This window comes from Schistocerca americana, chromosome X (genome assembly GCF_021461395.2).
Source record: "Schistocerca americana isolate TAMUIC-IGC-003095 chromosome X, iqSchAmer2.1, whole genome shotgun sequence".
In the NCBI taxonomy this organism is placed as follows: Eukaryota; Metazoa; Arthropoda; class Insecta; order Orthoptera; family Acrididae; genus Schistocerca; species Schistocerca americana.
The window spans coordinates 254,435,280-255,398,543 of NC_060130.1; the positions used below are offsets into that span (position 1 = coordinate 254,435,280).

At 43.2% G+C, this 963,264-nt stretch overlaps 1 protein-coding gene across 1 annotated transcript; it reads left to right on the forward strand.

Annotated features, from left to right (window-relative positions):
- Positions 1 to 167,289: 167,289 nt before the first annotated feature.
- LOC124555947 (GTPase-activating Rap/Ran-GAP domain-like protein 3) lies at positions 167,290 to 861,708 on the forward strand. Its single transcript, XM_047129996.1, has 23 exons — positions 167,290 to 167,489; positions 523,818 to 523,887; positions 592,644 to 592,730; positions 637,119 to 637,200; positions 642,681 to 642,799; positions 651,892 to 651,956; positions 652,426 to 652,492; positions 660,072 to 660,174; positions 687,981 to 688,079; positions 699,105 to 699,208; positions 711,539 to 711,650; positions 721,053 to 721,205; positions 757,170 to 757,285; positions 768,819 to 769,113; positions 782,190 to 782,288; positions 791,805 to 791,977; positions 802,066 to 802,179; positions 805,827 to 806,055; positions 812,469 to 812,552; positions 834,706 to 834,824; positions 858,117 to 858,198; positions 861,196 to 861,225; positions 861,431 to 861,708. Exons 1-23 carry the CDS (start codon positions 167,290 to 167,292, stop codon positions 861,706 to 861,708), a joined length of 2,880 nt encoding a protein of 959 aa, XP_046985952.1.
- Positions 861,709 to 963,264: the final 101,556 nt, after the last annotated feature.

The window sequence follows — 963,264 nt, forward strand, 5'->3', positions numbered from 1 at the left end:
ATCTATTCACGTGTTACCGAGCGAGGTGGCGCAGTGGTTAGCACACTGGACTCGCATTCGGGAGGACGACGGTTCAATCCCGTCTCCGGCCATCCTGATTTAGGTTTTCCGTGATTTCCCTAAATCGTTTCAGGCGAATGCCGAGATGGTTCCTTTGAAAGGGCACGGCCGATTTCCTTCTCAATCCTTCCCTAGCCCGAGCTTGCGCTCCGTCTCTAATGACCTCGTTGTCGACGGGACGTTAAACACTAACCACCACCACCACCTACTCACGTGTTCAACTGTATTTGGCTCTAAAGTGTCTTCCCTTCACCGACCGATTAGCTTCACCAACGTGCTCTGCAAACTGCTTGAAAGGATGATTGCATACAGATCATGTTGGATTCTCGAGTCTTGGGCCTCTTTCCCACTGTCAGTGTGGTGTCCAGAATGGACAATCCACAACAGACCATCCGGTCCACTTGGGAACAGCAATCCGACAGGCTTTTCCTAAACGCCAACACCACATTGCAGTCTTTTTTGACTCACATAAGACATACGGCACCACTTTGACGCCATCACGTTTTACTTATCTTCTCTGACTGGGGCTTTTGTGGCTACCTACTGGTTTTTATTCGTCGGCAGTTGTCTGGGTTCGAGTTGCTACTTCAGTCAGCTGTCCGCATGTCCAAGAGAATGGCGTCCCACAAGGTTCTGTCACGAGTGTCGCACCCTTCCTCATCAGTACGCTAATGACGTCTGTTCAGGCCACTGGTCATCCATGCACTGTAATAAGTTGACGACTCTTGCATTTCGTACAGATTCCTACTAAGAGCCTCGGCAGAACGCCGGCGCCAAGCTCCCATCCCACAATCCTCTGCGTGGACCCTTTCCCATATTTTCAGTTTCTTTCCGCAAAAATCTGGGCCGTGCATTTCTGTCGTCATACCATGGCCCAGCCTGACCTAGACCTCTTCTTGGATACCCGGCGCGTGGAAATTGTTGCACAGTTTCTTTTCTTTGGCCTCGTTTTTGATAAAATGCTGACTTGGGAGCTCCACATTCGTCAACTAACGACTAGTTGCAAGCAGAAACTTAACGCTCTTTGCTTCCTTGCCCAACTATCTCGTGTTTTCGCTCCTCTACCGAGCTCATGGCTTAGGGCCATCAGCCCCAGGCTCTGCTCTTCTCCACCAGCCATCAGCTAATTCAGATCTGTAACGTCTCCTCTCTCCTTCCATTCCTCTACCCATTACGTTTACTTAGACCAGCGGACGGCCTCACAGTTCGTCCCCGGCGAGCCCCTATGTACACTTATGTGGCAGAATAAATCAGAATTCAGTTTATTTAAATATTTCATTTCAAACTCCCTTCAGGTGCCCATGTCCTCTTCCATTGGACTTCTACGTCTGTACGTTACAGTGAGATGGCAAAAGTAATGGGATAGAAATATGCACATATACAGATGGTGTCAGTATCGCGTACACAAGTTATAAAAGGGCAGTCCGTTGGAGGAGCTGTCACTTGCACTGAGGTGATTCGTGTGAAAAGTTTTCCTACGTCAATATGGCCGCACGATGGGGGTTTACAGACTTAGAACTCAGTATAGTAGTTGGGGCTAGACGCATAGGATATTCCATTTCGGAAATCGTTAGGGAATTCAATAATCCGTGATCCACAGTGACAATAGTGTGCCGAGAATACGCCATTTCACGCATTATCCCTCATCACGGACAACGCAGAGCCCGACTGCCTTTACTTGGACCGAGAGCAGCGACGTTTGCGTAGAGTTGTCAGTGCTAACGGACAAGCAATACTGCGTGAAATAACCGCAGAAATCAATGTGGGATGCAGGACGAACACATCCGTTAGCATATGGGATTGGTTCCCAAATACGTGAGTGGCTCGAAGACTTCTTAATTAATAGAACCCATTACGTTGTCCTCGATGGTGAGTGTTCATCGGAGATGAGGGTATCATCTGGAGTGCCCCAGGGAAGTGTGGTAGGTCCGCTGTTGTTTTCTATCTACATAAATGATCTTTTGGATAGGGTGGATAGCAATGGGCGGCTGTTTGCTGATGATGCTGTGGTGTACGGGAAGGTGTCGTCGTTGAGCGACTGTAGGAGGATACAAGATGACTTGGACAGGATTTGTGATTGGTGTAAAGAGTGGTAGCTAACTCTAAATATAGATAAATGTAAATTAATGCAGATGAATAGGAAAAGAATCCTGTAACGTTTGAATACTTCGTTAGTATTGTAGCGCTTGGCACAGTCACGTCGATTAAATATTTGGGCGTAACATCGCAGAGCAATATGAAGTGGGACAAGCATGTAATGGCAGTTGTGGGGAAGGCGGATAGTCGTGTTCGGTTCATTGGTAGAATTTTAGGAAGATGTGGGTCATCTGTAGAGGATACCGCTTATAAAACACTAATGCGACCTATTCTTGAGTACTGCTCGAGCGTTTGGGATCCCTATCAGGTCGGATTGAGGGAGGACATAGAAGCAATACAGAGGCGGGCTGCTATATTTGTTACTGGTAGGTTTGATCATCAAGCGAGTGTTACGGAAATACTTCAGGAACACCGGTGGGAGTCTCTAGAGGAAACGAGGCGTTCTTTTCGTGAATCGCTACCGAAGAAATTTGGAGAACCAGCATCTGAGGCTGACTGCAGTACAATTTTACTGCCGCCAACTTATATTTCGCGGAAAGACCACAAAGATAAGATAAGAGAGATTAGGGCTCGAACAGAGGCATATAGGCAGTCATTTTTCCCTCGTTCTGTTTGGGAGTGGAACAGGGAGAGAAGATGCAAGTTGTGGTACGAGGTACCCTTTGCCATGCACCGTATGGTGGATTGCGGAGTATGGATGTAAATGTAGATAGTGCGGCGAATTGGCTATGGCAGCAGACGACCGACGCGAGTGCCTTTCCTAACAGCACGACATCGCCTGCAGAGCCTCTCCTACGCTGCTGATCATATCGGTTGGCCGCTAGACAACTGGAAACCGTGGCCTTGTCAGATGAGTCCTGATTTCAGTTGGTAAGAGCTGATTGTAGGGTTCGAGTGCGGCGCAGACCCCGTGAAGCCATGGACCCAAATTGTCAACGAGACACTGTACGAACTGGTGGGGGCTCCATAAAGATGTGGGCTGTATTTACGTGGGGGATGGGTCCTCTGGTCTAATTGAACCGATCATTTACTGTAAATGTTAAGTTTAGCTGCTTGGAGATAATTTGCAGCCATTCATGATCTTCATGCTTCCAAACAAGAATGAAATTTTGTGGGTGACAATGTGCCATGTCACTAGGCCACAGTTAACCGCGTTTGGATTGAAGAACATTCTGGACAGTTCGAGCGAATTGTTTGGCTCACCAGATCACCCGCCATGGGATGTAATCGAGAGGTCAGTTCGTGCAAAAAATACTGCACCGGCAATACTTTCGCAATTGTGGATGACTGTAGAGGCAATATGGCTCAACATTTCTGAAGGGAACTTCCAACGACTTACTGAGTCCATGACACGCAGGGTTGCTGCAATACGCCGGGCAAAAGCATGACCGACATAAAATTAGGAGATATTCCACGACTTTTGTCACCTAAATGTGAATAGACATAAAACCTGCGCTCTCTTCCAAAAGCGTTACCTTCACGTACAGGGGACTTGTAGCGTCAGCTACAGATAATGTCCATAAAAAAAGCTACTCCGCTATGAAACTGCTCTAAAGGTCCTGTTTCATGGTGTAATCTTACACTGATCAGCCATAACATTATGATTACCGACCCACTATCGCTATAAACCAGTCCAGACGATAGCTGCCCCACCTCACGAGGAATGACTGCTAGTCAGACACACGCACGGTGCATGTAGTATGCCGGCCGAAGTGGCCGTGCGGTTCTAGGCGCTGCAGTCTGGAACCGCGAGACCGCTACGGTCGCAGGTTCGAATCCTGCCTCGGGCATGGATGTGTGTGATGTCCTTAGGTTAGTTAGGTTTAACTAGTTCTGAGTTCTAGGGGACTAATGACCTCAGAAGTTGAGCCCCATAGTGCTCAGAGCCATTTTGCATGTAGTATGAGTAAGAGTGCTGTCAGTGTATAGAATGGGGAAGGTGTGCCATCTATCTGAGTTTGACAAAGGGCGGATTTAGATGGCCTAGAGGCTCGGCACGAGCATTTCGGAAACTGGACGACTTGTTGGGTATTCGAAGTGTGCTGTGGCGACTGTCTTCAACACGTGGCGAAACGAAGGTGAAACCATGTCCATACTTCGTGGGGTTGGGAGGCCACCCATCATTTCAGATGTCGGACGTCGTAGGGTGGGCAGGCTGGTAAAATGGACAGGCGGCGAACTGCGGAGGACCTATCATCAGACTGTAATGCTGGGCAGAGTACAAGTGTGTCTGAACGCACAGTGCACGGAACACTGCTAACGATGGGCCTCCGCAGCCGACGACCCATGCATGTGCCAATGATAACACCACCACATCGGCAACTACGGCTGAAATGGGCACGTGACCATGGGCACTGGACATTGGCGCAAGACACCTGTACTGCGGGAAGGAGACAAGCTGGCGGCGGCTCCATTATTGTCTATGGAACATTCACGTGGGCATCTATGGCTCACACTAGGCACGATGAGGGCCAGGGAGTATCGTACACTGGTTGCAGACCACGTACACCCCTTCATGACGATCATGTTACCCGACAGCTGTCGCATTCTTCAACACGATAATGCGCCATGTGGAGTGTGATGGAGTGGATCGAGGAACACAGTGGCGAGTTCCAGTTGAAGCGCTGGCGCCCCAATTCGCCAGATCTGAACCTGATCGAACATATCTATGATGTGATTGAACGTGGCGTCAGAGCTCATCGTCCCCCTCCCCGGAATTTACAGGAAGTAAGGGACCTGTGTGCACAGAAGTGATGCGAATTCCCTCGAGCGAGCTACAAAGGCATCATTGCTTCCTTGCCACGACGCGACGCCGCTGTTATTCATGCCACAGGTGGACATACCGACTATTAGGTAGGGTGCCATAATGTTCTGGCTGATCAGAGAGTTTCTTGGCGGTCTTCTTTTGTTGTTTATGTACTTGTTTTCTGTCGATGATAACTTAAACTGTTCAGCATGTCCTGCTTGCTGATCTTAAGGGCTTCTATAGATTTGATGTCCAAGGGTCCGTATAAGATCGCCACACTTATGCATCAAAATTCTCCTGGCGTTCATGAAGCGGTTTACATACGAGGTGCATTCAAGTTCTAAGGCCTCCGATTTTTTTTCTCCGGACTGGAAAGAGATAGAAACATACGCATTGTTTTAAAATGAGGCCGCGTTCATTGTCAATACGTCCCAGAGATGGCAGCACCGTACGGCAGATGGAATTTTACCGCCAGCGGCGAGAATGAGAACTGTTTTAAATACTTAAAATGGCGACGTTTTCCTTACTTGAACAGCGTGCAATCATTCGTTTTCTGAATTTGCGTGGTGTGAAACCAATTGAAATTCATTGACAGTTGAAGGAGACATGTGGTGATAGAGTTATGGATGTGTCGAAAGTGCGTTCGTGGGTGCGATGGTTTAATGACGGCAGAACATCGTGTGACAACAAACTGAAACAACCTCGGGCTCCCACAAGCCAGTCTGACGACATGATCGAGAAAGTGGAGAGAATTGTCTTGGGGGATCGCCGAATAAACTGTTGAACAGATCGTCTCTAGAGTTGGCATTTCTGTGGGTTCTGTGCACACAATCCTGCATGACGACCTGAAAATGTGAAAAGTGTCATCCAGGTGGGTGCCACAAATGGTGACGGACGACCACATGGCTGCCCGTGTGACATGTTGCTAAGCAATGTTGACGCGCAATGACAGCACGAATGGGACTTTCTTTTCGTCGGTTGTGACAATGGATGAGACGTGGATGCCATTTTTCAATCCAGAAACAAAGCGTCAGTCAGCTCAATGGAAGCACACAGATTCATCGCCACCAAAGAAATTTCGGGTAACCGCCAGTGCTGAAAAAATGATGGTGTCCATGTTCTGGGACAACGAGGGCGTAATCCTTACCCATTGCGTTCCAAAGGGCACTACGGTAACAGGTGCATCCTACGAAAATGTTTTGAAGAACAAATTCCTTCCTGCACTGCAACAAAAATGTCCTGGAAGGGCTGCTCGTGTGCAGTTTCACCAAGACAACGCACCCGCACATCGAGCTAACGTTACGCAACAGTTTCTTCGTGATAACAACTTTGAAGTGATTCCTCATGCTCCCTACTCACCTGACCTGGCTCCTAGTGACTTTTGGCTTTTTCCAACAATGAAAGACACTCTCCGTGGATGCACATTCACCAGCCGTGCTGCTATTGCCTCAGCGATTTTCCGGTGGTCAAAATAGACTCCTAAAGAAGCCTTCGTCGCTGCCATGGAATCATGGCGTCAGCATTGTAAAAAATGTGTACGTCTGCAGGGCGATTACGTCGAGAAGTAACGCCAGTTTCATCGATTTCGGGTGAGTAGTTAGTTAGAAAAAAAAATCGGAGGCCTTAGAACTTGAATGCACCTCGTAAAATGGGATGCCTGTGATTTGCAACAGAGGTGTTGTGAGGTTTTCTTGGGAATTGAGGAAATTTCAAGGTCTTTTCTCGCTCGCTTTGAACCCACGGCAACATCTTTCCATAGCAAAGTGACATACTGTAATTCACGGCGAATCGAAGCCTTACACCAACAGAGGGATCCCAATGTAAGCACGACCGAAGACACGCATTAGCGCGTAAACCCCCGAGGTGTATGTAAAGTGTGCCGTGTGTACCTATGGTTGTCTAATGTTGTCTCCACATTGGAATTCTCACGCTTGCAAATGATTGAGATGACCCTGCCATTGAAACTGAAACTTTCTGACTGATTAAAACTGTGTGCCAGACCGCGACTTTAACTCAGGACTTGTGCCTGCCAGGAAGTTTCATATCAGCGTACACTCCTCTGCGGAGTGAAAATTTCATTCTGAACCCTGCCATTGCCATCCTACACCTATCGGTTTTCATGAAACGAAGTATCGTGTTGTGGTTTTGCTTCACTTCTGTTTAGAACATCAGACCCATGATTCCCATCGGGATGCTATTAGAATTAATCACAACGTGGACACCGTAAATTATTTATTTAAAAAAAAGTAGAGTACAAAAAATTGTACAAATATGAAATATACAATATCGGATTCCTCCATACATGCAGCTGATGTACGTGGCTTACTTGCAATTCCCTGCCTACACAGTGGACCCGGTATGCCGCCGGCGAACTCCCAGTTCAACAAACAGTACAAGATTGTAGTTTGTTTACTAACCAGGAACAGAAATTCGACTTATGTATTCTCCCGTAAAGAAGCACTTCAGTGTGTCTCAGACTCACAGAGAGCTAAAGAATCGTCACTCAAGTAAACAGCGAAGTCTCTAGCTCGATTCCCGGAGGGAAGTGTCTTCGATTGATCCTGGCAGGGATGTGCTCTCGACCGATTCCCGGAGGGAAGTGCTTGCTCACGTCGTACTGCGCTCCTCCTGGATACGCAGCATCTACGTTTGCACTCAGGCGACGAATTTTACCGGCCGTTACAAAATCATTACCTTCCATCATATTAGTCATGAATCTGCCAACCAATCACATGAACCTCAAATTCCTTTCAGAAGATTTTCTGTAAGGTTCCATTTCCCTTCTTACATCTTTAGCGGTAGGGATGGGTAAACCGGTACCGGTATTTTAGCACTGAATAATCGGTATTTTTTTTTATATTTGATGGTCTCAGTTGCAACAGTTTTTTTTATTTTTTGCTGATGATCTGGTGCAAAGCTGGCGTATCAATCTACCATAGCAGCAGTGCTAAAATTTTTGATTTTCAAATAAATATTTTTTAAAAGAAAACGAGTAATGTTTGTTCATAAAAATTTTGATATTAGATTATTATGGATGTTGGGAAAACCAATCATCACTATTTTAATAGCAACGCCTAGAGTTAGAAACTAGCAACAAACACGAAATAAGAATCGGTACAGCATTGGAGACAGTAATGTACCTGTTGTCGTCTCATGTGGCCTATTAGACGGTACGAGAGTAAATGCAGTGTGCGGGACCTGCCCCTGCCTGGTCTAAATGGCAGTTTCTCGCTGTCAACCTCGGACTCTACTGCAGAGTTGTACCATCCCTAGTTTGGAAGGACAATGCTCCAGATGCTTTAAACGATTAGAAACGGGAGGAGGCACACCAAATTTGTGACAACATATAAATAGGAAACATTCACAACGTTTCTTGAAAGCGGAGGTAAATTTGATCGATATACCCATAATTTTATTTACATGGTGTAAACTAGGGTTAAAAACTGAACACTTAATTTTGTGGTTGCTTCAGGGTGAAAAACTGACACCATCAGAAAGTGACTACGCAGGATAATGGTCTATTTGTGACTTCGATCTCGCTGTTGCCACAACCGTCTCCTTAACCTTTGCAATCTTTGCTGCAGACAATGAGACCGATTTCTGCTGCAGCCTCAATCCCATTCCGATCGTGCACCCATTCTATTTCACATCCATTAGAATTTTTCAATCTATGTTCAAAGTCTACGTTTTTTACACGACATAGTAAAAATTAAAAACCGAAAATCGGTTATTTCAGAAACCGGTTATTTTGAGAGGTTTTAACAGTAAGGTTAAACTGTAGACGAAAAGAACCGGTGTAACCAAAAACTGGTTGTTTAAGCTATAACTGCTATCTCTACTTAGCACTCCCCACCAGAAACGTGTCTCTGTTTTTTGGTGGGAAGAGGGACCCAGCGCTTCCTGCGAGAAGATTCCTCAGACGTCAGCTCGCGACCGTCGTTTGTGACCCCGTGCATTCCTTCACACTAAAAGGATGACGTTTCGCCGTCTTCCACCCCAACGCTCTTTCCCCAGGTACACTGTTCTCAAATTTTTTTTCCCTCCCACTAGAGAGCAATATCCCACCCATTCTGTCCACGCTACGGGGGTTTCCCGCCTCAAGCATCGTAAACCGCGGCTGCCACGTACTGCTCTCTCTCAGGGTAGTAAATGCCTTCCTCTGAGGAACACGACAAAACTTTTGCCAGCCTCTATTTAGACAACAACGGCTTCTCAGGGACGCCTGGCCCTCTTCGCCCTTACTGTCAGTATGCAGTCCTAATTAACTCTCAGATATTCAGTACTACAGAAATTGTCAGTACTAGTTGCCAGCCAGTACCAACAAATTAAATGATTAAAAATCCGATTTTTCATCGTGAACAGTAATCTAATATAAATCTACCAGAACATTAAATGTATGGTGGCAAAATTTTGCTGCCTTACAAGGGTTCTCTGGCTACACTTTTCTGATGTGCTGGGAACATATGAGAAGTCTCCAGCATTTACACCAAGATAATGTACCACCTCGTTCCATTTGCTTGGGCTTCTGGCGATTCTGACTGGCGACAGTGTGGAGGGTTGCACCTGGGGCGGACGATACCCTGGATTTTTCAGTATGACAAGGCGCGTTCAATAATTAATGCAACACATTTTTTTCGGATATCATGTTGGTTTTGTTCATACACTACTGGCCATTAAAATTGCTACACTAACAAGAAACGCAGATGATAAACGGATATTCATTGGACAAGTATATTATACTTGAACTGACATTTTCACGCACTTTGGGTGCATAGATCCTGATAAATCAGTACCCAGAATAACCACCTCTCGCCGTAATAAGGGCCTTGATAAGCCTGGGCATTGAGTCAAACAGAGTTTGGATGGCGTGTAAGGTACAGCTGCCCATGCAGCATCAACACGATGCCACAGTTCATCAAGAGTAGTGACTGGCGTATTGTGACGAGCCAGTTGCTCGGCCACCATTGACCAGACGTTTTCAATTGGTGAGAGTTCTGGAGAATGTGCTGGTCAGGGCAGCAGTCGAACATTTTCTGTATCAGAAAGGCCTGTACAGGACCTGCAACATGCGGTCGTGCATTATCCTGCTGAAATGTAGGGTTTCGCAGGGATCGAATGAAGGGTAGAGCCACGGATCGTAACACATCTGAAATGTAACGTCCACTGTTCAGAGTGCCGTCAATGCGAACAAGAAGTGACCGAGACGTGTAACCAATGGCACCTCATACCATCACGCCGGGTGATACGCCAGTATGGCGATGACGAATAAACGCTTCCAATGTGCGTTCACCTCCATGTCGCCAAACACGGATGCGACCATCATGATGCTGTAAACAGAACCTGGATTCATCCGAAAAAATGACGTTTTTCCATTCGTGCACCCAGGTTCGTCGTTGAGTACACCATCGCAAGCGCTCCTGCATGTGATGCAGCGTCAAGGGTAACCGCAGCCATGGTATCCGAGTTGATAGTCCATGCTGCTAGACACGTCGTTGAATTGTTCGTGCAGCTGGTTGTTGTCTTGTAAACGTCCCTATCTGTTGACTCAGGGATCGAGACGTGGCTGCACGATCCGTTACATCCATGCGGATAAGATGCCTGTCAACTCGACTGCTAGTGATACGAGGCCGTTGGGATCCAGCACGGCGTTCCGTATTACCCTCCTGAACCCACCGATTCCATATTCTGCTAACAGTCATTGGATCTCGACCAACGCGAGCATCTGTGTCGCGATAGTATAAACCGCAATCGGGATAGGCTACAATCCGACCTTTATCAAAGTCGGAAACGTGATGTTACGCATTTCTCCTCCTTACACGAGGCATCACAACGATGTTTCACCAGGCAACACCGGTCAACTGCTGTTTGTGTATGAGAAGTCGGTTGGAAACTTTCCTCATGTCAGCATGTTGTATGTGTCGCCACCGGCGCCAACCCTGTGTGAATGCTCTGAAAAGCTAATCATTTGCATATCACAGCATCTCCTCCCTGTCGGTTAAATTTCGCGTCTGTAGCACGTCATCTTTGTGGTGTAGCAATTTTAATGGCCAGTAGTGTATTATTCCCCACTCTTTTCGCTAAAAAATCTTGTTTTTAGCATAATATCCATTCAGTGAGATGGCCTTATGCCATCTTACTGGGAAAGTCTGTATGGCTGCGTAGTACAAACCTACTGCTCAACGTCAGAGCCCATGTTTTGCTGCATCAGTTTTTTTTTTTTTTCACTATGGGACTCAACATCTGAGGTCATCAGTCCCCTCGAACTTAGAACTACTTAAACCTAACTAACCTAAGGACATCACACACATCCATGCCCAAGGCAGGATTCGAATCTGAGACCTTAGCGGTCACGCTGTTCCAGACTGAAGCGCCTAGAACCGCACGGCCACACCGGCCGGCGCTGCATCAGTAACCTCCCCATCACCCACGTACAGTTTCCTGTGGAGTGCATACTTCATTAAGCCAACCAGATGTAAGGTGGAAGGTCCGAGGTCGGGGCTGTAGGGCGGATGAGGAAGAACAATCCAATGAGGTTCTGTGAGCTCTTCTCGGATGCGAAGACTTGTGTGACGCGTTGCGTTGCCACGGATTAGGAGAAGTTTGTTTGCATTTTTGTGGTGACGAACACGCTGGAGTCGTGTCTTCAGTATCCTGAGGGTAGCACAATAGTCTTCAGAGTTGATCGTTGCACCATGAGGGAGGTCATTAAACAGAATAACCTTTTCAGAGTTCCAGAAGACTTTACCGGCTGGGGGTGCGGCTTTCAACATTTTCTTCGGATGAGAGGTAGTGTGGCGTCACTCAATGGATTTCCCTTTTGTTTCCGCTTCGAAGTGATGAACCCATGTGTCACCCTTGTGACGATTTCTGACAGAAAACTGTCACGTGCAGCCTCGTAACGCGCAAGCACTTCTGTGCAGATGGTCCTTTTTTGCTCGTCATGGTTTTCTGCTAGGCGGCGAGAATCCCAGGTAGCACACACCTTTGCATACCCCAACTGGTGGAACAGTGTGTGAGCACTACCAACAGAGACATCCGGTTGTGCAGCGAGGTGTGTGACTGTGAGTCGTCCAGCACGTCGAATGAGAGGTCCACAGCTCGTGGTCTAGTGGCTAGCGTTACTGCCTCTGGATCACCGGGTCCCGGGTTCGATGCCCGGCCGGGTTGGGAATTTTCTCTGCCTGGGAGCTGGATGTTTGTGTTGTCCTCATCGGTTCTTTACCATCATCATCATTTGTGACACTGGCTAATTGGCCTGTGTCAACAGTGGGACTTCGTACGGGAGCTGATGACTGGGCAGTTGAGCGCCCCAGAAACAGTCATCATCGAATGAGGGCTTTCACACGTTTCAGTATTGCGGCCGGCCCGATCGCGCGAGATCGGACAGATTTGAGCGAATTTGTTGCGATTATGATAGACACCTTACCCATCGAATCACCGTACTTTTGTTCACTGACACGCCTTCGTAGACATTCTGCATTTGAATATCTGCAATGCACTGGTTTTGCCGGCCGGTGTGGCCGAGCGGTTCTAGGCGCTACAGTCTGGAACCGCGCCACCGCTACGGTCGCGGGTTCGAATCCTGCCTCGGGCATGGATGTGTGTGATGTCCTTGCGTTAGTTAGGTTTAAGTAGTTCTAAGTTCTAGGGGACTGATGTCCTCAGAAGTTAAGTCCCATAGTGCTCGGAGCCTTTCGAACCATTTTTGAATGTTCTGGTTTGACGCTAAAAGAAACTCAATGACAGCCCTCTTCTTGAAACGCAGCTCTGTTACAGACGCCATTTTGAAGTTTGTGTATAGTGCCGCCATCTGTCGGAACTTCGTGAAACTATAGGGGCTGAAGCAGGAATATTTCACGATGTCCGACAACAAATACCACATTTTTAACCGAACTTCGCCGGAAAAAATGTTGCGTTACTTATTAGACGCCTCTCGTGATAATAAGGCGGTGTGCTGTCAGTGACGGCACCGGGTGGTCTGCATTCTCAGAGAACGTTTGTCGCATATGCACGCAAGAGCATCTTTGCCTGTATGGCTTCAGGACATTCGAGGGTTGGATTCCCTCACTTCCTCATCGAGGACTCGCACTGCCTGGGCTACTCTCAGGGTGTATCTTCGACGTGGAAGAGCCCCCAACCGTGCTTGTCGCGTTGTTGCCCGTCTGCACGCCGTCACTGCTGCCCGCCGCCGCCGTCGTCGTCTGTTCGCCGCCGCCCGGTGCTTGCCGCCGCCGCCGCCGCCGTCGCCGCCGCTTGGTCGCCGCCTGTCGGTGCTCGCCGCTTCCTCTTCTGCCGCCGCCACCTGGTCGCCGCTTCTTCAGCCACCGCCGCCGCCGCTGTCGCCGTCTCTTGGTGCTCGCCGCTTCTTCTGCCGCCGTCTCTCGGTGCTCGCCGCTGCCGCCGTCTCTCGGTGTTCGCTGTCGCCTGCGATCATGGACGCCCCAACTACTACCATCATCTACACCTCTCCTTCACCTGCCCCCACTGTAACGTCATGGAGTGCTTCCTCTGGGATTCACCCGTCTCATGCACCTCCCCTACTCACAGCCTCCTCCCCATCTATCTCCTCTCCATCGATGTATCCCCACCTGTACGTCACTCCTGCTCCTACCCCTGCTCCTGCCCCTGCTGCTTCTCCCGCTCCTGCCTCTGTCCCTGCTCCCAACCCCCCTCCCCCTCCTGTCGCCCGCCGAGACGACTTTCCCCCTCTCCCCCCTGCGACTACCGCTGCTTCCCCTGCCAGAGTCTCCGCCCGCCGCGCCACAGTCGCCGCCACAGAGCGCCCTACCCTCTCATCCGGTGCTACTGCCTCACAGGAGGGCCCTGCCTCCCACCACCTCCCCATCCATCCAGTCCCTCATCCCTCCTCCCAGGCAACACCTGCCAAAAAATCTTCCAAACGGCCCAGTGGCGGCCTCTCCTCTACTCCTTCCTCCAAAAAGCCACTGCCTGCCCCACCTCCCACTGACCCCGCTATGGATACCACCCCACCTCCCTCCTCTCCAGCCCCCTCCCTGTATACCTTTGTCCTAGCCAACCCTGATCCGAAATTCCTGGATGCCCGCACCCTCACCCTTGAAATCCGGAAGTACATCCCCAGTGCACCCATCACCCAACTTATCCCTCGCAGAGACACTGTCCTCATCAAGTCTCCCTCTCCATCCTTCCATACTGATCTCCTCCGGCGCCTTCCCTGCATCACCTTTGGGCCCCATGCATCCCTCACCCCATTCCTTACATCCTCCTCTCTTCGTCAACCCCAACCGCCTCGTCGTCCGCCGACTCTCACTGCCGTCATCACAAAACTCAGCCCTGTGATCACAGAGGCTGAGGTGTTGGCGGAACTGAATGCCCACCCCTCCCTGGTAGTCCGCTCTGCCCGCCGTATTTACAACTCCTCTGGCCCTACTTTCCTCATGCGTATCTTTACAGAGTCCGCCTCCTCCATCGACCACCTCCTCACGCAGGGAGCCCTGATTTTCAACCGCCGCCACCCTGTTGATCCGTCCCGTTCCCCTCCTCAATCCTACCGCTGCCAGCGTTGTCTTCTGTACAATGACCACCTCACCCAAAACTGCAAGAACCCACCCACCTGCCCCCATTGTAAAGCCTCCCACTTCCTCAAACAGTGTCCCAACCTTGCCTCCCACCCATCCTGCAACACCTGCAATGAACCTCACCCCACCTATTCCTCCAAATGCAAAGCCAAGCCCCCTCCCACCAACCCTGAACTCACTGTCCCTGATCACCCCATTGACCCACCTATCCACCCTAACAATTCCCTCCGCCCTCCCCCTACAGCGGAAGACATCATCCGGTTCCTCACCGTCGTCCTGCAGAACATCCACCCCTTCCAGCGCCCCCACACACTCCAGCAGATTTCCCTCACTGCCCGCTCTGTTTTCCACTTAAACACCTACTCCCACAACCAGGCCCACTTTACCTTCACCCGCCTAGACACCCTCGTTTAAGCCCCTCTCTCCCCTTCCCACTCCCTTCCCACACCCAACGCCATGGCTCGTCAACAGTATCGTCTCCTCTACCTCGCCGGCCGGAGTGGCCGTGCGGTTCTAGGTGCTACAGTCCAGAGCCGAGCGACCGCTACGGTCGCAGGTTCGAATCCTGCCTCGGGCATGGATGTGTGTGATGTCCTTAGGTTAGTTAGGTTTAATTAGTTCTAAGTTCTAGGCGACTGATGACCTCAGAAGATAAGTCACATAGTGCTCAGACCCATTTTCCTCTACCTCAGCATTCGCTCCCTCCCTGCAAACAAATGCCTCTTGATGCATACCCTCTCCCAGCACCAGGTTGACTCCTTCATCCTTAATGAAACCTTCCTCCAACCCCACCATGAGGTCCGCATCTCCCCTTATCTCCTTCACCGCACTGACAATCCGATTCCCCTAGCTCGAGGCGGGGTCGCTATCGGCCACCTCAGGCATCTCCCTGTCCGGCCACAACCCCTCCTCAATGACCCAACCGAACACCTTCTCCTCAGCCTCTTTTTTCCCTCCCTCACCGTCACCTGTGCCACTATCTATATTCGCCCCGCAGCTCCTCTCCCCTTTGACTTCATTTCCCATGTTGACCATACCTTCTCCACCTATGTGGTCGCCGCTGACCTCAACATCCACAGCCATGACCCTGCCACCCTTCGGCGGTGGTATCAGTTCCTTGCCACCATCCATGGTGACCTTGTTCCTCTCCCACAGCACACCCGTCCTGAAAGTAACTCCACCCCCGATGTTATCCTCGCTTCCCCCAACCTCCTTGGTCGCATTGCCGTTGATGTCCTCGATCCCGTCGGTAGTGACCATCTCCCTGTCCTTCTCACCATCTCCCCTACCCGTCCTGCCACTGCAGCCACCCGCCCACCTGCCCCTCCAAAATCTGTTTATGACTACCACCGTGCAAATTGGGATGCCTACTGGGAATCCATTGCCTTACAGGTCGAAAGCCACCCCCTCACTTTCCACCACCCTGATGACATCACCCATGCCTCTTCCTTCCTTCAGAAGACCATCACTGATGCTGTGGAGGCTCATGTCCCTACCAAACTCATCCACCCTCACCGCCCTACGCTTCCTCCACAGGCCGTCCTTCTTCTGCGTGAATCCCGCAGGCTCTACCGCTCCTTCCTCCGCACTCGTGACCGGGATACTCTCACCCGCCACCGGCAATTACAGCGGTATATCCGGAACCTCCTTACAGCAAAGAAACGCCGGGACTGGCGTCAGACATGCACACGCCTCAACTCCACCCTCCCTGTCAACTCCTCCAAGTACTGGTCAGCCTTACACCGCCTTACTGGTAGCCATCCCACCCCGCATTACCCCATCCTCCATGACGATCGACCCTTTCCGGACAACCTCAGTAAGGCTAACCATTTTGCTTCCCACCTGTCCGAGGTCTTCTCCATTCCTGACAGTCCCCATTTTGATTACTCCCTCTTCCCCACTGTCCTTGACCGCACTGACACCTCTGTCCCCCCGCTCGCCCCTAGCTTCCAGTACTTGGATCGGCTACCCCCCTCCGACATCAACACTCCCATCACCATGCAAGACATCACACTCGTCCTCCGCTCCAAACGCAACACCGCCCCTGGTCATGATGGCGTCACCTACCGTCACCTCAAGGAATCCCCTCCATCTTTCCTGTCTGTCCTTGCTACCCTGTACAATGTCCTCCACTCCACTGGATTTTACCCTGACCTGTGGAAGACTTCCCGTGTCCTGCTGTTCCCTAAGCCTAACAAACCCCCCTCTGCTACCTCTTCCTATCGTCCCATCTGCCTCACCTCCGTGTTCAGTAAGGTCTTTGTGGCCATCCTCTCTCGCCGTATCCACCGCCACCTTAACCAGCACCACCTCCTTCCTCTTACCCAATGTGGCTTCTGGCCTTCCTTCTCTGCTGACGACCAGCTCCTTAACCTTACCCATCTTCTTTCCCTCCAACTTAACTCCCGTCGCTCTGCTATCTTTGTTTCCCTTGATCTCCAGAACGCCTATGACCGTGTCTGGCATCCCGGGCTCCTTTTCAAACTCCAGACCTATGCTCTCCCCATCAACTTCGTCCGTCTCGTTGCTTCCTTCCTCTCCCATCGTCCCTCCTATGTGACTATCCACAATTCCAACTCCTGTACTTTCTACCCCTCTACCGGCGTGCCCCAAGGTTCTGTCCTTTCCCCTCTCCTCCATCTCCTGTACACTGCTGATATGCCCAAACCTCCCCCTCCTGTTCATCTTCTCCAGTTCGCTGATGACACCACCTTCCTAGCCCTTTATCCTACCCTTCAACGGTCCCAACGTACCCTCCAAACCCACCTTGACCAATTCACCGCTTGGTGCAACCAGTGGTTCCTCCGTGTTAATCCCTCCAAGACCCAGGCGATCATCATAGGCCGCACCACCCGCTCCTTCCGCCTCCATGATTTCTACCTCACCATTTACGGCCGTCCTATCCACCTCACTCCTACCCTCAAATACCTTGGCCTCACACTCGACCGCCACCTCACCTGGACTCCCCATCTCCTTACCATCCAAAACAAAGCTCACAACCGCCTCCGCCTCCTGAAACTCCTGTCCGGCCGGACGTGGGGTCTGCATCCTTCCACCATCCTTCACACCTACAAATCCATGATCCGCCCCATCCTTTATTATGCCAGCATCGCTTGGATTTCCGCCCCTCCCCGGTTCTATAAAGCCCTCCAGATCCTCGAACGCCATGCACTCTGCCTCGCCTTCCGCATCCACCTTCCGTCCCCCACGCCCATCCTCTATGACCTCATCCCCTTCCCCCACCTTCTCCTTTTCCTTGAACACATCCGCACACTATATATTGTCCGCCGCTTTGATCCCCCTCACCCCCTGGTGTCTCCCTTCCTCTCCACTCCCAACCAGTTGCCGCGCCTTTACTGTTGTGTCCCTCCCTCTCTCCATCTCCACACCCTCCATCTCTTTTCCCAACACAACTTCCACCGTTTACCACTCCCGGATGGTGAGCTTCGCCCTGACATCTACCCTTCCTACCAACTCTAACCCCCCTCTCCCTGCCTCCTCCTCAGGGCTCCCTCTCCTCCCCCTCCCTCCTTCTGAGCGGATTTCCCCTCCTACTCCCCGTCCATCTCTTGTGCCTTCTTTCAGTGTCTCTGCGCTCCCTCCTGCCCTGTCTTCCCTTTTCCTCTCCCACCCCATGTGTCTCCTACCTCTTCGTGAACCCACGGTTGCCCCTCCTTTCTTCATCCCGCCGCTTCCCCAGCTGCCCCATGCTCTCCCCTCCTTTTCCATCCTCTCTGACCTTTCCCTCGGCAGGTCCCGCCTGGTAGTTTTATTCTTCGTCGTGTGTGCTCCCAGTGGGTTTTAAGTGTGTTGTTTCGGAGTGTTTTTAATACTGTGGCCAACTTTTAACCTGTGCATGCGCATCCCGTGTCTTCTCTGTGTTTTAAGAATCGCCAATTTTTTTTTTTTTTTTTTAACTTTCTGGTGACTTTTTTAACTGTCCCCAATGAACGTCTACATGTCAGTGTATTTTTACCTCCATTTTCTCCCCTTACTCTGTTTTATGTTCCCCTTTTTTACCTCCTTATGTATGTATTCTGTTATTCTTGATTTAGTTGTCATGTCACTCGGCTGAAGAGCGGCGGATTGTGCTGCTGACAGCCCTCCCCTGCCCATATGGGGCAGGGACATGAAATCACAATAAAGAAAAAAATATATATGGCTTCAGAGACAGAGTCCCTTATGTGCGTGACTGCAGCGATGTGACAACGGTGAAATAGTGCTTTAGATCCCGTGCATTGCACGTTAGATGTGAGACTGTCAGCAGTGCTTTCAGTACGAGACCTGATGATGTAATGATAATGCACTGGCAAACTATTGTATCAAAATGCGACGGACGCTATTTCAAATATGCTAGCTTTCTGTAAATCAGCTGACTGACAATGTGAGAAGCGACACTGTACTTGCAGTTACTGGGGATTATAATGATACTCCAATGAAAATATACTTCCAGTTCCGAGTTCTTATCAGTGATTTTCGTCATGTACACTCTGGACCTCCTTTACGAGAATAACACTTATTGGTCATTATATTACGGATACACTGTATGGTATACTTTCTTTTGTGATTTCCGAAGACTTTTGGATGATGTTTATAAGAAATTCATCAGTCAGAAAATAAATGAATGTTGTAGTTGCGCACAGCTTTCACCCTGCCACGCAAAAAGCCGAAAACGAGCATATTCTTCGAAAAGTGGGTATTGCCATGTAATCATTTACACCCAAAATGCGAGTTCCATCTAGGTTAGTGAAACGTCGAGTGTTCTGGCTGGTGGCTTTAGTGGTGAGCGTCTCATCGGATGTGGTTAACCGACGAGTAAATGGGACTTTCGGACTAGTAATCCCCCTCCCCCTTTGGGATCCCAACGGTAACATTGTAGATTGGTACGAGGACACGAGAGAACTCCCGAATGAAACAGAGTGCGTTTTACACAGATATGTCATTAGACCAGAAATAGTAAAGCACAATACAGTCTGGTACACATGCCTCATAAGAAGCAGCGAATTGCAATTTTGCAAAGGCTCCGCCTTTCTTTCTGTAACGGAAAGATACTTTCTGAAATAATTACTTTAGTTACATGTATCACACATAACTTGAACAACTTTTTCATTGCAATGATGTGTAAGGAGGCAATTTACATGATACATCGTTAGTTAAACATTAATTAATCATTTTTCAGTCATAATCACGCAGCTGTACTTAAAATAGGTTTCTTTGTTTGTTTTTTTTCTGGCAGAAAACCAATTTTTAAATAAAAATTTGTGTCTTAAGTAGAAAGGAGTTTCCAGAAGATAGATATAAATCTTTACTATCTGTCAGACATTTTATGTTCTTGGAGAAACAACTAAAATTTTTTGTTGGTGCGTATTTTTTCTTCCAGTGTTGTAGGTATGGACATCACAAGTCCTCTCAAATAGTGATGTACTATTTATGACGAATTTGATTAGCGAATGTACAATATATTGTGAAGGTGCACTTGAAATGCATCACTCTGTAAAGCGGTACCTACAATACACAATATGTGATCAAAAGTATCCGGACACCCCCAAAACATACGTTTTTCGTATTAGATGCATTTTCCTGTCAACTACTGCCAGTTACTCCATATTAGCGACCTCAGTAGTCATTAGACATCGTGAGGGAGCAGAATGGGGCGTTTCGCGGAACTCACGGACTTCGAACGTGGTCAGGCGACTGGGTATCACTTGTGTCGTACGTCTGTAAGCGAGATTTCCACACTCCTAAACGTGAAGGGACACGTACAGCACAAAAGCGTGCAGGCCGACCTAGTCCATTGATTGACGGACAGCCGACAGCTGAAGAGGGTCGTGATGTGTAATAGATAGACATTTATCCAGACCATCACACAGGAATTCCGAACTCCATCAGGATCCACCGCAAATACTATGATAGTTAGGCGGGAGGTGGGAAAATTTGGATTTCATGGTCGAGCGGCTGCTCATAAGCCACATATCACGCCGGTAAATGCCAAACGACGCCTCGCTTGGTGTAAGGAGCGTAAACATTGGACGATTGAACAATGGAAAAACGTTGTGTGGAGTGACAAATCACGGTACACAATGTCGCAATCCGATGGGAGGATGTGGCGAATGCCCGGTGAACGTCATCTGCCAGTGTGTGTAGTGCCAACAGTACAATTCGTAGGCGGTGGTGTTATGGTGTGTACGTGTTTTTCATGGAGGGAGCTTGCAGCCCTTGTTGTTTTGCATGGCACTATCACAGCACAGGCCTACATTGATGTTTTAAGCACCTTCTTGCTTCCTACTGTTGAAGAGGAATTCGGGGATGGTGATTACAGCTTTCAACACGATCGAGCACCTATTAATAATGCACGGCCTATGTCCGAATGTTTACACGACAATAATATCCCTGTAATAGACTGGCCTGCACAGAGTCCTGCCCTGATTCCTACAGAACACCGTTGTGATGCTCTGGAACGCTGATTACGTGCCAGGCCTCACCGACCGACATCGATACTTCGGTGAAGAATGGGCTGCCATTCCCCAAGAAACCTTCCAGCACCTGATTGAACGTATACCTGCGAGAGTGGAAGCTGTCATCAAGGCTAAGGGTGGGCCAACACCATATTGAATTCCAGCATTACTAGTGGAGGGCGCCACGAACTTGTAAGTTATTTTCAGCCAGGTGTCCGGATACTTTTGATTACCTAGTGTAACTGCGGGTGAACCCCACTAACCATTCCTACTGCTCTGTTTTGTAAGCTGAGTACTTTCTAAGCGATGAGTTACCCTAGAAAATTATTCCATAAGACTCCGTAAGACACTGTTGAGTGTAAACTTGCATTATATTTTAGGAGGCTGCTCGAAGACAAGCAATTATACGGAGAGTAAAAGAAGGTGAACTTAATTGTTCGGGGAGGTGAGTAATATTCTTCTTCCAGATCAAGTTTTCATCAATACGTATACCAAAAATTTGGAGCATTTTACCGTGTTTGTTAATTCCTGTTCATATGCTACATCAGTTGTTGGTATGGCCCTATTTCTTGTACAGAACTAAATAGCGTGTTTTCTCAAAATTAACGGAAAGTCCACTTTAAGGAAACCACTTAATAGTTATTTGAAGAACGTAATTAACTGTTTCTTCAGTTGCTTTCTGTCTCTCTTCATTCCTTCTTTCTCCTGGCGTTATCCCTTGTGTTCACGTGGTCGGCATGTCAGTCTGGATTTGGCGAGTGTTAGTGATGGAGGGCGGCCGGATGCTGTTACAGCAGCCTCCCAGTCTGACCGCGTTTAATGTTATTCCACGTGAAAGTGTGAGAACGTGTTCGGAATGTTTGCGATTCGTATAACTGATGTGGAATGTGGATACCGGCCCTGTGTTCACCAAGTCGGGTATAGGAAATCGCCTAAAATCCACATACAATCCGGTCTTTTCTATAATGCGATTTGGCTGGTACCGGCGGAGGTTCGAGTCCTCCCTTGGGCGTAGGTGTAAGTTTGTCCTTAGGATAATTTAGGTTAAGTAGTGTGTAAACTTAGGGACTGATGACCTTAGCAGTTAAGTCCCATAAGATTTCACACACATTTGAACGTTTATAATGTGATTTACTGTAACACCTGTATCTTCTGCTTGATGAATGTTACGTGGAAGGTCATTTACATACATAGGCTATAAGAATGAATCCAAATTTGAACCTTGTGGAACTGCGTTCGTCATCTCTCCCTGATCACTAAAATTTTATCTGCTTCCGACATTGTTTGAATTACTCAGGACTTTTTTTGCATTTTTGTTGTTAAACTAATTGTTTGCAAAGCCATCATCTCCACAAATTACTCTGAGATGTATTACTTTTTCCAACATCCTGAAAAAGGCATCATTCAGGAAGATAGATGATTATTATTTAAGTCTCTCTTGTCACTTTTCTTATAAAGATGTTTAGCAATGTAATATTTTAATCTGTCTGGTTAGGTTTCCTTTGCTAGTGGTACACAGTCTGACAAAAAACGTAAAGCTCAGGGAAGATATGGTCGAATGTCAGTGCAACTTCGTATGCATGCACACCATTGACAGATACGTAAATGATTACAGTTGGAATTCTCCGTGGCAGGTAGAAAGATAGGTTCAAATGGTTCAAATGGCTCTGAGCACTATGGGACTTAACATCTATGGTCATCAGTCCCCTAGAACTTAGAACTACTTAAACCTAACTAACCCAAGGACATCACACAACACCCAGTCATCACGAGGCAGAGAAAATCCCTGACCCCGCCAGGAATCGAACCCGGGCGCGGGAAGCGAGAACGCTACCGCACGACCACGATAGAAAGATAGGCATAGCGCACTAGTGTTGTTTGTGTTATTTTGTTGCAGACCTGCTGAGATACTTAAGGGAAATGAACGGCGTTGGATGTTGAGTATTCACTGCTAAAGACACGATGGTGCGTGCTCGTGTTAGACAGTGTTATCAGAACCTGAAATAGTTTGATGGCTCAATGTCGGACTGCGTGGGAACGTGACGGCAGGCTAAATCGTCCTCAAGTTCCCGATCTCCCACGTCTGACTGCCACAAGGAAGGACCGCCATGTTGTGCACCAAACACATCACAAACCCTTCACAACGGCGACAGCCATCCAAGAATAAGTAATGGTCTCTCTGAAAACATTTTGTGTCATTACACCATTGGTCAGAGACTAGAGTCAGCTGGACTAGTAATTACCGTCCCATGCGTAGGCTGCAGCAGTTCACAGCCTTCTAGATTGCGTAGTTCCCAAGATATGACTGCTCAACTGTGGCAGTATATGTGTAGCCGCAAAACTGACAGTCACGTGTCAACACTCAAAATATTATTTGAAGGTCTCACAATCGTCTGATTTAAATGTATTATATACCAAAATGTTCAAGAAAGTCCAAAGTACATTATGGAGTAGAAAAAAGAAAATGTCAAATTTCAACGAATTTCACATACAATGTCCCCTTAACACAACAACACAAACCTCAGTGTTTGGAGTAGTGTCGTCACGGAGAAGCATGGACTGCTGATGAATGCCATCGCATTGTGTTCAGCGATAAATCCGTTTCTACACTACCCAAGATGACCGTTCTTTGGATGTTTTGGAGCGGCAGATCATTCTGGTAGTGACTGGAGGAAGTCAGCGGGCACATCGGTAAGTCACGGACGTCCTGTGTCCTCATGTGTTACGTCTCATGCGACAGTATCGTGGTGTCATTTTTCAACAGGACAATGCAAGTCCACAAATGTCTCGTGCCTGTATGAACTATCTACGTGATTTTGAATTACTCCTGTGACCAGCAAGAACTCTAGTGGACCAGCTCGGACATCAACTCCGTCTCAGTGCCAGTACCTTAAATATCGAGGACTTGTTGCAATAGCTGTGGGCCAGTTTGTCTCAGGAGAGGATACAAAGGCCTTACGGCATCCGTTTTGAACCGCATTAGCACATGCATTCAGCCAGAGGAGGTAAAACCTCACGTCAAAAAGAGGACCAATACTGCCTTGTTATCTGTAAATTTGATTCTACACTCCTGGAAATTGAAATAAGAACACCGTGAATTCATTGTCCCAGGAAGGGGAAACTTTATTGACACATTCCTGGGGTCGGATACATCACATGATCACACTATCAGAACCACAGGCACATAGACACAGGCAACAGAGCATGCACAATGTCGGCACTAGTACAGTGTATATCCACCTTTCGCAGCAATGCAGGATGCTATTCTCCCATGGAGACGATCGTAGAGATGCTGGATGTAGTCCTGTGGAACGGCTTGCCATGCCATTTCCACCTGGCGCCTCAGTTGGACCAGCGTTCGTGCTGGACGTGCAGACCGTGTGAGACGACGCTTCATCCAGTCCCAAACATGCTCAATGGGGGACAGATCCGGAGATCTTGCTGGCCAGGGTAGTTGACTTACACCTTCTAGAGCACGTTGGGTGGCACGGGATACATGCGGACGTGCATTGTCCTGTTGGAACAGCAAGTTCCCTTGCCGGTCTAGGAATGGTAGAACGATGGGTTCGATGACGGTTTGGATGTACCGTGCACTATTCAGTGTCCCCTCGACGATCACCAGTGGTGTACGGCCAGTGTAAGAGATCGCTCCCCACACCATGATGCCGAGTGTTGGCCCTGTGTGCCTCGGTCGTATGCAGTCCTGATTGTGGCGCTCACCTGCACGGCGCCAAACACGCATACGACCATCATTGGCACCAAGGCAGAAGCGACTCTCATCGCTGAAGACGACACGTCTCCATTCGTCCCTCCATTCACGCCTGTCGCGACACCACTGGAGGCGGACTGCACGATGCTGGGGCGTGAGCGGAAGACGGCCTAACGGTGTGCGGGACCGTAGCCCAGCTTCATGGAGACGGTTGCGAATGGTCCTCGCCGATACCCCAGGAGCAACAGTGTCCCTAATTTGCTGGGAAGTGGCGGTGCGGTCCCCTACGGCACTGCGTAGGATCCTACGTTCTTGGCGTGCATCCGTGCGTCGCTGCGGTCCGGTCCCAGGTCGACGGTCACGTGCACCTTCCGCCGACCACTGGCGACAACATCGATGTACTGTGGAGACCTCACGCCCCACGTGTTGAGCAATTCGGCGGTACGTCCACCCGGCCTCCCGCATGCCCACTATACGCCCTCGCTCAAAGTCCGCCAACTGCACATACGGTTCACGTCCACGCTGTCGCGGCATGCTACCAGTGTTAAAGACTACGATGGAGCTCCGTATGCCACGGCAAACTGGCTGACACTGACGGCGGCGGTGCACAAATGCTGCGCAGCTAGCGCCATTCGACGGCCAACACCGCGGTTCCTGGTGTGTCCGCTGTGCCGTGCGTGTGATCATTGCTTGTGCAGCCCTCTCGCAGTGTCCGGAGCAAGTATGGTGGGTCTGACACACCGGTGTCAATGTGTTCTTTTTTCCATTTCCAGGAGTGTATTTTGCAATCACTGAAATAACATCCCATGCCCTCACAATTCGTGAAGTTTCATTTCGTTTCCTCCTCACTTCTGTGTACTTCACGTATTTTATATATATCCCTAAGGACATTAGTTATTAACACTCTGCCGTCCGGCGACAATACAGTGATGTCGTACGCGAAATAGCGGTCAACAGCCGGCGATAGCACAGTGGTGTCGTGAGCATAGTATCGCGCAGTGGCCGGTGACAGCACTTTAGTATCTTTGCATTCTGTTCGTGTTTTGTTTAGGTAACAAGACGTTACACACTTCAACAAGTTTTTTTGTTTTTATACGTACTTGTGCCCCTTCATCATGGCAGACGAAAGAGTTAGTAGGATTATTTACGATGAATACGCGGACGTGTTGTCTGATGTTCTTGACGACTTGGCCGATTGGGAAGAAGACATTGGACATCAAAATAATTAAAGTGAAGCAGAATCGTCGGAAGATGGTGAAATACGTCCAAGAAGAAATCGGCGAACGCTACGGTTGCCAACTGATTCGGCTGAATCAGACGAAGAAGACAGTGCACAGTGGTCAGACTTTGATTTACCGAGAACCAATAATAAATTTGACGGATCTCCGGGTCCAAACATATTTCCCAAAGATACACAGAGTGTCGAAGATATCGTAGAATTATATATTGGGAACGATCTATTTGAATATATTAGCAACGAAACCAACAAATACTACAGTCAAAATTGCAATAGAAGGGAACTGGATTAAAAAAACGCTAAATATATCGACGTTACGGGACCGGGATTTAGAAAATGGTTTGGCCTTGCTATCCTTATGGGAATTGTAGAAACAGCAATGATCGATGGTTATTGCTCAAAGAATCCGTTGACAGACACACCAATATTTCGCAAAACGATGTCCCGCAACCGACTCAGACAAATATCACATTTTTCCGACAGCCGACCGGCTTTGAAAAGCAATTCGTAATTGATTATTTTTCCAAAAAGTTTAAAGAAATGTTTAATCTAAGTTGAAACATCACAACTGATGGTGGAATGATACCGTGGCGTGGACAGTTAAACTTTAGTGTTTACAATCCGCCGAAAATTACGAAATTGAATAATGACCAAAAGTAAACACGAAAACTAATTTATGAGAAATACTTGGACCATTTCAAAATAAATTCAACAGAATTTTGGAGCCAATTTGTTATTATACATTAAACCTGTTCCCATCATTTTCCTGAACAATAATCTAAAGAGTGAATAGAGACCCAGGACCAAAACAAGTAACGTCCATTTAATTTGCCCGAAAAAAAAAAAGGTTCAAATGTCTCCGAGCACTATTATGCGACTTCACTTCTGAGGTCATCGGTCGCCTAGAACTTAGAACTAATTAAACCTAACTAACCTAAGGACATCACACACATCCATGCCCGAGGCAAGATTCGAACCTGCGACCGTAGCGGTTGCTCGGCTCCAGACTGTAGCGCCTAGAACCGCACGGCCACTTCGGCCGGCTTTCCAGAATAGATAGCCACTTTACTCTAGGATAAAAAAGGAGTTTTCATGATTGATTACCTTTTAAACAGTGAAACAACTGGTGAATGATACAAAAGTATTCAGAATCAAATGCAAAAACGTACATGAAAAGACGGTTGGATCAAAAGAAACACATCACGTATTTCCCTTAAAAATACGTGTTTTTTCCGCATCTAAAGGATTCTGTGGCTGTGAAACTTTTTGACTGCAGTGAAGACACTACTACAGCAATTGGAGAGAATTTTGTAGACGCTCCAAAATCTTGCTTAAGAGACAGACCATTTCGTAAATCCTGGAAATGAAGGCGTTAAATCCTTATGAACTTCTACGGTCACAGGTTCGAATCCTGCCACGGGCATGGATGTGTGTGATGTCCTTAGGTTAGTTAGGTTTAAGTAGTTCTAAGTTCTAGGGGACTGATGACCTCAGATGTTGAGTCCCGTAGTGCTCAGAGCCATTTGAATCCTATAAGCTTTCATTAACTCTGGCTGAATCTCTGTCGGAAATAAACTGTACAAAACAGAAGACGGTAGTTACTCATCTGCATAATGAGCAATAGCATTTTAGTGATTTTAATCACGTCATTTAGTACGTTATTTAATTGCGGATATTGTCAGTGAACTCACGCAAGGAAGTGATTGCATTATTAACTTTAGATACGAATTAAATCATACGGGTTTGCCGTGCATGAGTACACAGCATTCGTTACGTTTAGTGCGACAAAGGGATCCCCAGCACGAATCTTCTACTCCAGTCTGACCACATTCACATAGCTTTATACAGCCGCAGCATCACATGATGCAGCAGATGAACAGTAGCGTAAGAAACAATTTCTGGTGGCTGTTCACAAGACAGCGATGGTGGCAGTGAAAATATGCCTAACTGAAACTAAGTGCACAAGTTCATATAACGCGAATGTAAACTTTGACAGAAGCTGTCTCGTGGTTCGCGAAGAAGAACGAATGGATTGACGATATCAGCAAAACTGAAGTTCCTGGAAGAATGCGCGAGAAGAGATGTTAGTGATGCACCATCATCAACAGACGAGTGCGACTTCTTAGACCCATAGTGAGGCATGAAAGACTGCTGAAAACAATAATAGAAAAATATGTGAATGAGAAGGGCGAAAGAGGAATTGAGCAATGTTTTAATCAATTACAGATGCAGGGTTTCAAAGTTTTGAAGTGATGAAGAGGAAATAAAAGTAACGAAGAGGCTGAAGAATTTCTCTTGATTAGTCTTTAGACTGATCGATAATGGCTCTTTTGACCCATTTACGTCCATGATAAAACATAACGCCTCTCGCAATCCATCTGCTTAGTGTACAGAGAGATGTATTGTTCCGTTCTTTCGCCACTATTTCGTTACAAGTGAAGACACCTGTCGTTGAATATATGAGGAGTCGTTCGAAATATGAACCAAAACAAGGGAGCGTTCCTAGTATGGCCAGAAGACAGCCTCCGAAGTTATACAAAGTATTTAATCAAGTTTATCCGAAAGCCTTGTCGGAAAACATCCCCCAACTTGTTAGCAAAGTGCTTCCCTTCCCTTCCCTTCCCTCCCCCTGCAGGACCACACCCCTGAGGGGACGTACCTTGTGAGAGGGCCGCCCCCCTGCTTTCACTTCCTGCATACTTAACAACCGGCAGCACTTCCTTCGCCGATAACTGCAGCCAATTCAGCCGCCTACTCAAAGCACGAACGACTCCTGCTTCACGGCCATCCCTCTCGTGCAATCATTCTCCTCACCTACTTTCCCTATATTTTCAGTTGAGAAGGAGCTGTTGCTAATATTAAATCGAGATATTTGTCATGTGGTGTAATCGAAATTTCCGAAACGGATTTAGGTAGTCCAAGGATTTAAAAAGAAAGACACTATAAAGTAGCCTTTAGGGTACTTACAAGGGAACCTCCCCATCGCACCCCCCCCTCAAATTTAGTTATAAGTTGGCACAGTGGATAGGCCTTGAAAAACTGAACACAGATCAATCGAGAAAACAGGAAGAAGTTATGTGGAAGTATGAAAAAAATTAAGCAAAATATACAAACTGAGTAGTCCATACAGAGATAGGCAACATCTCGGAGAATATCCGCTAATGAGCGCAGTGGTCCCGTGGTTAGCGTGAGCAACTGCAGTAGGAGAGGTCCTTGGATCAAGTCTTCCCTCGAGTGAAAATTTTAATTTTTTATTTTCAGACATTTATTATCTGTCCGTTCGTTCATTGACGTCTCTGTTCACTGTAACAAGTTTAGTGTCTGTGTTTTGCGACCGCACCGCTAAACCGTGCGATTAGTAGACGAAAGGACGTGCCTATCCAATGGGAACCGAAAAAGTTTGATCGCAAGGTCATACGTCAACCGATTCCTCCACAGGGAAACACGTCTGATATATTCTATACGACACTGGTGACGGCATGTGCGTCACATGACAGGAATATGTTGTCGACCCACCTAACCTGTACACTTCGCGAATGGGTAAAAAGATTCTTCTACCTTGCCCGATTTAGGTTTTCTTGTGATGTGATAATTACTCCCAGAAAAGTGATCGCATCGGACGGACAGATAATAATTGTCTGAAAATAAAAAATTAAAATTTTCACTCGAGGGAAGATTTGAACCAAGGACTTCTCATACTGCAGTTGCTCACGCTAGCCACGGGACCACGGCACTCGTGAGCTCACGCAGTCCTTGGTGTTGCATATCATGTGCATACACTATTCAGTTTGTATATTTTGCTTATTTTTTTCATACTCCCACACAACTTCTTCCTGTTTTCTCGATTGATCTGTGTCCAGCTTTTCAAGGCCTATCCACTGTGCCAACTTACAACTATATCTGAGGGGGGTGCGATGGGGAGGTTCCCTTGTTAGAACATGCTACAGACCCTTGCGTATCGCTCCCATAGTGACTGCGAAGACAAACTGAAACTAATTACAGCCTACACAGAGGCTTTTAAGCAATTATTCTTCCTGCGCTATGCGAAAGAACGCAAGGAACACAATACCCTGCCTGACAAGGAGAGTTAAAATCACAGGAAGGGCGGAGGAAATAAAACGAAATTTCACGGGTTGAAAGGATATATGGTGCAATTTCAGTGATTGCAATATCGAGACAAGTTTACACAGTACTTGGCACTCTGAGCTGGCCATTATGACGTTGGACTCCGTGTGGTCTGGATTCCTACATTGATTGTGTTGGGAAAGGGGCTTATAAAGCCGTTGTGCCCTGACTTAAGGTAAGCTGGCCTCCAGCTGTTACATCTGCCTCTTGATATCCGTCAATGTTGAGAACGTGTACGAAGTGACATTGACATCCGATCATGTCTTCACTTTTTGACCAAGCAGTGTACCATTCGAAAACACTGCAGTATTTACTGACACACGCCTGCGAATCTCACTGAATGTTCATTGGTGGTGGTGGTGGTTAGTGTTTAACGTCCCGTCGACATCGAGGTCATTAGAGACGGAGCGCAAGCTCGGGTTAGGGAAGGATTGGGAAGGAAATCGGCCGTGCCCTTTCAAAGGAACCATCCCGGCATTTGCCTGAAACGATTTAGGGAAATCACGGAAAACCTAAATCAGGATGGCCGGAGACGGGATTGAACCGTCGTCCTCCCGAATGCGAGTCCAGTGTGCTAACCACTGCGCCACCTCGCTCGGTAATGTTCATTGGTGCGCAAAGATTTTACGTTACTACTAGCGGACCCGACAGTCGTTGTTCTGCATGATATGTCAAGCGATTAGGATATTAAACAAAGTATGAAATGAAAGATAAACAATATAATAATTTAATTATTCTTTATTTTGAAATAACATAAATTTTTCTAAAAGCAATTCGCCGGCCGAAGTGGCCGTGCGGTTAAAGGCGCTGCAGTCTGGAACCGCAAGACCGCTAAGGTCGCAGGTTCGAATCCTGCCTCGGTCATGGATGTTTGTGATGTCCTTAGGTTAGTTAGGTTTAACTAGTTCTAAGTTCTAGGGGACTAATGACCTCAGCAGTTGAGTCCCATAGTACTCAGAGCCATTTGAACCATTTTCTAAAAACAATTCGTTATAATCAATAATGTTTGTTTAATTTTATCTTAATGCGAGGTGATGAACAATATTTTTAGTCAATTCCTGAGGAGTATAAATGAATTAACTTGATGGTTTTCCAATGGGAGAACACGCCACATATAATTGGCCATGTGAAAAGACCGGATTATCTAGATCCAACCCACATATCGACATTGTTTGACCTTGTGACTTATTAATAGTCATGGCAAATGCCAAGCGAATTGGAAATTGTGGCTAAAATAGCTCGTTCGCGAAGCCACGCATGATTAATATAATTAGCTTGTAAATCTGGAAATATGCTTTGAATCAAAGCATCTTTCGTATTTACCATGTTGCAGATATTGTCTGGCAATTCAATGGATTGTGTGTCTCCATGCAATGGTATTGTTCCATTCCCAATGTGCAGCAATTGCTCGGAGAATGATAATGCCAATGGATCGTTTTGCAGTTAAACACGTATATTTGTGTTACTACGTAATGTACTGACATTTCGCCTTAGATAAGATTGTTTTATACATGCGTTAATTTCATCCGCATATGTAGCGCGTGGAATGATCGGCAATGTCTGTCTAAAATTACCGAACAGCAGCAGTAAGACACCACCGAAAAGCCTGGTGTTATTATTTAGACCTTTCATCATTCTATCGAGGACTTCAAGTGAATGCTTGTGGGCCGTAGTGCATTCTTCCCAGATAATAATTTTGCATTTTTGCAAAACTTTAGCCATACCGGAATGCTTTTTTATGTTGCACCTGCATCTGAATTTGTGTGAATGTTCAACGGCAACTTGAGTGCTGAATGTGCACTCCGTCCGCCATCAAGCAAAGTGACTGCAATAACTGATGAAGCAATTGCTAACGCAATATGATTTTGTGATCGAATGCGCGCAAGTATTAGCAAGATGCCAAACGTTTTTCCAGTGAGTTGCTCATTTTTTTCAACGAAAGTAGTTAAAGAGGCCGTATTGAACTGTTGTTCGCACTGAATCTCGCTGTTAATGATGTCTGTTGCTGGGCGGTTAGGTGACGGCATACCAAAATGAATGAGTGGCATATTCGAAATCAGAATGCAAATATCTTCAATCTTTATTAGCGCCTCGTCATATATTTCCGGCGAAAAATCGATATTGGTATCTTGATCAGCGATCCGAATGCGATGCAGAATGTCGTTGCTCATGGAATCTTTATATTTGTCCCGGAGGAGAGAAGCTTAAGATGGAAAACATGTCGTCAATAATATGGCCCCCACTTGAATGCATACACAACAATTCATTCAAGTCGATCTAGTCGTTTAGTTACAGTATACATAAATAACCTAGATACCGACTGCAGCGCCATATGCCGGGCTGATTTGTGAATCTAAACCATCCAGCGCGCCACCCAAACGCATACAAAAAAATTCATTCAAATCGGTCCAGCCGTTTAGGAGGAGTTCAGTGACATACACACGTACAGTAGAATTATATATATAATGATTTAATCTCATCTTTGGTTCTCTCTACCATACTTTGCACGCCGACACACAATCTGGCGGTGGTTATTTTAAAACTCATTACAAAATTTTTCCACAAAGTCACAATACCACCAATATTTCAAAAAACATATCTGTATGTACACAAGCTTCAGTCAGTCAGAAAAACAGTTTCATGATGAATACTTCTTTCATCTACTACTATGACTGCAGAAATAATTTAGAGGGTTTTAAACGTGTATTTTTAACACGACATGCAGGTACACGTCGCACTGACAATTTTTCAAACAAATGTATTATTTGAAGCCCACCATATCTATCACGATTCTATCAGAATCTTCTTCGCCACATTAATCAGCTCTTACATATATTTTCCCTTATGACATTAAAAGCAGTGATTGGCATCAATACAGATTATGCATTTCTGTTCAACTTAAATATTTACTGAATTATTGAACTATTATTATTATTCTCTACTTTCTCAGACGTTAAGTCTGGTTAAAAATGGAAAGTGACGCGGACCTTGATCAAGCGTCACTTCCTTTTAACTGTATGGTATGTGTTATATTGCATTTAGGAACTTTCGGGTAATTGAACATGTATCAATAATTACTGATTTCTGTAGTTGTATATATAAGTTTGGATGTAGCTGTATTGCATTGATGTACTGGTGCATATTGTGTGGTATGACTCCTGTAGTTGATAGTACAATTCGTATAATGTCAACTTTATCCTGATGCCACATATCCTTGACTTCCTCAGCCAGTTGGATGTATTTTTCAATTTTTTCTCCTGTTTTCTTCTGTATATTTGTTGTATTGGGTATGGATATTTCGATTAGTTGTGTTAATTTCTTCTTTTTATTGGTGAGTATGATGTCAGGTTTGTTATGAGGTGTTGTTTTATCTGTTATAATGGTTCTGTTCCAGTATAATTTGTATTCATCATTCTCCAGTACATTTTGTGGTGCATACTTGTATGTGGGAACGTGTTGTTTTATAAGTTTATGTTGTAAGGCAAGCTGTTGATGTATTATTTTTGCTACATTGTCATGTCTTGGATGCGTCTTGATCGATGTGTGGCTGTGTTAAATGATACGGGTGCTTGCCATGTAGTGTTTTCTTTTTCCAATTTATTTTCTTCGTGTCTGTTGATGTTATGTGATCTAAGGGGTTGTAGAAGTGGTTATGAAATTGCAATGGTGTAGCCGATGTATTTATATGAGTGATTGCTTTGTGTATTTTGCTAGTTTCTGCTCGTTCTATAAAGAATTTTCTTAAATTGTCTACCTGTCCATAATGCAGGTTTTTTATGTCGATAAATCCCCTTCCTCCTTCCTTTCTGCTTAATGTGAATCTTTCTGTTGCTGAATGTATGTGATGTATTCTATATTTGTGGCATTGTGATCGTGTAAGTGTATTGAGCGCTTCTAGGTCTGTGTTACTCCATTTCACTACTCCAAATGAGTAGGTCAATATTGGTATAGCAATTTCCGTGCCGCTCGCATGAGGTCCTTATTTCTGGCCGGCGTAGCTCCGTCTACGTTCGCCTTAATGGTTTTAATTTTGACAGACATAATCTTATGATTATGCGTCTTTATTGTTTTAATTTTTAATCTGTGACATGGCCAGTGTTTGGCTCTCAAAATAATTTAATTTTTTGTTCTGAAAAAGATTCCATTACTGGAATCGAAACCTGGGTAAACGAGTAAAAATTACCTTGCAACTGAAGGCTGAAAAAATTGTTTATTTTCAATACATATACGGTTGCTGACGCGCTGCATTATGTTAAAGATTTGTAGTATCTGACAATCCAATCCCACGGCTATTCTGCGAAATGGTGCTCGAATATACAGGGTGGTCCATTGATAGTTACCGGGCCAAATATTTCACGAAGTAAGCGTCAAACGAAAAAACTACAAAGAACGAAACTCATCCAGGGGGAAGCCAGATGGCGCTATGGTTGGCCCGCTAGATGGCGCCATTGGTCAAACGGATATCAACTGCGTTTTTTTTTAATAGGAACCCCCATTTTTTATTACATATTCGTGTACTGCGTAAAGAAATATGAATGTTTTAGTTGGACCACTTTTTTCGCTTTGTGATAGATGCCGCTGTAATAGTCACAAACGTATAAGTACGTGGTTTCACGCAACATTCCGCCAGTGCTGACGGTATTTGCTTCGTGATAGATTACCCGTGTTAAAATGGACCGTTTACCAATTGCGGAAAAGGTCGATATCGTGTTCATGTATGGCTATTGTGATCAAAATGCCCAACGGGCGTGTGCTATGTATGCTGCTCGGTATCATGGACCACATCATCCAAGTGTCCGGACCGTTCGCCGGATAGTTACGTTATTTAAGGAAGCAGGAAGTGTTCAGCCACATGTGAAACGTCAACCACGACCTGCAACAAATGATGATGCCCAAGTAGGTGTTTTAGCTGCTGTCGCGGCTAATCCGCAAATCAGTAGCAGACAAATTGCGCGAGAATCGGGAATCTCAAAAACGTCGGTGTTGAGAATGCTACATCACCATAGATTGCACCCATACCATATTTCTATGCACCAGGAATTGCATGTCGGCGACTTTGAACCTCTTGTACAGCTCTGCCTCTGGGCACAAGAGAATTTACGGGACGATGGCAGATTTTTTGCACGCGATCTATTTCACCAACAGCGGTAACGTAAACCGGCATAATATGCACCATTAGGCAACGGAAAATCCACGATGGCTGCGATAAGTGGAACATCAGCGACCTTGGCCGGTTAATGTATGGTGCGGCATTATGGGAGGAAGGATAATTGGCCCCCATTTTATCGATGGCAATCTAAATGGTGCAATGTATGCTGATTTCCTACGTAATGATCTATCGATGTTACTACAAGATGTTTCACTGCATTACAGAATGGCGGTGTACTTAATACATGATGGATGTCCTGCACATAGCTCGCGTGCTGTTGAAGCGGTATTGAATAGCATATTTCATGACAGGTAGATTTGTCGTCGAAGCTCCATACCATGTCCCGCACGTTCGCCGGATCTGACGTCCCCGGATTTCTTTCTGTGGGGAAAGCTGAAGGATATTTGCTATCGTGATCGACTGACAACGCCTGCAACATGCGTCAGCGCATTGTCAATGCATGTGCGAACATAACGGAAGGCGAACTACTTGCTGTTGAAACGAATGTCGTTACACGTATTGCCAAATGCATTGAGGATGACGGATATCATTTTGAGCATTTATTGCGTTAATGTAGTATTTACAGGTAATCACGCTGTAAGAGCATGCGTTCTCAGAAATGATAAGTTCACAAAGGTACATGTATCACAATGGAACAACCGAAATAAAATGTTCAAACGTACCTACGTTCTGTATTTTAATTTGAAAAACCTTCCTGTTACCAACTATTTGTCTGAACTTGTGAGCCATATGATTGTGACTATTACAGCGCAATCTACCACAAAGCGAAAAAAGTGGTCCAACTAAAACATTCAGATTTCTTTACGTACTACACGAATATGTAATAAAAAATGAGAATTCGTATTTAAAAAAACGCAGTTGATGTCCGTTTGACCTATGGCATCTAGCGGGCCAGCCATACAGCTATATGGTTTCCCCCTTCAAGCTAGACAAGTTTCGTTCTTTGTAGTTTTTTCGTTTGACGCTTATCTCGTGAGATATTTGGCTCGGTCACTATCAATGGAGCACCCTGTATAACACGTAGTCAGTTCTATGTATGCGGCGTACAATCACAACATTCAACGCTATATTCGGATAACTAAATGCGGTAAGCGCGCACTTGCGAGAAATAGAGATGAATCAGACACGTATCGTATCGCGCGCAAAATTACACACAGATACTATTGACCGTACCAGTCAACTCACGTGTGGCTTTTCGGACGTGTCGGTGAATGTTTAGCTGCTTCAAATACGCAGTGACAAGCAGTGCGACATGAAGACACAAAGAGCAAAACGTACACCCTGCTCTGACAGACAAACTGAACATTTCGTGTCCCCTTGCCTCACTCGACGTTTCGAAATATTTGTGTCGTCTGAGCGATATACGGGTGCAAAATACAACCATGAGTTAAATTTCTGCGTAAGCACCGTTTCCATCAAAAACAGATGTACTGAGGAAAATAAAATGAACGTTTTCAGAAAAGTTTGCGCGAAAATGACCTTCAGTTCTTTCGTAATTTGACAAATCCTAAATACGAGACACGTTTTGTTACTTCTTTTCTTTCACAATATTATTGAGGTACGTGGAAAAAATAATAAGCTGACGCTTATTAAAAATTTTGATTCACTATGATATCATGCATATGAGAATATACTTTCCGATATACAATAACGTACCTGTGTCTATTCATGTAGTTGGTCTGGAATTCTTACCTATTTGACTCACAACTTGAACGAACGCCATAAATATGTGGAGTAACTGTAATTGAATATTTAGCTGTATGTAAGTACAAAGCGCCAAATTTACCGAACGAAGGTACAAAAAAATGTAACATGCTTCTTTTCCTCTTAATTTTTTCTCCAAAATATTCAATTCAAGATAACTTGATGGCAAGAAAAATGGCCGGTCCCTCATAGTTGCTACGTCCGGCCCTCTGCACTAATTTGCAACACTGTAGGACGCGGAAGTGTCTCGGGGAAATGTTGTCTTCCGCTCATGGTGTTACCGTGCTGTATCCACTCCTCGTGGTACATGTCGCGCGATAGTGGCGCAAATTCTCGAGTTCGAGTCCTCTCATTCCTTTATGTCTTTTAACTACATTTCGATATTCTAATATAACTACCAGTCTGATGGAAGCTCGATGATATTTTCCTTCGACCATCTTGGGCACGCTTTTGGTCTCCCATTGATTAGCATAAAATTGTTTCTTATTTTAGCTTGATTTTCCTTGCCAGATAAATTCAATAAAACGAGTGAATACCTTGCAGTTACACAATATGTGGTCACTATGTGTTATTTATCGGTTGTTATTCCTTGTTTGAAGTTCTTGTATTTGTCATGCAATCACGATTTGGATTTTGAATATTTGAAGTCTGTGAATGTTGTTTAATCTTTACTTAACAGAGACGCCAATGCAAAAGTGTATAGCACTTGTAACATATTGTTCGCTTTGCATTCAATAGGCAGGGTTAGGAATCCGTGAGTAGTAGTGCTGCATATTGTAATCCAAAGTAACAAAAATCAAAGGGGTGAATATTACTGCATTTTTATTTGAACGTCGTCAGCTCACTCATTGAGAATTCCAATACAGTTTTGTTATTGATGATGAGTAATTACACATTCACGTCAACTTCTTAAGAAGAAGTAATAGCTGAGCCCTAACAAAAGACATATACTCGAACAAAGGGCAGCGTGAACAGACAGTATTGTGCGTCTTGTGGCACAAAAAGGGTGTAGTGCGCTACGAATCTCTCCTCAAGAGTCTGTCCATTTTTACCTTGTCGGTTGCAATGTAGGAAGAACGACCATCAAAAATGCAGCAATTCCTGTTATTGCATGGTTACCCACTTTGCTGATTTCACAAACAAAATTGTCTAGGAGAGTCTTCCCTCGCGTAATTATTCGTCTGATCTTGTACCCTCAAATTTTTACCTTTTATCGCCCCTACTCGAACAACCGTCAAGGAATTGCGTTTACAGATGAAAATACTCCTCAAACCTGGCTTGACGGTATCCTTAACTCTGAACAATCATGTTCCTACAGGCGTGTAATTGGTAACAACCTGAGATTGTAATTTCTTAAACTTTGCCGGCGGTTTTGTGAAATCTTGTTGAATCGAGTGTTCTGCCGGTGGTCTGCGTTTATCTAACACAATATTTCGACGTCGTACCTCGGCGTCTTCATCAGGTGCTTCCTGGTCACAGGACGTCGAAATATTGTATTAGATAAACGCAGACCACCGGCAGTACACCCGATTCAACGAGATGTCAACCTGAACACTGTCAGACTGTTTCAGACAGTGACAGAGAATATACAGTCAGTGATTAATTTCTCCCTTATGTCCACTGTTGTGTTCAATAAACTAAAGGAAGAACACTGTTAAAATAAGTGTTGAACTAATAAAAGTGAATTACAACTTATCATGGCAGCCTTACGACGAAAGTCAACTTTAATACAGTTTAAAGTATCTGCAATACGAGCGTTCCTAGATCGGCATCAATTACAGTTATCTAATTTCATGAATACAGTTTAAAGTATCTGCAGTACGAGCGCTCCTAGATCGACATCAATTACAGTTGTCTAATTTCATGAAGACAGCCCTCAATTCATGAGCTGATAATGATACTGAACTGACGAGTTCATTGTTGTGGTAAGTATATTAATTTCACAGATACTGCTGACAAATATTATTATCCGCTATGCAACTGACTTGACAGTCACTACACGGGTTTTATACGTTACATCTCGGTAAGTAATCAACTCGATACAATCCTATTTCCACTGTTCTGAAATATAAAGACCATAAGTTATTTGATTTAATAGGCGCTTCACTCTTATTAACATATATGATATAATCCGGCTAACAGTGACCACTGGTAAAATAAGTGGGTTTTCTTTGTGGTCATGAATCAGCAGTGTATGGGTAATCTCTGCAACGTTTAGAACCGTCTGCCCATCTACGCCGCTGTGTTTGTCCTCGCTAACTCTTATATAAATATTGTGGTAGCCTAGAGACGTCGTTCGTATGAAAGCATCAGGAACTAAAATAATAACACTCTGCGACAATTGTGAGGTGCTGCATAGAGAATCAGCATACTTCTGGCTTGGTGAACCTATTATTATTTCGGATTCTTTGTGCCTTAAGTGTACTGCAAGTTGAATAGCTCTTCAACATAGGTACTTTTAGCTTTTATTATGTGATATTCCTGGCAGTGGCCGCCAGTATTTTATTTTGGTAGAAGCTCGCCTTGATGCAGCTTGATACACGTGAAGTAGCGTATGGTACAAAAGTGGAGTGAGGTACAAGCGACAGATGGTACAATATGTACCAGTCCCGTGGGAGAGTCCGCCAATTGTACTGGACTTGCTTCTGATTGGTCGGCAGGTTCGGGTGCTAGACGCCGAAAGGCCTAATTTCTCTTATTAATTATTTATATACTTTTCATTGTATTTGCCAACGGCCTTGCCCGGCCGGAGTGGCCGAGCGGTTAAAGGCGCTACAGTCTGGAACCGCACGACCGCTACGGTCGCAGGTTCGAATCCTGCCTCGGGCATGGATGTGTGTGATGTCCTTAGGTTAGTTAGGTTTAAGTAGTTCTAAGTTCTAGGGGACTTATGACCACAGCAGTTGAGTCCCATAGTACTCAGAGCCATTTGAACCATTTTGAGCCGGCCTTGCCGCAGTGGTTAACACCGGTTACCGTCAGATCACCGAAGTTAAGGGGCTCCGGAACGCCCTATACTTGCAATGTTAAAACTAACGCTTATAAATTACATCTTTCCTCACAAAGTATTTGAGGTAGGAAGTTGAACTTTTTACAGATTATTTATTGGAATATGGGCTACAACTTAACACTGGGATTTTACAAAATTTTAGTTCAGTTATTAAAGATGATTTTTTTTCAATTGTAATGAAAATTCACAACATTTTTTTGCAATTTTTTATTTATATATTCAAAAATATACAGTTTTTTGGAAAAAGGCTGTGTTAAATTATGCAGAAGGTACTGTGTAACATTTACTGAAAGTTTGAAACAAATATGTTTGGAAGATCCTTAGAAAACATGTAATTAGTATGAGAAAATAAAAGTTTTGGGAATCGAGCGACAAAGATTGGATTAACTTTTCAGTGCATTCCAGGTCCATAGGATGGATTATCTTCATCCTCTGCAAACTCCTCCTCCAGCTTCCTCTTGTTCCTCCTCCTGTTTACTCTTGCTTGTATTTCTAGACTCTTTACAGCCCTGTCTGCAGCCCGAAGGCGTTCCTTGTCTAAAGCAAGCATCGCTCGTTGTTGTGTTCGTAGATTTTGCTACCATTTTCTTCAGTTGCAGTTACTGCAACACTGTTCCAAAAGGTGGTCATGTATGAACACTTATCACATTTCAGTTGTATTTCACTAGCAAGTCCTACGTGCGTTATTGTGGAGAGTTTCAGACCAACTTCACTACAATGAATACATCTTACAAAGTTTGAAAAAATTCCTTTGAGAACCGACATATTAAATATTTCATTCACATCCGATTCGCCCATAAGACATTCATAGTTTTCACTCATTGAACCAAGCTTCTTCTGTGAAGTATTTTCTTTCCCACTTTGACTGCTATGGGCAGGTGTACTTGAGAGGTTAGGTTCACTCACTTGGTTATCGTCTTTATTGTTTACAGTAATAACACATACCTTTGGCTTTCCAACATTTCTCCTTTTCTTAAAAGCCTTCAGAGGATTTCTAATAACTTTACTTTTACTCATTAATTATACTTCAACAAAACAGAGACTCAAGAAACAGAATTAATTACGAATATTTTCGAGATAACGACAGAGTAAATAAACATGAAACAATCGACAATCACACCAGCGATATATATTGAACCATCACAGGTTAGCCACAACACATACTTTATCTCACATCACTAAAATGTACCTGATGAACACGGACGTTAATAATAACACCATTTGACAGCAGTTTAACAGCGCCACAGTGGGTCACGCCCATGTAGAACACATTTCAAAAAAAATTTAAAAATAGTTGTAGTCTTCGGAATTGAATAAATTATATATCTATTAAAAGGTAATAGTCTGCAGATTCAGAAAACGCAAAAAAGTAAAAATTGAACTTTTCATGATTTTGAGCCTTTCCGGAGCCCCTTAAGCGCTGTCGGGCTGGGCTAGCACTTGGGTGGGTGACCATCCGGTCTGCCGAGCGCTGTTGGCAAGCTGGGTGCACTCAGCCCTTGTGAGGCAAACTGAGGAGCTACTTGATTGAGAAGTAGCGGCTCCGGTCTCGTAAACTGACATACGGCCGGGAGAGCGGTGAGCTGACCACATTCCCCTCCATATCCGCATCTAGTGACGCCTGTAGACTGAGGATGACACTGTGGCCGGTTGGTGCCGTTGGGCCTTCATGGCCTGTTCGTAAGGAGTTTAGTTTTTTTCATTGTATTTAACCCAGTTTACAGTATGACAAGCTCTCATGGTTACTTATGTGCCTGTTGTTTTTGTTTATTAAATCTCACTAGTTTTCAGAAACATAAGAGTAACGATATTGCAACCGAAGTGCTTCATAAACCTTCAGATCGCTTTGGCGCGTCTGGGAGACGAAGTACTTTGGCTGCACTAGACACACTGTTTCGGGCGTTCTAAAGGGACGGACGTGTCGTACTCTATATCGGAAATTGGATGGAACAGTTACCGTACGATTAAGGCCACCGCTTTTTTAATCACACAGTTAAATTTTGTGTACTTTTTTGTACGATATCGTAAATAATTTTAATTATACATAACATTAGGTTCTTCTTTCAGTTCAGTAGACTCAGGATATGTATGTTATTAATCCCTGAAAATTTGAATACTCTACACGAAGTGGTTTCTGAGATTTAGTAAAAAATACAACAGAAAATGTAAATTTTCAGGAACGGCTTCTAAGGTTTCAAAAGACATAACTCACTTAATATATGCTTAAATTTTTATTTTTAGTCACTCAGAAGCACCCTGCGCCATTCTATATATCACCCTTTTGACCTTTTTCGAAGTTTTTTCTTCTTTTCTCCTTCCTGGACTCCTTAGTGGCCAACTGTGCTGCACATTCTGCTTTATCAATGCGAACCTTGTCCATCCGTTCAAGTTCTCTGATGCAGTTTGCTCCACAATTAATTCCAATATGCTGTAGCACTTTCACCCTACCAATGTTGCCATCATTAAAAGCAATAACAGCACCATTAACCCCACACTTTAGTGCCTTCATTTCAACAAAAACAATTTTTGGTAAGCGAGTCCATACAAGATTATTGAACGACTCATTGGGATTTTGAGTCTGACCATGCAGACACTTCTTCAGTAATTCAGGATTTGCTATGTCTCTGTAAAAACCACTACCGCTGCTGGGATGGAATGTTTATGGCTGTATGAACTGTTTGAGTACTGGACGTTGTGGTAATTGCACCATGAATCAGGTCCAAGAGGACAAAGGTGGTGTACTGGTTTTTCATCAGTTGACAGTCTGTGGAAGAAGGTAGCTCATACTGTGTGCTTCATTTTCAACAAATCCTCAGTATTATTTCTGATGGCTATCCCATAATATTGCTGTAGTTCATCAATCATTTTGTCTGTCAGCCTCCCTCTTATGGTTGTACAATCAGAAAGTTTCTTGTCTCTCAAACTTCGTTTCAACTTCCTCAACTTGATACCCATCCTCTTTTGGACATGACCAACACATTCCAGTTTTGTCATAATCATCTCACCATAAGGCTGAGTGGCTACTACACTGTTATATGCTTTTGAGTCTCCATCACCTAAGAACTTAATGTAACAGACTCCCCTTCCATTCACAGATCGAGTAAAAATTTCAATAGCTGCAGAGGCCTCCATACCACTACTTGTTCCTTCATAATTTCTGTCACAGATATGTCCTTCTTCATTCCCTGATTTACATTTATAACAATGTTTGGTTAAAGTCTGGAAATCTATTACCTTTCCAGTATCCACACTGGTCACCGTAGCAACAGAATTCTTAGAACTGTAGCCGCACTTCTGCTAAGTGCCATCAAAAGCTACTGGTATGTCAATCATACTATCATTTAGTTCAACAGCTTCGTTTACATTACCCTTCATTGACCCACATGCAATAGATTCCACAACAGCTCCAATAAATCCTGCATACTTGTCGATTTTACAAGGTGGGTATGGCATATTCATCACGGCACACATTGTTTCTGCTGCAGAGTGTCCTTTGGCAATAGCTCTCAATCCATAAAGCCACCTAACATTTACTTCAAAATAATTACCTTTACACTTATCAGAATCCTAAAATGAATGAATGAGTATATTTACAAATCGCACAATTAATGATAAGTTTCCTGGCTAGTACATACGATACCTCACTGTCTTCATGTAAACTAACTGGCCCTCCAAGTGTTTTACAACACACGAATTCACCTAACACCCTGGTTAGGATGTGGAAATCTACCAGAATATAACCTAACCTACCATTTACATCACTTTCGTTTTGAGAAAACTGTATATCACAGCGTTTTATTTTAATCTTCTCTAGATACTGACGAGCTTGCGTGCATTTCATCGTCTGTAACTTCACGTGCCACATGTTGAACTCAATGTCACCCTTAATTGGAAAATATATTACCATGAAACCCACATTTCGTAAAAACACCTCGTTTTGTTGTCATACTTTACTTTTCGAGAGATTTACCAGTATATTCGTCATTTTTCTTCGGAAAAACGTTAGCACTTAGATACACACCGCGTGTTTGTACTACGAAACGATACGATACTGTCTTTGACAGTGCTACCAAAACAAATATGTAATTTAGCCGTGCTACTGAGCGTGGACTTTATCGAATGTATCTAAAACTGTCCTGCGCCCACAGTAAGATACCAAAGCTGCGCTCACGTGAAGAAAAGATGTTCTTTATATGAAATGGAGTCTACGGGGTCCTAGTTTTGTGCTAAAATTGATGTGTTGGCAGAAGAGCCAACACCGTGTTGCTAGAGGAGGCCGAAATGCACGCGTTTAAGTTCACGCAAACTGGCGTGAGGTCTGGAACAGGACAATGTAATTAATATAGCCAATAAGGTACGTTGCTGCTGGAATACTTAACTTTAATCCATAATTGGTGTACATCGCTCTTGACGGTACATGTTTTACAATCTCAATATAAACTGGTAATGGCGCCTTGCTAGGTCGTAGCAAATGACGTAGCTGAAGGCTATGCTAACTATCGTCTCGGCAAATGAGAGCGTATTTGTCAGTGTAGCATCGCTAGCATAGTCGTCTGTACAACTGGGGCGAGTGCTAGAAAGTCTCTTTAGACCTGCCGTGTGGCGGCGCTCGGTCTGCAATCACTGACAGTGGCGACACGCGGGTCCGACGTATACTAATGGACCGCGGCCGATTTAAAGGCTACCACCTAGCAAGTGTGGTGTCTGGCGGTGACACCACAAAAATGAGCCACGCGACATATTGCAGACAACGTGACGGTTACGTGCGCTTGCCTCTGTTTTGGTTTATCCTCACTTCAAGGTTAACTAAGTGATCAAAATGCCCGCCACTAGGACCAAGATAGGAGAATCGTCTAAGTTCGATTCAGGCTTCTATGTTATGTAACACACTTACTCTCGAATGAGATTTGCAGCTGGTTTTGTTTTCGACTAATATTCTTTTTTTTTTACAAATACAATTTTAATATGAGCAAAAGAGGATTGTAAAACGCACAGTGAATATCAAAACTGACGTAACGATAATTTAAAATTAAAAAATGGAATTTAAAATGAAACGCAAATAGATAAAAAAACAGATGCATGCTTCATAACTATTCAGCAGAAATGTTATTTATATGTTTCCAGCGCAAAAGCCAGATTGGCAACTTCTCTTCAATTACAACTAAATGAAATTAATTCTATGGCTGTTGTTACGATTACGATACAGTACACGGCAGTACAGTTTTATATTCAGCATACTTGCTAAATAGACATTAATTAACGTTAATGCCCAGAATAATAACAATTTTAAAGTTGTGGGATTACCATATGTTCTGCATATTCAACAGTTAAAAAGAAAATAAATACTTAGTGGATATTAGAAGTACATCCTTTTTCATAGAACAGTGAATTTTAACTAAATTGTCAGTATTGGGATGCTATATAACTGCATAATAGTTAAAGTTTGTCGAAGCAGCTACATCTTAATGGGTGAACAATTTGTAGTGTATTTCTAAAAGTACTTCAGGAGAAGACTAAAATGTTGCCCATAAAGATTGTATCTCCCCGGTTCGATTCAGTACCTCTCCATTAGATTATCTTAAACATTCTTCTTTAACACTAAATTTCGTCGCGACGCAAGGTTCAAATGGCTCTGAGCGCTATGGGACTTAACTTCTGAGGTCATCAGTCCCCTAGAACTTAGAACTACTTAAACCTAACTAACCTAAGGACATCACACACATCCATGCCCGAGGCAGGATTCGAACCTGCGACCGTAGCGGTTGCGCGGTTCCAGACTGAAGCGCCTAGGACCGCTCGGCCACAACGGCCGGCGCGCGACGCAAGGGTTTCCCAACAAATTGTCAAATTTTATCAGCCGCGTGACCCGATACAGACGGCATCATCATGATAAATGGTATCCTACAGCCATATATGAAGTAGTCCTTGCTCGGAATACTCTCACAAGATCACATGTAGATGTAATTAAACTTTGTTTATTTGAGCAAGTAAATTTTGAACACAAACAGGCTGCTGTTTCTGATGCAGTACAACAAAAGAAAATTAATGTTCTCCAGAAAGTCTTCTGAGTAATGTGGAGTAGGAGTTTGTCATAAATAATTGTTCTTCAGCGAAACGAAATTAGGTTCTTGAGAGTGTAGCTTACATTCTTTTGACCAACGGAAAGTTTATATCCAAAACAAAGTACGCGTTCAAAGTCCTGTCTCACGAGCAGCACGAGTTGTCCACGGCGCAGGCGCAAAAGCTCGGAGCACAGGTCGCGGAAGCGTAGCCGTCCGGGAGGCGAAGGCGACCTCCGATCCGAGGCGGTGTCCAGACGGTGACGATTTATCGGTCGTTCGCTGGCGAAGAAGGAACTCTCTCGCCGGTTCCTCGAGGGCAGGAATACTCGTGTGGTGGAAGGTTACAATTTTCCTATTGGCTATCGAAGTTGCGGCATATGCAGAAAGAAATGCATGTCTGGAGTGGCCCCTGTTGCTCTCTTCTGCGCCCTCTAGCTGGTTACATCTCCTCCTTTCCCGTCTCTTCTTCCCGCTGTCTGTGTCCAGGTCCTCCTCTTTCCTTTCTCTGTCCATCTCCTCCTCTCCCCTGTCTCCGCCAAATTCCCCCTCCCCTATCTCTATCCATCTTCTCCTTCTATCTGTGTCTATATCCTGAGTATGAGTATGCCAACGTTTTTATTCCCTTAAACCATATTCGTATCTTTTCCCTATATTCGTAACCTTGCCGTTGAGCGCCCGTGCACCCCAGAAACAATAACATCCTTCCCCCTCTCTGTCTGTCCATCTCCTCATCCTCGTATCTCTCTCCACGTTATCATACTCACCTAAATAGGGGGCTGGTGGTTCTTACCCCTACAGTATTTCATTCCAGCTTGTAACTAATATCTGTACCAAATTTGATCGAAATTGTGCCAGGCGTTTAGGATGTGCTTTTTACCCGTGGCTTTGCTTACATACGCACATGTCAAGTATATTTCACACAAACTGAACACATATCACACCTGTTTGTACACATATTTCACTTGTATGTCTAGCAAATTTCGCCCTGCAGTTTCATTTCACAGAGTTTAATTTTAATGACGTCGTATGTGCTGAATTACGTGCTGCACAATGATACAGTTTTGCAGGTATATCTAGTGGTATATGCACCTATTGGAAAATTTGGGAATTTGTGGTAATTACGTATGGGATCAAACTGCTGAGGTCATCGGTCCCTAGGCTTACACACTACTTAATCTAACGTAAAACAACTTACGCTAAGGGCAACACACACACCCATGCCCGATGGAGGACTCAAACCTCTAACGGGTAGAGACAGGCGAACCGTGGCAAGGATCCCTAGACCGCGCGGTACTCCGCGCGGCTGTGCCTATTGTCTGCGGAATTTGTTAGGAATACAGTGATAGTAAAGAAGGACCAAGTTAAAATGTCACGCATGATGTGGCAGTTTTTTTCTCACATCTCAGTATTTGATGTGATATTGTCTGAACTATGTGTCGTACAGTAATATACACACACACCAAAAAAAGTTTTGAATCATCTCGCTTCCGAGAGTTCCGGAACCTGTACAGAAAACTGGAATAGAAATCAACATAAACATCATTTCCACCCTGTTTATTGCACATGAAGACCACAAATTACATGTTGTACCACCATACAGCGAGACCTTCAGAGGTGGTGGTCCAGATTGCCGTACACACCGGTACATCTAATACCCAGTAGCGCGTCCTCTTGCATTGATACATGCCTGTATTCGCGTGGCATACTATCCACATGTTCATCAAGGCACTGTTAGTCCAGGTTGTGCCACTCCTCAACGACGATTCGGCGTAGATCCCTCAGAGTGGTTGGTGGGTCACGTCGTCCATAAACAGCCCTTTTCAATCTATCCCAGGCATGTTCGATACGGTTCATGACTGGAGAACATGCTGACCAGTCCAGTCGAGCAATGTCGTTATCCTGAAGGAAGTCATTCACAATATGTGCACGATGGTGGCACGAATTGTCGTCCATGAAGACGAATGCCTCGCCAAGATGCTGCAGATATGGTTGCACTATCGGTCGGAGGATGTGCCTTTCAGTATCGTACAGCCGTTTTGGCGCCTTCTATGACCACCAGCGGCGTATATCGGCCCCTCATATTGCCACCCCAAGACAGCAGGGAACGTCCACCTTGCTTCACTCGCTGGACAGTGTATCTAAGGCGTTCAGCCTGACCGGGTTGCCTCCAAACACGACTCCGACGATTGTCTGGTCATCGGTGAAGAGAACGTGATGCCAATCTTGAGCGATCCATTCGAGATGTTGCTGGGCCCATCTGTAGCGCGCTGCATGGTGTCCTGCCTGCAAAGATGGACCTCGCCATTGACGCCGGGAGTAAAGTTGCGCGTCATGCTGCCTATTGGGCACAGTTTGAGTCGTAACACGATGTCCTGTGGCTGCACGGAAAGCTTTAGGTTCCTCCGAGCCATAATCCGTAGGTAGCGGTCATCCACTGCCCTTGGGTGGCCTGAGAGAGGCATGTCATCGACAGTTCCTGTCTCTCTCTGTATTTCCTCCATGTCCGAACAACATCGCTCTTGTTCACTCCGAGACGCCAGCACACTTCCCTTGTTGAGAGCCCTTCCTGGCACAACGTAACAATGCGGACGCGATCGAACCGCGGTATTGACCGTCTAGCTATGGTTGAACTACAGACAACACGAGCCGTGTAACTCCCACCTGGCGGAATGACTGGAACTGATCGACGGTCGGACCTCCTCCATCTAACAGGCGCGTCTCATGCATGGTTTTTTACATTTTTGGGCGGGTCAAAGGGACTGTGTCTGTGATACAAAATCCCAGTCAACGTCTGTCTTCAAGAGTTCTGGGAACCGGGGTGATGCTAAACTTTTTTGATGTGTGTATTTTTGTAGCAGCCTTCAGCGGAAAATTTAGATACTGTCTTCGAAAAATGTTACTGGTAGTGGTGGTCGTAACGAATCAATAAATTTATTCGTTTTGCGTGATACGGTTGTTTTTTACGCATTCAAAGTTTATTACGTCATATCTCCTAAACTAAGTGTCGTACAATGATTTAAATTTTTGCTACATTCAGCGATATAAGTGAATACTGTCTGCAAAATGTGTCACGAATATAGCTAGTACTAAATAAGTAATAAATTAAAATGCTATGTGGCAGTTTTATTGCATGAATAGCGAAAATGCAGTAAGCGACAAACTTTCTCGTTTCATCATTTTGTGTTGTCATCGAGAAAAAGTTTTGTAGAGGTTTGAAATTATGTGTAAAGTTTATTGCAAGCCTCTAAGTGCTCCCATTCTCAAATAATGGACAGTTGAATATAATTATTCTCGTGGGCTACATTACTTTTCCAGCCCCGCCGATACCCCTTTGATAGGTTTGTGGTTCTTACTCCCACAGCGATTCTTTCCGGACGATTAATGATAACTGTACCAAGCGTGATTGAAATCGGTCCAGTGGCTTAGGAGGAGATGTGGAGCCGGCCGGTGTGGCTGAGCGGTTCGGGTGCTTCAGTCTGGAACCGAGCGACCGCTACGGTCGCAGGTTCGAATCCTGCCTCGGGCATGGATGCGTGTGATGTCCTTCGGTTAGCTAGGTTTAAGTAGTTCTAAGTTCTAGGGGACTGATGACATCAGATGTTAAGTCCCATAGTTCTCAGAGCCATTTGAACCAATTTGGAGATGTGGAACAAACATACATACATGCTTACATCCATTTTTAAATTTGTATGGATATCAAGAAGTGGCATACACACAATGTAATTGAAATGTTGTTAAAAGGTTAAGTCTGAACTTGAGTGACGAGTGTACCACTGTCGAGATGTAATTGCTAAGTAAGTTAAACATCGTCTCTTTTGTCCACTGAAACAAAACAAGTGAGCTAAACATCGCCTCTTCTGTCCACTGAAACAAAATACGTGTTCTTTTGCGTGTTAACTAGATATTGTCCCAGTATGGAGGTGTGTTTTATCCCATGAAGCACAATAACTGATCTTTTAAGTACTTTCAAGTTGTTGCTCGCAGTTATCTGTATTGTTATCTAATGACGAAAGGGCATCGCGTAGTTCCCTGGGCGGTCGACTGAGACTGTTTCTTGTTCCCCTAACCATGTTTTTCTTACTTTTCTTTCACTAAATGTCTAAGTATTTTGTAAGAAGTGTGAGAGAAATTTCGTACAGATAAAATTCCAAAATGTAGGTTTTGGTACACACCTTTTGTTTTGTATTAACATATTGTATTACTTCATGAAACTGTTTCATTTCACTACCCACGACGCACCCTGTCCATTCCAAGAGCACATAAAGAGAATGTCTGCTTTTAACCGGGTACTTGATCTCGCTGAACAATGGAAAGCATCAAACGGTCCACGATCCCGTCGAAATCTCTGTAAGTGGGGACCGTCAGTGGCTGTAAATGATCTTCTGGAATGATTACTTTCTTCTGTACCCATGTATGTGTTCTTCATAGCAACCTAGATGCGGGTGACTGCAGATGTTTAAAGTTTAATTGACCGGAGCCAACAGACACACAGTAGCCTCCCAGTAGCCAATCAAATTTAAAGGTATTGTCATTGATCGCTATATTATGCAACACAAAGGGTAACTATCGAAATACGAACTGCATAACTCAGTTGTTTATTTTGTATACCATTGATAGTAATTAAAGCAGCCAGGTCAAATGTATTTTGTCAAACAACAAAATAACATGAGCTGCAGGAGACAGCATAAAGTACACGTATTTCTATCAATAAGACGAGGTTTACTCAACAGTAACTAATTTTGGCATTGAAAAAATAAGTAAAAAATAATATAGCTAGTTGGAAATGGAAATGCCTTGTGGCTAGGACCTCCCGTCGGGTAGACCGTTCGCCTCGTGCAAGTCTTTCGAGTTGACGCCACTTCGGCAACTTGCGTGTCGATGGGGATGAAATGATGATGATAAGGACAACGCAACACCCAGTCCCTGAGCGGAAAATAATCTCCAAACCAGCCTGGAAACGAACCCGGGCCGTTAGGTATGACATTCCATTGCTCTGACCACTCATCTACCACGGGCGGACGTATAGCAAAACAATGAAGGAACTATTCTATCGTGAAAAGAAGTAGTCATGTCCGTACATTATGGCATCTACGAAAGCCACAACAGACTCTTGCACTGTGACAAATATTTGCGGATTAAACTATGGCGGTGTACCACAGAAACACGTGGCATACATTATGACCACTATGTCCACCTCCGGCACGAATAACAGCAGCGACGTGTCGTGGCAGAAGCAACGAGGACTTGGTAGATCGCTGGAGGAAGTTGGCTCCCAAACTGCACACACAAGTCACCTAACTCCCCTAAATTCCGGAGAGAGGGCCATGAGCTCTGAGACAACGGTCAATCACATCCCAGACATGTACGATCGGATTCAGATCTGGCGAGCTGACGGCTAGTATATCAATTGTTACTCGCCACTGTGGTCCTCGACCCACTCCATCACACTCCTGACCCTGCGACATGGAGCATTATCTTGCTGAAAAATGCGACTGCTGTCGAGAAGCATGACCGTCTCGAAGTCGTGTACATGGTCTGCAGCCAGCGTACGATCCTACTCGGCCATCATGGTGCCTTGCACGAGCTACACTGGATCCATCGACGCCCATGTGAATGTTCCCCAGAGCATAATGGAGCCGCCGCCAGCTTGTCCTGCAGAACAGGTGTCATGGAGCTGTTCCATTGGAAGACGAAAGATTCGCGCCCTTCCATCGGAATGATGAAGAAGGTATCATGATTCATCAGACCGCGCATCCCTTTGCCACTGCACCAACGTCCAGTGGCGATGGTCACGTGCCCATTTCGGTAGTAGTTGCCAACGTCATGGTGTTAACACTAACACATGCATGGGTCGTCGGCTACGAGTGGTCGGTGCAGTGCGTGTTCAGACACACTTATACTCCGCCCAACTTTAAAGACTGATGTTAGTTCGCCACAGTTCGCCGCCTTTTCTGTTTTACCAGTCTGCACAGCCTATGACGTCCGATATCTGTACTGAAGGGTGGCCGTCCAACCCCACTACGTCTGGACGTGGTTTCGCTTTTGTTTCGTCACGAGTTGAAGACACCACAGCACTCCTCGAACACCCGACGAATCGTAAGAGAGAACGTACTGTCTGCACGTCTTGTGTGTTCGACAAATTGTATCCGAGGCATAGGAGAGTAAAGAAACACAGCGAACGCACTTGGATGATATACCCCGTGCTCAGGTAATTGCAAAAGAAGACAACAGCCACTGTTAGCATTAGTTGGATCGGGAGTTAAATGTCATGTCTCCTACGGTGTGGAGAAAATTCCAGGTAGGGGGACAGAAAGAATCAACGTTAGTGTCGTCCACGTCGATCATGTGCTAAAACTCAGCAAAAGAATTGTTACTTTGACTTCTGCATCTACATAGATACTCCGCAAGCCATCGTACGGTGCGTGGCGGAGGGTACACGGTACCACTAACTTATTTGTCATTTCCTTTCCTGTTCTACTCGCAAAAAGAGCAAGAGGAAAACGACTGTCTATATGCTTCCTTATGAACCCTAATTTCTCATATCTTATCTTCGTGGGCGATACAGTGTATGTTGGTGGCACTAGAATCGTTCGGCAGTCTCTTTCAAATGCCAGTTCTCTAAATTTTCTCAGTATTGTTTCTCGAAACTAACGTAGCCTTCCCTTCAGGGATTCCCATTTGAGTTTCCGAAGCATCTCTGTAACACTTACGTGTTGTTCGAACCTATCGGTAACAAATCTAGCAGCCCGCGTCTGAACTGCTTCGTCTTCCTTCAGTCCGACCTGGTACAGATCCAAAACACTCGAGCAGCGCTCCAGAACAGGTATCACCAGCGTCCTATATGCGGTCTCCGTTACAGATGAACCACTTTCCCCAGAATTCTCCCAACAAACCGAAATCGACCATTCGCCTTCCCTACCACAGTTCTCACGTGCTCGTTCCACCTCATATCGCTTTGCAACGTTACGCCCGGATATTTAAACGAGTTGACTGAGTCCAGCAGGACACTAGTAGGCCTAATACTGTATCCGAGCATTACCTGTTTCATCTTCTTACCCATCCGTATTAACTTACATTTTTCCATATTTAGGGCTAGCTGCCATTCACCACACTAACTGGAAACTTTGTATAAGGGCAATAGCGCACTAGTGCGGCCACGGCCAGACTTGCGGTTGGTCGTATGCGGCCAGATTTGCACGGAAAGGCGCACCGAGCCGGCTGCGGTCAGCCGCCCGTGCCGCTATGTCTACATCTACATCTACATTTATACTCCGCAAGCCACCCAACGGTGTGTGGCGGAGGGCACTTTACGTGCCACTGTCATTACCTCCCTTTCCTGTTCCAGTCGCGTACGGTTCGCGGGAAGAACGACTGTCTGAAAGCCTCCGTGCGCGCTCTAATCTCTCTAATTTTACATTCGTGATCTCCTCGGGAGGTATAAGTAGGGGGAAGCAATATATTCGATACCTCATCCAGAAACGCACCCTCTCGAAACCTGGCGAGCAAGCTACACCGCGATGCAGAGCGCCTCTCTTGCAGAGTCTGCCACTTGAGTTTATTAAACATCTCCGTAACGCTATCACGGTTACCAAATAACCCTGTGACGAAACGCGCCGCTCTTCTTTGGATCTTCTCTATCTCCTCCGTCAGACCGATCTGGTACGGATCCACACTGATGAGGAATACTCAAGTATAGGTCGAACGAGTGTTTTGTAAGCCACCTCCTTTGTTGATGGACTACATTTTCTAAGCACTCTCCCAATGAATCTCAACCTGGTACCCGCCTTACCAACAATTAATTTTATATGATCATTCCACTTCAAATCGTTCCGCACGCATACTCCCAGATATTTTACAGAAGTAACTGCTACCAGTGTTTGTTCCGCTATCATATAATCATAAATAAAGGATCCTTCTTTCTATGTATTCGCAATACATTACATTTGTCTATGTTAAGGGTCAGTTGCCACTCCCTGCACCAAGTGCCTATCCGCTGCAGATCTTCCTGCATTTCGCTACAATTTTCTAATGCTGCAACTTTTCTGTATACTACAGCATCATCCGCGAAAAGCCGCATGGAACTTCCAACACTATCTACTAGGTCATTTATATATATTGTGAAAAGCAATGGTCCCATAACACTCCCCTGTGGCACGCCAGAGGTTACTTTAACGTCTGTAGACGTCTCTCCATTGATAACAACATGCTGTGTTCTGTTTGCTAAAAACTCTTCAATCCAGCCACACAGCTGGTCTGATATTCCGTAGGCTCTTACTTTGTTTATCAGGCGACAGTGCGGAACTGTATCGAACGCCTTCCGGAAGTCAAGAAAAATAGCATCTACCTGGGAGCCTGTATCTAATATTTTCTGGGTCTCATGAACAAATAAAGCAAGTTGGGTCTCACACGATCGCTGTTTCCGGAATCCATGTTGATTCCTACATAGTAGATTCTGGGTTTCCAAAAACGACATGATACTCGAGCAAAAAACATGTTCTAAAATTCTACCACAGATCGACGTCAGAGATATAGGTCTATAGTTTTGCGCATCTGCTCGACGACCCTTCTTGAAGACTGGGACTATCTGTGCTCTTTTCCAATCATTTGGAACCCTCCGTTCCTCTAGAGACTTGCGGTACACGGCTGTTAGAAGGGGGGCAATTTCTTTCGCGTACTCTGTGTAGAATCGAATTGGTATCCCGTCAGGTCCAGTGGACTTTCCTCTATTGAGTGATTTTAGTTGCTTTTCTATTACATGTGGCGATATTTTACATATTATTTGCTTGCTGCTGCGTGTCTGCAGAAGGATCTTTCTGTCATCATGGACTTTGATGCGAAGAATTTTATTATAAACGTAAGGGAGAGGCCTGTTGTGTGATACTTGTCATCTGAAGAATATGCTGAAATGTGAAAAAGAGGATGTGGGAGGAAGTGACTATAATGTTCTGGGGCAGAGAATGTGCAACACCACAGGAACAAAACACGCTGTGCAAGTTCTATTACTGTTATTTATCTTTATTAACACAACATGTACATATAATTCAGAATACCGTGAATGTAATCCAACTGCCATGGCAGAGCGCCTTCATGTACAAATTAATCGGCATAAACGTTTCTGTAATGTGAACTGGATGCACGAATACGTATTCGTTGTGGAATATCCTCATGAACTGAAGGATATCCATACAGTGTATCTAAATATTGCACACCATCACTCTTTCGTACATAATTGGGTAAAACACAACGTGCCTTAACAATGTCTTTGGCGAAATCGACCCCCACATTCAGGGGTGTGTGAAAGATCCTCCACTTATTTGCCATTATCCCGAACGTGCAATCTACGAAACATCTTGCTCGAGAATACACTATATGGATATCCTTCAGTTCATGAGGATATTCCACAACGATACGTAGTCGTGCATCCAGTTCACATTACAGAAACGTTTATGCCGATTACTTTGCACATGAAGGCGCTCTGCCATGGCAGTTGGATTACATTCACCATATTCTGAATACCTCTTTTTTTCTATCAAGTATCAGACTTACGTATGGACACACAGCGAAAATGCGTCGTCAGCAACAAATACATAAGACACTGTTGTTTTGTTTATGTCTGGAATGTGTTTTTCTTCCGGAATGTCCAAATTATTAGACAGTATCCGCTTATAGAACACTGATTGTTGAAATACCGTTGAATCAGCACATTTACCATACGATCCCACATCTACAGCGACAAATTTATAGTTTACATCACAAACAGCCATTAATACAACAGAGAAATATTTCTTATAGTTGAAGAACATTGATGCACTGTTTGCTGGTTTCACCAGTCGCACATGTTTTCCCATCAACGGCGCCGAGACAGTTTGGGAAATTGGCCTTAGTTTCAAAATCTTTTGCTACTTGCAGCCAGTCGTTTTTGGTCGGTTCGAAAATGGCTCTGAGCACTATGGGACTTAACTTCTAAAGTCATCAGTCCCTTAGAACTTAGAACTACTTAAATCTAACTAACCTAAGGACATCACACACATCCATGCCCGAGGCAGGATTCGAACCTGCGACCGTACGGTCGCGCGGTTCCAGACTGTAGCGCCTAGAACCGCTCGGCCACTTCGGCCAGCTTGGTCGGATCTTACAAACATTCATCTTTAAAGATAATCCAAATTAATGAACATACTCTTCTTAAAATTTCTCTGATTGTTGTTTCTCGAAGTAGGAAAGCATGATGTAAATCAACGAACGAATTTACAGTTGCCAAATACCTGAAAGTAAGAAATTACTAAATTATTTCACCCTTTTGCGAGATAGATTAGTTTTAAGGCAATCCTTCTCAGAACAAAATGTCTTGAAATATTTTTCTAAGATAATCTAATAAACAGAATTGTTCTAATCATTTTCTTTAAATTAACGTATGTCCCATCAGTTCCTACCACTTATGGTATGCGGAAACTCATCTAACGTATCACTAACTGTAGCTTCCCTTTCCAAAGAATAGACATTATTGGTAGCTAAGATAATATTTCACTTTTACAGGTATATCGTTACAGAAGAAATGGCGTAACATCAAAGATTCATACAGCCGAGAAAAACGGAGATTAACCGGCAAAAGTGGTTCTGCAGCTGCGAGAAAGACGCCATATCTGTATTTTAATCTCCTATCATTTCTGAATATTACCAATCCACCGTCGCATACACATAGCAGCTTGTCACCTGAGACTGCTGAGTATCGGGCCACAGCAGAAACTGAAATTCCAAGTGAACCATACCAGGCTAGGGTTCTCGGTAAGAAAAGGAAAGCAGAAGACGAAATTGGAAGACAAGTAATCTATATTCTGCAAAAATCTGCAGAAAGCAGGCAGCAACTGGACACACAAATGATGACAGATGACGACTGGCTTTTTTCTTGTCTTTGGTCAGCGACTTAAAAAAAATAGCTCAACATCTGAAGTTGTCACTAAAACATACTGGAATCTGTTCGGACGGAGAGGTTGAGACATTTAACCATAAATCTTTGTAATGTCTTTGCCCACATCTGATGCTAGTTTGTACTGATTGACACCAACTTTTCATCATACACTTTGTTACATTATGCCAGATTTTTACATCCTTCGTTCATGTTTTCTTCACTGAACTGTCGTGTCACGGAAACCGCTTTGAAGCTTAGTAATGGCGCACGGATCAGCTCAAGTGGTTACAGCAAAATCCAGTAACTAGCCGCATGACCATTTGTGGCACATTTATTTAAACAGCTATCCCGTCAAACGTTTGTTTAATTAAATACCGTATATAGTATCTATGGCTATAAATGAAATATTGGAACGGAAGGTAATAAAATAGCAGAGCAGAACATTTACGACAATTCAGAAACGACGCTCATACAGGAAAAGTAGGAGAGAGCTGACTTCAGACGCGAGTTGGTTGGACTTACTTGGTATGTGTGGCATGGACTTACTTTGTATGTGTGGTGCCGGTGAAAGTGGAACGATAGGTTTCAAGTCTCTTACAAGCTGTCAATTTTGTCTGGGAGCCCGACGCTCAGTGAAGTAAAAAAGAAAGGAAAACTGTGTTTAACGTCCCGTCGACATCGAGGTCATTAGAGACGGAGCACAAGCTCGGATTGTGTCATAGATGGGGAAGGAAATCTGCCGAGCCGTTTCAAAGGAACCATCCCGGAATTTGCCAGGGGTGATTTAGGGAAATCATGGGGAACCCAAATATGGATGGTCGGACGCGGGTTTGAACCGGTGTACTCCCGAATGCAAGTCCAGTGCGCTAACCACTGCGCCACCTCGCCCGGTGCTCTGACGAAGTGTCATCGACATTGCCCATCAACCCTCTGGCTACCAGTGGTACGCATGTGTCCCACTATAGGTTACCAGAAAAACAGTTGGTTCAAATGGCTCTAAGCACTATGGGACTTAACATCTGAGGTCATCAGCCCCCTAGACTTAGAACTACTTAAACCTAACTACCCTAGGGACATCACACACATCCATGCCCGAGGCAGAATTCGAACTTGCGACCGTAGCAGTACCGCATTCCGGACTGAAGCGCCTAGAACCGCTCTGCCACAGCGGCCGGCAGAAGTAGTTGGAATTTGATGAATGTTACTTCTATGTATGAACGCTCCACTGGTAAAGAGGAACCTGATAACGATTAGCAGGACTCTTACAGTTACAGATTGAACCTGTAGATTGTGCTGCCTTCAAGTTTGATTGTTAACTCTTGTCTCTGTATTGTGACATCGAATTAGTTCGCACCTGCACATGGGCAATCCAGTTAACACATTTGAAAAGCGGACTGCCTTCGTGCCTTCCCGGACACATCGTGTGAACGACTTGCACCAACGAATTGACATTTGCCGCATCACAAACGCAGCTCATACTGAGCACCTGAAGAGTCAGTTATAAACTTCTGGAGATGCTCTGTCCACTGATGTGTGTTTGTTTTCAGTACGTCCTGTACTTTTTGCGAGTCGTCTATTGAAACCCTGTAGGTACGTACGAATAATCCTGTATGTCCTACAGCGCAATCTCCCCAACCCCCTCGGAAAACGAAACTGCGGGATATATTCTTTTTATATTGTTACTTCTGACTGAGACATTAACTACATTATTTAAATTTAAAATAACCATACATCAATGTTTTTAAATGAAATTGGTGGTCAAAGAGTTAAGTTAGCAATCCGTTTGACGTGTGTGGGAAGTAACTTATTAGCAAGTGTCAGGTTTCTCATACATATTGAATCTTGGTTGCATGTCATGAGTTACTCCTACACTGCAGCCATTCCGATGTGTACACACACAATGGCTAACATTTGCGAACTTCTAAAGCACGCCGCTTGAAAAGGGATAAAACTGTCGCCATTAACTTCTTGAATCTTGAAAACGTTTACCCCTAGAGGATTCATACACGTGATGAAATGGGATTACACGAGGCTAGACGTGGCTGAATGGGTGGAGTTTGCAAGGTGACTGACGTTATATTACGTGTGTGAGGGACAGAGTGCTAGCGCTGATACCTTATCGCACTTCCTGCCCTCTGATAACGAACACTAAGTATAACATTCGTGAGATGCTTTGTCTTTTACTGCTGCTATCTGGTGGAGGTTTACATGTAAAAGTTAATGCGGCGGTCTCTTTTAAGATGTTGCTTATTACAGTCCGTTAGAAGAGTGTACCCTGAACGAGAGCATAACCCTCTTACTCTTGTCAGCAACATTCCATCTCACCGCTGGTTACTTCGTTCTTGATGGATCAGTTATTCATACTCGTCTACTCACTTTATTATGGGAACATAGTAGATCTGACAATGTCATCATGAAGTCCATAATATCCCATAAACCTCAACATGATATCCATAATATCCCATAAGCCTCAACATGATATCCAAGCTGAACCAAACGAAGTGACGCAGTCATAAACACTTGAATCGTCTTCAGGGCACAGCAGCACAGATTTAAGTTCTCCGTAAAGTTCCGAAATCATTTAGATCAGTGCTAGGATGTTTGCTTTGAAAAAGCACTGCCGATTTCCTACAGCATCCTTCCGCAGTCTGAGCCTGTTCATCTTCTCTAATGACCACGTCGTCGACGAGATATTAATCTCAACTTAGTGCGATGACGTCATTCCAGTTGTTAGAAATATCTGAGACGTTAGAGGACGATGTTGATGTACGGCAATCTCCGCAACTTACAGGATTTAACGAACGCTGTGAAACGACATTGCTTTTCTAAATATTTGCTATGGGGAAATTTTGCACTGCTTTTGGTGACTCTGCGGAGGGGCCGAGATACCTGGAGGCTGCCTGTAGAATCCTCTCCTCATAAAGTCTATGGCAGAAACTAGGGATATGTGTAATGGTGTCGACGGGTTTGTATTCAGGAGGAGCTGAGCATAAATTTCCATTCGGCCATGTTGATTCAAGTTTTCAGTGGTTTCCCTCAGTCGTTTCCCTCAGTCGTTTAATGCTGGGATGCTTTATCTGAAAACGAGAAGGCTAATTTTCTTCCCCATCGTTGTCCGATCCTTGCTTATACTGCACTCTAATGAGCTCGTAGACGACGGAACTTTAACTGTAGTCTTCCTTTCTGTCGGTGAATTCAGTCACGGTCATTTGATGCTCTATCCAAGAGGTGTGAAAATTGTCCACTTCTGATCAGAGCTGCCTAGATGTAACAACTAAGAACGCAATACTTGGTATAAACGTCGAGTCACACAACGTGTGCCTCCTTATAACATTTTCGTCGGTTTTATTTTGATGTTTCAAATTTAATTTTAAGAATTATTGAGTTGATTTGCTCAGGAACTTTATTTTTTCTCATTCCCTATTTTGGTCAACATGTCAGCTTTATTCTTCAGAGAAGTTATATGCCACACACTACAGTAGAATTGACATAAGAAGTGACTTACATGTATATACAACACTACGATTGTACTACAGTAGTTCATGCATTTTAGTAGGACATACCTAAGTTCCGTATAAAGAAATTATTTTTTGTTTTGTGTTCAATAACATCTCACAGTCGCAACTATCAGATTAATTAAACCATGGTAAAATTCACATTAACGATGTTTATCGTGGGAGCTATATGTACACTACTGGCCATTAAAATTGCTACACCGAGAAGAAATGCAGATGATAAACGGGTATTCATTGGACAAATATATTATACTAGAACTGACATGTGATTACATTTTCACGCAATTTGGGTGCATAGATCCTGAGAAATCAGTACCCAGAACAACCACCTCTGGCCGTAATAACAGCCTTAGCATTGAGTCGAACAGAGCCCGGATGGCGTGTACAGGTACAGCTACCCATGCAGCTTCAACACGATACCACAGTTCATCAAGAGTAGTGACTGGCGTATTGTGACGAGTTAGTTGCTCGGCCACCATTGACCAGACGTTTTCAATTGGTAGGAGATCTGGAGAATGTGCTAGCCACGGCAACAGTCGAACATTTCCTGTATGCAGAAAGGCCCGTACAGGGCCTGCAACATGCGGTCGTGCATTATCCTGCTGATATGTAGGGTTTCACAGGGATCGAATGAAGGGTAGAGCCACGGGTCGTAACACATCTGAAATGTAACGTCCACTGTTCAAAGTGCCGTCAATGCGAACAAGTGATGACCGAGACGTGTAACCAATGGCACCCCATACCATCACGCTGGGTGATACACCATTATGGCGATGACGAATACACGCTTCCAACGTGTGTTCACAGCGATGTCGCCAAACACAGATGTGACCATCATGATTCTGTAAACAGAACCGGGATTCGTCCAAAAAAATGACTTTTTACCATTCGTGCACCCAGGTTCGTCGTTGAGTACACCATTGCAGGCGCTCCTGTCTGTGATGCAGCGTCAAGGGTAACCGCAGCCATAGTCTTCGAGCTGATAGTCCATGCTGCTGCAAACGTCGTCGAACTGTTCGTGCAGATGGTTGTTGTCTTGAAAACGTCCCCATCTGTTGACTCAGGGATCGAGACGTGGCTGCACGATCCGTGACAGCCATGTGGATAAGATGCCTTTCATCTTGACTGCTAGTGATACGAGGCCGTTGGGATCCAGCACGGCGTTCCGTATTACTCTCCTGAACCCACCGATTCCATATTCTGCTAACAGTCATTGGCTCTCGACCAACACGAGCAGCAATGTCGCGATACGATAAACCGCAATCGCGATAGGCTACAATCCGATCTTTATGAAAGTCGGAAACGTGATGGTATGCATTTCTCCTCCTTACACGAGGCATTACAATAACGTTTCACCAGGCAACGGATGTTTGTGTATGAGAAACCGGTTGGAAACTTTCCTCGTGTCAACACGTTGTAGGTGTCGCCACCGGCGCCCACCTTTTGTAAATACTCTGAAAAGCTAATCATTTGCATATTGCAGCATCTTCTTCCTGTCGGTTAAATTTCGCGTCTGTAACACGTCATCTTCGTGGTATAGCAATTTTAATGGCCAGTAGTGTATAAGATATATGTATATTATATGTTTGTTCATTAATATAGTATTTGCAGAGCATTTATTTTTTAATAATTATAAGACGCTGAAGCTTGTCACTAGAAAACCACTTATTTATTTTCCTACAGTCAAAATCTTATACATTTATAAATAGAATGACATGATAGTCCAGAAGCAGTATTTCGCAACATTACTATTCGTCCACTTTTAACACCCGCTTCGCTTAAAGATGATCCTCTCGAAATTTTGCATCAAGGGGTTGATCTCACTTCGGTGAAAATTTGAGAACATTTCTCCCATGACATTTGCCTAGAAAACCAGAAATGATATATGTTTTTAGAATCTCTATTTAATCCAATGTACATTTAAGTTTCTTATTTTGTTTCAGGTAAGTCATCTTTCATTGGCCGCTCCAAGGGGGTACACGCAGCAGTCGCAGTAAGTATTTACACATTTGGACAGCTGAAAACCGATATCAGAGGCTGCTGAAAACTAAAGCAAAGTTCACGGATTGTGTGCTTCTCTGGAAAGCGGACGCGGTAAGTCTGAATGTCTGGAACACCGATGTGGTGCAGTGGAAGCGCACCAAGCCACTATTAACTCTGTAAATCTGCGAACTGAAATATTCCAGGGAAAGCTGCTTTTCTAGACCTTCAGGAAAGGTCTCACACCATCTGTTTATAAGTTATTTGAAATTTGACAAAGGGTTTTTACCGGAAAATCAAAACACCCTACGATATTGTAACAGAAGTATGTACCAGACACGAGTATATGTCCCTCGCAACGATAGCGAGTCCAACGCGCTCGTTAAAGATCTTGGCGCTACACTAGTAAATCAATTGATAGAAAATATTGGCTATCACTTTGTGTGTGCAACTGTTTTATAATTGATTTATTAATAATGCTTTTTGATATGCGACTTGATATGCAACTGGTAAATTGGTTTCATAGTCATAATGCGTATTTCTTTTACGCTAAGACATCGTGAATGATCTGAAAATTAAACATATTTTCCAGTTTGTTTATATTGGTGATACAAAAACAGTTATTCTAACGTTTCTTCGCCTGTTTCTTGTTGGCGTAGGGCTGTGACATCTGCTTGTATAAATCACAAGAATTACTTTCAACACCAGCTTCATTACTTTCAGCGCTGTGTATTTATCACATGATAAACTCCTTCAAATAAATCATTAATTTCACACGTCTGCTTTTAGTTTGTTTTCTCGTATGTTGGGAATTACACTGTGGCGTTCGTTAACAGATGCAGACATCTAAAAATAGAATAATATTTACAACCGCGCATATTGATACGAGATGTGGAATACTGAAAATCAAGAACTGGCATGAAAATTAGTTATAGAGGTAATAATTTGTGAAATATTCAAGCCGATAACAAGTCCACGTGTAGCAAAAAACAGGTGTAGAAAATTCGTTGATACACAAGCCATCTAATAGACAATCACATTAACAAATTTAAGACATCAGGATTATTTAAATTAAAATATTCAGACTGAAACAAATGTTATATCAGACAAACACGAAGAAATTTTGCAACTAGATGTTGGGAGCATGTAAAATGGACAAAAGCACCTAAATTTGTCTTTGCAGTGCATTTGAATACCACAGATGATACTATCAGTGTTACAGAAAATAACTGAGAATTACAGTGCAAAGCGGCCGTTCTACGATAAGTTTCAAGATTTGTATTGAGGCCTCCGGCGTTTTTTTCAGTTCATATATGGTAAATACTTACATATGCTTATTCCATCATTTTTCGAGCGTGCATCCAGGTTATGTATAATTAAGGTTTCATATTTCGGCTGCTAATCTTTCAGCCATAGTCAAGGTGAGTCGCTTACTAATTTTCAAATCACTTTACACACTGTGAAGTAAACGCGCATGCGTCAGAGATAATACTGTTGGTAACAAGAGCGTCAGTCATAGATTAAATACGATGTGTCTAAGAGTAAAACAAAACAAGCGCAGAATCAGTGAATCTACAGAGCACACCAAGTGTGTTGTAGTTTTCGATTACGGAAAGCATGAAGACTTAGGACATTTCCACTGAGAGTGCAGACGTGAAATGAGAGGTTTCCATTATTTGTCGAGCTGGAAATTCCCGTCTCGGTTGAGCAGGCTGTCTGCTAATTGGGTTTCCACAGCTTCTTTGATCACAGAATCCCAGTAGGATGAGGTTGTGGCCAGTATTTTAACTTTCCAGTAACCGATGGAATGGCCAATGGAAATACAATGTTCAGCCACTACTGATTTATTAGACAGTAGACGGCGGTTGTATCGCTGGAGTTCAGAGCAACGTTCTTTTACAGTGCTCATTGTTTTTCCTATATTCCTTTTACCACACTCACATGGATTTTCATATATACATGCCTTTCGTAACTTTTTAAGTATTTTGAACAAATTGATGGTGTTGGCGTGGCAGTCCTCTCTCATCCATAGTAGCTAATCTATGGAGGTTTCGAAGAAACAACACTCAACTTTGCAGTTTTAAAACCGACAGTTTTCTGGAGATATGTCGATGACAGATTCATAGTTTGGCCCAATGGGGAAGAAAAATTGATCGAGTTTCTTTGACAGCTAAACTCTACTCACGAAAATATCAAATTTAGAATGGAACGGGAACTAAAGGGCTGTCTACCTTTCCTGGCTCTATTATTTCGACGTAAGGAAGATGTGTTTTTAGATCATAGCAATTACCGTAAACCTACTCACGCCGATTTATACTTGCAGGCGTCTAGCTATCACTGTCATTTACAAACTATGACTCTACTTAAGACGTCACTACACAGGGCTCACGTGTCCGATAGTGGCAGCTTACAAAGTGATTTGGTACACTTGGAAGAAATATTCCATAAGAATGGATATACAAAACTTCAAATTAAGAGAGCTTTGAAAGCGCGTAGGTCAAATCAACCAAAAGAAGAGCAAGAATAAACAGATGTAAAGTCTACGGCCGGCCTTTCTACCGTTTGTGAGAAATACCTCTTCAAAAAGTGGAAAAATAATTAGCAGACAACCTGCTCTACCGAGACAAGGGTTCCAGCTCGACAAATCATGGAAACCCCTTATTGCACGTCTGCGCTCTCAAAGTCTTCATGCCATCCATAGTTATCAATAACACTCACCGTACACACTGTGGACTCACTGATACTGCGCTTGCTTTGTTTTGCTCTCAGATACATCAGATTTAATCTACGATTGATGCCCTTGTTACCAACAGAGATATCTCTGCGCATGCGTGTTTACTCCACAGAGTGTAAAGTAATTTTAAATCTTGCAAGCAACTCATATTGACAGTGGTTGAAAGGTTGGCAGCCGAAATATAGGAACAGGAACTAAAAATATCCCGGATGATGGAATAGTCGATCCCTAGGGAAAACTCCGTAAATCAGTTATTTATGTTGTTTTCCTGTTTTTTTTTTTTATATAAAAACTTTTCAACCGTAAACTACTTCTGTATCGAATATTTGTGATTTTACCTTTCCGAACGGTTTACAGCTTATACATGCAGTTTCGTATGCCTCGCAACTTGACCCTGGGTACTTGAACTGGGGACCTAGAAACGACGGAGAGGCTTCGTCCTCGCCGTAGCCCACAGTGGTACACAACCCCACAACTGGCTACAGCAGTCCACCCACCCCACCGCCATCCCACACCGAACCCAGGGTTATTGTGTGGTCCGACCCCCAGTGTGATGGTATTTTCAGTCAGCAAATAAATTTCGAAGTATAAAATTATCATACATAAATTGGGTGTTAACGAACATATTAGACTCAGATGATGAGCTACACGTAACGAACGGATGAAAAATTGTATATCAAAGGAGCCGATGTAAGCCCGGAGTAAACACAATAGCGGAGGACAGCCGTCATGGTAGGGTTATCGTGCTGAATGGTAGTGAAGAAAATACAGACATAAGTGTAAAGAGACAGTGTCTCTTTCCACCCTGTTGTAGCAGGGTAATGGAATTTGATAATGAGAATTCTAAAATTAATGGGATATAAAGGTTTAGCATAAAATGAATTGAGATTACTACTCATGTTGGCACTTGTACACCATTAACTTCGGTGGTCTCCTTATCCACTAGCATCTCGTTCCTCCTTTATGAGTAATCGGACGTCACGAAACCCTGGAACTATACTATATGCGCTGTGAATGAAATACAATACACTAGGTGTAAGACAGAAGTGGCAATTCCCCGCTTTGCTCTCTATTTCCAGCCTAGGTTCCATGACTCAACAACCTGAGAGCAATTTTCACTCTGGCAGAGAAACACTTCGTGCGATAGCTGCCTTCCTTAAGTGAAGGAAGAACGTAAAAAATTGCCGTATTCGCAGCGTTATATAACCAAGTTCGTTGACGCCATGGCAGTGAGCCATTCGTCTTTTTCACCAATATCCGATAAATCGGATTTAAACAAGAGTGAGAGCACTTAATTACAAGGGAAGTTAAGTGTTCAAAACTATTTTCAGAAAAGTATTAAGGCTGGCAGCTACAGAACCGGCTTCTTTATAAAAGAGAACTAAGAGAGAGAGAGAGAGAGAGAGAGAGAGAGAGAGAGAGAGAGAGAGGGCAGGGGGGGGGGGGGGGGGATACTAGAGAATCTACCTTCCAACTTTACGGTCAGTTCACGTTATTTGGTTTTCTGTAGCTGATAAATAAGTCGCATTCCCATTCCGATTGGTAAAAGAAACTCCATAATATCTAACTGAAATTTACATTAACAATATTTCATCAATTTCAAGACAGCTTTTTCCATTAATTCAATTCCCAACTATGAGAAAGTGTGGCCGTCTTCAAAGTGTCTGCGAATTACCCATTCGTAAATTTTTTGTGATAGTGTGCTAGCCATCTTTGACCCAGAGAGTATTAAGGTTATTAGAATGAATGACAGTTATTATTTATCAAGGTAAGGTTCCCGAAACGTCCTCAACTAACAGGCCAAATTTAGGAATATTTTTGGGTGTAGATGTATTCCTAAACCGATATATACCTGTGCTAAGACGAGTAGGAAAGAATATTACGGTTTATCTTTCTGTGGACGATGTGGTCATGGGAGACGGAGTAAAAACGCATATTAGGTATAAGATGGAGGGTGGCCTCTTCAAAGGACTCATTCCCTGAGTTCATTTAGGGAAATGGTCATGACCATACAAGGTTCTGAAACCTCTTGATATAGACAACGAGCCCTGTAATCACTGCACTACCTCGATTGATCACTTCACATATCTTCATATTCTGCAGACGTGTGTGAAGCACGTTCTGCGATAACTAGGTCAGTTTTAGGTTCCCTGGTACTTCACGGCCATCTTGTCATTGTTTACTGTAGCTCTACGAAAATTGCGTTTGCGTGTTTGAATGGAGACACGTTTCAGGAAAATAAATCTGCAATTCTCTATAATTTGGTAAACCTGTGCAATTGACATTTATACTCTTATAGAACATAGTCGATTATTTGCCTTACTTTCTGAATGTGAAAACTCCCCTCACTCTCTTCTAATACTTGGGACGATTCCACTTGTGTGTAAATAAGCAGCATCATAAAGTTTTTTCTGTTTCCGAAAAATGCATCTCAAATACAGCGTTCCGAAAAATAAAATGCTGACAGAAAGTACTTCAGGGCACTTCCTCGATAAAATAGTTCATATATTTCTTGGTTATAATACACAACATTCGCGCATTGGCTTTGGAGAGCTATGACTTATCTTAGCAGAACAAATTTCCAATCTGTGAGTGGTGAAACACTGCATAATAGCAATTTTCAATTCATAGTGACTTCTTGTTCCTTTGCAGTCGTTGTTCGAGTAATCGGTTCGTGCAGCTTCAGTCCAGGGTACCAATAATTTCCCCATTATGTTCCACAATGCCACGCAAGAAAATACGATTTTTCAGTTGGGTCATGTGTCGGGTTCTATTGATCACAGAGATAAGCGGTCAGCTATTTTGGGTAGTCCTTGGCCTAGGGACCATTTCTATACCTATCGGAAGAGCGGGCGGGCATATTGTAGCTATCCTACAGTAAGCGGCCAAAATTTAGACATTACACACTTCTTCCGGCCTAGGTAAATCCAGTAAATCGTTCGGGTCTTCTGGATTAGGTGTGGTCTAGGGGTGGCCTTACGTGGTTATAAAAGTACAACTTGTTCATGGGTGATTCCTGAGAAAACAATGAAAAAACAGCGATTTTTTGGAACCACAAGTACTAATCATTGGGATGGCCACGTCTGTAATTTCTATTCATGGAAGGTTTTACCATATGTTCTCAAGATGATATTCCCGGGAAGCTTCGAAACTTACTTTCGGTATCGTCATTAATTACCGAGATCCAGAGTTTCGGAGTTACCGCTCTTACGCAGAAAACCGCAAAAACCTCTTGTTAGCCGTTTTTGCACAGTGAAACGAATTATCTGAGTAACTGATCATAGCAAATGGCTCAGATTTTAACTGTACATTTAGTAGACATTTATCTAGCAATGCCATTTCCGGTCTTCGAAAATCTTTATCTGTTATCAAGACAGACCTGAAAAACCATGATTTTTGAGTACCAAAAATACCAATTGTGGGGAAGGCATATTCAAAATTTTTACCGTATGTTCTTAAGATGATGATCTCAGGGAACCGCGAAACGTTTATCCGTTACCGAGAACCAGAGGTTCATTGTTAACGTAATTATGTATGTAAAATGCGAGTATGCACGTAATATGCTGTCTGAGGCGTAATTGTAGTTCCAAGTGACGTTATGAACACATGGCAAGATTCCGGGGTCATCGAAAAGGTTCTGAGGTCACCAAATTATGATAAACGACAATATTTCGTAAGATTATGGTGACCGTACACGGTCAGGCTGAAGACTGCATTGCCAAAAACGGTGGGCAGCTGAAGCACATCACATACAAAAAATTTCCTTCAGACAATATCCACTAATGACATGTAGTTTTGATTATTCGTGATTAAATATAAAACTGGATGGGGTCATCACATCTTCTGTCTGATTCAGTAAAACTAGTACAACGTGAGTGAAATAGTTTAGACAATGAAGCCGATTTTGAAAGGGTCGTGACAATATCTACTTCCAGTCATCCTGATTTATCTATCTGTAACTTAAGTAACCTTTGGCGAATGACAGTATTGTTCTTTGACGAAATCCACGGCCATTTCAATGGACATTTCCGTCCAATTGAGTCTTTGAGATTTGTTAAAAAAACCACTACCGAACGAGGTAGTGCAGTGGTTAGCACACTGGACTCGTATTCCGGAGTACGACGGTTCAAACCCGCGTCCGGTCATCCTGATTTAGGTTTTCCGTGATTTCCCATAAATCACTTCAGGTAAATGTCGCGATGGTTCTTGTGAAAGGGCACGGTCGACTACCTTCCCCATCCTTGCTTAATCCGATGGGATCGATGATTTCGCATTTTGGTCCCCTCCCCCTAATTAACCAACCAATAAAAACCACCGTGCAAAATTAGTAGTAATGCCTTTAAAACAGCCAACGGTTTCTCAGAGTCATATTTATGCATCAAAATTTTTCGTTGCTGTGTGTTTCTATTTATTTATGTATTCGTTTGTATTATTTTGGGGAGAAGTTAATGCACAAATTTTCAAATCTTCAGTACTCTTAAAACCAAGAAATAGTTCGCTGCACGACCAGGGTTCTTTTATACGTCACTGTTGTAGTACACTTTTGGACGAACGAGCATTTGCTTTTCAGAATGTGCGTGTTAGTGACTTATGAATGCTACTAACGAAGTACGACAACGAAGCGCCACACATTTAAAAGAATACGGCTGGTAATGTTAATTGCTACTTAAAACGCTCACTCGAGTACAGCACCATTAGATGACATTAAATGGGTATACATGCTGCTGCAATGACTCGCTCCACATGTGTGGGAGTCAAACAGACCTTGAACTTCGTTGGGACGAATCATAACTATTTTTGTGGACTGACCGAAAGAAAAAATCTATTGCATGTCTTTAGATAAGTCTTTAGATAAGTATACTTGGGCATGTGCCTACCACGCTCTACTACATTCTCTGCCTAAATATTATTTGAAACTTATAACGAATCATCAGAATGTGAAATTAAGTTGTTAATATTGGTAGAATAGAAACTGTAAAATGCAGAGTTGACAAATTTTCCTAATAGTAAATCCCTTTAATATTCTCTGTGACCACGGGAGGCGTTTCTATACGAATGTCTGTATCTATATGAAAATAAAATGAGTGTTACATTAGTCGAGTTCAACTTTCTACTTCAACCTGTCTTTGTCTCCATGCGCAATCACATGATCCTCAAGAAAGCTCAGTGTATGACGGCTCTCAAACTTTTGTATTTAAAAGTAACCCGACAAGTAATGGGTGTGGTCTGCGTGGATCTCACAGTAGCGTATTATACTGTCCATCATCGGTTACTCCGTGCAAAATTATAGACTATGATCAAGAACGTCACCTCGTTAGACTAATCAGCACCCTCCTCGAAAGCCGCAGGTTTTTTTTTTTTTTTTTTTTTTTTTTTGTTGAATTTCAAGGACAATGCAGTCGCTGGAGAGCGCAGAAAAATGGTGTACCTCAGGGAAGCGTCTTGGCTCCACTTCTCTTCAACATTTATACCAACGACCAGCCATTGACCCAGGGCACAAGGAGATTCTTATATGCAGATGACCTAACCTTTGCTACACAGAGTTCATACTTTGAAACAGTGGAAAGAAACTTGACAACTGCACTGACAATACTGTCAAGCTACTGCAGTCGGAACCAACTTCTAAGACACAAGTGTGTGCCTTTCATTTAAGGAACAAGGGAACTAATTGTGAGGTACATATTGAATGGTCAGGCATCCAACTGCAGCATCATCACGCCCCTAAATACTTGGGAGTCACTCTCAACGGAACTCTGGCATTCGAAACTCAATGCAAGAACACCAAAATGAAAATCCCCACTCGAAACAACCTAATTCTCGAACTAGCGGGGACACAGTGGGGCTCACATCCACAAACTATGCGCTCTTCTGCGACGGCACTGTACTTCTCTATTGACGAATATGCTTCGCTGGTCTGGTACAGGTCATCACATGCAAGACAAGTAGACATTGCTCTCAACGAAACCTGCAGGTTGATCACAGGTTGCTTAAGACCTACCTCAACTGGAAAAGCGCCACCATGAGTACGCAGAGCAGTCGCTGCCAACAAAGAGAGACTGAAAATGACTGAAAGTGACTGAAAGTGGAACAGAACAGTGCACATCCACTGCACGGACACAACCACCACAGCAACGGCTGAGATCGCGAAAGAGCTTCCTGAGAACATCCGAGAAGCTCACCATTTCACCAGAGAAGGCAAGGCTGGAGTTATGGAAGAATTAGACGCATCACCTGCATGAACGGATGCCAGAAGCTGAAGAACTGCCACCTGGTGACAATGAAAGCTGGGTGGTGTGGAAATTTTTAAACAGATTACGATCAGGAGTTGAACGATCCAGAGATAACCTGAACAGATGGGGCTTCATAACAGAAGATACGCCGTGTGATTGTGGACGAGGACAAAACAACAAGCCACTTGTTTCAGTGCCCTTTGTGCCCTACACCCTGCACGAAGATTGATCTCCTGCAAGCCACTCCAATCGCCTTACCCCCTTGGAGGTTGCAAAGTACTGGGCATATATATATATATATATATATATATATATATATATATATATATATATACTCCTGGAAATGGAAATAAGAACACATTGACACCGGTGTGTCAGACCCACCATACTTGCTCCGGACACTGCGAGAGGGCTGTACAAGCAATGATCACACGCACGGCACAGCGGACACACCAGGAACCGCGGTGTTGGCCGTCGAATGGCGCTAGCTGCGCAGCATTTGTGCAGCGCCGCCGTCAGTGTCAGCCAGTTTGCCGTGGCATACGGAGCTCCATCGCAGTCTTTAACACTGGTAGCATGCCGCGACAGCGTGGACGTGAACCGTATGTGCAGTTGACGGACTTTGAGCGAGGGCGTATAATGGGCATGCGGGAGGCCGGGTGGACGTACCACCGAATTGCTCAACACGCGGGGCGTGAGGTCTCTACAGTACATCGATGTTGTCGCCAGTGGTCGGCGGAAGGTGCACGTGCCCGTCGACCTGGGACCGGACCGCAGCGATGCACGGATGCACGCCAATACCGTAGGATCCTATGCAGTGCCGTAGGGGACCGCACCGCCACTTCCCAGCAAATTAGGGACACTGTTGCTCCTGGGGTATTGGCGAGGACCATTCGCAACCGTCTCCATGAAGCTGGGCTACGGTCCCGCACACCCTTAGGCCGTCTTCCGCTCACGCCCCAACATCGTGCAGCCCGCCTCCAGTGGTGTCGCGACAGGCGTGAATGGAGGGACGAATGGAGACGTGTCGTCTTCAGCGATGAGAGTCGCTTCTGCCTTGGTGCCAATGATGGTCGTATGCGTGTTTGGCGCCGTGCAGGTGAGCGCCACAATCAGGACTGCATACGACCGAGGCACACAGGGCCAACACCCGGCATCATGGTGTGGGGAGCGATCTCCTACACTGGCCGTACACCACTGGTGATCGTCGAGGGGACACTGAATAGTGCACGGTACATCCAAACCGTCATCGAACCCATCGTTCTACCATTCCTAGACCGGCAAGGGAACTTGCTGTTCCAACAGGACAATGCACGTCCGCATGTATCCCGTGCCACCCAACGTGCTCTAGAAGGTGTAAGTCAACTACCCTGGCCAGCAAGGTCTCCGGAACTGTCCCCCATTGAGCATGTTTGGGACTGGATGAAGCGTCGTCTCACGCGGTCTGCACGTCCAGCACGAACGCTGGTCCAACTGAGGCGCCAGGTGGAAATGGCATGGCAAGCCGTTCCACAGGACTACATCCAGCATGTCTACGATCGTCTCCATGGGAGAATAGCAGCCTGCATTGCTGCGAAAGGTGGATATACACTGTACTAGTGCCGACATTGTGCATGCTCTGTTGCCTGTGTCTATGTGCCTGTGGTTCTGTCAGTGTGATCATGTGATGTATCTGACCCCAGGAATGTGTCAATAAAGTTTCCCCTTCCTGAGACAATGAATTCACGGTGTTCTTATTTCAATTTCCAGGAGTATATATATATATATATATATATATATATATATATATATATATGTGTGTGTGTGTGTGTGTGTGTGTGTGTGTGTGTGTAACTACTGTAAATTTGTATGTTTCTGATTCGAGAATAATAGTAATTAAAAGGTGGATACAGCAGCGAGAAGCTATCCACAACAATTAAGGAAATTTGAGTTAGAGGCTGAAGGTTGCAAAGAGGTATAGAACTTGTAGTTCTCGTACATTGTGCAGTGTCGCACCAGAGACAGCACTCTATTCTACTAAACAAGGTTCTGACAAAGTTAAATTGAAACTCAAGTCAAGCAGTGGTGGCGAATGTTGTGCCTAGAGGACGGTGTACCTAGGAACACACGATGTTTTTTGGTCGGTACTTCAATCTAGTGACTGATTTTATAATCCCATGAAAGAAAACGTACTGGAGACCGTCATAAGAAGTTTCGCCAATTTTGCTTTTGTTATTGTTAGACGTCAGGTTGTCTTTTGCCCAACATATGTAAATATTTCGCGTTCTGCACCTTTAAATGATGTATAGTGCATTAAAGCATACATTGTTAATTCTTCAGGTACATTATATTGTGGTCAGTAAAAGTTATTTACACATTAAGTGGACAGTTGAGTCCTAAAGTCGGTCGTGTACCATGCTGCACCTTGAAAAAGAAATTATTGTTCCACGGAAAATGTGATACTCGCAAATGAACTGAGTTAGTTTAATATTTTAACAATTTATCCTTGCGAAAATGGAAATTTGTGTTAGATTCCAGTAGCTTCCACTTAAAAATGTATGTAACCGGTGACTGGTTTTTGATAATACTTCCACTTAATTTGATTTCACTCACTGATTAGTGGTTTGTGATAGATAAACCATTGAATACAGTATTGATAACATATTCTCTTCTTGATTTGTAGAAAATTCTTGAAAACGTCTTGTTTCCTGGTGGCATTGTATACGTATTATTGTTAGGATCTTTCACAGACCCGCATACAGACTCCTGACTAACTGATTTTTTTAGAGCACACAACAGGTGATATAATATTACGTTTACTGAAACAATTCGTGACCAGAGATTCTGCAGTCATAAGTTTCGGCCAAAGACGGCTAACCAACGTCTGCCCTTGATGCAGCCGCCAGAAGGCCAATTTTATCAAGTAATGTACTCATATGCGGAGACTTCGACAATTCGTGTTCGTACCACTCGTCAAAGGAAGGGGCATCAACAGCAGGTAAGTCACAAGTCAACATATATACAGTCCAGCAGACAATTGCAGCACCGTTCTCTCCACGGATGAGGATTAACTCACAAAGTGACAGCAGAACCGTTTTTATATTTCAGTGAGCCGAACTAGTAAACAGACGAAAGTGTGTGTGTGTGTGTGTGTGTGTGTGTTCGTACAAATCTACAGAAGCGGAACCATTAATATTTATGCACGCCCTAATGTCGGTAGTGTAAGTGATGATTTCAAGTTACAAGATGGCCGCCCAGTTCTCATCTTTCGTACGAATATAATCGAGTAATTCCACAAATAAATTGATCAGAAGGAACTCGTGACCTGAATTAGCTACAACATATTTGGTAGGCGCGTTGTTTTTCTTAGTCCTCCAGTTTGTTACCTGTCGCAGTTAATGCAGCATTGAAGGAAAATTTATTGATGTTCTATGGGCCATCATAACCGCATCAAACAATGTATCATGTGCTGCATTGCTGTTCGTGGTAATCATAGTGATCATTGACGTTACTTTTACTCTACCAGACTGAAGCGTTAATTTTTTTGTACTTCAAACACGTTCTAGGGCCGAATATAGTTCTTTGGCTGGAATTCTCTTACCAATCTTCTTCGTATCGTACCATGTAGTCTACTTTTGACTGTGTTATATCACATGCAACAATCCAAGTCTGAAGTTATTTTTATGTTTGTGTTTTTTCTTAATTTTCGAAAAAAATTAAGTTTAATGCCAATTAAATTCCGGCGAAAATTTAGAGCTTAAGATGAAGAGAAATGGAATAAAAATTATCTATGCAACCTCGCGCAGCTTCAGATGAGCTTAACTGCTGCAGCAGCATCGCTGATAAAGTATGTAATACTCAATGTAAAATACTTAGTTAGCACATACGATACAAATACAGAAAATGTACGTTTCCTGTTTTTTCCTTAGGCATAATTTTACGTTTCGAAGAAGAATATAGACACCTTTATTTTGGTTATTTGTACATTTGTGCGAAAGTTCTGAGTAAATCCCTGAACATTCAAAAATTTTCTGTGGAGTGTGAATCCAAGTCCTTGAGCCTTCCTGTTAACATTCCCTAGACAATAAACACAGAAATTTCATCTAACTAACAGTGTAGGGCGTTCATGATCGTAGTCTAGGACATACATATACAAAAGAAAGTATCTATAATTACCACAAATAATTTTATTTTATTTTATTACGGGATTACCGACATTTTATCGTTTATAGCGAACGCCATTCCCTATTCCTTAACAATTCCTCCTAAAATTTACAAACTACGTGATCCGAGTAACATTACTTTAAAGCAGTGACTGTGAGTGGTTTTACGACTCCAGTGGATGGGACCGAAAACTTCAATGTAGGTCAAAGTCGCGTAGCGTAGCGAGTGCTATAAACACGGTAAGAACGCAAAAGGAATTTGTGGCGCTATTTGTGGAGGACAGTGCACGTCGGTTCCTCCACGCAACACCATCGATCACATTTCTTTAGTCCCCATTCAGTGAGCAAGTGACCGAGTTAGCATTGAATTTATGGTGCCGCGTATGTGGGTCACAAGTTTAAATGTGAAAGCAGAAGTGGTTGCTCTTCTGCCTGGGGTCGTCCTTTTATATTAACGGCGGGCACGGAAAGTGAGGTCAGCAGGGCACGACACGCTGCCACATATCCCTTGTACCTGTATTTCTTAAAACTTACTGTAGAAACTAACAAACGTTTGTGTTGATGTTGTAATTCGTCCACGCTTCCGTGTTGCAAACGGTGTATTGCCGTAAAAAAATGTTCCGATGTACCAATAGAACAAAAATGGATACTGCTCTTGTAATTGGCGGCAGGTTTTCCTTAGTAGCAGCAGCATGAGCAGCATGAGCATCATCAGAAGTAGTAGTACTAAGAATCTGAAGGTCTTATGGCATTGTTGGCTGTGATATATCACGGGGCGAGTTTAATAGCTTGTCGGGAGGTATGTTATTCCTGCGCGCAATGGTTCTTTCTTGCTGATATGTGAAATTTGTGTCGTATATGTATCTGTAGTATTGGTGAGTGTAATAACACGTGTATTGGATCATGTCATACTTGTGCGACATTACTGGTCATTAAAATTGCAAAACCACGAAGATGACGTGCTACAGACGCGAAAATTAACCGACAGGAAAAAGATGCTGTGATATGCAAATGATAGGCTTTTTAGAGCATTCACACAAGGTTGGCGCCGGTGGCGACACCTACAACGTGCTGACATGAGGAAAGTTTCTAACCGATTTCTCATACACAAACAGCAGCTGACCGGCGTTGCCTGATGAAACGTTGTTGTGATGCTTGGTGTAAGGAGGAGAAACACATACCATCACGTTTCCGACTTTGATAAAGGTCGCATTGTAGCCTATCGCGATTGCGGTTTATCGTATCGCGACATTGCTGCTCGCGTTGGTCGAGATCCAATGACTTTTAAAAGAATATGGAATCGGTGGGTTCAGGAGGGTATTACGGAACGCCGAGCTGGATCCCAACTGCCTCGTATCACTGGCAGTCAAGTTGACAGGCATCTTATCCGCATGGCTGTAACGCATCGTGCAGCATCATGATGGTCGCACCCGTGTTTGGCGACATCGCGTGAACGCACATTGGAAGCGTGAATTCGTCATCGCCATACTGGCGTATCACCCGGCGTGATGGTATGGGGTGCCATTGGTTACACGTCTCGGTCACCTCTTGTTCGCACTGACGGCACTTTGAACAGTGGACGTTATATTTCAGATGTGTTACGACCTGTCGCTCTACCCTTCATTCGATGCCAGAGAAACCGTACATTTCAGCAGGATGATGCACGACCGCATGTTGCAGGTCCTGTACGGGCCTTTATGGACACACCAATTGAAAACGTCTGGTCAATGGTGGCCGAGCCACTGCCTCGTCACAATACGCCAGTCACTACTCTTGATGAACTGTGGTATCGTGTTGAAGCTGCATAGGCGACTGTAACTGTACAGCTCTGTTTGACACAATGCCCAGGCGTATCAAGGCCGTTATTACGGCCAGAGGTGGTTGTTCGGGGTACTGATTTCTCAGGATCTATGTACCCAAATTGCGTGAAAATGTAATCACATTTCAGTTCTAGTATAATATATTTGTCCAATGAGTACCTGTTTATCATCTGCATTTCTTCTTGGTGTAGCAATTTTAATGGCCAGTGTATACGATGATGATGATGATGATGACGATGATAATGGAATGGAGAGAGAGAGAGAGAGAGAGAGAGAGAGAGAGAGAGAGATAGACAGATAGACAGAAACCCGGTGCCTGCACATACGCTACTCCTCTCGAATAGCGACAAGGTGGCTGCCGAGCTTCACGTACCCAGGGGAAGAACTGATCATCTTCAACAGTGTCACAGGCCCTCGCCTCATGAGCTACTGCGGCGAAGTTTCGAATTTAATCCAGGGCATTGGTGCAAAGACTCGCGATCAGCAACTACCACCTCCTGACCTTGCCGACCAAATGCTGGTAGTGAAAACTTCATCCCCCATCAAAATTCGAACAGGGTGACCTCTGAGTCGAACGCCACAACACAGGCGTGCGTTAACGACCGCAACTACGGAGGCGGGTGTGGTAGTCGTGATTATGAAATAAAATTAACGAGAGCTCCAAATCTTTCGCTGTGTTAACGCACAGCCGCAGATCGAACCCTTACGGGTTACATCTGTCCCTTGTCCATCGCGATGTTCCTGGCCACGAATTTTGTAGGTTCTCTGAGTAATATTTCAATAAAGTCAGTGATTCCTGTAAAGACTCTAACTATCCCACTCACGAAACTTAATTGTTTCATATCTTTCTGACACTTCAAGTAAACATAGTATTTATGTACACTGAAACGTAAGGTTTCCTGAGTTTGTCCATGTACAGTACAAGTTAGTGTTTCTGAAAGTGTTGAGTTCACATCCTTCGTACGTAAATTTTCTCAGATTCCCACCGATCTAGAAGGAGCAATGATTACAGGTTTGGACAGGGACTCTGATTAATAGACTGGCTCAAATCTACATTCGACAGCAATGATCTAGATTTTCCGCAGCTTCCTTAAATATCTTCAAGATAAGTCATACTAAATGGCTAATGTCCAGCGGAAGTGAAATTAACGTCGGATGTGCACCAAGTAAACGTGATATGACAGCTGCTATTATCAGCATACATGAAAGGGTCAGCTGTTTTCCCAGACTGTTCGCTAACAATGCTGCTCCTGTTCGAAAGTATCATCGCTGGACAATATGGACGATATTTCTACTGGATGCACTGAATGACTGCTAACTTCTAACGGAAATAAACGCAAGATAACGCCCATAAAGAGATAAAGGACCTCGTAGTATCGCGTTACTGCGTTAGCAGTAAATTTATGGGAGCTTTCGCATAGTTTAAATACTCAGAAGGTACCAGTTATGACCGAGTTTCCCGTTTTAAGCTTACTGCAGCTTAAGAGTGTTTTACAGCAGATGCGTTTTGCTTTTATTTACAGAGCATCGTCAGTGGTCGTTCTGAAATACAGTATACGTAATATTCTTCTACATTTTGGTATCTATGGATTGAAAATATTTATTTCTTTATCAGTTTGGTTTATGATCAGCTTGCAGTGTTTTCCCTCATGTTTACATGTTCTGAAGTCGAATACGTTTTCCCTGGATGTTAGTGGAGGTTGAAGTAAAAAAAAAAAATGCTGGTTGTACATTCACCTTTCGGCTTCTGTGACCCTCTTCTGCGTTTGCTGCATTTTTTTCCTTTTTTTTCACAGAAGTAGAAGCGCACTGCATTTTCACATGTTCCGCACTTATCACAGTGTTTTGTTTGTTCATTTGTTTTCGAGTGGGTTGTGAGTATTGACAACTGTATTAATACAATTTTTCCTGAAGACATATCAAACGAAACGAAAGCATGAAATCGGTGTTTGGAAAGATGAACGGATGGCTTAATTTGTTGAATGGATTTGTGAGGTGTAGTACGTAGCCCTGTGCTTGGAAAACCCGTGCAAGATAGCAGTGAAACTTTTTAGGGTGCTGCTCCTGTGTTTAAGGTTGTTGTAAAGCAGGCATTAGAAAAATTCAGCAATGCTCTGCTAGGATGGTAATAGATCGGTATAAAGTTACCAAAGTGTTAGACACCATAAGGCAACTTAATTTGTGATATCTGAAAGGAATGCGACATTGCTCTTTCGGGGCCGTGTTGACTAAATGAAGAAAAATCTTTTCCGAGGTAAACTGTGCTGTAGTAATGCTGTATGAGTTCTTTATATTGCACAGGAATAATGCGAATAAGAAGAAAAATAATTGAGAAAAAAACAGGAACCAATCCTGTTGTGTTGACAGAAGAGCCAACACCGTGTTACGAGGGGAGGCCGAAATGTACGCGTTTTAGCTCACGCAGGCTGGCGTGAGGAGGGAAGAACTATACTGACGTGCGGTCTGGAACATGACAAAGAATGAGAATTCAGAAAGCGGACGTAATTAGTTTGATACTTAACTTTAATCCATTAATGATGAATGTCGCTCTTGACGGTACATGATTCACAATATTATCTGTTCAGAATACATTCGTAGTAACTGAATGTGGCGCCTTGCTAGGTCGTAGCAATTGACGTAGCTGAAGGCTAGGCTAAACTGTCGTCTCTGCAAATGAGAGCGTATGTAGACAGTGAACCATCATTATCAAAGTCGGCTGTCTAACTGTGCGAGTGCTAGGGAGTCTCTCTATACTAGGCCTGCCGTGTGGCGGCGCTCGGTCTGCAATTACTGATAGTGGCGACACGCGGGTCCGGCGTATACTAACGGACCGCGACCGATTTAAAGGCTACCACCTAGCAAGTGTGGTGTCTGGCGGTGACACCACAAATCCCAAAATCCGTTGTTTCATTACAGTGGATCTATATTTCAACTATTAGGTAATCAACTTGCATATGATATTAGTCTAAAGTGTCCCGTAGTAAATAATATTGTTGTAGAGCTTACAGGAGTCCGTGAGTTCATGTTAGACTCCTGTAAGCTCTACACCAACATTTTTTACTACGTGATACGTTAGATAAGTGTCACCTGTTGTTATATGCACTGAAGGTGACTGCATAAGAGTTGAAATCCAGAACTTCTGTAATAAAATGATGGATTTCGCGATCGATTACTGTCCTTTTCTCCATTACCTATATTCAACGATCCCTCAGCACAACGGGACCACATGGATTCGCGTCTGATTGAGAAGAAAGATACTGAGGTGGGTACGGAGGCGTCAAGCAGTCATGTTCTCTCACTTCGTACACGATGACAATGGGACAGAGAGGCTATTATAGGTACGAAGCATCTTCCACCATGCACTATAGACTTGATTGTGGCGTATTCATGTAGACACTAATGCAGTTTGTTCCTTCGGAAAAGTAGTGGCATATTCTTGTCCCACGCTTGTCAAATCGAAGGAGGTACTTGGTATCTAACAGCGTCAACTTTTCTGATGGATCGGATTCTGAAAATATCTCATTCCTAAAATGTCTCAAGAAATCAGCCGGATAAACGCTTCCACAAGGGACATTTTGGGCAGAAATGCCTATCACATTTTTTTCCTTTGATAGTAGGGAAGAATTGACTGCTGTACAAACTGCGCCCATAAACAGGCGAATACATTTTTATAGTACCCCGTCACTAAACTTCGCGCCCCAGTCAACGAGTATTGTTCTGTGTGTAAATAATATTTTTTGTACGATCCTCATCTGTCATGTTGCTAAATACAGAAAACGTGTCAATGACGTTAACTGAGAGAAAACCGTATACTACTGTGAACAGGAGATGGTGAATCCGTTTCCCATCTAGGCGAATCAGTTATATGATTTTCCGAAAGACCACACACCACGCATTCATATAATTGATTCACCTAGATGGGCAATGGATCCACCTTCTTCAGAAGTATGCACAAATACGTCAGACCTCCAGTGGAAATATCAGAGTGGCGGACGGGAGTAAAATGGCCACGGGCTGCGGATAGGAGCGCTCGATGGCATTGAGGATTGGATGTGAGGCGTGCCGAGATAGTTCGTGCAGTTACGATAACACTGTGGCCCGGACGGTGCAAGTGGTTAACTCACGTGCCTAGTAAGCGAGAGATACCGGATTCGAATCCCAGTCCGGTACAAATTTTCACTCGTCACCGCTAATTCCGCTTAATGTCCCACTGCAGCTGACAGCAGTACTCCTCTTTAATTTACGTGTAAAGTTTCAGTTACCTAAGTATTTACGTCTTTCTTTGAAACATGCCACAAACCATTGATTTGGATCCTCTGCGGTCGTACGGTTTCCCGTAAATGATTAACCTACCTCTAGTTGATGTATTACGAGTATAAATCTCCGCAGCCTGACATGTCATATTCTCAGACTTTAGGGCCTGCCCTCGAATCTCTTCTTTGACCGGTATATTTCCAACGCTATAGTTAGTTGTCAGGTTTGATTTAGATACGGCCACACACGACATCAAGTTCAGGTGGGAGTCCATAGGATGTTACAATCGACATAACTCATTGGCTTAGTCATCGTAACGCACTGCTGTATGCAGATTTCCGAGCAATTCCAAGGGTGTAATGGTCTGAGTAGTTGTTGGAGTGTTTGCTTATTAAAGGACTCTTTAGCAGCTAAGAACCATAAGTTCTGTGTAAACTCTTACGGCGTAGGACATGCAAACAACACCGCCGTATCTACGAAATCTTTACAGCAAAATCGTTTTGTGCACATGTATAATAGTAAGTGCAATCTTAACATCAACCGAGACTATATGATAAACGTTTGTTGTACCATCGAAAGTCTTTTATGTGAAACGTGGAGAGGAGTCAGTTATCGGTTTACAAAAGAGACGTATCTACGATGATGCTATGCAGCGGCAGCCACATGCGTCTTCAACGACAACCCTGTCCTAAGTCACGTCTTATGTTTTGACTGCAACACACTTTAAACATATTTGTCGTAAGTGTTGTTCTTTTACTCATTCTGGTTTGTGTGATTCTCTTTGTAGTAATACGACCATTATATTAACTTCTCATGAGATACGTAATTTATCGACATCTTGACTGCCACTATATCAAATGCGCAACTTCTATATCGATTATACTATACTGTCAATGTCAAGACATGTTGTTGGTTGTACGTTAGCTCACAAGGGAGCCGCGTCTATTCGTCATCGCCAATTACGTTCAAATTTTATTATCTATGCAGGGCATGGCCCAAAAGAAAGCATCGGAAGTGGAAGCTCCAAATAAGCAAGCGTTTAGAAAACGTAGTATTTTTTGGCGTCGATCGGGCGAGGCATGAACCATTTTTGTTAGTGTAGGTTCCAGGCAACTCCAAAAATATTATCGTATGATTGTAGACTTTTTGGTCCCGCCTCCCCTCCAAGAGCCATTCAACAGTAGTAGTTTGTTCTCCTGCACGTAGCGTTTCATCCCATCAGATACAATATATTGAGCATTATCTCGGTTTTTTGCAGTGTAAGTCTCGGAAAAATTGAAAGTAAAAAAAAAGTTGACGCATAAGAAGGCAATCCCACGGCTCTTGGATTACCTTGCCGCCTTCTTTCCATGCCCAGAACATTGCCTGGAACCTATGCTAATATAAATAGCTCACACCTCACCTAAACCGCGCCAAAAATGCCACATTTTTCTAGACGTTTGGCCATCTGGGGCACCAACTTCTGTCATTTTCATTTCTGGCCACGCCCAGAATGTACCACGAATTTGGACGAAATCGGTGACGACTAGTAGGCGCGGTCCCCTTGGCAGTAGACCCAAAAATCCCGTCTACATATCTACATCTACACCTACATACATACTCCGCAATCCACCATACGGAGCGTGGCGGAGGGTACCTCGTACCACAACTAGCATCTTCTCTCCCTGTTCCACTCCTAAACAGAACGAGGGAAAAATTACTGCCTATATGTCTCTGTACGAGCCCTAATATATCTTATCTTTGTGGTCTTTCCGCGAAATATAAGTTGGCGGCAGTAAAATTGTACTGGTTCTCTAAATTTCCTCAGTAGCGATTGACGAAAAGAACGCCTCCTGTCCTCTAGAGACTCCCACCCGAGTTCCTGAAGCATTTCCGTAACAGTCGCGTGATGATAAAACCTACCAGTAACAAATATAGCAGCCCGCCTCTGAATTGCTTCTATTTCCTCCCTCAATCCGACCTGATAGGGATCCCAAACGCTCGAACAGTACTCAAGAATAGGTCGTATTAGTGTTTTATAAGCGGTCTCCTTTACAGATGAACCACATCTTCCCAAAATTCTACCAATGAAGCGAAGACGACTATCCGCCTTCCCCACAACTGCCATTACATGCTTGTCCCACTTCATATCGCTCTGCAATGTTGCGCCCAAATATTTAATCGACGTGACTGTGTCGAGCGCTACACTACTAATGAAGTATTCAAACATTACGGGATTCTTTTTCCTTTTCATCTGCATTAATTTACATTTATCTATATTTAGAGTTAGGTGCCATTCTTTACACCAATCACAAATCCTGTCCAAGTCATCTTCTATCCTCCTACAGTCACTCAACGACGACACCTTCCCGTACACCACAGCATCATCAGCAAACAGCCGTACATTGCTATCCACCCTATCCAAAAGATCATTTATGTAGATAGAAAACAACAGCGGACCTACCACACTTCCCTAGGGCACTCCAGATGATACCCTCACCTCCGATGAACACTCACCATCGAGGGCAACCGACTGGGTTCTATTACTCGATGGTTCAGATGGCTCAGAGCACTATGGGACTTAACTTCTGAGGTCATCAGTCCCCTAGGACTTAGAACTACTTAAACCTAACTAACCTAAGTACATCACACACATCCATGCCCGAAGCAGGATTCGAACCTGCGACCGTAGCGGTCGCGCGGTTCCAGACTGTAGCGCCTTGAACCTCTCGGCCACTCCGGCCGGCTCTATTACTTAAGAAGTCTTCGAGCCACTCACATATTTGGGAACCAATCCCATAGGCTCGTACTTTAGTTAGGAGTCTGCAGTGGGGCACCGAGTCAAACGCTTTCCGGAAGTCAAGGAATATGGCATCCGTCTGATACCCTTCAGCCATGGTTCGCAAGATATCATGTGAAAAAAGGGCGAGTTGCGTTTACACAGCCGGCAAGGAAAAAATTAAAACACCCATTGAAAGTTTCGCAGTTCATTCAAAATTTATTGTAGAAACTACGTATGTAGTATGTGGAATGACTACATCTTCAGATCAGCAGCTCAAGCGGTTGTGAGATATCAGGTATGGACTCATACTGAAAACCCATGTTGGTTCGCAGTATAGGCATCATTGGCGACAGTGCAGGGACTGACTCTGGCAAGCATTCGATTTTACAGATTTCGAATATTGTCACGGGATATGCTATTTCACACCTGCATGATCTGTTCGCGTATCTCTGTAAGAGTTGGTAGCCGAGTCCTACGCGACGCTTGTCGTTCCGTCACGTTCAGCACGTGTTTGACTTGAGACAAGTCCGACGATCGTGCGGGCCAGAAAGGCTCCTGCTCGTCTTGGGGAGCACGTTCAGTTTCACAGCAGTGTGTTGGCGAGCATTAGAGCATAACATCAGCTGCCTGTTGCTGGAACGGCGGAAGAACTGATCGCACAACACGCTGCACGTATCGAGTGCTGGACAGAGTTCCCTCCACACGAATGGTGAACGAAAGTTGTAGCTTATCGTACCACAGGTAATAAGGCCTTTGGTGGAACCAGTGCACTCGGACGAGTGTACTACACGAGACAACGGTCACCAAGTCCGAAGTAAGAGTGACTTCAGGTGTGCCGCAGGGGAGTGTCATAGGACCGTTGCTATTCGCAATATATATAAATGACCTTGTGGGTGACATCTGAAGTTCACTGAGGCTTTTTGCAGATGATGCTGTGGTGTATCGAGAGGTTGTAACAATAGAAAATTGTACTGAAATGCAAGAGGATCTGCAGCGAATTGACGCATGGTGCACGGAATGGCAATTGAATCTCAATGTAGACAAGTGTAATGTGCTGCGAATACATAGAAAGAAAGATCCCTTATCATTTATCTACAAAATAGCAGGTCAGCAACTGGAAGCAGTTAATTCTTCCATAAATTATCTGGGAGTACGCATTAGGAGTGATTTAAAATGGAATGATCATGTTGATCGTCGGTAAAGCAGATGCCAGACTGAGATTCATTGGAAGAATCCTAAGGAAATGCAATTCGAAAACAAAGGAAGTAGGTTACAGTACGCTTGTTCGCCCACTGCTTGAATACTGCTCAGCAGTGTGGGATCCGTACCAGATATGTTTGATAGAAGAGATAGAGAAGGTCCAACGGAGAGCAGCGCCCTTCGTTACAGGATCATTTAGTAATCGCGAAAGCGTTACGGAGATGATAGATAAACTCCAGTGAAAAACTCTGCAGGAGAGACGCTCAGTAGCTCGCTACGGGCCTTTGTTAAAGTTTCGAGAACATACCTTCACCGAGGAGTCAAGCAGTATATTGCTCCCTCCTACGTATATCTCGCGAAGAGACCATGAAGATAAAACCAGAGAGATTAGAGCCCACACAGAAGCTTACCGACAATCCTTCTTTCCACGAACAATACGAGGCTGGAATAGAAGGGAGAACCAATAGAGAGGTACTCAGGGTACCCTCCGCCACACACCGTCAGATGGCTTGCGGAGTATGGATGTAGATGTAGATGTAGATCGTACGTATGGACGACTATCACTTGCATTAAGGCAGAATATACTTTCATCGCTGACGGCCACGGCGCGCTGTTCCGTCCTTCAGGCGATCCTTTGATGGCACCAGTACAGTCCTGAACGTCAACGCTGTGGCATGAGTGAAACGCGAGCTAGAGGTGTACGTGCCCGTAGTCTCACTGCTACACTACTGGCCATTAAAATTGCTACACCACGACGTTGACGTGCTACAGACGCAAAATTTAACCGACAGGAAGAAGATGCTGTGTTATGCACATGATTAGCTCCTCAGAGCATTCACACAAGGTTGACACCGGTGGTGACACCTACAACGTGCTGACATGAAGAAAGTTTGCAACCGATTTCTCATACACAAACAGCAGTTGACCGGCGTTGCCTTATGAAACGTTGTTGTGATGCCTCGTGTAAGAAGGAGAAATGCGTACCATCACGTTTCCGACTTTGATAAATGTCGGATTGTAGCCTATCGCGATTGCGGTTTATCGTATCGCGACATTGCTGCTCGCGTTGGTCGTGATCCAATGAGTGTTAGCAGAATATGGGATCGGTGGATTCAGGAGGGTAATACGGAACGTCGTGCTGGATCCCAACGGCCTCGCGTCACTAGCAGTAGAGATGACATACATCTTATCCGCATGACTGTAACGGATCGTGCAGCTACGTCTCGATCCCCGAGTCAACAGATGGGGACGTTTGCACGACAAAAACCATCTGCACGAACAGTTCGACGACGTTTGCAGCAGCATGGACTACCAGTTCGGAGACCATGGCTGCGGTTACCCTTGATGCTGCATCACAGACAGGAGCAGCTGCGATGGTGTACTCAACGACGAATCTGGGTGCACGAATGGCAAAACGTCATTTTTTCGGATGAATCCAGGTTCTGTTTACAGCATCTTCACGGTCGCATCCGTGTTTCGCGACATCGCGGTGAACGCACATTGGAAGTGTATTCGTCATCGCCATACTGGCGTATCACCCGGCGTGATGGTATGGGGTGCCATTGGTTACACGTCTCGGTCACCTCTTGTTCGCATTGACGGCACTTTGAACAGTGGACGTTACATTTCAGCTGTGTTACGACCCGTGGCTCTATCCTTCATTCGATCTCAGCGAAACTCTACATTTCAGCAGGATAATGCACGACTGCATGTTTCAGCTCCTGTACGGGCCTTTCTGGATACAGAAAATGTTCGGCTGCTGCCCTGGCCAGCACATTCTCCAGATCTCTCACCAATTGAAAACGTCTGGTCAATGGTGGCCGAGCAACTGGCTCGTCACAATACGCCAGTCACTACTCTTGATGAACTGTGGTATCGTGTTGAAGCTGCATGGGCAGCTGTACCTGTACACGCCATCCAAGCTCTCTTTGACTCAATGCCCAGGCGTATCGCGGCCCTTATTACGGCCAGAGGTGGTTGTTCTGGGTACGGACTTCCCAGGATCTATGCATCCAAATTGCGCGAAAATGTAATCACATGTCAGTTCTAGTATAATATATTTGTCCAATGAATACCCGTTTATCATCTGCATTTCTTCTTGGTGTAGCAATTTTAATGGGCAGTAGTGTAGTAACCGATTCAAAACAGTTCGTGTTGACACGCGTCGAACCATATTTGTTCGCGTCTGAGCTATATAGGCTCTGCAACCTGTTATAGGTACCATTACAATCTGACATTCTTGGCGGGTGTCTGTGCTCTGTGGGTGGCAAGAACCTCGTCCACGAGTGCGAGAATGCTTGCAAGTCTGCTGTTGCCAGTATCGCAGCACATCTGACATGACACATTCAATTTGTGTAACCACTTATCCGAAGCGACCATCCCGCCACTCGAAAGACATCAATTTGACCCCTCCTAAACTAGCTAAGTTGGCTATAGTAAGCATGAGTGCGTCTTTGTGGCATGTTGCCTGCTGCTCTACACGTCTGCACCTACTGAGCGTTACGACTATTAGCATACCGTTTTTGTTGGTAGACGCAGATGGCGCTCAGGTAGCAGTGCCACTACGCCATCTGCTTGCGGATAGCGTTAAAGCCATTATCAGTACATCTACCATCCCCCATGTGGTATATTTTGTCGTCTGATCAAAATCGATATCATCATTCAACGTGTTCTTATTTTTTTCCCGGTAGTGTACTTTTAAAACTCGTGCAGGGATTTTCTAAACATATCTGGTTCACAATTATAAACTATCTACAAGCAGAAACACAGTTATTCTACACATAAGATGCATCTTACAGCTTACATTTTAGTATAAACTAGTAAAGAAAATAAACTAGTAAAGAAATCATTTTATGAACACCAAACTTTTCTTTCCCCTGCTATGTGCTAAACAGACAAGTTAAGTGAAAGGATCTCGTGCACTGCGTTTTCATCACGTCGCCAACATGTTTCTGGGTGCTTCACCCCAGATATTGGACTGCAACTTCCCATGAACCGTACTCTATCTCATACACTTTCTACCGACGTAGCATTTCGGGAGCGCTGTTTTCTCTGCCGTAAAATCTAGGTCAGACACGATGAGACTTGCTGTAGCCGAACAAAATAGAAAAATCTGAGATGCCGCGCGGGGTCTTGCTAGCACACCGTTTATAACAGAGCCTCGTGAACTAGATTTATTTCGGTCAGTTTTGAAACCGATTCCTTACGTTTACACAAACGCGTTCTGTTATTTGTCGTTAGATCTCAAAAGTGCAGTTAGTTTTAAATACCATCGATAGTTTTTTAATGTAATTCAGCATTCATGTCATAGAGTCTCTCAAAGCGTACTATACCATCAAACTTTTTCAGTGATGATGTGAGATAGTGAACATACAGCTATTATCAAAGTTACCTACCTATCAAGCAACCACTGTTGATACCCTTTGCAAGCTGACGATAATTATATGATGGGGACAGAAATCAGAGAATTATTGTATATTATCCTGTCGGGCATGCAGATACGTAGGAGATACGAGCTGAAACCTTATTATACGTGTTTAATAGTCAAATAACACATGTATAAATCGGCACCAAGACACAACAACAGACTCTGATAGTGTATGTCCTATGGCACTGTGGACATAAGAGAGTAAAGGTTGTGTAAAACAAATTAACAACCTAGTGAATATAGAACGTAATGTCTTGAAAAGTATATGGATGAGGAAAAATATTTTGTGTCTTTTAAAATGTTCAAATTCGATACCAATCAGATCTTCCCTGTTTTCTGATACAGAGAGGGTAGAGCAATCATTCGATGTGCCGACCATTTACAATATAATTCTGAAGAATTATCAACATTTCTATCTCTAAGTACTTTACGTTCTACCTCTAAATCATTTTCCGTGAATATAATAGAGGGAGGTATGTTGACTGAGCGTTACGGTATCAGGAAATTACTATCCGCCACCTTACTGCCGTCATTGGAGAGATTTGTGGTGAGGTCTTACGGGACCAACCTGCTGAGGTCATCGGTCCCTAAGTATACACACTACTTAATCTAACTTAAACTAACGACAACACACACACACACACCCATGCCCGAGGGAGGACTCGAACCACCGACGGGAAGAGCCGCGCGAACCGTGACAAGACGCCTTAGGCCGTGCGGCTACCTCGCGCGACTGCCATCATTGGACGTTTACCTTACACAAATTGATTTGCGTAAGACCGCTTTTTTTTTCAAACAAATGGTAATTCCCAGAGAGGCACGTCGTTTTGTTACACGATAGGTGGTTTTCTCTTTTTTATAAGCCGATATATTGAAGGGTATGAAACTCATTTATGGAATGGTGCGTTTTTTATACCATTCGAAAGCACTTGAAAGGGCGGGTAAGGCGCCATAATGCTTGTTAATGGTAAAATTGTCTGAGAGATAAGCTAATACACTCCTGGAAATGGAAAAAAGAACACATTGACACCGGTGTGTCAGACCCACCATACTTGCTCCGGACACTGCGAGAGGGCTGTACAAGCAATGATCACACGCACGGCACAGCGGACACACCAGGAACCGCGGTGTTGGCCGTCGAATGGCGCTAGCTGCGCAGCATTTGTGCAGCGCCGCCGTCAGTGTCAGCCAGTTTGCCGTGGCATACGGAGCTCCATCGCAGTCTTTAAGACTGGTAGCATGCCGCGACAGCGTGGACGTGAACCGTATGTGCAGTTGACGGACTTTGAGCGAGGGCGTATAGTGGGCATGCGAGAGGCCGGGTGGACGTACCGCCGAATTGCTCAACACGTGGGGCGTGAGGTCTCCACAGTACATCGATGTTGTCGCCAGTGGTCGGCGGAAGGTGCACGTGCCCGTCGACCTGGGACCGGACCGCAGCGACGCACGGATGCACGCCAAGACCGTAGGATCCTACGCAGTGCCGTAGGGGACCGCACCGCCACTTCTCAGCAAATTAGGGACACTGTTGTTCCTGGGGTATCGGCGAGGACCATTCGCAACCGTCTCCATGAAGCTGGGCTACGGTCCCACACACCGTTAGGCCGTCTTCCGCTCACGCCCCAACATCGTGCAGCCCGCCTCCAGTGGTGTCGCGACAGGCGTGAATGGAGGGACGAATGGAGACGTGTCGTCTTCAGCGATGAGAGTCGCTTCTGCCTTGGTGCCAATGATGGTCGTATGCGTGTTTGGCGCCGTGCAGGTGAGCGCCACAATCAGGACTGCATACGACCGAGGCACACAGGGCCAACACCCGGAATCATGGTGTGGGGAGCGATCTCCTACAATGGCCGTACACCACTGGTGATCGTCGAGGGGACACTGAATAGTGCACGGTACATCCAAACCGTCATCGAACCCATCGTTCTACCATTCCTAGACCGGCAAGGGAACTTGCTGTTCCAACAGGACAATGCACGTCCGCATGTATCCCGTGCCACCCAACGTGCTCCAGAAGGTGTAAGTCAACTACCCTGGCCAGCAAGATCTCCGGATCTGTCCCCCATCGAGCATGTTTGGGACTGGATGAAGCGTCGTCTCACGCGGTCTGCACGTCCAGCACGAACGCTGGTCCAACTGAGGCGCCAGGTGGAAATGGCATGGCAAGCCGTTCCACAGGACTACATCCAGCATCTCTACGATCGTCTCCATGGGAGAATAGCAGCCTGCATTGCTGCGAAAGGTGGATATACACTGTACTAGTGCCGACATTGTGCATGCTCTGTTGCCTGTGTCTATGTGCCTGTGGTTCTGTCAGTGTGATCATGTGATGTATCTGACCCCAGGAATGTGTCAATAAAGTTTCCCCTTCCTGGGACAATGAATTCACGGTGTTCTTATTTCAATTTCCAGGAGTGTATTTAGAGGGAAGATTGCTGGAATCCGATGTTTCCTGTGAATACCACCAACGAAAATATTCTTGTTCGTTAGATCTGACGAATTACTGAAGCTAAATGGTCAACCAGATTCTCCGATTTCACTCTTCCTGATTTCGTTCTATGGGGAGAACTCGAAGATGGAGTCTACCGCAAGACCCACTTACCCAGACCAAATCCAGACGAACTCCCATAACTTGTTGTACTATCTATTCACACCATCTCGACTATCTATCTTTCAAACGATGATTACATATCTGCGTTGCAGCCGATGGGATACAGTTTTAGGATATGTTGAAGTGACGCATAAAAGTGGTTCGTGAAGAAATGTATTTGAAGAATAGAGAATAAAATATGTTGACTGACTAGTGTATTCCATTTAATTAAACGTTTCAGCAGTACCTCTACTCATAGTTGTCAGATAATATTTTCTCCTACGCAGAGTCGAACACGATGTTGCTTTCCTGAATGAAGAGAGTGCCATTTCCCTTGGGGAATGCACAGGTAACGTTCTGGAAACGAGCTAAAAGCATGGTGCAAGGTTAAATGGACTATTATATTACAGAAATGTAAAACAATTAAACTGGTAGCCAAGATCGCAGGAATTCTTTTTATTCCATGGTTACCGGTTTCGGCGAAAGTAAAGCCACCATTATCGGATCTTAGGACGCATACAGGTTACAACATCAAAAAAATGGTTCAAATGGCTCTGAGCACTATGGGACTCAACTGCTAAGGTCATTAGTCCCCTAGAACTTAGAACTAGTTAAACCTAACTAACATAAGGACATCACAAACATCCATGCCCGAGGCAGGATTCGAACCTGCGACCGTAGCGGTCTTGCGGTTCCAGACTGCATCGCCTTTAACCGCACGGCCACTTCGGCCGGCTACAACATCAAGGCAAACAATGGTGATATTAATAGTTGCCTATAACACGCAGGCCTTACAAAACTGTCGTAAGTAGCACAAGGTAGAGAAATGATGTGCACTAGTATTCATCGATCAAATAGTTCCTTAATAACACAAGCAGTCACGTACCGTTGGTGTGGGAGTAGTATTGTGTCCCACTGAGGTAAATGAACTTTGGCAGATTACAGTAAAACTTTTATCGCTGTCATCAGTTCAGTAGCACGCATTGTATTAGCTGATTATTGGAATGCATTCCACGAATAATGATAAAACATGGGACAGAGAACATATTAGTTTCTTGACTACCATCGAACAAACACCGTTTCTTTCGCACAGTCAGGATTACAATCCCATTCTATGTTTGTTCCATCAGTAACACCTCAGCTAAAACTGTTTGTGAAAATCTATTTCTCCATTTAGTAGACAGGCTGTTATTATTTCATATAGTGTTCCTGTATACTTACCTCAACCCCTTTTACATGCTTTTAGGTAACACACTTCAACTGGTCAGAACTAGTTCATCGTCGGCTTTATTTAAATAGCTTGCCCTTATTTCAGTATGGGAAGTAATATAATAAACATCATCTTTTACCAATCATTAGAAATCTACTCTGCTACCCAAATTTTGTTCTAATCAATTCTGTGAGTAGTTCCATGATGCAGAATTACATATCAGTGTTGAAACTGCGATGGATCTATACACTTCACTTGTATTTCCTTGCATGTTCTGCCTTTTAGTTATTTTTCATTAATGACTATACAATTTTTGTTGTTTATACCGTATCATAAATACTTGAAGCTTATCTAGATTTCAATGAATATTTTTCTCCGAATTCCATTACTTTGGAAGTCTGGGCATATACACGGTGGTCAGAAACAGTCTGAAAAGCTTATAATGGTATTACATTGTAGATTGTGCTGAGAAATAATTGTACAGAAAAAATCTATACGTTTTACCGTTTCCGAATTAATTACCATTGAAGTTAGCCAATGAGGCCGTTGCTCGCGCAAATTCAAGCAGCCCGCCAAATACAACTAGTGTCAGTTGTTCTCATAGCGTAAATGATAACGCCGGAGACTGCTCAGCCTTTGGCTGGGTTTTGATCCTTACTACCGCTCCATGTTCAACTTTTGCATCGCCCTGTCGTTCGGTTTTAGGAAACCAAACGAAGAACACGTTTGGCGACACCGTCTCTGGCGGGACATTAGAAATTGCGCACGCAACGTTCTGATTGGTTAACTTCAGTGCTGATTAACTCGGAAACGGCGCAACATATTGAATATTTTCCTTAACAGTTGTTTTTGAGCTCAACCTACCCTGAAACACACTTGCAAGCCTTTCAGACTGTTTCTGCTGACCCTGTACATTTAGTTCTTAACTGACGGGCACCGGCTGGTCCCGGCGGAGGTTCGAGTCCTCCCTCGGGCATGGGTGTGTGGGTTTGTCCTTAGGATAATTTAGGTTAAGTAGTGTGTAAGCTTAGCGACTGATGACCTTAGCAGTTAAGTCCCATAAGATTTCATACACATTTGAACATTTGACTGGCACTGTATGCCTCTTTGTAAATTGCCTCCTGTTTCATACAGACTAATTGGTCTCCAGAAAGTGAAATATTAGTCACATTACATGATAATGTTATGTATAAAAATATTAGTCATATAATCAGTGGGTAGTGAGTGACGGACTGATATGATTCACTCTTAATTTTGATCTATCAAACAGAGGTCCGTGGATAACTTTTGAAACATTCTCGATCAAGTTCAAAGCTGCTGCTATATGTACAGGTTCTTCTGCGAGTACGTTAACAAGGCAGAAATAAACACAGCTTAGTTTGGGAAGCGAAAAAAATCTTTAAAAACATAAGCTGTGGTACTGTTTTAAAGGAAACAAATAGTCGCTACTGAGTCGCCAGATGCCATGCGTTCCTTGCGTCGAGGCACTCAATCGATTATCCACAACTACTACTGGCGCTTTGTCGGTACATTTCGCTTTAACTCTACATGCAAAGTCAAGTTTAAAAGTCCTAGAGCGGGTACAGTACTACGTTTTTAAGAGAAAAAATATATTTAATATTCGATACAGACTCCTTTTATATAAATGTAGCCGGCCGGTGTGGCCGTGCGCTTCTAGGCGCTTCAGTCTGGAACCGCGTGACCGCTAAGGTCGCAGGTTCGAATCCTGCATCGGGCATGGACGTGTGTGATGTCCTTAGGTTAGTTAGGTTTAAGTAGTTCTAAGTTCTAGGGGACTGATGACCACAGATGTTAAGTCCCATAGTGCTCAGAGCCATTTGAACCATTTTTATATAAATGTAAATTGTTAAGTATTTCTTTCTATGAATAACTTTCCACCTGAAATGTATCTCAAGAAGGTCTGAAAAATATCCATTTACCACTTCCGCAACTTTTTCACTGGACTCAAAATATTTTCTTCTCACATACTTCTTTAGATATGAGAATAGTTGTAAATCAGGATGCGGTAAAACTGGTGAATAGGTTGGGCATTTCTAAAATTCATATTTCAAATCCCTATTTTCTCATTGCCAAAGCATCTTTCTGGGCACGTGCATTTCTACAGGAAAGATTTTATTCGTTGTATTCCAACTTACGCCTCTTCTAATACTTCTAATAATTTGACGTAGAACACTTACCGAGTTTTCACCAGCTATAGTTTTAGCCATTCCGAGGTATTCGGTAAAAATATTTTTGTATCCAATGAAACACTGTATGCACCGGGTGATCAAAAAGTCAGTATAAAATAGAAAACTCAATAAACCACGGAATAATGTAGATAGAGAAGTAAAAATTGACACACATGCTTGGAATGACATCTGGTTTTATTAGAACCGAAAAAAACAAAGTATGCTAGACGCGTGAAAGATCTCTTGCGCGCGTCGTTTGGTGATGATCGTGTGCTCGGCCGCCACTTTCGTCATGCTTGGCCTCCCAGGTCCCCAGACCTCAGTCCGTGCGATTATTGGCTTTGGGGTTACCTGAAGTCGCAAATGTATCGTGATCGACCGACATCTCTAGGGATGCTGAAAGACAACATCCGACGCCACTGCCTCACCATAACACCGGACATGCTTTACAGCGCTGTTCACAACATTATTCCTCGATTACAGCTATTGTTGAGGAATGATGGTAGACATATTGAGCATTTCCTGTAAAGAACATCATCTTTGCTTTGTCTTACTTTGTTATGCTAATTATTGCTATTCTGATCAGATGAAGCGCCATCTATCGGACATTTTTTGAGCGTTTGTATTTGTTTTGGTTATAATAAAACCCCATGTCATTCCAAGCATGTGTGTCAATTTGTACCTCTCTATCAACATTATTCCGTGGTTTATTAAGTTTTCAAATTTATGCTGACTTTTAATCACCCGGTATATAACATTTCTGGCAGCTGAAATCGAATTCCCGTTTTCTTAATGCAGTGACACTGTTTTTATTGCTGTTTCGTTTCTGACACGAAGTGGTTGAACCATATCTCATTGGCATTTCTTTTGTTCATAATTCAACGAAAGTGAAAAAAAGTATCGTACTATTCATACTAGTACGCTTATGGCGCCAGATGTTATGTATACATTTCTTCCCTTATCACCCAATACAGTATGTGCCCTTACTCAACGTTTTCATCTGAGTATATAGTTTTGGGACATTGCTTGCGTGTGTCAGCTTCAAGAAAACTATGGCTACGTTTCATTTACGATGCTCATTTCTTAACTGTTGAAAATGAAGTAACAGACTTCTTCACGAACTATGGTTAAATTTCCGTTGAAGAAAAACAGTTCAAAACCAAGAATTTAATGACGACTGAGTATCCATCAGAGTGATTACATTGCACGTCTACTTTAAAAAGCCGAACAAAAATAAAACTATTCTGCAAAACAGGTTACTCTTTTACTTTAAGTTCTCATGCAGCTTGTACTAAAACAGTAAAAAGATAAGTCCATGACATCCACGCAATCTCAGTGCCTGATCAAGAATTTTTTACGTTGTCCCAAACACAGTTACCTGCATTTCCCGTTTCCTTCATTAGTTATTAATATTTAGGTAACGTAACCGTAATGATAGCGTCGTAAGCTCCAAAGAAAAGCAGCACTCATCCCTAGCGAAACGACGCGATGATAATGAAGTTCGGTTCTTATTCGATTAGAGCGGGATCCCACTTCCAGAGCAGGGATCGTTAATTAGATTTTTCATTTTAGTCCTGCATAACCACAAATGGACGCTGTTACGCCTCATTAGCGTAGGCCGATTACCGCATTGAATTTCTTCTCATCCAATTAGATTCTCGTCTCTAAATGAGCGTGGTATCGACAGGGTACCTAGCGCTGTCACCCAGGCGTATATGAATCTCACTCCATTTTGTCACTTTACGTGCAAAATTGCAGTTAACTCTGCCTTTGGCGTTGATGTGATTATTGGACATAGTTGCCTGAACTCGGTGGTGTAAACACCTCACGTCCGGAGCTGACTTGCCTCTTATGTAGTGATGCTATCTTTCGTTTTAAAATTGTACTGTGACATTTATAGACACACACTGAACCGCAAGTTGGCTGTCATTGTTATAATATTGTGTTCCTGTATAGAATATCGGGTATTACCGGCAATAAACAACGGCAAAATACTGGTGCCTGTGTAACAAGGGTTGTGCATTTACTGTCTGAATCTAGATAGGTTATCTAGTGTCAACAACACACAGAGTTCTGTGGTCATAGGGCGATGAGTCTAGTTTCCTCTGTACTACAGGTGACGTGTAGCTTGTAGAATGTACATCGCTCTCTTCCGCATGTGAGTGTGTTGGATTCTCTGTCATGTTAGTAGGATTCACACAGTCTTTTTATTTGTATTTCGCGAGTCCAACGATCACACTGAACAGTAAGGTGAATAATAAAACTCCAGTGGCCTATCCCAAGGTCTCAAGCTCTGAGTTTTTCATATGGCTTGCATAACTTATCTTGTCAGAATCAATTCCTTCTATCGTATCGCACAACACAGTTTCTATAGAATGCAAGATGCCCCCTCCCCCCCTCCAATGCACCTACTCTGGGCACATGGGACATAGCGACTTTCCTCTTCTATATACCGGGTGATCAAAAAGTCAGTATAAATTTGAAAACTGAATAAATCATGGAATAATGTAGATAGAGAGGTACAAGTTGACACACATGCTTGGAATGACATAGGGTTTTATTAGAACCAAAAACCACAAACATTCAAAAAATGTCTGACAGATGGCGCTTCATCTGATCAGAATAGCAATAATTAGCATAACAAAGTAAGACAAAGCAAAGATGATGTTCTTCACAGGAAATGCTCAATATGTCCACCATCATTCCTCAACAATAGCTGTAGTCGAGGAATAATGTTGTGAAAAGCAGTGTATAGCATGTCCGGAGTTAAGGTGAGGCATTGGCGTTGGATGTTGTCTTTCAGCATCCCTAGAGATGTTGGTCGATCACGATACACGTGCGACTTCAGGTAACGCCAAAGTGAATAATCGCACGGACTGAGATCTGGGGATCTGGGAGGCCAAACATGACGAAAGTTAAGGCTGAGCACACGACCATCACCAAACGAAGTGCGCAAGAGATCTTTCACGCGTCTAGCAATATGGGGTGTTCTTTTTTTTTTTGTTCTAATAAAACCTTATGTCATTCCAAGCACGTGTGTCAATTTTTACATCTCTATCTACATTATTCCGTGGTTTATTAAGTTTTCAAATTTATACTTACTTTTTGATCACCCAGTATGCTCAGGGATGGCTTCAAGCGCTGAAAATTTTTATGACACTCCAGTCCTTCCAAGTTAACTTGTCATAAGTCAGCTAAAGAAGGCTCCCAAGGCTGCCGACAATAACAGGTCTCGCTCACTGTAATAAAAGGAAAAGAGAAAAAGAAGAAATAAGCAGTGCTGCCGTTGGCAGTAGTAGATATCATTTGCATTTTTCATGCAGTATCAAAGAACTGATTATACTGACTATTGAGATGCACATATTACATTATCAAAATAGGTTGCGTGACGTTTTAGTCACAAACGGCCACACAACATTACTAGCACTACTACTATTTGCTCGGTCTAAATTCACATGCTAACACTTCGATTTGATGCACCCAGTTCCAAACAGCGCTGAAGTATTTCAGTATTCCTGAAGAAAGGAAGGACGGAAGGAATATTAGGGTTTAACGCTTCATCAACAAAGAGATAATGAGAAATGAAGCACAGTCTCGTATTAGACGAAGTATGGACAAGGTAAACGGCCATATTTTTGTGATTTGAACCACACTGTCGCTTGTCTTTAGTGAAACCACGGAAAACGTACATGTGGATGGCCGGACGAGGATTTGAACCATGAATGAGCATCTAGTGCGCTAAACATTGCGCCACATCCCTGAATAAGCTCCTGAAGACATTTGGTACAGTTCTGAAGCCTTACGTTGTTTACGGTATACTAATACTGGCGTATGACTCATGACTTCTCTCACGTACATGTATGTCACATATATTGCACATATATATTGCATATTGTATCTATATCTCGTTCTCTGCTATCTTACATCATATGGCTCTAGACAGTATGTTCTTTATTATGTGTGGTATTCAGCCGTGTGGCATTATCTTGCGTCCCAAAACACGTTTACAAAATTATTGGCTGGCTTCAGTGTTCATTCTTGTTACCTAGTTGGCACATTCAACACCATAGATAAAAGAAAAATTGCACTTCATACGCTTAAAACTATTCCAAAGCGAATAAATACAGGAAAGAAAATCCAATAGGTCGTTTTAGAATATTTTTCCTATCACCACTTTCCCCTACCCATCCCCATCACTAGGGGTATTAGAAGAATCTTGTTCTCACAGATTTTTTACGCAAAAGTGAGTCACGTACATGCCAAATTTTGTTGAAATTGCTCCGGCATCCATTACTTACGCTTTTACTTCACCCCTTTTCAACGCCATCTTCAGCTAAAGTTGTGCTAGAGGGTGTCGCTGTCACAGTATTTTTTTTCGAGGTTCCATGTGATACGTGTGCCCAGCTTGGTAGAAAATGCTTCAGTCGTTACAGAGATGGGCCCATATGTCACTGGCCGGCCGGCGTGGCCGAGCAGTTCTAGGCCCTACAGTCTGGAACCGCGCGACCGCTACAGGCACAGGTTCGAGTCCTGCCTCGGGCATGGATGTGTGTGATGTCCTTAGGTTATTTAGGTTTAAGTAGTTCTAAGTTCTAGGGGACTGATGACCACTGCAGTTAAGTCCCATACTGCTCAGAACCATTTGATATGTCACTGTTTTTGAGCCCACCCCTCTCCCCATACTACGCGCACACACACACACACACACACACACACACACACACACACACACACACCTAGCTGCGAAACTTCTCCAGGACTGTCACCACTGAGCCTAGCGACCAAAAAAACTGTGGATTGGATACTAATACTGGTCGTTATAATATATGCAGCACGAAGGAATAATGCAAATGGGACGAATGTCCGTGGGTTTGATGTACATGTACGGACAAAAAGATGATTACAGTCTCAGAGAAACTGGATGACTTATGCAAGAGAAAGAGATCCACAAACTGAGCAAGTCAATAATGCGTTGGTCCATTTCTGGTCCTTGCGGAAGCAGCTATACGGCTTGTCAATGATGGATAGCGTTGCTGGATGTCTTCCTGAGGCATATCGTCCCAAATTCTGTCCAATTGGCGCGTTAAGTCGTCAAAATCCCGAGATGGTCAGAGGGACTTGCGATTAATGCTCCAAACGTTCTCAATTGGGAAAAGGTCCGCCAACCTAGCTGGCCAAGGTAGGATATGGCAATCTCGAAGACAACCAGTAGAAACTCTCACCGTGTTTGGGTGGGCTCTGTCTTGGTAAAATATAAGCGAAGAATGGCTTGCCACGAAGGGCAACAAAACAGGGCACAGAATATGGTCAACGTATCCCTGTGCTGTATGGGTGCAGCAAATGACAACCACAGGCGTCCTGCTATGAAAAGAAATGGCACCTCAGATCATTAATCGTGGTTTTCAGCAGGCGTAAGACATTTTGGTATCCTACTGCTATTCAGGGCGTCTCCAGACACGACTTCACTGGTCATCGGGGCTCAATTCGAAGCGGGAATCATCACTGGAGATAATTCTACTCCAGTCAATGAGGTTCCAGGCCGAAGACGTGTCTGGAGACGCCCTGCACAATGGTGGGGTACCAACCTGTCTCTCGCCAGCCATATGGCCCGACAACCAGGAGTGCCATTTCATTTCATAGCAGGATCCATTCAGTCGTCATTGGCAACACCCTTACAGCACATTTGTACGTCGACTATATTATACGCCCCACTCCTTTGCCCTTCATGGCAAGCCATCTTCGGCTTACATTTCACAGATATAATACCCTTCCGCACACGTCGAGAGTTTCTACTGCTTGTCTTCGTGCTTGGTAAACCCTACCTTGGCCAGGAAGGTCACCGGATATCTCCCAAATTGACAACGTTTGAAACATTATGGGCAGGGCTCTGCAACTAACTAGGGATTCTGACGATCTAATGCGCCATAATATGGCACAATATCCCTCAGGGGAACATCCAACAACTATCAGTCAAAGCCGTGCCGAATAACTGCTTACATGAGGGCAAGCGGTGGACCAGCGCGTTACTGACTTCCTCGGTTTGTGAAGCTCTTACTCTTGAATAAGTCATCCAATTTTTTCTGAAATTGTAACCATTTGTTTGTCGGTATATGTAGATCACATCTACCGATTTCTATCTCATTTGGGTAATTCCTCCATGGTGTAGCTTTTTTTTTCCTTAGAGTGTATTTTTACATGTCAAGGCTGCTCATCTCCACGCATACCTGTAGGGGCGGTAGGTGGAATATAAGGGGTGTCCCCAAATTCTCGTCGCAAACTTCTAGGACCTATAGAGGGGAGTGCATACATAATATTCTGAACATCACCACGACGGTTTCAGTTTAGGTATGATACGCGTCCATGTCTGCTGAGGAAAAGAGAAAAGTCAGAGTTGCTTGTTCTGGTGCGCAGTAGGGTAGACAGAATGATGTGTGTTACGTCAGACGGTGACCTGATGTCACTTATCGTCTCCCTTGCTACAATATCCCTGTAGACACAAAGGAAGATATGCTGACACGAGTTCTGGCCGCCGCACCAGAAACTGAAGAGACACCAGCTGGGGTGGAGAGTGTACACCAGAATATGCTTCGTAGGTACAAGGTCTCTAATAACGTGGTGGTCGCCACATAGAGCATCTGTTGTAATACATCGGTACTGTCTGTACGTACAGTACGCCGGGTTCTTTTTTCTTTCGGAATAATGTAAAAAAATAATGTTTAAGTGTTAATACAAAAGTCCGCAGCTCGTGGTCGTGTGGTAGCGTTCTCGCTTCCCGCGCCCGGGTTCCCGGGATCGATTCCCGGCGGGGTCAGGAATTTTCTCTGCCTCGTGATGACTGGGTGTTGTGCGCTGTCCTTAGGTTAGTTAGGTTTAAGTAGTTCTATGTCTAGGGGACTGATGACCTCAGATTTTTAAGTCCCATAGTGCTTAGAGCCGTTTGAACCTTTTTTTTTTTTTGGTGTGTGTGTGTGTGTGTGTGTGTGTGTGTGTGTGTGTAACCGTCACCCCCGCCTCCGTGGAGGATATGTGGCTCTTACTCACTCGGTGCTTCTTTCGAGACAGTAAATGATGTGTGTACCTAGTTTGGTTGTAATAAATTCATTAGTCTACGAGATGTGGCCGTATGCGAAACTAACTGTATGTATAACGCAGTGAGTTGGTCGCCAGATTACTAGACAACTTAATGGAGCCGGCCGAAGTGGCCGTGCGGTTCTAGGCGCTGCAGTCTGGAACCGCGAGACCGCTATGGTCGGAGGTTCGAATCCTGCCTCGGGCATGGATGTGTGTGATGTCCTTAGGTTAGTTAGGTTTAACTAGTTCTAAGTTCTAGGGGACTAATGACCTCAGAAGTTGAGTCCCATAGTGCTGAGAGCCATTTGAACCAGTTTGATTGTGAGACTTTCTGGATGATCAGGTCCACCCCGTGGTACAATGTTTGGTCCATTTTGGTGATACTATGTTACAAGACAGCAGAGCACCTGTTCACACAGCTCGCATCTAGCAGGACTGGTTTTGTGAACACAAGGATTAACTGTCGCATCTCTGCTGGCCAGCACAGTCACCAGACCTCAATATTATTGAGCCCTTGTGGTCCACTTTGGAGAGAAGGGTGCCCGATCACTGTCCACCTCCATCACTGTTACTGGAATTTGTCCCTACTTTGCAGGAAAAATGATATAATATTCCCTTGAAAGCCATACAGGAATTTTATTTCTCTATTCCAAGATGACTGGACTCTGTCTTATATGCCAACGGATTTTCTACATCGTATTAAGCATGATGATCTGTTCTGTTTTATGAGTTTTCGTATTTTTGTCCACTCCCTCTATGTTTAACATGATTTATATATACCGTTTGGATTTACCATTTGATTAGCATTAGTGTCTCACTGCATGCATTAAAAGTACACAAACTATATGACATTGCAACAATTTTCTAAAATGACGGCTGTGGTCGAGCGGTTCTAGGCGCTTCAGTCCGGCACCGCGCGGCTGCTACGGTCGCAGGTTCGAATCCTGCCTCGGGCAAGGATGTGTGTGATGTCTTTAGGTTAGTTAGGTTTAGGCAGTTCTAAGTCTAGGGGACTGATGACCTCAGATGTAAGTCTCATAGTGCTTAGAGCCACTTGAACCATATTCTAAAATGACTGGGAGTTCTCCTGAAGATCCATACACAACAGTTGCGCACGAGTGAGTGCCTTCCATCTGACGGAGTATTTAGCTGTTGAATAGTAATACCTCCGAGTTTATATGTGAAAACTCTTAAAGCTTTTTAAATAAAACAAACGTTATTAACTGTCTACGTATTTATTCCTCATGTCCACATATTTCTCTCGCAACAGTGTCACCCTAGCGGCAAACAAATTTCTCCCAACAACAGACCAACTTGTTGATAATCGTCACTGTAGGATGTTTGACTTTGTTGACGGAGCTACAAATTCACCTTTCCTAGTACCGATTCGTCACTATCAAAGTGAAGTCGTCGAAGGTGTTAGGTTTTGGAAACAGGTGAAAATCGAATAGGACGATGTCGGACTGTATCGAGGGTGATTGGAGACGCAAAGCGTCGGACTGTTTCAGATGTCGCAGCCCTGATGTGTGGTCTGGCATTGGCATGCTAAAGGAGACGGCACTCCATGTGTGGGCGAACTCTTAGAATCCGTGCTTTCAGTTTTCTGACCAGTTACGTTACACGCGTCATGTTACACGCTAGAATCGGAACCCTCTAGCGTCAGAGAGTTGCAACTTCTGTCAGCAAAACCTGTATGTCGTCCGAGTAATATGCATTCTATGTGATACCTGATCCGATATTGAGAACAGAATAAAAATTTCGGAAGCATTACTTTTCAACACGGCCTCCTATGTCTTTTTCTCATGTGTCTTCAAAAAGCCACTGAAAATGCTTCGTGCGGCATTAGGAGGAGCATCTCAGTTTTTACAGAGTGGAGAAAAATAAGCTGATCATAAAGCCAGAGCAGGGTAGGGTATGTCTAATCGAGCAAAACTGTGCAGATAACCATTGATCGGAAAAACACTGTTGTGGAGAACCGGCCATGAAACCACAGTCACTCAGTGACGAGCACGCGGAAGGGAGTACATTTAAACTGCGAGGGTCGTTCAATACGTAATGCCTCACATGTCTTTTCTCAGAACATATTTATTGTTAAGAGTCAGAATTTGGTGACAATATACATCAATATGTCTTGTCCATGTCCTATTTTTCTACGTAGTCTCCATCACGGCCGGTCGAAGTGGCCGAGCGGTTCTAGGCGCTACAGTCTGGAGCCGTGCGGCCGCTACGGTCACCGGTTCGAATCCTGCCTCGGGCATGGATGTGTGTCATGTCCTTAGGTTAGTTAGGTTTAAGTAGTTCTAAGTAGTTCTAAGTTCTAGGGGACTGATGACCTTAGATGTTAAGTCCCATAGTGCTCAGAGCCATTTGAACCATTTCTCCATCACGTTCTATGGCTGTACGCCAATGTTGTGGAAGAGCCCTGCTGGTAAAAGCTCTTGTTCTGTAGGCGTAGCCATGTTTTCACTGCATGACTGACACTCTCGTTATCTTCAGAGTTCCCCATAGTGAATCTTTAAGCGGCCCAACGAGATGGAAGTCCGAGGGTGCCAGGCCTGGACTGTACGGTGAATGAGGCAATGCTGTCCAACCTAGTTTGGCGACGTGTTCCCAGGTCCTCAGACGTGTGTGTGGGCGTGCATTATCGTGTTGGAGGAAGAGTTCTACTGGATTACTGTCCGTTCGAAAACGTCGGAAACGGTTCTTGAGTTAATTCACAGTCTTCACGTATGCCTCTGAATTGATGGTTAACCCTCTTGACACCACATCCACGAGAATGACGCCATCACATTCCCAGAAGACTGTCATCATGACTTTTCTGGCAGAGGGGTTGTCTTGAATTTCTTCTTTTCTGGTGAATGAGGATGATGCCACTCCATGGACTGCCTATTTGTTTCCGGCGCAAAGAAGTGCACCGAGCTTTCGTCCCCCGTAACAATCCGTAGCAGAAGGGCCTCTCCGTCGGTCTCAAAACGCTCCAACAATTCAGATGAAATGGCCTTTCTTTGAATCTTGTGGTCCGCTGTGAGCATTCGTGGAGCCCATCGTGAGCATCTCTTTGAATATCCGAGAGTCTCGATCATTGCAGACGCACTTCCAATTGTGGAGCCAATTGTCGAATTGTGATACGCCGGTCGGCACGAATAATGGCATCCGCACGATTCAGCATGTCTGGAACAGAGGCTGCGACAGGACGTCCCGAGCGTGGCTGATCGTGTAGCTCTATTTCTGCAGTTCCTGAGCCTGTACTTTTCATTACCTATCTCACAACTGTACTCCTATCACTGCAGCATCGCCATACACTGCACACAAACGTTTATGGATGTTCACCACGGTTTCTTTTTCTGCACACAAGAATTCAATAACAGCACGCCGCTTGTAACGTGAGTCGTATATAGACGCCATTTTGACGCTGTACTACGGCTCTGCCATCTGCCAGAACGGGTCGAAACTTCCCAGGTGCACAGAACAAGCATCAAATGTGAAGCACCAACAAGGACTTTTGTCTATGTATATTAATAGCTTTTTTTTTAAAGAAAAAAGGTGGGGCTTTACTTATTGATCGACCCTCGTAACTTCCATCAGCTAATGCATGGTACACTAAAGAGTGCCGTTACTAATTAAATTACCTGATGACTGGCCTATGAAATCAAAAAAAAATTTTAATGCCCACCCACGCCTAGTTACGATAGAAGCGAATTTTCTGTGACGTTGTCTGGACAGAGCTTGATTATTAAATCAACTACGCTAAACGTATCGTTGTGCACAACCATCACAACATAACACAGTATCTGCTTAGTCTAAATAAACAGCACAGCGAGAAGCACCCAAACAACTCCGCTTACAGGACAGACTGCTGCGCGCTCTACGTTGATTGGCAGTCGTTTTACGGTCACAGCTAAATAAGAGTGCGTTTCTGACTTACGGGTATTTGGAAAATTTTACTTGATCCGCCGTCCCCTACCCTGAACTGACATAATTATCGAGTTGCTTTTCTTCATCCTGTGTATGTAGTGGCCCAGCCTGTTAGAATGAATATGTGACAAATGTCCACGACTGCGCAGGCATATATGTTCGATCGATCAATTATGAAGATTTCAGTAACTTTGCATGTGCCCAGATCCATTGTTCGAGGTGGCATATGCCATGGTATAGGAACGACAGAAAAGTACTTAACTTGTAACCATCCCGGTACTTCTAAGAAACGCTTACTTACTAGCAAGTCATCACACATTCCTGTCGGTTGTTGAGGTGCTGCTCAGGCACGAAACTCAAGAATGATTCAACGCAATGCGATATGATCAGTTTTCATTGTGGCCAGAAGCCACCGATAGCTAGGAAGGATGAGGAACAGCGGTTAGATTGGAGCAAACAGTAGCATCATTGATCCGTGAGCATAAGTGGATGTTGGTTGTGTTTTGCCTATAGTGGAACTTAATGGAGATTGTGCAGTGATTTGGAACAGCTTTATATTTTAAAAGGAAACGATTTGGTTTCCTCGATGGCAGCAAGAATGTGAGTGTTCATGTTATCTTGCTAAAAAATCAAATATTTCCGACACTGTGGCAGCTGTTTGGATTCAGATTCTTCTACTAAGTTGATAATGCTACAGTTGACAAAACAAAATCATTGTACCGAGGTATAAAAACATTGGGTGGATTTTTTAAATTATCTCTTGGCTATGTAGACAATTGGCCAGCTCAACTTTTTATAGTGGCAAAATAACATTTAATCAACTGCTCCAGTTACCTCTATCTCTCTCTCCCCGTTGACGCTAGTGATGTTTGGGGACGGTGTTCACACTGCTGTTGTGAAGAATTTTGTTTTAGAGATGTTGCTGAAGTGGTCCGTTTGCATCTTCCCGCAACTGGTGTTGGGCATACGACACACCGTTAGACACTATAGAAGAGTTGGCTGCCCATCTGGATGAAGTTGTAGCCATTATTCGTGAAACGGCTGGTTATTTTAAGACTATTACACAACTATAAGCAGTCAGGCATTTTCAGCAACATCTCCAAAACAATATTCATCACATGGCCATTTGAACGGTGTCTCTGATCATCATCAACGTCCCAACCTTCATGGACACCTAGAGACGAAGTGGTACAGTCGTGAAGTATTGGTCACATAAAAAAGTGATTGCCAAGAATTACTGTTGATGTGTTGCAAATGTGGTACGCAAAACGTGCTACAGAAGTATTTAGGACCTGTCTGTCATTTAATATGTGGTTTATAAATAAAGATTTTAGGAATATTTCACAGAACTATGTATGTGCAGTGAGGAATATTAGTTTTATTATTTAACTACACGCATCGAACGTTAGGTGTTAATTAAACAGTAATTACTTAGCATATAATTAATTACTTGGCATAATATTTTGAAACTTGTAATGTAATTAGTTGCATGAAGTGACATTTTGACATTTGCCTGACTATTACGATTTGCAAATATGCGTTAATCATGCACTGTTTATCACAAATGAAAGACTTTTGCAAAACACGCAGCATTACCAGAATTCACTAAACGATAGTGACGCTGTGACGCTCGATGCAAAGCAGTTGGTTCGAAATCTTGTGTTGGAAACAACTTTCATTATTTTTTTTTTCATGAAGAAGAAGTAGAGGGGCGGGTGGGGGGACGTTCGCCATTATGGATTATCGTGGAAACTTCCACGCAGTGCCGGCCGGTGTGGCCTAGCGGTTCTAGGCGTTTCAGTCTGGAACCGCGCGACCGCCACGGTCGCAGGTTCGAATCCTGCCTCGGGCATGGATGTTTGTGATGTCCTTAGGTTAGTTAGGTTTACGTAGTTCTAAGTTCTAGGGGACTGATGACCTCAGACGTTAAGTCCCATAGTGCTCAGAGCCATTTTTAGTCTTGTTTTGATCGTTACACACTTCTCGGAGGAATCACGAAGCATTTACGTGCAAACAGCACACATATTGCACAATCAACAGAGACACTCACATGTCAAAGTAATTATGACAGTTGCAGCTTCAGGTGCGATATTTTTCTAAAAGTGTTAATGCTGGTTCTGGTCTCCATTAGTAGTTCTTAACTGAGTAACAACCACTGAATTCGACATGTTTCAACATGGATAAAATAGTCTGCAATTACCTTTCTTTCTTTTTTAGGAGATCCGCAGGTTAAAACTGGTTCAGTTCATGACCTGTATATGTACAACTTAGATTCCCTTGAAGGTGAACTGATTTTGAAAACTGTCAGAAGGCAGTTGTAACATCTGTTAGCCTTCTGAATTCGTGATCTGATTTCGGTTTATATGGAGTTGTCATTTTAGGACGTACAGTGGCTGGGACCCCATTGCAGACTGCCGATGTTCGCTTCGGTGCTTCCGCTAGATAGAACTAGCAGTATGATGAATTTTTTCCTCACTAACAGCGCCGGCCGCAGTGACCGAGCGGTTCTAGGCGCTACAGTCTGGAACCGCGCGACCGCTACGATCGCAGGTTCGAATCCTGCCTCGGGCATGGATGTGTGTGATGTCCTTAGGTTAGTTAGGTTTAAGTAGTTCTAAGTTCTAGGGGACTGATGACCTCAGAAGTTAAGTCCTCTAGTGCTCAGAGCCATTTGAACCATTTTTTCACTAAAAGCCAGACCATTTCCTACCACGCGCCTTCGTGCTGATAGAAAAACCCTTTTTATCTTCATTTCTGAGTGCACATTAATTCATCTTACAAACGAAGCAGGTAGCATCTATGTTGATGTTGATTTGCAGTATTCACTCCGAAGGCTGGGTTCATACAGCTCACCACAGTACTCTATCTTGTGCGAACCTCTTTTCTCCGAATAACTACTGCAAGCTACATCCTTTTGAACTTGCTTAGTGTATTCACCTCCTGGTCTCCCTCTACAGTTCCCCCCCCCTCCCCCCGCCACAGTTCCCTCTAATACTAAATTGATGATCCCTTGATGTCTCAGAAAGTCTCAAGTTATGTCACAAATTTATTTTCTCCCCAGTTCTATTCACTACCTCGTTGGCTACATGATCTCCCCATCTAATCTTCAGCATTCTTCTGTAACACTACATTTCAAAAGCTTCTGTTCTGTTCTTATCTGAACTGTTTATCGTTTACTTCTCACTTCCGTACCACGCTACACTCCGGACAAATACCTGCAGAAAAGACGTCTTAACACTTACACATATATTCGGCGTTAACAAATTTCTCTTCTTCACATACGCTTTTCTTGCCATTGCCATTCTACATTTTATATTCGCTTAGCTTCGGTTATCGTTATTTACTCTACTGCCAAAATAGCAAAACTCATCTACTAGTTTCAGTTTCTCGTTCCTAATCTAATTCTTTCATCATAGCCTAATTTAATTCCACAATTCCTTGCTTTGATTTTGTTGATGTTGATATTATGTCCCTTTTCAGATACTGTCCATCCCTTTCAACTACTCTTCCACGTCGTTTGCAGTCTCTGATAGAATTTCAATGTTATCAGCAAACCTCAAGTTTTATTTCTACTCCCTGGACTTTAATTCCCTCTCCAAAGTCTTCTTCGGTTTCCTTTACTGCTTGCTCAGTGTAAGACAGGCTGCAACCTTGTGTCACTCCCTTCTCAACCACAGTTTTTCTTTCGTGCATCTCGACTCTTACAATTACCGTCTGCTTTCTATGCAAGCTGTAAATAATCTTTCGCTTCCTGCGTGTTACCCCAGCTGCCTTCAGACTTTCAAAGTGTATATTCCAGTCTATGTTGTCAAAATCTTTCTCCAAGTCGACAGAATCTCTACATGCAGGTTTACCTTCCCTTAACCTACTTTCTAAGATAAGTCGTAGGGTTGGTACTGCATCGGGTAGTCGTACATTTCTCTCGAATCCAAACTGGTCTTCCCCCGAGATCGGCTTCTACCAGTTTTTCTATTCTTCTGTAAATAATTCGTATTAGTATTTTGCAACCGCAACTTAATAATTAATGTTCACACTCACACACTTGCTTTCTTTGGAATCGAAACTACGAGGTGCATTCAAGTTCTAAGGCCTCCGACTTCTTTTCTCCGGACTGGAAAGAGATAGAAACATGCGCATTGTTTTAAAATGAGGCCGCGTTCATTGTCAATACATCCCAGTGATGGCAGCACCGTACGGCAGATGGAATTTTACCGCCAGCGGCGAGAATGAGAACTGTTTTAAATACTTAAAATGGCGACGTTTTCCTTACATGAACAGCGTGCAATCATTCGTTTTCTGAATTTGCGTGGTGTGAAACCAATTGAAATTCATTGACAGTTGAAGGAGACATGTGGTGATGGAGTTATGGATGTGTCGAAAGTGCGTTCGTGGGTGCGACAGTTTAATGAAGGCAGAACATCGTGTGACAACAAACCGAAACAACCTCAGGCTCGCACAAGCCGGTCTGACGACACGATCGAGAAAGTGGAGAGAATTGTTTTGGGGGATCGCCGAATGACTGTTGGACAGATCGCCTCTAGAGTTGGCATTTCTGTGGGTTCTGTGCACACAATCCTGCATGACGACCTGAAAATGCGAAAAGTGTCATCCAGGTGGGTGCCACGAATGCTAACGGACGACCACATGGCTGCCCGTGTGGCATGTTGCCAAGCAATGACAGCACAAAGGGGATTTTCTTTTCGTCGGTTGTGACAATGGATGAGACGTGGATGCCATTTTTCAATCCAGAAACAAAGCGCCAGTCTGTGCAATGGAAGCACACAGATTCACCAACAAAATTTCGGGTAACCGCCAGTGCTGAAAAAATGATGGTGTCCATGTTCTGGGACAGCGAAGGCGTAATCCTTACCCTTTTCGTTCCACAGGGCACTACGGTAACAGGTGCATTTTACGAAAATGTTTTGAAGAACAAATTCCTTCCTACACTGCAACAAAAACGTCCGGGAAGGGCTGCTCGTGTGCAGTTTCACCAAGACAACGCACCCGCACATCGAGCTAACGTTACGCAACAGTTTCTTCGTGATAACAACTTTGAAGTGATTCCTCATGCTCCCTACTCACCTGACCTGGCTCCTAGTGACTTTTGGCTTTTTCCAACAATGAAAGACACTCTCCGTGGCCGCACATTCACCAGCCGTGCTGCTATTGCCTCAGCGATTTTCCAGTGGTCAAAACAGACTCCTAAAAAAGCCTTTGCCGCTGCCATGGAATCGTGGCGTCAGCCTTATCAAAAATGTGTACGTCTGCAGGGCGATTACGTCGAGATGTAACGCCAGTTTCATCGATTTCGGGTGAGTAGATAATTAGAAAAAAATCGGAGGCCTTAGAACTTGAATGCACCTCGTATTACGTCTATGATGCTGCTAATTATTTCATTTATAAGTTGCCCCAGTGCCAATAATCTTTACGTTTTGTATCGCTAAGCCCAGGCGGCCATGTTATGTAAACAGCGGACGAGAGAAATGTGTGTCAAGTTGCAGTAAGGCCGTAGACAGAGAGATTACTATAAAAAAAGCATATTAAAACAGACTTCAGAAGGTTTGGGGCGGGGGTGGTGCAATGTTGGCGGTTCCACGTGGCATTACTATGCAATGAGATGATGTCAGTGGAAGGGGAGATAGCGTGGGGGTGGAAGAGGGAGAAAGGAGGGAGGTTTCCTCCGGCTGTGAGATCCGGCTACAACAGCACTGCCTTGGGCTATGAAGCGGTTTCAGTGCCGTATCCACTCACAGATAAGAAGGGCTTTCATCCCAGGCGGTAACTTTTTAGCAAGTTCGTTTTATTTTACAGTTATGTGGTTTTGCACATGGGAAGCTAAACAGAGACATCTTCTGGTAAGGGAAGAAGGACAAGATTAGGACAACTTGTTTATGGATACTTTCTCTTCCAGTGGAATGGCGCTTACTGGCGCAAGTTTGCCTACTTAAATAATGAGTGGCTTTCTATCCCTGTATTCAGGTCTCGATCTGTAACAAACAAGTCAGAAGACGTGTAAGAGACGGCAGAAGTACAAAGATGAACACAATGCGTTATAAGACATACTGACTGGTAATTTCTACATTATACATGTTTACGTCCGTATCACATCAGTGTTCATTCGGTATTAAGTAAAGATGATTTCGAGACGGGTATCGCCTTCTACACTTGGTTTTTAAAACAAAACCTCGACTTCACGACTGTCATACTGTGGTCTGATGAAGCCATTTTCAGATATAGTAGCGAGGTAGTGAGCTAAATATCTTCAATGACTGCTACTGGAAACACTGGCTGGTTATTTCAGCAAGATGACAGTTACATCGAAAGCATAAACACCTGGTGTGGCTTTATCTACGATAAAGTTATCGGACATTATTACTATTTTCTCTATTTAAAATAATTACATGGTGAGCGGTACTTTGAATTTCTGCGATATGTACTGTCAGTGTGGCTGGAAAATGTTCTACTGGCAGCACGGCTTTTAATGAAGTTGTAGCAATATTTTTCTTTCGTGGTCAGGCGTGCCTTAAATTTCGAGTCATTCCCAGATGCACACACATTTTGGAGTACTCAAAGTGCGCAAATATGATCGCGATTGTGCTTACAACAAGGTGGAATGCTTTTTGACCAACTATTAACGTAAACTGAAACAGAGAAACGTGATATTTTCTAGTAGTTTGCCACAGATATTAATTGAAAATAAAATTTACTTACAGTTAAAATTGTTAGAAAAACATCGTAGAGCACATCAATATCTTACAAACTACCGTTTTCTTTCTTTAAGCGTTATTAAAACAGTCAAATCCAGGAAGAAGTTTTTGATGGCTTCACCGAAAAGGCGAAAAAAACTTTTTGTTCAAAAAATGTTCCGTTTTGGGAACCCTTTATACGGTACTAATTTTTTCCAGTATTCCCATTACAACTTCCGAAGTTCCGTTCGGTAGATCGGAAGCACTCGGTGTGTCATGTGTATCTGTGCTGTCCAGCCACTGTGGCTCCAGACACAATGTTTGTTTCGTGATCCTCTAAGATGCTTAGCCCTATAAACATGACGATATTTAATTATAAATTCTTCGATGAGATTAGCGTAAAAATCACAGTTTTTATGCATTATGCTCCTTTAGTATTTCTTTTTCTGTAATACCAATCTTCGCTTTAAAAGACCATCCTCTGAATACTTAGAACCCGCTAAAATTAACTTCTAGAGTAATTTAAAGCCACATTGACTGTAATCGGTCGTGACTACTTAAAAGATACGAAAAGATTTTTCAGAGACCATTGCCAATCACAAACTATTGTCGACTTAAATTATTTAATAAAGCAACATGTTTCGAGGAAGAAACCTCAACTTCAGGCTGCAATGGCACACAAAAATCATTTAACAAAAGTACACAGATAAATGAAAGTTGTTCTTCTCAGCCTTAGACGTGCTGTCGCTATCCTGCGGAGAAAAAATAGGATAACACAATAAGGGGGAATATTTACTTCGTTGGTTGGTCAGCTGCACGCATAAAAAAGATTTCAATGAATCACTCTCTGTTTATTTGCAGTGGCTGTCTTCTTTGTGATACGTTAAGTTACATCCGTTGCTGTGGCTCCCTGTATCTTGGAAACAACAGTTTATAAACTTGCAAGGACATTTAAAACACGTCATCACGATCAACTCTACTGTGTTACAGAAACAATATGGCGGTGAAAACATAGCTTGTTTCGGTTTAACTATCGAAATGCCGATCCTGGTGTTATCTGTCACTTGGAATGTCTTCTGCACATTTCGCTAACTCATTTCTGATGTTGATCGACAAAATATGTTATAATAAGAGAGACTTTGATCATTTAGAATATTTCACCACACATTGAGTCACAATAGTTTCTGACAGTGACAACTGCAGCACATGTGAGTAGCCGGCCGGGGTGGCCGAGCGGTTCTAGGCGCTACAGTCTGGAATCGCGCGACCACTACGGTCGCAGGTTCGAATCCTGCCTCGGGCATGGATGTGTGTGATGTCCTTAGGTTAGTTAGGTTTAAGTAGTTCTACGTTCTAGGGGACTGATGACCTCAGAAGTTAAGTCCCATAGTGCTCAGAGCCATTTGAACATGTGAGTAGTATGTAAATTTGTTATGACGTCTCATCCATATCTGGTATCGTCAGTGTAAAAAATAGACAAAAAACATATTAGTACGGCTGTGGCCACGTGAAAAAACCAGTCTGGTTGTAAGTGAAAAATAGTCGTTCTTAGTCCAAGTAAAAGTTCATACGGGTAGAAGATATAGTCGTACAAAACACGCCAACACAACTTCCACTTTTACACATTTCACTACTCTCATCCCTTGTGGAACTGTATGTATCCTCCCCATACCCCCATGCCATCCACGGAACGGGTAACATCTGTAGTTGCAAGTGGGCCCGCAGCTCGTGGTCGTGCGGTAGCGTTCTCGCTTCCCGCGCCCGGGTTCCCGGGTTCGATTCCCGGCGGGGTCAGGGATTTTCTCTGCCTCGTGATGGCTGGGTGTTGTGTGATGTCCTTAAGTTAGTTAGGTTTAAGTAGTTCTAAGTTCTAGGGGACTGATGACCATAGATGTTAAGTCCCATAGTGCTCAGAGCCATTTTGTAGTTGCAAGTGGGACTTTAATGATGTTGAAACGTCCCCTTTGAACAATTATACATGACTGTCCTTAAACTGACATACAATGTTTTTAGCGCAACGCAATCTGACTTTCAAAAATCCCTACAAAAGAATGGCCCTGAGTAACATTAAACTATACGTTTCACCAATCACTTACCTCACAAAAATCTTGGTTACTCGAACTACTGCAATACAGCGTGCACCACTACTGCCAGCTAAATAAAAGATTCAAACTACGGAAGGCACTAACTACTGATAGGGATAGTTAGCAAATGAAAGATATTAATAGAGAACAAACACTGTATTTACCTTGATAGTCATATTATATATATAGCAGTTCATGACAAATTACAAAACTCCGCCATCTCTCTCCCCACATCCACCACTGCTGGCGGATCACCTCCAACTGCGCAACGCTACGCGCTGTTCACATCCAGCTGCCGCTGCCCAACACTACAATGGCAGACAACAATGCAAACTAGCCACAGACTGCACACAGCACAGCCAGTGATTTTTATACAAAGGTGGCGTTACCAATAAAAAAAACCTAAACAGCCTACTTACAATGTCTTCAACACAACTGCACCACCATAACACGTACCCATTTCATGATGTAATGATACTCGTTATCAACATCTTTTGCCATCTAGTTTGAAAATTTTCAGTGCTGAATCGAAAAAAAGTGAGATAATTTTTGGGAAAAAGTCTGCAAATGGGATTTTACATCATCCTCATTTTCAAAATTTTAGCACTTGAAAAATGATGTGTCGATCGGAATAAATGAAAATTCGATGGAGGCGAGACAATGCCTCCCAGCCTAATTCATTAATTTTTTCCAGGATCCGCCTTGCGCAACGCTGTTTTGCAATATCGTGCTGCAGAATAACCTCTTTCCCGTTGGCAATCGCAGACCACTTCTAAATTAAAAATTGATTAATCAAGACGGTTGTCCACAGTGACGGTTGGCATTCACCATTTTTTACCGGTTTGAGCACTTCAAAATGAACAACCCCACGAACGCTCCACCAAACACAGAAAAGCGCCTTTTCTGGGTGTAAACCTAGCTTAGCTGTACTTCATGGCGATTCAATCAGGAGAGAAACACTGCCTTTTGCATTTTGGTTTACCATAGATGACACGTTTTTCATATCCACTGAGCAAGTGATAAAAAACGCTTCTTTATTGTGCACCTGAAGCAATAAGTTACATGTGGTGAATCAGTTAGCTTTACTAATCTGTTGCTAATGTTCTCAGACGGTCGACCAAGTTTCGTTAAGATTATTTGACAGTTCCCCGATTGTCTGACAAGTATTTACTTCCATTTCCTCATTTAACATGTCGTTCTCTGAAGTTGTTGGTCGTCCTGGTCGGTACGAGTCGGAAAGATCAAAATTACCAGATTTGAAGTTGGGGAACCACCTTTGCGTTTACGAACATTTAATGCACTTGGATAAACATTGCAAACGTTTTTGGTTAAAAATTCATTCTAACCTTAAAATGTCTTTGGCACGACTTTGAAGTACACAACTGAACTGATAAACCACAAACGAATATGGAGATGTGCAGAAATCACATTACTTTCCGGCCCCCAAATATTTAGGTTGTTGTTGTTGTTGTTGTTGTTGTTGTGGTCTTCAGTCCTGAGACTGGTTTGATGCAGCTCTCCATACTACTCTAACCTGTGCAAGCTTCTTCATCTCCCAGTACCTACTGCAACCTACATCCTTCTGAATCTGTTTAGTGTATTCATCTCTCGGTCTCCCTCTACGGTTTTTACACTCCACGCTGCCCTCCAATACTAAATTGGTGATCCCTTGATGCCTCAGAACATGTCCTACCAACCGATCACTTCTGCTTGTCAAGTTGTGTCACAAACTCCTCTTCTCCCCAATTCTATTCAATACCTCCTCATTAGTTACGTGATCTACCCATCTAATCTTCAGCATTCTTCTGTAGCACCACATTTCGAAAGCTTCTATTCTCTTCTTGTCCAAACTATTTATCTTCCATGTTTCACTTCCATACATGGCTACACTCCATACAAATGCTTTCAGAAAAGACTTTCTGACACTTAAATCTATACTCGATGTTAACAAGTTTCTCTTCTTCAGAAACGCTTTCCTTGTCTTTGCCAGTCTACATTTTATATCCTCTCTACTTCGACCATAATCAGTTATTTTGCTCCTCAGATAGCTAAACTCCTTTAAGTGTCTCATTTCCTAATCTAATACTTTCAAGACACTGTCCATTCCGTTCAACTGCTCTTCCAAGTCCTTTGCTGTCTCTGACAGAATTACAGCGTCATCGGCGAACCTCAAAGTTTTTATTTCTTCTCCATGGATTTCAATACCTACTCAGAATTTTTCTTTTGTTTCCTTTACTGCTTGCTCAATATACAGATTGAATAATATCAGGGAGAGGCTACTATATTTAGGTACACTCTATAAATAACGGTCGTGCCCTCATAATGTTTGTTTCATTTGTCTTGGAAATTGGACGTTCGCAGTGGTTCCTCCTGATACAGAGGCCAATGTAGGGCGACCTTCACTCGAGGCTAGCACCGACCCTCACCCATCAACGGATTATGTAGGGCAGCGAGAGCCATATTCTTCGGCGACTTGGCCTGCCGCTGCGCTGCCTTTGATTCTCCCCTCCCTTCCGCAGTCACTCACTGCTGGAATGACAGTTACGAGCACGGAAGTGCACGTGTCCACCGCGCGGCGCGCTGGCGTCGCAGGCAGCCAGAAGGCGCGATCGCGACTGCAGTACGAACGCCCGCACCGCCAGTCCGCTGCTAGCCACGCGGCAGACTAGTCGCAGAGAAGCTACTGCGGTTGCCGGCTATCTGCGCTTTCGTCGCCTGTATGTGTACACGCCGAATCTTTTTTCGGTTTACTATTAATATCCTGCACCAAACGCTATTTCATCCGAAACGATTACGGCCATGCATGCTTCATTCGATACGGTTTCGTTTTTGGACGAGATCCGCTTTTTATACTCAAAAGTTATACAACCATTTCACTGGGACTTCTTAGTTCGCTACAGTTTCTTTATTTGTGTTAAGGATTTTCTTGTAAACTCCACCTAGATATCTGTTTCACATAAGCGTGATAGAGCAAGACGCTCCGTAAAGTTGTCATTCTGGCACGTTTCTCGTATCTGCTTTTATTTTTTGAAAAGGAAGCTTCCCTATTGACGTTCATTTCATTTTCATTCATTTCATTTTCACAGTTTCGCCGCAAGCTATCAATACTCACTCTTCTATCATGAGAAGAATACTTTATACTGTATTTAAACTTTTTTCAACTACGTTTTTCAAACTGAAATGTTCTCATAATTTAGCGAAGAAATTTCCTGCACCGCGGTAGCTTCGGATGCGCTCTGTTTGTTCTTTGTTTTCCTGTAATGTTTAAATTTCATGTGCAGTGTATGTACTATTTTATCTGCCAAGTTTTTTTTTTTTTTTTTTTTCTCCTACTTTCGAGCTCTTATTGTGATTAACGTGTAAATAATGTACCAGGTAGATAAAAACAGTTACATAATTGACGACTGACTAAATTTGTCTGAGTCGTCTTACTGTAAACATTCTATGCATCTTAAATTCTGGATTTAAGACGATACTTTCCGTTGCAGTCGTAGAAATAAGCTTGTAGAATGATTTGAGTCTGCATGCATAGATGCTATTTTTTGAGAAGAGGCTTTTTTCTTAGTGTTCTTGCATGTTCGATGTTTTAAGCGTATATGGGTTTAGTAGTCCAATAATGAGTCCTCGGGGGTTGGCTGTAGCGTAACTGTTACCACTGAAATGGCTTCTCTAACTAAAATCAGACGCCAGTTTACGTATGGAGGAATAATGCTTCTTGCGACCACTTGTTAGTCAAGGAACTTATCGTTCGAAATGTGAAGCGGTTCCTAGTATCTGACTTCAGATAGCAACCCACGTATTTCACTTACGGATTGTTTACAAACTGGCTTATCATTACCTGTACATCAACAGAAACTGAGAGCTGGTATGCCTTTACTACGGGCTCATTTTCCATTTGAACTAGAAAAGCAGGGCTAAGGATAGTAAAATTTCTTTTTATCTGTTAATTGTGTTAGAACTTCAGGACAGCATACAAAAAGCGAGATAAAGTTGAAATGGTTTAAAATTACTGAATTTCAGAGTACTGCACAAGCGTGTAATATTTTTTGTGACACTCTGGCTTCAGAACAGCTTAAATCAATACAGTCGTTTCTATAGAACATTCTGGAAGTATGTTTTCTGTTTCAGTAGATATGTTGTCAGAACACATTCCTTAAAAATTATAAAATCACTCAGTATTAATTAACCGAATCTACGAAATCAGACATGTCTAGGTAAGAATAAAAGGTGACTTACTGATTCTATAGACACTTTGAGAGACTATCTATCTTTCTTAGAAAATGCAAGTAAGAAACAACTTCAATAAAAATTTTGTGTATAATGACCGGCGAACTGTAACGCCTTGAGCAGCACATTATTTAATAACTGGTGTTAAAAGTAAATAATTATACCAGAAACAACCTAGGCATTTTTGTGATCTGCTTCTTTATTTTTACACTGAAGTATCATTAAGCAAGCAAGTTTCTTACTGATACAAAAGATCGAATAGTCTATCGGTACACGTTTTCAGAAGAAGCAGTCGCTTCAGCATGAATTTAAGAGATGGAATTGTGTTCAGAGAACAAAAATTACGTGCTTCTGCCTGTAAAATAAGTTCCTTTGTAGAAAGATAGTTTCTTGTTTCGCACGCCACTTCAGTACAACAAATATTATCTGTACTTGTCTAGCAATGAAATTTGCACTAGTAACACAGTCATTAACACGAATAGAAATGAAAAAATGTCGTGCTCCTGGCTGTAGATAACCTTTGGAAGAAGCGCCTTATGCTGACCACATTGTGTATTGTACAGCTAGTGATACGAGCACGAATGAAGTATCCGTAGTTAGGTTTCTCACACACATTTACTTTGATACCGTCAAGTTCTTAATCATTCGGTGTCCTTCTGTTGTCTAATGTCCCACTATATGTCACAGGATTACGCTGCCTCTTTCAGCAACACAGACAAGTGAATCAGGCCTTTCGACAGCGGTAAATCCCCTAAAGTACACGCGAAATGCCCACAGTGGTCACCAGCCGGGGTGGCCGAGCGGTTCTAGGCGCAACAGTCTGGAACCGCACGACCGCTACGGTCGCAGGTTTGAATCCTGCCTCGGGCATGGATGTGCGTGATGTCCTTACGTTAGTTAGGTTTGAGTAGTTCTAAGTTCTAGGGGACTGATGACCTCAGAAGTTAAGTCCCATAGTGCTCAGAGCCATTTGAACCCACAGTGGTCCGTCGCACGGAGCGCCCTTCCGGATTTATGAAAGCACGTCCCTGAATGTTTTCACACAAAATAAATGAGCAGTTATCACTTGTTAACGACGTGATGACGAGTGTTGTGGGATGAAAACGAAGCCACAGAAACATCAGCATTCAGGGCCATTACCAAAAGTATGTGTACAAATGCTTTAGAGTGTCTTTCCACTATTTGTGTCGTGTTCATCCATGAACACATTTGCGAAATAGAAGTACATACAAGGTGCGTGGGAAAAATAATGATACTGATTTCTTATCTACCAAAGATTTTATTTTTCCAAACCACAAATTTGTTCCCTTCAAAGTAGTTCCCTCTGGCAACTGTACACCGGTGGAGTTGTTCCAGCGTTGGTAGCAGCGCTGGAAGGCTTCAGCTGGTGGGGTCATTAACATGTCGGTAACATTCTTTTGAATCCAGAATGAGATTTTCCCTCTGCAGCGGAGTGTGCGCTGATGCGAAACTTCCTGGCAGATTAAAACTGTGTTCCGGACCGAGACTCGAACTCGGGACCTTTGCCTTTCGTGGCCAAGTGTTCTACCAACTGAGCTGAGTTTGGAAGGTAGGAGACGAGGTACTGGCAGAAGTAAAGGTGTGAGCACGGGGCGGGAGTCGGTCTTCGGTAGCTCAGTTGGTAGAGCACTTACCCGCGAAAGGCAAGCGTTCCGAGTTCGAGTCTCGCTCTGGCACACAGTTTTAATCTGCCAGGAAGTTTCATTCTTTTGAATGTTCTCCAGACTCCCAAAATGACGTCCTTTTAAGACTTTTTCAATTCCGAGGAAAGAAAAAAGTCGCAAGGACTCTGACCGAGTGAATAGGTGAGCCGTGGAACAACGGGAATGCTTTTTGAAGCAAGAAATTCCGTGATGGAAGTGGCCGCGTGACATGGGGCGTTGTCTCGAGGCAGCAACCACTTGTCTGCGATATCCGCTCTCACTCTATTCACCTTTTTCCTGAGCCTTTCAAGGATATATCTTTTTGCAATACACTTGGTTGACAGATTGTCCTGGAGGAACAAATTCCTTATGCACAACACCCCTACTGTCAAAAAAGCAAATCAGCATTGTTTCGATCGTTGATTTGCTCATTCGAGCTTTCTTCGGCCGAGGATGTCTCACAAGGGGAGGCCACGAAGTTTGGAACGCGGATTTACTGCAAACTTCGTACAGTCGTAGTACTCCATGAGGACAACAAAATGTGTAAGCCGTAGCGCGTACTTCTCAAGCGTTATTGAGAAAATCGCAAGATAAGCTGTGCGTGGCCATTTTAACCATGAAGCGGCTGCAACCGAGTGGTGCCTGCACGGTAGCTCGGCGTGTTCGGTCAGAGGGCGAGCTGCCCTCTGTAATAAAGAACTGAGTAAATGGATCAACGACGAACTGAAACGGGTGTCTTGCGATGTCCGCTCCGAGCAGATATAAAGAACGAAGACGAACAAAATGAGATTAAAAAAAGCGTGTTCGGTCAGAGCGTTAGTTACTCTTTATAATAAAAAAACTGAGCGAACGGATCGTCGAACAAACTGAATGGGTGTCATCGGATGTCCGCCCTGAAGAAATTCAACGAACAATATAGAACACAATGTTTTTTTTTAGTGTTCAAGCCGCTGGATCGCTGGATCGAGTTCCGTTCGTCAGTTTTTATTTTTATTTTCAACACAGTCATTTTCCTTATTATTTATATTACAATTGATATAATGGGGAAAATACGTGTAATCCGATGAAATTTTATTAAAGTTACAATGTTATTTGGCGCCGGCCGAAGTGGCCGCGCGGTTCTGGCGCTGCAGTCTGGAGCCGCGAGACCGCTACGGTCGTAGGTTCGAATCCTGCCTCGGGCATGGATGTGTGTGATGTCCTTAGGTTAGTTAGGTTTAACTAGTTCTAAGTTCTAGGGGACTAATGACCTCAGCAGTTGAGTCCCATAGTGCTCAGAGCCATTTTGTTATTTGGCAGTCTACTAATTTTTATTATCACAAATAATGTAATAATCATAACTATCGACTAGTAAACGACCAAATGCATAAAGTCATACTGAAAATGTATGCTTGTCCGTGATCTGAGAAATCCCTTATACCTGGAAGGAGCCCGAAACGACTTGTTAGCTCCAAGTTTTGACCGGCACAGACGGCTTTCGAAAGATGTACAATTAATCGTCGCTTTCGACATTACGAGTACAAGTTGCAGGATGGTATTTTTCGTAAAAACATGGAAAGCATAAAGTTAAACGGCACCACATACGCAAGGTCTTTTGAAGTTTTCTGTGGAAAAACAAACTTTGTTAACATTTTCAAAAACCTCTCTTTCAGACGATAGTTTGGAAGCAAACGATGCATAACGCAGTATTTCCTTAAAAATCGGCGCTGATAATTGGTTATGCAGTATCGAGTGTATTATAATAGGGTCTTCCGAGAAGCAATTTATCGTTCTCTTTCGATTAAATACGAACAGTTTTGAAGACACGGACAAGCATTCATTTTCAGTACCACTTTATGCGTTTGGTCGTTTACTAGACAATAGTTATGAATATTATATTATTTGTGATAATAAAAATTAGTAGACTGCCAAATAACATTGTAAATTTAATAAAAGTTACACGTATTTTTCCCATTTTATCAATTGTAATATAAATAGTAAAGAAAATGACTTGAAAATAAAAAAAAACTGACGAACGGAACTCGATCCAGCGATCCAGCGTCTTGAACGCCTAACACTTAAAAAAAAAATCATTTTGTTCTACATTGTTCGCTGAATTTGTTCAGGGCGGAGTCCGATGACACCCGTTCAGTTTGTTCGTTCATCCGTTCGCTCAGTTTTTTATTAGAAAGGGAAGCCAACGCGCTGACCGAACACGCTGAGCTACCGTGCCGTCACCACTCTGCTGCAGCCGCTTCATGGTTAAAATGGCCACGCACAGATATACAGGGTGATTCAAAAAGAATACCACAACTTTAGGAATTTAAAACTCTGCAACGACAAAAGGCAGAGCTAAGCACTATCTGTCGGGGAATTAAGGGAGCTATAAAGTTTCATTTAGTTTTACATTTGTTCGCTTGAGGCGCTGTTGACTAGGCGTCAGCGTCAGTTAATGCTAAGATGGTGACCGCTCAACAGAAAGCTTTTTGTGTTATTGAGTACGGCAGAAGTGAATCGACGACAGTTGTTCAGCGTGCATTTCGAACGAAGTATGGTGTTAAACCTCCTGATTGGTGGTGTATTAAACGTTGGTATAAACAGTTTACAGAGAATGGGTGTTTGTGCAAAGGGAAAAGTTCTGGACGGGCGAGAACGAGTGATGAAAATGTAGCACACATCCAGCAAGCATTTGTTCGCAGCCCAGGAAAATCGACTCGCAGAGCTACCAGAGAGCTGCAAATTCCACAATCAACTGTATGGAGAGTCCTACGAAAAAGGTTAGTTATGAAACCTGAACGTCAACTACCCGAGGCGATGGATCGGCCTCCAGGCAGCCCGTGACAGAGCACTTCATCACTGGCCTCCAAGAAGCCCTGATCTTACCCCCTGCGATTTTTTCTTATGGGGGTATGTTAAGGATATGGTGTTTCGGCCACCTCTCCCAGCCACCATTGATGATTTGAAACGAGAAATAACAGCAGCTATCCAAACTGTTACGCCTGATATGCTACAGAGAGTGTGGAACGAGGTGGAGTATCGGGTTGATATAGCTCGAGTGTCTGGAGGGGGCCATATTGAACATCTCTGAACTTGTTTTTGAGTGAAAAAAAACCTTTTTAAATACTCTTTGTAATGATGTATAACAGAAGGTTATATTATGTTTCTTTCATTAAATACACATTTTTAAAGTTGTGGTATTCTTTTTGAATCACCCTGTATATTCGACGACCGAAATTATCTTGCGATTTTCTCAGTAACGCTTGAGAAGTACGCGCTACTGCTTACACAGTTTGTTGTCCTCATGGAGCACTACGAGTGTACGAAGTTTACAGTAAATCCGCGTTCCAAACGTCGTGGCCTTCCCTTGTGACCGTGCCACTTTGCCGCTTTGTCTCAGCATCGTACTCAAAAATCCACGATCCATCACCTGTGATCACACGAATGAACCATTCGTGGTCATTGGCAATCCTCCCAACAAGATAAACGCACTCGTATCTTCGATTGTCCTTCTGCTCAGTTGTGAGGTTTTTCGGCACCATTTTGGCTCAAACATTTCGCATGTGCAAATCTTCGGTCAAAACTTGTTGAACGACGAAAATATTTAAGTTTAACATGTCAATCATCATCTTTATTGTTAAACCTCGGTATGATCTCACAAGAGCACACATTCGACGTTTCATCAGTTTTTGAAGTTGGTCCTCAACGTGTTCTCGTCCTTCCGAAAATGATTTGTGTCAGACGTTGCTCTAAATTCCGCTGTTCCACATAACGAAAATACAGCTTCACTGGTGGCACTCTCAAAAGAATCACGAGATGGATGTACGGAGCTGATACTTCAACTGAACATGTGGACGGGATGAACACACCAGGCTACACCAGTAATACATCACAGCGTTGCCAGATCTCTCGTATTGATGTCATTCTCATTCCTTTTCTCACATACCTCTTGAGTGTCCACAATTATTGAACATTTTGATTTGTATAAACAACCTGAGATATTTTAATTTATCTTGAATGAGATTTTCACTCTGCAGCGGATTGTGCGCTAATAAGAAACTTCCTGGCAGATTAAAACTGTGTGTCGGACCGAGACTCGAGCTCGGGACCTTTGCCTTTGGCGGGCAAGTGCTCTACCAAATGATCCACCCAAGCACGACTCACGACCCGTCCTCACAGCTTCAATTCTGCCAGTACCTCGTCTCCTACCTTCCAAACTTCACAGAAGCTCTTCTTCGAACCTTGCAGAACTAGCACTCCTGAAAGATAGGATATTGAGGAGACATGGCTTAGCCACAGCCTGAGGGATGTTTCCAGAATGAGATTTTCACTCTGCAGTGGAGTGTGTGCTGATATGGGTAGCTCAGTTGGTAGAGCACTTCGCGCGAAAGGCAACGGTCCCGAGTTCGAGTCTCGGTCCGGCACACAGTTTTAATCTGCCAGGAAGTTTAATTTATCTTTTTTGTCAGTAAAGTGTCGTGACATTTCGACGTAATCCATTTTCGTCCCATGAAAATGCAGTTTGAGCCTTTTTTACCCAATAATAGTTTTATAACTACGGAGAAACTCTTACGAAGCTACAGTAGCTCCGGTTTCTAGCCGTGATTGTGTCTAGGATGCTCCAGATCCCTCAACAGCGTCCCTGCCGTGTAACTAAGCGTAAACTTTTCTTTTTTTCAGTAGTGTTAAAATATTCAGCCGGCCGCGGTGGTCTAGCGGTTCTATGCGCTCAGTCAGGAACCGCGCGACTGCTACGGTCGCAGGTTCGAATCCTGCCTCGGGCATGGATGTGTGTGATGTCCTTAGGTTAGTTAGGTTTAAGTAGTTCTAAGTTATAGGGGACTTATGACCACAGATGTTGAGTCCCATAGTGCTCAGAGCCATTTTAAAATATTCATTCGAAGGAAGGACTCTTAAAATTTACTTGTCTTCAGCGTCATCGTCATTATAGATGTAATGCCTGCTTGGTTGCAGAATTTAGTTAGGAATCGGCTTTGGTTTTTTTTTTTTGTTTTTTGACGAACCATCCCAGCATTTGCCTGCACTGACCTGGAAACACCACGAAAAATTTAAAACCGGACGGCAGACTGCCACTGCAACGCCTCGGGCGGTCACACACTTCAGACCCAGGAATGCAATGCGAGTCTTTACTGTGCTGTACAAGCTGCAATGGTAACAATAGACATGTTCTCTGTAAATTCAGTTATATTTAGAGGAATATTATTGGCTTCTGATTCAGCACCACACCTAGCTCTACCATAAAATTACGTTCGTATGGCACGTCTAAATAGGCTTGAGACTGGTCAGAAAGTTTGACGCTCAGAATACAGCATATTCTATAAGGAAATAGAATCTAGTGTGCAAAAAAGAAGTGTAAAATGGCTCTGAGCACAATGGGACTTAACATCTGAGGTCATCAGTGCGCTAGAGCTTAGAACTACTTAAACCTAACTAACTTAAGGACATCACACACATCCATGCCCGAGGCAGGATTCGAACCTGCGACCGTAGCAGCAGCGCGGTTCCAGACTGTAGCGCCTAGAACCGCTCGACCAGAAGTGTAAAAGGAACATTACTGTTCATGTTATACATTACCGAGTTATCCGAAGATATCAGTAGTAATAAAAGTACTTATCATTGAAGTTTTCCTCGTAAAAATGTTAGTTTCACGAGCTGCAACATGGTCGAGGATTAGAAGAGTAATCCAGGCGGTGTAGAATAAATTTCTTTTATTTCCGTTAGTGATCACAAAACATTTGGTCCTTAGACTACCAAAGGGTCTGTATACTGAAGCAGCAAATCAGCAAGGGGACCAGATGGTGGCCATTGCTGACAGAAACCGGTAGTCTAATGACCAAAAGTTCTGTGAGAATTAATGGAAATAAAAGAAATTTATTCTAAAAGTGTTGGTAATATGCATCTAGGTCAACGAGATATCTTCCTGACGCAAATACTGGAAGCAAGACTGGAAAAGACTAGAGTCTGAAGTCACAAGGTCGTTAGTGACGAAGCATCAGCTCGGGTTGGGAAGAATATCCACTGTGCCCTATGAGAGGAACTATCTTGGTGTACATCTCAAGCGAGTCTTGGAAACCACAGAGAAGCTGAATGTGTATGTCCAGACGGGGATTTGAAACTCTGTCCTCCCAAAAAAGATTTCAGTGTCTTACCACTGCAACACCTTGCTCGGTACTTTCAATGTAAAGAATTGCAAAGTTGTGCACTTCAGGAGACATAAAAACTTTCTTTTGATTACACCACTAAAGAGTAACACCTGAAGTCACATCATACAAATATTTTGATCAACAACGTGTAGAGACATGAAAAGGAACGATCGCATAGCCTCGGTAACAGGTAACACGAATGGTAGACTTCATGTCATTGGTAGGATATCGAGAAACTATAGATTATCTACGTTGGTTTCCTTTAAAAAATATACGTAGCGGATTTTCGAAGATGAAGGCCGAATATCTCTCGAACATCTGCTTATAAAATTCAAAAGTAACATCTTTCAGAGCGTAAAGTACGAGTATTCTTCGAACGCCAACACATCTATTCCATTTCAACCGTTAATACATAATTAGACTAATAATAGCTGTAATTTTAATGAAAATGCAATGAGACGAAGCGGCCATTTGGCTCCGCTTTAGTAAATCTCAGATGTCGTGCTCACACTTTTTGTTATTTTTAAAATTGCCTTGCGTGTTTCGACATCCTGTGATTTTCAAAAGGAATGTTATATCAGACACATTAAATCGTTCAGTCAATATACTGTATTTTGTCAATATTCTCTGTCACGAGACAAGTGCACTTATCTCGTGATTGAGAATGTTGACGAAATACAGTGTGTCTGTTGATCAGTTTTATATGACTAACATAATATTGCTTTTGAAAATGACGGAATGTCGAAATGCGTGTGGCGATTTTGGAAATAATAAAAATTGTGGGCCGGCCGCTGTGGCCGAGCGGTTCTAAGCACTTCAGTCTGGAACCGCGCAACCGCTACGGTCACAGGTTCGAATCATGCTTCGGGCATGTATGTGTGTGATGTCCTTAGGTTAGTTGGGTTTAAGTAGTTCTAAGTTCTAGGGGACTGATGACCTCAGATATTAAGTCCCAAAGTGCTCAGAGCCATTTCAAAAATTATGGCCAAGACATCTGAAAGTTAGTAAATGCCAATAATGCTTAGCACGGCTTCGTACAGGAACTCATTCTTTTCGCGTTCTATTCTTGAATGAAATCCAAAGAAACATTAATATACTGTGCGACAAAAAGTGACCAAATGAGATCACCTTGTAGCCGTTCACAGATCATAGATGTAGAAGCAATTCTAACGTTTCTAGAAACTGCTCTGCGTTTTTGTTTCTGCTCTTTAGAGTATTTTTTACTATAGTTCCATACCGTAAATTCATCAGTGGAGAGCAAGGAAAAAAAATCTAAGATGCAGATACCAAAGAGACACGCTTGACCTACATAAGAATTGTTGGCTAAGAGAGAGCTGAAAGAAATTGATGTAACTATCGTTTCCTCCTCTGATGGAAGAACGTGTAGAAAGGAAGACGGTCCCGAGGGACAGCTTCTAAAACTTTTGTCAGTAATTGATTTATGGCGCCGAGAGAAACAGAAGTTTAGCTGGCTGTCTAAGGAAATGCAATCAGCTGGCCGAAGATAAAGATCGTCGACCTTTTCTTGTGAGAAGACGAGTAACGAACATCGACAGTCTGTTACGTGTCGAATTCAGCTGTTAACATCATCTCCAGTACAGAGCAGTATGCAGATCGTAATCCATAGGGATTACCGTATCACACCTCAGCGGTAATAACTGGCAATTGGTGTGAAGCTCATCTTGAATTTCAGCAATCACAGATATCTGAAAATATCATCAGGCATGTTGCATACCACGCAATAATAACGCGTGCATAACAGCTTGACTTAATTTCTCGCCGTGCGTACACCTCGCTACAGCTATTCGCCTGTGGAACGCAGGACTGCAATTAGAGGAATGTTACCGTCGCTGCAATCGAGGATGAACTGCGGTGATTATTAACCGACAACACAGATGTCAAATTCCATGACGCGCTATAATGAACTCGAGCCGCAAACCGCAACCTGTCGTGAATGAAATGAACTTGCGCTGTCCTGGAATTAACAAGAAACCAATAGAATTCTCACAATTCTGCATAAGTTACAAACTGTATGGAGGCACGGGCAACATGGAACGGAAACTTTAAAAATAAGGAATGTTAGTTTAACGCACTTTCGATGAGGAAATAATTACATACTGAGCAAACTGAACATCATTGAGGTGGAAATCGACAATGGCTTCGTTTAACGAAACACCCTGTATTCATCTTCGGCTTTTTGGCGAAATTAGGATGAAATCCTAACCATGCATGCTGCCGAGGGATTTTCATCCCGCTTCTTCCAAACGTGGTTTTACTATTTTAATTACTACACCGTCTTGACCGGAAGGACGGTAAACGTTCTCATCTAATTAAGACGTAACTGCGTGACAGCCAAACTACTGCGTTTAATTTTAAGTGACGAGATGGGGATCGTCTAGGTTATATCTGAGTCATTGGCTTTTTACGTCATTACTTAATAAACTGAACGGCTTAGACGTAGTAATTCTTACATAAAACCATTCATTCACCTACTTTTTCTCGCAGATGCTAGTGGTAGAGAAAACTTGGTTGTTCTATTATTCTGTCACATTTGCGTTTATCTCATGAATGGAAACAGCCATACCGTCTTTCTGGTTCCCAGATGACAACGTTGGACACGGTGGGGTAGCGGGTAGAGCATTATCCTCCGGTCTTGGAGGTCCCGGCGGGCTAATTTCCGGGAGGGGGGGGGGGGGGCTGTTTTGGAAGCAGGAATTTTTCTTCGTTCTGGTCTCTCCACGAAGACATATTTGCACTCAGCCTGTTGTCAAAATTTGGAGCGAAGATCTTTCCCCAAGGCAAGAGGTGACAAAGCTAAGGACACGTTGTTTCGTCTCCTGCTATAGCCACGGTGCATAGAAGGGCTGTACTCTACTTGCCGTAAGGTCCATATGTCGGCCATACACTTGCGCCAAAGGCCTTAACTTTCGCGTCACTCTGACTCAAGCCAGCGCCAACGCTGTTTACTTCGGCGAATATTCGTGACAAAATTTCATTTATACAATTTTAACACAATTTTCCTGATTGCTAAGAGACAGCAAATTTGGCAGCTTCTAAGCCAACAATTGCGTGCTCACCAACAGACACCGCGAAAGCTCCGTTACATGTGAAATAAATCTGCATTTTAAGTAACAGACAGTATCTGGCAACATATCTCGAAGGGAACGATCTATTGATACGTAAGCAGCATGGTTTCAAAAAACATCGCTCTTGTACAACGCAGCTAGCTCTTTATTCGCACGAAGTAATGGCCGCTATCGACAGGGGATCTTAAGTTGATTCCGTATTTCTAGATTTCCGGAAAGCTTTTGACACCGTTCCTCACAAGCGACTTCTAATCAAGATGCGGGCCTATGGGGTATCGTCTCAGTTGTGCGACTGGATTCGTGATTTCCTGTCAGGAAGGTCGCAGTTCGTAGTAATAGACGGCAAATCATCGAGTAAAACTGAAGTGATATCAGGTGTTCCCCCGGGAAGCGCCCTGGGATCTCTGCTGTTCCTGATCTATATAAATGACCTGGGTGACAATCTGAGCAGTTCTCTGAGGTTGTTCGCAGATGATGCTGTAATTTACCGTCTAATAAGGTCATACGAAGACCAGTATCAGTTGCAAAGCGATTTAGAAAAGATTGCTGTATGGTGTGGCAGGTGGCAGTTGACGCTAAATAACGAGAAGTGTGAGGTGATCCACATGAGTTCCGAAAGAAATCCGTTGGAATTCGAATACTCGATAAATAGTACAATTCTCAAGGCTGTCAATTCAACTAAGTACCTGGGTGTTAAAATTACGAACAACTTCAGTTGGAAAGACCACATAGATAATATTGTGGGGAAGGCGAGCTAAAGGTTGCGTTTCTTTGGCAGGACGCTTAGAAGATGCGACAAGTCCAGTAAAGAGACAGCTTACACTCGTTCGTCCTCTGTTAGATTATTGCTGCGCGGTGTGGGATTCTTACCAGGTGGGATTGACGGAGGATATCGAAAGGGTGCAAAAAAGGGCAGCTCGATTTGTATTATCACGTAATAGGGGAGAGAGTGTGGCAGATTTGATACGCGAGTTGGGATGAAAGTCATTAAAGCAAAGACGTTTTTCGTCGCGGCGAGATCTATTTACGAAATTTCAGTCACCAACTTTATCTTCCGAATGCGAAAATATTTTGTTGAGCCCAACCTACATAGGTAGGAATGATCATCAAAATAAAATAAGAGAAATCAGAGCTCGAACAGAAAGGTTTAGGTGTTCGTTTTTTCTGCGCGCTGTTCGGGAGTGGAATGGTAGAGAGATAGTATAATTGTGGTTCGATGAACCCTCTGCCAAGCACTTAAATGTGAATTGCAGAGTAATCATGTAGATGTAGATGTAGATCTCGTGAAAAAAAATTACTTGCGTAACAAAGTACAAGGTCTGTTCGAAAAATTCCGGAACTTTCTCCACAAAATTTTTCTACGCTTACCTTTTACTTATCGTGCATTGTTTCCTTAGAAATACTCCCCTCCACAATTGATACACCACTTCCAACGCCATTTCTACCTCAAGAAGCGGTACGCCTCTTGCTTAATCATACGAAGCGCCGTCTGCCAATCTTCTTTCATCACAATCAAATCTTCGCCCTTTCAATGGAGTTTTCTACTTAAGAGAAAAAGAGTCTGCAGGCGCCGGGTCTGGAGAATACGATGGATAAGACAGCACAGTCATTTCGTTTTATGTGCAATATTCACACGACAACAGGGATGAACTTGCGGATGCATTATCGTAATGCAACTGCCATAAATTGTCTCACCACATTTCAGGCCGTCTCCTTCCCACATTTTGTCACAGGCGTCGCAACACGTTCGGATTGTACCGTCGATTGACACTGTCTCCCTGTGGCACAAATTTATGATGAAGTAATCCTTCAAAGTTAAAGAAAAGTATCAGAATGGCTTTGACATTTGACCTGCCCTGAGGAATTGTGCTTTGGTGTGGAGGACTTTTCCCGACCCACAGTGAAGATCGAACCTTGGGCTCAACATCGTAACCGTAGACCCACGTCTAATCACCAGTTATGATTCTCTTAAGGAACATCTCGTTCTCATTTGCGAGAAACCAAAAGCTCTTCACAGAGCGTGAGGGGAAGGTATTTCTGATCTTGACTCTGAGCCGTGGGACGAACTTCGCGGCAACACGATGCTTCCAAGATACTGTGTCAGGATTTCATGACATGATCCAACTCAAATGCCACATTCTTCTGCAATCTCTCGGACAGTCATTCTTCAATTTGCACGCACGGTTTCGTTGACATTCCTGACGTGAGCGTTGTCGGTAGACGTCAAAAGGCATCCTGAGCAAGGGTCATCATTAACTTCCGTCTGGCCGTTTTTAAACCGTGTGAACCATTCGTAACACAGAGTACGGCTTAAGCACTCGTTACTGTAGGCTTTCTTCATCATTTGGTGTGTCTCTGTAAAGGTTTTATTGAGTTTCACGCAAAAGTTAATACAGACACGTTGCTCCTCTCACTTTTGCATCTAGAAATTAACAAACTGTGCGACACAATGTTCTACTCAATACAGCATTGAACGATAACTAACTGACATACAACAACGAAACTTCCGGCACTTACACATTAAACACATGCATCGACCACGTTTCGCTCCTACACACCACTGGCGCGAAATTACGAATGTTCCGGAATTTTTGATTAGACCTTGTATGTTCATCTCATAACTCGGTAATTGTAGTAGCATGTTACTGAATGTATTATAGGTGTAATTCTAACTATGACCGCAGTCTTGCGGAAGGTAGAGCATGATCTTACTTAACAATGAAATTCCGCGTTACTGCAAGGACGAATGTGACCGAAGAACACTCCGCAACAGAATTAATTGAACACACAGAAACCCCGTAATTTTCTCACATTGCGACGCAGAAGTTTGAAATTTGGCTCAAAGATGGCTACAATCTTCCTCTGTAATGGAGGAAAGTGTATCGCCTTGAGACGTCACCGTCGGCCTCGATGACGCTTTCAACAGCGTTTCGATTCATGCGAAAGAAAGGCGAGAGTTCAGAAGTTCATGTGAGGAGTAAGGTGAGGTAATGATGCAAAATTAGCACCAAATTTCACCAAAATTCCACGATAGCGTTGGGCAGAATCTTGGTTAAATTTGGTGCCACTGTGACATCATTAACCCACCTTACACGTCGCATGAGCTAAGATCTAGCCTTGCTGTCTGAAGCGTTTCGAGCCTGAGGGTGACTTCGCAGTGCGCCACGGTATTTCACCATTACAAAGGAGGCTTGTAAGCACATTTGAATCAAATTTCAAATTTCTGCGTCGTAATGTGAGATAATTATGAGGACTCGACAAAGAGATCCTTCAATTCCGTTGCGCAGTCTTGAATGCGAATAACCACTGTAGTGATTCTCTGACGTTAATAAAAGTCGCATATAATAGCCACAGACGATCGAAGTGTCTTATCCTCAGAGTAACCTCGAGTTGCACCAAATTAGTGGGACATGACGAGGGACAGTTTTGCTGTGAGAACCTACTGGTTATCGAGTAACTTGAACTCATGGTCTGGAATACTATGCTACTTCATCGGAAGATACTTTTTTTGACATTACGAAGAAACAGGGCTGCTCGGGCTACTGACGAACTGTTAGTCGTGACATACTAACGTGCTCTTCTTTTTCCGAACGTGAACTCTGACCTTCCACCACGACGAGATTCACCAAAATTGATCAGCTAAGTGGCAGTGGATAAACAGTTTACTGCAGACTCGTCCTCGCACTCTCACCGGAAAATGTGCAGGAGTCTCTCACAAAAGAACCGAGCCCAATGCAAATCTGTGTACTTACCAAACACGCTCTGTTAGCGATGGTCGCCGTCATAGTAGGGCCCGTTTGAGTTCACACTAGCTTCCATCCGTTCCTTCGAAACCCCAAACATGTCTCCAAATCATGTTTTGTGAGGTTTGGCGGGAACTTCAGTTTCGAGATTCAGCAGAGTGCAAAAGCACTTGAACGAGATCACGTTGCTGTCAAGGCCACTCCAGCAACGTGCTGAGAACTATTCAAATTTACTCGTACATCTTCAGGAAAAGCTATTAAGTCGGACTTTTTCTACCATTGTTGGAGAATATTCCACGCCACAAAAAGTAAAAAGTTTGTACAGCCCCGAAACTCGAACCCTATCGTTTGCATTCTACAAAGCTACGTACTTTTTTTTTGCGACTCTGCTTGTGAGTCCAAAAGTGTTATTAGCAGTCCAGATAGCACAAGGACTGTGCGTAATCAATTAAAAAGAATAAAATACAATGGTCGAGTAACTCTCCATAAGTCATACATTTATGTAACCAGTGCTAGGCAATGATGGATCACGCTATATGATGTGCCAGTCCTGTGGAAGGGTCTGGGTTTCGCTAACAAGGAACCAAAAGGAAGCTCATTGTAGAGATCAAATACATGTCATGATTAAAGTTAGCAAAACTGCTGGGGATAATCTCAGTTTCTTCTTTGACTCCCACTAGTTACGTAGCTCTTGGTAATAAAGCGATTTTTTATTGAGTGGGTATCTTAACACATATAAAACGTTTTTCACTTAGAAATATTTATAAATCTGACACAAGTCGTTCAGATTACTTCTTGAAGGTCTCAAGTGAAATAGCTCCGCAGTAGTCCCCACCATTCTGATTCGCGTATGATTTATGCTGATGAAAATGAAAACGCAAATAATTTTACAAGATTTACCTAACATTTCGTTTCTCATGCCGGTAACAAGCAATATGGGATTCACGACATGGAGACAATCTGAGACAACTGATTCGAGGTTCGCTGAAGCTTTGAGCCTTTTGAATTCAGACGATCTTCTTTTCTGTTGTTTTTGCCGCCAACTATTGATCAGCCTCTGTAGAAACGCGGGACTCACGTAACAAACGGAAACTGCTGGAAGTATGGGTTCTGGGATTTCATTACCGCTTCGATGAAAGAAAACTCATAATCCTAGCAAGCGACGTAACAGATATCAGTGGATATGTTTTCGGGATCTCAAAGGATCACCCCAAGGGAAGTAATATTGCGTCACGCTTCCAACTGTTAAATCAACTGCAAGTCTAGAGTAATCGCCGCAAGTACGGGAGAAAACAGTAACTGAAGAAATTCCTGAAACGTACTCTTCACAGTATTGGCAATAACCTGAATTTCTGTTGCATCGTGACGAAAAACACATGGCACTTCTTTCGTTTCGTGGAGGAGGCTACGTTCAAACATCAACTCAAAACTCGTCGTAATTACATGTAGTCAGTGATGTGTCAGGAACTTGTACTGTTTTGAAAAGTGGCGCTTAATATAAATCGTTCGTGGAGCAAAGCTGAATGTGTTTTCATATTCAATTCATACCGTCTTTGTCGTGAGAGCATGACGAGCCTATGACTCGTCAGTTTGCCGCATATACGAAATGATCCTGAAGGCTACAATCACAGTTAAAAATGAAGTTACTTCTACGATGAAGCGGTTATTTCCCGCTCTTTTTGTAAACTGTTTGCGTACTCTAGATGTGGAGGCTGACGTAAAGATTTCCTACGTCATCTATCTGCTATATGTGGCCACACATCCTTGGCCGTCCAACACAAATATGCTTACCATATACCTAATAGCTTCTAGGGCCTTGTTTTATTCCTAGTACAACATTTAATCTTCTGGGAGACCATCTCACACGTAGAAGATGGAAATCATTCCAGTCTCCTGAAGCTCTTTGCATAGATACTACAGAATCTTTGAGTGATTAGACTGGAAGCTGTTGTTCATCAAAAAGTATCGATGGGGTTTCAGGTAGGGGTCAACAAACCACCGAATTTTCCTCTTTCTTCTGTGAACTTGTGCTTTATTATATTGATTCGAGTCAAAGATGGTGATACAGCACTACACGTATGCTATTATAAACTTCTCCCAAACCCAGAAAATCATGGGCCTACTGCCTATGCGCTACATGCGGTACCGTGATTCAACAGTTCATTAATACTTCTTCCGCTGGCTACGGGGTGATCAGGACGTTGTTTGAAACGCTGTCACGAACGTCTATTATTCGTTCTTGTGATATTATTTTTCTGATCAGCAAAATGAATGTAAAATCAGTCTTATAGCTTCCCGATGTATAGTTCTGTCACTGGTCTCAGTATCTGAGCTGTAACTTAAGTGTAGTGAAGTATTTGACAAGTATAGCTAACGACTGACTAGCACTGTCTGCTTTAGAGTTCCGTGGTCCCTATATTAGTGCTGCCATAGCTCTGTTCGCATTAGGGTATACCAAAACAACACCAACAACGGTATGTCATATGGAAGTGCAAAGTGATCATTCCTCGAGAGCGAAACGCTTTGCAAAAATGCACAGTTTGTTTACAGTGGATCATAGAAGTTAGAGAACGTTCAGTTTGTCTTGCGATTGTGTTGATCCTAATTCGTTCGCAATCCTTCGGCCATGAGAGTGAGATGAATACACGGATTTCCTCACTTGGGTTCCGTCTTGAAGAATCATTAGCTCAATATACTCAGTGTTCCTCAGACTGAGTAAGTGCTTCCGCTTTTCATTGATGCAGACTGTTTATTCGATGAAGAACCGAGAATGCCATTAAACTAAAATGCAAGAATTTTTCTCTCAGAATCCTGAAGCAGCTATATCATTGACACTACGACCTGCCAGTTGTTGTCCGCGCTTGGAGAAGCAACGATCAGACCGTATTAAGACATCGTAGGCATACCTGTGCTTGGTGCTTCTGCGGTAGAGCGCCAACGGTGTGGCGTTGTTCGCACCTACCATACCCTTTCTGACCTCCACGCGAAGCTCCTAGAACTCGCATCCAGTATATCTAGATGTAACAGATGCATTCGCTTTCTCTCCAGGAAAAGTTCAAAAATATTCAAATGTGTGTGAAATCTTATGGGACTTAACTGCTAAGGTGATCAGTCCCTAAGCTTACACACTACTTGTCCTAAATTATTCTAAGGACAAACACACACACCCATGCCCGAGGGAGGACTCGAACCGTCGCCGGGACCAGCCGCACAGTCCATGACTGCAGCGCCTCAGACCGCTCGGCTAAACCCGCGCGGCCCAGGAAAAGTAACACCTCGGAGACAAAGAGGCACGTTGCAGCCGTTCCCGTAAAACTCAGACGTCCACAAACCGATAATTATATTGAACACCCAGACCAGCATTTTTGTGAGTCTTCAATACGATTTCTGGAGACAGTCGCTTCCGTCATCGGTCCAGATAAAGTTATTTATTTGTCTCAATAGGATAACGCGTGTTTCCCGTTGTATTGAACGCAGCAAACAAACAGGACCCATTGCTCATGCACGTAGAATACAAAATTTCTCTGCTGGAGCACGATTTCGCGATTTCTTCTCAGCATGAATTAATTCCAAGTGTGTGTGCAGTCTGTGAAATTAGGCCCAATGAGATGTGACGCCCTGAAGCTCTTACTTACAATGGGCCGACATACATCGCTATCCGCAGTGCCAAGCCATCCTCCTTCAAATGGGTCAAATGGCTCTGAGCACTATGGGACTTAACATCTGAGGTCATCAGTCCCCTAGAACGTAGAACTACTTAAACCTAACTAACCAAAGGACATCACACACATCCCTGCCCGAAGCAGGATTCGAACCTGCGAACGTAGCGGTCGCGCGGTTCCAGACTGAAGCGCCTAGAACCGCTCGGCCACACCGGCCGGCGCCCTCTTCGTCTACGGCGACATTTCACGCTAATGGTTTCAATAGGCTTTTGACTTTTGAGGCTTTAAAATCATCTATGAAGGACAGTCAAGGCAAAGTAAAACGTATTTTTATTATTTCATGCGGTGGTGGGCCGAATGAAAATCCGCTTCAAAGAGAGCGACTTAGACGCTATATTCATAGTGATCAATGCCCCAGAAAGAAGTGATTTTAACAAAATAGAAAGGCTTCTTTGAACCGAGAACTGACAGGCCTGATTCTTTCTCACGACTGTGAGAAGCGGCAAAACTTTGAATCCCACCCTAGAAGTGGAGAACTTCCAGAAAGCACGCGAGATTCGGGGCGAAATATGGAGTTCGGCATTAATCGACGGGCACAAAGTCAATGCCGAATACGTAAAGCCGACGGACAATCTATTTATAGTTCCCGATATGCACGATGAACAGTTGTATGTAGACCATGTCAGAGAAAGCCATTTTTTGCTGCAGATATCGTTCAGGGTGTTTCTCCTAAGAGTCGTCAGACGCACCTTTAAACACATAATTCTAATCAGGTCCTTCGTGCGACGCCCAGTGTCGACGTAAAGCGTCGGTTGTTTCCTGTTACAAACAAAATAATATTTTAAAGCGGTATTTTACGTGTTATTCGATAGAGAGCTTCCAGATTAGTCTATCGCGGTATTTGTTTTAGCGATATGTATCAATAGCGACAGTAAAACTGGAACAATAACCAGTGCTCCAGGAGCGACAGCACTGTTGTAGGCCGCGCTGACTGCTGCCGCCAAACATGCAGCGCTACTAACAAGGAGACGGCACGACCGTGGGGTCGGGGATTTGTCCGCAATTTTGTATGGTGAAAGAGAACCCCTAATACCTCACGTGGTTAAAATATTAGGACGCACTACTCGGAAAATCTCGAGAAAAATCGATCCAAAGTTTCTTAGGTGCCTTATGAGCATAAAATGTTAGTGCAGTGTCGTGCTGCCGTCTGGCCTACATGGTTAGCACTCGGACCCTTACGTCAGAGGGCTTGGGTGCGGTTCCTCCTCCAGCACTTTTTTTTTTCTTCTGTTGCTTACAAAATTGCAGCGCATTGTTACAGGAGAATCGTGAAATTAATTCCCGGGAAGATTGTATAAAAATTCATTCTATAATTCACCATCAATTATCGTCACCAATATTCCGAGACATAATTTAATATGCCTGGTTTGCCTCAAAATTGTCAGGAACTTGAAACATTTTCATAAATGTTAATGGGGCATGTTTTGTGCAGGTTTATTGCAAACGCCCTGTGATTGTAAAAAATCCACTTTTATATGTTGCGCAAGATGTCGCAAAAATTATTGCTTTGTTTGTTTTTACGATGATTACCACTGCGGTTCTCGTTTATAATTATTATATGTGTAAAAATTGAATGTTTCCCAATAGACTTTGTTATTCTGATTAAAAAGGCAATGTTTCTCCTTATATACTTTACAATGAAAAATGGAAAACCCACTGCCATGAATTGTGGTGTTGGATAAAAAGAAAAAAATTTTCATTCAATAATGTAACTAATTTGTTAAAGATAATGTAGGTTTGGGAAACTTTCTGAATAATTGGTAAAATAACCAAAGGAAATGAAACAGAAGAAAAAAAAAAGTGCCAGAGGACGAATCGAACACGAGACCTCTGGCGTAAGAATCCGAGCCCTAAGCACCGAGCCTAGACGGGGGTTCAGCAGTGTACTAACATTTTACACTCATAAGCACCTAAGAAACTTTGCATCGATTTTTCCCGGGATGTTCAGGGTAGTGCGTCCTAATATTTTAACCACGTGAGGTGTTAGGGGTCCTCTTTCACCACACAAAATTGCGGACAAATCCCCGACCCCATGTTCGTGCCGTCTCCTTGTAAGTCGTTTCTGGATTGTTGTTTATTCTGCGTGTTTTCCTATCCCTGTAAATACACCTCGATAAAATGAATATCGGATTGGAATAATTTGGGAGCGTTCTATAGAACGGGTGTGTAAAATTCTGATATAAAAATAATTTTGGTAGTAATGGGAAAGAAACCGACGCTCCCTGTTGACACAGCGTGTCGCATGAAAGACGTGATGAGCAGTAATTATTTGGGCACTCCAGCTGCAGAATACAAATACGAAATTACAAATATCTGCCGTAACACCAACTTGACAACTTTATCGAGAGTCAGTCAGTATATTTACTCCACCAGAAAATGCCTATAAAATACGCCCGTGTAAAAATTGAATTCATATTAAAATTTTAGTTTGTAACTGCAGGTGGTCAAGTGTGAAAATCGCGATTGCTGCAGTCATTTTGGAGTGCATTGCATACTGTGGGTTTCACGGCCGTTTCATGCCTCCACCGTATCCATCCTGCAAGTAATCGGAGAACTGACTATGCCGGAGCCAGGGAAACGCGCGTTCGTATCGGCAGTCTCTCACGGTATATCCCATACATGCGGGCTAAAAATGGTTAAAATAGCTCTGAGCACTATGGGACTTAACATCTGCGGTCATCAGTCCCCTATACTTAGAACAACTAAAACCTAACTAACCTAAGGACGTCACACACAACTATGCCCGAGGCAGGATTCGAACCTGCGACCGTAGCAGCAGCGAGGTTCCGGACTGAAGCGCTTAGAACTGCTCATCCACAGCGGCCGACAATGTGGGCTATTCCCAAAATGCCGTACGATTACTGCTGCCCTTCTCTATTGATGAAAGATTAGACTATGCATAGCAGATGCTGCAAGACTTGCAGCATCTACTTTACTTGGACGTATTTGCATGTCCGAAGGAATATTACATCGTACTTCTTAATAACACAGGCAGTGTTGTTCCGTATTTATCCGCCGATACCAGGCACTCGACTCTCAATAAATGTGTCCATCCTGGACGAGAATATATGTAATGTAAGAGTGCAGGTTATGACCAAGGACGAGGACATGTGGAAGTTTAGGTCTGGCCGCGATTCGTGCACGGATATCCCAAGCGGTAAAGGCGACCTCTGACGTAAAGTGGGAAATCAGAGTTCGAATGCCGGTCCAGCACAAATTTTCATTGTCGTCATTCTAATATATTGTTCAAGGTCGTTCGTATTAGCAACTACGAACCCATTTCCTGTCGTATTTTGAATTTGATTATTTGCGAAAATTACTTGCAAAACGCGATGAGTAGAGAGTCATTTGGCAGGTTTCAAGACAATTCAATTAAAAACGTTATAGTGCACCTCAAACGTAGTTATGATTCTCACCTGTAATTTCACAGAAAAACTGTAGTACATATAAGATATGCTTTAGGTATTCTTCGTGGTGTGAAGCAAAAACATGAACATTTCAAACAAATTCTATTATTTAATAACTAAAGGGTAAACCTCACATCAGGGGAAGGCGGGAAGTGTTCCACCACATCTCACCAAGAGGAGAGTGAGGGTACAAATAAAAAAAACCTCACGTATTTAATGGACGTCCCATAAAAGAACTGACATGTATAATTAGAGACCAATGTTCGATTTGCTGCAGAATCCTTGAGCATGATCAAAGTTCGAATAGCATATTTTTCGTTGAGACAGAAAACCTACTGCCAATAAAGCAGCACGGATTTAGAAAGCATCGCCAGCATGAAACTCGGCTTGCCCTTTTCTGACGAGCTATCCTACTAATCACAGTTGCAGGGCAGCAGGCAGATTCCATATCCCTAGATTTCCGGAAAACATTGGATACGGTCCTCCACAGCAGACTGTGAATGAAGGTCTGGACACACAAAATAAGTTCCCAGGTATGTGAATGGCTTCAAGATTTCTTAAACAATAGCACCCAGTACGTTGTCCTGGACAGCGAGTGTTCATCATAGGCAGGGAAGTTTGGTAGAACCACTCTTGTTGTGTGTATACTTAAACCATCTGACAGACAGGCTGAGTAGCAATCTGAGACTGCCTGCTCATAACACTGTGGTGTATGGGAAAGTGTTGTCGTTCAGTTACTGGAGGAGAATACGGGACGACTTACACATCATTTTATTTGGTTTGATAAATAGCAGTTTGCCCTTTTTGTTGAAAACTCAAATAGCTCGAATCACTCTGAGCACTATGGGACTTAACATCTGAGGTCATCAGTCCCCTAGAACTTAGAACTACTTAAACCTAACTATCCCAAGGACATCACACACATCCATGCCCGAGGCAGGATTCGAACCTGCGACCGTAGCGGTCTCGCTGTTCCAGACTGTAGCGCCTAGAACCCCACGGCCACTCCGACCGGGTCGGCCACGGTGGCCAAGCGGTTCTAGGCGCTTCAGTCCGGAACCGCGCGACTGCAACGGTCGCAGGTTCGAATCCTGCCTCGGGCATGGATGTGTGTGATGTCCTTAGGTTAGTTAGGTTTAAGTAGTTCTAAGTATAGGGGACTGATGACCTCAGAAGTTAAGTCCCATGGTGCTCAGAGCCATATGAACCATAGTGCTCAGAGCCATACTCCGGCCGGCTGTTGAAAACTGTAAAGTTAAAGCGCACGAGTAGGAATAGCAGTCCTGTAGTGTGAGAGTACAGTACTATTGGTGTGTAACTTTACACAGTTACGTCTGTTAAATACCCAGGCGTTACGTTGCAAAGCGATATGAAATGACACGAGCACGTAAGGTCGCTAGTAGGGAATGCGAACTGACGACTTTGGTTTATTGGGAGAATAATAGGAAAATGTAACCCATCTATAAAGGAGACTACATACAGAACACTAGTGCGACCTATTCTTGAATAGTGCTCGAGTGTTTGCGGTCCCCACGATATCAGATTAAAGGAAGACATCGAAGCAATTCAGAGGCGTGCCGCTGGATTTGTTACCTGTAGATTCCGTCAGTAAGCTAGTATTACGAAGATGCTTCGCGAACTCCAATAGGAATCCCTCGAGGGAAGGCAACTTTTTTCGGAACACTATTGAGAAAATTTAGAGAACTGGCATTTGTGGCTATCTACTGAACGATTCTACTGCTACCAACGTACATTTGGTGTAAAGACCCTGACAACAAAATAAGAGAAATTAGGGCTTGTACGAAGGCCTATGGGCAGTCGTTTTCCCTCGCTACATTTGCGAGTGGAATGGAAAAGGGAATTACTTTTACCATACAAGGTACCCTCCTCCGTGCACCGTATGGTGGCTTGCAGAGTATGTACGTAGATGTAGACATAGGCCATGCGAGGAATGTCTTAACACCAGGTCTTCAAGAGAACATGTTAATTGCTATAGGTACCTATCCTGCCTTCAATAGCCGACATGTTGTACGAGATCATACCAACGCAAACAACTTTTGCGAGATTAGCAAGTGATTAACAACTGTGTCCACATCGTACACAGAAAGATAGGTCGTGTAGCTAGGTGACTTCTCACGTTAACTGGTGTTCGCAAATATTTCCTGCAGAAATTTGCAGGAGAGTTACATTTTTCCACATAACTATTTTACACATTTGAGGTCATGTTTACAGGAGTGTGCATGTTCAGTAGCAACTATAGAGTAACGAAAAACCACATGTGGCTGTGCTTCGAACATGCTAATAGCAAATTAGCTGTGGTTCTTTGGGTGAGTGGTTTCAACAAATATGAGGTTCGAATTTATGTACACAAGGAAAGACTGATCAGCGTTTTCTGTAAAACTTTATTTGAATACGTCCTCCCACAGCTGGATGGTGTTGCTGAAAATTTTTCTAGGCGACGTGGATTCAAAGTTACAGCAAGGCCGACGCTCTTTACTCTCGATGCTATAAATATTACTAGTATGTAGTGCGAGAAACGATAGACTGGCCTTGGTGGTCCAGTTCCACGGCTAACGTGGTCAACGAGCGTAACACTCAATATTTTCTTCTTCTGGATTATAAGAGTTTTCGGTATAGATATTGTTGTTAGGAATGTCGCATCCAGTGAGCTTATACGCTTATCTCCTGGGGATGTATGGAACACATTGTATTGACGTGTAGCTCAGTCTGCGGCTCGTGGTCTTGTGGTAGCGTTCTCGCTTCCCGCGCACGGGGTCCCGGGTTCGATTCCCCGCGGGTCAGGAACTTTCTCTGCCTTAAAATGACTGGGTGTTGTGTAGCTTTCACCATCATTTCATCCTCATTCACTCGCAAGTCGCCGCAGTGGCGTTAAAGAACTTGTGGAGCGGCGGCTGAACACCGCGAGGGGTCTCACGGCTACAAATGCCATACGCTCATTATTATTATTGTTGACTCGGTTTGAAAAGATTGAGTAAAGCTACGGCCTTTGTTATGGAGGAGACTCTGGTGATTTAGGAACTTTTATCGCAGAAACACGGTGGCTCGTTGGATATGTCCCCTCGGTAGTTACTAGTATCATTTGAAAGTACGTAAATGACGTTGAAATCAGTATCAACGCTGTAGTATTGCATTACCATGCCTCATCCAAGAACATGGACACTGTAGGTATACCCACTTGGTTCAATAGGCGGCAGTCTGTCGTGCATCGTTCCATCTGACAGCAGAGAAAAATTGTGGAGAACGCACAAAATACACTCCTGGAAATTGAAATAAGAACACCGTGAATTCATTGTCCCAGGAAGGGGAAACTTTATTGACACATTCCTGGGGTCAGATACATCACATGATCACACTGACAGATCCACAGGCACATAGACACAGGCAACAGAGCATGCACAATGTCGGCACTAGTACAGTGTATATCCACCTTTCGCAGCAATGCAGGCTGCTATTCTCCCATGGAGACGATCGTAGAGATGCTGGATGTAGTCCTGTGGAACGGCTTGCCATGCCATTTCCACCTGGCGCCTCAGTTGGACCAGCGTTCGTGCTGGACGTGCAGACCGCGTGAGACGACGCTTCATCCAGTCCCAAACATGCTCAATGGGGGACAGATCCGGAGATCTTGCTGGCCAGGGTAGTTGACTTACACCTTCTAGAGCACGTTGGGTGGCACGGGATACATGCGGACGTGCATTGTCCTGTTGGAACAGCAAGTTCCCTTGCCGGTCTAGGAATGGTAGAACGATGGGTTCGATGACGGTTTGGATGTACCGTGCACTATTCAGTGTCCCCTCGACGATCACCAGTGGTGTACGGCCAGTGTAGGAGATCGCTCCCCACACCATGATGCCGGGTGTTGGCCCTGTGTGCCTCGGTCGTATGCAGTCCTGATTGTGGCGCTCACCTGCACGGCGCCAAACACGCATACGACCATCATTGGCACCAAGGCAGAAGCGACTCTCATCGCTGAAGACGACACGTCTCCATTCGTCCCTCCATTCACGCCTGTCGCGACACCACTGGAGGCGGGCTGCACGATGTTGGGGCGTGAGCGGAAGACGGCCTAACGGTGTGCGGGACCGTAGCCCAGCTTCATGGAGACGGTTGCGAGTGGTCCTCGCCGATACCCCAGGAGCAACAGTGTCCCAAATTTGCTGGGAAGTGGCGGTGCGGTCCCCTACGGCACTGCGTAGGATCCTACGGTCTTGGCGTGCATCCGTGCGTCGCTGCGGTCCGGTCCCAGGTCGACGGGCACGTGGCGACAACATCGATGTACTGTGGAGACCTCACGCCCCACGTGTTGAGCAATTCGGCGGTACGTCCACCCGGCCTCCCGCATGCCCACTATACGCCCTCGCTCAAAGTCCGTCAACTGCACATACGGTTCACGTCCACGCTGTCGCGGCATGCTACCAGTGTTAAAGACTGCGATGGAGCTCCGTATGCCACGGCAAACTGGCTGACACTGACGGCGGCGGTGCACAAATGCTGCGCAGCTAGCGCCATTCGACGGCCAACACCCCGGTTCCTGGTGTGTCCGCTGTGCCGTGCGTGTGATCATTGCTTGTACAGCCCTCTCGCAGTGTCCAGAGCAAGTATGGTGGGTCTGACACACCGGTGTCAATGTGTTCTTTTTTCCATTTCCAGGAGTGTATTATGCAGCACACTATCATCACACATAATGGAAGGGAGGCTGCAGCGGACGCACTACAGTTATGACTTTCTTACCGTAGCAGCATATCTAGTCACGGTCACAACTATCGCAAGAGAATCATTGGCCACGGAGTTGCCTCTTAAAACAAATTAAGCTTAGTCTTACATTACGTTGGTATTCGCATAGTCTGTGACTCAGTGCAGGACATCCACTGATCGATATGGATTGATTGGTCTGTAATAACAGTACCACGAGGACAGGATGAAACGTTCTCATTCTGTCAATTAAGGATTATGTTTCTAAGTCGAAAATTGACCTTTTCTAATCTTGTCCTCATTTAGGTCGATTAAGTTCGTCCAACGCTTCTCCAGTAAGTAGGTCATGTCACTAGAGTGCAGAGTTTGAAAATTTTGCAAAATTCTCATCTACGTCTAAAAATGGTTCAAATGGCTCTGAGCACTATGGGACTTAACATCCATGGTCATCAGTCCCCTAGAACTTAGAACTACTTAAACCTAACTAACCTAAGGACATCACACAACACCCAGACATCACGAGGCAAAGAAAATCCCTCACTTCGCCGGGAATCGAACCCGGGAACCCGGGCGAGGGAAGCGAGCACGCTACCGTACGACCACGAGCTGCGGACCACCTACGTCTCCCAGATCCCTTTACTGCACTCGTAATGTTTTCCAGACTCACATTTCTGAGGATTTTGGAACATAAGGAAGTCAGTGAAGAAAGAAAGCGCCCACTGAGTGCGAATAAAGAAACCTTTTTCGATACATGAACGTAGCTAGGGAGTTCTACCATTTTCGAAGAGAGTATGTGGGTTTTTCCTGTTGTATGGGAAGCCTTAATAGATTAAAGTCTAGCTAGTTCACGGTTAGTTCATCTACCTGTGGTAATGGTGGGAGCATCCGATAAAGCGATAGCCTGGCACGACATTGAAAGGACAAGGCGATGCGGCGTGGCATTCAACCAGTGCATAAATATGCATCTGGCGCCCTCATTCATTTAAAATGAAAGGGATATTTTAAAAAACCCGTTCGAATGTGAACTCCATTACACAGCTCTAAATTATTCATTGTTGACAGCCGACCAGCGTGGAACTTCTGAATGTGTAATTATCGCGCCTTTCTGTGGAGTCCATGTGACGCGCGAACGTCACATTTCATTGTTCGCATTATTTTATTATTTCTTTGCCATTTTTTAGAAGTGAATTTATATGTCTGTTGTGTTATTACGGAAGTCCTTTTGTAAGGACTCAGTTTTAAATGAATTCATGATTAATGTGCAAATTCCAGTGTTATATTCGGAATGTATCACGTTCACGTGATGCTAAAATTCAGGCACAAGTTTGGGCACTGGCTCGTTCATTCTTTTTTCGTATACTCTCAAGTGATCTTTTAAGAAGATTGTTGAAATGACGTAAACATCTAAGTAAGGTATCCAGGTCAGAACCTGAGGAATGTCGTTAGGACGTTATAACAGTTAACACGCGCGATGATCGTCAGCGTCTTACATCACTAATCTAACAAGGGGAGGCCGCCAATTGTGAAATTCAGATTCGATTCATACTGCGCATAATAAAAGCTCATGGCCAGAGGTGTAATGTGGCAAAGCACCAAGATGCACTTCTCAGCCATTGTCGAGAAAATCGACAGTTAAAAGAAACCGTTGCGGTGAAATATATATATATATATATATATATATATATATATATATATATATATATATATATATATATATAATTCCCGGCAATCAGTTGCAACAATTATGCATATAATAAGTTGTTGAAAGTCGTTTGTCGCGGAAAAACTGGCGACTTCGAACATCGTTAAGTTTTCCAAAACAAAGTTCTATTTCACAAATGTTATTAATTGTCTTCATAATGTTAACCACGTATAGTTAACGGAAGACGTAGAAACGATATTCCCAAACGAATACGTATAGCGTAAGTCAAACGTTCGAATTAGAATAGAGACCCCACGAACACAAATTTGCTGTGGCAGGTATGAAATATAAACTCCGTTACTCGCTCGTTACACTTGAATGACAGATGTTGAATGGGCCGAAACGAGCCGCCGCATAACAGCGTAGTTGCCTGCTAACTTCGAAAGAAGGTAGATGCGGTCCCTAGCGCAACTTATAACATTGTCGAAAATCAGTGCGGACGGGAGAGCTTTGGTACACCCTGTTAAAAAAAAACGGAAAAATTGAGGCGGTACAATTGGAGAGCGATCCGCCTTCACCAACATGCATAAGCAATTTATTAATACTTTATATACATATATTTGAATTACAAAAAACTAATAATAATAAAATAAACTGCATGGTGCGAGATTCGATCCGCCGACCTTCGGATTACGAATCCGAGCGCTTACCGCTGCGCCACGACGCTGTAGAAAATTATTAATCGTCGAGAGTATTTCACCGCAACGGTTTCTTTCAACTGTCGATTTTCTCGACAGCGGCTGAGAAGTGCATCTTGGTGCTTTGCCACATTACACCTCTGGCCATGAGCTTTTATTATGCGCAGTATGAATCAAATCTGATTTTCACAGTTGGCGGCCTCCCCTTGTAAGCTTGAAAGCCTTAATAGACAAAACCCTAACATAGATGTAAGCCGGCCGGAGTGGCCGAGCGGTTCTAGGCGCTTCAGTTTGGAACCACGCGACCGGTACGGTCGCTTGTTCGTATCCTGCCTCGGGCATGGATGTGTGTGATGTCCTTAGGTTAGTTAGGTTTAAGTAGTTCTAAGTTCTAGGGGAGGACTGATGACCTTAGATGTTAAGTCCCATAGTGCTCGGAGCCATTTGAACCATTTTATGGATGTAAAAAATAAGAATTTTTACATGTCTATAATTTCAGTGATAAAATGGAAACACTGAACAAAAAATGGTTCAAATGGCTCTGAGCACTATGGGACTTAACATCTATGGTCATCAGTCCCCTAGAACTTAGAACTACTTAAACCTAACTAACCCAAGGACAGCACATAACACCCAGCCATCACGAGGCAGAGAAAATCCCTGACCCCGCCGGGAATCGAACCCGGGAACCCGGGGGTGGGAAGCGAGAACGCTACCGCACGACCACGAGATGCGGGCAAACACTGAACACCGCTGGTAATACGAGCAAGGAGAAACGAGCGAGGTAGCGCAGTGGTTAGCACACTGGACTCGCATTCGGGAGGACGACGGTTCAATCCCGCGTCCAGGCATCCTGATTTAGGTTTTCCGGGATTTCCCTATATCGCTCCAGGCAAATTCCGGGATGGTTCCTTTGAAAGGGCACGGCCGACTTCCTTCCCTATTCCCATGAGACCGACGATCCCGCTGTTTGGTCTCCTCCCCCAAAACAATCCAATCCAACCAGCAAGAAGAAGCACAACTTAGTTGTAGTACAACACTGACACAGGACACCGGAGATAAACAAAAGCCACAACACCGCTTTCGGAATGAAAAATTGTTTTCTTTCAACAAAAGCGTTTACTACGAAACGCCTCATTCGAAGGATCATTCAGGTTTTCTGTCTTGTTAGAAAGATAAGAGTACTCGTTATTAATAGCCCATTTCTAAAGAAGAAAACACGTATTTTTATGTGCACACAGAGGCATGTAAAAACTAGGAGAATAAAGTCGTAAATGATGCATACGCAGCTATTAATTATTATGCGGTAAACGAAGACAAAATTGACGAAGAGCTGTCATGACCAACAAAATTCTTCGTTTTGAAATATAACAAACTAATAGTTGTGCGAATATAATAGCAAAAAGACCTCTAGTATTGTCTGAGAGAACAAGACGTCCAAATATAACGGTATTATTATTTATTTCTTATGTTGGGATTCCAAGATTTGATACTAAGCTCTGGATTCGACATGATTGTCTGATGTTGTACGCATTCCACGAGTCGATTTTTGTGATTTTATCATTACATCAAGCAGAGCACTCGTTAGTAAACAAGTTCTATCTGCGTGATACCTGCGTACAGTAATCTGAGTTCTGCATTCCCGTGCGTTTATTTCCTATGAGGAAAATGCATGAAATGCATTTTTTCTTTGACTGTCCTATATCGTGTCACACGCAGTGAAAACCTTAAACCCCTCTTTTCCAACTGTTATGCTATATGGATACTCTGAAAATCGTACTTAAGTGCCTGGCATAGGTTTCATCGAACCACCTTCACAATAATTCCCTATTATTACACTCTCGAACAGCGTGTGAAAAAAAAACGAACACCTATATCTTTCCGTGCGCGCCCTGATTTCCCTTATTTTATTATGATGATCGTTTCTCCCTGTGTAGGTCGGCGTCAAAAAAAAAAAAAAATTAGCATTCGGGGGAGAAAGTTGGTGACTGAAATTTCATGGGGACGAAAAACGCCTTTGTTTTAATTATGTCCACCTCCAAATCCTGTATCATGCCCGTGTCACTCTCTTTCGTATTTCTGGATAATGTGAAACGTGCTTCCCTTCTTGAACTGTCTCCATGTACTCCGTTAATCCTATCTGGTAAGGATCCCAAAAGATAATTTCTTTAGTAGATATGTTGCAGATTCCAAGTGTTCTGCCAATAAAACGCAGCCTTTGGTTCGCCTTACCCACAACATTTTCTGTATTCTTTCGAATTTAAGTTATTCGTAATTGTAATTCCTAGGTACTTAATTGAATTTACAGCCTGTAAATTTGACTGATTCATCGTGTAATCGAAGTTTAACGGATACCTTTTAGCAATCATGTGGATGACCTCACACTTCTGACGAATAGAGAAATATGAAATTCAAATTCCTGACTGGACTGGAATGCTATAAATGTGCTATTGAATCTTACCTACATAAATTCTATACACTACAGACAAAAAAGTAAAGTTTATATTCCCAAGTTGTAGGTGATGTGTTATACGTCGAAATAGTACAATTTGAATACTGTTTTCTAGCTTCACGGACAAGGACAAGATTAAGATGTTTATATGTAGTATCACAGGCATTTTTTTAAAAATCTATTTTGATATTACATATCTAAGAAGTTCAAAATATTACATATGCAAAATGATTTGAGTGATTCAGGAGGCAAAGGGGCGATCCGTTAATACTTCCTAACTTCCGGATTAATAAATTGAATAGTACATTCGATGTATAGTAAATTTATACGACATTGCTGGCGTTAGTACTTTCCCTTCTTGTAGTAACGGTGTCGCGTTTTAAATTTAGCTGTTTAGTGCAGGGATTATTGTGAAATGAGCGTAAAGTGTAATGCTGAATTTCATCTCGTTGATGTCGTCGGGATAAAGCAGATGGCGAAACACAGCTAACTCCTCTCAAGAAGCTTTTAGAGCATTGCTTGCACAAAGACCTTTACTTAGGCAGACACGAGGCAGACTTTATTTCTTTTTTCGCTTTAAAATGGAAGTTGTTTATGGGTAGTTCCATATTTAATGCCTCACTTGTTTATGCTGATACATAATAATTTGCAGAAGCGACAGAGTGGTGGCGACTGCCACCTGCTAAATGCTCTGATTTTTGGAGCTCTCTGTAACAACATTTATTACCAACTTCGCCGTAAGTAATGCTTTCTCAAGAAAGAAAAAACTGTTCGGCAACCTAAATAAAGGTACAACTGTACACAGGTATCATAGTAAAGTGGCTTCCGATTCTTCCTGCTGGATCGAGTGGCACTAAAGTTCGATAATTCTATCCGAATCACAACAATTTGCATGACTGAGGCTACATTTTGTTGGAAAATATACTATAGTTTTCCGTTTTACGGATGCAGCATGAAAGGGCCAAATAATATGTTAAAGATCCTGCAGGAGTGGTACGTAGTACAAGCCAGTCAAACATGTAACTAATAATTCTCGCTTTACTTCGTGGTTTTCTATTCCTGTTCTCTGTAATGGACCCATTTATCAGAAATAGAAGTGTTTTATAAACAAATTTCTTAACATTGCTAAAAAACGGAATGGCTTCTTAGCGTAGTTCTTTTGTTACGCCATAGCTGTGGTCTCCTTTTGAGAGTTATTAATGAATGTATTGTTGTAAAAAATAAACAAAAAATGAAAAGATATACTTGTGGCTGGAATAGGAAAGAACATTACAAACGGCACTGAAATGTTAACGAAACAGTTATCACATCATAATCAACGTCAAGAATTAAAATATCTAAAATTTGTTCCATTCTTACGTATTTTTCTCCACCCATCATTTCTGTGGCCGATCCATCATCCATATTTCTGATTTTGCTTATACTTCAGCAGTGAGTTCGGTGTTCTGGAATCTTTCAACAAGCTTTTTCCATTTATATATATTTTTGTGAAAGTCAAGAGCGCTTGATTTTAAGACCTTTATTCCAATTATTGGTTTCGACAGAATCGCGCTGACATCTTCAGATTAGCATTACCCTTTGCGTGGATGTTCACACACTTATGTTGTCGACATTTTGAGAACAAAGTAAAAATACATTAAAAAGCTCCACATGGATTGTCATTTATAAAACAGAATACTCCCAGATGGGTTTTAAAATGAATAAACCCATCTGCGAGTATTGTGTTTTATAGATGACAAACCGAGTCGACTTTTTAATGTATTTACCCTTCGTTCTTAAAATGTCGACAACACATATGTGTGAACATAAACGCAAAGTGTAATGCCAACTGAAGATGACAGCACGATTCTGTCGATATATATATATATTCTGTTTACTTGCCGCTCCAGTCTGGGTAGAATTTCGAGCTTTCGATGGAAACCTCCAGCGTCTTCATCACATACAATAAAATGTCGTTGCTGCTGTTGGGGTGACTGATTGGCATAAGTCATCATTGCATTATACTGCTAGAGCTTGTGTCCAAGTATGTGCGGGTGGTAACGGCGCTCCCGCAGGATCGTAAACAACTCAGTGTATTTCTCTGTCCTCTCAGCATCGAGAGCTCGCTTCCGCGCACCACTAAGATTATAGCCTTATTGCATTTGAAACTGTCCTCCAATTTCTACTGCCCCTGTAATAGCGTAATTGCACTATGTAGAAGGGTGAGACAAAATTTTAATTTCATCAAATACTGTTTCGTGTTTATTTGTGAGACTTTGTTCATAATTGCTGATTTCTCAAGATCTTGATTTTTTAATGTGTCTTTGGCGTTCTGAGCAGCGATCGGTAGCGGTGTGGATAGAATGATCGATGAAGCGGCTTCTGAACTCCCAAGTAATGTTATAAGTTTCAGGGACCCTGAAACAGAGACTGTCCCTAAACTGGGACCAGCGTCTCATTTATACCGCGTAACCGCTACGGTCGCAGGTTCGAATACTGCCTCGGGCGTGGATGTGTGTGATGTCCTTAGGTTAGTTAGGTTTAAGTAGTTCTAAGTATAGGGGACTGATGATCTCAGATGTTAAGTCCCATAGTCCCCAGAGCCATTTTTCGTCTCATTTATCTTCTTGGCCTGTTGGAATATATGTATTATGCTTCTTCTTCCCAGGATTTTTTTCTGAATTACTCATTTATTGTGTGGTCACATGACAGAGAAGCTCTGAAGCTTTTGATCTATCACCTGAAAACATACATCTGCTCGAAACAGAGAGAGATGGAAACATAATATTTTTCGATGTTTTACTTGAACACAAATCGAGTTGGTGGTTCGGGCACTCTGTATACCGCAAGCTGGCGCACAATGTTTTATATCTCTTTGCACAGAAGTTTCACCACTTTGTCCGGATGAGAGCTGGCTTAGATACTTTAATATATAGAGCTACAATAGTTCTTGACAAGGGCTACCTGGATTTCGAAATTAATCACCTGAAGTATGTTTCCCGCAATTAGGGGTATAAGGCTCGAGATATAAAGTTAGCGCTCTCCATGAAACGAAAACACCAAAATGTTGAACAATCACGTGACTGCATATCTATTGCTACTATACATCTTCCTTACTGCGATGCTGTTGTTTTTGTGGTTTTCGATCCAAAGACTGGTTTGATGCAGCTCTCGGCGCTACTTTTTCACGTGCGCCTCTTTTCAAAATGGCTGGCTCTGAGCACTACGGGACTCAACTGCTGAGGTCATTAATCCCCTAGAACTTAGAACTAGTTAAACCTAACTAACCTAAGGACATCACAAACATCCATGCCCGAGGCAGGATTCGAACCTGCGACCGTAGCGGTCTTGCGGTTCCAGACTGTAGCGCCTTTAACCGCACGGCCATTTCGGCCGGCGCCTCTTTTCATCTCCGAATTACTACAGAAATCTACATCCATCTGAACCTGTTTACTCAACTCGTTGCTTGGTCTCCCTCTAAAAGTTTAACTCCACCCCCCACCCTACCCCCACCCCCACACACATACACACACTTCTCTCCAGTACTTAACTGATGATTCCTTGAGGTCTCAGAATATATCCTATCAACCGATCTTGTATTTGTAGTCAAGTTTTGCCACAAATTTTCTTTTTCCCCAATTCTCTTCAGTACCTCCTCATTAATTATGCAGTCTAACAGGCTAATCTTCAGCATTATTTTTTAATACCACATTTCAAAGCCTTCTATATTCTTTTTGTCAGAAATGTTTATCTTCCAACGATTCAGAAAAGACTTCCTAACACTTCAGTTTATGTTCGATGTCAACAAATGTCCCTTCTTCAGATGTTGATGATCTGAGAAACAGTCTATACATTTCGATTTTTTTCCGTATATACTAAATATGGTTTTTTTTCTGTTTGTGCAGTCTTCCAGTTGATGAAGGTTGAAATAACTGAAACCGGTCAACAATAAATATAATACATTCAGCGGATGGCAAATAAAAATACATTCTATCATGATTTTCTTATCATTGCGGGTATACAAGTTAAATCCTCTTTACTTCGACAATGATAAGTAATTTTGCTGCCCAAATAATAAAATTAATCTTCTACTTTTAGTGTCTCATTTCATAATTTAATACCTTCAGCATCGCCTGATTTAATTCAACCACACTTCATTATCCTTGTTTCGCTTTAATCGATGTTAATCTTTTATCGTCCTTTCAAGACACTGTCTATTACGTTAAGCTGTTCTTCCAAATGCTTTATTGTCTCTGACAGAATTACAATGTCACCGGCAAAAAAGTTTTTATTTCTTTTCCCTGAAATTTAATTCCTTCCCCAGATATTTTCTTGGTTTTCTTTACTGTTTGCTCAATGTACAGGTTGAATAAAACTGAAGACAGGGTCGTAACGTATCTCTCGCCGTCCCTCAACACTGCTTCCCTTTCATATCCTTCGACTCTGTAACTGCCGTCTGTTTTCCGTGAAAGTTGTATATAAGCTTTCGCTGCCTGTACTCTCCCCTGCTACATTTCGAATTTCTAAGAGTGTATTCGAGTCAACATTTTCAAAAGCATTCTCTAAGTCTACAAATGCTGTAAACATAGGTTTGCGTTTCTTTAACCAATATCTTAAGATAAATAGTAGGGTCAGTACTGCTTCGCGTGTTCATGCATTTCTCCGTAGCCGAAACTGATTTACAACGGGATCAACTTCTACCAGCTTTTCCATTATTTTGTAAATAATTCGTATCAGTATTTTGCAGCCATCACTTTTTAGTTCGGTTATATTCACACCTGTATGCACCTGATTTCTTTGGAATTGTAATTATTACATTCTTCCTGAAGTATGTGGGTTTTACACATCTTGAATACCATGTGGAATAGTTACGTCATGGCTGGCTCTCCCAAGGATATAAGTAGCCCTGTGGAAAGGTCTACTCCCAGGGCCTCGTTTCTCTCAGTGCTATGTCAAATTCTTCTCGCAGCATTATATCTCCCATTTCATCTTCATCTATTTCCCTTCCCATCTCCCCTGTATAGCCCCTCTTTATATTCCATCCACCTTTTTAGGTTTTCATTCTTTGCTTAGTACTGGTTTTTCATCTGAGCTTTTGACATTCACACAACTGTTCCTATTTTCTCCTAAGACCTCTTTAATTTTCCTATAGGCGATATCTATGTTTCCGCTACTTTTACAGGCTTCTACAGACGTGAATTTGTTCTGTAGCCATTCCTATTTAGCCATTTTGCACTTACTATCAATCTCATTCTGTAAACATCTGTATTCCCTTTTGCCCTCTTCATTTGCTATATTTTTAAATTTTCTCCTTCCTCGATTAAGTTCAATATCTTCTGTGATATCGAAGGATTTTTACTAAGCCTTGTCTTTTTACCTATACGATCACCCACTGTCTTCACTATTTCACCTCTCAAAGCTATCCATTCGTTTACTATATAATTTTCCAGTGTTTCAGTCAATCGTTATCTAATGGTCCCTTTGAAACACACAGTAACCTCTATTTCTTTCAACTCATCGAAGTCCCATTGCCTTAACTTCCTGCCTATTTACAATTTCTTCCATTCTATCTACAGTTCATAATCAATAACTTATGATCAGTTAACATCTACCCCTCCAAATGCCATACAGTTCAAAATCTGGTTCCTAAATCTGTCTTACCATTGCATAATCAGTCTGAAACCTGCCACTGCCTCCAGATCTCTTCAAAGTATGCAATCTTCTTTCATGATTCTTAAACCAAGAGTTAGTGATGATTAAATTATGCTCCGTGCAAAATTCTATTAGGCGGCTTCTTCTTCCATTCTTTTCACCCAGTCCTTATCCTTGTACGCTTTTGCCTTCTCTTCCTTGTGCTACATCTAGAGAAATAGGTAGTTCGTGAGAAGAAGTAGTATGGGATCCAGTGTCAGTGTCACTGGAACTTGTAAGACTCCTTGTGAGTTCTGAAGCAATACATCGGTCAGCCTATCAGTATCGTTACCGACCGTCGTGCAGAACACCAAAGGTACGTTAAAAATCTAGAACTTCAAAAAATCAGCAGTTGTTGAACACAATCTCGCACATAAACGCAGAATAATATTTGATTAAGCTAAACTCTTGTACAACACTTCTACATATTGGGATGCAGTAGACATTAGAAAGTGAAAGAACAGGTTGAACAGAGACTGTGGCTACAACCTTACGAGGGAAACTCGCCATTGCACCTCCCTTCAGATTTATTGGTAAGATAACCCAGTGGATAGCCCGTCAAAAACTGAACACAGATCAAGCATGAAAACAGCAAGAATGTGAACTGGACTCTGAAAAAAGGCAAATAGAAACAATGAACGGTCCAAGAACAAGAAGTTCGGTAAAGAGCAGCCTGAATCAGCAACGCGGGAGCTGTGTTCAACTCTCCCTCTTTTTCTTTCCCACAACATTATGAACTGTCCGTCCGGTCATTGAAATGTTTGTTCTCTTTCTATAGTCTTCGTAGTTGTCATACTATACATTAGTTATAGAATATGAGCGATGCGGTAAGAATACGTTACCGTCGCAAGTAAATGTGATGAATAGTGAGAGCAGGCGAGGTACCACATAGATGTCTCACAGAAATGAAAACAACAAATACACCGGTGTGAACTATGTTACAACAAAGGAATTCAAGAATCAATACTTCCAAAACTGGACGAAACTTCAATAATCTTAAAAACATATGTTTTGACAGAGCACGGAGACACTGTGTGATTGTGAAAAAAAATGGTTCAAATGGCTCTGAGCACTATGGGACTCAACTGCTGAGGTCACTAGTCCCCTAGAACTTAGAACTAGTTAAACCTAACTAACCTAAGGACATCACAAACATCCATGCCCGAGGCAGGATTCGAACCTGCGACCGTAGCGGTCTTGCGGTTCCAGACTGCAGCGCCTTTAACCGCACGGCCACTTCGGCCGGCCGTGATTGTGAAACTGTTGCGTTAATCTGTTGCTGCTTTTATGACAAACTGTTATGTTTTCATCATTTCCTTAGGAGTGATCACATTCACATTTATACGAACACCCATATCGGGCAATGACGATTATCTCATTCACTTATTAGTCGTACAAATTAGGTGCGTCGATAAGAGATTCCTATCATGTGAGACACGTACCGTCAGTAATGCCGTGTATGACACACCAGACGTGTTTCCCGGTGGAGGATTCGGTTGACTTGTCGCCTTGTCATCAAACGTTTGCGGTTACAGTTCCAAAGCCACTTCCTTTCGGCTGCTAATAGAGTATTTGGGCAGAATCAACTGTCATTGTAGGTCCCCCTACCTTACACTTCGCTGTTGTAAACGGATGTTACTCCAAGACTAGCACATAAATTTGAATAAAGCGAACAGTGAAAAAAAATTGGTACGAGACAGGCTTGAACACGGTTTGACCGCTTGGTAGTCACACACCGTAACCACATAACCACGACGCCATTTGTAATTGCGTCTGACCTATATTGCACTTCTTGTTCTTGGACCGCTCACTGTTTCTACTTTTCATTTTTGTCCAGTACTCCTTCTTCCTGTTTCCATGTTTGACAGGTGATCAGTTTTTGTCGGGATATCCAGTGGTCCCTCTAACCACTAAATCTGAGGGGGGTACGATGGGAAGTTTCCGTTGTTAGTAAGGCGCGGAAACGAACTCTCGACGCTGAAAAGACGCAAAGAAATCGGCCGAAATGTTCACGTTCGTACGAGCGCGCTCACACCACCATTGCCGACACGGACACAAACTCTAGACACATGACATAATGATTACGTACACAGAGCAATCACAAACCGTCTATGGGCTATAAATGGTCGTCATAACAATGACAACGACACCCTGTTGTTCCTAACGAAGGCTGTGGTGTCACCGCCAGACACCACACTTGCTAGGTGGTAGCCTTTAAATCGGCCGCGGTCCGCTAGTATACGTCGGACCCGCGTGTCGCCACTGTCAGTGATTGCAGACCGAGCGCCACCACTCGGCAGGTCTAGAGAGACTTCCTAGCACTCGCCCCAGTTGTACAGCCAACGTTCATAGCAATGGTTCACTGACAAATACGCTCTCATTTGCCGAGACGATAGTTAGCATAGCCTTCAGCTACGTCATTTGCTACGACCTAGCAAGGCGCCATTACCAGTTTATATTCAGTGTAATAATGTCTAAACAAGAGCGATGTTCTCCAATTGTGGATTAAAGTTAAGTATTCCAAGAACTACGTTCTTTTCTTTATAGGATAATTACTTTACCTTGTTCCAGACCTCACGCCAATCTGCGTGAGCTTAACGCGTGCCTTTCGGCTACCTCCGAGTGGCTTGGCTGTCTTGCCACGCCACTACAAAGGCAATGGAGATTTTCGTCGAGAACTCGGGATTTTACCCACATTTCATGTGATGAGTAAACCGATAATATCTTATACAATATTAATTTCTCTCCTAAAATATTCATTTCTCTTCTTGCTCTCAGAATCTCATCTCTGTGCTTTGTCTTTTTGATCGGTCCTTTAGTAAATGACTAACATTCACATCCATATAACTCTGAACAAGCTGGCACTGTGGAAAGAGACGGGATTCGTATTTGATTGAACGGCTGTTCATATCGTCATCCACTCATTTAAAATTGGGTTTCCTTTAGTTTCCTCAAGTCACTTAACACGATTTCCGGAATGGTTCCTATGAAAAGGCACGGTCGATTTCCGTTCTTATTCTTCCACAATCTTGCCTGGGTTTGTCCCTAATGACCTCGTCATCGACGGGACGATAGAACTTAATATGCCTGTTTTCATACACTAACGTTAGTACTGCCGTTCATTCATATAGTTTAAGCGGCATAGCTGTGCTGCAATTCTTAGAATGTCGTTTGATTGTGCCATATCACCGTAATCGATGCGCATGTCATCAGTTGATGTACAGGATGAATCACCGAAATCTTAGACGCATTTTATTTCGTGAAGGGTTCATGATATCGAAACAAGGTTTCTGGTAAGTGATAGTAGGCAAAGTGGCACGTAACTTTGCTGCATGGGCTATACTCTTCACTCTTGTGTCAACAGTGATGCTGAAGAAAGTATTGATTTTTCAATAGGATACACTTTCTTTAACGCCATTCGAAAGCTCTTGGAAAGATGAGGGCAGTGATAGAGCATTAGTTATTGTTAGCGTTGAAATTTCGCGCAATAGAGTTCGAGAAGTGTGCTAAAGTTGAAAAGTAAGGCGTCCGGAGCGGTCTGTTGCGATGAAAACGCCCATAACTGCGGTTCGCTTTCCAGGCCCCATCGTTATATTAGGCCTTGCGGCCGTTTACTTGCTTCCAAAAAAGCTACTGCGTTGGACATGTGTATGTATACACATTTGAAGAAGATGTACCAAATCCCTTCTGACAATCTAAAACTTAGATACACTGTAAGACAAAAACGAAGCAACACGCCCCACGAAGGAATTATCAGAATGAAATGGAAATCGCTAGATTTAATGTACATGTACAGACAAACAAATGATCACGCTGTCGAAGAAGCTGTATTATTTATTCAGGAGAAAGAGCAAGTCAATAACGAGTTGGTGCCCCTCTGTCTCTTATTTAAACAGTTATTCAACTTGGCATCCATTGACAGAGGGGATACCGTCCTGAGGGATATCGTGCCAAGTTCCGGCCGATTGGTGCGTTAGATCATCAAAATTCCAAGCTAATAGGAGGGCTCTGTCCATAATGCTCCAAACGTTCTCAGTTGGGGAGAGATTCAGCGACCTTGCTGATCAAGGTAGGGTATGACAAGCCCGAGGACAAGCAGCAGAAATATTCATCATGTGCTGACTGACATTATCTTGTTGAAATGTAGGTACAGGATGGCTTTTGATGAAGGGCGACAAAACGGGGAGTAGAATATCGTCCACGTACCGCTGTGCTGTGATGATGACCTTGATGACAACCCACAGGGTTCTGCTCTGAAATGAAATGATGCTCAGTTCTAAACGAACTCGTCGCTAAGGACAGTTCTTCTCCAGTCAATTCCACGCCGAAGACGTGTTGTCTGGAGACGCCCCGGGCAACAGTGGGGTACCAGCCAGACTGTCGCCCGTCATTGAGGAGTAATGGTCTGGGGTGCCATTTTTTTTCATGGCAGGACCGTTTTGGTTGTCACCGGCGGCACCTTTACAGCACCGCGGTACGTCGACGATGTTATATGCCTCGTTTTGTTGCCCTTCGTGGGAAGCCTCCTGGGCTTAAATTTCAGCACAATAGTGCCCACTCGTACACGACGAGGGTCGCTACCGCTTGTCTTCATTCTTGTAAAACTCTACCTTGGACAGTTAGGTCGCCGTATATATCCCATTTGAAAACGTTTAGAACATTATGGACAGGGTTCTCCAACCAGCTCGGGATTTTGACGATCTAACACGCCAATTGGGCAGAATTTGGGGAGATATCCCTCAGCAGGACATCCACAAACTCTTTCAATCAGTGCCAACCAGTTAACTGTTTGCATAAGGGCCAGAGGTGGACGAACGCGTTACTGATTGGCTCAATTTGTGAAGCATTTTCTCTTGAATAAATCATCCAGTTTTCTTGAATTGTATTCATTTGTTTTCCTGTAGATGTACATTATGTCTACTCATTTCCATCCCATTCTGGTAATCGCTTCGTGGTGCGTAATTTTTTTTATCTCAGAGCATAGTTACATAGCTGAATCTTCATCTGTTTCGTATAAAATAGGACCAAGAAGATGTGCAATTTATCTCAGAAGCGTAGGCCAAAGTTGTTGCTACACACAGGGCGGGCAAAATAAAGCTGCACCTTAAGTTAGGCACCCCCCTAACACCATTGGCCCCAGTTGCGGGTGATGTAAGTTGGGTTGCATATTTGCCACCTTTCGTTTCAACTTTAGCTCATTTCTTTGATGCTCTTGCGAAAAGTTTTAATGCCAATGTTAACGAGCATTATGTCGCTGTACTCATCTTTCCAAGAGATCTCGAATGGCGTTTAATATTACACCCAACATAGTGGAATCTGTTTATTTTCTCTGTTAGTTCGTTATTAATACGGGTGATACTTTTGCCCACCTGAGGTCCGATCGGTCGCGCAATGGAAACCACAGTGAAAATCCAAAATATTTTATGTTCAACATTTAGCTGCACCTACCACATTCTACCTGCTTCTCTACATAATCGCCGCTCCGATTTAGACATTTGTCATACCGTCGTACCAGCTTACCAATACTCTCGTCATAGAAGACAGCCGTCTGCGCTTTTCGCCAGTTCTCTTCCACGGTGTGCAACTCGTTGTCTGTGTAAAACTGCTGTACTCGTAGCCAGCGTTTCATGTTAGCAAAGAGACGAAAATCAGATGGAGACAAGTCCGGGCTGTGTGGTGGGTGATGAGACATATCCCAGCGAAAAGGATGGAGCAGCGTCTTTGTTGCAGCTGCAGTGTGCAGCCGACCATTTTCTTGAGGAAGGACATTGTGTCATGACACCATTCCTTTTCTCTTGTTCTGAATTGCACTTCGTAGACGATTTTCTTTAATCGCTTGACCCACTTGCTGATCAAGATCATTCGCTGACACTCACTTCCTTCCCTGACCACCTGCATAATGAATTTCTGCACGTCCTGCTTCGAAGTTCCTGCACCATTGCCATTTATTTCTGTCATGCACGGCCGTTATGTCATGTGAGCTGCGTGGAATCGAGCCGAACCCCTCAGCATGAAGAAACAGGATGACAGAACGTATTTGACATTCGGCAGGAGACACTATTGTTCTAGACATCTTTACGTTCTCACTGTCCACTCAGAACTGGAAAGTGCGGCGTGACGCCATCGACAGGCTTGCTACAGACACTGCTAAACATATCTGCGCAAAACCTCACCGGATTTTAATTGCGTTTTTTTTTTTAAAAAAAAAAAAAGGCAAGTAGCCTTCGTAACTCATAAGGGGCAGTAAACTGAAAACGAGGCACATGCAGAAAGGTAAGTAAACTGTTTACTGTTTAAAAAGTAATCGCCATAACTGTTAATATGACACTGGTCCAAGACGGTCAATGCCTTCACGGAAAAATGTTTGTTGTTGCGTACAGAATCATGATTGTAACCTAGCGTGCACGTATTTGTCCGAAGCAAATCGACAGCCACGAATGTTTTTCTTCAGGGATCGAAAAATACGAAAATCGCACGAAGAGAGATTGGGACTGTATCGAACATGTGTAAGGGCTTCCCTGCGAAGCAACCTTGGTAACATGTGCGGCAACCCACTACGTAGCAGGAAGGTCGCTGGGAAACCCTTACACACGCTCCATACAGTCCAAATCTCACCCCACGTGAATTACATGATTTTGAAGCCTCGAAGAGAAATATTAATGGCCGTCGATTTGTTTCACATGAAGAGATGCACGCCTGGATATGGTCATGGTTCTGTAGGCAAGCGCCAACATTTTTCCATGAAGGCATTGACCGTCTAATCTCACAGTGGGATAAGTGTATTAACAGTTATGGCGATTACTTATGAAATAATAAAAAGCTTACTTAACTTTTTTCTCATCTGTCTAGTTTTCACTCGACTGCTTCTTATAGATTGGCTACAACTGATGCACATTCACTGAAAACCATCACTTACTTAAGTAGACATACACTCTAAAGCACAAAGGAATTACCCGACTGGGACGTAAAACGCTAGATGTGACGCACACACACTGATAAACAGATGATTATAATTTCAGAAAATCTGGATGATTTATTTCACAGAAAGAGCTTCAAAAACTGAGTTAATCAATAACACCTTGTCCACCTCTCGCCCATATGGAAGCAATCATTTGGCTTGGCATGGATTGATACAGGTGAATGTCAGGCCTACTGAGGGATATCGTGCCAAATTCTGTCCAATCGGCATTTTAGACTGTCACATTTCCTTCTTGGTTGGAGGTCCCTGCCTATCATGCTTCAAATATTCTAAACTAGGGAGAGTCTGGCGCCCTTGCCGACCAAAGTAGATTTTGGCAGATAGGAACATAGGCAGGAGAAACTGTAGCCATGTGCGGAAGGGCATTATCTTGTTGAAATGGCTTGCCATGAAGTGCAACGAGAAGGGGGGTTAGAATATCGCCGAAGTACCACTGTGCTGTCAGGGTGCTGTGGCCGAGCGGTTCTAGGCGCTGCTGTCTGGAACCGCGCGACCGCTACGGTCGCAGCTTCGAATCCTGCCTCGGGCATGGATGTGTGTGATGTGCTTAGGTTGGTTAGGTTTAAGTAGTTCTAAGTTCTAGGGGACTGATGACCATAGATGTTAAGTCCCATAGTGCTCAGAGAGCCTTTTTTTTGGGGTGTCGCAGGTGACAACCAAAGGGGTCCTGCTATGAAAAGGAATGCACCCTAAACCAGATAAGTCTTCGGCTTGAAATCTTACGGATTTGTGTAGAATTATCTTCAGTTAATAGTCCGCCAAGACGTCCATTTCAGTTCATAGCAGGATCCCATTGGTTGTCACCAGAGGCAAACTTACAGCAGTACATCGACGATATTCGATGCCCCGTTTTGTTGCCCTTCATCACAAGCAATTTAGGGTTCATATTTCAGCAACATAATGCCCGCTACCACACGAAACGAGTTTCTACTACTTCTCTTCGTGCTTGCCAAACCCTATCATTGCCAGCAAAGTTATAATATCTCTCCAAAACTGAGAACTTTCGGAGCATTATAGGCAGGGTACTCCTACCAGCTCGGGAATTAGACGATCTAATGCTCCAGTTGGACAGGACACCCAACAATCCATCAATCAGTGCCAAACCGAGTAACTGCCAGTGATGGACCAGCGCGTTATTGCCTTGCTCTATTTGTGAAGCACTTTCTTCCGAATAAATTATCCAGTTTTTTTCCAAAATTGTAATCGTTTGTTTCTGTATATACACTTCTGGCCATTAAAATTGCTACACCAAGAAGAATGCAGATGATAAACGGGTTTCATTGGACAAATATATCATACTACAACTGACATGTGATTACATTTTCACGCAATTTGGGTGCATAGATCCTGAGAAGTCAGTACCCAGAACAACCACCTCTGGCCGTAATAACAGCCTTGATACTTCTGAGCATTGACTCAAACAGAGCTTGGATGGCGTGTACAGGTACAGCTGCCCATGCAGCTTCAGCACGATACCACAGTCCGTCAAGCGTAGTGACTGGCGTATTGTGACGAGCCAGTTGCTCGGCCACCATTGACCAGACGTTTTCAATTGGTGAGAGATCTGGAGAATGTTCTGGCCAGGGCAGCAGTCGAACATTCTCTCTATCCAGAAAGGCCCGTACAGGACCTGCAACATGCGATCGTGCATTATCCTGCTGAAATGTAGGGTTTCGCAGGGAACGAATGAAGCGTAGAGCCACGGGTCGTAACACATCTGAAATGTAACGTCCACTATTGAAAGTGCCGTCAATGCGAACAAGAGGTGACCGAGACGTGTAACCAATGGCACCCCATACCATCACGTCGGGTGATACGCCAGTATGGCGATGACGAATACACGCTTCCAGTGTGCGTTCACCGCGATGTCGCCAAACACGGTTGCGACCATCATGATGCTGTAAACAGAACCTGGATTCATCCGAAAAAATGACGTTTTGCCATTCATGCACCCAGGTTCGTCGGTGAGTACACCATCGCAGGCTTTCCTGGCTGTCATGCAACGTCAAGGGTAACCGCAGCCGTGGTCTCCGAGCTCATAGTCCATGTTGCTGCAAACGTCGTCGAACTGTTCGTGCTGATGGTTGTTGTCTTGCAAACGTCCCCATCTGTTGAATCAGGGATCGAGACGTGGCTGCACGATCCGTTACAGCCATGTGGATAAGATGCCTGTCATCTCGACTGCTAGTGATACGAGGCCGTTGGAATCCGGCACGGCGTTCCATATTACCCTCCTGGACCCACCGATTCCATCTTCTGCTAACACTCATTGGATCTCGACCAACGCGAGCAGCAATGTCGCGATACGATAAACCGCAATCGCGATAGGCTACAGTCCGATCTTTTTCAAAGTCGGAAACGTGATGGTACACATTTCTCCTCCTTACACGAGGCATCACAACAACGTTTCACCAGGCAACGCCTGTCAACTGCTGTTTGTGTATGAGAAATCGGTTGGAAACTTTCCTCGTGTCAGCACGTTGTAGGTTTTGCCACAGGCGCCAACCTTGTGTGAATGCTCTGAAAAGCTAATCATTTGCATATCACAGCATCTTCTTCCTGTCTGTTAAATTTCGCGTCTGTAGCACGTCATCTTCGTGGTGTAGCAAATTTACTGGCCGGTGGTGTGTATACAGGTTGGTCCTTTGATAGTGACCGGGCCAAATATCTCACGAAATAAGCATCAAACGAAAAAACTACAAAGAACGAAACTCGTCTACCTTGAAGGGGGAAACCAGATGGCGCTATGGTTGGCCCGCTAGATGGCGCTGCCATAGGTCAAACGAATATCAACTGCGTTTTTGTAAATAGGAACCCCCATTTTTTTATTACATATTCGTGTAGTACGTAAAGAAATGTGACTGTTTTTTCCGCTTTGTGATAGATGGCGCTGTAATAGTCACAAACGTATAAGTACGTGCTATCACGTACATTCCGCCAGTACGGACGGTATTTGCTTCGTGATTGCACCCGTACCATATTTCTATGCATTAGGAATTGCATGGCGACGACTTTGAACGTCGTATACACTTCTGCCACTGGGCACAAGATAAATTACAGGACGGTGACAGATTTTTTCCACGCGTTCTATTTAGCGACGAAGCGTCATTCACCAACAGCGGTGACGTAAACTGGCATAATGTGCACTATTGGGCAACGGAAAATCCACGATGGCTGCGACGAGGTGAGCATCAGCGACCTTGGCGGGTTAATGTATGGTGCGACATTGTGGGAGAAAGGATAATTGGCCCCCATTTTATCGATGTCAATCTAAATGGTGCAATGTATGCTGATTTCCTACGTAATGTTCTACCGATGTTACTACAAGATGTTTCACTGTATGACAGAATGGCGATGTATTTCCAACATGATGGATGTCCGGCACATAGCTCGCGTGCGGTTGAAGCGGTATTGAATAGCATATTTCATGACAGGTGGATTGGTCGTCGAAGCACCATACCATGGCCCGCACGTTCACCGGATCTGACGTCCCCGGATGTGTTTCTGTGGGGAAAGTTGAAGGATATTTGCTATCGTGATCCACCGACAACGCCTGACAACATGCGTCAACGCATTGTCAATGCATGTGCGAACATTACGGAAGGCGAACTACTCGCTGTTGAGACGATTGTCGTTACACGTATTGCCAAATGCATTCAGGTTGACGGACATCATTTTGAGCATTTATTGCATTAATGTGGTATTTACAGGTAATCACGTTGTAACAGCATGCGTTCTCAGAAATGATAAGTTCACAGAGGTTTATGTATCATATTGGAACAACCGAAATAAAATGTTCAAACGTACCTACGCTCTGTATTTTAATATAAAAAAACCTACCTGTTACGAACTGTTCGTGTAAAATTGTGAGCCATATGTTTGTGACTATTACAGCAACACTTATCACAAAGCGAAGAAAGTGGTCCAACTAAAATATTCGTATTTCTTTATGTACTACACGAATATGTAATAAAAGATAGGGGTTACTATTTTAAAAAACGCAGTTGATATCCGTTTGGCCTACGGCAGCGCCATCTAGCGGGCCAACCATAGCGCCATCTGGTTTCTCCCTTCAAGGTAGACAAGTTTCGTTTTTTGCAGTTTTTTCGTTTGACGCTTATTTCGTGAGATATTTGGCCCGGTCACGATCAACGGACCACCCTGTATACATCGCATCTACCGACTTCCGCCCCATTCGGATAATTTCTTCGTGGTGCGTCTTCTGTCTTAGAGCGTTTTTAAATTATACTCATTTGCTACTATCAGAAGCAGGTACACCCCTCGGTGTAGATCATCTTCTGTGCCATTTAAGACCACTAGGGTCGTCCGCGGAAGGCATCGTTGGGAGCAGTTAATTTTGGGAACTAGGTAACGCTGTTTCGCACTTCGCGCGGAAGCGAATTTGGCAGGCTCGCGGAAAGGGCTGTAAAATAGCGCACGGTGTCGACTACAGAGCTAATGTAATCTCGCCTCGTCTGGGCTCGTCAGCGCGCATTCGGGATGAAGCTGGTGGCGCGACTGCGCGGCCGGCGCGACAGCTCCTCGGGGTCCGGGACGCAGCCCGCCGGCTCGGGCAGGGACAGGTCTCGCTCGCTGTGCGTCGACCGGCTGGCGTCTCTGCTGCGCCCGCCGCCCGTCCTCGTCACCAGGGACGTCACCCTCCAGCAGGCTCTGCAGCGCCGCCGCGCCTCATCCGCCATGTAAGTCGCACCTCTGCCACGCTTAGTGCTGCTCCAGCGCCACACTTTTTTTTCCCTTATTGTAATTTTAATACCTGTACATCAGGTAGGCTGGCAGCAGCATTCTACGCTGCTCTTCAGCCTTAGAGTAGACTATGAGAATACATAAAGAATACATATAATAGACATAATGGCGGGTAAAAAACAGGAGACACAGAAAACAAAAACACGGAGCCGTTCACACTCGACGAAAAATACACTGAATCACGTTGGCACGGCGCACAAACACTGACGACTTCGACGGCACGGTGAACGGAGGAGCGTGACGGCGAACACTAAACACGTACATGATGGCACACACACGAGAAAACGATAGCGATGATCTCCGGCGCGCGAATGCCCACATAGCGTGTGCGAGTCCGGGGACCTGCCAAGAGGTGAGAAGGGGGGAGGGGGAGGGAGAGGGGAGAGGAAAGATGTCAAGGCAGAGGAGATGGTAGGAGCAGGGGTACGGGGAAGCCCGGGGGAGGAGTGGGGGAAAGGGAAGAGGGAGGGGAAGGGAGAGAGAAGGGAGAGAGGGTGCCCAAAGGAACAAACACAGGGTGAGGGAGGGAGGATCAAAGTTGGTAGGAGGGGTGGATGGAGGGGAGGAGGGCATCATCAGGGAGGGGGAGCTGGCAGAAGCCACCTTGGGAGAGGGTGTGGAGAGTGGATAGATGGAGAGCAAGTGGGACGTGGAAGTACAGGCGCGGCAGCGGATGGGGGCGGGAGAGGATGGGAGAGACTGGCGGGTGAGGAGGATCGAGTTTGCGGGAGGTGTAGAGGATCCGTATCCATTCGAGGAAAATGAGGAAGTGGGGGCAGGGAGTTAGGTCCAACAGGATCCGCGTGGGGGAGGGGAGACGGATGCAATAGGCGAGGCGAAGAGCATGGCGTTCTAGGATCTGAAGGGATTTGTAAATGTAGGGGGAGCAGAGATCCAGGCAGGGTGGGCGTAGCAAAAGATAGGGCGAATGAGGGATTTATAGGTATGGAGGATGGTGGAGGGGTCCAGATCTCAAGTACAGCCGGAAAGGAGTTTGAGGAGACATAGTCGGGAGTCTGCCTTGGCTTGGATCGTCCGGAGGTGGGGGGTCCAGGAGAGGCGACGGTCGAGGGTGACACCAGAAGGATTGACCTTAAGCAACCACTGGTTGCACCAGGCGGTGAATCGGTCAAGATGGGATTGGAGAAGCTGTTGGGAGCGCTGCAGGGTGGGGGCAAGGGCAAGGAAGGCAGTGTCATCGGCGTACTGGAGAAGGTGGATTGGGGGGTGAAGGCGGCGGTATGTCCGCCGTATACAAGAGTTACAGAAGAGGGGAGAGGACGGAACCCTGAGGCACACCGGCGGAGGGGGAAAAGGTGTAGGAATCCGTGTTGTGGATGGTGATGTAGGAAGGACGTTGGGAAAGAAAGGAGCTGATCAGACGGATGTAGTTGATACACACATTTATAGCTGCGCACGCTTATCAGTGGTTTTGCTATGGCGAGTGATGTTGAGTAAGTAAACTGTTGTACGTGCAATATCGTTAAGCCGTTGGCACACGGACCATGCTGTCGAACGTTAACGTTGATTGTGCCTAGTTCAACGTCCTGCTGAACGCTCAGGGACGATGTGACTTGTGCATACGGTACGTGGGCCCCAACGTGGTATACACAATTGCAATGCACTCCTGCGGCAGCTGAGGGATATTTGTAGTTCGTAAATCACATTGTTTACTCAACGGGCGTGCGTAAATTTCCCATGTTAGCTCTATTGAAATGCTCATTTCCTCCATCACCCACAAAAAGGAAAGTACCATGTCCAATCAATAAGGACACAGGCTTATAAGAGTTCCATTACAAACAGTGCGGTACAAATTTGGAATACTTCTCCGCATAAGATAAACATTATTTCATCATCCCCACATTTTAGTAAGACCCCCAAGGTCAGTGTGACTCGCCCCCTTCTCTCCCCCGAGTCCTTTTGCATTTCCCTCCTCTGCCTTTTCTCATTCCCTCTCGCGTCTCCCCCACCCCTCTCCCCCCTTATGAGTCCTCTCACTCCTTGGTTCCCCCCCCCCCCTCTTTTCCGTTTTTATTCCTCTCCTCCCTCCTTGTTTTTCCCCCCTCCTCCTGGTCCCCCTCCCCCCTTCTGCCCTTGACTCGGTAGTGTCATCTTTGTGCCGCCATCTTCGTGCAGTGTTTTACAGTGAGTGTTCCGTGTTGTGTGTCTTTTGGGAAGTGTTGCGAATGGCCATCATACAGTCGCTGGGTGTGATTTTTTATCTCTTGTGAACAGAAACCAGACTGTCGCCATGTTTTTTTAATTGTGTGTCTACTATGTTACTTGTCTGATTCCTGTGTATTTTCTTAACATTGCCAACCCCTTTGCTTTCTGTTTTAACTTTCCTCATTTTTTCACCATTTTACACTTTAAGTCACCGTTTTATCGCCTGTTTTTCTTGTTTCTTTTCTTCTTCCGTTTTTAAAAAAGTCTTTAGGCTGTAGAGCAGCGTCCTAAGCTGCTGCCAGCCCACCCACTTCGGGGGGAATTGAAAATCAATAAAGGGGAAAAAAAAACAGTTTTACTCGATCACTGTTCCTACCCAGTAGCAGAATCTTTGCAACATATGAATTACGAAGAGTAAAAGAAAAAGGAGCAAAATATCTTTATACAAGTAGCGCAAGCTGTTCGGTAGATTAAGCGAACCGAACAAACTCACCCCTCGATAAAAGGTGAACTTATATTTACATAACATCAAATATTATAGTATGTACTTACATTAAACTAATAATAAAGTATCAGAACCTAATAAAAACGAGAATGTTAGGAAAAACAAAAATAGGTAGTGGCAAGACGCGAACTACCACTCCAAAACACAACTCAATAGTGGACAGTGACGCTAGTCATTACCCTACGTCAACAACATACCGAATGTTTTTAATCATAGTATGTTACCCGTGCTGAAAACCTTAATCATACATATGTTACTAATTGAAATTTAATTATAACAAATTGTACCAAGAACAATACGTTTTGGGTGGATCTTCAGTGTGTCGCTGCTTTTAATAGCCTACTCTCATAATACGCAAGTTACAATAATTCTTTTGCCACGAATATGATGTTTCTCATTATTTTATTGGAACGAATCACACAGCTAACAACGGGTTTTCCAGTGATTCTCAATTTCCTGGTGTTCAGAAACAGCATATATACATATAGGCTTGAAATGAATTCCAACATGGCGCCTCACAACTCTGTACTGAAGGGAAACGGCGTGCGTGTGACGTAGGTGGCGTTGTGCCATCTCATTGGTCAACGCTCAGACGCACGCTCAGTATATCTGACATGCCAGATATTGCTCTGCACGTTCGGAAAGACTCCCGAACGTGCTGTTCCACGCTATGACGTCATAAACTCGGCACGCTCAACGCTCAACGTTCGGATGCAAGGTCCGTGTGCCGACGGCTTTAGCTGCCCTCACGTGTCTGCCTGTGGCCCCGACCGCCCCAGCGTAAGATGCAGCGACACGAACAGCGTCGCTGTGAGCAGTGCGTGCAGGGGGGCGTGGGCATGTGCTCGTATATGTGCATTGTGCTACTCGAGTACCTCTGCATTATCCGACATACACATTATGCAACAACTAGCAAGACAGCCTAAGTTCTTCCTCACGGTTCAAGTTATCTCCATACGAAATTCAGTCGAAATCATTTCTGCATTTCAGTCGTATAAACGTCCGCCCCCGGTAGCTGAGTGGAAGCTGGCACGGTAACTCAGCGTGTTTGGTCAGAGGGCTAGCTGCCCTCTGTAATAAAAAAACTGAGTTAATAAATCGACAATGAACTGAAACGGGTGTCTTTCGACGTCCGCCCCGAGCAGATACAACGAACAAAAACGAAAAAAATGAGATAAAAAAAAAGTGGTCAGCGCGACAGATTGCCAATCCTAAGGGCCCAGGTTCGATTCCCGGCTGGGTCGGAGATTTTCTCCGTCCAGGGACTGGGTGTTGTGTTGTCCTAATCATCATCATTTCATCCCCATCGACGCGCAAGTCGCCAAAGTGGCGTCAGATCGCAAGACTTGCACCCGGCGAACGGTCTACCCGACGGGAGGTCCTAATCTCACGACATTTATTCATGGTCGTATAAACGTCACAGACAGAATTGCTTGTGCATTTATATTATTAGTATGGAAACACGGACTAAAAATGTCCAGGATTTTCATAACATGCCAATCAATAAAGGCACTTTCTCAAATATAAAGTTCAAAAGTCAAAGAATAAATAGCTTTTTTCAAAGAGCAGATGTGTTTCCCTAATTCGCGTTTTATTGTTTAAATCAAAAGATATCTTGGACTACACGCTGTAGAAAGAGCCTATGTTCTTCCTCAGTGTTTAGACTACCTCCATACCAAATTTCATCAAAATTGGTTCAGCAGTTTTGTGGTGAAAATTTAACAAACATACTGTCGCATTTATATGATTTTCATGAAATATTTGTTGACTGGAATATACTGATTTTTGTTGTTGTGGTCTTAATTCCACCTCTCCACACTAAACTGTCCTGCCTCCTCGTCACTGCATAACAATTGCAGCCAACATCCATTTGGATCCGTTCGGTGTATACATGCCTTGATATGTCTCACAATTTTTACCTCCCACGATTCGCTGCATTCTCAAACTGACGATTCCTTGGTGACTCAAGAAGCCGATCGCTTCTTTTAATCAAGCTGTGCCATAAACTTCCCGCGCGACCACTACGATCGCAGGTTCGAATCCTGCTCCGGGCATGGATGTGTGTAATGTCCTTAGGTTAGTTAGGTTTAAGTAGTTGTAAGTCCTAGGGGACTGATGACCTCAGATGTTCAGTCCCATAGTGCTCAGAGCCATTTAAACCATAAACTTTACCGCACGACCGCTACGGTCGCAGGTTCGAATCCTGCCTCGGGCATGGATGTGTGTGATGTCCTTAGGTTAGTTAGGTTTAAGTAGTTCTAAGTTCTAGGGGACTTATGACCACAGCAGTTGAGTCCCATAGTGCTCAGAGCCAACCAGACAAACCATAATAAACTTCCTTTCTCCCAAATTCGATGCAGTACCTCTGCATTAGTTACTCGATCGACCCATCTAATCTTCAGTACCTTCTTGTCTCACCGCATTTCAAAAGCTTCAGTTATCTTCCCGTCTGAGCTGCATGTGCAGAAAAGACTGAATATTTGAATTTTTTTCTAACTAATATGATGTGGTCCACCACGAATTCCTTTCCTGCTCTGACTTCTTCGTCTCAGAGTAGCACTTACACCCTACATCCTCAATTATTTGTTGGACTTATTCAAATGCTCGTCTTCCCCTACAGTTTCCACCCTCTACAGTTCTCTTTAGTACCGTGGAGATTACTCCCTGATGCGTTAACACATGCCCTATCATCCTGTCCCTTCTTCTTGTAAGTGTTTTTCGTTTTTCCTTCCTTCGTCGATTTTTCGGAGAACATCTTCATTCATTATCTTATCAGTCCCTCTGATTTTCAGTATTCTTCTGTAGCACCACATCTCAAACACTTCGATTCTGTCTTGTTACCACTGCCCACGATTCACTATCATACAATACTGTACTCCAAACATACATTATCAGAAAATTCTTCCTCAATTTAAGGCCAGTTTTTGATACCAGCTGACTTCTCTTTGCCCGGAATGCTCTCTTTGCCTGTGCTAATGTGTCTTTTATGCCCTCCTTGCTTTGTCTGTCATGGGTAATTTTGCTACCAAGGCAGTAGAATTCCTCAACTTCGTCTACTTCGGAATCCCCAATTTCTGCTTCAACTCATTAAATTTATATTTGATGTTAAAAATTTTCTTGTCTTTTTTTTTAGTCTGCCATCGTCACTTATTTTACGACTCAAACAGCAAAACACATCTACTGTTAGTGTGTCTTTTCCTAATCTAATTCCATCAGCATCGCCTGATTTAATTCGACTGCTTTTCGTTACCCTTGTTTTGCTTTTGTTAATGTTTATCTTACACCGATCAGCCAGAACATTATGACCGCCTACCTAATAGACGGCACGTCCACCTTAAACGCGGATAACAGCGGCCGCGGGAGATTAGCCGAGCGGTCTCAGGCGCAGCGGTCACGGACTATGCGGCTGGTCCCGGCGGAGGTTCGAGTCCTCCCTCGGGCATGGGTGTGTGTGTGTGTGTGTGTGTGTGTGTGTGTGTGTGTGTGTGTGTGTGTGTGTGTGTGTTTGTGTTTGTGTTTGTGTTTGTGTTTGTCCTTAGGACAATTTAGGTTAAGTAGTGTGTAAGCTTAGGGACTGATGACCTTAGCAGTTAAGTCCCATATGATTTCACACACATTTGGACATTTTTGACGACAGCAGCGACACACCGTGGCATGGAAGCAATGAGGCCTTGGTAGGCTGATGGAAGGAGTTGGTACTACATGTGCACACACGTCACCTAAATCCCATAAATTACGGGTAGGGGGCGATGAGCTCTGATGCCACATTCAACCACATCACAGATGTGTCGATCTGGTTTATATATAGTGAGATGGGGGGGGGGGGGGCAGCACATCAATTGGAGCTCGCAATTATGTTCTTCGAACCATTCCATCACCTTCCTGGCCTTGTGACATGGCGCATTATCTTGCTGAAAAATGGCACTGCAGTTGGGAAGCAAGATCGTCATGAAGGGGTATAAGCAGTTTGAAACCAATATACGATACTCCTTGGCCGTCATGGAGCCTTACATGAGCTCCTCTGGACCCAAAGCTGCAAAAAAAAAAAAAAAAAAAAAAAAAAAAAAAAATGGTTCAAATGGCTCTGAGCACTATGGGACTTAACATCTATGGTCATCAGTCCCCTAGAACTTAGAACTACTTAAACCTAACTAACCTAAGGACATCACACGCATCAGTGCCCGAGGCAGGATTCGAACCTGTCGCGCGGCTCCGGACTGAGCGCCTAGAACCGCTAGACCACCGCAGTCGGCCCCAAAGCTGCCCACGTGAATGTTCCTCAGAGTATAATTTAGCTGCCGCCAGTTTGTCTCCGTCCCGCCGTACAGGTGTCAAGGAGCTGTTCTCCTGGAAGACGACGGATTAGCACCCTCCCATCGGCATGATGAAGAAAGTATCGGGATTCATCAGACCATGCAACGCTATGCCACTGCGCCAACATCCAGCGACAATGGTCACTTGTCCATTTCCGTCGTAGTTGCCGACGCCTTGGTGTTAACATTGGCAGATATTGAGTCGTCGGCTGTGGAGGCCCATCAATAGAAGTGTTCGGTGCACTGTGCATTTAGACACACTTGTACTCTGCCCAGCATTAAAGTCTGATGTTAGTTCCGACACAGTTCGCCGCCTGTCTTGTTTTAACAGTCTGCCCAACCTACGACGTCCGACATCTGTAATGAGGGGTACCTGCCCAACCCCTGACGTCTGGACATGGTTTCACCTTGTGTCGAAGACGCACACCATAGCACTCCTCGAACACCCGACAAGTCATGCAGTTTCCGAAACGCTCGTGCTGAGCCTTCAGGCCATCATCTCCCCTCTGTCAAACTGAAATAGATGGCGCGCCTTTCACATTCTACACACGTGCGTGTGTCCAAGTAGTAGTCATTCGTCGCCAGATGGCATTTTTATCGCGTGGGGCGTTTATATCGATAGTAGTTCGGTGGTCATAATGTTCTCGCTGGTCAGTGTTTATCCTCCTTTCAAACCACCGTCCATTCCATTCAGTTACAATTGGAAATCTTTCTCTGTGACAGAATTAGATTGTCATCGGCAAACCTCAAGTTTTTATTTCCTCGCCGGCCTCGGTGGTCGTGCGGTTCTAGGCGCTCCAGTCCGGAGCCGCGCTGCTGCTACGGTCGCAGGTTCGAATCCTGCCTCGGGCATGGATGTGTGTGATGTCCTTAGGTTGGTTAGGTTTAAGTGGTTCTAAGTTCTAGGGGACTGATGACCACAGCAGTTGAGTCCCATAGTGCTCAGAGCCATTTGAACCTTTTTTTTTTTTTTATTTCCTCTTCCGGAACTTTAATTTTTTTTTTCTTAATTCCTTTTTGTTTTCTTTTACTGCTTGCCCAGTGTACAGACTGAATAATATCGGGGACGGAATACAACCCTTTATGACTCCCTTCTCAAGTACTTCTTCTCGTTGTTGTCCTCTTATAACTGCAGTCTGGTTACTGCAAAAGATGTAAATAGCTTTTCCTCTCTGTCTTCTACGCGTGCTACCTTCAGAATTTCAAAGAGTGTATTCCAGCCAAAATTGCCAAAAGCTTTCTCCTAATCTATAAGTGCTATAATCGTACGTTTGCCTTTCCTTAACCAGTTTTCTAAAGTTAGTCGTTAATCCAATATTACCTCGCATGTTGGGCCGGCCCGAGTGGCCGAGCGGTTCTAGGCGCTTCAGTCTGGAACCGCGCGACCGCTACGGTCGCAGGTTCGAATCCTGCCTCGGGCATGGGTGTGTGTGATATCCTTAGGTTAGTTAGGTTTAAGTAGTTCTAAGTTCTAGGGGACTGATGACCTCAGATGTTAAGTACCATAGTGCTCAGAGCCATTTGAACCTCGCATGTTGACCCATTTCTCCGAAGTGCAAACTGATCTTCCCCGAAGTCGGCTTTTATCAGCTTTTCCATTATTCTGTAAATAACTGAAATTTTTCCGATCTCTTAAAATATTTATATTGGCCGGAATACACACTATAGAACTCTGAAATTATCAGGAATGACATTCATAGAGCGAAAGGTTTTCCATAACTTGCACAAGAACCACACTGCAATTTATATGTGTCGAAGGGCATGAAAGGTAAGCAGCAGTTGAGAGGGTAGTCCCTGGCGTTATTTTATCATTCAGGGTGGTTAGAATTAAACTTTCGTTCCTTGAGGCAATACAGACGGAAAACTACTTACCGTATGGTTACCCATCTTGAGAAGAATGAGTGTGTTAGTCTCATGATTTGCCGTTACTGGTACGACGACTTAGGAACAGCTCGGACCACAAGAACCAAGATCATGCAGCGTGGAAAGCAGAAATTAAGCCGTCGGCACACGAGACGAGTTAGCTAACGTTGACGTGGCGCTCTACTAGTTTCGTGACGTCATTTTAGGTTAAGGAGTCATTTCGTCACGTGAAACACAAAATAAGTTCTTCCATGATTCGGTGACGTGTCATGTAAAGAAGAATCAATGGCAGACAAGAACGCTTTCTACGTCACAAGCAGAAAGCTTGGAGACCTGCAGAAAGCAAGACGCCATATCGCATTTGTCATGTCCAGTAGAAGGCCATTTTAGTTTATGTTATACCTTAAACACCACGAATATTTGCTGTTCCTTAAGCACTAGCACAATGAATGTCTCGAGAACGAATCGTTATTGGTACGATTTGTTGTAATAAAACGTCGGGAAACGTCACATTGGTGATTAAAGAAGTTTCATATTTAGTAATTATCGCGTTACAGCTCGCGTGTTATGAGAATTTAACACTTAGACGATTAAAGCCCAAAGAAGACTTTAAAATAAAACTCAAAGTCGCTGATCACAGAGCTACCACCTTGCATAGTGAGCGAAAGCGCCTCGTTATGGAAAAGAGGACAGGGCGGTGGAGGTTTCAAATACTGCTATATCAATTTTTTTTAACTTTAATATTTCGTAAAAGGTTGTGGGACTTTCTTAAGAAATTAATAGAAATAATTTCTGTAGTACCTGATGTTATGTAAATGTGTGTTCTCTGTCAAGAGTGAGTTTTTTTTCGATTTGGTGAACATTTTTAAGCTGATGTCCTTATTGACTTGACACGTACCTTCCCTTTTTTGTATTATTACATGTTCACAGATATTAAAGCTTTTATTTGTGTTTACCACAGACAGAACAACGTAAGTAGCGCATGGATAAGGGAGGAAATGTGTTTTTCAATAAAGCTAATGTAGGAAGCCTACGTGTGTCCATTTTCGTGGACAAACTTTATTGTTTGCGAGGTAAATAAAGCCGACAACTGCCGCTGGAGAGCGCTGAGAGCGCTAAATCATTTTAACCAGATCGTCCCGTGTGCCGACGCCGTTGTCGCTCGTGACGCTGGATATCCCGTCTGCGTGCACGTCAACGTTAGCTGTCTCGCCCCTTGTGCCGACGGCTTCATTGTAAACTGCTTCGCCAACATGTGATCCGCGCTCTACGGGAGAGAGATGTTGTGGACTCAACTGCTTTGATGCACGATGGAGCTGAGCTCCACCTCGTACAGCTCGACAGGTCACTCAGTTACTTCGTAACTCATTCGGAGAAAAGCGAATGATTGGCCGATCGTTCCAAACTGCGTGGCTACTAAGATCATCAGATTTTAACTCGTGTGTTTTCTGGCTGTGGGCTTACCTGAAGGACGGGGTCGATCAACGGGACACTAACATCCGGTGGAGGCTGAAGATGACCCTAGCGATGGAGGCAGCCAAAATACGACCTAAGATGTTTCGGGCAGCCGTAGAACAGTTTTTAGTGCGGTTCCACGTTGTCGTCGATACAGATGGTCGTCACTCCGAGAAACCTTTTTTACCTGGAACCTAAACATAGTACGCAGTGGAGGGGGGGCTCGTGTAAAGTAGCTAAAATTTAATGATAACCACCCTCCACATCGAAAAGCAATGAAGGAAACCAAGGAGGAATTTGGAACAGAAGGTTAGGAAGAAAAATAAAAAAAAATTGAGGTTTACCGACGATATCGAAATTTTTGCAGAGCCGGTATAGGGCGTGGGAGCTCGACTGAACGGAATCAATAGTGCCTGACAAGAGATTATATGATGAACATCAGCAAAAGTAGAACAAAGGTAATGGAGCTGAATCGAATTAAATCAGGTGATATGGAGGAAATTAGATTAGGAAGTGAGACACTCAAAGTAGTAGCGGAGTGCTGTTCTTTGGACGGAAAAATAAGTGACGTCGAGAATAGTAAAGGAAAGATTAAAAATATTGCCTGGAAATAGTGCGAATAACCCTCTAAAAAATAAAGATAAAATAATATCTAATGTAAGTTTGAGATAATCGATCAAATATCGATCAGGCGAGCTTTCATCGCGAAGGGTGCTCGGAGCAACGCACAGATTTACATCAGAAGCGCATACGATTAAGTAAGGCTTACGCAGCGATATTCGAGAACACCACGTGTACGCCGGCAGGGCCGTAACTAGGGGAACTGAGTGTACTTTCACAAGTATACGTTTGAAGATGAGCAGACGACTCTGTGCCGAAATATCGTGGCACCAAGTTCCCTACATCCGATAGTTCTCCATAAACATCACGGGATATGAATTTAAGATATTTCTGAAAATATTTATCTAGATTGTAGCCTCATACGGAAGCGAAAAAGTAGATGTAAAACAGTGGAGACAAGACAATAATAAAATGTTTCGAAATGTGCTGCAGAGCAATGTTGAAGCATAGGCAGGCAGATGAAGTTCCTAATGAATCGCATCGAGGGGGCTGCAACTTTGTGGCACAAGATGACCTAAAGAAATGGCAGGTTGATAGGACTTAGCCTGAAGGATCAAAGATTAGGGTAAACAGGTTGACGTAGATTTAGGTTATTGTTGTTATGCAGATACGCAAACACTTTTACAACACGGATGGATGCGGAGAGCTGCCCCAGTTCAGTCTTCGTGCTGAAGATCGCAACAAAATTGTTTATTTGTTTTAGGGAATCGGCCTCTTCAAAAAATGGCTTCTGAGCACTATGGGACTTAACTGCTGAGGTCATCAGTCCCCTAGAACTTAGAACTACTTAAACCTAACTAACCTAAGGACATCACACACATCCATGCCCAAGGCAGGATTCGAACCTGCGACCGTAGCGGTCGCGCGGTTCCAAACTGTAGCGCCTAGAGCCGCTCGGCGGCCTCTTCACATTATTTGTTTTTCCTGGCCAGGTTTTTCATTCTAACGAGTGTTACATACATCTGGTGTGTTACAAGAGACCACCACACCAGAGAGTTGATTAAATCATAGCGAACGCTGCCGATCGTGGTTGATGGGTTGGAAGAACGTTTTCAGGCAGATTCCCACATATCCATCGCTCCTTATCGACAGCCATCTTCTCTAAACCAAATACAGCGTGTTTCACGGCAGTTTCAGTAGTCTCGCTGTGCATTAGATGTTTCTGGCCTGGTCTAATGTCGGAGGATTTTCCATGGTGACAATGGGATCTTTCCAGACCGTTGGGGTGTAAATAAAGCAGCAGAAATGATTTGCCTCGAACTAGCTCAAAGTAGGGAAGGTCGGCACGAATGATAATGTTTGCTATTACAGTAGGAGTCATTTAATCTGTTGCTGACTGGCTGAAATGCTGAATGTTTGGAAGTTTCTGGAGGCTGCAAAGTGTAGCGTAGCGGTGTACAGAGTGAATCTCACGGATTAGGCGTTGTGCGGTAGCGTCCTCGCTTCCCACGCCCGGGTTCCCGGGTTCGATTCCCGGCGGGGTCAGGGATTTTCTCTGCCTCGTGATGACTGGGTGTCGTGTGATGTCCTTAGGTTCGTTAGGTTTAAGTAGTTCTAAGTTCTAGGGGACTGATGACCATAGATGTTAAGTCCCATAGTGCTCAGAGCCATTTGAACCATTTTTTTTTTTTTTTTTATTAGGCGTTGTGCATTACGAAGAGTGGATGATCAGTGTTTCGGGTTTCTAAAATGAGTATTTGGTCTACAGGAGCCGGTAGAATCAAGTAGTTAGAGAGCATCGGAAGCTGATATTTCGATTCGTGTCAGAGACTGAAATGGCTCTGAGCACTATGGGACTCAACTGCTGAGGTCATTAGTCCCCTAGAACTTAGAACTAGTTAAACCTAACTAACCTAAGGACATCACAAACATCCATGCCCGAGGCAGGATTCGAACCTGCGACCGTAGCGGTCTTGCGGTTCCAGACTGCAGTGCCTTTAACCGCACGGCCACTTCGGCCGGCATGTGTCAGAGACTGGGGACGTGGAAGCCTGCGTGGAAGGGCGTAGTCGTGATGTTTGGGGTACACTACCTTTTCAGATGCAACGCTTCACATCGCAAGGTGTGAGAAGGCATTATTAAGCTTTTTAAAACATTTTACTTGGTTTCTATTGGAAAGTCAGCGGCTCTCACAAATGTTAATTTTTTTGTAATAAACAGTCCCAACGGCATAAAAATGTTTATTTATTTACTGGTGACGAGTTTCGACCACTGTTCTGGTCATCATCCGCAGTGGTTATATGCCTCCTAGACAGGCGTCTGATCATCACCAGCTTCACCAGACCTTCATGGAGTAAACGGTCTGATGATGATAAGAACGTAGTCAAAACTGGTCACTAAATAAACATCTTCATGCGGTTGGGACTGTTTTATCATATAACATTTTTAGCATTATTAAGCTTTGGCAGTGGTTATTCGTTGGGTTCTTCCGCTAAGAGTGAGCTCACCAGCAGAAGTTTTTATTTCTCTTTTATTAAGAAAAATGTTAATATGAGGTTAATAATTCACATCCCTGATAACACTTTTTAGTCCAATGGTTTCCGTTGCTTCTGCGTACAGCGAGGGCAATAAACTACTCTGTACGTTTTTACGATTTACCCACCTTTTTACGAAACGCAGTTGTGGAAATGGGTGTGACGCCTTCACCGGAAAGTCTCGAAACGATTTGTTGTAGTGAATGCTTTAATCACTTTCCGGGATCAAAGTCGAGGCTGTCAAGCTAGCTTATCGTATTTATCCGACTTTCATTTAAAATGTCTCACCTGTACGGGAATATCCATAACGGATGTGTGAGTATAGGTTGTTGACGCATGGTTGACGACATATGGAAGTTTGGGTGTGACGGTGAATCGTGTGCACAGGTACCAAAATGGTATGGCTACTGCTAGCGAAAAGCGGGAAATCCGGGAAATCCAGGATCGAGTCCCGGTTTGACAAAAATTTTCCTTGTCGCCTTTCCATTCCACTGCTGACGGTCGTTGATATTCGCAATTGCCAGTACATTTAATGTATTACGAAGAACATGCCGTCTTATACGGTGTGTGTCTTCAGCACGTGCTCATATTAGTTCAATACAGCTACGTCTACGATTGTAGCCTGGTTTACGACACCTCTCGTTCGTCGGGGGAGGCCGTAATCCCTTTTCCTTCCTTTTCATTTTTAATGTTGGATCTAATAAGTTTTTTTGCAGCAACTTTCTTACATTGACAACTAATAATATAACGCAATCAAGTAAATAGTTTAAAGCTTGTCTATATCATCATACGATATTGTTTACGATTCGCTATGGCTGAAGTCACGAACGATGGCGGTCAAGTTTAGGCTTATCCTGCGCACATACGTCACGTGTACTCCGACAGCCAATGAGCGTTCAGTGTGTTCTGAGCGCTCTGCTGTGAATGCCGTAGCTAATTCGAGCACTGAACGTGATCGTAGCGAGTTGTTTAGTGAATTTAGATTCCATTTTCTGCGAATTGTCATTGCTGATAGTGGTGATAAGTGATAAATACTGCATAAGTAAGCGAGAGACATAATTTGAGGGATACACGCTTTCTCCAAGAGGAAAGCACGAGCATTCGCGTACCGCAACTGTCGCTTGGTATCGTCAACTACGCAATACCCATCCGTGATTCGACATGAGTAACCGTCATTGTTCGTGGATCGGACTATAGTAGCTCTACAGTAAAGATGAAGGTCCAAGTTGAGGAAAAAAAGCGTAAAAGAGACTGTATACGCTGTAGTTCTTCCCAGATAGTAACGACTTTAGTGAACACGAAAGGGGAGAGTTCAGTGTTATCAAATCTAACAACAGGCAATTTGTGGTATGCAAGTGAAGAAGATATTTCCAGAATGAAATTTTCACTCTGCAGCGGAGTGTGCGCTGATATGAAACTTCCTGGCAGATTAAAACTGTGTGCCCGACCGAGACTCGAACTCGGGACCTTTGCCTTTCGCGGGCAAGTGCTCTACCATCTGAGTTACCGAAGCACGACTCACGCCCGGTACTCACAGCTTTACTTCTGCCAGCTCAGATGGTAGAGCACTTGCCCGCGAAAGGCAAAGGTCCCGAGTTCGAGTCTCGGTCAGGCACACAGTTTTAATCTGCCAGGAAGTTTCGTTTGAAGAAGATATATTTGGTGTCTTCCGATTATTAGAGCCGGCCGTTGTGGCCGTGCGGTTCTAGACGCTTCAGTCTGGAACCGCGTGGCTGCTACGGTCGCAGGTTCGAATCCTGCCTCGGGCATGGATGTGTGTGATGTACTTAGGTTAGTTAGGTTCAATTAGTTCTAAGTTCTAGGCGACTGATAACCTCAGAAGTTAAGTCGCATAGTGCTCAGAGCCATTTGAACCATTTTGAACGATTATTAGAGACTTATGGCAGTGGTTTACGGTAGTAGAAGCCCGCGTCTTCGTCGCGAAGACGGTAACCTGTTGGGATTATCCCCTCAGGGCTAGGACACCAAAGACTGTATTAACAGTTACATGTTGAAGTAGTTGTTTTAGGGTTTAGAAAACATTGTTGTTGTTGTGGTCTTCAGTCCTGAGACTGGTATGATGCAGCTCTCCATGCTACTCTATCCTGTGCAAGCTTTTTCATCTCCCAGTACCTACTGCAACCTACATCCTTCTGAATCTGCTTAGTGTATTCATCTCTTGGTCTCCCTCTACGATTTTTACCCTCCACGCTGCCCTCCAATACTAAATTGGTGATCCCTTGATGCCTCAGAACATGTCCTACCAACCGACCCCTTCTTCTGGTCAAGTTGTGCCACAAACTTCTCTTCTCCCCAATCCTATTCAATACTTCCTCATTAGTTATGTGATCTACCCATCTAATCTTCAGCATTCTTCTGTAGCACCACATTTCGAAAGCTTCTATTCTCTTCTTGTCCAAACTATTTATCGTCCATGTTTCACTTCCATACATGGCTACACTCCATACAAATACTTTCAGAAATGACTTCCTGACACTTAAATCAATACTGGATGTTAACAAATTTCTCTTCTGCAGAAACGCTTTCCTTGCCATTGCCAGCCTACATTTTATATCCTCTCTACTTCGACCATCATCAGTTATTTTGCTCCCCAAATAGCAAAACTCCTTTACTACTTTAAGTGCCTCATTTCCTAATCTAATTCCCTCAGCATCACCCGACTTAATTAGACTACATTCCATTATCCTTGTTTTGCTTTTGTTGATGTTCATCTTATATCCTCCTTTCAAGACACTGTCCATTCCATTCAACTGCTCTTCCAAGTCCTTTGCTGTCTCTGACAGAATTACAATGTCATCGGCGAACCTCAAAGTTTTTATTTCTTCTCCATGAATTTTAATACCTACTCCGAATTTTTCTTTTGTTTCCTTTACTGCTTGCTCAATATACAGATTGAACAAAATCGGGGAGAGGCTACAACCCTGTCTTACTCCCTTCCCAACCACTGCTTCCCTTTCATGTCCCTCGACTCTTATAACTGCCATCCTAACATTATAATGTTGAATAACAATTTCACTTGTAGAAGTAGTACGGCCTTTTATTGTAATTAGGGAAAGACCACATAGTAATTATAAATGTGACAAAAATTGTGTCCTCCATTTCACCTCATATACCTAAAACAGACGGTGTAGATTTTTCTTGAAGCGGCCATAATGTAAAGCCCCTTGAACATTGCCAGTTATCTGACCATTGACACAAATAAAAAAAACAAAAAAGTTTCTAACGAACAGTCTTCAAATTTACACACACACACACACACACACACACACACACACACACGCACGCACACAGCGATATTTGTACACATACCAGCTATACGCCAGTTCTTGGCAACGGAAGTTAAAGAAGGACCTTTGCATATCTTCGCCTTTTATGGTTTCAGACCTGAGTCAGTAAAAATGGAACTCTTACAGAATCGGTTTTTCATTAAATCATTAAATTCGTTTATACTGCCTTTTTTCCTTTATTGTTATTTCAGCCCCCTCGCCACATGTGGGGATAAGGAGTGCGGGGGGCCGGCAGCGGTCGTCATCAACCGCTTTTCACCTAATGGACATTGTTCTCCCACTTGGAAGCTAAACACAAAACAAGGAGACATATTGACCATGAATTTAAAATTATTTTAAAAGGTGACGTTAGGGGTCATTGTAAGAAACAATACTGTCTTCACGAACAGCTTCATTCACAAGGCTGCCACAACATTTCTAGTATATGGCACAAATACCCTTGAGATTATCTTTCTTTTTTAATCAGCACGTATAAAAGACTATACCACCCCGAGATGGTGAACTTTCACAGTTTTCTGAGCTACAGCCCAAAATCATTTACATGTATCCAGATTTTGGGGCTTGCTGAAGATAAGGATACTTCAAGCAAGATATTTCTTGGAATTTAGCTATAACCATATAATCATAGATTGCAGCCACATCGTCTCGTTCTTGATACACACATTCTATTACACGTTTCATTAATTTCAGGACCTCAGCTGAAACAACGATGGAGAGAAAAATCGGCTGAGACCTTTTCAAGCAAATCATCCAGTCATTTGCTTGAAGTAAATTAGCGATATCACAAAAAATTATCGTCTGGAAAAAAATCTGACGCTGATTTGAACGCTGTCTCTAGACTTGGCGTCTAGTTTCTATACCACTGCGTAAATTGGTCGGGTAGCGATCTATTCATAGACTGCTTGAATGCTAAAAACAGTTTTTCGATTTAATTTAAAGCAGTTTGAGTGTGCAATGCAAAATCACTTCTCTAAATGCCAATTTTCCTCTGAAAGATCCAGTGAAGGACTGGAGTTTTTCCTTTGCTGTTACCAACATACCGATGTGGTCTTGAATTGTTAAACTTGCGTTGTGCCGTAAAGATAGTTTCAGAAGAAGCTATAGGGCTCCACCTCGTGATTTTTCTTTCACTCTATTGTCTGCTTGCGTCTCCAGGGAGCAACTACGGCGAAGTTTCCTTCATATCAATAAAGCAGAATTGTCCAGATCCACTCTGCTGCTTCTACGGTGAAGTATTCGGTATAAAAACTTTTCATTTCTTACTCGCACTTCAGTTTCAGTCAAGATTCAAAGTTACTATTCAAATCTGAGAACTGCCCTTCCGTGAACAAAACAGGTCAGTACCTTCAACTCTGACTATTCGTCCCAAATCCTTGAAGAACTGTTATGGTTTTTTAACTTTCTACTTTTCATTAAAACTGTTACTTTCGTTGCAAATGTGGCCATATAGGGTGACGCACAGGTTGTCTGCACGCGTATAGCGGAGGTGAGCCACACCCGGATCGAAACCGCTCGCCAGATTAATGGCTGTTGGTAGCGTCCACCCGCTGGACACTGCGGATTTAAAGCAGATTTTTCACAACAGTCCTCATGATTCAGTGTCTCGTATTCATTTCCCGCCTTATATATTAAACGTATCATGTGAAACAAGCAGACACGCTAAGCAGAGCCAACAATGATTTAGTGAAATGGAATGAAAATTTTTAAAAATCTAAGCTGTGCGATAAGGTGTGTCAGAAACCCCAATTCTACCACATCGTGTTGTCGTGATTGGACAACTACTTCCGACGACACACGTAACTGCGAAATCGACGATGATCACAGCTAGTCATATCTGATCCATGCATGTCACCGAGCGAGGTGGCACGGTGGTAAGGGAGTGGACTCGTATATGGGTGCACGACGGCTCAAATCCCCGTCCAGCCATCCAGAGTTAGGTTTCCGTGGTTTCCTTGAGCCACTTAAGGCAAACTCCAGGATGGTTCCTTTGAAATGGACATAGCCAGTTTCCTCATATCATCTTTTCCTAATCCGAAATTTGGTTCCGTCGCTAATGACTTCCTCGTCGGCGCCACGTTAAATTATAATCTCCATATTTACTCTACAGTGAAAATATTTTCCTTACTATAGCAGTAATTAATTGAACCTTTAAAAATAACTCGGCCATGAGGCTCAACAGTTCACATGCTAGAGACAACAACCGCTGCCATCTCTGGCTAAAGCTTAATTTGATGTCAGTATGGCGGTGCATAGGCCTGCTCTTAACACGCCACTGTCTCCTCCGTTTTTCTGCTCTCGAACCGCTCTCCGTTTGTCCTCACGAGACTAAATGCACCGCATTCCAGTTCTACATCTACATCTACATACATACTCCGCAATCCACCATACGGTGCGTGGCGGAGGGTATCTCGTACCACAACTAGCATCTTCTCTCCCTGTTCCACTCCCAAACAGAAGGAGGGAAAATGACTGCCTATATGCCTGTGTACGAGCCCTAGTCTCTCTTATCTTCCGCGAAATATAAGTTGGCGGCAGTAAAATTGTACTACAGTCAGCCTCAAATGCTGGTTCTCTAAATTTCCTCAGTAGCGATTCACGAAAAGAACGCCTCCTTTCCTCCAGAGACTCCCGCCCGAGTTCCTGAAGCATTTCCGTAACACTCGCGTGATGATCAAACCTACCAGTAACAAATCTAGCAGCCCGCCTCTGAATTGCTTCTATGTCCTCCCTCAATCCGACCTGATAGAGATCCCAAACGCTCGAGCAGTACTCAAGAATAGGTCGTATTAGTGATTTATAAGCGGTCTCCTTTACAGATGAACCACATCTTCCCAAAACTCTACCAATGAACCGAAGACGACTATACGCCTTCCCCGCAACTGCCATTACATGCTTGTCCCACTTCATATCGCTCTGCAATGTTACTCCCAAATATTTAATCGACGTGACTGTGTCAAGCGCTACACTACTAATGGAGTATTCAAGCATTACGGGATTCTTTTTCCTATTCATCTGCATTAATTTACATCTATCTATATTTAGAGTTAGCTGCCACTCTTTCACCAATCACAAATCCTGTCCAAGTCATCTTGTACCCTCCTACAGTCACTCAACGACGACACCTTCCCGTACATCACAGCATCATCAGCAAACAGCCGCACATTGCTATCCACCCTATCCAATAGATCATTTATGTAGATAGAAAACAACAGCGGACCTACCACACTTCTCTGGGGCACTCCAGATGATACCCTCACCTCCGGTGAACACTCACCATCGAGGACAACGTACTGGGTTCTGTTACTTAAGAAGTCTTCGAGCCACTCACATACTTGTTAACCAATCCCATATGATCGTACCTTAGTTAGGAGTCTGCAATGGGGCACCGAGTCAAACGCTTTCCGGTAGTCAAGGAATATGGCATCCGTATGATACCCTTCATCCATGGTTCGCAAGATATCATGTGAAAAAAGGGCGATTTGCGTTTCACAGGAGCGATGCTTTCTAAAGCCGTGCTGATGCATGGACTGCAACTTTTCTGTCTCAAGGGAATTCATTATATTCGAACTGAGAATATGTTGGAGACTCCTGCAACAAACCGATGTTAAGGATATTGGTCTGTAATTTTGAGGATCCGTCCCTCTACCCTTCTTATATACAGTCGTCACCTGCGCTCTTTTCCAGTCGCTCGGGACTTTACGTTCTCCAACCATATCTAAAATCTGGACGTCATCTGAAAGGGAAGATGAGTCCTCCTTGAAGCAGTTACACACACTGAATATTCTGCTATGGAGACGCGCTAAAGAAATCGAATTCCGTGTTATCTATGCCTGAACGCAGGGAAGGAAACAAGGTAGGAAGGAAGATTGGGTTTAACGTTTCGTCGACATCGAGGACATTAGAGACTGACCACAAGACCGAGTTGTGTCGAGGATGCGGGAGGAAATAGGCCGTGCCCTTTCAAATTAACCATCCCGGTTTTGCCTGGAGCGATTAAGGAGAATCAGAGAAAACCTAAATCTGGCTACCCTGGCGCGGGTTTGAACCGTCATCCTCTCGAATGCGAGTCCATTGTGTTAACTAACGCGCCACCTCCCTCGGTATTCCTTAACGTGACAGCAATTGAGATTTCCCCATGTTGTAGGCATGTCAAGATCCCAACTGGCCATTACTTGCTTACGATTTACATGAAGTGTGTCGGATGCATAAATAAACAGCTTGGGTGACAGGGAGAATGTTAGTGACGATAACGACATTATCATCTTGTACAGATTCCCGCTACTGGTAGACCCTACTTGGAGTATAAGCCTCTCCGTATTCTCCATCCTCTGTCTCATACTGCTCTGGCCCAGTCTTCTCTTCCGAATGCTTTCTTTCACTCTTTATAGCCAGTTATCCCCTGGCCTTCCCTTTGGTCTCCTGCTTTTCATCATTTCGAGAATTTCCCTAGACATCAATTCGTTTCTCTTTTCCATTTCTGTTACATCCATCCAACCTGTGGAAAACTTCATTTCATTTAGTTGCATTTCACTTTTTCCGTTGCTTTCATGATCCTGTTTTCTGCGATGTATAACAGGACTGGTAGATAATACGCATATATGGTGTACATACTTTTCACTCTGCTAGGGACTTCTTTCTTGTATATCATTTCTCTCGTACAGCTCACAAAGCTATCAGCTTGCTGTACACGTTCAATTTTCTCTACTATTACTTCCTTAATATACTATAATACAAGGGAATTCCCACGGGTGATGCACTGGGCTCGTTTCGCGACCAGCACAACTCAAAAAGGTGACCAAGAACTCGTTAAAGACGCACGTTGTTCAAACATCCTTAGTCGAGTGTACGACTCCATCCCTTCTTTCGAAGAATGCAGTTGAACCATAGCCGACTCTATCAGTAGCGTCTTATGCAGTCATTGCGCACGATTCTGTAGTGAAGCCTTAGATGTAACCGATGGAGTTGGAGCACATTCTACAAGCGGAAGTATTCCAGAATGGGAAAATTGAGCTTACTATGTGGAGCAGTGATTAATGACGGAGAACATCAGAACTGTACTCCTAATCCAGTAACGTAAAACAAAAGTGGAATGCTTGGTTAGAGTACTATCTCGGCAAGCAAGGTACATTCCGCCTGGAAGACTTTTTTATATGCTCAGTGAGGTTTAAAGAAGATAACAAAAGGAATGTCTGAGAATTTGTTTGCCTAGAAGCGAAGTGATGTACTTAGGGTACGGTTTAGTGACCCGCCGACACCGAGGACGTAAGTTGCCTCAGCACGTAATCTTGGGACCAATCGGTTGCGACGTTATCGAAGAAATCGCCCAGAGATTCAACACAAATTTTACAGCTAAAATATGATAGCTGATCGTGGATTTGAACCCCGTTTCTTACATATGCGAGTATACTGCCTTAAACATTGCCCAAATTCGTTCGAAACTACACTCATGAGCAACACAGTCAAAACGAGCTACAGCAGTGCATTTGATTGTGGCCAGATCATGGTGCCTGATGCATGGGACTCTTCATCTCAGAGCTCGTACAGGCGATGGGCTGCCCACGCACCATGTTCTCAAGGATTTACTGTGGCCAACTCTGGTGAAATTCACCGTAACCACGATCAGAATTCCATGGTCAATAATGTGTTGGCAGTAGAAATCAAGGTCTATGACCTCGTACTGTTACAGAACGCAGGACAGGAAAAGATCCACCAATGTGATGATAGATAATAAGAACTACTGTGACTGGTAGGTCGCGGTACATGTTTGTACACGTCGATGGCGACGTACGACTGAGAGGAATGCATCCCTCTTGCCAGCGAACCTCCATTGGAATCTGCGGTGGACGAGTTCTCTTATGGGGAATGTGCACATTGGATGAAATGAGACTCTTGATACGAATGCCATCATTTCTCATAGTTGAACGATACTGGAACCTGATATTTTCATCACCATGTCCACGGGTGACAATCAACAGCAAGATAAAGCACCTCCTTATAGCTCCAGAATTATATCAGAATGATTTGAGGAACACTCCACGGACATGGATTTTGTTGCTTCTCAAGTCACCCGACTTCAGTCCTACTCAGCTAGATTTGGGTGTCATAGACACAGCTCCGACCTATCACCTTAAGCTGTGGCGTCTATTTAGTACACTTAAATTAGGACGACTGCCAATGTGGAAGAGAGAAAGGGAGATTAGAAGTTAATGGCTCATCGAACGACCAGTTGGTTAGAAATGAAACACAAGCGCGTTATGAAGAAGGGTAGTGAAGGAAATTGACCGCGTGCATTTTGAATAAACCACGCACTCGCTGGCCTCATACAATTTACGAAAACGTTTCAACGAGTAGTGTCCGTGTGGCGATACTACGTCGCCTCCTTCTGAATAGAAGAACAAGGGGGAGGGGCTCTACTTATAAGTTCTCCCAATTCAGGTCCTCTTACGTACACGTTGATCGGCAGCCCTTTGCGTTATTCCACCAATCGAATGAAGTATTTTCTGTCACATGCTCAACTTTTGACGCGTGTTTGATGCAGCCGTATAAGTGACTGTCCACACTTATTGAGAATAGGATTACAATGAAATGAACACCATTAGCTGCTTACAGGCGTTGACATATGTCAACGGGGAGAGATGAAAATGTGTGCCCCGACCGGGACTCGAACCCGGGATCTCCTGCTGGCAGACGCTCTATCCATCTGAGCCACCGAGGACACAAAGGATAGCGCGACTGCAGGGATTTATCTCTGGTACGCCTCCCGCGAAACCCACATTCTCAACGTATTGTGCCGCACTACATTCGTAGTGCCCCCGCCCAGTATACTCATTACTCGCGGCGCGTTGCCGATTCCCGTAAGAGTTCGGGCACTGTTTGTGCATTCGCACAGAAGAAGAAGATGGTCAAGTGGCCGGTGAGCCTTAACATGTCCGAAAGAACAGATACCATCTTAGTAAATATATAGTTAAGGCTCACCGGCCACTTGACCATCTTCTTCTTCTGTGCGAATGCACAAACAGTGCCCGAACTCTTACGGGAATCGGCAACGCGCCGCGAGTAATGAGTATACTGGGCGGGGGCACTACGAATGTAGTGCGGCACAATACGTTGAGAATGTGGGTTTCGCGGGAGGCGTACCAGAGATAAATCCCTGCAGTCGCGCTATCCTATGTGTCCTCGGTGGCTCAGATGGACGAACCTACTTACTTTACAGCCGGCACAGTAGATCAGCGTGTTCGGTCAGAGGGCTACGTGCCCTCTGCAATAAAAAAACTGAGTTAATCGATCATAAACGAACTTAAAACGGATGTCTTACGACGTCCGCCCCGAGCAGATGCAACGAACAAAAGCGAACGAAATGAGATTTTAAAAAAAAGAACAGATACCATCTTAGTAAATATAGAGAATAGGATTGTTTGCTGTACTAGGTATTATCATAATATCGGCGGGAGGGGAAAGTTGTTCAGATATGGCACATAGGACGCAACTAAATGTGTGACCCTGTATCTAACGTTACATAACAATGTTATTACGTTGGAATTACTATTGATCGATACCTCAGTAGTCATTATCGTAGTTGTTAATTTTCAAGTAAGAACAGGCCAGTCAAATTATAAATGGGCAGTGAATTATTCTACAAAAAGGAGAAAAATCTGAAGACTACATTCTTGGTTATCGTTGTATCATCTGCATCTCTGTTCGTAGACAAATACTTCATAAAACGTGATGACTGGGTGCTGTGTGATGTCCTTAGGTTAGTTAGGTTTAAGTAGTTCTAAGTTCTAGGGGACTGATGACCATAGATGTTACGTCCCATAGTGCTCAGAGCCATTTGAACCATTTTGAACTTCATAAAAGTGAGTAGTTCGTTATTATTAGACATGAACCGCCTTACCTTACAGCCATGAAAAGATTTACAGAACATTCCTACTACTTCGGAAAAAGTTATCTTTACCTGCAGTACTCTCAGTTATGATTAATTAAAGTCTGTCAGAATCAGCACGATTTTATTTTATTGTCCTTCAATAGAAATTGATATCGTGATGCCGAAGTCTATAGAAAAAAGTGCTTTTTTGTCTCGTTGTCCCGTCACATTGACGATAAATTGTCAATACATTAGATAATGAATAAATGACCCTTCGAAAAAATTGGTATTCATGATTAGGGTCTTAAATCTTCTATGGAATAAAAGTTCAAAATTACTAATAATCATGATAATAATAATTAAAAGCTTTTTTCTTTGTCCTTTGTGGCTCTCTCAGAAAGGCGAACATAAATCATATTATTGCTTCGACTTTCTGACAGCAGCGCTCGGGCTTCGTGGGAGAAGTAGTTTCTCCTCCTCCTCTGTTCGCGTTGTAACAGGGATCTGGACAAAGGTCTTTGGCGTTTGAAGTCTACATGACATTGCGAGGTCCCGCGGTACAGCACTTCGGGAAGGCTTCATTTTCAAAGGCAAGAATTCTACGTCGGATGCAGAAAATTAGTTTATGTGACAAAGCAGCAGAGTGCCATCCACGCTTTTGTTGGACTTGAAATTGGGGCTGTGGTGTGGAGCGAGAGCACCCAGAGCAACTTTTCAACCGGCTGCGGCATCTTGTCACGGTAAAAGAAACCGCCACGGTAAAAGAGGCCGCGACAGGCGTTAGCATAGTAAACGGGTGTATTGCACGTTTGAGTTGCTGGACGTGTAACCAAACATCTTTGATATTTTGGCAAAATCTCAAAGCCTTATCTTTCATTTCCGCGCCGGCCAGGGGTGGCCGAGCGGTTCTAGGCGCTACAGTCTGGAACCGAACGACCGCTACGGTCGCAGGTTCGAATCCTGCCTCGGGCATGGATGTGTGTGATGTCCTTAGGTTAGTTAGGTTTAAGTAGTTATAAGTTCTAGGGGACTGATGGCCTCAGAAGTTAAGTCCCATACTGCTCAGAGCCATTTGAACCATTTTTTTTTCTTTCGGCGCAGTGCAACCTAAGAAAATAGCTGACTTTCACTTACGTTTCTTGGCAGCTGAGGTTTGAGCTATACAGCTAGCGTAATGTCCATTAAAAATTAGAATACATCGCTAGATAATAATCAGGCAGAAATTTATCCAGTGTGAACTCTCCAACGTGTACAGTTTTTGTTGTCACACAGAACAGATTTTTAAATAGGACTGAGAGCGCAAGGTAAAAACTTTTTGCCCTGAGAACAGAAGACATTCGGGTAAATGAAGCCCTTTTTTCTTAACTTATTTCCGTTTTGGGTTAATGCTTTTTCGAATATTATTCCACTGAGTAGATGACGTCCCTACAGTAAAATTCTGAAAAATCTGCCAGTACCCATATTCGACGTCCCAACCTCTTCACTGAAGAGAAAACATTTGTTGCCAGTAATGGGTTTTGAATGTGATCAGAGATGGTTAATAGGATGAGTCTTATAAAAATCCGTAGCACAGATTCAGCAACAACGTGAGCAATACCCATGTTTTGAAGAAAGATGATATCTGTCGTTTGCATTACATGTCTCTTCTGGAGCATTTATTTATATTTTGCATTTCTCCCAGGATATTAGCACATTATTCATAACTATTTGCCATTAAAAATTAATGGTTCCATACTGCATCTCCATAAACTCTGGCCAAAAACTTGCCTAGGGATGAAGTCGACAATTTTCACTGTAGGACCACTAGATTCCAGCCACTACTTAGACTGCTAGTTAGTTCCTGGTGTGAAGCTGTGGGCCGACGTCTCAGCCACAGTAACAAACTGGCTTATGAAGTCATTTAGCCATTGTTAACACGGCCCAAACATTGGTGAGAACTTCTTTATTTCATTTACTGTAAGTCAGCATTCGTCAAATGTGGCACTTACCCCTGACAAAACTATCTCGTACTTCATCCACCATGTAAAATGTAATGTTCTCTTTGTTCTGATACGCCCGTCACTTTCGCAAAGTCATACATCTTTAATCGCCGATTGACAAATAGCAGATTCCTCGCTTTCTCAATGTTCATGTGTTGTCGCACTTCCGAGATGTTTGCCATTAACGACCTGTGAGAAAAGTGTGCTCTCGTTTGAGTTCAGTCACCCACATTCTTGCCCTAAAAAATGAAGTATCAGATTTCTTCTTAAACCTTCACCGACTTCGAACGAATTTCTGTTCGCGTGCCGTGCGAGGTGACGCAGTGGTTGCACACTCGACTCGCATTCGGGAGGACGACGGTTCAATCCCACGTCCGGCCATCCTGATTTAGATTTTCCGTGATTTCCCTAAATCGCGCCAGGCAAATGCCGGGATGGTTCCTTTGAAAGGGCACGGCTGACTACCCTCCCCATCCTTCCCTAACACGATGAGACCGAAGACCTCGCTGTTTGGTCTCTTCCCCAAAACAACCCAACCCAACCTCCGTTCGCGTACAACCGTGCCAAGTAATCTATTTTGTGACCACGCGGTCTTACATTTCATCTATTTCAACGAAACACACACGATACAACAACTTCAAACATCCGTATGAAACTGTTCTGCAGATAACGTTGGAACCTATGTTGTGCAACGCGTACCATCTAAACGAAAACTAAATTTCTTTGATGTCAACGCCCGCTGCGCCAAGCCGAGAAGTATACAACTTGCCCACAAATTTTTGTATCCGAAGAAGGAAGGCGTAGTTATCAGAAACAGAAGCACCCTACGGATTATATTTAATGTACACTGCCTGACAAAAAGCTGAACATCTTGAAGACATGGCCATGGACATTCCTAAATCGCTTCAGGCAAATTCCGGGATGGTTCCTTTGAAAGGGCGCGGCCGCCTTCCTTTCCCATCCTCCCCTAATCCTAAGGGACAGATGACCTCGCTGTTTGTTCCCATTCCCCAAATCAACCAACCAACACCATCGGCGAGGATGTGAATGAGTGGAGCTGCAACTCTCTGTGAAACGTAGAACGGCCGCGAGAGTGCATTAATGTTGTCCGTGTTTAATGTTTTTACCAAGCCTGATAGTGTATACAAGGGACGTGAATAGCGTCAGATGTCGAGTGATCACTGTGCAGGACGCGGAGACACCATTATCAACACCCAATAGAGTTTGAAAGGGACCTCATTGTGGGTCTCCATTTGGTCAGCTGGTCGAATCATGCAATATTGAGGTTTGTGGGGCATTCAGATGTGAAGGTGGGGGGTGCTCCCATTCTCCCAGTGTTCTGGAGAGGCATTGCAGTGTTACTGGCATCATGGTGTGGGGAGCCATCGGGTATGCCTTCAGGTCGCGGCCGATAGTGACTGAGGGAACTGTACGTCGCTGACATCCTGCGTCTTCATGTGTTACCTCTCATACGACAGTATTGTGGTGCCATTTTTCAAGAGGACAATCCTCGTGCACATATGACATGTGCCTCTAAAACTGTCTGCGTAATGCATAGGTACTTCTGAGGTCTGCACGCTCCTCAGATCACTCCAAAATAGAATATGTGTTGGATCAGCTCGGACGGCAACCCCGTGTGTCAGTATCAGTGTCAAGAACCACTTACAACACTTGCGGTACAGCTTGCCTCAAGAGAGGACGCAACGGGCTTATGACATCGTTCCCAAGCGAATCAGTGCATGCCACCAAGTGAGAGAGAGCGCGCAACGTCATACTGCTAAGTGGGCTGATACCACCAAGTTCTTTGTAAATTTTACTCGATATTGTAATCACTGAAATAACATCAGATACCCTCTCAACCCGTAATGTGTAAGTAGGCTGTTTAGGTTCTTATATTGGTAACGCCACCGCCACGTAGCGCTCTGTATGAAAATCACTGGCTGTGCTGTGTGCAGTCTGTGGCTGGGTGGCATTGTTGGAATTTGCTATTGTAGTGTTGGGCACTTGGCTGTTAACAGCGCGTAGCGTTGCGCAGTTGGAGGTGAGCCGCCAGCAGTGGTGGATGTGGGGAGAGAGATGGCGGAGTTTTGAGAGCGGATGATCTGGACTGTGTCCATCAGAGATAGTAAATTTGTAAGACTGGATTTCATGAACTGATATATATATATTATGACTTTTGAACGCTATTAAGGTAAATACATTGTTTGTTCTTTATCAAAATCTTTCATTTGCTAACTACGCCTATCAGTAGTTAGTCCCTTCAGTAGTTAGAATCTTTTATTTAGCTGGCAGTAGTGGCGCTCGCTGTATTGCAGTAGTTCGAGTAACGAAGACTTTTGTGAGATAAGTGATTCACGAAAGGAATAGGTTATTGTTAGTCAGGGCAATTCTTTTGTAGGGACTTTTCAAAGTCAGATTGCGTTGCGCTAAAAATATTGTGTGTCAGTTTAGTGTTGATCAGAATAGGCAAAGAGCGAAATGTCTGAGTACGTTCAGTTCTGCCCAGCTGTTTGAAAATCAAATAACGTAAGGGGTTTATCAGCACAGTGTTTCATTTCGTTTCCTCTTCCTCTTCTGCGTGCTACACTTATTTTATCAGACAGTGTAGTCCTAATTGCAGCGTTGTCTTCTAGTCACACATTAGACATGATCGGTTACGACCTTTTGCACACAATCGTCCCCAGTCTGCAAACGAGAGTAGTGAACAAATCAACGAGGATTTGCAGAAAATAAATGCGTGGTGTAATGACTGGCAGTTATCTCTCAATATTAGTAAGTGTATCCTACTGCGTATAACAAGGCGAAAATCCCCATTTATGTATGAGTACAAAATAAATGATTAGTCTTTGGAAGCGGTAACATCAGTCAAGTATCTGGGTGTGACTATTCGAAATGATCTCAAATGGAATGATCAGATTACACAAGCAACGGGTAAGGCGAACTCTAGATTGCGGTTTATTGGTAGAATCCTGAAGCGATGCAGTCCTTCAACAAAGGAAATAGCTTACAATACGTTAGTTCTTCCAGTCTTAGAGTACTGTTCGTCTGTATGGAACCCTTACCAGTTGGGTCTGGTTCAAGATATTGAGAAGGTCCAACGAAGAGCGGCAAGATTCGTGACTGGTATATTTAGCCATCGCGAGAGCGTTACAAATCTCATAGAAAGTTTGAAGTGGGACACACTTGCAGATAGACGAAGCGCTAAACGGAAGGGGCTGTTCACTAAATAATTCCGAAATCCAATCTTCGCTGTGGACGTAGAGCATATATTATTACCACCAACTTTCAAATCGCATAATGATCATCATTCAAGGATAAGGGAAATAAGAGCTCGTTCTGAGGCGTTCAGACAGTCGTTTTTCCTTTTCCCTCGCGCGATCCGCGAGTGGAACAGAGGGTGGGGGGGGGGGGGGGGGGGGGAATATGACTTTGGCGCGAATTGTGCCCTCCGCCACACACCGCTTGGTGGCTAGCGAGTATATATGTAGATCTAGATGAAAAGAAATAAAATATGCTTTCCACTTTTCAGATACACAATATTCTGTAGTGCCACAAAAGGAGCAGTGTTCCATGTTGTAGACTCTCAAGCTGCTTATGACGTAAATGCCACTATTTTAATGTGCTGCAGTTGGCTACCCGGAGGTTTCAGCGTTGCAGTACTTGTGGAGCGTGCCGTGCCGGGCCATACTGCCTCACAGGCTTCCCATGCTGAGCACGTTCCTCAATCATTTCGCAGACCAGCCAAGCGAACGCCCACGCCAGAAAGATGGTTCGTTCTCGGTAGCAGTCCCAGCAGCTCTCCTCACTCTGATTCCTGTATGTCGATTACAACCAGTAATTCAACTGACAGCCAGAGCAAGAAATAAGCAATCATTCAGTAGTAGTAGCCGTGGTACAATTGTTTGCCTGCTTAATATTTCGGATCACAATCAGTTACTTATTTGTAACTACTAACTGTCGATTCTGAAACTGAAAAATACTTCTTCTGGAGCATAATCGGTTCAAATAATATTAAAAACATTACTGGAATATTTTTAAGTGTTTTGCATACACGCCACATTTATCTGCCTACAGTCTCTATGTTAAGCTTCTAACTAATGTTTGCTGTAGTTTTCTCTCCCTTTCCCTTTACATAACAGGATGTATAAGGATGTACTTTAAGTGCTGGAACAGATCACGCGGCGGCCGGAATGGCCGTACGGTTCTAGGCGCTACAGTCTGTAGCCGAGCGACCGCTACGGTCGCAGGTTCGAATCCTGCCTCGGGCATAGATGTGTGATGTCCTTAGGTTAGTTAGGTTTAATTAGTTCTGAGTTCTAGGCGACTGATGACTTCAGAAGTTAAGTCGCATAGTGCTCTGAACCATTTGAACAGATCACGAGTTACAACAGTTCTCGTGGAAGCTCACCGAAGTGCTATTTAATTTTGAGCGTTGTGCATTCATGAGACCTCATCCTTTGCTATAACAACTAACCACGAAAACTGCTACCCGCTTTTGCTGTCAGGGACGGCAACTCTGTATACTACCTTTCGTATCTTGTACAGCTACGAAGCTCCCAAAAAATTTCAAGATGCATTCTTCTTACTGCACCATTTATCCACAATAAGTAATATTTCGTTATTACACCTACTGTCAGGCACTTCATATCAGCGACCTCAGTAGTCATTAGACATCGTGAGAGGGCAGAATGGGCGCTCCGCGGAACTCACGGATTTCGAACATCGTCTGGTGATGGGGTGTCGCTTGTGTCATACGTGTGTACGCGAGATTTCCACACTCATAAACATGCATAGGTCCACTGTTTCCGATGTGATAGTAAAGTGGAAACGTCAAGGGCCACTTACAGCACAAAAGCGTACAGGCCGACCTCGTCTGTTGACTGAAAGAGACCGGTGGCAGTTGAAGAGGATCGTAATGTGTAACAGGCAGACATCTATCCAGACCATCACACAGGACATCCAAACTGCATCAGGATTCAGTGCAACTACAATGACAGTTAGGAGAGAGGTGAGAAAACTTGGATTTCATGGTCGAACGGTTGCTCATAAGCCACACATCACGCTGGTAATTGCAAACAACACCTCGCTTGGTGTAAGGAGCGTAAACATTGGACGGCTGAACAGTGGATAAACGTTGTGTGAAGTGACGAATCACAGTACACTATGTGGCGATCCGATGGCAGGGTGTGGGTATGGCGAAAGGCCAGTGAACGTCATCTGCCATCGTGTGTAGTGCCAACAGTAGAATTCGGAGGCGGTGGTATTATAGTGTGGTCGTGTTTTTCATGGAAAGGGCTTGCACCTCTTGTTGTTTTCGTGGCACTATCACAGCACTGGCCTACATTGATGTTTTAAGCACCTTCCTGCTTCTCACTGTTGAAGAGCAATTCGGGGATGGCGATCGAACACCTGTTCATAATGCACGACCTGTGGCAGAGTGGTTACACGACAATAACATCCCTTTAATGGACTAGCCTGCACAGAGTCATGACCTGAATCATATAGAACACCTTTGGGATGTTCTGGAACGCCAACTTCGTACCAGGCCTCACCGACCTACATCGATACCTCTCCTCAGTGCAGCACTCTATGAAGAATGGGCTGCCATTCCCCAAAAACCTCGCAGCACCTGATTGAACGTATGCCTGCGAGAGTGGAAGCTGTCATCAAGGCTAAGGGTGGGCCAACACCATAATGAATTCCAGCATTACCGATGGAGGGCGCCACGAATTTGTAAGTCATTTTAAACCAGGTGTCTGGATACTTTTGATCACCTAATGTAGGTTTGGAGAGCGCGTGCAACATGGGATCTTGCGTTACCTTGTTGGAAGGCGTCACGGAGTTCTCGGAGATAGGGCACAATCACCAGTATTAATAAGTCGGAAATGTTACTCCTGCTGTCAAAATTACCGGCTATAGGGACCAGAGACAAAATTACCGGCTATAGGGATCAGAGATGATGATGTTGTGTACTGAACGGAACTCTAAGTGATGGGCCCATATGACGATGAAGAATGCAATCTGGCCACCTTCATTCTCATAGTAGGCTTGTACGTAGAGTCGGGACTCGTCTGGAATGACGAAGTGGTGCCACTCCTGTGTACGGTGTGGTGATTGGGTGGTCCACGGACGACGTGTCTCTCTCTTGCCGTATCAAATGAAACGCCTACAATCGCCATGCTGACAGTCAGCGGCGCTCCAAGCGTCGTCGCACTACCTGTATACGTGTCTTGCTTCCAACAGACCCACTTGCTAAATCAAGGTAGGTGACGTAGCTGTACGATCCTGCACGGCCGAGCGCGGAATGTTTGTCCTCTCGGGTGGCAGTCGCGTGGAGCCAGATGAAGCCCTACATGTCGCTGAGTGTGGCTCTCCTGAACTCATAGGTCTCATATTCGCCTGAAAGTAATGGGATCTCGACCTACACAATACCTTAGAACGATAGCCGCAGGCTTGACAGACGGCGATCCTGCCGCTGTCGATTTTCGGTATTTGACGGTAAATACTTCTCTTTCTTACACGAGTCATAACACAATTTTCCCAAACCAACTAACATTTCATGGTTATTTCTGAATGAGAAACCCACTGCGATATCTTTTCTTATATACAAAATGTAGATGACGTTAATCCTACCTACATTGTGTGGCTACACTTCAATGCTAATCATTTGCATATTCAAGCATGTCGTACACTTCAAGCCAGTTTGACGTGGTGTTGCAAATTTAATGGCCAGAAGTGTAACAAATTCAGTTATTCTCATTGATCTGAGAGTATCTGCTGTATCTCCAGCCGTCATCCTCAAATGGCTCTAAGCACTATGGGACGTAATATCTGAGGTCATCAGTCCCCTAGACTTTGAGCTACTTAATCCTAACTAACCTAAGGACATAACACACAGTGGCAGGATTCCAACCTGCGACCGTAGTAGCAGCGCAGTTCCGGACTGGAGTGCCTAGAACCGCTCGGGCACAGCGGCGGTCTCTTCATCCTCAGACAAAAGTACTGGCAGCATGCGACACTTTATTATGTACAATTGAACGTTAAACGCCGGTTCCTGCTTGCATTTTATATGACTGAACTTCCGACAGGTTAGTGTTACTGTACCTGTCTACAAAAGAAATTTAGTTCTGAGCACCATTGTTGCTGTAAACCGCACACTGTACCTTCGAATTCAGACACTCTTTCTGTTATATTCTTGTTTTTAGCTATCACAACCGACTTGAATCTTCGTTTGGTAGTTCTAAGTTCTATGGGACTGATGACCTCAGAAGTTAAGTCCCATTGAGCTCAGAGCAATTTGAACCATTTTGAACCATCTCACACAGTATAGACTTGTACGCTGTGAATTGATTCGTACACAGAATACTGCAGAACAAACGTTGCAATAAATATCTGAGCTGTTACTGAATTAATGCTTCACGGTGTTCAGGCCGCGTCAATTTGTGTTCAATCTCAAGCATTCGACGACTTCCTCCGACGACATTCTGACGTCGCTGCCGATGACGACGGAGGAAGTGATCGAAAGTTTGAGATTGAATGTTTAGTGCCACAAGAACTCTTAAAATAATTTATTCAAGAATGTCACTGTACATTAACGGTTGAGATATTTTGGCCAAGAAAAGCTGATGAAAATGTATGTTCTGTTTCCGGTGTATCAGAGTTTGAAAGCGCTTGAAATGTACAAAATATAACCTAGAGTAAAATAATGAGTTCTTGTCGCATTTATTAACTCAGAATCAATAAAATTTTCAGTTGCATCTCTGGCGAACAGACGATGACCATTTTGCCGTTTGTCACCAAGTCAGACGTGAATTGGACTTCACAGAATCTCTCTTCCGCCAAATCTGCCGTTTTGATCACCATCAAAGCCTTCATTGCCGTTAAAACTCCCAAAAAAAGAATGTTTGAGTCATTCGTATCTCCTGTATGTGCACGCCTGATTGAAATTTGTGCTCTAGTGCTATTTTTGACCGGTCGCTTTAAGCTACGATGATAAACCGCCAAAAACGAAAAAGAATTTACGATGGCCGGGTATTTCATTTTATTCATTAAACCAACACCTAAAACTTTTCACCTTCACCTTGTATGTACGAAATTCTTTTCTTCCCTAACCCTGTATACAATAATAGATTTGTGTTCATCACACTGAACTGATTGCTACATTCATAATTCATTGGTGAACTCGGATAATAAATATCGCACATAAGGCCTGAGCTGTATCCAATGAGTACGATGTTCAGGCGGGCGACCATCTTGCTATTAATTGTGGTTACTTTCTGTAATAGTGTGCTTCCTGAACACAGATATCCGACCGTACGATTGATGGTTATTCTCTCATCAACAACACCGGAACGAGGTGAAATGACGCATTGGTGAACTATTACAGAACATTTAAGACAACAGTTAGATTTATTTTGTAATGGAAAGCGCCTGGTTTGAAACTTACTTCGAATTTAAAATAGGCGTCCACATGCAATAAACTGATTTTCAGGCTTTATCCCATTTGTTATAATGAGTATTCTGGGTTATAAGTACACGAGAATGAATTAATAGAAAACCGGTTTTTATGCATATTTGGGTATACGATCGTTTATATTATTCATGTGCGCTTTCCTTACACGCAACTGTCGCGTGTACTTTTTGCTGCCGGAACGGGGTTAGATAATGAGCACTGCGATAAGACATCACTGTCAGCCATGCCAAGAGGTAAACAAAGTCACGATAACGATTAGAGTGTGTTGTTATGGGATATCTTCTTGTTGTAAACTATAAAAAACACAACAGCTTACTCGGCTGTATTCCTAAACTACAATGCAGGGGTGAACAAAAATATGGAAAAATAGCGGGAAATGAATGCTTGAACATAAATGCGGATGTTCGGCAAACCAGCATGTTTTGCCGGCTGGTGTGGCCGAGCGGTTCTAGGCGCTACAGTCTGGAATCGCGTGACCGCTACGGTCGCAGGTTCGAATCCTGCCTCGGGCATGGATGTGTGTGATGTCCTTAGGTTAGTTAGGTTTAAGCGGTTCTAAGTTCTTGGGGACTGATGACCTCCGAACTTAAGTCCCATAGTGCTCAGAGCCATTTGAACCAACCAGCGTGTTTCGTTGTTGCACTGACCACAAACGGCCTCTATGTAGGTCTTCAATACGTTGCAAGTGTCAGTTGCGTCAGAACAGCGATCTGTGTAGTCGTGAGTGTATTATATCGGAACTCATTGTATTCGAACGTTGGCAAATCATTGGCGCTCGTAATTAAGGTAGCCGAAGTGTTTGACGTTTCGAGAGGCACCGTGTCAAAAACTCGTTCCATATACAGGAAAAGAGGACTAAAGTGTGTGTTGTTGAGTGTTCTTGATGTAAATGTCGTGGGACTAGGTCCTCCCGTCGGGTAGACCGTTCGCCGGCTTTCGATTTGACTCCACTTCGGCGACTTGCGCGTCGATGGGGATCAAATGATGATGATTAGGACAACACAAATCCCAGTCCCTGAGCGGAGAAAGTCTCCGACCCAGCCGGGAATCAAACCCGGGCCCTTGGGACTGACATTCTATCGCGCTGACCACTCAGATACCGGGATCGGACAGTGTTCGTGATGGCCGACCGTTGAAGAAGATTGTCCCAAAAATACGAGTAAGTTTCTGCAGAGCTGAAAGTTGCATTCGTGAACACTGTCAGCACCAAAACCACACGGAGGGAATTGCAGCGCGAGCTGGAAATTCAAATTCAGTCATTGTTGTTGTTGTGGTATTCGGTCCTGAGACTGGTTTTATGCAGCTCTCCATGCTACTCTATCCTGTGCAAGCTTCTTCATCTCCCAGTACCTACTGCAACCTACATCCTTCAGAATCTGCTTAGTGTATTCATCTCTCGGTCTCCCTCTACGATTTTTACCCTCCATCCTGCCCTCCAGTACTAAATTGGTGATCCCTTGATGCCTCAGAATATGTCCTACCAACCGATCCCTTCTTCTAATCAAGTTGTGCCACAAACTCCTCTTCTCCCCAATTCTATTCAATACCTCCTCCTTACTTATGTGATCTACCCACTTAATCTTCAGCATTCTTCTGTAGCACCACTTTTCGTAAGCTTCTATTCTCTTCTTGTCTAAACTATTTATCGTCCATGTTTCACTTCCATACATCGCTACACTCCATACAAATACTTTCAGAAACGACCTCTCTACTTCGACCATCATCAGTTATATTGCTCCCCAAATAGCAAAACTCCTTTACTACTTTAAGTGTCTGATTTCCTAATCTAATTCCCTCAGCATCACCCGATTTATTTCGACTACATTCCATTATCCTCGTTTTGCTTTTGTTGATGTACATCTTATACTCTCCTTTCAAGACACTGTCCATTCCGTTCAACTGCTCTTCCAAGCCCTTTGCTGTCTCTGACAGAATTACAATGTCATCGGCGAACCTCAAAGTTTTTATTTCTTCTCCATGGATTTTAATACCTACTCCGAACTTTTCTTTTGTTTCCTTAACTGCTTGCTCAATATACAGATTTAATAACATCGGGGAGAGGCTACAAACCTGTCTCACTCCCTTCCCAACCACTGCTTCCCTTTCATATCCCTCGACTCTTATAACTGCCATCTGGTTTCTGTACAAATTGTAAATAGCCTTTCGCTCCCTGTATTTTACCCCTGCCACTTTCAGAATTTGAAAGAAAGTACTCCAGTCAACATTGTCGAAAGCTTTCTCTAAGTCTACAAATGCTAGAAATGTAGGTTTGCCTTTCCTTAATCTTTCTCCTAAGATAAGTTGTAGGGTCAGTATTGCCTCACGTGTTCCAACATTTCTACGGAATCGAAACTGATCTTCCCCAAGGTCGGCTTCTATCAGTTTTTCCATTCGTCTGCAAAGAATTTCTACGGAATCGAAACTGATCTTCCCCAAGGTCGGCATCTACCAGTTTTTCCATTCGTCTGCAAAGAATTCGCGTTAGTATTTTGCAGCTGTGACTTATTAAAATGATAGTTCAGTAATTTTCACATCTGTCAACACCTGCTTTCTTTGGGATCGGAATTATTATATTCTTCTGGAAGTCTGAGGGAATTTCGCCTGTCTCATACATCTTGCTCACCAGATGGTAGAGTTTTGTTAGGACTGGCTCTCCCAAGGCTGTCACTAGTTCTACTCCGAGGGCCTTGTTTCGACTTAGGTCTTTCAGTGCTCTGTCAAACTCTTCACGCCGTATCATATCTCCCATTTCATCTTCATCTACCTCCTCTTTCATTTCCATAATATTGTCCTCAAGAACATCGCCCCTGTATTGACCCTCTACATCCTCCTTCCACCTTTCTGCTTTCCCTTCTTTGCTTATAACTGGGTTTCCATCTGAGCTCTTGATATTCAAGTCATCAGTGATGTAAATGGCTGTAACAGGAAACCGTGATGAGTCTTTTTTCTCGCTGTTTCTAACTTCTGGCCGAGCTTTCGTCATAACAGTGAAACATGTCGGGGTTGGGTAATGATATCGGTAGCCATGTCATGGTATTCCATGGGCCCCCTGGTTACCCTGCAAAGTTGCATTACTGCCATGGGTTATGTGGCCAATTTGGTTGATCAGGTCAATCCCATGGTACAATGTTTGTTGCTCAATGGTGATGTTGTGTTCCAAAATGTCAAGGCCACTGTTCATGCAGCCTGCACCGTGAGGACAAGGATGAATTCTCGTATCTTCCCTGGCCATCATAGTCACCAGATGTCAATATTATTGAACTTTTGTGTTCTAGTTTGGAGAGAGGGATGTGTGATCGCTATCCATCTCCATCATCGTTTCCTGAACTTGCCTCCATTAGCTGTTTTGGATGCTAACGGTTTTCCTTCACCGTATCTGACATGGTGATGTGTTACGATTTTGGTGTTTGCGTATTTTCACCCATCCTTTGTGCGCTGTGAACACTCCCTATTACGTATCTGCTGCCTTTGTAAAGAATGAGTAATAACGTGCAACTCCCCATTTTGCCAATATTATCTCCCTCAGTGCACGGAAAAGTTTTTCACTAAATTCTAATACTTTGAATGCTGGCATAGAGTACAGTCGGTTGGATGAATTAGTCTGAAATCGAACTGACGTTGTAATCCATCCTAAAAATGTTCGACTGGATACATATCGTGGGTCAGAGCAAGTCAATCCAATAAAAAAAAGCAAATGTACTACGAATTACTATTTACTGGCTGGTCGCCGAAGGGACGTTAAACACAAACCTTCCTCCCTCCATTGCTACAGCGTCTAATGACAGCGTTGTCTAAACCCGTCGAAATGACGTCGCAGTTCCATATTTGTGATTAGCGATTTCTGGGCGACAATACGTCCACGTAAAGTCTTATCGTCGCTTGGAAGTATATTCTCTTTACCTGCTCCTTCAAGGAAAGTTTTCTACAATAACTGACAACAATGCCTGATGGTTGGTTTGTGACTTATGTGTTAGGGGGGCGAGCAGTCCTTAACAGTTAATTTCTTGAACCTCTCAGGCTAATACTTGGGATTCCTGCTTTTCTGGCGTTTCCATGTCACAAGAGCGTCAGTATCAGTGTACGTGGGCAACTGTAAATACAGGGATGTACCAGTAATTGAATTACGTAGCTACTTTGACCTTACGTAATCATTAATTTCTCTTTGTTGACTTTCTCTGCTTAATAAAACGTTTTCGATATTATCTCATTACATCTGCAGCTCCATATCCTCGGATTCATATTCTGACGTCAGACAGTGTGTATTTAGTGGCATACAGAAGATATGTGACAAAATAGAGCGCCTTCGTAGCGAACATCAGCACAGTCACATCCCTTTGTATGGCTTTTTAAGATCGAGACTTATTCCAACTGAGATAATGCTAATTATGAAGTAAAGTTTCTGAACATACACGGAATATATGGATAAGAAATATATTTCATATCGCTTGACATTTTCTACAGGAACAAAATCAGCTTCACAGCATGATTTAACCTGAATTGCGTGTCGAGAGCTGTGTAGGTCATTATGTAGTTGCATCCAAGCGCAATCAAATGAATAAATCCTCAATGAATACTGCGTGATTTACAGGAAATGAGAAACCGCTGATGCGTGAACCGTAGTCAACGTTAATGCTGCAGCTGCGTTATATTTAATACCTTTCAGTTGTTTGCTCGTATTGGAACAGCGTATTCAGCTACACACCATAAAAAGTATAATGAAGAACGCCAATAATGAAGAACGCTGCCTTTGGTATTCAAACTGCAAAATAATTTCAAAATTTCATGAACACTAAAGTCCATGTTGTTCTACTGTAATTATAACTGTTCATTTCGGAGAGAGATAAATCAGTTACAATACAGTTTGAGGAATTAATTTTTTCGTGCATACGTAAAAAAAAATACAAATTGCACAAAAGCGAGGGGTAGCAAAATATCCTGGAGTCATGGTATTCAACTCGTAAACCTTAGCTACAGTAACTAAAATCATCTCCGTAGTCACGTTTTGTATTATGCGATTCGTTTGCAATGACCTACTCGACTCTGGAAGAACGCCAATAATGAAGAACGCTCAGCCTTTGGTATTCAAACTGCAAAATAATTTCAAAGTTTCATGAACACTAAAGTCCATGTTGTTCTACTGTAATTATTACTGTTCATTTCCGAGAGAGATAAATCAGTTAAAATACAGTTTGAGGAATTAATTTTTTCGTGCATACGTAAAAAAAATACAAATTGCACAAAAGCGAGGGGTAGCAAAATATCCTGGAATCATGGTATTCAACTCGTAAACCTTAGCTACAGTAACTAAAATCATCTCCGTAGTCCCGTTTTGTATTATGCGATTCGTTTGCAATGACCTACTCGACTCTGGAAGAACAGTTTTTCTACACAAACGCTTCACTAATATTCAAGGGATTGTACTCATATAAGGTGTTCCCTAAACTGACAGTTCCTGATCGTAAGAGGAGATACTTTGGTAGGATCCAAAGTCATACCAGTGAGCTTTTCTAGAGACGGAATATTTAGTTATACGTAGTTTTACGTAAGGAACCATTCAAGCATTCGTCTCTCTTGTTACATTGAACTGAAGGCGACCTAAAATACATTCATGTTCAGGAAAAAAAAATACAGAACGCTTTAAAGGACTAGAGATAGGAAGTTCATATTCACAGGACATGTACATTAGTATGTTCTGCAGAAATGTAAGCATTTCTGTCACCTCGCTTCAGCAAGTGTCCTGCTGCCTACCTCGCACAGGGTCCGCCATGGGCCCTGATAATTTGTTCCATTCGTGATGGCATCGACGCGTAGAAGGCGCGAATGGTGTCCAGTGGTATATTCATCCACGCTGCATTCACCTGGTTCCGAAGCTCATCTGTGGTGTTTGGCGTTGGGTGACAGCGCTGCACCCGTCGTTTAGCCATACCCCACATATTTTCGATAGGCAACAAGTCTGGTGACCTGGAGGGCCAGAGCAAAGGGCTGACATCCTGTGACACCAAAAAGGCACGTGTTCGTGCAGCAACATGTGGTCGTGCGTTGTCTTGCTGAAAAATAGCATCTGGGGTGTTGTGCAGAAAGGGTATGGCCACGGGTCGCAGAATAACATTCACTTAGGTCACACTAATCACAATGTCCTGGACACGCACCAACTGTGATTTGTGGTTGTACCCAATAGCATACCACACCATAAGGCTTTTAGTTGGAGCTGTATGTCTTGTGCGAATGCAGTTACTATGATGACGCTCCCCCTGTCTGCGGCGAACCAAAATGCCGCCATCATTTCCAAACAAACAGAAACTGGTTTCGTCAGAAAACACTATCTGATGGAATTCCTGTCCCCCAGTGATGTCGTTCCATACGCCATTGCCGTCTAGCATGTTTCTGCGTATTCGCCAAAGGAGGCGGAGAAGTGGACGACGCGCACGTAACCCAAACGGGGACGGACTGTCATCTCTGACAGTGCACGATGTGTAGCACTGTTCCTCTTTTGTGCCAAAGCCGAGGAGGTCGCAGATATGTCCTGCTGTGCCATTCGGACGAGGTGTCGATCTTCTCGGGGCGGTGGGGGGGGGGGGGGGGGGGTGGGGGGGTGGCCTGGGTGGTGCGACCAGACCCATCTACTCGTGTTTTAGGGTCTTCTGTGAACCATTCTGCAGCCACGCTTTGCTCTTCCGAAACAATTCGGCTGACGCGAGTGGCAATTTCCCGTATGGATGCATCACATTCTCTCATGCCAGAAATGCCCCCCCCCCTTTCAAAGTCACTGATTTGACGGTACAGGAGGAGGAGGAGGAGGAGGAGGAGATTACTGTTTAACGTCCCGTCGACAACGAGGTCATTAGAGACGGAGCACAAGCTAGAATTAGGGAAGGATGGGGAAGGAAATCGGCCGTGCCCTTTCTAAGGAACCATCCCGGCATTTGCCTGAAGCGATTTAGGGAAATCACGGAAAACCTAAATCTGGATGGCCGGACGCGGGATTGAACCGTCGTCCTCCCGTATGCGAGTCCAGTGTGCTAACCACTGCGCCACCTCGCTCGGTTTTGACGGTACAGTTCGCGCATATGTCTGCGACGCATCCTGCACATCTGCTCAAGCTGCACTGATCCATTACCTTCGGTTCATAGCACCAACGAGAGCCATAGGCTTATTTTACCGGTAGGTGGTGTTACGCCGCGACATCGATGTTGATCTTGAACCTGCTGGCCGACATGGTCCAAACGGTAACCGTTTCTGCAGAACATACTAATATACATGTCCTGCGAATACGAACGTCCTATCTCTAATCGTTCAAGGTGTTTCGTTTTTTCTGAATATGAGTGTAGTGTGTTATGACTGCCCCTCCGAGTAAAACTAGGTCGCCTTTTACGACGTAACTACACTGGGTAGGAACAACGTTCCTTCAGCGAAACTATGTAGTCCCTTACCCAAATACAAATATGGCAGATAGGAAGGTGTCAGAAACGAAAAAAAGTTAAACCTACGCAATAAGTCATCTGGGTCTAAGGTATATTTCACATGGTACGAATCGACGTGCTTCGAGTGAAGTGTGTAGCTCCTGAAGGGCTGTATGAACTTTATGGTTTGTTAAATTTGAAGGTAATCATTAGTAAATACGGTACGGCTTGAAAATAATGTGCAAAATTATAAGTCGACCACAATATTATTGTACCTGGGCGTGAGGGCGCTTTAGTCAGCTTGCCGTGAGTTAGTGCGTAACTGGGGTAGATTGTATATCCACAATGACTTGAACTGATAGTGCAATGTGTTTTCCTTCGCCACGATTGTACTTGTTTACTGTAGCACCAGCGACTGTTCCCGACAACATCCAAGTGCAGTATTGGCTGGCTCTGAGCACTATGGGACTTAACATCTATGGTCATCAGTCCCCTAGAACTTAGAACTACTTAAACCTAACTAACCTAAGGACATCACACAACACCCAGCCATCACGAGGCAGAGAAAATCCCTGAACCCGCCGGGAATCGAACCCGGGAACGTGGGCGTGGGAAGCGAGAACGCTACCGCACGACCACGAGATGCGGGCAAGTGCAGTATTATCGTGATTGAGTAATATCGAATGGTTCTTATAAAATCGTCCGCAATAATTTATTAGTAATAATTCTAAACGTAATACATGAAACGGCTCGCAAAGATAACAGAATTGTTCGTAAACTTTTTGGTGTTTCGTGTTTGCAGTGGCTAGATAGTCATATTTCGTACAGCTTAACGGCTGTTATTCCTCGTACGGATGTCAAGGTTTAGTTTCAACTTCGTGGTTACTCCCTAGCCGGTGGTTCTAAAATTTTAATTTGCCAGACATGCATCAAAAGCTTGTACCTTTATTGGGTAATTCTAATTCCCTTTAACTATGGTACTGTGCTACCAAGTACCTCTCGTACCATGTATTGAGGTTAAGGGTGCAAGGCAATTCGTATAAACCCCAAATGAATCTGATAACTTTTAAAGGAAACAATATGTGCAACGGATAACTATCCTTGCACACCAAACCAACGCATACGGGAGAGAGGCGGTAACTGCGTGCTATTAGCACGCCTCGGCTAGGGGTATAACTACTGTCTGAACCTGATAAGAATACTGCCTGTGACAGTTACTGTGAGTGCACATCATTTATGGGGGCGGTAACAATCTTTCGTTGGTTATTAAGTGGCTTTGGCTAGGAATGGGGTATCATTTTCGGTTACAACTTCATGATTTTGACTGTGATAGATTTGACATTTATTCTTTAAACAAAACTCTGGTTCATTTAATTCTACACACATTTGACTCTGCACACAAATCTAAATGAACTATGCAAATGGTCTTTTATTTCATATTACTGTGGATTATTCTGGGCCACACTACGCGGAAGTTGGTTGGATGAACAATACACACACACACACACACACACACACACACACACACACACACACACGCGCGCGCACATTTACTCATAGTACCGATAGGATACGCAAGGGGATGCAAGTTGAGAGTTCTGTAAGCAAATTCAAAAGAATTACACCTTATCCGGCTTGTTAGTTAGTTAATCGAATTAAAGTACGTTCCTACAGCAATTGCCGCGATCTGTGCCGTTGCGGCTCAGCCGACTCCAGTGCAAGCTGGCAGAAGCGAGCAAAGACACTTCTCTCATCGGAAATGTTACGGCAAAAGCTCTGGTTTTAACACGACAGGGATGGCTGAATGCCATGGTCATTCGAAATAATTAACTACTGACTATTTATCCAAACAAAGCACAAACTGAACGCGTGGTCAGACCGTCCACTATCGTAAACGTGGCGGGCTCGGACACAAAACTACCATAAAATTTCCAAAACTTACGAGAGACGATAAAATGGTTACACTAAGAATTGCGCTAATGAGTTCTCGGAGTGGTGAAGTCCAGTGCCCATGTCTCTACTACGCCACGAGCCACCCTCACGTGCCACGTGGTGTGAGCAATAATCGTCAGTGTTCGCACAAAGAAAGCCACCTGGAAATTTACAAAACTTGCACAAAACGCGCCCCTCTCATTTCAGAAAATTTATCTTAGTGTTTTAGCACGAAAAAACATTACAAAAGCGAAATACTGTTACTACAGCCGCGCTCATTATCTGTGTACACGACACGTGGCGCGAACACAACCCATAAAGAAACTCATCAAAATTCACAAAATAATTACGTAAGACTTACGGCAACACAGTTCCTATCCTTAATCTACAACACTTCGTATCCTTATTTGCTCACAGAATGCATTCCTCTCGGCACCGAAGGTGCCACGTGGAAAAGTGGGCCAAAATGCGCCCCGATACACATCACAAGGAAAATACCATAAAATATTAATTTCTCCCCACAAAATTTATACCACGAATTGAAATCATTTATACTATAAAGAAAAACAGCCGTACTGCTATCTGCTGTTCGTCTTAATGTCTGCCGGCCGGAGTGGCCAAGCGGTTCTAGGCGCTACAGTCTGGAACCGCGCGACCGCTACGTTCGCAGGTTCGAATCCTGCCTCGGGCGTGGATGTGTGTGATGTCCTTAGGTTAGTTACGTTTAAGTTGTTCTAAGTTCTAGGGGGCTGATGACCACAGCAGTTGAGTTCCATGGTGCTCAGAGCCATTTGAATCATTTGAATCTTAACGTCTTAAAGACCCAAAAGCTACTTGCTCGTACTAGTACAAAGCCATTACGACTGTGACCTAGAAAAGCACTCGGTCTGCCAAAATTAGAACCATTACTGCCTCGCTCAGTACGTCTACAGCTGGGCTGAAACTAAGTGCATCGCTAAGAAACGTACCAAATAGGATATCGCATTTCTACAACATCTTCCCATGCCATAGCCACAGTGCTTCCGCGGCTTTTCCTATCTCCAGAGCGTTCCAGCTAACAGTCCGCCCAGAGGGATCCTGGTCGGACCCAACGTCCCTTGTTCGAATCTCTCGCTCTCATTGGCTGAGAGCCGACCGGTACTTTCGCTACTCTAACCAAACCGATCTGTCTCAAGCATCGCAGGCCATTACTGTTCAAATTCAAATGTGTGTGAATTCCTAAGGGGCAACTACTGAGATCATCAGTCCCTAGACTTACACATTACTTAAACTAACTTAGGCTACAAACAACACATACACCCATGTTCGAGGGAGCATTCGAACCATCGACGGTTGAGGCCGCACAATCCGTGACATGGCGCCTCAAACCGCGCGGCCATTCCGAGCGACGCAGGCCATTGCTGCTTTCAGCCTTTCCAGTTTCTGCATTGAGAAGCCTACTGCCCTACAACCTATCTTCGGAGCTGCATACACTCTTCTAGTTTTAATTTCTTTCACACATCATTACCCTCCCACACATAGTTGGAGGGTCATGCAGAGCATCAGGAGGTGTGACCCAGCTCGACGATTATTGAAATAAAACACAGGTTTGTTTCTTTCCTGTGTCCAAGAGTTGGGTATACAAATAAAGAAATAAAAATAAAGACTGATGTTACGTTGACAGTAACTTGCAATTAAATAAATAATTCATTATCTATCCGCAACTGTCATTCATGTTGCTCACAAGTGCGTTTCGTCAATGAAAGGTACTACTGGTACCGCATCACAACATTAACAGTAACCGAACAAGAAGTTGTGTCACAAAAAGAATCAGCAACATCGAGTACACTCCAGCTGGAAATAACGGAACACTTCTGAGATGTACGTCACAGATAGTCTACAAATGATAAATATACGTTTCCATATTATTGCGGGATACCACATAACTAATGACTGATACTTGATCTAGTACTGAAATTATAATGCATCCATTTTTGTTCCCTAAATTTCTACAAAAATGTTTGAGTAGATTTATGGCCGGCCGTAGTGGCCGAGCGGTTCTAGGCGCTATAGTCTGGAATCGCGCGACCGCTACGGTCGCAGACTCGAATCCTGCCTCGGGCATGGATGTGTGTGATGTCCTTAGGTTAGTTAGGTTTAAGTAGTTCTAAGTTCTAGGGGACTGATGACCTCAGATGTTAAGTCCTCAGAGCCATTTGAACCAAACAGTAATGGACATATTTGTTTCTGTTGCGGGCGAAATGCCAGTCCTTGCTCCAAGCTTCGTTCATCTGCGGGTCTTCGGTTCCTTTGTATACGCTCTTTGATCGGTAGCATCCAGAAACTCCTATGTAATGTGGAATTGACCACTAGATGTCACCAGAGGCGGAGTCGCCAGAATAAAAGAAGGCGGGGAGTATTGCGTTGTCAGTAGAGAAGCAATATCAGCAGAGTGGCTCAATCAGGAGAACTCATTGACTTCGGATGGTGACTAGTCACTGGTTGTCACTTGGTGTGACAGATCGATCAGGGACATTTCCACCCTTCTAAAGATGCCGAAGTCGACTGCTAATGATGTCACTATCAAGAGAAAAAGCGAAGGAACAACCACGGGTAAACCGAGACTAAGCAGACCTCACGAACTGACGGACAGGAACCATCGACAATTGCGGATGGTGACTGTCAAACCCACGTGAAATCATCAGAAGGAATCACTGGTGAGTTCCAAAGTGCTACCAGCAGACCTGCTAGCACAATGAATGTGGTAATGTTAAAGAATGGGGTGTAACGGTCGTACAGCTCCTCACAAGACACTCTTTCTTGTTGACAGTACTAACTGGCGCTTCAGGTTGAGGTTGCATAAAGAGGGACGGCACTGGGTAGTAAATGACTGGAATCGATTGGTTTGGAGTGAGGAATCTCGCAATACCTTGTCGTAATCTGACTGAAGTGTTCGGGTTTGGGGAATGCGTAGAGAATGTTACACATCACGCTGTGTAGGGGCAAAATAGCGAAATACGAGGAGATTGTGGTACAATAGGAGGTGTCCTTCGCGTTTAGGGCGTGGTGTACTTATTGCGCTTAAGAAAACACTAAATGTGGAAGGATACGAACGCTTTGTACAGCTCTTTGTACTGCGTGCAGTGGAATAACAGTTCGGAAACAGTGGTTGTTTATATGTGCGTGACAATGAACATCTGTGAGGCAATGTTTTGTCTACAATAACATTCCTGAGAAGGACTGACCTACTCACATTCCCAAAAACGGCTCTAAGCACTATGGGACCTAACATCTGAGGTTATCAGTCCCATAGACTTAGAACTACTTAAACCTAACTAAACTAAGGACATCACACACATCCATGCCCGAGGCAGGATTCGAATATGCGACCGTAGCAGCAGCGCGATTCCGGACTGAAGCGCCCAGAACCGCTCGGCCACGGAGGCTGGCTACTCACATTCACGATCGCAATTCAATGGAACACCGTTGCGAAGAGTTACGACGTCGATTTCACTTCAGACCCCAGCCTGAAACGTCACTACCTTTCCTGGTTCTATTCCTGTACAGACATCTCACTGGAAGCGTCCTAAGAAGAGTTCAAGCCGTCATAAAGGTGAAGGTCGGACACAACCGCTAGTACGAGTCTGGATACTTATGATCAGATAGTGTATAGCTGCGGTTAAGACTAGATGACTCTTCATTGCCGTAGTTACGCCGACTTTCTTCGTGAGATACATAAATATCAGCATGTTGACTTTGAAAGCAGCGGGCAGAAGTAACGCTCCTAACGTCATCCTCCATCATTTTATACTTTTTCATGTATCTGTGTGAGTTTGTGACCATCTTTCATGCGTTTTACTCTGTCCTATAAATGAGTACTGGACAAATAAATTTAAGTTCTTTTTTTATCATCCTAACGAAGTACAATGTAGTATGTGATCTCTGTGACTTACTGCCCCACTGCGGTAACTAAATGACACGTGAGATCTTAAACCAAGCATAATACGATATTCTTACGAACATACAACATTCAAACCCGAATTCTGAATGAGAAACGTGCTGCATTATCTTCCTTATATGCGAAGTGTAGGTGGCCTTACTTCTTCTTTTTTCGGTTACGCCGAACTGCTAATCATTTGCATAACCAAGCGTGTAGAACACTTCACGTCAACTTGAAGTTTCTTGCATGCTGCAAGTTTTAACGGCCAGTACTGTACATTCATTTTTATTTTTTAATAAGAAATCTTAGTCTCTAGTATAGTCCGTTACTTTTGAGAAGCAGTGTCTTTTATAAACTATTGCATTAAAAAATTACAAACTCTTTACGTATTTATTCATAAAATAATTCGTATGAAGGTCTTTATCTTCATTTCTGTCTGAATGAATGAAAAAGTAACAATTTCGTGCCACACTGAAGCTGCGTAGTTTTTCTTCCAGGAAGTTGTACCAGTACTATTAAAAATCGCGTTATAGAGGGAGGCTTCATTTCCGCTTTGTAACCACACTTCCGATTCTGACACACTATTTAGAATATGAATCAGATGATACTCAATCCTCTAAGATATAAAACACGAGAAATTTTATATCCTTTGTCTTTTAGTGTCTAGCATAATTTTGATAAAGGTGCCATTACAGATGGAGCTCTTTTGTTTATAGCTTAATCGGTTCTGGCGAGAAATCAGCCATCGCCATGATTAAGTAGCCTTTCCCGCGTCCCCCATCATTCTCATAGTGATTTAAGGGCTCTAAGGAAACCCTAAATCATGACGGCGCAGTAGGCCGAAGCAACAGTCGATTTTTCTATGTGACGCATTGTTCCCGCCGTACCTCTATATTAACGAACCCGTAGCCAGATTTTTAACAGTGAGACAGTAGGTCGCGGATATGAGTCGATAATGAGCGCTAGATCTGTCAGCGTAAATTTAGCTGCAGTGGACAGTACACTAGAAAACGTATGGCGCTTTTCTTACACACGTGTAGCGAATTATAAATGATCGTACATCGGTGGTTTTAGCCACCGTAAATTTCGTTCAGTTCTTCAAAAATTATTCTACGAAATAAATCTTCCAAACCAATTTCCTGAATTAAATTCATCATACTGTGGTTGATTTTATAGCAATCATGTCATTTAAGTTTACTCAACAAGATCTCCAACTTTTCGATTTTCGATGGATTTGATCGCCTTCGATCCATGTGATAAATTTTCATGTGCGAAGTATGTTACGTTTATCCGTCACTCTTGAAAAAGAACACTCATTGATAATCCAAACAGAAAGCTTTTCTGAACCCATATAGTTTCTCCTCTGATTGAATCCCGGGTGCAGTTTCTTAGGAAGACTGGGCCTCCTCGTGTGTTAATTGGGATTAGCCTTGGTGAGTACCTATGCGTAAGAATAAAATGAAGCTAAGTGAATTCTTTAAAACGTAATGAATATATGGAACTATTTTTAGGCTTTATAGCTTTATCACCACATTTTGCCCTCTCTAGCATTATTACTTTTGTGTAATTATGCTGTTAGTAAATGTTTCACCAGTGCATCGTTTTTGATGAATATTCTTTGTTGACACATTCGTGGCGCTGTTAGTTTCGTAATACACCAAAGAACTAATGGATGGTGCTGTTAGCTTCTTAGCTCAGTGACAGCAGTATTTTCAGAAGTCTCTAAGTCTATGTCAGTGACAGAATTACGCGCCGCAGTTGTATCTTTACAAATACAAAAAACGAATTTACTTGTCTACGCTATACAGATTTACTGATTCTGCTTTTTGTATTAAAAATTTAACGACGTTGCTTTGCTTTTTCGATAGTTTTTATTTATATCCTTTGCTAGGAAAAGCTGATTTATTAAATTTGGTTTGTCACCGAGATAAACCGGCAGCAAAAGATAGACAAAACTATCAGAGCGGCTAAACGTTTTACAACAAATCCCGGTTCTTTATCTCTAATAGTTTTCAAGTGGTTCTTTTTTGAAATGGTAGCGGAACTTTGTGGCTATTCTATATTTTTTGATGCGACTGGCAAATCATCCATGTTCATTGCACGTTATCGTGTGACTACAATCATTACATAATGTTCAAAACGTTATTTACCCTAGGCGTTTGCTTTACCATTTGACAAGCGGCTTTGTGGGGGCCACACACGTACCTAGTTCTCGTTCTTTCTGCCGCTCCTGTGACGCAACACGCTATCTTAAAAGCTCACGTTTGTAATGACCGTGACCGATTCTCTGTTAGCAAGTGGCTCAAGATAAAGCAGTAAAATTACCGCATTGCACGAGTTCTCTTTTCCGTTGTTTGTGCCAAGGCTAAGTGACATTGACAAATGCCATAAGGCTTGTAGTGTCCAAACGCAGATTGGATACCTCAGTTGGAAGGTAAGGATTACTTGCTTGATATGTGGCGTTTACGTATTTTTATTCAAAGATTTCATCTCGTCTTTTGGATCTGTAACTCTTGTCTTTCCGTGTTTGCAGTTAGATTATAGGTTATAGGTTCCGCCTTTATGCAAGAACGTCTTTTTTTTTCTTTTTATACAAACATTTTTTGACACTGCTGTGGCATCTTCAGTGGTTTTTTTATTGAAAACTGTAATAGTGGAAGTATTTTAGGTTGCAACTAATCTAACAAAGTGACGTCTAAGGAAGATTTTTGTTCGTTTTTATATTACCGCGATTTTAAAAAACTTCGTTTAGGCCTCACTTTGTTAGATTAGTCACAACCCAAAATATGTTCACTTTTTACAGTTTTCAATAAACAAAACCTACTGTAGATGGTGCAGAGGAGCTGAAATATGTTTGGTTTCAAATGGCTCTGAGCACTACGGGACTTAACTTCTGAGGTCATCAGTCCCCTAGAACTTAGAACTACTTAAACCTAACTATCCTAAGGACATCACACATATCCATACCCGAGGCAGGATTCGAACCTGCGACCGTTGCGGTCGCTCGGTTCCAGACTGAAGCGCCTAGAACCGCTCGGCCACCCCGGCCGGCGAAATATGCGTGGGTAAAAAGAAAAAAAATTCAACTTCTCGTTGTTTACCCGATCGTGGTGTCTAATATTAAGGATCGTCTCAAGGAATAGCGGTGTGCTTCTGTTTGAATCTTAGGAGTAACAAGATGCAGGACAGCAAAAAATGTGCTCTTCACCAGTTTTTTTCACTTACTTATAGGGATAAAAATGGACATGATATGTCACGTCTCACGTTCTTTATCTTTAGAATACAATATGATCTCATTTTGTTTCTTCCGCACTTTTCTAAGAGATGTCATTGTATTATAACTTCGTCATAACAAGTTAACCATAAAAGTCAAGATCAGAATGAAATTCACAGATAATATTAATTTTAGTGATGTTACCACACGCTAAACAAATAGCTAAAAGAGAGATTTAGGTTTAAAGCTTGCTGCCTCAAACCAATAAATCGACTTTAATAGTTGTGAACAGCAACAAAGGCTCAGCAAAGCTACAACGATCAAGTAGCAGAGTACTTAAGCCTCCCATTAGGCGGTCAAACGTAACAAAAGGTTGGGCTTCACAAGAAGTGACGTTCTTGATTACCCTGAGTGATTAAAAGACATTGCAGTTTTTAAATTAAATAAAAAGCTTTTACCTATCAGACAGTCAGATGCGTGTGTGGTGTAAGACCAGTGAACAATTGCTTGAAAATATCTTCGGATCAGTATAAAGCACAGCGAGGGCATTGTAATGGCATGGAAGTGTTGTTCTCCATTCTTATTTGACGAACTCAAATTTCTTTATCACTTTGATGCTAATGACAGTTACCTAGTTCGCTGAAAAGAATGTTTATACAAAAATGCTGACAATGTGGGCGATAGGTCTACGCCTGAATTGTATCAAGGTAATAACCTAAATGCACTTGTGGCTATTTCATAAATGACCTCTAAACACGTCCTTCTGATGTCATTTATTGTGTAGCTACCAGTTTCGGCGCTTCAATGAACCATCTTCAGGCCTGTATTCATAAACAGTAATGATAGCATAATCAACTTATCAACCATATAGTACGAAGACAGATTAAAAGCAGAATGAGAATCAAGGACAAGACTCTGCAGGTGAATTTACAATAATCATTTGATAGAACGAACAGACATATCCATTGTCACATACCTAAAGTATACCATAACTAATTTACACTCAATAACTTGTATAAATATGCTATTTATTAATAACTTCATTAAATAAATATTCCATAGTTTTTATTGTCGAGTCGGACGATACATTATCTGCACAACCCTGAAATAACCTACTGAACGGTAAAATAACTGTTGAAAAAGATAAATGTATCAAAGAGACTACAGCCTATGTAAAGCGAAGAAACATGGTCTATGTGTCATACACATAAAATGAGTGTCCAAGATGTGTCAGAGGACCAAATATAATACACCATCTATGATCATAGCATATGTAAAATATATGGAAATCCCCCAAAAAAGACACTGCTCATAGAGATCAACTTTCATGTGCAAATGCGTCCATATATCATGTACTGCCAGTAACACACAAGAACACTAACTATCCTGCGAGGTCGCAGTGCACCACATAGGACGACTCAATATCTATTCTCGAAGTATCAGGAAAGCTTTCCGACTAGCAAACCTCTCAAAAAGTACTCATATGTATTAAACACAAGTAACATGAAATCTAAAATTAAATATACTTATCAATAAATGTACTATAACCAGTACACACACCTTGGTCTTTCCACCACATTAAAACCAAAAGCCATTGCATCCATGAATCAAAGTTTCAGATGAAAGAAACATATTGACCATACGTATTGTCTAAAAGACAAACCACATAATTAACTGATCAATGAGGAGGCGGTACAACATGCCAGTATTTAAATCGTAAATAAATATAAGACGTCTGTTAAATGTAACACTATGAACACGTGACAGCAACCTAGAAGTTGACAATACATGCACTGTTACAACAAAATCACTGGCAGTACCAGAAGTCGTGTCCAGTGGAACTTAAGTGAAGTTAATGCAAACCCATGTCCGCCTTGATAGCTGAGTGGGGCCAGCACGGTAGCTCACAGTGCTCGGCCAGAGGGTTAACTGCCCTCCGTGATAAAAAAAAAAAAAAAACTGAATGACTGGATCAACGACGAATTTGGATGGGTGTCATGAGACGTCCGCACCGGACAAATGCAACGAATAATGACGAACAAAATGGGATTAAAACAAAACAAGTGGTCAGCGCGACGGAATCCCATGCTAAGAGGCCCGGTTTCGATTCCCGGCTGGGTCGGAGATTTCCTCCTCTCAGGGACTGGGTGTCGTGTTGTCTTTATCACATCATCTCATCCCCATCGACTCACAAGTCGCCGAAATGGCATCAGTTCAAAAAACTTGCATCAGGCGACCGGTCTACCCGTAGGGCGGTCCTAGCCACACATTTCATTTCAATGCAAACCCATGTAACACTTAAGACGACTACATAACCATTAAATGTATCACGTATGACTAAAATAATTGCATGTCAAAGAGGAGACATTCAAAGATATCTAGTTATAATTCTAGGGCTAACATACATAGTGCTTGGTGGTAGAACTTTTTCTAGAGTTATTTTATCGTTTAGTAGGTTATTTCAGGGCTGTTCAGATAATGTATCACCCGACTAGCCAATAAAAATCATTCAATAAAGTTATTAATAAATAGTATATTTGAACAATGTCTATCTATCGCTTGCGCCTTGTCCCGCGGGGTCGGCCGTGGTTAATCGGATTTGGCATGTTAATTGTAAGGGGTGGCCGGATGCCCTTCCTGCCGCTACCCTGTACTCCCCAGGACAGAATTAGTGTACCCCAACTCTCTGTGTCTAGTGGAATCCATGAAATAGTGTGAATGCGAGCTGTGTAACTGAGGCGGAACGTGGGACCAGCCGAGTATTCACCTAGCGGGGTGTGGAAAACCGCCTAAAAATCACATCCAGGCTGGCCGGCACACTGATTCTCGTCGTCAATCCGCCGGGCGGATTCGATCTGGGGCCGGCGAGCCTACCCGAGTCTAGGAAGCAGCGCGTCAGCGCTCTCGGCTACCATGGCGGGTTATATTTGTACAATGTATTGAGTGGAAATTCGTTATGGTGTACTTCAGGAACGTGACAATGGATGTATCTGTTCATTCTATCAAATGATTACTTAAATTCATTTCTAAAGTCTTGTCCATTCTCATTCCGTTTTTAATCTTTGTATTGCATGGCTGATAAGTTGATAACCGAAACTGGTAGCTACACAGTAAATGACAGCATAAGGACGGCTGTAGGTGTTTTATTTTCATACATTTCTGAAGTAGAGGTCGAAGAAAGAGTGGTTAAATATTTAGCCTGCACATGCCGAAGTTATTGCTCACAATGGGCGAAGCCTTTTAAAATACGTGATTAGTGGTAAATGATACTGATCAAGCTGTTAAAAAGCATTTTTATTGTTAAGAGGTATCATATTTATTTATTGCGAAGTGAACAAACAATGAACTTACGGCCATTTACATACTCCTCGTTATGCTAAGTTTTTTGTTACTTTCTTTGCTTTATAATTATTATTTGCGGATTTCGTTTCTAATACCGCAAGAAATGCATCTATTTTGTTTCAAAAATTGCTTCATAGAACCACCAAAGTTATTTCTTGGCGTTAAATTCATAACTGTTTTTGTATATCTGTGACAGATACTGCAACTAAAACCAGTTCTGTATTTGACGCGTGTAACTCGATGTAGTGTTAACCGTGACTTGAAGATGGCCGCTAGGTGTCTGAGAATAAGAAACATTCATTGAAACGGATTTTTGTGATTCCACGATACTTTTCTTTAATTAGATTGAAGCTGTGCAGCACTGTTTGAAGAGAATACTTCGGTTTTGCCTTCATAATTGCATGATACATATTTTAAAACGTCATCGTCATACAAGTGCTCACTTGTTAAAGTAAACCACTATATCTACATCTTCATCTCCGTGATTACTCTGCAATTCACATTTAAGTGCTTGGCAGAGGGTTCATCGAACCACAATCATACTATCTTTCTACCATTCCACTCCCGAACAGCGCGCGGGAAAAACGAACACCTAAACCTTTCTGTTCGAGCTCTGATTTCTCTTATTTTATTTTGATGATCATTCCTACCTATGAACGTTGGGCTCAACAAAATATTTTCGCATTCGGAAGAGAAAGTTGGTGACAGAAATTTCGTAAATAGATCTCGCCGCGACGAAAAACGTCTTTGCTTTAATGACTTCCATCCCAACTCGCGTATCATATCTGCCACACTCCCTCCCCTATGACGTGATAATACAAAACGAGCTGCCCTTTTTTGCACCCTTTCGATGTCCTCCGTCAATCCCACCTGGTAAGGATCCCACACCGCGCAGCAATATTCTAACTGAGGACGAACGAGTGTAGTGTAAGCTGCCTCTTTAGTGGACTTGTTGCATTTTCTAAGTGTCCTGCCAATGAAACGCAACCTTTGGTTCGCCTTCCCCACAATATTATCTATGTGGTCTTTCCAACTGAAGTTGTTCGTAATTTTAACAGCCAGGTATTTAGTTGAATTGACAGCCTTGAGAATTGTACTATTTATCGAGTAATCGAATTCCAACAGATTTCTTTTGGAACTCATGTGGATCACCTCACACTTTTCGTTATTTAGCGTCAACTGCCACCTGCCACACCATACAGAAATCTTTTCTAAATCGCTTTGCAACTGATACTGGTCTTCGGATGACCTTACTAGACGGTAAATTACAGCATCATCTGCGAACAACCTAAGACAACTGCTCAGGTTGTCAGCCAGGTCATTTATATAGATCAGGAACAGCAGAGGTCCCAGGACGCTTCCCGGGGGAACACTTGATATCACTTCAGTTCTACTCGATGATTTGCCGTCTATTAGTACGAACTGCGACCTTCCTGACAGGAAATCACGAATCCAGTCGCACAACTGAGACGATACCCCATAGGCTCGCAGCTTGATTAGAAGTCGCTTGTGAGGAACGGTGTCAAAAGCTTTCCGGAAATCTAGAAATACGGAATCAACTTGAGATCCCTTGTCAATAGCGGCCATTACTTCGTGCGAATAAAGATCTAGCTGCGTTACACAAGAACGATGTTTTCTGAAACCATGCCGGCCGGGGTGGCCGAGCGGTTCTAGGCGCTACAATCTGGAACCGCGCGACCGCTGCGGTCGCAGGTTCGAATCCTGCCTCGGGCATGGATGTGTGTGATGTCCTTAGGTTAGGTAGGTTTAAGTAGTTCTAAGTTCTAGGGGACTGATGACCTCAGAAGTTAAGTCCCATAGTGCTCAGAGCCATTTCTGAAACAATGCTGATTACGTATCAATAGATCGTTCCCTTCGAGGTGATTCATAATGTTTAAATACAGTATATGCTCCAAAACCCTACTGCAAACCGACGTCAATGATATAGGTCTGTAGTTCGATGGATTACTCCTACTACCCTTCTTAAACACTGGTGCGACCTGTAGGTACAGATCTATGGGTGAGCGAGCGGTTGTATATGATTGTTAAGTACGGAGCTATTGTATCAGCGTAATCTGAAACGAACCTAATCGGTATACAATCTGGACCTGAAGACTTGCCCGTATCAAGCGATTTGAGTTGCTTCGCAACCCCTAAGTTATCTACTTCTAAGAAACTCATGCTAGCAGCTGTTCGTGTTTCAAATTCTGGAATATTCCATTCGTCTTCCCTGGTGAAGGAATTTCGGAAAACTGCGTTCAACAACTCCGCTTTAGCGGCACAGTCGTCAGTAACAGTACCATCGGCACTGCGCAGTGAAGGTATTGACTGCGTCTTGCCGCTTGTGTACTTTACATCTGAAAGTTAGCGCCGTGCCTCAGTTTCGAGGCTCTGTTTGAACTAGAAGCAGCCTTTAGTGTTACTGCGGAGACAAAAAAGTTGTTGATCGTAGCTCAGGTCAGCCGTATGTTTACACACACAGTGATTTAGCTGTTTCCGCTCCCATTGTTTTAGGTATTATTGTAACAGAAACGAGAGTGTGGTAACTTGTGCAAACCGAATGCAAAACCAGAGGAGAGCGTCAGATTGCGCAAGATTGATCGTGTGCGAGGAATTCATTTATCTGGTAGCGGTGGGCCCGGAGCACCACTGTCAACCGGCCGCCGGACGCCAGAGGCCGGGAAGCTTTGCAAGATAAAAAAAGGAGACGCCCACCGCGGCTGCGCTGAAATTACACGATTGGCCCGGCGCGCTTTGTGCTCTGCTAGCCGCTCATGCTTAATTCACGAGCTGCGCCACCAAGAATTCTTCCCTACCCCGAAAAAAAATCGTGTATGTGGAAATATCTTACTGAAATTTGAATCAGCTCCCACGCTTTGCCGAAGTTTGTCCCAGCTTTTTGAAAGAAAGAAAGAAAGGAAATTTCATATTCGACGCTGTCGATTCACAACTTTCGCGTGAAAACTTTTTACTGCCATATATATGCAAATAATTATTTGTTATACGAGATAATCCACTCTTCTCTGTGTTCCACAAGTTGTTATTGTTCTCTAAATGGAAGAAAAGGAAAAGGAAGAAGAAGAACCTTACGGTTTTACGTCTCGTCGACGAGTTCGCTTGAGTTGAAGACGCTTTCGGCTTGGGAAACGACGGAGAACGCAATCGACTGCGACCTTTGAGACGAACAATCCCGATATTAGCCTTAAGCTATTGTGGAAAAATATGGAAAACCTAAATCGTCCAGATTTAGAAAAATATCCCGGCATAAAAAATGTTCGAACAATGTGCGTGAATGTAGCCAGGTGACGGCCACGACAAACGGCAGTGTTTCGACGGGTACAAAAATGGTTCAAATGGCTCTGAGCACTATGGGACTTAAATTCTGAGGTCATCAGTCCCCTAGAACTTAGAACTACTTAAATCTATCTAACCTAAGGACATCATACACATCCATGCCCGAGGCAGGATTCGAACCTACGGCCGTAGCGGTCGCGCGGTTCCAGACTGTAGCGCCTAGAAGCGCTCGGCCACCACGGCCGGCTGGACGGGTACACACCCCACCATTTTCAATGTACAATTGCGGAGCGCTGTACAAGCAAGTTTAAAAACTCAGTATGCGAGGCGTACCCCGAAGGACTACGCATACACCGTAAAGATTAGCACCACCCAAATGCGCAGACGTCCTACTTCACGCGTCATCTACAGTGAACATTAATCACCCCCTCCCCTCATAGACATAGTAAACGCTAGTGCAACCACACAACCGTTGATAACCAAAGTCTAAAAATATCCATAGTGAATATTAACACTTTGCCGTCCGCACATCTCGCTTGGCGCTATGCTAAGTCGGATTACTTGACTTGTCGCCGGCCGCTTGTCACCTGTACGTTAATAACAAGCTTCAAACACACTAACGTTTGCGCGCTTTAATTTTCCGGAAAACCTCTATTTTGCCGTATCGTTCCACAAACTCGAATTTTCTTTTCAAGCAACTGTTCTGAATGTTCTACACTGTTATAATAATTATCCATGCAGAGGTGATGCCACTTTCCATCAGAAGGTATCAATAGTTCCGTCACAGTTTTTGCTAAAGGCTGTCCAGCGCCGGAATATATCTTGAATCAGGAAATGTATCCCGTACTCGAATCACACAGCATCCGAATGAGTATGCTGTATTTCGCAATATTCGACGGATTGCGAACTTTAAAATTTAACCGTCCACACCACGGTATCATTCCTTCATCAATTGTGATGGTTTGGCTTAGATTAAACGTTTCTTTAAAATTTTGGGAAAAATAATCAATTACGAATTGCACTTTGACAAGCCGGTCGGCACTTTCCAGTTTATTGTTGCGGTCGGAAAAATGTAAAAATGATGATATTTGTCTGAATCGGTTCCGGGACACCGTCTTGCGAAATATCGGTGTGTCTATCAACGGATTTTTTGACCAATAATCATTGGTCCTTGCTTTCCTTACAGTTCCCATAAGGATAGCAAGCCCAAACCATTTTCTAAGTTCGGGTCCCGTAACTTCGACAAATTTGGCATTTTTTAAATCCAGTTTCCTTCTATTGCAATTTTGACCGTAGTACTTTTTGGTTTTGTTGCTAATATATTCAAACTGATCGTTCCCAGTAAATAATTGTACGATATCCTCGACACTATGTGTATCTTTGGGAGATATGTTTGGACCCGGGGATCTTTCAAATTTATTATTAGTCCTCGGTAAATCAAAGTCTGACCACTGTGCACTGTCTTCTTCGGCTGATTCAACCAAATCATTTGGCAATGGTAGCGTTCGCCGAATTCTTCTTGGACGTATTTCACTATCTTCCTACGATTCTGCTTCACTTTCATTTTTTTTGATATCCTATGTCTTCTTCCCAATCGGCCAAGTGGTCCGGAATGTCATACAAGACGTCCGCGCATTCATCGTAAATAATCGTATTGTCTCGTTCTTCCGCCATGATGAAAGGGCACAAGTACTTATAAAAACAAGACACTTGTTGACGTGTGTAACTATTGTTAGCTAAACAAAACACTAACAGAATGCAAAAGATACTAACGTCTGTCGCCGGCCACTGCGCGATACTATGCAGGCGACACTACTGTGGTGTCGCCGGCCATTGACCGCTATTTCGCGCTCGACACCACTGTGGTGTCGCCGGACGGCATAGTGTTAATTACCGGGTGAGCTTGCATTAACTATACGGCTTCGTTGTTCTAGATGGGAATGGGCAGGATTCCAAGCAGAGTTTAAGCCATAACCTCCATCTCTATTTATAAGGTAACTTGCTAACTTAATCTCGATTCCTTCTTTAATGACCTATCCCAATAGCTCGAAGTGCATGCCAGAATCTCCTTACACTCTACAGCCAAGAAAAAACCACGCACCACAAAGGAATTACTTTAGTGGGACAGAAATCAGTAGATAGGATGTACATGTACAAACAAATGATTACAATCTCAGGAAAATTGGATGATTTATTCAAGAGAAAAAGCTTCACAAATTGAGCAAGTCAACAATTCGTTGGTCCACCTCTGGCCCTTGTGCAAGCAGTTATTTGGCTTATCACTGATTGACAGAGTTGTTGGATGTCCTCCTGAGGGATATGATGGGTATCGAGCCAAATTCTATCCATCTGGCGCGTTGGGTCGCCTAAATTCCGAGCTGGTTGGAGAGCCCTGCCCGTAATGCTCCAAACGGTCTCAACTGGGGAGAGATCCTGCGACCTTGCTGGCCAAAGTAGGATACGGCAAGTACAAAGACAAGCAGTATAAACTGTCTCCGTGTGCGGAAGGGCATTATCTTTCTGAAGTGTAAGTCCAGGATGACCTGCCAACAAGACTATCGTCGACGTATCGCTGTGCAGTAGCGGTGCCGCTAAAGACAACCGAGGGGTCCTGCTATGAAAAGAAATTACATCCCAGACCGGCAGCCCTGATTGTCGGGTCTAATGGTGGGCGACAGTCCGGTTTTAGCCCACAATCGTCTGGAGAGTCTCGACATACGTCTTCCCTGGTTATCCAAACGGGGCTCATCACTGAAGCCAATTCTAATCCCTTGGATGAGATTCTAGGCCGAAGACGTGTCTAGAGACACCCCTAATAGTGGTGGGATTCCAACCTGTCTGTCGCCCAACATACGGTCGTACAACCAGGAGTTATGGTCTGGAGTGTCATTTCTTTTCATAGCAGGACTCTGTTGGTTGTCATCCACGGTACCATTACAGCACAGCGGTACATCGACGATATTTCACGTCCCGCTTTTTTGCTCTTCATTGCTCTCCATCTTGGGCTTACATTTCTGCAAGATAATGCCCGCCCAGACAGGGCGAGAGTTTCTACTGCTTCTCTTCGTGCTTTCCAAATGCCACCTTAGCCAGCAAGGTCTGCGTTTGCGCTTTGAAAATGACAACAGGTTGAGCACCTGTCAAAATACCGGCGGTTCTCGAAGAAGTCACCCACCTACATTAGCTTAAGTTGTTTGAACATTCACATTTAGATATCCCTCCCAAGTACGAGTCCAGTGTCTTACCACAGCGACACCTTGCTCGGTTGTTGTAAGCCTAATTTTCTGTGTTACGATATTGTAAGAAAGTTAATACCTTCCAGTGTATTACTAATGGGTGGCCGTTCGAGTCTGCCGAGCGCTATTGGCAAGCGGGAAGCACTCTGCTCTTGTGAGGCTAACTGAGGAGATACTTGATTGAGAAGTAGCGGCTCCGGTCACGAAAACTGACAACGGCCGGGAGAGCGGTGTGCTGACTACATGACCCTCCATATCCGCATACCGTGACGCCTCACGCCTGAGGAAGACACGCCGGCCGCTGTGGCCGAGCGGTTCTAAGCGCTTCAGTCTGGAACCGCGCGACCGCTACGGTCGCAGGTTCGAATCCTGCCTCGGGCATGGATGTGTGTGATGTCCTTAGTTAGTTAGGTTTAAGTAGTTCTAAGTTCTAGGGGGACTGATGACCTCACATGTTAATTCCCATAGTGCTCAGAGCCATTTGAACCATTTGAGGAAGACACGGCGGTCGGTCGGTAGCGTTGGGCCTTCCGAGGCCTGTTCTGACGTAGTTTAGTTTAGCGTCCATCTAAGCAATTCAGCAGTTATTCTAAATACATTCGATCTAACGTTATATGAAAAGCTGATGTTGTCATGTCAAGCTTAAGTATTGTGTTAATATGAACGGATGTTACTATTTAGTATCGGCAATGACATGCTATTTGCTACACAACACACATCGTGGGAAGTTACGAGTTTTCTCACTATTCTAACCTTATTTCGAGTTTGAGTGTACTACAGTGAATATATCGCTGAAATTTGGCTGTTAACTGGATACGTACAGAGTGTGAGGAATCAGATGGTTCAAAATGGCTCTGAGCACCATGGGACTTAACTTCTAAGGTCATCAGTCCCCTAGAACTTAGAACTACTTAAACCTAACTAACCTAAGGACATCACACGCATCCATGCCCGAGGCAGGATTCGAACCTGCGACCGTAGCGGTCGCGCGGTTCCAGACTGTAGCGCCTTTAACCGCTTGGCCACCCCGGCCGGCAGGAATCAGATGAATCTAGTAATTAATATTTTAGTAACCTACTATTTAATATGTGAACAATGCTCACTTACACGTTAGAGACGAAAAGTATTTACGTTTCATATTGTAGAATCGGTGTTTCTTCTACCATTGACGGACTGCATCACGTTCTACATCAATAATTGATAGGGCAGCACGACTACCACATCGCCTTTTTTTTCTCATACCGTAATATTGTATCATGGGCTTTCGGAAACTCGAGAACAAGACTCTCGGTGAAGCATAGTATCAATCCGTGACGAAGGGCACAACTCTTTTTTTAATCTGTTGTGAAACAATAATACAACTGTATCCAACTTCGTGAGATCACCGGATCGACCAAAACATACCACATTTAAAATATGGTCAAACGAGGGATTTGTAAGCGACATCCAAGTTCAAGAATTAGACATCGATAGGATTCTTCCAATCAGTTGCTATCCCGTCTGCTGGATTTACTTGATAATTCCATCGTACATCGCTGCGGTCTGTTATTCCTAGGTACTTGACGGTTATGATACTGGTGATAACAAACAGCCTGTGATTTCAGCAATTTATGTACATTAAATTACATCTATATGTGTTGACGGTCAACTGCTTGCCTTCTCACTTCGCACCAACTCCTGATTATCTTGAATTACTATTCTGAACGAACCTACTCGTTTCCTATAACAGATTATACTGGAAATTAAAAAAAAACACTATTTCTGTTATTTATGTCCTGACACGAACTGAGAAAGACACAAGAAACAATAAAAAGTATATTACGTTTTTTCGTCGCTTCAGAAAAAAAATGAAATCGTGTTTGAGATCAAAACACAGAATTACAAATAACCGTGTTTAACCTGAAACAACTTAAGAGTCGTAGATAGCTTTTTTAACAAACACTATTTCTGGAAATCTGAGATTAGATAACAGGCGGGGCCCTACGATCGCCGCCTCGGAAAGTCTTTCGCTGCCTGCCAGACTTGTTTGGTTGGTTGGTTGTTCGGGGGAAGAGACCAAACAGCGAGGTTATCGGTCTCATAGGATTTGGTAAGGATGGGGAAGGAAGACGGCCGTGCCCTTACAAAGGAACCATCCCGGCATTTGCCTCGAGCGATTTAAGGAAATCACGGAAAACCTAAATCAGGATGGCCGGAAGCGGGATTGAGCCGTCGTCCTTCCGAATGCGAGTCCAGTGTGTTAACCACTGCGCCACCTCGCTCGGTGCCAGACTTTGGAATGACCTCCCACTCGACCACGGGTGAGGGGTCAACCTCAGTGCATGCAGTACCCGGGGCGGCGCCAGCAGTGGACAATCGGGGGACACGTGGGACGTGTTCGACGTCCCTCGTATCCCCGCGTCAGACCCGCCCACAGTGATGCCCCTTGGCAGCAGCCTCAAGCTGTGTGACAAGCCAACACAGCCTGGAGCTGTGAGCGACGGGTCGCCAACTCAGCTCGGATCTGTAGGTAGCAATCACAGTTCCCATCCATTACTGAAGTCGCTCCTGTTCGAAGCTCGTAAAAAAATACACTACTGGCCATTAAAATAGCTACACCATGAAGAAATGCAGATGATACACGGGTATTCATTGGACAAATATATTATACTACAGGCCGGCCGGTGTGGTCGTGCGGTTAAAGGCGCTTCAGTCTGGAACCGCGTGACCGCTACGGTCGCAGGTTCGAATCCTGCCTCGGGCATGGATGTGTGTGATGTCCTTAGGTTAGTTCGGTTTAATTAGTTCTAAGTTGTAGGCGACTGATGACCTCAGAAGTTGAGTCGCATAGTGTGCTCAGTGCCATTTGAACGAACCATATTATACTACAACTGACATGTGATTACATGTTCACGCAATTTGGGCGCATAGATCCTGAGAAATCAGTACCCAGAACAACCACCTCTGGCCGTAATAACGGCCTTGATACGCCTGGGCATTGAGTCGAACAGAGCTTGGATGGCGTGTACAGGTACAACTGCCCACGCAGCTTCAACCCGATATCACAGTTCATCAAGAGTAGTGACTGGCGTATTGTGACGAGCCAGTTGCTCGGCCACCATTGACCAGACGTTTTCAATTGGTGAGAAATCTGGAGAATGTGCAGGCCAGGGCAGCAGTCGAAACGTTTCTGAATCCAGAAAGGCCCGTACAGGACCTGCAACATGCTGTCGTGCATTATCCTGCTGAAATGTAGGGTTTCGCAGGGATCGAATGAAGGGTATACCCACGGGTCGTAACACATCTGAAAAGTAACGTCCACTGTTCAAAGTGCCGTCAATGGGAACAAGAGGTGTCCGAGACGTGTAACCAGTGGCACCCCATACCATAACGCCGGGTGATACGCCAGTATGGCGATGACGAATACACGCTTCCAATGTGCGTTCACCGCGATGTCGCCAAACACGGATGCGACCATCATGATGCTGTAAATAGAACCTGGATTCATCCGAAAAAATGACGTTTTGCCATTAGTGCACCCAGGTTCGTCGTTGAGTACACCATCGCAGGCGCTCCTGTCTGTGATGCAGCGTCAGGGGTAACCACAGCCATGGTCTCAGAGCTGATAGTCCATGCTGCAGCAAACGTCGTCGAACTGTTCGTGCAGATGGTTGTTGTCTTGGAAACGTCCCCATCTGTTGACTCGGGGATCGAGACGTGGTTGCACGATCCGTTACAGCCATGCGGATAAGATGCCTGTCACCTCGACTGCTAGTGGTACGAGGCCGTTGGGTTCCAGCACGGCGTTCCGTTTTACCCTCCTGAATCCACCGATTCCGTATTCTGCTAACAGTCATTGGATCTCGATCAACGCGAGCAGCAAAGTCGCGATACGATAAACCGCAATCGCAATAGGCTACAATCCGACCTTCATCAATGTCGGAAACGTTGTAGGTGTCGCCACCGGCGCCAACGTTGTGTGAACGCTCTGAAAAGCTTATCAATTGCATAGCACAGCATCTTCTTCCTGTCGGTTAAATGTAGCGTCTGTAGCACGTCATCTTCGTGGTGTAGCAATTTTAATGGCCAGTAGTGTATGTAACAGACGAACGGCGATCTCGGCTTATTAGTAGCAGGAATTCGAAGTGCTCTCTCACTGACGGTGTAACCAACACTGAGCTACACTAACCAAAACAAGCAAAAGCCTGTACGATCCGAGGTTCTATATAAGGATCGATAACAACGGCGGTACCTTACGCTGCACTGTTATTAAAATAAAAGGTTGTGCCTAGTAAGCAATGAAACATGCAAGAAATTACAAAAATAAACTAGCAACTACACAGGTATCTGTAAATAAATCGCTCCCGTTGGAAGCTCTTAAAAATATATAACAAACGAACGGTGTACTCGCCTTATTAGCACCAGGAACTCGAGGTGCTCTGTCACTGACGGTCTAACATCCTGTTGGTGAATGATAGGTGAATTTAGTTTCAAAATAATTCTCGCTGTTAGAAGCTTGGGGAAACTAAGAATGTTAATAAACTGAAAATGAAAAATCTGTTTTATTTTAACAGGAAGTGTTTAAAATTGTTGTTATTTCCGATATACGTCCATAGTTCTTCCCTGCGGCCGAGTAAAAGTGCACATTATACCTGTAGTTACAGAGAAGTAATTTAGACAGATTCAGCGAGTATTCGACCTTCAGTAACCTCTTAATTCTGTCACCCTGTTATTATTTCGGAATATGTGTCATATTTAAAAAGGAAAAAAAAACACGTTTCCGAGCTTCATGAAATCCTGCAGCTGGATGAGGCAGGTCGCTACCTTCCGCGTTCCTGCGCACGCTGAGAGATATAGTCGGCACAAAGAATTGAACCTCTCAGGGGAAACCACTCCCCTCGGCTTCATTTGGACGACGAGCTGAAACGAGGTGGAAAATTAAAGAAGGGGGAAAAACTCTTAACTGATGCCACTGGCGGAATTCAGAATTTTCCAGCGCGGTGTCGGCGGCAGTCCCCCTGCAGAATGTCGCGGGTGACAAGTCTGACGCGTATTTCAGAGTTGGGCCTCCGCGCCTGCGGTGAGCTTCCCCTCACTTCGACGATTTTTTTGTCGCTTAGTCGGAACACTTCACTAGCAAATTGACTTCCCCTCACCATTGTTGACAGTATTATTTGACAGTAAATGAACTACTTCCAGTATAGCTTCATTAATCTGCCAACTTCTTAACTGAGCAATCCAGCTCCATTATGAATCATTTGGGACGCATTTATTGAAAATTAGAACAGTTGTGACTGCTCGCAAATTAAAGTGAACTGTTATCAACCAACCATTCATATTATTAAACTCTCGCTTTTTTAGCAAAAGCGATAAATTTGTTATTAAAAGACAATGGCTCCTATTCCTAGAACCTAAACAGTTCCTCTCCGCATGGGACCATTGAGTTACGAATATGTCATAATATTTGCAACAGGATACGAAGCTTCAGTACCTCCTGACTGTAGGCTGTAAGTGTTTAAAATTGTTGTTATTTGCGATATACGTCCATAGTTCTTCCCTGCGGCCGAGTAAAAGTGCACATTATACCTGTAACCTTTTTTACCGTCATAAGATTTATTTGAGAAATAGTTTATGAGTACCGTTACTAATGAAACCATAGTGTAGGTATGTATATCTTAATTTCTGAAAATTTAGTATCTATAAAATGGGGGAATATTTCGCACTAGCTTTTGCACTTTCAGTATATTTCAACTGCATAATCTTCTTGATTAGCCGATTCTCTGTCCTTCTCACTCTTTTTCATGAGTCTCTTCCTTTTGTGGACTCCCTGTACGAGATTTAAAATGCTTTTCTACCTTCTCCATGTGCTGACAAACGTGATGTAGAACACTGTTATCTTGTAAGTCAGTGTCGCCTAAATTATCCATTATTTTAGTCTCGCTGATTACAGCGTCAGTGAACGTGTTACTGCATCCAACACGCCGGTTTCCAGAGCATTCCAGCTAATAAAGACACCGCCATAAATATCTGATAAAACTTTCATTACCGTTTTGTACGCCGGTTGGATAAAAATCTGGGAACATCGCGAGAAATTTATGCTTTGACGTAAATGAAGGTATTAGCGAGGCCTGCAGGTTACCCTGTTAAATTTGACCACGAACAGCACATATGCAATGTCCTCAATAAGTTGCAAGTGTCAGTCGCGTTCAGAAGTGTGTTCCATGTGGTTGTGAGTACATTATGTCTGAGCGAAGTGAATTCGAACATGGGCTAATTGATGGTGCATCTATGGTGGGTGCCTCCGTAACAAAGGTAACCGAAGTCTTTTTGTTTCAAGAGGTAGTATATCGATGATTTATGCTGCATACACGGAAAGGAGAAAAACGTCATCGGCTGCTTCACAATGCGGACGAAAGTGTGTGCTGAGTGATCGTGGCGGACGGACACTGAAGAAGATTGTGGCGAAAAATAATGGGACAACAGCTGCAGAAGCTACTGCAAAAGTCGCTGGTATACTACAGAGTGAGGCAGCGCAGTGGTTAACCACTGGACGACGATGGGAAGTTAAGCCATATTCTCCCTTTTCATCGGTTGGAACCAATGCGTGGCTGGCACGTTGCCATTTGCGAGCACGTCATGACAGCGACGTGACAGCTGCTGCGTTCTGCTTCCTATTGCAATTTGCCGATAGTCGGGACCCCGAAGGAATGGAGTGGAATCCTTACTAAATCAGTGACAAATTATTAATTAACAACTTTTTCTTGATCAGTGCTGTTTACTCCTTGCGCACAAGCCACTAATTAAGCAACAGTTGCCTTTCGAAAAGTTAGGTGTAATCAGGCAAAATGTCACTCGGTTTTGCTATGCGAACATGTGACTTACTGTGCCCTGACACTCGACCGGGAGATAACAGTTCACAGCCTGGTACTTAAAGAAATCGACGGGTAATAGAAGCAGCAGTATTGTCGTCTATTTTTAGAGCCAGCGGAATACGTTTAATGTTTTGGGTGCAATACCATACCTCTCCACATTGTCTTAAGAAGTGAGCGAATTATGTTCTTCCTGGTGACATCTTCATTAGATAGTGTCTCAGATGTCGCCATTCCCACTGATGTTTCCGGAGAGGAGATAGCCGTTTTCAGGAGATGCCTTTAATTTTGTGCTCATAAATAACAACAAAGACACAACATCGCTCTTCACAACAGTCACTAAGGTAATTCAATTTGTACATTTACATACCTGACAACGCATGTGTAAATTGGAGGTTCTAAATTGTAAATCATATCCATTAGGATACCGAGAAATATTCAAACATTCTCGAGTTATAGTGAGAAGTTTTCAATGGTTGTAGTACTCGCATTATAATATTGAAACCGGTTACTGGAAAATTATCCCCACATATGACTAAATGGCTTTATAGTAGAAGAGGTAGGAGACGAGGTACTGGCAGAAGTAAAGCTGTGAGTACCGGGCGTGAGTCGTGCTTCGGTACCTCAGTTGGTAGAGCACTTGCCCGCGAAAGGCAAAGGTCCCGAGTTCGAGTTTCGGTCGGGCACACAGTTTTAATCTGCCAGGAAGTTTCGGCTTTATAGTACTTCGTAGAATCTACACCAAATTAGACAGGTGTACCACACAAGCGGTTGGGTTTCCATATAGTGAGTTACATTCAAACATGTTTAACCCTTCCCCCTCCCCCAAGTATCTCTCCCTCCAGGTCACAGTTGAGTGCCTGGCAGAGGGTTCACCGAACACCCTCTCAATAATTCTCTACTATTCCACGCTCGAATAGCGCGCGGAAAAAGCGAACACTTAAATCTTTCCATTTCTTCCTATGTAGGTCAGCTGCAGCAAAATATTTTCGTATTCGGAGGAAAAAGTTGGTGATTGAAATTTCGTGAGAAGATCCCACCTGCAACGAGAAACTCCTTCGTATCATATCCGTGACACTCTCTCCCCTATTTCTCGACTATACAAAACTAGCTGCTCTTTTTTTGAACTTTCTCGATGTACTCCGTTAATCCTATCTGGCAAGGATACCAAACTGCGCAGCTGTACTCCAGAAGAGGACGGGCAAGTGTACTGCAGGCAGTCTCCTTATTAGATCTGTTGCATCTTCTAAGTGTTCTGCCAATAACACACAATTTTTGTTCTCCTTCCCCACAGCACTTTCTGGGTGTTCGTTCCAATTTAAGGTGTTCGTAATTGTAATACCTATGTATTCACTTGAATTCACAGTCGTCAGATTTGATTGATTTATCGTGTGGATGATCTCATATTTTTCGTTATTTAGGTTCAATTGCTAATTTTCGCGCCATACAGATATCTTTTCTAAATCGTTTTGCAATTTGTTTTGATCTTCTGATGGCTTTACTAGGCGATGAACGACAGCGTCATCTGCAAACAACCTAAGACTTCTGCCTCCTAAATCAGAGGGCCTATAACACTACCTCGGGGAACGCCAGAAATCACTACTGTTTTACTCGATGACTTTCCATCACTTACTACTAACTATGACCTCTCTGTCATGAAATCACGAATCCAGTCGCGTAACTGAGCGATATTACAGAAGCACCTAATTTGATTACAAGACACTTGTAATATACGGTATCGAAAACAGCACTCCGTCTTCAGGCCACAAGTGGCCAATCGGAACCATCCGACCGCCATTTCATCCTCAGCTGAGAATGCGGATAGGACGGGCGTGTGGTCAGCGCACCGCTCTCCCAGTTGTTATGATTGTTTCCTGTGACCGGAGCCGCTACTATTCGGTCGAATAGCTCCGCAATTGGCATCACGAGGCTGAGTGCACCCCGAAAAATGGCAACCGCGCATGGCAGCCCGGACGGTCACCCATCAAAGTGCCGGCCACGCCCAACAGCGCTTAGCTTCGGTGATCTGACTGGAAACTGTGCATCCTCTGCGGCAAGGCCTTTGTCACGGTGTCGAAAGCCTTCTAGAATCTAGAAATGTGGAATCAACTTGTAATCCCTTGTGAATAGCACTCAACACATCGTGTGAGTAAAAGCTAGTTTTGTTTAACAAGAAAGATGTTTTCTAAATCCGTGTTGACTGTGTTTCAATAGAACGACCTCTTCGAGGTAATTCATAACGTTCAAACATAATTCATGTCCCAGAATCCTTCTGCATATCTTCGTTAATGATGTGAGCCTGTAATTCAGAGGATTACTCCTACTGCCTTTCTTGAATACTGGTGTGACTTGTGCAACTTTCCAGTCTCTGCGTACGCATCTTTCGTCGAGGGAGCGGTCGTATGTGATTGATAATTATGCAGCTATTGCATCAGCATACTCTGAGAGGAACGTAATTGGTATACAGTCCGGACAGGAAAAATTGCTTTCGTTAAGTTCAAATGGTTCAAATGGCTGTGAGCACTATGCGACTTAACTTCTGAGGTCATCAGTCGCCTAGAACTTAGAACTAATCAAACCTAACTAACCTAAGGACATCACACACATCCATGCCCGAGGCAGGATTCGAACCTGCGACCGTAGCGGTCGCTCGGTTCCAGACTGTAGCGCCTAGATTTCGTTAAGTGATTGAAGTTTCTTCACTACTCCAAAGGTATCTACTTCTAAGTTACTCATGTTGGCAGCTGTTCTTGATTCGAATTCTAGAATATTTACTTCGTCTTCCTTGGTGAAAGAAATTCGGAAGTCTGTGTTTAGCAACTCTGTTTTAGCAGCACTGTCATCCGTAGTATCTCCATTGCTGTCCCGCAGAGAAGGCATTGATATCTTGCCGCTAGCATACTTTCATACGACCAGAATCTCTTTTGAACTCTCTGCCAGGTTTCAAGACGAGACAAGTTTTCGTATTGGAAACTATTACAAGCATCTCACATTGAAGTCTGAGCTAAATTTCAAGCTTCTACAAGAGATCGCCAGTCTTAGGGATTTTACGTTTGATTAAATTTGGCATGCTTTTCTCGTTGTTTCTGCAACAGTGTTCTGACCTTTCTGTGTACCGTGGGGCATGAGATAGGTCGTTTGTTAATCCATTTGGTATAAATCTCTCAATTATTGACGATAGAATTTCTTTGAATTCAAGCAATATCTGGTCTACACTTACATTGTAAATTTGGAAGGACTCCAGTTAGTCTCTCAGGATGGCGCCAGGTGAATTTTTATCTGCTTTTTTTGAATAGATATATTTTTCATTTATTTTTGGAGGATTTGGGAGTTACGGTATTCAGTCTCTCTACGACAACACTGTGTTCACTAATCCTTGCATCTGTTTTGATGCTCGTTACTAGCTCAGAATTATTGTTTGCTAAGATATCAAGTGCGTTTTCTCAAGAGTTTACTATTCGAATGGGTTTATGAAGAATAGGAAAACAAAACACGGAAAATGACGAGAGGACAGTGATACTTCCCTACACAGAGGTGTAAATGTGTTAAGTGCAGTGAGAATTGTGTGTGCTAATTCAAATACTGAACACACAGACGTGGAAGACGAAGAGAAATAGAATAAACAACATAAAGGTCGTGAGCAGCGAAGAGAATTAAAACTGTTTACAAAATAAATAAAGCATGCGAACTGTTAATGATCAAAACAAACAAAATTGTAAAAAAAATATTGTTACTGTGACTACAGAAGATGCTTTAAAATAAAGCGAAACTCGTCTCATCTTAATAAGACTTTATTACAGTTGCTCCTGGTTAGGAATTTGTAAAATGTCGCCGGCCGGAGTGGCCGTGCGGTTCTAGGCGCTACAGTCTGGAACCGAGCGACCGCTACAGTCGCAGTTTCAAATCCTGCCTCGGGCATGGATGTGTGTGATGTCCTTAGGTTAGTTAGGTTTAATTAGTTCTAAGTTCTAGGCGACTGATGACCTCAGAAGTTAAGTCGCATAGTGCTCAGAGCCATTTGAAGCCATTTTGTAAAATGTCACAAAATCCGTTTGTTTCAACTTGAGACAACTAGGTATCTCAAAAACGACGCAACATACGAAAAAAAAAGTTTTAGGTGCAATTACCCTATACAATTTGTCATGAACTAATTGCTCGAAATAATTTTCAGGTGATGCATTTAGCACAATTTAGGATGACTTTTTATGCGTACCGGTTTTAAAAATTTATTTTCGCCAACATGTTGTTGTGGTCTTCAGTCCTGAGACTGGTTTGATGCAGCTCTCCATGCTACTCTATCCTGTGCAAGCTTCTTCATCTCCCAGTACCTACTGCAACCTACATCCTTCTGAATCTGCTTAGTGTATTCATCTCTTGGTCTCCCTCTACGATTTTTACTCTCCACACTGCCCTCCAATGCTAAATTTGTGATCCCTTGATGCCTCAAAACATGTCCTACCAACCGATCCCTTCTTCTAGTCAAGTTGTGCCACAAACTTCTCTTCTCCCCAATCCTATTCAATACCTCCTCATTAGTTACGTGATCTACCCACCTTATCTTCAGCATTCTTCTGTAGCACCACATTTCGAAAGCTTCTATTCTCTTCTTGTCCAAACTAGTTATCGCCCATGTTTCACTTCCATACATGGCTACACTCCATACAAATATTTTCAGAAACGACTTCCTGACGCTTAAATCTATACTCGATGTTAACAAATTTCTCTTCTTCAGAAACGATTTCCTTGCCATTGCCAGTCTACATTTTATATCCTCTCTACTTCGACCATCATCAGTTATTTTACTCCCTAAATAGCAAAATTCCTTTACTACTTTAAGTGTCTCATTTCCTAATCTAATTCCCTCAGCATCACCCGATTTAATTTGATTACATTCCATTATCCTTGTTTTGCTTTTGTTGATGTTCATCTTATATCCTCCTTTCAAGACACTGTCCATTCCATTCAACTGCTCTTCCAAGTCCTTTGCTGTCTCTGACAGAATTACAATGTCATCAGCGAACCTCAAAGTTTTTACTTCTTCTCCATGAATTTTAATACCTACTCCGAATTTTTCTTTTGTTTAATCATACAGTAAAGCTGCATGTCCTCGGGAAAAATTACGGCTGTAGTTTCCCCTTGCTTTCAGCCGTTCGCAGTACCAGCACAGCAAAGCCGTTTTGGTTAATGTTTCAAGGCCAGATCAGTCAATCATCCAGACTGTTGCCCCTGCAACTACTGAAAAGGCTGCTGCCCCTCTTCAGGAACCACACGTTTGTCTGGCCTCTCAACAGATACCCCTCCGTTGTGGTTGCACCTACGGTACGGCCATCTCTATCGCTGAGGCACGCAAGCCTCCCCACCAACGGCAAGGTCCATGGTTCGCCAACATATCGAGAGAAAATTGAAGTCACCATCAACTATAATTGTAGGAGTCGGGTACATGTTTGAAATTAGTCTCAGGATTTCTTTGAACCTTTCAGAAATTGTATCATCTAAGTTCGGAGGTCGGTAAAAGGATCCAATTATTATTTTATTCCGGTTGCCAAGAATGACCTCTACTCATCCTAACTCACAGGAACTATCTTCTCCAGTTTCGCTACGAGATAAACTACTTCTTCGGGAAAAAACATGCCACCGCCAACTGTATTCAACCTATCCTATCTGTTAGGTCCTTCATAAAAATATCGGCGGCCGGCCGCGGTGGTCTCGCGGTTAAGGCGCTCAGCCCGGAACCGCGCGACTGCTACGGTCGCAGGTTCGAATCCTGCCTCGGGCATGGATGTGTGTGATGTCCTTAGGTTAGTTAGGTTTAAGTAGTTCTAAGTTCTAGGGGACTGATGACCACAGAAGTTAAGTCCCATAGTGCTCAGAGCCATTTGAACCATTAAAAAAAATATCGGCTGAACTTACCTCCGGCTTTAGCCAGCTTTTAGTGCTTGGAGCTCTGATACTTTCCCAACACAGCTACGAACATGTACAACTGTTATACCGATGGTTCCAAGATCTACGCTCTTCCTGTGTTCAGTCTACACCCTTTGACACTGAAGACCTTTTTGTGTTTCCCCGAAACCCTCTAACCTAAAAAACCGCCTAATCCATGCCACACAATCCCCGCTACCCATATAGCGTCCTCCTGCATGTAATGGACTCCTGACCTATGTAGCGGAACACGAAAACCCACCACCCTATGGCGCAAGTCGAGGAATCTGCAATCTAAACGGTCGCGTAGTAGTCTGAGTCTCTGATTGAGACCCTCCACTCGGCTCTGTACCAGAGTTCGGTATCGGTCCTGTCGACAGTGTTGCAGATGGTGAGCCATTCTTCCATCTCGCAAGCAGCCTTTATCTCTTTACCTCGCCTCTTGAAACAACACGACGTTCATCCCTCTCGGTACTGCCACGTGGCCGTCCGGAGCTCGGTCTCCGTCCGACAGTACGAGGTCCATTCAAGTTCAAAGGCCTCCTATTTTTTTTCTAATTAACTACTAACCCGAAATCGATGTAACTGGCGTTACTTCTCGACGTAATCGCCCTGCAGACGTACGCATTTTTCACAACGCTGACGCCATGATTACATGGCAGCGGCGAAGGCTTCTTTGGGAGTCTGTTTTGACCACTGGAAAATCACTGAGGCAATAGCAGCACGGCTGGTGAATGTGCGGCCACGGAGAGTGTCTTTCATTGTTGGAAAAAGCCAAAAGTCACTAGCAGCCAGGTCAGGTGAGTAGGGAGCATGAGGAATCACTTCAAAGTTGTTATCACGAATAAACTGTTGCGTAACGTTAGCTCGATGTGCGGGTGCGTTGTCTTGGTGAAACAGCACACGAGCAGTCCTTCCCGGGCGTTTTTGTTGCAGTGCAGGAAGGAATTTGTTCTTCAAAACATTTTCGTAGGATGCACCTGTTACCGTAGTGCCCTTTGGAACGCAATGGGTAAGGATTACGCCCTCGCTGTCCCAGAATATGGACACCATCATGTTTTCAACACTGGCGGTTACCCGAAATTTTTTTGGTGGCGGTGAATCTGTGTGCCTCCATTGAGCTGACTAGCGCTTTGTTTCTGGATTGAAAAATGGCATCCACGTCTCATCCATTGTCACAACCGATGAAAAGAAAGTCCCATTCATGCTGTCGTTGCGTGTCAACATTGCTCGGCAACATGTCACACGGGCAGCCGTGTGGTCGTCCGTCAGCATTCTTGGCACCCACCTGGATGACACTTTTCGCATTTTCAGGTCGTCATGCAGGACTGTGTGCACAGAACCGACAGAAATGCCAACTCTGGAGGCGATCTGTTCAACAGTCATTCGGCGGTCCCCCAAAACAATTCTCTCCACTTTCTCGATTGTGTCGTCACACCGGCTTCTGCGAGCCCGAGGTTGTTTTGGTTTGTTGTCACACGATGTTCTGCCTTCATTAAACTGTCGCACCCACGAACGCACTTTCGACACATCCATAACTCCGTCACCATATGTCTCCTTCAACAGTCGATGAATTTCAATTGGTTTCACACCACGCAAATTCAGAAAACGAATGATTGCACGCTGATGAAGTAAGGAAAACGTCGCCATTTTAAGTATTTAAAACAGTTCTCATTCTCGCCGCTGGCGGTAAAATTCCATCTGCCGTACGGTGCTGCCATCTCTGGGACGTATTGACAATGAACGCGGCCTCATTTTAAAACAATGCGCATGTTTCTATCTCTTTCCAGTCTGGAGAAAGAAAAATCGAAGGCCTTAGAACTTGAATGCAACTCGTACATTCCTGTGACCACAGTTGCCTGCAATCATGTACACTGGCTACGTTTCTCCCGAGTCATTCTGCAATGTCGCTGAAAGAATATCTGGCTCCTAGTAGCCCTATTGTACGACCTCGTTCAAACTCAGTGAAGTATTGATAATGGTATCTTTGACATCTAAGGGCATTCTTCACACTTCAGCATATCACGTCCAATCTCAAGGGTAACTAACGCTGACTACCGTTACAGCACGAAGTTAAAGCAGATCTGATTTGCATCCTCATAGTGGCGCTACTACCGCCACTCCTATGCGACTGGCGTGAAACTGGGAGAGGCATCATCTTTCAGATATATAAACACCTCTACTAAATTTCTTTTATGTCGCACAACTCTTTCTTGGAGGTAAGGTTTGTTTCCTCCAGTGTAGTTTCCGATCATCACACTTTACTCCAGCGTTCTGGATTTAATTCCCTCAATCTCTACAGGGTCTTATGGAGTGAGGATATGTGACAATCTTGATGGTCATCCGGCCATCGGATGGAAGTGTTAAGCTAGGCCGCTCCGTTGCTGTTGTTCGAGAGGAACTGCCAGGGTGTCAACACGGGATATCTCCCTCATCCTTCTCTCATAATCAAACATCTGAAACTGGACACTATAATTCAAGGTTACTCGTAATCATCTCCGGGTTTTCCAAAGAGGACTACGCAACAACTACAAGACATGCAGAAAATACATTTCGTGTGTAAATTGAACGTGGAGGGAGGGAGTGATGGAGAAAGGAAAGGAGTAATTGATGTCACCTGCATCTGAACATTACGCGGAATTAGCGGCGACATGTGTAAACATGTACCGAAGTGGGAGTCGAACCCGGGATCTCCTGCTTGCTAGACAGGTTCGTTAACCACTGGCCATCGGGGACTTGCGTTATCACAGCTACGGCACTCCTTACGGCGGGCCCACATTCTCACCGAGCGTCACCTATCTGCAGTCCCTCTCCATTTCCTGCGTGCTCACTACTCTGAGACTCCCGCAGGTGTCTGTACTTTCGGACAACCATATAAATGAAACTTCCTGGCAGATTAAAACTGTGTGCCGGACCGAGTTGGTAGAGCACTTGCCCGCGAAAGGCAATGGTCCCTAGTTCGAGTCTCGGTCCGGCACACAGTTTGGAAGTTTCATATCAGCGCACACTCCGCTGCAGAGTGAAAATCTCATTCTGGAACCATATAAATGGCTCGCCTAGATGGGCAATGGGTCCACCTTCTTCAGTGCTGGGGAGGAAACGGACAGGAATTGCAGATGGTTGGCGTTCTGTGGGAATGTGGGTCGGCCGTAAGGTGTGCCGAGATAGTCCGCGCTGTTGCGATAACACTCTGTCCCAAATGACGCAATGATTAACGCGCCTGTCTAGTAAGCAGGATATCCCTGGTTCGAATCACGGTCCGGCACACGTTTTCACTTGTCGCCGATGATTCCACGGAACATCCCCATGCACCTGACATCAGTAATTTCTTTGCTTTCTCCCTCCATCCAGCTTCAGTTTACACATAATGTACCACAGCTGTGAATACAGCATGGTGTCTGTTCTTTCGGACATTCCGAAAGAACAGACACCACGCATTCATGTAAGACACATATCAGTCAATATACTGTATGAGAAGCATTTCACTCCCGTTAAAGGTGTTCAATACGTGCATTTTTTGGGATGCAGCAAGCGTCAAATTGTATGTGCAGTTCATTGAAGTCACTGCTGCTGCTGCGCGGGGAAGTGCAACAATAGCAGCCCTCTTTGGAAATCTGTTAATTGGGTGGCATATCTGCTGGCGCTAATTCGATGTGACAATACGGACTGGATGATTTGTCTACATGTACCGACTGGCCTGCCCCCTAGTGATAAACTCTGCAACTACGCCACAGTACGTATTACAAATCTAAATTTAAAGAGCTGCTCTATCTGTGGTTTGCGTCATTTTTTGTGTATGGCTTGTAGTTACTTCGCAGTCGTCATCTAAGACCTCGGAGGTACCCTGCGTACACACTTCCATTACAGTCACGTACTCTCAATAGACATACTTAGTACTCACCTCTTACATATCGCGAAAACAGGAGTCACTGTACGCTGAGGAAGAAAAAATTTCACTATGAAGGTGCTGGACAATGTTTTGAGATTCATCAAGTGGATGTATTTTCATGAGTCAAAACTACTACCACACGCATTAAGCATAGTAGTTTTCTGATATGCTATTATGCAAATCATTAGAAAAATTAGGGGACATTATTAAAATAGTTCAGTTTTCATAATCCGTCCCTGTAATATCTCAATTACTGACAAGTGTGTGTTACTTCTTCCTCGTTTTAAACCAGTAAGGTACTTTATTGCCACATTTTCGTTGTGACAGCTGACATTCTAATAGCAGTATAATCGCTACCTACATAATAATCAGGCTTTAGAGCTTAAAAATTATCTGAATCCTTGCAGTTTAGAGATTATTTACTGATTATAAAAAGAAATTTTATATCAAGTAACTTACGTTAGTAGATTAACATCGGATTCGTTGAGTGGACACGACAGAGAATTAATAAAAAACTATGTACACGTGTCCGGCTTGTGAATACGTACAACTGAATCATTCGTAAAGTTGTATCTCTTTCAAAGTGGGATCAACTGTTGCTCGAAGCAGTACTAAACAATGAGTAAGAACCGTTGACAGACCGATTAGTACGTAAGTATACAGTAGCCATTCACAGCGAAGTTAACGATGCATTTGGAGCAGCCTATGACGTAAATTAGAACTGAACACTTGCTTCCAAACAGAAATAGTAAGTGAAGTGAGATCGTACCACAGTCAAGCTCGAGCAGCTAGAGGCAGAGATGATCGAAACCATTACTCACATCCAGTCGGGATGAGCGAAAGGATGTGCTCTGTGTACTTTCAAAATGGCAACAGAAGGCAAAACATTACTCAAACTGTCCTCATTTTTATTCTGAAGATAAAATAGTGTAGTGCGTGTTCCATTTAAGCACGAAAACGTAATGCCCGAACTTATTGTACGAGGGAGCACCCTAGATTAAGGCACAGCTTTTGTTTTGTGAAGGGTTACGGTCTAGCCCATGAAATCGAGGCTTTTTTCTTCTGTTGCCGACGCACTGGGATTCGTAGCGGTGTTTAAAGCACAGGACGTACAGCGTAGCTCGGTAAGCAGCTACCCAACGGACATCATGAGGGAATAGCTGTGAGGTTTTGCGTTCCGGCATTATAAAATGGCCTTTCAGACCATGATGCACTAGTTTTAAAACTTGTCAATGAACAAGAGTGGCAAGATGTTTATAGTGCCGATAATATAGATGATAAATACAATGCTTTCCATAACACATTTCTCATGCTCTTTGAGAGTTGCTTTCCATTAGAACATTCTAAACGGGGTACTAGCAGTAATGGGCAGCCCGGTTGGCTGACTAGTGGGATAAGGATATCATGTAGAATAAAGCGGGAATTATATCAAAATGTTCGAAGTAGTCACAATCAAGCTACAGTAGCCCATTACAAACAGTATTGTAAGGTGCTTAAAAATGTTGTTAGCAAGGCAAAAAGTATGTGGTATGCAAATACACTCCTGGAAATTGAAATAAGAACACCGTGAATTCATTGTCCCAGGAAGGGGAAACTTTATTGACACATTCCTGGGGTCAGATACATCACATGATCACACTGACAGAACCACAGGCACATAGACACAGGCAACAGAGCATGCACAATGTCGGCACTAGTACAGTGTACATCCACCTTTCGTAGCAATGCAGGCTGCTATTCTCCCATGGAGACGATCGTAGAGATGCTGGATGTAGTCCTGTGGAACGGCCTGCCATGCCATTTCCACCTGGCGCCTCAGTTGGACCAGCGTTCGTGCTGGACGTGCAGACCGCGTGAGACGACGCTTCATCCAGTCCCAAACATGCTCAATGGGGGACAGATCCGGAGATCTTGCTGGCCAGGGTAGTTGACTTACACCTTCTAGAGCACGTTGGGTGGCACGGGATACATGCGGACGTGCATTGTCCTGTTGGAACAGCAAGTTCCCTTGCCGCTCTAGGAATGGTAGAACGATGGGTTCGATGACGGTTTGGATGTACCGTGCGCTATTCAGTGTCCCCTCAACGATCACCAGTGGTGTACGGCCAGTGTAGGAGATGGCTCCCCACACCATGATGCCGGGTGTTGGCCCTGTGTGCCTCGGTCGTATGCAGTCCTGATTGTGGCGCTCACCTGCACGGCGCCAAACACGCATACGACCATCATTGGCACCAAGGCAGAAGCGACTCTCATCGCTGAAGACGACACGTCTCCATTCGTCCCTCCATTCACGCCTGTCGCGACACCACTGGAGGTTGGTTGCACGATGTTGGGGCGTGAGCGGAAGACGGCCTAACGGTGTGCGGGACCGTAGCCCAGCTTCATGGAGACGGTTGCGAATGGTCCTCGCCGATACCCCAGGAGCAACAGTGTCCCTAATTTGCTGGGAAGTGGCGGTGCGGTCCCCTACGGCACTGCGTAGCATCCTACGGTCTTGGCGTGCATCCGTGCGTCGCTGCGGTCCGGTCCCAGGTCGACGGGCACGTGCACCTTCCGCCGACCACTGGCGACAACATCGATGTACTGTGGAGACCTCACGCCCCACGTGTTGAGCAATTCGGCGGTACGTCCACCCGGCCTCCCGCATGCCCACTATACGCCCTCGCTCAAAGTCCGCCAACTGCACATACGGTTCACGTCCACGCTGTCGCGGCATGCTACCAGTGTTAAAGACTGCGATGGAGCTCCGTATGCCAAGGCAAACTGGCTGACATTGACGGCGGCGGTGCACAAATGCTGCGCAGCTAGCGCCATTCGACGGCCAACACCGCGGTTCCTGGTGTGTCCGCCGTGCCGTGCGTGTGATCATTGCTTGTACAGCCCTCTCGCAGTGTCCGGAGCAAGTATGGTGGGTCTGACACACCGGTGTCAATGTGTTCTTTTTTCCATTTCCAGGAGTGTAGAATAGCTAATTCACAGGATAAAATTGAAGCCATGTGGTCAGTTGTGAAGGAAGTGTCTGGTCAGCAGCACAAGGTTGATGATATAAAGTCATTTGCAGTAATAATATTTCTGTTACTGATAAATCAGATATATGTACAGTATTTAACAACCATTTTCTGAGCATTGCTGGTGTATTTAAAAAAATTTAGTATCTACAGGAAATCATATAAATTTCTTAGCAAATGCCTTTCCGAGATTGACGTCTGAAATTCTCCTCTGTGATACAGACAAGAGGGAGATTGGGTCAATAATTAAATCACTGAAGACTAAGGGCTCTCATGGTTATGATGGAATGTCTAGTAGAATATTAAAGTACTGTGCTCCACATGTTAGCCCTGTATTTAGCCATATTTGTAATTTTTCCTTTAGGAACGGTCAGTTTCCTGAGCGATTAAAGTACTCAGTAGTAAAGCCGCTTTATAAAAAGGAAGAAAAGGATAATGTAGATGATTTTAGACCTATTTCTATGCCATCAGTGTTTGCAAAAGTTATCGAAAAGGCTGTGTATGTAAGGTTAATTGATCATTTTATATCACACGATTTGCTATCGAATGTACAGTTCGGCTTTAGAAGTCGTTTGACAACTGAAAATGCTATATTCTCTTTTCTCTGTGAGGTACTGGATGGGCTAAACAAAAAGTATCGAACGCTTGGCGTATTTTTTGTTTAACAAAGGCATTTGACTGTGTTGATCTCACAATATTGCTCCAGAAGTTGGACCATTACGGAATAAGGGGTGTAGCTCACAATTGGTTCACCTCTTACTTTAGCAACAGGCAGCAAAAGGTCATTATTCACAATGTTGAAAACGGCTGTGATGTGGGATCTGTGTGGGGTACTGTCAAGTGGGGGGTGCCCCAGGGATCAGTGTTGGGGCCACTCCTGTTCCTTATTTATATAAATGGTTCAAATGGCTCTGAGCACTATGGGACTCAACTGCTGTGGTCATAAGTCCCCTAGAACTCAGAACTACTTAAACCTAACTAACCTAAGGACAGCACACAACACCCAGCCATCACGAGGCAGAGAAAATCCCTGACCCCGCCGGGAATCGAACCCGGGAACCCGGGCGTGGGAAGCGAGAACGCTACCGCACGACCACGAGATGCGGGCATTTATATAAATGATATGCCCTCTAGTATTATGGGTAACTCTAAAATATTTGTTTGCTGATGACACTAGCTTGGTAGCAATGGATGTTGTGTGCAACATTGACTCGGTTTCAAGTAGTGCAGTACATGACCTCAGTTCATGGCTTGTAGAAAATAAACTAACGTTAAATCACAGTAAGACTCAGTTTTTGCAGTTCCTAACGCACAATTCAACAAAACCTGACGTTTTAATCTCTCAGAACTGGCATATGATTAGTGAAACTGAACAGTTCAAATTCCTAGTTGTTCAGATAGATGGTAAGCGGTCGTGGAAAGCCCACGTTCAGGATCTTGTTCAAAGACTTAATACTGCCATTTTCACTATTCGAACGGTATCGAAAGTGAGTGGTACTTCGACACGTAAATTAGTCTACTTTGCTTATTTTCATTCACTTATGTCGTATGGTATTATGTTTTGGGGTAATTCTTCCCATTATAGAAGGATATTTTTGGCTCAGAAACGGGCGGTTCGGGCAATAAGTGGTATGAGTTCGCGAACCTCTTGTCGACCTCTTTTCACGAGTCTGGGTATTTTGACATTGGCCTCTCAATATGTATATTCCTTATTGTCGTTTCTTGTTACCAATATTAGTTTATTTCCAACAATAAGCAGCTTTCACTCGGTTAATACTCGGCAGAAATCAAACCTCCATTTGGATCGGACTTCCATAACTCTTGTGCAAAAAGGTGTGCAGTATACTGCTGCATCCATTTTCAATAATCTGCCACTCGATTTCAAAAATCTTAGCAGTAATCCACGCGCTTTCAAATCGAAACTGAAGAGTTTCCTCATGGGTCACTCCTTCTATTCTGTCGAGGAGTTCCTTGAAAAATTAAGATGATTCTCATTGTATTGCTGATAGCGTTTGCTTAAACTTATGGACTGATTTTCTTTCAGGTTCATGAACATTTATTTTTATCTGTTATTACTTTTATGTTGTAAGTTCATGTACTGACACGTTCCATGACCTTGGAGATTTGCTCCTCAATTTTGTCCTACGGAACTTGACATGTAAATAAATAAATAAAAAAAAGAAACAATAGACCGCCTCCGCTGGCCAGATGTCTGCGCGACCTCCATCTCTATGGCAACGCGCTTTAAGTCGTCTCATGCAAGTGTGTGGACGTACTGACGAGCCGCCACTATGGTCGCCAGGAGTATAGTCATGCGCACTACCAGTATCACACCCCGTTTGTATTAAAATTGTTTTTATTACTTTCTTATAATACTGTGAACGTTATAGCCTATACATGTTTTCACTGTTTTCGAAGCACATTTGACCACATGGACCAATAATCAGAATTATAACATAGTAACAGTAGCAGCATCATTTCGCCTCTGTCCGTCTTCAAGGGCGGTGCTGCAGTTCGCACTGAATTTTTACATTTTTGTGGGTGAGTGATGATGCCTGTGGTTAGTGTGTCTATCCTTTTGACAATAAAGGTGTAATCTCTTAATACAACCTGATAACGGTGCTCTCTATCTCCAAATGTCTCTTTCTGCTGTGAGACCGAGATTTCATTTATACTCTGATACCTCCATTTCATTGCATACAGTAGCCACTATGTAATTCTATTGTCGCCAACTATTTCCCACACACTAAGAATGATACCCGTTTCCTAGAGATCTCTTTTACACCGTTTCTGTTGAATCGATAGTGTAGCATTGCAACGAATACGAATTACTACGACTACGTTGCCTTCCATTCGACAGACTTCATAGATTTCTCAGATCCTATTGGGCATGTGAATCTAGATACTGGTATGGTAACTGGGAAAATGTGTGGCGTCGTCTGAAGAGCGATGTGTACGGCAATGTGGACAACATGGCTGTGATCCCATGGTGTACTCAACAATACTGGGTTCAGTACCTAACTGCTGCTGGCCATTTTTCTATATCTACATCTACATCCACATCCATACTCAGCAAGCCACCTGACGGTGTGTGGCGGAGGGCACTTTGAGTACCTCTATCGGTTCTCCCTTCTATTCCAGTCTCGTATTGTTCGTGGAAAGAAAGATTGTCGGTATGCCTCGGTGTGGGCTCTAATCTCTCTGATTTTATCCTCATGGTCTCTTCGCGAGATATACGTAGGAGGGAGCAATATACTGCTTGACTCCCCGGTGAAGGTATGTTCTCGAAACTTCAACAAAAGCCCGTACCGAGCTACTGAGCGTCCCTCCTGGAGAGTCTTCCACTGGAGTTTATCTATCATCTCCGTAACGTATTCGCGATTACTAAATGATCCTGTAACGAAGCGCGCTGCTCTCCGTTGGATCTTCTCTGTCTCTTCTATCAACCGTATCTGGTACGGATCCCACACCGGTGAGCAATATTCAAGCAGTGGGCGAACAAGTGTACTGTAACCTACTTCCTTTGTTTTCGGACTGCATTTCCCTAGGATTCTTCCAATGAATCTGTCTGGCATCTGCTTTACCGACGATCAACTTTATATGGTCATTCCACTTTAAATCACTCCTAATGCCTACTCCAAGATAATTTATGGAATTAACTGCTTCCAGTTGCTGACCTGCTATATTGTAGCTAAATGATAAAGGGTCTTTGTTTCTATGTATTTGCAGCGCATTACACTTGTCTACATTGAGATTCAATTGCCATTCCCTGCACCATGCGTCAATTCGTTGCAGATCCTCCTGCATTTCAGTACAATTTTCCATTGTTACAACCTCTCGATATACCACAGCATCATCCGCAAAAAGCCTCAGTGAACTTCCGATGTTATCCACGAGGTCATTTATGTATATTGTGAATAGCAACGGTCCTACGACACTCCCCTGCGGCACACCTGAAATCACTCTTACTTCGGAAGACTTCTCTCCATTGAGAATGACATGCTGCGTTCTGTTATCTAGGAACTCTTCAATCCAATCACATAATTGGTCTGGTAGTCCATATGCTCTTACTTTGTTCCATTAAGTTTCGGGTGTGCAGCCGCAAGAAATCTTCTTCTTCTTCTTCTTCTTCTAATATTTCTGCTGTATACCGTCCAGCCATCTTTAGAGTGAGTCGCAAGACTGCCGCTCGAGTGCTCGCTTCGTCCCTTTATACTCGTGTACCGCGCGACTGCGCATGCGGCCACAGATGCAAGTGCTCCAGAGACGTTGGTCGGCGGCAGAGACGTGCATAATGCACGAGTTGTATCTATGACTCCGCAGTCGATCTGTGTTGGTATATCGATATATCATTGTGAGCTGCACTGTGACGAAGTCTTTGTGAGTTTATTACAGCAAGTACCGGATTCCATGATTTATCAAGATTGAAACCACTATCTCTATTAATTAAATTCGTCGTCAAGCGAATTTCAATTGCCTCCTTCACTATCGAGTCTTAAAAGGATGATGTAGTTGCCGAAATTTCGACGTTGTCATACAACATACTGTGACCATTATCAATACAGTGCTCTGCAACTGCCGACTTGTTAGGTTGTAAAAGTCGTGTGTACCTCCGGTGTTCTGTACATCTTTCTTGGACAGTACGAGTTGTTTTTCCGATGTAAGAAAGGCCACATTCACATGGAATTTTGTAAACTCCAGATTTTCGGAGCAGCAAATCATCTCTGACGGAGCCCACGAGTGCAGCTGTCTTGGGTGGAGGACGAAAAATCACTTTTACTTTGTGTCTGCCGAGAATCCTTCCCATTTTTGATGAGAGGCTACCCACATATGGCAGGAAGGCCATCGATTTAAAGGTTTCTTCATCTTCTTCTGCTTTCCTTGTGGCCTCTTTCGGTTTCATTTTCAGTGCCCTCTGTATCTGCTGTGGAGAGTACCCATTGTCTTCAAACACTCTTTGTAGGTGGGAAAGTTCATCTTGCAGACTGCTTTCGTCAGAAATAATATTCGCTCTGTGGATCAAAGTTCGGAGAACACTCATTGTCTGGGCAGGATGGTGCACGTAAATACAGATCGGTGTGCGTCTGCTTCCTATACACTTCATGTCCCAAAGTGCCATCCTCTCTGCGCCGAACCAAAACATCCAAGAATGGAAGGCATCCCTCCTTTTCAATTTCCATTGTGAACTTTATTTGATCGTGGAGGGAGTTCAGATGTCTTAAGAAGTCTTGCAGGTTGTCTTCACCATGGGGCCAAACTACAAAGGTGTCATCAACATACCTCCATAATACTGTGGGTTTCAAGTCAGCAGATTCAAGCGCTCTTACTTTGTTCATTAAACGATATACATCCACGTCATAGCGTAAGGCCGAGAACAAACCGAATATCTATATGTATAACAAACAAATTTCTAGGATAGTCACTCTGTGTTGTATTAGATTGAACTGACGTGCTGATTTTTCGTCGGAGGCACATATCGGCTCTTGCTTCCACATCTCCACTTCGGTCGTCGGCTTCGCTAAATGAGATTGACGTTACACTGGCATATCGGTCAACTGAGAGAGGGCGATGCTGGGTCCGCGTACACATCAACTCTCTGCTGTTTCAATACTGTGCGCATCGTTGGAATTTAGTATCCATTTGGGCCATTAGTTTGGGATGCAACTGTTCCCCCAAGCCGCGGAGTATTTTACTGGAGCGCTTATTCCCATATAAAATTAGGTGCAAATTCCGGAGGTTATCTTCCTCTCCATCTACGGTTCGTCACGCATACTCCAAAGGAACGGGCGGTCTACGTTATCACGCTATGAGCAAAAACGTGGGCGATTTTTGCTTGCTGTAGCGTCATGAGAGCCAAAGAGCAGTGCCCGCTAACGACACTCGACCGCTCTGCTCCACGACTAATGAACCTGCGCCCAGAATATCGTTGGAGAACGCCAGAACGTGACGCTCCACCCCCTCAAAGTTTCGCGCAGCGCCACGGATTGTCCACTTTTCGACGCGCCAAAACATTAAAGCCACAAAGCTGTAAAGGTGCTTTAAGAAATAAAAGTAATGTTTGTCCATTATCGCCGATATTATTTTTATTTCCAACAAGATCGGCTGCTGCTAATGACGCCACAAGTGATTTAGCAAAATACAATTGTCTGTTTCGTTAAACAAAGAAAACCCATAAGTCTAAAACTAATGATTCCGTACTTCATAAATACTTGTTCTCTCTCATGTAGACTTTTATTTTTAAAAAAACTGGGCATACAATAGGCATGTCACAATACGTTTACCATCGTCTGAAGTTTGGTGCTATCAGTCAATTTAAAAGCAATACGACCATCATAAATGTAATACTAGGAACAAAAATGAACGCCTCTGATGACAACTTTGTTTTACTTTTGTACAGAAAGGAGCAAAGAATACAGAACAAAACGATTTGACTGTCTGGCTTGTGAATGAACTACTGATAGATAATGAAATCAGTTTCAAAACAAGTTAATTTTTTTGATAATTAGTTCTAACCCATAGAAAGTAATAATATACCAAGTCAGTATATTTAAAGCCCACCCGGTTAGCCGTTCGGGCCGCCTGGAGTGGCCGAGCGGTTCTAGGCGCTGCAGTCTGAAACCGCGCGACCGCTACGGTCGCAGGTTCTAATCCTGCCTCGGGCATGGATGTGTGTGATGTCCTTAGGTTAGTTAGGTTTAAGTAGTTCTATGTTCTAGGGGACTGATGACCTCAGCTGTTACGTTTCATAGTGCTCAGAGCCCTTTTTTGTCAGATTTTGGATGTTGATTGCCCATCATTAGTGAACGCCGCTACGGTAGCCCTAACGGTGAAACCAAAAGTTGTATTTATGCTGCGGAAATGGGGAAATACCTCGGCATTCGTCTAAATGTGTGTGATAAACACCTAAGAACCACTTTTAGAGTAACTAATGTACCCGACCAACGGTCGTTCATGCTGCACGCGGATTCGATCCGGATCTTGTTCATCTCCCCGCCGCGCCAGCTAGCTGTTTGGTCGTTACGAGGTAGTCGATTGTTCCCACTTGTAATACGGATACTTATTCTTCTGGCCAGCAACGTTTATCAACAAGATCTTTTATTGCACACGTACGGAACCACAGCAGTACCGCACTAAATTTACTGTGTGGGGTGAGACAAATCTCATTTCGTATTTAAATGCATTCTTCCTTACGACAGAACAAACTGCTGTGGCAAAGAACGACGGCAGAGCACGGAGAAGCTGGCCGTTGACTACGTGATATTTCACTGCCAGTCCAGTGCGACTGCACATTTACTGTATTTATATCATGCAAATAACAAACGTACTGCAGCCAGTCAGCTTAAGTCTTCTTGTGTATCAGGGTAGTGGTACCTCGGAGACTGAAGGATGTCCTCGATTCTTGAACTGAGCTAAAGCCGTGTCTTTCTTCAGCATTATCCACATCACATTCTTCAGTATGAGGGTGGCATTCTTATGTGGACTCCGTAAAGCATTCTCTCAAGCACGGAACCATTCGTTAATTCAGCTAATCCAACTAACTTCGAAAAAAATTGGAGTATATGTCGTGTAAGCGATTTCAAAATGTACTTTTAGCGAATGAACTCTAGTTTCTCAGTGAATATTGGAGTCTATTAATGTCACAAACACATCTGGCTTCACTTGATAGTTCCATTCCATATTCTAATGTAATTTTACTCTAAAATGTTACTGTGCAGTGCTTAAATTCAGAACATCTTCGCAGATAAAAATTGTGCAGCACCTACTCGGACTGGATTAACAAATTTTCAAAATTTCAATAATAGTTTTATGATTCTAAATGCCTTAAACTATACCGAAATTCACAGTTTCATGTCTGTTTGGATTTTTGCGCTTTTACTTCAAAGTAAACAATAGCTCTCTTACTATAAATTGACTTCATCATTTACTAAATGATATATTTGTTCCTCACGTGAACTTCATTTCAGACCGATTCTCACCCTCGCACTAACGTCTAGAGAGATGCCTAACAGAAGAATTTCGAAGTAAATACAGAATACAAATAATGAAAAGTAAACAAGTTAAATCCTCCTTGTCGAACTCATTCCGTTTTGTTTCAGGTCGCCAGTTTATAAGGAGAATCATGTATCACGGATCATTATTGACAGAGCCTGCTGCTAAGCAATTTCCTGTTAGGTAAAAATGGAACAATACTTTGTCGAAAGAACTTCGTTCAGAAGTCGCTCGCTTAGTTTCCATGTCAAACTAGATCCTTGATACGTCAATGGTAACCAGTCTACGAAAAAACAAACCAGCAAGGTCCAGCGAACACATAGCCATACTGTGAACGTAATTACCACATCGCATGTTGCAGTTGCCAGCAAGCGAATCACCATCGTTCTCACATTTAATTGATACGTCAATGGTAACCAGTCTACGAAAAAAGAAACCAGCAAGGTCCAGCGAACACATAGCCATCCTGTGAACGTAATTACCACATCGCATGTTGCAGTTGCCAGCAAGCGAATCACCATCGTTCTCACATTTAATTAATTTATTTTAAAGATAAGAGAAACAATCGACAGTTACTTCATTAACAGAAAAATTTTGGCATCCTCCTGGTTATTGTTTTTTTTTTTTTTTTTTTTTTTTTTTTTACGGGAGCCACGAAAATAAAAAATGAAAATCGTCGATCAAAGATTTGAACCACTTACCACCAACATTCGTTTTGAGTTCGTACAAAATATAATAATAGTATGTGGCAACCCAAAAAACTCCCAGATTTCCCGGAAGAATGCCACATGGGCTGACGAATAATTCATTTATTAACGCCACAAGACTACTCTGCAGCCAGCCGCTATGGCCGAGCGGTTCTAGGCGCTTCAGTCTGGAACCACGCTGCTGCTACGGCCGCAGGTTCGAATCCTGCCTCGGGCATGGATGTGTGTGCTGTCCTTAGGTTAGTTAGGTTAAGTAGTTCTAAGTCTAGGGGACTGATGACCTCAGATGTTAAGTCCCATAGTGCTTAGAGCCATATGACCCATTTGAACTTGTCTGTATGTTACACTGTGCTTCGTTTGCCTTTGGGTCTCGATCTCGTGCGGCCCTGTCAGTACATACAGGGTGTAACAACATAAAACTGACCAACCCCGAGGGAGTGAAGAGGTTGTCTTGTGGAAAAAAACTGAGGAGGAGGAATCACCGTCCAAAAAGGTCATAAAACGACACTAAGAGGGTCGAAATTATAGGAGGAAAGGCCTGCTGCGTTTTCTTTCTACGCTCCACATGTTGTTGTGACAGACGGGGTCGCATTCGAGGTGTTGAACCCTCTAATTTGGATGACGTTTCAGCACAAAAGTTTCTATTCTAAGTTTATTCCTGAAGAGACCCTCTACAGTCACTCAAAATTTAAAGGTGTTACTATAACCTGTACAAGCCGACTAAGGAAAACCTGTACCTATCAATGTCTTTGGTGAAGTTCCATGTTGTGTTTCGGAGGAAGAGTTGGGTTGTTTTGGGGAAGGAGACCAGACAGCGAGATCATCGGTCTCATCGGGTTAGGGAAGGACAGGGAAGGAAGTCGGCCGTGCCCTTGCAAAGGAACATCCCAGCATTTGCCTAGAGCGATTTAGGGAAATCACGGAAAACCTAAATCAGGATGGCCGGACGCGGGATTGAACCGCCGTCCTCCCGAATGCGAGTCCAGTGTCTAATCACTGCGCCACCCCGCTCAGACGGAGGAAGAGTGGGAACTATTTTGGTATGAGCGCATATGGAAAATGGATCCGTTTTAGCAGTTTATCACAATCTGTACTTTTATCCTTCAGAGGGAAGGAATACAAATATGTTAAACTCATAGACAATGAGCTGGCTAAACAAGGTTGTTGCGACCACCTCCAGTGTTTCAGAAGACGGCGACATAGAAACCGCAAGACATACAGAAAAATTTCACATATTAGTGAATAGAGCATTTCTACAACACTCGCTTCATAGATAGTAGTGGCGTAGTTGCACTACGGGACAGATGTGTCAGAACATGTCGCCAAACCGTCTACTCCGCGCTGTTGCACTGAATTAGTTCACGCCTGCAGATAGGCAACTCAATGAACATATTTCCAAAGCGGCCTTCTGTCACGCTTTCCCGGGTAATTCGTGTTAGTGACTTCAGTGGCTTTCAAGTCACTCTTTTCAGTTCTGAACATGCAGTGAACAAGTAAAGATTTCTAGGATAATAGTGTCTCCCGCCAAGTACGGGTGCCCGCTGTGAGGTTTCGCCTGATTTCATGCACCTCCACATAACGTAACTATCATGCAGTTCCTTCTTCATGACAATTCTCGGAGCCGGCCAGAGTGGCCGAGCGGTTCTAGGCGCTACAGTCTGGAACCGCACGATCGCTACGGTCGCAAGTTCGAATCCTGCCTCGGGCATGGATGTGTGTGATGTCCTTAGGTTAGTTAGGTTTAAGTAGTTCTAAGTTCTAGGGGACTGATGACCTCAGAAGTTAAGTCCCGTAGTGCTCAGAGCCATTTGAACCATTTTAACAATTCTCGGCCGCACACTGCATGGGCAATTAGGACGCCACTGCTGGGTGTTCGATAGGAAGTGTTTGATCACTCACCATACAGCCCGGACGTGGCTTCCTCTGATGCTCATCTCTGCTAGCATGAACCGCTAACTACGAAGACAACATTCTGGCACAGACAACAAACTGCAGACCAGCGTATAGAAGTGGCGGAAAGTACAAGCGGCTGCCTTCTACACTACTGGCCATTAAAATTGCTACACCACAAAGATGACGTGCTACAGACGCGAAATTTAACCGACAGGAAGAAAAGAAGATGCTGTGAAATGCAAATGATTAGCTTTTCAGAGCATTCACACAAGGTTGGCGCCGGTGGCGACACCTACAACGTGCTGACACGAGGAAAGTTTCCAACCGATTTCTCATACACAAACAGCAGTTAACCGGCGTTGCCTGGTGAAACGTTGTTGTGATGCCTCTTGTAAGGAGGAGAAATACGTACCATTACGTTTCCGACTTTGATAAAGGTCAGATTGTAACCTATCGCGATTGCGGTTTATCGTATCGCGACATCGCTGCTCGCGTTAGTCGAGATCCAATGACTGGTAGCAGAATATGGAATCGGTGGGTTCAGAAGGGTAATACGGAACGCCGTGCTGGGTCCCAACGGCCTCGTACTACTAGCAGTCGAGATGACAGGCATCTTATAGGGATGGCTGCAACGGATCGTGCAGCCACGTTTCGATCCTTGAGTCAACAGTTGGGACGGTTGCAAGACAACAATCTGCACGAACAGTTCGACGACGTTAGGAGCAGCATGGACTGTCAGCTCGGAGACCATGGCTGCTGTTACCCTTGACGCTGCATCACAGCAGGAGCGCCTGCGATGGTGTACTCAACGACGAACCTGGGTGCACGAATAGCCAAACGTAATTTTTTCGAATGAATCCAGATTCTGTTTACAGCAGCATGATGGTCACATCCGTGTTTCGCGACATCGCGGTGAACGCACATTGGAAGCGTGTATTCGTCATCGCCATACTGGCGCATCACCCGGCGTGATGGTATGGGGTGCCATTGGTTACACGTCTCGGTCACCTCTTGTTCGCATTGACGGCGCTTTGAATAGTGGACGTTACATTTCAGATGTGTTACGACCCGTGGCTCTACCCTTCATTCGATCCCTGCGAAACCCTACATTTCAGCAGGATAATGCACGACCGCATGTTGCAGGTCCTGTACGTGCCTTTCTGGATTCAGAAAATGTCGACTGCTGCCCTGGCCAGCACATTCTTCAGATCTCTCACCAACTGAAAACTGTTCCATGGTGGCCGAGCAACTGGCTCGTCACAATACGCCAGTCACTACTCTTGATGAACTCATGTTCATTATAATTATCCGGGCTGTTATGCCATGGTCGGTTGATGAATTCTGTGTCAGTAGCGAGCCAGTGGGTGTGTTGGACCTTCCATTGAGCTACGGACCCTCTTGAAGATGTCTCCCGCAGTCGGAGACGAAACGTTGGGAATCGACACAGAATTCATCAACCGACCACGGCATAACAGCCCGGATAATTATAATGGACATGATATTTCCGGCCGTGAAAGTCTACATTTTAGTATCTTGATGAACTGTGGTATCGTGTTGAAGCTGCATGGGCAGCTGTACCTGTACACGCCATCCAAGCTCTGTTTGACTCAATGCCCAGGCGTATAAAGGCCGTTATACGGCCAGACGTGGTTGTCCTTGGTACTGATTTCTTAGGATCTATGCACTCAAATTGCGTGAAAATCTAATCACATGTCAGTTGTAGTGTAATATATTTCTCCAATGAATACCCGTTTATCATCTGCATATCTTCCCGGTTTAGCAATTTTAATGGCCGGTAGTGTATGACGAGCGTGCTGGAAAGTTGGTACAACGCTACGACGAATGTCCAAGTCAGAACGACGACTACCTAGAGACGAAGCTGCAAGGTGTGGCAAACTGTTGCAGATGAAACATTTTTTTTTAATTTTCACTGTGGTTTTTATTCCACGATTGATCGGACTTTACTTTCCGAATAGCCCTCGTACTTATGAATAATCTTTTACATTGCAAAATGAAATGAACTAAAACACCAAAATATTTCAGTCTTGGAAAACGCCCGTGCCACTGAAACTCTTCTTTCTTTCAACACATAAGGTGCCGAGTAATCCATCTCAGAGAGTCACACGTTCAGTGTCATCGGAGTTTTCTTCGTTATTTTCAAGCCTCAATACTTTTAAGGGGCCTATATATCCTATGCATAATAATGCCGTTGCCCGTGTCATCTATACCTATTTTCAGTTGCTGACTGGAACATGTTTCACACCACTTGTGCAGGGGTTGTTCACTTCTGTTAGCCTTTATGCTGTAACACAGAAAAACTAAAATAAACTCCGTCCGAACAGGCTACGAAGGGCCAAAGGTACCGACCCGCCGCCATATCAACCTCGGCCCACAGGCGTCACTGGACGTGGATACGGAGGGGCATGTGGTCAGCACACCGCTCTCCCTGCAATATATCAGTTTGTAACACATGTTTATCATAATATTGGCAGTGTGCTTTGTCAGTCCGAGGATTGCCCCCTTGTCAAGCCTAATTTTTCCATTCGCCCTTGTCTGCTGCATATACACGGTTCTAATTTTTCAGTGCACGCTTTAGCAGAAAAACTCGACAACAAGCTGAAAAGTCATTTGCATGGGACTGAGTGGCTATATTCTTTAGTTACAAAAATGCGCATACGATTTTCGAGTACGATAATGGAACATCTACAAATTCCCCATCTAGGCTGCAATCCGCTCTCCACTGGATTCAAAATCTTTGCGAACCCCGAAATTCCTTTAAATGTGGGAATAGAGGGTGCTAAATATAGTTAATAGGTTGAACGCTTTAACGTTTTTAGATTTCAGATTCTTACGTTTCTCCATTACCAAAGCACCTTTGAGACCAAGTGCATTGTCATGAAAGATGATTCTTTTCTTCAATAGGCGAGCTTTCTGTTCTCGAAATTTTAATCGATTGGCACACGACACTTGCATATTATCGTCTAGTTATTGTTTTACATCACGTAAGCTAATCATTTACAATATTTTTCTTTATGTTGAGGAATCACAGGTTGCAAGCTATTCTATCGAAGTTCTGTTGAAAGTGTGGAAAATTTTCTATCCTACTCGGCGTAGGTTGAACACACTTTATGATCACTCGCATTGCCGCGAGATAACGCAGTGGTTAGCACACTTGACTTGCATTCGGGAGGACGACGGTTCAAAACCGCTTCCGCCCATCTAGATTTAGGTTTTCCGTGATTTCCCTAAATCGCCCCAGGCAAATACCGGAATGGTTCATTTGAAAGGACACGGCCGATTTCCTTCCCCATACTTGACTTAATCCCAGGTTGTGCTCCGACTGTAATGACCTCGATGTCGACTGGACGTTAAACCCAATCTTCGTCCCTACCTTCCTTCACTCGCACTGCCGGTATCATAGTCGCCGCCGGAACAAACAGGCGGTTCCTGAGGTCGATGATGGCAGAGTCCACGAAGCCCACAGATGAGCAAACTCGACTTAAGCTTATACAACAGTTCAGAGAACAATCCGAATCACAAACGTAATACAGGCAAGGTCACAGCTCTACTGTTCAAAGGCAACTGGCAGCTACACGTAAGGAGATAGCTCCACGTGACGTGCTTCACGGTGGGTGGCTCCACGTGACATGCATTACGTTGGGAAACGCCTCCACGTGACATGCTTCACGTCGGGGGACGACTCCACGTGAGAGGCTTTGCCGAGTCTGCGCCTAGCGACGGTTCGATTATATAGCTTGAGTATCAGTCTGGGCGGGGAATCGGAACCACTGTCGGCTACTAAGCGAAACAAGTTGGAAACTTTTTTAATACGGTCCAAACGCTTGTGTGACATTCATTTTCAGTATTGGTTTGACTAGGAATCAATAAATACGACAGCCAATTTTGAAACATTTCACTCATTGTCAAATATTCGTATAAAAGTTACGGTACTCAATCTTCTGAAATGATGTGGTTAAGGCACCAGCTGTTTCATACTCATGACTGAGGACAGGACGGCGCATGATCTCTTCATTGCGGATGTACACCAGGCTTAAATTCTTACGGGAATCGGCGAAATGCCGAGAGTAATGAAGATAAAGGGCAAGGGGCAGTACGGTAGGAGTATGTGGATAAGTTGAGAATTTGGGTCTGATGAGAGGTGTGCTGGGGCAGTCCGTGCAGTTGCTCTCACCTCTCTGTCCAGACGGCACAGTGGTCAGAGCATCTACCTCGCAAGTAGGAGACCCGCGTTCTAACCTCGATCCGGCACAAATTTTCAACTTTCCCCATTGATTTAAATCCATGCCCACTCGCAGTCAATGTTCGTAATTACTCTGTGTCTTAATTTAATTTTATTTATTACAGTAACAAGTTTTACAGAGTATAATGGTGTGGTGTCCTACCTCAGAATACTCTGCATTCTAAATTCTATCATTCTTAATGTAAATTTCGAACAAAAGGTGACTTTTAGTGTGTTGCCTGCTCACTCTGTCTGTTATCCAGAGATATTACCTTCTGGGTCTCAGAAAGTAACTCTCCAGCATCCAGAGTGTTTAGTCTTGCTTCAGTGTGTGAGGCATCAAATGGTTCAAATGGCTCTGAGCACTATGCGACTTAACTTCTGAGGTCATCAGTCGCCTAGAACTTAGAGCTAATTAAACCTAACTAACCTAAGGACATCACACACATCCATGCCCGAGGCAGGATTCGAACCTGCGACCGTAGCGGTCGCTCGGTTCCAGACTGTAGCGCCTAGAACCGCAAGACCACACCGGCCGGCAGCGAGGCATCTCTGATACTTAATATACAATTAATAAAAGTTCCTAAATCTAAGAGAAATATTGTAAAAAAATGTTGGTAAAATTAAAGAAAATGAATACGTTACTAGTACTGTAACTACTAATATACGAACATGTTTCATTTTAAAATAAAAAGTAAATTCTATTTCAGTCTCCCTTTTCTCCGCATTTTCGTCCTAATGTCTCTCTTCCCACGTACGTGGCAGGTGTAGTCTTCTTGTTTCTGAAGGTTCTGCATGTAGCACTCCAGGACTGCCGAGACTGCTCTCGTTCCTCGCAAATGCAGCTCCATGACACTCCAAAAGAGCTCGTCGTTGGAATCGCTCACAAGCACGATGTTCCGGAAATCCGTGCGCAGAGTCCTCTTTGCGTTGGTGTTGATGTCACTTCTGTAGCGCTCTTGGCGCTACAGTCTGGAACCGCGCGACCGCTATGTTCGCAGGTTCGAATCCTGCCTCGGGCATGGATGTGTGTGATGTCCTTAGGTTAGTTAAGTTTAAGTAGTTCTAAGTTCTAGGGGACTGATGACCTCAGAAGTTAAGTCCCATAGTGCTCAGAGCCATTTGAACCTTTTTTTGTAGCGATCTCATCTTTTCTTTCACCTTCTCATGCTATTCTTTCTGTCGCTGTGGCCAGCTTCTGCAAGTCTGCTGTCCGGATTTCTGCCCTGGCTATTCTTTTTTTTTTTTTTTTTCGTCGTAGATTTTTAATTCCTTCGAGGGCACTTTATTTGAATTTGTGTCATAGCCTTTGTTCTCTGTCTTCGAATACTTTTTAATTCTGGGAGAAATTCCTATCGTCGTCCGTCACTACTGACTGTCTACTGCACTCCCATATCGCATGGTTCAGAGTTCAAATGGCTCTGAGCACTATGCGACTCAACTGCTGAGGTCATCAGTCGCCTAGAACTTAGAACTAATTAAACCTAACTAACCTAAGGACAGCACACAACACCCAGCCATCACGAGGCAGAGAAAATCCCTGACCCCGCCGGGAATCGAACCCGGGAACCCGGGCGTGGGAAGCGAGAACGCTACCGCACGACCACGAGATGCGGGCGGTTCAGAGTTCTTTCACATCCACTCTCACATAAATTTCTCGGTCTTCGATTTATTTTCTTCAGACAGCTTGGGTGTAACCCTTGACCAGTCAGATTTTCACCCGTTCTTTATTTATTTTTAATGTAGGGTTTCTGCTGTTTTAGGGTTTCCCATAAAGCACTGACTTTCGTACAACCATCTTCAGTTTCCTGAGGGTAGCACAATACAATTCATTGTTCATCGCTGCACACAGAAACACCTTCACAGTCCCAGAAGACCGCCACCAAGACTTTAACGGCTGAAGGAGAGACATCAAACTTTGTCTTGGTGTGGCGCAACTCCATGGATTGCCATTTTGTTTCCGGTTTCAAAGTGATAATCCCATGTTTCATCACTTATTCGACAAAAAATTGTCACGATCAACCTTGTAACGAGCAAGCAATTCAGTACAGATGGTATATTGTTGTCCTTCATGGTCTTCCCTTAAGCGGCGTACAAACCAGCGAGTACACGTGACAGGTCAAGAAGTGTGTCAGCACAACCAACAGACTGATCCAGTTGAGCAGCCAGGTGTTTGATTGCGATGCTTCGATGACCTCGAATGAGAGTGTCCGCACGTTGCAACATTGCAGGAGTCACAACTATGTGCAGCTGTGGGAGATCTGACAGGTTTGCACGACCTTGTTGCATTGATGACAGACGCCTCGCCCAACGACTCACCATGCTTTTGTTCACCGCCAGGTCTCCGTAGACATTGTGCAAGTGCCTATGAATATGTGCGATGCTCTGGTTTTCTGCCAAAACAAACTCTATGACAACTTTCTGCAAGGAAAGTACCTCCTTTACAGACCCCATTTTGAAGGCCACGTTTAGCGCCGCCACCTATCGGAACTTCATGAAATTATAGGGACTGAAGCGGAGAACATTCCCCAATAACCCACAACAAATTCTGCATTTTTCCAACCGAAATTGGCCGAGAAGAAAAGAGTTGCATTACTTGTGAAATACCCCTCGTAAATATGCAACACACGGAAAACAATCGTCTGCTCCACAACAGAGGGGATGAGTGCACGGTTTTGTAGTATATGGCCACGTTTCAGTGTTTAGTCCATGCACAAACTTCGCAAACTCAGCCATATTCACTATACCTTTCTCGATATATATGTGTACATTACTCCCCCTTCCGATGTGGGAGGTTTCCTATCATAATCAATTCGTTGGGCCGCATTGGGTACCTGTGGCACGTACGGGCGTGCACACGCAGCACCCTTGGGGCGAATTGCAGGCCGGCACGTGCTGGTGTAAACACGGGCGGGAGCGAAGTAGGCGGGCCGAGGTTCGGCCAGCGGTGAGATAAGGCGTCTTGTTTGGCGCCTGACCCGCTTTGTACGGCGGGCAGCGCACCCCGCGGCGCGAGGGCCTCTCCAGCCTGGAGGGCTCACGGCTGCACGACTATTTTTATCTCTCGCCGAACGAGCGCATTTTTTGACAGGCTGCAAATACGTTCACTGCCAATGAATGTTCGGTCATTTAAATCGGTGAACTGGTTCAATGCGAAAAGAAGATAAGAAAGATCAGGGTTTAACGTCCCGTCGACGACTATGTCATTAGAGAAAGAGCGAAATCTCGGAGTGGGGAAGAATGGGGGATCGAATACCTTGTCCTGCACGGTGGGTGTTTACCGAAGACAAAGATATGGCCAATTGAGCCCCAGGGAAATGTGATACGACCGTTCTTTCTTCATTATACACCACTGGCCATTAAAATTGCTACACCACAAAGATGACGTGCTACAGACGCGAAATTTAACCGACAGGAAGAAAAGAAGTGCTGTGATATGCAAATGATTAGCTTTTGAGAGAATTCACACAACGTGGGCGCCGGTAGCGACACCTACAACGTGCTGACATGAGGAGAGTTTCCAACCGATTTCTCATACAAAACCAGCAGTTGATCGGCGTTGCCTGGTGAAACGTTGTTGTGGTGCCTCGTGTGAGGAGGAGAAATGCGTAACATCACGTTTCCCACTTTGATAAAGTTCGGATTGTAGCCTATCGCGATTGCGGTTTATCGTATCGCGACATTGCTGCTCGCGTTGGTCGAGATCCAATGACTGTTAGCAGAATATGGAATCGGTGGGTTCAGGTGGGTAATACGGAACGCCGTGCTGGATCCCAACGGCCTCGTATTACTAGCAGTCGAGATGACAGGCATCTTATCGGCATGGCTGTAACGGATCGTGCAGCCACGTCTCGATCCCTGAGTCAACAGATGGGGACGTTTGCAAGGCAACAACCATCTGCACGAACAGTACGACGACGTTTGCAGCAGCATGGTGTACTCAACGACGAACCTGGGTGCACGAATGGTAAAATGTCATTTTTGCAGACGAATCCAGGTTCTGTTTACAGCGGCATGATGGTCGCGTCCGTGTTTGGCGACATCGCGGTGAACGCACATTGGATGCGTGTATTCGTCATCGCCATACTGGCGTATCACCCGGCGTCATGGTATGGGGTGCCATTGGTTACACGTCTCGGTCACCTCTTGTCCGCATTGACGGCACTTTGAACAGTGGACGTTACATTTCAGATGTGTTACGACCCGTGGCTCTACCCTTCATTCGATCCCTGCGAAACCCTACATTTCAGCAGGATAATGCACGACCGCATGTTGCAGGTCCTGTACGGGCCTTTCTGGATACAGAAAATGTTCGACTGCTGCCCTGGCCAGAACATTCTCCAGATCTCTCACCAATTGAAAACGTCTGGTCAATGGTGGCCGAGCAACTGGCTCGTCACAATACGCCAGTCACTACTCTTGATGAACTGTGGTATCGTGTTGAAGCTGCATGGGCATCTGTACCTGTACACGCCATCCAAGCTCTGTTTGGCTCAATGCACAGGCGTATTTCTTCTTGGTGTAGCAATTTTAATGGCCAGTAGTGTATACAGACGGATCCAGAAAATGTAGTCACTTTTTGATAGTTAACATCTTTGGAACAAAATGACACATCGTTTCAATTTTGCGCGGTAGCGTTTTCAATTGTTTTCTCAACTGATCTTCGCGCGTGTTTACCAGCTGATGACAGTGCAGCAAAGAATGAGGTAAGACTGTCGTTTGAGTAACGCAAGGCCGTATTGAAGTGGTACTGGAAGTACGAAAACATGATGGAGGCACAACAGCAACGGCGTAATGTCTACGGAACTCAGCCACTAACACGTACAACAAATTATCGTATTCGGGATCATTTTGAAGCTGACGGTACTGTTTAGGACGTGCATAAGGAAAGGTCTGGCCGAGCAAAAATAGCAACAGCACTGCTGTGTAGCAAAATTTTTCTAGGTCACCCCAAAAGTCTGAGAAGCAGGGTGCACGTGGAAGTGGGGTAAGCCGACCAAGCGTACAACAAATTCTGGCGGCTGCAAAGTGAAAGTGTACATTCCGAGATCGCTGCGCGCTATGCACGAGGACGACCCGGATCGAAATATGGTAGTGCAAACCGTCACAACTGCGTGTACCTGGCTCCTGAAAATACCCACGTTCACGTGGACAAACATGTTAATCTACCTGGTGTTAATGTCTGGTGTGGTCTGTCACTGTGCGTTTTGATTGGTCCATTCATCTTTGAAGGTACTGATACCGGTGAGGTGTATCTTCATATGCTGCAAGCATCGATTTAACTGCCACCCGAGAGATGTTTCGAAATGAAAGATTTTACGTACAACAAGATGGTGCTCCGCGTCACTACCACAGAGATGTCACAGCCTACTTGGATGAAAATCTACCAGGACGATGGACAGGTTAAGGAGGAGCTGCTGAGCACCCACCACGGCCTCCAGACCTTACACCTCTTGATTTATATCTACAGGGGGCCTTGTAAAATGAAATTTATCAACAGAAGTCAGCTACGCTGAAAGAGCTACGAGAAACCACCGACGCGTCCTGTGCTGTTACTACACCGGCACCACTGGCAGCCGCAGTTCTGTCAACAATTCAGCAGCATCGACGTTGTCTGGCTGCTAAGCAGGTTCGCTTTGAACATATAAAATAACCTTCCCTCCTTTCAAGAATTGTAATGGTATGTCATTTTGTTCTGTTAATACTGACTAACAAAGAGTGTCTACATTTTTCTGGACCCCTCTGTACATAAACGATCTGCCGGACTGGGCCAATAGCATCTGCGATTGGTGACTGATGACGCTCTAGCGTACGGGAAACTGTCGTCTTTGAGCGACTGTAAGAGGATACAGAATGACTTGGAAAGAATTTATATTTTAGTGGGTTGTATATGTGAGAAAATTTAAGTTAACGTGGCTGAGTAAGAAAAATAATCTTTTAATATTCGAGTACAGGATTAGAGGAGCACTGATTAACACAGTCACGTCGATTAAATACCTAGGCTTAACGTTGCAAAGTGACATGAAATGGAGCGAACACTTAAGGTCAGTTGCAGGGAAGGCGAGTCTTCGGTTTATTCGGAGAATTCTAGGACCTCATTTGTAAAGAAGACAGCGTAGAGAATATTTGTGTGACACGTTCTTGGGTACTGTTCGAGTGTTTGGGATCCCCATCAGGTCGGATTAAAGGAAGACATCGAAGCAATTCAGAGGAGTGCTACTGGATTTGTTAGCGGTAGATTTGATCAACACACGAATGTTACGGCAATCTCCATGAACTCAAATGGGAATTCCTGGAGGAAAGAGACGTTCTTTTCGCGAAACACTACAGAGAAAGTTTAGAAAACCGACTGCAGAATGTTCCTACTGTGACCACCGTTCATTCTGCGTAAGGACGGTGAAGGCACGTTACGAGTAATCAGGACTCGGACGGAGGCATACAGACAGTCACTTTTCCCTCGCTCTGTTTGTGAGTGGAACAGAAAAGGGATTGACTAACAGTGTTATAGGGTACCCTCTGCCATCGTAGCTTGCGTAGATGTAGAAATCGGCGGTATTCTTTGCTGGCAAGAAACCATCCCTGAACTTGACTTAAGTGATTTAAGTAAATTTCACATACCATCATCTAGATGGCTCCACGGGGATATCAACTGCCGCCCTATACGAAGGGATCGGCATAGGCGCAAACCAGTACGGCGATACGTATGGAGCGATGGCTTGTGAGACGTGGAAAACGTTTATGCTCTCTGGAGTAAAGACCGTAGTTGTACCTCAGTAAGGTAAAGAATCCGAACGTCACCCCTTCTATGATTTATACCTCTTCGCAAGAATTTTTTAGCAGTTGTAATCAGGGAAAATTGATTGACTTTTAAATGTCACCAAATAGATTACGTTGTCACTGTTTGATTGTAACAAATTAAGCTCAGATAAATATTTCTTTTGTTAATTTGTCCTTGTTACCCAAACGAGGTAGTGCAGTCGCTAGTAAACTAGGTTCGCATTCGTGAGAATGCTAGTTCCAATTTCCTTCCGACCATTTTGATGTAGGTTCCTTCAACCCAAAATTGTACTCCATCTGTAAATACGCGACGTTAAACCTTAACCTCAACCTTCCTTAAAAAAATATAAAAAAAATTAAAAAAAGCTCTGAGCACTATGGGACTTAACATCTGAGGTCATCAGTCCCCTAGAACTTAGAACTACTTAAACTGAACTAACCTAAGGACATCACACACATCCATGCCCGAGGCAGGATTCGAACCTGCGACCGTAGCGGTCGCGCGGTTCCAGGCTGAAGCGCCTAGAACCACTCAGCCATACCGGCCGGCAAACCTTCCTTCCTTCCTTCTATTTCATTTTTGTGTCCTTTCATCATCTCCCAAGTTGTCTAAAAGTAAAAAGTAATGTGTAATGTTAATTCAACTTTAAGGCGCTTGGAAAGTATTTATATGCACATGCATATAATCACATGTTACGTATACATACATAAATCATAAAGGAATTGTCTTTTCTGAAGTGAGGATGAACAGATGTCAACAGACCAACTGAAACAACCAATACGCGTAACCCATTCGTCCCCTTAGTATCTGTCTGAGAAGCCCCGAGCAAACAAATGACAGTTCAAGTCACCAAGTGTCTAAACACACCAGGAAGATCTTTTTCGCACTTACGTTATTGTTATGTATCAAGAGGGTTTTGTTTTCCTTTAGAAAGCTGCTTTAATAGGCTTTCCATGACTGTCCTTTCAGGCTGAAGAAGACACGGCTTTTAAATTTTTTTATGAATGTCCAATACCCGCCAGTTCTCGATGTCTAAATATGCCTATTTTCTTTGTGTTTTTCACACTTTCTTTAATTTCGCCCCAAGGACAAAACCAGGTTCCATATACGCGACAAAACTGCCGATAATTCAGCTTTTGAAGACGATTGCAGGTCTTACATATATGAAAAGAAAATGACAGTGCCACTTTAGAGTATGAAATAGAAACCAAAAGTAATACTCCAATAAAAAGAAATGACAAAATTACACACATTAGAAGGTGACTGTGAATTTCAATCGTAGGTTATATTATACTGTTTGTGACCCCATACGCAAATCAACCACAGCGCTGATTGCAGTCTCTTGTGGCATTTTTATGTCACTGTCAGCTGTTATCGCTTAACCAGGAGACCAACTATAACGCAGAAAATAAATGTAAGTGCCTTACTCTAACCATACCGGCTACAGATTTTCGGCCGATTTCGTCACACTATATAAATACGTAAAACACGGCATTCCGACACTTCGCCTGAATTTGATGGGTACAAAACTCATTGAAACGTTGGGGCAAGACGACACTATCACTCAGCTGATTACTCAAGGAGCTTTAATTACTGGAATACGCCGAGAAAGCCTGCAATCACATACATCATGGTAAGTCAATAGGTATCTGCAATCATTTTTTATAATTTATAATAACAAGAATACACCATATTATTGCTATCATTTTTCAACATAGTTAACTTGCATTTCAAAGCACTTTGTCCACGGTTGCACGAGCTTTCTGATACCTTCTGAAAGAAAGGTTTCTGGTCACGTAGTAAGCCGTGTATGCACCTCTTCCTTCACCTGTTGATCGGAACTGAGTCGACGGTCCCTTAAACCATCGCTAAGTGGTAATCCGACGGGGCGAGATCGCAACTGTATGCAGGTTCCTCCAACACCTCGAAACGCAGTGTCCGAAGATTCTAAGCGGTGTGCACGGCGGTATGCGGACGCGCGTTGGCATGCAACAAAAGAACGTCTTCTGACAATCGACTTCTGAATGTGTCGTTAATTCCAGGCTTCAGCTTGTTTAACGTCGTCAACTCGTCTGTTGTTCAGAATCGAGGCACGGACGTCTTCAAAACCGGCATCAGTTGTCGCTGTAGTTGGATGCTCTACTCTTTCCTCAACCTTCACACTCGTTCGACCACTTTCCAGTCCACTGGTAAACGCTTCGCTGTGACAAGGCATTGTCTCTGTATTGTGATGAAAGTACTCTACGGTCGCCCCTCCTGTCACACATGCAGACCACGAAAAACGTGGAGAGGCCATCTTTACGTGACAACAACGTAAAGAGAACTGATGTGATAACGATGCAACCTCCCACAGGCAAAGATAACGGTCCCGTCTAGCGCCTGGTGAGCACACAAAGCCGTAGAGTGGAACTAAAACAATTAGAGCAACATTGAAGATATTTATTGACTTACCTTCGTAGCTACGTTTCAGTTTAAAATAGTGGGTGTTCCTATCTCACAGTACAAACATCGAATCGTTCACAGAAAATGACTTCGCAGACAGGTACGGTGGCTCGTCATAAACATAATTAAATATTTGGACGTTGTAAAAGACAAAAGAACTATAGTTCTGAAGCAGAAGACGGCGAAATGTGCAAGCAAACGTTTAAAATTGAGCAAGTCCACGGTTCGAAGATTTGAGAAGGGTGGCGTATCAATATTGCTCGCCCAAATATTTCAAATACGTTCTCGCTTCCCGCGCCCAGGTTCCCGGGTTCGATTCCCGGCGGGGTCAGGGATTTTCTCTGCCTCGTGGTGACTGGGTGTTGTGTGATGTCCTTAGGTTAGTTAGGTTTAAGTAGCTCTACGTTCTAGGGGACTGATGACCATCGATGTTAAGTCCCATAGTGCTTACAGGCATTTATTTCAAATACGCATTGCTTCTTTCTGTGCACACACTATGCTTGCAGGCCAACACTGACTTTTCTGTTCATTTTAGCTCTACCTACTGAGTAATTTTGAATTTTATGCTGTCGCAGCAAGTGACTAGTTCTCTGATAACAACACCATTAGCTCGCCGTTCAACAGTCACAAGAAAATATTTATTTTGTTAATGAAGTAGTGGATAATAAAATGTAGCAGTAATCCCAAGGACTGACTGAGGAAAAGGCTTTAGAGCAGCTTAAAATTCGCCTCTGCGTGGAATACACTACGTCTGATGAAGTGGTGTAATTTCACTTCTGTAAAAATAGTGGGAAGATTTGCGCCCGTGATTGCCGCTGGCGTCATAACATTGTAGCCTCTCTTCATTACTGCCACTCTCATTCTCCGTCTTCTGGCTTACGTGAGATTTTTCTCATCCTTTTCCCTTCCCAGTGTTTGCATTACTCGTAGCAACCTGCACAGCTGCTGTTATGGCTCCTATATCCTGTAAAATGTATTCGTCTCTCTTCATAATTGTTTTTTATTTGTCAAAAGACTACCTGTCTCAGAGCTGTCTTCTCTTTAACATCTTTTTACATTCCATACTACTTTGCTTGATTAAAAGTGGCAGGATTCTATATCTGCTAGTACACTATATTGGAATTATTGTGCTCTGAGCCCATATTTATGTACGCTGTAAGTATTGCAATTATTGCACCTAATAGGCGGACTTATCGCGTTTGTTCAATACGAAGTTACGAGTTGAGACATAAATCGAATTCTTTTCTTACCGTTTATTCATCTCTCAGAATGCTTCCTGACTGTAGATAGAACTGTAATCCTGTTATGATCGATGCGGAGAATATTGACCACCCCGGATCTGTGTGCAACTCAGTGAACATCATTTTCAGATAGTCAGGTATTCGTGCCTAATTATCTTTCCTGCTGGAATGTTTGCTCATTGTGCATCCTAATTTGATCATATTGCATGATTTGTAGATTGCCTATATGTGAAACAAAAAAATCGTCAAGAACATGATCAAATCCGGAAGGATTACTTACCATTTGTCAGCTCCAACTCTCACGTGGCTGTTTGGTCGTTGTCAGAATTTAGTGTTGAAGGAAAAAAAAACTATAGTGTTACGACCTCTTGTCGGCCAGGTCATTAAAACTTGTGCGCTAGCCCGAATAGGAGGCTGGAGACTGAAATCGTTTACAAAGGAGTAGTCCCAACATTCACCTTAATGGAATTAAGGAAACCCAAAAAACCAAAATATAAGTGGTCGGACAGGGACTTGTATCCAGATACTCGAGAATACCTTAACAGCTGCACAATCTCGTTCACAATATGTTCGAACTAATTTCCTGTTTTCGCCACTGATGCGCGCTACAAAACACATAGAATAAAGGTTACACGACTAGTACACAACTGTCGATTAAAACCACAACACCAGGAAGAATAGCAAATAACGAAATTTTACTTGTTATACGGTGTAGTAGGAAGAATAAATTATTTAATTTTTAAGCAAATTGGGGGAAGACAGGATGCTAAATTTAATGCAAAGAGCTGCGACGTCTGACAACTACAACGGCCCTGATCCGACTGGTAATCGAGTTGAACTGAGAATGGATGACAGTTACGGCTGTCATTCAAGCTTCATCTATACGCCACGTTCATGAATCGTACAAGCTAGCGAATGGCGGTGTGCTAGTCTCTCGACGTCCCGTGTCCAGATGTTAAAGGGTGAGGGATAACGAGAAAGTGCTGGCTATGAAACAGTTATACTCCCTATGTATGGAGGAACGTCAGGATATCACGGGAAGCATGCGGCCTTAGATTACCTTATGGTAAAATAACGTCACGGAGACCTCAAAGGCCGGCCGTTGTGGCCGAGCGGTTCTAGGCGCTTCAGTCCGGAACCGCGCTGCTGCTACTGTCGCAGGTTCGATTCCTGCCTCGGGCATGGATGTGTGTGATGTTTAAGTAGCTCTAAGTCTAGGGGTCTGATGACCTCAGATGTTAAGTCCCATAGTGCTCAGAGCCATTTGAACTATTTTTAGACCTCAAAGCCAGCAGCCCAAACATATCATAAACGTAAACACTGCTGTCCAAATTACTAGCTAAGTGAAGCAGAAGTGACCGTACTGTGTATCCGACGGCACTCCATACCATCACATCATGTGTCAGGCTCTTATGACCATGACGAATGCACTCTTGCAACGTTGTTTCTCCCAGAAGCCTCCTCACATGTAAAAGCCCATCGTGATGTTTCATGCAAAACCGGGACTCGTCTGTAAAAACGACCTGGCCGCACTTGTGGAGACGGGTGTTGTTGGGCGCTCCACTGCAGGCATCTGAACTATCAGTCTCCAGTGCAACACACTCACCTGAAGAAGCCGACGTCATCTGGATGCACTCTCTCTGTTATATCGGCTTCAGAGTTACTGCTGACGAGTGGAAATCAATTAATGAGAGCCGCCATAGTGGCATAGCAGATACAGCGCTATTTCATTGGACTCTTTCCTCGACCTACTTTTACGTTCAACAATGAATATTTTCAGCAAATCGACGATGTTTTCTGGGTAGTCCTTACTCACCTCTGGGAGCAAACTTTTTTATGGAAGACACTGACTAGATGGCACTTGATTCGACAGAACTTAAACCAAACGTGTAATGTGCTGCGAATACACAGAAAGAAAGATCACTTATCATTTAGCTACAATATAGCAGGTCAGCAACTGGAAGCAGTTAATTCTTCCATAAATTATCTGGGAGTACGCATTAGGAGTGATTTAAAATGGAATGATCATGTTGATCGTCGGTAAAGCAGATGCCAGACTGAGATTCATTCGAAGAATCCTAAAGAAATGCAATCCGAAAACAAAGGAAGTAGGTTACAGTACGCTTGTTTGCACAATGCTTGAATAGTGCTCAGCAGTGTGGGATCTGTACCACATAGGGTTGATAGAAGAGATAGAGAAGATCCAACGGAGAGCAGCGCGCTTCGTTACAGGATCATTTAGTAATCGCGAAAGCGTTACGGAGATGATAAATAAACTCCAGTGGAAGACTCTGCAAGAGAGACGTTCAGTAGCTCGATACGGGCTTTTGTTGAAGTTAAGAGAACATACCTTCAAAAACTACTGAGAAACACTACTGAGAAAGTTTAGAGAACCGACTGCGGAATGTTCCCATTGTGACCACCGTTCATTCTGCGTAAGGATGGTGAAGGCAAGTTAAGAGAAATCAGGGCTCAAATGGTTCAAGTGGCTCTGAGCACTATGCGACTTAACTTCTGAGGTCATCAGTCGCCTAGAACTTAGAACTAATTAAATCTAACTAACATAAGGACATCACACGCATCCATGCCCGAGGCAGGATTCGAACCTGCGACCGTAGCGGTCGCGTGGTTCCAGACTGAAGCGCCTAGAACCGCTCGGCCACTCCGGCCGGCCATAAACATACCTTCACCGAGGAGTCAAGCAGTAGAGTGCTCCCTCCTACGTATATCTCGCGAAGAGACCATGAGGATAAAATCAGAGAGATTAGAGCCCACACAGAGGCATACCGACAATCCTTTCCACGAACAATACGAGACTGGAATAGAAGGGAGATCCGATAGAGGTACTCAAGGTACCCTCCACCACACACAGTCAGGTCGCTTGCAGAGTATGGATGTAGATGTTGATGTAGACCGCCTTCTGCCGATATCGAGATGACACTTTTGTAGCAGTGCCCCACGGCGAAGAAGAACTGTGACGCTTTCTGCATCATCTGAATTCAACCCACGAGAATATCGCATTTACGATGGAAGCAGAGAAGGGCGGTCGTCTGCCGTTTCTGGATGTCTTGGTCCTTCGGAAAGTGGATGGATCATTGCGGCATTCCGTGTAGCGTAAGCCGACACATACAGACCTGTATTGGCAGGCGTCTAGCTGCCACCGCCCATCAGAAACTATGGGCATCCTTCGAACGTTGACGCACCGGGTACATGTTGTATATGACGGAGATAGCCTTGCAAAGGAGCTAGAACACTTACAATCTGTGTTAAAAGTTAATAGATATTCTCCGCATCAGATTTGCAGAGATTTGAGGGGAAAGAAACGTGACTCCTCACAAGGTCAAGACAAGTAGGAGCAGTTCAAATCTACGGCGTTCCTTCCATATGCCAGCAATGTATCGTCGAAATTATGCCGAATCTTAAGGAAACGTCATGTCAAACGAATCTTCCACCCACCTGCAAAGGGATTTGCTCTTCTTGGTTCGGCAAAGGACGATCTGGGTTTGTAGAGAGCTGGAATCTACAGAATACCTTGTCATTATGGAAAAGCCTACATTGCTCAGACAACACCCATAGCGCGTGAAAGGTGCGTTGAACATGAATGCCACACTGGCCTCTCGTAGGCCAGAAAATCAGCTATAGCTGAGCATTGCATGTTCACGGGACATTCCATGGATTATTCTGCCACGGAAATCTTGGTTCAAATGGCTCTGAGCACTATGGGACTTAACATCTGAGGTCATCAGTCCCCTAGAACTTAGAACTACTTAAACCGAAGGACATCAGACACATCCATGCCCGAGGCAGGATTCGACCCTGCGACCGTAGTGGTTGCGCGGTTCCAGACTGAAGCGCCTAGAACCGCTCGGCCACACCGGCCGGCCTGGAAATCTTGGCCTCACCGAGATCCTTCTGGGATTCAGTTATTAAGAAGTGGGTGGAAATACTTTAGGCGGAAGATCTTATTAATCGTGATGGCGGTTTGCAACTAGATAAGGCGTGGAGCACGGTGATTCCTTTAATATCTTCGGAAATAAAAATATTTTGTGACCAATGACACTTCCTACGACATTTAATTTTATCAGTTTGACAACTGAATTTTTCACTCCGAGAGCCCGCTTTCCGACAGAGATTGTGCATGTAGCGGCTGCCTTTGCGCATACATCTCCGCGCCAATTTTTTGTTTAAAGTTAGCGATGTGAACAAGCAGAGCAACGCTCTCACCTGAAGATCACTGAATGGTTATCATCCGAAATATCATGGCAAGAAGTCGACGTTATCCGGCTGCAGTCCCGAAACTTCATCGGATACTCTTATCGACGGGAAAATTTCAAGAATCACATGATTTATGTTCACTTATTTAAAACAATGTCCCAGTCCCCACTTCACACTCTTAGGGTTCCGATTTTTTTTTTTTTTTGCTGAAGTAGCCTATGTTCTTCCTCAGAGTTCAAAGTGCGTCCAATACAAATTAAATAGCAAAGTGTTCAGCAGTTTATTCGTGGAAACGTAACGGAGTTATTATCGCATTGTTAATATTAGTATGAATTGCTCACCTCTCATTAAATGCAGAAAATGTTCGGACTAACGTAACGGAGTTATTATCGCATTGTTAATATTAGTATGAATTCCTCACCTCCCATTAAATGCAGAAAATGTTCGGACTAACGTAACGGAGTTATTATCGCATTGTTAATATTAGTATGAATTGCTCACCTCCCATTAAATGCAGAAAATGTTTGGACTATCAGTTCAGATCAGTTAATGTAGAGCATAATACAGAGTAATGTAGAAATATGCTTCAGCCATAACAATGATAAAACAACAAGAAAAATAGTTTCCTAAAGACTGGTCCTTACTGGAAAACGTAAAGCCAGAACAAGAAGCTACTTCATAATGATACCAATTCAAATGGTTCAAATGGCTCTGAGCACTATGCGACTTAACTTCTGAGGTCATCAGTCGCCTAGAACTTAGAACTAATTAAACCTAACTAACCTAAGGACATCACACACATCCATGCCCGAGGCAGGATTCGATACCAATTCCCCCAGTTTGTATATATTTGAGCTTATTGTGCTGCAAGTGTCCAGATCGTATGCAACGGCAAACACACAGACACTGTACCCACTGTGGCGAATCGGCTAGGTACATTCACTTTTAACAACAGCGCAGCAACAAAAGCTATACGGCGTTCGCGACCTTGCGAAGTAAGAAAAGACTTCTAGCATTACTGACTCACAATACAGCGTAATCTGCGCCACATATCTATGACCTATTCTTTTGCATTGAAGAGCGCGTCAGCGCGCACGCGAGGGAATCTGTTGGGGGCCGTGTTTACTGAATGGCGAGCGCTGTGAGCGTGCCTCCTTTGTTTTGTCTGTTTACGCCGTCTGGCAGCGCGTTCGTGACCGATTTAATCTGGAAGGAATGGCGCTTCTATTTCTAGACCCATCTACCCCAACAAGCGACAGCAGAGAACTCCTCGCAGGTGGCGGAAATACCGCCACTGCCTCAATTAAACTCCCATCCTTATGCTTCGGGTCCAGTACCTTTTCTTTCACCCTTTCGGATACCCGGCGTATTTATTACTACCCGTCGCATGAAGTACGGCCGTTCGTGCCTCTGAAGATGTGAAAGATGTGAACAGGAACAGAGTCCGATTTTAGCAATATTCTGCCACATCAAAAACTTTAAACTGATTCTTTGTCCTTTTTATTTCTTGTAATCGTAGCACATTCGACACAGGTGACGTTTTTTTTATTTTCAGAAGTACATTATACTCTCTTCCTTTGTGTTTTGTTTTTATAATTAACTGTTGTTCAATTCAATTCTTTCTGTTAGAATGTCTCAAATGGGCACATGTCACTGTCCGCACCCTATAGGCGGCGCAACTCGCATTTCTTTTCGTGGCAGCAATGTAAGCCAGTGGGCCGATCAGTCTGATGATGTTCCTAGCAAGGCATACGCACCAAAGGCTTGAACCAGTTTAATTTTAGTTTTTGACTTGCGAATATGTGCTCGAAACTTTGACCATTACTTTCTCGTAATGTAATTTTACGTAAGTAACTTTTGTATGCTGTGACAGTGGTCATCTTGGTTAATAATTTTATCAAACTAAATATGTTATGTATTATTTTATAGGGTTTCTTAAAATTTCATTCTGATGAAGACATACTTAGAGGTGTCGAACCCTAGGTCAATGTACCTAACAGTTATTTGCAACCAGTTGACTGTGTGATTCCTATGATGAAACAGGCGAAAGGTGTACATTTTAACCATTTATACCCAGTCACTTTTTCTTCCGGTCCAGTAACACCTTCGAACGTAAAACTGCATCTGTAGCGTTAACTTGTGTAGAGATATATTTTTATGAGTTTCGATTGCCTATATGAACTGATAAAATCAGAAACCTCTTAAGTCCAGTACCACAATTTTTTGTTATTCTAGACCCAAAAGGTTGCACATACCTATTACTGAAACCGAAATATTAATAAGTATAACTATTGGACATGAGAGGAGTCTTCTCAAAAGAGTGGACATGAGGGCTTCTACATCAAATGCATTGCAACAAATGGCATTTTAATGCGATTTATTAATGGTTCAATAAGAAAATAGCGCACAATATGTGCTACATTGTAAACCATGAGTTTTTTTCCCCCCCGTGCGTTTCATCTGATCGGGGCGGACATCGTAAGACACCCTTTTAAGTTCGTTGTTGATCTATTAACTCAGTTTTTTTGTTACACAGGGCGGCTTACCCTCTCTCCCCGAGCACGCTTAGCTACCGTGCCGGCTAATTGGCCAAAATGTCCTCTAGTTTGTGTATTTTCTGTGTTGCAGTCTCGCGTTCTTTATAATAACACATTTACGTTTGCTGCGAAACGCCTTTCCTTCTCTTTCTTGGTGGTTCTATATTACTCATATCAGAAATACTTTAACAATGCAGAAGTAATAGATTAACAATGTAATAACGTATTGAAGACTGAGTATAAGGTTACTTGCGCTGCAGTCGTATAACGTTTATGTATATTATATTCTGTCATCTGCTTAGTATCAGGTACAACAATCTTAGAAAACAAAGTAAACTACCAAGGAAGCCAACGAGAAATCAAAGAGAATGAAATTTCCACCTATAAAGTGTAGAAATTTCTGAACAAAACAGTAAATTTTACCATCTCATAATATGAAAATCACTAAGTCGACATGGGATATTTCTATCGCAATCAATGTCGCTACCTTCAAAGATACATAATCCATTATGTCATTTTGCAAAATATGTGGACACGAGGGTTTCTCACTTTATTGGTTCACATGGTGTCCATGGCTTCCCTGTGTAACATAGGAGTACCGTAACACTGTCTTTTCATTGGGTTTGCACAGAAAGAATTTCTCCTTGAACCGTGGCCTCGTGTGACTGGGACTGCCCAATCAGATTTGGAATTGAGCCGTTTAGTTTGTTATTCAGCGCAGTTAAGTGAGCAAACGCGGGCTCTTAACACGTGAACGGCAACACACTCACTGTATGTACTGGAGGCCCCCAAAACTGGATATCGTAAACCGATTTTCCCAATACCGCTTCCAGTTGGTCGTGTGAACACTCCAATATCGATTCTGGGAATGCGGCTCTAGCTTGCGGTTTTCCTCTTCCCCAGTCGATTTTCGCTCCTATGCAGAGGCACAGCTGTTTTTGCAGCGAGCTTCGGTTGATAGTTACAGCTTGCTTTTATAAACTTTCGGCCAATCTGAACGGGAGTGCCGTCCTGTGCAGTGAAGGAGAAATAGACAACTTCGTGCTCATTCTAATATTTCTATCTCCGATAGTTAATTGAATTGAAACAGCCACTGTGCTGACTAAAGCAGAAACTGCTACAAGTAATATGTTGTACAAAACAACTGATGATAGGAAAACCGATATTTCACCGACCTAGCGAAACCGCTTTAGGGCTAAAAATGTAGATACTGCAGCGAAAAACTGTTTCTGAAATTCGGTTTTCTTCTTCGGGAATGGCTCTCATGTAAACGTAGCGGCTTGATTCTGGCGACTAGATGAGTATAAATTTATATTGCAGAAGGCAATGCTGGGTTTTGTATACGTATAACGCAGCTACTTTCCCAGTAAACGGTAAACTAAACGATTCTGTCCGTGAGTTGCATCATTTCATGACATTCTCGACGTTACTATTTACGATCACGAAATATTGAAACTAACGGCATATCGTCCCTGATATGCATCGTGTTCGAAGAAGAGACGAGGTTCTCTTCCTTTTCAGGTACGCCAATTTCAAACAGACTAGCGATCCGCCTCGGCTTCACACGGAATGCATTGATTATTGACGGCCTGACCACTTGCCTGACATAGCGGCCATAAATTACGTACACAAACATTCTTCGTTAATCTGTCTGTCCGTTAGTGAAAGTCGTATCAAAGTCCTTACAGTAGTTCCTGAGATAAGACGTGACATGCAGACAGAAAACGCGGCTAGGGCATTATAATACGCATAGATGATGTGCTCGCATTTGAATTTCAGCTAATCGCCACATCTGTATGTTTAACGTACATTTCCAGTAACTATATTCCTTGTCTAGTTTCAGTCTTTTCTCTTTCGCGGTGCGTTGATACGGTCGTTGAACTCCCCTTCTCTTAGCTTCTTTATTTACCATACGCTTCCTTTCTCAATTATATTCATGTCTGTATCGTTTTTGCATCATGGAATCACTCCACCATCTTGATTTGTAACGAGCCCGTACCATTTTGCCATAAGCCAAAATGTTTTTTACTTCATATACGTGTCATCTGCTCACCATCGTGAACCGTGAGATGACTAATATTTACATGTCTTTAGTATGCCTTGATGTGATTAGTTTGCTTGTACAATAGCAGACTATGCCCACATTACAGTTTATAACATTCCAACAATCTCTATAATACGCTGCAATCAACCGTGATTGTGTGTACCTAAGTTATCGGAAAGGCATCGATTCCGAACAAACAGACCGAAATGATGCGGTAAAACAGTCAACTAATCGTTCATATGACAAGTGTGTACACTGCCGTAATAACGACTGAACTCAAATGTATGTAACTATAAAGATTAATCTTGAACAATTAGACGAGAAAATGCAAATTAATGAAATATTAATGGTGCAATAAAATAAGATGGTTTCCACTCCTGAACGGCCACGAGTCTCACGTAAGCATATATTTAAAACAGTAGACTGCCTTACATGACTTTTTCATACGGGAATCAAAACGCGTTACACGATGCGGCAATAATTATGAAGTGTAGCCTCACGGTAATGCCGGTATTAATTTTCATTCACCAATCTTAGCAGATGATTATAATTCGCTGTCAAGAATATAACAATTTCATACGAATCACTTCAAAATAACAACATAGTAGCAAGGGCACGCTGAAATATGGTACCCAAGACATCTATAAGAAATTTACTAAAACATATAAAACTAATTAGTATAGTTGAATAAAAGTTAAAATTCACTATCGTTTGCCAGGTTCAATATGAGTTTCAGAAGTCAATTAAGACTGTTGTAATGCAAACGTTTGTGATGCCTTTAATTAGTCAAAAAATGAACTTTCAATTTAAGAGGAACTTTAACTGTGCAGGGTGAACATTAATTAAACCATCAAACTACAGGGACGGATTCCTGACTGGAAATTGAGGAGGAGAGGTCCTACGAATATGTGCGTCGTTACAACGGTAGATGGCGCTGACGAATGAAAGTTCGTCTGACCACGTGCCTCATGTTCTTTGCGCGTTGTAGGATATGTGACTGATGCAGCGTACTGTAAGCAGCAGAATGGTCCGATATTCAACAAACTGAGAGGTGTTTGTGTTCGGCCAAGCAGATGGAATCGGTCGAGAGGCAGCACGGCTACAATATCCTGTAGAACGCGGCCCTCCAAATCTGGTGTACTCGCAGTCTGCCGCCTCCCTGCACATTAGTTTGTCTGAAAGGACCCATTATCACACATATATTATGAATATTTTTTATTCTGTTTCCCACATAAACAATGTAAAATTTTCAACTACGTCATTGTAGCATTAAATTGATGAAATTCGTTGTTTTGTTAATACATACTGACATCTTTAAAAATGACCGTGTCTTTGAGTCTACAAGTCGCAGATAGCCTCAGTAGTAACATAGAGCTTCCGAACAAACTTTCTTGGGCAAAAAATAACTGCCGATCTGTTAAAAGCAACCTGTTTAATCTGCCTTGATTTTCTCAAAAAAGACTAATATAGCCTTTGCCATCCAAGCAACAAATTGAACATGTATCCCATCTAAATGACTGCTTATTTTTGCCGCTTGTGTTAACCATAGTATAACCTCCTGGGTTGAGAGCTATGAAAGGTGGTTCTTGATTTCCGTCAAAACCTTTGTCTTCTTCTGAATGCTACTGATTATTCCTTCAACTCTCCCTCCATGTTCCTAAAACATAACCTACGTTTTCAGTTATCCGAAACACAAGTCATATTAAAATATAATTTACAATTGAAATGTTGACTAACGAAACATAATTGGAAATTTGCTTATCATGTACATAAATTAAAACAACACACTCAAGTTTGTTACTTTCTAATGAAGCTAAAAGCAAGCAAATTCAGCACGACATCCGATGTTTGATATAGAGTAAGTAAAACATCAACAGACAGCGCCGCAAATTTTGATATTCATAGTTTCCCTATTAACCTGGTTCACTATCAACCTAGAAAAACAGGTCTTTAAATGGTGCTCCCATTTATCGTCCGACATGACACCACAGAACCTTTCTGGAAGTTTCGTTTCTGTTCGCCCCATTGTTTCTGGCCACTCCATTTCACGCTACCTACAGGACCGGGTTGAGCGACTTAAATTTAATCACTGTAACAACTGAATCTGTTACATGAGATGTTTCAATACCCTAATGACAAATATTGGAGTATTATAGGTCAAACAGAGAGGACAGTTGTTTTGAAGCGAGATATTCTTTTTAACACGTTTTTTCTAAGATTCTCGCACAAGTGGAGCGTATTTGCCATGGTACGCAAAGCGACGTATCCAACTCGCAGCTACACTATGTGGTCAAAAGGAACCGAACACCCCCAAAAACCTAGTTTTTCATATTACGTGCATTATGCTGCCACCTACTGCCAGGTACTCCATATCAGCGACATCAGTAGTCATTAGACATCGTGAGGGAGCAGACTGGGGCGCTCATGGACTTCTAACGTGGTCAGGTCATTGGGTGTCACTTGTGTCTTACGTCTATACGCGAGATTTCCACTCTCCTAAACATCCCTAGACCCACTGTTTCCGATGTGATACTGAACGTAAAGGGACACGTATAGTAGAAAAACGTACAGGCCGACCTCGTCTGTTGACTGACAGAGAAATAGAAGAGGGTCGTAATGTGTAATAAGCAGACATCTATCCAGACCATCACACAGGAATTCCAAACTACATCCGGATCCACTGCAGGTACTATTACAGTTAGACGGGAGATGAGAAAACTTGGATTTCATGGTCGAGCAGCTGTTCATAAGCGACACATCACGCCGGCAAATGCCAAACGACACCTCGCTTGGTGTAAGGAGAGTAAACATTGGACGACTGAACAGTGAAAAAACGTTCTGTGGCGTGACGAATCACGGTACACACAATATGGTGATCCGATGGCAGGGCGTGGGTATGGCGAATGCCCGGTGAACGTCATCTGCCAACGTGTGTAGTGCCAACAGTAAAATTCAGAGCCGTTGGTGTCATGGTGTGGTCTTGTTTCGCATGGAGGCGGATTGCACCCCTTGTTGTTTTGCGTGGCACAATAACATCACAGGTCTACATTGATGTTTTAAGCAGCTTCTTGCTTCCCACTGTTGAAGAGCAATTTGTGGATGGCGATTGCATCTTTCAACACGATCGAACACCTGTTCATAATGCACGGCCTGTGGCGGAATGGTTACACGACAGTGTAATGGACTGGCCTGCACAGAGTCCTGACCTGAATCCGATAGAACATTGCTGGGATGTTTTGGAAAGCCGACTTCGTACCACGCCTCACAGACAGTCATCGATACCTCTCCTCAGTGCACCACTTCGTGAAGAATGGACTACCATTCTTCAAGAAACCTTCCAGCACCTGATTGAACGTATGCCTGCGAGAGTGGAAGCTGTCATCAAGGCTAAGGTTGGGCCAACACCATATTGAATTCCAATATTACCGATGGAGGGCGCCTCGAACTTGTAAGTCATTTTCAGCCTGGTGTCCGGATACTTTTGATCACAGTGTATTAACGGCAGAATGAAGTGCACGAATTAAAATAAGGTGTCAGTACAATTTCAGTCGCTTAATAGTTTCAGCGAAGTTATCTAACAATCAAACTTGACAGTTGTTCTTAGTGAAATTTTCGATTGAATCGCGGTGTTTTGTAGTTTTACTGATAGCTGGAGACGCTTCAATAAAGTGAGGCAACTTGTGAATAGGAAACCATAAATTGCATTTATTTAGTGGCACACAGATATGGTCTTATAACCATCAATATGACATAATACTAGTTGTAACTGAGGACTGAAAGATCAGCAACATTTGCAAAACTACTCTTATTGGATTGGCGTCTACCATCAGGCAGATAATAGCACCCATGATTCAACTGTCTCCTGTAATAGCAACAAAACGATTTCTCCGTTATAGGTCGCATCTGTCTTAGCATTGAACCTACAAATGACTACATATTACTAGTTACCGCCTTACAGAAAAGTCATTGAGCATAACGTTTATACCAAGTATTTTCCATTAATAATTCATATAGACTGGAGTGAAATAATAATATTAAATAGACATACTGAAGAAAAGTTATGGAACTTTTATTATATGTGTTACAAAAATACTGATTGTTTGAATTTTCTCATTTTGGTAGTACTGAAGGAACGATCTGTTTTACTGGCTAAAAAACATTCAACAGCCTAAATAGCATAAAAATATTTCGTTATTTAAGACAAGCGATTTCGACATACTTTACTGTTATCTTCAGGTTTTAAAAATTTTTTTTGTTGTGAAACGTGATCATTTTACGTTGAACTTCACACCAGGTTGTCAAGTTGATAAAAATAAACACATTACAAAAGGTTTTTTATAATGAAGATATTTAAAAACATGAAGCACCTTGCGCAGAAGGATATATATATATATATGCCCAACGTGCTTTGTTTTTAAATATTTTAGTTATATCAAACATTTTCTTATGAGCTGATTTTTATTCACTTCACAATTTGGCGTGAAGTTCAACGTAAAATGAATACGTTTCATAACAAAACGATAAAAAAGACAAGATAAGAGCAAAGCCTGTCGAAACTGGTTGTCTTAAATAAAAAAATATTTTATGCGGTCTAGGCTGTTGAATATTTTTCACAGTACTAACTAAGCAAGTTTCTTAACAAGGGACATAAATTTCCTAAATAAGCCAGAGATCATTATTAATTTTTACGGATAAAACGATTTAGATCAATTACTATATTTCTGTAGCCAAAATGTCGTAATAAATTTACCACGGAAACGAGCTAAAGTGTTTGTCGAGGTGTTAGGTGTGTTAAGCTGTGAACCATACGTAAATTGTAGCATATTACAAGGTAATGGTAAATTATTTCAACGGACATAGCACATGATTGGTAATTCGGAAACTGGACCCAAGTTAATGTAAACATCTCTTCTTGTTCTTACACGAGTGATCTGGTTCCTATCGCCAGGTATTTACGGCACGACTTCCCTTTGAACGGGAACATCAATATTATTTACAGTTCGATACAAATAATCTTTAACTTCACGGTAGATATTTGAGAATAACGGGTGCGGCAACTTTTGCTGTCGATGACAACAGTTCCGGTTTGTGCCTGGACTGCGCTGCCGGAGGAGTCGCAGAGCTGTGAGTGGTGGCGACGCAGAATATTTTTTTCGCCTTTTCTCGAGCGGCCGCAGCGACGCGATGACGAGCAGGCAGCGAGGCGGGAGCCCGCTGCTACAGGGCACTTCACTTAGCGATCGCAGCGGGACGCAGCCAGTCACCAACTTAATTAACTCACTCTATCTGGGTTTTCAATCTGCGCTCGGCGGCCGCTGTGCTCGTCAAATGCTGCGACTCGCCGCAACCGGTCAACCGGCACAACAGCCATTTCCTGACTGATGGCCAGCGCGTCCACCGTCAGGCGAACCATCGCGTCAATGGCTTCACTCTAGCTAAACTCACGAAAATGAGTTCCTCCAGTCTCCGTCCTACATGCCTTAGTATCAAACTTACAAGTGCCTACATTTTCAGAGTTAGCGCTTCAAATAAAATATCGTTATACGTCGATTTGGCACAATTTGGTAAGTAGCATTGTTAGTGCCTATGCCAATAACGCCGGCCGGAGTGGCCGAGCGGTTCTAGGCGCTACAGTCTGGAGCCGCGCGACCGCTACGGTCGCAGGTTCGAATCCTGCCTCGGGCATGGATGTGTGTGATGTCCTTAGGTTAGTTAGGTTTAAGTAGTTCTAAGGTCTAGGGGACTGATGACCTCAGTAGTTGAGTCCCATAGTGCTCAGAGCCATTTGAACCATTTTTATGCCAATAACCCCAAGTTTATTTCACTTCTACAGACCCTAACAGCCATCAAATAAAACATTTACTGAAGAGAGAATAATTTTCAAATTATTAAAACTTCAACAAACACAGAAACCAAAAATTAGGCAATGGTTTCAGTATCTGGTTTGTCGAACCCACTCTTCAGTCATTCGCGATTTCTCTGCTCTATGGTGTGTGGTGTTGCTCTCTCTCTCTCTCTCTCTCTCTCTCTCTCTCTCTCTCTCTCTCCCTCCCTCCCTCTCACTGCCTACACGCTGTTGTCTTGGTTCCGAACTCGCTACATCTTACGAGGAGAAAACGGCAGGTGCCACAATCCAATTTCCCAAAAACGTCGCTCAGTGGGAGAAGAGCCAAAATGAGCGAACACGTGTCTCGGCTTATCTGCAGATACTCAACAGTTTCTGGGAAAACGACGGGCAAAGTTTTCGAGCTTTGAGCACATAATGGGATCAACCGAAGCTACAGCATGGTGGCTAGTGTCGCGTCTTTACACTTTTGCGTCCTGTGTTCGAAACCCGATTTTTATTTTTGCCGTTTGTTTATCTTCCCATGACTGTTGAAAATTACTACACAAATGTTTTCGAATGTATTCTGAAATAACGTGTCCTTATTCGTCTACTAATAGTACGTCTGGTGAATGAATTTAAATTAGCCCATGCATGTAGGCAAATGACAACGATTTCGCCAAAATGTTTTATCATAAGCAAAATTATCCCCAAAAGTCGTCATCGAGATAGAGAACTTAGCATATATTGGGATTCACGAACTTCTATGTCCTAGTTAAATATACAGAAATAAGCAGATGAATAAATTACATGTGGACTCCAACATTTTAATTTAAAAATATTATAGATTATCAATAATCAAAGAAAGTAAGATCATGCAGATAGTTCTCACGACATGGTGCTTGTATTTAAAGGTGCAGAGTTGCCATCATACGCAATGTACATGTATGATATAACTATTGTAATTCATGGTTTAAGTCACGGGTGGGCAAACCAGCGGCCTGCGGGCCGGATCCGGCCCGAGATTGCATTCTATTCGGCCAGCGGAATAAATTCGTCGGAGAAGAGCGAGGCGTTCGCATTGTACTCCACCCGGGTGCATTTTCGGATATTTCCGCCGCCGGCTCGGCTCGCCTTGCGCTAGGCACAAATTGACACGCGTATAGCACACGTGGACAGCCCGCATTTTTGTAACTTCAGAAGTACAAATGAGACCGCATTAATTGGGACTCTACGCACGCCTGAGCCAGGGCGTCGCGTGGCGTTGTTGTTGTGGAATAGTTTCTCGCCGCGCGCGCGCCACGTTAGCACTACTGGAGAACTGAGCCGTGGTGCGAGAGTCAGTCCTCCAATATCTTGTCTTCGCCTCCGCGCAATGGGTAGCGGTAGTAATGGCCATCCGAAAAATATAGCCTTACTGTGTACTGAATTTTGTCATTTAGTAGTGTTTTGTTTTTTTCACCATTTAAGCGGTCCATCTTTTCTCGTTAGTACACTTTATTTTCAGTTATTTCTATCTGTATAGTTTTTTTCTTTTGTGTTTTCTTTTGTCAAGAACAATACACAGTTCAGTAACCGGTAAGCGATTGGCCACTGCGATTATAGCTTCTGCCTCCATAATGTTTTCAGATCGCAGGAAGGGACAGACAATTCATCGTGAGGGTAGTGAATAAGGAAGCAAGGAATATAAAAAGCATGCGATCAAGAAGCAAGAGAGAAAAGTTCAAATGGTTCAAATGGCTCTAAGCACTATGGGACTTAACATCTGAGGTCTTCAGTCCCCTAGAACTACTCAAACGTAACTAACCTGAGGACATCACACACATGCATGCACGAGGCAGGATTCGAACCTGCGACCGTAGCAGCAGCGTGGTTCGGGACTGAAGCGCCTAGAGCCGCTCGGCCGACAGAAAAGTAAAACAAGGTTACACTGCTGCCTATTATGCTGTCTTATCAGTACAATATGTTACGAAAATTAGAAAAATGGTAATTTTGACAATTGTGACCCGTTTGTGCTTCTGCTAAAAAGCGTCCGCAATCGTAAATATAGAGGTTTCACTGTGATTAGTTGGATATGGGTGTAATGGGAGATATTATACTATACGCATGTGGACAGCATGTTCCCACTGCCAGCTAGAAACAATTGAGAAACCCCCACCGATGGCAATGTTTTCATTTGCTCGTTGTAACGACAAAGAGGATTTCAGTGATTGCATACACAGTATCAGCATTCGTAAACTAATTACACAACAGGTTATAAAAATGAAGAAATGGTCGGTATTATTCCGAAAGTACGAGTATCTCGAAAGAGTGTGCTGATTTGATTTATTAAATTTGTTGAAATGTATTGCTGACAAAGTCAGACCTACATTCGTGACAAAGTTTCTCGACCGACATGAACTCTTCCCCTCACAAGGCTTCCACATTCCTGTCGCGTGCATTATTCCGACAGTACACAGACCATCGTGTTGTGCAGTGAATGAATAGATTACTTTTCACAATGGCAGAAGAAAAGTCAACAGCAGTAGTGGGGGAACGCAGAGAGCCTTATGACACGCTTTGCGTCGGGTGGGTGAAAATACATAAAATACCTAGATACATGGGTGCAACAAAGAATAATTTCTTAAATAAAGAAAATGAATGTCAGTGTTCATCACCTACCTCGAAAATATTGTCGTATTTATTCAGTTGCAATCGATTCCTGAGCATTGGTTCTGAGCACTATGCGACTTAACTTCTGAGGTCATCAGTCGCCTAGAACTTAGAACTAATTAAACCTAACAAACCTAAGGACATCGCCGGCCGAAGTGGCCGTGCGGTTAAAGGCGCTGCAGTCTGGAACCGCAAGACCGCTACGGTCGCAGGTTCGAATCCTGCCTCGGGCATGGCTGTGTGTGATGTCCTTAGGTTAGTTAGGTTTAACTAGTTCTAAGTTCTAGGGGACTAATGACCTCAGCAGTTGAGTCCCATAGTGCTCAGAGCCATTTGAACCATTTGAACCTAAGGACATCACACACATCCATGCCCGAGACAGGATTCGAACCTGCGACCGTAGCGGTCGCTCGGTTCCAGACTGTAGCGCCTAGAACCACACGGCCACTCCGGCCGGCTCTCCTGAGCATTACATCCACTTGAGTTAACGGCGTGCTGTACGATTCCATATACTTCAAAAAACTGCTTTCTAGTCATCTGAAGTAATTTGAAAAATCATCATCACTCATCTTAGTCGTAGTTTGAAACGGGCCACATATTTTTGTTTCAAACAAAATATATCTATTTCGAGGATTTAAATTTTTTATTCGTTAATGACTAAAGCCAACACTTTGTCTTCAGCATTAGTATCCGAATCTGATTCGGATCTGAAGTCTAACGATAATAACTCTTTTAGTTAAGCATCACACATTGTCAGTTTGGAAAGCAGTGGGTGAGTAAACGGCGTCTCGTCTGGCATGTGCGCGTCACACGACTGAAGGGCACATTCGTCAAATGCGTCTCAATACGTGCAGTTCAAGACGACGCGCGTGGAGCGTGCGCTCCAGCGGCAAAATCGTGTCACGACACACGTGCTATACTCGTCTCAATTTGCGTTTTGCCTTAGGTTTGCACATAATGACGCAGACCAACGGAAGTTTTGCATACTCAGTGCATGCGCAGTGCCATTTCGCTGCTGCTGGCTTTGAACAACAAAGGGAAACACGCATAAAATTAGTGAAAAAATAGTCTAGACCTCGATGGTTAACCATCACGATCCATACTGTTTCTTCTCACTGATTTTTTACGGTTTAATAGATCGCTGTTTCTCAAAAATGTTACCAAAAGTTTTCAGTGAGAAACACGTTTTTAGTCTGAGCATGAAGTTATGGCCCATGTGCTCACGTGCGTGCAGAAAGCGTGGGAAAGGGGGGGGGGGGGGTGGAGAAACAGCTCAATGCTCTGAAGTGCATCAGGTTCGTGGGTCACCAAAGATCGGCCATTTCTGGTTTAGATAATCGACTACCACGTCTAAAATAAAAGGTTAGTATCCAGTATCAAATTGTTACTGTCGTAAGGCAGATCTACAGTACGTTTTTAGTCTTCCGAGGCCAAACTATCAAGTGTTTTCAATGTAAAACAGACTAACTTTTCTCTATGAGTCCTCATCACTCCAGTGTAAATGTCTATTAATCTCAAATGACCACAATCAGCAGGCATCGATAAACACTGCTCTTGGGTATGAAAATAGATACCTGTCGCTATTTTCAGAATGTCTCTTACTTTCACACTTTGTTTCGTAGTTTCTACTTAACACTTCTAAAATTTGTACACAGGACTCAGCAGATAAAGTAGTACATAAGAATAAACTCCCAGGGACGATCTGTTTGTGTTGCAAGGGAAGCAAAATTGATTTCTCACTCTCGCTCCAATATTGATGTTTCTTTGTGTATTTGCTGTACGCTACCAGCATTGAATGCTTACATGGTACGATCACTTGACGTCCTCCATTAACAGGCTGCCTCACCTTTTGTTTTGATTGGAGCGTCCATCCATCCTTCCACTCCTAATGGGTCAGAGGTCCTCTATTTTACTAGTGAAGTTACTGTGCACTGATAATTCGTGAATAAATGTTGTTTCATTACGATGGCGCACCAGCAAATCTTTGAGTTCCCGTCTGACACAATCTCAGCTCAATATTCTTTCAAATGTGGACAGGCCGATGGGAACGACAACCTTGGAAAAAAAGGCTCTTCGATTTGACTGCTTAGAGTTGATTACGTGACAATCGGATAATACCTGGTTGCGCTTGTAGTTTAGACAACGTGTACCAGAATGTATTCCGTAGAGAAAATTGTGCAACGATGATTGAGGTCGTCCAGCGATCAGTTTTTGTAGTAACTGCGTAAGGAACACCAATATTTGCGCTAGGGTTAAATGAACGAATCGAGTTTATTTTTCGTTATCACATATAAACTAACTGCTTCTAGCGATTCCGATCATATATTCCGGCATAAACCCTGCATTTCTTAAGTCTCATCTACACCATCTAAGATTATTTTGTGAAGTTAGCGCCCCACAGCTCGTAAGTACGTAGAAACCATCGTATTCAAACTCTAAGAGCTACTAATTTTAATACTTCCATGTAAGCTGTTTTAATGGCTTTAAAGCACCTTATAATGATCTGAAGATTGAATCCGGTTGTAATAAAGAAGTATTTATTAGCAGCTCTTGGCAGTTGAACTATGGCTTTATTTAAATTTAAAATTGTCATAGGAATATTTCTTCATTCTAGATAATAACAAAATGGATTTATCAAGTGATGGGTGAGACTCACAGTTTCTTTCCATTTCTTTGTCCATCACGTAAAGCCACAGTTTCCAAGCCTTTCCCTCCATTGATTCGCAATGACAACTTCTTACAGAGGCCATAAGTACGCCACAGACCGTATATTCACTTCTCCCTGAATGTCGAGGGAACGCTATCTCACGGAATATTGGTGACGTAACTTCGGCGATGGATCTTCGAGTCGGAATAGCGCGCAGAATAGGCTCTTACACGTCAACTTGCACTCATATTTCCCTTAGATCGCTGCAGGCTCGCAATATGGTTGGCAGAAGCTATATAGTTTGCCCGAGGCTGCCTCAGAAGGCGCTCTCTCGTGACGCCAGAGATCTTGTTCCGTTATTATCGTAATTCCATTATCTCGCGCATTAAAACGATTTTAAAGTAACTTATATTGCTTTTCCTGGGTGGGATATTAATTAAATAGCCTGTGGATTTAATACCGTTCTCCTCCACTCTTTACCTCAAAGGGCAAATTACGGGCACAGTTGCAAATGCAGCTTCCTGGAGGCTATTTTTAGTGTAGATAACACTTCAAAAATTTTGCAAAATAGATTATTGTGTTAGTTAATGAAATTTAAATATTTATCTGTTCAAAATATACTCAGGAAGGTAATGTTAATTTCACCACCATCTAAACGCTGAAACTATAATATGGTGCTGAGTATCTAACGCATTTCCTTATTTGATATTGTACGCAAAGCTTGACTGTCAAACTTTTTGTTATTCAATAAAACTACATAACGCATTGTAATATTTTCGTTTAATAATATAAATGATGTCATGCCTCTGTTAGTGAGATCGCACTTCCCCGACATAGAAGTTTCGGGTTGCAACAGAATTTTAACTTCTCGATTAAAAGAAGTAACATTCATAGTCTCTCAAAAAGATTAATGCAGTTTCGCAAAACTATATCTTCTACATTAATGAAAATATAAAATTTTTCTGAAGTGTAGAAGCTACAAGTTTACCTTGGCACCAGCTGTAAGTTGCTGTTTGTGTTGTTTCCCTGGTGTAGGTAACTCGTTAATTACACAATGTGCATCGAATCCCGGTGGCTATAAAGCAACAACGGCGTTTTGTGTCCTCCGTTTCAACAGCTACAATACAGTTACAGCTCTGGGGGATTTGCGTCTAGAGTACGGCAATGCAACTTCATATCACGGTACTGGAAATTACATGTATAGTATCAGGATACCGCTTGTTTACGTAAGAGGAAATCCACAGTTCGCCCCAGAGTGCTCGTTTCTGATGGAGAGCGCATTCAACAGTTTTTTTGCGCGTAACCCGTAGAGGTGCCGGTCGAGGGACTGCCAAGTCTATGAATTTGATTGAGGTGTTTGGCGGCAGCGTTTCTACTTTCTACCATCCATGATTAGATTGCTACAAGCACTTCATAATGGTTCAAACTACAACATACACCTTTGTGAATTCATTCAGGGCGCGGATATGACATATAACAATTCCCTTTCAAATTTAGTGCTCAGTGATGAGACTATGCCCCGTTTACGTGGAAAAGTTAAAAAATGGTTCAAATGGCTCTGAGCACTATGGGACTCAACTGCTGAGATCATTAGTCCCCTAGAACTTAGAACTAGTTAAACCTAACTAACCTAAGGACATTACAAACATCCATGCCCGAGGCAGGATTCGAACCTGCGACCGTAGCGGTCTTGCGGTCCCAGACTGCAGCGCCTTTAACCGCACGGCCACTTCGGCCGGCGTGGAAAAGTTAGCTGCTGCAGCGTAAGAACCAGGAGAACACAGTAACCACATACTATAACCCAGCACGAGAGTCTCTCTCCAAAGCTTCATACACTACTGGCCATTAAAATTGCTACACCACGAAGATGACGTGCTACAGACGCGAAATTTAACCGACAGCAAGAAGATGCTGTGATATGCAAATGATTAGCTTTTCAGAGCATTCACACAGGGTTGGCGCCGGTGGCGACACCTACAACGTGCTGACATGAGGAAAGTTTCCAACCGACTTCTCATACGCAAACAGCAGTTGATAGGCGTTGCCTGGTGAAACGTTGTTGTGATACCTCGTGTAAGGTGGAGAAATGCGTACCATCACGTTTCCGACTTTGATAAAGGTCGGATTGTAGCCGATCGCGATTGCTGTATATCGTATCGTTACATTGCTGCTCGCGTTGTTCGAGATCCAATGCCCGCATCTCGTGGTCGTGCGGTAGCGTTCTCGCTTCCCACGCCCGGGTTCCCGGGTTCGATTCCCGGCGGGGTCAGGGATTTTCTCTGCCTCGTGATGGCTGGGTGTTGTGTGCTGTCCTTAGGTTAGTTAGGTTTAAGTAGTTCTAAGTTCTAGGGGACTGATGACCATCGATGTTAAGTCCCATAGTGCTCAGAGCTAACCAACCAGATCCAATGACTGTTAGCAGAATATGGAATCGGTGGGTTCAGGAGGGTAATACGGAACGCCGTGCTGGATCCCAACGGCCTCGTATCACTAGCAGTCGAGATGACAGGCACCTTATCAGCATGGCTGTAACGGATCGTGCAGCCACGTCTCGATCCCTGAGTCAACAGTTGGGACGTTTGCAAGACAACAACCATCTGCACGAACAGTTCAACGACGTTTGCAGCAGCATGGACTATCAGCTCGGAGACAATGGCTGCGGCTACCCTTGACGCTGCATCACAGACAGGAGCGCCTGCGATGATGTACTCAACGGCAAACCTGTGTACACGAATGGCAAAACGTCATTTTTTCTGATGAATCCACGTTCTGTTTACAGCATCATGATGGTCGCATCCGTGTTTGGCGTCATCGCGGTGAACGCACATTGGAAACGTGTAGTCGTCATCGCCATACTGGCGTATCACCCGGCGTGATGGTATGGGGTGCTATTCGTTGCACGTCTCGGTCACCTCTTGTTCGCATTGACGGCACTTTGAACAGTGGACGTTACATTTCAGATGTGTTACAAACCGTGGCTCTACCTTTCATTCGATCCCTGCAAAACCCTACATTTCAGCAGGATAATGCACGACCGCATGTTGCAGGTCCTGTACGGGCCTTTGTGGATAAAGACAATGTTCGACTGCTGCCCTGGCCAGCACATTCTCCAGATCTCTCACCAATTGAAAACGTCTGGTCAATGGTGGCCGAGGAACTGGCTCGTCACCATACGCCAGTCACTACTCTTGATGAACTGTGGTATCGTGTTGAAACTGCATGGGCAGCTGTACCTGTACACGCCATACAAGCTCTGTTTGACGCAATGCCCAGGCGTATCAAGGCCGTTATTGCGGTCAGAGGTGGTTGTTCTGGGTACTGATTTCTCAGGATCTATGCACCCAAATTGCGTGAAAATGTAATCACATGTCAGTTCTAGTATAATATATTTGTCCAATGAATACCCGTTTATCATCTGCATTTCTTCTTGGTGTAGCAATTTTAATAGCCAGTAGTGTATATTGATGAGCCAAAACATCTTGACCATTGGCCACCACGAGGTTGAATGCTTCCTGGTCGTGTTGCGGGCACGTAACGCAGTAAGGAAAGAATATAAGTGGAAGAGAGACGAATGTGCAGTCATTGTAGCGAAGATACCGTCTGGAAATGCGGAAATCCATTGATATAAGTGGTTCTGACAAATGGCACATTTTTGTGGTCCTGCGGCTGGAAACGAGAATCTCTGAAACGGCGAAGCTGGTAGACTGTTGACCTACTGTAGTGCGCACCTATGAAAAGTGGTTGAAGGATGGTGAAGTAACGAATGGGCCAGATGGTATTGGACGACCACGTCTCATCACAAAACCTAGAGGTCGGGGTATCCCCTCCTGTGGAATCCAGGATAGGCAGCGATCTGTGGAAGATCTGACCACAGAATACAATGCTGGTGTAGGCACAGATGTTTCGGAGCAGCCCGTTCAAAGGACATTGTTGAATGTGGAGCGCACATCACACGACTCCTTCGCGTTCCTGCGTTGACCCGATGACATCGTCTATTATGATTGCAGAGGCCACAGCCTCAATACGTTTTCACCATGGATCAATAGAATCGTATCGCTCGTCGAGCGAATCTCATTTCTTGTTACACTAAGTCGATGGTTGGCCCTTACACGCCGTCACCCAGGCATATGTCTGCACGAAACATGCACTGCGTCACAGATGCAGGCTGGTGAGGGCATAATTATGCTGTGGAGTGATCTGTGGTGGTAATCGAAGGTATCATGACAGCAATGACCTGTGTGACCATTATTGCGGACCAGCTGCATCGCTAAATGCTTGAAGTCTCCCCGTACGGCGATGGCTTCTACCAGCAGGGTAACTGTTCGTGTTGCAAGGTCAGAATCGTGCTAGAGTGATTAGAGGGGCATTATAGTGAACCCACACTCAAGTCATGGCCAGCAAATGTGCCTGATCTGTACCCACTGGAACACATTTCGGACGCCAGCTGCGTGCGCGAAAACCACCATCCCATAATTCGCGGGAATTGCTTTACCTGTGTGTAGACATCTGGTGCCGCGTGCTTCTGGAATTCTGTAAGGAAATGGTAGAATCCATGCCAAGCAGAATCTCTGTTGTACTGAGTTTGAATAGGGGGACAACATTGTACTAAACAGGTGGTCATAATGACATCTTGGATATTCGGGAATCCAGCCGGATGTTCGCGTCGTTCTCGCACGATATTTCAACGGCGTGCCTCGCTGTCTTCTTCAGGTGCCACCTGAGACTGGTCCTTGGGTCGATCGAGTCCAGTATTTATGCCTGGAAGGAGCTGGACGTTCCCTAATCGGTCCGCACCGACCCGAGTGTTCCGTCTGTGGTCCGCGCCCGCCAGACTCGGGTTCAATGATCCCATCCAGTCGCGGATGTTCCGACTGCCGTCCGGGCCCGTTTTGGCCGTCCTCAACGGTTTTGGTCGTCATCTGAGGTGTGTCCGAGGCGATCTGAGATGTTGGGTACTCTGTCCCATGACTGTTACTATGATTTTCACTTCTGTTTCGTGCTGGGCGCTCTTTAATCGGTCCGCGCCGCGTCGTGTGTTCCGTCTGCGGTCCGCGCCCGCCAGACGCGGCTACATTGGCCCTCTCTGGTCGCCGGTGTTCCGTTCGCGCCCGGCCTGACCGTCTTCTGAAGTTGAGTTCGTGATCTGGGGTGTGTCAAATCTTGTCTCTAATGTCCGTCACCTTGTCTCACGGCTGTTCTCTATGTCTCCACTTCTATTTCTTGTAGAATCCCAGACTGTCCTGCGTTGAGTTTTCACAAGCTCAAGCGCTGGATTCCAGGCAGTGCTGATTTGGTATTCCGAGTCACGGTTGATTAGATTATCTGTGACCTTAATCTCAATGGCTTCTTTAATGACACTGTACCAAAATCTTGAGGTCTGTGTCACAAACGCCCAGCACGAAACAGAAGTGGAAATCATAGTAACAGTCATGAGACAGAGTACCCAACATCTCAGATCGGGTCTGACACACCTCAGATGACGACCAAAACCGTTGAGGACGGCCAAAACGGGCGCGGACGGCAGTCGGAACATCCGCGACTGAAGGGGTCCATTGAAGCCGAGTCCGGCGGGCGCGAACCATAAACAGAACACTCGACTCGGCGCGGACCGATTATGGAACGCCCAGCTCCTTCCAGGCATAAATACTGGATTCGCTCGAGCCAAGGACCAGTCTCAGGTAGCACCTGAAGAAGACAGTGAGGCACGCTGTTGAAATATCGTGCGAGAACGACGTGAACATCCGGCTGGATTCCCGAACATCCAAGATGTCAACAGATCGCCGTGAAAGTATGAAGAATTACAGGTGGTTCAAATAGTTCAAATGGCTCTGAGCACTATGGGACTCAACATCTGTGGTCATCAGTCCCCTAGAACTTAGAACTACTTAAACCTAACTAACCTAAGGATATCACATACATCCATGCCCGAGGCCGGATTCGAACGGCCACACCGGCCGGCAATTACAGGTGGTCATAATGTTTCGGCTCAACGGTGAATTTTTCGTTCCGTTTCCCGAGAAAAGGTTTACGACTCGTTTTATTCTACCAGAAAAGACTATTACAGAAATCACGTACCTGATAATGTTGGAGATTTAGGTTTTTCAACAACTGCGAGAACATGCCGTAACTTTAATTTTTCGACAGAACGGAGCACCACCACAGAGGCACTTACTCGTAAGAACATTTTTCATAATGAGCTGCCTCAAAGATGGATCGGTCGTAAGGGGGTATGGATCTTGCGTTGCACCATAGGCCTCCAAGGTTGCCTGATCTCATGGTATGTCATACTTTTGTGGGATTTGTGAAAAACTCAATCTGTGTTTTGACGAGTCCTTTGTTTTGAGAGATATATATTTTTCAAATTTAACGTTTACTGTAACTTAGCAGACAGCCGAAGTCAATTCACTGCATTAAGCAGTGTGGCAAAATAAGTTGGCGATGAGCAGGAATCCGCCGGTTTCGACAGTGGCAGAGGTAGCGACCGGACCATATGGCGCGATGGTGAATCACGAAAGCGGAGAGGGGGACGCGGCCCTTGGGACCCGATCTTACTCGACAGTAAATTGTAGGGGATCACTAGTGTTCTGGCCCGAAGCACCGATTTTACTTTATTTAATATTAATGATTAAAGTCGTCTTTTGACATAACAGTTACTAGGAGAAGCCTACTGGCCATCAGGGCTTAATCTCAATAATAACACTATGCAGTAAACTAGCAAATTCAGTAACCAAATGAATATCGTTAAGGGGGGTAGGACGTCAAACGGGCCGACTTGGAGCAAGAGAGGCACCACAGGACATATTTTAATTTCCACTGTCTATACTTTTACAAATAAATTCATAAAACTTTGTCAGCATGATCAGGAAGGATTCGGGATTCCCACTCATAGCAGTGGAAGTTCAAAAACATCCAAAATAATGTTTTTTTCATATGAAATTTCATCATTTTTTCGCTTACTATTGGCTGCATTTGTTGCTATAGGTACATTTTTCTTCACAAGTAAGAGAGATTCTTCGATGAATTTAGCACAGCATACAAACCATACTTACACGCCTATGAAACTCTAGAATTATCCAAATCTATTAAAAACTGTGGTAAAAATTGAGATAATTAACTACAAAATTTGATTTTTTTCTAAACATAAAGTTTAAAACGTAACAGCTCATTCATTTTTTTCATAAATTAAATAGATTCTAGAGTTTCAGACACCTGTAAGTATGGTTTGTATACTGTGCAAAATTCATCGAACAGTCTCTCTAACTTATGAAGAAAAGTGTACCTATAGCAACAAATGCAGCCAATAGTAAGTGAAAAAATGATGCAATTTCACATGTAAAAAAATTATTTTGTTATGTTTTTGAACTTCCGCTGCTACGATTGTGAAACCTGAATCCTTCCTGGTCATGCTGATAAAGTTTTATGAATTTACTTGTAAAAGTATAGACAGTGGAAATTAAAATGTCCTGTGCTGCCTCTCATGCTCCATGTCGGCCCGTTTGACGTCCTACCCCCCTTAAGTTACCAAAGATGTATGAAGGAATACAAAATGTTTAGATGTAAGCAAGAGATTTTGGCTGCGCCCCAAAGCTCGCCAGTCGGTGATAGGATATCTCCCCAGTCGGCGATAGGATATACTCTGACACCGTCCATATGTGAGAGTCGGCGCTAAAATGTATTCAGATACTGTTCATACATAATCTTCGGCTTTACCGTGTTCTCAGAACTTCTTAACTTAGTGAAATGAATCGTTTAATATTATCACTCTGTCACTATTTTACGATGTTTGCAAATAAACGCGTTGGAATGGTATCTCGGAACATATTTCCTAGAAACTAGCTACCCACACCATTAATTACAATCACAGATGACCTGCTTGCGTCTTCTGAAGGATTCAGTGCTCTACCAAATCTGCTTTTGGTGACAAGAGCTTCACAGAGTACAGGTAGGCGATTTATTAACGTAACCAAGAAAGTATCATCTTAACTAGCACATTCTCTGGTGGGAAGGCTTGTCCAGTATATTGTCCGCCCCGATAGCTGAATGGCTGCCGGCACGGTAGCTCAGCGTGCTCTGTCAGAGGGTTAGCTACCCTCTGCAATAAAAAAAGCTGAGTGAACAGATCAACGAAGAACCTGAATGGGTGTCATCGGACGTCCGCCACGAACAAATTCAACGAGCAATATAGAACAAAATGAGGTCAACAAAAAAAAGGCAGCGTGACTGACTGCCGTCCTAAGGAGCCCGTGTTCGATTCCCGGCTGGGTCAGGGATTTTCTCCGCTCAGGGACTGGGTGTTGTGTTTTCTTCATCATCATTTCATCCCCAATGTGGCGTCGAATGTAATAAGACCTGCACCAAGGCGACCAGACCTGCCCCGTAAGGGGCCTCCCGGCCAATGACTCCAAACGCTCATTTCCATTTTTTTCCAGTATATTGTACGTCACATACACCACTTTCTATAGGATCGTAATTGAACTGAGGAACTTGTATGGAGGTTCGAATACGCGAGGGAAATTTGCAGTGCGCCTCCGCTTCCTACGAATTTCAGTGATGTGCGACGCCGCATGAGAATAGCAGCGTTGCAGTAAACTTCTGACATATCACAAAAGTATGGGATGAGTTTGAATATCGACTGTTTGTTTGTCGTTCGTCTGCTGAAGGGCACAGAGAACACTTGTGAAAGTTAAAGAAAATCGTGAATCCTAAAAGTAGTTTCAAACAGTACCTGATGATTGTATGTACATGCATATAAAAGATATAACCCTTTGAAATCGTATAGTTTTTTTCCAAAACAAGAATCTCGTAGTCCTATGCGTAAGTTCAAATTCATACCTTCATTCGTGTATAAGATATAGTCTTGTAAAATCGGATGAATCTTTTTGAAACCCCCAGAACACTGCAAGTTCGTTTTATTGGGCATGAACATGCCTAAACTTTAATTTTTCAACAACACGGAGAACCACCGCATTTCTGCGGTTTCCTGCAGAATTCCTGGGCATATAAGTTCGAATATAATAAATATCCTTAAGACAGAAAAGCTTTTGTTCACAAATCGGAACGAATTTGGGGAACATCGCTCTTGCGAAACACAGATTGCCCTTTCGTCACACGATATCTTTCGACCCACGAAAACGTCAGATTGCATATCCCTAGGTTTCCGGAAAGCGTTTGACACAGTGCCCCACTGCAGACTGTTAACTCATCCACATGGGTTCTCTGGGAACTGTATCAAAGGCATTTTCTAAGTCGTAAAAAAGCTAATAGTAAAGGCTTTTGTTGTTCTCGGCACTTCTCCTGCAGTTGTCATGCACAGAAAATCATGTCAATCGTCCCTCTTGATGGGCAAAACCCGCATTGAGATTCAGAAAGCACAATCTCTGAAAGTGTCTGAAGGCGATTTAAAAGGATTCCGGCAAAACTTTTACCAGCGACAGAGAGCAAGGATATTCCACGGTAGTTACCAGAGATGCTTCTGTCACCTTTCTTGAAGATGGTGGCAATTGTGAGGGTCTTCATGTAGGCTGGTACGTTGCGGGTTTTCCACATTAATAGTATGCGTGAGAAGTAGTATGCGTGAGAGTAGTTTTTAGAGGCAAGCCGCCACCCTGAATAAGTTCCAACGGGATGTTGTCAGGTCCAGAATACGACTGTTCTGCAATTGATGGAACAGTTCTCATATTTGTACCTCATTGAAGTCCAAAATGGTTCACTCATGTCTAAACTTATTAGAATTATTCCTATTTATGTTTGTTGCTGCAAGAGTCCCCATTACACGAGTCTGTAGCATGTATAAGACTGTAGTAACCTTCTTGAAATGCGACGGATTTTACTGGGGCAGACTCGCCATTAAACTTCGCGGAACGTTAGATGCGCAGACAGGACTAAAATTACATCCTTGTAAATGAAGGCGGCCGAGTACGTCGTCATGGCAGCGTTTCTTAATGAGTAATAACGACTTGCTGTGTTAACGCCGGCGTAATTATAGACACGCAAGTCTGTTTCCAGTGAAATATATGTCGAATTAGCTCTTCTTCTCATTCGAAACGATATGTAGTAAAAATGGGTACTGTTAAACAATTATTTTCCTGAGATAATGTTATTAATTAATTAATTTAGTTGGTAAGCTTCTTTTCTCATTGCATCAATACATTAGATGATCAACTGAAAACACACTTTGTGGATACAAAACTAGTTTTCTTTATTTTCTTACTTATTTAATTTTTAATTAGTACAAATTGCGTCAACAGCGCAATGTTATATGGCATGTCATTAGTGAGTCCGCAGCTCGTGGTCGTGCGGTAGCGTTCTCGCTTCCCGCGCCCGGGTTCCCGGGTTCGATTCCCGGCGGGGTAAGGGATTTTCTCTGCCTCGTGATGACTGGGTATTGTGTGATGTCCTTAGGTTAGTTAGGTTTATGTAGTTCTAAGTTCTAGGGGACTGATGACCATAGATGTTAAGTCCCATAGTGCTCAGAGCCATATCATTCGTGAAACAGAATAAAAAACCATGGATGTGTGATATTACAGAATGAAAATTAAAGTATTATTATTATCATCTCACTTTACACATCAGTACTCGCCTGGAAAGATTCAGGACAAATATGGTAAACTCATAATCAGGTAATCAAAGTTATATCCTATTTACATGGACAGCTTTCATTTTTGGCCGCAATTTTATGAAGTTTATCTACAGACTGGGTTGCTTTTCAGTCTGTTACTGGAGAGAATTGCAGTGTCATCCGCCAGTGCTCATTATTATTACTATTATTACTAAAACAGTAAACACAGCAAACGAGTTCACTGCGCTGCATTTCGTATTTTATCGTTAATCGAACACATCCCTAGGGTTTAATACTGCTTGATATGTTGGCGGGTATTCATGCAAATGCTAGCAAAGTGGCTTTTTGTAGTTGGTAGGTGTATATTTTATCAGTGCCAATTAGTCTTCAGTACCCACCAAGATCTTTTGGCAGTGGTCCTAGCGTGCCGGCAACGACCGGGACCGCTTTAACTCGTTTACGCCAGAGTAGTTGCAGTTCGATTTTCAAGTAATTATATCTTGTAAGTTTTTTCAATTGCTTCTTGCCGATTCTGCTGTCACCTGGTATGACAACATCGATCATTCAAACTTTGTCTCCACAGTTGTGATGTATTGATGCATTGCGTTTCAACGTTCGATTTGTCAGAAATCTGAAGTCCCACAGTAATTTGGCATGTCAGTTTTCGACATGTTTTTCTGGCTTGTGGTCCCGCCCCTTTTTAATGTTGTCAGATGGTAGTTTTGGCATACGTTCCAGTCGATCATATGTGTCTCATCATTCTGCCTCTGCTTGTAATCAATCTGAGCGATCGTTTTGCGACAGATCGAGAAGTAATAAATTATTGTACAAGAGACGTTACTTCTGATGGCTTGTTCCTGTACAGCAAAATTCAGTCCTTCAGTTTCCTTCCTTAGGGTTCCGTTGGTCAGACAAGAGCAGATATTTTTCTCATATATATTGTCTTGGATTTTCTCCAAAATAGCCCATGCAATACTCAATTGCATGAGCTGTAAGTCCGGCGTTGGCGTACAGCATTCCGGCATTGATTCTTGGTTTTCTGTACTATGAGAAGCTTTTTGTTGTTGATTTCAGGGAAAGTTTATTCATAGCTGTCTTTCAAACAGTCTGCCAATGCAAGTGTCTCTTCTTCCGCTGTATGCTAGATTTGCAAACGTCTCCACCCTGGGGGCTCCCAACTCTTTTGTGAATACGTGCTTGGCTACCAAGGGCCCCAGCCTTTGCAGCATTACTTCTTTTCCATGCCGCAAGCTTATACTTCCACTATCCCTTTCAGAATCTGTCTCTCCATCGGATGGTTTTCTTGGTGCAGACCCTGCTTGGACCTGGTTTATGATTTGGGACTCGAGTCTCCACTTCTGACGTTTCCTGCAATTTTTTGACAAATAAATACGTGGTCCCCACTGTTTGATTTGACGTGCCACCAATTTTCAAACACCTCCGGTAGAGTGTATCGTGCAGGGAAGGTCACGCAATGAGGCGAATGCTCCACCTTTGGACCCCGCCCTTTACTAGGGCAATACACCAAAAACCCAGCACGGTAGCCATCCTGTTAGTGGGGGGGGGGGGGGGGGGGGGGCGGGGGGAGGGGGTCGTCAAGTACCTGCACAGTGGCAGCCTCGTAACCACGCACTGTTGGGACATGTGCTGAAAACTCCCCATGTATGCCACGAAGCATGTGCCCATGCTGAGTGGGACATAGGGACTCCGAGCAGCAGATTACAGGCCAGGTAGCTATAGCTGAGGCTGCGTGGTACCCATGGAGAACAGCCCCTGTTTGTAGTAGGTGGCACATGGTTGATAAGCTGCGAATGAAGTGGATAAAGTTATCTCCTACTAGTGACTATATGGCCACAACAATCTTAATGCAGAAAGATACAACCTTAAAATGTTCCCTTCTTTGGGCATGCCGTGGAGGAATGAAGGGCTAAGTGGCAAGCAGAGAAATTCTTCCCACAATACATGGTTTGCACAAGGACTGATGGGGATTCCTTCTTGGCCATAAAGTCCTTATTCTTTGTGGAGAACACAGAACAAAAGTTTGTGGAGTGGTAGCCATCTCTAAAATGGAAAGTGGATCAGTTTCAGTCAAAGCAGCATCCCTGACCCAGTCACAGGCGCTGCTCGCTTGTAACAAGTTGGATGACGTACCAGTGACTGTCACTCCCCACTGTCACAGCCTAAATATGGTTCAGGGCATCATTTTTCACCGATACATGCTTTTGCAATCTCATGGTGAGATACACACCAACTTGAAGTAATGGGATGTACATTTGTCCTTGATGTCCATAAGGGGTCCAAAGGAGAATAGGGTTGCTGCCAGTGCTATATAGCGAACTTGTGCCTCTTAATACACCTTTGGAGGTTGCTGCTGACTGGGTAAGGGCATTTCAGGACATTACCATCTGCAGTGTTTACCTCTCTCCCTATGGTGAAGTGTCTCAGAACATATTGTTTGGATTGGTTTCTCAATTTACCCCACCTTCCTTAATATTCGGTGATTCCAATGCCCGTAGCCCTTTGTGAGGTGGACTTACGACCACTGGCCGCCGTAAAGACCTCAAAAAATTACTGGCACAACTTGACCTTTGCCTCTTGAATACGGTCGCAGGTTCGAATCCTGCCTCGGGCATGGATGTGTGTGATGTCCTTAGGTTAGTTAGGTTTAAGTAGTTCTAACTTCTAGGGGACTGATGACCTAATATGTTAAGTCTCATAGTGCTCAGATCCATTTGAACCATTTTGAGCCTCTTGAATACTGGTGTCCCCACACACTTCAGTGTGGCATACGGAACGTTCTCAGCCATAGACTTTTCCATCTGCAGCCATTGTCTTCTCCCATCCATCCAATGGAGAGTCCAGGATGACCTGTATGGTAGTGACCACTTTCCGATCTTCCTTCCCGTCACAGTGACACTCCTCTGGATGACTACCCAGATGGCCCGTCATCAGTGTTGACTGAGATGCTTTCGCCTCTGATGTCGCCGTTTGCTACCTGTCGCATGGAGATATCGATGAGGCAGTCCAGAATACAACTAAATACAACTACAGCCAGAGTTTTGGCAGCTGATTTAGCGATCCCATGTTCCTCGGGCCCGCACTGACAGAAGACAGGACCCTGGTGGTCATCAGAAATCGCAGAAACCATTTTAGATCGTAGGCGGGCTTTCCAACACCTTAATTGGCACACATCGATAGAGCACCTCATTGTCTTTAAGTGGCTCCTTGCATGGGCACCTAATAAAACAACAGAAGCGAGAATACTGGGAACGGTACATTTCAACCATTGGACCATGTACCTCTCTTTTGCAGGTTTGGGCAAAGATCAGACATCTCCATGGATACCAGCCACCTGCTGGTGCTGCTGATATTGCCTTGATTGGTGCTGTTTACATTGACCCAGACACTGTCGTCGGACATTTTGCTTTGCATTATGCTTGAACCTCTGCATCTGAGAATGATGATTCTGCAATTTGTGTCCTAAAACAGCGGAAGGAGCGAAAGAAGTTATTTTTTTACTACACGCCATCTGGAGCCATAAAATGCTCCATTTAGCAAGAATCTGTCGGTGGATTGCCAGCGTCATATCCTTGCCATCTTTAACTGGAAGTGAAGTGAGGGCGACTTCTCATCGCAATGGCGAGAAAGCATCATTGTCCCAGTACTGAATCTAGAGATGGACAGTTATCGCCCAATTAGTCTCAACAATGTTCTCTGTAAGTTGCTTTAACAGATGATGGGCCAGCGGCTGTGTTGGCTGATTGAGTCTCAAGGTCTTCTGGTTTCGTCCTAGGGTGGTTTTCACCAAGGCCATTCCACTACTGATAATCCGGTTTCCTTGGAGTCTGGCATCCGAGCAGCTTTTGCCCAATGGCAACACCTTATAGCCATCTTCTTAGAGTTGCACAAGGCTTATGACACCACATGGTGATACTATATCCTCCCTACCATCCACGAGGGGGATCTCAGGGCTCCACTCCCGATTTTTATCCATAGCTCCTTGTCGCACAGTGCAGTCCAGTTTTGAGTTGATGTTTCCCACAGTACTCCCCACATCCAAGAAAATGGTGTTCTGCAGGGTATTATATTGAATTTCCCTCTCTTTCTAGTAGCCATAAATGGCGTAGCAGCAGCTGTGGGTCCTTAGTATCACCCTCGTTGTATGATGATCACTTTTGTCTCTAGTATTGCTCCTCTAATGTGGCTATTGCTGAATATCGACTACAAGGTGCCATATGAGTGGCAGGCATGGGCCCTCACCCATGGCTTTAGGTTTTCAGCTGCCAAGACTCATGTCATGTGTTTCTATCGACGTCGTACCGTTCATCCACAACCAGACCTTTACCTAGACGACCACGTACTCAGTGGCCTTCGATGCTCAGTTCATGTGGATTCCCCATCTTCGCCAGATTAAGCGAAAGTACTGGCTACACCCAATACTCTTCGCTGTCTGAATAACAGCAGCTGGGGTGCAGATCACACTACCCTTCTGCAGGTTTCCAAACCCCTGATAAAGTCCCGTCTTGATCGTAGGAATCTGTCATAAGGTTCGGCAACGCCCTCAGTTTTACAGACATTGGATCTGATACATTACTGCAAGGTTCGGCTTGCGATAGGAGCCCTTCAACTAGCCCTGTGAACAGCTTACTCGTCAAGGCTGGGGTCCCTACATTAGGGATCAGGCGCCAACAATAGCTTTCAATTATGCTACACACATTCGCAGCTCTCCTAAGCATCTGAACCACTGTCTCCTGCTTCCAAACACGAAAATCCATCTCCTATAACTGCAGTTCAGATCAGGAATTACGATCGTAATCCACAACTGTCACTCCTCTCTGAACTCCAGTTGTTACATCTACCACCACTCCTCTAGGGCCACTCACGTACACTTTCGTGGTACGTCCATCAGCCGCAGCTTCGTCTTGACCTCTCACAAGGTCCAAAAGATTTGGTTCATCCTCAGTCCCTCCAAATGGTTCAAATGGCTCTGAGCACTATGGGACTCAACTGCTGAGGTCATCAGTCCCCTAGAACTTAGAACTGCTTAAACCTAACTAACCTAAGGACATCACACACATCCATGCCCGAGGCAGGATTCGAACCTGCGACCGTAGCGGTCGCGCGGTTCCACAATGTAGCGCCTAGAACCGCTCGGCCACACTGGCCGGCCTCAGTCCCTCCGACAACAATTTTTCTCCGCCCTTGGTGCATCCTGGGTTTAGAAGTAGTCTATACTGATGGCTCGATGGTTGCTGGTCACGTTGGCTTTGCTTGTACTCATGCAGGATATACTGAACTATGCTCCTTGTCAGATCGCTGTAGTGTTATCACTGCTGCCTCTGGTGCTCTTTAGCATATCCGTTCCTGCAGCAGTGAGTCCTTTCTCATCTGCAGCGACTCCTTCAGCAATTTGAAAGGTCTGAACTAGTGTTACCGTCACCATCCCTTGGTCATGGCTATCCAGGATTCCCTGCATACCCTTGAACAATGTGAATGCTCAGTGACCTTTGTCTGGACCCCTAGCCACGTTGGGATCCTGGTGAATGACCTCGCTGATATCTTAGCCAAACTGGCTACCAGCAAGCCGACTCTTGAGATCGGTATTCCGAAAACAGACCTCCGATCGGTATTACACCCTGTAGTTTTCGGCACCTGGGATATGGGTTGGCTCATTCTGACTTCACCAAACAAACTATGAGTGACAAAGGAAGCTACGAAACTGTGGTGACGAAACTGTCTTGTGCCAGCTCCACATCAGCTATACTTGGCTGACTCACGGTCATCTCCTCCATTACAAGGACTCAGCCCACTGTTGTTGTGGTTCCTTTTTTATGGTGGTCCACATTTTTCTGGATTTTCCTATCCTAGCCGCTCTGTGATGGACTCTTAATCTCCCTGACTCGCTACCCCTTGTGTTAAGAGACGATGCCTGAGTGGCTGACTTAGTTTTACGTTTTATTCGTGAAGGGTGCTTTCACCACGCTCTTTAAGGGAGGGCCACTTAATTGTATTGGCCTATTCAGGAGTTGGCAGAACACTCTGCTGCCTCCTCTGCCCAGACCGGGCTATGGCTGTCTGGGGTTGGTGGTCCACCCCGACCCCCCACCCTACCTGCCCTTTTACTCTTCCACCCCCCCCCCCCCTGTCTCATGTGCTCTGTTCCACTTTTTCATCATATGTTTATCTGTGCTTCTCTTGCTCTGTCCGTCTTTCTTGTCTTTCCTAGATAATTTCTGAGTGGGTGACCTCTGTTAAGTGGTGAGAGGTGGGAGATGTCCCCTCCTTGCATTCTACTTTCAGGGGCTTCCGGCTGCTCTCTAGATGGGGCACCCGGCATGCCTTTTTCCTACATCCCCCTTTCTTCTTTTTTGCCCCGGATGTAGCGTTTGTTGACCTTTGGTAGACGTTGGGGTTTTCTTCTCCCTGAGTTTTGCGCGGTAGGCCATCTCTGATGTACACTCATAAAGACCTGCTTGTTCGAGGTAAAGGGAACTGATGATCTACTAGTTTGGTCGCTTTAATCAGCCAAGCAACCAACCAACCAACCAGCCAGCTCTCAAGGGTCTTCTGTCACTCGTTTTTCTGTGTAAATACAGCCTGCTGATGTCACTGAATTGTTATGAGTTTTCTTATTTCGTTAATATCATTACTGTGAAAGTAAACTTTCCCGATGTACATTAGTGATGAAAAGTTCTCGGTTTAAGATATTGCAACGTTTCGACATGTCTTCATCACCATCTTTAACAGATGATGGTGAATATGACTCTCGTCGAAATGTGGCGGTATCTCAGTACTGCCGCCCGGCTCCAAACCCGAGATTTTTAATTAGTAATAATAATAATAATAATTATTATTATTATTATTATAATACTTATCGGCTCGCTACATTTTACATGATATTAATATAAATATAGCTGTATAAATAATAAGTTGTCACTAAATTGACTATTTTCTCCAAGAAAGTGACGATCTGTTCTGCAGTATTCGGTGCAACTGCTATTTGTACACTCCTGGAAATGGAAAAAAGAACCATTGACACCGATGTGTCAGACCCACCATACTTGCTCCGGACACTGCGAGAGGGCTGTACAAGCAATGATCACACGCACGGCACAGCGGACACACCAGGAACCGCGGTGTTGGCCGTCGAATGGCGCTAGCTGCGCAGCATTTGTGCACCGCCGCCGTCAGTGTCAGCCAGTTTGCCGTGGCATACGGAGCTCCATCGCAGTCTTTAACACTGGTAGCATGCCGCGACAGCGTGGACGTGAACCGTATGTGCAGTTGACGGACTTTGAGCGAGGGCGTATAGTGGGCATGCGGGAGGCCGGGTGGACGTACCGCCGAATTGCTCAACACGTGGGGCGTGAGGTCTCCACAGTACATCGATGTTGTCGCCAGTGGTCGGCGGAAGGTGCACGTGCCCGTCGACCTGGGACCGGACCGCAGCGACGCACGGATGCACGCCAAGACCGTAGGATCCTACGCAGTGCCGTAGGGGACCGCACCGCCACTTCCCAGCGAATTAGGGACACTGTTGCTCCTGGGGTATCGGCGAGGACCATTCGCAACCGTCTCCATGAAGCTGGGCTACGGTCCCGCACACCGTTAGGCCGTCTTCCGCTCACGCCCCAACATCGTGCAGCCCGCCTCCAGTGGTGTCGCGACAGGCGTGAATGGAGGGACGAATGGAGACGTGTCGTCTTCAGCGATGAGAGTCGCTTCTGCCTTGGTGCCAATGATGGTCGTATGCGTGTTTGGCGCCGTGCAGGTGAGCGCCACAATCAGGACTGCATACGACCGAGGCACACAGGGCCAACACCCGGCATCATGGTGTGGGGAGCGATCTCCTACACTGGCCGTACACCACTGGTGATCGTCGAGGGGACACTGAATAGTGCACGATACATCCAAACCGTCATCGAACCCATCGTTCTACCATTCCTAGACCGGCAAGGGAACTTGCTGTTCCAACAGGACAATGCACGTCCGCATGTATCCCGTGCCACCCAACGTGCTCTAGAAGGTGTAAGTCAACTACCCTGGCCAGCAAGATCTCCGGATCTGTCCCCCATTGAGCATGTTTGGGACTGGATGAAGCGTCGTCTCACGCGGTCTGCACGTCCAGCACGAACGCTGGTCCAACTGAGGCGCCAGGTGGAAATGGCATGGCAAGCCGTTCCACAGGACTACATCCAGCATCTCTACGATCGTCTCCATGTGAGAATAGCAGCCTGCATTGCTGCGAAAGGTGGATATACACTGTACTAGTGCCGACATTGTGCATGCTCTGTTGCCTGTGTCTATGTGCCTGTGGTTCTGTCAGTGTGATCATGTGATGTATCTGACCCCAGGAATGTGTCAATAAAGTTTCCCCTTCCTGGGACAATGAATTCACGGTGTTCTTATTTCAATTTCCAGGAGTGTAGTTGCCGACGGAGTGGTGGACACAGTGGTTCTGTAGCCTTCCCGCAGTCCGTTTTGGGAAAATGTTTGTGTCCGATATCACCAAAGGGGCGATGTATACTCGTTTCTGTCATCTTCCAGATCCCTGTATTTGTTCGCCTTGTTACTGTAGGTGGTTTCCAAATTAGGTGGTTTCCAAATTATTGCTGCTGATTTTAACTGACTCAGCTGTGAGTTCTTATTAATGTAATATTAACATAATAACATCATGTTAACTAAACGGAGCACTTTTTTAGCCTTGTTTCCCCAACTTTATTTTTACTCTACGACCTAGGGTTCGGGTTATAAGCCCACTTTCTAGTACATAACTGACCCCGAAGACAAGAACTAATCAACGATTTTATGTTTAGTCATAGATATTGTTAATGGTGCCCTAATGAGCTTTGTAAATCCATATGTAGTCTGTCAAAACTGTCAAGAAACTACTTTTACAGTTTGTCAAGGATTGGTAGATTTAAAAAGCTAACATATTTATCTTTGCTTGGTTCTCATCTGTGGGATCAGTTATGTACTAAAAATGGGTTTATAAGCCGAAACGTAGGTCGTATAGTAAAAATAAAGTTTGGGAAACAAGAATAAAAACAGTTTTTTGTTTAATTAATACGATATGGATGTTGAGTTCTACGACTTCTTCAGCTTTATTGATCACTGTGATATCTTGTCGATTACAACGAACTGATTGATCGATTATTGTGTTGTACTTCCAGTAAAATTTGAAATTTCCTTCTTGTACAGCAGTAAGGGGATCGTACTTCACACATGGAGGAGAGTCATTCACGAACTGATACTGCGGTCCTAGCTTCTACAGCATTAATTTGACGATCCCATCGAGCCTTTTCAATTATTCCGTGGCTGCTAAAGTTTTGCTTCGTGAGGTAATGTGTAATAGCGTCACCTTTTGTCCCGACAATTCCTGCAGCCGTAATTTATGCGTTGCTCTTTCGGGATCTACTTCTGGTAATTACTGGTCACAATGGCCTGATTTTGTATCGGTATCCGAAATTACTCAGATTCTGAACGCTAAACTGCGGGCTTCAACCAGTTGCTCGATGCTTGCAAATCGACATTACACTCAGGTGACTAAAGAAATGCGACACCTCCTAATAACGGGTCGCACCTCCTTTCTCCCAGTGTAGTGCAGAAACTCGACGTGACATGGACTCAACAAGTCATTGGAAGTCCCCTGCAGAAATACTGACCCTAGCTGCCTCTATAGCCGTCCATAATTGCAAAAGTGTTGCCGGTACGGGATTTTGTGCACAAACTGACTCCTCGGCTATGCCCCACAAATATTCGGTGGGATTCACGTCGAGCGATCAGAGTGGCCAAAGCATTCGCTGGAATTGTCGAGCATGTTCTTCAAACAAGTGTCAAGCAATTGTGGCCCAGTGAAATGGCGCATTGTCATCCATAAAAATCCCCTTTTGTTTGGGAACATGAAATCCCCGAATGGCTGAAAATAATCATTTCTAATCAATGATCAGTTCAATTGGACCAGAGGACCCAGTCCATCCCATGTAAACACAGCTCACACCATTATGAAGCCACCACCAGCTTACACAGTGCCATGTTGACAACTTGGGTCCGTGGCTTCGTGGGGTTTGTGCCACACTCCAACCCTACCATCAGCTATTACCAACTCAAATCAGGACTCAGTTGACGAGGCCACGGTTTTCCAGTCGTTAGAGTCCAACCGGTACGGTCGTGAGTCCAGGAGAGGCGCTGCAGGCGATGTCGTGCTGTTAGCAAACGCACTCACGTCGGTCGTCTTCTGCCATGGCCCATTAACGACGAAATTAGTTGCACTGTCCTAACGGATACATTCGTCGTACGTCCCACGTTGATTTCTGAGGCTATGTCACTCAGTGTTGCTTGTCTGTTAGCACTGAACACACTAAGCAAACGCCGCTGCTCTCAGTCGTTAAGTGAAGGCTGTTGGCCACTGCGTTGTCCGTAGTGAAAGATAAGTCTTGAGATTTCGTATTCTCCGCACGTTCTTGACACCGTGGCACTCGGAATATTGAATTCCCTACCAATTTCCGAAATGGAATCTTCCATGCGTCTAGCTCCAACTATCATTCCGCGTTCAAAATCTGTTTAATTCTGTCGACTATATTATACACTACTGGCTATTAAAATTGCTACACCAAGAAGAAATTCAGATGATAAACGGGTATTCATTGGACAAATATATTATACTAGAAGTGACATGTGATTACATTTTCACGCAAATTGGGTGCATAGATCCTGAGAAATCAGTACCCAAACAACCACCTCTGGCCGTAATAACAACCTTGATACGCCTGGGCATTGAGTCAAACCGAGCTTGGATGGCGTGTACAGGTACAGCTGACCACGCAGCTTCAACACGATACCACAGTTCATCAAGAGTAGTGACTGACGTATTGTGACGAGCCAGTTGCTCGGCCACCATTGACCAGTCGTTTTCGATTGGTGAGAGATCTGGAGAATGTGCTGGCCAGGGCAGCAGTCGAACATTTTCTTTATCCACAAAGGCCCGTACAGGGCCTGTAACATGCGGTCGTGCATTATCCTGCTGAAATGTAGGGTTTTGCAGGGATCGAATGAAAGGTAGAGCCACGGTTTGTAACACATCTGAAATGTAACGTCCACTGTTCAAAGTGCCGTCAATGCGAACAAGAGGTGACCGAGACGTGTAACCAATGCCACCCCATACCATCACGCCGGGTGATACGCCAGTATGGCGATGACGAATACACGCTTCCAATGTGCGTTCACCGCGATGTCACCAAACACGGATGCAACCATCATGATGCTGTAAACAGAACGTGGATTCATCCGAAAAATGACGTTTTGCCATTCGTGCACCCATGTTCGTCGTTGAGTACACCATCGCAGGCGCTCCTGTCTGTGATGCAGCGTCTAGGGTAACCACAGCCATTGTCTCCGAGCTGAAAGTCCATGCTGCTGCAAACGTCGTCGAATTGTTCGTGCAGATGGTTGTTGTCTTGCAAACGTCGCCATCTGTTGGCTCAGGGATCGAGACGTGGCTGCACGATCCGTTACAGCCATGCTGATAAGATGCCTCTCATCTCGACTGCTAGTGAAACGAGGCCGTTGGGATACACCACGGCGTTCCGTATTACCCTCCTGAACCCACCGATTCCATATTCTACTATGTCATTGGATCTCGACCAACGCGAGCAGCAATGTCGCGATACGATAAACCGAAATCGCGATCGGCTACAATCCGACCTTTATCGAAGTCGGAAACGTAATGGTACGCATTTCTCCTCCTTACACAAGGCACCACAACAACGTTTCACCAGGCAACGCCGGTCAACTGCTGTTTGTGTATGTGAAATCGGTTGGAAACTTTCCTCATGCCAGCACGTTGTAGGTGTCGCCAATGGCGCCAACCTTGTGTGAATGCTCTGAAAAGCTGATCATTTACATATCACAGCATCTTCTTCTCGGTGTAGCAATTTTAATCGCCAGTAGTGTATAATAACGTCGGAAACCTTTTTCACACTAATCACCTAAGTACAAATAACAGCTCCACCAATGCACTGCCCTTTTATATATATAGTGTGTACGCGATACTACCCCCATCTATATGTGTTCATATCGCTCTCCCATGACTTTTGTCACCTGAGTGTGTCCTGACTGAGGTCGTTGTCACGTTGTCCGTGCAGTTCTTTTTAAGCCAGCCTGTTGCCGTGGTGATGATAGCTGCTGTCTTCGGTCTTGAGACAATTCCAGATATTTGAAGGTCTGCGGTTACTATTGCTTTATGGGTTAATGAGTTGCCGTTGTAAAAATAGTGATTCAGATTGCAAAGTTGCTTTTCGAGGATCTGTTCAATATTTGTTGGTTCCTCGCCTATCTACATCTACATTTATACTCAAGTATAGGTCGAACGAGTGTTTTGTTAGCCACCTCCTTTGTTGATGGACTTCGTTTTCTAAGGACTCTCCCAATGAATCTCAACCTGGTACCCGCCTTACCAACAATTAATTTTATATGATCATTCCACTTCAAATCGTTCCGCACGCATACTCCCAGGTATTTTACAGAAGTAACTGCTACCAGTGTTTGTTCCGCTATCATATAATCATACAATAAAGGATCCTTCTTTCTATGTATTCGCAATACATTACATTTGTCTATGTTAAGGGACAGTTGCCACTTCCTGCACCAAGTGCCTATCCGCTGCAGATCTTTCTGCATTTTGCTACAATTTTCTAATGCTGCAACTTCTCTGTATACTACAGCATCATCCGCGAAAAGCCGCATGGAACTTCCGACACTATCTACTAGGTCATTTATATATATTGTGAAAAGCAATGGTCCCATAACACTCCCCTGTGGCACGCCAGAGGTTACTTTTAACGTTTGTAGACGTCTCTCCATTGATAACAACATGCTGTGTTCTGTTTGCTAAAAACTCTTCAATCCAGCCACACAGCTGGTCTGATATTCCGTAGGCTCTTACTTCGTTTAACAGGCGACAGTCTGGAATTGTATCAAACTCCGTCCGGAAGTCAAGGAAAATAGCAGCTACCTGGGAGCCTGTATCTAATATTTTCTGGGTCTCATGAACAAATAAAGCGAGTTGGGTCTCACACGATCGCTGTTTCCGGAACCTGCCTTTCAACAACTGATTTACTGGATAACCGCATGCCCCGGGCGTCCTGAGAACATCATTGTGACCATTTCATACGTCATTCGCGAGTGTATTTTACCTGAGTCTTGAATAAATGTTGGAATTGCGTAGCGACGCGAGAGGCAGTCGTGGTGGGCGTAGCACCGGCGCCCGCATGCCGCGTGGCGCACACGCGCGTGCGTCACGCAAGTGGCGGCCGTGCTTTCCCAGCTGCCTGCGGCGTCCCGTTTCCGTGTTTCTTGCGCAACGGCCAACTGATGGAGGCTTCTCCTCACAAAAAAAGTTTGCTGATACCATCTGGAAGTTAAGGAACTCGATGTTTCGCTTCCTCTCCCTTTCGTCCTCGTGTAAAAGAGGAGTCTGGGAGGGTGGGAGGTGGGGGTGGAGGGTGGGGGGAGTGAAAGGCGAGGTATCTGCCGAAGTGGCGATACGAACTTAGAGATAACTCTCACTCGATTTGATCCTTCGTGTTCACTGTTCTTCTTCATTTGAAACACGATTCTTCGAAACATACGTCGATAGCGGATCGGACCGAAATAACATCCAAATCAGAACTCAGAAGGGAAGCTCGCGAACTTTCTGGTTTCTATCAGCACGAAACTGTGTGGCTTAACGAAGAAGGAAACAAACCAACTGGAACTAAGTGCAGCATTAGGGAAATGCTTGCAAGTCTGGAAACTACGCTATGTAAACAGGGCATTCGTCCATCGTAGTTGAGTTCATGACACGCGAAACACGCTATACATGAGGATTTTAAAGCTATTATGTGGTAACACATAAGCTAGTATGTGGTAACACTGAGCAAGCAGTAAAGGAAACAAAAGAAAAATTCGGAGTAGGTATTAAAACACATGGAATAAAACAAATAAAAACTTTGAGGTTCGCCGATGTATTTCTGTCAGAGACAGCAAAGGACTTGGAAGAGCAGTTGAACGGAATGGACAGTGTCTTGAAAGAAGGATATAAGATGTACATCAGCAAAAGCAAAACGAGGATAATGGAATGTAGTCGAATCAAGTCGGGTGATGCTGAGGGAATTAGATTAGGAAATCAGACACTTAAAGTAGTAAAGGAGTTTTGCTATTTTGGGAGCAAAATAACTGATGATGTTCGAAGTAGAGAAGATATAAAATGTAGACTGGCAATGGCAAGGAAAGCGTTTCTGAAGAAGAGAAATTTGTTAACCTCGAGTATAGATTTAAGTGTCAGGAAGTCGTTTCTGAAAGTATTTGTATGGAGTGTAGCCACGTATGGAAGTGAAACATAGACGATAAATAGTTTGGACAAGAAGGAAATAGAAGCTTTCGAAATGTGGTGCTACAGAATAATGCAGAAGATTAGATGGGTAGATCACATAACTAATGAGGAGGTATTGAATAGAATTGGGGAGAAGAGGAGCTTGTGGCACAACTTAACAAGAAGAAGGGACCGGTTGGTAGGACATGTTCTGAGGCATCAAGGGATCACAAATTTAGCATTGGAGGGCAGCGTGGAGGGTAAAAATCGTACAGGAAGACCAAGAGATGAGTACACTAAGCAGATTCAGAAGAATTTAGGGTGCAGTTAAGTACTGGTAGATGAAGAAGCTTGCACAGGATAGAGTAGCATGGAGAGCTGCATCAAACCAGTCTCAGGAATGAAGACCACAACAAACAAATGTGGTAACACGTGGGCCTGTCTGCTTCGTATACACGATGGTTTTCCGGTAGTAAGATTCACAGGAAGACTTTTTCGTATGCAAAGGAATACAAAAGGTTCCGTGGAATATGTTTATACTATAGGATGTCCCATGTAAAACGGATACGCCTCACGCCCAAGATTCAAGTAGCAATGAACTAACTAAAAACGAATAGATTCTAGTAACATTAGAAGACACATAGTTACCTGTTGGTAACAGATGCTCGAAGTGGTGGCCATGTGCATCGAGGCATCGATGACTTCGTGTGATGTCGTTACCAGCAACACGCTGTAATTATGCAGTCGGGGCGTTTTATTTTTTCAAGTAATGTCCCGCTTATGATCGTCTATTGTGCAATGGCAGTCAGCATACGCTTTGCTTTCGCGGACCTTGGAATTCCAGAGGCCTCCACTGACAAGTCTATCTTCAGGGAATACATTGGTGTCACGGGCCATACTTCGGTTGAATGTGTGGGCGGTTGTTCCATCATGTTGGAATACTGCATAGAGATTCTCTGCGCCGCGTAGCCGAGCGGTCTGGGCGCTGCAGTCATGGACTGTGCGGCTGGTCCCGGCGGAGGTTCGAGTCCTCTCTCGGGCATGGGCGTGTGTGTTTGTCCTTAGGATAATTTAGGTTAAGTAGTGTGTAAGCTTAGGGACTGATGACCTCAGCAGTTAAGTCCCATAAGATTTCACACACATTTGAACATTTTTGAGATTCTCTGCATCTGTTAATTATGCACAAAAAAGAGTCAAACATCTGTAGATATCTGACACTGTTTAAGTTGTAATTGAAAAATGTGGGGTCAATAATACGCATGTCAGACAACGCACACCTAACACCTATCTTCTCTGAGTGGAGAGATTCTTTATGCAGAATGTGTGGGTTGTTTTCAGCATCTACAATTCTGAGAATTTATATAATCTGACAAATGAAACTAGGCTTCATCTGACATGAAGTAAACTAAGGGGTCCAACTAACCGTTAGCAATTGATGTTAACAAGCAGTTCCAATAATAAGCTCTTTTTTCCTCATCCCTAAATTTCGTCTCATGCACCACACTCACACAATAGGCTTTTAATTTCATGTACTTTAGTACAAGATGACACAATGTACAAGATACATCAACCTCCTGCGGTAACCTCCTTACCGACTTCCGGAGGCTTCTCGTACTGTCCACGTGAATTCTGTCTATAGTTTCAGGGGTCTTCACATTCGGTCTCCTATTCCTCTGCACATCCTGAGCACACCCTACAGCTTTCCATTTCTTGCACAGATCTTGAACAGTACTGGTCGTGGGGAGTTTCCTACCAGTATACTTCGCTTGAAACATTTCTGTACATTCTTTGATGGAGCCGGTCTTTATGTAATACGCTAAAATATCAACTCGTTTTTCTAACGCAAACTGACCCATTTCTGTAATGATTCAACAATTCGAGCTTTTCACAAAAACTGTCGTGCGACCACACAGTTGCATTCAGCTTTCTGATAAAATGCAATATATCCATCTTTCGAGACAGTGTTGCCACTTCACAAGTAGTTCGACTAGAGATGATTAACCGGTACGCGAGGCGTACCGGATTTATCTGGAATGTCGTGTATTTTGTGTTTGCCAAAAACGTCTCCGAATCCGCGTGTAGTGATATAGTTATTGACTGCTGAAGTCACACACATTTATCAAGAAGACATATTAAAAAGTACATTAATGTATAACTTTGTTCTGTAAACCAATGCATGGCGGAGGGTACTTCGCCTTGTACCAGTTATTATGGCTTCTTCCCGTGTCAGTCATGTATGGCGCGCGGAAGAATGATCGCCAAAGTGCCTCAATACGTTCTGTAGCTAGTCCAACCATGCCTTCACAGGACATAACGGAGCAATAAGTAGGTGGTTGCGGCATATACCTAGATTCCTCATTTAATGCTGCTTCTTGAAACTTTGGGCCGGCCGCTGTGGCCGAGCGGTTCTAGGCGCTTCAGTCTGGAACCGCGCGACCGCTACGGTCGCAGGTTCGAGTCCTGCCTCGGGCATGGATGTGTGTGATGTCCTTAGGTTAGTTAGGTTTACGTAGTTCTAAGTTCTAGGGGACTGATGACCTCAGATGTTAAGTCCCATAGTGCTCAGAGCCATTTGAACCATTTTTGAAACTTTGTAAATAGGTTTTCGCATTATACGAGGGTTGCAGCTTTAGTAGTGGCAACTATTTATTTACAGCTCGTACAAAATAGACACGTGTTTCAAAGGTTTACTGACGTTCAATGTTGTCACCAGCACTGTGTATAACCCGTTGCCAGCGATGTGGAAGTCGTAGGATACTCTTAGAAGTACCAGTTGTGTTGACAGTTCGAGCAGAGCGGTCTATTACCCGACGAATTTGTAGCAGTTCTGAAGTGAATGCCGTGAAGTGTGTCCTTCAGTTTAGAAATCGAGTTGAACTCGCGAGGGCTGAAGGCAGGGGAGTGCAGTAGGTGGTATAGCACTTAGCAGCCCCATCAGTCAAACAAATCAGTAACAGCTTGCACTGTACGAGCTTCAGCAATGTCCTGCAAAATGATGGTCAGGTCCTGCAGAATGTGTCATCACTTCTATCTCTATGCTGTTCATTTTTGGAACACAACCTACGACCAGCTTAGAGACAGAAGTGATGACACTTTATGCAGGACCTGACCATCATTTTGCAGGACAATGCTCAAGCGCCTTACCTATCTGATCTCCAGTTTTCGTCTGTAGCACAACATTTTTTATGCTATTCTCTTCTTTTGTGTCCTGCTTATAGTCAACGTTTCACTTCCATACAACGACGCATTCCAGACAAACACTTTCAGCTCACTTCTTTCTCAACTACTGCCTCTCCTTCATATTCTTCGGCTCTTAGAACTGTACTCTGATTTCCGTACAAATTGTAGATACGTCTACATCTACATGATTACTCTGCAATTCACATTTAAGTGCTTGGCAGAGGGTTCATCGAACCACAATCATACTATCTCTCTACCATTCCACTCGCGAACAGCGCGCGGGAAAAACGAACACCTAAACCTTTCTGTTCGATCTCTGATTTCTCTTATTTTATTTTGATGATCATTCCTACCTATGTAGGTTGGGCTCAACAAAGTATTTTCGCATTCGGAAGAGAAAGTTGGCGACTGAAATTTTGTAAATAGACCTCGCCGCGACGAAACACGTCTTTGCTTTAATGACTTCCATCCCAACTCGCGTATCATATCTGCCACACTCTCTCCCCTATTACGTGATAATACAAAACGAGCTGCCCTTTTTTTGCACCCTTTCGATGTCCTCCGTCAATCCCACCTGGTAAGGATCCCACACCGCGCAGCAATATTCTAACAGAGGACGAATGGGTGTAGTGTAAGCTGTCTCTTTAGTGGACTTGTTGCATTTTCTAAGTGCCCTGCCAATGAAACGCAACCTTTGGCTCGCCTTCCCCACAATATTATCTATGTGGTCTTTCCAATTGAAGTTGTTCGTAATTTTAACGCCCAGGTACTTAGTTGAATTGACGGCCTTGAGAATTGTACTATTTATCGAGTAATCGAATTCCATCGGATTTCTTTTGGAACTCATGTGGATCACCTCACACTTTTCGTTATTTAGCATCAACTGCCACCTGCCACACCATACAGCAATCTTTTCTAAATCGCTTTGCAACTGATACTGGTCTTCGGATGATCTTACTAGACGGTAAATTACAGCATCATCTGCGAACAACCTAAGAGAACTACTCAGATTGTCACCCAGGTCATTTATATTGATCAGGAACAGCAGAGGTCTCAGGACGCTTCCCTGGGGAACACCTGATATCACTTCAGTTTTACTCGATGATTTGCCGTCTATTACTGCGAACTGCGACCTTCCTGACAGGAAATCACGAATCCAGTCGCACAACTGAGACGATACCCCATAGGCCCGCAGTTCTGTCCATGAACTTTATATCTGCTACCTTTAGAATTTCAACGAGTATATCCCTTAAGATAAATAATTCTGTATACAGAATAAAGTTTACGCCGCGCGGGATTAGCCGAGCGGTCTAGGGCGCAGCAGTCATGGAGTGTGCGGCTGATCCCGGCGGAGGTTCGAGTCCTCCCTCGGGCATGGGTGTGTGTGTGTGTGTGTGTGTGTGTGTGTGTGTGTGTGTGTGTGTGTGTGTGTGTGTGTGTGTTTGTCCTTAGGATAATTTAGGTTAAGTAGTGTGTAAGCTTAGTAACTAATGACCTTAACAGTTAAGTCTCATAAGATTCACACACATTTGAACATTTTGAAAGATTACGACAGGAGATAGAGAAGTGTTGTTTCAGGCTTGAGGTGCAGCTTCAGCCACTACTAACGCTCGCATTCTGTCGTATTAGTTAAGAACGTCGGGAAACTGCTGTACGATACTGTATACGCCTGTAAGAAGTATAAAAGTGTCTCATACCGGCGTAACGGCCATTAGAGAGGTAGAGAGGCGGGTCTTGGCTGATTTGAGCAAATTAAGATGATTTAAATCCAAATAATCGGACGAGTCGAGTGTCTTAACTACATAGCCACCTACATTCGTTTGTGTTAGTATGTCCAGCCTACAACGCACGTGGGAAGTCCACAATGTGGCTCCATGGCACGCTGTTCATCTACATCTACACTTACACTCCGCAAGCCACCCAGCGGTGTGTGGCGGAGGGTTGCTGTTACTGCTACTAGAGTGCTGCAACGCTCAATGTTTGACCGTTCACGGTTCGTCTGTTGACGGGGGGACCGAGCCGCTCGTGTCCGGCCCCACACGACTCGTCTCGGTCACGTACTCGCCCCATGCCTGTTGCCCGGATTCCGGACACGCTGATAACCGAGCATGGCCGGTCACCGCTGACGTCTCACCTCGCCTCGCCCCGGCTCGATGCACTGTACTGTGCAAATCCAACGTCTCCCTCTCTACACACACACGCGCACGCACGCACACACACACACACACACACGCGCACGCACGCACACACACACACACACACACACACACACACACACACACAAACACACAACGTATTTATCTCAGTCTCTACACACACACACACACACACAAACACACAACGTATTTATCTCTGTCTCTCTCTCTCTTTTAATACAAAAGTAACGTTCCCAAGAACGGGTATGTGACTCACAAGGGGAGGCCGCCAATTGTGAAATTCAGATTCGATTCATACTGCGCATAATAAAAGCTCATGGCCAGAGGTATAATGGGGCAAAGCACCAAGATGCACTTCTCAGCCATTGTCGAGAAAATCGACAGTTAAAAGAAACCGTTGCGGTAAAATACTCTCTACGTCCTACGATAACTTATTTTCTACACCGTCGTGGTGCAGCGGTAAGCGGTCGGATTCGTAATTCGAAGGTCGCCGGATCGATTCTCGCGTCTTGCTACTTTTTTTTTTAAGTATTTGTTTTTTGTAATTCAAATTATATATATATATATATATATATATATATATATATATATATATATATATAATTCCCGGCAATCAGTTGCAACAATTATGCATATAATAAGTTGTTGAAAGTCGTTTGTCGTGGAAAAACTGGCGACTTCGAATATCATTATGTTTTCCGCAAACAAAGTTCTATTTCACAAATGTTATTAATTACCTTCATAATATTAACCACGTATAGTTAACGGAAGACGTAGAAACGATATTCCGAAACGAATACGTATAGCGTAAGTCAAACGTTCGAATTAGAATAGAGACCCCACGAACACAAACTTGCTGTGGCAGGTATGAAATATAAACTCCGTTACTCGCTCGTTACACTTGAAGGACAGATGTTGAATAGGCAGAAACGAGTTGCCGCATAACAGCGTAGTTGCCTGCTAACTCCGAAAGAAGGTAGATGGGGTCCCTAGCGCAACTTGTAACATCGTCGAAAATCAGTGCGGACGGGAGAACTTTGGTACACCCTGTTAACCAAACGGAAAAATGGAGGCGGTACAACTGGAGAGCGATCCGCCTTCACCAACATGCATAAGCAATTCATTAATAGTTGTATATATATATATATATATATATATATATATATATATAAATTACAAAAAACTAATAATAAAAAGAAATGCATGGCGCGAGATACGAACCGGCGACCTTCGAATTACGAACCCGAGCGCTTACCGCTGCGCCACGGCGCTGTAGAAAATTGTTAATCGTAGAGAGTATTTCACCGCAACGGTTTCTTTTAACTGTCGATTTTCTCGACAACGGCTGAGAAGTGCATCTTGGTGCTTTGCCACATTACACCTCTGGCCATGAGCTTTTATTATGCGCAGTATGAATCGAATCTGAATTTCACGATTGGCGGCCTCCCCTTGTCAGCTAAATTCATAAAGCACTTGGAAAGTAATATATTTCAACACAATCGGGGATAGGAGATGTAGCAATTTTATGTCTGGAAGTGATCACAGTCTTCTCACAAACGAAAGTCAAGGCTCGATTTTTAATCCTTTGTACCTCCTCTTAAAAAATACATTTCTGTTAGTACACATCAATTACGCTACTTAATTATAAATCTATCGCGTATCGTAATGAAACAGTGCTTTTAACTGCAGTAACTCTCCTGACAGTCAGTGTCATTGACACTGCAAATTTGTTGCAGTTTGTGAAACGAAAGAAGAACTAACTGGATTGTCGGTTCTTTTTCGCCTTCTAATTCATCTGTGGCCTCTTTAAATGGTCTCAGAAAATGCGCAATTTTTCCTGCAAGCTCACTATCATATCCTTGCAATCTGTAAGCGGAGTCCTTTTCCGTCAGCAAAGCAGCAACTTCGTTATACTGAGTGTGTAAGGATACCAGCATAGTGTACAAGCTGTTCCAGCGTGTGCAGACCTCTTGTTTCAACGATTATTTCAAAGACGAGCAGAGGCCATTTTTCTTAATGAACCTTACAATGCATTTTGCAGTATATACTGTTGATGCGATGTTCGGGGCATGATTTAACAAGAAGTTATCTTCATCGAAAGTGTGGCTAAGTGCTGTGTTTATACAATGAGCAGCACAAGGAATCCTTTCTTGATTTTCCAAAGCCTTTATTACATTAGCAATCTGGTCGGAGACAAAAACAAAACTGTGCAACATGTGCGGCGAAATGTCCCAATCAGCCATCCTCTCTTCAGTTGCTTTCATAATATTTACTCCCGTCTTCTTAACGTCAGGGAATTTTGTTCTAAATAAAACATTGTTCACAGGAGACCAATCTGTGTTAATGTAATGTGTTGTAAGTGTCAACCAGTGCACCTGATTATGCGAATCAGTCCACATATCAACTGTCGCAGCACTTGTTTTATTAATAACTTCCGCAATAACAGAACGCATTATGCTGCTTCCCATTGCATCAGCTTGTTCTTTGACATGTCTGCTTATATTAGAGGGATGTGCCATGATATCTGCCACGTTAACTTCTCCATAATGCGCACCTAGATGTAGTAATTCTTGGCCTAATTCTCTGAAACCTTTACCGGAAACAGCATTAAAAGGTCTCATATCTTTAGCACAGATTGCAACACATTTTGCTGTAATACTATTTTTAATTACTGTCGGTACTCCTGAGGGAGCTGTATCTTTGTGACCGAGGTTTCCTGCAAATGAGTTTATTTAAATGAGGGGTTCCCGACTGGAAACACAAAAATGTGGAGCAGTTAATGCACGATACGAACCCAGTAGACGCACTGTTTTCGTCTACAACCAACAGAAATGTACTCCATACTTGACATTTTAGACCTTCCCGTTCCTTCAATGTGTAAACATTGGTTTCAATCTTAAGCCTTGCTGCACTGGCTTCCTCGCGCTGCTTGATTACAGAGAGAGACACACCACAAATGAGAAGCCGGTACTGGCTGCAGTCTCAAACGGATATTGACAATTGTAATGTGTTTGAAGTTACGTGCTACGTATTCGGTCACAGCTTCAATGTTCGGTCACATGAACTAGTGCGGGCAGCCTATCCAGTTAGGATGTGCTCGCCCCATCTCGTATTTCGTGCTCGCGTACTCGGTCATGCAGGACTCTAACTGCTACCGGTACAGGACTGCGACGCCCTGTGATCAGCTCCAGCCCAGCCAATATTACCCCTCCAGGTGGTTCCCCGTGGGTACTGGTCCGAGATTAACTATCACTGTCGAGGGCGAGCAGCAACCCGTCGTGCATGTGTATGACTGTGAAAGCGGACTGAAATAGAAATGCATGGAAGCGTCTCACGATTCCCCACTCTGGACGCACTGCTGGCAAACCTCTTAAGAGCCAGAGCACGTCCACCGTCTTGGAATTTTTGTGAGTCAGCCTACGCCGACCGATCGAAGCAGCTCGCGACGGCTGGCAACAGTCGCCTTTGAGAAATCCTTCTGTTTGGCTTCTGTGAGGCCGAAGACCTATCACGTGGGATAAATTTCATCCCTGTACGATAAAAAATCGCAGAAGACTGATAAAAAAATTGCTGAGAAAATACAGACAAAGTCAGAAGTACTAAATATTTAGAGATAAACTATTTCGGTCTCTAATCATAGCTTCTGCCGACTGGCAGTTCCAAATGCGTTTATAATACCTGAACCTTCTTATCACGCGACCTGAAATTAGATGAATAATTCGAAAACAAGAACTATCATAGCGATATTCTTTCAGGGTACTATTTCTGATTAGCTTCACTTCGAATTCGCATAACAAACATGACGGTATTCTTTCAGGGTATCATTTGTCGTTTCGAATTCACATGTAATGTGTTACTGCATTATTATCACTTGTTTAAAATACGAGTACAAATATCTGCACTACTGGCCATTAAAATTGCTACACCATGAAGATGACGTGCTACAGACGCGAAATTTAACCGACAGATGCTGTAATATGCAAATGATTAGCTTTTCAGAGCATTCACACAAGCTTGGCGCCGGTGGCGACGCCTACAATGTGCTGACATGAGGAAAGTTTCCAACCGATTTCTCATACACAAACAGCAGTTGACCGGCGTTGCCTGGTGAAACGTTGTTGTGATGCCTCGTGTAAGGAGGAGAAATGCGTACCATCACGTTTCCGACTTTGATAAAGGTCGGATTGTAGCGTATCGCGATTGCGGTTTATCGTATCGCGACATTGCTGCTCAAGTTGGTCAAGATCCAATGACTGTTAGCAGAATATGGAATCGGTGGGTTCAGGAGGGTAATACGGAACGCCATGCTGGATCCCAACGGCCTCGTATCACTAGCAGTCGAGATGACAGGCACCTTATCCGCATGGCTGTAACGGATCGTGCACCCACGTCTCGATCCCTGAGTCAACAGATGGGACGCTTGCAAGAAAACCACCATTTGCACGAACAGTTCGACGACGTTTGCAGCAGCATGGGCTATCAGCTCGGAGACCATGGCTGCGGTTACCCTTGACGCTGCATCACAGATGAGAGCGCCTGCGATGGTGTACTCAACGACGAATCTGGGTGCACGAATGGCAAAACGTCATTTTTTCGGATGAATCCAGGTTCTGTTTACAGCATCACGATGGTCGCATTCGTGTTTGGCGACATCGCGGTGAACGCACATTGGAAGCGTGTATTCGTTATTGCCATACTGGCGTATCACCCGGCGTCATGGTATGGGGTACCATTGGTTACACGTCTCGGTCACCTCTTGTTCGCATTGACGGCACTTTGAACAGTGGACGTTACATTTCAGATGTGTTACAAACCGTGGCTCTACCCTTCGTTGGATCTCTGCGAAACCCTACATTTCAGCAGGATGATGCACGACTACATGTTGCAGGTCCTGTACGGGCCTTTCTGGATACAGAAAATGTTCGACAGCTGCCCTGGCCAGAACATTCTCCAGATCTCTCACCAATTGAAAACGTCTGGTCAATGGTGGCCGAGCAACTGGCTCGTCACAATACGCCAGTCACTACTCTTGATGAACTGTGGTAACGTGTTGAAGCTGCATGGGCATCTGTACCTGTACACCCCATCCAAGCTCTGTTACAATGAGACTCTGGCAGAAAATAATATGTTGGATTTTATCGAAACAACCTTCTTTTTGGAGATTCGGCTGGAAACAATAGAACTTTGTTCTAACTAAATTCGGAGAGAAATAATCTTATCAAGTTCCCATTCACTTCGTGCCGCAATCCATAACTCTCGTGAAGGCTTTGCAGCTATGTTTGTTTATTGTTATTAGTCTGACCCCGTAGATTTATTTAACAGATTAAAAACTGAAATGGGTCTACATTTAGTTCACTGAATCTCAAACTGATTAAACATTATCATACATACGATTTTTCGATTTCAAAACAAGTTATTGTGAAATAATAAATTCAAACCTTACCTGTGGCTGATTACAGATTCATGAAGCTATAATCTTTATACATGTGCCACAATCACGTTGTCCAAATATATTTGTTATTGAATAGATGCTGATGAACGATACGTTCTTCCATAGGATCTGCAGGAGGTGCCATGAAAATTCTTTACGATACTACGAAGGATATTCAGTCAAAGTAATTATAATGCTGGTGAAGTCACCTCAGACTTTTATTTTTAATTATCCGTCTCAATAAGATCTTTCCTTGTGGTCAGATCGCCAGGGGGTATATACTTCCCAGCGGCGACCTGCTTCAGTTCTTCTGTCTCTCTGTGCCTCTTACGGGAAAGCACACCACACCAAACAAAAGGTCCCTCTTAGGGGCCCTGAATAGCAGCGGAGACACGGGAAACAACGTTGTCTTTGCTTGTTCAATAGCTCGTGCAAGCACTTTTCATTTTCTTCTGTGATTGCGGAGCGCGCTCTTTCATTCGCAAATAGCAGCAACTGCGCCTCGGATGAGGCTGGAGTTGCTGTGGCCATTGTGGTCAACCGACGCGCCGCTCGCGAATAAAGCAGTCCGCCGGGGCTTTCTTGTAGCGCTGCGCATAGACCACCAGTTGTTTGCGAACCTCACCCTATTGCGGATTTTGTTGCTTGCGCAAATATGCAAGATTACTACTTATCACCTGGCGAATTGAGTCACATATGAGGTTTGCATTTGGTTGCGTAACTAGGGACGCAGAAGATAATTTGAGGCAGGCCAGTACATTTCAGGAATCATGTTGTCCACAAACCATTGTCTCGCAGAGGCTGCTTTATGACTGGGTGAGTTATTATGCTGATACAATCAATGACCATCTCCGAACTGTTCCTCTTATAACACATCGTGTTACGTACCCTTCCGAGACGGCCATGTACAGTGACGAAAGTGTGGCCGGACGAAGGCCAGAAACAAAGGATAAGTCGAGAAGTAATTAAAGAGTACGAAATCGTGTGACGAATTTGAGACCTTTTGATAACTAACAAACCGTTTCTCTGCCCATAATTTGCGTATTAATTTTATTTCGAAGTATCGAAAGACTCAACCGCGAGTTGAGACAGAAACGAAAGGAATCTTGAAATAACAATTCCTCACAAATAGAAGAACCGAAATCTGTGCCGGCCGGAGTATCCGAGCGGTTCTAGGCGCTACAGTATGGAACCGCGCGTACCGCTACGGTCACAGGTTCGAATCCTGCCTCGGGCATGGATGTGTGTGGTGTCCTTAGGTTAGTTAGGTTTTAAGTAGTTCTAAGTTCTAGGGGACTGATGACCTCAGAAGGTAAGTCCCATAGTGCTCAGAGCCATTTTTTGAACCGAAACCTGTAAACAATTTAAAAGAGATTAATAATTCGTTCAGTATGGCGGCAGCTGTTAAAATGATTCAACCTCAATCTGAGCATCTTCTCCATCTTAAGGCGCGGACGAACACAGAAAAGAAGCCCGCCATCCCAACGGCTGAGGCTGCTGCCTCTGGCGCAGAAAGGAAGTGGCCAGTTCTACGGCCCAGTAGGCGAAAGCTAGCCGCTTCACCGCGCAGCAAGTTTGGCACGGAAAGTAGTTTTTTCAGCCGTAGGCACACTAGTATGAGGAGCCGATCGGCTAACAAAACCCCTAAGCATCGCCTCTCAGGCCCCTTCTGGAATCCTGTAATGTTTGAATACTCCATTAGTAGTGTAGCGCTTGACACAGTCACGTCGATTAAATATTTGGGCGTAACATTGCAGAGCGATGTGAAGTGGGACAAGCATGTAATGGGTTCAAATGGCTCTGAGCACTATGGGACTTAACAGCTGAGGTCATACGTCCCCTAGAGCTTAGAACTACTTAAACCTAACGAAGGACATCACACACATCCATGCCCGAGGCAGGATTCGAACCCGCGACCGTTGCAGTCGCGCGGTTCCGGACTGAAGCGCCTAGAACCGCTCGGCCACCGCGGCTGGCAAGCATGTAATGGCAGTCGTGGGGAAGGTGGATAGTCGTTTTCGGTTAATTGGTAGAATTTTGGAAGATGTGGTTCATCTGTAAAGGAGACCGCTTATAAAACACTACTACGACCTATTCTTGAGTACTGCTCCAGCGTTTGGGATCCCTATCAGGTCGGTTTGAGGGAGGACATAGAAGCAATTCAGAGGCAGGCTGCTAGATTTGTTACTGGTAGGTTTGATCATCACTCGAGTGTTACGGAAATGCTTCAGGAACTCGGATGGGAGTCTCTAGAGGAAAGGAGGCGTTCTTTTCGTGAATCGCTACTGAGGAAATTTAGAGAACTAGCATTTGAGGCTGACTGCAGTTCAATTTTACTGCCACCAACTTACATTTCGCGGAAAGACCACAAAGATAAGGTAAGAGAGATTAGGGCTCGTACAGAGGCATATAGGCAGTCATTTATCCCTCGTTCTGTTTGGGAGTGGAACAAGGCGGTAAGATGCTAGTTGTGGTACAAGGTACCCTCCGCCACGCACCGTATGGTGGATTACGGAGTATGTATGTAGATGTAGATGTAGATGGAAAGTCTTTGAAGGTCCAGCAGCTGCCGTCTCACCCGAGACCTCCCATTGTCCATAGGTATGCCCCGCCATGTGACGGTTCGTGACTTTGGGTACAGTCTAATAATGCTGCTCGGATTCAATCGCCGATTCGGTCGTTTGATACTACAGGAAAGCAGCAGCGCCAGTCATGCGGTAAGGTGCACCGAATTCTGACCCCCCACCACCACCTTTTTTTGTCGAAACCTAGTTCTCGTGGTTCAGTATTCTCTTTCCGCAGTGTTTTTAGTTAAACTTGTGTAGCTATAGGTGTATGCTATTTCTATGTCATTCTGTGAATCTGTTTATGTCAGTGGAGTCTGCCCTCAGTCAAGCGTGCGTTGTAGTGTACTAATTTCAGAATATATCTCTTTGTGCTACTTTCTAAATCGTTTATTTGTGTTGCGATTTCTACCACTTTCCCCCAGTATTCATTCAAATCAATTGTTCCCTGCAAGTAGGGTCGTTGTCCATGCATTCCCACGGTTTGATACTGGGTAGAGCAAGCCGCTGTGGCCGAGTGGTTCTAGGCGCTTCAGTCGGGAACCACGCGACCGCTACGGTTGCAGGTTCGAATCATGCCTCGGGCATGGATGTGTGTGATGTCCTTAGGTTAGTTAGGTTTAAGTAGTTCTAAGTTCTAGGGGACTCATGACCTCAGATGTTAAGTACCATAGTGCTAAGAGCCATCTGCACCATTCTGAATCATTTAGCTTACATTTGTGGAGATTTTTTGTTGCTAAATAGCCCACATGTTCCGTTTGAAACCACTGATCAGTTTTAGCAGTGCATTAAACGGTTGAGTGCACTTCTTTAATGTACACTGCTAAATATGCTGCAGAATCAATGTATCACCAGCGGCGCAGTCGGCCCAAAATGGCGGCCACTGGCAAGTTGGCTGTACTATCCCTATACAGAGCTTTAGTGTGTAATATGGCGGTGTGTAATGTCAGGATAGCCTAGAGCGCTAACGCGCTGCATCCTGGACTCGGGTAGGAGCGCCGGCCCCGGATCGAATCCGCCCGGCGGATTAACGACGACGGCCGGTGTGCCGGCCAGCCTGGATGTGGTTTTTAGGCGGTTTTCCACATCCTACTACGTGAATACCGGGCTGGTCCCCACGTCCCGCCTCAGTTACACGACTCACAGACATTTGCAACACATTCACACTATTTCACGATTTCCGCAAGACGCAGACAGCTGGGGTACACTAATTCCGTCCTGGGGGGTACGGGGTGGCAGCAGGAAGGGCATCCGGCCACCCCTTACAGTTAACATGCCAAATCCGGTTAACCATGGCCAAGCCTGCGTAACCGTGGGTCAAGGCACAAGCGATAGAATGGTGGTGTGTAACGTAGCTGAGTCAGTGTGTGAGACAGTCTCAAAAAACTGAAAGCACGAATATGAAGAGTTCGTCCACACACGGAGCACCCCCTGCTTCAGCACGACAATGCCAGACCATACACGTGCGCTTGCGACATCTACAACAATCCGACGTCTTTGGTTCTTTGGTTCACTGTCATCGATCATTTTCCGTACAATCCCCACTTGGTACAATCCGATTTTCATCTGTTTCCAAAACTTAAAAAACCGCTTCGAGGACTTCAATTCGATAGTGATTGAGCGGTGCAAGCAGAGGTGAGGTTGTGGCTCCGTCAACGAAGTCTAAACGTTCTACAGTGACGGTATCAGCAAACTGGTCTCTGTTCATGAGACCCAGAAAATATTAGATACAGGCTCCCAGGTAGATGCTATTTTTCTTGACTTCCGGAAGGCGTTCGATACAGTTCCGCACTGTCGCCTGATAAACAAAGTAAGAGCCTACGGAATATCAGACCAGCTGTGTGGCTGGATTGAAGAGTTTTTAGCAAACAGAACACAGCATGTTGTTATCAATGGAGAGACGTCTACAGACGTTAAAGTAACCTCTGGCGTGCCACAGGGGAGTGTTATGGGACCATTGCTTTTCACAATATATATAAATGACTTAGTAGATAGTGTCGGAAGTTCCATGCGGCTTTTCGCGGATGATGCTGTAGTATACAGAGAAGTTGCTGCATTAGAAAATTGTAGCGAAATACAGGAAGATCTGCAGCGGATAGGCACTTGGTGCAGGGAGTGGCAACTGACCCTTAACATAGACAAATGTAATGTATTGCGAATACATAGAAAGAAGGATCCTTTATTGTATGATTATATGATAGCGGAACAAACACTGGTAGCAGTTACTTCTGTAAAATATCTGGGAGTATGCGTACGGAACGATTTGAAGTGGAATGATCATATAAAACTAATTGTTGGTAAGGCGGGTACCAGGTTGAGATTCATTGGGAGAGTGCTTAGAAAATGTAGTCCATCAACAAAGGAGGTGGCTTACAAAACACTCGTTCGACCTATACTTGAGTATTGCTCATCAGTGTGGGATCCGTACCAAGTCGGGTTGACGGAGGAGATAGAGAAGATCCAAAGAAGAGCGGCGCGTTTCGTCACTGGGTTATTTGGTAACCGTGATAGCGTTACGGAGATGTTTAATAAACTCAAGTGGCAGACTCTGCAAGAGAGGCGCTCTGCATCGCGTTGTAGCTTGCTCGCCAGGTTTCGAGAGGGTGCGTTTCTGGATGAGGTATCGAATATATTGCTTCCCCCTACTTATACTTCCCGAGGAGATCACGAATGTAAAATTAGAGAGATTAGAGCGCGCACGGAGGCTTTCAGACAGTCGTTCTTCCCGCGAACCATACGCGACTGGAACAGGAAAGGGAGGTAATGACAGTGGCACGTAAAGTGCCCTCCGCCACACACCGTTGGGTGGCTTGCGGAGTATCAATGTAGATGTAGATGTAACTGAGTGAAATGTGTTCGTCGCCAGTCCAAAAAATAAATATGTAAGCATGAAGAATAAAGACGTAAAATATTAATAAAGTTTGATTTATTTAAAAAGCTTGAAGAGTTTTCACATAATAACGCAGAGGATTTACTTTTCAGAACACCCTCGTAAAAATAAATTGTAATGAAGTTACCATCGCTTCAGTAATTGCTCTTCATAAGCGTCCTTGTCCTCTTTTCCATTATAGCCCTTGGCACTGTACATGAGGTTCATAAATAAACAATCCCATACCGTATCTCTATGTACGTACAATTAATAGCCCAGGAAACAAAATTTGAGTCCATATACAATTGAGCATGCCATAAACGAAAGGAATTATTTTCTTTACCACTGCCGAGCAAGGTGGCGCAGTGTTAAGGCATGGGCTCTCATTCAGCTTGGTGGCACTGAAAATTCCCGTCCAGCAATCCAGTTTTTCATTGGTCTCCGAGAATAGTCAAAGACAACTGCCGGGATGGGTGCTTGAAAAGGAATTAGCTGACTTCCTTCCCCACTCTAAACTTTTATACGCCTCTGACGACCTCTTCGTCGATGGAATTTTAAGCCCCAGTCTCTTTTCTTCAGTTACTTCGCAAATACGACTCACAATCAATACTATGTACATTTGCACTAGTGAGGGAGTATAAGCAGTGTAGTACAGTCACAAAGATAAGTAAATACCAAACGCAAGAGGCTACCCAGCAACGAAATACTAGAGACCATTTTTTTCTGGTACTAAAATACTCTGCAGACAGTCATTATTTTAACTGAGAGAATGGTATGACATAGATTAGGTTGCATGGCTTTGATTTCAAAGTAAGCAACAGATATCAATTGTCACACGCTCTAAAGATAGTATAGTGGTCTCTTTGGAAGATATTCATCACACAATCTAGTTACAGTACTGAAAGAAGACTTTTATGACTGCCTTGTGCCTTTATCTTCACTTTATAGGAGGGGCGTCAAAAAGTTTCCTTTTGAGAGTGTTGCTGCAGCGTATATGCTGACTCCGGTGCGGGTATGTAAGCGTCGACGTGTAGCAAGGGATTAGTGTGGCGTTCGTATCTTTCCGACGTGCGTGCGGCAAATGCTATAATGTGAACTATGCCGACGTTATTACCAAATGCTTCCAAATAGGACAATCGTGCTGCCGAAGGACAAACACCGGTGGATATCCATCGTCGAAAGGAGAATGTGTAGGAGGAAGTAGTTCTGTCGAAGACCACTGCTGTGGAATGGTGCGCAACAAGAAAAAATAAAGCTCGTCACCACATCACAAATGCCGTTCGCAGAAGTTACGCCAACTCTAGTGGGAGATACTCGAGCTCCCGCCCTATAGCATTGATCTCTTACCGTTCGTTATCACGGCTTCAGTCCCTCAAAAAAAAAAAAAAAAAAAAAAAAAAAGCCTTGAAGGATCGACAATTCCTGTCGGGCGAGTATGTGCAGCAGGCAGTTACGCACTACTTCACGCAGGAGGACACGGTGTTCCACGAAACGAGTACCTACAGCCAGAAGCGTCGGTAAGATGATTATCGCAATATCTGAAACTTCTTGGAAGATTAAAACTGTGTGCCGAACCGAGACTCGAGCTCGGGACCTTTGCCTTCGCGGGCAAGTGCTCTACCATCTGAGCTACCCAAGCACGACTCACGCCCCGTCCTCACAGCTTTACTTCCGCCAGTACCTCGTCTCCTACTTTCCGAAATTTACAGAAGCCCTCCTGCGAACCTGAGGTTTCATTTCAGCGCACACTCCGCTGCAGAGTGAAATTCTCATTCTGGAAACACCCCCAGCTGTGGCTAAGCCATGTCTCCGCAATATCCTTTCTTTCAGGAGTGCTAGTTCTGCTAGGTTCGCAGGAGAGCTTCTGTAAAGTTTGGAAAGTAGGAGACGAGGTACTGGCGGAAGTAAATCTGTGAGGACGGGGCGTGAGTCGTGCTTGGGTAGCTCAGATGGTAGAGCACTTGCCCCCTTTAAGGCAAAGGTCCCGAGTTCGCGTCTCGGTCCGGCACACAGTTTTAATCTACCAGGAAGTTTCATATCAGCGCACACTCCGCTGCAGAGTTAAAAACTTCTCATTCTATCTCAATATCTGATCGGCATATCAGTGCTGGGCTGTACGGACTACGAACGGTTGCTTTTTTTATCGCCTCTTATAATTTTCTTTTTCTGTATGTGCTTTCCATATATTTCCACTACATAGACTCTAGTACTTTTGTAGGCCACATTTGGATTACTGTAGACGAATGTGAAATTGATATAAATTTGCAAAACAATAGAACACACCTGTTTATTGACATTGTGTTCCACTTTCACGACTATGTTGTCAGACCCGAAGATGAGCAGCCGCTGTCTCTAGCGATATCTAGAAATTCGACTCAAGAAACGAAACGTCCGATACAACAGCAGCCTCATCCTGGGTGATCATAACTGTCGACTTTGGCTAAATAAAAGTGTGTTAAATCCCTTACATCTCCGTAAATCGTTTTTAGTTAAGTTCAGTTAATATTTACACAACTATGCATTCAGTTTTGTCTCCACTAATTCAGTGTGAAGTTTTGCTTCCTTTCCACAGTGAATTAATTTGATTAAGTTTGTGGATTTTGTTTCGTGACTTCTGCTGGCCCTGCTAAACTAAAGTTGAGAGGCTCCACGCAAGACCCGAAAGCTTAAACAGGAAACCAATGGTCGAATACTAATTTTCTCGTAATATTAAAAACTATGAAAACTTGAACATGATTAGGTAAATACAATAATTTGTGGACCGAGCGACTTCCGTATGATATAATTTGCAGTTTATCCGTCATGGCAAATGACAGGGTGGTGAGGAAGTAGAACGTGGCATACGCAACAATAATGTAGTGTTAATTAATGTTCTGTGTTGTGTCAGGTTTAGGAATTCGCATGAGTGGGTGGATCAGATTTGACTCCGTTCCACCGCCAAATGATTGACAGTAATTTAGTTTCGTCATTCGCTTTAAAAGTCATTAACGCGCAAAACGTTTGCAAAATCGTTGGCACGCAATTTCATGCGTCCTTTGCTGAGTGACTAATTTAACCATCATCGTAACTCGATTCCACATTTATGAGCCAATAATTACAGTAACTTCAAAAGCTCGTGAGTCAATGCATGATACCCTCTTTTCCCACTGATGAATTTCGTTCTCTCGTAGACTGGACGATATACGAGGTATGATCGAATAAAGACCGGACTTCTGAAATAGCCGGCAGAGAGTGCACTGCGGCCACTGAGCATACATAGGGGCAGGTTTAGAAAACAAACTGAGGTTAGCATTTTTCCGCTGTGGCTGTTTATGCCGAGTTACAGCCACTTAAGTGAGCGCATGAGCAAACTGTTCTACGTGTCAGTGACAATGGATGAGGTTGAACGCCGAGTTTGTGTAAATTTTGCTACAAACTGACATAACTTTTATGGCTATGATGTTGGAACGGAGGTGCAGTCGTTGCAGTGGATGGGTAAACGGTTTCTTTGTACGCATTAGTCTCTCTAAGATAAACGCTACTTTGGTTGTGTTTTTAAGGCATTGTACACCATCAACCTGCACCACGTTGTCAGATGGTACACAAGGAAGCCTACCAGGGAATTTTAGCGTCTTTGAGGGATGCTGTGCGCCAGAAGAAGCTTCAATTATGGAAAAAAACCAGCCCTGGATGTTCCATCATGACAATACGCAGGCTCATATATCGCTCCTACTCCGAAGCTATTCGGGAAAACATCAGACTCCCGTTGTGTCCCATCCACCCATTCTTCGGACATGGCTCTAGTAGACTTTTCTCGGTTTCCCACTCTTAAAACCACATTGAAAGGACGTTAGTTCCAAACCCTAGAGGACGTTCAAGACAATGCGACAATGCCCTGCGTACCACACCAGGAATTGCATTCCAGGAAGAATTCCAAAAGTGGAAGAAATGTTGGACACAGTACACTGCCAGTGAAGGGTTCTACTCTGAGGGGGGAGGGGGTGAGAATAAATATCTTAAAAGCAAAAGTCTGTCTTTTTTTGAACATATCTCGTCTTCACAGTGTAAAATTTAGCCAGTCTTTCATCAGAATCAACTGGCGAAAAGGTTGCTTTTGTGTCAGCCGTTTGACACATTCAACGCTCCATGATTTTCTGTATGTCTGTTCATTATCTAAAGAATATCATCTGACAGTGTCCTCATTTACTCACACTGGCCATTATTTTCTTTAGCTAGCTCGTTTTCTTCTTCACTCTGTAGACATCAATTCATAAACCCTCTGTCACCTTATTTCTTAAAATTGTATTCTCACGCAAAGGCACAGTGATAATTGCTTTCCTCTTTCTGAATGGATGAGACTCGTAACAAAACACCTACTTTAATGTCTTCTCTTCTGATTTAATCTTACCAAGCGACATGGCACCATGGTTCAGATACTGAGAGCAATATTCAGATGCCATTTCGGCCGTACTTATCTAAGTTTTTCTTCGTTCACTTAAGTCGTATTGCATACTAGGAACGTTTAGTGATTAAGGTACTGGAGTCGCACTGTCAAGGACTCGAGTTCAAATTCCCGTTTGACAATTCGTCTTTCGGTTCTTGTGATTCCTCTCAATCCATTTATACAATTCCTCCGTTGATTTATTCAGGAATTTCACACCAATTTATTTCCTCACTCCTGTCCCACTGAGTCAGTGCCCTGCTCTAACAATGCCGATATCGATGATAGTTCAAACTGCAAAATTCATTCCTGCGACTAGTCAATAAATTAATGTACATATCCTGTAATGACCATATCGGGAGAAAGAGCGGAATCCAGATCTTTACAGTGACGTATTGTGTTCTTCGCGTGTATCATCTAATGCAACACGAAGGTACAAAATGATACTGGTACACCACTTACCCCTCGCCATAGGCAGTTTACTGGCTCAAAGACTACAAATGGAGTCAGTATTTACCGCCGTACCCACCGTTTGGCCGCCACAAAAACTCACAAATCGAAAATACTGAAAGAATACTTCCAGCATTGAAAAGTAACTGAAATTATTCAAAGCACAGAAGGTGTTAGACACTGACAAAGCCTTTTATTAGACTTTCCATTTAACTCGCGACGAAAGGAGCCCCTCTCCTTGCTCATAAGAATACCAGGCAAAAAAAAAATTGTCACCCACTGGAGAAACCACGCGAATACCGTGTAACACCGCCTATAACACTGAAAATGGCATCCTTTCGCAGGGAAAACGAGTCCACAAGTCGTCAGATATATCATATCCAGTTAAAGTCATTCATTGACCATAAGATCCCGTAGGGCTACTAAATTTCGGGGATGTCGATTGCTACGTTTCACCCATTCTTGCAATGACTCCAAAATATTTTCTGTGGGACTTATATTGGGTGATTAAGCTGGCTAGTCCATGTGCAATTCGATACCTGAGTGTTTTTCAAGCCAGGGACATATGCGTGCAGCTCTATGAGCACGGATGTTGTCATCCTGCAAGACGGGAGTGTCCTCAGCATATTCACCATGAAGATATAGACGTAAGAGCAACACTTGGTCACCGATAATGTTGAAATAAAGATCCTGAGTTATGTTCAAGGTATCCTGAATGAGCGAGCCCAAGTCATGTTACGAGACGCAGGACCCAAAACATTGCGGAAATACCTCCGGACTGAATTACATCCTCAGCACATTCAAGGGTAGATTTCATTGGCCTGTCGGTGCAGTCGACGTCATGCATCATTCGAAAAGAGGTCGGACCACGCTATACGCCTCCACTAAGTTACTGTCCTGCTGGTGTGTTGTTTGGGTAGTTAGTGACGGGAAGTTTTACACGAGCTTATGAGCAACGGCTTTTACGAAGTAGGCCTACCCTACTCCAGATGTCCAATTTTTGTAGTTCCCTTCGCAGTGTTCTCTCGGAAAATCGATGAGATCGATAAGCATTAGCGGCGTTACCAATTCTCGGGTTTGATTCCTCTTGATGCTAGTCTCCGGTCGTTGTCGGTTAGTATCCTTTTGCAGCCAGTTCTTTCGCTATGTTAAATGGTTTCGAGTGTTACGCCATTCCCTGTACACACTTTGGACAGCCCGCGTTGACATACGAAGAAATTGGGCAACTTCATTGACGATGTGGTCATGGCCGTGTCCAAACACACCAACTTCGTGCCATTCTGTCTCGTCTCGATTGTAACTGTGTAACGTGCTCGTCTAGAATGTGTGCTCGTATATTATCATCAGTCATACCGAACCCAGATCCATATGAGCCCACGAAAAAGTTTGGGATACTGTTGCAGGATACCATCCAAACAGACCCCAGCCCCCACAGTACCCCTAGGAAACATAAACAGAGGCGTATATGCTCCTAACAATATTCCCTAGATAAGGATTAGGTCGTCGCCGTATGCGCTCCTTTCTGCAATACTGTCAGTGTATTATTCGTCCCAGGAGCATGTCAGAAAACATACAATGACAATCACTCTCCAGGCTAAACAACGGTAGTTCATGAATGACGTGATATCCTTCTGTACCGAGCTGCAATTACCGTAGACAAGACACCACATTCTCCCAACAATCCGAAACTTCTGTGTGATTGGAATCTATTTATAGGTTTGTGCCGGTTGCGTAGCTTTGGACAATGAAGAGAAGGTAGCGATTCGGTTTCTGTGTTGAAGCACGGGCAGTGCAACGTCAATGGCTGTTTCCTCGTACTAGAATTCTCTCAACAGCCGTTGAAAGACGCTACAGGTGACGTCAGTTCCTAACCCATCTCGCCTTGGCTGAGGCAGCTCTACAGCTTACTACTGAATAGGCCGTGCTCAGTGTCGGCAAGAAGTGTTCTCTGTTCCTTACGACTCGAATGTTGTGTGCAAAATTCGCACCACACGCATTCAGTTCTACTCTATCCAAGATCTTTGCACACACGATTTCGTACTGGGTTGCCGTGAATAACAGGGATTTCTTCTTGTCGTCCCGCTGTAACTTAGTTTGCGCACTGACGTAATTTTTTCCGCTTGATATTGAAAATCTCTTCACTTCCGGACATCAATGTACGTAGATATTGTGGAGGGCACAATAGCGGAAGTCAAGGAATCTAGAAATCAGTTCTCGCGAATCCCAAAGGAATAGAATAGACATGAGAGAACTACAGGGTGTTTATTAATGAATATTTGGGTTTTAACGCTTTGTAATATTTATTACATTAAACTTGCAGTTATAAATGATATGTCAAATGAAAGAGCAACTCAAAAAGTTTTACCAAGAACCTTATAAATGTTCAATGTGAGCACCATTTGTCACACGGCACACATCAAGTCTATAGCCGAGTTCCTCCCAAACGATGATAGGTGTGTCTTCAGTGATTGTAGCAAAAGCTGCTTCAATCCGGTTTCTTAATTCAGGGAGGTATGCTGGTAGCGGAGGCACGAACACACGATCCTTGATGAAGCCCCAAAGGAAAAAACCTCATGGCGTTAGGTCGGGTGAACGTGGAGGCCATGCAAAGCAAGCCCTGCCATTGGGCCCCTTGAGGCCTATCCAGTGCTTGGGTTCAGTGAAGTTCAACCAATCGCATACTTCGCTATGCCAGTGAGGTGGTGCACCATCTTGCTGGAAAATGAAGTTCTATGACTCATCTTCTACCAGCTGAGGGAAGAGCCATTGCCCTAGTGTCTCAGGGAAAGAAGAGCCAGTTAGAGTAGATTCACCAAAAAAGAAAGGCTCATAAACTTTCCGCCGGGATATGGCACAAAAAACAGTCACTTTAGGAGAATCTCGATGCATTTGTACCACCTCATGTGGATTTTGTGAGCCCCCAGATAGGCACATTGTGAGTGTTAACATGTCCACTATGGTGAAAGGTCGAGTCATCACTGAAGACAGCATGATCCAGAAAACCTTCATCGTCATGAAACAACATTTCGCTTCCGAAGTTGGCACGTAATCCATGGTCTGCCGGCTTTAGCGCCTGTAATAACTATAAACGGTAAGGACGTGGTTGTACGCGTTTTCTTAAAACTTTCCAAACAGTCGACACGGGAATTTGTAATTTACGACTAGCCTTCTGGACTGATTTCTTTGGGCTACGAGCGAAAGACTATCTCACTCGCTCCACAGTCTCTTCACTGACTCTTGGTCGTCCTGTGCTCTTCCCTTTACAAAGGCAGCTGGTATCTTAAAAATTGATGATACCATCTACGAATGTTATTATCACTTGGAGGATCACAACCGAACTTCAGCCGGAACGCACGTTGCATAGTAACTACAGATTCGGTCTTTGCAAACGGAAAACACAAAACGCTTTCTGTTCACTAGTCGCCGTCTTCGCTTCTACCGCTGTCTAGCGGATTGCGGAGGAAACATTGCACGCTGCGCATGCGCACTGATGCCAAACACAACTATTTGAGTTGTTCTTTCATTTGACATATCATATATGACTGTAAGTTTAATATAATAAATATTATAAAGAGTTAAAACTCCGATATTCATTTATAAACAGCCTGTATTACAAGTACAGCATGGATACTAGGGGTATCCAACGACTCATTCACATAACCGACTGTACTCCTAAACCTTTCGGTTCTCGGATGTGTATGATGCGTATCTGCTTCCACGAAGTAGGATTTCATGTGATCTGCTGTCCGAAACAAATAATTTTATGTAAAAAAGAAAAGCTAACATACATTTCTGAAGTTAGTTTCTCGATTAGCATCTTACTTTCTTTAAAAAAAAAGATTACTGTCGGCCGTTGTGGCCGAGCGGTTCTAGGCGCTTCAGTCCGGAACCACATTGCTGCTACGGTCGCAGGTTCGAATCCTGCCTCGGGCATAGATGTGTGTGTTGCCCTTAGGTTAGTTAAGTTTAAATAGTTCTAAATCTAGGGGACTGATGACCTCAGATGTTAAGTCCCATAGTGCTTACAGCCATCTAAAGATTACTATCTTTATGTTGGCGTGATTTCTTTGTTATGCATTCTTCCTCGTGCATTTTTAAGGAAATCTATGTTTTTTCGCTTATTATAGTCCCACATCGCCGTTTCATAATTAACTGACAATTTTTAGGTAGGCTCCAGAAATGCATGTTAATGTAAATATAAGTTAGCGTGAACCAATGCTGTTATATTTAAACACATCTTTAAATGCAGCCATCCTTTTGGAACGACAATTTAAAAAGTAAAAGCCGTTGTCCGAATTCCCGTAGCAGGAAACGCCTGAAAACAAACGGAAATGAACGTTTCCCCGAGGACCGAGAAGCTGTACGAGAATCAGCAAGAACTGTTATCGTTCTGATCCCGTGTGCTGCCGGCACGAACTCGTCCGTAGCGTGAAACGAGAGATGGTCTCGGATGTGGCACTCCAATACTTCACCACAGCTCCCGAGGACACGTCGAAATGGAAACATCACAGTTCTCTGCTCTCGAATTGTCCACCACTGCGTCCATATAAATGTCCCTCGAGTTTTGCGCGTAGATTGTAACTCGCCACGCATACGGGGAAACAAAATGAGTTCTGAACTTTAGGTTATTTGCAGCTGTGCCGTTGCTGCTGGTGTTGTGCGTATTTCGCGCTCGGAGTTTGTCGGAGCGGCGGGCGGCATGCGAGGCGATGCCGGCAGATAATGGCCCACGCAGTTCATTTGCCCACGCCACGCCACGCCACGCCACGCCACGGTGTGCTGCGCCCCAGCTCCCCACGTGGGACGCCGCGGTAAACAAATTAGGTGGCATTGTCTGCGGTCGACTTCGCTGCCCGGAAGCACCGCCAGTACGCTTCTCTCTCTACCTCTCCAGCTACACTGTCTTAACTTTCACATTCGGGCGTTCCAAGTTTTTTCTAACACGCTACCAGCCATTAAAATTGCTACACCACGAAGATGACGAGCTACGGATGCGAAATTTAACCGACAGGAAGAAGATGCTGGTCATATAGAAGAAATGCAGATGATAAATTGGTTTTCATTGGACAAGTATATTATAGTAGAACTGATATGTGATTACATTTTCACGCATTTTGGGGGCATAGATCCTGAGAAATCAGTACCCAGAACAGCCACCTCTGGTCGTAATAACGGACTTGATAGGCCTGGGCATTGAGTCAAACAGAGCTTGGATGGCGTGTACAGGTACAGCTGCCCATGCAGCTTCAACACGATTCCACAGTTCATCAAGAGTAGTGACTGGCGTATTGTGACGAGCCAGTTGCTCGGCCACCATTGACCATACGTTTTCAGTTGGTGAGAGATCTGGAGAATGAGCTGGCGAGGGCAGCAGTCGAACATTTTCTGTATCCAGAAAGGCCCTTACAGGACCTGCAACATGCGGTCGTGCATTATCCTGCTGAAATGTAAGGTTTCGCAGAGATCGAATGAAGGGTAGAGCCACAGGTCGTAACACATCTGAAATGTAACGTCCACTGTTCAAAGTGCCGTCAATGCGAACAAGAGGTGACCGAAACGTGTAACCAATGGCACCCCATACCATCGCGCCAGGTGTTACGCCAGTATGGCGATGACGAATACACTCATCCAATGTGCGTTCACCGCGATGTCGCCAACATGGATGCGACCATCACGATGTTGTAAACAGAACCTGGATTCATCCGAAAAATTGACGTTTTGCCATTCGTGCACCCAGGTTCGTCGTTGAGTACACCATCGCAGACGCTCCTGTCTGTGATGCAGCGTCAAGGGTAACCGCAGCCATGGTCTCCGAGCTGATTGTCCATGCTGCTGCAAACGTCGTTGAACTGTTCGTGCAGATGGTTGTTGTCTTGCAAACGTCCCCATCTGTTGACTCCGGGATCGAGACGTGGATGCACGATCCGCTACAGCCATGCGGATAAGATGCCTGTCATCTCGACTGCTAGAGAAACGAGGCCGTTGGGATCCAGCACGGCGTTCCGTATTACCCTCCTGAACTCACCGATTCCATATTCTGCTAACAGTCATTGGATCTCGACCAACGCGAGCAGCAATGTCGCGATACGATAAACCGCAATCGCAATAGGCTACAATCCGACCATTATCAAAGTCGGAAACGCATTTCTCCTCCTTACACGAGGCATCACAACAACTTTTTACCAGGCAACGCCGGTCAACTGCTGTTTTTGTATGAGAAATCGGTTGGAAACTTTCGTCATGTCAGCACGTTGTAGGTGTCGCCACCGGCGCCAACCTTGTGTGAATGCTCTGAAAAGCTAATCATTTGCATATCACAGCATCTTCTTCCTGTCGGTTAAATTTTGCGTCTGTAGCACGTCATCTTCGTGGTGTAGCAATTTTAATGGCCAGTAGTGTAGAAAGGCGAATGAAAAATCGCATGGCAGTGCGGTTCAAGGCGCTTCAGTCTAGAACCGCGTGACCGCTATGGTCGCAGGTTCGAATCCTGCCTCGGGCATGGATGTGTGTGATGTCCTTAGGTTAGTTAGGTTTAAGTAGTTCTAAGTTCTAGGGGACTGACGACCACAGATGTTAAGTCCTATAGTGCTCAGAACCATTTGAACCATTCGAAAAATCGCAGCTAAACAAAGTCCAGGCCGACCCACTGCGCTAACGGACAGGGACCGCCGACGATTGCGGAGGACAATTGTAAGTATTGCATGAAATCAAAGGAAGAATGACTTTTGAGTTCAAAAGTCCCAATAGCAGTCCAGCTAGCACAATGACTGAGCGTAGTGAGTTAAAAGAATGGGGTACGATGGTCGAGCAACTTTTCAAAAGCCACACATTTCTGTACTCAGTGCTAAGCGACGCTCGAGGTGGTGTAAGAGCGATGTCACTGGACAGTGGTTGACTGGAAAACGAGTGATTCGCAGTGATGAATCACGCTGTAATCCGTGGCAATCCCATCGGAGGATTTGGGTTTGAAGAATGCCTGGAGACTTTACCTACAATCAAGTATAATGCCAACAGTGAAGTACGGACTGGTTCGTGTCGGGGTAAGAGCGTGTTTTTTGTGGGTGCGATATGGTACGTTCATTGTACGTAAGAACGCTAAATGCGGAAATATGTGAACTCATTCTATAGTACTGTAGAAGTACTGATCTGAGACGATGACTGTTGGTATCAGTCTGACAAAGCATCCTGTGAAAAAGTAGCATCAGTGAGGCAATTATTTATGGATAATAACACTTCTGGAATGGACTGATTTGCGCAGAGTACCGAAGTGGAGCCATTGGAGCACCTCTGGGATGAGTTAGATCGTCGACTTTGCTCCGGACCCCAGCGTCTAACATCACTTCCTTCTCTGCTTTCAGCTATTGAGGAAGAGTGAGCCGCATTCTTTCCGACCGCAGCTCGTGGTCTAGTCGCCGGCACGGTAGCTCAGCGTGTTCGGTCAGAGAGCTGGTTGGCCTCTGTAATAAAAAAACTTAGTTGAAGGATCAACAAACGAACTCGAACGGATGTCATGTGACGTCCAAAACGACCAAATACAACGATCAACGACGAACAAAATGAAAAAAAAGTGGCTAGCGTTGCTACCTCTAGATCAAGGGGTCCCGAGTTCGATTCCCGGCCGGGTCGGGGATTTTCCCCGCCCGGGGACTGGATGTTTGTGTTGTCCTCATCATCATTCGAGACGTGTCGAAGCTGGAAACGGAAAGATTGGGAACTTGTACGGGCGCTGATGATCTCGATGTTGAGCGCCCCGCATCATTCACAGTCTTTGACACCTCACTGAAAGTGTCCCCAGCAGTGGTTAGCCATTTGCGGCGCTAACCGCGCAGCTACCGAGGCGGACTACTGACATCTTCGAACGCTCATCTTCAAATGGCTCAAATGGCTCTGAGCACTATGGGACTCAACTGCTGTGGTCATAAGTCCCCTAGAACTTAGAACTACTTAAACCTAACTAACCTAAGGACAGCACACAACACCCAGCCATCACGAGGCAGAGAAAATCCCTGACCCCGCCGGGAATCGAACCCGGGAACCCGGGCGTGGGAAGCGAGAACGCTACCGCACGACCACGAGATGCGGGCGAACGCTCATCTTCCTAGCCTGCGAGACAGTAAGATGGGCCAGAGCCGAATCAAATCCGCGCGACGGGTGATTAACCGTGAGCTAGTAAACCGGACATGTCTGAGTTTTAGGCTTTTCCCCATCCTCGTTTAGGCAAATGCCGATCTGAGACCTAAATTCGCCTCAAAGGCTACAATACGCAAACAGTTGTAATACGATGATAATACACAAAACAAAGTTCACACGTTTTGCAAACAGATAGTGCACACGAATGCTGTCCCTTGCGTCAAGTTGATGACTATGGCGTGAGGGAGTGCATCCATCCACAAAGCTGAACAATAAAATAGAAATTTGACATCCTGGAAAGTGTACCCCGTACTAGATGGGATGGAACTAGGAAAAAGAACGAAATAAACTCGTTACATCTTGTTGTAAAATACAGTGTCTCACATTCTATTACGAGTATTACTCTACATAAGTAAGGTATTACCTATTATGAAACTTCCTGGCAGATTAAAACTGTGTGCGGACCGAGACTCGAACTCCGGACCTATGCCTTTCGCGAGCAAAAGGCAAAGGTCCCGAGTGCGAGTCTCGGTCCGGTACACAGTTTTAATCTGCCAGGAAGTTTCATAACAGCGCACACTCCGCTGAAGAGTGAAAATTTCATTCTAGAATGTATTACCTAATTTCGCTGAGTCAATATTCCAGAATTACAACTACGTGTAATATGTTCCTACGTATTGATCATGTGGTGCTACATCATCTCAATTTAATATGCGGCCACAGAGCACACTAGCATCTTTCCCGTCGCTGGAAAAGCTAATAATTTCACGTGTACACCATCGTCCAATAGTTTTCTATCACCGTTACATAATCAAAATAAGGCAAAAGGGCTCAAACACCATTTTAGACCAGTGGATTTTGTGATCTCCTGTGATGAAAATAACTATTCTAACTGGGAAACTGCGCCTTTATTCAACAAACTCCACGCCAGCCGGTGTGGCCGAGCGGTTCTAGGCGCTTCAGTCTGGAACCGCGCGACCACTACGGTCGCAGGTTCGAATCCTGCCTCGGGCATGGATGTGTGTGATGTCCTTAGGTTAGTTAGGTTTAAGTAGTTCTAAGTTCTAGGGGACTGATGACCTCAGATGTTAAGGCCCATAGTGCTCAGAGTCATTTGAACCATTTTTGAACAAACTCCGCTCTGTTTTTAGGAACGGAAATGCCTACAACAGCAGGTGAACTTTTTGAGCAAACAAAGTCAACCCGGAGACAAACTGGAGGCGCGGCTACAATGGGAGAGCAGCAAGAAGGAAGCACTATATTAGCAAGTTCAACTGTAGGGAAAGGTTCCACAGAGCAGGAAGATAGTGGTTAGTGTGAATCCTGCTTGGTAAAGAATTATAATTGTGCACAAAATTAAATTAATGTCTATTGATAACATGGTAAAATTCAAGTGAAATGAAAGACCAACGAAATACAGCGAAATAACTATTTTCAGACGTACAAAATCTCCACACAATCAGCGTAGTTAAATGATTTGTGGTGTCTTTCGACTGTAGAAAGTAAACATACATTTCTTGAGCACAGAATCTATAAAAATAATTACTTGACTGTATTTACAGAACATTTATATACAAGTGTTTAAGACTGAATGTCTGGTCGACTTCATATTCTACGCTTGTCATAATCTGAAACTTAATCCACGTCCAGAGCACGTTTGGCTGCCCTGAAGTTGCTGACTGATCTCCAAACTCGCCAGATGTCATTTATATCAAGACTGTGTAGGAAACTTTGTATATAAAAGTAAAGTAAAGCCCAAATTCGGCAGGGTGTCATATAAAGAACAGTTGAAGGGAGGATCAGTGCTTAATACGAATGTTCCAGAACAGTTACGGAAATGTGCAGGAAAAATAAAAACAAACAGAAAACAGTACCAGTCAAGGTACTCAGAAGCAATTTACTACTTCATTGGAAGCTTAGCCGTTCTGTCTTCATGGCATCAGACGAGACGATCGGGACTGATCGATTATCGTATCATCCTTAGCCACTGGCGTCAATTGGATGCGATATTGGTGGCCATGGGGTCAGAGCTCCCAACCATTGTCTGCTTAGCAGCTCTTGGAGCCGCTAATTCTCACTCAAATAGCTCCTCAGTCGAAGTCACGATGCTGAATGGATCCCCTTCTGGTTCTCCAATAAAGGAAAAACACCTGGCAGTATATCCGGGTCCTCCAAATGACAGTCAGCGACACTGACCACTTCCTTCGATTGAAAAAAAAATACGGCTCCAGAAGCAGACGGTTCATTGAAAGAGGGCCAATTAATAAAGTTGTGGGGATCTTTATTATCTGTGTGTGTGGGAAACATTACCGAAATACCGCAAAAAATACGACTGTTTTGTTTTATCCATATGCGTGCAACGACTGTTACAAAATCATTGCGTTTTTAGGGAGGGAAAATGCTAAAGAGAAGCGGTGTACATGAAAAATAATTACGCTTCTCTATTTCTCTATATTTACGCACTATGTTCATCTGTGATGTACAAGACCAACTGTGCCTGCGCGCATCAGTGTGGCCGACGACTTAAGCTTGCCTGAGAGCCATTGTAAAGCGTGCCAGGAATAGACCGTTTCCTGTAGGTCAGTGTTAAACGTTCCTGTGTTTACAGATTCCTAATCTGCGTGTGTTGTAAGTACTGCAGCAGAGGGTATAAAGCTTATACAGGGAGTGTGCGAAGCGGTGGTGCTAATTCCGTCGTGTGTTAGATTATAGCAAAACCAGCACCAAAGTAAGGACGAAAAAGACGTCTTCCGAGCAGGTTTTAATATTCTGGGAAAGTGTCATGACACAACGGAGCCTCAGTAACATCGTATTAGGAGTAAACCACTAAATTAAAAAAAAAAAAAAATGGTTTAAATGGCTCTTAGCACTATGGGACTTGACATCTGAGGTCATCAGTCCACTAGACTTAGAACTACTTTAACCTAACTAACCTAAGGACATGACACACATCCATGCCCGAGGCAGGATTCGAACCTGCGACCGTAGCAGCCGCGTGGCTCCGGACTGAAGCGCCTAGAACCGCTGGACGACAGCTGGCGGCTCACTAAATTAAGGCCGGTATCATTAACGTCGTTATGCAGCAGGACTTTGGAACATATATTGTGTGCGAACATTATGAATTACCTCGAAGAGAACAGTCTATTGACACATAGTCAACGCGGATTTACAAAACATCGTTCTTATGAGACACTGATAGTTTTTTGCTCATGCGAAGTGTTGAGTGCTATCAACAAAGGATTTCAAACTGATTCCGTATTTTTAGATTTCCAGCAGGCTTTTGACACCGTACCCCACAAAAGGGCCGGCCGGAGAGGCCGAGCGGTTCTAGGCGCTACAGTCTGGAACCGCGCGACCGCTACGGTCGCAGGTTCGAATCCTGCCTCGGGCATGGATGTGTGTGATGTCCTTAGGTTAGTTAGCTTTAAGTAGTTCTAAGTTCTAGGGGACTGATGACCTCAGATGTTAAGTCCCATAGTACTCAGGGCCTATTAACCATTTTGTCAATGTGTACGATAAACTAATAAGATATCTAAAATACTGGGTAGCTAGTTAGTAAAACTTAAGTTTGGAAATCATGGTTCATTTGGAAAACTTAGTTTTCAGATGCCGATGTCACCACTAAACCACAAAGCAAGTTCGACAAATTTGCAGAACATATAACTGTGTCGTATTCACGAGACATTGGCTGTCTCGGACAGGTGATAAAGTTTCGTATGTCATTAGGCGACAAAACTTCACTTACAAAATTTCCCATTTATTGGTACAGAAATAGATGAAACCACTTCCGCGCAAAAAATGCTTACCTCAAATAGTTTCTGTTATAATTATCCATTTTCAGAATATATACCAAGCGGGGTGACGCAGTGGTTAGTTAACTGGACTCGTGTTCAGGTGGACGATGGTTCAAACCTGCGCCCGGCCATCCTGGTTTAGGTTTTCCGTGATTTCCCTAAATCACTTCAGGCAAATGTCAATGTGGTCCATTTGAAAGGACACGGCCGACTTCCTTCCCCATCCTTCCCTAATCCGACAGACCGATGACCTCGCTGTTTTTCCCCTCCCCCAAATCAACCAGCCAACCAGAATATATAGTCTACTGCCAACTCTTTTACATAAGAAATACTCGTAAGAGACTATAATTGTATTTGAATAAAGTAGCTACCTGAACAGCGATCCATTCTCGAATACTGTCCATCTGTCAATGATAATTCCCAAAGATACCAGATAACTGATATCAGAACAACGTGGCTCCACATGTACACCCCCACTCCGCAAACCGCCATGGCGGTGGTTAGTCTGCGAGCAAGTTTGACTTCATCCCCACCTTATACCATTCGCAGAAGGAATTACTGCAACTAGACTTCCTTGTAAAGTTACCACCTTAATTATTACTTGAGATAGTTATGGAAGGAGGTAATCTATTTCTTGACTCCTGTTGAAGGTCGACTCTCGGTATTTTAATAGAAACTATCCTCACGGTTCTTAAAGTGCCACCATTGGAGACTGTTAGCCACTTCTCTCTCACGCTTTCTAGACATACTCTTCAACCAGTCACGGAACTATTCTTCGAATATTGCCAATTTCATCCGTTAAGCCAACATGCCAAGAGTTGCACAAGTGGATAAATATATTTAATAACCCTCGGGATGGAAGTTCAATAACGACTTACCTGACAGTTTTCTTTCTTCTCCTTTTCTTACTTTTGCTGACCATCATCAGCTATCTTCACGAGATCGGCATGTTAATCTGGATCTGTCATTGTTAGTCGTAGAGAGTGCCCGGATCCTCTTCCCTACACTTCTTGCGAGGCCGTGTGTCTGGGATCCTGGCTAGCTCAAGTTGAAGCTGGCTGTTCAAGGAATCCAGGCACATCTTGTTAAATTTGTAAATTACCACTTCACTTATTAACAGACAGCCATTGAGGATCAATTGCAAGTCGTTGGAAGAGAAACATGCGTTTTCCTCGAAACTCCGTGAGAAAAGCTCAAAGATACAATGTTATAAAAGTAACGCACATTTCTGAAACTGTACAGCGGGCTGTCACAAACTTCATACATTCCAAATATCATTGTATTTTAACCACATTCATAATATATTTGTGTTGAGAAGACAACGTTTAACAAGGCTGTTCGTAGAACAAAATGTACAAGAAATCAAAACACATTGGGATCATACTTCCAGATTTAGTGTATGGGATAAGTAAGGTCGAAATGACACTTATCCCACGTACTCTTCATCATAAACCTGCCCGAAAAGGGTCCGAAATTACACATTAAAGATGGTATGCGATCCGGAAGTAAAAGCCCACTTTGTGATGTAGTCTGGCAGAGAAGGTACACTGAACTGAGAACGTCTTTTGTCTTTCACTGAAGTGCATATTTAAAGACCTGCGCGAAATTAATAAAGAATGAGGAGGAGGGGCTGAGCTTCAGTAAAACTCGTGTCCAGTGGAGCTGATTAATTTTGCACGCAATATTTCCACACGGGAAAACAATAATAGCGCAATAAAGTGAATAGTGCGGTAGCTGTTTGCAAAGGACTCTGTGGCCAGTAATATGTCGCTTTATTGCTCCGACCGCTACCTAGCGCTGCGCTTCATTTGTACAGCCGCTTTGTAATCTGGAAAGCCATCCTTTCCGCAGCGCTTGCCGTCCCCCACACCACCCAACCACGATACGCACAAGTTAGATCTGACCGCTCCCGCCGAGTACCAAGTCTTCTCTGACAAAACTTTTTAAAACGGCTTCCTTACACAAAGGCCTCTGTATTCAGCAAAACCCGAGCTACATTCTGTTCAATATTCGACACTTACGATCGAGTATACGACTCGTTTTATTCATACTGGACAACACGAGTTCCTGTTCCTGCAGAATGCATTTGCATCTGTTCTTTCGAAAACTATTATTTGCTCACACACTTGAAACCTACGTTTTCTTCTATTTTTTGTGTCTGAACATCAGCCGGCCGGTGTGGCCGTGCGGTTCTAGGCGCTTCAGTCTGGAACCGCGTGACCGCTACGGTTGCAGGTTCGAATCCTGCCTCCAGCATGGATGTGTGTGATGTCCTTACGTTAGTCAGGTTTAAGTAGTTCTAAGATCTAGGGGACTGATGACCATATATGTTAAGTCCCATAGTGCTCAGAGCCATTTGAACTATTTTTTTGGCTGAACATCATTTTGAGTGTCTAACATATAAGGATCGAAAGCATTGTATAATACTAACTGAAATCAAAGGTCGTACCTTCGATATCTGTACATTAAGGGTTTTGCATACCTATTAGGCGTACCTCATAACAACCGCTTTCTTCACGTGTGCGATAAGTGGTTCAAATGGCTCTGAGCACTATGTGATTTAACTTCTGAGGTCATCAGTCCCCTAGAACTTAGAACTACTTAAACCTAACTAACCTAAGGACACCACACACGTCCATGCCCGTAGCGGTCGCGCGGTTCCAGACTGTAGCGCCCAGAACCGCTCGGCCACTCCGGCCGGCGGCGATAAGTGTCTTACAAGATTCCACTATATAGCGGAAGCGGTTAATCGCGTAGAAACTGAGGGAGGGTATGTAAAGGGCCACAAAACCTGCCGAACATTTTTGTTCTACATAGTTATCCTCCTTCCCGTTATGTAAAAATAAACAGAATTTATAGCAAAATTGAAATTGTCAATGTTTGATTCAGGCTTTATCCGAAAATTGTTGATTTGTGACGTAAAACACAGGGACCTGGAAGAAAATACTGATTGATCATGTAGCCATAGGAAGCGCAATTTTCTTCAAAAAAAGGCAACAAAAATATATCAAACATCGCTTCAATACTTTTTCGAACTTACGAAAACACGTTTCTGTCACTCATAAACATCATTCACATTTATCGATAATAACAGGAAACTATTGTCTTTGAACATGATGAAGGAACGTTCTTTTGAGTACAAAATAACATAATTTTTGTGGATGTGAACTGTACTTGCATCAAAAATAATTGCTTTGGCTATGTAAAAGAGCAGAATTTACGCTATTAACTAATTTTCATTACTTGTAAAGTGCAATTTATATTCTGTAAGGAAATAAAATACACAATGGGCTAACAATGGATGATGTGAGGTTCCAATTACCTGCAAAACAAACAAACAAACAAAAAAATAAATGGAAATTGTCGGCTCCCAGTTTGTCTCAAACACATTCATTTCCCTACCAATGTTAACAACACTGCCGGTAATACTGTTGTTGTTGTTGTGGTCTTCAGTCCTGAGACTGGTTTGATGCACCTCTCCATGCTATTCTATCCTCTGCAAGCTTCTTCATCTCCCAGTACCTACTGCAACCAACATCCTTCTGAATCTGCTTAGTGTATTCATCTCTTGGTCTCCCTCTACGATTTTTACCCTCCATGCTGCCCTCCAACACTAAATTGGTGATCCCTTGATGCCTCAGTACATGTCCTACCAACCAATCCCTTCTTCTAGTCACGTTGTGCCACAAACTTTTCTTCTTCCCAATCCTATTCAATACTTCCTCATTAGTTATGTGATCTACCCATCTAATCTTCAGCATTCTTCTGTAGCACCACATCTCAAAAACTTCTATTCTCTTCTTGTCCAAACTATTTATCGTCCATGGTTCAAATGGTTCAAATGGCTCTGAGCACTATGGGACTCAACTGCTGAGGTCATTAGTCCCCTAGAACTTAGAACTAGTTAAACCTAACTAACCTAAGGACATCACAAACATCCATGCCCGAGGCAGGATTCGAACCTGCGACCGTAGCGGTCTTGCGGTTCCAGACTGCAGCGCCTTTAGCCGCACGGCCACTTCGGCCGGCTATCGTCCATGTTTCACTTCCATACATGGCTACACTACATACAAATACTTTCAGAAACGACTTCCTGACACTTAAATCTATACTCGATGTTAACAAATTTCTCTTCTTCAGAAACGCTTTCCTTCCCATTGCCAGTCTACATTTTATATCCTCTCTACTTCGACCATCATCAGATATTTTGCTCCCCAAATAACAAAACTCCTTTACTACTTTAAGTGTCTCATTTCCTAATCTAATTCCCTCAGTATCACCCGACTTAATTCGACTACATTCCATTATCCTCGTTTTGCTTTTGTTTATGTTCATCTTATATCCTCCTTTCAAGACACTATCCATTCCGTTCAACTGCTCTTCCAAGTCCTTTGCTGTCTCTGACAGAATTACAATGTCATCGGCAAACCTCAAAGTTTTAATTTCTTCTCCATCGATTTTAATACCTACTCCGAATTTTTCTTCTGTTTCCTTTACTGCTTGCCCAATATACAGATTGAATAACATCGGGGAGAGGCTACAACCCTGTCTCACTCCCTTCCCAACCACTGCTTCCTTTTCATGCCCCTCGACTCTTATAACTGCCATCTGGTTTCTGTACAAATTGTAAATAGCCTTTCGCTCCCTGTATTTTACCTTTGCCACCTTCAGAATTTGAAAGAGAGGATTCCAGTCAACATTGTCAAAAGCTTTCTCTAAGTCTACAAATGCTAGAAACGTAGGTTTGCCCTTCCATAATCTAGCTTCTAAGATAAGTCGTAGGGTCAGTATTGCCTCACGTGTTCCGACATTTCTACGGAATCCAAACTGATCTTCCTCAAGGTCGGCTTCTACTAGTTATTCCATTCGTCTGTAAAGAATTCGCGTTAGTATTTTGCAGCTGTGACTTATTAAACTAATAGTTCGGTAATTTTCACATCTGTCAACACCTGCTTTCTTTGGGATTGGAATTATTATATTCTTCTTGAAGTCTGAGGGTATTTCGCCTGTCTCGTACATCTTGTTCACCAGATGGTAGAGTTTTGTCAGCACTGGCTCTCCCACGGCCGTCAGTAGTTCCAATGGAATGTTGTCTACTCTGGGGGCCTTGTTTCGACTCAGGTCTTTCAGTGTTCTGTCAAACTCTTCACGCAGTATCGTATCTCCCATTTCATCTTCATCTACATCCTCTTCCATTTCCATAATATTGTCCTCAAGTACATCGCCCTTGTATAGACCCTCTATATACTCCTTCCACCTCTCTGCTTTCCCTTCTTTGCTCAGAACTGGGTTTTCATCTGAGCTCTTGATGTTCATACAAGTGGTTCTCTTATCTCCAAAGGTCTCTTTAATTTTCCTATAGGCAGTATCTATCTTACCCCTAGTGAGATAAGCCCCTACATCCTTACATTTGTCCTCTAGCCATCCCTGCTTAGCCATTTTGCACAACCTGTCTATCTCATTTTTGAGTCGTTTGTATTTCTTTTTGCCTGCTTCATTTACTGCATTTTTATATTTTTTCCTTTCATCAATTAAATTCAATATTTCTTCTGTTACCCAAGGATTTCTACTAGCCCTCGTCTTTTTACCTACTTGATCCTCTGCTGCTTTCAATACTTCATCCCTCAAAGCTACCCATTCTTCTTCTACTGTATTTATTTCCCCCATTCCTGTCAAGTGTTCCCTTATGCTCTCCCTGAAAATCTGTACAACCTCTGGTTTTGTCAGTTTATCCAGGTCCCATCTCCTTAAATTCCCACCTTTTTGCAGTTTCTTCAGTTTTAATCTACAGGTCATAACCAACAGATTGCGGTCAGAGTCCACATCTGCACCTGGAAATGTCTTACAATTTAAAACCTGGTTCCTAAATCTCTGTCTTACCATTATATAATCTATCTGAAACCTGTCAGTATCTCCAGGCATCTTCCATGTATACAGCCTTCTTTTATGATTCTTGAACCGGTAATACTATCATTTACTATGTCATTTATGCGTTATGCCGAAATTACTGAGTTGTAGTTTTGGCAGAGTGAAACTTTAATTCGCACTAACAGATAACCGATTTTCTCGCCTCACTAGGTACTGGAGGCAACGGCCTTGCGGCAGTGGCTACACCGGTTCCCGTGAGATCACGGAAGTTAAGCGCTGTCAGGCGTGGTCGGCACTTGGATGGGTGACCATCCAGGCCACCATGCTTTGTTTCCATTTTTCGGGGTGGACTCGGCCTCGTGATGCCAATTAAGGAGCTACTCGACCGAATAGTAGCGGCTTCGATCAAGAATACCATCATAACGACCGGGAGAGCGGTGTGCTGATCCCACGCCCCTCCTATCCGCATCCTCCTCTGAGGATGACACGGTGGTCGGATGGTGCCGGTAGGCCACTCGTGGCCTGAAGACGGAGTACTAGATACTGGAGCTGTTGTATACCAAGCAAGAAGTACGCGACAAATACCGCGAGAGGCCGCCGCCACACACGTACAATGACACACCTGGCCTCTCTCTGTGGCGTGCAACGGCCTACATATGGCACTCGCAAACCCAGACCTCTCCTTGCTTCCGTGCCATTTCCTCCAGCGTATCCTATACGCCCGCCGATGGTCTAAGGCTTCTATTCAGTCCCTTGTTGACCAGTCTGGTGTGGCTGTTGAAGACAGGAAAACGAAAGCAAAAGTCTTAAATTTCACTTTCGAGAAATCATTCACACAGGAGAACCGTACAAACATATCGTCATATGACTATCGGACAGACTTCCGTATGGACGACATAGTAATAAGCATCCCTGGCATAGAGAAACAACTGAATGATTTGAAAGCAAATAAATCATCAGGTCTGCATAGAATCCCATTTCCGTTTTGCAAAGAGTGCTCTGCTGCATTGGCCCCTTACCTAGCTTGCATTTATCGTAAATCTCTCACCCACCACAAAGTCCCAACTGACTGGAAAAAGCGTGAGTGACTCCAACACATAAGAAGGTTAAAAGAGCGGTGGTGGTTAGTGTTTAACGTCCCGTCGACAACGAGGTCATTAGAGACGGAGCGCAAGCTCGGGTTAGGGAAGGATTGGGAAGGAAATCGGCCGTGCCCTTTCAAAGGAACCATCCCGGCATTTGCCTGAAACGATTTAGGGAAATCACGGAAAACCTAAATCAGGACGGCTGGAGACGGGATTGAACCGTCGTCCTCCCGAATGTGAGTCCAGTGTGCTAACCACTGCGCCACCTCGCTCGGTGGTAAAAGAGCGGACGCGCAGAATTACAGACCAATATCCCTAACTTCGGTTTTCTGCAGAATCCTTGAAAATATTCTCAGTTTGAATATGATACACTTTCTTGAGTTTGAGAAGCTTATGTCCACGAATAAGCATGGTTTTAGACAGTATCGTTCGTGCGCAACTCAGCTTGCCGTTTCCACACATGATATACTGCGAACTATGGATGAATGGCAATATGCAGATTACATATTTCTAGATTTCCGTAAATCATTTGACACGGTGCCCAATTGCAGGCTGTTAACGATGATGCGAGCATATGGAATAAGTTCACAGGCTTGTGAGTGGCTCGAAGACTGCTTAAGTAGTAGAACCCAGTATGTTATCCTCATCAGCGAGAGTTCAGCAGAACAAGGGTATCGTCAGGAGTGTCCCAGGGAAGTGTCATAGAACCGCTGTTCTCTATATACATAAATTATTTGGTGGACAGGGCGGGCAGGAATCTGCGAGTGTTTGCTGATGCTGTGGTGTACCGTAAGGTGTTGAATTAGAGTGACTGTAGAAAGATACAAGATAAATTAGACGAAATTTGTAGTTGTTGCGCCGGCCGCTGTGGCCGAGCGATTCTAGGCGCTTCAGTCTGGAACCGCGCTGCAGCTATGGTCGCAGATTCGAATCCTGCCTCGGACATGGATGTGTGTGATGTCCTTAGGTTAGTTAGGTTCAAGTAGTTGTAAGTCTAGGGGACTAATGACCTCAGATGTTAAGTTTAATAGTGCTTAGAACCATTTTTTTCTAGTTGTTGTGATGACTGGCAGCTAGCTGTAAATGTATAAAAATGTAATTTAATGCGGATGAGTAGGAATAACAAACTTGTAACGTTCGGTTATAGTATTACAGTGTCCTACTTGACACAGGCAACTTGGTTAAATATCTAGGCGTATCGTTGCAATGCGTTATGAAATGGAACGAGCATTTAAGAACTGTGGTAGGGAAGGCGACTTCGGATTATTGGGAGAATTTTCGGAAACAGTAATTCACGTGTATAGGAGACCGCATATAGGACGCTGGTGAGACCTATTCTTGAGTATTGCTTGACTGTCTGGGATCAGTGCCAGGTCGTACTGAAGGAAGACATCGAACCAGTTCAGAGGTGTGCTGCTACGTTTGTTACTGGTAGGTTCGAACAACACGTAAGTGTTACGGATATGCTTAGAGAACTCAAATGGGAATCGCCGCAGGAAAGGCGACGTTCTTTTCGATAAACGCTGTTGAGAAAATTTACTCGTAGAGAACCGGCATTTGAAGCTGACTGCCGAAGAATTCTACGGCCGCCAACATAAACTGCATCGACCACAAAGATAAGATATGAGAAATTAGGGCTCATACGGAGGCATATAGACAATCGTTTTTTCCTCGCTGTATTTTGCGAGTGGAACGGGAAAGGAAATGACAAGTGGTAGTAGTACAGTATGTAGATGTAGACGGTATGTACACTCGGCGTAGGGAGCGCTGTCAACCACGGATAACACTGCTACCGCCTTGTACTGGCAGACATAGATATTCTTCTGCCGAGAGGCACCATTACACAACACACTCTGGACATTCAGGCAGTTCCACGCCAGCAATTAATTCAGTTTAGTGCCTGGAATCAGTTCAGTACAGTACTCTGAAGACCCCCTTCCGACTTGGCATTCGCTATTTACGGAGGACTGGGGCCACAAACAGTGTGTCTGCAACATTCCATTCACTTATAGTGGCAAAATAATAGACTGCCAAGACACAGCATTGTTATTTATATTGTATCACATTAGGTTTAGGACGTCAAGTGCCACACAGCAAATTGTACCACTCTGTTAATAAACATTGTTTGTTATTTCTTATCATGTTGCCACATTTCTGTAAAAGTGTCCTGTCGAACAAGTGTTACGTATCAAGTGTGCAATGGCTATCTTTTGTGAACTTCAGGAGTTTTCTGCTGCTGTGAAAGTTTGAGCTAAATTAATACATTCAAGTTCAGAAGAAAACAGAACACCTTGAACGACAAGAGATTGGACGTTCATATTCAGAGGACATGTACATTTGTATATTCTGCAGATATGATTAGCATTTCAGTAATCTCGGTTCAGAATGTGTACCGTTGCCCAGTAGGCACAGGGTCAACAATGTGCCCTGGTAACTTGTCCCATACGTGATGACATCGATGCGTATAACTCGCGAGTCGCGTTCTGCGGTATAGCCATCCATACTGCATTCACCTGGTTCCAAAGTTCATCAATAGCGGTTGGCATTGGGTCACAGCGCAGCACCTGTCCTTTCACCATATCCCATTCGACTGGTGACAAGTCTGGTGATCTGGTGGGCCATGGCAGAAGGCTGGTATCCTGTGACACCAAGAAGGCACGTGTTAATGGAGCAACATGCGGTCATGAATTGTCTTGCTGAAAAATAACGTCTGGCGTGTTGTGCAGAAAGGGTATAGCTACGTGTTGCAAGCTGTCATTCACGTAGGTTATGCTGGTCACAGTATCCTGGACACGCGAAAACTTTGATTTGTGGTTGTACCCAACAGCACCCCACCACCGTAAGGCCTGGAGTTGGCCCTGTATATCTCGTGCGAATGCAGTTACTGTGGTGCCGCTCCCCCTATCTGCGGCGAACCAAAGTGCTGCCATCATTTTCAAACAAACAGAAACTGGATTCATCCGAAAACACTATCTGATGCCATTCCTGTCCCCAGTGACGTCGTTCCGTACACCATTGCCGTCTATCCTGTTTCTGCACATTCGTCAAAAGTAGGTGCAGTAATGGACGAGGCGCACATAACTCATGCTGTAACAAATGGCGACGGAGTATGGGCCAGAGCCGAGATTTTTCCGCTACAAGTAAGTAAACTCAATGCTGCTTACCACACTCCCTTGAATTAGCAAAGCTTCTTCTCCCACCATTCAAGAGGTTTCTAATTTAGACGAGCGCTGGGCAACAAAAGGTATTGCACAGCCCACGATTTTGCAATAAAACGGTGTGCGTTTGAAGGAACATAACATGCATTTATTTATTACACAAAACGCAGATGATTCAAAGCTAAAAGTATACCAACAAAAGCAACCTAAACAACATTCTTTCCTATAGTGAACACTCTTTTTAAAGAAAATGGTGAATTTAGTTGAATGCTCTGATTATTTCGGCATATTAGACGATAAATATAATAAAACGTTCTTTCGATTATAATTTAAAGTGAAAATCACTAGCAAGATCGTGCGAATCAGGTTTTATTTCAGCTTAACAGGACCTTGACTTGCTGTAACATACCTTATACTATGAGGAATAGTAATAAGTAAAAGACTTTTCTTACCTTGCTTCTATTTGATACAAATGCTGGCAAAATGTTAGAAAGTTTACAACTCACATTTCATGGCATAAAAATGCAAAAATCACAACAAATTTACGACTCTTGTAATACAAAGAGACATTGCAAACTGCTTCACTTTTTCTGAAAGAATTTGAAACAGTTTTTCCCTCTGCAAGACAGGGATATTGGTTGCATCTAATGTCTTTTGTTTTAGTTCTGCTAATGCAATGCTCATTTTGACAGGTTCGTGGGGATAAAATCCCAGCCACTGTGGGACAGTGATCATATCTATCGTATCACTTTTCCCGACTTGATTTTGGGTTAGGTCTGTATATTCTTGCATTTTATTTGCGATGCTTAATTCCCGTTCTGATATTGTTACACATTTTAATGGCCTCCTCTTTATGTGTGGACGACAGTTTGGTTGGTTGATTCGGGGGAGGGGACCAAACAGTGAACAGTGAGATCATCGGTCTCATCGGATTACGGAAGGAAGTGGGACGTATCCTTTCATAGGAACCTTCCTGGCATTTACCTGAAGTGATTTAGGGAAATCAAGGAAAACCTAAATGAGGATGGCCGGACGCGGGCTTGAACCGTCGTCCTCCCGAATGCGATACAAGTGTGCTAACCACTGCGCCACTCGGTTGACGACAGAGCCTCTTCCATAGACATTCTAAATTTCAGAAGTACTATAATGCTATTTTTCACAATGTGCTTTTCACGGCAGTGTTCCTTGTACTAAAACTAACAATTGATAGCTAAAAGGTATACGAAGTCCAGTTATTTATTTTAATCAACCACATGGCTAGGGCCTCCCCCGTCGGGCAGACCGTTCACCGGGTGCCGATCTTTCAATTAGACGCCATTTCGGCGACCTGCAGTCGATGAGGATGATGGGATGATGATGACAGCACAATACCCTGGGCGGAGAAAATTTCCCGACCCAGCCAAGAATCGAACCTGGGCCCAGAGGATTGACAATCCGTCACGCTGACCATTCAGCTACCGGGGGCGCACACGAACTCCATTTAACAGTGACAAAACACCATTCAAATCAGACTCTTTAAACAGAGAACGAATTTGATATTCTCTTCGAAGTGCTTATAGCGAAGCTATTATGCATCAAAAGTACAAAAAGCAATGACACAACCGTGCCCATTCAATGCTAAAGTTTTACAGTAAACAACTAACTCGCACAGTCGTTGGAGTACAAGATGGAACATAACATTATTATCCATAATCATGAAATTACTAATAACTGTCGATACCACATTACATATTCCTTTCCAAACAAGCATGCTCAACTGATCGCCGAAACAACTCGATTTAAGGTAATTACGAACTATTGACCTGGCGACGGCATGGTACTTTCGTCTTAACAGAACTCAATTACATGTGCCACGTTCTATTGGCGCCGAGTGTCAGCATAAACAAGACAAGTAACTGGAGCAAAACCTGCACGATTGTTGCAGGTCGGTTAGATTAAGGACAGATGACTCCGCACGTCTGAAAAAAAAAATAGCAATCGAACCCACATTACCGCAGAACAGTCTAACGATCGTGTGGGTGCGGTAGGAAAGGCGTAAACGCAAAAATAGGTAATATATTCCGCTGGCCACCATCTGAAGTACAACTGTTCTACGTAGTTTTTAGCAGGGTACCTAGCACTATCATAAAAGTAAATTATGAAAGTGTTGTGCCTTCTCTCTTTCATTAACACTAAAATTTGTACAACAAGAGTGTTTGCTGATAAATTCTACCAGGCATATTTCCGGAATATAGAGGTCAGAATGGCAGATCTGATCCGCAACACCTTAAATTTATTCGAAGGGCCCATCTTTGTGTCAAACACTGATCATCTGCAAATCTTCCCGTATTTGGCAATAATTCTCTACCTACGTGGCATCGATGTATGTATAACAACGTGCGAATATCTCTAGACAGCTACAAACATTACTCACTCATTTAGTGCACAACAACGGCCTGATCACTTCCGTACTTTATTGTGGCATCTCACGATTTCTCTCAGTTAAGAAGGCTGTACTGACTGCTTTCTATCTACATAAATGATCTTTTGAATAGGGTGGATAGCAATGGGCGGCTGTTTGCTGATGATACTGTGGTGTACGGGAAGGTGTCGTCGTTGAGTGACTGTAGTAAGATACAAGATGACTTGGACAGGATTTGTGATTGGTGTAAAGAATGGCAGCTAACTCTAGATATAGATAAATGTAAATTAATGCAGATGAATAGGAAAAAGAATCCCTTAACGTTTGAATGCTCCATTAGTAGTGTAGCGCTTGGCACAGTCACGTCGATTAAATATTTGGGCGTAACATTGCAGAGCGATATCAAGTGGTACAAGCATGTAATGGCAGTTGTGGGGAAGGCGGATAGTCGTCTTCGCTTCATTGGTAGAATTTTGGGAAGATGTGGTTCATCTGTAAAGGAAACCGCTTATAAAACACTAATACGACTTATTCTTGAGTACTGCTCGAGCGTTTGGGATCCCTATCAGGTCGGATTGAGGGAGGACATAGAAGCAATTCAGAGGCAGGCTGCTGGATTTGTTACTGGTAGGTTTGATCATCACGCGAGTGTTACGGAAATGCTTCAGGAACTCGGGTGAGAGTCTCTGGAGCAAAGGAGGCGTTCTTTTCGTGAATCGCTACTGAGGAAATTTAGAGAACCAGCATTTGAGGCTGACTGCAGTGCAATTTTACTGCTGCCAACTTTTATTTCGCGGAAAGACCACAAAGATATGATAAGAGAGATTAGGGCTCGTACAGAGGCATATAGACAGTCATTTTACCCTCGTTCTGTTTGGGAGTGGAACAGGGAGAGAAGATGCTAGTTGTGGTACGAGGTACCCTCCGCCACGCACCGTGCGGTGGATTGCGGAGTATGTATGTAGATTTAGATGTAGAGGCGGCTGTGGTTATCCGTAATCAGCGCTTTGTGGGGGTCAGGAGATGCGCGATCAATTTAAGCTCCCCTGTTTATAGACTTCTCAATTTTGAGAAGCTTGTTAGCGTATGACCATTGTTCGCAGATTTTGAGTGCATTTCTATAGAACTGTTGTTCGGTCTCGAAAACAGCAATTATACACAAGTACGAAATCTCTGTCCTAATTCTACTGCAATGTTCCCATCTAAAATAACGGACCAGTTGTATAGAGGACAAATAGGGTCGATTATGTGAAGAAGCAAGGAGTGGCATAAAGGGTAACGAGTTAAGCGAGGCTTTAGGAAAGCGGCGGGGGTCGGAAGGAGTGCGCGGAGCACGGACAGAGAGATAGGACACGCCGCGGCTGCGCTGCCGACCGCAGCCGTCCGCCCCCACCCGCCGTTTACCTTTCCACCCCACAAATTACAAAACTCCACTCCTCCTATCTCGTTGCTAACTACGCTCTGAAAACTGTGGTCAGTACAAAGTTGACGTTTATAACAGCCCCACTAAGTTCAGACGCAGCAACGGACGTTCCGAAATACTCTTACTGTGCAGTATTTAGAGAGATAGAAACACGCACCTAAACAGTAAATAAATGTGTGTTATTTTTTCAGTGTATGCACTACTCAACTTACTTTCCGAGCTACTAGAACTTGTGTGTAACATATATTCAATGCGATATCGGATTCTCGAATGATAATATTAAACTGAGGTGACAAAATTCATGGAATGGTGATACGCATATACAGGGTGTTACAAAAAGGTACGGCCAAACTTTCAGGAAACATTCCTCACACACAAAGAAAGAAAATATGTTATGTGGACATGTGTCCGGAAACGCTTACTGTCCATGTTAGAGCTCATTTGGTACTTCATTCAAATCACATTAATCATGGAATGGAAACACACAGCAACAGAACGTACCAGCGTGACTTCAAACACTTTGTTACAGTAAATGTTCAAAATGTCCTCCGTTAGCGAGGATACATGCATCCACCCTCCGTCGCATGGAATCCCTGATGCGCTGATGCAACCCTGGAGAATGACGTATTGTACCACAGCCGTCCACAATACGAGCACGAAGAGTCTCTACTTTTTGTACCGGGGTTGCGTGGACAAGAGCTTTCAAATGCCCCTATAAATGAAAGTCAGGAGAGCGTGGAAGCCATGGAATTGGTCCCCCTCTACCAATCCATCGGTCACCGAATCTGTTGTTGAGAAGCGTACGAACACTTTGACTGAAATGTGCAGGAGCTCCATCGTGCATGAACCACATGTTGTGTCGTATTTGTAAAGGCACATGTTCTCGCAGCACAGGTAGAGTATCCCGTATGAAATCATGATAACGTGCTCCATTGAGCGTAGGCGGAAGAACATGGGGCCCAATCAGGACATCACCAACAATGCCTGCGTAAACGTTCACAGAACTTCTGTGTTGATGGCATGACTGCACAATTGCGTGCGGATTCTCGTCAGCCCACACATGTTGATTGTGAAAATTTACAATTTGATCACGTTGGAATGAAGCCTCATCCGTAAAGAGAACATTTGCACTGAAATGACGATTGACACATTGTTGGATGAACCATTCGCAGAAGTGTACCCGTGGAGGCCAATCAGCTGCTGATAGTGCCTGCACACGCTGTACATGGTACGGAAACAACTGGTTCTCCCGTAGCACTCTCCATACAGTGACGTGGTCAACGTTACCTTGTACAGCAGCACCTTCTCTGACGCTGACATTAGGGTTATCGTCAACTGCACGAAGAATTGCCTCGTCCATTGCAGGTGTCCTCGTCGTTCTAGGTCTTCCCCAGTCGCGAGTCATAGGCTGGAATGTTCCGTGCTCCCTAAGACGCCGATCAATTGCTTCGAACGTCTTCCTGCCGGGACACCTTCGTTCTGGAAATCTGTCTCGATACAAACGTACCGCGCCACGGCTATTGCCCCGTGCTAATCCATACGTCAAATGGGCATCTGCCAACTCCGCATTTGTAAACATTGCACTGACTGCAAAACCACGTCCGTGATGAACACTAACCTGTTGATGCTCCGTACTGACGTGTTTGATGCTAGTACTGTAGAGCAATGAGTCGCATGTCATCACAAGCACCAAAGTCAACATTACCTTTCTTCAATTGGGCCAAATGGCGGTGAATCGGGGAAGTACAGTACATACTGACGAAACTAAAATGAGCTCCAACATGGAAATTAAGCGTTTCCGGACACATGTCCACATAACATCTTTTCTTTATTTGTGTGTGAGGAATGTTTCCTGAAAGTTTGGCCGTACCTTTTTGTAACACCCTGTATACAAATCGCGGTATTATAGCATATACAAGTAATGAAAGGCCAGTACATTGGCCGAACTGCCGTTTGTACTCAAGTGAAAGGGTTTCTGATGTGATTACGGCCGCGCGACGGGAATTAACAGACTTCGAACGCGGAATGGTAGTTGGAGCTAGAAGCATGGGACATTCCGAGGTCCACAGCGTCAAGAATGTGCCGAGAATACCAAATTCCAGACATTACCTCTCACCACGGACCGCGCAGTGGCAGACGACCTTCACTTAACGACCGAGAGCAGCGGCGATTGCGTAGAGCTGTCAGTGCTAACAGCAAACAACACTGCTTGAAATAACCGCAGAAATCAATGTGCGACGTGCAACGAATATATCCGTTAGGATGGTGCGGCGAAATTTCACGTTAACGTACTATGAGAGTAGACGACCGACGCGAGTGCCTATGCTAACAGCAGCGACATCGCCTGCAGCGCTTCTCCTGGGCTCGTGACCATATCGGTTGAACCCCAGATGACTGGAAAACCGTGACCATGTCGGATGAGTATCGGTTTCAGCTGTAAGAGCTGATTACAGGGTTCGAGTGCGTCGCAGACCTCACGAAGCCCTGAAGCCAGGTTGTCAACAAGGCACTGTGCAAACTGATGGTGGCTCCGTAATGGCTTGTGCTGCGTTTTCTTGGAATGGACTGGGTACTCTAGCCCAACTGAATCAATGTTTGGCTGGAAATCGTTATGTTCGGCTGCTTGGAGACAGTTTGCAGCCACTCATGCACTTAATGTTCCCAAACGACGATAACCCGTTTCCGGGCCACAATTGTTCGCGATTGGTTTGAAGAACATTCTGGAGAGTACGAGTGAATGATTTGGCCAGCAAGATCGTCCGACATTAATCCCATCAAACATTTATGAGACATAAACGAGAGGTCAGTTCGTGCAGAAGGTTCTGCACCGGCTACACTTTCGCAATTGTGGACAGCTATAGAGGCAGCGTGGCTCAATATTTCTGCAGAGAATTTCCACCGACTTGAGTCCATGCCACGTCCAGTTGCTGCACTATACAGAGCAGGAGCAGATCCGACACGATATTAGGAGGTATCCCATACCTCTTGGCACCTGAGTGTAAAAAAATATGAGGGCACTTCAAAAAGTAAGTTGCTCATTATTATGTTAGGCCAATTATGTCTGTTGAATTCTGCAGTACACAACCAAAGTGACACAGATACATGCAACTGTTTTTAATATAGTCACCAAGTCTGTAAATTACACTACTGGCCATTAAAATTGCTACATCATGAAGATGACGTGCTACAGACGCAAAATTTAACCGACAGGAAGAAGATGCTGTGATATGCAAATGATTAGCTTTTCAGACTATTCACACAAGTTCCTGGCAGTTTAAAACTGTGTGCCCGACCGAGACTCGAACTCGGGACCTTTGCCTTTCGCGGGCAAGTGCTCTACCAACTGAGCTACCGAAGCACGACTCACGTCCGGTACTCACAGCTTTACTTCTGCCAGTACCTCGTCTCCTACCTTCCAAACTTGTGTGTGGCTGTGGCTAAGCCATGTCTCCGCAATATCCTTTCTTTCAGGAGTGCTAGTTCTGCAAGTTTCGCAGGAGAGCTTCTGTAAAGTTTGGAAGGTAGGAGACGAGGTACTGGCAGAAGTAAAGCTGTGAGTACCGGGCGTGAGTCGTGCTTCGGTAGCTCAGTTGGTAGAGCACTTGCCCGCGAAAGGCAAAGGTCCCGAGTTCGAGTCTCGGTCGGGCACACAGTTTTAATCTGCCAGGAAGTTTCATATCAGCGCACACTCCGCTGCAGAGTGAAAATCTCATTCTATTCACACAAGGTTGGCGCCGTTGGCGACACCTACAACGTGCTGACACGAGGAAAGTTTCCAACCCCCTTCTCATACACAAACAGCAGTTGACCGGCGTTACCTGGTAAAACGTTGTTTTGATGCCTCGTGTAAGGAGGAGAAATGCGTACCATCACGTTTCCGACTTTGATAAAGGTCGGATTGTAGCCTATCGCGATTGCGGTTTATGGTATCGTGACATTGCTGTTCGCGCTGGTCGAGATCCAATGACTGTTAATAGAATATGAAATCGGTGGATTCAGGCGGGTAATACGGAACGCCGTGCTGGATCCCAACAGCCTCGTATCACTAGCAGTCGAGATGACAGGCATCTTATACGTATGGCTGTAACGGATCTTGCAGCCACGTCTCGATCCCTGAGTCAACAGATGTGGAAGTTTGCAAGACAACAACCATCTGCACGAACAGTTCGACGACGTTTGCAGCAGCATGGACTATCAGCTCGGAGACCACAGCTGCGGTTACCCTTGACGCTGCATCACAGACAGGAGCGTCTGCGATGGTGTACTCAACGACGAACCTGGGTCCACGAATGGCAAAACGTCATTTCTTCGGATGAATCCAGGTTCGGTTTACAGCATCATGATGGTCGCATCCGTGTTTGGCGACATCGCGGTGAACCCACATTGGAAGCATGTATTCGTCATCGCCATACTGGCGTATCACACGGCGTGATGGTATGGGGTGCCATTGGTTACACGTCTCGGTCACCTCTTGTTCACATTGACGACACTTTGAACAGTGGACGTTACATTTCAGATGTGTTACAACCCGTGGCTCTACCCTTCATTCGATCCCTGCGAAACCCTACATTTCAGCAGGATAATGCACGACCGCATGTTGCAAGTCCTGTACGGGCCTTTCTGGATACAGAAAATGTTCGACTGCTGCCCTGGCCAGCACATTCTCCAGATCTCTCACCAATTGAAAACGTCTGGTCAATGGTGGCCGAGCAACTGGCTCGTCACAATACGCCAGTCACTACTCTTGATGAACTGTGGTATCGTGTTGAAGCTGCATGTGCTTCTGTACACGCCATCCAAGCTCTGTTTGACTCAATGCCCAGGCATATCAATGCTGTTATTACGGCCAGAGGTGGTTGTTCTGGGTACTGATTTCTCAGGATCTATGCACCCAAATTGCGTGAAAATGTAATCACATGTCAGTTCTAGTATAACATATTTGTCCAATGAATACCCGTTTATCATCTGCACTTCTTCTTGGTGTAGCAATTTTAATAGCCAGTAGTGTACCAATCGTTCAATTCGTCGACAGTAAAAATCCGTTCCTTGGTCACGGAGCCATTCGAGAACCACTCTGTGATCGTCCTTATCGTTGGAAAATCTCTTTTCCCCAAGATGTTTAATCAGCTTACAGCAAAGCTGGAAATTGCGTTGTACAAGATCCGGGTTTCCCAATCGTAATCGTCCGCATCTGTGCATCTTGGACAAATTTTTGGCACCATTCCACAACGGCCGGACGCGACACTGCATATGGGATGATCAGAATTTCAATTTGAATCTGTGTGAAATTTAGACGTTTCGTACGCAATAATCGCACTGTCCCGCATACTTCAACTTGGGAGTACGTTTCCACTTGGCACACCATATCATTTCCTCACTGTGGTGCACCTCTTGCACGTATTATAGCTGAATTGTGTCTGCAGGATACCCCGTACATGTACTTTCTTCTGCCAGTGGGCCAGTCTTGTTGCGCAGTGGTCTTAGTTTGGGACGACAGGTCTGACTTACTTTTTGAAGTTACCTCGTTTATTAGACAACTATTGTTATATTAACACACACGCAACCAAGTAAATTTTAAATTAATGTGAGTACATTGTTTTCCGATAAAAATATTGTAAGTGTTTTTAAACTATATTGTTTCTTGGATGATCTGTTAAAATAAAACATTCGTGTACATTTTTCTCTAATTGTGGCAGAAACTTTAAAGTGAATATGTACTGTCTTAAGTCGATGAAAACTCCTCTTTCGTTCTTCCGTATACCATATTTTCTTCTTCAGAATCTTCTTGTACCTTTGTCCAGCATCAGCGTAGAGTCGGCTTGGTTATTAACGGATTTTGCGTCTTTAGTTTCAGGAATGGTCGGATACCCTTCCTGTCTGCAACCCGTTACTCTCCCCTTCCTCGCCCACACCGTCGTGATGGCCAACACAGAAGGTCTATTGCCGTTTCTGTATATTGGTTAGTTTTCACTAAGTGAGGTCTTGCAGGATGTGGGTACTACGATGTTAGCGTAGGTCTGATTATGATTAACCATCAATACACGCTCATCTAGAGATAGATTGGGTCGAAAGTGTTGTGTAATTCATGTGAAAGTGAGCGAAAATTTTTTTAAATGTTTGCGAATCGTGTAACTCAGGTGGAACTTGGTACCACCCAGTATTCACCTAGTGAGGTGTGGGAATCTTTTTAAAAAAACTCAGGCTGGCCGCGCCACACAGATCCTCGTCGTTAATCCACCGGGCGTATTCAGTCGGGGGGGGGGGGGGGGGGGGCGCTCATCTCCACGTCCCAGAAGCAGCGCTTTAACATGCGCGCTCTACCTTTTGTGGTGTAAAGTAAAATTAATTAATGCTGCACGCCAACTGTAGGAGCATCAACACATTGCTTGTCCTAACTTGGAAGGCTTGACGGGTGTTTCGATGATACTTATGTAGGACGATGAGTGTGTCACCGTTGTAAGAGTTTAAGAGCCCAACGCTTCCGTGATGCAGTATCACGCCTGGTGGAGAAGGATAGAAAAGAATACAGTGCGATTAGGGAACCATTCCACCAAACGGTTGTATTGATTTAAGGTGTAGTAGTAAAACTTAAATCAGGATGTCCGCATGATGATTTGGGCCACACCCCGGCACAGTACAAAAAGGAGTGAGTGGTGTAAATGTAAGGTATAATGACCCGTTGACATTGTGTTTCAAGACAGAATACTACGTTAAATTTTATAAAGGTGGGCAAAATATCGGCCACTGCTTTTCCAAACAAATCGTCCCATCATTCTCCTGATCTAAAATCTGGACGTCTACACGATGATTGTAGTTATAATCTACCCGAACACAAATCCAGCACACCACGTCGCTCAGTTCTAGTGTTACTGTGGACATGAACGTAAGATGTGGTTTTCAGCTACAGTCTACGTCGTTCTGTATTAATGAATGTCAGCACAGTTAACTGTATGTAAAAAACAGAAACAATTTTATTATTATACTTTGGATTGTAATGATGATAACAGTAATAACTATTAAACACGGTCCGCATTTGCTTCTAGGGCGCAGGCCATATGTAAAACAGTAAGTAATAAAAACTAATTCATAATGTAGAGCAGTGGAAAAGTACTCAACTCCAAAAGAACTTGTGCAGAAGCATGCACAATAAATGCTCATTTGTTTCTTGTTTTCGTACTTACAATCATTTTGACATCCACCATAACTGTGTTAAAATGTGTTAGGGGAGCGTCTATATTATCCGTGATCAATACTGAACTATCACAGTGTGTCACAAACACACAGTCACCGCAAAACTATCTTAAATTGTTATAAATCTTTACAAGACAAGCACCGAAAAGTATTTACCAGTTGTGTACACGGTACTAAAGTACCACACGGATACCGTATGTAAAAAGATACAGTTCTTTTTCCAAAATAAGGCTCCGAAATGCAAACCGATAAATGAGGACCACTCTGCTTCCAAGCCAATAGTTTCGCTGTTATGAGCCAATATAAAAACAGGAACAGCCTTGTGGAGTTCAGGGAGAATGCGTTTTTCATGGCATGAGTTGCAGCCATTTATTCTATTAATACACATCCGAAAAACAGATGCGTAAATGCCGACTGAAGGACGAAAATAACATTTTCTGTAGTACTTCATTCATGAAATTGATGCGTTAATATCATGTTGTTCTTCACACTACCATTTTGTTTTCATGACATTTTTAACAAATAACGTCGTCCTGCATGTAAATTAAAGATATTTTAACATATCGCTGGTGCTGTCCAACCAACTGAGATGTATACACTCATAAGCTGTTACGCAGTATACGCTTCTGTTTTGGGTAGTGCGAATAATAAAGCAAACAGCTAATACGTTGTGTGTATTTTTGTAATGGACTGATGCTTTTATTACTACACGTGCAATGTACCTCCGTCTATGATACTTTCTCACTCAATGTTTTATTGTAATTTTCAAGTTAATGGCGAACGTATACACTTCACCAGACCGGTGGTTAGTTTGACAAAACTTTTATTGGTCGACTGGTATAGAATATGTATTAGGAAAATATGCCGTATTCTTGCAAGTGTAAAGTCATGTTAACAAAGTTCCTGTTCGTAATGATTCATTACTTAGATATTTCAGTTACCACGCAGGATGGTCTTCATCACGACGTTCGTCCTTCAAAATTAGTTCTTTAATCCGATTCAGAAACGGTAAGAGTTTGAGAAGAAGGCGCAGTTCAAATGTTTACACACACAAAAATCAGCTCTGCCTGTTACTATTTGGTAGAGTTAGGATGTACAAGGAAAAATAGTTTTATAAGCGATAGTAACGATTTGAAGAAGACATTTAACTTCTTTGGTGATAATACTCAGCAAATGTCTGAAGATGGCCTTGTAAGCCGAAAACCGGTTAACAATAAAAGTAATATTGTAGAACAAGAGCAAACTGGTGCTTTTCATTTATTGTTTGAAGAAGAGTTCACGTCCGTGGGGGCATATAATGCTCTGAAAAGTAATTGGCTACTAACGAGCGAGAATTGAGCGAAGCAGTTTGTTCCATCTCATATCTGTGTACTAGCAGTTCATTTATAAATTTAATTGCTCTCCCGCGTCAGGCTGTTGCGTGAGATTATTAATTTTAGGTGTAGCCGCTCTAGTTTTGTTACAACGTAATACCGAAATATTTTGACATTTTATAGTTTCATACCAATTTTATTACTTCGAATTTAACGAGAAACAAAACTACCATGTGTGTAACCTGTTATAGAACGTACCGTAAAGACAAGTGCGAACTTGCGTTGTATATCAATCAATGTACCAAGAGAAACAGTTTGATGCAGTGACGTTCCAACTGCCAGATTGCGTTGATATAGTTCCCATTATGATAATCTCTAGTATTCTTGAGAGTACTTTGATCTGTTGCTCACGTTTGCAACGTATATCACGAAGGAACCGGCTTCGATTAATTAAGTAAACCTAAAGCATTTACACTAATCAGCCAGAATATTATGACCTCCTACCGAATAGCCGGTATGTACACATTTGACACGGATAACAGCGGGGACGCGTCATGACATGAAAGCAGTGAGGCTTTGGTAGGTCACTGGAGGGTGTTAGGACAACATCTGCACATACAAGTCACATAATTCCCGTAAATATGTGCTTGATCAGGTTCAGATTTGTCGAGTTGGGGGATGGGGCGGGGGGGGGGGGGGGGGGGGGGAGGGACATCACATCATCTGGAACTCGCCACTGTGTTACTCGAACCACTCAATCACACTCCTGGCCTTGTGACATGGCGCATTATCTTGTTGAAAAATGCGACTGCTTCAGGGAGCATGATCATCATGAAACGGTGTACATGGTCTGCAACCAGTGTACGATACTCCTTTGCCGTCATGGTGCCTTGCACGAGCTCCACTGGACCCATGGATTCTGTCTTGGCCGGCCGGGTTGGCCGAGCGGTTCTAGGCGCTACAGTATGGAACCGCGCGACCGCCACGGTCGCAGGTTCGAATCCTGCCTCGGGCATGGATGTGTGTGTGATGTCCTTAGGTTAGTCAGGTTTCAGTAGTTCTAAGTTGTAGGGGACTGATGACCTCAGATGTTGAGTCCCATAGTGCTCAGGGCCATTTGAATCATTTTGATGCCGCCTGGTGGCCTGGCGGGCACGTGATGCGGTAACAGAAGTACGTAAGCGGAGCAGACACGGACGGGGATCACACTAGCGAAGATATGGCCTCCAAATGGGAAAATCCATTGAGATAAGCGACTCTGACAAAGGGCACATTATTATTAAGCAGAGCCTGTGAACGAGTATCTCGAAAACAGTGAACCTGGTCGAATGTTCACGTGCTACTGTCGTGATCATCTACGGAAAGAGGTAAAAGGACAGTGAAACTGCCACTAAGTGCTAAATGATTGAATGTCCACGACTCTTCACAGAACGTGGGGTTTGGAGGCTTGTCTGCTCTGTAATGTAGGATAGCTGGCGATCTGTGGCACCTCTGACGAAAGAGCACAATGCTGTTGCACGCATAACCTTCATCGCACTGTGTTGAACATGAAGCTCCGCAGCAAACCATCATTACGCGTCCATATGTTGACTCGACAACATCGTCAACTACGATTGCAGTGGGCACGGGACCATCGGTATTCGACAGTCGATCAGTGGAGACGTGTCGTGTCTTCGGGTGAATTACATGTTTGCTAAACTAGATCGCCGTAATGGAGGTGATTGACGGCTCGAAACGTGCAGCATTGCACGAGTGGAGACTGGTGGAAATTGTATCATGCTATGGGAGACATTCTCCTGCGCTTGCATGGGACCTGCATCTCTTCATGCTTGATGGCTCCTCCGACGGCGATGTCATCTTTCAGCCGTATAATTCTCCGTGTCTCGGAGCCAGAGGCGTGCTTTTGAGGAAAGTTACAGTGAAATCACATTGACGCCTGGGCGACTAAAATCGCCTGGAGTAAATCCTGTAGAACACATCTAGGTCATTAACGGCACCATCAGCGAGTACGCAGATCTGTGACCCGTTATTAATGTGAATTACATGACATGTGCGTAGACATGTAATGCCACATACCTCTACAAACCTGCCAACAAACTGTCAGATCCCTGATACGCAAAATCAGTGATATATTTCGTTCCAAAGACGGACAAACAAGCCATTGAGCAGGTGGTAGTAATGATTTGGCGGATCAGTGTATAACAGAGTTGTCACTACTTTTCATCCAACCCTTATTACTGCGTTGACTCCTTGCAACAAATTGGCACATATACATCACCCGCATACGTCAGTGTTGTATGATCACACGACTTCCTGGCACCAGTTTTACACCACACAACGTTACAAATCACCCAATGTGCTCTTTAAAGAGTGTAACTAATATTTTAAACCGGTGATCTTATATAGGGTGTAAAAAAACAACGTATACAAAATTTTAAAGTGTTTAGAGGAGGTACAAAGAACATTTTCGTTATTTGGCAAAAATGTCACAAATGGATAGATTCTCTGATAGCTGTCTATGAAAGTTTTGACGTTAGCTGGAGATGTTCAGAGACGGTGTTCATATCTCCGTGTGGTAACTATTATTTTAGAGCTGCTGCTCAAAATGACCTCCGTTAATATTTTTGAGCAACTGCCACATGCGCGCTAATAATTGTCTAACATCTGTATACCACCAGGTGATTCACAATAATGGCTACATCTTCTGACAAAAGGGAAACCAGCTCATCTGGAGTGTCTGTTTGTGTTGAGTACACCAAATGCTTCATCTCCCTTCACAAAAAGAAATCAATAGGAGCGAGGCAACATCTCTGAAACAATCATTAAGAATATCAGACAGCTACACTGCTCTTTAAGAGCATTTCATTAGAATACATATTTTGCAATGCGGGCCCCAAAGAACAAAAGTCAATATTAATCAGTTTGAACGTCGTGCCGGCCGTGGTGGCCTAGTGGTTCTAGATGCTACAGTCCGGCACCTCGCGACAGCGACGGTCGCAGGTTCGAATCTTGCCTCGGCATGGATGTGTGTGATGTCCTTAGGTTAGTTAGGTATAATTAGTTCTAAGTTCTAGGGGACTGATCGCCTCCGAGGTAAAGTCCCATAGTGCTCAGAGCCATTTGAAACATTTGAACGTCGTATCTGAACATCATTAGCATCCAAATCTTCATGGACTCCTAGCGGATAAGCTGTACACTTATGACATTTTGGTCATACGAGAAAAGTCTTTCATTTTATCTTCATTGAACACTTTAACATTTTGTAGATGCAGCTTTTCTGCATCCTGCACAAACGACGTTAGATGCTCCATATGTATGCTATTAATCATATGATCGGATACTACCGTTGTTGTTTGCTTATAAGTATTACCTTGCATATACCCACAGTTATCTTAAATACTGGCGCTTCATGGATCTTACAGTTTATATATGAAATCATCACTAACACATATTTGTTCCTAAATCTAGATTATCGCCACATACAAATTCTGGCCACATTGTCGCCCAGCGGAAGCTTGGAGGCATGAAACACCCACAGCTAGTGAAAGTAAACGTTTTCGCTGATGTTCTGCGTTGCGGTACATAGGTGACCGACCCCTCACCTTTACACAGACTCGTGACCACGCCCACACACGGCGCACGCACGTATTAATTACGCACAGCGTTCTGCGCGCATTAACTTGCCGCCCTTTCCTGGGCGCCGTCGCCTTGACCAGCTCCAGCTCTGGACGGTGGCCCCTGTCCTCCCGCAACACTGCATCACAGTCGCGTCATCTGGGTTGTCACCAAGGAAATGATCAAAAAATGTGTGTGAAATCTTATGGGACATAACTGCTAAGGTCATCAGTCCCTAAGCTGACACACTACTTAACCTAAATTATCCTAAGGACAAACACACACACCCATGCCCGAGGGAGGACTCGAACCTCCGCCGGAACTGGCCGCACAGTCCATGACTGCAGCGCCTAGACCGCTCGGCTCATCCCGCGCGGCAAGGAAATGAACACTCGCCACCAACCTTACGAAACGCAACTCCTTTTTCGCCATTGCCGGAAGAAGAGGAGGAGATTAGTGTTAAACGTCCTGTCGACAGCTAGATCATCAGAGGCGGAGCGCAAGCTCGGATTAGGAAAGGATGGAGAAGGAGAACGGCCGTGCCTTTTCAAAGAAACCAACCCGGCATTTGCCTTAGGCCATTAAGGAAATCCTAAATGAGGATGGCCGCACGTGGGTCTGAACCGTTATCCACCATTGTTGTCACTGATGTCGCCATTTCCAAGCACAAAGTGCTATACTGCAGGAAAATGGTTGAATCCTTGTTGACTTAGCATTAAGAGTGGAGGGCTGCCAACGTCATCCTTTCCCCAGGTTTGTATATTTTGCTCGGATTATGTGAAAATTCACATTCGATTATTTTTACAGTTGACTAGAATGCTGATTACTGTTTCGTCTGCTTGATACTTGATAACTGTCCAATTCTTAATTACAGCACTGTTCGTGATTTGATGCAACAATGAGATGATTTTCTGAATTACATTATTACCGATGATGAAATGTGGAAAGCTCAACACCTATCCGGGAAAAAGTAATGTTCTATTGTAACACCACACTCCCTCATAACGCCGCGCGACCGCTACGGTCGCAGGTTCGAATCCTGCCTCGGGCATGGATGTGTGTGATGTCCTTAGGTTAGTTAGGTTTAAGTAGTTCTAAGTTCTAGGGGACTGATGACCTCAGAAGTTAAGTCCCATAATGCTCAGAGCCATTTTTGATATAAAAGAAACATCGTCATCCAATTTTTGCCTCGAAGTGTGACTACTAATGCCGGGGTCTACAATGAGAAATTAAAATATGTATCAGGCCATTGAAGACCAACAGCGTGAAAGGCTACATCTCTTTTGCAGGATAACGCCCTTCTGTTAAACTCACATGACGTAATGGAGCTTTCATTCCTGCTTATAGAAAGTTTTTCCACATTCATCACTCAGTTTCTTAGACTTATCGATTTCTCAGATTGAATGAATGCCTGGTTGAAATACTTTTAAGATGTTTGTTACCCTGAGGAAACTGCCACAGCGTTAAACATAGCATACGGAACACTTTTCATAACCTATTCGTGATAAGTATGGGAGAGTTGCCTATAGTGGAACGGGTACGGATACTTTTGTTTACATGGTGTAGATGCTACAGTTTTGGATACAGTTCAGGTAAAACTATGGTACCCACTTGCAACTTCCAGTCTCTGTCGTCTCTCAGTAGCTCTGAGCATCAAATGATGTGGAGTATTTTGTTGACAAACCGTTCCGTATACAATCGAGTAGCATCTCTGTTACTGCCACCAACGATTCCACATAAAAATAGCGTATCAGCTCTGGAAAAGTTTGTTCCAAGTAAGTGGATTAAGGACGGGAAAAGCCCACCGTGGTTTGATAACCTTCAGATATTGTAGACAGATGTTTGTAGAGGTACGTGCGCCTATAAAAAGGACGATGAGCGAAGCATGCAATAAATTTCACTTTCATACCTTCGCGAAAAATTTTATCGAGAACCCTAGAAAATTCTGGTACTTCGAAAAATCACTAACCGGAGTAATGTCTTCTACCCCGTCTCTCGTAGACCCGTCTCGTGTACCAAAAGATTACGAATAAACCTCAAAAACCTTCATCCCAGAGATCATTATTTCCATCTAAACCATACTCATTGTTACAATAACGTACACAATGGTCGGTATATGAAACACGTGGTCTAATAGATCATGACAAAAGAACTGAACACCAATAATCGCATGTGCCTTGGAAAATATTAAAAACAGTTTACTAGACGTTGGTGTAGCTCTAGTATTCGGAGAGACGAATGTAAACCCGGTTTTATCTCGTGCATTGAAAACTGTCTCATCGAACAACTAATGTTAAGTTGCCCACCCGGTTAGCCGTGCGGTCTAATGCACTGCTTTCCGGGCGGGAGAGCGTGCCGGTCCCCGGCACGAATCCGTCCGGTGGATTAGTGTCCAGGTCCGGTGTGCCGGCCAGCCTGTGGATAGTTTTTAAGGCGGTTTTCCATCTGCCTCGGCCAATACGGACTAGTACCCCTTATTCCGCATTAGTTACACTATGACGGCGATTGCTGCGCAAACGCTTTCTCCACGGATGCGTACACCATAATTACTCTACCACGCAAACATTGGGGTTACAGTTGTCTGGTGTGAGACGTTCCCGGGAGTGGGGGTCCACTGTGGGCCGAACCGCACAATAACCCTGAGTTCGGTGTGAGGGGGCGGTGGGGTGACTGGACTGTTGTGGCCTGTTGTGGGTTGTGTACCACTGAGGACTACGGCGGGGACGAAGCCTCTCCGTCTTTCTAGGTCCGCAGTTCCATACAATACAATTCAATGTTAAGTTCGAACATAGATAACTGCGTGTTAAAGATTCCAGAATCCTACAAATACTATCACACCAAGGTGCGCGATGCAAGCCAGAAACTCAACGAACATTTATAACACTAAATCTGAGAATAATAACATAAATTAACCTCAATTCAACCTAATACTTAACGCAACTATATCACTGTATCTGCACCTCGAAACACGCCGACAGGTAGCCCCAGAGCGGCTTCACTCGTTTTGTCCCGTTTAAATGGCAACTTCCCAGTGGAACACACAGTGTGCTCGCTTCTCATTGGCTAGCGCTACCGCTCGCCAAAGTGTTTTCACTTGTGATATCGCTTCTAAGTTAGTCAAACATAGCGATACTTTCAGCGATCTATTTCACGGTTCAAAATGTTCTTTGAAGAATTTTTGTGATTTAGCGTACATGGGAGCAAACTCAGACAACTTTCAGTCTTTTCGATGAAGCGTGTGTAAACATTTCAATAAAGCTTTTCTGGGCATGTGTGATGAAACTAATAACGTTTAGGCCGTTATTGCAGTCAGTGTTCACCAGGGTGACTTGTCACTTATAACTTGTGACTGCTGCTTCTGGTTTACTGTTTCTGTTGCTGGGCGTTTTGGGATACTGTGTTTGGTTTTGTTGGGTGACAGGAATAGAGGGGAGGGACGCTAATTGGTGGGAAATTTTATACGAATTTTTATTGATTGTCATCGGCGAATCTCTTGAATGCTACCACCGTGACTTACTGCTGCTGAGTAGCGGCCAGTGACGAGTGAGACCTGCCTGTGCTTATTGTTGCCAACAGTGTGTTGGTTACGTCGCATGGTGAGGCAGCTCCTCTATCACGTTATGGCCTTTGACTTGCAATCACTAGCAACCTACACACCTATAGTCCGTAGCCTTCCTCGTTGTTCATGTTGGATAGCCGATTTGCTATCTTGACAGCTTCCCCACTTTTTCGCTTAGTGGTAAATGCCTGACCAGATTGTTTAAAATTCATAGACCAACCACGCTTGACTGCATATTCTGCCACCGCCTATTTAGTATGCTGACCAAACCGTATGTATCGCTCTTGCTGCCTTCACACAACTATATGCATTATGGAGAAACAGTAACATCACATACAAGATTAAAATTCGTATTTTTAATACAAATATGTATTCTGTTCTTCTGCATGGCAGTGGAAGTTGGAGAGTAGATACAAAGGATAACATCACAGGCACAGAGCTTCATAAACAGTTGTCTCCGGGGCAGAATGAATATCTGGTGGCCAGGAAAAATAAGTAATGAGAATCTCTGGAAAAAAACAAACCAGACACCTATGGAGGAACAGATATGTGGAGAAAAAGGAGATGGTTGGGGCACACGTTGAGAAATCCAGACGGAGCAGTCATAAAGAGGGCATTGGAATGAAATCCCCAAGGAACAAGCAAGAGAAACGGGCCTAGAGATATACGGAACCAGACTGTGGAAGGGGAAGCAAGGAGTGTTGGCAAGACCTGGGTGGAACTGAGGGATATGGCCAAAGACAGAAATGGACGGCAAGTTCTCCCGTACGCTCTATGCCCCCATAGGCCTCAAAGGAATTAAGTCAAATAAGTCAGAGAATCTCTTATTTTGTTGTTTGTAGTATAGTCCCGCCCATCCTATCACCAATGCCTCGAAACGCATGTTACACAGGCGGTGTGCCGTGGCGGTTCTTCCATCTTGTTTCTTGTTGATATAGTTTTTTATGGCCCCCTAACTATAGCCGTTTGCAATGAAAGTGATCTGCAGCTTACTAAGTTCATCCTCCAGGCTGTCGGCGTCGCTGATTCTGGTTGTTCTCGTCGTTAATAAATGAATCAGTTTCACTTAATGTCGGGCAGTGATGAGATATCGCTTCCAGCTGTTGTCCGTGCCCGCTGGCTTCCTGAGCACGCTGTGCTCGTGTTTCCCGCCACATATCCTATAGACCTCTATAGGCCTGTGGGGTGCCTCTTACAGGCCGCTGTCTGAGTCGTTAATAGCGGACGACGCGGGCTATCGACCTCGAGGTCGGATGGCAGAAACATAGAAACCACACGTGCAGAAAGGATAGCACACCGCCCGCCACGGCTTCCAACATGAATTACATTTCCTTTAATTTACGCCGGCCGTTGTGGCCGAGCGGTTTTAGGCACTTCAGTCTGGAACCGCTCGACCGCTACGGTCGCAGGTTCGAATCCTGCCTCGGGCATGGATGTGTGTGATGCCCTTAGGTTAGTTAGGTTTAAGTATTTCTAAGTTCTAGGGGACTGATGACCTCCGATGTTAAGTCCCATAGTGCTCAGAACCATCTGAACCTTTAATTTACGCCTATGGTCACAAACTTTTTTGTTAAGAGATTACCGGTTTCGATCTATAATGACCATCATCAGCTCCGCAGCAAAATGTCGCAGCTTATGAATTACATTTTCCCACGTTGTTCGTTTATATGCTAACGAAAACTACGAAGTCAGCTTTTCCGTGTAACCAAATTTGTTAAAATTGGCATTTATTCAAAACTAAACATTCATTTGTTAGTTACGTGAAAATTCTAAAAATACATATCATTAAGAGGAACAAACAGTAAGTATTGTTTCTTAAATCAACAGGGTGGCCCAAGAGATGATATACATTTTCAGTTGTATTATGTATGCTTATTAGTTACTTTTATTTATTTTTTCGGCAACTGTATATTTCAAGGTACAATTCAGTAGTGAGTTGCACAGATATTTTGATTTAATTTTACTGGTTTCAGCAAATTAGGCAACTTCAGAAGCTTATTATTGGTTTAGCAGATGTCAATATCTTCTTAACAGAAGCATAATGCCATGAGCCGGCCGGGGTGGCTGAACGGTTCTAGGCGCTACAGTCTGGAACCGCGTGACCGCTACGGTCGCAGGTTCGAATTCTGCCTCGGGCATGGGTGTGTGTGATGTCCTTAGGTTAGTTAGGTTTAAGTAGTTCTAAGTTTTAGGGGACTGATGACCTCAAAAGTTAAGTCCCATAGTGCTCCGAGCCATTTGAACCATAATGCCATCAAATGTCCAAAACTGTACATATTGTATGTGACTGCTGTAAACACAGATTCACAGACTGATAATATACTGTGATTTATCAACCCATCAATATACGATTACAGCACTCGCATACAATATGTACAGTTTTCGACATGTTATGGCATTATGCTTCTGTTAGGAAGGTATCTTCTAAACTAATACTAAGCTTCTGAAAATGAAAAATAAATTTTGTACTGTAGTCTTCTATTGAAAACCAATTTATCTGCCAAAATCACTGTGTAAACACAATTATTGGATTACTAATTTCCACAATATGTATTGCCTTCCTTAGATCCATAAAATCGGGCAGTGGTAGTTACATCGTACAATGTTTACACCACACTGTCACATGAGGACTATTCAGTATGAACAAAAAAGTCGAAGCACTACAGTGACATCTTGGAGTAAGAATGGCACGAAAAAGACGGATACATGTCAAATCTTGACTTTTCGTGGTATAATGCCATGTTGGTTGCGGTATGAAAAAGTACTACTTCCCGTGTCCGCAGCTCGTGGTCATGCGGTAGCGTTCTCGCTTCCCGCGCCCGGGTTCCCGGGTTCGATTCCCGGCGGGGTCAGGGATTTTCTCTGCCTCGTGATGACTGGGTGTTGTATGCTGTCCTTAGGTTAGTTAGGTTTAAGTAGTTCTAAGTTCTAGGGGACTGATGACCATAGATGTTAAGTCCCATAGTGCTCAGAACCATTTGAACTACTTCCCGTTGGCCACTGTGTATTAAGAAATATTCAGCTAACTAGGGGAACACGGCAAGTGCCAAAAAATTTTCAAATATGTGTGAAATCTTATGGGACTTAACTGCTAAGGTCATCAATCCCAAAGCTTACACACTAATTAACCTACATTATCCTAACGACAAACACACACACCCATGCCGGAGGGAGGACTCGAACCTCCCCCGGGACCAGCCGTACAGTCTATGACAGTCTATGACTGCAGCGCGGAAGACCGCTCGGCTAATCCCGCGCACGGCAAGAGCCATTAAGCGATTTCCCAGAAGTTTCGCTCCGTGGAAGTTTGGTCAAAATAATAGAACACTTGTCTCGGCTTATTCGTAGATATTCGACTATTTATGAGAAAACGACGGTCAAAATTTTCAAGGTATTGCATGTGCCATTTAGCGAGTAAAGAGTTCAACCGAAGCAGTGGTACAGTTTCGCGTCGCATCTTGACACTGTTTTCCAATGCATACTGAAATAACGTCCTTATTCAGCTACTAACTGTACGCCTGGTGAATCAATTAAACTAATAAATGAATAGAAAAATTATCTGAAATAGCTCTCTGGGAAATTCGTCTAGTGTTTCTCGGTTCATAATCAAATGCAAGAGCCAGTTTTCGGAAAAATTATCCGTTATGCTTGGTTGACCTCGAAAAATTATCCGTTATGCTTGGTTTACCTCAAAATTATTGCCAACACGTGAAAACTTCTGCAACTTTAACTTCTCTTCCCCGAATGAGATTCATAGGAAGAAATATCGGTGCGGAAACCTGCTTTCGCACGGTACTCGTGGTGTTCGGAACTTTTATTTTTCGAATGTTTATACGGGCATATCATCCAGCGGAATGACCCAGACCTTCCTGAAGAATAAACATAATAATGAAATATAATAATTAAGAATATAAGACTGAAATATAAGAACATGAGAATTTAAAAAAGGTTGTAACCCATAAAAATACCGTTGACACATAAACAAATGTAGGACACTTATTGTGAAACTCACTTGTAATTCTACATTTAATATGACGCCCTTGTTTCCCTTAACTTCATAAGAAACATTCGTGTAGTAACCTTCTACGGACACCGGTAGGTAAATCAAAAACATGAAATAAAATAAATAAAAACAGTCACCGGGTTTCGAACGTGGTATGTAGAAGTGAGAAGCTGCGACACTAGCCGTTCTGCCACCAGTTGGGCTGAGCTTATCGCACATAAATATGCATCTAAATTACACGGAAAACTTTGACGATCGTTTTCTCAGAAACGGTCCAGTATCTACGTATAAGCCGATATTCTGTTACTTTGGCTCCTCTTCCAGTGAGCTACGTTTCTGGGAAATCGGGTCATGCCACGTGCCACGTTCTCACAGCAAGACTTTATCCATAGTAATACTTTACCCAACAGGAGATTTCCTGATACACTAAAGCTGCTTTTCGTAGCAGAACTGACCAGCCAGTCTTTGCCTTTGCTGGTACATGCTACTCATTGCCGTCTCATTATAGGAACAACTCAGAAGTTGTGGCTAAGCCATCTTCATGCCATACCAACACTCACTTGTATTATAGTTCAAAAAGGTACGCAGAAAAGCGTATGTCACGTTTAGAAGAGAAAAAGCGGGATTCTGGGATATTTACAATTTACGTTGTGTGGTGAGGCACGCTTAGTTTGCGCAATTGGTGGGTCGCTGCCTTTGGAAGACATGATTCAGGTTCGCGTTCCGGTCCAGCAGTTTCTGTTTGACTCCAAGTTTCAGTATAGCTAGAGTTTCATTCTGCTATCGTCTACTCAAATGCAGTGTATGATCAGATGAAACGATTTTGCATAATTATTTGAATACTTTCTAAAGCTACAATCCCTTACTTTGCAAAGAATTTCATCTTGCATGTTGACTGGATGGAAACCAAGCGATGAGGCTCTGTAACCCCGTGATTGAAAGCCGACCGCCGCGTCATCTTCAATCAGTCAGTCGTCTTCGGACGCAGTATGGCAGGGCATGGGATCGGCACACTTAACTACCGGTAGTTGGCGTTTCGACCCTGGAACCAGGTAGCTCGTAAATTGGCATCACGAAGTGCAGCCCGGTCCGGTCCTCCCATCAAGAAAAAAAAAACCTGGCAGTAGCGGGAAATGATACTGAGTCCCTCGCATGAGGATCCGTCGCGTTGATCACTTGGCTGCGGAGGTGGACTCAGATTGAAGTAAAATACACTACTGGCCATTAAAATTGCTACAACAAGAAATGCAGATGATAAACGGATATTCATTGGAGAAATATATTATACTACAACTGACATGTGATTACATTTTCACGCAATTTGGGTGCATAGATCCAGAGAAATCAGTACCCAGATCAACCACCTCTGGCCGTAATAACGGCCTTGATACGCCTGGGCATTGAGTCAAACAGAGCTTGGATGGCGTGTACACGTACAGCTGCACATGCAGCTTCAACACGATACCACAGTTCAAGAGTAGTGAATGGCGTATTGTGACGAGCCAATTGCTCGGCCACCATTGACCAGAAATTTTCAGTTGGTGAGAGATCTGGAGAATGTGCTGACCAGGGCAACAGTCGAATATTTTCTGTATCCAGAAAGGCCCGTACAGGACCTGCAACATGCGGTCGTGCATTATCCTGCTGAAATGTAGGGTTTCGCAGGGATCGAATGAAGGGTAGAGCCACGGGTTGTAACACATCTGAAATGTAACGTCCACTGTTCAAAGTGTCGTCAATGTGAACAAGAGGTGACCGAGACGTGTAGACAATGGCACCCCATACCATCACGCCGGGTGATACGCCAGGATGGCGATGACGAATACACGCTTCCAATGTGCGTTCATCGCGATGTCCTCAAACACGGATGCGACCATCATGATGCTGTAAACAGAATTTGGATTCATCCGAAAAACTGACGTTTTGTCATTCGTGCACCCAGGTTCGTCGTTGAGTACACCATCGCATGCGCTCCTGTCTGTGATGCAGCGTCAAGAGTAACCGCAGCCACGGTCTCAGAGCTGATAGTCCATGATGCTGCAAACGTCGTCCAACCGTTCCTGCAGATGGTTGTTGTCTTGCAAACGTCCACATCTGTTGACTCAGGGATCGAGACGTGGCTGCAAGATCCGTTAACAGGCATGCGGATAAGATGCCTATCATCTCGACTGCTAGTGATACGAGGCCGTTGGGATCCAGCACCCTCCTGAACCCACTGATTCCATATTCTGCTAACAGTCATTGGATCTCGACCAACGCGAGCAGCAATGTCGCGATACGATAAACCGCATTCGCGATAGGCTAAAATCTGTCCTTTATGAAAGTCGGAAACGTGATGGTACGCATTTCTCCTTTTACACGAGGCAACAACGTTTCACCAGGCATCGCTGGTCAACTGCTGTTTGTGTATGAGAAATCGGCTGGAAGCTATCCTCATGTCAGCACGTTGTAGGTGTCGCCACCGGCGCCAACCTTGTGTGAATGCTCTGAAAAGCTAATCATTTGCACATCACAGCATCTTCTTCCTCACGGCTAAATTTCGCATCTGTAGCACGTCATCTTCGAGGCGTAGCAATTTTAATGGCCAGTAGTGTACATAAATGGGAGAAAATAAATCTGAAAATTGAAAGGAAAGGGAATTAAGAAGAAATATCGACTGTTTATGACTCATATATATGTAGTTGCTTTAAATTTGATCTATGTTTAGCCGCGGAGCTTCTGAAATTATAATAACTTAGTCATACCTATACCTCCCAGCTATAGTACTGAAACAGCTAGTAATGTATCACAGTTTACTTTTTTTACGTGGAAATGTCTTTAAAACGGTTTCCGAATAGTTGTCGACTAAGCTGATGACTTGGCCAACTTTCATCACCGTTGTTTTCGATACCGTTTGTATTGTAGGCGACGTCACAATGTGTCGTTCACATTTTTATTGTAGAACATAGGCTGAATCTCTCCGTACGGCTCATGCTTTTTGCTTCTTCAGGTATCAAGTGTGAGCGTGTGGGTGGGAAAGAGGGAGGGGGGGGATGAGGGATGATACGTCATCTCCCGTTTTGCGCTCCAGCCGAACAAATAATTAAGGGTTAACTGTAACATAACAACTTTGGCACGTGAGTGTTATTTGCAGAGTTTAGTAAAATGGCTTGATCATAAATAAACAATACTTTGTTACACCACAGTTATACGCAACAAAGGATGAAAAATTGTAAAAAAGTGTTCGCCTGGATAGCTGAATGGTAACGTGCTTGCCTCCCATACAATTCCCGACCGGGTTAGAGATTTTCTCCGCTCGTGGACTGACTGTTGTGTTGTCCTCATCATCGTTTCGTCCTCAGCCTAAGCCCAATGTAGCATCGATTGAAATAAGACTTGCACTCGGCGGCCAAACTTCCCCGGATGGAGCCTCTCGGCCAACACTACCATATGATCATTTCATTTTTTTTTTTTTTTGTGAAAAGATGCAAATTAATCAGTGAAGTCCAAATACAAGAATAAGATGCCTCAAAAGCAACAGGAAAACCGTTGAGAGAACTGAACAGTATGTAGATAATCTAATAAAATTTAAAAAAGTTTGTGGAATAATTATGTTAAGGGACCCCTCAAAGCTGAGGCGTTGTGTGTGTGTGTGTGTGTGTGTGTGTGTGTGTGTGTGTGTGTGGAGAGAGCGAGCTGGTAGTTGCGGCTACTTGTAGGGCGGTACGGCTACTTGTAGGGCGGTACAGGGGCCACAGATGAAAGCAAGGATGTCGAACCGGCTGCCCAGAGAGAACCGAAGAGCTATTCCCAACAGCACTCAGCAGCACGATATGGAATTGTAGGTTGTTGTATCGGTTTAACACCCTTCTGCCGGCCGGAGTGGTCGAGCGGTTCTAGGCGCTACAGTCTGGAACCGCGCAACCGTTACCGTCGCAGGTTCGAATCCTGCCTAGGGCATGGATGTGTGTGATGTCCTTAGGTTATTTAGGTTTAAGTATTTCTAAGTTCTTGGGGACTGATGACCTTAGAAGTAAAGTCCCATAGTTCTCAGAGCCATATGAACCATTTTGAACACCCTTCTGTGTAAACAATAATCATCGTATTTCTCGTATGATTTACCTTGTATTCACTAAGTTCGCTTTCCAGTGCAACTTTTGCGCTTATTTCACGTTCGCAGTTACAGTCTAGTGGCGCTGGCACGGTAGTTCAGCGTATTCGGTCAGAGGTCTGGCTGCACTCTGACGTCATCCGAGCCATATGACGGAAACAGGCGGCCGAAGTGGCCGTGCGGTTAAAGGCGCTGCAGTCTGGAACCGCAAGACCGCTACGGTCGCAGGTTCGAATCCTGCCTCGGGCATGGATGTTTGTGATGTCCTTAGGTTAGTTAGGTTTAACTAGTTCTAAGTTCTAGGGGACTAATGACCTCAGCAGTTGAGTCCCATAGTGCTCAGAGCCATTTTTTTTGACGGAAACAATGATAAAACAAACTAAAAGAAAAAAGTTGTTAGCGTCGCGGCCTTTAAACTGAAAGCTCCCGGGCTCAATTCCCGATCTTTTCGGAGGTTTTCTTCACTCGGCGACTGGGTTTTTGTGTTGTCCTAATTATTTCTTCTCATCTTCGCCACAAAGACACGCAAGTTGCCGAAGTGGCGTCAAATAGAAAGACCAGGCGATCAAACAAGCCGATACGGGGGTAGGGGGGTCTCCCTGCCAATAAAACAATGCTATCATTTCATTTTCAATTATCTGATTGGGTTCTGTTTTTTAAATTATATTCTGATATAGAAAACGTACGGAGACAATCACAGAAAAGATTAGAAAACGCAGACTACAATTCTATGGACACCTATATAGAATGCCATCACACAGACTGACCAAAAAAAAGGTTCAAATGGCTCTGAGCAGTATGGGACTCAACATCTTAGGTCATAAGTCCCCTAGATCTTAGAACTACTTAAACCTAACTAACCTAAGGACATCACACACACCCATGCCCGAGGCAGGATTCGAACCTGCGACCGTAGCAGTCCCGCGGTTCCGGACTGCAGACAGACTGACCAAACAGATCTTTGACTGGGTAACCACAGGAAACAGCAAATGGGTGGCAGAGGTAAAAAACGACCTGAACCAACTCAACATAACAGCAGACACAATAAACGGTAGAATAAAATTCAGAAACATCATTAAGAAAAGTAAACTACATGAGATTCACTGTGACAAACTAACAGGCGTAAAATGGACCGAAGAACGCAAGCAAGATCACAACCGGAAGATGAAAGAAATATCGTCAACCAAAAAGGCAATCAAGATGAAGCCGAAGACACAAAGCCGACAAGAAGCATGGACAGAGGACCGGAAACAGAAACACAGTGAGCTAATTAGGGAAGTTTGGGCAGCAAGGAAGGTAGCAAAGGGAACTGGCTATGTAGTTTAGTCCAACTGCGCTCTTTAAGGGCAAAACAGTCATAATAATAATAATAATGATAATAATATATATAAAGAATGTAGCAACCAGTCGCGGAAACATCATTTATTTATCTTGTTGCAAATCGATCTCGACTGATATCAGTCGTCATCGGTGCATTTCTATCAAATGGTTCAAATGGCTCTGAGCACTATGGGACTTAACATCTATGGTCATCAGTCTCCTAGAACTTAGAACTACTTAAACCTAACTAACCTAAGGACAGCACACAACACCCAGTCATCACGAGGCAGAGAAAATTCCTGACCCCGCAGGGAATCGAACCCGGGAACACGGGCGCGGGAAGCGAGAACGCTACCAGACGACCACGAGCTGCGGACGCATTTCTATCAAGACTTCATGACAGAAATCTGCCAAGAACAGTACTTCTACTAATGGTATGTATTGGTTAGAAAAATGCACCGATGATGCCTGATATCAGTCGAAATCGATTTGCAACAAGATAAATAAATTATGTTTCCGCGACTGGTTGTTACATTCCTTATAATTTTATATTCCACGGTCCCTGCACAGAAAGGGAACCTTGTGGAGCCCAACATTCATATATATAGATGTTTCTCATGTAGAAAAGATTTCGATAGTATCTCTGATACAATACACCCACAACTCCTATCCCTTGTTTACAATCCACAAGTTACACACAGAATAATTTTCCAGTTGGCAATGGGCATCAATTGCTCCGAACACTGTCTCACTGCAGACTTTCGCAATTCAGCATTTTACATCTTGCGAAGTGGAGCCACGTTTCAACCACCAGGCTATGAAACATCCATCTGCTGCAAACCGGTTTCGTATGAGGAGCTCCTGTACTTCCGGTAATGTACCAGAAATGGAGTGCACGTATCCCAGTTAAGCTTTGTCACGGTGCAGGTCTCCGCTATAAAAAAAGCGATTCGACCAAGACTAGTTTCCCTTCGTCGTGACAGGTCGTTAACTATCCGAAATGGAAGTCCCGACAGGTGATGGCAGCAAGGCCGCCTACGCCGACATCGCCACACTAATGAGAGGCTGAGTAGGTCGATTAGGCAACAGCGTCGTGTTCCCGGCCTCACACACTCCTCCCGATGTACTCCTGATTGGGCCTGTAATCGATTTCCGTTCTAGCAGCCAAAGTGGCTTCATGTTCCTATTTTCGATCTGCACTAAACTAAGTTACCGTTTCACTCACTGCTCAACGTTCAGTCTTATTTCAGATGTTGAAGTGGAAAATTTTAAGCGGAAATTTCTACAAGCTCGACGCAAAATGCAGTCAGACTCCTACTGGACTTGCCTATATTTATAGTAAAAGAATCATTTTACAGTCTGTGAAAGAGTGTATATCAGTACATCTCCCGTGTCACTTGTGTTTCTTTGGTGATTGGTGTGTTTATGTAGCGTAATGGTCAAAAGCGGAACTATGTGATGGAGACTGATCATCACCCAAGAGTTCTAAACGAAGAGAAATACATGAGAGGTGTCAGATTCTGAACATTTAAATTTTATTTCTCATTGTACTTCCATATCTGTGAAAAATAAGGAGGGCAAGACACCGATTCTGTATTTATACAACTCTGAATCTATCCTAAAGTCTCTTAGTACTAATACGGCACCTTTATTGTCAAACCCTCAACAAGGAGCATGCTAATATTGTTACTGTACCGGCTGTTCTGTTTTATAGCATAATTATGAAACGGCTTAAATATATATAAATTTTTATAATATACTCTCTCTCTAAATTAGACAGTTTTCATCCAGTTTCTCTTACCTTCAATAGCCCTACACGTCACGCAGTCTAATAATTTATGCAAAAGTGATGGCCAACCTAAAAGCTATCAAGTTATTTAAAGTTCTTATCGTAGTCGATCTCATCTACACGTGAAACTATAGTTTCTACTAAGATTTTGCGAACCTTTGATATTCCTGTTCTTAGAGCTAAGAAAGTGTGGTTAGACACAGATGACACTATACCACTGCGCCTCCAGCAATTTTATGGAAACAAATAACAGAGATATGATTGTGGATTCTGCTGAGGGAGGTCTACCGTCTTATTCATACAGGAAGCCATGTTCGCTTTCAACGTCTCATTGACAGGTACGTCATAACAGACTTAGCATTTGCTTGCATGTGGAAAGATGTAGTCAAGAAAGCGGCTGTTTCCTTTTGGAAGAACCGTTACGATACTCACCCGAGGAAATCACACAATCAGGATAGCCAGGTGAGTGTTGGGAAAGCTCTCTTACCTAATGAGAGTCCAGTGTGTCAATCATTGTGCTGCACCTATCGCTAGCTCAGTGTATTCCGATCCCTTTTCGTAGAGGCCCGTCTACTGATCCTACCAACTTCTGACTGTTGGCCCCATTATTTGGTTTTCCTCCAGTTGTTGATTGTATAGATGCGAATAAGAAACATTGATTAGCAATTTTACGTGAAATTTAGCGTGTTACTCGGTGTGATAGCGAGAAGCGTGACGTAGTTTCAGAAACTGCACTCGTGTTTGGGAGTATTCCATCCAGTTGTAGGTATCTCATGTTTTCGTAAATCACTTGAGGGCCCACGGTTGCACACCCTGAATGTTTTGCTTGCCTGAGATTGGGAAATTGATTTTCATAGAAGATAGTTGTCGACTGTTCAAACGGTTCCCGTGTAAATGTTGTTCTGGTCAATTAATGCTGCCGGACTGTGTGAACTGTCGTGGTAACGTGACAGCTCTACTTTGCATCCATTGCATACTGGATTACTCGAGGAACTCCTTAGAAAGTATATTCTCACTAACCTCATTTGTAACACCGAAGTGATTCGTTGTTTCTCGTCCCTTTTACGTCAACGTCTCGAAACATCGCTACATTAACTACGAGTAGAGAACCCCATATGTACGAGAGCGTGCTGAAAAGTAATGCTAACGAATGTTTATGTAAAAATTCTTAGAGCATTTTTAAATAAAATAAACGTTATTAACAGTCTACATATTTACTCTTGATGTCTACGTATTTATTTCTCAACATAGTCACCCTGGCGACGAACACATTTCTCCCAACGGGAAACTAGTTTGTTGACACCATCACTGTAGAATGTGGGACACTGTTGACGGAACCACAACATCACCTCTGCTTGCACCGCTTAATCAGTATCAAAGTGAAGTCGCTGAAGGTGTTCTTGAAGTCTTGGAAACAGATTAAAGTCGCTTGGGTGAACTCGGGACTGTACGGAGGATGATCGATGACAGTGAACCCAAAGCGGCGGATTGCTGCGGATGTTGCAGCGCACGTGTGTTCAAATGGCTCTGAGCACTATGGAACTTAACTTCTGAGGTCATCAGTCCCCTAGAACTGAGAACTACTTAAACCTAACTAACCTAAGGACATCACACACACATCCATGCCCGAGGCAGGATTCGAACCTGCGACCGTAGCGGTCGCGCGGTTCCAGACTGTAGCGCCTAGAACCGCTCGGCCACCCAGGCCGGCGCACGTGTGTGCTCCGGCACTGTCGTGCTGGAGCGGAGGGTGCTCCATGTGTGGCTTCAAATATGTTGGCACGAAGAATAAAGGTGTACAATGTTAATAACGTTGGTTTTGTTTAAGAAGCTTTGAGTTTTCGCGTGAAATTTGGAGGCATACTTTTCATCTTGCTCTCGTATTTCCATGTGGCAAGCTATTGAAGACGCTTCCAGATCACAAAATTGAATTTAATGTCGAATTCTTCTTTCACTACTAATGCGAAGCAGCGATTGATGCACACCACCATCGTTCCTTTCGTCTAGTATGATACTTCAAAATATGTGCTGGAACATAATACCCATTATCACATAATCTTATGAAGAGATGACTATTACTGTGACACAAGTTCAACCTAAACTAGTCCAAAAAATGAGAGGCATTTTGAATCGATACTCCATTACCTATTACGGAACGCCTATTGTATCCATCAGCGCTAAAAATCTCTTGTAATTTCCATTTTGCGTCTTATAGCGCCTTATTTGAAGGTACGTACGTATGTATGTATGACGCATTCCTAGGTATCATAACATCGAACTCCGCTGCTCCGATTTGCGAGTATCGGTAACGACAGCTTCTCCCTACTTGCCAGTATATTATATCAGGAGAACGACGGGCAACTCAAACCCACAAGGTTTAGACAGATCACCAAATTTGTGTGGTATGCCATCATTCACCATGTGAGCTGTCAGCGTCTTCCACCAGTGTATGAAATTGGATCGAGACAACCCCGCAATTTGTTATCCTAAACAACATTAATTCTATACTGTGGCATTTAAAAACTCAATTGTTCACCAGCGTAAAAAGGTATAATTAAGTAATGAGAATTTACTGCCATAAAAGGGTGTGGGAAGGGGTAGAGATGAAGACGTTTTCACACAGTAGTGTCCTAGGGACAATTAAAACTTATATACCGTATTTCAAAATAAAGTTGCAGTCACAAACACGACGACCAGATCATACAACAGGAATCAGGCAAGTCGTCATAGAGCACAAGGAACATGAATCCGGAGCTTGTCAGAGCCATATTCCCCTCTGGCCGCTTTGTGTGGATTGGGCCACGTGATCTTCCTCAAGGAGGAGGTAGAACCTAAAGTTTAAGGCTGACGTCCTAGTGATATGGCTATCCACGTGTCATCCAAGTCGGAGATTATTTCAGTTTAGTTACCAGTAAACACCCCAATTCTTTAAAAAATCGAATTTCCATGTACAAAACAGTTTCAAACGTCTGATTTCAAGTGAGTTAATGTGTTAAATACACTCCTGGAAATGGAAAAAAGAACACATTGACACCGGTGTGTCAGACCCACCATACTTGCTCCGGACACTGCGAGAGGGCTGTACAAGCAATGATCACACGCACGGCACAGTGGACACACCAGGAACCGCGGTGTTGGCCGTCGAATGGCGCTAGCTGCGCAGCATTTGTGCACCGCCGCCGTCAGTGTCAGCCAGTTTGCCGTGGCATACGGAGCTCCATCGCAGTCTTTAACACTGGTAGCATGCCGCGACAGCGTGGACGTGAACCGTATTTGCAGTTGACGGACTTTGAGCGAGGGCGTATAGTGGGCATGCGGGAGGCCGGGTGGACGTACCGCCGAATTGCTCAACACGTGGGGCGTGAGGTCTCCACAGTACATCGATGTTGTCGCCAGTGGTCGGCGGAAGGTGCACGTGCCCGTCGACCTGGGACCGGACCGCAGCGACGCACGGATGCACGCCAAGACCGTAGGATCCTACGCAGTGCCGTAGGGGACCGCACCGCCACTTCCCAGCAAATTAGGGACACTGTTGCTCCTGGGGTATCGGCGAGGACCATTCGCAACCGTCTCCATGAAGCTGGGCTACGGTCCCGCACACCGTTAGGCCGTCTTCCGCTCACGCCCCAACATCGTGCAGCCCGCCTCCAGTGGTGTCGCGACAGGCGTGAATGGAGGGACGAATGGAGACGTGTCGTCTTCAGCGATGAGAGTCGCTTCTGCCTTGGTGCCAATGATGGTCGTATGCGTGTTTGGCGCCGTGCAGGTGAGCGCCACAATCAGGACTGCATACGACCGAGGCACACAGGGCCAACACCCGGCATCATGGTGTGGGGAGCGATCTCCTACACTGGCCGTACACCACTGGTGATCGTCGAGGGGACACTGAATAGTGCACGGTACATCCAAACCGTCATCGAACCCATCGTTCTACCATTCCTAGACCGGCAAGGGAACTTGCTGTTCCAACAGGACAATGCACGTCCGCATGTATCCCGTGCCACCCAACGTGCTCTAGAAGGTGTAAGTCAACTACCCTGGCCAGCAAGATCTCCGGATCTGTCCCCCATTGAGCATGTTTGGGACTGGATGAAGCGTCGTCTCACGCGGTCTGCACGTCCAGCGCGAACGCTGGTCCAACTGAGGCGCCAGGTGGAAATGGCATGGCAAGCCGTTCCACAGGACTATATCCAGCATCTCTACGATCATCTCCATGGGAGAATAGCAGCCTGCATTGCTGCGAAAGGTGGATATACACTGTACTAGTGCCGACATTGTGCATGCTCTGTTGCCTGTGTCTATGTGCCTGTGGTTCTGTCAGTGTGATCATGTGATGTATCTGACCCCAGGAATGTGTCAATAAAGTTTCCCATTCCTGGGACAATGAATTCACGGTGTTCTTATTTCAATTTCCAGGAGTGTATTTGACTTCTAGCACACGTAACTTTACGCTCGGTTTGAAATTACAGGCAGAATACGGTGCTGCGGTCAGCAACGCCTATACAAGAGATCAAGTATGTGGCACAGTTGTTAGATCGGTTACTACTGCTAAAATGGCAGGTTCTCAAGACTCAAGTGAGTTTCAACACGGTGTCATAGTCGGCGCAAGAGCGATGGGACACAGCATCTCCGAGGCAGCGATGAAGTGCTGATTTTCCCGTACGGCCATTTCACGAGTGTACTGTGAATTTCAGGAATCCGGTAAAACATCAAATCTCAGACATCGCTGCGGCCTGAGAAAGATTCTACAATAACGGGGCCAACGACGACTGAAGAGAATCCTTCACGTGATAGAAGTACAACCCTTTCGCAAATAGCTGCAGATTTCAATGTTGGGACATCAACAAGTGTCAGCGTGCGAACCATTCAACGAAACGTCATCGCTATGGGCTTTCGGAGCTGAAGGCCCACTCTTGTACCCTTGATGACTGCACGACACAAAGCTTTATGCCTCGCCTGGGCCCGTCAACACTGACGTTGGACTGTTGATGACTGGAAACATGTTGCCCGGTTGGACGAGTCTCGTTTCAAATTGTATCGAGCGGATGAACATGTACAGGTATTGAGACAACCTCATGACTCTCATGGACCCTGCATGTCAGCAAGGGAATGCTCAAGCTGGTGGAGGCTGTGTAATAGTGTGTGGCGTGTGCAGCTGGAGTGATATGGGACCCCTGATACGTCTCTGACTGGTGAAACGTACGAAAACCCGTCTGATCAACTGCATCCATTCATGTCCATTGAGCATTCCGGCGGACTTGGGAAATTCCAGCAGGACAATGCGACACCCCACGCATCCAGAATTGCCACATGGTGGCTCCAGGAACACTCTTCTGAGTTTAAACACTTCTGCTGGACACCAAATCTCCCAGACATGAACATTATTGAGCAAATCTGGGGTATCTTGAAATGTGCTTTTCAGAAGAGATATGCACCCCCTCGTACTCTTATGGATTTACGGACTACCCTGCAGGATTCATGTTGTCAGTTCACTCCAGTACTACTTCAGACATTAGTCAAGTCCATGCACCGTCGAGTTGTGGCACTACTGCATGCTCGTGGGGTCTCTACACGGTGTTAGGCAGGTGTTCCAGTTTCTTTGGCTCTTCGATGTATAAAACACGCTTAGTGATCTTTCGCTCACAAAGGCTGTCCGATTTTGTCACGGTCTACAGCAGGGGCGGCCACAGTGTACCAAACCACACGCATGCAAGACGTGCGGCACGCGTGGCAGCCGAGGCACGAACCGTCTCGGTCCGCCTAGGAAGAACCTGGTACAAAGCGACATTTCATCTAGTGCCGCGGTGTGGCATTTTTCGGTAGGAACGACTCTCTTCAGTTCGGCAGAGTCATGTTGTCAGTATTGCTTACACTTCGCTATTTGTTCGTGGTATGAACGACGTCCACAGGTCAAGTGGCTGTTTGCACAAAAAGAGATAATCTAGCATCTATCGTCACAAGCCTTTACAAATTAATGAAAACGAGAGAACAGAGGCATCAGAATTCTCAATATATATTATGAAGTCGCATAAACGACGAGTACTATTCTTTGTTCTACATCTACAAAATGAGTATGCTATGGACACGCCGTCTTCCAAGATGACAACAGCCGTACTCACAGGACGGCAGGAACACCTAAACATCCCATCGCGTCTCGTCTAGCCAGCTGAATAACCAGATATTAATCCCATGAAAACGTCTGCTACTATTTGGAACAGCGGGTGAACCATAGCAATCAACACTGCCGCAGCTTCGTAGATCTGTGGTATCAAATCAAAAATGAGTGGTTTAGCTGCGTGTGGCAGATATAAAGAAATCTTTATACTTCCCTCCTCGTAGTATTGGGTTCATTAATAGCACTAGAGGTTGTGTTACTCGTTACTAGCGACTAGCGTCATGACTCTTTTTTTTTTACGGTGTACTTGATCACTGTACACTTCATCTCTCCTCATGACTCGTCCGTGTCTGCTGAGTAACACAATGGATGTTGTGGGTCCGCTTTGATTCAAATAGCCGGCCTAAATGGCCGAGCGGTTCTAGGCGCTACAGTCTGGAACCGGGCGACCGCTACGGTCGCAGGTTCGAATCCTGCCTCGGGCATGGTTGTGTGTGATGTCCTTAGGTTAGTTATGTTTAAGTAGTTCTCAGTTCTAGGGGACTGACTACCTCAGCAGTTAAGTCCCATAGTGCTCAGAGCCATTTGAACCATTTTTTTATTCAAATAATATATTTGTAATTTCCAAACCATTTTTTGGGAAATCTCGCTATTTTTAGTGGTCTTTTTCATTATTTTCATTTTTTATTTGGTGAATGTCTCTGCAGAAATTCATGTTTTTGTCTTACTACTTCTTCATCGTGCGCAAAAACGCAGTTATCCAGTGTTTTATGATTGCTTGATGGCGTAATAGTTAGTCAGGCGGTTATGTCCGTTGGTCATCTTTCTATTTCCAAGTGTTGCGTCCCAGCTTGGTCCTATCACCAGCTCTGGACAAAGGTGTCGTCTGCGTGGTGCAATCAGGACGTAGAGGAAAATGTAGTCTGAAATCTAGTAAGTTTCCTTTAACGGAATGAGAGGGAGAAACTCCCATAGGACGCTTAGCACAGATGATTTTGGAACGGAGAAGAGAGGTTGTTGGCTTCGTACGAGGTGAATAAGGGTGCCAACAATTCAGAATTCAGTTGAAGAACAATTTACACTACTGGCCATTAAAGTTGCTACACCAAGAAGAAATGCAGATGATAAACGGGTATTCATTGGACAAATATATTATACAAGAACTGACATGCGATTACATTTTCACGCAATTTGGGTGTATAGATCCTGAGGAATCAGTACCCAGAACAACCACATCTGGCCGTAATAACGGCCTTGATAGGCCTGGGCATTGAGTCAAACAGAGCTTGGATGGCGAGTACAGGTACAGCTGCCCATGCAGATTCAAAACGATACCACAGTTCATCAAGAGTAGTGACTGGCGTATTGCTCGGCCACAATTGACCACACGTTTTCAGTTGGTGAGAGATCTGGAGAATGTGCTGGCAAGGGCAGCAGTCGAACATTTTCTGTATCCAGAAAGGCCCGTACAGGACCTGCAACATGCGGTCGTGCATTATCCTGCTGAAATGTAGGGTTTCGCAGGGATCGAATGAAGGGTAGAGCCACGGGTTGTAACACATTTGAAATGTAACGTCCACTGTTCAAAGTGCCGTCGATGAAAACAAGAGGTGACCGAGATGTGTAACCAATGGCACCCCACACCATCACGCCGGGTGATACGCCAGTTTGTGCGATGACGAATACACGCTTCCAATGTGCGTACACCGCGATGTCGCCAAACACGGATGCGACCATCATGATGCTGTAAACAGAACCTGGAATCATCTGAAAAACTGACGTTTTGCCATTCGTGCACCCAGGTTCGTCGTTGAGTACACCATTGCAGGCGCTCCTATCTGTGTTGCAGCGTCAAGGGTAACCGCAGCCTTGGTCTCTGAGCTGACAGTGCATGCTGCTGCAAACGTCGTCGAACTGTTCGTGAAGATGGTTGTTGTATTGCAAACGTCCCCATCTGTTGACTCAGGGATCGAGACGTGGGTGCACGGTCCGCTACAGCCATGCGGATAAGATGCCTGTGATTTCGACTGCTAGTGATACGAGGCCGGTGGGATCCAGCACGGCGTTCCGTATTACCCTCCAGAACCGACCGATTCCATATTCTGCTAACAGTCATTGGATCTCGACCAACGCGAGGAGCAATGTCGCGATACGATAACCGAAATGGCGATTGGCTACAATCCTACCTTTATCGAAGTCGGAAACGTGATGGTACGCATTTCTCCTCCTTACACGAGGCATCACAACAACGTTTCACCAGGCAACGCAAGTCAACTGCTGTTTGTGAATGAGAAATCGGTTGTATACTTTCCTCATGTCAGCACGTTGTAGGTGTCGCCACCGGTGTCTACCTTGTGTGAGTGCTCTGAAAAGCTAATCATTTGCATACTACAGCATCTTCTTCCTGTCGGTTAAATTTCGCGTCTGTAGCACGTCATCTTCGTGGTGTAGCAATTTTAATGGCCAGTAGTGTACTTCCCAATATTTCAGCCTTTCTCATATAGGTGTCTTACAGCGGCTTTATGTCTTAGGAAATCAGTGAGTACACCCTACCACTCTGTATGTTAATCCTTTCCAGCAACTCTCAGTTCCTGAGTTCTAGTTTTCACTATCAGAAACGAGTGATCTGCTTGCAACTCGTTCCGAAAATACACAATCAGATACTTTACCCACAACGGGAGAGAAGTGTGAGAGAGCACTTGTTTCTGTTTATACTCTGGCACACACAAAATAGCAACTATTACTGTTGCTATTACTAGAGACAAACTCTACGGAGCTTGTAATTTACCAACGGGCAGAAAATTAAAAATAACTGTCGCTGTATACTTATCAGAAACACAGTTGTGCTCCCTCTACTGTGAACAGACGTATCGTGGTTTTTATTGCATCAGCATCAGAGTGTCACTCTGTAGTGACAGCTCCCGACGACTCGGCTATGGTACTGCTCCCAGCTGCTTCCTGGTATCACTGTTTTGGCCCCCTACACTGACCGTTTATATACAAGTTCGTCAGGGATATTTGTGTGAGTTTCTCCCACTGCAGATGTTTTCCCTGACTCTTCCGAAGGTCTTCCCAAAGACTGTTCCAGAACCTTCCAAAAGTTTCACGAACATTCTGGCTGTATTGCAGAGTCTAATAGTTGCCTTGGTACGCGAGGGTGTTGTCCTCACCCACCATTAAGCACCACCGTTTCCTCAGCAATTTTTTAACAAGTACGACTTCATGCGAATATCTGCCTGATACCACGCTTTTTGCGTTGTCTTAAATATTACTGATAAAGTTTCTCATGTTTCCTCACAGCCATGCCACAAAGTTCAATTACCATTACACCTGTGAATGTCACTGCTACACACTGCATCACTAGCGGCCATATTAGGTGTTTGTCATCTACCATAACCTTTTGCACGAACACTTAACACGACCGCCTTAAAGATAAATACTCCATAATTTTAATAATTTCATCGCCATGACTTGCTTTGGAAGTCGTAAGAGTTTCATAAAATTTTCATACTTCGTTCAGGGATTTATTGATCTCACAAGCAGTAGTGCATTACAGAGATGACAGTTTCTAAGTCCTTTTTTGCTTCATAATCTGGACATAATGCGTTCTGCGTCTCTTCCACACAGTCTTAGTTTCATGCTTCTGATCCTGTGTTTTCTATACCATATCGTACGTATTTTTCGAACTGAAGCTCCACGCAGTAATCGAGCTGCAGTCAGAGAGCGTAGGCAGTTCTCGGAGTGCTGCCTGGAGTTTCGGAGAAACAAAAGATATTGTGCGCTAGAACGTGCCAGTAAGTTGGAAATAGGATCTCTCACAAAGGAAATAAAGAAAACTCCTTAGAAAGAGATGAAGGGGCTTACGAGACCGAGGCGAGGCCTCTCGCTATTGGTTTCCAAAGGACTTCTAATAACGTGACGTGGGGAGCCGCCGTCTGCCAAGTTGATTTCTGTGTGCCGTATCAATAATGCGAGAAGGTGCGTCCCTCCCTGCAGGGCCTACACAATCAGCCACGCTCGTCACACGCAACGACAAACTTTTTCTTCGGGATGTTTCACAGCTGCAGCGGGGTCCGCCAATGGTGGGCAATCGACTATCCGCGATACGGCAAATATTTTTATCTGTACTCCGTGTCCGAAAGCCGATCTATCGCCACAAAAGTCAGTTACATTACAAGAGGAAATGCATGCGCGCTGCCTGTTTCTGAATAGTCTCAGCTTTGTTCATAATGGGTGGGTCTGTGTTTTAACCGTTAGTTTGTTGTGTCCTGGAACGGGCGTTGGAACCGTGCCAGACGTTTGCGTAGAGAAGAGTGCAAAACGCGCTAAAAGTCATGTTTGGCTCTACATAGTATCAACCGAACCCTCAGTCGGCGGGCAGACCCGATCTGTGCCTGGCCTGTACGAAAGCGCGCTCGAATCAAATTATGTAAACAAATCAAACTTAAGGCTGGGCCATTACTTACTGTTACGCACGCCCGTGTGTTCGGCGAAATCAAGTGTGGATCTACCTTAACTGCAGGACAAGGTCATAATATTACGATTTCAATTCGAAGCTCAGCGCCTATTCTTATTACTTTCATTTCCTGTGAATCCTTCAAACGCGTTTTGCTTATGCTTTATATGATGACAATATGCCGACGTGCAACACGTGATAGGTCTGTTTGTGTGTGCTCCAGCCAGTTAATTTTGCTGTATCACATATCAAAAACACAGTCGTATGAAAGTCCGTCTCGCTAGCTGTTGGGTCAGCTAGATGCCAGCCGAAGGGGCCCGAGTTCGATCCCCGACCGGATCTCGGGTTTTCTCCACTCGGGGTCTGGGTGTTGTGTTGTTCTCATCATCATTCCATCGTCACCGACACGTAAGTAGCCTAAATGGCGTCAACTGAAAAGATTTGCACCCGGCGGTGAGTCGCCACATGAAAGGGAGAGTGATTCCAAAAATCCGATGCTATCGAAAGCGGTTATATCACCATCAGTGCCGAAACAGTTTGGAGCAAGCGATGCATAAACCAAATACTGAAGATGAATGGTGTTAAATTTCCACGGGCTGCGGCAGCGCCACACTTGTAGGTGTCGACTCTTGATGGTACTGTGGTCGGTAAATGCTACTGGCAACAGCTCGGCTGCCGTGACCGCATCCCTGATAGAGCGGGAGGTATATGTCCTATCAATTGTGCTAGACAAATGTTCTGTAAATTGCGTGAAACCCTGTCTATCAGCGTAGATGATGTTCCAAGCATCTACCAAACCGTGCTCGCGAATGACAGCGCCGAGTGCTAGGTATGGTGAATGGTGAGGAATTTTATCCTTGAGAGATTTTGTAGAATTAAAAATCACCCCCATCACCATATCATCTAGCGTGCCTCGGCAGAATTGTGTTAATTCCACAGTAAAGAAAGCGAACGTTCACGCCTCTTGCTGGTATAGGACGGACCGAAACACTGACACGGTTTATCCCTTGGACCGTAAGCGCCATGCCCTTGGCATTCGGTAGGTAACGTACATCGGTGGCTATTAACCATTCTTTGAGAAGTATTGCGACGCCACTGCCGATATCCGACGCATGTGATATGCATGTCGTGTATCCGGTAATGTCCTGGAAGCCATGAACGTATACCTCCTGCAATGAGGTCACGTCAGTATCGGCCGCATAAAACGTATCGCGTAGCAATGACAGCTTCTCGCGCGACAGGATGGTATTGATGTTAATCGTTGAGAATCGATATAACTGTCGTTCGCCCTCGAAGGCAGCGGCAGTTATCGGTGTACTCAGTGGCGACGGATGGTCACTTCCACGCCACCCTGACGTTTCTATTATCATTCTGTCCGCAGGAGATGGGGAGGATTATGTAACTCCCCCTCTTCTGTATGTGACGTGCCCACCAAAGAGTCATCTTCCACGTCGTCCTCCCACGAGTTACTGGAGAGAGGCTACCGGTGTGGTTCATCGGCTACCAAAGAGGCCGTTGTTATTCCTCGCGGCAGCGACGCTGTTCCATCGGTCCCTCCATCTCCGCACGGGTGTCCAGGATAAGAAAATCCCATCGGCTCAGTTCAAAAAGAGTGAGCAGTGTCGGTCGACGCCTCCGGAGAACGGAACTCCGCAACACTGTCGAAATCACAACGATCGTGTGTACCTGCCCGCAAGAGACAGTCGTCAGACGGTGTCCGTCGGCGTTTCTTGTTCTTGCCGTGCGAACGCTTCTTCCGGACGTGCGTATCCGTGTCAGAATGTGAGTGTACACTACTGGCCATTGAAATTGCTACACCAAGAAGAAACGCTGATGATAAACGGGTATTCATTGGACTAATATATTATACTACAACTGACATGTGATTACATTTTCACGCAATTTCGGTGCATAGATCCTGAGGAATCAGTACCCAGAACAACCACCTCTGGCCGTAATAACGGCCTCGATACGCCTGGGCATTGAGTCAAACAGAGCTTGGATGGCGTGTACAGGTACAGCTGCCCATGCAGCTTCAACACGATACCACAGTTCATCAAGAGTAGTGACTGGCGTATTGTGACGAGCCAGTTGCTCGGCCACCATTGACCAGACGTTTTCAATTGGTGAGAGATCTGGAGAATGTGCTGCCAGGGCAGCAGTCGAACATTTCCTGAATCCAGAAAGGCCCGTACAGGTCCTACAACATGCGGTCGTGCATTATCCTGCTGAAAGGTAGGGTTTCGCAGGGATCGAATGAAGGGTAGGGCCACGGGTCGTAACGCATCTGATGTGTAACGTCCACTGTTCAAAGTGTCGTCAATGCGAACAAGATGTGACAGAGACGTGTAACCAATGGCATTCTATACCATCACGCCGGGTGATACGCCAGTATGGCGATGACGAATACACGCTTCCAATGTGCGTGCACCGCGATGTCGCCAAACACGGATGCGACCATCATGATGCTGTAAACAGAACCTGGATTCATCCGAAGAAATGACATTTTGCCATTCGTGCACCCAGGTTCGTCGTTGAGTACACCATCGCAGGCGCTCCTGTCTGTGATGCAGCGTCAAGGGTAACTACAGCCATGATCTCCGAGCTGATAGTCCACGCTGCTGCATACGTCGTCGAACTGTTCGTGCAGGTGGTTGTTTTCTTCAAACTTCCCCATCTGTTGGCTCAGGGATCGAGACGTGGCTGCACGATCCTTTACAGCGATTGCGGATAAGATGCCTGTCATCTCGACTGCTAGTGAAACGAGGCCGTTGGGATCCAGCACGGCGTTCCGTATTACCCTCCTGAACCCACCGATTCCATATTCTACTAACAGTCATTGGATCGCAACCAACGCGAGCAGCAATGTCGCGATACGATAAACCACAATCGCGATAGGCTACAAACCGACCTTTATCAAAGTCGGAAAAATGATGGTGCGCATTTCTCCTACTTTCACGAGGCATCACAACAACGTTTCACCAGGCAACGCCAGTCAACTGTTGTTTGTATATGAGAAATAGTTTGGAAACTTTCCTCATGTCAGCACGTTGTAGGTAGCGCCACCGGCGCCAACCTTGTGTGAATGCTGTGAAAAGCTAATCATTTGCATATCACAGCATCTTCTTCCTGTCGGTTAAATTTCGCGTCTGTAGCACGTCACCTTCGAGGTGTAGCAATTTTGAAGGTCAGTATTGTCGATCCGACTACTCGGCGCCTTCAGAGAGGAAGGCTTGGGCTGGCACGACTCGTTGATCAACATCCATCCGCTCGTTTTGCGGTGATAGTTGCTGTTCAGGTTTATCTGGCGACTCCGTCTGCATAGAGCGGACGCCATGTCCCTCATCAATAATGTGTCCATCTGTCTGCGGTAGTAACCTATTTCAATCCCCACCGCCCGACGTCACAGGTGTCGCCACTCGTGTATGAGTAATTCGTAGAATCGGTGGAGGAAATGCTGTATCGCTTCTCCTGAAGGAATCTGGGTGATCCGCCGCTGCAAACAATCAGAACGAACGTGAACCTCCCGTCCGCCTGCCTGCCTGGCTCTGAGCACTATGGGACTCAACTGCTGAGGTCATTAGTCCTTAGAACTTAGAACTAGTTAAACCTAACTAACCTAAGGACATCACAAACATCCATGCCCGAGGCAGGATTCGAACCTGCGACCGTAGCGGTCTTGCGGTTCCAGACTGCAGCGCCTTTAACCGCACGGCCACTTCGGCCGGCCCTCCTGTCCGCATCCTGTGCATGTGCGCGGTTATCCATCGTGCATGATAATTGCGCGACAATCGGCAGTGTTTAAGTATGAAGGAACATGCTTCGTCAGTTCGATTTTGACCTGTCTTACTCCGCTGAGTACGGGATACGTTGTAAAAGTCTGCAACTTCTCAGCCACGTGGCTAATGACTAGACCACGGATTTTTAGGTCGTAAAAAAATGTGTTTTAGGCACCTAAAATAGGCTCCTTCAATAGTTCACTTAGGCTATATAAAACCTAAAATAGGCTCTAATAAAAATTATGCAGAGAAAATAAAAAATAAATTAAAATACAGAGTGTTGACATTATGAACATCTTATTAGTCATTAAAACAAGGAGAATGAATATTTACACAGTTACAGAGTACAGAAATCTACAACATTAATGTTGAACATAACTCCAAATATTTTTGAGTTCCTGCAAGGTAAAGATCTCCGTAAAAAAGATGTGGCAATGGTTTAATTAATACATTCGTAGTTTCACATATTCTGACCATAGTTGGCTTCACAATAAATAATCAAAATCTTTTCTAGGTTTTCTAGTGAAAAATTGTGGCGCTGAAAAAGAACGTTCTACATCAACAGATGTGACAGGGGCGTACTTCATTTTCGGCAGATGTTGGACAGGAATGCTGCAGTCAGGAGTGCTGGATTTTCCACTAAGTATGTTGGCAGCTGCACACAACTCCTTCAGGCCAGTGTTCTTCTACAAAACCGTTTGCATTTTTCCCGTACTGTTTCCCCTACTTCACCTGGCGCTTCATTAATTTTCATTTTGACTTCTTCAAGCAAAGAAATATTGTCGTAGATAGGTCTCCCTGAGCCTTCTAATTGTGAAATTATTCTTGCCATAAATGTGTAGTGGGCCCTAATGGAAGATATGTCCCGTTTTAAAGAAGAATCTTTGAGTAACTCCATTGCTGCAGTTACGGATGCAGCATCCTCCGGTATATTTTTAACCACCTTCTGGACAGCTGAGAGATGCGAACTATAGTGTTCTGCTTCTATCAGCCACGCGCCCCAGCGGGTGACAACAGGCTCTGGCGGCAATGGGACATCTGGAAGCTGATCTTTGAATGCCTGCATTCTTGATGGTGCCTTAACAAAAATTTTCTTCACCATAGATATTACTTTATTTACTTTAGGAAATTGTAGCCTTACTTGCTCTGCTGCTATGCGGTTGATCCCATGCACTACACAAGTTACGTGCAGCATCATTAGGTAGAATACTTTTAATAGTTGAAACGCTGTTGTCATACATGAAGCAGCATCAGTGACGGCCAGAAGCACCTTATTCTCATCCACTCCGTTTGGGTATAGCACCTTAAGCCCATTGTTCACAAACTGTGCTATTGTTTGTTGGTTAGTTTTTGCAAGCTGCTTTGAGTAAATCAAATGAGTCCTGGATGGAGCATCTGGATCTAGCTTGCCAAAAATCAGGTTTGCAATGTAACGGCCAATGCAGTCAGTAGTTTCATCCACAGAAATCCATATACAAGATTCTCCAACATCATCTCGGATTCTCTGCATTGCAGCATTGTAAGCTGAATCCACATAGTTCTTACGTAAAGTTGACTCTGCAGGAATATACTGATGGCAGTACTTCTCAAGAAAACCACTGAAAATAGGGTTTTCTAGTTTCCGAAAGGGGATGTTTGCTGCCACAAATGCATGACACAAATCACTGCAGAACTTGTTTTTTTTCGGAGGATTCATCAGATTTATTGGTTAAAAGAGTTTGCTTCAATTTTGACTTTCGTTCAACATTAGCTTTATGTGCGATTCTATTTGCATGCTGAGTTAAGTGAGATTTCTTAACACTCGAAACCTAATACGAGAGAAAAGGGAAATGCAGTTTAGAATCGCATATAAAGAGTATTTCGTATTACTAAAGGATAGCGATAAAAAAGAATCCTAAGTGACAGGGAAATAAGAAGTCTAAGAAAAACATCAACTAACCTCCCTGTTGCATGCTTGGCAGAAAATAATTTTCCCATCTATTGTATGATGTGGAAAATCTTGCAGCCACTGCCTTATATGAGTAGACTTTGAACTAGCTATTTTCGGCATGGCGTAGTATTCTCACACAGAAACTAGAATTTATTTTGCACTTAGAACGTCAGTAACACTTAATACGTCGGTCGCTACACAATGTACTGATTTGTTTTCGCTGGAAAAAAGTGAACGATGACCTGTTTTTTTTTTTTTCCTTTTACTGCGGTGCATGGGAGCGGTAGGGGAAGTACCGTACTCGTTGCTGGACATATGGCACCTGAACGATGGCCGTCCTTTCTGAACAAGCGAATGGAATCTACCGGTGCTTCAGATGAAAACATCTCACTACTGGCAAATTATTTTTCGAACCGGAAAATTCACGTATAATACCTTTCACGAAACAGAGTAGTTTGATAGGACTGCCCGTAGACAGCAGCGAGAAAATGCGCGAAGGGCAGTAATTTAGCTATAGAGGGCGTCTACGTTTAACATTGTGATTTTTTAATCCGTGCTCAGCTTAAGGCCTATGAAACCGTTTCTTTGCGAAAATACACAGCTGGCCAGAATCCTACGAAAGAAATATTTTCAAATATAACATTTAGTACTCCCACGTTCTATTCTAATGTGTAACTCAAATCTTTGACCGGTTCCCATTCGCTCACCGAATTTAAGCACTGTCGCGCTCGGCGCGTACTTGGATGGATGACCATTCAGCCGTGCCGAGTGCTGTTGGTAGTAAGGCAAGCAAAGGAATTGTAAACAGTCTCTAACGACCTTCGCCTTCGACGAGACGTAAAGCTCTACGTTTACTTCCTCTTTCTAATCTTTGAAAACACAAGAACTCTATGTCAGATTAACGAAATAGGTACTTTTTAGGATTTTGATGCCGAAATATGCAAAATTAGGCATCAACGTCGAAATACGCAATTTTAGGTCCTATAGAACTAACGGTATTCAGTTTAGTTAGTCATGAAACGCATAAGTACCAACTTATATGCAAATTGGAGTTTAGGAAAAAAAATAGGTTTCAACCTAAAGATCCGTGATCTATTTTTTACATATGAGTAATAAAACACCTATAAAGAGTATTTGGTATTAACAGGGTTAGCGATATAAAAAAAAATAAAGAAAGACCGAAGTGTTAGGCAGATACGAAGCATGAGCGCATATCAACTAGCCACCTTGCTGCACGCTGGGCAGAAAATATTTTTTTTCCATCTGACGTATAGTGTGGAAAAAACTTGGAGCCACTGTCTTATATGATGAAACAGGCACGTTTTAGGATATTAAAGCCGAAATAGACAAAAATAGGCACTAACGTCGAAATAGGCTTTTTTAGGTCCTATAGTATTAACGCTATGAAGTGTAAATAGTCATGAAACGCGTAAGTACAAATTTTTATGCAAATAGGAACTCAGGAACAAAATAGGTTTTTCCCTAAATTCCGCGGTCTACTAATGACAGACCTGTACGGCTCAAGAGCGGAGATAACGGACTCGGCGGGTACTTCAAATGGTAGCTCGAATACTCGAAGGGTCCTCATGCTAGGCCTGCGTGTTCAACGGTAACAGCGCCGATATGTCCATCTGAATGCCTAAATTGGGGTTCGCTGGTAGCGCCGGTAACCACCTTCGTGCACGCTTCTTCTTTAATCATCTTAACATTGACTACATTGGCCGTGAACGAAAAGTGAATATCTATGATGTCCTGTGGATATAGACGTAGTTCATCACGCAAGAAGTTTTCTACTTCATATGCTCGCGGTCTTGGAACGTAATCTTGATAGTGTTCTCCCTAGAGTAGTTCGCCATGTTACTGCAGTGAGCTTGTAGTAATCGACTTGTGCTCTCGGAAAGTAAACAAACTCGCGTACGCCATTAGACCGGCGGGACGGTGAGCAAACGTCCTTGCCGCTCTGTCGCTGCCGGCCAACTGAACCACTTGACCACAAGCGCTTCTTCCGACTGACGCATTCGCACAGATAGATACGGCACGTGATAGACGCGTATAACTTCCCGTGTGATTTTCTCGGAATTACCAGAGTAGTACCCCTTAATACTTGCGCAGTATGTTGTTTTAACGGCCCACTAAAAGTGTACAAAGTTTAAAGTAAATCCGTGATCCCAACGTCGTGCCCTCCCCTTGCCAGTAGACAGAGAAAATATGCCAGTTCACAAAATCACATATGCTGCTCAAATCTAACTCAGTCATTTGTCTTTTCCTTGTGAGACGAAGAAGCACGTTTCTTCGCTTATCATTGGTCACCCGACAGAAATGTCAGCTACTACAAAAACGATTTACCATTCTTCAGTTAAGTGGCATAAATAAATAACCATTCTGAAGATATTTTCGAGTTTTATATGTGAAATTGTATGTACAGATTGACATGATTATGAAATGCCCATACAGCATTAGCTAGAGCCCCACCATAACGACATTTCATCGATTTCTTAAGACGCGTAAGACACCGAATGGCGTCAAATTGAAAGTTTAGTAGCAGGCGGCCGCACCACCTCCGACGGGGTCTTCCTGCTTTTAATGCCATACGATCATATCATCGACCCATTGAGGTGTTAACAACAAAACTGTCTGCTACTAGTCGCTTGACGATAATGTATCGGCAAAGCTGTACGCTCTGTGATGCTATTAAAGGGTCACATTTCCGGTGTGAGCAAAACTGAACCATATGTACTATTCTCGTCTGTAATGCAAGATTAGCCGGCCGGTGTGGCCGAGCGGTTCTAGGCACTTCAGTCTGGAACCGCGCGACCGCTACGGTCGCAGGTTCGAATCCTGCTTCGGGCATTGATGTTTGTGATGTCCTTAGGTTAGTTAGGTTTAAGTAGTTCTAAGTTCTAGGGACTGATGACCTCAGATGTTAAGTCCCATAGTGCTCAGAGCCATTTGAACCATTTGTAATGAAAGATTGCAAAATTACGTAAATTTAGTACTGGATACGTTAGGTTTGTGACACTGGCAGTTATATTTCATATTAATTGATTGTAAATCTTGTTACGAGACGCTTTTTTCCGTGTCGAAACAATGCATTCTACGTCTGTTTTACAAATTTTACAAGGGTGTATGCTATGGTAACAAGTCAGATGCTTGCTATTCTCCACCTAATTTAAGAGTTTCAGGGTGACGTAGAGAGGAGCTGACAATAAAATTCATCTTCCATTTTGTAAACTGTATATGAAAATATTAGCGCCTTCAGTTTTTCAAGTAACTTATATCAGTGTATTCAATTTATTTGCACATTATGAGCCAATATACCATGGAAGTATACGGTCAGCAATGTTCCCTTCTGGTACTGGAATTGAAATAGTCACAGAGCCACAGTAAAGGAACGAAGTTCGGTGCTATTAGGTGGTAACTGCATATTTTCTATCTGAATAAAACTGCGGAACAAAACCTAAGCCAATTTGTGGTTGCTGCCGTTTCTTTCGCTTGGGTTAAGTCACAAGACTCAAGTTATAGTGTAGTAGGACGCATAAGTTATGTAACCACGTTGTTTATCTCAATCAAGACTCAAGTAAGTTCTGAATGACAGAAAGACCAATGAGCACCCTCAACTGAGTGAGTGATCAACGTTGAAGTTAGGTGACCTGTGATTAGAGGTATCAACATCGATTTATTTCCTTTTTTTCTCATAGTACAACAGAAAGCAAGAAAACGTGATTCAATTATACTACGAGGTTTTTTTTGTTTTTTCTTTTTTTAACTTAAAAGCCTTTGCCGACCGGAGTGGCCGTGCGGTTCTAGGCGCTACAGTTTGGAACCGAGAGACCGCTCCGGTCGCAGGTTCTAACCCTGCCTCGGGCATGGCTATGTGTCATATCCTTAGGTTAGTTAGGTTTAATTAGTCGTAAGTTCTAGGCGACTGATGACCTCAGACGTTAAGTCGCATAGTGCTCAGAGCCATTTGAACCATTTTAAAAGCGTATCCAGAGGCTACCTTTTTTCGTAGCCTGGTATCATGAAACTTTTTTAATCATGACTCCCAAAATTAACTCAGAGAAGTTAATCAAACTTTCGTGTTGTGTTTTACGAAAATGTGTGTTGTTTACATAAAATGACTGCCCCTCCTAACGCTAACCACAGCAATCTTAGACACCTTCGAGATGTTCTCATACAACGGTTGATGTATCATTTTAACTGAATTTAAATTTGATATTAAAATTAGAAACCAAAGGTTAGTTTAAGTTATTACACATTGTAACAAACAACGTAAGTATGAATGAACTAAATAAGTTCAGATTAGATATTAGAGACCGAGACACAGGTCGGTGAGATATTCACAGTGGAAAGGGGATGAATGCGGGAAAAGATGCCAATGACGGGGAAGTGTGAATATACGTGAGTAATTCCGATGGTGAGGGAAATAGTGTCGTTATGTGACACGCACATGACAGTGCATGAATATAAGTCTACAAGTGCCGTAAAGACACTGTTGATCAGTGAATTTCTGAGTGTGTCGCAAGTAATTTTATCTGAAACTTTCATCTACTTTAATATAAATATATTAGTAACTAGTAACAGGACAGTGTATTCACCTAAAAGGGATTGTGATGGGACATTTAATTATAATTACAGTATTGGATGTTTAATGTTAGGTAAATAGAAACAAATACGTTTTGTATGAAACACGTGCGGAGTTGCGATGACGGAGCGTTGCCGAGCCACATACTAACAGGGATTTTGGGGTGCGGGCTAATCTCCAATACACAAAGAGGTAGCCACAAACCGGAGTGCTGCATATTAGAACTAATAATTTAAAAATTACTATTATACAGAGAATGTTCAATGCTGTGACTGCATTGTACGACCTGCTCTTGATAAAAAAGGAGGCATAGTAGGTTTCCAGAATGGAATAGATCAATAAATATTAGATCCACAACTTTCCTTCCGCTGTTTTCCATTTAATGGCAGTAGCGACAAGTGGTGATGCAGGTCATTAAGTGTCATACAATAAACTTGGGCATTTGTAAATGTAACGCCATTAAAATATTAGTCGATTTGTGATTGCATCATAAAGTTATTCTCGACTGAATATATCATCTTACGAGCCCGTTTCTCGTCATTTGCGGGAAGTTTTAATTTTCTGCATGAAGAAATCTGCGGCTGAGACTCATAAAAGGCTGGGTAAGACCTATGCTGAGGCCCCTATTAGTGAAACAACGTGCATAGAATGGTTTCAGCACTTCAAGAACGGCAATTTTGACCTCGAAGACCAGCATGGCGGTGGAAGAGAAGATTTTCGAAACTACCGAAACCCACGGAAACAATCACAGGAGATCGTTATCGAAACCATTTGATACGTTTGAGCCGAGGGCTGAAAGACAAACAGCCAAAATACAGGTATACACACGAAAAGGTGATTTTGCAGGATGACAGTTCTCGTCTCCACGTCACAAAACCAGTCAAAATGTGCTTGGGAATGTGGAAACGTGAAGTCCTAACCAACTCGACGTATTCTCCATGCGTACCTCCCTCTGACTACCACCTTTTTCGATCTATGGCACACGGCCTGGCCGACCAGCACCTCAGCTCACATAAACGAGCGAAACGTTGGATCGATTAAAGGGATCTCCTCAAAAGACGCCCAGTTCTTCCACCGCTGGATTCGTATGCTGTCTGAAATATGGGAGAAAGTAGTGGCCAGCGATGTCCAGTACTCTGAATCGTAAATTTCTTATAACTTTTCGCAATAAAGCCTATATCTTCGAGAAGAAACGGCCGAAGCAAAACTGTGAACTTAATAGATAAAATAACTAAAAGCCTTGAATCGGAAAAATTATTTTACTACACGTCTTTTAAGTAAGCAGACTAGGAAATCCACATCTGCTCCAAATTAGAATACAGAACAGGGAATTGAAAATAGTTTCTCGTAGATTGTAAGGACAGCTTTGATCACTGTACAGCAAGAAAGCGAAGTAAAGCTCCGCGATCTGGCCGTCATTGGCCACTCGGGACCGACCGATCGCCGTATCATCCTCTGCCAATGGTGTCACTATGTGCGGTATGGAGGAGCACAGTGTCAGCACACTGCTCTCCCGGCCGTTGCACTTGGAACTGCTACCTCTCACTCACATAGTTCCTCAGTAGGTATCACAAAGCTGAGTGCACTCGGATCCAGCCCTCCCGCCGAGGAAAAATCTCTGGCAGTACCCAGAATCGAACCCAGATCCTCCATATAGCGCTGACCATCTCTGTGCTGTGTCTTCCCAAAGGTTTGGTTGAGATTACAGACCAGATTGAGACGACATCATTTCTCTGCGACGTGAATGTGGGTGATCATAATTTTCAATTTTGTTTCAAATCGGAGACAGGCCTGCAAACTGTGTGCTAAGTTGGCAACTCCCAACCGTAGTGCGAGGCGAACGACAAAGTGGCAAGCCGCACGTTGAGCATCGACGGCAGCCGCGCCGGGAAGACGATGCTAAGCCATGCAACTAGGCAATTTTAGCTCGAGCCGTCTCACTGAAGTCGCGAACAATTGGCAAGCGGCCCGCTCCACCCCCTGCAGAGAGCAAAGCGGCAAACTGCTTCCGGTTCCTGACCCTCGAAGCCGCCTTTGTCTGCCGGGCTCCCAGCAGAGGCCAAGAATGTATCAAGCCCGCGCCTCCGCATCCCGTTCGGTCTTTTAGCTCCTGCGGTAGTCGAGTACTCTTTCCTTAGCCGATCCGAAATGGTACTAAGGGTGTGTTGCTAAACTGTACCACACTGGATATTTTATTTATTATAGCCTAAACAATAAGCTACAAAACTATTTAAACAATACCATCCACAAGTGTAGGATGTTGTTCTAGGAAATCGTTTATTCGTGTTTTCTGCTAACAGTAACTTTTATTTGTTTTAACTTTAATTTAACATATTACGACGCGTATAGCCGCTGAATGATTCCACATTCGTCTCTCCTCTTCTCAAAAACTTACGCAATTGTCTCTAATATACACTCCTGGAAATTGAAATAAGAACACCGTGAATTCATTGTCCCAGGAAGGGGAAACTTTATTGACACATTCCTGGGGTCAGATACATCACATGATCACACTGACAGAACCACAGGCACATAGACACAGGCAACAGAGCATGCACAATGTCGGCACTAGTACAGTGTATATCCACCTTTCGCAGCAATGCAGGCTGCTATTCTCCCATGGAGACGATCGTAGAGATGCTGGATGTAGTCCTGTGGAACGGCTTGCCATGCCATTTCCACCTGGCGCCTCAGTTGGCCCAGCGTTCGTGCTGGACGTGCAGACCGCGTGAGACGACGCTTCATCCAGTCCCAAACATGCTCAATGGGGGACAGATCCGGAGATCTTGCTGGCCAGGGTAGTTGACTTACACCTTCTAGAGCACGTTGGGTGGCACGGGATACATGCGGACGTGCATTGTCCTGTTGGAACAGCAAGTTCCCTTGCCGGTCTAGGAAGTAGAACGATGGGTTCGATGACGGTTTGGATGTACCGTGCACTATTCAGTGTCCCTCGACGATCACCAGTGGTGTACGGCCAGTGTAGGAGATCGCTCCCCACACCATGATGCCGGGTGTTGGCCCTGTGTGCCTCGGTCGTATGCAGTCCTGATTGTGGCGCTCACCTGCACGGCGCCAAACACGCATACGACCATCATTGGCACCAAGGCAGAAGCGACTCTCAGCGCTGACGACGACACGTCTCCATTCGTCCCTCCATTCACGCCTGTCGCGACACCACTGGAGGCGGGCTGCACGATGTTGGGGCGTGAGCGGAAGACGGCCTAACGGTGTGCGGGACCGTAGCCCAGCTTCATGGAGACGGTTCCGAGTGGTCCTCGCCGATACCCCAGGAGCAACAGTGTCCCTAATTTGCTGGGAAGTGGCGGTGCGGTCCCCTACGGCACTGCGTAGGATCCTACGGTCTTGGCGTGCATCCGTGCGTCGCTGCGGTCCGGTCCCAGGTCGACGGGCACGTGCACCTTCCGCGGACCACTGGCGACAACATCAATGTACTGTGGAGACCTCACGCCCCACGTGTTGAGCAATTCGGCGGTACGTCCACCCGGCCTCCCGCATGCCCACTATACGCCCTCGCTCAAAGTCCGTCAACTGCACATACGGTTCACGTCCACGCTGTCGCGGCATGGTACCAGTGTTAAAGACTGCGATGGAGCTCCGTATGCCACGGCAAACTGGCTGACACTGACGGCGGCGGTGCACAAATGCTGCGCAGCTAGCGCCATTCGACGGCCAACACTGCGGTTCCTGGTGTGTCCGCTGTGCCGTGCGTGTGATCATTGCTTGTACAGCCCTCTCTCAGTGTCCGGAGCAAGTATGGTGGGTCTGACACACCGGTGTCAATGTGTTCTTTTTTCCATTTCCAGGAGTGTATGATGCCATCTCCAATATTTATTTTCACATTTCACAGCCAATAGCTAAGATATCAGTAGTGGCAAATATCTAGCGCGTTACCCAATATGCTTAAAAGGGTAGACATAAATGGCCATGTGATACACACCTTTATAGTAAAAAGAAACTTTTCTCACCTTAGTGGTACGCTGGTCATTGATTATCCTCGCACAAGGTCTGTCTTTCTCAGCCACGCAAAGAAATAAACCGGATAGAGTAAGGCGCAAATAACGTTGCAGCAGTGGTAGAGGTGGTAGTTGTCATCAGCAGACATATTCAGCACAGTACGAAAATACACTTTACTTTCATATGTAGATTCTTGTAAAAGTTGGAATAAAAAGGAACATAAGGGTTTAAAACTCCTCCGGCGACGACGACGACGACGACGACGACGACGACGACGAGGTCTCATTATGTCGGCCTGAACAAAGATGGTGAAGAAAGTTGGCTGTCCGAGCATTCCTCTTACGTGCTTTACGAAAACCAAAGCACACTATGTCATCAAAAGTATCCGGACACCCCCCAAAAACCTACTTTTTCATATTAGGTGCTTTGTGCTGCCACCTACTGCCAGGTACTCCATATCAGCGACCTCATTAGTCATTAGACATCGTGAGAGAGCGGAATGGGCCGCTCCGCATAACTCAAAAAATAAAAAAAATTTAAAAAAATAAATGTTAAAATGTGTGTGAAATCTTACGGGATTTAACTGCTAAGGTCATCAGTCCCTAAGCTTACACACTACCTAACCTAAATTATCCTAAGGACAAACACACACACCCATGCCCGAGGAAGGACTCGAACCTCCGCAGAACTCACGTACTTCGAACGTGGTCAGGTGATTGGATGACTCTTGTGTATTACGTCTGTAAGCGAGATTTCCACACTCCTAAACATCTCTAGGTATATTGTTTCCAATGTGACAGTGAAGTGGAAACGCGAAGGGACTCGTACAGCACAAAAGCGTACAGGCCGAGGTCGTTTGTTGACTGACAGAGACCGCCGACAGTTAGAAGAGGGTCATAATGTGTAATAGGCAGACATCTATCGAGACCATCACACAGGAATTCTATATTGCATCAGGATCCACTGCAAGTACTATGACAGTTATGCGGGAGGTGACAAAACTTGAATTTCATGGTCGAGCGGCTGCTCATAAACCACACATCTCGCCGGTAAATGCCAAACGACGCCTCGCTTGGTGTAAGGAGCGAAAATATTGGACGACTGAACAGTGCAAAAACGTTCTGTGGAGTGACTAATCACGGTACACAATGTGGCGATCCGATGGCAGCGTAGGGGTATGGCGAATGGCCGGTGAACGTAATCTGCCACCGTGTGTAGTACCAACAGTACAATTCGGAGGCGGTGGTGTTATGGTGTGGTCGTGTTATTCATGGAGGGGGCTTGCATCCCTTTTTGTTTTGCGGGGCACTATCGCAGCACAGGCCTTCACTGATGTTTTAAGCACCTTCTTGCTTCCCACGGTTGAAGAGCAATTCGAGGACGGCGATTCCATCTTTCATCGCGATCGAGCACCTGTTCATAATTCACAGCCTGTGGCTCAATGGCTACACGACAATAACATCCTTGAAACGAAATGACCTGGCCTGCCCAGTGTCCTGACGTGAATCCTATAGAAAACCTTTGGAACGTTTTGGAACGCCGACTTCGTGTCAGGCCTCACCGACCGACGCCGATACCTCTCCTCAGTTCCTCAGTGCAGCACTCAGTGAAGAATGGGCTGCTGTTCCCGAAGAAACCTTTCAGCACCTGATTTAACGTGTGCCTGCTGAAGTGGAGGCTGTCATCAAGGCTAAGGGTAGGGCTACACCATATTGAATTCCTGCTTTACCGATGGAGGGCGCCACGAACTTTAAAGTTATTTTTAGCCAGGTGTCCGGATACTTTTGATCACATAGTGGCAGTTCGGAAGGGGAACTGAACTGACGATGTCACAGAAAGGAAGTCCAGTGTCTTAATCTCTGTGACACAGCCCTCAGTTCCAGTTTTGGAGTTCTGTCACTATCGCCAAATTATGCTTCATAGTGTCCAGGAGTGAGGCATTGGTCTCAGTTGCTTCAGGGAGAAATCGTTGACATTGTACCTTCTCGCAAGGTTCAAAAATGGCTCTGAGCACTATGGGACTTAACTTCTGTGGTCATCAGTCCCCTAGAACTTAGAACTACTTAAACCTAACTAACCTAAGGACATCACACACATCCATGCCCGAGGCAGGATTCGAACCTGCGACCGTAGCAGTCCCGCGGTTCCGGACTGCGCGCCTAGAATCGCTAGACCACCGCGGCCGGCTTCTCGCAAGGCACGGCACAGAAAAAAGTATGATTATTAAGCTGATGCTGCACAAATTTACCAACTTGCTGCTGTTAACGACGTAGACTGTGAACGTCTACAACGAGCAATAAATTTTGTTCACTTTTCGTGTCTTACAGTTTCTTTTTTTTTCCGCTACGCGTTTTCTGTACTTTCTCTGGTACGCACAGAAGGATACATGCGTATAGCTCAGCATTTGTACGCCGTCTCACGCGGCGCGAATTAATTATCAAGTGGCTGTTTTAAAGGCGGAAGAGGCACACAGTTCTTCCTTGTATCTGCCTCGCGGCGCGCACTACACTTAATGAGGCCGTAATTTATAGGGGGCAGGCAGCGAAGGGTGGCTCGGTCCCTGGAGGAAATCCAGTAGCCGCCAGCCCACCGGCCTTTATTGACGCGGTTACAAGAACAGCCCACGGGGACAGAAGCTTTATGTGATACTCGTTCCGATACATGTAGCAGGTATGTTTGTAACTTAAAATAGATTGCTTTCTGTATGTACTTTTGCATTCCGAAAATCACTGTACGGTGTGTAGCGGAGGAAACAATGTCTCAGGTACTCTCTCTCTCCTACCCTCCCATTCCCCCCTCCAATAAATTTTATTCTGCGCCATTCCCTGAGCCAGTAACCGTCTGTGCAAGCCGGAATTTCTCTAATTTTCTTCTCGTTGTCATTGTATGACATGAGTTGTTTTAACGTCACCGCCTGTCTTTAGTTAACTGAAGTTACGTAAAATAACTGAGAAATGAAAATATTAACTTTCCGTAAACTCTGACTTGCAATAATTACTATGACGGCTATGTTAAAGAAAAGTGGGGCCTCTCTTCATGAAATATAGTTTCTTTTCTTCCACTGTTAAAGCTTTTACGTAAATTGTTAAACGATTTCAGTAGCAACTTTAAAATAGCCACGGCCCACAAGTAGCTTGGAAGGCAGTTGTTTTGGTAATCTATAAACTGACCGTGAAATTTAATGCTGTTTTCTTTCATAAAATATGTAATTTACAATCGGACTTCGTAACGTAAAAATGACTACAGTTTCCATCGGAACGTATAGACTAAAGGTAGCTGCTCTTGAAATGGCGCTTGAAAATTACGGGGACAAAAAGAAAGCTTCCGTATTTAATTATTCAACAATTACTAATCTTGTAAGGAAATGAGTGGTATTTTAAATGAAACAAAAAATGAAGTTAACAATATATTTTTAAGACACACAAACCTACATTTGGTCATCACAGCGACTAATCGATAGTTATGACAGAAAAATAAATGATGTTGTCTGTGAACAGAATACTGTTTTGTGACCCATATACAATTAATCATTCCTGTATTCTGATTAAACGTTTCTTCTCTAGGTAGGAATTAGTGCTGAACAACCAGCTAAATTAACATCAGATGAAAGCTAGTGCAATCCAGAAACGAGCGAGCTAACAAAGGTAGCAAGCACAAGCAGCAAACAATGAGATCAAAAAGTGATATCGAGGACCCTTGTAGATCTGTTGAAAAAATTCCGGAACTTTTAAAATTTTTCTACGCTTGTATTTTATTTGTTGTGGATGGTCTCCTTCGAAACACTCTCCTTCACAACTGACACACCGCTCCCAATGCCGTTTCCACTTCCGAAAGCAGTCTTGGTACGCCTCTTGTTGGATCGCGCGAAGCGCCGTCTGCGAATTTTCTTTTATCGCGTCTATCGTTGCAAATCATTTTCCTTTCAACGGGGTTTTCAAATCTGGAAATCAAAAAGTCCGCAGGGGCCAGGTCTGGACAGTACGGGGGGTGAGTCAGCACACTGGCTTCGTTTTTTGTGTAATAGTCACGCGCCAACACGGATGAATGTGCGGGTGCTTTATCGTGATGCATGAGCTATGAATTGTCTCGCCAAATTCCAACAATTTCTCGCAGGCGTTGCAAAACGTCACAATAGTACCATCGATTAACAGTTTGTCCCTGTGGCATGAATTCATGATGAATTAATTCTTGAAAGTTAAAGAAAACTGTCAGAGTGACATTGACATATGACCTGACCTGACAAGCATGTTTTGGTCTTGGAGAACCTTTCCCGCCCGCAGCTCGTGGCCGTGCGGTAGCGTTCTCGCTTCCCGCGCCCGGGCTCCCGGGTTCGATTCCCGGCGGGGTCAGGGATTTTCTCTGCCTCGTGATGGCTGGGTGTTGTGTGGTGTCCTTAAGTTAGTTAGGTTTAAGTAGTTCTAAGTTCTAGGGGACTGATGACCATACATGTTAAGTCCCATAGTGCTCAGAGCCATTTGAACCATTTTTGAACCTTTCCCGACCCATTGTGAAGATTGCCCCTTGGTCTCAACATCATAAACGTAGACCCACGTCTCATGACCAATTATGATTCTCTTAAGGAATATCTCGTTCTCATTTGCGTGATCCAACAGATCTTCACAGATTTTGAGGCTGAGATCTTTCTGGTCTTGACTCATGAGTCGTGGGACGAAATTGGCGGCAACAAGATGAATTCAAAGATACTGTGTCAGGACTTCATGACATGATCCAACAGAAATGTTACGTTCTTCTGCAATCTCTCGGACAGCCAGTCTTCAATTGGCACGCATAATTTCGTTGACGTTCCTGACATGAGCGTTGTTGGTAGACGTTGAAGGGCGTCCTGAATGAGGGTCATCTTTAACTTCCGTCCGGATCATTCTCAATACCGAGTGCGGCTTAAGCACCCATCACCGTAGACTCCCTGCGTCATTTGGTGTGTCTCTCTGAATGTTTTCTTGAGTTTCACGCAAAATTTCATGCAGACACGTTGCTGCTCCAACTCTGCCATCTCGAAATTTGCAAATTGTGCGACGCAGCGCTCTACTCAATACAGCACTGAACAATAACTAACAAACATACAACAATGAAACTTCCGACAGTTACACACTAAACACAGACCTGTGCAGGGATGCCAAACACATTTCGCTCCAACACACCACTGGCTCGAAATTATGTTCCGAAATTTTTTTAACAGACCTCGTATATCCTCACTTGTGTCATAATCTTTGTACATTTAGAGATTACTTTTTATGGTTACAGCTCTAATACGTCTGATACAGTTCACATATCCCTAAAGTCTTATACTTCTCATCTGCGCAATTTATAGTGTCTGTTTCCACATCAGTAAAATTCAGGGGGAAAATTTGTAAAGTTTGTCTTTCGTAAAATGTAATGGTTTCTCATCTAATATCTGAAAGTGGGTATTTCGAATCTCCCGTGTTAGGGCTCTCCACGATGCACACTTGTCTGTCGCATCCCAAAGCACTTTGTAGGACCACTCAAGTACTGACTAAGTCTAATCTTCTCTGCAGTTAGTCCAACTTGTTATAAATCTCAAACAAGATTAAAGAAATACGAGAACGAGGAGTTTGTAATAGACTTCCTTTGTAGAAGAATTACGTTTGTTTACGTTTCTTCCGATGAATGTTACACTGAAATCTCCCGTCGACGATTAAATTCATGTGGGTAATCGCTCCATCCAGATATTTTCCTAAATACAATGCCTGACAGAGAAAAGTCAAGCTCCTGGAAGAGATGATCGGATGTCACTGCAACATCGTACACGTTCACACTATCGGAAATTGGAAATTTGTGGTAAGGACTACGGGACCAAACTGCTGACGTCATCGGTCCCTAGGCTTACACACTAACTTACGCTAAGGACAACACACAGACCCATGCCCGAGGGAGAACTCGAACATCCGACGGGAAGAGCCACGCGAACCGTGACAAGGCGCCCAAGACCGCGCGGCACACACTGTCGACGAAAACTCTCTGACAGGTACAACAACACCCGCGATGTATTATTGTTTTTCATGTTTAGTGTTGTTACCAGGCTCGGTAGGGTATATAAGGGGTGAGAACAGCATCAGACGTTAAGATGCCACGTGCCCGTGTGAAACAGCTTTATGAGCACCTGACAGAGTTTGAAAGACGTCTCGTTGTGGGACTCCATTTGGTCGGCTGGTCGAATCGTGCAATATCCCAACTTGTGGAGCATGTGGGTGTGAGAGTCACCCGATGTTGGACTGCATGGGAACGTGAAAGCACGTATACTCGTCGTCATGGCTCTGGTCGACGACATCTCACCACCACATGGGAGGATCGCCGTATTGTCGAACAAGCACATCGTAAGCCCTTCACAGCTGCACCCACCGCCCGAAAACGAGCAATGGACTCCTGTAACCTTCTGTCATCCTGCACCATTGGTCGGCGGGTAGCAGAAGCCGGACTAGGGCATTACCATCCCGTGCGTAGGCTGCCGTTAACACCGCAACACGAAAGGCTGCGTTTAGAGTGGAGCCTTGACCGGGAACCATCACTTGCTGATCAGTGGCGTCTCATTGTATACAGCGACGAGTTACGAATCTGCACTACTCAGGCTGACCATCTTTGACGAGTATGGCGGCGACTTGGAGGGATCTGCCATTCTTACATTGTTTTGGAGAGGCAAAAGGGTATTACTCCGTGTGTCACTGTGTGGGGAACAATGGGGAATGACTTCAGCTCTCGGCTGGTAGTGACTGAGGGAACTCTGAAGGCACAACGGTACATCAAGGACACCCTGGAACCTCCGTATCCTGGTATGCTTTTCAACAACACAGTGCTCGTCAACAAATGACACGTGTCTCTATTAACTGTCTGCATGATGAGGTACTTCCTTGGTCAGCGTGATCCCCAGACCGTCATGCCCGAGTCAGTGCATGCTTTCAGGTCAGAGGGGGTACAACGTCATACTGATAAGTGGACTCATACTGCCAAGATCTCTGTAAATTTGAGTCTACATTGCAAACTCTGAAATAACATAACAGACCCTCTCAGCCCGTGAAGTTCCATTTTGTTTCGTCTCCACATTCTACGTGCATCGCTTTTCTTGCCCGACAGTGCACATAATGGGTTGTGCCTTAGTCCAGTGAATGATCATGTATCGTTTACTTAAATGATTCAGTTCTCTTCGTCTAGTTTTGAGCATTGAACTGAATTTATCTCCAAGTAAATGGTACATACCTCCATTTAGAATTTTTACACAACACCTTTCGTCTTCCCTCGCTTCTCCTCTGCCATCGAATGTGCGCTTGTGTGCGCGTCACAACGTGTGTGTATGTGTGTGTGTGTGTGTGTGTGTGTGTGTGTGTGTGTGTGTGTGTGAGAGAGAGGGGGGGGGGGGGGGGGAGAGAGAGGGAGGGAGAGAGAGAGAGAGAGAGAGAGAGAGAGAGAGACAGAGACAGAGACAGAGACAGAATAAGAATAATTGTCATACTTGCTTTAAACTGCTGCGACGAACCAACACTGACAGGTGGCTATTTTTTACTGGAAAGGGGACCTGGAACTAGAATAGACATACTGCTACGAAATCGTGAACATACCACAACACGGGGCACATATTTAGACTAATAAATTCGGTAACTTCAACGTAAAGTGGAATGACAGTACAAAACACTGCTGACTGATCCGCTAGTCGCATGAACATGTGAAACACGGAGCCCACTTTGCTACTCGTAGGGAAATGTTAGATATGTGACCCGCACGTCCTGAATTCCACCTTAATCTTCAACAACAATAAATAAATATTGCCATTCACAGACACTCGTTATAGATGAAAGAAAGCACAGTTACGCGTACACTGAAACTCATTTTCCTTGCGTACATTCATTCCTTGCTGTTGTATGGAATGTAGTCTTGGAGCAATTCAGTTTAAGCAGAAATATAATTTTTAGTTTAAACGTGACGCATGCCAAACGTCACATTCATTGACGGTGATCATGGATGTCTCTATTTAACGAACAGATAACTCTTACACGCACAAGGCTTTAAGTCAGCTCGCTGCCAAAATCTGTGGTTTGCAGCATGATTTTGCTAACGAGGAAAAACTGCATCTTTTCGGTGAACACGAGGCTGGAGGACGATATTCGTCTTGATTAGATATTCTTACCTTCTGTACAAAAATTTGTGCGGTATGCTGCAACATGAACTTTCAATAGGCTTCCAGAGGAGTTGAAGAATATCCACAAACCATATATCTCAACCCGAAGTTTTCCTGCGGCAAACGTTTTCTATTGTGTTACAGGTGTGTAATTCTCTGAAATAAATACATTAGTAAACAGCGCTGTTAATATATAAGTGCTTTAAAACGTCCTGTCACATCAGAAACGTGAGATGCACCAAGACTCGAAACTGGAACCTTGATAAATATTTTGTTCTACTTCCTTGTGTTGTTGTAACTCTGTCACTAAAATGCTTGAGGAAATACGAAAGCTGGTCTAGTAAAGAGAATACAGGTTTGTTTATCTTTTACACCAATAATGATTTGAATATTTCGTGATTTTCCCAAACCACCAATGTTTATTATTTTCATTATTATTATTATTATTATTTCTTTCCTTTCTAAGACGTTATGTCTGGTTAAAAATGGAAAGTGATGCGGACCTTGATCAAGCGTGACTTCCTTTTAACTATACGGTATATGTTACATTGCATTTAGGAACTTTCGGGCAGTTGAACATGTATCAATAATTACAGATTTCTGTAGTTGTATATATACGTTTGGATGTAGCTGTATTGCGTTGATGTACTGGTGGATATTGTGTGGTATGACTCCTGTAGTTGATAGTGTCATTGGTATAATGCCAACTTTATCCTGATGCCACATGTCCTTGACTTCCTCAGCCAGTTGGATGTATTTTTCAATTTTTTCTCCTGTATTCTTCTGTATATTTGTTGTATTGGGTATGGATATTTCGATTAGTTGTGTTAATTTCTTCTTTTTATTGGTGAGTATGATGTCAGGTTTGTTATGTGGTGTTGTTTTATCTGTTATAATGGTTCTGTTCCAGCATAATTTGTGTTCATCATTCTCCAGTACATTTTGTGGTGCATACTTGTATGTGGGAACGTGTTGCTTTATTAGTTTATGTTGTATGGCAAGTTGTTGATGTATTATTTTTGCTACATTGTCATGTCTTCTGGGGAATTATGTATTTGCTAGTATTGTACATCCACTTGTGATGTGATCTACTGTTTCTATTTGTTGTTTGCAAAGTCTGCATTTATCTGTTGTGGTATTGGGATCTTTAATAATATGCTTGCTGTAATATCTGGTGTTTATTGTTTGATCCTGTATTGCAATCATGAATCCTTCCGTCTCACTGTATATATTGCATTTTCTTAGCCATCTGTTGGATGCGTCTTGATCGATGTGTGGCTGTGTTAGATGATACGGGTGCTTGCCATGTAGTGTTTTCTTTTTCCAATTCACTTTCTTCGTATCTGTTGATGTTATGTGATCTAAAGGGTTGTAGAAGTGGTTATGAAATTGCAGTGGTGTAGCCGATGTATTTAAATGAGTGATTGCTTTGTGTATTTTGCTAATTTCTGCTCGATCTATAAAGAATTTTCTTAAATTGTCTACCTGTCCATAATGTAGGTTTTTTCTGTCGATAAATCCCCTTCCTCCTTCCTTTCTGTTTCATGTGAGTCTTTCTGTCGCTGAATGTATGTGATGTATTCTGTATTTGTGGCATTGTGATCGTGTAAGTGTATTGAGTGCTTCTAGGTCTGAGTTACTCCATTTCACTACTCCAAATTATTATTATTATTGTTACTATTATTGTTATTAAAGGATATTGGCATTGTATCACAACATAGGTGTCCTCTTGTTTATCTATCATGAAAGTGGTGGACGTCAGCAGCCGATGCGAGAAGTAGCTACCTATCTTCTGGGTCAGTGTGTTCTCTTACGCCCCTGCGGCCGTGTTGGCGCTGCAGAGATGAGCGCTGTGCAAACACGGAGGCTTCACTCTCCCTTAAGCTGCCAAAAACCCAAGAAGGCTAACTTTCCGGTATGAAACACAGCTCCTTTCTCGTAAACAAAAATCCGCTAGTTTACTTTGCGAAGGAAAATATTTCCAGTTCCGCATATTTCGGTTTACATTCGCGCTAAATCTTTTAACTCGGTGCTGGAGTCTCTAACTTAAAACCCTTGCCCAAGTTGCCGGGCTAGAACCATAAATACGAGAACTACGAGTCTTCTGTACAAACCATGCTGACTGCTGCGTATAAAAAGTCCATAATAAAAGTCAATGAGATGCCACTATGTATTGACTCATGTAATCTCAGGCGACTAGCAACAGACAACAAGAAGCAACTCGTGGTCAGTCAAAAGGTGACTATCATTTGCTTTTTAGACTTTAGCAAGGCCTCGACGCTATCTGCTTCGATATTTTACTTGCCAGACTTCACAGCTTAAATTTCTCTCCGGGTTAAAACGAATGGTTTCGCTCGTACCCTACGTCTCACCAAGAATGCATCGTGTCAGGGACGGAAAGGTCGCAATGGACACATGGAGCAATAAGTTTCCAGATGGTTCGGTATTAGGTCCGATGCTCTCATTGTGCGACAGTGAAATGTCATCAGCTGCGTCTCCCTTTAAACACTACATGTAAGCTGGTGACTGTCGATAGTGAAAATGCTGACCCCTCTGCGTTATCAAAACGGACACGGGATTTAAGGTTCAAAACACAATCCACACAAAACCCAAGCGGTACTGGTTGGTCATTCCAGCCTCATTAGCCCGAAATTTCAGGAATCGTTACAATCTTCATAGCTAAATGGGACATATATATATTTCTCTTCCTCAGCAAAGAGTCCAGCATTAATAATAGATGAAAACCTAAACTGGACTGAGTAGAAAGCTACAACCTCGAGAAAGGAATCAACATCTCTCCATGCCCTAGAGAAATATGTTAAAAACACTTTCCTTTTGACCAGAAAAATAAACTTCTGTGAATGTTTTTACTTAAGAGTTATTGATTACAGCGATGTTATCCTACAACATCGTTCTCAAGAACGCTCTTTGCGCTTGGAGCTGTTGGTGAACGCTTACATACGACGTTCACCATCTCATGGACAGGTATCACGGTTATCTGCAGGTACTTACACACACTCTGTTTTCTTACCTTTTTATCAACGTGTCAAGTCCCTCATATATTCCTCCTCCCATAATACACTTGCACGAGCAACACAGCAGAAACACTCGATCCCATCAGAGCAAGATCTTTTCTGTCCAACTTCATCACTCAGCCGTATTCTCTAAGTCCTTTCCTGTAACAGGAACCAGATTCTGGAATGATATTCTTTACTATATCAGAGAAGTAAATAACATCTCCAGCCTCAAAAGGCAGATAAGACATATTTATTAAAACAATAATGTCTGCCTTTGTTCTGTACTTACCCTTAACACATTAGATCAAGGTGCTTTTCTTTTTCATCAGACTATCCTCATCTTCTAAAATCCCTAAATGTACAGTCTACCTGAATTTCTCTTCCTCAGAACTCATGTCATAAAATCTCACATATTTACAGCCATAAGTAAAGTACTGCTGTTACCGTTAATAGTAGCAGTATTAGTGATACTGACACTGAATAAGTTCAGAGAAGCGCAGCTCATTTTGTACTATCGCGAAATAGGAGAGTGGCACGGATATGATACGAGAATTGGAGAGGCAGTCATTTAAAAAATGTCGTTCATGATCTCCTCATGATATTTCAATCATTAACTATCTCCTACCAATGCGACAATGTTTTGTTGGCGTGCACATAGGGACAAATAATCATAATATTTTTTTTCTGTGCCCTGTTCTAGAGTGGACGTAGACAAATAGCTTGAAAGTAGGTTCGATGAACGCTGTGCCATGCACGTAACTGTGAACTACGGAGTAATCATGCAGATATAGATGAACAGTATTGCTAGTGTTACTGCTATTAATTTTGGTAAGTACTATAATTCCATATGTCATATCAGATAAATACACTGACGACCGAAAACATTATGACCCCTGTTTAACAACTCGCTAGGCCATCTTTGTAACGCAGTTATCACCGATTCTGCGTATCATCGATTCTACAGTTGTTTGGTAGATCTGTGGAGCCATGTGGCACCAGGTGTCTACAAACAAATCATGTACGTCCCCTAAATAATTGGCCGCTGATTTGTGTGTGCGGTGATGGCTCTCGATAGCGATCCAGACGGGAACCATCGGATTCACATCAGGGGAATTTGGTGGCCAAGACATTAATGTGTTTTCACTATCATGTTCCTCAAACCACTATAGCACGATTCTGGCTTCGAGACACGGACAATTATACTGCTGAAAGATTTCATCGTCGTCATGGAAGACATCAAGCATGAAGGGATGCAGGTGGTCCGTAGCTGATCTGGTGTCTTCGATTACTACCACAGGTCCCATGCGAGCGCAGGAGTATGTCTATTGTAGTATAATACAGCACGCAGCAGACTGCGTCCGTGGCTTGACGTACGTTTCTAGCAGCTTTTCACCTGGATGACGGCGTTTGTGGAGACGACCAGCAAAAACGTAATTCATCCGAGGTAATGCTCTCAGATATCTTGGGAACCACTGTAATAGATGATTCACTGTGCAAGCCAACTTTATAAGCAAGAGATTCAAGAAGACACTAGTGACATTTACTGACGCTGAGAAAAATACGTCTGTCTGACAGAATCTGGACTTGTTACGCAACATGCTTTTGAAGTACAAATTGTTGGAAAGACATTCCTATTTAGCAGGTTTGATACCTTCTATCTTTCATTAATTCCCACATATAAATAATATGCTGCTTGTAAAACCGTTATATTATCATATTTATTGATTAATATTTTGAAGATACTCGAATATCGCACTTCTGAGATGCATTCTATTAATTGAAAAAACGCTGCGCGAAGAGCATGAATCGAAAAGGAGTATACACTAGAAAAGAATTTTTGTTGTAAATTCTTTCTCCAACAGGCCGAGAAATCTTTATCTTGTTCTCGTACACACTCTTTCAAAATATTACTCATTAAAATAAGCAAGACAAAAAAACGAATGATTTTGTTCGAATCGGCCATAAGACATCAGAACGATTGTAAAATGATTTATCTTTCCCCTTCATTGAAATGATCGTGCTTCCGGTCAAATGAAAAACACATGGTCTGCTAAATTGACGAAAAGACGAAAAATTATCGTTATCAATTTATATATCTTTAACGCCTCACTAGATCGTCGTGTTATTATGAACACTTATTAAGATATTTAAATAAATGATACTATGGTATAATCGGAAAGAAATTATTCACATGTTAAAGAATATGTATATTGTATATGAGATAATTCACAAATGGTTCAAATGGCTCTGAGCACTATGGGATTTAACTTCTGAGGTCATCAGTCCCCTACAACTTAGAACTACTTAAACCTAACTAACCTAAGGACATCACACACATCCATGGCCGAGGCACGATTCGAACCTGCGACCGTAGCGGTCGCGCGGTTCCAGACTGTAGCGCGTAGAACCGCTCGGCCACTGCCACCGGCTAATTCACAAATGTCGTACACTTACGGACATAATGGACATTTCCTGTTTCTGGTATAGGTCTTGTCTACAGATGGTCATACGAATACCAGGTGTTACCTTGGCTGATAGTGTTCGGTGTCAATTCCACCGACTGGTGAGGTTAACAAGGGATTATCCCTGTAGTGCATTGCTGAGCAGACTCCGTCGCATGTTCTTCACAGGAGTACGTTCAGTGTAAGATCTCGTGATTGTTCTGGCTAGGGAAGTGGACGGACATCTTGGAAAGCGCGTTACGCGATAAGTGTGTCCACCGTCATCGTTCTACTACAACAGTCCATCCCTCTGATTTTGGGAGCACGGCAGCAGACTGGGTTGGCTTATTTTCTGAATGTATCCTTCACTGTTCAATTTTCCCTCAACAAGCACCAGTGGTGCGCCGCCGTAGTGGACTTCGCCTCCCAACACCATAATGCCCAGAACTGATTATCTGTGTTGCATCATCCTTGGAACACTAAGGAGCCGGCCGGAGTGGCCGAGCAGTTCTAGGCGCTGCAGTCTGGAACCGCGCGACAGCTACGGTCGCAGGTTCGAATCCTGCCGTGGGCATGGATGTGTGTGTTGTCCTTAGGTTTAAGTAGTTCTAAGTTCTAGGGGACTGATGACCTCAGAAGTTAAGTCCCATAGTGCTCAGAGCCATTTGAACCATTTGAACACTATGGTCAAAAATGGCACACAACTGACAACATCTGACGTGTATTTTATGATGCTTGGATTTTCCATGAATTGGTATCAGAACTCTGAATTTGTTCATGTCCCGTACAATGTCCACTCAGAAGTCCTGTTCCTAAGGATTCGTACAAATTGTAGTACTCAATTATATTTCAACTTTATTATGAGGGAATTATGTGGGCGGGAAATTTCAGTTACCTCATCCTAAAATTTTTGGATATTATTTTCATAAGGCGGGAAGGATTCGTGGGATTTTCTTTCAATCCAGACACTTGTTCTGTAGAGTGGCCCATCTGTTTCCTGGGATTTATCTTCACTGGTTTCGTGATCTTCTTTATTTAGTGATTTGAATCTAATAATCAAATATACCGACACATGAAATGCTTCAGACTTAATCATAGAATTGCAATGCCTTAGTTTTGCATCCTGGGTTTTTTGATTTAGCATCTGTTCCAGCTGATTCTGTGCGCTTAATTTTAAATTGACAGCCGTTGTTTATTGCGGCAGCAGTTATCAAAACCTCGTCACAGAGCTCCATCCCTATCGCGAAAGTTGAAAAATCATTTGACGATAACTTTTCATACCCTCAGATACCGGAAAAATCGATAAATCAGTTAAGACAGAGTTTTATTTCGTTCGTCGGAATTGAAACCCTATCTACATCTACATCTACATCTATACTCCGCGAGCCACCTTACGGTGTGTGGCGGAGGGTACTTATTGTACCACTATCTGATCCCCCCTTCCCTGTTCCATTCACGAATTGTGCGTGGGAAGAACGACTGCTTGTAAGTCTCCGTATTTGCTCTAATTTCTCGGATCTTTTCGTTGTGATCATTACGCGAGATATATGTGGGCGGTAGTAATATGTTGCCCATCTCTTCCCGGAATGTGCTCTCTCGTAATTTCGATAATAAACCTCTCCGTATTGCGTAACGCCTTTCTTGAAGTGTCCGCCACTGGAGCTTGTTCAGCATCTCCGTAACGCTCTCGCGCTGACTAAATGTCCCCATGACGAATCGCGCTGCTTTTCGCTGGATCATGTCTATCTCTTCTATTAATCCAACCTGGTAAGGGTCCCATACTGATGAGCAATACTCAAGAATCGGACGAACAAGCGTTTTGTAAGCTACTTCTTTCGTCGATGAGTCACATTTTCTTAGAATTCTTCCTATGAATCTCAACCTGACGCCTGCTTTTCCCACTATTTGTTTTATGTGATCATTCCACTTCAGATCGCTCCGGATAGTAACTCCTAAGTATTTTACGGTCGTTACCGCTTCCAATGATTTACCACCTATGGCATAATCGTACTGGAATGGATTTCTGCCCCTATGTATGCGCATTATATTACATTTATCTACGTTTAGGGAAAGCTGCCAGCTGTCGCACCATGCATTAATCCTCTGCAGGTCCTCCTGGAGTACGTACGAGTCTTCTGATATTGCTACTTTCTTGTAGACAACCGTGTCATCTGCAAATAGCCTCACGGAGCTACCGATGTTGTCAACTAAGTCATTTATGTATATTGTAAACAATAAATGTCCTATCACGCTTCCCTACGGTACTCCCGAAATTACCTCTACATCTGCAGATTTTGAACCGTTAAGAATGACATGTTGTGTTCTTTCTTCTAGGAAATCCTGAATCCAATCACAAACCTGGTCCGATATTCCGTAAGCTCGTATTTTTTTCACTAAACGTAAGTGCGGAACCGTATCAAATGCCTTCCTGAAGTCCAGGAATACGGCATCAATCTGCTCGCCAGTGTCTACGGCACTGTGAATTTCTTGGGCAATATTTTAAGTACTGTTGCCTTTTAGGTGATGAAATAGAAACCAAGGAGTACTAACGAAGGGAATGTCAGCGAGTAGCTATTGAGAGACGCGAGAGCGTTGTGCAAGCAACGTTTCAATGTAGATACATATCTAGCCACTGCCAAACCATACCCCGCTGACGTGTCATTTCCTGTGACGTGTTGTGAATAACTGAGACGTGACAACTCTGACGTGCTTTTCACTCTTGAATGTCAGTAAACGACTTTTCCCTTACAGCATGTGTTATTAATCGATCTATAAAATTTGTCTGTGAGTGTCGCTGGAATTACAGTCTGGGCGCGTTACGAAGTGCTTTAATTATTAATAAGGTGCTTCAGTGTCCACGCCAAGCCCTGACGTAACTACTTTTAGCTCTATGGTCGATACTTTCCGCCGACCAGAGCTTTGGACGTTTTCGTGTAGACACCGCCTCCTCCACCTTTAGAGGGAACATCAAGTTTATAGATGTGAACTTGTCGTGGATCACTGTACCGAGTGCGAGAAATTTTCGTCACCAACAAGTAGTAGAGGGTGCTCACCAACATTTTTAAAAAGCAGAAGTGTTTATAATACAGTGAATACGATAACAGGTGCACGTAGGAACTACGAATATAACAGCAGAGAAACTAATAATGCAAGACAAAGACAATCGTTGAAAAAGGAAACGCATAAATCCGTTGTAGCGGAACACGCTGCCCATTATAGATATTCCAATGCTGTAATAGTGAAAATTCATGCCGGCGTGTGTGGCCGAGCGGTTCTAGGCGCTACAGTCTGGAACCGCGCGACCGCTAGGGTCGCAGGTTCGAATCTTGCATTGGGCATGGATGTGTGTAATGTCCTTAGGTTAGTTAGGTTTAAGTAGTTCTAACTTCTAGGGGACTGATGACCTCCGAAGTTAAGTCCCATAGTGCTCAGAGCCATTTGAACCATTTGTTGAAAATTCATATTTTGTGAACAATGAGTAGATAGTACGATACACAGGCGATAGAAATTTCTAAACGTCATAATAATTCCAGCCGAAACTGGAAAGTGGAAAACGGTGAATAAGGTTTTCAGTATTTCCCCTGTGGAAAAATAATGGTGCTGGAAATGACGGTCGGGTTTTAAAAAACAGGTGTCTTCAATGCCTCTGCGCGAGTTTCTGTTGTAATAAAAATATGTTTTTGTTACTACTCAAGCTTTACACTGAAAGTATCCTCCACATACATCGACGAAATGTTGAGATTTTCAATCAGAGCAACGGCATTATGGCCTAATTGCCCGAAAATGTTTGACACGTCTAACATCTCCGGCGCTGAAGCTTTGGATTTTAGGAGAAGAAATGTTAATGACGAGTCTGCATCATTGGTGGTAACTAAGGACATGTTGGAGCACATGTCAGTAAATTTTATGAATTTGTTATGGTTCAAATGGCTCTGAGCACTATAGGACATAACTACTGAGGTCATCGGTCGCCTAGAACTTAGAAATACTTAAACCTAACTAACCTAAGGACATCACACACATCCACGCCCGAGGCAGGATTCGAACCTGCGACCGTAGCGCTCGCGCGGCTCCGTACTGTAGCGCCTAGAACCGTTCGGCCACTCCGGTCGGCGAATTTGTTATGTAGCGTATTAATATACACTGAAGGGAAAAAAATCACAACACCAAGGAGTTGTGCGACATAAACAAAACTCGGTAGGCGTGTTTCTACATTTGGAAGATGATGTCTATTCAGATTTGGTGCCAGTTACAAAAGAGTGCGCTTGTTTAGCAACACTATGAGGACGCAAATTAGGTCTGTTTGATTTAAACACACGCTGTAACGGTCGTGAGCGTTGGTTACCTTTGAGATTGGGCATGATGAGTTGATGTCGGTAAAGAATGTCTTCAAGGGGACAGATGCCATTATCAACACCTCACTGAGTTTGAATGAGGTTGTGCAACAGGGCTATGAGAAGCTGGATGTTCCTTCTGCGATATTGCAGAAAGTCTTGGCAGGAACGTAGCACCGTATGTGATTGCTGGCAGCGGTGGTGTCGAGAATGTACCGTCACAAAAAGACCGAGCAAACGACGGCCATTTGGCACTACCGAGAGGGAGGACCATCCTGTTCGATGTATGCCTCTAGCACATTGTACTGCATCTGCAGCAGCAGTTGCCAACTCAGTGGCACACTGAACTGTTACAAATCTCTGTTACAAATCACAGTTACATTCATGTGGAAGCACTGTTCCACGCAGGCCGGAGTGGCCGAGCTGTTCTAGGCGCTACAGCCTGGAACCGCGCGACCGCCACGGTCGCAGGTTCGTATCCTGCCCCGGGCATGGATGTGTGTGATATACTTAGGTTACCAGAATGAGATTTTCACTCTGCAGCGCAGTGTGCGCTGATATGAAACTTCCTGGCAGATTAAAACTGTGTGCCCGACCGAGACTCGAACTCGGGACCTTTGCCTTTCGTGGGCAAGTGCTCTACCATCTGAGCTACCGAAGCACGACTCACGACCGGTCCTCACAGCTTTACTTCTGCCAGTATCTCGTCTCCTACCTTCCAAACTTGCCCGTAAACGCAAAGGTCCCGAGTTCGAGTCTCGGTTCGGCACACAGTTTTAATCTGCCAGGAAGTTTCATATCAGCGCACACTCCGCTGCAGAGTGAAAATCTCATTCTGCAAACATTCCCCAGGCTGTGGCTAAGCCATGTCTCCGCAATATCCTTTCTTTCAGGAGTGCTAGTTCTGCATGGTTCGCAGGAGAGCTTCTGTAAAGTTTGGAAGGTAGGAGACGAGATACTGGCAGAAGTAAAGCTGTGAGGACCGGGCGTGAGTCGTGCTTCGGTAGCTCAGATGGTAGAGCACTTGCCCGCGAAAGGCAAAGGTCCCGAGCTCGAGTCTCGATCGGGCACACAGTTTTAATCTACCAGGAAGTTTCGTCCTTGGGTTTAAGTAGTTCTAAGTTCTAGGGTACTGATGACCTTAGAAGTTAAGTCCCATAGTGCTCAGAGCCATTTGAACCATTGTTCCACAATATTGATTTTCATTTGCCACCACTTTACTTGTAATGTATTGGTGTAAAGATTTTGTATGAGTGTCAGTATCTGTAAGAGAGAGCCTTTTGTGTTGGCGTACGCAAGCATTTACAAATACATGAAGCTGGCCATTGTGCACGCTAGGTAATAAACAAGGTAGTGCAACGCTTTGCTATTAGTGGAATATTAGCCTCGAGGTAGGAAGAGAAGGGAGTAGCTATTATTGGAGATTAATATCTGGTGTACGGGGAGCGAAGGCAAATTGAAGAGCAAATTAACATCTGTGCTGCTGTGAGGTGCCGGTGCTCAGCAGGAGTCCTCAGATTAGCAGTCACGTTATGGAAAGTGTGCATGGTCCCCATTTAGATATACCGCTACAGCTAAGTACAACACATCTGTGCCATACTTACTATTACGCCTTTCCGTTGCCGTGCTGCAATACAAAAAAACACATTTAATTAATAACTAACAATAAAACACGCATTATAAATTTTACCACGTCGCATTCAAAGGAGTAGACTGGAAAGAAAGACGACTGATACAGAATCTATATTTACACCAGAAAGTAAGGATAAGGATTGGAAATGAAATGTCAGAAAGAAGCAGCATTGGACAAGGTGTTTGACAAGGTCGTTGCCTTTCCCCACTCTTGTTTAACGTATACCTTGAAGAGATTATTGCGAAAAGCTTAGATGGGAAAAGAGGAATATGTATTGGTGGAAAGAGAATAGAATAAGATTTGCTGATGACATGGTATTAGTGGCAGAAAGTGAGCGGACAGTGAATAACATGCTCAAAGATCTGAATGAAGCTTGTGTGGAATGTGGGATGAAAATAAACACAGCAAAAACAAAGAGGATGGTCATCATCACAAGACGCAGACTCTCCAATATTAAAATAGGCGCTACAGTCTGGAGCCGAGAGACCGCTACGGTCGCAGGTTCGAATCCTGCCTCGGGCATGGATGTGTGTGATGTCCTTAGGTTAGTTAGGTTTGATTAGTTCTAAGTTCTTGGCGACTGATGACCTCAGAACTTAAGTCGCATAGTGCTCAGAGACATTTGAACCATTAAAATAGGACAATCTACCATTAGTCAAGTACGTGAATTTAAATATCTCGGAAGCACAATAACTGAAGATTTGAGATGTCACCAGGAGGTGAAAACTCGAATTGCCGTAGCGAAGGAGGCATTCAACAGAAAGAGGAGACTCTTATGTGGCAAATTAGATAAAGGACTAAGGAAAAGGCTTGGCAAATGTTTTGTCTGGAGTGTGGCACTATATGGGGCAGAAACATGGACGCTGAGACGAGAGGATGAAAAAAGGTTAGAAGCATTTGAGATGTGGATGTGGACGAGAATGGAGAGAATAAGTTGGATGGAAAGAGTGAGTATTGGAAGGGTTTGTGAGAGGAGATGTCTGCTGAAGGTTGTAAGAGAAAAGAAAAAGAACTGGTTGGGACATTCATTGAGAAGGGAGTGCTTGCTAGTAGATGCTTTGGAAGGATTGGTTTGTGGGAGAAGACTGAGAGGAAGAAGGAGATACAAGATGATAGATGTCATAAAGGGAACAGGAAATTATGCAGACCTCAAGAGGATGGTAGAAGACCGGACAACCTGGAGAACTACCATGTGAAAACCTGCCTTTAGGCAGAACACTGATGATGATTATGATGGTATTCAAATATTATGATGCACTAATAATGCTAAACGCAGTTTTCAAGGCTTACTGTGAGCGCAAGTTTCTTAAATTGTACCGGTAAAATGTCGTAAACTTATAGCGGTACGTTATGGGTAACATCGCCATTTCCCTTTGTCAGTTTCCTACGAACGCACGACAAGACTACAGATTCATTATTCTCTAAAAACTAAGATTAATCCATATATATTTATCCACAAATAACGCACTGTGTTCCAAATGGTTCAAATGGCTCTGAGCACTATGGGACTTAACATCTATGGTCATCAGTCCCCTAGAACTTAGAACTACTTAAACCTAACTAACCTAAGGACAGCACACAACACCCAGTCATCACGAGGCAGAGAAAATCCCTGACCCCGCCGGGAATCGAACCCGTGAACCCGGGCGTGGGAAGCGAGAACGCTACCGCACGACCACGAGCTGCGGACCACTGTGTTCCACATACCTCATAACAGCAATTGTCGCTACATACACAAAAATTTAGATGAAAACTACGATAAAATTAACGTTGTTTTCAGACGATCTGTTCCTCAATAAGCAGAACTCAAAGCTGAAAATGTAGCCCAAAGAAGCACGTAGTTCACCCTGAACCCACTAAATGCCGTATAGTACAAAAAGTACGAATTTTACACTAATGGTACAAATTATTGGCTACTTTGCCCTATCGACAGCTGAACGAATTGTCTGGCGTAGCGGTAATAAATTATATAACAAATCTTCCCCTTCAATCAGCCTGTATATTGGTGGAAACCGTAGAGTAAATCCGGGAGAGGCGCCACATGCGGTATAAACTGCGATCCCCTCGTAGTTTCTGCAACACCGACTGAGTGTGTGCGTATCGGTACTGCAGCTGCTCAGTGGATGCCAGGCTATAATAAAAGTGTTTACGTTTCGATCGATTAAGTTTTACTTAAGCTCTGGGGGAATAACTGAGATAAGTGCATAAACATCTCTTCAAAACCTTTTTCAGCGTCACGATTAGTTCTTAATGTATTCTAAACAATCAAATATTTCCAAACGTTTGAGTGGTTCTATTAACAGTAAGTTCCGTTGGGCGTGTTTTGATTCTAATGCGGCCATGTTGGCTGTCGAGGTCATGAATTTATACGGTGCTGCGTGCCTCCCTTGCGAATCGTTATACATGCCGTCATAAAATCCGGTACATATGCCTCACATATTTTCGTTATAAATACTCCCGCACAAATCAAATAACAGTTTTAAATGAGTGAAAACATTTCTGTTTTGTTTGTATTTTCGTTCAAATGACAGCATGCACAATGTTTCGGAAACCGAACGACGCGGATGATCACACAAAAGAATCAGAAAAAAGTATCCCTAGATATGTGTAAGGAGTATGGAGAATTACACTTTTAAACAGCAAAAAGGAATTATTGGTTATGTTGCGGAACTTGTAAGTTTTGGTTACACGAAGAGTGCACAATTTTTGATGTATTTTGTGTCGACTGCGGCCGAGAGAATAGAAACAAAACCATACGAGCTAAGTTTGTAAGTCTTACTTTTGCTTTCGATTTTATATTTCACCAGGATTTATTGAGAACATTAACTAAAGATAAACGCCTTAAATGTCTTACAAGGGAGGCCACAACGTTGGAATCACCGATTAACTTCAAACTTTGTACACCTTTAGTAGACCATTGAAACAAGTGGTAAGGTGCACTACTCTGGCAATTCCGAGAAGATCTCAAGAGAAGTTTTACGCGTCTGTTATGTAACTGATGTATCTGTGCATAGATGCCGAACTCATTCGAGCTCCGTAAGACGAACCTGTATGAAGCGACAGTTCGACTCTGACTCCAACCATCATTTTTGTAGTACAAGTGTAAATTCTGTGCTGTTCAAAAAATTTGCCACTACACTATTCGTTCTTGCTACATTAGCAACGTACGAGGGATATTCGGAAAGTAAGTTCCGATCGGTCAAGAAATGGAAACCACTGTGAAAATCTAATAAAGCTCGGCACATATGTGTTCGACAGTGTCTCTAATATCCCTGTCGGTTGCACCACTTCGCTCTTTTCAGTTCTGAGCGCATGTTAAGCACATAAAGATGCGTATAAAATAGTGTCTCCCGCTAAATATGAGGTCCTGGTGAGAGATTTCGCCTGATGTTATGCAACCCACATTACAGAACTGTCATACGGTTCCTACTTCGTGACAGTTCTCGGTCGCAATCTACAGGGGCAATTAAAATGCTCCTGCAGCGTTTTCGATGGGAAGTGTTTGATCACCCGCACTACAGCCGGTAATTGGCTCCCTTTGTGTTTCATCTCTGCTCGCATTAACTTCTGGCTATGAAGACAACATTTTCGCACAGACAACGAGTTACAGATGAGCGTAGAGAATTGACGGGAATTACAGGCGGCTGCCTTGTATGACGAGGGTATTGGAAAGCTGGAATAACGATGCGATAGATGTCGTAGCTGGGGTGACGACTATGTAGAGAAGTAGCTGGAAGGTGGAGCCAACTGTCCCAAATAAAACGTTTCTGATTTTCAATGAAGTATCCATTTCGCGACTAATCGGAACTTATTTTCTGGACAAGCCTCGTATCAATGCCGCACAGATTAACTGCCAAATTAGGCTTACCTCTGTGTCTGCAGCTCGAAGCATCGAGTTGCAAAGTAGTTCCGTGTACCTTACCGGATTACATGTACAAGGGATTTCACAAATCACGACAGGCACACATTTTCAGGAAAACGCTATGCGTTTCTTCATTTACTTGTCGATAGTTACAAATATGTTTATTCTAATAATTAAATTTAATTAAAATAGTAAGTAGTCAAATAACATGAAATGCACTAAAACTTCATATAAATACACGTGGTTTTTTTTTTAGTTATGTTATCTCTCAAATGTGGTACAAATTTTATTAATATGACCAGTGATGAAAAAAATACAGATTAAAAATTAAGTTTGAGCGACAGTCGAACTGTTGCCTCTTATACCTTCGCCTTACGAATTTCTGACGCTAACTACTTTTTTTTTCTTTTTGTTACATGTCTTCAGGGCGGACGTCCAATAACACCCGTTCAAGTTCATCTTTGAACAATTCCTTTTTTTTTTTTTTTTTTACAGTGGGCAGCTAACCCTCTAATCAAACACATTGGGCTACCGCGCTGGCACCAATTGACCATCATTAACTTCAGCGTCTGCCACCTACACATAGATACATCACTTACATAATAAACTTCTCTTGTGATTTTCCTCGGAATTGTCGGAGTAGTGCACCCTACTACTTTCACATTACGTTGTTTTAATGGCCTACTGAAGGTGTACAAAGTTTGAAGTAAATCTGTGATCCCAACGGTGTGGCTTCTGCTTGTCAGTTTTAATGTTTTAAGCTCCTAGTATGTAACCTAGTTATCTAAACCAGTGAACTACATAAGTATATATAATTAAGATATTAATAAAACTACTGATAAACCATCGTAGTTTTTTCTCCACCCCATAACATATTTATAGCCACACACACACACACACACACACATATATATATATATATATATATATATATATATATATATATATATAACTCATACCATAAGCGATAGACGCCGCAATTTAAAGATGTTTTCATGGTCAACTATTATATTGGGAAAAAAAAGCAGAAAAATTGTATGTCATAGACGACTGGCGTGTTTAGTTGTACAAAAGAAAAGTTTTAGTGAAAGGGCAGCAAAGCACTTAACATTCGCGATTCTGAAAATGTGCGCCATCCCTCCCCGGTTCACCCTATCAAAATTGCTATAGTAGTTCCTGAGATCAGCCGGCACATGCATATAGCACAACACAGTGGGGGACTTTTATTTAGAAATATGTACAGATGTTTGTGTCCGCCTCCGTGGCTCAGTAGTGAGCGCGGCTAGCTGCTGCGTGGAGGATCCCCGCTACAGCCAGGGATTTTCCCCTCGGTGGGAGATCGGGGCGCACTCAGCCTCGTGGCGCCAATTGAGGAGCTACTTGAGTGAGAAGTAGCGGCTCCAAGGTCAAGAAAGCCGACAACGGCCGGGAGAGCGGTATGCTGTCCCCACGTCCCTCAATACCGCATCCGAATGACGCCGTGGCAAGGGATGACACGGTGGTCGGTCGGTCCCGATTGGTGCACCATCAGGGCCAGGACGCTGCGCTTTGCTGTAGATGATTATACTGAGGAATGAAGATGTTGGATATTGATAACGTTTGTTTTATTTTAAAAGCTTTAAGAATTTTTCGCATAAAAAATTCGGAGGCAATGCTTTCAAGCACGCCCCCATACAGTATAGCAGCACAATGTCATTCATGTGGGATCGTAAAGAAGAACTGCGCTTCGCTAGCGCAGCCGACTCCGCTCAGCTCTCCTGCTCCCGTCTCCACTGTGCTATTCCGAGCAGGTTTGTGAGTGAGCTGGTTAGGTAGTTGTACTTCCTTACGAGGGGCGAATATGGCAGCATACTTTTATGAGCGAGAGTTTATCACGTGTGTTTATTTCCAACTTTACTTTTCTGCCAAAGCAACAAATTTTATCATTTGATTAAATAACTACAATAGACAGTGCTAATTAGTTGAGCAGAAATACAAAAGGCTTTACACACGGGCATTGAAAATTACGTTGTGATGTTTGTAAATTTATAGACATGTAACATATCTGGAATCATGGCTCCTGATTCAGTCAAAGACACGGAACTACGCCTTGTGGCCGAACGGTTCTAGGTGCTTCAGTCCGGAACCGCGCTGCTGCTACGGTCGCAGGTTCGAATCCTGCCTCGGGCATGGATGTGTGTACATATACGTTTGTGAATATTACAGCGCCATCAATCACAAAGCGAAAAAAGTGGTCCAACTAAAACATTCATATTTCTTTACGTACTACGCGAATATGTAATAAAAAATGTGGGTTCCTATTTTTAAAAAAACGCGGTTGATATCCGTTTGACCTATGGCAGCGTCATCTAGCGGGCCAGCCATGGCGCCATCTGGATTCCCCATTCAAGCTAGACAAGTTTCGTTCTTCGTAGTTCGTTTGACGCTTATTTTGTGAGATATTTGGCCCGGTCACGATCAATGGACCACCCTATATATATATATATATATATATATATATATATATATATATATATATTCACTCTTTTTCAACTTGTCGTACTGTTTTTTTGGTAGCATCAATCTTGTCCGCCATATATGTTATCACACGTTTCTCCCCTGGTATTAAGACACTTAATGAATTCAAGTAATTGGTAATGTCGACCACAAAAGATTTTGTCACTCCTCTACTTACCCTTAAATCAGTTTGTTCCATAATGGCCTCCTCGAGTTCAGCCAACATTTACTGTCGTTTGTCAGAAATACAAGTTCATCATATCGCTTTTGTCGCTTGCTTGTCTGTGACGTTCCAATAAGGGTTTCTCCAGCTCATAATACTGCTGTGGCATATTAAGCATTTTTCATCGCCTTTAAACAATACGAAAAGTAAGGGAATTCCCATTCGGTATCGAACGTTTTATCTCTTTGTACAAATGCGCAGCCGCTATAGTATTCCTAATGCAGAATGTAAATCTACGAGGGCTATTCGGTAAGTAAGGTCCGATGCGGCGCGAAATGGAAACCACAGTGAAAACCCGACGAAGCTTTGCGCAGATGTGTTGGGCAGTGTCTCTAGTATGCCCGTCGATTGCGTCACGGCACTCTTTTCAATGAGCGCACAGTGAGTACGTAAAGATGCTTGTCTCCCGCCAAGTAGGAGGGCCTGGTGTGAGATTTCGCCAGAAGCCATGCAGCGCACATAACGTACTCTTCATACGCTTCCTTCTGCATGACAGTTCTCGGCCGCACTCTGAAGATGCTCCTGCAGCGTTTTCGATGCGACATGTTAGATCACCCACAACAGAGCCCGTAATTGACTCTCCCTGAGTTTTATCTCCGCTCACATGAACCGCTAGCTATAAAGACAACGTTCTGGCACAGACAACGAGCTGTAGACCAGCATTGAGGAATTGGCAGGAAGTACAGGCGGCTTCCTTCTATGACGAGGGTATTGCAAAGTTGGTACAACGCTACAACGAATGCCTAAACCGGAGCGGTGACTATGTAGAGAAGCAGCTGGAAGGTGTACCTAACTACTACAAGAAAAAAAAATTCGTTTTCACAGCGATTTCCATTTTACGACCGATCGTACCTTACTATCCGAATAGGCCTCGTAATATAACGCGAGTAGTATCCTCAGAAAAATGCTTGGCGTCTGACAATCGCACTGCCTCGCTCTAGGGGCGTCTGGATGAAGCCTTCATTTTCCTCTCCCTCGTCACCCTTCAGCTCCACTCGACACTGCCCTCGGGGCGCTAGGCACGATTGCGGCCGGAGAACTCGCGCTGTTTGGCCAGGCCTGCTACAGGTGTTTGCTTATGGAAGCGGTGAAACCGACTTGTGTCCCAGTATTTGGGTGCATAAGATACTCATATATCGTCTTTCACTGACATTAACAAAAACAGACGCTGTGGAGCAATACTGCTGTGGTTGTTGTGGTCTTCAGTCCAGAGACTGGTTTGATGCAGCTCTCCACGCTACTCTATCCTGTGCAAGCTTCTTCATCTCTGAGTAACTACTGCAACCTACATCCTTCTGAATTTGCGTAGTGTATTCATCTCTTGGTCTCCCTCTGCGATTTTTACCCTCCACGCAGCCCTCCAATACTAAATTGATGATCCCTTGATGCTACAGAACATGTCCTACCAACCGATCCCTTCTTCTAGTCAAGTTGTGCCACAAATTTCTCTTCTGCCCAATTCTATTCAGTATCTCCTCGTTACTCATGTGATCTACCCATCTAATCTTCAGCATTCTTCTGTAGCATCACATTTCAAAAGCTTCTATTCTCTTCTTGTCTAAACTATTTATCGTCCACGTTTCACTTCCATACATGGCTACACTCCATACAAATACTTTCACAAAAGACTTCTTGACACTCAAATCAATACTCGATGTTAAGAAATTTCTCTTCTTCAGAAACGCTTTCCTTGCCATAGCCAGTCTACATTTTATACCCTCTCTACTTCGACCATCATCAGTTAGTTTACTCCCCAGATAGCAAAACTCGTCTACTACTTTAAGTGTCTCGTTTCCTAATCTAATACCCGGAGCAATACCAGTTTTTTATATGTGGAAACAGGTATACACGATGCTCACATGTGACTTTCCGTGACTACAAGGGTTACGGAGTAGCAGGAAAGTAGCAAAATAAGATAACGGACTTGAGATCGTAAATGTTGCCCCATTTAAACGTTACAAGCCTCGGTATTGGTGGCATAAGGCTGAAAATCGTCATTGAGATCTTCTGTCCACTGTTTTAATGTGAACGCGCTGAAATTCATATATATCTCATAAAGAAGGTTTGTAACTACACCAAGGAAAGGTGGTTTAATACTTAACAGCAGCTATATACTATCTGATCAATAGTATCTGGATAACTACCAGTGGGGATTAATTTGAGATTTGTCCACCCTTCTCTCTTATATGGCTTAAATTCTGCTGGGGATACTTTCAGAGAGATGTCTAGATGTCTGCGGAGCTGTTACAGCCCATTCTTCTTCAGGGCCGGAAATCAGGGAAGGTAGTGATGTCGGACGCTAGGGTTTGGAGAAAAACAGACATGCTAACTCATCCAAAAGGTGTTCCTTTAGGTTCAAGTCGAAACTCCATGCAGCCCAGTCCTTTTCAATAATGTTAATGGCCATAAAACTTCGCTTCACAGACACTGATTTCTCACAGGGTGTATTGCCAAGACGATCCAATCTATCATCATCTCCGAATTGTTTCACTGCTGTACGCAGTATACAGTGTTGTAAAATGTGTTTTTATGCTTTTGATTTATTGCTTTCTAGAGGGAACTGTAGGAATTAATCCCTAACCACGAAAAATACCCCTATAACCTAACACCACCTCCTTTGTACTTCACTGTTGGCACTACAAATGATAACTAAAGTTCTCCAGGTATTCACCAAACCTAAAACTACCATCCGATTAGCAAGGAGTATAGCATGATTCATCACTCCAGAACATACGTTTCCAGTCATTGACTGTCCAGTGCCGTCATTCTTTACACCACTTCAAGCATCACATGGGGAATTCTTTTTAACGCCCTGTACGCGGTCATTGTAGTAGATGTACTGCAGGTAGCATTTTGGAAATCACTAAATGAGGTCTGTCTGGTCTTGGATTAGCTCTGATTGTTGCTTCGCGTTTCCAGTTCACAATCACGTTACCAATAGTCGACTTGGGCAGCCTCAGGAGGCTTAAAATGTCCACAACGGAATTGTTACCCAGGTAACAGCCAATGACTAGTCTACATGGCGACGTTCGAAGTCAATGAGCTCTTCTCATCTACCCATTCTGTTGGTACTGCTTCTTTACTGACAACACAGTATTTCCCGCTTTCTTTTATACTGACAGGTCTACCTCTCCTGATATCTAGAGCTCAGTTCCGAATTACATAGGACGTCCGGATATGTTTGATCACTTAGTGTAGAGGATGTATTTTTAAAATAAACTATAACAAAGTTCGGTCATCAAGCCACGATGTATTTCTAACGGATAAAGGATTACTGAAACTTCCTGACACTGCGCACTGCTCAGAAACTAGCACGCATCCCATCCCACCTCACAACCTCTCTGCGCCAATTCGTCTTCCCTACTTTTCCGAGCCGCACAGTATCTTTCCCGTATACCTCGCTTGAGTTAGTTCTGACAGAAAGGACACAAGGATATTGTGATGAAAGAAAAGGATCCAGGTTAGAATCCCTGTCCAAAACACTTGTACATTCTTAATATTTTAGAAAGTTCCGTATCACAATACGATTCACTGTACAGTAAGATTCATTTCTGTAAAATGTACTCGTACTCTACACGTTCTATGCGGTGTTAATACTCTGAGCTTGATGATAAAATTAGCTCTTGCGACGTATCTGGTGCTTATAAATTACGTGGATTTGTAGCACTTATTACCAAACAGCAGTGCTCTCTTTCTAGACTCCCACTCACCTACCTATCATAATCAAAACAACACATGGCGCACATTTGTCATTCCGAATGAAAGCCAGTCTCATATTACTTCACTGCTGTAGAGCACTTGTGAGACGAAGAAGTCCCCTTATCGGCTGTGCGAATGCAGGCCTCACTGAATTTCGCTACGTTAGGCCCATTGTAGTGCAACAACCAAAAGCTGATAACAAAGTTGTTATGCTGAATATGCATGAAAAGAGAAGAAGTAGCCAGGTAAAAGACGGTAATAAGTCAGCGAAAACACTCTGTGTGTGTGTGTGTGTGTGTGTGTGTGTGTGTGTGTGTGTGTGTGTGTGTGTGTTTGCATGTTGGTGTGCGTGTGCGTGCCAGCAAATTCTGTTTTAAACCTATCTACAAGTCCTCAAGGAAATGGCCGTCATGTAGTCATACTAACACTTGCCCTAACAGTCTCTGCGGCTCCGTTCTGGACTACAAGTTGGTGACGCTCGGTAGTGACATTACTTCTCTGTCCAATTTTTCTCAGCCCACCATCGATGGAGGTGGCGTAACAGATAAGAAATTGGTATCAAACTGGAGAAGAACGAGAATCAAATTCTCGTCTGGGTATTCTGATTTGTCAACGGTTTTCCTAAATCACTTTGGATGAGTGCTTGCGTGGTTCATTCGAACTGCCTTCCAAAAGAGCTGATGTCTCTGTTGGTATTTCGCCTCTATAAACCACGACGTCAATTGCATTGCAGACTTTGTAGCAAACAGAGCTCTGTATGATGTTCTGAATGGGGAGTTATCGTCAGAAGCAAAACGCAGCATAGGACATATCTTAAGAAATTGTGACAGGATCGTTACTATTCACGATCGGTATAAAATACATGGTAGATACCGCAGGTAGTTCTATGAAGCTCATGGACGGAGCGATTGTAAACAGGTTTGCAGTTTCGTTGCAGAATGCAAAAATGTCTAGTGCAAAAACTGTCAGCTTACTTTAACACAACGAAACATTACGCTTTGCCCCGGAATAAGTTAAAAGATATTATATCTTTTAACTACAATGTTGCCGATGAATTGCTGTGTTTCTTAATGGTCAAATATCTAACGTTGCTGCTGATTATACTGTATGCTTAAGGAGACTAATCATGTAAATTCGTCAGATTCCTCAACATGTAAGGGTACCCATTCGCAGAGAGTTAAGACGGAGCCACTACATAAACGTACTTGTAGGGGAGTCATTGGTGAAATGACATTTGTTTTAGCAATCTTGAGTTATTATAATCGTCCACTGAGAACGTCACATATGAAAGTCTTGACAAATCAAATCTCCAGTACTATTCGTTAATAGGAGTCTCTTACGAAGGTGGATTTTGGAAAAGGGAGAAGGTTCATGGAAATGTTGTGATATTCGTATCGAGTTTCTTTAGCCTAATTCCAGAGACAGATTCTACTGCCAAGACGTTATCAATCACGAAAATTCTTGTCCTTAAAATTCTGAAAGCGGGCTATCAAGACACTTGTGCCCCATACATGTCGTGTGATGAAAGTGGTGGTAAAATTAAAAGTTTTAGGGCTTATATGAAGTTCATCCAACAGTGTGCGTTTCCCCACTCCATTCGCTAATAGATTGGGTTGAGTGAGGCGAGGTAGGAGGGAGTAGGGAGGAATAAAACTGACACTTCTGTCGTCTACCCTCTCTTAAGCATCGTAACATCGCTTGCGGATTTAAAAGCACGGATATCTATGTTGACGGGATGCTGAAGGTTGCACTCACTTCCTTGTTCAGCCCTTAGAGGAGGCAGTCGTTTCTTTACTATCCTTACTGTCTCTGTCCGTCGAAGCACGTGGGTTCGAAAGCTTCCAAACTGTTTGATTTATTTTGCCTTTGCCTTTTGTGTCATAACAGTTTATGTCTTTCAAGCCAAAAGTGGCGGAGTGTGTTCCCTCTTGGATCTCTCATTGCATTAATCTAAAGAGAACAATGGCTGTTACAAAACCCAAGTATACTGTTTGTCTGCTTTCCTCATCCAACATACAAAGACCTTTTATGGTGTAAACAGTAAGTTACGAGCCTTAAATGAAACAAGCAGCTAAAAAATTGCACATCTAAAAAAAAGTAATCTTTGTGTCGAAACCGAAAGCATGTTCCTCTTCTGCGATATTTCTAAAAAATTCCTCCTTGAATCATAGGAAATGTTCATTCTTGCAATGCCTGCAGGAGCACTTCAACCTTTATGCTCCCATTCTTTGTACTGCTTTGCAATTGCACGTCGAATTACACTTTCTGTGAATGTATGCAAATCTGAAAGCCGATTAGGCAGGCTCCTTTAATATATCAGTGCAGCTGCGGGCGTTCTGTTATTGACGTGAAGTGGACGGGAAATTGTGTATTGCACTACAATTGATTCCCATATTGTTAGGTGTGCCCTAGCAGTTACATCACTGCAGAAGCTGTCTTCGCCAAGTGACGATCTATGGGCTCGTCGGGTATACAATACAGCAACGTTGCGTAAGCATTGGATAGCAACAGGACCTAAATACATACATGCTCCGATACAATGTACTAATGCGACAGGACAGTTGTCTTGCTCATACCAACAGCTCATCAGTGAAATGTGCCATGTAATTCCTCATCAGTATGAAATAAGCCGTAGACACAAAACGTCGCTTTAAGATCTTTTTTTTCGCCATATGTTTGCACATCCTTATTAACAAAAATTTATTTTTAAGTCGTTTGTATTTTGAATCATCTATCCAACGACAGATGGTCGTGTACCGTTCATAGTTGTTCCTCCAGACGATCATTTCGTCAACACTACCTCTCTAGTCTCTACTGTTATTTTTGTAGAAATTTTTAACATTTCATTATACCACTTCTCAATAAATGTAGGAATAGGTTGAAAATTATGTCAGACACCCACTATCTTACTTCGACATTGTTTGAACAAAGTCCAGAGGTAGATTATGCTGACTTCAACTATGTAAACTAATATATGGAGGATATAACGAAGCGCGAACTTAATAGAATTTATTTCAGAGTAATGTGTAAAACAGTCTACCGCACAGAGACACTGAGAAAGGTTTGTGAGTCATAATGTAATTACTGTGCGATTAATGTTAGGCACTTAAGTACTGAGCGAAGTAGTAAGAGACGGGAGGAATCTGTATAAGTTTAGCAAGTCAGATACAGAGCTACTGAAGAAGCATAGTTGTGTATCAAGGTGGACAGTGTGTATCGGCGTGTTGTATTTGTCCTCAGGCTCGAGTAGTAAATTAGTATTGAGATACCTGTATGGTAACTATAGACAGAGGAATCATCCTAGCTAAATAAAAAAAAAAACGTTACGCATTAAAACTAAGAACACGGTCACCGCTGGGCAGAACCCAAAACGGGGTATTATAGAACTTGGTCTGTCTCCGGCCTACGTATGAGGGTGTGCTGAAAAGTAATGCCTCCGAAATTTTTATTCTGCTCTCAATATCGGTTGATGTCATTATATTACTCTCTCGACTTTCCCGTTTCGGTGACGCAAGTTTCAACCCTCTGCTGCCAGAGAGCTCCGATTTGTAGTATGTAAGACCGGCCGGAGTGGCCGAGCGGTTCTAGGCGCTACAGTCTGGAACCGCGTTACCGCTACGGTCGCAGGTTCGAATCCTGCCTCGGGCATGGATGTGTGTGATGTCCTTAGGTTAGTTAGGTTTAAGTAGTTCTAAGTTCTAGGGGACTGATGACCTCAGATGTTAAGTCCCATAGTGCTCAGACCCATTTGGATTTGTAGTATGTAAAATGGCGGTGTGTAAAGTAACTGTGTCGGTGCGTGAGAAAAGCGTGCCGTGATCCAGTTTCTAACCTACTGAAATCCACAGGAGAATGAACGCTGTATATGGTGATGACTGTATCGCCATCAGTAATGTGCGCCGTTAGGTTTTTCGTACTCGTAATGAAGGAAACGGTGGTGCTAACCTCAACGTTTGTGAAAGAAATCGGATTGCGTACAGCAACTGACGCGACACATCGGAAACGGGCTGATGAACTCACCAGAGAAATTCGTTGGATAGTACAGAGACAGCTCTCTGATAAGCGTGGCATATCTAGAGAGCGTGTACAGGCCATCATTGCAGAACTGCGAAACACAAGAAAATTGTGTGCACGGTGGGTACCTCGAATGCAGTCTCCTGACATGAAACGGAGGACATTGAACGTCTGTCAACAACTTTTTGCACTTTGAGCGTAAATCTGATAGGTTCCTTCACAACATTTTGACAGGTGATGAAAGCTGGGTTCACTATTTTGACCCTGAAAACAGGAGAGCGTTAATGGAGTTCCGCCACAAAGGATCACAGCCAAAAAAGTTCAATCCCATGCCTTCAGCAGACTGTATCTCACGCACCGATTGGTTGGTTGGTTGGTTGGTTTGGGGAAGGAGACCAGACAGCGTGGTCATCGGTCTCATCGGATTAGGGAAGGATTGGGAAGGAAGTCGGCCGTGCCCTTTCAGAGGAACCATCCCGGCATTTGCCTGGAGTGATTTAGGGAAATCACGGAAAACCTAAATCAGGATGGCCGGACGCGGGATTGAACCGTCGTCCTCCCGAATGTGAGTCCAGTGTCTAACCACTGCGCCACCCCGCTCGGTCACGCACCGATATAGTGACGTTACACACTACCATGTTACAAGCTACTATTCCGAGCCCTCTAGCGGAAGAGGGTTGCAACTTGGGTCAGCGAAGCGGAAAAATCGACAGAGTAACATGAATAACATAAAATACCTCAGCCGTTGTTGAGAATGAAAAATTCGGAGGAATTACTGTCAGGGTGCCCTCGTGTATGTAGCCTTTTCCTCGCGGCTTCACCTGCACATGCGCTGGACACGTATATTTCACACATCTTCTCCTCCCACTCTCTGTGTCCACCACCTCTGCCTCCGTTTCCCCCTCCCCCCCCCCCCTCCGTCGCTTGTGCTCCACATCATCCTCCCACCTCTAGCTGTCCATCTCCGCCTTCCCACATTCTCTGTCTCTCCATCTTCTCCACCCCACTCTCTTCGTCCATATCCGCCGTCCCCACACTCTCCAACCATATTTTCCTACCCTTTCACTCAATCCAAAACCACCTCGTCCACTACCTGCCTCCTGCATCTCCCCCTCCTCGCCATTCTCTCCGTCCACCTCCTATGCGCCTTCTCCCCCTCTGTCCATCTATTCCTATCCCTCCCTCTCTCTCCATGTCCTCCTCTATCCATATCAACCTTCCTTCATCTATGTCTGTGGTCTTTCTGAGAAACAAATGTCGAATTAGAGGAAATCGAACATAGATACATTTACAACAAACCTTGAGGTAACTTTGGAACCAAATGTTTTGATGCGGAAACATTTTGATCTCCTGTAAAGTTCGTATCATATCTAAAGTCATTCACCAGATTAAGATGGTCTATTTGGTCGCCAGTTGGCAGTAGAGAAACTGAAAGGTTCACATTCTTAATTCTATTCCACCCATTCGCTTATCACACATTCGTTAAAATGGAATATTTGCAATTAGTGAAAAACATAAATAAGTACAAAATTTAACTACATTAAATTTCCTACAAAATGGATGTATTCATTTTTCTGTGGTACTAATAGTTTGTGCATAGAGAGCGAGAGAATATGAAAATTTTGTGCGTGAAATTCTAAGGTGTTTCGAGCTGAAAGTCCTAATCCCAGTTGTCGGTTTTTTTGTTTTTTTTTGTGTACATATTCATCTAAACTTGTTATGTTAAGCACTGGTAAAAAAAAAAGAATCATAATATTAACGGCGAGAACAGAGGTGGTGAAACTATATGATAATAGAAGTAAAGACGTAAACATGAATCAGCAAACAAGCCATGTCCGAGATAATTGGAATGCGTGGCTATGAGCCATCATTGACTCCATATGAAAAATCATAGTTAGTACAAGTGTGTTTGAAAAGTGAACTTTTCGATTAATTCTCCATCTATGTGTGTTCAAATTTAACCTTAACAAAATGGTTCAAATGGCTCTGAGTACTATGGGACTCAACTGCTGTGGTCGTAAGTCCCCTAGAACTCAGAACTACTTAAACCTAACTAACCTAAGGACATCACACACATCCATGGCCGAGGCAGGATTCGAACCTGCGACCGTAGCGGTCATGCGGTTCCAGACTGTAGCGCCTTAAACCGCTCGGCCACTTAACCTTAACAAGATATAAAATATTGCTTGAGCACACTAACAAGATATAAAATATTGCTTCAGCACACTACTCAAAGCTGTCGTCTATTCAGTATTTCACGAATTATTTGAAACACCCGCGCCTCGTCTCGTAAATTTTGACAAGTCTTTTCAGTTCGCTGCTCCAGTTCTCCAATCATATCAACAGGACTGTTGTAAATTTCACTTTTGAGATGACCCCAGACAGAAAAGTCTAGTGGATTAATAAAAACAACTATTGGAGGCCAAGGTATGGGCCCGCCGGATCGATCCATCTTGCACCGTATTGGCACGGTAGATGTGTTAAACCGGCAGCAAAAATGTGACGGTACTCCATGACACATCTACCACAGACCACAACAGTAGACTGAGGACGAAATTTGAGCCCAGTCAGATAGGGACGTAATCGAAAAGTTTACATTTCAAATAAATTTGTACTAAATAGGACAGTACATCATACTGAAGTCAGTGCTGAGTCCTAACCACCCATAGCAGTCATCTCGCAAACGACTCGCTTGCGTACCCGTTTTTATTTGTACATTCACGCTTCTATTATTGCTGCTTACACCCGCGCCGGTTTTCATTATTAGGTATGATTAAAAATAGAACCTAATCTATATGTAGGATCACACCATCTGAGGGCGAGAGTCTCAAAATACTCTGTGTTCTTTGCCATCGAATGGCAAATAGTAGTAGATCGGGCTGTTGCTGCCCAGGAGCGAGGGGGTCAGTGAAGTTTGAGGCAATCCCCCCTCCACAACATCGATGGTGGCTGTCTCTTAACCTAAACTCTTTTGCAACTTCCTATTTTTCTATCGTTTATCACATAAATTGTCAATTCGAAGCATTTCTGTCTCCTAATTAGTTTTAAGATCCCGAGTATATAAATCAGAAACTTTTTTAAAACTAAGAAATCAAATAAGCTTCGTTTTATGTACGTGTATAACTTAATATTGTGAAAACACGACCTGTCTTAATCGTTACGTAGTAGGCCAAATGTAAATGGTAGCAAATGAAATAATACAGAATGTTTAAGGGGCAGCGACATGAAAACGAGACAGATGTAGAAAGTGTAAATAAACTGTTTATTATTTCAAAAGTAACCGCCATAATCGTTAATACATTTATCCCAGTGTGAGACAAGAAGCACAGTGTCTTCATGGAAAGATGTTTGCGGTTGCCTACAGAACGATGATTGTACTCAGGCGGGCACCTCTTGGTTCCTAAGCAAACCGACGGCCACGAATGTCCTTCTTCAGGGCTCCAAAAATAAGGAAATCACACGGGTAGACACCGGGACTGTAAGGAGGATCTGTAAGGGCTTCCCAGCGAAACTTTCGGAGTGCATTTTTTGTTCACAGGTTGTTTCGATTACACTGGAGAAGATTCGATGGGAAGCCATTACACATCCTCCATTCGGTCCCGATCTCTTCCCATGTGATTTCTGTATTTTTGGGGCCTTGAAGAAAGACACTGGTACACGCAGATTTTCTTCGGGTGAAGAGGTGCACGGCTGGAAACAATCAGGTTTCCGTAGGCAACCGCAAACATTTTTCGATGCAGGCATTGACCGTTTTGTTTAACAGTGGGATAAATGTATGAACGGTTATTGCGATTACTTTTGAAACAATAAAATAGTTTACTTAATTGTTTTCCAATTGTCTCGTCTCCAAGCGGTCAAATCAAAACGAGCAGGCAATCTCACCCGTAGGGTCATTCTGCTCCACGAGAATGCGAAGTCTCATACGGCCAACCCAGTCGCGGCACTCATGCATAAATCCAAATGGCAGGTTCTCGGCCACCCTCCATACAGTCCAGACTTCTCCCCTGTGATTACGCCATTTTTGGTCCCCTCAAAAAGGCTCTGAGGGGCAAACGCTTCACCTCGGACGAAGACATACGGAACTGGTTAACATTGCAGCCCCAGGAATTTTATGAGACAGCCATTCACCGCCCTGTGTCACAGTGGCACAAGTGTCTCAACAGCCGGGGTCAATACTTCTAACATACAGGTGCTGGTTTCTGTAATTATACCTCCGACTCGTTCCTTTTCGAACGCACCTTATAATATCTAATATCCATAGTTGATACAGTATGGCATAAAAATCTGTTGCTTTTACCCATTATTTTACTTTCCTTCCTTGGAATGAGGTTATTATCAACTTAAGGAAATTTTATACGACAGTATAAGAGCGCAAGGAAAATATGTCTCGGCTGTGTCTCTTACGACATCCATGTTCTTACACTGAGACGACAAAAGTCATGGAATACCTTCTAATATCGCATCAAACCTCCTTTTTCCCGGCATAGTGCACCAACTCGATATAAAATGGACGTAACAAGTCGTTGGAACTCCCCTGCATAAATACTGAGGCATGCTGCCCCTAAGCCGCCCATAAATGCAAAAGTGCTACCAGTGCAGGATTTCTGCACGAACTGACCTCTCGATTATGTCCCATAAATGTTCGATGGGATTCACGTCGGCCGATTTGGGTGACCAAATCATTCACTCTAATTATCCAGAATCTTTTTCAAGTCAACAGTGAACAATTGTGGCCCAATGATATGGCGCATTGCCATGAATTCCATCAGTGGCTGCAAATGGTCTCCAGGTAGCCGAACTTAATCATTTTCAGTCAGTTGTCGGTTCAGTTGGACCAGAGGACCCAGCTTCTACAGTCCCTTATTGACAACTTGGGTCCATGGTTTCGTGGGGTCTACGCCACACTCGAAGCCTACCATCAGTTCCTACCAACTGCAATCGGAACCCATCTGACCAGGCCACGGTTTTCCAGTCGTCTTGGGTCCAACGGATATGGTCAGGAGCCCAGGAGAGGCGCTGAAGGCGATGTCGTGCTATTAGCAAAGGCACTCGTGTCGGTCATCTGCTGCCAAAGCCAGTTAAAGCCAGATTTCGCCTCACTGCCCCAGCGGATGCTTGTCTGTTAGTACTGACCAACTCTACACAAACGCCGCTGCTATCGTTCATCGAGTAAAGACGTCATCCACTGCCACGTCCGCGGCGAGAGTTAATACCTGAAATTTGGTGTTCTCGCACACTCTTGACACTTTGGACCTCGGACTACTGAATTCCCTAACGATTTCGGAAATCCAATGTCCCACGCGTCTAGCACCAACTACCATTCCGCGTTCTGTATATGTGCCTTTTGCTATTCCACGCTTATGTCACCTTGGAGGACTTACGGTCAAATAAGGCAGAAGGGATAGATAACATTCCATCAGAATTTCTAAAATCATTGGGGGAAGTGGCAACAAAACAACTGTTCACGTTGGTGTGTAGAATATATGAGTCTGGCGATATACCATCTGACTTTCGGAAAAGCATCATCCACACAATTCCGAAGACGGCAAGAGCTGACAAGTGCGAGAATTACCGCACAATCAGCTTAACAGCTCATGCATCGAAGCTGCTTACAAGAATAATATACAGAAGAATGGAAAAGAAAATTGAGAATGCGCTAGGTGACGGTCAGTTTGGCTTTAGGAAAAGTAAAGGGACGAGAGAGGCAATTCTGACGTTACGGCTAGTAATGGAAGCAAGGCTAAAGAAAAATCAAGACACTTTCATAGGATCTGTCGACCTGGAAAAAGCGTTCGACAATATAAAATGGTGCAAGCTGTTCGAGATTCTGAAAAAAGTAGGGGTAAGCTATAGGGAGAGACGGGTCATATACAATATGTACAACAACCAAGAGGGAATAATAAGAGTGGACGATCAAGAACGAAGTGCTCGTATTAAGAAGGGTGTAAGACAAGGCTTTCGCCTTTCGCCCCTACTCTTCAATCTGTACATCGAGGAAGCAATGATGGAAATAAAAGAAAGGTTCAGGAGTGGAAAGGAATTCGTGGCGGGCCGCATCAAACATCAAACCAGTCAGTAGACTGATGACCAAAAAAAAAAAAAAAAAAAAAAGGTCACCTCAGTGTATACTGCTGAATGAAGTTACTTGTCATACGTGCTATTACAGTGCTGCCAAATTGCCATTCTTGACGACGACTTTCTACCGATAATTTGCAGTCGATGCGGGAGAATTGTGGTTCTCCCTGTGTATCAAGTGCGTTCTTCCTTTCGATAACCGTCCACTCCTCCGTCATACAATACACATGATTTACGACGCCCTGCTTTGCGTGGTGAACTCAACTAACGATGGAAGGCAAACATACTGCATACGACATTTCCTCCTTAATCATATTAATCCCCAGAAATAGCCAGATTAATTTGCGCAGTTGGTGATACATTAAAAATGCGGACTTTTAGTGCAGGACAATCTACTTGGAGCGGCGCCGGGGCGCTGGAGCTGTCTGGGGTAGCGGCTGCCGGCGGCCGCTGAATAGGGCTCATTACAAGCCGCCCTAGGCTGCTTCTCTTCACACTCTTGCGTCGCCTTTCCTCGCCGTGACTCACCCCACGTCCTGTCCTTGCCTCCCCCTACCTGTTTCCGAATCAATACCGCTTTACAGCCGCGTACCCTGCAAACAGCGTCGTTATTTTAATCCAGGTGACCGTCCCCTGCAGCCGCCAACTCTCCACAATTGTTCGCAATTTGCAGGAGCCGTAAGATTTGCGAACTGCGGGCGAATTGAACTCACTGACCTTGTGAAACAGCTAAGCTTCGTAAGCAGCGAAACCGTGTCAAATATTCGGGTAGCTTCGCAATAAACCTAAAGCCCTGACAATGTTTACCATCTTTCTGTAGCATGCATACATTGCTACACCAAGAAGAAATGCAGATGACAAACGGTTATTCATTGGACAAATATATTATACTAGAACTGACATGTGATTACATTTCCACACAATTTGAATGCATAGATCCTGAGAAATCAGAACCCAGAACAACCACCTTTGGCCGTAATAACGGCCTTGATACGCCTGGGAATTGAGTCAAACAGAGCTTGAAAGGCGTGTACAGGTACAGCTGCCCATGCAGCGTCAACACGATATCACAGTTCATCAAAAGTAGTGACTGGCGTATTGTGACGAGCCAGTTGCTCGACCACCATTGAGCAGACGTTTTCAGATGGTGAGAGATCTGGAGAACGTGCAGGCCAGGCCAGCAGTCGAACATTTTCTGTATCCAGAAAGGCCCGTACTGGACCTGCAACATGCGCTCGTGCATTATCCTGCTGAAATGTAGGGTTTCGCAGGGATCGAATGAAGGGTAGAGCCACGGGTCGTAACACATTTGAAATGTAACGTCCACTGTTCAACGTGCCGTCAATGCGAACAAGAGGTGACCGAGACGTGTAACCAATGGCACTCCATAACACCACGCCGGGTGATACGTCAGTAAGGCGATGACGAATACATGCTTCCAATGTGCGTTGAACGCGATGTCACCAAACACGGATGCGACCATCATGATCCTGTAAACAGAACCTGGATTCATCCGAGAAAATGACGTTTTGCCATTCGTGCACCCAGGTTCGTCTTTAAGTACACCATCGCACGCGCTCCTGTCTGTGATGCAGCGTCAAGGGTAACCGCAGCCATGGTCTCCGAGCTGATAGTCCATGCTGCTGCAGACATTGTCGAACTGTTCGTGCAGGTGGTTGTTGTCTTGCAAACGTCCCCATCTGTTGACTCAGGGATCGAGACGTTGCTGCACAATCCGTTACAGCCATGCGGATATGATGCCTGTCATCTCGACTGCTAGTGACACGAGGCCGTTGGGATCCAGCACGGCGTTCCATATTACCCTCCTTAACCCACTGATTCCATATTCTGCTAACAGTCATTGGATTTCGACCAACGCGAGCAGCAATGTCGCGATACGATAAACCGCAATCGCGATAGGCTACAATCCGACCTTTATCAAAGTCGGAAACGTGATGGTACGCATTTCTTCTCCTTACACGAGGCATCGCAACAATGTTTCACCAGGCAACGCCGGTCAACTGCTGTTTGTGTATGAGAAATCGGTTGGAAACTTTCCTTATGTCAGCACGTTGTAGGTGTCGCCACCGGCGCCAACCTTGTGTGAATGCTCTGAAAATGTAATCATTTGCGTTTCACAGCATCTTCTTCCTGTTGGTTAAATTTCGCGTCTGTAGCACGTCATCTTCGTGGTGTAGCAATTTTAATGGCCAGTAGTATATTATTATTCAGATTTGGCCTCTGAGAGCCATAAAATTTATCCCCACCCTTCACATCTCAGTTGAGCGAAGATGCAGTTGCTGACGCATTATGGTACAAAATGGAGTCACGTACGAACAATAGCTCGTACTGCAAGTACAACTGTGCGCCCGCTATACGCAAATTAATCTGGTTATTTCTGGGGATAAATATGATTAAGGAGGAAATGTCGTATGCAGTATGTTGGCCTTCCACCGTTAGGTTATGAGTTCACCACGCAAAGCAGGGAGTCGTAAATCATGTGTATTGTATTACGGAGGAGTGGACGGTTATCGAAAGGAAGAGCGTACTTGATACACAGGCAGAACCAAAATTCGCCCGCATTGACTGCAAATTATCGGTAGAAAGTCGACGTCAAGAAAGGTAATTTGGCAGCACTGTAATAGCACGTACGACAAGTAACTTCACTCAGCTGTATACACTGAGGTGTTGTGCGCAGTTGATTCCATAAATTATCTGGGAGTAGGCATTAGGAGTGATTTAAAATGGAATGACCAGATAAAATTAATCGTAGGTAAATCAGATGCCAGACTGAGATTCGTTCGAAGAATCCCAAGGAAATGCAGTCCGAAAACAAAGGAGGTGGGTTACAGTACACTTGTTCGCCCGCTGCTTGAATACTGCTCCCCGTGTGGGATCCGTAGCACATAGGGTTGATAGAAGAGATAGAGAAGATTCAACGGAGAGCAGAGCGCTTCGTTACAGAATCACTTAGTAATCGCAAAGGGTTACGGAGATGATGGATAAACCACAGTGGAAGACTCTGCAAGAGAGACAGACCAATATCCTTAACATCAGTTTGTTGCAGGATTCTCGAACATATTCTCAGTTCGAATATAATGAGTTTCCTTGAGACAGAGAAGTTGCTGTCCATGCATTAGCACGGCTTTAAAAAGCATCGCTCCTGCGAAACGCAACTCGCCCTTTTTTCACATGATATCTTGCGAAGCATGGATGAAGGGTATCAGGCGGATGCCATATTCCTTGACTTCCGGAAAGCGTTTGACTCGGAGCCCCACTGCAGACTCCTAACTAGGGTACAAGCATATGGGATTGGTTCCCAAATATGTGAGTGGCTCGAAGACATCTTAAGTAATAGAACCCAGTACGTTGTCCTCGATGGTGAGTGTTCATCGGAGGTGAGGGTATCATCTGGAGTGCCCCAGAGAAGTGTGGTAGGTCCGCTGTTGTTTTCTATCTACATAAATTATCTTTTGTATAGGGTGGATAGCTGTTTGCTGATGATGCTGTGGTGTACGTGAAGGTGTCGTCGTTGAGTGACTGTAGGAGGATACAAGATGACTTGGACAGGATTTGTGATTGGTGTAAAGAATGGCAGCTAACTCTAAATATAGATAAATGTAAATTAATGCAGATGAATAGGAAAAAGAATCCCGTAATGTTTGAATACTCCATTAGTAGTGTAGCGCTTGACACACTCACGTCGATTAAATATTTTGGCGTAACATTGCAGAGCGATATGAAGTGGGACAAGCATGCAATGGCAGTTGTGGGGAAGGCGGATAGTCGTCTTCGGTTCATTGGCAGAATTTTGGGAAGATGTTGTTCATCTGTAAAGGAGACTGCTTATAAAACACTAATACGACCTATTCTTGAGTACTGCTCGAGCGTTTGGGATCCCTGTCGGGTCGGATTGAGGGAGGACATAGAATCAATTCAGAGGCGGGCTGCTAGATTTGTTACTGGTAGGTTTGATCATCACGCGAGTGTTACGGAAATGCTTCAGGAACTCGGGTGGGAGTCTCTGGAGGAAAGAAGGCGTTCTTTCCGTGAATCGCTACTGAGGAGATTTAGAGAACCAGCATTTGAGGCTGACTGCAGTACAGTTTTACTGCCGCCAACTTATATTTCGCGGAAAGACCACAAAGATAAGATAAGAGAGATTAGGGCTCGTACAGAGGCATATGGGCAGTCATTTTTCCCTCGTTCTGTTTGGGAGTGGAACAGGGAGAGAAGATGCTAGTTGTGGTACGAGGTACCCTCCGCCACGCACCATATGGTGGATTGCGGAGTATGTATGTAGATGTAGATGAGTTCAGTCTAAGAGCTAGCGTCAAGGCTTCACAGTTTCGCAACAAGTGTTCTAAACCGAATTATTGTTTTTATTTTTTTTCTCTTTTCACATACCTACCCATGTCCGTAGAAAGTTACTGCAAACGTGTTTCTTATCAAGCTAGGAGATACTTGTGCGTTACATTAATTGTAAAATTACAACTGGGTTTCGCAGTAAGTTTCATACATTTATTACATAATATAAGTGTATATGATCCATTGCGGTCTGGTCGCTTTGAGAACTAATTCGAGAATGATGTGTTTCTCTTACTTATTCCCTTAATAGGGCCAAATCAGCTGGGCAGATCAGAATCGATTAAATACAAGACCCTCCATGCAGGCTGCAGGAATAAAGGGGTGCGATTGGTAGCCTACCGAAACACGCTTTTCGGGAACTAGTACGCAACACCATCAATATAATTGACAAGACCAGAAACAGAAATTTCACTGAAAACAATTTCAAATGCTTTTCATACGTTCATTGTTTACACATTCGTGTAGTAATTTACTTCGTACATGCGTAGATACATTAAAAAATAAAAATAAAAATAAATGAAATGAAAGCAATAATCGGGCTTTGAACACTGGGCCCAAAACTGCAAAGACGCGACGCTACCCATTGTGTCACCATATCGGCTGACCTAATTATGTGCTGAAAAGCACATGAAGTACCTCGAACACTTCCTCTGCCGTTTTCTCAGAAACGATCGAGTGTCTACAGATAAGCAAAGACGTGATCGTTTATTTTGACCCCTCTTCCACAGAGCGAAATTTGTGGGAGATCAGATTATGGAACCTTCCGTGTTCTCCTTGTTAGTGGAGAGGCCGAACCGAACAGTTGCCAAAACTGGGACTCTGCGAGCGAGGCAGAATGAAACTGTGCTTTGGAAGGGTAATTTGATTTACGAAATAATTGCCATTTTTTTAATATGTTTAACGATGTGTAAAGTTTAGATTTGGAAATAATATTGGTGATTAGTTATTTCACGTGTGCATTTTGCAGGCGTACGTTTCCCACGGAATTTCTGTGAGCAGTATTCGGTTGTAGCTGATGCAGTATGTGGGACAAAAAGCCGATGTATTCTCAATAATCTTTTGGAGTAATGATTTTAGTAGTAATGAGCCTTAGCCATTTGATTAATAGGTCCTTTAGAGCCTCACACCAAGGGAAGCGGACTCACGATCTATACGTGCTGCTTTGTCCTGGGACGAAAACATAAATTTAAGACGGCAGACTGGTAGACATTTTCAGAATTTAAGTGTTTTGCTTTGATACGGCAAGACGCATTAGCCCCCTTACACGTCCTGTTACTCCGGCGCATTGGAGACAGTTACGTGCCGTCTGTGGTAACACAGACGGAGACCGCAGCCTCACTCGTTCTGATTACTGACTTACGTCATATACAGGAGCGACGACTGTGTATACTAATTACACTCGTGTTTAACAGCGGCGGGTCGCCGTGCTAACATCTGAGTAAGCTTAACGTGTAGACTGGAACTGTAGATGATGATACGGTAGGGACATATGTCCTTTCGGAACGTTTTACAGTTGCAGTCTACAGGGACTTTATCCAGATAAAAACTTCTGGAAATGCTACAGGGTACGTTGTTGCAAATAAGAAGCAACTTTCGCTTGTGCGTCATAAATACACTACTGGCCATTAAAATTGCTACACCACGAAGATGACGTGATACAGACGCGAAATTTAACCGACAGGAAGATGATGCTGTGTTATGCAAATGATTAGCTTTTCAGAGCATTCACACAGGGTTGGCGCCGGTGGCCACACCCACAATGTGCTGACATGAGGAAAGTTTCCAACCGATTTCTCATACACAAACAGCAGTTGACCGGCGTTGCCTGGTGAAACGTTGTTGTGATGCCTCGTGCAAGGAGGAGAAATGCGTACCATCACGTTTCCGACTATGATAGAGGTCGGATTGTAGCCATCGCTATTGCGGTTTATCGTATCGCGACATTCCTGCTCGCGTTGGTCGAGATCCAGTGACTGTTAGCAGAATATGGAATCGGTGGGTGCCAGAGGGTAATACGGAACGCCGTGCTGGATCCCAACGGCCTCGTTTCACTAGCAGTCGAGATGATAGGCATCTTATCCTCATGGCTGTAACGGATCGTGCAGCCACGTCTCAATCCCTGAGTCAACGGATGGGGATGTTTGCAAGACAACAACCATCTGCACGAACAGTTCGATGACGTTTGCAGAAGCATGGACTATTAGCTCGGAGATTATGGCTGCGGTTACCCTTGACGCTGCATCACAGACAGGAGCGCCTGCGATGGAGTACTCAACGACGAACCTGGGTGCACGAATGGCAAAACGTCATTTTTTCAGATGAATCCAGGTTCTGTTTACAACATCATGATGGTCGCATTTGTGTTTGGCGAAATCGCGGTGAACGCGCATTAGAAGCGTGTATTAGTCATCGCCATACTGGAGTATCACCCGGCGTTGTGGTACGGGTTGCCATTGGTTACACGTCTCGGTCAGCTCTTGTTGGCATTGACGGCACTTTGAACAGTGGACGTTATATTACAGATGTGTTACGACCCGTGGCTCTACCCTTCATTCAATCCCTGCGAAACCCTACATTTCAGCAGGATAATGCACGACCGCATGTTGTAGGTTCTATACGGGCCTTTCTGGATACAGAAAATGTTCGACTGCTGCCCTGGCCAGAACATTCTCCAGATCTCTCACCAATTGAAAATGTCTGGTCAATGGTGGCCGAGCAACTGGCTCGTCACAATACGCCAGTCACTACTCTTGATGAACTGTGGTATCGTGTTGAAGCTGCATGGGCAGCTGTACCTGTACACGCCATCCAAGCTCTTTTTGACTCGATGCTCAGGCGTATCAAGGCTGTTATTACGGCGAGAGGTGGTTGTTCTGGGTACTGATTTCTCAGGATCTACCCAAACTGCGTGAGAATGTAATCATATCTCAGTTCTAGTATAATATATCTGTCCAATGAATACCCGTTCATCATCTGCATTTCTTCTTAGTGTAGCAATTTTAATGGCCAGTAGTGTATTTACCAAAATTCAGTCTCAGTGCTCGAAATGCACTGTATTAAATGTACTGTAACGTACTGTGATGTGACAGAAGCCATGGGATCGGTATATGCACGCTTACAGATGGCGGTAGTATCGCGTAGACAATGTATAAACGAGCAGTACATTGGCGGAGCTGTCATTTGTACTCAGTTGATTCGTGTGAAAAGGTGTCCGACGTTATATGGCCACAGGACGGGAATTAACAGGCTCTGAGCGCAGAATGCTAGTTGGAGCTGGGATATTTCATTTCGGAAGTCGTTAGAGAATTCAATATTCCGAGATCTACAGTGTCAAGAGTGTGCCGATAATATCCAATTTCAGACGTTTCCTCTCTCCACGGATAACGCAGTGGTCAATGGCCTTCAGACAGAGGCCAGCGTCGTTTGCGTAGAATTGTCAGCGAAGTTAGGCATTAATGGGCTATGGCAGCAGAAGACCCACGCGATTGCCTTTTCTAACAGCACGACATCGCCTGCAGCGCCTCTCCTGGGCTCGTGACCATATTGGCTGGGCCCTAGACTATTGGAAAATCGTGTCCTAGCCAGATGAGTGCCGATTTCGGTTGGTAAGAGCTGATGGCAGGGTTCGACTGTGGCGCAGACTCCACGAAGCCATGGACCCAAGTTCCAACAACACACTATACAAGCTGATGGTGGCTCCATAATGGTGTTGGCTGTGTTCACATGAAATGGTCTGTGCCCCCATGTCAAACTGAATCGATTATTCACTGGAAATGGTTATGTTCCTCTTCTTGGAGACCATTTGCAGCCATTCATGGACTTCATGACAGTGCGCCGTATCGCCCGTCCACAATCATTCACGATTGGTTTGAAGAACATTCTGGACAATTCGAGCGAATGATCTGGCCACCCAAATTGCCCGGAGTGAATCCCATGGCACAATTAAAAGACACAATCGAGAGATCAGTTCATCACAAAATCCTACATCAGTAACAGTTTTGCAATTGTTGACGGCTATAGTGGCAGCATGGCTCAATATTTATGCAGGGGACTTCCAACAACTTGTTGAGTCCATTCTACGTCGTGGTGGTACACTATACCAGACAACAGGATCTCCGACATGATATTAGGAGGTATATCATGACTTTTGTAACCTCAGGGTATAGATAAGCAGGAAAAAAGCAGTTCCAGAGTATGCATGTTCCACGGACGTTATTCCTTTGTTATGCCAGCTGTGGGGACACGCAAAGCAAGTAGTTTATGCAGCAGACGTTCCTAACACAGGGACACTTCATCAAAACGTCACCAAAACATGTGAAACCAATCGACACCTCCCGCAGGAGCTTGAAAGCCTGTGGTAGCCGATGATCCGAGCACTGCATGCGTGTGCAGGAGTTAGCAAAACATATCCTTAACATTTGTAATTAATTTCTGGCTTGATAACTTTGTAAAATTTTTGTTCCGTTTTTGGTAGGCGAATTCCTTTATCAAGTTTGTAAAGATATTCCTGATACACCATGCATAACGTTTACAGTATAATGGCGTACATCCCAAATTCTGTATCATGTCCATGACACTCTCTCCCTTATTTCGCCCTTCATTGAATTTTCTCGATGTAATCCGTCAGTACTAATTGGTAAGGATCCCACACCGCGCAGCAGTATTCTAAAAGAAGACGGACAAGCCTAGTGTAGGCAGACTCTTAATTAGATCTGTACATTTACTACGTGTTCTGCCAATAAAATACAGTCTTTGGTTAGCCTTCCCCACAACATTTTCTGTGTTCCTTTCAATTTACGTTGTTTGTAATTGTAACTTCTAGGTATTTACTCGAATTTACGGCCTTTAGATTTGACGGATTTGTCGTGTTGTCTCCCTGTCTGGATTTGCTCTTGTATCCTGGTGGCACTGCTGGACTGTGCATGAGTCTGCTACCAACCACACAGCAGCACACTTGGGCCACTGCGTCACTCCTGCCCACGTACTGAGCAACACCACTGACCCCGACGACGAAGACATCGCCTTGCCTGTGCCACACGTTACTGCTGCACTGGCATGTTACACTGAGTGAGGGTATCCCGTCTCGCAACAGTTTCACACGCTTGTCGTCTTAACCCAAATGTCGACACGCCGCGCTCATCAGCTAGTGCATTGTTCCACTGCACCACTCACAATTTTTTCTCTTAACGTGGATTTCTCGTTGTGCCTTATATTCATTCTATTTCTTTTCACAAACGTGTCTATTACTTCTTAATTGCCATATCCCATTGTCATATTTTGGTCTATAGATTTTCCTTATAATTCTCTTTCACCTGGTTGTTTTTGCAGTATTTAACGAAGAACGTTCTGAAGCATAAAGACATTCTGGTCTAATGAAAGTGTTGTAATGCCGGAGTTTTGCGTTTATGGAAATAAATTAATCTTTGTACAGGTTTTTAGTTGATTGAAAAGCCACTTCGATTTTCTTTGGCTAGCTAAGTTAGATTCTTTGTCCAAAGGATTTTGTTGTGTTATTTCACATAGGTACTGTCCGCCTCCGTAGCGGAGCGGCAGCGTTACTGCTTACCACGCAAGGGGGCCCGGGTTCGATTCCCGGGTGTTGTGTGTCCATCACCCGTTTTCATCATCATTGACACGCAAGTCGCTGAGGTGGCGTCAACTAAAAAGACTTGCAATACGGCGGCCGAATCCCGAAGGGGATATCCCGGTCAATAAATGCCATACGATCACTTCACCTAGGTACTTAAATTTTGTAGCCTTTTTTATTCCTTCATGATCATTTTTCACGTGTTTCGGTGCCTCCTTACCGTCTGTCATAAAGTCAGTCTTTTCAAAAGATGGCCGCGCGGTTTGAGGCGCCATGTCACAGATTGCGCTGCCGCTCCCGCCGGAGGTTCTAGTCCTACCTCGTGCATGGGTGTGTCTGTTGTTCTTAGCATAAGTTAGTTTAAGTTGTGTGTAAGTGTAGGGACCGATGACCTCAGCAGTTTGGTTCCTTAGGAATACACACACACACACACACACACACACACACACACACACACACACACACACACACACACACATCCTTTTCAAAAGATATACACTGGCTCGAGTTTGAAGCTGTCTCTTGTAGGAGATTTATATGCGTTGTTGCATGTTGTATAGATTCAGCTAAAACGGCAAGATCGTCTGCAAAACCTAAACAATTGTTATTATTATTTGTGCTATTGTAATTGTCGTTATTAGTAAACTTCGTTTAACTGAATTGAAACGATGCATGAACATTTGGAAGGTCGAGAAACAGTGTTTTAGAAACGTTTTGTATATATATAGTTCCTAGTCCAAGTTAAAAAATATCTGAGACCATAATCTGAATGAGGTAAATGATTCGATTGACAAATAAAATTTCACTCAACCTCTTGGGACGTGTTGGGTTCAAGAGTTTAAAGCACACTGTAAAGAACACGGTGATGACACCAAAAATTTTCTGGTAATGGAAGAAGTAGTTTTGTGAAACATGGTTATTCAGTACCTGCAGCTCCTACAAAAGTGACTTCCTGGTAACAGGTGACTGTGCTAGTTTGCGTACACTTTATACGATGGACAGTTGAAATGTTGACTACTTACAGAGCGGGTTCATTGACACGAGTGACATTTAATTTTCGTTGTACTGATGCATTTGGCCCAGTAACGAAGGCTAAATAGACTAGATCTGTGTAACAGTTTATTTTGCTCTGTTAGTTTACAAACGCGATGTTGTATGCTTCATAGTGAAATGAGTGTACTGGAACAACAAGACGTCAAAATTCCTTCAAAAGTTCTAAAAGCTTACAAGGAGTCTCATATTTCATTTTAAAAAGTTAGGAATTGGGTGGCTGAATTTAAACGTATCACACTTCTTTTGGAGCTTATTTGTCAGAAAAACATCTCAAAAGTACGATCACGAATGAAAACATCCAGACAGCACAAATACGGCACTGAACGATAGTCAGTTAAAGGTTATACAGTAGCTATTACCACAGGCATTTCAGAAGAAAGAGTGCGCTATATTTTGCAAGAAGAATTTAGGATGAGAAATCTTTGTAAAAGATGGATGAAGCATTTTTGAACCACTGAGAAAAGGAATTTAGCCTTCTAAAATATGGATCTGATTCTGTGCACGGTTTTCTTAATATGGATGAGATGCGGGTCCACTCCGCAGTTAAAATTAAACCACAATCAAGAGCAAATACGACAATAGACAAGGTCCTCTTTATATGGCGGAAATCTGATGCTCATTGCTTTCTAAGGAGCAAAAAACATTCATCTCATTGATTGGCTTAGCAATAACTGTCGAATTTCGTGAAGCCTAGATCACGAAAAACACAAAAATACACTCCTGGAAATGGAAAAAAGAACACATTGACACCGGTGTGTCAGACCCACCATACTTGCTCCGGACACTGCGAGAGGGCTGTACAAGCAATGATCACACGCACGGCACAGCGGACACACCAGGAACCGCGGTGTTGGCCGTCGAATGGCGCTAGCTGCGCAGCATTTGTGCACCGCCGCCGTCAGTGTCAGCCAGTTTGCCGTGGCATACGGAGCTCCATCGCAGTCTTTAACACTGGTAGCATGCCGCGACAGCGTGGACGTGAACCGTATGTGCAGTTGACGGACTTTGAGCGAGGGCGTATAGTGGGCATGCGGGAGGCCGGGTGGACGTACCGCCGAATTGCTCAACACGTGGGGCGTGAGGTCTCCACAGTACATCGATGTTGTCGCCAGTGGTCGGCGGAAGGTGCACGTGCCCGTCCACCTGGGACCGGACCGCAGCGACCCACGGATGCACGCCAAGACCGTAGGATCCTACGCAGTGCCGTAGGGGACCGCACCGCCACTTCCCAGCAAATTAGGGACACTGTTGCTCCTGGGGTATCGGCGAGGACCATTCGCAACCGTCTCCATGAAGCTGGGCTACGGTCCCGCACACCGTTAGGCCGTCTTCCGCTCACGCCCCAACATCGTGCAGCCCGCCTCCAGTGGTGTCGCGACAGGCGTGAATGGAGGGACCAATGGAGACGTGTCGTCTTCAGCGATGAGAGTCGCTTCTGCCTTGGTGCCAATGATGGTCGTATGCGTGTTTGGCGCCGTGCAGGTGAGCGCCACAATCAGGACTGCATACGACCGAGGCACACAGGGCTAACACCCGGCATCATGGTGTGGGGAGCGATCTCCTACACTGGCCGTACACCACTGGTGATCGTCGATGGGACACTGAATAGTGCACGGTACATCCAAACCGTCATCGAACCCATCGTTCTACCATTCCTAGACCGGCAAGGGAACTTGCTGTTCCAACAGGACAATGCACGTCCGCATGTATCCCGTGCCACCCAACGTGCTCTAGAAGGTGTAAGTCAACTACCCTGGCCAGCGAGATCTCCGGATCTGTCCCCCATTGAGCATGTTTGGGACTGGATGAAGCGTCGTCTCACGCGGTCTGCACATCCAGCACGAACGCTGGTCCAACTGAGGCGCCAGGTGGAAATGGCACGGCAAGGCGTTCCACAGGACTACATCCAGCATCTCTACGATCGTCTCTATGGGAGAATAGCAGCCTGCATTGCTGCGAAAGGTGGATATACACTGTACTAGTGCCGACATTGTGCATGCTCTGTTGCCTGTGTCAATGTGCCTGTGGTTCTGTCAGTGTGATCATGTGATGTATCTGACCCCAGGAATGTGTCAATAAAGTTTCCCCTTCCTGGGACAATGAATTCACGGTGTTCTTATTTCAATTTCCAGGAGTGTAATTATTATGTGAACGATGCAGCTATCCACAAAGTGTCTCTGTCCCCCAGATTTCTCTCCCTTCGATTGCCATATGTGACTAGGAAACGTTTTGCGGGCCAATGAAAAGGCTATGACAGCAGTAAGTTTGTATTTCGGACACCTCCGCCAAACGCATTCTCTATACTCCCTGAAGATACGTCGGACAATCCGTGTTGAAATGAATCTAAACGGTCTCAGCGTCGCTAAATAAATACGTTTTTGACGTAAAAAACAGCAGTCCTTAACTGCTAGACCGTGAAATTTTTACTTTGTAAAGGAAGGGACATACATTTAATGCTTTGATTGTACTCGGGCAGTGCAATTGGTCCGTTCGCGTGTTCAACGCGATGCAGTGCAACATCAACCCTCCCACGCAGGTAAACAGCGACACACGCACAAAGAGCAGCCACCTCCACCGCCGCTGCATCAATATTGCCTTCTGGCCCGGCGACCTTTGACGTTGGATTGGCCCTTGGCGCGAATGACGCGTCCGTATGCACGGCGCGTTTGAGTGGGTGTTGCCGGATTGGCTGGAAAAGAGTCGACGACCTTCAGAACCAGCCTTCGAGTACAGTCCCTTCTCGAGCTCCTTTGCCAGTTATTTCTCTAGTATCACCGAAATGCTTACCATTCAGTGCAACTATTTCATTTTCTGAAATTCTGATACGGTCATGTCATCGCGCTGTCACGGTTGGTTATACAGCCGCAGTCAAGTGAGATATAACACTACTTTTCACGATCCATTCAAGAGACTGAAACGTGATCTTTACGTAAATGATTGTGCGCAAAGGGGTTAGTCTATTGATTTATGGTCAATATTTGTAATTTTTTATTCACCGAGCCACTGAAACTATTATGGAGCTATCGATGAATCGATGTACTCCAGAATGAGATATCACTGTGCAGCGGAATGTGCGCTGATATGAAACTTCCTGGCAGATTAAAACTGTGTGCCGGACCGAGACTCGAACTCAGGACTTTTGCCTTTCGTGGGTAAGTGCTCTACCATCTGAGCTACCCAAGCACGACTCATGCCCTGCCCTCACAGCTTTACTTCTGCCAGTACCTCGTCTCCTATCTTCCAAACTTTACAGAAGCTCTCCTGCGAACATTGCAGAACTAGCACTCCTTTCTTTCAGGAGTCATACGATATAAGATAAAAGGATTGATCAAATGATACTCTGAGATGCCAATCGAGTATATGCTACTATTATCAAACAAATTACTATGCAGCACATCTACAATACTGAAAATCAGGTATTAACTGTTATTAGAGGGTGAAATGTGGTAGTGATTCACCTTATAGAGGGTGGGCCTAAAGTCACAAAGCGGTTATAACTGTGAATAACTTTTCTGTTTATTCTTTTCTCCTTTACTTTGTTTCAGATTCTGAGAAAGAAAGGACGAGAGATTGACTATTGTGGTCTTTAAGTTCGAATAAATTTTTTATCATTTGTTCCTTCAGTATTTCACAGTTACAGCCCCATCGTGTCCATACAGCTACCTCAACTGTGGAAGATACAACAGGGTGTGTCAACAATTCAGAGCATGTTTTAAGACCAAGTCATACCCCGGTGCGAAGTTACATAGGCCTAGACTTGTCATGTGACATCATGCAGGCGATGTTCGAGTCAGTTGTGATGTCATGCCGATAAGGACAAGATAACACCCACTTCCCGAGAGCTCATTATGGGGAATCGTAAAGCACCATGTTGCTCAACCTAGGTACAAGACTAATGAAGACTTGTGTAAAGGTGTTGAGGAAACGTTTCGACGCACAACTCCTGAGATACTAAGCAAGATGTCAAGGGGAATATGGAGGGCACTAATCTTTACATAAGGGACTATGATGCATACACAGATCCGCTGGATATATGTGTTTTGTATGTCTGTATTACAGTACACAATAAACTGTTTTGACCTAGGGGTAAGTGGATTTCTCAGACACACTATATATGCATGTATTCATGAAACTGTGCGCAGAATATAAACTAGAAATAGGCAGACTGCGTTGTCCCATTACAACAAAATACTGTAAACGAGGATTTAGCATATATTTTGATCTTCATTGTTTCTTGTGCAGTTCTCACACAACAGCAGCTTCACTAGAGGTATCCTTCGTAAAGAACGCAGTCACTCGACTGACGAGGACATTGATATCTGGAAAATCTGAAAAAGGTATTATGACGATAAAGTAGAAGACTTCATTGCTAGAGTCGAGCACTCATCGCAGTTGAGCTTTCAACGAAATGTAAGCTAGACGTTTACTTTGTGTTCGTGTCGGTATGTTGGTGGATTCAGAACGTCGACCTGGCGCCCTGTTTTTCAACACTTTAAAAATTTTTCAACACTTTAAAAATTGCTTAATTAACTAACGTAAATTTAACCTCCCCATACTATCTTCGCATTGGCGTTATACAGAGACTGAATATTAACGTAAGATGCTGTATTGACGACACTGGGCTTCAAACTCTCCCTTCCCTCTTACGGCCATAACCGCCAACAACAATAACAACAACACAAACACTAGAACACACTCTACACTCCTTCGCGAGAGTCACTTCTTTCAGGTAGCTATACTTAAGACGCATATATTGCAATGTGACCACAACTGGAAAGGCTCCCACGTGTCCTAAGACCAAGCGAAATTTCAACTACAGCTGCTACCAAGCGGACGTACATTCATATTTCTGGTGTCAGTATCTTCAAGCTACACTCCAACGCTGGAAATTATTCTCTTCCTGTTTTAACATAACGTTTAAACGTGGTCTTCTGACTAGCATTCTTCAGTCTCCAGTCTAGGGTCGTGGATTCGATACCTGACCGGGACGAGGATTTTCTCCGCTAGTGACGAAGTCTACATCTACACCTACATCTACATCTACATTTATACTCCGCAAGCCACCCAACGTTGTGTGGTGGAGGGCACTTTACGTGCCACTGTCATTACCTCCCTTTTCTGTTCCAGTCGCGTATGGTTCGCGGGAAGAACGACTGCCTGAAAGCCTCCGTGCGCGCTCGAATCTCTCTAATTTTGCATTCGTGATCTCCTCGGGAGGTATAAGTAGGGGGAAGCAATATATTCGATACCTCATCCAGAAACGCACCCTCTCGAAACCTGGCGAGCAAGCTACACCGTGATGCAGAGCGCCTCTCTTGCAGAGTCTGCCACTTGAGTTTATTAAACATCTCCGTAACGCTATCACGGTTACCAAATAACCCTGTGACGAAACGCGCCGCTCTTCTTTGGATCTTCTCTATCTCCTCTGTCAACCCGATCTGGTATGGATCCCACACTGATGAGCAATACTCAAGTAAAGGTCGAACGAGTGTTTTGTAAGCCACCTCCTTTGTTGATGGACTACATTTTCTAAGCACTCTCCCAATGAATCTCAACCTGGTACCCGCCTTACCAACAATTAATTTTATATGATCATTCCACTTCAGATGGTTCCGCACCCATACTCCCAGATATTTTACGGAAGTAACTGCTACCAGTGTTTGTTCCGCTATCATATAATCATACAATAAAGTATCCTTTCTATGTATTCGCAATACATTACATTTGTCTATGTTAAGGGTCAGTTGCCACTCCCTGCACCAAGTGCCTATCCGCTGCAGATCTTCCTGCATTTCGCTACAATTTTCTAATGCTGCAACTTCTCTGTATACTACAGCATCATCCGCGAAAAGCCGCATGGAACTTCCGACACTATCTGCTAGGTCATTTATATATACTGTGAAAAGCAATGGTCCCATAACACTCCCCTGTGGCACGCCAGAGATTACTTTAACGTCTGTAGACGTCTCTCCATTGATAACAACATGCTGTATTCTGTTTGCTAAAAACTCTTCAATCCAGCCACACAGCTGGTCTGATATTCCGTGGGCTGTTACTTTGTTTATCAGGCGACAGTGCGGAACTGTATCGAACGCCTTCCGGAAGTCAAGGAAAATAGCATCTACCTGGGGGCCTGTATCTAATATTTTCTGGGTCTCATGAACAAATAAAGCGAGTTGGGTCTCACACGATGGCTGTTTCCGGAATCCATGTTGATTCCTACTCAGTAGATTCTGGGTTTCCAAAAACGACATGATACGCGAGCAAAAAACCTGTTCTAAAAATCTACAACTAATCGACGTCAGAGATATAGGTCTATAGTTTTGTGCATCTGCTCGACGACCCTTCTTGAAGACTGGGACTACCTGTGCTCTTTTCCAATCATTTGGAACCTTCCGTTCCGCTAGAGACTTGCGGTACACGGCTGTCAGAAGGGGGGCAAGTTCTTTCGCGTACTCTGTGTAGAATCGAATTGGTATCCCGTCAGGTCCAGCGGACTTTCCTCTGTTAAGTGATTCCAGTTGTTTTTCTATTCCTTGGACACTTATCTCGATGTCACCCATTTTTTCGTTTGTGCGAGGATTTAGGGAAGCAACTGCAGTGCGGTCTTCCTCTGTGAAACAGCTTTGGAAAAAGGTGTTTAGTATTTCAGCTTTACGCGTGTCATCCTCTGTTTCAATGCCATCATCATCCCGGAGTGTCTGGATATGCTGTTTCGAGCCACTTACTGATTTAACGTAAGACCAGAACTTCCTAGGATTTTCTGTCAAGTCGGTACATAGAATTTTACTTTCGAATTCACTGAACGCTTCACGCATAGCCCTCCTTACCCTAACTTTGACATCGTTTAGCTTCTGTTTGTCTGAGAGGTTTTGGCTGCGTTTACACTTGGTGTGAAGCTCTCTTTGCTTTCGCAGTAGTTTCCTAACTTTGTTGTTGAACCACGGTGGGTTTTTCCCGTCCCTCACAGTTTTACTCGGCACGTACCTGTCTAAAACGCATTTTACGATTGCCTTGAACTTTTTCCATAAACACTCAACATTGTCAGTGTCGGAACAGAAATTTTCGTTTTGATCTGTTAGGTAGTCTGAAATCTGCCTTCTATTACTCTTGCTAAACAGATAAACCTTCCTCCAATTTTTTATATTCCTATTAACTTCCATATTCAGGGATGCTGCAACGGCCTTATGATCACTGATACCCTGTTCTGCACTTACAGAGTCGAAAAGTTCGGGTCTGTTTGTTATCAGTAGGTCCAAGATGTTATCTCCACGAGTTGGTTCTCTGTTTAATTGCTCGAGGTAATTTTCGGATAGTGCACTCACTATAATGTCACTCGATGCTCTGTCCCTACCACATGTCCTAAACATCTGAGTATCTCAGTCTATATCTGGTAAATTGAAATCTCCACCTAAGACTGAGAAAATTTATGTGAAATGTATTCCAAATTTTCTCTCAGTTGTTCTGCCACTAATGCTGCTGAGTCGGGAGGTCGGTAAAAGGAGCCAGCCATTAACCCAGCTCGGTTGCTGAGTGCGACCTCCACCCATAATAATTCACAGGAACTATCCACTTCTACTTCACTACAGGATAAACTACTACTAACAGCGACAAACACGCCACCACCGGTTGCATGCAATCTATCCTTTCTAAACACCGTCTGTGCCTTTGTAAAAATTTCGGCAGAATTTATCTCTGGCTTTCTGTAACGATTACAGCTTCGGTGCTTTCTATCAGCGCTTGAAGTTCCGGTACTTTACCAAAACAGCTTCGACAGTTTACAATTACAATACCGATTGCTGCTTGGCCCCCGCATGTCCTGACTTTGCCCCGCACCCTTTGAGGCTGTTGCCCTTTCTGTACTTGCCCGAGGCCATCTAACATAAAAAACCGCCCAGTCCACGCCACACAACCCCTGCTACCCGTGTAGCCGCTTGCTGCGTGTAGTGGACTCCTGACCTATCCAGCGGAACCCGAAACCCCACCACCCTATGGCGCAAGTCGAGGAATCTGCAGCCCACACGGTCGCAGAACCGTCTCAGCCTCTGATTCAGACACTCCACTCGGCTCTGTACCAAAGGTCCGCAGTCAGTCCTGTTGACGATGCTGCAGATGGTGAGCTCTGCTTTCATCCCACTAGCGAGGCTGGCAGTCTTCACCAAATCATATAGCCGCCGGAAGCCAGAGAGGATTTCCTCCGATCCGTAGCGACACACATCATTGGTGCCGACATGAGCGACCACCTGCAGATGGGTGCACCCTGTACCCTTCATGGCATCCGGAAGGACCCTTTCCACATCTGGAATGACTCCCCCCGGTATGCACACGGAGTGCACATTGGTTTTCTTCCCCTCTCTTGCTGCCATATCCCTAAGGGGCCCCATTACGCGCCTGACGTTGGAGCTCCCAACTACCAGTAAGCCCACCCTCTGCGACTGCCCGGATCTTGCAGACTGAGGGGCAACCTCTGGAACAGGACAAGCAGCCATGTCCGGCCGAAGATCAGTATCAGCCTGAGACAGAGCCTGAAACCAGTTCGTCAGACAAACTGGAGAGGCCTTCCGTTCAGCCCTCCGGAATGTCTTTCGCCCCCTGCCACACCTCGAGACGACCTCCGACTCTACCACAGGTGAGGGATCAGCCTCAATGTGGGCAGTATCCCGGGCAGCCACAGTCGTAGTCCGATCAGGGGATGCGTGGGACGAGCTGGCCGTCCCCGACAAACCCCCATCCGGACCCCCACAGTGATGCCCATTGGCAACAGCTTCAAGCTGTGTGACCGAAGCCAACACTGCCTGAAGCTGGGAGCGATGGGATGCCAACTCAGCCTGCATCCGAACACAGCAGTTGCAGTCCCTATCCATGATAAAAACTGTTGTGCAAAGAACGTCTGAACTAATCTACAGAGAGCACAAACAATTCGACACAAAATTTAAACGGTTATTAAGATACAAGATTGCCTAGTAAATGCAGTAATGCTGCTACTTGCGCACTGCTGACACACTGCTCGGCGGCGGAAGGAGACTACGCGATTTTACACTATTCAGGTACTAAAACGCGATGCTACAACTCTCAAATACTATAATACGCCAGAAATGTATGAATTAAACAATGCAAATACTAAAAACACGCAAAGAAATTAAGAATGAAACTATGTAACAAATAAGTGAGCTAAGAGTATACGACTTGCTGCTGCAGCTGCTTATCCAACGGCGGCAGGGAGTGTGTGCTCATCATCATTTCATCATCATCGACGCGCAAGTCATCGAAGTGGCGTCAAATAAAGACTTGCACCTAGCGGCCGAACATCCTACACTGAAGAGCCAAAGAAACTGGCACACCTGCCTAATATCGTGTAGGGCTCCCGCGAGCACGCAGAAGTGCCGCAACACGACGTGGCATGGAGTCGACTAATGTCTGAAGTACTGCTGGAGGGAACTGACACCATGAATCCTGCAGGGCTGTCCGTAAGAGTACGAGGGGGTGGAGATTTCTTCCGAACAGCACGTTGTAAGGCATCCAATGCTCAATGATGCTCATGTCTGGGGAGTTTGGAGGCCAGCGGAAGTGTTTAAACTCAGAAGAGTGTTCCTGGAGACACTCTGTAGCAGTTGTGGACGTGTGAGGCGTCGCGTTGTCCTGCTGGAATTGCCCAAGTCCGTCGGAATGCACAATGGACATGAATGAATGCAGGTGATCAGACAGGATGCTTACGTACGTCTCACCTGTCACAGTTGTATCTAGACGTATCAGGGGTCCCATATCACTGCAACTGCACACGCCTCACACCATTCCAGAGCCTCCACCAGCTTCAACAGTCTCCTTCTGACATGGAGGGTCCACGGATTCATGAGGTTGCCTCCATACCCGTACATGCCCATCCGCTCGATACAATTTGAACGGAAACTCGTCCGACCAGACAACATCTTTCCAGTCAACATCAGTCCAATGTCGATGTTAGCTTTGTGTCATGCAGCCATCAAGGGTACACGAATGGGATTTCGGCTCCGAAAGCCATATTGATGATGTTTCATTGAATGATTCGCACGCTGACACTTCTTGATGGCCCAGCATTGAAATCTGCAGAAACTTGCGGAAGGGTTGCACTTCTGTCACGTTGAACGATTCTCTTCAGTCGTCGTTGGTCCCGTTCTTGCAGGACCTTTTTCTGGCCGCAGCGATGTCGGAGATTTGATGTTTTACCGGATTCCTGATATTCGCGATACACTTATGAAGTGGTCGTACGGGATAATCCCCACTTCATCGTTGCCACGGAGATGCTGTGTCCTATGTCTCGTGTGCCGACTATAATACTACGTTGAAGCTCGCTTAAATCTTGATAACCTGCCGTAGTAACCGCTCAAACAAAGACATTTGTCTTATATAGGCGTTGCCGACAGCAGAGCCGTATTCTGCCTCTTTGCATGTCTCTGTATTTGAATACCCATGCCTATACCAGCTTCTTTGGCGTTTCAGTGTAGATGAGGTGTCCCAGCCAAAGATGCCGTACACACATTCTCTCTTTTTTTTATGCTATTCGGAAATTAGACACCCACACTTTCACACGAACTGTTTCAATTATTGCAACTAATCATATATCTTTGAAGAACTTTATTTCCTTAAACCAAACGCAATTTAGTTACTGATATTCTGATGGTTTACATTCGTTGTGGCTAGCCATCATGAAACTCTTCAGGTAAGCAGTAAACCGTGTCTGTTTACAGTTGTCAATGTGACGCGGCTCACTTAGTAACTTTCATTCTGCAGTGAAGTGTGCGCTCTTTTGAAACTTCTTGGCAGACTAAAACGGCGTGCGTGACAGCTACTCAAACCGGGATACCTTTTCTGCGAAAGTCAAGTTTCTATGTTCGAGTCCCGGTGCAGTGCATAGTTGTAATCTGCCAAGATTCAAAGTAACGTCTGCTCTGCTACAGAGCGTAATATTCATTCTGGAAACAATCCCCTAGGCTGTGGCTGAGCAATTTCCCTGCGATATCCTTTTCTCCATGAGTGCTAGTACAGCAAGGTATGGCGGAGAGCTTCTGTGAATTTTTAAAATGGGAGAGAGTTGCTGGCGGAAGGAATGCTATGGGGGTATGTTGTGAGTCGGGCCTGACTTGCTCAGTCAATCTGACCATTGCCCGTGAAAGGCAAAGTTTATAGTTCGCGTCCTGGTCCGGCGGACAGTTTTAATCTGCCAGAAAGTTTCAACTTTAACGTTATTTGTGATCGTTAGCCACAGAATGTACTGTATACCAAATGTGACCAGACCGCATGAAACTTCCACATTGAATGTGAAACACCAGAAGATAAGAAGGAAATGTTCGAAATTAGTCATGGTAAAAAAGTATCTTCCAGTACGTATGACTGGTTTTCTGTGATTCCAATACAATAGACAAAGTACATCGACACACGGTTCTGGGAAAATTTCCGACTCGTTTCAATTTCAACAAATGACTTCTGCACAGTACGTACGCCGAACCACCGAAAGGTAATTAACACAGCCGTGCTTTGCTTTCGCATTATAGGCGATAAACCCTTTGCTGGCAGACCGTGAAATACTGCTGACAGCTAATTAAAGGTCCGCTGTCTTGAATGCTGCGACTTTGTGCCGTGACACGCTGGCTTTCACTCTCGCAGCCAAATTTCATTCCTTTGATGCCCCACATCGGTTATTTCCACAGTTCATAGTTTACAGCCTACGTGCACAAATTTGATCGCTGCAGTCAGAATCGCCACGCCGGTGCACAGTGTGTGTGTGTGTGTGTGTGTGTGTGTGTGTGTATGTGTGCGTGTGGTGCGGGCGATTGGGGACACGGCTGCGGGCGCAGAGGAGCTGTTTATGTAATTATGCGGGTGTGTAGCTCGCTGTTGACATTGGCTGCGGTGAGATGTAGTGGCCATTCTCAGAGCGCCGGCGGATCGTGCGGGGGCGGTGTGCAGCATGCCGGCTATCTGATACGGCCTTTGTGTTCCTCAGGCCGTCATCCACCGGCCCTTCTGCTGCGGGACCTCCGCTAAGTCACGTCCGAACACCGAGGCAAACTGAGTCCCAGTCTGACTGGCGCCAGCGGAATATTTACGCCCGATAAAGAGTCAGACGGAGATAGCAATAGCGTACGCTCCGATATTCTTAGAAGCGAACCGCTGTTACACGCTCAACTTTTATACGGGATGTGCCATTCATCTTCACCACCTCAAATAACTTCGTGCAGAACCAAAATAAATCTAGAAAATGTTATTTATCTGCCAGAGGGACATTAACTAGGATGATTACTTTTCTTGTAACTTAGTTCGTACAGAGACATGAACAGTAACGCGTCTTTCTTAAATAGCACCCAATTTTTTTGTTTTGTAAATAACAAACGCCTTCTCTTGCTGCACTGTATTTTATTCTTCCAGACGCCTTTGGCTTTTTTCACTTTAAAGCATCATCAACGGGATCGATAATGATCCAGCTATGATACACATTTGATTTTATATGTATTGTTCGTATATTATAAAACAGTTCACTTATCGCTTTTTATGTAAATAGGTGATTACTTACCGTTCTTCGCGTTTTTAGTTGTCATCGTGGAGGTCGCACTAACGCTCTATTTACGAAACATAAGCATGTTTTTGTGTTCCGAACATTTTTCTGCCCCCCCCCCCCCCCCTCTTTCATTTTGTTTGCTCTTCTTGTTGTCAGTCTTCTGTCACTCAAAGTGGTTCAAAAGGCTCTGAGCACTATGGGACTTAACATCTGAGGTCATCAGTCCCCTAGAACTTACAACTACTTAAACCTAACTAACCTAAGCACATCACACACATCCATGCCCGAAGCAGGATTCGAACCTGCGACCGTAGCAGTCACGCGGTTCCGGACTGAAGCGCCTAGAACCGCACGGCCACCGCGGCCGGCCTTCTGTCACTAATACGGACAAAACACTAATATAGCCATAACTACTTTCAGTTAACTGTGTATCTCATCCTGTTTGGTTTGTTTACGTACACGTACGTGTTGCCAACGTAACGAAGTATATGCGGAAAACTAATGTCCATCCATTTCTGTTATGTTTGTGTGTGTGTGTGTGTGTGTGTGTGTGTGTGTGTGTGTGTGTGTGTGTGTGTGTGTGAGAGAGAGAGAGAGAGAGAGAGAGAGAGAGTAAAATACACTGCAACAACAAGAGGCGTTTTACAAAACAAATATTTATGTGCTTGCTGCGGAAGATGACCACGCAAAAAAAAAAAAAAAAAAACTTTTCTTCGGCAATACACTTTCTCTTGTCGATACGTGATCAAAGACGTGTCACAGAGATCCATTCACGCAAAGATGACGTTATTAGAAACGTAACACAAAACTCACTTTCATTCTTCTGTACCAGCAAACAGTGTAAGTGCGCAGGGTGACACAACTCGTCCACTTGCTGGAGCTGACAGTACACCAGTGGAAACACAAGGAAATGTAAGCAGGTCATTCAGTCATCCCTCTTCCGTTGAAGATTAGTGTGAGTACAGTATACACAAATGAAGAGGAGGTAAAAAGACTGCTCATCTGAGGAGAACGTACGTTTGCATTTTCCTGGTGTTTCCCTTTGTTCACTGTCGGCTCTAGCAAGTGGACGAGTACGTGGGCTGCTACTAGAATTGCGCTCTGCCAAAACTCCGTTTAGGTAGTTTTGGTACAGTACATAAATGACGTAGCAACTGGTACGGTTACCAGTAGTATTCGTAGGGAAAGAATAAATGTGTAAGAGAGACACTAGGAGCCGACAATTTCTCTTTGTTTCTTTTGAACATATTTATAACCGCATATCATTAACTGTCAGTCCATTGTGTACTTTATATCCTTACAGAATAAAAATTGCATTTATTAGTAATGAAAATTAGTTCATCGCGTAACGTCTCTGCTTTTATGTAACCGAAGCAAGTACTTTTGAGGCAAGTACAGTTTACGCGCACGAATATATATATATATATATATATATATATATAATTATTGTTGTTAGTTTGTACTCAATAGAAATTTCTTCATCATGATTAAAGCAAGAGTTTCCTTTTATTATTGATAAATGCAGAAGTTATTTAGGAGCAAGAGAAACATGTTTTATTAAGTTCACGAAGTACTGAAGCGATGTTTGATATATTTTTCTCGTTTTTTATTTTAAACATTCACAAATTCAGTTGTGCTATAAATGTTGTTTATTTTTAAGTAATGGGCAGAAAGATAACTATGTAGAACAAAAATTTTGCGTAGGTTACGCGGCCCTTTACACAGTTTCTAGGCAATTTACCGCTTCCGGTTTTTAGGGGAATCTAATTAAAAACTGAACGCATACGTAAACAAAGCGATCGTTATGAAGTAACGCCCTATAGGCATGCAGCACACCTAACGTACAGGTAACGTGGGTACTACCTTAACTGACCAAAGCTACTAGGAAAGGTACCGAAGCCTACACATAACTTATGACAGGCTACGGTAGCCTACGGAAGTTGTACAGCTCCAGTTAGTACAGAAGAGTCACAGTCAATTTTGTTACGTTTTTAACGTCGTCCTGTTTTCGTGACTGGCACACTGTGATATGTTTTTAAACAGGTATTACAGCATATAAACTAAGCGGCGCAGTTTAAAATGACCATACTTCTGTTCATGTCTTCGCGATGAACGAAAATACAAGAAAGGTAATCATGCTGGTTAATGTCCCCCTCGCCGGCCACTGTGACCGAACGGTTCTAGGCGCTTCAGTGCGGAACCGCGCGGCTGCCACGGTCGCAGGTTCGTATCCTGCCTCGGGCATGGATGTGTGTGATGTCCTTAGGTTAGTTAGGTTTAAGCAGTTCTAATTCTAGGGGACTGATGACCTCAGATGTTAAGTCCCATAGTGCTTAGAGCCATTTGAACCATTTGAATGTCCCCCTCACAACTAAGCATTTGGTTGATACATTTGTTACTTTGCTTCTGGGCGAAAAGTTATTTGGGTGGTAAAAATGGTTATGATAAAAATTAAACGTTGATCATTTTTTATTGTTTCCCCTTGCGTACCTTACACCAGCATTTCTTCGCAGCGTAGTGTGTGTGAATCCGCGTCTCTTTCAAATTAACGATGTCACTGCCTGATACGCCCAGTTAAGTTGGTTGAGTCCAGCAACGTTAAGTGACTATCATATGCTGCGGCTACTTCATTTACTCCTGAGTATGCATGCACCCCAGTACTTCGGATCAGAGATTAAGCACCTGTCTTTTCATCATAATCATTTATCTGGTATAATGTCCAATGAACAAGCGATCAAAAAACGCTTCTGTATTGTGCCGCTGAAGTAATAAAATGCGTGTGATGGATCATTTGACTTTGTCGTTACCAATCTGCTGCAAATGTTCTTGGATGGTCTACAAAAGTTGGTAAAGTATGTTTCACGTATCCTCGACTGTCTGACACCGATTTTCTTCCACTTCCGCCCTTAATATGTGGTTGTCTAAAGAAGGTGATCGTCTCGGTCGATACAAGTCGGACAGATCAGAACTACCCTATTTGAACTTAGAAAACCATCTTTGTAATTTACGAACGTCTAATGCCCTTGGATAAACATCGCAAATGTTTTTGGTGGCAACTGTTATTATCCTTGCGAAACTCAGAAATCAGACAATATCGGAAACATACATCTCTTGCTATTTTGGTGGATATTTCGAACTAAATTGAAACAAATTAGTAATTTACGAGTAAACAAGTCACTCTAATCTTGAAATGTCTTTGGCACAACTTTTAAGTACACAGTGAGCCTGGTAAATAACAAACGAATATTGACAGGCGCAGAAACGACATTACTTATCGGTCCCTCTAATACATAAAATACACATACGCGTGTATCTTCTACTGCCTCAGCATGCTTCGGGAAACCATTGTGGATTAAGTAAAATCTTTATTTCTTCGATTTACTTTGCACATTTTAAAACCGAACATTTTATGTAGAAAAATATTTCAGAGAATTAATTACGTAACTCTAAAGCCAAGTTCTGCACAACAAAATCTGTAAAGATATTCCCAGAGCTAGCGTATTTCATATACTTGAAGGCTTCGCAGAACGTTCTGTGTAATGACAAATTTACGCATACTGCCAGTCAAGTTCTTATTGCCATGACGTTTTCTTCGTATTTGGTGCAGATAATTTAACAACACTCCACGTGGCCTGGAATCGCTCATTCCATGATTTATTCACATCATCAACTTACTTGACTGAAACGCGGTCCGTCACCTTATCCGTCGAACTATCGACCTTTCCTCCTTGTCATCTTTAATAAATCGAATGACGTTCCTAGGAAGCCGTCACGCGTGTCTGAAATGACATTTCCACATTTCCACCGCTATGCTACAGCTCGAACTGCTGTTGTGATCCAGTTCCGTGACCAAGTTATTTTGCGGCGGTTAGGCCTACAGTTTGCTCTGTAGAATAGAGGAGGTTAAAAATCTACCGATTAAACCTATACAGGTATTTTAGTTATGAATACCCGATGTTTGTTTGGTCTCGGTTATAACATGTGTTTTTTTTATTTTTTACTAAGAACCGAGTAGAAAACCTAAATATCAGTTAGCTATAGCAAGTGCTAAAATTTTTGGTTTTCTTAAAAGTAGTAATTCTTATTCATAAAACTGCATTGCTTTGAACGATTGCGTTATTATAGAAAATGGGGAATAGGAGCATTGCTTTTTTAGTGACAATGCTGACAGAAACGAGCAACAAACACTTGGCATAAAAATTGGTACAGCTTTGCTGAGATGATAATGTTCCTGCTGCCGTATGTCGTGGCTTAAGGTATGCGTTACATGCAGTGTGCTACACTTGGCCCCACGTGGTCTATAGAGTAGTTTCTTGCTGTCCGTCGCCGGTCAGCCGATGTATTACAGAATGCACCAACCCCAGTCTGGCAATTTTTTACGAAGTTACGTAGCAGTGAAGTACAATGTTTCATTTGCTTTAAAAGATTAAAGATTTTACTGCTATTTCTGTGAAACAAACCCAGCAACAGCAAAAACTGAAAGTAGAGAATCTGCTGCATATGTCTAAATAATATGCCGCTACATGTTTTCAGACCACGAAAACGGACAAATTAATACGAAAAACAGAGTTCTTCAACATCAGTTTGCACCTTTTAGCACTTACTATTCGTAATGTCACAATATTGGTATGATCTCCAACTGCAACATGATTTTTAAGCAGAGTTTTAAAAAAAAACAATCAATAGGACAATATTGGTGACTTTTTGAAGTATTCAGCCATTCATCACTTTTCAAGAAAAGCAGCGAATGGTGGACGGAGTAAGGTTTCTTTTATTTGCCCACCTAATTTAAAATTCTGAATCTATGTACGTATCTTGAAACTGAGAGGGTTAAAATTGTTCAGTCTTCGTTCAGTTTCTAGCTTTCTTGCAGGAAGTAATAGGAATAAAACAACAGAAAATCGGTTATTTCAGAATCGAATTATTTTGAGTGGGTTTAACAGTCAGATTAAACGGCCGTGGAAAAAACGATATAACTAAAAACCGTGTGTTTCAGTGATAACCGCCGTTTTTACTGCAGAGTAATAATTACTGTTCAATACGAGTAATATTTCTACTCCGATGCATAATATCACTGACCATACATCCCAGCAGCTGCAGGACATAACTAGACTATTCATTAATTTGACTGTGTATAGGCAACAGATAACAGATGAATGAAATGAAAAGTTGGTGCAAGGTTAATTATTGTCCTGGCTGTGAAATACTGTTTTTAGTCACAACCGTACTTTTTATCGTTGTACATACCTGTAACGTTAGCACAGTTTGTTCAAAAATGGTTCAAATGGCTCTGAGCTCTATGGGACTTAACATCTATGGTCATCAGTCCCCTAGAACTTAGAACTACTTAAACCTAACTAACCTAAGGACATCACACAACACCCAGCCATCACGAGGCAGAGAAAATCCCTGACCCCGCCGGGAATCGAACCCGGGAACCCGGGCGTGGGAAGCAAGAACGCTACCGCACGACCACGAGATGCGGGCACAGTTTGTTCAAAGTTTCTCCAGGGAGTAGATTCCACCGCTGAAGCGTGTTTCAGGAAGATCTTCCAAATGCCTACCTAGGTCTACCATAGCCTGTTTCTTAGACAGAAAAAGTATCCATGATAATCGTTGAAAGTTTATCAGTTCCAAATATTGTGACTCGAATGAATGATCCAACAGTCCAACAGTTCGAACTTAAATCCTAGTTTTTCCAATATCAGATTATACGCCCTTCTGATGAAATGTGCGTTTACTGACATTTTCAGTCCAGAAGTTAGTAGCATTCACTAGTAACTGTGAGGCAGTGACTACGAGGTGCATTCAAGTTCTAAGGCCTCCGATTTTTTTTCTCCGGACTGGAAAGAGATAGAAACATGCGCTTTGTTTTAAAATGAGGCCGTGTTCATTGTCAATACGTCCCAGAGATGGCAGCACCGTACGGCAGATGGAATTTTACCGCCAGCGGCGAGAATGAGAACTGTTTTAAATACTTAAAATGGCGACGTTTTCCTTACTTGAACAGCGTGCAATCATTCGTTTTCTGAATTTGCGTGGTGTGAAACCAATTGAAATTTATCGACAGTTGAAGGAGACATGTGGTGATGGAGTTATGGATGTGTCGAAAGTGCGTTCACGGGTGCGACAGTTTAATGAAGGCAGAACATCGTGTGACAACAAACCGAAACAACCTCGGGCTCGCACAAGCCGGTCTGACGACATGATCGAGAAAGTGAAGAGAATTGTTTTGGGGGATCGCCGAATGACTGTTGAACAGGTCGCCTCTAGAGTTGGCATTTCTGTGGGTTCTGTGCACACAATCCTGCATGACGACCTGAAAATGCGAAAAGTGTCATCCAGGTGGGTGCCACGAATGCTGACGGACGACCACATGGCTGCCCGTGTGGCATGTTGCCAAGCAATGTTGACACGCAACGACAGCACGAATGGGACTTTCTTTTCGTCGGTTGTGACAATGGATGAGACGTGGATGCCATTTTTCAATCCAGAAACAAACCGCCAGTCAGCTCAATGGAAGCACACAGATTCACCGCCACCAAAAAAATTTCGGGTAACCGCCAGTGCTGAAAAAATGATGGTGTCCATGTTCTGGAGGGCGTAATCCGTACCCATTGCGTTCCAAAGGGCACTACGGTAACAGGTCCATCCTTCGAAAATGTTTTGAAGTACAAATTCCTTCCTGCACTGCAACAAAAACGTCCGGGAAGGGCTGAACGTGTGCTGTTTCACCAAGACAACGCACCCGCACATGGAGCTAATGTTACGCAACAGTTTCTTCGTGATAACAACTTTGAAGTGATTCCTCATGCTCCCTACTCACCTGACCTGGCTCCTAGTGACTTTCGGCTTTTTCCAACAATGAAAGACACTCTCCGTGGCCGCACATTCACCAGCCGTGCTGCTATTGCCTCAGCGATTTTCCAGTGGTCAAAACAGACTCCCAAAGAAGCCTTCGCCGCTGCCATGGAATCATGGCGTCAGCGTTGTGAAAAACGTGTACGTCTGCAGGGCGATTACGTCGAGAAGTAACGCCAGTTTCATCGATTTCGGGTGAGTAGTTAATTAGACAAAAAATCGGAGGCCTTAGAACTTGAATGCACCTCGTATTTTGTACCCCAGAACACACTATAGACTCACCAGCAGATAAAATTTTGCTTCGTGCTGGGCGCTCATTACCCAACCACTGCTCTGAGTCGTGCTTAATTTCTGGTGTCCCGTAGCGGACCCCCATCTTATCTGTAGTAACAAATAGGCAAATCAGTTGGGTACTTTTTAAATTGTCCCAGTTTCGATGAGAAATCCGGTTTCGTACTTGTTTGTTTGCCTGCCGATCTTGTTCAGAGCTTCCCCATATTCAGTTATACATTTAAAATTTACCGTACTCTTTCTCATGTAAGTATAGTACCAGATATTTCACACACCTTCAATCAAAGGATCTACTATATCATATTTTGCATTTCATTTTTTTAATCTCTGGTTCCAGTTTTCGAACATTTTTCACGTGGTTCATCCTCAAGTTTAATCTTGTTTGATTACAATTACTCTTAGCTCAAACGTAACGAAGTATCTGGAAGGTACTGGTCTCTTCCATGCTAACATACATCGATTCATCGGACATCGATCATGTGAAACCCAATTCACACTTTTCTCACATGACATGGATCAAAGCAGTTAGCTCCATACTTAACAATCATATACAACCGTTCGCTCCACAAAAGATTTGTACCCAAAGACTGGAAAGTTGCACAGGTTACACCAATATTCAAGAAAAGTAGTAGGAGTAATCCACTTAATTACAGGCCAGTATCATTAACGTCGATATGCAGCAGGATTTTGGAACATATATTGTGTTCGAACATTATTAATTACCACGAAGAAAACGGCCTATTGAGACACAGTCAACTTGGATTTAGAAAACATCGTTCTTGTGAAACACAACTAGCTCTTTATTCGCATGAAGTGTTGAGTGCTATTGACAAGGGATCTCAGATCGATTCTGTATTTCTGGATTTCCGGAAAGCTTTTGACACTGTACCACACAAGCGGCTTGTAGTGAAATTGCGTGCTTATGGAATATCGTCTCAGTTATGTGGCTGGATTTGTGATTTCCTGTGAGAGAGGTCACAGTTCGTAGTAATTGACGGAAAGTCATCAAGTAAAACAAGTGATTTCTTGCGTTCCGCAAGTTAGTGTTATACACCCCTTTGCTGTTCCTTATCTATATAAACGATTTGGGAAACAATCTGAGTAGCCATCTTAGGTTGCTTGCAGATGACGCTATTTATCGGTTAGAGGCTAATAAAGCCATCAGAAGATCAAAAAAAAATTGCAAAACGATTTAGAAAAGTATCTGAACGGTGCGAAAATTGGCAGTTGACCCTAAATAACGAAAATAGTGAGGTCATCCATATGAGTCCTAAAAGGAATTCGTTAAACTTCGGTTACATGATAAATCAGTCTAATCTGAAAGCCGTAAATTCAACTAAATACCTAGGTATTACAATTACGAACAACTTAAATTGGAAGGAACACACAGAATATATTGTGGGGAAGGCTAACCAAGGAATGCGTTTTATTGGCAGGACACTTAGAGAATGTAACAAATTTACTAAGGAGACTGCCCACACTTCGCTTGTCCGTCCTCTTTTAGAATAGTGCTGCGCAGTGTGGGATCCTTACCAGATAGGGCTGACGGAGTACATCGAAAAAGTTCAAAGAAGGGCAGCACGTTTTGTATTATGGCGAAATATGGGAGAGAGTTTCACTGAAATGATACAGGATTTGGGCAGGACATCATTAAAAGAAAGGCGTTTTTCGTTGCGACGGAATCTTCTCCCGAAATTCCGATCATCAACTTTCTCCTCCGAATGAGAAAATATTTTGTTGACACCGACCTACATAGGGAGAAAATATCACCACGATAAAATAAGGGAAATCAGAGCTCTTACGGAAAGATATAGGTGTTCGTTCTTTCCGCGCGCTATACCAGATTGGAATAATAGAGAATTATGAAGGTGATTCGATGAACCCTCTGCCAGACACTTAAATGTGATTTGCAGAGTATCCATGTAGCTGTAGATGTAGGTGTATATGCAGTATTTCTTGATTTCATTAAAACATTTGACTTTGTACCGCACCTACGCTTATTGTAGAAAGTACGGTCATAAGGGATATCATGCAAAATTTGTTGGTAGGGAGGATGTAGGATGTTATCTTCGTTGCAGAGTCATCAACGTATCTAGAAGTACCTTTAGGTACATCCCAGGTAAATGTGTTCGTGCCTTTGTCGTTTGTTGTATATTGATGACCTTACAGACAATATCAGTTGTAACCTCAGATTTTTCGCAGAAAATGCCTCTATCGAAAATGAAGTACTGTCTTAGAAAAGCTGCACAGATTTTCTTTCAGATCTTCACAAAATTTCAAAGTGGTGTAAAAAATGGCAGCTCGCTGTAAATGTTCATGAATGCAAAATTGTGCACATCACAAAACAAAACTACAATGTAGTATCCTATGATTTCAGTATCAACGAATCATAATTAGAATAGCTCAACAGACACATATACATTGTTGTAAAACTTCGTAGGGATGTGAAATGGAATGACTACATAAGCTCTATCGCAGGTACTAACTTCGGATCATTGGTAGAGTACTAGGCAAATGCAACGCCCACAAAGGAGACAGCTTAAAATTGCCTCCTGCAACCCATCCTTGAATATTACTTATTTGTGTCGGACCTGTACGAAATAGGACTAACAGAGGAAATTGAACGTATACAGAGAAGAGTAGCACGAACGGTCAAAAGTTCATTTGATCCGTGGAAGTGTGTCACGGAGGTGCTGAAGAGACTGATCTGGCAGACACTTGAAGAAGACTATACCGAGAATGCCTACGTATAAAGTTTCAAGAACTGGCCTTAAGGCACGGATCCTTGAATATTTTCCATCCCACTACGTATCGCTCCATTAGGGATTGTAAGGACAAGATTAGATTAAATACAGGCGCGCACAGAGACTTCAAACACTCATTCTTCCCGTGTTCCACACCTGAAAAGGTAAAAAGCCCTAATAACTGGTAAAATGGAAAGTACCCTCTGCCATGCATTTCATAGTAGTTTACAGTGAATTGATGTCGATGTAGCTGTATAACCGCCTATTGCCTCTGCTACACTCTACACACAGTTGCGTTATTTGAAGAGAATCAAAACTATGAAACAGTTACTGCCTAGTTATTATCTTGTTTGACCCACTGAAGACGTGGATCCTTACATGCGTCTGTGTGCAATGGCCATACGATACTTCCCAGGTTCTAAATGTCCGTTGTGTGCAAATCCCTTCGGCGTGTTCGCGCGGAACCTGGTTGGGATTACCTGTATTCACTGATAGCAGCAATTCCAGTTAATTTTGAACCTGATTGTAACTGATAATACGTGACGCTCATCTCCAATCCCCCTCCCGTTTAGGATCTTTCTACGAGCACTTTTCTTAAGCTGCGTTACATCGCCACGAATGATACACCATTCCTTGTAGAGACGTGAGACATCTTCGTTAACGGTGTGACAATGGGAATCCTCAAGCACGACAGCTCCTTTGTGTAACTCTGGCACATCCTTACTTCGACCAGTCTTACTGTATTATTTCCGTACAACCGCCTGGCAGGTGCACAACTCTTCACTAACGTGGCTCGCATGAGCGGTGGAAAGTAGAGATGGGTCGTTCGCGAACTAACGGGTCCAAAGTAACGGTTCATCAAGATGAACGGAACGAGCTAGGAACGAATTGTAAGGAACGATCTTTCATAGTTCACTTCGATCGCTGCTTTCTACTTATAGTTCCCCGGAACGAGAAACGGTCGGTCTCGCTCGTCGGAACTCATCCTTCTTCGCGTGGCCGCTCGTCGCAGTTCCACGAGTTGTTGTTCGTTTCGTTCGCTGCGCACGCCAGTTCTAGGTCTGTTTCAAACCTTTTTTGAACTCTGAACTTCTGGTTCCTTTCGTATTCTATTCAGCGTCCACGATCGGTAATTAAAATGTATTTTATAATTACGTAAATTAGATAAAAATTACGTGGTATGTAATACATGCATATTTCCAGGTAACAAAACAGCATATCAGATTACTTCACTATTTCGATAAACAGCAGAAGAAATACTTGTAAAAAGGCTAGATATTTTTGCTATTACACATGCAAAAGAAGTCGGCGCGGCACACACGAGTGGCCATTTTCCGTCTTTTTTTGATTCAAGGTAAAAGAGCATGTTCATTGTTATGGAAGGCAGACCGACTTACAACTGAACGAAGACCACGCTCCATAATCGGGTGTCTGGTGTCACATTTTGTCAAGAGAATATGATAACTTCTACAATATTATTTCAGTGGTACAGGGTGGCGCACGAAAATTCGGCCCCGAGTACTATACTGCTCATTGTCGCCCACCAATCCTCATCTATTGTTTCGAAGTTGTTGTTTTCATGAGCTTATTTGTTATTTCTTCACTGCCTAAGTATTACATGTTTATCTATTCTGCTCGTAGCGGTCAACAAATCGTACGTAATTGGCGAGCAGCCTGTACTCGGGGCCGGTTATTCGTATGCCACCTTATATTATTTCACTGCAATCAGTCACATAACGCTACAGTTGGCTAAACGAGAGGTTTTGCAGAATTACGAAAATTAGAAGTGTGTGAGAATTCTGTTATGAATAAAAACTCTGTACTCCAGGGGGGAGGCAAGTGCCCCCTCTTGGCGCCTTCCACCTTCAGTCACCTATGCGTCTAATTTTCAATTTTTTATAAGAACCATATACCAAACACAAATGGACGGTGAACGAGTAAAAATGAACTGTTCCCAAAAAAGAGCGATCACCAGTGAACTAGTTCCCAAGGATGAACGAGTTTGCCGACCTCTAGTGGAAAGTCGCATGACCGTCTTGTATCGACGCTCAAGTGGGTGCTATAATTACGTCGATACTGCTGCCTCTCTCAACTCCATTCAATAAGAGATAGATATAATCCAGTGATTGATGCTTTCAGAAAGTGGATGATGACGGGTATTATGGTGAACAGTTATCGTTATGAGGTCACTAAAGCTACTATTTACTATCGAAAACACAACACAGCAAATACCTTGAAACATTCACAGTCAGTTAATATTCTGCGTGCCACTGCACGATTTCTAACATCCGACACTTAAACTCTCAAATGAAATAACGCGGCGCGAGAAATTATAGACCAAAACGGATTAGCAACTTTAACCGAACATTGCCAGATCGTACGTTTTCTCAACCCGACTGCGCGTCTCACGCGATACAGTTATCCCTGCCGTCTGCAGACTGTTAATTGCCAGCCGGCCGGAGTGGTCGCGCGGTTAAAGGCGCTACAGTCTGGAACCGCACGACCGCTACGGTCGCAGGTTCGAATCCTGCCTCGGGCATGGATGTGTGTGATGTCCTTAGGTTAGTTAGGTTTAAGTAGTTCTAAGTTCTGGGGACTTATGACCACAGCAGTTGAGTCCCATAGTGCTCAGAGCCATTTGAACCATTTTTTTTGTTAATTGCCACCCTGCACTGGCGCTCAGCAACAACAATCAAACTTTATTCAAAACATCGCCAATGAGCAGCGATTACTTTAAAATTTTACCTGGGCGAAACCAGAGGTAGCTGCAACATAGTCACTGCTATTAAGCAGTTCGAGAAATTGATTCTCAAAATTTATAAATAATAGTGAATAACTGGACATGTAAAGAAATAGGTTCTTCACACGCTCCAAAATTTAAAGTGTTCTCTTTTGAGGGGGTGACTAATATTTTCTGCAGCGAGCTTATCCACAAGCTCTATGTCATCTCTCGCACTTTAGGCGATGGAGCATCATGAGTGGCAGGACTGTCACTCGTCTGCCTGTAGTCTTTAGAGATGGACTGGATCTGATTCCACTAATAATGCTCGAATGACCGCAAGAGATTCTAGATACATGTCGTACAGATTTTAAATTTATGGTTACCTTATTTCTAATACGGAAATATTGTAAGCGTAACGTTGTCACGAAAAATTATGATAAACGTTCTAATAAAATTTTCAATCAAGTTTTACCCCGATTGTCAACCAGTTTACACACACGATTCCCTGATAACGCAATCTCACGCGGAAATTTTAATGACAACGGTAGTTCTTTCGCAAGCACAATGGAAATGTTATTGAAAAGTTTATGAAGGAAAGAGATTAATACGTTTTATCCAGGAATACGGTGCATTAACGAATAGACGTGTAATGAGCGTCTTCTTGTCGACGAAGCTCGTCCAAGAAAAATGTAATATATCAAATACACGAAATTGATTCGCAGTTGTGAATACGGGCAACCATCAGTTGTGTAATGGAATGACTATGGAAATTGTTGCCAGACCAGGACTCGAACCCAGATTTTCCACCTCACGCGAGCGGTCGGCTTAACCGCTTTGGCAACCCGCTTATGACTCACGGCCATATTTAACAACCATGTCATGTCGTGTCATGCCATGCGTCACAAACTGCACTCTTACTCATTATGTACCTCTCGTACGGGAAAGTGCTCTGTGGTATCGGCAGATAAACACGTGCCTGTGTTCTTAAGAAGTAAGATGCAATGTTCCTTCGGACATGCATGTACGTCTTAACAACACAGTCACTGCAGTATCGTACAAATGTAGTAGCCGTCTGCACGACCTGAAACTAAGCTCCAAAGGCAATAACTTTCAAATCCTAATAAACAATTACAAAACGTACGTACAGAGACTGGTAGGACGACGTTGTTGTTCCGAACTGCGTACATCAGTAAACTGCATCACGTCGACTTAACTTGATAGCTCTAAATGTTGCGGACGACAGCAGAAGAGTGCGTGGTGAAGTGAAGCCAGGACATTTGGTACTGGAGCAAAACCGTTAAAAAGACCAGGTACCGAGAGGAAATCCACTACTAGTGCAAAATATCGAACCAAGATTTTGTAAATTCAAACAAAGGAAACATTTTAATGCAATGAAAAGACGAACGCAAATTGTGGTAGAAATATATTGTAATGTTAAAAAAATTATTTAGACGAGAGACAGCCCCATGCGAGCGATTACAGTTCGTCTTAAATACCGCAAAATAATTACCAGTGATGTAGTTCTTTAATAAGACAAAAAATTATACAATGAAAGCGCTTTTGCTAATTGAGAGAGAGAAAGAGAGAGAGAGAGAGAGAGAGAGAGAGAGAGAGAGAGAGAGGGAGGAGAGAGTGAGAGAGAGGGAGGAGAGAGTGAGTGAGTCTGAATGCCACTGGTGGAACGTGTCCATTATAAGTGGATATCGCCATCTGCTTGGCACATGCATGCGAGCTGTTCGCAAAGGAGTGCTCATTTGCGTTACAATTTGAACCAATATGCAACGTGAGAATTTACTCAGTATAAACATGACTCAAAAGCAATACGGCGTGCAAGAAACGAAAATATGCAGCATGAAATGCACCCAAATATAGGAACCAGCATGCTGAAACCGCAGACCTGTATCACAAGACCCAAAAGCCGAGACTGTTGGGAACAGCCTGTCTCTAACTGAAATTTTCAATGCGCGCGCTTCGATTGCCCTCACAGCCTGAAGCCACTAAGCTACACGAGACATCCCATGCGCGGCTACACCAGACACAAGGCTGCATTTCTTTCCTTCAAGGCTGCATTTCTTTCCATCAAGGCTGCATTTAGACAACCAGAGCCCGTCATTTGATAAATTTTGTGCTGGCCGTAGTGGTCCATTGAGTGCACTTAGCCGGTACCCACGACCCCTATCCCGCAACGAAATTTGATTATGCAGCTGAGGTCGCGGGCAGCGTTGCCCATGGAACACCACGTGGCGATAGGGCTGCGTGGAGGTCTTTTGTCTTTTTTTTTTTTTTTTTTTTTTCAAAGATACAGCTGTAATTACTTCTTGAAATTATGACACACGCAATTTCGAAACATAATTTTAATTTTTAAGAAGAGAAAAAAAGAAGATAGGAAAGATTAGTGTTGAAAACAGTGGTCCTCTCACCGGCGCTGCTCAGGGAAGTGGTCTCCGAATGTGTCTTCGAGTCGATCTCCCTGGGCAATGCGTCCCGTTGCTAGTTTATTACACGAGATAATTCGCTTCTCGGTTGCCACGAGTAGATTAATTTCTCGCATAACTGTTGTAATATCGAAGTTTCGTCAGTGTTTTATACATGCTGATTAGCCACGTTACTTGTTTTACAGTTTTCTGTGTTAATGTAGTCTAATTAAAAGTTTAACATAGCGCCTCGTACAATAACATGCCACGATCTATCTTACCTAATCTATTGATAGGTTTCTGTTCTGATATATCTGAATGTTACTATCACTGCAGTTAGTGTCGTTTGTTGTGTCTGTGTTGAGTGTTATTTTTGTCTCTCCATCACATGTGTGATAAGTAGCTAGATTACTTGTCAACAGTTTTTCTATGTTAATGTAGTGAATTACATGTTTTACGTGACATCCGATACAATAATCGGCTACGAACTAACCTACTTAATAGATTAACAGGTTTCCATTCTAATTTGTCTGTCTATTACTATTTCATCATTTAGTGTCGTGTATGTGTTATGTACATGTTACTGTTCATTCATCTCGTCGCTGGTGTTAATGGCAAACAAATCCGTTGTGCTCGGGTCTTCATCTGAGCTATCCCATTTGGTTAACTGTCGTCTAATTCGATCAGACTTGTACACATTCCACTTTTAACCTGCCCATTCTTGCCTGTTAGTCAGGCAGGCAAGCTGCCACCCGGTATCAGCAGGATGGACAGGCTGTTTGACTTCCATTCAAGCCAAGCCATGCATAACCCAAGCAGGCTAAAGGAGTCTCTAGCCAGTCGTCTTCCCGCTGTGCTAGGTTACAGAGCAGTTTATTCCGTATGCTTTCATTGTATTGTTGTCAGTATGATTCGTAAGTTGCTGAAAAGTCTTTTTGTGCCCAAGTATCAAAATACGAGGCTCACTAAAATATGTAGGGTGTACATAAAGCCCGGCAACACTTTCAATTATTTTCAGCACAAGAACTAAACGTTGTACAGATGTCATACATACCACATTTTGAAGAGAAACTCTGAAAGTTTTTTACAAACATTCGATATGCGAACCATGAGTGACCCTGCAGACGTCAATACGGTAATCGAATTCTTGCCATACCCGTCCCAGCATGGCATCGTCGACTGTGGCAGTCGCTTCCCGTATTCTCTCCCGGAGCTCTGCTACATCACGTGGTAGAGACGGTACATACACTAGATTTTTAATGCATCCCCACAGAAAAAGTCACACGGAGTGAGATCTGGTGATCGGGGGGGGGGGGGGGGGGGGGGGCATTTCATGAACTCCAACACACAGAAAGCTCGCTCCGCACCCGAACCCTCCATGTTCGCGACTAGCGCAAACAACTAAACTACGCTTGACGGTATACATGAAAAAAAAAACTTTCAGGGTTTCTCTTCAAAATGACATATGTATGATATCTGTACAATGTTTGGTTCTTGTGCAATAAATAATTGAAAGTGTTCCCGGACTTTATGTACACCCTGTATATTCATTCTGGCACACCGTCAACCAGAAAATGGTGGACTTTTTGTCCTTTTTTTGCTTTTCGTCGTATTTTGGTCTTATTCATTTATTTCGCTATGAACAGTTTTCTCTGCAACATCACCATCTTTGGACTAGTTCTGTCTATTCTCAATTCGAACCACCATCAGATCACCTCCAATACATGTTTTCTGTAGTAAGCAGAACTATCTCTGAAAGTCGAAATCCTTTACACTTTAGAACCTGAAGATGTCTATTATGCTGCAACGCAAGCTAAAGAAAGGTTCAGTAACCTTAGTATATTTCAACCAAATATGACACCAGTTATACCAATTTTAATTCCTTTCTCCAGGGTGTGATTGTGGGTTCGCTGATTCATTCTAGGTGACCAAAGGAGTTCGTTCTAAATTCCCCACACGCATTTTAGCAAACACGAAGTTCGTTTTTCATGCTAAAATGTTCAAATGTGTGTGAATTCCTAAGGAACCAAGCTGCTGAGGTCATCGGTCCCTAGACGTACACACTACTTAAACTAACTTACGCTAAGGACGACACACACACCCATGCCCGAGGGGTGACTCGAACCTCCGGCGGGAGGTACCGCGCAATCCGTGACATGGCGCCTCAAACCGCGCGGCTACTCCACGCGGCCGTTTTTCATGCAATGTTGAACTAAAAAGTACACATCTGAAAGAAGAAGTTTTTCTTTCATACTAAACTTTCTTCGCACTACGTTGCATACCACCAGGGTTTTGTTTTTAATACCCATTGAACTATATTTTTCCTATTTCAATCAATGTTTGCCCTAAATTTACAAAGCCTATATACTGATAAATGTCCTTAACACACATTTGCAAACGCTTGTCAGCCACTAAGTCTTCGTACTCTTTCAAAATATTTATGGAGTAAGAAAAGCGCTTGTCAGGTTTACAAACACGTCATAGCACACTCGAAGTTCTCAAATGAGTATTTAGTAACTTTTTACACAATTTGCATTGCGAGACACCCAACCAACAATTTTTTGAACCTGCCGCTTAAACACACGAGGACATTTTCCGTGCTGGACTTGGGTTCTGTTTGGTGACTGTTATACATTCCCCAAGTCTTAATTTCGCCACAATCGCCTTAAGTTTGGTTTGTTCGTTTTGCTGTTGCCATTGTTATCATAACTGAGCTGCAGTGGAACTACCCTCGCTACATGTATCGGGATGTTCTGTTGTCACGTTGTACTAATAGCGCAACCTACTGTCAGGTACAGCAGGCTGAGCGGGTCCCGTGAAGCTTTCCAGGCTCACCAAAACCAAGGTACGCCTGTTTTAAGCGTTGTGTTTCAGTGCACTTTTACTCCTGTCTCTCCGTTAACGCAGGCTGAACTGCTGAGATGGTTGCAGTGGAGACAGGAGCACGCAGCCTGGAAGGGTAATTTGTACACTTCTGAATTCCATGTAAATGATCTCATTTCTTTATAGAAAGAGTGCTCAATTTTGAACACTTGAAATGCGTGTTCGTTTAGTAGATCCCATTTGTATGCGGCCATGAGTGTTTCTTGTAGTGGCTCCGTGGTAATTCCTGGTATGTTTTATATAAGTAGTTGTTCCGCTCCCAACACACAGACAGCGCCACATGCAACCAGGCAGTGTGGCACATGAGAAGTGCTATACTTTGGAAGGCAAGGAGGCCCACGACAAAGACAGGCCTCAGCACGTACGTCACAGCACATGGCCCTGCAGGTCTTACATGTGCCAGTAGCCATCTCTGGTGGGGACCCAGTAACTTTCAGATGCGCTTAATAATTCTTAACTCCTCGTTTAAATGCATGCAAGCTCTCGATGGCCAACGACATTTTCATTGACCTATCGATTTTCCGTGGGCCCTGCGTGAAGCCGAGCGTTCGCTAAGTATGGTGGACAGGGTGAATAGCATGGGCCGCGCTTGTGCGCCTGCTTGGCTTGAACAGCCAATATAAAATATGCTTATATCTTCAAGATCTCGTAAATAGCTCTAAAGACGGACACCGCCTTGTCAAAAAATTATAGTTTTTTGTTTCAAAACTAATACGTACACAGACGGAAAATATCGCACAAAAAATAATTATTGTAGAATAATGGAATTTAGGGAGTACATTTATCTAGGTAACATACACTACTGGCCATTAAAACTGCTACACCAAGAAGAAATTGAGATGATAAACGGGTATTCATTGGACAAATATATTATACTACAACTGACATCTGATTACATTTTCACGCAATTTGGGTGCAAAGATCCTGAGAAATCAGTCCCCGGAACAACCACCTCTGGCCGTAATAACTTCCTTGATACTCCTGGGCATTGAGTCAAACAGAGCTTGGATGGCGTTTACAGGTACAGCTGCCTATGCAGCTTCAACACGATACCACAGTTCATCAACAGTAGTGACTGGCGTATTGTGACGAGCCAGTTGTTCGTCCACCATTGACCAGACGTTTTCAGTTGGTGAGAGATCTGGAAAATGTGCTGTCCAGGGCAGCAGTCGAACATTTTCTGTATGCAGAAAGGCCCGCACAGGACCTGCAACATGCGGTCGTGCATTATCATGCTGAAATGTAGGTTTTCGCAGGGATCGAATGAAGGGTAGAGCCACGGGTCGTAACACGTCTGAAACGTAACGTCCACTGTTCAAAGTGCCGTCAATGCGAACAAGAGCTGACCGAGACGTGTAACGAATGGCACCCTGTACCATAACGCCGGGTGATACGCCAGTATGGCGATGACTAATACACGCTTGCAATGTGCGTTCAAGGCGATGTCGCCAAACACGGACGCGACCATCATGATGCTGTAAACAGAACCTGCATTCATCCTAAAAAATGACGTTTTGCCATTCGTGCACCCAGATTCGTCGTTGAGTACACCATCGCAGGCGCTCCTGTCTCTGATGCAGCGTCAAGGGTAACCGCAGCCATGGTCTCCGAGCTGATAGTCCATGCTGCTGCAAACGTCGTCGAACTGTTCGTGCAGATGGTTGTTGTCTCGCAAACGTCCCCATCCGTTGACTCAGGGATCGAGACGTGGCTGCACGATCCGTTACAGCCATGCGGATAAGATGCCTGTCATCTCGACTGCTAGTGATACGAGGCCGTTGGGATCGAGCACGGCGTTCCGTATTACCCTCCGGAACCCACCGATTCCATATTCTGCTAACAGTGATTGGATCTCGACCAACGCGAGCAGAAATGTCGTGATACGATAAACCGCAATCGCGATACGCTACAATCGGACCTTTATCAAAGTCGGAGACGTGATGGTACGCATTTCTCCTCCTTGCACGAGGCATCACAACAACGTTTCATCAGGCAACGCCGGTCAACTGGTGTTTGTGTATGAGAAATCGGTTGGAAACTTTCCTCATGTCAGCACGTTGTAGGTGTCTCCACCGGCGCCAATCGTGTGTGAATGCTCTGAAAAGGTAATCATTTGCATATCACAGCATCTTCTCCCTGTCGGTTAAATTTCGCGTCTGTATCACGTAATCTTCGTGATGTAGCAATTTTAATGGCCAGTAGTGTATTTAAGTAATTAACATTGCAAGATCGCAGGTCAATGTAATCACGAGACAGGCCATTGCAAATGTGAAATCCTGGTTCATTAGTAACCGCTGTAACCGCCAGAAGGTTGAATCCAAACACGCAAACGTGCATGCATTGTATTGTACAGGTGTCAGTTTGTGGGACTGAGTTCCAGGCCTGCTGCACTTGCTCAGTCAATACAGGGATGGTTAATGGTGGTTGTGAATGACGCTGGAGTTGTCGTTCGATGATGTCGATTGGAGACAGGCCGAGGCAACATCGCGACACTCTGTACAGCATGTTGGGTTACAGCAGCAGTATGTGGGCGAGCGTTATGCTGTTGGAAAACACCCCCTGGAATGCTGTTCATAAATGGCAGCACAACAGGCTGATTCAACAGACTGATGATAAAATTTGCAGTCAGGGTGCGTTGAATAGCCGCGAGAGTCCTCCCGCTGCCATACGGAATCGCTCCCCGGGCCATAACTCCAGGTGTAGATCCAGAGTGTCAAGCATGCAGACAGGTTGATTACAGACCTCCTCCTAACCAACTCTCGGCCATCACTGGCACCGAGGCAGAACCAGCTTTCATCAGTAAACACAAAAGACATCTACCCTACCCTCCAGTGAGCTCTCGCTTGACACCCCTGAAGCCGCAAATGGCGGTATGAAGTAACCGATTTGTAACAATTCGTTGCGTAGCTGTGGTGCCAGCTGCTGCTTAAATTACTGCTGCAGAGGCAGTACGATGCGCCAGAGCCATAAGCCGAACACTATGGTCTTTCCTTTCGGTAGTGCTACGTGGCCGGTCGGAGTCTGTCTTCCCCCAACCGTACCTTCTTCTGAACACCGCTGCCATCAGTCATGTATAGTGGCTACATTTCTGCCAAGTCTTTCAGCCGTATCGATGAGGGAACATCCAGTTTCTCGTAGCGCTGTTACACGACCTCGTTCAAACTCTGTGATGTATTGATAATGGCATCTTTGTCGCCTTAAGAGCATTCATGACTAACACCAACTTAGCACGTCCAATCTCAAAAGTAACTAACGCTTAGTGGAAACCTGATTTGCGTTCTCGTGGTGGCACTGCTAGCACTGAACATATTGTTCGGATGTAGAAATACGGCTACCATATTTCTTTTATGTCACACAACTCCATCTTGGTGTTGCGACTTTTTCCGTCAGTGTATTATTATGGGTGGTCACCGATAAAGCCTCATCTTGAGCGCTGTAAGGAAAAATTCTTCATCTTCATGATTATTGCCGTGAACTGATCTGTGTCGCACTCACAGAAACAGTCGTTTATTCCTCACAAATACGCAAGTACGGTGAAAGTAGGGCTGTGACAGTTACGGGCAGGTGAGTAAGGATAGAGGCTAAAAGCTAGACGGCGCGGCTACACGTTCGATTGCCAATGACGCGTCGCGGTTATTTGCGGCTGCTGGCGCTCGCCAATGCAGATGGATCCCTGGGTCATCGTTCGCGTGATCGCACTCGCGGCTACACAAAAATTAACTCGGTGCGGATCGATATGTCACGCTCCGTCATTCGCTCCGACAACTCCTGAGCTAGGCGTACGATGGGAAACGTAATTTTCGACGCCTGAGTGCCCGGAATTTATTCCACGCTACTGATTCATTCGCAATCGACGGCGCAGATGCTTGTTCCCTGTTGCGCAGTCTACGAGTAACTCCACAAAGTGCCGTGACTTTGGACGCTGACCGGTTTCAACACTCTCATGCTGCCATCATCTGTTCCTATGGGAAAGCATGAAGGTAATAAGCTTGCGTGTGGGGGAGAGGAAGGGGGAAGGGAGATTCATATCAAGGATTACATAAAATATGCGAAGTTTCACTTACGTTATGGAACTTATAAAACTGCAATGTTACATTACGTGAAGTCATAGTATAAAAGCCACTCCCAGCTAATGAATGTCCTGATAAAAATTTGGTTGATAAAATGCGCATAGGTTATAAAATCAATGCATGTTGATTGCAAAGATGACCCATGACTCAAAACTTGCCGCACATCTCTACGCTGCCAGTGGTGTGTTAATATAGAGGCGGCAGACCCTCTGCGAAGTTACCTGCCTCGCCGCTGGATGCAGAGTGTAGTACATGCTAAACGATCACGCGCTATGGTTACAACCAATGAATAGCGGTGCACCAGAAAGAAAGGTGGTTTTTAAAAACTGCCCGATATAACAATTAGAAATGCCACCTGTTCATACGTATAACGTTATCATGGGCTTGTGCTCCATATAAAATACAGGGTTATTACAAATGATTGAAGCGATTTCACAGCTCTATAATAACTTTATTATTTGAGATATTTTCACAATGCTTTGCACACACGTACAATAACTCAAAAAGTTTTTTTAGGCATTCACAAATGTTCGATATGTGCCCCTTTAGTGATTCGGCAGACATCAAGCCGATAATCAAGTTCCTACCACATTCGGCGCAGCATGTCCGCAATAATGAGTTCGTAAGCATCGTTGATGCGAGCTCGCAGTTCTGACACGTTTCTTGGTAGAGGAGGCTTAAACACTGAATCATTCACATAACCCCACAGAAAGAAATCGCATGGGGTTAAGTCGGGATAGCGTGGAGGCCATGGCATGAATTGCTGATCATGATCTCCACCACGACCGATCCATCGGTTTTCCAATCTCCTGTTTAAGAAATGCCGAACATCATGATGGAAGTGCGGTGGAGCACCATCCTGTTGAAAGATGAAGTCGACGCTGTCGGTCTCCAGTTGTGGCATGAGCCAATTTTCCAGCATGTCCAGATACACGTGTCCTGCAACGTTTTTTTCGCAGAAGAAAAAGGGGCCGAAAACTTTAAACCGTGAGATTGCAAAAAACACGTTAACTTTTGGTGAATTCCGAATTTGCTGCACGAATGCGTGAGGATTCTCTACCGCCCAGATTCGCACATTGTGTCTGTTCACTTCACCATTAAGAAAAAATGTTGCTTCATCACTGAAAACAAGTTTCGCACTAAACGCATCCTCTTCCATGAGCTGTTGCAACCGCGCCGAAAATTCAAAGCGTTTGACTTTGTCATCGGGTGTCAGGGCTTGTAGCAATTGTAAACGGTAAGGCTTGTGCTTTAGCCTTTTCCGTAAGATTTTCCAAACCGTCGGCGGTGGTACGTTTAGCTCCCTGCTTGCTTTATTCGTCGACTTCCGCGGGCTACGCGTGAAACTTGCCTGCACGCGTTCAACCGTTTCTTCGCTCACTGCAGGCCGACCCGTTGATTTCCCCTTACAGAGGCATACAGAAGCCTTAAACTGCGCATACCATCGCCGAATGGAGTTCGCAGTTGGTGGATCTTTGTTGAACTTCGTCCTGAAGTGTCGTTGCACTGTTATGACTGACTGATGTGAGTGCATTTGAAGCACGGCATAAGCTTTCTCGGCTCCTGTCGCCATTTTGTCTCACTGCGCTCTCGAGCGCTCTGGCGGCAGAAACCTGAAGTGCGGCTTCAGCCGAACAAAACTTTATGAGTTTTTCTACGTATCTGTAGTGTGTCGTGACCATATGTCAATGAATGGAGCTACAGTGAATTTATGAAATCGCTTCAATCATTTGTAATAGCCCTGTATAGAGTATTTACATACTGTGTGCTTATTGCCAGTGCGAAATTTTTTTATTATTACTTTTTGTTACTGTCGGTAAGCACACAACATGGAATCACTATAGATTTTCTATGGAGACTAAATGCTTGGTAATTTTATATGTATGGCCAGGTGGCATTCCTAATTTTTATATCGGGCACTTTGAAAGATCAAATTTTCTTTCTGGTGCACCGCTACTCATTGCGTGTAACCACAGCATGTAATCGTTTAGCATATACTACATACGCCATGTCGTCAGATCTGCCACAGGTGGCTTATCCTCCTTTACAGAGACGGAAGGCTCCGATCTCCTCATTCTGTCATGAGGTGTAGACGTCCACCACCTTGTAGCCTGCCCGTGGTTTCACCGTCCTCCAACCACTTGCCATAGATGCTCACGACAGCAGCACACGAACAGCACGAGCCTTTCAGATATTCTCATTCCCATCTGCCGGTCTATAATAATCCGCTTCTTGTCAAAGTCGCTTATATCAGTAGATGTCCGCTTTTGCGGCCCGTATCGTCGCTAGGATGATTCCTCATTCGTCTCTGCTCAGCTTATACACTTTCCGTACAGCGTCGAGTGCCCACAACGGCACCAGGTGGCATTCAATCTCTCGGTGGGCAGTGGTCGTAATGTTTTGAGTTATTGGTGCAGATTCGTTTGTAGACCATCGCACCAGACGATTCCTTTGTCGTTATAAGGTATTCCACGTCTTAAACAGCTGTTAAAAAAATTTTAAGTCGTCAGAGCTCGCAGTGGCATTCGACATGGCAGTCAAGCGCAGGGTCGCCAAGACAGACGGTTCTGTCTGGGCCAGGTTCTGGGTGTCCCGTACACTAACAGTCTCCGGGGCTTTGCAGTGACTGTGCTCTGTACGTTCTGCCATGTCAACAGTGTTACGTCATAAGTTAGACTAGGGGTAAGTTTAAGCAAGTTTGAAGAGTCCAAATCTAAACGATTCAATACTGGTGTCGATAAATGCGATCAGAATATCGCCAGATTTCTGAAAACTTTGTAGGTAACAGTGTTTCCTATTATTAATTTAAAGACGATTTTTGAAGTATTTGTAAGTAATAGTGTTCTCCTACTGTTAATTTAACAATGGTAACAGGGCCTGTGGTTAAAATTACTTGAATCAATATCGTTTTAGTATAGCTTTCTAATGCCATTACAACGTACTGTCGACTTGTGGCTCGTTCTCTCACATTTATATGCATAGCACACAAGTTCTTGGCTTCACTGATGGATTAGTGCATCACTGAAGTTAAAAGTGAAGCACCAGGAACTTGGAAAACTTTCGCAAGAAGCACACAAGAATGTAATTCATGATCTATATTTAAGGACAATGAATTCAACACAAGTGGTCTTCGTTCACCTTCACAAACAAGTAACAAACTTTGTAACTGATTCCGAACAGGAAAATAAGTTCACGACTAAACGCTGGTACTTGGAATAGAAGTCTTGATTGAGGAAACAACACAATGAACGCTTCTAGACAGAGCTCGTTCTCAACAAGTATGGCTAACGATGTTTAAGTTTTCGCTCTCCTGCAGGGGAGCACATTGGAACAGACTAAGACGTAAGTTACGATCTGTACGAGTTCATAGTTTCTACAGTCTTGGCAAATGAGTCTGACAGGCCCCTGAGCGCACTGCCGGGGTCCCTTGGCCGCGTGTGGTCGAGGTGGGGCTGGATCCGGAGCAGACTTCTTTTCTTGCCTGGCTGCGTCGGAAATTGCGTTGAGCGCGGGTGCGGTCCTAAATACCCGCACGGCGGACTTCCATTTCCTCCTCATTGGCTGTACGTGACATTGGCGAATGCAGGGAAAGGGTCATGACAGGAGCGACCCCTATTGCTCATTCACACTCCGTCTGTGCTTTGGGACCGTGTAGACGAAGGCCCTCTGTTTGTCACACAGAAAATGGGGGAGCCGGACCGTAGGGTAGTCGCAGGGGCTGAGCTGGCAACCAACCCGACGGTGGTGTGTTGCTGTGTGGCGTCGGCGCCTGAAGGCTTTTGCGACACGCCAAAAAGTGTGTGCGCTATGCATATAAATATGGCAAAAGAAGCCGCAAGTTACAGAATGAAAGAAAGTACACGTAACCAATTACCTTAAACATGCAACTCGGAAGATCGGGTAGCTGAACAAATTATTACTTCGAACGGAACAGATGCAGTGTTTAAAAGGCAGCTGACAAAAATGTTTTGTCGACGAAGGTACAATATGTGATCAAAAGTATCCGGACACCCCCAAAAACCCACGTTTTTCATATTAGGTCCATTGTGCTGCCACCTACTGCCAGGAACTGCGTATCAGCGACCTCAGTAGTCATTAGCCTTCGTGAGAGAGCGGAATGGGGCGCTCTGCGGAACTCAAGGACTTCGAACGTTGTCAGGTGATTGAGTGTCACTTGTGTCATACTTCCGTACGCGAGATTTCCACACTCATAAACATCCTTAGGACCACTTTTTCCGATGTGATAGTGAAGTGCAAATGTGAAGGGACACGTACAGCACAAAAGCGTACAGGCCGTCCCCGTCTGTTTACTGATGGAGACCGTCTACAGTTGAAGAGGGTCGTAATGTGTAATAGGCAGAGCTCTATCCAGACCGTCACGCAGGAATTCCAAACTGCATCAGGGTCCACTGCAACTACTTTGACAGTTAGGTGGGAGGTGAGAAAACTTGGATTTCATGGTCGAGCGGCTGATCATAAGCCACGCATCACACTCGTAAATGCCAAACGACGCCTCGCTTGGTGTAAGGAGCGTAAACATTGGACAATTAAACGGTGGAAAGACGTTGTGTGGAGTGACGAATCATGCATGGTACACAATGTGGCGATCCGATGGCAGAGAGTGGATATGGCGAATGCACGGTGAACGTCATCTGCCCTCGTGTGTAGCGCCAACAGTAAAATTCGGAGGCGGTAGTGTTATGGTGTGATCTTGTTTTTCGTGGATGGGGCTTCCCCCCCTTGTTGTTTTTCCTAGCCCTATCTCAGCACAGGCCTACATTGATGTTTTAAGGACCTACTTGCTGCCCGCTGTTGAAGAGCAATTGGGGGGATGGCGATAGCATTTTTCAACACGATCGAGCACCTGTTCATAACTCACGGCCTATGGCGGAGTGGTTACACATCCCTGTAATGGACTGGCCTGCACAGAGTCCTGACCTGAATCCTATAGAACACTTTTGGGATGTTTTGCAGGGACAAATCGGGGGAAACAAACCCATTTTTGAAAGAAATAACACTCAGAGACGAAAATGCTCTCTGCAGTGGAAAACTAACCAACAGCTGACATGTAAATATTATCGGCAGACACGCCGTTCTTCCAAGATTTTAGAACCTTTTTATATTCGTTCATACAGGAATTTCGAATAACTAGTTTTTAGTTTAACAGCTGCCACATCACACTCTGTAACTATTTCCTGCGCATAATCCATTCAAATGAGTTTGAGCGCAATGGGAGTTAACTTCTGAGGTCATCAGTCCCCTAGAACTTAGAACTACTTAAACCTAACTAACCTAAGGACATCACACATCCATGCCCGAGGCAGGATTCGAACCTGCGACAGTAGCGGTCGCGCGGTTCCAGACTGTAGCGCCTAGAAACGCTCGGCCACTCCGGCCGGCTCGGCCAAGTGTCCGGATACTTTTGATAACATAGTGTATAATTGTATTATGCCAACTGAAGACTGCTGGTGACCTGAAACACCATCTTTGCCTATACAAGCTGGTATAAAAAGTGATTTGTTGTATTTCTTCAAGTAATTATTGTCGTTTTGTTTTTAAAGACAACGTCCGTCTTGCGTCGTATACATTAATTTTGCTTATGGTTATTCGCGCATAGCTCACTGTGCCTTTGTGTTATGCCGGTGCCAGAGCAAGTGGGAGCGTTGGAGACACCAAAAGCCAACACATCACTGTGCCTATACGTCGTAGGAAAGATGTTACCATTCAGAACCACTTCCAGTCTTCTCGGAATCGCTAAATAAGGTTCTGTATACTTTTCAAGGACATAATATGCCTTTCTTCCCGCAAAATAGATGATAGAGGTGGATAGCGATCACGCACCCTTTCCTCCAAAGTAGACCGCAAATGCTCAATAATATTGCGAACTGTTGGCTGTGGCGGATAGAGGAGATAAGACAACTCATCTTCGTGCTCACAAAAACAGTCGACGATGCGAGCTGTGTAAATAGTGGCCGCGTCTCCGTGAAACATAGCACCATAGTCGGGGAACAAACATTGTACCATGGGATTGAGATGATGTCCGCCCCCCGGTAGCTGTGTAGTCAGCGCGACAAGCCGTAAATCCTAAGGGCCCGGGTTCGATTCCCGGCTGGGTCGGAATTTTTCTCCGCTCAGGGACTGGCTGTTGTGTTGTCCTAATCATCATCATCTCATCCCCATCGACGCGCAAGTCGCCGAAGTGGCGTCACATCGAAAGACTTCCACCAGGCGAGCGGTCTATCCGACGGGAGGCCTTCATCACACGACATAATATATATCTACATCTACATCTACATTTATATTCCGCAAGCCACCCAGCGGTGTGTGGCGGAGGGCACTTTACGTGCCACTGTCATTACCTCCCTTTCCTGTTCCAGTCGCGTATGGTTCGCGGGAAGAACGACTGTCTGAAAGCCTCCGTGCGCGCTCTAATCTCTCTAATTTTACATTCGTGATCTCCTCGGGAGGTATAAGTAGAGGGAAGCAATATATTCGATACCTCATCCAGAAACGCACCCTCTGGAAACCTGGCGAGCAAGCTACACCGCGATGCAGAGCGCCTCTCTTGCAGAGTCTGCCACTTGAGTTTATTAAACATCTCCGTAACGCTATCACGGTTACCAAATAACCCTGTGACGAAACGCGCCGCTCTTCTTTGGATCTTCTCTATCTCCTCTGTCAACCCGATCTGGTATGGATCCCAACTTATGAGCAATACTCAAGTATAGGTCGAACGAGTGTTTTGTTAGCCACCTCCTTTGTTGATGGACTACATTTTCTAAGCACTCTCCCAATGAATCTCAACCTGGTACTCGCCTTCCCAACAATTAATTTTATATGATCATTCCACTTCAAATCGCTCCGCACGCATACTCCCAGATATTTTACAGAAGTAACTGCTACCAGTGTTTGTTCCGCTATCATATAATCATACAGTAAAGGATCCTTCTTTCTATGTATTCGCAATATATTACATTTGTCTATGTTAAGGGTCAGTTGCCACTCCCTGCAACAAGGGCCTATCCGCTGCAGATCTTCGTGCATTTCGCTACTATTTTCTAATGCTGTAACTTCTCTGTATACTACAGCATCATCCGCGAAAAGCCACATGGAACTTCCGACACCATCTACTAGGTCATTTATATGTATTGTGAAAAGCAATGGTCCCATAACACTCCCCTGTGGCACGCCAGAGGTTACTTTAACGTCTGTAGACGTCTCTCCATTGATAAAAACATGCTGTATTCTGTTTGCTAAAAACTCTTCAATCCAGCCACACAGCTGGTCTGATATTCCGTAGGCTCTTACTTTGTTTATCAGGCGACAGTGCGGAACTGTATCGAACGCCTTCCGGAAGTCAAGAAAAATAGCATCTACATTCCTCTTCAGTGCCCGTCTGTCACGTTCACTCAGTACACACTTTCGGTCCGCAGCTCGTGGTCGTGCGATAGCGTTCTCGCTTCCCACGCCCGGGTTCCCGGGTTCGATTCCCGGCGGGATCAGGAATTTTCTCTGCCTCGTGATCAGCTAGAATGATCACGCAATCAGTTGCAGCAATGCGACTTACAGCGTAGCCAATGAGCCCACAGAACACCATGACATGGTTGCGCGAATGATCACCAATATCCCGCTAAGTTTCACGCTTGGAACGTAAACAGGGCCAGAAATCGGAATAAATATGAAAAAGATTCATCCGACCAAACGGCATCTTCCATTGCTCCATAGTCCAGGTGTTATTGCTTAGGCACCACATTTTCCAGTTACGGGCGTTTGCATTACTGAAGACTGGTTTTAGAATTCTAGCTCGATCTGCAAGTTTGTGCTTATCTAGCTCCCCTCTTGTTGTTTTGGTGTCGATAGGGTTCGCGAGTGCGACATTCAGTTCTGCAGCTACTTTTGCTGCTGTCGTCGTATTATTTTTCTTCACATTCCTCTTCAGTGCCCGTCTGTCACGTTCACTCAGTACACACTTTCGGTCCGCAGCTCGTGGTCGTGCGATAGCGTTCTCGCTTCCCACGCCCGGGTTCCCGGGTTCCCGGGTTCGATTCCCGGCGGGGTCAGGAATTTTCTCTGCCTCGTGATGACTGGGTGTTGTGTGATGTCCTTAGGTTAGTTAGGTTGAATTAGTTCTAAGTTCTAGGGGACTGATGACCATAGATGTTTAGTCCCATAGAGCTCAGAGCCATTTGAACCATTTTTGAAACACCAGACACTTCGTCTCCCTTGGTTACGGACTGGATGTTTGTGCTGTCATCATCATTTTATCATCATTCATTAAAGTGGCGAGATTGGACAGAGCAATAGTTGGGAATTTGTACGGGCGCTGATAACCGCGTAGCTGAGTGCCCCACAAACCAAACATCATAATCATCATCTTCATCATCATCAATGATTACGGAAGCACCAACCGTACGAGAGCCAACAAATTCCCACGCTCGAGTTCACTTAGCTCCGACATAATGCCCTCACAACTACACAGAACACTGTCGTGACCGCGACTAACATTTGCAATATATTGAGGGCGTTTCAAAGTTACCGTTCGTGGTCATATACAACAGCACAAGTAGCAGGCTTGGGTAGCATCTGCATTTACGTTCAAGCATGCATTTCTCGCTGTGCTTCGATATTTTTGTCCACGTCTGTACACAGAAACGAAACATGATGTTTCAGAGGTAAAATGTGACTTATATTCTCCAGTTCGGAATACAGTGGGGCGCCGCCCTGGGGTCGCTAAACAACCACAAGCCAGGATGGTCGTGGCAGTCGATCAGCGACTACCTGGTAAACTAGTTTAACTGTACTTTCATTATAATTTATGACAAACACTTTCTTGAAAATCAGTGCAATCTTGTACGTCAGAGAGATCCTTCAGATGAATTTAGTGACTGTCGGGGAAGATCATAAACAAGTGAAAGTCTAATAGCATTCGTGCACGTTTTTGGCATCTCTCCGGTATCAGCACTGAAATACAGAAAGAAACATTAGGGTACGACATTCGGTCTGCAGAAATACTGGTAGACCCGTTTCAGTTGCTCCGATAAAATAAATAATGGTGAATGTGGAACCGCTGGCCTTGTTGAGGAAACATTTCAACACACCCGGTTAAATATGGAAACAGAAACAAAAGCTCCGCTTTACGACTGCCACGCATCCGGCGTGCCTGATGTTGCCGTGGGCCATCGATTATACTGCAGCTGTCTCCAGCAGCGCCATCAGAGCAACGTGTGCTCATTGAGATGTGTATCCATTTGCATCCTATCAGTGTCATCCAGTTTATCCAGTTCTGAGACAAAATCGACCTGCCTGCGAAGTAATTATGGTAAATCATATACGCAGGTCCCACTTTTTAATGCAGATTTTATAATACAATAAGACTGATTAATAGCGCTTAGTCGGAAATCCACTCTTCGCTAAAATGCTGATGGGATGAGAGCAATATAACAACGCCATGATATGACACTCCATTAAAGCAGGCATGTAATTTATGTCTTAATATAGTAAACAGCTATGTATTTTGTTTTGAAACTGTAACCAGAGTTTCACTGTTTGTTGGGGGATTAGAATGAATACTGTTATGTTTCTTTATGGAGGAATGCTGTGTCTATCGGAGGGCCTCAAACAATTTCTTGTTACTGCGTAAAATCAGTGGATACCCACGACACGTCACATAGGTAATTCATAAGTAGTCGACGAAGAAGTTCCACTCGCAACGTTCTAATTGCAAAATATTTTAGTAATACCAGACATCGAAAACTTTAACCTGTAGTGCTTTAATAACTAATTCTCAAATGTAGGTTACATTAGTTTGTTTAGTTGCGATCATGTAAGATATCACTATTTACATATTAACAGTATTCAACAGCGCTCTACGCTCGGGATTTTTAAGATTATGGGTGATCTCGTGGGTTCTTTTCAACGATTCGTGAAGTCAAATGTTCCTTCACCTCGAGTTGAAACACATTTTTTTAGTTTAAAATATGTTTGTCCACAATGAAGTCTTATAAGTAGTGTTTCTGCAGTGAGTACACTAGCACTCAAGAGCGATTTAGGACTATCTGCAAAACATCCACCTATGTATGTCGTAACATCTTCTCTGGACTTATTCAGAATAAAAATTTCTTTAGACTGAAACACATGTGGAAGTCAGAGGAAAGATTATTGTTCTGATTAGCGTCCTAGACGTCTTCTCTCACATTTGTGGGTCAATTTAGTCCAGGAAAATTGGTTATTACTACCTAGTTGTTGTTTTACCTTTTTTAAGGTAATCAACAGCGAAAATTTTTTCATATTCCAGAAAATTGCATTCAGTTTCCGACACGGAACTGTTTCAAAAGCGAAATTTTATCGTCCCAAAATGGTCAGGCAGTCAGTGAAGTCTACAGTTTTAATTATTATGACCGATGGCAGATGAAGAGCTTTCTCTGAATGTGCCTTTCAATACGTTGTGCAAAAAATGACTACTGCGTGCTGCCTTCACTATGAAACTGATCTTCACTATCTCTGACAGCGAAACTCGAAACCTTATTGCCTTTCCTTACTTTCATTTTATTAACTCCTATAGTACAATATCTTGGGGCTATTACATGAACTCCCCAAGATTATTGTTTGCCCAGAATAGTGTGGTCAGGCTGATATGCATTGTCAGTTCGTGAAGGCCGTTGTTCATTTGTTTCAGAAACATAGTTCTGTCATCCCTGCACATACACTCAATCATGTAATTTGTTGTTAACAATATTGTGCCATTCAGAAGATGCAGAAGCATTCGTTCAGTGAACACTAGACGGAAAAACGAATCTGGTAAATAAATAAAATAAAAATCTCAGTCAAGTGTCACGCCAAACTGTTTCATTTGCTGTGGTGACTGCAGCGTTTTTTGTCAAACGCAAGAGCTACATCTCATTTGCCCACGAATGTATCCGTAGAGGAGCTCTGGAAGCAAAACCGGTGTGTCCATTCTACTTTATACGCATATTCATTGTTTTCCCCAGGTATCTGCGTTACATAATTGATTCCAGCTGTCAGTCATTAACCGTGTATTCAAAGACTACTAAATATATACTTTCCGTGGAGTACACATCTTAAAATATCTCGACATAAGCAGCCTGTGGCTAACCGCTACACGAGACATATTTTTCACGAAAAGAAGCTCAGCTAATACTATCTGCGCAATCATTAACATATATTTTATATCACAATACAATTTATTGACGTCTGTTGTACTGCTTTTGCCCACATCTTGACTATATCAAAATGTTTAGTTTAATAATTAATTTCCTGCAACAAGTCCCTTGCTGATAACTTCTTCAGCGCTGTATTGCTAGTTTCAGGAGCAATTCACAATGTCACTTGTCGACGGGAGCAGGCTTTAACCTGTTGGCATAGCATACAACTAATTATCACCAGCTGATGAACAACAGACGATTGATTATTAATATTAATATCAGTATGGTATAAAATACATCGGTAACTGCCAGCACGAGATTGAGACCATGGTCCATTTCGCTGGCTCCACAAATTTATTCAGGACATTAGAATTTCTAGAGAGTCGGGAAGTTAAAAAGTGTGACAGATTACACGTGCGGCACGCCGCGCTGGGCCAGTGCGGTTAATGGAATACTCCCGAGCAACCGAGTGTAAGATCGCCATCCCGCTTGGCTGGTCGTCGGTCGATTGCCCGCTTACCTTGTTACTCCGCTACTACTTCCTGACGTGCAGCTGACAGGATACAAATTACTTTTTCGCCACAGGTTTGCTTCGAGTATCGATGTTATGTGGAAAAATACATGGTATTTTCGGCCCAGTTCTCACATAGCAAAAAGCAGCTGTATAATAAACCCAAACTCTACACCTCCAAACAGTGTTCGGACGTACCATTCGCGTCTGATACAACGCGATACTATCATTTCTTTTATTTTGAGAGATATTAGATCCCCTTGTCCATGGAGCAAACAGTGAAAGCTCGACCGCTACATGTATTATCACATATTGTTTCTCGGAAGCTCTTTGATAATAAATTTCCGCAGAAGTTACGCTTTTTAATTATGTGAGGTCATTCAATAAAATCTGCGAAAAGGCGTACGTTGGCAGTAGCCACATATCACCACCTCCATCGCCTAAACTGTCCAATCAGTGCGATCTCGTTTTTAATTTTCTCCTCCAATGGCTGAGTACGTATATTAAGACTAAAACAAAGTAATACACACGTGTAAATTGTCAAGAAATGTGTACATGCCATAACAGAAGGTAAACATGCAAAATGACAGCTATTCAGCATAAATTATATTCACTTTAAATCAAAGACTTTTCAATTATCACAGAATTTGAATTAGTTTCCATAACCTTAAGTTATATATATACGAGGGCAGTTCAATAAGTAATGCAACACATTTTTTTTCTCGGCCAATTTTGGTTGAAAAAACCGGAAATTTCTTGTGGAATATTTTCAAACATTCCCGCTTCGTCTCGTATAGTTTCATTGACTTCCGACAGGTGGCAGCGCTGTACGGAGCTGTTAAAATGGCGTCTGTAACGGATGTGCGTTGCAAACAACGGGCAGTGATCGAGTTTCTTTTGGCGGAAAACCAGGGCATCTCAGATATTCATAGGCGCTTGCAGAATGTCTACGGTGATCTGGCAGTGGACAAAAACACGGTGAGTCGTTGGGCAAAGCGTGTGTCATCATCGCCGCAAGGTCAAGCAAGACTGTCCGATCTCCCGCGTGCGGGCCGGCCGTGCACAGCTGTGGCTCCTGCAATGGCGGAGCGTGCGAACACCCTCGTTCGAGATGATCGACGGATCACCATCAAACAGCTCAGTGCCCAACTTGACATCTCTGTTGGTAGTGCTGTCACAATTGTTCACTAGTTGGGATATTCAAAGGTTTGTTCCCGATGGGTCCCTCGTTGTCTAACCGAACACCATAAAGAGCAAAGGAGAACCATCTGTGCGGAATTGCTTGCTCGTCGTGTGGCTGAGGGTGGCAATTTCTTGTCAAAGATTGTTACAGGCGATGAAACATGGGTTCATCACTTCGAACCTGAAACAAAAGGGCAATCAATGGAGTGGCGCCACACCCACTCCCCTACCAAGAAAAAGTTTAAAGCCATACCCTCAGCCGGTAAAGTCATGGTTACAGTCTTCTGGGACGCTGAAGGGGTTATTCTGTTCGATGTCCTTCCCCATGGTCAAACGATCAACTCTGAAGTGTATTGTGCTACTCTTCAGAAATTGACGAAACGACTTCAGCGTGTTCACAAAAATCTGAACGAACTTCTCCTTCTTCATGACAACGCAAGACCTCACACAAGTCTTCGCACCCGAGAGGAGCTCACAAAACTTCAGTGGACTGTTCTTCCTCATGCACCCTACAGCCCGATCTCGCACCGTCGGATTTCCATATGTTTGGCCCAATGAAGGACGCAATCCGTGGGAGGCACTACGCGGATGATGAAGAAGTTATTGATGCAGTACGACGTTGGCTCCGACATCGACCAGTGGAATGGTACCGTGCAGGCATACAGGCCCTCATTTCAAGGCGGCGTAAGGCCGTAGCATTGAATGGAGATTACGTTGAAAAATAGTGTTGTGTAGCTAAAAGATTGGGGAATAACCTGGTGTATTTCAATGCTGAATAAAACAACCCCTGTTTCAGAAAAAAAAGTGTTGCATTACTTATTGAACTGCCCTCGTATATATATATATATATATATATATATATATATATATATATATATATATATATGCTCATTGCATCTCAACAAACGTAACTCACGCACTACTTACAAATTTCAACATCAGTGAAAATTATTTTATTTTTCAGAAAATGGTTCAATTATATTAGAAATCAACGTGTCAACTTTCATACAAAGCGACATGTCGCAGTACTACAGACACTGGAGTCGTATACAAGTGAGTTTTAAATTCATACCCACCCAACCACATTAAGAATTTTTATGGTGTCTCTTAATTACCGACGGCGAACGGCGTGATCGTTCCTCGAAACAAAGCACACATACTTCAACTGTGCTAGTACTTCGTCTATTATTATTTCAACGTCGACGTGACTGTAAACTCCAAATTACCACTGTCTTTCTTTATTTCTCTACCCTTCTTATCTTATAATTCTTACAGTAACGTTTGTACATACACTATGTGATTAAAAGTATCCGGACAGCAGGCTGAAAATGACGTACAAGTTCGTGGCGCCCTCCATCGATAATGTTGGAATTCAATATGGTGTTGGCCCACCCTTAGCCTTGATGACAGCTTCCACTCTCGCAGGCATACGTTCAATCAGTTGCTCGAAGGTTTCTTGGAGAATGGCACCCCATTCTACACGGAGTGCTGCACTGAGGAGAGGTATCGATGTCGGTCGTTGACGTCTGGCACGAAGTCGGCGTTCCAAAACATCCCAAAGCTGTTCTATGGGATTCAGGTCAGGTCTCTGTGCAGGCCAGACCGTTACAGGGATGTTATTGTCTTGAAAGCACTCCGCCACAGGCCGTGCAGTATGAACAGGTGCTCGAGCGTGTTGAAAGATGCATTCGCCATCCCCAAATTGCTCTTTATCAGTGGGAAGCAAGAAGGTGCTTAAAACATCATTGTAGGCCTATGCTGTGATAGTGCCACGCAAAACAACAAGGGGTGCAAGCCCCCGCCATGAAACACACGATCACACCGTAACACCACAGCCTCCGATTTTTACTTTTGGCACTACACACGATGGAAGATGCCGTTCACCGGGCATTCGCCATACCCACACCCTGCCATCGGATCGTCACATTGTGTAACGTGATTCGTCACTCCTCACAACGTTTTTCTACTGTTCAATCGTCCAATGTTTACGCTCCGTACACGAAGCGGTGCGTCGTTTGCATTTACCGGCGTGGTGTGTGGCTTATGAGCAGCCTCTCGACCATGAAATGGAAGTTTTCTCTCCTCCAGCCTAACTGTCATAGTACTTGCAGTGGACCCTGATGCAGTTTGGAATTCCTGTGTGATGGTCTGGATAGATGTCTGCCTATTACACATTACGACCCTCATCGACTGTCGGCGGTCACTGTCAGTCAACAGACGACGTCGGCCTGTACGTTTTTGTGCTGTACGTGTCCCTTCACGTTTCCGCTTCACTATCACATCGGAAACAGTGGACCTGCTATAGGTGAGATATGAATGTTCATTCACTTGTCACGCTATCCGTTTTGTGGAGTAGTTCCGGACTATATATAGATGTGGAACTATCCCTCTAAATAGCAGGTGGAAACATTGAAATTTAAAGTCAGTTACAAGGAGCTGATAGAGGAGGAAAAACGTGTAAGGCTATGCTACCAGCAGGGCGGCCATTTCGAAATCCGTCACCTTGGATACAAATTTTCAAAAGGAAGTAGAGTTATGTTACATCTCAGACAATAGAAAATTACAAGACAGAAGCAATGGAGCCTTTCATTTGAACGTAGGTTTATTCATTTTCGAGTTATGTCGCATTTTATACTGAACAATGCAAATGCTGGTGACACTGGCCACACAATCTGCTCGACTTCTCCAACAGACCGTAAAGTTCTAGTTATCCACTCCACCCATTCTTCAATCGACCTTAACCAACACATGTACCGGAATGCGAGCACAGGCATCAGCAATCCGCTCCCTGAGTTGTGCACAGTTTGTGATCTTCTCAACAAACAAAACTGCTTTCAGATGTGTGCACAGATAGAAATCTAATGGACTTAAATCAATGTAACATGGCGGTCACTACGCCGCACATTTAAGACCTCGTAGTGTGCCGATGCATCGTCGTGCTGGAAGATGTAAATGCCCCGTCTGTGGACAGCAACACCGGCAGCAAATCTTCATCTAACAACTGCGGGCAGCTGTTGGTGTACCCTGAATGAATAAGGGCCCCACAACACGGAAACCCACAATGTACATCAAAGCATCACCTCCAATGCCCCAGTTACCTTTGATGGATCTACTCATAGATGGTTGACATCTGACCATGTCTGTAATTCTGTTATTTTATCTCTCCGTTCACAAAGTAAACGGTACGTTATAGGAGAAACGACGCATTTCATCCAGCTTGCGCGTCACCTATTCTATAAACTGAACCCGACTATCTGGATCGTCCTCAGCGAGATGTGTACCATTTGCATTTTATAAGGACGTAATTTAAGTGTGGCCACAATTCTGGTTATTGATGTATAGCTGACCCCAGTTACCTGCGAGATACGGCGAATACAGTGCTCTAGACTCTTACTGAATAAGCGTTTGATGTTGCTTTATCCATAGCCGGACCCGGTCGTCCATCTATCGCTTGATCTGCGAAAGAGCCAATTTCATGGAATTTGGCGAGAGGCATTTACATGCGATGCAGTATCTTTAGTTTCCTTAAAAATCAATGTGCATTCCCTCTAAAGGGCAATATCCAAATTGAAGTTAGTTAAACAAAGGGAATCGATTGAACATATTACTCCTCTAAAAATTGCCTCATTAGAAATAAATTTTGCCGGAGGTGATGAAAATTTAGCTCTGCGCAATTTTTTGTCAATGACTCCCAAAATTGGAAAGGAGAACATCAATCGAATCATATTAGCAAATAACTCTTAAAACCAAAATCCCTCGTATCGTAAAAAGGGCTCCCTTTCCCGTAACGAACACTGTGTATGAATCAAAAATAACTTATTATTCAGCAGTAATCGCTTCGCTGCGCCCACCATAAAAATGTTTGCCAATTTGAGATTGACATCATTTCCCCGTCCCATATGGCCCCCACAAATACGTGTTGAGAATTAACAGCTTCACTCACTCATGGATGAGATCAGTGTTTATTTATGAACGTGTCCCTATTGCTGCAAAATTTTCCAATACTGATAAGTACACGCGTCCTGTTCCATGTTGCAGATTTCCTTAATTTGCCACACAGAAGTTTCCTACGGTTTTGATGAAACTGCCGAAAATAAGAAGACAATCAGATTAAAACAAAAGTCATTTCTGTATTTGCTTGATTCACTTAAAACAACAAAGATCAAAGACACTATTCATTAATAATTAATCTTAGGCTACGTAGTCTGTTGGTAATTTTGGCTTCAAGGGTTCAAGCCAATTACTCGGTGCCACCTTACACCGGTTTCAGTAGCGAAATTTCAAATAACAGAAACGCGTTGACAGTTAACTATCGATAAAAATCTGGCTTCATGCCATGTTGCATAATTTTCGAAACAGGAAATATCACCCAGAGATATTGGACGTTCAGGACAAAAAATCTTTTCTATTTCGTTCACTGCTGCATAACACGGCTCACACCAAGCATTGTGGCTCAGTGGTTAAGCCACGACAACAGTGTTTGTTGACTCCAAATCTCCCTTCTCTCCCTCAGTTCCTCCCAGCCCACTATCAAATCGGAACTATGGTTATGGCCACAGCAGTGCTAACAATGACTTAAACGTAACTAAAAAGAAGTTTTTGAGATACTTGCAGTGACACTATCAGCTGCTGAGATCTAGTCCTCTGAAGCTGCACATACGTATACGATAAACTTCCCGTTGCAGCCGGTACAAGACCGTTTCCGCACAAAGGAAAAACTTAAAATTTAAATTTATATCCTCGAAACTGATTTTTTATTAATACTCAAAATTATTTAAAATTCTTATTTTCCGAATCATTATTACATCACTAAATAAATGCCTTACTATTATTTATTCAGTAATTATGTAAATGTCTTTATGAAAGCAAATTTTGTCAGTATTATCCATGTAGTATGATCAAAAGATGCTATCAGACGTTACATTCATGTGAACTTTCTTATTTCCTTTCTTTCACGACAATTTGTCGCTGACGATGTTCTTTTAAGAATTATACTCTTGTAATTACACAATTACATTATGCTATTTTGCAACACACCTATTATAAATTGTTCTCAGTTCGTATCTTACACAGCATATCAAGTTGACAGTTAACTTAAGTACAGTTATTTTTCACTTTAGTTAGAACAAATTTAAAAATTAAAGTAAGGAGACCTCCAGCGACTTCCGGGTTAGTTGCAGCTGCCTATGACCATCATACCACGGCTAATCTTACCACAAGTAATAAATTTTCATATATATTGGACGAGAAAGAACAATTAGAGTAAAAAAATGATAGTTCCCCGCCGGGAGTAACATGGCTCTTTGTTCGATGAAAATTGAACGAGGTCTTCCTGTCTTCGGCATAACGGACTAATTTCTCTCTTGTGTCCCGGATATTCCATTTCATAGAGTACTAACAAACAGTTCGCTGAAGACCAGAACGTAGGTATCTATCGACGTGACGAGTAATCAGCTAATTGGAACGCGCGTTGACATTGGCACTGAGGTTGTTGCTGTTTGCCTGTGTGTGGCAATAAAAGGAAATAACTTTGCAAGTATCGTAAGAACTCTGCTTTTTGGAGCCTAGATCACATCATAATATTTAGAGCTGCTTGAAGTAGTTAAGATTTACGAAAAAAAATCTGTGCTCTCGAAGGTGCTCAATGAATGCCAACGCTATCAAGTTAGACTTTGGCTACTCACTACACTAGCCCAAATTTTTTTTTTCTGAGACGTGGATTAGGAATAGAACAAAAATTTGTTTATGGTGAGTAAATTTAATATCTACCTTTACGTGAAGTGTTCTGTTTTAGCATTCATGTAGGGCAACGTCATATCATGGGGGAAAGTGGTCAACTGGATTCCATCATATTATGGATTACTTAGTTTTAAATATTTTCAGTCGCTTTAGTTCGACACGAAATGGAAGACGACACTCCGTGATGTAACAAATTTAACAGTTATAATCTAAGATACACTCTGTCAGATGTTGACCACGGCTAGGTTTATATTATGTTCTACTCATCCTCTTCCATCTGAGAAGAGAGAACAGTCACAGCTCTGAGTATTCGTTTCATACAGGTGAAACACGAATCATTCTGAACGGTTTGTGTACGATATAATATATAATGTTACATGTTCCCTTTGCGTTAATGTACGATGATACATAGCTAAAGTTAGGAAATAAATTTCAAATTGGTACCGTTCTCATATTTTCATCTGCCCTAACACACTGGCTGTTACTGGATGAAATCTTGATACATACTTGAACTACATATAACTTATTTTAAGAAATAAGTTACAAGCATACACAATGGAAAGCAATAAAAATATTTATCGACAACTATTCCTTCTTGGCAGATGGGCTTACGTTAATGTGGGAAATAGTCATCCTGGGTAAGGAAATGAGAACTGAAATAGCCATAATACTCCTTAATCTTGTTAAATGTCGGTTATGAACATTATGTAAAAGTTCTGAAATGACTTCATTATTAAGTTCTGTTTTGTTTTGCAGATTCTGGACAACGTTCAAAGGTAGTATTAGAAATACGTTATGAGTATGTTGAATTGTTCTGAATTAATTTCATACATGAGATGGATTAAGCATATGCATACAATTTAAGAATTACAGAATTATAACATTTTTTTATTTACACATTTATTTCTCCTGACAAAATAAGGACCTGCAGGTCCCTTCTTATATGTTAACAGATAGTTTTTGTAAGTTAACATTAAAATTTATGTACTGCAGGAGCATTGCAATAGTAATAATAATGATAATATCTATAGTAATTATTACAATGTGCACGTGCATGAGCAGCAAATATTATTATTATTATTATTATTATTATTATTATTATTATTATTTCATTAAGGTCAGTCAAATTAACTTCACGTTAAGCAATTTCATCATCAGGATTTTGTGGAATGTAAATAATGATGTCCAACACAAATATATGGAAACAATTCAGAAGAAATCAATTCTGAAGAAGTTGTTTGGCCCGGAGACGATAAATAATAGGGTAAGGTTAGTAGATGAAATGTAGAAAAGAAAGCAGAAAAAAGGGATGATGAAACTATTGATAGTGTTGACAATGTAGCAGAAATACTGGATTGCTGTCGGGCAGAACAAAAACAGCTGGGATATGCCGAGAGGGAGGGTATCCCTTTGAAATCAGATAAAGCTTTACAGCCCTCTTAATGCAGAGAGGATTTGGATAAGATGCAGGTTACTGATAAATTGTCCCAGAGATTTAGTGTTACGCGTAGGTGCAGTTACGTCACTGGGCGTAACAGACCTTGCAGTTAGAGATTGGTGATGGATATTTAATATGTCGTTGTAGATGTTAAACTCAGTAGCGACTAAGAAACCGACGAAAGACACAGAGCATGTGAAAATCAAGTCACCCTTCCGACTGTATCCACCCTAACTGAGTGTAGGGAGGACTGACACGATCAAAGATGTGAATGTTACACACACCTTAGACAACCATTCGAGGCTAGCTAGAGTCGCCAGCTCTTTTCACTATTTGTGCCGTGTTAATCGACAAAACAGATTCGGCTGGACATAAGGATGAATAAGTTTTATTTTTGAGGAAATACTTTTTTCTAAATTTTTCGATTTCGTACAGTCAAGACAGTTTCATCTACGTAATTTAAATACTCATCCAAAGTTATGCCGAGATCTTTTATTTTGTCTTTGATACGGTACTTAGATACCATCAAGAAGTACAGGACGAAATTTCTCATGATAATGTTCACTGATACGGCAGTACATGTTTCCAGTGACGACTTCTCTGACCTATAGATGATTAGTCGATATTTGTTTGTCGATCTAAATATGATACTCTTTGAGATGTTCACCTGACTCATTTTAATAAGTAATATGTCTGAATCAGAGGTATCAAAAGCCTTTATAGCTATTTAAAATTATGTTTACTATTACAACACTCTATATCATCTTATTGGTGTAAAACGGCTCATGATAGTTACAAGAGCAACAGGAAATCAAAACTATTACTCTCATTGTTAAGTACTTATATTGTGGTTTATTAGTGTTCAGTCCTTCGAATTTATTTACAATATTCCTCTTAACTTTATGTTAAGGTTAATTGTTTCTGTCAAATAACTTATCATTTCGTTTACACTTACTGGCTGTTCTTTGTCTTTCAGCTCTTCAACCACTGATTTGATCTCCCGTCGCGGCGTCTTCAGCCGTCGCCATTATGGATCAGTAGAATTGGTAAGTAATGACTCAGCAAATTAATACTGTAACCATATATTTTATTGTATTTTTGTTCTACACCTAATTTTAAAGCTAGGTGTGACTTCACAAGAACAGAAAAGCGTCCAACAAAATTCACGTGAGAAGTGTGTGTTACTGTACACTCATAGTGCATCTAATACATGGTATCTATAGCTGATGTAGCATCGGATAAAAATCATTTGCATTTACCCATGATTTTGATTCCTTCTCTGGAATGAGGTTATTATCAACTTAAGAAAATTCTATACAACATGAGATACGAGCGCAAGAAAAACGTTTCTTGGCTGTGTCTCTTAGGACATATATGCTCTTACACTGATGTGACGAAAGTCATGGAATATCTCCTAATATCGTCTCGGATCCCTATTTTCCCTGCATAGTGCATAATCTCGAGTGGCATGGACTTTCTTGGAAGTCCCCTGCAGAAGTCCTGAGCCATGCTGCCTCTATAGCCTTCCATAATTGCGAAAGTGTTGCCGGTGCAGGATTTTGTGCTCGAACAACTTTGTCGATTATGCCCCATAAATGTTCGATGTGACTCAATTCGGGCGATCTGGGTTGCCAAATAATTCGCTCGAACTGTTCAGAATGTTCTTCAAACCAATCACAAACAGTTGTGGCCCAGTTACGTGACACATTGTCATCGATAGAAATTCCATCGTTATTTGAGAACATGAAGTCCGTGAATGACTGCAGATGGTCTCCAGAGAGCCAAACATAACCATTTCCAATCAATGTGCCATGTAAACACAGCCCACAGAGTTATGGAGTCACCACCATCTGGCTCAGTGCCTTGTTGACAAGGATTTTGTGCTCGAACAGCTTTGTCAATTACGTCTCATAAATGTTCGATAGAATTCAATTCGGGCGATCTGGGATGCCAAATCATTCTCTCGAATTGTCCAGAACGTTCTTCAAACCAATTGCAAATTGTTATGGCCCAGTTACGTGACGCATTGCCATCCATAAAAATTCCATCGTTATTTGGGAACATGAAGTCCGTGAATGACTGCAGATGGTCTCCAGATAGCCTAACATAACCATTTCCAAACCGGCCGTGGTGACCGAGTGGTTCTAGGCGCTACAGTCTGGAACCGCGCGACCGCTCCGGCCGCAGGTTCGAATCCTGCCTCGTGCATAGACTTGTGTGATGTCCTTAGGTTGGTTAGGTTTAAGTAGTTCTAAGTTCTAGGGGACTGACGACCTCTGAAGTTAAGTCCCATAGTGCTCAGAGCCATTTGAACCATTTCCAATCAATGTGCCATGTAAACACAGCCCACAGAGTTATGGAGTCACCACCATCTGGCTCAGTGCCTTGTTGACAAGGATTTTGCGCTCGAACAGCTTTGTCAATTACGTCTCATAAATGTTCGATAGAATTCAACTCGGGCGATCTGGGATGCCAAATCATTCTCTCGAATTGTCCAGAACGTTCTTCAAACCAATTGCAAATTATTATGGCCCAGTTACGTGACGCATTGCCATCCATAAAAATTCCATCGTTATTTGGGAACATGAAGTCCGTGAATGACTGCAGATGGTCTCCAGATAGCCTAACATAACCATTTCCAAACCGGCCGTGGTGACCGAGTGGTTCTAGGCGCTACAGTCTGGAAACGCGCGACCGCTCCGGCCGCAGGTTCGAATCCTGCCTCGGGCATGGATGTGTGTGATGTTCTTAGGTTAGTTAGGTTTAAGTAGTTCTAAGTTCTAGGGGACTGACGACCTCTGAAGTTAAGTCCCATAGTGCTCAGAGCCATTTGAACCATTTCCAATCAATGTGCCATGTAAACACAGCCCACACAGTTATGGAGTCACCACCGTCTCGCACAGCGCCTTGTTGACAACTTGGGTCCAAGGCTTGGTGGGGTCTGCGCCTCATTCGAACCTTATTGTCAGTCTTATCAACTGAAGCCAGGACTCATCTGACCAGGTCACAATTTTCCAGTCGTCAGGGTTCAACCGATCTGGCCACCAGCCCAGGAAAGGCGCTGCCGGCGGTGTCTTGGTGTTCGCAAAGGCGTGGATCATTTGCTGCCATAGCCTATAACGCCAAATTTCACCTCACTGTCCTAACTCTACGCAAACGCCACTGTTCTCGGTCGTTAACAGAAGTCTGTCGGCCACAGCGAGAAATGTCCCATGCGTCTAGCTCCAACTGCCATTCCGTGTTCAGACACTTAATTCCCGTCGTGTGGCCATGATCATGTCGGATATCTTCTCACATAATCACCAATGCACTGCTCACTGCTCTTCTCACATAATCACCAATGCACTGCTCTTTAATACCTCATGTACGCGATACTGTTGCTATCTGTGTGCATATCACTGCCCCCCTGACTTTTGTGGCTCTGAGCACTATGGGACTTAACATCTATGGTCATCAGTCCCCTAGAACTTAGAGCCACTTAAACCTAACTAACCTAAGGTCATCACACAACACCCAGTCATCACGAGGCAGAGAAAATCCCTGACCCCGCCGGGAATCGAACCCGGGAACACGGGCGCGGGAAGCGAGAACGCTACCGCACGACCACGAGCTGCGGACCCTGATTTTTGTCACCTCAGCGTATTTTTCTACATAACCCACGTCAGGGTTAATACACACTGTTCAACGATACTCCAGTGGGAGTTCCGCCCCTGTTGCTGCTGTTCTGGACAGTCTACAGAGTACTCATCTACGGCTCGCATAGCATCTTCAACGGATTCAAAGAGTTGTCTGCCTATAAATTTCTTTAGATGTCGTAGAAGATACAAGCAGTATGGTGACGAATCTAGTGAACAGGACGAATGATCGAAAAATTCGTACATCAGACTCTTCTTACCACCCATTACCAATACGCCTTTGTCGGCTGGTATACACTCGTAAAAAGAGATGATATTTTTTTTTCTTTTGAAATACAGACGTCTTATCACGTATCTTTAGAGCTAATAGATCCAGGAGATTAGCATAGTTTTCACCATTTATTGTTTTACCCATTGCAAAGTAATTCACGATGACAATTTCTTTTGTTCACCCAAAAACACTTGGCGTAATTTCACCATCTGATGAAACAGATTTCGCCTTTCTTGGTGCAGGCCATACACTTGCAACCAATGCTTTGATCGATGTGTCATGAAAAAGTGGGCCCATTTGTCATCCACAGTAACTAATCGTCGGCCGCTGTGGCCGAGCGGTTCTAGGCGCTTCAGTCCGGAACCACGCGGCTGCTACGGTCGCAGGTTCGAATCCTGCCTCGGGCATGGATGTGTGATGTACTTAGGTTAGTGAGGTTTAAGTAGTTCTAAGTCTAGGGGACTGATGACCTCAGATGTTAAGTCCCGTAGTGCTTAGAGCTAAGTAACTAATCAGCGCACATCGGTTGGATTCTTCCTAAACTGGTCTAAAGATTGCTGAGAAATGCCTTTTCGCATTTGCATTCTGCCAACATTCAAAAAATGATGCACTAGTGTTACGTAGGACTGTCTTGTTAATTCCTTGTGTAAAACATACGTTATTCTCTTTTATGGAATGACAAAGTGAAGTGTTGGCAGAAGATCCAACACCGTGTTGCTAGAGGAGGCCGAAATGCACGCGTTTTATTACACGCAGACTGGCGTGAGGTCTGGAACAGGTCAGAGAAATAAGACTAGCAAAACAGGGGGTACTGGTAGAATACTTAACTTTAATCCACAATCGGTGTACATCTCTCTTGACTGTACATAATTTCCATTTCATATACACTGGTAATGGCGCCTTGCTAGGTCGTAGCAAATGACGTAGCTGAAGGCTATGCTAACTATCGTCTCGGCAAATGAGAGCGTATTTGTCAGTGAACCACTGCTATGAACGTCGGCTGTACAACTGGGGCGAGTGCTAGTACGTCTCTCTAGACCTGCCGTGTGGTGGCGCTCGGTCTGCAATCACTGACAGTGGCGACACGCGGGTCCGACGTATACTAACGGACCGCGGCCGATTTAAAGGCTACCACCTAGCAAGTGTGGTGTCTGGCGGTGACACCACACAAAGAAGTCAAGCTCTACGTAAACCTTTCTTGGACTATCGTCCAGTGTCATCTGGTGCACGTTCTCGACGTTATCAATTGCGATGGCAATTTGAACATGTACAACATATGGCTCATAATGAAGACAAATACTGCGGCGATTGAATTCAGCTGCCCATTTCTTCATTGTTGAATATTAAGTAGCAGCCTCCTTATAACAACAATTCGCCGAGCCTCACTTTCATTGGTGATTACCCGCAAAAGAGAGAGAGAGAGAGAGAGAGAGAGAGAGAGAGAGAGGGGTGGGGGGGGGAGGGGGAGGGATTGCATGGAATTTCTGTTTAGCCATCTGAATGAAACACATACAATTGGACTGCATTGAAAAACAATACAAAGTTATTCATCCGATCATGTTGACTCTTGTCTTCCATGAACGTGCTGCATGTAGCTACATAAAAAACTTTGTTTATGTCTATTCCATCTATGCCAAGAACACCAGTTTTCTCCCTGTTCACTTATTACGAACATACTGGTAGTTGATACAGAACTTGTGCTATTAATATATGAAAAATGGAGCTGTTTGTACCGATTATTTGTCCTATATTAACAGGCGGCAATTTTTTGTATTTCATTAACTTGTATTATGAGCACTTGATCAAACGAAAGACCGACGCTTCCGGCGCCAGGGTTCCCGGGTTCGATTCCCGGCGGGGTCAGGGATTTTCTCTGCCTCGTGATGACTGGGTGTTGTGTGATGTCCTTAGGTTAGTTAGGTTTAAGTAGATCTAAGTTCTAGGGGACTGATGACCAAAGCTTTTAAGTCCCATAGTGCTCAGAGCCATTTGAACCATTTGAATCGAAAGACCGATAACAAATTATTAATGTGAAAAACGTCGAGTCGCACCTTTGTACAGAAACCATATTCAACTTTGGTACTTTGGTCACCCTATAACTGACTAAAAAAAAATAAGTTCAAAGATCGGAGGAAGATTATGGATCCCACTTCCAATAGGACCATGTTTACTAGCGCAACATGGTGTACAAACCAAACGTTGGGCTGATGACGTCTTTGAAGACAGAGTAGTCATTTCATCATATGTTTACAGTGTAACATGAAACGAAGAGTGACAGTAATAAAAACGAATAATCTTATCTAGAAAGTCAGTTCAGTTGCAATACAAAAACGGAGATAGTAATCATATTTATTGTGCTTGCCAGTGCGTACACTAGTTTTCTATGAGGGGCAGTCAAATGGCAACTTAGCACCCGCCGCAAAAGTACTATGGAATGGTTCCATTTAAAAGTAGTCACCACATGCGTTAAGAAATTTATCCCACTGGGAGACGAGACGATCTTTTCCTGTTTCGTAGAACGCGTTCTGCTGCTGACAGAGCCACAGTTGTACCCACTCTTGCACTTCATCGTCAGACTGCAGCCGACTTCCATGCAGGTCTTTCTTCAGGTCGCACAAAATATGAAAATTATGCGATGAAAGATCCGAGCTGTACAGAAGATGTAACAGAGTTTCCCAACCAAATAGCTGAAGCGTAGCCTTCGTCAGATTGGCAATGTAGGGGCGGGTGTTATCGTGCAACATGATGATTCCGTCCGAATACATTTCTGGGTGTTTTGACTTCATGGCGCATAGCAGTTTCTGCGAAGTATCTTCATAGCACTGCGCACTGATTTTGGTTCCACGCTCGAGGAACTGAACGAGCAGATGGCCCCTGCAGTCGAAGAAGATCATCACGACTTTACCGGAACTTGTGAGAACAGTTTTGGGTTTCTTTGACAGGAGGGATGTGGATTGTTTCCACTGAAGCTTTCCCGTTTGCCCTCGGACTGTAGGAATGCTGTCAGACGGAGTCATCTTGATGCATAACGCGCGCCCCCACACTGCCAATCGGACGAAGGATACCTTTCAGCGATTTGGTTGGGAAACCATGCAACTCCTCCGTACAGCCCGGGTCTTTCATCGTGTGATTTTCACATCTTTGGCATGGATGTAGGTTTCGGTTGGACAAGGAGGTGCTAGAGTGGGTGCGGTTGTCGATCCGTCATCGGCCGACTGCATTCTACGAAATAGGAATTGATCGTCTCGTCTCCCAGTGGGATGAATTTCTTAACGCATGTGGTGACTGCTTTTGAAAAAAAACATTCCACGGTCCCGTTGTAGCGGGAGTTCGGTTGCGATTTGACTGCCCCTAATATATGACTGTTTCTGCTGTCGAGACTACACAGGATGATTCAGTTGCCCCAACCACTCTTGTTTTATGCAACTCGCAATGTTGAAGCTGACCTTCATAAACAACACGCGAGATTTTCACATCCTCTCGCTCACTGCATGCAAACTGTTAGTCCTACAGAAAAAATGAGCAGGACCTTTCTGTAGGAACTTTATTGTATTTAAATTTTGTTCTGGAATATGTTTTCGCTAGAGGCCATGGTGTTAGAGTTATTCGGGAAAAAGCCGAGTTTGAAGTGACCTTCAAATGGATCACCACCCTACGCTCATCCCTTATCAGTAGGATTCCTAGTATGTTGTTCACGGCACTCCCTCATACCACTGTATAAAATGGACTCACATTCGAGAGGAAGACGATTCAAACCCCCGTCTGGCCATCCTGATTTAGATTTTCCCTGATTTCCCTGAAGCGCTTCAGGCAAATGGCGGGTGGGTTCTTTGAAAGGGCATGGTCAACTTCCTTCCCTATCGTTCCATAATTGTTCAATTTATGCTGTTACAATTCACAAAACTGTTCGATAAAATTTACACAAACGTCAATTTTACAATTCGTAAGTGCTCGACGAAGCCAGTGGCGTGCCAAGGCCAGTCAAGGAAGTCTAAGAAAAAGGTCAAAAATGGTTCAAATGGCTCTGAGCACTATGCGACTTAACTTCTGAGGTCATCAGTCACCTAGAACTTAGAACTAATTAAACCTAACTAACCGAAAGACATCACACACATCCATGCCCGAGGCAGGATTCGAACCTGCGGCCGTAGCGGTCGCTCGGCTCCAGACTGCAGCGCCTAGAACCGCACGGCCACTCCGGCCGGCGAGGCGTAATCAATTAAACACATGTTTTTATTGTTTCTTCAAGCTTAAGCACGATACTGAGAAAGACAAAGTCATTAACTTTGCAAAACAGAAACTGTTTTGAGCAGTAATCAACAAATTGACAGCCATCATGTTGCCACGACTTGCCAACTACCTCAATAACTTATCGCAAATTTTATTAAGATGTCGTTTACAGAAAAATGTTGTCATACCAAAATGCCTCTCAATCAACTCTTCAGGTGTGCTGGATGAATTGAAAAAGGAATGGAAGAGTGGATGCGTAGTTAATGATTCTACTGTGTAGCCTATATAAATGTATTACATCTGCACTGAGTCTAAGAGACAGAATCGTTACAAGCGCAACATTCCCTTTGAAAATATCCTAGACGCCATCATTCAACGTTTATTCCACAACCGACTTACTGCCTTCATTACACCCGAGCGAGGTGGCGCAGTGGCTAACCCACTGGATACGCATTCAGGACGACGACGTTTCAAACGCACGTCCGACCATCCTGAATCAGGTTTACCGTAATTTCCCTGAATCACTTCGGGTACATCCCGAGATGGTTCCTTTGACAGGGGACGGCATACTTTCTTCCCCATCCCCGTAATCCGACGGTACCGATTACGTCACTTTATGGTCCCCTCCCCCAAATCAACCAACCGACCTTCTTGCAGTTTGTGACAGGCGCTGTCACCGTTAAGATTTACTTTATTTAATTTACTTTCAATCAGTAACATCTTCTGGACGTTGTGTTTCGACTTGCGATACGACAGAGTTGGTTATGCTATCGCCTACGTACGTCAGGTGGTATTACCTACGCTACAACACGTTTGCTGTGTAGACCTCCCGATAAGAGACAGGTCTGACATACGACGCATTGCCCCACGTAACAAGCTAGTCACGGTACCAGGTGTGTTAAATGTGTCCTTTGCACAGTTTTTTCAAGAACATTCATCCGATTTCTCAAGAGTGCATCTTCTACAGGTACGAAGATAAAATCCTGGAGAAAATTTTAATGAAATTAAGTTGTCCATGTGGTTGTCGAAAGGGGCCTTCCTGACAGCCGACTCGCTTGCTCATATATTACCTGACCTCCATAGAGAAGACATGACAACATCACACCAAAAAAAGGCATTGTGGGTTGTCCGTGTCAATAGGTGGAATTCAGTTACAACAGCGCGGGGTGATATTCCTGAGAGAACATCCTGCAGTTCAAAGGATTCAACGATGGCACCAACGGTTTCTGGAGACTGATTTTGCTGACAGGGTGGGCAGCAATCTGCGGTTGTTTGCTGACGATGCTGTGGTGTACGGTAAGGTGTCGAAGTTGAGTGACTGTAGGCAGGTACAAGACGACTTAGATAAAATTTCTGGTTAGTATGATGAATGGCAGCTAGCGCTAAATGTGGAAAAATGTAAGTTAATGCGGATGAGTAGAAAGATCAAACCTGTAATGTTCGGATACAGTATTACTAGCATCCTGCTTTCCACAGTCAAGTCGCTTAAATATCTGGGCATAACGTTGCAAAGCGATGTGAGGTGGAACGAGCATCTGAGAAGTGTGGTAGGGAGGACGAATGGTCGACTTCGGTTTATGGGGAGAATGATAGGAAAGAGTGGTTCACCTGTAATGGAGACCGCATATAAACGCTGGTGCGACCTATCCTTGAGTACTGCTCGAGTGCTTGGGATCCTTATCAGGACGAATTGAAGGAAGACATCGACGCGATTCAGAGGCGGGCCGCTAGATTTGTTAACGTTAGGTTCGAACAACGCGTAGGTGTTACGGAGAACTCAAATGGTAATCCCTGGAGGGAAGGCGATAAATACTATTGAGAAAATTTAGAGAACCGGCATTTGAAGATGATTGCCGAACGATTCTAATGGCGTCAACACACATTGCGCGTAAGTACCATGAAGGTAAGATACGAGAAATTAGGGCTCATACTGAAGCAGACAGACAGTCGTTTTTCCCTCGCCCTATTTGCTAGTGGGACAGGAGAGGAAATGACAAGTAGTGAGCGGTGCAGGGTACCCTCCGCTACGCACCGTACGGTGGCTTACGAGGTGTCCATGTAAATGTAGATGCAGATGGTTCAAATGGCTCTGAGCACTATGGGACTCAACTGCTGAGGTCATTAGTCCCCTAGAACTTAGAACTAGTTAAACCTAACTAACCTAAGGACATCACAAACATCCATGCCCGAGGCAGGATTCGAACCTGCGACCGTAGCGGTCTTGCGGTTCCAGACTGCAGCGCCTTTAACCGCACGGCGCCGGCCGAAGTGGCCGTGCGGTTAAAGGCGCTGCAGTCTGGAACCGCAAGACCGCTACGGTCGCAGGTTCGAATCCTGCCTCGGGCATGGATGTTTGTGATGTCCTTAGGTTAGTTAGGTTTAACTAGTTCTAAGTTCTAGGGGACTAATGACCTCAGCAGTTGAGTCCCATAGTGCTCAGAGCCATTTGAACCATTTTAACCGCACGGCCACTTCGGCCGGCCGTAGATGCAGATGTAGACTGGTTGTTTATGTAAGGTGAAATCCAACTATCGACCCTGTGTGTTTGTTCAAGATGTAAAGCACATTCAACAAAGTTTTGCACATGGTCCGCAGAAATATATTCGTCGTGTCAGCCTAGAGTTAGTTATTCCTCATGTTTCTGTCTGTTCTGTTCTGCAGCGGCACCTGTGTTTCCAACCATGCGGGATTCAATTGCTATAATCCCTTTATGATGGTGATAAATAACAAAGATTATAGTTTTGTAAATTGAGTCTAGGGGTGGAGATGGACGACAAAACATTTTTTCACCTTTAGTGTCTACTGGTGATACTCCGTCCCATAAGTAGACCACATGTGAACCAAATGTATCTGAAGTTCAGAACTCAAAAATCAATATCAATATTTGAAATTTTTCGAGTGTCTTTAATTCAGTGATACACGACAGATTTTGCCGCCGTTCTGTATGGCTATGTGGCGGAATGCTCGTCTGCAATGTGGGCGACCCGGATTCGAGTCGTGGCTGATGCAAGGTTTGAAACAATGGTGCATGTTCTATGAGGGTTTCCATGAAACTTAAAATATATAAAGATGAAAAATCTAATGCAATGTTTTTTCTTTGATTTAAACGATCTTTTTTAACAATCTTTCATAAATGATCGGTACTTAATACCGTATATTTTGTTTGCGGTATGTAATTAGAAACAGAAAGACGTGAATTTTTCATAAAAATGACAGATATGTATTAACTAGCATGTACACTGAAGAGGCAATGAAACTTGTACACCTGCCTGATATCGTGAAGGGTCCTTGTGAGTACACAGAAGTGCAATAACATGACGTGGCATGGACCCGGCTAATGTCTGAAGTAGTACTGGAGGAAGCTGACACCATGAATCCTGCAGGGCTGTCCATACATCCGTAAGGGTACGAGGGGGTGGAGATCTCTTCTGAACAACACATTGCAAGGCATCCCAGATGTGCTCAATAATGTTCATGTCTTGGGAGTTTGGCAGTCAGCGGAAGTGTTTAAACTCGGAAAAGTATCCCTGGAGCCACTCTGTAGCAATTCTGGACGTGTGGGGTGTCGTATTGTCCTGATGGAATTGCCCAAGTCCGTCCGAATCCACAGTGAACATGGAAATATGCAGGTGATCAGCCAGGATGCTTACGTACGCCTCACCTGTCAGAGTCGTACCTAGACGTATCACGTATCCCATGTCACTCTAATTGCACACGACCCCACCATTACAGAGCTTCCTTCAGCTTGAACAATTCTCTGCTGACATGCAGGGTCTATGGATTCATGAGGTTGTCTCCGTACCCGTACTCGTCTATTCACTCGATACAATTTGAAATGAGACTCGTCCGACCAGGCAACATGTTTCCAGTCATCAACAGTCTGTGGTGGTCAGTCCACCCCAATCAGGCAATTGCTGTTGAGCGGGAGGGCCGAGCCACATAAGCAACATTCACAGTTCACAACAACAACACTTTTATTAAACTTTTCTTTAGGAATTAAAATTTTATCTTTAAAATTTTTGTGATAAGTCAAGTTAGCAAGGAATCCTTACAAGCACGGGCAAGCGCCCTATTCAAACAACAACAACATTAACCTTTAAACAGGCACTAAGTGATTCGCAAGTTAATTAAATTCTGTACACAGTAAAACTCGCAAAAGGAGACTACAATAATGAGATAATCATGGATATCACAAATTTAAAAAAAAAAATAAAGTACAAGCAAAAATGGTTCAAATGGCTCTGAGCACTATGGGATTTAACTACTGAGGTCATCAGTCCCCTAGAACTTAGAACTACTTAAACCTAACTAACCTAAGGACATCACACACATCCATGCCCGAGGCAGGATTCAAACCTGCGACCGTAGCGGTCACGCGGTTCCAAACTGCCGCGCTTAGAACCGCACGGCCACACCGGCCGGCAAAGTACAAGCAGATACACCCCTTCGTGACAGATTTGCAAAACAGGTGACGTCACATAGGCACAGGCTAATTCAAGTAGCAGAAGGGGGTCCCCACTGCACCCAGACCAGAGGCGGCTAGACCCAGACCCACAGCAAGCGGACGAGCTGGACAGGGTGCCGCACACAGTACACTATAACACACTGAAAGAAAAGTCTTAGAGTCAGTGCTACTACATAGATTCAGAGAAAGGGGGAGGGGGTGGTGGAGAGAAAACGGCAAATATTAATTCCTCAAACGTAAAATAACTACGATGTATAAGATAATACCCTATTTCACGAACATTGAAATAAAACAGTCAAGGGTAAATCAGTAACTAATGCCCTTGACGTAACCTTAAAGGACGATGGTGAATAGCATAATACGAAGTCAGCTTAGAAATTTAAACTACACTAGTAGGTTAGCCGGCCGTTGTGGCCGTGCGGTTCTAGGCACTTCAGTTCGGAACCGCGCTGCTCCTACGGTCGCAGGTTCGAATACTGTCTCGGGCATGGTTGTGTGTGATGTCCTTAGGTTAGTTAGGTTTAAGTAGTTCAAAGTCTAGGCGACTGATGACCTGAGATGTTAAGTCCCATAGTGCTTAGAGCAATTTGAACTATACACTAGTAGGTTAACATATACTCACTGATACTGGGGAGCTCATTTAAATTACCCCTTAAGAGGATGCTGATAAACTTAAGCAGTCAAGTAAGACTACCATTTCACTGTTTACGAATGAACAAGTAATGCAATTAGATAAGACAGAACGTACAGATTCAATGTTAAGCTTTCTCTGCCTCGTGATGACTGGGTGTTGTGTGATGTCCTTAGGTTAGTTAGGTTTAAGTAGTTCTAAGTTCTAGGGCACTGATGACCATAGATGTTAAGTCCCATAGTGCTCAGAGCTATTTGAACCAATCAATGTTAAGCCTGTGCTTTGAACCAGCTATAACTACGTCCACACAGCTCAGTGTACCTGGAAAAATATTACAGTTTCACCATACTGGCTTATGCCGTCCGTCACTACGAATAGCAATAGTGCCAATTAATACACCTCGCGTACTCGAACTGTATCACATCACAAAATCCAGATAAACCTTCAACCAAACACAGTAACATTTGTTTACTTAAACAGCACTAAACAGAGGGGACCTTTTGGTTGGCAAGACAACAGTTTCCAGTCATATTGCCGATACTTGGGAAGCAAGGATCAGTATAATATGCGCACCAAAAACATGACAAGCAATTCTCACCAAATCCTTTATGAAATCCTTTACAGATCCACATCAGGGCCGCACGACTCGATTCGGGTAATGTGGCCGAGTCCAGTTACTCCACTACAAGCCAGGTTCGGTCTTGCAAACGTGCCAAACACACCACAACCTCTGCGTCGTGGCCCGGCCTGCTCAACCACGCTCCCCCTGATTTCGCAGCGCCGCGCGGCTCTCCGGCTGTCCCTCTCTAGCGCCACACGCCCGCCGCATCCAAAAGCCACGTCAAACGGCCGAGCCCAAAGATCACACCATGCCGACCCGATCGATCAATCGATACGAACCGGCACGGCTCACAGTCCAATGTCGGTGCTGACGGGCCCAGGCGAGGCGTAAAGCTTTGTGTCGTGCAATCATCAAGGGTACGTGAATGGGTCTTCGGTTCCGAAAGCCCATATCGATGATGTTTCGTGGAAATCTGCAGCAATTTGCGAATGGGTTGCACTTCTGTCACGTTGAGCGATTCTCTTCGGTCTTCGTTGGTCCCATCGGCCATAGCGATGTCGGAGATTTGATGTGTTAACGGATTCCTGATATCACAGTACACTCGTGAAATAATCATACGGGAAAATCCCCATCGCTACCTCGGAGATGCTGTGTCCCATCCCTCGTGCGCCGACTATAACACCACATTCAAACTCACTTAAATCTTGATAACCTGCCATTGTAGCAGCAGTAACCGATCTAACAACTGCGCTAGACACTTCTCTTATATAGGCGTTGCCAACCACAGTTCCGTATTCTGCCTGTTTACATATCTCTGTATTTGAATACGCATGCCTACACCAGTTTCTTTGGCGCTTCAGTGTATTCAATGACTCTTACATTTAAATGACGTAGGTATTAGACCTGAACGGAAAACACGAAAAGCTGCAGACAACCTTGCAAGTAGGCAAACCACAACTATGAGTAGTCATCTTGGATGTTAATAAACCGCTTAAGCTGCATTTAGTCCATTATTTTTAGATAACTACCGGTTCGTGGCACTAAAAGCCACGTCTTCGTGCGTACATGTAACTAAAACATTAGAGCTAAAAAGCTCGGAACTTTGTACCTAACATACGTTGACCGTCAGAACAAAACACGGTTAAAGGTGGTATGTCGTGGAATCAAAAAGCCGGATTCGAATCCAGGATGTTGGATGGGTCTTCTTCTCCGGTCCATACGCAATCGCCAACAGGGGATGCGGCCTTGTGGTGTGTACACAGCAGAACATTTTTTTTAAATATTGTAGAATTTGTTCTATTAATTTTCATATTTTGGGCAATTTTGGAATCGAAGTAGGTTCAAATGGTTCAAATGGCTCTGAGCACTATGGGACTCAACACCTTAGGTCATAAGTCCCCTAGAACTTAGAACTACTTAAACCTAACTAACCTAAGGACATCACACACACCCATGCCCGAGGCAGGATTCGAACCTGCGACCGTAGCAGTCCCGCGGTTCCGGACTGCAACGCCAGAACCGCACGGCCACCGCGGCCGGAAATCGAAGTAGGATCATCATTGAAGAAACAGCCGATATATCTATGAAAAGTGCTAACGAATACTTTGGACGAACATTAATGTTATGGCGACTTAATAGCGGAACACCTGAAGAGACTAACATCTGAAATGAAGAAAACATATCTCAGGTGGGGCTCCTCAACGAGCTACTGTACCATTACTAGAGACAGAAATGAAGGGCACTGATGATGCAAAAAATCCAAAATTGGAAAACACAGCCTCCATTCTGTCTTACAACACCAAATCTGTCGTGTACGAGGATGCTAGTATGTATTAACCTCTCTTCTCTCTTGAATGAAGTTGTGTAAACAACTTTTTATAAAATCAAAAAGATGTATAGATACTTAATTAACCTTTTCAGAACGGCTGAGAGCCTCCGTTAAGCAGGTATGGTACTGTATTTCTCAGTTTCAGGAATAATCACTTAAATGTGTTGTTTTGAAATAAATTGCTCAGACTGGTATATAAGACGCTTTTGTGAAACACTGATACGTCTGTGCGTCATTTCAATCACAGCAAGTGTTTGATATGAATCGCGAGCTGCGTAAGTTATTAGAAGTGCGGCACATCTTCAGAATCTTGGCAGTGGTACTGGTTTCGGTACTTATCCTGCACCTGTTTTGTTTTATCACTGTACAAAAAAGCTCAGCTTTCAGACGCAAATTTTTATTTCTTCGACTGTGCAGTTCGAGGTTTCAAAGTATTACACTCTGAAAATCGGGACTTTGTAAAACTCCGAAACTAGTCATTTGAAGAAATAAAAATTTGAACCTGGAAGCTATTTTTTTTCTTGGTATTATGCGGAACATCTATTCCTCGCCACATCCGTACCAGCGTCGCTGCGTTTCCCAAGTACCCGGTGGCCATCAGTGTTGGATTAAAGGAACCGACAAAACAAAAACTAAAAACGAATATTTTCTTTTCAGACAGCTCCAGTGGAGAATGACAGGAAATAGTGCGTCATTTACAAAAGAAAGACTCCATTCCGCTGCGCCTGTTGGCGTCTTTAAGTATGAAGCTCAAACTGATGTACTGCCGCGCATGGCACAGAGACTAAGTTTCCCAAATAACGTTTTGGACATTTTATTTGAAAAAACAGTGATTGTTCAGAGTAAAAAATCGTTAATAAAGGGGAAATGTTACTACCCAATCCCACAATACATGATTATCTTTTTTTTGTCGTCAGTCTATAATTTTTTTACGTCTGTAGCGACGTTCAAGTTGAACGTCGGGACTTATCACGTGTAGTGTAGGGACATGGTCGAAAATGAGTTGGAAGCACAGATGTCAGTTGCAATGATGTTTTGGAACGTGCAACACCGAGTTACCTGTGTTCGCAGTTATTACGAAACAAATTCTGTCACGGAAGAGCATCGTGTCTATGAAAGACAGTTCACGGTCATGTACCGTCTCGCAATACCATACTGGCTTGGGTGAAAGAATTTGAAGCAACTGGTAACGCTTTAGACGTGAAGCGTAGATTTTTATGAACAGTGCGGACGTCAAAGAACCTGCAGACAGTGAGAGAAGGTTTTAAACACAGTCCCCGCCGTTCGGCACGGCAGCAATCTCGCATTTAGTGTGTCAGTAAAATAAGTTCAAATCTAATGCTAACATTGATAAAACTTCACCTTTACAAACTGAAGTTGCGCGACAAATTAATGAAAGAGACAAGCAAGTAAGACATGCTTTTCTGCACCACAGCGAGTAGTTTGTTACGGGTAAAACCCACACGTTCTGTGTAGTTTGCTAATGACCGACGAAGCACATGTTCATGTTTCTGGCTGGGTAAACAAACAGAACACGCGATACTGGTCATCAGTGAATCCTAAGGAACTGCTCGAAAAGTAGAACGGAAGCGGTACGTTTCCGGACGTGGGGTCCTAGTCAAAATATTATGTACTCATTCCCCCTACAAGTCTTAGAAATTCGTAACGGGAATTTCCGAACAGCATATATACATTTAGTAACAAAGGATGAATCATCTGCTCAGCTTTCAGTTTCCTCATCAACGAGCAGTTTTCTTGTGCTTTATCTGCAAGCATGGCAATAATATTTTAAGTTGAGATATTTTTCTCGTTGGAGCATGTGATGCCTGCATCAGACAGAGCTTATGCGGTTCAAATTACGGCATCTGAAGTTGATTTCCAACAACGGTGTAACAGTGCACTTTCTGTCTTTCAAAAAAATTCTAACAACTAAACACATTAACTTTTTACTGGAAATGTCAGTGCCAACGTCTACAAATAATGAAAACTTGAGAGTTTGCAGGATATCGTTCAGTTCATTGGACTCTACTTTAGCCACAACATTTTTTAAATACTGTGCTTTTTCTGTGAATTTTTATGTTTTGGGAAATTTTAGAATCAATGAAAATGTCTTTTATGAGCTCACCTGTATGATCTATTGTTGAGAAGGATACTGAGTGGTCAGCAAAAGCTGCCGCCGATCTTACTTCAGCAGCTTTGGTGTACTCTTCAAGCTTAAGACTTGCAGTCTTGTAGTAGTTTGATGCACCCACGATGAAAGCACTGATTGTTTATTAAATTCTGATATTTGACTTTTGTGTGAATCGCGATTTGCGCGTTTCAAAGGTTCCGCTTCTTTCAGCAAACAAACTAACATCACACGCCCTGCAACGAGCACAATAACTATCCTTGGGATCTGCAGTTAAACTGTTCTTCCTCTTCCCACACTTCCCTAAATTTCTGCTCTCGACTTTATCTGTCACTGCTTTGTAACACTCTTTTCTTTTTCAGGGCTGAAGCCATAATAAAAAAGAAAACACTAACACTGCAGTTACACACACCCAAGAAAAGAACTCTGGAAGCTTAGGTTAAGGTTAAAGAAGCTGAACTGATGTACGCGATCTGTTAATCCTTTATTTTCATTATGTGAACACACAACGAAGACAGAAACCTAATCGGCGCCGCAGAAGTTAAGTCTGTGACTGTGAGAGTAACAATGGTGCAGTGATTACAGTAGACGCGTTAAAAGTTGCCTGATAAGCCCCTGGTCTCAGTCGTCGCATGTCGGCCCACATCGGAGCACTCAAATGGTTCAAATGGCCTTGAGAACCATGGGACTTACCATCTGAAGTCATCAGTCCCCTAGAACTTGCAACTACTTAAGGGGCTCCGGAACGCCCTATACTTGCAATGTTAAAATAACGCTTATAAATTACATCTTTCCTCACAAAGTATTTGAGGTAGAAAGTTGAACTTTTTACAGATTATTTATTGGAATATGGGCTACAACTTAACACAGGGATTTTACAAAATTTTAGTTCAGTTATTAAAGACGATTTTTTTCAATTGTAATGAAAATTCACAACATTTTTTTGCAATTTTTTATTTATATATTCAAAAATATACAGTTTTTTGGAAAAAGGCTGTGTTAAATTATGCGGAAGGTACTGTGTAACATTTACCGAAAGTTTGAAACAAATATGTTTGGAAGATCCTTAGAAAACATGTAATTAGTATGAGAAAATAAAAGTTTTGGGAATCGAGCGACAAAGATTGGATTAACTTTTTAGTGCATTCCAGGTCCATAGGATGGATTATCTTCATCCTCTGCAAACTCCTCCTCCAGCTTCCTCTTGTTCCTCCTCCTGTTTACTCTTGCTTGTATTTCTAGACTCTTTACAGCCCTGTCTGCAGCCCGAAGGCGTTCCTTGTCTAAAGCAAGCATCGCTCGTTGTTGTGTTCGTAGATTTTGCTACCATTTTCTTCAGTTGCAGTTACTGCAACACTGTTCCAAAAGGTGGTCATGTATGAACACTTATCACATTTCAGTTGTATTTCACTAGCAAGTCCTACGTGCTTTATTATGGAGAGTTCCAGACCAACTTCACTACAATGAATACATCTTACGCAGTTTGAAAAAATTCATTTGAGAACCGACATATCAAATATTTCATTCACATCCGATTCACCCATAAAACATTCATAGTTTTCACTCATTGAACCAAGCTTCTTCTGTGAAGTATTTTCTTTCCCACTTTGACTGCTATGAGCAGGTGTACTTGAGAGGTTAGGTTCACTCACTTGGTTATCGTCTTTATTGTTTACAGTAATAACACATACCTTTGGCTTTCCAACATTTCTCCTTTTCTTAAAAGCCTTCAGAGGATTTCTAATAACTTTACTTTTACTCATTATTATACTTCAACAAAACAGAGACTCAAGAAACAGAATTAATTACGAATATTTTCGAGATAACGACAGAGTAAATAAACACGAAACAATCGACAATCACACCAGCGATATATATTGAACCATCACAGGTTAGCCACAACACATACTTTATCTCACATCACTAAAATGTACCTGATGACCACGGACGTTAATAATAACACCATTTGACAGCAGTTTAACAGTGCCACAGTGGGTCACGCCCATGTAGAACACATTTCAAAAAAAATTTAAAAATAGTTGTAGTCTTCGGAATTGAATAAATTATATATCTATTAAAAGGTAATAGTCTACAGATTCAGAAAACGCAAAAAAGTAAAAATTGAACTTTTCATGATTTTGATCCTTTCCGGAGCCCCTTAAACCTAACTAACCTAAGGACATCACACACATCCATGCCCGAGGCAGAATTCGAACCTGCGACCGTAGCGGTCGCGCGGTTCCAGACTGAAGTGCCTAGAACCGCTCGGCCACACTGGGCGGCTGACTTTCTTCTATTAGCGATTGTTGCTAGCGCCAGTGCTACCTCAACACTGGGCATCGTTGTATTGCAACAACTTCAATTTAATTTACATTCTTTGCTGCAAATAAGTGCAGCATTTGAAAATGATTGTCTTGTAGTACGCAGTGCCAAATCTATGTTCTTTCCTTGCGAAATTTGTACCTCAGGGGGCAGCATGTCATCGGCACGAGAAGCGCTAAGCAGCAAACACGTCAGTATTTCCTGTCACGTACCCTCTCCCTCTCCAGATGGCAGTTATAAGAGTCGAGGGGCATGAAAGGGAAGCAGTGGTTGGGAAAGGAGCGAGACAGGGTTGTAGCCTCTCCAAATGGTTCGAATGGCTCTGGGCACTATGGGACTCAACTGCTGTGGTCATTAGTCCCCTAGAACTTAGAACTAGTTAAACGTAACTAACCTAAGGACATCACAAACATCCATGCCCGAGGCAGGATTCGAACCTGTGACCGTAGCGGTCTTGCGGTTCCAGACTGCAGCGCCTTTAACCGCACGGCCACTTCGGCCGGCCGTAGCCTCTCCCCGATGTTATTCAATCTGTATATTGAGCAAGCAGTAAAGAAAGCAAAAGAAAAATTCGGAGTAGGTATTAAAATTCGTGGAGAAGCAGTAAAAACTTTGAGGTTCGCCGATGACATTGTAATTCTGTGAGAGACAGCAAAGGACTTGGAAGAGCAGTTGAACGGAATGGACAGTGTCTTGAAAGGAGGATATAAGATGAACATCAACAAAAGCAAAACAAGGATAATGGAATGTAGTCTAATTAAATCGGGTGATGCTGAGGGAATTAGATTAGGAAATGAGACACTTAAAGTAGTAAAGGAGTTTTGCTATTTAGGGAGTAAAATAACTGATGATGGTCGAAGTAGAGAGGATATAAAATGTAGACTGGCAATGGCAAGGAAATCGTTTCTGAAGAAGAGAAATTTGTTAACGTCGAGTATAGACTTAAGTGTCAGGAAGTCGTTTCTGAAAGTATTTGTATGGAGTGTAGCCATGTATGGAAGTGAAACATGGACGATAACTACTTTGGACAAGAAGAGAATAGAAGCTTTCGAAATGTGATGCTACAGAAGAATGCTGAAGATTAGATGGGTAGATCACATAACTAATGAGGAGGTGTTGAATAGGATTGGGGAGAAGAGAAGTTTGTGGCACAACTTGACTAGAAGAAGGGATCGGTTGGTAGGACATGTTTTGAGGCATCAAGGGATCACAAATTTAGCATTGGAGGGCAGCGTGGAGGGTAAAAATCGTAGAGGGAGACCAAGAGATGAATACACTAAGCAAATTCAGAAGGTTGTAGGTTGCAGTAGGTACTGGGAGATGAAGAAGCTTGCACAGGATAGAGTAGCATGGAGAGCTGCATCAAACCAGTCTCAGGACTGAAGACCACAACAACAACAACCCTCTCCAGACAGTGACTAAAATACTTTCCTTCTGCATCTCGTTTCGTCCGCGAGACTGGATCTTACATGCAGTGGTGAGAGACGTATACAGGTTGAAAAATTTATACAGTTTAGCAACTTTTTCTTTTTTTATATCTTATTTTGTAATTTTTTTGTCTTGGACGGGAAGTCCCTACGTTTTACAGTCCCTACATTTTGGAAAAAAGAGCCGAAAGTCCCTACGCGTGGGGATATGACTCTACAGTTGGCAACTATGACTGACATCGCGGTGGCACACGTCATGAAATCGCATCCCTCCCATATAAACAACTCCCCTCCCTCCTCGTCTCATGCATACCCCATTCAGCCAACCTTGACAAGCTATAGTGGGGGCGCACTACTCACATCTCAAATGTGTCAGTTGGCTGCGCGCCACCCTGCGTGTGAGAACTCCATACTCATTCAGTTCCATCAAAAACTGTTGCCCCGTCGAGGGAGGGGGGTGGGGGAAACACATGGGGCCTAAGCCTCATGGGGGGGAGGGTGGAGAGGGGGAGGGGGGGGAATCTCCCAAGGATTTCGATTTCCCACGGTGCTCAGTTGGAAAACGTCAGATGGCTGTTGTAAAATAAATAGATTTTGTATCATATTGGGTTTCAGGACATGTACAAAGACTGCAACATTCATCAGTAATCGCCTCGTAATGTAGGTCAGTGTTGAAAAGTCGGAAATTTCATAGTTAAACCTCCACCAACATAATGTAGTGCGTCGTAGCTCACTTTTAAATGGGCTGTTCTACCAACCAATAAAATAACGTGTTCACCGAGCGCCGTCTAATAGCTAGTAAAGTACATGGACGTCACATGGCGACAACGTTATTAGCTCAAAATGCTGTATCGCTTCTAGTACCATCTGACTGTCGCTCGGGATTGTTACTGAACGAGAAATGCTTACTTTACTTTGTTTTCAGTAATCCAGTACTTGCAACCAATGAAAATTTTACCAGTTAAAACTTCTTATTTGAAAACTGCAATTTTTAGCACCACTGATGCGGCGAGTTGAATTTTTGCCTGTTTTCATTCCCTGTTTATTGGTTATCAGTTCTTTTCTTAAACAAGCGATTACAACTGGACCAATAAGAAACCTAAAACGTGGTTAATAAGATAAATGATGATGATGATGATGATGGTGATGAGGTCCCATACTCCGAGGAGCGTAGGGAACGATGCGGGAGACCCGCACCGCCGACTAGGCAAGGTCCTAGCGGCCTAGCGGAGGTGGTTTGCCATTGCCTTCCTCCGACCGTAATGGGGATGAATGATGGTGATGAAGACATCTCGAGGCAGGGAAAATCCCTGACCCCGCCGGGAATCAAACCCGGGACCCCGTGCGCAGGAAGTGAGAACGCTACCGCAAGACCACGAGCTGCGGACAACAAGATTAAAAAAAAAAAAACAGTTGGACCTTCCCATGATTACTCCTCAGTTCTCTTCGCGTCAATGGCAGCTAACATGCATCAGTGCCGAAGTGAAGAATTACTATAACTGTGCCGTCTCTGGGATTCCTTTTGCTATTCCTGAAGACCACCGTCATCGTGCACTCCTATTACCCGTCAGTTGCACCCAGAACTGGGGCAGAGAGTAGTTACATAGCTTTCACGGTTTCATACGTAGCGATACTATAGCTTGCCACAGTGCACCTCCACTTCGTCTCGAGACCTTTGAGTTTGCTACCCTGACAATGATTTCTTTTACAAACTTTTGACAGCTTTGGGTGTGGTGTGCAAGAGTGCAAGCTTTATTTAAATGATATAAACATTATGGAATCTAAACACAAGTCTGCGGCAACGAAGAGAAAGGAAAAAGAGAAAGAGGAGAAAGGGAAAAAGGTCAGACATGTTTATTCATCCTCGGATTTGTTTCAGCTTCAATGTACAATGATAAACAAAATGAATAATCCAGACACCTGATGCTCAGGCCGCAGCAGTGGAAAATGGCAAAGGCAAATTTCTTACGTGACTGCGAAATAATTGCTATTTATTAATTTGTCAATTCGTATAATTTATCTCCTCGAGTGCGCCGTTGTATATAACTTCCATTTATGGCCAGAAAGGTAAACAGCATGTGATACTTTTGGAGTGTCCAATGGTAATGCAGGAAAGAGAGTCATTCAGCTGAGAAAGAGAAGTCATTCATCTAATGTTCAGCACATTTCTCATTAAATTCAAAGGAAGCTTAAAGCTGAACAACTGAAAAACGGTATAGATAAATCACTTTTTACTGTCTGGGAGCTGCAATTTGGCCGCTGTCTCTGATCAAGTATTTATCGCTAGATATCGGAAGCCGTCGTCGTTGAAACAACTGCCAACGTATGCAGAATATCAATGGGCGGCGCTGTGTTGCCACGAGTGCATTGGTTCAATGTCCTGTGATTGGCGGTGAGTGACCATGAGAGAAGAGCTAAAATGCGCTTTCACGAAACGGGTGCGTTGGTTCAATGTCCTGTGTTTGCGGTGAGTGACCATGAGTAAAGAGCTAAAATACGCTTTCACGAAACATTGTTACTTCCATGCGTTATTTTCACCGTAGCAGATTATCGGTATGACACGCGAGGTTGCCGGAAATGCACAGCACCGCCTCCCCGCAACTTTCCCCATCTTTCACATGTTAAACTTGGTTGTAGTGGTGAAAATGAAATGAAATTTAAGCCACCGCTGAAGGCAAGCAATAAGCGGCTCACTGTGTAGTGGCTACTACAGTGCCATACAGTGTTAGATCGTACGGACTGGCAGCTGTGGTGAAACTGCTACAGTTATTGCATCTAAATTGAAAAAAAAGTTTTCAAAAAATACTGCGACTAAGGGTGGACAAATATACCAGATACAACATTTTGTGTCAGATCTCATTCTCTAAGGTAAAAACTATCCATTTACAGGAATGAGTAGGTTTTAGCAGTCAAACGATCTTCCACACTGAAAGTGCTCTATGATCTCGTCAGCCGATGCTGAACGCAGCTTTTCGATGAATATAATCTCGTTGGCTAATAACCGACGGTATTTCACATTCGACAACGTGAGAATGACATTGTAATTCAACTCGGACTAAGATGAATTAAGTAGGTTGCTTATAGTATTGAAACCTCGTGTTGCTTCCATTTTAAGTTTATGCTTAATTCATGATGAAATTTTCAAACGTTTTAATGCCGCGCGGGATTAGCCGAGCGGTCTCGGCACTGCAGTCATGGACTGTGCGGCTGGTCCAGCGGAGGTTCGAGTCCTCCCTCAGGCATGGTTGTGTGTGTTTGTCCTTAGGATAGTTTATGTTAAGTAGTGTGTAAGTTTATGGACTGATGATCTTAGCAGTTAAGTCCCATAAGATTTCACACACATTTGAACATTTCAAACGTTTTAATATAAGATAACTTTCTTCATTTTACAGTGCATTTTCTTAAGATTTCAGTTTCTAGCGTTTTAAGTGTATTTTTAAACTCTTTTAGAGCATCAACATTGGGCTTCTAGTTATAAGTGTTCCCAAGGGCTTTGATGTCGGAGCTCTAAGTGCTTTAAACTTTACAACTAAGGGAATATAGAAGGACAGTAAAATGTGGGTCATCTAACCATCCAAAATATTTTCCCAGCAAATGTAAATCCCCATGCATTTCCTACATCTCTACTTCTATTTAAACTTCCGAACAATGGATGTGTGTCCCACGACTGGTTCCTTTGGAACTCAACAAGTATTATTTTGTTTTCCTTGCCATCTTCTTTCTAGTTGGGCTGACAAAGTTCCTTAATACTTCTCTTCAAAATCAGGAAATTTATATTAATTAAAGTGGAGAAAATTATATGACAGGACCCCAAAACGTCAATGTTGCACTCTTCATAAAAAAAAAGTTACTTCAAGTGGCGAAGTTTTGAGATTCAGTCAAAACTCTCTGGTGCTATATTCTAAAGAATCGAGAAACAGATTTAAAATGAAGCCTATATTTGGAAACAGGTAATAAAACGATCACTTGATATGGCATTACTTCTAAGTCAAAGAAACTTGCCTTTCAAAGATTCGTCTCAGATAATTGGAGAGCCAAGTAATGGAAATTTCCTCATAATATTGGAGCCCTTAATCACTACGATCCAGGTCTTACAAAACACACTAGCAAGGTCACAAACGGACAGGAAGCTGGAAAGCGTTTACAAGTGCATTATCTGTAGAGTGATTACTGAATGAATTTATTTCTAGTCGTGCCTATCCTGTCTGGAGTGCCATCTCGAAACAGAGAGAAAATTTGAATCATCATTCAATTATTGTTGACACAAATCCTGATTAAAATCGTGTTGAAAAGACAACATTCATTCTGCGTTATATTTACTTTAATAAGGTAATTGATAAATATGAAATAAATGAACGGTTTTTGAAATTCTTAGATTGTTATCAGAAAACAGGAGTTACTACTGCACATTTAATGCTATCAACACTTGTGAAACACTCAATTCCTATCAGTAAGTGCCGCGGACGAGGTAACGACAGCGAAAGTAATGTGAGTGGGGCCTAAAAAGGAGCTCCGACACATTTTCTTCCGTGAAGTCCTCTTGCAAAGTTTTCTCCGTGTGCTTGTCGTAGCCCTAAATTATGAGAAGTACCTAGCAGCTGACAGCCATGAAGTTGACGTTTTTTCCGAGTGATTCAACAACTGTTCAGTTGCAGTCCACAACAATGGCAAATTCTGAGACAGTGTATTGGAAAGTCTTTATATTCCATATCTGACACCCACTGAAGTACTTGGGTTCATGCTGCAGCCCACTTGGATAAGACTGTCATCGCTTTTGAAACACTCAGTAAGCTAAATTTGTCATCTGAAAAATGTGGATAGGGCGTTTCAGATTATGTGAGATCTTTCAAGTGTTTAATCATGCCATCAATTTGGCTGAAGTTGTTGGTACCAAGTGACTACAGAAGCAAATTGCTACAAGTTCGAAATACTATCATTTATTCTTGTGATAAGAAACACTGCGAGCCTTTTAAATTACTTAAAATATCTTCGCGAAAATCGGGACACCGTTCTCTCTCAGTTCAAAGTTGTTGCCAGTGCAATTAATATCGATCCTGAATTTCCGCATGCGCACACTAAGAAAAAGAAATTCTTTTGTGATGAATCCAGGAACGAACTGACACATGTGAGCTCGGAAGATGTTCTCAAGATAAATTTTTTTACTTCATTTTTGACAGTCTAGTGTCTGCCCAGAAAACCAAGTACGAACCAATGAAGATGACACATTTGGGCTTATATGGAAATAGTTGAAAATGGCTGACGATCAGGTCGCTCAGGCATTCAAGTTATTTATCAACGAATACAATAATGATGCCACAACAGATTTAGAAGAAGAAATTACATATCTGAAAACAATTCATACTTCAAACTTCGGAGACAGTACTTTGGAACCATCAGACCTCTCGAATAAGATGCGATTTCAAGATTATTACCGAGTGCATCTGTAGTTCTGTGCTTCTTTTGTACACATGCAATGATTGTAACTGAAGGAGAAAGATTTTGTTTGAAGAACTGCCTCTATCAACTACGCATCAACTACGTCTCACAGATTTGGTGATCTTGGCAGCTGTATCTAATTTGGCAAGACAACTATACTTTGTGTGGGCACATCAGGGAACGTCAGGGGTGAGGGGGAACACTCCATATCGTAGCGTTACCGACACCAGACATTCGTCAATGTGCAAAGCAATACAATAGTTAGCCTTAGTTTTAAAGTGAAGTGAAGGTAAATTAAACTAATACACAAAATAAAATTAAATGGAGTGCCCATACATTTTACAAGATTTCATTATTAAGTAGCATTTGAAGTCATATCATTTTTCTTTCTTGCTGTGTAGCTCATGGTCGAGTATCATCCAGTTTCCTACCTGTGGTGGTCTTGGGTTCCTGACACTATATTCATCACTACTTTCGAAATCAGTTTTATTACTCTTTTTTTCAGTTTCCTATTACATGAAAGCGTCATAGCGGTGGTATTTTTTCTCAGTATACTTGACCTTCACACATTCATTCATGATTCATGCGACTGGTATTTAATTCTTTCAAGTGGGAAAATGGGAACGTGACGAGGTTTGTTTAAGCAATTGCCACCGGGCTCACGTGCATGCTCAGACTGGCTATGACCAATATTTTGCTTTACTACGTTCCAAATGCTTTGTATTGCAATAGAACGTTATAGCACATGTACCATAATAACTATTCATCTACATCTGCATGGATACTCTGCAAATCGCATTTAAGTGCCTGGCACAGGGTTCATCGAACCACCTTCACAATTCTCTATTATTCCAATCTCGTATAGCGCACGGAAAGAATGAACACCTATATCTTTCCGTACGAGCTCTGATTTCCCTTTTTTTATCGTGGTGATCGTTCCTTCCTTTGTCGGCCGGAATGGCCGTGCGGTTCTAGGCGCTTCGGTCTGGAACCGCGCGACCGCTGCGGTCGCAGGTTCGAATCCTGCCTCGGGCATGGATGTGTGTGATGTCCTTAGGTTAGTTAGATTTAAGTAGTTCTAGGGGACTGATGACCTCAGAAGTCCCATAGTGCTCAGAGCCATTTGAACCATTTCTTTGTTCCTTCCTTTGTAGGTCGGTGTCAACAAAATAAAAAACACCTTTCTTTTAATGATATCCAGCCCAAATCCTGTATAATTTCTGTGACACTCTCTCCCATATTTCGCAATAATACAAAACGTGCTGCCTTTCTTTGAACTTTTTCGATGTACTCCGTCAGTGCCACCTGGTAGGGATCCCACACCGCGCAGCAGTATTCTAAAAGAGGACGGACAAGTGTAGTGTAGGCAGTTTCCTTAGTAGGTCTGTTACATTTTCTAAGTGCCCTGCCAATAAAACGCAGTCTTTGGTTAGCCTTCCCCACAGCATTTTCTATGTGTTCCTTCCAATTTCAGTTGTTCGTAATTGCAATACCTAGGTATTTAGTTGAATTTACGGCTTTTAGATTAGGCTGATTTATCGTGTATCCGAAGTTTAACGAGTTCCTTTTAGCACTCATGTGGATGACCACACACTTTTCGTTATTTAGGGTCAACCGCCACTTTTAGCACCATTCACATATTTTTTCTAAATCGTTTGCAATTTGATTTGATCTTCTGATGGCTTTATTAGTCGACAAACGACAGCGTCATCTGCAAACAACCGAAGATGGCTTGCTTTCAGATATAATATACGGTGTGAAATCAAAAAATTTTTTTAATAAACCAATGTCCAGATACACGTCGTTTTGAACTTCTTCTGGGATGAAGGAAACTGTGCATTGAAATAAAACTGCTGGAAGGTCATCATTGTGAAACGAGGCTGAAATTTATAGCACGATCTTTGCGATGGCACCTCATACAAATGTGCTACAAACTGTATTCTTTCTGCAAAATAGACATAATTAAATATAATGAACATTACAGATATGTAGATAAATGTTATTTAAATCTGTAACGATCGCAGTCCATTCTAATTGTGAGGTAAATTTGTGTAGAAATCGTAAATGTGAATGCAGAAAATTTCCTAGGAAAAAATTACATACTTGAGGCAGGACATTTTACTTCTAGTGTCAGTCCTGTAATCAGAAAGCATATCTTTCCACACTGCCGTAGAAAAACAATGTTATGAATTTTGATTCCCGAAACTAGGTAAACAAATTTCACGCAAGATATTCTGTGGCTAATAATAACAAGCCAACTTCAGTAGTTCATTGTGTATCCATGCCCGAGGCAGAATTCGAACCTGCGACCGTAGCAGCAGCAGCGCGGTTCCTGACTGAAGCGCCTAGAATTGCTCGGACACAGCTGAAACAAGACCATGTGAATTTTGAGTGATGAGCAATGGCTTTTGTACAGAGAACGAAACATTTGCAGACACTGTATTACCGATAACTAATGTTCATGTTCACGCCCTCTATGGCATCAGAAAATAAGGAGCAGTTATTCTGGTACTCCTGTATATAAACTTCCTGTTCCGTGTTGGAACACTTCGCGAGACTTTTTCAGGGAGCGTCTGCTCTCTATATACAACGACATGTTACAGTCTGCATAATTTCCTCGAATGTTTGCAGGCTCTGTAATACATGAAACCGAACTTTTGCTCTTAATAGCAGCTCGACGATACGTGTATATATTACTGCAAGCTCTGATTCAGCCTCTTACACCATAAAAACTAACTATTAGTTCGTTAGAATTCCGGCATGGCCGGCCTCTGTGGCCGAGCGGTTCTAGGCGCTTCAGTCCGGAACCGCGCTGCTGATACGGTCGTAGGTTCGAATCCTGCATCGGGCATGGATGTGTGTGATGTCCTTAGGTTAGTTAGGTTTACGTAGTTTTAAGTTCAAATGGTTCAAATGACTCTGAGCACTATGCGACTCAACATCTGTGGTCATATGTCCCCTAGAACTTAGAACTACTTAAACCTAACTAACCTAAGGACATCACGCACATTCATGCCCGAGGCAGGATTCGAACCTGCAACCGTAGCGGTCGCGCGGTTCCGGACTGAGCGCCTAGAACCGCTAGACCACCGCGGCTGCGTAGTTCTAAGTCTAGGGGACTCATGACCTCAGATGTTAAGTCCCGTAGAGCTTATAGCCATTTGAACCATTTGAATTCCGCCATTATCTCGTGCAACGTACAGTACAATGGTTTAAATTGCATTTGTGAACATACAAAATGTTTGTTAATAAGAAATTACAGTGATTCTGTTTTTCATCCTAATGAGTATTTTTTTTTTTTTTTTTTTTTTTTGTTCCAATGCTCCTCCAATTATGTTATGTTTAAATCACGTTAAACCTTCTTTAAGATAACGATAAAATCGGAGATGAGGTCCAGTCACACATCCTGCTACTGTCCCAGTACTGGCTCTCAGCTGTCTTGGTTGCAGCTGACAGTGGAATAATGTCTGCGACTTCAGAAATTTCGCTGTTCGTACCCCCAATACCTTCACGTGCCCCATGCCTGCAAATTTAGCACCAAGTGCTTCTTGATGCATAGACCAATGAATCCCGTCTGTCGATCATTCTAATTTTTTGCTCTTTCATTCTCAAATAAATTTTTAATTACTTCAGCATGGCGTTGTGCCGGCCGGTGTGGCCGTGCGGTTCTAGGCGCTTCAGTCTGGAACCGCGTGACCACTACGGTCGCAGGTTCGATTCCTGCCTCGGGCATGGATGTGTGTGATGTCCTTCGGTTAGTTAAGTTTAATTAGTTCTAAGTTCTAGGCGACTGATGACCTCAGATGTTAAGTCGCATAGTACTCAGAGCCATTTGACCCATTTGAACCAGCATGGCATTGTAATGTCGCTTCACAACAAATTTGTGGTATCCGTCAGTTAAGTAGATATTGAGAATTCTCATCATTAGTCTTCTGTCATTTCCATTCATTTTAAATGTCTATGACGATAGATCGCTGGACTGCCTGCTTTTGTGCAAAAAGCCATTGAACCTGTGAACTTCCTTCATACCACGAGCAAATAGCAAAGGGTAAACAACGGTGACAGTACTATTCTGCCGAACTGAAGAGTCGTGCAGACAAAAAAAGTCGCACCGCAGTACTAAACGAAACGTCGTGCTTCGCTGGGTATTCCGGAAAGGACGGAGCAAAGCCGTGACTGACCGAGCTTCGGCTCGTACATTGGGCTCGGTGCGGTTTCGCACACTGTGGTTAGCCGCCAGCTGTTAGCCACACTTTGGCTTTCTGGTTATCTGGTGAAAACTGACTATTTTCAGCAATGAAACAAATACAAAAGACAACACAAAAGTAAGAGCAAAGAACGCAATATGATGTCCTTATACCATAAGAAAGGTAATTTCTGCAGTAGACATGTTTCATACCAGCTATGTACTGTCACAGAGATACTATCTGCACTATTTTTTATCATTGAACGAAGTTTATATTACCACATTCAGATTATGAGTCGAAAATAAGTTCCAGTAAACCACTATATTTCTTTGATATTCGTTCAGTTGCCGTGCTGTTCTATTTAAATGGAAAAAATATGTTTGGAAGTGCGACAGGAAAAATATTGAGATCATCTGGATTTGATAAACATTTCTGTATCCCACAAGATATTGGATGTCCCCTTATCTTTACTACAACTTGCCCTCATTTCAAATTCTGGATATCATCACGTGGAAGTGCATACCATCTGTAGCTGAGATCTTCAGAAGTATCCCGTTGCAGCTGAACAGTCATTCAGAGGTTGCCGAGTTCTTGGTGTGGCCCGGAAAGATGAAATATTAACATGTTTGGTCCTGTGTCCTCAAGTGCTATCACCTTGAAAAGGTATGCATGTTAGGCAACAAGTAGTATCTCTTATCCACAATATTTTTACACATTCATTAACGAATATTCGTCCTTTAATAGTATAAAATCGTCGGGGATGTCTTTTCAATCCTAGTCCTTAGAAAACGTTTACTTCGTCGTTCTCAGTACATTAACCCGACCTGTTGTAAAAAGAAACGTTAAAGATGCCCCTTGGAGTTCTTCTGCATTTTCCCTGTCTTCAGCAGTCCATTTTTGGCCCATGGAGTACGCTATAATGCGATCTGAGTTTTGTACAGTGCAGCCCTATCTCACATGTTGATTTTATGTAACTTCCTTCGGACTCTTCATTTAACTCCAAGACTATTTTCACTGTAGCGGTTCGACTATTCATTGCAATAAAGTCCTTCCATATTCAGTTATCTCTTAAATGACAAGAGTTTTGAAAACTGTGTCTCTTAATGATGCAATCTTTTGTTACGACCTAGTAATCTTTAGAATTAAACTAGAGTTCTAAATTCACTATGTACATTACTGACGACACATCTACACCGGAATCTACTTACATGCTCTGCAAGCCACCATACGGCGCATGGCCGGGTGTACCACTACTAGTCATTCGTTTTTCTACTCTACATCTACATGATGCAGATTCCTTTTCTTACTCCACTCGAAATGGAAGGAGAGAAAAGAGACTGTCTATACATTTCCAATGCACCCTAATTTCTCTTCTCTTGTCTTCACGGTCCTTGCGCAAAATGTACGTTGGCTGCAGTAGAATCGTTCTGTAGTCAGTCGCAAATGTTGGTTCCCTAAATTTTCTCAATGGTGTTTCACGAAAACATCCAGGGATTCTCGTTTGAGTCCATGAAATATCTCTGTAATACTCGCGTGTTGATCGAACCTATAGGTAACAAATCTAGCAGGGCCTTAGAATTGCTTCGATGTCTCCCTTTAAGTCGACCTGGTGGGGACCCCAGCACTTGAGCAGTACTCGAGAAAGGATTGCTGTAGTGTTCTACACGCAGTCTCCTTTCTAGATGAGCTACACTTTCCTACAATTCTCCCAAAAAACCGAAGTAGACTATTCGCCTCTCCCACTACCGAGCTAACGTGCTTGTTCCATCTCATATCGCTTTGCAACGTTACGCCTAGATATCCAGTCAACGTGACTATGTCAAGCAGCACACCACTAATACTTCATTCATAAATTGCTGTATTGTTTTTCCTACTTATCCGCATTAATTACATTTTTATACACATTGAGAAAGCTGCCATTCATCACACCAAACAAAAGTACTGTCTAATTCACCATTTATCCTTTAACAGTCACTCAACGACTGCACCTTCGCTTACATTACAGCGTCATCAGCCTCAGGCTGCTGCTCACCGTATTCCTCAGATCGTTTATTTATATAGAAAACAAGAGCAGTCCTGTCGCAGTTCCCTGAGGCATTCCTGATGGTACCCTTCTTTCCAATGAACACTCGCCGTAGAGAAGAGCGTGTTGGGTTCTATTACTTAAGAAGTCTTAGAATTACTCACTTATCTCGGGACCTATTCCGTATGCTCGGACCTTTGCTAACGGTCTACAGTGGAGCACTGTATCAAACTCTTTCCGAAAAGATAGGAATATGGAATCTTCCTCTTGCCATTCTTCCATGGTTCGCAGGACAGTGTGCGAGAAAAGGGCAAGTTGAGTACATGGATGTATATGGATACATATTGGTAACAAATTTTCCGCAACCAAATATTCGATCTATAGCACAGTGTTCTATCATTTCATCCACTCTCTACATGGAAGAAACGCTTTTGTTGTGTAGAGTCGGCAGTGCTGTAAAACGACAGTAATTAATCGTCATATTTCATAATATTAGTCTCTTGCTGTTTCACGCGTCTGAGTTCCTAATTTGATTTTAGAAATTCAGTTATCGACTGATATTAACTTACTGCTGCGCTCACGCTCCGAGAGAGATACTCTCATTTAGGTAAATTTTGCTCGAGTAATGTAGTTACTTTAATGTAATATAACACCTCACATGATTCACTGAATGTGGTGCCAGGCCGTTGGAACGATTCGATTACGAATATATAGTAAGCATGGCAATAAATCTCTCTACGTTTTTTGCAAGTAGCAAAGCTCTATAAAACATGCGAAACAGGATTTCTTCAGCACGACATGACATGAGAATTGTTGTAGGCACTCTTAGCCCTGCGTCACTCCATATTAGGATTATTTAGTTCCGTAAAACGAACTCTCTGTTGGCGGAGGATGTGTATACCCATAATGGATAAAAATTATAGGATACAATCACATTCCTAATTTCTTGCAGAACATTTTCTATCTTCCTGAAACGCATCAATTTAACATGATATCGACCACATAAGTAGCTAGAACACCTTCAGAGAATCTATGATTCGTATAGCTACAAACAGTTCCCTGATACTTAAAAGTGAAGATCCTTCAACAGAGTTACATCTGTTCGTCATGTCCCACACATACACCTTAATATGTTCTCCGCAAGCCGTCCGGTGTGGCCGAGCGGTTCTAGGCGCTTCAGTCTGGAACCGCGCGACCGCTACGGTCGCAGGTTCGAATCCTGCCTCGGGCATGGATGTGTGTGATGTCCTTAGGCTAAGTTCTAGGGAACTGATGACCTTAGATGTTAAGTCCCATAGTGCTCAGAGCCATTTGTTTTTTGTACTCCGCAAAACACCTTATGGTGTCTTCTGGAGGATACTTGATGTACCTTTTCGGTTACGTTTCTCACATGCTGCCTCAAATAAACTCCAATTATTGTGATATTTCCTCCATGGTCATTTCGCAAAATATAGTTGGGTGGAATATTACTTGTGTATGCTGTACTGCAGCCTTAACAAGTTGTATAACACGTATATTTTTGTAACAATAATCCACTAGAGCTGCTTTTTTTTATATTATTTACCGCTATTGGTTTATAGCGATGACTAACTCTCAAGCGGTATATATCATTTTTTACACGCGATATAAATCGACTTTCATCAGAGATATACAGTTAATAAAAAAGTATATCTCTGACATAGCGTAACGGTCATGCACTAACATGACAAACCAAAGATAGATCATTATTGAAATATATCATTTAAGGTATGCTAACGTAAGTAAAAGTTAAACTTACAACCTAAAATTATAAATCGTCATCAGCCAATTCGATCACTTGGTGATGTGGCGTCTTTGAGGTGCCATGCAACATAGGGTTCCAGAAGGTCCTTCCACTTCTGTCGATCTGAAGCTTTCCGTTGCCAGTTCATTCCAGCTGTCTATCTTAAATCTCTGTCCCATCTGTCCTGTGATCTTCCCGTTGTTCCTTTTTGGTAAATCGGGTTCCAATCTAGTACTTATTTGGACCACCCGGTATATTTTCTTCGAGCGACGTGACCAGCCCACTGCCTTTTCAGTATGTTCACTCTTTCCATTATGTCACAGACCTTTGTTGTACTCTGATACCAACTGCTTTCTTTCCGTTTTTCTTTGTATAGCTCCACCATGACGTTTCCATTTCTGTTTGGGTTACTGTTAGTTTTCTAACGATAACTATTTTAATGTCCATGCCTCTCAGTCATCAGTTACTGCTGGCCGTATACATTGGTCATAAATCTTCGACTCAGCCAACGTCTCAGAACTGAGCTCTCTGCTGTCCATTCATTCATCTTGATCTGGGTTTTATCATAGTACATTTTTTGACCAACTTCAGAGCAAACTAACGCAAGTTCGCTAACCAGCAATTCAAATTCTTCTATGTTCTGTGCAAATAGAACAATATCATCAGCAAACCTCAGGTTATTTAATCTCTTTCCCATAACTTTGATTCCCCTTGTTTTCAAAATCAGATTAGACATTGCTTTTTCTAGGACTGCTGAAACTATTTATCGAGGTATAGAGTGACCTTGTTTTGCGCACTTTTCAATTGGAAATTCATTGATTCCTTCAACAACACAAACGATGTGGAGGCTTTGTATATCTTTTATAACACTTTAATGTAGCCCAGTTTTATTCCTTGTTCTGTTACAGCCTCAAACACTGCTGGGTGACTGATCGAATAGAATATCTTTTCAAAATCTATAAATGCAAGGTAAAGAGATAGATGGTACTCATTTCTTCTACTAATTGTTTCGCATAGAGTTAGGTTATCGTCATTTGTACTAAATCCTGTGCAGAACACAGCTTGCTCATTGGACTGAGCCATGGTAAGTGTAGTGCTCAACCTGGTAGTGAAAATTTAAGTAAAAAGTGTACAACATAGACAGAAAGCTGATAGGCCGATAGATCTGTATACACTGATCAGCCAGAAAATTATGACCACCTACCTAATAGACTGTAAGTTCACCTTTGGCACGGATAACAGCGGCGACGCGTCATGCCATGGAGGCAATGAGGCCTTGGTAGCAGGCTGGAGGAAGTTGGCACATAATTGCTGTAAATTATGGGCAGGATAGCCATGAGCTCTGACGCCACTTTCAGTCACATCCCAGATTTTTCCATCGGGTTCAGATATGGCAAGTTAGGGGGCTAGCACATCACTCGCCACTATGTTTCTCGAACCTCTCCATCGTACACCTGGCCTTGTGACAAGGTGCATTATCTCGTTGAAAAAGTCACTAAATGCGAAAAACATGATCGTCATGAAGGGGTATACGTGATCTGCAACCAGTGTACGATACTTTTTAGGCGTCGTGGTGCCTTGCAAGAGCTGTACTGGATCCGTGGATGCCCACGTAAATGTTACCCAGAGCATAATGGAGCCGCCGCCAGCTTGTGCCTCTCCCGTAGTACAGGCATCGGCATCGGATTCGCACCATCCCATCGGTATGATGAAGAAGGTATCGGGATTCATCAGAACATACAACACTCTGCCACTGCTCCAACGTCCAGTGCTGATGATCACGTACCCATTTCAGTCGTAGTTGCCGATGTCGTGTTGTTAACATTGGCACATGGATGAGTTGTCGATTGCGGAGGTCCATCGTTAGGAGTGTTTGGTGCACTGTGTGTTCAGACACACTTGTACTCGGTCCAGCATTAATCTCTGATGTTAGTTCGGCCACAGTTGCCCCCTGTCCTGTTTTACCAGTCAGCCCAGCATACGACGTCCGACATTTGTAATGAGGGGTGGCTGCCCGCTCTTACGACGTCTGGAAGTGGTTTTATGCTAGTTTCGCCACGTGTTGAAGACACTCACCACAGCACTCCTCTAACACCCGAAAAGTTGTGCAGTTTCCAAAATGCTCGTGCCGAGCCTCTGGGCCATAACAATACGCCCTAGGTCAAACTCCGTTCTACACAAGGACAGCACGCTCACTGTTGCCCCGTGGACCGTTCGTGTGTCTTCCTTGCAATCATTCCTCGCCAGGGGACGCTGCTATCGCCCGGACGGGTTTATATCGATAGTAGGTCGATGCTCATTATGTTCTGACTGATCAGTGTATCTCTAGTACTATATTTCTTATATATTAGGATTATTTTGGCTTTATTCCAGTCTCTTGATAATATCCCGCTGTGCAAAGAACTTAAAGATACTTTAGCTAAATGCTTTATAGATTCCTCATCCATGAGCTTTAAAATATCGACTGAGAGATTATTACCACCTGGAGCAGTTCCTCTTTTCATCATGTCTATAACACGTTTTACTTCTGAGGGAAGTATTTCTGTGATTTCGGAGACAGAATCATCCAATTCGTCTAGGATTAAGGTATCGTGGTTGACTCTGGTGTAGGGCTCACTGTAAAAGATCGAAATATATTCGAGTATTTATTTCTTATCCGCTATTCGGCATTGATCTCCATCTAACGCTATTATCTGTTTCTTTCCAACCACAACTTCTCATTTGGCCATCTTCAAACTAGATTTACTTCGAAGATGGGCTTTTAGCATATCTTCTATACGATATACATATGCTAATTATAGCGTGATTGCATGTAGGCAGTAAAACATAAAAAAGCAGCTGAAGTGATTTATTATTAGAAAACTGTGCATTACATATAACATTTGGGCTGGTATGATATGCTGCTTGACTCTTAGTGGAACGTGAACGTGCATTTTCGGAATTTTTAACATTGTACTTCTCGGTGATACATAATGAACTTTCTTTAGGATCTTTTACTATAGAAAGTGTTGCACAACTCCTAACACACAGAAAATAAAATATGGCACATGGATATAGCCCTGTAAACGGTGCTTATTCGCGCTTCAGCAAAAACAAAAGCGACTCAAGTGCTTCGCTTTGGCACTAACATTTATATTGCTTATGTATCCACAAAAAATGTTCGTTGGGGCGACCACCATATTTGTTGTACAAACTGTTCCTGTGCAGTAATCTCTGATATACTCTGTCAAAAATATCCGTTGAATGGTAACTCATTTCTGGCTTCCCTACAAGATCTTCCGGCAGTACAGGGATCCTGTAAACAAGATTCCTCATGCAGTGACAGAAAAAGTTTAAATGAATCACGTCTGAACACATTAGCGGCCAAGAGCGTAGACACGATTCCTGAATGTTGCTTCGTGATGGCCTCAGAAGGGAAATTATCTGGAGTTCCGTTGTGTTGAGACCACATTTATTCATGCAGACTCAGGGGTACGTTTTCCTAGCACTCAGAGAGTAGCTTTGCAGTAAAATCAACTACCTCTGATTCTGTAGATAAAGAGGAAAAACATGGAACCCAATGAAATTACTACCGGTGGTACATCATGGAAAGCACTAAAAGTACACGCTGCCAACCTGTCGTACAGGAAAACTAGGTCAGAGTCGATACGAAAGAGGCAGTTGAAAACATGAGATAACTCGGTTTTCCGTCAAACATGGAATCTGTTTCCGGACTTAGGATCCTATGCTAGCTGCTATGTTCACGCTATAATCTCACTGGCCTTTCATAGAAATTGTGAAACACCCTGTACACTACTTTTTAGCAACTAAGGAATAAATCACACAAACAATAGTAACTGGATAAAAAACAAAGCAACTGACGACAAAGTTGAACATGCTCTAACCGCAGCAATATTATTTTTAACGGTTTCATGCAAACCAGCAACATTTCACTCTGCTTGCGTGACCTGTATATGATAGATAACAGCATGTTGTTCCATTTGCAAATTTGAGGCAGTCGTTCACTAATTGAGGAAACAACAACCAATCACGATTTCGACATCTAGAAAATTCAGACACGATCGACAGAGGTTATAACGCGCCGGTGGCCAAAGTTTGCTTTTGTGTACACAAAGGAAAGGCATCGGGACCAAGTTCCAAATAAAGTATGTCCTTTCTTAAGCCACCGGAGACGTGATGTCGGTTGGTGCTGTGCACAGAAGGCTCCTTGTAGTTGATATGTATGCGAAGCGAAGAGCCGCGTCACACGGTTCATCTCGTAGACAAACATCTTTTCCCCCAAGCAATTCAGAACCTGGAGGGGCCAACTCGATTTTCTGACACAGACGAAACTGAGCCTCTGTTTGGTGCTCTCGGAACGCGTGTTGCTACTCGCAGTTCTCTTCCGTAGATCCTTCCTGCTCTGGCGGTAGCTTTTCAAGAATAGTAAGATTCGTGCCATATGGTGCTCATATACACCACCATTAATAATAGTATCATATATCGCGTCAGCTAATGTAATATAGCACTGGGCGATCACAGACATGATCATTTAACATGTTTTAAAAATGTTCTACGCTGAATGTTAAATTACAAGCCTGCAGCTGTGTTTTCATGTCTTGTTTATGTCGTGTCGTATGATCTAAATTTTAGAATAGTTTCATCACATTTGACACTCTCATGTTGTAATACCGTTATTTTTGTGATTTCTCCTTCAGATATGAGTACTTGTTACTTTTTGTGTGAGAACTGAATCGTCTATTTCTCTTAGTAGTAGTCATATGCCGCGTGTCTCTCCTATATGTCATCAGGCAATTTTTCTATGGTGTTCCGGCAGATATTTGCAATTTAGTTTTTGCAGCATGTAGCTGGAGCCAGCCCCAACAAATCCTGCTTATTACGTCTTTCATACGCCACCAAGCGTCGACGGAAAACGAAGATTTGTTTCCCATTATAAACGACATTATTTTTAAATCGGAATGTTACGTGCTCATTCAGCAGAGCTGTCTTCAACTAGTCTAGTGCGTTATTCTTTTTATCGATTTTTTTCAACAAGAACAGTAAAACACGAAGAATAATCAGTTCTCGGGCACCGGCTGTGCAACACTTCTCCATGATGGTTAGTCAGTATCGGCCATGGCGGCTCTGTCGTTGCTGAATTATTTGTTATTCTTCGTGTTTTACTGCCCCCGTTAATACAAATCGATAAAAAGAATCTCACACTAGCCTAAATTAAGACAGCTCTGTTGCACAGGCCACACCAATATTCAAGAAAAGTAGTAGGAGTAATCCACTAAATTACAGGCCCATATCGTTAACGTCGACATGCAGCAAGATTTTGGAACATATATTGTGTTCAAACATTATGAATTACCGCGAATAAAACTATCAATTGACTCACAGTCAACATGTGTTTGTAAAACACCGTTCCTGTGAAACGCAACTAGCTCTTTATTCACATGAAGTGTTGAGTGCTACTGACAAGGGATTTCAGATCGATTCCGTATTTCTGGATTTCCAGATGGCTTTTTACACTGTACCACACAAGCGGCTTGTAGTGAAATTGTGTACTTGTGGAATATCGTCTCAGCTATGTGACTGGATTTGTGATTCCCTGTCAGAGGTCACAGTTCGTAGTAACTGATGGAAAGTCATCGAGTAAAACAAAAGTGATTTCTAGCGTTCCTCAAGGTAATGTAATAATCCCTTTGCTGTTCCTTATCTATACAAACGATTTGGGAGACAATCTGAGCAGCCGTCTTAGGTTGTTTGCAGATGACGCTGTCGTTTATCGACTAATAAAGTCATCAGAAGATCAAAACAAATTGCAAAACGATTTCGAAAAGATAGCTGAATCGTGCGAAAAGTGGCAGTTGATCCTAAATAACGAAAAGTGTGAGGTCATTCACATGAAAGCTAAAAGGAATTCGTTAAACTTCGGTTACACGATAAATCAGTCTAATCTAAAAGCCGTAAATTCAACTAAATACCTGGGTATTACAATTACGAACAACTGAAATTGGAAGGAACACATAGAAAATGTTGTGGGGAAGACTAACCAAAGACTGCGTTTTATTGGCAGGACACTTAGAAGATGTAACAGATCTACTAAGGAGACTGCCCACACTACTCTTGTCCGTCCTCTTTTAGAATACTGCTGCGCGGTGTGGGATCCTTACCAGACAGGACTGACGGAGTACATCGAAAAAGTTCAAAGAAGGGCAGCACACTTTGTATTATGGCGAAATATGGGAGAGAGTGTCACTGAAATGATACAGGATTTGGGCTGGACATCATTAAAAGAAGGGCGTTTTTCGTTGCGACGGAATCTTCTCACGAAATTCGAATCACCATCTTTCTCCTCAGATTGCGAAAATATTTTGTTGACACCGACCTACATAGAGAGAAACGATCACCATGATAAAATAAGGGAAATCAGGGCTCGTACGGAAAGATATAAGTGTTCGTTATTTCCGCTTGCTTAATGAGTTGGAATAATAGATAACTGTGAAGGTGGTTCGATGAACCCTCTGCTAAGCACTTAAATGTTATTGGCAGAGTATCCATGTAGATGTTGAATTAGCAGATAAGATTCCAGTTTTTTTTTAACTTGGAAATAAACCAAAACTTTCTGTCGACCCTGAGCGTCGTATGAAAGACTTGATTAGCAGAATTTATCTCGCTGACTCCACCTATACATTGCAAAAATGAAACATCAGTTTTAGAGGGAGATTCAGCTTCCCCTACATATTCGTTTTATGCAACCTGCAACGTCCTTGAATATCACTCGCAAATTTTCATATTCTTTCGCTCTCTTCGCGCAAACTAAGAGGCTTGTCCAGAATGTAAGTTCCGATCCATCGCGGAAATTGAAACCACATTGAAAACAAGAAACGTTTTATCTGCAACAGTTAGGTACACCTTCCACCTACTTCTCTACATAGTCGCCACTCCAACTTCGAGTTTTGTCGTAGTGTTGTATCAACTTTCCAAAATCCTCGTCATAGAAAGCAGCCGCCTGTGCTTTCGGCCAGTTGTCTGCACTGGTCTGCAGCTCGTTGACTGTGGAAAATTTTTGTCCTCATATACAGCGGTTCTTGTGAGCAGGGATGAGGCTCAGGGGGAGCCAATTACGGACTGTATTGTGGGTGATCAAACACTTCTCATCAAAAACGCTGCAGGTGCGTCTTCATTGCCCCTGCAGAGTGCGGCCGATAATTGGCATGAATAAGGAACTGCTCGACAGTTGTGTTATGTGGGCTGCGCGACACAGGCGAAATCTTTAACCAAGCGGGAGACACTATTCCCTACACATCTTTGCGTGCTCATTTTTCACTCAAAACTGAGAAGAACGACGCGACACGATCGACGGGCATACTAGAGACACTGCCCAAGGCATCTGAGCAAAGCTTTACTGGATTTCCCCAGGGGTTTCCATTTCACGACCGATCGGAACTTACTTTCTGGACATCCCTCATATTAGCCCTAGTGAAGGAATGAACACGACCTATTTGTAGGAAATCTAATTTGGTTAATTTTCGTACTAGGATACGCTTTCTCTCGATTGTTCAAGGAAAATGTACAAAATTGACCGGCAAACTCGTGTTTCTTGAATAATTCGTAAACCATGGCCTAGAGCAAAAACATAAACGGTACAAAATCTAACTACATTAAATTTCTTTTTAAAATGTCCTGTTCATTTTTGTCTGTTATACTAATAGTTAGTGCGTAGCGAGCGAGAGTATATGAAATTCCCGCGCGTGGTTTTTGAAGGCGTCGTGGATCGCATACAACTCATATGTAGGTGCAGCTGAATCAGCCAGGAACAAATCAAGTTGTCGCCCTCCTCCTTGGACGGGCGTGGTTCACACTGTAATCCACTCACGTGAAACGACCATTATGCTCCAAATTCTGGAAACAAGTTGAAGCTAACGGTGGCATACATTTGCAGTATAATGTAAGTGGATATGTTTCATAGGTGCATTGCGTATTCCAGATAATATCAGTAGCATTCGATGTACGATATGTATTGCTATTCAGGGTAATCACACTTCACATTGATGGTATTTGAGCAATACCAAACTGAGAAGTTCATTTCGCACTTATCAAATATGCATAGATTTTTTGATCTGCGTCTCGTATGTCGCTTTTATCGCGCATTTCCTACGGATCTATTCGTGCGCTGTGAGTAACCAAGTACATTTACTTGGCAAAAAAAATCAGTCTAAAACATCCAGGATCTCCTTCTTCGGCTGCAACATTTGATGAAGGAGTACGACAGCATGTACATATTCGGTGAGATAATGTGACTGTCGCCGCAGACACGGGGACTGAAACAGCACGTACTGTATCACAAAATACACTGCTGCCTCATGACTGGACCTAGCATTTGAGGTACATTATTATGTGATGTTGCGAGGAAAAGTGATTGAAAGTGAACGGCAACTAGCTTTGATTGATGTAGGCCACTACTCTGACGCACCGCGGCATAGCTCCTTCCAGAGACTGAGGCGGAATGAGCACCAGTTGACATTCCTCCGTATTGGACACTTTCTCCTAATGAATAGGTACGAGAGGACGCTACCTCCAAGTAGTTATTTTCATTGCACCTATTACGTCGGACAGGGTTGGTTCAAATGGCTCTGAGCACTATGGGACTTAACTTCTAAGGTCATCAGTCCCCGAGAACTTAGAACTACTTAAACCTAACTAACCTAAGGACATCACACACAACCATGCCCGAGGCAGGATTCGAACCTGCGACCGTAGCGGTCGCGCGGTTCCAGACTGTAGGGCCTAGAACTGCTCGGCTACTCCGGCCGGCGTCGAAGAGGGTCATAGCATAGTTGACCGCCTGTCAAACGGTACACCAGTTACTTTTTTAATTCACATTGTGTTGCTGGAATTCTACTGGCGTATAGAAAGGATGAACGGGAAAAACTAATATTTCAGTTTGGTCCGGTATCTTCTGTATTAATCACACTTGGACAGAACACCAAACAGTCATCTTCATTCTTTTCAGTATTAAAAAATGTCTGCATGAAAGTGAGGTTGAAGTGTTAAATCATTAGATGAGAGAAAGTACACAGTAGAATTGAGAGAGTATACTTCGAATTCAACTATTTCTTTTTTCGACAGCTAACGCGATTCCAGTAATTTCGCGGGGAGCACAGAATAGAATGCTGGGAAGCAGTTTCTTTAATCTGCTGTATCAACTTTCAAGACTTGATGACTAAACACATTGTAGATGCATACGGGAATAATGCTCGTTATGACAAAACAAAGTACTAAATATTCAATTTGTATTTCGTTACTGACAAAACAAAACAAACACCGTCCGAACAGGAGTGAAGGCTCAACTTACCGACCGGCCGCCATGTCATACTCAGCCCTTAGGTGTCACTGGATGTGGGCATTTGGTCAGCATACTGCTGTCCCGGCCGTTGTAAGTTTTCGTGAGCGGTGCCACTACTTCTCAATCAAGTATCTCCTCAATTGGCCTCACAAGGGCTGAGTGCACCCCGCTTGCCAACAACACTCGGCAGACCCGGATGGTGACCCATCCAAGTGCAAGTCAAACCCTAGAGTGATTAACATTGGTGATATAACGAGAACTGGTGTTACAACTGCGACAAGGCCGTTGGCTTTTTATTACTGATAAAATCATTAATTTGTTTCTCTCCCTATTCATACCTAGTCCTGCGTAATTACTACTCCTCTTTCTGTTAATAGTTTTCGCCTCAAATTCAACTTTCTAGTTTTATTTTTTTTCCTCTGTCATTGTTGAAGTATTTTCTCTTCTTACCTTCTTCCACTAGTGCGGAGTCGAAAAATTTGAGAAACATTGTGCCAAAAAAAAAAAATTGAACAAAGGTGCATAAGTCTCAGATGCTGATTAGCCAAAAAATTGAACAAAGGTACATACGTCTCATTTAATTTTCAAGGTTGATGCTTTTTTAAGATATATCCCTATGTTGACACCCGAAATTGTAGCCATTTTCTTCGTTAAAACTTTCAGAACAAAGAAATGAGCAAACTTAATACCTTTCACCTAATAACACAAAAAATTTGATGCTAGAATAAATAATGGAACAGTGTGCAGATATTAAATATGTTGTCATATCCTATTTTTACCTGACACAGTCGCTGAAACCTCGATATTGGCGAACAAAGGCAGGCAAATTTCGTATGATAAGACAGTTCGTTTATGAAGCACGAGAGAATAGTATTATCACACCTCTGACATAACAAACCTCTGTAATTGAATGCTTGATCAGTATCGTAATTAGCGCAAACTTTGTTACTTAGTTTCATGAATTCAAATGCTGATTAACGTTTCGCGTGAAGAGGTGCGCTGATTTTGCGTTGTTAATCATATTTCGTTCATCTGCAAGTCGTATATTGTTCTTTCGTTGGTGCTGATTGCACTATAGAGCCGATTTGTTTTTTCCAGGATTTAGAGCCGCATAATTTTATTAAATATGCAGAATATTGGGACAGACAGCCTTTCTGACTTCATCAGATATTACGTAAGGATTTATAAAATATTTTAAATTCTGTGTTCAAAAACATTTAACTTACGTAGCGTATGGAATGTTTACCAGAATTTGGTATCGAAGAGTTATTGGAACAACGTCGCAGCGCACCTTGCAGATAAACAATCCCTAATCGTTATGAATTACATCTGACTTGAAGCTATAGTTTGAACAGATGTATAATTTTCTTTTCAAAACCGTTATATAGCACCTGCCGAATCCAGAAAGATTTCTGTAAAAATACTGAGCATTTGGTAACATTATCCCGTAAATGTTTTAAGACTGTATGAATCAGTGGTTGATGCAAAAGTCACTGAAACACAAAACTAACATTTCCATGATGGAAGAGAATAATATTGGCCGAAGAATCCTTTACAAAGTCTTGGAGCAATAGATCAGTTATTTATGAAGTCTTAGCATATGGTCAACTCGAGAAAACCCGGAACAACTGAATTATTATAATGCGTTTATTGCAGGGTACCATCGCACTTTTCAACGGTGATAACCGGTTTCTTTCATTTGGAGAACATCTGCAAGTCAGTTTAAGGTTCTGTACACATCGTTCTTAAACCACATCAATGGCTGATCCGCAACTACTCTTGTACCGAAGTTGTTCTCCGATTCAACGAAACCCATTCTGTGTGAGAAAGGGTGAAAGTAAACTTTAATGAAAGACATCATAGTATAAGTGATTTATTAACGCTCACGATATTTGTAGCATCGCGATGACAGCCGTTATTAAATATATTCAATGTATTCGCAATTGCGACTATGGACAACCACGAGCTATAGCATGGAATGACGATAATGAAAAATTGTGCAGGACCCGGACTCGAATCCAAATTTCCCGCATATCGCGAGCGGTCGCCTTACCATCTGACTGTTCGTGCACGATCGCTGCGAGACCCAAACTTCCATATGTCGTCTACATCCAGTACTCGTACATCCACTGTGTATATTGCACGTGCAGGTGAGACATTTTACTTGAAACTCGCTTGCCTGGGGTCAGCGGAAAAATACGATATTGCAGTGCCTGTGTTATTCTGAATAGGAGGCAAAGTTCTTTTGCACATGTTCTGATTGTCTGCTAAATAGTTTAACATATATTAGAAATAACAGGAGGTCTACCTCACTCGTACATTGTGCGAATAAAGTGCCAGCTATGTCTCACAAGAGTGATGCTTTCCAAATTGAAGCTGGTTTGATGTCGATAGGTAATATACACTCCTGGAAATGGAAAAAAGAACACATTGACACCGGTGTGTCAGACCCACCATACTTGCTCCGGACACTGCGAGAGGGCTGTACAAGCAATGATCACACGCACGGCTCAGCGGACACACCAGAAACCGCGGTGTTGGCCGTCGAATGGCGCTAGCTGCGCAGCATTTGTGCACCGCCGCCGTCACTGTCAGCCAGTTTGCCGTGGCATACGGAGCTCCATCGCAGTCTTTAACACTGGTAGCAGGCCGCGACAGCGTGGACGTGAACCGTATGTGTAGTTGACGGACTTTGAGCGAGGGCGTATAGTGGGCATGCGGGAGGCCGGGTGGACGTACCGCCGAATTGCTCAACACGTGGGGCGTGAGGTCTCCACAGTACATCGATGTTGTCGCCAGTGGTCGGCGGAAGGTGCACGTGCCCGTCGACCTGGGACCGGACCGCAGCGACGCACGGATGCACGCCAAGACCGTAGGATCCCACGCAGTGCCGTAGGGGACCGCACCGCCACTTCCCAGCAAATTAGGGACACTGTTGCTCCTGGGGTATCGGCGAGGACCATTCGCAACCGTCTCCATGAAGCTGGGCTACGGTCCCGCACACCGTTAGGCCGTCTTCCGCTCACGCCCCAACATCGTGCAGCCCGCCTCCAGTGGTGTCGCGACAGGCGTGAATGGAGGGACGAATGGAGACGTGTCGTCTTCAGCGATGAGAGTCGCTTCTGCCTTGGTGCCAATGATGGTCGTATGCGTGTTTGGCGCCGTGCAGGTGAGCGCCACAATCAGGACTGCATACGACCGAGGCACACAGGGCCAACACCCGGCATCATGGTGTGGGGAGCGATCTCCTACACTGGCCGTACACCACTGGTGATCGTCGAGGGGACACTGAATAGTGCACGGTACATCCAAACCGTCAGCGAACCCATCGTTCTACCATTCCTAGACCGGCAAGGGAACTTGCTGTTCCAACAGGACAATGTACGTCCGCATGTATCCCGTGCCATCCAACGTGCTCTAGAAGGTGTAAGTCAACTACCCTGGCCAGCAAGATCTCCGGATCTGTCCCCCATTGAGCATGTTTGGGACTGGATGAAGCGTCGTCTCACGCGGTCTGCACGTCCAGCACGAACGCTGGTCCAACTGAGGCGCCAGGTGGAAATGGCATGGCAAGCCGTTCCACAGGACTACATCCAGCATCTCTACGATCGTCTCCATGGGAGAATAGCAGCCTGCATTGCTGCGAAAGGTGGATATACACTGTACTAGTGCCGATATTGTGCATGCTCTGTTGCCTGTGTCTATGTGCCTGTGGTTCTGTCAGTGTGATCATGTGATGTATCTGACCCCAGGAATGTGTCAATAAAGTTTCCCGTTCCTCGAACAATGAATTCACGGTGTTCTTATTTCAATTTCCAGGAGTGTATTTCGGGTACTTCATAATTTTGGAACAAAGTATTTGTTCTCACGTCCTGCTACAGGCCGATGTCAATGAAATGGATTTGTAACTCAGTGGTCTACGTTTATTTTCTTTCGTATGCACGGCAGTCGTCTGTACAGCTTTCCACTCTTCTCCCTCACCATAAATACTAGAATACTCCTCATGACGTCGTAAGAGAAGTAATTAAGGCACTGTATCGTTGATGCACAAGATGCACTCCTACATTGTTAGCCCACTCAAGAAAGACATTGCCTCTTGAGATATAATGCACCTGCTACGACTATGATAGGGTCATGACAACATAGTGAAACATGTCTAGTGACGCTGTGATATCTTTGTTACTTCCTGGACTGACAAAGAATTATCTTGCAAGTTTCACTTGATATATCTCTGGTACACTAACCAAAGATTCTTCAGGAATTCCACTTTGGTGTGTCATCGACTTACCAAATACATGTTTACAGAGAGGGGAGAGTGCTTTCGCGCAGCAACTACAACTAATCTCGTTGTCTACATTGCGAATTATCTGTGCCTGCCATCACAAGATCAATGAGGTGGCGATGAACGTTCCAGTTGGTCGCTTGCTCCATTAAAATGTCGATGCACTGTAAAGAGTAAGAGGTAGTAGCTGTCAGTTACAAACAGGCGCGAGAGCAACATTTTACCTCCTCTGTGACAGAGCTACAAACAGCTATATCGAACTCACAACGACATCTTTAGAAACTTTGTCATCATAAGATGTCTCGCTATGTCCAGTAACCAGTAGATTTAGAGGTGTTGTTGTTGTTGTGGTCTTCAGTCCAGAGACTGGTTTGATGCACCTCTCCAAGCCACTCTACCCTGTGCAAGCTTCTTCGTTTCCAAGTAACTACTGCACCCTACATCATTCTGAATCTGCTTGGTGTATTCATCTCTTGGCCTTCCCCTACGATTTTTACCCTCCACACTACCCTCCAATACTAAATTGGTGATCCCTTGATGCCTCAGAACATGTCCTACCAACCGATGTCTTCTTCTCGACAAGTTGTGCCACAAATTTCTCTTCTCCCCAATTCTATTCAGCATCTCGTCATTACTTACATTCTTCTGTAGCACCACATGTCGAAAGCTTCTATTCTCTTCCTGTCTAAACTGTTTATCGTCCACGTTTGACATCCATACATGGCTACACTCCATACAAATACTTTGAGAAAAGACTTCCTGACACTTAAATCTATACTCGATGTTAACAAATTTCTCTTCTTCAGAAACGCTTTCCTTGCCATTCCCAGTCTACATTTTATATCCTCTCTACTTCGACCATCATCAGTTATTTTGCTCCCCAAATAACAAAACTCATCTTCTACTTTAAGTGTCTCATTTCCTAATCTAATTCCCTCAGCATCACCTGATTTAGGTAGACTACATTCCATTATCCTTGTTTTGCTTTTGTTGATGTTCATCTTATATCCTCCTTTCACGACACTGTCCATTCCGTTCAACTGCTCTTCAAAGTCCTTTGCTGTCTTTGACGGAATTACAATGTCATCGGCGAATCTCAAAGTTTTTATTTCTTCTCCATGGATTTTAATACCTACTCCGAATTTTTCTTTTGTTTCCTTTATTGCTTGCTCAATATACACATTGAATAACATCGGGGAGAGGCTAGAACCCTGTCTCACTCCGTTCCCAACCACTGCTTCCCTTTCATGCCTCTCGACTCTTATAACTGCCATGTGGTTTCCGTACAAATTTTAAATAGCCTCTCGCTACCTGTATTTGACCCCTGCCACCTTCAGAATTTGAAAGAAAGTTTTCTAGTCAAGATCTAGAGTTAAAAAACATAAAATACTGTGGAACTGCTATTGAAAATACACAGATCTGTTAATGAAACTGTATCACTGAATACTCTGCTAACTGTGTTTCGTTCAGCAACTACTCTCATAGCCACATTGTCGTATTTATGTTGTAATCTGAGAAATCTATTTGAGCATGACAAAAGACTTCACATGTATTTCACATAGCCATTCCTTGCATGGTATTATGATGAGACACTAGTTGTATTAGTTTAGGGCATATTAATAGCGTATCCCGTTAGGTTATTGAACAAAATAGACACAAATATCAGAGAAATTGTCAACAACATACTCCGCTTCGTTATCGAAAACCGTCTGATGATGCGCAGGTAGTTCTTTGATCCCACGCATGTTGAGACTTGCAGATTCTGAGTTAAGCCACGTTTAAAGCGCAGTCGTCAATACAAGATAGACAAAAACGAACAAACTTTCTTGGTGGTTGATCGATAAGGGGCGAGAAAGGTAAACACTTGCGTGTGACAGATCAGAAGGCGAGCGGTAGGAATGTTTGCCAACCAAGCCCCTTGGTGCAATCTTCAAAAAATGGTTCAAAAGGCTCTGAGAACAATGGGACTTAACATCTGCGGTCATCAGTCCCCTAGAACTCAGAACTACTTAAACCTAACTAACCTAAGGACATCACACACATCCATGCCCGAGGCAGGATTCAAACCTACGACTGTAGCAGTCGCGCGGTTCCGGACTGAAGCGCCTAGAACCGTTCGGCCACAGCGGCCGGCTGCTATCTTCCAGGTCGCATTTGTTACTCTGCGACTGCAAGGGATTTCATTTGTTGGCAACAAATGTCAACTGCGGAGGACACATACCTGTGAAGCAGTTATTAACACAAAACACCTTCCTTGTATCACCAGACCTATATCAGTAACAATCAATAACAATACATTTTGTGGACGTATACAGCCCATCGTTTGAGATAATGTTTGCTATGGCTTACCCACTATTTTCTCCTCATGAAGTTACGATACGGTACTTCAAATCGACATCAGGCCGCACTGATTTAGGTTTACGGTGACCCTAAATCTGTTACGCCAAATGGCAGGATTATTCCTTTCAAAGGGCACAGACGACTTCCTTCCCCATCCTTCCCAGTTTGAGGTTCTGCTTCACATCTAATCTCGTTTTCGACAAGACTTTGTACCGTAATCCTCCTCCCTTTCTTTTAACCTCAGTATGACCTCAGAAGGCAAGTATCGCATGAAGGTTAATTTGTCGTCATATTTGCCAGTTATCGAATACTCTGTCATCGACCATAGTAGTAAATCGCAGAAATGTCCTTCATCAACACCTGTGTCTCTTCCTGAATGTGTGATTAACTTACATCGAAACGACAGTACTTGAAACGATACAACTCAACTTTCTCGATAGCACAACACTCCAAACAGGGCACAGGTGGTTCGAACTGCTTTCACCCTTTTATTAAACACAAACAGAACACAGAGTCAAATGTCCATTTTAGACTCCGTTTTCTAATGCATAAACGATTCTCTTCATAATGTAAAAAATGAAAAATATTGAAGTTGTCATGGCACGAGCTAACTACAAACTTGACCAAAATAAGACCATAGTAAAATACGCTTATAGCAACATGCTATACAAAATCGCCATAGAGTATGCTACAATATAGTATTATATCATACGCAACGCCGCATAATACTATACTCGTTAATTCGTGTGCAGAAAAGTTCGCTGGAGATCATAGGCTCTATGCACGATGCGTCGCGACCACTTGGGCGGGCGCCGGTCTGCATCAAGCGGCCGTTGGCTGATGGCGCTGAAATTGATCTTACCGTGACAGGCACCCATGAGCCCTTTCACAAAAATGTTTCCACAAGATTTTTTTTAATACTGGCTGGTTAGAAAATGAATGAAACTGTCTCTGACCTTCTATCAGACTGATGCTCTTGGCAGACAGATGGAATATGATTTAAAAAGGAAAGGAAAAGGATGGGTTTGATGTCACGGCTTTACATTCGCACTGCATTTCGTTGACTACTAGACCACGATTAGGTTATTCACAACAGCAGGTTAAGTGGAAGTCAACACTTCTTGTACCCTGTGCTGCATACCCCATTATGACAAAAACACGATGCTAACACATGTTAAAATCGGTGGTTGATTGGACTGCGGCTAACATGTAATGGGTAAGGAGTGGGTTCGATTCCCGCTCGGGGTTCCATTTCTTAACAACCACAAACATACTCTCTTCACCTCCAATAATGGCAAGTAAAGAATGCAGGAATGTGCCCTGGTTCCAAGTCAGCATTAAACATGTCCTTTCGCTGCTGACAGGAACAAAGTAGGATTAGTTTTGGCTGACAGAGGCGGAAATCGCTGCTTGCAGAAACTCTGTCTCTAGTAAGCTTTCTTAGACAAGTAATGTTACACTCCTGGAAATGGAAAAAAGAACACATTGACACCGGTGTGTCAGACCCACCATACTTGCTCCGGACACTGCGAGAGGGCTGTACAAGCAATGATCACACGCACGGCACAGCGGACACACCAGGAACCGCGGTGTTGGCCGTCGAATGGCGCTAGCTGCGCACCATTTGTGCACCGCCGCCGTCAGTGTCAGCCAGTTTGCCGTGGCATACGGAGCTCCATCGCAGTCTTTAACACTGGTAGCATGCCGCGACAGCGTGGACGTGAACCGTATGTGCAGTTGACGGACTTTGAGCGAGGGCGTATAGTGGGCATGCGGGAGGCCGGGTGGACGTACCGCCGAATTGCTCAACACGTGGGGCGTGAGGTCTCCACAGTACATCGATGTTGTCGCCAGTGGTCGGCGGAAGGTGCACGTGCCCGTCGACCTGGGACCGGACCGCAGCGACGCACGGATGCACGCCAAGACCGTAGGATCCCACGCAGTGCCGTAGGGGACCGCACCGCCACTTCCCAGCAAATTAGGGACACTGTTGCTCCTGGGGTATCGGCGAGGACCATTCGCAACCGTCTCCATGAAGCTGGGCTACGGTCCCGCACACCGTTAGGCCGTCTTCCGCTCACGCCCCAACATCGTGCAGCCCGCCTCCAGTGGTGTCGCGACAGGCGTGAATGGAGGGACGAATGGAGACGTGTCGTCTTCAGCGATGAGAGTCGCTTCTGCCTTGGTGCCAATGATGGTCGTATGCGTGTTTGGCGCCGTGCAGGTGAGCGCCACAATCAGGACTGCATACGACCGAGGCACACAGGGCCAACACCCGGCATCATGGTGTGGGGAGCGATCTCCTACACTGGCCGTACACCACTGGTGATCGTCGAGGGGACACTGAATAGTGCACGGTACATCCAAACCGTCAGCGAACCCATCGTTCTACCATTCCTAGACCGGCAAGGGAACTTGCTGTTCCAACAGGACAATGTACGTCCGCATGTATCCCGTGCCATCCAACGTGCTCTAGAAGGTGTAAGTCAACTACCCTGGCCAGCAAGATCTCCGGATCTGTCCCCCATTGAGCATGTTTGGGACTGGATGAAGCGTCGTCTCACGCGGTCTGCACGTCCAGCACGAACGCTGGTCCAACTGAGGCGCCAGGTGGAAATGGCATGGCAAGCCGTTCCACAGGACTACATCCAGCATCTCTACGATCGTCTCCATGGGAGAATAGCAGCCTGCATTGCTGCGAAAGGTGGATATACACTGTACTAGTGCCGATATTGTGCATGCTCTGTTGCCTGTGTCTATGTGCCTGTGGTTCTGTCAGTGTGATCATGTGATGTATCTGACCCCAGGAATGTGTCAATAAAGTTTCCCGTTCCTCGAACAATGAATTCACGGTGTTCTTATTTCAATTTCCAGGAGTGTATTTCGGGTACTTCATAATTTTGGAACAAAGTATTTGTTCTCACGTCCTGCTACAGGCCGATGTCAATGAAATGGATTTGTAACTCAGTGGTCTACGTTTATTTTCTTTCGTATGCACGGCAGTCGTCTGTACAGCTTTCCACTCTTCTCCCTCACCATAAATACTAGAATACTCCTCATGACGTCGTAAGAGAAGTAATTAAGGCACTGTATCGTTGATGCACAAGATGCACTCCTACATTGTTAGCCCACTCAAGAAAGACATTGCCTCTTGAGATATAATGCACCTGCTACGACTATGATAGGGTCATGACAACATAGTGAAACATGTCTAGTGACGCTGTGATATCTTTGTTACTTCCTGGACTGACAAAGAATTATCTTGCAAGTTTCACTTGATATATCTCTGGTACACTAACCAAAGATTCTTCAGGAATTCCACTTTGGTGTGTCATCGACTTACCAAATACATGTTTACAGAGAGGGGAGAGTGCTTTCGCGCAGCAACTACAACTAATCTCGTTGTCTACATTGCGAATTATCTGTGCCTGCCATCACAAGATCAATGAGGTGGCGATGAACGTTCCAGTTGGTCGCTTGCTCCATTAAAATGTCGATGCACTGTAAAGAGTAAGAGGTAGTAGCTGTCAGTTACAAACAGGCGCGAGAGCAACATTTTACCTCCTCTGTGACAGAGCTACAAACAGCTATATCGAACTCACAACGACATCTTTAGAAACTTTGTCATCATAAGATGTCTCGCTATGTCCAGTAACCAGTAGATTTAGAGGTGTTGTTGTTGTTGTGGTCTTCAGTCCAGAGACTGGTTTGATGCACCTCTCCAAGCCACTCTACCCTGTGCAAGCTTCTTCGTTTCCAAGTAACTACTGCACCCTACATCATTCTGAATCTGCTTGGTGTATTCATCTCTTGGCCTTCCCCTACGATTTTTACCCTCCACACTACCCTCCAATACTAAATTGGTGATCCCTTGATGCCTCAGAACATGTCCTACCAACCGATGTCTTCTTCTCGACAAGTTGTGCCACAAATTTCTCTTCTCCCCAATTCTATTCAGCATCTCGTCATTACTTACATTCTTCTGTAGCACCACATGTCGAAAGCTTCTATTCTCTTCCTGTCTAAACTGTTTATCGTCCACGTTTGACATCCATACATGGCTACACTCCATACAAATACTTTGAGAAAAGACTTCCTGACACTTAAATCTATACTCGATGTTAACAAATTTCTCTTCTTCAGAAACGCTTTCCTTGCCATTCCCAGTCTACATTTTATATCCTCTCTACTTCGACCATCATCAGTTATTTTGCTCCCCAAATAACAAAACTCATCTTCTACTTTAAGTGTCTCATTTCCTAATCTAATTCCCTCAGCATCACCTGATTTAGGTAGACTACATTCCATTATCCTTGTTTTGCTTTTGTTGATGTTCATCTTATATCCTCCTTTCACGACACTGTCCATTCCGTTCAACTGCTCTTCAAAGTCCTTTGCTGTCTTTGACGGAATTACAATGTCATCGGCGAATCTCAAAGTTTTTATTTCTTCTCCATGGATTTTAATACCTACTCCGAATTTTTCTTTTGTTTCCTTTATTGCTTGCTCAATATACACATTGAATAACATCGGGGAGAGGCTAGAACCCTGTCTCACTCCGTTCCCAACCACTGCTTCCCTTTCATGCCTCTCGACTCTTATAACTGCCATGTGGTTTCCGTACAAATTTTAAATAGCCTCTCGCTACCTGTATTTGACCCCTGCCACCTTCAGAATTTGAAAGAAAGTTTTCTAGTCAAGATCTAGAGTTAAAAAACATAAAATACTGTGGAACTGCTATTGAAAATACACAGATCTGTTAATGAAACTGTATCACTGAATACTCTGCTAACTGTGTTTCGTTCAGCAACTACTCTCATAGCCACATTGTCGTATTTATGTTGTAATCTGAGAAATCTATTTGAGCATGACAAAAGACTTCACATGTATTTCACATAGCCATTCCTTGCATGGTATTATGATGAGACACTAGTTGTATTAGTTTAGGGCATATTAATAGCGTATCCCGTTAGGTTATTGAACAAAATAGACACAAATATCAGAGAAATTGTCAACAACATACTCCGCTTCGTTATCGAAAACCGTCTGATGATGCGCAGGTAGTTCTTTGATCCCACGCATGTTGAGACTTGCAGATTCTGAGTTAAGCCACGTTTAAAGCGCAGTCGTCAATACAAGATAGACAAAAACGAACAAACTTTCTTGGTGGTTGATCGATAAGGGGCGAGAAAGGTAAACACTTGCGTGTGACAGATCAGAAGGCGAGCGGTAGGAATGTTTGCCAACCAAGCCCCTTGGTGCAATCTTCAAAAAATGGTTCAAAAGGCTCTGAGAACAATGGGACTTAACATCTGCGGTCATCAGTCCCCTAGAACTCAGAACTACTTAAACCTAACTAACCTAAGGACATCACACACATCCATGCCCGAGGCAGGATTCAAACCTACGACTGTAGCAGTCGCGCGGTTCCGGACTGAAGCGCCTAGAACCGTTCGGCCACAGCGGCCGGCTGCTATCTTCCAGGTCGCATTTGTTACTCTGCGACTGCAAGGGATTTCATTTGTTGGCAACAAATGTCAACTGCGGAGGACACATACCTGTGAAGCAGTTATTAACACAAAACACCTTCCTTGTATCACCAGACCTATATCAGTAACAATCAATAACAATACATTTTGTGGACGTATACAGCCCATCGTTTGAGATAATGTTTGCTATGGCTTACCCACTATTTTCTCCTCATGAAGTTACGATACGGTACTTCAAATCGACATCAGGCCGCACTGATTTAGGTTTACGGTGACCCTAAATCTGTTACGCCAAATGGCAGGATTATTCCTTTCAAAGGGCACAGACGACTTCCTTCCCCATCCTTCCCAGTTTGAGGTTCTGCTTCACATCTAATCTCGTTTTCGACAAGACTTTGTACCGTAATCCTCCTCCCTTTCTTTTAACCTCAGTATGACCTCAGAAGGCAAGTATCGCATGAAGGTTAATTTGTCGTCATATTTGCCAGTTATCGAATACTCTGTCATCGACCATAGTAGCAAATCGCAGAAATGTCCTTCATCAACACCTGTGTCTCTTCCTGAATGTGTGATTAACTTACATCGAAACGACAGTACTTGAAACGATACAACTCAACTTTCTCGATAGCACAACACTCCAAACAGGGCACAGGTGGTTCGAACTGCTTTCACCCTTTTATTAAACACAAACAGAACACAGAGTCAAATGTCCATTTTAGACTCCGTTTTCTAATGCATAAACGATTCTCTTCATAATGTAAAAAATGAAAAATATTGAAGTTGTCATGGCACGAGCTAACTACAAACTTGACCAAAATAAGACCATAGTAAAATACGCTTATAGCAACATGCTATACAAAATCGCCATAGAGTATGCTACAATATAGTATTATATCATACGCAACGCCGCATAATACTATACTCGTTAATTCGTGTGCAGAAAAGTTCGCTGGAGATCATAGGCTCTATGCACGATGCGTCGCGACCACTTGGGCGGGCGCCGGTCTGCATCAAGCGGCCGTTGGCTGATGGCGCTGAAATTGATCTTACCGTGACAGGCACCCATGAGCCCTTTCACAAAAATGTTTCCACAAGATTTTTTTTAATACTGGCTGGTTAGAAAATGAATGAAACTGTCTCTGACCTTCTATCAGACTGATGCTCTTGGCAGACAGATGGAATATGATTTAAAAAGGAAAGGAAAAGGATGGGTTTGATGTCACGGCTTTACATTCGCACTGCATTTCGTTGACTACTAGACCACGATTAGGTTATTCACAACAGCAGGTTAAGTGGAAGTCAACACTTCTTGTACCCTGTGCTGCATACCCCATTATGACAAAAACACGATGCTAACACATGTTAAAATCGGTGGTTGATTGGACTGCGGCTAACATGTAATGGGTAAGGAGTGGGTTCGATTCCCGCTCGGGGTTCCATTTCTTAACAACCACAAACATACTCTCTTCACCTCCAATAATGGCAAGTAAAGAATGCAGGAATGTGCCCTGGTTCCAAGTCAGCATTAAACATGTCCTTTCGCTGCTGACAGGAACAAAGTAGGATTAGTTTTGGCTGACAGAGGCGGAAATCGCTGCTTGCAGAAACTCTGTCTCTAGTAAGCTTTCTTAGACAAGTAATGTTACACTCCTGGAAATGGAAAAAAGAACACATTGACACCGGTGTGTCAGACCCACCATACTTGCTCCGGACACTGCGAGAGGGCTGTACAAGCAATGATCACACGCACGGCACAGCGGACACACCAGGAACCGCGGTGTTGGCCGTCGAATGGCGCTAGCTGCGCACCATTTGTGCACCGCCGCCGTCAGTGTCAGCCAGTTTGCCGTGGCATACGGAGCTCCATCGCAGTCTTTAACACTGGTAGCATGCCGCGACAGCGTGGACGTGAACCGTATGTGCAGTTGACGGACTTTGAGCGAGGGCGTATAGTGGGCATGCGGGAGGCCGGGTGGACGTACCGCCGAATTGCTCAACACGTGGGGCGTGAGGTCTCCACAGTACATCGATGTTGTCGCCAGTGGTCGGCGGAAGGTGCACGTGCCCGTCGACCTGGGACCGGACCGCAGCGACGCACGGATGCACGCCAAGACCGTAGGATCCTACGCAGTGCCGTAGGGGACCGCACCGCCACTTCCCAGCAAATTAGGGACACTGTTGCTCCTGGGGTATCGGCGAGGACCATTCGCAACCGTCTCCATGAAGCTGGGCTACGGTCCCGCACACCGTTAGGCCGTCTTCCGCTCACGCCCCAACATCGTGCAGCCCGCCTCCAGTGGTGTCGCGATAGGCGTGAATGGAGGGACGAATGGAGACGTGTCGTCTTCAGCGATGAGAGTCGCTTCTGCCTTGGTGCCAATGATGGTCGTATGCGTGTTTGGCGCCGTGCAGGTGAGCGCCACAATCAGGACTGCATACGACCGAGGCACACAGCGCCAACACCCGGCATCATGGTGTGGGGAGCGATCTCCTACACTGGCCGTACACCACTGGTGATCGTCGAGGGGACACTGAATAGTGCACGGTACATCCAAACCGTCATCGAACCCATCGTTCTACCATTCCTAGACCGGCAAGGGAACTTGCTGTTCCAACAGGACAATGCACGTCCGCATGTATCCCGTGCCACCCAACGTGCTCTAGAAGGTGTAAGTCAACTACCCTGGCCAGCAAGATCTCCGGATCTGTCCCCCATTGAGCATGTTTGGGACTGGATGAAGCGTCGTCTCACGCGGTCTGCACGTCCAGCACGAACGCTGGTCCAACTGAGGCGCCAGGTGGAAATGGCATGGCAAGCCGTTCCACAGGACTACATCCAGCATCTCTACGATCGTCTCCATGGAAGAATAGCAGCCTGCATTGCTGCGAAAGGTGGATATACACTGTACTAGTGCCGACATTGTGCATGCTCTGTTGCCTGTGTCTATGTGCCTGTGGTTCTGTCAGTGTGATCATGTGATGTATCTGACCCCAGGAATGTGTCAATAAAGTTTCCCCTTCCTGGGACAATGAATTCACGGTGTTCTTATTTCAATTTCCAGGAGTGTATTTTAGTTCACGAACCAGTTGTCATGTAAGATCATAGGATCTTCATTTCTTATTTTAAGTGGCCTTGAGATTTTGAATATATTGACACTAGACTGGGATTTGAGCTCCGATTCCAATTTTTCTCTTGATTTGAACTCTTCATGATAGTGTCCCGTCATTTCGTTGTTTCCTCACGATGCCAAACTTCTCCAGGTCGCTACGAACCGCGCGATCGTAGCTACTAGTGAAAGGGAATTTGATAGTTGACACCTCTTCATGTGTGGTCAACAACGACAATATGCATAGTGTTGGAGTCACAGGCAGCACAGAAACAGTAAATATTTCACGTCTATTCGTAGCTATAAAAAATAGCCAAAGGTACCGCGTTCGCATTATTGCCGGGCAAAAATCATTTTTTCGTCGTTTCAGGTTCCAGTATCACGCTATTGGTGAACGTATTTAATACCTGACATCTAATTTTGCTTAGTTAACAATTCATATAGTCACTGGTTTCTACTCTCCATCTATCACCACAAATTAATTTGATGGCATTTCACACTTGTGCGTTGCACTTTATTACATATCTTTGTTGGTTACTTCTCAGGGGCAATACAAGCTTCGTGGACTTGCCGGTGCAGTGCTAAACGTATCGTCATTTCTTTCCAGAATACTTATATTGGTGAACGCTTAGATATTTTACATCTCTTTATGCCTAGTCGAGTCTCAGTCAGCACGCAAGCCTTGTTTGGTTAACAGTGGGTTCAAATTCGGATCCCCAACACTTCGTCACGTCCTTTAATGTGTGTGGTAATACTTCTGCGGTGTTACTTATTTTAATGAAGTTTAATTTACAAGCGTTAAGGACTGTCTTATCTCCAGTAACTTGTTTTCTAATATTTGTTGTATGATTGTATTGGTTTTACATCTTGACTGACCGCCGTGAAGAGCAGTGTTCTCTGTAGTCTCTTGTGGTACCATTGCGTATAATCAAACGACTGTACTGCAGAGGGTTTCGAGGACCTGCGACACAGCTATGCTATGCTGTTTGCATACAGTCAGGTGCGGCCTACAAATTGGATTTCAGGGGTGGCCCGCTTCTTGTGCTATCGAATGTACATACACTGTCCGCACAGTCGAGCGCATATGACAGCACACATTCCACTGACTGATCTAGCGGAAACGGTAATATTTCATCTGCTACTTCTTTCTCATTCTGTGAAATTTCTTGGTCTCCTTACTGACGATATGTTAACTTCGGCAACTGTTGTAGATATTATGCAATATTTGCAACGTTTGTCGTTGCCATTGCTCTCCTTTGTATCAACACCACTAGCACTGTAGCACTGTTGTGAGTTACTCGTCGACTAAGCAGTTCAATTATGGTCCGTTGCCTTATGCTAGGCTCACCATTGGATTCTTCCAGTCTCGCCCCCCCCTCCCCCCTCCCTACCGTTGTCATTAGCAGCCAATACTTTGGTGGCATGGTAGGCAATATGTGGGGGCGTCGAATGCCATAAACATCATTGCATCATTGTCCTTTTGCAACCCCATACTCAAGAGATTCCACCAGCGCACGGGCTGTAATATCTCAGATTTCTTGACTGATCGTTCGGACGTTTTCCCGAGACAAATTTATCGCCGTTAGAGATTAACGTGGAGAACAGTTCCACTAGGACATTTCTCAATTGGAAAAGCGTTATCAAGACGACTATTGCCTGTATTTACGAAAAGACTTTCCTGTAGAAAATTATCACAGCAAATCTGGAAGTAAATATTTTTAGGCCTTATTCTTTACTTTTCTTTACTCTTATGTTACTCATTTCTTTGATTCCTCTATGTAATGGCATATTAGTTTGCTCTTTGCATGTGGAAGCCTTGTCGCGGAAGCGTATCATTTTGTCATATACACACAATACATAGGCTACAGTAAACATTTACAAAAACATTATTACATAAAACTAAGACCGGTACAGAATTATGTCATCCAGAAAAGGTACATACTGTTTGTGTAACTGAAAAACAGGATCATTTTACCATTGTAATTAGTACTCGTATATTTGATAGGGATTATTAACGGTAATTAAGTCTGGTAACTCGCTTAAAATTATCGTGTCTCTAAACGGCAAATATTGTATATAGCCTAATAAACAATCAAACGTTGTAAGAAATCTTCTGTAGCCCGGCGAAAGGCGGCAAAGCCACCATTGATTCTTCCTCTCCTCTGGCCTTGGCCACAGTCAGTTTCCATTAGAGTAGCAACGGCCATTTGTAGGCTCCAGGGAAATTCTCAAATTCCTCAAAGGGGTAGGGTAGATTGGCGCTCACTTAGCGACGACGGTCGTCGGGCAGCAGCACTGCTCCCCCTGTGCGCTCACCTGTTTCAGTACTCTGGGGAAGACTTCCAAATCACAGAAGGCCGATCGACTACTGCTCTGGCGTCCCTAGCCGCGATAACTACAAAGCTCTGACTCTGGTCTTACGAGTGCCACAGATAAATTACACAGGAAAGCGTCACACGTCAAACACTCGCTTTGCATTCAAGGGAAAGGTTTCATATCGCAGCCCATTCGTCTGGTACGGATTACTTTCAATTTAGAATGAGATTTTCACTCTGCAGCGGAGTGTGCGCTGATATGAAACTTCCTGGCAGATCAAAACTGTATGCCGGACCGAGACTCGAACTCGGGACCCTTGCCTTTCGCGGGCAGGGGCTTTACTGACGAGGTTCTGGCGGAAGTGAAGCTGTGAGGAAGGGGCGTGAGTCGTGCTTGGGTAGCTCAGATGGTAGAGCAATTGCCCGCGAAAGGCAAAGGTACCGAGTTCGAGCCTCGGTCCGGCACACAGTTTTCGTCCGCCAGGAAGTCGCTCTCAATTTAGTCGAAAGGCGCGTAGAATGAAAGTTGTGGAGGTAGTTAACCATGTTTCTGTATCGTATGAATAGTTGTGACGTGTGCATTTGCAGCGTATTGTGTGTGTGTGTGTGTGTGTGTGTGTGTGTGTGTGTGTGTGTGTGTGTCTGTTTGTTTTGTTTGTAGACCGGTGTGGACTGGAAGAATTGGGATTAGTGTAATTCAGTAGGGGCACTGTGTTTACCCCTTTCAGTTAGAACCAAACGAAGCCTCGACTTCAACGTCCCTTTCAGTCGGACGGATCACCGAGAATTATATACCTTCTTCACTTAATACTTCCGGGCTGATAGGCCATGGTCGAAGTATAAAACTCTGCCCTGACGTTTCGTCTCCGACTGCGGAATACATCCTCGGAGGTACAGTGGCGAAATGCGAAGAAAACTCGAGGAAGCGGTGATTATATAGGCAGTACAGAGGGCGCCACTGTCCATCACGTGGCGTCGGCTATGAGATTATCTCTGGTAAGGCCAACATTCTCGATTGTAAGTAATCGATCATCACGCTTTCGGTGCAACGCTGACATCCAAATTTTATCCAGTTTAACACCGACGCCACGTGATCGACAGTGGCGTCCTCTGTACTGCCTATATAATCAGCGCTTCCTCGAGTTTTCTTCGCAGTTCGCCGCTGTACCCCTGAGGATGTCTCCCGCAGTCGGAGACGAAACGTCAGTAGAGAGTTTTATACTTCGACAACGGCCTATCAGCCCGGAAGTTTTAAGTGAAGACAATGCCGGTCGTGAAAGCTTACATTGTATGATCATTATATACCTTCGTTGAACGAGACATTGCGAACAGTTTTCGGATTTATTCGCGAGATCTGGTGATCAGAAACTTTACGAAACCACTTCTGGTACCCTTGCCAGACAAATACAGGTGAGAAAAATTTCTTTCACCGCTAATACTAGAATCGACTCCCTCTGTAACGAGAGACAGAGTGCTAGCATGTATTGGCGAATTCGGTTTTGGAAGCCGATTAGATTCTTCTAGATTTCCCTAACTCACTCAGAACAATTAGCAGACCCTAAATCACTTCAAATATATACCCTAGATTGTTTCTTCAACAACCACTCACCTTTTACTTAAACTAAGCCAACGCTCACACTCGCTTTCGGAATGATTGGTATGGTACTGAAACCTAGAAAAAGAAAGATTTTACAGAATACTGCTTCTAAGCAGAGCGAAATCTTGATTCATTCAACTTCATGTTCGTGGTTGCTGGCGGCTGCAGAAACAGAATGAAGCAAACATAATGTCAATAGAATATAACGCTGGACAACGCAGATTTTGCTCTCAGTCCGACAATCCTAACTCAAATTATCGTGGTTTCTATGAATCGCTGCTGGTGAACAAGGGAATTGTTTCCTTATCAAAGGCTCAGACGAATCATCGTACAGTTGGGGTCTGCTAAACAAGTGCTCACAAAAATATAAAAAAAGTAATTAAAAAGTGTTTGTAATAGGGTTCAGCATTCGCAGCTACAGTATGTCGACATCCGGGAGACATCGTTAACTTATTGGACGCCGGAATTTGGCACGTATTTGGATGAGAATAACTGTGAACGAATTTTTGGAAGGAAATAGTGGCTACAGTCACATTCGAATGTGCATTCATATGCACACTTTTGCGACTTCGGAAATAAAGTATATGACCTTGCGTGTTCAACTGCTGTCGCAACTAATGGGCTTCCAGAACTGAGAATAAAAGAAAAAATACGTCGTTATTAGGCCAGATCCGTAAGATCTTTCGCTTAAATCCGGACGATTTTCAATTCGAATTTCCCACCATATCATAGTTCCGCCAGAGTTCAGGTTGGCGTTCTTGAAAGCCATAGGCATCTAGTAAACAGTCAGAACCTCAAAATGGCCGGGATGTTACTGACAAGTGCGGAGAACAACGGAAGAGCTGCGATTATCGAAAGTCTTCGCAGGGGGCATTCGCCCACCGAAATATTTCGAGTCTTCGGGTATCCGAGGTCAACTGTTTACGATATTGTGGCCAAGTATAATGCTTCGGAGAAGCCTGGGGAAGGTTCCGCTAGCCCGGCGAGGAAACTTCATTCGATGAAACACGTGTAACGACCTGCGGCAATCATCGAAAAGGCTCAGGCGCTGATATCGGAGGATCCGGGGCAATTTCTAAGGAAATTGGCGTCAGTATTGAATATCAGCGAGCGAACAATGCGTCGGGTGGCAGTAGAGGACCTCTTACGAGCCAATTAGTCCAAAACTGGCTCTCGGATAACGTTGACATGTTCTGGTCGAAGGAGGTCTGGCCCCCGAATAGCCTGGATTTGAACCCCCTCGACTACTGTTTGGAGCGTAGTTTAAAGAGTTACCAATAAGACGAGGCACCCTAATGTCGCACTTCTATCCATATCTATCGAAGTAGCATTCGCGAATATGGACAGCGCTGTTTTAAAGAGTGTGAGCGATCGCATCAGCACAAGCTTGGAGGTAGTCATTGCGGATGAAGAGGGTTACATCGAATAATGTTACTCTTGAAAAATACCACTACTTATATATAAGAGGATTTTCATTTTCATTTGTATTTTGTTTTAATAAATTTGCTTCAAGGAAAACGTTTCATTTGTGTGGATTTCAGCGCCGCTCCCTGCACTTATTAAACATAAGGTATACATTTGAAATCTGTACCCGTGGTAGACTCAAATACACAACCTCCGCATTCGTAGACAGTGGCGATGCCCCAATAGTCGTTAATAATTTGGTCTGATATACGAAAGAATCAGAACAGCGAATCTCTAGTCCAACCAAGCAAGTTCGTAGCAATGTGCTTAGCACTGTGTTGAGGTGTGTTCCTGGGGGAAACTGATGGACCAGTTCGTACAGTTAGGCCAAATGCAAGCTGAAACGCAAGGACTAACTTTTATAGTTCGTATAATTCTACTCCGAGGCGAAGGCGTGCAAAAGGATAGAGAACAAGGACGCACCAGGGAATATTGGACGGAAAGCGCTTCTTCCGCTGTCCTCTGAACAGCACTTAAAAGGCTGGTCGAGCAATAAAAGCACCAACAATAGATTTATACAACATTGTTTACCTCTGATATTAGAAACAACTGAGATTTAAACTAGAGAAGAAAAGAAAGCGAGGATCGGTGGAAGGAACTGACTCCAACCGATGTTCATTATGTGATTTCTGACTGCGTCACATAGTAACACACAGGAATTCGATGACATCATTCACAAACCAGTTAGAGTCTTTAGAGGGAAAAAGGACATACTACACAGTGTCTTATTTACAGCTCTTATTGTAGTGTTCTGCAGTCGGCAGGAAAGAACGAACGATCGAGTTTGAGCACACTTTATTATGACTAAAACGCCTTCTTGGCGTGCACTAATTTCCAAACGCAAGAACGACAAGAAGCACAACTATTCTTGCGGTGGCAAAAATCAGATAAGAGTACAAGACCGTGAAAAGAAAATAATAACCAAAATACTACTCTCCTCAATTTCAAAGATACAACTTTCTACTGTATGCTACGGCGAGTGTCTACAATGCTAGAGCCGGCGTCGGTATGTAGGTATTCGGCGGAGCTGTCCTAGCTGTAGGCTCTCTGTCACATGGCTTTTCACGAAGTAGTTCCATGTTTATGCGGAAAGTCTGTTGTTGTTTACTTCCACTGACAATGTTTCGATCAGAGCTCTTGAAGGGAGGTCGGCAGCCCACCTTCCTTGTCTGTTGTGCAGGCCTTCTAGCTGATAAGGAGCCGCTACGACACTTATATTCATGTCACCATCTGTGAAAAAGAATCGACATTTTATAATTAGTGAGTCAGTCAAGGGTAGCAACATTTTTACCGCACGATGACACTGAAGCCCCTGAAATCCGCTTTATTAGCACTGTGCAGCACAGGTTCCAAGTATTCCACATTCTAGTATGCATGGGGAGGACCAGTTGGTTGTCGACTGGAAAAGAATTATGGGTTTCTTGGAGAAACGTATGTCGGAGTAGGATTTACACTGGTTGCGACATACAGCAGACTTTTCAGAAGTTGCAGGTGCAACAGTCTGGGTGGTTGACTGATCTGGCCTTGTTACGTCAGCCAACACGGCCTTGACATGTTGGTACTGCGAACTGGCCAAAATAAGATGAAATTACATTCGTTATGTTTCCCAAAGGCGTGCACCCCTATTGTTGGCTTAGTAATGATGGCGTCCTCTTGGGTAAAATATTCCGGAAGTAAAATAGTCTTCCATTTGAATTTCCGTGTGGGGACTGCTCAGAAGAATATCGTCATAAGAAAAAAAACTGGTTTCCTACCGGTCGGAGCGTAGAATGTTAGATCTCTTTATCGGGTTGGTATGTTAGAGAATTTAAAAAGGACAATAGATAGGTTAAAATTATACTGGGGATAAGCGAAGTGCGATGGCAGGAAGAATAGGATTTCTGGTCAGGTGAATACAGGACCATCAACACGAAATCAAATTCGGTACTGCAGGAGGAGGTGTAATAGTGAATAACGAAATAGGGATCCGGGTAAGCTACTATGACCAGCACGCTGAACGCATTATCGTAGCCAAGACAGGCACAAAGCCAACAATCACGACAATGATTTAAGTTTAAATGCTTAGTAGCTCCGCAAATTAAGATATTGACACAACGTACGAAGAAGCTAAAATAAATTATTCAGATACATAAGGGAGACGAAAATTTAGGTACGACGAGGGACTGAAATTCGATAGTAGGAAAAGGAAGACATGGAAAAATAATGGAACATGGACTGAAAAAAAGAAATGAAAGGGGAAACCACCTGGCAGCACTTTGTACAGGGCGTAATTTAGTATTAGATAACGCTTGAATTTGGAATCATGGAAGAAGTCTGTATAAGTGGAAGAGACATAGAGACGCCGAAAGGTTCCAGATAGTTTATGAAATCGTACGACAGAGATTCTTAAACCAGATTTTTAACCACAAAATATTTGTAGTGAAATGTGTGGACTCTGACCATAATTTATTTGTTATTAACTGAAGATTAACACAGAGGATATTGTAATTAAAGATGTGGAATCTGGATGAACTGAAACGACGTGAGGTTGGGCTGAGAGTTTCAAAGGCAGCATTAGGCAAAGATTGACTGAAACAGGCGAATGGAATACGATAGAAGACAAATAGGTAACTTTGACAGCTGAAATATTGTAGGCAAAAGAGAATCAATAAGGCAAAAAGACAAGATGGAAACCCTTGACAAACATACGACATATTTAATCTAATTGACAAAAGGAGAAAGTATAAAAACGTAGCAAATTAAGGAGGCAACAGAATTACGGAAACGTAGAAGCATAAGGACATATGCAAGGTTGAAGAAGCATGAATTACTATGGGAAAGATACACTGGAAGGTTCCAGATAAAATAGAATTGTAGCCTACCTCTGATGTTATTCTGTCTGTATGTTGAGCAAGCCGGCCGTAAAAGAAATGAAAGAGGAATGTGGAAGAGGAACTGATGTTCACGCATGAGAAGCAAAATTTTTGAGAGTTGCCGTTCACATTGTATTTCTGTCAGAGACAGCAAAGAACTTAGAAGATCAGTCGAACGGAATTTATGGTGTCTTGAAAAAAAGTTGTAATATGAATCAATAAAACTAAAACAGCAGTACTGGAATATATTAGAGTTAAATCAGGCGATGCGAAGGATTTAAACTATGAAATAAGACACTAAAAGCCGTCGATGAGTTTTGCTATCTAGGCAGCAACGTAACTGATGATGGCAGAAGTATATTATAAAATGCAGACTGGCTATAGCAAGAAAGCGTTTCTGAAGAAGAGAAATTTCTTAATATCGCATATGGGTTTAAACGTTAGGAAGTCTTTTTCTGAAAGTATTTATAAGAAGTGTAGCCGTGTATGGAGCGGTCCGGTGTGTCCGTGCGGTTAAAGGCGCTTCAGTCTGGAACCGCGTGACCGCTACGGTCGCAGGTTTCTCATCCTGCCTCGGGCATGGATGTGTGTGATGTCCTTAGGTTAGTTAGGTTTAAGTAGTTCTAAGTCTAGGGGACTGATGACCACAGATGTTAAGTCCCATAGTGCTCAGAGCCATTTGAACCATTTGAACCGTGTATGGAAGTAAAATATGGACAATAAATAGGCTACACTAGAAGAGAATACAATCTTTAGAAATGTAGTGCTACAGAATAACTCTGAAGATTAGTTGGGCACTTCGAATCACAAACGAGGGGGTAGCGAATCGAAATCGGAAAAAAAGAAAATTTTTGGAAATTTGTGGTAAGGTCTTACGGGACCAAACTGCAGAGGTCATCGGTCCCTAAGCTTACACACTACTTAATCTAACTTAAACTAACTTACGCTAAGGACAGCACACACACCCATGCCCGAGGTAGAACTCGAACCTCCGACGGGGGGAGCCGCTCGAACCGTGACAAGACGCCCAAGACCACGCGACGAAAAAAAGAAATTTATGGCCAAAACTAATTGAGAAAGTTATCGATTGATAGGTACATCCTGAGGCATCAACGATTCGCCAGTTTGGTAATGGAGGGAAGTTTGACAGGAGACCGAGGCTTGAATACAGTAAGGAGGTTCAAATGCATGTCGTATGCTGTAGTTACCAGAGATAAAGCGACGTGCACAGGACAGATTAGTGTGGTACACTGCATCTAATATTATTCAGACTAAAGACCACAACAACGTATGACATTCAAAAATGAGTACGAAACAGACTGTGGCAAGTTTTAATGTGGTCCAAGGACTAAATGAAAAGAGAATAACGGAGTTGTTCGAGTAGATGAGCGGACATTAAGAACTGTGACTTGATTGTCTATGAATGCATTCGCATCAGTCAACTCCGCATTTTCTTGCAATCCGTAGCCTAAAAGGTAGATTATGGTAAGTGCTTAGTATATAAAAAAAAAATAGAGTTTCATTCCTCGTCACCACCGCGGTATATGGAGAAAAACATTCGTAGGAACAGTCTTTCACAGGATACTTACGATCATCTACCGGACAGCACAGTCAAACATTTAGCACCCTAGCTCGTCATAGAATCGATTAAGTCTCAGATTCGGTCCTTCGGCCGATATGTCCAACTCGCCATGGAGAGGAGCCGTCCGCATCAGTTCAGCCAGGCGCCAAACAGTTTAGTATTCACACTAATTAGTTGCTACTTCTTGCACTGTTAATGTCGCTCCTTGCCAAGATCAGTCAGCAAAATACAACACTGGCGTTCAGTATCATAGTACGAGACGTGCTATTATGTGCAGTATCGTGTGTGTGTGTGTGTGTGTGTGTGTGTGTGTGTGTGAACGCTCATTATTATATAAGCCCTTAAAGTGTAAGCTTCCACCGGATGTTCTTGAAAAAACATTCAACTGTGAATTTGTTGTAAAATTTCAAGCTTGTAGTTGGTAAATATTTAACCTTCCTTAATAAAAAAGTACTAAACAAACTTATTGTACTAAACAGTGATAGCGAAAAATGTCGCTATCTTACACTTTTTAATTTTTTTTTTTTTTTCAGCTGCCACAGATTGAAGCAAACGGCCATGAACTACAAGGGAGACGCTTTCGAGTTGAGAATGGAGAATCACTGGGTGAACGTGAAGAAGTGAGTAAATAATATTACTTTAATTGTATGCCTGAAATCATTTGGAGAATATTGACATGTACATACGACTGTACTCGCGCTGTTAGTAGTTCTTACATGAAGTAAAAGGTTATAATTGTGCTGCTGCTTTTAAATTTGAGCTCTTTCAGTACACTCATGACTGTTCGACCACGTTGGTTATCACTTTGTACGTACATGTTTTTGCTATGTCATGTTCCGTTTGAGTCCGCAGCTCGTGGTCGTGCGGTAGCGTTCTCGCTTCCCACGCCCGGGGTCCCGGGTTCGATTCCCGGCGGGGTCAGGGATTTTCTCTGCCTCGTGATGACTGGGTGTTGTGTGATGTCCTTAGGTTAGTTAGGTTTAAGTAGTTCTAAGTTCCAGGGGACTGATGACCATAGATGTTAACTCCCATAGTGCTCAGAGCCATTCGAACCATTTTTTGTTCCGTTTGACCTCATTCCGTACAGGTAACATTCCGTGGCGCGTCCAGAGACCTTTGGCCATTTAGTGTCTTTCCATTGTCTGTTGGAGACCTAAGGTGTTTACCTCCAGTACTATTCTACACAAATGAAATGTAGTTAAACAGTTTATTTTCTGAGCGCTGTCTCCGAAATTTCAGTGATGAGACTTCACCACTGTGTTGCCAGCAGCAGCGTGGGTATATGTCGCCTGCAGTTGCGAGCCGGCAGTGTGTCGCTGTCCACTCCGACACTGCCGTAATCTGTAACACAGCGCTACAAAACATTCACACCCACGCCGCTTGCATGGATATGGACATTTAAAAGCGACAGAGCTCTGCTCCATATAATGGTCGACAGCATTTAAATTGTTCTAAAGTTTTTACTAGCAGACAGAGAAATAGATATAGCAAAAACTGGTCTTGGTGCAGGAAAATTTAGACAGAATATACATTCTAGGGCTTCGATACCTGGACTCTATCTTGAGAGCTACTTATCTAAGAAATTCCATAGATGATATGTTCTCACTGACATCTTACATATGATGGAAGCGTTAATTTTAAGCTAGAGGCATCTGTTCTAAAGAAAAAAAAAAGACAGGAAATTGGGTAAACTGGATAGAAAATAAAAACCTGAAAGGGACATCTGGAGAAAAATAATAGGTGAAATGTAAAATAAAACAAAATACTTAATAATTCAGAGGTCATGACACAGCACATAGTATTACTTTTTGGACATCTCTTACAAGTAAACGAGAGCAGACTAACAAAGCAAACAAAAAATGACCTGTATATCCGTAAGAAATCAGTAGTGAAGTGTATCACAGAAATAAGGACAGAACTAGAAATAAACTGTACCAAAGATTGAAACTAATTTGATACCTCTTAAGGGCTAAATAGAAAGTCTAGAGAACAACTAAAAATAAGAAATCAATCACAACATGGAAGATAGAAAGAAAGAAAGAAAGAAAAACTGAAAGAAGACATTAACAGAGGAAGAAATGTAAGGAAGTCTGTAAAAAATAGGAATCAACTAAGAAAGGATAGGCATTTATGTTGCTGAGTGACTTACTTTGATCAATAAGAACGTAAAATCAGATTTCCTTTTCATGTTAATTATTTTACCCCACGAATGTTTTCCAGCACTTGACTGTACTTTTTTTTTTTTTTTGAAGTGGAACAGTTTCAGTTATTTAACTGGCACAGTCCGAGTAAGAGACAAACAGTAAACTTCTCCAGCTAATCATACATTTGTTTTTGGCTGTAGCATGAAGGTCTCGAATGCCGCTGACTCACGAGTCGCTCGTCATATAGAATCCTTCACAAAAGTTCTGGCCACATTATTCATTAGAAATTCTCTCAAAGTTTCGAATGAATATTTTACGTATTGCGGGTGTTGGGATGTGTTTGCACTCCAAGTTAAGAGCCGGCCGTTGTTGCCGAACGGTTCTAGGCGCTTCATTCCGGAACCGCGCTGCTGCTACGGTCGTAGGTTCGAATCCTGCCTCGGGCATGGATGTGACTGCTGTCCTTACGTTAGTTAGGTTTAAGTAGTTCTAAGTCTAGGGGACTGATGACCTCAGATGTTAAGTCCCATAGTGCTCAGAGCCATATGAACCATTTTTTCCAAGTTAAGAATAATCAAGAACTTTAACTTGCGTGTTTGCTGATCTGTGTGTATAAACACATTAAGTTGGTTAATTTTACTCCCGTGAATGTCTAAAATAAAGTAATTTTGGTTATAATTGTACTACATTCCCTCTTCTCAGCCTGAGATGTTTAACATGTTCACGCTGGCGTGTGCCACCATTGCCTCGCGCTCGACTCTGCCAATAATGCAACTAGCAGTACACTATAGTTCAATTCTTTTATCTCGGCGGCTCGCGCATGCCCGCCCAGACGCGGGAGATTGCTGCGTTGCCAGTTGGACACGACGGACGCGCCAAGAGAAGCAGCGCCATAGTAAAGCATAGTTCGCAAGCTTACGTTTAGGGGGGAGCGCGCAGTTCATTAAGTAAAGCCGCCACGGCCGCATTAACCCTTTCGCTGCTACAGAGACGTGCTCCCCGCATTCCGCGCTGTGGGCGATTTTGTCACTGCACTGCTCGCCTGTGCTGACACATGGTGTTCCGACTGCTTTGACACTCTTATCATTCGATTCCACAAAAACTATTTGGCCCAAAAATTAGATTTTTACACATCTCCTGCCATAAATGACTTCATTTTGTTTCGATGTTCAACGCAGTTATTATGCAGCATTAAATATAGTAAACCATTGCACGAAATTTTGAAGAGTTTGCAGAGGTAAAAGTCCATAGAGTATACTTTCCATATGGTCGATTTTAGTTGCCACAATGTTGAGAATGAAATGTGGACAAGATACCTAAATTTCATATAAAATTTACTGTATAACAATATCTCATTTAATTTAAGTACGACATAGGTGTCGTATGTAATATTGAGAAATATTCCGTCTTTCGCGACTGTAACAAAAGTTTTATTTACACCGGGCACGTTTGGTTTTATTTTTATAAGCACTTCAATCAATCAAAAGGAAGTAGACAAAATACATTAAACAAAACTGTGAACTTACAAAAACATTAGGACTTGAATATACCGTCTATCAGTGAAGTGCTCTGAGCTATGTCAAATGTAATTTTTGTGTGTGGCACACACAAACAGCATTTATTTGCTAAAACACTGATCAGCAGACACAAACGCTGAATATTGTGTTATCGCAGGACAAAACTACGAAAGGTGACTTGGCAATGGAGGAGACAAAATATGTCCATTGAAGATGCTTCAAAAGAGAGAAACGCGTCTGGTCTAAATAAGTCGCTTATTACAGTTGCAGAAGAGGAATATATTTCAATACCATTGGTAAAACTGCGACTGTGGAACAAAAACAAGAAAGAGAACATGAGTACCATTGTGTATGTGCCATACCTTTCATTGATTGAAGTGCTTTAAAATAAAGCCAAACGTGCCCGGTGTAAATAAAACTTTTATTACAGCCGCGAAAGACGGAATATTTCTCAATATTACATACGACACCTATGTCATACTTAAATTAAATGAGATATTGTTATACAGTAAATTTTATATAAAATTTAGGTACCTTGTCCACATTTCATTCTCAACATTGTGGCAACTAAAATCGACCATACGGAAAGTATACGCTATGGACTTTTACCTCTGCAAACTCTTCAAAATTTCGTGCAATGGTTTACTACATTTAATGCTGCACAATAACTGGGTTGAACATCGAAACAAAATTAAGTCATTTATGGGGGGAAGGTATCAGTCAAGAAGATGTGTAAAAATCTAATTTTTGGGCCAAATAGTTTTTGTGAAATCGAATGATAAATGTGTCAAAGCAGTGGGAACACCATGTGTCTGCACAGGCGAGCAGTGCAGTGATGACAAAATCGCGCACAGCGCGGAATGCGGGGAGCACGTGACTGCAGCAGCGAAAGGGTTAATGAAGAGACAAAGCACTAGAAATTTCAAAAAATTACATTCAAACGAATAAAATTCGTGAAGTAAGACACTTCGATATTGTTTTTAAATAAAGAAAATATTTAGCATCACACAAGGTTTGATCTCGTTTCCTTTCGCTTCCTAACCCAATGCCTTAACTGTTACGCTAACAGTTCATGCAAAATTCTGACAAACACTGTTGGTGTTGAATTACTCGCACTTCGTCGAAGTGCAATAGGAAAGAAACAATTACCGCTGTTCTTTATTGCGAAAAAGCGGTTCGTGAAATTGGTACAAACACCTTTCCTTGCTATCGCCTGAATTAGGAGTCTTATTGCTTGTTTGGTTTAATTAATTAATAGAATATGAAGCAACTGGTATAAAGAATGGTTTTTCCAAACTTTCTATAAAAGAAAGTCTGCTATCAAGACATTGCTTTTGTTCTATTACTTTATTTATGACTGAACGTTTCTAAAACTGAAGACACTCGTCCGTGCTCTGTTCTGCAGTCGAGATCTAGCAACATCGTTCTCTGTTCATTGGCTGACTGTATTTTGTGACGTCAGATGTGCAGAACGAACCTGAACTCGGCCGCCAACATAAATGACGCGCACTATAGTGTGTGTTGTACAGACCAACATCCAGAAGCAACGAACAGCTGTGAATACACGTCTGTGTCATCCTTCAACGAGAGAGCTTTTAAAAAATGTGTGAATTTCTCAGGGACCAAACTGCTGAGGTCATCGGTCCCTAGACTTACACACTATTTAAACTAATTTAAACTAACGACAACACACACACACCCATGCCCGAGGGAGGACTCGAACCTCCGGCAGGAGGGGCCGCGCAGTCCGTGACATGGCGCCTCAAATCGTGCGGCAACTCCACTCGGCAAGAGAGCTGTCTTCAAAGAGGAGGTATTACATAATTTGCTATCCATAAGGTGTAAAATTATTTTATGTGACCTCTCGTTGTTTTAAAAGAAAACACTTATGGCACTTTCAAAATAAAGAGTCAAAGTGTGGAAACAGTAGTGTAGGGGGATTTGAATACGACCACCACCTCACGGCCGAGCGGTTAAAGGCGCTACAGTCTGGAACCGCACGACCGCTACGGTCGCAGGTTCGAATCCTGCCTCGGGCATGGATGTGTGTCATGTCCTTAGGTTAGCTAGGTTTAAGTAGTTCTAAGTTCTAGGGGACTTATGACCACAGCAGTTGAGTCCCATAGTGCTCAGAGCCATTTGAACCATTTTTTGAACCACCTCACGGAGAGAAACAGGAAAACCAATACCTTCGGATGAAGGAAATCATGAATACGCGAGGCGACCCACAGCGAGAAACACAGTTCACAGCGCCAGCGTCAACGTGTTGAAGTTTTAATAATGGTAAAGAAAACTGTAGTTCACAGACAATTTGCTTTAGTTTTGTTCCAAACATTTCTGAGATCAGGGTTTGAGTTCCTATCCTTGTCATTAGATAGTGAGAACAACCTAACAAGGGGAGGCCGCCAATTGTGAAATTCAGATTCGATTCATACTGCGCATAAGAAAAGCTCATGGCCAGAGGTGTAATGTGGCAAAGCACCAAGATGCACTTCTCAGCCGTTGTCGAGAAGATTGACAGTTAAAAGAAACCGTTGCCGTGAAATACTCTCTACGATTAATAATTTTCTACATCATCGTGGCGCAGCGGTAAGCGCTCGGGTTCGTAATCCGAAGGTCGCCGGATCGAATCTCGCGCCATGCAACCATTTTTTTTTTTGTATTTGTTTTTTGTAATTCATATATATATATATATATATATATATATATATATATATATATATAAAATTCCCTGCAATCAGTTGCAACAATTATGCATATAATAAGTTGTTGAAAGTCGTTTGTCGTGCAAAAACTGGCGACTTCGAACATCATTATGTTTTCCGCAAACAAAGTTCTATTTCACAAATGGCTAAAAATGGCTCTGAGCACTATGGGACTCAACTGCTGAGGTCATTAGTCCCCTAGAACTTAGAACTAGTTAAACCTAACTAACCTAAGGACATCACAAACATCCATGCCCGAGGCAGGATTCGAACCTGCGACCGTAGCGGTCTTGCGGTTCCAGACTGCAGCGCCTTTAACCGCACGGCCACTTCGGCCGGCCTATTTCACAAATGTTATTAATTGTCTTCATAATGTTAACCACGTATAGTCAACGGAAGACGTAGAAACGGTATTCCGAAACGAATACGTGTAGTGTAAGTCAAACGTTCGAATTAGAATAGAGACCCCACGAACACAAAATTGCTGCGGCATGTATGAAATATAAACTCCGTTACTCGCTCGTTACACTTGAAGGACAGATGTTGAATGGGCCGAAACGAGCCGCCGCATAACAGCGTAGTTGCCTGCTAACTTCGAAAGTAGGTAGATGCGGTGCCTAGCGCAACTTATAACATCGTCGAAAATCAGTGCGGACGGGAGAGCTTTGGTACACCCTGTTAAAAAAAACGGAAAAATGGAAGCGGTACAATTGGAGAGCGATCCGCCTTCACCAACATGCGTAAGCAATTCATTAATAGTTTATATATATATTTGAATTACAAAAAACTAATAATAAAAAGAAACTGCATGGCGCGAGATTCGACCCGGCGACCTTCGGATTACGAACCCGAGCGCTTACCGCTGCGCCACGACGCTGTAGAAAATTATTAATCGTAGAGAGTATTTCACGGCAACGGTTGCTTTTAACTGTCGATTTTCTCGACAACGGCTGAGAAGTGCATCTTGGTGCTTTGCCACATTACACCTCTGGCCATGAGCTTTTCTTATGCGTAGTATGAATCGAATCTGAATTTCACAATTGGCGGCCTCCCCTTGTAAGATTGAATACGATAGTGATTGATTGCAAAAGAGCTATCCCAGCATTCGCCTTACACGATTTATGCAAATTTCCGAAAATCGCTCCAGAATGTTAATTTCGTGTCTTAAGCAGTCCGACAATTCACACTCTAACTCAGCTCGAGGATAATATAAGATAGACGAACAAATTTCATTCTACAATACCATAACACGTTCAACAGATTATCAGACAGGTGAATTTTAAAATCACAGAAAATACATACACGCAAAAAAGCAAACCACAGTAATATGAGCCAAGCTATAGGTGTAGGTGAAGGTGAAGGGATAAGCTCCTACATTTGATGACACAAACCTGTAAGTTAGAGGATAACAGCGTGGCAAAAAAAAAACATCGAATTAATGTCTGTGGGTGGACAAGCGAGGATCTGTAAATCGAGCGACGTCGTGGAAGTGAAACGAAGAGCGGCGTAAATGCATGTGATTCAGGCATCCATCCGCGAGACATGCAGCTGTTATGCCACTGTTTTTAAAATACTTTTTACTCCTCCACAGATTCAGCTGAGGAGCCAGCACCTTCTCAAACGGAGATTAAAACCACTGACACTGTTCTGTTCGTCATGTCTTAACATTCATTCGAGTACTAGCGCTGCTTTTCGCTCTTGTCCGTTGCTTTATCGAACAAGACTAAATTTAAGTGCATACAGTTCTGAGAGTACAACAAACTTCCTATTATCGTGCTTTCCTCTAAACGCCAACACGTTACAAATAAGGCTATTCGCACTACTATGATCCTGCACAGACGTTTGTTGACCACAACCGTGATTGAAATTCATTATGTGCTGGCATGGTTGCGTTTAATCGTTATCTGCGAGAACCGTTTCCTACATTTGTACTTCCATTAAGTCAATCTGCTACGATAAGGCTACCGAACAGTTTTTTTTTCAGGGTGACACATGCCCTAAACCCGTCTTGTAAATTCGTGATTCTTATTCTCTGGATCTGTGATGAGTACTCAGTACTTCCTGTAAGAAATCAGCTTCTATGTATGTTTTAAAAAATATTTGTTCTAGTGTTCTAGTTAACATCGGATTTGTGCTATAGCTAGCTATATTTATGTTTGGTTTAATGTGCAAGTATTGTGAGCTAATTAGATATCAACGTACCCGTGGAACAATGCACAAAATTTTTTTAATGATCTTTCATACTTTTAGGATGAATTGAATCGTTGCAGGTGGATGTGACAGCTTATGTTTTGTATATTTAACAGAGACTGGAAACAAAGCGTAACCACATAAGTAATACGCTGTAAAATATGTCTTTAATTGTTGGAATTTTTGCTTCATGTTTTGTCCTTAATGTAATTCCTTCGCCCTGTTTTCGTTTTGTATCTGCACTAAATCTACACTCCGCAGGCCACCTTGCGGTGTGTGACGGAGGGTACTTCGTGTACCTCTGTCGCTCTCCCCTTTTCCTGTTCCAGTTGCGGATGGTTCGCGGAAACGATTGCTGATAAGCCTTCGTGTGGGCTCGAATCTCTAACTTTATCTTCATGAGCCTTTCGCGAGATATACGCAGAAGGAATCAATATATATGTTGACTCTTCCAGGAAGTACGCGCTCGGGAGCTTTAACAGTAACCCACAGCGTGATGTTCTTCTTTAGAACTTCTCTGTCAGTCCTGTCTGGTACGGATACCATACTGACGAGCAATATTCAATTATTAGTCGAATAAGGGTTTTGTAAGCTCCCTCCTTTCTTGACGGACTACATTTTCTGAGGATTCTTCCAGTGAATCTCAGTCTGGCATCTGCCTCTCCTGCGATTAGTTTTATGTTCCACTGTAAACCACTCCATACGCATATTCCCAGATATTTTATGGAAGTAAATGCTTCTAGTGATTGTTCCGCAGTCGTGTAATCAAAAAGTAGTGAGACCTGCCATACAAAAGAGGCCAAAATTAGTGGTCTTTGAATTTGTGAATAACATAAAAGCCGACATTATGACTATGCAACCAGTATTTAGCAGCGTTTCACTTATTGGTAGGTAACTTACTGCGCAATATGTAGACTATCTAGAGAACCGTTGAATCACATTGACACAATTGAGCTTCAAGTAAATGAAATTATTTTAAAAGTAAAACAGTTCTGTGAAACCCTGGAGAGGAAGCTGCAGATCTAGCATACAATTAACCGAAATTTACGCAGACTGTTAAATAATATATCGTTATCACCCAGAACCCTGGATGTTGTCTGACGGTTCCGGCGTAAGTCTGGAGTTTCAGACAACGTTTGTCAATGTAGCCCTGCTTTCTTGAAACTGATGCTAAGGATCGCTGAACCTCTTTTTGAATTAATGATGCTGTCTCAACGTTGCTGAGATCGACATTCAATGCTGCTGCTTCCAGCTGTGTGAGTTCATAATTAATAGACATCACATGCCCTTCTATCTTTTCTCTTACTAGCCCTACCTGCCATACTAGCAATGCGAGGTCCTAATGATCTTCTACGGTTGTCATTGTTACGACATTCGGAAGTCTGTCGAACGTCTTTCAACGTGATCTTCTATTGCTTTATAGGCAGCGCTTGCTCTGTAGTGGTTCTAGCCTTCAAAAGGAGCGCTTGATCGACGTCCACTGCAAAGTCTTTCATTAGCTGTTAAATTTTGTAGGCATTCGTCATACTCGGATTCACTGCATGGTACAGTGCCAAAACAATCTTTGTATACGACTTTGTCGCGTCTGCTTGGCTATGAGCAATGTTCTTCACTTTTTCTTCGGATATGCAGAATTGTAAAATATTTTATTAATTTCAATCTGAAATTTTTCAGATCCGTTTAGACCGGCCAGTACATTCAGAAAACACTGCTGGATGCAAGCTTCATCTGACTCACTGCCGATGTCTTTCTATGAGTCGGTTTGATGACAGTTTTCCCCGGCTTGATGTACTGTTTGTATTGATAATGACATGGCCCCACTCTGGATGCGAAATTTGCAGTAACATAATAAAGACATGGAAACATCTACATATTTCATTATAACTTTATCTTGGAACTCTTCCATTTGGTCCGTGTTTGCACAGAAAAAAACAGAAATATGAAAATTGTGAATCCTCCTTGAAGCAAAACACTTATTGTTATTTATTTACTTATTTACTCTCCAAATTAGTTTCAGCGACAAATATCGCCATCATCAGTGGGTTCTTCAAAAAGCATGCAAAAAATAGGATAGCTATAAAACACTGTAACACATTATTAAATTTGTACTGTTTGTTTTTTAAATATTGTTTTCTGTCTATACTGCCATTCTACTTTATTTATTTTACGTTACAGCATGGTTTTGTGCATTGTAGATGACATGACGTATGCCAAGAAAAACGACAACAGAAAAATCACAGAATATATGCAGCAAACAGCGACAACAATTCTTAAAACAATGCTGTAAAGTACAATAAGTAAGGTAGTATGGAAGTATCCACAGAAACCATATTTAAAAAACAAACAGTGCAAATGTAATAATGTGTTACAGTGTTTTATAACCATGCTATTTTCTGAATGTTTTAGATTTAGAGACCCACTGATGATGGCCATATTTGTCGCTGAAATTAGTTTGGGGAAAAAATAAGTAAATAAATAACAAAAAGTATTTGGCAACAATGCGGATTCACAATTCCCATATATGTTATTATCTTTCTGTCACAAAACATAAATACAATATAAAATACTTATATAGAGCAGATAAATACGAAACAGAATTAGCGCCTATTTCACTGGACCCAAACGCGACTCAGTAATTTGCGTTGTGGTGGGGGGTCATGAAACGTTGTCTCACCTCTTCTCGGGGTCAGCGGTATGTGCATGTGTGGCCAGCTGATGTAATGTTGGCGTGCTGTGTTTATCTCACACGAGGCCTCTTTTGGTGTTGTCTGGTAGGCAACAGAGCTCATCTTTGTGTACCCAGGGTTCTGATGCGTCGTTCAGAGCAGCTTAACTTTTTTCTCGTCCCGAGCATCCTGCCCAAGCGCTCTTAAGGCAAAAACGCCGACCAGTGGCCGACGCAGTGTTATCCTTCGCCGTACGTGGATACTCGCTGACTTCCCACACACTCACGTCATGTGTTGTCTGCGGTGATTAGGCAGTAGAGGCAGTGTCAATGTTACACTGTTTGGAAGCTAAGAGACGTGGAAAATGCAGTCAGAAGTTTAAAGCATCGGACCGCAAGGAAGACCGTGGGACACGGAATGAAAACTGAGGATGTCAGAAAGTGACAATAGACTTAGGAACACATGCAGTGATCCAACTCAGTCTGAAAACTGAATCGAAAATAGGCTCACAAGCTTCCGTAAGGCGAAGGCAGAATGCTGTATGCGAAACAGGATGTAATTCACTTAGCATATCAGATGCTGATCTTCTGAAAGGATCTTCTGTTGAACACTTTAGTCGTCTCAGAATGAACTCCCAATCATCTCCGAATTTTAGTTTCGCAGTGTCAACTCCGAGTGATCTCTGAAAGACTTCCGAAAGACAGGATCTGCTCTGATCTCATCATACTTCCATACTGATCGACTGAATGATCCAGCTTCAACTGAATAATTTAGCTACCCTCCAGCTGATTGATCCGACTGATTGAATCCTCAGGCTGCCCCCGCCCAACAATTTTGTTCATTTTCCCCCGTTCTATCCTTCAGGGCGCTCCCATCTTCGTACAGGCTGATCCTGTTTCGAAAGCGCAGTGGGAGACGGCTAGAATACAACATGGGAACTCCCGCATTCTCCTCGCGATGTTACGAGTTCCGGCACTCCACGCCACTGGTCGCTACTTCCCTAGCTGCTTACCATGCAGAATTTTGTTGTGAAAAACGCTGAGAATTCCTACAGGTGCATCCCTGCATTCCTTATCTGTCGAGAAGGCTGCAACCCAACAATAAGACTATCTGCCACGGGGCGGGAAAGGCTTTATTCATTTGCTCAGTTATCTTAGATACTCGATACTCGGCGGCGTCCCTTAGCTGCGAGTCAGCCTTCAAACGGGTTACCCCTTTAAGATAGAAGCAAACATTTCAGGTAAACCGTAACTGTCCGTCTACTGTGACTTTTGCGGAAGTCTCACCACGTCAAAGCGTGGCGTAAGTGGAGCCCTTTAGTTCTGAGCCTGCGGCAGCGAAGTATTACACCTTACAGGAGCCACGGCAACGTCTGTGTAATAGGAATCTAGCATCGCCATCGAACTGTCTCACGTAGATTCCAGAATAAGCACTACTTACAAGAAAAGGGTCATCAGCAAGAACTAACACTTCACACTGATAGATTTTTTGTGGAATACGCATGAAACTGTATGAGCTGAACAGCCTGCAATACCAGAGAGTTTTCCTCTTTACACATGCAAAGAATGTTCTAGCAAATTCCAATATTGCGTCAATACCAAAGTCCAGAACCTTCCAGAAATCACGACTGTTAAATAATACCAGGAGGCAGCAATCGAACCTATAACCCATAACTCGCTAATCAGCAACTATAACCCCGACAGCACGGTGGATGACATTCATTGCACGGTAATATTACTAATAAATGGACCATCTTCAGTAGTTTCGTTTTCAACGTCAAAATGTTTCCTGGTGCCAGACACCATTTTGATAACTTTAATATTATTTCCCACACGACGCGTACCGGGAAATATTTACCATTGTCAAATACATTTTGTATTTACCTAATCATGTTTTTCGCTTTCTATACAGGGTGGTCCATTGATAGTGACCGGGCCAAATATCTCACGAAATAAGCATCAAACCAAAAAACTACAAAGAATGAAACTTGTCTAGCTTAAAGGGGGAAACCAGATGGCGCTATGGTTGGCTCGCTAGGTGGCCCTGTCATAGGTCATAGGTCAAACGGATATCAACTGGGTTTTATTAAAATAGGAACCCCCATTTTTTATTTCATATTCGCGTATTACGTAGAGAAATATGAATGTTTTAGTTGAACCACTTTTTTCGCTTTGTGATAGATGGCGCTGTAACTGGATAGGAGAAATAAGGAAGAAACTAAAGCAATGTAGTAAAAGAAGACAAATTATTCGTTGCATATTATGTGCCGGACCGGAGAGTACAGCACGCAGTAGACGATGCTGTATCTGGACGCGATGTGTCAGGAAATCATTAAGTAGATGATTACGTGAGAGGTTTTGTAGATTCCGTAATGATTCTTCGTCTCCTCTTTCTTATCTAGTGAAGTCTGATGACCACTGGATGATTTAAACCGATTGCGGCACTTATAATGTTTTTGTAGTCTTTGAACTCTACTTGGTATTTTTGCCGTTGCTCCTATGTGTTGTTTAAAACTGGTCATAGTGTTCTCTTTTTCAAGAGCATTTCAATCTTTTCCAAGAGATACTTATTCTGTTAATGATTGTTCACATACTTCCTTCTGCTATGTCGTTTTCTTAGTCTTGTCTGACACAATCGTTTTCTGTGCTACAGCGTTGATTGGTGATTTTATAATATTCTAATGCCAACTAACTGTTATTTTAATTTAGCCCTGAAATTTTTCTATTATTTCTTGAGAATGTATTTGTGTCGTATGTTTTAATGCTCACCATATTTCGTTTTGTGAGATTCCAGAAAGCACAGGCAGCTGAGAAACGAATTTTCTAATTATTGAAATCAGGGTTGCAAACTACAGCCCGCAACTAAAAAGTTGATAATCGATCGTGGACCTTTACAGCGGCAGCTAATCGATCCAAAAGCGACAAATAATTAATATAAAAATCAGATAGCATATGAGGAACTAATACTAACTCCCACGATTATTTGAAGCGACAGTTGAAAGTACAATGTTTTGTTACAAAGATAAACTTACATATTAAACCTGTCCATCTGACGTCACATGGGGCAACAGACACAAATTCCTAAGGTTTGTGTGCCGTCTTTATCACGTTTTCGTTGCATTTCCATATGCTGCTCACTATTATTTCACCGTCACAGAGAAAAACGCATATGTGATTTTAATAATGCTCATGGATCACAATGTCTACTAGGAAATAATTGGGACAATAATAGTAATAATTTCGTATAGATCATTGCCCCTGGTGCAAGTCTTTCTATTAGACACCACATCGACGACTTGTAGCCTCTGGTCCAACCGAAATTCACTCCCGCGATCTCTCGGTTTCCAGGCACGCGCTTCACCTCTAGACCATCAGATCCGACATGCTGTTGTGATCATTCACGGCACTGTTCTGTAATCTTGAAAGAATATGGATATTGGAAAAAGAAACATTGAATCGTTCAGCAGCAAAGGAATTCGCGAACGCACAGTTCTTTTTAAAGTATCCTATGTTTCAATAAGGTAACAATGACGAAATTTTCTGTGTAGGAGACCTCATTTGCAACGACATCGACCTCCGTCATGGTCCAACCTAAACCGAATACAGCCCAGTTATTAGCGGAAAACATTGTTTCTACATAGTTCTCGGACCAACGCTCGAATCTGGTGTTCTTCTCTTGGCTTTGTCAAAAGTAGTGGACTGCTAAAAGTGTCAGGCTGATGGAAACACGCCGGCCACGGTAGCCGAGCGGTTCAGTACGCTTCAGTCCGAAACCACGGGACTGCTACGGAAGCAGGTTCGAATCATGCCTCGGGCATTGATGTGTGTGATGTCCTTAGGTTAGTTAGGTTTAACTAGTTCTACGTTCTAGGGGACTGATGACATCAGATGTTAAGTCCCATAGTGCTCAGAGCCATTTGAACCATTTGATGGAAACACGAAGATAATTTACGTCCTTTTCTAAGTTGGTCTTAGTAGAAAACAACATTTCGAAAATAGTTCCACGTAAGTCCTCGCAGATCCGTGTCCTGATCAGAACAATTCCTGGTCAAGAGTCTACTCTCGATGCAGCAGACAACCTCCAACAGCCAACAGTTTCCTGACGCCAGCCAGTATCCGTCCGGGTGATGGAAATGCTTCGCGCCTTGCGACTTTGATGTACAGTGCACGTTGTAGCATTCGGATTAACAAGCATAAAATTATTTATTATGGCGGTTGACTTTCTGTGCTAAATACACACATCAAAAAAAGTTTTGCATCACCTCGGTTCCGAGAGTTCCGGAACTTGTACAGAAAATTGGAATAGAGATCAACTTAAACATCATTTCCGCCCTTTTTATTGCTCATGAAAACCACACATTGCATGTTGTACCACCAACCTTCAGAGGTTGTGGTCCAGATTGCTGTACACACCGGTACCTCTAATACCCAGTAGCACGACCTCTTGCACTGATGCATGCCTGTGTTCGTCGTGGCGTACTATTCACAAGTTCATCAAGGCACAGTTGGTCCAGATTGTCCCACTTCTCAACGGTGATTCGGCGTAGATCCCTCAGGGTGGTTGGTGGGTCATGTCGTCCATAAATAGCCCTTTTCAATCTATCCCAGGCATGTTCGATAGGGTTTATGTCTGGAGAACAAGCTGGCCACTCTAGTCGAGCGATGTCGTTATCCTGAAGGAAGTCATTCACAAGATGTGCACGGTGGGGGCGCAAATTGTCGTCCATGAAGACAAAAGTCTCGCCAATATGCTGCCGATATGGTTGCACTATCGGGCGAAGGATGGCATTCACTTATTGCACAGTCATTACGACGCCTTCCATGACCACCAGTGGCGTAATGCGGCTCCACATAATGCCACCCCAAAACAGCAGGGAACCTCCTCCTTGCTGCACTCGCTGGACAGTGTGTCTAACGTATTCAGCATGACCGATTTGAATCCAAACACGTCTCCCATGATCGTCTGGGGGTGGCATTTGCGACACTCATCGGTGAAGAGAACGTGATGGCAATCCTGAGCGGTCCCTTCGGCATGTTGTTGGGCCCATCTGTTCCACGCTACGTGGTGTCGTAGTTGCAAAGATTGACCACGCCATGAGCGTCGGGAGTGAAGTTGCGCATGATGCAGCCTATTGCGCACAGTTTGAGTTGTAACACAACGTCCTGTAGCCGCACGAGAAGCATTATTCAACATGGTGGTGTTGCTGTCTGGGTTCCTGCGAGGCATAATCCGTAGGTAGCGGTCCTCCACTGTAGTAGTAGCCCTTGGGCGGCCTGAGCGAGACATGTAATCGACAGTTTCTGTCTCTCTGTATCTCCTCCATGACCGAACAACATCCGAGACGCCTGGAGACTCCCCTTGTTGAGAGCACTTCCTGGCACAAAGTAACGAACCGCGGTATTGACTGACTATGCACGGTAGAACTACAGACAACACGAGCCGTATGTCTCCTTCCTGGTGGAATGACTGGAACTCATCGGCTGTCGGACCCCCTCCGTCTAATAGCCGGTATGGAGCGGCTGTGGGGAGGGTGGACTGCTGTGGCGTGTTGTGGGGTTGTGAACCACTGAGGGCTACGGCGGGACCTAGAAACGGTTTAATACGATACAATACAATACTAGCCAAGTGAAGAACACCGGGTTCGATCGTTGTTCTGAATCCCATTTAAATACGATGTCTACCGTTAATAACTGGGTTGATGTCGGTTTAGGTTAGACCTTTACAGAGAACAATGTCACAGAAAATGAAAATTACACATGAAATCTAGTTTTTGTGACATTGCTGAAACGTAAGATATTTTAAAAAGAATGACTGGAACTCATCGGCTGTCGGACCCCCTCCGTCTAATAGCCGGTATGGAGCGGCTGTGGGGAGGGTGGACTGCTGTGGCGTGTTGTGGGGTTGTGAACCACTGAGGGCTACGGCGGGACCTAGAAACGGTTTAATACGATACAATACAATACTAGCCAAGTGAAGAACACCGGGTTCGATCGTTGTTCTGAATCCCATTTAAATACGATGTCTACCGTTAATAACTGGGTTGATGTCGGTTTAGGTTAGACCTTTACAGAGAACAATGTCACAGAAAATGAAAATTACACATGAAATCTAGTTTTTGTGACATTGCTGAAACGTAAGATATTTCAAAAATCAATATCTACTTGCGAAAGTTCAGTGTTTCTTTCCTTAGCATCCAGAATCTTTCAAGGCTACAGAACAATACCGTGAATGACTGCAACAATATGTAGCGCCTGATGGTCTAGCGGAAAAGCGTGTGCCTGGAAACCGAGAGATAATGGTAGTGAATGTCGGTCCGACCACTGATTTTTGAATCTTCGTTTTGTCCTAGCCTTCGTCTCTCAACGACATGAATAGTCGCCAGAAACGACATGTGATTCGAATTCCACGTTGAACTGCAGATCCCTTTCCGCGATTGGATAACTGGGTTAGGTGAGGGAGAAGCAAGTCGCCGAAATGTTGTTCAACTGGGAGACCTGCTCAGGGCATTGAGCCACACGAAATTATTACTAGTATTACCACAATAATATCCTTGTGGACATTGTGATCTATGAGCATTATCAAAATTACAGGTGCGATTCTCTCTGTGAGGGGCAGATCATAGCTAGCAGCAGTTGGAAATGTAAGAAAAACGTGACGAAGACAGGATACGAGCCATTGTAATTTGTTGCAGAGGCAACGGAAAATGCATGCGAAGTTCAGAAGAACGCGAAATCCCGAAGATTGGCTAAAATTTACAGACGCGCGAAATTTGGCACGGACTTCAATGCGAGATGCCTTTAATAGGTTCCACAACGAAACATTGTCTCGAAATTTGGTAGAAAATCCGAAGAAATTCTGGTCGTATGTAAAGGACACAAGCGGCAAGACGCAGTCAATACCTTCGCTGCGCAGTGCCGATGGTACTGTTACCGACGACTGTGTCGCTAAAGCGGAGTTATTGAACGCAGTTTTCCGAAATTCCTTCACCAGGGAAGACGAATGGAATATTCCAGAATTTGAAACACGAACAGCTGCTAGCATGAGTTTCTTAGAAGTAGATGCCTTAGGTGTTGCGAAGCAAGTCAAATAGCTTGATACGGGCTAGTCTTCAGGTCCAGATTGTATACCGATTAGGTTCCTTTCAGATTACGCTGATACAAAAGCTCCCTACTTAGCAATCGTATACAACCGCTCGCTCACCGATAGATCTGTACCTACAGATTGGAAAATTGCGCAGGTCGCACCAGTGTTTAAGAAGGGTAGTAGGAGTAATCCGTCGAACTACAGACCTATATCATTGACGTCGGTTTGCAGTAGGATTTTGGAGCATATACTGTATTCAAACATTATGAATCACCTCGAAGGGAACGATCTATTGATACGTAATCAGCATGGTTTCAGAATACATCGTTCTTGTGCACGAAGTAATGGCCGCTATCGACAGGGGATCTCAAGTTGATTCCGTATTTCTGGATTTCCGGAAAGCTTTTGACACCGTTCCTCACAAGCGACTTCTAACCAAGCTGCGGGCCTATGGGGTATCGTCTCAGTTGTGCGACTGGATTCGTGATTTCCTGTCAGGAAGGTCGCAGTTCGTAGTAATAGACGGCAAATCATCGAGTAAAACTGAAGTGATATCAGGTGTTCCCCAGGGAAGCGTCATGGGACCTCTGCTGTTCCTGATCTATATAAATGACCTGGGTGACAATCTGAGCAGTTCTCTTATTTTGTTCGCAGATGATGTTGTAATTTCCTGTCTAGTAAGGTCATCCGAAGACCAGTATCAGTTGCAAAGCGATTTAGAAAAGATTGCTGTATGGTGTGGCAGGTGGCAGTTGACGCTAAATAACGAAAAGTGTGAGGTGATCCACATGAGTTCCGAAAGAAATCCGTTGGAATTCAATTACTCGATAAATAGTACAAATCTCAAGGCTGTCAATTCAACTAAGTACCTGGGTGTTAAAATTACGAACAACTTCAGTTGGAAAGACCACATAGATAATATTGTGGGGAAGGCGAGCCAAAGGTTGCGTTTCATTGGCAGGACACTTAGAAGATGCAACAAGTCCACTAAAGAGACAGCTTACACTACACTCGTTCGTCCTCTGTTAGAATATTGCTGCGCGGTGTGGGATCCTTACCAGGTGGGATTGACGGAGGACATCGAAAGGGTGCAAAAAAAGGGCAGCTCGTTTTGTATTATGACGTAATAGGGGAGAGAGTGTGGCAGATATGATACGCGAGTTGGGATCGAAGTCATTAAAGCAAAGACGTTTTTCGTCGCGGCGAGATCTATTTACGAAATTTCAGTCACCAACTTTCTCTTCCGAATGCGAAAATATTTTGCTGAGCCCAACCTACATAGGTAGGAATGAACATCAAAATAAAATAAGAGAAACCAGAGCTCGAACAGAAAGGTTTAGGTGTTCGTTTTTCCCGCGCGCTGTTCGGGAGTGGAATGGTAGAGAGATAGTATGATTGTGGTTCGATAAACCCTCTTCCAAGCACTTAAATGTGAATTGCAGAGTAATCATGTAGATGTAGTTGTAGATGTAGATGTAGATGGTCTGTTGACCAACGCTACGTCAGCTGGTCAGAGTAAATAAGTGCGTTTATCTTTCGAGCGAAACACGGTGCTTTCAATTGTTTCAAATTTTTGTGTCCTGTAGACATGTGTGGGTTATTGAAGTAGGAATCAGAGAATGTCAGACAAAATAACAGCTATGTGAAAAGCGTTTACTTAAATCGACGAAACGCTGAACACAAATGCTGTCGGATCCAAAGTGGAGTTCAGAGTATCTTGTTCCGTAGCCGACTCCGTTATACTGAGTCACTGATTGAGAGAGGGTGTTTATTTACTGGCGTCATTCACGATACCGAAGGGGATGAAGATAGCCTACGGCGACCTCTTAGCCATTCCCATAGTGGCGCTGCCTGTGCCGGCATATAGGGGCGTGTCTGCACACCACCACCTATGTGGTGGTGGTCTACATCTACATCTACATCCATACTCCGAAAACCACCTGACGGTGTGTGGCAGAGGGTACCCTGAGTACCTTTATCGGTTCTCCTTTCTATTCCAGTCTCGTATTGTTCGTGGAAAGAAGGATTGTCGGTATGCTTCTGTGTGGGCTCTAATCTCTCTGATTTTATCCTCACGGTCTCTTCGCGAGATATAAGTAGGAGGGAGCAATATACTGCTTGACTCCTCGGTGAAGGTATGTTCTCGAAACTTCAACAAAAGCCCGTACCGAGCTACTGAGCGTCTCTCCTGCAGAGTCTTCCACTGGAGTTTATCTATCATCTCCGTAACGCTTTCGCGATTACTAAATGATCCTGTAACGAAGCGCGCTGCTCTCCGTTGGATCTTCTCTAACTCTTCTATCAACCCTATCTGGTACGGATCCCACACTGCTGAGCAGTATTCAAGCAGTGGGCAAACAAGCGTACTGTAACCTACTTCCTTTGTTTTCGGATTGCATTTCCTTAGGATTCTTCCAATGAATCTCAGACTGGCATCTGCTTTACCGACGATCAACTTTATATGATCATTCCATTTTAAATCACTCCTAATGCGTACTCCCAGATAATTTATGGAATTAACTGCTTCCAGTTGCTGACCTGCTATTTTGTAGCCAAATGATAAGGGATCTATCTTTCTGTGTATTCGCAGCACATTACACTTGTCTACATTGAGATTCAATTGCCATTCCCTGCACCATGCGTCAATTCGCTGCAGATCCTCCTGCATTTCAGTACAATTTTCCATTGTTACAACCTCTCGATACACCACAGCATCATCTGCAAAAAGCCTCAGTGAACTTCCGATGTCATCCACAAGGTCATTTATGTATATTTTGAATAGCAACGGTCCTATGACACTCCCCTGCGGCACACCTGAAATCACTCTTACTTCGGAAGACTTCTTTCCATTGAGAATGACATGCTGCGTTCTGTTATCTAGGAACTCTTCAATCCAATCACACAATTGGTCTGATAGACCATATGCTCTTACTTTGTTCATTAAACGACTGTGGGGAACTGTAGCGAACGCCTTGCGGAAGTCAAGAAACACGGCATCTACCTGTGAACCCGTGTCTATGGCCCTCTGAGTCTCGTGGACGAATAGCGAGAGCTGGGTTTCACACGACCGTCTTTTTCGAAACCCATGCTGATTCCTACAGAGTAGGTTTCTAGTCTCCAGAAAAGACATTATACTCGAACATAGTACGTGTTCCAAAATTCTACAACTGATCGACGTTAGAGATATAGGTCTATACTTCTGCACATCTGTTCGACGTCCCTTCTAGAAAATGGGGATGACCTGTGCCCTTTTCCAATCCTTTGGTACGCTACGCTTTTCTAGAGACCTACGGTACACCGCTGCAAGAAGGGGGGCAAGTTCCTTCGCGTACTCTGTGTAAAATCGAACTGGTATCCCGTCAGGTCCAGCTGCCTTTCCTCTTTTGAGCGATTTTAATTGTTTCTCTATCCCTCTGTCGTCTATTTCGATATCTACCATTTTGTCATCTGTACGGCAATCTAGAGAAGGAGCTACAGTGCAGTCTTCCTCTGTGAAACAGCTTTGGAAAAACACATTTAGTATTTCGGCCTTTAGTCTGTCATTCTCTGTTTCAGTACCATTTTGGTCACAAAGTGTCTGGACATTCTGTTTTGATCCACCTACCGCTTTGACATAAGTCTTCGGTTGGCAGCCGCAGTTACTGTATAGCTTCTTTTGGCGGCGGTACTACAAATATCCGGTGCCAACCTAGGAATTCTGAGTACATACGACGTTGTGTATTGGCTTCGCTGATTAATGACGACAGAGCGAGGGCCAGGACGCAGGTGACACTGAGGAGGCAGGAGCTGGAACTGTGGCCGCATCGCGACATTCGCCTTGCGAATGACTGGGATCACCGGTCGAGAAACCGGTGATAGAGTGCACATCCGCGTCCAAGGACGGGACATCATCTGGCACTGGCGATGACTCAGTGGTGACTGGTGGGTCCTCGGAGGTGTGCTGATAAGCGGCGTGGTGGAGAGGACCAGATCTCCTCGGAAGGGGCTTCTGACTTTGCGATGACATCGACATCCATTGAATCCCAGCTCGGTACTGGCCGTGCGGGACACGAGGCATGGGCGGCTGGGTTTGTAGACTCTGTCTTTGAAGCCGAGACGTCTGCGGCAGGATCACACACAGCCCGGACGAACATCAGTAACATTAAATTTAGTGCCCTACCGTGGATGCAGCAGTGTTCTATGTTGACGTCTATGCAACAGTTCCGCAGGCGACTTGCTGTCTCGTCGCTGGAAACGTTATGAGAACAGCAAAATGATCAGAACTTCCTCCTGTGTGTGGAAGGCACATAACTTGCTCATTTGCTTAAATGTTCTCACAAAGCGCTCAACTTCGCCATTACACTGCGGGCCGAATGGTGCACTTGTTACATGTTGAACGCTTTCGGTTACAAAATTGCTTCAAGGCGGCCGATGTAAACTTTGGTCCATTATCTGGGACTATCACTTCAGGGAAACCTTCCACGCAGAAAACTGACTTTCGAGTTTTGGTATTATTTGCCGTTGTTGATTGCACTGGGACTACAAACGGAAATTTGCTAGAAGCGTCCACAAGAATTAGCCAACTGGTGTTGCGGACCAAACGAATCATTACGTAGTTTCTGCCAATGGGTGCTGGACTTGAACCATTCGAATAATCTTTGAAGTGGAGCAGCCTGGTGCTATGCACATACCTGACAATGAGAGGTCAATTGTTCAGTCTGCGAGTTCATCCCGTCCCATGTACAGTGGAGTCAGGCTAGTTGCTTTGTACACACTATCCCCTAATGGCCTTCATCTACATCTACATGGTACTCCGCTAACCACCTAATGGTGTGTGGTGGTGCGTACTTTCGGTACCACTGTCTGATCCCTCCAACCCCGTTCCACTCGCGAATAGTGCGTGGGAAGAATGATTGTCGGAAAGCCTCTGTATTGGCTCTAAATTCTCGAATTTTCTGCTCGTGGTAAATACGCGGGATGTATGTGGGGGGAGGTAATATGTTGTCTGACTCCTCCTGAAAAGTGTTGTCCCGAAATTTCATTAGTAAACCTCTCCGTGATGCACAACGCCTCTCTTGTAACGTCTGCCAGTGGGAGTTTGCTTAGCATCTCTCTCGCCAGCTAAAGGATCCGGTGACGAAACGCGCCGCTCTTCGTTGGATCTTTTCTATCTCCTCTATCAGTCCTACCTGATAGGGATCTCAGATAAATGAACAGTGCTCAAGAATCAGGAGAACAAGGGCCTTATAAGCCACTTGTTTCGTGGATGACTTACATTTCCTTTAGATTCTGGTGTCTGCTTTTCCCACTATCTGTTTTACATGGTCATTCCACTTAAGGTCGCTCTGGACAGTTACACCTAGATATTTTACGGGATACGCTGTATCCAATTATTTGTCATCAATAGTGTAGTTGTACAGTAGTACATTTCTTTTGCTATGTATGCGCAATATGTTGCAAGAGAAGGAGGACTTCCTTCTGGAGAGACTGTGGAACTATCACACGTGACTGATCACTGAGTGAAGCAGAATGGAACCCTGCTGTAGAGACAAGCCATGCCGAAGCGCAAGTATCAGTGACCCACTAGATTTCTAACAGCTTCGGCATTGTGTGGCTAACTAGTGGCCGGCCGGGGTGGCCGAGTGGTTCTACGCGCTACAGTCTGGTACCGCGCGACCGCTACGGTCGCAGGTTCGAATCCTGCCTCGGGCATGAATGTGTGTGATGTCCTTTGGGGTTAGGTTTAAGTAGTTCTAAGTTCTAGGGGACTGATGACCTCAGAGGTTAAGCCCATAGTGCTCAGAGCCATTTGAACCATTTTTGCTAACTAATGCCGCTGTACTCCAGCAGAAACTATAAACTGGGATCCGCAGCCGTCGCCTGGGCAGTCCGACGATGACTGGTGGGAAAACCATAGAGTTTCACGGGCCTGCGCATCTATATGGGATCAAAGAGTCTTCACATGCATCGAACGCCGTAACGTTGCCAGCAGGTAAACGAGAGGGGGAGCCTGCATTGTGATGTTTGTACATAATTTCATATTAGTAATTTGCCAAAATTAAAGCCCAGTGTTGCACCCTCTGCGCTGTGCGTGGCAGGACTGGCATGGATGGGCCCAACAATGATCTAAGTGGCTTGTGGTCTGTCAAGAAGTAAAACTTCCTTCCCTGAAGATACTGGTGGAATTTTGTCATACGGTAGATAACGGCAAGAGAGTCCTTTTCAAATTAAGAATAATTGTACTGAGCCTTGGACATGAGCTTGGATGCAAAAGCAGTCGGTCTTTCCATGGATCCAAATCTGTGCTAAAGCACTGCACCAGTTCTGTTTGAGGAAGCGTCGATAGCTAGCACTACTGGCTTAGCGGGATCAAAATGTGTGAAACAACTCTCACTCATTAAAGCTTTCTTCAGTTTCTGAAAAGCAGTTTGACACTCTCAGGACAATACAAAAGGAAAATTTTTCTTGATAAATCTGTGTAATTGAGCAGCAATTTGCCCTGTATTCGGAATGAAGCGAGTTACGTGAGTTTTCCTAGTACTGCTTGAAAATCACTTACGTTGTGAGGTGCTAGGAGGTCACGAATTGCAGTTAAATGTGAGTGCGAAGGGTGGATGCCGTGAGCGTTGATTACATAGCTCAAGTGTTATACTTGTCTTTCTTGCACTTAAGAACAGCAACAGAGTGAACTTGAAATAATCTTCTCAGACTAGAGAGATGTTCTTCGGGAATAAGACCCATAAGCATAATATTATCCAAATAAATCGAGCACGAAGGCACTGTACCAGTCAGCTATTTAAGATAATGCTGAAAAGCTGCAGACGCTGAAGGACTGCCGAATGGCAAACGTAAAAACTATGTGGGTGTCAATGACAAAAAATTTCTGAGACTTCTCATCCACTCCGGCCGCCCAAGCCTTATAAATCAGCCTGTGTAAGTTTGATGTGGTTGCCTACGTAATCGGAAAAACTTATAAGGAGCTGCAGCCACGTCCATTTGTTGATGAAAGTATTTCACTAATACCGCGATCAAGATCTCATAGTCAGGGCTGGCGGTGGAAAAATATTTACATGTGAGCCAGTAAACTGCGATGTCTACTGTTGATAAAAAATGCGATTTTCTGTCCATACCTTGAATATGGTGTGCAGCGAAGTGGGCTCATTCAAAATCGTCATTCTGTTGTGTCGAATGACAGGAGCTGTGGTGAGCAGACAGGGGTGCTCGTTGCGGCGCTGCTTGGAGTGCCTCAAGTGCCGCCGAGAGCGTAGTTTGGAACTGCGGTAATTGCGTCATTCCTGTTACGAGTTGTTGGATTTGCAGGGCCTGAAACTGAATTCCTTGACTTCTGGACGGTCACTACGGTATAATGGCCCCGATTCAATACACAAACGATAGTAATAGAAACACAGTATAAACACTGGGCTGTAAAAAGTGTCTGAGTTAGAACTTACATACGAGAACATGCAAAAACATCCACAAGCGGAAACGAAAACCAGAAATCTGCAGATCTAAATGATTCTGAAACACAGAAAGTCAATATAGAAGCAATGCGTTGGGCAAGCACGAAGTATGTCCAAGAATCTGAAACAAGCACACACTATCTTCGTTGTCGTTGTATTGCTGTCCCAGCAAGATACGAATACACAAGAAATCGCCAAACGAAGGATCAGCCTCGGCGCCAATGTTGTATCCTGTAGCGATGCCTGGGTTCTAAAAGCTAAAGCAGACAATGAGAAACACAACAATAGTTATGCCAAAAGTGTTCACTTAAATCAAGGAGACCCTGAGAACAAATGCAGTCGGGTCTAGAGTGTAGTTCAGAGCGTCCTGTTCCATAATCGAGTCCATTATACACTGACGTGACAAAAGTCGTGGGATATCTCCTAATGTTGCGCCGGACCTCTTTTCCCCGGCATGGTGCAGTAACTAGACGTAGAATGGGCTCAACAAGTCGATGGAAGTCCGCTGCAGAAGGAACCATGCTGCCACAATAGCCGTCCATAATTGCCGGTGCAGGCTGTCGTGTACGGAATGACCTCTCGATTATGTCCCATAAACGTTCGATGGGACTCATGTCGGACGATCCGGGTGGTCAAATCATGCGTTCAAATTGTCGAGAATGTTCTTCAAACCAGTCGTGAACGGTTGTGGCCCGATGACATATCATCGTTGTTTGGGAACATGAAGCCGGCCGGAGTGGCCGTGCGGTTCTGGGCGCTACAGTCTGGTACCGAGCGACCGCTACGGTCGCAGGTTCGAATCCTGCCTCGGGCATGGATGTGTGTGATGTCTTTAGGTTAGTTAGGTTTAATTAGTTCTAAGTTCTAGGCGACTAATGACCTCAGAAGTTGAGTCGCATAGTGCTCAGAGCCATTTGGGAACATGAAACCCATGAATGGCTGCAAATGGTCTTCAAATAACAGAACATAACCAATTCCAGTCAATAATCGGTTCAGCAGGACCAGAGGACACTGTCCACTCCATGTAAGCCGGCCAGTGTGGCCGACCGGTTCTAGGCGCTTCAGTCTGGAACCGCGCGAACGCTACGGTCGCAGGTTCGAATCCTGCCTCGGGCATGGATGTGTGTGATGTCCTTAGGTTAGTTAGGTTTAAGTAGTTCTAAGTTCTAGGGGACTGATGACCACAGATGTTAAGTCCCATAGTGCTCAGAGCCATTTGAACCATTTCCTTCCGCACGCACACTCCCAGATATTTTACAGAAGTAACTGCTACCACTGTTTGTTCCGCTATCATATAGACATACAATAAAGGATCCTTCTTTCTATGTATTCGCAATAAAGTACATTTGTCTATGTTAATGGTCAGTTGCCACTCCCTGCACCAAGTGCCTATCCGCTGCAGATCTTCCTTCATTTCGCTGCAATTTTCTAATGCTGCAACTTCTCTGTATACAACAGCATCATCCGCGAAAAGCCGCATGGAACTTCCGACACTATCTACTAGGTCATTTATATATATATATTGTGAAAAGCAATGGTCCCATAACACTCCCCTGTGGCACGCCAGAGGTTACTTTAACGTCTGTAGACGTCACTCCATTGAGAACAACATGCTGTGTTATGTTTGCTAAAAACTCTTCAATCCAGCCACACAGCTTGTCTGATATTCCGTAGGCTCTTACTTTGTTTATCAGGCGACAGTGCGGAGCTGTACCGAACGACTTCCGGAATTCAAGGAAAATAGCATCTGCCTGGGAGCCTGTATCTAATATTTTCTGGGTCTCATGAACAAATAAAGCGAGTTGGGTCTCACACGATCGCTGTTTCCGGAATCCATGTTGACTCCTACAGAGTAGATTCTGGGTTTCCAGAAACGACATGATACGCCCTTTTATGCCTTATGTACGCGATACTACCGCCATTCGTATATGTGCATGTCGCTATCCCATGACGTCGTCGTCAGAGGCGCCTTGTCACGGTTCGCGCGGCTCCCACCATCGGAGGTTCGAGTCCTCCCTCGGGCGTGGGTGTGTGTGTTGTTCATAGCGTAACTTAGTTTAAGTTAGATTAAATAGTGTGTAAGCCTAGGGACCGATGACCTCAGCGGTTTGGTCCCATAGGAAGTTACCACAAATTTCCAATTTCCCTGACTTGCCACCTCAGTGTACTGAAGTCACTGATAGAGACTGTGTACTCTCAAGCGTTATTCACGATACCGAAGAGGGGGAAGGTAGCCTGCGGTGACTTCTTACCGATTTCCATAGCAGCACTGCCTGTGCCAGCTGAGAGGTGCGAGTCAACAGGGCGGTTGTCGGCTGGCGGCCGCATTTGCTGTGGAGCAGCCTCTGGCGGCGGTGCTGTGAATGTCTGCTGTCAGCCTATGAATTATGAACTGACACGCCAGCGTGGTGTCTGTGATGGACAACACCACACAAATAATCATACGGGTTAGCGTTTGGTCCCAATATGCTATCGTATGATTATCATAAATTTATTTTAAAAAATGCCTATCTTGCATCAGTGACATGTAAAGGTCCACAATGGATTGTGAACATTTTCAGTTGTGGGAATTAATAACAGTTAGTGGACTGTAGTTTACTACTCTGATTTAAGAAATTAGAAAATTCGTTTCTCAGTTATGTGTTCAAATGGCTCTGAGCACTATGGGACTTAACATCTGTGGTCATCAGTCCCCTAGAACTTAGAACTACTTAAACCTAACTAACCTAAGGACATCACACACATCCATGCCCGAGGCAGGATTCGAACCTGCGACCATAGCAGTCACGCGGTTCCAGACTGTAGCGCCTAGAACCGCACGGCCACCCAGGCCGGCGATAATAGTGTCTTTTATTTCACAAAGATTACGACGTGTCATAAAGTCATGCTAATACTGATAAAGATACAGGCTAACGGCTTTTGTCTCATTCTTCTATAGAATTCTCATTGTCAGCACCTTTGGGATCCACCGAAAGTCCGTCTCCTCATTCAGGTGTGTTCAAGGTGACAGAAACTTGAAGTACTAGCTACCGTCGATAGTTGTCTGCCCGTCGCGTAATTCACAGAGCTCCATCTTGTAAGAAATGTCAAGTAATGTATCTCAACTGCAAAATCACAAGTCGTATTGTCTCTATTCATTGACACTACGATGAGATGTAGAAAAGCAGTCGTGAAGAGCTTGTAGAGCAGTGAGGAAAAATAAGAATGTGGATCAGTTAATAAGTCAGTTCATGACGTCCACACCGTGTCATACAAAAAAACACTCATCACGCATAACGTCGATATTACTGGCTGTGATGCTCGTAAAGGACTGTTTTCCCACCACGTTTTATGGTTGAATAAAACGGACTTTTCTGTGAAATGGATTTTGTGTAAAATTCGTTTTCTGTTGATTCCTAACTTGGCTCCACTTTACATCTTATTTTTGTTTCCTGTACTGTGCAGTAGTCGCACATTTTGAGTCGACAGTATGTTGGAAGCAATGCGTCTCCTTGTATGTTATGCAACGATAATAGACAGTAGAGCGTTGCGGTTCAGCATAACAAAAAGACGAGGAATCACGATACACCGACTGTAGAACATTGACGTTTACTTAACCTAACTATGATAACATCACACTGAACAAATGTTTTTAGCTTACCTGAGGTACATAAGAAGTTATTCGAAACGTCCGGTTTGTCATACGAGGAAACTGAGTTTGGTTCTGTGTATGATAAGCACAGTTCCTATAACGGACAAGCACAAAGTACCTAAATCGTAATTAGTTGCTACAGTCGTTTCGTAGTAGCAACGGAGGAAGCTTTATCTAGGTATATTCCTCATGAAAATTTTTCTTTTTTAGCCGCTGTGAATGCATTACGATTCAGAATTAGTATTGTTGCACATATATTATTCCTTTATATAACTGTACTGATTTAATATTTTTGTTACATAGTGAAGTGCAATACAATTTCACAGAAATTTACAGATACGCCTATGAATGCATAGTTCAGTTGTCTGATTAAATATTTTACGGGGCAAAAAATGTGTCGTTTATTGATTTCAGGACACACGGTTCTGTTAGCTGCTTTTACTATTGCCGCAGTTTTTATATTGTGCTGTTAATTATTTCAGCTGTGCTTTGTGAATGTACAATTCTGTAAGTTCTACATATTTAATGTAGGATCGATAGGTACTGAGCACAGCAGCTGATGTACAAACTTGTCGTTATTTTTCTGTAGCATGAGTCATTTTCTGAATCGTTGATACGCGGTGACCTCTTACAGGGATCTAGGGAACCATCTTTTGACTGATGTGTCCCTCCCAGTCAGATCTGGTGGGCAAATACAAAGTCTTTTTAGTTATTTTCTAAATATGTGTCGTCCCTGATTGGGAAGCGGTATAGTATAGGTTCCTAATTGGTGTCCTGTGTTGCGTATGTGTGACTGTCGCTGATCTTGTATCTCTGATTCATGTGAAAATACTTAAGAGTTCGGAGCGCATGATGAGGAATTTTGGTAGTTTTTCCTATGCAGAATAAGGAACATTCGTGAAACGTTATTTCATAGATGTAGGGCTATATACAAAATCCAGCATTCCATCTGAAAGCTGCAAGTTTGTTTATTTGCTTGCTTGCTTGCTTGCGTGTGTGGTGTGTGTGTGTGTGTGTGTGTGTGTGTGTGTGTTTGCGTTTGTATGTGGGTGGGTGGGAGTGGTCTAGAGGCGGCTTCATCTAGAGATTTCACTGGAAGATGAACTACAGAGATGCACATAACTGACATACTGTCATTAAAAATGAGTAACGTAATAAAGAATTGCACTTTATGCTATTCTATACGTTGACTGCTAGTGAGAAAAATCCATCCTTTTCTACTTACGAGCAAAGACTCTGTTAATGATGGATTTATTGAAACCTACGATACAGCATGACAAACCTTTTTCGATTGAGAGCACTTCGAAGGATTAAGAAAGAGATCGTTCAGCCTCAGATGTTTACGTCTGTGTATTACAGTCTACATCTAGATAAATACCCCGCAAGCCACCGCACAGTTCATGACGGAAGGTACATCGTACCAGTATAATCAGTTTCCTTTCTTATTTGCGACCATTTAAACACACTTTGTTGATTCGACACATTGGGTCTGGAACTTGCGTTCACGATCGGATTTGAAGTAATGTCTTTGGCTCGAAACTAACTGCATAGAGAGCGATCGCGAACCGGTGTAAAACTACTCACTTCTTTAATGGTTCAAATGGCTCTGAGCACTATGCAACTTAACTTCTGAGGTCATCAGTCGCCTACAACATATAACTAATTAAACCTAACTAACCTAAGGACATCACACACATCCATGCCCGAGGCAGGATTCGAACCTGCGACCGTAGCGGCCGCTCGGTTCCAGACTGTAGCGCCTAGAACCGCACGGCCACTCCGGTCGGCTCACTTCTTAAAATTAAAGTTTTTAAATATTATTTGCAGAGCTTGTTAACTGCAGAATTAAATGAATATAAGTAGGTGGAGTCATTATATTTGATTAAACTAGGCAACACTATAGTTTATAATTTCAAATAAAAGCGTTTATTTGATAAAAAAAACACAGATTATTTTTCACCGAAAACCCGTTGAGATAGCAACGCAAGCTGGTAGCAGCTGTACGAGTACACAGTGCTTCACTAAATCCTACTAAATGAAGAACAAAGTTTATTTCCCACATCTGTTACTCCTTTTTTCACGACTGCTGAAGAAAAATTGTAGACTTCACAGCACAAAATGTTTCGCAAAACATTTAAGTTCCACCCTGCCTTCCCTCGCAAAACTTGTGACTTTCGACTATGCGGCTGTCTACCGCCCGGAAACGAAGAAAGACCAACTTGTCTGTACTGTGTCTCCAGAAGAAGTCCTCACTCCAACATCTCCCAGCCCGAAGTGTTCACTCCACTGCCTCCCAAGACGAAGTGTCCTTTTTCCGGCTCAAAAAATTACTCTCGGACTCTTCCACCCCACGTGTTTCACCGCTGCCACAGCTATCTAGCTTATCATTAGCTGTTGCTTTTACTGCCTCAGTTTCAACTTCGCCGTCACTAACCACGTATGTTAACATAAAATTTACCATTTTCCGCCCTGTTCTCGACTTAAATAAATTACGTCTTAAATAAAACACGCTAAAATGCAGGTTAATTTGATGTTATACAATTTATAAGTATTCAGTTATTTCGCATGTAATTTTAAACTAAAGTTTTCAACACCGCTGAGTTAGTCTTTTCGTAAATAGCAAATTAAACCACAAGAAACTACAGACATAAATTACTACTTAAGTAGAATGTATGTTACCACTGATCATTTTCTTAACTTGGAACAATTCTTAGAGACTTATCTCAGAATTCTGCACGTGTGTTACTTCTACGTAATGGATGTTGGATAAAGGTAATGTGATTCCCAATTTTGCACGCCGTGGTGTGTCTTCATATGTTATTCTGTGTAAGTGAGCGGAATTTCCACCGCGCAATTAGTAGCCTGGAATCTCAAGATTGTTTTATGTACGCTTTTTCATCAAATCTATCAGGACACCTATTAGCGGACATTAATATGACCGATGTAACTCTGCAGGGGACGCTTTCAATGAGGTATCTGAACGTCTCTGGAGGAATGTCAGCCCATTCTTCCGCACGAACAGAATACAGCGAAGGTGGTAATGATGGACGCTGGAGCCTGTACCGAAGCCGTCGTTCTAACTGAACGCTAGGGTGTTCCACTGGCTTGAGATCTGGACTATGGGCAGCCTATTCCATTTCGGGAATGTCATTGCCTCACATGTGGTGCTTTATGACAGTGTTCTTCGTCGTCCTGACACAAACAGTCAGTCATCGTCTCCGAACTGTTCTTTTACTGTATGCGGTAAACAATGCTATAAAATATCCTTCCACATTTAGCGTTTTCTTAACCACAATAATGTAATCATTTCCTAACAACAAAAATACCCCGAATTGTAACACCACCTCCTCCACACTTCACTATTGGCACTGGACAGGTGACGTTCTCCCGGTATTCGCCAAGCTCAGACCCTCTCGTCAGATTTACGTGGTTTATAGTGAGATTCACAGCTGCAAATCACTCGTTTCCAGTCATCCACTGTCCAGTGGCGTCGTCGTACTTGACACCACCTCAAGCGTAGCATAACATTGACTACTGAAATGTGTTGGTTATACATACTTCATATCTAAAATTAGATAGTTTTATTATTGTACCGTTGGTGGTTTACGCGTACTGAGGTGATATTCATCGTTTAAACAGGAGAGGCAGTAATTTTATAGGCATCCTCCACACTTTGCAAACGTCGCATTTTTACAAATACGTAGCTGTTATGAAGTTTCTATAGAAAAACTGACTTGGTTTCTGTTCATAAAAGGTTCGCTGTCGTCGTACAGTTTGGCAGTAAACCGCGCATAATGCATCATTTCGTCAGATTTTGGCAAGGATAGCTGGTGATGTACAATGGGATGCCAGTTTACCCGGGGTGTGACTTCTACTCTCGGGATGTCACCTCTTTTGTCTCTCGATGAGATAAGAGCAGCTTCGAAGTTGTTTTTTTTTCGACAAATTTTTTACCTGACGATAAAAACAGACAGAGCAGGGCTGCTAATAGCCGTGGGCTCCTCGAAGGTCAAACTGAAACTAATGGAATACGAATTCCTCTACCCTTTAATTAAAATTCCTCCCTGCAAAGTTATTTGTAGAATCTGTGTGGACGCTATATGTAAAACCTCTTCCTGGGAATTAATTTTCCATCGCAAATTTTCCTTTTCCTTTCATACCTTTTATGAAAATAATAATACATACAATATGCTGAGCATTATTTCGGTTTATTTGCAGTGAAGGTAACGCAAGAAATTAAAAGTTTCGGCACAAGGACTCGATCCCATGATTCTCGTATTACAATCCTGCACTCCTTCCGGTGCACCAACCTCCGCCTGGCTGCGTAAGTGGCTCGTGCCTCGCTCGTCCAATGTCAAAAATGCTACTTTTTCTAAACGCTTGGGCACCTGGAACTCCTACTTCTGTCGGATTCCTTTCTGGCCAAGCCCTGCATGTACCATAAATGTGGACGAAATCAATAATGACGAGTAGGCAGTGCTGAGCCGTCCACGGGGGCACTTCCCTATTGCCAGTCACACATGCGCGGATAATGTTTTCTAAGCCTTCTCTACATGGAAACCACTTTTTCCATTGTATTGTATTGAACAGGGGACCTAGAAACGACGGAGAGGATCCGTCCCCGGCGTAGCCCTCAGTGGTACCCAACCCTACAACAGGCTACAGCAGTCCACTCACCCCACCGCCATCTCACACCGAACCCAGGGTTATTGCGTGGTTCTGCCCCCAGTGGACCCCAGGGAACGTCTCACACCAGACGAGTGTAACCCCAATGTTTGCTCGGTAGAGTAATTATGGTGTACGCGTACGTGGAGACAGTGAAGCGCAGCAATCGCCGATATAGTGAAACTGAGGCGGAATAAGGGGAACCAGCCCAACGCCACATCTAAAAGCTCTCCATCCTACTCACTTCCTACTCCCGCCTCGGAGTACCACTGTCCACCACTTCTACAGCAACCTCCAAACCTCCCCACGCCTCCCCATTGCTGACAAACCCTGTCTCGCCGACCTACTACACTTAACCCACCCACCAAAACTCCCTCCCACCACCACGCAGAACCCATAACGTAAACAGGCCGAGGCAGATGGTAAACCGCCTTAAAAACCATCCACAGACTGGCCGGTACACCGGACCTCAACACTTATCCGCCGGGCGGATCCGTGCCGAGGACCGGCACGCTTTCCCGCCCGGAGAGCAGTGCGTTAGACCGCACGGCTATCCGGGCGGGTTACTTTACTCATTATGCAAAATTCCTTAAAGCTCGGGTGGACATTCACAAATAAATGCTGCTGAATAACATCTATATGTTCAAATGTGTGTGAATTCCTAAGGAACGAAAATGCTGAGGTCATCGGTCCCTAGCCGGCCACTGTCCGAACGGTTCTAGGCGCTTGAGTCCGAAACCGCGCGTCTTCTACGGTCGCAGGTTCGAATCCTGCCTCGGACATGGATGTGTGTGATGTCCTTAGGTTATTTAGGTTTAAGTAGTTGCTAAGTCTAGGGGACTGATGACCTCAGATGTTAAATCCCATAGTGCTTAGAGCCACTTGAACCATTTTTTTGTTATCGGTCCCTAGACTTACATGCTACTTAAACTAACTTATGCTCAGAACAACACATACACGCACCCATGTCCGAGGGAGGAGTCGAACCTCCGGCGGGAGGGGCATCGCAATCCGTGACATGGCGCCTCAAGCCGCGCGGCCACTCCGCGCGGCTAACATATGTATACAGCTTTCCTTGCTGGAATTTTACTGCACACAGAAAGCCCAGGCAGGTGTACATTCCGGTAATTCCTTTCACAGGTCAAACTTTCCGACAGAAGGCTACGACGTTGTTCTCAATTTACACAGTTCGACAGAACTATGGAATCACTAAAAACACTTCACATACCATGACTGATACGGTGGAGGAAACATGTTAGCATTCAAAACAACTTCCAGTCGTCTCTGGATGGATAAATACAGTTCCTGCAAAATAGTGCCAAGTTTAGGTAACGAGCCGGCCGGTGTGGCCGAGCGGTTCTAGGCGCTTCAGTCTGGAACCGCGTGACCGCTACGGTCGCAGGTTCGAATCCTGCCCCGGGCATGGATGTGTGTGGTAGGTTTAAGTAGTTCTAAGTTCTAGGGGACTGATGACCACAGATGTTAAGTCCCATAGTGCTCAGAGCCATTTGAACCATTCAGGTAAAGATGATATAGATGGATAGCGATCATGTACCCTTCTCTCCAAAGTACACCACAAAGGATCATTAACAATGAGATCTGGTGGGTGTGGAGGCCGGGGGAGATGTGACAATTCATTCTCGTGTTCACAAAAGCAGTCCTGCGAACTGTGTGACAAGGGACCCTGTCGTCTGTGGGCAAACATTGTACCATGGGATGGATCTGATCAGCCAAAATGGTCTCATAAACTGAAACGCCCCCTTAGAGAAATTTATGAATGACTGTGCTGATAAACCCCTACGTTATTTGATTTTTAAACAGCTGAGCAAAACTGAACGCACTCAGACATTTCGCTCTTTATTTATTCTGATCAACACTAAACTGACACACAATATTGTTAGCGCAACGCAATCTGACTTTCAATCATCTCTACAAAAGAATGGCCCTGACTAACAATAACCTATACCTTTCATGAATCACTTACCTCACACAAATCTTCGTTACTCGAACTACTGCAATACAGCGAGTGCCAATACTGCCAGCTAAATAAAAGATTCTAACTACTGAAGGCACTAACTACTGATGGGCATAGTTAGGAAATGAAAGATTTTGATAGAGAACAAAAAATGGATTTACCTTAATAGTTATTCTCTCTGATGGACACACGTCCCGATCATCCACTCTCAAAACTCCGCCGTCTCTCTCCCCACATCCACCACTGCTGGTGGCTCACCTCCAACTGCGCAACTCTACGCACTGTTCACATCCAACTGCACAACACTACAATAGCAAGTTCCAACAATGCAAACCAGCCACAGACTGCACACAGCACAGTCAGTGATTTTCATATAGAGCATTAAGTGGCGTTACCAACACAAAAACCTAAACAGCATACTTACAAAACCTTGGTAGCAATGCGACTTTGCAAAGTAACCTTGGGAACCGTGGAATACCGCGATATCGCTGCCAAAGTCATTACCAAAACCCTCCCATGTTTGCCTCTTGAGACGTAACTTGGCTAGAAGTCAGAAGCACTGTGAAACAAGTCCCACTCGACCAAATAACATCCTTCAATTGGTCTGTAGTCCAGGTTTTATGGCTTTGGAATCGCGTTTTCCTGTTACGGGCATTTGCAGTACTGAAGAGTGGTGTTTGCATTCCAGCTCGCCCTCCAGTTCGCTGCGTCTGGAAATACCCTCTTGTTGTTTTGGTGCTCAGAGGGTTCACCAGTGTGACATTCTCTTCTGCAGTGACTTTTGCAACTGTCGTCCATTTATTTTTCGTCACAGTCCTCTTCAATCACTGTCCGTCATGAATACACACTAACGTATCCAAAATAGGAGGTCAAAAATTAAAGGCCCATGTATAAAATAAACATCAAATTTATTTTAGTTAAGAGAACACAATCTTCCTTGTTGCAAACAGATCTTGAAACAATCGTCAACAAAATAAGCTCTTCTAGCTTGTACATAACACAGTACTTTAGGCAGAAGATCTGGTAACGGAAAAGAAAGAGTTCTGAAATGAAGTCTCGAAAAAACTAGTTAGAGTTAACGTTCACAATGACAAATTTAAGTCCAGTGAAGCCGGTATAATTACAAACACCAAAATATTAAACGTCCAGTAGTCAGTCACCATATCAACGACACTTCCTCTTCTGGAAGACACGTTGCAGGTTCTGGGGTGTGAGAGTTGGCTCAGAAGGCAGTGACAGACTCGCACTAGCTCTGGAGTGAGCTCATGATTGAAGAAATGCGCATGCATTCGACGCCTGGCCCAGGAAGCCCAATTGAAGTGAGCTGTCCTTTGAGGGCCCATGCACTGGCCTAAGTACAGCTCTCGGCCAGGGCACAGTCGGGCTTACTTCGTGTCATATGGCCTGACATGGTAAAGAAGTCCGTAGAACCAGCGACCTCTGTTGGCTCTTATATCGTCCTATGGTGGCCGTGGATAGTGTGGCGGCCCTCTGGTGTTGTCTTTAAGGGATCTGGCTGCCCAAGTAACTTGGATGTAATATGGGTGAGCTTCTGTGAAGTTTGGAAAGTAGGAGACGAGGTACTGGCGGAAGTAAAGCTGTGAGGACGGGGCGTGAGTCGTGCTTGGGTAGCTCAGATGGTAGAGCACATGCCCGCGAAATGCAAAGGTCCCGAGTTCGAGTCTCCGTCCAGTACACAGTGTTAATCTGCCAGGAAGTTTCATATCAGCGCAAACACCGCTGCAGAGTGAAAATTTCATTCTGGATATTCTTTGAGAGTAGCCTGCTTCGCGTTTTTTAACGGTTATGTTTACGTCTATAGAAGTGAATGGACATGTTGTACTATTACGTACCTTGAGCAAGGGCTTGAAAATCATTTGTCAAAAGTTCAGTTATATGATGTGCAACACAATGCGTCCTTCTATCCAGTATGTGGTATTCCGGACGATATAAACAGATTTTCAACTCGTGTATGTCAACAGGTTCCTGTTCTCACGCCAGCCGGAGTGGCCGAGCGGTTCTAGGCGCTACAGTCTGGAACCGCGCGACCGCTACAGTCGCAGGTTCGAATCCTGCCTCGGGCATGGATGTGTGTGATGTCCTTAGGTTAGTTAGGTTGAAGTAGTTCTAAGTCCTAGGGGACTGATGACCTCAGAAGTTAAGTCCCATAGTGCTCAGAGCCATTTTAACCATTTTTTGAACCCTGTTCTCACGTAGCACTAAATAGTTTTAAATATGACGATACACATTTCGCCGACGTAGCCGCAGGTGATGTAATTTGAGAAGTGCAACTATGTTTTCAAAGAAAGGAGTTTCACCTTTTTTGCTGTATAAAAATTCTTACAGCCTACGGTAGACGAAAAAACGATTTTAGCATTTAGATATGAATTAGTTTAAAAACCTTCTATTTGTAGGCCATATTGGCGGAACAGGGGGCTAGGAAGTGAAACCGTTCTCTGGAGAGGGTCAACGGCTGTAGGGGAAGCAAAGGTTTTGGCAGATACACGCTGAAGTGTTGCTAATATTCACAGAACACGTGAAATCTCCTCCACCTGCTCCCCTCTTCACTCCTTACCAACTTGGGGTTTCGCAACCGGATTCTGCCATCGGTTCTAGTCTAGACTCTCTCCTAATTACAATCTATCGTAGATCCCTCAAACAAAAAACCGTGCCTAATAGCTGGAAGAAACCACAGGTCACTCCCGTTTGCAACAAGGTTAGTAGAATTGATCCTTGACATCAATCTGCTGTAGAATCTTAGAACATTATTCTGAGCTCAAATATAATGAAATACCTCAAACAGAATGACTTCCTCCATGCCAACCAACAAGGATTGCGGAAGAAAACGATCATGCCGAACCTATCTCTCACTTATATCACACGAAAGCTTTGAATCAAGGCAGTCAGGTATATGCAGTATTTCTTGATTTCCGAATAACATTTGACTCACAACCACATCTTCGCTTATTGTCAAAATTACTATCATATCAGTTATCAAGCGAAATTTGTGACTGGATTGATGATTTTTTAGTAGGGAGGACGCACTATGTTATCTCGAATGGAGAATCGTCGTCAGGTGTAGAAGTAACTACGGTTGTGCCACGGGAAGTATGTTGGGACCCTTCCCTTTCATGTTATGGATTAATGACAGTATGAATAGAAATCTCAGGCTATTTACAGATGATGTAGTTACTTACAATGATGTGCTGTCTGAAAGAAGCTGCACAAATATTCAGTCAGCTCTTGATAAGATTTCAAAGTGGTACAAAGTTTGGCAACTCGCTTTAAATGTTCAGAAACTTAAATCTGTGCTGTTAACAAAACGAATAAACTTAATATCCTGAGAAAAATATATCAGTGAGTCACAGTTGGAATCAACCAACTCGTACAAATACCTGGATGTAACACTTCGCAGGGATATGAAATGGAATGATCATATACGTTCATTTGTGGGTAAAGCAGGTGGTAAACTTCCGTTAATTGGTACAATACTGGAAAAATGAAATTATTCGGCAAAGGAGATTGCTTACAAAGCACTCGTACGACCCATTCTAGAATACTGCTGAAGCATGTTTGAGTCGTACCATATAGGACAAACAGGGGATATTGAACGTATACAGAGAAGGGCAGCACGAATGGTCACGGGTTTGTTTGACCCGTGGGAGCGTGAACAGAGGCATTTAAAAAATCTGTCGTCCCACGTTACGTTAGTGAACGGAACGGGAAGAAACCCTAGTCGCTTTTACAATGGGATGTATCCTCTGCCATGCACGTCACAGTGGTTTCCAGAGTACAGACGTAGATGTAGGTGTAGATGTAGGGGGTAACCACTAGTTCCGAACATTACTGCATAAATCAGCGGTTTTGTTTCAGTAAACTCATACCTATTCATCTAATACAGAGGCTGCTAAAAGAGTAAGTTTAAATTTAAGACTGTTATGCACCATTGAATTTTCTCACAAATGAATAAGTCGATGGGCGGGGGGGTGTTTATTGTTTCGTTGCGGCACAGGGCAAACAGTCAGTAGTGTGTGGTGTGTGTGTGTGTGTGTGTGTGTGTGTGTGTGTGTGTGTGTGTGTGTAAGCGCTTACTGTATATCGCTAGATAATTCATTTATTGTTTGACAAACCAGTTTAGAATGTTCGTTGCGTCTATGACATCACCTTTGATTAGCGACAGTGTATCATCTGCAATACTCAACTTTCTTCGTACAAGGCTATTTGGTACTGATTAATTATTGGTCTAAGCCATTTATGAATGCATCAGCTATGGAACTGGATATGCAAAATAATATGACTTTTCCCTCTGACTACGTTTAGAATTTAAAGTAAAATACTCGTAGTTCTAATTGAAGAGTAGGTGAATGGATTATTATACAGAAATGAGCACATAATAATTTGTTTATTTACATGTCTGTATGTCTTATAGATTATGTGTAGTAGTCTTCTGAAACCCCAGAGTCGCTTATGAATAACCTTGTATATATACACATATATTATTGGAGATTCTTAGACGAACCCGTGATGAAACATACTGTATTTCTTTTAATATTCTCTATCTTTTACTAATCTTACCTTATAAGACAAGCAAGACACAATAATCAGTAGACCGAGGGTCGTTTAAGATGCACTATTTGATCTAAAGTACCCAGCCACATATTAGTGGATATTAATATGATTTATGCCCACCCTTCGCATTCGTGACCGCTTCCACTCTGCTGGGCACACTTTCAGTGAGGTTTTTCAATTTCTATGGAGGAATGGCAGCCCATTCTTCCTCAAAATCAGAGTACAGAGAAGGTAGTGATGTTGACCTTCTAACTCAACCAAGAGACGTTTCATTGGGATCAGGTCGGGGCTCTGGGCAGACCAGTCCATTTCAGGAATGTTATTGTCCACAAACTATTGCTTCACAGATGTTGGCATATGACAGCGTGCACTGTCTTGCTGACGCAAACAGTCGGCATCTCCGAACTGCTCCTGTTCTGTACCCAGTGCACAATGGTGTTAAGTGAGCTCATATCCTTCCGCAGTTATGGTTTTCTGAGCCACCATAAGGGAACACACACTAATCCACGAACAACACCCCATACCATAACACCACCTCATCCGCACTTCACTGCTGACATTACACGTCAGGCAGGTAACATGCTCCAGGCACTCGTCAAACCCAAACATTTCCATCGGACTGCCACAGGGTATGGCGTGATTCAAGACTCCACATAAATCGCTCCCAGTCATTCACTATCTCAAGGGTCGTTTAGCTTTGCTACAAAAATGTGGGCTATTGAGGAGCTGTATAATTTTACCACTGTAGCCAACATAATTATACTGAAAAGTTGCAACATGTCATGTTGTTATATAAACGAGTAAGAAGTTTAAGCTAAATTAACTTGACAAAATCGGATTTATATACCACCTCAAATATCTATTCCAACGCATGTACTCAACACCCCAAAACAAAGATCTCCAAAATCCTTTAAAATTTATTCTGTAATAATATTGTTACGATGTAACTATGTATATTCTTTGTGCTTTGTGATAATGTTTCTCTTCTGCTATATGATTCTTGCACCTAGTAGTTTCCCGACACCATATTTGTTTACAAAATATGACAGTATAGGCTATATGTGATGTGTTACGGCAGTGAAATGAATCTGTCACCAATAGAGGTACTCTATTTACTTATTTTATTTTTACCATTAGATATAGTTTAATTTTTTTGTCAAAAGAAACCCAAAACCATGTTCTGAAAGTGTTAAAAGTTCCTCAAAAAATCGTAACACAAACACACACACACACACACACACACACACACACACACACACACACACACACACACACACGCACGCACGCGAGTCATACTAACAAACGTGGATCCATCTAATGATGGAGGTTTAAAACTTTGAAACGCGTCGTGGAGATAAATAAACAGTGAGTGGTAACAGTAAACTTGTTTGATTTAAACATTTTGCTAGCGGTACTGTTGTAGCGGTGTAGCTGACTAGAAATGTATACAGACAAAACTGCTCTTTGTACTGATGGTCGGCTGTACTGGTTGTGAATGTACCCCTGAATGTTAGACAAACGATGTGCATCAAACACGATGGTGCGCCAGCCCATTTCAGCATTGCTGTGAGGAATCATCTGAGAGCTGAATCTATGGATCGGCCCTGTGGGCTGGCCACCTAGGTCACCTGGCCTCACGTGTCTGGATTCCTTCCTTTAGGGGCATATGAAGCAGCTGTCGTATGAAACCGTTCTAGAAGAACTTTTCGCCAGAAATGCCGTAGCTGCTGGTACCATTGCGGACATGCTAGGAAACTGCAAACGCACACGACAACCAATGGCTCGTGGATATACTGCGTGCATACAGTCCAATGGTCGCACATTCGAGCAGGTTTTTGTAAATGCTACTGCTGTAATAAGTATGGTAAACTACCTTGTGCGTAAATCGTCCCTACCGTCAGAAACTGGCATTGGGGGTGAGTCACCTAACGTTACCGCTGGATATATTTCGTAAACCACATCAAATACTGACGAACCGATTCCACAGACCGAACGTGAGGAGAGGGGCTAATGTAATAGTTTAATACAAACCATACAAAAATGCACGGAAGTATGTTTCTTAACACAAACCTACGTTTTTTTAAATGGAACCACGTTAGTTTTGTTAGCACATCTGAACATATAAACAAATACGTAATCAGTGCCGTTTGTTGCATTGTAAAATGTTAATTACATCCGGAGATATTGTAACCTAAAGTTGACGCTTGAAACCTCCGACGTTCAGTTGCGTGTTGTAACAAACACGGGCCACGGTCGGCGAGCAGCATCTGCAGGCACATGTTTACGATGACGACCGTGTTTACGAGTGTGGCTGTAGTGCACTGTTGTGGTTTGGTCTAGCTGTCGCAGTGTCCGCATGTAGCGCTTGCTGCTATTGTTGTTCTGCATTCGTCTCCGCAGGCAGACCAACTGCAGTACACCGTGTTACCAGACGTCTGTGATGGTGTAGTGTTGTAGGAACTGTGACCATGGTGTATTCGAATTCTGAAAAGGCGGAGATGATACTCATATATGGCGAGTGTCGACGAAATGCAGCTGAAGCCTGCAGGGTGTATGCAGAACGGTACCCGGACAGAGAGCATCCAACGTGCCGCACATTGCAAAACATCTACCGCCAACTGTATGCAACAGGTATGGTCGTAGCACGCAAACGGGTCCGTAACAGGGCCTTCACAGGAGAAGCGGGTGCAGTTGGTGTGTTAGCTGCTGTTGCCATGAACCCACACATGAGTACACGGGACATTGCGAGAGCCGGTGGATTGAGTCAAAGTAGTGTCATGCGCATACTGCATCGTCACCGCTTTCACCCGTTTCATGTGTCGCTACATCAGCAATTACATGGTGATGACTTTAATCATCGAGTGCAATTCTGTCAATGGGCATTAACAGAGAATGCGTTGCAGTTCTACCTGTTTACCGATGAAGCGGGTTTCACAAACCACGGGGCAGTGAATCTACGGAACATGCATTACTGGTCCGTGGACAATCCTCGCTGGCTCAGACAGGTAGAGCGACAGCGACCGTGGACTGTAAATGTATGGTGCGGAATCATTGGCGACCACCTCATTGGTCCTCATTTCATTGCAGGAGCCCAAACAGCTGCAACATACATCGCGTTTCTACAGAATGATCTGCCAACGTTGCTCGAAAATGTCCCACTGGAAACGCGTCGACGTATGTGGTATCAGCATGATGGTGCACCTGCACATTCCGCAATTAACACTAGGCTGACCCTTGACAGGATGTTCGACGGGCGTTTCATAGGACGTGGAGGACGCATACATTGGCCAGCCCGTTCTCCTGATCTTACACCTCTGGACTTCTTTCTGTGGGGTACGTTAAAGGAGAATAGGTACCGTGATGTGCCTACAACCCCAGAGGATATGAAACAACGTATTGTGGCAGCCTGCGGCGACATTACACCAGATGTACTGCGGCGTGTACGACATTAATTACGGCAGAGATTGCAATTGTGTGCAGCAAATGATGGCCACCACATTGAACATCTATTGGCGTGACATTTCGGGACACACTCTATTCCACTCCGTAATTGAAAACGGAAACCACGTGTGTACGTGTACCTCACCCCTCATGGTAATGTACATGTGCGTCAGTGAAAAGACCATTAAAAAGGTGTTAGCATGTGGACGTAATGTGCTGTTCCAGTCTCTTCTGTACCTAAGGTCCATCGCCGTTCCCTTTGGATCCCTACGTAATTCGGTGCTCTCCGATACACACGATCGAACAGCGGAGGAGTGGTACTCAAGCGTCAACTTGGTTACAGTATCTCCGGATGTAATTAACATTTTACAATGCAACAAACGGCAATGATTACGTATTTGTTTATACGTTCAGATATGCTAACAAAACTAACGGGGTTCCATTTTAAAAAACGTAGGTTTGTGTTAAAAAACATACTTCCGTGCATTTTTTTATGGTTTGTATTAACCAATTACACTAGCCCCTCTCCTCACGCTCGGTCTGTGGAATCGATTCGTCAGTATTAGAAGTATTTGATGTGGTTTACAAAATATATCCAGCGGTAATGTTAGGTGACTCACCTGTATATATATATATATATATATATATATATATATATATATATATATATATATATATATGACGTTGTGTTAATCCTGTACTAATCTGAACGAATAATTTTGAGCACCCTATAATTGAAAACACAGGGTTATCAGTTTGTCATTGTACGAAAGAAGGTTAGTTTCACTTGTCTGTTTCCGGTTTCATTCACTACGAATCTGTTAAAATGTGTCAAATATTCGACATGGCCTGAATCACATACAGTTTTCATCATGTAGTTACGGCGCAGCTGAAGGATGGAAAGTTGCAGCCACCACGTATCTCGCAGCAGCGAGGTGTGGCGTGGGCGTCATAGCTGATGACCATGTCTCTTGTGTTTACAGATGTTCGGTTCACCGAGCACGCCGGTCCTTGAGAACCCAGAGTACCAGACGCGCTGGTACTTCAAGTACTTTCTCGGCAAGCGTAAGTACCAAGATGGAGAGATTTCTAGCGGCGCTTGCATGTTTAATTCAGTGGTTGTCACGTTAAAGGGAGGCAAATCTGTTCCCGTCCTTCCCACCGCCTCGCACTCTGCTGGCATATGATCAAAGAGAAAACGTTTAACAGTACCTCTGTACAGAAAGAATTCTGTCGTTTTAGTGACGGTTCGTGCCAGTAAACATTCTAACTTTCATCAATAATTACAGTCTAAAGCAAATTGGAGAAGAAGAGTGTTCTTGTTACTCGGCGAAAAGAAGCATGAAAACTGCGGAATTTATGTCACATAAATCATTAATCAACGAAATATACATTCAATGTATTTAGTTTTTCATTAGTGTTCCAAGCTAATAATTACACGCAGTTCATGTCATGTGGGAATCCACTGTATGATTAAATATTTTCTCATATACTAACAACCCTCTGAAGCACACCTACATTACCTGAGTTGAAGAAATTGCATGATTGCTCTCCATCCCTTTAGCGTCACATCTGCTACTTTTTTAGAGACTGAGTGAGTGAGTGAGTGAGCGAGAGAGAGAGAGAGAGAGAGAGAGAGAGAGAGAGAGAGGCAGGGGGGATATACGTTAATAGAAACAAAAACGTGCCAGTAAACATGGGTCCGCAGACAACTCATTTCTGAGATAAGTACTAATCTGTGCTAACTAATCGTGACCCACATCACTTTACTGTGTTGTCCTATTTGGTACAAATACACACGTCTCTGCAGTGAGTTACGAATTCTTTGAAACATGCCCGAATCACATATTAAATCTTGACAAAGATGGAAAGAAGATTAGGACTTGACGTTCCGTCGAAAACTAGGTTATTAGAGACGGAGCACACGGGTTGTTTCAGGGATGCGGATCGAAATCGGCCGTGCCCTTTGGAAGGAACAATCCCGGCATTTGCTGTAGTGATATAGGGAAATCAGGGAAAACCTTAATCTGGATGGTCGGACGTGGATTTTAACCGTCGTCCTCCCGAATTGGAGTCCACTGTGCTAACTACTGCGTCACCTCGATCGGTAATCTTGACAAGAATCTACAATTCAGTGCTCCTGCTCTTCATCTGTACCAGCAGCAGTGCCTTACATTTCACTTTTTGAGATGCCCCCAGATCGAGATTTAGGTCAGAAAATCTTGGAGGGCAGGTTACAGGCCCTTTGCAGACTATAACGTCAACATTTTTTTCTTCCTTAGAGCCAGCAGCGTAATATATCCCGTATGTCAGATAATGACATGATTATTCGAAATAATGCAACAACCAAAGATAGTCGTGAGAAAATTTAGTTAATAAAATAATATCGCTGTTCATGCGCATAATCTTTGTAAACATATTACGCCATAACACTTGAACTGTCAAACCGTAATTAACACAATATTTTCAATATATTTACGTCATTTACCATCTTATCAAAACAGGGACAGTTGTAAGACAGTTCACTAACGACGTAATATCAATCTAAACATGAGTATAATATAGTCACTTTAATATAAGTGACATTCATATTTATACACGTTCGCACCATAATTGTATTCGCAGATACTTGACAATGGTGAAAAACACCGAAACACTCTGTCGTGAATAAAGACTAGTTATTTTAAGCAGCTCTTCTGGTGCGTCTTCCTAATAATTTGAATATTTTTAGCATGGTGCAGCAGAGACAGCAACTGTAAAATGTAATTATGTTAACTTTCAGCTTACAGTTGCATAAGCAAAGAAACTTTACCTGGGTTTCGGCTGTAATAATTTAGCCTTCTTCAGAAATGTCACAATATAAAATTAAAATTAAAACATGTCAGTAATTGGCCTTGTGAGACTTAAAATGTTAGTACTACAGTACACAGTGATAAGACTGCGACACTTCTACTAATGTTTTGCCGATAGGCCACACAAACAGGCCTGACCGGTGGGCCGCGGGTGCTGAGTCGTAACGGCGCCACGGACAGCCAAGGTTGCCACATAGAGACGGACAGCGACGCAGGGAGCTTAGCTAGTGGTCGCGCGCCTGCACGTGCGGCGTGATAGTGACTTAAAACCAGAAAATCTTAACTGAGATTATTTTGGAAAATAGTTTATTACAATAGTTAGGACTATTAATGACATTAAAACCCTTAATCACTGAAATTATTGTTCCATAAAAGGTAGAAGACATAACAAGTGTACTGTACATGAGTAAAAATAAACATTAATTGATAACATTGTTTGTTATTGCAGTTAAAACTGTTTCTGGCAATAAAACATAATAACTGAAGTTACAGTTCTATGAGAGACAAATGACATTATATAGCGTGAAGTAACCTTTTAATAAGAAAAGGCCATACGTTAAGGTTAACAGTGGTTGAAATATTTGGAACTTAGCTAAGAATTAACGTCTGTGAATGATAATAAGGATAATTGTCTCATACAGGTTAGCGGTTAGATCAGCAAATAATACATAAGAAAACATTCCTGATCCAAAAGACAGTGGCCGTGGCTTTCTACGAAGAAAATGTAGGGCACTATTTTACGAGTTATTGTGATGAACTGGTTTAGCTCATTGAGTAACTGATGTCTTGTCTTGTAAGTCTCATACGACCGCCACGTCTCATGGTCCATAACAATTTGATCAAGGAAAGACCACCTTCGTCTGTGCACCACAGCAGCAGAGTGAGAGCCGAACGTATTCTGGGGGACCATGATAATCATCAGAAAGAAATCTGGGCAAGCAACAAGTAAACCTCTTCCATTAGCCCAGTTTTTCAGTTTCTAAGTCGAAGAAATGTAGTTGTAGAACGTAAATAGAGTGGCCAGATTTTTAATTGTGAGTCTTTCATTTGCTCTAAAAATTTCAGTTGTCTCAGAGCACTACCATTCATGGTATTATCTTCATAAAGTGCACAAATTTAACAGTGAATAGCTTTTCTAACCGTGCGCACGTCATAGTCGGCGTATTTGTAATTGCTGCGGCCATTAAAAACCTTCGTCACCCAGTGCACAATGTCACAGCGAACTTGGCTCTCGGATTACTAGGTCTGTACTCCTACAATATTCCTACAGTAAATGCCGCTAAGTGTTTTCTTTCTCGTGTTGTATGCAAATGGAAACTATTTTGAGAATTACCCTCGTAGGACCATCCAAGGGTAGTCGGTCTGGGTATCAGCAATCAATGTGTCCATGCGTGGATGATATCGTACAGCATATCCCTGGTGTGGACACCAACGTTGCCTGGGTAGTATTGGAGTTTTGCTGTCGTTAACGCGCGTATGTTATGTAACGATATGAATGAAGCGTGACCGGGAATATTTCAAAGTACTATATTTTCAGAACATATGAAAAACTATTTGTACACACGGCACTGTTCATTTTTTTTGCCACCTTTTTGACAATGTTTTAATATCGTTATTAAGAGATTTGCAGGAAACCTATGGAGCCAACTGCGCACGATCTATTCTCACTGCTCACTCTCACAAATAACAAGAGGGGCTATCTAAAGTTGCGAACTGAAATTTCCTCCGTTACCGTCTTTTAAGGGTACCAACATGCAGTCTTGCTTTGTCGTCGTGTATCGGTAAGCTGTCGACTGAACTGTTGCGTTTGTTGTCTTTGCCGCTACGGCCAATCGAATAGAAGCAGCACATAATAGAATACTAATTCTCGTTTGTGCTTCATCTATCTCTGTACCTTTACTTCGAAACTGTCAGTGTAATTAAATATGATTCCTTTTTCATCTTTCCAAGATATAAATTAGACCTAAGGAACTCTTACTATAGATATAATAAAAATAACTAAGAAAGATCACTTGATATAATTGTGGGTTTTCTTATTCGTCTAGTAATTATTTACGTATGTAGTAGGCCATGCAAGCTGTGTCACACAGTATTGCTTAATGTTCTCCTGTTACGAGGCATGTTCAGAAGGTAAAAGTACTATATTTTTTTAGAAGTAGTGTACCTGGTACCTGAAAATATATTACGGGATATTGTTGATACACTTGTTGACTATTCTTCCACATAATTATCACCCTGTTCAATGCATGTAGTGAGCCGTGATAGAAGCTTCTTTACGCCTTCCTCGAAGAAATCTCCCGCCAGCTCCTTCTCCCACTTCAGAACCCCCTTCTGCACCTGCCCGTCGGTTGATATTTAATTCCACTCATTTGTAAGTCAGAAAAGCGAAAAGAAAATAATCTGAAGGCACCAAGTCAGGAAAGTACGGGAGGGCGGGTTCAAAACACCCCAATGAAATGGGTCCAAGACCACCTTATGGCTGTGTGAGAATGACCATTGTCGTGCAACAAGTACACCGCTCTCGTCAGCATTCTCCTTCCTTTTGAATGTTCCATTTGAGTTTTTTAGGGTCTCGTAATGTCGTTGTGCGTTGATGGTCTTCGCCTGGGGTAGAAATGTGACAAAAATGATGCCTTTGAGGTCCCAAAACACTGGCCCATGATGTTTTTGCCCGAAAGTGTGGTTTTGAATTTTTTAGAACATGGGGAATAGGTGTGACGCCACTGTGGCGACCATCTTTTTGTGTCTGGCGTGTCATGACCCACGCACGTTTCATCTCCTGTCACAATAGAGCTCAGAAAATTTGCACCTTCCAATTCAAGTCGCTCAAGAAAATCGCCGGCGCTATTGGCTCGATTCTTCTTGTGCTGCTCCATCAGGCATTTTGGAACCTATAATGCCTACAATTTCCGGTATCCCAACGCTTCTGTGACTGTATCGTGTAAGAGAGTTCATGATAGATGTGGGAACATTACAGAAATTTCATCCACTGTCAATCGGCGGTCTTGACGAATAGTTTCCTCGATTTTTTGCACCAACTCATCAGCCCAAATGGAAGGTCTTGTCGCACTGCTCAGTTCGTCATGAACATTTGTTCTGCCTCCACTAAAAACCCTACATCACTTAACACCCTCGTTCTGTTCATAACATCTTCGCCGTAAACCGTTTTGACCGAGCGGGGTGGCTCAGTGCTTAGCACACTGGACTCGCATTCGGGAGGATGACAGTTCAAACCCGCTTCCTGCCATTCTGATTTAGCTTTTCCGCGATTTCCGTAAATCGCTTCAGGCAAATGCCGGGATGGTTCCTCTGAAAGGGCACGGCCGACTTCCTTCCCTTTCCTTCCCTAATCCGAAGGGACCCATGACCTTGCTATTCGGTCCCCTCCGGCAAATCAACCAAACAACCGTTATTATTCGCGAAAAATTTCGGCGGGTGTTATTCCTTCCGCGAGTAGGAAGCGAATCACATCACGTGGTTCGCACTTGGCGGAATTTCTTACCGACACCTTTCACGTAACTGGAAACTACAACGTAAGGTTACCTACTAGCGTATTCATGCGATGCTCACTCTGGTCATAGGATTCCCCCCTCCCTCCTCCACTCAGTGTTGCCAACCCTCAAAAAACCACAGCCCGTTATGGTCATAGTAAACTTACTTTCTGAACGTGCCTCGTATTTATTTTCTCTGCAGTTCATCAGAATTACGTGGGATCTGACAGCGAGAAGGTGCCGTTCTTCCTCTCTGTGGTGCTTACCGATGCAAACAACCAATGCGTCCCACAGTATCGAGTAATATTGTGGCGTAAAACGGTAAGTATCATACGTAAACGTTGTTTTCCTACTAACTGCAAAAGAACAAAAAAATCTGCATCTGTCTTTGTGAATCAAACATGTGGTTACCTTACTCTTTCACTATTTCTAATAATTTCTGTGGTACTAAATACTCGCCATTTCAGCTTCATTTGGTTACACACTTGACTTGCTATTCATGTGTTTCTTCTGAATTTGAAGAGGAACACAATTGTAGTTTCATACTAACGTGCAAAGTATTGCACATGTAAAGAGATTGCAGACGTAAGCGTTTTCTTCATCTGTACCTCGAATATCTATGCCACGTGTTGAGATTTGCAGCATTTAGCAAGCCACTGCTGATATTGGCATGACCAGTAACTTTCACCAGTGGGAAGGTACTACCGCCCCGAGGATGGTGAGTTACATTCGGCGGAAGGGTGAGTGTGGAAGATGGGTGGGGGAAAGATGGAGGGTAAGGTGGCGTACGAAAAGTGCGAAGACCCAACAGGAAGAAAAACAGGCCGATGCCGATGATACCTCGATCATTGTAGCCACGTTGTGTACCGATTACGGCCGGAGCAATGACGTCTGTAACACAAAAGACTGTCTCTTATATTGATATTAATAATGTTCCGATAATTGTGCATTACCATACAAACCGTTTCGCCACAAAAAATGACGCTGTCGACAGCCTAGTCATTAGGTCAAAGAATCACACGTGGTACTAGGAAATCGATTATTATTTGAGTTGTCCCGTACTTGCAGTCAGAATGTAATAAATGTTTTAATTGTGGAGCAGTCGGCACATCTGCTATGTGTGTTTGAAAAAAAATACATTATAGCATTCATTGTTAAATGTGAACAATGAGATACTTTTAAAAAATTATCTGGTAGAACTCCAGCCTGTGCAACATAGTCGTTGGGTAAGCCACCAAAATACACAAGTTATTCGTTATCCATTCGATGAATGTTCTGCGACTTAAAGTTTTAAGAGGAACACTGGTTCAGGTGTGACTATCCTGCTGAACATTCTATACCGCGAGTCGTTCGCTTACTAACTGATCGATACTCTTTCTCTCCTTCCCTTTCTTACCTGAGAATAAGTACAAAATGCTCCATACTTGGAAACTATTGGAAAACGATCCTGGAAACTCTTTAGAGCTAACACTACAATTTGGCCTCGTTACGGGTAGGTATAAAATTTGCCCTTATGGAGAGAACTTGAAGTTATGGTACTAAGAGAAACGGTGTTTGTTTCGAAGGCGTCCATATCACGACAACTGCTGCTGATAATTAGATATTTCCTTAACAATGAAGGAAACTTCTTGGTAAGTAAGTAACGATCTTTTATTAGGCGGTACAATGTGTAAAAAAAAGAAACACTCAGGTACGTATAAATTGAACAAAAATTATTAAAACCGTAACTTATTGAAAAAGCAAAACAACTGACTCTGAAGTTGAATATATTGTTATCAATGTGGTAGTGCACAAGTGCCATATGCACACCAGCAAAACTGCAATACTTAGTAACTCTGTTATAAAGTTGTCAAGAACAAGTCACAATTTGAAAATAACAGAAACATTGATAAACATATCACTGCAAAAAAAGGCTTCACTGTTCACAACTTAACACTAATGAAAATGAGCGAAGCATGCAATCAGAAAAATATTTAAACGCCCGTCTTCTTAATGAAATTTCGTGGCACAAAATGAAAACAGTTTTTACAAAAATTTACATTACTTCTCCTTGACAGCTCTTTCTACACCACAGAGGATTAACTGGATAGATAATTTCTGTGTGTGCTTGGGTGATATTTGTTAAATTTTATTGTAGATTAAAATTACAGTAAAATTTCAGTTATGCATATGACTGCGTGTAGCCATTTATTCACTGAGAAAAGAAAATGTTTGGCTTCCAAAGGCTAAGATCTGGTCCCAAGTCAAATTGTAAAATGATTAGAAAACAGAGTTTATAATTTCAACGTCTTCACAAAAGGAGACATGATGAAGAAAATAGAAAGATTCCGTTATATCATCGGCACCACACACAAAATACTGGATAAAAAGATAAGGAAACAAATTCAAATAAAGTTCTATAAAGCAATCACAGTACAATACGTATTACATGGCAGTGAGGCAAGCAAAATAGCAGCTCGAAATGAAGACGAGTAACTTACTATTGCCTACACATAGAATAAAAGTTACGGTAATCAGGCGATGACACAGTGTTAAAAGTAGTATCGAACTGATTTGATGTTGTAAAAATAATGCAGAGTCCAAGTAATAAGGGATGAAAGAAAACAGCACATCCAAAATAATTAAAAACGATAGACCTATAGACTAATAGGGAAAGTGTCATGAGATAGACCAAGAAAGAGGCTGAGAGTCCAGAAAAACAATAAACTGCGTGTAACGTAGGAATATAACAAGAAGACATATTCAACACCTGAGGATACAGGAAGAAAATATACAATATCTGTAAAACTACTCACACTTTCTAAATCGCAGCTAGCCTCAAATTTGAACGACGGAAAATGCAAATTACTGAACAGCGTACAGTTTACCGTTCACATCAGGGAGCCTTTGCAGAGAGGTACACGCCAACACGTCTGTCTACAAATGATTGAATACCAGTGTAACTTGCAGACGTGTATTGCTTTGGAGACAACACGAAGCTCGTTATCATCCTTCAAGCATCCAAGAATGGGGATCATCAGGACCAGCAAGTGTCTGATTAGCGGATGCACAGAATTCCATCTGTTTCCACATCGAGCTGAGGCCAGGCATGTCTACGGGTACAACTTCTTTGAGGCATGTGAAAACTGCTATGACGCTACAGTAGGTGATAATTTGAGATCGTCTCGGGAGTGACTATAAATGAGAGAAAACAAATTTTTACGACAAGGGAAAATTTCTCGTCCCTACACAGAGATTACGTTCATGAAATTTTGCGTTTGTCATGTATAGTACGGAAGTTAAGCATCAAACTGATATGTACAATATTTTAATTTAAACTCTTGCGTTTTGTGTAATTCATTCAAAGGTACAAATTAGAATACATTGTTCACTACTGGCCATGAAAATTGCTACACTACGAAGATGATGTGCAACACACGCGAAATTTAACCGACAAGAAGAAGGTGCTGTGATATGCAAATGATTAGCTTTTCAGAGCACTCACACAAGGTTGGCGCCGGTGGCGACACCTACAACGTGCTGACATGAGGAAAGTTTCCAACCTCCGGCCGTGGTGGCCGAACGGTTCTAGGCGCTTCAGTCTGGAACCGCGCGACTGCTACGGTCGCAGGTTCCAATCCTGCCTCGGGCATGGATGTGTGTGATGTCCTTAGGTTAGTTAGGTTTAAGTAGTTCTAAGTTCTAGGGGACTGATGACCTCAGATGGTAAGTTCCACAGGGCTCAGAGCCATTTGAGCCAAAAGTTTCCAACCGATATGTCATACACAAACAGCAGTTGACCGGCGTTGCCTGGTGAAACGTAGTTGTGATGCCTTGAGTAAGGAGGAGAAATGCGTACCGTCACGTTTCCGACTTTGATAAAGGTCGGATTGTAAGCCTATCTCGATTACGGCCTATCGTATCGCGACATTGCTGCTCGCGTTGGTTGAGATCCAATGACTGTTGGCAGAATATGGAATCGGTGGGTTCGGGAGGGAAATACGGAACGGCGTGCTTGATCCCCACGGCCTCGTATCACTAGCAGTCGAGATGACAGGCATCTTATCCGCATGGCTGTAACGGATCGTGCAGCCACGTCTCGATCCCTGAGTCAACAGATGGGGACGTTTGCAAGACAACAGCCATCTGCACGAACAGTTCGACGACGTTTGCAGCAGCAAGGACTATCAGCTCCGAGACCATGGCTGCGGTTACCCTTGGTGCTGCATCACAGACAGGAGCGCCTGCGATGGTGTACTCAACGACGAATCTGGGTGCACGGATGGCAAAATGTCATTTTTTCGGATGAATCCAGGTTCTGTTTACAGCATCCTGATGGTCGCATCCGTGTTTGGCGAAATCGCGGTGAACGCATAATGGAAGCGTGTATTCGTCATCGCCACACTGGCGTATCACCCGGCGTGATGGTATTGGGGTGCCATTCGTTACACGTCTCGGTCACCTCTTGTTCGCATTTACGGCACTTTGAACAGTGGATGTTACATTTCAGACGTGTTACGACCCGTGGCTCTACCCTTCGTTCGATCCCTGGGAAACCCTACATTTCAGCAGGATAATGCACTACCGCATGTTGCAGGTCCTGTAGGAACCTTACTGAATACAGAAAATGTTCGACTGCTGCTCTGGCCAGCACATTCTCCAGATCTCTCACCAACTGAAAACGTCTGGTCAATGGTGGCCGAGCAACTGGCTCGTCACAATACGCCAGCCACTACTCTTGATGAACCGTGGTATCGTGTTGAAGCTGCATGGGCATCTGTACCCGTACACGCCATCCAAACTCTGTTTGACTCAATACCCAGGCGTATCAAGACCGTTATTACGGCCAGAGATGGTTGTTCTGGGTACTGGTTTCTCAGGATCTATGCACCCAAATTGCGTGAAAATGTAATCACATGTCAGTATAATATATTTGTCCAATGAATACCCGTTTATCACCTGCATTTTTTCTTGGTGTAGCAATTTTAATGGCCAGGTTTGTAGTAACAAAATTCTTGGTTTGGGTGGTTTATTAGCAACAGAACTCCAACCAAAGCTGATGAAGAGTTATAAGAAGCCTGCTTCTTCACTTTAAACAGATAAAAGATGGAAGTCTGGATTCAAACGTTTCCTTACTGCCTTTGAAAATGCAGCTCGTCGAGGAATACCCAAAACTTCTCCCTCAGATGAAATTATAAAGGAAATGCATACTGTGGGATTCACTAGCAAAGGAAATAAATTCCCTAAAAGAGTCTGCGATCAATTTAGGTTCCTGACAATAAAGCCGAGTAGATCGCTTAATATATTTTCATTTATTATGTCATTTAGACTATTGCCATCATCAGGTCTGCAGTTAAGATGAAATTAGCCTTTTCCACATGAACATGGTATGCTGTATATTCCCGACTTTGCAAGTAGGTCCCTGTGCCGATCTGAGACACTCTTTTAACTTCTTTGTCGGTTTATAAATAGTCCTTACGCCAAGTTTGAGCAATATACGACAGGCTCCCTCCGTCACTCTGTGACAGTATGGCAGAAAGCCCCTACCCGATATTTCTTTCTCCGATGTATCACTTCGCCGAGTGTTTGATCCTGTGACACTCCTTATGTAACTGGTGGAGTACCAAGAGCTCCTCAGAACTCTTTGTAGGTGTCACATCTCGCGTCTGAGGTTCTGCGGCTCATATATTCGTCTTGCTCTCGTTACCAGCATATTAATCATACCTCTTTTCGGCTCGCATGGTGATTTGACAGTTTGTGCAGGTATTGGTCCGTTTGTATCCGTTTTCGAAACGCGCTTTGTCCCGAGTTTTCACCGTACCACGTAACCAGCATATCTAGAAAGGGCGACTGTTGGTCATTCTCTACCAATATGATAAATTTTATGTTAGCACGGAGACTTTTCGTGTGTCTTAGGAAGTCTCCGAGGAGTTCCTCACCATAGTTCCAAACAACGAATCCTTACCTTGTATCTGTGGTACAGATACGAGAACAATACCTTCTCTAAATTCGAACACAAATTCTTTAACTGACTCTTTGATTTCATGGCATTTTATGTTATTTTATGTTAAGCTGTCTACGTTGCATTAGTAGCTCACCTCTATCGGCACACATTTTGAGTACACGGTAATTTTGTGATCTTTTCTCGCTCTATGGAAATCAGTACGTAGTAAAACTGTAATTTGAAGCTACACGTAACAGAACTCCATGAATTTTGTGTGACTGACGTACATGATGAAATACACAAAACTCTTTCATTAACTATCCACCCCTGCTCGTGCAGCGTAAAGCGCAGCGCGTTAGCTTGCAAGACTGGGAAGTTAGCCAAACCCGGCTCGAATCCGCGCGCAGATTAACGACCGTGCGCTGAATATGCCGGCCAACTTGAACGCGGTATTTACGCGATTTCCCACGCTCGTGTAGGAAAATGTCGGGTTGGCCCTCAAATTCCGTCTCAGAGAATATGATATACAGACAGTTAAAACGTGGTAGCACGCGAAACTTTCACGATTTGCAGACAGATGACGTGAATGACTTCCCTACACGGAATAAGAAACTTTTATTCGTGAAGCTCTTCTCAGTATCGGCAGTACTACAGTACTTCTGTTAACAATACTGTGGACAAATAATAGTGTCCCCATCACGTACAGTACGGCGTTGAGTTCAGGGCGCGTTTCACTGCAATCCTCCCATAGGTGTGAATGAGAAACTGAATAGGTCGAGATTATTTCAGGAATCTATTTAACGTGGACATCCTGACGTTACATTTAAAAGCCGTACACTCGTCCTTTCATAATGTGTAACAGACCTTGCATGTACTGTACGAGTAGGCACGAATTTATAACTCTGCCCTCTGGCTCCTTCCGTTTGGAGAAATCGACAGAAGCCGATAGAACCCACGTGCGTTTTTGGTACCTTATGAACACAGTTGTGGACACGCCAAGGACCACTTCTCACTAATTGAAACGTGTCGTTGGCAGCTAGATCTCCAGACCCTGCTAGATTAGAGCTGCTGTCTCGAGGGCTCGTACCAAAAATTTCATTTACAGTTGTCTTAAAATTCGAGAAAAACAAGTCTGTGCACAATGTTACACCCTACAATAAAAAGTTGTTTAAATTAAGAGTATAATGAGACAAAACAAGAGAAATCTGTGTGCTATGACGAAACGGAATTCCTTCGCAGTTCTAGCCTATCTCTTGTTGCAGGCACAATGCTGAACTTAAACATTATAACTGTTTGATAAAAGTATTTGCAAATGTAGATGGAAGTTAATACTGAGTTCTGAGGACAACGACTGCAGTCGATTCGTAGGTGGCAAGCATCCACCCCAAAACGTTTTGGGTCATCTGAAAAATTTGGCATGCCGCACTTCTTTAATACAGGCTTATTATTGCCTCCCACGCCGTGCTGAAAACAGTGGGGAAGCAGTTTCCATCTCTATTAAAGCAGTTTCCCCCATTATTAAGTCGTCGACCCGGAGATGAAATTTATTTACGAAGACGTTACTTCCGCAACGGATATAAAACTTCTTAATCTGGATAATTATATCAATATAAATGCAAGGGACAATTTTTCTGTATTGAAGGCGTTTCCTCCTATTTATGCCATTAATGTATTTAAAATAGTACTTTCGCTAATCACTATCAAGAATCAGATGTACTTGTAATGTATTTTCAGTTGACTGAATTCATTTGCTCATAACCGGAACAAATGCAAGTAAGCAGCAAACTTCTGAATCCAATATAAGAAGTTGTAACCACAAGAATGTCATTCCAAGTAAGTCCTGGTTAAAACTAATATTTGGAACTATTCACTCAGAAAGTTGAACGAGACCCAACTTCCTTCCAGATTACTGAAAATCCATTACGTAATCAACACCAAACCTATCGAAATGGTTCAAATGGCTCTGAGCACTATGGGACTCAACTGCTGTGGTCATAAGTCCCCTAGAACTTAGAACTACTTAAACCTAACTAACCTAAGGACATCACACACATCCATGCCCGAGGCAGGATTCGAACCTGCGACCGGAGCGGTCGTGCGGTTCCAGACTGTAGCGCCTTTAACCGCTCGGCCACTTCGGCCGGCCCAAACCTATCGGTATTACTATATAACTAATAGTAGTTGCTGTCTGGAAAGGTCTGATATGCTTTACTGATAAAGGGAAAAGTCACAAAATTATTACAAGAAAGAAATGGGGAGGATCCAGAGGCAAGTTGAAATTTTCAGCTGGTACCTGATGCATTTGTTCAGAAGGTAACTAACCGCGATGGACAAGTACCTAGGTTCGAATCCCGGTCCGACACACTTTTTTGATTTGTCACAAATGGTTATGACAGCAGAATCAGTGAATTTCAGATTCAAAAAGGTAAACTCGCAGGAGTTTCATTTCACACTATCTGCAAATATTTGAGTAAATATTTGTATCGGACTAAAGCCGTTTCTTATACATTAAACGTCGAGTTTGTAATATGTAAATCTGGATATTGGTGTACACAACGTTTCGCAAATAAAAAGTTGTATACATTCATAATTTTTCATTTCCTGAAGTTTTGCTGCCCGTGCGCCTGTACGATTGGAATTACTGCACTGCGGAAGTACTCGGGAGGTTGCATCACAACCCATGCAATAAAGAATATATTTCTGAACGTAGAACTTTAAATGTTCGCACAAAATGCTTTTAATATGATCGAAAAACTGAATTTAAACATAGAATGCGAATTATTCGTTTTAAAAGCCATTTACATTGAGTAACCCAATTTTAAATCACATCTTCCAGTTTTGGTGAATGGAAAAGAGAAACCAAAGGCACGAAGTGTCCATAAAACGTTCTGCGTGTCATTTTCTTGGTTACATCACAATCACTACATAGGTAACACGTGTTTGCAAGCTCATTCACTTTATACTAAAAAATGTCGACAACCCAGCTCAAACAAGACTCCGCCATTCAGTGTGAATATTATCTGCTTTATATTCATTTCAGAAAATCATTTTGAAGTCTGGAATAATTGATCCGCTGTTAAAACAATTATACCAGTCCTTAGAATTCCAAGAGCGAGCGCAGCCTCCACTCATTTTGTTCCTGTACGGCAGAAGAACTTGACACATCTCTTTACCCCGTGACTGTAATTTAGATATTTATTCTCGTAATTAATATTTACACATTACTTGGAAATTTTCTAATTGTTGGCTACTTGTGTCCTACATATCTGATAGGTAAATGAGGAACCATCCTGATGTTCCTCTAAATAAGTTGACATGAGTGAAGCTACAAACTTGAGCATCAGACATTAATCATAGGAGGCTACGTTACACTTCTGGATATTTGAACATATAAATATAAATATTATTTAATTTCGCAGTAGGTTTTTACAGGGTAGACATCATGCTAATTCCTGATAACTTTCAAAATTAAAATGTTTCATTTTTTCAGGGGTCGCAGAAAATTTCTCTTGCTTACTCACCCAACAAGCCAACAACAGTCAAGCAAATTCTCTGGTAAGATGTTAAACAGTAAATTCTGTACGAAGTTTAGCGTTAATACACTACGTCCGGTATTTATGTTCTAAAAGGCTTCGAAAATGTGTATGAAGATTGTTTATTAATCCTTTTGCTGCTGTTCAGATTATATGTATCTTTTGATTATAATCTTGCACATGACTTGAATTGCAAAATTTTATTTTAATAAACAGTGGTGTCTATGTGGTCAATGGGACTACGTTTTCTTTCTTTCACAACGTAACACTAAGTGTCAGTATAAACGAGTTATGTGTTGCAGTTTCCAGGCACTGGCCTGAACTGTCATTTCTTCCACGATATAAACTGTTGCTAATTAAAGGAAACATTTTTGTTTACAAGAAAGAACTGAAATCATTCATATTTTGTAACGCTGTGTCCAAAACATGTCGAGCTTTAATATTAAAAACAACGTGGAAAGTTTAATCTTCTCTTTTCATATCGCATGCAGCAACTTCTCTTGTGTGGAGAAACTGGACAAGGGACCAAGGGAAATATTTACACCTGATTTGCAGAAGGTAACTGAAATCACATAAAGTATAATTTGTGTATGTATCGTAATGTCTTTAAATTTTTAAGTGTCTGTGTTTCATAAACCCCGGCACGCATATGACGCATGGAAATTATGTATGCATTCGATGCGCCGACTGTGTGCACAATTTTCTCACATTTCAGTACGTTTTTAAATAAACCAATCTGTATGTGCTGTGGAGTGATAATATTCGACCTAAGACCTCTTGGACACTCGATAATAAGAAACTGCATCACACAATCATTTTCAACCCTTAAGAAGGAATACTGTGGTACTTTACAGTAAGGTCTGGATAATTCACTGCTTTTCGGTTCTCTGAAGTCTGAGAACATTTTTAATTCCCAGTTTAGAGCGGAGATATATCACGAATGTTCAAGTAACTTTCGAGAATGCAGCCCGGTGAATTCGTCGACAACTGCCTATATTTCGACAGGTGACCACCGTGTCATTTTCAAGGCCAGACTGCAGAAAGTAAGCGTTGCGCAAGTGAATTTAAAACCTCAGTTTTCATAGCAGTTCCGGAAAGATAACACACACACACACACACACACACACACACACACACACACACACACACACACAAGCAAACAAACAAACAATCATGCGCTGTGAACACTAGCGCCAGCATACAACCAAAAATAATCGATGCCAGAAGTTATCAATAGTGAAAATTACTAAACAATGGGTGAGATAAAATTAATTCTTTCCCTCTGGTGTTGACAAGCGAGAGAGCAGGAGTCCACGCAGAATTTAAGCAAAAACCTCCACCTCTATTTACGAGGTTACTTGCTAAGTGAATGTCTACGACTTCCTATATAGCACTATCGCAATAGCTGGAAGTGCGTGTCCAAATCACCGCGTCGTTAAATTCCATAAGATGACCAGCACCAAGACGATGCTGTGCAATAGCCGGTTTGTTCGGCTGTTGTAGGCGTATGTGACGCTTGTACTTAGTACATCGGTCCTCCACGGTCCTGATAGTCTGACCAATATATGACATGCTACAAATGGTAGGACTACGGTAGACACCCGCCTTACGAATACCAGTATCATTCAACGGAACCTAAAAGGACCCTAATCTTAGATACAGATTGGAAAATACATTTCACATCATACTTCTGCAAAATAATACCAGTCTTATTGGTGTGCTCCCTGCCGCCGTTGGATAAGCAGCTGAGCAGCAAGTCGTATACTCCTAGCTCACTCATTTGTTACATAGTTTAATTCTTAATTTCTTTGCGTGTTTTTGGTTCTTGCATTGTTTAATTCATAAATTTCGGGCGTATTATAGTATTTGAGAGTGTAGCATCGTGTTTTAGTACCTGAATAGTGTAATTTCGCTTAGTCTCTTTCCGCCGCCGAGCAGTGTCAGCAGTGCGCAAGTAGCAGCATTACTGCATTTACTAGGCAATCTTGTATTTTAATAACCGTTTAAATTTTGTCGATTTGTTTACGCTCTCTGTAGATTAGTTCATACGTTCTTAGCAAAACAGTTTTTAGCATGGATAGGGACTGCAACTGCTGTGTTCGGATGCAGGCTGAGTTGGCATCCCTTCGCTCCCAGCTTCAGGCAGTGTTGGCTTCGGTCACACAGCTTGAGGCTGTTGCCAATGGGCATCACTGTGGGGGTCGGGATGGGGGTTTGTCGGGGACGGCCAGCTCGTCCCACGCATCCCCTGATCGGACTACGACTGTGGTTGCCCGGGATACTGCCCGCATTGAGGCTGATCCCTCACCTGTGGTAGAGTGGGAGGTCGTTTCAAGGTGTGGCAGGGGGCGAAAGACATTCCGGAGGGCTGAGCGGAAAGCCTCTCCAGTTTGTCTGACGAACCGGTTTCAGGCTCTGTCTCAGGCTGATACTGATCTTCGGCCTGACATGGCTGCTTGTCCTGTTCCACAGGTTGCCCCTCAGTCTGCAAGATCCGGGCAGTCGCAGAGGGTGGGCTTACTGGTAGTTGGGAGCTCCAACGTCAGGCGCGTAATGGGGCCCCTTAGGGAAATGGCAGCAAGAGAGGGGAAGAAAACCAATGTGCACTCCGTGTGCATACCGGGGGGAGTCATTCCAGATGTGGAAAGGGTCCTCCCGGATGCCATGAAGGGTACAGGGTGCACCCATCTGCAGGTGGTCGCTCATGTCGGCACCAATGATGTGTGTCGCTATGGATCGGAGGAAATCCTCTCTGGCTTCCGGCGGCTATCTGATTTGGTGAAGACTGCCAGTCTCGCTAGCGGGATGAAAGCAGAGCTCACCATCTGCAGCATCGTCGACAGGACTGACTGCGGACCTTTGGTACAGAGCCGAGTGGAGGGTCTGAATCAGAGGCTGAGACGGTTCTGCGACCGTGTGGGCTGCAGATTCCTCGACTTGCGCCATAGGGTGGTGGGGTTTCGGGTTCCGCTGGATAGGTCAGGAGTCCACTACACGCAACAAGCGGCTACACGGGTAGCAGGGGTTGTGTGGCGTGGGCTGGGCGGTTTTTTAGGTTAGATGGCCTTGGGCAAGTACAGAAAGGGCAACAGCCTCAACGGGTGCGGGGCAAAGTCAGGACATGCGGGGACCAAGCAGCAATCGGTATTGTAATTGTCAACTGTCGAAGCTGCGTTGGTAAAGTACCGGAACTTCAAGCGCTGATAGAAAGCACCGAAGCTGCAATCGTTATAGGTACAGAAAGCTGGCTTAAGCCAGAGATAAATTCTGCCGAAATTTTTACAAAGGCACAGACGGTGTTTAGAAAGGATAGATTGCATGCAACCGGTGGTGGAGTGTTCATCGCTGTTAGTAGTAGTTTATCCTGTAGTGAAGTAGAAGTGGATAGTTCCTGTGAATTATTATGGGTGGAGGTTACACTAAACAACCGAACTAGGTTAATAATTGGCTCCTTTTACCGACCTCCCGACTCAGCAGCATTAGTGGCAGAACAACTGAGAGAAAATTTGGAATACATTTCACATAAATTTTCTCAGCATGTTATAGTCTTAGGTGGAGATTTCAATTTACCAGATATAGACTGGGACACTCAGATGTTTAGGACGGGTGGTAGGGACAGAGCATCGAGTGACATTATACTGAGTGCACTATCCGAAAATTACCTCGAGCAATTAAACAGAGAACCGACTCGTGGAGATAACATATTGGACCTACTGATAACAAACAGACCCGAACTTTTCGAATCTGTATGTACAGAACAGGGAATCAGTGATCATAAGGCCGTTGCAGCATCCCTGAATATGGAAGTTAATAGGAATATAAAAAAAAGGGAGGAAGGTTTATCTGTTTAGCAAGAGTAATAGAAGGCAGATTTCAGACTACCTAACAGATCAAAACGAAAATTTCTGTTCCGACACTGACAATGTTGAGTGTTTATGGAAAAAGTTCAAGGCAATCGTAAAATGCGTTTTAGACAGGTACGTGCCGAGTAAAACTGTGAGGGACGGGAAAAACCCACCGTGGTACAACAACAATGTTAGGAAACTACTGCGAAAGCAAAGAGAGCTCCACTCCAAGTTTAAACGCAGCCAAAACCTCTCAGACAAACAGAAGCTAAACGATGTCAAAGTTAGCGTAAGGAGGGCTATGCGTGAAGCGTTCATTGAATTCGAAAGTAAAATTCTATGTACCGACTTGACAGAAAATCCTAGGAAGTTCTGGTCGTACGTTAAATCAGTAAGTGGCTCGAAACAGCATATCCAGACACTACGGGATGATGATGGCATTGAAACAGAGGATGACACGCGTAAAGCTGAAATACTAAACACCTTTTTCCAAAGCTGTTTCACAGAGGAAGACCGCACTGCAGTTCCTTCTCTAAATCCTCGCACAAACGAAAAAATGGCTGACATCGAAATAAGTGTCCAAGGAATAGAAAAGCAACTGGAATCACTCAATAGAGGAAAGTCCACTGGACCTGACGGGATACCAATTCGATTCTACACAGAGTACGCGAAAGAACTTGCCCCCCTTCTAACAGCCGTGTACCGCAAGTCTCTAGAGGAACGGAGGGTTCCAAATGATTGGAAAAGAGCACAGATAGTCCCAGTCTTCAAGAAGGGTCGTCGAGCAGATGCGCAAAACTATAGACCTATATCTCTTACGTCGATCTCTTGTAGAATTTTAGAACATGTTTTTTGCTCGCGTATCATGTCATTTCTGGAAACCCAGAATCTACTATGTAGGAATCAACATGGATTCCGGAAACCCTGTACCCAGAATCTGCTATGTAGGAATCAACATGGATTCCGGAAACAGCGATCGTGTGAGACCCAACTCGCCTTATTTGTTCATGAGACCCAGAAAATATTAGATACAGGCTCCCAGGTAGATGCTATTTTTCTTGACTTCCGGAAGGCGTTCGATACAGTTCCGCACTGTCGCCTGATAAACAAAGTAAGAGCCTACGGAATATCAGACCAGCTGTGTGGCTGGATTGAAGAGTTTTTAGCAAACAGAACACAGCATGTTGTTATCAATGGAGAGACGTCTACAGACGTTAAAGTAACCTCTGGCGTGCCACAGGGGAGTGTTATGGGACCATTGCTTTTCACAATATATATAAATGACTTAGTAGATAGTGTCGGAAGTTCCATGCGGCTTTTCGCGGATGATGCTGTAGTATACAGAGAAGTTGCTGCATTAGAAAATTGTAGCGAAATACAGGAAGATCTGCAGCGGATAGGCACTTGGTGCAGGGAGTGGCAACTGACCCTTAACATAGACAAATGTAATGTATTGCGAATACATAGAAAGAAGGATCCTTTATTGTATGATTATATGATAGCGGAACAAACACTGGTAGCAGTTACTTCTGTAAAATATCTGGGAGTATGCGTACGGAACGATTTGAAGTGGAATGATCATATAAAACTAATTGTTGGTAAGGCGGGTACCAGGTTGAGATTCATTGGGAGAGTGCTTAGAAAATGTAGTCCATCAACAAAGGAGGTGGCTTACAAAACACTCGTTCGACCTATACTTGAGTATTGCTCATCAGTGTTGGATCCGTACCAGGTCGGGTTGACGGAGGAGATAGAGAAGATCCAAAGAAGAGCGGCGCGTTTCGTCACTGGGTTATTTGGTAACCGTGATAGCGTTACGGAGATGTTTAATAAGCTCAAGTGGCAGACTCTGCAAGAGAGGCGCTCTGCATCGCGGTGTAGCTTGCTCGCCAGGTTTCGAGAGGGTGCGTTTGTGGATGAGGTATCGAATATATTGCTTCCCCCTACTTATACTTCCCGAGGAGATCACGAATGTAAAATTAGAGAGATTAGAGCGCGCACGGAGGCTTTCAGACAGTCGTTCTTCCCGCGAACCATACGCGACTGGAACAGGAAAGGGAGGTAATGACAGTGGCACGTAAAGTGCCCTCCGCCACACACCGTTGGGTGGCTTGCGGAGTATCAATGTAGATGTAGATATAGATGTAGACATGCTCCCTGCTAAAGGTAGGAAGGCCTTTAGACCTTGCTGCCAACTTGGTGTCATCATCATCCACCCGGTGCACGGTTGATCGATAGCTCAACGCACGTCTAATCCGCCTTTCACTGTATCCATTCTGATGGAAGGTAACCTCAAAATGGGTTTACTCATGGTCTAAAATGTCGTGCGCCGTGTGAACCTAGGTACGAGGTACCCCTTCACACTGAGCCTGATGGAGACAACTGTCAGCCTGTAGATACAAGTCAGTGTAAGTAAACTTCCTATAAACAGCATGTCCCAACGTATCATCAACCTTCCTCCCGGCCAACACATCAAGGAAGGAAAGGCAGCCATCCTTTTCCACCTCTATCGTGAAACGAATATTTCAGGTGTTCTAAGAAATCGTTCATTTTATCACTCCCATGAGGCCTAACAACAAAAGTATCATGTACACATCTGAAAAACACGCAGGTTTCAAAGCTGCCTACTCCAAGGCACGTTCTTCCATAAACAGATTTGCAATGATATATGACAACGGGCCTCCTGTCGCAACTCCATCGCTCTGCTCATAGAACAGTAACGAATCAGACAGTCACACTAGTGAAAAGAGAGACCACATCAAAACTTATTAGAATAAACGCATTGCCTCTAGCGACGTAAGAAATCAGCCGAGTTCTTAATGTGACGATCACTCCAGTCAACTAGTGGGCTCAACAGAACAGGATAGTGTTTTGCCACACAACGTGTCGGAGCATTGATCTTACAGTCTGACGAAGAGGAACCCCTTCCTTGTGGACCTTAGTAAGGCCATATAATCTAAGAGGAACAGCACAATAAGAATTAAGACTCTTTATAGTCTCATGTGACAAAGAACTTTTCTTCATGAGGCTGTTAGTCTTTCTCTCAAAACTTTTTGTGGGATCTGCACCGATCCTGCTATACGCTGTATCAGATACTAAACACTCCGTCTTTTGATCGTAACCCGGCCTTGGTGGCCGTGCGGTTCTGGGCGCTTCAGTCCGGAACCGCGGGACTGCTACGGTCGCAGGTTCGAATCCTGCCTCGGGCATGGATGTGTGTGATGTCCTTAGGTTAGTTAGGTTTAAGTAGTTCTAAGTTCTAGGGGACTGATGACCTAAGATGTTAAGTCTCATAGTGCTCAGAGCCATTTGAACCATTTTTTGAACGTAATCCTGCTTGCCCAGAATAACTGTAGTATTGCTCTTGTCCGCGTGTAAGATAACAATATCCGGATGAACTCTTAAGCTGCTGTTAGATTACTCTTGGGTGGACGTCCCCCAGTCAGTACACGATATGCCTCCTTCCCAGCCTTCTCTGCAACGTCAGCAGGTTTAAAAACAGCCTGTTCGACAGAACTAATAAAATCAGCCACCAGCAAACACTTGGGCGTCAGTGCATACTTAAAACCTTTCCCTATTACGAATAAAACTGCGTCACGAGAAGCTTTATCCATGCGATTTATCCCAGAGGGATAGAGTTAAGCTAACCCGCCCCTTGTTTAGTAATTTCCACTATAGATAGCTTGTAGCACCGCTCATTTTTGGTTGTGTGATACCCTAGTGTTTAGAGAGAGAGAGAGTGTCTTATCTTTCCAGAATTGCTTTGCAAAACAATGTTTTAAATTCACTTTCACAGCGCTTACTTGATGCAGTTTTACCCTGAAAACAACAGGTCGGTCACCAGTCGAAATATCGGCAGTTGCCGACAACTTCACCCTGCTGCATTCCCGTAAGTTAATTGAACATTGTACACCCTGAGAAAAACTCAAGTCATATCATGACTGTCTGGCGTTAGGAGTTCAGATTTCGAACATTTTTCCCTGGGATGACGGAATGCATTGTCTTAGTGTGTAATACAGTCACGCAATTGTTGCATAGAATGCAGAAATTACCACAGAAACACTCAACGGGCAGCAGTTACAACTTTCGTTTCTACTCCATTGTATTTATTTTTCATGGGAGATTATTTTTTCGTGTTTGCGTTACACGTTTGCTGCAATTCACGACCGTTTTAACTTATTATCAATGTCTCCGTAAGCACAGAGCACTATTCATCGTTGCCACCTGTGTTTGTGTGTGCATGAAACGCTTTGTAGCGTGCGTTGCTTCCATTACAGTTGTTTTCATTCCAGGACCTGCTTCTGTTGGAAGAGCAAGAGGGATCAGTGAACTTCAAATTTGGCGTCCTTTACACTAAGCCTGGCCAGTCAACTGATGACGAAATGCTCAGTAATGGTGAGTATTCAGTTTCATTTTGATGAACTTGCTTCTACCAATCACTGCTAACAACGACGTCTACGATAACTATTTTAGTGAGACAGTGATGCAAAAAAGTACCAACTGGTGTTACACTTTAGATTATATTATATGAATAATCGAATTGTGTCTTACCTGCATATAGTTCAACAATTAATCCGTCATTTCAACCGAACAGTCAACTCCGTGAGATCAACTTGTGCTCATCCCATAAAAATAACATTCTACTCCTGATGAAGTAAATGCAGTTTCTCACCAACATTTGGCGGTAGCAGGTGACGGCCCAAAATTAGTATGGTTGTAAGTTGCGTCTCAATATCAGATAATTAGCACCAAAGCGCTATGTTGCACCTTAAGAAATAAATGTAGAAGATACTTTTCCAGACAATGGTGCTCTTATGTCTGGTGTATATCTCGTGTCTTTTCAAGAAGAATAAAGTATTTGCCGATATAGAACACAATAAGATCGTGAGCGTTCAATATGACGTATTTGCTGCCTACACTAAAATACTTAGAGGAGTGATGGGGCTAAAAACGTTAAAGATCCGCAGTAACAGTAAATAAAAAATATTCTTCCTAAAAACGCACTCACACACACACGCGCGCGCAATGAAGTTGTTTAATATTTGTATTCCAAAACTTATGAGAAGTAAAAGTTTATGGTGCGACGTACGGGAAAATACATGGTCACATACGACAAAATTTATGAGGCACCTCCTAATTCGTGTCAGATCTTTGCCCTGCGTACTGCAGCAACTCGACGTGACATGGACTCAACAAGTCCTTGGGAGTCTCCTGCACAAATACCGAGACATGCTGCGTCTATAGGCGTTCGTAGCTGCGGAAGTGTTGCCGGTGCAGGATTTTGTACACGACCCGACCTCTCGATTATGTGCCATAAATGTTCGACGAGACTCTTGTCGCTCGATCTGGGTGGTCAGATCATTCGCTCGAACTGTCCAGGATATCTTCATACAAATCGCGAACAACTGTGGCCCGGTGACAAGGCCCATTCTCATCCATAAAAATTCAATCGTTGTTTGAGAACATGAAATCCATGAATGGCTGCAAATGGTCTCCAAGTAGCCGAACATAACCATTTACAATTATTGGTGCAGTTGGACCAGAGAACCCAGTCTAATCCGTGTAAACACAGCCCACACCATTATGGAGCCACCACCAACTTACACAGTACCTTGTTAACAACTTGGGTCCATGGCTTCGTGGAGTCTTCACCACACTCTAACCCTACCATCAGCTCTTACCAGCTGAAAGAGGGAGTCGCCTGACCAGGTCACGGTATTCCAGTTGTCTATGGCCCAACCGAAATGGTCACGAGTCCAGGAGACGCGCTGCAGACGATGTCGTGCTGTTAGCAAAAGCACTCGCGTCGGTTGTCTACTGCCATAGCCCATTAACACTAAATTTCGCCGTACTGTCGTAATGGATACGTTCATCGTACGTCCCACATACATTTTTATGCTTATTTCACGCAGTGTTGCTTGTCTGTTAGCACTGACAACTCCGCGCAAACGTCGCAGTTCTCGGTCGTTAAGCAAACGCCGTCGGCCCGTGGTGAGAGGAAATGCCTGAAATCTGGTATTCCCGGCACACTCTTGACACTGTGGATCTCAGCATATTGAATTCGCTAACGGTTTTCGAAAGGAAATGTCCCATGCGTCTTTGCTCCAACTACCATTCCGCGTTCAAAGCCTGTTACTTCCCGTCGTGCGGCCGGAATCACATCGCAAACGTCTTCACGTGAATCACCTGCATGCAAACGAAAGCTCCGCCAATGCACTGCCATTTTATACTTTGTCTACGCGATAATATCGCCATCTGCATACGTGCATGTCACTATTCCATGACTTTTGTTACCTCAGTGTACAAGCTAATGTAACTATTACTGTTTGAGAGACAATTAAACCAAATTTTGCATATGTTGTCATTATGTTCTCAGCTACAATCTGGATTATTTTTTCAATTCTTTTCTCAATTGATTAGAAAAGGACGTTGCTGGATACTTATAGAACACTATCACTTGAGGAAGATACTACATTGCTGTAGTATACAGAGTAGTTGCAGCATTAGAAAATTGCAGCGAAATGCAGGAAGATCTGCAGCGGATAGGCACTTGGTGCAGGGAGTGGCAACTGACCCTTAACATAGACAAATGTAATGTATTGCGAATACATAGAAAGAAGGATCCTTTATTGTATGATTATATGATTGCGGAACAAACACTGGTAGCAGTTACTTCCGTAAAATATCTGGGAGTATGCGTACGGAACGATTTGAAGTGGAATGATCATATAAAATTAATTGTTGGTAAGGCGGGTGCCAGGTTGAAATTCATTGGGAGAGTCCTTAGAAAATATAGTCCATCAACAAAGGAGGTGGCTTACAAAACACTCATTCGACCTATACTTGATTATTGCTCATCAATGTCGGATCCGTACCAGGTCGGGTTGGCAGAGGAGACAGAGAAGATCCAAAGAAGAGCGGCGCGTTTCGTCACAGGGTTATTTGGTAACCGTGATAGCGTTACGGAGATGTTTAGCAAACTCAAGTGGCAGACTCTGCAAGAGAGGCGCTCTGCATCGCGGTGTAGCTTGCTGTCCAGGTTTCGAGACGGTGCGTTTCTGGATGACGTATCGAATATATTGCTTACCCCTACTTATACCTCTCGAGGAGATCACGAATGTAAAATTAGAGAGATTCGAGCGCGCACGGAGGCTTTCAGGCAGTCGTTCTTCCCGCGAACCATACGCGACTGGAACAGAAAAGAGAGGTAATGACAGTGGCACGTAAAGTGCCCTCCGCCACACACCGTTGGGTGGCTTGCGGAGTATATATGTAGATGTAGATGTTTATCAAAATCCCGAGTTGGTTGGAAAGCCTTGCCCATAATGCTCCAAACGTTCTCAACTGGGGAGAGATCCGGCGACCTTGCTGGCGAAGGTAGGGTTTGGCAAGCATGAACATAAGCACTAGAAACTCTCACCGTGTGCGGGCGGGCTTTATCTTGCTGAAATGTAAGCCCAGGATGGCTTCCCATGAAGGGCAACAAAGCTGGGAGTATGATATCACCGATGTATCGCTGTGCTGTAAGGGTTTTGCGGATGACAACCAAAGTGATCCTGCTACGAAATGAAATGGCATCCCAGTCTATCGCTACTCATTGGTACCCCTCTGCTAAATGAGGCGTCTCCAGACACGTCTTCGGTGCCCATCGGGCCTCACTTCGAAGCGGGACACATCACTGAAGAAAATTCTGCTCCAGTTAATGAGATTCCAAGCCGAATGTCCCGAAACCACTGCAAACGGGTTTGTTGGTGTTCAGAGGTCAATGATGGTTGGCGCAAGGGGCGCTGTGAGATCAGCCCTCTTTCTGTGAGCCGCCAATTAATTGTCCTTTGTGCCGGCCGAAGTGGCCGTGCGGTTAAAGGCGCTGCAGTCTGGAACCGCAAGACCGCTACGGTCGCAGGTTCGAATCCTGCCTCGGGTATGGATGTTTGTGATCTCCTTAGGTTAGTTAGGTTTAACTAGTTCTAAGTTCTAGGGGACTAATGACCTCAGCAGTTGAGTCCCATAGTGCTCAGAGCCATTTTTTGAATTGTCCTTTGTGGTCAGCAAAGCACAGGTTGCACGTCGGATCAGTGCTGATGAATACGGTGTTCTGAGAGCCTCGCTGACGATTGCTCGGTGTTCACGTTCTGTCGTACCTCTAAGTCGACCTCTTCCTTCTTGACGCTGTGTTCGGCCACGGTTCACCAATTCCTGCCAACAACGTCAGATAGTGGAATCGTTCCTATTCAAATGTCGAGCGATTCACTGATTACTCCAGCCGGCTCCTTTGAGCCCAACTACACACCCTCTCTCAAGCGCTGACTTCTGCATATATCGTTCGTGTGCTTGTCTGCGAGGCATAGTTAACGGACAACTGAGTACACGAAATGAAATTCGCTAAGACTTTATGCTCTGGTGTCGACATGAGGAAAGTTTACTATCCTCGCCAGTTACGCGGTAAAATTGTGCTGCAGCGTCATACATTCATCCGTCGGCCGCGGAAGTTTGCATTGTTGCACTTTCCGCCGCTACTTATATGAATATCAATTTGGCTCTGAGCACTATGGGACTTAACAGCTGTGGTCATCAGTCCCCTAGAACTTAGAACTACTTAAACCTAACTAACCTAAGGACATCACACACATCCATGCCCGAGGCAGGATTCGAACCTGCGACCGTAGCAGTCGCACGGCTCCAAACTGCGCGCCTAGAACCGCGAGACCACCGCGGCCGGCTATGAATATCAATTTGTGACTAATTTGAACAAGTCTTTCGTGGTGCTTCTTTTTTTATTTTAGATTATATTACACTAAATAGCGGGGAATCCATGTGTCGCAATTTTGTTTACTGTTGGAAATAGTTGGTACCTGGTTTTAAAATATCAGTAATGTCGATTCAATGTGGCGCGGTTTTGTTTAGGAAACGTAACTTTTTTCTTGTTTCTGTTTCATAGTTTACCCACTGCCACACCGAGCCACAAAGCCGCATTGGTTACTTACGTAATAAAGACAGTGGTCAAGCCGGCCGAAGTGGCCGTGCGGTTAAAGGCGCTGCAGTCTGGAACCGCAAGACCGCTACGGTCGCAGATTCGAATCCTGCCTCGGGCATGGATGTTTGTGATGTCCTTAGGTTAGTTAGGTTTAACTAGTTCTAAGTTCTAGGGGACTAATGACCTCAGCAGTTGAGTCCCATAGTGCTCAGAGCCATTTGAACCATTTGAACAGTGGTCAAAATAAATGCTTTAATGTCAATACTGGAAATAATGGGAAACAAAACTGATTTTCTTCTGTCAGGTATAGTCATAATAAAACAAAAATATAGGAGAAACACATTTCGACTGCTAAGTAGGAACAAAAAAAAGAATAATATTACAAAATATCCCCCTGGTAACATTATAGTTTCTTCTCACTGTCGCCTTGCATAATATAATTTTTATGAAACAATTAGCCCTCCCCGTAATTGGAGACACTTTTAAATGGGGTTAGGCATGCTCCTCACCAAATTGTCCAGATCTGACTGTCGGATTGTGGCCGAGCGGTTCTAGGCGCTTCAGTCCGGAACCGCGCTGCTGCTGCGATCGCCGGTTCGAATACTGCCTCGGGCATGGATGTGTGTGATGTCCTTAGGTTAGTTAGGTTTCAGTAGTTCTAAGTCTAGGGGACTGATGACCTCAGATGTTAAGTCCCATAGTGCTTAGAGCCATTTGAACCATTTTTTTTACTGTCGGATATTATCCCATTCCTCCACACAGCGGCCTCTGTGATGCCTTTTAAGGTCTCTGGTGAGGCAGAATGATTGCAAACCACTCCTTTTAGTATGGTCCTTGCATTATCAACGCAAATGAGATCTGGATAACTCGGAGGCCGCTCTGTCAGACTGATTCTGTGCTTCACTAGGGAGGTCTTCACAAGGTTGTAATGATGGGAGCGTATATAGTCGTCCATCAGCGTGAATCATGTTCACCAAATGGAGCCACAATGCTTGCAGGGATGTCGTCCCGATAGTTCACACCAGTCATCCTCCCACGTATTGGCACACGGTGTGTCGTGCGGCCACATATGATTCCACTCAAAAACGTGGCTGAACCGCCTTGATAAGGATGGCGATCTACGATACAGAGATGGTGTAAACATTGTCCTCGTTGCCTCTGCACATAAAAGTGAGTATTTTCAGAGTGGATACCGTTACGCGTCTCATCAGAAACGGGTGTTTGTTCCACAGTTGCCTACTCCACGAAGAGTGGCTTTGTAACCATGCGGCGCGAGCCCCTCTCTGATCCCCATTTGGAGGAGAACTCTAGAGAGGTCTGGCACGTAGTCCCTGTTCATGGAACCTATTTCGCATTGTTTATGTTTACACCTGCTCTCCTGTCACTGTATGGAGCTCCCACCGTAGACGGTAGCACTGTCCTGAAGGTTTCTGTGGTGTCACCGCCAGATACCACACTTGCTAGGTGGTAGCCTTTAAATCGGCCGCGGTCCGTTAGTATACGTCGGACCCGCGTGTCGCCACTATCAGCGATTGCAGACCGAGCGCCGCCACACGGCAGGTCTAGAGAGACTTCCTAGCACTCGCCCCAGTTGTACAGCCGACTTTGCTAGCAATGGTTCACTGACAAATTACGCTCTCATTTGCCGAGACGATAGTTAGCATAGCCTTCAGCTACGTCATTTGCTACGACCTAGCAAGGCGCCAGTATCATTTGCTATTTATCTTGTGAAGCATGGATTAAAGTTAAGTATTCCCGCAGCTACGTACGTTCTTTGCTACTATAACTTCTTTTACCTGTTCCAGACCTCACGTCAGCCTGCGTGAGCTTAAACGCGTGCCTTTCGGCTACCCGTCACTGTGGATTGGCTGTCGTGCCAGTCCACAAAAGTTTCAGCTTGCTATGATATACGGATATTGATCCTGCATATCTGCTGTTTTTTTCTTCGGCTGTCATTTCTATGACGATCCACAGCTGATCCTGTCGCTAGCAGCTTGTTCCATATTCAAGGGATATCACTTTGACACACAGCGACATCCGCTGACATGTCCACTCGTCTCGTTCTCTGCTCCATTTGAATGACTATACAGAGCCTCTGATCGTTCGTTGTTGTTGTCCGAACCATCCTCGAGCAACACAACCCTAGTAGTAACACACAGCTCGAGAACTGCAGTGTCGACGGTTGACACGATTGTCATAGACTGGACATAGTTTTCCTTCAAGGTAGAAACATGGACTGTTTCCGCTAGAATTACATTACAGATAAACCAGTGTATTGATATCATACGTACTTCTGCAACAAAACGTTCAGTATTAATATTTCGGCAATGTGCAACATTTATTTTGACCACTGTATTAGAACATTATGAACAACCGGCAATATAAATTATTTTCCTAAAGCAGTTTAGTTTTGTGACTGAAGCACCAGCAAACCGTTTTTGTTTTTACCCCTCAGAAAATTCGTTTTGTTACTTTGAGCAACTAATTACCTCCATGTTGGGAATCAGTGAGTAAGAGTTGATGTCAACGTACCACCAGTATTAGAATGCACTGGAATGCATATGAATGATTGGCCCCGTCCGTATATAGGTTAGTAATGTAGCAATTGGTTGGAGACGCGCCAAACTACAGCCGAGCGGGTACGACGTTGCAGGACTAAGTGGAAGAGAAAATCCCTATATCCAGTTCCTAATCCTCCTCCCTCACCCATACTAACAATCATCTCGCCAACCTCAGGCAAGTACCAGACACACACAGAACAATCATCACATCTCGCAGACACCAAAAAGTACAGATATAATCACACACACAAGTACACAGTGGAGTAAAAGCCATAAGGCTACAAACTCCCCCACACACTTCCCCAGAGAGGGGAAAGTGTTAGATGAGAGTGTGATGTTACAGGAAGGAATGGTAGAGGAGACGGTGTTTAACCGTCCATCTAGCAATCCAACATGAGCCGCAGATGCTTAAGGACAGCAGTCAGTAAAAGGCGTCCCGCCGTGCGTGGTTTTGCAAACATCGACGAACTGTGTGTGCCACACGCCGGAACATACCCTAAGGAAGGCTCTCTAATGTGATTGAACAGTCGATAATCCAAATGTGACTTTAATTTGTGTCATTACAGTCGTGAAGTTGTAATTTATTTGCTGAATATGTGTCAGACCATCCTTCCTCGAGCCACTTATCCCATATCCGCGTGACTGAAGTTGTTTTTCCTCCAACACAACTAGTTTCTCCTTAGGTTGTTCTAACATCATAACTGATCATCATTCCTCACCAGTCCAATGTGTTAATCTGATCGTATTGTAGACGTTGTCTTCTGCGGCGTTATATCTCCATCTGACCACACAAACGGCCCGGAAACAACAACTACATTGCCTCAGCGTATTCTTGATAACCTTTAGCGCATGGCGTCGTTAACCTACATATTGAACAATTCGAGGTTGCAGGTCTCGGAACAGCTCGCCTATCCTACAGATTTGTGGACGACGCATGCGTAGTCTGACTGCATGATGAAGAAAACCTGCAAGAATTTTTGTGCCACCTTAACAGCATACACGAGAACGTCAATTTCACCAAGGAGGTGGAAAAAAACGAATCCCTACAGTTCCAAGACATTAAGATAAAGAAAAACCTTTACGGCACCCTGGGACATTTCGTCTACAGGAAGAAGACATACACGGAACTGTGCCTAAATGCCAATAGCTGCCACCATCCATCGGAACGCAAATCTGTACTCATCATCCCGCTACACAGAGTCATTGACGACAAGGAAAGTCTGTCTATCTAGTTACAGCATCTGCTTGAAACCTTGCGCAAAAATGGCTACTCAGAGACAAAAATAAGACGCACTGCCCAGCCAAGAAGAAGAAGGAAGAAGACAATCCACAGGAAAGAAACCAAATGTCTGGCGTGCTTTCGTACGCAGAGCCGCTTACAACCAACATTGCCAGAATAATAGAACATTTTGCGATCAACGGTTAAAATCGAGAATATTCTTATGTCATTTGAAGACTAACAGGCACCTGGTATCTACAGCACCAATTGCGAGTGTGGTAGACGGGTCGTCGAGTTGACGTAATTATGCATCTGGCAGCGATGTTCAGAACTTGTGAGATGCGCTCCTCTCGGCCAAACCGACAAGCCTGCAGTGGCAGACCACACCATAAACGAAGGACACACTTTTGTTTTTGATTGTACACAGGTATTGTGCCGTGCCAAAGGGCTCTGGAATTTGGTCATCAAAGAGGTAGTGGATAATGACGATGATGATGATGATGATGATGATGATGATGATTGGTTTGTGGGGCGCTCAACGGGATGGACCTTTGCCCAGTCCAATCTCGCCACTTACATGAATGATGATGAAATGATGAGATCAACACAAACACCCAGTCATCTCGAGGCAGCTGAAAATCCCTGACCCCGCCGGGAATCGAAACCGGGACCCCGTGCTCGGGAAGCGAGAACGCGACCGCGCGACCTAGAGCTGCGCACGAGGTAGTGTAAATAAGAATACACGACAATATTGTCATCCGGGACAACGGCTTCCAACTGAGCTCCACATGGGATATGGCATTAGAAAAAATGCCTCAGGAACGCTCTGATGTGAAGTCAGTTGGAGGCAGCGGGCTGAACAGACAGGTAGCACCAGGACTCGACCCCCGGACCCTCCTTCGCCCCCACCACCGTCCACGGTATCCCTTCCGGGGGCACGCGATTGGCCGACCCGTTCGGCCCACGGCAGAGCAGTTTGCGATCCAGAGGCGATGAAGGAACGAATTCATCATAAATCCGCTACTTCGCCTGAAGATCACGAGTAGCAAACCCACAGAAAAGTTGCGTCAACTCGTCTGATAATCGGAGAAGATTTCATCAATGAAATTCGACGAGAAAGTATGCATTCCCATCTATCTACATCTACATCTACATCCATACTCCGCAAGCCACCTGACGGCGTGTGGCGGAGGGTACCTTGAGTACCTCTATCGGTTCTCCCTTCTATTCCAGTCTCGTATTGTTCGAGGAAAGAAGGATTGTCGGTATGCCTCTGTGTGGGCTCTAATCTCTCTGATTTTATCCTCATGGTCTCTTCGCGAGATATACGTAGGAGGGAGCAATATACTGCTTGACTCCTCGGTGAAGGTATGTTCTCGAAACTTCAACAAAAGCCCGTACCTGCAGAGTCTTCCACTGGAGTTTATCTATCATCTCCGTAACGCTTTCGCGATTACTAAATGATCCTGTAATGAAGCGCGCTGCTCTCCGTTGCATCTTCTCTCTCTCTTCTATCAACCCTATCTGGTATGGATCCCACACTGCTGAGCAGTATTCAAGCAGTGGGCGAACAAGCGTACTGTAACCTACTTCCTTTGTTTTCGGATTGCATTTCCTTAGGATTCTTCCAATGAATCTCAGTCTGGCATCTGCTTTACCGACGATCAACTTTATATGATCATTCCATTTTAAATCACTCCTAATGCGTACTCCCAGATAATTTATGGAATTAACTGCTTCCCGGTTAAGGCGCTCAGTCCGGAACCGCGCGACTGCTACGGTCGCAGGTTCGAATCCTGCCTCGGGCATGGATGTGTGTGATGTCCTTAGGTTAGTTAGGTTTAAGTAGTTCTAAGTTCTAGGGGACTGATGACCACAGATGTTACGTCCCATAGTGCTCAGAGCCAATTAACTGCTTCCAGTTGCTGACCTGCTATATTGCAGCTAAATGATAAGGGATCTTTCTTTCTATGTATTCGCAGCACATTATACTTGTCTACATTGAAATTCATTTGCCATTCCCTGCACCATGCGTCAGTTCGCTGCACATCCTCCTGCGTTTCAGTACAATTTTCCATTGTTACAACCTCTCGATAGACCACAGCATCATCCGCAAAAAGCCTCAGTGAACTTCCGATGTTATCCACAAGGTCATTTATATATATTGTGAATAGCAACGGTCCTACGACACTCCCCTGCGGCACACCTGAAATCACTCTTACTTCGGAAGACTTCTCTCGCGATACGTATTCAGGATCCTCATCATAACATGGAAGCTAATCTTGATACGGACGAATATGTGCTGTGATCATAGCAGCGTTGTCTTCATGCATGTTTGGATATGAGTAGCTCGCACTTTAAGCACATAAAGAAGCTATAAATTCGTTGCTTTCAAAAATGAAAAAAATCAAACATTAATATTGTAAACCGGTCTTAGTCTAAATTTTCTACCACACACTCCCACTATTTAGAAGCAATTAGTTACCAGATTAGGAACATGTCAGTTCATACGACACGCATCAGACCGTGTGGAATGGGCTGGGCCCTCTGGTCCATCCAGATAATCGTATATCTGGTTATCATCTATAAACTGTAATTTATGAATTAAAAGTGAGCACTATTGCTTACTGCGAAGACGACCCCCTTTATCTCATTTGCATGCTGCTTACTAAATATTCTCCAGGGCCAGAATTGCAAAGTTCTAAGCAATTTCAGGATGTGAGCCCCATAATGCCAGAAAGAGTGTAGGCTCCGTAAAGCGTAAGTGCCAGTCTGCTGACCCTCTTTATCCTAAAACAGTTGTCGGCAGATAACGGTAGTTTACAAAACATCTCAGACGACCAATAGCAAAATAAGAAACCCTGCTTACATATACAGCAAAAAGAAGGAGCTAGAATGAATGCCCTCTCAAACGACGATATGTGGGGTTGATGTCTTCGAGCATCCCTGTCCACGTTTGAGGATGTCAAATTAAATACCTCTCAGCCGTCAGTTTTCAACCTTATTTTATTAGGTAACCAGTTTCGGCTCTGCGTTACGCCATTTTCAGGCCCCTGACTGACGTGTAGGAATAATCTACCTGATGTGGATTGGCAAGAGAGCCAACCCACTATGAGAGGAAGCCGAAAGGCACGCGTTTTAGCTCACACAGGCTGGCATGAGGTCTGGAACAGGACAAGGAAGTTAGACTTTAGCAAAAAAGGACGTAGCTGTTGGAATACTTAACTTTAATCCGTAAATGGTGAACATCGCTCTTGACGGTACATGTTTTACAGCATCAATAGTAACTGGTAATGGCGCTTTGCTAGGTCGTAGCAAATGACGTAGCTGAAGGCTAACTATCGTCTCGGCAAATGAGAGCGTAATTTGTCAGTGAACCATCGCTAGCAAAGTCGGCTGTACAACTGGGGCGAGTGCTAGGAAGTCTCTCTAGACCTGTCGTGTGGCGGCGCTCGGTCTGCAATCGCTGATAGTGGCGACAGGCGGGTCCGACGTATACTAACGGACCGCAGCCGATTTAAAGGCTACCACCTAGCAAGTGTGGTGTCTGGCGGTGACACCACACTACCTCTCTTGTGATCGAAGCAGGACGAGAAATACTGGTATTAGTACACATCTACTTGCTGCAGTGGCCACTTCAAACATCACCCGCCGACCTGGCGCTGGTAAGAGTTTGGCGCAGACCCCACGAAGCCACGGACCCAAGTTGCCAACAAGGCACTGTGCAAGGTGGTAGTGACTCCGTAATTCTGTGGGCTGTGTTTACATGGAATGGACGGGGTCCCCTGTTCCATCTGAGCCAGTCATTGTCACGAAATACTTACGTTCGGCTGCTTGGAAACCATTTGCAGCCATTCATGGACTTTTATGTTCCCAAACATGTCACCGCGCCTCAATTGTTCGCGACTGGTTTGGAGAACATTCTGGAAATTCGAGCAAATGATTTGGCTACCCAAATGTATCCCGTCCAACATTTATTGGAAATAATCGAGAGGTCAGTTGGTGCACAGAACCTTGCACCGGCAGTTATGGACGGCTATAGCGACAGCACGATTCAGTATTTCTGCAGAGATTTCCAACAACTTTTTGAGTCCATGCCATGTCGGGTTGTTGCACTACGCCAGGCAAAAAGAGGCCCGACACGATATTAGAACGTATCCCATGACGTTCGTCAAATGGTTCAAATGGCTCTGAGCACTATGGGACTCAACTGCTGAGGTCATTAGTCCCCTAGAACTTAGAACTAGTTAAACCTAACTAACCTAAGGACATCACAAACATCCATGCCCGAGGCAGGATTCGAACCTGCGACCGTAGCGGTCTTGCGGTTCCAGACTGCAGCGCCTTTAACCGCACGGCCACTTCGGCCGGCTGACGTTCGTCATCGCAGTATATTTCCTAGATCAAGGTGACAATTTACGTTACATATACATACACATATACCAACACAAACAAAACAAAATATCTTCAATATTAATGCATCCTCAACGAGAGCCAAGAAATTTTGTCTTTACCCTCGTAGGCGGCCGAAACATTTGGGAGATTTATCTGTAGTGTCGCCGGGGATGTAAGGCGGCCGCTTTAGCTGCCTCGAGAGCTCTGGCACTCCCCCGAGAGACGCAGCCCTGTTGTCGCACGGCCACTCAAGTTGCCGCAGGGCACGCCGCGCACGGGCTGCTCTCTCGACATTCAAGGGCGCAACAGACGTTGCTTCTCGCCTGCACATTTAGCTGCAGCCTCCGAGGGCGCTTCTCTCTCTCTCAGGAAACATTCCAGTACATGTCACAATCAGTAACTGCGTGGCATTTCTGAAACGTATTCTGGTTACATTTTAAGCTTCACTTCCATTACCATAAGTAGTTTTTAGAAGTTGAAATTTCCACTCGTGAGCTATGGAGTCACACTACAGTATAATGACATCCTATTATATCAAATTTTCTACACAATAATTCAGAAAATAAATATACATCGTGGAAAGTACGTAACTGTTTGAAGAAAGTATGTTTCAAACATGTCTACAGGCATATTTATACAGGGTGCTCCACTGATCGTGACCGGGCCAAATATCTCACGAAATAAGCGTCAAACGAAAAAACTACAAACAACGAAACTTGTCTAGCTTGAAGGGGGAAACCAGATGGCGCTATGGTTGGCCCGCTAGATGGCGCTGCCATAGGTCAATCGGATATCAACTGCGCATTTTTAAATAGGAACCCCCATTTTTTATTACATATTTGTGTCGTGTGTAAAGAAATACGAATATTTTAGTTGGACCACTTTTTTCGCTTTGTGATAGATGGCGCTGTAATAGTCACAAACATATGGCACACAATTTTAGACGAACAGTTGGTAACAGGTAGGTTTTTTAAATTAAAATACAGAACCTAGGTACGTTTGAACATTTAATTTCGGTTTTTGCAATGTGATACATGTACCTTTGTGAACGTATCATTTATGAGAACGCATGCTGTTACAGCACGATTACCTGTAAATATCACATTAATGCAATAAATGCTCAAAATGATGTCCGTCAACCTCAATGCAGTAGTTCGCCGTCCGTAGTGTTCGCACATGCATTGACAATGCCCTGACACATGTTGTCAGGCGTTGTCGATGGATTACGATAGCAAATATCCTTCAACTTTCCCCACAGAAAGAAATCCGGAGACGTCAGATCCGGTGAACGTGCGGGCCATGGTATGGTGCTTCGACGACCAATCCACCTGTCATGAAATATGCTATTCAATACCGCTTCAGCCCGCATCTCGTGGTCGTGCGGTAGCGTTCTCGCTTCCCACGCCCGGGTTCCCGGGTTCGATTCCCGGCGGGGTTAGGGATTTTCTCTGCCTCGTGATGGCTGGGTGTTGTGTGCTGTCCTTAGGTTAGTTAGGTTTAAGTAGTTCTAAGTTCTAGGGGACTGATGACCATAGATGTTAAGTCCCATAGTGCTCAGAGCCATTTGAACCATTTGAATACCGCTTCAACCGCACGCGAGCTATGTGCCGGACATCCATCATGTTGGAAATACATCGCCATTCTGTCATGCAGTGAAACATCTTGTAGTAACATCGGTAGAACATAACGTAGGAAATCAGCATGCGTTGCACCATTTAGATTGCCATCGATAAAATGGGGGTTAATTATCCTTCCTCCCATAATGCCGCACCGTACATTAACCCGCCAAGGTCGCTGATATTCCACTTGTCGCAGCCATCGTGGATTTTCCGTTGCCCAGTTGTGCATACTATGCCGGTTTACGCTACCGCTGTTGGTGAATGACGCTTCGTCGCTAAATAGAACTCGTGCAAAAAATCTGTCATCGTCCCGTAATTTCTCTTGTGTCCAGTGGCAGAACTGTACACGACGTTCAAAGTCGTCGCCATGCAATTCCTGGTGCATAGAAATATGGTACGGGTGTAATCGATGTTGATGTAGCATTCTCAACACCGACGTTTCTGAGATTCCCGATTCTCGCACAGTTTGTCTGCTACTGACGTGCGGATTAGCAGCGACAGCAGCTAAAACACCTACTCGGGCATCATCACTTGTTGCAGGTCGTGGTTGACGTTTCACATGTGGCTGAACACTTCCTGTTTCCTTAAATAACGTAACTATCCGGCGAACGGTCCGGACACTTGGATGATGTCGTCCAGGATACCGAGCAGCATACGTAGTACACGCCTGTTGGGCATTTTGATCACAATAGCCATACATCAACGCGATATCGACCTTTTCCGAAATTGGTAAACGGTCCATTTTAACACGGGTAATGTATCACGAAGCAAATACCGTCCGCACTGGCGGAATGTTGCGTAGTACCACGTACTTACACGTTTGTGACTATTACAGCGCCATCTATCACAAAGCGAAAAAAGTGCTCCAACTAAAACATTCATATTTCTTTACGTACTGCAATAATATGCAATAAAAAATGGGGATTCCTATTTTAAAAAAAGCAGTTGATATCAAAAACCTTCAACATCGCAGCGCGTCGTTGATATCCGTTTGACCGACGGCAGCGCCGTCTAGCGGGCCAACCATAGCGCCATCTGGTTTCCCCCTTCAAGCTACATGAGTTTCGTTCTTTGTAGTTTTTTCGTTTGACGCTTATTTCGTGAGATATTTGGCCCGCTCGCTATCGATGGACCACCCAGTATAAACGCACATACACTGGGCAAATGGTTCAAATGGCTCTGAGCACTATGGGACGTAACTACTGAGGTCATCAGTCCCCTAGAACTTAGAACTACTTAAACCTAACTAACCTAAGGACATCACACACATCCATGCCCGAGGCAGGATTCCAACCTGCGACCGTAGCGGTCACGCGGTTCCAAACTGACGCGCTTAGAACCGCACGGCCACACCGGCCGGCTACACTGCGCAGGCCACTGAACTGTGAATGGGGGAGGGTACATGGTCTACATATTAGCGATTATCTGGCCTGTTCCATTCACACACACTGTGCAGACACATGAATGTGACAATCTTTCAAAATCCTGAATAACCACCTTTTGCAGAGCGGACCGCTGTGAGACGTCTAGGAAGACAGTCAGTGTGGTTCTAGAAGGTACCATCATGACTCCAGTTGCGCAAGGCTTCTCGGTTGAGGATCCATCTCGCGAACAGTCCGAGCGAGGTGATCCCACAGATCCTCGATTGGGTTCAAATCTTGCGAGTTTGGTGGCCAGTACGTACGGCAAAGTCATCCTGGTGATCGTCTAACCACGCAAGTAAACTGCGAGCTGTCGGACACATTGTATTGTCCTCTTGGTAAATGCCATGTGGGGGTGCACATGTTCCCCAAGGGTAGGTGTTTAGTTGTGTTGATCTGTTGTGCCTTCCAGAATAACAAACACTTTCCCCAGGTCGTAACACTCCCTCCAATGGTCTGGACCCTTGCAACGACTGTTGCAAGGTGTTTGCTTACAGACGCCTCAAATCGTACACTCCAACGGCCATCAGTCCGATGGAGTGTAAAAAGTGACTCATCTGAAAACGCCGCCTGTCACCACTCTGTGGACATCCAGTTTCGGTACTGGCGTGCAAATTCCAGGCTTCGTTACCGATGAACAGCAGTCAGGATGGGTGCATGAAGCAGGTGCCTGCTGCGGAGGCCCATACGCAGTTGCATTTGCTGTACAGTCGTTGAGGAGACGTTATTGGTATCCTCGTGGTGCATCTGGGCGGTCAGTTGCTCAACAAATGCACGTTTATTCGCCTTAGACTTCACCGCAGCCGTCGTCTACCCCTGTCCTATGTGACCCATGGTGCACCACAGTTGCCTCGGCGTTGGTTTTGGATAGCACAGTTTTTCCATTCACAGTACGAGGGTTGCCCAGAAAGCAATGCACCGCATAGGAAAGGCCATAGAACGGGATAGAGATCACGTGAAAAAGTAGAATGTGTAGATAAAACACCATTCTTTCGTGTGAGCAATTCTCATTATGTTCAATAAGATACTGTTGAAGAAAAAAAAATCGGTGCATTACCTTCAGGGCAATCCTCGTATATTTTAACCACAGCAGCACGTGAACATTTCACAGACTTAGCAGTTTCGGAAATGCTTCCACGTTTGGCCCAAAACCAATGACCATGCCCCATTTGGAAGTCAGATAAATCGCTTCGTTTCCGCATTACGATAACGACAGCACTGTTTTCCGTGTCCCCGCGACACGCTTTATATATCCACCACAGCTAATGCTGCCGCTTGCCGTCTGAGAGTGGTTCTTGCACTTTGACGTAGAACATAGGCGGTGGTCACGTTTTTGAAGGTTTCGCGCCTTTACTTTTTTCTTCATACTTGTAAATCTGATGATCTGGGGATTATCACATGCGCGCGCTGATTGGCGAGCGCGGTTGGTGAAGCTGTTCATCTTCTTTCTTTTTATCATCATTTTCCTTTTACGATGAAGGTGACTTTTGCCTGTTGAACACCTCACGTTTTATCCCTATATCTTTATTACCACGACGTCTTTAGATTATGTCCCCTCAGCCCCCCCCCCCCCCCAGGCTAACTACTGCCTTTACGTATAGCTGTTAATATAAGTTTCTTTACTAGCATAAGCAACCGTGTGCGGTTATTTTTAGGTTTCATCTCCTATTTAGCTCGTCTCCTGTTCTATCCATTTCATTTTTTGATATACGTTGATCCACGGTTGGGAATATGTGGGCTATTTAGCCCCAAACCATGTATAAACTTTCTCGTATTCGTATGCGCATGCGCATTCAAGTAACTTCCTTCGTCTTGTGCATGTGCATAGATAGCGGGTCAGGCTTATAAGTGAGCGACCGTTTGTAGCTGCAGTTTATGGCGGGTCATGGCCCATCGAACATAGGCCGGTGTGAGGTGGAGCGTACACCATTAAGTTAAGTAGTGGTTTTGACTTTGTACATATGTACTGTTTGTGTTTTCCTTTTCTTTTTCGTTTTTAAATGTATACCTATGGTGTTCTTTTAATCACTGACAAAGGTCTTCTAGACACTTGTAGGTTTTATTGTTGTTAACCTGGGTTAACACTTAACACTAGGTGCTTTTTTCGCAATCGAGGCGGGTTTTCTAGTTTTTTTAATATATTAACCAACGACTGCTGACGTGCTGCGATGTTGAAGGTTCTTCTTTTCCGTGTCTCCCCGGCACGCGTTATACACCCAACACTGCTAGTGGTGCCACCTGACATCTGTGAGTAATTATTGCACGTTGACACTGAACATAGGACACAATAATGTGACCGTAACGTACATAGGGCACGGAAAATGGTTCTCTAAGTTTATCCAGCAGGATTTCGCGAGAACTTTGTCGCTTTTTGTCCGAAGATCCCCATTTAAGTTTTCCAAGGAATCTGTTACATTTTCATATGGACTATACAGGCATATTACGATCCTAGCAGCCTGCCTCTGAATTCGTTCGATGCCAGTAGTCAAGGACTTCTTTCTTTTCCCTTGCGTCTTTCCTGTCTAGTGCGATGTCCGCTTTCTTGCGATTTGGGAAATATTATTTCATTAATTTAACTTTGTGGCCGGATGCTCTTCGTGACGCCACTGTCGTCAAAGTAACCTAAGGGAGAGAAGTCGTTTGCACCGACTGTCTGTGAATCTTGTAAACTTTGCTCTCTACGGCATTGTATTTTAACTGACCGTATCACATTCTCTGCGGTGGAAGATGGATTCCACCGCAGCCTTTGCGTAAACGAACATGGGAAACCGCTTAAAAACTGCACACATGTTGGCCAGTGTAACAGCCCCTGCTCGTGAATCTATCTGGATGTGGGCCAGCTCACGCTATACGATCATGTCGCTTGATGAGGCATCCAAACGTTGAGATAAGGTTTACTTGAGCTAATTACATCGAACAAACGACCCAAAAGACGTAATCAGGCGCGACGTTGGGAGAACGACTCGTCCAAATAATATTTGCCGAAACAAAGAATTATGTGCCCAGGAAAGCAAATGCTTAATATTTCCCCATTTTGACGAGCTCTAAGTGCTATGGCGCCATCTGCTTGAAACCGCAAGTTTTGTAGCATAATACTGTGTCGATGCAGCCGAGGGATGACGAATTCTTGGTAATTTTTATAAACTCCAAACCACATTACTATACCACGTTTTCAGTACACATTTTCCTTTCGTGCAGTTTTGTAGGACGCTTTTTCTGCCTGTTAACCTAAACATTTAGGAAAAGGTTTCTCACTTTAGTTATCAGAAAAGGTCAACGACCTTGCTGCAGTGGTAACACCGGTTCCCGTCAGGTCACCGAAGTTACACGTTGTCGGGCTTGGCTAGAACTTGGATGGGTGAGCGTCCTGTCTGCCGAGCTCTGTTGGCAAGCGGGCTGTACTCAGTCCTTGTGATGCCAATTGAGGAGCTACTTGATTGAGAAGTAGCCTCTCAGATCATGAAAACTGTCAACGGTCGGGAGAACAATGCGCTGACCACACGCTTCTCCATATCCAGATCCAGTGACGCCTATAGGCTGAGGATGACACGGTGGTCGGTCAGTACCGTTGGGTCTTCCGAGACCTTTTCGGACGGAGTAGGAGTTATCAGAAAAGAGTTAAAATTTGTGTGTATGGTTTTTTTTCATTCTTTTAAAGTTTCACAAAATTTGAAATGTGCTGCTCCTCATATTTACGGAAATTTTGAACAATTTTAATGTTTTTGCCGATGTAACTTTAAAAAGTAAAGTCAAATTTGAATAAGACTTCTGTGAGAAAATTCAGCTCATGATGAGACTCAGAGGCAATTGGCAAAGTACCCAAACTCCGCATCGTTGTCGCAGTTTAAGAATGTCCATGCGGTTTGTTGATTACGGATAGGATATCCGGCTAAAATCTAGGACATGGCAAATGCCAGTCAGGGCGCTTTTCGTCTGTGGTACATAGGGTGGCAGCGCGTCTGTTTCGAGTAGCCAATGACGGGACAGTTTTAAGTAACCGTGCCATAAGATTACTTGTATTGTAACGGCGAATAACTCGTATTTCGGCTGCTGTTTTCCGAATGTATTCAACAGTTCGATGCTAGATTCAGTCCAACTCACTGCAAGGAAACGTGTCGTCTATCTGCTGCTCTCTCATTGGGTAAAACAACCAGCTCTTGAAACATCGCCTAGTGGTCCCGCAACGCTTCGCAGCCAGCGCAACCAACATTGCTCCACAAAACACCTAAGTAATCACACTGCCCCTGTTCTGGACTCTTTAACTAATATTCCGCCGTCCCGTTGGTTTTGAATCCTCTCTGGATGCTACCAAAGAGTCCGATTTGACATAATCTTCTATCCAAAGTCGTGTCTCGTTCGTTACTCACTTCCAAGGTCATGGTGCATATTGATTGACGTTAAGTACTATTCCTGCAGACATAAAACGTTTATTATTGATAGCAACAAACTGTTCTCTGTGTATCAAGGAAAATATTGTTGAACAACAAACTTCATCCACGATAGAAGATGAATAATTGGCTCCTTAAATATGTTGAATCGTGGTTTACTCAATCTAGCACATCAACATATTGAAATAGTATCATTTTCTCCAACTAGTTACAGTGTATAGATGAATTATATTACGTGACATTATGGAACTTCAACAGCCGTAATTACAGCATTTGAAGCTCTGGATAAAAATATGAAATATTGTCTTTAACCTTTTATACAGGGTGTAAATTTTAAGTTGACAAACCAGAATAACTCGAAAAATAAGCTTCACACGAAAAAATGTGTTGAATCTAAAGATGATTATTTCCGAGGGGGACACCTGTTGGTGCTAAAATTAGCCCGCCACCCCCCAGCCCCCTGGGGGTGGGGCGGGAGCCAACTTTAAAATTTCAAATGGGAACCCCGATTTTTATTGCAGAATCAGATTCTACATAAAAAAACTTCGTATATTTTGTCTTAAACATTTGTTTTGATTTCTGGTAGTTGGCGCTGTAATTGAAGAAAATCCATGTTCTCATTTTTGCGTGGAAAATGGTGACGGACAAACAAAAAAATACTTATTTACTTCGTAAATTTTGATTCGCTATAACTAAAACTCTCCCTCTCTCGCCATTGGGTGGGGTTTTAGAGAGAGGAATTAGAGCTTTACAAATATTGACCCAAACAAAACTTATCCGAATCTACCGAAAAAATAATATTTGGGTCAACATATGTAAAACTCTAATTCCTCTCTCTCAAACCCCACCCTATGGGGAGAGAGGGAGAGTTTTAGTTTTACCTAATCAAAACTTACGAAGTAAGTAAGTATTTTTTACTTATCGGTAACCATTTTCCACGCAAAAATGAGAACTTGGATTTTCTTGAATTACAGCGCCAACTACCAGAAATCAAAACAAATGTTTAAGACAAAATGAACATAGTTTTTTATGTAGAATCTGATTCGCCAATAAAAATGGGGGTTCCCATTTGAAATTTTAAAGTTGCCTCCCGCCCCACCCCCAGGGGGCTAATTTTAGCTCCAGCAGATGTCCCCCTCGAAAATAATCATCTTTGGATTCAACACATTTTTTCGTGTGAAGCTTATTTTTCGAGATATTCTGGTTTGTCAACTTAAAATTTACACTCTGTAGAGGCAACATTGCGATAGTGGTAAATACACAAAAGACGAATCAATGATAAACTTGCTAAGGCAGTAGCCTGAAGGCAAAATGGCCATGGGCAAATGAAAGAACTTCCCAGCTGCTGAATGCAGTTTGTGGAACAACAGCCAACAGTGATCGGTAAGCCTGTACATAATGGAACGGCTGTCACCTACAAAGAGGTAACGCAGCGTGCGGAGCCAGGAGTACGAGTTTCGGCCAACGAGCTACCGCGGTGGCGTTATGCTATGCAGCCCCACGCACGTATCGACCAACCGGCGTCCGTCCAGCAACGGCTCATTGTGGTTGCACGCTTTACGGCTGTTTACCCTTTCGCAGAAGTAACCAGGGGCCCTCTGACGACGCAGGCCAGCTGTATACCCGCAGCTTCATGTTAGGTACGAGCTACGATTAGCTTTTCACATTAAATGGCTCCAGATTAGCCACGCAACTGACGAGATGTTAAATTTGTAATTTTGTTTTGGGTACGACCACTTGTATCAGTATCTACTAACTGAAATTTTAAGTTTTACTAGAACGCGTTGCTCTCAGTTAGGAATTAAACACAAGATTTTACCTTTATTCCCTTACCCCACCGATCATTGTCTGAGGCGGAGCAGATAATTATCTAACTAACTCTTACCTGCTTCCATATTTACTGTGTGTTTCACCTTTCAAACATAAACAAGTGCGAATGCGCTCTGGCATAAGTATGTGAACCTCTACGTAAAATGTCTATCTGTCCTTTATTACCACTACCATTTTCGATTAATAACCATAATTTCAGCATAAAAGTTAATACGTATCATGTCATGTCATGTCATGTCTATATGGCATAGCTATTAACACAGTCCCATCAGGACTGCTGAAAATCAAAAGAAGAGATATTTAATACTCAAGAGATGAGATGTCAGAGGTAAAAGTACAGTTGTAACTTGAAAATTACTGTACGGTTCCCAAACGAAATATTGGATGAATATTTCAGATTTTTTTCTGTTACCAGTATCAGTCACCGCAACATCGTAACATTCACTTTCAAACAGTGATGACTGCCTCTTTTGCCGTGACAATTTCCTCACCATTTCTTGCATAATGAATTCAGTACTGACGAAAACTTTCATGAGAAAGTGAAATACCAATGGGTGCTTGTGCTAAGTACCGTAAAACATTGTGTCTTATGCATCTGTTATTTACTACCAAAAAAGGCATCCGACCGCCGTGTCATCCTCGGTGGAGGATGCGGATAGGAGGGGCGTGGGGTCAGCACACCGCTCTCCCGGTCGTAAGATGGTATTCTTGACTGAAACCGCTACTATTCGGTCGAGTAGCTCCTCAATTGGCATCACGAGGCTGAGTGCACCCCGAAAAATGGCAACAGCGCAGGGCGGCCTAGATTGTCACCCATCCAAGTGCCGACCACGCCCAACAGCGCTTAACTTTGGTGATCTCACGGTAACCGGTGTATTCACTGCGGCTAGGCCGTTGCCGTTATTTGCTATCAAAACTGTTTATATGGGGAATCTTACTTATACAGGGGGTGGACAAAAATATGGAAAGACCGCGAGAAGTGCTGACTGGAACAAAAATGCAGATGCTAACCGAGTCTGCAGATTGCGCTGTTGCATTTGACCACAAGTGATACCTGTACAATGTCCTCAATATGGCGCAAGTTTCAGTAGTGGTTATAACGGCTTTCTGCGTAGTTGTGAATGCATTGTGTCGGAGGTTCCTGAATTCGAACGTGGCCACAATATTGGTGCTCGTATGGTGGGAGCTTCTGTTACAAAGGTAGCCGAAGAGTTTTATGTTTTAACAGGAACCATGTCGAGGATTTTTATCGCATACAGATCAAGCGGAAAAACATCATCCGCTACGTCCCAACCCGGACGAAACTGCGTGTTGAGTGATCGTGACGGACAGTCATTGAAGAGGATAGTGGCGAAAAATATGGAGAGACAACTTCAAAAGTCACTGCAGAACTGAGTATCGCAGACGCGAACGCTGTCAGCACCAAAACAACACGAAGGGAGCTCCATAAGGTGGGAACTGCATAGCAAGCTGGAATTCCGAAATCACTCATCATTGATGCAAATGGCCGTAACAGGAAAATGTGGAGCCGAAGCCATAAAACTTGAACTGTGCAGCAGTGGAAGGAAATCAGCTGGTCGAATGAGTTTTGTTGCACACTGTTTTCAGCTTCTGGTCGAGTTTACGTCCCAATAGTGAAATATGGCGGGGTCGGCTATGATTTGGGCAGCCATATCGTGGTATTCCATGGGCCCCATGGTTACTGTGCAAGGTCGCATTACTCGCGAGGATTGTGTGTCCATTTTGGTTGATCAGATCCATCCCGTGGTACAACGTGTGTTCTCCACTGCCGATGCTGTGTACAAAGACGACAGGGGCCCTTTTCTCACAGCTCGCATCGTCCAGCAGTGGTTTTGTGAGCACGAAGGTGAACTATCTCATATCCCCTAATCACCAGTAACCAGATCTCAATATCATTGAACGTTTGTGGCCTACGTTGGACTGTAGGATACGTGATCGCTATCCAGCTCCATCATCGTTATATGGACTTGTCACTATTTTGCACGAGGAGTGGTATAAGATTCCCTCCTTGAAAACCATACGGGACCTGTGTTTATCCATTCCTGGACGACTGGAAGCTGTTTTGAACGCCGAATATTGTCCTACACCATATTAGCCGTGGTAATGTGTTTTTGGTGTTTCCTTTATCCACCTCCTATAACTATCTTTAACGATACTCTACTCTCATAAAATCATTACCGACAGACAACAAATAAATTATGAATTTTAATCCATCTGGTATTAAACTCCTTTACATTTTTTGTTGGGTACTGAGAACGTCTCACTCTTTACGAACTTTACTTCAAAATAAAGCACACTATGGTTCAGTGTTAGTAAAGATACGTTGAAGCCTGCATATTCTTCATAGTATCTAGGTTGTTTTATGTAGCGGAACAAAATAACATCCATGTATATATGATTACACCAAAGTGTAGTTGTATTTATATTGTAAGTATAGATACGATACGATAAGACAGAAATGTTGGGCTAATAAAACATTTTAACAGCAAAATCACTAAATCGCAGCAAATATCAGCGGAGTTTATTCGCAGACCAATACTTAAGGAGCTATAGACCAGACGCTAGCTATATGACTTTCAGACAAAAAACCCAGATTCTGAAGATGATGATGCGAGTACTTCATTCAACAGCTATATCGCACCATACGGTGCATTACTATTGCATTGAAAGCATGCGTTAGTAACGATTCGTTGTATTAAACAATCACCTTGTTTCGTAATGCGTTCACATGGAAACTTTCAACTTTTTTGTTCTCAGTTCTCGAATAATATAGTGACGTTGATGCACTTAGTACATAGTATTAGCCTCAAAATTTATACTTTCCTCATATATCTGTATGCTAAAGTAGTTTTTAATCATCGTTTGTCTTTTATATTAATGTTAGGAACCATTGCATTACAAAGGGACCACAAGGATGTGTCTTTTCATCTTCATTTATTTAATTAACTGCTACGACGAGGCCACGGTACAACCATATATTTTCAAACCAATTACAGGGGAAGTTTTCTTTTCATTCAGTAATCTCCTAACAAATTTGGTGTTCCACGTTTCTCTACTGACCATTTCAGTTCGTTTGGAGCCAAAAGTGGCACTTATCACTCCGTCTTCAGGACACAAGTGGCCCATCGGGACCATGCGACCGCCGTGTCATCCTTAGCTGAGGATGCGAATAGGAGGGGCGTGTGGTCAGCACACAGCTCCCCCGGTCGTTATGATGGTTTTCTTTGGCCGGAGCCGCTAATATTCGGTCGAGGAACTTCCTCAATTTGGCATCACGAGGTTGAGTGCACCCCGGAAAAAAGTGGCACTTGATCCTTAACAATAAACAGTGAGAGATCATCCATATGAGTACTAAAAAAATCCGTTAAATTTCGATTACACGATAAATCACGAAAAAATTAAAGGGTGAATTTTAATCAAATACCTAAGGACTATAGTTAAGGACAACTTAAATTAGAACCATTACACTGAAAAAAATGTGGGAATACGAACAAAAGACCGCGTTTTATTACATAAAAACTTCGAAGATGCAACAGATCTACCAAAGAGATTGCTTTCACTACGCTTGTCCGTCTTCTTCTGAAGCTTTGCTGCACGGTATGGGATCCTTACGTGAGAGCATTGACTGAGGACATCGAAAAATTTCGAAGGAGGGCTGCTCGTTTTCTATTATCGTGCTTACTGGAGAGTGTGCCATGGCTGTGGAAAGTGAGTCTGACTGCAAGCATTAAAACAAAAACTTTTTCATTGAGGATAGATCTTTTCACAAAATTTCAATCACCAGTTTTCGCCTCAGAATGCAAAAATATTTTGTTGACTTCCACCACGTGTGGGACCGTTCAAATCCATGCGATGACAACTCAACGGCCGACCGCTGTGGCCGCGCGGTTCTAGGTGCTTCAGTCCGGAACCGCGCGACTTGTACGGTCGCAGGTTTCAATCCTGCCTCGGGCTTGGATGTGTGTGATGTCCTTAGGTTAGTTCGGTCTAAGTAGTTCTAAGTTCTAGGGGAATGATGACCTCAGATGTTAAGTCTCATAGTGCTCAGAGCCATTTGAAGCATTTTTTTCTAAGGTCACTCTAAGGCACACCAGTTCGACAACACCCATGCACCTTCGTCGAGCACTTTAAAAATGTACTTGTATAGAGACAGCCTGTCATTGACTGCTAGGCACCGGAGTAACAGGCAGTTATTTCGACACCTCTGAGTTGAGTGGCGCTTCGTCACTGAAATAATTCTGTTGCGGGATAATGCCTGTCCAAATTCTGTCAGCGCTGTTTTTAATACGCTGCAGATGTTTCGCCTGGAAGCCGTTGTACATCCTCCATACAGTCCCGATCTCTCTCCATATGATTTCCATATTTTTGGATCCGTCAAGAAAGACACTGGTACCCGTCGTTTTGCTTCGGACGAAGAGGTGCTCACTTGGGTAGGATCGTGCTTCCGTAGTCAACCGCAAAATCGTTCCGTAACCGTCTTGTCTCACAGTGGGATAAATTTATTAACAGTTCCGGTAATTACTTTTAAAATAATAAACAGTTTACTTATTTTTCCGTGTGTCTCGTCTTCATATAACTGCCACTTACATGAATTGTATGCTTTGGTTATGTGAGGATGTGACTGTTTTCACATGAGGATGGTCTGAGAAGATGTAAACGACTTTGTGAGAAAATAAGGAAAAGTCTGATGATCTTCGTGAGTATTATCTGTGTTCTGCCAAATACAGATGGAAAATTCCATTAATTTTATAAACACATTCCTTTAACTTTTCAGATTTCAATTTCTCCGTTTCGAATCTTAAATATTACTGTAGTTGTATATTTTGTTTCCTGCTTTTTTTCCCTCAGATAAGACGATAACATTTACTGTAAGATATTGCTTCCTTGGTTTGGCTCAGTCGTAAGCTAGTTGGCCACTTCACTTTTCATGAAATTATCTAAACGTAATTCGTCAACACAATGAAACCAATTCACGTTGAATCGAAATTTCCTTAAAAACGAATATAATCTACCACATGTACAGTTCGTGCAGTCCATACGTTGTTTATCAATATTTAAAATACTATTGACAATTTATGACGTGTGGATACAAGGATTGAGCCAAATACATAAATTATTGTATTTTACTTCACAAATATATTCTTACCAGGTGACATATTTTTTAGCTTATTTGTATTAATTTATACAAACAAGTGCTTCAGTGTACGTGCTACCTTCCTAGTTTACGGTCAATGTTGTAGGTCCAAGGCAGCCGCCTCATGTAGCCAAATTCTGAATCTCACTTTTGCTCAATGCAATTAATTAGTTTGTCAGATCGACGGAAGTTGATTGAAAATGCTTCATAAGAGAATGGGAGTAGCTTTTACCGCTACCTTGTGATTAACTTTAAAATGCTTCAGCTGGAAATCTTGTTAGAAACAAGTATAAAGTCTACGTATTCTCCAAGTCTCAATTAGCCTATTCTTTCCTCCACGGTCCAATTTAAGATATAATTGTTCACTACTGCCTAAAAGTGGGGCTGGGCTCGAAATCAAGAAATAAGTTTCCTGACGCAAGTACCTAACATTGTGGAGAAATATTGGTAATTAAATCTGTTTAATGTTCACTAGAGAATTAAGACTTTGGAATTATGTAAAAGGGAATTTTGTGTTTGGCACAATAAGAATTGTCTAAAATTATACTTATTTTATGTTGCTTACTGCCTTTCATACAAGCGAAGTCCCCGCAGGGAACATGTATTTATTCATTTATTCATGGCTCTCTTCTGTTCCAGAATTTGGAAGTGACGATTTCAACAGATTCATAAATCTTCTCGGAGACCAGGTTCGCCTCCGTGGATGGGACAAATATCGTGGTGGTCTGGATGTTAAAGGTGTGTTTTAAAATTAACATTGCTTTGTAGAATAATTCAAACAGCTGTGATTTTCAAGAAAATTAGTAATAAACGTTTGGTTGTCGCCGGCCGCGGTGGCCGAACAGTTCTATGCACTTCAGTCCGGAACCGCGCGACTGCTACGGTCGCAGGTTCGAGTCCTGCCTGTATGTATTCTGCCTGGATGTATGTGATGTCCTTAGGTTAGTTAGGTTTAAGTAGTTCTAAGTTCTAGGGGACTGATGACCTCAGACGTGAAGTCCCATAGTGCTAAGAGCAATTTGAACCATTTTTTTTTTAGTTGTCACTGGTTCAAATGGTACAATCTATAATTACTTTCAAGCTGCATTTATGCCGGTAAGGCAGCTTAGATCTTTCACTTGACTGCTGCACTTGTTCATCTAAGAGGATAACACTACTGGCTCTGAGAAGTGACTCAATAAATCAAGCAAACAACTAGAGAATAGACTTCAGAAAAATCCGCAGTAATTCTCGTAGACATTAGTAGGAGTTTGGTCATCAGAGTAAAGGAATTGTATAACTTTCTAATTCATTATTTAGAATGTGTTCTAGATAAAACAGAAATTATCACGTACCAATGAGATTAGGCTGATTCTAATAACCGTTGTATACTATACCAATGAGTTTATACACACTCTACACCAGACATAGCTAGATAATCATCGGGATTCAAACAAACCATAATTAGTAGAAATTGAGAGAAATAGCAGTCCTTTAGCGGCCTGAATATATTGTCTAGTGAAAGATCTACCACTGTGTGGTGAAGTGGGTTTAGTTATACAACTATATTCACAAGACATGATGGACGTGCAACTGCTCGAATTGAAGTATAGCGATGGGGCCGATGCTGAACGAGAAAAGAAGCAAGCGAACGTCGACAAAGAACTTCCTGTTACGTATAGCCACTGCAAAACTTCTTGAGAACCTGTACATAAAAGTTCAGTCGTGAAATTAAATCAAACACGAGATTGCTAATTTTCACACGAGCGAATATACATATTTCCTTATGAACATACATGTGTGTGCAAAAATGCAAAACGTAAGTAGTAAGATATTATGGATCCCAACAGTGACAAAACAAAACCCAAAAATAAAGATAAACACTGTCACGGAAATTGATTATCGACCTTTCTACAAATAACTCTATACTGTGACGAAACCAACCTTCCTGCCAATAAATTCTGTGTCCATTCGTTATCTCTGACTTACAAACCTAATACTACATGAAAATTTGCATGGAAGAGTTACTCTAAGTTTGCTACGCTGCCATTTGATAAAATTACTGGTGATTATTGCAGTTTTAAGCCACAGTTCACTGTCGTATCATCCACAACGCCCATATCAGTCACACAACAAATGATAGCGTTTCAGTTGCAACACTGTCTGCATTTAACACTGATATCTTATCAGTAAGCATTGTACATTATTCAACAAGTTCTTCCGAACGTTTCACTTAGAGAGCCTTACAGCACACAATCGCCATTATGACAATTCATATTTTAGATTTTACGACGTCGATGGACGAGAGTTACGTGTACGGTCACTTCACCCAATTTTATTTTTTTTATCTCATTTTGTTCGTTTTCGGTCCTTGTATCTGCTCTGGGCGGACGTCGAAAGACACCCGTTTCAGTTCGTTGTTGATCCATTAACTCAGTTTTTTTATTACAGAGGGCAGCTAGCCATCTGACCGTACACGCTGAGCTACCGTGCCGGCTACCTATCGGCACTGTTGATATCCTGCTACATAAAACAGTTTCTGAAATCCTATAGACGTTACATGTTGCTGTTATACGAAAGAGCTGCGCATTTCCACATACATCTAGCCGCGGCAAGCATTCTGTTGCAAATAACACAATTGCGCTGAAGGAAAACACGCTCAAAGTTTAAACACTGCCAACCTTATAACGCTGCTGAATATAACAGACATGAAGAAATTAATACCAATTGCTGTTCAACTCAATAAAGTAATAAAATTAATTTTAAATTAATATTTTTGAAAGCTGAAAGATAATTATTGCACCGTGGTAAGTACTGCAACGAGGCACAAGATTTTTAAATTTTTTAAAATGATTTTATTGTACCACTACTAGTTTGGGGCCTGAGACCATCGTCAGATGATAGCGTTGAATTCTATGCAAGTTTTACATTTGCGTCCTAAAATACGGGGTGTTCGAAGTCTCTCCGCAGTGCCGTATGATTGTTAGCCACGCGTGTTGTATGCCGCAGTGAATATACCGAAACGAAACTCAGTGAAATACAAGTTATTAATTTATTGAATATTCATTTTTACTTATAAATTTTCACATTAAATGTTGAAAGTGTCCCCCTGTTGTTGAATACACAATTCAATTCGTCTAATCATGTTTCCAAACACAAGCCGTAACATTTCTTCTGTAACAGAAGCAGTGAAAGTGTATATTGTAGTTTTCAATTCATCGATGGATTTTGGATGGTTTTTATAGACAGTTGCTTTCGCTGCAGCCCAGAAGAAAAAGTCATGTGGTGTTAGGTCAGGAGATCGTGGAGGCCAAAGTCCCTGTGAAATTATGCGATCATCAAAAGCATCAGCAAGCAGTGACATTGAAACGCGAGCTGTATGCGCGGTTGCACCATCTTGTTGAAAATAACCGTACAGTATTTCACTTAACACAAGTTCTCCTATGAATGGGTACAGAATATCACTGCAGTATTGTTGTGCGTTTATTGTTTCGTTGAAAAATATGGGACCAACAATTCGACGTCTAGAAATTGCAATCCAAACTCCTATTTTCACAGAATGAAATGGTTCCTCATGAATACACAATGGATTTGCTGTACTCCAAATACGAGAATTTTGCGAATTCGTGTACCCGGATAAATGAAACCATGCCTCATCAGTAAAAAACGTTTCATTAAGAATATCCCTTCCATTTTGTTGAACGAAATTTTTGGACCATTGATAATAATGCAGTCTCTTGCCACGATCAGTATTTTTCAGTTCTTGCACGACTGTCACTTTGTATGGGAAAAGTTCTAATTTTTTCCTTACAGCTGTATGGGCCGTTCCGACACTAACATCGATTTCCTGGCCGAGTTTTCTTGCTGACTTGTTCGGACTCGTGGACATTTTATCGGAAATATCGAGTAGTTTATCCTCAGACAAAACGCTAGGACGACCACTTCTCGTTACATCTGTCACTGGACCCGTACTTCGAAATTTGTTAATCAAATGTCGCACAGTATTGCGATGTGGGAGTGCTCTCTCCGGGCAAACTGAATTAGATGTTTGACGAACTGGAAGTGTGTATTTACCGCCAACTTTGAACACTTGTTCGACTAAAAACTCACGTTCTTCAATGGTAAGCATTTTAACAGTGACAAAAACGAAACAAACGAACAAAGGAACTAAACTTAAACGTTCACGTCAACACGTAACGACACACACCAAGGATACTACAGCCGCTGGCTGAGATAAACGAAACAGTGGAACATTGGGAGAGTCCACTTGAAGCGAAGTAACCCAGGCAGGCGAACAATCATACGGCACGCGCGGCTAGCAATCATTCGGTACGGCGGAGAGACTTTTTGAACACGCCGTATAACAAAGTTTTCATGATTACGTAATTTTACAATTACATATGCTCTATACATTGTGTTTACTTCACGAAAAGCCCTCCTTTACATATTACGAGACAGAGATTTGATTTTCTTTTACTATCCATGCTGACCATTGAACATAACTAAACACAAGATGGCGGACACACTTGTTTACACCGGCCGCTGATTTGATGTGCCGAAGAAAGTGATACGTATACCGATGTTTACCGATATGGCATCAAACACGTAATTTTATGCAGTTATACATTTAACTATTTAGGTTTGAAGATTCTGGTAATGGCCAATGGCAAATTTTCTTTCCGCCAGTTAATTGTTTTTACTATCATTTCAACTTATGGGAACTGCATGAAATATTGGAGGTGTTTCCGTACTGGGCTAAGTGAGCAGCGAATGTTGACTCACTAAGGTTTTTAGCCTGAGATCATCCATGTGTTCACGGTACTGTGCGTTGAAACTCCTGCCAGCTTGCCCAGTGTAAAATTTGGGGCACACAGAGCAATTTAGTTTATAAATACCAGACCTAAATACGTCAACTTTCGCTACTTACTTAGCTCAACACGAAGATATAAGCATCAAAGAAAACTTAGAGGTATTACATTTTACAAAACAGGAGTACAAATGAACTCGTTAGAGGAATTAGAAATAAACAACCACATTTCACAATAAGCCTGACTGCAATCTTAGTGATCAACTGGAACTAAAAAAAAAGGTACCTCCAAAATTTCATGCAGTTCTCATAAGCTGAAATGATAAAAATAACGTGCGGTTCTAGGCGCTACAGTCTGGAACCGCGTGACCGCTACGGTCACAGGTTCGTATCTTGCCTCGGGCATGGATGTGTGTGATGTCCTTAGGTTAGTTAGGTTTAAGTAGTTCTAAGTTCTAGGGGACTGATGACTTTAGAAGTTAAGTCCCATAGTGCTCAGAGCCATTTGAACCTTTTTTTATATAAAAATAACAATTAACTGACAGAGAGAAAATTCGTCATTGGCCGTTACTAGCATCTTCAAACCTAAATAGTTAAATGTATAACTGTATAAAATTATCTATATTACGAAGAAGTATTTTTGCAGTAACTCCGGTTGCGTGTCATATCTGTACACATAACACGTTCTTTGTCACATCAAATCAGCAGCCGACGTAAACAAATGTATCCGCTATCTTGTATTCAGTTCAGTTCAATGGTGAGCATGGACCGTATAAGATAATCAAAACTCTGTCTCGTAATCCGTAAAGGAGGGCTTTTCATGAAATGCCTGCCTCTGAGCACTATGGGACTTAACATCTTAAGTCATCAGTCTCCTAGAACTTAGAACTACTTAAACCAAACTAACCTAAGGACATCACACACATCCATGCCCGAGGCAGGATTTGAACCTGCGACCGTAGCAGTCCCACGGTTCCGGACTGCAGCGCCTAGAACCGCAAGACAACCGCGGCCGGCTTTCATGAATTAAGCATAATGTATAGAGCATATATAAGTGTAAAATTACGTAGACAAAAAAAGTTTGTTATATTTTAGGACGCATATTTAAAACCTTTTGTTAAAGTATGATCACAAAAACTTTATTATATTTTAGAACACAAATGTAAAACTTGCAATGAAGTCAATGCTAGCATCTGACGATGGACGCAGGCCTGAAACTCGTGATGGTACAATAAAAACATTCCAAAAAAAAACTTGGGGCTGATTGCAGTATTTCCTGCAGTGTAACTGCCACAGCTGCTGTGTTCTCTAACCAAAATAGCCAAAAATAGATAATTATTGTATTCACAAGTCGTAAACAACTGAGGTGCGTATTCGGAATATATTCAATCACGTATGTCATAACATACATGCCAACTTGAGAGCTCTTAACCTGGTATGCTACAACATCGTCAATATTTTTCACTGAATTCAATACCGTTATACTGCTTTCAGTGACGTATAATGTGGCAGAGGAAGACTAACATACTTATCAAAGTATTTATAAATCCACGAGCAATTTAATTAGAGATGCCTACCTAATACCGTGAACCAGCCGGATAGCCGCGCGTGTTAGCACGCCTCTCTCTGAATTCGGGGAAGCGCCACAGCCCCTAAAGGCCGGTTCCCACTACGGCGCAGCAGCGCGGCGTGCGGCAACGGCAGGGGCAAAGGTTTTCCGCTTTGACGCAGCGGCTCGCGGAATTGGCGTTCCCATCTGGCAGCGGCAGACGCTAGCGGTAGCCAATGACGGACAGCCACTGAGGTACGGGGCGGAACCCACTGAAACGCCCGGCGCATTTGATTAACTATATCTTACACCTACATGAAGGAAAGACGAAGTTTGGTGAAGACATACCAATTTTTCATGTTCTGTACAATGTACTCTTTCACATATTCCATTATTCATGTTTTCTCATTTCACCATAAACAAATTTCATGACTACTGTTCATATTTGTTCACTGTCTCCTAACACATTGAAACAATGTACGATAAAAGAGATTATTCAGATAGTTAAGCGAGACAAAAACTAAAAATTTCTTAAGAATCATGAAAGAATGATATATATTTGGAACAGAGTTTTCGAAACCAGATTTTAAATTGTAAGACATTTCCCGATGCAGACGCAAACCGACAATAATTTATTGGTTACGAGCTGCAGATTACAACTAAAGAGGCAGTAAACGGTAGCAAATTAAAGAGATGGAACTTGAATAAGTCAAGAGCCACAGTTTTTCGATAATCTTAAAGTTACCGTAATGCAACGACTGACTGAAACAGAGGAAGGAATCCGCTAGAATACGAATGGATATCTTTGAGAGAATAAGTGGTGAATGCAGCACAGTATGTGAACGGGAAAAAGGTACAGTAGAAATCGTTAGATAAAACATGATATATTAAATTTAATTGACAAAAGGGAAAAATATAAAAATGCAACAAATAAAGTAGGCCATGGGAAATAGAAATGTCTAAATATGACGTTGACAGAAAGACCAAAATCACAACGCGATTTTGCACTTGGAAAACATAGGTGAATGAAAATGAGAAAGAAGAAAGAAAACTTTGCTCAAAGGAGAAGCAACTGTCAAGAACTCATTTGGCAAGCCAGTACTAAGTAAATAAGAGAAGGCTAGAAAGTGGAAGGAATATGTTGAGAGGAGAGGGAGAGGGGTTATACAAACTATCATAAGCACAATGTTAGATTCCTGTGAAATGTCTGAACATGCAAGGCAATACTTATCCTACCACTTAGCTAAGTAGACAGGCTGAAGAACTGCAAAACTGTATTTATAGCATTTGCATGTTTAGAGAAAGGTTTTGACAATCTTAATTAAAACATTCTTTGAAGCTCTGGAGGTGTCATCGATAAAACACAGGGACACAAGATTTCAGCATATAATTCCTTAGGTTGACAACATGCACATAAACAAACCAAACAGGAAGGAACATGAGGTGAACACACTGTAGTTTCGACTGTAAATAAGGGTTTTCGGTAAAATGTCCACAGCTAGTGACAGAAGAAAAAAGAGCAAACATGAAAATGTGCTTATGTTCCATAAGCTAAGTTTTAGTTCAACCTCCAGCATGTGACCAGGTGAGGGGAAACGCAGATGTCCGCCAAAAACTCGATTAACTGTAAGTAACTAGTTATTCACGTAAAAAAAGATGTGAACTGTTTTATAGTCTGCAAATTTCACATATCAAAACAAAACTGAATCATTCTAGATTTCACCAAAGATGCCTTAAAGTAAAAGACGAAACGCGTCTTAAACAAATAAAGTACACTGAATCAAGACAAAAACGTTTGTTACTTACCAAAGGAAATAAACAGTTGCTGTAGATACTTAGCAAATTACATCTTATGAAATACCAGCAAATTAGTTTCGGTTTAACTTCTCATTCCACATGCCATTAAACGCCATTTAAAAAAATTCATATATCCATTCTTTTTAACTGTAGTTACTTTCGTATCTCGGTAGTTAAATAGATTTAGGATATTTATCATGAGCCGAAATACATGACTTTTTACAAGTTCTCATTTGCAAAGAAACACGTTTCGATTTTTTGAACCGTTTACGAAATTTGCGGTTGAAACAACCACATGGTTTACGACGAGCAGGACGAAGTATCGGTCGCATCGATAGCGACCCGCGCGCGGTCACCGCACAGCCCATCCGCCGACATATCATTCAGTATCTCGAGAACGGTGATAGCTATCGGTCTGCACTCAACTTTAAAAACAATTTCGATATGTTGACTAAATTTCATATGCAATAATGTATTACCTAAAATGAACTGTACGCAAAGTCCACGCAATGCGTTTTTACCTCTGCACACTCATTACAATTTCGTGTAATGGTTTACGTAAATGCGATACAGCAAGTAACCACGACGAATAACGAAAAGGAAATCGGTCCTTTATCGAGAGAAGATATCAGGCTGTAACATGCACAAGAATCAAATTTTTCTACCGAATAGTTTCCTTGAAATCGGATGATAAGTATTTCATAGCTGCCGCCGCGTCCGCGCCAGAGGTTCGGCGAAAGTTCGTGTGGCCCGGGGTTTCATATCTGACGTCAGGCTCAGCGAGTTCTGTGAATGGCGGCGCGGACCTGGAGCGCGGCACGCGGCAGCGGTTCGACATGTGCAAACAGCGACGCAGACACTGCTGTGCCGCGCCGCTGACGGCGGTTCCATGGAAACCACACCGCTACCGCGGGTTTTGACGAGCGGCAGCCCTAGTGCGAACCGGTTTTAGGCATCGCAATAAGGAGTGCACCCAGCCACCCTCCACCTGTAGCCTTGCCAAATCTAATAATTAACATGCCGACACCTTGAAGATAAGGGTAAAGCCCATGAAAAAGAAGAAAGAAGACCTACTTAGTACCCTTTCTCTCAGATGATGTTGGCAGCATGGTCACCACGACACACCATAATCGTTGGGGACCCATGCATGACCTCTCAACGACCACCGACTTCTTATTGAAAATAGTGGCCTTGGAAGCTACACAAGAAACCCTATTTTCGTGTAGTAAAACTCAAAACACTCTGATAAAATTCGAGAGAAACAGTTCGTGCACTTTCTTTTTGAAGATACTGATGTCGTGCGGATTGTCGTGCATAAAAGGAGGACACACATGACTGAGCACTTTGTTTGAATACCGTTCGATGGTGAGGGAATATGTCAAACATATTAAGGGACCGCCATACGATCACATGTAAACATCCCTCACATGAAAATATCTCCACTACCTGCTCAACCAGCGTCCTGTTGGCGAATTTCATTTGCAGTAATGGAAATCAGTATAAAGGCAGGCTGCCTACGAAAGTAAAAGTAAAATTTTCAATGCATACTTGCAACGAATTTATTATGAAAGTAGTAGATCCACATAAGACAAAACAGTCATCGCGGAATTACGTAGTTTCCTTCACAAAATGAGTAACAAAATGATGCATTTGCATTTCCTGGATGGAAATTTGTATAAAGGCACAGACTGTCCTGTTTTGTTATTGCATTGTTAGTACTTTGTCCATCCTCCGTTCTTTCCTACTACCTCAAAAATTCTCTGTGGCATTGATTTTGTTAAGGTTTGTGGTGCTTGCGGTGAAATTGTGGCCCACTCTTCTCGTATTGCTCTTTTCAGCTCACATACGGCCTCAAATTGCTTTCGGTTTCAACAAACACGCCTTGCAAATATCTCACAAAGATATTCCACTGAGTTCAAAATGGTTCAAATGGCTCTGAGCACTATGGGACTTAACAGCTGTGGTCATCAGTCCCCTAGAACTTAGAACGACTTAAACCTAACTAACCTAAGGACATCACACACATCCATGCCTGAGGCAGGATTCGAACCTGCGACTGTAGCGGTCACATGGTTCCAGACTGAAGCGCCTAGAACCGCACGGCCACACCGGCTGGCCCACTGAGTTCAAATCCGGGCTAATAGCAGTCCAGTCATTGACGTCTTTATCGCCAAATCACTTTTTAATTGTAGCAGAAACATCCACAGATGCATTATCTTGTTGAAACTTTAGACTTTCGTCCTCTAAGAAACTTCCTGGCAGATTAAAACTGTGTGCCCGACCGAGACTTGAACTCGGGACCTTTGCAAGAGCACTTGCCCGCGAAAGGCAAAAGTCCCGAGTTCGAGTCTCGGTCGGCCACACAGATTTAATCTGCCAGGAAGTTTCATATCAGCGCGCACTCCTCGGCAGAGTGAAAATCTCATTCTACTTTCGTCCTCTAGGTTATCATAAATTTTGACCAGTTCTGTCTCTAGGAACTCAGGGTAGATGTTAGAGTTCTTTTTAGTGTTCAGCCAAGGAATGCGTAATTTACCTTTAGCGCAGAAGGTTAACCAAATCATAACGCTTCCACCACCGAAATTTCTGCTCATTCTTACCTGCTGCTCTATACTCAGATAATGCCAATAACATTGAAATCCATTTGGCCCATCTAAATTAAACTTCTTCTCATCACTGAAGATCACTTTATCCCATTCTCAGGCCGGCCGGGGTGGCCGAGTGGTTCTAGGCGCTACAGTCTGGAACCGCACGATCACTACGGTCGCAGGTTCGAATCCTGCCTCTGGCATGGATGTCTGTGATGCCCTTAGGTTAGTTAGGTTTAAGTAGTTCTAAGTTCTAGGGGACTGATGACCTCAGAAGCTAAGCACCATAGTGCCCAGAGCCATTTGAACCATTTATCCCATTCTGAAGTCCATGATGTATGCTTTCCAGAAAACTCCAGTCTATCCTGTTTATGTATGAGTGATAGAGCAGGTTTCTGCAGTCGTTTCATGAATTCAAGAGGTTTGTCATTTGACGCTAATTGTCTTAGATGTTTGGCAGTTACTGGCAACCATAACAGGTTGAGAAGACTGACGGTCTGTGGCCCTTTCTTTGTGCAAAAGTAACCGTTGCGATGCTTCAGATAATTTTCCACTTTGCAAATATTTTACGTTCTGTCCACATTGTGCACCCAACCAAACGAAATTATCAGTCACTGTACTTGAACGAAACAACTTCTTGGCGATTTGACGATTAGAGAGACCCATGTCCTTGTACACACTGATTTTTACTTTTTTATTACTTGAACACTCTTTTGACATCGGAGATGAAGTGTGCCACGTGTCGGGCACCCAATATCTAGTCGAGATGAAACTTGCTGAAATTGCGCGTCTTGTCCACCTGACCTCCCGCCCCCATGCCATGTTGGCTACATCGAGAACAGCTGTCAACCATATTGTCACGTTACACGCCGAACTATTCCACCCGTCGAGGTGACAAGCTCTCTCTCTCTCTCTCTCTCTCTCTCTCTCTCTCTCTCTCCCTCCCTCCCCTCCCTCCATCTCTCTTCATCCCAGTAACTATAACCAAAATTCAAAATTTCCGTTGTGGCTTCATGATTTACTCTGCTTTTCTACTTTTACAGGAGATATGACTGGCAAGTACTCAATCTACACAATGTATGAAGGTCACGAAATAATGTTCCACATTTCAACAATGTTGCCATACTCTAAGGAAAACAGACAACAGGTACGTACGCTGCTTTTCTTTTATTCAGTGTCCCATGAATATTTGTAGTCTGTACATTGAATTCATAACTGTGTAATGTAAAATTACTCACTACTAGCTGAGTACCTTGTGTTGCCCAAGTATATATTTACTCTAATCTTCTGTTAGTCCATCTCCTCTTTCCCCCTCTCTCCATCCGTCTCCTTCTTCATCCCCACTCTGTCAATCTCCTCCACCCCGTCTCTCTGTTCACCTTCTCCACCCCCACTCTCTGTCTATCTCCTCCTGCCCCTTTCTTTGTTCATCTCCTCCTCCACCTCTGTCAATCTGCTCCTCCTCTCTCTGTCCATCTTCTCTTCCCCCCTTTCTTCGTCCACCTCCTCCCCCTCCCCCTCCCCCGCACTCTCTCAATCTCTCCTCCTCTCACCTTTCTCTGTCCATTTCCTTTTCGCCCTCTGTCTGTTCATCTCTTCGTCCCTCGTCTCTCTGCCTTTGTCTTCCTCCCCCTGTCTCACTCCATCTTCTCCTCTTTCATTTCTCTGTCCATCTCTACCTCTCCCCTGTCTCTGCTCATGCCCCCCTCCCCTCGCTATGTCTATCTCCTGCTGTGCCAACCTCCTCATTCCTCTCGTTGTCCGTCCATCTCCTCCTATCTCTTCTCTCTGCTCGTTATCACGCTCACCCCAACAGGAAGCTGTTGGTCTTCCCCAGTATTTATTTCCAAATTGTAACTAATATGTGTAGCAAATTTGCTTGAAGTCGTTGCAGGGTTTACGATAAGCTGATTACCCGTGGCTTTGCCCACGTGCGCACATGTCAAATATATTTCACATAAATTTAATGTATTTCACATATTTTTGTACACACATTTCACCTGTATCTCTAACGAATTTCGTCGTTCAGTTTCGTATTCACACAGCTCAATGTTTATGACGCCATATCTCCAAACTATGTGCTATGCAATAATACAATTTTGCAGGTACATCCAGAGGTATATGTAGCTACTGTCTACAAATTCTGTCGTGAACAGCGGTTGTAGTAAGGAAATAATAAATTAAAACGTCATGCATCATGCAGCATTTCTACTGCATGAACAGCGAAAATGCAGTAAGCAATAAATGTTTTTCCTTTCATCACTTAGTTGGGGTCATCATTAAGAAAACGTTCCGTAAAGATTTGAAATGTTGTGTAAAATTTGTTGTATGTCTCTAAATGCTCTCATTCTCAATTTCTGGATTGCTAAAGTGCAGGGATTTGCACTTTTGCACCGTCAGTTGCACCCCTTTGATAGGTAGGTCGATCTTAACCCCACAGCTGTGATTTCCAGACCGTAAGTAATATGTGTGACAAGTTTCGACAAGTGGTTCAGGAGAAGATGTGGAACATAGTCAAATACATATTTAAGTACACTATATGACCAAAAGTATCTGGACACCTGGCTGAAAACGACTTAAAAGTCCGTAGCGCCCTCCATCGGTAATGCTGGAATTCATTATGGTGTTGGCCCACCCTTAGCCTTCATAACAGCTTCCATTCTCGCAGGCAAACATTCAATCAGGTGCTGGAAGGATTCTTGGGGAATGGCAACCCATTCTTCACTGAGTGCTGCACTGAGGAGAGGTATCGATGTCGGTCGGTGAGGCCTGGCACGCAGTCTGCGTTCCAAAACATCACAAAGGTGTTCTATAGGATTCAGCTCAGGACTTTGTGCGCGCCAGCCAATTACAGGGATGTTATTGTCGTGTAACCACTCCGATGCAGGCCGTGCATTATGAACAGGTGCTCCATCGTACTGAAAGATGCAGTCGCCATCCCCTAATTGCTCTTCAACAGTGGGAAGCAAGAAGGTGCTTAAAACCTCAATATAACCTTTGCTGTGATAGTGCCACGCAAAACAAGGATGCAAGCTCACTCCATGGAAAACACGACCACACAATAACAACCGCCTCCGAATTTTACTATTGGCACTATACACGCTGGCAGATGACGTTCACCGAGCATTCGCCATACCCACACTGTGGCATCGGATCGCCACCTTGTGTACCGTGATTCGTCACGCCACACAACGTTTATACACTGTTCAGTCGTCCAATGTTTACTCTCCTTACACTAAGGGAGGCGTCGTTTTGCATATACCGACGTGATGTGTGGCTTATGAGCAGCCGCTCGACCATGAAATCCAAGTTTTCTCACCTCCCGCCTAACTGTCATAGTAAATGCAGTGGATCCTGATGCAGTTTCGAATTCCTGTGTAATGGTCTGGATAGATGTCTTGTCTGCCTATTACACATAACGACTCTCTTCAACAATCAGCGATCTCTTGTCAGTCAACAGACGAGGTCGGCCTGTACGCTTTTGTTGCGGTACGTGCCCCTTCACGTTTTTACTACATTGTCACATCGGAAACAGTTGATCTAGGGATGTTTAGGAGTGAGGAAATCTCGCGTACAGACGTGTGACACAAGTGGCACCCAATCACCTGACACGTTCGAAGTCCGTGAGAGCCGAGGAGCGCCCCATTCTGCTCTCTCACGATGTCTAATGACTACTGAGATCGCTGATATGGAGTACCTGGCAGCAGGTGGCAGCACAATGCACCAAATATGAAAAACATATGTTTTTGAGGGTGTCCAGATACTTTTGATCACATAGTCTACATCCATTTTATGACATGTATGGGTTCTCCTCGTCCTGAGGGGGCCGAACCACACAATAACCCTGAAAGAGTGGTTCGGTGTGGGGCGGCGGAGGGTTGAAGTGGACTGCGGTAGTCGTCGTGGGGTTGTGGACCACTGCGGCTGCAGCGAGGACGGAGCCTCCCGTCGTTTCTAGGACCCCGGTTAACATACAATACAATCTCAACTCACAGGCAGTTCATAGAGACACGTGCCAGATGTGGTCGATGATTGTCTTGTTGAGAAACCACACCACGATAACGTGGCAAGAGAGGTAACACATAAGGACCCAGGATGCCCGTAACATACCGTTGTGCAGGCAGAGTTCCCTCAGTCACTACCAGCCCTGTCGCGTACCCGACAAAATACCACATAATGACGCCAGGACTAACACCGCATTAACGCTCTAAAACATTGGAAGACGGTCGCCGCCGTACTCGCCGGGGTCGTGCACAGCCGCGATTGGTCGCAGAGCATCGTGCGATGTTATGAACCGACTCTCCATGCTTCCCGGCCACGGCACCACTCCAGAACAGGAGGAGATGGACGGACAATGAGAGGAATGAGGAGGTTGGCACAGCAGGAGATAGACATAGCGAGGGGAGGGGGGCATGAGCAGAGACAGGGGAGAGGTAGAGATGGACAGAGAAATGAAAGAGGAGAAGATGGAGTGAGACAGGGGGAGGAAGACAAAGGCAGAGAGACGAGGGACGAAGAGATGAACAGTGGAGTGTAGTGGTACTAACGGCAGCCTACGCATATAACGGTAGTTCCCTAGTCCGGCTGCTCCTAATCTCCGACCAGTGACGCGGGATGACACAGGATATTGCGGGGAGTCCATGTTCTCGGATGGCAGGCGCTGATTTGAACGGGATTACGATGTTCTAGGTGCAAACATGGTGATCCTCTCTTCTGGTGGTCGGACGTGGTCAATCGGAACCTTGGTGATTGGTGTGCCTACTTGATGTTCCCGTGCTGTCCAACATCGGGCCATTATCACATCCGAATGCCCTCAGACCTGAATATTGGAGCATTCGAACAACCGGCCAAATGCAGAGCTACGACGCCCCTTTCAGACTCTGTCAGGTGCTCGCAACACTGTCCCACACGAGTATTTGACATCCCCGTTTTCTTCACAGCGATCACTCAACATATAGCGCTTTTCACGTCCCTAAAACGCTATCCCGGAACCAGGTACCAATTTCATGGTAGCGGCAACAAAAATTCAATTTTCAATATCTCACATAGTTACTTACTGAATTTAAAAATTTAAAATGCTGTTATAGTATACTCATTAAGAGGTACAATTTTATGTTGAAAGTCGTAACGTTCAAGTGTAACGTTCTTTTTATTTGGAAAAGTTCACGATTACGTAGAATGAATGTCTAAATTATGAAATGGGTATTAAACTCGAATTATCGTGTTGCTTGATCTAAGTGCAAGTGGTGTGCTTACTCTGTGTTATTGTTAGCAAAACTTTACACGAATTGTTTGGGTAATGCAACTCCCAATACCAATAAAGAAATACAGTCACTGAAAAATACATTCAGCCCCTTAAGCACTGAATCCTAAGGCCCTGTTGAAAACTAATAACTTTGGTCCCTGTGCACATAACAAATAAATTAAACTGTCTTACCTCTAGATCAGCAACGGAGTAACGCGATATATTCTGGTCTCTCATAAAAAAATATAAATATACTAGATACAGGTTCAGCAGTGTGCAGTGCTGGCCATAATACTTGAAATGCACATGAAATGCATTTGGCTGCTAAATGAGAACATTTAAGAAAATCCAACATCTTTAAAATATATATGACCTGGACAGGAAGGCGGTATTGATTATGGTGAATTACTAACATTGGGATTTTTTCTACATCTACATCTACATGGTTACTCTGCAATTCACACTTAAGTGCCTGGCAGACGGTTCATCGAACCATTTTCATAATACGTCTCTACCATTCCACTCTCGAGTGGCACGTGAGAAAAAGGAACACCTAAATCTTTCCGTCCGAGCTCTGATTTCTCTTATTTTATTATGATGATCATTTCTCCCTACGTAGGTGGGTGTCAACAAAATAGTTTCGGATTCGGAAGAGAAATTTGGTGATTGAACTTTCGTAAATAAATCTCGCCGCAAAGAAAACCGCCTATGTTTCAGTGACTGCCACCCCAACTCGCGTATTATATAAGTGACACTCTCAGCCCTATTGCGCGATAACACGAAACGAGCTGGCCTTCTTTGCACTTTTTCGATGTCCTCCGTCAATCCTACCTGGTAAGAATCCCACACCGTGCAGCAATATTCGAGCAGAGGACGGACAAGTGCAATGTATTGGTTCAAATGGCTCTGAGCACTATGGGACTTAACATCTATGGTCATCAGTCCCCTAGAACTTAGAACTACTTAAACCTAACTAACCTAAGGACATCACACAACACCCCGTCCAAGTGCAATGTAGGCTGCCTCTTTAGTGAGTTTGAAGCATCTTCTAAGTGTTCTGCCAACAAAGCGCAGTCTTTGTTTCGCCATCCCCACAATATTATCTATGAGATCTTTCCAATTTAAGTTGCTCGTAATTGTAACTCTAGATATTTAGTCGAATTGACATCCCTTGGATTTGTGCGATTTATCGTATACCCAAAATTTATCGGATTTCTTTGTTTAGCAAAATTATATTGCAAGTTAAGTTTGGCTTTTCAAAAAACATCTGACGGTTGAAGTTACATTACTCACAATTTATTCACAAACAATGAGATTTAAACAGCAAGTATTATCTAACTTCATTAGTCCAACATAAATGTAAATCATCAAATTAAACAAAGCTCTGTTAACAAATCTTAGAAACATTACAAAGCGAAATATCTAACTTGCCTTTTTATAAAAACGGTTTACGTACATTCTGGGGTTATTCAACAATTACAAATTATCAGCTAATTCATCTATACTAACGCGCTGGCAAAAACAGAAACCATAATTATTTAACATCTTTACCTTGCTTACATGAAGACTTCTGCTTCCAAGTTCAAAATATTGACATACGTAAGTTAATCTAACACTTGGTGGCTTCACACAGCACACCACAAAAACTGCCTAAGCGATCGTGTTTCCCTCAGACAACTGTGCGCCGAGAGCTCTTTTACTCCAACACTAACAATATCTCTGGGTCTGCGATATAAAGCCTGTCAAAACCAAACATCGTTTATAAAATCATATTCGGGTGCCACATACAAATATGCCCCAGTATACTCCTTTCAAAGTTTAACACAATAAGAGAAGTACTACAGTTAGAAATTGTGTGTTTGTCTCGAGGCAGCGTAACTGATTGCGCGCAAATAGTTGAGAATGAGACCACTTAGTGACGTCCGATGAAGTTGACACGTAATTTAACATTTCCACGAAACCTTTTATAGCTAGCACTGCACAGAAAATGGTAATAGGAAAAAAGTTTAACGCTTATTACATTTTCGCTGTTCGTGCAGTCACCTTCAGGCATGACGTTTTAACTTATTACTGCTTTTCTAGTAACTCTACATGCAACACAGTCTGCAGACAATTCCACGTATGTTACTGAATGTATCTGCAAAATTATATCATTGTGCGACACATAGTTGAGGCGATATGACGTCATTGTCATTTAGATACGTGGTAAACTACCTTTTGCTTAAAAGGGCGCGTAGTAAAACTTTAATTTCAGTCATGACGTTGTAATTTATTACTTCTTTACTGCTAGTTCTATTCGAAACACACTTTTCACGCAACATCTATTTATCTTACTGAATGTACCCGCAAATTTATATCATTGCGCAATACTTAGCTCGGCAGAGATGACTTTATATTTATTTAGATGTTTGGAAAACTAGCTTTTGCTTAAAATTGAGCACAGTAAAACTTCAACATAGAACATGACGTTTTAATGAATTATTTATTCACCAACAACTCAGTTCGCAACCCACTTTGCATACAGTATCTACATATATCACTTAATGTTTCTGCAAAATTATATCATAGCTCAGGAGATATGACGTCGTAAACACTGCGATAGTGAAAAACTAGGTTTTGCTTAAAATGGAGCTCAAATTACCCAGTACATATTCATCAACTGTTTCATAATGAGAGCACTTAACGACTCCCAAAAAACTTTAAGCATAATTCCAAACCTTTCCTAAACTGCTAGAGGCAAATATTTAACACATTAACTCATTTGTAATCAGACGTTTGAAGATGTTGTATACATGGGAGTCCGATTCAAAATAATGGATGTTTACTGGTATAACCTACCAGGCTTGGTAACAACACTAAACGCGAATAACACTAATTCACGCTGGTGGCTGTCCTACTTGTCACGGAGAATTGCAAGTCTAATCATTTATGTACCTGCCAATACGTGAACAAACTTACATTTAAGTACGACAGTGTCTTCTGGTTGCTTCCCTTTTCTTTGTCAGACAGTATATTTTACTCTTGTGTTGAGAGATCAGAAGCAATCACAGTAACGGGTGCCCGGGAAGTAAGAACGAATTTGCATTTGGCGCCATTTTGTTATATGACGGTTGGCAGCCGTGGTTTTTTCATGTTTGGTATATGTGACCCTTCCCATTAGCAACTTGATAACTTTTGTGTGGTGAGCATTGTGGTTTATTTTCGTCATTGAGCAGATGACAACTGAGCAACGTATCCAAGTGATAAAAAGTTATTACAAAAACAGTGAACGTCCCACGGCAACCGTTCGTGAACTGCGTGTGATACTCGGACGCAATGTCGCTCCAATCGAATCATCAGTTCGGAAGTTTGAGACCACGGGCTCTGTTTCAAACGTTAAGAAAATAGGAAGGCCATGTTCCTTTCGGACAGAAGAAAATACTGCTGTCGTGCGTGACTGTGTGACCGTAAGCCTCAGAAAATCGGTTCGGCGACGAGTTCAGCTACTGAATTATCACCAAGTTCACTGCATGAAATGCTTGCAAAGGTTCTGAAAATGCATCCGTACAAGATTCAACGTACACAAGAGATGAATACTGCATATCGTGGAAAGAGACATCGATTTGCCCATTGGGTCGTGGCTCGACAAGCGGAGAACGAGAACTACACAAAAAGAATAATTTCCTCAGATGAGGAGCACTACGTCAATACGCAGAGCTGCAGAACTAGGGGTAACGAAAAACCGCGAGTGACTGTGGAAGATGAGACGCATCCGCAGCGCACGACTGTGTGGTGTGGGTTCTGGGCAGGAGGAGTGATCGGCCCATACTTTTTTCGAAAATGATGAGGGGGCTGCCGCCACTGTGAACGGCGACCGTTACCGAAACGGACTGATTTTTCCCTCTTATTGATGAAAATGACAATTTTTTGTTTAGACAACATGGTGCGAATGTCACACGTTCCGTGAAACGATTGTTCTGCTGAATGAAAAGTTTCCTCAAGAAATTATCTCTTAGCTGAGCAACCAGGAATTGTCTGTCAGATAATGCGATTTTACGCCTTGTGACTTTTTTTGAGGGGACTTGTGAAATCAAAAGTGTACGTGAAAAAACCCCCAAACAGTACACCAACTGAAGGGTGTAATTAAAAGTGTTATTAACGGCATACCACCAGACGTTTGTGAACGCATCATCGAGAACCTCACTGAACGCATTGCTCGTTGCCGAGCGGCCTTGGGTGGGCATATGAAGAATATAATTTTTCATACATAATTAGAAGTTACTTAATGTGTCTGGAAAAAAACATTAAATTTTCAATAAATATTGTATGTTCTATAGCACTTTAATATTCCTCCCTACTTCCCCGGACACCCTCTATTACATTTATTAATTAGTCGGTCACTGGTACTGGCCAGATTAGAGCCTCCAGGCCTGTCTTTCATTGGAGCACACACTTCATATTTTACAACGTAAACTTAAATCCTTTCGTGTAGTAGTGCAACGAACCATCCTTCAGTGGTGGTCGCATACGTGTTAACCCTGCTGTAGCGACCCAGTCTGGCAGTCATCGCTGAGCGGAGTATCGGAGAGCTTAAAGGGCGATAGTTAAGGATACTATTGCAATTATCATGCAATCTCGACTCTCACTTCCTGAGAACAACACGAAGAACTATAATTATCTCAGGTAGCTTTCAGAGTCGGGCATAATACACCTCCTTCAGTTGAAACTGTACACATCACATTTCAGCAACAGAATGCCGATCCACATATAGGTAGGAACTTGCAAGCTTTATTCGAAGAACGACGAGTCCTCTGTTTCCCTGACCTCCACGCTTGTCTGACGTGTCGCGCATCAGACATATCAGGATACAGTTGGTCCCCTCCTGTTCTTTACGCCCCACAAGAAGGCACTGCTGAGGATTCGCTTGCAAATGATTAGGAAGGAAAGTTAGGGTTCAATTTCACGTCCATGACGAAGACCGAGACCATTAGGAATGGAGAACAAGCTCGAAATGGACAAGAATGGGAAAGGAAATTGGCCGTGTCCAATGAAACTATAACAGGTGTGGGATAAACATCGTGAACTATTATCCGGATGACCGTGCAGAGATTTGGGCTTCGCCTCTCCCGAATGTGAGTCCACAGTCTCAAACAGCTTTAAGGCAAACTACCCATAAACATATCCTCACCCACTTTGATGCCACGCCATGTCATTTAGAAACTCTGATGGTAGCACGTTGGGGCTTCACATCATGCTGACTCTTGAAAGTCAGAGATAATTTACCCCTTTGTAATATTTAATATTTGTGTATTTTCTCGTGCCTTTTCTGTCATTTAAAGATGAATTCAGAATCATATATACTTTTCACAAATGATAATGTGTTATAACTATAGTGGCTGAACAAGAATTATGACCGTAAATGATTGTTTATTTATTTACGCGTCTAGTTCCGTAGGACCAGATTGAGGAGCAAATCTCCAAGGTCATGGAACGTGATGAAAAGGAGAAAGAGAAGAATGATAGGAGGAGCTTTCAGAGGTCTTCATAAATACGTAACAAATTATGAGAGACTGCAGAGGGACTCTTTCAGATGTAAAAACTAAGCTGCCATTATTTCTACTCTCAGAACAGTATTATAGGTATTTCATTTCAGTTTTAATTACGCAACAGGTTATGATTCCATCTCGCACCTACTATACAGTGAGTCGACCGCAGTTTCTATACATGTCCTCCGGATAGGGACTTGCCGACAGCGATCAATGTCAAGTACTGAGATGACTACATCGCTAAATAGAGAGTGTTTTGGCTCTGCCGCGCGGACTGCAGACTAGCCAATGGTTGCTAGTTGTTTACCCGGATCTCGAGTTTGTATAGCGAGTCACCTTGAGCCGCGGGCTTTCCATTCTGCTGCAAAAGTTAGAGCCGAAACTACTGTCGTGCCCTGCAACAACCGCTTTATCACCGCACAGATTCCATCCCTGTACACGTGTTCAGCTTTTTGTCAAGCCCGTGAAGGAGACCACAAAACATGAGATCTAGCATTCCTCCTAACACTTTTAGCGTTACTATACCGGAAGGAGTCACTGAAATTCTATGTACGGGTGCTGTGACTAAGGAAATCAGAATACTAACCTACGCACTGCGTCGATTGAATGGCACCAGGTAGTTAAAATTAAAATGTAGCTACTTACAGAGCTCCCATGTGGTCTCTGATTGTCGTATTACAGCGAAACTTGGAAGATATTCTAATGCGTTAATGCGGAACCGATTTACTCTAGAAAAATATTGTTCTAATGTTGGCCATCAGCTGCAAATCTGGCGCTGTGAATGAGAGAAAGACGTATAGAAATGTTTCCATATGTAATGGATTAGAAAAGGGTCATGGGCAGAAAGGGTCAGACAAGTGGAATCGGCATAATTTTGATTTTATTATTAACCGCCGCTTACACGATTTGTTCAATATGAGAACCGGAGACGTCGACGAAATGTTTGATCCGTAAAACGACGAGATCAACAGTTGCTCGCAGCAGTTCCGGTGGAATCTGAGTTGCGTGTCCCTGTGCACTGGCCTTCAGATCAGATAGAGACCAAACGTGTCCCTGATAAACTGGTTCTTTTAGATTTCCCTACAGCCAAAAGTCACATGGAATGAGATCGTGATCTAGCAGGCCATGTATCTGGAAAACATCTGAAGATAACACTTTCGGAAAGGTTGTATTAAGCAAATCTTTCACTGGGCGAGCTACATGAGGTGTTGCCCCATCTCGCATGAAAACAGTGATTTCTAAAATGTTGCGCACTTCCAGAGCAGTAATCACATGCTGTACAAGGAGCTTTCGAAAACGTGCAGATGTCACGGAACACATCGCGTACTGCACCACGAAGTGGACTACGCCTGTCAGTATAGACTAACCGTTTTGTGTCCACGTGTCCAACACCCGACCTGCCGGCCAGGGAAAATAAGCATTAATGGTTTGCTCTTGCAAGATGTGAATTGTAATGGTTATAATTATTAGTCTGTAACTGACGTAAGTACTGATGTAATCTTGTTCAGTGCACAGTCCTCGGTCACCAATAAAAATATCTGCACTTACACCCGTGACACCGTGAAGTAACGAAGATAAGGGTTCAGCGTCTCATCGAGGATGAGGTCATTAGAGACGGAAAACAAGTCTGAATTAAGGAAGGAAAGGAAATCATCTGCATCGATTTCGAATGAACCATACCGGAATTTCCCGTAAAAATTTTAGGAAATCACAGGAGACCTAATTCTGCATATCCCAATGCATATGAACCACCGTCCCTCCGCCATATCATTCGGAAAATAACATACGGCACACATCTTTGCTTGTGCCACGTAAACAAGCGCTGTATATGGCGGCTTTCCATTCTAATTTTTCTCTGAATGTATTGTTAAATAAAAAATTTATTTACTAATATTTTTTATATTTTGAAGTTGTAAACGTTTCCCGTCTTTCTCCTATACTGGAAGTGTCTTCTTTGATCTGTTTATACCCGACGTGAAGCAAGGTGGTCAAAGATTTAGCTTACATAACGCCCCATAGTTTTGCTTGTCAGTCAGAATTTTATTACTAACTTAATTTACTGGTGCCTCATAAAAGATATTATTTCATCAATGCTGCCAACATTACCATCATACAATCGACATTTTCATTCTTCATTATGTTGTAATTATACACATTTTCATGACCCATTTGTTTCTTCTCTCCAATAGTTGGTGTGTAGATGGTTGTTTAATTGAAACTGGTAACCAAGTATAAAATAACGAAAGTGGTTGAGCATCCGGAGAAATGAGCCTCTGACATGATTTTATGTTGGTTTTTTAACCCTGGATTACTTAACCTTCGTAAAATTTACGATTGCTGCTGGTACCAATTCGCGGTTCCCGCCGATTTAGTATTGTCAGTATAGGGTGTGAAATAGGAAATTACGTACTTATTTTGTATGTGACGTACCACTGAAAACCTTACAATTGTAATTATCTAGTGCATAACTGAAAATTGCAGCTTTGAATAAAATACGGTGCTGTAAAATTTACCACAGTTTAGTAACAATGTAACTTTTTCCCCCTTTGGTGTTCTGGTGTTAGCAGTGAAACTGGGGAAACTTATAAAATCAGTTTTTGTTAAGTAGTCACTGTATTTCCACTGATGCTACGTCTAAAATTATATACCTATACATATATATCGTATGTGGCTTTTACTTATAAGGCTTTTCCTTTTTTGTGCACAGGTCGAAAGGAAGAGACACATTGGAAATGATATAGTTAACATCGTTTTTCTGGACGGAGGAAGCGGACATATGTGTCATTTCAACCCTTCTTACATCAAATCACAATTTACTCGTATCCTTTTAAAATCACTGTTTGTTAACGTTTTCTGCACAAAAATATAATTTGTACCCTAATCAAGATTTCTGTGATTTATGTGATTTTTTCAAAGGCGGCGGAAGTGAAGTATATATTCTGGGTGCACAGTATCTGTGACTAGAAACAGAGGTACCCGAACTCGAACGGCTAAAAGCGAATAAAAATTATTTGAAAATAGGGAGATAAGTTGTTCTTACCGACCATCGAGGAGCTTCATCTGTAAAATTCTGCATCTGTGTACACTCGATGTTTGAAGATTAGCGAACCTAAAGCACAGGTTAGTGAAGAAACAGTACTGTGTAACAGACAACTATTACGATAAGCAGTGGAGTTTCAGAGAAGCGATTAAAAGACAGTTGATGACTAATATCTGTATAATGTGATCTCACTGTGGCGTTTGATATGGGGCTTCTGTAGTGCAGATACACTGAAAACGATGTGGCACGTCCACTTGTCGCCATGACAAGTATGCCTACTGTTCCATTCCCCTGTTTTAATCACTTCATTGAACCATTACATTAAGAGCTGAACGTACAACAACACAAAATACTCTGTTTTGGGTAATATGACGTCGTAAGTACTGCACACATATTGTTTCAACCAAATTTTTATCAAGGTCTCACGGTGACATGAATTAATAAAATCTTCTCGAACTTACAGCAGCGCCATGGGTAGTTAAAATCCCACGAGCTTTCGGCCGAGCTCTCCTCGCCATTGTCGTGTGGCAACGGCCTCGCCGTTACATGACCGCGCTCTGGCTGTGACGTCACTTTAACCACCGGAAGCGGCTGAAAACCCGAGAATATAATATTAGTTTGACTTTTTGTCAAACAATACCACATTTATGACGTTTGTGACTCCGATGATCATAGCTCTGTGCTACAAGGCTGTTTGTTCTGCGGCTTGTGCTTCTGTAATACTGTATTCACATTTGTTACCCTTCAGTCATCTTTTGTACATAAATGCAGAGCCTTACAGATAAATAACCTCGATGGGTTAGTAGACCGTACCTATCTCCCTATTTTCAAATCATTTTCATTCAGATTTAGCCGTTCTAACTGGGATACTTCTGTTTTAAGTAACAAGAAACCAACGATTATCGTGTGATTAAGCAAAATCTTTCATAGCCTCGAGATTACCACTGCGAAAAATAGTTTCGTTTACCTGATGCGAACGACAAAGACAATGCTTGACATGCACGCAGGGATATGCGTCAGTCACCGTAACAACTTTGTTTCGTGGCGTTTATTGTTTACTCATTCATCCCATACGGGTGGATTTTCATGTAGGAAAGTTAGATGTAAATGTTTCAGTAAGCTGCAATGGCAATGAAGAACCTAATGTAATTCGTTTCTCTGCTATTGCCATCTCCTACTTTCGAGCAGTCATGTTGCTGACAGTATACAAACTACTAACTTAAACGTAATGGGATATCATGTTACAGTGTTGTATCTGCGAATTCCTTCCACAGCGCGTAAAAAAACACTTATCTAACACCTAGTGAAGGAACTGATGCAGTTCCTAGAGAAATAACCCTTCGACATGATTGTAAACTCGTTGTGAACAATTATACATAATGGCAAATTTGGGCAATATGGTGAAATCACAGAATATAATTTCACCAGCAATTAAAAACATGTCATGGCACCAAACTTTAAATTAGGAATAAAAAGCTTTTAGGAAAAGCTTTGCAGGAATGTGCTTACTAACCTCTGCCGTTGAGGAGAAAATTATTGTAGTGGTAGTCATTTAGGACCCTAGTAGTGGATAAGATCTCAATAACTAGCATTTCGCCAACTAAGGCAGAAGAGGTGGAAGCGCTTCGTTATCAACCACTCTATTTTGCTGCGTTGAATCCAAAACTCCTCGCAGTGTGTCACGGCGTGAGACCATCCAACGCTGTTGACACTGACCCGTCCGCTGGATAGAAACACGGACACTTTCGGGTTACTGAAGCTGTGTACGGCAAGCTCGTTCAGTTTCATTTACGGCAGAGAATCGGGAGGAAGAACTTACCATTTCATTCGGCACTTACAGTGAGTAACCTTCTATTAAATTCATGATTCCTATAGATGCAGCAAGTTAAACACTCTCTAGGCCTTCAATGAAAATGTTTTCTGCATATTGTGGGACACGTATTTCCGCGAACACAGCGTTTCTTCACGTGTAGCTCATTTCAAGTGATTAAGAAATTCGTGGCAATATCGTGGGTCGCAAACAATTTAGTGTGGACATTTACAGTGCGAGCGACCGATATCCATGTGCGTACAGCACGAATTTCGCACGTTCCTGCAGTGTACAACAACACTGTCAGAACTGCGATTTTCCTGCATTCAGCCATTGAGGCAAACCCTCTCATATGACAATGGGCACTCATCGATCCCTAATTAGAGGCTGCCAGTTCGTTTTCGCTTACTGGTGAATTGCCGCTTCAGTGTATACTGCCAAAGAGACGGACTTGTATGCTTGAGTGTGTCCGCTGTTATAGAAGTTCTCGATATTTTAACAGACTGGGACTAGACCTTACCTATGCGGGCTCTTCAGGCTCAATTCAGCTTTAATTTTTCCGTTGCAGAGTACAAGATCAGTTTTGGAGGCAACCCCCAGGCCGTAGCTGTGCATTTCTCTGCCTTATCAACTATCCCAGGACTACTAATCCAGCAAGATATGCCGAGCTTGTGAGAAGTTTTGAAGATAGGGCAGAAGCATTGCGCCTTCAGTCTGACCCGGCTGGCTCACTTGATTACCCATGGAATGTCGGGGACCAGGTTGTAATTCCGGTCTGACACACTTTACTGAAGTAGCTCTTTTGTGAATTAATAATCAGCCATTAACATCTTAACTTACTTTCCTGCCACAACCTGCTGTGATGTGAGAGGTAAACCTCTACAGGGTTATCGCTGCCACATCACACACGGCTGCTTAAGTTGCGGGGCTGAGTACGCCATTGCTTTTCTTTTTCATTACCATTAGTTAACGTGGAGAATCTTCCACCTCTTAGTTCAACATCCCTGGTGTTGCAATTAGAGATAACAAGTTAAATTTGCATAAAGAAACTTAACAGCAAATAAAGTTAACCCCTGGACATTAAACTGCCAGATGTGAAATGTTGACGCCATTTTTCAGAATTTGAAACTGTACTAAACCAGATGGCAGTTATTAGAGTCGAGGGGCATAAAAGGGAAGCAGTGGTTGGGAAGGGAGTGAGACAGGGTTGTAGCCTCTCCCCGACGTTATTCAATCTGTATATTGAGCAAGCAGTAAAGGAAACAAAAGAAAAATTCGGAGTAGGTATTAAAATCCATGGAGAAGAAATAAAAACTTTGAGGTTCGCCGATGACATTTTAATTCTGTCAGAGACAGCAAAGGACTTGGAAGAGCAGTTGAACGGAATGGACAGTGTCTTGAAAGGAGGATATAAGATGAACATCAATAAAAGCAAAACGAGGATAATGGAATGTAGTCGAATTAAGTCGGGTGATGCTGAGGGAATTAGATTAGGAAATGAGACGCTTAAAGTAGTAAAGGAGTTTTGCTATTTGGGGAGCAAAATAACTGATGATGGTCGAAGTAGAGAAGATATAAAATGTAGACTGGCAATGGCAAGGAAAGCGTTTTTGAAAAAGAGAAATTTGTTGACACCGAGTATAAATTTAAGTGTCAGGAAGTCGTTTCTGAAAGTATTTGTATGGAGTGTAGCCATGTATGGAAGTGAAACATGGACGATAAATAGTTTGGACAAGAAGAGAATAGAAGTATGAAGGCTTTCACGACCGGATGACATATCTTCTGGTAAACCTTCCGGGATGTAAGGTCGTGGTCCATGAAACTCTTCAGCTCCTAACGTTTCGTCCAGAGCTGCGCTGGACATCTTCAGAGGGGTGTTTCTTCTCCGGTGAGTCTTGCCGAGTCTTGCCGAGTCGGCAAGACTCACCGGAGGAGAAACACCCCTCTGAAGATGGCCAGCGCAGCTCTGGACGAAACGTTAGGAGCTGAAGAGTTTCATGGACCACGACCTTACATCTCGGAAGGTTTATCAGAAGAGAATAGAAGCTTTCGAAATGTGGTGCTACAGAAGAATGCAGAAGATTAGATGGGTAGATCACATAACTAATGATGAAGTATTGAATAGAATTGGGGAGAAGAGGAGTTTGTGGTCCAACTTGACAAAAAGAAGGGAACGGTTAGTAGGACAGGTTCTGAGGCATCAAGGGATCAAAAATTTAGCATTGGAGGGCAGTGTGGAGGGTAAAAATCGTAGAGGGAGACCAAGAGATGAATACACGAAGCAGATTCAGAAGGATGTAGGTTGCAGTAAGTACTGGGAGATGAAGAAGCTTGCACAGGATAGGGTAGCATGCAGAGCTGCATCAAACCAGCCTCAGGACCCAAGACAACAACAACAACAACTAAACCGTTACTGACAGCCACATCATACTTGTGAGAGTTATTCTATTTTGAGTGTATAAAATACGCAGATTAAATCACATAGCTCATTAGAAGCCGTAACTGATAGCTTCGAAAACCCATAATGATGGATGTTTACCAATTTTTGCTGTTATTTCACTCCCTTCTTAATTTATTTTCTAGCAATAGTGACTCCAGTCAGGAGTGAGTTAAAATTATAGAAAAGAATAAACTTTTTGAATGTGTATAAAATTACTGAAATGGTGACGGAACGTTGAAGGCATTAGAAATTGCACAAGGCCACTATCGTTTTTTAAAACGATGCTGATAGAACTGTGAAGAGTGCAAAACGTGGTGCTGTGCTGAGCGTAATGGACATACTCAAGGGAAGATAATTTGAGACAGGGAGAATGTCAGGGTGTAGGATCTCAATAGACCAGATGGGCTGGGATGTGGAGTCGGATGAAATTCCAGTGGGTTCGTTTTACGACGATATTGGAATTCGGGTCAGTTGTAAGTGGATAGAGGTCAGATTATGGTTATGGAGAGAAAAATAAAGGAAAGGGAGGGAGGAGGAGGAACTATGACCTAGGATAGGATAGGATGGGGGGAGTATGTAGGTGTGAGGTTCAGGGTATAGGCGTTCTAGCTCAGTAGACACAGAAATAATATTGGAAGGGGGGGGATCGATAATGTTGTAGATGTATGTATTACAGAACATATGAAATATGTGCTCAATTTAGGCGAGAAGTAATCCTACGAAATAGTCAAGAATTCGTGTTGGATATGGTAAGTAGCTTCGACAAGCAAGGTGGGGAGTGTTTGGTGTTTGCAATATACAGCGCCTCCTAGCTAGTAACGAACTGTGTCCTTTTCCTCTGTGATCTTAAATGTTGATGTGAATATCTGAACTAAATTCAAAGAGACCCATCCCATAGAACAATGATTCAACGTTAAAGCATCCAACTGTATCGTTGCCTGCCTTGTAAGTAAAATGCTGTAAGATTCTGAGGCGCTGGCGGCGTACTGCCAATTGTCCTCACTCGCTCAGACGATGCTAAATCCTTCTTTCTTTGCACGAGATCACAAAATTGACAGGCGGATATGTATAATATGTGGTCAAACGCTCGGGCCACCTGACTGAACGGGCTTTATGTGATATCTTTACAATTCAGGAGAGAGTATATTAGTGCAGTCACAATTTTTCAACATCAGAGACCGTTTTTGAACGGCGATTCAAAGACGAGTATTGAGTGGCATAATTGTAAAGGTCCAGAATTTCGATTTGTTGTTGGACACTTCACTTGATTTACGTGCACCAAGACCCATTGATCAAGATTTTATTATGGAGTGAGAACGTCAGCAAAGCAAAAAACTGCAATAATCACTCTAACAGACTTCATTCTACAAGGGACTGTAATGATTAACCGGCAGACATCCTTGCCAACCACAGAGGAGTTCCGTAGGTGCTTAGATAGAGAGGGCAGAGAGAGAAGTACCTGTCTAGCGGTAATACAATTCGGTTATCGCGGTCCTGCTGCAGCCTAGAAGTCATGGATCACAAGAAAGCAAAACCCGACAACGCGTAGAGTTGTGGAAACCACGCTGCAATTGGTCTGTGGAGCAGTGGTTGAAACTGTAATATAGGAGGTAAGTGTCACACCGGACATCTCAGTGAATACCTCAGATTATTATTATTATTATTATTATTACTATTATTGTCATTATTACCAAATAGCAACTTCTTGTTCACTATAAAGAATGGAAGCTGTTTGTAGGAGATGCCTTTGTTTGTTTACTGTTTCACCGTATGGTAAGGATAAAAAGAAATAAGGATGCATGATTCACTCATTTTTTCATTCATCCATATGTTTATCCCCATTTGTCATAGTTTTCATCATAAAGGAAAAATGTCAGAGGTGTTTAAAGACTCAATGTATACATTAAAGAGAGAAATGGCTGTTGTAAACTAATTATGATTATTTTATTAACCACCACCTATCATTAAACTGTTATGTTTTACATGTGGATAAAAATGTATTAAGAAACACACTGAAATAAGTAGGAAAGCTGCTACTACAAAAAAAAGTGGTCGTTTCCAAATACAAGTAAATTGATGCGGATTATTTACCATTGAAAGCTTAAAATTTACATGAGTATAATAATAAATGTCAAAAAATAATAATACGAAAATTAAGACTGTAAGAACAAGTACAAATTATGTGTCCCCTTCGAAGTCAGATCTGGAAGTTGGAGAGGTTGAATAAGAGTCTCTGACCGTTCTGTCCACCAACCTGTCGTCTTCTAAAACTGTGTCCCCAACGCAGAAGACAGCTCGTCGATAGTGAAAACTTCTTCGGCGCAGGCTGCTTCACTGTCAATTCGAACTTGTGATTGTGCTTTCTGTGGGATGCCACTTGCCCAGGTTAGTCCCTGTATCTACAGAGGACAAGATCTGACAATGATGGTAGGCAACACTTCTGATTAATGTATCCTGTTTGGTTATTATTCAAATATTCACACATTTACACTGTCTTTTAGAGCACTCGACATATCTTTCTTAATTGTAGGGTAACTTTTCCATGCAACTTCCGAAATATGATACACATGTCCGGCTTTCCGGTACACACTAGACAGAGTGAGTATTACATATTCAAAACTAGGCTACGCCCGATATAGAGTACATGTCCGGCTTTGAAGAACACCTGAAACAGAGTGACTATTACATATTCACAGCTAAGAAACGCACGATACTAAGATACATGTCCGGCCCTCTAGGACGCCCGAAACAGAGTGACTAGCGCAGCCGAAGTACTTCATCTCCAAGGCGCGCCAAAGCGACCCGAAGGTGTCCGAAGCACTTCGGTTGCAATATCGTTACTCTTATGTTTCTCAAAACCAATGAAATATAATAAAAAAACGATAGACTCGTAGGGTAATCAAGGTAGGTTGTCATACTAGAAACAGGGTTAAATACAGTGAAAAGTATATAAACAATTAATAAGAGAAATTAGGCGTTTTGGCGCCCAGCACCCGAACGTGCCGACCAATCAGAAGCAAGTTCAGTACAATTGGCGGACTCTCCCATGGGACTGGTACATACTGTACCACCTACCGCTTGTACCTCACGCCACATTTGTACCATATGCTACTTCACGGGCTTCAAGTTGCGTCAAGGCAAATAAAATACTGGTGGTCACAGCCAGGAATATCACACAAGGGGTACTTACAACGAATACTGTTTCTTACGGTATTTATAGTACTTGAATAGACATAACCACATCATTAGTAGGAATGGCTAATTTTGTTTTAGATTTGCTAGGATCTTAATTTCTTACTTTATGTCTACTAATAGCTGTCACAAAAAGCTTGGCATTAGTATACACCACGCCATCCTAAACACTAGGAAAGGAAGATCTAGGTCTAAATTATTGTTCTGTTCTGTCGCATGGTTGTGTGATCGAAGCTAATGTGGAACTTATTTTTATTATTTGTCAAAGGTACAATCAAGAAGTAAATGTTACGGCAATAAAATATAAGAATTGCAAGTTATATAAAGAAGGCTGTCAAAGAGGATTGATTGGACTGATTTTATGGATATATATTTAGTTACTTCAGCCTCATAATCCCGTAAGAAAACAAGACAGGGAAAAGATATGTATGCCCAATAGCCCAACCTCCCCTAGTATTCAAATCAGTGTAATGGCATAAGTACAATGAAAATACTAAAGAATAAAAGGATAACTAGTAGACGAATAATTAACAAGGATAACAGCTTTTTCCTTTTTTTTACTTTCTTCACTAATCCTTGGTCCTTACTCCTTACGCTGTACATTTTCTGATTAATTTCTGAACTAGTTCCTATGAAAAGTGAAATATTTTACCTTAGTCTTGAGCATAAACATCCAAAGTCTGTTTATTTATGTCGGTCTTCGGCATAAGTAATGTAATTAGCAGCTTTTTGTATCGTCCAAGTAACTGGTTTAAGATAACGTGTACGGTGGTTTTTAAATGCCCTTGTTACGTTGTGACAGTATCGTGTTATAGTCGTATTCGTTTTAGGTCTAAACAGAACTTGTGCGAATGAAGAATTCTACTTTCTGCAGAAACATACTTCATCAAATCGGAAATACACTGCAATGAATCTTGGGACCTCGAGCAAACATAGACTGAGGACAGTACAATAACACCGAAACACGTTTGGTTAATTAGCAGCAACTAACTGTATATCGTAAAAAATTGGCCCCTCATTAATCATTTATTTATTATCCTGCAAGAACGGAACAGAAGATGTTTATCTCAATAGCAAAGTTCGTCAGTAAATTCACAACCAAACACACTATTCACATGGTCATCACACAAGTTTTGACGAAACTAGTCCGCTACAGGTTATCTTTGTCTGTGTAGTCGTCAGAGAGTCCCTTGTGGCCATTTTTGGTCCGAAATAAGTTACAGATGGAATTTCTCGCACATACATTTGCCTTCATATCTTCCGGGGATACTTCGGTCACTGTAAGTGTAACATTAATGCGAGCCTTTGTTTTCGTAAAATGTTTCGCAAACGTCTCACTTTCTCTGTCTACCTTGCTAATAGACGACAAGAAAAGCTCGTCCTGGAAGTAGTATGTTTGAACTTGTTTGATGAATGACGTCAGTCAACGACGCTAGAACAGATGGAGCATAGTTCGTAAATAACAATTTATGCGTCAGTGTTGCACTTGAAGCTTCATATACCTGTGCAGTTTCTGCGAGGTGAATAAGTGTGCCATTGCTCATGGGGATCCATTCACTGCATGAAGACTTGGAATCAATGATCGACCTTTAATCTCCGTTTTCGATTTGTTATTTTCATTTTCATTGTATTTGTGTCAGATACTTGAATTATTTAGCACACACAAAAATTTACGAGAATAGATGGTATGTCTGTGTGTGTTTTATTTTGTAATTACTTAACATCCTTAACACTTGCAGACGTATTTGCTCTAGTGACATACAATTCACTGGAAGACAGTTACCGTCTAGCCATCTATTCTGAAGAATCCGTACCGCTGTTCGGTCCATCTCTGCCGTGCCCGCCGGTGTTCTACGACCATGAGGAATTCAGAGAGTTTCTCCTGGTCAAATGTAAGTATTCGCAACACATATGTGCTAATACTACATAATATTCAAGCTCTAACTACTGTCTTCATGATATCGTTTAGTACATAAAAGTCAAATCAACAGCATTTTTAAAAATTTCTTGGCATTGATTTTCGGAAAAAACAAAGAGTACTTTTCTCTTTCTGTTACTCCGTACTATTTATAACAAATTTAAATATATCCCCTCTTCACTCCAGTATTAAAATTAATGATTCGTTGATTTTTGAAATTTTTCTAAATCTTGCAATTGCAGTGTCTTATATTCCAGCAGTCTGCACCGGGACCATCTTTTCGACCCTGCAGATTAACGAATGTTAAAATGAGGTGACGACCAGCAGCAAGTATTTCAGCAGATAAAGAGCTTAATAGTTTGTTTTGTTTTGATGGTGCATGTAGTGTTTCTGATCAAATAACACATGTCGGAAGACCGATTATTTTTAGTTATATTAAGAGTCGTAAAAGCAGTCAGTTTAATAATTTGTCAGACGAAAAATTTTTAAATTTATATATATATACTTGAGATTTACTTGTCATTCTGACGTACATAGAAATATATGTCATATTACCTTAGGGTTTCCCAAGACAAGGATAACAATACGTCTGGGAGACGAATTTTATAACTTACGCAAAACTGTGGAAATTTCTCGGTAAATTATGAGCTTTCTCTATATTGAACAAGTGAAAAATAATTGTACGCTATGAAATATGTCTTAGAACAAGAGGACAGTCATGTGCAAAGAGATCTGATAAACTTGAACAGTTTGTGAATTTTTTTTCTGCTACTCAGTCGATAAATTAATACATGCATTTCTAAAAAGGAATTTTCTTTCACCGTCGAATGAAAATCTTATAAACATGACAGATAACCTGAAGTCTTGTTTGCTACATGCCCAAAAACAATCAAAATTATTGCAATTAAAATAAGAATAGCGTACGTCGCAGTAAGTTTTATAACATATATTTCCCATCCTGTGGATTCGGCTCCGTGTGATATCGTTTACAGTAAGCATCACGATAATCTAAGCAACATCTACTGGGACGTATTATCGGCAGAGAAAGATCTGAAGTTCTGTTCCAGTCACATCTGCTAATAGGAGATGAAGCACAACCAGCTAATGTCAAATTAGCCCTTAAGTTGTATACCGCCTTTTCATATCAAAACGCTCAGCCAGCTGGAAGTACTGAAGACAATATATGATGTTTTAGAAATATGTTCCTTGACATGGACCACTTACGGAGGTGAAATGTGGAACATAAGCGCTACAGACAAGGAGAGCATAGATGTTTTCAAAATGTGGTGCTACAGAAGAACGCTGAAGATTAGACGGGTAAATAGATTTACTAGGCAGGAGTTACTGAATCGAATTGAGGAAATAAGAAATTTATGGCACAACTTGATTTGAGGAAAGGGTCAGTAAGCAAGATCAAACGGATGTAGGTCGCAATAGCTGTTTGGAGATGAAGACGCTTCCACAGGATATACTAGCGTGGACAGCTGCATCAGACCAGCCTTCGGACTTAAGACCAAATCACCAACATCATTATTAGCATCATGGACCAAATTCACTTATTTCCACATCCAGAAACTTTATCGTTGTTCTTTACCGCAAGCTGAGAAAAGACGTGACACAAGGATGTCGCGTACAAAACAATAATGTTCCTCATTATTATAAAAAGTTCTCGGGTTACACAGGGATTTACGTATAAGGACGTAGTCAACACCTTGGATAAACCTTATCATTGTCTGGAAACACTCATCTGATGAAGCAAGGAATGTCAGCTATCGAATGTTGGCCTCGACTTTTTATGTTTCACTTAAATCTTTCAGCCTGAAATGAAAGTTTCGAGTGTGGTATTATGTTGAGCAAATGAACTGAAAAAAAATTGACTATTTTGCTGCATTTCAGGTACCTTACACGACTTTTAAGGTTAAAGCGAAGTAACGCTCCCCACAGATATTCATTCAGTCAGCTGCTTTACTTTAGGTATATAACCAAAGCGTTCCAAACAAAGCTGTTATCTTGACCGTGAGACGATGGACAAATTAATTTTGAGGTGAGAGTCAGACGCCTACAATTTGCATGTTGAGACAGCATTGCAGCAGTATAGCTTTCATTTAATGAAGTTCAAGATAACGTATATGTACTACAAGGTTATCAATGATGTACTCGTAGAAACTTTAGGTCTGTTCCATGAAAGTTATTCGGAAGATGGCATTAGAACAAAAATGTTCAATAGTGCAGATGCGCAAGCATCACTATTCGTTGGTCGACCCTTGGTGAAAACGTGGTGATATTACGAAGAATAACGTAACAAATAAATTAATTATTTCAGTTCCTTCAATGGAAAACGAAAAGAGATCACTGAAATTAATGTTATTTGTGTATATACCACTGAAATACAAGACAACAAGAATATTATTTAATATGGAGAATGTGAAATATAATCCTATGTATTGCTCCAAGGTACTAAAAGGAAATACGTATTTTTAATACCCGTTGCCCGTTAAAAAATGGAGGACAACTTGTATGGATGACCTAATCAGAAAGCTATTACCGAATACGCTACCCTTCCAGAAGGTGTTTTCACCAAACCAATGGACGCTTCACGCAAAGAATATTCTTCCGTCAATTTGAAGAGCTGTTGCTTGTGGCTACACGAGAAACGAATTAATAATCATCATCAATTCTAGCACGTACATGATAAAAAGTACGAAATTCAAAAAGCTTGTATTCCAGTTTCACAAAATTGTATGGAGCACATCAAATAAAACGGTAACAGCGTGAGTTATTACAATGACAGAAATTGTATGCTCGCGAGAAAGGCCTGGAGCGACGTCAAGATTACTACACACAGAGGAACCACCATCATTAATTTAAACGAGCTTAATTAATTATTTAAGGATCGAGATGAGATTAATTTTCGTCCCGCTGTAGGCTATTCATCGATTGTTCCTCATTGTCAAACAAACACACAAAAGACTGGCTTGAATTATTCTGAGCGTGAGACCGGTGAGCTGTTTATAGCGACTGTCATTCTTTCCGAAAGTGTCCCTGCCTCTGTAGTCTAACAGTTTTCAACGTGTTTCCAAATGGAGAGATGAGATATTAGATATTACACTATTCGGTTAAGTCCGAACAACATATTCTTCTCAACATGCTTTTGTGATACGTTGAAACTGTAGCAAGACTGAAAGAGGTGCGGAGCATGCGACTGACATATCGGAGCAAGATTATAGCAGAGTAAGTTTTCAACTCTAATGAAAATGAACCAAGAAGCACATGATATGACTGAAATTGAATAACTGTAAATAGTGAAAGGTTACGAGTGCTTCAAACAATGAACTACAAGAAGAAGCTCAAGAAACTATGTAATCTGACACAAACGCAACACAATGTTATTTTGCAATATGTATCATCAGTGAAGTTCGTTCAGAATTTTCGCTCTTCCATTAATGCCAACAAAAAGAAAAATATATGTGCAAGCAAGATTTTGCATTATGTAGTAAATCATCAAATGGTGAAAGAAATGGTAATTTATGAGCATACGGATTTCAATTAAAAGTCATTGTCATTGTTTCCTAACAATATGATATGTTTATGCCCTAAGTATACTTAAAATAAAATCTCTAACTTCAAACGGCATTATTGTTTTCTCCTCCAAAAAGTATCGGCGAGACACTGATACTTATTGCAACATTTTATCGCAATAGTCTGAAGAACAGCGACGCCTTAATATAGAAGGAAATAGCCCGATGATACAGAACATGTGCTGGGCGCAAGACAGGCAGTGTAGCTAACATAGTCGTCTTCCATCAGAGGAAAGATATCGCACTCGTCCATCGGATTTTGAAGTTAAAACACTTTGGAACAATCAACAGGCTGAACACTAAAACTCATACTAATTAAAACATCTCGCAAGCAAAACAATTCACGGACTGTTCAAGTGGAAATCTACAAAAGGTATTCATGCTTGGACGAAATATACGTTATAACTGATACGTGGCAATTTCTTGGATAAAATACGAGAGATTTCGTGCAATTACTTCATAAAATTAATTCATTATTTACTGTGACTGTAATGTGAATGAAGAAAGACTGAGAAAACGAAGAAAATGGATATGACGTAGCAAGCATACCGACGTGGATATCAGTAACGGAAGAACATCGAGACAAAGGAAAGAAGCTAGAGTCGGAAAATCATATCGCCTTCTATCACCGATTTGTGTGCGACAAATAAAATGCAATATGTAAGAAGCACATGGCTATGAAAATTTATTTAAAAATTGTACTGTTTCTCCCGTTCCACATATGAGTTTGTTGAAAGGCGTTGTAAGGACACTGTTCATCTATTGTCTACGGACCGCATAACTAAATATGGAAAACACCAAATAAACTGTTATTCCACAGCCAGTTATTACGAACACTTAAGTTGTGGAACAGTATCAATAGGTGTACTAAATATAAATTATGAATTATCAACACATTAGTAATATCTGAAAGTCTGCTGTCCTGCAGAAAAATAAAACGTAATATGGTCAGTTCTTAGGTTGATATCTGAAGTATTAACCCATACACAATGATTTCCAGAAGCTTACAACATTAATTCTAAATTTTATTATACATGACAAACTTCAAAACCGTCAACCTGATTTTCCAACTGAGTCTTGAGCTGCAGAATCAAGTCACGAACCTGAGCAAAGGTGATCAGCGATCAGCAATCGGCAAATCTGAAGATATTACATGGAAAATAATCAGCACTCAATGCAGTAAAAATTATTTTTCAAGTTTACTAAAAGCTTCAACGACAACTCATCTGCACCGAAGTGGAGCTGTGAATTTCAGATTATTAATGCTAAGACTATGTGACACATACCCTTGTCTTTTTCATCGAAAAGATTTCTTCGGGTCACCTCTTTAGTTTAACAACTGTTTCAAAAAATCGTAATTTTTATTACGCAATGTTTCAGGTGCATCGCTTACGTCTTGAAGCAGCGTCACAGAGCATGCGACCACTGAAGGCCAGTTAGCTATTCAGTTTGTGTTACTTTCTGAAAAATACATTAAAATATTAGTAATCACTTTGTAATTTATTTCCATTGGTACGCGGCCTTTGAAGGTTGTCTAGATTTTCCCAACCTACACTAACATTAATCTTCTCATATCATTATAATTTACTATCTTCCAATTCTTTCTTTATTATTTCAAGATTTGCATTTCTGCGGATTTTTACATTACCTCTGTTATACCGTACGCAACTAAAAACTTTGTGACAGCTATGTGTAGTCCACTCTGTTACATCTTCTCAAAATATTTCTGTGACGAGCTTTAGTCGCACAAATGGAATAATTCCTTCTCTTCCTCTCTTCTGCAGAATAGCGCATATTTCCCTAGGATTATAAAACTTACCTCACGTATTTTTTGACGTTTCCATTTTCTTTAAACGATTTTTATACATGATTCAATTTACTATTTTCAGTTACCAGTTCTTAGTGCGTGTACATTTTACATTATACAATTTCTCGGTTTTTGTTCGATAAACTGAATATCTTAAATTTTTTCCACAAAGTCTGATAATCTCTTATCTCCAGTTTGTAAATTTCCAGCAGTGTGGTTTCACTGAATAAACTGTCTCCAGTCTTCACCTGAAGTTACTGCATAAAACCAAGAAAAATCTAACTCGTCGTGGAAGTACTAGGGCTTGCTGAAAAGTAATGCTTCCGAATTTTTTATGAGAAAACGCTTAGCGCTTTTTAAATAAAACAAACATTATGAACGTTCTACATCTTTGTTCTTCACGTTTACATATTTGCAGCCCTCTGCCGCTAGAGGGCTCCGAATTGTAGTATGTAAGGTAACTACGGTTGTCTGTGAGAAGCTGCGTGTTGTAATCGAGTTTCGAATTTGTAGAGTTCGTCCACATATGGAGCAGCCTCTCCTTCAGCATGACAATGCCAGACCACACACAAGCGCTGCGACATCTGCAACAATCCGACGCCTTGGGTTCACTCTCATCGATGTTCCTCCATACTGTTACGACTTCTGCACCACTTGTTAGCAGCAGACACAGTGGCTGCGCCAAAGACTGAGACGGCGTGGAGTTTTACAATTATTTATTGAACTTCCTTTGCAATTTCTCCCTCGTCAACGCTGCCCATCCCTGCGGATCCCTCCGCCTGGCTGCTGCTGTGTAGATTCTCCGACAATGCGCGCAACGCACGCCGCTGATCGCACTTGGGAGCCTCAGGTCACCAATGCTCCGCTGAAGCCAGGCTGCCCTGTGGATGAGATGAACTCGTCGCCGCTCGGCGCCCCAGTACGGGCACGCCCACGGAGCCGCGTCGCCGTGAGGTCAACTGCCGACGGCTGCTGCACCGGCGGTTGGGAAGCCGTCAGTCGCGATGTCCGCGAGGTCCCGTCATGGACGGACCACGCGCCGTGGGGCCGGGCTGATGTGAAGTCCGAGCGTCAGTCTCTGGCGGCGCCTGTGACCGAGACCGCGCTGCGGCCAGCCCTGCTGGAAGTTCCCGCTGTAGTTAGCCATGGTGCCGACCGAACTCGGGCCGACCACCAGAGCTGAAGTTGACATCTGGTGGCGAACGAGCTGGAGCATACTTCCGGAATCGTCACCTACAAAGATTGAACATTCGGACATGGACCACTTCCGTCCTCAACTCCGAACTGCTTCCTAATGGCTTCTGTCTGTTGCTGCCTGCGCTCTATTATTTATATCCGGCAGGAGGACGTTTTTTACCCTCGGTGGTAGCTTTTTGTTATTACTCCCGCAGTATATTGCAGCGTAACTTAGCGTGCTGGCCTCACTTCCCCTTACTCAGCACTCTCCAGGCTTCACTCGGCACTCGATCTGTGTGCGTCCTTGCGTCAGCCTGTCGGTAGACCGCTGCTGTCAGCTAGGCTATCTGTGCCTGCCTACTTTGCAACGCCTTGGCCGCCGGCGTGCCTCTGTTTCGCCATTCCACACTGCGTGAAGCAATGCTTACTACATGTGGCCGCAACAATACAGTCCCGACTTGATTCCCATCCGATTTTCATCTTTTTCCAAAACTTAAAGAACACTTTCAAGGACTTCAGTTTGATAGTGATGAAGCGGTGGAAGCAGAGGTGCGGTTATGGCTCCGTCAAAAAAGTCAAACATTCTACATTGACCGTATCGACGAACTAGTGTCTCATTGGCAGAAGTGTGTTCGTTGCCAGGTTGACTATATTGAGAAATAAATATGTAGGTATGGAGAATAAAAATGTAGAATATTAATAAGTTTTGATTTATTTAAAAACCTTTAATAGTTTTCACATAACAAAATTTGGAGGCATAACTTTTCAGCACGCCCTCGTATATGAATCTGAGCTCCGCTCCTCCCGATCTCATTCCAGTATCTTCACCTCAACGTTACCTCACTAAGTCAAATATTCGAGTAATGTACGCTAGGTCACATTATCGTCTTCTGTGTGATTTCCTCAACTGATTTAACTGATATTCTCATTTAGCCAGAATTCTCCCAAGAAAATGTAAGTCCTCCATTCACCGTCCCTAACACTGTTTTAATGCCTTTGTTCCATTTCATGTTGCTTCGTAGTATTACTCCAGACATTTAAATGGTGTTTCAACCTCAGAAGCAAACTACTAATGCACTCGAATAGGAATGGAAATTAGCAGGAACCTTACTGAAGAAACTATCGTAAAAGTAATTAAGGAGAAGCATGGGGAATCTAAATGTGAATTATCAAACAGGGATTTGAACCCCATTCATCTCGACTATACGTAATGACAGTGTCACTTCACACGGTCATTTTAGTATCGAAAACCAGTACTGATACTTACAGTTTTCATGTTGATTTTCAATTCAGATAAGATAAAGGTTGTCCTGAACCTGAAGATTTATTTGAATACCGCAATACTTTAATAGACATAGTGCTAATGAAGATAGTTTGCCCTTTTCCTGCCTCCGACCCTGGAATTAAGTTATTCAGCCAGTTATAGGGGGAACTCACTATTATCGTGGGCTTCAAATCACGGTGCAATTTAACATTTTACACATGTATAAATAATTGTAGAAGGTGAGAAGGGGTAGGTGAGAGAGAAAATCGTTGGACCTACTGAGGACTTAATTCCCCCTATGCACTTCTGCTTTGACGCTTTCTCTCTCGGTCACCTGTTACGGTAGTAGTTCCAAAATTATACTTTGAAACGGTTCCTACTTCTTTGTTTTGTTTTGGTCATAGTTTCAAATAAGGACTGCTGTTAACGACACTTAGCCATTACAGTAAATACACAATTACATACTCTTTTGTGGTGGATTAAGTATCAGTTTTATTATTGTCACGTATTTAACACTTCACCGGTAATTTATCTTTTTCCCTGTTTTAAATACCTCACTTTGTCTCGAAACGTCTACCGGAGAAGTGCAGTTAGCTACTTCCTTTATACATTTACCTTAAGAGATTTAACACTTTGTCAATAGTCTATACCACTGTCATTAGAGACGGAGTATTAGTTAACCTGGACGACAATTGGACAGGAAAAGCGGCCGCGGCCATGGAGGGTGAATTTTTCCAGCATTCGCCTAAAGCGGTTTTAAGACACGACGAGCAGCCTAAGTCCGAGTAGCCGCACTGAAGTTTCAGCCAGAGTCTTACAGCTTTCGGCTCCGTTACGTTGACCTCTGCGCCACGTCGTTCGGTGATATGGGCAGAGATGGCAATATTTACTCACGTAACTGAAGACTTGGAAAATAATAAAGCGCATCCTCTACAAGGAACGACCCGCACTTTCGTTTGGGAATATTCAGCAAATTTAAATCATAGGGCACTTCTATTCTTAGTGTGCGTCTGATAAAACGTCCTTTACAAATTTCCCAGCTTTTTGCTTTCACTTTCCTATAGACGTCACATTTAACGTTCAAGTAGCTGGTTGTATCTTGACAGTTCTTCTCTCCTTCTGATGAGTACCTCATATTCTACTATCTTTAAAAGTTTTCATGTAGCTCTAGTGCTCATACCAACGAAATGCTGCTCTTACATGCAAGCAGAACGGAGGCTATAACTCCAGTTCAGTAGGGATTATTTAGTCCTACATCATTGCATGTTAAAATCCATTTCGGAATGAGACAGCGCCATGTACACGATAATTTCAAAAGTTTTCGTTGATCGATGATTGAAGTGAGTGACGTTTACACACTAAAAAAACTTCACTAATAATTGTATATCGTCTCCCATTAAAATTCTACAGAGACACATGAAGGAAGAGAAAAAAAAGGCAGAGATGAAAATGATGAAAGAATAAATGTAAGGTACGTATCATTAAGATTATTAAGGGAGCCAGATGACGAGATGGAATACTGACACCGGGAGAAAAGCGTTTTCAAATTTGCGTCAACTTATCATTATCAAAGCTGCCGCTCTGAAGAGTTTTAATGACTAACTAGTGCCAGTTCTTTCATGTTACGAGTTTTTTCATGTTACGAGTTTAGAAGAACTGATGGGCTGTCTCTGTAAAGATTGTTTCAGAAACGTCATGGCGGTAATAGTAGCGTGAGTGATTATAGTGAGGACACTTAAATTTACACTCATGTTCTTAAGTTTAGGTATGTTTGAGATCCACGAAATAACGTAAGGAGTGACGATAAGGTATGAACTACAAGTGCTCTCCCCGCCTTGACACATATGATGTAACTACGAAGTACACCCCAAAATCAGCTGCGGCTGTGGATAACATTTAACGTGTGTGGTGACTGTCGGCTAATGGTATATAGAACGTCAGTACGAGAGGTGTCCACACTCCCCCCCCCCCCCCCCCCCCTCTAATTGGCTCCTATTCGCAACTGGCAATACAAGATTCAAAACGGCTCCCCTTACTGTGAATAAGGCCATCTAGCTTACGTTGCGACATGGCACTTTTCTAAACAAGCGGTTCGTGATGGCATTATTGCCGGCCGCGGTGGTCTAGCGGTTCTAGGCGCTCAGTCCGGAGCCGCGCGACTGCTACGGTCGCAGGTTCGAATCCTGCCTCGGGCATGGATGTGTGTGATGTCCTTAGGTTAGTTAGGTTTAAGTAGTTCTACGTTCTAGGGGACTGATGACCATAGATATTACGTCCCATAGTGCTCAGAGCCATTTTTTGATGGCATTATTCGGGCTTTAATCCTTCAGTCTTCAGCGTTCTATACATGTTCAGTCGGATTTGTCAAGGAAACTATCTGCCCCTGTATACAAGTAATGTGGTCGTGTTGCAGGTACATGTCCTCGAAGTCCTCGGTCCTGTGTGGTAAAGCATTGTCATTCATTAGATGGAACCAAAGTCCATACGTAGCACCAAAAACGTCCACATACCATTTCAGTATGTCATCTGTACAGATCGTAGGTTGTGAGGTTTGGCGAAAGATGAGTGGCCCAGAGACTGCAGAAGATCATTAGTCACTGCAGGTACTGTGTTAATTGGTCTTCTTTGGACACTTACCACACGATAAGGATGATGCCGATGGGGTGCAGCACATGGTCGACCTGGCACCTACCATCATTGAATGTTTCCTCCCTACTGAAATCTTATACAAAGCTTTGAAATTATGGTGTGGTCACTGTGCCATTCAGTTTCCCTGCCATTCGAGTACTCTGTGCCAAACTCTCACAACACGCTCTCAGAACCACTATCTCCAAAATCTCTGTCCACATGGATTGCTGCAGTCATACTAACCGGTCTATTGCTGTCGTGTCAAATACGCCCGTGTCGCACCGCAAAGGTTTGGTGAGTATAGAGTCACCAAGACGAAAAACATTTTTTCGTGGATCTCGAAAATCGTTTCGCTTATGGGTATGAGTGTACATCAACTCGGTGGCGAATCTCAAGCTTTTATCGGCGAAAAACTATTCCTGAAACTGGAGTAAATATTGATAGCGACGTCCAGACGTTGAACAAAATAATGTGACCACCCACCTACTGAAATGTATGGCCACCTTCTGCACTCGAAATAGCATTAATCCTCCTGGATAAAGATGCACATAGCTGCCAAAAGGATATTGTGCTATTCGCTACAAAGAAACTGCTCCAATTTGTTTTTAGAGATGCTGCATGAGGATAATGGCCCCGTAATTGTTTTTCAAATTAATACCAAAATGTCTCGGTGATATTCAAATCTGATGCTCGTAAAGATCTAAAAAGGTGTTATTTCTTTCCCATGCACACGGATCCATCTTGCACGTTTCAAGCTGTGTGGTTGGAGGTTTAAACATCTTGGAAGATGCAACCCCTACTGTGAATAACACCTAAGCCGTTGAATGAAGATGAGTGCCTAAAATGGTTTCACATACCTCATCACGTACTCTTCTTTTCAGTATGACAGTAAAACCAGCTAGAAACTGCAATAAAACAAAATCACTTCAGAACGTCCTTCACGTTTCATTGTTGGAAGGAGGCAGTATTTATTGTTCTATTGGCATGATGTACTCTACGTAAACACAGATGTGATAAGAGACTGTACTAGTAGAATCGTCGTCCCACGTCACATGTTTCCAACTTTTGAGCCCTTTTCCCCCACTGAAACCCTCGTTCGCATTCACATTATGTACAAGAGCTATGGCAATAGAAGCTTTGTCATTAATGTCTTATATACGCGCTTCCAGTGCACTGTTTTTATTGACGCTACTGAGTCCAAGAGTATATCTTTTTATTAGATTCATCAGCACTGAAAATACCGAAGACATAAAAATTAATTGCTATAACATATCATTTCATCTCACTTAACTGTCTGCAACTTTGGCGCAGTTAAATGTTTGTCCCCAAACGTGGCTGGTACTGAGCTAAGATTAGCACAAGAAATAGGCCCAGTGGTAGTGGTAAATAAGCGCAAACCGGTTTCATATTTTCATTTTAGCCAGGAGTGCGTTCATATTCACCGTTTAGACGAATTCAGTGGTCGTAGCTTACTCTTCGTACCTTCAGATTTTCATTTATCTGCTGCTAGACGGCAAGCCCCGCCGTAGGCAACGAGCACACAGCAAACGTACGGTGTGAACCTTATTAACCTTGTCGCCTGCTGTCTGGATAGCTCCTTCTCCTGTGCCCAGCAAACAGCGTCATGGTCTTCTCCTGTTTTCGTTTGCCAAAGAAAGAGCCTACAGTGTTTTGGGCTGTTTTTCTTATTGATAGCACCCGAAGGATAGGTCTGAGAGAGATAATAAACATCTCCTCCAATTATGCTTCGTCAGAGTTAAAATCCTCAGAGTCACTGCTATCTCAGCACTGACATCGTGAAACTGTTTCTTTCTTTCTTAGATTTAAGGGGGGTAGGACGTCAAACGGGCCGACTTGGAGCGGGAGAGGCACCACAGGACATTTTATTTTCTATATACTTTTACAAATAAATTCATAAAACTTTGTCAGCATGACCAGGAAGGATTCAGGATTCACACTCATAGCAGTGCAAAAACTTAACAAAATAATTTTTTTTAGATATGAAATTTCATCATTTTTTCACTTACTGTTGGCTGCATTTGTTGCTATAGGTACATTTTCCTTCACAAGTAAGAAAGATTCTTTGATGAATTTTGCACAGCATACAAACCATACTTACAGGTGTGTGAAACTCTAGAATATTCAAAGTCTATTAAAAACTGTGGTAAAAATTGAGATAATTAACTATAAAATTTGATTTTTTTCTAAACATAAAGTTTAAAACGTAACGGCTTATTCATTTTCTCATAAATTAAATAGATTCTATAGTTTCAGACACCTGTAAGTATGGTTTGTATGCTGTGCAAAATTCATCGAACTGTCTCTCTTACTTATGAAGAAAAGTGTACCCATAGCAACAAATGCAGCCAATAATAAGTGAAAAAATTATGAAATTTCACATGTAAAAAAAAATATATATTGTTATGTTTTTGAACTTCGGCTGCTACGAGTGTGAATCCTGAATCCTTCCTGGTCATTCTGACAACGTTTTATGAATTTACTTGTAAAAGTGTAGACAGTGGAAATTAAAATGTCGTGTGGTGCCTCTCCTGCTCCAAGTCGGCCCGTTTGACGTCCTACCCCCCTTAACAGCACAGGAAGAGCCAAATACGTCAAAGTTAACTGCAGTAATACAATCATTTCGTCACAGATACCGGATGTGTAATAATTACACAAACTCTCACTTTTCTACAGCCTGTGTTCTATAAAACTTTTACTCCCACATAATCTACATTTCCAGTTATTTGCCCGTTTTCTAGCGCAGTGACATACCAAACACGTTAATACTGCATCCTAATGTGTATGAAAGTGAAGAATCATCAACCAAAACAGAGGTCAAACATAAAATCTAAACTATAGGTGCTTATACTTCAGCAGTTCAAGAAACATTTCCAACACACATTTGCAGAATACAGCAATGGAAATTAAAAGTAACGAAATTGCGGTAAACAGTGTGTGTACCCACAATGATGCGCGAAGGAAAGATATCATGTCAAGATTAAAACTTAGACTAAACCAGGAAAAAATGGTAGAAGGCTTTAAAACAGTATAGCAGACGGCCGTGGCTGGATGATCGCAGGAAGAAAAAGAATGAGCCACCCACTCTGCAACATACTAATATCTCCATCCTAAAAGCCAAGACCATAGTCCAGACTCATCGCAAAACCTTCACACTTTTACCACACTCACCTCGTCATCAGCTAAAATGGAGGGCAGATCCCCACAGAAATTCGCGTCCGCCCTCTCATCACGATAGAGAACGTACTCAGTTGAAACTGGCTGTCCACTGAATGCCGACAGATGGCCTTTCCTAACGAATCATTATTTATGCTCCATTGGACAGATGGCCTTTGGCGTGTACAGCCCTGCAACAATTGCTGGAAATGTCCAGGCCAGAGGAGGAAGCATTGTAATATGAGGAATGTTTTTGTGGCACTCCCTGGGCGATCTCGTCGTTTTGGAAGGCATAATAGATCAACGCATGTAGCCTTTATCCTTGGGGACCACTTCCAACCCTACAGGCAGCTTGTTTCTCTGCAACATGATATCATCTACCAGCAGAATCAACATGTCACGCAGCTAGCAGTATACATGCGTGATTCAAAGAGCACCAGGATGAACTGACTATACTCCCCTGGCCAACAAACCCTCCAGATTTAAACCCAACCTAGAATCTGTGAGACCACCTTCGATTGGACTGTTCGCACCTTGGATCCTCAACTGTAAACCTAGCGCAACTGGCCACTGCACTGGAGTGGGCATAGCTCCACATCCATGTCGGCACCTTTCAGAACCTCATTGACTCTCTTCCAGCATGTCCGCACTGCAAAAGGTGGTTATTCAGACTTTTGACATGAGGTCACATTAATATGACTGGACTGTGTATAATGGATGCTATCGTGACCAGGGGATGTGTCATGAGCTGCAGAGAATATAGAATCCAGCTCCCACATGGAGAAGGAGTAGTTGTACTCTTCAGCAATGGTGGACTAGAAGTCCCAACTGACCATCTCAGCAGCCACTCTGTGGCACCAGAAAGCTGGATCCCGACTACAGGTAGCAGTAACAGTGGCATAATAGGTCTTCATAGTCTGGCCAATGTCTCACAGGCTAGTTTGGAGAGTGCCATTCCCCAGTACAGCAGCCACTGCGCACCTCCGTCCTACCCCAGAAATCCTCCTGATGGTCTCCCACACTATGGTCCTCTTCGTGGTATGGTTAATGATGGTCAAGAATTGTTCCCACGATCTCTTCTGGCTCTCCCTTATAATATGGTGAAATTTAGTCCTTGCCACCCAAAAGGCAGGGAAATTCTCTGCAGCTTGTCAGAACCTGGTCCTCACTGCAGAGCATCAGTCGTCATTCCATCGAGGGACAGGCGGCCTTTTCTTTTGTCCAGAAAACTGCAGAATGGATCTTTCAGTGATGTGGTGGATCATTTGGGTAATATGATCCACCCATTCCTGGACGATGACACGATATTCAAATCCAGTAAGGCTGCTGATAAGTGTCCAGTCTGCTCGACTTAGTTCCCATCAAGGTGGTTGTCTCTGACAGGTGAATCCAGGGTCAGGAAGTGATCACTTTAATATCTATAAGTTCTCCTTCCCTCAGAAAAATCTGTCTAGCTCTGCCGAAGAGAGGCTTAAATGGGAAACATTCCATGAAGAAATATGCTAAGACTAACTCTTCACGGGTGAGAATTAAATTTCCCGAGCAATTAAAGTTTCAAAATAATATTGAAAAATAAAGAAAAAATTCTTAGTTTACTACGATGAGAATGTGAGACACTAAAAATATGCGCAATGTAAAGCGCGAGGACATGGGAAACTCGAGCTTTTCCCGCGTGACATTTGACTCCATTAAAATGAAATCGAGGAAATGACATACATTTTCAATAGGTCTGGAACGTTTTAGTATCACTCGAGACAGAGGAAATACGCTCAGTAAAAATGGTAGAAGTTTGTAGTGCTTATGTTTGTTCTACAATATTAAGTTTTATTTTCGTTTTTAGTGCAAGAATCACTTCGTTCTTTTGAAATTAAATAATGTATGTGTTTTCACATTGCGTCAAAATCGACTAAATTATCAGAAAAAATTTGGTAAGGTAGCCCTTATTCTCCACATGTGAACAACACGCTGGGCGTCCCGTCAAATATCACTTTCTCGATCTGAAACTGTAACACAACAAAAATCTGTGTAACGTAACCTCGATACGTCAAGAAGACGGCAACTCTGCGTGACAAGAGCGACCTTCTAGACATTTCTTTCCTGGAAAAACGTGAGGTCTGCCACTGCATTTAGCAATACAATTTCTCGTGGGTATGTCGAGTAATTTTTAATGAATACATCAGAATTGTGACCTTTGCGTAACTGGGTTGCGCATTCAAAATTCACTACAAGCGACTGAAATGCAATATCACAGCGGATAACGACACTGGAGTGTCGTGAGATATTAGCTTGGAAACTTGAAAACGCACCATCCACCAGGGTAGCCGCGCATTTTAACGCGACCGCATCCGGAACGGGGAGGTGTGCCGACCCCGAATCCAATCCGTCCACCGAATTAACGAGTAGGGGACGGTGTGCCGGCCAGCCTGGATGTCGTTTTTAGGCGTTTTCCACATCCCACTAGGTGAAGACCGGACTGGTTTACATGTTCCGCCTCCGGTAAACGCTACGCAAACATATAAACACTTTCTCCCACTTGCACACTGAATTTTCTCTATACACTGACAGATTAGGTACATTGCTTCTGTCCCAGGGGTTGAATAGGAGACTGATGACCATAGCTGTTTAGTCTCCTTAAACACTTTATCAGCTTATTCAGCCTGAAAACGCACCCTACGTTATATGGGCTTTGGGACAGCGACACTGAATCTGCATAGTACAAAACTAAGAGCTGTTTCTCGGCACTTGGCGGAGGAGGCGGTCTCGACAGGCAAGTCACGTTCCAGTTTCGGTTAATCCGCAGACGTAGCAACCTCGTATGAAGAAGACTTTATCATATTAGGAATAAGGGACCAGCTGACATGCTGTCCATGGTTGTAAAAAACGTGTTCTCCGTCTGACAAACCAAGGCACAATTCCGGTTGAAAAGCTGATAGGGTAGTGAATACACAGTTGGTCCGCAAATACTGAACAAACTGACTCAAAGTTCCTGACCGTGAAAACCAGTTCAGTCTCATGCATCAGGAACCATGACCATAAAGTGACTAATCTTTCTGTCTACAAATGTAAGATGATGATTACATCCGTACTGTTTCATAAAATCATCTGTTGTCTAATTTTCTCGAGGTTTTTGCTGCGTACTTCTCAACCATCGCCAAGTGTCAGCTGGCTGCCATGTAGAGATGGTCTCGTCCTTATATACCCATAGAGGTTGTCACCCATCCTCAGTCCGTCGATAAATAATGGAATACTTACGACCCCCGCTGTGAACGTTTCGTGATGGAAGGATCCCACGTTGTACTGAGTTGTAGGTCGCTGCCTTTATTCGGGACGTTTTCCGAGATTTTAATTTTAGTAGCTTCTTTTTTATACTACCACAGAAATTGTTCGCCCTCGTGATACATAGTCCCAGGTATATGTGCTAGATGTTAGGCTTGACAGTTTCCTGGCAGTGCAATATGCACCCATCAACAAACAAATTGTAAAGTAAACTTTACTTTAGGAAGACAAACACAATATGCGATTGCTGCAAATATCAAGTTGCCTTAGTGTAACAAGCAAAGAGTGCCATTAATTGACTCCAAGAACTTATAGCAAGGACAGCCTAGAAGAACAAACACCGATACTGATATCAGTGCAAAAGTATCTGGTTTGAAAGAATTGTTATTCAATGGAAATGCAGACATTCTCTCGACATATAAGATGTAATTCAATTGTTCTATTGATGGGCATTGCACCAGTGCGGGTGGCTGGTGCAACTTGTTTTGGCGCTTCTTTTCGTTGTCCCAAGCAACTTCACACTTTGTACTACCGTGAGAGATCTTGTTGCTACTTAGTCTATCTGGCATATGACAGACTGACTACTAACGTCCTCCTATCGGACATAAATTTTGGACTGTTTTTGTAACGCCGTAACGTTATTGAATCAGTTTCTTGAAGCGCAGACCACGGAAAGGCACAGATTTTTCTTCTCTTCAGCATTATGTGGTAATCCTACTTTCGTAACAGTACACGTACGTCACGAGTCTTTTGCCAGTTGTTTCTATGATAGGATGCCACACCGTAACCTTCATCTATGGGTAACGAAGGGTTCCCCCACCTCACTCTCAGATCTGTTGAATCTGACGCCACATCATCATCGTCATCTAGGGTCCAGGAAGTATATGCATTATCTGATGACAATCATATAATCCATGTTTTGTGATTTTTCTTATTTTAATTGAACTTAGTGAACAATGTACGATTTTGACTGATCCAGTGGACTCGTATTCGAGGGAACTGCGCTTCAAAGTGCCACACAACAGGCATATCCAGATTTAGGTTTACCATGATTTCCCTAAATTACTTAAGGTTAACGTCGGGATGGTTCCTTTGAGAGGATACGACCTATATCTTTCTTCAATTTGACCTTGTGCTCCGTCTCTATTGACTTCGTCGTTCACGAAACGTGAAATCATAATCTTCCAGCAGTACATTATATTGCCAGTATAAATGGAAAAGCAGCCTAGAACTTACCTAAACAGCGTGAAATCACCCCATTCTAGGTGCTATACAAAGCAAGTGGTCGATGGTCTACAGCACTGATTTGTGTCAGGTCTTGTCGCTCAAATTAAGACACTCCCTCCTATGAGTTACATTGTGTATTTCTTGATCCAAAAGAAATGAAAGGGAGTGGCATTAAGCGGAATGCATGGCAGGTTAGCCACTATGAAGTTAATTTGACTGAAAGAAATCAAGCCTGTTGTCCGCCAAAATATGTCTCTACAAGAGATAATCGTCACTAAATGGGATAAAGCTTGAGAGCTAAATCAGACCATAGCCCCAAACAGTAAGACTAAATTTTGTGTCTCAGGAACATGCAAAGTATGAAATAATCGGGGAAGATTCTTGATGAACTATGCAAGGAGAAAAACCCTCCCATCAGCGAATATTGCATACGGGAAGGGAAGTGTTCGACGCCACTGTATGAATCTCGCGTTCTTGAGAAAACAGATCCTTCCAAACAACTAAATGTATAGTAAAGCAGAATGTTCTAAGTCAGTTACCTTTCAAGCAGTATCACCGACTCATCTGATTACGCTCTATGAGAGTACCAGCATTACCTAAAAGATCTGTCTGAGAAAAGAGAGAAGCACTATGAGAAAAGTCTTGGACAGCATCCAGTTCCGTCTGAGCCTTATATTTACAAAGCTGTCAACAGGAAGAATTTCACGATATTTGAAGCACAAAGACAGCTGGAAGCACTTATCAACGACTCACATTTATGATATACTTGGAAACGAAAACTGTCTGAAGCTATATTTAGGAATACAGGTAATTCAGAAACGAATAAGATTACCTTTTACTCGAGAAGAATATTTACACAAATCAGACATCAATGTGATTACTAAGGCACATTGAAGATTATATCCACATGGATGTTTCCCCGATAAAGAGCTCCTGGAGACAAATGTTCATAAGATTTCTTTAGAAAAAATTATACTTCAGCAGTCACTTGGAAAAATGATAGGTACGCGATGCGCAACCTTTATACAAATAAGCATCAGCACCCATTATGAAGGTACCAAAAAGGGGTCTCACGAGTAACACAGGAAATGCATCGAATTTTTATGAATTCTGAATGGCATTACGCGTAATTGGTGGCCTTTTAATAAAGTTCAAATCCCCAATAAACACAACTCTTTTGATACAGGCGATGATTGTGCGATCTTTGAAATAAAGATTACACAACTAGAAAGATTGTGTACGAAAATTACTCACTACAGTAAACGGAAAGTCTCAAGGGCGTTCGATAAACTAATATGCACATAATGTCCATAAAACATATTTAAAATTTGATACCACATTTGCTATTCAGAAACAACATAGCAAACCATTCGAAGCTCCTACTCAAATTACATACCCAGCGAGATTTTACAACGGTGCCAAGAAAATTTGTGAAAGAATTTGACGTTCAAAACTGAGTTAACCCAAGTTCAATTAGACAGGCCATGGATGAAAATTCTTTTCCGGAACAAATCAAAAAAGAGAAAAACCCTTCAGAATGAAAGTGACATACATACCAAAACCTGAGATGTGGGACGAAGGATTTAGTAACATAATAAAAAAACAGTCATTGTTGTATTGGTGATATCACATAAAGATTTTGGTGCTGTGAAGCTTCAAAGAGAATGGAACGTCCTTCACACTGTATAAACTTGCTGGTTTGCGTGCTAAACCCGTGAATATACACTGCAAAACAAAATTAAATAATCACTTCTTCGAAAACGTGTAAATATCTGCCATTCCGACGCATAAGTTTGAAATTTGGCTCAAAAATGCCTGCTACCTTCCTCTGTAATGATGCCAATGCGTGGCGCTCTGTGAAGCCGCCATCGGGCTTGGCGACGCTTCAAACAGTAACGTGTCGCCATATGCAAAAAGGAAAATAGGCCACTAGAGATTTCATGTGAGCCATGAGGAGGTTAATGATGTCGCATTGGCACCAAATTTCACCACAATTCTGCCCAACCCCTCAGGTAGTGCTTGCCTGCCTTCAGGCGCTAGAGCAGTAGCAAGGTAGAATGTGTGTCGAAGCTTCTGACAGGTACATATGTAACGTGCTCAACCAAGGTGCCTGGGTGGCACCAAGGGTGTTGCCAAACTGTTAGGGGGGGGGGGGGGGGGGAAGAGTTTCTTAGAGGGACCCTTTGCCGTTTTATTCATGCACATCTTAATGTTGCATCCTCCGTGATCATGCTATAGTAGGGCGCGATAAAGGAGGAATGAAAAGCGTATGAACTTCTTGCTGCTTCGGATCACGTTGAGGTTTCTCCCATTGGTTTTTACCAGTCCCTAGTGATTCCAAGCTGTACAGCTGAGCAAAAATTGCGGTCGCACTACACTCCAAAGGGGTCAGATCACGTCCAATGGGGTTGCAGCCCCACGATGTCCTAAAAGTAGGGTTGAAACGCTCATGAGGCGGCAGCAAGGTCGAACGTTGTCAAGATCATCATCCTGTTGCTTATCACACTGAGAAGTGTCGTTGTAGAGCGTGAAACGTGTGGGAATCAACGCCCCAAGCGAAGGGGTGGTTTCACTAACGCCCTTTATGCCATCTCCTGAGGCCTTAACGTCTCAACTCTGAGCAGTGGTAAGTCTGAAAAGTTTTTCTCGGCCACCCATAAGGAAACTGCGAGATTTCAACGAGGTTCTAACCTCTATCGCTGAGGCATCAAAAGAAGGGGTGAATTGTGGCTAAGAGGGGGTATGACGACCTTCACATCGTGTGATACGTGCACGGTGGAGTTGGGCAGAATTGTAGTGAAATTTGGTACCAGTGTGACATCATTAATCTCAATACAGTTCACATGAATGTCAGAGCTGTTTTTTTTCGTATCTGGACACCTTGCTGTTTGAAGCATCGCCGATCTCGAGCGTGACGTTGCAGTGCGCCACTCTATTGCGCCATTACAGAGAAAGGTTGTAGGCATCTTCGAGCCAAATTTCAAACTAATGCGTCGAAATGAGAGACAATTACTGTGTTTCGAAAAAGTGATCCTTTAAATTTGTTGTGCAATGTCAAAATTACGATAAACCCTTAAGATGGATGTTTAACTAAAAAAAAAAAAAAAAAAAGTACCATCCTGGAAACGACACCTCTGCAATATTCTTCTACTCTAACCGATAAAGAGATGCTGGCAGTCAATGCACGAGAAACGACCGCTCGAATAAAGAACTGAAATTAATAAAGCTAGACACAACGCAGCTCACTCTATCGAATTACCGCGTGACGTGGCTTAATCACTGGGATGCAGACTCTTATCCGAGATCTGTGAGATACAAATGTCGCTCCCACGGTTCTGATTTAAGTGTTGTATGAAATCCGTAATTCCCTTCAAGCAAATGTCGGGATGATAACTTCAAAAGGGCCAGTGCAAATTCCCTTCCCCATCTTCACACAATAGATTTTGTGCTCAGTACCTAATTTCATCTGCGTCTGAGAGACATCAAACCCTGTGTTTTAATCCTCCATTTCAAACCACAGAGCGAGACGATTTAGTACGTAAGACAGTGAACTCGTATTCGGCAGGAGCAGGATACAAATCCCTGCCCGTCCGCCAAGTTTTAGTTTTCCTGTTGGCTCCCTGTAGGACTTAAGGTGAATGCTGGAATAGATTACAGCCGATTTTCTTCGCCATTGTTGTCCAATGAAGCAAGTGCTCCATCTCTAATGACTACACTGTCGACTGAACATTATACTCTGCTCTTCTTCCTTCCCTCCCTCCGCTTCCCCCTCCTTTCCACAGTTCCTTCTCTCATTATTTCGATCCAGTTCTTACTTCCTTTCCATGACGAAGAAAATTTTCATGATATTCTGCGTTAACATGTGTTAAATAAAACGTAGTGGCAATGCTGTTATAATTCATACCAGACTTTATTGGCAGACGTTCACAGTGTTACATATCCTCAATATAATCGCCCCGCATCTCGGTCACCTTCCTCGACACAGATGTCCTCTGTAGATGTCTCGCAAGGACCGCCCTCTGGCACGCATATCTTCTGTCGAATCGGCTACCGCATTCAATGACCGAGGTGTAACAATGGTATCTTTATGCACTTGTAGAGGAATTGCTCAGTGGGTGCCACAGGGAAGGGAAGTCTCCCTTGGAACGATCGTCACGATGGACGAAATCAGCGTTCGGTTGTGCGAACCACGATTAAAAAGACAATCCAGTGATTGGAAACACCCTGGTTCTACTCGCCCCACCAAAGTGAGGATTGCCGTGGCGCGTACAGCCACACAAACGCAACGGTCGGCTACCGTGGCAGAGTTAAGCGGCGCCTGCAACTTAGTGCCGGCGCGTTCCGCCAGCCGGCGCTAGAGGCGTTCCCGCCAAACATTCAGTCAGCCGCGAACTACGCACGCGCACGAGCATTTTTTCCGGCGCGGATGGTCGGTCACACTATGATATCACCATTCACCAGTCAGGGATCGCCAACGGCCGCCAATCATCACTCCGGAATCAGCGGAGGAAGACTGCAGCTGCCGTGTTAAATAGTCGGAAGAAATGGAAACAGGCGTCTTTCGCCCCGCCGCGGACTGCCGCCCGGGAGATACTTCGACGCAGCCGGAACGTCCAGGTACCACGTCTTCGCTACGCCGGCCATCGACCCTGGACTCTGCGCCCGTCTACTTCCTCGGCATCTGCCGGAAAGCGTCTTGAGAAAACCCAACAAAGGAAAGTAAATTCATTTCAGTTGCTAATATTTCAATTCAATAAGGTGGCATATTCTTTGGTTTGTTATAAAATTTTGGTAGGAGAAGAAGCCTTTTGTTTTCGAAGAAAGTTTGTCTTTTTGTAAAATTGAGCGGTGGCCTTGCTCCACCTAATAAAATTTTTTTGTTCGCACATGGGTGTTAATTGGTGGATATAACAAGGATCACATCACAATCGTCCCCCACTGAGAGGAAAGCGACGGTACCATCTGGTACTGCATCTTATCATCCTTAATGACAATGCGCACTGCGAACCCCGTGCAGGAGCTCCTGCTTACTTTGTAGTTGGAGATACTGGCACCTCCGCCGTATTCACACGACATCAGTCCGTGCGATTACGACCTGTTCAGCAAAATGGAGGAATCTCTTCGTGACACGTGCTACAGCACAAGGGAGACATCATCCGCGCCAGGGGGCGGTCCTTGCGAGACATCGACAGAGATGGACGCGCTGACAGTGTGTGGCGCCTTCCACCTGTATGAGGGAAGGTTATAAAGATGCGGGATTGTTGTATTGAGGGCATGTAAGACGGTGAACGTCTGTCAGTAAAGTCTGGTATGAATTATAACAGTGTTTTCACTACTTTTTATCCAACCGTAGTACACTGTTAGACACAGTAAACGAACAAACAAAGATAAAGAAGCAAGATGAGTGAACGTTTATAACGATGGTAAGAAACTTGGATAGCACAATCCGAGTGAGCAGTAACATAACTATCTCAAAGAAGGTAACAAAACTAAAGGAGGCCTTAAGTCACAGTAATTCGCCGGAATGAGAGTGAAAAACGCACGTCGTGGGACGGCCAGTTGACACGTAGTACAGCATGTGCACTAATATTTATCTCCTTTAGTGGAGGAATGACTCCTTTTATTTAAGTTTCCTTTGTGTTACATAATTTGCGTTAAAGGATCACCAGTAGGACAGGAAACAGCCAGCAGATAATGTTGCGATTATCATTACTTCACGTCGCAACATAAAACAAACATCAAATGTGTAACAGCTTTAATAATTGAATAGTGAATTCATGACGAATTATTAAAACTGATTGCTTTTATCAATTATACAGTAAATTATGTTTTATTGCTTAAAGAAATAAATAGCTGTGCAATCCGAACTAAGATGTTAGCAACAGATTCATAACGAAAACTAACGTTCCTACATAAGCAGACATGCGCCTGCTGTGTCTATTTATGAATCGGCCTCGAGCTGGTCTGAGCCACTTAGACTGTATATGGCAGCAGTCTGCTCGCCTTCCTGCAGTTTTTCTACTGTAATGATATGACGCAACACCAGAATAGCTCAGGCCCATCTATTCGCCATTTTTTACTCTCCAACAAATATTGCTGTAAATCTCAATGCTTTATATATAACTTCCAGAGTACATAACTTCATTAATAAGTAGTCCACAGATGTTTTCATATATTAAACCTACCTTCTTTTTTCTTGTGCCGCAGCCCTCACACATTCTCGTACATACAGGCGTAAGCTATCTTCATCTCAACCACGGCGTAAGAACTACATCGCAGAGAGCATTTTATGAAATTTTTTATCAGACTCTTTCAAATACTACCCTCCTAATAATTCGTATTGTGATGACAGAAAGAACTATAAACACTGTAATGCAAAACAGATTGCTGTGTACGGTCCCTGGTCATAAGTTAGTGCAGGAGTGCTCTTATTTAAATCGAAATTTCGCAGTCGTGTTTCAGAAGCTCAAAAGTATGACTTTGTTGGGAGGTGATTCTTCTCTCGTTGGCCGGCCGGTGTGGCCGTGCGGTTCTGGGCACTTCAGTCTGGAACCGCTTGAACGCTGCGGTCGCGGGTTCGAATCCTGCCTCGGGCATGGATGTGTGTGAAGTCCTTAGGTTAGTTAGGTTTAAGTAGTTCTAAGTTCTAGGGGACTGATGACCACAGATGTTAAGTCGCATAGTGCTCCGAGCCATTTGAACCATTTCTTCTCTCGTTGGAGTTAATCTCGGTGGAAACCTCGGTATTATTCCATTAACCATAAAATGCCCATTAGTAACGATGCATACTTTTCCTTGTTAAGCAATATTGAGCGTGTGCCATTCAGTCATCTCAACCCCGTAACACCACAGCCACCAGCTGTAATGGCAGCTCATGTATAAAGTTTGACTACCATGTTGGGATAACATCCTGTTGGAAAAATTTCTTTTCACTTCATAGGATCACAGTTGCAATGAATCCGTTTCTTTGTTGGATGACAATTAGAGACATGGATTACATATCTTGGTAGTACTTCTTCGCTTAATGTGAGTCATCAACAGTCACTGTATTTCGTGTATCAACTAGGTGTCGGCAAAGTGACGAAATGCTCTCCTGTCAACTACACGTTTTACACATATTCCGTACCCAGGTACAGGAGCTTCTCCTCGGCGTTGTTCTGCAGCAGCAATTTGGTATTGTACGCGTCTTAGTATTCACCAGTTGTTCACTACGTCTTTAGTGTACACTAGATAAAATTCGTTTTTACTGCACGTTAAGCCGATACGAACTTGTGTGGAACATGCTTGTACTGTGATTTTCTTTCTTCTTCGATGCTGAACGCTGCGCAGCCTACTACGTCGCAACTACGATATTACTTCCACAACACGCAAAGCCGTGACTACGTGGTGATGAGACACCAGCCGAAAGTATATATCAGGAGCAAACTTCGATCCGTGGTCTTGTTCTATACTATCACTTTCAATAATTATATAGAGTCATCAACCTTCCTACTACCCTCGAGACAAGGTTAACAAGTTTTCCAATACGGTTCTTAACCATATCACTCTGACTGCATAAGATAATTTCATGCTCGTACACTGTGGTAGATTTTATGACTACACACGTATTTCATTTCTCCACTGACGATATCAAAAACTTCTACAGTTCTATTTTCACAAACAAAGAACAAACTCGAACAGTTGCCCTGCCCTTTTTTTTAAGTTACAGAATTGTTTTAATATCTCTCTAGTTCATGACCAAGTTCTGTAGCTAATTTATTTCTGACATTCACAGGTTTTAACATTCCCGGGCCTGACGCAGATTGCCCTCATGCTCTTTCACATTTCAGTCCCACCTCTTTTGCTCTGAATGAGTCTATACCTTCCATTTGGATCTAAACTATCTACTGGCCAATGAGACTCATTATTGATCAAGTAATGCCCCTGAACAATGATACCATCTATTATCAAACACAAGAATCCATTCGGATAAGTGTACAATCCAAAAAAAATTCATCATCGTACGGAAGACCCTGACCGTTAGTCCAGAGGAAGCCACAACAGTCTTCGGACTACATTCCACGTTCGGTGATTTCCATCTTTCTTCCTTCCATATATCTCCTCTGTTTGCTTCGGTGCAGTCACACCCACAGTCTCTTTTTCTTGCGATATTCGCGTTCTCTGGATCGGCACTCGCCCGTAATGGATTTGGTAATTATCATATTTATGTGGCCGTATGCGTGCCTTTCGCCATTTTTGCAATGGTCATCAATATAGGAGACATTCTCTCTCGGCCATCAAGCACCTCATCCCCCACTCTGGAGGGCCAGCGAAACCACTGGGGAAATCACGCTTTTTAACGTGAAGTCCTGTCCCAAACATTTACCTAAGCCACATAAGCATTAATAAATCACGCTCTACGTGTTTCACTGCTTATCAACACAACAAAATAAACAGACATTTGCACCCCTTCCTGCGTCCATGTATCTGCGCACATGGATCGTTAGTGATCCATCACAGTGTATACCATCTCCTGTGATCAACATCAAAGGATTTTGTCCTCCGCCGCGCGAGGTGGCGCAGTGGTTAGCACACTGGACTCGCATTCGGGAGGACGACGGTTCAATCCCGTCTCTGGCCATCCTGATTTAGGTTTTCCGTGATTTCCCTAAAATCGCTTCAGGCAAATGCCGGGATGGTTCCTTTGAAAGGGCACGGCCGATTTCCTTCTCCATCCTTCCCTCACCCGAGCTTGCGCTCCGTCTCTAATGACCTCGTTGTCGACGGGACGTTAAACACTAATCTTCTCCTCCTCCTCCGATTTTGTCCTCTCTGATATTATGGGTGCCTTGAAACCGTTTTCATGTCATTATTATTAAAAATTGAATATTGCACTACATGCGTCAGCACTTAACTGCCGTGTGCACATGTGCCTGTCACATCAAACTGACAGTCAAGGGGTAAACGAGATGCAGCGTTGGAGATACAATTGTAACGTTCTACAATCAACAACGGAAAGATCACATAGTGGAGAACGCTACCTCGTTGATCTCCATGATCGTGTTGGTCCTTCCTGCCGTTTTCTATCATCATTAATCGATTTTCGGCCGCTCTCGATCCGCAAATGATATTTCAGTAGTTATGTCTGATCCAAGCAGGGGTCAATAAAGACATGTTGAATCGTTGGCATTATATTATTATTGTTGTTGTTGTTATTGTGAGAACTTGTCTCTTACCATTTCACACAATTTAGAACAGCATTTTACGCACACACGTTGCTGTTGTCGGTTAAACATTTCAAGATTTTCCATTTTATCAGAGGTAGTTTCATATACATAAGGCAAAATTGAAACATTGAGTTCCGTGCCTCAGTCGGTAAAAACGGAACCCTTAGAGCATCACTTCGTTGTCCGTCTATCTTTCTGTCTGTCCGACTGTTAAAAACCAATTTTCTCAGGAACGTTAGACGTATCAAGTTGAAATTTATGTCACATACTAAGGTCTACGGTCCCTTGGAAATGTAAAGGACTGAATCTTCTAAGTCAATGCTGTCAAAAGACACGACCATTTATGTCACGTATTTTGACACTCGAAAACTCACTCATTAAAACCTACAGCGTACTTCCCGTTGACTTAGAATCATGAAAGTTGGCAAGACTGCCTCTTTAGAAGAAGGCGTGGTTATCCTCGCCGAAACCTAGGTCAACATCCGGTTTCTATTAGCAATCGAGGTGGATTCTTTATAATCATTAAATTATTCACGATTGCTGACGCGCTGTAATGTTAAAAGCTCTTAAAATTAAAACATTCTCGAGAGTCTTGGAATTCCCGGAACCGATTTCTTGCCAGTATCAATCCGTATAACACGTAAAAATCATTGAGATTATCGACTCCCAGAGCGGAGGAACTGTCAGAATACATAATTAAGTTTGCATGAACCCTCGGAGCGTGAATCCTACTCGCACCTGTCCATTACTTTTCCTTTTTGTAAGTCAGTGCTGGTTATCCAGCCTCTTGAGTGAGTAGATTCTACCTCTGATTTTAAAATATCTGCAGAATATACTGTCATAACTTTTTCATGAGCCTCCAAAAGTTTCCGAAGCATCAGTCCCTTTAGATGCTGGAACAGGTGGAAGACAGAGGACGCCAAATCTTTTAAACGGAGTGAATGTTTCAAACATTCGTGTTTCGAAACCCTCAGTTTTCCCGCTTCAAAATACCTTTGTGAACAGGTGCATGGTCTTGAATAAATATGATTTTTTTTTTCAATCCAGGCTTTATCGTTCATTCCAGTCAGTTGCACCAGCACATTTGCTTAGTATCTTCAAGGTGGTAAATGGTAACGAGTCCTTTCGTCCTTGAAAACAGTGGCCATAATCCTGCGATACATGAAACGCACACTTTTTTTTTGCCGGGTCACCTTCATTAATCCATCTTCTGTTGCTGTTTTGTGAAATGGTTAAACCGTGACATGTCCACTGACATAAATTGGCACACCATGTCGATTCATTTCTCTTCATGCCGCCCCAAACATCCGTTTTCGCATTTTCTTATGGCTATCACTCAAGACATAGGGCATCCATTCTGTAAAAACTTTTCTCATAGTTAATTCTTCTGTTAAAATGTACCGAACCCTTCAGTTCGATATACTTGTGCCATCAGCTACTCCTACACCATTAACTGGAGACCTTCCAGTGCCACATTGTGCACTTTCTCCATTTTTTCATCGCTTGCAGTTTCTGGTCATCCTTCACCTGGCTCACCTTCAACAGAAGTACAGTTACATTTGAATTTAACAATTCATTTATTGACTGTAGAAAATGAAGGTGCATACTTCTTAGAAACCTTGAGTGAATTTCCTTTGGCGATGAACCGTCCGAAATAAAGTATTTTATAAAGATACGGTATTACAGTGGATAACACTGGAACGAAACACACATCATTACAAATATTTCAGAAAGCCACACGAATTAACTTATTTCGAAAATCACGTTGAGACTTGGTTTATATTACTATACAACATTTACCAACGTTACAAACACAATCATTTAATCGTTGTCAGTGCCATCTCTGCACAAGGTCAAGAATTTTCACCTTGCCCTTGTACCATTAGAGCCATAAAATAACAAAGACTACATGCATTTCGCTTGATTGTCTGAAACAAGTACGGCCACCGCCACCTAGTTCATTTAAACAAACAGTGACAAGTTAGCAGCGCAGGCTACAAAGTTGATGCAATTAACTCTTTCGCAGTCATAATTTTGGCTTTGATACTAATTAATGTTGAAAGGTTTTGTAGCTAAACCTGTATTTAATTCAGCATATTAGGGTGTGCTACTGTTTACATTGGATTCTTCACTACACCTTTCCTAATAAAGTTACCAATGCTTCCCTTACCTACACATTCAGCAACTGGACCTATCCTGAGGTTTTTGCACCATGAGCACCCAACAGTAACCGTCTAAAGGCACGGAATCTCGAAATGAAGCAATTCTCTGCTGGTTTTAGCAGTACACCATACGTCACTGCTCCATTTCTCTGCTGTTGTTGCTCGAATTTGCTACCCTCGTTATTGGTTTATTATCTTTTCTGGAAATGTATTTTTTGCTTTATTCCACAAATATTCCCTGGAGTGGACGTAATTGTTTTGAAACTAGAAACTTCACTTTCGCACTAATTTATGTTTATTGCTTAGTAGAAAATTATTTTGATCTATGAGGTTAAACCTTATGTTGCCATTTGACAACAATGTGGACAGGAAGCTACAAAAGGAAAACAAAATAATTTTTGTTATTAAAACCAAATTACATTGTTACTAAAGCGTTCTTGCACTTGTTAAAATGTAATCCTCCACTAATACGCCTGCGCACTCGATCAATAATGGATCACAATGACAGCTGCACTTCTGTACCAGAATCCCACTAAATTATTTGAACTGATGTACTAGAAACGCAAATCTTTTAAAAGAAGGCATTAATGTTATGCAGGACGTTCCGGCAGCAACGGAATTCCTATATAATGGAAGTATGCGGAAGATTTGGAACGGAAAACAGTCAATCGATCTTTTTGAAAAATGTAGGATATTAGTCTTCCGAGAGAAACAGTGCCGAGTGGGCATACGTATCGGCGTAGTCATTTCTCAAGTCTCTGACAGTGAGCTATGTTCTGCTGGCCAGCGTGCTGTGCTGGTCCGTTACCTCTCAGCAACTCTCGCTCCAAGTCTTGTGTCATTGCTGACTGGCTGCTTCTCGATGTTTGAGTCTACCACCAGTATTGTGATTTACTGCAAAAAATGGATTTGTTTCATTAGTTTGAATGATCCTCTACTTACGTTTCAAACTGCCTAGCGTCTTGTCTATAATTCTCTCGCAAAACTATCCACCTAAGTCGTCACATTACAAGTTCTCATTTTTTGTTTTTTAGTCTGCCGTACTTCAATTCCTATGTATTAGAATGTTGTGATCAACTGCAGACATCGGTATTTCCACTGTGAGATGTCAACAAATGAAGTAAATAAGAAGTTACCATTCCCACTTCAAGGCCTGAATTTGCGCTTCCGCTGCAAATAATACAGTTTTATAACTGATAGTAGCTAATTTGCAGATGTAGATGAGAGTTGTTTTTGTTCTGTTAACTATTCTCTATCGTACAATGTTACTCCACGATGTTTGTGAAATCGAAACATCAAAATAGAAAATTTGGTGAACTACGTCTACAGTGTTTCTAGAGTTCTGGGTAACTGCAGCCAATTCAATTTTTAAATTCCCTTCTGACTGGCACAATCTTTTTTCGCAATATCTTCATCCATTGGCTAAATCTCGCCACAGTACTCAGTAATCAGTTTTCGGAGTCTTCCGAAAATACCATTTTGGAATAATTAAGTGCAGGTACTCCAGTGTGGACTATAATTATTGTCCGGCAACATATGCTAATGCGTTAATGCGATACCGATTTACGCTAGAAAAAATTTATTTCCAATTTAGGGCCACCAGATGAAAGTCTGGCAATGTACACCTTCTCTTCGGCGTCTCCGCTGCTCATATAGAACAAATTGCGTAAATAGTAGTTAATAATAAAAGTAACGTTATGCCTTTCTCACTTCTTTGGCCTTCTCTGCTCATGTCCAGTTCCTAATCCATTACATATAGAAACATTTCTATTCGTCTTTGTTGCATTAACAGCATCAGATTCGCACCTGGTGGGCAAAATTGGAACTAATTTTTTCCAGCGTAAATCGGTTCTGCATTAACGCATTAGAATATCTACCAAGTTTCACTTCCATACCATAACTACAGCCGACACAGGGCCCATGTGAGTCGCTGAACTTTAATTACAGCCACTCGGCACACGTACTGACCATTACTTGTATATATCGAAATTATTTGGCGACGCCCTTATCAAGTCATCCATGATACAAGGAAAGGAACATTCAGAACATTTCAAAAGAAGGTCCCATGTTCCACACGTTCCACAGTTTCGGAAACGGAACTCTTGTAAAAATAAAAACTTGTTGTGTGAATGTAGTCAGTCAGTTCAAGAGATAGTGGTATCCTCCCTATCAACTAATCTCCACTATCTGTAACACTGCAACACGAATGTTTGTTTACTTTGCCTACTTCCAGTCTACACTAAGGTGTCAAAAATCATGGGATACCTCCTAACATCGTGTCCGACCTCCTCTAGCCCGACGCCGTACAGCGACGCTGCGTGGCATGGACTCATCAAGTCTTTCGAAGTCCCCTGCAGAAATATTGAGCCATGCTGCCTCTATAGCCGTCCATAATTGCGAAAGTATTGGTGTAGGGTTTTGTTCAGGAACTGATCTCTCGATTATGTCCCACAAATCTTCGATGGAATTCATGTTGGGTGATCTGGATGGCCCAACTCGAATTGTCCAGAATGTTCTTCAAACCAATTGTGATCAACTGTGGCCCAGTGACATGGTACACTGTCATCCATAAACATTCCGTAGTTGTTTTGGAACATGAAGTCGATGAGTAGCTGCAAAAGATCTCAAAGTAGCCAAACATAACAATATACAGTGAATTATCGGTTCAGTTTGACCAGAGAACCCAGTCCATTCCATGTAAACACAGCCCACACCATTATGGAGCCACCGCCAGCTTGTACAGTCCCTTGTTGACAACTTGGGTCAATGGCTTCGTGGGGTCTGTGTTACACTCGAACCCTACCATCATCTCTTATCAACTGAAACCGGGACTCATCCAACCAAGCCATGGTTTTCCAGTCGTCTAGGGTCCAACCGGTATGGTCGTGAGTCCAGGAGAGGCGCTGCAGGCGATGTCGAGCTGTTAGCAAAGGCACTCGCGTCGGTCGTCTGCTGCCATAGGCCGTTAACGCCAAATTTCGCCGCACTGTCCTAATGGATACGTTCGTTGTACGCCACACTGGTTTCTGAGGTTATCTCATGTGCGACCGCTACGGTCGCAGGTTCGAATCCTGCCTCGGGCGTGGATGTGTGTGATGTTCTTAGGTTCGTTAGGTTTAAGTAGTTCTAAGTTCTAGGGGACTGATGACCTGAGAAGTTAAGTTCCATAGTGCTCAGAGCCATTTGAACCATTTATTTTATGCAATGTTGCTTGTCTTTAAGCGCTGACAACTCTACGCATACGCCGCTGCTCTCACCAGTTAAGTGAAGGCCGTTTGGCCACTGCGTTGCCAGTGGTGAGAGATAATGCCTGAAATTTGGTATTCGCGGTACACTCTTGGATATCGGAATATTGAATTCCCTAGCAATTTTCGAAATGGAATATCCCATGGGTATAGCTCCTACTACAAATCCGCGTTCAAAGTCTGTCGATTCCTGTTGTGCGGCCATAATCACACGGGAAACCTTTTCACATGTATCACATGAGTGCAACTCGTGTACGCGACGCTGTCTCCCTCTGTATATGTGCGTATAGCTATCCCGTGACTTTTGTTACCTCAGTGTATAATATTTTGGGCCACTCCGTGCTCTCACTAAGTATCTTCGCCCAGAAACAGGCGGTCAGACTGACGCAATCACTAGGTAGGCCATTGATATTGTGTCTGAGAAGACTAATTCTGCCCTCCCTGCGCAAATATTTCGTCCCGACATTTGATGTTGACAGTACTGGTTCATTCAGAAGAGACTGCAACGTTCATTCAGTGAATACTACATAGGAAAACGACATACACTTAGATAACACTTCCTTAGCCACTGTACAAAAAGGTGTGCACTATTCACCACGTTTCCTTTTCAGCACACCTCCAGCAGAACTGAAAAAAAGAGTGGGTGATACAACCCAAGTATTCAAGTCGAAGTTCTGTTCTGTACAGGGGTTCCTTGCAGTAGCTGAGAACTTTTTTCTGTAATGTATTATTGATTCGTATTTTTGTGTTCTATTAGTTCTTCAATTCTTTGTTTATAAATTTTCTAATCAGCATTCTGTGCACTACGTATTGACGCGTTCCATGAGCAAGTAACTTTGGCTCGTATAGTTCTAAGAAACCTTATCTTCCCTCATTTCTCCTTGTCATCTGGTAGGAGATTTGAGAATGGGTGCAACTAACGAGCAAGAGGATACTTCTCTGTTTCCACAAGCAATTGCGAGTCCAATAGACCTCCAGCAGAGCGCAGAAATCTTCTGGATTTTAGCCGTCACTTATTAGACAGTTACTCATAAAATGTATGACATTTGTAAGATAATGTCTTGCGTATCTTCAATAGCTATTTCTCGACTTAAGCCCATTGGAGTCATACCTGTGAAGCAATAAGGTTTCTGTTACACTGTTGTTAAAAATCCCATAATTTTAAGCCGAAACGTCTGATTTGTATGACTTTTCCATGTTTGGCATCGCATAATTTGTACCAATCAGGATAATTACAGTCTACGGTGCAACGTCAAACGTCGATGACAAAGATTAGCAAGAAAGGCTCTATATTTTTACGTATTTGATTATTATATCAGAAGTAAGAAAAAATGGAAGAAAAGCTAATCCTTTCAACGGGACTATCTATATTAACTATACTGATACAGCAAGCTCTCATCACTAACTAAAAATTAAAGCATGTTATTGGCTGCAATGCTACGTTCTCATAAAACTGCAGGAAGGCGATTGACGCTAGCGCAGGTCACTATCCCTCCTCGAGGAAAACAACATATAATCAGAAAAGTAATCTGATATTTTCGACCAGACACGATATACACTCCTGGAAATTGAAATAAGAACACCGTGAATTCATTGTCCCAGGAAGGGGAAACTTTATTGACACATTCCTGGGGTCAGATACATCACATGATCACACTGACAGAACCACAGGCACATAGACACAGGCAACAGAGCATGCACAATGTCGGCACTAGTACAGTGTATATCCACCATTCGCAGCAATGCAGGCTGCTATTCTCCCATGGAGACGATCGTAGAGATGCTGGATGTAGTCCTGTGGAACGGCTTGCCATGCCATTTCCACCTGGCGCCTCAGTTGGACCAGCGTTCGTGCTGGACGTGCAGACCGCGTGAGACGACGCTTCATCCAGTCCCAAACATGCTCAATGGGGGACAGATCCGGAGATCTTGCTGGCCAGGGTAGTTGACTTACACCTTCTAGAGCACGTTGGGTGGAACGGGATACATGCGGACGTGCATTGTCCTGTTGGAACAGCAAGTTCCCTTGCCGGTCTAGGAATGGTAGAACGATGGGTTCGATGACGGTTTGGATGTACCGTGCACTATTCAGTGTCCCCTCGACGATCACCAGTGGTGTACGGCCAGTGTAGGAGATCGCTCCCCACACCATGATGCCGGGTGTTGGCCCTGTGTGCCTCGGTCGTATGCAGTCCTGATTGTGGCGCTCACCTGCACGGCGCCAAACACGCATACGACCATCATTGGCACCAAGGCAGAAGCGACTCTCATCGCTGAAGAAGACACGTCTCCATTCGTCCCTCCATTCACGCCTGTCGCGACACCACTGGAGGCGGGCTGCACGATGTTGGGGCGTGAGCGGAAGACGGCCTAACGGTGTGCGGGACCGTAGCCCAGCTTCATGAAGACGGTTGCAAATGGTCCTCGCCGATACCCCAGGAGCAACAGTGTCCCTAATTTGCTGGGAAGTGGCGGTGTGGTCCCCTACGGCACTGCGTAGGATCCTACGGTCTTGGCGTGCATCCGTGCGTCGCTGCGGTCCGGTCCCAGGTCGACGGGCACGTGCACCTTCCGCTGACCACTGGCGACAACATCGATGTATTGTGGAGACCTCACGCCCCACGTGTTGAGCAATTCGGCGGTACGTCCACCCGGCCTCCCGCATGCCCACTATACGCCCTCGCTCAAAGTCCGTCAACTGCACATACGGTTCATGTCCACGCTGTCACGGCATGCTACCAGTGTTAAAGACTGCGATGGAGCTCCGTATGCCACGGCAAACTGGCTGACACTGACGGCGGCGGTGCACAAATGCTGCGCAGCTAGCGCCATTCGACGGCCAACACCGCGGTTCCTGGTGTGTCCGCTGTGCCGTGCGTGTGATCATTGCTTGTACAGCCCTCTCGCAGTGTCCGGAGCAAGTATGGTGGGTCTGACACACCGGTGTCAATGTGTTCTTTTTTCCATTTCCAGGAGTGTATTATTCCTTTAATTCCGTTTTCAGTTGTTTTGGAATATGCAATGCTTATTTCGTCTAAACACCATACTCGATGGCAACTGAAACGGAAATTACTACCTGTGATGCTCCTGGATAATGTACAAATTCGTCAGCACTATTTTTCCACAGCAAAACTGCAGCCTACATTGTTCCCGTGTCTTTCGAAGTCGTTGAGGGGAGTTGCATGTGTGTTGCAGTGATCAACGGTGAAAAAGCAGCTTTCAACACGCCAACATTTGCACAGAAACGTGAACGCACACTGGATATGCTCATCAAGGACCTCTACTCGGAACACATGATCGAAGGAAGAGGGGTGAGCGCTCCACTCTACCCCTGTAGCATTTATTGTCACATACAGAAGATCTCTTCGTGGTCTCCAATTCAGTCTATATACAGTTAATTTGCCAAACGAGTCTCTAAAAAAATAACATAGAAAGGCTACAGCACATAATCATTAATCAAAATTCCTGTTACTACTTCATTAATGCGCTTTTCAATAGATCACAAAATTCATAATTTATCATTCGCTATAACCATGGTATTGTAGAGTTTTAATGTCAAATCTGGTTAATATTTTACGTGCAGGCACAATATTTTTGGCATAAACAATAAATTATGAGTTTCTTCGATGTATTTCAACATAAATGTTTCCATGTCTTGAAATTCTAATGCGAATCGAGTGGCAGTAACATCCAGGGTAGAAGTTCGAAAGTTACTGCTCTTTCCTCCTTTATTTCATTCTGCGTTATCCTGTTTCTGTAACCATTCGTAATGAGAGGTGTTCTGTCATGATCATTTAATGACGTTATAATCGTGATAGAAAATTATTATTCGTGTGCCATATATATAAGGCCCAACATTTAAAATACCACTGAAAACCCATTTCTCTGTTAACTTCCACGCTATGGAGTAGGTTATACAACACTCTTCCACTGTAGAATGACCGAACCATAAAGATTATTGTTAGACCAAGTGTGACAAAGAAATGTCTTTGCTAAATGATTCATAATCAGCAGTTAAATGGATTACTTCAGGATCAGCTAAATACGTTATTAAAACATACGAAAGAAAATATATTAAAGTATTCTATGTCTTGCATACATGTATCGTGCCGTCTAAATAAGATGCAAGGAACAAGCTTATTACAATTCTGTGTTCTCAGATGTATCGAATATTCTCAGACGTATCAGTGTGACGATAATAAGAAGTAAGAAGCCGTGACAAAACATCAGACAACATTTATTGTGAACGTAACCATTAAATATATCTCATCAGTTTCACAAATAATTTGTAAATAAAGACTTTTGTGGAAAATCCTTCAACAATTCTATTTACAGAAGAAGAATTTCACGCATTTGACTGTAAGTAAACACTAGGAATTACGGTGGAAAGAGCGTACCAAGAACAGTACTATTTGCTTTCCTTAACTGAATGTCTCAAATGAGCAAGCAACGAAATATTATGTTCAAAAACCTTATGTTCATCAACGTTCAGATCGCCTTCGTCCAGGAAGATATAGATCAAAGTAATTGGAACTTATCTGAGATAAATCTGAAACCATAAAGAAAGAAGAAACTTCTCATGGATCTGCAAAAGACGGGATTAGTAGAGCCTCTTTGTGCATATTAATAGCGACTCGCATAGATACACATTAAACTTCTTTTGTCTGAATGACAATTAGATAGTTAGATAATGAGAATTAAGATGTGAAATAAACTGCAGTATAAAAAAGGTTAACAGAGTTATAAAATCAATGAAGACAAAGATATCTTCCAAGAATTGGTAAATTACGAAGCAGTTATCTAAAATAACAAACATTTATATAATTTTGACTTCAAGACAGGCTGAAAATAAGTTCTAACACTAATACAAGATCTCCCGGTGATAAAAGTCTAAAACTGTAAAACGGAAAGGTTTCATACCAACGCTAAGACAGTTTAGATTTGAAACGACTGATTAACAGCCGTCTTCAAAAATTAATTCGCTACGTTTCTGTATACGAAGTCTGAATAACTTCGAAACTGCACAGGCTCAGAAGATCATTCACATTGTCAAAGGTGAGTCGTTGGAACAAACGACAGTATACCGTAGCCATTTCTATTCGTCCCATACTACCAGCAATCCTAATAGAAACTTATTTCCACACAACTATAATGAGGAAGCAGCAGATGCTAAACTTATTATTCCACATCATTATGTAACTCCTGACAGGGTAATTTTGTATATCCAGTTTTTTATTTAATAAGGACTATTAAGTAGTTCGGATTAATACAACGTCACATAAAAAGTTTCAGTACAGATGGCATTTGTAACTAGTCCTGTATATCCACTGTGTGCACAAGGACGCCAATGGCTAATTAACATTTTTTATAATAATAGTAGAGTGAAGTATAAGTTGGTGATGGGGTTTATGAGTATATTCAAAAAGATGATATAGTAAATGAAGATAAATAATGTTAAGCAAAGAAGTAGAAACATGAATGACAGGACTTATTCAAAATAACCTGATAATAGTGTCGCCATTTGCAGCATGATTACAGGACTGTCATATTAATGTATTCTGTCAACCTGATAGCAAAAATTACCATAGCATGGATAAATATGGATGACGGCCTGAGTCATGGCAGGGTGATACGACAAATGGGAAAGACAGCCACTGACGGCTGTAGCAGGCACATGTGCACGACAATATTGCCATTAATTGAACGAATCCATTGCGTTACTGCGCATGGCCTAAGGAATCGGACTGACGTGCAGGGGTTGGTGGACGGGATTCAGACCTCTCTTGTTCGATAATTACCATACTCTTACGGCCTGGCTCTACAAATGATTACAGGACTGTCATATTAATGTATTCTGAGTTTCAACCTGATAGCAGAAATTACCATAGCATGGAAAAATATGGATGCATGAAAATTCACACAGTCTGCAAAGATCAAATTTCCACTGTCTCCTTAGTGACAGAGTCACGTTAATTTAAAGTATGTACCAGTTACCGCATCTGCTTAATCAAGATCCTTAGCTTACTCATGAGGCTGTATTTAAGTATGTAGATTTTCTTCATCGCGTAATCACTGCCACACGCACGCGGATTATTATTAATACTTGGGACTCTGAGAACATGACTATCCATCACAGAGTCCAACAGCTTTTTCTTTCTCTTAAGAAGTCTGACACCAATATATTCACTCTCCTGTTTAAGGTTCGTCTTATTTTACTGGATATTCCTCCACATAACACAAATTGATTTAATTGAGGTCCTCGAAAGCCATTTTTGTTCTGAACATAGTGGTCACGTGCTCCGTTTCGACATCAAGATGGCCATCCGACGTGCTTCAAGGGCTGTTATCTTGCATTGTGAAGCGAAAAACGATGCTGTATCATCAAATAAAAACTAGCGACGATGTAATATCGGATTTCTGGGTCATTCCTGAGCATTACTATCTATGGATTCCCATTATTTATGTTACTGTCAGATGTTTCTCTGTCAAAAACAATGGAGCGTAATTTCAAAAGATGGGAACTTTAACAAAAGCTAACGGAAAAGAAATTCATAGAAAACAGTAAACCGAAAAAGTTTTTTGTGGAGAACTTTTGCAGTTTGTCCGGTGTTATTCTCTGCCCACTGTTATCAAATACAGTGACTGTAGGTTCGACGAAGACAACACTACGCCAGTGCGTATGCTCCACGTGAGGATGCAATGCTTCAAATATTTAGAGCTACTAATTACGCCGATAACCGTATTTCCTAAGGAAGACTGCTTGTGTATGTGTGTACAGACGTGTAATGGGAAAATCAAAAATAATTTTACCTTCGCTTAATCAGTAATACTGAAAAAAGCAAAATACAGCAGCGTTATTGTCTGTGGATTCCCATTATTTATGTTAGTGCCAGTTGCTTTTCTGTCGAAGACAATGATGCGTGATTTCAAAAGACAGAAATTTCAACAAAACGCTAATGGAATAAAATTCATGGAAAACAGTAAACTAAAGAATTGCAATAATCACAGATTGAGCAACGGAGACTGAAGGACTTAGTCTGCCTTAACTTTTAATTGTGGAGAATTGTTTGGAATAAATCAAATGCTGTCTTAGATATTAGTGAATGCGGTAAAATATCTTTCTGGTGATAAGCGAGATCGGACAACATAAGTAGGATCCTAAAGGGAAATAAGTAATTTGAAACAGGCTACTGACAGAAAAAAATATACACCAGTCTCTTTCTTGTTGCACTGAAAAATGATTCATTTTAATTTTTTGTTAACGTTACCGACAATCGTAACGGAGACTCATAAATATAAGATCTAGATCTTTTTACCAAAACAGGCTTCCAGAGGAAGAACGGCGATTATCAGTAAAATGTAACTCATTTTAGGAAAGATAGTGAACATTGAAAAAGAGAACTGAAAGATACATAAAACGCAATGTATATGATTTATGAGCATGTCAGAGTGCTAAAATGATACATGAAATTAGATTTCAAAAAATACAGCATATAGCAGTACTGCTGTAAGCATTATTCGAACCATGCTACGGTAAATTCAAGTTTTGATGGCGCATTATGTGTAATATTTTTCATTTACATCAGTTACCTATATAAATGTTAACTGAATACCTCGCTGTACTCTCGCCTTAATGGATTTCTTTTGCAATAGCCTGCCCACTCTTATCAAAACTCATTTGTCTCCTTTCTTTTCTAATTTTCAGTAAGGCGTGAACCATCATAAATTATTTAATGAGTGATGTTTCATTCATTGCGGTTTGTACGTTCATCATTTCAGTAGTCTCATTACACTCATATTGTTAAATTAATCGTAGCTTTCATTGTCGTAGTTGCATTTATTCTTTGTTTTTGCTTTAAACATTTTTGTAGACAAGTTTATTGTATTTCCTTGCACGATTATCGGTTAAATCTCTGCTTTTGAATAAATGTAATAATCACTGATTAAGCAACAGAAATTAATGTTATTAAAAATACCAATCTCTATTTAACTATACAGGACAGAACCAAGCAAGCTATTTATATGCATATTTCCTTTGTACTAATATTTTAAGTGATTTAGACCTATACGGCAGGCTTTACGGAACCTTGACGGATAACTATGGTTGCAAAGTAATCACTTTTTTAAAAAAAATTTGCGATGAGTCTCCGACTGAAGTTTTCCTTTTTAACTTTCGTGAGCTATTATCAAAATGTGGATATTACGAATTTTGTTCGGCAGCAGACCACGTTGACAACGATGGGCACAATCTGAGAGGGGATTTTCAGAGGAAGAACCCATTTCATTTATTTGACCATAATGTTGATAAGTATTATGTAACGTAAGTCTTTTCGTCGCGTGTATGTAACTATATGTAACTTTTTTATATGTTACTTGTTTACCTGCTCAAGCATCAACCGAAGCCACACACAGTAATCGAATACAGTCTCATTCTATTCTTCTGTGGGTACCCAGTGGCAAGCATTACTGGATGTTTCATAAACAGCTTGCGACTTATTTCGCATAATTTTACGTCAAAAGCCTAACGAAGTACTGCTTTTCGGCCTCCACCTGAGCTCACTTAATAACTCATGACACCGAATGCGTCTGTATGGCTACGTGAAATAACAGAATAAAATATGTTCACCATATTAATGTAAATGCGCGATTCCTCTGCAAGGCTAAACGCACATATTCATCGCAAGAGAAATGCTCTGGATCAAAGAGCATCGATTCGATCCTAGTTGCAGGGTTGGACTGAAATAGCGTGACCGGAGCTCGATGCTGGCTGCAAGATGGATGCGTATAGCAACAGGCAATCTATTATTTTGGCTGGGTGTAAAAGTGAATTAAAAAACACGGGAAGTCTGGTAAAACTATATGTATTCTTAATGCTTTTCAATGCACAAGCTGTAGTGATAAAAACGGACAGAAATCCGATGAACGCGGGAGAAAAACGAGAAGCAGTTGCCCCATGGTTTCGCTAAGTACGTAGAGTTTGCCTTCATACTGCAACGTGCATTGGTGCGGCGACACTGACCTCAGTGCCGAATGGAGCCGCGTCGCAAATACGGGATGATCAAAAAGTCAGTATAAATTTGGAAAGTGAATAAATCACGGTATAATGTAGATAGTGAGGTACAAATTGACACACATGCTTGGAATGACATGGGGTTTTATTAGAACCAAAAAAATACAAAAGTTCAAAAAATGTCCGACAGATGGCGCTTCATCTGATCAGAATAGCAATAATTAGCATAACAAAGTAAGACAAAGCAAAGATGATGTTCTTTACAGGAAATGCTCAATATGTCTACCATCATTCCTCAGCAATAGCTGTAGTCGACAAATAATGTTGTGAACAGCACTGTAAAGCATGTCCGGAGTTATGGTGAGGCATCGGCGTCGGATGTTGTCTTTCAGCATCCCTAGAGATGTCGGTCAATCACGATACACTTGTGACTTAGGTAACCCCAAAGCCAATAATCGCACGGACTGAGGTCTGAGGACCTGGGAGGCCAAGCATGACGAAAGCGGCGGCTGAGCACACGATCATCACCAAACGACGCGCTCAAGAGATCTTTCATGCGTCTTGCAATATGGGGTGGAGCGCCATCCTGCATAAACATCGTACGTTCCAGCAGGTGTTTATCAGCCAGGCAGGCGATTCTGTAACATATCGGCGTACCTCTCACCCGTCACGGTAGCAGTTTTGCTGTACAGCGCGATCTGTCGGACATTTTGCGAACTTTTTTTTTTTTTTTTTGTTCTAATAAAACCCCATGTCATTCCAAGCATTTGTGTCAATTTTTGGTCCTCTATCTACATTATTCCGTGGTTTATTAAGTTTTCAAATTTATACTGACTTTTTGATCACCCGGTAGAGGTTCGGCCATCACGGAGGCGTCTGCAACACACGTCTCCTGTAATACTGCCCGTCTACGGGTGATCTCTCGTGCCGTCTCGAAAATCCCTGGCCTGTCTTCGGCGTTTGATTTCAGAGAACTACCTGCACTTACGATAGTCTTCCCATGTTGCGAACCCAGTGGTGTAGCAGGCACGCTCCTCCAAAAGGAAAAACAGAATAATTTGTCTCTGTTAAAGTTCCTGGAAAGATCGATCTAGCACGAGGCCTGAGACTGACAATATCTGTATCTTTTCTGCCTTGTTTGAATTAACGGCCTCGCTTTCACTTCGTCTCCCAATAAGCGGAAATTGTACAAAACTCCTCCCAGTACGAGACCAGGAGCCACGTGGTAGTCAAATGTTATCTCCCTCGCTCACGTCATTGACGGTTTTGAAAAATATATTCACAAACAACTAACATGGCCTCAATATCACAAGTCCAGCTTTGTGGTAACGAATCAGTATATTCGTATCACTACAAGGTCTTCTTCACTTTTTCCCGTTTCACTATGGGGTCGGCAGTGGTATTTCGGTTTTGGCAGTGTTAGTGCCGTACGACTTATTATACAGGGTGTGTCCGTAAGAGCGTGCAAAAATTTAACAGGACGTAGATGATGCTCCACTGAACAATTTGAGGTAATCAACCTGGGGTCGGAGAAGCCAGCTTAAGGAGATAATAGGAATAAAATCACGTTACTGTGTACTTTTTTATTTACATTAGTTACAGTAAACTGCAAATACCATCACTGACACAATGAGCATACCATTTGTACTGTATCTTACAAAATGTGCTGAAACTGACGGCCATCAACCTCAATGCAAGCATGACATCGGCGAACAAGTTTCTGACCCACACTGACAAATATCCCTGGTGTGTTTCGAATCAGATCACAGGCAGCTAAAATTCTGGCAACTAATTCCATCTCCATATCCACTGGGGTCTCATACACAAGTGCCTTTAGCTATCTACATAGGAAATAAAAAAGGGGATTCAGGTCAGATGACTCGCAGGCCACGGAATAGGACCCTTCCAATCCAGCGACCAGGAGATACTGTACCTGTACTGCTCAATCGTATTGTACTACACGTCTCTGAATAGCGCTGAGTAATGAATGGATCTGTCGTTGATTCATAGCACAGTCTGTCATGTAACGATGTAAATACGAGGGTTATTCCAAAAGTAAGGTCCGATTCGCCGTAACTATTGAAATTTGGCGCCAATGACAAAACACGCATGCGCGCCGACTCCCGGCAAGCCTTGCGCGTCAAACGCCGCCATTCGCTTTGTTACTGTTGCTGAGTGTAGTTCACAGTGTCACTTTACAATGTTTAAGACAATTGATCAGCCCGCCGATTGTGAAGTAAGGGAAGTGATACGGTTTTTGTCTGCAAGAAACAATTCAGCGGCGGAAATCCATCGGCAGATTACTGAAGTGTACGGTCCTAACATAATGAGCGACAGTAAAGTGCGCAAGTGGGTGCGAGCTTTTAATGAAGGACGGGATAATGTGCACGATGAACCACGGTGTGGCCGACCATCAGTGATTTCAGACGATTTGGTCAATGCGGTTGACAAAAAAATTCGTGAAGATCGCCGATTCACTATTACAGACGTAGACATGCATTTTCCGAATGTGAGTAGAACAACTTTGTACAGAATTGTGTCTGAACATTTGAAGTTTCACAAATTGTGTGCCCGTTGGGTTCCCAGGCTGCTTACTGAGCCCCAACGAATGAAAAGAATGGCTTTTGCTCTTGATTTTTTGGAGCGATATCATAAGGAAGGTGACAGTCTTTTAGACAATGTTGTCACAGGGGATGAGACATGGGTTTCTCACATCACTCCAGAGTCTAAACGTCAGTCAATGCAATGGCGTCACACGTCATCGCCAGTCAAGGTCAAGGCAAAGCAGACAATCTCAACACGTAAGGTTATGGCGACTGTGTTCTGGGATAGACGTGGAGTATTGTTAGTCGACTTTATGGAGAGAGGAACAACGATTAATAAAGCCGCCTACTGCGCTACCCTGACTAAACTTCGACGTGCAATCCAGAATAAGCGACGTGGTCTTTTGTCGTCTGGAATCTTGTTGTTGCATGACAATGCCAGACCCCACACTGCAAATGAAACGCAAGCTCTGATCAAGAAATTTGGATGGGAACAGATGGACCATCCTCCTTACAGTCCGGACCTGGCGCCAAGTGATTTCCACCTGTTCCGTTACTTAAAGGAGTTTCTCGGCGGCAAGCGCTTCGACACAGATGATGAAGTGAAAGAAGCAGTTAAGGACTGGTTATCGTCACAGGCGGCCGATTTCTATAACATGGGCATTCAAAAGCTTGTTGAACGATGTGACAAATGTTTAAATAAGTATGGAAGTTATGTAGAAAAATAGATAAAGATGTAAGGAATGTAAATAAAACAATTGTTTTGAAAAAACATTTTAGTTTTGATTTTTTTTTTATAACCGGACCTTACTTTTGGAATAACCCTCGTACGTTAAAACGGAGCCATCTTATGGACAAGTAAAGTAAACAAAAAGTGAATCATAACTTATTGGTAATCAGACTCATCCACCTTGTTTGCTTGCAGGAAATGAAGAATGTAAATGTAAATAAACAGCACCATACCTGTAAACTTGTATGCATGTTGGCTGTAAATAAGCTGGAAAACAGTAATGCTAGACAAAGCAGTAGACAAGTTTACTTCCATATCTGCTTAAGCTGGCTTCTCCGACCCTAGGTTCCGTGTCTCAAATTGTTCAGTGGAGCATTCTCTATGTCCTGTTACATTTTTGCACGTTCTTACGGAAACACCCTGTATAAATATAGAGAGTAAGTCTAAAGGAAGCAACGAAGTAAATAAATAAATAAATGTTCCGGCTGGGCTGGTACTCACGTCCCGCCTCCGTTACGGCCGGCCGTTGTGGCCGAGCGGTTCTAGGCGCTTCAGTTCGGAACCGCGCTGCTGCTACGGTCGCAGGTTCGAATCCTGCCTCGGGCATGGATGTGTGTGATGTCCTTAGGTTAGTTAGGTTTAAGTAGTTTCTGAGTCTAGGGGACTGATGACCTCAGATGTTAAGTCCCATAGTGCTTAGAGCCATTTGAACCATTTGAACCTCCGTTATATGATTTGTAAACATTTCGAAAATGTTCTCACATTTTCACATGAGATAGCACTAGACACAGACAGATGTTCTACACAAATTCCGTCCCGGCAAGAAGGAGTGGCGACAGTACACCATTTCTTCCCATCACCAGTTTAACCTGACTATTGAAACTGCTCACAATAACAGGCTTCTGAAATAACTGATTTTCGGTTTTTGATCGCTGTTACCTCCAGTAATAAACGTAGAATTCGAACAAAGGTCGAAAAATTCTAATAAATGTGAAGCAATAGGAGACCACATTCGGTATGGGGTGAAGGCTGTGGCACAAATCGATATCTTTGTCTCCAGCAAAGATGGCGAAGGTGAAAGAGACGGGTGCGGCGACAGCCAGAGCGAAAAGTCACAAGCCGATGATTGTCCTGCATCGTTGCTTTTGGATGGTATCAATTTTTCACCCTGAAGCAACCGAAAAATGAATGCTTCAGTTATTGTCCCAAGTATATTGCACGTCTACAAAATTATAGGTATGTCAACCAAAGTTACCTTCTCTTCCAACGAACATTGTGGATGTTTTCTCCTTACACGGTGTCGCTAGTTAGTTGTGACTCCTTCCATTTTTAACCTTTTAAAGCAAATGGAGCGTTGTACTCCGTGGCTACCGCACATCATAAAACATTTCCAAACTAGAGATGGTATCATTCTGCAATACAGCTGATGTCTGAGGACGACAGCGAGATACTACCGTGTAGACCAAGTGTGGCAAGTGCCTCCCGTAAGGTAGACCGTTCACCTGGTGCAAGTATTTTTAGCTCACGCCACTTTGGCTACTTGCTTGTCGATGAGGATGAAATGATGATGAAGACAACACAACATCCAGTCCGCGAGCGGAGAACATCACCGACCCGGCTGGGAATCAACCGGGACCCCACGTATGGCATTCTGCTGCGCTGTCCACTCGGCAACTGACAAGAGAAACTCCCCATCGCACCCCCATAAGATGACCCAGTGGACAGTCCGTCAAAAACGAACACATTCAAGCATGAAAACAGAAAGAATGTATGCTGAACTGTGAAAAAGCAGCAAAATAGAAATAGTGAACGATCCAAGCTCAAGACATGCAACATCGAGCAAATTTGATTACGCCCGGTGTCGTGGTTATGTGGTCACGGGGTTGGAGTGCGAACAAGGAGATCAGTGTTCAAAATTCTCTTGTGGCCATCTTTTTCACAAAAAATACATAAAATTTTAATGAATTAAAATTCGTGCTACGTCTGGGACTTGAACGTGGGTCTCCTGCTAACTAGGCAGATGCGCTAGCCATTACATCACTATACCAGCATGGCTAACACAACTGCACTTACTAGTCTAGTCCAGTGCCCTACCGAATACAAACTTCAGTTCACGCGTTCAACCTATTTTCCCCTTCTTAGATCTTTAGAAATGCCGAGGCTCTGCGATACTGAAATAGCACCCCAGATCTGTGCTAGAGCAGTCCGCGCAGCTGCGTTTGGTGTAATGGCTTCTACATCTGCCTCGTAAGCAGGAGATCTGGGTGCAGGTCCTGGTCATAGCACAAATTTTAATCCATTTCTTCAGCTCCTGTCATTATCGAAAATAAGGTTGAGATTCATATGTCTCAAAGAAAGTTTGGTTCCATCATATCAAAGCACAAAATTATTTCAGTTCCCATATTTCCCCAAAAATCTCACGAAAATTAAGAACAGATTTTAAAATCGATTACTTCAGCGCCGTACATATCCGTTGAGGTTCCTTAACTGGTTGTGCACGATTTGCCGAGAATGAAAAACAATAGTTAGTAATCGGAGTGATGTGTGTGGGTGCGCCGCAGACGATGCTGAACAGGAGGGCTTTCAGCGACGTGCTGCCCGACGCACCGAGGGGTTCACGGCGCAAGGAGGAGGCGCGCCAGGTGGAGTTCGTGCGCGCAGGGCAGGCGCTCAAATTGGACACCATCATGCGTGGCGACGCTCCGACCAGCCTCGCCTCATCCTCCATGTTCAAACGCCCGCCATGGGAGCCCGCCTGCTTCTACCCGGACTTCCCGCACGAGACCTTCTGCGGCGATTCCTGGGGAGACAACAAGCTCATTGCCGCAACCGAGGCTGGAGTCTTCGTCATTGAAGGTACGAGACGCTCACTTCTTGCCAACTATGGCGCCTACAGATAAGGACATTTCGCTTGATCACTGCCAGAAAGGAATGAGAGAAATGCCGTAACCTAATAGAGACGAAGGTTTGTCATAAAGTTGTAACTATCACTTCCAAAAAGAAAACTTAAGTATTCATCTTTTGGATGTTATAGCTCCTCTTACAATCTAAGAAAAATTTGACAGAAATTCCGCTATATGCTAAACGCCGTTTGATTAATGCTGTTTCGAGGAAAACTGATATTTTGAGACCGTGGCTATATGCAAAATACAGATTTATTCTTGCAAAGAAGATAACAGCGACCAACCACTTTTTATAACGTTATTTATTCAGATAAATAGCGCCGTTACCGGGTTCGAACCGACGGGTTCATCACCAGACGGCTTGTTCGCGTTAACATACATTTTTGTTGTATTTACATTGTTGTTGTGGTCTTCAGTCCTGAGACTGGTTTGATGCAGCTCTCCATGCTACTCTATCCCGTGCAAGCTGCTTCATCTCCCAGTACGTACTGCAGCCTACATCCTTCTGAATCTGCTTAGTGTATTCATCTCTTGGTCGCCCTCTACGATTTTTACCTTCCACGCCGCTCTCCAATACTAAATTTGTGATCCCTTGATGCCTCAGAACATGTCCTACCAACCGATCCCTCCTTCTACTCAAGTTGTGCCACAAAATCCTCTTCTCCCCAATTCTATTCAATACCTCCTCATTAGTTATTTTATCTACCCATATAATCTTCAGCATTCTTCCGTAGCACCACATTTCGAAAGCTTCTATTCTCTTCTTGTCCAAACTATTTATCGTCCATGTTTCACTTCCATACATGGCTACACTCCACACAAATACTTTCAGAAACGACTTCCTGAAACTTAAATCTACACTCGATGCTAACAAATTTCTCTTCTTCAGAAACGCTTTCCTTGCCATTGCCAGTCTACATTTTATATCCTCTCTACTTCGATCATCATTAGTTATTTTGCTTCCCAAATAGCAAAACTCCTTTACTACCTTAAGTGTCTCATTTCCTAATCTAATTCCCTCAGCACCACCTGATTTAATTCGACTACATTCCATTATCCTCGTTTTGCTTTTGTTGATGTTCATCTTATATCCACCTTTCAAGACACTGTCCATTCCGTTCAAGTGCTCTTCCAAGTCCTTTGCTGTCTCTCACAAAATTACAATGTCATCGGCGAACCTCAAAGTTTTTATTTCTTCTCCATGGATTTTAATACCTACTCCAAATTTTTCTTTTGTTACCTTCACTGCTTGCTCAATATACAGATTGAATAACATTGGGGAGAGGCTACAACCCTGTCTCACTCCCTTCCCAACCACTGCTTCTCTTTCATGTCCTTCGACTCTTGTAACTGCCATCTGGTTTCTGTAGAAATTGTAAATAGCCTTTCGCTCCCTGTATTTTACCCCTACCACCTTCAGAATTTGAAAGGGAGTATTCCAGTCAACACTGTCAATGGCTTTCTCTAAGTCTACAAATGCTAGAAACGTAGGTTTGCCTTCTCTTAATCTAGCTTCTAAGATAAGCCGTAGGGTCAGTATTGCCTCACGTATTCCAACATTTCTACGGAATCCAAACTGATCTTCACGAGGTCGGCTTCTACCAGTTTTTCTATTCGTCTGTAAATAATTCGCATTAGTATTTTGCAGCCGTGACTTATTAAACTGATAGTTCGGTAATTTTCACATCTGTCAACACCTGCTTTCTTTGGGATTGGAATTATTATATTCTTCTTGAAGTCTGAGGGTATTTCGCCTGTCTCATACATTTTGCCCACCAGATAGTACAGTTTTGTCAGGACTGGCTCTCCCAAGGCTGTCAGTAGTTCTAATGGAATGTTGTCTATTCCAGGGGCCTGGTATTACATTAATTTTCACTTTTTCCCATGTGATGAAAATTCCTGGAGCTGGTAGCGCCTGACAACCAAACCATGATGTGAGAAACTGTCAAATTTAACTGTAATTCTGCCTCATAACAATTTCGAGCCGGCCGCGGTGGTCTAGCGGTTCTAGGCGCGCTGTCCGGAACCGCGCGACTGCTACGGTCGCAGGTTCGAATCCTGCCTCGGGCATGGATGTGTGTGATGTCCTTAGGTTAGTTAGGTTTAAGTAGTTCTAAGTTCTAGGGGACTGATGACCACAGTAGTTAAGTCCCATAGTGCTCAGAGCCATTTGAACGATTTGAACAATTTCGAAGGACGTAGATCTAAACAAATTATTAACGTGAACATATTTTAGTTACGTACGTCGGAAACTTCGCGCCATTACGTTGCAATGCTCTCTGCTTGTGTTCGTGGAGTAGCGAAGACAATATCAAGCACTTTTTTATTTGTGGTTTAAAGCACAACTACTACACATACCAAAAACTTTTGCCGCATGGGAGGATGTATACAAAGATGGCGATATCGCAACCATAACAGTACCAAAGAATTTCTCTCTCAGAGATATTTCGATATTTGCTAGGTGGCCCAGGCAAGCCGTCCTCTGTGGTTTTACCTTGCCCGCATACGTTAGTGCAAGAAGGGTTACGTCATCACTGCTGTCCAAAGGGGAAGTGCTGCCATCAGCGTGCGTTTTCCTACTGGTTCCACTCTAGTAAGATCGCGTGGCCGTCAGCTTGTAGTTCGAGCCAGGTCTCACGGTCAAACAGGTAACAACTGCAATGTACTGCAGCAAAGGCTACCCCGATGTGATACTGATCTACGGAGAGATGCACTGCAATGCAGCTGAGGCCCCAATGCTGTATTCACGTTTTTCAACGCGAGTTCTACCTAATGTGCATGTTTTTAGACGTACGGAGATGCGTTTAAGAACCGAAGGAGCTTTACAGGTGCAACGTGTCATGGAAAGACCAATCCACGACGTACCCGATGTTGCCCGGAACGTTATTGAGTATTTTGGAGCATATTCCGCGCACGGCAAGCACAGCTCGTATGAAAATAACGCGTGCGTACGATTTAGTATAAGCGAAAGTGTTATCGTGCTATTGCATTTAGGTTGCGGTATTATTTGTTCCTATAATAATAATAATAATAATAATAATAATAATCACAGCCCCTGGAAAAGATAAAATAGCAAGTTTATGGCTAAAGAAGTTCACCTCAACACATTCACATCTATCTAAATTATTTAACAGTTACATTGCAGACCCATACACATTCCCTGACACACTTACACATGGAATAACTTATCTGAAACCTAAAGATCAAGCAGACACAGCAAGCCCAGCTAAATATCGCCCCATAACATGCCTACCAACAATATACACTCCTGGAAATGGAAAAAAGAACACATTGACAACGGTGTGTCAGACCCACCATACTTGCTCCGGACACTGCGAGAGGGCTGTACAAGCAATGATCACACGCGCGGCACAGCGGACACACCAGGAACCGCGGTGTTGGCCGTCGAATGGCGCTAGCTGCGCAGCATTTGTGCACCGCCGCCGTCAGTGTCAGCCAGTTTGCCGTGGCATACGGAGCTCCATCGCAGTCTTTAACACTGGTAGCATGCCGCGACAGCGTGGACGTGAACCGTATGTGCAGTTGACGGACTTTGAGCGAGGGCGTATAGTGGGCATGCGGGAGGCCGGGTGGACGTACCGCCGAATTGTTCAACACGTGGGGCGTGAGGTCTCTACAGTACATCGATGTTGTCGCCAGTGGTCGGCGAAAGGTGCACGTGCCCGTCGACCTGGGACCGGACCGCAGCGACGCACGGATGCACGCCAAGACCGTAGGATCCTACGCAGTGCCGTAGGGGACCGCACCGCCACTTCCCAGCAAATTAGGGACACTGTTGCTCCTGGGGTATCGGCGAGGACCATTCGCAACCGTCTCCATGAAGCTGGGCTACGGTCCCGCACACCGTTAGGCCGTCTTCCGCTCACGCCCCAACATCGTGCAGCCCGCCTCCAGTGGTGTCGCGGCAGGCGTGAATGGAGGGACGAATGGAGACGTGTCGTCTTCAGCGATGAGAGTCGCTTCTGCCTTGGTGCCAATGATGGTTGTATGCGTGTTTGGCGCCGTGCAGGTGAGCGCCACAATCAGGACTGCATACGACCGAGGCACACAGGGCCAACACCCGGCATCATGGTGTGGGGAGCGATCTCCTACACTGGCCGTACACCACTGGTGATCGTCGAGGGGACACTGAATAGTGCACGGTACATCCAAACCGTCATCGAACCCATCGTTCTGCCATTCCTAGACCGGCAAGGGAACTTGCTGTTCCAACAGGACAATGCACGTCCGCATGTATCCCGTGCCACCCAACGTGCTCTAGAAGGTGTAAGTCAACTACCCTGGCCAGCAAGATCTCCGGATCTGTCCCCCATTGAGCATGTTTGGGACTGGATGAAGCGTCGTCTCACGCGGTCTGCACGTCCAGCACGAACGCTGATCCAACTGAGGCGCCAGGTGGAAATGGCATGGCAAGCCGTTCCACAGGACTACATCCAGCATCTCTACGATCGTCTCCATGGGAGAATAGCAGCCTGCATTGCTGCGAAAGGTGGATATACACTGTACTAGTGCCGACATTGTGCATGCTCTGTTGCCTGTGTCTATGTGCCTGTGGTTCTGTCAGTGTGATCATGTGATGTATCTGACCCCAGGAATGTGTCAATAAAGTTTCCCCTTCCTGGGACAATGAATTCACGGTGTTCTTATTTCAATTTCCAGGAGTGTACAAAATATTAACTTCAGTCATTACACAGAAATTATTGACACATACAACACAGAACAAAATTATAAATGAAGAACAAAAAGGCTGTTGCAAAGGAGCACGAGGATGTAAAGAGCAACTGATAATAGATGCAGAGGTGACATATCAAGCTAAAACTAAACAAAGGTCGCTACACTACGAATACATTGATTACCAAAAAGCTTTTGATAGTGTACCCCACTCATGGTTACTACAGATATTGGAAATATACAAAGTAGATCCTAAATTGATACAGTTCCTAAACATAGTAATGAAAAATTGGAAAACCACACTTAATATCCAAATAAATTCAAATATCATCACATCACAGCCAATACAGATTAAGCGTGGAATATACCAAGGAGACTCATTAAGTCCTTTCTGGTTCTGCCTTGCTCTGAACCCACTATCCAACATTCTAAATAATACAAATTATGGATACAATATTACTGGAACATACCCACACAAAATCACACATTTGCTATACATGGATGATCTAAAACTGCTGGCAGCAACAAATCAACAACTCAACCAATTACTAAAGATAACAGAAGTGTTCAGCAATTATATAAATATGGCTTTTGGAACAGATAAATGTAAGAAAAATAGCATAGTCAAGGGAAAACACACTAAACAAGAAGATTACATAATGGATAACCACAGCGACTGCATAGAAGTGATGGAAAAAACGGATGCCTATAAATATCTAGGATACAGACAAAAAATAGGAATAGATAATACAAATATTAAAGAAGAACTAAAAGAAAAATATAGACAAAGACTAACAAAAATACTGATAACAGAATTGACAGCAAGAAACAAGACAAAAGCTATAAATACTTATTCTATACCAATATTGACCTACTCATTCGGAGTAGTGAAATGGAGTAACACAGAACTAGAAGCACTCAATACACTTACACGATCACAATGCAACAAATATAGAATACATCACATACATTCAGCAACTGAAAGATTCACATTAAGCAGAAAGGAAGGAGGAAGGGGATTTATCGACATAAAAAAACCTACATTATGGACAGGTAGACAATTTAAGAAAATTCTTTCTAGAACGAGCAGAAACTAGCAAAATACACAAAGCAATCACTCATATAAATACATCGGCTACACCACTGCAATTTCATAACCACTTCTACAACCCTGTAGATCACATAACATCAACAGATACGATGAAAGTAAATTGGAAAAAGAAAACACTACATGGCAAGCGCCCGTATCATCTAACACAGCCATACATCGATCAAGACGCATCCAACGCATGGCTAAGAAAAGGCAATATATACAGTGAGACGGAAGGATTCATGATTGCAATACAGGATCAAACAATAAACACCAGATATTACAGCAAGCATATTATTAAAGATCCCAATATTACAACAGATAAATGCAGACTTTGCAAACAACAAATAGAAACAGTAGATCACATCACAAGCGGGTGTACAATACTAGCAAATACAGACTACCCCAGAAGACATGACAATGTAGCAAAAATAATACATCAACAGCTTGCCTTACAACATAAACTTAAAAAACAACACGTTCCCGCATACAAGTATGCACCACAAAATGTACTGGAGAATGATGAATACAAATTATACTGGAACAGAACCATTATAGCAGATAAAACAACACCACATAACAAACCTGACATCATACTCACCAGTCGGCCGCGGTGGTCTCGCAGTTCTAGGCGCGCAGTCCGGAACCGCGCGACTGCTACGGTCGCAGGTTCGAATCCTGCTTAGGGCATGGATGTGTGTGATGTCCTTAGGTTAGTTAGGTTTAAGTAGTTCTAAGTTCTAGGGGACTGATGACCACAGCTGTTAAGTCCCATAGTGCTTAGAGCCATTTGAACCATTTGAGCACGTCGCAGCTTGTCCAATGACAAACAGTAACGGTCCCGGTTAATTGTGGAGCCAGGTTGCAAAAAGTCAATGAAAATGACACCACACTGATCCCAGAAGAAGGAGGCCATCACCTTTCGGCTTGCTATTTGTGAAAGTATTGGTTTCTTCTTCCGAGGGGAACCCGGATGATGCCACTCTGTGGACTGTGTTTTGCTCTCAGGTTCGGACAAAAACAACCATGTTTCATCCTGGGTAATGACGCCGATAAAACACTGTTTCCACTCTTCAGAGCCGGCCGTTGTGGCCGAGCGGTTCTAGGCACTTCACTCCGGAACTGCGCTGCGACTACGGTCGCAGGTTCGAATCCTGCCTCGGGCATGAATGTGTATGATGTAATTAGGTTAGTTAGGTTTAAGTAATTCTGAGTCTCGGGGACTGATGACCTCAGATGTTAAGTCCCACAGTGCTTAGAGCCATTTTGAACCACCCTTCAGTGAAGGTCTTCATGGGACCCTCGCACACATTCTTCCTCGTCGTTTTCATTTCTCTTGTCAATAATCTAGGCACCCAACGTGCACATATTTTTCTGTACCCTTGTTACTGTACCAGAGATACCACACTACCCAATGATAAACGAGTCATTTCAGCAAGCTGTCGAGTCGTCACACATCTGTCATTTTGGGTGATTTGATCAATGGTCTCCTTATTCACATCACTCACTACTGTTGATCGCATCGTGGATTGTCCTGTAGAGAGAAATCACCTTCTTTAAACCTCTGCAACCACCGCTGGATACTGCTGCGATCCACTGTGTCCTCCCCATAAACAGGGATCAACTTCCTGTGAATCGATGTGGCAGAGTCATCGCCGGTCTTGAAGAGGAACTCCATCACCGACCGTTGTCGCAACCTGACATCTACTTCACGGTCCATTATGTCTCACCTGTAAATAAAAGAAAATACTTTTATATACCAATATATAGGTAAATGTTCCAAGTTCGTTCACAAAAAATTTCATTCTCCTCCTGCAGAAAATAAAAAAATTAGAGACGACTGTGCGAAACTTTTTGAACACCCTTTGTATTAATATTATGAAAGACATTAAATCTCGCCCAGTAATACCTATTTCTCATCCTAATTATGACAAAGAAGAGCTGCAGCGTGCCTGAGGATATCGAGGTCTCCGGTACAAAGGATTCTGGAGGAACGAAAATGGCATCCCTTCAAGCTGCACCTACACTGACAGCTATATGCAAACGATTTCCAAAATTGGGCATAGTTCTGCAGACGTAAATAAAGTAGCGTTAAATCCGAATTCCATCGGCCAGATTTTGTGGGGCGACGAATACTATTTCGCCAACGACACCACTGTCAATAGACACAATCTACATTATTGGGCTCCTGCCAGTCCTCACTGGGTACGACCACATCACATGCAAGCGCACTGGTGTGTTAAACGTACGGTGCGGCATTCTAGGACACACGTCATTGGACTAGTTTGTTGGGCTCCCAGACTAACTGATCGGCTGTATTTGCAGTTCCTACAGAATGAGCTGAACTTTGGGCATCTTTTGGAATACATCCTTCTTCAGTTAGCTGTGAGACACTGGTTTCGGCACGATGGTACATCACCCCATTATTGTAGAGGGATTAGGGAATATCTCAACAGTGTATACCCAGAACAGTGGATAGGTCGTGGTGGTTGCATTCGATGGTCATCGAGATCGCCTGATTTAACATCCTTGGATTTTTTCTTATGGGGTTATATCAAATCCATGGTTTACGAAACGGAACCGGAAAATCAAGATGTGTTTAAAGAACTAATACGTCATGCTTGCGCTTCAGTATCTGCAGAAATGTTAAGAGGTGTCCATGCTAATACCGAGAGGCACTTACATCAATGCATCCAACAAGGCGGACATGCATTTTAACATTTGTATTGCGAATAATGCAATTATAAAGGTCTATCAGTCTATAACATAGGTTTAAAGGAACATCATTTATGACATTCATTATATTCATTTTTCTTTATTGCAGTGATATAGCATTTATGTAATGCTGCTAATTGTAAAACACGAACTGGTGCATTATGTGTTATTAACAAATCAGCTATCATATCTTGATATGCCTTGAAACAGACAATTAATAGACTTTGGCCCTTAAGCATAGTGTTTTGGTCAGGGCAATCGTTCTTCTACACAGACACCTTTCTCGAGCCCAGGAATCGAACGCGGCACCCCACCTGCAGCAAGCAAGTTTTCCGACATCGAGCTATAGGACTAACTATGCCTGTAAAGTGGTTGTTTTCAAGCGCTAGTCTTACGTTCAGAGGATCCCCTCTCTGTTGGTGTGGAGTCCTCTTTACTGTTCTGCTTGGGCAAACCTTTCGTCGTCTGTGGTATCCGGGATTAGCTAACGTCAACGGAGAACGTCGTGTGTGCGCCACCTGGTACATCGATTTTTGGTAGATTGGTGTTACCTGTACTGACATGCATTTTATGCTGTACTTGATGTTGAGGTTAGTCTTCGTTAGGTTCCTTTTGGAGCTTTTAGAAGCATGAACGTTTCTCAGTACCTGGCGGAGTAATCTTAATGCTATTTTGTCGAAAACTGTTATTTTGAGACCATGGCTATGTACAAACTACAGGTTTATTCTTGCAGAAATAATAACAGCAACCAACCACTTCTTATGATGATTTTTGTACACGTATTTATATCGTTTTAAATCGTTATGATTCACAATTACAGTTAAATTAGACAGTTTATCAGATCATGTTGTGGTTGCAGGACCACCATCCCAAGCAATTTTCACTACATGTGGGAATCAAAAGTGAAAACTAATGTAAACTACAACAAACTGTATGAACAAGCCGTCTAATGATGAACCTATCGCTTCGAAATTGGTAATGGCGCTATTTATGTGAATAAATAGCATTATAAAAAGTGATTGGTTGCTATCATTGTCTCTGCAAGAATCAACCAGTATTATGCCGTTCGATTAGTTTTGTTTTACTCAAACATGTTTCAGCGCTTTCTGTGCTATCTATAATAGGTTTTAATTTTTTTCTGAAAATTATTAGTACATATTAACTTCTTGTGGAGGTTATATGAATTTTTGGCTTTAAGTAATTTACACTTACAAAGAAGCAATAATTAGACGTCAAATATTACGTTTGTTTACATATAATGTTAAAGTCACATATCACAAACAGGGGAAGGAAGACCACAGCATAAAAAAAAATCTGGATAAACATAAGTAACACGCTAAATAACGCGATAGAAAACAGCGATTTTAAGTTTGAAATGAACGAAAAACAGGGAAAGTTTCGTTGCTTGCAGGTGACAAGCTGTAGTATGTGTGGTAAATGTAAAACTACAGACACGCATGACGAATAGTGACATATGAGCAAATGTGTAAGTGGCGATCAAAAAGTTTCAGTTTGAGGGTGTTGCTGCACGTCTGTGCGACGTAGCGCCATCCCGGTGCTGGTATATAAGCACCGACATGTAGGCAAGGATTTGTGTGGCATTCGTGTCTTTCCGACATGCGTGCGGTAATAGCGGAACTGTGGCGACGTTATTACCAAATACGTCCAACGTGCTGTTACCCCTTTCTTGGCTGCCGAAGGACAAACACCGGTTGACATCCATTGGAGGAGCCGGCCGGTGTGGCCGTGCGGTTAAAGGCGCTTCAGTCTGGAACCGCGTGACCGCTAGGGTCGCAGGTTCGATTCCTGCTTCGGGCATGGATGTGTGTGATGTCCTTAGGTTAGTTAGGTTTATTTAGTTCTAAGTTCTAGGCGACTGATGACCTCAGAAGTTAAGTCGCATAGTCCTCAGAGCCATTTGAACCATACATTGGAGGATGAAGAATGTGTGTGGGAGGAGCATGTCTGTCGAGATCCACCGTTAAGGAATGGTGTTCCATCAAAAAAGCATGTGCAGTAGGCAGGTAATGATTTCTTCACGCAGCAGGACGTGGTGTTTTACCGAACTGGTATCTTCGACCTGTTGCATTGGTGGGATGATTGCCTCAATGCTCAAGAAAGCCGGCCGCGGTGGTCTCGCGGTTCTAGGCGCTCAGTCCGGAGCCGCGCGACCGCTACGGTCGCAGGTTCGAATCCTGCCTCGGGCATGGGTGTGTGTGATGTGCTTAGGTTAGTTAGGTTTAAGTAGTTCTAAGTTCTAGGGGACTGATGACCATAGATGTTAAGTCTCATAGTGCTCAGAGCCATTTTTGCTCAAGAAAATTTTTCTTAATTGGCATACCAATTCTAGACTGTACGGCCTTCGAACGGAAACTTTTTGATCGCCCCGCTTATATCATTTCCAAGTTAGTAACCTAGACCTAATTTTTTCAGCATGGCGTAAGTGTACGAGATATTCTGTGGCATGTGTTCCTTACTGTATATGTAAACTAACGTAAAATTAGGCACCTTATTATCGCAACTTTGTACATGTGAGGAACTTTAAGCCAAAGACGCATATAACCTCCACAAGATGTTAACATGTAATAACAGTTTTCAGAATAAAAATAAATAAAAACTCCCTGAAGAGAGTATAGAAAGTGCTGGAACATGATTAGGTAAAATAAAACTAATCAAACGATGTCTAGCATAAGCCGCAATTGCATTCAGATTCTTACGTAATTAATTTCTTGTTCATAAGATCATCTTAAAATAGTGGCGCACAGCTTCTGTAGAAGATATTTTGTTGTAAAATAACCACACCAAGCGTACAAAAGTCTTTGTTTCCTTATTCCGCAACTGGTTCGACCTATCAGTCATCATCTGGAAGATAATTTTTAAAAGTTGTCCACGGGGTATGTCACATTTTTTTTGGGGTCATCAGTCTTCTTCCTGGCTTGACGCGGCCCGCCACTAATTATTCACCTGAGCTAACCTCTTCATCCCAGAGTATCAGTTGCAACATACGTCCTCAGTTATTTACTCGATTTATTTCAGTCTCTGTCTTCTTCCACAGGCCACATGTCTACAACTTTAAGCTGTACTCCATGACTGCTTATCGCTGTGCGAATATGTGGCCCTTCAAGTGGTATGACCGTCAAGTTTGGAACTGCGCAAACGCGACGATGTCATGCCATACGCAAGGGCTAAATATTAACACAGCGGTAGGTAATCACTGATTCAGTTTGAATTATAGGCAAGTGTTATACATCAAGAAGAAAAATATTTAAAATTTCTGACAGATGATAAGTATTATGTCTAAACTAGCTGCAAAAGAATAAAACAAAAGCTTTTGGCAGCTTGGTGTGATCATTTTACAACCAAATGAATTTTGCGGTTACTTGCAGTTCTCGCACCCGCTGGACCCGGTGCGCCACAGTTGTTATTTTCCTTTGTCTCCTCCAGTAGTGTACCACGCTACTTTGCTGTCAGATTTTCGATTCGTACAAGGATCGCAGACGTATACCAGCAAATAAACAAAAAACTAATTACGTAATTTTTTTAATGTGATAATCAAAACTTCATTACTATCCCACGTACGAGCAATCGGTCTTGCAAAGATGTGCTGGTTTTTTACTTCAGAGATGTCTTCAAAGTACCCTTAAGACTTACAGAATACCACTTTATAACTGAAAGCATTCAGCGATAAAATATATATTTCGATTTTTTTAAAAGGAATTATTCTTAAGAGCCAATGCTACGAATTGCTTTGTGCCGCGCAGTCATCAAGGGTACACGAGTGGGCCTTCGGCTCCGAAAGCCCATATCGATGATGTTTCGTTAAATGGTTCGTACTTTGATATTTGTTGATGGCCCAGCATTGAAACCTGCAGCAATTTGCGGAAGGGCTGCACTTCTGTCACGGCGAAACGATTTTCTTCAGTCGTCGTTGATTCCGTTCTTGCAGGATTTTTTTCCGATCGTAGCGATGTCGGAGATTGGATGTTTTACCGGATTCCTGATATTCGCGGTACACCCGTGAAATGGTAGTACGGGAAAAATCCCCACTTCATCGCTACTTCGGAGATGCTGTGTCCATCGCTCGTGCGTCGACTCTAACACCACGTTAAAACTCACTTAAATCTTGATAAACTGCCATTGTAGCGCCAGAAACCGAGCTAACAACTGCTCCAGATACTTGTTGTCTTATACATACAGGCGTTGCCAACCGCACCGCGGTATTCTGTCTGTTTACATATCTCTCTATTTGAATACGCATGCCTATACCAGTTTCCTTGCCGCTTCAGTGTACAAATATTTTCAACACTTCCTCGAGGTAATAATTAAATGTAACACTAAATTTTCTGCAGTACATGCGGGAGTCGTTTAGTTTACAACAGAATATATATAATACACACTAATAATTTATCGTATGTTATCAAATTTCTGTCTACTACATAGAAACGTAACGCGTAAGTAATGTGACAAATGTATTAGAGCAATTATTATTGCCTGCAAAATTATACACGTGCCAATATATTCTTCTTTTGCAGAAAGCACATCTCATCGACTGATATTTGACAAGACAGTTCCCGTGAAACAGCTTAGCGTCATCGAGGCACATGGCATACTTCTTCTCAGAGCTGAAAAAGGTTTGTTTTGTCTTAGAATACCATGAAAAATGCTAAACGTAATTATGTTTCTCAGCTCGGCTTTCCATTGAAAATCCATCGAGAAAGATTACTTTTTTGAGAATCGTTAGTCATAAGCATTTTTTCACTTTTTTCACATTCTTTTAGTTCTACGTAAAAAATCATTGTAATCTGTTTGTCACTGAAACCACAATATTCTAAAGTAACAGGCAATAATTATCATCACGCAGTGTGCCGTTTCTTTTTTGTTGATGTAACGTTTTAATTAAACCTGTAGAGCCGCCATAAGTCACGTGATAGCGACCGTTAGAAACTAGAATTGTAGAGCCACCACAAGTCGCATATAACTTTTTCTTTATTTTGACATGTTTCACTAAACCAACGCGAGCATCTTCAGGAATTTCGTAGCCGAGGCCCTCACTTTAAAAATACCGGGCTGTGTATAGCGCCGCCGTCATATATTTGTGTATGAAGGGGGCTCTATACACGGCCCGATATTGCGGTTCCCGGCTGCGTAATTTCTGAAGATGCTCGCGCTGGTCGAGAGAAACATGTAAAAATAAAGAAAAAGTTATATGCGACTTGTGGTGGCTCTACAATTTTAGTTTCTGACGGTCGCTTTTCCTCTACAGGCAAAAGCTTGCGCTCGCTAACGTTTTAATACCAAAGGCAGACGCCATCTTTCTCATTAGAACAATGTAAACTACCAAGAGATGGATATGAGAGGTATCTAGGAGTTAACTCTGTAAGTGCTAAGATGAGAGGGACAGAACTTTTTCACAGTTACCAAAACAAAATGTTCAATAAGAAAGAAGAGATTCAATCTGCAAAAAATATTCATGAAATATTATATATATTTTCGTATCAATTAGATGTGTTTATTTTAAGAACAAGCTTTAATTTTTTAGGGATTGGACACTGTCCAACGGAAACATGCAACATTGTAAATTTGTCTATAATAATTTATAATGTCAGGATTCCAAAATTACTAGAAAATTCAAATTAGCGATTTTGACACTTCATTGCCATCTTCAGATATGATAATTAAGCCACTAACAGCTTCGTCATGATGTTTAAAAAATTTTAATTATGCACTCTGAATCTCATAAATTGCTACGAAATATGTCGTCACGTGGTAAAAGAGACTGAAATTAAAATATTGCTTTTTCCTCTTTATATGCGGCATATGGAAGAGCTGGAGGGGGGAAAACTAAGGATGTAATTTATACAACTGATTTTCTATTTTTAGTATGGTCACTTTTATGTTGGTAGTTTTGGTTCACCACATTTTATAAAATTTAAGTTTGAATGTTATCTTAGAGAAAAATTATGTTTGTACGCTGTCAGAAAAAAAGTTACACCCTCAAGGACAAGGTCATTTTGTTGATATGTGAGGTGACAGGTAATTCATCATTGCAGGAGTATATGATACCAAATTCAGACCGAATGAAATACACGTCACAGTAAAGTGTGTCCAAAGAGTCGCACCAATACACATTACACCCCCTCTGGCAGCAACGCAGGCTTGTATTCTCTCATGCAAATGATCATAAAGAAGCTGAATGGCATCCGATGATACGCTACTGGCCATTAAAATTGTTACACCACGCAAATGACGTGCTACAGACGCGAAATTTAACCGACAGGAAGGAGATGCTGTGATATGCAAATGATTAGCTTTTCAGAGCATTCACACAAGGTTGGCGCCGGTGGCGACACCTATAACGTACTGACATGAGGAAAGTTTCCAACCGATTTCTCATACACAAACAGCAGTTGAGCGGTGTCGCCTGGTGAAACGTTGTTGTGATGCCTCGTGTAAGGAGGAGAAATGCGTACCATCACGTTTCCGACTTTGATAAAGGTCGGATTGTAGCCTATCGCGATTGCGGTTTATCGTATCGCGACATTGCTGCTCGCGTTGGTCGAGATCCAATGACTGTTAGCAGAATATGGAATCAGTGGGTTCAGGAAGGTAATACGGAACGCCTTGCTGGATCCCAACGGCCTCGTATCACTAGCAGTCGAGATGACAGGCATCTTATGCGCATGGCTGTAACGGATCGTGCAGCCACGTCTCGATCCCTGAGTCAACACATGGGGACGTTTGCAAGACAACAACCATCTGCACGAACAGTTCGACGACGTTTGCAGCAGCATGGACTATCAGCTCGGAGACCATGCCTGCGGTTACCCTTGACTCTGCATCACAGACAGGAGCGCCAGCGATGGTGTACTCAACGACGAACCTGGGTGCATGAATCGCAAAACGTCATTTTTTCGGATGAATCCAGGTTCTGTTTACAGCATCGTGATGGTCACATCCGTGTTCGGCGACATCACAGTGAACGCACAATGGAAGCGTGTATTCGTCATCGCCATACTGGCGTATCACCCGGGGTGATGGTATGGGGTGCCATTGGTTACGCGTCTCGGTCACTTCTTGTTCGCATTGACGGCACTTTGAACAGTGGACGTTACATTTCAGATGTGTTACAACCCGTGGCTCTACCCTTCATTCGATCCCTGCGAAACCCTACATTTCAGCAGGATAATGCACGACTACATGTTGCAGCTCCTGTACAGGCCTTTCTGGATATAGAAAATGTTCGAATGCTGCCCTGGCCAGCACATTCTCCAGAACTCTCACCAATTGGAAACGTCTGGTCAATGGTGGCCGAGCAACTAGCTCGTCACAATACGCCAGTCACTACTCTTGATGAACTGTGGTATCGTGTTGAAGCTGCATGAGCAGCTGTACTTGTACACGCCATCCAAGCTCTGTTTGACTCAATGCCCAGGCGTATCAAGGCCGTTATTACGGCCAGAGGTGGTTGTCCTGGGTACTGATTTCTCAGGGTCTATGCACCCAAATTGCGTGAAAATGTAATCACATGTCTGTTCTAGTATAATGTATTTGTCCAATGAATACCCGTTTATCATCTGCATTTCTTCTTGGTGTAGCAATTTTAATGGCCAGTAGTGTAGATTATCCCAGGCACCTTGCACATTTTGATTCGGCAATGGTTCGTGCAGCCCCAGGAGAACGAGCAAGTTCCCACTTCAGTATGTCCCATACGTGTTCAGTTGGCGGGAGATCTGGTGATCTAGCTGGCCAAGGCACTTGTTGTACATCACGAAGAGCATATTGCTTCGCAGCAGCAGTATGTTGACGCGTATTTTCCTGCTGAATAATCACATCTCCAACCTGTGGAAGAAATGGCAGTAGCACAGGGAAAAAGCGTGTGCAATGCAGCGGGCGCTGACTACTTTAGCCTTCAGAAATACTAAATCTGACAGCGAGTTGGCACTGATGGCCACCACATCATAAAACCTGGACCTGTGTACCGTGGGCGAATGCATTCTGGAATAGGCAGCTCACCAGTTCTACGCCATACCCACGTGTACGTCTGTAACTCGTATACAGGCAAAAGGTACACTCATCACTGAAGACAACATAGAGCCATTCCACCCTCCAGTCAATCCTTTCACGACACCCAAGTTTCCACGCTCTTTCTGTGTCGTGTTGTCAGTGGTAGCATGGGCAGAGGCACATGTGATCTTATTCCTGCTGCAAACAGACGGCTCCCAATGGTGCCTGATGACACAGCAGTGCAACATGTGACTGGATTTCAACCCTGGATTATGTTCGGTCAGCCACCGTTGTTCGCACATCGCGTTGATCTTGACGTACGTCTGTACTACGCAGACGTGCAGAACCTGACCAACAGGTGTAGGAATGTTCCTCAGACCACCGTTGAAAAACAGCAACACACATCGAAATTATGGGAGCTGAACAAATATATTAAAATTTGTGCCACAGCTAGGTTTTTTTTTGGGTGGGGGGGGGGGGGGGGGGGTTCGATGTATTTTGGATGAAGCGGACGTCACATGATATCCATTCCATTGAAGTTCTTTGTTGATCTTTCCACTCATTTTTTTTTATTACAGAGTCAATGACTGAACACGCTGAGCTACCGTGCTGGCGGTTTTTTTTTTTACTCAGTTTTTTTATTACAGAGGGCGAACAGGCCTCTGGCCAAACACGCTGAACTACCGTGCCGGCGGATTTGAACCCAGATCTCCTTGCTTACTAAGTAGGAATGTTAACCATTACACCACTGCAGCACTGTGGCTAACATTGCTGCGTTAACCGAAGTGGTGTGGTGGTGTAATGGCTAGCATTCCTGCCTACTAAGCAGTTATTCGCCTTACGGCACGCTAGCGGCACGGACGTCTTGTTTACGTCCTCGCCGCGCAGCTCGCTCGCGGAGTTGTTTACGTGATTCTGCCGTCTTAGCGCGCTATATTTCCTTCGACAGAGAATGTCTTATGCCCACAGAAAATCGACACTAAAGATTAGCTTTGCACCTGAGTATGCCCGACCAAAAGCACTGGAAATCGAACAGTTTATCAGAGATGAAGTCAAGATTGATTGCGACGATCTTGTTGGTATCCATCTGTCTATAGTGAGCAGTGTGGTATATGTGAAATTGGTTAACGAAGACATATGTGAAAAAATTCTAAGTGCAACTCGAAGTGGTCTTAAGTTCCGTCACTCTGATGGACACATCGGTGACGTGAACTGTGGAACGTGTGGGATTGGACTGCAGACGATACGTTTATTTGAACTCCCTTTCGAGGTGCCTTCAGAGGTCGTGGCTGCTCGTGCATGAACTGAACCTCACCGATACTTGGGACCGCGTGCATGGTGATCGGCGTGGGTATACGTACGCCACAAGCCATTCAGCAAGTCGTCCTGACCGTGTCTACGTTTCCCAAGGAATCGTAACTGCCACGCTTGACGGTGAGCTATGGCCTACCGCCTTTTCCGACCATATCGTCTACATTTGCACTGTTTCACTCCAGAGTTAAGGTGTGGTGCGGTCGAGGCCTGTGGAAGCTGAATGTCGCCCATCTCACGGATCCGGAATGCAGGCAGGTCGTAGAAACGACGTGGAACAACTGTGTGAGACGCCATCCAGTGTATCCTTCAACACTCCAGTGGTGGATCGACTGCACCAAGCCTGCTTTACGTCGTTCGATGATGAAATACGGTCGCGACAACATGCCGTGGCAACGACATACCATGGAATACTGTTTCACAATTCTCCGGGAACTCTCAAACCGTGTCCCTTCTGTTCAACGACAGGTTGAAATTCAACCAATTAAGGCGAAGATAATTTCTGTTATGCGTCACCGCACAATAGTACGCGCAAGATGTCACGATTGTGTGCTAGGAGAGCCCCCGTCCATTCATCGTATTATCCGAGAGAAGCAGCAGTGTCGGAGAAAGCTGATCAACGCCCTCGACATGCCAGATGGTCGTCGATTTACGTCCCAGAATAACATCGAAAAAGTCTTTGTGGATCACTACAACCTGTTCTATGCAGCAGAGGACCAGAACATGGTGGTAACGACTGATGTCCTTGACAGGTACCCTGGACGAGGCTGCTGCGGAGATTCTCACTGTGACAATTACCGCTGATGGCGTCACCGATACTCCTCATAAGGGTGCGGCGAACAAAGCCCCAGATCCAGACGGGTTCCCACTAGAGTTTTAACGCACATTCCATGACATCATGGGCTCACGCTGGACTGTGATGTATGAAAAACTGATGAACCCTAACCTTCTCCTCCGACCCAAATTCGTAGAAGGCTTGCTTATCCCGGTCCACAAGCCATCGGGAGGTCTGGAAGTTGGACATTATCGGCCGTTGACCAGGTTAAATTGTGACTTCAAGATTTTTACCCGGATTCTTGCCGCTCGCCTCAAGTCATCTCTCTGGATCAAACGTGCTTTGGAAGTGGCAGTAACATCCAGACGGCACTCAGCGATTACCATGACGTCATAGTCCTGGCCACGACCTGCCGCAGTCGCGGTGCCTTAGTGACAGTGGACTTCGACCACGCCTTTGATAGAGTGAGTCATGACTTTCTAGAAAACGTACTCCGACGGATGGCCTTTCCACACAGGTTTAGACACATCGTCTTGCGGCTCCTCCGCGGTGCCACGTCGCGAGTACTGGTCAATGGCCGTGTGGCAGGCGCTATTAATGTCATGCGGTCGGTCCGTCAAGGATATCCGCTGTCGATGCTGCTTTTCGCCATAGCCCTTGGGCCACTGTTACACGGTTTGAGGAGCCGACTCACAGGGGTAACAATAAGGGGGAATGCTCTCATATGCCGCGCCTATGCAGATGACGTGGTGGTCTTGGTTCTATCGGAGGATGAAGTGCGAGAGACACTGGTATGGATCAACCAGTACGGGACTGCTGCGGGCAGCCGTGTGAACCTGACGAAATCTAGAGCTATGTCCGTCGGTAGAGGCCTTCCAGCAGAGAGTGTGGCTCCATGCCATTAGTGGACAAACTCAAATGTTTGGGGATCACCTTCACGCGTAATATACAGCGCACGATCTCATTTAACTACAAACGCCTGCTTCAAGCTACCCGCACGAACGTTCGTGGCAACCTCCTGAGAGCACTGGACATCTTACAAAGGGTGGATTTTGTTAACACTCATCTAGTCTCGCGAATGCCCCATTTAGCACAGATGCCAAAGGCAATGGCACACAGACTTCAGGTGGCTTTCGGCTCCTTTGTAAGCGCGGGTCTTATCCTCAAAGTCCGCTACGACACGCTGACACTTCCTCCTCGAGATGGCGGCCTCGGCCTTGTCAACGTCCAAGCGAGAGCAGCTGCCCCTTATGTAAGTACGATGGTTTAATCGTGGACCCGCCGCTGAACCGGATTATCGGGAAGCCTGATTGATGAACGGCCCCCTCCCTCTCGAGTGGCACCCGTTGCAGTAGCCCATATTTTTTCCTCTCTCTCACATGTCAGGACCTTTCCCATCGAACACAGTTATGTCCATGCAACTTGCCTAGTACCAGAAACCCTTCGGCACGTAATGTTTACCGCCTAATGATGAGAAATCATACTCGGAATGTTGTGAAAAGCCGATATCCTACGATCGCATGGCACGTGGTTTGGCGTTATGTGCACCATATACTCCTCGACACGAAGGGTCGTGTGACCTGGTATCTGGTCGTTAGTGGAAAATACATGACACAATTTCGTCTACATGCCATAAAAATGACAGATCCGCTGCTGTGTCCTCGTTGTCACACGCTTGATACGGACGAACATCGACTGATGTGTGGATCTTCTGCAGAGGTGTGGCAGCTGATTCAGAAGTTGCTTGGCTTTCTTCTACATACGGCTCCCCATGCCATTACACCGAAATCTCTTCTGTTCCAAGATGAGACATATTTCCCAAGTACGAAGACCAATGCTGTGATCTAGATAAAAGGCCTCTCGATCTCTTATTTGTTCCATGAAGGTGATGAGAGTGTTCTTGATTTTTGGACGTTCCTGCAAGATAGCCTTACGTTTCTCATGCACCATCCGCGATACCGTCAGTGCTATGCCAACTTTTTGGGTAGTGGCTTCTTCGATCCCCCCCTTCAGCTGTGGTGCCCCAATATGAGAAGGTTATTTCAGTGAGAGTGTGTAATACCAGGACTCAGTCCCATGTACCGGCAAATGCGATAATCTTCGTGAAGACGTGTTTGGAACATGCTTGACTGCCTTTGGATTCAGAGCGCGTCTACCCACAAGTTGGCGGGACACGGATACCATTTTGTCTGTTCTGCCAGGAGGGCGTTTTCATTAATTTCTATCATTCCCTTTATATTTTGTTTGTTATTGATGGTAATTACACATAGTTATTTTTCGCGTACTATGTGATCTCAACAAATATATATATATATATATATATATATATATATATATATATATATATATATATAAATTAGAATAAAAAAAGCAAAGCGGCCTTGGTTCAAGTCCTTAGTATGGCAAAAATTTTAGTTCATTTCTTCAGCTTCCATCACTATCGTAGATACATATGAGACTCAAATGTCTCGAGGAAAGGCTAATTATAACACCACTGAAGCAGTGAGCCCAGCTTCTGGAGCGATCCTTCGATGTATCCATCCAGTTTCCCGCAGGCCCCCAGTGTGACCCGATTTAAATGACTGACTGAAGCTGCTCAACGGGAGTACGCACTAGCCGGTGGGGCATTGTTGTACCGTAGAATGAATGCTGTAAACACTTTTCACCTCTAAACTCGACACAGTTACTGCCTGCACAGTCAAAACGGAGGGTGCACAGACATGCCACTGAACACAGTTCTTGAGGATGTTGCATTTTTTCCGGCCTTGTATTGTGATCACAGGACATGATAGCTGCTTCATATGCAGTATGTTCGCTTCAATGGTGGACTTTACATACCACAGTTTTATTTGTTTGACGAAGCCGAAATGGCTAATGAGTTTATCAGATGTAATGGCGTGATATATACAGAGTGTTCCGAAATTCCCATTACAAACTTCCAGGACATGTGGAGGGGAGTGAGTACATAATATTTTGAATAACAGCCCGTGTCCGGTAACACACCGTTTCCGTTCTATGACGGTTTCATTTCAGATGTTTAACTCGTCCACTTCTGCTTGAGGAATTGGATTAGGCGTGACGCAGAGCAATTATTAAGTAATTATTCAAAAGGGAACATAGACAGGCCGGAGTGGCCGAGCGGTTCTAGGTGCTACAGTCTGGAACCGCGCGGCCGCTACGGTCGCAGGTTCGAATCCTGCCTCGGGCATGGATGTGTGTGATGTCCTTAGGTTACTTAGGTTTAAGCAGTTATAAGTTCTAGGGGACTGATGACCTCAGAAGTTGAGTCCCATAGTGCTCAGAGCCATTTGAACCATTTTTGAAAGGGAACATAGCTAAATATCCATTTATTACTTAAGTACATTTGTTTGTATGAACACTTAAACGTTACGTATTTACATTATTCCAAACCAAAAAAGGACGTAGCATACTGCACGTACACAACGTAATGCTTAAGTGTTAATAATACGAATGAGCTTAAGTGATAAATGGATGTTTCGTTATGTTTTCTTTCGAATCGTTACGTAATAACTGTACTATGTCACGCCTAATTTAATTCCGCGAGCAGAAGAGAATGAATTAAACATTCGATTTCAAACCGTCGTAGAACGGAAACGGTACGTTTCCAGACATGGGTACCTATTCAAAATATTATGTACTCACTTCCTTCTGCAAGTCCTAGAAGTTTGTAACAGAAATTTCATGTATAATGAAACACGTTTCTACTCCGGTCTGAAGATGGTCATTAGCGACCAAAATTAATTACTTGATTACAAATAAACATTTTGATCCGAGACTGGAATTATAATAAAGCAAATATGTTCCTGGACCACTGAAAACCTTTTCTTGAATATGTCAGAACTTGTAAAAAGCAGCATATTTTGCTAAAAAAGATTTTTACCAAACAATACAGTACTGCTTTCCTCATACTCGAATGACTTAGGACCAAACCGTATCACATCCATTATCCTCTTTACAGCACGAGAAAAATAAACAGTACTTTTTCAGTAACAGAGCCATCTACAATAAATATCACCATAATTCTTTTCATTTGCAGGTCGTGAATGCAAGATCCACGTGTTTCGACTGTCAGACTTCGACAGCGAAGTTGAAGGTGGCCCTCCTCTGCCGGCCCGGAACCGCAATGATCTCAAGGACTTCCGCCTGGAACGCACCAGGGGCTGCACTCTGTACGCCACAAGCAGACCAGGAGGATCACATCTCCGTGTGGTACGCAAAACATCTCTTTCTCCCACTCCAGAAGTGTTCTTACAAGAAAAATATTACTCATCCCCTCCTGTGGATTTTCTTACACCATCTTAATCATAGTAGAGCAGTAACAGCACCTCTTACATACGCCCGAAACATTCCCGGTAGATGCTTGCTACATAATAACTCACGAAGAACTATGTAAGTACGCGACCGTCAATGTGACCCTGATTTCCATCGTAGATGTTCCTTCGTGTCACGGAAGAACATGTAGACATATCATTCGTTCCGTATTGCGCAGAGTCCGCCAGAAAAATGTATACACACTTTAAGGTACGAAAAGTATTACTGATGTGTTCATTTTACATTTAATAATTGATCACACATGTTGTACAACCTTCAGTTTAGCACGTGGTTAGTTTAAATGTTCAAAATGCTCAACCGCGCGACTGCTACGGTCGCAGGTTCGAATCCTGCCTCGGGCATGGATGTGTGTGATATCCTTAGGTTAGTTAGGTTTAAGTAGTTCTAAGTTCTAGGGGACTGATGACCACAGCTGTTAAGTCCCATAGTGCTCAGAGCCATTTGAACCATTGAACCAAAATGCTTACCGTTGACGGCTGTACACGTAAACAGAACGACGAGTGGTCGCCGCAACTACGTCAGTCACTTTTACAGTGGAGATCGCTGCACATGTCGCTATAATCACCTGGCGAAGTTCCTCCAGCGTGCGTGGCTTATGTCGACAGACGTTATCTTTCACAGTTCCCCACAAGTAAAAGTGCATAGGTGTTAGATCTGGCGACCGTGGATGGAAGTCAATGACCCCCCTTCGTCCAGTCCAGTGCCCCAGAAAATTGTCATCCAGGAAAGATCATACAGCTAGATGGTAGTGTGGTGGCCCCCCGTCCTGTTGGTAGAACACCTGTTCATCAGCTCCATAAACCGCACTTATACCTGGCAAAATTGATGTGTCTAATATTTCCAGGTACATTTCTCCAGTGGCAGTATCATCAAGGAAAAAGGGTCCTACTAAGCCCCTAGATGATAGTGCACACCATACATGAACCCCTGGTAGATTTACCGCTTTATGCACATAAACATGCGGATTTTCCGCTGCCCAGTACACACAGTTATGCCAATTCACGGTTCCATTAAGTTTAAATTGTGTCTAGTCACTCCACACTACCTTCGTCACAAATTGTTCGTCGTCAGTTACCATTTGCTGATACCATTCACAAAATTGCATTCGGCGATCAGGATCGCCATAACAAATCGCATGCAGTAATCTTGGAATGTAAACTTTCCACTTTGCAGCTTTCAGAATTCTTCTTACACTTGTACTGCTAACCCACACTTCACGTGCACATTGCGTAGCAGACTTCTGTGGAGAATTAACAAACGTTTCCAACACGAGAGCCGACGAAGCAGGACTTCTAGCTGTACGCTGTCTTCCTGATCTTCCTTTGTAAATATCACAAATCGTTCCATGCAATTCAAACTTGTCAATGATGCGTTTAATTGTCAGGCGGATTGGCGGTTGGTTCTGTTTCAAACTCCCGCCTCCACTGACGTTGCACTTCAGCGGCATTATCAAACTTGAAAAACCTCTTCACAATACATTTTCGTTGCTCGAATGTCAAGCGTGCTCCACCCATCTTCATTTCTCAATACCGAGATGAAAGTACTAATATCTGTTGAGCCAAAGACCACACTACAACACACTCATAACTAAATTCGAACGACAATATCGATATCTCGATAGAAACTGACAAAGAGGGTATACTTTCTCCGGTGGACTCTGTAGTATGGAATTAATTTGCACCTGCACATACGCAACCAAATGCACAGATTTCAAAAGCTGGTTGCTGTCGTAGCAGCAGTAACGACTTGAATGTGTTGCATTCGCGTGCTCTTCCGCCCATATTTGCCTTTTGCAGCATCACTAACACTGCCCATATTGTACTGTAAGTCAGAAACGTGGAGAGATACTCTATCCACTGATGTGTGTCTATTTTCTGTGTGTCTTGTAGTTTTTGTGCAGCAGTCTTCTGAAACCCCAGGGGCACTTACGAATAATCTTGTATACAGAGTAGTCAGAAACAGTTTGGAAAGCTAGTATAGGTGTTGTAGGGAGGTTTGTGCGGAGAAATAGTTGTTTACAAAAAAAAAATCTATATGTATACTGTGATAAAGTCGTACTGCGTGTCATACTCCTTCAAATCTAGTCCACAGTCGAATGGTGCTGGCTGCTGTAGAATGTTTGTGGTCAGTTACCGAATAGCCGAAGACAATGAAAACTCCACTTGCCACATCTCTGACCGGCAATCAGTCTAGAAAAGAAGCAGCCTCCGTCAATTTTTGCCCAATGCCGACTTTTGGTTTGTTTGCAGTGCCTCGCGCAACGTGTCTTCTTCCAAGGTTAATCGGTATACAGCTCCTACATGTGTGGGCTTACCTCATAATAGAAGTGTCAGAGTGGGTACGCGACATCACTGAATGTTTCCTGCCGCAAGGGTGGAGTCGATAAGCGAACGTCCATGCATTACATCTTGTGAAGTGCTTGTGTACGTGATACTACCGTCATATGTATTTCTGACAACATTCACTCACTTGCATCCTTCAGTCGAAGATGTCTCTATCAACGTGGTAGCGTTCACTAAAACTGAGGGTTTTTTTTTTCATGAAGTCTGCAGCGACCTGACGTGACATATTTTTGACTTGTTAATTAAATGCGCAAAGGAAGACTTCTCAGTGATTTTTCTTTATCTTTCATCTGAGTAAAAAAAATTGTCACTCACTCTATGTAGGCCTACAATACTGCTGTTTGAGATACCGTCACAGACTGTGCCCCGAATAACTTTACGAGTGCCAAGATATGGCTCCTTAGAGAGAACTCGGCTGTTGGCGTTACCAGTTGGATGCAACCTACTTTTATACAGATATAGCAAAAAGATTCAGTAGAAACATGTGCATTAACTAAACTGTATTGGCCGCCTCACATAAACTTTCTGGCGTGAGCTGCTTTAAACGGTATTATTCATTTTGGACATTTAATGCAGAAAGGAATAGAGCAAGCGAAGCCAGAAATGAGAGAGAGTAATTTAGAGAAACCACGGAAAACTGAAATGAAGAGGATCCGGCAGAGTTTTGAACCCCACTCCTCCCGGATCGGCGTCGACTGTCTCCTCCATCTCACAGCTTCAGACGATGATGTCGCCTAGACGCTGAATATCAAACGACCCTCTTTTCTTCACTCGATGAGTAGCGGAAGCAGCATAGCCTGCAGTCTCACATAGCCTGATGCAGTGTCAAAAGCGTCAGTTAAAATCGCAGTTTCTTCACATTGTCTCTAAAATCACAGTTCACCAGTCGGATACGGATGCCGTGTTTGGTACGACTGTCCAACAGACAGGCGATACTGGTGGTGGGTTTTGGTATGAATATCTCCCTTTTGACTGTTTTCACTGCTGTTCGTGACGAATGGTACGACTCCACATATTAAACAGTGATCACAGTTGTGTGAGGTAATACGAGTAAAGCCACGCTGACCGCCAACCGCCTGGAATGGAGCTGAGTCTTCGCACTGCGTTGGCAGCTCGGCACTCCCGTGCTGTCTAATATCTCACACGCGCTGACAGCGGACTCTAATACACCAGACCAGAAGCTCCGCTCACAGCTACGAAAGGCAGCGCCTAGTGAAACGCAAAACCCCAACCAGAGCAGAGAATATGCTCTGAAAATCTCCCATAACTTCTCATTCATTCACCGCTCTTTGACAATACCACGGCCGCGACGATGCGGCTCTACGGTGGCAAAGGTCACATGCGATTAATCGACATAGCACTTGCAGCAGACACTATGGGGCCCGTGCTCTCAGGAATTCCGCACCCGCATTGCCATTTTTTTCAGAGAGAAATTAGCATATCTGAATTGAGAATAATAATATTTTTTAGGCCAGTATATTTAAATCACTAAATACAAATAATTGTCGTGAAATGGTGACTGTTTTCGAACATCTGAATATAATCATCATAATTCTCTAGTATTAAAACACATTTTACATATTCTGAAGGAAAAAATTGCAACACCAAAAAATAACTATTGTGGCGTCAAGAAATTTCGTGAACTTATTTGTCTAGGTAATATACACTCCTGGAAATTGAAATAAGAACACCGTGAATTCATTGTCCCAGGAAGGGGAAACTTTATTGACACATTCCTGGGGTCAGATACATCACATGATCACACTGACAGAACCACAGGCACATAGACACAGGCAACAGAGCATGCACAATGTCGGCACTAGTACAGTGTATATCCACCTTTCACAGCAATGCAGGCTGCTATTCTCCCATGGAGACGATCGTAGAGATGCTGGATGTAGTCCTGTGGAACGGCTTGCCATGCCATTTCCACCTGGCGCCTCAGTTGGACCAGCGTTCGTGCTGGACGTGCAGACCGCGTGAGACGACGCTTCATCCAGTCCCAAACATGCTCAATGGGGGACAGATCCGGAGATCTTGCTGGCCAGGGTAGTTGACTTACACCTTCTAGAGCACGTTGGGTGGCACGGGATACATGCGGACGTGCATTGTCCTGTTGGAACAGCAAGTTCCCTTGCCGGTCTAGAAATGGTAGAACGATGGGTTCGATGACGGTTTGGATGTACCGTGCACTATTCAGTGTCCCCTCGACGATCACCAGTGGTGTACGGCCAGCGTAGGAGATCGCTCCCCACACCATGATGCTGGGTGTTGGCCCTGTGTGCCTCGGTCGTATGCAGTCCTGATTGTGGCGCTCACCTGCACGACGCCAAACACGCATACGACCATCATTGGCACCAAGGCAGAAGCGACTCTCATCGCTGAAGACGACACGTCTCCATTCGTCCCTCCATTCACGCCTGTCGCGACACCACTGGAGGCGGGCTGCACGATGTTGGGGCGTGAGCGGAAGACGGCCTAACGGTGTGCGGGACCGTAGCCCAGCTTCATGGAGACGGTTGCGAATGGTCCTCGCCGATACCCCAGGAGCAACAGTGTCCCTAATTTGCTGGGAAGTGGCGGTGCGGTCCCCTACGGCACTGCGTAGGATCCTACGGTCTTGGCGTGCATCCGTGCGTCGCTGCGGTCCGGTCCCAGGTCGACGGGCACGTGCACCTTCCGCCGACCACTGGCGACAACATCGATGTACTGTGGAGACCTCACGCCCCACGTGTTGAGCAATTCGGCGGTACGTCCACCCGGCCTCCCGCATGCCCACTATACGCCCTCGCTCAAAGTCCGTCAACTGCACATACGGTTCACGTCCACGCTGTCGCGGCATGCTACCAGTGTTAAAGACTGCGATGGAGCTCCATATGCCACGGCAAACTGGCTGACACTGACGGCGGCGGTGCACAAATGCTGCGCAGCTAGCGCCATTCGACGGCCAACACCGCGGTTCCTGGTGTGTCCGCTGTGCCGTGCGTGTGATCATTGCTTGTACAGCCCTCTCGCAGTGTCTGGAGCAAGTATGGTGGGTCCGACACACTGGTGTCAATGTGTTCTTTTTTCCATTTCCAGGAGTGTATTTAAGAGATTAACATTGTAAGGTCACAGGTTAAAGCAAGCGCGAGATAAGGCATTTAAAATGTGAAATGCTGGTACATTAATAATTGGTGTAAGCACCAGTATGTTGAATGCGAGCATGCAAACGTGCATGCATTGTATTGTACAGGTGCCGGATGTCAGTTTGTGGGATGGAGTGTCATGCCTGTTGCAATTGGTCAATCAGTACAGGGACGGTTAGTGCTATTTCTGTATGGCGCTGGAGCTGTCGTCCGATGATGTAACATAGGTGTTCGATCGGAGACAGATGTGGTGATCGAGCTGGCCAAGCAGCTCTGTAGCGCATGTTGGGTTACAACAGAAGTATGTGGGCGAGCGTTATCCTATTGGACACACCCCCTTAAATGCTGTTCAAGAATGGCAGTACAACAGGTCGAATGGCCAGACTGACATATAAATTTCCAGTCAGGGTGCACGGGATAACCACGGGAGTGCTCCTGCTGCCATGCGTAATCGCACCCCAGGCCATAACTCAAGGTGTAGGCCCAGTGTGCCTAGCATACAGAATCGTTGGTTGCAGTCTCTCAACTGGCCTCCTGACCAACACACGGCCACCACTGGCATCAAGTCACAACCAGCTTTCGTCAGAAAACACAACACACCTCGGCCCTGACATCCAGGGACCTCTCGCTTGACACTACTGAAGCAGCAAATGGTGGTGCTTTGGGGTCTGTAGAATGCACGCTATAGGGTGTCTGATTCGGAGCCATCCTTGAGACAACCATTTTGTAGTAGTTCGTTGCGTCACTGTGGTGTCAACCGACGCTCAGTTTCCTGTAACAAAGAAGTATGTACACCAAAGCCATAGGCCAAACACAGCGGTCTTCCTTATCGGTAGTATCACATACACTATATGATCAAAAGTATCTGGACACCTGACTGAAAATGACTTTCAAGTTCATGGCACACTCCATCGTAATGCTGGAATTCAGTACGGTGTTGGACCACCCTTAACCTTGATGACAGCTTCCACTCTCGCAGGCTTACGTCCAGTCAGGGGCTGGAAGGTTTCTTGGGGAATGGCAGCCGATTATTCACGGAGTGCTGCACTGAGGAGAGGTATCGATGTCAGTCAGTGAGACGTGGCACGCAGTCGGTTCCAAAACATCCCGAAGGTGTTCTATAGGATTCAGCTCAGGACTCTGTGGACGCCACTCCATTACAGGGATGTTATTATCATGTAACATCTCCGCCACAGGCCATGCATTATGAACAGATGCTTGATCATGTTCAAAGATTCAATCGCCATCCCCAAATTACTCTTCAACAATGGGAAGGTAAGAAGGTGCTTAAAACATCAATGTAGGCCTGTGCTGTGATAGTGCCACGCAAAACAACAAGGGGTGCAAGCCCCTTCCATGAAAAACACGACCACACCATAACACCACCACCTCCAAATTTTACTGTTGGCACTACACATGCTGGCAGATGACATTCACCGGGCATTCGTCATACCCACACCCTGCCATCAGATCGCCACATTGTGTACCGTGATTCGTCACTCCACACAATGTTTATACACTGTTCAGTCATCCAATGTTTACTCTCCTTACACCAAACGAAGTGTCATTTGGCATTTACCATCGTGATGTGCGGCTTATGAGCAGCCGCTCAACCATGAAATCCAAGTTTCCTCACCTACTGCCTAATTGCCATAGTACTTGTAGTGAATCCAGATGCAGTTTGTAATTCCTGTGTGATGGTCTGGATAGATGTCTGCCTCTTACACATTATGACCCTCATCAACTGTCGGCGGTCTTTGTCACTCAACAGATGAGGTCAGCCTGTATGCTTTTGTGCTGTATGTCTAATGACTACTGAGGTCTGTGATATGGGGTACCTGGCAGTAGGTGGCAGCACAATTCACCTAATTTGAAAAAAACGTATGTTTTTGGATGTGTCTGGATACTTTTGATCACATAGTGTCTCTTCTATAAAAATCATCATGGATTCTGTAAACAGAGATCATGTAAAACTTAGCTAACTCTGCTCATTCATGATATACAGAACACTATAGACAAAGACTGCCTTATTGAGACCATGTTCCTTACTTCCAGGTGGCACCTGATTCAGTTCTGCACCATCATTTAGCGCAAAAACTACAAGCTTACTTAGAGTCAGCCAAAATTTTCGACTAGATTCAGGTAGAAACCAACACTTTGTTCTTAACGTGATGAAATGGGCAAATGTAAGGACGATTTTGGGAGAACATTCAATAATTGTTGTAGGGTTGTTACTGTTTACAGTATATATAAATGAGCTAGTGGATAATGTTGCAATCTCCATAAATCTGTCTGCAAATGATGCTGTGGTCTATATCAAGGCTGTAACACCAGAAGATTATAGCAAAATGTAGGAAGAGTTACAGAGGATGATGATTGGTGCTAGCCCTGAACTGTACGCAAACTGAGTAAGAGATTCATTACTGTTCAATTACACTACTGCTTACAAATCAAAAAATACCTAGGAGCAACATAGTGGAGCTGAAATGACCGCATTAAAGTAATTGCAGGAAAAGCAGTTACCACACTGAGATTCACTGGAAATGCAGTTCATCCACAAAAGAAATGGTGTGCAGAATACTAATAGGACAGATTCTTGATTACAGCTCATCAGTTTGGGTCCTGTAGGCTATAGTATTAATAGAGGGAATAGGAAACATCCAATGAATTGTGGCATATTTCATCACAAGCTCATCTAATAACTGTGAGTTTGTTACAGAGATGTTCAGAAAACTCCAGTGGTAGACACTACAAGAGAGGCAGTGTGCATCGTGGAGAGGTTTACTGTTTAAAATACTGTGAGCCAAGAAATATCGGGAGACACATTATTTCATACCAGATACATTTCTCATGAGATGATCATGACAAGGAAATCTGAGAAACTAGAGTTCATACAGAGACTTATGAACAGTCATTCTTCTCATGTAGGCCTACTATTCATGAATGGAACAGGATGTGTGTAAGTCAGGAAATGATAGTAGTGTCACATGTACCTTTCACCGCATACATCATAAGGTGGCTTGTGGAGTATAAGTGAAGATCTGATGGAGAGCTTCACTGGCATTAGTTATTTACATGTAACTATTTACAAGAATTTCTTTCACACCAGTAGCTCCTAACCAATAGCCAGCCTCTGTGGGTTTGGGGTAGCATCTCATCCTTGCTAAGTAGACATTATGCATTTGAGCAGACCTCAGGTATTTGCATTGGTTTTAAATGTGCCATCAGAGTTTATTTCCACTGAATAGTCTACATTAGAATGTAATTTGCAGAACACACACCTTCCTAACTAAATACACAGACTCAATCACTGAGTATCAGCAATATTCAACAAATACAGATCACTTTGCTAGCTGTAGAGGTACCTAACATTAATTATGCGACAAACAGAAATAGTTAGAAACAAAGATTTGTAATATCTAACATCCTAGCACTGGTGCCATTAGATAGACCACAGATTTTTCTAGATAAGGATACAAAAGGAATTTTGATCTTGGCCTTATTTAAGAAAATTTCATAGCATGAAATGAGTTTGGACATCAAAGGAAACTGATTTATGATGACCAGACAGTGATTTGAACACATTCTTCCCAAAAATGAACCCAGTGTTTCAGCCACCTGGTCAACATGGCTAAGTACAAATAAAAAACAATTCTCACTATAGGTATTTGCTCATTGCTATGACAAAACTTTTCAGTCTCATCTTATTCAGATAATCTCTTTTCAGTTCAACAGTCAGAAATTTGACTCACTATCTCCTCATTCTATTACTTATTGACATCAATTCACTATGGATCAAGTAATGAAAAATAATAATGTGGTATATGACAATGTTGTGTGACAATGCTATGATTTGTGGACAATGACTATGATATTGCCATGTTTCGTAGTTTGACATGCCAAGTAATTGAAATTACATAGTGCATATAAACTCAAGGTGATTTTTCCTGTATTGCAATGAAAATGATTTCAGAATGGCACCCAAAATGTTTATTGCCTTAAGGAGTACTCACTATATTTTCAAGATGTCTTACAGAACATGTTCATGATCAAATGACCTCATTTAAAAATCAATATATCTCAGCCAACTTGGCAATTAAGTCAAATAAATATAATGTTTTACATTTAAGTAAAAAATGCTATGGAAAATATATGTCACTACTCAAAAGGACTAGCCTGTGACAATTGTGAGGTATGATTTCCAGTTATTTTCAGTGCACAACAATTATATCTTGTTTTTCAGAAATAAAAACATCATAAATTATGCTTTTTGTCCCTGCAAATACTTGAATATATATAAAACACATCATGACCCATCAGTTACCAATTTCATGGACATACTTTTCAATATGTTAGTTACATCAATAACAATGACACCTAACTTGGAGTGATAATTGCTTATGACAATACATGTGTTAAGCAATGAGCTTAAATAAGGGTGATTTATACATCAGTCATTGTTACCTAATTGACCCTTGTCTAATTTCAATTAAAGGTGGCAGCCCTCCAGAAGAAACTGTTGATAATGCAGTGGAGACACTCAGCTGCCTGGACTGCTTGGTGCCCTGCTAGTGACACAGATACTGTAGAAGGCTTTCAGTATATCCGGGTAAGCTTGTACATAAATTTCCTTTTTTTATTTATTATTATTATTATTATTATTATTATTATTATAGGAATAGTAGTTGAACCATTATCTGGTTTAAATGCTGAAGTATCTCTGATCACTTTGATGTCATAAGATAGTTTGTTGTATGCTGTAGCTAATTCCCTGCTTGGCATGGTCAATTTTGTTTTAGTGGTGTACTTGAGTGTTTGGTAGTGATATCCCAGTTTCTTCTTGTTTTATGGGACTGAATACCCTGGTTTTAACTATAAAATGCTCATTAAGATTTAAGGGTTTCCTGGTGAAAATTATTGGCATTGGCATTGGAAGGACTTGAAGTTTTTTGAAATACAGACTTGGATGAGAGTCTGGGAGCTGCACTTCCCATGGCTTATACTGTCTCTATTGTGCTATGAGACAACTTCTTCTAGCACTTGAGTTTTCTCTGAAAATTATACAATACAGCAGTACAGATTCTGCTTTGCCAAAGTAAATATTTTTTGTTGTTTCATTTGACATGCAACTTGATAGAATTTTTATGCAGTAACAGATGATATCTATTTTATTGGTTATATATTCTGTATGTTGAACCCATCTCAGATCCTCCTGAATCCATAGTCTAAGAAACTTTGTTGCACTTACGTTTTCCAGGTTTCTGGTGACTAACTCTATAGGTGGGGTTAATGGATACTTATTCTGTACTGTGTAGAGATTGATAGTAACAATTTTTTTTATATTTGTTATTAGATTGTTTGCAAAATACAAATCTGTAATGTCTGAGATGCATATTTTGATTTCATTGTGTTGCAAGCATGAACCCTCCATTAAACGTAAAGGCTACTCAACTGCTTACCGACACAACTACAAGATGTAATAATCCTGACACTCTTGTGCTGTGGTAGGTCACATCACTTTAAAGCTTACAAGAGAATTTTCACAAAAATGAAAAGGTATTATGAGCCAGAAATCAAAGCATCAAAATCCAAAGTGAATAATGAATACTTTCTTAGTACATCAACACATGTAATGTAGTATGGGAGGTCATCAAAACAGAGGTAACCATCAAAAGAAAGCCTCTAATGGCCTCACTATCGATGGGATGTTAAACTCTAATCTCTCTCAAAAGAAATCCATTGCTATTCTAATCTTTCCAAATTTACACTACCATTTGTGGAAATTACAACACCAAGAAGGAAACATGTGAATTCGTTTTATTAAATACCACAGGTTAGATACATGACAAGTAACAAATGATTACCTTTTCAAATCAGTTCATGTCCTTTGAGCTCTACTATTTAATATGTCATATGGCCACAATGCTTTGCAATTAGAACTGCTACATGGCATGGCATTGAATCAATAAGATTCTGAATATGTTCCTGAGAGACTTCTCTTCATGCAGTTTGTATCCGAGTACACAAATCTGTGACACCAGTTACTGGAGGACTGTGATGCACCAAATGCCAACGAGCAATATCCCAGACATTTTCGATGGGCGACATGTCTGGTGAACGTGCAGTCCAGAGAAACAATGGTACCTGTCACTCTTTGAAGAAGGCCTGTGCATTCCTCGCAATATGTGGCTGGGCATTGTCCTGTTGATATGTGGCCTGTGGAGATGCCTGAAGCAGGGGGAGTACCTTAAGCTCCACAACCTCTGTTAGTTACTGGCTGTTGCTCAAAGTTCCCACAATATATGTGAGGTGAGATTGGTTGTTGTTATCAATGGTGCCCCAAACCATCACACCTAGTGTTTGTCTGCTATGCCACTCCACAATGCAGCCATCCAGGTTGCACTCACCACGGTACCACCAGACACGTATGTAGTCATCACTGTAGGACACGATGAAGTGGGACTCATCCAAAAAGATTACATGTTGCCACTCAGCACCCCAGCGACAGTGCTCACATGCCTATTGCAGTTGGAGGAGCTTGTGATTTCTGGACAATGGAAACCAACATAATGACATGCATGCAACCAGTCCAACCTGCAGTAGACGGCGACGAACCATCGATGCAGACAAGTTCACACCTGTTGCAGTACTCCAGCGATGAGCCAAAGCTGTGGATGGTGCTTTATGGTCCATAATGGTCATGCGGACAAGATGACAGTCATCCTGTGTTGTGGTCATGTTCTGTGGTCCAGTTCCCACTCATTGCTGCATACGACCTTCCTGTATCCACTGCTTCCACACACGCATCACTGTAGTAGCAGCATGCCCTGTGTGAGCCAAAGTGTCATGGTATGATAACCCCGTCGCCCAGAGACCGAGCATTCTGCCTTATTCAAACAAGTTCACATGCTGATATGGCTCCATTTGATGTCAACAAAGCATACTGGCACTAACTGTATTGTTTCCACCTTGTGTGACAGCTCTGCACTGACTCCACTAGACGCAACACTGACGCTGTTGGACCGACATGAGAGGGCTCTGCTCGGCCTACGTGTACCCCATCTCACTGCAAAATGTATCATGTATTGCTTGCACACCTGTCGCCACTTCCACCAAGTGTGGCATTATTCAGATAATTCCTTCTTGGTGTTGCACTTTTCATAAAAAGCAGTGTATTAAACACACATTTTATAAACCATATCCTGGAGAACAATGTATGGGACAATGCAAAGCTGAAGCACTGTCTCATTTTATCAAACAACTCTTACTGTAATTAATTTTAAGGAGCTGTTAAATAAGTTAGTTTATTGGAAACACTTATTGTTAAAGGAATCACATAAAATACTTTAAAAATATCATTAGTATAATGCAAAAGCTGATCTTTCGTTTTTCTCACAAAAATGTTTTCTTTTTCTTAACTCTTAATGTGTTTCCATAAGAGTATGGAAAAATTTAACGGGACAAGGATGTTTCACTGAACAGTTTGAGGTAGTGAACCTGAGGTTGGAGAAGCCAGCTTAAGGAAATAATAGCATGTGGGAGTGGTCCTCATGTTGCCAGGTCCCTTGTTTCTTCTTCCCAATGAACCAGTGTCCTGCATTCTCTGATCAAGAGAAATAAACACTTATAATGATGGATGATGCCTGTTAGGAAATCATTCCTTGTACAGCCTTTCAACAGTGAGGACATTCCAATGTACTTCCCCACACAAAAGATGCATGTCAATGAGTTCTGCGAAACTGTACCAGTATTGCTCCATCATATTGTACTGTGTGTCTCTGAACAGCACTGACTAACAGATGGGTCTGTTATTCATTCATTGCATATTGTGTCATGGGAGAATGTACATACGATAAAACAGAGCCACATTATGGACAAGTAAAGTAAATAAAACCTGCGTCATGGCTTCCTAGTAATCAGACTCATTGTCCTTGTTTCCTTGCAGGAAATAATGAATGTACATGTAAATAAAGAGCATGGTACATGTAAACTTGTACACATATTAGCTTTAAATAAGCTGTAAAACAGTAATGCTAGACAAAACAATAGACAAGTTTACTTCCATATATTCTTATGCTGGCTTCTCCGACCCCAGATTCCTTACCCCAAATTGTTCAGTGGAGCATTCTCTATGCATTGTTACAATTTTGCATGCTCTTAGAGAAACACCCTGTATATTTTCAGTGTCTTATTTTTCATTTTTATACTGTAAGTTAATGGACTTTAATCCCCAATTTTCATTTATCCCCTTAACAGGAGATACCATTATCAGAACATCCATCACTGATGACATTTGTGGATGGTGGCCTAACACCTAGTACTGAAACAAATATATGCTTAGGATATCGTCATCAGTTTGACCTTGTGAATGAACACTCAGGAGAGTACAAGCACTTACATACAGTGGAGTCATCACGGGCACATCTTGTTGCTGCTATTGATCTTTATGAAGATGAAGAGCCAGAATTATTACTCTGCTACAATCGTAAGTGAAACTTTCAATTTTACCTATAATATCAATAACAAAAGAAAACACTTATAAAGTAAAATTGTATGCATCACAAAAACAACATAAATTTCAATTTAAATCTGTTAATTTCACATATCTTTCAATAATACTATGTCTGAGATATTTAAGAATTCATCTGTTCATTCATATTTACATCCAGTAAAATCCAACCAGATTGATATTTATCTGTTGTAAATGGATTGGCAGCACATGGTGCTCATTTAATTACATTACATAACATACCTACAAGAACAGTTCAGTCACACTCATAGAGTGTGATTAATGGCAAAGCAATAGAAGCATTTAGAGTAAGCTTTAAAAAGAAATTCAGTTCAACATATTTCTTTATACATACAAATTTTCCCAGTGTTCAGATTGTATAAAATGTGAGTTAAAATTGAGTTTAGTAACAAACTGCAAGTAATAATTTTAAAACAGAGAAACATTAGAATAGCAAATTAACAGATATTTAAATTATGTTAAATCAAGCAACAACACTAATAATAATATTGACTAGTACTTGATTACTGTATGAAAGATCAATTGCAATGACAAAATAATTTTATTTCTGCATCTTTCCCACCAATTTTGACAGAAAATTTGAGCAATGAATTTTGCTGGTACAACATTTAAGGTAACAATGATTTCTTGTAGAGATTGTATCCTTTACAGCAAGGTGTGAAGTGGGTTTTTGAATCTGGGAATGAATCCATAAATTTGCCCAATTTGTCAGCCTCTCAAACAGCTGCACTGGCAAAAATAATAACAGTAATAATCATATAACTACTAATGAAGCTTGAAGGAATAAATAAGTACTTGTAGGAAATGATCAGATTGTGATATATAAATTATGGCAACACTTAGGAATGAAAATCAATAAAAGTACTTTTAATATCTCAAGATTAAAACTCTTAATTTTTACTGTATGCCTTTTTTATATTCTATCAAAAATAGCTAACTAGGAATGCTTAAAATTAAGTGAAACCCATTGACTGTAGTGAGCTATTGTCCAGTGCTGTTTTTCTTGTATTTACTCGAGTAAAAATCATCCTATCAATGAATTAAATCTACTACCTGCTTTGCCCACAACTGAGCCCATGCAATCCTTCTATTTCATTTACCCACAATACCAGCACACAGGTATTTGTACATGTTGATTTATTGCAGTTGTAATTAACTGATATTGTAGTCACATGATACTACACTTTTTGTGTTTCATGAAGTGCACAATGTCACATTTCTGAATACACAAAATGACTTACTAATAATTGCACCACTTTTAAATTTTAACAAGATGTGCATGGCAATCTGCAGCTATCTTCAGACAGTACTTCATTGTAGAGAGCTGCATCATCTGCACAGAATTTGAGGTTACTATTTATATTTTCTGCCAGGACATTAATATGCAAAAGGAACACTTCCTTGTGGCATACCTCAAGTTTGGCACCCATATGATTGTATCTTCATTAATAAGCATTTCTGAGGTACTGAGTTGAGCACTTTTTTGTAAGTTGAGCAATACTTCATATCCTCAGTTGCCTTGACTGATGACATTCAGGATGTCACACAAGTAAAATGCTGGTTGGCAAAGAGGTTATAATTCTGTTCAAGATACCTCATTATATTTGGGCTCAGAATACGATTAACTATTCTACATCAGATGGATGTCAGTAATATTGGATGATAATTTTGTACAGCACTTTGCTTACCCTTCTTGCAGACAGGTCTGACCTGTGCTTCTTTTCAAATATTGGACACAGTTTACTGCTCTAGGGATTTACAATATATTATGGTTTACAGAGGGGCTAACTGAGTCATAAGTTCTATGTAGAATCTAATAGGAAATCCAGTGGGTCCTGGGATCTTGTTCAGTTTTAGAGATCTTAGCTGTTTCTTAACACTGTTGACACTAATATCTATACCATCCATGTTTGCAGCTGTACAAAAATTGAAATAGGTAATTCTCCTGTATCTTTCTTTGTAAAGGAACATTTGAAAATGGAATCCAGCACATCTTTTTCTTTGACATCCTCACCTTTAGTTACTGTTTCAGCTGTTAGTGTCTGGAACCAAACTTTAGTGCCAATGAAAGCTTTTACATGAGACCAGCATTTCTTTTGGTTTAGTGAAAGATCTTTCCATAAGATTCTACTACAGTCATCAATGAAGGCTTTAATCACTAGAATTTTGAGAGCCTTATCTGCGAGTGATATTTCTTTCTGTCTTTAAGATTTCACTCACTTCCAATAAATTTGATGCTAACAGTCATTGAGAAACAAGGAATTGATTCATCCTACATTCTTATGCTGAAATATGCATACATAAATGCTACAGCTTCCATTAGATGTGATTATGATAGCTCTGATTAGACTTCATCATAATAGTTAGAAATTCATACTAGAAAGTGGTGTCAGGCAAGGTAATCTTGTACCTTCACTGGAAACAGGAGATGTAAATACTGAATTAGTTCTGGAGACAGACCACAACAATGGAGAGGGCACTACTGAGGAAAGTATACAAGCAGTAGACATAAAGATGGAGATGATTATGGAAGTAGCTAATCACAAGATGGAGAGCATCTCCATCCTAACATTAGTTCCCGTGCAATGTAATATAGCCAAGAGATGCCCTGATCTTCACTGATTTCCAAGCCATGGCAGTGGCACCATGAGACATGTGTGGTTCTGCTCATCCAAGGCTGTATACTAAAATACTGCTCAGAGTCAGCTATAAGCACTTCATGTTTGATTCTTGCTATACTCTGTCTACCTCAGGTTCATACACTGTCATTGACACTGCTGTGATTAGGACTCTGCTTATGACTTAAATCTTTAGACTCATGAGTGTTAGCATGGATTGGACTTTTCCCAGATTGTCGTACAGAATGCATTTATGGACAAACTGTCAAGTGCAGCCAATGGACTCTGAAGTATGTTCCAGACACTGTATTGTGTTTGTGCCATGTACCGGGTACCATGATAAGTGTGCAATAAGTACTTGTTGAAACAGAAAAGGAAATTCCATACCTCCAAAAATACTGTGGTCCATCTCTGAAGAATTTTTAGAGTCTTAAACTGGGAAAATGAAGAAGGCATACTTGTACATGAAATATATTGAAACCATCATTGTGGATGGTAAATGGACTGAAGAAATTCACTGGTGGATTCCAGGATATAGGAAAATACTGAAGTGATATCCTAATGGAAGATGGGCCCAAAGCATTACAAAAAATGCAGGAGCAACATGGTTGCAAATAACTGAAGACCATAATGTATGCAAAAGTCTAGTGGAAGCCTTTACCCATCAATGAGTGTCAAATGACATATGATATTGACTTATTGCCAAATGTTTACATAGGCATCCGAATTCTGGAAATATAAACCTAAGCTGAATGACTTGTGTCACAATACCGAGATTTCTCAATTATACATCTTATTTGCTCTCTCAGTGTAAATCACAAGACAAACTACCAACGGGAGGCACTGTGGCATTTAACATACAGAAATACAATTGTAACATAGAAAGCATAAGGAATAAGTTACATCCAACGAGTCAACAAAACAATGCAATATATACATTTTAATATGTAATTGAATAACGCAAATAATCCAAACCAGAGTATACTGGAATAACAAAATTCCATTTCTAAAAATTTCTTTTTTAATTTTTTAATTTAAATTTCTTATAAAATTATAAAAGGGTATATTTTACACACATCAAAAAGAGTTTTGCATCACCTCGATTCTGAGAGTTCCAGAACCTGTGCGCAAAATTGGAATAGAGATCAACATAAACATCATTTCCACCCTTTTTATTGCTCATGAAAACCACACATTGCATGTTGTACCACCATACAGCGAGACCTTCAGAGGTAGTGTTCCAAATTGCTTACACACCAGTACCTCTAATACCCAGTATCACGTAATCTTGCATTGATGCATGCCTGTGTTCATCTTGGCACACTATCCACAAGTTCATCAAGGCACAGATGGTCCAGATTGTCCCACTCCTCAATGGCGATTTAGCGTAGATCCCTCAGAGGGGTTGGTGGGTCACGTCACCCATAAACAGCCCTTTTCAATCTATACCAAGCATCTTAGATAGAGTTCATCTCTGGAGAACATGCTGGCCACTCTAGTTGCACGATGTCGTTATCCTGAAGGAAGTCATTCACAAGACGTGCACATTGGGGGCGTGAATTGTCATCCATGAAGACAAATGCCTCATCAATATGCCGCCGATATGGTTGCACTATCAGTTGGAAGATGGCATTCACGTATCATACAGCCATTATAGTGCCTTCCAAGACCAGTAGCGATGTATGTTGGCCACACATAATGCCACCCCAAAACAGCAGGGAACCTCCACCTTGCTGCACTCGCTACAAAGTGTGTCTAAGACATTCAGCCTGACTGGGTTGCCTCCAAACATGTCTCTGACAATTGTCTGGTTGAATGCATATGCGACACTCATCTGTGAAGAGAAGGTGATGTCAGTCCTGAGCGGTCCATTCAGCATGTTGCTGGGCCCATCTGTACCGTGCTGCATGGTGTTGTGGTTGCAAAGATGGACCTCACCATGGACGTCGGGAGTGAAGTTGTGCATCATGGAGCCTATTGCACACAGTTTGAGTCATCACACAACATCTTGTGTCTGCACGAAAAGCATTGTTCAACATGGTGGCATTGCTGACATGGTTCCTCTGAGCCATAATCCGTAGGTAGTGGTCATCCAATGCAGTAGTAGCCCATGGGCGACCTGAGCAGGGGATGTCATTGGCAGTTCCTGTCTCTCTGTATCTCCTCCATGTCCGAACAACATCGCTTTGGTTCATTCTGTGATGCCTGGACACTGCCCTCATTGAGGGCCCTTCCTGGCACAAAGTAACAATGCAGACACAATCGAACTGCACCACTGACCTTCTAGGCGTGGTTGTACTACAGACAACACAAGCCATGTACCTCCTTCCTGGTGGAATGATGGAACTGGTCGGCTGTCAGACCCCCTCCATCTAATAGGTGCTGCTCATGCATGGTTTTTTACATCTTTGGGCAGGTTTAGTGACCTCTATGAACAGTAAAGGGACTGTGTCTATCATACGATATCCACAGTCAATGTCTATCTTCATGAGTTCTAGGAACCGGGGTGATGCTAAACTTGTTTTGATATGTGTATATCAATTGTACACCTGTTGCCTACATAGCCAATATTGTTATAAGGGAAATATAATGTGGAAAGTATATCACCATTGAGTAAGGGTACAGAAGATCACTGAAGTCTAGGTGATATGAATACAGAAACAATGCATGAAGTAGATGTCATAATTTTGTAGGTAACAAAGGGGAACACCTAAAATATTGCACTCTTAAAATACCGTATTCAAATTGCAATATTATAGAAGAACATCAGTAGAACACAAGGTCAAGGTGCTAAATGTATCATTGTGCTCAAAGTCTTGGTGTAATAGAGTCTAGTATGAGACTAGGAATTAAGTAATGAATAATTGTGTACAAACAGTTTCCAATATAGTGATATAAGTACAATATCCAACGAACTGTGTTGAAATTATATACAGATATTACAAAAAAATCGTAAAAGATTATGGTGGTTCGAGGTCTAGGTGTAAAATGTATATAGAGCCATAACCATGAGGAGGGACATCAGCAATGTGAAGTGTACTGATAAAATGTATCGCATTACAGTGTTCAAGTGACATAAATCTACAATAAAATAGTGTAACAAAAAATATACAGTCTGACACAAGGTGTTCATACTAACATAACATGGTGCTCAAAGTCTAGGTTTGGTATAAGAAGCATCTAGTACAAGACCACCAGATAATGAATATATATGCAAACAGTTTTTTAACATATTGAAATAAGTAGAATGTCAGGGTAAATGTGATTAAATTATGTCCAGACATTACAAAACACCCCTATAAGACAATAGTAGCTCAAGGTCTGGATGTAAAATATACAGCCATTAGCATAGGGAAGGATAGCAATAATGTAATGTATACAAATGAAGTGTAGGGCACTAGTGTTCAACTGACATAAAATCAAAATAGAAACATGCAGCCTTGTAACATGAGATTTATTAAGGTGTAGTTGTATATGGTATTTGTATATATCCCTCTTGTGAAAATATGTACCCCCCTTTCTATATCTGACCTGATTATGTTTGTAATTAGTGATCTATATGCTTTACCGATCCGATGATGACAATTTAGATTTGCTGAAACCGGTCATCAAAAATAAATTATAATTAGCAATCTTGGAATCTGAAGTTTTTACTTCTAATTTCATATTATTTTTTGACTGTGAAAAATATTAAAAAGATAATTAATTACACTACTGGTACCTAATTTTTTTTATTTTTCCTCTTTCCAGATACTTGTCATTTCCAGAAACTTGTACCAGGAAAATCAACAACTGACTATGATTTCCGCTGGAATGCAATACCATCAGCAATAGGTTCGCATTCTTACAGTAATCTTATGTCATTTTCAGTTTTAGTTAATTACCTAGTGAAATTCTAATAAAATGTATTAGTGAATATGGCTTCCTCAGAGTGACAGAGGCTTGATCTGTGCATCAATGAGTGACTACATACACAAAAGTTCTGAACACTAGGAATGAATTTGTGGAAAATACAGTGACTAATGACTGTGCAAATCCGTATGTACAAAATAACTCAAAACTGATTTACTACTGTAAATTTATGTGCCACATCCATTATGACACATTAGGTCCTTTAAAATGCAAGATATGCTACTCTAATCTCTTCTTATCATATCTCACATTTTACCTTTGTTTTTACTTCCTCATATATCCCGTCCCCCTCTGCCTCCCTCACCCAATTACTCTCAGTACACTCAGAAAATGTTTGATGCTTTCTTTTTCGTCATCTCCAGTGAGCTTATAAGCACAAATCCAAACCAAATCAGTTATAATTTTATTTTCTCAAAAGTCATATTCATTTTTTTGTAAATACTTCAATAACTGCCCAGCCATTCCGATTTTAAGTTTTCCTTGGCCTCCCTAAACACATTTAGAAGTGTTCTGGGATGATTCTTTGGGAAATGACATGATCTGTGTCCTTCTACATTGTTGCCCTTTCCAGTTTTGTGTTCCACCTCTAATGACTGCAAAATTAATAAGATACTAAACCCTAATCTTCTTTCCATCCTTTTGTTGCAGACAGGATGGCAACACAACCATTTATCTTAGCATGTGAGAGGCTGGTGTATGCCAATGTAGCAGCCTTTTGTCACATTCATTGCAAATAATTTGTTTGTACCATAGTAATAATGGGAAAGCATTCTTCAGAATATCCTGTTACAGTTTTAAGTACAGGTTGTCAAGAATATTTTAATCCTGAATTGTTATACAAGTAAAAGTACCCATGTAAATTTTATCATCTAAATGGTCAGATGTTAATATAATGAGTCTATTCTCCAATGGACCATGATTCTGACAACATGTAATATTCATAGACCATAACATAAGTTTTACTTTATGCTCCAAAACAAGCTGAGTATCAGAATTTGGTAGTACCAAAGTTTATCCTCATATGTCACTTATCACAATTATGTGTGTGATGATTATTTGCTGTCAGTGCCATAGATCCATCAAAAATTGCAGTGGAACTGGTAGCTATACATTGTTTGACCTCCATCCAAAGATTGGTTTGAACTCTACAGTACTCCACTGGGTGATCCCTTTTGGAGATGACATATCCTTGCATTCCCCTGGCCTCTAAACTGATTTACCTACAAGTTACAGTGGAACCTACAGATTAATATGGGCTGCAAACCATGATGTAACTTGGAATTTTTGATATTAAAAGATCATTTTCAGATGTGAAATAAGTAATAAGTGATAGGGAACTGGACAAAACCCAGATCTCTAGAAATATAGTTTGTCACTTACTCACTGAGCTACTGAATCACAAAACTGCTTACAAAGGATGATAACTACCAGTTTCAAGTCAATAATGATTGTGAATTTGGAATCTGAACTAAGGAAAGGCAAAATTATAAAAAAATGATAAATGTACAAATTATTACTCAGATTCTAAAGAAGAGTATAATCATTCAATTTCAAACTCATTCCTTAAAAACCGATCCCATGCAGTAAAAGTGATTTTTCTGCATATTCACACACTTTATTTTTGCAATATAATCACAATTATGTATAGTTCTGTGCTATTTACAGAGCAAAAAGTGTACCCATTATGCAATAATTATACAAAATTTACTTATTCTTTTTTTAGATATACCAATTTACAAACACAGTAACAATATCACCTGCCAAAACTCTTCTTCCAATTACATAAACAATTTGCTTCAAGACACATCCATGCTTTAAAAAATCTAATTTTGGATTGGCTCCATTACAAGTCATATGACATGGAGTGAATAAAGTCTCATAGGTTTTGTGTAACAGCAAAGACATTAATACAGACTTGAATCCAAAGTTAGCATTTATACAGAAACAATAAACTGAATGAGTTTCTCTTTTTGATAACATTATTGCAAATGCAACAAATGTTTTGACATTTTTTGAGTGTAACCATAATTCAAATACACATTTAGCAGCAATATTAATGGATAGTTGAATTAAATAGATGGCAACTAAGAGTGGTGGTAAATAACTTAAATCTACATGGATGTAAATAACAGAGTGATATGTTCTAGTGACTAACAGCGTAGCCAGAATTAATTATGTAAGGACTTCAGAAAATAAGTTACAGATGCTGACCCACACTAAGACTATTGCACAATAAGAGTGATGCATTGTCACAACAGAGCATATGTTCTGGGTTTTCTGCAGGCACAAACCTGCTGAAGTATGGGTAATAAATGCATCACAGTGCGCGAGTGAAATGGCACGCCAACTGGAAATATATTCCACAATTTGACCAAGCTTACACAGATGTGGATGATGCTGATCAGTAAGTCCCAATCTTGCACCATGTGAATTCCATCTTTTCATCAAGCTGAAAGACCAACTGGGAGGAAAGGGATTTTCCAATGACCAGAATGTTCACACTGCAGTTCTCGAGTGACTCCATGATCAAGGAGTAGATTTCTGGGGAAGGTGCTACTACACCTTCTCGTATTTTCCTCTCAATTTCTGCCTTTATCACCAAAAACTTTTTGGGGTTTTCCTAGTTTAGCAGTGACTGGTGGGCCCAGTGAGATCTGAATCTGGTGCATCATGTCATGTTTGCACTACTGATGAGACACTGTCTCTGGAACCTCTTGAATGACGTGCTTAAAATTTACAATGAGTTGACTTCTGATAGAACAGAAACATTCCCTTGTAGAGGTCCACAGCCAAGCAAAAATGGAGTAGGAAATCAGCTCCTGTAAGAGGCCTGGTGACATCTGCCATGATGAAATTGCATTAGAACGACTTGTTCAAATCAAGGTCCAATTACAGACATTTTTTGCCACACATCTGAATGTGGGAGTTGTTGGCAGCTGTCAGGAACTATGTGCTGGGAGATCATAATGAAAAAATATGGTAATCAAAATATTGTAACACTTTTGCAACCTCATTATGGAGACTTAGAAACTCTACCTGAGGAAAGCAATGTAGGTGTCCTGAACAGTTTTAACATAAAAATATTTGTCATTCTAACTGGAAATACCTTGCTGGTCAGTCAGTTACGTCTGCACATGCACAAAGATGCTTTTAACTGAAGCAGCAAATGGTCTCAAAAACAGCTCAAAAACAGATTTAAGACTGACAGTGTCCTCCAACCCTTTATAAAACTATCCTTGTAATTCTTTTAAGACCAGAATGAATTCTTCAAACCACACAGTTCCTTTAATGACAGTGAGCTCAGGGAACTGGACTGTGTTGGTCAGAATGTGTCCTTTCTACAAAGCAATTTTCTTTTTAAATGCATCCCCATCAAATCAGAAAGAAGTTACATTTCAGTGTCTTACTGTGAGCAGTGTACAGTCAACTCCACTTACAATGCAGACACTGAAATCTATTTCAGATGTTCTTTTTCCGTCATAAATTTAAAAATAGCGAGTTTTAAATCAAAAAATCATTTCAGGCATGCCCCTTGACTCAACCAATGTACTTTGCAGTAATATGTGAAGTCTCCCTACGCTTCACTCAGTTCCATTGAAAATTGTTGCAACTGGCACTAGAATAATGCATGCAGCTTCAGAAATTTTCTGTTTGTATCACCACTTTCTTCAGATGCTTCACACCTGCAAACTTAGCACAAAATGTTTCTTGGTGTGCAGAGAAATGAATCCTGTCTGTTGATCATTGTAATTTTTTTGCTCTTTCATTGTCAACTAAATCTTTAAAATCCTTCTGTATGGTATTGTAATGTTGTTTCATAGCTGATATGCAGCACCTATCACTTAAGTGAATTGACAGTTCTCATCCCTCACATCTGTCATTCCCTTTCATTTTAAAGGTTTTGATAGATCACTAGATTTCCTCTTTTTGTGCAAACAGCCAGTGGACCTGTGAACATCCTTCATATCACGAACAAACAGTGAAGAGTAAACGCCACTCACACCATGATTGTGCCACACTGAGGGAGTTGTGCTGACCAAAAAATGCTGCACCACAATACTCAATGAAATGTCATGCCATTCTGGGCACTTCCGAGAAGGACCAAGCAAAACTGACTGGCAGGTCAGGCCATGGCTCTCCTTTGGCCGGCACGCACTGTGCGTGTGAAGTTTGGCATGCTGTGGCCAGCCCTGCATTAAATCATATGGTTTGCAGTAGCTGGATCCAGATGAAGTTTAAACTCTGTTTCAAAAAGTGAAGGTATTTCCATTATTCACCAGTGTTGTGTGGCTCAGTGGATAAGTGCCAGACTACAGATCCAAAGCTCCAGGTTTTGCCCCCAGTTATAACTTCTTTCACTTCTGGCAATGATTTGTTAATGTGAGAAATGCCAAGTTGTGCTGTGGTTGGAGTCCATGTTAAACTGTAAGTTCTACGATAATTGGCCGTGTATTCATTTAATTGCTTTGGAGACATCAAGGGGGCATTTTGCCTCCACTAAGACCATCCTTGATAAAGCACTACAGTGTTTAAACAAACTTTCAAGTTTAGAACAGCTTTACTTACAATAATATTTGTTAAAACTGCAACACAAAGAAAGAGTAACCTAGATGAATCCACAGTTATAGGAAGTGTAAAACTATTTACCAACAGTAAGTGGTTCAGCTTACAGAAGGGTGCTGTACATGTAGATCCTTCAGTGTCCTGTGTCATGTGACTGGAAAGAGCAATGTTACACTAAGCTCAATTACCAAAGAGCTTTCAATGGACATGAAAACATGACAGCACATACTCATTATATTTAGTTTCTTAAAATAATCTTTACATGATTCATATGGGCTAAGTCCTGCCTTGAACCTTATGGCTTACTTTTGCCATTAGACACTAATTTTGAGCCTATGGAAATGCCCCATAATACTATTCCATAACTCAGGTGCAAATGGAAGAATGCAAAATATGCATATAACAGAAGTTCTTTACTAACACTGCTCCTCACCCTGTACAGCAGATAGATGACATGTGCCAATTTACCACTTAACTTCCCTGTGTGGGTATCCCAGCTGCAGTTTTGAACTGTTTGAAATACTAATACTTTTACTGTTATCATGACTGGGAGCATTCAGATTGAATACAACAGCTTCAGTTTTACTATCATTCTTCTGCAGTACATTTGCCTCAAACCGAATAGTGCATCTCTCCATTGCCACTGCCATGCTGTGTTACACATTTTTGAGGTTGGTATCACATTTGATGAGTGTTGTGTCATCAGCATATAGCACTGAATCATATGGCACAACTGCAGGTAACTCATTTATATAAGTAACGAAAAGGAAAGGTCAAAGAACAGATACTTGAGGTACACCATTTTCAACTGGGAGACATTCTGACATTTGATTATTTACCTTAAGTAACTGTTTTCTATTGTCCAAGTAAGACTGCATTAGACATAGAGCATTCTCTCCTACTCTGTAGTGCTAGACCTTTTTTATGAGAATATTGTGGGGACCTTATCAAAAGCTTTCCTTGGCTCCAGCAGTGTTCCACAGATAATATCTTTATTTTCAAAACAATTGTATATTTTTGCTACCATATTCCCAAGTGCTTTGAATGTAGAAAGGCTGGATCTGAAACAATACTGTGAGGAGGTAAGTATGTCACTATGTTCAAAATATTGACTCATGTGTTTATGCATGCGGTATTCTATTATTTTTGATATTATGGGTATAAGTGATATTGGTCAATAGTTATCTGGAAATGCTATATCTCCTTTATTATGTACTGGTTTAACTACAGATATATTTAAACATTCCGGATAGTTACCTTTATTTAAAATTTTGTTGATTATTTTAGTCAGTGGGGTTAAAATTTGATTTCTTATATGTTTAATAACATAATTTGAGATACCATGGTAATCCTCTGCTCCAGAATTACTGAGCTTAGCTACTGATTCATTGACCATCTTGTCAGTACACAAGTCCAGTGAAAGCTGTCTGTCTGGTTACTGTTCATTTCTGGCAGCAGTGCCTCTGACTTACTCACATCCTCCATTATGCTGTTATCTGACTGAGGACTGATGAAATGTGCATTTAGAATATCAGGTGGAATTGGTGTCTGGTATACCTTATCATCACAGTTTATTTCTCTTTCAGTAATTACCCTTACAACTTTGCAAGTATTCACTGAGTTCATTGTATATGTATCATTTACTTTGCACTTAGCTGCTCTGATTTCAGACCTGTAAATCTTTTTCACATTCACATACATTTTCTTGTCAGCATTATTGTGCTTAGACCTATCATGATAGAGTAGCGTTATGATTCTTATTCTACTTAGGTGTCTAGGACCACAAACCTACACAACTCTATGTCCTCCCTTCAGTCTATCTAGAATACTGAGTCAGCATCTCTCCTAATGAGTGAGATATTGAGCTCAGAAAAATGGCGAGACATTACTATCATGCACTATAGATATTGATACATTTGTTTCTACAATCATTGATTGTGAATATTTTGTTGAAACAGAGCAAGCTGGAACCTGCCATGTGCTCTTATGGCACCCATATTAATACCTTTCTTTTTTTTCATTCAATTATTAAGCAGCCTTTGCTTCACTTAAGTCAGGCTTTCCTGTTCAGTATACTAATTTTATTAATGTAATTAATTTCAGAAAACCATGTTAATTAAAAGTTTTTTAACAACTGAAATGCTTACTACAATATGAGATAGCAACCTTTGACTGAACTAATCAGTCTAATAGAGCATGTTGACATTACTGAATAGAAAGACTGGTATTCTGACCTTGGAGTAACATATTTCAAGCTAATTAAATAAAGAAATAATTGTAATCAAAGTTTGAGTAGACCCAAAACTACTTTAGCCATTTGTACCATTGTGCCTGTTAGATTCCAAGTTTTACCACTACATCTACAGCTACATCTACATCTACATCCATACTCCGCAAGGCACCTGACGGTGTGTGGCGGAGGGTACCTTGAGTACCTCTATCGGTTCTTCCTTCTATTCCAGTCTTGTATTGTTCGTGGAAAGAAGGATTGTCGGTATGCCTCTGTGTGGGCTGTAATCTCTCTGATAATATCTTCGTGGTCTCTCCACGAGATATACGTAGGAGGGAACAATCTACTGCTTGACTCCTCAGTGAAGGTATGTTCTCGAAACTTCAACAAAAGCCCGTACCGAGCTACTGAGCGTCTCTCCTGCAGGGACTTCCACTGGAGTTTATCTATCATCTCCATAATGCTTTCGCAATTATTAAATGATCCTGTAACAAAGCGCGCTGCTCTCCGTTGGATCTTTTCTATCTCTTCTATCAACCCTATCTGGTACAGATCCCACACTGCTGAGCACTATTCAAGCATTGGGCAAACAAGCGCACTGTAACCTACTTCCTTTGTTTTTGGATTGCATTTCCTTAGGATTCTTCCAATGAATCTCAGTCTGGCATCTGCTTTACCGACGATCAACTTTATATGATCATTCCATTTTAAATCACTCCTAATGCATACTCCCAGGTAATTTATGGAATTAACTGCTTCCAGTTGCTGACCTGCTATATTGTAGCTAAATGATAAAGGATCTTTCTCTCTATGTATTCGCAGCACATTACACTTGTCTACATTGAGATTCAATTGCAATTCCCTGCATCATGCGTCAATTCACTGCAGATCCTCCTGCATTTCAGTACAATTTTCCATTGTTAAAACCTCTTGATATACCACAGCATCATCCGCAAAAAGCCTCAGTGAACTTCTGATGTCATCCACAAGGTCATTTATGTATATTGTGAATAGCAACGGTCCTACGACACTCCCCTGTGGCACACCTGAAATCACTCTTACTTCGGAAGACTTCACTCCATTCAGAGTGACATACTGCATTCTGTTATCTAGGAGCTCTTCAATCCAATCCCACAATTGGTCTGATAGTCCACATGCTCTTACTTTGTTCTTCTTTTTCGAAACCCATGCTGATTCCTACGGAGTATGGTTCAAATGGCTCTGAGCACTATGGGACTCAACTGCTGAGGTCATTAGTCCCCTAGAACTTAGAACTAGTTAAACCTAACTAACCTAAGGACATCACAAACATCCATGCCCGAGGCAGGATTCGAACCTGCGACCATAGCGGTCTTGCGGTTCCAGACTGCAGCGCCTTTAACCGCACGGCCACTTCGCCAGAAAAGTCATTTTACTTTAACATAATACATGTTCCAAAATTCTACAACTGATCGATGTTAGAGATATAGGTCTATAGTTCTGCACATCTGTTCAATTTCCCTTCTTGAAAACGGGGATGACCTGTGCCATTTTCCAATCCTTTGGAACGCTACGCTCTTCTAGAGACCTACGGTGCACCGCTGCAAGAAGGGGGGCAAGTTCCTTTGGGTACTCTGTGTAAAATCGAACTGGTATCCCATCAGGTCCAGGGGCCTTTCCTCTTTTGAGCGATTTTAATTGTTTCTCTATCCCTCTGTCATCTATTCGATATCAACCATTTTGTCATCTGTACAACAATCTAGAGAAGGAACTACAGTGCAGTCTTCCTCTGTGAAACAGCTTTGGAAAAAGACATTTGGTATTTCAGCCTTTAGTCTATCATCCTCTGTTTCAGTACCATTTTGGTCACAGAGTGTCTGGACATTTTTTTTTTATCCACCAACTGCTCTGACATAAGACCAAAATTTCTTAGGATTTTCTGCGAAGTCAGTACATAGAACTTTACTTTGAATTCATTTAACACCTCTTGCATAGCCCTTCTCACACTACACTTTGCTTCACGTATTTTTTGTTTGTCTGCAAGGCTTTGGCTATGTTATACACCTACATCTACATTTATACTCCGCAAGCCACCAAACAGTGTGTGGCGGAGGGCACTTTACGTGCCACTGTCATTACCTCCCTTTTCTGTTCCAGTCGCGTATGGTTCGCGGGAAGAACGACTGTCTGAAAGCCTCCGTGCGTGCTCAAATCTCTCTAATTTTACATTCGTGATCTCCTCGGGAGGTATAAGTAGGGGGAAAAAATATATTCGATACCTCATCCAGAAACACACCCTCTCGAAACCTGGCGAGCAAGCTACACCGTGATGCAGAGCACCTCTCTTGCAGAGTCTGCCATTTGAGTTTGCTAAACATCTCCGTAACGCTTACCAAATAACCCTGTGACGAAACGCGCCGCTCTTCTTTGGATCTTCTCTACCTCCTCCATCAACCCGATCTGGTATGGATCCCACACTGATGAGCAATACTCAAGTATAGGTCGAACGAGTATTTTGTAAGCCACCTCCTTTGTTGATGGACTACATTTTCTAAGGACTCTCCCAATGAATCTCAACCTGGTACCCGCCTTACCAATAATTAATTTTATATGATCATTCCACTTCAAATCGTTCCGCACGCATACTCCCAGATATTTTACAGAAGTAACTGCTACCAGTGTTTGTTCCGCTATCATATAATCATACAATTAAGGATCCTTCTTTCTATGTATTCGCAATACATTACAGTTGTCTACGTTAAGGGTCAGTTGCCACTCCCTGCACCAAGTGCCTATCCGCTGCAGATCTTCCTGCATTTTGCTACAATTTTCTAATGCTGCAACTTATCTGTATACTACAGCATCATCCGCGAAAAGCCGCATGGAACTTCCGACACTATCTACTAGGTCATTTATATATATTGTGAAAAGCAATGGTGCCATAACACTCCCCTGTGGGACGCCAGAGGTTACTTTAACGTCTTTAGATGTCTCTCCATTGATAACAACATGCTGTGTTCTGTTTGCTAAAAACTCTTCAATCCAGCCACACAGCTGGTCTGATATTCCGTATGCTCTTACTTTGTTTATCAGGCGACAGTGCGGAACTGTATCGAATGTCTCCCAGAAGTCAAGGAAAATGGCATCTACTTGGGAGCCTGTATCTAATATTTTCTGGGTCTCATGAACAAATAAAGTGAGTTGGGTCTCACACGATCGCTGTTTCCGGGATCCATGTTGATTCCTACAGAGTAGATTCTGGGTTTCCAAAAATGACATGATACTTGAGCAAAAAACATGTTCTAAAATTCTACAACAGATCGACGTCAGAGATATAGGTCTATAGTTTTGCGCATCTGCTCAACGACCCTTCTTGAAGACTGGGACTACCTGTGCTATTTTCCAATCATTTGGAACCTTCCGTTCCTCTAGAGACTTGCGGTACACAGCTGTTAGAAGGGGGGCAAGTTCTTTCGCGTACTCTGTGTAGAATCGAATTGGTATCCCGTCAGGTCCAGTGGACTTTCCTGTGTTGAGTGATTCCAGTTGCTTTTCTATTCCTTGGATACTTATTTCAATGTCAGCCATTTTTTCGTTTGTGTGAGGATTTAGAGAAAGAACTGCAGTGTGGTCTTCCTCTGTGAAACAGCTTTGGAAAAAGGTGTTTAGTATTTCAGTTTTATGTGTGTCATCCTCTGTTTCAATGCCATCATCATCCTGGAGTGTCTGGATATGCTGTTTCGAGCCACTTACTGATTTAACGTAAGACTAGAACTTCCTAGGATTTTCTGTCAAGTCGGTACATAGAATTTTACTTTCGAATTCACTGAATGCTTCGCGCATAGCCCTCCTTACGCTAACTTTGACATCGTTTAGCTTCTGTTTGTCTGAGAGGTTTTGGCTGCTTTTAAGCTTGGAGTGAAGCTCTCTTTGCTTTCACGGTAGTTTCCTAACTTTGTTGTTGAACCACGGTGGGTTTTTCCTGTCCCTCACAGTTTTACTCGGCACATACCTGTCTAAAATGCATTTTACGATTGCCTTGAACTTTTTCCATAAACACTCAACATTGTCAGTGTCGGAACAGAAATTATCATTTTGATCTGTTAGGTAGTCTGAAATCTGCCTTCTATTACTATTGCTAAACATATAAACCTTCCTCCCTTCTTTTACATTCCTATTAACTTCCATATTCAGGGATGCTGCAATGGCCTTATGATCACTGATTCCCTGTTCTGCACTTACAGAGTCGAAAAGTTTGGGTCTGTTTGTTATCAGTAGGTCCAAGATGTTATTTCCACAAGTCAGTTCTATGTTTGATTGCTCGAGGTAATTTTCGGATAGTGCGCTCAGTATAATGTCACTCGATGCTCTGTCCCTACCACCTGTCCTAAACATCTGAGTGTCCCAGTCTATATCTGGTAAATTGAAATCTCCACCTAAGACTATAACATGCTGAGAAAATTTATGTGAAATGTATTCCAAATTTTCTCTCAGTTGTTCTGCCACTAATGCTGCTGAGTCGGGAGGTCGGTAAAAGGAGCCAATTATTAATCTAGCTTGGTTGTTGAGTGTAGCCTCCACCCATAATAATTCACAGGAACTATCCACTTCTACTTCACTACAGGATAAACTACTACTAACAGCGACAAACACGCCACCACCGGTTGCATGCAATCTTTCCTTTCTAAACACCGTCTGTGCCTTTGTAAAAATTTTGGCAGAATTTATCTCTGGCTTCAGCCAGCTTTCTGTACCTATAACGATTTCAGCTTCGGTGCTTTCTATCAGCGCTTGAAGTTCCGCTACTTTACCAATGCAGCTTCGACAGTTTACAATTACAATACCGATTGCTGCTTGGTCCCCGCATGTCCTGACTTTGCCCTGCACCCTTAGAGGCTGTTGCCCTTTCTGTACTTGCCTGAGGCCATCTAAGCTAAAAAACCACCCAGTCCATGCCACACAACCCCTGCTACCCGTGTAGCCGCTTGCTGCGTGTAGTGGACTCCTGACCTGTTCGCTGTGAAGTTCCCTTTGCTTCCGCAGCAGTTTTCTAACTCGGTTGTTGTACCACGGTGGCTCTTTTCCATCTCTTATGATCTTGCTTGGCACACTTTTGTTGTACCATTTTTTTTTTTTTCAAATCAAATGACACCTTTCACTAATTGATTAAGCCATTAATTAAGAATCAGTATAAATTTGCATTGATGATAATAAATCTAAAAATGGTGCCTGTACTCATAAATGGATTATTCCCAGTGTAGATATATAAAATAGTTTCATGACCTCTTGCATTTTTCTTAACTACTGCATACTTTTTAAACCAAGTGACTGTGGTATCATATAGCACATCTGAATTAGCAAAATCCAACATAGCTGCTTATCAAAACACTACGTTATTTCCAAAATCACAACATTCTCGTATGCCAGTCATTATAAGACCAGCCCCACTCCCAAAATAATCAGTATGGGCTCAGATAGTGATGATGATTACTATATGAAAGTCCCAGACAAGCTAATAAATGAGTAACACCTCTGTTGGTATCAATAATAATGTCATAAAGTCTACAGTCAGTAATCACACACCTAATATCTCCAAGACAGTATGCCACCTAAGTAACAAAATCTTAACATCATGTAATTTTGTAATGATATCTTCATGAACATCTGTGGTCAAAGTGCAGTTCATTCTTAAACACCGGTCATGCAATACTATAAAGTTACTGTCTGCTTGTATTGTATTAACTTTTCAGTGTCAACTATATTCATTACTGTGCATTATTGTCAGCCATTGTAAAACTTACTGCATCTACTAATTGACTGTGTAAATGAAAGCCAACACTGATATTCATATTTAAGACTTCATATGATAAAGTGTATTGTATCTGCCACTGTCAAACTATTTCATATGAATGTGCCTGTAAACAACTAAGTCATGTGAAAACTGGAATTGGTCATTATACTGCTTATAGTGACAACAAAAGTTTGAAAAGTCACCCTAATTAAAAGTTGTGCAGTGAACATATTGAAAGTTTTCCTGTAATACCAGTGTTTCTGCTATTCAACAAACTTCCTTCAATCAGGCTCTGAGGGCAGAGTAATCATTTGCAGATAGGTCACATCCCAATGTCATTTCACAAGTTTTCTGCATAGTGGTCCACTTCCTTCCACTCTGCTTCCTTTCCTGCTCGAGTGGGTAAAACCCCCATTTTTGAATGTTTCTGTCCATTTTTGTCTCAAAGTTAAGTCCTAGATGGACATAAGCTCAGTTGATATCTCAAGGTCTCCACTTTGCTGGAAGTGTTCATACAGCATTGTACCTTCATTATTCCATCCCAGAATATATTCTTTTCATTGTCCTCTTTGTATACACTTTTTGGCTGGTGCTATGACTGCACCAATGATGTTTTGGTAGCTATCATAAAAAGCTTGTTGGTACAAAACTGACTACTACTATGTGCATAATATCTGGAGCTATGAGATCTACCTAAGTTCACTGGTTTCTGCTGTTGACAGGAATTATGCCAGCTGTTATGTGCAGGTCTGCTATTCTTATCATGGCTTAAAACAAGATGCCCAGAAATCCTAATCTACTGATGCATATATACCTGCCACTTTTAAATCTTAAAACGCTAGAATAGAATCATGACATGTTCTGCATGATGATTCTGACATGTTCACTAGAGGTTTTAAACCTCTTGAAGAATGGAAATGTCAGCAGGAAGATACGCATCTGCATAATGCCTTCTCAGGTGCTAAGCTCCCAAGTGGATCTCATCTACCATGCCAGGCCTGAACTGCCCTGAATCGAATCCAACCAGGCCATGACAGTTGCAAAGGTACACTCCACAAGTAAAACAAACTGTAAATCCAAATTATGATTGTGGAGCTCCAGGCCAGAATATACATCATATTGTCAGTGATTGTTGGATTCAAGCACTTCATGGTAGTGAGGAAGATTTCTTACAAACAGCACCAGAGGCTGTGCAATGGATTGAAGAATTACATTCAGTTGTGAAAAACATGTATCAATGTCAAGTTCATTGTTTCTCATATGTGTGTGTGTGTGTGTGTGTGTGTGTGTGTGTGTGTGTGTGTGTGTGTGTGTGTGAAACTTACTAAAGTTTTTTTTGATATGTACAACTGAGTGATAGATGTGTACACACTTGGTGCAGTAAGGCTATCCAGTATTTTAAATAGTTCTTTACTATGAATCTGATTGCTACTTTTAGTTCTTATTCTTAGGGCACTTTTCTTCAATTTAAAAACTTATCTATTTTGCACATCTGAGCCACAGAAAAGAAACCCACTGCTAAGAACTAGGTACTAATAACAGATTGCTATTTCAGCTGTTACAAACTGCTGCTAAAACCCTAAGAGGATAATAACATGCTAATGACATTATTTTTACCAGTATCTTTTCATGTTCATTCTGTGCTGATTGACAAGCAATATTCATCACTAAAAACTTTTTATTTGTTTCACAATCTGTAGGCTTATTGTCTATGCTCAATATGACAGAGTCATTTTCCCTCTTTTTGGTGAAATGCAGGCTATTTGTTTTCTTTTCATTTTCCACCTGCTGCCCACTTGTAAACATATGTGAGATTTTCATTTGCCTTCTCTATTAGGAGTTCTGACGTTTTATCAGTGAGTAAGATGTAGCTGTCATCACCAAAGAGAACTTTTCTCCATGTCTTCCTGGAAAATACATAATATAGATTGATTTACAAAAAAAAGTGAAGCACCAAAAAGACATGGTCAGGTGTCACTGTAACTTTGTACACTTACACACCACCAGCAGATATGTAAATGGTTAGTGTTGCAGTTCATTGCAGTAGGTAGAATGACTATCAGAGGGTGTTAGTGTTGTCCATATTCATGTTTTTGCCAGGATATACAATGGGTGTGAACAGTGTCAGATATTGAGCGATCCCTTTGAAGCACACAGAGATACCATGTACTGATGTGAGACACCATTATCAACACATGACATTGTTTGAAAGAGATCTTTTGGAATGTGTTCAAATCATGAAATACCCAGATTTGAGGGCATTTGAATGTTACAGCAGGCATATGTTGGACCAGGCAGAAATGGGAGGGCAGACAAGGGATGATCACTGTACTGTGCACCAAGTACATCATAACACCTTCACATCTGTGTATGTTATCCAAGAACAACTAATGAACTCTCTGCTACATTTTGTGTCATCCTGCACCATTGTTTGGAGACTAGCAGCACCTGGACTAGGGAATTACTGCCCGTGCATAGGATGTCATTGACACCACTACACAAATGGCTATATTTTGAGTGGTACCATGAATGGGGAAGCATGGACTACTGATTAAATGGCATCATGTCATGTTCAGTGATGAATCCCGGTTCTGAGTTGTTCTGGATGACCACTGTATGGTGGTGATCTGTGGAGGGGTCCCATTCTTCCAATATTTTGGAGAGGCATGGCAGTGTTACCTCTGGGATCATGATGTGGGGATCTATTGCGTATGACTACAAGTCATAGTTGGTAAGGACTGAGGGATCTCTGGTAGCACAACATTATGCCTTGGGCATCCTGTGTCCTCACGTGTTACTTCTCATGCGACAGTATCGTGGTGCCATTTTTCAACAAGACAATGCTCATCCACTCATGGCATGTGTCTCTAAAAAGTGTCTGTATGATGTTGAGGTACTACCATAGCTAACAAGATCCCCAGATTTGGTCTCAACAGAACACATTTATGACCAGTTAGGACGTCAACTCCATCTCATCCCAGTATCCAGGATATCGAGGAACTGTCATAGCAGTTGTGGGTCAGCTCAGCTCAAGAGAAGATACATCAGCTTTATGACACCCTTCCAAACTGAAATAGGACTTGCATCTAGGCCAGAGGGGTGCAACATCCCACTGATATGTGTGCTTATACTCCAAACTCTTTGTAAATTTAACTTGACTCTGTAATCACTGAAATAACATCACATACCTTCTCAGTCCCTGAAGTCTAATTTTGTTTCCTCATTCTCTTCTGGATGCTTCTTAGTCATGTGGTGTATATTTGCCCCAGTACATTACCCTGAGGCACACTTATATATGCACGTTTATTGTATGACAATTGCTTTACTAAACATTTATCCTCATCACATGGATGAACTGTCACTACATTTTACATCCTATTTTCCACATAAGACAGGAACCACTCATTTGTTATTCCTGTTACACATAATGTTCCTGGTTTGCTTAATAGTATTTTATGGCCAACAGTGTCAAAATCCTTGGATAAGTCTAAGAATTTGCCTGTAACACAGTCACCCTTGTCAAGAGCTTCAAGTACAACATTTGTGAATCCTGTTACAGCTGATATTGTACTTCTCCCTCTTCAGCAACTAAACTGTGCTTCATTGAAAAGGTTATATGTATCCATGTAACTCATTATTCCATCTTTCATGATTGATTCAGTTATTTTTGTGAATGCTGTCAATAGTGAAAATGGCTTGTAGCTTTCTATACTTTCAGCATGATTTTCTTCAGTAAGGGCACAACAAATGTGTGCTTCAGGTATTCTGGAAAAAATACCTAAACTAAAGGACACAGTTATTATCTTTGATTTCAAATTCTGTTGTGGAAAACAACATTGTTGTGCTTGCAATGTAGTTTGTTGCTGGTGCTAAATGTGTTTTAGAAATAATTTGTTGCAAGTTCTCTGCAACACTTGAGAAACAGCCATTTACAAAATCTGCCAAGTCCTCTGAATTTTTTGCTACTCTACTCTCATCTCTGTCTCACTTATCACAATGCTTGTATTTGCCTTTTCCAGTTTCATGTTTTACATCATCCTATACTACTTTGCTTTTATTTTCTGTATTGTATATTTTTGTCATTGAATGATTTTTTGCACAAAGCAGTACCCTCTTGTATATTCTTTTGTATCTATTGTAGTAATTTAGGAGCTGTGGATTAGTGTAATTTTTTGCAAAGAACTGAGACATTTAAGTATCTGACAGGATTTTCTAATACCCTTGTTACCCATCTACTTTCCTTATCTGATGCTGGTTAATATGTCCATATTTATGGACATTTGTCAAGAAATGTTTTATTTCCATGGTCGAGCTCATTTTCCTCTTCTCTTCATAAACACATTGTTTATGAGAAACCTACAGAAACAGCACATATCAGCATTTCATCAAGCATTTTCTTTTATGATATGTGTAACATACCTTCTTGGTTACAATATGAAACACTTTCCTAAAGGAAATGCTCATAAGGCCCTCTGTTAGCAAGGATACATGTTCAACCTGAAGTCATACTGAATCCCTGATCCACTCATTTACCCCTAGAGATTTGTGTCTTGTTTCACAGGCTTTCACAATGCAGGTGTGAAAAGTCTATACATCTTGTACCAGGGTTCCACACACAAGAGCTTTCAAATGCCTCCACAAATAAAAGTCTTGTCACCTCAGGTCTGGAGAGCAAGGATGCCAAGGAATTGGCCCACGTCTACCTGGTCATCCATCATTAAATCTGTATTTAGAAGCCTATAAATGTTTACACTGAAATGAGAAGGAGCCCCATCATGCATGAAGTACATTTTGATGCACTCATAAGGGCACATGTTCTAGCAGAACAGGTGACATGTTCTCTAAAAAGAGTGGTACATTTCTCCATTGACTCTGGGTTCAAGAATATGAGGCCCTAACAAACAGGCACCAACAATGCCCACCCAAATGTTGACAGTAAACCTTTGTTGATGGTGTCACTCTCCAGATATACACAAGCACACCAGGGATTCAGTGCAAAAGCATGCTGATGCATGTACCCTTACAAACAGAGGATATGTTGAACATTTCCTTTAGCAAAGTGTTTCATACTGTAACAAAGTGGCTATGTTGAATATTTCATGTAGAAAATATTTCACATACTGCTTGTACATTCTGTTTCTGTTTGTTCCCCATGATAAACATGATAATGAAGAGAAGTAAAAAATGAGCTCCAACATCCACATAACACATTTTCTTCCTCTACCTGTGAGGAATGTTTCTTGAAAGTTTGGCCATATCTTTTGTTACACCCATTATGTATAAAACTAGTGATTAAAAGACATTTCTATGTACCTGTGAGGGATTACAAGAATATGCAGTACGACCACAGCATGGTGTGACCACCATCTTGTCTACATAATTTAATGTACTTTACAGCTCCATCTGCAATATCACTGTGATAGATTACATTTCCAAGAAACTACGTGTGACACTACGGGCATATGAAAGCTGCTGGTGGAATACTATGTGCCAAAATCTACTGTTTTCCAAATGTCTCCTACTTCAACAATCCTTTAGTGATGACTAAATTTGTGTTAAACATTACTATAATAATCTGCATTTGCCACCTAGTGTTATTAAGTAGTGTAATGGAGAAAAAAACAAGTTTGTTGACCTATGGTGCTATTGGATACAACATGTAATGCTGACTCCAATGAACTAATGGTGATATGAACAGCAGTTTCTACATCATGGAGGTTTTAGCATCTGAAGTACAGTCCTTTCTTCAGTCAACTTCACTTGCCATACTTCTGCATGGCAGTGCCCATCAACATGTGGCAAGAAATGTTCCAGTATTCTGCAAAGAATAATAGACCCCACTGCTCTTTTGGCTTCCACTTTGCTTCACATGGCTCATCTGACATTATTTTAGATAAAGTTGATCAGAAACCTGTTCATCTGAGTCTTGTACCAGTCTCTTTTGAAGTTGTGTGGATTTGTTTGCAAAGTGTATGGAGCAGTTTTTCTGAGAAACATATGCAGTCCCTCCTTGATTATCCTGCAGTGCCATTTAGCGATTCTGATTATGCCATGTGGGAACTTTACACCACACAAAATTCTTATAGTCATTGATCATGTACTGGTCTGTAACCAAGATGATTAACATACTGTCATATATTAAATCATGGGTATAAATTTCATTTAAGTCAGATGTAGCTTCTGATAGGTACAAATTTTCACATATGTTAGTGTAATCAATGATTTTCTGTGTAACAGGAACGCCAACAAAAATTAAAGTATGTGTCTTTTCACAGAACAACAAAATGAATGGATATGTTACAAAGTATCAAGAAATATATCTAAAAACAAAGATGATGTAACTTACCAAACGAAAGCGTTGGTATGTCAATAGACACACAAACAAACACAAATACACACACAAAATTCAAGCTTTCGCAACCAACAGTTGCTTCATCGGGAAAGAGGGAAGGAGAGGGAAAGAAGAAAGGATGTGGGTTTTAAGGGAGAGGGTAAGGAGTCATTCCAATCCCGGGAGCGGAAAGACTTACCTTAGGGGGAAAAAAGGACAGGTATACACTCGCAAACACACACATATCCATCCGCACATATACAGACACAAGCAGACATATGTAAAGGCAAAGAGTTTGGGCAGAGATGTCAGTCGAGGCAGAAGTACAGAGGCAAAGATGTTGTTGAATGACAGGTGAGGTTCTGGGTTTGAGGGGATGAGGAAGTGGCTCTGGTTATTTGCTTCTGTACCAGGTCAGGAGGGTAGTTGTGGGATGCGAAAGCTGTGACAGGATACTTTCCGGGACTGAATCAGACTCTGAATGTGGCTCTCCAGCAGGGATATGACTTCCTCAAATCCTGCCCTGAAATGAGATCCATCCTTCATGAAATCCTCCCCACTCCACCAACAATGTCTTTCCGCCGCCCACCTAACCTTTGTAACCTCTTGGTTCATCCCTATGAAATTCCCAAACCACCTTCCCTACCTTCTGGCTCCTACCCTTGTAACTGCCCCGAGTGTAAAACCTGTCCCATGCACCCTCCCACCACCACCACCTACTCCAGTCCTGTAACCCGGAAGGTGTACACGATCAAAGGCAGAGCCACGTGTGAAAGCACCCACGTGATTTACCAACTGACCTGCCTACACCGCAAAGCTTTCTATGTGGGAATGACCAGCAACAAACTGTCCATTCACATGAATGGACACAGGCAGACAGTGTTTGTTGGTAATGAGGATCACCCTGTGGCTAAACATGCCTTGGTGCACGGCCAGCACATCTTGGCAAAGTGTTATGCCATCCGGGTTATCTGGATACTTCCCACTAACACCAACCTGTCAGAACTCCGGAGATAGGAACTTGCCCTTCAATATATCCTCTCTTCCCGTTACCCACCAGGCCTCAACCTCCGCCAATTTCAAGTTGCTGCCGCTCATACCTCACCTGTCATTCAACAACATCTTTGCCTCTGTACTTCTGCCTCGACTGACATCTCTGCCCAAACTCTTTGCCTTTACATATGTCTGCTTGTGTCTGTATATGTGCAGATGGATATGTGTGTGTTTGTGAGTGTATACCTGTCCTTTTTTCCCACTAAGGTAAGTCTTTCCGCTCCCGGGATTGGAATGACTCCTTACCCTCTCCCTTAAAACCCACATCCTTTCTTCTTTCCCTCTCCTTCCCTCTTTCCCAATGAAGCAGCCGTTTGTTGCAAAAGCTTGAATTTTGTGTGTGTATTTGTGTTTGTTTGTGTGTCTATCGACATACCAACGCTTTCGTTTGGTACGTTACATCATCTTTGTTCTTAGATATATTTCTCCCACGTGGAATGTTTCCCTCTATTATATTCAAAGTATCAAGAAAAATTTATTTGACTCTCTCAACTGAGCAAGGTGACACAGTAGTAAATTACTGTACTTACATTTAGATAAACAGCAGTTCAAACCCCATCCAACCATCCACCTTCGATTTTGAAGAAATGAAGAAGATATGCAGTGCCAACAGGTCCTGGGACTCGACTGTCAAAGAGGTAGTGGAAATATGTCTGTACAACAACCTAATAAACCAGTATAGTGGATTTCAACTCAGCACAGCATGAGATTGTCCAACTGCAAAAGCACAATAGGAATGCTCTGGCTTAAGGTGGTGGCATCTGCAGATAGAATGGACAGACATCAGGACTCAACTTCTGCATCAGGGCTCGTCACGTGCCAGGACCACTGGTGTGGCATCCTCTTCTGGAAGAATGATATATACACAGAAGAGGTCAGCAGTCCTGGGTCTATATAGATATGCAGAGCACAGCATACTGACACTTTGTCTGAAGGTGGTGGGTACAAAACTCATCGAAACATTGTGACAAGATGCTGCTACCACTTATCTGATCACTTGAGAAGATTTTACTACCCAGAGTTAGGTTTTTCATGGCTTCCCTAAGTTGCTTAAGGCAAATGGCAGGATGACTCCTTCAAAAAGAACAATCGAAGTTTATAAACTACCTCTAATGACATTGTCATCAGTGGAACACTAAATCACAATATTTTTCCTTGACACTCTGTTAAGAGTCAGGATGTAGAACAAACAAATTACATAATGTTTTCAAGGTCAGTTTAAAGCATTATCCACCTACAACTGTCAACAATACATAAAAAAGGATTAAAAATAATGGTGAGTTACACTTTGAGAGTAGTTAAGTGAAGTCATGGTGCCATTGATGCTGTGTGTTAGTTGAATAAAATGCCTTATTCAGTAATATTGACCAGTTTCAATCCAGCAGGCGTTTTCAAGAAAAACAATTTTAAGAGTCATTTCTCCTTTCTTCTCTTTGTCATGTTATTAACTCTTGAAATGTTGCTGTGTACAGAGCATGCTGTAACTTGAATATTTACATGGTAACCTGATCTAGTTCAGTTTTTTCAGGTGATTTTTAATGTTTTGTTTGTTTCATGCTAATTACCACCCTTTAATTGAAAGTGTGTTACAAATTTTGATAATTATTGCACAATTCAGTCATTCGGATTAAGATACAATGATTGATACTGACCTAAACAAATACCATGCAAGTGCACTGTAAATGACATTTCACTTCTGTTAACCCAAACTAAGTATGTAGACGCTCATATTTTCTACAGTTACTCATCTGCTTATAATTATTGGGTTACTTCTTATGCTGTCTACTGCCACAGATGTGTCAGTACTGTATTTCATACCACAGTGCGCTAGTTCCTAATTGTAACCATTTATAGTGCTTGTTAACAAACATTGTCAACATAACGTATGCTATTGTCAGGAAGCAGGAAATAAACTGAAGGACCAGTATCAAAACTTGTTTGCAATTAGAACCATTAAATGCCCGATTCCAGTTAAGAGAAGTTAATATACCAATAAGTATTTGATGTTGTGTTACCTTACACAAGAATCTCAAAATTTAGGAATGTATTGTTAAGTTTACAATTAGGTTTTTGTGAAATCAAGCAAAAAAATAATTCATTAATCTTCCTGTCTCTCTGTCTTTTTCAGTCTGTGCTTTTCCTTACATCTTTGCTTTTACTACTGATGCAATGGAAATCCGACTAATCATCAATGGAAATTTGGTGCAAACAACTGTTATGCCAAAACTCCATTTTATTTGTGCCAAGGTAGGTACCTACCTTTATATTCATCAATACAGCTTAATATATTTTAATCAAGATCATTTTATTAGCCACTTATATGCTCTGTAATTCACACAAAATATTTCAGTATGTTTGTTAGTAAATCTAAATAATATTCATGATATCATGCTATGATGTGCAACATGCCAGCATATTAACACTAATGGTACTTTTCTTCATGAGTTTATTCTTGTTCCTACACTATCGCCATTTACATGAGTAATGTTTTTATCTTTTATGTTTGTATGGAATATCATACTTCTGTTGATAAATGTCTTAAGCAGCAATTTTCTGGAATGATTCAAAACAAGACACAAAGTGTGTTGAAAGGATGATATCTGGTATTCATCCTTTAACCTCATGTAGACAACAGTTTAAAAAAACTAGACAGTATAACAACAGTCCCACAACATGCTTACTCTGTTATGATGTTTGTAAACAACCAAAGAATAGCAGCATTCAAAAATATAAGATTAGTAACAAAACAGACTCCACTCTCCTCAGCGTGATCTTATTATTGCGCAGAAAAGAACACAGTATTCAGCCATAAGTATCTTTGACCATCTTTCTTGTGAATAAAAGGGGATGGCAGACAATGAAAGCAGTTTAAAACCAAAGGAAAATCATTTTTCTTAAGAACTGTTCCTACCCCATAGATTAATTTCTGAAAAGATAATATCTATGTGCAATTGGCTTGAATTTAATAATGTTTATTATAATTGAAATTACAATATAAATTCAGTTGCATAAATAAACAGCATGTGAACATATTTTCACAGAGTAAATGTATCTTATTTGTAAACCTATTGAAATTTTTTACATCAAGATGTCACAAATATCATCCATAAACACATAAATAATTGACTGACTAACTGCTTCATAACAGTGCACTCTGAAAAAGGTGTCTATCCACTGCCCAAGACATACTCTATGTCATGAGTGCTTCCTGCTATGCATGATTTTTTTTTTTTGCCAGAATCTTCTAGTATATTCATGTATGTCACTGTTGTCTAATAACAACAAATTCCTTAGGGTTGTAAATGTATTTTGAAGCTGTCATTGTATGACTTGTTACTTCCACAGTTTACTGCAAGATGGAAACTGTAGACCTAAAGATATTCCAGAATATTGATCCATATGACACTAATACATGGAAGTATGCTAATATAACTAATGTTCTGCCACTTTCATCATCAAAGTCAGCAACACAAACACAGTAACAGGTCCCAAAATAAAGCTCTTAAAGCTTTCTGCCAGATTTAATTTCTAATTCAAGTACTTACCAGTATGAATACCCAGCATTTTTAATGCTATGTTTTATATATTTCCTATCCCCATTTTCTGAAATATATATCACATGAGACAGTCAGAATTTCTATCCTTTTAAGTAATTCAACACACAGTTTTTTGCACAGCCCTTTTCTGTACCTCAAACACAGACTGTTATATTCCCAGCACTTATTACCCAAACCATGATCCCATAACAGTATTGACTGTATATGTCCAAAAGTGGACACTTTTAGAAATGAAATGCTGCAAACTGGAATAAGGATTTGAATGGCTTAATAAGTGGTAGAAATTGTATTTGTAAAAATTTCATATGCTATGTCCATTTCAGTTGGCAGTTTACATTTATGCCCAAGAATTTGATCCCATTTACATACATACATTAATCCTTGTTCCATAGGTCATTAATATGAATGACATTTTGTAATGATGTGGAATGTGTCACTTTATCATAAGTTTTCTTTACACAAAATAATTAATTTTTTACAGTTACTACTTCATATCTAAGAATTCATCTATTGAGTAGGAGTTGTCATTCAGATATTCTTTTAATTTGTTTTTAAATGTTGGTTAGCTATCTGTCAGACTTTTAATACTATTTGACAAATGAGTAAAGATTTTTTTGGCATAATTCACGCCTTTCTGTACCAAAGTGAGATTTAGTCCAGAACACTGAATATCAACATAATTCACCCCTTTCTGTGCCAAAGTGAGATTTAGTCGAGAACAGTGAATATCAACCTTTCTTCTAGTGTTGTTGCTGTGCACTTCACTGTTACTTTTGAATTGGGATGTGTTATTAACAACAAATTTGTATTGCAAAGGTACTGTGAATATCCTAAGTTCCTTAAATAAAACCGAGCGAGGTGGCGCAGTGGTTAGCACACTGGACTCGCATTCGGGAGGACGACGGTTCGATCCCATCTCCAGCCATCCTGATTTAGGTTTTCCGTGATTTCCCTACATCGTTTCAGGCAAATGCCAGGATGGTTCCTTTGAAAGGGCACGGCCAATTTCCTTCCAAATCCTTCCCTAACCCGAGCTTGCGCTCCGTCTCTAATGACCTCGTTGTCGACGGGACGTTAAACACTAACCACCACCACCACCACCTTAAATAAATGTCTGCAGGGTGATCTTGGGTGGGCTCCAGCTATTATTCTGCTAACACTGCTTTTGTGCAATGAATACTTTCTCTCTTAATGACGAATTGCCCCAAAATATGATGCCATATGAAAACAGTGAAGGAAATAATCATAGCAGGCTAATTTACTGATATGTTTATCACCAAAATTTGCAATAACCCTAATAGCATAAGTAGCTGGACCTAACCATTTCAGCAGATCATCGATGTGTTTCTTCCAGTTCAATTTCTCATCAATGCACACACCCAGAGATTTTGAGTATTCTGCCTTAGCAACAGACCTCCGTTCATAGTCTATATTTATCAATGGTGTTATGCCATTTACTGTACAGAATTGTATAAACTGTGTTTTCTCAAAATTTAGTGAGAGTCCATTTGCAGTAGAGATGGGGGATGCACTCTTGAACTAATTCATAGAGTTGAATCTTTCAAAGGAGTGAACAATCAGTGATTCAGAAAAAAAGAACGGTAGCTCCAAACGTTTCCCACGGCAGAGAGAGAGAGAGAGAGAGAGAGAGAGAGAGAGAGAGAGAGAGACGGAGCATATCAGCGGCGCCTCTGCTGGTCACAGCACAGTGCACGCCACACAACACAGCCAGCGCCGGCCTCTGCCCTGCTTCTACCTTGGCTGCCTCCATTGTGCAGTGCCCCATTGGATTTTGTGTTTCACATATGCCGTGCCGTCTCTGTGCGTCGTCTGCCGCGCGCAGTGTCTGGCGCAACTTGACTTCGCATCGCACTCTGTCGGCGATCGTTTCAGTCGCACGTCCTGCCCTCTGGGCAGTTGATGCGAGCAACAGGACAGAGAGCCACCTAGCGGATAACATAGGAACTACTTGCAACAACCTGCTCGCAAGAGAACAGACGATTTGTCTCGGAGCGGGTGAGTTCACCGCTCCCCCCACCCTCGGAACTCGCCCGCTCAACGCTCACCCCACCATCTCGACTCTAGCCAGAGCGTTGAGTAAAGCGACTCAGGTGTCACTCTGGTCTCTGCGGTCTCGGCTCACGCAGTAATACAGCTCGCGGCTCGACCTGCTCGACTCAGCGGCTCTGCATCGGAGTTCGTCTCTAATGGATATTGTTCTTCGTAGTAATACCGCTACGTATATTACATTATTATGTTATGTATACATCATTTGTTTTTATTTTATTTTTATTTGTTTAAACTGATTAGATTAGGTTCCTGACGACTCCTCTTACTATAGGATTTTTATTATGGACACTCGAATTTACGCTTTAATTACGAGCGAACCGATAAACGTATCGCAAAATGTGATACACCAATATTTTCCTTGTTTTATTCTGCGTAAGGCTATATCTGCAGCACTTTCGTTTTACAGTCAAATTTATAGTTTTTTTCTTATTCTGGTACGGATTTTGCGATTTTAGGCGTCTTCGGAAGGAAACGTTCACTTTAAAAATATATGGCTTGCGATGTATTTGTATGAGGTTAATGAAATTTTAATACATTGTAGCCAAATATATTGTTAATGTAAATCTCAAGTTACAACATTTTCCGATCACCCAAAAAACCACGATAGTGCAAAATAAATCAATAATCAAAAACTTTGTCATATCGTGGAAATTTCAATAAACAATACAAAATTCTTACTCATTATCTGTGTTACTTCAAAATAGGATCAAATAAGATCAAAATACAGGTATAGTACTGGAATAAACCAAGTTTAAAGGGCAATGTGCCTTCCATTTATTTTCTATTGTAAATGAGTGGTGAGTCATGAAAAAGAGCTAATTCATTTCAGGGAGTGAACAGTTCTGATCCGATCTCTGAAAAGAACAGTTTTGCCCATCTCTAATTTGCAGACAACCACTTAATAATTTTCTGAAAGACTTTATTTGCAATTTCCTCAGGCAATTCTTGCTTCTTGGGTGTGATTACTATACTTGTATCATCAGCAAAAGGAACTAGCTTTGCATCTTCATGAATATAGAGTGGCAAGTCATTAATATATATTAAGAACAATAAGCTACCCAAGGCTGAAAACCCTGTGGGACACCATTCTTGATACCTCTCCAGTTGGAGGACTCTGCTGTTTTTTGCAGACTATCTGTACTGTTAATTTCAAACTTCTGCATTCTTCCAGTTAAGTATGAATTAAACCATTTGTGCCCTGTCCACTCATACCACAATACTTAAGCTGAACCATAAGAATTTCATGATTCGTGCAATCAAAAGCATTTGAGAGATCATAAAATACCCCAATGGGTGATATTCGGTTATTCAAAGCATTTAATATTTGATCAGTGAAAGCATATATAGCATTTTCTGTTGATAAGCCTTTCTGAAAACCAAATTGACATTCTGTTAGTACTTCATTTTTACAAATATGTGAAGCTACTCTTGAATACATTATTTTTACAAGAATTTTGGATAAAGGCTGTCAGAAGTGAGATTGGGTGGTAGTTGTTAGCATCAGATCTATCCCCTTTTTTATGCAATGGTTTAACGATAGCATATTTTGGTCCATCTGGAAAAATGCCCTGTTTCAGTGAGCTACTACATATATGGCTGTGAATCCTACTTTTTTGTTGGGAACAAGGTTTTTGTACTCTGTTGGAAATGCCATCAATTCTATGTGAGCTTTTACTTTTGAGTGAATTTATTATTTTCCTAATTTCAGTAGGAGAAGTGGGTTGAATTTCAATTTTATCAAATTGCATAGGTACATAGTAATACAGCATTGTTGACTATTAATCTAGCACCATTGTGTTTTTCATTCTTTCCAAAATTTTTACAGTTTGTCTTATTTGCATTTAGTGTTACTTTATTGTTTAATGACCATTTTTGAATGTCTTTGAAAGCGTAATTGGCTTCTGTTTGTCAGCTGTGTCAGTATTTCATCTGAGATCAGTATTGTGCTGTTATCTGCAAATAGTATTTTTTCTCCAGATTTGACACAGTCTGGGAAATCATTGATGCACATTAGAAAGAGGATAGGGCCCAATTCATTTCCCTCAGGTACTCTTGTATTAACCTATTTTAACTCACTAAACTCTGTTTTCTGTGGTTAAGAGTGTCAAAAGCTTTTGACAGATCTCAGAAGATGTCTGATACATGGTCACCTTTGTCGAGAGTTTCAAGAACAGTTTTCGTAAACTATGCTGTAACAGACTCTGTACCTCTTTTGGGCCTAAAACCAAATTGTTAATTGCAAAGAGTGTTAAGTTTATTCAGGTAGTGCAGTAATCTATTTTTCATTACTATTATTTTAGAAATGGAAGACAGTACTGAAATTGGTCTTTAATTTTATATATTTTCTGCCTCATCTTTCTTTAGTATAGGAGAAACTTAGCTCATTTCAACTATTTTGGAAAGCAGCCAGATTTGAGTACTAAATTAATTCTTTCTGTTAATAGTGCTTTTATGTCATGTGTGTATTATTTAAGATCAGTGACTGGAATGTCATCTAAACATGCCAATTTTTTTTTTTATTTTTTATTTGGCATGCTATATGTGTAACCTCTATCTCAGTTGTTGACAAGAGCACCATTGACTTTGTTGGCTAGTCCCTGATGGATAAAACAACAGCATCCCGAAACTTGTTGTCTCCCACTTGATAATGTACCAGGCTCCTTTGCTTTTTTCTGCTTTCAACAATAATCTGTTGTTTGCAAGATTTTTCATAGCTAGGAGTACTTTTCTGTAAATTTCCCTGTTTTTTTTTTTTTTGTAAAATTCCAAAAAATCTGGCTCATTTTGTCTGTATCTGATGGCTGTCAAATACCTAATAGTTTCATAAGATTTTTGATACCTTTTGTCTCCCATATTTTTCTACCTGAAGCTCCAATCCAATGTAGTTTTTTCGGGAATGATTCTTCCAGTTTTAATTTTAATAGTGCCATGAATTTATTAAACATTTTGCTAACATTTGTTTCTGCATACACATGCCCCTACTTTTCATATTATAACAGACCTGCAAATTCATATAGGTTCGATTCTGAGGAAATCGTTTTGTATGCATTTAACTTTGCTGGCTTCTCTAGGTAAATATCTGATTCTAGTAACTATATATAAAAACAAAGATGAGGTGACTTACCGAACGAAAGCGCTGGCAGGTCGATAGACACACAAACAAACACAAACACACACACAAAATTCAAGCTTTCGGAACAAACTGTTGCCTCATCAGGAAAGAGGGAAGGAGAGGGAAAGACGAAAGGAAGTGGGTTTTAAGGGAGAGGGTAAGGAGTCATTCCAATCCCGGGAGCGGAAAGACTTACCTTAGGGGGAAAAAAGGACAGGTATACACTCGCACACACACACACACATATCCATCCACACATACAGACACAAGCAGACATGTCTGCTTGTGTCTGCTTGTACTTATGGTAACAAAACTAAAATCAAATTCCATGGTATTGATTTTTTACTACTTATTTTCATTTTCTCCCAAGACCCAAGGGAGAATTCAATTAATTTGTACTACATATTTGTTGTCATTTAGATCAACTCATTTTCTTTAATAGCTGAATTATTTTGTTCCATAACAAAGTGTCCAGTTTCCCTTTTAACTGTCCATATTTTTTTAATTTCATGTATAAAATAGCACATTTCTTTATACCATTTCACCATTAAACAAAATGAATATTGTACTGTAAAATATGTCACTAGTTCCCAATTAAAAGCCGGCCGGTGTGGCCGTGAGGTTCTAGGCGCGTCAGTCTGGAGCCGCGTGACCGCTACGGTCGCAGGTTCGAATCCTGCCTCGGGCATGGATGTGTGTGATGTCCTTAGGTTAGTTAGGTTTAAGTAGTTCTAAGTTCTAGGGGACTGATGACCACAGATGTTTAGTCCCATAATGCTCAGAGCCATTTGAACCATTTGAACCCAATTAAAAAACTACAGGTAACAAATGGAAACAAAATATCATGATACAAGAAATGGAATTATAAAAGATAATTATCACAAATGCAGATATATCACTACTCTCACCTCATGTTGAGAAAGGGTACAGAAATAACAATAACTGAGAAAAAATTAAAACTGTATGAGGGTTGATAACAGAGAAACAGGGTAAATCAGTAAGAGAACAAGGTGATTTAGTTATTACAGAAAATTATCATATTACTTATGATGTCAAAAGTGCCAATATTTTGTACCAATAGAGTGGTACAGTGGTAAAGTTCGCAGTGCAATCTTAGAAGAAAACACTCATATTTTATTGGTACCAACTACTTCAACAATCAATATTGTCAGTAAATAGCTAATTAAATCCTGTTCTACGTCTAGATCAATACTCTACAAGTGAGTGGAAAAGGATACTTCCCACAGTACTGGTTACTAGGGCTTCTTTCCTTCCGTGTCTACAGTATGACTGTTTAAATGCCTCTGTGCACACTATAATTAAGATAATATTGTCCTCATGGTTCCTGTGAGAGTGATACACAGTGAGTTATAGTAGTTTCTTAGATGAAGCTGGTTCTTGGATGTTTGTAAGTAGGCTTTCTTGGGATACTTTGTATCTGTCTTCAAGTGTGTGGTAATTCAGTTTCCTCAACATCTCTGTTACACTCTCTCACAGATCAAATGAAGCTCTGTCTTCAAGTGTGTGGCAATTCAGTTTCCTCAACATCTCTGTTACACTCTCTCACAGATCAAATGAAGCTGTGACCATACACACTTCCCTTCCCTGTACACATTCAGTATACCCTGTTAGCCTATTAAGTGTGGAACTCATGTATTTGAGCAGTATTCTAGGATAGGCCATACAAATGATTTGCAACTAGTCTTCTTTGTAGTCTGATTGCATTTTCCTAGCATTCTACCAATGATTCAAAGTCTGTCACCAGCTTTATCTACAGCCAAGCCTATGTGATCTCTCATCAAAGTCTTACACTCAAGTATTCCAGTTGTATATAACTGACATTGTAGGCAGAGGATACTGCATTCCTTTTTTGTGAAGTGCACAGTTTTATGTTTCAGTGTACTTAAAGCAAGTTGCCAACCTTTAAACCACTTTGAAATCTTATCAAGATCTGACCACCCTTCTTGTAGATAAATATGACTTATGCTTTATTCCAACTTTTGGGTACAGCGTTTTGTTCGATGGGGTCCTTCGTAGATTATGGTTTAAATATGGGCTAACACAGTGGTAAATTTGGCATAAAATATGATAGGGATTCCGTCAGGTCCAGGAGTTTTGTTAAATTTTGGCAATTGCAATTTTTTCTCAGTATCACTGACACTGATTGTGGTTGGTAAATCACTAACGTATAAATTGAATAGTGATGGAGCTAAAACAGATCCCTGTGGCAGTCCATTATTTAGTTTCCGTTTGTGGCTTTTAGAGCTGCCTAGAAGCAATTGAAATTGCCTTTCACTAAGTATGCTGGATATTAGATCCACAGTTTCTCGACTTGGTACAACTTGCAGTAGCTTGTAGATCAGCCCCTGTCGCCATCTATGCTGATGAAATCGCACTGGTAGCACAGAGCAGTAATTTCGAGGATGGTGAACAAATTCTTATGGAGAATCTGTAGAAGATGTCAACTTTCTTTAATACCTGGAGATTGATCCCAAGCACATCAAAAACTGAAGTCTCTTGTTTCCAACTAGCGAATCATGCTGCAAAATACAAATCAAGAGTTCTGCTCAATGGACAAACGTTGAGGTACAATACTTTCCCAAAAAATCTTGGAATCAGTCTAGATAGAACCCTGAGCTACAAAGAGCACATCACCAAGCTTTCTCATAAAGTTACTGCAAGGAACAACATACTACATAAGTTCAGTGGTACCACCTGGGGAACCTCTGCTGACTGTCTGCGTTTAACTGGCATCAGTCTTGTGTATTCTGTTGCCAAGTACTGTGCACCTGTCTGGTTGGAAAGTGTACATGTGAAGAAGGTAGACACAAAACTTAATGACACAATGCGCCAAATTACTGGTTCCATCAAATCAACCCCATGCCACTGGTTACCTGTACTGAGTAACTCTGCATCACCCTCTCTACGCCTGCACCAGGAATTCTGTCATCCGCCACAGCAATGATTGCAATCAAGAAGACCAGTAAGTGTTACTGCAGGGCAACTTATCATGGATGGTTTTGATCTAAATGAAAGTTGGAAGCATGAATGGTCAACAAAAACATTGGAAACAAGAGCCCATCACCTTGATCCCACAAAGAAACCAAAAGGTTTTGACCTACCGAGGAACCTTTGGTGCTGCCTCAACAGGTTAAGGACTGGACATGGTTGTTGTAGGTACTTCAAGTACAGATGGGGCTGGATCAGTTCACCAATGTGTGAATGTAATCAAGAAGAGCAGACAATTGAACATTTAGTCCAACACTTTCCACTTCATTCATACCCTGGAATTCTCGATGACTTGTTCACTCTCACACCCAGCTTAATTAACTGGTTGAAAAACATGGACTTTAAGGTTTAATCTTGTCTAATATCATATGTATATTGTATAAAACCATTTGCCTTATATCAACTGTATATTGTATAAAATCACCATATGATTAAATAAATAAATATTGACACTGATATCTAAATCACTCATCTCTGCCCTGATATGAGAATTAAATGAAGGCAATATCCCAGAATTTCATTTGTAAATGCATGGTTGAAAAATGGAGTTAACCATTTCTGCTTTTGCTGTCCATCTCTGTTTCATCCATATGTATCTCGGCATTAACCCTATTACCACTAACAACCCTTACATATGACCAGAATTTCTTTAGGTTTGAGAGAGATATTTCAATAATATTGTGCTATCATACTAACTGAATGCTTTTTGCATTGCCCTCTTGATGGTAAAATGCATTTCATTCAGTGTCTCTCTATTTATAGCCTTATGTTTTGTTTTACACCTATTATGCAGTAGCCTCTGTTTCTGTAAAAGTTTCTTTATTGTGACTGTATACCATGATGATCCCTCCCATCATTAGCTCCTTTTCAGAGCAAAGAGTTTCAAATTCCTTATTGAGGTATGATACCACTGCTTCCTCATTTTTTGCTCAACATATAAAACCTCCTACTTGTAGTTGCCCTCTGTACTTTGATAACCATTGTTGCTACAACTGCCTCATGGTCTCTGAAACCAGATGCTATGAAGATTTCCACAAAGATGTCAAGTTTATATTAGATCGAATATATTTCCATCATGAATGGGCTTCCAAACAATCTTTTCTTGGTATTTCTTCTGGAACACATTCAGTAACATTTTGCAGGATATCTTGTGAAACTGACCACATACAAAACTGTAAAGATCCTATTAATTGTTGTTTGATTGAAATCTCCTCCAGTGGTGCCATTTTATTAATAGATAGCCACATATGCAGTAAAAAGTCTGTGCTAGGCCCTAAACAATGTTGTTTGTTTACTTTATTTTATTTTTTACAGATCAGTTTACTTATAGTTTTTTTAGTAGCCTTTTTTCAGACTATCTTTCACGAAACCCAAATGCTGAAGGAACTCTTTGGATAGCTGTTTTCATTATATTAGTGGTGTGTAGGGATCCATAAAGCTTCAAAGCAACATTAAATGGAGTTTTGTCAGTCATTTTTCTTCATTGGGGCTCACTAGATAATCAATGGTTTTTTTTTTTTAATTTAAATGTCAGCTACTACAGATTAATTACTGAGTAACAGTTTGCAATAAAGCATAAAATCGTATTTCAATGGTAAGCAGAAACTCCTAAAGTTGCTTTGTTGTTATACCTAAAACACTGCATTCTAGTTTTGGCTTTGAAATAAATATATAGTTCTTGTGAATCAGTAATAAAAGGAGTGGTTAATGTGTTCTCTCAGGATTTATTAGCGTGATTGCTAATGGAGTGGTTCCAAGTGTTCAGCCAAGTTGTTGTTTCTGTTTTACTGCATAATATTTTGACAACCAACCCAGCCACCTCTAGGTGCTGTAAGGTGTATTATGGATACTCACTGGTTGGACTCCAACAAGACTGTGAAATATTGTTTATGTCATGCTGCTGTTTGACTCCCAGTACCTTTTCATGGACATTTGTTTTTTGGAAACTGCCCCTGTTGTTCCATGAAATGCACATTCTCCCTGCATTTTCCAGCTCTGATGGATGAGTTGGATGCTGGGATCTTAAAAAGTTGTTTGGCATATCTAAACCCATACTTAAATAGAAGCTTTCATGCCAGTTTATTCAATTTTCTGACATATTTATTTTTCTAGACTACTTAACTACACTGTCCTACAAATCTGATATTTGCACCATGATACTGGTCTTGTATTTGATTTAATGATTATACACAGTTGAGCACTTAGTGACAGCTGATTTTCTTGGCTGTTTTAGTTAGGTATGTCATGATGTTCCTTGCACCTCTCTTCCACTGTTCATGTCACATTCGCTTGAAATGTGGTACACACCCAGCTTTCGGATATTTATAAGGGGCAATCAAAAAGTTTTCATTTGAGGGCATTGCTGCAGCATATGTGCAACATAGCATGACTCCAATGTGTGTATATAAGAACTGACATGTAGGCAAGGGATTATTGTGATATTCGTTTCTTTCCGGCGTGCATGCAGTAAGTGTCAAAACATGAACTATGGCTATGTTATTGCCAAATGCATCTAGATAGGACCAACATGCTGTTACTATTTTCCTGGCTGCCAAAGTACAAACACTGGCAGACATCCAGTGGAGAATGAAGAATTTGCACGTGGTAGCATATCTGTTGAAAACTGCCATTGTGGAATGGCGTGCCAAGCTCATGATAACACGCATCCGTATATTGTAAACATGGTAATGCAGAAGTTGTATAAACTCAGGTGGGAGACACTTGAGCACCCACCTATAGTCCAGATTTCTCACCCATGTGATCATCATGCCTTTGAGCCCTTAAAAAATGCTTCGAAGTGCCAATGATTCCTGTCAGATAAGAGTGTGCAGCATGCAGTTAAAAACTTCTCCACATAGCAGGACATGGTGTTTTACCAAGCAGGTATCTTCAGTCTGATTAATCAGTGGGACTATTGCCTCTGTGCTCTAGGAGATTTTGTCTAATTGGCATACCAATTCTGACCTGTACAGGTTTCAGATCGAAAATTTTTAATTGCCCTTATAAATCATCTTCAACATTAGAAAGAAGATTTTTTTATATTTGTTGAAGAGAGTGACACACATTGGCTATCGTGTTTCAATAGAAATCTACCATTCTTTCCAGAGGATGGACCATAGTAAAGTACATAAGTGATTTTTGCTTTTAATTTTCTTTTTTCAGTCTCTATCCTTTCTTCTGTTGTTGTTTGTTTTGACAGCAATGCCTGCTCAATTGTCTTCAATCTGAGTACCCATTCCTTCAGAACACTATTTGCAGATGTTGTATTCTTCAGCAAGGCCTTTGCTGTCTGACAGTGTTCACTCTCTATGCACTAGAGTCTCTGACATGGAATTTCTTTGTGGATGATGATAATGGCTTGAGACATTGAGACAGAAGTCTTTTTGCTTGAGTTTTCTATACACACTGTAACCCTGTACTAACACACAGAGCAGAGGAAGCTGACACTTTTCATAATGTTACATCAAGAATTTTATATTAGGGTTAGTAGAGTTTCAGTATTTAAGAAACTCTATAAGTTGTTCTTCATTTCATGTGGTCACACCACACATCAATAGAAGCACAATGTCCTTCAAAGTGTCACATGCGAAGGATTACCACAACAGATGATACGGTACTACCCATACCATGCCATTGATCCCTTCGTAATATTTTCCGAAAACATGAAATAAGTTGATGTGAAACCGTGCCTAAACATTTCAGGGAAACAATCATCGAATTTTTCAGTTTCTAATTCCAAGAAGTCAGAAAGTGGGACACTGGTAAGATATGAAACGGCATCAAAATGGACATATTCATTTACCAGAGCTGGAATTGACTGAGACAGTGTACAAAGTGACTTTAGTTGCAAGTGTAGTGTTTGCACTCCCCGTCATATTCACTGAAAATGTGTTTCATGTACACTGAAGAGACAAAGAAACTGGTACACCTGCCTAACATCGTGTAGGAACCCTGCAAGCACGCAGAAGTGCTGCAACATAACATGGCATGGAGTCAATTAATATCTGAAGTAGTGCTGGAAGGAATTGACACAATGAATCTTGCAGGGCTGTCCATAAATCCATAAGAGTACAAGGGATGGAAATCTCTTCTGAACAGCATGTTGCAAGGCATCCCAGATATGGTCAATAATGTTCATGTTTGGAGTGTTTGGAGGCTAGTGGAAGTTTTTAAACTCAGAAGAGTGTTCCTGGAGACACCCTGTAGTAATTCTGAATGTGTGGGGTGTTGCATTGTCCTGCTGGAATTGCCCAAGTCCGTCAGAATGCACAATGGACATGAATGGATGCAGGTGATCAGACAGGATGCTTACATACATCTCACCTGTCAGAGTCATACCTCGACATATCAGGGGTCCCATAACACTTCAACCGCACATGCCCTACACCATTACAGAGCCCAGGTGGGGCATAAAGCTTTGTGTATGCAATCATCAAGGGTAAATGAGTGGGCCTTCAGCTCCAAAAGCCCATATCAATGATGTTTCATTGAATGGTTCATGCACTGACACTTTCTCATGGCCCAGCATTGAGATCTGCAGCAATTTGCAGAAGGGTTGCACTTCTGTCATGTTCAAGAATTCTCCTCAGTCGTAGTTGTTCCCATTCTTGCAGGATCTTTTTCCAGCTGCAGTGATGTTGGAGATTTGATGTTTCACCAGATTCTTGATACTTACAGAACACTCATGAAGTGGTCATATGGGAAAATCGCTACCTCAGAGATGCTGTGTCCCATTGCTCGTGCACCAACTATAACACCATGTTCAAGCTCACTTAAATCTTGATAACCTGCCATTGTAGCAGCAGTAACCAATCTAACAATTGCACCAGACACTTGTTGTCTTATATTGGCATTGCCCATTTACATATCTTTGTATTTGAATATGCATGCCCATACCAGTTTCTTTGATGCTTCAGTGTATTTTGCTCACTGATATTCAAGCACTCTAATATTATTAACCATGGATCTTAGATGAATGCCCTCCTTGTGTACTGTAGGAAGCACATACAGTCCTGATGATGCAGCTACTCATGTTCTAAGAGCCTTAAAGTGTTACATGGCTAGACTGATGCACTGAGAAGAGTTATCATCTTCCTCTTGTAATGTACTTCTTTCACAGTTATATGCACAAGTCAAAATAATCCTAGACAAAAAACCAAAATTGGAACTATTATTTTATGATTAGCTACATAAATCATCATATTTCATCTAGCACAACGTCTGCATGTTTTCAAGTATCCAAATATAAAGGGTGTTTAAAAAGAAATGAGACAGACGCATAATTACAGAAACCAGTACCTGTATGTTAGAAGTATTGACCCTGGCTGTTGAGACACTTGTCCCACTATGACACAAGGCGGTGAATGCTGTTTCATAAAATTCCTGGGGCTGTGATGTTAACCAGTTCTGCACTTACAGCTGGATGTCGTCGTCCGAGGTGAATCGTTCGCCCCTAAGGTGACGTTCTTCTTTGACCAAGAATGCCTCCGTCTAATTCACTTCCTGCAGCATGGGACAACAGTGAATGCCCAGCATTATTTGCAAACCTTGACCACCCTTCTCCAAACAATCAAATCAAAATGACCAGGCAACCTCACACGTGGAGTCATTCTGCTCCATGACAATGCAAAGACTCATATGGTCAACTAGTCATGGCACTCCTGCAGAAATTCAAATGGGATGTTCTTGGCCACCCTCCATACAGTCTGGACCTCTCTCCTTGTGATTACACCACTTTTGATCCCCTTAAAAAGGATCTGAGGAGCTAACGATTCACCTCGGACAACGTCCAGATGTACATGTGGAACTGGTTAACATCGCAGCCCCAGCCTTGTGTCACAGTGGGACAAGTGTCTCAACAGCCAGAGTCTATATTTCGAGCATAAAGGTACTGGTTTCTGTAATTATGCCTCTGGCTCATTTCTTTTTGAACACCCCTTATAGTATTTACCATAACATTGAACATGAAGCATATTTTTAGTGTATCTACAAACCAACATTACAATACACACAGTGTGATCATATGTGTCCAAAAACCCCTGTGTAGTATTGAGTTGACCACTAGATGTTGCAAGAGCCAGGAATTATTGTGTTACCAGAAGAGAAGTAGTAACAGATGTGTTGGTCATGAAAGCTCAATGACTTCAATGATAATAATTGTTTGTATCAGCATGACAATCCATCATGTCATGAAACAACATCTCTGAGACAATGGTTCATGGAAATAACATACCTATAATGGACTGACCTATCCAGAGTCTCGACCTGAACCCAGCGTATAGTAACCGGAATTGGACATGACCAGGAGACAGTAGCCAACTGGCCAAGGACATAAATGGTGACTTGCCAAAAGCCACAAAAGACAATAACAGCAGTGGATGAACAACACGATAATATGACAGAATCACAGGTCCAGAGAGTAAATCAAACATAGCAATATCTGGAACCAAACAACCCTGTGTACAATGAACCATATGAGAGGGCTGTCAGAACATGACTGAGGTCTGGGCCACTGAACTGTGAGCTTTATAGCACAGCTGCAGGTGCATATAGGCTGGCAGATGGGGTGTGGCCCACATGACAGCAGTGCTCACAAATATTAGGAGCACCACCTAGCGACTGTCATCTAGGTCTATGCATTCCAGTGCAGTTTTGAATTTGTTGGGCTGGGATATCAGGTCCCTCCCCTCCCAAAATGGGCTCATAGTGCCTGAAGTGCCTTGGTGATGTTTCATAAGGTGAACTGGCTGGTGGCATGGTTTTTGTCCTGGTGGGGGAGCCTCCCAGGTGGAAGAAGGAAAGCGGGACGTCGGGCAGTGCACTCTGGGGATCAGTGATATGGGAGACAACTGTTGATGCGATGGATGCTGTGTGGTGAGGTAACTTCCAAACCTGTATCCCCTGCAACTGCTGATGGTGCCCTGCTGTGCAAAATTGTACTCATATGGTTGAAGGGGTTGCAAGGGCTGGCACTCAAACTCCGAGTGACCCACCGATGGTCACACAGTCAGTAGGTGGGAACAGCATTGGTTGGTGTGCCGATACTCCAAACCTCGCAGAGTAGCAACCATCGTAATGCACCACGTATGGGTGGCCACTACTGTAACTGGCATCCGTGGAAGTTTAGCTCCATAGGAATGGGCCCAGACTGCTGAGCCTGGGGGTACTGCCTAGCATATAACATCCAGGGTTCTAAGGGCTGCAGTGCCAGGAGTTGGAAGAGAGTACGTGGCTGTCATTCATGGAGGAGCTCTGCCAGGCTGTGGTCATGGACAGGAGTGTTCATGTAGATGCTCAGGAACATTGTAAGTGCCACTGCAGTGGCAGATGTTCCCACTGCTTTCAATGATGGCTGTTTAAATGTACATACCAACCACTCCACTTCACTATTGGAGGATGGGTTAAAAGGTGGGCTAAATAGGTGTTTAAATCATTGTCATAACAGGACTGTTCAAAGGTAATTGTCATGAATTGGGGCACATTGTCAGACAGGAGAATGTGAGGAAGCCCTTTGATGGCTAGAATCTTGGTAAGTGAATTGAATGTGGCAGTCATAGTGGTGGACACCATTCTAACCACCGGGGGTAGTTGGAGTAAGCATCCTTGACAATGAGCCACATAAGCCCAGAAAGGGACCAGCAAAGACCAGATGAATGTTGTACCAGGGACGATGATGAGTGGACCCAGGGTTGAAAGACTGAGGAGCAGCAGCCTGATGCTGAGTGCGTGAGGAACAGATGCACACCATGGCCTCCATGTCTGTGCTCAGTCCTGGCCAATAGTCATGTCGTTTGGCAAAAGCTTTCATCTCTGACACACCCCAATGCTCACAATGGAGAAGATATGAGGGCATAAGGTAATCAGAAAGACAACATGGTAGGTATCCACCTCTGTATCCAGCAGAAGAATATCAGAAACAACAGACAAATTATGAGAAAGGTGAGCCCAGGCCCAGAGATCTGGATCAGCAGATTTGGAAAAATAAGTGGGCTACCCATGAAGCACATAGTGTGTGACATTCTGTAAGTTAGGGTCATGGAGCCCGTCTGTGGAAATGTGAATAGGAGGAAGGCAAACCCATTCAAGGGGTGTAGACATTCTACGTCAATGTTGAAAGAGGAGATCTCCTATATGTGAATTCAAACTTTCTTGGTGAATTTCAATGATGAAGTCTTCTTGGGTTATCAGCTGGGTCAAGATGTCGTTCTGCAGCAACATTTCAACAAGTTTCCTACTTGTCATCTTCAGGTGAAGTGTTGGGTTCATGTATTGTCCAGTTCTTTACAGCCACTGAACTGCACCCTACTCTGCCTCATCTGCATCGGCACCACCAATCGTTCACCTCTGGATGGGGTGTTGCGGCCCATTGGGGGGGGGGGGGGGGGGGGGGGGAGTCAAGGCAGGTGGTGGTGAGGGTGAGGGCTCCCTGCATGTTGGTGGGTGTGAGCATCATGTCCTGGTATGGCTTCTCGATTCCATCTGCTGCCTTCACTGGTTTTGCATTAGAGTGCTCTTCTCAATTTTTGTCTCCAGAGCCTCTTTAAAGATCAAATCACAGAACCCATTCACCCTGCGCAGCAGCATTGTTTGGTCAAATGTTGGGTCTGGTCCTGAGGATAGATGAGAGATCACATCTGCATTTGGGTGTTGTGAGGTAGGCTTGTAAATGGTGTAACTGTAAGAACTAAGGAAATGAGCTCGATGCTGGAGCCTTTGAACTGTCTGCTCTGGAAGCCACGAGTGTGATCCAAAGAGTGCTACCAATGATTTGTGGTCAGTAATGGGGGTAAATTTATCCCCAAAGACATACACACAGAATTTCTTAAAGACAAAAATGATCACAAAAGTCTCTTTCTTGATTTGTGAGCAGTTTCATTGAGCAGGTGTCACTGTCTTTGATGCATAGGCACTGGTTTGCACAGTACCATCATTGTTATGGTGCGCCAGCACTGCATCAATGTCATAGGAGGAAGTGTCAGCAGCCAAAACAAGAGGACTTGATGGAGAAAAGGACATAAGGTGGGGTGGTGAGCATAACATGTGCTGCAGCTGGCTGAAAGCATGCTCACAGGCAGCCAACCACTGGAACTGAATGTGCTCTTCTTCTGCATCTGGTTGATTGGATGCATAATGTGTGCTGCTTGTGGGAGGAGCTTAGAATAATAATTTACTTTACACAAAAGAGCCTGTAGCTTTTATAGCTTTTGGGGACATGGAAGAGAGTCAACAGTGAAATGTTGTGGTCAGTGGGTTGACTCCAATCTTTGCTGATCAAATGCCTAAGATATTCCACTTGCTCCTGAAGAAACTGGTATATGTGTAGTCAGCACTTGAGCCCTGCATAGCACAACATAGTAAAGAGGTGCATTGGGCACCCATAACTATTAAGTTTTCTAGGTAATTGATACAAGTGGGAATGGATATAGTTAACTGTTCCATGTATCTCTGGAAGATTGCCAGAGTGGAAGAAATCATAAAGGGCAAGTGATTGCATCTGTACGTGCCAAAGGGTGTAATGATGACCATAATGCATTGCAGTTCCTCATCCATCGGGAGCTGTAAATAAGCGCCAGCAAGGTCTATCTTAGAAAAATATTTACTACTGAGAAGCTTTGTGAGGAGATCCTCCAGACATGGCATGGGGTTCACATTGATTGTTGACCCAAAATCTCCACAGAGTCAGAGGGAGCCATTTGGTTTCTTAACCACTATGAGGAATGTGGCTCAAATGCTGGTTTCGACAGGTTCAATTAGCCCAGCTTGATGAAGGCAATTGAGTTTGATCTCAGCTGCCATCTGTAGGGAGACTGAAAGCAAATGGGCCTGATAGAAATGAGGCAGTACATCTGGATGTAGAGAAATACGTGCCTTGAAATTGGTGGTGCACCGCAGGCCAGCTTTGAACAAAGATGCTAAAGAGATACAGAAGCCATCAAGTTCCTGGAAGGGAACCATGTTGGGGTAACCTGAACTTCATACGTGATGAGAAACCCAAACAGCAAGAAGGCATCCATGCTGAAAATGTTGCCTGCCAAGTGACTATTGACAACAAACAGCATTATCAGCCATGTAACCTTATTGTATGCTGCTGTAGTTGTGAACTGACTTCTAAGGGGAACTGAGCTGTCACCATATGTAACCATCTTGTGGGAGGGTAACACAAACATTGGGCATCCTAGACGAGCATTCATGGGGAGGTTCACCAGGGAAACCATCTCTCCTATGTCTACTTTGAAATGAATTTTGTGTAATTGTGAGATCAATAAACAACTCTGTAGCAGAAGGATTGTCCTGGGGAACAATGGCCTGGAGTGGGGTTCAGTTTTCAGGGATGCCCATCCTTTCCACAATGAGTGCAATGCACCCTGTGATCTGGACAGCCTGCACACTGGTTTGTCATGAAACAGTCAGGACAAGATGGGAAACAACACTGCTTACACTGACATGGTGTAACTGGCTCCTCAGTGGCCATTGACACATCTGAATCTGATGAATTGGTAAAAAGGACTTCAGAGAATTTTGACTCATTGGTGGTGGTTGAACCACTGCTACATGGGGATGAGCCATAAGGTGTTCATTTGCTGTCTGCATGATCTCAAAAGTGTGCACAATTTTCAAAATATTGTCCAAAGAAGGAATGTTCAGCTTGAGGGCTGCCATGCATACTTCAAGATCAGGGGCCAGTTGGACCACCATGTCTCGATTCAAGGAATCTGCATATGAAGTTTTGCAAGATGGATCTGCACAAGTGAAATCACAATGCTGACTCATCCCTTGCAAATCTGTCACCCACAGGTGATATGACTGACCAGGTCACTTGTGGTATTGATGGACCTCAATGTGTAACATGACCACACGGAATTGTTGCAAATAATAGTCCAACAGCAATGAGCACATCTCTGTGAACGGGAGTACAACCAGATTTGAGAGGACAGCCAACTTCTTTAGTAAGAAACATGTCTCTGGGGAACCAAAAAATGAAGAGCAACCATTATAGATGCCATCAGAATCTCAAAAAGTGGCGAACTGCTGTTTCAGCCACTGCAAAGAGGTGTCCCAATCTTCTTTGGCGCTGTTAAATGGCAGAAATGAGGGTGAGCAGGACTCAGCCTGGGAAGTGATTGCAGCCTGGATGTGTTGCAAACCCTGCACCCGCAAGCATTCTGACAAAAACTGAATTTCCTGATGTAGCAAGTTGGTTTGCTGCTGCAACTGCTATTGTAATTGCTGTTGCAATTGTTGCTGCACTAGCAGATATTGCTGTCACTGTTACACAGGTTGCACTACTTTTGCATTCACAAGACACTATTAACCTTTTTCCTTATCACCAATTACAGTAACTAGAATTGGTCCCAGCCAGGAGACGCTGGCCAACCAGCTGAGGCCTTTGATGGTGAAGTACCAAAAACCATGAAAGACAACAACAGCAGTGGACAAATGACAAGGCAAAGTGACAGAATGACGAGTCAAGAGTGTAAACCATGATCTAGCAATATCTGAAACCAAATCCAAGGAACATTGCATACAATGAAAAATAAGATAGGGCAGTCGGAACATGACTGAGGTTCAGGCCCCTGTGCTGCAAGCTTTATAAGCTTGGCCAAAGGTGCTGATAGGTTGGTGCATGGGGAGTGGGCTATGTCTAGCAGTGAGACAGCAACAGCAGCACTCACAAATATTAGGAGTGCCACCTTATAGCTGTCATCTAGGTCCACACTTTCTGGTGGGTTTTCAAACTCATTGGGCTGGGATACCAAACAGTGGAAGAATGAGGCAGAACATCAACTTTATTCCAGACCTCAATGTCCAACATCACTACCTTCTCTTGTTTTGGCTTATGAGGAGAAACTGGCTACCATAAATGTGAAGGGAGAATATATCCAATATTAATGTCCACTAATAGCTGTCCAGATTGGGAAGAAATAATTATAAATACTTAATAATGTAATTATCTTTTCTCATTTCTTGTAGATAATCTCTGACTTTGTTCTTTAAAGGGATGGGTTTGTGATAATATTGATTAAAATGCTTTTGACAGTACAATTCTTAACAGTTATTTTTTTTCCAAAATACTTCTTAGAAACAACACACACATAAAAAAAAACACTTTTTTATAAAGCTCATCATAACAGGAGAATGACTGGATAACATCTGAATGCATCGGCATAACAACAGAAGCTTTGAATGCAAGTGGTGAATTTTGCATCTATTTATAACCTCTCTGTCCACACCAGAATGTTCTCTAAAAATATATCTTTAATTAAAACTGTTTACTAACTAAAACATGAATTTGCACACAATGTATGCAATTGTAGAATCTATTATTTTATCATAACTAATAGATATTATTTATTGTTTAAATTAATTTAAAATTTCTATTCAAAAGTCATAGAATTTTCAATTTTCTTCCTTTAATAGTTTTTCTAAATAAAGATAACAAATTAAGGTATGTAAAAAAAATTCAAACAACTGATGTCTCTGTAGAAATTTTTCATTATTCCAAGTTTCTTTACTTAATAATTTTTATTAGTTCCCCTTTAATAATGTGTTTTTGATTAAACTAATCACATTTTTTCAAACAGATAACCAGTACCTAAATCTTTAACTTCATCTCTTCTTCTTCACCTTCTTCTTCTTCTTCTTCTTATTCTTCTTCTTCTTCCATGTCTGTTCCTGTTTCTCTACAGTGTCAGCACTGTTATCCAGGTTTTGGCAATGTTAGTGACAGCTGTATGCCAGATGCCCTTCCTGATAACAGTACTTGAATAATAAATATTAATTCAAATCATTTTAAAGAAAATGCTTAAAATTTTGCACTTTTTTTTGTTACTCATTATGAATGAAATAATTACTTTCATGCAGCCTACTTTACTGTGTCATACATATATAAGTTCATATCATAAAGCATACCAGAAACCTGGAATCTACCACATAATTAATGAAATTTTGCCTACCAGTCCATCCCCAATGCACTTCCCTCTCAATGTAAATAATATAGACACCATTAAGAGTGTTGTGCCCGGTGATAAAAATATCCCATACCAACTCATGTAAGAAATACACTGCTTTGCAATCCGCGCAGCTACCTCATAGAAAGAAGAATGTTGCCCCACACTAAAGAAGCAGAGCAATGACTTGCTGTAATGGAAAACCAAATGAATGAGCATGAAACTTCATGATCATGTGACTAATGATATAATTATATGTAAAATGAAGGTGCAGAAGAGGAGGAAGGAATGGAAACAAAGGGGATTACTGCTGTCAGCTGCATTTGGACATTACAGCCAATCCACATTCCCATCAAGCGTCACCTATCCACAGTCCCACAGCCACCTTCCCCCCACCCTCTGCCCCCCATCACCCCAATAATATGATACATGGAGCATAATTTCTGGATGAATACAATGGAGAATTTACCATATTTGTGTGTATGTATTCAAAGTAATATTCAAGTGTAGTGTTAAACCTAACATTGTTGAACTTAGCTGGCATGGAATACTAACTGCCAATAAATATGTTTCATTTTCAACACTTTTCCATTAATATTTATGAACTGTAAACATTATACCAAAATATCAAGTGAATTTACATCTCTTATAGTTAGGTGAATGTCATATGACCAGTTCTTTAAAATTATATGAACTGACTTGCAGAAGAACATAACAGAAAATACATTTTGATCTATTTATTCAACATTTTGTCTCTTGAACTGGTAAGCTCATTCTGTTAATTTTCCTTGTCTATACCTTCTCACTATGTGACTAACATAACTTCACATATCCTTTGTTTCAGAATGACATATACTTTGCAACAACTGCACCTGAGTTCTTTCATAACAAAGATGCCCAAGTTCATGTAGATGCTCCAGAAAAAGAGGAAACAGAGACAACAGATGTAAAGGATGGGGAAGAATCAAAAGAGGCAAAGGATGGTAAGGAAACCAATAATGGAACAGATCTGACAGATGTAAGGGATGTGAAGACTGAGAAGGATGGTAAAGATGTAAAAGATACTAAAGAACCGAAGGATGGAAAAGAAGTGAAAGAAGTGAAGGATGGTAAAGAAGTGAAAGAAGTGAAAGATGGCAAAGAAGTGAAGGATGGCAAAGAAACGAAAGATGGCAAAGATGGAAAGGAATCAACAGCTACACCTCCATCATCACCTCAAAGTACGAGTACACAGTATTTTAGTATCTTAGTTTCCCTATCAACTATAGCTTTTGGACAGTTTGAACTCGTTCCTCACATTTTGTTCATCAGTGAAAAAAAGAACACTAATGCACTATGAAGAGAAGCACAAATAACTGATGATTTCTGTTATTTTTTATATAAGTGTTTTCACTAGGTTCAAATGCTGGAACATTTTACATCTCAGATTTCTGGGTGATGGCCCGGATTCAGTCTACATGTGATTTTCTCAAAGTAAAACTTAATTACATTCTGTTGTTCATACAATTGGGGCCAGTTCAAGGACATTTCTCCACAGAAGCAACTTATCATTTGGCACCTGCCCTTCCCCCCCCCCCCCCCCCCTTTCCCCACCCGCCTCCTTCTCCTCTTACACTTACACTTGTGGTGTCAGTTTTCACTACTAATTGTGATACCACTGTATACAAGTCTTTCACCTGTGCACCTCTGTGCCCCTTTCAGCTTGGCGCCCCAAGAGGCCATTATTAATTGTGACATGTTCTGTATAGAACTCTTACACCTGTTGCACCGCTCTCAGTTTGGTACCATCAGGCAGCAGCTTGTGTTCTTTGGACCTTAAACAGGCCCTGTGGACACACACACACACACACACACACACACACACACACACACACACACACACACACACACACAGCTAATCAACACACTATATGTTTCACTGCTATTTTTCACAGTCTCCAGAAACTGTTGACATATGACACAAAAGTATTCCTGGAAATTGTGGACAAGCCTGATCCTGTAAAATTTAATTTAAGCTATAGTCTCTGTGTAGATTAATTCAGATGCAATAATATTCAAAATGATTAACATAGGCCGTCACATTTCTTCAGGTTTTCCTCATTATCCCCATATCCTGGGTGATTTGGCTACCTGTACTGCCGGTTTTTATGCAACCCACAATGGCTTCAAATACTATATGGAAGATTTTCATATTCCCCCATTTGGTGCATGCAGACTATTAGCCCTACAGAAAAAAATGAACAGGACTTTTTGAAGTACATTTAATGCAGTTAAACTTTGTACTGGGGTCTGTCTTTGCTAGAGGTCACAGTTTACAAACTATTCAAGAAAAATGAACGAAAGTGACCTTCAAATGCATTTTCCTTGAATAAGACAAAAACCATGGCCTCCAGTGAAAACATATCCCAGTACAAAATTTTAACTACATTAAATTTCCTAGAAAAAGATCCGGTTCATTTTCTCTGTAGGACTAATACACACATAAAAAAAAGTTTTGCATCACCCCATTTCCCAGAACTCCTGAAGATAGACATTGACTGTGGATATTATATCACAGACAGAGGCCCTTTGACTGTTGCCCTAAACCTACCCATAGATGTAAACAACCATGAATGAACAGCACCTATTAGATGGAGGGGGTCCGACAGCTGATCAGTTCCAGTCATTCCACCAGAAAGGAGGTACACGGCTCGTGTTGTCTGTAGTTCAACCATGCCTAGACAGTCAGTACCACGGTGTGATCCTGTCCACATAGTTACTTTGTGCCAGGAAGGGCTCTCAGCAAGGGAAGTGTCCAGGCATCTCAGAGTGAACCAAAGCGATGTTGTTCAGACATGGAGGAGATACAGAGAGACAGGAACTGTCGATGATATTCCTTGCTCAGGCCACAAAAGGGCTACTACTGCACTGGATGATCACTACCTATGGATTATGGCTTGGAGGAGCCCTGACAGCAATGCCACCATGTTGAATAATGCTTTTTGTGCAGCCAAAGGACATCATGTTACAACTGTGCACAATAGATTGCATGATGCGCAACTTCACTCCCGACGTCAATGGCGAGGTCCATCTTTGCAAACATGACACCATCCACCGTGGTACAGATTGTCCCAACAAGCCGAATGAACCACTCAGGATTGGCATCATGTTCTCCTCACCGATGAGTGTTACATATTCCTTCAGCCAGACAATCATTGGAGACATGTTTGGAGGCTACCTGGTCGGGTTGAACGCCTTAGACACACTGTCCAGCAAGTGCAGCAAGGTGGAGATTCCCTGCTGTTTTTGGGTGGCATTATGTGGGGCCGACGTATGCCACTGGTGGTCATGGAAGGTGCTGTAATGGCTGCACTATACGTGAATGCCATCCTCCGACCAATAGTGCAACCATATCGGCAGCATATTGGCGAGACATTCGTCTACGACAATTCACACCGGCATTGTGCACATCTTGTGAATGACTTCCTTCAGGATAACAACATCACTTGACTAGAGGTGGCCAGCATGTTCTCCAGTCATGAGCCCTATCGAACATGCCTGGTATAGATTGAAAAGGGCTGTTTATGGTGATGTGACCCACCAAACTGTCCGAGGGATATATGCTGAATCGCCATTGAGGAGTGGGTCAATCTGGACCCACAGTGCCTTGATGAACTTGTGGATAATATGCCACGACGAATACAGGCATGCATCATTCCATGTGGATATTAGAGGTACCGGTGTGTACAGCAAGCTTTCATGAGCAATAAAAAGGGCAGAAATGATGTTTAGTTGATCTCTATTCCAATTTTCTGTACTGGTTCAGGAACTCTCGGAACTGAGGTGATGCAAAACTTTTTTTGATGTGTGTAGTTTTTGTGTACTGAGGGAGAGAATATGAAAATCTTGCACGTGGTATTTGAAAGCATTTCAGGCTGCATAAAACCCAGCAGTAGGGGCAACTGAATCACCCTGTATTTTTTAGTATTACAACTTCATTTAATACTTTAGTGCTACAGTTGTAATTGGTTTAGTATGAATTTATATTGCTCTTCTGGATAACTAAAGACTTCTCTTAGATTAATCTATGATGTTTTCCCACAACAAGGTAAATGATGCAATGAAATAAAATTTAGCATGTAGTGACATGAAACTGGAAACTATATCTATCTGTTGCAGCTACATCACCAGATGCTAGACCATTTCGCCTTTTCCGCATACCAATGCAGACACTGAGTGGAGCAATTCCACCCTGTGGGCGACGTTGTCCAACACCATGTGATCCAGGAAGTTCTTCAGCTTCCAGTTCTGGAGCCCGGGGTCTTGTAGTTCCTGGTGCTGAAGGGAGCTCTGCACAGAGACAGCCACTGCAAAATGAGCATGCTCGTGGCTTGAGCCGCAGCTGCTCATCCTCGCCCACACCACATCAGCCATCCTTCCTTGCACCACCAAAGTGAGGAATGTTAAAATAAAAGCCCTAGCTGTCAAAGAGTCAACCAGGTACTCAATTTCTTCATATTTTCTCACTCTACTCATTTCCAAAAAGGAAACCTGCTGTACATGCAAGAGATGACTTCTCACTAAAACACAGTTTCTCCACAAAGTTTTACCCATGAAAGAAACATAAGATCAGTCCAATACATGTCAATTTACTTGTAAAGGATCCACATTTTAAAATTTTAGATGTATTTTATAACTTCCTGATCATATAATTTTTGTCATTGTCAAGCAAAATACCATTAATGGCAATTAAATCAATATTTATTGCCTATATCATCTTCCAGGGCATTTTTAAATGCAAAATTGTATTATACCAGTCTTTCACACCCTGCTACTTGTTGTGGCAGATGTACACTATATTTCTAATCCAAAAGATGCCTAACTTTATTGAACTTATAAATTTGGAGAAACAAGCTGTCAAAAAATATTCCAGACTTGGAAACTATGTTAACAAATTGTATTCTAAATAAAAGTGGGAGCAGTTAATCTACTCTTAACGTGTGTACTCAAAAGTATTTATAGTAATATTTGTACTTCTGCAGTATTTTATCCAGGGTAAACTATTCATATTACTGTTTATACTGTAGTTCTGTCATCAATATATTTCTTATCCGACACATAGAGTAAGGTTAATTATTGCAGTAATTACTGTGAAACAGTTGTCTGGATGCTTACTCTGCTGCTATCACAACTTTACTCAAATGTGAATACTGTGTTCTAATGTTTTGAAGGAAGTAATATTTATTTGTGAGAAAAGAATACTCAGGTAACACTTGAGTTTAAGATATCTGTTTTATACAAAAAAATATATATATTTTTGTCAATTGTTCTTAAATTTATTTGCTGAAATGAATTTGAAATTTAGTAGTTGGTATGCTGTTCTAATAGCTAGGGAAAACTTTCAAATTACATACAGTGAAGTGGAGTCCTAATGACTGCAATTTTCTTTCCAAGTCATACCAAGACCAAAAATATACAACTGCGATTATTTCTATTTCATATCTCCTCCTGATAATAAGAGTGTATATGAAAAATGAAAGAAACATACTCCTTCTAAATGGAATGCTGTATGTCTTCATGTAATCTCTTGCTCATACTATGTAATTGCATTGGAACACATAGCTGAAGTTGTAAGGGTGAATTGTGTGGCCTGGTTGTACTATATTGATGGAAATGAAATCTGATGTGCTAAATCACATGTCAATGACACATTAAGCAAACTGCAAAAATTTGAGAACATAAATTAGTACAGTTACTGTGACTGTATTCAAAATATTGATTGCATGGTTAAAATATTTCCACATTATTTATGCAAGCACTTCAAGTAGTATTAGCAAAATTGTCATCAATTCTGTTTGTTCACAGATAAATATTTACAGTATATGTTACACAGAGCATATTATTCAATTAATAAACATGAAGATGATCTTCAAATTCTGCATGATATATGTGGTGTTGATATAACATTTATTGTATGTTAAATGCATGTTCAGAGTAAATATGTATGTTAAAGCTACTATATATCCTCACAACTAATTTCAGCAAATAATAATACACTGTGTATTTTGCATGTTCTTGATGTTTGATGTTGTAATTATTTATTGTGTGTTGATGTATTTATTGTCCATAATGACATTAGTGACTATATGTCTTTGAGCATTTGCAGCCAAGTAGATGAAATACAAATTTATCGCAGGTCAATAAAACATTCCTATCAAAAATACATTATGTTTTGTGCACTTAAGGAAGATAAAAATATTTTGTGGCCAATATAATGTACCTAAATCAATAATTTTTCTCAGTGTTCATGTGTGCTATTGACGAATATCCTCAAAAATATAAGTGAATCAGAAGAGAAACAACCAGCATGTGAAATTAAAAATGTTTCTCCGATTGATTTTTCTGTTAGCTTTTTATGTTTCTTATACATTGGTACCTTTATTCTCAAAGTTCCTTTTTTATTTCATGACATTTGTAATGCATTTCTATACAATATTATGAAAAGATTATGTTCACTGTGTCATGAAAAGCAGTAACATCTGTCCAGTGGCTAAGTTACTTTCCTATCACCATGAGAAAAATTGAACTCTATGTGTGGATAGATTTACAGTTCTCTGTAGAAACATGACAGAAGTGCAACTTGCAATATATGAATAGCAAAACATGAGATACATCACTTTTGATGAATCACTACACATTAGTGAGTATCTACATTTTAATGTGATTGTATTGTTGCAGTCTATTGTAACACTTCTCTGTTCCACATGTTATAAATGTGTGACTGTAGATGCAAAGACTGTCATGTATTTCTAACCAGTATTATATATTCTGTAAGAAATGGTAAACTTCAAACAAAATTAAAATAAAGTGATAAATAAATATATGTTCATTAAAATCTGTCACAGCAGAAATATACTTAATTTTCAGTTGTGAATTAGTTGCAGTTGCTAAAATTTAAGACTTTTATACCAGAATACTTCCATGCACCACTTGTTGCTTCACCCGCAAAAACAAAAAGTGACACTTTCAGAAATGTTTCATGCTTTCTTCACTGTACTGTTTCATTACCAGCATCCCTGCAAATTTTAAAATATGTGGTATAATTTAAAGTATGTAATGTAAGCATTAACATAAAAGTTCACCTTATGTATTTTCCTATGTCTGTCTCCAGATATTTTAAATATGTTGCTTTTGAGCACATTACATTTTTCTCTCTGTCAGGAAATCCAATTCCATTGATTGGCATATTGGTCCATAATTTCTATAGGTACAAAAATTACATTAAGTTGTCCATTTCAAGCAATACTTTCAAACAGTAAGTGAAGTTCATTTTCCACAAATGCAAAATGTATCAGTGAAAGACTGTTAATTGAAAAACAAAAAAAGTACTTAAAAATTTCAGGTTCTTCATGTGCAAACATGGTTATTTTTTGTAGATATGATTACCAGAGTTCTGACTGTTTCTCAATCAAATATCAGCTCTTCCCATTAAGTATTCAAACATCTCATGAGAAACAGTTACATATAACTAGCAAGCCCATTATAAATATTTTGAGATAAATTAGAGTAATCCTTAAAGTACAGGATAAACAAAGCATTATTATGAGTGCTTTTGTTTGCTGTGAAACAATACTTTCTATTAGATATATGTTTAGTTGCCATATTTATAAGCAAGTATTTTTATATATGAAAGTTTGTTGATGCATTGAGTAGATAAGTAAGTCCTGTATACTATTTTCATCTTGAGATAGAAGTGTTACATTGTGGCTGTATGGAAAAAAAACTGAGGTTGGATATGTTACAGATATTGATATCATGAATGACATGCAACAATTGTTGCATATTGTTTTAGTGTTAAGTGAAAGTTTTTCTGATAAAAAGAATGAAACATGAAGGTTGTGTGTAACCATTTCCAGTGATGTATAATGAAACAATGTTTCAATAAATAAACTAAAATCAAAGCACTGGAGCAAGGACTTCTGTTGAATACGAACACAATAGCAACAGAAGAATGTTTCAAACATGCACACTGAGACATTCACAGGCCATTATATTTCATAATTACACAGCTACAAAGACAGCATTGTGACCTGAAGTATCACAGTACAATAACAATACCTGCCTTAGGTTAGCATGTTCACTCCATGTCTTTAATTTACTAATTATCAATTGTAATTAACATTAATTAAAAATCTTTGGTATGAAAAACCACTCAACTAGAAAACAAATATTTATCTCCACGAGTATTAGTCACTGTCTTACATGACTAAAATATTTTCTCCCACTTACTTAGCTCACATACAACAACAATTATTTTTACTGGTCTGCTATGTCTGTATCCTGATCAGACTTTCGATGGCTTGTTATCCTGAAATGATTATTTTACAAATAACATTTAGTGTTCAGTACATTTGTCTTGCCTACATGATGACAGTTGTGTTTGTCAAAGTTTTTATTGCAAATATTTAACTAATTAGTCCATTCAGACTAATTTCCATTTACACTAATGAAAATCGAAATACATCTTGGTAACAAGTAACTGTGTAATCTTCATTAAAGGTTTTCTGTTTCTGTGCTTACAAAAAATTCCATGTCTTTTGTGTGATTGTCTAAAATAATGACAGCATAGTTTGTGTTTCATCTTTAGTATCACACTAAGACAAGCAAAGTAGGTGTATGTCATATTTGATGTTTCTCAAAAAGTCAATCAATTATAGACCTAATTCTGTGTTTGTAGAGAAGTTCTATTGTGTAAATTAACTGGAACTTCAGCAGTATTGTGTAGGCATATTAACAATTAATCCCTTTGATGTGTCATCATATTGGTGTTAAAATATATGTAAGTCGTTTGTAGTAGGTCACAATTTGATGTATGAAGTAAGAATAGTATTCATCCATATGTTATTCAAAATGGTTAGTTTTATGGTTTACAAACTGATAACTCTGCCTTCAAATGAAGTTTGCTGTTTTACTTTCTGGTGGTCCATTAAATACTCATGAATTGTTTAGTAGGAATGCAATCAAAATTTATCTAAATCTATGGTTAAGGTAAGGGAGTTGTGTAATTCTGTATCAGTATGTCCAACAATGAAGCTGTTAAGTTCTGATTAAAGCTGGTCACACTAACGAAATACCTGATATAATTTTATATCTTGGCTCTGATACAAAACATCAACATAGTACAGTTACAAGTGCAAAATTAATTATTGACATCTAAATTTCCTTTAACATAAATAAAGTAAAACAGCTTACAGAACAGATTTTGATGCTGTATTACTATTCTGCAATGCGTGATGGTCCATGTTGTGTTAAAAATCCATTCAGATTTATTTGTGGTTCTGCTGTGTAACAGTTTATGAGAAACTATTAACTTTGTTCTCTGCTTCCATTACTATGTAATTTTCTAATACTGTAACTACATATCTTACTTGTCAGTCTTTTGACTTATCCAACTGGAATAATACATGTTGTAAACTGTACCCGTCTCAGTACTGACTTTTGCACATTGAAAATGACCACTGTTTCCATAAAATAATTTTCTTCTGTAGGCTATTACCTAAGAAGTAAAAAATTTAGGTATTTTTTACTGTCTTCCTTCCCTTAACAGACAGTGTTCATTGCTGAAAAGAATGAAGAAATTTTCAAATTAAGGGCACAAACTATTCACTTTACATCCTTCACATAATCAAATCTGTGCAGTTAATGATGGACAGTGGCTGCAATGCCATTACAAATAGAAATGTTCTTTCATTATTTTATTTGATATGAACTTGAATGTTTTAATACATAATATACTCATATTGTTTATATATTTCACAACCATTTCTTCAAAGTCTAAAGTTCATCCTGCATATGAAAAAAAATGCACAAGTTGTAAACAGAATAATTTATTCTTAAGAAACTTCAGTAAAACTCAAGCACAATATTGTTTTCCAGTATCTAAACACAGTGTGCTATATATTGCAGAATGTTTTCTGGATATGTTAACATGCCTGTTTTCTCATTCCATTTTGAGAATTTATTTTGTTATTTATTTTTTAAATTAATACCTATTATATTTAGTATATTTGTATTTATGTATGGCTGTATTTTCAGAAAATAATTTTAAATTACTTACTTCTCCTGTAGCATAATTTTATTTACAACTAAATATACTGGGTGTCTCTCCCAAGAGTTGTTGTTGTTCTTCTTCTTCTTCTTCTTCACCACTACAGGCTCCGCAACAGTCTTCCTCCATACCTCTCTGTTCTGCACTGTTCTCTTCCATCCTCAGATTTCCCTCTCGGTAAGGTCAGCTGACACATTGTCCAGCCACCTAGCTCCTGGTCAGCCATTCCTTCCAGTGAAATACAGTCTGCCTTCCATTATTCATTTGGGCATCCTGTCATCTCTCCTCCTCTGCTTATGTCCTAACCAGCATATTCTTTGCGATTTAATAAATTTTGCTGTATTTTTCTTCTGTGCATTCCCTTGTATTTCATGGCTGTACCTTACTCTCCAGCCCTTTGCCTCTTTTGTGGATCTATAAATTTTTTGCAGGATTTTCCATTCAAATGCCCTTAGGTTGCTTGTATCCGTTTCTGTCATCATCTGCATTTCTGGTCCATATGTAACAACTGCTCACATGAGAGTATAACTTAACTTGGTTGTTCTTGTAATTAGCGGATTCTTGAATCCTCTTTGCATAATAGCTTCTGTTCCTTACTTCTATCCCTTCTGTAATAAATTGTCTCATTATCACTTACTAAGAGGACACCTAAATAATGGATGCATCCATAACACATTTATTAGAGCCCTCCAGGTCATGTAGTGTTCATCTTGTTTTAGACTTTGACATTATTATGTGCTTGGCATATCATGCTTTTACTGACACATGAGCTGTTTGGTTAACTACTCCACTTACACTTGATTTCCATGCTCCAAGATATACTCTCTTGTGTGGAAAACCAGTGGTCTTGATGAGTACCTCTCCTAAGGGTTACCAGGTGAATTTTCTCTGTTGTTTAGGCAGATGTCTACAATTTTGTTTCTCAGTTTGTCAACAGAGTAAGATCAGTAATTAATGCTCATGACATGTTTTCATGTGATACATAGTATCCATGGAAATTTATGATTAGTTTCTTGTTAGAAACGAAAAAATTTTAAAGTAAGAATTTGTTTGTGTATTCCACAGAGCTGTCCAAAATTGGTACAGTGCAACACTCACTTTAATAATATATCCTCTAGCACTCATAATATTGCTAGACATTTCTTTTCCACATCTTCCTTGCCCATTTTCCCCATCTTGTATGCCTCCTCCCCATGCTGTACTGTTTGTCTTCTATCACCATGCAGCATCACTACTCAATTGCTGATGGAGTACTGGTGTCCCTGATAGTATAGTTAGACCAGATATCATGCTAGATTAATTTGGGGCCATTCTATCAAATGTGCATATTAAATTACACACCAAAACCTATTCTGTTGTGGGAACAGACTGACATGTTCCATTTGACTCTATCTTTCACATAAAATTGTGGTGATCAGTATTAGTTTGGACTGTCTCCCCCTACACTTTACAAAAAATATAATTAAAATATTCGGCAAAATACCAGAGAAAAATGTGACTGAGGACTCCTAGGAGAGTCACCCAGTATAAGAGAGGTATTTCCAGACTAGAAACTACGTAGTGGTACATACTTTCAAATGCAGTAACTCACACTTGTGCTGGAACCTCATTTATCAGAAGCAACAAAATTTTGTAACTGCATTCGTAATTTTTGCAATGGCTTTTCTTTTGTGTTTTGTGTCACTGGGTAGTTTTATATACATGTGATACTGTGTTATATTTACAGGTATTTGAAAAGAATCAATCTTGCAATGTGGAGGTGAATGTTATAGTCAAATGTCATATATGAAATGTCAATACTACTATAATGAATGCATCCTACAGCATTTAAATCTGTACTTTCATGGACCAGGCAGTGCATTTTTTTATTTGCATATAGTTGATACAAATGGAATCAAAATTGTGCTTATTGAAATATGTGATGTATTTTTTATGCTATTAAGGCATTCGTATTATGGTAACATAAAAATTTGTTGAGATAAAAGTAATTTTTTAAGCAGCATATTTTTTGTCTAAGTTATATACTGTGATCAGTGACTATGCACACAATATGAAAACTATATATATATATATATACATATATGTATGCATACATGGTGCAAATAAAAATAAATATACTCTGATGCTTATATCTGCTCACTCATTTAGACTGCTGTGTTTTACATTTTTTCATATCAGTATTAAAGAATTCCTCATGTAAAGTCTATTTAATTTATTGATGAATACATCCCATAAAAAACAATACATTTTGAAAGTCAACTCAAAGATCAGAATAAATGCATACCACTTCCAAAAGGATCACACCTAGTTTAGCACTGTGGTGTTTAGACCAACATTTGAGTTGAGGACAGCTCTATATTAATTAAAACAGTAGCTATAGGCATACAAAAATTTATCGCTATGACCAGTTTAAATTAGAAATTATTCAACATATGGTTTTTACAAGATGGTGTGCTTTTAGCATCTATCTCCAGAATAAGTGACGCTCTAAAATAGTTGTTTCTGAGGCGTATAAAGATGTACAAATGTGCTTGTAGATGATGATGAATTTACAATATAAGCAAGGATCCACAAAGCATTTATAGTAATAATGTGCAAACAGCTAAGGTATTTATTGAACATGAGGGCTGTTCATGAACTGACCCTTTATCTTGGGATTTGAGTGACCTGCTTCTTTTTTCAGACCTTTTCAATCCATCCCTCTTTTCTCCCTGAGGACTGAGTTAATAGTTCCAAAATCTGAGATTCATTTTTTGACCTTTAAATGTTTCTGTTAGCGGTACTCAAATCCCGACTTCTACAGATAAATGAAGGCCACCCATTGTGTGTATTGTGATTTTTTTTTCCAAGTGACTTCTCCTTTTCATACAGCTCAAATAGTTGTTAACCTTGGTCTGTAAAGGAAGAAATAGGATGGAGAGTTACACAAGTTGGAATTTCTATACAAATGTAGAAAAATATGCAACACATTTCAATGATAATGTTGATATACAATACTAATGTAAGACAGCTCCTAATCTCCTGGTCTCATTGATAGCTGCCAAAACACATTATATGGATGTCACAAACGCAGTCTATGCTGCAAAACAGAATAAATACATAAAATTATCTATATTTACTTGTATACTCAGAAAGCTATGATACCATGCAAGGCAGAGACTACTTCATACCAATATTATTGATATTCTATCCTTTTCCACTTGTGTACTGTGTGAGGAAAAAATTAATCTATATGTCTCTGTACAGGCCGTAGTCTCTCTCACCTGATTCTCATGATCCCTACATGAAATATAGAATGGAGCAGGACTGTTGAACAGTCTTCTTCAAATACAGGTTCTCTAAATCAACCCAATAGACCATCATGACAACTACAACTTATTTCATACAAGGATTCTCATTTAAGTTCCCTGAGCAATTCTGTTACATTTTTTCATGGGCTACAATGATCATTTACAATTCTAGTAGCCCATCACTGAATTTTCTTAATGCCTGTTGTCATGCGTATGTGATATGGGCTCTAATTGCTCGAACAATACTTTAGAATAGATGGCACTAGCATCTTGTAGACAATTTCTTTTACAGATGCACTGTACTTACCCAGAATGTTTCCAGCAAATCTTTATCTTCCATTCACCATGATGGCATGGTCGCTGAAGTTAAGTGCAAACTGGTCGTAAACTGAAGCATGAGATTAATGTTATATGTTAATTATCTAACAAGCATAGCCCTTAAAAGTAGGGATAAAATATTTTAATGAATTTAATTGTTTAGAAAACATCATATCAACCTAAAATACACAATTCATTTGAGATTAAATAAAAGCTAAGAAATTGGTGCAAGTTAAAACTGCTATGTAACTGTGGTTCCTAAACAGGCTGTATCTGCTCTAGTGGATAGTGCAAATATGAGGTATTTTCAGAAACACTACACAGGACCTCAGCAAAAGAATATGTGTGTGGACCTGTCTGTCTTTTGCTACGCAAAGTAATCACAAAGAATGTTACCTGCAAAAAGATAAAGTCATTAATCAACAACTGTGTACAGAGTCCATCCAAAAACAGTCAACACTTAAGTTAAGAGCCAGATACTGATTCTTTCAGCCCAATTATTATATGTCTACTTGACAGCAGGTATATTGTGCAGAAAAAAATTGGATTTGTTTTTAGCATATTTTCTGTCTATGTTTTACAATATGTTTAAACACAAACATTAATAAGCATTATATCACCATACTTCTCTTTTGAAGACATACTTAAAATCAATACAAAAGTGTATCATTTCATTTAAAAGAAGTGTAGTTACTTCAGTATCTTAGCAGATAAAAATATTTGCATAGTTAAATAAACAAAATTTTTGCCTATTGCTCTGCTATCACTTTACAGAATGTTTTTTTGATATCTTTAACCATCAGTGAAATGATTTGCACATCTGTGTTACAGGAGATCCTACATTTTCAAAACTGTGGTATAAACCCCTTTATTTTTTTAAATGGAAAGAAATAAAAAAGTAGAATATATTATCAGAGTAATAAGACTAAGCGTGTCTCTATTGTACCCTCACGTCACTCAGATGTGTTTTCCTCGACACTAAATCAGCTTTCAGTTAACAAATATTGCACTGTACTGTACTTAGAATTGGTTGAATTGCAACACTGATTTCACTTGCATAATGAGGAAAATTATACTGTAGAATTATGTGACACATATTAATTTCATGGCAAATGGTGAAATAATTTTGAATTTCATGAAAAATGGCTGGGAACATTTTCTACTTGTCAACATCCATTGCATATTCTGGCTGTCTTCAAATAAGTACTAAATTAATATTTATGTTTGTGTAATGCAGTTAATGGTTTTCTCTCCTTGGCTTCTCAATGAGTATGTCCTGGAGTATGTCGCTTTCTTCTTCCTGATTTTCAGGTCAATTGGAGAAATTTCCAGAATTACTGGGAACACATTTATTAGGGTAATATGGTAGGTAATACAGTAGGTACAGTAGGGCAGTACAGTAGGTAATCTCAATACCACACCATGTTCTCTTCTGAGTACTAGGGCTGGCTTCATGAGCTGTAATCTATGGGCCCATACACTTCCATCACATTGCATAGTTGGCACTAATAAAAATTGGTAGTATGTCCTGATTGTTTTCAAGGGAAGCTGTAATTATCCATTTTCGATATTCATAATTTTGTGCATCACCTTTGCACATTTTCTGCATTATGTTCATCTAGGAACACACTTAAGAATCTTATAACAATGCTTGTTGTAATGATTAAATTGCATAATCTTATATTAGGATTTTTTGACAAGTTCACTTTCAGCAGGAAGTATACAGTTTTTTAGGTACTGTTTTGACACTAAAACCATAGTTCAAGTTAATGGATGTGTAGTATTACATGTATCTTCTTAACTCTTCTTAGTCATTACTTAAACAACACATCATCTTCAAATGCTACAAACCAATTATATTATTACTGTCATATAATGTCTATAATATGGGCTTCATGCTACATACTAAATTTCAGAACCACACACTGTCACTTGTGGACTGCCTTTCCATATGGCTGCCATCATTTCCTGTCCTGGGCAGATTAAATATTCTTGTCTACCATGACAATAGTCTCTTGGCCAGTTATACAGTGCCTCTAACTTCTCAGGCAATCAAAGACTGACAGCAGCCATAGGATTTCAAAATCATTGGTAACATCTATCACTGTCACTAGAGTATACATAGTATGAGTGTTCACTAGAGGCAACACCCCACTGTTCATTGCATCTTCCATTGATTTGACACTCCTATATCCATACTGGTGATGTTGATGGTTAATGCCATATAGCAGTCCATGATCTTGTAGTCTTTTAGATAATAGCATTGTAAATGTCATATTGAGAATATTGACCTGAGACTTGAGACTTGTGGGTAGGTAGAATTTGAGTGTCATCAGATCCTTGCCTTGCCCTTTACTGATGGTCATTGCTTTAGCATTCTTCTATGGTACAGGAAATCATTCCTTCATGAATCAAGAGAAACTCACTAATAAATATCTTGTTGATCAATAAAGCTCATTTCATTTCTGCAAGAATCCCATCTGGTTTTTTTTTTCTTTTTTAACCACATCATTGTTACTCTATTTTCCTCCTGTGCAAAAGAGTGTGCCAGTTTATTATTCCTATAGTCTTTTCATTGCATTGTTTTTAATCTACATTGATCTTCTTTTCAACTTCATCTTCTATTTAATTATTTTATTTTATTTATTAAGTAATAAGTAAGTAAGGAAACAATGTTCCAGCTGCTGACTGTCCCAAACTTTCTGTTAACATTTGACCATTTTGTCCGATAATGTTGCTGACTGTTTCGAATGGCACTCACCAGGGTTCCCCTTCTAAGTTAGTATTCATGAATTATGAATTGTCTCCATCATTCAGGATTTGTTGTATATACATGGCGACAGGGACTGGGTGTTGTGATGTCCTTATGGTCATATCATCAAAACTGACATTACACCAGTGAGATGGCTCAATGGGCATGGCCCAAAAGCCAATAAATCGTAAAATGAAGTCATTCCCCTCAGGAGCCTATTACGCAACTTTAAAGTCACGCATTGAGCGTCTTGCTTTTAGCACATATTTTTGGCAGTGTAAAGGTGTTTGCTACTATCTTTCTGTATATGTTCTGCACTTAATTATAAATTTACACAGGCAGTGGCCGTGTATGCGAAGTACTAATGTAACTGTGTTTTACCCTAACTGGCCACCTGTTCCAAGGTTATACTTTGGGTTGTATACCCTTGTCCAATTATTAATGCTCCTTTTTAATATGTCAGCAGGCAACTTCCATGTTCAAAATAAATAAATCGATTTGTTATAGTGCCCATTTGTTCCCATTCACAGCTAGAAGACCTCTCCTCCCATTAATACATCTATGCGAGAGGTGTGGAACTCATTTGTTTCATGCTTAATACCCCCCCTCCCCCCCCCCCCCAAATTACCATTTGCTTTCCGTTGCATGACAGTATCCTTGTTTTCAATTAATCATCATGATAACTTGGCTGAGTTCCTCTCCCTGCTGGGCACCATAATTTGGTTTTGTGCACCATAGAGGCAAAATCCAATTGCATCCAACACACCACAAATAAAAAGTGTAGAAAGGAGTGAAACATTTGCAAAAATTAAGAGATAATTCACTCTCAGCTATCTTTAAAATACATTACCATACAAAAGAAAATTTACATCATCTTCAATTAAACTACACCATTAACCTCCAATATATGGCTTTTCTTCACTTTGCTACAGCAAATTGTAGCAATACTGTCATGTTCTCGAGAGATCCTCAATGTGCTGGTATTTTAAAGCAGCATTTATTCATGTGACGTAAGTAAATGGCACCCTGCTTTAAGTCAGCTGCTGGAATGGCTACCAATCCTTTCTAATTATAGACCAACAGTAGTAGGGCAACCTTCATTCTGACACATTTTGCTAGTGTGGGTTGCATACATTCAGAAGCAAGCATACATTCAGGGACAAATTTCCATGTTCTATGAGCCCCTCCCCCTCCCCTTAACCAACTGTTTTTTAACTGATTTACAACCCCCTGGTGTAATCTGTTCTTCTGAGAAACCCCTCCCTCACTTCACCACCTCCCCCTCCAACTCTCCAACGCCTCTAGGGAAACCCCACACCAATAGAAGCACACCTTTGATATCAAATTAACTGACTAATTAATTAAATCGAGAAATTAATTAATCCCTCCACCTCTAGGAAAACCCCCTCCCCTCTTCCACCTGGCAATTGACGCGAAAAATACTCGATCTGCCCTGGACTGGAAGGATCCCATGACATGAAACTGAACTACATTGCAGAGTGTATAATAATATATTGTTTATTTATAATTTTGGTTTGCTGGGGTTGCTCCTCTCTTTTATTTGGTAGGAAAAACTCAACATTATCTGCAGTTTTGGAAGATGCAGGTGTTGTAAAATACATCAAAATGAATTAATTAAATAGGTCGATTTTTTCTTAATTGCATCAGGAATACCATCACAAAATTGACATCAACATAACTCACCATGCATAATTACACTGTTAAAAATCTTACGATCGCGTCTTCACACTGATTGAAGCACAGACACGCCAGGACACTGCACAACTACGCATTAGCCACATCGCCAGGCTGCACCGTGTGCCAGTGTCTGAGCTAGCCGAGAGGCACACACACGCCATCTTCTGTGATGTGCCTGGGTTGGTAACACTGCACCGCACCAAGAGAGGCTCCTGCCATCTACCATTAAGTGCACATCTCCCAGCATTAGCATGTTCACCATACAGAGACTGTCAATCAATACGGAAATTACACAGTGCATACTGAGCACCCAGACAGTGGACGCAAGCTACGTTGTTTGTGCTGTCCGGCAGCCAGGTCACTGTGAGCCATGGTCCCCTTTGTTCAGGCAGCATTCTTTGCTGGGCAATCCCCACATCAAGTGGCTACCAGGTCAGTGGAGGCAGCTACTCTACGTGCTCGCTCTGCTGTGCAGATACTGGCAGAGTTAGTTCACAATACTACGAGGTGCATTCAAGTTCTAAGGCCTCCGATTTTTTTTCTAATTGACTACTCACCCGAAATCGATGAAACTGGCGTTACTTCTCGACGTAATCGCCCTGCAGATGTACACATTTTTCACAACGCTGACGCCATGATTCCATGGCAGCGGCGAAGGCTTCTTTATGAGTCTGTTTTGACCACTGGAAAATTGCTGAGGCAATAGCAGCACGGCTGGTGAATGTACGGCCATGGAGAGTGTCTTTCATTGTTGGAAAAAGCCAAAAGTCACTAGGAGCCAGGTCAGGTGAGTAGGGAGCATGAGGAATCACTTCAAAGTTGTTATCACGAAGAAACTGTTGCGTAACATTAGCTCGAAGTGCGGGTGCGTTGTCTCGGTGAAACAGCACACGCGCAGTCCTTCCCGGACGTTTTTGTTGCAGTGCAGGAAGGAATTTGTTCTTCAAAACATTTTCGTAGGCTGCACCTGTTACCGTAGTGCCCTTTGGAACGCAATGGGTAAGGATTATGCCCTCGCTGTCCGAGAACATGGACACCATCATTTTTTCAGCACTGGCGGTTACCCGAAATTTTTTTGGTGGCGGTGAATCTGTGTGCTTCCATTGAGCTGACTGGCGCTTTGTTTCTGGATTGAAAAATGGCATCCTCATCTCATCCATTGTCACAACCAACGAAAAGAAAGTTCCATTCATGCTGTCGTTGCGCATCAACATTGCTCGGCAACATGCCACACGGGCAGCCATGTGGTCGTCCGTCAGCATTCGTGGCACCCACCTGGATGACACTTTTCGCATTTTCAGGTCGTCATGCAGGATTGTGTGCACAGAACCCACAGAAATGCCAATTCTGGAGGCGATCTGTTCAACAGTCATTCGGCGATCCCCCAAAACAATTCTCTCCACTTTCTCGATCATGTCGTCAGACCGGATTGTGCGAGCCCGAGGTTGTTTCGGTTTGTTGTCACACAATGTTCTGCCTCCATTAAACTGTCGTACCCACGAACGCACTTTCGACACATCCATAACTCCGTCACCACATGTCTCCTTCAACTGTCGATGAGTTTCAATTGGTTTCACACCACACAAATTCAGAAAACGAATGATTGCACGCTGTTCAAGTAAGGAAAACGTCGCCATTTTAAGTGTTTAAAACAGTTCTCATTCTCGCCACTGGCGGTAAAATTCCATCTGCCGTACGGTGCTGCCATCTCTGGGACGTATTGACAATGAAGGCGGCCTCATCTTAAAACAATGCGCATGTTTCTATCTCTTTCCAGTCCGGAGAAATAAAATCGGAGGCCTTAGAACTTGAATGCACCTCGTATGTGCTCGCTCTGCTGTGCAGATACTGGCAGAGTTAGTTCACAATACTACCAGCAAAGGTCGCTGAGAGCAGCAACCTCTCCACCACTCCTCCTCCCTCCAGTCACCTCCTCTCCTTCCCTCACCCCTCCAATTACTTCCTGCCAGACAAATCATCAGGTGATGGCAACTCATTGACATTGATACCTGAGAAATTCTCTCTCTCTCTCTCTCTCTCTCTCTCTCTCTCTCTCTCTCCCTCTCCCTCTGTCTCTCTCTCTCTCTCTCTCTCTCTCTCTAACACACACACACACACACACACACACACACACACACACACACAAATCCCGTCCGCTCTCTCTCTGAAGTGGCTATTTCCTGTCCAGTGAACACTGTCATGTACTGCACTAACTCCTCGTTTGTCCTAAACATGCTAGTGGATACCTGGTAAATTACCAGCCCTCTCTAAAATGCTGGGCTGTGAATGTTGGAGTCAATCCCGCAACTACCCCACAACTACCTGGTTTCCAAACCCTATTCTTCCCCCTTCTGGATTTCTGGATTTTTTCTTTGCATTCTGCTGGTGGATACTGGCACAGGTAGGTGGTTTGGCAGGAAATCTATTACATTGGAGGTAGCTGAAACGATAGTGAGAATATCAAATTTCAGTTCCGTTGTGCTATGTCCTTAAACAATTTGTAGGAGACAGGGCAAGGGTGTGCCTGGAAGTTTCTCACTATACCACTACCGAAAACAATAAACTGATCAAGGAAGAATTTTACATCACGATTGGAAGCAGTGCTGTGTAAAATAATAGTTGTATTTTCAAATTTTGTTGCCTCCATGGTTGTGTAATTCTCAACCACCTGCAGATCTGCTGACTGTACTTTTTCAAAGCACTATAGAATTCCCAAGTCGGTTTTTTCTGCTACACCAGGAAGAAGAACATAGACAAATGTAATGTATTGCGGATACATAGAAAGAAGGATCCTTTATTGTATGATCATATGATAGCGGAACAAACACTGGTAGCAGTACTTCTGTAAAATATCTGGGAGTATGCGTGCGGAACGATTTGAAGTGGAATGATCATATAAAATTAATTGTTGGTAAGGCGGGTGCCAGGTTGAGATTCATTGGGAGAGTCCTTAGAAAATGTAGTCTATTAACAAAGGAGGTGGCTTGCAAAACACTCGTTCGGCCTATACTTTAGTATTGCTCATCAGCGTGGGATCCGTACCAGGTCGGGTTGACAAAGGAGATAGAAAAGATCCAAAGAAGAGGGGCGCATTTTGTCACAGGGTTATTTGGTAAGCGTGATAGCGTTATGGAGATGTTTAGCAAACTCAAGTGGCAGACGCTTCAAGAGAGGGTGCGTTTCTGGATGAGGTATCGAATATATTGCTTCCCCCTACTTATACCTCCCGAGGAGATCACGAATGTAAAATAAGAGAGATTCGACCGCGCATGGACGCTTTCCGGCAGTCGTTCTTCCCGCGAACCATACGCGACTGGAACAGGAAGGGGAGGTAATTACAGTGGCACGTAAAGTGCCCTCCGCCACACACCGTTGGGTCGCTTGCGGAATATACATGTAGATGTAGACGTACAAGAAGGAGGGGAAAGGGCCCACAGCTTGATAGGATAGTAACAACAATAAATCCACATTTAGTTTAACAAATACCACTCCATCTTTCCACTGCAAGACAAAGTCCACTGGGATGTGTTGAGGAGCACTCAATACCACACACAGCAGCTGTCTGCACATGGACAGGGCACTTTGTAAACACGTACACTTAAACCATGATACATTCTGTAGTCACCTTTATTAGATGTTGGAGATCGTGGAAACTTCCATACACACTGCCAAGTGCAGCTACATGCGCATATCCCACTGCATCCACACGCTGATCTTACCAAATACTGATAGGTTGTAGAGACTGTCACCAAGCAGTCAAATGATCAGTTTACATGGGGGGGTGGGGGGGGCAATAATCTTCCAGTGCAAACACCAACCATATTGAATCTTCTTACACAACACACAAGTCCGCTTCTGTCGCTGCTCACTCAGCATTCTGGTTACTTCCTTCACTCATCGGTCATCTAGAGAGCACTGCCGCTGGGACCTGTCCCTGCAGCTGTAGGCAAGAGCCGACAGGCTGGGTGATTCTTTCTAACTAATCTGCAGCTCCCAGTCAGCCAAAGCCATATGCCCACTCCTGCCACCACCCGCGACAGACTGCAAGACAAGCAAGCGTGACTTGGCTGCATGGTTCTAATTGCAATTCCAACCTGACATAGACTTTCCCCAGATTGTACAATCCGAGACAGGGATGTTGTTGACCATACACCTCAAATTTCTCACTAAAAATGTAGATTTCACCATTTTATGCGAGTTATTTTCGAAGATGTAAGAAATCGGGGCATACACGAGTTTTCACATCGTTAATATATTTACTTGTTGTGAAAATCCTATAACAGTATGGCATAGGCGATATTCCCTCTAAGTATTCTCTCATCAGGCAAAAAAGTGTGCTCTCACCAGTATAACATCTGTTATGTCATGCATCACAGGACTAGAATATTAAACTGATTTTAGGCTCGTGATGGGAGTTCTAAGAGTGTTCTACCTCTGTCACAGGATGGCTCCTCGCTGTCAAACTCTCTTACAGTAACCAAAATCTTCATTTCCACCCGCCCAGCGGCACTTCATTGATATCAAATTGTTAGGCTAATTAATCAAATTTATGATGTGAGTCACTTTTCAAGACGAGTAATTTTTTTCCAGCAGTCAGGTTACACCCGGCAGGTAGCTCAAATGGGAATCCCTGGAGAAAAGACGATGTTCTTTTCAAGGAACACATGGAACCCATACAGGCGCACACACATACAGAAAAATAGCATATTTACGCTAGATGTTGACAACTGTGCTATATTTACAGGCAGTTTTAGAATATGTGAGATAAAATCGATAAAATTACGAAAATTGTCGGAAAATACGTATAAATCGAGGGAAAATACGCCAAAATGCGGGGAACTTGAACGAAATGAGGGTCAACGAAATAAGGGAGTACTCTCATGCCTTTTACTTGATGTAGGAAAATTCTTGTACATGTGAACAAGGAACAAGTATGTGACGGCAAGAGGAATACGAGGAAAAGTTGACATGGAAGCACTAGGAACCAGTGAACAGTCATTTTTCGTGGACAGCGATAAGACGGCTGGAACAGGTTGTATAACGTGAATGACTACCAAATGTAGACTAATATATTTATATATGTCGGGTCGCAAGCCCAAGTGTAACCCCAAACTTATTGACAACCATATTATAGACGTTTATAAAAAACTGCAGTGATTCTAAGCTAGTGAAAGGGGTTTGTCAGATACTGCAATCCCTGTGTATACATCTGATTGAGAAATGTAGTGTGTGTGGGAGAGGGTGTGTTCTGTTCACCGAGTTAGTGCAGCATAGTGTGTAATTTCACATATCAAACACCACTGCTATGCATATGTGTTTGTCCTACGATCATTTCTCTCTTCCCAGCATCTTCTTGGTATGGAATCCAGACACTAAAACAATCCTATGGAATTAATAGCGCAAGTGATTTATGTAAAATGTTTTGATCTCTTTCCATCTGGAGCTTCATTATACACAACTCAAACGTTTCTTCCACTTCTTCTTCTTCTTAATCGTCTGTTATATCACCACAACACACTCAAATGTATCAGGCTTGTATCTACTAATGGTTGAAATGGCTCTAAGCAGTATGGGACTTAACATCTGAGGTCATCAGTCCCCTAGACTTAGAACTACTTAAACCTAACTAACCTAAGGACATCACACACATCCATGCCCGAGGCAGGATTCGAACATGCGACCGTAGCAGCAGCGCGGTTCCGGACTGAAGCGCCTAGAACCGCTCGGCCACAGGGGCCGGCTTGTATGTACTATACATCAATAAGGAGCGCTAAACTCCTCAGCAAGCAAGCATCTATAGAGATCGCATGTAATTGGATGGGTGATGTGAGAAGGCCTAAGATTGGTACAGAACAGCCTTAGCAGAACGGCAGTTACAATATTGGAATGATAAAATTGGTCTATATCACTAGCGCCAGTCAGTACAAGTCTGGAACACACGCTATGCTCGTTGCAAAATCAAAATATCGAAGTGTATTGATTATGTGGAACTCAGCTCCTTCTGTTCCTTCACGAGATATCTAATGTAGTGGATATAGTGCCCTTCTACTTCTGGTCAGTTTCATATTAAATTGGAGACAGTATTGCAGGGAGGATTAGTTAAAGGCAAAGGAACAGATGCATAGAGAGAGACCACATAGAGTTTTGCTCAGAATCCTTATCCTATAGGTTCAGTAAAGGGGTATCTCGTTAAGAAATAGAGGGGTGAGAACTAGAGCTTTGTTTCTCTGCGACTTTATCCCACAAATGCGAGAATATTTTGTGACTCCCATCCACATAGGGGGAGATAGCAAATCGCTATCAAATCTTACCAAACTTAAAAAGTGTTTCAGGTAAGGAACGTAGTTTTTGCACTACCTCTCTGCTGATGGCTATTTCCTACACTAAAAAACACTATTTGTATCATGTGGTGTAGGCTGCGTAATAGGTTTCATGATATTTTCACATGTATATGACCCTCGCAAAGTAATTGGGGGGAGGAGGGGGGAGGGGTCGGATTAGCGATGATACAGAAATTGGCAACCATGCTGCAATGTCATTTGCTGATAGCATCAAAAGGTCGACATGATGAGACATTTCGTTGACTTGACAACTCATCGAGAGTGGTGGTTTGGACCTCGAGTAACTGAGTTAAATGTGTTGAAATTATAGAAAACCTGTTAAAATTATGAAAACTGATGAAAATACGACAAGAAATGCGGAGCGATGAGGGTACTTCCATATTTGCCTTCTCAAATACACTAATATTGATTTGTGAAAATGCAGCATCTGCACGGTCGAAGTTCCTTGACTTGCTCTGAATTGTACCCGAAAATGTGCTGTGTCAAAACATTTCTGCAAATGTGCTGTTTAACAGGAAATGAGTATTTGTAATTAAACATTCACCAGAACCATACACCTACGACTAGAAACAGTAAGTTACTTTCAGATTTATCATAGTTTTTGAAACTTATATTTCCTAATGGGGCATTTTATAATATAAAAGTGTGACCTTGCCAGGCCCAGAATTAAACGAAATGTAAAGTTGATGTAAACTGTCAAAGCACCTGGAGATGAGCCCCCAGGGCTCAAAGTGCATCTTTTGTATTATAATAAAATCACGATTTGTGAAGGCGGTTGTTCTTTATTATTATGAAAGTAATACAGTCACAGAAGTAACACTGTAAAAGATGGACAAAATTAAATTCTATAGTGCTTTGTAAAATACACTTAGCAGATCTGTAATGGTCGGGAATCCCACAACCATGACGTATAAATTCATGTCTAAATTTTAAAATCTAACTATCATTTTATCCAGCATCCTTTCCAACCAAGATGCCAAATTCCCGATTGGTCAATTTATTGCCTCCAATAGTGATACTGCAAACGCACACATCAGTCCAACCCCCCACAGATTGCCTAAGGACATAGAATGCAACTGAGCTGAAATTTTAAATTCTCAGCTATCTTCAGCGTGTTCGACTTCCAACCAGATAATATAACTGTGCCAATGCCTGTCAATAGGAGGCAAGGGGGAAAAACGTCCAGAAGGGTTTGGAAACGAGGTACACTCCTGGAAATGGAAAAAAGAACACATTGACACCGGTGTGTCAGACCCACCATACTTGCTCCGGACACTGCGAGAGGGCTGTACAAGCAATGATCACACGCACGGCACAGCGGACACACCAGGAACCGCGGTGTTGGCCGTCGAATGGCGCTAGCTGCGCAGCATTTGTGCACCGCCGCCGTCAGTGTCAGCCAGTTTGCCGTGGCATACGGAGCTCCATCGCAGTCTTTAACACTGGTAGCATGCCGCGACAGCGTGGACGTGAACCGTATGTGCAGTTGACGGACTTTGAGCGAGGGCATATAGTGGGCATGCGGGAGGCCGGGTGGACGTACCGCCGAATTGCTCAACACGTGGGGCGTGAGGTCTCCACAGTACATCGATGTTGTCGCCAGTGGTCGGCGGAAGGTGCACGTGCCCGTCGACCTGGGACCGGACCGCAGCGACGCACGGATGCACGCCAAGACCGTAGGATCCTACGCAGTGCCGTAGGGGACCGCACCACCACTTCCCAGCAAATTAGGGACACTGTTGCTCCTGGGGTATCGGCGAGGACCATTCGCAACCGTCTCCATGAAGCTGGGCTACGGTCCCGCACACCGTTAGGCCGTCTTCCGCTCACGCCCCAACATCGTGCAGCCCGCCTCCAGTGGTGTCGCGACAGGCGTGAATGGAGGGACGAATGGAGACGTGTCGTCTTCAGCAATGAGGGTCACTTCTGCCTTGGTGCCAATGATGGTCGTATGCGTGTTTGGCGCCGTGCAGGTGAGCGCCACAATCAGGACTGCATACGACCGAGGCACACAGGGCCAACACCCGGCATCATGGTGTGGGGAGCGATCTCCTACACTGGCCATACACCACTGGTGATCGTCGAGGGGACACTGAATAGTACACGGCACATCCAAACCGTCATCAAACCCATCGTTCTACCATTCCTAGACCGGCAAGGGAACTTGCGGTTCCAACAGGACAATGCACGTCCGCATGTATCCCGTGCCACCCAACGTGCTCTAGAAGGTGTAAGTCAACTACCCTGGCCAGCAAGATCTCCGGATCTGTCCCCCATTGAGCATGTTTGGGACTGGATGAAGCGTCGTCTCACGCGGTCTGCACGTCCAGCACGAACGCTGGTCCAACTGAGGCGCCAGGTGAAAATGGCATGGCAAGCCGTTCCGCAGGACTACATCCAGCATCTCTACGATCGTCTCCATGGGAGAATAGCAGCCTGCATTGCTGCGAAAGGTGGATATACACTGTACTAGTGCCGACATTGTGCATGCTCTGTTGCCTGTGTCTATGTGCCTGTGGTTCTGTCAGTGTGATCATGTGATGTATCTGACCCCAGGAATGTGTCAATAAAGTTTCCCCTTCCTGGGACAATGAATTCACGGTGTTCTTATTTCAATTTCCAGGAGTGTAGTTGCAGGATTGAGTCCCATCAAATATACGAGTCCTATTATCAACCAATAGGATGCAAGGAAAAACAGCCTGCACGCAAAGGGTATAGACTTAATTAATTAATTAGTCAACCCATCTGACAGATTGGCGGAATATTTCCAAGACATCCACAGCTGGGGATTTACCAGGTATCCGCTACTTTGTTTGGTTAGTGTAGCACATGACATGTGCTCGCTGGAGAGGAAGTAGCCATCTGCAAGAGAGGGAGAGCGAGAGAGCATATGTTTTGAGAGGAACTTCCCAGCTATCAGTACCAAAGAGTTGCTGCCACCTGATGCTTTGCCTCACTGGAAATAACCTGAGGGGGAGGAGAGGAGGAAATTTGAGGGAGAATGGGTGGAATGGTTGCTTCTCCCAGCGTCCTCTGCCGGTGGCATCGTGAACTGACTCGGTCAGTATCTGCACAGCAGGGCGAGCACATAGAGTAGCTGCTTCTACTGACCTGGTATGGAAGGTGTGATTTTGAGAGCATATTGTGCAGATGCTGCAACTGAGGTGGCAAAGGACTCCACCACATGCAAATGGGACCATGGCTATTGGTTTGACCTGGGTGAAAGATGGTCACAAGCAAAGGAGCACTGTATTCTGAGACACTATGGTCTGCTGGACAGGTTGGTCAGAATTCTCTCAGGCAGTAGCATACAACAGGAACAGCCACTTGGGATGTGCTAATACTGCGAGATGGCTGCCAGTGAGGTGGCCGACAATGGTCGCGGGACCCGAGCAGGTATAGAGTGGCCTGTTGGACACTGGTGTGTGGTGCAGCCTGTCAAAGCGGCCGGCGTGTGGGCACGCAATGTCCCTGCTGGCAGTTCTGCCCTGTGGTGGGTGTAAAGATGCTATCAAAAGATTTTTTACAGTGTAATTACTCGTGATGAGTTATGTTGACATCAACTTCGTGACGGTATTCCTGGTATGATCAGAAAAAAGCGATCCATTTCATTACTTCTTTTTTGATGTATTTTACAAGACCTGCATCGTTCAAAACAGCAGAGAATTATGAGCTTTTCCTACCAAATGAAAGAGAGATCTAACCCTTGAAAAATGAATTTTATAAACCGTATATATATATCAGTATGTAACTGATATTGATTTGAGTTTCATATCATGAGATCCTTCCTCTCCTTTTCCTGCCATTTTCCAAATGGGTAAGGGGAGGGTAAGTGGGAGATGTGAGGGGAGGGCTGGGGGATTTCCCAGAGGAGGAGGGATTAATTAATTGATCGATTTAATTTAATTAATTAGACAATTAAATAGATAACAAAAGCGTGCTTGTGTCAGCGAGGGGATTTACGAGAGAAGTGGGAGAGGTGGAGGAGGAGGGGTGGATGGTTTCTTAGAAAGATATATTATCCCCATGGGGTCATAACTTAAGCCTCAGGGGGTCATAAATCAATTAACAGAACAACAGGTTAAGAGGAGTTGGAGGAGCTCATAAATCAATCGTCACTGAATGTATGCTTGCCCTTGAATACATGCAGCCTGCTCTAACAAAATGTGCTGACACTGCCGTTGCTACAGTGCTTTGATGATCCTATTAAACATACATGTATTGGTCCATTGGAGCAGGTGGCCAGTGATCGAAGTTACTTGTGCAAATTTTTGTCACTTGTACTGTAGGAGGATAATATCCCACAGACTATCAATCACAAAAGAGAGTTCCTGTGTTGCTCTTTCATGAAAAAACATTTGATACATTATTTTTCTGCTGTAATACATCCAATTAATGTAGAACTACAGCTTTCTACACTGCCATACTTTTTTTTTTCCACCAGGACTTTGAGATCTGTGTCAAGTGCTAAACCACCATTATCACGTTTCGATCCATTGGCTCTCACAGAAAGCTGGACATCACATGGTGTAGACTATGCGGTTCCCTCAACACACAGTATGGTTGAAATGGAAGATAGAGGTAGTGTTTCTTATTGACAAAATGGTGGAAGACATTGCAATATACGGAAACTGAAAGAGTTTCCAGCGTTGTGGAGCATTTCCAAAGAGCTATCCAAAGGTGATGACCTCTACACTTAAAATCATGTTCCACAGTGAAGGGGTAGCAGATGTCTCATTGTTCCCCTTGAAAGAGACCAAGAGCATGGATTCCTCTTACTGGGGGGCATATCGCATCCAGGTATCTGACCACTGTTTCGATGTCCTAGATGGCGGTCATCATGACCGCCAAATCTTTGGACACTGAGTCTTTCATTTTTATGGCTTACAATGCAAAACCACATGTGGAACAAGGGGGTATTCTGGAGGACTTCAGCCCTACAGTGCGGAGAGTATGGACCATCAGTTGTCAGTCACACTGGTGGAGAAAAGCATTGGTTTTCATACACCCAGACAAGCATTTAAATACCCTCATTCGTCCACATTTTTCTCGTATTTACCTTAGTTGTATGTATTTTCCATTAGTTTTCGTAATTTTACTAGGTTTTCTGTAATTTCAGCTCATTTTACCCAATTACTCGAGTCCAGACCACCACTCTGGACAATTTGTCACGCCAACAAAACGTCCCCTCGCCTCGATCTCGCGATGCTGTCAGCCAATGGTATTGCAGCATGGTTCTACACCACCCCCCTCCATAGCTTTGCTATGGCTTTATACATGTGGACTCATCGCAAACCCTGCTACACCGCCTATGCCACATAACGCAAATACCGTTTCTTAGTGTAGGAAATAGCCATCAGCAGAGAGGTAGTGCAAAAACTACGTTCCTTACTTGAAACACTTTATAAATTCGGTACGGTTTTATTACGATTGGCCATCTCTCTCTATGTGGATGATAGTCACAAAGTATTCCCACATTCGTGGATCATGACCAAAACTCCATATATTCTCTCTAAGCTTTTTGTAACTGTCTTCTGTCTTTAACCAGCCCTCCCTGCAACACTGTCTCCGATTTAGTTTGGAACCGACCAGAAGCAGAGCGCACTATACCCGCTACATTCGACATCTTGTTAACGAACAGAACGAGCTGAGTTCGACATAATCAATACACTTCGATATTTTACTTTTGGAAAGAGCATAATACATCTTCCAAACTTCCACAAACGACCAACACCTGTGATATAGAGTATTCACATTCTATTACCATAACTACAGTCCTGCGAATACTGTTCTGTACCAGTCTTACGCCATCCATCCAATTACACACGTTCTCCCTAGATGCATGCATGCTGAAGAGGTGAGCACTTCTTATTGGTGTATAGTAGATACGATCCTGATACATTTGAGTGTGTTGTGGTGATATTGTTGTGACTTGGCAAGACAGCCAAGCCACTATGAGGAAGCCGAAAGGCACGCGTTTAAGCTCACGCAGGCTGGCGTGAGGTCTGGAACAGTTAAAGGAGTTGAGACTAGTGAAAAAAAGGTACGTAGCTTCTGGAATACTTAACTTTAATCCATAATTGGTGAACATCGGTCTGACGGTACATGCATCACAAGATAAATAGCAAATGATAATGGCGCCTTGCTAGGTCGTAGCAAATGACGTAGCTGAAGGCTATGCTAACTACCGTCTCGGCAAATGAGAGCGTAATTTGTCAGTGAACCATCGCTAGCAAAGTCGGCTGCACAACTGGGGCGAGTGCTAGGACGTCTCTCTAGACCTGCCGTGTGGCGGCGCTCGGTCTGCAATCACTGGCAGTGGCGACACGCGGGTCCGACGTATACTAACGGACCGCGGCCGACTTAAAGGCTACCACCTAGCAAGTGTGATGTCTGGCGGTGACACCACAGATATAACAGATGATTAAGAAGTGGGAGCTCAGGCGGAAGGAGTTTGAAACGTTTTACGTAAATCACTTGTGCTCTCAATTCTGTAGTGTTTTTGTAGTGTTTGGATTCCATACCAAGAAAGTACTGCAAAGAGGGAAATGATTGTAGAACATAACATACACTCTTAAGGCTACACGATTCAGCACTTAAACATGCTACAGTGTTAAAGCAGTTTGATTTGCGATATATTAGTCGCATGAAATGAAACAGTGTTAACAAGCCAATGCACGAAATGTCTTTCCAACACTTGTCATACATTCACCCTGCAAGTTTTCTATCTCTTTATCGCTCTAAGTCACACACAGAACACGCAACTATATACAAGTCAAATGCATGTTATACCACATAACCTAGAGAACAAATTTAAAAAATGGTGAAATGTGTGATAAATGACCTGTCACTCCCTCTCTCTAGTATGTATCATCAGTCTACCATTAAATCATGCCTCGTTACAACCCCTCTCAACCGATCACTCCATCTACATTCTATCATCCTTTAACTCAGCTCCACGTCTAGGCTCTCTTCTCGAGGAAAGCATCAAAAACAGCAATCAACTTTCATGTATTCCTATCACCTCAATAGATATACAGCGGAATATTGCTAAAAGCCCTGCAGCAACTGTTCTGTGAGGAATTTGTTAGCTGGCACCGCATGGTTGTGATTTGTAGAGAGTACAGAGAAGCTCATTGTAAATACTGTTTGTTAGAGTTTGAAACATGCAAAAAAGTCTTGGACAGGATGAAACACGCGATCCATTCTGTAGTTGTATATTGCAGTCCCCCCAGCTGGTAATACAATGCTCTTTAGCAAAGGATATTCTATAAAATTCTGTAAGGTGGTCGCCAATAACTTTCGGATCACACCTGCGCTTGTGATCCCTCATATATAAATTTATTTCTCTACATTTGGTAGTCATTCATGTCAATCTATTCCAGCCGTCCTATCGCTGTTCGCGAAAAGTGACTGTTTCCCTAGTTCCTGCTGTTTCCATGTCAACTTTTCCTCGTATTCCTCTTGCTGTCACATACGCGTTCCCATGTGCAAGACTTATCCTGCACAAAGCAGAGAAGTAAGTTCTCCCTCAATTTCCCCGCATTTTGGCGCATTTTTTCTCAATTATACGTATTTTCCTGCAATTTTCGTAATTTAACCGATTTTATGTCACTTCTGCTCATGGATCATGACATCACTTCTCGTAACGTTTTGCAAAAATTGCTTGTAAATTTGGTGCAGTGGTGCACACCTAGTGCAGCTCCGAAATTTTTTCCCTATGTGTGTATGACTGTATCAGTTTCAGATGGGGGAACCTGCAAGAATTAAGCCCATAGAGCATGGACCATCAGTTGTCAGTCGCATCAGTGGAGGATTGGAATGATTTTCACACACCCAGACGAGCATGACCCTCAGTCATCTACATTTTTGTCGTATTTTCGTAATTTTACCAGGTTTTTGTAGTTCGTAGTTTTACTCTGTTGGATGTTATAAAAATAACGAGGAGAGGGGGTAGGGGGTGGGGGAGAGAGAGAGAGAGAGAGAGAGAGAGAGAGAGAGAGAGAGAGAGAGAGACTGTGCTGTCAGCGAGGCCTCTGACGCCATTACACTATCGTATATCTAACACAGTAATCATAGGAATATGATAATGAGATCAGGACACGTACAGGGTGATATTTATATACCATCATTCCATATCGATACATTGTAGATGTTATGCTTCTGAATTTCTTCGTGCAGTCTGCGTATACTCTACATGGTTGTGAATCTCCTCGTGCACGTTAGTGTTCTATTTTTCTCGTTGTGACAGCTCTCTACCTAGTCAGTGACAGGAGGAGAACTAGACAGCCTCCTAATGGAACAGTGCTGTCGGAACGTGATGGGATTTAGAGAGAATTAGCAGGGATGTGTGACTTGCCTGGAGACTTCTTCTACTCGTGGAAATCATGGGGATTCCTACGCTATACGTCGAAGACTGGAAGATTCATGAGAATATGAGTATAAGGCAGGTAAGTGATACTCCGACGCAAGGGGAGTTGAGAGGTGAGCTCTATACCGTTTCTTCCAAACGTTGTGGGCAAACATATTACAACCTCTCACATACCGTCACGCGGAGTGGATGCAGTGCGAAAATCAGGGGCTAATACAAAGATTTTTACCGAGAGACACAAGTTACGTCTTTTGTTTTCTCGATATGTAAGAGACAACTTTCTTCTGTGAGTTTTGTGTGCCTATAAATGGATGGAGTGACGTCTTAATAGATACACTAAATTTACATTTACACCTATCTGCTTACTTCAGAAGCCATTTTACGGTATGTGGTGATGGGTACCCTGTGCCGCTACTAGTCAGTCTCTTTCTTATTCCCTCGCAAATAGAGCGAGGGAGGAAGACTGCCTATACGCCTCCTTATGAGCGCTAATTTCTAGTAACTTATCTTTGTAGTCCTTGTGCAGACTATACGTTGATGGTGGTATAATCCTTGTGTAGTCTGTTCTCAAAAGTGTTCCACGCAAAGAACATCGTTTTCCCTCCAGGGATTCCCATTTGAGCTACCTGCTGATTGTAATTCGACTGCTGGAAAAAAGTTACTTGCCTTGCAAAGTGGCTCTCATGATCACTTTAATTAATTAGCCTATCAATTTGATATCAGTGACGTGCTCCCGGGCAGATGGAAGAGCACCACGGATATGATTTGGAGGTTGGAGCGGTAATCAGGTGTTTTTTCCTTGCGATGAGATCTTTTAACGAAATTTCCATCTCCCACGTACATAGAGACTTATGACCATCGTAATGAGATCAGCAATATTACCGAGTTTATAAAGTGATACGTAGTACAACCCTGATATTTATAATTTCTCTGTGCTGTTACCTTAAGGCTTCGTATGTGATGAAGCATTTGATTACTTTAAGAGAGTTTGAAAGTGAGGTACCATCATGTGACAGAGGTACAGCACGCTCTTAGCACTCCATCACGAGCCTAAAATGCGTTTAATATTTTAGTCCTGTGATGCAGGACATAACAGATATTATGCTGACTAGAGCACACTTTTTTACGTGATGAGAGAATACTTAGAGGAAATATCGCCTATGCAATACTGTTATAAGACTTTCGCAAGTAAATACTTCAGCGATGTGAAAACGCGTGTGCGCCCCGATTTCTTCTGTCTTCGAAAATACACTACTTGCCATTGAAATTGCTACACCAAGAAGATGACGTACTACAGACGCGAAATTTAACCGACGGGAAGAAGATGCTGTGATATGCAAATAATAAGCTTTTCAGAGCATCCACACAAGGTTGGTGCCGATGGCGACACCTACAATGTGGTGACATGAGGAAAGTTTCCAACCGATTTCTCATACACAAACAGCAGTTGACCGGCGCTGCCTGGTGAAGCGTTGTTGTGATGCCTCGTGTAAGGAGGATAAATGCGTAACATCACGTTTCCGACTTTGATAAAGGTCGTTATGTAGCCTGTCGCGATTGCGGTTTATCGTATCGCGACATCGCTGCTCGCGTTGGTCGAGATCCAATGACTGTTAGCAGAATATGGAATCGGTGGCTTCAGGAGGGTAATACGGAATGCCATGCTGGATCCCAACGGCCTCGTATCACTAGCAGTCGAGATGGCAGGCATCTTATCCGCATGGCTGTAACGGATCGTGCAGCCACGTCTCGATCCCTGACTCAACAAATGGGGACGTTTGCAAGACAACAACCATGTGCACGAACAGTTCGACGACGTTCGCAGCAGCATGGAGTATCAGCTCGGAGACCACGGCCGCGGTTATCCTTGACTCTGCATCACAGACAGTAGCACCTGCGACGGTGTACTCAACGACGAACCTGGGTGCACGAATGGCAAAACGTCATTTTTTTCGGATGAATCCAGGTTCTGTTTACAGAATCATTATGGTTGCATCCGTGTTTGGCGACATCGCGCCGAACGCACATTGGAAGCGTGTATTCGTCATCGCCATACTGGCGTATCACCCGGCGTGATGGTATGGGATGCCATTGGTTACACGTCTCGGTCATCTCTTGTTCGCATTGACGGCACTTTGAACAGTGGACGTTACATTTCAGATGTGTTACGACCCGTGGCTCTACCCTTCATTCGATCTCTGCGAAACCCTACATTTCAGCAGGATAATGCACGAGCGCGTGTTGCACGTCCTGTACGGGCCTTTGTGGATACAGAAAATGTTCGACTGCTGCCCTGGCCAGCACATTCTTCAGATCTCTCACCAACTGAAAACGTCTGGTCAATGGTGGCCGAGCAACTGGCTCGTCACAATACGCCAGTCATTACTCTTGATGAACTGTGGAATCGTGTTGAAGCTGCATGGGCAGCTGTACCTGTACACGCCATCCAAGCTCTGTTTGACTTAATGCCCACGCGTATCAAGGCCGTTATTACGGCCAAAGGTGGTTGTTCTGGGTACTGATTTCTCAGGATCTATGCACCCAAATTGCATGAAAATGTAATCACATGTCAGTTCTAGTATAATATATTTGTCCACTGAATACCCGCTTATCATCTGCATTTCTTCTTGGTGTAGCAATTTTAATGGCCGGTAGTGTAACTTGAAACAAATGGATAAATCTACATTGCGCGTGAGAAATTCTAGGTGTATGGTCAACAACATCTCTGTCTCGGAAACTGGGGAGAGTCTGTGTCAGGGTGGAAGTGCAATTACAGCTATACTTCCAAGGCATGCTTGCTTGTCTCGCAGGAGGTCGCGACCGACGGCACAAGTGGGCATCAGGCCTCAGTCGATTGGAAGCTGCAGGTTAGTTACAAAGAATGCCTCAACGTGTCGCCTTTTGCCAACAGCCGCAGGGACAGGTCCCAGCGGCAGTGCTCTCCAAATGACTGATGAGCCAAGCAAGTAACCAGTATGCTGGGTGAGTGACGATAGAAGTGGACATGTGTGTTGCATGAGAGGATTCAATATGATGGATGTCTGCACTGGACGATTATTGCCCCACATGTACAGTCGTGGACAAAACGAGCGAGACCCCTCGCCTTTTCGTTATGCTGATCTGCACAGCTTTAAAGTCTGCTACACAGCATAACAGGCAAGGCGACGAAGTGCTACCAACATACTATGCACAGGCGTGAAATTGACAGACTATCCGAACTTTGTCAGCCTGTTTTCAGTCATGTATGAACTGTACTGATAAAAATGAATTTCAGTTTATCGAGACAACATAACTGTTTTAGTAAGACAAAGTACCCAGATCGTTACGAATTAGCAAAATATTATGCGTATTCGGCTGCGAAACGGTCTGTGTCAACATTCAGAGCAGTCATACTGGATTACCGTTGCTGACCTACCACGAAAATGTGCAAGTTTAGCAATGCATGAAGATTCATAACGAAATTCAGTCAAAAATCATTCAGTGCCACACGTAAGTCAATTCAGTTATTGACAGAAGCGGAAAAAGTAATCAGTAAGAAGTATGAAATTCTACAAGATCTTCATATTTACATCCATAAGACGCCGGTACAGAATAAAGGTAGCAATAAAATATATTGGGGGAGCGAGAATTTCTTAAAATTGCTGTACTGCCAGTCTCTCTTCCTCCATCGTGAATAGAACCGAAAACAAATCAGAACTCCCTTGCAGTAGCAAACACCTTTCACTGCGCTAGCAGACAACCCAGGCAAACAGCCCTCTATTATTACCCCAGACTTGAATAAGCCGGCAATTTCGCAATGAAAATGGCAAAATGATCTGCAGTTTCCGTTGCACAGAGCTTTCTGGACTCAAAAACAAAAATTTTCTGCCTTTATGTCACCGCTTATGTGACAATCATTCGGGATGTTTACCGAAATAACAAAATACTGTTATTAGCGAGTAAACTTAGTAGGATAATTCTGCACCACCCCAGGAAATAAACGGCTACATAGCTGCCAAACGTATTCTACAATGTTTCGAATTCTCCAGTAGACTCGCCACAGTCAAAAAACGTTCATTAGCCGAAGTGTTTCTTAAGCTCGCACTTCTAAAACGCGGTGGCATTAATACTGGGATCTGAATTACCACGTGTATAGGCAAATGGATTTTATTTGCATTCCTGTAAACGTGATTTGGATCGAAAGCATAGCTACGAGTAATATGCTGATGTATCGACTGCAGCTAGAACATTTCCAATAAAGAGTAGGGACGGGGGAGGGGGTTATTTATGCGGCCCTCATCTTCAGTAACTGTCGTAGCTGTTTTCGTGTTTAGGATTTCGTCACCTAAATCGGTAAAAATGGAACCCTACTAGTCTCACTTTCTTGACTGTCTGTCTGTCGACCCAGCCCTTAAAACGCGTTTTGCTAATTCGTAACGATCTGGGGTACTTTGTCTTACTAAAACAGTTATGTTATCTCGATAAGCTGAAATTTATTTTTATTAGTACAGCTCATATTAATTAGCGTTTCTTCTTTCATTTATATCTTATATTCACTTGTTGTGTGTAACACACTAATCAGCATTAATATAGTCATACACATGATTGAAAACAGTCTGAGAAAATTCGGATGTTTGTCAATTTCACGCCTGTGCATAGTATGTTGGTAACACATCGTCGCCTTGACTGTTATGCTGAGTAGCATATTTTAAAGCTGTGCGGATCAGCATAACGAAAAGGCGATGGGTGTCCAGATTGTCCCACTCCTCAACGGCACTTCAGCGTAGATCCCTAAGAGTGGTCGATGGGTCACGTCGTCCATAAACAGCCCTTTTCAATCTATCCCAGGCATGTTTGAAAGGGTTCATGTCTGCAGAGCATGCTGGCAACTTTAGTTGAGCGATGTCGTTATCCTGAAGGAAGTCATTCACAAGATGCGCATGATGTGGGTGCGAATTGTCGTCCATGAAAATGAATGCCTCACCAATATGTTGCCAATATGGTTGCACTATCAGTCGGAGGATGGTATTCACGTATCGTACAGCCATTATGGCGTCTTCCATGACCACCAGCGGCATACGTCGGCCCCACATAATGTCACCCCAGTTCAGCAGGGAACCTCCACCTTGCTGCAATCGCTGGACGTTATACATCTCTGGAAGGCTACATTGTGCACATACCACACAGAATCGATATTTTGTGGAAGTGTTTTTTCATTTTACACTTTGTTGCCATATCGTAGAGAAACCTGCAGGAAGGACGTATGTCATGCACTGGAAATATATTTCTTACATTGGAATCCTAACAGCGCTGCATTCCACATGACTGATAGGTCGGAAACTGAAGCGATCTAACGTTATAGCCTGCTTTAAGTGCAGAACTGTGTAGCCTTAGGGCTGCGTGTGTTTATGTTCCCTCTTACCAATACCATCCTGGTACTGATCCCAGACACTATAACAATACCTTAAAATTGATAGCGTAGTTGATTTAAGTAAAATTCTTCGAACTCCATCCGTCTGGAGCTCCATCATGCATAAATACCACCCATTTCTTTTTCTTCTTAACCGTCTGCTATTACATCACAGCACTTCCAAATCTACTGCTATATACCGATAAGGGGTGCTAACCTCCTCGACATGGGCGCGTCTGGAGAAATCTTGTGCACTTGGAAGGGCGACGACTCAAATGGTTCAAATGGCTCTGAGCACTATGGGACTTAACATCGATGGTCATCAGTCCCCTAGAACTCAGAACTACTTAAACCTAACTAACCTAAGGACATCACACAACACCCAGCCATCACGAGGCAGAGAAAATCCCTGACCCCGGCGACGACTCAACAAGCTCCATTCATTCACGAGACGTGGAATGTAGCAGTCTACTTCTGGTCAGCTGCAGATTAAATTGGTAACGGTACTACATGGTGGATTGGTTCAAAACAGTGCGAGGGAGTCTTCCAGTCTCTAATTTTACCCTAAGACTGTGAGAATGCTCAGTGACTCCCATCCACGTAGAGATAGATCGTAAATTATGCACTATGCTCTAGGTGCTAGAAATATGTAAAGCGCTATCTGGTATACTTCGATGATGTGAATTTTCGAGAATTAAAAATGAATGAACGTACTGCACAGTCATCTATCTACTTTTGGAATGATACTCGCAAAGTAGAGAAGGGATGGTTTAGCGATTACACGGAAATTGCGAAACGTCCTGCCACATCATTGGTCGGTGTTGAAGTTACTGTAAAATTGCTAAAATTGTTCGCACTGACAACTGTGATGCTTATTATTACTGTACATTGACGGTGTCCTTTCCACCCCATCCGTCCACTAGTACGCTATTGGTTACCACATAATGACTGACTGACATCACTTTTTGAGTGGTTTTGGTGGTGGGACAACACCTTCTTGGGATGGCTAGCACCGAAACAGTGATCGCGTACATGATTGCAATATGAGGAATCAGTCGAAACGGAATGCAGAGCCATCAGCTATTCCGTCACTGTGACAGATGAGATTAAATGTAGAAGTCGTCAGTCACCTTTGGACAGCAGTTTGGAAACTCTCCACAGCGCCGCAAAACTCTTGCCGTTTCCTTATGTTGTAACTGTCTTTTATTGAAAATCATCAAGTACGTGTGGCGTGTTATGATAACAGCAGTAGCAACATATTTACACCACGCAATGTCTAGTTTTCTGCGAGAAGCAATGGGTCAGAACATGTTAATGTCAGTTTGGAACCTGACACGGACCTCGAAGTTGTGGCGGAAAAACAAAATGTTTGGCAGTGTACAAAGCGTGTTACAGCAGAAAAGCAATGTTTCAAACAAGGACATAGGATCACAGGCAGTGTCTCTTGCGACTTATTGTATAGTTTGTGGGATACGGTCATCCTCCTACAGTACAGTCGATGCAACTTTACACTGGTCTGGGCAATAAACCAATACTTGTATATTTAATAGGATTGTTACATGTACTCAATGCCTGCATGCAGATAGTCCGTAATTTTTCTCATCTGGATGATACAGAATAACGATGATAGAATGTTTGGGTGATAGATGTGAATGGATCCTGAGGAACGTGGATCTGCTTCGATGTTGAGTCTTCCTAATTTTCCCAGCAAGAAACACCACCATAACTGTTCGTACTGTTGTCGTGTTGCAGGAGCAGGCTTCATTCGACGCTGACCTTACACATCGTACACGGGTGGTGGAACTACGACAGGGCCGGCCAGAAATTCTGCACGCGTGCGGTGCTCTTGCACATGTGCAACTTCCGGGTCACAGCGTGCACGCCGCAGCCGTCACCTTTCATGTAGTGCATGTTTCTACGCACAGATGTCGTTCCTCTGTTACACAAAGTGCGTTATCGACACCTCGTATGTACACTCCTGGAAATTGAAATAAGAACACCGTGAATTCATTGTCCCAGGAAGGGGAAACTTTATTGACACATTCCTGGGGTCAGATACATCACATGATCACACTGACAGAACCACAGGCACATAGACACAGGCAACAGAGCATGCACAATGTCGGCACTAGTACAGTGTATATCCACCTTTCGCAGCAATGCAGGCTGCTATTCTCAAATGGAGACGATCGTAGAGATGCTGGATGTAGTCCTGTGGAACGGCTTGCCACGCCATTTCCACCTGGCGCCTCAGTTGGACCAGCGTTCGTGCTGGACGTGCAGACCGAGTGAGACGACACTTCATCCAGTCCCAAACATGCTCAATGGGGGACAGATCCGGAGATCTTGCTGGCCAGGGTAGTTGACTTACACCTTCTAGAGCACGTTGGGTGGCACGGGATACATGCGGACGTGCATTGTCCTGTTGGAACCGCAAGTTCCCTTGCCGGTCTAGGAATGGTAGAACAATGGGTTCGATGACGGTTTGGATGTACCGTGCACTATTCAGTGTCCCCTCGACGATCACCAGTGGTGTACGGCCAGTGTAAGAGATCGCTCCCCACACCATGATGCCGGGTGTTGGCCCTGTGTGCCTCGGTCGTATGCAGTCCTCATTGTGGCGCTCACCTGCACGCCGCCAAACACGCATACGACCATCATTGGCACCAAGGCAGAAGCGACTCTCATCGCTGAAGACGACACGTCTCCATTCGTCCCTCCATTCACGCCTGTCGCGACACTACTGGAGGCGGGCTGCACGATGTTGGGGCGTGAGCGGAAGACGGCCTAACGGTGTGCGGGACCGTAGCCCAGCTTCATGGAGACGGTTGCGAATGGTCCTCGCCGATACCCCAGGAGCAACAGTGTCCCTAATTTGCTGGGAAGTGGCGGTGCGGTCCCCTACGGCACTGCGTAGGATCCTACGGTCTTGGCGTGCATCCGTGCGTCGCTGCGGTCCGGTCCCAGGTTGACGGGCACGCGCACCTTCCGCCGACCACTGGCGACAACATCGATGTACTGTGGAGACCTCACGCCCCACGTGTTGAGCAATTCGGCGGTACGTCCACCCGGCCTCCCGCATGCCCGCTATACGCCCTCGCTCAAAGTCCGTCAACTGCACATACGGTTCACGTCCACGCTGTCGCGGCATGCTACCAGTGTTAAAGACTGCGATGGAGCTCCGTATGCCACGGCAAACTGGCTGACACTGACGGCGGCGGTGCACAAATGCTGCGCAGCTGGCGCCATTCGACGGCCAACACCGCGGTTCCTGGTGTGTCCGCTGTGCCGTGCGTGTGATCATTGCTTGTACAGCCCTCTCGCAGTGTCCGGAGCAAGTATGGTGGGTCTGACACACCGGTGTCAATGTGTTCTTTTTTCCATTTCCAGGAGTGTATATCACAACCTGGGCTGTATCTGTAAGATCTGTTGCTTCATCGAGCGCAACAGAGAAAGCAACGAAGTATTTAGCCTTATTTAATAGCTGCCTGTGCAGATCGCCGGCTATAGCACTGATACGTCTTGTCACTGTTTGTTTGGATAGACTGATTACTTGAAACCCGCTAACGTTCGTGGGACACACAAATTCTGCAGCATCAATCAGACACCCTTTCACAAACTCCCCTTCGGAAAAGGTTTTCCCGGATTGTGCAGTTCTTAATGCGATTTTAAAACTTGCTCACAGTGAAGATTTAATGTGGTTGTCACTCTGGAAAATTGAAAACAGTAAATTGTACAGCGTACAGTAAAATAGACATAAATGTAACACAAGAAACTAAGAGTTCAAGAAGTATCAGTTCCTTCGACGTACAGTAAAATCGAGTTGATGTGTCTCATCCATTTTCTTAAGGACATGTAATTTTGCTTGCCGTTCTTCACTGTTGAGTACACTACACTCGTCTTTGTGATATGTATTGTAGTATCTTTCAATTGAAAACTTACGCTGGCCGCCTATTATTCGGCGGCACAGCAAACACTGTGAGTTTTCACCAACGGCTACAAAAAAGAATTGCAGTTCTCAGTCATTTTTAAACGACTAAGAACATAGATCTCTCGTCCTTAGCTTTTTCACAGTACCTGCCATTTCTCAGAACTTCTCTGCTAAGGTTACTGTCACAGGGGGTAAACGAGACTGGATATGTTGCGCTCTTGCTTGTACCACAGGGCAGTGGAGCCACCGCCGTTCATTTAGAACACGTCTAATAACAGATGTCGCTGTCGCTCGCTGTCGCACACGTGCGCACATGTGCAGCACTTCCGCACGTCTGCACACTGTGCAGTGTTTGGCCGGCCCTGATCTACGAGAACATGTTTCCACTTCCACTGAGTGGTCAAACCACGCTCCTATAGCATTAACTCAGCTCACTCCGTTCCTAAACAGGTTGCAGATTGTGGTGGGTATTGCTCTCTCCGACTTCTGGGTAAAATTGCTAAAATTGATCTCGCTATCAACTGCGGTGTGTGTTACAGTACATCGCTCCATATCAATGGCGTCTTCCCAATCCTGACCGTCCACTGGGTATGCTGTTGATTACTGCTTAATGATTGACTGACACAACTCTGTTGAGATGGAGGGAACCTTGACGGAACACTGGATATCTGCTATTTGTGGCTGTGGAACATGGGATTAAATGTAGATGTATTCACCTTAATACAGTTGTTTGGAAGCGTTCCTCATTGCTACAGACTCGTCCTGTTTACACATCCTGCGATAACGTATACATGTTTTTATTTTTATTTTTTTTTTCACCAGTAACATAACAGCGCCTCTTTTTATTAGTGCTACCTTCCGGCGATGGTCAACACCAGAACAGTAATCATGTACATGACTGCAAAATGAAGGAACAATGCTTTTCGAAATGGAGCACCCAGACATCCGCTACCCTTCGAATAGTTGTTGGAAGCACTCTACAATACTGCAGACTCTTCCAGTTTCCATATGTTGCGATGTCTTCCACATTTCTGTCAATGATAAACATCGCATCTGCGGTTCATTTCTACCAGCCTGTGGTGTGGTAGCTGCACAGTTTATGCCATGAGATGTTAAGTTTTCTGGGAGAGCCAGAAGATCGAAGCATGTTAATGCTGGATTAACAGCAGCTGACACGGGTCTCTAAGTCATGGTAGAAAAAGCAAAGTGTATGGTGATGTAAACTGATTGGATGTGTTACAGCCGAAAAAAACAATGTATTAAACTGCTTAGGAAGCAGCAATACAGGAACCCTCTCGTGTGATTTATAGTCTGTTGGATATGGTCATCCTACAGTACAGGTGACGAAACTTTACACCGGTCTGTGAAAGTGACTTCGATGCTCCAATGACCAATACCTGTATATTTAATAGGATCGCCACATATGTTTGGGTGATAGACGTGAATGCATCCTGAGAGACAAAAGGTGACTCATTTCGAGATATGAGAGTGCTATGAATATGATTCACCAGTGGCTGTAATCATTAAAAGATGTCTCTACAGGATCCAACGCAAGTAAGCGGTTGAATGCACAGACCTGATTCCATATCACAGACAGCATTTCTACCAGGAAGCGTTACACTATCAGCGGCTCGTGTGTGTACATGTAGACTCAATACCACTTTTTATGCAGGGTGACAGTAACGTAGTCGTGACTATCGTATTTTTAATAGCATGGTCCTTATGTGAAATGCATATTGTGAGCTGTAGAATCCCACTGTGGTCAGCTTCAGATGTCATTTTTCAATAGTGTTCCTTGAAAAGAATATCGTGTTTCCTCCACAGATTCCCATTTGACCTACCTGGTGAGTGTAATCCGACTACAGAAAAAAAAATTGCTCGCCATGCAAAGTGACTCTCATGATCAATTTAATTTCGAAATAACGAGGACATTCTGCGGTGATCGGTGGTTTCTGCATCAAAATAGTCGAAGTTCTTTTTCCTGATTTTACGCAGGGTGGGTATGTCTCTGCTGATCATTTGTGATCGGTGGCGGCACACTTCGCTGGACATGACAAAAGAATGAGATGCGAGTACAGTCGAACGTAAAAAAGCTATACTGATTTTGCTCGTAAAACTAAATGAAAATGGAGTTTGTCTATTTTCGTGGAAAGAGTACATTTATCATCGTCATGAATGTTTTTTTTCTTTTTTTGATAGTTGCTTTATTATAGAAGTCGAGTGTTAAGTAGTCCAGCGCAGAATGGCGGGCGACTTTCCTATGAGACCGCGACTCTCCCTCGGCTCTGAGCACTATGGGACTTGACATCTTAGGTCATCAGTCCCCTAGAACTTAGAACTACTTAAAACTAACTAACCTAAGGACATCACACACATCCATGCCCGAGGCAGGATTCGAACCTGCGACCGTAGCAGTCCCGCGGTTCCGGACTGCAGCGCCTAGAACCGCACGGCCACCGCGGCCGGCCCGGTCCAATCTTGAACGTCGTACGTGACGCTAAAGAAAAGTGTTTTTCATCACAGAACGAAAGGCCTATTGGAGGAATTGGTGACCTTTCTAGACTGTGACAGCTCGTCGCCGCAGGTTCGCCCCTTAAGCATTAGGGGATGGCTGTGTCACTGTTCTTTAAACGACAAAGATGCATTCGGGACAGCCATTCTTTTATCTCCTACTGTTTAGTTAACTATACCTTCTTTTGTGTTGGCAAAGGACCATACTTCAAGGTGGACAGCGGCCATCACGTGCTGTGAGGCTGTCAGCAGAGCAGCACCCCCCATTCATCCAACCCGAAGGTGGTTGGAGGGAGGGAGGGGAGAGGGCCTAGATTTTCGGCAGTTTGTGATTCTACATGGAGTGGATGCACGTTCTACCACCACCCCCACAAAGTTTTGGCGTGGAGCGGCCTGATTGTCCGCACACGCACACAAATGTTCCATCACATGTTCTGTTTGCTTATCCAAACCAAGCCACGTACAATGTTGGTGCACCAGCTGCTTAGTGCGAACTGTTCCCCAACGATCTCTTGACTTCTATGTAGAAGACTTAACACCTGCTGTTACAATGAGATAGGGATTAACACACTTATCCTTTCATTACGCCTGTGAAGCAGAATCACATCATTCAGAAGAGATAAACTGTTACGGTGCACAAAATATCTTTGTACTGAGGGACCAGGATTACATTACCGAGAGTGCGACCAACCTTTACAAATGTAACTTTTTAGCAGTCCTTGTGATCGGTCATGCTCCGTGACTTTTGCGATCCACCACGAATCAGTAGGAAAAGAATCCAGTGCTTGCAAATTAGAAGAAACAGTATGTAAACAAGAAGCTTCCTATGCATAGAATGCTGCGAGTGGCCCGGCCGATAAACGAGACAGTGTGTCGGCGTTTTCGTATTGCACTGTCAGGCAATACAGAATTTCTCACTGGTAATTTGACAACAATAGCAACCAACATTGAAGCTTTTGCGCAGTGCAGTCAGGGTCTTGTTTTGACGGGTGAAACAGTGCAGTCAATGGTTAATGATCTGTGACCAGAAAAAATTTGTTACGACATACTGTAGCCAGGACTTCCTTCTCCAGTTGACTACAATTAACATGAGAACTGTTCAGAGTTTTCGAAGCAAATGCGATAGGGCGTTCTGTTTTCCAGTTTTGTGGCTCAGATGGATCTGAGCACTATGGGACTTAACTGCTGAGGTCATCAGTCCCCTAGAACTTAGAACAACTTAAACCTAACTAACCTAAGGACATCACACACATCCATGCCCGAGGCAGGATTCGAACCTGCTACCATAGTGGTCGCGTGGTTCCAGACTGTAGCTCCTAGAACCGTTCGGCCACCCCGGCTCGCGCAGTTTTGTGGCTTGTGACTTCAGGCAAAATATTTACAGCAAGCACAAATGGTTTGAGCGGATCGTAGTGCATAAAGCAAAGTTGACGACGCAATGCATTTTTCAGTCTTTGAAAAGCTTGATCACAGTCTTTTGTCCAATGGAATGGAACATTTTTACGTATGAGGTGGTTCAGAGATGCAGCAATTTGCGCCGCATAAGGAATGAACTTTAAAGTCAATTTTCCGAGTACAGCTTGCATTTCACCTAAATTCTGTGTAGAAAAAAGAACATTTCCGCAAATACATTTGGGATCTGCCTCAGTGAGAACTTGGAGAACACAGTCCAAATTTTTATGATGTTGTTTCGGTCTGTCCAGAGACGATTATGCCTTCAAGGTAATTAAAACGAAAAGGAACGTTGGACATTACTAGTTCGAAAATTTTTTAAAACAATGCAGGTGCTGAAGCACTCCCAAAAGGTAGACGTTGATATTCAAACAAGTCGAAATGAGTATTCACAACAAAAATGTTCTTTGTCCCTTCAGCCATCGGTAATTGGAGACAGGCGTCTGCAACATCGGATTTTGAGAACCGTCCTTCCGCTAGGCGACCCAACATTTCTTCAAGATGTGGGAGTGGGTGGGAATCAATAACTGTCTGTGAATTTACCGTGCGTTTGAAATCTGCACAAAATCGAATGTTCCCATTTGGTTTACGAACTACGACAAAGGTGATGCCCACTGACTCGCTGAAATAGGTCTCAAGACAACAACGGATTTTAGTCTCTGAATTTCTAGCAGCATCGTAGCGTAATGCATGCGGCAGAGGGCATGTGTGGCAAAATTTGGGTTGCACATTAGCTTTTAGCGTAATGTGGGCGTGAAAATCTTTTGCATTTCCCAGAGTACCGTCGAACAAATGTTGACGCTTGTCACAGAGTTGTTGAACTGCGGCGTGGGAAACTTTTCTGTCGATGACACGCACATTGTCCTGTATGTCTAACCAGTCCATGCCAAAAATATTTGGACTCATGGGTGAGCGAACTATAGTGAAAGGTACTTCCTTAGACGTGCTTTTGTAGTTTGCAGTTACGTGGCATGTTCCAAGCATTGAAATATTGTCGCCATTGTAGGCGGTGAGATGCAGACTTGTTGTTTGCGAAGATGCTTGGCCAATTTTTTCGTATCTATCTAGATTAAGCAACATCACAAAGCTCCAGTATCTAGTTCAAAAGGCACTGACTGGTTACAAACTTGCAATGTAGTCCACAGTTTGCGGTGTCTTCTCTGAATACAAATGCCCATTCTCTGTTGTGAAAAACAGTTCTCTGTTTCCACGCCATGTGGGGTAACCGCGCGGTCTCAGGCGCCTTGTCACGGTTCGCGCGGCTCCCCCCATCGGAGGTTTGAGTCCTCCATTGGGCATGGGTGTGTGTTGTCCTTAGCTTAAGTTAGTTTAAGTTAGGTTAAGTAGTGTGTAAGCCTAGCGACCGATGACCTCAGCAGTTTGGTCACATAGGAACTTACCACAAATTTCCAAAAAAATTTCTGTTTCCACATGCACACTGGAGTGCTTTCTCAAATTTCGAGATTGGGAGAGCCTGTTTGAAATGTGTTTTATTCACTTTGAACTCATGTGTGTGTGCTTTCTGCGTCTTTGCTTGTCTGAGTTTTAGCATGAGGAGACGCAGAATATAAACATGAAATGACAATAAATGTCATTTTCATGTGTTCCTGCTTTTCATTATTCCCCCATGAAGCAGAGGAGGGCTTTCTAGTCTTTTGCAGGCAGACCGGTTTTGTATGTCCAGTGCGATGACAAGAATTGCATTCAGCCTGTCTGAAGAAGCAGTTCTTCTGATAATGGGTGACATAGCATTTCCCACACAGAAGCAGTGGACTTACGGCTACAGTTCGCGGATGGCAGGGCGAGGCTGTGGCTGGGATGCAGGTTGTTTGTCCCAAGTGAGGTAGACAGAAACCTTGCTCAGCTAAATCTTGGACTCCGTGTGCATTTATAATGTAGTGGATGGGTGCCAGGAGTTGCCGTATTAAAACTCGTTCGATCTTTTCAAATGATTTATTTGCTTCCACTACAGAGATTCGTTCACCTCTGTCCGCGTCGCAGGCCCCACATTGCTGAGGCCACTGCCCCAGCGATCTGTGCAACGCATCGCTGTGTCGTGCTGGCCTTGTCCGCCAGCTGTAGCTTCCCAATTACGTCAGGATGGCTGCGGCACGGAAGTCTCCGGTGTGTGTCGGGAGCCGAGACGACTGCCCACGGTAGCGACCCGAAGAGTGGCCCACCCCGCGCCGGCCTCAGAGGGTCGAACCAACGACCCGCCGTGGACTGGGACGCTGTCGCCCCATCTGTCGCCGGTAGTGTGACACGCCCCGCTGTCCAGGAGATCTGCCACACTTGAATGAATCTCGTTAGAAAGCAACACCTATTTATACTCGGCTTTGCGGCTCTGTTTCGTTAACGCATCGCTCCGAGTCATGTACGCCCCACACCCCGGTTGCGGAAGTGGGCCCATTCTGCCTATAGCTTGTGACATGCGAACCGCTGCGTTTACTCTTTTCAGCAGTTCGATGGCCCCTTTGGCCTCCATTCCACTTCGCAACTGCTGGTCAGCTTAACTTACTACAATCCAGCCCGCACCTGGCTGGAACTTATGCTCAGAATATCGCACAAAACTAACTTTCCCTATCCTAAACTGTGGTGCCGCTACAATAACTTTAAGCACTTCACTGAGACTAATATTGCGATGCTTAAGAATTTCAGCCCTCAATCTCTTATCTGATAGATTCTGAATAATAGCGTCGCGAAGTATTTCATCCTGATAAGTTACGCTACACACACAATTGACTTTGCAGGCTCTATTCATGCCCTGCAATTCTGTATCCATTCTTTATAGGACTGGTCCCTAAGACGTTGCGTGCGGAAAAATTTATACTGTGCAGCAGGCACGTGTTTTGATTCTCAAAAAGTTCGTCTAGCCTTTCAGTTATGATCTTGTAGGGCTGGGTTTGGGGCTCAGTGAGGAGAAATAATTTCACTATGAGCCGGTACGTGTACACTCCTACACACGAAAAGAAAAATACGTGACGCGATTCACCTGTGATTTTGGAGGTGTCGAACTGTTTATGTTGATGTGTTATGTACTTTTTCCATATTTCCTTCTTCTCATCAAACTGTCGAAAAGGCGGAGGCGGCAGCTGAACTCCGTCTTTAGCCTAGCGCCTTTTGCTGCTGGACTGCTTGTACTTGTACGAGACTAAAAACTGCTGACAGCAGTTCTGTTATTTGTTGACTCTGAAATTGATGCTCAGCACTTGTACGTTGGTCTCCCTTGTTTGTCATGATTGCTTAAATATTTCAACTTTCATATTTCAGCTTAATATATACACACACACATTCAACAGAAAGAAAAAAAGGTGTACTGCTCTGGTGTCCGAAGCTCCTTGTTCCAGTAAATCCGTCCTTTTCGTCAACTTATTGTACCTTCCTTCGTACACTTTGTGGTTCTTTAGTGGATACAGGAGCGACGAATAGATGAGGTTTGTGGACAGAGAACGCAAATATTAATTTTTTCAGCATCTAATATCAAATACATGGTGTACAAATTTGCTTCCGCTGTTTGCCGACAGGTGGTGACAACGGTAAGTTGCGGTCGAAAGAAACAGATCGCAGACGTCAGGCAGTTAGCTTGAACCTCGGTCAACATAACCTCATTCAAAGATTAGTCGATTTGTGTCTGCATCATAATGTTGTTCTTGATTGAAAATGTCGGTTTACGAACCTAATCATCGTCATTTGCGGGAGGTGTTACTGTTTTGTTTCAATACGAAGAAAACAGCGGCTGAGTCTCATCGAATGCCCTCAAGTACGTATGGTAAGGACGCTATTAGTGAAAGAACGTGTAGTGAGTGGTTTCAACGCTTCAAGAACGGTGATTTTAAAGTCGTAGACCGGCATAGTGGTAGAAGAGAGAATGTTTTCGAAGATGCAGAATGGGAGACACTGCTGAGTGAAGACGCGCGTCAAACTCAAGAAGAATTGGCACTATTAGCGGGAGTGACACAGCAAGCCATTTCAAAACGTCTCAAGGCTCTGGGCATGATTCAGAAAGAAGGAACTTGGGTCCCATGTGAACTGAAACCAAGGGACGTACTCGTAGAACGGCGTTTGTGTGTTTGTGAACAGTTGCTTCAGAGGCAAAAACGGAAGGGATTTCTGCATCGCATTGTGACCAGGGACGAAAAATGGATTCATTACGATAACCCTGAACACAAAAAATCATGGGGATATCCCGGCCACATTTCCACGTCGACGGCCAAACCGAGTATTCACGGCTTCAAGATCATGCTCTGCATTTGGTGGGACCATCTCGGCGCTGTGTACTATGAGGTGTTAAAAACAAGTGAAACAATCACAGGTGCTCGTTATCGAACGCAATTAACGTGTTTGAGCAGAGCATTAATAGACAAACGGCCGCAATACAGCGAGAGGCACGATAAAGTGATTTTGCAGCACGACACCGCTCGGCCCCACGTTGCAAAAGAGGTCAAAACGTACTTGGAAACGTTAAAATGGGAAGTCCTACCCCACCCTCCGTATTCTCCAGATATTGCTCCCTCTTACTATCACCTGTTTAGATCAATGGCGCATGGCCTGGCTGACAAACACTTCCGATCTCATGAAGAAGTCACAAATTCGATCGATTCGTGGATCACTTCAAAAGATGAACAATTTTTTCGACGCAGGGTTCGTACACTGCTCAAAAGATGGGAGAAAGTAGTGGCCAGCGATGGAAAATACTTTGAATGATACATGTGTAACCAATTTGTTTCATTAAAGCCTCAAATGTTGGGGAAAAACGGCAGAAGCAAAGTTGTACGCCCTGTAGTAAAAGTAATACATAAATTTGTCTGCTGCAGTTGCAGCGTCAGTTGTTAACAGCAGATTTGAATGATGAAATATATAGGGATACAGAGATTTACAATTCAGTCAGCCTTCAATACAATGACTATTCCATAGATGACGAGACCTGACCACTATGAAAATCTGTAAATGTTATGAAATGGCAAACACTCACAATAGGTCCTGTGCATCGATGTTTCCTGGAACTCTGGAGAGAGGATGCTTGCATATCATTGGCATCGGTGTAAGCATTTGTGGCAGTGACCTCATGCCATGGTGGCGGCTGTGGGAAACACAGTGGCGTGACTGGCGGCACGCTTGTTTTAAAGTGCGGCCAACTGGATGTTGGCCGATACCACAGTTGACAACTGCTAGTTGTCGTTAATACATGTGGGCATGCTGCAACACATCTCCATAGTGCATCGCACATGTGCTCGATACTCGATGGGATTTAAGTTAGGGGAATGGGCAGGCCAGTCCATTTGCTGAATATCCAAGACCTACTCCACCTTTGCAGTTTGATGCTGTTATGCATTATCAGCTTTAAAAATGAGGTCATGTTCGAATTCACCCTTGAAAAGCTACACAAAGGGAAGGAGTACAGTGTCACAACAAAACTGAGGAATGAGTGTTCTGTGTGAAACTATGTGGGGATCAGTATACCATGCAATATTATGCCTGCCCACATCATAGTTCCTGGACCGCCAACTGCCCACTTTCAACTACTTTTCAAAGTCACCCAAACCCATTTTAGTGTCTCTATACTATGGTATTAATCGTATTTTCCAGTACAAAAAGGTTACATCATCTGCCGATAATGCTAACTCAATCAATCGTGCAGTAGAAGCTACATGACACTGGGCCACATACATCAACATATTACAATAAAATTGTAACAGATTACCCCATGTTACAGAGGAATAGTAAGAAATTCCCCCTTGTTACGACAAAATTGTTACAAAATGCTCATGTTACAGTGAAACGGTAACAAATTTCCACGGGTTGCAGCAAAGATCGTTACAAATACACTCCCTTATATCAAAATTGTAACCAATTGCCCCAGTTTGCAGTAAAATTGTAGAAAATGCACTGTGTTACAGTAAAAGTGTAACAAAACACTCCATAGATGGCTGTATTTTTTCTGCAGTTCCTATCCTACTGTTTTCGTTAACACTCTTCTTTAGTAACATCATCTTCGTGGCGTAAACAGTTCACAGTCCTCTGTAACAAAATTTAATTATTCTTACTTTATTACATCAGCAGATAAAGTTTCCCTGTGAACCATTTATGATGTCATAATGCTGGATTTAGTATCTCTATATGCCTCTAGTAGATTTGTGATAATTATCTCCTATTTGCATTCGTTCAAAGTCTGTTAGATTAACGCCATACGAATGGTAGCTTACGCACTGACAGTTACATGAACAAGTCTGCGTCTAACACATGGTCAGAAATTACACTACAGAGAATAGTTCGACTAGGGTCCACTGCTAGATGAAATTACAAGAAGCTGTACCAGAAAATCTATCTCTTAGTCCTTCTGTTTCGTGATGATGCATATCCATATCGATAATAGAGTTTTTTGAGAGTTTTCGATGCCACAATATACAATACCCTAGCAATTACAGAGGAAACACAAAAAAACGTCATCAATTTGTAGCAAAATTCACTGTATGTGTGTGCTGTACTGTGTATGACCACCTCGTTTTGGATAATTGGAATCACTCCTACTGGCAATATCTTTCTTCCATCCTGATGTTCACATCCATTTACCCAACATTGTCATTCTTCCGTGGAATTCCATGTAAGGTTCCCTGAGCATTTCTGTTACACTTTCATATTGGGCTGTATTGAGCTGTTGAGATAGTAGAAGCATGTCTCTGAAATCGTTGTCTGTTGTCATGTCTTCTTCATAAGAGCTTCAAATACAGGAGAAATACTCCATAGTTGGCAGCAATAGCTCTTGCATATAATTTCCTTTAAAGATTCATTGCATTTTCCCAAAATACTTCCATTCACCTTCCCTAATACGATGTTCCATACTCTATTAGTTAAATATTCCTTGACTAAAGAATTAACGGGTTCCCGGGTTCGATTCCCGGCGGGGTCAGGGATTTTCTCTTCCTCGTGATGGCTGGGTGTTGTGTGATGTCCTTAGGTTAGTTAGGTTTAAGTAGCTCTAAGTTCTAGGTTACTGATGACCATAGATGTTAAATCCCATAGGGCTCAGAGCCATTTGAACCAAAGAATTAAAATGTTTCAAACAGAAATAGTTAGTCACAATTAGGATAGTTTTACAATGCCTCAAACTCATTCCATACACTGCACACAAAAGGACAATGACATTTGGATATATCAGATTGCTCTAATGGTCTGTTTCAGCAATATACTATGACCGTTAGCTGTTGACGAGTGGTACCTCCTTCCTTTTTTGGCCGCGTTATTCCAGAGATGTCTCCATCAGCTTTTTTCGTCCACATGGAAAGGGATTTTGCCCTCTAACATCGCGCATCACTGGTCGCCCTGGTGCTCTGACCTTGAAGGTTTCAGTGAGATACACAACCCTCGATAGATAGGAGTCATCATTCTGCAATCTAACAATTAACTAGCTGCACATATTCTGTGACAGTTCATGCAGTGCTCTGATAAGCGTCTTCCACGACTGCAGAACATGGTTAATGTGGAAGACTTACCCGTAATCTTTGATGAAATCGTCAACACAGATTATAACACTATTTATGATTCGGTAGCCAACTTAGTGATTTTTTAAAGTGCCCTGACATACGTATTTCCTGACTAAATAATATGGAAACTACATCATTTCTCTGTCACATCCGGGATACTTGCAAGCAACTTGGACAGAAAAGCTAGTTGTTAAAGTGCAGACCGATATTTCAAAGAGCTAGTAGCTGCATCTTATTGTACATTTACAGCTGGGATCCTTCGAATTGAAAACATAGAAATAGTGTATTATAATACTAGGAGGCTGCATACAGTCTTCCAATACTCAAGCCATGTGCTGCTGCACATATGTTATTGTTGATTGATCGGTAGGTTAAAGGGTTAAGGGACCAAGCAGTGAGGTCATCAGTCTCATATATCGTTGGGATATTAATGGTAGACTCTTTTCTTAATGGTAAATTAAAAGCTACAGTGCAACGAAAACCATGTTTCGTTTACTAGGAAGCTGAATTTACTCACTTGGCTTTCCAAGTACTGCATATATCTGTGCTCTGATATTTACAGCCTTTAATTTCTTGCGAGCAAGTGGAGTCAAGTTAAGTTTTGCACTACCACTGCTTGTAGAATCTGTGTAGCTCCCTATAGAAGAGATGTTTGACCTCCAAAATGACTGTCATACTCGAGCACAAAATGTAGTTTTATTTGAAAAATAACTCCTGTTGAATTGGTATTTAGTTGTATGCATTTCACTGGCACTCCTAAAAACGTGGAACTTCTTGAACTTTATTCCCAATCGAGATGGATGATCTACCTTAAACTGCTACCTGATGAGGGATCAGTTCATTCACATAACTGCACCCTGTATACCATCATACCAGCTATGAATAAAATCATGCATTCTTCACACCGTACTATATGTGTGCAACTGCCATCCTTCTTGCTGTTTCAATTTTAATAGTCGGCAATGCACTTAGCTAAATTCCATGTGCAGCAAAGCGTGATCTAAAGTGCATCTTAATATTATAGTTGGATGTTGCAGGTATCTCGTTGAGTACCTCACACATGTTTTGGCGTCTGGGGTGTGTGTGGTTTTGGGATGGCATTCACTTGGGGGGTTGGGGATGGGGCAGACGTTTATGCAGCCACTACCATGATTTCCGTGTCTGCACTACCAACAGGTTTCTGCGTCCGGTGCTAAAGCATGGTATCATTGTTATGTAGCGAAAGTGTATTTAGTTAAAATATACTGTAATTTGTTTTTAAAAAATGAATCCCACGCCTTCATCGTGTAGTTGTTACGCATCAAGGCGGTGATTGGCTAAAATACAGCGTAACATTATCTCCGATTTCGTGGATATTACTGTTACCTGTCGGAACTGCAATTACTAATTTTCTCCTGGTCTGTGAACTATGTCGCTCTCGAAGAATGACCTCTATGTCGGCAGGACGTTAAACCCAATCTTCCTTTCTTCCTTCCTTCGCTCTCCTGTGTCTGCTGGTCATTCTCCAACTCTTCAGCGTTGTCATGCATTCTTTTGGAACGACGGAAAATCGCAGATGCTGAATCATAATGTGATGGGAATTCGGTAAACCATACCTCAGTCCGCAAGAAACCTGTCAATGACTTGGTCAATTCATGCCATGCCGAATTACCGCTGTATTGGAAGCAAAAGATAGACCTACACGCTTTTTAGCAGGTGCTTGTGTTTTGATTAATATGTATTGGTTCCTGTCTCCAAAGTCACGTGACGACACAGACGCGCGCGCGCGCGCACGCACACACACACACACACACACACACACACACACACACGCACACACACACATCTGAGCTGGATAATTTTCTGGAGCCAGTAGCTGCTAGGAATTGTCTGCAACAAATAATTATAGAGAGAAAACTGGAAGGAACTAGAGGAAGACGTAGGAAGAGATCTGGACTGATGGCTCCAAATTCCTATTCTTGAAGAAAAAAATCTTGTTTCACAAAGCACCTAGCATCCAACACACGTCGGTCTATCAATTATTCAGATGATTTTGAAACGCATCCTTGTTGATTTTTGAACATTTTTAAACTCATTCTAAGTTGATTTCTGAACCAATCGTAAGTTGATTTTTGAAAGCGTGCACAGTGTTCGTGATGTCTCTGCCAGGGGAATCCCCATCGCATCTAGAAATAAAAAACTTTCTGGCAGACAAAAGGGGATTGGGCTATGCGGGATGACCCGAATAAACCTGAACGGGTGAATGCCAATCTCTGTTGATGTGGTTGATTGGGTGTGCAAATGATAAGCGTTGTTATAATTACTAGCGAAATCAATAGATTCAGACTACCAGAGTGAACAAAAAAAACGACTAAGAGGAGTAACAGGTAATTTCTTATTATCTTCTTGGTGTATTATTATCTTGCGGGTTCTGAGAGCCTTTGGCTAGGCGTGCATGTACACAGACATACAGAAAAAAAAAGCAAACGCTCCCTGAATGTGGGGATGACTGGATGCAGTCGAGTACAGTGCTATATTACGTCTTCTGATCAGTGCATTTGAGTTAGGTGTTGGCATTTGTGTTACATTTACAATCAATTTTAGAACACAGAACGAGCGCTTATGTCGTGATCGCATGGACAGATCTGACATAAAATCGATAGAATTGCGAAAAATGAGGAGGGAATAGGTATAAATTGATCTAATATACACCGAAATGCGGTGAAATTGAGGAAGTACTTGTGTACCTTCTGGTTCGTGCTGAACAGTTTGTACATGGGAACAAGTATGCGGCAACAAGAGGAATGCGAGAAAACGTTGACATCGAAAAACGAAGGGAATCAGGGAGGCAGTCAATTTTTTTACGTTGAGGCAGTATTATACTGTATGTCTATTGAGGTACCAGTGATACACGCGAGTTGCCTACTGTATTTGATGCTTTTGAGGAGGACAGAATCGATTCAGCTCTAAACTTCTTGCATCTGCGTTAAAGGATACCGGAGAGTGGACGGGTTGATCGATTGGTTCAAATGGCTCAGAGCACTATGTGACTTAAGATCTGAGGTCATCAGTCCCCTACAACCTAGAACTACTTAAACCTAAGGACATCACACACATCCACGCCCGAGGCAGGATTCGAACCTGCGACCGCAGCGGTCGCGCGGTTCCAGACTGAAGCGCCTAGAACCGCTGTAACGAGGTCCGATTTAATGGCGGACTGGTTCATTCTAGAGAAGGAGAAGTTGTTGCAGGTCAATTTTTTGTGCCTGTGTTCTGTCCGTATGCATCAGTCACGTGACATAGCCTGTGTTCTACTCTCATACAGCTACGTGTTCCCCATGTGTTTTAAAGCACTGTCTACTTGGGGTCGTTAACGGTAAACCTGTCTGTCATCGGAGGACTTCCATCTCCTGTGTGATGAAACTTGACACATTCCTCTAACGAACTTTGATTTATGTGATCCCCCCATGTAGCATCTTGAGTGTGAAATCGAGACTTCAGCGTAATTACTAAGTTAGCGGCAGGAGCTTGTGAGGTGCTGCAATCCCCATGTACACATTTGCCTGACAGATGTGCTGTTTACAGAGTTAGTGACGGAATGACTTGTAATTTTAACATGTCGGACGCTGCTGCTATGCATTTATCTGTTTCCTTTTAGGAGGTATCCCCTGCTACTATTATTTTATATAGGCCTGATGCGGGCATCGTATAATTTCTGAACCGTGATTGGATACAACTCCGCAAACCTATATTGTTCTCGTATCATGGAAACAAAATGTTTTACGGAAGTAGTTTTTTCGTTTTACGATTCGATTAGATAGTTCAGCGTCTAGAAACCATGAAGAAGGATTTATATCATGAGCCTGAAATATATTTCTCACAATGCAATATTAACGGCGCTACATTCGATACGTCCGATAGGTCCGAAACGCAAGCGATGTAACATTATAATCCGTTTTTAAGTGCAGAAACGTTGTAGCCTTATGAGTGCCTGTGTTTATGTTTTCTCTCTTACCAATACCCTCTAGGTACCAATCCTAGACTCTAGAACAATACTAAGAGTTGATGGCTTGGTTGATTTACTTAAAAATGCCCCGAACTCCATCCGTCTGGAGCTCGATTGCGTATAAAAATCAATCATTTCTTGTTCTTCTTAACTGTCTGCTATTATATCACGGCACTTTGAAATCTGTTACTATATATTGATAAGGAGTGCTAAGTTCCTCGACATGGCACTTGAACGCGTTTGGACTCGGAAGGCTCAATTCATTCACGAGACGTGGAGTGTAGCGGTCTTCTTCTAGTCGGTTGCAGACAAATTCGCTAACTGTGCTGCAGGGCTGGTTGGTCAATGACATTCTGATGAGGGTCTTCACTCTCTAATTTTACCCTAAGACAGCGAGAATGCTCTGTGACTCCCATACGCAGAGAGTTAGATCGTAAATTAAACACTATACTCGATGTGGTAGAAATATGTGGAGCACTGTCTGGTATACTTTGATGATTTATGTGTTTTAGAATTAAGACTGAGAGGACGTACTCTTCAGTCATCTATCCATGTTCGCAATGATACTCGCAACGTGGAAAGGGCGTGGTTTAGCTATGATACTGAAATTGGGGAAACATGCTGTCACATCATTGGCCAGTGTTGAACTTAGTATAAAATTGTTTGCGCTATCAAGTTTCATGTTAATTATTAGAGTACATGGATGGTGTCTTTTCCATCACATCCCTGCATTGGTTAGCAGATAATGGTTGACTGATATGGCTTGTTTGAGTTGGGGAAAAAGTTTTTGTGGATGCATAGCAACTTCTGAGGGGTGCTAGCAGTGAAACAGTGATCGCGTAAATGAGTGCAATATGAGGAATGAGTCGAAAGGGAACACATAGTCGTCAGATATTCCGTCAGTGTGAGAGACGAGTCTAAGTGTATAGGTCGTCATTCGCTTTCAGACATCAGTCTGGAGACCTACACCAGTGCCGTAAAAGTCTTCTAGTTTCGTTATGTTGTAAGTGGGTGTTTATTTAAAATAAGCAGATGAGTGGCGTGTTATGGTAGTTGCAGCAACAAAATGATTTACACCGTGCGATGTCGAGTTTTCTCTGAGAGGCCGTGTATCAAATGGTTAAAATGACTCTGAGCACTATGGGACTTAACTTCTGAGGTCATCAGTCCCCTAGAACTTAGAACTAGTTAAAGCTACCTAACCGAAGGACATCACACACATCCATGACCGAGGCAGGATTCGAACCTGCGACCGTAGCAGTCGTGCGGTTCCGGACTGAAGCGCCTAGAACCGCTCGGCCACCGCGGCCGGTGGCCGTGTATCAGGGCGTCTTAATGTTAGTTCAGAACATGAGACAGGCATCGAAGTCGTGGCAGGAAATCGAAATGTTTGGCGTTGTACAAAAGCGTGTTAGAAAACAGTGTTTGAGACAACTAAACAGGCCCAGAGGGAGCGTGTCATACGATAATTCGCCTAGAGTGTAGGTGATCAAACTTTAAAGTGACTTCGGCGGTGTCTGTATACACTACTGGCCATTAAAATTGCTTCACTACGAAGATAACGTGCTACAGACGCGAAATTTAACCGACGGGAAGAAGATGCTGTGATATGCAGATGATTAGCTTTTCAGAGCATTCACACAAATTTGGCGCCGGTGGCGACACCTACAACGTGCTGACATGAGGAAAGCTTCCAACCGATTTCTCATACACAAACAGCAGTTGACTGGCGTTGCCAGGTGAAACGTCGTTGTGATGCCTCGCGTAAGGAGGAGAAATGCGTACCATCGCGTTTCCGACATTGATGAAGGTTGGATTGTAGCCTGTCGCGATTGCGGGTTTATTGCATCGCGACATTGTTGCTCGCGTTGGTCGAGATCCAATGACTGTTAGCAGAATACGGAATCGGTGAGTTCAGGAGGGTAATACGGAACGCCGTGCTAGATCCCAACGGCCTCGTATCACTAACAGTCGAGATGACAGGCATCTTATCCGCATGGCTGTAACGGATCGTGCAGCCACGTCTCGATCCCTGAGTCAACACATGGGGACGTTTGCAAGACAACAACCATCTGCACGAACAGTTCGACGACGTTTGCAGCAGCATAGACTATCAGCTCGGAGACCATGGCTGCGGTTACCCTTGACTCTGCATCACAGACAGGAGCGCCAGCGATGGTGTACTCAACGGCGAACCTGGGTGCATGAATCGCAAAACGTCATTTTTTCGGATGAATCCAGGTTCTGTTTACAGCATCGTGATGGTCACATCCGTGTTCGGCGACATCACAGTGAACGCACATTGGAAACGTGTATTCGTCATCGCTATACTGGCGTATCACCCGGCGTGATGGTATGGGGTGCCATTGGTTACAAGTCTCGGTGACCTCTTGTTCGCATTGACGGCACTTTGAACAGCGGCCCTTATATTTCAGATGTGTTATGACCCGTGGCTCTACCCTTCATACGATCCCTGCGAAACCATACATTTCAGCAGGATAATGCGCGACCGCATGTTGCAGGTCCTGTACAGGCCTTTCTGGATAGAGAAAGTGTTCGACTGCTGCCGTGGCCAGCACATTCTCCAGATCTCTCACCAATTGAAAACGTCTGGTCAATGGTGGCCGAGCAACTGGCTTGTCTCAATATGTCAGTCACTCTTGATGAACTGTGGTATCGTGTTGAAGCTGCATGGGCAGCTGTACCTGTCCACGCCATCCAAGCTCTATTTGACTCAATGCCCAGGCATATCAAGGCCGTTATTACGGCCAGAGGTGGTTGTTTTGGGTACTGATTTCTCAGGATCTATGCACCCACATTGCGTGAAAATGTAATTACATGTCTGTTCTAGTATAATATATTTGTCCAATGAATACCCGTTTATCATCTGCATTACTTTTTGGTGTAGCAATTTTAATGGCCTGCAGTGTATTTAATAGAATCGTGTCATACATACAGCAGCAGTAGGAGTTTGAGGTGAGAGCCGGTGAGGAAGGGGTTATATGGCTAGGAACGCTTGGATGGCTGCACGCTATGCTATTGTGGGAAGTATTGTGAAATGGGTTTCCTGCGCTGGAGGCGCCCGCATCAGTTCCTTGCTGGCTTCTAATTTTTATCTGTTAGGCTGATTGATTTGAATGGACGTGGATCTGTAGTACTTGTATTTAGTTTGGGGACGTACCATATTGCGTGCATTTCCACCAAATGGTCAAAACACGGTCCTGTTGGAGTAATTGAGCTCGTTCTGTTTCTACAGAGATTTGGTGAAGGTGGTGGATATGTCTTTCTCCGACTTCTGCTCAGTTCAGACTTCAATTAGACCGATCACATGCGCGAAGCTGTAGAAATGGAATCAGTTTCACGGTGTGTAGGGGGTGAATAAAACCCCGTTGGAATTTTACTGTAGAAGCTAGGTTCGGGAAAGGTGATTCGTTTCGAGATATGAGAGTGCCACGAATGTGATTGAGTAGTGGTTGTAATCCGGTGCAGGTATGTGTTTGAATGGGGAGAGATGATTCCAAATGATTGACATCATTTCGAATATATAGCGTAACACCAGAGATCTGAGAAGCTAGCGTACATTTTTCTTCTTACGACCTGTAAGCACATCATCATCTACTACAACTGTTCGTGTTCCTTCTCAATCAGGCATCTCCTATAACTCGGTGGATATGTCGCGGAACCTCTGATATGATGTCGAGACGGGGTACGTTACAAATACTAAAGAATTATCTAGTTGGTGGGGTGTGAGTGAGTTGCAAATACCGTGTAAATACCATGTTCCTTAGCCGAATCACTTTCAAAGTTCAGTGATTTTATCCCTAGGCTGAATCGTTGGCTGATAATACGTATTCCTACGATCACCGTCACAGTATTTGTTCAGAAAAAACCACCTCACTGAGAGGTAATGTCGTACCTCGATTCGTAAAGCGGGTATAGGTTTTAACATGGATACTTACGTGCACCTGTAGAACCAAGACTGATTGTGACATAACATGCGCTAGTTGCTGGGATCGGTTATTTCTTTAACATCTCGCCGATAACGTGTATCTTTCTAGGACACGGTGGTAGGACTCGAAAGAAGAACTTAAGAGACATGCACGCCCATCGCTGATTTTCGATCAGTATTATTTGGTATGGTAGGCAATCAGTTATTGACGAGGTGATATACTTAATAGTATTGGCGGGTGCGTGATATGTTTGCATTTGAGCATCAGGTTTATAAAGTATGTGCCGATAACAGGGTGTATTTTCGATACTTCGCTCATTTTCTAATGCTGTTCAGTTGAGAGCACGTTCGTAATATTTAATTGTAAGTATAATGATAAACATATATGCGACCGGTTGTCCGGAATGATTCGTTGTATATAGAGTCCGTGGTGGTAATGATTCACGTTTTCTGTTAACAGCAGCATCCGTGTGAATGCAGAGGCCTGTTGGATTGTACGAATGTATATGACTAAACTTTGCCCTTGTCTAGACGGCCAGATAGCGAACTAATACTTAGTATGTCTTGGGCGGCTTTCGTGATCAAGTGGAACTTTGAGAAGATGGTATGGTTGTGATGGAGTGTTATTTCCTCCCATGTAAATTGTTCGGTAGACTGTTTGTGCACATTTTGCGTCTTTATTTAGTTGAGAGAAGATCGAATGTGGTGTGTGGAAGATACGTCTGCCTGTTCTCTAGACGTGGGAAGGACCTTAGTTGGCTTGGAAATTATATGGATGACTTGGAGTATGTTAGATCAGCGAGATCGGTATTCGCGGGATGAAATATGATTTTTCATGTGTTTGTTTCTAGTTACTCACTGGTCTAGAGGACGCTCCACGTAGCTAAAGTTTCGTGTTTGTAGAGAAAAGATTTCTAGTCTATATGTCGGGAATCATGTTGCGTTAGAGATCGGGAGGCTACTGCTGTGTACTTGATATTGAGAAGTATAGCGAAAATGGTATAATATTATGACGAAAATACGTGTGTTCTTGTAATCCCCGAGTCTGGAGATGTGCATAGAAAACCGAGCAGGCAAGGAAGCAGAGACATTAACGCGTTTGTGTCGAGGGGAAACGATCGCGAATTTGTAGAACAGTTCTGAGAGTGAGTTCGGTTCGCTGATGTAAAAGGGGTGATTTTGTATGGCGGAGGATGTGAAATGTATGTTTACTAGATCGACACGGTACTCGGTGATGTACTGCTGGGATGGTGATCGGTTTCATGCTTCAATATTCTTGCGAGTATGGTATGTATTTGATGATCTGTAGACAATTTTGCGAGGTTTAATTGTCGGTGCGAAATGGTGATCAGCGTAATGTAGTTTATTACATATAGATTGAGCAGACTGATAACGACAAGGGTATGAGATAGAGTTTTTAAGTGGAAAATTATATGCGCTGTAGATACTGAAACATAGTCAAGAGGAGAGATTATGTGTACATTGATTAGTGTCAGACGTTAGCAGCAATCGTAATATTTCATTGTAGCTACACTGGTAAATATGTTCCTGGCTTCCAGTATTCTTGTGAGTATGGTATGTATTTCATAATGTGGAGAGAATTTTGCGATTTTAACTGTCAATGCAATTTAGCAATCTGTGAAAAAACAACCGCTGGAAGTCCGTGAAAGAATAGGTGGATGGTGCTTCGATACCGGTGGCATAAGTAATTCGCCGTGTAAATTCGATAAGAGCGAATCTGAATGCTCAGTTCATTCACATCGTTTGTGCTGGGGTACAGGAGTCTCTACATAGCGGAGGGAACGTTTGCGCATGTTGAAATCTGGAAGGGTAAGACGTTAGGGGCGCTGGGAAGAGTGCAATAGATGTTATTTTGGTAAACAGGTTCTGTTAGGGTAAGAAATTTCATACGTACAAGCTGAGACATCAAGAAAGCGAGCGTTAACTATTTCTGGGGCGCTATACAATTCCCGAAAGGTCGACTTGGTTGTTACTTTTTTCACAAAGCCATGTGATGTAAGAATAACATGGGGAACGTTTTAGATGTTGAGTCGCCACATGGCGAGGCGAGATCCACGTTGGGGCAGGTATGCATGGCTGAATGCGTGTGTCAATGCACCCTGTGCTATTCTGCCTGGGGCCTGGAGATGTCTCGCATATTAGACTGGCATGAGTGCGCCTTGGAATGCTATGACCTTAGTATAACCGTGACTGTATAGAGGAATGCAACTTTCACCTGCGTTCAATGGCTGCGGCTAGCTGCGGCTGTGACAGAGTGCGTGAGAGCAGAGCAGGGACCTGTGTATGCTTTGACAGCCGACGGACGCCTCACTTCGCGGGGTTTGTGGCGCACATGGACCAGCTTCGATCGTATGTGCACTGTGTAAATATGTCTTCGCTCCGGTGCGATCACGTCATCATCTGCGTCTAGGTGATAGGAATTTCTCACGTGTGAAGTATGAAGGCGGTGCCACAACCTCATGCTTGCGGGCAGCTGTGGGCGGTTTGACATCTGACGGATGCGTCACTTATTGCTGCCTCATGTGTACTCTACTGGACAGGAGGCGGCAGACTGTGCTTGTGTGTGTTGATTGCATTATTTCGCGAGCAGGTCTGCAGGCCAAGCTATGTGCTATCTGGACAGTTTACGAGTACAGCAGTGTGTCTACATATCAGTGTGAAGCATTATTTAGGAGGAGTCTGAATGTCTGTAATTAAATTATTTGCGTAAATTAGGAGTTGTTTGCATGTCTGCAGACTGTGTATTGTGAGCACAAGCATAAGGTGTGGAACTTCTTGTTTGATCATTGGATGAAATTGTAAATTGACTTATTGCCTCCGTGTGATAAATATATTCGACCTATAAATAAAATAAAATGTTCGAAGGTAAATGTAGTTGACTCTCTCCTTACTCTCTCCAGCAGCCTAGCGCAGCCTGAGTAATTTAAGCATAATTCTCGCCCCTACAGACCACCATCTGGGATTAGGTCATAGGAGGGATGACAGTATGATCTGATGGCAGTAATATGTACTATGTCAGTTGGACAATAAATCTCGTGGTGGAGACATTGCCGGCAAAATAAAGACTTGTGTTCAGATCTGTTTTCCTGCCATTTCGCCCCACCATTTTGGATGATGTCCTGCGCTGTGTACGTTAGTACAGGTTAGTGCACATTAGTACACGTTAGCCCGCCAACATGGGTCGGTAAGGGGGCGTGGTGCTGGGTTGAGGATCGTAGTGGAGACCTAAACTATTTGATTCCAAGTCCAGGTGGGTGTGGCATTGGTGAAAATTGAAGTCGAAACACATGACTAATGCAGTAGCAAATAGGAGTGTAGTATTCTTGGGGAGGGGATGTTAGGTCATGAATGAGCACCGTGCTGATAGTAAAAAAATGTGGAACTTCTCATTTGATCATTGAATATTGAAATTGTAAAGTGACTTATTGAATATGATTAAAATTGAAATGAAATTAAGTACTTAGGTAATTGATAGGTTAGATGAATGATGTTGGTGTCACTTGTGTTCAGTTAAATTCGTTAGCATATTTACAGAAGACTATGTCTGGCGCGAGTATTAAGGTGCAGGCCTGAGGCACATCCGGTTACAATGCACACGAGAGAGAGAGAGAGAGAGGACGATCTTGTGTCATCCCCCGACTTCATGGTAGCATCCTCTGGTGGCCACGATATGAACTAAGCCAGTTGGGCTCTGGAGCTTGTGGTGAACACACTGGGTACAGTCATCTTGAATAATGCTAATTGTGTCATCACTTGATGTCACGGTGGTGTCCTCTGGTGGCGACGATATGAACTAAGCCAGTTGGAGTCCAGACCCTGTGGAGAACACACCTGCTTGAAATTGGTTAAATAATAAAGACAAGTACTTTTTTCCCGCCATTTCCTCTGCTTAGTAGAGATAACTGGGGTGTGGTGCATTATAATGCTGGAATTTGAATTTCACGCCATTTTCCTGGGGGAGGGGGGCGTCGCAATTTCCCGCCAAAAATCAAACTTCCCGCCAAAATCCGTCATCTTGATTGACGTCACAGCCGCCATCTCGGATGACGTCATCGCCGCCATCTTGGATAGCGGTACTTTGTCCCCGAACTGACCTTGTTCCAATACTATTGGTGGCCTGTTGAGCTGTCGAGATGTACGGACTCCTTGTGAAACTATGGCGGATGCTTCAGACATCTGTGTCAGACACTTGGGGATGGCCTCGCAATTTGCCCTTTCACAAAGAACCTGCTTCTTGGAATTGTTCATGCAATCGCATAATGCTCTGTGCTGTAGGAAGATCCAAACGATATCTAGTGCAGAAGTCACGCTGAACAGTTATGACTGACCCACATTGCGCGAAATGTAGAACACAAAACGATTTCTGTTGTCCTGACACCATTTTTAATAGAACTGAAGTGGGCGGAGACTGCTGCTATCTAGCAGGAACCACGTAAAACTTGAGAGTTTGCTCTTTCCAGCAGTACTTTGTCCACACACATATCTCAAATAACATAATAGTTATGATTTTTTTAAATCAGATGATTCTTTTCGATACACCCCGTATAAGGGTCTAGATTTTTATGCAAGCATTAAATACGTGGATTTAGTTCATTTAAGTAGAGTCCAATTCCAAAACCTTGCATATTTGTTGGATGACTCTTTTTTCTAGCTTCTCATTGCAGCTGAGTGGGGTATTTAAAAGCAGGACACTAGTCACCAACGAGCAGTGTAACTTGAAGAAACACTAGCATTTACACTCTGCATTACAGAAATTGAAGGCGTTTACAGTAGCAGCTGTTTTGCATTTCAATAGCTACTATATCTCAGATAGTCTCTGAACCAGACAAAGTTTTAATTAAAATACATAGTCCATATTGAATATACACTGAAGAGCCAAACAAACTAATTGGTTCACCTGCTTAATATCGTGCATACCCCTTGCGAGAAGCACCGCAACACGACATGGCATGGACTCGACTAATTTCTGAAGTAGTGCTGGAAGAAATTGACTCCATGAATCCTGCAGGGCTATTCATAAATCCATAAGGGTACGAGAGGGTGGAGATCTCTTGCAAATAGCATGTTGCAAGGCATCCCAGATATTTTCACTAATGTTCATGTCTGGGGAGTTTGGTGTCCAGTGGAAGTGTTTAAACTCAGAAGAGTGTTCCTGGAGCCACTCTATAGCAATTCTGGGCATGTGGGGTGTCTGGATTGCCCAGGTCTGTCGGAATGCACAATAGACATGAACGGATGCAGGTGATGAGACGTGCTTTCGTACCTATCACCAGTCAGAGTCGTATCAGAGTTTCCATATCAGTCCAACTGCACACACCCCAAACCATTACTGAGCCCTCACCAACTTGAATAGTCCATAGTCCATGGATTCATGAGGCTGTCTCCATACCCATACACGTCCATCCACTCGCTACGATTTATAACGAGACTCGTTCAAATATCTCTGTACTTGAATACGCATGCCTATACCAGTTTCTTCGGCATTGCAGTGTATAATGTCACCAAATTATTGTCTGTGTGATAAACTCTGCTATATAGTTAGTTTGAGAGCAGATAGCCTGACTGAGAGAAAAATAACGTTTTTGTAATTTTGGCTATTAGATCAGAAAAGTATTGGGGCAAGGGGGGCGCTTCTCCAAAGTACCGTTATCCAAGATGGTGGCAATGGCGTTATCCAAGATGGAGGATTTTGGCAGGAAGTTTGAATTTTGGCAGGAAGATAGGTCAATTGGGCTACCTCCACTAACCTAACCCCTCCTCCCATCCCTTCCCCCAGAAACTGGCAGGTAGTTCAAATTCCAACAGGGTAATGCATCACACCTCTACTAACCAAAAAAAAAATAGCGGGAAGATAGGTCACTTGGGCTACCCCCACTAACCTAAGTCACCCAACCAAAACCTCTACCTAGGAACTGGCGCCAAGTTTGAATTTTGGTGGTAAAGAAAGATCAAATCGCGTATCTCTACTAAGCTAAGAAAATGGCGTGAAAGAAAGGACACTTGCACTACATCCACTAACCTATGTCACCGACTGCCACCTCCTCCTAGGGATTCGTGGGAAAAGGACTCTACCAGGGCTAGACATAACTTTTTATTTAAACAATTTGCTGCAGTACAGTCATCCAGAGCATTCACCATGAGGTCCAGACTTCAACTGACCTGGTACACAGTACTCCAGCCAGGGGGTCCTCTCATCCATGACGTAATCCAAGATAGCGGGGAAATTGGTGACAGACAGTGTTTCCACCAAGAGACCTAGGGTCCAACTGACCTAGTACACAGTACTACCGCCAGAGGGCACTGTTGTGTGTTCTGTGATGTAACCCAAGATGGCTGTCTGGGGTGGCAGTAAATGGTGGGAAAAGGACTCTGCCTGAGCTGGACATGAGTCTTTATTTTGCAGGCAGTCTCTGCACCACAAGATCTAGAGTCCAACTGACCTAGTACACAGTACTGCCACCAGAGGGTGCTGTCATCCCTCCTGTGACATAATCCAACATGGTGGTCTGGAGGGGGAAAATGGTGCAAAAATGACTCAACCTGCGCTGGGCTGCTGGGGAGAGTAAGTAAGGAGTGTACTCTATTTATTTTGGAACATTTTATTTAAGGATGGAGTATATTTATCACACTGGTACAAAATACATGCTTGGGGTCATGCCACACAGCCCACAGGCCTGTAAATTACTCCTAAATAACGCTCTGAAGGCACACACACAACTCAAAAATGGCTCTGAGCACCAAGGGGCTTAACATCTGAGGTCACCAGTCCCCTAGAATTTAGAACTACTTAAACCTAACTAACCTAAGGACATCACACACATCCACGCCCGAGGCAGGATTCGAACCTGCGACCGTAGCAGTCTCGCAGTTCCGGACTGAAGCGCCTAGAACCGCACGGCCACCGCAGCCAGCCTCACACAACTCCTAATTTACCAAAATAATTTCAGTAAAGAAATGCAGACTCTTCCTCAATAATGCGGTACACAGATGTGTAGACACATTCAGCACTCCAGGGGAACGTGTGCCATCACAGCCGCAAGCCACCGTCAGACACAGGTGAAAGTTGCCTCTATTTTCGGGTACACAGTCAGTGTTATATTGACATCACAGAACTCCAAGGCGCGCTCACGCAGCTCCCATATGTGAGACACCTCCGGGCAGCACATGTCTTTACTGTTGATGACAGAGTAGCACAGGGTGCATTGTTCCCAGTGCAACATGAGAGATTCGTCTAATCGTGCTTAACTGCACGGCGTGACTGACGTAATGCCGTGAAGTGCGCGCGCGTAGCTACAAACCATCGCAAGTGCATCTAACAAGGTTCTCAATCATACACTGATGTCAGATGACTATGACTAAGAACTGAGTCGACCTCGCGGAAATTGTATAGTGTTCAAATGGCTCTGAGCACTATGGGACTTAACATCAGAGATCATCAGTCCCCTAGAACTTAGAACTACTTAAACCTAACTAACCTAAAGACATAACACACATCCATGCCTGAGGCAGGATTCGAACCTGCAGCCATGCTAGTCGTGAATTGTATAGTATCCCAGAAATAGTTAATGCTCGCTTTCTTGATGTCTCAGCTTGCATGCATGGAAATTCTTTCCCTAACAGAACCTGTTTACGAAAATAGCGCAGAATACCGTCGAATGCAGTCTTCCTAGTGGCCCTAACGTGATACATCGTCCATCACGTGTTACCCTTCCTGTTTTCAACACACACCAATGTGTAGAGACTCCCATATCCCAGCACAAAGGATGTGAATGAATCGAGCATTATGATTGGCTCTTATCGAATTTACCCTCCGAATTACTGATGCTGCCGGACTCAAAGCACTGTCCGCCTTTTTTCCTTCTGCAAACGAGACTTTCAGTGGTTATTTTACACAGATAGGCATATTGCACTGGCAATTAAATCTTACAAACTACCATGCATATCGGTAAATATGGAAAGAATCTTACTCATTTACACTACTCTCCCACTGAGGACAGGAGCTTGAATATCAGAACGTGAAACCAGCCTGTGACCTGTCAATATATCACAGCGTACCCTACATAACGTCAAATATGGAAAGACTCCTACACAATTGCACTGCTCTCCCACCAAGGACTGGAGCTTGAATATTGAATATTGAATATTGATCTCCAACCCAGCAATATATCACTGTGTACCATTTCAATCTAGTAAACATACAATTCATATCCTGCGCCAAACAAAATCATCCCTTTTACATCATTCATACATATACCAAGAAAACGGACAGCACCATATATACTCCTCACAGAACTAGATATTTTCCTGCAGCAACAATCACAAGTCATTCATCCCCAACGCATGACCAGAGCGCCCTCAGTGGACCGAAGTCGCTCTCAGAACTGTTCTAAAAATTCGGCCTCATTTCCCCCAAATGCACAAATGCATTACTGTTTCTCATCTGGACATGCTTGCTTGCTTGCTTTTCTACACACATCTCCAGACTCTGGGATTACAAGAACACAAGTATTTTCGCATGGTTTACCATAATATTATTACATGGGAACAAGTATACGGCAACAAGAGAATCCGAGAAAACGTCGACATCGAAATGAAGGAAATGAGGGAGGCAATCAATTTTTTTCCATCGAGGCAGCATTATACTGCATGGCTATTGAAGTCTAGTGATACGCGTGAGTTGGCTACTGTATTTGATGCTTATCAGGAAGACAGAGAACCATTCACCTCTAAACTTACTTGCATCTGCGTTAAAGGATAACACAGAGTGGACGGGGTGATTGATTGAGATGTAGCTGTCACAGGGTATGATTTAATGGTTGACTGATGCATTCTAGAGAAGGAGAAGTTGCTGGTCAATTTTTCCACTGTTCTGCCTGGATTCATCAATCGCATGACATAGCCAGCGTTCTACTCATATGCAGTCATGTGTTCTGTATGTGGTGTAAAGCGCTGTCTACTTGCGATCGTTAACGGTAAACCTATCTGTCATCAGAGGACATCCAACTCATGTGTGATGAAACTCGACACATTCCTCTAAACGAATTTTAATTATGTGATGTTCTCCATCCCCCCTGTCGCATCTTGCGTGTAAAATCAGCTCCGCAACTAAGTTGGCGACAGGTGTTTGTGAGGCGCTGCAATCCCTGTGAACACATTTGCCTGACAGATGCGCTGATTACAGAGTTAGTGACGGAATGACTTGTAATTTTCACATATCGGACGATGCTGCTATGCGTTTGTCTGTTTCCTTGTAGGACGTATCCCGCGCTACTAACGGTCATTTTATAATTTCGGAACCGTCAATGGATGTGAACAGTGGACACTATACGTCTCCGGAAAGCTAATTTGTACTCATATCACGCAGAAGTTCTGCGGAAGTAGTTTTTTCGTTTTATGGTTCGATAACATAATTTATCGTAGAGAAACCGGGAAGAAGATTGTACGTTATGCGCTTCAAATATATTTCTTACATTGGAATATTAACAGCGCTATAGTCCATATGACTGATAGGTCGGAATCGGAGGCGATCTAACATTATAGCCAGTTTTAAGTGCAGAACGTTGTAGCCTTAGTAGTTCGTGTGTTTATGTTCTCTCTTACCAATACCTTCCAGGTACCGATTCTAGACTCTAGAACAATACTTTAAGAGTTGATAGATTGGTTGATTTACGTAAAAATGCGTCGAACTCCATCCATCTGGAGCTCCATCGCGCATGAAAATCATTCGTTTCTTGTTCTTCTTAACCGTCTGCTATTACATCATGACACTTTGAAATCTTGTACTATACATCGATAAGGAGTGCTAAGCTTTTCGACATGGGCGTATCAACAGAAATCTCATGCACTTGGATGGGTGAGGACGCGGAAAGCTCCATTCGTTCACGGGAAATTGAGTGTATCGGTCATCTTCTGGTCGGTTGTAGATTAATTCAGTAACGGTGCTGCAGAGCAGGTTGGTCAAGGACAGTGTGAGGAGGGTCTTTCACTCTCTAATTTTACCCTAAGACAGCGAGAATACTCTCTGACTCTCACACGCAGAGAGATAGATCATAAATTGAGCACTATGTTCGAGGCGTTAGAAATATTTGGAACGCTGTTTCGTATATATTGATGATTTATGCGTTCGGTGATTAACAATGAATGGACGCATTGCACAGTCATCTATCTACGTTCACAATGACACTCGCAAAGTGGAGAAGGGGTGGTTTAGCTACTATACTGAAATTGAGAAACATGTTGTCATATCATTGGTCGGTGCTGAAATTACTGTAAAATTGTTTACACTACAAACTGTGATGCTTATTATTAGATAACATCGATGGTGTGTTTTCCATCCCAACTGTGCACTGCCACACTGTTGATTACCACATAATGATTCACTGATATCGCTTGTTTGAGTTAGGTAAAGAGTTTTGGTAGATGGACAGCACCGAAACACTGATCGCTTCCATGACTGCAATATAATGAATCAGTCGAAACGGAACGTAGAGTCTTCAGCTATTCCGTGACTTTGACAGATTTGTTTAAACGTAGTTTGGAAACCTACGCCAACGCCGTAAAACTCTCCCAGTTGCTTATGTTGTGACTCTCTTTTATTTAAAATCATCCAGTGTTTGTGACATGTTATGGTAGCCAAAGTAACAATATGATTTACATTGTATAATGTCTACTTTTCTGTGAGAGGCCGTGGATCAGAGCGTCTGAATGTCAGTTTAGGTCCTGACATAGACATCGAAGTCGTGGCAGAAAAACAAAATGTAGGATTGTGTACAAAGCGTGTTAGAACACAATGTATCAAACAATGACACAGCGTCACATGGAGCGTCTCTTGCGACTTACAGTATAGTCTGTGGGATATAGCCATCCTTCTATAGTAAGGGTGATGAAGCCTTAAACTGCCCTCTGCAATTGATCAAAATCTGTATATTTAATAGGATCGTACTGCATCGGCAACAGCAGCAGTTTGACAGGTAAATTCGATGATGGACGGTGTGTCCTGTTAGCAATGCTATTCTGAGAAGCATTGCAACAACTCTCTCTGCACCAGACCCATATTGCAGCTATGCGTCATTGCATGAGCAGTTGCAAGATGCGTAGGGGGCTGACTAAAACTAGGTTGGAATTTTACTGTACAGACATGTTCGAGAAAGGTGTCTCGTTTCGAGATATTTTAGTGCCAGAAATATGATTCATTTGTGAGTGCGATCCGATGCAGGTATGTGCTTCAATGGAAAGACTTGATTACAAATAATAGACATCATTTCTAGCTGATAGTGTAACACTGGAGATCTGAAAAGCTAGTGAACATTTTCTTACGTCCTCAATCAGCACATCATCTACTACTACTGCTTCTGTTACTTTTCAATCAGTCATCGCCTCAGTGGATGTATCTCAGAACCTCTGATATTGTATCGAATCAGAATACATTACAAGTAAGCTGGGGTGGTGTGAGGGAGTCGCGAATACCACTTACATACTATGTCCTTTAGCCGAATCACTTTCAAAATTCAGCGATTTTATAACGAGGTTGCATCGTGGGCTGAGTGTAACTGGAGTGCTAGTCTGATAATGTACACTCCAGCGATCACCGTCTCGGTATTTGTATGGATAGAGAAACCACCTCATTCAGAGGTAATGTCGTACCTCGATTTATAAAGCCAGTATAGCTTTTAACATGGATACTTGTGTGCACCTGTAGAACCAAGACCGATTGTGACAGTAAAATACAGTATTTGTTGGCATCGAGTTTTTTTTAACATCTGGCCAATTACGTCTCTCTTTCTAGGACTCGGTGGTAGCAGTCACAAGAAAAACTTATGAGACATGTCCACCCATGATTGATTTTCTCTCAGTATTATTTCGTATCGCCAGCGAACAGTTATTGACGAAGTATTATACTTAGTAGCAGGGGGTACATGATACTTTTGCATTTGAGCATCAGGCTTATAAATATGTGTTTGTGTTCCAACATGTGCAAAGGAAATGACCATGTCCAGTCATACGGGAGGTATGGATTTGACGTGGAGTACTGTGATAGCATGGGAAGAGTTTGTCAAGTCATAAGAATGGTACTGATATATATATATATATATATATATATTTCCAGAGCCACAGCCGTCAACAGAGTGTATTTCCGGTACTTTGCTCATTGTAGAATGTCGTTCAACTGAGACCGCGATCGTAACATTTAGTTGTAAGTAAAGGGATAAAATATATATGTGACTGATTTCTTAGGACAAACATTCTACCTGTGTGTGCTCGGCCTGCAGCTCCGGTGACCTGTGTTGGGGTGATTCATGTTTCCCGTTAACAGCAGCAGCCATCCAAATGCATAGGTCTGTTGGAGCGTAGGAAAGTATCTGAGTTAACTTTGCCGTCCTCTAGACGACCGAATAGTGAACTAATACTTAGTATGTGTTGGATAGCATTCGTGATTGCGTGGATATTTGAGAAGATCAAATATGAAGGTGCGTTTGCGCTGGGCCGTTATTCTCCACCATGTAATTTGTTCGGCTGACTGCTTCTGCGTATTTCGCGTCTTTATTTAGTTGAAAGACGATCGATTGCGGCGTGTGCATCTAGTGTGTGGAAGACACGTTTGCCGTTTCTCTAGACATGAGAAACACCTTAGTTGACCTTGTAAATTATAGGGATAATTTGGAATCTACTACTTCACTGGCATCAGTATTCGTGAGTGGAAATATCAGTTTTCTTTATTTTTTTCCGAGTTTGATGTCTTTGAAGATGTTGCAAGTTTCTACTTAGTCAGTGGTTTATAGCACGCCCCACCTAATTAAAGTTTCAAGTTTGAACAGAAGAAATTCCCAATCTAGATATTGGCAATTTTGTTACGCTAGAGATTGGTAACACGCTGCCTCGTGCTTGATATCGAGAAGTACCGCGAAACTGGTATAATATTATGTTAAACCATACGAAAATACTTGTGTTCTTGTAATCCCAGAGTCTGGAGATGAGTATAGAAAAGCAAGCAAGCAAGCAGGTTCGGACCAGAAACAGTAATGCGTTTGTGCATTTGGGGGAAATATGGCCGAATTTGTGGTACAGTTCTGAGAGCGACTTTGGTCCGCTGAGGGCGCTCTGGTCGTGCGTTAGGGGTGGATGACTTGTGATCGTTGGCTATAGGAAAATATCTAGTGCAGTGAGGAATATATACGGTACTGTTCGTCTTCACTGTATATGTATGAATGATGCAAAAGGGATGTTTTTGTTTGGCACAGGATATGAATTGTATGTTTACTACATATAAACGGTACACATTGATATACTGCTGGGTTGGAGATCAGTTTCTCGCACTAATATTCAATCTCCTGTCCTCGGTGGAGAGCAGTGTAATTGTGTAGGAGTCTTTCCATATTTGACATTATGTAGGGTACGCAGTGATATGTTGATAGGTCACAGGTTGGTTTCACGTTCTAATGTTCAAGCTCCTGTCCTTGGTGGGAGAGAAGTGTAAATAAGCAAGAGTCTCTCCATATTTGATGATATGCATGGTAGTTTGTACGATTTAATTGCCAGTGCAATATGCCTATCTGTGTAAAATAACTGCTGAAAGTCTCATTTGCAGAAGGAAACTAGGCGGACGGTTCTTCAATACTGGCAGCATCAGAAATTCGCTGGGTAAATTCGATAAGAGCTAATCATAATGCTCAATTCATTCACATCCTTTGTGCTGGGATATAGGAGTCTCTACACCTTCATGTGTGTTGAAAGCAGGGAGGGTAACACGTGATGGATGGAGTATCACGTTAGGACCATTAGGAATACTGCATTCGACGTCATTCTGCGCTATTTTCGTAAACAGGTTCTGTTAGGGAAAGAATTTCCATGCATACAAGCTGTGACATCAAGAAAGCGAGCATTAACTATTTCTGAGTCACTATACAATTTCCGAGAGGTCGACTCAGTTCTTAGCTTTAACATAGTCATCTGACATCGGTATATGATTGAGAACCTTGTCTGATGCGCTTGCGATGGTTTGTAGCAACATGCGCACACTTCATGGCATTGCGTCAGTCACGCTGTGCAGTTAAGCACCGTTAGACGCATCTCTCATGTTGCGCAAGGGACAACGCGCCCTGTGCTACTCTGTCATCAACTGTAAAGACACGTGCTGCCCGGAGGTGTCTCACAAATGGGAGCTGCGTGAGCGCGCCTTGGAGTTCTGTGTCCGATGGCGTCTTGTGGCCCATGGCGCCGCACACGCCCCTGGAGTGTCTGCGCTTCTACCCGGTTGCATCAGCAGTGGTGCCTAGGTGAACATGTATTTCGAGAGGAATTTTTCAGGTACCAAGTATGAAAGGGATGTGGCTGCCTCATGCTTGAGGGCATTTGTGCGTGTTTTGACAGCTGACGGGTGCGTCACTTTGTGGGACTGCAGGTAGCCTCCTGTGGGGCCTACTGGGCAGCGGTTGGAGGATGGTGTCTGCGAGTATCTGTTGTATTATTTTGCGAGCAGGTCTGTGGGCTGTGCTATGCGTTATTTGGATGTTTTACGAGTACTGAGCGTATCTACATATCAGTGTATTGCATTCTTTTGGAGGAGTCTGCATGTCTGTACTGAAATGATTTCAGTAAATTAGGAGTTGTTTGCGTGTCTGCAGAGCGTTATTTAGGAGTAGTTTACAGGTCTGTGGGCTGTGTGGCGTGACCCCAAGCATGTGATTTGTATGAGTGTGATAAATATTCTCCATCCTTAAATAAAATGTTCCAAAATAAATAGAGTAAACTCCTTCCTTATTCTCCCCAGCAGCCCAGCACAGGCTGAGTCATTTTTGCGTCATTTTCCCCCTCCAGACCACCATCTTGGATTACATCACAGGACGGATGACAGCATCCTCTGGTGGCAGTACTGTATACTTGATCAGTTGGACTCTAGATCTTGTGGTGGAGAGACTGCCTGCAAAATAAAGACTCATGTCCAGCACAGGCACAGTCCTTTTTCCGCCATTTTCCGTCACCCCAAACCACCATCTTGGGTTATGTCATGGAACAGATGACAGCGCCCTCTGGCGACAGTACTGTGTACTAGGTCAGTTAGACTCTAAGCCTCTTGGTGGAGACACTGTCTGTCGCCATTTTCCCCCGCCATCTTGGATTACATCATGGATGAGAGTGCCCTCTGGCTGCAGTATTGTGTATTAGGTCAGTTGGAGTCCAGACCTCATGGCGAGCACACTGAATGGCCGTACTGCAGTAAATTGTTTAAATAAAGAGTTATGTCCAGCACTGGTCAAGTCCTTTTCCTACGAATCCTTAGGAGGAGGTGGTAGTCGGGTGACTTATGTTAGTGGAGATAGTCCAAGTGTCCTTTCTTACACACCATTTTCTTAGCTTAGTAGAGATACACGATTTGACCTTTCTTTACCACCAAAATTCAAACTTGGCGCCAGTTCCTAGGAAGAGGTGGCGGTCGGATGACTTAGGATCGTGGGGGTAGCCCAAGTGACCGATCTTCCCGCTATTTTCTTTGGTTAGTAGAGGTGGGATGCATTATCCTGTCGGTATTTGAACTTCTCACCATTTTCTCGGGGAGGGGAGAGGAGGGGGATTAAAGTTAGTGGAGGTAGCCCAATTGACCTATCTTCCCACCAAAATTCAAACTTCCAACCAAAATCCGCCATATTGGGTGACGTCATCGCCGCCATCATGGATGATCTCATCGCCGCCATATTAGATGACGGCATCGCCCCATATTGGATGACGTCATCGCCGCCATATTGGATAAAGGTACTTCGTCATGGTCCCCCCCTTGCCCCAATACTCAGAAGGTCCTAAAACAACATTGATAGCCAGTGATGATGTAATTACAGTTATCTTGAACATTAGCCATGAGAATTAACAAGTCCTTCATACATTTTTTATTTTAAATTGATCATCATGGCAGATATATATGCATACTTATTTATGTTCGATGAAATTTTTTGTCTTCTTCTTTTTGAGTAAACCGTAATACAGAAGCTTATGCTTCTTCACTGTGTTCTCTCTTGATGCAAGCAAGTAATAACGTTATTAGAATGAAGTTTTCACCCTGCAGCGTAGTTTGCGCTGGAATGAAACTTCCTGGCAGATTTGCAAGACCGGAACTCGAACTCAGGCCTTCGTCTTTCATGGGGAAGACGTATACTGTCATATTTTTTTCAATTTTTTATGTTAATCAGATGAAGTTGTAGTACACCCCAAGCAACATTTTGAACTCAAACGTCACTGAAGTTTTTTTCTCCAGGAAACCTTCCAGGTGCCCAAAGGAACGGGTGGGGCAAAGTGGACAGGCCTGGCCACCATGTCCTCTTCCCTCCCCAGGAACCAAGGAAAGGGTAGGAAATGAGAAATAGTAGAGGTACAAAATATATCAACGAGACAAGCCTTTTTTTAATTCGTCTTTTTTGTTAACACTGCCATATGTAATAGGAAACCGACATCATGAGAAGGAGGGAGCATCAATTCGCACACTCGCAGGGACTATCTATGCATATTTTCTAGCAGAAGAACATTTAAATGACCAGGGAATAATCGGTACTAAGAGTGGAAAATGCGTGGATCAACTGCTCATTGCAGTAACACCTGAACATTGAAGTGGATTAAGAAAAACACTACAAAGAAAATAAGAGAAAAAATTCTGTATTTGAGATTGCAGAAAACTACACAATGTTGTTCATTAACAAAGTGCCAAAAATCAAGGACATTTTTCCCGTCTAACGAGTAGTGAGTTGCCTGTCCATAAATCCAGTTCATGGAGTTCGTCTTCGTTTGTGGGAAGTATCTGGAGTCCAGAAAGAGGAGCAGGTGAGGAGGTATCTGATGAGGACTCATACAGGTAATAAAGGCCAGCATCTGTCGCACCAAGAACCAGACACCTATCGCCGATCCGCACACTAGGCGATGCTCATCCGTGTCCAGAACACCACAAGGTGAGAAACATTGGGGAGTCTGCTAAGTGAGTCACGTGAAGGCGTGACCAACATACTTGTTTCCCATTGACCATAAGGCACCATGCAGACTGGACATCTGTGGCAAGATAAGGAGCACACACCGATCGCGAGACAGCAGTCCTGTCGACGTGGGGATGCTTCCACTAAGTGACATTTGGTACCCTGTCCTGCTGAAAAAAGCCTTATATCATCTTCATGAATATCAAGCGTGTTGACAATAGCGCTTTATGGACATAGCTTAGTTAGAGGTAAAAATGGCGGAAGTAAAAGAAGGGCATCTGATAGCTGAGAGAGAGCATGGTGCAAGGGTCTCCAGCAACAGGTTGGTGAGGTTCGTGGGACAACGGCGACACAGCACCATCCGAGAGCTGACAAAACAGGTTATCGCTCTTACAGGGATATGACACAGTCCTAAACAGCCCCTGCACTGCAGGAGGGCGAGGGTCTTGTACCAAATCTTGAACAGTAACAGTAAGCTGTGGCAAATGTACGAACCCACTGTCGCCAGCATGTGGCAGGTCATGGATGGTGGGATGTGAAGGGTCTGCGCCTCATGGGAGGTATGTGACGCCAATATACATTAACATATTGTGTCCATTGCGGAAGATCAAGGGCTTCTAAACGATGATCTAGGAGCCCAGCTCGCAATTGAGACAATAGGCACTGACAGTTGGCAATCGTGCGCCACAGAACACCCATGAAATCAGGTCTTAAGCATCGCACAGGAGCAGCTACATGGAATGGAGCAGTGATGTGCTCAAGAAGCCCTGCATCTACACTTATAGCTATTGCGTTAGATTTGTGGACGTTAAGACAGCTACTAGAAGCTTTGCTGTAGGTGGTAACCCATGCCAAGGGCTCCCTGACCTCAGCACTGCTACGAAGAATGAGGACGAAAACGTTCTCATAAGCACTGCAGCAAAAGACGTGGCCACCGAGAGGCATCCCAGACAGGTGCTGACAGAGGCCACAGAGTAACAGTTCCTTGGCAAAAGCATACAATTGTGCAGATAGCGGGCAGCCTTGACACACCGAACGACGGATAAAGATAGGAGGAGTGGACGCCATTGTAAAGCACACATGACGTCACTCTATGAAGGAGACGCATTACGACGTCGGCGGTAGTATCAGGGTATTCTATACTGCAGAACACCCCTTGCAGGTAGTCATGATCGACCTAGTCGAAACCCTGACTGAAGTCCAGAGCGACCTTAATCCCCTGCACACAACAAGCTCGAGCAAGAGCGAATATGACACAATAGCGACAGAGGGCAGTGCACATATTATCGGCACCACACAAAGAGGTTTGATCAGAAGAAGACACATATCAGGCTATCTGTTTAAGCCGTGCAGGCAGCAGTCGAGTAAAGATCTTCATGTCACTGTTGAGCAGTATCAAGGGGCGAAAACTGCATGGCTTATGGATGGGAATGAGGAGACCACGAGGAAACTGTTGGGGATCTGTACGATGGGCGACATAAGGTCTCGACAAATTTCCGTCCACTCTGGCACCGGTAAGGAACGAAATGTCCAATAAAGGCCTAGTAGGAGGCTGTCATGGCCAGCCACTTCTTTATAGAATCCACATTGATACCATTATGGACTTGTCCTCTGTGACATCGGTTAACAGATCCATCATTGGAACTCCCAGGAACCAAGTCAAAGGAGAGTCAGAAGACCACCACAAAGTTGGTGGGGTGATCTCATTGTACAGACTACAGCATAACATACTGTGCTTATATGCGAGACCCTATATAACGTTGAGTATCTAAATGCCATCCATCATTACAGTAAGAATGTTAATCAAAGACCTCCAATGGTGGCATCATTCTGCTATCACGTGATACCTGGATGGATGCTCCTGTGCTAATCCATCGTGTGTGCAAGCCCTGACCATAGCTCCTTCAAGGTGGCATAGAGATACGGCAGTGAGCTGTGCCTTGGAACAGATTCACCATCGCCTGGTGGTCTGGCAAATAAGCATCGTACAGTCCCAGAGAATGGTGAAGTAGAAATCCTGAGTTTGTCGCCATCACACTGCTAGCTCCCTTCTATAACCAATCAAGGCCTTACAGAAGGCAGGCTTTGCACAGTGTACCCAAAATGACAATGCAGACTGATATGCATTTTGGCAATGGTCACAAGCTGCCCAATGTGGTTTTGATGAGCAGCCAGCTGTCAGGTGAAGTAAGTTAGATTGTGTTCAGTATCCATGGTCTCCAGCTGCGCCACAATTCTTTGCGGCAAAGATAGATCACACAGAAACAGGCGTCAAAGAATGCAATAGACCAGACTCAACCAGCTTGCTTCCCACTGACAATATTGTGGAAGATATAAACACTATTAAGGTGACAGGGAGAATGGCTAGTGAAATGGGTAAACCCCGAATGATCTCCACAATCAGGCTCCCAAGAGTCCATTAGGTTGAAGTGCTGAACAGTTGCTGCTAGTACCATCAATGGAGAGTGATGCAGCAGTTAGTCTTTGGGCTTCTATGTGAAGTTGTAGTCAACTTCCATGATCAGTGCATCCTGCTGGTGCAGTAAGAGAGGCATGACCATCTCGGAGAAGAAAGTGAAACGTTCATGGTGGCCACCCAAACCGTATGGCACATAGATGTTGATGATCCTGATGCCATCAAACGTGAGAGTCATGCCTCATGTATCCAGGAGATAGGCAACTGCATCAGTGGGGATACCATTATGTAAGAGGATCACCACCCCACTACCAGTAGGAGAAGCATGGGAGATGTGTGCCATAAAGGCATGGGGATCACAAAAAGCTGCAACATGCATCTTCTGAAGGAGGCCAACGTCAAGTCCACAGCATGTAGCATTTTATGGAATAATACCAGTTTATGATATGCATGAATGACTGTAAGTACACAATAATTTTGAAAATCTGTCATTGCCAGGTGGGCGGGTGATGCAAACACATAGGAAGTATGTGGAGCTCTGTGCTAGGCCACCATGGAACGGCACATCACTGTGACAGGGAGGGACTCAATAGCATCAAGAGAGTCCCATCGCCCTTTACACCTTGAGAATGTCCATCCCCAGCATCAACATCATATGTCCAGGAGACAGACATCTCATCTGGTCAGTTCAGTGAAACACTTTCAAAGGTGTGCCCACAGTTAGCGTCAGACACAGATAGGTGGGCAACATCATCTGTCACAGGTGGGAGAAGATTGGTATCCATAGGTGGATGCTGACCAAAGATGGTGATGGGGGAGATGTCATTTCATCTGGCGTGGGCGCGTCGGAGTATAGTGCATCATCAGTAGGAGTGTCATCATCCCATGCGCACATTCAATGGAGACAGTCATTAGAAGGCATACGGCACTGCCTCTTCCATTTACTCGCTGATTTACTTGCTTCCTAACAGGCTGTTCTGTGTTGGATGGCAGACAGTTGTCATTCAACTGTGGCCAGATGGCAGAAAAGTGGAGGTCGGTACAGCTCCATGATCAACAATCATGGGATTAGGACAGGCATCTTGTTGCTGCTGATGACCATCATCTGTTGCTACTTCTCCCAGCAGTGCAGAAGAGACAGTACACACACACACACACACACACACACACACACACACATACATACGCATATTGTAAAAGAAATTACGACACCAAGAAGGAATTGTGTGACATCAATAATAGTTGGCAGGCATGTTTCTGCAACAGAAAAATAATTTCTGTTCAAATTTTGTGCCAGTCCCAGAAGAGTGGCACTAATACCGCCACTATAAAGATGCAAATCAGGTTTGCTTTAAATACAGGACGGAAAGCTCATGAAGGTCAGTTATCCTTTTCATTGGATGTGGTAAGTTGATGTTAGTCAAGAATGCCTGCAAGGCGACAAAGACGTCATTATCAACACATCACTGAGTTTGAACAATTTTGTGTAATAGGGCTACGAGACACTGGATGTTCCTTCTGTAATATTGCAGAAAGTCTGGGCAACTCCCTAGTCATTGTACTTGATTGCTGGCAGAGGTGGTCACGATAATGTACGGTCTCAAGTTGACCAGGCTCCAAATGGCCACATGGCACTACCAAGAGGAAAGACCATCGTTTTCAGCATATGGCTTCGGCGCATCGTACTGCATCTACAGCAGCAATTTGAGGAGCAGCTGGCACCACACTGACACAACAAATTGTGACAAATTGCTTACTTCAAGGAGAGTTCCGAGCAAGACATCCTGTGGTGTCCATTACACAGAGCCCAAACCACCGCCATTGGCGACTTCAGTAGTGTCAAGCAAGAGTTCGTTTGAGGGCAGGGTGGAGGTCCGTGGTGTTTTTGTGTTTTTTGATGAAAGCTTATTCTTCCTTGGTACCAGTGATGACCATATGTTGGTTAGGAGTAGTCCAGTTGAGGGCCTGCAACCAACCTATCTGTGTGCTGGATACTCTGGACACACACTTGGTGTTAGGGTCTGGTGTGCAATTTCATTTCATACTACAGCAGGAGCACTCTCATGGTAGTTCCACACACCACTACTGCAAACTTGTACATCAGTCTACTGATTTAAACTGTTGTGCTGCTCATAATGTAATTCAAAAACCTTTGTTATCTCATTGTTGTGCCCACTTGACTTCCCCTTTGTTCTCCCTAACACCAGATCCCCAACTCTTGTGGCCGACACCACCTTACTATCATCTCTTTCCTTTCTTTACAGTGCTTTTCTCTCCATGTTCTCTCTTACTCCATGTTCTCCCTTACTCGCCTCTTGTCATCTCCTTCTCTGGGGGAAATCAACAAGCTCTCAGATCAGATTTGTTAGTTTTGTGTCAAGCACCATCTCTCTGGCGAAAACCCCATTGAGCTACACCTCACACAGTTCAGTAAAGTTTCAAGGTCTTTTAGATATTGCACCCAACAGTTATGCTTATTGTTGCACCATGTCCTGCAGCACCTTTTGAATTCTCTCATGTATTGCTCTGCAGGGTTACTTGAGGCATGATATGCCATGATTTTTATATGCTTTATCCCTGTAGTGTCTATAAACTTAATTCAGTCATTACTAGTGAAATGGGATCCATTGTCACTTCTAATAGCTTTTCCTACACCAATTAAAGGAAAATGATCTTGTGTGAACTTGGAGATCAGTCTCTTACTGGTTGGTTGTTTTACTGCACACAATTTGATATAGTTACTAAATATATCTACTATTCCAAAAATGTATTTGCATTATCCTATTCCAGTTGACAGAGGCCCCAAGAAAGTTCAATTGCTGGTAGACCTTTAACATTCTTTGGTATTGCACATTGCATGTATCCCTGACTGGGTACCTGTCTGACCTTAACTCTGTGACAGATGTCACGGTTCTCAAATTTTTTCCACACTCATCTGACCATGCTATTGAACACACCTTTTTCCCTTATTATTTTGGTGAATTTTTTAGGTCCATGGTGTCCATAGCTCAAGTGTACATGAACACCTAAATCATTGACATGGTCCTCTAGAAAACATAATTTACACTCATCACTGTTTATGTGTGCCCTTCTGAACAAAATTCCCTTGTGTATTTTGTAGTATTTATCCAAATTTTCCTCTCTACTAGTTCTCAGGCGCCTCTATATCTGTTGTAACATGGGGTCCTGCTCCTGAAATCTTCTCATGTACTTACATACTCCCCTGATATTTTTCTCACTTAGTAAACCCTTTATGTTTAACATTTTAAATTCTTTATTTTCAATCTCTTCCTCTCATAAAATATCCCCATTTCTAACTGCAAATCATGACAAAGCATAAGCCACAACATTCTCATTTCCCTTTATGTATAGAATGCTGTAATTAAATTGCTGCAGGAACATAGCCCACCTCATTAGTCTGCTGTTCAACAATTTACACTTGCATATACAGCTCAGCCCTTTATGATTGGTGGAACCAATTACTTTGTGACTCAGTAGATAGTTTCTGCACTTGATGAATGTCCACATAATTACTAACAATTCCTTTTGAGTGATGTCAGAGCTCCACTCATGTTTGTAAACAGTCCTCAATGCAAAACTGCACTCCTCAGATTGCCAGTCCCAAACCATAATAACTGCTGTCAGTGTATAAACATTAGGGCCTGGTTGGATCTGGATGATATAATAATCCACTGTTATGGAAGCTATCCTGTATTTCCTGAAAATCTTTCGTGCAATCATGAGCACACATCCAAGCTACATATTTGATCAGTAACTGGGTTGGATTTGGCATTTTCAGACTATGATTCTTGATATATTTTTGGTAGAAATTACACATTCGTAAAAAGAACTTCAATTGCATCTTGTTACTATGGATAAGACACTTAGCTACAGCCTCTATCCTAGCTTTCTTTGGCATCTTTCCAGTGGGTGCTTTAACATGTTCCAAGAATTCTGTCTCCTTCCTTGCAAACTCACACTTGCTTAGTTTTAGCTTCATGCCACCCTTTCTAAGGGCACTTAGCACTTCCCCCAGCAAATGGCAGTGATTTTCCCGGTCAACAGATGCCATCACTGTACCATCAACATAGACGGTCAGTTTGCTCATAAGTTCCCTACATCAAACATAATCTAATTCCCTTGTTTAAACTGCTGCAGAAATGTTCATACGAAAATAAACTACGTTATATTGGTAGCATCTGTATTCATACAAGAAAGCAATATACTGCCTTCTCTTCTTTGCTAGGGGAATTTGCAAGAAACCAGATGTCAGACAACACGTGACATTATTTCAGCATGTTGGAACTGACATAACAGTTCAGCTACATTTTCTGGTTGGTCAATTTCCCTACCGACTATGGTATTCAGCTTTCTAACATATAATGCTAGCGTCACTGATTTAGCCCCTTTTTAACAAGAGCTAGTGGATTATTGCACTAACTACTGCTTCTCTCTATTATCCCTATCTGCAGCATTCCTTCTACTTGAGTTTCAACTGCCTTCCTAAGTGCAACAGCTATTTGGTATGGTCTCTGAATCAATGGCTCATGTGCCTTAACATTTATAACACAATCAGATTCTTTCACCTTCCTGCCACGTCAGAAAAGACAACATTATATTCACAAAGCTGATCATGTAGTCCATCCATTTGTCTCTCACTTGTCCCTTCTACATTATCAACTTTGAGTTCAATTTCTGACATTGTCTTCTTCATATGTCTCGAGTCTTTCCTCCATTGTTCACTATTTCCTCTCGTTCTTTTATCCACTACAAATGACGCTATCATCATTTTCAGAATCAATGCCTTGTTATAGTATATGATTAAATTAGCCTCACTTTGTTCTGTTTTTAATTGGCTTATTTTTGCTACCTTGAACAGCTCCCACATCGTTCATCCAATCCACTCCCAATAATAAAATTCATACAGAGCCCAGGTTGTATTCCTGTCTTAAAACATAGTATGCCTGTTTCCTAACACGACTAATTAACAAAAATGGTTCAAATGGCTCTGAGCACTATGGGATTTAAGGGGCTCCGGAACGTCCTATACTTGCAATGTTAAAATAACGCTTATAAATTACACCTTTCCTCACAAAGTATTTGAGGTAGGAAGTTGAACGTTTTACAGATTATTTATTGGAATATGGGCTACAACTTAACACAGCGATTTTACAAAATTTTAGTTCAGTTATTAAAGATGATTTTTTTTTTCAATTGTAATGAAAATTCACGACATTTTTTTGCAATTTTTTATTTATATATTCAAAAATATACAGTTTTTTGGAAAAAGGCTGTGTTAAATTATGCAGAAGGTACTGTGTAACATTTACTGAAAGTTTGAAACAAATATGTTTGGAAGATCCTTAGAAAACATGTAATTAGTATGAGAAAATAAAAGTTTTGGGAATCGAGCGACAAAGATTGGATTAACTTTTTAGTGCATTTCAGGTCCATAGGATGGATTATCTTCATCCTCTGCAAACTCCTCCTCCAGCTTCCTCTTGTTCCTCCTCCTGTTTACTCTTGCTTGTATTTCTAGACTCTTTACAGCCCTGTCTGCAGCCTGAAGGCGTTCCTTGTCTAAAGCAAGCATCGCTCGTTGTTGTGTCCGTAGATTTTGCTACCATTTTCTTCAGTTGCAGTTACTGCAACACTGTTCCAAAAGGTGGTCATGTATGAACACTTACCACATTTCAGTTGTATTTCACTAGCAAGTCCTACGTGCGTTATTGTGGAGAGTTTCAGACCAACTTCACTACAATGAATACATCTTACACAGTTTGAAAAAATTCCTTTGAGAACCGACATATCAAATATTTCATTCACACCCGATTCGCCCATAAAACATTCATAGTTTTCACTCATTGAACCAAGCTTCTTCTGTGAAGTATTTTCTTTCCCACTTTGACTGCTATGGGCAGGTGTACTTGAGAGGTTAGGTTCACTCACTTGGTTATCGTCTTTATTGTTTACAGTAATAACACATACCTTTGGCTTTCCAACATTTCTCCTTTTCTTAAAAGCCTTCAGAGGATTTCTAATAACTTTACTTTTACTCATTATTATGCTTCAACAAAACAGAGACTCATGAAACAGAATGAATTACGAATATTTTCGAGATAACGACAGGACAGACTAGAGTAAATAAACATGAAACAATCGACAATCACACCAGCGATATATATTGAACCATCACAGGTTAGCCACAACACATACTTTATCTCACATCACTAAAATGTACCTGATGAACACGGACGTTCATAATAACACCATTTGACAGCAGTTTAACAGTGCCACAGTGGGTCACGCCCATGTAGAACACATTTCAAAAAAAATTTAAAAATAGTTGTAGTCTTCGGAATTGAATAAATTATATATCTATTAAAAGGTAATAGTCTGCAGATTCAGAAAACGCAAAAAAGTAAAAATTGAACTTTTCATGATTTTGAGCCTTTCTGGAGCCCCTTAACATCTGTGGTCATCAGTCCCCTAGAACTACTTAAACCTAACCAACCTAAGGACATCACACACATCCATGCCTGAGGCAGGATTCAAACCTGTGACCATAGCAGTCGCATGGTTCCAGACTGAAGTGCCTAGAACCGCTCTGCCACACCGGCCGGCACGACTGATTAACCACTTAGTCGCACCACTAAACAACATTTCAAAGATAAGCTATGCTGTAACTTGTGTAATAGATTTCAGATGTTCATGAAACATTTCAGAGATGCCACTATCTCAGTGCCTGAATCCAGAAGTGTTTCAGTTTCGGTCCCGCCACACCCCACACCCCCAACACTTGCTTGAATTCTTGGTTGTAACTTTACCACCCTATTACTTCTGAAAGAATCTTCCTCAAGCAGATCCTTCTCAATGATTTCAAATTCTTCTATACGACGTGCCATGGTTGAAATTTGAAATCTCCCACTGTATGTTTCACTGCTTTATTGCTACTTCCAGCAACACTGTTACATTTTAATTCAACACACTTTAAACCCACAGTTACATCTGTACTACTTGTATCCTCTGCCGTACTGACATATACACTCCTGGAAATTGAAATAAGAACACCGTGAATTCATTGTCCCAGGAAGGGGAAACTTTATTGACACATTCTTGGGGTCAGATACATCACATGATCACACTGACAGAACCACAGGCACATAGACACAGGCAACAGAGCATGCACAATGTCGGCACTAGTACAGTGTATATCCACCTTTCGCAGCAATGCAGGCTGCTATTCTCCCATGGAGACGATCGTAGAGATGCTGGATGTAGTCCTGTGGTACGGCTTGCCATGCCATTTCCACCTGGCGCCTCAGTTGGACCAGCGTTCGTGCTGGACGTGCAGACCGCGTGAGACGACGCTTCATCCAGTCCCAAACATGCTCAATGGGGGACAGATCCGGAGATCTTGCTGGCCAGGGTAGTTGACTTACACCTTCTAGAGCACGTTGGGTGGCACGGGATACATGCGGACGTGCATTGTCCTGTTGGAACAGCAAGTTCCATTCCCGGTCTAGGAATGGTAGAACGATGGGTTCGATGACGGTTTGGATGTACCGTGCACTATTCAGTGTCCCCTCGACGATCACCAGTGGTGTACGGCCAGTGTAGGAGATCGCTCCCCACACCATGATGCCGGGTGTTGGCCCTGTGTGCCTCGGTCGTATGCAGTCCTGATTGTGGCGCTCACCTGCACGGCGCCAAACACGCATACGACCATCATTGGCACCAAGGCAGAAGCGACTCTCATCGCTGAAGAGGACACGTCTCCATTCGTCCCTCCATTCACGCCTGTCGCGACACCACTGGAGGCGGGCTGCACGATGTTGGGGCGTGAGCGGAAGACGGGCTAACGGTGTGCGGGACCGTAGCCCAGCTTCATGGAGACGGTTGCGAATGGTCCTCGCCGATACCCCAGAAGCAACAGTGTCCCTAATTTGCTGGGAAGTGGCGGTGCGGTCCCCTACGGCACTGCGTAGGATCCTACGGTCTTGGCGTGTATTCGTGCGTCGCTGCGGTCCGATCGCAGGTCGACGGGCACGTGCACCTTCCGCCGACCACTGGCGACAACATCGATGTACTGTGGAGACCTCACGCCCCACGTGTTGAGCAATTCGGCGGTACGTCCACCCGGCCTCCCGCATGCCCACTATACGCCCTCGCTCAAAGTCCGTCAACTGCACATACGGTTCACGTCCACGCTGTCGCGGCATGCTACCAGTGTTAAAGACTGCGATGGAGCTCCATATGCCACGGCAAACTGGCTGACACCGACGGCGGCGGTGCACAAATGCTGTGCAGCTGGCGCCATTCGATGGCCAACACCGCGGTTCCTGGTGTGTCCGCTGTGCCGTGCGTGTGATCATTGCTTGTACAGCCCTCTCGCAGTGTCCGGAGCAAGTATGGTGGGTCTGACACACCGGTGTCAATGTGTTCTTTTTTCCATTTCCAGGAGAGTAGAAAAACATTGCCCTTTACCATATCAGTTTCATCAAAAGATCCCTCAGTAGTTGCCAATATTTATTTCATTTTTCCCACAGCAAACATTTTCTGCACTGTGCTTTAGTATCTCTGGCTACCAATTCTGTTCTTGTTCCTCTGAACTGCTGGCTACATTTACAAATTCTCCACTAATGTAATTTAACCCTGACTTTAGTACCCAGAAAAATGAAATTACATTCTGTTTACATTTTCCACTCACACCATTAATGAGTGCTACCTCAACATTGACATATGCATTAGATATATCTGCTAATTCCTCCTCTACACAACAATCTTTATCTTCAGTACCTGAAGAGACAGTTATACCAATAACATTTATATTATACTTGGTATCTGCCCCTACAGTACTACTAGCTACAACAAAAACATCTGAAGCATTGTTCCCAATAACGACTTCAGGAAGATCTCCTGTAATACCACTCACACAGTTAACATAATTGTGCAGATTCACTTCCACTACCCCCCCCCCCCCTTTATGTCGACCTCTCCATTACCAATGACTTCAGCAATAGTATACACAACATCAGCTACTTTCTTGACACAAGGTTCAAAACCTACATCATCATCCACAACACTTGAAATTCACATACAGCATCATCACATTCTTCAGCATAAGAAATATTAGTGCATAAATCATCCATCCTTGCAACATCTATATGTAAAGCAACATCACTGCCATTAACTTCACTTACAGTGTTCTTATACTGCTCACTAGTATCAGTACACACATTCTCAACATTTGAATTATCATCTGCAGTATCAGAACAAACAACACTATCAAACTTCAAATTTTTTGAACAAGAATTTCCATTATCATACACATTTCAGTCCTGACCATTCATTCCATCACTTAATTCAGCTCAGGTTAATAAATCACTCACACTCATGTTTACAATATTTTCTTTGAATTTCCTCTCACTTTCCCTTTACTTCTCATCAGATTCAAAAAGTTCTCCCTGGAATTCATGTTCTCCCAAAATTCTCTCCATATAGAACAAATTAAACTGACTACACACTGGTTCCTTAAGCAGCCTTTCTGTCTTGATTCTTTTCCAACCATTGCCAGTCTTTACCCCAGCTTGGGCTTCAGGCGGGATACCTACTCATTTCTCCAGTTGTGAGGTCTATTTGACCTTTCAGCTGCCTGTTCAACATGGTTGTACTGGGATCCATTTTAATCCCTTCTATCATTTGCCCCATTTTCTCCTATCATCATTCCTAAAATCTCTGTGAAAGTTTCTATTGTATTCTCTGTAATTCCTCTTGTCCCCCCTCTGCCGCACTGCACGCACACATAAATCAATATTTCCGTTGTTTTGGATTTTTTCTGTTTCCAAATAGTAAAGCACTATCCTACTCCCCACATAATCAATGAATGAGTGTATGTTATCTCCTGGAGCATTTACGAGATCCCATTGTACATTTTCAGGAAGTCTTTAAAGTGGAAATAACAATTAATGGCCCTGCTGGCTTGTCCAAATGTGCCAACTTTTCAATTTCCCTCATACAAAAATCCCCCTTTTCTGGTCTGTATACATATCCATTTCAAAATCATTGTGGTGGCCGCACAGTTCAAACGTGCAAAACTACGGCACAGCTGACACAAGTAAGCAACGCCTGGTATTCACAAGTGCAGCTATACCGTTACACCAAATTTTGGCAACAGCGCATCATGCACGAAACCGCATGGGACAAAGCAGACAGACAGTGCGAGCTAGTCAATGTGACGCGACCCACGTCTCTGACTTCTCCTGGCACGGACCACGTGTGTCGAGTTAACACGACTCCACCACAAACACGTAGGTGTGGTCCTAAACGCTGTCGCCCGTTTCGCTGTCTGCAGCCTTTTGTTGGCAGTGCTTTCGCTCCTACTTGGATATCACGGCGCCCCCAGAGGTGGCAGGAGTTGAACATTTGGCGATGCGGCTTTTGTCTCAGTTAGTCCATGCGGTCGTGCCACGGCTCATCACTGGAGTGTACACCCTCCGGGATTGGTGATTGAGCCATACCGCTAATGCAACACACCTGTACGGACGGGCATTAATGATAAATGGTATTTGTTACTTATTGTAAAGCTAGTGAAGAATAAATGTGTCACGACCAAAAATTGCCCTAGTCGTTTCTGTCACGTCATGACTGTAAGTGGTGATACCACACGTCCATGCTTCACTGGCGACCCCGACGTGATCTGAGGCCAAAAACACATGGTGACGAACGTTCGTCAGTACGAGTGACATGGAACCGCAAGTAGGCTGGCACATACACGCCCATGCCCAAACAGTGCTCCGTAGCGATAAACTATTTTTTTTGCACGAAATCTTTTTTTGTATTGTTTTTGTGAATGTATGTTTCGTTTGCGAGCTGTCTAGTGTTATTCTTTTTTAGTGTGTTCTCTTTTGTCATGTTATTTTGTGTGCTTTCCTCTTGTGCGAGGATTCGACTGTGAGCTAAAATGGCGACATTAGAAGAGTTGCAAAAGACTGTTGAAGACCTGCTCGCATGCAACAAGGGGCTGGAGAGTGAGCTACAAGCACGGACTACATGCAGGATGCCACACGGCCACAGACAGCCCTGGATAATTTTGGCACACAAATCCCCGCTACACCAATGCCTCCTACGATCGCTGGAGCGCCAACAAGCACCGTATGGGTGTTGATCAGACTGCCTCCCTTTTGGTCGCGCAACCCTGTAATGTAGTTCAGCCAAGTGGAGGCGGTCCGGTCCTTATGAGCAACCACATAACCTGCGACCTGGCACAATTTGGACATGTAATGAGCCATCTCGACCAGAATTACGCCGCCAAAGTGCGGGATATAATCTCCGCCCCGCCGATGCAGTCATCCTACAAATGGCTCAAGAAGTGCTGATCCGGCAGATCTTGTCGTCCGAAGAACAACGAGTGCACCAACTGCTGCGGCAAGAGGAATGCGGCGACCGGAGGGCCTCGCAGTTCCTGCTCCATTTACAGAGCCTCGCGTAGTCCGACATGGTGTCAGATTCGCTGTTACCCACTATCTGGGTGCGCAGTGATTGCAGCACAGCTGGAGATGCAGCTGGATGCTGTCACTAACTTGGCCAACCGGGTGCCCAATGTGCTGACAGCGGCATCTAGCACTGCGGCCGTGGCTGCTTACGACACCATCCCCCCACCTCTGTGGCAGCCTGTGTCTCCCACAGCCACATCGGATGCCGACCTGCACCAGCTACTGCAAAACTTGGCCACACAGGTGGCAGCTCTCTCCACGCAAGTCGACCTGATGGTACGCCCGCAGCAAAAGGGCTCTATGCATCACAGCGGCAGCAGACAAGGCTACAGGCGGCGTGGCTCACGCAGCCGGCAACGCAACAACAGCCACTCCCACGGTACCCCGCAGATGTCAGAGCACCCAAAAGTGGCTACTGCTGGTACCGCGCCCGTTTCAGCAACGAAGCAGCAAGGTGCTGGGCTCCTTGCTCGCACCCAAACCCCAGCTGTAACTGGACCTTGGTGCACCCGGCTGCAGTATGATATCGAAGCGTCTGTTTGTCGCGGAATGGGGTGCGGGCGTGAGGTACCTTGTTGACATGGGTTCGGACCTTTCAATATTCCCCCGTTCTATGTTATGAGACCGCAGGTGGGTCGAGGCACTCTCCCTCACAACAGCGAACAATTCAGCAATTAAAACTTACAGCACACAAAGCCACAATTTAGATCTAGGTCTACGCTGCACATTCTTGTATACTTTTACTGTGGCCGACGTCAATGAGCCTATCCAGGGTGTGGACTTTCTCGGCCACTACGGGCTGCTAGCCGACATCGCAAACGTCCAGCTAGTTGATGCTACAACAAATTTAAAGTTAGCAGGACAGCGCCAGCAGGCCGCATTCTACACTTTTAAACCTGTGAAGTGCCCCGGACTTTACACTGACATTCTTCAAAAATTCCCCAACCTCACCTGTCCAGCCGGCCCACTGCGAGACATTAAACATTTGACGGTGCACCACACCCAGAATCCCCACATTGTGCTGCCCATGTCGACTCGCACCTGATAGACTTGCAGCAGCAAAGGCAGAGTTCGAGGCCATGCTGCGTCAAGGCATTGTTCGACCATCGAGGAGCCCATGGTCATCAGCGTTACATTTAGTACCCAAAAAAGACAATTCGTAGCGCCCATGTGGGAACTATCGCGCCCTTAATTCGCGATTGGTGCCGGACTGATACCCAGTCCCACACCTTCAAGACTTCAGTTATGCTTTGCCGGGCTGTGCAGTGCTCAGCAAGATATATTGCGCCAAGGCGTACACCCAAATTCCGGTGCACAAGAAGATATTGAAAAAACAGCTATCATAACGCCCTTCAGGCTTTTCAAAAGCCTGTTTATGGATTTTGGTTTCCGGAATGCTGCCCAGACTTGTCAGTGGTTCTTGGATGGCGTCTTGTGAGGCTTACCATTTTGTTTCGCGTACTTCGACGCCGTCCTGGTGTATACCAAGTCGCCCAAGCTCCACCACCGCCACCTAACGACAGTCTTTCAGCACCTGAGTGAAGCCGACATCGTTATTAATCCAGCAAAATGCAAATTCGATGTGACGGAAGTCGAGTTCCTTGGCCATTTAATTACCCCCACTGGATCGACGTCACTACCGGAGAAAGTGAAAGCGATACTGAACATGACGCGACAGCAGACACACAAAGAACTACGCCATTACCTCGGCATGTTGACCTTTTATCACCGACACCTCCCCAACGTTGCCGCCGTGCAAGAGCCGTTGACTAAGGTGTTACACGGTGCTACCTCAAAGGGAAAAAATGGCTCTGAGCACTTTGGGACTTAACATCTGAGGTCATCAGTCCCCTAGAACTTAGAACTACTTAAACCTAACTAACCTAAGGACATCACACACATCCATGCCCGAGGCAGGATTCGAACCTGCGACCGTAGTGGTCACGGGGTCCCAGACTGAAGTGCCTAGAACCGCTCGACCACACTGGCCGTCTCAAAGGGAAAGACCCCTGTAAATTTGACAGACGCAATGGAACAGAGCTTCACGGATTCGAAACGGAATCTCACAGAAGCGACGCTGCTCGCGCACCCAGTACATGACGCAGATTTAACTGTAGTCGTGGAGGCCAGCCAGGCCGCCATCAGTGCGGCGTTACAACAGCGCGTCGCTGGAAGCTGGCAGCCTCTAGCTTTTTTTTCTCCAAGAAGCTATCCGAATCGCAACGTGTTCGGACCGCTTATGACCGAGAGTTGCTTGCGGTGTAAGCGGCGGTGAAATACTTCCGACCGTCTGTAGAAGCCTGACAATTCGTGCTTTTCACCGATCACAAACCGATTACTCACGCGTTCCAGAAAAACCACACTAAGTGTTCACCGCACCAACTCCAGCAATAAGAGTACGTGTTGCAATTCACGACAGATATTCGACACATTTCGAGGATAGACAATATCGTCGCCGATTGATGTCTCAAGTGTGTGCCATTATCTCACCCCCTGTGAACTTTGAGGACGTCGGCCAAGTACAGGAGACTGATGAAGAACTGCACCACTTCCGTCACGACACTTCCAGCGGCCTGCAACTGGAGCTGGTGTCTGTCCCCAGCTCCGCACGGAAAATTTGGTGTGACATCTCAACCGGCACACACCGACTGTTTTTCCAGAGAAATTTCGGAGCAGTACCTTCAACCGTGCCCACGGACTTTCACACCTCGTCGGCCCACTTCCTCTCTCTCAAGGCAACCGGTATCTCTTAACCATGGTGGACTGCTTCACTCACTGGCCGGAAGCAAAACCCGTCGCTGACATCACCACTGAGACTAGCTGGCCATTGTGGCCGAGCGGCTCTAGGCGCTTCAGTCCGGAACCGCGCGACCGCTACGGTCACAGGTTCGAATCCTGCCTCAGGCATGGATGTGTGTGATGGCCTTAGGTTAGTTAGGTTTAAGTAATTCTAAGTTCTAGGGGACTGATGACTCATATGTTAAGTCCCATAGTGCTCAGAGCCATTTGAACCATTTTGAACCACCGAGACTGTCACCACCGCATTCGTCGACACCTAGGTCTTACGCTTCGGATGTCCCAGTCCCGTGACAACTGACCGCTGCCGCCAGTTTGACTGCGCATCGTTCACACATGTCGCCAGACTGTGTGGCATCCAGTTACACAGGACAACAAGCTACCATCCAACGTCGAATGGCATGGTCGAACGGTTTCAGAAGACTGTGAAAGCTGCCCTAACTTGCCACAACACCTCGCGGCCAGAGGCACTCCCACTGGTGCTGCTCGGCCTGCGAGTAACAATCGGTGATCGAGCCATATCGCTAGAGCAATGCGCCTGTACGGACGGGCATTAATGATGAATGGTATTTGTTACTTATTGTAAAACTAGTGAAGAATAAATGTGTCACAACCAAAAGCTACCCTAGCCGTTTCTGTCACCAAACCTCTCCCTTGAACACAGTGCGTGGGCATGGCAATAAAGCTCGTTCACTGCACGTCATTACTGTAAGCAGTGACACCACACGTCCCAGCTTCATCATTTTAAATTCAGGATTGCTTTACATCTCCCCAACCCCTTCTCCAGGTCTTCGTATGTAATAAAATTGGTCTGATTTTGGTTTGCCCATGCCAAAGATTCCTCTTAGAATGTGTCCTTCATATACATAATCTTTTGTAAATTAGTCATTCCATCCATAGATATGTCACTACAACATACAACAAAATCAGCAGGGTCGTATTTTCCACCACTATTAAAACATTAAAATTCTGAACATTATTTACGGGCAGCAAATTTACAATATTGCTAACCTTCCTATGCTCTAGCATCATAAAAGCCATGGCAGGTGCAGAAAAATGGCAGTCATATAGACCTCTGTTCAAGGCTCTTGATCTTATGACTGTTCCTGGCCTCTATATCTATGACACAATTAAGTTTTCTAAACAAAACGTACAACTTTTATAAAATAGCCTGTTTAAGCATGATTATGAAACAAGAAACAAATCTCAGTATAAGTTGCCAGTGGAAGACTTTGCAGGAGAGATGCTGAGTAGCTCAGTACGGGCTTTTGTTGAAGTTTCGAGAACATACCTTCACCGAGGAGCCAAGCAGTATTTTGCTCCCTCCTACCTATATCTCGCGAAGAGACCATGAGGATAAAATCAGAGAGATTAGATCCCACACAGAGGCATACTGAGTCTTTCTTTCCATGAACAACACGAGACTGCAATAGAAGGGAGAACCGATAGACGTACTCAGAGTACCCTCCGCCACACACCGTCAGGTGGCTTGCGGATGTAGATGTAGATGTAGATAGGCTAAAACTGCTGGAGAAGACGCCTTAATGTATGGGTATGATGCTGGGACATAAAATCTGCGAAAAGTTTAAAAATTATGAAGCATAAAAATTTGGACTTCATTTTAAAAAGTACCATACAAGTAACTATTATTACAGTGTAGAACAGTTTATGACTGATTGTCCCAAATAACTATACCTGATGTTTAACTTTATTCTATTTCATGCTAAAAACTATACTTTGAGTAAATATTTATTTTTAATTTTACTATATATTCAACATGATTATATTAAATCATTTTGTGGTACTTAAAATTACAAAACAGCTGTAAATTATTCTGTGTATATTTACAATTAGAAAGTAGCTTTTAACTGATGAGTAATCTATGTCCCAATCCTTTAATTGTATATCACATGTTATGTGACAATACAGTTTCTATTCTATTCTCTATTCTACCTTTGACTCTATGTTTTCAATGTTCTTTGACATCCCAGTACTGACATCAGCTGTTCACTTTATTGTGTACTTCACTAACATTCTCCATTGCACCAACCCGACTCTTTACCAAATCCCCTTTCAGCCTTTCTCCTAGCTTGGAATTTTCAGCTGTGCATTTTTCACCCAGCTTAACAGTTTCATCCCTTACCTCAGCGTTTAATCTGACGCATTCTTCTTCATTTCTGTCTATTTTTAATCTTAGCTTGCCTTCTATTCCTGTCAGCTCCTCATTTAATCTTTTCTCTATAGACTGAACACTGTTTTTTTTTTATTTCACTCATGCTATCTTTAACTTCTTTTAATTGTTCAATCATTTAGTTCCCTTGGGTTTTTAATTGCGCATCTTGTGCTTGCACACAATTTTGAACCTTCTTTACAATTTGTTGCAATTGTGTAAGAGATTTCAAAACTTCTTTTAATCCACCTATAACTGTAATGTCCATTGGGACAATAATATTCTTGTCTGTCGATTATACATTGCTTGCAACTTTATTTGCTGATGCTGGTTCTCCCATTACAGCAAATAAAGAAAGGAAAACATGAAAGTTTACATCACACAATAATTATTTCTGCACGTAGCATGCACTTGCAGATTTACTTACTTTTGATGTCTACGTCTCTTCTGCTGCAATACGTACCGCCAGAAGAGGCTGCCATGACGAATCTATCATAGTCTTGTGTGGCATCACACAGCTGCTGTTGTGCTTCCCGCTGCTTGGTCTGCCGCCACTCTTCCATTGAAGCACCATATCATTGTTAAAGCCTTTTTCACTCTTTCTTGCGACAACCAACACATCCTTTGTGTCGTCTACTATCATTCAGACATCCCAGATGAGAGCTCCCATTAGCTAAACGACCCTCGAAGCAACAGTTTACTTGTTGGTTCTTTATGGAATGATACTATCACTCAATTCCTTTTCAATATTAGCGTTATTTTACGATTCGTTTAATGTGTGCAGCTGGTTAGGCCAAATAAAAATCACAATTTAAAGACATATATCACTTTATTCCAATTCGATTCCATGTCCACACTCCAGTACTGCCCAGTGGGAAAGACCATGAACAATACCTGTCTCGGCATCTCACCACTTGCGCTGCCTCCATCACAAACCTGAGATTCAAAATAGTTTCCTCCTATATAACAATAATTTTCATAATTTTTCACTCATTTTGGCATTCTAAGATTATTGCTTTATGCTAAATTTCGCTGTTCTTAATGAAATGTAATTATTCGGTTTTACTCATAAGGAAAATTCTTCAAGACATGTGACACACAGATAGAGAATTACACTCATATTTCGGTGTGGTGCATGAATACACATTTACGAGTAGAGTTTTCCAATGAAAACAACTGAAATGTCCAAATAACATCTTTGAATTATTTTCACAGAGTCTCTAGCACATCGTCTCCCACTAACCACTCATGTTATTGCTATGTTACACACTCATTTACGCCCTCCAGGCCCAATAGAGTAAATTTTTCGCATGTTCCCACCCTCACTTATGCCCTCTGGGTATAAAAATTTTCTTACCAACTACTCCCACCCTCTGAGCTCCGCAAATTTGCTTTCCAAGTGCTCCTACCCTCATATCTGCTTTCTGGGTACAATTTGTTCAGAGCGCTTGCACACCACTTTCTGCCATCTATGTCCCTTATGTCTACTACTATATTTGGTTGCCTTACAGACTTGCTCCAGACAGCTCACCCGTCGCCGGCTACCAGTCTTTGCAGCCACTCCAGGGCCTCCCACGCCAACATAATGGTGGGGCCAGGATCTCAGCCTATAGATATGGCTGCTGCACAGCTTGGTCACTGCTGTTCCTTGATATTGCCACCACAAGGTCACCTGCTCTTGGATCTGGCCGTGCTAAGAGTGATACTGCCTGCCAGATTCACATGCATCCATGCAGATAAACCTGGTGTAGCCCCATCAAACACTAGTGTCTCCTTACCAGAGGATTCGCATGAGCTTTTGTTCCAGACGTTGCCAACCTGCCACTGCCCCAACACAATTGCAGCCCCCAGCTTCCAGGGATGTCAGCCTGTCTCTGCTCTCAGCGCCAACACCGATGGATGTCACACACAGTCTCCTGGGACACCAGCTCCATGGACAGGCCCATGCTTTACGAGTCTTCAAGGTGGACACCATCCACTCATCTGTCACAGGGGAGAGGGATATGTCACATTCGCCATTTGCTGGGCAGACCTACAGCCCCTTTCACACCAGTGGTATATGATCGGCCTATCTCAGAAGAGGTTACATCAGGAGATGTAAGAACTTCTACACTGACTAGGCCAGAAGGAGGCAGTGTGAGCACCTTTAGAGGTCACCAGCCCCGTAGACCAGTTTGCTTTAGTGGGCCACATGATGACAAATAATTCCTGTAGTACCTCTATGTGGCCTGGGTATTTAGGGAACTGCAACACCACTCCAAACCAGTCTTCCATAGAGCTCTGGGTCAGGCGGCGACTGCACCCAGAGTTCTTAAGCCAGAATGTCGATGGAACCTTTGTTACACGAAACACTATGCCACACCAAGTGAGGAAGCCCCAGCGTCTGTGTTCATCATCACCATGACTTCGGTTCTGTACTGGAGACGACCAAGGACATGGTATTGGCCACTGACATTCACTGTATTACTTTGTTCTACTTCTGAATGAAACTTAAACTTTGATTCATCATTATGGCCTTCATCCTAAGTTCATACTTGTGTAAATTCAGTGCTAATCAAGAACTTTCACAAACTATTGTAGTGACTAATTATTCTCAAAAGGGGCAGTATTTTGGTCTATTTATTTTTCAGTCAAACTGAACTGTTTGTTGTGTTGTGTTTTGTGTTGTTGTGTTTTCATTGCCACTCAACCGGTTCAAGACTTATTAGTTATCTATTTCTCAAGCTGCCTATTAGTCCACTGAGTGCTTCAGCAGTTTCCTACCAAGTATATTTCACCTTGTTCGACATTTTATTCTGTGGATCTCTTGGAATTCACAAATACCAAACACTTATGAAATCCACATTATCCTATTAGCAACATAACGTTCTCTTCTGATGACTCCAACACTCACACAACTCACATTCAATAACGAAAGCAATTTGCACGCAAAATAGCAGTCGAATGTCCTCTGCACTGCCAAGCAACATTATCTTGAAGGGTGGAGGGTCCATACTATACTGGATGTATAAGCCATGTCTCCCCAATATCCCTTCTTCCAGAAGTGTTAGTCCGCTGTTGCCTGTATTAGAGGTCAGAGGGCTGAAATGTGCAATATGTTAAGGTCTACTGCATGGCTATGGCTTCGTTGAATTGAATCAAATTGTTTGTTCAACATGATGATGAAGAGTATACAGGGTGGTCCATTGATCGCGACCAGGCCAAATAACTCACGAAATAAGCGTCAAACGAAAAAACTAAAGAGAACGAAACTCGTCTAGCTTGAAGGGGGAAACCAGATGGCGCTATGGTTGGGCTGCTAGATGGCGCTGCCACAGGTCAAACGGATATCAACTGCGTTTTTTAAACAAGCAACCCCCAATTTTATTACATATTCGTGTATTACGCAAAGAAATATGACTGTTTTAATTGGATCACTTTTTTTGCTTTGTGATAGATGGCGCTGTAATAGTCACAAACATATGGCTCACAGTTTTAGACAAACAGTTGGTAACAGGTAGGTTTTTTAAATTAAAATACAGAACACAGGTACATTTAAACATTTTATTTCGGTTGTTCCAATGTGATATATGTACCTTTGTGAACTTATCATTTTTGAGAACGCATGCTGTTACAGCGTGATTACCTGTAAATACCACATTAATGCAATAAATGCTCAAAATGATGTCCGTCAACCTCAATGCATTTGGCAAAACGTGTAACGACATTCCTCTCAACAGCGAGTAGTTCGCCTTCCGTAATGTTCGCACATGCATTGACAATGCGCTGACGCATGTTGTCAGGCGTTGTCTGTGGATCACGATAGCAAATATCCTTCAACTTTCCCCACAGAAAGAAATCTGGGGATGTCAGATCTGGTGAACGTGCGGGCCATGGTATGGTGCTATGACGACCAATCCACCTGTCATAAAATATGATATTCAATACCGCTTCAACCACACGCGAGCTATGTCCCAGACATCCATCATGTTAGAAGTACATCGCCATTCTATCGTGCAGTGAAACATTTTGTAGTAACATCAGTAGAACATTACATAGGAAATCAGCATACATTGCACCATTTTGATGGCCATCGATAAAATGGGGGCCAATTATCCTTCCTCCCATAATGCCGCACCATACATTAACCCGCCAAGGTCGCTGATGTTCCACTTGTCGCAGCCATCATGGATCTTGCGTTGCCCAATAGTGCATATTATGCCGATTTACGTTACCGCTGTTGATGAATGATGCTTCGTCGCAAAATAGAACGCTTGCAAAAAATCTGTCATCGTCCCATAATTTCTCTTGTGCCCAGTGACAGAACTGTACACGACGTTCGAAGTTATCGCCATGCAATGCCTGGTGCATAGAAATATGGTACGGGTGCAATCGATGTTGATGTAGCATTCTCAACACCGACATTTTTGAGATTCCCGATTCTCGCGCAGTTTGTCTGCTACTGATGTGTGGATTAGCCGCAACAGCAGCTAAAACACCTACTTGGGCGTCATCATTTGTTGCGGGTCGTGGTTGACAGTTCACATGTGGCTGAACACTTCCTGTTTCCTTAATTAACGTAACTATCTGGCGAACGGTCCAGACACGTGGATGATGTCGTCCAGCATACCAAGCAGGATACATAGCACACGCCCATTGGGCATTTTGATCACAATAGACATACATCAGCACGATATCGACCTTTACCGCAATTGGTAAACGCTCCATTGTAACGCGGGTAATGTATCATGAAGCAAATACCATCTGCACACGCGAAATGTTACGTGATACCACGTACTTGTACGTTTGTGACTATTACAGCACCATCTACCACAAAGCAAAAAAAGTGGTCCAACTAAAACATGCATATTTCTTTATGTACTAAACGAATATGTAACAAAAAATGAGGGTTCCTATTTGAAAAAACGCAGTTGATATCCGTTTGACCTATGGCAGCGCCACCTAGCGTGCCAGCCATAGCGCCATCTGGTTTCCCCCTTCAAGCTACACAAGTTTCGTTCTTTGTAGCTTTTTCATTTGATGCTTATTTCATGAGATTTGGCCCGGTCACTATCAATGGACCACCCTGTATATAAGATTTGTTAAAATAACTATCATGTCACAGCCATATATTATGTCACAGTTCCTAGAAACCGTCACATTAGTTTAATACCATTTGCATAGGAGTGAACATGATAATACATTTCGGATAACAAGTAGATCGACATAATTGCAATCTGTGAAATACTGTGCATAGGCATCTCAGTAAACTGTGTGGTTGCTAAACATGTAACTGTAAATCTGAGATAAGAAACGTCATCCTTTGTTATGAAGTAGACGAATTACACAAAAGTTTATCACAAAAGTTTGTAATCGTTGCGACGAAATGAGAATAAAATATGCAGTTGTAACATGAAGTCGACATGTTACTGCGTGAAATTAGTTTTTTGAAGCTAGTACCACATGTTATTTGTTGGAATCATATCTACAAATGGAAACAGAGTACAAATTTAGAATAGCTGTCATGTCATCTGCCTGCGCTGAAATCTTAAATGTAATCTCAGCCTAGCTTGCACACTGACGTTACAAATTAAGACATTGTCAGCTTGACGACTCTGGCCTAACCAGTCTCGCAAAGTATGCATTTAACTTCTGTGTAGTTTAGAAGGTAGGAGACGAGGTACTGGTGAAACTTGGGCTGTGAGGGCAGGTCGTAAGTCGTGCCTGAATAGCTCAATTGGAAGATTACGAAAGGCAAAGGTCCTAGCTTCAAGTACCAGTAGGCACACAGTTTTAATCTGTTAGGAAGTTCTCGAGTGTTGTTTCACTTCTCAGTAATGTATCATACAAAATTGGTAAGGAACTTCTGTTATGAAGTTTGCATTGGTCATTAATAAACATTTATCATTGGTGGTTCCTTAATTACGTTACTGTATTCCGACCTTTTGCATCACGGATGGTACCTCATAACCTCTTTTTCACAGTCCGGCACTGGGCTAAGCGAATTGACGTCATGTTGACGTCTTGACTGGTGTAAGCCTTCAGCATTTGACGTTGACGTCGCTTGATGATCCGTTATTTTCGTTGCCATATTGTCTTAATTAACTTTAATTCACCTCGTCATCTCTGTAGTTAACTTCGATGTTTCTTAACCCATCAGCGCCTGAATTGATTTTTTCGTGATTTTTTAAAATAATTGCGCTATTATTGTTGTGGCGTAACAAGACAGCTACGCCACACAGATGTAGCCGGAAGGCACGCGTAATCTCACGTAGGCTAGATAGAGGTCTGAAACAGGATACGTAATGAATGGTAGCAAGAAAAGTATGTAGCTGCTATTCTACTTGACTTTTAATCCTTGTTGTATACATCGTTCTTGATGAGACATTTCTTGATGATACAAGTGAGACTCTATCTTAAAATGGTTAATGGCGCCTTGCTAGGTCATAGCCATGAACTTAGCTGAAGGCTATTCTAACTGTCTCTCAGCAAATGAGAGAAAGGCTTCGTTAGTGTAGTCGCTAGCAAAGTCGTCGTACAACTGGGGCGAGTGCTAGTCCGTATCTCGAGACCTGCTTTGTGGTGGCGCTCGGTCTGCGATCACACAATGGCGACACGCGGGTCCAACATGTACTAAATGGACCGCGGCCGATTTAAGCTACCACCTAGCAAGTGTGGGGTCTGGCGGTGACACCACATTTATGTCTGTAAAAGGCATAAATAAGACAACAGAGTTGTTTTGACGAAAGTCATTACCACCATTAGCAAGATACTTGATGTTGCCAATTGGCAACGCTAGGCGCTTTCACTACCTAAATTTATATGGATTACAACTTCAACTGAAATAAGTAGGTTGTTGAAATTTCTTATTACATATACAAGTTTTGTGCAAATTTATTATTCAGTCTTCATCATACAATTGATACTTTATAACACAGTACAATTAATAATCAAAAATCAAACCTTGAACTCAGCATTATTTACATGAAATGAAGTAAAACAGTCAACACACAATCCCACACTACACTTTGAACACATTGTTCTCACAATATATTTATAGTCCTTGTGGGCACATCTTTTCTTCTTCTTTCCTTCTGTGTGCTGCACGATGAGGTTAGTCTTATCAAACCTAATTGAATCTGATATGCGGCTGTCGGAACATGCCCTTGATGCAGATGGTCTCCCGGGTGCTTTTGGTAAAGCTTGGTGTCTTTGCGAGTACACTGTTGCTACTTCTCTCTTGAAATCAAGCTAAGAAATAGTTTGGTTTCTTGTTTTATTATACAAAATCCAACTGTTTTGTATGGCAACATCTAACATTCATGCAAAGAGACACCAGTACCATTTCTTGCTTCTTATTGCAATGCGATAGCATGCTAGATTCTGGTCTATCTGATCAGTAACTCCCATATATGTACTATATTTGGCTACCAGTTTTGGTCTGGGAATCATTATATTTCGCTTTTTTAGTTTCGAGAATCTCTTGACTTGGCCAACTTCTTGTGCCCCACATGACGAAGAGATCATTGTGACAACTGAGTTGTCCAGCCACCGCACATACAATAATCCACCATTCCTCTCTATTGCCCGCCAACGTGTTCATTTCCCGAATCTTCATCTGTGTCTACATTCGGATCTGGGGGCTCAACAAGCACATCACCTTCAATATCGTCATTATAAAGAATCTCCAGCGCCTCAGCAAGCGAGAAACCTCTTCTAAAACAAAAAAGAGAAAATTCGTCCTTTTACTGAGTACGAGCGCCTAGCGTTGCCATATGGCAACACCGAAGTTCAAACGGCCTAAATGAACGTAATTTATTTCGCAGCAAGCAGTGACGTCCAAAGAATATATATTTGAGTATTTAAAGCACATCCATACTAAAAAACCAAATTATATATCGTAAAATATTATGTAATACATACTTCAGCAAACGACTTCCAACACTGCTTACGCCGCAGAATTTAAATGTATTGTTAAAACTGTTGCGTTGTGGTGATCTTTGCAGTCTTGTGGAACCAACTTTTAACTCGTTGTGCGGAACGGAATCCAGTGCTGCCAACACTCTCGCTTCGTTGAGGTCGCGGAATCGACGATTTTTAAAAAGTGTTACAAACGTTGCCATATGGCAACGCACGCCGCTAATGGGTTGAGATGAACTGTACCTCATAACCTCATTTTCGCCATTCAGAAATAAGTGACGCTACGTAATGTTTACGTTTCGTCTACCATTTGATGGTTATGTTCCCTGCAGTTGCATTGACGTCCAGTTTGAATCGATCTTAATGGTATCGTCTTCAGCCCAGTCCACACGCAACGATCTGTCTGCGCAGACATCGGCGCAGATGTCTGTACATGCAAAAGATCGCTGCAAATGTGGTGTGTTCACACGACACAAACCCCAATCTACTGCTCGCCCGTCATCTGTCGGTATAGAAAAGAAATATTAGTGGCAAGCGAATACGCTCCCCGTAAACGTCAAAAATTTAATTAAGTTATTTCGAAATATAGAAATGGAGGAAGTTCTGTTGTGGTCTGTGTTCGCAACTTGTGGTGCAAGAAACATTCAAACCAACCACAGGAAACAGAGAAAGCGGTCCAAACAGTGTAGAC

Coding starts and splice junctions, on each gene's coding strand:
- LOC124555947 (XM_047129996.1), top strand. CDS start 167,290: ATGAAGCTGGTGGCGCGACTGCGCGGCCGGCGCGACAGCTCCTCGGGG. Junction 688,080..699,104: donor TGGTGGTCTGGATGTTAAAG/GTGTGTTTTAAA, acceptor CTACTTTTACAG/GAGATATGACTGGCAAGTAC. Junction 802,180..805,826: donor AAGGCTTTCAGTATATCCGG/GTAAGCTTGTAC, acceptor TCCCCTTAACAG/GAGATACCATTATCAGAACA.